Here is a 1,120,000-nt window from a genome sequence, read left to right as displayed (position 1 = left end):
ATTTGTCCTGCACTCTGCTCCCTTCCTGGAGCTTGGCAGCACTCTGTGGCCTTCAGCAAGCAGGAAATGACCTATTGTTCTGAGATAATGTGAAATATAATGTTTTCCTGCACTCTTGGAAGGCATCCTGCCCTGACAGCCTCATCGCTGTGGGCAACTGTAGGCGCCAAGTATGCGAGCACCTGCCAAGCAGAGCCGTCCATCAGTGGTGCGGGGATGCTGCTTTATAGCAGAGATGAGAGGGGAATCCCCCGGAGACTGGAGGGAAAACAAGTACCTCCAACACAGCCGTTACACAGAAACTCACCTCCACCCACTCAATACGAGCAGGGAGATTTTCTTTTCCAAAGCACATGTGAAAAAGCTCCTTTGAGTACATCTGAGGCCACGCAGACAGAGGTGGCGCTGAGACAATGAAGGAAAGCTTCTTCCTTGTTCCCACTGGAAGGAGCTGGGTCATATTCCTCAGCATCTTCATTCCCTTAAAATCAGTTCAGCAATCTACAGGATAACAACTACAGCCGAGCGGCCAACAGAAACCACAGTTTGTCAGGCACATGGAAGGAATCAGTGTGGGATGTCGCAGCACAGCTCAGCATGACGAGGACCTCCACACCATCATTGATCAATTTTTCCTGCCGTAGAAAAGGAAAGGAAGGCCATCACCAGCCAAAAGGTTATAAATATCTTTGGCAACAGAAGTGATTAACAGATCAGTGTGCAGAAAACGAACAGCGAACCCATGGTTAGTAACGGAAACAGGGTAATACAGAAAGTGAAAGGCCTGCTCTAATCGCTTTATGGACACAACACAAGAAAGCCCAACTTGTCGCTCTCTGTTATTTTGTTCCTTGTGAGTATAAAGCCAGTAAGTCTTATGCATTAGCAGTTATTACTGTCATCTTTCCTAAACTCACAGCATTAGCTCCTGTGTGGGAAACTGAAAAATGGCTCCTGATGGAATAATAACTGTATCCATGACACCTCGTTTGGGTTGACACGTCAACAAACGCCATGAGCTCAAAGTTAAATAGATTCTGCTGTCACTTGAGGCCATGTTTCCCTTTTTTTACTGAGTCTATTCAGCTGTTATATGAGAGATAGCGTGGTCTCAGAAAGCATGAAGAAATGCTCCTCCAACCTAAACCTTCTCATACAGGATTGTCTACGAGGTGAATTATGTAGAAGGCAGCACATTCAGGTAATAAAAGGGTGTAAATCTGCCAGATTAGTGACAAAAAAAGTGTGTGGGATTAAGGTAAAGCATGGATGTGGCTTCTTCTGCTTTATTACTCATCTTCCATTCAAAGGACCCTTTTTGGAGGAGATCTGCACCTAAATGGATTAAAGTCACAACTCACTCCTTGTACAAAACAGACATTTAAGCATATATCCTCTTGTCTGTATCTTTGTGACGATGTGCTTTGATGTGCAACCAGCCGCCCACTGGGACTTTCTCCCAGCTGCTGAACTGCCTGCTCAGCTCAGCTTAGGCTCAGACGTGTGGAAGCGCTGAACACTGCCATCTATTGTTCTTCTTCTTAAGGCTCTCGGGTTGTGCTGCACACTTGGAAATCCATTGTTTCCACAGATCAAAAGAGCCTGTCCAAAAAGATTCACAGCAGGGGGGGGGTAACCCCACCTGGGCCTTGGAGTTTTACAATCTGGGATTTTCTTTGCTGTTATTTAACTTTCTCAATATGTATTTCCCTAAAACAAATGATAGAGTAGTGTTTTATCATGTGAGTTACCTTCTTAAGTCACAAAGTATTTTTGTTTATTTGGTGTGGGGACCTTCTACACCCGGCTTCAGGGCAACAGGGTACACTACAGGCCCAGTATTTCATTAATTAGTGCTCAGAGTGAACAAAGAATGTTCCCACAAGCATTGCAACATGGAACCACAGAATGGATTGAAAAGGCCACACGCCTGCTGACAGCAGCGACTGGAAGCAGGCACAAGCAGCGCAGCCTCGTGTGTCACAGACTCGCTTAACTCCACTATAATTACTGCACCGTGCAGCAGGCAATCCGAGATAACAGGGGTAACTTACACCTGATGCCCAGGGACGGACTCCGTGCTTTAAATATTTAATCAGCCCCTTCGCTGTGGAGCAAATGAGGCAAGGCAAGAGTTGGCGAGTGGAGGAGGAGGGCGGTCTCGGGTACATTTTCTGCACACACATCTGAACACACACCAGCGGGTTAAGTGTGTCATTTCCTTATGATTTTCCTGTTGATAGATCTTTTACCAGTCTCTCATTTCAGAGCGACGTGAGTCTGTGCAGCAGGATGGGGGTGCCTGCACACAATGCCCTCAGTGATACTGAGGCACATGGAGCTGAGCAATTCTTTTCTCTGCTTAGCCAATCAGAGCTCAGCCTGCTTCTGCTGAGCAATACAGGAAGTCCCCCAATAAGGCATTCAACCCTAACCCTGTATGTTCAAGTGACCATGAAAGGGTCTGACCGCAGAGGGGCATTGAGGGCCACCATGATCAGGTCTGAGGTGCAGTGAGGGCCACCATGATCAGGTCTGAGGTGCAGTGAGGGCCACCATGATCAGGTCTGAGGTGCAGTGAGGGCCACCATGATCTGGTCTGAGGTGCAGTGAGGGCCACCATGATCTGGTCTGAGGTGCAGTGAGGGCCACCATGATCTGGTCTGAGAAGCAGTGAGGGCCACCATGATCAGGTCTGAGGGGCAGTGAGGGCCACCATGATCAGGTCTGAGGGGCAGTGCGGGCCACCATGATCTGGTCTGAGGTGCAGTGAGGGCCACCATGATCTGGTCTAAGTTGCAGTGAGAGCCACCAAGATCTGGTCTGAGGTGCAGTGAGGCCACCATGATCAGGTCTGAGGTGCAGTGAGGGCCACTGTGATCTGGTCTGAGGTGCAGTGAGGGCCACCATGATCTGGTCTAGGGTGCAGTGAGGGCCACCATGATCTGGTCTGAGGGGCAGTGAGGGCCACCGTGATCTGGTCTGAGGTGCAGTGAGGGCCACCATGATCAGGTCTGAGGGGCAGTGAGGGCCACCATGATCAGGTCTGAGGGGCAGTGCGGGCCACCATGATCTGGTCTGAGGTGCAGTGAGGGCCACCATGATCAGGTCTGAGGTGCAGTAAGGGCTACTGTGATCTGGTCTGAGGTGCAGTGAGGGCCACCATGATCTGGTCTAGGGTGCAGTGAGGGCCACCATGATCTGGTCTGAGGGGCAGTGAGGGCCACCGTGATCTGGTCTGAGGCGCAGTGAGGGCCACCATGATCAGGTCTGAGGGGCAGTGAGGGCCACCATGATCAGGTCTGAGGGGCAGTGCGGGCCACCATGATCTGGTCTGAGGTGCAGTGAGGGCCACCATGATCTGGTCTGAGGCGCAGTGAGGGCCACCATGATCAGGTATGAGGTGCAGTGAGGGCCACCATGATCTGGTCTGAGGTGCAGTGAGGGCCACCATGATCTGGTCTAAGTTGCAGTGAGAGCCACCAAGATCTGGTCTAGGGTGCAGTGAAGCCACCATGATCAGGTCTGAGGTGCAGTAAGGGCCACTGTGATCTGGTCTGAGGTGCAGTGAGGGCCACCATGATCTGGTCTAGGGTGCAGTGAGGGCCACCATGATCTGGTCTGAGGGGCAGTGAACGCCACCGTGATCTGGTCTGAGGGGCAGTGAGGGCCACCATGATCTGGTCTGAGATGCAGTGAGGGCCACCATGATCTGGTCTGAGGGGCAGTGAGGGCCACCATGATCTGGTCTGAGGTGCAGTGAGGGCCACCATGATCAGGTCTGAGGGGAAGGGCAGGCCACCATGATCTGGTCTGAGGTGCAGTGAGGGCCACCATGATCTGGTCTGAGGTGCAATGAGGGCCACCATGATCTGGTCTGAGGAGCAGTGAGGGCCACCATGATCTGGTCTGAGGCGCAGTGAGGGCCACCATGATCAGGTATGATGTGCAGTGAGGGCCACCATGATCTGGTCTGAGGTGCAGTGAGGGCCACCATGATCTGGTCTGAGATGCAGTGAGGGCCACCATGATCTGGTCTGAGGGGCAGTGAGGGCCACCATGATCTGTCTGAGATGCAGTGAGGGCCACCATGATCTGGTCTGAGGGGCAGTGAGGGCCACCATGATCAGGTCTAAGGGGCAGTGCGGGCCACCATGATCTGGTCTGAGGTGCAGTGAGGGCCACCATGATCTGATCTGAGGTGCAGTGAGGGCCACCATGATCTAGTCTGAGGCGCAGTGAGGGCCACCATGATCTGGTCTGAGGTGCAGTGAGGACCACCATGATCAGGTCTGAGGTGCAGTGAGGGCCACCATGATCTGGTCTGAGGTGCAATGAGGGCCACCATGATCTGGTCTGAGGAGCAGTGAGGGCCACCATGATCTGGTCTGAGGCGCAGTGAGGGCCACCATGATCAGGTATGAGGTGCAGTGAGGGCCACCATGATCTGGTCTGAGGTGCAGTGAGGGCCACCATGATCAGGTCTGAGGTGCAGTGAGGGCCACCATGATCTGGTCTAGGGTGCAGTGAGAGCCGCCATGATCTGGTCTAGGGTGCAGTGAGGGCCACCATGATCTGGTCTGAGATGCAGTGAGGGCCACCATGATCAGGTCTGAGGTGCAGTGAGGGCCACCATGATCTGGTCTAGGGTGCAGTGAGGGCCACCATGATCTGGTCTAGGGTGCAGTGAGGGCCACCGTGATCTGGTCTGAGGTGCAGTGAGGGCCACCGTGATCTGGTCTAGGGTGCAGTGAGGGCCACCATGATCTGGTCTGAGGCGCAGTGAGGGCCACCATGATCTGGTCTGAGGGGCAGTGAGGGCCACCATGATCAGGTCTGAGGTGCAGTGAGGGCCACCATGATCTGGTCTGAGGTGCAGTGAGGGCCACCATGATCTGGTCTGAGTTGCAGTGAGGGCCACCATGATCAGGTCTGAGGTGCAGTGTGGGCCACCATGATCTGGTCTGAGGTGCAGTGAGGGCCACTGTGATCTGGTCTGAGGTGCAGTGAGGGCCACCATGATCTGGTCTGAGGTGCAGTGAGGGCCACCATGATCTGGTCTGAGGCGCAGTGAGGGCCACCATGATCAGGTCTGAGGTGCAGTGAGGGCCACCATGATCAGGTCTGAGGTGCAGTCAGGGCCACCATGATCTGGTCTAGGGTGCAGTGAGGGCCACCATGATCTGGCCTAGGGTGCAGTGAGGGCCACCGTGATCTGGTCTGAGGTGCAGTGAGGGCCACCGTGATCTGGTCTAGGGTGCAGTGAGGGCCACCATGATCTGGTCTGAGGCGCAGTGAGGGCCACCATGATCTGGTCTGAGGGGCAGTGAGGGCCACCATGATCAGGTCTGAGGTGCAGTGAGGGCCACCCTGATCTGGTCTGAGATGCAGTGAGGGCCACCATGATATGGTCTGAGGGGCAGTGAGGTCCACCATGATCAGGTCTGAGGGGCAGTGTGGACCACCATGATCTGGTCTGAGGTGCAGTGAGGGCCACCATGATCAGGTCTGAGGGGCAGTGCGGGCCACCATGATCTGGTCTGAGGTGCAGTGAGGGCCACCATGATCTGGTCTGAGGTGCAGTGAGGGCCACCATGATCTGGTCTGAGGCGCAGTGAGGGCCACCATGATCAGGTCTGAGGTGCAGTGAGGGCCACCATGATCAGGTCTGAGGTGCAGTGAGGGCCACCATGATCAGGTCTGAGACGCAGTGAAGGCCACCATGATCAGGTCTGAGGTGCAGTGAGGGCCACCATGATCAGGTATGAGGTGTAGTGAGGGCCACCATGATCTGGTCTGAGGTGCAGTGAGGGCCACCATGATCTGGTCTAAGTTGCAGTGAGAGCCATCATGATCTGGTCTAGGGTGCAGTGAGGGCCACCATGATCTGGTCTGAGGTGCAGTGAGGGCCACCATGATCTGGTCTGAGGGGCAGTGAGGGGCACCATGATCTGTCTGAGATGCAGTGAGGGCCACCATGATCTGGTCTGAGGGGCAGTGAGGGCCACCATGATCAGGTCTAAGGGGCAGTGCGGGTCACCATGATCTGGTCTGAGGTGCAGTGAGGGCCACCATGATCAGGTCTGAGGTGCAGTGAGGGCCACCATGATCTGGTCTAGGGTGCAGTGAGGGCCACCATGATCTGGTCTAGGGTGCAGTGAGGGCCACTATGATCTGGTCTGAGGTGCAGTGAGGGCCACCATGATCTGGTCTGAGGTGCAGTGAGGGCCACCATGATCAGGTCTAGGGTGCAGTGAGGTTCACCATGATCTGGTCTGAGGCGCAGTGAGGGCCACCATGATCTGGTCTAGGGTGCAGTGAGGGCCACCATGATCTGGTCTGAGGTGCAGTGAGGGCCACTGTGATCTGCTCTGAGGTGCAGTGAGGGCCACCATGATCTGGTCTAGGGTGCAGTGAGGGCCACCGTGATCTGGTCTGAGGTGCAGTGAGGGCCACCATGATCAGGTCTGAGGCGCAGTGAGGGCCACCATGATCTGGTCTGAGGTGCAGTGAGGGCCACCATGATCTGGTCTGAGGCGCAGTGAGGGCCACCATGATCAGGTCTGAGGTGCAGTGAGGGCCACCATGATCTGGTCTGAGGTGCAGTGAGGGCCACCATGATCTGGTCTGAGTTGCAGTGAGGGCCACCATGATCAGGTCTGTGGTGCAGTGTGGGCCACCATGATCAGGTCTGAGGTGCAGTGAGGGCCACCATGATCTGGTCTAGGGTGCAGTGAGGGCCACCATGATCTGGTCTGAGGTGCAGTGAGGGCCACTGTGATCTGGTCTGAGGTGCAGTGAGGGCCACCATGATCTGGTCTAGGGTGCAGTGAGGGCCACCATGATCTGGTCTGAGGCGCAGTGAGGGCCACCATGATCAGGTCTGAGGTGCAATGAGGGCCACCATGATCTGGTCTAGGGTGCAGTGAGGGCCACCATGATCTGGTCTGAGGCGCAATGAGGACCACCGTGATCTAGTCTGAGATGCAGTGAGGGCCACCATGATCTGGTGTGAGGGGCAGTGAGGGCCACCGTGATCTGGTCTGAGGTGCAGTGAGGGCCACCATGATATGGTCTGAGGGGCAGTGAGGGCCACCATGATCAGGTCTGAGGGGCAGTGTGGACCACCATGATCTGGTCTGAGGTGCAGTGAGGGCCACCATGATCAGGTCTGAGGTGCAGTGAGGGCCACCATGATCAGGTATGAGGTGCAGTGAGGGCCACCATGATCTGGTCTGAGGTGCAGTGAGGGCCACCATGATCTGGTCTGAGACGCAGTGAGGGCCACCATGATCTGGTCTGAGGTGCAGTGAGGCCACCATGATCAGGTATGAGGTGCAGTGGGGCCACCATGATCAGGTCTGAGGTGCAGTGAGGGCCACCATGATCTGGTCTGAGGGGCAGTGAGGGGCACCATGATCTGTCTGAGATGCAGTGAGGGCCACCATGATCTGGTCTGAGGTGCAGTGAGGGCCACCATGATCAGGTCTGAGGTGCAGTGAGGGCCACCATGATCTGCTCTGAGGCGCAGTGAGGGCCACCATGATCTGCTCTGAGGTGCAGTGCGGGCCACCATGATCTGGTCTGAGGTGCAGTGAGGGCCACCATGATCAGGTCTGAGGTGCAGTGAGGGCCACCATGATCTGGTCTGAGGCGCAGTGAGGGCCACCATGATCTGGTCTGAGGTGCAGTGAGGCCACCATGATCAGGTATGAGGTGCAGTGGGGCCACCATGATCTGGTCTGAGGTGCAGTGAGGGCCACCATGATCTGGTCTAGGGTGCAGTGAGGGCCACCATGATCAGGTGTAGGGTGCAGTGAGGGCCACTATGATCTGGTCTGAGGTGCAGTGAGGGCCACCATGATCTGGTCTGAGGTGCAGTGAGGGCCACCATGATCAGGTCTAGGGTGCAGTGAGGTTCACCATGATCTGGTCTGAGGCGCAGTGAGGGCCACCATGATCTGGTCTAGGGTGCAGTGAGGGCCACCATGATCTGGTCTGAGGTGCAGTGAGGGCCACTGTGATCTGCTCTGAGGTGCAGTGAGGGCCACCATGATCTGGTCTAGGGTGCAGTGAGGGCCACCATGATCTGGTCTGAGGGGCAGTGAGGGCCACCGTGATCTGGTCTGAGGTGCAGTGAGGGCCACCATGATCAGGTCTAAGGGGCAGTGCGGGCCACCATGATCTGGTCTGAGGTGCAGTGAGGGCCACCATGATCTGATCTGAGGTGCAGTGAGGGCCACCATGATCTAGTCTGAGGCGCAGTGAGGGCCACCATGATCTGGTCTGAGGTGCAGTGAGGACCACCATGATCAGGTCTGAGGTGCAGTGAGGGCCACCATGATCTGGTCTGAGGTGCAATGAGGGCCACCATGATCTGGTCTGAGGAGCAGTGAGGGCCACCATGATCTGGTCTGAGGCGCAGTGAGGGCCACCATGATCAGGTATGAGGTGCAGTGAGGGCCACCATGATCTGGTCTGAGGTGCAGTGAGGGCCACCATGATCAGGTCTGAGGTGCAGTGAGGGCCACCATGATCTGGTCTAGGGTGCAGTGAGAGCCGCCATGATCTGGTCTAGGGTGCAGTGAGGGCCACCATGATCTGGTCTGAGATGCAGTGAGGGCCACCATGATCAGGTCTGAGGTGCAGTGAGGGCCACCATGATCTGGTCTAGGGTGCAGTGAGGGCCACCATGATCTGGTCTAGGGTGCAGTGAGGGCCACCGTGATCTGGTCTGAGGTGCAGTGAGGGCCACCGTGATCTGGTCTAGGGTGCAGTGAGGGCCACCATGATCTGGTCTGAGGCGCAGTGAGGGCCACCATGATCTGGTCTGAGGGGCAGTGAGGGCCACCATGATCAGGTCTGAGGTGCAGTGAGGGCCACCATGATCTGGTCTGAGGTGCAGTGAGGGCCACCATGATCTGGTCTGAGTTGCAGTGAGGGCCACCATGATCAGGTCTGAGGTGCAGTGTGGGCCACCATGATCTGGTCTGAGGTGCAGTGAGGGCCACTGTGATCTGGTCTGAGGTGCAGTGAGGGCCACCATGATCTGGTCTGAGGTGCAGTGAGGGCCACCATGATCTGGTCTGAGGCGCAGTGAGGGCCACCATGATCAGGTCTGAGGTGCAGTGAGGGCCACCATGATCAGGTCTGAGGTGCAGTCAGGGCCACCATGATCTGGTCTAGGGTGCAGTGAGGGCCACCATGATCTGGCCTAGGGTGCAGTGAGGGCCACCGTGATCTGGTCTGAGGTGCAGTGAGGGCCACCGTGATCTGGTCTAGGGTGCAGTGAGGGCCACCATGATCTGGTCTGAGGCGCAGTGAGGGCCACCATGATCTGGTCTGAGGGGCAGTGAGGGCCACCATGATCAGGTCTGAGGTGCAGTGAGGGCCACCCTGATCTGGTCTGAGATGCAGTGAGGGCCACCATGATATGGTCTGAGGGGCAGTGAGGTCCACCATGATCAGGTCTGAGGGGCAGTGTGGACCACCATGATCTGGTCTGAGGTGCAGTGAGGGCCACCATGATCAGGTCTGAGGGGCAGTGCGGGCCACCATGATCTGGTCTGAGGTGCAGTGAGGGCCACCATGATCTGGTCTGAGGTGCAGTGAGGGCCACCATGATCTGGTCTGAGGCGCAGTGAGGGCCACCATGATCAGGTCTGAGGTGCAGTGAGGGCCACCATGATCAGGTCTGAGGTGCAGTGAGGGCCACCATGATCAGGTCTGAGACGCAGTGAAGGCCACCATGATCAGGTCTGAGGTGCAGTGAGGGCCACCATGATCAGGTATGAGGTGTAGTGAGGGCCACCATGATCTGGTCTGAGGTGCAGTGAGGGCCACCATGATCTGGTCTAAGTTGCAGTGAGAGCCATCATGATCTGGTCTAGGGTGCAGTGAGGGCCACCATGATCTGGTCTGAGGTGCAGTGAGGGGCACCATGATCTGGTCTGAGGGGCAGTGAGGGGCACCATGATCTGTCTGAGATGCAGTGAGGGCCACCATGATCTGGTCTGAGGGGCAGTGAGGGCCACCATGATCAGGTCTAAGGGGCAGTGCGGGTCACCATGATCTGGTCTGAGGTGCAGTGAGGGCCACCATGATCAGGTCTGAGGTGCAGTGAGGGCCACCATGATCTGGTCTAGGGTGCAGTGAGGGCCACCATGATCTGGTCTAGGGTGCAGTGAGGGCCACTATGATCTGGTCTGAGGTGCAGTGAGGGCCACCATGATCTGGTCTGAGGTGCAGTGAGGGCCACCATGATCAGGTCTAGGGTGCAGTGAGGTTCACCATGATCTGGTCTGAGGCGCAGTGAGGGCCACCATGATCTGGTCTAGGGTGCAGTGAGGGCCACCATGATCTGGTCTGAGGTGCAGTGAGGGCCACTGTGATCTGCTCTGAGGTGCAGTGAGGGCCACCATGATCTGGTCTAGGGTGCAGTGAGGGCCACCGTGATCTGGTCTGAGGTGCAGTGAGGGCCACCATGATCAGGTCTGAGGTGCAGTGAGGGCCACCATGATCTGGTCTGAGGTGCAGTGAGGGCCACCATGATCTGGTCTGAGGCGCAGTGAGGGCCACCATGATCAGGTCTGAGGTGCAGTGAGGGCCACCATGATCTGGTCTGAGGTGCAGTGAGGGCCACCATGATCTGGTCTGAGTTGCAGTGAGGGCCACCATGATCAGGTCTGTGGTGCAGTGTGGGCCACCATGATCAGGTCTGAGGTGCAGTGAGGGCCACCATGATCTGGTCTAGGGTGCAGTGAGGGCCACCATGATCTGGTCTGAGGTGCAGTGAGGGCCACTGTGATCTGGTCTGAGGTGCAGTGAGGGCCACCATGATCTGGTCTAGGGTGCAGTGAGGGCCACCATGATCTGGTCTGAGGCGCAGTGAGGGCCACCATGATCAGGTCTGAGGTGCAATGAGGGCCACCATGATCTGGTCTAGGGTGCAGTGAGGGCCACCATGATCTGGTCTGAGGCGCAATGAGGACCACCGTGATCTAGTCTGAGATGCAGTGAGGGCCACCATGATCTGGTGTGAGGGGCAGTGAAGGCCACCGTGATCTGGTCTGAGGTGCAGTGAGGGCCACCATGATATGGTCTGAGGGGCAGTGAGGGCCACCATGATCAGGTCTGAGGGGCAGTGTGGACCACCATGATCTGGTCTGAGGTGCAGTGAGGGCCACCATGATCAGGTCTGAGGTGCAGTGAGGGCCACCATGATCAGGTATGAGGTGCAGTGAGGGCCACCATGATCTGGTCTGAGGTGCAGTGAGGGCCACCATGATCTGGTCTGAGACGCAGTGAGGGCCACCATGATCTGGTCTGAGGTGCAGTGAGGCCACCATGATCAGGTATGAGGTGCAGTGGGGCCACCATGATCAGGTCTGAGGTGCAGTGAGGGCCACCATGATCTGGTCTGAGGGGCAGTGAGGGGCACCATGATCTGTCTGAGATGCAGTGAGGGCCACCATGATCTGGTCTGAGGTGCAGTGAGGGCCACCATGATCAGGTCTGAGGTGCAGTGAGGGCCACCATGATCTGCTCTGAGGCGCAGTGAGGGCCACCATGATCTGCTCTGAGGTGCAGTGCGGGCCACCATGATCTGGTCTGAGGTGCAGTGAGGGCCACCATGATCAGGTCTGAGGTGCAGTGAGGGCCACCATGATCTGGTCTGAGGCGCAGTGAGGGCCACCATGATCTGGTCTGAGGTGCAGTGAGGCCACCATGATCAGGTATGAGGTGCAGTGGGGCCACCATGATCTGGTCTGAGGTGCAGTGAGGGCCACCATGATCTGGTCTAGGGTGCAGTGAGGGCCACCATGATCAGGTGTAGGGTGCAGTGAGGGCCACTATGATCTGGTCTGAGGTGCAGTGAGGGCCACCATGATCTGGTCTGAGGTGCAGTGAGGGCCACCATGATCAGGTCTAGGGTGCAGTGAGGTTCACCATGATCTGGTCTGAGGCGCAGTGAGGGCCACCATGATCTGGTCTAGGGTGCAGTGAGGGCCACCATGATCTGGTCTGAGGTGCAGTGAGGGCCACTGTGATCTGCTCTGAGGTGCAGTGAGGGCCACCATGATCTGGTCTAGGGTGCAGTGAGGGCCACCATGATCTGGTCTGAGGGGCAGTGAGGGCCACCGTGATCTGGTCTGAGGTGCAGTGAGGGCCACCATGATCAGGTCTGAGGCGCAGTGAGGGCCACCATGATCTGGTCTGAGGTGCAGTGAGGGCCACCATGATCTGGTCTGAGGCGCAGTGAGGGCCACCATGATCTGGTCTGAGGTGCAGTGAGGGCCACCATGATCTGGTCTGAGGTGCAGTGAGGGCCACCATGATCTGGTCTGAGTTGCAGTGAGGGCCACCATGATCAGGTCTGAGGTGCAGTGTGGGCCACCATGATCAGGTCTGAGGTGCAGTGAGGGCCACCATGATCTGGTCTAGGGTGCAGTGAGGGCCACCATGATCTGGTCTGAGGTGCAGTGAGGGCCACTGTGATCTGGTCTGAGGTGCAGTGAGGGCCACCATGATCTGGTCTAGGGTGCAGTGAGGGCCACCATGATCTGGTCTGAGGCGCAGTGAGGGCCACCATGATCAGGTCTGAGGTGCAATGAGGGCCACCATGATCTGGTCTAGGGTGCAGTGAGGGCCACCATGATCTGGTCTGAGGCGCAATGAGGACCACCGTGATCTAGTCTGAGATGCAGTGAGGGCCACCATGATCTGGTCTGAGGGGCAGTGAGGGCCACCGTGATCTGGTCTGAGGTGCAGTGAGGGCCACCATGATATGGTCTGAGGGGCAGTGAGGGCCACCATGATCAGGTCTGAGGGGCAGTGTGGACCACCATGATCTGGTCTGAGGTGCAGTGAGGGCCACCATGATCAGGTCTGAGGTGCAGTGAGGGCCACCATGATCAGGTATGAGGTGCAGTGAGGGCCACCATGATCTGGTCTGAGGTGCAGTGAGGGCCACCATGATCTGGTCTGAGACGCAGTGAGGGCCACCATGATCTGGTCTGAGGTGCAGTGAGGCCACCATGATCAGGTATGAGGTGCAGTGGGGCCACCATGATCAGGTCTGAGGTGCAGTGAGGGCCACCATGATCTGGTCTGAGGGGCAGTGAGGGGCACCATGATCTGTCTGAGATGCAGTGAGGGCCACCATGATCTGGTCTGAGGTGCAGTGAGGGCCACCATGATCAGGTCTGAGGTGCAGTGAGGGCCACCATGATCTGCTCTGAGGCGCAGTGAGGGCCACCATGATCTGCTCTGAGGTGCAGTGAGGCCACCATGATCAGGTATGAGGTGCAGTGGGGCCACCATGATCAGGTCTGAGGTGCAGTGAGGGCCACCATGATCTGGTGTAGGGTGCAGTGAGGGCCACCATGATCTGGTCTAGGGTGCAGTGAGGGCCACCATGATCTGGTCTGAGGGGCAGTGAGGGCCACCATGATCAGGTCTAGGGTGCAGTGAGGTTCACCATGATCTGGTCTGAGGCGCAGTGAGGGCCACCATGATCTGGTCTAGGGTGCAGTGAGGGCCACCATGATCTGGTCTGAGGTGCAGTGAGGGCCACTGTGATCTGCTCTGAGGTGCAGTGAGGGCCACCATGATCTGGTCTAGGGTGCAGTGAGGGCCACCATGATCTGGTCTGAGGGGCAGTGAGGGCCACCGTGATCTGGTCTGAGGGGCAGTGAGGGCCACCATGATCAGGTCTGAGGCGCAGTGAGGGCCACCATGATCTGGTCTGAGGTGCAGTGAGGGCCACCATGATCTGGTCTGAGGCGCAGTGAGGGCCACCATGATCTGGTCTGAGGTGCAGTGAGGGCCACTGTGATCTGGTCTGAGGTGCAGTGAGGGCCACCATGATCTGGTCTAGGGTGCAGTGAGGGCCACCATGATCTGGTCTGAGGCGCAGTGAGGGCCACCATGATCAGGTCTGAGGTGCAATGAGGGCCACCATGATCTGGTCTAGGGTGCAGTGAGGGCCACCATGATCTGGTCTGAGGCGCAATGAGGACCACCGTGATCTAGTCTGAGATGCAGTGAGGGCCACCATGATCTGGTCTGAGGGGCAGTGAGGGCCACCGTGATCTGGTCTGAGTTGCAGTGAGGGCCACCATGATCTGGTCTGAGGGGCAGTGAGGGCCACCATGATCAGGTCTGAGATGCAGTGTGGACCACCATGATCTGGTCTGAGGTGCAGTGAGGGCCACCATGATCAGGTCTGAGGTGCAGTGAGGGCCACCATGATCAGGTATGAGGTGCAGTGAGGGCCACCATGATCTGGTCTGAGGTGCAGTGAGGGCCACCATGATCTGGTCTGAGACGCAGTGAGGGCCACCATGATCTGGTCTGAGGTGCAGTGAGGCCACCATGATCAGGTATGAGGTGCAGTGGGGCCACCATGATCAGGTCTGAGGTGCAGTGAGGGCCACCATGATCAGGTCTGAGGTGCAGTGAGGGCCACCATGATCTGGTCTGAGGTGCAGTGAGGGCCACCATGATCTGGTCTGAGACGCAGTGAGGGCCACCATGATCTGGTCTGAGGTGCAGTGAGGGCCACCATGATCTGGTCTGAGGTGCAGTGAGGGCCACCATGATCTGGTCTGAGGTGCAGTGAGGGCCACCATGATCTGGTCTGAGGTGCAGTGAGGGCCACCATGATCAGGTCTGAGGTGCAGTGAGGGCCACCATGATCAGGTATGAGGTGCAGTGAGGGCCACCATGATCTGGTCTGAGGTGCAGTGAGGGCCACCATGATCTGGTCTGAGACGCAGTGAGGGCCACCATGATCTGGTCTGAGGTGCAGTGAGGCCACCATGATCAGGTATGAGGTGCAGTGGGGCCACCATGATCAGGTCTGAGGTGCAGTGAGGGCCACCATGATCAGGTCTGAGGTGCAGTGAGGGCCACCATGATCTGGTCTGAGGTGCAGTGAGGGCCACCATGATCTGGTCTGAGACGCAGTGAGGGCCACCATGATCTGGTCTGAGGTGCAGTGAGGGCCACCATGATCTGGTCTGAGGTGCAGTGAGGGCCACCATGATCTGGTCTGAGACGCAGTGAGGGCCACCATGATCTGGTCTGAGGTGCAGTGAGGGCCACCATGATCTGGTCTGAGGTGCAGTGAGGGCCACCATGATCTGCTTTGAGGTGCAGTGAGGGCCACCATGATCTGCTCTGAGGTGCAGTGAGGGCCACTATGATCATCTGCTGCATTTGAGTATTGGGGACTTTCTCCCAGATAAGCCCAAACCTTGTGGGTGGGCTTGGTGGACAATTCTCATTGTTTTATTTCCTCCCTTCAGTTTCAGTTATCCCAGGCTTAATCTTAGTTAACTCAGATTAAAGTTAACCAAGTTAACTCAGTTAACTTTAAGCTGGCACTGCTTTTGAACACAGCACTCAAATTCAGACATTCGTGCAGCTTTTGTGAGTCCTGGTGTGAGCTTGACCATAACCCTCGTGAACACCAGTTTTAGACTTCAAATGCAGTTGCTCTTACCACCACTAGAGGTCACATGTTCTTTGAATGTAATTGCTGACCTTATCTGCCTGCATGAATGAGGGCCATGGGCATATGAGCATGCTTTCAGGAGGGCAATCTCTCCCGACACAGCAGTGAGGAGTTCTTTTCTCCTCTGGTAACCACTTCAGCTCATCCATCCTGTGTCTTTGGCCTCAAACATTTTGGTCCAATCTGTTGGTTTCCTTAGCAAGAGGACTTTTTATTTTTAATTGGCTCTGTATGAAATTGTCCAACTTGGATTTTAATTTACTGGATTTGATTAGATTAGGATTGTATTGGATTGTATCTTTGAAGTGCCTTCATATGACATTTTGGCTCTATATAAATAAAACTTTATTGCCGGTTTTTCATTGTGACTAAATTTCTTTTGGCAGAGGAGGAGATTGCTTTTCTGCTTGTTTGCTAGTTTGTTATCAACATGAACCAAACAGGGTCAATAACCAGCAGATCCGAAAGCCTGGGAGAAAAGGTGGGTTTAAGGAGAAGTTTTAAATATGTTCAGAGTTTCAGACGACCGGATATGCAGTGGTAACCATGGTAACCCATTCCACAGCTTAGGGGCAACCGCTGCAAAAGCTCCAGCACCTTTAGTTTTTAGCCTGCATTTAGGTACATGCAGGTATAGTTCGTTAGCAGACCTCAGAGCTCTGATTGGTCTGTGAACATGTATGAGTTCAGCTAAATACTCGGGGGCCAGACCATTTAAAATTTTAAAAACAAACATCAGGATCTTGAAATCCATTCTGAAGCGGACAGGAAGCCAGTGTAGAGAGGCCAGAACTGGAGTTATATGTTCCCGTCTCTCTGTGCCTGTTAACAGCCGAGCAGCAGCAGAGAGCGCTGGTCTAAACCTACGTACAACGAGTTGCAATAATCCAGTCTGGAAAAAAGAAAAGCATGAATCACCTTCTCCAGGTCACTAGGAGAGAGGTGAGGTTTTACCCTGGCCAGAAGTCGCAGCAGGAAAAAGGCTCTTCTGACTACAGATCCAACTCGCCTGTCAAATTTAAAATCACCGTCAAGAGTGACACCGAGGCTGTTCATGACAGAGCAGTGTGTTGAACCAAGGGAAGGGGGCAGAGCATCAACACAGTCACTGTAAAGTGGCCCCCAAACACTGTGACTTCTGTCTCACTGTCATTCAGGTTTAGGAAGCTGAATCGTTTATACAGACAGTTTTTACAGTTCATTTGTAAGGGATGGACTGTAAGGGCGTGGCTCAGTGGTTAGAGTGGGTCGTCCAGTAACCGGAAGGTTGGCGGTTCGTTTCCCACTCTCACCACTCAAAGATTGGTGAAACTGACTGCTGGAGGGGTTTCAGTTCCTCCTTCTTGTCACGGCCGAGGTGCCCTTGAGCACCGTACCCCCATGCTCCCCGGGTGCTGTGACTGGCTGCCCACCGCTCCAGGTTGGCATCTGTCTCTATGAGTGTGTGACCCTGTGCAAGTGTGTGTCAACAGGTGCCAACCTGCATGGTTAAAAGGACACATTTCGTGTGTATGCATGACAAATAAATCTGATCTTAATCTTAATTCTGTACTATGTCGAGGTCTAAAACCAGATTGGAATTTTTCTCCAGAAATAATAGCAACTGGGTGGCCATTGCTTTCTCTAACATCTTTGACAGAAAGGGAAGTTTAGAGATAGGCTGAAAGTTAGCGAGGATAGATGGGTCAAGGCTCGGCTTTTTGATTAGTGGCTGCACTACGGCATGCTTAAAAGGAGCTGGGAAACAGGCTGAGCTAAAACAAGTAGGACACAATAATAAAATGAATTAAAAAACCTTTTTAAAGAAGCGCGGGGGAAGGCTACCTGATGGGCGTAGTTTCTGCACTGCCTCCAACAGCTCAGCGGAACATTGGACAAAACCTTTGGCCTGTTGATGTTGTTAGAGTCGAGGTTTGAGAGGTAGTCAGCTTTGGCAGCTTTTACAGCATTCTGATACTCCAATAGACCGTCCCGCATTATTCCAAAAGACACTTGTAGCTTGTCCTTCTTCCACCTCCTTTCAGCACGTCTACAGGAGCGCCTGAGAGCTCGGGTAGAGTCATTTATCCCCGGTTCAGAGGGGGCCTTGGAGGATTTGTTCCTAATAGGAGCGATAGAGTCCAGGATGCAAAAACATTTTGAATTGAAGACAGCCACAAGCTCTTCAGGGCACAGAGAACCAAGCTCATCCATAGATGAGTTTACAAACTCATCAAAAGCCATGGAAAACATCAGTGTGGTGTCCGAGTTTATAACACGGTAACGATGAGGAGCAGGACGAGTTTCAACAACAGAGCAGGGGACAGTAACAGAGAACAAAACAGGCCGGTGATCAGAAATGCAAGCGCTGCTACAGATCTCATCTACACAAACAGGCACCCCAAGAGACAACAGGAGGTCTAACGTGTGACCTTTTCCATGTGTTGGGCCAGAAACCCACTGGGTCAAGTTAAAAAAGTCGATCAGAGATAGAAAGTCCTTTCCCAGATAGCAAACGGACTCCGGAACGGATCCGCAAAACGGACCCGGATCGGAACAGATCCAGATCACGGATCCGGATAGGGTCCGGGGCGGATCCGGAACAGATCCAGATCACGGATCCACACATTAAGTGCTACATCCGGCCCGGAGTTGTTTATGATACCTATAATGGAGGTGGACTCATTTGGTCCAGAACCTTTATTTATTATGAATTTATTAACAAAAGTAGACACAGATAAAAACTTGCTTACCAACTAGAAATGACTCCATAAAAACCCCACCAGTTTAGCCTTATACACCTGAAAATGATTTATTGTGAAGCTGCTTAAGACCTAAAATTGGGTTATTATTAGGAGTAAATGTACAGTTTTGAGGCTGCACAGTGGTGCAGTTGGTAGCACTGTTGCAGGTGTTAGAATCCAGCCAGGGGTCTTTCTGTATGTGCTTTGCATGTTCTCCCTGTACATGCATGGGTTCTCTCTGGGTACTTCATCTCATCTGCTATCCATTGTGCTGTACGGCTCTCCCTTTTTTTCTGACAGAATCTGTAATCACAAAATGAGATTTTCAATTAAGTTATCATCATCCGCCATCATAATCACAATTTGTAATGTGACAGGATACACATAGTGATGCACTCCAAAACAGACAATCTGTCACATACTTCAGACATAGAATTATATATAGGAATATATAGGAATATATAGGAATATATATATATATATATATATATATAGGAATATATATAGGAATGCAGTTTAAGACTAACAAAAATAACTTGTGTATAGTCAACTTAGATGAATGAGTGAATGATATAGTGACCAAAACTACCAACAGATTGCAGCGAAACTTATCTTCAGTCCAATCTCCCGGCCTGAGCGTGCCTGAGGCGACTGTGGAAAGAAACGACTCCCTTTGAACAGGAAGAAACCTCTGGCAGAATCAGAACCAGGAAGGGTGGCCATCAGACCCAGAACCAGGAAGGGTGGCCATCAGAACCAGAACCAGGAAGGGTGGCCACCAGAACCAGAACCAGGAAGGGTGGCCACCAGAACCAGAACCAGGAAGGGTGGCCATCCGCCTCCACCAGCTGGGGTTTGAGAAGACAGAATAGAGGGGACAACAAACACTGAAACACCATTCAAAGGATACCTGTTGGAACAGGGAAACACGAGTTAATGACCACAATAATGTCACATGTACATAATATCATTTGAGAAATTAAACAGGGGAAAAAGGAACGGGGCCGTTTTTCCCTCATTCTCACATACAGGAACTCGGGACCACCAGCTCCTGGAACCATTTCAGTTCCTTCTCCTCAGCTGGGTCTGTTCTGGGTTCTATAGAACACATCTGACGGAGGTGTTTGGTGGTCGGTAGCTCCGCCCCTTGTCATGCTGTCAGGCTGAAATGTTTCCTCATACAACACGGACACAACCTTGGCGTGCTTAATCTTGGTTGATCTCACGTCTCAGCGGGCGGAGGTTAGTGTGCGCAACGCCACCTGTGTGTGCTCGGTGGAGTCCAGGAGGAAGGTCAAGGAAAGTAGGAACCATCAGGGGTCTGAGAGAAGCAGCAGGCAGAAGCAGCGGACTGGGCGCCAGCCTCAGACCGGGATAAAGGTAGCTCTGCATCATTGGCAGGCCCAGCGGTACAGAGACCATTTGCGGGCCTGGAGACAACGTCAGCTCAGAGGGCTGGGAGCTCCAGCTGTATCTAGGGACTCCTGGGCTGCAGTGAGCATCTGACAGCAGAGGAATAACAAAGCCAGATCAGACAGCCTTCTTTATCAGTTTGTTCAGTTTCTTTGAGTCTCTGGTTCTGATGCTGCTGCCCCAGGCTTAGGGTTTGGCTGCAGATGCTTCAAAGCAGATTGAACTCTCCACAACAGACTTGTAGAAGATATGAAACATCTTGGTGCAGGCACTGAAGGACCTAAGCTTCCACATGAAGTACAGCTCTGTCCCTTCCTGTAGACAGCTTTCCAGTCCAGTCTGCTGTCTAAGTAAACTCCCAGGTAGTCCTCAATGGCTTCCACATCCTCTCCTAGGTTGTACTGTTAGTCTGATGTGTATAAAGTGAAAATAAATGTAAAAAAGAGAAAAGTGAAAGTCAATCCTTTTGAATTTGATCCTGACAGTAAAATGTTTAAATACCCCTTGAATGACGACAGATGAAATTTGTGGCTGTTATGGATAGAGCCCACATTCCCTCGTTTCCTCCAGGACAGCTATTGTTCACAGTATCATGGCACCAGGGACTGGAGCCAGGATACAAAGCAAATCGAATGTATTTCAAAGCTTCCCCCCATTTTTCAGAAATGGTTGGGTGGAAAACGTTTCCACACTGCTCAGGCATGCCAGGGTGGTGCTGACATCCCCCGCTGGATGATGCGCCCACATCATGATTCCATCATATGCTGACATCACCTCACACCTCTGTCACCTGAGAGTGATGTGTGCGAGGTCTGACACCATTCCTGCTGTGTTTACTGGACTGCTCTGTCTGTCAAGATGACATCAGCACAGGTTCTTTCCATGAAAGCAGTGAGTCAGCCACTTCTGTCCATTTCACAGGAGAAGCAGATGATGAATCGGAATGACTGGCATGCAGATCTGAAAAGGTTTAAATCTGAAGCATGCAACCATCAGGGATAGGACAATGGTGCATTCAGTCATGTCATTTGTTAAAGTCTGACCTACTACAACTGTGTAAAGGGCTTGTGTTTTGGCAGTTTGTTTCTCTTGCTCCATCCCAAGGTGGAGTAGAGATGGCTGGAGGTGAGGGATGCTCTTTAGACGTTGGTCTAATTTAACACTGTGGTGAGGAGCAGAACCTGGGATAGATTCTGCAGCCCAGAAGACCTGCATATCTTTATGGAGAGGAAGAAAACAAAGACTGAAGAGTAAAGTCTCCTGGAGTCTTGGAGAAGAGTTTCAAATCTGGAGTTTCCATCTCTGGTTTCAGAAGTAACACTGGCTGATTATGCTCTCTTTGTTAATGCAACACACTTTACTTGTGGGAGCACAATGTCAGGTACAGTATGATCAAACAGTATGTGTGTGTGTGTCAAAAGGAAGAAAGAAGAAAGACAAAGTGTTTGTTTCCATACAGAAACATTATGACTCATGTTTCCTCTGCTTTGATCTATAACTATTTCAAGTTGTCTAAACAGTTTCCATTCACTGTTTCCTTCTTTAGGTTCTCAGAAGGATGCCAGGGCCTCGCATGCTAACACACCATTCCAAGCAGGGCAGAACCTGAATGTGTTCATGAAGAGTAAAGTCAGTGAATCATATGTGCAGACTGAACACACATGAGTGTGGACACACAACCATATGCTGTGTGAGGTCAGCCAACCACCTCTGAAACACACCCACCCCAATCTCTCATCCAGCTCTCCAAACACACATCTGTTCCCAAACATCCCAGCACCCCCTCCCAATGTGAAATCATCCCATATTAGTCCCACCTTTCTTCTACTCACCTTCCCAATCACCCAATATCTCTCTACTGGGCAACCAGGGCAACACTTTTACTCAGTCCACAACTGTCTGCATGGACAAATGTGTGTGTGTGCTGCATGACATCATTCAGCTGTTCCTCTGGGAAGGACTCCATCCAGCTAAATAATCCAGGCCAGCTCCATAAAGCAGAGAGTGCTGCCACATTCCCCCAGCCACGAAATATCAAGTGGTATTGAGTCATGGTAAGTGTCAGCCTCCCTCACGCTTCTCTCTCCCCTCACACATGCCACTCAGTTTTATTCTTCTTGTTGGTGGATGGTATCAGACGTGCAGTCTGCATGCAGCAGGTGGCTCCCCATTTAACCCCACCCTGCGGTCTGAGCGGCACAGCAGAGCACAGCAAGGATCTGGTTTCAGCGCCTCACTCTCCCCTCATCCCTGCAGACTCCCATCATGCATGACATCAGAGCCTCTGGACAGTTGTGCACAGCTGTGGACCAAGCACAGCTGAACAACACCCAAGAACCACCCTGTCCTTACTGTCCCCCCAGAAAAAGTCAGGCCAAGGAAAAATATCGAAAACATTTTCTTTATGTTTTGAAGAGAACTGCAGTTCAGTTAAAATGATGAGAGAGAAAAAACTTATCTTCTATTCTTAAAAATGAATATGACTTTCCTTTGATGAGATTTGTGGAATGTGACCTCTGTGTGAAACATTTGTATTTCATCGCAGTGTCTTTATTCCCTCTGCTTTTCTGTCACAATAAGTGAGGACTGTTAGCAGGTGTTGGCTCCACTTTCAATCTGTAAGAAGCGTAATGGGACAAAAGAACAACTGGCAAGAGCACCTGTTGTCCACCAGTCTGGGAAACTGGATCCTGCTCCCAAATCACATCACAGTCAAAAACAAAGCCTGCTGCCACAGCCTGAAAGGAAGTACATAATGTCCAGTGTTCTGACTGATGGGCAGCTCATGTTTGCTGATAAAGGAGGTTACACTTGCACAAAGACCCCATGTGGTGGCAAACCACAGCTCAAACTCAATCAGAAATAGTACTGAAAACAAAATAGATAACTAGTTGATGTATTTACAAAGCATATTCAGTTTTAACAGCAGGTCCACCATGTGGAATATTTCATGTATGGAATGTAAAGGCAGAAAGTACTTTGGATATTGCCAATCAAAACAAATACTCCATCCATTCATTTTCTATACCCGCTTAATGCTGGACATGTTTGGTTTGTGGCAACATGTAACAGAAGCAACCCACCTTCGAGGTCACATTCTGGACCTGCTCATTTCTAAAGGTGTTGATATTTCTTCTGTTGTGGTTATTGATTTGGCCTTGTCTGACCATTTTTGTATTTTATTTTATTTACACATTACTCAGAATGTTCAAACAACCAGCTTCTCAGTTAAGAAGAGGTACATCAATGAGAAAACAAGTAATCAGTTTAGGGAGGCCATACCTATGTTACCAACAATCAGCGCAGAGTCGGTTGAAGGACTGCTGGATCATTTCAACTTAAACATTTTGAATATAATGGAAGCTGTTGCACCGATAAGAATCAAGAGCACCTTGATCAAACAGAAAAGCCCATGGAGAAACACCACTACGGTCAAAAACCTGAAAAGAGAATGCAGGAGAGCTGAACGTAAATGGAGGAAAACAAAGCTTCAGATTCACTATGAGCTGTACAAAGAAAGCCTGCATAGTTATAACAATGAGCTGTGCAAGGCCAGACAGCTGCATTTATCTAAAATGATTAATAAGAATTCTCGAACTCTCTTTGCTATGGTTGAAAAACTCACAAATCCTCCTAAACAGTCAAACCCAGACCTCCTCTCCACTGAGAAATGCAACAAATTTGCCAACTTTATTAGCCAAAAAATCAAAACAATTGGACAAAACATTCAACTAATCTGTGTCTAAAACCTAGAAATAACTCTGACGTTATGTCACAATTTAATATTGTTGATTTAAAAATCCTAGAGGAAACAGTTGGGCATCTGAAATGAACAACTTGCACTCTGGACATAATACCATCTGACTTTTTAAAAACTGTTTTTACCTCAGTAGAAAGTGATCTCCTACGAATAGTTAACAGCTCACTGGCATCAGGCATTTTTCCCAAGTCACTAAAGACAGCTGCCATTAAGCCACTCCTAAAGAAGAGAACTCTAGACGCCTCTATGATGAACAACTACAGGCCTGTCTCTAATCTCTCTTTTATATCCAAGATTATTGAGAAAGTTGTATTTAAACAGCTCCACGACTTTCTGAATGAAAGTGGAAGTCTTGATAACTTTCAATCAGGCTTCAGACATCATCACAGCACTGAAACAGCTCTGGTCAAAGTGTTAAACGACATTAGGTTGAATACTGATTCTGGTAATGTTTCAGTCCTGGTTCTGTTGGACCTCAGCGCTGCGTTTGATACTGTAGATCACAGAATCCTGTTGCACAGGCTGGAAAACTGGGCTGGACTTTCTGGAGCAGTCCTTAACTGGTTCAGGTCCTACTTAGAAGGCCGGAGTTATTTTGTTACAATTGGCAGCTATGAATCTGAGCGAGTGGCCATGACTTGTGGAGTCCCCCAGGGGTCAATTCTTGGACCTCTGCTGTTTAACTTTTGTATGCTCCCTTTGGCTCAGGTATTACAGAATTTTAATATTAATTATCACAGTTATGCAGACCATACACAACTTTAGTGTGTCTCTGTCACCGGATGACTGCAGCCCAGCAGACGTACTGTGTCAGTGTCTGGAGGAAATAAACACCTCACGCTTAGGGCCTCATGTGCAAAGGGTGCGTACGCACAAAATAGTGGCGTACGCACCTTTTCACGTCAACGATCAGATGTATCAAGAGCGAAAAGACCGTGGAAATGTGCGGTGACTCACTCCAACTTCAGGGCTGGCGTACGCAGGTTCCGAGCAACTGGGCCATTCCAGAGGGAGCTGGCCAACTGATTGGGACTGTGCCAGTCTACCCTGAGCCGAGCCATGCCAGCCGTGTGGGACAGAATTATCCGCATCTCAGCCACGTATATCAAATTCCCACAATGCAGTTGAACAGGCCAACATTAAAGCTCAATTTGAAGCAAGAGCCGGTTTTGTAATCGGAGCTATCGACTGCACACACATTGCTATAAAAGCGCCATCACATGATGAATTTGTATGTTAACAGGAAACATTTTCATTCGATCGATGTACAGATCATATGTGATGCGTAAATGCAATTAACCAGCATTGTGGCGAGGTGGCCTGGTTCAACGCACGATTCATACATTCTGAGTAACAGCATGTTGGGAACAGACTACAAGGTGGCACTGTGCGCGATGGTTGGCTTCTTGGTGAGTTACTTTATTGTGTAATTGTCCTAATATTATTCCCCGTGTCATGCATTGAGTATGTGCGCCCCCAATTTCTATCCCATCTTTACAGCATCATTTACCTTGGGGATAATCAGAGTCACCCACATGTGCTCCCACCACCCCAGAGAGAGCAGTGTCACCCATAGTTGCCCCGACTCTCTGTTCAAACAGAGTCGGTCACCCCCCCACCCGCCTGTTTTGGCCACACTGTAGCGGTGGGCAGCCAGTCTCCGCTTCACATTCAATTCAATTCAATTAATTTTTATTTATATAGCGCCAAATACAACAAATGTCATCTCAAGGCACTTAAATAATAACGTCCAATTCAAGCCAATTGGAATTCAATTCAGTGTAATCATAATTATTTATAAAATAATCCAATTTATTCATATAGAGCCAATTCAAAAATAATTTCCTAGCTAAGGAAACCAACAGATTGCAGCGAAACTTGTCTTCAGTCCAATCTCCCGTCCTGAGCGTGCCTGAGGCAACTGTGGAGAGAAACGACTCCCTTTTAACAGGAAGAAACCTCTGACAGAACCAGAACCAGGAAGGGTGGCCATCCGCATCGACCAGCTGGGGTTTGAGAGAACAGAAAGGGGGGGAGGGGGCGGCGGCGGCGGCACTGTAACACCATTCAAAGGATATCTGTTGGAACAGGGAAACACGAGTTAATGACCACAATAATGTCACATATACATAAAGAGAGTAAAGTGAGGAAAGGTGTGACATATGAGGCCCCCCAGCAGTCTAGGCCTATAGCAGCTTAACTATGGGATGTTTCAGGATCACCTGAGCCATCCCTAACTATAAGCTTTATCAGAAAGGAAAGTTTTAAGCCTGGTCTTAAAAGTGGAAAGGGTGTCTGCTTCCCGGACATTTACTGGCAGCTTATTCCACAAGAGAGGGGCCTGATAACTGAAGGCTCTGCCTCCCAAACTGGCAGCTGGTTCCACAGAGAGGGGCCTGATAACTGAAGGCTCTGCCTCCCAAACTGGCAGCTGGTTCCACAGAGAGGGGCCTGATAACTGAAGGCTCTGCCTCCCAAACTGGCAGCTTATTCCACAATAGAGGGGCCTGATAACTGAAGGCTCTGCCTCCCATTCTACTTTTAGAAACTCTGGGAACCTCAAGTAAACCTGCAGTTTGGGAACGAAGTGCTCTGTTAGGAAAATATCTTACAATGAGATCTTTAAGATATGATATTATTATGACAATAATAAAGAATTACAGCAGTCCAATGTCACAGCCCCTGGGGCTTGTGCCGGGCATGTCTCTCTCCTCCCTCTTTCTTTGTCTCCTCCCTCAGACCAGGAAGCTGATTGGAGTGTGCAGCAGTGATTGCGGCAGCTCGTACACCTGGCCGTCTGTGGGAGTGGATTTAAGCAGCCTTACTTTGTTAATTCTTCCCTTTTGGTTCCTGGCTGGGTTTGTGAGAACAGCAGTGTGTTTTGGGTTTGTTTGGTTTATCCTCTTGTTATATTTCGCACCATACAACACCTTTGCAGCACATTCATGCTCCACAACACCACTACACTACTGATGACTGATTGCCACATCCCATTGTTTTACTTTTGTTGAATTCTCCAGCTTAAGTTCGAATTGGTTAAAGCTGCAGTCTGCAACTCTTTTTCAAGCATAATGCCTGGAACTGTCCGGGGATTCTGAAAGTAGTACATTAAATACCCCAATACAAAAAAAAAGAGTTCTCTAGGTCCCCTATATGTCCCGCTAGGTCCCTCCAAAGCCAGCAGGTTTGTTTACAAAATTGCAGACCGGACCGGTAAAAGGTAACCAATCAGGTTACGAGCTGGGCTCTGCTGCCTGTCAATCACCGATTGTGCACGCGCGATACAAGGTAGGCTCGTCCCCACGCTTATTTATCTGGACTATTGAACTTCATTACGGGCTAGTCTACTTACTGTGTCTTCCATGATCGCAAATGACAGGTGAGTTGATGAATGAGGAGTCGTGTGGGTGCATCTGGTGTGCACGTAGACGTGCACGAGTTCTCATGTGTTTTGAAGGGGCGGGACAGGAAGTTGAATAACTTTTTATTTTTCGGTTAAAAAATAAGCATTTCTTGCATTTTGCGACTACGGAGGTCACCGTTTTCAACTTCAAGCGTTCTGATAGATCATGTAAACTCTTAAAATGCCAAAAAGTAGGACTTTACGTATGACAACAACAAATCTTGCAGACTGCAGCTTTAAATAAATTGATTTCCTTATAACTTACAAACCTTGATTGCTGCGAACCTGAGTGCGGATTACCCGCTGCCCTGCTGGGGGAGGGGTTGTTGGAAGTTTGCATGGCTTCAGTGGATAGGTGAGGAGTTTCTCCTGGTGGTACTATTGTTGGGGGTAGGTTGAAACTTTGACCTGGTTGTTTTGAGGAGGTGCATGGTTTGGTATTGAAGTGATTTGGTTCTAGTTTGAAGGTAGTTTGTGTTGTGGTAATTTAGTTTATGTGCGCTGTCTGTTATTGTTTTGGGCTGGTTGTCAGGGTAAATGTTGGTTGGTGTGTCACATTGGACCGTGTGTTCCCTCTGTTAGGCTTAGGGCATTTTCCTTTTGGAATCTGCTCATCTGTCCGTAGTGTGGGGTGATGGCGGTTAGAGCAGTTGTCTCGGGGGCATGTCCATGGTTTTGGTGGTGTTGCCAGATGACTGGACGCATCACCACACCATTGGGTTTCAGTGCATAAGTACCCACTGCCAGATCCCCTGAAGACTAGGGTTGAGTTGGTTTAGGTTAGTTTTGGTTAGGCAGTTTAGTTAGTGGGGGGACACGCACTGAGTGGGGGTCACTGATGAACTTTGGCACACTGGCTACACTTGCTTTGTGATGCAGCACAGGTCTGGTTGGAGCGCCTGAGTGTTTTTCCTTTCACTGCTCTTTTTCTTAATTACCATTGACCTGGCTTGTATGTTGGGAACTTTTCTAGCTTAGAGATGGCTAGCATTGCTGAGTTTGTGGAAGCTCCGAGTTTAGAGTTATTGAATAGATTGACCAAAGACCAGTTACTCAGAGTAGCAGACCACAACAAGATAGGGATTAGTGATAAAAAGTCAAATAAGGAGGTACTGAAGTCTGAGATTAAAGCCTTCTTGAGTGATTTAGGGATCCTGACCCTGACTGAGGAGGAGCCTCATCCAGTTCCAGAGGAGAAGTGGCCTGGTGAATCTGGTGATGGTTTGGGCCAGCATTTTAGTACAGGAACTGGTAATTTAACATTTGAGCAGCAGAGGGAGCTGTTTTTTTTTTTTTTTTTTTTGAAGTCCCAAGAGAGGATTGAGGTGGAGAGGTTGCGGATTGAGCAGTCCAGACTTGACATTGAGAAAACTAAACTGGAACTGATAAAACAGGGAAAACTTGCAGCTGGGGAGGCTGGGGTAACTGGTGGTCGGTCAGGGGTTTCAGGGTCTAATGATCAGGACTTTGACATTTTTCGCAATCTGCACCTGGTACCAAAGTTCAATGAAAAAGATCCAGAAACATTCTTTTCTCTTTTTGAACGTGTTCCTGAGGTCTGGAATTGGCCGGAGTCTGTGCGCACATTGATGTTGCAGTGCGTATTTACTGGAAGAGCTCGAGAGGCCTATGCAAGTTTAAATTATGAGGATAGTAAGCAGTACGCATTAGTTAAAAAGGCAGTGTTAAGAGCTTTTGAGTTGGTGCCTGAGGCGTACCGCAAACGTTTTCGTACGTGGCGGAAAAACGAGAAGCAAACCCACTTGGAATTGGTGGGTGATTTAGCGAGGCATTTTGACCGTTGGGTTGCTGCGCTGGAAGTCAGTAATTATGAGGGGTTGCGTGAAATTATAGTTCTCGAGCAATTTAAGAACACGTTACCTGAACATATTGCTAATTACATCAGTGACCAGAAAGTAGAGTTGGACGTCTCGAGACCACTTTTACGTGTTCTCGGTCTTGTCACAGTCTCGACCGTCTTTGGTCTTGGTCTTGTCTTGGTCTCGGATCCCTCGGTCTTGTCTTGGTCTCGGGAGATTTGCAACAAATAATGTCCATGATACAAAACATAACATTTGATAATGCAACATTAAATTATTTCACCTTTCACGCCTTTCAAATGCAACCAATCAATGACATGCATGTATTTTGTTGTGATTAAGAAACTGGCGCTCATCCAATCAAAAGACGCAAGTGTAGAGCCAGTGCAAAACTTTACGTTTACGTTGTAGCTCAGTCTCAGTCAGACCTAGTAGCCTAACAATGTCAGCAAATTCCGGCATCATCAAATTTGCATTTACGGACCATAAAGACATTTGCAGTTTTGCAAAGTGTCTCTCACCGAAACAGCCGGGCCGGGACCACATCAACGTTCACCAGACACCTGGAGCGGTGACACCCGGAGAGGTAAGCTAGCTAGTCGGTACTGGCTCCAAACTCTTTATCCGTACCAATATTACATGACCAGATCATGCATGTGCTAGTATTATTTATCATGACATGCTCTTCTTACACGCGCGGTATAAATTATTTAGGGACGGATATTTTTTTGCAAGCTTCAGTTCTTTGCAGACTTACTGAAACATTTTTGGCTGAGAGTGTAACTAAATGCTAAGTACACGTAGTTAACTTATCAGTGGCTCTTGGCTACTTAACATTTTTCACCAACGTTAGATATTTTGGCGAATTCATTGAGTAGAAATACTTTATATCAAAATCGTGTCAGTGAGCACTTTAAGGCCTGGTACCATGTGGTTTGTTGTTGGTTTTTGGCATAATATTGTTGCTGACACGCAAGGAAGGATGAGCCATTCGGGTGCCTCGACATTGCTAGGTTAGCACTAGCGGCATTCTCGCCGATGAAGCCAGATATTAGAGCAGCTGTTTTCGACTGACATTGCGTCATAAAAGCTGTGAGGTAAAAACGTCCTAAAACCAGAGACACTTATGAAGGAGAAAGTACAATTTGACATGTTGATTGTTTAGCGACAACTCGAAACTCCTTGCAACGAGTTTGATTCACACGCCGCAACTCCTCTACCACTGTCTCGTCATGAATCTTGAGTTTGAGTCGACCTGAGCATAATTGCAACTGACACCCATTCTACAAAATGTACAATCATGTTTGACGTGGTTATGGTGGTTAGGCGTCTTGTCCTGTGTTAACTGTAACCAGTCAAGCGTGTAGGGCAACAACAGCATGTTATTATTAGATAGGTAGATAGGTGGATGGATGGATGGATAGAGTAATGTATTTATGTATCTTTCTATCTACTATGGGACACAATTCTATTGTATAGTAACTTTAGACTTTTTTGAATATGTATATATTTTTCTTTCATTTCTTGTCATTACTTGTGTCTGATTGCTGGCTGACACATAAGGAGGCTTAATGCAATGTGAAAAAATAATGTTATGTTAATGTGTCACACTGGATTGGATGAGGTTATTTTGTATGTAAAGACCTGCACTCATTGATAGATTTAAAATTACTGCATTTGTAAGATACAGTAGTTTGTTGTGGTTGAATAGAAACAGATGACTTACAGATTCTTTTCCCCCTATGTTGTAGGTACTTGGAGTACAAATCTCTGCATTGTTCTGTCTGTAGTTGACATAATACCTTCTTAAATTGAATTTAAACTGGGACTGAACCTCTTACCCCAGTATGCTGCTTTTATTCAATTGATGCAAGTTATGGTGTAACACTAGTTCACTAGCTTTTTTTTTTTTTTTTTTTTTTTTTTTTTTGGTCTTGGTCTTGACTCAGTCTGTCCTGGCGTTGGTCTCGTCTTGGTCTCGGTCTTGATACCCTCTGGTCTTGGTAGTGTCTTGGTCTCGGTTTAGGCGGTCTTGACTACAAGTCTACCAGAAAGTGAAAACAGTGGCGAACGCTGCGGCATTAGCAGATGAATATGTGCTCAGGCACAGACGTGGGTTTGGTGAGCGGCGTCTGTTTAGCTGGCACCCACCTGTCTATGGTGGTAATGGCCATGGAAACGGGGCACGTTCCGATTCATTTGCAGTGGGTAGCTCAGTTAAAGTTGTTGCTACAGAGGATCATGGTGTTCGTAGCCGTGAGGAAAGAACCTGTAATTACTGTCATAAAAAGGGCCATTTACAAGCTGACTGTTATGCTCTTAAGGCTAAGTCAAACTCTAACCTCCAGTCTGTCTCTCAACCTAGGGCTAGAGAGGTGTCTATGGCTGTCTCAGTGCCACCTTCGCTGCCTTTGGTGGTGAATGGGGGGTTTCAGGTTGGGACTCATCAAAGTCCGGAACTGGAAAGTTACAGACATTTTGTTAGTGATGGTTTTGTGGCTTTGGTGGGGAGTGACAAAAAAGTACCAGTAAAGATATTGCGTGACACTGCTGCTTATGATACTTTTATCGAAGCGTCAGTTTTGCCATTCACTAGTGAGAGTGATAGCTACTGGATCTTGTATTCCTGTGTTGGGTATGGGTTTAAATGTACTTCAAGTTCCCATGCATAACATCATGTTGTATTCCGATCTTTTCCAGGGACAAGCAGTTGTGGGGGTGCGTCCTGCTTTGCCAGTGGAGGGTGTCAATGTGCTTTTGGGTAATGGCCTGGCTGGTGCCCGTGTGTGGGTTGATGTGCCGCCACAGTTAGAGGTGGACACGGTGCCAGTGGTAAGACAACAGCCTGATGATAGTCAATCAGCATTCCCTGAAGTGTTCACAGCATGTGCTGTAACGCGTGCTATGACAGGGGATAAGTTTAATTCCAGCCTGTGTGAATCAAATAAAATGTGGGGTCGTTATCTATGTTTTCTTTGTCTGACTATCCCTTGTCAGTTTCGCAGGAAGAGTTGAAGGCGGAGCAAGAGGCTGATTGTTCCCTGCAAGGTTTGTTTTTAGGTAACATTATTAGACAGCATGGCATAAATTTCCATTGCTATGCTGATGATACTCAGCTGTACTTATCTATAAAACCAGATGAACCCAATAGGTTGGTCAGACTACAAGCATGTCTTAAAGACATAAAGACCTGGATGACTCAGAACTGTCTGCTTCTAAATTCATACAAAACTGAAGTCGTTATCTTTGGACCTGAGCGTTTCAGGGAGAAATTGTCTAGCTATATAGTTACTCTAGATGGTATTTCCTTGGCTTCTAGTTCTACAGTGAGGAACCTTGGAGTTATTTTTGACCAGAACTTATCATTTGACTTGCATATAAAACAGGTTTCTAGGACTGCCTTCTTTCACCTTCGTAATATTGTTAAAATCAGGAACATCTTGTCTCAGAGTGATGCAGAAAAACTAGTCCATGCATTTGTTACTTCAGGATTGGACTACTGTAATTCTTTATTATTGGGCTGTCCCACATATTCTCTGAAAAGCCTTCAGCTGATCCAAAATGCTGCAGCCAGAGTTCTGATGAGAACTAACAGGAGAGATCATATTTCTCCAGTTTTAGCTTCTCTTCATTGGCTCCCTGTTAAATTCAGAATAGAATTTAAGATTCTTCTCCTTACATATAAAGCTCTTAATGACCGAGCTCCATCATATCTTAAAGATCTCATTGTAAGATATTTTCCTAACAGAGCACTTCGTTCCCAAACTGCAGGTTTACTTGAGGTTCCCAGAGTTTCTAAAAGTAGAATGGGAGGCAGAGCCTTCAGTTATCAGGCCCCTCTATTGTGGAATAAGCTGCCAGTAAATGTCCGGGAAGCAGACACCCTTTCCACTTTTAAGACCAGGCTTAAAACTTTCCTTTTTTATAAAGCTTATAGTTAGGTCTGTTGAATCTGATAGTGTGTCTTGTCCTGCTTCCACCTCTGGCACCTTCTATACTTTCATTACCCCCTACTCGAACCAGGGTTTGCATCCCCACCCCGCTGTGACTGGTGTCCAGTTGGTGAGAGGCTGAGGTAGCTTGTGGCTGTAAAAAGATGGTTGTTGTGGTGTGAGGAGCAGATCTATATAGGGAGTATAGGGAATTACTCACTGAGTCTGCTCCTTTATTTTATTATTTATTTTTTCGTTAGCACAAGTTTCTTGTGTTTACCTTGAATAGGGATGGCTCAGGTAATCCTGAAACATCCCATAGTTAAGCTGCTATAGGCCTAGACTGCTGGGGGGCCTCATCTGTCACACCTTTCCTCACTTTACTCTCTTTATGTATGTGTGATATTATTGTGGTCATTAACTCGTGTTTCCCTGTTCCAACAGATATCCTTTGAATGGTGTTACAGTGCCGCCACCGCTGCGGCCCTCCCCCCCCTCCCCCCCTTTCTGTCTTCTCAAACCCCAGCTGGTGGAGGCGGATGGCCACCCTTCCTGAGTCTGGTTCTGCCAGAGGTTTCTTCCTGTTCAAAGGGAGTCGTTTCTCTCCACAGTCGCCTCAGGCACGCTCAGGACGGGAGATTGGACCGAAAAACAAAAGTTTTCAGTGCAATCTGTTGGTTTTCTTAGCTAGGAAATTGTTTTTGAATTGGCTCTATATGAACGAATTGGATTATTTTATGAATTATGATTATTATTAATTAATTGAATTCCAATTGGCTTGAATTGGACTTACTATCTAAGTGCCTTGAGATGACATTTGTTGTATTTGGCGCTATATAAATAAAAATGAATTGAATTGAATTGTTTGAGCAGGTGGTAACCGGTGCCCAGATAGAGAGCAGTGCTCGGGGCTATTTCCTTAAAGACTACCTGTTGGTAAGGAAATGGGTCCCGCATGGTCAGAGTTTTGTGGGTAATCCGATTATCCAAATCGTGTTGCCTGAGAGGTTTCGTGAACCTGTTTTAAAACTAGCTCATGAGGGGTCGGGGCATCTTGGTGTTCGGAAGACATACGACCGGATTCTGAGGCATTTTTTCTGGCCTCGGTTGAAACATGAGGTGTCGGTACACATAAAAACTTGCCACACATGCCAACTAACAAGTAAGCCCAATCAGACTCTAAAACCTGCTCCTCTGTTACCAATTCCAGCAGTCAATCAACCTTTTGAGCACTTGATCATGGACTGTGTGGAAGTAACTGTCTTGAAGTAACAAATGCATGGAGCAGTTTTTCTGCATCACTCTGAGACAAGATGTTCCTGATTTTAACAATATTACGAGGGTGTAAGAAGGCAGTCCTAGAAACCTGTTTTATATGCGAGTGAAATGATAAATTCTGGTCAAAAATAACTCCAAGGTTCCTCACTGTAGAACTAGAAGCCAAGGAAATACCATCTAGAGTAACTATATAGCTAGACAATTTCTCCCTGAAACGCTCAGGTCCAAAGATAACGACTTCAGTTTTGTCTGAATTTAGAAGCAGACAGTTCTGAGTCATCCAGGTCTTTATGTCTTTAAGACATGCTTGTAGTCTGACCAACCTATTGGGTTCATCTGGTTTTATAGATAAGTACAACTGGGTATCATCAGCATAGCAATGGAAATTTATGCCATGCTGTCTAATAATGTTACCTAATGGAAGCATGGATAAAGTGAAAAGAATCGGTCCAAGCACAGAACCCTGAGGAACTCCATGACTTACTCTGGTGTGTGAGGAAGATTCTTCATTTACAAGAACAAACTGAAATCTATCAGATAAATATGACTTAAACCAGCCTAATGCAGTTCCTTTAACCCCAATAACATGTTCAAGTCTCTGTAATAAGATACTGTGATCGACCGTATCAAATGCAGCACTGAGATCCAACAGGACAAGCACAGACACAAGTCCGCTATCAGAGGCTAAGAGGAGATCATTGGTAACTTTCAGCAGTGCAGTTTCTGTGCTATGATGCACTCTGAATCCTGACTGAAACTCTTCAAACAGATTATTTCTATGTTAAATATATTTCAACATTTAGAGACTCTGATTGCAATTGATTGTTCGAGGAACAAATTCAAAATTCATAGTCTGTCTAGTTTGGACTGAAATAACCTTGACCTTTCGTTATATTTGACTGTTCATTCCACATCGAGTTATTTCAGTCCAAAGAAGCACATGTAAAAAATTAAAATTTCAAAAGGCTTGAAATTTCTACTCCTGAAATGAAATAAGACACGTTCCATAGAAAAAAAGTCTCCCAGAAAAACAAAGTAAATAAGAAACTGTAGCTCTTGTATGTGTTTGTGCTCGCCCCTGTTTGCATGTGGTGAGAGCTGGCAGAACATGTCCCGCCAAGGTTTGACATACTTGACAGATATACCTCTAAAACAATTCAGCAGTCTCATTATCCCCATTATCTACACTTTCATCTCTGCAACTTCAACCTGATTCATCTGCCTCCACCTGCCTCTTTACAGCACCACCCTCATGCTGATTCTGTCCTTTTTTTCACATATATTGGTTCCAATGGCTGTTTTATTCACAGGCCATCTGCCCTCTTCTAGTATATGCCACATCAAAAAGAGAGAAGGAATTAGAGAAGAGCTTCTTCTGGATCATATTTTCATCAACATGTTCTGGTGCTGTAGCTGCGGCCCAGTGAAGCTCAATTTTGTCAATAAAATCTTTAATGAGAGAGATATATTTTACCTGAGCTGCTTTCTTCTTGTCAGCACTTCTGAAGGAAAAAAAAAAGAACAAGACAAAAGAAGGGGGTCTGTATGTGTTCCTCTGACCTCTCAGGGGCTTTCCTGATTGGATATGATGGAGTGGGCTCCTTGGGCAAGGCCTTACCTCTTTGAAGTGGCCCCCTGTTTACTGAGGTGCTCCTCACCTCAGTAAGCAGCCTCTTGTCTGCCAGCAGCTCCTGATTACTACCCTTCATCTGAGGTGGTGAGGAAAAAGGATGAGGGTACTGAAGAGGGAGCTGTGTGTGGAATAATTAAAACCAGAAGGCGCAAAGAGGCATCCACTGCTCATCTCAGCCTATCCATGAGATGTACATCCATCAGCAGAACTAAATACATTCATGAGGCTTTTGCAAGACTGATTTGTCAATAAATAAAGTGAAAGACAGATGAAAACTGTAGACAAATGATATAGTTGAGTTGTTGTAAAATGGTAAAAGTGCTAACATTACAATCAAAACCCAAAGCAGACCTCATCTATTTGTGGGAACTCGGACTTTTGGAGGGGTCATCGTGTCTTCTGGTATGAAGATGGAACACTGATTCAACCAAACTGCTGTTTGATGTCTTTATCTTTTTTTTTAAAGGTCATCAATAACTGTGCGATGACCAAGCCGCAACCTCCAGAGCTGAAAAGTGAAAAATGTCAAAAATTGCAGGCTCCAGGAGCACAATACAGAGCCCCTGTTAAAATGAGCACTTCACAGCAGGAACTAATATATTCTTTTCAGCTAAAGGTATTTCCCCTTCATGACAACTGTAACTTCCACTGTTCTTATACCTCACCTGTTTTAACTGAAATGTTTTAACTAATGCTGAAATGTAGGCTTGATTGAGGTTGGGCATGAATGCTGTCCTGGGGTCCTCAGTCACATTCATCACTTCCTCATTACTTCTGACTCTAAAATCAAAAGATGTTCAAATCCAAATAACAGACTTGTGGATTCAACATGGCAGTCTTCAAAGCAATGGATGACTTCATCTGTCTTGATATACAGGCAATGTTAACATTTACAGACGGGCTGTTTTATGTGTGTTGGCTGCTGGTTTCCCCTCTCTGTGGAACCAGCTGCCAGTTTGGGAGGCAGAGCCTTCAGTTATCAGGCCCCTCTCTGTGGAACCAGCTGCCAGTTTGGGAGGCAGAGCCTTCAGTTATCAGGCCCCTCTCTGTGGAACCAGCTGCCAGTTTGAGAGGCAGAGCCTTCAGTTATCAGGCCCCTCTCTGTGGAACCAGCTGCCAGTTTGGGAGGCAGAGCCTTCAGTTATCAGGCCCCTCTCTGTGGAACCAGCTGCCAGTTTGGGAAGCAGACCCTTCAGTTATCAGGCCCTTCTCTGTGGAACCAGCTGCCAGTTTGGGAGGCAGAGCCTTCAGTTATCAGGCCCCTCTCTGTGGAACCAGCTGCCAGTTTGGGAGGCAGAGCCTTCAGTTATCAGGCCCCTCTCTGTGGAACCAGCTGCCAGTTTGGAAGGCAGAGCCTTCAGTTATCAGGCCCCTCTCTGTGGAACCAGCTGCCAGTTTGGGAAGCAGAGCCTTCAGTTATCAGGCCCCTCTCTGTGGAACCAGCTGCCAGTTTGGGAGGCAGAGCCTTCAGTTATCTCAGACCCCTCTCTGTGAAACCAGCTGCCAGTTTGGGAGGCAGAGCCTTCAGTTATCAGGCCCCTCTCTTTGGAACCAGCTACCAGTTTGGGAGGCAGAGCCTTCAGTTATCAGGCCCCTCTCTGTGGAACCAGCTGCTAGTTTGGGAGGCAGAGCCTTCAGTTATCAGGCCCCTCTCTGTGGAACCAGCTGCCAGTTTGGGAGGCAGAGCCTTCAGTTATCAGGCCCCTCTCTGTAGAACTAGCTGCCAGTTTAGGAGGCAGAGCCTTCAGTTATCAGGCCCCTCTCTGTGGAACCAGCTGCCAGTTTGGGAGGCAGAGCCTTCAGTTATAAGGCCCCTCTCTGTGGAACCAGCTGCCAGTTTGGGAGGCAGAGCCTTCAGTTATCAGGCCCCTCTCTGTGGAACCAGCTGCCAGTTTGGGAAGCAGAGCCTTCAGTTATCAGGCCCCTCTCTGTGGAACCAGCTGCCAGTTTGGGAGGCAGAGCCTTCAGTTATCAGGCCACTCTCTGTGGAACCAGCTGCCAGTTTGGGAGGCAGAGCCTTCAGTTATCAGGCCCCTCTCTGTGGAACCAGCTGCTAGTTTGGGAGGCAGAGCCTTCAGTTATCAGGCCCCTCTCTGTGGAACCAGCTGCCAGTTTGGGAGGCAGAGCCTTCAGTTATCAGGCCCCTCTCTGTGGAACTAGCTGCCAGTTTGGGAGGCAGAGCCTTCAGTTATCAGGCCCCTCTCTGTGGAACCAGCTGCCAGTTTGGGAGGCAGAGCCTTCATTTATCAGGCCCCTCTCTGTGGAACCAGCTGCCAGTTTGGGAAGCAGAGCCTTCAGTTATCAGGCCCCTCTCTGTGGAACAAGCTGCCAGTTTGGGAGGCAGAGCCTTCAGTTATCAGGCCCCTCTCTGTGGAACCAGCTGCCAGTTTGGGAGGCAGAGCCTTCAGTTATCAGGCCCCTCTCTGTGGAACCAGCTGCCAGTTTGGGAAGCAGAGCCTTCAGTTATCAGGCCCCTCTCTGTGGAACCAGCTGCCAGTTTGGGAGGCAGAGCCTTCAGTTATCAGGCCCCTCTCTGTGGAACCAGCTGCCAGTTTGGGAGGCAGAGCCTTCAGTTATCAGGCCCCTCTCTGTGGAACCAGCTGCCAGTATGGGAGGCAGAGCCTTCAGTTATAAGGCCCCTCTCTGTGGAACCAGCTGCCAGTTTGGGAGGCAGAGCCTTCAGTTATCAGACCCCTCTCTGTGAAACCAGCTGCCAGTTTGGGAGGCAGAGCCTTCAGTTATCAGGCCCTTCTCTGTGGAACCAGCTGCTAGTTTGGGAGGCAGAGCCTTCAGTTATCAGGCCCCTCTCTGTGGAACCAGCTGCCAGTTTGGGAGGCAGAGCCTTCAGTTATCAGGCCCCTCTCTGTGGAACCAGCTGCCAGTTTGGGAGGCAGAGCCTTCAGTTATCAGGCCCCTCTCTGTGGAACCAGCTGCCAGTTTGGGAGGCAGAGCCTTCATTTATCAGGCCCCTCTCTGTGGAACCAGCTGCCAGTTTGGGAGGCAGAGCCTTCAGTTATCAGGCCCCTCTCTGTGGAACCAGCTGCTAGTTTGGGAGGCAGAGCCTTCAGTTATAAGGCCCCTCTCTGTGGAACCAGCTGCCAGTTTGGGAGGCAGAGCCTTCAGTTATCAGGCCCCTCTCTGTGGAACCAGCTGCCAGTTTGGGAGACAGAGCCTTCAGTTATCAGGCCCCTCTCTGTGGAACCAGCTGCCAGTTTGGGAGGCAGAGCCTTCAGTTATAAGGCCCCTCTCTGTGGAACCAGCTGCCAGTTTGGGAGGCAGAGCCTTCAGTTATCAGGCCCCTCTCTTGTGGAATAAGCTGCCAGTAAATGTCCGGGAAGCAGACACCCTTTCCACTTTTAAGACCAGGCTTAAAACTTTCCTTTTTGATAAAGTTTATAGTTAGGGATGGCTCAGGTGGTCCTGAAACATCCCATAGTTAAGCTGCTATAGGCCCTGACTGCTGGGGGGCCTCATATGTCACACCTTTCCTCACTTTACTCTCTTTATGTATATGTGACATTATTGTGGTCATTAACTCGTGTTTCCCTGTTCCAACAGATATCCTTTGAATGGTGTTACAGTGTTTGTTGTCCCCTCTTTTCTGTCCTCTCAAACCCCAGCTGGTGGAGGCGGATGGCCACCCTTCCTGAGTCTGGTTCTGCCAGAGGTTTCTTCCTGTTAAAAGGGAGTCGTTTCTCTCCACAGTCGCCTCAGGCACGCTCAGGCCGGGAGATTGGACCGAAAAACAAAAAGTTTTCAGTGCAATCTGTTGGTTTTCTTAGCTAGGAAATTGTTTTTGAATTGGCTCTATATGAACGAATTGGATTATTTTATGAATTATGATTATTATTAATTAATTGAATTCCAATTGGCTTGAATTGGACTTACTATCTAAGTGCCTCGAGATGACATTTGTTGTATTTGGCGCTATATAAATAAAAATGAATTGAAATTTAATTGAAATAACCTTGGCCACCCTCTGGTCACCCCAAGGATAAAAGTCTAGCTCCGCCACTGCGTATAGACAAGCACACATACCTACTCCACCCCAGTATCAAAACCTATCACCCCCTGAATCCAAGAAAAAATTACAGCAGGCCCTATGGGAGAACCCACAATCACGCTATACTTTTGAGGGGTTTGGCAGAGAACCTGGTCTCCAGCTTAACCCGCTGAGCCAGTTCTGAACACACTACTGGAGCAAGATGGGAAATAGCAACACTGTTCTCTTTGGGGTCCAAGGTGACCTGGGAAGGGTGATGAAAGGTATGTGCGTTTGTTATAACTCCAGTATGCAACTTTTCCAAATCAGTCACAGGATGTTAGTGCACAAGTTCTCATGTGCAGTCTTCACAAAGCCAGAGCATACCTGTGGTGTAATCAGACATGTTCACTGTTGAGTTGTAGCTGTGTTTTGTACTAAACTAGGAGCAGCGAACCTGAAGTTAAACAGAGAGATGTGTAGCTAACACAAAGAAACACACAAAGTGCAAAGCTGCATTTGACCACTTTATGGGTTACAAAGAGATAATAAAGAAGAAGCTGATTGTGAAAATAATTAATTGAGACTCCAGTCGTCTGGAGCTAAATCAGTCTCAATATTCACAAATGCGCAGGATAGGATTCACAAATGTATTTCTGATGCACACACAAATATAACTTGATTTACAAACTGCTTCTGGTCTGTGGACTTCGCTGCATTTGTGTGTGAATTTTGAGACTCCCCTGACTTGCTTCAACCCACAAATGTCTTTTTTTTTAACACGGAATGATCTGCAACCAATCAGATATCTTCCTTGTTTCAGCCAATCATAAGAACGCACCCAACGTGGAAGACCATTTACTCATAAGCCAATCACATTAAGCCATTCAAACTGCGCTATATGATGTAGCTGGCGTGCCGTTAGCTGTGCATTTTTCCTCTGCGTTGTGTTGTGAGGGAATGAAAAACAGGGAGTCGGATCAAATTAAACAGTTTTACTGTCAACAGAAATAGAAACAGTGAGCTCCGTGTGTGGGTGTGCGGCTCAACATCAGACACTCCGGTCAGCAGAAATGGCAATGACCGAAGCATGCATGTCCGCCCTACAGGATGCTTTCGCTCGCACACGTTCACACTACTACTTATCAACAGGCAGAGAAGAAGGACAACCCAATAAAGAATAATACAAGTGGGGGTTTTGGTGAAATGAATATAACGTTTTTTCTTTTGATTTTTTTAACAAACTGCTACATATGCATGTGAATTTCAGTCAGTTCAACATAGCTTCCAGCAACGACAGCGGAGCGCTAAGTGAAACATCCCATTCAACATGTTTGGCTACTTAATCCCCTTGTTATGAGAAGTTGTTTAGTAATTAATCTTAATCGCTTTAATTGTGCAACTATCAATACAAGCCAGCCAGCTAGGCGAGTGAGCTACGCTGGCGCTTTCACCTCAAGAGCACCAGGAGCACTGTAAGAGTGATGTTTTTTTACTTCTCCAGTTCCTTCAACACCATCCAGCCGTCACGGCTCAGGGGGAAGTTAGAGAGAGCGGGAGTGGACCATTACTTGGCTGCCTGGACCATCGATTATCAGCAGACCTCAGTACATGAAGCTCAGAGTGTGTCTGAGGTGGTCTTCACCCTGTATACTGCAGACTTTAGCTAATACACAGAGAGCTGCCATATCCAGAAGTTCTCTGATGACACCGTCATATTGTTGGCTGGATGTTGGAGGGGAACGAGCTGGAATATAGAGGGGTCATCAGGGACTGTCAGCTGGAGTGAACAGAACCAACTTTGCATCAATGTTGGCAACACGATGGAGCTGGTGATTGACTTTTGCAGAAAGGCACCCTACCTCGCGCATCCAGGGAGGGAACATTGAAACTGTGGCGGACTACAAATATCTAGGTGTTCAACTCAATAATAAACTGGACTGGTCTGCAAATACTGGTGTACTTTACAAGAAGGGCCTCAGCCGTCTTCACCTGCCAAAGGGACTGAGGTCCTTTGGAATGAACAGGACTCTCTTAAGGACTTTTTATGACACTGTGCTAGCGTCTGCGATCTTTTATGGTGTGGTCTGCTGGAGCAGTGGAATGGCAAAAAGGGACAGGAGGAAACTCAATAAGCTCCGGATACTCTGTATTGCAGTTCTGGAGGGTTTGTGTACATACAGTTAGATTATCTTTGAATTAGTTCAAATTAAATATCCTTAAATATGCCATAAATGTAGATACAAACAACTCCACTTTATTCAAAAATCACAACCCAAAGTACTTTATACAATGAGACTTTGAATGGAACAAATATGTTAAATAAAAGTCTATATAAGAACTCATAAAAGAGAACATAAAAATAATCATAAAACAATTAGCAAAGAGCAGGCATATAGAAACAATAAAAGCAAAAACTGAGGAGAGATGATAGTTAGAGTATGCAAAAGGAACATTTTAAAATAGGTAGCGCACAAACAGTCAGTTTAAAACATCAGTTTAGTCAAAGAGGTAAGTTTTAAGATTTGTCTTAAAAACAGATGAAACCTGAAAACTAAAAGATCTTTTATTTGCCAATTTTAATTTAAAAAAATCTCAGTACCACTTGCAAGATGACACTTAGTTTTGGTGTTAAGGGCTTTGTATTTCATTAGAAGGCTTAGAAAATGTATTCTGAATTTTACAGGGAGCGATGTAGAGAGGCTGGTACAGGAGACTTGTGACCCCCCCTTGGATGTACCAGCCAGTACTCTGGCAGCTGCATTTTTGGATCAACTGATGGGTTTTAAGAGAGTTGTTTGGGCATCCAAAGTAAAAACTGCATACAGTAACCCAGAGTATATGTGATGAATGTGTGCACCAGTTTTCCAATATCACTTTGGGACAGGATGCTCTGCATTTTGGCTATAGTACATAAAGAAAACGTGTGTCCAACTTCAAATTCCTGGGGACGCACCTCTCAAAGGGTCTCTCATGGACAATTGACTGATCCAATCTAGTCAAGCTCACCAGAACTTCTTCTTCCTGAGGACTCTGAGGAAGAACCATCTCCCCTCAGACATCCCAGTGAACTTCTACGGCTGCACCATAGAGAGCATCCTTACCAACTGTATTACAGTCTGGTATGGGAACTGCTCTGTCTCAGACCGAAAGGAGCTGGTGAAAACTGCCCAGCGCATTGCTGGAGCCTCAACCCCTGCAACTGAGGACATATAGAAGAAGCATTGTCTCAGGAGACCACACAGCATCAGGAAAGACTCCTATCACCCATCTCACAGAATGTTTGCCCCCTGCCCCCTGGGAGGCGCTACAGGAGCCAACAGGTTCAGGAACAGCTTCTTTCCAACAGCCTGCTGAACTCCGCCTCCTGGTGACACTACAGAGAAACTTTTCAAATCTGAATCATCAACATGATGTAAATCAAACCAATTTCAGAGCACATGGTCTTAAACATCATGTCTGTATAGATTCTCAGTCAGTTGCTTCCAAATTAGCTGCACAAATGCTGAAAGTCTACTGGTGGAAAGGAGACATACCTGAGCTAATATGGCTGTGCTGATGCTGTTGAGACTCAGCGACAAATCACAAGTCATCTAGCCAGAGAGCGCTTGATGGGCCAGGCCAGTGTCACTGAGCAGCTAACTTGCACGCATATGTGCCCATACCATGCATGTAGTGAGTCATGATGCTCACACATCCATGCATGCACACAGTAGGAGTCAGCCTCCTGGCACAGGTTAGCCATGATCTGAGGCTTTTCCTCCCTCAACTGTGCACCCCTTGCCAGGCCAGGCTTGGCAAGAGGTCACATTCTCCAAGGTGTGTCTAAGCAGAGATGACATGTGGATGTGCTGGCACGAGACGCAACTCTCAGCTCCATGCCACCTCATGTCACATCCCTGCCAGAAATACAGCCACGCTTGTTTTCTCCTCTTTCCCTGCGAGATGCAACACTGCGCCAGAGTAAACAGTCATTGTTTGTTTCTAATGGTTGATCCATTCCTCAGGTTTATCCTGACTTAAAAATACCAATGAAGAAGGGAGTAAGCTTGGCAAGTGGAATGATGCTTATGTTAAATTGGGTACTCTATTGCCTCTATCGCCTTAAGAGTTTGCTCTGTCATTTTGCATTAAACAGCTTTTTTTCCTGACTGTCACGTTTGTACAAGCGCATCCTTATTCCTTTCATGACATGACAGCATTGTATTTACGGTATGTAATGTATCATCTGATCTTTCTGGATAAACACCAAATTAGACACTGATGGACAGTTAGAATAACAGAAAAATGGATTGGTAAAATGTGTCAAAAACCCACAAAGAGACACAGAGGAGGACAGGCCATATTCCTGATTCTTGTGAGCAGTGTGATTTGTGTCTTCATTTAGACTGAGGTGAGCAGCACTCCTTGAGGATCCCCTCCAGACATGTCTTAGATCATATAAAAATTAGTGCTGGGCAACGATTAAAATGTTTAATCTAATTAATCACATGATTTCCCTGATTAATCACGATTAATCTCATTTGTACGCAGAATCCAAAAATTAATCCAAAAGTAGTGTATAGCCTTTAGCATTTAGTTTTATTTTAAATGTGCTGCCATATGAATGAAAGTGCCATAACATTTGTTGTGCAAACACACTTTTAACATCAGCATCTTTCTGTAGTTTTTATGTAGAAGCCTCGCTCCACTGTCTGTTTCCTTGAATGACTTGCTGCTATCAGTTGTGTGTTTTGCCTTTAAGTGATATTTTAGACTGGAACTACTACGCTGAGAAGACAATTCAACTTGGATGTGTTTACAGATGACTTTGGTTCTGTAAGCCTGTGAGCAACAGACTTTTACAATAATAAAATAAATAATTAAATAAGGGTGTCGTCCCCCCTCTCTCTGCCCCCTGCTTCCGGTCTCTCTGAACTTTCCTATCCATTAAAGGCACAAAAGCCCCCAAATTGTTTTTATTTCTATTGAAGTTTTTTTTTTAGATAAATAAATAATTAAAACATGCGTTAATGCGTGATAAAATATTTATCGGCATTAAATAATTAATGCGTTAACGCGATAATAACGAGTTAACTCGCCCAGCCCTAATTTGGAAGAGTTTTAATTAGTCTGGAAAGATAGTTTAATAAGGTATAAGAAAGCCCTTCGTAAAGCTAGAACTGCTTATTATTCATCATTGATAGAAGAGAATAAGAATAATCCCAGGTTTCTCTTCAGCACTGTAGCCAGTCTGACAAAGAGTCCGAGCTCTGCTGAGCCAGTTATTCCTTTAACTCTCAGCAGTGATGATTTCAATTCAATTCAATTCATTTTTATTTATATAGCGCCAAATACAACAAATGTCATCTCAAGGCACTTAGATAGTAAGTCCAATTCATTCAATTAATTGTAATCATAATTATTCATAAAATAATCCAATAAGCCAATTCAAAAACAATTTCCTAGCTAAGGAAACCAACAGATTGCACTGAAAACTTTTTCTTTTTCGGTCTAATCTCCCGTCCTGAGCGTGCCTGAGGCGACTGTGGAGAGAAACGACTCCCTTTTAACAGGAAGAAACCTCTGGCAGAACCAAACTCAGGAAGGGTGGCCATCCGCCTCGACCAGCTGGGGTTTGAGAGGACAGAAAGGGGGGGAGGGGGCGGCGGCGGCACTGTAACACCATTCAACGGATATCTGTTGGAACAGGGAAACACGAGTTAATGACCACAATAATATCACATATACATAAAGAGAGTAAAGTGAGGAAAGGTGTGACAGATGAGGCCCCCCAGCAGTCTGGGCCTATAGCAGCTTAACTATGGGATGTTTCAGGATCATCTGAGCCATCCCTAACTATAAGCTTTATCAGAAAGGAAAGTTTTAAGCCTGGTCTTAAAAGTGGAAAGGGTGTCTGCTTCCCGGACATTTACTGGCAGCTTATTCCACAGAGAGGGGCCTGATAACTGAAGGCTCTGCCTCCCAAACTGGCAGCTGGTTCCACAGAGAGGGGCCTGATAACTGAAGGCTCTGCCTCCCATTCTACTTTTAGAAACTCTGGGAACCTCAAGTAAACCTGCAGTTTGGGAACGAAGTGCTCTGTTAGGAAAATATCTTACAATGAGATCTTTAAGATAAGATGGAGCTCGGTCATTAAGAGCTTTATATGTAAGGAGAAGAATCTTAAATTCTATTCTGAATTTAACAGGGAGCCAATGAAGAGAAGCTAAAACTGCAGAAATATGATCTCTGCTGTTTGTTCTCATCAGAACTCTGGCTGCAGCATTTTGGATCAGCTGGAGGCTTTTCAGAGAATATGTGGGACAGCCCAATAATAAAGAATTACAGTAGTCCAATCCTGAAGTAACAAATGCATGGAGCAGTTTATCTGCATCACTCTGAGACAAGATGTTCCTGATTTTAACAATATTACGAAGGTGAAAGAAGGCAGTCCTAGAAACCTGTTTTATATGCGAGTCAAATGATAAATTCTGGTCAAAAATAACTCCAAGGTTCCCCACTGTAGAACTAGAAGCCAAGGAAATACCATCTAGAGTAACTATATAGCTAGACAATTTCTCCCTGAAACGCTCAGGTCCAAAGATAACGACTTCAGTTTGTCTGAATTTAGAAGCAGACAGTTCTGAGTCATCCAGGTCTTTATGTCTTTAAGACATGCTTGTAGTCTGACCAACCTATTGGGTTCATCTGGTTTTATAGATAAGTACAGCTGAGTATCATCAGCATAGCAATGGAAATTTATGCCATGCTGTCTAATAATGTTACCTAATGGAAGCATGTATAAAGTGAAAAGAATCGGTCCAAGCACAGAACCCTGGGGAACTCCATGACTTACTCTGGTGTGTGAGGAAGATTCTTCATTTACAAGAACAAACTGAAATCTATCAGATAAATATGATTTAAACCAGCCTAATGCAGTTCCTTTAATCCCAATAACATGTTCAAGTCTGTGTAATAAGATACTGTGATCGACCGTATCAAATGCAGCACTGAGATCCAACAGGACAAGCACAGACACAAGTCCGCTATCAGAGGCTAAGAGGAGATCATTGGTAACTTTCAGCAGTGCAGTTTCTGTGCTATGATGCACTCTGAATCCTGACTGAAACTCTTCAAACAGATTATTTCTGTGTAAAGGATCACAAAGCTGAGCTGCAACTATTTTTTCAAGAACTTTAGACATAGAAGGGAGATTGGATATAGGTCTATAATGAGCCAACACTTCTGAATCAAGAGTAGGTTTTTTAAGTAAAGGTTTAATTACAGCAACCTTAAAAGGCTGAGGTACATATCCTGTCAACAAAGACAGATTGATCAAATCCAATATGGAAGTGTCAATTGATGGGAAAGCCTCCTTGAACAGTCTGGTTGGGATTGGGTCTAAAACACAAGTTGATGGTTTAGAAGAGACTATTGCTGTTGTTAGATCAGAGAGATCAACTGGACAGAAGCCGTCTAAATACAAATCAGGTTCTAAAGATACTTCTAAAGCTGCTGTACTTGATGATACATCACTGATAATAGTGGGAAGGACTCCATCAATCTTCTCTTTGATAGAAACAATTTTATTAATAAAGAAACTCATGAAATCATCACTGCTGAGAGTTAAAGGAATAACTGGCTCAGCAGAGCTCGGACTCTTTGTCAGACTGGCTACAGTGCTGAAGAGAAACCTGGGATTATTCTTATTCTCTTCTATCAATGATGAATAATAAGCAGTTCTAGCTTTACGAAGGGCTTTCTTATACCTTATTAAACTATCTTTCCAGACTAATTGAGACTCTTCTAAATTAGAGGAACGCCACTGTCTCTCCAGCTTTCTTGCAGTCTGCTTTAAAGCACGCGGCTGTGAATTATACCAAGGAGCCAACCTCTTCTGACTGATTACCTTCCTTTTCAGAGGGGCAACATTGTCCAGTGCTGTACGCATTGAAACTATAGTGCTGTCAACAAGAGAGTCGAGTGCTGCTGGAGTAAAGTTTAGGTAGTCGTCCTCTGTCATATCTGCACATGGCAGTGAAGAAAAGGATGATAGAATTAATTCTTTAAATCTGGTTACAGCATCCTCTGATAAACACCTTCTATATGTAAATTTCTTCTCAGAAACTGTATAGTCAAGTAATGTAAACTCAAAGGTTATCAGAAAATGGTCAGATAAGACAGAGTTATGAGGGAACACTGTTAACTGTTCACTCTCAATGCCATAAGTCAGCACAAGATCAAGGGTGTGATTAAGGCAGTGAGTCGGTCTGTGAACACTCTGAGAAAATCCAATAGAGTCTAATATAGAATTAAAGTTCATATTCAGGCTGTCATTTTCAACATCTACATGAATATTAAAGTCACCCACTACAATGACTTTATCTGTACTCAGCACTAACTGGGATAAAAACTCTGAGAATTCAGACAGAAACTCAGAATAAGGGCCAGGTGGACGATACACAACAACAAACACAAGAGGTTTCTGGGATTTCCACTTTGCGTTGGAAAAACTGAGAATCAGAGATTCAAAAGAGCTCAAACTAATCTTGGGTCTGGGACTGATTAGTAACCCTGATCTGAAGATAGCTGCCACTCCTCCTCCTCTGCCTGTGGTTCCAGGAACGTGAACATTTAAACAGAGGGAGTTGCTTCATTAATGCTAACATGATGCTAACATGATGCTAACATGATCCTCCTGCTGCAGCCAGGTTTCTGTAAGACAAAATATATCAATATGATGATCACAAATCAACTCATTCACTAACAGAGACTTCGAAAGGAGAGATCTGATATTCAGCAAACCACATTTAATAGTTTGATGTTTTTGTTCAGTTAAAGTTTTTGTTTTAATTTTTTTTTTTTGCACAAGAGGATTTGCTCCTTTTGTGTTGATTTCATGAGTTTCTTCATCAATAAAATTGTTTCTATCAGAGAGAAGATTGATGGAGTCCTTCCCACTATTGCCAGTGATGTATCATCAAGTACAGCAGCTTTAGAAGTATCTTTAGAACCTGATTTGTATTTAGATGGCTTCTGTCCAGTTGATCTCTCTGAACTAACAACAGCAATAGTCTCTTCTAAACCATCAACTTGTGTTTTAGACCCAATCCCAACCAGACTGTTCAAGGAGGTTTTCCTATTAATTGACACTTCCATATTGGATTTGATCAATCTGTCTTTGTTGACAGGATATGTACCTCAGCCTTTTAAGGTTGCTGTAATTAAACCTTTACTTAAAAAACCTACTCTTGATTCAGAAGTGTTGGCTCATTATAGACCTATATCCAATCTCCCTTTTATGTCTAAAGTTCTTGAAAAAATAGTTGCAGCTCAGCTTTGTGATCATTTACACAGAAATAATCTGTTTGAAGAGTTTCAGTCAGGATTCAGAGTGCATCATAGCACAGAAACTGCACTGCTGAAAGTTACCAATGATCTCCTCTTAGCCTCTGATAGCGGACTTGTGTCTGTGCTTGTCCTGTTGGATCTCAGTGCTGCATTTGATACGGTCGATCACAGTATCTTATTACAGAGACTTGAACATGTTATTGGGATTAAAGGAACTGCATTAGGCTGGTTTAAGTCATATTTATCTGATAGATTTCAGTTTGTTCTTGTAAATGAAGAATCTTCCTCACAGACCAGAGTAAGTCATGGAGTTCCCCAGGGTTCTGTGCTTGGACCGATTCTTTTCACTTTATACATGCTTCCATTAGGTAACATTATTAGACAATATGGCATAAATTTCCATTGCTATGCTGATGATACTCAGCTGTACTTATCTATAAAACCAGATGAACCCAATAGGTTGGTCAGACTACAAGCATGTCTTAAAGACATAAAGACCTGGATGACTCAGAACTGTCTGCTTCTAAATTCAGACAAACTGAAGTAGTTATCTTTGGACCTGAGCGTTTCAGGGAGAAATTGTCTAGCTATATAGTTACTCTAGATGGTATTTCCTTGGCTTTTACTTCTACAGTGAGGAACCTTGGAGTTATTTTTGACCAGAATTTATCATTTGACTCGCATATAAAACAGGTTTCTAGGACTGCCTTCTTTCATCTTCGTAATATTGTTAAAATCAGGAACATCTTGTCTCAGAGTGATGCAGAAAAACTAATTCATGCATTTGTTACTTCAGGATTGGACTACTGTAATTCTTTATTATTGGGCTGTCCCACATATTCTCTGAAAAGCCTCCAGCTGATCCAAAATGCTGCAGCCAGAGTTCTAATGAGAACTAACAGGAGAGATCATATTTCTCCAGTTTTAGCTTCTCTTCATTGGCTCCCTGTTAAATTCAGAATAGAATTTAAGATTCTTCTCCTTACATATAAAGCTCTTAATGACCGAGCTCCATCATATCTTAAAGATCTCATTATAAGATATTTTCCTAACAGAGCACTTCGTTCCCAAACTGCAGGTTTACTTGAGGTTCCCAGAGTTTCTAAAAGTAGAATGGGAGGCAGAGCCTTCAGTTATCAGGCCCCTCTCTGTGGAACCAGCTGCCAGTTTGGGAGGCAGAGCCTTCAGTTATCAGGCCCCTCTCTGTGGAACCAGCTGCCAGTTTGGGAGGCAGAGCCTTCAGTTATCAGGCCCCTCTCTTGTGGAATAAGCTGCCAGTAAATGTCCGGGAAGCAGACACCCTTTCCACTTTTAAGACCAGGCTTAAAACTTTCCTTTCTGATAAAGCTTATAGTTAGGGATGGCTCAGATGATCCTGAAACATCCCATAGTTAAGCTGCTATAGGCCCTGACTGCTGGGGGGCCTCATCTGTCACACCTTTCCTCACTTTACTCTCTTTATGTATATGTGACATTATTGTGGTCATTAACTCGTGTTTCCCTGTTCCAACAGATATTCTTTGAATGGTGTTACAGTGCCGCCGCCGCCGCCCCCTCCCCCCCTTTCTGTCTTCTCAAACCCCAGCTGGTCGAGGCAGATGGCCACCCTTCCTGAGTCTGGTTCTGCCAGAGGTTTCTTCCTGTTCAAAGGGAGTCGTTTCTCTCCACAGTCGCCTCAGGCACGCTCAGGACGGGAGATTGGACCGAAAAAGAAAAAAGTTTCGGTGCAATCTGTTGGTTTCCTTAGCTAGGAAATTGTTTTTGAATTTGCTCTATATGAACGAATTGGATTATTTTATGAATAATCATGATTACAATTAATTGAATTCCAATTGGCTTGAATTGGACTTTATTATCTAAGTGCCTTGAGATGAAATTGGTTGTATTTGGCGCTATATAAATAAAAATGAATTGAATTGAATTGAATTGAATGTGAAGCGGAGACTGGCTGCCCACCGCCGAAGTGTGAATTGAATTGAAATAATAAAAATACATTGCTTTGGTTTTAAAAGGTGTATAAAAGGTGTATGTGAAAGCAGGTTGTTTAAGTTGTGTTGTGGACTTGCACAAGTATTTCGCAGTGCTAGGGTTATCCTTAACCCTAGGCACAGTAAATGGTAAATGGACTGTACTTGTATTGAGCTTTTCTAGTCTAGCTGACCACTCAAAGTGCTTTCACACTGAAGATGACGAGTAAGACCACACCAAGTCTGAAGTAAATAGTTATGGTCCAAAATACTACAACAGCATGCGGAAAGGTCACCAAAATGAAACCGATTAATTTATGGGTTTGTCATGAGAAACCCTTTTCCCTCTACCTGATTCAAATGTCATCAGCTCACCTATTGTCACTCCTATAGATACTCCTACACACACAAATCAGTAGTCATACACAGTAACAAGACCTCGAGCAGGAAGTTTCAGTTCAACCTTGGATTCTGACTTTCCTGAATGGGAGGCTTCCTGTTTAATTTCAACATTCTGTATTTCTCTCTGGGTACATATACTGTTTTTACTTTTAAATGTTAAAAACTGCCAGGAATAGCAACTCATTTGAAAATCTGAAATCCAAAAATAACCAATCTTCAATTTTAAGGATTAAATGAACAGTTTCCCTGGAAGAACCTCCAGGACTGTTAAAGGGACACTCCACCCATTTGCATTAGGCTTTGCATTGTTAGAAACCCAGTCATACTTTTGAATGGTCATGCAACACTCTCTCATTTCCCCCTGAGACGGGAGAAATCCGTATTCACCTCTTTACACTTCCTCCTACAATGACGCAAAAATCGTCATTTTGGGTCATTGTAGGAGGAAGTGTAAGAGGGGTGGATTTCTGTTGAGACTACAAGCGCTAGTTCCCACCCTTCAACACCGCCCATAGGGGGGTTGGACCTAATGCGCTAACAGACCTATCACAGATCAGTGCCAGTGCTTTAGACTGGCAGAGAGCTACAGCTAACTATATATATATATATATATGTATATAGATAGATAGATAGATAGATAGATAGATAGATAGATAGATAGATAGATAGATAGATAGATAGATAGATAGATATAGGTATATATAATTGTCATGAGATCCACACTCCTTACCAGTTGGTGGCGGTAATGCTGCTTTAAGTTGTTTGTGTGGCGAATTGGTGGCGTCCTGGAGACCTACTTTAGAATACCTAAAGACAACTGGAAACGACAGTCAAAGCCTACAGGGCCAAATGGACGTCTTTCTGTAAAGTAAGTTTGTTTTCTTTGTTACCATGTCAAGGAGTACTCTTGCTAACACGCTAACGTGGCATGTTCATTGCACAAATAGCTTGCAGTTATGCAAGCTACTGTGGCACGCTAGGCTCAAATGCCATCACTCACTTTGTGATCAATGTTTTGTCTAGACAATTTCGTCTAACAGCCTACCGGCACTTTCTTGAGTGGGTCCTGCAAGGAGAGAGATTGGGCAGAGGGCGTCTGTCGTGCAGGCTATCCGCCAGAACTACCCAGCTCCAGACGGCCAGTACTGCGGGCACCTCAGGAGGAGCTATAGTTTCCTTGTTTTATATTCATTCAACAGTTGTATTGTTTGTATAGTTATTTAATTAAATGGTTAAAATGTACGTTGTTGTGGTTCTTTCTTAGTAATGTTGCTCCAAGTGTATTCGAGTTATTGAACGACCAACATTTCAGAACGGGAACTACCTAGCTACTGGTACCTCAGATGACAAAACGACAGAATTGTGATCATAGCCTACCTATAATTACTATAAATTATGAAGCATTACAAGTATACATTGCATTATAAGTTTGTTGCAAATCAGTTACCTCCTTCCAAGTTTATGATGCTATTCTAAACTTTGTTGAAGGCAGACAGGAGAGAAGGAGTGACATTTTGTTTTTTAATTAACAAAATAAGAATTGTCATGAACATAAAGACACACAAACAACATTATCCACACTATAAAAAAAGAGGTATTGACCCTGTGATTGAGTATACAGTAAGGTGCTCGATGGAAGTGCAAACAGGTAAGGCAGTGACATGATTTCCAGGTAGCGTAGAGTCGGGTGGAGCTCGTACACTCTCGGGGGAGTGGCCTGCGGATCTTGAGCATTGCAATGCACTATGGGGATTGTTGTCTTTAATCCACAAGTACAAAAAAGTCATTTTCTGCCTTTTCTCGGTCAAGAAGGCACCAAATTAAAAATTTATGCTACTATTCTACTACATATATGGCCCACTTTCAATACATATTCATGTCTCCACTGGTGGAATGTTCCTTTAAAATGTTCTTTTAATGTCTGTGGTTTAAGAGTGCTCCTATGCTTTCCACACCGATAAGCTTTTTAAAGCTGACAGTGCAGGATCACAGCTGTCTGATAGATGGAAATGGGATGAAAGCTACCCACACTCAGGCGATTGCCTTGGCTTGCATCATTCAGCATCCCTGGCTAAATTAGTGCTTACTAGGTGGCAATAAAACAACTGTGAGCTGCAACGCTGAGTTCAGGCTGAGACCAGCGCAGTGCAGTCCCCAAGGGAATCTGAGGTTCCGTATGTCCACAGGTTCTGGCCAAGACCGAGTGGGTATCATGTTCGCTGCAGAGCTCATCAGATTCAGACCTGCCCAGGCTGTGGTTTATTGTCTCCCTGGAACTGTGTGTGGAACATCACCTGCATCTGGTTTCCAATGACAAATCAAAGCCAGTTGTGGTGGGAGGGTACATTTAACCAAAATAGCACCTTGCACCATTTTTATGGGTAGCAGGAGTTTTTAAGTATATATTTATGTGGTCTGGCCATTGCTGAGAATAAATCACAGCAATGGCCAGGCTGTGAGAAGGATCCTGATACAGGCCAGGTAGCCAGCAGAGCTGAACACAGAACAGGCCACAGTGAGGTCAGTGGGGACAGCATGTGTGTGATCCAGGTTCAGGTTGGACTGAGAATCTGCAGTGGGTGCAGAAACTGAAAGATGAGATGTAATTTGATATTCTAACAGTCAGTACGGTTAATGGGGTTTTTACAGACAGTCATTATGCTAATAGTAGTGCACGATTGTGACTGCATGGTGGTGTGGTGGTTAGCTTTGTCTCCTGATTCTAATCTCAGAACTCTGTTCTTTCAGAGTGGTGTTTACATGTACTACACATACAAGTGTTCCCTCCAGGCATTCTTTTTTCAGGTTTTTCTCCCACTATCCAGAAACATGCATCTGAGTTTAACTGATGAGACTAAATTAACAATAGGAGTGATTATGAGACTGTATGGTTGTTTGTCGGCCATCTGCCTGGACCAGCTGGGGGCTGAGAGGACAGGAAAGGGGGGACAACAAACACTGTAACACCAGGCCAGGGACACCTGCTGAGAGAGAGAAACACAAGTTAATGACAACAATGATGTCACATGTACATGGAGAGGAAAGAGAGCAGAGGGAAGAGAGGTGCATCATGGGAGCTTCCCCAGCAGTCTTGGCCTATAGCAGCTTAACTATGGGATGTTTCAGGATCACCTGAGCCATCCCTAACTATAAGCTTTATCAAAAAGGAAAGTTTTAAGCCTGGTCTTAAAAGTGGAAAGGGTGTCTGCTTCCCGGACATTTACTGGCAGCTTATTCCACAAGAGAGGGGCCTGATAACTGAAGGCTCTGCCTCCCAAACTGGCAGCTTATTCCACAGAGAGGGGCCTGATAACTGAAGGCTCTGCCTCCCAAACTGGCAGCTAGTTCCACAGAGAGGGGCCTGATAACTGAAGGCTCTGCCTCCCAAACTGGCAGCTTATTACACAGAGAGGGGCCTGATAACTGAAGGCTCTGCCTCCCAAACTGGCAGCTTATTCCACAGAGAGGGGCCTGATAACTGAAGGCTCTGCCTCCCAAACTGGCAGCTAGTTCCACAGAGAGGGGCCTGATAACTGAAGGCTCTGCCTCCCAAACTGGCAGCTTATTACACAGAGAGGGGCCTGATAACTGAAGGCTCTGCCTCCCAAACTGGCAGCTAGTTCCAGAGAGAGGGGCCTGATAACTGAAGGCTCTGCCTCCCAAACTGGCAGCTGCTTCTAAAGCAAGGGGCCTGATAACTGAAGGCTCTACCTCCCAAACTGGCAGCTGGTTCCACTGAGAGGGGCCTGATAACTGAAGGCTCTGCCTCCCAAACTGGCAGCTGGTTCTAAAGCGAGGGGCCTGATAACTGAAGGCTCTGCCTCCCAAACTGGCAGCTGGTTCCACAGAGAGGGGCCTGATAACTGAAGGCTCTGCCTCCCAAACTGGCAGCTGGTTCCAAAGAGAGGGGCCTGATAACTGAAGGCTCTGCCTCCCAAACTGGCAGCTGGTTCCACAGAGAAGGGCCTGATAACTGAAGGCTCTGCCTCCCAAACTGGCAGCTAGTTCCACAGAGAGGGGCCTGATAACTGAAGGCTCTGCCTCCCAAACTGGCAGCTAGTTCCACAAGAGAGGGGCCTGATAACTGAAGGCTCTGCCTCCCAAACTGGCAGCTGGTTCCACAGAGAGGGGCCTGATAACTGAAGGCTCTGTCTCCCAAACTGGCAGCTGCTTCCACAGAGAGGGGCCTGATAACTGAAGGCTCTGCCTCCCAAACTGGCAGCTAGTTCCACAGAGAGGAGCCTGATAACTGAAGGCTCTGCCTCCCAAACTGGCAGCTGGTTCCACAGAGAAGGGCCTGATAACTGAAGGCTCTGCCTCCCAAACTGGCAGCTAGTTCCACAAGAGAGGGGTCTGATAACTGAAGGCTCTGCCTCCCAAACTGGCAGCTAGTTCCACAAGAGAGGGGTCTGATAACTGAAGGCTCTGCCTCCCAAACTGGCAGCTGGTTCCACAGAGAGGGGCCTGATAACTGAAGGCTCTGTCTCCCAAACTGGCAGCTGCTTCCACAGAGAGGGGCCTGATAACTGAAGGCTCTGCCTCCCAAACTGGCAGCTGCTTCCACAGAGAGGGGCCTGATAACTGAAGGCTCTGCCTCCCAAACTGGCAGCTTGTTCCACAAAGAGGGGCCTGATAACTGAAGGCTCTGCCTCCCAAACTGGCAGATTGTTCCACAGAGAGGGGCCTGATAACTGAAGGCTCTGCCTCCCAAACTGGCAGCTGGTTCCACAGAGAGGGGCCTGATAACTGAAGGCTCTGTCTCCCAAACTGGCAGCTGCTTCCACAGAGAGGGGCCTGATAACTGAAGGCTCTGCCTCCCAAACTGGCAGCTGCTTCCACAGAGAGGGGCCTGATAACTGAAGGCTCTGCCTCCCAAACTGGCAGCTTGTTCCACAAAGAGGGGCCTGATAACTGAAGGCTCTGCCTCCCAAACTGGCAGATTGTTCCACAGAGAGGGGCCTGATAACTGAAGGCTCTGCCTCCCAAACTGGCAGCTTGTTCCACAGAGAGGGGCCTGATAACTGAAGGCTCTGCCTCCCAAACTGGCAGCTGGTTCCACAGAGAGAGGCCTGGTAACTGAAGGCTCTGCCTCCCAAACTGGCAGATTGTTACACAGAGAGAGGCCTGATAACTGAAGGCTCTGCCTCCCAAACTGGCAGCTGGTTCCACAGAGAGGGGCCTGATAACTGAAGGCTCTGCCTCCCAAACTGGCAGCTGGTTCCACAGAGAGGGGCCTGATAACTGAAGGCTCTGCCTCCCATTCTGCTGATCTGATGAAAAGTGAAAAAGGGAACTCCTAATACTGCTTTTTCAGTAGATAGTTTAATACCATTTAAGTAGAATTGTATGAACTATTTATAAGATTTAAGATTTAAGATTCAAGATTAAAAGATTTTATTGTCATATGCACAGTAGAAACATGTTTCCTTTGTAGCGTTATTGGGCATTTATATATGTATTAAATATAAGGATTTATAAGACGTTCTCACAATCTCAATGAACCTTAAACCTCGAATATAGGGCACCACCTTCCTGTTGTTTTAACTTGTTTTAAGTTACAGTCAGAGAGGACAACTGTTAAAATCTTACGATCCTGGTATGTTAAATTAATAATCAATTAATAATCAATTAATAATCAGTCTCATATCTCGCTACTTTTGTGAAAGTTCTCGTTTGGTTGGACAGACATTATGTAAAGAAAGCATACGACACAATCTGTGATTATAACATATATATATAGATATATGAACTATTTATTAAAATGATATGACCAAAACATGAACCTTTAAAACAAACAGGAGATGCATTGAATATGGGTGATTATATAAAACACTTAGTGAATGGAAAATAAAATATGGGGAATGGGGAGATACTGGATGTATTCAAATAGTTCAGGTTGGCTTCATTCATCATTCTGTGAAAGCCTCGAGACATCCATCAAACCCACTTTAAGGTGAAAAACGGGTCGGTCTTACTGTACTGAAGTTCCTTTTTGTCAGATCGGAACACAGCAGGTAGCCATGCAGCCCGAGTAGATTTCTTCTGGGTCCTGCTCTCAGGGCCTGGTTGTGGCTGATTTAAGCGGACTTTGTAGTTGCTTCTTTTCACCAGGAAATGGGAACGATGGTGCCGAGGGCTTGGGATGATCAAATCCTCCGAGTGTCAGAGTTTGTCCGTTGCTGCTTTCTCTGATGAAGCGAACTTAAGTTCACAGAAGATTAATAAAAGATTGCTTGGAGTTGGCTTTCTTGGTAGGAAGAACTGTGATGGCGTGCCATAGCGGAGGTTAGAGCGTGCGATGTAAAAGGGACATGGATGACGATGGACGAACAAAAACACGGAAAACGTGCATCTTCAGACTTCATTCTGTTTCTTTCTTCGAGTCTTTCTTCCTTGGGTCCTTCTGCCATCTCCTTCCTCCCTTTTGTCGTATTCTGCACGGCTCATCCTCTCATCTTTCCGCTCTCTTCAAATCTCTCCAGATCTGAGAAACTGAACAACTGAAAATCAAATCCAATCTGCTCTCAACTCTGATCTGCTGAACTCTCCATCAAGTCTTTGTCTGGTTTCGCGGGCTCCGTGGTTTGACTCTCGGAGGCGGGGCATGACGTAAGCTTACACTACTCTTTCAGCCAATGATATGCCTGAACTGTGGTGACGTCTGCCTGGGTTTGTAAATTCGGCAGTTTATGTCTCTTTTTCCTTGGTGGAGAAGAATTGAAGATCTGGTTTTATCCACATACGTAAACATCCCCCGATAGGAATGTTGGTGTCTTCAGAGGCTGCAGACTTCTTAATCCACACACTGTGACTGCTACACCTTGTACCATGACAAATGTCCTTCCCAGTCAAAGGAGTAAAAATACTATATACAAATACAAAATAAATAGAAGAAAAGTAATAAATATATATACACTGAACAGTGTAAATTAAATGTAAGCAGGTTGTTGGTAGTGCAAATGTAATTGTCAGCTGTTATGAAGTCTGATGGCAGTGGGGAAAAAAGAGTTTTTGAGCCTGGTGGTCCTGCATTTCACACTTCTGTACCTACGGCCTACGGAGGGGAGCAGTGTGAACAGTCCATGTTGGGGGTGGATGGGGTCTTTTTTTTTTTCATTCCTTTCATCAAAGTGTACAGTACAACAAATACAGTATATAAAAAGAAAAGAAATCGTGAAACACAATTTAAATCCACACTTTTCAAGATTGGAAAGGAGCAGTTACAAGAATCTAATTCAAACACACTCTTATTAACTGCAACAGAGAGAAAAAACAACTACTATTCAAAATAAATGAGTAAATGGAGGCATAGTGGGTTGTGCAGGCGCCCCATGTACAGAGGCTACAGTCCTCGCTGCAATTGGCCCCGGTTCGAGCCCTACATCGGATGGCCTTTGCTGCATGTCATTCCCCCTCTCTCTGCTTCCTGTTTCTCTTCAACTGTCCTGTCCATTATAGGCATAAAAGCCCCAAAAAATATACTTTAAAAAAACATCCAGTTACAATTCCAGTCAATAATGTCTAATTGTATCCTCCTTAAACATTTTTTTGAACAGGGAAATAGCTGTACAACCTTTTAAATCGTTATGTGGAGAATTCCAAAGTTTGACTCCAGCAGCTGAGATACACATTTGTTTTAAATTGGTACGAGCCATTTGATGTTTGAGATCAAATTTCCTTCTATGATTTTCATCTTTTGCAGTAAACACAAAGAACCTTTGCAATATTTAGTTTTTTTGCTTTAAACATGACAAACAATGTCTGGAGTTCTATGATATCTTTAAGTTTCAGTAAAGCTGACTTAATAAATAATCCATTGGAGTTAAATTTAGCTTCATGTATGATTCTGACAGAGATTCAATGAGTTTCTGTTGCTTACATACATGTTACCCCAAATTTCCACACAGTTACTAAAGTAAGTCAATATAAGTGATTAGTATAACATTCTCATTGTCTTACAATGAAAAACGTACTTAAGCTTATTCAGAATGAAGATGCTTTTTAATACCTTATTTGTTATATATGAGATTTCCATGTCAATATAGCACATCATCAATAACAACTCCCAGAAACAGCAGAGGTCCGTTTCACAAAGCAGGTTTAGTGAAAACTCTGAGTTGATTAACCCTGAAATGAGGGAAACTCTGAGTTTTCCGTTTCACAAAGGGAGGTAACTCAACCTCTCGGTCAGTTACTGTAGTAACAGACTCTCTGAACCTAACCTGGTCGGGACCAGGTTTTACTCAGTGAACCTGGAGTTTCTCTCTGTCTCTGCCCTCTTTCAGCCATTTGATTTCCTCATTCATTCAGTCAGCAGAGCGAGTTCTTCTACTTCTAGAGGTCCATCAGGCACAGCAGGAGGCGACTTTTTCCACCAACATGTCCTTTAGACAACGATCCCGGGGATGAAGGAGCAGCATTACTTCGCAAAGAAATAAATATTCATCAGGAGATGGTTATCATAGATGTTTTAGCATTTCCAGACAATTATCTTTTTGAGCGGCACCATCAGAATTTTGTTTGAACAAAAGAAAAAAGACATAAAAGACAAATAAATATTTATATGAATAGGCTTAAAACAAATATATATAGGCCTATTATATTTTATAAAGGCACTTGTGCCTTGGGGACGGACTCCCTCAGCCACTGGCCTTCTGGTGGAGGTGCTGGCCACCTGTATTATCCAGCACCATCTCCAGGTATTTGCAGGTCTGAACAGTCTCTATCTCCCCTCCATCAATGCATATGATGATCACAAATCAACTCATTCACTAACAGAGACTTGGAAAGGAGAGATCTGATATTCAGCAAACCACATTTAATAGTTTGATGTTTTTGTTCAGTTAAAGTTTTTGTTTTAATTTCTTTTTGCACAAGAGGATTTGCTCCTTTTGTGTTAATTGATTGGGTGGGTAGCAGCAGGTGGGAAGCTGCAGAGAAGTGTGTAAGACTACAACTCTGCATCCTGGTCTGAGCCCTGGGTTGTCATGTTTTAGGGTGGCAAATAAATTCGTCCATATTTCTAGAAATGAGAGCCGCTCCTTCCAAAGTGGGATGGATGCCGTCTCTCCTCATCAGACCAGGTTTTCTCCAGAAAAATTGCCAATTATCTATGTAGCCCACGTTAAAGAAGGACATGCGGCTATACATGACATCACTGGTCAGATTTATCCGGGTTGATGGTAGAAAGGGTGGAGACACAGCCGCAATCATCCAGGATCAGGTCTTGCTCAACCAGCAGGTTAGCCAAGCCCTCCTCAAGGAGAAAAAGCAATACGCCCTTTTTCATTCAGGATTGATACACTGTCACCACCCACCTGTTCTCCTGCTGACCCTGTGGACCCTGCTCTGATAGACAGGCCCAAACATTCACTCAAACAGCAAACTAACTGATTTCACTGATCTTCCCTTGTCATGATAAACACAGTAAAAGATTGAAAATTTACAGTCCAAACTCAATCGACAGCTTCACTCAAATACTTATCACTCGTGCAAACTCCCAGCATGCAGTGCAGTGCCCAGGAACAAATATGTGCACTGTGATGCTGAGAGGCTGAAGCAGGAAAAAAGTGGATCACAGTTTGCAAAAGGAACATGTTCTGAGCCTGATTTGGACTCCTTGCTTTCAGTTTGTAAACTGAGAGTGGTGCAGGCACGCTGCCAGATGCAAATACTGTGGAATACACGGTGCTTAGGCTCAACTGTGGCTCTTCACACCGACGCCTGTGTTGAATGAAAACTGTTATCATAAAGAAAACATTATGGCAGCGTGGCAGTGGGCTGAAGTAACACATGGTTAAGAGCATTAGGGAGATACCTGCCAAAAGGGGGCTTTTTTTTTTACCCCGTTTGGGTTATTAGAATTCATGGGCTGCTAAAAGAACCCGTGGCATATGGCCCAGGAAGTGTTGGCAGGTATTCTAATTACCCTTTGCATAATCCCATTATGAAACAAAACATCAGAGTTTCACCTTTTCTCTGCACCACTTTGGAGGTGCAGGTCGTCAGAATCATTTTCTAATGATGATGTCTCTGTCCACATGCTGCGGACTGTTCCTGTGCAGATGAACTGAAGCTCGTCACATCAGTGGAAGCCAGATGTTTTTTTCAGAGCATGTATTTTACATGACTTCATATTCTCTACTCTAGCACATGCGAAAGCATATTTGCAGCTAAACATAAAACTCTGATACTGCCTTATATCTCTTTTCAATACATCCACAATAAATACATACAAGATGTGTTGCAGTGTTTCACATTCCTCTCTGTATCCTGTAAAGAGATTGAATGAAAAGAAAAGCTGGTTGGAGCTCAGAACAGAAACTGGGCTCAGAGTCAAACACTAACACACAAACCAAGCAGTGCGTGCAAAGCGGCATACACTGAACAACCCACCTTCCTCCTGAAGACACAGAGGGAGGGAGGAGGTCTGCTATGAGTGGGAGTGAAGGTGGGTAGACACACACTGTGTCACAACATGAAACTCACCCAAAAAGGGCCTAAGGAGTTCAGAGGAGCCATGTGTAACAGCATAGTCAAACATCCACCAAGTGCCGGGACACAGAAAAGGTTTGTTCTCCCTCATGTCACCGTGTCAGGGCTGCAGAAACACTTGAGCATCAGTTGGATGGACAGAAACCTGCTGTGTAGATTGTTCTACTGCGATTGCATGAAATTCCCATCAAATTACTCCTGCTCTTCCACCCAGGCCAGCTAATGGTGTTCAGAACATCTGAGAACATTCAGAGTTGTCTGTGTATGTTTGTGTGGAGTTGGAGGAAATCCTGGAAAATGAGGTGCTGAGGTTTGACGAGTTTGCAGCTTCCGCCTGTGACTTCATGTGGGTAAAAGAACTTTTAACAGCCGTCATAGGAGCACACAGAGCAAACGTTACTGCTACAGTCACACAGACTAAATGCTCAACAGATAGGCGTACTCTAATGTTCCACTCTGTGGGAATCACTGAGAGGAACTGTTTGTGAGTCACAGCCTGATTCTGATTTGTGATTCATCATGTGACGTGTCCGGTTGAAAGCTGTAAGCATGTAAGTTCCTGCAGCCCCTTAGCTCCCTGACATACATTCATATTCAAGATTCAGGGTCGTTATCCTGACACAAGATCGGATGATGAAATTACAGATATAATTTCTCAACTCTCAAAAAAAACACAATTTAAACCAAAACATCACAAATCCTTTGTCAGCTGATAGAAGGACCTACTCAGTCCTCCTCCAGTTCAGGCTTACAGTAGAGCACCCTGTGTGTTACTTTTCAACAAAGTTTGATGTACACCACAAAAGCTAGTCCACCATTGAGAAAGAGGCTCTTATTCTTATTCTGGGCTTGGAACACTTTAGGGTGTACATCTCTACAAGTCAGCCTGTAGTTGTCTATACAGACTACAACCCTCTTGTCTCTTTGCGCAGGATGAAAAATTCCAACCCGAGACTCACAAGATGGAGCTTGTTTCTGCAGGGCTTTAACCTGGATATGCGTCATGTTCAAGGAAAGGAACATGTACTTGCAGATGCTCATAAGTGCTATTAATTTGTGTGAATTAATTTTGCCAGTGAAGTTTCTTATCTGTGTTATGCCCTGTGCTTTTATGTTCCTTGGAGATTTTCATTTTCAACTATCACCTGGAACAGGATAAAAGGCCAGCCTAGCCACTCTCTCTCCCCCAGTCATGCTCCAACATGGTGACCTTAGCACTGCTTCTCCAGATCGCTTCTATGTTTTTTGCTTGTTTACATAAATCCCTTTTAAGTTGGACAAGTTGTGAATCTCTTCATGTTACACCTGTCGAGCCTGGACGTAACAGTGAGCATTTGTGGAGAGAGCAGGGGCCTCATGTACAAGGGGTGCGTACACACAAAAAAGCGGCGTACGCTCTTTTTCACGTCAACGATCAGATGTATCAAGAGCGAAATGACCTTGGAAATGTGCGGTGCCTCACGGCAGCTTCAGGGCTGGCATACGCACTTTTCTACAGCTGTTGATTCTTTGGCGACACCTAAGGTGATGTTGGGAAACTGTTATAACAAATAAATGTGAAAATTAATACTGATAAACAATTAACGCACCCATGTGTCTGCAATTACACGAGCGGATATAAAAGCAGCGCAAAGTGGTGCAATGCATACCATTAAAAACAATGGCTGCTTTAGCAGTATTAGAAGACTTTGCAAATGGTGCAATTAAAAAAGAGAGCGTGTGTTCAGACACAGAGAGGATTTGCTGGCATATGATGGCGACTGACTCATTAACCATTTTGAGGGAAATCCTCCTGGAACTGTGCGCAGAGCTGCGGCCGGCGTTGGAGCGCAACACAGCGAGGAGCCATGCGCTGCCTGTGCTCACAGGTGATGTGCACACTGGGGTTCCTATAGCAACCGGGGCATTCCAGAGGCAGCTGGCCAATCGATTGGGACTGTGCTAGTCTACCCTGAGCCGAGCCATGCCAGCCGTGTGGGAAAGAATTATCCGCATCTCAGCCACGTATATCAAATTCCCACAATGCAGTTGAACAGGCCAACATTAAAGCTCAATTTGAAGCAAGAGCCGGTTTTGTAATCGGAGCTATCGAATGCACACACATTGCTATAAGAGCGCAATCACATGATGAATTTGTATGTTAACAGGAAACATTTTCATTCGATCGATGTACAGATCATATGTGATGCGTAAATGCAATTAACCAGCATTGTGGCGAGGTGGCCTGGTTCAACGCACGATTCATACATTCTGAGTAACAGTATTGTTGGGAACAGACTACAAGGTGGTACTGTGCGCGATGGTTGGCTTCTTGGTGAGTTACTTTATTGTATAATTGTCCTAATATTATTCCCCGTGTCGTGCATTGAGTATGTGCACCCCCAATTTCTATCCTGTCTTTACAGCAACATTTACCTTGGGGATAATCAGAGTCACCCACATGTGCTCCCACCACCCCAGAGAGAGCAGTGTCACCCATAGTTGCCCCGACTCTCTGTTCAAACAGAGTCGGTCACCCCCACACCTGCCTGTTTTGGGACCACTTCTTCTTCACCTCCACCTTAATGTTGGACCACTTCTTCTTCACCTCCACCTTAATGTGGGACCACTTCTTCTTCACCTCCACCTTAATGTGGGACCACTTCTTCTTCACCTCCACCTTAATGTGGTACCACTTCTTCTTCACCTCCACCTTAATGTGGGACCACTTCTTCTTCACCTCCACTTTAATGTTGGACCACTTCTTCTTCACATCCACCTTAATGTGGGACCACTTCTTCTTCATCTCCACCTTAATGTGGGACCACTTCTTCTTCACCTCCACCTTAATGTGGTACCAATTCTTCTTCACCTCCACCTAAATGTGGGACCACTTCTTCTTCACTTCCACCTTAATGTGGGACCACTTCTTCTTCACATCCACCTTAATGTGGGATCACTTCTTCTTCATCTCCACCTTAATGTGGGACCACTTCTTCTTCACCTCCACCTTAATGTGGGACCACTTCTTCTTCACATCCACCTTAATGTGGGACCACCTCTTCTTCACATCCACCTTAATGTGGGACCACTTCTTCTTTACTTCCACCTTAATGTTGGACCACTTCTTCTTCACATCCACCTTAATGTGGGGCCACTTCTTCTTCACCTCCACCTTAATGTGGGACCACCTCTTCTTCACATTCACCTTAATGTGGGACCACTTCTTCTTCACCTCCACCTTAATGTGGGACCACCTCTTCTTCACATCCACCTTAATGTTGGACCACTTCTTCTTCACATCCACCTTAATGTGGGACCCCTTCTTCTTCATCTCCACCTTAATGTGGGACCACTTCTTCTTTACTTCCACCTTAATGTGGGGCCACTTCTTCTTCACCTCCACCTTAATGTGGGACCACTTCTTCTTCACATTCACCTTAATGTGGGACCACTTCTTCTTCACATCCACCTTAATGTTGGACCACTTCTTCTTCACCTCCACCTTAATGTGGGGCCACTTCTTCTTCACATTCACCTTAATGTGGGACCACTTCTTCTTCACATCCACCTTAATGTTGGACCACTTCTTCTTCACCTCCACCTTAATGTGGGACCACTTCTTCTTCACATTCACCTTAATGTGGGACCACTTCTTCTTCACATCCACCTTAATGTTGGACCACTTCTTCTTCACCTCCACCTTAATGTGGGGCCACTTCTTCTTCACCTCCACCTTAATGTGGGACCACCTCTTCTTCACATTCACCTTAATGTGGGACCACTTCTTCTTCACCTCCACCTTAATGTTGGACCACTTCTTCTTCACCTCCACCTTAATGTGGGACCACTTCTTCACATCCACCTTAATGTGGGAACACTTCTTCTTCACATCCACCTTAATGTGGGACCACTTCTTCTTCAGCTCCACCTTAATGTGGGACCACTTCTTCTTCACATCCACCTTAATGTGGTACCACTTCTTCTTCACCTCCACCTTAATGTGGGACCACTTCTTCTTCACATCCACCTTAATGTGGGACCACTTCTTCTTCACCTCCACCTTAATGTGGGACCACTTCTTCTTCACATCCACCTTAATGTGGGACCACTTCTTCTTCACCTCCACCTTAATTTGGGACCACTTCTTCTTCACCTCCACCTTATATTGGGTTCACTTCTTCTTCATCTCCACCTTAATGTTGGACCACTTCTTCTTCACCTCCACCTTAATGTGGGACCACTTCTTCACATCCACCTTAATGTTGGACCACTTCTTCTTCACCTCCACCTTAATGTGGGACCACTTCTTCACTTCCACCTTAATGTGGGACCACTTCTTCTTCACCTCCACCTTAATGTGGGACCACTTCTTCTTCACATCCACCTTAATGTGGGACCACTTCTTCTTCACCTCCACCTTAATATGGGACCACTTCTTCTTCACATCCACCTTAATGTGGGACCACTTCTTCTTCACATCCACCTTAATGTGGGACCACTTCTTCTTCACATCCACCTTAATGTGGGGCCACTTCTTCTTCACCTCCACCTTAATGTGGGACCACTTCTTCTTCACATCCACCTTAATGTGGGACCACTTCTTCTTCACCTCCACCTTAATTTGGGACCACTTCTTCTTCACCTCCACCTTATATTGGGTTCACTTCTTCTTCATCTCCACCTTAATGTTGGACCACTTCTTCTTCACCTCCACCTTAATGTGGGACCACTTCTTCACATCCACCTTAATGTGGGACCACTTCTTCTTCACCTCCACCTTAATGTGGTACCACTTCTTCTTCACATCCACCTTAATGTGGGACCACTTCTTCTTCACCTCCACCTTAATGTGGGACCACTTCTTCTTCACCTCCACCTTAATGTGGGTTCACTTCTTCTTAACCTCCACCTTAATGTGGGACCACTTCTTCTTCACCTCCACCTTAATGTGGGACCACTTCTTCTTCACCTCCACCTTAATGTGGAACCACTTCTTCTTCACATCCACCTTAATGTGGGACCACTTCTTCTTCACCTCTGCTTGTGAGGCTTCTCAGACCCCCCAGCATTGACAGCCTCAGGCTCTCCCACCCACTCCTCTTAGTTTGCTGCTCATGCTGGAGGACAGCGTGCCAAAGAACACATTTTGCGGGCCTCCACTTCCGGGCTCATTTAAATATGATTTGCATATTTAATCAGGGGCGTGGACAGGGAGGAGTCGGGTGCTCCGACATGTGCGCTCAATTCCACGTTGATTGGGATGTACAAAGGAAATGTGCTTGGATTGATGCGTGCGCACAGATTCGTACATCCGGATATTTTTGTGTGTTGGAGGGCATTTGGGTTTGAGTGTACGCCATGTTTCAGGAGGAAATCCAGCAAGTCTTTGTACATGAGGCCCCAGGTCTGCAGCAGAAAATATACAAAGTATGAAGAAAGAATGTCAAGTAAAACTAATCTTCTGCGGAGTCATCAACCTCCAGGTTCATATCCTGTGCACTTTAAGTCCTGTTTGGTCAGTATTTACTAGTTTACCTCAGACAGACCTGCAGCAGTGTTAAAGATTGAATCTGTCAGAAGTATTCTCGATCTCTTTCTGTAGATGTAGAAACTAGTGTTGCGCTGCCCTCTTGTGGCTGATAAAAGAACTTAAAAGTGTCCGGTGTAAAAAAAACAACACTGCTGTAACTTTGGAGAAACCTTAAAACTGAAGGTAAGGAAAAACCACACGTGAAACAATATCAAACTCTTTATTTCTCTTATGTTCTTAATATCACAAAAGTCTTGATAAAGTAATTCAAGGATCTGTATATAAACTGTACACAAAGCAAGGCACTATACACTGAAGTCAGTTCATCATCATGCTGCCTCTTTTCTTTCTTTGTGACAACCTAAAACAGTAATGATGCATTCAGAGAAGTCTATTTCATTAGTAAATGGCAACAGGTGATCTATACAGCAGACCTTCTGCTTCCATCCAGCACATATTAACATATGACACAAGCCTCCAATATATATACTTTATTTCAACACATCTTAACATCGGAAGCTGTCCTTAATTCCTCTGTGGACTTGATATAACCTATTTGTAATGCACATACATACATGTAATATGAGAGTGTGAAGGGGAGTGTGTCCAACAGGCTGACAGACCTGCTCCCACTCTAACAGATGAGGCTAACAGTCTAAGGGCACTGTCTGTCTTGCTTGTGGTACATATGTACATACATTAGCAAGGAAGCTAATTAACACAGTGACTTAAAAGGGCTTACACTCACATACATTTAGCTACTTATGACAACATACCAACACAGCATGCTGGTCAGAAGAAAATCTGAAGCCCCACACACACTAAGCTCTCTCATCCGTCCTCAACCATCCACTGCAGGCCAAACTCAAGAGGAGCAGTCCCTGAGCCTCTGCTGCATGCAGACAGAAGCAAAAGAAAGCCTGATCAACATTCTGCCAGGCCTCTTCAGAAAAGTCCTTTAGCCTTCTTCAAGTTCACCTGCTTCCATCCGGGCAAAGCTCCATATTCTTCTCTGCTCATCTGCAGGCCTTTCTGTGGGAGCAACACAGGCAGCATCAGGAACAGCTCACATGATGTTCTCCACTCTAAACCCTGCCAACCAGGCCTGCAGCCTGCACAGTGAGTGACAAACCAAAGTCAGCAAACTCTTGCTTAATAGATTAAAATAAAAACAACAACAACCTGGACACATCAATCTTCCACTGCAGTCAAATACAAAAAAAAAAAACTGTCACATTCTTGGGATTCAGCCCAAACACTTGTTATCAGCATGCTTAACAAATGAGGATGTTAGAGCAGAGTAAGAAAGTAGTGTTGGGAAGAAAATGGAGTGCTAGTGACAGCGCTGAAGGATGCAGCGAGTTCGAGTTTTCCACATTCAAAGCAGTCCACTTACCCCTGATGAAGCCCCGACACCCTGCAGGGTGGGATGAGTGAAACAGAAAAGTTCATAAAGATACAGAGAGATGGAGCACTGACGGGATTAAAGACATTTAGAAGAGCTCAAAGAGAGAAGCAGGAAATCCTGAGAGGCTGAATGGCACCACACAGCCACAGAAATCAGGTCAACCCACAACATTCCACCCATCACAAGCAACAATTCCAGCCACTGTTCACATAAAGCTACGGAGCAGTGCGGCAACTGTCAAAAAACATCCAATGCAGGAGGTCTGAAAGCATTTGGACACCTTTTCATGTTTTAGCATTTGGTATAAAGTTCAGAGTATTATTAGTAGTGTGAACATCTTCCATCCTCATCCTCACTTTACTCTCTTTTTCCCCTGTTTAATTTCTCAAATGACATCATGTATATGTGACATTATTGTGGTCATTAACTTGTGTTTCCCTGTTCCAACAGGTATCCTTTGAATGGTGTTACAGTGTTTGTTGTCCCCTCTTTTCTGTCTTCTCAAACCCCAGCTGGTGGAGGCGGATGGCCACCCTTCCTGGTTCTGGTTCTGGTGGCCACCCTTCCTGGTTCTGGTTCTGATGGCCACCCTTCCTGGTTCTGGTTCTGATGGCCACCCTTCCTGGTTCTGGTTCTGCCAGAGGTTTCTTCCTGTTCAAAGGGAGTCGTTTCTCTCCACAGTCGCCTCAGGCACGCTCAGGACGGGAGATTGGACTGAAGACAAGTTTCAGCTCAATCTGTTGGTTTCCTTAGCTAGGAAATAGTTTTTGAATTGGCTCTATATGAATGAGTTGGATTATTTTTTTAATTAATTAATTGGATTTGCCTGGCTTGAATTGGACTGTATCATTGAGGTGCCTTGAGATGACATTTGTTGTAATTTGGTGCTGTATAAATAAAACTGAATTTAATTTAATCTTCAGAAATGAGCCATTTTAGGGAGTCCAATTTAAATAAAGATCTGACTCAAAAGCTTTTAAATCTAGCTTTTTAATTTCAAAGTGAACACCCTCAAATTAAAGTCAAAAGTCTACACTTTGAATGCCCTGAACAGAAAAGTGGAGCACACGAACCGTAACATATCTGACCTCAAAGTCTTCGTCAGACAGGTAGACTTCCAGACGAAGAGGGTCCACTCCCTCAGGCAGCGGCCGGGCCAGAAGCTCTGCCAGCGGATACGCAGTCTTACAGAGGCGGGCTAACACGTCCTCCACAAGGATGATCTGATGACAGACTTCTGCCTCCTGACCACACACAAACACACATTTTCATGTAATAACACAGTGTTGAAGATGGTTTCCACCTCTGTCTACACCAGGGCTCGGCAACCCTCGGCTCCCTGTGGCTCTGGAAAATAAACGAGGAGTTTTTCATTCATTCATTTAATTTTGGTGGGTTAGTTTTTTGACCATTTATTGAGCTTTTCCACCGACAGACGGCATTTTTGGTTTGCTGCAGGTGGATCATTTAAGTTTGGTTTTTATTTAAAAAATACGAGGAAGACTCAAATAGACATTAAGTGTTTTATTTGATGGCGCTGGGATAGGCTGCAGCCCCCCCACGGATTCAGCGGGTATAGAAAATGTTTTATTTGAATGCAATCTTCAACCCAGCGTGTTTTTTTTCAGAGATTTTCAGAAATAAAATGTTTTATCTAGCAGTTCATTGATTTCATCAATGCAACACACTAGAGTTTTTTTATACATCGTATAAAGGTGAAAAACGATATATGCAGTGTTAGCTTCATTTTAGATGTCAAAAGGGTTTTGTTTCCTTTCTGTGGGAAACGGGTCCAAATAAGGGTTCAAGGTTGCCGAGCCCTGATCTCCAGCAGAGGCTCGGTGCTGACTGTGGGTCTGCGAGGAAGCGGGTGGAACGACTGATGCACGTACCCTCTCAGTGATCTCTGCCACGTCCTCTCTGTGCTCCCAGCAGGGGAACATGTTGGTGAAGGTGAGCGGCTCCAGGCCCGCATGGATCAGATATGCTTTGGGAGGATTCATCTCGTTCTTTTCTGGGGAAACAGAGTGACAGCATGCCATCTGTTCAACGTTAGCCAACCTAACCTGAGCTGGCTGTATGTGCAGTGTGTGGTTACCTCTGCAATACTGCAGCACCGTCTCCATGGCACACTTCCTGTCCGAGTCCCAGCGGATTTGGGCTGAGCCTGTGCTCTCACAGTCCTGAGGCCACCAGCCCTGCCACAGGTACACTTCATGGTGGTTGTCCACCAGGAACAACGCTAACCACATGAGTTGGGATCATTATTCATCAAGTTCTGCTTTCTTATGATTAGAAGCCAGTTTTGGTGTAAAAGGCCACATTTGCATGCAGTTGAGAGGTGCCTGTGCACATACTGGGGTTGTGATACAGCATGGAAACTCTTCAGCACAAACACACACACATGTGTATGTATATATGTATGTATGTACATATGTATATATATATATATATATACACATACATATACACCTATGGTGTTTCAGTATAGTTCACTTTTAATGTATTGAAGCATCATTTGTAGGACTGTAGACAAACATTTTACTGAAGGGTTCATGTTTTGGCCACTTTCCCAAGCGGTGACATCTCCATGTGTGTGTGTGTGTGTGTGTGTGTGTGTGTACCTGGCTGGGAAGCTGCGTACAGGTCCTCTTGCAGGAAGGGCATTGAGTTGACCTGAGCTGGCTCTCTGGCAGGGTAGAGAAACTCCACAGCGGCAAACTCCCCTGAGCTCCTGCTCAGCTGGTACAGACGAGGAGTGAAGTTAAACCTGCCTGGATCTGATGGTTTGAATCAAACAACATGTTACATCACACCACTCTGTCGTTTACACCGACGGTCTGTCACCAAGTATGTGTGTATTAAACCTTCTCCGTAACAGAGTGATCACATGTACTATAAGCAGAAATGTGACTGCTTTATGTACTGTTGAGAAATGCTGAGCTGGCATCTCCACTATGCAGGGTTTGATGTTACACATTTTGTGAAGTGTCTTTTCTTAAATGGCAACATTTTGTGTCTTCAAATTCTCTCCCATTAGGTCAACTTGCATGGTACACTTTGTAGATGACAGTACCCGGAAGCCATTTATCCAACAGTAATGGTTACTTACTGACAGAAGAAGATTTTACAGGACACAGCTTAAGGTCAGTTTAGAAAATAAACCGCATTGTTGAGGATAATGTTAGAATTGGCTTTGTTCTTAGACATTATGTATTCACATTCTGTATTTTACTAACTAATCTATGTTCCTAGTTGGTACCTTCTCCACTATGCTCATACAAACGCAATGTATGTCCAAGACTTTAACGTAACGGGACTAAATAACTGGGTCAGATAAAGCGTCTGGTACAGTAGATACTAGGGGTGGGCGAAAAAAATCGATTCATGTACATATCGCGATTTTTAATGGGCTGATTTAAAAAAAGAAAAATCAGACCCTCTATGACGAAGAAAACAGTTATACACCGTGTACCCTTGCCCGGACGCGGGTCACCGGGGCCTCCCCCTGGAGCCAGGCCCAAGGGTGGGGCCAGCCGGCGAGCGCCTGGTGGCCGGGTCTGTGCCCGTGGGGCTCGGTCGGGCACAGCCCGAAGAAACGACACGGGTCCCCCTTCTGACGGGCTCACCACCCGTGGGAGGGGCCATGGGGGTCGGGTGCAGTGTGAGCTGGGTAGCAGCCGAAGGCAGAGACCTTGGCGGTCTGATCCTCGGCTACTGAAGCCGGCTTTTGGGACGTGGAACGTCACCTCTCTGCTGGGGAAGGAGCCTGAGCTGGTGCGCGAGGCTGAGCGGTTCCGGCTAGATATAGTCGGACTCGCCTCGACACATGGCTTGGGCTCCGGAACCAGCCTCCTCGACAGGTGTTGGACTCTCTTCCACTCTGGAGTTGCCCGCGGTGAGAGGCGTAGAGCAGGTGTGGGCATACTTATATTGACTTTCTTTATTGGAAGCAATTTCACAGGTAGAAATGTAGCAGTACAGCACAACAGAGAAACCTTCCAATCTATAATTTTTCCCCAGTTTTTTTTATCCCACCCACAATCCCCCCCCACGCGACAGAACAGTTCTACGAATTCAACATCAACATATAAACGGTACAAAACACATACAAACACATGAATATGGAAAATGACAAAGTAAACTAGTAATTTTAAATAAAAAAAAAAAATTAAAATTAAAAAAAAAAAAGTAAATAAATATATGGGGGGCTCAGTCGTCGTAGTCAGGCAGAGAAGTCAAAGATTCAATATAGTTTAAGAGAGGTCTCCAAGTCTTTTCAAAAGGACCTAAGGAACCATTGAGGGAAAATCTGAGCTTTTCGAGTTTAATGGACAGTAGCATCTCTTTCACCCACCTGCTGTGAGACGGAGGTTGAGGGTGTTTCCAATTGAGAAGTATGAGTCGCCTGGCCAGCAAAGTGGCAAATGCAAGAACAATTTGCATAACTTTAGATGCGAGAGGCTGCAAGGGGGAACCAAATAGGGCCAAGAGGGGATCCGGAGAAATAGTAATGTTGTAAGCTGTGCTAAGAGTTTTAAAGATTTCAGACCAAAATGTGGCAAGCCTGGGACAAAACCAAAACATATGGGAATGGTCGGCTGGGGATTGTTTGCACCTATTACAGGAATCGGTTATATTGGGGTAAATCCTAGATAGCCTCAAATTAGTGTAATGAACTTTGTGTACAACTTTACACTGTAGAAGGCCGTGCCTCGCACAGATTGAAGAGGAGTGGACCAACCGTAAAACTCTTTGCCAATAATGATCGGGTAGTGCGGTTCCAAGCTCTTGCTCCAAAGAATCCTTGAGACCGGATGCTGGTGTGTCTATAGCAGAATTAATAAGGCTGTAAATGCTAGAAATTAAACACTTTTGTTTAGGATCAAGAGCCAATAATGAGTCAACCAGAGTTTCAGGGGGACGACTAGGGAATTTGGGGTTCTGATTCTGAATAAAATGCCTTGCTTGAAAAAAGCGAAATAAGTGAGATTTGGGCAGGTGAAATTTTGTTGAAAGCTCAGAAAAGGACATAAAAGTCCCTTGTTTGTACAGGTCCCTAAATTTAGTTATGCCTTTATCAAACCAAGTCCTAAAAGTCAAATCAGTGCAAGAGGGCAGAAATAGGTGATTATTTACAATGGGGGAGAGTTCTGAGGCTCTATGGAGGCCCAGGCTTTTCCGAATTTGCATCCAGATTTTAACAGAATTAGTTACCACTGAGTTTGACGTAAAGTTGGAGGCAGTCAAAGGGAGTTGCGAGCATATCAGAGAGTGAAGGGAAAGCTTAGAGGATGCCAGCTCCATATCCACCCAAGCAGGGCGTTCTTCATCTGCTGTGTTGGTAATCCAGTATAAAAGTTTATGAACATTACAGGACCAGTAGTAGTGTAAGAAATTTGGCAATGCTAAGCCACCAAGAGCCTTTGGGAGCTGCAGTACTGATTTTCTGATGCGTGGATTTTTATTGTCCCAGAGAAAGGAACTTATTAATTGATCAAGCGATCTAAAAAAGGACTTTTTAATAAGGACAGGGATATGTGAAAAGAGATATAAAAACTTGGGTAAAACGACCATTTTAACTAAACTCACACGACCCACCAGGGATAGAGGGAGACCAGACCATCTGTTAAAGTCTAGCTCACATCTCTCAAGGAGAGGAGTAAAATTTTGGGAAAAAAGTTGATTAATTGGATTTGTAACGTGCACCCCCAAGTATTTAAATCCATCTGTAGTGTATTTGAAAGGGAAAAAAGCAGGGGGGATATTCCTGGCCAGACAATTGATGGGGAAAAGTTCGCTTTTGTGGAGGTTAAGCTTGTAACCTGAATAGGACCCAAATTTGTCTAAGATGTTCAGAACCGCGGGGAGAGAAACAGCTGGATTCGACATGTATAAAAGGAGGTCATCGGCACACAACGACAATTTATGAGCTGTACCAGTTCTGGTGATGCCCTCAAACCCGCCCTCCTGACGCAGCCAGATGGCCAGAGGTTCAATAGCTATGGCAAAAAGGAGGGGGGAAAGAGGGCAGCCCTGTCTGGTTCCACGATAAAGGGGAAAGGGGTCGGACTGGAGTCCATTTGTGTGGACGGAGGCGACTGGGTTAGCGTAAAGCAATTTGATCCAAGATATAAATTCTGGGGTGAAACCAAATTTCTGCAAGGCAAAAAAAAGGAAGTTCCACTCCACCCTGTCAAAGGCCTTCTCCGCATCCAATGAGATAATCACTTCTGGGGTGGTCGAACTGGGAGCACTAATGATATTTAAGAGCCTCCTTGTGTTATGAAATGAGTGCCTTCCCAGCATGAAACCGGTTTGGTCAGTTGATATTATCTTTGCCAGGACCTGCTGTAGGCGCTGGGCTAGGATTTTCGACAGGATCTTAAGATCCACATTTAAGAGAGAAATGGGCCTATAGCTACCGCACACAAGAGGGTCTTTATCACTCTTAAGCAGGAGAGAAATAGAGGCCTCCGACAGGGTAGGAGGCAGACGGCCCTCAGCAAAGGATTCATTATACATTCTCTGGAGGGCTGGAGCAATGGTGGCTGAGAATAGCTTAAAAAACTCAACAGTGAACCCATCAGGGCCTGGAGTTTTACCATTCTGAAGTGACATGATCGCTTCCTGTACCTCCCCGGCAGAGACTGGACCCCCCAGCTCCCTACACAACTCTCCATCCACTCTAGGAAAAACAATTTTATCTAGAGGGTTGTCTCCGTCCCAAACTTCTGGAGGACATTGTGAAGAGTAGAGGTTAGAATAGAAAGAACCAAATATTTTATTAATCTTGACAGGATCTGAGGTAACTTCACCTGACGCGGATTCGATCTTTGGGATCAGTCTAGATAGTGTGGCAGCACGTGCCTGATGCGCTAGTAATCTTCCTGCTTTGTCCCCTGTCTCAAAGAAACGCTGTTTAGCAAGGAATAACTGCTTCTGAGTTTTATTGGTGGATAATAAATCAAATTTAGACTGAAGCTGAAGGCGTTCTTTGTAAAGGGCAGGGGTAGGAGCTGTAGCATATAAATTGTCAATTTTAAGAATCTCCCTGGTGAGTGTCTCCGACTCCACCCTCTCCGCCCTCCTTAGGGATGAAACGTATGATATAATTTGCCCGCGCATAAATGCCTTAAATGTTTCCCACAGAGTGCGTCTAGAGATCTCTGGAGAATCATTAGTATCAAAGAACAGGGAGATCTGCGCATGAAGGAAGTCTTTAAAGGAAGCCTGCGCTAACAAAGACAAGTTAAGCCTCCACTGCCTGGACAGGGGGGTACGCCTGGGAAAGCCAATATCCACAGACACAGGGGCGTGGTCCGAGATAACAATGCTATGGTACACACATGAGTGGATCTCAGATAAAAAATAATTATCCAAAAGAAAAAAATCTATCCGAGAAAATGAATGGTGGACATGTGAAAAAAAGGAAAAAGCTTTGTCTGAGTGAAATTTAGCTCTCCATGGGTCAAATAAACCCAAACTGTTCCTAAATGTGTCAAGGACTTTAGCTGATTTGGATAACACCTGAGGATTAGAGGAGGACATGTCCAGGGAGGGGTTTTGAATCAAATTGAAGTCGCCACCAATAATTAAGTAGTGGTCATCAACTTTAGGAAGGGAGGAGAAAAAGCTCGTAATGAATTTATCATCATCCCATGTAGGTGCATAAACACAGGCCATTACCACAGGCATGCCACACAAATTACCCACAATGATTACAAATCGACCATTAGGGTCTTCAGTGGAGTTTGTCAACTCAAACGGTACACTCCTATGTATGAGGATGGCTGCCCCCCTTGCACTTACTGGAAATCTAGAGTGAAATATGTGTCCTATCCAAGGTCGCTTAATACGGTTAACCTCTGAGGAGCAGAGGTGAGTTTCTTGTAAGAAGAAAATATCACCCCTGAGTTGCTTTAAATGAGTCATTACCTTGTTGCGTTTAATGAGCTGGTTGGCGCCCTTCAGATTCCAAGAGATAAAGCGAAGGTTCTTACCCTGAGTCGTCATATCATAAAGAAACAAGGAGCTCTCCGAGGCCTGACGTGACTCCTGAGCCAAAGAAAAATGGGGGAAAACAAAACAAAAACACAAGACAAAAACAGACATACAAAAATAACTCCCGCCCCCCTCCCCTCTCCCTTTCTTTTATACAAACCAAACGCATCCACATCTTCAATCCCAACAGGATAACACTTTCTGCTTCCATAACGTTCACTCGTTCAAGAGGTCATCCATGAACATTATATAAAAAGAACACCACTTTTTAAACAACGACGTAAGATTAGAGAAAGTCAACATTAGTCTTTAATATTTACCGAAGGTAAAAAGGCCATTAATAATAAAGAAACCGTCATACTTAGTAAATTCCACCGCAAGACGAAACATAAACAAAAAGAGGTAGCTACCCCCTTGGTAGGTCAGAGGAAAATAAATAATAAAATTAAGTGTCTAATAAAGCAATGTTTCCCATCTGATAGACATGAGTGCATCAGAGGCACATCAACCAACCCAAGGACTCACCAAGACCAACTTAAAATGTTTACCAGCAAAATCAGGACAATAACGACAAGAGGTAGTGATAACATATGAATGTTACCCGCGCTGCACAGTTGGAAGAAAATAAAGTCCCCAACGTGACGGAGCAAAATATAAAATAAGTCTATGCAGATGGCTCCTAGAGCATGATCAGCGTAAGCACAGTTTGAGCGTTTACCCGTTTCCATGGTTACCACGGCTCTCGTTGAAGTTGTCCGCAAAACAGTAAAGTCCACAGTAACAGGAGCAGGCGGTCTCATTCAAACAAACGGGGTCCGGGGAAGGAAAAACCCAGGTGTGGATGACAGCGAGGAGCATACTGCGTCTCACTCTTTAGTTATCACTCGCTCGTTGTAAAATGCGTGCGCGTCCTCCGGAGTCTCAAAAGTGAACGTTTCATCCTCATATGAGACTTGCAGACGAGCAGGGAAGAGAAGCCTGAACTTAACTCCTTTCTGGTAAAGCGCTTGCTTGATTTTGTTGAAGGCGGCTCGTTTCTTTGCAGTAATGGCGCTGAAGTCTGGGTATACCCGGAGCGTTGTCTCGCAGTGCTTAAGCTCGTGTTGTCTGGCCCAACGAAGCACCTTCTCCCTCTCCTGAAAACGATGGAAGCATATCACGAAAGGCCTGGGACTACCTCTCGGTCCAGGTTTAGGGGCTAGGGAGCGATGTGCTCTTTCGAGCTCCGGGGGTTTGGTGAAGACGTCGGGGCCGAGGTTTTTCATCAGCAGATCAGATATAAACTCGGTCGGGTCCCGTCCCTTTTCACTGCCCTCAGGGATGTTTATTATCCGGAGGTTGACTCTACGGGACCTGTTTTCCAGATCGTCGAGGCGGTCCTGGAGAGACTTGTTCTGCGCTTCCAGCATCTTCACTGTCTTTTCCGTGCTTGTTATGCGCTCAAAGTTGTCCCCGGCCAGGGTCTCTGCAGCAGCGAGGCGGCCATTAAAGTGATTCACTGTCTCGCGGAGTGCGTCCACCGAGGACTGTAATGGTCTAATAGACTCCTGGATTAAGGTCGACATGTCCTTCAGAAGCGAGGCACGTTGTTTCTCAAGTTCAGAAACCAGTTGACTCGTTGATAAAATGCCCGCATGTGTGTCGCTGGCATCTGGGCTCGCAGTCGCCATTTTAGCAAGTTTGCTAGCTACTGTAGCCGCCGCGGTGCCACCACGAGTAACTGGACAGTTAGATGTACTCGCTTTAGCTTTAGACATTTCACGACCAATTTGAGGTTTAACTGTAATTCGTCACTTTCCCGAATAAATTGTGGTGTTTACAGGGATATATTAACAGTTCAATCAGGAGACCTCTTCCGAGCGGCTTTCTCCTACATCGTCACACCGGAAGTCAGGTGTGGGCATACTTAAGGCACTGGAGAGTGCTCCTCCGGGAGACTCCCTCGTCCTGCTGGGGGACTTCAATGCTCACGTGGGCAATGACAGTGAGACCTGGAGGGGCGTGATTGGGAGGAACGGCCCCCCTGATCTGAATCAGAGTGGTGTTCTGTTGTTGGACTTCTGTGCTCGTCACGGACTGTCCATAACGAACACCATGTTCAGGCATAAGGGTGTCCATATGTGCACTTGGCACCAGGACACCCTAGGCCGCACCTCGATGATCGACTTTGTGGTCGTATCGTCGGACTTGCGGCCGTATGTCCTGGACACTTGGGTGAAGAGAGGGGCGGAGCTGTCAACTGATCACCACCTGGTGGTGAGTTGGCTCCGCTGGTGGGGGAGGAAGCCGGTCAGACCTGGCAGGCCCAAACGTATTGTGAGGGTCTGTTGGGAACGGCTGGCGGAATCCCCTGTAAGGAGGAGTTTCAACTCCCACCTCCGGCAGAGCTTCAACCATGTCCCGGGGGAGGTGGGGGGACATTGAGCCCGAATGGGCCATGTTCCGTGCCTCCATTGTTGAGGTGGCCGACCGGAGCTGTGGTCGTAAGGTGGTCGGTGCCTGTCGTGGCGGCAACCCCCGAACCCGCTGGTGGACCCCAGTGGTGAGGGAAGCCGTCAAGCTGAAGAAGGAGTCCTATCGGGCCTTTTTGGCCAGTGGGACTCTGGAAGCAGCTGATGGGTACCGACAGGCCAAGCGGAACGCGGCCTCGGCGGTTGCTGAGGCAAAAACTCGGGCTTGGGAGGAGTTTGGGGAGGCCATGGAGAACGACTTCCGGACGGCCTCGAAGAGTTTCTGGTCCACCATCCGGCGCCTCAGGGGGGGGAAGCGGTGCTCCATCAACACCGTGTATGGTGAGGGCGGGGCTCTGCTGACCTCAACTGGGGACGTCGTGAGTCGGTGGGGGGAATACTTCGAGGGCCTCCTCAATCCTACCGACACGCCTTCCGATGAGGAAGCAGAGTTGGGGAGCTCGGACATGGGGCCTCCCATTTCTGGGGCTGAGGTTGCCGAGGTGGTTAAAAAGCTCCTCGGTGGCAAGGCCCCGGGGGTGGATGAGGTCCGTCCTGAGTTCCTCAAGGCTCTGGATGTTGTAGGGCTGTCTTGGTTGACACGCCTCTGCAGCATCGCGTGGACATCGAGGGCAGTGCCTCTGGACTGGCAGATCGGGGTGGTGGTCCCCCTCTTTAAAAAGGGGGACCGGAGGGTGTGTTCCAACTATAGGGGGATCACACTCCTCAGCCTCCCTGGTAAGGTCTTTTCGGGGGTACTGGAGAGGAGGATCCGCCGGATAGTCGAATCTCGGATTCAGGAGGTGCAGTGTGGTTTTCGTCCTGGCCGTGGAACAGTGGACCAGCTCTATACCCTCGGCAGGATCCTGGAGGGTGCATGGGAGTTCAACCAAGCGGTCTACATGTGTTTTGTGGACTTGGAGAAGGCGTTCGACCGTGTCCCTCGGGGACTCTTGTGGGGGGTGCTCCGGGAGTATGGAGTGCCGGACTCCTTGATATGGGCTGTTCGGTCTCTGTATGACCGGTGTCAGAGTTTGGTCCGCATTGCCGGCAGTAAGTCAGACATGTTTCCTGTGAGGGTTGGACTCCGTCAGGGCTGCCCTTTGTCACCGATTCTGTTCATAATTTTTATGGACAGAATTTCTAGGCGCAGCCAGGGCGTTGAGGGGGTCCGTTTTGGCGACCTCAGAATGGGGTCTCTGCTTTTTGCGGACGATGCGGTTCTGTTGGCGTCGTCGGGCCGTGACCTTCAGCTCTCACTGGAGCGGTTCGCAGGCCGAGTGTGAAGCGGCTGGGATGAGAATCAGCAGCTCCAAATCTGAGACCATGGTCCTCAGCCGGAAAAGGGTGGAATGCCCTCTCCGGGTCGGGAATGAGATCCTTCCCCAAGTGGAGGAGTTCAAGTATCTCGGGGTCTTGTTCACGAGTGAGGGACGAATGGAGCAGGAGATTGACAGACGGATCGGTGCGGCGTCTGCAGTGATGCGGGCTCTGCACCGGCCCGTCGTGGTGAAGAAGGAGCTGAGCCAGAAGGCAAAGCTCTCAATTTACCGGTCAGTCTACGTTCCTACCCTCACCTATGGTCACGAGCTGTGGGTAGTGACCGAGAGAACGAGATCGCGAATACAAGCGGCCGAAATGAGTTTCCTCCGCAGGGTGTCTGGGCTCTCCCTTAGAGATAGGGTGAGAAGCTCGGTCATCCGGGAGGGGCTCGGAGTAGAACCGCTGCTCCTCCGCATCGAGAGGAGTCAGATGAGGTGGCTCGGGCATCTGGTGAGAATGCCTCCTGGACGCCTCCCCGGTGAGGTGTTCCGGGCCCATCCCACTGGGAGGAGACCCCGGGGAAGACCCAGGACACGTTGGAGAGACTATGTCTCTCGGCTGGCCTGGGAACGCCTCGGGGTCCCCCCAGAAGAGCTGGAGGAAGTGGCCGGGGACAGGGACGTCTGGGTTTCTCTGCTCAAGCTGCTGCCCCCGCGACCCGACCCCCGGACAAGCGGCAGATAATGGATGGATGGATGGATGATTTTAAAATTCAATTTTTCTCCCCAGAATCGATTATATTACGTCATATCCGTGTCCAGAAAAAAATCATCAATTCATTACATTAAGTTATGTTAAAACTAGCCCGCATTTGTGCTGTGTGGACATTTGAATTCATTTTGTAACTGTAAACTTTAAAAAATGCTGTACATGTTAAGTACCTCTTTTTGTCTGAGTTGAAATAAATGTCAGCTGCTGGACTGACTGACACTGACTGATGTGTATCGTTTATGGGAACGACATTCATTCTAGGAGTGTACGATTCAACTTGTTGGTTTTTTAAGGAGGAAGAAAATTGCAATTACTAATTATATTGAATCGCAATACTTGTAGGATTGCAATTATCAAGAATCGTGATACAAATCGAATCGTGACCGAAGCATATCGTCCCACCCCTAGTAGATACACGCCTAAAACAACACTCACACACGTTGTTTATCACATCCAAAGAACACGACGAAGACGGTGTTTAACCTGCTCATGTCCAGCCTTTGGGAGATAAAGGTGAACAGAAATATGAAATGTTTCCGGATATCGGGGCTCTGTCACTCCGAGTACAGCACTGCTATACTTCATATGTGACCACTAATAAATACTTTGTTTAACTTGAGATTTCTCCAGCTTGTTCTTGGGCTTCTAATGAAAGAATCGGGCTAACAATAATCCACTTCCTTATACATTTAAACTGAACAGTCCAGAAGGTAAGAAACATTTCATTTCAGATTGAAGACGGAGGATTTTCTGACTCGTGTACAATGACCAACGTGCAAGCTTGTACTTTATGGTTAATGCTTTTAAAAGTGAATGATGACTGTACACACTCCTGAAGGAAATCTGACTGCTCGTCTCTCAGCTTCAGCTTGGAGACAAATAAAATTGTCACAGATAAAAAATCTGAAAGTTATTCTGAGCAAACAAAGAAGCAGACTGGATACAGACAGCCAAACACCAGCTGGAGTAAGAGTGAAGCCCCTAAAAGCTCAACACTGTGGCCCCTCTGCCACAACCCCCCCATGCCGGAGGAGAGAGGAGCTCCTGGGACATCTGGCGGACGTTTCCCGTCAGCTCCAATCAGAACACAGCACAGGATGACCTGCAGCCGCTGTCCGTCTCAGGCAGACTGTGTCCGGCTGTTCCACACAGAGCTCAGTGGACTCCTAAAAACTGATTCCACACACTTCATGCAAAGATGATGTACCCCAAGGCCAACTACTTTTACTTCCATTTGAGGACTCCATTGAGGATGTGGGTGAGAGGAGGATGTTAGCTAAGCTGACATCCATCATGGACAACTCCTCTCTCCCCCTCCATGACACCGTGGGGTCCCTGTACAGCTCCTTCAGCAGCAGACTGTTACATCCACGGTGCAAGAAGGAGAGGTTCCGCAGGTCCTTCATCCCGGCTGCTGTCAGACTTTACAACACATGCACCCACTGATCATGTTGTTGCCTTTCCCACATTTACCCGTATTATTTATATTTTATTCATTTCAACTTCACAATGTGCAATATTATTTATACTAGGTCACTTTACTTTTTAGTACTTGCTTTTTTTTCTTACTTTTTAGTACTGTGGGAGAAGGATGTCATGACATGCTCATGACTTCTGCCCTAGTTACATCCTGGGCCTTGTTGACTGGTTCATATGAATATTGTTGATAGTTAGAATGAGCGTGTTTATGATAAACTGCGAAAGCTAGGCGCCTCCAGAGAGGGCCACGTACACTTGTTATGATAAAACGGTATAAAAGGGTGTCACAAAATGAGCTCGTCGGACATTTTGTACATTCTGTATGCATATTTGCTGTGACAGTTTGTTCAATAAACTCCCCAATGGACGGCTGACCAACGCGGGATTCGACTCTAATTTCTCCACAACATAATGGTGACCCCGAATTCGTGAGATTTTGCATCTGGATCCCGGCGGAGCGTGTCCTTGTGCCCCGACAACCGACATCAGCTGTAACAAGCCGGCAGGTGGGATTTTGTTCCTACCATTACGCAGTTGATCTCTGTTAGTGGAGCACGGCTGACCGCTTCTTCCGGCTTCCCCAAATTTAAAAGAACACAGGAGAGAGACGGATCCTGCATTCGGTAAGCTCTTCCATTGCTTTCCTCTGCGCAGGGGGGCTGCTGAAATTGTTTGGGAAATTTTGGGCCAAGAGGAGCCATATGTTTGAATTGGGATAAAATTGGGTAAACAGCAGCTTATGTGAGTTGTAAAGCAGACAGCTGTGGTCAGTTGGTCTGGCTTGTTGTTGTATTTTTGTGGTAATTAAGGAAGACTAGTCGCTGCGTTCCGGCAAATGGTGAATCGGGTGAATTCAAACTGGATTAATTAATAGCTTTGAAGAAGCGGGCAGGTTGTTGAGCAATCGTCAATAGTACCTCTTGCATCCTATCAGCCATCCTTCAATGCATTGGGGGGAGGAACACTGACGGGAGTACGGGGTACACTAGACTCATTAAACATACGTGAAAATTATTTTCACTAGTCAAGGAGTAAAACGAATACTGATAATTGATTGACTGGCGAACATTAAAGTTCAACGATTGAATCAATCAGGCTTTCAAAAAAAACTCTGAAATGAAAAAATCCAGTTCTAGAAGGGGCACATTTTAAATATATATGTTTATATCATTTTATACCTGCTTAGAACTCTTTGGAGTTATCCGAGACCTCAGTATAAAGACATTTAGAAGAAAGTTCAAATTCGTTTATGAAATTGGCCACAGGAGATTATTATTGAGAGGTCACAGCGAAGCTGGTAAAGTACACGTCAGCATCTGTTGCTTTGGTCAAGAAACCATATCACAAGGCTTGTAGGGAAAACACATTTTGTATTCCATATATTGCCGACACCAACATCTCCTGAAAAATTAAAAGTCTAAATGAAAGAAATTGATAATTTAAAAATGTGAAGATTTGAACGGTGACTGACAAAACTTTGATCGACTGACTTGGTGTGAGTGTGTGGGACCGGTCTCTGTTGTCTGTCAATGTGTGTGAAATCTGATGTTTTATGTGAATCTAAAAAAAGAAGAAAAGGAAAAAGTTCTGACTCATATCATCCCTTGACTTTTGAGTAGTCGTAGTATTTTAAGTTACACTCAGATTTGCTTCATTGTTATAATTTGCTTAATTGTTATAGTTGCCACATTAATAACTTGGGGAGATAAGGAGTTGTTACAGTGAAGTGCTGTGATTTTTAAACGCTGTGTGTTTATTTCTTTAAGATTCTGTATTTTCGTTGAGTGCATCTTGTTATTATTGAATTATTGAATACTGCTGTGATTGGTGTTAAGTTTCTAAAGTTCTATTTTCAACAGGCGAGTGAAGGTGTTTGAGTTTCAGGGGGAGACCGAGGTGCTGCGCGGGCATGCTGCTTGTGTGGAGCCGCGCCGCTCTGTCCTTGAGATTCCTGTGCTGTCTGTACACTGACAGATGTACAGACAGCACTTTATGGTTGAACTGTAATAATTATTAGTTTTCTTTAGGTAATGTGCTAATTGCAGAGTTGTTATCAGTCGAGTAAATGTTGGTTTCGCAATTCCTAAGGGAGAGTTTCTGTCCTTAGGCCATTGATTCATCACGTCGTTCGACGTGAATGTGACATTCCTGATAAAGAAAGTTTTTCGCTTATGCATTGTTTCTGTATCTTTTGATTGGTAGTTTCCCTGTCCACAGCGTGTTAAATTGTATTTCTTTCTCTTTCTTAACAAATGCCATTTTGAGGTGAAGAATAGTGCAATTGTTATTTCTGTGTTGTTTGGTTTGTATTTTTTCTCTGTCCAGCTAGGAAAGTTTGTATTTCCTCCTCTTTCTTAACTTGACACAAAAAGTGTGACAAACGCCATTTTGAGTTGGGGTGTGGTTCAATTGTTATGTCTGGTTCAATTATTATGCTTGGGAGGAGTTGATAACAGTCTAGGAAGTAGATGTAATGGTGTGTTCATATTTGGTTGGTTAAAAATTCACGTGGTACATTGGAGGCGGGCTTAGAGGTGTGTTCATATTTTATTGGTTAGAAGTTACGTGTCTCAGACGTGTTTCATTGGAGATAGATTGAGAGGTGTGTTCAGATTTCATTGGTCAAAAAATATTTTTAGTTCATTGGTCAGAATTGACGTAGCTGTGACGTGCATTGTATCATCTGGATTGGTGGGAGACATTGTGTGTGAATTGGATCGGTAACATCCGGATGTGAGCAAAGGTTGGGGCAACGCCTTGAGCCTGAGTCACTTCAAACAGAGTAAGCATTAACTGAGCTTTCGATTAGGAATAAATTAACATTGGGTAGCATTAGCAATACAGCAAGTATTGATTAGCAATTAATAGTATTGATTAGCAATAACTAGCATTGATTAGCAATCACTAGCGCTGAATAGCATAATTAGCATTCAATTAGCATTGGTCAACAAGGAAGCTAGTATTGATTAGCAATAAGTAGCATTGATTAGCAATAGTTAGCATTGGTTAGCATTAGTAGCATTTGTTAGCATTTGTTAGCATTTCGTTAGCCATAATTAGCATTGATCAGAAATACAATTAGCATTGATTAGCAATAGCAATAAGGCAAATATTGGTTTAAATCTTAATTAGCAATAGGTTAGCATTGATTAGCAACAGCTAGGAAGCTAACAGCAATTGGCATTGGTTAGAAGTCAAAATGGATGGCCTCGAGGAGATTCTGGTCCACCATCCGGCGGCTCAGGGGGGGGAAGCGGTGCACCGTCAACACCGTGTATGGTGAGGGCGGGGCTCTGCTGACTTCAACTAGGGACGTCGTGAGTCGGTGGGGGGAGTACTTCGAGGGCCTCCTCAATCCTACCGACACGCCTTCCGATGAGGAAGCAGAGTTGGGGAGCTCGGACGTGGGACCTCCCATTTCTGGGGCTGAGGTTGCCGAGGTGGTCAAAAAACTCCTCGGTGGCAAGGCCCCGGGGGTGGATGAGGTCCGTCCTGAGTTCCTCAAGGCTCTGGATGTTGTGGGGCTGTCTTGGTTGACACGCCTCTGCAGCATCGCGTGGACATCGGGGGCAGTGCCTCTGGACTGGCAGATCGGGGTGGTGGTCCCCCTCTTTAAAAAGGGGGACCGGAGGGTGTGTTCCAACTATAGGGGGATCACACTCCTCAGCCTCCCTGGTAAGGTCTTTTCGGGGGTACTGGAGAGGAGGATCCGCCGGATAGTCGAATCTCGGATTCAGGAGGTGCAGTGTGGTTTTCGTCCTGGCCGTGGAACAGTGGACCAGCTCTTCACCCTCCGCAGGATCCTGGAGGGAGCATGGGAGTTCGCCCAACCGGTCTACATGTGTTTTGTGGACTTGGAGAAGGCGTTCGACCGTGTCCCTCGGGGACTCTTGTGGGGGGTGCTCCGGGAGTATGGAGTGCCGGACTCCTTGATATGGGCTGTTCGGTCCCTGTATGACCGGTGTCAGAGTCTGGTCCGCATTGCCGGCAGTAAGTCGGACATGTTTCCTGTGAGGGTTGGACTCCGTCAGGGCTGCCCTTTGTCACCGATTCTGTTCATAATTTTTATGGACAGAATTTCTAGGCGCAGCCAGGGCGTCGAGGGGGTCCAGTTTGGCGACCTCAGAATCGGGTCTCTGCTTTTTGCGGACGATTTGGTTCTGTTGGCGTCGTCAGGCCGTGACCTTCAGCTCTCACTGGAGCGGTTCGCAGCCGAGTGTGAAGCGGCTGGGATGACCATCAGCACCTCCAAATCTGAGACCATGGTCTTCGGCCGGAAAAGGGTGGAATGCTCTCTTCGGGTCGGGAATGAGATCCTTCCCCAAGTGGAGGAGTTCAAGTATCTCGGGGTCTTGTTCACGAGTGAGGGACGAATGGAACAGGAGATTGACAGACGGATTGGTGCGGCGTCTGCAGTGATGCGGGCTCTGCACCGGCCCGTCGTGGTGAAGAAGGAGCTGAGCCAGAAGGCGAAGCTCTCGATTTACCGGTCAATCTATGTTCCTACCCTCACCTATGGTCACGAGCTGTGGGTAGTGACCGAAAGAACGAGATCGCGAATACAAGCGGCCGAAATGAGTTTCCTCCGCAGGGTGTCTGGGCTCTCCCTTAGAGATAGGGTGAGAAGCTCGGTCATCCGGGAGGGGCTCGGAGTAGAACCGCTGCTCCTCCGCATCGAGAGGAGTCAGATGAGGTGGCTCGGGCATCTGGTGAGAATGCCTCCTGGACGCCTCCCCGGTGAGGTGTTCCGGGCCCGTCCCACTGGGAGGAGACCCCGGGGAAGACCCAGGACACGTTGGAGAGACTATGTCTCTCGGCTGGCCTGGGAACGCCTCGGGGTCCCCCCAGAAGAGCTGGAGGAAGTGGCCGGGGACAGGGACGTCTGGGTCTCTTTGCTCAAGCTGCTGCCCCCGCGACCCGATCCCCGGACCAGCGGAAGATAATGGATGGATGGATGGATGGATAGAAGTCAAAAAGCTAAATTAGCCTAACATTGAATTAACATTGGTTCAACTTAAAAAAAAAAAACAACCTAGAGCATAAGCTTTCAAAGCTAACATAGGCTAACCTTAACATTAGCATTGACAATATCCAATCCAATAATTAGCTGCATCTAAGCTAAATTTAGCAGAGCATTAAATTAGCATTGATTAGAGTTAAATAATTAGTTAATTTAAATTGACTTTCAAAAAAAAAAAAGGGGGAATAAGAATAATAAATAAGGAAAATTTAGGAAATAAATAAGTAAAGAAAAAGTCAAAAGTCAATAGAAGGGAACTAACTAGTTGAAACAATGGATGTAACACCAACAATAACCATCAGCGCCAAACATCCTGAACATTCCAAAGATATTAAAAAGATATCTCTAAAATGGGAAAAACAAACAAAAAATAACGTCTCACCCTGGCCAAAAGGTGGCACTTTTAATGGAGCTACCTGTAAGATTATGGAACAAAGGATTAAAGCTTACAAACCAAAGGACAAAAGCAAAAAGAGACAGGAAAAAAGAGAGCTTGAATTAAAAGTTTTACATTTCTTTGAAAATGCAGAGCTATATCCAACACTGCCAGGAGCAGCAAACATACAAGGAGATTCTGAAATAAAAGATCATAAAATATCTCATGAACGTCCAGAACCACAAATAGCTGCATCAAGCAGTCATGGAGCTCCTGAGCCAGACGCCGTCTGTAATTCAGATCAGGCAAGGGGACAGCTCCCACAATATCAAAAATCACCAGAACTGGCACCACCAGTTCAAAAGGCATCTTCTGAAGAACATAAGAGTCCAACAGCGTCAGCACCGAGTTTGGTAGAAATGACGCAGGGACAGTATGTGCCGTGGCAGATGCTCGACCTAGGGGGGCTGGTTGCTCGATTGCCGGACATTCACACAGGTGCAAGCAAATGGATAAGAGCTTTTGAACAAGAGACTGTGCATAAACTGTTGTCTGTGGGACACATTAAGGCAGTGTGGGCACTGTGTTTTGGAACTTCTACCATGGAGGGCATTTTGAGACACAGTGAGAATGACTGGATGTTGAGCCACCGAGCTGATGGAACTGATTTTAATGCATATCGAGCTGCACTCTGGAGAGCGTTACGAGCTGAGTTTCCTGTGGGAGTGGACCTCGAAGCATTAAAGGGGGAGCCACTGTCAGGAACAGAGAGTCCGGTTGTGTACATTGCACAAGAATTGAAGAAATGGAAACAAGAACTGGAACAAGACATTGAACAAAACCCAGTGCTCAACTCTGTGTTCAGAGTTTCCATCAAAGAGGCTCTGCCTGCCCCAGTTCAGGGGAGGCTGAAGGATGTGGTGGGGTTGAATTCAATGTCACATGGGCAATTCCGCGACCACGTGGTGCATGCAGTAAACAAATACAGAAAAGAACTGAAACGGAAGGAGCAGGAGGAGGAGATGCAAAGGGAACTTGCACGGTTGCAGTTAGAAGAACTGCAAGCGAAGCAAGAAGTACGAAATGAGGCCATGACAGCGGGGGCCGCTGAACAGCCATCACAGGGGCAAGTCCATCGTCGACCCTGTCAAAGGTCAAGAAGAGGTGCACCTGGAGGACGAAGGTCCTCGGGGGCATGTTGGGCCTGTGGCGAGAGGGGACACTTTGTTTACAGCTGTCCGAGAGCACCGAGAAACCCGAGTGTTCGGCAGGACCGTGGCCAGTCCCTGGGGGGCGGAGCAAGTGGCCCGGCAGGTCCAAGGCGTTCCTCTGGCAGAGGAATCCCAGTATTGGTTTACACTGACATATAGAGGTAAGAAGTACACTTACATCGGACATACACAAAAGGGTTTAAAAACCGCCCTCAGGTGTGTCATTATTACAAAACAAAACGAAGTTTTTAAGTTAAATGTGTCACGACTACTAAGTTTCTAAAACTTGAATTTAAATAGGTCACTGTTACTAGGACACAACAAAACAAAGTTTCTGAATTTAAAATTTAAATGTGCCACTATTACGAAGTTCTAAAATTTGAACGGAACAAAGTTTCTAATTTAAATTTTAGCATTGATAGCCTAAATTAGAGTATCTATTTAGCCCATAGGGAATTACTGATATCTCTCCATCCCACTTGGAGGGAGTAAGAAAAGCGCCATGTCCAAAATAAATAAATAAATAACAAATGAATAAATAAGTAAAGTTAAAATACAACAAGTATGATCTTCTTTTGGGAGGATTATGCAATAGAATGCGCTTCCTCTGGAAGGAATCATGAAGAATCCAAAGATCAAAGGTTGAAAGCACAACTGGAGAGGACAACCGAGGCTAAGTTAGCCTTTGAAAGTTTGAAACGAAATTAGCAAAAGTTATCCAAAACGGCCAACACGAGTCTATGAGAAGCCATTTTTCTTATATGTCTCCAATAAAAACCATAAGATTTCAGAACTAATAAATCAGAGTAGGTATGTTGTGACTCGGACAGGATGTTTGCAGGTTGTGCATCTTTTGACACATCCAGATGTGAGAATACAGAAGGGTACTACATCGGATCCTGCAGATGTCATTCCACGTGAGTTTGAAGGAGAACCACATGAGCGTGTGGCAGAAGCTGTGAGATACATTAAACTGAGACATGACTTAGAAGCAACTTCACTTGTTCAGGCTGACGTCACTTATGTTGTGCATGGTTCATGTTGTGAGATCATTTGGGTAATCATGAGGTTTTGCAGTTGTGAAACAGGAAGGTGGAGAACTTTGTGACGGTGAAAGCTGAGAAGTGTGAACGGCCATGTTCGGCACAGTTGGCTGAACTGAAGGCATTAACGGAAACATGTTGACTGGTGAAAGGTAAGGTTACGAATGTGTACACAGATTCTGCATATGCTCATGATATTTGCTATTTGTTTGAAGCAGTTTTGAAGCAGAGAGGGTTCAGGAGGTCAGACGGAAGTCCAGTGCGACAGGAGGTCCAAATGAAGGAGCAGATTGCAGTCATGAAAATTGAAAATTGGCAGTGATAAAGTGTCAAATAATCGTAGAGGTAACAAAATGGTTGGTAAAGGTAATATCGCGGCTGATGAAGCAGCGAAAGTAGCATCAAAGTGCCAGCTTGCTGTTTTGGCACCAATGGTGTTACTGGAGCCAGATGTCACGCCACCACAAGGATATTGGTCATACATATTGGATAAATAGTCGTAATTTTTTTTTGGTAAGAGAATTGATTCATCTGTTTGTCATTCCATCAGAGATTAGTTCAAATAATGGTTAAGTGTTTGTTTAGAAAAGTGCAAGAGGCATTCTGCAGCAGCTGCGAATCAAGCAGCGCTGTGGGGCCGTTTATCATCCACAGAGTCAAGGGATGGTTGAGAGGATCAAAGGAACTTTAAAAGTGAAATTGAATTGAATCTGTGCTTCAACTAAACTAACTAGATGCTTTGCCGCTTGCACTAATGAGATGTCCTATGCAGACTCATAGAGTCACGCACTAACACCGCATAAAATGCTAACGGGTCGACCCATGCCGGCACCTCTGTTGAGAGGTCCCTTTAAAGGGCCCCCACTCGAGCAGCTGCAAACAGAGTGGACAGCTTACATGAAGCAACTAACTGCAATCCACAGAGCAATCTATCTACAGGAGGAGTTCAGAGACTTGAGTCTCGAACAGTTGGTTGAGAGGCCAGTGGTGCCAGGCGACCAGGTGCACATCGAAGTGCTCCAGAGGAAGTGGCTTGAGCCAAGACGGAAAGGACCGTACACAATGGTGCGAGCAACGTCAACAGCAGTTCAAATGGAAGGTAGCAACACATGGTACCATTTGAATCACTGCACTAAGGTTCGGACTAAGACACAGACGGAGTTAAGTCCGAGGGAAAGGATGAACAAAAGGAAGAGGTTAAGATTTCTGACACTGTGAGCATCCAGGTGTGGGTGTTGGCCGACAGCATGGGCTCAGGAGAACGAAGCCTGGAGATGTTGGACGGGATCCCGCAGACAGGAGAGGCTGGAAGGGTCCCGTGATGAAGCCACCCCGCAGGGAAGTAGCCAGCCTGGGTCAGATGAGTATGATGCAACAATACACACCCACTCAGACCATGCCACGCCACAAACTTTGCCAGCAATACACACTAGAGCTAGTCGTGAAAAGGTATCTGCTAAGCTTGAATTTAAGTTCATGGAATAAACGATTTGAGGAGGTGTGGATCATGGGTCCGGTGGAGGACACGACCAAATCACCGCCTCTGGACGCCACGACAAAGGGGCAATCTGGTAAGATCATGTCAGATCGGGTCAGAAGTAGTTGTTCACAATAGTTGTAAGAATAGAAAGATTTCTCGTGGAAGGCTAGGGGGATTTGCTACCATTAGCACTACGGGACAGAATAATCATGTTAATCCAAGAACAGACGGAGTGTACATGCAGAGGTAGAGTCAGGAAAACAGTGTAACTGTGGAAGATGGGTTAAGGCAGCACAGGATATGTGGTATAGATGGGCATGGTACACTACGAGAGAACTGACAGCGACGGAGTGTCTCATATGCGCAGACGCTCCAGGAGCATTGCCTGTTGTTGTTCCAGAGCCACACACCTTCAGGGACTGTGCAGTGGTCCAGCAACGGGAATGCAGGAAAGGTAGGTTCACATCGGAAGAGGATAAATGGTTATTGTTTCCTATGTGTGGTATTTAGTGCAGATTGATGTTTGGGCCAAATAAATTACGGAATTGTTTTCAAAATAAGGGAGGGCCAAAAATTTGAGTCTTCTTGTGCTGAATTTAGTCATAGTACATCACAGGATGGGCCTCCCACTGATTATAGAGTAGATTACGATGGTGAGTTTGAATGCTTTTGGAACTCGCGTAGGTAATACTACTGTTAAATGAAACCAATATTTATTAGGATTTATTTATTTGGATCAAATTGTGAAAATATAGAAATGATCATTTTAACTCTATATCTTTTTGGGGATCAGACACACCCAGTAGCTGAGAGTTACTGGATGTGTGGAGATGATGTTTTGTTAAATGTGTACCCAACAGGTGGATAGGTCTTTGGGCACTGGTGAGTAGGAACACATCAGTTGTGTTAGTGTATGACAAGGTAAACGAGATGCGAGGTTTGGATGTGGGAAAAGGGAGAGTTAAAACATATAGTGGTAACTACATCATGGATAAGCACGTTTACTTGGATGCAATATGGCAGCCGAGAGGGATTCCTTTTGAGCTCAAAGCACGCAGGGAGATTGCAGCTGGATTTGAGTCTATTTTGCCGTGGATCATATTTAACAAAATGGGGAATGGACTAATTACATATACTACAACCAACAGGGAATTCTTAGCTACACGAGTGAAGGGTTTGCAGGCTTTGGAGAACAACTACATGAGACGAGTATGATGGCTTGGTAGAACAGACAAGTTGTAGAATGGATATTCGAAGGGAAAAATGGTGTTTTCCAGATGGTTGGGGAAAATGTTGTACATTTATACCCGGGAACACTGCAGCTGATGGGACGTTTACAACGGCCGTGAAGAAGTTCAGAGAACGAGCTGACGTGTGATGCTGGTGGAGGTGAACGGTGGTGGACTGGTCTGTTTGGGAGTTTGGGAGAAGGGGGAGGGATGGCAGTTAAGGCGGGAATAGCAATATTGTTGATAGTGAGGATGGTTTCCCTATTGGGGTGTTGCATTATACCCATTCTGAGAAGGTGTTTGCTGCAAGTGATGTTCGAACAAACAGTGGAAGGAATCTGGAGACAGATGACCATGCGAGACCAGGTCTGAGGACCAACGCATGGAAGAGCGGGTCAACGAATGGAGGTTATCAACGGGCGGTTCACAAGATTCTTTCCTCGAGCGTGGAACCAAGTATAGTCTGTTAGGGAGAAGAGATGCTGAAGATCTCTTTGATTGGGAGTGATGTACTGGCGACCTCTCCTCCCAGAGTTAGCTTAGCAGTTCCAGACCCAGCCGGACAGATGTTCGGCCAGGAGCAGACGACACCAGAGTACAGGAGATGGGACGGGACTGGAAGAGCTGCATTACATTGCATTTTATTACTATTGTTGTGTGATAATCCATAATTTTATGTATTGTACTTGATACAAAACGGTGATTAACTGATTTGAAGGTGATGTATTCAGTCTATGTGTATTATCAATCAGAACTGATCACTAATATGTGCATTGCCAGTTGTGTTAGTCAACTGTTCGGAGTGCGACCTTTGGTAAAGTGGTCGGTCGCCAAGTGGGGGGGGGCCGTAGGTGAATTTTCCCAAGATAAGAACATGAGTTACGAAAGTAGCAGCCGGTGGGTTTTTCGCACCTATGCACTGCGAACAGTGGATAAGTGTGATGGCAATGTAAAACTTGTAGTGTTGTTGAATTCAATATCGTTTAATTTAATCATTTAATGTGATTCGAGTACACACATATATATATTCCTTTTCATGTATTCGAAATGGTCCCGTTGATTGATATTGTAGAATTATTAGGATGATTTAGTGTTGATTATGTTAATTAATTCTTAATTAACTATGTGGGATGATTTTCTTTCATTTTAGATTATTTCTTTATTAAATCACTGATAAGTGATTTCAGGGGGGACTATGTGGGAGATGGATGTCATGACATGCTCATGACTTCTGGCCTAGTTACACCCTGGGCCTTGTTGACTGGTTCATATGAATATTGTTGATAGTTAGAATGAGCGTGTTTATGATAAACTGCGAAAGCTAGGCGCCTCCAGAGAGGGCCACGTACACTTGTTATGATAAAACTGTATAAAAGGGTGTCACAAGATGAGCTCGTCGGACATTTTGTACATTCTGTATGCATATTTGCTGTGACAGTTTGTTCAATAAACTCCCCAATGGACGGCTGACCAACGCGGGATTCGACTCTAATTTCTCCACAACAGTACTTGCTTTTTCTCTTTAAAAAAAAAGTTTTCTCTTTTTTTAATTTCTTGTTTCATGTCTGTTGTTGCTGCTGTGACAAGTGAATTTCCCCGTTGTGGGATAAATAAAGTACAATCTAATCTAATCTAATCTTCCACTGTGTGGAAGCTGTGTGTGGGGTTGCCCCACCTTGCAGCATGCAGTCGTACGCTTTCCTGTCCCTCCTGCCGAGGGCTTCCCAGAAACCTGTTGGCTCGGTTCCCTCGTCACACTCCCGGATGGTTACCTTGCTGCTGCTGTGGAGTCCTGTTTCCAGAGGACAGCTGCGCAGAAACACAGGCTGTTAAACCGTTCAAACTTCCCATCAACTGAGAACTACTTTCCCACTCACTGTTCTTTGAGCTGGTTGGCGGCGGTGCGTGCCACCTCCCGTGTGTGCGCCTGGGATTTGCAGCCGTGCCACAGGTAGATGAGAGCCTGGCTGACACTCAGCAGCACCATGGAGGCTCTGGATCGCAGACTACTGCAATGACAAGCTAACTCCAGCAGGTGGCCTTCCATCTCCACCTCCCCGCGCACGCAGTACAGACGCCAATCATCTGAGACGAAGAGGAGAACAGGAAGAGTTGGAGGGGGTAGGCACAAGGCTTTTCTACCTTCTCATGGTCTGAACATCTGGAGACATCTTCACCCACACAGCTGTGAGCATTACTGCATTAACTGAGGAGCACGCTGGTGTTTATAGAAAGTCTGAAAAAGTCCAGATACTTAACACCACTGGTCTCAGTCAGTGATTCACAATGATGGCATTCTGATCTGAACACATGGGACTTTTCTGTTAAAGTTCCAACACACCCACACAAAAGCAGGTGGTACATAAAGTAAGGGATGACGGATTAACAACAATCAGACTTTTAATTCTTATATACTCTAACTAAAATTATTTCTGTTCTTTACACCATTTAATTCCTCTGTAAAACTGTTGTAAAATAAACTGCTGTTTATTGGGTTTTGTCTCCAAAACCCAATAAACAGTTATGGAAAAGAAAAAATAACTTGTTGAACATGTGCTATATCTATATAGATATAGATATCTATTGATATATACTCTGTGAGTTTTCCTCTTCCTCTCTTTTTCCTGAATGGACAACCATCCCTCCTTTGAAACATTGCAGGAAACATGGAGGCTCCTTCCCCTGCTGGACCTGAACCTGGAGGAGGACGACATTAAGCAGAGGAAGATTGAAACCTGGATCTGTGGACTGCATTCATGGCGAGGTGGCTCTTTCCAACGCTTTTGTGTACCTGTGCTCCGCGCTCCTCATCTAGCTCCACTGTCATGAGCGCCGACGTTCCTTTCTCACTGACAGTGGAATTGCGACCCTGCCAGAAGAAGTAGGAGCACTTTTCCTTCCCAGCTGCTGCAGTCTTCAGCTGTTGTGGATTCTGTCTCTTCCCAACTGATGGTAAAACACAGAAGAAACAGAGACGTGTCCCAGAACATCAGCTGGAACATTTGAACTGTATTCCACTGCCAGCAGTTGCTGGTGGTAACTTCCCAAAGGTCTGTATGAATCCATGAGGAAAACTCTTTCATAATCGTTAAATTGATGAGATCTTAATATAGAAAATCAAATATTTAACACATTAGCCTGATCTAAAAATGATCACTGCAGCAGTTCAACAGTTACTATACAGCTTAATGTTTCACATCATCTGTCCACACAATAACACGATTGATATTACTTTGCATAATTGTCAGTAATTTACGGAATTTTGGACAAAAACAGCTGCTGTCAGAATCAACACATGCTCTGATATGTTTGGATGTGTGTTTGGCTTTGATCCACAGTAATCCACATACAAAGTAGGATTACATAGTACAGAAATGGGAAAAATTTTACTTGATGAAAATAACAATTAAACACTTTTAAACATCATTTTTCAATGTAATCATGGTCTAATTTCCTTTTTTCCTTTCTACAGACAGAAGCACGGCTGTGCTATGGGATCTTCAGTGTCCCCCATTGTGGCTGATCTTTATATGGAGGAGGTGAAAAGCAAAGCTCTGAGCTCATACAAAGGACCAGCACCAAGCCACTGGTTCAGATATGTGGACGACACCTGGGTCAAGATCAGAACTCGAGCTGTGGAGGCTTTAATGGTGGACAGCAACATCAAGTTCATGAGGGAGGATGCAAAAGACCACAAGCTGCCCTTTTTTGGACTGCGCTGTGCACATAGAAGAGGTTTACAGGAAACCACACATGCACACCAGTACCTGCTTTTCGACTCAAATCATCCACACAAACTGGCTGTCATCAGAATGCTACACCACTGGGAGAGTGGACCTACTATGGCTGAGGGGAAACAAAAGGAACATTGGTGCTCCAAGAAAGCTCTTCAAACCTGTGGATATCCAAACTGGGCCTTTGTCAAATGGACCAAAGCACACTGGTAGAGAAGCTAAGAAGAACAGACGCAAACATACTGTATCCATATGTGGCAGGAGTCTCAGAGAAACTCAGAAGGATCTTCTCTAAACATGACATTGCAGTGCACTTCAAACCCACGAACACCCTCAGACAGAGACTGCTTCACCCAAAGGACCAAACAGCCAAACACAAACCGAGTGATGTCGTGTGTGCAGTGCAGCGAGGACTGTGCGGACCTCTATATAGTAGAGACCGAACAACAGCTCCACAAGCGCATGGCACATGACTGAAGCCCATCCATGGGTGAAACCTGTTGTCTAGTAGTCTCGGTTGGGCCATCAGAAATCAATCAGAGCAATCAGGTGCTGTGAACGGCTTGTCATGTCTACCTGTGCGTGTCCACTGAGCAAGGCCACTGAACAAGGCAAGCCTGTCCTGCTTGCCTGTCCTGCTTGCCTCATCCATGTCGCTCTGGCCTCACCACCTGCTTTAAAATGTGCCTCATCCCATTCCTGTTGTCTCCGGCTTGCATAGAAGGTTTCACACAACCAAACGCCCCCGCAACCTTAATCACCTCCGCTCTCTAAAACACACTCTACTCTGTGACATTCCCTTGTCTGTGGGGTTGTGGAATTGCCAATCGGCAGTAAATAAAGCAGACTTCATCACGGCTTATGCCAACCACCTGTCACTTGACATCCTGGCTCTCACTGAGACCTGGATTAAGCCTGAAAACAATGCCACTTTGGACCAACCACACATTCTCCCACACCTCTGGTCCATCTGGGAGAGGTGGTGGAACGGGCCTGCTCATTTCCAACAAATGGAAATACAAGCAACTGCTACCCATAGCTAAATACAACACCTTTGAATACCATGCCATGTTGGTGACTGCACCGGTCAAAATCTACATGGTTGTCGTATATCGCCCACCAGGACAACTCAGTGACTTTATAGATGAAATAGACACCTTGCTCTCTTCCATCCGTGAGCATGACTGTCCCATAATGATCCTTGGTGATATGAACATCCACCTTGACAGTCCTAACTCTTCAGATTTTCTGACATTAATGCACTCGTTTGAGCTACAACTGGTTTGCAGTCCTCTGACTGGCAAAAAGCTAGATCTCATTTTCAAAAGAAACTGTGCCACAGAGGCCCTGTCTGTCACACCTCTGCACTTTTCTGACCACTATTTAATTCAGTTCAGAGTGAGTCTCCCAAGAAGACCCCCTGCTTCCACCCCTATAGTTTCCTTCCACCGCAACCTGTCGCCCACCCGCTTCTCCTCCGTTGTTGCCTCCGCTCTTTCGACCTCCAACACATTCTATCCCCCTGAGGTTAATGATGCCACAGAGTCCCTCTGCTCTACACTGAGTTCATGTCTGGATAGTCTGTGTCCTCTATCCACCAAACCCGTTGACATCGTCAACCACTGTATCCTTCTGTCCATCCTCTCCAGCATGGGCATCACAGGGAGAGCACACTCCTGGTTTGAATCGTACCTCACTGGTCGGTCATTCAAAGTATCCTGGCTTGGTCACACTTCTGCAGCATACCACCTCGCCACAGGGGTCCCCCAAGGTTCAGTACTGGGACCTCTTCTCTTTGCCATATACACCACCTCACTGGGCCAGATCATCCGATCACATGGCTTCTCATACCAACGACGATACCCAGTTCAATCTGTCATTCCCACCTGACGACCACACGGTCTCAGCATGAATCTCAGACTGTCTCTCTGACATATCGAAATGGATGAAAGCCCATCACATCCAACTGAACCTCTCTAAAACTGAACTGCTCGTCTTCCCAGCCAAACCAACCATACACCACAGCATCTGCATCCAAACTGAATCCCTATCTCTCGCTCCGTCAAAAGTAACCAGAAACTTGGGTGTCATGATTGATGACCATTAATCATCTTGCCTCCGTTGTTCGATCATGCCGCTTCGCATTGCTAAACATAAGAAAGATCAGGCCATACCTAACCCAACACGCCACCCAGCTCCTGGTGCAGTCTATGCTCATCTCTTGACTACTGCAACACCCTCCTAACTGGTCTCCTAACTGGTCTCCTAACTGGTCTCCTAACTGCTCTCCTCACTGCTCTCCTAACTGCTCTCCTAACTGCTCTCCCAGCCTGTGCTGTGAAACCTCTGCAGATGGTCCAGAACGCGGCGGCGCGTCTGGTCTTCGGTCAGCCAAAAAGAGCACACGTCCCCCCTCTGTTCATTGAACTCCACTGGCTACCCTTAGCCGCCCACATCTAATTCAAGTCCCTGATGTTAGCCTACAGAGTCCTTAATGGAAGGGCTCCCATCTACTTGGATGCTCTGACAAAGGCTTACATCACGACTCCGTCATTCCGGCCGTCAAAGGACTGTCGTCCAGCAGTGCCTACAGCACGCTGAAGACAATCCAGACTCTGTTCATGTGTGGTTCCACGATGGTGGAATGACCTCCCGAGCGCTACAACAGGACCCAGCTCTTCAGAGAACATTTTCTTAATCCTAGAAGAGACTGTAACGACCCTCTCTGCTTATAAGCTGATACTCCCCACCATTTAGTTCAGAACTGAAGAAGCCTTTCAGATGAGGTGAAACATCTTCAAGATCCAAGAAAAAGTCCAGTTACCCTTATTCAAGCTCTTATGATTACCATGACCTGGATGAAAATAATCTACATCAACATATTCCTTTTAGAACATTTAAATGCAGATTAACAATACAAACCATGAGCTGAGTACTGACCTGCAGTGCTCACCATGTACTTCCATTTCACCACGTAGGTGTCACCCTCATGGAACTGCCCGATGCTTTGGCAAGGCAGGCGGCTGTAGTCGAACTCCAGGATGTGCCAGACCTCTACGGCCAGAGTTCTAATCTCGTAGCATCGCCACTCCTCCGCCTCCACCAGGCCATAGCCCCGGCCCACATTAAACCCATCCAGTGTGGTGCAAACTGGATCCTGGAGGAGGGGCATCATCAGGGAGGCGTTATAAGCACAGGGCTGATCAGACATGGGCTGCTCCTGGGGAGAGAACTGAGTGAAAAAGAGAAAGACAGTCTCGTCCAATAACAACTTCAATGACAGTAGGACAACTTTGCTGACATAAATGACTCCCTCTCACCTTTTGATCAGCAACATGATCAATAGAAGTGGGACTGGGTGTTTTCCTGGAATCACTCCAGTTGTGGAACTTTTCTTTGAACAGGACAGTCTCATTGTGTTGGGTGAGTCTGCCAAACACTGCCCAGTCAGGTCGACCATGGCCTTTTCTAAAGAGGTACACCGATGACACAACACCAGGGTTTCAGTCATCAATACATTAGAGACATTGGGCCTCATGCAAGAACATTTTCGTATTCTTATTCTAAATTTCTCTCACTTTTTTCGTACGAAGCACTCTTACGAACACGCCACGTCAGATTCAACAAACGCTCTTAACTTGGGAAAAAGTGTGTAAACGACCTGCGTAAATGTTGAATGCCACCCATGCGTACTTAAGGGCACGTGCACGAGGATAGTAGATTTGCATACTCCACGCCCAAAATAATACCATATAAGGCTGTGCTTCCTCTCTCCTGTGCCAGGAAGTGTTGAGTGTTGAGGATGAGAATGGCATCAAGGAGCAAAAAGAACAACTTTAGGGGTTCTGAGACTGAAGTTCTGCTTTCAGAGATCCAGAAAGGAAAATCTGTCATTTTGAGCAGTGTCAGCAGTGGAATTACGGGACCTGCTAAAGCCAAGAAATGGGAAGTTATTACGAGTGCTGTTAATACCGTGTCACCTGTGGTTCATAATGTCACCGAAATAAAAAAATAAATGGTTTGATATGAAAATGGCTTAAAAAAAAACGTCTCGCCATAGGAAGGCGCTCGATTACTGCAACTATAGCCGTGCAATCAGTTGTTGCCTTATCATGATGGCTCTTTGATGGGGCGGTCCATGAGGGGGGTCTTCTGGCACCACACCTTCTGGTCTGCCTGGGCTGGTTCAGGTAGTGCGAGACCCTCGTTCATGGCAATATTGTGCAAATCTGGCATGCCTTCTCTGGGCTATAGAGCAGTTTGCCCACCGCTGTATGGAGACACACCCACCTGGCCTTCAGCTCAGTGCGCTCCACCACAGCACGGGTGTTTTGATGCGTATATGTGTGCAGTCTATTGCTCCGATTATGTTTGGCAGTCCAGCCACGGCATGAAAGTCCCTCTTAATTTGTACTCGTTGGACAGCGGTGTATGGGAATGTGATGTATGGGTGATAAACTGATGAGAGCTTTGATGACCAAGGGGAGCGCACGAGTCACAGAGGACTGGGACACCCCCGATCTGTCTCCAATCTCACTCTGAAAGGTTCGAGTGGCCAAAAATCCAAGGGTGGTGAGGACCTGGACGTGTGGTGGAATTGGGTTTGATCGGCGTGTTTCTCTCTGGAGTTGTGGCTCCAGCAAGCTGCATATTTGCAGCAGCACAGTCCTTGGGAATCTAAATCGCGATGTCAGCCATTTGTCTGTCTCCACAAGGATATCTACACGGTCTCGGAACACACGCTCTCTTCCAAGAGCCTGACGCGCTAAGGCATCCAAAAGTAGCAAGTCAGCCGCTGGTTACACTTCCCATTGACCTTGTTATATACAGAGTCAACTTAACCTTCAATTAGTGCATAATTTAAGTCAAACAGAATAATGTCAGCATCATTATGGGGTATAACGTATATATTTATTTATGTTTGCTTCAAAGTAACTAAATATACAATCCATTAGTCTAGCAAACTTGATTGGAATAACAGCGGACTATTTTAGGAAACTCCTACGACAGCTCTGGATCACTGTAAATTCTGTTCGTACCTGAAAGAAAACTTAAAAAAAAAATAAATAAAAAAATAAATAAAATAAAAAAAAAAAAATCGATGAATGCGCAAGTTTGCTTAAATCACTCGTACGCACGATGTAAGAACAAATCTGTTCGTACAAACGGTTGGTGCATGAGGCCCAATGTTTTGTTTTTAAATGATTCAAGAAAGGGGACAGCATCATAAACATGTCCTGGAAGTTATTTATTGAATATAAGCAGATTAGAATATGTCGGCATACTTTGGTATGAGTGAGTTGCACTCTCCTGGGTCCAGTGGGTTGATGTCACAGTTTGTATAGTCGAAGGTGCCGTTCCACAGGTGCTTAGCCAGCTGGAAGGCGACCTTCCTCTGTGCCAGAGTCACCTCCTTCCCATGCCAAATGTACATCTCACTGCCAAAGTCAAACACCAAAACCTGCACAGAGGACACGAAACACAGAGGTGTTCTCTCAATAGGAGCAGCTGCACAATCTCTGCAATACCATGACTAAGGAGAGCCAAAGTCTCTTTAAAATTCAACATGAATTGACTGTTGTACAGATATGTCATGAAGAAAACTATTTGACCGCGTATTTACTCTAGACCAGCGGTCGGAAACCCGCGGCTCTCTCATCCTTATGCTGCGGCTCCGTGTGGCTTGGGAAAATAAATGAAAAAGTATCTAATTGAAGTGTATTTTATTTGTGTTAGTTCGTTTTTTTTATTGTAGTTCTAATTGGATCATTGTGATCTTGAAATATTCAAATAAAATGATATCTTATTATTTTTAGTCGCTCAAAATATGCGTCAGGCTCGCTAATGCCGGTATATGCCCGCCAAAACGCTGTGCATTTATCGAGACTTTCCAGGTAGGCCAAGTATGGAGAAATGTAAGAAAAGAAAAACATCTGAAGAAAACCCAAAAGCGATATAAGGATGATGGCTCACGGCACTTTTTGTTTGCTACATGGATAATTCAAGTTCAGCTTTTTAACTCATTTGAAAGAGACCTTAAAGGGATAGTTCGGGATATTTGACATGAATCTGTATGGCATCACCATAACCAGTGTCGCGCATTCAAACTGACTTACCCCCGACAGTGTCCTGTGAGCCGAGTTTTTGTCCAGTGTTGGTCAAGGCGAAAGTAGTCCGGCTTGTTTGCTGGGGTCAAGAAATTAGCGCGTTTTTCTTCCCAAAACAGTACGTGTGCTAAAGAGTGATTTATTTCATCACAAAAACCGAAGCCGGCAAAAGTCACTCCTCGTTATCACTTGGGCCCTATACTGTCTCTCATTGTGTATCAGTGCGCACGTCATTCTGACCGCGAGCTGTGCGCACGAGTCTTTCTGTTCTTAGGCAGTGCTCAACACTGTCTTACTCTGCAGACAACTGGCCATCGGGTCCAGCTGGTCTGGGACGCCTCTTCCAGTTGATCTTGGGAACATGGAAAAAAGTTCTCAAGACGCCTGCATTCAGGAGTGCAGGGAAGTCACCGTTATTTGTGATGCAGGCAGCAGCTGTCCCGCGGCCGCCGACATCCTCATCTATGGAAAGGTTTTGTATCTGGGGCATAACTAAATCCCACTCGTGGCAGCAGTAACATTCCACCTCTGTCTGCATTACTTCGCACTTCAAACAAGTGCACCAGGATTTGTCGGCCACCCTGGGTATCGCAGCTCCAGCAGTGGCTCCAGCTTCTGTTTCCATCACTTCTCTGTCCACCCTCTCTCTGTCTGCCCGATCTAAGTCCATTTGGCGAACTTCCTCCTCAGTATAAACGGGTTCATAAAGATACCCCCTTAGCTCTGAACGGAAGTCAATATGTTCCTCGTCGCTCTCGTAGTCAGACATCTTCCCGAGCAGTAAACAAAGTGAATCGACTCGTGCGCACAGCTCGCGGTCAGAATGACGTGCGCACTGATACACAATGAGAGACAGTATAGGGCCCAAGTGATAACGAGGAGTGACTTTTGCCGGCTTCGGTTTTTGTGATGAAATAAATCACTCTTTAGCACACGTACTGTTTTGGGAAGAAAAACGCGCTAATTTCTTGACCCCAGCAAACAAGCCGGACTACTTTCGCCTTGACCAACACTGGACAAAAACTCGGCTCACAGGACACTGTCGGGGGTAAGTTAGTTTGAATGCACGACACTGGTTATGGTGATGCCATACAGATTCATTTCAAATATCCCGAACTATCCCTTTAAACTCTGCGTTTTTTTTTAATTATTTTTTTAAGATTTCAAAATGTCCAAAATGTGTTCATTACATAAATAAAGTTTCATTTTCGCTGTAACACTTCATGTATTTCGGAAGCAACACACTATAGTTGTTTATACTAAGGGTAAAGGTAAAAAAACTTCATTTTAGATGAAGTGTTTTCACTTCACAACAGTGTTTTCTTTTCCGTGGAAATCGGCTCCAAATGGCTCTTTGAGTGTTAAAGGTGCCGACCACTGTTCTAGATGGTATTTCCTTGAATTTTCGTTCTACAGTGAGGAACCTTGGAGTTATTTCTGACCAGAATTTATCATTTGATGCTCAAATGAAACAGGTTTCTAGGACTGCCTTCTTTCATCTTCGTAATATTGTTAAAATCAGGAACATCTTGTCTCAGAGTGATGCAGAAAAACTAATTCATGCATTTGTTACTTCAAGATTGGACTACTGTAATTCTTTATTATTGGGCTGTCCCACATATTCTCTGAAAAGCCTTCAGTTGATCCAAAATGCTGCAGCCAGAGTTTTGATGAGAACTAACAGGAGAGATCATATTTCTCCAGTTTTAGCTTCTCTTCATTGGCTCCCTGTTAAATTCAGAATAGAATTTAAGATTCTTCTCCTTACATATAAAGCTCTTAATGACCGAGCTCCATCATATCTTAAAGATCTCATTGTAAGATATTTTCCTAACAGAGCACTTCGTTCCCAGACTGCAGGTTTACTTGAGGTTCCCAGAGTTTCTAAAAGTAGAATGGGAGGCAGAGCTTTCAGTTATCAGGCCCCTCTCTGTGGAACCAGCTGCCAGTTTGGGAGGCAGAGCCTTCAGTTATCAGGCCCCTCTCTGTGGAACCAGCTGCCAGTTTGGGAGGCAGAGCCTTCAGTTATCAGGCCCCTCTCTGTGGAACCAGCTGCCAGTTTGGCTTCAGGAAGCAGACACCCTTTCCACTTTTAAGACCAGGCTTAAAACTTTCCTTTTTGATAAAGCTTATAGTTAGGGATGGCTCAGGTGATCCTGAAACATCCCATAGTTAAGCTGCTATAGGCCCAGACTGCTGGGGAAGCTCCCATGATGCACCTCTCCTCCCTCTGCTCTCTTTCTTCTCCATGTACATGTGACATCATTGTTGTCATTAACTTGTGTTTCTCTCTCTCAGCAGGTGTCCCTGGCCTGGTGTTACAGTGTTTGTTGTCCCCTCTTTCCTGTCCTCTCAGCCCCCAGCTGGTCCAGGCAGATGGCCGCCCTTCCTGGTTCTGGTTCTGATGGAGGTTTCTTCCTGTTAAAAGGGAGTTTTTTTCTCCCCACCTCTTTCTGTCGCCTCAAGCAACTTTTTTAAATGGCTTTATATGACTTGGACTCATTTGAAATTGAATTAATTGGATTTGATTGTATTACAATGAATTGGATTCAAATTAGGTTGAATTGGATTGTGTCTTTGAAGTGCCTTGAGATGGTTTTTGTAATCTGGCGCTATATGAATAAAATCAACATTAGTCTGTGACAGGAGCATTTGGAATATTAGGCTTAAAATCTCAGTGTGAACTTGGCTGAAGACAAGTTGAGAAAATGGTGATTGCATTGGATCGGTTGGTTGGCACTTTTAAAATACCATGATATTGAACTGGATTAAAATGAACTAAACTGTACTTAGACTGAATTGGCCTGTATGCAGATTGATTTAACTTGAATACGTTTGACTTCATGTAAATGGAGATTATTTCTGCTGTGAACTGGTGCAACATAACTTAACAGAGTTCTTGTGTCCCACCTCCCTAGGGTTTAGCAGAGAACAACGAGGGATTTTGGCCCAAAAATCATCATCTGGAACCAGTTTGTCATCCATCAAGCGGTAAATGCAGTTTGTCTCCACAATGGCACCTTCATACAGCTCATCTTCATCCGGTGTTCCTGCAGCTGTCAGAAGAAAAGCAAAGTCAGCTTATATTTTAGAACTTCAGAGACTGTTCCCTGAAAATTGACCGATATAAATCCTTACACTGATAACTCGAATGCCCCCCAAGAATCTTCCAGAACTCCTTGATGGTATGGCTGTGTGTGTTGATACTCTCCTCGATGACTTGGATGTAGTTAGCTCGACAACCCAAATCTCTCTTGCTCTGGATGAAATTTGCCAACTCCGAAGCCTGAAGGAAAGACAGAGAGAGATTGTCTTATTACTAATGGAAAAGCTCTTAATAAAATTTAAAAAGGAGAAATATAAAAATCAGTTCATTATACCATAAAAAAAGAAGACAATTCTAATAAATAATACTTTATTAATCCCCAAAAGAAAATTGTATTGCTGTAGTATAAATCATAGTCATAGATAACAAACATAACAGACAGGAAGGTGTGGTAGAACTCTTCAGGGATCTCCATGAATGGATTGTGTTGGGTTTTTTTCTTGATGAGGTCACACACCTGTGTTACCTCCACAGGTGAACTCTCTCAGTGCTACTTCTGAAGTCTTACAGCTGAGTGTTAGAGTTGTTCCTGCAGCCATGTCCCATTGCCCCCCTTTCATTTTAAATTCACATCCAAGCTGAGGCCGGGTGAGCACATGCACGATGCAGATCAAACATTACTTACATACAGTTAAAGAAGGCAGGATGCTTTCTTTTCCCTGATGTTGCCTTCATACAATAGTTCCTCACCTTGCTTTTCTCGATGACATTGGCGAACTCTCCCATCCAGACAAAGCAGTGGTGCGGTGTGATGAGCAGGAAACAGTCGCCGCTGTTCAGTGAAGATGCTCTTGGTTCGACCAGTCGGGTCTGCACATGCCGTCGGCCTGTTTTACAGAGAGAGTGATGATCGGAGCCCTCCTAAATGAGCCACTGTCGGCACGCTTAGATGATCAAACTGCCAGCATCGGACCTGATGTGTGCCAGCTATCACCATCTGACCCTGTACGTGTGTGTGCATGTATCCGTCTCTGCCTTTTCAGACTACAACCCTCCGGACCCCGGCTCCATCTCCTGTCTGTGGGAGAGGCATACACTGGTCTACATACAAAGCTGTCAATGCTAAAGCAACACTGTTAACAGTGCAAAGTTCCTAACAATGTGGTACCCCCACTGCTGTAGATCTGCTCTGCTTTGCAGACAGTAGGGTTTGGAGGAGAAGATCGGCCCAGGATGGTGTGAGGTGAAGTGGGGAGAAGGATTTGGAGCCAAAGCTGCCACCAACAGACGTGAGGAGGAGGTGCAAATACACCAAAATAGACCAACTCGTCTCCCATTTTAGATATCCTCTGAAGGACGCGCTTGAAGCAGCATGCTCTAAGCTCTGTGTGAATCATTTGTTTTTTCCACCTCCTAAACTACCGGAACATAAGAGCTGCTAAACTGTCACTGTCTCTAGAAACTAAAGACCAGGTCCGGAACCTCGGCGTGCTGATAGACTCAGACCTGACCTTCAACAATCATATCAAATCAGTCACCAAATCAGCCTTTTATCAACTTCAGAACATATCCAGAATGAAGGGTTTAATGTTCCAAACAGATTAAGTTCTGCTACTCGTCTACAAATCACGGAATGGTTTAGGTCCAGAATACATGAATGACATGCTGGTAGAGTATAAACCCAGCAGAGCTCTGAGATCTACTGACTCAGGTCAGATAGTGGAGCCCAGAGTTCAAACTGGACCCGTTGAAGCAGCTTTTAGCTGTTATGCTGCTCACAACTGGAACAAACTACCAGCAGCTTTTAGCTGTTATGCTGCTCACAACTGGAACAAACTACCAGCAGCTTTTAGCTGTTATGCTGCTCACAACTGGAACAAACTACCAGCAGAACTGAAATCAGCCCCAACTGTGAGCACTTTTAAATCCAGGTTAAAAACATTTCTCTTTCCGTGTGCTTATGGTTGAGTTCCTTTAAATCATTTTAAAGCATAATGCTATAAATCCTCTTAATTGTTTTATATTTTTCTTTTTTCCCCTCTTCTTTGATTGCTTTTAACTGTGTGTTTTAATTTTTATTCTTTTTTTATTCTCTTTAATTGCTTGTTTTTATGCTGTTCTTTTAAATGCCTTGTCTTTATGGAAAGCACATTGAGTTGCCTGTGGTATGAAATGCGCTATATAAATAAAGATGCCTTGCCTAAAGACTCTTAAGTAGTAAGGCTTAATGGTGTTTCCTAAAGGGGGCTCTGTTAAACCTGGCAACGCAGCCCGCTTAAACCACCGTCACACTTGACCGCAGTGCACGCTAGCTCCTTTAGCCAGCACGAGATGCAGGCACAATGGATCGCTTTTTATTAAAAAAGGGCAAAAACCAGCACAAAAATCATGCTCATCCTAAATGTCTCACTATGATTACAACAACAAACTACAAATACAACGGCAACTCCTCCTGAGACTTTGTTTTGTGAAAGAACCTTCCACAGGGAGTGCAGGGCTCAGCATAACAAAGTGCTGTTCGTACAGGAACACGTGAACTATCAGAACAGTAGCTTCCTTCAACTGACCTTTGACCTGCAGAAGCATGAGTTTCTTGTATGGCACGGCGCTGTTGTTGGACATCTGTTCAGAGATGCAAATGCTACGCAGGTTGACGTTGCTGAAGTCCTCCTTGCTGGCCAGACCGGCGAGAGCCGCTTCAGAGAAACCAGAGTTCAGATTCACTGCGTTGAACACAGAGGAGCACAAAGACCACAAAGAGACGAGATTAAGAGACAACAGCCGGACGTACAGATGTGATTCTAGGTGTCACAGTGAAGGTCTCTGCAACGAGCACAGCAGAGGCTGACAACCAGCTGCGGTTTGATTTCTGTCAGAGAAGATGAAAGAGGCCGACTTTGTGCGTCTCTGAAGTACATTACGCTCATTTTGCAGACGCTTTTACCCTGTCACAGTAAACGTGCAGCTTGTAAACAACACCGAGCTTCTGAGGCCCCCCCTGCGCAATCACAGAGCTGGGATCCGCATGGTGGTCAGCTCACATCCTAAAAGAGCCCCTGCAGGTTCACTCAAAGCAGGCAGGGATGTTTAGTGCCAGTGCCACCAGCAGCCATTTCGTGTCAGAGGTAAATGTTCCGCCGTGGCCAGAAGTTGGAGCAGCCAAAGAGTGAGCTAAACTCTAAAGGTCAACAGCTCATTAGAGAGACAAGAAGAAGACCAGAAACTAGGTGATTACATGCTTATATCACAGGGGATGAGAGATGTTCTCAGTGGGGGATATGCACTGTGCTCCATCTAAAATGGATCATTTCTGTGACTGCAGAAGACTGAAATAACTCTGAACAACTCGTATTTAAGTGTACCAACTGGCCCTGGCTGACACACTGGCTGCATTCAACATCTTAATACTTCTCCCAGATACACCTCATCCTGACTGAACACGAGTGAGCGAGTGAGCGATTGAGCGATTGATAAAAAGTGATCAGAAAGCTACTTTTCATTCAGCCTGTCCTGACATGCCGCGAGCGATGTCGCTCCGTCCAGCAATGACGCCGACCCTTTATAAAATCGCCCGCGCTGTCTCTATCTGGACGACATTTCGCGGTGGCGTCCCGCCCCTAAACCCTTCTTATTGGTTGAAATGAACACGCCGCTTCCTGTTGACAAGCTAGTTAGCAACAGGTCAGCATCACTCAGGGAATAATGGACGAGGAGAAGCTGATCTGCACCGTGGAACAGCCCCCAATGGTTTATGACCACAAACACCCGTACCACAGAGATCTGAACCGAAGGGAGGCCGTATGGGCGGCTATCGCCAGAGAACTCGGTGTTTCTGAACCAATAGAATCACTCCCGACAAAATGGTCACGCTGCGTATCAGGACACCCTTGCAAAATTTCGTGGTCGCATGGCGTCAGTTTGGCTCGCTCGCTTTCAGTCAGGATGAGGTGTTAGTGTGTCCTGGTACTTTTTGGGGCTGGGCTCTCCTGTTTAGAGGTCTCGTTTATTTTTACTTTAGAGTATGTTTGTGTTGATTTGTAAATCTGTTTATGGTTTATTGATGCATTCATTCTTACCTGGATAATTAGGATTGCATATTGGATCTTATTTTGAGCACTAAATGTTCTGAGCGAGCTGACCTGGTGCTTGCCTTTATACAGTATGTAAAACAACAGAAAACATATGGCTGTTTCCTTGATGGACTGGTGACCTGTCCTGGTGAACCCTGCCTCTGGCCTGATGGCATGAGGACAGGCTCCAGCTAAAGCAGGAATGGAAAGGGTATAGATGGATAAATTGATGGGGGGGTGACTGTATTGGAATCTATTGTTCTGGTTGGATAATTGGATGACTGAATATGGAAGTATATGTACGTGTTCATATAGATAAAAGATGCTTTAAGCCCATATACGTGCTGAGGACGGACCAAAACGTAAATCAAACTTCACCAGGAAACAAGAGCTCTTCTTTTCATTGTATCACAGCTGGAAGTTCTGAGAAAAGAACAGAAATGAATCTAAGCAGCTGGCCACATTTTGGGTCTGTCACTCACTCTTCTCAGCCTTCATTCTTTTGCTCTCCAACAGGCCGACGTTGAGCCTCTGCTCTGTGTACTCGTGTCTGATGTCTTCCCTCGCAGCCAGCATCTTCAGAGGGTTCCTGGATGACTGGACGTTACGAGTGGGACGTACCGCCCGCTTGTGTTGCACCATCACTGAGGTCAGCCTGTGGGGAGGCCAGAGGTCAAAGGTCACGGTTAAACGGGAAGTCTTTTTAGAGATTTTACCACTGACTTCTGACAGTGACAGCTTACTTTGGGACTTGGGGGTCAAATATGTCATCAAAGTCATCATTTATTTCCACGTTGTTGGAGATCATGGGGAGGTCATCCACTTGGCGGTAGAACTTGGAAAAAGTTTCATCTTCAAGGGTCATCACTTCCTTTAACTTCCTCTCAGTCACAGTGATGGTGGCCTCTGGCATCGCGGACACTGTGGGTGAACAGAACACAGTGGAAGCACGTACGTCTGCTTGTTGTTTATGTTTTCCATCTTTTATTGCTATAAATAGAAAAATAGAACAACAACATGACTGTATCTTTATTCCAAATATCATATATATTAGGGCTGGGCGAGTTAACTCGTTAACTCGTCAATTATTTAACGCAATAAATATTTTATCGCGCATTAACACAGTTTTTTAAATTTTTTTAAATAATTATTATTATTTTTTTGGGGACGCTTTTGTGCCTTTAATGGATAGGAAAGTTCAGAGAGACAGGAAGCAGGGGGCAGAGAGAGGGGGAACGACACGCAGCACAGGGCCGTCCGATATGGGATTGGAACCGGGGCCAGCTGCAGCGAGGACTGTAGCCTCTGTACATGGGGCGGCTGTTTAACCCACTACGCCACGGACCACCCCAGTTTTATTATTTATTTTATTATTGTAAAAGTCTGCTGCTGTCTGCTGTGGAACAGGAAAAGAAAGTAATCGGCGGATCCACCAAACATGGAGAAGGGTACGGAACTTTTACTCGGCCATTTTCATGTTAAAGTTCTTCCAGACGGCGGAGTCGACAGAACCAAAGTCATCTGTAAACTCTGCCAAGTTGAATTGTCTTCTCAGCGTAGTAGTTCCAGTCTAAAATATCACTTAAAGGCAAAACACACAACTGATAGCAGCAAGTCATTCAAGGAAACAGACAGTGGAGCGAGGCTTCTACATAAAAACTACAGAAAGATGCTGATGTTAAAAGTGTGTTTGCACAACAAATGTTATGGCACTTTCATTCATATGGCAGCACATTTAAAATAAAGCTAAATGCTAAAAGCTATACACTACTTTTGGATTCATTTTTGGATTCTGCGTACAAATGCGATTAATCGTGATTAATCAGGGAAATCATGTGATTAATTAGATTAAAACATTTGAATCGCTGCCCAGCCCAAATTTATATATAGTCATATCACAACACACTTACTGTTCCTACTGAATATTACAGTGTAAGTGTTTTCCAGTTAACCAAACCGGAAAAAGGGTTTAGATTTAAATATTGAGCTGATGCGTATGTAGAAAGGATTCCGCACCAAACGTGTTTACAGGGAGACGGGCTGACTCCTCACTTTGTTCCCTCTTGTTGAGCCAAACACAAATAGGATGAGTACCCGGAGAGCAAATTACCTTTACTGTTGAGCTTGTCCAGGAATGACTCCAGCTTATCCAGCTTCCTGTCTGACTCTAGGTTCACATCTGGCATGGCCTTGATCTCTACACACACACACACACACACACACACACAGCTGTTAAATTGATATGTTTACACTTTCTTTGATTGGAAGGCAGCGTCCCGCTGACTTTGATGATGACTAAGGATGATGAATATGGGGAAAATTTTGGGTAAAAAAAATGAATATAAATATGAACGAATTTTTAAATGTATATATAATTAATATAAATATAAAAATGTGACACACAAATAAATGTATATATGTATATAAATATACATACATTTGTAAATATATTTTCGAGATTTTAAAATAAATATGCTTGACTTTGTGTGTGCAGTCTGGCAGTTTGCATTTGTGGATCCATTTTTTGCTCTCATGTCCATGGCGTAATTTTGACACTCCTACTGTGCTGCAAGATAAACAAACAAATGCATGCCGATTTGAATGTGAACAGCGGCACAGCCCACTATTCACGGAGCATCCACCAGATGAAAGTGTGCAAGGCACAGGGCAATGGCAGTGCCTAGCAGTCCAAGACAGAGGCTTTGGACGATCAATATGGAGTCGACAAGTGGAACAACTGGATGGGTATGACGAGCAGTTAAATCATTTATAACTTTTCCTAAATCCCTTTGGCTAGGCAGAATGAAAGGTAAAATGTATTAAACTTGTTAGTCCAGGGTATTCTTCATTAAGACTGGTCTGGAGCTAGCATTGACGTAGATAGAATCAGAGTAGATAGAACCTAGAGAATCTTTGATAGATTCCGATTCAGGTTCTCGGTCAGTGGGAGAAAGCATTCCGACAACAGAATAGCTATTGATGCTAGCGGAGCTGCTATGACTAGCGTCATTGATCATATGTTCTGAACATTTAGATAACAAATATAACACAATGAACATCAGCTGCACTATGTTATAAGCTGCAGGTTTCAAAGCATGAGAAAAAAAATTGCGGGTTATAGTATACATTACATTACATTTTACCTTTCATTCTGCCTAGCCAAAGGGATTTAGGAAAAGTTATAATTGATTAAACTGCTCGTCATACCCATCCAGTTGTTCCACTTGTCGACTCCATATTGATCGTCCAAAGCCTCTGTCTTGGACTGCTAGGCACTGCCATTGCCCTGTGCCTTGCACACTTTCATCTGGTGGATGCTCCGTGAATAGTGGGCTGTGCCGCTGTTCACATTCAAATCGGCATGCATTTGTTTGTTTATCTTGCAGCACAGTAGGAGTGTCAAAATTACGCCATGGACATGAGAGCAAAAAATGGATCCACAAATGCAAACTGCCAGACTGCACACACAAAGTCAAGCATATTTATTTTAAAATCTCGAAAATATATTTACAAATGTATGTATATTTATATACATATATACATTTATTTGTGTGTCACATTTTTATATTTATATTAATTATATATACATTTATAAATTTGTTCATATTTATATTCATTTTTACTCACATATATCTCGATCACATTTTTATATTTATATTAATTATATAATACATTTATAAATTCATTCATATTTATATTAATTTTTTTTACCCAAAATTTCCCCCATAGATGAAGAGCAGCAGGAACAATGTTGCAATCTGAATGTAGTCACAAAGGTTACTCAGGTAATGATAACACCATTCATATTCTATAAAGCAGTGTTAATTAAGTGAATGTTTCAAAAAGTGTGTTTCTGGTGACAACTGATTCATGTCATTAGGTGTAAGTCCAACAGGATCTTAAGGAGCCGGACATAACAGAGACTCCTATCAGTGTGGAAAAATGCTCCGAGCAGAATAAAAAAGCCAGTAAGAATCACCTTCTTGTGGTTTGGAGATGGCAAGGCTACTGTTCTTGGGTTTTGACAGAATTGGAGACCAAACAGCAGAAGAAGAGACCAGGCCTGCAGGAACACACCGAGAGGTTACATTAGGACATTAAGCAGATAGTAACATGGTGTGATAGAAAGGAGGTGTGAGGCTGTATGCCTTGTTGTGCTTTGTACAGGTCTTACTGGGTCAAATATAAAAGATGTCCTTCAACTGTATTCACACAGTAATGCATCATGTTGGTTCCATGTGCTTATTTCATGTGTGTTGATCAGAGATTTGTTCCTCTAGAATGCATTGCACCAAAATGACAGCAAGTTCCAGCAGCTGTGATCATGTGTGTATTTTGATATTTGCACCAACCTATTTTTGCCCATGACGTTGATTTTTTTAAAGCTTTTTCTGCACCGGTTTGGAAGCTGTGCTCTTTGAGTGGATTCTCCTCGTATTTGACACTTTTCATCTTATGATGAGTTACCATGCCAACGCAAGAGATGTTACAAACGTGAGCAGCTAACTGACCCTCCAACTAAGGAAGGTCAGTATCTGGGACATTAGACTGCTAGCTGTAAGGTCACATCCATTTTGTCCATTGATTGAGTTCACCTGTGTTATTCTGGTAGTCATGTTACGGGGTACTGCTCCTGACACAGTCTGTGACATCAGATTTTTAGTGTCCCTCTCAGCTACACTTCCAATATTTCCACAGTTTGTCAATGGTTCCAAAAGGGAAATTTTGACTTATTCTATGCAAATGTAAGAGATGCATACAGCTCCTCTGCCTGTGCTCCATTAGGAAAATCAGATTCCATTCTGGTTCTTTTTACCTCATACTATACCCCCGTTGTTGAGCCTTCCACAGGACGAACTTTGAAAAAATGGTCTCAGGAGGCTGAAGAAGAGCTCTCGGGATGCTTGGAATCTACAGACTCTACGAGGGAGTGTGTGACAAATTACACCAACTTCTGTGTGGAGAGTATTAAGCCGGAGTTACAGTTGACGCGTCACTCACGGCGCAGCCGACCCGTGACGTCAAAATGGTGTTTCAGGCCTGGTGCGTGCCTTGAACAGACGGCGCAGCGCGTTGTCGTGCAGTCGATGTCGTACGACGAACCGGATGGACCGATGTGAGACCAGGCTCAGTCAGGAGGTGCGTTTGTACAGCAGCTGTACGAAACTGCAGGGAAACAGCACAGGGAGCACGTAAACTCCCAAAACTGGTGCACAGAGATTGGCAGAACTTTGAGGAAAGAGGGAGAGTTCTGTAAGAATGTGTGGAAGAAGCTACGGGACAGATGCCTGAAGGCAAAGAAGACGGCAGAGACTCCAAGTGGTGATGCCGGGGGCTTCAGACCTTCACCTCTACTGACTGAATCATCTTGGCTCACGAACTTGGTGAAACACAGAAACACACGAAGCATTTCATCTTCCAGATGCTGCAGCAGCATCATTAATTACAGTGTTCCTGCTCTTCATTGTTTTCTTCTCCACTTTCGTGGTTGTAGAGTAGCGGTAACCTTCACGTAGCAGCGCCACCTCTGTGACGGAGAAGATTGCAACTACTGCCGCATCGACTGGCGCCACCGTATATAGCCGGCACGAAATCGTGACGTCATCAACACCGCTCGCGCTAGCAGACGCGGCAACCATGCTAGAGCCTTTATTCCAACAAGGGCAGTGAGGTGCCTCCCCAATAACAAACTCTGGTGACCTGAATAAGCTGTTGAACATCAAAAAGAAAGCCTTCAGGGAGGAAGACAGGAGTGTTAGACGTTGCATATTTTCTATAACTCTGTGGTAGCAGCATCAGAGCCAGAGACTCAGACTGAACAAACTGATGAAGAAGGCTGGCTCTGGAGCCCCGGGACCTTATTGTTCAAAGAAGAATGCTGCCAAAGTTGACGAATTTGAAGAACACCCTCTACATATGTTAATGTTGAAACAGCCCAGTTCGTTCAGTTTCTTCAGCTTCATTGCAACACAAAAAGATACAGGATGTCATTCCTGCCAGCAGCAATAACCAGAAACAAAGGCAGCTTTTTGGATCACCAAAAAAGAGAAATTAGTTTTTCATTTCATAAGATAGTTGAATGTTTCTGATATTTGCTACGTATTCCTGGTTATTACACATCTAGCTGTGATTTACCAGTATTACGATCAAAGCTGGAAAATAGGCACAGAAAACAAGTATGCATGTTTGAACTTTTGTTGTTAACTATATTAGGTTACAGTTTCGGAGATGAGAGGACAGTCCAGGGAATTTAAAGAAGCAAGAAGAAAACATGAATGATTTCTCATTAGGAACAATGAAAAGACAATCGCACCACCAAGAGAATCTGAATGCAATTTCACTTGGCTGTGATTTGGATCTGTACTGCTGGAACTGTTTTAAAGATGGATCAAATATTCACCCTGTGCGTTTCATACAGGCTGTACAGCATACACGAGGACAACCTGGAGAAACGTTCCATCATTCCCAAAGCTGGTATTTTCAAACGATAAAAACAATATACAACAGTTAACTATGTTGCTGTTACATTGAGGATGGATGCTTATACTCATGTCCTCATATCTATCTTCAACAATCTGACAGTATGACAGAAAAGGATCATTTTCCTCCAAGCACAGGCCAGTGGGCCAATGGGTTGATGAAGGAAATGAAGTCATTGGAGTTTTCAAGGTTGAGACGGAAATGTAGATCCATGTTGTAATGACTGAGTGCATTTCAGCTAAAATGGCTCCCTTCTGTGGAATGTGTGTTTGCCCTCTGACCTTTCTTCACCATCCGTGCAGCCACAGTGAACTGGGTGGAGTCGTTGGCAGCTCCGTGGCCCCTGGTCTTCCAGGCCTCCTCCCGAGCCACAATCAACTGCTTCCTCTCCTGGATGGACATGTGAGCCTCTACTGTCTGACTGTCCATCTCAGTCTTGGCTATTCTCTAAGAAAACAGGGAAGAATTGTTACAGTCGTAACAAGCCTGTAATGTCAGATGCATTTTGTGAATTAGTACTTTTCAAGCTCCTTTCTCCTAAGTGATTGTACTCAACTTGAGTAGTTTATTGATGAAGATTGCCCCAACAAAATGGAGCCAGGAATGCACCTTTTACTCCAAGTTTCTGTTTCTAACAGCCTCTCTTTATTTCAATTTAGAATGTTCCACTTTGAGAAGAAATCTGATCACCTCAAACCAGTACACACACATCGTCTGTATCCAACTGCACGTTTTCTCACTTAAGACTCTTTGTATTCAGGTTTAACTGACTGCTGCTCTTTTGGTTCTGATTTTCACTGAAGATTGTGTGGGTGTGCAAAGGCTGCCACGAGGGAGCAGGGGGAGTGGGAGAGGCAGGTCACCTTCCGTCTCCAGGGGTGTCTTTCATCCACCTGGATGGCTCTGGGAGATCTGGTGGCCTTCACAACCAGAGGGATGGATGAGGATAAAGAGATAAGGATGAAAACATGGAAGAAAATGACTAAACACAAGCTGCAGGGGGCTGCAATGCTGGCTTTACAATGAGAAGGCTTTGGCACTGTAAACAATACTACAGCAGAAGTGGATTTGGGATGGACCATAGAGCAGTCGGGATCATTCTGCGAGCAGTTCTGATTAAACACAGGGAATCAGCTGAAGAACAACGGGTTATTTAAAAAAGAAAAGCTGACACAGTCTCCAGAAAAATAAAAAGGTTGGGTTCCTAAAGTGTCAAATAGATTTCAGTTGGTTTAACACAGGAAGTGGGTAGGCAAGCAAGCCATACAAGCTGCAAGACCTGTTGCAAGCTCCTACCTGGCTGACTGCGTCATCAGGGGATGGAGTAGGGGATGGAGGCTCGGGAGGAGGAGAGAGAGGAGCAGCAAAGACAGGCTCCTGTAGAAGCCATAGAGAAAGGAAATATATCAAGAGAACAGAGGCTGGGAGTCATGAGAAACAAGGTTCCCTGCATAATGTCTCAGTGTTATATAATATCAAACTGTAGGAGTCAGTTTTAGAATTTTCTGTGAGCTGCTGGACAAATTCATCAAGTCTGAATAATGAGCAAAGTGGTGTCATAGTGATGTCATCGGTATGAAGTCAGTTTGGGGATGGAGACCAGAATTCTATACAGAAAGTCAGAATTCAGGTGTGGAAGCGTTCATTTATCTGTAAAATCTGTGTTATTCACATGTTAACGCTGTGAATGAAGAGGAAACACCAAGTAGAGCTGACAAGTGTGACCAGCTGTCTGGACTAAAGCAACAGCAGCTGGATTTTACAGCAGAGCAACTCTCCTTAGGAATGAGAAACAACCGGCAAATGAAAACCCGGTGGAGACAAATAAGAGTTAAGTCAGAAGAAAATGTGAAGCTGATTTAAAGAAGACAAAGTTCTGACACAGGAATTGATCTGCATCCCAAACAAAAAGAAACACGCCCACAAACGAGTAGCATCACTCCCAGCACCACCAAATGAATGCGCACACACACACACACTGAGCTGGATGTACATTGCTACAAACTGTATTCATCAAACAGCTTGTTTAGAACCAGAAAAAGAGTTATGTTAAAGTCTGATTGTCAGTCTAATTAAAACAGAGCCACCAAACAGTACAGCTGTGTGTGTGTGTTAGTGTGTTGTGTGTGTGTGTGTGTGTGAGCAGGGTTTGTACGATGGCCTTACCCATAGCTGGTCGGACACAGCGAGGTCACCAGTCAGCATCAGTGCTTCATCATCCTACAAAGAGCCGAAGAGAACATGTTCTGAAGGCTCTCAGGTCTCAGCAGTCATTTCATGGAGGGACCTAAATCCCACCTCACATTTTGTTTTTGTTTGTTTTTTTTTACAGTAAATTCTCCTTTGTTTTAGTTGATGGTAAACATCATGTCCCACACCCACCGGCTCTTATGAATGGGAGGATGAAAACAAGATGGACAACATCTACCGTCTTTCCCTGTGGTCAAAAAGCCTCTACAAAGCCGGCATGTCTGATCAAAGCAGAGCTGTGCCTGACCTAAAATCAGCCAAGATGAGACGGTCAGAGCTGTGGAGTGGACCTGGCCAAGCCTTGAGAAGCAGCTGGAAACAAAAGCAGCTGTGCTGAGGCTGAATACGTCTAAAAAGAAAGGTCCATGTACGGTGCACACCCTGAACCTCCCTGAGAGACACAGTCAACATGCAGAGGCAGATGTAAGCTTTATTTCTTTTAAAGATGAAGGACATGCAAAGAGGGAAGGTTACAGGCAGCCGAGTGACTGAATGGCACAGACTGCATGGCACAGACCGCATGGCACAGACTGCATGGCACAGCCCGAATGGCACAGACCGCATGGCACAGACCGCATGGCACAGACCGCATGGCACAGACCGCATATCACAGACCACATGGCACAGACCGCATGGCACAGACCGCATGGCAAAGACTGCATGGCACAGACCGCATGGCACAGACCGCATGGCACAGACCGCATGGCACAGACCACATGGCACAGAGCGCATGGCACAGACCGCATGGCACAGACCGCATGGCACAGACTGCATGGCACAGACTGCATGGCACAGACCGCATGGCACAGACCGCATGGCACAGACTGACAAAAGAAGCTTTCTCAGGACAAAAACTTCTACCATCTTGATGTCTGTGTGTAATTTAGGTAAAACCAAGTTTCCAACTTCATCATACTGTTCTTTGATCTTAAAACCAAAACACATCAAGTACTCTATTTTCAACCTCAATTCAACCTTCAATACAAATCAATCTGAAATGCTACACTCATCAGTTTGGCAAGTAAGCCAGACATGATGCAATGAGTAATCAATCGTATGAAATGGAAGCTTTCATATTACCAACAGTACTTACACCACAAACCAGCTCAACTATAGAATATGAATCTGTAAATGAATGTGCAAAGTGAACATGGTTTAATGAACTAAGAAACCGCCTTTTTCATAGTCCGCTTGATAATTATTTCACAAAACTCTGGGGACTATTCAAACATTCAAAAAGATTCCACTTCCAGCTCTTTTCATATAAAGTTCATTGTTATAAAATTGATATATTTCTTATTGGCTGAACCACACGACCACACAGACTGCGTCACATCAGGACGCAGATGGACTGTTTACCTGATCAGACTTGGCTCGACTCTTCTTAGGAGGAGCCACAGAGGCTGTGGCCTCATTCCGGCGCCTCGAGCACCTTGGGCGGGTCACCTTCCCAGACGGTGGAAGGTCACTGCCAACCTTGGGGCGCAATCGGGCCAGCCGAGTCACCCCCACAGCACGGGGCATGTAACCACAGTTCATGCACGAATTCTCTGATAGGGTCCCCACCAGCTGATCATGTCAAAGGCAGGCAGGGCACAGGTCGCCATCATCTGCCTGAAGCACGGTCCCACAATCCACACAACAGTGGGAGCCAGCCATGTTCGAAACTGACCCGAGTCCAACCGCAGGCAGAAAGAACAGAGGAGTTGACACTGTCAGCTACGTCCAGAATACAGGACAACAAACCAGAAACTGGGAGAGGGGGCGGAAACGCCGCCGTCACCAATTAAAGCAATCAAACTTAGATGCTACCCCAGGTAGCTCACTTCAAACCAAATAAGCGGTTAGCCAAAATCGGGAGAGGGGGCGAAAACGCTGCCTTCACCAATTAAAGCAACCAACCCAGATGCTACCACAGGTAGCTCAATCCACAACTGAATAAGCGGCCAGCTAAAATCGGGAGAGGGGGCGAGATTGCGCCTTCACCAATTAAAGCTCAGCACAAAATAATGAGATATTAGCTAAAATCGGGAGAGGGGGCGAAAACGCAGCCATCACCAATTAAAGCTCAGCGCAAAATAATGAGATATTAGCTAAAATCGGGAGAGGGGGCGAAAACGCAGCCGTCACCAATTAAAGCTCAGCGCAAAAATAGTGAGATATTAGCTAAAATCGGGAGAGGGGGCGAAAACGCAGCCATCACCAATTAAAGCAATCAAACTTAGATGGCACCACAGGTAGCTTACTTCAAAACCAAATAAGCGGTTAGCCAAAACCGGGAGAGGGGGCGAAAACGCTGCCTTCACCAATTAAGGCAATCAAACACAGATGCTACCACAGGTAGCTCAATCTGAGACAGAATAAGCGTCCGGCTAAAATTGGGAGAGGGGGCGAGACGCTGCCTTCACCAATTAAAGCTCAGCACAAAATAATGAGATATAATGAGATGGTAAACAGCTGATTGTCTAGCTGTTTTTTTGTGTGGACAGCTGATTGTTTAGTTCTGACCTGAACTACCTGTTGTAGCAGATGTGTTTTGTTTGCTGTAATTGGTGACGGCCGCGTTTCGCCCCCTCTCCCGATAGTAAACAGCTGAGTATTTAAGTTCTGAACTGAGCTGCCTGCGGTAGCTTCTGAGTTCTGTTTGCTTTGATCGGTTATGGTGGCGTTTCGGCCCCTCTCCCGATATTGAACAGCTGATTGTTCAGTTCCGAGCTGTGCTACCTGTGGTGGCGTCGGAGTGCTGATTCCCTTGATTGGTGACGGTGGCGCCTCGCCCCCCTCTCCCGCTATTTACCGGCTGATTATTCAGTTTTGCACTGAGCTGCCTGCGGTGGCATCTGTGTTTTGTTTGCTTGATTGGTGACGGTGGCGTTTCGCCCCCCTCTCCCATAACCAGCTGATTTTCCAGTTTTGAACTGGGCTACCGGTGGTAGCTTCTGAGTTCGTTTGCCTTAATTGGTGACGGTGGCGTTTCGCCCCCCTCTCCCGATTTTACCTGACGTCTCACTATTTTTTTGCGTTGAAGCTTATTTGGTGAAGGCTGCGTTTTCGCCCCCTCTCCCAACTTTGGCGGACGTCTCACTCTGTTTTGCGCTAAGATTTAATCGGTGAAAGCAGCGTTTTCGCCCCCTCTCCCGGTGGTAGCCAGCCACTTACTCAGTTTTGATAGCTTTAACTGGTGAAGGCAGCGTTTTCGCCCCCTCTCCCAGTTTTGGCTAGCCGCTTATTCAGTTCTGGCTGCTTTGATTGGCATTGAGCGTTATTTGGTGAAGGCTGCGTTGTCGCCCCCTCTCCCAACTTTCGCGGATGGATCACTCTGTTTTGCGCTGAGCTTTAACTGGTGAAGGCAGCGTTTCCGCCCCCTCTCCCCGTTCTAGCCAGCCGCTTACTCAGTTTTGGTTGCTTTAATTGGTGAAGGCAGCGTTTTCGCCCCCTCTCCCAGTTTTAGCTAGCCGCCTATTCGGTTTTGACTGCCCTGATTGGTGACGGCAGCGTTTTCGCCTCCTCTCCCGGTCTTGGCTAGCCGCTTATTCCGTTTTGTTTGCTTTGATTGGTGACGGCTGCGTTTTCGCCCCCTCTCCCAATTTTAGCGGACGCCTCACGCTATCTTGTGCTGAGCTTTATTTGGTGAAGGCAGCATTTTCGCCCCCTCTCCCAATTTTAGCCAGCTGATTATTCAGTTTTGAATAGCTACCAGTGGTAGCATCTGAGTTTGATTGCTTTAACTGGTGAAGGCAGCGTTTTCGACCCCTCTCCCAGTTTTAGCTAGCCGCCTATTCGGTTTTGACTGCCCTGATTGGTGACGGCAGTGTTTTCGCCTCCTCTCCCGGTCTTGGCTAGCCGCTTATTCCGTTTTGTTTGCTTTGATTGGTGACGGCTGCGTTTTCGCCCCCTCTCCCAATTTTAGCGGACGCCTCACACTATCTTGTGCTGAGCTTTATTTGGTGAAGGCAGCATTTTCGCCCCCTCTCCCAATTTTAGCCAGCTGATTATTCAGTTTTGAATAGCTACCTGTGGTAGCATCTGAGTTTGATTGCTTTAATTGGTGATGGCTGCGTTTTCGCCCCCTCTCCCGATTTTAGCTAATATCTCATTATTTTGTGCTGAGCTTTAATTGGTGAAGGCAGCGTCTCGCCCCCTCTCCCAATTTTAGCCGGACGCTTATTCTGTCTCAGATTGAGCTACCTGTGGTAGCATCTGTGTTTGATTGCCTTAATTGGTGAAGGCAGCGTTTTCGCCCCCTCTCCCGGTTTTGGCTAACCGCTTATTTGGTTTTGAAGTGAGCTACCTGTGGTGCCATCTAAGTTTGATTGCTTTAATTGGTGATGGCTGCGTTTTCGCCCCCTCTCCCGATTTTAGCTAATATCTCACTATTTTTGCGCTGAGCTTTAATTGGTGACGGCTGCGTTTTCGCCCCCTCTCCCGATTTTAGCTAATATCTCATTATTTTGCGCTGAGCTTTAATTGGTGATGGCTGCGTTTTCGCCCCCTCTCCCGATTTTAGCTAATATCTCATTATTTTGTGCTGAGCTTTAATTGGTGAAGGCGGCGTCTCGCCCCCTCTCCCGATTTTAGCTGGCCGCTTATTCAGTTGTGGATTGAGCTACCTGTGGTAGCATCTGGGTTGGTTGCTTTAATTGGTGAAGGCAGCGTTTTCGCCCCCTCTCCCGATTTTGGCTAACCGCTTATTTGGTTTGAAGTGAGCTACCTGGGGTAGCATCTAAGTTTGATTGCTTTAATTGGTGACGGCGGCGTTTCCGCCCCCTCTCCCAGTTTCTGGTTTGTTGTCCTGTATTCTGGACGTAGCTGACAGTGTCAACTCCTCTGTTCTTTCTGCCTGCGGTTGGACTCGGGTCAGTTTCGAACATGGCTGGCTCCCACTGTTGTGTGGATTGTGGGACCATGCTTCAGGCAGATGATGGCGACCTGTGCCCTGCCTGCCTTTGACATGATCAGCTGGTGGGGACCCTATCAGAGAATTCGTGCATGAACTGTGGTTACATGCCCCGTGCTGTGGGGGTGACTCGGCTGGCCCGATTGCGCCCCAAGGTTGGCAATGACCTTCCACCGTCTGGGAAGGTGACCCGCCCAAGGCGCTCGAGGCGCCGGAATGAGGCCACAGCCTCTGTGGCTCCTCCTAAGAAGAGTCGAGCCAAGTCTGATCAGGGCCTTTCCATGATTTGAGCGTTTGTCTGCAGAACTGGCAGAAGTGAAATCCCTTCTTCAGGCACGCCAGCTGGATCCTTCGATGGTTGGATTCTCTTCTCCACCCATGCCGGAGTTGGCTTCGGAGGTGGACGTGTTGTCTTTGGCTGCCGCTGCCCCTCACTTTAAGAGTGAGGAAGGGGCGCAGTCACTCACTCTCTTCGTCTCCTAGTGCAGCTGGTGGGTTGAGTGGCAGCTCTATGCGGGACGTCATGCATATGGCATTGAGGCAGCTGCAGTTGGACCTCCCGCAGGTGGAAGAGTCCGCTCCTGGAAGTGCCTTTTTCAGGCGCAGACGGGCGGAACTAGAGCCTTTCACGCCTCTCCACAGATGGTCGCGTGTTGGCGGCTTTACATGAGTCGGTTAAAGCAGGCTTGGATCTTATGCCTGGGGTTGAACCTGAGGTGGCCACACTATGGTGTCACCAGATGAGGCTCTGCATCGTGATGTGCCACAAACTCTGGCTGCCGCCCCATCAAGGGCCATGGGGACGGACGATGAGGCCACCAGGCCAATCGTCAAATTTTTTTCCCAATCAGCAGCTCAATATTGGGCTGCTCATGCTGGGGATCCAGGGGTGGTTCCCACCCTTGCCTCGGGTTACCGGCTACAATTCCAACGGCGGCGTCGCATGTCACGCCGGGTCAGGGTGACCATAATCACCGACCCGGTGTAAGCTCAAGCACTGGGCCAGGGGCTTTCTGCCCTCCTGGCCAAGGGGGCAATAGAGACAATTGATCCTCTGCAGCAAACCCAGAGGCTACTACTTTGGGTCCCAGGGGGACTGAATCGATATCTAAAGGTGCTGCCTTTTCACAGGCTCACGACGGCAGAGGTTCGTCAGACTGTTACGAGGGACGAATGGGTTCCCTCAACAGACCTGACGGATGAGTACTTTTCATGTACCTCTTGCGGCAGAGCATTGCCGTTTTTCTCCGAGGCCCCTGTTTGGCCTCTCTCTCTCCCCGAGGGTGTTCACTCGGAGTGTAAAAGCAGACCTTTCCCCCTGCGGAATGAAAGCTCTTCCATACCTCGACGATTGGCTTCTGCACCCCATCCCGGGCGCATGCTTCTCGTGATACGAGTCGTCTGCTTGGTCATGTGTCCCAGTTGGGCCTCCAGGCCACCTTGGAGGCGAGCTGCCTGACCCCATCTCAGACAACCACTTTTCTTGGGGTGTCTCCGTATTCACCTTCCATGAGGGCTTGCCCATCTGCTCAAGGGTGAACGATATACTCCGGTGGGTAAGTCGATTAAGGCTGGGCCGGCAGTCTCCGTACGTCGCCTCCCTGCGGCTACTGGGCAAACTGGCGCCGGTCGCTCGGGTTGTGCCCTTAGGTCTGCTGTCACTGCGCCCTAGCACATAACTGTACTGGAGCTGCGTGCTGTGCGCCTGGTTCTCAGACACCTTTTGCCCACCTGAAGGGGAAGTATGTTCTGATTCGGTCAGGCAACGCCCCTGCGGGCTACCCCCTCAACCATCGAGGTGGAACCAGGTCAGCGCGGTTTCTGGAAGTGTCCAGAGATCTCCTGGAATGGGCCTCTCCTCGCCTGTCCAGGGCGGCACAACCACGTCGCAGACTCTCTTTCCCGTCAGGCGACTGCTCCGGGAAGAGTGGTCCCTTCGCAGCGACTTAGTGCTCAGGATCTGGGGCCTCTTCGCCACAGAGGAATCGACTCGATGTCCTCGATGGTATTCCCTTAAGGGGGCATCAGGTGCATTGGGCCAGGATGCATTGGCTCATCCCTGGCCAAGGGTCCTCCTATATGCTTTTCCACCCGTCTCTGATTTGGCCTACTCTTCGGCGGGTTGCCGAGGAGGGCCACGAGAGGTTGCTAGGGGCTCCGTGTTGGCCAGCACGGCCATGCTTCCCGCTCCGGCAGGGTCTGTCACGGCATCCCATGGTGTCTTCCGACCAGAAGGGATTTTGCTGTCCCAGTTGGGACTACTATGGCACCTCAGTCCTCAACGCCTCCGACTGTGGGTGTGGTTGCTGGACGGCCTGTGCAGCTGCTGACGGGATATTTGGGTTCCGGTAGACGCACCCTTTTGAGTGCCTGGGCACCCTCGACTCGCCAGTGATGTGAAGACAGGTGGCGGCTGTTTTCCCAGTGGTGTTCTGCCCGCAATGGTGATCCACTCACCTGTGCAGTGTCCACTATCCTGGAGTTTCTCCAGTCTCTTCTTGATAGGGGCCGCTCTCCTTCAACACTTAAGGTGTAGGTAGCGGCGACATCATCTACTCATGCTGGCTTTGAGGGCTGTACCAGGGGGAGCCCTATTCCAGTTTATCTTTCTTGCGAGGTGCGCGTAGGTTGCACCCGCCGATGGTTCCGCGGGCACCAGTTTTGGATCTGCCCTTGGTTCTTAAAGCTCTGTACCACTCTCCATTCGAGCCTTTGGTACAGGCAGACCTCAGGTGGCTCTCATGTCAGACTGCCTTTTTTGCTGTCCTCTCTACGAGAGTCAGCGAGCTACATGCTCTTTCTGTCAGCCCCTCCTGTTTCAGATGGGGTACTGATGGCTCTGGTGTTACCTTGTGGCCAAACACTGCACTCCTGCCTAAAGGGTTATCTCGTTCTCATTGCAACCGGCCATTGAGATTGGCACGTTTTCAGCCTGTGTCAGAGGGAACAGCCGATGGGTCTCAGTCGTTGTGCCCAGTGGGGGCACTGGAGGCATACATTGCAGCCACTGCTGCTATACGAGGCTCAGATCAACTGTTCTTGTGTTACGGAGGCCCTGGGTGGGTTTTCCTCCTTCCAAGCAACGCCTCTCCCATGGGATCGTGGGCGTCATCTGCCACGCCTACGCTGCGGGACGCTGCTCCCCACTCGTTGGTGTGAAGGCGCACTCTACCAGGAGCGTCTCCGCTTCCTGGGCAGCCTTGAGTGGGGTCTGATGGAAGCAATATGTGCTGCGGCATCATGGGCTTCCCCGAGCACGTTCACCCGATTTTACGGGGTTAATGTGGCCTCCCCTCATCCTCTGGATCAGGTTCTGCGGCGAGGGTCCTCTGAGCCTTCTCAATGAGGTATTTGCTCTGGATTCCTCGTGACGCCGCTGGTATTAGTCATTCAGTGCTTTCAGCACCGCCCTCTGGCGGTCAGTAGGGATGAAATAGAACGAAAGTTACGTATGTAACTACGGTTCTATGAATCCCGGATGACCGCCAGAGCTTCTCTGTCACTCAGAATCCTTGCATTCCGCGAGAAGATTCTGTAGGAGCAGAGTGTCGGATGACACCAGGCTATATAGCCTCTGATTGATCACCCGACATGTCACAGGTGTGACTCTGTTGGTATTACTACTCGAATGGCGCATGCGCGAAGGGACATTCAGTGCTTTCAGCACCGCCCTCTGGCGGTCATCTGGGATTCATAGAACCGTAGTTACATACGTAACTTTCAATCCGGATGCTACAGTGTCTGAAGGAAAGAAATGCAGAGGATAGGTTGATGCAGTCCAAGAAGAAAACATGGGAGACAGACAGGAGGAAAGAAACAATCAGATCCAAACAGACAGACGAGAACAGCACACAGCCTCTCTGTTCTCATGGCAGCTTTATTCTGCACTCACATCCTGTCTGAGACTTCTCTGACTGACAGCTACATGCCAGCAGCAGAATATCTCCAGAGTCTTGTGAAATGCGACTGAAGGAGCTGCTGTATCACTTCTGTCTGTGTCAGAGCTCCTTTGGAAGGTGTTGAGCTAACAGTCAGATGTTAAGGAGGAGGTCAATTAGCATCCTGTCAACATGATATGAACGCAGCTCTTACTGCGGACTCCAGCAGCCCTGGTGAAGTGTTGAGTCAGTTACCTTCCTGTTGAAGCTCTGCTCCACCTCCCAGAGCTGAGTGTGCTGCTCGCCCACGGCAGCCTTCATCACTTCCTGCTGTTTACCGACCCTGTCCCTCCAGTCTTCCTCACCGCTCTTCTTTAACAAGGCGACTCTGAGAGGAACAGATAGGGGGGGGGGGGATCAGAACCGGTGCTGGACCTGACTGAGCTTCACTTACTGCCAAACCAACCAGCATATTAAAAGAAAAACACAGTGGGCTTAAGTGACTTTTACTTTGAACCTTAAAAGATAGCATTTGTAAAGGGAGTGGTACACAGCAAACCTTTTTTTCTTCACTTTGATGTCATATGGTCAACACCACTACTCTATGTGTGTGTCCATCACCAAAAACCAAGCTCTACAAATGATTTTTGATCTGCAGAAACCTCCCTTTAATTCAACAAGCAGGTTAATACTATAAGAAATAGACTTGTTGGCAGATGTTTTAGGACAAGTTTGATACAATCTCTCACGTTCCTACTTTAAAGACTGGAAAGAGGGGGAACCAGCTGCCTAAATGTTGATAGTTTTCATAGTTGCTGCATCTGTAAAGCTCACTATAACACAGCTCACTGAACACGTTAGATTTCAGTCTGTAAAGGAACGTGAGAACAAGCTGCAGTCCCATAGAGTTCTGTTTCTGAACCAGATGCAGTTTCTCTGAACCTCAGGCTGTCTGCGACCTTATCAACCATCCTGAGTGGATTTTCCACCGTGTTCAAAGCATGCACACATATAGTGATCAGTCCAATGTAGCATGATAAGCACAGACTGCAGTGTGGAGCCATCCATCCATGTGATGAGAGAAACCTTCCACACAGGGCTGCCAGGGTCAGTAAAGTGGAGCTGAACGGCACTGAATCAGGGACAAACAGACTGCAGATAGCTGCAGAGAAATGAGACAAACCAGAACCAGCTGACTCAGTGGGAGTGGGGGTGAGACGGTGTTTGACAGGCTTTAATAAAAACACCAACAGAAAAAGTTAAGGCCAGTGGGTGACTAATACCAAAGTAAGATCTGTACCTGAATGCACAGACAGTGTGGAAATCTAGGATTCCAAACAGGATGATTATAGAGCAGAACATGATGGACAACAGAGGCTAATCAGAGCTGGGAGGTCAGGGTGTTGCCAGGAGTGAGGGTACTTCCTGCCCCACAGCACCGGCTCCATGGGGCATCAGTCCCTGCTCCATCACATGCTTTGAATGTTGGAGCCATGCAAAGAGGACTTAGTGAATTGTGACAGAGGGGACACAAAGCCTTAAGCACAAGTTAACATGGACCTCCATTATGTCATCAATCAATGGGGGCCCAGATAGGCACTCAGTGTTTACCCATCTAACCAACAACCTGGACCAGTCAACATGGCATGACATAACTGGACTTATGTAAGGATGTGTTTGGAAATCAAATAGCTATTTCTGGCATTTTCATCAGATCCGTTTTTTTTTTAGTAATATAAAGCCAGGCCAATATGCTTCATGAAAAAAGTGAACTCACCCCATCTTATCCCAATGATGGCATTTCCCATCTCCATCTAACCCCCTCCAGCAGCACATAAAAGCCACTCTTTCTCTTCATTCAGTCTCAGATTCGTTTCTTTCCACAAGGCGAACATTTCAAGCCGAGCTGCAGGAAGTGGCATGCCACTTAAATATTTGATATCATTAAAGATTAGCAGTAGAACCCCAGCACGCTCACCTCTGTTTGATGGACATGTGTCGGGCCGTCATCATGTCACTCAGCTCGTCTTCCTGCTCAGACTGAAGCGAGCGTTCCACTGCTGGAGAGGATTCTCTGGATGCTACCACAGCAGACTCTGAGTGTACACACAGAGGGAGTCAAATCAATACGTGGACAGAAAGTTTCCATGGGGGATTGGATGTTCTGCTCGGAAATGGCTGAGGTGAAAAATACATTCTGCAAAGACTTGTAGAAAAGTACAATGGTTCCTTTGGCACAGCAGAGTCAGCAACACAAAGCGGTGTGGTCACCAGTGGTCACGTATCAAATAAGCCACACTGCAGATGTTCTCCGACACTGAGACGATCCAAGAATATATTTCTGCTCAGACATAAATATTAAATATTGAAAGCCAATTTCGTTCTTAAGGCAGCACATTTCTGAGAGATTTAATTCAACCCATCAACAGAGAGGAAAACATTAATCATGTTGGCCTATGATGAACATTTACATGCTATAACCATAAGCAGTGTTGAGCTACAGTTACGCTTCCTTAGTTTAGTGTGTTACACAAACATCCACTCTGTGGATGGGACACATGGAAGGTGTTATTCTAACTGCTAACAACGTAACATCAAAGCTAACACTGAAATGTCTACTTAGCCACACAAAATGAATGAATACAGGACATTTGTTTTGATGTAAAAAGAGTTTTTCCAGGAACAACAGTAACTCAGAGATAGCTCTCTGCTGTTCTTACCTCCACTGATGGCTCTGCCCCGGTGGCTGTCCCAGTGGTGTCCTTCCTCCCTCAGATGCCCCCTTTGCTCATCTGGGCTCTGCACACTTCCCTCTGCCCACTGCTCCTCCTCCTCCTCCTCCTCTCCCCACCTCTCTCTTTCAGTCTGAGGCTGAGGCAGAGCGGGCTGCCTTATTATTCCATCAGGAGAAGACAGCTTCCTCTTGCCCGCTCTCAGATCAGCTGGTTTCTGTTGCAGGATCTGGTTCCTGTGGCGGTCTGAGGAGTCCTGGGACCTGAGGGCACTTCTGTCCTGGTGACAAGGCTGCAGAAGCGGGTCAGAGCCAGCAGGGATGGGCTGGACGTGGGTTATGTGAATGTCTCCAGCATGGTGGGTGGACACAGTGCCTCCTGGTCTGAGTGCAGAGGAGGAGGATGAAGAGGGGATGCGTCCGAACCGAGAGCCTGTGCCATTCTGAAGCTGTATAAGCAGGAGGTGGAGAGGGGCAGAAAAACAAAGCAGTGGGTCAGTTTGCTGAAAAGGCCACATGAAGGTTGGAGGTCTGCAGCAACTGACTGCAGAAAGTTGGCGACCTCTGAGCACTATGAGCCTCAGCATCCTCTGACCCCGCTCTGTCATTTTACCTGGCCCACCACTTCCTGGCTGAGCTGCTGTCGTTCAGTTTCAAAACTTAATCACATTTTAACTCCTGATTTTATCTGATTTTATCTATTGTTCTTATTTCTTTCTTTTTTGTTTAAAATTGAAACCATGCTTTTTATTTCTACTGTTTAAATGTCTCTGTAAAGCACTTTGAATCGCCTTGTTGTTGAATTGTGCCGTACAGATAAACTTGCCTTTCCTCCTGAGAGCGAAACATTCTTTCACAGATGTTTGTAGAAGCAGTCTGCATGCCGAGCTGCTGGGACTTATACACCTGTGCTTACGGAAGTGACTGGAGCAGCTGGATTTAATTATTTGGATGGGTGAGTGAATACTTTTGGAAATATAGTGTATATATGTATATATATATATATATATATATATCATTATTCATTAACATATAGATATATACGTATTAATGAAGCAGAGATAGACAAACAGATAGGAACTTGGAGATTGAGAAAACAGAACAGACTTCCCCACCTGTTCCATGTCTTCCAGAGTGATGGGTTGTGTCTGGTAGCGAGTGTTTGCTCTGCGTTGGCTTGCATCACTCCTGGTGCGGGTCACCCTGGTTGGAGGCTGTGAAAGCCGATTGAACAGCACCATCTTTTCTGCCAGGCTGAGGGTGCAGAGGTCGGGCTCTTCCTGATCCTTCTTCTCCTCCATTGTGGCCGTCTGCTTGGAGTCCTGGGCGTGCACAGCAGAGCTCTGTTGGGAGGATGCCTGCAGGCTGAAGGGACGATGACACCAGAAGGACAAGGAGGAAGGGAGACTTCCAGTAAGCTTTGAGATGGCTCATGCAAGCTAACACGTGGCAAGCTATGTCTCAGACAAAGCTGTGGGTCTGTTTTCATCCAACAATATCCAAAAAATCCTTCAACATTGAGATAAACAGGTGAAATCTGTGCCATTTAATCATTCAGTCATGTAGTTTCCTCTGAACACGCAGGAGGGCACCAAAACCCCGAAGAGATGGAGTTTAAAGGCTTTTCTGCATTCAGCATCAAATAAAATTTATTTATATACCACATTTCATGTACAAACAGTTCAAAGTGCTTTACATAAAATAAAAGCATTGCAGCAGGGAGTGGAAGAAGCATTAAAAATACATAAAAGAATATAAAGAGAAACAAATAAAATCATTTAAATGAATTTAAAAATAAAAGCAACAGTCCAGATAAGTTCAAAGATTTCGTGCAGATTTCATGCATAGACACATGAGAACAGAAATGTTTTTAACCTGGATTTAAAAATGTCTCCATTTGGTGAAAGTTTAATCTCCACTGGCAGTTTGTTCCACTTGTTAGCAGCATAACAGCTAAATGCTGCTTCTCCATGTTTAGTCTGGACTCTGGACTGGACCAGCTGACCTGTAAAGAGTAAAGATTTTAAAGCTGCTGTGATGTGTTCAGATCTCTTAGTCCGGGTTAAAACTCCAGCAGCAGCGTTCTGGATGAGCTGCAGATGTTTAATGCTCTTTTTGGGAAGTCCAGTGCTCTGATCAAGTTTGATTCCCCCCTTTTTATTGGGTACAGCGACTGTAAAAAGCACCTCTGACCCCAGCAGTAGGTGAGCCTGCATCACCTCCTCAGTTCCACACATTTAAAGTTCTGCTCTGTGACGCTGATGGAATTTTGGTCTTCAGCTCGTACCATCTTTGTGAACATTGACTGAACTTCAACATGCCTGAACTGTAGTTACCCCTGTCTGGGTCAGCTGCGGGTCATTCCCTCTGTTACCTGTGTGTGTGTGTGTGTGTGTGTGTGTGTGTGTGTGAGAGTGTGTGTGTGTGTGTTCACACTGACAGCCCACCTTAGTATGCAGCGCTGCCCAGCCACACAGGTACACGTCACAGCGTGTGCACGGGCATGCCACCTTACGACAGCCTGAAGTGACTACCCTGTGATCTTTAGCCGGCTGAGTCACTGCAGCACTCTCCTCAGAGGGGCGCTGTCACACTTTTAGTCTGCTGATGGTTTACAAATCCCAGAACGGTTTAGGCCCAAAATACATCTGTGATATGTTCAGAGAATATAAAGCCAGCAGAGCTCTTAGATCCAAGGACTCAGGTCAGCTGGTCCAGTCCAGAGTCCAGACTAAACATGGAGAAGCAGCATTTAGCTGTTATGCTGCAAACAAGTGGAACAAACTGCCAGTGGAGATTAAACTTTCACCAAATGTAGACATTTTTAAATCCAGGTTAAAAACATTTCTGTTCTCATGTGTCTATGCATGAAATATCTTTTAACTTATCTGGACTGTTGCTTGTTTTTAAATTCATTTAAATGATTTTATTTGTTTCTCTTTATATTCTTTTATGTATTTTTAATGCTTCTTCCACTCCCTGCTGCAATGCTTTTATTTTATGTAAAGCACTTTGAACTGTTTGTACATGAAATGTGCTATATAAATAAATTTGATTTGACTTGATTTATTTCGGGGGTCTTTTAGAGTTCGTGATTGGCAGGGACGTGCATCTTTTGACTCTCTTGAAGAGACTTTGATGAATCATCATAATACACTCTTACGTGCACCGAGCTTGGAACTTGTATTATAAGGTGTTTCACTTAGCTTAAAGCAGGGCTCAAACTAAGTGCACTTACGTGGCTGCTATGACTACTTCCTCCGTGGTGACGGGCTGAGTTCTGGATCGGTCCTGGGTTCGTCTCAGCCTCCTGAGCACTGCTGCGCTCTTGGACCGCGGCTTAGGAGCTTCTATGTGAATGTTCTTCTCCAGTTCCTGAATGGACATGTTGGAGTACACATGGTGAAATCAAACAGATATATTTGATATAGATAAGGTTAGCATTCAGAGTGAGAGCGGACATGATGAGATTGAAATTCAGAACACCAACAATAGAACAGCGATTCAAGGCAACATGACTGAGTGCGGTGAGATCACACAGAGCTCTAAAACTAAAGAATATGTTTGGAGTACTTATGAACTGAAATGTGGTCATTATTAATTAGTTCTGGTGGTGTGCTCCATGTAATCTGATGCATGCATGAAGTCCAGTCTCATCTTGAAATTCCCAAAGTCACCACCATTATTGGAGTCAATGTCTGTGTTTGATTGGAAGCACATTGTTGAGCTTTGGATCTGGAAACAGGATGTTGGGCAGAAGCTGAAACGCACCCTGAAGAAGGAGCGCTTGGCTGCTACACTCAGTTTGGCCCGTTCATCCAGCTTTTCTTCATCGGCTGCAGAGAGGTAAAAACAGCAAAATAACACTACAACTAATCGGACAGTAAGAAATGAGCTAAAAAACACATGATTTGAAATTTCATCAAAATACCAGAGTTGCCACACACACTTGAATATTTCAGAGTGATGCTTGCAGTAAGCATTACTGCAGATACATTACTGCAGCTTTAGCCGTAGTCTTTTAGTATGATACACAGTATAAAGCCATCATATGTAGTCATGCAACCCAATTCATCTGGACACTTCACAAAGTCAGCTTTTACAACTAAATTCCTTGTAGCTTGCTCTCTGCAGCTGCAGAGGTCAGCCAACGGGGGTCCTTCTGTCCGACTAAAAGCACTTTGAAAATCATTCAAATCATTATGTGGTGCATATTCATATTTTTCTTGTTGTGTGTTAGTTGTAAAAGATTACTCAGCCTGTAAGCTTTAGAACACAATATAAATGTCATAAACTCTGGAAAAAAACCCAGAAAACAATAAATATATGTGGCTGATTGAAGAAGACTGATGACAAATACATCAGTCTTGTATAAATCATCTTTTTTTTCCTTTCTCCATTTACCTATTTGGATGGTTTATTTGTATTTTCATTTAACTACAAGAAGGTTTATTTTAAGTGTTACTGGTACCCTGTTGTTCTGAGTAAGTCAGCTGTGAAACGCACTAGATTTTTCCATTTTAATCTTATAGCTTGACTGTAAATGTACTGTATAGGTGCAAAACTTCCAGATAGAACTAACCTCTTCTGTTACGTCTCAGGAATATCTAACGTTATCCGGCTGAAACATGCGAGTCCTTCCCTGAAGAAGATGCTGATGTTGCTCTAAAACCTGTTTATACCTTTCAGCATTGATGGAGCCTTTCCAGATGTGCAGCTTTCCACTTCCATAGGCGCCAATGTTTTTTCCCCAACCATGTCACGGAGCTGTTGATAATCAACCCGTTTCGGCTCGACACGTTCCTCCAGCTGCCCACTTCCTTTCAGAGATGTTCAAGCTGAGCTGATATCTTTAATGTCTCACTTCCAACATTTCATGTGCTTTCTGTGTTCTGTCTGAGATTTAGAAATCATTGAATTCTCTTTTTATTTACCCTTTGCACAGGATCTCAACCTTTTTTGGAAATAGCGTTGCACTCTTCTAATTATTCATTTGAAAGAGGAATGCATGTGAAATCTAATCACTTCTGTGTTGCCCTTCGAACTGGTTTGATGGTTCGGAACAAAGGGGACGGGCTAGGTGGGTATGAGTGGCATGACTTCACCACACGAGCGTTTCCTCTGCTGGACTCTGCTGTGCTGAAGTCTGCTCCATGCGGTGCTGGTCAGGACAGCAGTGTGTGTTTATCAGAAGCAGATTTTACTACTGTCAGCACGGTTAACACTTCTGGAAAGTTCCCTTCAATATGCTGTGCTTTCTTTTAAAAAGTTACATCTTAAAAGGTGATTAGCAACATTGGGTCTCTACTATGTAGCCTGACTACGTCATACTCACGATTCTAGTCAGAATGTGAGTCTGATACCGCTCAATAGAGATTTGAGTATGGGGCGTGTTTCAACCGAACCAGGAGAAAAAATGCCTCTTCGCTCAATTGGATAGACCTACAACCAATCAGAGCAACGTAGTATGTGACGTAGATTAAGCAACACACACTTGTTGTAGGAAGGACGGCAAAAACATCTTTTCTATCGATAAAAGCCTTTATCGTGTTCCTCTGTTCGTCTTTCAAAATGAATGCAATGTGGAGATCCTGTAGAACAGACTCGATGGCAGAATCTACACACCCTAGCTCTCCAGCAGCAGCCATGTTCAGCTCTTTAGTGACGTAGTCGATAATGTCCCTGTTGATCATCTGTCCATCATCGTATAAAGCCCGCCCTGGCAATCTGATTGGGTCGACCGATTCTTGGTCGGGCATGATGATTTCCCAACTGAGCAGAGCCAGACCGAAGTTCCCGACCAAAACCTTTATGGGCGGGGCTAAGTTCGGCTGGCACCCAGGCTATCTACTATGGTACTATTACTGTAACTTTTATGTGAGACCACTGAACAGTCCCATTTTAGTCATTTGCTGCCAGCTGTAGCTTTCATAGTTTGTATAGTTATCATGGTTGTAATCAACCCCTGAATGACAGATTATGGCAGTAGTAGGAGTAAGCTCACTTTAAAAGAAAAGCAACTGACGTGAAGCCTAGACTTAACCAGCTTCTATACTAACACCATGATGGTCTCTCCATCCCCAGAGACATTCAAAAATACAGGGATTTCCAGTGAAACTCAGAGGTGCAGAGGCATTGTTCTGGGTGGCTGTCCAAGTAACTAACAAGCTTCATTTATCAAGTGTAAGTAAAACGCAAATGTGAATTCCACTTCATTCTCCAGCCACAAACAAACCTGAATCACTTCAACTGCTGCATCAAATATAAAGCATCTGGACATCCCAGCCAAGCAATCTCACTGGCCAATCACCTGCAGGAGCCAGTCCACTTGTGTTCTTAGTTTTTCCTCCACATAGATTTAACAGTGTGAGCTTTACTTGGAGAACTGTAAAAACGTTCAATGCACTTACATTCCACCCATGTGACTGTCAAAGATGGTTTTATTGTTAAAGATATCTAAAAATCAAGTTCTACCCATATGTGTTGAAAATGAGAAAAAATGACTCACCTTCTGTGGAAGCAAAGTCTGAAGTGACACGTGACCTTCAGAAGAGATGAAAGGAAAAGGCGTCAGTAAAAGCTAACAAAGCAGTTCTAACAGAGGGCTGAGGGTGAAGCAGAGCAGGGAGAAGCAGCTGTTTCTGTGGGCCAGTGCAAGCAGGAAAACAGCCTAAGCTGATGTATTAGACCGCATTACAGAAGTCTGTTCAGTTCAGTGGCCTCCGAATGCGATTACCAACAAAGGCCAATTCATGCTTCCGCACTGCGGTCACATGTAATGACCGCTGCCAAAGCCCAGGCAGAGGGACCTTTGCTCTGTAAACCTCCTTGTGTGCTCGAGCAGTTGGAGTGAGGAGCAAAACTAAGGAGAGTGAGCGTGCTCGTGTTTGTGTGAGTCCCACCAGCCGTTCTGCTTTGACCACATATTAGAAAAATATTAACTGGAAAGAAAACACTGACCAAACCAAAATTAGAATCAACCTTTCTGCGCATCCATCCAACCAAACACACGCACCACCATGAGCATTGCCCAGCGTTCATCTCTCTCAGCCACGTGCACTCTGAAGGCAAAAGCAGTAGCTATCAGTCTGCAGTGATGGGCTGCGTCCTAAACCTCTCCGAGCTCCTTCTACTCTCTCCAGCACAGATATACTGGACTATACTTCTCTTTCCCCTCTCCATGGGGCCTGGTAGCCCCCAGGTGTCCCGCCCCCCTCAGCCTGGCTGTGGGGAGCACGACAGGAGCACGACCAACAGGCAGAGAGAGATACAGCATGGTGAGGGAGACTAGCAAAAAGCAGAAGTACTGAAGGTTCAACTTCACGAGGCATGTGAGAGTCTGATAACCCCAGGAAAAAAATAAATAAATCACGCGTTCACGGTATTATGACTCCAGCTCTGAAATGTGTATTTTGAATGTCTGCATTTAAAAATAAAGAAAAATAAAAAACTGTTCCTTTAGTAAGGAAATAGTGTGCTTCAGTGGACACACTTGGGAATGATCTTATTACTTTCATAATAATAATAATAATAATAATAATAATAACGGATCGGCTTTATTTAGCGCTTTTCATAAAACTCAAAGCCGCTTCCAGTGAATGAAACAACAGCTAAAAGTTCTGCCAATCTCCGTCAGTGAGTTGTGGGAGTTGACGTGGTCACTGTTTCAGTGCAGTGTCGCGCAGGGGGAAGGGGGGGCACCACGCTGCAGCTGCACACGGTGTGAGGGACCTCCACTTTCTCTCTGACGAGACGCCACAAAAAAAAGAAATTAAAATTTTAAAATTTTAAAAAACGCTCATACCACAGGGACGGTATGGCAGAAAATGTTAGTGGTTTTGAAAGCGTGACTTTTTAAAAGCGTGGTATACCGGTGACTGGCCCATGCCTAAACTACACCTCTGGTTTATGAATCAGGCTCATGAGCGGTTAGAGCACACATGCATATGCCCCGGGTCCAAAGCAGGAAGCTTCAGCTGGAGAAGGCCTGGTGTTAGGTGACTGGTACATGAATGTCATCCCTAAAGTGAACCAGCAGCAGAATCACTGTGCACTCATGTTAACTACACACAAGTTGAGCTGTTTGTTAGTTGCTTAGCAGCCAGAAGATGTTAGCAGCAGCCAGTGTTTCCACCTACAGCTCATTCCTGCAACTGCTGGGAGTGGTGCCGGTGCTCTCCATGTAGGTGTGCCTGAGCTGGGTCACAGAGACCCGGCTCTCTGGTTGAGCGACCCCCTCACCCTCCCTGGGGCTCCTTGGATGTAGCCGCCGTGGATCCTCAGCATCTAACACCGGAGCTGTCCTGGAGGCGGAGCTGCCTGGGCCTGTGTGTGACGCTCTGGGTTGGATGTGGGTTGCCGTCAGCTCTTTGTGCTCCCTGGGCCTACCTCCTGCTGTCTGCAGACGGGAGGGAGGCTCTGTTGCCCCCCTCAACGCTCTGCATGTGACTCTTCCTCTTACACTCCTCTCCCCCGCAGCATCCTGTCTTTGGCTTTGCCCCCTGGACGTCCCCGACTCTTCCTCGACCCTTCCCTGTTGTGGGTCCTCGGTGCTCCTCTCCCTGCGGCGGACCTCTGAGGGAAGGACGGCTTTTCTGCTCCTCAGAAGACCCTCTGTCTTCACATCCTCAGGCTCACTCTCAGGCTCACTCTCCTCCTCCTCCTCCTCCTGCTGCTGCTGCTGCTGCTGCTGCTCAGCTGTGGGACCAGAGGTCATGGACAGGTAACTGAAATAACTGCCAACATCTCGTCCTCCCTGCTGACTGGACTGGCTGAGTTGAGCTGAGGAATGACAGTGAAGGCGGGAGCAGGCCTTCTGAGAGTCGAGTGTGTCTTTGTGGTAGTGTGCAGATGTCTGGGGCTGAAGTTGTCTGTGATACCCCGGAGCTTCTGTCAGGTTTCCAAACTCTGAGGTCCTCTGGTGGCCCTCCTCCCTGCCAAGCCTCTCCCTAACTTTTATTCTTCAGGGAGACAAAGGACTGGTTAACATTTGGAATACAGAAACACAGTACTCAAACACAGAGGTGCGCTCCTCCTCAGATGGAGACGAGTCTGCACTTCAGACCCTTTTTCTTGTCTGACATCAGGGAAGGGTGCGCACCTTAAGTTAACCCAATGTGCATCTTGCAGTTACCTAAAATACTGGGTTGGATTTTTAGTCTTACTTTATCAGATTTATTCTTTTTATTTTATCTAAGGCAGTCTTTCAACATTCATCCGAGTAGAAAAAGCAGTGCTGATCAACAGAAAGTGTGGCACAGCTTGGTATAACATCAGGTTTCTTAATGCATTTACAAGCAAACAGTGTTCTCCTAAAAACATCCTTTCAGACCATTTAACATCTTCTGCTGTTTTTCTTTGTTCAGTTTTTTAACTATAATTTCCACTTCCAGATGCATGCACTGATGTTACACTGTAACCATGGCTACAGACAACCGTGTCAGTTTCAAACAGAGCAAACTAACTCCTTATGCTTCGTGTACACCAAGGGCGACCTACGCTACCTGGTAGCGGAGGTAGCTGGAGAAGCTTCACTTGAGAATTTGCTTTGGTAGCTTTGGTAGCTCGTCACGTCACATTTAGAATGTTCAATTTTTAAAGGCACCCCCGCAGAAAAAAACATGAGGAAAGTGAGGGCAGGGACACGAATAAACGTGTTGTTATTTACAATTTGTTATACAAGATATACATCACGTTACAAATTATGTAAAACTACATTAGGTACACCTGAGAAGAGCAGGAATAGCAGAGGCAGCTGTGAAAAAGAAACTAAATTCGAAATAAAATCCGAAGTAAAACTTAATTGCAGTGAGAAAGGTATGCATGGGGTTACTACACTATTGTATTGAAGCACTCGACACGGCAATTGCAACACTCTCAGGATTAAACAACTATTGTTTGGATGGGAACCAAAGTTTACACGTCTGTTTCCGCGAACCCCGCGGATTGTCGGACCCCTACAATCTGTGGATTGTGATTGGTTTTCGCCGAAATGCGTCATAGCTCATTACCATAATATTAGCTTGAGTTTAATCGCTGGAATTCGCTCTGGTCGCTCAGTTCTCTCACCCTCCATAGAGAAACAATGATTTCCAGCCCTCAGGTAGCGTAGGTCGCTCTTGGTGTACACGCAGCATTACAGAATGATTTCTATATGTGATGGAGAAACAGAAAGCAGAGGTGTTGAGGTTCCTTCCAATCCTTGTTCATCATGCTCAGTGTTGGCGGAAAGCAGTACATAGTACAGTATTCTTTTGTTGTTGTAGCAAACATGGGAGTTTTTCAGTTCAACAAATCACCTTTTCAAATAAGGCTTAAAAGCTTTGAAGAAGAAGAAACCATTTCTGTGGATAACAGCTGCTTTTTCATGGAATTATTCACATTATTTCAATTTGTGGTTGAAAAGTCCATCCATCCATTAATTTTCTATACCCACTTAATTCAATTTAGGGTCGTGGGGGGGCTGGAGCCTATCCCAGCTGTCCTTGGGCGAGAGGCAGGGAACACCCTGGACACGCCGCCAGTCCATCACAAACAACCATGCACGCTCACACTCACTCCGAGGGACAATTCAGAGACACCAGTGAACCCAACATGCATGTTTCTGGACGGTGGGAGGAGGCCAGAGCCCCCCCGAGAGAACCCAGGCACACACGGGGAGAACATGCAGACTGGGATTCAAACCAGGAACCTTCTTAATGTGAGGTGGCGGTACCAACTGGTTGAAAAGTAAAAGAACAAAATCACCCTGAACTGCACCTGAGTGAAAAGCTGTGTCTGCCATGTAAAAACAGCTCAAACTCAATCCATGTTCAGGACAGCTTCACAACAGAGGAGACGGACTTTCTACATTTAGTGGACATGGCCCGATCATTTCCAGTCATTTGATACTTATTCTTGGGTACCTCTCGCTCTTTGCACACTTAAAGGGACAGTTCGCCTCTTTGGACATGAAGCTGTATGACATCCCATATTAGCAATATCATTTATGAACATTGACTTACCCCCTGCTGCGTCCTGTGAGCAGAGTTCCAGCCTCGTTTTGGTGTTGACGAAGGTAGTCCGGCTAGTTGGCTGAGGCTAAACAAATAAAGTGTCTTGCTTCTCAAAACAATATGCATTGAAAAGAGTAATACATATGCATTGATATCAAGGGAGGCAAAAATAGCGCCAAGCGAAGTGAGGTCTGACTTTTTCATGCAAAACGATTTTGTGATGCAAATGTATTACTCTTTTGAACGCATATTGTTTTGAGAAGCAAAACGCTTTATTTTTTAAACCCCAGCCAACTAGCCGGACTACCTTCGTCAACACCAAAACTCAGCTGGAACTCTGCTCACAGGACGCAGCAGGGGGTAAGAAGATGTTCAGAAATGATATTGCTGATATGGGATGTCATACAGCTTCATGTCAAAAGAGGCGAACTATCCCTTTAACTCCAAACAGTTTGTGATGAGTTCAGACTGAGGCCGAGCTTTTGCTTGGGGGAAGCCTCCTGAGAACGAGAGGATCTGGCAAAGGTGTCCTCTGACTGGCTGAATGTTTGGAGCGGGGAAGGAGATGATGATAGCTCGTGAACACGTGCTACTCAAGCTGCCAGCTGGGAGACGACTACAGCACATAAGCAAGATAACACTGGACAACACATGAGATCCAGACGGCAGAATGTGATCCAGAACATGGAACTGAGCAGCTTGATGAACTGTCCCAACAAAGACTACAGCAGGACACCTGCTCAGGGCCTGTTGCTGTAAGCAACTGTGTGTTGGAGTAGTTGTACCAGCAACAAATGATGCTCTCAGTTGTCTTGTGTATAAATGTATTAACACAAAGTACCGTTACCACCCTTAGTTGCCTTTTCAGCTGTTCACATGTCTAATGCCAACACAACACAGACATTTTTAGTGTTGGAACAACAAAGCTCAACTTTCAGCTTCAGTCTTCCAGCAAAGCCAGCATCATACCCATTCTTGTCCATAAAACGGTCTTCAGGGAGGTGGAGTGAACACATCCAAACCTTTTCCTGACCGTGTGACTGTGTCTGGCATGACTTCCACTCATCCAGGATTTCTTGGTCTTTGGGGAAGCTGCAAAGCGTCAACTTGCGCTCACAACCACAAACACGTCTTCCTGAAGCTTTCTTAACGCTCACAGTGGGCACACACTGCCTGGAGAGTTTAACCACTAAAGGAAATCTTGCCTTTCACTCACAGTGACATGGAAGTGAAGAGTTTGAGACTACTGGATAAAACAAGTTCCTTCAGCATGAAAACACAAAAACATGCGTGAGCATCTTTTTCAGGCTGTGGCCCACGTTTAAGGTGATCACACATTATTTTTACTTCTTCTTTCGGCCTCTCAGGGCTCGCCACAGCGAGTCCATCTCGCAGCATTCATTTGGCACACGTTTTACGCCAGATGCCCATCCTGACGCAACCCTAGCCATTTATCCGGGCTTGGGACCGGCACCAGAAATACACTGGCTCCTGCTCCCCTCACACTCACTCCTCGGTAGGGATGGAAATTGATAAGATTTTTACGATTCCAATTCCATTTTCAATTCTGCTTAACGATTCGGTTCTTTATCGGTTCCCTTATCGATTCTCATTTGGAGAAAAAGGACAACAAACCGGTCGATCAGCATCAACTTTGTTTAGTTTAGAAGTAACTCGAGTCATGACCTCACAAACCCAACAACGGTGAGGTCCACATTGGTCTATCATGGCCTGGGTAATTTAACTCTTCCCTGCTCTGGTGAAAGGAGAAGCTGGAGGTAGAGGTGAACTGGGGGTAGTACCACCAGCCTCTGGCTCTGAGCCAGTCAGGCTCTGTCTCTCATGATTTCATCTAAATGTAATGCCTGAGAAGGCATTCATTTAACCTTAACCGTTACTAACAGCAGCTTTTACAATGAGGCAAATGGTGCTAACATGATAGGCAGTGTTTGTTAGTTAGTTAGTTACCTGCAGTGTTAGCCGAGGACATGCTAACGTTGCTAACGTTGCTAACGTTGCTGGGTTCAGATTCACCGACATTCATTCATAGTTATTGCATGTTGGTAGTATTTCCTCCCTTTGGTGAAATATTCACTTTGCAAGTTGCCCTGTTGTCGTCTTTTTTAGGGATGTGTAACCAAACTTTCGAGCGTTTGTACCGCTTGGGCGCCATGTTTCCTGTTGGCTGCTGGCTGCGCTGGACTCGCCACGCAACGTTGCGTGGTGACGTCATTCGCGCCAAATGGAATCGATAAAAGGGAATCGTTTGCAAAATCGCCAAACGATTCCAAGGAATTAAAACACTGGGAACCGGTTCTCAACAAGAACCGGTTTTTGATTCCCATCCCTACTCCTCGGGACAATTTGGAGTCACCAATGAACCTAGCATGCATGCTTTTGGGGGGTGGGGGGAAGCCGGAGTACCGGAGAGAACCCAGGCACACACGGGGACAACATGCAGACTCAGGAATCAAACCTGGAACCCTCTTGCTTCCACACCACTCTCCGTGGGATCTTTAAGTTCACCAATAGCGTCTCTTCACAGTTTGTTCCTGGTTACACAATGACGCCTGCACTGCATAACCAACACACACAGGAAAAAAGAGCTAAAAGCTAGGATTACTTTGCTCAGTAGTGAGAGGTAGTCAGTCATTCTGTTTTACAGTATATAAACTGTTCCCCAGCAGTTTGTGCATGATCTGTAAAACACTTGGGATTAAAAACAACACAGCAACATGTGCATGAGAGATTAGAAGTTATATCTGTGGCCAAGGAGACGGGGCTGGAGATAGTGAGCATGAAGATGATGAAGTCAGCTGCCTCAACACTCAAACACAGACAGCACAGGAGCCAGACTGAGTGAAAACAGTGGGAGGGGATTAAAAGCACCACCAGCAGAGTCCAGCTGGACGGGGACAGGGTCAGCCATGATGAGGGGAGACACAACCAGCCTGGGTGTACCTTGATGGCCAGTTGATGACGGAGTGGGTGTCGCCCTCAGCATCAGTCCGGAGGAACCAATCAGTGCTAAGTTTGGCTCTCGCACTGCACCAGTGGAAACATGAGTGAGTGGGTGGGTGGGTGCTGAGCTCGTGTTCCAGAGCACACACACAACATCACACACAACAATGACTACAGCGTCAGCCTGACAGCAGGCAGAATGAGCTTGTGTTCCAGAGCAGCACTGAGGGATCACACCGTGCTTTTGGAAGAGACGATGCCAGCAGCAAAAGATAAAGACGAACACTTTAACTTAATGATCATAAAGGAGCAATGGCCACACAATGCACAGTGTACTTTATCAGAATGGATTTGCCAGCAGACAGCACCCTATAAGGTAAAAAGAATGTTCTGAATCCATCACTGCATCTGGAGACGGGGTTCAGGGAAGCTTGGTCCCTTCACCTGAGCGAGCTCTCATCTCCTGAAGCAGATCATCAGCACGGGCCTGAGCTCAACAGCAACCAGACACATCAAGTCGTACCTGAAGGCCGACCACAGAGTCAGAGCCAAGTGGAATTTATTCAGATGACACCTGTGCTCAGGTGAACTCACTCAGGTGGAGCTTTGTTTTTGCCACTGTTGAACTGATGGTGCAGCAGCTGCTCCTCAGCTTGTGCTCAGGTCCATTTCAGATTAGGGCTCTTCCTTTTATTTTGATCTATTCAATGTGCGCCATAATTAACAGCTATCCGTTTGCCCAAAGTCCTTTTTAAAGGTTTTACTTTGAAAATATCAAGATCCTGTAAAAGTTTTACAGCTTTACAGTCCTTCATGTAGTCACAACAATGTGCTCTGCCTCTGTCTGCCTAATACCAATGAGATCATCTTTGGAGAAACCACATGAACAAACCTGTTCCAAAGGTTAGAAACTTAAAAGGTCTGGGGTGAAGTGAGTCATGTCAGCCCCAAGGACTGGCAGTGAAGAGGCCTATTTGCTTCTTTTTCCTCAGGCCTGACTGCTCTTGATCAGGCCCAGATGTGGGTCACAGATGTGACCTTGGAGTCCCTCTGAGCTGCCCTGTAACACAATCACCCCCCTTCAGCACAAACACAGACACCCCGGACAAGTTTTGAAATCTGAGGAACAGACAGAATGGATTCATACAAAGACGTGTTCATGTGCAGCTGAACTGCGCTCTGCGCTGCATGTGAGCAGGACAGGTGACAAAATGTCTGACTGAGCAGAAAACTGTGAGCGCTAGGGTCAGACCAACATCAGGGTCCAAAAAGTTAAATCTGAGCCCCTGAGCATCACTCAACCATTCAGCCCAGATCCTAGAAACTGATGGTGCATACGCAGCGTAGCTTTCCTGGCTTTTCACTGATTCAACAAATGATTAAACACAACTGCTAAATATTGATGAATTAAGACTTGTTGGGAGCATGTACCAGCGTAACTTTAACTGAGATATCATAAAGGACTTCCCCAGCTCCTTCCCCAGAGCTGTTTGCCTTATGAACTCTGCTCCCAAATCTCTCAATATAGATGTATATATATTACCACTGCACTTTAATCCATATATTTATTTGTATTTCATTGCACTATCTGTAATTACTAATCTGTAAAAATGCACTATATTATTGCTTTCACTTGCACATTACTTCATTTATTTATTGAAAAACTACTTTTCGTTATGCTATACTTGTATATGTGTAATGACAATAAAGTTGAATCTCATCTCATCTCACTAAAACTGATATTTACTCAGACCTCTTTACAACACAGAGCATCAGATTAGGTAAAGAAGCACCCGGAACATTTTTTCTTTCTAAATGCTGGATCAATAAGAGCCAACAGTTGACTTAATCTAAACAGCCTCACAAAAAGCCCTTAGAAACTCCAACAACTTGGCCACTAATACGTCCTTTGGAATGTCCAAGTGTTCCATCTAAAGTGTCACAACATACGCACGCCATTTTTGCATTCAGTGGCCAGATGTAGGTCTCTGCTGCAGGACAGTAGACTTTGAACATCTAAAAAAGAGAATGATAGGGCAGGGGTCGGGCTCAAGCCCTGTGAACGTGGATTAAAAGCCCTGCTAATGCAGAGGAGATGAGCCTTTTACACAGGAAGACTAGGAACCATTCTATTTCTACTGAGGAGATGAAAAAAGAAAGAAAGCACTCACCCCTGTCTGCTGAGGATGTTGTGGGCCTGCTGCTCGATGAACAGATCCCCTGGAGACACTTCATGTTTGGGTGAGGACAGTGATGAATGTCTGCTCATTTTGGGTGAGCTGGCTGGCAGCGATGCCTCCAAACAGTCTTTAGTATGCACCCTGGCAGAGGAGGACAATGAAGTGACATCCATGTATGAAGATGAGGAAGACACGGGTGGAGCAGCCCTGCGCTGGTTCTCCAGGTTCATCAGCCTGTCCCTCTCTGACAGAGTCTCCGCCCGGGTTCCAGTCACCTCCCAGTTGGGATCAGGGTGCTTCTGTAGTGGTGCTGAGCCGCAGCCTCTAGAGATATTCCCTTGGGTGCTGGTATAAGCACTCAGGGTGATGTCCCTGCTCCCCCCCCTCACAGGTTCCACTCTGTTCTGCTTCTCTGAGCTGTCCGACTCTTTGCCACCACGGGGACAGCGAGAGGGATAGTCCAACTCTGGCTCCTGATCCAAAGAGATGCCATAGCGTTCGGCCAGTTGTCGTCGGCGCTCTGCCTTGTAGCGGGCGATTCGTTCAGCCTTGGACTCCAGCTCTCGAGCGCCGGTGGTGGAACCCGAACTCTGGAGTGGATCCAGGTGGATGCAGGAGGGAGGGTCAGTCCTGTTCTGAGCTCTGGTCTGATGATCTGGAGGCTTCAGGGGCATGCCTGGACTTTCAGATCCTTCCATGCCATACCTCTGAACCATCCCTTCAGACAGAAAACACAAGCTGTAATAAAGCTTTAAAAACAACTATCTGCTACTTTTGTTTCACCAGTCTTACCAGCACAGGGGTCAGAGGCCCTGGTGTACCGTGGTGTGTCCTCCTCCAGAAGCCGCTTGGCAACCAAGCTAGGCAGCAGGGATGGATGCACCTCACCCTCGATGCCCTCCAGCCGTCGAGCAATACGCTCTTTTCTAGATACAACCAAAAGGGAAATACTAGTCAACCTGAGACCAACGGCTCATGCAACCCTTTTATAGTCAGATTATTGTCTTACCTGTTCATTTCCCAGTCACTTCCACTTGTGGTAATGTCCTCAAACAGTTTCCTTAATTCAGAGACTTAAGAATAAAAAACTAAAATTATACTGATGTAACTGACTGAAAAGGAGGACAGCAACAGAACAAGTCTGAAAAGTGTACACTGAAACATTAAGATGAGATGAAAGCCTTTTATTCAGCAGAAAAACAATTCAACTTCCTGACCTTTGGGGAGACTGGCTGAGAGACGAACATTTATATCTTTGGTGTTTTTGGCTGGCTCGTCTTTTTCATTGAAGGAGAATTCTTTCTGGAAGCTGAGGGGTGCAGGAAAAATACTAACTGTTATTGAAACAGGACTGAGCTGTGGGAACAGGATTTGTTTGTAGACAGTTGTCAAGGCTTACTCAGAAAAACCCACATTTAAAATATTGCTAAAAGAAGGATCGGTTTGAAGTGATGTCAGGTATTTACAGTGCGTAGAAATGCAGAGACATTTCAAATCTCATCACGCATTCTGCCTCACACACATGCAGAAACATATTGAAGTCATTTATAGATGTGATGCAGGTTGCAACAGAGAGCTGGCAGTAGATAACCGATGTGAGGAAACACTTGAGTATTCCTTGTGAACAGCGTATATAAACAGGCACAACAAATCCTTTTCTATCACAACAGCATCTGTTTTCAGATCAAAATATTGCAGTGATCGGCTATCACCCGACAACAATTTAGCATTTAAAGGATGACCAGCACAGTGAGGAGGAAGTTCTGGTTTGCATACATAATGGCATATCCTGGGCCCAGCTCAGCTGTGCTGTGCTGCTGAGAGTGTTGGAAATACAGGAGAGACATGCATTTCTTTTTTTTTTTTCCTGGCTCGCAAAACAAGGTGATGTGTCCGACTGTGTGTCAAGACACTCCTGTTATGCCAGTGGGATTCTCTTTGACCAATCAGTGATCAGCAATGTTTTCCTCTCACTGTTCAGTACACGTTCAGCTCCCTTTGTCTGAGGCAGTTCCTGTACCTGGTAAAACCTCTGGAGTGGAAAAGGGCCATTGTTGGACTCCGTTCAGACTGCAGGCCTTAACGCTCAGACCTAATCTGTTGTTGGCCTGTTCAGAATACTCTTTTTTTATGTGGCCAATATTAGATTTCAGTGTAAACGCTTCACCATAATGAGTCACATGCGCAAAAAATAGCAGACGTCATGACGTGCCTGAGCAAAAAACAAAAATACATCACTGGATACAGGAGATAAAAATCAGAAATGGAGACGCTGGTTTCTATTTACATGCTCAAACTTCCAACGCGCCGCTAACATCTGTGCTCTCGTCCATCTTTAGAAAAGTCAGGCGCAGACTCATGCGCAGAATTGTGATGAACATCGATCGAAAGCGGCGTAGAAGTGGCATGAATTCTGATTTGACCATTCATACTGAGGTCGCATTGCAAAAGATCCCATCTGGTTATAAGCACCCGGGAGTATTATACTCGTGCTATCCAGAAAAAGTTTCTTTTTTACCATGTAACACAGGCTTCATCGATCTTTGACATCATTCTGTCCCTACTTTTCTCAATCGCTTCAGTGTGTACTGAAAGGACGATCCCTTCTCATGTTTTGTGATATTAGGCTACATATGCTGTTGAAGAAAAAGAACACTTGAAGATGTACATCTAACAGAACAGTGTAAGTAACACAGTCATCTCAAAAGGAACACATGTAGGAGAATTCTTCAGGATGAAGAAATCAATCACTGCAACATTTTTCGGAGCCACCCAAAAATTCAACTATTGACAGAAGGAAATGACTAAAAATACTCACTAGTATCTCAGTGGTTACAGCCTGGCCAAACTACAACAGATTATATTGAGCAGGAAGAACTAAGTGCACCTCTGAGAAATGATCTGTATAGAAAAGATGGTGAAAATGACTGAGGTTTATGTTTAAACAACACACCACCTTCAGCTGGGTTTCACTAAGCTTTGCCTAAAAGTTTGACTTATTTTCCCCTTAAAAATGTTGGATATATGGAACATCTGAATAAATGTGTATTGTGGGAATGTCCTTTTTTCAGATTTTCTCCCCTCATGATGACTTTACTTTTTTCTGTGGATGTCTTTCATTTTTGTGACTGGATTGACCTTAAGTTTCAATGACCATCACAAAGGAAATAGTCAGTTTCAAGGTGTTAGCGGAGAAGTTGCTGAGCTGCAAGTGATTTTGTTTTATTTTCCTTGGTAAAGATGGAAATTGAACACAATTTCAATATAAAATATTCACCTGGCAGCTGCCAGTTTTAATATCCAATCGGGATCGCAATAAAATTCTGAGCGATCTCAATAATCTGCTCGTGACCTACATTCGATAGGCTATCACATGGCAAAATTAAACTCAGCAACAGTATCAGTGTCTGCCGGCTGCAGTCTGCAGGTAGGACACGCCCACTTCCCTGCTGTGAGCAGCATGGCTGCAGTCTGCAGGTAGGACACGCCCACTTCCCTGCTGTGAGCAGCATGGCTGCAGTCTGCAGGTAGGACACGCCCACTTCCCTGCTGTGAGCAGCATGGCTGCAGTCTGCAGAGAGAGACTGAATCTGTTTCATCAGCTGAAGCTGCGCCAGCCGTTTGAGCACAGAGAATGCTAACTTTTTTTGATTAGTTTATGTTAGAGTGCGATGTCTGTCACTATAAACAGTCTTTAGATGCACACATGCGTTGTAGTTGTGTTCCCGGTCAACGTTTAGCAACATGTTTCCTGTGTCTCTTCTACAACAAGCCGAGTGAGTTTACTACATGTGAGGGATGAGTTCATCAGCTGAGACGTCGGGAGAGAGCTCCCGAAACGCAAGAGAGACCACCGCTGCTGGAGAGCAAACAGCTGACCGGTCAGATACAGGATTTTAATTTAAAATACCTGTTCTGCATTTATCTGAAACAGTTGTATAGTGTCACATGTCATGTTCAACTTTGACAGAAAATTTATATTTAATTCAAAATGAACCTTCTGATATCATCAAATCTCAATTAAGAGTAACAGGGAACATTTAAGATTCACATATTAGTTATTGGTTTTATATCGTGATATGACTTTTTCCTATATCGCCCAGCCCTAGTTTGTCTTGAAAAAGAGACCCAAACACAGAAGGAAAACGTCGCTGAAAGGCTTCTTTTACCTCAGCGCTCGCTTCTGCAGCAACCTGGGATTGCTGACTTTAACCGGCGTCTCACTCCCGAGACCTGTGGGCAGAAGAAGAGAGAGCAACATTTAGTCATGTCTCAGTGTTGGTCCATTCATTCCAGTCCAAGCAGCTTTTAAAGAGCAGACATCACTGCAACTGGGCATGTGAAGGTGAAGCATGCAGCCTGTCTGCAGCTCCTTGGCTCAGAACCACATGCATTAAGTGGACTGCCACAGACAAATTAAATGACGTGGAAAACAGTAAACTGCCTGCATCCATCACATCCAACAATAAAAAGGTCACTCCTCCACTCCTGAACCACCACTTCAAACAAATCATCACTGCATTTCCATCCAGAGACACTGCCTGCCTCCATCTAACATATCAGTGGGAATCAGCTCACACCACTGAGTCTTTGATAGAAGGCTGGCTGAAAAAAGCCTTATTGACCCTCATCACATCGCAATGGGGCTCCAATGGTGCCAGGAGGAGTCAAAGCACATCATGGCCAGCACTTCAAACACCTGCAATGAAGATACAGGACGGAGAAAGCGTTCCCTCCATTTCCTCATACGTCATGAGATACTTTTAAATACGAGTCCACGATCCGACCTGTTCAAGTTCAGCCAAAGGGCTGAAGATGCCATAAACACAGCTCCTATAAAACCTCACACACAGACAGTAGAGCCTGTAACAAATGTCTGCCTCACTTATTCAGGTCAAGTCTCAAACTTGTGCTTTTGGCTGCCCTTCCACATCCAAATGGCCACAGCCATGAAAGTAGAGACCACCTCACACCCCTAACTCACCCACTGCCCTACCCTAAACCCCGCCTTCCCCCCAGTGGCCATCTAGCCCTTACTAACTCGGTATCAAAGGTGTAAGGCACTAAGGGTGCAGGAAACTGCTCTGATCAACTTGGTACTAACTCCACGCCGAACAGCAAAAACACTGAGTGAAGTGACCAAAGAGGCGTCAGGATCTGAGCATGTGTCGCAGCTAAGATACAGGATTATCTTTGAATCCTGGGATTACTGCAGTCCAACCACAAACATGTTACTAACCGGCTGCATTTCATCACAATACAGTACACATGGAGTCAAAGCACTGCCCACCTACTCTAACAGCTGAGTACAACCAAACACCCTCACTGGGACAGACGGAAGAGGAAAGCATTTAAAAACACAGATGTGACACTATGGCAACAAACCTTGGGCTTAACAAAATGATGTTGATAAGCCAATTAGTTCTTCAACTACTAACAAGTACACAAGTAGTTCAGTCACAACTGTGGAGAAGAAACAGGACAAAAGGCAAAGCACACACCCTCCTTCACCCAGACTGAAGCACCTGTTGTGGATTCCCAGCCAGCTAAGCACAGACAAGCCAGAGCTCAGCTCTCAGCCATGGACCAGTCAGCACAGGCCGCTCTTCTATCACAGGCTGGATAACAATGTAGAAACAATTATATTGAGTGAGCTTTTCCTCACATCAAATATGTGCTGGCACACTTCTGAATTATAATTATTAATAATTACATAATGACAGGACAGTGCCATAAAAAGGAGTCATTCAGGGCGATGAGGACTGGGCCTTGCCTGCTGCGCACTGACTTAAATATCAGCACGATTCAAATCAAATCAAATCAAATTTATTTGTATACCACATTTCATGTACAAACAATTCAAAGTGCTTTACATAAAATAAAAGCATTGCAGCAGGGAGTGGAAGAAGCATTAAAAATACATAAAAGAATATAAAGAGAAACAAATAAAATCATTTAAATGAATTTAAAAACGAGCAACAGTCTAGATAAGTTAAAAGATATTTCATGCATAGACACATGAGAACAGAAATGTTTTTAACCTGGATTTAAAAATGTCTACATTTGGTGAAAGTTTAATCTCCACTGGCAGTTTGTTCCACTTGTTTGCAGCATAACAGCTAAATGCTGCTTCTCCATGTTTAGTTTGGACTCTGGACTGGACCAGCTGACCTGAGTCCTTGGATCTAAGAGCTCTGCTGGGTTTATATTCTCTGAACATATCACAGATGTATTTTGGGCCTAAACCGTTCTGGGATTTGTAAACCATCAGCAGGCTTTTAAAATCTATTCTGTGACCGACTGGAAGCCAGAGTAAAGATTTTAAAACTGCTGTGATGTGTTCAGATCTCTTAGTCCGGGTTAAAACTCCAGCAGCAGCGTTCTGGATGAGCTGCAGATGTTTAAAGCTCTTTTTGGGAAGTCCAGTTAAAAGAGCGTTACAGTAATGGAGTCTACTAGAGATGAATGCATGGATGAGTTTCTCCTGGTCTGTTTGGGAGAGGAAACCTTTAATTCTGTTGATGTTTCTGAGGTGGTAAAAAGCTGCCTTGGTGACAGCTTTGATGTGGCTGCTGAAAGTCAGATCTGAGTCTATCAACACTCCGAGGTTACCAACTCGCTCAGTGATTGTAAGGTCCAGAGTCTCAAGATATTTACCAACGCTGACCCTCTTCTCTTTGCTACCAAACAGAATGATCTCAGTTTTGTCTTCATTTAATTGTAGAAAATTCTCTCTCGTCCAGGTGTTTACTTCCTCCAGACACTGACACAGTACGTCTGCTGGGCTGCAGTCGTCCGGTGACAGAGACACATAAAGTTGTGTATCGTCTGCATAACTGTGATAATTGATGTTAAAATTCTGCAATATCTGACCCAAAGGGAGCATATACAAGTTAAACAGAAGAGGTCCAAGAATTGACCCCTGGGGGACTCCACAAGTCATGGCCACTCGCTCAGATTCATAGCTGCCAATTGTAACAAAATAACTCCGGCCTTCTAAGTAGGACCTGAACCAGTTAAGGACCGCTCCAGAAAGTCCAACCCAGTTTTCCAGCCTGTGCAACAGGATTCTGTGATCTACAGTATCAAACGCAGCGCTGAGGTCCAACAGAACCAGGACTGAAACATTACCAGAATCAGTATTCAACCTAATGTCGTTTAACACTTTGACCAGAGCTGTTTCAGTGCTGTGATGACGTCTGAAGCCTGATTGAAAGTTATCAAGACTTCCACTTTTCTTCAGAAAGTCGTTGAGCTGTTTAAATACAACTTTCTCAATAATCTTGCATATAAAAGAGAGGTTAGAGACAGGTGTGTAGTTGTTCATCATAGAGGCGTCTAGAGTTCTCTTCTTTAGGAGTGGCTTAATGGCAGCTGTCTTTAGTGACTTGGGAAAAATGCCTGATGCCAGTGAGCTATTAACTATTCGTAGGAGATCACTTTCTACTGAGGTAAAAACAGTTTTTAAAAAGTCAGATGGTATTATGTCCAGAGTGCAAGTTGTTGATTTCAGATGCCGAACTGTTTCCTCTAGGATTTTTAAATTAACAATATTAAATTGTGACATAACGTCAAGGTTATTTCTAGGTTTTAGACACAGATTAGTTTTAGATTCACAATGAATGGAAGACGTCAGGACCTGGATAATATGTTAAAAAAAAACAGCGTTTTAGATTTTGTCTGGCTTCAGCAGCTCCTATGCGGGAACAGACATGTTTGTGAAAAAGTGCATCATATAACCAACCAGCTACTGTCAAATACTCCCATGCGGCAACGGCAACTGTTTGGGTTTTCAAGACCTGAGGCATCTTTCTAAGAGGAATACTGTACTACTCAGGACCATGGCACTGTCATCCTGACAGTCAAGGCGGACGAGCTCATAATCATAGTTACACCAACAGACAGCAGATACAAACAACTGTGTTTGTTTTAAAGGGCTCAGTCATGTTAATCTGAGTATGTATGTGCTCTGTCAAAAAATCTTTTTCTGCTTTTGCAACTGTAAAGAGTCATTTTGTGACTCCTGGACTGATTCCACCTCTGAGATTACTGAGTGAGACACACTCCCAGCTGAAAATGTCTTCCCTTACTGATCAGTTCAAGTCGAAATAATGTTCATAATGTTGTCAAGTCAATAAGACATAGGTGAATCCAGCCATGCATAGCTACAGGATACGTAAATGAATCTGCTCTTCTAAATCTGAGTGGAAGTAACTGTAGAGCCAAGAGATGATTGCACTCCCTGAAGCCCCCTCTGCAGTGTGAACAGTCCCTTTTCTCTGCTACATTGTGTCCTTGACAGCTACAGCTGCAGTGCAGGGACAAATGGCTGAAAAGCAGGACAGTGAGCAGAGAGGAAAGGAGTCCACAGCTCACATTCCCAGCACACTCAAACACAGGGCAATCTGTCCCTCAGCTGAAAACACCAAAGTCATTGCTCTTACCTTGGCTGCAAAACTTGACATGACTCAGGTAATTTGAGATCCACGGGTTCCGGTACATTTTGGCAGTCGAGCAGAAGTTAAGAAAAGAGGTGAAACAGTGGGAAAGATGGGTTTGGAAGAGGGGCAGCTGCCCGAGAGGTGATGCAGCTACAAAAGCACTTTGTCAGTGCTCCAGAACAGACAGAGAGGAAGAGGAGGGAGTCAGGTAGGGCAAGGTTAGGGAGAGGCAAAGAAGGAAGGGAGGGAAGCGCAGAGAGAGACATCCCAGCTGCAATGCTGGCACAAGCAGAGAAGGTCCTGTAAGCAAACAGAGGAGCCGCAAAGGTCTGGCTGCTGCTTTGCCTGTTCCAAGATCCACCCTGGTTCCTCTCACTAACCAGCAGCCACTACAATGACAAGCGGCAGGCTGAAATCAGCTCAGCACGGGGTAAGCTCATTAGTCTCCGCAAGAAAATTAGGCTCTATCCCTTCTGCAGAGAGCAAAGTGTCCTCCTGTATGCTTCAGAATGAGCCTCACAGGAAGAGAGAATAGGAAAAAGAAGAGTGTCCCACGAGAATGCTGCCTTCCCTTCACACACACACACGAGTGGGATGCCAAAGAAACCAGTGCAGAGCTTGAGAGGGGGAGGGAAGAGAAAGCGTACGGGGTCTGGAGGATGGGAGTGGAAAAAAACAAGGACAAGAAGGGGGAAGTTAAAATGACTGTCTCAGTCAGGTGAGAAATACCAGTCGTCCATCAGAAGCAACTAAATGAAAGGAACACATGCAGCTGAGAAGACGTGGGAAGGGCGAAGAGAAGGTAAGAAAGAAAGAAAGCGCAAAACAAAGACAGGGAAATGGGAACTCAATTGTAAGTTATATATTCTTACACTAAAAGTTTGGGTCCTTCAGCTGGAGTTTGCACCTATAGCAGAACAAACAGAGGAGCTGATGTTGGCAACTAAACAACGCGAAACATGGGAGCATTTCACTCAACCGAACAAAAAAGTCCAATGTATTTAACTCAGCCGAACAACAAAGTCCAATGTATTTAACTCAGCCGAACAACAAAGTCCAATATATTTAAAGGTGGGGTAGGGGATCTTTTTCTGGAACATTTTTTTACATATTGCTTGAAATACTCTTCACACCTAGCCTGGCTGACGCGTCCACAATCTCGATGAGATGGTGGTCTGGGAATTAGGTGTGCATTTTCTCGTATTTGAGGCGTGGTTTACGAATGCCTAGAGCCGTTTATTGGGCGCTACGAATGTCTATCAAATGACGTGAGGTTCTTCCCATGCTGCTTTGCGCGCGATTCATAGCCAATTGTATCACTTATACCAGATGACGACAGAAATTCGACGAGGAAGAAGAAAAAAATGGAAAATAAAAGTAAACTTGCGCTCTAAGCTACTTAAATTGACAACAAAGTAGGCCTATATGCTATATTCTACATGAATTTTTATGTTGTAGAGTTGTGAATTTATTTTAATAATGGAGAAATTGAGCAGCCTTGCTTTGTTGTCTACAGTAGTAGATCAACCCTCATCTTACTTTGAAGCTCCCAGCTCCCAGAAGTGACGTCAACGAAGCTTTAGCAGCAGAAAAGCTATCAGGCTTGTGTTGATGATAATAATAAACTCCTGGACTATGTACAAACTTCCAAATGCATCGTTTTGTGAGTACAGACCATATTTGTACAACTGTAGAAGTTTGGTGTCATGGCATGTGATTTTAGATTTTAGTGTGGTAATTTTGGAGATACTGCCAGGGTCCGTTAACCCTTGTACTAAGCTATTCGGGATAACTCAGTAACTCAGCTGATGTTCAGCCAATATCGGAAAAACTTCGGGTGGGCTACTTGGCTGGATGTCACGGTTCAAATGACCCTAGGGTGAATCTACTCCGAAACACTTTCTAAGGCTGCATTGAACGGTAACGTTGTGTCCGCTGTCATGTTGGATTAACGCTCTACAAGCTTCGGTGTAGCGCATGGACGTCGTCATCGTCTTGCTGCCCCCCCCCCCCCCGTTCTGTGATTGGTTCCCAAACTCTAGCAAAAATAAGGGCGGTGGTTTCCAGGCTGACTTTGCAGTGAGAATGAAATCGAGCGCAAAGCAGCATGGGAATTCCCAGGCTACTTCACACCCCCATTGCAACCAATTAATTAAAAGTTTTGACACAAATATGAAAAGTTTTAGTGGCCTCTAGAACGTACAATCTAGGAAAAACAGTATCCAATCATTGTGAACGGACCGTTCACAATGATTGGATTCTGATGCCGTCTATCAAACTGCAATCTGCAAGTCCAATGTATTTCACTCAACCTAACAACAAAGTCCAATGCATTTCACTCAACCAAACAACAAAGTCCAATGCATTTTACTCAACCCAACAACAAAGTCCAATGCATTTCACTCAACCTAACAACAAAGTCCAATGCATTTTACTCAACCCAACAACAAAGTCCAATGTATTTTACTCAACCCAACAACAAAGTCCAATGTATTTCACTCAACCCAACAACAAAGTCCAATGCATTTCACTCAACAGAACAACAAAGTCCAATGCATTTCACTCAACAGAACAACAAAGTCCAATGCATTTCACTCAACAGAACAACAAAGTCCAATGTATTTTACTCAGCCGAACAACAAAGTCCAATGTATTTCACTCAACCCAACAACAAAGTCCAATGTATTTCACTCAGCCTAACAACAAAGTCCAATGTATTTAACTCAACCAAACAACAAAGTCCAATGTATTTCACTCAGCCGAACAACAAAGTCCAATGTATTTCACTCAACCCAACAACAAAGTCCAATGTATTTTACTCAACCCAACAACAAAGTCCAATGTATTTTACTCAACCCAACAACAAAGTCCAATGTATTTTACTCAACCCAACAACAAAGTCCAATGTATTTTACTCAACCCAACAACAAAGTCCAATGTATTTTACTCAACCCAACAACAAAGTCCAATGTATTTCACTCAACCCAACAACAAAGTCCAATGTATTTTACTCAACCCAACAACAAAGTCCAATGTATTTTACTCAACCCAACAACAAAGTCCAATGTATTTTACTCAACCCAACAACAAAGTCCAATGCATTTCACTCAACCCAACAACAAAGTCCAATGTATTTCACTCAACCCAACAACAAAGTCCAATGCATTTCACTCAACAGAACAACGAAGTCCAATGTATTTCACTCAACCCAACAACAAAGTCCAATGTATTTCACTCAGCCGAACAACAAAGTCCAATGTATTTCACTCAACCCAACAACAAAGTCCAATGTATTTCACTCAACCCAACAACAAAGTCCAATGCATTTCACTCAACAGAACAACGAAGTCCAATGTATTTCACTCAACCCAACAACAAAGTCCAATGTATTTCACTCAACCCAACAACAAAGTCCAATGTATTTCACTCAACAGAACAACAAAGTCCAATGTATTTCACTCAACAGAACAACAAAGTCCAATGTATTTTACTCAACAGAACAACAAAGTCCAATGTATTTTACTCAACCCAACAACAAAGTCCAATGTATTTCACTCAACAGAACAACAAAGTCCAATGTATTTCACTCAACAGAACAACAAAGTCCAATGTATTTCACTCAACAGAACAACAAAGTCCAATGCATTTCACTCAACAGAACAACAAAGTCCAATGCATTTCACTCAACAGAACAACAAAGTCCAATGTATTTCACTCAACCCAACAACAAAGTCCAATGTATTTCACTCAACCCAACAATAAAGTCCAATGTATTTCACTCAACAGAACAACAAAGTCCAATGTATTTCACTCAACCCAACAATAAAGTCCAATGCATTTCACTCAACCCAACAACAAAGTCCAATGTATTTCACTCAACAGAACAACAAAGTCCAATGTATTTCACTCAACCCAACAATAAAGTCCAATGTATTTCACTCAACAGAACAACAAAGTCCAATGTATTTCACTCAACCCAACAACAAAGTCCAATGCATTTCACTCAGCCGAACAACAAAGTCCAATGCATTTCACTCAACCCAACAACAAAGTCCAATGCATTTTACTCAACCCAACAACAAAGTCCAATGCACATTACGTGGGATGAAGCTAGAAGAGAATAGAAAGCTTCATTGTAAATGCGCAGAAGTATTAAAGTGTGCTTACATTAAAAATGGAAGTATATAAAAAGGCTTGAAGCGCCGTTCCTTTTAAAAAAAAAAAAAAAAAACTTACAGAGACACGCAGCTGAACAGAGTATTGCACTTTGGTGGCATTATTGCACTTGAGGAGACAGAATATTGCACATGGTTGCAGATGGATTACCAGTCTTATGGCAGTTTAAGCGTGTTTGGAGTTCTGATGGCCCATGGAACGAAGCCGTATGTCATCCTGGCTTTCACTGACCTGTGTCGGCAGCTTACCACGGTTCTACCAGCCCCACGAGGACTCGTTGCCATTCAGGAGCAAAAAGAGCAGACGGAAAGACAACAAAAAATGACTGGTTTTGTTGTAGCTAAATGCTCGTGTGACAGCAAACGACAGGCACAAATAACTGCTGTGGTGACCGATGTCAGTTTAATGATGACGTCACAACTCATCGACTTTAATTGAATTGATTAGTCGACCTAAAAAAATTTTTTTTTTAAATTACTTAAAATGCCGATCCCTCGCATGTACAGCACACACACACACCTCAGCTCTACATCAACATGACAATGACACACTTCTTGTTCTCAGAGGGCACTGCAGGCAGCTCCACCTCATCTTGTGCAGCAGGCAGACTGAAGCCTGTCCCTGCCTCACAGGTGACAACAGGAAGCAGATCGGTCTCACTTCAGAAGCTGCTGGAAGGAAGTAAGAAGACCTGGTGGAAGCCCACTGCCTTCTTCAGATTACACAGCTGGAAACATAAGCCAGGCAGCTGGATGCTGGCAGGAATGAGCTTCATTACATCACATTTATCTCGTCTCACACACACATCTGATGAACTGTAAAATCACAGGTGTCAAAACACAGCCCAGCTGTCCCAATGATTAAACGGGGTGTGTAAACCCCAGGGGTGGCAGGTCTGGATCCGTCTATCAGATGAAGTCATCTGGCTTAGAATGTGAGCCGTGCACATGAACACAGACACACATCACATCACACACCTGTCAGTTCACACAGGAGTAGCCCGGCTGAACCAGCAGCTGAACCCTTTCAAGGTGTGCAACTGTTCAAGGTTAGATAACTAGCCTTTTTTAAGATATCTATTCAAGACAATGGTATGGTAAAGGTCCCAAAACAACTGGGGAAGCTTAGGAAAACTTAATAAACATTAGATTAGGATCACCAGAAATGTTACTTCTCACTTTGGCACAAGAGGTTAGCAGGAATGACTCACAAAAGCAACAGATATTTCATTAGAAAATGAAAGATTGTACTGTGCTGTTTTTAAAGGGGAACTGCAGTATTTTCAACATTAATCCTCTTTTCTGAGTCGTCTGCAATGTTTTAGAACCCCCCTCACCGCTTTTTTGATGTTTACTGCTGTCTCCGGTATTTGCCTAATTTTGATTAATCTCAACCTGCTTCAGAATGGCAAGTCATGCGCATGTCCAAAAAGGTCCGTAAAAGCACCATAAACGTCCGTTTTCAAAATAATCAACTCACCGGAGTGGTTACTGGTGTGCACTGGTAATCTGTATCAAATTTCCTTGCGAAAAGTTGCTTCTGTCGTGTTTTATTTGGCAGCTCGTTCATGCTCGCACTATTTTCTTAGCGGTGGCGGAGTAATATCAACGAACATCCAGTACAAAATGTCAAATAAAACACAACAGAAGCAACTTTTCGCCATGAAATTTGATATGGATTACCAGTGCACACCAGTAACCACTCCGGTGAGTTGATGATTTTGAAAACGGACGTTTATGGTGCTTTTATGGACCTTTTTGGACATGCACATGACTTGCCGTTCTGAAGCAGGTTGAGATGAATCAAAATTAGGCAAATACCGGAGACAGCAGTAAACATCAAAAAAGCGGTGAGGGGGGTTCTAAAACATTGCAGACGACTCAGAAAAGAGGCTTAATGTTGAAAATACCGCAGTTCCCCTTTAAGTCAGAGGAACATCTGAAAACTCAGATGCCTACAGAGCTTAAACCGAAAACAGTTTGGGCCAGGCTGGGAAATGGGAGTATTTTTAGCAGTTCGGCTTCAGATACTGCAAACAATCTTTAGCTAAAGAAGTAGCAGGACATCTAGAGTCATTTGGATTATTATCTACAAGTGCACAAAGGCAATAAGACCAGTTAAAAAAAAAAAAAAAAGCTGTACATGTATAACACCTACATTTTTTCTGACATCATTCAAAATGACTCCGTGACTCGAAATTCAGTCACTGAAAATTTGAATTAAACTCAAATAGGTCTCACCGTCTGGCTTTATGTCTGATGTGTAATGTTTGTTTCTTGGACTCAGCTGTTTCAGAGATGACATCAGTCCCACCAAACCACAGACAGTTTCTACCCCATTATTAGTAATGATGAGCCTGCTAAGGAAGGGCAAGACCTTACAGATTGCTGCAATGACGTAAGCGTTCTTCTTCTTTAAAGACCCCGAGAGAAGAAACACGCATATAAAACAAGCATGAACGCAAAACAAGGAAAAAAAAACCCACAGAGACACACCTAAAATTAACTATTTATTTCATTAGCTGTGGAGAAAACCTTTGAACCATTTGTAATCCTTTAATTCCAATACATCTTAGAAAACCCAGACACAGCTTTCCATAAGCACACCATCTATTTTGTTAAGTGACAATGGGAATTTAATTAAGTTTGATTTTCCCACTTAGATGTTAGGGTGACATTTTATATGAAAGTGATGAAAGTTACTCAAAGTCAGAGTGACAAGCCATGAAAAGTTGATGCGCAAAAATTGATAACAGTTGAACATGTCTAAAATGTAACAGATAAAGGCAAATAAACTGTCACTAATTATTGCTCCAGATGTTGGGCCAGCTACACATTCAGGGTGGATGTGATTTAAGCTCACATCTGCAGCCAGTCACTGGGTCATTACTGGATAAACATTCACAGATAGCCCATGTTTGCCCTTGGAATGACCCCTAGATGCATCCCAGCTGGTAAGCTCGGAGAAAGGCGTTTAATGCCGGCATCACCCTCAGGTGTGGAAAATCTTTCAAAGGAGAGAGAACATGCCAGAGAGGGACATAACAGAGTAGAGTCCCCAAGGAAAGATCTACAACTTTTCTGCTGAGTACAGGGTTCCACTGCAGAGGCATGGCAGAGCCCAAACCACTGCAGCAGCAGCAGGAATTCAGGAGAGGGCTGAAGAATGAAAGGTAAAGATTAGGGCTGGGCAACCATTACAATTTTCTTATGTCATCAATCACATGATTTCCCTGATTAATCACGATTAATCTCATTTGTACGCAGAATCCAAAAATGAATCCAAAAGTAGCGTATAACTTTTAGCATTTAGCTTTATTTTAAATGTGCTGCCATATGAATGAAAGTGCCATAACATTTGTTGTGCAAACACACTTTTAACATCAGCATCTTTCTGTAGTTTTTATGTAGAAGCCTCGCTCCACTGTCTGTTTCCTTGAATGACTTGCTGCTATCAGTTGTGTGTTTTGCCTTTAAGTGATATTTTAGACTGGAACTACTACGCTGAGAAGACAATTCAACTTGGCTGAGTTTACAGATGACTTTGGTTCTGTCGACTCCGCCGTCTGGAAGAACTTTAACATGAAAATGGCCGAGTAAAAGTTCCGTACCCTTCTCCATTTTATCGTGCGCCAATGCACGATAAAATATTTATCGGCGTTAAATAATCAACGAGTTAACGCGATAATAACGACTTAACTCGCCCAGCCCTAGTAAAGATGTTTCTAAGGACATGACAGGAGTCAGAGAAGGAGTATGTTGTTTGACATCTTCTATTTACCTTCCACGAGCCTGATAACAACTAAATTCTGTGGATCTCAATATGAAGTTGTTCATTTTGAACTTTGCTTTTTGCTTTTATTCTAGTCTGCTTCCTGAATCTGAATCTAAATATATCTGCTCAGGTTTACATTTAGACCGTACATTTAGAACTAAAATTCAACAACTGACAATAAGCTTTCCCTGTGATGGACTGGCAACCTGTCCTCTCATCCAATGACAGCTGGGAAAGGCTCCACCCCCTCCCCCCGCGACCCTGAGCTGGATTAAGCAGCTATAGAAAATGGATGGATGGACAATCAGCTTCAAACAGAAGGCAAGCCAACAGAGGAAGTGAGCTGAGCTGAGTATTTGGACTTGAACACCTTCAGTTACGTTATTCACATGAATGTTACTAAAATGCAACGAGCGATGTTACTCCAACACGTAGCACCAACATAAACACTGATGAACACGAACTGCTTTATTCACTGTTGGCAGTGGCCCTCTTTCAACAGGATTCAGTTAGACATCTGACGGACTTTGAACATTTCTATTGCAAACCTTTTCATTCAGAACAATATGTTGTCCTGCTCCCATTCTGACATTAGCTCAGGCAAGGTGGCAGGCCTCCCTGCCTCTGGAGGACCCCTTCAGGTCAGATATCAGACTCCAAACATCAACGACACTCCTGGACAAGCGCTTCAGAATTGTCATCAACTTCCTTTCATAACTGCCACATGTCTTTGAAAGTTTTTGGCAACCGCTCCGTTGACATCAAGAAATCCCAGACACCTCAGCATGACTTTCCCAAAATAAAATAGATAAGTCTCCAAAAGGAGTGAAGCAGGGAGGTGCACTTTAAGATCCATCACAGAGTTTAAATTTGGTCCTGGGCTTCGCTTCTGCCCATTGACCAGGAGAGACAGCAGTGACACAGACCATCTGATAAATGTTGTCATTAAAGTGGGTAATGTCTTCTTTAAATTGCGCTCTGTGATGGATTTCTTTTAGTCTAAATCCTGAAGGGCAGATTAAATTGGCAGATATGTAATTCCACGCGTTAAACCTAACATTTACCATTTCCATTTTTTGTCTGCTACTCAACTTCAGAATGGGTGCTGTGAGCAGAACATCTGAAGTCTCATGTTCCTCTTCTGGGCAGTTATTCATGGGAATAAAAGACAATCAAAAATACACCTAATAATATCAAGAATTCCCATACATTTTCATGTGCTTTGAGATGTCAATTGCTGTGATTTGGCGCTACATAATGAAGAGTGAATTAAACTGAATTTCTTGTAAATGACTAACTACAATACCGGTGATTGGAGTAAATACTTTCCAAACCCGTAAATGCAACTATGATTGAATGATTGAAATGGAAACATGTTGCTAATATGGCTGGACCATGACCTGACCCCAAAGGCACGTGATGGACCTGAAACATATGTCTGACTCCAATTTGTTTCCATCTTGGGGCGCCATGTACACCCTCACAAGAAGTGTCATCCAGGAGATGGGAATATTTAAGAGGATTGAGAGACACTGGTGGAAAGCTCATGCCTCTCCACAGAGTGATCAGAAGCTGGGAAGCTGCACCTACTGCCAAAGAGCTGGGAACTTAGGGAACTATGGGTTCTGCCGTCTTCTTTCTTCTACATCCCAATAGACATCGCCAATGGATCAGATACTCAGTACTCTCCCCCAGCAGTACTGGGCTGCAAGAAATGCTACATGTGTGTTCTAATTATGGATTGACTTTTGATGTTAAATACAACTGCAAGAAAAGTGTTGTGCTTATATGTAAAAGTAAGGGGGACAAGGATCTCACTTTTCCTTCTTTTTATTTGGCGGGGCAGGCTTTACCTGTAAGTAACAAAACAAAGTATCTGGGACATATAATTACCGATCAAAGGTGTGATGATGATGACATCTACAGGCAGCGCCGCATGTTATATGCACAAGCTAACATGCTGGTAAGGAAGTTTCACTGGTGCACTGATAGTGTTAAAATTAGCCTGTTCAAGGCATACTGCACCCCCCTGTATACTGCCCCCCTGTGGGCTAAGTATAAAAAGGGTAGCCTGCAGAAACTCCAAGTCGCATATAATGATGGGCTGCGCATTCTGCTTAAGAAGCCCAGGTGGAGCAGTGCAAGTGAACTGTTTTGTGGTGTAGGGGTCAACACATTCCATGCATTGTTGAGGATTTTAATGTATAGTTTTATCTGTAGATTGGATGGTTAATGTAATCAAATTATTATGCTGCTGTCAAATCCTGCGCTTAGTGCGGTGCAATACCAGTCATACATGTGGAAACACTGGTACAAGTGTCTTTTATAAGTGTGTTTCTGTTTGTCTTTATGTATTGTCTATGTACTGTGTTTTGATTTTTGAAAATGGACCCTGAGTCTGGAAATAAAGTTGATGATGACTCAATTACTTTGTGTCACTTTATGACCTCTTGTTAGAATGCCCGAGCGGCCATGGAGGCAATTAGGAGAATTTCATGAGTGCGGATCCAGACACGTTTATTTTCTTCAATAATTTCCATACACCAACACCTACATCAACCCCGACATTTACAGACTGACTACTTATATACATTCTGGCCCAGCTAATGAGCTGGACTATACCATTTAACCCGGGTAAAATCAGCGACACACACATATCTATATCTACAACAATATTTACATAACTAATCACTAGAAAATATATATAATCTTAATAACCATCAACACACCCAGAGTAAACCTAATAAACACACACATATATTTTACAACAGTTAAATACATATTTATACCACATGAAACTCCCCTTTACCTATTTCCCACTTGTCCTCCTGCGTCCCGGATCTAATAAAGTGCGCGTGCCCCTGGGAAACTCTTTTGCCCGAACACCGCGGGAGACGAGCAGAGGTAAGTTTATCAATCTAACTCCTATGTGTTGCGTTAGTCTTTATTTCCTTCTGCCGCTATCGGCTTATCAATCCACGTTCGTCTCATTCACCAGGTGAACTATGAGGTGCGTCAGCCCCGTGACGTGATTATTCCTGGAGCGAGTGACGGCGCGCGTCGTCACACCTCTGCTTCCAACAACTTTTTATCTGTTAAATCCAACACCAAAGCTCAGTGCTGCAGAAAAAAAATCTAATCTCTGGGCAGCAGGTGTCAGAGTTCAGCCGGACTTCATGCAAAATAGGCACTGTTTTAAAGTTGGTCTGCGCTTGCTGCTAGGGCTGTAGCGATACACTAATCTCACGATATGATACACGATATTCAGCCAACGATACGAATCGATACACTTACATCATTTTCTGGGGGAAAAAAGGGACAGTGTGATTTGACATGAATTGTCGCTGATTGGACTGGTGGTCCGACCTTTGAACCGGAAGGACGACACAGCCAGACAAACAGAAACAAACGAACATGTCACAAACGTGAGCGCTGGTCACTTTATACAACATTTTTCTCAACTAATTTATCACCATTTTGTAGAATGTGACCCCCTGGCATTGTATTGTATTAATGTTCTGCGTTTTCACTAATTGTAACGTCTGACTTTTCAATAAAGTTTGCTTTAAAAATAAATAAATACTTTTTTTTTTTTAAATCGATACTTTATCAGTAAACGACATATCGATATATATCGCAGTATCGATAAAATTGCTCAGCCCTACGTATGATTTTTGTAATGGAGTAAGAATTCAAAAAACAAATGAGGATTTTGGTGTTGGTCATTTGTTTCCACAAGTCACTCATCACAAATCACCAGTAATTAGATTTCAAACTGTGGTTTATGGGTTTACAATAAAGGAGGAGCTGTCATGGAGAGGTAAATATGCACCACTCGAGACCTCCAGGATAACCAAGACTGCTAATAGATTCTGGCTGGTACATGAAGCCTGGAGCAACTTCATGTTATAGCAGTTTTTGCCACAATCTTTCAGTCATATATGAAGAACCAAAAAACCCACTTCCTCAAATCTGATGTTGTATACAGCTTTATAGTATAATAACCTTCTGGATAACCCAACCTGGAAGTCTTCAACATGCAACCTCACCTACTACAATCTTATTTGACGATAAAAATCCATAAAATGGGATCATTAAGATGATTGTGGTCTATGGAGCCAAGTAAACACAAATTTTCATGTCATTTTAAACCTATTTAACATCTCTGTTTGCTGTAAAATTCAGGGACATTCAGGCTAAAATAAGGCCTTGAACACCAGTAGGAGGCATGTTCAGCCACGCTGCTTCTGTCAGGGACGCAGTCATCCACATATAGGTTCAACTATCTGACCTGTTGTCAATGAAGGATTCACACACATTGTGCTGTTTCTACACCTCCAACCTAATGTGCCCTTTGATAGTGCAGTTCCTGACGAGAGTTAACCACCCATCTTAAGCTGACAGAGAAAATAAAATAAGTGAAATAATAATGATAATCCAAGCATGTGACAGCATGAAAGCTGACAGAGATAATGTGCAACAACATCAGTGCAGCGCTTCGTCAGAGCCGCAAACCAGATCACACCTAACTGGACAGGGGCTCACATATATTTAGAGCAGAGAGTAAAAATAAACCCACTGCTCACCGATTTATCATTAAATAACACATATTGAAGCCTGAGTCCATGGCTGCCACAATCATGAGATCTTAACTGGCAAATGTCATAGCATTTCATTTCAACAGGCTCTCTTTTCTGTTTGTTTAATGCAACTACTCCAGTCCACTAATAGCTTCATAAAACACAAAAAGAAGAGCCATTTATTGGCCTTGATCATAGGAAAGTAAAAATTACATTTCTCTATGTTTTCTAAGCTTTGTAAACACAATTTGCACAGAGCAGATATGACATATTGAATAACTGAGATCTGAAAGATCCATACATCCCTTGTATCTTTATGTCACTGTCACCTTTTTGTTTTTCATCCTTTAACAACACTAAAATTGACTTTGAGGTGAGACTTATAGCCAAATTATAGAAGTCTGTGTGGAATTTGTTCAAGACGGAGCTAAAAGTTGTGATGAGTGCTGATGTCAGCAGGATTTGTGTAAATGGAAAAACATGCGCAAAACTATTTGATGTGTGCGTCGCCGTGTTAGGCAATGCTCTATTTCGGTCTGTGTGTCCTGACAGAGTGAGAGCAGGTGCAACACAATTAACAACTGTCACAGTCACACTTGGAGAAGCTCAGCAGCTCCCAAAAACCTAAATCTGTGACCTTTCATTTCTCTGACTTGTACACACACACACACACACACACACACACACACACACACACACACACACACACACACACACACACACACACACACACACACAAAAAAATCAATTCCAGGCATCACGTTTCATCATGAATTTGTCAGTGTGATGAGTAACAGTCCCAAAGATGGTTTCCACAGTCTGAAAAGTCTCAGTGTGGGGCCAAACTCTGCTTGATTTGGAGTTTTATCAAAACGCATGCTTTCAGAAGCACATTTCAGGTCAGTAAGCCACAACCGTTAAGACATCCAGTTTAAAACAAGAATGTTGATTTATCTTCAGAGCTGATCAATGAAATCATCCAATGACAGTTACATACCTTGATGATGTATCTTCTCAGAAAGTTATTGAGTCTTTAGTGAAGTTGAAATGTCTCTGATGGACTTGGTAGGAAGTCTGTCAAGGTTTTTCTGTCTACCGGTGGAAGGTCAGAGCTCTGGAGGCTCGTGAAACAGGACTGGAGGGACATAAAGACAGACTGACAGCCCCCCCCCCCACCCACTTTCTGCCTACCAACCTCCGTTGCAGGGGGGGGGGGCGGGGGGGGGGGGGGGGGGGGGGGGGGCATGTTTTGTAGCTAGATGTGCAGCAGGCATGAGCTCAAAGGGTGGGTGTCAGGGTGGGTGATAAATTTAGAGCGGTGCTTTCCCACTGTCAGCGCCAGGCCAGATCAATCCAATGAAAGGAGGAAGCAATTACATTCAAAAGCTACAAATGATAACCATATTCAGTTTGTTAAAAACGGACCTTTAAACTACGTCAGGTACTTCAGACATGGTCTTAAAAAAGTCCACAGTTAAGTGTCGGTAATAATCACTCTTTCAAACCTTTTTACAGGACAGCTGTAAAATGAACTGAGCTCTATTCATCCACCCTTCCCCTCTTAGAAAAAAAACAATCCTGATGAAACAAAGGATGCGGGGCACATGGTCCTGAGAGTTTCATGATACAACTAGTGGTAGAGAGTCATAGCATCCATACATGTTGTACAGACAACATTAAAGTGTTGAGCTCTAAACCTTGACATACATGGACATCTACAAAGCACGCAGGGTATAATCTAACACCAGTTGAGTTATAGGACAGGTGGAATTCTGTCATTTTCTGAAGCCAGTTTGTGCACATTTGTAGCCTTAAAGCCAAAGCTCAGATAACCCCGGTGCTCACGCGGACCTTATTCTACATCAAACTAAACTTTGCGATGTTGGTTGAGTTGCTCCTCCAGATACTTCCTAGAGACCCAACAAAAACGCTTAACTTTCACTACGAGAGTCCCATCAAAAGGCATTCAATCTCAGCAAAACAAGACCTCTGAAGAACTAATTCAGCTGTCAGGCCAAGTTGTGTGCCTCAGTGTAAAACCTGCTCGATAAAAAAACCTTCTCCACTTCATATCCAACGTAAAATATTAACTTACTGAAGAATGTTTTCAGTTTTGTCTACTGCATGTGGCCCATGTAAATGGCCAGTGGTTTTTAAGCAGCAAATGGAATAAAAAAAGGGGAAAAATTGCTGTTCTTTGGAGTACATGAAGGTAGCATTATTGAAGCTCTTTTGACTCTGCATGAGTCGTTGGACGGCTCATCTCAGCCTGAAAAGGAAAAGCCTCCTGAAGCGAAGAGAAGAACACTCATAGGTGTCTTTTCACTGTTTCTACCACAATGTCCAATAGGATTTAAAACGATAAGTGCCATTTGTACAAACACATACATTACATTATACGTGGTCTTTTATACCATCAGCTACATTTAATCAAAGCCTCAGTGAGATGTGGCCATCTGAAGAGTCCAGCAAAGACATCAAACCTTACAAATCCCCATCTGTATGTCACTCTGCAGAAAAGCTACAGCTAAGCGTATGGAATATCATGGGATTTGATCCTGTTTGCAGCACTCATAAACGATGAAACATGAAGGAGTGACCTCATTTATCACTGATCTGAGAAAATGCTGACACTGCACAACACTGGACAGATAGAGAAAGGAAGGGAATCAAACACACTCAGAGACCCGATGATGCAGTCTCAGCTCATCATATGGGAGAGGCCATATGAGTCACAGAATCGCTGTCAGTCAAACACTGGCCACCATTTCACAGCCAACAGCACCATCTAATGGTGAAAAAGTGCCACAAGGCAAACATAGGCATTGCACTGTTGGCCTTTTCCTTTTAATATAGCCTCAGCCCGGCTATGAGGTTCTGCAGTTTTGTACCTTGGACTTGAGAGCAACATGTTCAATCCCTCCAGATCTAATTAAAAGTGGAGAAACATTCATTATGATGGTAGTTTGTCTCTGTGTGGCCCTGTGATGGACTGGCGACCCGTCCAGGGTGTACCCCGCCTCTCGCCCAGTGACTGCTGGGATGGACTCCAGCCCCTCCCCACCCACCACCCTCGTGACCTTCAGTTGGATTAAGCGGAAAAAAAAATGGAAACATACATGGATGGATGGATGGATGGATGGATGGATGGATGGATGGATTGTTGGAAACACTGGTTCTACCAAAACCTGCCTGAGAAAATCAAGTAATGAACCACGTTGTTAAGCAAGAGTTGAATGCCGATTGCTAACATACCAACTGTCAGCACAAAACAGAAAACTGAGGAAAAAAGAAAGTTGACTCCTGTTTTTCACTAAACGGTTGCAGACAGACCACAACAAACTGGAAATATGTGTACCATTAAACTCTCTGCCCTGCTTTGATGAGCGTTAGCCATGCTCAGCTGCTTCTGCTTAAAAGGCCTCCTCTGTGTACCAGGCACACAGATGTGTGTCCTCACATCTGGGAAGTGGAAAGATACAGGGAGAGTGGAACCTGTTCAGGCCTGAAAACCATCATGAGCCACCAATTCAACGAAGGCACAATTACATCTTGGTAAAGAGCTGGGAAAACAAAAGCAACAGACAGTAACAAAGAAAATCCATCTCAGTGCTACCTCTGTCAGATCATATTTCACAGAAGTTAAAGTCATCAGGATTGGTAACAAGTGGACAAACGTGCTAAATAACTATCATTGCCTCAATAAAATGTATACGTTTATTTTAGTAGATTCTTTAATGATAACTGCACTTTGTTTCAACCTGGCATTACAGCCTCAACTTTCAGGAGTTTTATGAAACAATGTAAACTGTACAACATCAGTCCAAACTTCTTCCAGGTTGGGGAGGGGATTAATCTGGCACAAGCTCCTGAAGCTTTCCAAAAAAGCTTGGAAATGTTAGTGGAACATCCAGGGCAGGCACGTCACCAGACACTTTTTACCGGGGCACGTGCCCCTGTAAACATGCGTGGTGCCCCTGTAAAAATTCATCCTTCAGACTACGCTAAGACTGATATGTGCCAAGGAAGAATAACATAGACCCGATTTTCCCTATTTCAACCACATAACCTCCTTCAGCCAATGCTGCATAGGTCTACCAAAGAGTGAAGTGAAGAGGTTGTATTCGCAGGCTTTGGGTGCATCTGTGCCTGTTCAGCCAATGGACCGTGTGTGACGCACAGCGCGCAAAAATCAGAGTTGGAAGGTAAGATCCTGCCGCCCGCACGTCATGTTCATCAGCGGATAGTAGCCACACATGTAGTAGGCTACATGAACCTCTACACATTGATGGAATGCCGTCATCGTGGTCATGGACATAAGGACATTCTTACAGAGGAGAGTCAGGGACAGAGAAGCAACAAGGAGAACTGAGCATGAAGTGGAGGGAGGTGAGAGATTTGTTTTCTCCCACGCCTACCTATAGGCCACTGTAATTTCTTACGCCAAATACACAACGTTTGCATTTAGGCTTAAACAGTGTCTGCTTCCATGGTATATGCAAAACGCGAGACAATATCCTATTCTGCCTATTATAGCATATTTACTAAACTATCTTAGGCATTATAAATGGGTAAAATGTGGGTAGTAGTGTTGCGCGGGTGAGGGTTTTTTTAACACCCGCCCCAACCCGACCCGCGAGAATTTCCAAACCGCCCCGCCCAACCCGTGGGAAATTCTAAAGCGGCCCGCCCGACCCGCAAAATATGACCCGCAACAAAAAAAAAAAAAAAAGAGCCAGGGCCTGTAGAGAGGGTTAATTTAACACAAACCTAAACGAGAAGGATTTGCGCTAGACTCGCATTATTGTGAAACTTCAACAGTAGGCTACATCAAACAACAACAAAGACAGCAAAATTCGATTTTACGCCATTCTTTATTGAAGAACTGTTATGAAGGACTCAGCGCAGCGCAGTTTTCTCTAAAACAAAAGTGGAGCAGCCCACTAACAAGTAGCCTACTCAATGTGCACCTGTCCAAACCGTGCGCCTATATTTACAAGCCCCTGTGCCCCCTGCATAAAGCCCTTCCCAGAGACAATGTCAAATGGGCGTAAATCCGCGCAGCAGAATTCTACGTAGTCATCCACTAATTTAGACTTTGCATGGAGTGGTACCGTGCCTTTTAGGAAAGATGACATTAAAGTGATGGTTCGGAGTAGATTCACCCTAGGGTCATTTGAACCGTGACATCCAGCCAAGTAGCCCACCCGAAGTTTTTCCGATCTTGGCTTTTTCCGATCTCCAAAATTACCACACTAAAATCACATGCCATGACACCAAACTTCTACAGTAGTACAAATATGGTCTGTACTCACAAAACGATGCATTTGGAAGTTTGAACATAGTCCAGGAGTTTATTATTATTAACACAAGCCTAATAGCTTCTCTGCTGCTAAAGCTGCGTCGACGTCACTTCCTTGATCTGGGAGCTTCAATGTAAGATGAGGGTTGATCTACTACTGTAGACAACAAAGCAAGGCTGCTCAATTTCTCCATTGATAAAATAAATTCACAACTCTACAACATAAAAATTCATGTAGAATATAGCATATACTTTGTTGTCTACAGTAGTAGATCAACCCTCATCTTACATTTTAGGAACTTCTGTAACTCAAAATTGCGATTTCACCTATATTTCCAAACTTCCGGGTTGCGGGATTTGATTATTTTGACCCGCCCCGCCCGCACCCGCAATACTTAGAAAAAACTGCTACCCAACCCACCCGCAGGTCAATGGGTGACCCGCGCATCACTAGTGGGTAGGCTAGTTTAAAAGGCTACTCAATCAGGGGAATAACTTATCAGACCATATCAGCTACTCTTCATTTAAGATTTAGACTTTTTATTTGTGGAAGTATTTATTGACTGTGCTACAGTAAGATTAAAACATGTTCAGTACCTGGACTGAAATATTGTTCATTATTTTGTATTTGTTGAAAATTGTAATACTGTGCATACTGTGTTTTTTAGTAATATTGCCTCTTGTAAAAGGCTGACTTGATTATGTTTGTTGAGCTACAGAAGGAGGAATTGAAAACCTAAATGGCTGAACTCAAAGGTGTTTTTATTTGCTTGGATAGCCTGTAGCTCTGTTAAACCTGTTGAGGTTCATGCAAATTTGAATAAATGTTCTTATACAACCAGTAGGCTACAGGCACATTTTCTGTATACAGTAAGGCAGTGTTGGTGGTGGTGTTCTGGCTGGGGGCCTGCGCCCCTGTAAAGCTGTATGCCTAGCAACGTCCCTGATCCAGAGTGATCAAAACTTCTATCTTTTGCTGAAGTTTTTACAATCTGCCCTGAAACAACACACACTAGGCTTCTGCACAGAACCAGAGCCACCTTGAGCACTGATGCCTAAGACTTCGAGTTGTCATGCAGTGGCCACAAATAGATAGCAAAGGAGCAAATAAGGGCTTCAGAGAGGGCTGATAAGGAGGAAGGTGAAGTTAAGAGGGCAACAAAGCAATGGGGTGAAGATGAAAAAAATACATATGTGCAATTCAGAAATCAAAACAATTAAGATGATAACTGAAATAAGAAGATGTTTCACAGAGAAGCTGCATTCACAAAACAAGCACCTTATCTTGACAGCAGCCTTCAAAGACAGCTTCTGTCCCTCTGCCTCCTTCATACATTTATCAGCACCCCCGCTCTATTCTCAACACCTCACCTCCATCATTCTACACTGCCATGATCTACATGTCTACTCAATGGCAGTTCAACTGGGACTTTCAAAGCACAGTGGGAAAAACAGACGCTAAGAGCCTATACTGTAGCTGTGGCTTCCTACTGCAGAATGAACCCAGAAAAACAACATGAATATTACCTTTCGTTGCTCTCCTTCTTTCTGTTGTTCTTTGTAGAATGGAAGAAAAAAAAAAGGAGATCGAAGAGACAGCTGTCCAGAACAAGAGGACAGAGAAAGAGTGAGCCTGCCAGAGGGTACAGCCTGGAAGCTGTAGGAGTCACATGACCAGACTGGAGGCGACAGGCGGTTCACCAGTCACCACAACCCACAAAACCACAGGCAGGGTTTGGTGGCGTCACTGGTGCTGTCTTGTTTAGGCAGAAGAACTGTTTGAGAGGGTTGGGTCAGGTCAGGGGACACACACCTGGAGTGTTTCTGACAGCTCTGATGGACATCGTGACCATGAGCAGAAATGCGTCCTTATGAGGGTTGGGAAGGGGTTTGGAGAGTCACCCAGCAGAGATAAGAAGGAGAGGAATCCTTTTTATTTCCTCCAGGGGCCTGATGAGTCAAATGGAGGGGCAGTAAAACTGAGAAAGAGAACTGCTTTCCCATGGCTGAAGCCCAACAGCCAAAAGAGCCAGAAAGGCCGACAGGAACATGATTCTACTTACTCCAGCAGAGTAGTGGCTGTGTTGCTCCCTCAATACAGATAAAAAGATGGACTGAGTTGGTGCTACGCAGTAAATTAGGTTTCAATGCTGACTCCAAGGTTCTACAGTGTAACAAAGTAAATAATATCATTTTGAAATATAAAAGGCTGAATAACAAGTATACGTATAAATATGATGCTTAAAATTAACAACCAAATGTTTAGATGGAATGAAAAAATAAATTTTAGCAAGTGATCAAATGGAAATAGTGACATACAAACTGCTGAACCCGATTTTTTTTTATTTTGCTGTCTGACAACAATCTATGGTGCAAAGAGTTTTTAAATGACCAATATGAGAGTGAAAAAGTTCTCCAACCCTGCAGGTGCTTCAAATTCACAGGAAAACAAGTGAAAAGCCTACTCTATATTTACATTTATATATTTATATATACCGGTCAATCTACGTTCCTACCCTCACCTATGGTCACGAGCTGTGGGTAGTGACCGAAAGAACGAGATCGCCAATACAAGCGGCCGAAATGAGTTTCCTCCGCAGGGTGTCTGGGCTCTCCCTTAGAGATAGGGTGAGAAGCTCGGTCATCCGGGAGGGGCTCAGAGTAGTACTTTTAAGTGCATCTATTTTAATTTCCCTCAGTATATAAAACAGTATCTTATACCTTTCCGTTCACAGTACAGCCTAAGGCATACTGATTATTTATTTTTCTATACACCAAGAATCAGGAAAGAAATTGGTCGCTGCAATCATCTTTATTTACTCTTTGTCAAACATCCTGCTCTTTGTTTTTCTGTTGGACTCAGTCTGTCTGGACCTACTCGCCTGCTCCTTGTGCTAGAGTACCTTATATTTAGATTTTTCTACTGTGCTTTACTTTATGCCTTGATTTTGTGTACACCATGTGTGGATGTACTGTATCGTATGTAAGAATATTTATGTACATGTGTACTGGTTGGTGGATGGCTAGTCGTGGGGGAGCATTAAGGTGTGTGTGTGTGTGTGTGTGTGTGTAGCGTGGGTATTTTTGTGTTTAAATGTTTTGTAACTTGTTTTGGACTTACCTTTAATTATGATCTCATACTACTGACGATTATATCTATGTTTTTGTAAGGATCCCCTCGAAAATGAGATGACGCATCTCAAGGGCTATCCTTGAAATAAACAAACAAACATTTATGTCATGTTCTTTTTTTTTTTTTTAACTTTTTATTTATTAAGATTTTCTCAGTAAGCAAACAATCAAAGATCAATGAGAACATGTCTGAAAGGATAATTGCTACATACATGTACATGAAACAAAACAAGACAAAGCAAAACAAGACATAACAGAAACTGAAGACAGAAAACCCCACAACAAAACAATAAAACAATAACAAAAAACAAAACAGAAAAAAGTGCATTCACTGCTCATACATGGGATAGGATAGTTCGTGATTCTTAGGTCACACGGTCACAAGACCATTTCAGAGGTCCAGGCCAGGCAATGCGTCCACATAGCTTATGAAGGGGTCCCAGGTTTTATGAAATGTCTGAAGGGAGCCATTTAGCGTACCTCTCATTTTTTCCAGTTTTAAATTCTGCATCATGTCTCTGATCCAATGGCTACGTGCTGGAGAAGTTGTGTCCTTCCATTTAAATAGAATTAACCTTCTAGCCAACAGAGAGGAAAACGCCCTCTGTAGGTAGGCTGGTAAACCATATTGGCCTGAATTAGGAATTATGCCAAAAATTGCAACACAGGGAGAAGGCTGAACATCAAAACCATATATTTGAGACATGGTATCAAAAAAAGATGACCAGAAATTGGCAAGTTTTGAACAAGACCATAACATATGGTACAAGGTTGCTGTCGTTTGTTTGGATCTATCACAGATGGGGTTTGTATTAGGGAATATTCTTGCTAGTTTAGCTTTAGAGAAGTGTAGTCTATGTAAAACCTTAAACTGTATCAGGGCATGTCTGGAACATATTGATGAAGAATGAACCCTTGTGAGGGCCATTTCCCATTCCTCATCAGAGAGTGAGACCCCCATATCGTTTTCCCATTGTTCTCGAATATGTGAAATAGAAGGACTATATGTGGCCATTATGTGTGTATAAAACATAGAGACCCTACCCTTGCTAAGAAAATTGCCGTTCAATAAAGAATCTAGGCATGTGAGGGGTGGGCTGTTGGGAAAGATGGTCAGTTTTTTATGGACAAAATCCCTAATTTGTAAATAGCGGAAGAAATGAGTATTGTTCAGATTAAATTTCTGGGACAGTTGTTCAAAGCTGGCAAATGTGTTATCAATGTACAAGTCCCCAATACAATGTATACCCCTTTCATACCAGGTTTGAAAAAGATGGTTATTCACTACAGGTGAATGTATGGAGATCTGCTGAATACCTAAACTTGTCTTAAATTGTTTCAGAATACGTAGAGATTGTGTAACAACTATGTTTCCTTTGATTTTTTTCACAAGTTGTGGCAAAGATGAACAAAGTAGGGCCGGAAGTGAATATGGCTTGCTTGTCGACCTTTAAATCAAGAGCCATGCCGGGGCAGAATCTTTCCATTCCCTTAGCCATAGGGAGATGGCATTGAGATTTGCGGCCCAGTAGTACGAGCAGAGGTTTGGAAGGGAAAGCCCACCTTCCACTTTCGGTCGTTCCAGGAATTCTTTCCTGATGCGGGCAGATTTATTATTCCAAATAAAGGAAGTAATCATCTGGTTAAATGATTTAAAAAATACTGTGGTATGAATACAGGTATGGCTTGAAACAAATATAGATATTTAGGCACCATATTCATCTTTACAGAATTTGCTCTCCCAATAAGGGATAAAGGTAAATTTGACCACTGCTTGATATCTTTTTTAGATTGTTCTAAAAAGGAGTGAAATTGTTTTTGAATAAGTCAAAGTATGATTTGGTGACCTTTATTCCTAAATATGTGATTGAATCTAGAGAAAGTTTAAATGGTAAATTGTGAACTGTCCTGGCATTGGTGGTGATAGGAAAGTATTCACTTTTTTCATAGTTGAGTTTGTATCCTGATATATTACCAAAGTCCGCTAGGACATTAAGAACTTCTGGTATGGTAGAAATGGGGTTGGTTACATATAATAACAAATAGTGAGACAGTGTGTATTAGGCCCCCACGTGTTATGCCCTCTATGCTAGAGCTGCTTCGCAGGGCAATAGATAGGGGCTCTATAGCAAGAACAAAAAGTAATGGACTGAGTGGGTCCCCCTGTTTGGTCCCTCTCTTAAGAGGGAAAGATTGAGAGGAGATAGAGTTTGTACGGACTGAGGCTATTGGGTTGGTGTATATAAGTTTAATTAATTTTATGAATTGGGGACCAAATCCAAATTGCTTCAGGGTATAAAAAAGGTATTCTAACGAGATTCTATCGAATGCCTTCTCGGCATCTAGTGATACGACTGCTTCTGGAGATAAGGCATTGGATTTAGTGTAAATTATATTGAACAGTCGTCTCAGATTGAAATAAGACTGCCTGTCTTGAATGAAACCAGTTTGATCATCTGAAATGACACAGGGGAGGATATGCTCGAGGCGATATGCAAGGGCTTTTGAAAATATTTTCCCATCACAGTTTATCAGACTGATAGGTCTATAGGATGACGCATCAAGTGGATCTTTACTTTTCTTCAATAGTAGTGTAATAGTCGATTGTCGGAGTTTTGGGGGAAGAATGTTATTTCCAGGGCTTCCTCATAAACTGATAGGAGTATAGGGGCCAACTGATCCTTAAATCTCTTATAAAATTCAGTGGAGAACCCATCAGGGCCTGGAGCTTTTCCACTCTGAAGGCCCTTTATCGCATCTATAATTTCCTCCAGTGTTAGAGATTGTTCCAAGTCTGCTTTAATGTCTGAGGCAATCGTTGGAATGTTTAATTTAGAAAAGGAGGTGCCAAATTGGTGTTGTTCCGGTTGTATATCTGAACAATATAGTTTGGAGTAAAAGTCCTTAAAATGGCTATTAATATTTTGATGATCCTCACTTAATGAGCCATCGGCTAGTCTAATCTGTGGTATAACATGAGCTGCACTCTTTTGGCAAAGTTGACTAGCAAGAAGTTTGGAGGGTCTGTCACCCTCTTCATAGAATCGACTGCGGGACTTCAATATTAGCCTCTCTGCATGAACAGTGGCTAGAAGATCAGCTTCAGTTTGCAACCCTATTCTCTGCTTAACCAAGTCAGGGGTAGGAGAGGTAGACAAAAGGCTATCTAATGTCTTGATCCTGGAAGAGACGTCTATAACTTTATTGTGGTGAACCCTTTTAGAGTGCGCGCTATAAGCAATTATCTGTCCTCTAAGGTAACATTTAAGAGCTTCCCATAGAGTTGAAAAAGCCATGCCATCAGTTCTATTCATTTGTATGTAGAAATCTATCTGCATAGATATGAAATGTACAAAGTCAGCATCGGCTAGTAGAAGCGGATCAAACCGCCATGCTGGTCATGTTTTCTGGGTCGGAAGTGTTAGAGTGATACTCACAGGAGCATGGTCCGAGATCATGATTGAGTTATATGTACATTGGGTTATTACATTTAGTAAGAGGGGATCAGCCAGAAAGAAATCTATCCTAGAAAATGTATTGTGTACATTAGAGAAGAAGGAGAATTCCCTTTTAGTTGGATTTTTAAGCCGCCATGGATCTATTAGCTTGTGTGACTCTATAAAAGACTGTATTACCTGAACTGACTTAGTTGGCTTTGACAAAGAGTGAGAGGAGCGGTCCAGAACAGAGTCCATTACAAGATTGTAATCCCCACCTAGGATCAGATGATGACTATCTAGATTCGGAATGGAGTGTAACATCCTTTTGAAAAAACCATCATCATCAAAATTAGGAGCATAAATATTCACAAGTATTACTTGAAGATGAAAGAGCTGCCCCACAATAATAACATATCTCCCGTTTGGATCAGAAATAACGTTTGATGCATTAAATGTAACATTTTTATGAATGAGAATAGCTTTTCCCCTACTTTTGTAGTCAAATTTGGAATGGAACACCTGTCCTACCCAGTCTTTATGAATTCTAAAATGATCTGCTTTAATAAGGTGGGTTTCTTGTAACATTGCAATGCCAACTCCTAAATGCTGTAAGTGAGAAAGGACCTTTTTTCTCTTCACCACCTGATTGAGCCCCTTTACATTCCAACTTATAATGTTCACTGCCATTAGGACTATGCATAGCAAATATCCTGTCTATCCTATCTATACAACAATGAATAGCCATATGCCCGAATGCACTCAACAAATAAAAGACATTGACAGTACATATAACATACAATAAACCTGATGCCCGAAGAAGGCAACCCCCCCTTACACACATTAAACTTTTGCAAACTCTTGTACCCCTCATGCTGTAGAACTTTTTTTTTTTTTGAACACCACAGCCATGATAGTGAATGAGTCATCTTAGATGCATCACAATCTAATACTGATGATAAACAAGGGGGAAAAAGACATTGTTGGCCGCCCTGGAACAACAGAACAAAGAGTGACTTGTGAACAATTCAGTTCAAATAGTGAGAATAGCCCCCAACTGAATCAGTACTCACGGATAATGTCAGTTTGTAAATGGATACAGCACCTGAAAATAGTCCATTAGATTAGACCGACACTTCACTCGTCGGGGGACGAAGAGCGCGCTGTATTGGTGAAGTTGCTGCTGATGTACGCAAGAGCCTCAGCTGGATTCATGAACTTCAATTCCGTTTGGCCATGTTTGAAGTGTAGAGTGGCTGGATAGCCTATGCCGAACTTGACGTGGGCGTCATGGAGCTTCTGTTTGCAGTCGGAAAATGCAGCTCATCGTTTGTTGACCTCGGCGCTGAAGTCTGGGAAGAGGTGAATTCTCGATCCGTTGTATGTAAGCGTGCCCTTCTCTCTCGCAAGACGTAGAAGTTTCTCTTTTAACCTGAAAGTGGTGTAGCTTTGCTATGAATGGCCGTGGTCGTTCATTCTCTGCTGGTTTTTGAGGCACATTTCTGTGGGCTCTGTCCACCTTTGGGGGTTTAGTAAAGTCCTCGCGAAACACCTCAAAGAGCAGATCCGAGATGAATTTTGTCGGCTGCAGCCCCTCTGTCTTTTCCGGTATGCCTACGATACGGATATTCTGCCGTCTAGTATAATTTTCCAAGTACATAAGCTTGTCTTTCAACGTAGCATTTTCTGCTGCCAGAGAGATCTGGGACTGCTCCACTTCAGTCAGTCTTCTATCAAAGTCGTTCAAGCCCTCCTCCACATCTGTAATTCTTTGGCCAAAAGTACCAAGGGTTGATTGCAGAGAGGCGATAGATGACCGATTTTCCTCGCGAAAGGAGTTGATTGACGCTTGTATTGCACTGACTGACTTAGCTAGCGCTTCCATGGATTTGGTGTTAGCATCCACGTCTGAGGTCGCATTTCTCGACGCCCTACCCTCCTTGGGTTCTTTTGGAGTCTTGTGTGACATCGGAATATTGTTGTTCGTTCACTTAAAAAACAAAATTTCACTATTATATTGTTCAGAGACTCGTGGTGTATTATTTATTTTAAATATTTTGCAGGAGCCCTGGTCGAAGCGTCTACTCCTTCTCCATGCTCCGCCCCTCCTGTCATGTTCTTTTTAAATGACATTTCTATTTAAACACATTTAATTCAATAGATTTGTCTCAGCTGCATACCTCCTCAGGGATTGTGATATTTTTACCTCTTTAACAAAGTTCAGCTTCAGTCCACAAGTTTGTTGAACACAAAATCATCCCTATCAGTCTGAAACCTGCAGAATAAAAGACTGCTGAGCGAATGTCCTTCCCCTGAAAGGACCACTGACGAGCCTCCTCTTAGCTTCAACATTTACTTGTAGTTGTGTTGTTTAACTGTGCCTTTTGAGCTCTGGTATGCTCTCTAACTGCTCTTCATCTAAGCCACTGTGTTTGCAGACACAAGTCTGCAAACACAGTCACACTGTGACTGTATGTGTGATATCAGGTGCTGGGAAAGTGGGTCTCACTGAGCTTTTTTCTGCTGTGTTTGAGGACCAGCCTACAAGCTTAATGGGAGCAGCAACAGGAAATGACATGAAATAACTTTCTGTAGATTTTTCACTATGGACGGTGCTGTATACATAAATATGAGATGGTGCTGCTGTAAGGAAATCCTTAAAGCTTCAATATAGGGCTGAGCAATTTTATCGATACTGCGATACTCGATATTTCGTTTCCCTACAAAGTATCGATTTTTTAGCCGCGAGTATCCATTTTGTTTTTCTTCTCAAATATGATTTTTTTTTTTTTTAAAGCAAACGTTACAATTAGTGAAAACACAGAACATTAAAGTAATACAGTACAATGCCAGGGGGTCACATTATACAAAACAGTGATAAATTAGTTGTATGTTGTATAAAGTGCACAGCTCTCACGTTTGTGACATGTTCGTTTGTTTCCGTTTGTCTGGCTGTGTTGTCCTTCCGGGTCAAAGGTCGGACCACCGGTCCAATCAGCGACGATTCGTATCAGATGACACTGTCCCTTTTTTTCCCCCAGAAAATGATGTAAGTGTATCGAATCGTATCATTGGCTGAACGTCGTGTATCATATCGTATCGTGAGATTAGTGTATCGCTACAGCCCTACTTCAATAGCTGTTTGCCATGGAAAACAGACCAAGGATAACGATGAGCAGCACCAGGTGTAGGTGTGTGTCAGCTCATCACCATCAGCCTGTCAGACTTCTTAACTCATCAAACTCTTCTGTACAGTTCTAACTGGACAGACATGAGGAAGTGATGTGATGAAAGCACCTGGAAACAGCTGCAGCAAGGTCTTAAGTTTTTTTCTTTGTCAAACTGGTACTTTTCATTGGATGATATAATCCACGAGTGGCTTCAGATGAGTGGGGTTAAACTCAAATGTCTCCAGTATCAGACTCCCAGTCAGATGTGACTAAGCCAGTCGAATTCACAGATTTGTTCTGAAACTGCTGGCATGACCTATGTATAACCTGTTTCTGATTCAGCCCTGCTGTTCATCAGGAGACAACTTTCAATCTGTAACTGAAGCAAACCAAATAGGCTTCAGACAGAAAACACACACCTGAATATGAAAAATTGTCATTAATGAGCATAACAGCACACACGTGCTCTTAATTCACGGAGGGAGGCATGTGAGTGGATGTGGTGCTCCAGGACTGCTTTGTGTTGGAGGTGGGTGAGTGTACATGTGGAGCACAGAGGAGCAAACAGTGGGAAGAACTGGAACAAACTGGTCTGCACATGTTACTCTGCTACTTCACCTACAAATGTGTGTATCTTAATGCATATGTTAATAATTACAATTCATTTACTCATCCTGTGGGCTCTCTTATCTCTGGTTTTAGTCTCTACAAGTTGCTGAGGGGAATGCCTGACTCTGTAGCTGGTCTCTGTGTGTTTTGGCATACCAGGTGGTGTACAGTCACATGCTGCTGCTACAACAATGTGGACAATATAGTTACCGATACCGAGTCCCGATCCGATACTTCTACAGTACATTAAAAAAATGAAGAACGGCAAAGAAACAGATCCAGGATGTCCCTGATTCTTTATTTTATTCCCTTATTCTATCATTTAACACTTATAAACAGAGCACTTCTGTGAGGTAGCTTGAACAAAAAAAATCAAGTAATAAACAAATTCTTCACATTGTAGTTTAGTGCAAGAATGTATAATATAAAAACCAGCAGCAGCTCAGCCTGAAATACCTGCAGGTATGGAAACAAATAAGCAGATAAAAGTGCCACAGTGTCCTAAAGTAAGGCCAGTAATGTGCTTTAACTGCCCTCCTAATTCTTCCTCTCCTCCTCTGGCTTCACAGAAGGAAATGTACCTTTTTATTGATGAAAACCAACATCTCTACCTTGTCAGGTTCCAGCCTGTTCCTGTTCTCATCAAGGATGTTAGCCATGTCCTCACCACCTCTTGAAATCCCAAGATTGCATATCTCACAGTTTGCGATCGCAACGTTTTTGTCATCCACTTTAAAGGGACACTGTGTAATTTCTTCCCCCATCTAGTGGTGCAATTTTATTTTGCAAAGTCGAATGAATTTGCTCTCTAGCGCCTCGTGTTTTCAAATGTGCGTTGCAACTTCCTGAACTACGGCAGGCGGTATGTGTCAAGATTCAAGAAGCTATAGATTCAGACTCAAGGTCCATACAAACAAAAAGACATCAAGACACAAAGGATTACATAACACACATACAATAACACTATAAATACAGATTACAGATAACATGTCAGATAACATAAGTTGACATCGCCTTTGGTGTGCAAACAATGCAATTAGTCATCTTCCGGGAGCAGGGCTGTAGTGGTCAAATTAGAGGTGGGTAAACTATGAATTTTTTGATCAGACAGACCGTGACGCAACGTGACGCGACGCGACGCGACGTGACGCGACACAGCACAAAGCAACGCAAGGTGTCGCGAATCTGTATGGCTGTCCTGGCCATATTCCATGACGTTATCAGTTAAAGTCATATTAAATCAATGACAGTCAACAAATGTGTTTGTAGTTTGTAGTTTATTAAATTTCAAATTTCAACAGTAAAGAAAAGTATGTGTAGAGTAAGAACTATCTACAGTAGATATGGTGTGTGTGTGTGTGTGTGTGTGTGTGTGTGTGTGTTAGTATGCATGCTTTTTAAAGTAGTGCCCAGAGGGCCTCCTTGTCCGCTACGTCAGATTCTGTAGTTTGGTTTAACAAATAAAAGTACTGTATAAAGGTTTTTTTTTTTTTTTTTTTTCTTTTTTTACAAATAACTACTGTAGCCTACTGTAAAATAATCATTTTCATCATCAATACGAACTGAAGGCTTCAAATTGCGGAGATCAGCACCGCCCCACCGCGACCCGAGTCATTGGATTAGAACGGGAGAAAATGAAAAATTGATTGATTTTGAAAAAAAATACAAAGTACAGTGGGACAAATAGTGACTCACGTGTATTTCACTGCTCTTCTGACTGAGCTGCTGCATCCTGACTCCGCTCTGTAGCGTTTTTTTCTTCTAAAGCCCGCGGTGCAGGGGTGTTTTTTTCGAGAGAAGAATATCGGTAGTTGTTGTCGCTCTTTTTTCTTCTGGGCAAAAATATTTATATATACCGACATGCCACCATCGATTATGTTTGAGAACTGTAATGAACGTGTACGTGTACATATTAAACCACAACGTTATTGACACACAGGTAGAGAAGAAGCGGAGAGACTGTTTAGCCAATCAGAATGCAGAAGACAATGCACGATGCAAATCCGTGAAGCAGCGAGACCGTGAAAGGTGAACCGCGTTATAGCGAGGGTTCACTGTATTCCAATATCGCAACAAGGCGCAGGGAACTTTGACGTGCGTAATTGCCATTAGGAGCTGCGTAAACGCTATTTAGAGGTGGGTAAACGCAATATCCTAAATTCCAGAGGTGCGTAAACGGCGTTTACGTGCGTTTACCCTCCACTACAGCCCTGTCCGGGAGTTACCGGAAGTGACGTCGACGCAGCGGTAGCGTTAGCAGCAGTGTGCAGTTGCCATCTGGAAAGTGTTATTTTAAATAAACTCCCGGTAAACTTACAAACTTTCTAATGCCTCGTTTTGTGAGTTAAGAGCCTATGTGTAATACGGCAGAAGTTTGGTAACAATCAATGCATTATTAGTGGGATAATTTACGAGATAAAATCTATTTACCATTAGCGCCAGTAATAAGCCATTCGGCGGATAACCCTATCTTGACCAGTGTTGATCATTGCTAATAATGCTTCTGATGGGGTATTTGGCTGGATGTCATGGTGGAAATGACGCTAGGTCATCGCTTTAATGGGACCGGGTTGAAGTGATATATACACATTATTTTGCTAGGAGTTAGCTCCTTAGCTACACAACCTAGCAGACCATGCTGTTTAGGCTGAGCATTCTTACGGTGTTACACACACACACACACACACACACACACATACATATATATATATATATATATAAGTGGTGCAACGGATCATCATTGATCCGTGATCCGTTCGGATCAATTATTTCGGTTCGGCACACACATGATCCGCGGATTGCGTTATGAAAAAAAAAAAATTGTGCGCATGTTCAGTCCTCACACAGCCGTTACAATTCCTGCTAGTTCCAGGGACAGGGCTACTTTCCACGCTCTGGGTAAAAGTCTGCAACAGTTCCCTCTTCAATAAGCAAACAGTCCTATGGCTCGTTTGTGATTTATTGTCCTCAGCGTAAAACATGTAGAACAGTGGGCATGGAAAATAAAAGTAGCCTAGACTTCGGTGCAGACTTTGCAGCGACATCACCCCGGTGTTTCACTGACAGGAGTGAAACCGAAAGCGGCTCAACAACCGCTCATCACCGCGGTGTTTAAGCAGCCCCTTCCTTCACAATCTGACTGGGCTAAAGCGATCACAAACGCTATCGGTGTGTTTTTATGTTGCACTTTAAGTTTTTTTTTTTTTTTATTATGTTGAAAAGAAGATGTTAATTGTGCACTTTAAGTTGATTTTATATATTTCAATTTAATAATTTAAAAGTGTTAATAAACAAAAAGACAAAACATGTTTATTTGTCTTTTTTTTTTTGCTGATCCGAAAAATTATCCGATCCGTGACTCTGATCCGAGGAACGATCCGAACCGTGAGATTTTTGATCCGTTGCACCCCTTATATATATATATATATATATATATATACATATATACACACACACACACACACACACACACACGGCTTCATTACCATTCCCCTGCACCCCCAACCCCGCTGGGTGTAGTAAGAGGTTAAAAAAATAATATTACTACTTCATGGCATGCATAAGACCATCATTTACCACCGTCTAAACGTGACGTCAAAATTACGTAATTTCCGCTTGCAGGCCTGGCGTTGGGGAAAACGCGATTCGAAGTGCTTTATGTCCCTCTTGGCACTTCGTCGTTTTTCATAGACCGGAAGGACATGGCAGCCTCCATAGAGCTTGCCCGCTCTATGTAGATACAGACAAGTTATTCTTCACTCAGGACGATAATTGAGATTTTTGACGGAGATAATTTTACACCAATGAGGACTAATTTATGAATGAATATGTTGATTTGAGCTAATAAATGACTTAATATATTACATAGTGTCCCTTTAAAATACCTCCACACCGCAGACATTCGGCCCCCAGCTTCCAGCTGCTGCCGTGTTCTGCTTCGCTTTACGGCAGCAAAGTGACTTCATGCTGCTTGCGTTAGTTCTGTGTGGAGTTGAGACCATAGACATAAAAATTTGGGGAGTTATGATTATTGTAGTTGGGGATATACACCTTCCTCAGTGGAAATAAGATTCAAAGATTCAAGATTCAAAGTTTTATTTGTCACATGCATAGTTATACACGGTACAACATGCAGGGAAATGACCTTTGACCGCCGTCCACAAAATACAAACTATAAACTAGGTTAAGTTTCAAGTACCTTGGAGTTCACATCTCACAGGACCTTTCATGGACCTGCCACATCAATGCAGTCGCAAAGAAGGCCCGTCAGCGTCTCTACCACCTCAGACGTCTGGCGTCTGGCGGCCGCGCTGATACGTCAGCTGATGAGAAAGCATTGTTTGCTAGCATCTGCTGCTAACTAACAGCTACACTGCTAAACTAGTTCCCTCTGGGATCAATAGAGGAACTATCTGTATCTATATATAGAGCTGGAGGGTTTTGGGTGTGACTGGAGGAATTTATTTATTGCATTACATTGCACACTGGATGCCGAGGTTTTGATGGCAGTTAACATACCTAAACACACTGTATGATATAAATTTGTGTCAGCAACAGCCAGCATGACAGTGGGTCCTTAACCAGCATACATAAACTAACTCTTAACCGACATCCTGTCTAAGCTTTAATGGTTGAATCTATCCAGATGTTCCTTCTTCAGGGCCTGACTGATATGGTTGCTCAGTCACTTTCTGTTTGAAAATGTTCTAAAAAAAAAAAAAAAACTCATTAACAAGCTGTTCCCATGGTGTAAAGTTTGAGACTGTTTACAGAGCCATGGCTGCTCTAAAATGGTGAGAAGCTGCAGCAGTAACGTGCACATCAGATGCCTCGTCTGCTTACGATTATTTACAGGAATTGTACGTATTGTTTGCAAAACATTCCTACAGTAAAAATCTAACATTTCTATGAAAGTTATGTCCGCCTGCACTTAAAAAAACAAGTCAGCCTCATCAACTTCATTAGATTCCATCCAGTGTGAGAAATATCTGCAAGTCCTTGACAATCAAAAAAAGTCATTAGGAAAGGGCAAGACCCCATGCCAACAACCCCAAACGACCCAGATCACACTGCCTGGAGTCACCTGCTCCATTTTGGATATGTGGTGTGCTTAACTGATGCTCATCCTAACTCACGCACTCATTCACACACACACACACACACACACAAAGTGGGATGAAGGGAAGGATGTTTGATTTTTTTTTTTTTTTTTTTGGATTAATCACTTGCAGCTAAGCTTGGATGTTCATTTAGGCTGCGGCTACACGGAAACGTTTTTCACTGTAAACGATACTTTTTCTTATCGTTTCGCTGTCGCGGCCACACGGAGCCGGCGTTCCCACTACCCCAAAACGATAGTTTTTGAAAACGGGTTCCAGAGTGGGAAAGTTTGAAAACGGCCTTGTTTCGTTTCCATTGTTACAGCTAAAACGTTTTTGAGTCAGTCACACGTTGACGCTGTGAGCCAATTTTAACACTTCTCTATTGTCTCACAGCGTGGCGTGACACAGTGGCGTGTGTACTGCATCGTTTCATCGTTTTCGTCTGGACCAGCAGCGCGTTTCCGTGTGGTCGCAAGAATTTTCGTACCCGTTTTCAAAAAAAACCTCGTTTCGTTTTCGTGTAGCCGTAGTCTTACATTCCAATAAAGGTTATTGAAAACATACCTCTGAAGTTTGCACCATTACAATACTTATAGGCCTATAACTTGTCATCATATCTTCCGCTCCATGAAACTAATGCTCAGTAGCACACATATATGGTTCTTTAATGTATTTGCATTATTCTAAAACTATTCTATAACATTTGATGGCTTTTTTTTTTTTTTTCTTTACATTACTTTTACTTTTCTACTTTAAGTAGTTTTGAAGCCAGTACTTTTAGACTTCTACTTGAGTAAAAAGCTTCAGTTGAAACTTCAACTTCTACAGAAATCTTTTTAAACTCTAGTATCTATACTTCTACTTGGGTAATGAATGTGAATACTTTTGACACCTCTGGTCAGGATGGGGAGATGTGTTTCCGGAACACTGGAATGCAGTACTGGGCTCCACAGGGTACTGTTTTGGCTCCTTTTCTTTTCACCCTGTACACATCGGACTTCAGGTACAACTTGGAGTCCTGTATTGACATGTCCTGTATAAGTATTCTGATGATACGGCTGTTGTGGCATGTGTGCGTAGTGGTCAGGAGAAGGAGTACAGGGACCTTGTGGAGGCCTTTACTGACTGGAGCAAAAAGAACTGTTTGCTCTTGAACACCACCAAAACCAAAGAGCTGGTGGTGGACTTCAGGAGATCTAAAACTCCATACCAGTCAGTCTACATTGATGGAGGGGAGATAGAGACTGTTCAGACCTGCAAATACCTGTGGGTGGTGCTGGATAATAAACTGGAGTGGTCTGCCAACATAGAAGCAGTGTTCCTGTACACTGCTTCTATGCAGGTCCTTCAATGTCTGCAGTGATATGATGTGCATGTTTTATCACACTATCACTGAGAGTGCACTGTTCTATGCTGCTGTCTGCTGGGGGAGTTGCACTACAGACAGAAACTGTAGGCGCTTGGACAAACTGGTGAAAAAGGCTGGTTCTGTTGTAGGCAGAAGGCTGGACCCTCTCGGTGCTGTGGTGGAGCAACGGATGAGGAGGAAGTTAGATTCTGTTTTGGAGAACAATAAACATCCTCTCCACAGCATCCTGCAGGACAGAGGAGCAGCTGCAGGACTGAGGTTCAGGAGGTCCTTTGTCCCCGCAACCATAAGGCTTTCTAACAGTAGCCCCTTTCACACTGCGACCCGCTACCTTAGCGGGTCCAAATTGCACCTTCGACCCGCGTAGAGCAATGTGAACGCTTGAGGTGACCCGTGTCGCCTGAAGCCGAGTTCAGGGGGCGTTGCCTAGTGGCAGAGCATCACACGAAACACAGAAAATGCTGGGCGTGTACTATGACGTAGGCACAAGCCATGCGTCGGAGGTAGGGTTAAATAGAGTAGAGTACTATTTATTAATCCCGAAGGAAATTAAGGTGTCAAGTAGCAAACATATATCAATACAAAAAACACAAGGCACTATACACAACATTGCACATATAACAGCCATATAACTCTTCCATATATTATACATATCAGCCATATAGCGCTTCCATACAATCAGCAAAGGAAAAAAAAAAAAAATAAAAAAAATAAAAAAATAAAAAAATAAATCATCTTGAGGACTCGTTTTTGCAATTGTATATGCAGTTCATGGAGATGTTATTTTACGGGGTGTGGATGGTTACAACGTGGGATGCCGCCGAAGAACATATGCGGAGAATACAAGAGCACTATAGTCCCCGAAATGTGGTGGTAAATAACGTCCTCTGCTCGGAGGCTGAGGAGCTCGCAGACCTCCTTGTCTCCCAGTTGGCCATCTTCAAAAATGTCTCGAACTTGATGTAGGCTAAAACAGAGTAAAACTTGTCCTCACCTGTCGTTGTTGTTCTGAATCAGCTGTCCATTCTGTCTTTTAAACTCCTCACGTCACGCCACGCACACGTCCGACCCGCGTCAATTGCGTTCACACCAAACTCGGCTCGGCAAAAAGACTAGGGTCCGACGCGGGTCGAAAGGCGAGTCGAGTTGACGCGGCAGCCCGGGTCGGCAGTGTGAACGCAACAGCGGACACGCTAAATTTGCGGATTAAACGCAGGTTATTCCTCAGTGTGAAAGGGGCTAGTGACTGCTGTTTTTCCAAAATTTATTTATTTATTATTATTATTGCTGTTGTTATTGTTCTAATATACAATCATTGTAAATATTTATTTTTAAAAAGAAAAATTTTTGAGCTACTTGACTAATTTTGAATTTCCCCCACTCACGGATGAATCAAGTATTGTTCTATTTCTATTTGTATTTTGTCCGTGTTTTAAGCACCCAAACGTCTGCCAGAGGGCAGCAGCTGAAACACCCGGTGTCCTGGGTGTGTGCTGCGTCTCAGAATGCTACATGCCCTCCTGAGACAGCGGGTGCTGTAGAGGTCTGTGAGGGAGGGGACAGGATTTCCAATGATCTTCTGGGCGGTGTTAATAACCCTCTGTAATGCCTTTTTGTGTGCCATGGTGCAGCTGGAAAACCACACAGAGATGCAGTACGCCAGCACACTCTCAATGGAGCAGCGGTAGAAGACGGTCAGCAGCTCCCTCTTCAAGTCGATCCTCCTGAGGATCCTCAGAAAGTGAAGCAGCTGTTGGGCCCTCTTCACGACCACCGAGGTGTTGCAGCTCCATTGGAGGTCTGCGTCCATGTGCACTTCCAGGAACTTGAAGCTGGGCACCCTGTCCACACACACTCCGTTTATGCAGATGGGCTGCAGATCGGTGTTCCTCCTCAAGTCAACAATCACTTCCTTTGTCTTGAACATGTTGAGGACCAAGTTGTTGTCTGAACACCACCCCACCAGCCTCTGCAGCCCATCTCGTCGCCTCCAGAGATGAGTCCCACTAAAGTGGTGTCGTCTGCAAATTTAATGATGTTGTCTGGGTGGGTGCTGATGCAGTCATGGGTGTACAGCAGGGCTACCCAAATCCAGTCCTCGAGGGCCGACGTCCTGCAGGTTTTGGATGTTTTCCTGCTCCATCACACCCGATTCAGATTGATGCTTCATCAGCTGGTTTAACAACCTTTTGAAGAGCTCCATTTCATCTGAATCAGCTGTGTTGAAGCAGGGAAACATCTGAAACCTGCAGGACGTCGGCCCTCGAGGACCGGATTTGGGTATCCTTGGTGTACAGAGTGTAGAGCAGAGGAATCAGTTCACTGCCCTGTGAGGACCAACTCAGACTAAGAGGAAGTCTTTGATCCAGCAGCAGATGGTGGCTGGAAGTCCATTGTCCAGTAGCTTTGCTGTCAGTCTGTCTGGGAATATAGTGTTGAAAGCGGAGCTGAAGTCAACAAACAGCAGCCTGGCATAGCGCCCCTGCTGTTCCGGATGGAAGATGGTGGTGTGAAGTGCTGTGCAGATGGCATCCTCTGTCTATCTGTTAGCTCTATATGGGAACTGAAGTGGGTCGAATGTGGGTGGGAGGCAGGACATGATGTAGCGTTGGACCAGTTTCTCAAAGCACTTCATGACCATAGGTGTCAGAGCAACTGGTCTGTAGTCGTTCAGAGTGCTGATGGTCGTCTTTTTGGGCAGCGGGACAATTGTGGCCGACTTCAGACAAGGTGGGATGAAAGACTGGGACAGTGACTCATTGAAGCTCTTGGTAAAGACCCCAGACAGCTCATCCGCACACTCTCTGAGGACCCTCCCAGTCACTCCATCTGGTCCAGCGGCTTTCCTAGGGTTCACAGCTCTCAATGTGCACCTCATCTCATGTTCCTGCACCGTGAGGCTGGCGCTGTTGTGGTTCAGTGGTCGAGCTGCAGCTGCCTCAGGTCCTTCCACCTTGAAGCGTGCAAAGAAGTAGTTCAGCTCTTCTGCTAGCGCAGCGTCACCCTCAGGGCGTATTCACACCTACCTCGTTTGGACCAAACGGACCAGATTTTCGTTGGTTCGGACCTTTTGGGATGGTCTGAATACAAACCACCGAACTCTGGTCCGGACCAAACAAGCGGACCGAGACCGAGCTGAAAGGTCGGACTCGGTCCGGATCAAACGAACCCTGGTGCGGATCTTTTGGAGGTGTGAAAGTAGACCAGACCTAATCCCAGACTTTTTGCTTTTTTGTACCTCGGGAGCATCCGTCCTTTGTCTGCTGCTAGGTAACAGAGCGTCGTTCTTCTAATTACTAGACCGGCTGTGGTAAAGCTAACGAAAGACCGAATCAGCGTTCTCCTCCGTAGCCGCCTTGCCCTTTGTCGTAGTGTTGATAAATTACTTGTACAGCAGCATAGTAATTACACAGTTGTGAAAATAGCAAAACGTTGAAAAAACATATAGTTTTGATTATATTAAAAGCAATAACGGCACGGAAAGCGTCCATGAATACATTCACTTTTGAACTTAGCACTTTGTTTGTCGATTCTGACCAATAGCCGAACGACTTCAGGGCGCGTGGCTTTGTTGACATATTTTGGTCCGTTTACTGAAATGTACAGTCTGAAAGCAAACCGCACCAAAATGAAAAAAAAAAAGGTTCGGACCAAAGCAAGTGAACTATCGGACTTTCCTGGTGTGAATACGCCCTCAGACGTTGTGGTGCTGCTGGACTTGAAGTGGGTGATGTGCTGGAGTCCCTGCCACACCTGGCGCGTGTAGTTGTTGCTGAAGTGGTCCTCAATCTTCCTCTAGTACGCCGTCTTGGCTTCTCTGATGCCTCTCTTCAGGTCGGCTCTGGCTGCACTGTACTGTACTCCATCCCCAGACCATCACGTTGCCTCAGCAGCACCTTAACCTCTTTAGTCATCCAGGGTTTCTGGTTGAAATACGCCCAGAGACGTTTGTCAGCAGTGATGTTGTCGACGCAGAAGTTGATGTAGGAGAGCACAGATGCGGTGAACTCCTCCAGGTCCTGGGTCCTACAGCTGGTGTAATGCACCCTCTGGCCATGTTTTTACAGTCTTTGTGGTTGGAGGAGCTTTCCTCCTAAGGGGGTAGTATGCAGGAATCAGCAGCATGGACATGGGATCTGACAGACCCAAATGTGGTAGTGGTCTTGCCATATAGCCTTTTTGGATGTTGCTATAGACTGTGTTCAGCGTTTTTACACCCCGTGTTGCAAATTCAACATGCTGATTGAATTTGGGGAGTACTGACTTCAGTTCAGCATGGTTAAAGTCTCCTGCTATGATGTGCACTGCGTCAGGACGAGAGCTCTGCTGGCTGCCACCTACTCTGTGTCGCTCCCCCAGAGCTGTGCAAGCGTTGGCATCGGGTGGTATTGGGGCTGGGCGATAAAACGATAGCTATCGAGGAACAACTTTTCCTCAATAGACATATGAAACACGGTCGATATACTTTGATAGATTACATTCGTCCATCTTTTGACAGACAATACGAATAGCCAATGGCAACAAGAGCTGTGCCGCGCTGAACCAATCAGGTGGCTGGAATAGAGCCATGCCAGCAGCTAGTCGTAGCGTGTTTGTTTGTGCTGCTGCAGCCATATAAAAAAAGAAAATGATCGCTCCTTCGGAAGAAACGCCATAAGACACAGCCCGAGGCGTAAGGGATGAAAATGTTGATAAGAAGGGCCCGAAAAGTTCGGTGGTGTGGAGGTCTTTTGGTTTTTTGAAGTCCAACACGAAACAGAGTAGCGTGCACTGCAAATTATGTCGAGCACGTGTTCCGACAAAGACGGGGAATACCACCAATCTTTTTCATCACCTGAGGCAGCGCCGCCCGTTCGAGCACGGAGAATGCAAACTTTTACAAAACACAGTCCGGAACAAGTGCTAATCTTCCCCCGATAACAATGCCTGTGTAGCAGCAACAGAAGACCACAGAGTCTGCTTTATCCAGCGCCGAATGACAAAAAAAAAAAAAATCATGCAGTGACTTTACAGATGCAGCAGCTTATTATGTTGCAAAAGACATGCTACCAATAAGTACAGTGGAAAATAAGGGGTTCAAGTGGATGCTAAAAGTTATGTTGATATTGACTGATATAAAAAAATATATATATATTGTGATATGACTTTTTCCCATATCACCCAGGGCTGGGTGGTATGTATATCTGCCTCTGAATTAAAGACTTACTCAGCGACCGTTCACAGAGAGTCAAAATAGAGCCCCACCTTTCCACGGCACTCTGCTTACTATTGTACACTCTGTACAGACACGACTGCACCCCCACCCACCACCCAAGCAATGCTGTCATGAAGTTTGCAGACGGCACGGTAGTGGTTGGGCTCATTGCTTGGCGCTATTTTTGCCTCCCTTGATATCAATGCGTCCAATTTAAACTGTGCAGACCGAAGAGCAGACCGAGCACTCCCCTGCTTCCGAGCAGTAAACACCGTAACAGGTGCGGCTATCGCTAGGTGGCTTGACGCATTGATATCAAGGGAGGCAAAAATAGCGCCAAGCGATGTGAGGTCTGACTTTTGCATCCAGAACGATTTTGTGATGCAAATGTATTACTCTACCTTCATCAAAACTCAGCTGGAACTCTGCTCACAGGACGCAGCGGGGGGTAAGTCCATGTTCATAAATGATATTGCTAATATGGGATGTCATACAGCTTCATGTCAAAAGAGGCGAACTATCCCTTTAACAAATGGACTGAAAAACAGCACGTGTCCCAGGGCTGTTGTAATAATTAATTAACACTGAAAGGACTCGCTCCCTTTCACAAAGCTTTCCAATATTTCATATCTCGTCTAAAATGTGAACAAAAGATTACAGGAACACACACTGGTTTTTACACTGGTCCATTTATTATAAATCCTTTTTTTTTTTATTATAACTTGTTTCATTATCACTATTTTTGCACTGGAAAGGGACTGCGTACAATTTCATTATACTTTGTATCATAATATATATATACACCGTAATATACTTTGTCTATTCTCCTTTATAATGAATAAAAGGGGATGAATAAAGTATTTTCTATTCTATAATGACAACAAAGATTATGATTTTGATAACTGCTGGCCTGGTCAACAACAGCAGGTGATAATACCCTCCCCCCCTTCCCAAGCACAAAAAAATAAAATAAATAAATAAATAAATCTCTGCTGATGAGCCCTTCACATATCAAAGCCCCATCAATTACTGTGCAACACTGCAGCATTGTTTCTGTGACCTACATTACTGACCGGGTCTGAGAGGACACCTCAGTCTTAATGAAAGCACTGTAATAAGAATTTATGATAAGAATTATCATAAAACAATTACAAGATTGAAGTTTCTTGATTTCTTAGCTGTTTCAGTGGATTATAGAACAAAAAAAAAAACAGTATTTTTATTGCATCCATTGCCAAATACAGTACCTTGCAAAAGTATTTTATTACCAACTAGGTGACTATTATGATTTTTTTTTAAATTACAGCCTGTTCTTTAAATCTTAATGCTTTGGGATTTTATGTAATGGATGACTAAAAATAGACCACATTGGTGCAGTGAAATAAAAAAAACGTAATAAAGGAATATAAACACATTTCTGTAGATTGTGCATATACGGCGTCTTTAATCCCTCTGCCATAAAGCCCTTAACTAAATTTCCAATGCTGCTAAATAACTAAGAAGTTACCAAATCAATTAATTCAAGTCCACCCGTGTTCAAAATGTCATATGATATACAGTACTGTGCAAACGTCTCGAGTTACCCTTTCTTTCTTTAAATATATTCATGAAAACAGCAAATATGTGGAGTGATTTTATCATTTCTTGCCAATTTTTATTATGTTTTTATTTATCCTGTACAGGACTTTGGTCCACTGTGGTTCTTTTAAAGTGCTTAACAAATAAAGTTGGATTGGAATACATTTTCAATCCTAAATATATTTGTTCAGTACAAGAAAAAAAAAAAAAAAAAAAAAAAGGAGTTTGTTCAACTGTTACGAGCTTTAAAGAGAATATCTGCTCTGAGCTCCTTTCCCCTCCAACACAGCCTGAACCCTCTCAGACGAGCTTTCTGTCCTTTCTTTGATGAGTTTTCAGGAATAGTTATCCAGGCTTCTTGAAGGACATCCCAAAGCTCTTCTTTGGATGTGGGCTGCCTTTTGTTCCGTTCTCTGCCAAGGCCTTTCCATCTACCGAGGGAGTTTTCTGCCATCCTGATGTTGCAGTCTACATCCCTCCCAGCTGTAACTACAACGATAGAGACCAGGCTCTGAGTGAACTGTACTGCGCCATCAGTGATCAACAGACAGCCCATCCAGAGGGACTTCTCATTGTGGCTGGAGATTTCAACCATGCAAATCTCAAAACAGTGTTTTCTCAGTTGTACCAGCACATTGACTTTCCAACACGGGGCAACAACACACTGGACTTGGTTTACACAACACTGAGAGGAGCATACAAGGCCTCACCCCTCCCCCATCTTGGCGCTTCAGACCACGTCACTGTTATGCTAATGCCAGCATACAGGCCGAAGGTTAAAGTCACCAGACCGGTCCAGATGCAGGTACGGGTGTGTCAGAGGGTGCCTCCTCAGCACATCAGGACTGATTGCGGATTTTAGGAGGACCAGGAGTAAGCCAAACACTGCTTCCATCCTTGGTGAAGAGTTGGAGGTGGTTTAGGAATACAGATACCTGGAAGTTTAACAGAACAGCAGACTGGACTGGAAATGCAACATTTCTACAAAATGGGACAGAGCAAACTGTACTTCATGTGGAAGCTTAGGTCCTTCAATGCCTGCACCAAGAAGTTTCATATCTTCTACAAGTCTGTTGTGGAGAGTGCATCCGAGTTAATCCGAATAGCAATCCTCCAGTCCCGAGAATGATAGTGGGCTTGCACTCCCTAACCTTAAAGCAATACGACCAGGCAGCGAATGTGCAAAAAACTCTTGTATTGTACGGGTGACTCCCAGCCTGCCTGGGTAGCTCTGACAGCCTTAAACTCGCTGCACTCCTTATGCTCTCAGCTCCCCTTTTCTTAGCAGTTCCTCTCTGAAAATATGGGGCCAACTAAGGAAGGACTTTGGTTTGTACCGTCCTTTCATATTGACACCATTGCTTATAAATCTTGTCTTTAAACCTTCAAATGTGGACCAGTCATCCTGGCCCTTGCACAATAATAGTAACATCAGTGTGGCAGAGCAACAATGGTATTTTTTCATCCTTTACTGAACTGTCAACTTAATACCATGTGCCAAATTACCGCCTCTTTTATTTCTTCGAGATTAGAGGTGTCACACCGCGGTGAGGTCAATTTGGGTTTTTGTCTCGTTTCATGTATTGTTTCGTCATTTCCTGGTTTATTTTGAAAGATTAACTTCCCTCTCATTTCAGGTCACTTGCCCTTCCTCTCGTGCTCCAGTCTGATTGTCCTATGAATGATTCCACCTGTTTCCCATTACCCCGGTGTGCTTAAGAGTTTGCGTCTCCCCCTGTCTTGTGCCAGTGTGTTGTGTATCTGTCCGACTGACGTACCTCACTCTCGCCTTTGTACCAAGCCTGATCTTTAGCCACGTTTTCCCAAGTTTACCAGTTGGTATTATCCTCTTAAGAGAGTTTTTTGTTTTCCTGTTAAAGTTTGATAAATTAATCCTGTAAGAGTTACAGAGATAGTTTTTGTTTATAGCCTTCTTGTTTTTTCCTCCCGGTTGGAGTGATTTTGATTTGTAATATTCTAATAGTATAGTTCCTCCGTTTTTAAGGAGAGGTGTTTTGTTTTTCCTCCGCAGCAGGAGTGATCTTTAGTTAATAATAACGTTTCATAGTCCTTTGCTTGTTCCTCCGTTAGTGGAGTGATTTTGAGTTTGATAATTTTTATAGATATACTTCTCCATTTTGGAAAAGTATATTATTAGTATAATATTCTATAGCCTGATTTATTTCTCTCTGGAGGAGCTTGTTAAAACTTTCTGCCCTCATAATAAAAGCTTTGGAAACTCTACTCCTGCATCTGCGTCCTGCGTTCCCTGGGTGTGACAAGAGGAAGCAGTTCCCTTACTTTTAGAACCACAACAAAGAAAACCCAGGACTGCTGAGCATCTATCACTGGAGACATGCAACGTACCAGCCTGCCTCAAGACCTCCACCATCATCCCAGTCCCCAAAAAGCCAAGGATCACAGGACTTAATGACTACAGACCCGTCGCCCTGACCTCTGTGGTGATGAAGTAATTTGAGCGCCTTGTGCTTTCACACCTGAGAGCCATCACAGACTTCCTGTCTGACAGGAGGCAGCACGTGAGGCTGGGAAAACAGGTCTCAGACTCCCGGACCATCAGCACCGGTTCCCCTCAAGGCTGTGTTCTTTCCCCTCTGCTCTTCTCCCTGTACACCAACAGCTGCTCCTCCAGTCACCAGTCTGTCAAACTCCTGAAGTTCGCGGACGACACCACCCTCATTGGACTCATCTCTGGTGGGGATGAGTCCGCCTACAGGTGGGAGATTGACCATCTGGTGACCTGGTGTGGACTGAACAACCTGGAGATCAACGCTGTGAAGACAGTGGAGATGGTGGTGGACTACAGGAAGAGCCCAGCCCCACTCACCCCCATCACCCTGACAGACTCCCCAGTCCACACTGTGGAGTCCTTCCGCTTCCTGGGCAGCATCATCTCCCAGGACCTCAAGTGGGAGCTGAACATCAGCTCGCTGACCAAGAAAGCCCAACAGAGGATGTACTTCCTGCGGCAGCTGAAGAAACTCAACCTGCCAAAGACGATGATGGTGCACTTCTACACCTCCGTCATCGAGTCCATCCTCACCTCTTCCATCACCATCTGGTACGCTGCTGCCACCGCCAAGGACAAGGGCAGGCAGCAGCGTGTCATCCACTCTGCGGAGAAGGTGATTGGCTGCAATCTGCCATCTCTGCAGGACCTGTACGCCTCCAGGACGCTGAGGCGTGCAGGCAAGATTGTGGCCGACCCCTCCCACCCCGGACACAAACTTCTTGGTCCATCAGGACCAAAACCTCCCGCCACAAGAACAGCTTCTTCCCCTCTGCAGTTGGCCTCACCAACAAGGCCCGCTGTACCCCCCCACTGACATGACCCCTTATCCCCACTGACACTTTATATATTAACGTTCTGTCTCGCTGTCAATACAGAGTGCGTTACATTAATGCACTCTTCTTACAAATACTTTGCACATATTTTTTATTTTTTTTACATTTATTACTTTATTCTATTATTATTATATTTTTTGTCTTGTTCTTATGGCACCAAACAGACCAGGCCAAATTCCTCGTGATGTACAAATTACTTGGCAATAAAATCTTTTCTGATTCTGAATGGGACAACATTCCTCTGCTAAAGGTCCAGCAGCTGGTCTCTTCAGTTACAGATGTTTTTAAAAGGAGAGGGGATGCCACACAGTGGCAAACATGGACCTGTCCCAGCTTTTTAGAGATGTGTTGGTGCCATGTTTTCTATGTTCTATTATTAATAGAATACTGGTTTTGCATACAATTATATTCTGTTTTGATTTACATTTGACAGCATCCCAACTTTTTGGGAATTGAGGATGTACTTATTTATGTTTCACTTGCATTTAGAGCTCCTCTGACCTAGGGCTGTCGCGTTTGAGTAAATCCCCCTGCGGTGAGTCAGGGCGGCTCAATATGCGATATTATTGCACTATTTTTTTTTAATCTAGCTAGCAAATTTGTTTGTTAATTACTGAATTACTAAACTCATTGCAATGTTTCCTCTGAAAGATGGCGCTTACACATTTAAAAAAGGTTATTTAAAAAAAAAAAAGACATGGCAATGTTGGAACACTTTATTTTACTGAATGCAGAACAAAGGGCGGTAACGGTACACAGATGCCAGATGCAAGTTGTTTCTCCAACTGATTGAACTTAAAAACAAAATTCAGGCGAAGGCTGAACTTATAAATGCAAATTTGGCTGCAGCATGTTACTGAAATAAAAAACAAATGCCCGTTTTTTTTTTTTTAATTAAGTATACAGAATGAGATGTACCAGGCACTACAATTTCACATTTTCACACACACACACAAAAAGGACGAAGATTTATAGCTTGGTCACGTTACGCGCAAGAAAAACCAGCATGTTAACCTTAAGCGGTTTGAGAGAGGATCTGAGAGGGGTGATAACATTTCCAGCGACACTGAAAACCCTCTCGGATGGTGCGCTCTTGAGAAAATACACATGTACTTGCGTGCGACTGTGGAGAGCAAGGGGAAATCTCTCCTGGTTGTTGCGCCACCATGCCAGGGGGTTTTCATTAGGGTCGATGGGCTCCTCCTGCAGGTAGCGAGAGCTCCAGGTCGGCTCTGGCTCTCTTTGGGACGGTTGCCGACGTGCTTGTCGTCGCTTCAGCAGGTCAACCAGATATCGTGTAACAGCGCCTGTTAGGCATTTATGTCACCGTCTCTGCTGGACTTGACGACTCGAGCAAAGGCTTCGCCGACTCCAAGCTGTCGGCTAGCCCCGACATTAGCTGCTCCGCACTATGCCAGTGTCTGTGTGGCAGTAGGCGGCAGTAACCGCGCCTCAATAGCTGGATGGTAGCTTGCTAGGTGAGCCCTTAAATAAGTTGTGTTTGGGGCGGTCGGTGGCGTAGTGTTTTAAGCGGCCGCCCCATGTGCAGAGGCTACGGTCCTCGCTGCAGCTGGCCCCGGTTCGACTCCCGCACCGAGCAGCCCTGTGCTGCGTGTCTTTCCCCCCCTCTCTGCCCCCTGCTTCCTGTCTCTCTCGAACTGTCCTAACATTAAAGGCATAAAAAGCCCAAAAAAATAAAAAAAGAAGTTGTGTTTCCTCGTTTTACTTGAACCGTTTCGCCGCAGATTTTACAGATTGCCTCATTTAAATATGGCTGGTTCCCCCTTTTCATTTGGCTGAAACTAACATTTAGTTTTGATCCCAGTGCAACTGCCATCGTCTCCTTCTCAACGTGTTGTGATGAGATGCGATGATGTGCGATGATGTGCGAGAATGGCGGTGGCCCATCATGAAGCGCGGGGGGCTTCTTCATATCGCAATATTTAATTTTTGCGGTTACCGCGACAGCCTCACTCTGACCACATGTGCTTTACATCAAATACAAATGCAACAGTCAGACTCTTCAATAAGAGGCTTTGTATACAAGGAGAAAAAACAGTAAAAAGCAGTGATCTGAAACACAATGTGATTACAGATTGAAGAAAGGACAACCCATACGAAACACTCTGAAGCCACACTGTTTAAGAGTGTAAGAATTTCTAAATACAAAAGCATCTACTCAAAATCTTCTGATTATGATATTTAGAGGACTTGAAACAAAAATTGCTTCACTACAAATCAAAAGTTTTCCATGAACATTGACGACATTTTGGGTGACTGTTTTACTGGCAGCAAGCAAAAGAGGTGGGGTTGTTTTGAAGACTGTATGTCTGTAAATCATTCCTGTTTTTTGTGTTTTCCATTTGACGTCATGACAACCAAGCCCACCAAACTATACACACAAGTGAACTGCAACAAACACTAATAGGCTTAAAACACAGAATGCATGCAAAAAGTCCATCTATGCTTACAGGTGGGGCCTCATTTCATCAGCGCCATTTAGCCACATTCCCAGCAAGAGAGACTCACTTACCATCTGCTTCCAATAGGAGAAATATTTGGGTCTCATCTGACGTCCCGCCCCCCATCTGTCCGAACAAGGGACCCCAAAAACAATGATGTAACACCCAACGGGATTATATAACAAATTCTGCTGGTAATTTCACATTCAGAAACTCAGCAGGTGGAGACTATGAGAATCAATAAACTCAGAGTGAACACAGTGTGCACCAACACTCAAGTACAATGAAAGAGTGGAGGGGAATGCTCATCTTTATTTCAACCACATCTCATCTGCAGTCAGTCATGCCAGCTGTTTGTTCTAACTGAGACTAATGAATAATTTCACTGTATTCATTTAGAAATGACCACAGAAATAAAGCAGGCTGCACTACATGAGCTGACCGCTCTAATGGTGGGTTTTGGTGTTCCTAAATCATTACATCTGCCAACAGCTGCGTTACTCATCAATTGTAGGGTTATGGTCAATTGATGATGCCACCGTCCATCATCAATGGCAGTCATGAGCTCAGAGTTGTGACCCCTTTCTTACACAGTGGTTCCTGGTAATACAGCAGAGGAGGGATTGTAATAGTTAAGTCAAGTGCCCTCACTCAGTACGTGAATGTCCAGTAAACATGTACATCCCACTTCAGAAGACATTGCCTAGTACTAGTAACCAGCAGTGTTTCCCACACATAGACTAATTCGTGGCGGTGCGCCACAGATTAAACACCGGTCGCCACATATTGCGTTTCGTTATTATTATTTTTTTTAACGCTATTTTAAAAAATACTCGTATTCGTTAAGCTGCATTTCCTTTCCCTGCTCTCATTCAGTCTCTCTGTCCCTCGCGTCTCTCTCGCATAGCCTTCACACACACAGCCCCTCCCCTCCGTGCTTCCCTGGAAGCTTGCTAGCTTCAGCGTCGCGTTAGATTAGCTCTATAGCTCTGGCTCAACCGAAAGAAGACGGCTGGCGAAATTCATGAAAGGTTGGTATCACGTGCACCTTTATAAAATCACACATTAAAAAGTCCTATAAAAATATTTTATATTTTTAATACAATGTTGTCCCGTCCCGTCCCGACCCATAGCAAACACGCGATTACGCCTTCTTTATAAAGTTAACTAGTCGCAAGTTTGTCGTAAAAATAAATAAATAAATAAATAATGTAGTTGGGTTGTCGAGGTCAAAACACTAGCAGCTGTGAATCAAATAAAGTAGTGTTTTTAAACTCTTACTCTGAATGTTTGCTGCTTCAATCCAGATGAGTATTGAAAAATATTTTCCGCGATTGAAAGAGAGACGTGCGTGTTGAGGATGAGGAGCAGCCTGAACCGGAGGTATCAGTCTGAAACAGCTGAACAGTCCCACCAGTGTAATTAGCTATGTTATTCATTTGTTTACAATGAAGATGTGAAAATCTGCAGATAAGCCGCACCTGTGTCACCCACCGTGACACAGGTGTCACACATCCTTACGTCCCCCATCATTTTCCTTGATGGAGAAATTATCCAGGTTCTTAACTCCCAATGTGACATATAGCCTATGTCACATTACAGATCTCTGACAGTGGGGGGTGGTATTCTGGAAAAAATTCTGAAATGGGTTCTATGTGGTCTATTTAGTCTGTGTTATAACCCCCTTAATTTTCATTTTAGTAGAAATGGGTCTGGGTTCTTATGGGTTAATACAGTAAAGTTCTGTGTGACCAATTATTAACGAAGGAATTATTTTGAAGAATTTTTATTTTTTACCCCCCCCCCGTGGCCCACCACCACACATTGCCTTCACATCTGTGGGAAACACTGACCAGTCCAATAGTTTTCCTGCTAGAGGAATAGCAATGCAATATGTGGCCCATTGCGAGCACCACGAGGAGCTAAGTGAATTACAACTGCATATTCAACAAGGTCTACAATCTGAATGACTGTGTGGGTTTAAAAATGACCCATAGTAGTGTAGTCGTGTCATATGGCACAAATAAAGTACTTTCCAAAGATTACTGAGATTTAAAGCACCGTTGTCAGTTTTAACTTATGGCCAGGGCTCGGGTTTAAACAGAGAAACTTCACCATCAAGGTTACAATAATTAACACCTAACAAAGGTCAGGCGGACTGAACTGAAAAGGAAACCATCTGCCTGCCAAATACAATTAAGGTAAATGCAGTTTTGTGTGAATGTTTCAGTTCTGGCCATTCTGGTAGAGTAGCACTCAAGATAAAAATCATGTTTGAATTCTTCAAATGCAAAGGAAAGAAGCTCCAATGCTTCCTTAAGACTCTCCTTTAGGGAGGGGATACACCGGACCATCCTTTATCAGAGACAGGAGATCATTCGGTTCCACATTTCCTTGCGACCGCAACTTTAATAGCACCTCTTGGTTGTTTTCATCCAGTTGTATTGTATAACTGTGTTTAATGTGCATACACATGTGGAGAAGAGGGTGAACAGCTTGTGACAATACTATATTTCACTTTTTTAAAGTTTTCTTTCAATTTTCACTTACAAACAGTGATAATAAAGTAATATTCTACAATATTCTCTAATATGTTATATAGGAGATAATGAAACAATGTGATAAGATTACATTAGAGCATTTTGTGTTGAATAATTAGTGATCTCATCACAGTTGAGTGTCAGTGTGGTTGGACTCTCATTGCAACACAGTTGTCTTTACCTAAGTCCTTAAGAATTTTTGTAACACCTCAGGGCTCTAGAGTGCGACCAACATTTGAAAATGTGTGTGCTGCGGTCAGAAAGAGAGAGGTGAGTGGCCTAGGCCCATCGGATTTAAAGTGGAAACAGCCGCGGATGATAAGATGAAAAGAACCATTGACCACTTCTTGGTGAAGAATGTTAAATTAAGGCCTGATTCATCCGAAAGTCATAACCAGGGCTCTCAAGTCTCATGCATTGAGCGTGACAGTCACGCTTTTCAGTCTTTTGTCACGCACTGCCGCCACACATTGCATTTCTCACGCTGGAAAAAAAAAAAGTATATAAATTTCTGTGGCGCGCTGCTATTGCTATGGAAACGTCAGGAAACAAGCACGACTCCCATGAGTCTGAGCAGAGCAGATATTAATAACAACAACACGAATAATAATATTATTAGATTGCATTATAAACTCTTGATCTGGGTAAATGGTTTTATCTTTTTATTTGTTTTAGGAATTTAAGCTGCCTCAAAGAAAGCATTTTCTGCTCTTGGTCGCCAGTGTAGTAACTGGCTGGAGTCCTTAAAACACTAGATTTTTTTTATTTAATTTTTCTTGAGGTGTTTCTTTAATCATTTACCAGTCAATATTGCCTAAAAGGACAGGCAGCTATGTTTTAGAAAAAGAGTGAATCTGTAAAACTGCGGTGTTGATTGCGATACGGTCGAACATTTGGGCGTACCTAACGTTTGTGCTGGTGCACCCAAGAAAAAAAGTTGGGCGCACTAGTGCAAAAACTTAAGTCTAGAGCCCTGCACCTTTGCTTAACCCCATAACAATAATAATAATAATAATAATAATAATAATGACTTGGTTTTATATAGCGCCTTTCAAGTAACCCAAGGTCGCTTTACAAAAAGGAGATGGGGCTAGGGAATAGAGGAAAGAAGAGGGGAGGGGGTAGAAATGGGGATGGGGCCAAGGTGATTAAGGACCATAGGCCTCAGTGAATAAGTGGGATTTGATGTGCTTTTTGAACGTTTCCAGTGTGGGAGCTTGGCGGATATGGAGAGGTAGACTGTTCCAAAGGGTGGGGGCAGCAACACAGAAGGCTCGGTCTCACAGAAGGCTCGGTCTCACAGAAGGCTCGGTCTCACAGAAGGCTCGGTCTCACAGAAGGCTCGGTCTCACAGAAGGCTCGGTCTTTATGATCTTTTCCATCAAGATAAAGGAAAAGATCTTGACCAGTCAACTGGACCCCTGGTCTTGTTAAAGTAAAATTATTGCCTACTGGTTGTGATGGCTAGAGATCTGCCTCGAGTAAAACAACCTGAACGGATGAAATGTATTACAAGTCTGAGAGGTTTCTTGCCTACATAATAGTGCTGGGCGGTATGACCAAAAATACATATCACGGTATTTTTTCACAGAATCACGGTATTTTTTTTTCATGCATAATTAGGTGTTCACAGCATTTTCTACAGATTGAGAACAGAATTAAAAATTAAAATAAAAATTCTTCAAAATAATTCCTTCGTTAATAATTGGTCACACAAAACTTTAATGTATTAATATTCACATCTTCATTGTAAACAAATGAATAACATAGCTAATTACACTGGTGGGACTGTTCAGCTGTTTCAGACTGATACCTCCGGTTCAGGCTGCTCCTCATCCTCAACACGTCTCTTTTTGCGGAAAATATTTTTCTGTATTGAAGCAGCAAACATTCAGTGTAAGAGTTTAAAAACCTAATTTATTTGATTCACAGCTGCTAGTGTTTTGACCTCGACAACCCAACTAACTTGCGGCTAGTTAACTTTATAAAGAAGGCGTAATCGCTTGTTTGCTATGGGTCAGGTCGGGACGGGACAACATTGTATTAAAAATATGAAATATTTTTATAGGACTTTTTAATGTGTGATTTTATAAAGTTGCACGTGATACCAACCTTTTGTGAATTTCGCCAGCCGTCTTCTTTCGGTTGAGCTAATGACACGACGCTGAAGCTAGCAAGCTTCCAGGGATGATCTCGCTGATGGAGAAACACGCGGTGTGCACGGAGGGGAGGGGCTGTGTGTGTGTGTGTGTGTGTGTGTGTGTGTGAGTAGGCTATGTGAGAGAGACGCATGACTGACAGAGACGGAGGGAGAGCAGGGAAATGAAATGCAGCTTAACGAATACCAGTATTTTTTAAATAGCGTTAAAAATAGACAGTAAACATGCGTGTTTAGAAGCGCAACACTGAAAAGAGTCCCGTCTCAAACAATGTCGCGCGACGCAGCGTTCCCCCCGTTGTGTAATCAAATACACCGGTATGGCGGTATATTAAAAATTCATATCATAATGAAATATAAACCGGTATTCGGTGTGAACCGGTATACCGCCCAGCACTACTACATAAGATATAATATATCTGTGAGTATATTCATGTCAGGTGATAAGTAAAAAGATATTCTATTACAAAACATTGCAAAAGACATGCCTGAAGAAGAAACAGAATCAACAGTATATCCAACAGTATGTCCTCTACACGGCAGTGTCCCACTCAGTACTCACTGCATGTAGGCTACAACCACTAACGGAGGGAAATCTGATCATGTGAGTTTCTGCAAAAGTAAACAAATAATCTGCCCAACAAACACAAAAAAGTAAAGTCTTTCTGTGGCGAAACAAAATTCAAGTTCATACACTCACCAGCCACTTTATTATGTAGACCTGTTCAATTAAATGTTAAGACAAACAGCTAATCAGCCAATCACATGGCCACAACTCACTGCATTTAGGCATGTAGAGGTGGTCAAGACAACTTGCTGAAGTTTAAACCGAGTATCAGAATGGGGAAGAAAGGAGATTTAAGTGACTTTGAACATGGCATGGTTGTTGGTGCCAGACGGGGTGGTCTGAGTATTTCAGAAACTGCTGAGCTGCTGGGATTTTCACCCACAACCATCACTAAGGTTTACAGAGAATGGTCGGAAAAAGAGAAAATATCCAGTGAGCGGCAGTTGTGTGGACAGAAATGTCTTGTTGATGTGAGAGGTCAGAGGAGAATGGGCAGATTGGTTCCAGATGATAGGAAGGCAACAGGAATTCAAATAAGCACTTGTTCCAACCAAGGAATGCAGAATACCATCTCTGAATGCATGGAACCTTGAAGAAGATGGGCTGCAGCAGCAGAAGACCACACCAGGTGCCGCTCCTGTCAGCTAACAACAGGAAACTGAGACTACAGTTCACTCAGGCTCACCGGAACTGGACAAGAGAAGATAAGAAAAACATTGCCTGGTCTGACGGGTCTCAATCTCAACAGTTTACCATCTTCTGATGGCTACTTCCAGCAGGATAATGCACCATGCGGTAAACCATCTTAAACTGGTTTCTTGAACATGACAATGAGTTCCCTGTACTCCAATGGCCTCCACAGTTACCAGATCTCAGTCCAATGGAGCACCTTTGGGATGTGGTGGAACGAGAGATTCGCATCATAGATGTGCAGCCGACGAATCTGCAGCAACTGCGTGATGCTGTCATATCAATATGGACCAACATCTAAGGAATGTTTCTAACACCTTGTTGAAAGTATGCCAAGAAGATTTAAGGCAGTTCTGAAGGCAAAAGGGGGTCCAACCTTTTACTAGCAAGGTGTACCTAATAAGGTGGCTGGTGATTGTATGTAAGACAAATTAATGTGAGACTTTGTTGAACAGCAATGCTTTGGAAAGAACATGCACACAGGTTAACTCCATCATCACACAGGTTAATCATAACTTTGACCCTTCTTCACTTGAACCCTCCAGTTTTAAATGCTCGAGAAAGACTCTAATCAGAACTACCACAAGCACATCAGCAGATTCCTTCACCACAGCAGTATTAACTATTTTCGTCGTGTGGAATGTTTTGTTTTACCAGCAAAGTTAAAGCAGGCCTAAGAGTAAAGATAAGTGAGCCTGATGAGTTTAGAGCCAGTGTCATACAGAGAAAAAAAAAAGAGAAGTAAATAACAACAACAATAACAGAAATTTATGAGTGCTATACTTTGCTTAGAAATTTCTAAGAGAGCAAGATGAACAAAGGGAAAGTTTCCTGGTGATGTCCACCAACATCAGGATCCCCAGTAGGTCAGATTAAACCTGTTCCAGCATGGGGACAAATAAACTAAAGGCAGACAAATTGAACAGAAGAAGTGAACAAATCGAAAGCAAACTTCTGGTAGATAAGTCTGAACTTGTTTTTTGCCATTAGACTGATACAGTACAAGGTGGTGGAGTGTTGTAACAATCCCTGTGGATTCACTGGAGGGAGAGAGAGGTTGCTAATGAGATGCTCTGCACTCAGAAGTGTATTCATATGGAACCCTCATAATTACCCACAGGTCAGGGGCGAGGCTAGGGTATTTTTAGTGGTGCCAAGGCACCACCGTGAGAAAGCTCGGCTCAGCACATTTTTAAAATATTATATTATGCAAAAACACATTTTGTTTTGCTCAAGGATGCATTATTTTTAGTGTATTTATTTTCTAGCCTTTGTTTTTGTTTTAACTCTTTACTCCCAAAATAAATGTTGAATTATCTTCAATATTTGTCGAGCCACAGTCTTTTGAAATGAAGAGGTCAAAATTGAATGTTGTAGGGGAAAACACTACTTACAGCAAAACTAATACAGCTCCAAAATTTATAAATGTACTAGTTTGCCTCAATTAGTGAGAAAGAATGTGCCTCTGTGAGCACTGGGGGCTGGGCACCCCTAAAGACCAGATCCTAAAATCGCCCCTGCCACAGCTTATTAATTTTGGCTGTGCAAGAACACTAGACTACCTGCCAAATAAGAGGAAAAAGAGAGAATACTAGTAAAACACTTCTTAACGGTGTTGCATAAAAAAAGAAGAATGTGCATGTCAGCCGGCTGCAACAGACGCATGGCTCCATGCAGCTCCATCAGAGAACAGCTCCCATGCAGGATACCTAAAGCAGTGGAAAACCATGACAATGTTCTGCTAACAATTGTGAATAACCAGCAGATTCTAAAGGTAGGTACTTAGGTTCAAGTATGTCACATAGACGGCCGCGCGCTGGTGTCATGTTCTCTGGAACACAGCAGACATCTGACGCCGCTGCCTGCTGTAATAAAACTGTTCTTGTTGTAAAGTTTGTCTCAATGCTGCTTTAACTTTGGTGTTTCTGTTCAAACACGAGGTCGCCTGGTCTCATTACTCCCCACCTGTCAGTGGAATGGATGCACATCGTGAACAAAAGAAGCCAAGACTCACACGAGACACTTCAGAGCCCTTTGAAATATTCGCATCATTTCCGCGCGACACTAGCCGGCACCTGGCCGTGGCAAAGTAAGCTGAAACAATAAAAACCATGGCGCTGACAGACTTCAACTTTACCTCTGCTGTACCGAGATGGCAAAATGTTCCGAATCTTTCCCACTTCAGGAAACAAAAGACATCGGTTACATGCCCAGAAACAATGAGTCACATCCACTTACCGACTGTGTCGCGGAGGAAACTGCTGCTTTCTGAGCCGTGTACACACAGAGACTCACAGAGCAGACCGCAGCAGAAAAGCGGATTCAAACTTCAGTCAAGTTCACAGCAGCTCCAGCAGCTTCAGCACCAACTACCGGCACAGCCTTCCCAAATAAAACTGTAACCGCAGCAGCCTGTGTGCCTGTGGGGAACAGCTGGGCCACAGGCTGGCTTGTTTTTAAAGCAGTCAGGAGGAGCCCACCGGGTCCATCTTTATGACCAGGGGCGGTCCTTGAGGCGGGCCGACCGGGCAGGCCCCCGGGGGGGTTTCGTGGTTACGTTTCGGCCACAGAGGTTTTTCGGCAGAGCGGCGCCCCCATCTTCCCCCTCCCCTTGGCTTGTCCCATGGTGGGAAAGCGCGCATCTGGACGCCTATACAATCCGCTGTGCTCTATCTGTCATCATCACGCTCTGCTTATTGTATATTTCTAATAAAGGTTTCCAAATTCTCTACATTTGTGGGAGAAGGATGTCATGACATGTTCATGACTTCTGGCCTAGTTACATCCTGGGCCTTGTTGACTGATTCATATGAATATGGGTAAAAGGTAGTATGGGCTGTTTACATTTAGGGCAGACGCTCGGCGTCGCAGGAAGAGATTGAGTCCGGATGACGCATGCATGTTATGATTAAACCAGTATAAAGTTGGTTCACAGTATGAAGACGGTGGACATTTTGTACATTCTGTATGCACATTTGCTGTGACGGTTTGTTCAATAAACTCCCCAATGGACGGCTGACCAACGCGGGATTCGACTCTAATTTCTCCACAACACATTCCCATTAGGTTTGTTTGATTCTGTGTTGTGTATGATGAACCGAATAAATTCCCAAGATATGCTGGTAGGTAGTCGTGGTGGTCAATTGGTCAAGAAAAGTTCAAATGGCTCAGTGACAGTCAGTCTCACCTCTCGCGTTACGTTGGGTGAGCAACGCAGCACAGTGCAGAGTTTGTGCAGGGGGGAGGGGGGATGATTCAATATTTGGACGAGGAGGAGGTGTTCGTGAGCAGTAGGGGGGTTGGGGGCGCCAGCACCGGGTTTCGCCCGGGGCGTAAATCAGTGTCGCACCGCCACTGTTTATGACCCATGTTAACAAAGCTCACGAGCCACTGCGATCTTGCTTTTCTGCGCATATCTTTACACAAGATGTCACTTTACAGCCCACCTGATTCAGGATAATCTTTGAAATCATTCATTTATTGGATTATTCATATATTCATTCTTCATTCTTCATTTCATTATTTTTTGTTTTAATTCAATTCAGTTCAGTTCAATTCAATTGTATTTATAAAGTGCCAAATCACAACAAATGTCATCTCAAGGCTCTTCAGAGATGCAGCACAATTCAAGCCAATTAGAATCCAATTCATTGTAATCCAATCAAATCCAATTAATTGAATTCCAAATTAGTCCAATTCATACAGAGCCAATTTCCAAAAAAAGAAAGGAAACCAACAGATTGCACCAAAACTCTCAATCAATTCGATCCAATCCCCCAACCTGAGTGTGCATGAGGTGATAACGCAAAGAAAAAATCTCAGTTTAAACAGGAACAAACTTCCATTAGAACCAGGAAGGGTGGTCATCTGCTTCAACCAGCTGGAGGTTGAAAACATGTCCATCTAATCTGGTTGTTGTATAAATATAAATATGTAGTATAAGTTGTAATATAAGTATAAAGTTGTCATCTATACAGAACAACATAACGCAGGGAAAGTTTATTGAATACACTGACTGTAGTGAAGTGGGTAAGTGTGGTTCAAGAATGGTTCTCTTTTGCTTTTGGACCTTTATTTTGAAGACCTTTATTTTTGAAGAGCTCGGTATTCAGTTCCCTTCATTTGACTAACCAGAACCTCTCTGCGAAGCTTCATTGTACTCACCTGTGGTCAGACAAGCCTCAGGATGTTCCTGCTAAACTGTTTAAAAGTCATTTTAGATTCTGTTCACTCAGCTTTGGATACTGCAGGACTATTGGAAAGTGTTTTGTCTATTTCTGTTTAGTATTCCTTAGCTTGGCAATCACCTCCTGAATGTGCACCCACAGAAACACATTCAAAGAGGTTTTTTTCTTTCTTCCTTGTGTATTTTGGGGTCAGTGTCTGTGTTAACAGCCCACAGGATATGTGGATACTTAACAATCTACATAACCTATCCATTAAAAACAGCCCAGGCAAACATTAACTGTTCCCACAGTTGAAGCTGTTCTCGCAGTATCTCTGTGACTCCATCCTTTAACAGGCTTGTAAAATGCAAAACGCTGGTGGTGAATAGATTAACCTCTCTTGTTGTCAAACACAGAGGATATATTATCTAGACTAGCTTTAAAGTTTTTCAATGAGATGTGACTTGCTGAGGTGAAAAGGTAACAATGTGATTGACTTGTCACCTCTACTGTTTGTTTTCTCTGCCTCCTTTCGAATAGTCTCCAAAGCAGCAAGTTTAGGGGCACGTTGCTAAGGGAAACCAATAGCAAACAAATGATCTCCAACCCCAGACAGAATGGTTGATGAGCCTGTAGAGAACCTGAAACTCACCAACAGCCATATGGAAAACACAGAGGATTTACAGTAGCTAGAAGGGTTGGACATGTTTGTTAACAAAGCCAATTTATCAGTTCATCCTTTCTCCTATGTTATTATATTCTAAGTTATTGTAGTAAATGTTAAATGTATTCGACGTCTAGGTATCTCAGTCATGTGTGAACTACGAAAGATAAAGTATTCTTTCTTTCCAAAAAAAAATCTCTTCCACAATCCTATTGTTGCTGCTGAACATCTGAAAGATGACGGTTATGTTGTTAAATCAAGCAGTCCATGAATGCCAGTGAATAGATCCTGACTCTGTGACGCTTTGCTTTGCGGTAAGACGTGTTGCATCACTTCCTGTTGCCTTGCTTGTGCACTGTGGAATTTCTTGCTCCGCTTGGACTACTGATAATCACTTTATTTCTATCTATAACTTACACAATTTTGCATAGTTATTTACTCTATAGCTTACCGTTCTGTTCTAACACACTCCTACAGATCTTTAATCTTTATTCTCACTTTTTAGCGGTGTGTCTGGTTCTCTAGCGTAGCATGGCTACCAGTTCTTTCCCTCCATCTCCTGCTTTCACCTGCTCCGTGTGTCAGATGTTTAGTTACTCCTCTGCCTCCTTTAGCGATAATGGTACATGTAACAAATGTAGTCTTTTTGTAGTTTTGGAGGCGAGGTTATCTGAATTGGAAGCTCGGCTCTGCACTGTTGAAAATCAACCGATAGCGAGCCAGGTCCCTTTAGCCAGTGTGGAGCCACCTAGCGTAGCTAGCTCAATTAGCCTCCCCCTAGCAGAACCTGAGCAGCCAGGATTACAACGTGGCTGGGTGACTGTCAGGAAGAGGCATAGCTCTAAAGTCAAGCCCGTTGTTCACCATCAACCTGTCCACGCTTCTAACAGATTTTCCCCACTCAGCGACACACCCGCTGAGGATAAAACCCTGGTAACTGGCAGCTCTATAGTCAGAAACGTGGCATTAGAGGCACCAGCGGCCATAGTCAAATGCATTCCAGGGGCCAGAGCGGGCGACATAGAATCCTATTTAAAACTGCTGGCTAAGGATAAACGTAAATACGGTAAAATAGTTATTCACGTCGGCGTTAATGACACCCGGTTACGCCAATCGGAGGTCACTAAAATTAATGTTGCATCGGTGCGTAATTTTGCCAAAACAATGTGGGACTCCGTAGTTTTCTCTGGACCCCTGCCAAATCTGACCAGTGATGACATGTTTAGCCGCATGTCGTCCTACAATCGCTGGCTGTCTAGATGGTGTCCAGCAAATAACGTGGGCTACAGAGATAATTGGCAATCTTTCTGGAGAAAACCTGGTCTGATGAGGAGAGACGGCATCCATCCCACTTTGGAAGGAGCGGCTCTCATTTCTAGAAATATGGACAAATTTATTTGCCACCCTAAAACATGACAACCCAGGGCTCAGAGCAGGATGCAGAGTTGTAGTCTTACACACTTCTCAGCAGCTTCCCACCTGCTGCTACCCACCCAATCGATTAACACAAAAGGAGCAAATCCTCTTGTGCAAAAGAAATTAAAACAAAAACTTTAACTGAACAAAAACATCAAACTATTAAATGTGGTTTGCTGAATATCAGATCTCTCCTTTCGAAGTCTCTGTTAGTGAATGAGTTGATTTGTGATCATCATATTGATATATTTTGTCTTACAGAAACCTGGCTGCAGCAGGAGGATCATGTTAGCATCATGTTAGCATCATGTTAGCATTAATGAATCAACTCCCTCTGACTGTTTAAATGTTCACGTTCCTCGAACCACAGGCAGAGAAGGAGGAGTGGCAGCTATCTTCAGATCAGGGTTACTCATCAGTCCCAGACCCAAGATTAGTTTGAGCTCTTTTGAATATCTGATTCTCAGTTTTTCCCACGCAAAGTGGAAATCCCAGAAACCTCTTGTGTTTGTTGTTGTGTATCGTCCACCTGGCCCTTATTCTGAGTTTCTGTCTGAATTCTCAGAGTTTTTATCCCAGTTAGTGCTGAGTACAGATAAAGTCATTGTAGTGGGTGACTTTAATATTCATGTAGATGTTGAAAATGACAGCCTGAATATGAACTTTAATTCCATATTGGATTCTATTGGATTTTCTCAGAGTGTTCACAGACCGACTCACTGCCTTAATCACACCCTTGATCTTGTGCTGACTTATGGCATTGAGAGTGAACAGTTAACAGTGTTCCCTCATAACTCTGTCTTATCTGACCATTTTCTGATAACCTTTGAGTTTACATTACTTGACTATACAGTTTCTGAGAAGAAATGTACATATAGAAGGTGTCTATCAGAGGATGCTGTAACCAGATTTAAAGAATTAATTCCATCATCCTTTTCTTCACTGCCATGTGCAGATATGACAGAGGACGACTACCTAAACTTTACTCCAGCAGCACTTGACTCTCTTGTTGACAGCACTATAGTTTCAATGCGTACAGCACTGGACAATGTTGCCCCTCTGAAAAGGAAGGTAATCAGTCAGAAGAGGTTGGCTCCTTGGTATAATTCACAGCTGCGTGCTTTAAAGCAGACTGCAAGAAAGCTGGAGAGACAGTGGCGTTCCTCTAATTTAGAAGAGTCTCAGTTAGTCTGGAAAGATAGTTTAATAACGTATAAGAAAGCCCTTCGTAAAGCTAGAACTGCTTATTATTCATCATTGATAGAAGATAATAAGAATAATCCCAGGTTTCTCTTCAGCGCTGTAGCCAGTCTGACAAAAGCCGCTTTCGGACTGTAGGAACCTTTGGCAGTTCTAATAACCTTTTAATCCGCGGGGCTGTTTTCTCCCGTGTTCGGACATACAGGAACTCGGGGCTTTCTCCCTTAGTTCTTATAACCATTTAGCTCCTTCTCCGAGGTCGGGTCTTTTCATGGTTCTATAGAACGATCTGAGGGAGGTGTGTGGTGGTCGGTAGCTACGCCCCATGTCATGCTATCACGGCTGAAATGTTTCCTCATAAGACACAGACACAACCGGCGGGTGTTTAATAAGTTAAACTTACACATTGTCTCATTTGTCTGCAGCGCTCTGCTCTCCTTTCTTCCCTCATGAAATGAAAAAGTATCGTCTCCTGACTCTCTCTGTGAGCTCTTCCAGCCTCGATATTAGACGCCTGATGTGATCGTCCATGATTAATATCACCATCATGCAGACCATGAACACGGTGGCCTCCCCGCTCTCCATATTAGCTTCTTTGTGGTGTTTTTTCTACTTTTACCGGTGTAGCAGTCACAGTGCCGTGTGGATTAAGAGTTTTTCAAACTTTGACAAAACCAACATTCCTGTGGGGGATGTTTACGTATGTGGATAAAAAACAGATCTCCATTTTCTTTCCACAAAGGAAAAAGAGACAGAAACTGCCTAATTTACAACAACCTTCGGCCCTTTGAAAGTTTTTCGTGGAGTGGAACTCCAACAGACGCTTGCCATAAAATTGGGATAAACTAAAATGAACAAAGGATCTTTCTGTTGGAAAAGTGGGACACCGTACTATCTGATCTTCACCATAAATCGAAGTTGACACTTTAACACCCTTTCCCACCAGAGAACCGACCAGATGGCTACACACGAACTGAGAAGACTGTACTAATACTTACTTTTAGTCGAATCTTAAACTGTATTAACTGTGTTTGATAACCTTATACAAGTTCTTTCAGGTTTCCAGCTAGATCACAAGACGCATCTAGAGACAATTTGAAACAACAACAATTTAACAATTTAACTTTTAATGATGTCCTTCAGTATCTATATGGTATTTGTTTGGTATCCCCATTGTTAACACAGAAAATCAACATTGTGTGGTTCGCTATCCATATGTCACGATTTCATAGATACTCATCTGAATTTTGAGACTAATCGTCTGTATCATGTTGTGTTATTTGATGTCTTTATATTGCAAGTCTATGTTATATCTTTAACCTGCATATCTTAACAAGATGTGGTGTTTTCAGAATCACCGAGACAAATGTTCTATGAGACAGAGTAATGGAGAAATAAGAGTTTCTTTGTCTCATCCAGAAGTCCCCATATAAAACAGATCATCTTACACAGACACCCAGGCAGACATTCACAAAAGTTCAGGCATATCATTGGCTGAAAGAGTAGTGTAAGCTTATGTCATGCCCCGCCTCCGAGAGTCAAACCACGGAACCCGCGAATCCAAACTCAGATCAGAAGAAAGAAGAAAGAGGACAGAGAAGAAGGAGATTTTGAGCAGAGCAGAGAATGGATGAGATCACAGTTAATCAGGGAGCAGATTAGATGTGATTTTCAGTTGTTCAGTTTCTCAGATCTGGAGAGATTTGAAGAGAGCGGAAAGATGAGAGGATGAGCCGTGCAGAATACGACAAAAGGGAGGAAGGAGATGGCAGAAGGACCCAAGGAAGAAAGACTCGAAGAAAGAAACAGAATGAAGTCTGAAGATGCACGTTTTTCGTGTTTTTGTTCGTCCATCGTCATCCATGTCCTTTTTACGTCGCACGCTGTAACCTCCGCTGTTACACGCCATCATCATCTTTTCCTACCAAGAAGCCAACTCCAAGCAACCTTTTATTAATCTTCTGTGAACTTAAGTTCACTTCATCAGAGAAGCAACGGACCCACTGACACTCAGAAGATTCGATCATCTAACCACAGCCCTCGGCACCATCGTTCCCGTTTCCCGGTGAAAGAAGCAACTGAGAAGTCCGCTAAAGTCAGCCACCACAACCAGGAAGGCCCAGAGAGCGGAAGAGAAATCCCCTCGGACCCCCCGTGGCCGCTGCCGTGTTCCGAGCTGACTAAGCAGAACTTCAGCACAGTAAGACCGACCCGTTTTCACCTTAAAGTGGGTTTGATGGATGTCTCGAGGCTTTCACAGAATGATAAATTAATCCGAAATGTCAGTATTTAGCGTCAAATAGTCAGCCAACCTAAACTATTTGAATACATCCAGTATCTCCCCATTCCCCATATTTTATTTTCCATTCACTAAGTGTTTTATATAATCACCCATATTCAATGCATCTCCTGTTTGTTTTAAAGGTTCATGTTTTGGTCATATCATTTTAATAAATAGTTCATATATCTATATATATGTAGCAGTCACAGTGCCGTGTGGATTAAGAGTTTTCAAACTTTGACAAAACCAACATTCCTGTGGGGGATGTTTACGTATGTGGATATAAACCAGATCTTCATTTTCTTTCCACAAAGGAAAAAGAGACAGAAACTGCCTAATTTACGTTCAACTTCTACTCTCTTAAGAGCTTTTGGGGAGTCGAACTCGCAACAGACGCTTGCAATAAAAATTGGGATAGACTCTAACGAACAAAGAACTCACTCTTGGAAAAGTGGGACACTTACTATCTTATCTAGACCATAACTCGAAAGTTGACACTTTAACACCCCTTTTCACCAGCAAACCGACCAGATGGCTACATACAAACTGAGAAGACTTCATAAGACTCACTTTTAGTCGAATCTTAAAACTATATTAAATGTGTTTGATAACCGTATACAATTTCTTTCAGGTTTCCAGCTTGATCACAAGACGCATATAGAGACAATTTGTACGATTCTGGCTTAAATATTGACGAAGAAACAAACTTGTTGGAAAATGCCCAACCTGCCTGATGGAACCACATTGCCCCCTAGTGGTCTGCAGTGTTGATTAGTTGAACATTTAAATCCCAGAGGACTCAGTAAAATGGACAATATATGCAACTAGTAACTTCTAACGATGTCCCTTCGGTATCTATTTGGTATTTGTTTAGTGTCCCCATTGTTAACACAGAAAATGAACATTGTGTGGCTCACTATTCATATGTCACGATTTCATAGATATTCATCTGAATTTTGAAAGTCATAATTGTCTTTATCATGTGTGTTATTTTGATGTCTTTATATTACAAGTCTATGTTATATCTTTAATCTGCATATCTTAACAAGATGTGGTGTTTTCAGAATCACCGAGACAAATGTTCTATGAGATGGGAGTAATGGAGAAATAAGAGTTTCTTTGTCTAAATCCAGAAATCCCCATATAGCACAGATCACCTTACACAGACATGCACACAGTTCAAGCATGTCATTGGCTGAAAAAGTAGTGTAAGCCCCGCCTCCGAGAGTCAAAACCCGGAACCCGCGGAAAACACACTCTCTCTAGTTGGCTCTCTCTAGTTCTCTCGTTTGCTGGCTCGCTTCAGGCGTCTGCTCTCTTGCTTCTTGCCTCTTGTTCCAGAAGGGTTCCAACCCAGAGTTTCAGAAGGAGATTTGAGCAGAGAACAGCTGCTCAGAGAGTTTTGGAGATGGTTTAAGCAGAAGAGAAGAGCTCACCAGAGTTTGGGAGTTTTCCCATAATCTCAGGAGAGAACGGAAGGACGTGTGGATAACGATGCAGCGGACGTCCGGAGGAGACCCTCCAGAACCCAGTGAGACCCCGGAGACGAGAAAGAAAGACCCGAACAAAGAAACAGATTGAAATACTCTGAAGATGCACGTTCTACGTGTTTTTGTTCGTCCCTCGCCATCCACGTCCTTCTACGTCGCACGTCCTAACCTCCGCTGTTTCACGCCATCATCACCTTTTTCTACCAAGAAAGCCAATTCCAAGCAACCTTTTATTAATCTTCTGTGAACTTAAGTTCACTTCATCAAAGAAGCAACTGAGAAGTCCGCTAAAGTCAGCCACCACAGCCAGGAAGGCCCAGAGAGCGGAAGAGAAATCCCCTCGGACCCCGCGTGACCGCTGCCGTGTTCCGAACCGACTGAACAGAACTTCAGCACAGTAAGACCGACCCGTTTTCACCTTAAAGTGGGTTTGATGGATGTCTCGAGGCTTTCACAGAATGATACATTAATCCGAAATGTCAGTATTTAGCGTCAAATAGTCAGCCAACCTAAACTATTTGAATACATCCAGTATCTCCCCATTCCCCATATTTTATTTTCCATTCACTAAGTGTTTTATATAATCACCCATATTCAATGCATCTCCTGTTTGTTTAAAGGTTCATGTCTAAGATCATATCATTGTAATAAACAGCTCATATATCTATATATATGTTATAATCACAGATTGTGTCGTATGCTTTCTTTACGTAATGTCTGTCCAACCAAACGAGAACTTCACGAAAGTAGCGAGATATGAGACTGAATATTAATTGAATATTAATTTAACATACCAGGATCGTAAGATTTCGAACAGTTTTCCTACTTGACTGTGACTTAAATTAAGTCAAAACCTAGGTAGGTGGTGCCCTGAATTCGAGGTAAGGTTTATTTGAGACTGTAAGAACATCTCATAAATCCTTATATTTAATAGGTATATAAATACCCGGTAACGCTACATATTTTTGGTGCGCCGTGCGAGGCGTTTTACGGTAGACTGACTTACGTGAAGGAAAGCATAAACATGATATTGGCTGGTTCATTATCTGTGTGTGAGCAATGCAAGCAGTGGCTGTGTCTGTCTTTATAAACTTAGAATGACTAAAAGCACTTTATCAGAGTAATCGTGGACGCATGATAACTCTCCAAATCCGTGGGTGCGCAATATTAATTGCACACCGCAGAAGAGCAGCCAGCTGTCCCGCTGTCGCTGTCTCCTCCCAGAATAAAGATTGCATGCACAGCGCAAGAACGCTGAATTTAAAGGCCTGGCCATAGTTGCGAGTTTCCAACACGGTTGATTTGATTTTTATGAGTATCACAAATTCAGCCGCGAGTCCCGGCGAATTTAGTCAACTCAGAGCCTCCTCAAACACAGGAGCTTTGATCCGCTGTAATCTTGCAGCCGGACATAAAAAAGCATCAAGGTGCTATATTGAAACCCCATGAAGTGGGGGAGCGAGTTTAAACGTTGTTTAACAGAGCATTGTGACGCCTAAAATAAAGTAATACAGATTACTTATTGAAAGTTAAAGCTGCTGAGCTTAACTGAATGAGTCAGAGCCGTCGCTCCTGATAAAATAAATGAATAAAATAAATAAATAAAATACACACGGTCACAAAACGTGATCGCATGAATGACTTAAACAGTCAATTGTTTTTGTATTATTAAATAAACGACCGGAACGCCGTGTCTGTTGAACCCAGTTGAAAGAAAAAACTGAGGGGGTGTTTATTTTTAAAATGCTACAAGCCCTAACTAAAATAATATACGGCAGTAGTGGACAGACCAATTTTGCTGCAGAAAAATTGAGTTGGTGACTCTATTCGTTGTTATTATCAAAGTTGGTGACTTTTAGAAGCATTCTGAACTGAGACCGCCGTGTCTCAAGCATTGTGAATGTTGCAAAGCTGTGTTTAAAAGTTTGTGAGCAAACTACAACATCGCTTGTGCACTGTCTGTGAGAGAAGTTAACCCTCTCATTCCCCAGGGGAAATGAGGCGAATTCACTGAATCCTTGAAGGACTATTGGTGGGCGGTGCTAGAAATCGTCACCAGTGACGTCAACTCCTCACTCCCTTCTCTCAAACCCGCCCACTTGAAGCTTTTTGACATGTGAGCGCTTCAGGATCACATTAAATAGGATCACGAAGAAAGCTGATCATTTTGCTTGGTACTAACGAATACCAGCTTTATTTGAATATTCTTTAATGCATTTGAATCAATTGTTTGACATAAACAATACCAACTTTGTTATTTGGAAACATTAATTGAAGCTAATTTATCTCAAATGTGTGTCTTTCACCAAATCAGATTACCTTAACAGGAACTGATTATGAGACACTAAGGCTTAAAGAAAACAACAGCCAAGAGCTTGTATGTTCCCTTTTGTGTTAGCATTAATGTTTTCCCTCTTTTTACCATAACGATTAATGATAAGCTTCTAAATTAAATGCATTTCTTCCAGTTTTGAGTAAAATAACACAGTCGTGTTTATTTTAACATCCTTCCTTATTTGTTTCTCAAGTGAACAAATTCAAAAGGAAGAAATTAATTTCAGGAGAACAATCCTTATTCCCAACTACCTTCACATTAACCCAACTATTTTCCCTTGTTCCAAACTCAAACTTATTTTCAGAAAGAACCCTTTCTGAGACAAGTGAAAAACAAGATGATGGACTTAACAAAACAGTTGATACTGGGTTATGCCTTAAAGAAAAGATGCATTAAAACACCTGAAACAGAGCAAATCAGTTTAAAGCCATCGGCTGAGACAAAAGCTAAAAAGCCCAAAGAAGAATCTCTGACCAAAATGTTAAGTAGTCTAGCTGTGGTGTTCGTTAAACATGCACACCAAGTGATGGAACAAGCCGCTGACAAACTTAAAACTCGGTCACAGAAAAAGCCACAGTTTCAGGAGGAAACCAAATTCCTCCAACACCAACTTAAAGCCACTGAGAGGGCATCCAGCCAAGCTAATGCCCAAGTAACAGAGTTAACAACACAGGTTGAGAACTCAAACCAACAAATTATTCAACTCAATGAAAACAACAAAAAGCTTGAACAGGTACTTCAAAACTGCCAACAAGAGTTGATTTCAACCCAAGTCCAACTGAAGAAGGTGGACCAAGCACAAAAACAGTCCCAGCAATCTCTACACGTGGTTCTGCAGAAAGTGCAGGATTTAACAGTCAAAGTGCCAACTGATGACAAGCATCTTAATGTTGAAAAGGAACAAATGCAGCTGTTGACAGAACAGCTAAGCAAAGCTAAGGATGAGCAAAACGCCGCTCATCCACAGCAGGAACACCTATCAGATAAACCAGAAGGTGTTAAGATAGACCTACGTCAGTCTTTGGAGACTGGACATGAACAGGAAACACATGGCTTCCCCCAGGAAGACACAGGGAACCCTTTTCCTGAAGTGAAACCAGCCTACAAGAGCTCAATTATTTCACCCCCGTCTTCAACGACAACAAATTCTTTCAGATCTGAAAAGATCGTTTATGATCCAGGTAAACCGGATCAATCATTTCCCACTCTAAAACCCCAAGTTCCACAAGCTCCTTCTGACGAAGAGCTTGACAAAATTGCTCGCCATGTGCCCAGATTCGAACCGACTCTTGGGACGCCACATGACACCCGAGCATATTTGGACGACATTGATTTCTTCCTGCGAAGGTTTCCAAACGCATCAGTTAACAACAAATTCTACTTGATTAAGGTTACATCTAGCCGCGAAGTCAGTAGATTCATTGAACGTCAACCCGATTACATCCGGAACGACTATACACTCCTCTGCCAAACACTCGAACGCGAGTTTTCAGACGAGCTGACCCCATCTGGCTTAACCGCTGCCATGATGGTTAAACAAGGATGGAATGAGCTGCCTCAGCAGTATTATTACCGCCTCCTCAAAGCTTATTTTGGTTTCAGCAACAAGGTAGGAATGGAAGAAGACATGAGTTTCAAAACTCTTTTCCTTCAAAACCTCCATCCAACTACCAGCTATCACTTAGGAGTTATAGCTAACCCTCACACTGCTACCATTCAGCAGCTACGTGAATGGGCCAGTCTAGGTTTCCAAAAACATAGACAAGCTAAACAGCCAGAACCCATCACCACACAGACCCAGAACCCTGGTTCTTGGTCCCCAGAGTTAGAAGTGGGACAAAGTGGCAGACCTCCAGCAGAGGTCCCCCACTGGCCACATTCTCAACGGCCTAAGAAAGGCTCCAAACACAACTATTCCAAATCGTCATGGCCCAGCCATGAACCAACTCACTGCCACAGTGAAAACCACAGTGCTCATTCAAACCCGCAAAAAGACATGTCTTTTCAAAATCGACATGACCAGCAGTCTGCTCAAAACCGCAACTGCAATTATAGACTTCCGTCTCGCTATAAACCATCACACACTGCATGGTCACATCCATCACCAGATCAGAAAACAACTGAGATGAGCAGAGTCATCGACAAGGACCACATCAAATCTCAGCAATGGTCTAGTGAAATAAGTGCCATCAGTCAAGATGATATTGATAGCCTGAAAAGTCTGCTACTAAAAGAAAAGAAAAAGTTCAGAACCCAACCGTGCTAACAGAGACTTAGAAATGCTAGCCTGTTCCTGGAGGTAGGACCATACACTCCAACAAACATTCTAGTAACCCCGAATACCAAACCTTTAACCATAGCTAACTCTTAAAGGAAGCAAAGAAGCTTACCCTCAAAATATCACTTACCTAATCACGATAAAACTACTCCGTAGTATCATGATGCCTCAAGATTGAATCCAGGACACCTGAGTGTTCAAAACTTCAATTTTCAAGTCTATCATCATCTGGTGACACACTCAACTTACCTTTTTTCACCCATGTGACATCTACAAATGGGGGAAACTGGTCTACAACTGAATTAAAAGCAAAATTAGCAGTGAAATGCTGACAACAGCTTTCACCATGGATCCTTTAGTTAGAATATCACTCGTTACTGCTGTACAGTGAAGCCTGTCCAGGACCGCCGCCGCGACAAATATGTTACACATTACTGATCGTATAAGTCCTGCGATAATGCTCACACTCAGGTAGTAAACGTGCTCATTTCCTAACTATTAAGAAATACCACATCCTAGATCATGACTCTAACAATGAGTAAAATTCTCCCCTAACATTGATCTTTTCCAAAAGAAATCTGCATGCTTTTACTAGGATTTTCCATTTGAAATTATATAGGCTTAGAAACCTTTACTTATGAACATTATCTTTAGCTATTAGACATTTACTACGTAGGTTAAGTAAGCTTAACCAAATTACGTTTATAGCCATTGTACGTTTATAGCCATTGTTGTGTCAGAATTGTATTAGGCTGTCTCGAGACACCCACCATAACCCTCTTGAGAGTCCTAGCAACCACCAGACTCGGACACACTGGACTTCTTCACCTGCGATTCGGATCAGCCACGAGTTCAGATCCGATTCGAATGGGGGAATGTAGCAGTCACAGTGCCGTGTGGATTAAGAGTTTTCAAACTTTGACAAAACCAACATTCCTGTGGGGGATGTTTACGTATGTGGATATAAACCAGATCTTCATTTTCTTTCCACAAAGGAAAAAGAGACAGAAACTGCCTAATTTACGTTCAACTTCTACTCTCTTAAGAGCTTTTGGGGAGTCGAACTCGCAACAGACGCTTGCAATAAAAATTGGGATAGACTCTAACGAACAAAGAACTCACTCTTGGAAAAGTGGGACACTTACTATCTTATCTAGACCATAACTCGAAAGTTGACACTTTAACACCCCTTTTCACCAGCAAACCGACCAGATGGCTACATACAAACTGAGAAGACTTCATAAGACTCACTTTTAGTCGAATCTTAAAACTATATTAAATGTGTTTGATAACCGTGTACAATTTCTTTCAGGTTTCCAGCTTGATCACAAGACGCATATAGAGACAATTTGTACGATTCTGGCTTAAATATTGACGAAGAAACAAACTTGTTGGAAAATGCCCAACCTGCCTGATGGAACCACATTGCCCCCTAGTGGTCTGCAGTGTTGATTAGTTGAACATTTAAATCCCAGAGGACTCAGTAAAATGGACAATATATGCAACTAGTAACTTCTAACGATGTCCCTTCGGTATCTATTTGGTATTTGTTTAGTGTCCCCATTGTTAACACAGAAAATGAACATTGTGTGGTTCACTATTCATATGTCACGATTTCATAGATATTCATCTGAATTTTGAAAGTCATAATTGTCTTTATCATGTGTGTTATTTTGATGTCTTTATATTACAAGTCTATGTTATATCTTTAATCTGCATATCTTAACAAGATGTGGTGTTTTCAGAATCACCGAGACAAATGTTCTATGAGATGGGAGTAATGGAGAAATAAGAGTTTTCTTTGTCTAAATCCAGAAATCCCCATATAGCACAGATCACCTTACACAGACATGCACACAGTTCAAGCATGTCATTGGCTGAAAAAGTAGTGTAAGCCCCGCCTCCGAGAGTCAAAACCCGGAACCCGCGGAAAACACACTCTCTCTAGTTGGCTCTCTCTAGTTCTCTCGTTTGCTGGCTCGCTTCAGGCGTCTGCTCTCTTGCTTCTTGCCTCTTGTTCCAGAAGGGTTCCAACCCAGAGTTTCAGAAGGAGATTTGAGCAGAGAACAGCTGCTCAGAGAGTTTTGGAGATGGTTTAAGCAGAAGAGAAGAGCTCACCAGAGTTTGGGAGTTTTCCCATAATCTCAGGAGAGAACGGAAGGACGTGTGGATAACGATGCAGCGGACGACCGGAGGAGACCCTCCAGAACCCAGTGAGACCCCGGAGACGAGAAAGAAAGACCCGAACAAAGAAACAGATTGAAATACTCTGAAGATGCACGTTCTACGTGTTTTTGTTCGTCCCTCGCCATCCACGTCCTTCTACGTCGCACGTCCTAACCTCCGCTGTTTCACGCCATCATCACCTTTTTCTACCAAGAAAGCCAATTCCAAGCAACCTTTTATTAATCTTCTGTGAACTTAAGTTCACTTCATCAAAGAAGCAACTGAGAAGTCCGCTAAAGTCAGCCACCACAGCCAGGAAGGCCCAGAGAGCGGAAGAGAAATCCCCTCGGACCCCGCGTGACCGCTGCCGTGTTCCGAACCGACTGAACAGAACTTCAGCACAGTAAGACCGACCCGTTTTCACCTTAAAGTGGGTTTGATGGATGTCTCGAGGCTTTCACAGAATGATACATTAATCCGAAATGTCAGTATTTAGCGTCAAATAGTCAGCCAACCTAAACTATTTGAATACATCCAGTATCTCCCCATTCCCCATATTTTATTTTCCATTCACTAAGTGTTTTATATAATCACCCATATTCAATGCATCTCCTGTTTGTTTAAAGGTTCATGTCTAAGATCATATCATTGTAATAAACAGCTCATATATCTATATATATGTTATAATCACAGATTGTGTCGTATGCTTTCTTTACGTAATGTCTGTCCAACCAAACGAGAACTTCACGAAAGTAGCGAGATATGAGACTGAATATTAATTGAATATTAATTTAACACCAGGATCGTAAGATTTCGAACAGTTTTCCTACCTGACTGTGACTTAAATTAAGTCAAAACCTAGGTAGGTGGTGCCCTGAATTCGAGGTAAGGTTTATTTGAGACTGTAAGAACATCTCATAAATCCTTATATTTAATAGGTATATAAATACCCGGTAACGCTACATATATGTTATAATCACAGATTGTGTCGTATGCTTTCTTTACATAATGTCTGTCCAACCAAACGAGAACTTTCACAAAAGTAGCGAGATATGAGACTGATTATTAATTGATTATTAATTTAACATACCAGGATCGTAAGATTTTAACAGTTGTCCTCCCTGGACTGTAACTTAAAACAAGTTAAAACATCAGCGAGGTGGTGGCCTAAATTCGAGGTTTAAGGTTTATTGAGACAGTGAGAACGTCTTATAAATCCTTATATTTGATGCATATATAAATGCCCAATAACGCTACACCGGTTTTGTTTTGTTTTGTTTTGTTGTTGAATGTGGCGCTAAACGGCTAACGTAACACGTCACTGACGCAGACGGCTGCGCGCGGCGCAAAGTCCCGACCTGGTCCCGACTCATGTGCGAATCCAGACTGAAACAGAAGGACAGTTATCAGAACGAAATTCGAGTAGGACAGTTCTGATAACTGCGTTCTTATAACTACTCTGTCCAAAAGCGGCTAAAGAGTCCGAGCTCTGCTGAGCCAGGTATTCCTTTAACTCTCAGCAGTGATGATTTCATGAACTTCTTTATCAATAAAATTGTTTCTATCAAAGAGAAGATTGATGGAGTCCTTGCCACTATTATCAGTGATGTATCATCAAGTACAGTAGCTTTAGAAGTATCTTTAGAACCTGATTTGTATTTAGACGGCTTCTGTCCAGTTGATCTCTCTGAACTAACAACAGCAATAGTCTCTTCTAAACCATTAACTTGTGTTTTAGACCCAATCCCAACCAGACTGTTCAAGGAGGTTTTCCCATTAATTGACACTTCCATATTGGATTTGATCAATCTGTCTTTGTTGACAGGATATGTACCTCAGACTTTTAAGGTTGCTGTAATTAAACCTTTACTTAAAAAACCTACTCTTGATTCAGAAGTGTTAGCTCATTATAGACCTATATCCAATCTCCCTTTTATGTCTAAAGTTCTTGAAAAAATAGTTGCAACTCAGCTTTGTGATCATTTACACAGAAATAATCTGTTTGAAGAGTTTCAGTCAGGATTCAGAGTGCATCATAGCACAGAAACAGCACTGCTGAAAGTTACCAATGATCTCCTCTTAGCCTCTGATAGCGGACTTGTGTCTGTGCTTGTCCTGTTGGATCTCAGTGCTGCATTTGATACGGTCGATCACAGTATCTTATTACACAGACTTGAACATGTTATTGGGATTAAAGGAACTGCATTAGGCTGGTTTAAGTCATATTTATCTGATAGATTTCAGTTTGTAATTGTAAATGAAGAATCTTCCTCACACACCAGAGTAAGTCATGGAGTTCCTCAGGGTTCTGTGCTTGGACCGATTCTTTTCACTTTATACATGCTTCCATTAGGTAACGTTATTAGACAGCATGGCATAAATTTCCATTGCTATGCTGATGATACTCAGCTGTACTTATCTATGAAACCAGATGAACCCAATAGGTTGGTCAGACTACAAGCATGTCTTAAAGACATAAAGACCTGGATGACTCAGAAATGTCTGCTTCTAAATTCAGACAAAACTGAAGTCTTTATCTTTGGACCTGAGCGCTTCAGGGAGAAACTGTCTAGCTATATAGTTACTCTAGATGGTATTTCATTGGCTTCTAGTTCTACAGTGAGGAACCTTGGAGTTATTTTTGACCAGAACTTATCATTTGACTCGCATATAAAACAGGTTTCTAGGACTGCCTTCTTTCATCTTCGTAATATTGTTAAAATCAGGAACATCTTGTCTCAGAGTGATGCAGAAAAACTAATTCATGCATTTGTTACTTCAAGATTGGACTACTGTAATTCTTTATTATTGGGCTGTCCCACATATTCTCTGAAAAGCCTCCAGCTGATCCAAAATGCTGCAGCCAGAGTTCTGAATAGAACTAGCAGGAGAGATCATATTTCTCCAGTTTTAGCTTCTCTTCATTGGCTCCCTGTTAAATTCAGAATAGAATTTAAGATTCTTCTCCTTACATATAAAGCTCTTAATGACCGAGCTCCATCATATCTTAAAGATCTCATTGTAAGATATTTTCCTAACAGAGCACTTTGTTCCCAAACTGCAGGTTTACTTGAGGTTCCCAGAGTTTCTAAAAGTAGAATGGGAGGCAGAGCGTTCATTTATCAGGCCCCTCTCTGTGGAACCAGCTGCCAGTTTGGGAGGCAGAGCCTTCAGTTATCAGGCCCCTCTCTTGTGGCATAAGCTGCCAGTAAATGTCCGGGAAGCAGACACCCTTTCCACTTTTAAGACCAGGCTTAAAACTTTCCTTTTTGATAAAGCTTATAGTTAGGGATGGCTCAGGTGATCCTGAAACATCCCATAGTTAAGCTGCTATAGGCCCAGACTGCTGGGGGGCCTCATCTGTCACACCTTTCCTCACTTTACTCTCTTTATGTATATGTGACATTATTGTGGTCATTAACTCGTGTTTCCCTGTTCCAACAGATATCCTTTGAATGGTGTTACGGTGTTTGTTGTCCCCTCTTTTCTGTCTTCTCAAACCCCAGCTGGTGGAGGCGGATGGCCACCCTTCCTGGTTCTGGTTCTGCCAGAGGTTTCTTCCTGTTCAAAGGGAGTCGTTTCTCTCCACAGTCGCCTCAGGCACGCTCAGGACGGGAGATTGGACCGAAAAAGAAAAAGTTTTCAGTGCAATCTGTTGGTTTTCTTAGCTAGGAAATTGTTTTTGAATTGGCTCTATATGAACGAAATTAATTATTTTATGAATAATTATGATTACAATTAATTGAATTCCAATTGGCTTAAATTGGACTTATTATCTAAGTGCCTTGAGATGACATTTGTTGTATTTGGCGCTATATAAATAAAAATGAATTGAATTGAATTGAATTGTTTCATGAGCACCTGAGCCATCTCTAACTATAAGCTTTGAAAAAAAAGAAAAGTTTTAAGCCTAATCTTAAAGATAGAGGGTCTCTGCTTCCTGAACCTATCTATCTATCTATCTATCTATCTATCTATCTATCTATCTATCTATCTATCTATCTATCTATCTATCTATCTATCTATCTATCTATCTATCTATCTATCTATCTTTTCTCAGAGTGCATGCTGGGAGTTTGTAAAAGGAAAGTGTGGTGAGTTTGCTGAAAGTTTGTGAGTTTTTTCTGACTCATTTTCTCACTGTGTGATTATGATGTAATTCGTGTGGTTATTTTGAGGTAGGTTTTGGTGTGTTTTGGTGTAGTTTGGCGGAGGGTTAGCCGTGTTTCACGGCGGGGATGGCGTCTTCGGAGACACTTTCCCTTTCAATCCGCCATGGGGTGCGGGTTCAGCCCGACCCGTTAGTACCTGTGGAGGAGGTTCTCCTGGCTGTTGGAGACCAGGTGGGACATGCAAACCTGTCCTACGCCTCCAGGATGAACAGAGAGGTTGTGGTGTTTGTTAAAGAAGAGCGTTTGGTGGCTGATTTGTTGGCGAGCGGAGTGACTTTGAACGGTATGTACCTGCAGGTTTCCCCACTCGCCGTGCCTTCCACCCGAGTCACCGTCTCCGGTGTTCCCCCGTTTATTCCCAACGAGGCGCTGGAGCGAGAGCTGCAGCGCTTCGGGAAGATGGCGAGTGGTTTCAAGACAGTAGGCCTGGGTTGTAAGAGCGACAAACTGAGACACGTCCAGTCGTTCAGGAGACAGTGTTTCATGTTCCTGAACTGTCCGTCACAAACGGTGGACGTGTCATTCAGAGTGAGACACGGAGAGGGACTCTACATGGTGTACGCCAGCACGGGGAACATGAAATGTTTTGAGTGTGGAGATGTGGGGCACAAGTGGGTCGCTTGTCCTCACAGACCCGCGAATGAGCACGCTCGTGGCGACGTGATGTCGGTTGGCGAGGCGGCGGCTACTGCCCCCGCGCCCGCGCCCGCGCCCGCGCCCACCCCCACAGCCGCCCCCACTGCGATCGAGACCGATTCAGGAGAGGGCTCCAGCGGGCAGACACAGGGGCAGGCAGGGGGACAAGGACAAGGAGCTAAGACAGCAGCTGGTGACAGTTTGGCTCAGTGGTTAATTTGAGCCGGATCCTGCCGGAACAGGATCCGGGACCTCTTCATTTTGGCCACCCTGTGTTCCAGCACCTATTTGGGCAGATCCGGTACCTCTCACAAAAAAAAAAAAAAATGGTTAAAATGAAATAAAATATGCAGATATAAATTTACAGAACAAATCCCAAGAATTTCATGTTGTTTATTAAGATTAAGATTTGAAAGAGTCGGAGATCTGTGTTGACGCACAGAAAAGCTGGGCCAACGAACAAAGTGCTTTCACTTTTGAAATTCGCCACATCGAGGAGCACGTTAGCCTAGCAAGCCAGACCCGTGACGCTGGATAGCAGTGTGGGCGGGATAAACGGTTGTCTGTCACAGAGCTATAGAGTAATACAGAGTTGCGACACGCTTTGAAGTCGCCGCTAGGGCTGTCACGTGGTTCATGTAAGCCTCCGGAGTTCCAAACATCACAGCGCTGTCAGTCAGTTTGAACGCGTCTTAGCGTAACGGAGCACAAAAACGATAACTTTAACATTTACGACGCAATTTTCGGTAAATATTGACCCATAATGTCCATTGATCACTTCACCGATCACCGACTTGTCAACATTTTTTCTTTTTTGGAGCGGCAGAGACACATTTATCACCATTTTAAATTGTAGAAGGGTATAGAGAATCAAAATCGTCTTTTTCACGTTTTTGGTGTTAGTTCTGAGTCTCCCCGCTGTGGGGAGTACACACGAAGTGCCAGCAAGCAGGGCTGGACTGACAGTCGGGCATACCGGGCATTTTCCCGGTGGGCCGACGCCCCTCGAGGGCCGGTGATGTAGTTTTTTTTTTGTTTTTTTTTGATTAATGTGAAAAAAAAAAAAAAAAAAAGTGACCGGCGGGCGGCCCACAATTTCATGTTGACGGGGCTAGTCCAATGAAATCTCTCAGCACCTCTTTGGCCCGCCCCTCCCCTCACCGTTGACACAGGTCATCAGGCCTACCATTTGAGCTGAACGGACTAGGAGAGAACAGTCAAAAACCGAAATGGATAAACAACAGAAACGAAAGGGTGGTGCACAGAAGCTGCGAAATAAAAGGCTAAAAAGTCTACAAGCAGCAAAATGTGCGAAGCTTACTGACATGTTTGCAAGTGCTTCCACCACGACCACAGCACCGGGTGCAGGCCATCAAGTGCAGGGCCAGGGCCGTCAACATCATCAGCAGCCCCCAGTGCACGAGTGTCTCCGTAGAACAGTGTAGGCCAAACACAGAGGAAGAAGCTATCGAGGTGGATTCAGAGGTGGAGGAGGAGACAGACGTGACCCAAGGACAGATTGAGGAGGTCAGAATAGCCAGCCCGGTAAGAAGTAGGCTAATGTTAGGCGAAATGTTAGCAGAATGACGACATGTTTTTATAATGGGAGGGCTCTCCGTGTGCGTGGACACTTAAATGAGGTATTTATAGATAAACGACTGGTAGGCTACATCTTCACTACATCAGTATGGGGGGAATTGATCATGCTGAAATGATTTCTTATTTTATCCAGTCAGGCTGGAACACGAATAAAAAGCCTAGCCTGTTTTTTTGCACAACCTTGTTGGTTAGGAGGTGGTCACCGACTGTGGTGTGTGTGTGTGTGTGTGTGTGTGTGTGTGTGTCTGCGCGTGCGCGTTTTTGTCACAGAGATCATTCAGAGTCTTTATTTTCAACTAATACTATGAGTAGATTTACTTTATTTGAAGGTGTAAAAGTGACATGCGCCTGTCATTAGCATTACAGTACTTAAACCATCATTAATGTAGGCAAGGCTATAACGTATCTAGTGCCATTCCATTTTGTAGGCTTATGTAAAGTTGACTGGTGTGCAGATATTGCAAATACCCAATGACATCAGTCATAGATATCAAGTGTGTCATTAATGTTTATGACACTCTCATGTAGACACCAAAGTGTTCAGTGTTATTTTAGCTTGTTATAACTATATTGTTTGCAGGTGTTACAGGTTACAGTTGCCCATATAATATTAGTGAAACATTGCTTTGCTGAAATGGATTGATAGGTAACCGGAGAAATACGAAATTAATATTCCTGCCCCGGTCATTTTCGGTCATTTTCAACCCTCCGCTACATCAAACACAGACTGAGGAGTTGCCTTTCTGCCAGCAAACTGGAAGCCTTTATGTTGATGGCCACCGAGAAGGATGTTCTTGTGTCCCTTGATACTGACACAGTGATTGACAGAGTGGCAGAGAAGAGCAATTTAATGAAAAAACTGCTTTTGTAAGGTGAGGAGATTTATTTAAATGAATACATTTGTGTTAGGATTTAATTGCATTTTTCACAGAAAGTGATGAGATTACTTGTGTGATCGTATAAATATTCATGGTGGGCCGCCATGGCCAAAAAATGCCCGGGCCATGTTTTGGTCCCAGTCCAGCCCTGCCAGCAAGTGTCAGAACCTCTGTTTCAAGTACTCCCCTTTTTTGAATATCCCCCAGAAAAAGTGCCAGCAATCCCCCCCACCCAAATCCACAGCCACCCCGTTTCAGACACTCCCCTTCGGCGAGAAACAGAAACTGGTGCGCCTTCCAAGGCTGTGAAAGCGGACTACGATCGTTACATATTCTTCCCCCGGAAAGCAATGTTCGCGATCAATGGCTTTTATTTATTTTTAACAGCATCCCCAGTACATACAACCGCCGACTTTTCCTTTGCTCTGCGCATTTCACGGAGTACAGTTTCACAAACCTTGCACGATTCTGAGCAGGCTTCAGTCGGAATTTAATGCTCAGTAGAGGGTCAGTGCCGACAGGGACAGACACAGACTGCAGCGAGCTGTGCGCTCCGCTGAGAAGCTGATCGGCTGCAGCCTCCCATCTATCCATGACCTGCACGTCTCCAGGACTATGGGGCGAGCAGGTCGGATCACAGCTGACCCTTCTCTATTTGCACCACTCCCCTGGGCAGGAGGCTTCGGTCCATTCGGACCAGAACCTTCCGTCACAAAAACAGTTTTTTCCCCCTTGCAGTTGGACTTATGAACACTTCATAATCACCTCATAACCTGCCCCAGTCACTTTACCATCATTAAACGGTATGGCAATAAAACGAATTCTGATTCTGATGAGCTTTCTTTTCAGTCAGTGTATTACTCTATAGCTCTGTTTTCAGTGAGAGCAAGGGCAGCCAATCAAGCAACGGCAACCAAATAGCGCCAACACCTACCTGCATTTCATAATGAGGTTGCCAGATAAGCTCTGAAATGACGCCAATAAGGGCAAATGACGCATTCTAAACCCAGCATAGTAACAGCTGTTTCAGAGAGCCTTTTAGGGAGGTTCTGAGCCATTACAGACCCAACCAATTTTTTTTGGGCTACATATCACATCACAGAACAAGGATTAATGCCCCATTCAACCATTCTCTATCACCTTAGAGGGTACCCCTGCATGCTAGCAGGGGGCAGCTACCTTGTCCTCCTTTATACTGAATCATGCCAGTGGTCCAGCTTACCTTCAGATCTACATCCTCCAACAGAGCCTGATGTTACTGTCTGTTCTCAGGATCTACTCCTGTTGTCCCAAACACTCTAACTGTAGAAGATGTCATTCAGTCTCTGTTCTCTCTGGTGTCAGATGGACAATGAGCCCCCCCGCGACCCGACCGACGGATTCAGCCGGTATAATGGAATAAAATATGAATTTAACTTTTTTCTGGTTAAAACCATATTAATGACAAAATAAATGTGTCAGTTGTGAAAAAAATAAACAAAACAGATTTAAACCAAACATTTTATTATAAAATGTCATCATGGAAAATGTAAAACAAGCCTTAATAAAGAAGTTCTTTTACTGCTACTTATACTGTTGGATAGATTAATCTGCAACAATGAAATATATTTGATCAAATTCAAGGGTTTGGACATTGTAGAAATCTGCTGAAGCCCTAATAAGGGTTCATCCATGGCAGCATGACAGCAGCGACCGCCACATCTGCTGACCTCCCTGACAACAACAACAACAGAAAAATGAATAAATTCATTATCACAGCTGCAAAGTCATGCTGAAAAAAACTTACTTAATTAAAGACCAGTCAGCTAATGCCTCACTATGCCAAAAATTTTGTAATTTAATCAATTTACCGGAGAAAATACGTCAGAAATACCAAAAATTTATTAAATGTATTATTACTATAGGCCTATATAGTATTTTGGTAATGTTTTAAAATCTAACAATCAAAACAACTTTACATTATGTCACCTGACAATAAAAAGTTAACGGACTTTAGTGAAATGATCACGTTAATTACCTCACGTTAGCCTCCGTTACCAAGCTTTAAGCTAGGTACCTAAATCCATTACATTTTTAACATCAACATCGACATTTCATGCTTACCAAATGTAAAAATAACGATATCTAAGAGTATACTTCTGATAGATAATGCTTAAAAATGTAAAAAACGTTTAAAATGCTGTTATTTTATTAACTTACCAGTAATTGTTCTTGACGAGTAATTGAGGTTAACGGAGCTAAGGGCGTATTCACACCTACCTCGTTTGGTCCGAACCAAACGACCAAACGGACCAGATTTTTGTTGGTTCGGACCTTTTGGGATGGTCTGAATACAAACCACCGAACTCTGGTCCGGACCAAACAAGCGGACCAAGACCGAGCTGAAAGGTCGGACTCGGTCCGGATCAAACGAACCCTGGTGCGGATCTTTTGGAGGTGTGAAAGTAGACCGGACCTAATCCCAGACTTTTTGCTTTTTTGTACCTCGGGAGCATCCGTCGTTTGTCTGCTGCTAGGTAACAGAACAGAGCGTCGTTCTTCTAATAATTAGACCGGCTGTGGTAAAGCTAACGAAAGACCGAAAATAATATTTCTAGACCGAAAATGAGTAGGGGACAAACGTGGGCCGAAGAGGAGACCCACGCTCTTGTGGACGTTTGGGCAGATGCCCACATATCATATATGTTGATAAATTACTTGTACAGCAGCATAGTAATTACACAGTTGTGAAAATAGCAAAACGTTGAAAAAACATATAGTTTTGATTATATTAAAACTAAAAGCAATAACGGCACGGAAAGCGTCCATGACTACATTCACTTTTGAACATAGCACTTTGTGTTGCGCGTGTCGATTCTGACCAATAGCCGAACGACTTAGGGGCGCGTGGCTTTGTTGACATATTTTGGTCCGTTTACTGAAATGTACAGTCTGAAAGCGAACCGCACCAAAATGAAAAAAAAAAGGTTCGGACCAAAGCAAGTGAACTATCGGACTTTCCTGGTCTGAACATGCCCTAAGTCTCTTGTTTGGAAATCTGGCGTCTCCGTGACCCAATTGACTTCCGCATTCCTTTCTTTCTATGGGAGTCTATGGGAGTGTCGCCACTCTCTTTTTACACCACTCTGGTCGGTTAAGTTGCCTCTGCACTCAACGCCACACAATAGGATGGCGCAACAACCAATCAGAGCGATGAAGAAGGATTACGTAGTCAGTGCGACGGACCAACGGAGAAAAACTCCGAAAACGTCCTTTTAAAAAAAAAAAACTTAAGTGCAGTTATCTGTTCGTCTCGCAAAGAAAACTGTATATCTAAATTTTCTAGAGTCGAAAGACTGTTTGCTGGGCACAGCCACTGTTTACCTCTCTCTGGAACTACACACTGAAACGTCGCACCTCTGTCGTCACTAGGTAGCCCGGCCTCCGACCCTGCTCCTCACGATTTGATTGGCCTGATTAAGTTTCGATTTGCAGCCTCGCAAAACGACCACAAGTGACTAGACTAGCCCCGGAGCAAATTCAATTTGCGGTCACTAGTTCTCAAATGAACTTGATTTGCACTCCCAACCGTAGCTCTTTGCCCACATCCACCATGTCATCTTTACTCTTCTTAAATCTTGTTGGACCCCCCTGGCTAAATTCAATCCAGTCCCGTACGTGAGGTCCTGGGTGGCTAAAGGACATAACTGCCACAGAGACACGCAGTAAAAGCAGAAAACAAGAGGTAGAGGACAATCCGGACATGCTCGTGATGTGGGGTGTTGTAAACAACTAAATATGGTGAGCAAACATACTGTCTATTAATAGGCCGCTGTGCCAATCTTTGAATAATAAATATTTTTTTTACATGTTAGACCTGTTGAGAAATTAATTACTGGCTGTATACTGAAGTCCCACCTGTGGTGATGTGGGCATTTGCCTATGTTTTGCGTACTAGCCTAAAATAATTATAAATTATCGTCATAACATTTATACCATGGATATTATTTGAAACTTGGCTTGTAAGTGTTGTGGAGAAAATGAGTCGAATCACGCGTCGGTCAGCCGTCCATTGGGGAGTTTATTGAACAAACTGTCACAGCAAATATGCATACAGAATGTACAAAATGTCCGACGAGCCCATCTTGTGACACCCTTTTATACCGTTTTATCATAACAAGTGTACGTGGCCCTCTCTGGAGGCGCCTAGCTTTCGCAGTTTATCATAAACACACTCATTCTAACTATCAACAATATTCATCTGAACCAGTCAACAAGGCACAGGATGTAACTAGGCCAGATGTCAAGAGAATGTCATGACATTATTCTCCCACATAGTCCCCCCTGAAATCACTTATCAGTGATTTAATAAAGAAATAATCTAAAATCCCACATAGTTAGTTAATTAAGAATTAATTAACATAATCAACACTAAATTATCCTAATAATTCTACAATATCAATCAACGGGAACATTTATGAATAAATGAACACGATTATATATACGCACCCGAATCACATTAAATGATTAAAGGGATACAAGGTAGTTTAGCGGCAGTATAGCGATCTCTATTGGTCAAACTGAAATTCTACACTGTCGTAAAAATGCCCACCTGTACACACCCACTAACTAAACATCGTGGCGAATGCTGCCGTTGTGTTATTTAGTCAGTGCAGTTAGGTCATCTGATTCACAAGTGTAGACTGCCCACGTAAGATACTATAATCAGAGATTTTCTGAAGAGAGAACTCAAGATAATATGCTATAATCCTGTTGCTGGAGGAAGTGGCCGGGGACAGCTCGTCTGGGTTTCTCTGCTCAGGCTGCTGCCCCCGCGACCCGATCCCTGGACAAGCGGAAGATAATGGATGTATGGATGGACTGTTGCTGATCTTGAATGGGATTCTTCCCTCATCATGGTGTATTCGTGGAGTGATTCCTTTGTATTAGCAGACACTTACAAAAGTTACATCTTAGACAGATGCGCGCAAGCACTACCAACACACGCCGCAATAAACGCAAACTAGCTCTACACTATTCCGATTACAATCACAAATGAATCAATTTTCATTTGTAGATAACAATTCTTGTTCGGATCAAAACGCTATTCTTATTCTAATCAGGTCAGTCCGTGTATTTCTGAAGCTAGGCTACGTCTCGAACTCAGGAGGAATTAGAGCACCGTCATCACCTGTCTCTTTACGATCTAAAACGCAGATCACTATGGTAGATGAACAAGATCACGCTTGGAGAAATTTCACAAAGATGGGAAGTGCCAACATCGAACGTTTCATATTCAGTCTGTGAAAGGCAGATTATGAAACGCTTGGTGTTGGATCTTCAACGCAAGCGAACACATAGCTACAACTACAGCTAGCATACAGTACCTAGCTAATGCCGTAAACACAAACGACTCTTCTCGCGCATCACGACACTTCAGAAGCGGGTCGCTCCTGCCGAAGTTACATATGGGATTTTCAGCATACAGACCCCTGCTGGGAGCGAGACAGGCTTCATTCGCTTACTATTGACTTGTTTAGCCTTTGTTAAACTCCTGAAGGCTATAATTTTAGGTGAAAATGCTACCTAGTGCCCCTTTAAATGATTAAATTAAACGATATTGAATTCAACAACACTACAAGTTTTACATTGCCATCACACCTGTCCACTGTTCACAGTGCATAGGTGCGAAAAACCCACCGGCTGCTAGTTTCGTAACTCATGTTCTTTTCTTGGGAAAACTCATCTACGGCCCCACCCCACTTGGCGACCGACCACTTTACCAAAGGTCGCACTCCGAACAGTTGACTAACACAACTGGCAATGGACATATCAGTGATCAATTTTGATTGATAATACACATAGACTGAATACATCACCTTCAAATCAATTAATCACAGTTTTGTACCAAGTACAATACATAAAATTATGGATTATCACACAACAAAAGTAATAAAATGCAATGTAATGCAGCTCTTCCAGTCCCGTCCCATCTCCCGTACTCTGGTGTCGTCTGCTTCTGGCCGAACATCCGTCCGGCTGGGTCTGGAACTGCTAAGCTAACTCTGGGAGGAGAGGTCGCCAGTACGTCGCTCCCAATCAAAGAGATCTTCAGCATCTCTTCTCCCTAACAGACTATACTTGGTTCCACACCCGAGGAAAGAATCTTGTGAACCGTCCGTTGGTAACCTTCATTCGTTGACCAGCTCTTCCATGCGTTGGTCCTCAGACCTGGTCTCGCAAGGTCAGCTGCATCCTGGCTTCTTCCACTCTTTGTTTGAACATCACTTGCAGCAACCACCTTCTCAGAATGAGCCACGCCACAAAAGGCGGTGGTATAAATGTTAGCAGATACCTCTTCAAGACTAGCTCTAGTGTGTATTGCTGGCAAAGTTTGTGGCGTGGCATGGTCTGAGTGGGTGTGTATTGTTGCATCATACTCATCTGACCCAGGCTGGCTACTTCCCTGCGGGGTGGCTTCATCACGGGACCCTTCCGGTCTCTCCTGTATGCGGGATCCCGTCCCACATCTCCAGGCTTCGTTCTCCTGAGCCCATGCTGTCGGCCAACACCCACACCTGGATGCTCATAAGTGTCAGAAATCTTAACATCTTCCTTTTGTTCATCCTTTCCCTTGGACTTAACTCCGTCTGTGTCTTTAGTCCGAACCTTAGTGCAGTGATTCAAATGGTACCATGTGTTGCTACCTTCCATTTGAACTGCTGTTGACGTTGCTCGCCCCACTGTGTACGGTCCTTCTTGTCTTGGCTCAAGCCACTCTCTTCGGAACACTTCGATGTGCACCTGGTCGCCTGGCACCACTGGTCTCTCAACCAGCTGTTCGAGACTCAAGTCTCTGGACTCCTCCTGTAGATAGATTGTTCTGTGGATTGCAGTTAGTTGCTTCATGTAAGCTCTCCACTCTGTTTGCAACTGCTCCTTTAAAGGGCCCCCTCACCTGAGGTGCCGGCATGGGTCGACCCGTTAGCATTTTATGCGGTGTTAGTGCGTGACTCTATGAGTCTGCATACGAAAGCTCATTAGTGCAAGCAGCAAAGCATCTAGTTTGGTTTAGTTGAAGCACAGATTCAATTCAATTTCACTTTCCAGGTTCCTTTGATCCTCTCAACCATCCCTTGACTCTGTGGATGATAAACGGCCCCACAGCGCTGCTTGATTCGCAGCTGCTGCAGAATGCCTCTTGTACTTTTATAAACAAACACTTAACCATTATTTGAGCTAATCTCTGATGGAATGATAAACAGATGAATCAATTCTCGTACCAAAAAAATTTTTTACGACTATTTATCCAATATGTATGACCAATATCCTTGTGGTGGCGTGACCTCTGGCTCCAGTGACACCATTGGTGCCAAAACAGCAAGCTGGCACTTTGATGCTACTTTCGCTGCTTCATCAGCCGTGTTATTACCTTTACCGACCACTTCGTTACCTTTACGATTATATGACACTTTATCACTGCCAATTTTCAATTTTCATGACTGCAATCAGCTCCTTCATTTGGACCTCCTGTCGCCCTGGACTCCCGTCTGTCCTCCTGAACCCTCTCTGCTTCAAACTGCTTCAAACAAATAGCAAATATCATGAGCATATGCAGAATCTGTGTACACATTCGTAACCTTACCTTTCACCAGTCAACATGCTTCCGTTAATGCCTTCAGTTCAGCCAACTGTGCCGAACATGGCCGTTCACACTTCTCAGCTTCCACCGTCACAAAGTTTTCCACCGTCCTGTTTCACAACTGCAAAACCTCATGATTACCCAAATGATCTCACAACATGAACCATATACAACATAAGTGACATCAGCCTGCACAAGTGAAGTTGCTCCTAAGTCAGGTCTCAGTTTAATGTATCTCACAGCTTCTGACACACGCTCATGTGGTTCTCCTTCAAACTCACGTGGAATAACATCTGCAGGATCCGATGTAGTACACTTCTGTATTCTCACATCTGAACGTGTCAAAAGATGCACAACCTGCAACCATCCTGTCCGAGTCACAACATACCTACTCTGATTTATTAGTTCTGAAATCTTATGGTTTTTATTGGAGACATATACGAAAACTGGCTTCTCATATTTTAGTGTTGCCCGTTTTGGATGACTTTTGCTAATTTTGTTTCAAATTTCCAAAGGCTAACTTAGCCTCGGTTGTCCTCTCCAGTTGTGCTTTCAACCCTTGATCTTTGGATTTTTCATGATTCCTTCCAGAGGAAGCGCATTCTATTGCATAATCCTCCCAAAAGAAGATCATACTTGTTTTATTTTAATTTTATTAATTAATACATTTATTTATTTTGGACATGGCGCTTTACTTACCCTCCACATGGGATGGAGAGATATCAGTAATTCCCCATGGGATAAATAGATACTCTAACTTAGGCTATTAATGCCAAAATTTAAATTCGAAACTTTGTTTTGTTTAAATTTTGGAAATATTGTAATAGTGGCACATTTAAATTTTAAATTTAGAAAATTTGTTTTGTTTTGTAATAGTAATAGTGACCTATTTAAATTTAAGTTTTAGAAACTTAGTGATAGTGACACATTTAACTTAATGTTGATGTAAGTGTACTTCTTACCTCTATATGTCAATGCAAACAAATACTGGGATTCCTCTGCCAGAGGAACGCCTTGGACCTGCCGGGCCACTTGCTCCGCCCCGCAGGGACTGGCCACGGTCCTGCCGAACACTCGGGTTTCTCGGTGCTCTCGGACAGCTGTAAACAAAGTGTCCCCTCTCGCCACAGGCCCAACATGCTCCCGAGGACCTTCGTCCTCCAGGTGCACCTCTTCTTGACCTTTGACAGGGTCGACGATGGACTTGCCCCTGTGATGGCTGTTCAGCGGCCCCCGCTGTCATGGCCTCATTTCGTACTTCTTGCTTCGCTTGCAGTTCTTCTAACTGCAACCGTGCAAGTTCCCTTTGCATCTCCTCCTCCTGCTCCTTCCGTTTCAGTTCTTTTCTGTATTTGTTTACTGCATGCACCACGTGGTCGCGGAATTGCCCATGTGACATTGAATTCAACCCCACCACATCCTTCAGCCTCCCCTGAACTGGGGCAGGCAGAGCCTCTTTGATGAAAACTCTGAACACAGAGTTGAGCACTGGGTTTTGTTCAATGTCTTGTTCCAGTTCTTGTTTCCATTTCTTCAATTCTTGTGCAATGTACACAACCGGACTCTCTGTTCCTGACAGTGGCTCCCCCTTTAATGCTTCGAGGTCCACTCCCACAGGAAACTCAGCTCGTAACGCTCTCCAGAGTGCAGCTCGATATGCATTAAAATCAGTTCCATCAGCTCGGTGGCTTAACATCCAGTCATTCTCACTGTGTCTCAAAATGCCCTCCATGGTAGAAGTTCCAAAACACAGTGCCCACACTGCCTTAATGTGTCCCACAGACAACAGTTTATGCACAGTCTCTTGTTCAAAAGCTCTTATCCATTTGCTTGCACCTGTGTGAATGTCCGGCAATCGAGCAACCAGCCCCCCTAGGTCGAGCATCTGCCACGGCACATACTGTCCCTGCGTCATTTCTACCAAACTCGCTGCTGACGCTGTTGGACTCTTATGTTCTTCAGAAGATGCCTTTTGAACTGGTGGTGCCAGTTCTGGTGATCTTTGATATTGTGGGAGCTGTCCCCTTGCCTGATCTGAATTACAGACGGCGTCTGGCTCAGGAGCTCCATGACTGCTTGATGTAGCTATTTGTGGTTCTGGACGTTCATGAGATATTTTATGATTTTTTATTTCAGAATCTCCTTGTATGTTTACTGCTCCTGGCAGTGTTGGATATAGCTCTGCATTTTCAAAGAAATGTAAAACTTTTAATTCAAGCTCTCTTTTTTCCTGTCTCTTTTTGCTTTTGTCCTTTGGTTTGTAAGCTTTAATCCTTTGTTCCATAATCTTACAGGTAGTTACATTGAAAGTGCCACCTTTTGGCAAGGGTGAGAAATTATTTTTTGTTCGTTTTTCCCATTTTTGAGATATCTTTTTAATATCTTTGGAATGTTCAGGATGTTTGGCGCTGATGGTTATTGTTGGTGTTACATCCATTGTTTCACCTAGTTAGTTCCCTTCTTTTGACTTTTTCATTTACTTATTTATTGTCCCTAATTTTTTTTTTTTTAAAACAACTCTTGAAAGTCAATTTAAATTGAACTAACTCTAATCAATGCTCATTTAATGCTCGGCTAAATTTAGCTTAGATGCTGCTAATTATTGGATTGGATATTGTCAATGCTAATGTTAAGGTTAGCCTATGTTAGCTTTGAAAGCTTATGCTCTAGGTTGGTTTTTTGTTTAAATTAAACCAATGTTAATTCAATGTTAGGCTAATTTAGCTTTTTGACTTCTAGTTTGGAGTTAGGTTACTATTATTGCTAATGTTAATGTTTGCTAACCAATGCCAATTGATGTTAGCTTCCTAGCCGTTGCTAATAAATGCTAACTTATTGCTAATTAAGATTTAAACCAATATTTGCCTTATTGCTATTGCTACTCAATGCTAATTGTATTTCTGGTCAATGCTAATTATGGCTAACGAAATGCTAACAAATGCTAATAATTGCTAATCAATGCTACTTATTGCTAATCAATACTAGCTTTCTTGTTGACCGATGCTAATTGAATGCTAATTATGCTATTCAATGCTAATTATCGCTAATCAATGTTAGTGATTGCTAATCAACACTAATTATTGCTAATCAATACTAACTTTCTTGTTACCCAATGCTAATCACTGCTAAACAATGCTAATTATTGCTAATACTACCCAATGTTAATTTATTGGTAATTGAAAGCTCAGTTAATGCTTACTCTGTTTGAAGTGACTCAGGCTAAAGGCGTTGCCCCCCCCCTTTTGCTCACATCCGGATGCTTCCGATCCAAACCATACACAATATCTGTCCACCAATCCAGATGATACAATGCACGTCACAGCTACGTCAATTCTGATCAATGACATGAAAATATATTTTGACCAATGAAATCTGCACACACCTCTAAATCTACCTCCAATGTATGGCAAGCCTACAGTGCCACATTGCGCATCTAAGTATCACGTTAAGATTGCAATTCACCCGCTAAAAGCGCCCGTTTTCCCGAATTTTCGCCCGTTTTTTACGTCCGCAATGATGGTTCCGCCCGCTTTTTACGTCCGCAATGATGGTTCCTAGACAACGCGCGTCACGGACGCGCGTTGTCTAGGTAACGACGCGCGTAAAAAACGCGCGTATTGACCTGACAATACGCGCGTTCAAGACGTGCGTTTTCCTAATATGATAATAATGTCCTTCCTTCTTTTCCGACAGCCAATGCATTTGACGTGGTTACGGCCAATCGCTGATCAAGGCAGCCAGACCAAGATAGTTCAGCACAGATCTGCTTTGTGGAAAACTCTGCACAGCTCTCTGTGTGGCAATGTTGCCAAAGTTCACTGCATTGTCGTTTCACAAAGCTTTAATTTTAGGAATACAACTCCTACACATGCACTTCGCTGTTATTTTGAATCCATTTCCATGCATGTGTTCGTGTAAAAGTGTTTTCCATCGACATACATTGCCGACTAATGTTTTCTGCGTTATACTTGGTATCTGGAGTAGTTCCTCTCAACACAACGAAGTGGTAGTTCAGTGGTTACAGTGACTGCTTACCATACAAGTCTCTTGCGCCAGTGCAGGTTCGAATCTCCCAGTGGCAATTTTAAGTTTTCCCCTCATACTCTCTCTTGTCTCTAACCAAGCCCGTTTCTTAAGTTTTTTTCTTCTTTAGGCTATCCCTTGGCCGAAGGCCAGCGACCATGTTTCAACATAACAATAATAATAATAATAAATGTATTTATATAGCACCTTTCATACATAAAATGTAGCTCAAAGTGCTTAACAAAAAAGATCAATATAAAAAGTAAAACAATAAAGTAGCACAATAGAACATGTCACTCGGGGGGGGGGGGGGACAGAGCGAGGAGGAAACAGACACAAACCAAAGACAAAGCATAAAAAATAAAAATGAATTTACCAATAAAATATAGAAACATCAAATGCAATATACAAATAGTAATAATAATAATAATAAAATCCATAAAACTAGTGGAAAGCGAGGGTGTATAGATGTGTTTTTAGCTGCTTTTTGAAGTGTGTAATATCTGTTGACTGACGAATGTGCACTGGTAAAAAGTTCCAGATTTTTGGTGCATAAAAACAGAAAGCAGCTTCACCCGTCTTTTTATTTTTCATCCTAGGAACACTTAGTAAAGTAGCACCTGATGATCTCAGAGCTCGACCCGGAACATACTCCGTGAGTAGTTCTGAAATGTACGGAGGTGCTAATCTATTCAGAGATTTAAAAACCAATAAGAGAATTTTAAAATCTATTCTAAAAGAAACAGGGAGCCAGTGTAGTGAAGCTAGAACAGGTGTGATGTGTTGCCTCTTAAAATAGCACCTTCGAATCCCGTGTGAACTCTTGCTTTCATGAGTTATGTTATCTCTAATCAATCTGGAGCAGTTGCTCCATACATTTCAATTATGCACCCCCCCATCAAATTAAGCTTTATCTAGTTTTTATGTGGTATTGGACAAAAATGAATTCTTTTTCATATCCATCTGTTCCTGTTAACGGGCCTAACTATTCTATAAGGAGTAGCCACACTGAACTTACCATTATCCAGGAGATGTTCCAGCTTGACTATTATGTTTTATTCAGCTTCAAATGAATTCAATGTCCATCAGAAAACATGTAAAATTACCAATGACTAAACTAACAATATAGCCTGTGTTTATGTGTACATGCAGTTCATAATGCTGAAGGAACTGAACCAGGAAAAATATATTTATTTATATTTACAATTTTAACAGTCTTTCTCACTCCCTTCGCCCCACCTTCTGAGCTGCATGTAGAACAGCACTCATTTGTGTGAGGTGATAGCTTAATGTAGTATAGTAGATTTGAATCCCTTTAATGATCCCAAAGGAAACGAAGGTAACTAGCAGCCTACACATAATACACATTTCAAGACTATCAAATGCACTTAAAACCTGTATAAAGGCAGATGGAATAGACGATATACTCCAAACATGTCACTAACCTGTATATTAACTGACTTGTTTTCGCCTACGAGTCAGAACAACTCTGGATTCTGATAGTGTTGTTCTCTCTTGCAAGATATTATTAAAAGCATCTTATCTCCTCAGAAAATAACTGACTCTGTGCCTTACTAAAATTTCCACAACACATGTATGAAAGCCTTTTTCCTTTTTTTTAAACAAAGTATGTTGTAAAAGTATGTTTTGTTTCAGTTGAGCTGCCTTGTTGCCTACTCTGCCAGTAGCCTACTCGTTATGTGGTGCCATCTGCAGACTGAAAGAATTGTAGACTGAAAGAACATTCCTGTGATGTGGTAAAGAAAAAGTTTCAATCCACAAAAGTACAAAAAGACAGCAACATGGTGAACATTGTAAAAAAAAAAGCCAAATTATGTTTAGCAGAGAAAGAGTGAGAGAACACAAGCTGGGGTTCGAACTTACACTGATCTAAGCAAGTGTTCATCATTGCACTACTAACACTTTTAATCAGAAATTTTCCTGTTACATTGTTGGCCTTCTTTATTTTAAAATACAGACAAATGCATTGTTGAAATGAAAAGGGAGCCTAAATGAGCATTGTTTGAACACTGCCACAGCATAGCCTACAGAACACACTGTAAACACTCAAGTTGTCTTGATCATTAAATACATAAATCATTTGCCACTGTTGACACAACTCCTATGTTTATTGTTACAGTAGGCCTAGCAAAACAACTGTAAACAGGTATTTCCAATACCTTGCTCTTATATTTCCACATGTTCCATATTTAATGTATTTAATGAAAGTATTGCACTTTTTTTTATCATTCATAAACAGTTTTTGATAATTATCGACATGTTTTGCAACGTCTTCGTTCCATTGGGGCAATGGACAGTAAAACTGTTGTCTTACTGAAGGCTCTGCCGTAAAACTGATTGTGTTGCGCCATCTACAGATCAAAATAGCTGTCAGCATTGCTGCACATTCCTGTGAAATTGTAGCCAAAATAACAGCGACATGGTAAAGGAATTAAAAAAATAGAAAACGGTAAAATGTTCATTGGAAGGGAGACAGACAGTGAGTATGTGGGGTAGAGACAACTTTGCCACTGTGAGATTCAAAAACTCAAATCGAGGGGAAAACTGAATTCGCCACCGCGGGATTCGAACCTGACTGCCGCAAGAGACTGTTCCGTCAATTTCGCCAAAGTAAAGGCTGAGTTATACTTCTTTTAACTGCCCTTGCGCTTTCTTCTTGCGCGTATGTTAATGGCTCGAGACGTTTATACTTCATTTAGCTTTGTCGGCGCTTGCGTGTGCTGCGTGGCGATTCACTGCCAGGAGAGTAGGTGGAGTAGCGGGTTTTTTAAATGACAAGCCTACTACGATGAAAGGAAATTCACCGCCAGGACCTCTTCGAGTGATTCATGCTTCTTCTTCTTGTAAATAGCTGGTATTTTGTCAGATTTTCAACACCTTGGGGGTCTAAACGACTACTTTCTCGCCTGAAAATGTTTCAAATGTTGCTAAAGTTATATATTTACAGAGTTTATAGCTTAAGGGAAATCAGCTTTTCAGGCTGGCTGATTTCGGCTCGGGCAGGAGTGAAGTGCGCTGTGTGTAAACGCTCTGCATGCTGTCTGATCGATGAGTATGTCGTTTTCAAGTAGTAGGCTTGCGTCTTTTCTTGCGTGAAGTTTAGAAAATTGAGGTGACACACGCAAGCTCGCAATGGGGGGCTTGCAACCGCGCAAGGGCTTGCGTTTCTTCTTGCGTCTTGCTTTGCGTCTTGCGTTACCGACTATAAACCAGGCTTAAGCCCAAAGTAAGCCCAAAGTAAGCCCACAGTAGCCAATCACGTCTCACTTGAGCTTACTTTTGACCAATCACGTTTCCCCCTTTGGGCTTACTTGGGCTTACATTTGACCAATCAGCGTTCCTCCCTCCCCTTTCTTACTTTTGACCAATCACCGTTCGTCCCTCCTCTCCGGCGTACTTTGCCGCATTCTGTAGTCCGACAGTTCTCATCTTTCCATCTCTCGCTCAGGTAAGTCGTGTTTTATTCTGTTATTGACCGTAAACTTGTAAGCTTTTCTAGGGTAAATAAATAGCAAAGGGTGTCGCTAAACGTAGTATAAAATGCAAAATATAAAAAGTTAAAAATATCGCCTGATATGTGAGTGTGTGAATGATGAGCGAAGCCGCGCTGTTTTATGATAGTTGGAAAACGGATGAATGGATGGATGGATGAATGGATGGATGGATGGATGGATGGATGGATGGATAGATAGATGGAGTAGTGCCAGGAGACAGTTCTGTTTTTAAAAATGTAGCTCGATAGGTCAACAAACTAATAGAAGTAAAACGTAGCTGTCATGCTACCATACAACGCGAATAAGTGTTAGCATTACAGTTACAGAGTACAGCTAATAAACATCACAGCAATCATCCTAGACCTTGATGATGTTATGCTGCATGTATTAAAACCCATATGGACAGATATACTGTATGTATGTATTGAAAGTTAGCCTAATGACATTTTACATTGTTCTGAGGGGTTGGCGTGACGTCAATGTGGCGTTAATCCACGGATCTGATTTGCTGAATTTAGTTCTGATAGAAAGGAAAATAAATAACCTTAATAAATTCAGCCTGGGACAGAAGCTCTGGCTGCACCCCCTGCTATTTGTCACACCTCTGTGTTACAGCAGGTGCGAGGGTGTTGAATAGGGGCGTGGCATGTATGGGAAGCTCTGTGTGCAGCTGCTCTGTGTTTGTTTGTTTGTTTAATGAGTGAGGGGGGCAGCCTCTGTTACAGTTGAATTTACACATTTTTTCAAAATTTTCATTCACAGAATGTATGCGTATCCAGTTTTTCGCTGCCAGTCAGCCAGTTCAACCAGACTGCTCATGGTGCCGTCGGAGGAGGCAAAGAGCGTTGGCAGTGTCAGGTCTGGAAGAGCTAAACCAAAAGAGGAGGTGCTGGCAGAGGCCAGCAGCTTTGTCACTGGCCATGGTGGAGACCAAACTGATGACTTTTTAGTACTGGCTCACTGCCAGCTTCAGTTTGGTATGTACCAAGGCCAGAGATTTAGATGGCTCCTGGAGAACAGTCTTGGCTATGCAATATATTTATTGCATAGTATTTCAAATGAAAGAGCACAAGAAACCCCTCTTTCCCTAAATAAACAGCTGTTCCTGCAGTACACTTCCCAAGTCAGAGAGATGACAGAGGAGCTGGAGAAGTATAGGAAGAAGCAGGGTATGCAGGCAAGAGCACGGGAAACTGGAGACTCGGGCTGTTTGATGGTGGAGTTTGGAGGTTTTAAGGGCCGCTCCATGAAGGAGGTTTATGAGGACCAGAGCAGGGAGGCCCAGGCCCTCATTAAGTACCTGCTGAGAGCAGATGCCCGGCCCAACACCAACATGGCCGTGTTCAAGGCATATGTCTTGAAGAGACAGACACCTGCCTCCACTTCCTCTGCAGCTCCACCTGCAGCCTCCACTTCCCATGCACCACCTGCAGCCTCCACTTCCTCTGCAGCTCCACCTGCAGCCTCCACTTCCCCTGCACCACCTGCAGCCTCCACCTCCCCTGCACCACCTGCAGCCTCCACCTCCCCTGCACCACCTGCCGCCTCCACTTCCTCTGCACCACCTGCAGCCTCCACTTCCTCTGCACCACCTGCAGCCTCCACCTCCCCTGCACCACCTGCAGCCTCCACCTCCCCTGCACCACCTGCAGCCTCCACCTCCCCTGCACCTCCACCTGCAGCCTCCACCTCCTCTGGAATCCAAACTGGCCCATGGAAAACTGCCACTGTGAAAGCGCTGCTGGCACGGAGCAAACATTTGTCTCCCTCACAGCTGGCAAAAAAGCTGACATCACCAGCCAAACCCTGTGAGTAGCAGTTTGAATTTTCCCTCCATCAGTTCTACATGTGTAGCTTTAACATTTTACAGACTTGTAAAACACAGACCCTCCACTTTTTGCAGCTCCAGCACCACAGTGCCCCTTACCACCACCAAAAGCCCTGACCGGACACTTGGCCCAACGGCAGCTTTTCCCCTCTGGTAAGTACACACCATCCTGTGTACATTTGTCTCTGTGTGTTGTTAGCAGCAGGCCTGATGGTTTAAACATTTGTTCTCCAGGCACTTCTGAGGTTGATGATGAGGAACTGGTATTTGCTGCAGAGCAATGTGAAGCACAGCTAAATACAGGTGTGGCATATGACACACATATTGTGAGAAGGTTTAGTGACAACACTAAAAAGTATTATTTTGTGGAAAACATCTGTGTTTTAATATATTTTTCTTCACAATACAGAATTTCTGTTTTATGTGTTGTTTTTGTAGGTGAGTTGCTGGGAATGGAGTACTTGTACAGCCAGACCGGCAACACACTGACTCCTGTGCTCCAGAGCCCAGAGGAGGAGGACAGGCTGGTGGAGGCAGTCAGCGATGAGGACGTACGGGATGAGGGGTTTGAAGAGGAGACCTTCAACGACATCACCGTTCCTGAGCTCCACGAGGATGACCTCTCCCGTGATCTGGAGAACAGGCCCTCATCGCTGATGACGAGTCCTCAGGCCTCACCACCTCAGGCCCCTCCATCACCTGCTGACCTGCCGTCCACGTCACATGACGGGGGACAACATGCTGTCGCTGGCCCTTCAGCGCTTCCTGACACTTCTCAGGTAAGACACATTACTGGCTATTTCAATCTAATGACATTTTATTTCATATATATTACTATTAATCAATTCATTTATTGGGGAGCAGTCTTCGGACCAGATGGGATCGCTGGGTGGGACAAGGTCCAGGATCTGGCGAGTTACCTGGTGGGTCTCCGTGAGGCTTCTTACCTCACTGAACTGCAGGTGACCCAGGTCATCCAGCTGTGGACAGCTCTCCCTGAAGGCGACAAAGAGCGGGTCAACTACCAGCCTCGTCATCAGCCCAGACTGACAAGTGGCCGTTTTAAGGCTCCTAAGCGGTCTGGAGTCACGCCGGGTGTGGAGAGTGTCAAGCGCTGCTTGATTGGACATCCTGGGGGGCCAGCACAGTGGCCCAGCACCAGCCGCTTGGTGGAGGCAATGTGCACACGGCTGTGCACTTTGCACAAGACCACCACCAAGAAGGCTGGAGATGGACCAAGATACTCAGCGACTACCACCACATCCGGGACCTAGTGCTCAACAGTCCGCGGGTTCTGGCTGAGACCATGATCCAGCTCTTTGAGCTAAATCAGAGGACACTCATTCAATGGTAGGTCAGGCACATTATTCACCTCAAATTGACTGAAGAGTTCTCTAATGAATACATATCTAACAAAACTGGTCTTCTCTCAGGTTTCAACGACGACAGAAGAGCCAGGAGAAGAGTGTCCTTTCTCAGGGAATGACTGCAACCAACCCGATTCCTCTGGCACCCGACCAGCTTCCACCACCCAAGGAGAAGCTGGGGCTCCTTCCCTCCACATCTGGCCCCAGGCATGAGTTTGTCCTCCCTCCAAATCTGGAAGGACAGGCTCCTGTTCTGCGGCCAGGCCGACGGCCCGCTGCTGCCACCAGGGTGCAATCAATTTTACCCACCTCCACGGCACCAGACACTGCACAGCCCGTGCAGTTCATAATGCTGACAGCGCCTGGTGCCTCAACACCCAGTGCAGGCCCAGCTCCTCCTATTCTGCCCCCTGCTGCTCCTGTGTCCCGGTTCACAGAGAGGAACAGGCGCCGGCGGGCTCTTGAGGAGGAGAGTGGAGTCCAGAAAAGGAAATACGTCAGAGGAATGGGCTACAACACCTGCAGCCAGTGTGGGCACCCCAAAACAAAAGAGTTCGGGCACAGTCGTCACGGCAATAAGACATTTTGTTCACGTGCCTCGAACGGCAAAACTCTGGAAGAGTGGCTGGCAGAACAGAGGCCAGCAAAATAAATCTGTTTCTCTTGTAAATATTGTATATTGTGTGCTATAGTATGTATATATTTTTTCTGTACAGTTTTTTTTACTTAGTGTACAGTTGTTTTACTTGTGTGTATAGTTTCACTTCAAAGTGTGCCTTTTAACCGTGAGTCTGAAGGAGATTTCATTATCTTGTATAATGGCAATAAAGATTCTTTATTCTTCTTGATTCTTAAATATTTGTTGTTTTTACATTTTGTTCATCTACATTAGATCTGATTGTACCAAAATTTAAGACTCAGCCTGTACATCATCAAAAAAGCTCCATATTACTCCATATACCAGCTCCCACAGTCTTTGAAGACACTTTATTGTTATTATTATTATACAGAAACAGAAATAAACATGACAAGTCATTAGGGGGGGCATTTGATATTAAATCCAAAGCAATGTTCTTCATAATAAACACAAAATTATAAGTATGAATCAATACAATGACGTGACACTGCTAAGGTATCAGGCACACATTATCATTATGGCTATTGTTATTGTTATTATAACAACAATAAACAGATAAGCATTATTGGTCATTGGGGGCATTTAACCCTAAAGCTAAAGCCATGTTCTAAGTAATACACAAAATAAGTATTAATTAATACAATGATCAGAAGTCGCGATTGGATTTCTGATCGCGAGGACGCATCACAGCTCTGTCAGGCACATATCTGGCTCGAATCTAACTCGCGGCAGGTGATTCCATTGACATAAGATTCAAAATCTTCCATAATGCACAGAGATATCGTCTGAATATAGCTGCATGGAAAAATGTCTGATATTTCATTAATCTATATTTTCTGCGTCTTTTCACTTGCGCTGACGGGCTCAAAGATCGGCTCCCTTCCTATGCTAAGCAGTCACTCTAACCGCTGAGCCACCACTTTGTTGTGTTGAGAGGAACTACTCCCGGTAGCAAGTATAACGCAGAAAACATTAGTCGGCAATGTATGTCGATGGAAAACACTTTTACACGAACACATGCATGGAAATGGATTCAAAATAACAGCGAAGTGCATGTGTAGGAGTTGTATTCCTAAAATTAAAGCTTTGTGAAACGACAATGCAGTGAACTTTGGCAACATTGCCACACAGAGAGCTGTGCAGAGTTTTCCACAAAGCAGATCTGTGCTGAACTATCTTGGTCTGGCTGCCTTGATCAGCGATTGGCCGTAACCACGTCAAATGCATTGGCTGTCGGAAAAGAAGGAAGGACATTATTATCATATTAGGAAAACGCACGTCTTGAACGCGCGTATTGTCAGGTCAATACGCGCGTTTTTTACGCGCGTCGTTACCTAGACAACGCGCGTCCGCGACGCGCGTTGTCTAGGAACCATCATTGCGGACGTAAAAAGCGGGCGGAACCATCATTGCGGACGTAAAAAACGGGCGAAAATTCGGGAAAACGGGCGCTTTTAGCGGGTGAATTGCAATCTTAACGTGATACTTAGATGCGCAATGTGGCACTGTAGGCTTGCCATACCAATGAACCACGTCTGGGACACGTGACTTCTAACCAATCAAATATGAACACACCTCTAAGCCTGCCTCCAATGAACCACGTGAATTCTAACCAATAAAATATGAACACACCATTACGTCTACTTCCTAGGCTGTTATTAACTCCTCCCAAACATAACAATTGAACCACACCCCAACTCAAAATGGCGTTTGTCACACTTTTGTAACAAGTTAAGAAAGAGGAAGAAATACAATCTGTCCAGCAGTGGACAGGGAGAAATACCAATGGCACTATTCTTCACCTCAAAATGACGTTTGTTAAGAAAGAGAAAGAAATACAATTTAACACGCTGTGGACAAGGAAAATACAGACCAAAAGATACAGAAACAATGCATAAGCGAAAACTTTCTTTATCAGTAATGTCAACATTCACGTCAATGACGTGATGAATCAATGGCCTAAGGACAGAAACTCTCCCTTAGGAATTGCGAAACCAACATTTACTCGACTGATAACAACTCTGCAATTAGCACATTACCTAAGGAAAACTAATAATTATTACAGTTCAACCATAAAGTGTCCTGGAAAACAACAAGGAAAGAAAATGTGATCACACACGAACATTTGAAGCAGCAGAAAAATGTCAAGGACAAGCGGCGCACCTTCACACAGGCAGCGTGAACGCGCAGCACTCTCTGTCCCCCTGAAAGCCAAACACCTTCACTAGCCTGTTGAAACTAGAACTTTAGAAACTTAACACCAATCACAGCAGTATTCAATAATTCAATAGTAACAAGATGCACTCAACGAAAATACAGAATCTTAAAGAAATAAACACACAGCATTTAAAAATCACAGCTCTTCACTGTAACAACACCTTATTTCAACAAACTATCAATGCGGCAACTATAACAATGAAGCAAATTATAACCATGAAGCAAATCTGAGTGTCTCTGCACTCACTTAATTTTTATTTGGCCTAAGATTATAAGTAAGACGTTGTGTTAACTCTATGTGTTAACCCAAAATGACTAAAATACTCAAAAGTCAAGGGATGAGATGAGTTAGGTTAGAACCTTGGTTTATCACACAAAATAACTTTTTTCTTTTCTTCATTCTATATTCACATAAAACAGCAGGATTTCACACACATTGACAGACAAACGAAGACCGGTCACACACACTCACACCAAGTCAGTCGATCAAAGTTTTGTGTCAGTCACCGTTCAAATCTTCACAGTTTTAAATTATCAATTTCTTTCATTTAGACTTTTAATTTTTCAGGAGATGTTGGCGTCGGCAATATATGAAATACAAAATGTGTTTTCTCTACAAGCCTTGTGATATGGTTTCTTGACCAATGCAACAAACGCTGACGTGTACTTTATCAGCTGTGACCTCTTTAATATAATCTCCTGTGGCCAATTCATAAACGAATTTGAAATTTCTTCTAAAGAAAAATGTCTTTATACTGAGGTCTCACCCGATTCACAAATTGCCGGAGCCGGCGACTAGCCCTTCTTAATTACCACAAAAACAAAATACAACAACACAAGCAAGACCAGCTGCTCACAGCTGTCTGCTTTACAACTCACATAAGCTGCTGTTCACCCAATTTTATCTTAATTCAAACATTTGGCTCCCCTTGGCCCACAATTTCAAACAATTTCAACAGCCCCCCTGCGCAGAGGTAAACAATGAAGTGCTTACCGATGCAGAATCCGTACTCTCTCCTGTGTTCTTTTAAATTTGGGGAAGCCGGACAAAAGCGGTCAGCCGTGCTCCACTAACAGAAATCAGCTGCGTAATGGTAGGAAAAACATCCAACCTGCCGGCTTGTTACAGCTGATGTCGGTTGTCGGGGCACAAGGACACGCTCCGCCGGGATCCAGATGCAAAATCTCACGAATTCGGGGTCACCATTATGTTGTGGAGAAAATGAGTCGAATCACGCGTCGGTCAGCCGTCCATTGGGGAGTTTATTGAACAAACTGTCACAGCAAATATGCATACAGAATGTACAAAATGTCCGACGAGCTCATTTTGTGACACCCTTTTATACCGTTTTATCATAACAAGTGTACGTGGCCCTCTCTGGAGGCGCCTAGCTTTCGCAGTTTATCATAAACACGCTCATTCTAACTATCAACAATATTCATATGAACCAGTCAACAAGGCACAGGATGTAACTAGGCCAGATGTCAAGAGAATGTCATGACATTATTCTCCCACATAAGTCCCACAGCGTTTCAAGTGGACATTTTCATGTTGTTTTCAGCACCTTTTCTGTATACGTTCCGGGACCTGTAAGCGTTTCGTCATCCCTGAGCTGTCATATGTACTTTGCGTTCCGGCACCTTATGATTTACAAATTAAGCACTGGTTTGGCTGGTTCAGAGGCAAAAACAGGAGAAACTGAAAAAGCAGAGGAGGCTCAGACAGCAGAGGAGATACAGGCAGCTGGAGTAGATCAGGTACAGGCAGCAGGAGTAGAGGTACAGGCAGCAGGAGTAGATCCGGTACAGGCAGCAGGAGTAGATCAGGTACAGGCAGCAGGAGTAGAGGTACAGGCAGCAGCAGTAGAGGTACAGGCAGCAGGAGTAGATCAGGTACAGGCAGCAGGAGTAGAGGTACAGGCAGCAGGAGTAGATCAGGTACAGGCAGCAGGAGTAGAGGTACAGGCAGCAGGAGTAGAGGTACAGGCAGCAGGAGTAGATCAGGTACAGGCAGCAGGAGTAGAGGTACAGGCAGCAGGAGTAGATCAGGTACAGGCAGCAGGAGTAGAGGTACAGGCAGCAGGAGTAGATCAGGTACAGGCAGCAGGAGTAGAGGAGGTCAGTGGGGGAAACAGCTGGGGAGGGCAGGCAGCTGGATCTGACCAAAGTCAGACTGCTGGTGTACAGGTGAGGAGTGGGCAGACAGGTGTGTCACAGAGTGTTGGTGAGGAAGATGAGGAGGGGATGGAGTGTGAGTCAGACTCTGACTGTGTGTCTGTAGCAGATTCACAGTCATTGAGTGGAGCTCTTCACACTCTGGAGGACATTAACGCTTTCCTTGATGAAACCTTTGGGCAGTCTGTGAAGGTGACTGATTATTTCTCAGTTCCAGAAAAGTTTTTAAAAAGTGCACGAACGTTACAGAAAGTTGTTGGAGTCAACAACCTTGATGAAAAGAAACGTTTTTGTCTAAAAAAACACATGACTTCTATCAGAAAGATGCTAAGACTCAAAACAAGAAAAGGATTAAGAAAGATAAGATAAAGACGATGATGAATGTGGCACACAACTTTATACTCTTACTGCTCTCTCTACCGTTTCTTTTCACCTCTCTTCTGCCTCTATTGAATAAGCTGAGGGTAGCATTTTTAAATATCAACGGTGGGAGGGATCAACACAAGAGGGCGCTAGTTTCAGATATGTTTTCTCAAAAGAAACTAGACATAATCTTCTTACAGGAGACACACAGTACTATAGATAACGAGGTAGACTGGGGTCTGGGGTGGAGAGGCCTGCACACTCTGTCTCATGGCACCAACCTGTCTGCAGGTGTGGCCACCCTGTTTTCTCCAGGGCTGGACGTCAGAATCACCTCTACCACAGAGATCGTTGCAGGCAGGGCTTTAGCTGTTAAAGCAGAGATTCAGGGTTTCACCTTCTGTCTGATAAATGTTTATGCTCCCAATCAGGGCTCAGACAGACTGGACCTGTTTCAGAGGATCTCTGTGTTTGTGAAGCAGTGTGCTCAAGATGAGTGTGTGGTCATGGGGGGGGGGGGGGACTGGAACTGCACCACAGACTTCACAGGACAGGGCAGGAGCCTTAACTACAGTCTGCTGCAGAATTATCTCTGCTGGGAGCAGAGCTGGGTGTGGTGGATGTATGGAGGGTTAAACATCCTCACACAAAGCAGTACACGTGGGTGAAGGTGGTGGATGGGGCTATGAGTGCAGCCAGGCTGGACAGGGTTTACATGTCACACGTTTTAAGCAATAGATTACTGAACAGTTTTATTTACCCGGCTGGTTTCACCGATCATCACTTAGTCACTTTTGACTTTCATATTTCACAAACACCCAAATGCAGCTCTTACTGGCATTTCAACATAAAGCTCCTTCAGGACACTGATTTTTGTCAAAGATTTGAGGTTTTCTGGGGAGTCTGGAGAGGGAGGAAGGGGGACTTTGAGTCTCTTAATCAGTGGTGGGAGGTTGGGAAAGCACACATCAGAGTTTTCTGTCAGCAGTACACCAGCCATTCAACCATACGAGTTAAACGAGCCATACAACACTTAGAAGAAGAAATCAGGGACCTGGAAAACAATTTTTGCACGCACAACAACACAGAGAGTCACTCATTGAAACAAAAGAGACAGGAACTGAGCACTTTTTTACGGGAAAGGGTGAAGGGGGTTTTGTTGAGGTCACGGTTCACTAGTGTCAGGGAGATGGATGCTCCTACCTCTTTCTTTAATCTGGAGAGGTCCGTCTCACGGACTAAACAGATGGTCTGTCTCCGCCTTCCTGATGGGACAGTGTTGAGTTGTAAATACATTTTATGTTAGTTATCCCATATATACTCTGTCTTTTGTATTGATTAAGAGTTTTAAGCAAAGTTGTGCTTTGCTCATTTGTGTGAAGGTCGTAAATTCCACTGTTAGGAATGCGGCCTGAAACTGGATCCCCCTTTCCTCTCTTTTGAGAGCTGTTGTACACACCCACTTCTGAATAAAATGGAGGAGGCATGAGGAAACAGCAGAGTGATCAGGAAGAAGCTGTGAAAAGCTGTCTCCTCATCAGCTCTCCTCATGAGTATAAAAAATCCTAAACGTCTCTCTCTCTTCTTTATGAATTTGTAGGTATTTGAACCTGACAGACAGTAACCACTGAGCAGGGAGAGATGAGGGGGCACGCTGAGGATTTTTACAGTACCCTCTTCCGGGCAGAGGACTGTAGCAGGGAATGCCGGGACGAGCTGCTGCAGGGACTTCCTCAGCTGAGCTGCGAGGATAGAGCCGCCCTGGGTGCTCATATTTCCATGGAAGAACTCACTGCTGCAGTGGGACAGATGGCCTCTGGTCGGGCTCCAGGACTGGATGGACTCCCTGCAGATTTTTACAAACGGTTCTGGAGATGTTTAGGTGCTGACCTGTGGGAGGTTCTACAGGAGTGCACTCTCAAAGGATTGTTGACAACATCTTGTAGGAACGCAGTACTTTCTTTGATCCCAAAGAAAGGAGACCTGGCTCTTTCAAAGAACTGGAGGCCTGTGGCGCTGCTATGCACTGACTACAAACTTCTTTCGAAGGTGCTTGCCAACAGGCTAAAAAATAGCCCAGACCTGGTCGTCCACAGAGACCAGTCGTACTGTGTCCCGGACAGATCCATCATGGAGAATCATTTCTTGATGAGGGACTTGTTTGATTTTTGTAAGGTGTACAATGTTGATGTTGGGGTGATTTCTTTAGATCACGAGAAGGCGTTTGACAGGGTTGATCAAAGTTATCTTTTTTCCACCTTAAGGGCTTTTGGTTTTGGGGATGATTTTTTGTCACTGCTGAGTTTGTTGTACACAGATTTTTGTTGTTTGGTGAAGGTGGGGGGTGTTTTGAGCTGTCCAATTAAGGTTAAAAGAGGAATCAAACAGGGATGTCCTATTTCTGGACAGTTATATTCCCTAGCCACCTCTTTTGAACAGGTTGAGGTCTAGACTTTCTAGAATTTTACTATCAGGTATACCTCAGCGGCCCCCGCTGGTAGTGTCAGCATATGCTGATGATATCAGTGTTTTTATTAGAGATCAGGGAGATGTCAACCACCTGACCAATAGTTTAGATCTCTATCAGAGAGCATCCTATTCAAAAGTAAACTGGGAGAAGAGTGATGCTCTCTTGGTTGGTCAGTGGATAGACAAGGAAACACCAAGGCTACCAGGACACCTCAGCTGGGGAAGACAGGGACCAAAGGTCCAAGGTGTGTTTCTGGGGACAGAGGAGTTTCAAAGCAAGAACTGGGAGGGTGCTATGGAGAAAGTGTGTGCCAGACTGTCTAAATGGAAATGGCTGCTACCTCAGCTTTCCTACAGGGGAAGGGTCCTGATTGTCAATAATTTGGTCACCTCGGCCCTTTGGCACAAACTGACAGTCCTACCATCACCGAGGTAGCCTGACTACGTCATACTCACGATTCTAGTCAGAATGTGAGTCTGATACCGCTGGATAGAGTTTTGAGTATGGGGCGTGTTTCAACCGAACCAGGAGAGAAAATGCCTCTTCACTCAATTGGATAGACCTACAACCAATCAGAGCAACGTAGTATGTGACGTAGATTAAGCGACACACACTTGTTGTAGGAAGGACGGCAAAAACATCTTTTCTATCGATAAAAGCCTTTATCGCATTCCTCTGTTCGTCTTTCAAAATGAATGCAATGTGGAGATCCTGTAGAACAGACTTGATGGCAGAATCTACACACCCTAGCTCTCCAGCGGCAGCCATGTTTGTTTCAAACGAATTCAAACCAAGCGCTCTGTAGTGACGTAGTCGATAATGTCCCTGTTGATCATCTGTCCATCATCGTATAAAGCCCGCCCCGGCAATCTAATTGGGTCGACTGTTTTGATGTCGAGCATAGAGATTTCCCAACTGAGCAGAGCCAGACCGAACTTCCCGACCAAAAATTTTATGGGCGGGTCTAAGTTCGGCTGGCACCCAGGCTATCACCGAGGGGCCTGATTGAAGAAATCCAGAGAGCAATTGTGGACTTTTTTTGGTCAGGGAAGCACTGGCTACGGTCAGCAGTACTGTACCTGCCAGTACAAGAGGGAGGACAGGGACTGGTGGACATTGCATCTCGTGTCACAGCTTTCAGGCTACAGACAGCTCAAAGACTCTTGTACAGTTTTGGCCTGCCATGGGTAGACACAGCTTCTTTGTTGCTGAGGAAGGCTGGACGACTGGGGTATGATAAACATCTGTTCCTGCTTCAGCCCCAGTTGGTGGATCTGACTGGTCTTACACCCTTCTACCAGTCAGTGTTACAGGCTTGGCAGGTTTTAACATCAAGACGTAAAGCAACAACAACACCAGGGATGTGGCTCTTTGAAGAACCGCTCATTGGGAATAGTTTTATCGCCTCCCAAGTCTTATCTTCTGCCAGCCTGAGGTCCAGACTGAGAGAAGCAGGAATTGTGAAGCTGGGCCATCTGGTGAAGACATCCATCCCTCATCTCGCTGACCTGCTCAACATCAAGTCTAATAGGGTACTACTCCGCCTGGTAGAAGAGGTCTGTGCTTGCCTGCCTGGAGGTTTCAGAGGTTTTGTTCAAGATCCCTCTTCATCTAATCTATGGGACCAGGAGTGTGAATATGTCTTTCCTTCCTTGGCTGTCTCTCCAGCAGTGGGACAGTGGCAGCCTGAGGAGGACGGCCTGCTGTCTCTGAAGACCTCAGAGTCTGCAGACTTAGAGGTCCTTCTTCCTAACAGACTCAATCTCCTCAGCATTAAAGTTGGGAACCTGCGCACCCTGGTAGGTTTAAAGGCGTCAAAGTGGACAGAGTTTTTTGGCATGAGACCTTCCCCAGGAGGCTGTTGGCGGTCCCTGTACAAACCTCCTGTCGACAAACGGAGAGGAGACCTCCAGTGGAGGAATGTACATGGGGCCATAGCTACAAACAGGTATCTGGTGCACCTCGATCCTGGCACAGGGGATGGCTGTCCTTTCTGCCCTCAGTCAGAGACAGTCTACCACCTCTTTGTCCAATGTCCCAGACTGGAGGCGCTGTTCAGACAGCTGCAGAGGTGGTTTCGGAGGTTAGGTGAGGGTTTCTCCTTCAGCCTGTTCATCTTTGGGCCACATTATTGTGAAAGGAGGAAGGCTGTACTTCAGTTGATTGATTTCATTTCAGGAACAGCAAAGTTTGCCATCTGGAAAACCAGGAGGAATAGAGTGAGAGGTCAGAGGACGTGGTGTCCATGATGACTGGGCTGCTAGCAGCTCGGCTCAGAGTGGAGTTTAGTTTTTATAAACTCACCAAACAAACAGACGAGTTTGAAAAGCTTTGGGGTGTGAGGGATGTCCTGTGTTCAGTCAGAGAAAACTCTCTGATCCTGAACCTTTAACTTGATTGGTTGTTTTTATTCTTGCTGTTTTTTGTTTGTTTGTTTTGTGTGTTTTTCTGTGTTTTATTTTTAGTTAGAAAAATGTACACAGAGTACATAGAACATTGAAATAAAGGTTTGTTTTAAAATTTTAAAAAAATTCTATCTATCTATCTATCTATCTATCTAGCTATCTATCTACAGCTTCCTGCTTCTGAAGAGTGCAGACGTGTCTCTGCTTCCTCCTTCTGCTTATTGCTTCATTTGCTTTTAAATCATTTTATTTCTTTCCACAAGTCTTGGATATAATTTTATTCTTTTTCTTTTAAGTGAACCAAGACTTTTTTAATCATTTTTATCAAAAAGTCATCTGGAAACTGTCGTGTGGAAATTCCGTTGCAGCTTCCTGCTTTTGGAGGAGCTCAGCTAACTGAAGCTAATTAGCAGCAAGATGCCTCCCTTTTCCACTGACGATTACCACAAGCTACTCCAGAAGATAGCAATACTGGAAACAAAAATGTATCGGCTTGAAGTGAACGTGGAGATAAATGGACAATATGGGAATGAAACTACTCTGCCAGTATCCCAAAACACTGAAAGGGAGCAGGCTAACAGAAAGCTAACTGGCACCACCGAGACACGGCAGGAGCCTGGTGTAAATGGAAAATATTCAACCAGTCCTCCCTGGAACTCCCTTGGTGCTAAGCCAAAACACTACAAATCGCCTCCCTCAGATGTGGGAAGACGGTTATCAGGCAGAACCCAACACCTGGAGACCAACAATGACTCCGAGTGGCCTGCACTATCACACAGGAATGTCTCTACCCCGATACCAAAGAAAAAGCAACGATGGGCCGAGACCACCACCAAAACCAGGAGTAAATTGCCACAAGACACAGGAATTCTGCTAGAGAACACATTTGCTCCACTTTCTCAAAATCCTGACTCTCCAAAAGAACGCTCATCTCCCAAGACCGGAGAAAGGTATGAGGCTAAATTATATGCTAAAAGGCCACAGAAAGAGCTAACCACTGGGCCTCAAACTCTGATAGTGGGTGACGGAGCTGTGAATGAGATAAAACGTTTTTGCAGCAAGAAAAAGACCAAAATACTCTGTTTTAGTAACGACATGGTGTCTGATATCTCAAAGAAGATCCTGGACATTGTTGCTGAGCATCCGACACTGAAATCTCTCATCATACACACAGGAGCCCTTGATGTTGTGAAGCAACAATCGGAGGTATTAAAACAAGACTTTATGGACCTGGTAAACAAAGTTCGATGCACAAGTACAGAGGTGTTTTTCAGTGGACCTCTACCAACAGTTTGGAAAGGAGATGAGAGATTCAGCAGACTGATGATGCTAAACAGATGGCTCAAAGACATGTGTGCTGCTCATTCAATGAATTTTATTGACAATTTCAACATCTTTTGGGGACGCAGACACCTCTTTAAGGCAGATGGATTTCACCTTAACAAGTCAGGAGTTCAGTTGCTAAGCTCCAATATTTTTTACTCTCTGCGTCACACACCAGCAGCCCCTATCAAGGACGAGACAGGACAAAACGATCCAAAACGACAGATAGGACAATGCTCTGGTGAGGGCGCTGAGACAAGGACTGACCATGGAGGGCAGCGGATCCAGAAAGAACCTGCAACGTCATCATCCTCACCCCAAGATAAGGAGTCTGCAACGTCATCATCCTCACCCCAAGATAAGGAGTCTTCACCAGCCCCAACAGCCCAACAAGTGGAGTCTTCACCAGCCCCGGCAGTCCAACAGGCGGAGTCTCCCCCAGCCCCAGTGGGAAACCCCCAGCCTTCGCCCCCCCCGGACCCCACCCAGCCCCCAGCAGTCTCCACTCAGTCTGGACTCCTCACTTCTGGATTTCCCGGACAGGATGAAGAGCTTTCTCAATATTGGAATACAATTGACACCACGCCAAAATCCCATATTCTTCCCCCCTAACATCCCACCTCATCCAGCCCCTCCCATTCCACCATGTCCATCACGTTGGAAACAACCCTCAAACAGAAGTGACCAAGCCCCCCCACCTCATCTGAATCATCATATCTGTGAGTCTGACTGATATGTGCCGGGTCCAGGCTGTAATACTGATATCAAGAATGCTCTTCCCCAGATAAAGTCAGGGCCCTATGGAGTTCAGAAAGCCTTTTCAATCCCTGTGATGACAGGTAACAGAAAAGTGGTCAAACTGGTGAGAAATAAAAAAGGTTCAGTTAAATCTACCAATCTATTGAATATAGTGTGTCAACCCCGAAACACACCAGTATCACCTGTTGTCTCCACGAGATTAGCCCTACTCAATATCAGATCACTAGCCAACAAATCCCTCTTAGTAAATGACATGATCATGACCTATAATCTAGACTTTTTATTTCTTAGTGAAACATGGCTGACTGAATGTAGCTGTGATACCATTCTCAATGAGGCCGCACCAACAAATTTCAGTTTTATCAATAAGTGTCGAAGTGGTAAGAAGGGCGGGGGAGTTGCCGCCATTTTTAAATCAGTCTTTCAGTGCAAAGAAATTTTACTTGGTGATTTTAGCTCTTTTGAATATCTCTGTTTTTTAGTAAAGGGGGATCCAAAAGTTATCTTCCTAATCATTTATAGACAACCAAGATACCCAGGAACTTTCTTTGATGAGTTTGCTGAACTGCTGTCAGTGATCTGCACTGACTATAACTTTTTTATCATAACTGGGGATTTTAACATTCACATGGACAATAACATGGACAATAATGCCAAAGAACTCTGCTCTCTACTTGACACTTTTGGCCTCCTTCAACATGTGAATGGACCCACACATACTCGAGGCCACACACTGGATCTGGTTATCTCTAAAGGTGTTGACATTTCTTCTGTTGATATCAAGGACTTGGCGCTCTCTGATCATTTCTGTGTGTTCTCTGACTTACAGTTAACTCCAAACATTCAGTTAACCTGTGTGTCTGTTAGAAAAAGTTACATGAATGAGAATACCAGTGCTAATTTTTATGGAAGTTATAGCTATGGCATCAACTGCGAGTGCAGAGACAGTTGATGAACTCTTAGATAACTTTAACTTGAAAATCTCAAATGTCATGGATACTGTTGCACCTGTTAAAAATAAGATGATCTTGAGCAGAAAGCGAACACCATGGAGGAACACTATTATGGTAAAGGCCTTGAAAACAGAATGCAGGAAAGCAGAGCGTAAATGGAGAAAAACTAAACCTCAAATTCACCATGACCTCTACAAACAAAGTCTTTGTAATTTTAACCACGGGTTACTCCGCGCTAGACAGCAACACTTATCTGAAATGATTAATAAGAACATCAACAACACTCGTGCTCTGTTTGCTATGGTTAATAAGCTGACAACCCCCCCAAAACAGATAGTTTCAGAAGTCTGTTCCACAGAAAAATGCAATGAATATGCTTGTTTTTTCAATGAAAAAAAATCAAATCTATAAGGCTAAATATCAACATAAATGAGAAAAATAATAAAATGACGCAAACCTTAAAACCACCTAGGAATCAATCAACTATGATGTCAGAATTCAATACAGTTGACCAAAAAACCATAGAAGAAACAGTCCAGCATCTTAAACCATCAACATCCTATCTTGACACAATGCCATCTGACTTCTTTAAAACTATTGTAAGCTCTGTCCAAACAGATTTGCAGCAAATAATAAACTGCTCACTTCAATCAGGCACGTTTCCTAAACCCTTAAAAGTAGCTGCCATCAAGCCACTCCTAAAAAAGACAACATTGGATGCTTCCATTTTAACCAACTACAGACCCATCTCAAATCTTCCTTTCATAACCAAGATTGTTGAGAAAGTGGTTTTTAATCAACTCAGTAACTTCTTGAACTCCAGTGGACTCCTTGACAAATTTCAGTCAGGCTTCCGACCTCACCACAGTTCAGAAACGGCTCTTATTAAAGTGTTAAATGACATAAGGTTGAACACTGACTCAGGCAAGGTGTCAGTTCTGGTATTGTTGGATCTCATTGCTGCATTTGACACTGTGGATCACAGTATACTGCTGAACAGGTTGGAAACCTGGGCAGGACTCAGCGGGACAGTCCTAGAATGGTTCAGGTCCTACTTGGAGGAGCGGAGTTATTTTGTGACTATTGGAAGTAATCAATCTGATCGAGTGGCTATAACATGTGGAGTTCCTCAAGGGTCAGTTCTTGGACCCCTTCTGTTCACTCTATACATGCTGCCTCTGGGTCAAATTCTGAAGAACTCTAAAGTCAACTACCACAGCTATGCAGATGACACACAGATATATCTGGCACTGTCTCCAGATGACTGCAGTCCTATAGAGTTATTGTGCGACTGCTTAGAGCAAGTCAAAAAGTGGATGAACCTAAATTTCCTTCAGTTAAATCAAGAAAAAAACTGAGGTCATTGTGTTTGGCAACAAAGAGAAGAGGTTTGCTGTCAGTAAACATCTTGAGTCACTGTCTCTAGAAACTAAACACCAAGTCCGGAACCTCGGCGTGCTGATAGACTCAGACCTGACCTTCAAAAATCATATCAAATCAGTCACCAAATCAGCCTTTTATCAACTTAAGAACATATCCAGAATTAAGGGTTTCATGTCCCAAACAGATCAGGAGAAGCTGATTCATGCTTTCATCTCCAGCAGACTGGACTACTGTAACGGTCTTCTGACTGGACTCCCCCAAAAGAGTCTCAAACAGCTGGAGCTCATTCAGAACGCTGCAGCCCGAGTTTTAACCAGAACAAAGAGATCACATCACATCACCCCAGTTCTCAAGTCTTTACATTGGCTCCCGGTCAGATACAGAATAGATTTTAAAGTTCTGCTGCTCGTCTACAAATCACAGAATGGTTTAGGTCCAGAATACATGAATGACATGCTAGCAGAGTATAAACCCAGCAGAGCTCTGAGATCTACTGACTCAGGTCAGATAGTGGAGCCCAGAGTTCAAACTAGACACGGTGAAGCAGCTTTTAGCTGTTATGCTGCACACAACTGGAACAAACTACCAGCAGAACTGAAATCAGCCACAACTGTAAGCACTTTTAAATCCAGGTTAAAAACATTTCTCTTTCCGTGTGCTTATGGTTGAGTTTATATATTTCTTTTTCCCCTCTTCTTTAATTGCTTTAATTTTTATTCTATTTTTTATTTATTTATTTTTTCTCTTTAAATTGCTTGTTTTTATGCTGCTTTATGCTGTTCTTTTAAATGCCTTGTCTTTATGTAAAGCACATTGAGTTGCCTGTGGTATGAAATGCGCTATATAAATAAAGATGCCTTGCCTTGCCTTGCCTTACTTCAGTTTTGTCTGAATTTAGAAGCAGACAGTTCTGAGTCATCAGGGGCCTCATGTACAAGGGGTGCGTACGCACAAAATAGTGGCGTACGCTCTTTTTCACGTCAACGATCAGATGTATCAAGAGCGAAATGACCGTGGAAATGTGCGGTGCCTCACGCCAACTTCAGGGCTGGCGGACGCACTTTTCTACAGCTGTTGATTCTTTGGCGACACCTAAGGTGATGTTGGGAAACTGTTATAATAAATAAATGTGAAAACAATTAGTCCTCAGACAGTGATGTGCACATTTGAGATAGATGAACAATTAATACTGATAAACAATTAACGCACGTGTGTCTGCAATTACACGAGCGGATATAAAAGCAGCGCAAAGTGGTGCAATGCATACCATTAAAAACAATGGCTGCTTTAGCAGTATTAGAAGACTTTGCAAATGGTGCAATTCGAAGAGAGCGTGTGTTCACTAGACAGAGAGGATTTGCTGGCACATGATGGCGACTCATTAGCCGTTTTGAGGGAAATCCTCCTAGAACTGTGCGCAGAGCTGCGGCCGGCGTTGGAGTGCAACACAGCGAGGAGCCATGCGCTTCCTGTGCTCACAGGTGATGTGCACACTGGGGTTCCAACCGGGGCATTCCAGAGGCAGCTGGCCAACCGATTGGGACTGTGCCAGTCTACCCTGAGCCGAGCCATGCCAGCCGTGTGGGACATAATTATCCGGATCTCAGCCACGTATATCAAATTCCCAACAGGCCAACATTAAAGCTCAATTTGAAGCAAGAGCCGGTTTTGTAATTGGAGCTATCCACTGCACACACATTGCTATAAAAGCGCCATCACATGATGAATTTGTATGTTAACAGGAAACATTTTCATTCGATCAATGTACAGATCATATGTGATGCGTAAATGCAATTAACCAGCATTGTGGCGAGGTGGCCTGGTTCAACGCACGATTCATACATTCTGAGTAACAGTATTGTTGGGAACAGACTACAAGGTGGCACTGTGCGCGATGGTTGGCTTCTTGGTGAATAACTTTATTCTTGTAATTGTCCTAATATTATTCCCCGTGACATGCATTGAGCATGTGTGCCCCCAATTTCTATCCCGTCTTCACAGCATCATAGTCGGTGGTTAAAGTTAGTTTCTTCCTGGTTAAACTTCAGCTTAAGATCTTTCTAACAAGCCCCTGATCGTCTCTGTGGGCATATATTAATAACCCCGTGCCTAAAGTGTGAAATGTCTTAATCAGCCTCACCTTTTCCCCGGCGCACTTCTGCACGTTACTGTATGAACACGTTGTTGTGAGTTACACTAAAACATCGGTATTTAGCTTGGGGGTAATCAGTCGCCCTCATGTGTTCCCACCACCCCAGAGAGAGCAGCGTCACCCATAGTTGCCCCGACTCTCTGTTCAAACGGAGTCGGTTCCACGTCTGTTTTGGCCACACTACGGCGGTGGGCAGCCAGTCTCCGCTTCACCTCCACCTTAATGTGGGACCACTTCTTCTTCACATCCACCTTAATGTGGGACCACTTCTTCTTCACCTCCACCTTAATGTGGGACCACTTCTTCTTCACCTCCACCTTAATGTGGGACCACTTCTTCTTCACCTCCACCTTAATGTGGGACCACTTCTTCTTCACCTCCACCTTAATGTGGGACCACTTCTTCTTCACATCCACCTTAATGTGGGACCACTTCTTCTTCACCTCCACCTTAATGTGGGACCACTTCTTCTTCACCTCCACCTTAATGTGGGACCACTTCTTCTTCACATCCACCTTAATGTGGGACCACTTCTTCTTCACATCCACCTTAATGTGGGACCACTTCTTCTTCACCTCTGCTTGTGAGGCTTCTCAGACCCCCCAGCATTGACAGCCTCAGGCTCTCCCACCCACTCCTCTTAGTTTGCTGCTCATGCTGGAGGACAGCGTGCCAAAGAACACATTTTTGTGCGCCTCCACTTCAGAAAGTAGCACCGAGATCTCGCTTTCCGTGAAGTTCTTCTTTTTTCCCGTCTTATTCATTCTTTTTTCTTTATTTTCTAATCGTACAGTGAGGGAAATCGCAGGTGCAGGGCTCATGTAAATATGATTTGTGTATTTAAGTAGGGGCGTGGACAGGGAGGAGTCAGGTGCTCCGACATGTGCGCTCAATTTCACGTTGATTGGGATGTACAAAGGAAATGTGCTTGGATTGTTGCGTGCGCACAGATTCGTACATCTGACGTTGGAGGTCATTTGAGTTTGAGCGTACGCCATGTTTCAGTAGGAAATCCACACAAGTCTTTGTAAATGAGGCCCCAGGTCTTTACGACATGCTTGTAGTCTGACCAACCAATTGGGTTCATCTGGTTTCATAGATAAGTACAGCTGAGTGTCATCAGCATAGCAATGGAACTTTATGCCATGTTGTCTAATAATGTTACCTAATGGAAGCATGTATAAAGTGAAAAGAATCGGTCCAACCACAGAACCCTGAGGAACTCCAAGTCTTACTCTGGTGTGTGAGGAAGATTGTTTATTTAGAATAAACTGGAATCTATCAGATATATGTGACTTAAACCAGTCTAATGTTGTTTCTTTAATCCCAATAACATGTTCAAGTCTCTGTAACAGAATGCTGTGATCAAGGGTGTCAAATGCAGCACTGAGATCCAACAGGACAAGCACAGACAAAGTTCTGTTTTAGTCAAGGGTAGCCAGTGGAGGTCAAAGAGTGGTGCAGAGTGGCGTAAAAAAAACTTGGATTGTTGTAGTATCTGACACTTAACAGAGGTTCGGAAGAGTGTCAGGTTCAATGTGTCTAGATAGGAGATGAACAATGGTCAAACATAAACATTTGGAGAATAACACGTTCCTCAGTTAAGCACGTCCGGGACAGGCTCACCATATATATATATATATATATATATATATATATATATATATATATATATATATATATATATATATCAGAGACTGACGATCTAGAGATGGCTTTAAAAACCTATGTACGCAGTGGGCCTAATGTGGTTGCATTGTGACATTCTACTGTAGATTGCTGTTGGCTATGGTTTTCAGGACTTGGTCACAGCACCAGCGGTATGGCCCCAAACAAATTGGCTTCAAAAGGTAGTAAAAGAGCAACACATTGGTTGACTTTTCCAACTTTGCAAAAGGTGTCTGGTAGGGTTTACTGATAGACTTATTTTATTCCTGTGACATAAAAGCATGTAGTTTTCATATCCAGTTAATCCTGTTGAGGGTCAAAGGTGGGGATGAGTGGGGCTATACTGCCTACCATTAACGTAAGGAAGGGTTCACATTTGAGTTGTTGCCAGTGACACCTGTGGCATTTAAAGCAGTATGAAGAAAACACTGCCAATCCTCTGCTCTTCAGAGAATCAAATCAAATCAAATTTATTTGTATAGCACATTTCATGTACAAACAGTTCAAAGTGCTTTACGTAAAATAAAAGCATTGCAGCAGGGAGTGCAAGAAGCATTAAAATACATAAAAGAATATAAAGAGAAACAAGTAAAATCATTTAAATGAATTTAAAATCAGGCAACAGTCTAGCTAAGTTAAAAGATATTTCATGCATAGACACATGAGAAAAGAAAAGTTTTTAACCTGGATTTAAAAATGTCTACATTTGGTGAAAGTTTAATCTCCAGTGGCAGTTTGTTCCACTTATTTGCAGCATAACAGCTAAATGCTGCTTCTCCATGTTTAGTTTGGACTCTGGACTGGACCAGCTGGCTTGTGTCCTTGGATCTAAGTGCTCTGCTGGGTTTATATTCTCTGAACATATCACAGATGTATTTTGGGCCTAAACCATTCTGGGATTTGTAAACCATCAGCAGGCTTTTAAAATCTATTCTGTGACTGACTGGAAGCCAGTGTAAAGATTTTAACACTGGTGTGATGTGTTCAGATCTCTTAGTCCGGGTTAAAACTCTAGCAGCAGCGTTCTGGATGAGCTGCAGATGTTTAATGCTCTTTTTGGGAAGTCCAGTTAAAAGAGCGTTACAGTAATCGAGTCTACTGGAGATGAATGCATGGATGAGTTTCTCCTGGTCTTTTTGGGAGAGGAAACCTTTAATTCTGTTGATATTTCTGAGGTGGTAAAAAGCTGCCTTGGTGACAGCTTTGATGTGGCTGCTGAAAGTCAGATCTGAGTCTATCAACACTCCGAGGTTACCAACTTGGTCAGTGATTATAAGGTCCCGAGTCTCAAGATATTTACCAACGCTGACCTTCTTCTCTTTGCTACCAAACAGAATGATCTCAGTTTTGTCTTCATTTAATTGTAGAAAATTATCTCTCATCCAGGTGTTTACTTCCTCCAGACACTGACACAGTACGTCTGCTGGGCTGCAGTCGTCCGGTGACAGAGACACATAAAGTTGTGTATCGTCTGCATAACTGTGATAATTGATGTTAAAATTCTGCAATATCTGACCCAAAGGGAGCATATACAAGTTAAACAGAAGAGGTCCAAGAATTGACCCCTGGGGGACTCCACAAGTCATGGCCACTCGCTCAGATTCATAGCTGCCAATAGTAACAAAATAACTCCGGCCTTCTAAGTAGGACCTGAACCAGTTAAGGACCGCTCCAGAAAGTCCAACCCAGTTTTCCAGCCTGTGCAACAGGATTCTGTGATCTACAGTCTCAAACGCAGCGCTGAGGTCCAACAGAACCAGGACTGAAACATTACCAGAATCAGTATTCAACCTAATGTCGTTTAACTTGATTTTATGTTTTTAACTGAGACGTGGCTCGACAAAAACACAGCAAATGCAGTCCTGATTGAGTCTAGTCCACCTCACTTCAATTTTGTGTCTGAAACACGAGAAAACCAGAGGGGTAGGGGTGTTTGTGCCATGTTCAGGGACAATATACCCACCCACAAGTTGTCATTTGGGTTTTTTTCGTCATTTGAGTATGTGTCATTCAAAATGGAGATAAAACAATCTTCCATACTTTATATCACCATTTATAAACCACCACAGAATTGTTTTATTGATGATTTTACTGAACTACTTTCAATTGTGTGCACTGCTTTTGACTGTTTAGTCATAACAGGGGACTTGAATGTGCATGTGGACGTAGCGCATAACAAGGAAGCTAAAGAGCTCACTGCTGTCCTTGAAATGTTTGGTCTAACTCAGCATGTGACTGAGCCCACCCACAACAGAGGGCACACTCTAGATGTGCTCATTTCAAGGGGTGTTGTTATTTCAAACGTGAATGTTGTGGTTGTTGCTTTATCTGATCATTTCTGTGTTTTCTTCGACCTATCTACTTTACCCAAAACACCAGCTGGGTCTGCAGTTGTTCGGGGAAGACTCATAAATGACAGAACAGGGACACAGTTTATGGAAATGATTAGGTTTGAGAAAACCCTGTGTTCTGATGTTGATGATCTGTTGAACTCTTACACATCAAGTCTCTTAAATGTTTTGGATACCATTGCTCCTGTCAAGGTTAGAATGGTTAAAAGTAGGCAAAGGGCGCCATGGAGGAAAGAAGAGTCGGTCAGGGCACAGAAAAGGGAGTGCCGGAGAGCCGAACGGAAATGGCGCAAGTCAAAGCTCCAGGTTCATTATGAGACTTACAAAGAAAAGCTATGTGTGTTCAACCAGACTTTGCGTAGAACAAGGGAGAGTTATTTTTCTGAAATCATCAAAAACTACAGTAACAACTCTCGTGTCCTGTTTGCTACAGTAAACAGATTAACAAACCCTCCAGTTTCACTGCCTTTAGAACTCATTTCTACATCCAAGTGTAATGAGTTTGCAATATTCTTTAATGACAAAGTTCAAGGCATTAAAAATGCAATAATTTCCACAACACAAATAACTACTCTGCAGCCAGCTAGACACCTAGAGCTGACACATTTCACACCTGTTACTGACAAAACAGTAGAAGAGACCATCTGCAGTCTGAGTTCATCAACGTGCTGCCTTGATGAGTTGCCCACTAGATTCCTAAAGTCTGTGCTGAGCAGTTTGTTACCACAACTTGCTCATCTAGTCAACATCTCACTCCAGACTGGAACATTTCCAAATGCCTTAAAAACTGCTGTCATTAAGCCTCTTCTAAAGAAGAGCAATCTTGATGCCACAGTACTGAACAACTACCGGCCCATATCAAACCTGCCATTCTTAGGCAAAGTTCTAGAAAAAGTTGTATACCAACAGCTTAGTGACTTTCTCCTGTCTAACAATGCTTTTGATACTTTCCAGTCAGGCTTTAGGCCCCACCACAGCACTGAGACAGCTCTGATCAAGGTGACAAATGACATCCGCCTGAACACAGATGCAAGTAGAGTCACAGTCTTAGTTCTGCTGGACCTGAGTGCTGCCTTTGACACAGTTGACCATGCGATTTTATTACAGAGGTTAGAAGTCTGGGTGGGAATCTCTGGTCGTGCTTTAAACTGGTTCAAGTCCTATCTGGAGGACAGGAAATATTTTGTTGAAATTGGTAACTGTGTCTCAGACCAAATGGCTATGACCTGTGGGGTTCCCCAGGGGTCAATCCTGGGACCCGTATTGTTCAATCTGTACATGCTTCCACTAGGCCAGCTAATACGCAGCTATAATGTGTCCTACCACAATTATGCAGATGACACTCAGATCTACGTGTCACTGACTGCAGGAGAACACGGGCCTGTAGATACATTGTGTCGCTGCATCGAACAGATCAGTGTGTGGATGCAAAACAATTTCCTCCAGCTAAACTCAGACAAAACCGAAATCATTGTCTGTGGCCCACAGAAACAAAGAGAAAGTGTTATCAGTCACCTTGAGACTCTCTCTCTAAAACCTTACTATCAAGTTAGAAATCTCGGGGTAATATTGGACTCAGACCTGAACTTTAACAGCCACATTAAATCTGTAACATCAGCAGCTTTTTACCATCTAAAAAACATTGCCAGAATCAAAGGAATAGTGTCTAAACCAGACTTAGAGAGACTGATCCATGCGTTTGTCTCCAGCAGGTTAGACTACTGTAACGGCCTGCTCACTGGGCTCTCTAAACGGGCTATAAGACAGCTGCAGTACATCCAGAACGCTGCTGCTCGAGTCCTGACTAGAACCAGGAAATACGACCATATTAGTCCAGTGCTCAGGTCTCTGCACTGGCTTCCTGTCGCTCAGAGAATAGACTTTAAAACAGCTCTGCTTGTGTACAAGTCTCTTCACGGTCAAGCGCCAAAGTACATCTCTGACATGTTAGAGCCATATGAACCAACTCGGGCTCTGAGAACCTCAGGGAGGGGTCTCCTGCTGGTGCCCAGAGTCAGGACTAAACAAGGTGAGGCTGCGTTTCAGTTTTATGCCCCTAAAATCTGGAACAGTCTTCCAGAAGATGTGAGACAGGCCTCAACTCTGACAATGTTTAAATCCAGGCTGAAAACAGTTCTATTTAGCTGTGCATATGACACCTGAAAGTATTTTATCTGCACTCTTCACTTTTTAATTACTTAATGATTGTTTTAATGGGTTTTAAATTTCTTTCTTTTATTTTTTTTTTATTCCTTTTTAATGGTTTTATTGCCTTCTTGTGATTTTATGTAGCTGTAAAGCACTTTGAATTGCCCTGTGTATGAATTGTGCTCTATAAATAAAATTGCCTTGCCTTGCCTTGCCTTAACACTTTGACCAGAGCTGTTTCAGTGCTGTGATGACGTCTGAAGCCTGATTGAAAGTTATCAAGACTTCCACTTTCATTCAGAAAGTCATTGAGCTGGTTAAATACAACTTTCTCAATAATCTTGGATATAAAAGAGAGGTTAGAGACAGGTCTGTAGTTGTTCATCATAGAGGCGTCTAGAGTTCTCTTCTTTAGGAGTGGCTTAATGGCAGCTGTCTTTAGTGACTTGGGAAAAATGCCTGATGCCAGTGAGCTGTTAACTATTCGTAGGAGATCACTTTCTACTGAGGTAAAAACAGTTTTTAAAAAGTCGGATGGTATTATGTCCAGAGAACAAGTTGTTGATTTCAGCTGCTGAACTGTTTCCTCTAGGATTTTTAAATTAACAATATTAAATTGTGACATAACGTCAAGGTTATTTATAGGTTTTAGACACAGATTAGTTTTCTTGTTTGTCTTTGTTGCGTTAATGTTTTGTCTAATTGTTTTGATTTTTTGGCTAAAAAAGGGGGAAAGTCTCAATGAGCAAAACCCTCTGCGATGGCTGGGAATCGAAACCAGGTCAACTGCTTGGAAGGCAGCTATGCTCACCACTATACCACCATCGCAAGACAACAAGAGGTAAGAAGATTGGCCACAAACCCGAACTCAACTTCGTACAGACAAATGCACTAAAAAATCCTCCAGGTCTACATCATAGACTGACGTTATAGAAATGACTTTAAAACCTATGTATGCAGTGGGCCTGATGTGGTTGCATTGTGAAATTCTACTGTAGATGCTGTTGGCTATGGTTTTCAGGACTTGGTCACAGCACCTTGTATGGCCCCAAACCAATTGGCTTCAAAAGGTAGTAAAAGAGCAACACATTTGTTGACTTGTCCAACTTTGCAAACAGTGTCTGGTAGGGTTTGCTGATAGACTTATTTTATTCCTGTGACATAAAAGCATGTAGTTTTCATATCCAGTTAATCCTGTTGGGGGTCAAAGGTGGGGATGAGTGGGGCTTTACTGCCTACCATTAAGATAAGGAAGGGTTCACCTTTGAGTTGTTGCAAGTGACACCTGTGGCATTTAAAGCAGTATGAAGATAACACTGCCAATCCTCTGCTCTTCAGAGAAGGGGCAAAGTCTCAATGAGCAAAGTCCTCTGCGATGGCTGGGAATCGAAACCAGGTCAACTGCTTGGAAGGCAGCTATGCTTACCACTATACCACCATCGCAAGACAACAAGAAGTAAGAAGATTGGCCACAAACCCGAACTCAACTTCGTACAGACGAATGCGCTAAAAAATCCTCCAGGTCTACATCATAGACTGACGATATAGAAATGACTTTAAAACCTATGTACGCAGTTGGCCTGATGTGGTTGCATTGTGACATTCTACTGTAGATGCTGTTGGCTATGGTTTTCAGGACTTGGTCACAGCACCAGCGGTATGGCCCCAAACCAATTGGCTTCAAAAGGTAGTAAAAGAGCAACACATTGGTTGACTTTTCCAACTTTGCAAACAGTGTCTGGTAGGGTTTGCGGATAGACTAATTTTATTCCTGTGACATAAAAGCATGTAGTTTTCATATCCAGTTAATCCTGTTGAGGGTCAAAGGTAGGGGTGAGTGGGGCAATACTGCCTACCATTGGAAGTAAGGAAGGGTTCACCTTTGAGTTGTTGCCAGTGACACATGTGGCATTTAAAGCAGTATGAAGAAAACACTGCCAATCCTCTGCTCTTCAGAGAAGGGGCAAAGTCTTAATGAACAAAACCCTTTGCGATGGCTGGGAATTGAAACCAGGTCAACTGCTTGGAAGGCAGCTATGCTCACCACTATACCACCATCGCAAGACAACAAGAAGTAAGAAGATTGGCCACAAACCCGAACTCAACTTCGTACAGACGAATGCGCTAAAAACTCCTCCAGGTCTACATCATAGACTGACGATATAGAGATGACTTTAAAACCTATGTATGCAGTGGGCCTGATGTGGTTGCATTGTGAAATTCTACTGTAGATGCTGTTGGCTATGGTTTTCAGGACTTGGTCACAGCACCAGCGGTATGGCCCCAAACCAATTGGCTTCAAAAGGTAGTAAAAGAGCAACACATTGGTTGACTCTTACAACTTTGCAAACAGTGTCTGGTAGGGTTTGCTGATAGACTTAATTTGTTCCTGTGACATACAAGCATGTAGTTTTCATATCCAGTTAATCCTGTTGAGGGTCAAAGGTGGGGGTGAGTGGGGCTATACTGCCTACCATTGGAAGTAAGAAAGGGTTTACCTTTGAGTTGTTGCCAGTGACACATGTGGCATTTAAAGCAGTATGAAGATAACATTGCCAATCCTCTGCTCTTCAGAGAAGGGGCAAAGTCTCAATGAGCAAAGTCCTCTGCGATGGCTGGGAATCGAACCCAGGTCAACTGCTTGGAAGGCAGCTATGCTCACCACTATACCACCATCGCAAGACAACAAGAGGTAAGAAGATTGGCCACAAACCCGAACTCAACTTCGTACAGACGAATGCGCTAAAAAATCCTCCAGGTCTACATCATAGACTGACGATATAGAAATGACTTTAAAACCTATGTACGCAGTTGGCCTGATGTGGTTGCATTGTGACATTCTACTGTAGATGCTGTTGGCCATGGTTTTCAGGACTTGGTCACAGCACCAGCGGTATGGCCCCAAACCAATTGGCTTCAAAAGGTAGTAAAAGAGCAACACATTTGTTGACTTGTCCAACTTTGCAAACAGTGTCTGGTAGGGTTTGCTGATAGATTTATTTTATTCCAGTGACATAAAAGCATGTAGTTTTCATATCCAGTTAATCCTGTTGAGGGTCAAAGGTGGGGATGAGTGGGGCTTTACTGCCTAGCATTAAGGTAAGGAAGGGTTCACCTTTGAGTTGTTGCAAGTGACACCTGTGGCATTTAAAGCAGTATGAAGATAACATTGCCAATCCTCTGATCGACAGAGAAGGGGGAAAAGCTCAATGAGCATAGCCCTCTGCGATGGCTGGGAATCGAACCCAGGTCAACTGCTTGGAAGGCAGCTATGCTCACCACTATACCACCATCGCAAGACAACAAGAAGTAAGAAGATTGGCCACAAACCCGAACTCAACTTCGTACAGACGAATGCACTAAAAACTCCTCCAGGTCTACATCATAGACTGACGATATAGAGATGACTTTAAAACCTATGTATGCAGTGGGCCTGATGTGGTTGCATTGTGAAATTCTACTGTAGATGCTGTTGGCTATGGTTTTCAGGACTTGGTCACAGCACCTTGTATGGCCCCAAACCAATTGGCTTCAAAAGGTAGTAAAAGAGCAACACATTTGTTGACTTTTCCAACTTTGCAAACAGTGTCTGGTAGGGTTTGCTGATAGACTTAATTTGTTCCTGTGACATACAAGCATGTAGTTTTCATATCCAGTTAATCCTGTTGAGGGTCAAAGGTGGGGATGAGTGGGGCTTTACTGCCTACCATTAAGGTAAGGAAGGGTTCACCTTTGAATTGTTGCAAGTGACACCTGTGGCATTTAAAGCAGTATGAAGATAACATTGCCAATCCTCTGATCGACAGAGAAGGGGGAAAAGCTCAATGAGCATAGCCCTCTGCGATGGCTGGGAATCGAACCCAGGTCAACTGCTTGGAAGGCAGCTATGCTCACCACTATACCACCATCGCAAGGCAACAAGAAGTAAGAAGATTGGCCACAAACCCGAACTCAACTTCGTACAGACGAATGCACTAAAAACTCCTCCAGGTCTACATCATAGACTGACGATATAGAGATGACTTTAAAACCTATGTATGCAGTGGGCCTGATGTGGTTGCATTGTGAAATTCTACTGTAGATGCTGTTGGCTATGGTTTTCAGGACTTGGTCACAGCACCAGCGGTATGGCCCCAAACCAATTGGCTTCAAAAGGTAGTAAAAGAGCAACACATTGGTTGACTTTTCCAACTTTGCAAACAGTGTCTGGTAGGGTTTGCTGATAGACTTAATTTGTTCCTGTGACATACAAGCATGTAGTTTTCATATCCAGTTAATCCTGTTGAGGGTCAAAGGTGGGGATGAGTGGGGCTTTACTGCCTACCATTAAGGTAAGGAAGGGTTCACCTTTGAGTTGTTGCAAGTGACACCTGTGGCATTTAAAGCAGTATGAAGATAACATTGCCAATCCTCTGCTCTTCAGAGAAGGGGCAAAGTCTCGATGAGCAAAGTCCTGTGCGATGGCTGGGAATCGAAACCAGGTGAACTGCTTGGAAGGCAGCTATGCTCACCACTATACCAACATCGCAAGACAACAAGAAGTAAGAAGATTGGCCACAAACCCGAACTCAACTTCGTACAGACGAATGCACTAAAAAATCCTCCAGGTCTACATCATAGACTGACGATATAGAAATGACTTTAAAACCTATGTACGTTGTTGGCCTGATGTGGTTGCATTGTGACATTCTACTGTAGATGCTGTTGGCTATGGTTTTCAGGACTTGGTCACAGCACCTTGTATGGCCCCAAACCAATTGGCTTCAAAAGGTAGTAAAAGAGCAACACATTGGTTGACTTTTCCAACTTTGCAAACAGTGTCTGGTAGGGTTTGCGGATAGACAAATTTTATTCCTGTGACATAAAAGCATGTAGTTTTCATATCCAGTTAATCCTGTTGAGGGTCAAAGGTAGGGGTGAGTGGGGCTATACTGCCTACCATTGGAAGTAAGGAAGGGTTCACCTTTGAGTTGTTGCCAGTGACACATGTGGCATTTAAAGCAGTATGACGAAAACACTGCCAATCCTCTGCTCTTCAGAGAAGGGGCAAAATCTCGATGACCAAAGTCCTCTGCGATGGCTGGGAATCAAACCCAGGTCAACTGCTTGGAAGGCAGCTATGCTCACCACTATACCACCATCGCAAGATAACAAGAGGTAAGAAGATTGGCCACAAACCCGAACTCAACTTCGTACAGACGAACGCGCTAAAAAATCCTCCAGGTCTACATCATAGACTGACGATATAGAAATGACTTTAAAACCTATGTACGCAGTTGGCCTGATGTGGTTGCATTGTGACATTCTACTGTAGGTGCTGTTGGCCATGGTTTTCAGGACTTGGTCACAGCACCAGCGGTATGGCCCCAAACCAATTGGCTTCAAAAGGTAGTAAAAGAGCAACACATTTGTTGACTTGTCCAACTTTGCAAACAGTGTCTGGTAGGGTTTGCTGATAGACTTATTTTATTCCTGTGACATAAAAGCATGTAGTTTTCATATCCAGTTAATCCTGTTGAGGGTCAAAGGTGGGGGTGAGTGGGGCTATACTGCCTACCATTGGAAGTAAGGAAGGGTTCACCTTTGAGTTGTTGCCAGTGACACATGTGGCATTTAAAGCAGTATGAAGAAAACACTGCCAATCCTCTGCTCTTCAGAGAAGGGGCAAAGTTTCGATGAGCAAAGTCCTCTGCGATGGCTGGGAATTGAACCCAGGTCAACTGCTTGGAAGGCAGCTATGCTCACCACTATACCACCATCGCAAGACAACAAGAAGTAAGAAGATTGGCGACAAACCCGAACTCAACTTCGTACAGACGAATGCGCTAAAAACTCCTCCAGGTCTACATCATAGACTGACGATATAGAGATGACTTTAAAACCTATGTATGCAGTGGGCCTGATGTGGTTGCATTGTGAAATTCTACTGTAGATGCTGTTGGCTATGGTTTTCAGGACTTGGTCACAGCACCAGCGGTATGGCCCCAAACCAATTGGCTTCAAAAGGTAGTAAAAGAGCAACACATTTGTTGACTTGTCCAACTTTGCAAACAGTGTCTGGTAGGGTTTGCTGATAGACTTATTTTATTCCTGTGACATAAAAGCATGTAGTTTTCATATCCAGTTAATCCTGTTGAGGGTCAAAGGTGGGGATGAGTGGGGCTTTACTGCCTACCATTAAGATAAGGAAGGGTTCACCTTTGAGTTGTTGCAAGTGACACCTGTGGCATTTAAAGCAGTATGAAGATAACACTGCCAATCCTCTGCTCTTCAGAGAAGGGGCAAAGTCTTAATGAACAAAACCCTTTGCGATGGCTGGGAATTGAAACCAGGTCAACTGCTTGGAAGGCAGCTATGCTCACCACTATACCACCATTGCAAGACAACAAGAAGTAAGAAGATTGGCCACAAACCCGAACTCAACTTCGTACAGACGAATGCACTAAAAAATTCTCCAGGTCTACATCATAGACTGACGATATAGAGATGACTTTAAAACCTATGTATGCAGTGGGCCTGATGTGGTTGCATTGTGAAATTCTACTGTAGATGCTGTTGGCTATGGTTTTCAGGACTTGGTCACAGCACCAGCGGTATGGCCCCAAACCAATTGGCTTCAAAAGGTAGTAAAAGAGCAACACATTTGTTGACTTGTCCAACTTTGCAAACAGTGTCTGGTAGGGTTTGCTGATAGACTTAATTTGTTCCTGTGACATACAAGCATGTAGTTTTCATATCCAGTTAATCCTGTTGAGGGTCAAAGGTGGGGGTGAGTGGGGCTATACTGCCTACCATTGGAAGTAAGGAAGGGTTTACCTTTGAGTTGTTGCCAGTGACACATGTGGCATTTAAAGCAGTATGAAGATAACACTGCCAATCCTCTGCTCTTCAGAGAAGGGGCAAAGTCTCAATGAGCAAAGTCCTCTGCGATGGCTGGGAATCAAAACCAGGTCAACTGCTTGGAAGGCAGCTATGCTTACCACTATACCACCATCGCAAGACAACAAGAGGTAAGAAGATTGGCCACAAACCCGAACTCAACTTCGTACAGACGAATGCGCTAAAAAATCCTCCAGGTCTACATCATAGACTGACGATATAGAAATGACTTTAAAACCTATGTACGCAGTTGGCCTGATGTGGTTGCATTGTGACATTCTACTGTAGATGCTGTTGGCTATGGTTTTCAGGACTTGGTCACAGCACCAGCGGTATGGCCCCAAACCAATTGGCTTCAAAAGGTAGTAAAAGAGCAACACATTGGTTGACTTTTCCAACTTTGCAAACAGTGTCTGGTAGGGTTTGCTGATAGACTTATTTTATTCCTGTGACATAAAAGCACGTAGTTTTCATATCCAGTTAATCCTGTTGAGGGTCAAAGGTAGGGGATGAGTGGGGCTACACTGCATACAATTGGAAGTAAGGAAGGGTTTACCTTTGAGTTGTTGCCAGTGACACATGTGGCATTTAAAGCAGTATGAAGAAAACACTGCCAATCCTCTGCTCTTCAGAGAAGGGGCAAAGTCTCAATGAGCAAAACCCTTTGCGAAGGCTGGGAATCGAACCCAGGTCAACTGCTTGGAAGGCAGCTATGCTCACCACTATACCACCATCGCAAGACAACAAGAAGTAAGAAGATTGGCCACAAACCCGAACTCAACTTCGTACAGACGAATGCGCTAAAAACTCCTCCAGGTCTACATCATAGACTGACGATATAGAGATGACTTTAAAACCTATGTATGCAGTGGGCCCGATGTGGTTGCATTGTGAAATTCTACTGTAGATGCTGTTGGCTATGGTTTTCAGGACTTGGTCACAGCACCAGCGGTATGGCCCCAAACCAATTGGCTTCAAAAGGTAGTAAAAGAGCAACACATTGGTTGACTCTTACAACTTTGCAAACAGTGTCTGGTAGGGTTTGCTGATAGACTTAATTTGTTCCTGTGACATACAAGCATGTAGTTTTCATATCCAGTTAATCCTGTTGAGGGTCAAAGGTGGGGGTGAGTGGGGCTATACTGCCTACCATTGGAAGTAAGGAAGGGTTTACCTTTGAGTTGTTGCCAGTGACACATGTGGCATTTAAAGCAGTATGAAGATAACACTGCCAATCCTCTGCTCTTCAGAGAAGGGGCAAAGTCTCAATGAGCAAAGTCCTCTGCGATGGCTGGGAATCAAAACCAGGTCAACTGCTTGGAAGGCAGCTATGCTTACCACTATACCACCATCGCAAGACAACAAGAGGTAAGAAGATTGGCCACAAACCCGAACTCAACTTCGTACAGACGAATGCGCTAAAAAATCCTCCAGGTCTACATCATAGACTGACGATATAGAAATGACTTTAAAACCTATGTACGCAGTTGGCCTGATGTGGTTGCATTGTGACATTCTACTGTAGATGCTGTTGGCTATGGTTTTCAGGACTTGGTCACAGCACCAGCGGTATGGCCCCAAACCAATTGGCTTCAAAAGGTAGTAAAAGAGCAACACATTGGTTGACTTTTCCAACTTTGCAAACAGTGTCTGGTAGGGTTTGCTGATAGACTTATTTTATTCCTGTGACATAAAAGCACGTAGTTTTCATATCCAGTTAATCCTGTTGAGGGTCAAAGGTAGGGGATGAGTGGGGCTACACTGCATACAATTGGAAGTAAGGAAGGGTTTACCTTTGAGTTGTTGCCAGTGACACATGTGGCATTTAAAGCAGTATGAAGAAAACACTGCCAATCCTCTGCTCTTCAGAGAAGGGGCAAAGTCTCAATGAGCAAAACCCTTTGCGAAGGCTGGGAATCGAACCCAGGTCAACTGCTTGGAAGGCAGCTATGCTCACCACTATACCACCATCGCAAGACAACAAGAGGTAAGAAGATTGGCCACAAACCCGAACTCAACTTCGTACAGACGAATGCGCTAAAAAATCCTCCAGGTCTACATCATAGACTGACGATATAGAAATGACTTTAAAACCTATGTACGCAGTTGGCCTGATGTGGTTGCATTGTGACATTCTACTGTAGATGCTGTTGGCCATGGTTTTCAGGACTTGGTCACAGCACCAGCGGTATGGCCCCAAACCAATTGGCTTCAAAAGGTAGTAAAAGAGCAACACATTTGTTGACTTGTCCAACTTTGCAAACAGTGTCTGGTAGGGTTTGCTGATAGATTTATTTTATTCCAGTGACATAAAAGCATGTAGTTTTCATATCCAGTTAATCCTGTTGAGGGTCAAAGGTGGGGATGAGTGGGGCTTTACTGCCTACCATTAAGGTAAGGAAGGGTTCACCTTTGAGTTGTTGCAAGTGACACCTGTGGCATTTAAAGCAGTATGAAGATAACATTGCCAATCCTCTGCTCTTCAGAGAAGGGGCAAAGTCTCGATGAGCAAAGTCCTGTGCGATGGCTGGGAATCGAAACCAGGTGAACTGCTTGGAAGGCAGCTATGCTCACCACTATACCAACATCGCAAGACAACAAGAAGTAAGAAGATTGGCCACAAACCCGAACTCAACTTCGTACAGACGAATGCACTAAAAAATCCTCCAGGTCTACATCATAGACTGACGATATAGAAATGACTTTAAAACCTATGTACGTTGTTGGCCTGATGTGGTTGCATTGTGACATTCTACTGTAGATGCTGTTGGCTATGGTTTTCAGGACTTGGTCACAGCACCTTGTATGGCCCCAAACCAATTGGCTTCAAAAGGTAGTAAAAGAGCAACACATTGGTTGACTTTTCCAACTTTGCAAACAGTGTCTGGTAGGGTTTGCGGATAGACTAATTTTATTCCTGTGACATAAAAGCATGTAGTTTTCATATCCAGTTAATCCTGTTGAGGGTCAAAGGTAGGGGTGAGTGGGGCTATACTGCCTACCATTGGAAGTAAGGAAGGGTTCACCTTTGAGTTGTTGCCAGTGACACATGTGGCATTTAAAGCAGTATGACGAAAACACTGCCAATCCTCTGCTCTTCAGAGAAGGGGCAAAATCTCGATGAGCAAAGTCCTCTGCGATGGCTGGGAATCGAACCCAGGTCAACTGCTTGGAAGGCAGCTATGCTCACCACTATACCACCATCGCAAGATAACAAGAGGTAAGAAGATTGGCCACAAACCCGAACTCAACTTCGTACAGACGAACGCGCTAAAAAATCCTCCAGGTCTACATCATAGACTGACGATATAGAAATGACTTTAAAACCTATGTACGCAGTTGGCCTGATGTGGTTGCATTGTGACATTCTACTGTAGGTGCTGTTGGCCATGGTTTTCAGGACTTGGTCACAGCACCAGCGGTATGGCCCCAAACCAATTGGCTTCAAAAGGTAGTAAAAGAGCAACACATTTGTTGACTTGTCCAACTTTGCAAACAGTGTCTGGTAGGGTTTGCTGATAGACTTATTTTATTCCTGTGACATAAAAGCATGTAGTTTTCATATCCAGTTAATCCTGTTGAGGGTCAAAGGTGGGGGTGAGTGGGGCTATACTGCCTACCATTGGAAGTAAGGAAGGGTTCACCTTTGAGTTGTTGCCAGTGACACATGTGGCATTTAAAGCAGTATGAAGAAAACACTGCCAATCCTCTGCTCTTCAGAGAAGGGGCAAAGTTTCGATGAGCAAAGTCCTCTGCGATGGCTGGGAATTGAACCCAGGTCAACTGCTTGGAAGGCAGCTATGCTCACCACTATACCACCATCGCAAGACAACAAGAAGTAAGAAGATTGGCCACAAACCCGAACTCAACTTCGTACAGACGAATGCGCTAAAAACTCCTCCAGGTCTACATCATAGACTGACGATATAGAGATGACTTTAAAACCTATGTATGCAGTGGGCCTGATGTGGTTGCATTGTGAAATTCTACTGTAGATGCTGTTGGCTATGGTTTTCAGGACTTGGTCACAGCACCAGCGGTATGGCCCCAAACCAATTGGCTTCAAAAGGTAGTAAAAGAGCAACACATTGGTTGACTTGTCCAACTTTGCAAACAGTGTCTGGTAGGGTTTGCTGATAGACTTATTTTATTCCTGTGACATAAAAGCATGTAGTTTTCATATCCAGTTAATCCTGTTGAGGGTCAAAGGTGGGGATGAGTGGGGCTTTACTGCCTACCATTAAGATAAGGAAGGGTTCACCTTTGAGTTGTTGCAAGTGACACCTGTGGCATTTAAAGCAGTATGAAGATAACACTGCCAATCCTCTGCTCTTCAGAGAAGGGGCAATGTCTTAATGAACAAAACCCTTTGCGATGGCTGGGAATTGAAACCAGGTCAACTGCTTGGAAGGCAGCTATGCTCACCACTATACCACCATCGCAAGACAACAAGAAGTAAGAAGATTGGCCACAAACCCGAACTCAACTTCGTACAGACGAATGCGCTAAAAACTCGTCCAGGTCTACATCATAGACTGACGATATAGAGATGACTTTAAAACCTCTGTACGCAGTAGACCTGATGTGGTTGCATTGTGACATTCTACTGTAGATGCTGTTGGCTATGGTTTTCAGGACTTGGTCACAGCACCAGCGGTATGGCCCCAAACCAATTGGCTTCAAAAGGTAGTAAAAAAGCAACACATTGGTTGACTCTTACAACTTTGCAAACAGTGTCTGGTAGGGTTTGCTGATAGACTTAATTTGTTCCTGTGACATACAAGCATGTATTGTCCATATCCAGTTAATCCTGTTGAGGGTCAAAGGTGGGGGTGAGTGGGGCTATACTGCCTACCATTGGAAGTAAGGAAGGGTTCACCTTTGAGTTGTTGCCAGTGACACATGTGGCATTTAAAGCAGTATGAAGAAAACACTGCCAATCCTCTGCTCTTCAGAGAAGGGGCAAAGTCTCAATGAGCAAAACCCTTTGCGATGGCTGGGAATCGAACCCAGGTCAACTGCTTGGAAGGCAGCTATGCTCACCACTATACCACCATCGCAAGACAACAAAAGGTAAGAAGATTGGTCACAAACCCGAACTCAACTTCGTACAGACGAATGCGCTAAAAACTCCTCCAGGTCTACATCATAGACTGACGATATAGAGATGACTTTAAAACCTATGTATGCAGTGGGCCTGATGTGGTTGCATTGTGAAATTCTACTGTAGATGCTGTTGGCTATGGTTTTCAGGACTTGGTCACAGCACCAGCGGTATGGCCCCAAACCAATTGGCTTCAAAAGGTAGTAAAAGAGCAACACATTTGTTGACTTGTCCAACTTTGCAAACAGTGTCTGGTAGGGTTTGCTGATAGACTTATTTTATTCCTGTGACATAAAAGCATGTAGTTTTCATATCCAGTTAATCCTGTTGAGGGTCAAAGGTGGGGATGAGTGGGGCTTTACTGCCTACCATTAAGATAAGGAAGGGTTCACCTTTGAGTTGTTGCCAGTGACACTTGTGGCATTTAAAGCAGTATGAAAAAAACATTGCCAATCCTCTGCTCTTCAGAGAAGGGGCAAAGTCTCAATGAGCAAACCCCTTTGCGAAGGCTGGGAATCTAACCCAGGTCAACTGTTTGGAAGGCAGCTATGCTCACCACGATACCACCATCGCAAGACAACAAGAAGTAAGAAGATTGGCCACAAACCCGAACTCAACTTCGTACAGACGAATGCGCAAAAAACTCCTCCAGGTCTACATCATAGACTGACAATATAGAGATGACTTTAAAACCTCTGTACGCAGTAGACCTGATGTGGTTGCATTGTGACATTCTACTGTAGATGCTGTTGGCTATGGTTTTCAGGACTTGGTCACAGCACCAGCGGTATGGCCCCAAACCAATTGGCTTCAAAAGGTAGTAAAAAAGCAACACATTGGTTGACTCTTACAACTTTGCAAACAGTGTCTGGTAGGGTTTGCTGATAGACTTAATTTGTTCCTGTGACATACAAGCATGTATTGTCCATATCCAGTTAATCCTGTTGAGGGTCAAAGGTGGGGGTGAGTGGGTCTAAACTGCCTACCATTGGAAGTAAGGAAGGGTTCACCTTTGAGTTGTTGCCAGTGACACATGTGGCATTTAAAGCAGTATGAAGAAAACACTGCCAATCCTCTGCTCTTCAGAGAAGGGGCAAAGTCTCAATGAGCAAAACCCTTTGCGATGGCTGGGAATCGAAACCAGGTCAACTGCTTGGAAGGCAGCTATGCTCACCACTATACCACCATCGCAAGACAACAAGAGGTAAGAAGATTGGCCACAAACCCGAACTCAACTTCGTACAGACGAATGCGCTAAAAAATCCTCCAGGTCTACATCATAGACTGACGATATAGAAATGACTTTAAAACCTATGTACGCAGTTGGCCTGATGTGGTTGCATTGTGACATTCTACTGTAGATGCTGTTGGCCATGGTTTTCAGGACTTGGTCACAGCACCAGCGGTATGGCCCCAAACCAATTGGCTTCAAAAGGTAGTAAAAGAGCAACACATTTGTTGACTTGTCCAACTTTGCAAACAGTGTCTGGTAGGATTTGCTGATAGACTTATTTTATTCCTGTGACATAAAAGCATGTAGTTTTCATATCCAGTTAATCCTGTTGAGGGTCAAAGGTGGGGGTGAGTGGGGCTATACTGCCTACTATTGGAAGTAAGGAAGGGTTCACCTTTGAGTTGTTGCCAGTGACACATGTGGCATTTAAAGCAGTATGAAGAAAACACTGCCAATCCTCTGATCTTCAGAGAAGGGGCGATGTCTCGATGAGCAAAGTCCTCTGCGATGGCTGGGAATTGAAACCAGGTCAACTGCTTGGAAGGCAGCTATGCTCACCACTATACCACCATCGCAAGACAACAAGAAGTAAGAAGATTGGCCACAAACCCGAACTCAACTTCGTACAGACGAATGCGCTAAAAACTCCTCCAGGTCTACATCATAGACTGACGATATAGAGATGACTTTAAAACCTATGTATGCAGTGGGCCTGATGTGGTTGCATTGTGAAATTCTACTGTAGATGCTGTTGGCTATGGTTTTCAGGACTTGGTCACAGCACCAGCGGTATGGCCCCAAACCAATTGGCTTCAAAAGGTAGTAAAAGAGCAACACATTGGTTGACTCTTACAACTTTGCAAACAGTGTCTGGTAGGGTTTGCTGATAGACTTAATTTGTTCCTGTGACATACAAGCATGTAGTTTTCATATCCAGTTAATCCTGTTGAGGGTCAAAGGTGGGGGTGAGTGGGGCTATACTGCCTACCATTGGAAGTAAGGAAGGGTTTACCTTTGAGTTGTTGCCAGTGACACATGTGGCATTTAAAGCAGTATGAAGATAACATTGCCAATCCTCTGCTCTTCAGAGAAGGGGCAAAGTCTCGATGAGCAAAGTCCTGTGCGATGGCTGGGAATCGAAACCAGGTGAACTGCTTGGAAGGCAGCTATGCTCACCACTATACCAACATCGCAAGACAACAAGAAGTAAGAAGATTGGCCACAAACCCGAACTCAACTTCGTACAGACGAATGCACTAAAAAATCCTCCAGGTCTACATCATAGACTGACGATATAGAAATGACTTTAAAACCTATGTACGTTGTTGGCCTGATGTGGTTGCATTGTGACATTCTACTGTAGATGCTGTTGGCTATGGTTTTCAGGACTTGGTCACAGCACCTTGTATGGCCCCAAACCAATTGGCTTCAAAAGGTAGTAAAAGAGCAACACATTGGTTGACTTTTCCAACTTTGCAAACAGTGTCTGGTAGGGTTTGCGGATAGACTAATTTTATTCCTGTGACATAAAAGCATGTAGTTTTCATATCCAGTTAATCCTGTTGAGGGTCAAAGGTAGGGGTGAGTGGGGCTATACTGCCTACCATTGGAAGTAAGGAAGGGTTCACCTTTGAGTTGTTGCCAGTGACACATGTGGCATTTAAAGCAGTATGACGAAAACACTGCCAATCCTCTGCTCTTCAGAGAAGGGGCAAAATCTCGATGAGCAAAGTCCTCTGCGATGGCTGGGAATCGAACCCAGGTCAACTGCTTGGAAGGCAGCTATGCTCACCACTATACCACCATCGCAAGATAACAAGAGGTAAGAAGATTGGCCACAAACCCGAACTCAACTTCGTACAGACGAACGCGCTAAAAAATCCTCCAGGTCTACATCATAGACTGACGATATAGAAATGACTTTAAAACCTATGTACGCAGTTGGCCTGATGTGGTTGCATTGTGACATTCTACTGTAGGTGCTGTTGGCCATGGTTTTCAGGACTTGGTCACAGCACCAGCGGTATGGCCCCAAACCAATTGGCTTCAAAAGGTAGTAAAAGAGCAACACATTTGTTGACTTGTCCAACTTTGCAAACAGTGTCTGGTAGGGTTTGCTGATAGACTTATTTTATTCCTGTGACATAAAAGCATGTAGTTTTCATATCCAGTTAATCCTGTTGAGGGTCAAAGGTGGGGGTGAGTGGGGCTATACTGCCTACCATTGGAAGTAAGGAAGGGTTCACCTTTGAGTTGTTGCCAGTGACACATGTGGCATTTAAAGCAGTATGAAGAAAACACTGCCAATCCTCTGCTCTTCAGAGAAGGGGCAAAGTTTCGATGAGCAAAGTCCTCTGCGATGGCTGGGAATTGAACCCAGGTCAACTGCTTGGAAGGCAGCTATGCTCACCACTATACCACCATCGCAAGACAACAAGAAGTAAGAAGATTGGCCACAAACCCGAACTCAACTTCGTACAGACGAATGCGCTAAAAACTCCTCCAGGTCTACATCATAGACTGACGATATAGAGATGACTTTAAAACCTATGTATGCAGTGGGCCTGATGTGGTTGCATTGTGAAATTCTACTGTAGATGCTGTTGGCTATGGTTTTCAGGACTTGGTCACAGCACCAGCGGTATGGCCCCAAACCAATTGGCTTCAAAAGGTAGTAAAAGAGCAACACATTGGTTGACTTGTCCAACTTTGCAAACAGTGTCTGGTAGGGTTTGCTGATAGACTTATTTTATTCCTGTGACATAAAAGCATGTAGTTTTCATATCCAGTTAATCCTGTTGAGGGTCAAAGGTGGGGATGAGTGGGGCTTTACTGCCTACCATTAAGATAAGGAAGGGTTCACCTTTGAGTTGTTGCAAGTGACACCTGTGGCATTTAAAGCAGTATGAAGATAACACTGCCAATCCTCTGCTCTTCAGAGAAGGGGCAATGTCTTAATGAACAAAACCCTTTGCGATGGCTGGGAATTGAAACCAGGTCAACTGCTTGGAAGGCAGCTATGCTCACCACTATACCACCATCGCAAGACAACAAGAAGTAAGAAGATTGGCCACAAACCCGAACTCAACTTCGTACAGACGAATGCGCTAAAAACTCCTCCAGGTCTACATCATAGACTGACGATATAGAGATGACTTTAAAACCTCTGTACGCAGTAGACCTGATGTGGTTGCATTGTGACATTCTACTGTAGATGCTGTTGGCTATGGTTTTCAGGACTTGGTCACAGCACCAGCGGTATGGCCCCAAACCAATTGGCTTCAAAAGGTAGTAAAAAAGCAACACATTGGTTGACTCTTACAACTTTGCAAACAGTGTCTGGTAGGGTTTGCTGATAGACTTAATTTGTTCCTGTGACATACAAGCATGTATTGTCCATATCCAGTTAATCCTGTTGAGGGTCAAAGGTGGGGGTGAGTGGGGCTATACTGCCTACCATTGGAAGTAAGGAAGGGTTCACCTTTGAGTTGTTGCCAGTGACACATGTGGCATTTAAAGCAGTATGAAGAAAACACTGCCAATCCTCTGCTCTTCAGAGAAGGGGCAAAGTCTCAATGAGCAAAACCCTTTGCGATGGCTGGGAATCGAACCCAGGTCAACTGCTTGGAAGGCAGCTATGCTCACCACTATACCACCATCGCAAGACAACAAAAGGTAAGAAGATTGGTCACAAACCCGAACTCAACTTCGTACAGACGAATGCGCTAAAAACTCCTCCAGGTCTACATCATAGACTGACGATATAGAGATGACTTTAAAACCTATGTATGCAGTGGGCCTGATGTGGTTGCATTGTGAAATTCTACTGTAGATGCTGTTGGCTATGGTTTTCAGGACTTGGTCACAGCACCAGCGGTATGGCCCCAAACCAATTGGCTTCAAAAGGTAGTAAAAGAGCAACACATTTGTTGACTTGTCCAACTTTGCAAACAGTGTCTGGTAGGGTTTGCTGATAGACTTATTTTATTCCTGTGACATAAAAGCATGTAGTTTTCATATCCAGTTAATCCTGTTGAGGGTCAAAGGTGGGGATGAGTGGGGCTTTACTGCCTACCATTAAGATAAGGAAGGGTTCACCTTTGAGTTGTTGCCAGTGACACTTGTGGCATTTAAAGCAGTATGAAAAAAACATTGCCAATCCTCTGCTCTTCAGAGAAGGGGCAAAGTCTCAATGAGCAAACCCCTTTGCGAAGGCTGGGAATCTAACCCAGGTCAACTGTTTGGAAGGCAGCTATGCTCACCACGATACCACCATCGCAAGACAACAAGAAGTAAGAAGATTGGCCACAAACCCGAACTCAACTTCGTACAGACGAATGCGCAAAAAACTCCTCCAGGTCTACATCATAGACTGACAATATAGAGATGACTTTAAAACCTCTGTACGCAGTAGACCTGATGTGGTTGCATTGTGACATTCTACTGTAGATGCTGTTGGCTATGGTTTTCAGGACTTGGTCACAGCACCAGCGGTATGGCCCCAAACCAATTGGCTTCAAAAGGTAGTAAAAAAGCAACACATTGGTTGACTCTTACAACTTTGCAAACAGTGTCTGGTAGGGTTTGCTGATAGACTTAATTTGTTCCTGTGACATACAAGCATGTATTGTCCATATCCAGTTAATCCTGTTGAGGGTCAAAGGTGGGGGTGAGTGGGTCTAAACTGCCTACCATTGGAAGTAAGGAAGGGTTCACCTTTGAGTTGTTGCCAGTGACACATGTGGCATTTAAAGCAGTATGAAGAAAACACTGCCAATCCTCTGCTCTTCAGAGAAGGGGCAAAGTCTCAATGAGCAAAACCCTTTGCGATGGCTGGGAATCGAAACCAGGTCAACTGCTTGGAAGGCAGCTATGCTCACCACTATACCACCATCGCAAGACAACAAGAGGTAAGAAGATTGGCCACAAACCCGAACTCAACTTCGTACAGACGAATGCGCTAAAAAATCCTCCAGGTCTACATCATAGACTGACGATATAGAAATGACTTTAAAACCTATGTACGCAGTTGGCCTGATGTGGTTGCATTGTGACATTCTACTGTAGATGCTGTTGGCCATGGTTTTCAGGACTTGGTCACAGCACCAGCGGTATGGCCCCAAACCAATTGGCTTCAAAAGGTAGTAAAAGAGCAACACATTTGTTGACTTGTCCAACTTTGCAAACAGTGTCTGGTAGGATTTGCTGATAGACTTATTTTATTCCTGTGACATAAAAGCATGTAGTTTTCATATCCAGTTAATCCTGTTGAGGGTCAAAGGTGGGGGTGAGTGGGGCTATACTGCCTACTATTGGAAGTAAGGAAGGGTTCACCTTTGAGTTGTTGCCAGTGACACATGTGGCATTTAAAGCAGTATGAAGAAAACACTGCCAATCCTCTGATCTTCAGAGAAGGGGCGATGTCTCGATGAGCAAAGTCCTCTGCGATGGCTGGGAATTGAAACCAGGTCAACTGCTTGGAAGGCAGCTATGCTCACCACTATACCACCATCGCAAGACAACAAGAAGTAAGAAGATTGGCCACAAACCCGAACTCAACTTCGTACAGACGAATGCGCTAAAAACTCCTCCAGGTCTACATCATAGACTGACGATATAGAGATGACTTTAAAACCTATGTATGCAGTGGGCCTGATGTGGTTGCATTGTGAAATTCTACTGTAGATGCTGTTGGCTATGGTTTTCAGGACTTGGTCACAGCACCAGCGGTATGGCCCCAAACCAATTGGCTTCAAAAGGTAGTAAAAGAGCAACACATTGGTTGACTCTTACAACTTTGCAAACAGTGTCTGGTAGGGTTTGCTGATAGACTTAATTTGTTCCTGTGACATACAAGCATGTAGTTTTCATATCCAGTTAATCCTGTTGAGGGTCAAAGGTGGGGGTGAGTGGGGCTATACTGCCTACCATTGGAAGTAAGGAAGGGTTTACCTTTGAGTTGTTGCCAGTGACACATGTGGCATTTAAAGCAGTATGAAGATAACACTGCCAATCCTCTGCTCTTCAGAGAAGGGGCAAAGTCTCAATGAGCAAAGTCCTCTGCGATGGCTGGGAATCGAACCCAGGTGAACTGCTTGGAAGGCAGCTATGCTCACCACTATACCACCATCGCAAGACAACAAGAGGTAAGAAGATTGGCCACAAACCCGAACTCAACTTCGTACAGACGAACGCGCTAAAAAATCCTCCAGGTCTACATCATAGACTGACGATATAGAAATGACTTTAAAACCTATGTACGCAGTTGGCCTGATGTGGTTGCATTGTGACATTCTACTGTAGATGCTGTTGGCCATGGTTTTCAGGACTTGGTCACAGCACCAGCGGTATGGCCCCAAACCAATTGGCTTCAAAAGGTAGTAAAAGAGCAACACATTTGTTGACTTGTCCAACTTTGCAAACAGTGTCTGGTAGGGTTTGCTGATAGACTTATTTTATTCCAGTGACATAAAAGCATGTAGTTTTCATATCCAGTTAATCCTGTTGAGGGTCAAAGGTGGGGATGAGTGGGGCTTTACTGCCTAGCATTAAGGTAAGGAAGGGTTCACCTTTGAGTTGTTGCAAGTGACACCTGTGGCATTTAAAGCAGTATGAAGATAACATTGCCAATTCTCTGATCGACAGAGAAGGGGGAAAAGCTCAATGAGCATAGCCCTCTGCGATGGCTGGGAATCGAAACCAGGTCAACTGCTTGGAAGGCAGCTATGCTCACCACTATACCACCATCGCAAGACAACAAGAAGTAAGAAGATTGGCCACAAACCCGAACTCAACTTCGTACAGACGAATGCACTAAAAACTCCTCCAGGTCTACATCATAGACTGACGATATAGAGATGACTTTAAAACCTATGTATGCAGTGGGCCTGATGTGGTTGCATTGTGAAATTCTACTGTAGATGCTGTTGGCTATGGTTTTCAGGACTTGGTCACAGCACCAGCGGTATGGCCCCAAACCAATTGGCTTCAAAAGGTAGTAAAAGAGCAACACATTGGTTGACTCTTACAACTTTGCAAACAGTGTCTGGTAGGGTTTGCTGATAGACTTAATTTGTTCCTGTGACATACAAGCATGTAGTTTTCATATCCAGTTAATCCTGTTGAGGGTCAAAGGTGGGGGTGAGTGGGGCTATATTGCCTACCATTGGAAGTAAGGAAGGGTTCACCTTTGAGTTGTTGCCAGTGACACATGTGGCATTTAAAGCAGTATGAAGATAACATTGCCAATCCTCTGCTCTTCAGAGAAGGGGCAAAGTCTCGATGAGCAAAGTCCTGTGCGATGGCTGGGAATCGAAACCAGGTCAACTGCTTGGAAGGCAGCTATGCTCACCACTATACCACCATCGCAAGACAACAAGTAGTAAGAAGATTGGCCACAAACCCGAACTCAACTTCGTACAGACGAATGCACTAAAAAATCCTCCAGGTCTACATCATAGACTGACGATATAGAAATGACTTTAAAACCTATGTACGCAGTTGGCCTGATGTGGTTGCATTGTGACATTCTACTGTAGATGCTGTTGGCTATGGTTTTCAGGACTTGGTCACAGCACCTTGTATGGCCCCAAACCAATTGGCTTCAAAAGGTAGTAAAAGAGCAACACATTGGTTGACTTTTCCAACTTTGCAAACAGTGTCTGGTAGGGTTTCCTGATAGACTTATTTTATTCCTGTGACATAAAAGCATGTAGTTTTCATATCCAGTTAATCCTGTTGAGGGTCAAAGGTAGGGGTGAGTGGGGCTATACTGCCTACCATTGGAAGTAAGGAAGGGTTCACCTTTGACTTGTTGCCAGTGACACGTGGCATTTAAAGCAGTATGAAGAAAACATTGCCAATCCTCTGCTCTTCAAAGAAGGGGCATTGTCTTGATGAGCAAAGTCCTCTGCGATGGCTGGTAATCGAACCCAGGTCAACTGTTTGGAAGGCAGCTATGCTTACCACTATACCACCATCGCAAGAAAACAAGAAGTAAGAAGATTGGCCACAAACCCGTACCCAACTTCGTAAGGACGACTGCGCAAAAAACTCCTCCAGGTCCACATCATAGACTGACAATAAAGAGATGACTTTAAAACCTCTGTACGCAGTAGACCTGATGTGGTTGCATTGTGACATTCTACTGTAGATGCTGTTGGCTATGGTTTTCAGGACTTGGTCACAGCACCAGCGGTATGGCCCCAAACCAATTGGCTTCAAAAGGTAGTAAAAGAGCAACACATTGGTTGACTCTTACAACTCTGCAAACAGTGTCTGGTAGGGTTTGCTGATAGACTTAATTTGTTCCTGTGACATACAAGCATGTAGTTTTCATATCCAGTTAATCCTGTTGAGGGTCAAAGGTGGGGGTGAGTGGGGCTATACTGCCTACCATTGGAAGTAAGGAAGGGTTCACCTTTGAGTTGTTGCCAGTGACACATGTGGCATTTAAAGCAGTATGAAGATAACATTGCCAATCCTCTGCTCTTCAGAGAAGGGGCAAAGTCTCAATGAGCAAAGTCCTGTGCGATGGCTGGGAATCGAAACCAGGTCAACTGCTTGGAAGGCAGCTATGCTCACCACTATACCACCATCGCAAGACAACAAGAAGTAAGAAGATTGGCCACAAACCCGAACTCAACTTCGTACAGACGAATGCACTAAAAAATCCTCCAGGTCTACATCATAGACTGACGATATAGAAATGACTTTAAAACCTATGTACGCAGTTGGCCTGATGTGGTTGCATTGTGACATTCTACTGTAGATGCTGTTGGCTATGGTTTTCAGGACTTGGTCACAGCACCAGCGGTATGGCCCCAAACCAATTGGCTTCAAAAGGTAGTAAAAGAGCAACACATTGGTTGACTCTTACAACTTTGCAAACAGTGTCTGGTAGGGTTTGCTGATAGACTTAATTTGTTCCTGTGACATACAAGCATGTAGTTTTCATATCCAGTTAATCCTGTTGAGGGTCAAAGGTGGGGGTGAGTGGGGCTATACTGCCTACCATTGGAAGTAAGGAAGGGTTTACCTTTGAGTTGTTGCCAGTGACACATGTGGCATTTAAAGCAGTATGAAAGAAACATTGCCAATCCTCTGCTCTTCAGAGAAGGGGCAATGTCTTGATGAGCAAAGTCCTCCTCGAACCCAGGTCAACTGCTTGGAAGGCAGCTATGCTCACCACTATACCACCATCGCAAGACAACAAGAGGTAAGAAGATTGGCCACAAACCCGAACCCAACTACGTAAGGACGAATGCGCAAAAAACTCCTCCAGGTCTACATCATAGACTGACAATATAGAGATGACTTTAAAACCTCTGTACGCAGTAGACCTGATGTGGTTGCATTGTGACATTCTATTGTAGATGCTGTTGGCTATGGTTTTCAGGACTTGGTCACAGCACCAGCGGTATGGCCCCAAACCAATTGGCTTCAAAAGGTAGTAAAAAAGCAACACATTGGTTGACTCTTACAACTTTGCAAACAGTGTCTGGTAGGGTTTGCTGATAGACTTAATTTGTTCCTGTGACATACAAGCATGTATTGTCCATATCCAGTTAATCCTGTTGAGGGTCAAAGGTGGGGGTGAGTGGGGCTATACTGCCTACCATTGGAAGTAAGGAAGGGTTCACCTTTGAGTTGTTGCCAGTGACACATGTGGCATTTAAAGCAGTATGAAGAAAACACTGCCAATCCTCTGCTCTTCAGAGAAGGGGCAAAGTCTCAATGAGCAAACCCCTTTGCGAAGGCTGGGAATCGAACCCAGGTCAACTGTTTGGAAGGCAGCTATGCTCACCACTATACCACCATCGCAAGACAACAAGAAGTAAGAAGATTGGCCACAAACCCGAACTCAACTTCGTATGGACGAATGCGCAAAAAACTCCTCCAGGTCCACATCATAGACTGACAATATAGAGATGACTTTAAAACCTCTGTACGCAGTACACCTGATGTGGTTGCATTGTGACATTCTACTGTAGATGCTGTTGGCTATGGTTTTCAGGACTTGGTCACAGCACCAGCGGTATGGCCCCAAACCAATTGGCTTCAAAAGGTAGTAAAAAAGCAACACATTGGTTGACTCTTACAACTTTGCAAACAGTGTCTGGTAGGGTTTGCTGATAGACTTAATTTGTTCCTGTGACATACAAGCATGTATTGTCCATATCCAGTTAATCCTGTTGAGGGTCAAAGGTGGGGGTGAGTGGGTCTAAACTGCCTACTATTGGAAGTAAGGAAGGGTTCACCTTTGAGTTGTTGCCAGTGACACATGTGGCATTTAAAGCAGTATGAAGAAAACACTGCCAATCCTCTGCTCTTCAGAGAAGGGGCGATGTCTCGATGAGCAAAGTCCTCTGCGATGGCTGGGAATTGAAACCAGGTCAACTGCTTGGAAGGCAGCTATGCTCACCACTATACCACCATCGCAAGACAACAAGAAGTAAGAAGATTGGCCACAAACCCGAACTCAACTTCGTACAGACGAATGCGCTAAAAACTCCTCCAGGTCTACATCATAGACTGACGATATAGAGATGACTTTAAAACCTATGTATGCAGTGGGCCTGATGTGGTTGCATTGTGAAATTCTACTGTAGATGCTGTTGGCTATGGTTTTCAGGACTTGGTCACAGCACCAGCGGTATGGCCCCAAACCAATTGGCTTCAAAAGGTAGTAAAAGAGCAACACATTGGTTGACTCTTACAACTTTGCAAACAGTGTCTGGTAGGGTTTGCTGATAGACTTAATTTGTTCTTGTGACATACAAGCATGTAGTTTTCATATCCAGTTAATCCTGTTGAGGGTCAAAGGTGGGGATGAGTGGGGCTATACTGCCTACCATTGGAAGTAAGGAAGGGTTCACCTTTGAGTTGTTGCCAGTGACACATGTGGCATTTAAAGCAGTATGAAGATAACATTGCCAATCCTCTGCTCTTCAGAGAAGGGGCAAAGTCTCGATGAGCAAAGTCCTGTGCGATGGCTGGGAATCGAAACCAGGTCAACTGCTTGGAAGGCAGCTATGCTCACCACTACACCACCATCGCAAGACAACAAGTAGTAAGAAGATTGGCCACAAACCCGAACTCAACTTCGTACAGACGAATGCACTAAAAAATCCTCCAGGTCTACATCATAGACTGACGATATAGAAATGACTTTAAAACCTATGTACGCAGTTGGCCTGATGTGGTTGCATTGTGACATTCTACTGTAGATGCTGTTGGCTATGGTTTTCAGGACTTGGTCACAGCACCTTGTATGGCCCCAAACCAATTGGCTTCAAAAGGTAGTAAAAGAGCAACACATTGGTTGACTTTTCCAACTTTGCAAACAGTGTCTGGTAGGGTTTGCTGATATACTTATTTTATTCCTGTGACATAAAAGCATGTAGTTTTCAAATCCAGTTAATCCTGTTGAGGGTCAAAGGTAGGGGTGAGTGGGGCTATACTGCCTACCATTGGAAGTAAGGAAGGGTTCACCTTTGAGTTGTTGCCAGTGACACATGTGGCATTTAAAGCAGTATGAAGAAAACATTGCCAATCCTCTGCTCTTCAGAGAAGGGGCATTGTCTTAATGAGCAAAGTCCTCTGCGATGGCTGGTAATCGAACCCAGGTCAACTGCTTGGAAGGCAGCTATGCTTACCACTATACCACCATCGCAAGACAACAAGAGGTAAGAAGATTGGCCACAAACCCGAACTCAACTTCGTACAGACGAATGCACTAAAAAATCCTCCAGGTCTACATCATAGACTGACGATATAGAAATGACTTTAAAACCTATGTACGCAGTTGGCCTGATGTGGTTGCATTGTGACATTCTACTGTAGATGCTGTTGGCTATGGTTTTCAGGACTTGGTCACAGCACCAGCGGTATGGCCCCAAACCAATTGGCTTCAAAAGGTAGTAAAAGAGCAACACATTGGTTGACTTTTCCAACTTTGCAAACAGTGTCTGGTAGGGTTTGCTGATAGACTTATTTTATTCCTGTGACATAAAAGCATGTAGTTTTCATATCCAGTTAATCCTGTTGAGGGTCAAAGGTAGGGGTGAGTGGGGCTACACTGCCTACAATTGGAAGTAAGGAAGGGTTTACCTTTGAGTTGTTGCCAGTGACACATGTGGCATTTAAAGCAGTATGAAGAAAACATTGCCAATCCTCTGCTCTTCAGAGAAGGGGCAATGTCTTGATGAGCAAAGTCCTCCTCAAACCCAGGTCAACTGCTTGGAAGGCAGCTATGCTCACCACTATACCACCATCGCAAGACAACAAGAGGTAAGAAGATTGGCCACAAACCCGAACCCAACTTCGTAAGGACGAATGCGCAAAAAACTCCTCCAGGTCTACATCATAGACTGACAATATAGAGATGACTTTAAAACCTCTGTACGCAGTAGACCTGATGTGGTTGCATTGTGACATTCTACTGTAGATGCTGTTGGCTATGGTTTTCAGGACTTGGTCACAGCACCAGCGGTATGGCCCCAAACCAATTGGCTTCAAAAGGTAGTAAAAAAGCAACACATTGGTTGACTCTTACAACTTTGCAAACAGTGTCTGGTAGGGTTTGCTGATAGACTTAATTTGTTCCTGTGACATACAAGCATGTATTGTCCATATCCAGTTAATCCTGTTGAGGGTCAAAGGTGGGGGTGAGTGGGGCTATACTGCCTACCATTGGAAGTAAGGAAGGGTTCACCTTTGAGTTGTTGCCAGTGACACATGTGGCATTTAAAGCAGTATGAAGAAAACACTGCCAATCCTCTGCTCTTCAGAGAAGGGGCAAAGTCTCAATGAGCAAACCCCTTTGCGAAGGCTGGGAATCGAACCCAGGTCAACTGTTTGGAAGGCAGCTATGCTCACCACTATACCACCATTGCAAGACAACAAGAGGTAAGAAGATTGGCCACAAACCCAAACTCAACTTCGTACAGACGAATGCGCTAAAAAATCCTCCAGGTCTACATCATAGACTGACGATATAGAAATGACTTTAAAACCTATGTACGCAGTTGGCCTGATGTGGTTGCATTGTGACATTCTACTGTAGATGCTGTTGGCCATGGTTTTCAGGACTTGGTCACAGCACCAGCGGTATGGCCCCAAACCAATTGGTTCCAAAAGTAGTAAAAGAGCAACACATTTGTTGACTTGTCCAACTTTGCAAACAGTGTCTGGTAGGGTTTGCTGATAGACTTATTTTATTCCTGTGACATAAAAGCATGTAGTTTTCATATCCAGTTAATCCTGTTGAGGGTCAAAGGTGGGGGATGAGTGGGGCTATACTGCCTACTATTGGAAGTAAGGAAGGGTTCACCTTTGAGTTGTTGCCAGTGACACATGTGGCATTTAAAGCAGTATGAAGAAAACACTGCCAATCCTCTGCTCTTCAGAGAAGGGGCGATGTCTCGATGAGCAAAGTCCTCTGCGATGGCTGGGAATTGAAACCAGGTCAACTGCTTGGAAGGCAGCTATGCTCACCACTATACCACCATCGCAAGACAACAAGAAGTAAGAAGATTGGCGACAAACCCGAACTCAACTTCGTACAGACGAATGCGCTAAAAACTCCTCCAGGTCTACATCATAGACTGACGATATAGAGATGACTTTAAAACCTATGTATGCAGTGGGCCTGATGTGGTTGCATTGTGAAATTCTACTGTAGATGCTGTTGGCTATGGTTTTCAGGACTTGGTCACAGCACCAGCGGTATGGCCCCAAACCAATTGGCTTCAAAAGGTAGTAAAAGAGCAACACATTGGTTGACTCTTACAACTTTGCAAACAGTGTCTGGTAGGGTTTGCTGATAGACTTAATTTGTTCCTGTGACATACAAGCATGTAGTTTTCATATCCAGTTAATCCTGTTGAGGGTCAAAGGTGGGGGTGAGTGGGGCTATACTAACTATCATTGGAAGTAAGGAAGGGTTTACCTTTGAGTTGTTGCCAGTGACACATGTGGCATTTAAAGCAGTATGAAGATAACATTGCCAATCCTCTGCTCTTCAGAGAAGGGGCAAAGTCTCGATGAGCAAAGTCCTCTGCGATGGCTGGGAATCGAACCCAGGTCAACTGCTTGGAAGGCAGCTATGCTCACCACTATACCACCATCGCAAGACAACAAGAGGTCAGAAGATTGGCCACAAACCCGAACTCAACTTCGTACAGACGAATGCGCTAAAAAATCCTCCAGGTCTACATCATAGACTGACGATATAGAAATGACTTTAAAACCTATGTACGCAGTTGGCCTGATGTGGTTGCATTGTGACATTCTACTGTAGATGCTGTTGGCCATGGTTTTCAGGACTTGGTCACAGCACCAGCGGTATGGCCCCAAACCAATTGGCTTCAAAAGGTAGTAAAAGAGCAACACATTTGTTGACTTGTCCAACTTTGCAAACAGTGTCTGGTAGGGTTTGCTGTTAGACTTAATTTGTTCCTGTGACATACAAGCATGTAGTTTTCATATCCAGTTAATCCTGTTGAGGGTCAAAGGTGGGGGTGAGTGGGGCTATACTGCCTACCATTGGAAGTAAGGAAGGGTTCACCTTTGAGTTGTTGCCAGTGACACATGTGGCATTTAAAGCAGTATGAAGATAACATTGCCAATCCTCTGATCGACAGAGAAGGGGGAAAAGCTCAATGAGCATAGCCCTCTGCGATGGCTGGGAATCGAACCCAGGTCAACTGCTTGGAAGGCAGCTATGCTCACCACTATACCACCATCGCAAGACAACAAGAGGTAAGAAGATTGGCCACAAACCCGAACTCAACTTCGTACAGACGAATGCACTAAAAACTCCTCCAGGTCTACATCATAGACTGACGATATAGAGATGACTTTAAAACCTATGTATGCAGTGGGCCTGATGTGGTTGCATTGTGAAATTCTACTGTAGATGCTGTTGGCTATGGTTTTCAGGACTTGGTCACAGCACCAGCGGTATGGCCCCAAACCAATTGGCTTCAAAAGGTAGTAAAAGAGCAACACATTGGTTGACTTTTCCAACTTTGCAAACAGTGTCTGGTAGGGTTTGCTGATAGACTTAATTTGTTCCTGTGACATACAAGCATGTAGTTTTCATATCCAGTTAATCCTGTTGAGGGTCAAAGGTGGGGATGAGTGGGGCTTTACTGCCTACCATTAAGGTAAGGAAGGGTTCACCTTTGAATTGTTGCAAGTGACACCTGTGGCATTTAAAGCAGTATGAAGATAACATTGCCAATCCTCTGATCGACAGAGAAGGGGGAAAAGCTCAATGAGCATAGCCCTCTGCGATGGCTGGGAATCGAACCCAGGTCAACTGCTTGGAAGGCAGCTATGCTCACCACTATACCACCATCGCAAGACAACAAGAAGTAAGAAGATTGGCCACAAACCCGAACTCAACTTCGTACAGACGAATGCACTAACAACTCCTCCAGGTCTACATCATAGACTGACGATATAGAAATGACTTTAAAACCTATGTACGCAGTTGGCCTGATGTGGTTGCATTGTGACATTCTACTGTAGATGCTGTTGGCTATGGTTTTCAGGACTTGGTCACAGCACCAGCGGTATGGCCCCAAACCAATTGGCTTCAAAAGGTAGTAAAAGAGCAACACATTGGTTGACTTTTCCAACTTTGCAAACAGTGTCTGGTAGGGTTTGCTGATAGACTTATTTTATTCCTGTGACATAAAAGCACGTAGTTTTCATATCCAGTTAATCCTGTTGAGGGTCAAAGGTAGGGGATGAGTGGGGCTACACTGCCTACAATTGGAAGTAAGGAAGGGTTTACCTTTGAGTTGTTGCCAGTGACACATGTGGCATTTAAAGCAGTATGAAGAAAACACTGCCAATCCTCTGCTCTTCAGAGAAGGGGCAAAGTCTCAATGAGCAAAACCCTTTGCGAAGGCTGGGAATCGAACCCAGGTCAACTGCTTGGAAGGCAGCTATGCTCACCACTATACCACCATCGCAAGACAACAAGAGGTAAGAAGATTGGCCACAAACCCGAACTCAACTTCGTACAGACGAATGCGCTAAAAAATCCTCCAGGTCTACATCATAGACTGACGATATAGAAATGACTTTAAAACCTATGTACGCAGTTGGCCTGATGTGGTTGCATTGTGACATTCTACTGTAGATGCTGTTGGCCATGGTTTTCAGGACTTGGTCACAGCACCAGCGGTATGGCCCCAAACCAATTGGCTTCAAAAGGTAGTAAAAGAGCAACACATTTGTTGACTTGTCCAACTTTGCAAACAGTGTCTGGTAGGGTTTGCTGATAGATTTATTTTATTCCAGTGACATAAAAGCATGTAGTTTTCATATCCAGTTAATCCTGTTGAGGGTCAAAGGTGGGGATGAGTGGGGCTTTACTGCCTACCATTAAGGTAAGGAAGGGTTCACCTTTGAGTTGTTGCAAGTGACACCTGTGGCATTTAAAGCAGTATGAAGATAACATTGCCAATCCTCTGCTCTTCAGAGAAGGGGCAAAGTCTCGATGAGCAAAGTCCTGTGCGATGGCTGGGAATCGAAACCAGGTGAACTGCTTGGAAGGCAGCTATGCTCACCACTATACCAACATCGCAAGACAACAAGAAGTAAGAAGATTGGCCACAAACCCGAACTCAACTTCGTACAGACGAATGCACTAAAAAATCCTCCAGGTCTACATCATAGACTGACGATATAGAAATGACTTTAAAACCTATGTACGTTGTTGGCCTGATGTGGTTGCATTGTGACATTCTACTGTAGATGCTGTTGGCTATGGTTTTCAGGACTTGGTCACAGCACCTTGTATGGCCCCAAACCAATTGGCTTCAAAAGGTAGTAAAAGAGCAACACATTGGTTGACTTGTCCAACTTTGCAAACAGTGTCTGGTAGGGTTTGCGGATAGACTAATTTTATTCCTGTGACATAAAAGCATGTAGTTTTCATATCCAGTTAATCCTGTTGAGGGTCAAAGGTAGGGGTGAGTGGGGCTATACTGCCTACCATTGGAAGTAAGGAAGGGTTCACCTTTGAGTTGTTGCCAGTGACACATGTGGCATTTAAAGCAGTATGAAGAAAACACTGCCAATCCTCTGCTCTTCAGAGAAGGGGCAAAGTTTCGATGAGCAAAGTCCTCTGCGATGGCTGGGAATTGAACCCAGGTCAACTGCTTGGAAGGCAGCTATGCTCACCACTATACCACCATCGCAAGACAACAAGAAGTAAGAAGATTGGCGACAAACCCGAACTCAACTTCGTACAGACGAATGCGCTAAAAACTCCTCCAGGTCTACATCATAGACTGACGATATAGAGATGACTTTAAAACCTATGTATGCAGTGGGCCTGATGTGGTTGCATTGTGAAATTCTACTGTAGATGCTGTTGGCTATGGTTTTCAGGACTTGGTCACAGCACCAGCGGTATGGCCCCAAACCAATTGGCTTCAAAAGGTAGTAAAAGAGCAACACATTGGTTGACTTGTCCAACTTTGCAAACAGTGTCTGGTAGGGTTTGCTGATAGACTTATTTTATTCCTGTGACATAAAAGCATGTAGTTTTCATATCCAGTTAATCCTGTTGAGGGTCAAAGGTGGGGATGAGTGGGGCTTTACTGCCTACCATTAAGATAAGGAAGGGTTCACCTTTGAGTTGTTGCAAGTGACACCTGTGGCATTTAAAGCAGTATGAAGATAACACTGCCAATCCTCTGCTCTTCAGAGAAGGGGCAAAGTCTTAATGAACAAAACCCTTTGCGATGGCTGGGAACTGAAACCAGGTCAACTGCTTGGAAGGCAGCTATGCTCACCACTATACCACCATCGCAAGACAACAAGAAGTAAGAAGATTGGCCACAAACCCGAACTCAACTTCGTAAGGACGAATGCGCAAAAAACTCCTCCTGGTCCACATCATAGACTGACAATATAGAGATGACTTTAAAACCTCTGTACGCAGTAGACCTGATGTGGTTGCATTGTGACATTCTACTGTAGATGCTGTTGGCTATGGTTTTCAGGACTTGGTCACAGCACCAGCGGTATGGCCCCAAACCAATTGGCTTCAAAAGGTAGTAAAAAAGCAACACATTGGTTGACTCTTACAACTTTGCAAACAGTGTCTGGTAGGGTTTGCTGATAGACTTAATTTGTTCCTGTGACATACAAGCATGTATTGTCCATATCCAGTTAATCCTGTTGAGGGTCAAAGGTGGGGGTGAGTGGGGCTATACTGCCTACCATTGGAAGTAAGGAAGGGTTCACCTTTGAGTTGTTGCCAGTGACACATGTGGCATTTAAAGCAGTATGAAGAAAACACTGCCAATCCTCTGCTCTTCAGAGAAGGGGCAAAGTCTCAATGAGCAAAACCCTTTGCGATGGCTGGGAATCGAACCCAGGTCAACTGCTTGGAAGGCAGCTATGCTCACCACTATACCACCATCGCAAGACAACAAAAGGTAAGAAGATTGGTCACAAACCCGAACTCAACTTCGTACAGACGAATGCGCTAAAAAATCCTCCAGGTCTACATCATAGACTGACGATATAGAAATGACTTTAAAACCTATGTACGCAGTTGGCCTGATGTGGTTGCATTGTGACATTCTACTGTAGATGCTGTTGGCCATGGTTTTCAGGACTTGGTCACAGCACCAGCGGTATGGCCCCAAACCAATTGGCTTCAAAAGGTAGTAAAAGAGCAACACATTTGTTGACTTGTCCAACTTTGCAAACAGTGTCTGGTAGGGTTTGCTGATAGACTTATTTTATTCCTGTGACATAAAAGCATGTAGTTTTCATATCCAGTTAATCCTGTTGAGGGTCAAAGGTGGGGGTGAGTGGGGCTATACTGCCTACTATTGGAAGTAAGGAAGGGTTCACCTTTGAGTTGTTGCCAGTGACACATGTGGTATTTAAAGCAGTATGAAGAAAACACTGCCAATCCTCTGCTCTTCAGAGAAGGGGCGAAGTCTCGATGAGCAAAGTCCTCTGCAATGGCTGGGAATTGAAACCAGGTCAACTGCTTGGAAGGCAGCTATGCTCACCACTATACCACCATCGCAAGACAACAAGAAGTAAGAAGATTGGCCACAAACCCGAACTCAACTTCGTACAGACGAATGCGCTAAAAACTCCTCCAGGTCTACATCATAGACTGACGATATAGAGATGACTTTAAAACCTATGTATGCAGTGGGCCTGATGTGGTTGCATTGTGAAATTCTACTGTAGATGCTGTTGGCTATGGTTTTCAGGACTTGGTCACAGCACCAGCGGTATGGCCCCAAACCAATTGGCTTCAAAAGGTAGTAAAAGAGCAACACATTTGTTGACTTGTCCAACTTTGCAAACAGTGTCTGGTAGGGTTTGCTGATAGACTTATTTTATTCCTGTGACATAAAAGCATGTAGTTTTCATATCCAGTTAATCCTGTTGAGGGTCAAAGGTGGGGATGAGTGGGGCTTTACTGCCTACCATTAAGATAAGGAAGGGTTCACCTTTGAGTTGTTGCCAGTGACACTTGTGGCATTTAAAGCAGTATGAAAAAAACATTGCCAATCCTCTGCTCTTCAGAGAAGGGGCAATGTCTTGATGAGCAAAGTCCTCCTCGAACCCAGGTCAACTGCTTGGAAGGCAGCTATGCTCACCACTATACCACCATCGCAAGACAACAAGAAGTAAGAAGATTGGCCACAAACCCGAACTCAACTTCGTACAGACGAATGCGCAAAAAACTCCTCCAGGTCCACATCATAGACTGACAATATAGAGATGACTTTAAAACCTCTGTACGCAGTAGACCTGATGTGGTTGCATTGTGACATTCTACTGTAGATGCTGTTGGCTATGGTTTTCAGGACTTGGTCACAGCACCAGCGGTATGGCCCCAAACCAATTGGCTTCAAAAGGTAGTAAAAAAGCAACACATTGGTTGACTCTTACAACTTTGCAAACAGTGTCTGGTAGGGTTTGCTGATAGACTTAATTTGTTCCTGTGACATACAAGCATGTATTGTCCATATCCAGTTAATCCTGTTGAGGGTCAAAGGTGGGGGTGAGTGGGTCTAAACTGCCTACCATTGGAAGTAAGGAAGGGTTCACCTTTGAGTTGTTGCCAGTGACACATGTGGCATTTAAAGCAGTATGAAGAAAACACTGCCAATCCTCTGCTCTTCAGAGAAGGGGCAAAGTCTCAATGAGCAAAACCCTTTGCGATGGCTGGGAATCGAACCCAGGTCAACTGCTTGGAAGGCAGCTATGCTCACCACTATACCACCATCGCAAGACAACAAGAGGTAAGAAGATTGGCCACAAACCCGAACTCAACTTCGTACAGACGAATGCGCTAAAAAATCCTCCAGGTCTACATCATAGACTGACGATATAGAAATGACTTTAAAACCTATGTACGCAGTTGGCCTGATGTGGTTGCATTGTGACATTCTACTGTAGATGCTGTTGGCCATGGTTTTCAGGACTTGGTCACAGCACCAGCGGTATGGCCCCAAACCAATTGGCTTCAAAAGGTAGTAAAAGAGCAACACATTTGTTGACTTGTCCAACTTTGCAAACAGTGTCTGGTAGGATTTGCTGATAGACTTATTTTATTCCTGTGACATAAAAGCATGTAGTTTTCATATCCAGTTAATCCTGTTGAGGGTCAAAGGTGGGGGTGAGTGGGGCTATACTGCCTACTATTGGAAGTAAGGAAGGGTTCACCTTTGAGTTGTTGCCAGTGACACATGTGGCATTTAAAGCAGTATGAAGAAAACACTGCCAATCCTCTGATCTTCAGAGAAGGGGCGATGTCTCGATGAGCAAAGTCCTCTGCGATGGCTGGGAATTGAAACCAGGTCAACTGCTTGGAAGGCAGCTATGCTCACCACTATACCACCATCGCAAGACAACAAGAAGTAAGAAGATTGGCCACAAACCCGAACTCAACTTCGTACAGACGAATGCGCTAAAAACTCCTCCAGGTCTACATCATAGACTGACGATATAGAGATGACTTTAAAACCTATGTATGCAGTGGGCCTGATGTGGTTGCATTGTGAAATTCTACTGTAGATGCTGTTGGCTATGGTTTTCAGGACTTGGTCACAGCACCAGCGGTATGGCCCCAAACCAATTGGCTTCAAAAGGTAGTAAAAGAGCAACACATTGGTTGACTCTTACAACTTTGCAAACAGTGTCTGGTAGGGTTTGCTGATAGACTTAATTTGTTCCTGTGACATACAAGCATGTAGTTTTCATATCCAGTTAATCCTGTTGAGGGTCAAAGGTGGGGGTGAGTGGGGCTATACTGCCTACCATTGGAAGTAAGGAAGGGTTTACCTTTGAGTTGTTGCCAGTGACACATGTGGCATTTAAAGCAGTATGAAGATAACACTGCCAATCCTCTGCTCTTCAGAGAAGGGGCAAAGTCTCAATGAGCAAAGTCCTCTGCGATGGCTGGGAATCGAACCCAGGTGAACTGCTTGGAAGGCAGCTATGCTCACCACTATACCACCATCGCAAGACAACAAGAGGTAAGAAGATTGGCCACAAACCCGAACTCAACTTCGTACAGACGAATGCGCTAAAAAAATCCTCCAGGTCTACATCATAGACTGACGATATAGAAATGACTTTAAAACCTATGTACGCAGTTGGCCTGATGTGGTTGCATTGTGACATTCTACTGTAGATGCTGTTGGCCATGGTTTTCAGGACTTGGTCACAGCACCAGCGGTATGGCCCCAAACCAATTGGCTTCAAAAGGTAGTAAAAGAGCAACACATTTGTTGACTTGTCCAACTTTGCAAACAGTGTCTGGTAGGGTTTGCTGATAGACTTATTTTATTCCAGTGACATAAAAGCATGTAGTTTTCATATCCAGTTAATCCTGTTGAGGGTCAAAGGTGGGGATGAGTGGGGCTTTACTGCCTAGCATTAAGGTAAGGAAGGGTTCACCTTTGAGTTGTTGCAAGTGACACCTGTGGCATTTAAAGCAGTATGAAGATAACATTGCCAATTCTCTGATCGACAGAGAAGGGGGAAAAGCTCAATGAGCATAGCCCTCTGCGATGGCTGGGAATCGAAACCAGGTCAACTGCTTGGAAGGCAGCTATGCTCACCACTATACCACCATCGCAAGACAACAAGAAGTAAGAAGATTGGCCACAAACCCGAACTCAACTTCGTACAGACGAATGCACTAAAAACTCCTCCAGGTCTATATCATAGACTGACGATATAGAGATGACTTTAAAACCTATGTATGCAGTGGGCCTGATGTGGTTGCATTGTGAAATTCTACTGTAGATGCTGTTGGCTATGGTTTTCAGGACTTGGTCACAGCACCAGCGGTATGGCCCCAAACCAATTGGCTTCAAAAGGTAGTAAAAGAGCAACACATTGGTTGACTCTTACAACTTTGCAAACAGTGTCTGGTAGGGTTTGCTGATAGACTTAATTTGTTCTTGTGACATACAAGCATGTAGTTTTCATATCCAGTTAATCCTGTTGAGGGTCAAAGGTGGGGATGAGTGGGGCTTTACTGCCTACCATTAAGGTAAGGAAGGGTTCACCTTTGAGTTGTTGCCAGTGACACATGTGGCATTTAAAGCAGTATGAAGATAACACTGCCAATCCTCTGCTCTTCAGAGAAGGGGCAAAGTCTCAATGAGCAAAGTCCTCTGCGATGGCTGGGAATCGAACCCAGGTGAACTGCTTGGAAGGCAGCTATGCTCACCACTATACCACCATCGCAAGACAACAAGAGGTAAGAAGATTGGCCACAAACCCGAACTCAACTTCGTACAGACGAATGCACTAAAAACTCCTCCAGGTCTACATCATAGACTGACGATATAGAGATGACTTTAAAACCTATGTATGCAGTGGGCCTGATGTGGTTGCATTGTGAAATTCTACTGTAGATGCTGTTGGCTATGGTTTTCAGGACTTGGTCACAGCACCAGCGGTATGGCCCCAAACCAATTGGCTTCAAAAGGTAGTAAAAGAGCAACACATTGGTTGACTCTTACAACTTTGCAAACAGTGTCTGGTAGGGTTTGCTGATAGACTTAATTTGTTCCTGTGACATACAAGCATGTAGTTTTCATATCCAGTTAATCCTGTTGAGGGTCAAAGGTGGGGGTGAGTGGGGCTATATTGCCTACCATTGGAAGTAAGGAAGGGTTCACCTTTGAGTTGTTGCCAGTGACACATGTGGCATTTAAAGCAGTATGAAGATAACATTGCCAATCCTCTGCTCTTCAGAGAAGGGGCAAAGTCTCGATGAGCAAAGTCCTGTGCGATGGCTGGGAATCGAAACCAGGTCAACTGCTTGGAAGGCAGCTATGCTCACCACTATACCACCATCGCAAGACAACAAGTAGTAAGAAGATTGGCCACAAACCCGAACTCAACTTCGTACAGACGAATGCACTAAAAAATCCTCCAGGTCTACATCATAGACTGACGATATAGAAATGACTTTAAAACCTATGTACGCAGTTGGCCTGATGTGGTTGCATTGTGACATTCTACTGTAGATGCTGTTGGCTATGGTTTTCAGGACTTGGTCACAGCACCTTGTATGGCCCCAAACCAATTGGCTTCAAAAGGTAGTAAAAGAGCAACACATTGGTTGACTTTTCCAACTTTGCAAACAGTGTCTGGTAGGGTTTGCTGATAGACTTATTTTATTCCTGTGACATAAAAGCATGTAGTTTTCATATCCAGTTAATCCTGTTGAGGGTCAAAGGTAGGGGTGAGTGGGGCTATACTGCCTACCATTGGAAGTAAGGAAGGGTTCACCTTTGACTTGTTGCCAGTGACACGTGGCATTTAAAGCAGTATGAAGAAAACATTGCCAATCCTCTGCTCTTCAAAGAAGGGGCATTGTCTTGATGAGCAAAGTCCTCTGCGATGGCTGGTAATCGAACCCAGGTCAACTGTTTGGAAGGCAGCTATGCTTACCACTATACCACCATCGCAAGAAAACAAGAAGTAAGAAGATTGGCCACAAACCCGTACCCAACTTCGTAAGGACGACTGCGCAAAAAACTCCTCCAGGTCCACATCATAGACTGACAATAAAGAGATGACTTTAAAACCTCTGTACGCAGTAGACCTGATGTGGTTGCATTGTGACATTCTACTGTAGATGCTGTTGGCTATGGTTTTCAGGACTTGGTCACAGCACCAGCGGTATGGCCCCAAACCAATTGGCTTCAAAAGGTAGTAAAAGAGCAACACATTGGTTGACTCTTACAACTCTGCAAACAGTGTCTGGTAGGGTTTGCTGATAGACTTAATTTGTTCCTGTGACATACAAGCATGTAGTTTTCATATCCAGTTAATCCTGTTGAGGGTCAAAGGTGGGGGTGAGTGGGGCTATACTGCCTACCATTGGAAGTAAGGAAGGGTTCACCTTTGAGTTGTTGCCAGTGACACATGTGGCATTTAAAGCAGTATGAAGATAACATTGCCAATCCTCTGCTCTTCAGAGAAGGGGCAAAGTCTCAATGAGCAAAGTCCTGTGCGATGGCTGGGAATCGAAACCAGGTCAACTGCTTGGAAGGCAGCTATGCTCACCACTATACCACCATCGCAAGACAACAAGAAGTAAGAAGATTGGCCACAAACCCGAACTCAACTTCGTACAGACGAATGCACTAAAAAATCCTCCAGGTCTACATCATAGACTGACGATATAGAAATGACTTTAAAACCTATGTACGCAGTTGGCCTGATGTGGTTGCATTGTGACATTCTACTGTAGATGCTGTTGGCTATGGTTTTCAGGACTTGGTCACAGCACCAGCGGTATGGCCCCAAACCAATTGGCTTCAAAAGGTAGTAAAAGAGCAACACATTGGTTGACTCTTACAACTTTGCAAACAGTGTCTGGTAGGGTTTGCTGATAGACTTAATTTGTTCCTGTGACATACAAGCATGTAGTTTTCATATCCAGTTAATCCTGTTGAGGGTCAAAGGTGGGGGTGAGTGGGGCTATACTGCCTACCATTGGAAGTAAGGAAGGGTTTACCTTTGAGTTGTTGCCAGTGACACATGTGGCATTTAAAGCAGTATGAAAAAAACATTGCCAATCCTCTGCTCTTCAGAGAAGGGGCAATGTCTTGATGAGCAAAGTCCTCCTCGAACCCAGGTCAACTGCTTGGAAGGCAGCTATGCTCACCACTATACCACCATCGCAAGACAACAAGAGGTAAGAAGATTGGCCACAAACCCGAACCCAACTACGTAAGGACGAATGCGCAAAAAACTCCTCCAGGTCTACATCATAGACTGACAATATAGAGATGACTTTAAAACCTCTGTACGCAGTAGACCTGATGTGGTTGCATTGTGACATTCTATTGTAGATGCTGTTGGCTATGGTTTTCAGGACTTGGTCACAGCACCAGCGGTATGGCCCCAAACCAATTGGCTTCAAAAGGTAGTAAAAAAGCAACACATTGGTTGACTCTTACAACTTTGCAAACAGTGTCTGGTAGGGTTTGCTGATAGACTTAATTTGTTCCTGTGACATACAAGCATGTATTGTCCATATCCAGTTAATCCTGTTGAGGGTCAAAGGTGGGGGTGAGTGGGGCTATACTGCCTACCATTGGAAGTAAGGAAGGGTTCACCTTTGAGTTGTTGCCAGTGACACATGTGGCATTTAAAGCAGTATGAAGAAAACACTGCCAATCCTCTGCTCTTCAGAGAAGGGGCAAAGTCTCAATGAGCAAACCCCTTTGCGAAGGCTGGGAATCGAACCCAGGTCAACTGTTTGGAAGGCAGCTATGCTCACCACTATACCACCATCGCAAGACAACAAGAAGTAAGAAGATTGGCCACAAACCCGAACTCAACTTCGTAAGGACGAATGCGCAAAAAACTCCTCCAGGTCCACATCATAGACTGACAATATAGAGATGACTTTAAAACCTCTGTACGCAGTACACCTGATGTGGTTGCATTGTGACATTCTACTGTAGATGCTGTTGGCTATGGTTTTCAGGACTTGGTCACAGCACCAGCGGTATGGCCCCAAACCAATTGGCTTCAAAAGGTAGTAAAAAAGCAACACATTGGTTGACTCTTACAACTTTGCAAACAGTGTCTGGTAGGGTTTGCTGATAGACTTAATTTGTTCCTGTGACATACAAGCATGTATTGTCCATATCCAGTTAATCCTGTTGAGGGTCAAAGGTGGGGGTGAGTGGGTCTAAACTGCCTACTATTGGAAGTAAGGAAGGGTTCACCTTTGAGTTGTTGCCAGTGACACATGTGGCATTTAAAGCAGTATGAAGAAAACACTGCCAATCCTCTGCTCTTCAGAGAAGGGGCGATGTCTCGATGAGCAAAGTCCTCTGCGATGGCTGGGAATTGAAACCAGGTCAACTGCTTGGAAGGCAGCTATGCTCACCACTATACCACCATCGCAAGACAACAAGAAGTAAGAAGATTGGCCACAAACCCGAACTCAACTTCGTACAGACGAATGCGCTAAAAACTCCTCCAGGTCTACATCATAGACTGACGATATAGAGATGACTTTAAAACCTATGTATGCAGTGGGCCTGATGTGGTTGCATTGTGAAATTCTACTGTAGATGCTGTTGGCTATGGTTTTCAGGACTTGGTCACAGCACCAGCGGTATGGCCCCAAACCAATTGGCTTCAAAAGGTAGTAAAAGAGCAACACATTGGTTGACTCTTACAACTTTGCAAACAGTGTCTGGTAGGGTTTGCTGATAGACTTAATTTGTTCTTGTGACATACAAGCATGTAGTTTTCATATCCAGTTAATCCTGTTGAGGGTCAAAGGTGGGGATGAGTGGGGCTTTACTGCCTACCATTAAGGTAAGGAAGGGTTCACCTTTGAGTTGTTGCCAGTGACACATGTGGCATTTAAAGCAGTATGAAGATAACATTGCCAATCCTCTGATCGACAGAGAAGGGGGAAAAGCTCAATGAGCATAGCCCTCTGCGATGGCTGGGAATCGAACCCAGGTCAACTGCTTGGAAGGGAGCTATGCTCACCACTATACCACCATCGCAAGACAACAACAAGTAAGAAGATTGGCCACAAACCCGAACTCAACTTAGTACAGACGAATGCACTAAAGACTCCTCCAGGTCTACATCATAGACTGACGATATAGAGATGACTTTAAAACCTATGTATGCAGTGGGCCTGATGTGGTTGCATTGTGAAATTCTACTGTAGATGCTGTTGGCTATGGTTTTCAGGACTTGGTCACAGCACCAGCGGTATGGCCCCAAACCAATTGGCTTCAAAAGGTAGTAAAAGAGCAACACATTGGTTGACTCTTACAACTTTGCAAACAGTGTCTGGTAGGGTTTGCTGATAGACTTAATTTGTTCCTGTGACATACAAGCATGTAGTTTTCATATCCAGTTAATCCTGTTGAGGGTCAAAGGTGGGGGTGAGTGGGGCTATACTGCCTACCATTGGAAGTAAGGAAGGGTTCACCTTTGACTTGTTGCCAGTGACACATGTGGCATTTAAAGCAGTATGAAGATAACATTGCCAATCCTCTGCTCTTCAGAGAAGGGGCAAAGTCTCGATGAGCAAAGTCCTGTGCGATGGCTGGGAATCGAAACCAGGTCAACTGCTTGGAAGGCAGCTATGCTCACCACTACACCACCAACGCAAGACAACAAGTAGTAAGAAGATTGGCCACAAACCCGAACTCAACTTCGTACAGACGAATGCACTAAAAAATCCTCCAGGTCTACATCATAGACTGACGATATAGAAATGACTTTAAAACCTATGTACGCAGTTGGCCTGATGTGGTTGCATTGTGACATTCTACTGTAGATGCTGTTGGCTATGGTTTTCAGGACTTGGTCACAGCACCTTGTATGGCCCCAAACCAATTGGCTTCAAAAGGTAGTAAAAGAGCAACACATTGGTTGACTTTTCCAACTTTGCAAACAGTGTCTGGTAGGGTTTGCTGATATACTTATTTTATTCCTGTGACATAAAAGCATGTAGTTTTCAAATCCAGTTAATCCTGTTGAGGGTCAAAGGTGGGGGTGAGTGGGGCTATACTGCCTACCATTGGAAGTAAGGAAGGGTTTACCTTTGAGTTGTTGCCAGTGACACATGTGGCATTTAAAGCAGTATGAAGATAACACTGCCAATCCTCTGCTCTTCAGAGAAGGGGCAAAGTCTCAATGAGCAAAGTCCTCTGCGATGGCTGGGAATCGAACCCAGGTGAACTGCTTGGAAGGCAGCTATGCTCACCACTATACCACCATCGCAAGACAACAAGAGGTAAGAAGATTGGCCACAAACCCGAACTCAACTTCGTACAGACGAATGCGCTAAAAAAATCCTCCAGGTCTACATCATAGACTGACGATATAGAAATGACTTTAAAACCTATGTACGCAGTTGGCCTGATGTGGTTGCATTGTGACATTCTACTGTAGATGCTGTTGGCCATGGTTTTCAGGACTTGGTCACAGCACCAGCGGTATGGCCCCAAACCAATTGGCTTCAAAAGGTAGTAAAAGAGCAACACATTTGTTGACTTGTCCAACTTTGCAAACAGTGTCTGGTAGGGTTTGCTGATAGACTTATTTTATTCCAGTGACATAAAAGCATGTAGTTTTCATATCCAGTTAATCCTGTTGAGGGTCAAAGGTGGGGATGAGTGGGGCTTTACTGCCTAGCATTAAGGTAAGGAAGGGTTCACCTTTGAGTTGTTGCAAGTGACACCTGTGGCATTTAAAGCAGTATGAAGATAACATTGCCAATTCTCTGATCGACAGAGAAGGGGGAAAAGCTCAATGAGCATAGCCCTCTGCGATGGCTGGGAATCGAAACCAGGTCAACTGCTTGGAAGGCAGCTATGCTCACCACTATACCACCATCGCAAGACAACAAGAAGTAAGAAGATTGGCCACAAACCCGAACTCAACTTCGTACAGACGAATGCACTAAAAACTCCTCCAGGTCTATATCATAGACTGACGATATAGAGATGACTTTAAAACCTATGTATGCAGTGGGCCTGATGTGGTTGCATTGTGAAATTCTACTGTAGATGCTGTTGGCTATGGTTTTCAGGACTTGGTCACAGCACCAGCGGTATGGCCCCAAACCAATTGGCTTCAAAAGGTAGTAAAAGAGCAACACATTGGTTGACTCTTACAACTTTGCAAACAGTGTCTGGTAGGGTTTGCTGATAGACTTAATTTGTTCTTGTGACATACAAGCATGTAGTTTTCATATCCAGTTAATCCTGTTGAGGGTCAAAGGTGGGGATGAGTGGGGCTTTACTGCCTACCATTAAGGTAAGGAAGGGTTCACCTTTGAGTTGTTGCCAGTGACACATGTGGCATTTAAAGCAGTATGAAGATAACACTGCCAATCCTCTGCTCTTCAGAGAAGGGGCAAAGTCTCAATGAGCAAAGTCCTCTGCGATGGCTGGGAATCGAACCCAGGTGAACTGCTTGGAAGGCAGCTATGCTCACCACTATACCACCATCGCAAGACAACAAGAGGTAAGAAGATTGGCCACAAACCCGAACTCAACTTCGTACAGACGAATGCGCTAAAAAAATCCTCCAGGTCTACATCATAGACTGACGATATAGAAATGACTTTAAAACCTATGTACGCAGTTGGCCTGATGTGGTTGCATTGTGAAATTCTACTGTAGATGCTGTTGGCTATGGTTTTCAGGACTTGGTCACAGCACCAGCGGTATGGCCCCAAACCAATTGGCTTCAAAAGGTAGTAAAAGAGCAACACATTGGTTGACTCTTACAACTTTGCAAACAGTGTCTGGTAGGGTTTGCTGATAGACTTAATTTGTTCCTGTGACATACAAGCATGTAGTTTTCATATCCAGTTAATCCTGTTGAGGGTCAAAGGTGGGGGTGAGTGGGGCTATACTGCCTACCATTGGAAGTAAGGAAGGGTTTACCTTTGAGTTGTTGCCAGTGACACATGTGGCATTTAAAGCAGTATGAAGATAACATTGCCAATCCTCTGCTCTTCAGAGAAGGGGCAAAGTCTCGATGAGCAAAGTCCTGTGCGATGGCTGGGAATCGAAACCAGGTCAACTGCTTGGAAGGCAGCTATGCTCACCACTATACCACCATCGCAAGACAACAAGAAGTAAGAAGATTGGCCACAAACCCGAACTCAACTTCGTACAGACGAATGCACTAAAAACTCCTCCAGGTCTACATCATAGACTGACGATATAGAGATGACTTTAAAACCTATGTATGCAGTGGGCCTGATGTGGTTGCATTGTGAAATTCTACTGTAGATGCTGTTGGCTATGGTTTTCAGGACTTGGTCACAGCACCAGCGGTATGGCCCCAAACCAATTGGCTTCAAAAGGTAGTAAAAGAGCAACACATTGGTTGACTCTTACAACTTTGCAAACAGTGTCTGGTAGGGTTTGCTGATAGACTTAATTTGTTCCTGTGACATACAAGCATGTAGTTTTCATATCCAGTTAATCCTGTTGAGGGTCAAAGGTGGGGGTGAGTGGGGCTATATTGCCTACCATTGGAAGTAAGGAAGGGTTCACCTTTGAGTTGTTGCCAGTGACACATGTGGCATTTAAAGCAGTATGAAGATAACATTGCCAATCCTCTGCTCTTCAGAGAAGGGGCAAAGTCTCGATGAGCAAAGTCCTGTGCGATGGCTGGGAATCGAAACCAGGTCAACTGCTTGGAAGGCAGCTATGCTCACCACTATACCACCATCGCAAGACAACAAGTAGTAAGAAGATTGGCCACAAACCCGAACTCAACTTCGTACAGACGAATGCACTAAAAAATCCTCCAGGTCTACATCATAGACTGACGATATAGAAATGACTTTAAAACCTATGTACGCAGTTGGCCTGATGTGGTTGCATTGTGACATTCTACTGTAGATGCTGTTGGCTATGGTTTTCAGGACTTGGTCACAGCACCTTGTATGGCCCCAAACCAATTGGCTTCAAAAGGTAGTAAAAGAGCAACACATTGGTTGACTTTTCCAACTTTGCAAACAGTGTCTGGTAGGGTTTGCTGATAGACTTATTTTATTCCTGTGACATAAAAGCATGTAGTTTTCATATCCAGTTAATCCTGTTGAGGGTCAAAGGTAGGGGTGAGTGGGGCTATACTGCCTACCATTGGAAGTAAGGAAGGGTTCACCTTTGACTTGTTGCCAGTGACACGTGGCATTTAAAGCAGTATGAAGAAAACATTGCCAATCCTCTGCTCTTCAAAGAAGGGGCATTGTCTTGATGAGCAAAGTCCTCTGCGATGGCTGGTAATCGAACCCAGGTCAACTGTTTGGAAGGCAGCTATGCTTACCACTATACCACCATCGCAAGAAAACAAGAAGTAAGAAGATTGGCCACAAACCCGTACCCAACTTCGTAAGGACGACTGCGCAAAAAACTCCTCCAGGTCCACATCATAGACTGACAATAAAGAGATGACTTTAAAACCTCTGTACGCAGTAGACCTGATGTGGTTGCATTGTGACATTCTACTGTAGATGCTGTTGGCTATGGTTTTCAGGACTTGGTCACAGCACCAGCGGTATGGCCCCAAACCAATTGGCTTCAAAAGGTAGTAAAAGAGCAACACATTGGTTGACTCTTACAACTCTGCAAACAGTGTCTGGTAGGGTTTGCTGATAGACTTAATTTGTTCCTGTGACATACAAGCATGTAGTTTTCATATCCAGTTAATCCTGTTGAGGGTCAAAGGTGGGGGTGAGTGGGGCTATACTGCCTACCATTGGAAGTAAGGAAGGGTTCACCTTTGAGTTGTTGCCAGTGACACATGTGGCATTTAAAGCAGTATGAAGATAACATTGCCAATCCTCTGCTCTTCAGAGAAGGGGCAAAGTCTCAATGAGCAAAGTCCTGTGCGATGGCTGGGAATCGAAACCAGGTCAACTGCTTGGAAGGCAGCTATGCTCACCACTATACCACCATCGCAAGACAACAAGAAGTAAGAAGATTGGCCACAAACCCGAACTCAACTTCGTACAGACGAATGCACTAAAAAATCCTCCAGGTCTACATCATAGACTGACGATATAGAAATGACTTTAAAACCTATGTACGCAGTTGGCCTGATGTGGTTGCATTGTGACATTCTACTGTAGATGCTGTTGGCTATGGTTTTCAGGACTTGGTCACAGCACCAGCGGTATGGCCCCAAACCAATTGGCTTCAAAAGGTAGTAAAAGAGCAACACATTGGTTGACTCTTACAACTTTGCAAACAGTGTCTGGTAGGGTTTGCTGATAGACTTAATTTGTTCCTGTGACATACAAGCATGTAGTTTTCATATCCAGTTAATCCTGTTGAGGGTCAAAGGTGGGGGTGAGTGGGGCTATACTGCCTACCATTGGAAGTAAGGAAGGGTTTACCTTTGAGTTGTTGCCAGTGACACATGTGGCATTTAAAGCAGTATGAAAAAAACATTGCCAATCCTCTGCTCTTCAGAGAAGGGGCAATGTCTTGATGAGCAAAGTCCTCCTCGAACCCAGGTCAACTGCTTGGAAGGCAGCTATGCTCACCACTATACCACCATCGCAAGACAACAAGAGGTAAGAAGATTGGCCACAAACCCGAACCCAACTACGTAAGGACGAATGCGCAAAAAACTCCTCCAGGTCTACATCATAGACTGACAATATAGAGATGACTTTAAAACCTCTGTACGCAGTAGACCTGATGTGGTTGCATTGTGACATTCTATTGTAGATGCTGTTGGCTATGGTTTTCAGGACTTGGTCACAGCACCAGCGGTATGGCCCCAAACCAATTGGCTTCAAAAGGTAGTAAAAAAGCAACACATTGGTTGACTCTTACAACTTTGCAAACAGTGTCTGGTAGGGTTTGCTGATAGACTTAATTTGTTCCTGTGACATACAAGCATGTATTGTCCATATCCAGTTAATCCTGTTGAGGGTCAAAGGTGGGGGTGAGTGGGGCTATACTGCCTACCATTGGAAGTAAGGAAGGGTTCACCTTTGAGTTGTTGCCAGTGACACATGTGGCATTTAAAGCAGTATGAAGAAAACACTGCCAATCCTCTGCTCTTCAGAGAAGGGGCAAAGTCTCAATGAGCAAACCCCTTTGCGAAGGCTGGGAATCGAACCCAGGTCAACTGTTTGGAAGGCAGCTATGCTCACCACTATACCACCATCGCAAGACAACAAGAAGTAAGAAGATTGGCCACAAACCCGAACTCAACTTCGTAAGGACGAATGCGCAAAAAACTCCTCCAGGTCCACATCATAGACTGACAATATAGAGATGACTTTAAAACCTCTGTACGCAGTACACCTGATGTGGTTGCATTGTGACATTCTACTGTAGATGCTGTTGGCTATGGTTTTCAGGACTTGGTCACAGCACCAGCGGTATGGCCCCAAACCAATTGGCTTCAAAAGGTAGTAAAAAAGCAACACATTGGTTGACTCTTACAACTTTGCAAACAGTGTCTGGTAGGGTTTGCTGATAGACTTAATTTGTTCCTGTGACATACAAGCATGTATTGTCCATATCCAGTTAATCCTGTTGAGGGTCAAAGGTGGGGGTGAGTGGGTCTAAACTGCCTACTATTGGAAGTAAGGAAGGGTTCACCTTTGAGTTGTTGCCAGTGACACATGTGGCATTTAAAGCAGTATGAAGAAAACACTGCCAATCCTCTGCTCTTCAGAGAAGGGGCGATGTCTCGATGAGCAAAGTCCTCTGCGATGGCTGGGAATTGAAACCAGGTCAACTGCTTGGAAGGCAGCTATGCTCACCACTATACCACCATCGCAAGACAACAAGAAGTAAGAAGATTGGCCACAAACCCGAACTCAACTTCGTACAGACGAATGCGCTAAAAACTCCTCCAGGTCTACATCATAGACTGACGATATAGAGATGACTTTAAAACCTATGTATGCAGTGGGCCTGATGTGGTTGCATTGTGAAATTCTACTGTAGATGCTGTTGGCTATGGTTTTCAGGACTTGGTCACAGCACCAGCGGTATGGCCCCAAACCAATTGGCTTCAAAAGGTAGTAAAAGAGCAACACATTGGTTGACTCTTACAACTTTGCAAACAGTGTCTGGTAGGGTTTGCTGATAGACTTAATTTGTTCTTGTGACATACAAGCATGTAGTTTTCATATCCAGTTAATCCTGTTGAGGGTCAAAGGTGGGGATGAGTGGGGCTTTACTGCCTACCATTAAGGTAAGGAAGGGTTCACCTTTGAGTTGTTGCCAGTGACACATGTGGCATTTAAAGCAGTATGAAGATAACATTGCCAATCCTCTGATCGACAGAGAAGGGGGAAAAGCTCAATGAGCATAGCCCTCTGCGATGGCTGGGAATCGAACCCAGGTCAACTGCTTGGAAGGGAGCTATGCTCACCACTATACCACCATCGCAAGACAACAACAAGTAAGAAGATTGGCCACAAACCCGAACTCAACTTAGTACAGACGAATGCACTAAAGACTCCTCCAGGTCTACATCATAGACTGACGATATAGAGATGACTTTAAAACCTATGTATGCAGTGGGCCTGATGTGGTTGCATTGTGAAATTCTACTGTAGATGCTGTTGGCTATGGTTTTCAGGACTTGGTCACAGCACCAGCGGTATGGCCCCAAACCAATTGGCTTCAAAAGGTAGTAAAAGAGCAACACATTGGTTGACTCTTACAACTTTGCAAACAGTGTCTGGTAGGGTTTGCTGATAGACTTAATTTGTTCCTGTGACATACAAGCATGTAGTTTTCATATCCAGTTAATCCTGTTGAGGGTCAAAGGTGGGGGTGAGTGGGGCTATACTGCCTACCATTGGAAGTAAGGAAGGGTTCACCTTTGACTTGTTGCCAGTGACACATGTGGCATTTAAAGCAGTATGAAGATAACATTGCCAATCCTCTGCTCTTCAGAGAAGGGGCAAAGTCTCGATGAGCAAAGTCCTGTGCGATGGCTGGGAATCGAAACCAGGTCAACTGCTTGGAAGGCAGCTATGCTCACCACTACACCACCATCGCAAGACAACAAGTAGTAAGAAGATTGGCCACAAACCCGAACTCAACTTCGTACAGACGAATGCACTAAAAAATCCTCCAGGTCTACATCATAGACTGACGATATAGAAATGACTTTAAAACCTATGTACGCAGTTGGCCTGATGTGGTTGCATTGTGACATTCTACTGTAGATGCTGTTGGCTATGGTTTTCAGGACTTGGTCACAGCACCTTGTATGGCCCCAAACCAATTGGCTTCAAAAGGTAGTAAAAGAGCAACACATTGGTTGACTTTTCCAACTTTGCAAACAGTGTCTGGTAGGGTTTGCTGATATACTTATTTTATTCCTGTGACATAAAAGCATGTAGTTTTCAAATCCAGTTAATCCTGTTGAGGGTCAAAGGTAGGGGTGAGTGGGGCTATACTGCCTACCATTGGAAGTAAGGAAGGGTTCACCTTTGAGTTGTTGCCAGTGACACATGTGGCATTTAAAGCAGTATGAAGAAAACATTGCCAATCCTCTGCTCTTCAGAGAAGGGGCATTGTCTTAATGAGCAAAGTCCTCTGCGATGGCTGGTAATCGAACCCAGGTCAACTGCTTGGAAGGCAGCTATGCTTACCACTATACCACCATCGCAAGACAACAAGAGGTAAGAAGATTGGCCACAAACCCGAACTCAACTTCGTACAGACGAATGCACTAAAAAATCCTCCAGGTCTACATCATAGACTGACGATATAGAAATGACTTTAAAACCTATGTACGCAGTTGGCCTGATGTGGTTGCATTGTGACATTCTACTGTAGATGCTGTTGGCTATGGTTTTCAGGACTTGGTCACAGCACCAGCGGTATGGCCCCAAACCAATTGGCTTCAAAAGGTAGTAAAAGAGCAACACATTGGTTGACTTTTCCAACTTTGCAAACAGTGTCTGGTAGGGTTTGCTGATAGACTTATTTTATTCCTGTGACATAAAAGCATGTAGTTTTCATATCCAGTTAATCCTGTTGAGGGTCAAAGGTAGGGGTGAGTGGGGCTACACTGCCTACAATTGGAAGTAAGGAAGGGTTTACCTTTGAGTTGTTGCCAGTGACACATGTGGCATTTAAAGCAGTATGAAGAAAACATTGCCAATCCTCTGCTCTTCAGAGAAGGGGCAATGTCTTGATGAGCAAAGTCCTCCTCAAACCCAGGTCAACTGCTTGGAAGGCAGCTATGCTCACCACTATACCACCATCGCAAGACAACAAGAGGTAAGAAGATTGGCCACAAACCCGAACCCAACTTCGTAAGGACGAATGCGCAAAAAACTCCTCCAGGTCTACATCATAGACTGACAATATAGAGATGACTTTAAAACCTCTGTACGCAGTAGACCTGATGTGGTTGCATTGTGACATTCTACTGTAGATGCTGTTGGCTATGGTTTTCAGGACTTGGTCACAGCACCAGCGGTATGGCCCCAAACCAATTGGCTTCAAAAGGTAGTAAAAAAGCAACACATTGGTTGACTCTTACAACTTTGCAAACAGTGTCTGGTAGGGTTTGCTGATAGACTTAATTTGTTCCTGTGACATACAAGCATGTATTGTCCATATCCAGTTAATCCTGTTGAGGGTCAAAGGTGGGGGTGAGTGGGGCTATACTGCCTACCATTGGAAGTAAGGAAGGGTTCACCTTTGAGTTGTTGCCAGTGACACATGTATGGGATCAAATAAGGGTCAGAAAGATTTTGTACTTGTACAATGATGTTCACATGTGTAATAAAGTTTTGAAGTTGTAAAAATATTTTGTGTCTATGTAAAAACATTTTGTGCATGTGTAACAAAGTTTTGAAGTTGTAAAAACATTTTGTGCATGTGTAACAAAGTTTTGAAGTTGTAAAAATAGTTTGTGTATGTGTAACAAAGTTTTGAAGTTGTAAAAATAGTTTGTGTATGTGTAACAAAGTTTTGAAGTTGTAAAAACATTTTGTGCATGTGTAACAAAGTTTTGAAGTAAAAATAGTTTGTGTATGTGTAACAAAGTTTTGTGTGTAAAACTAAATCCGACGGACACACAAATTTCCCCCCTTCAAGTACGACCCTGAAGTTACAAGTTTATAAAACTCAAGTTACGAGTACGAATTTTGACCCTGTTTTGACGCCTGAGTGAATTGCCAATCAGCACGTTGCTTACTGACTTGCCAATCAACCCGGTGCCCACCCACGTGCCAACCAACCATCCAATCAAGGAGCAGCAATTTCTGCCGGCCAGGATCTGAGCTCCAACGACACTCAGTGGGCACACGTTGGTACTGATGGAGGAAAAACAGGATGGAGTCAAACGCTTCTGCTCAGGTAAGTTAATTAAAGATATCGGCAATTTCACGATGTAGCAAAAGGGAAAACAATATTTTATTTACCAATGTTGTGGACAACAGCCATAACAATTTTTGTACTGTTTTAGGTGCCCCATCTTTCAGACGTGGCAATGACAGACATGGGTCAAACTGGAGTGCAGGTGCCTGAACTGGCATGTCCCTTGAGTATGCAAGAACTGGAACGATTGGATGAACTGTTCAATCCAACTGCACCTTCCTCGGGTTTTGGGGCAGACATATATACTGCAGTAGTAAACTATGTAGAGAGCATTCATGAACTACGACAGGAACCATGAGGGAAGGTTGAGACACTGTTTTGTAGAGAATCTTATCTGTGTACAGTGCCCATAGCCTGGGACCTGTAACACAAACTATCATTACTTCCCCTTCAATGCACGTTCTAGCAAATCACTTTACATCCTAATGCACATCTGGCTTTAACAATCCAAAAAAATCATACGAACAATAAAATAATTAATTCAAACTTCACATTACCACTATCACCATAGATTGTTTCTCCTGATGATGTCACCAAGGTTATAAAAGTAGGCAGTATGGAGTGCTTCCTCCTTTTGTTCTTGGGCCACAAATTAAACTCAAAGTAACTTGTCTGAAAGAATACATAATTGTAAAATGAACTTAATTAAACCAATAAACTTATTGTAAAATATACTTGTGTATTTTGTTTTTTTTATCCACAAAAGCTGATTTATCTGTAACCAAAATAATGCAAGTCAGTAAGCACCGTGCTGATTGGCTATTCACTCAGGCGTCAAAACAGGGTCAAAATTCGTTCTCGTAACTTGAGTTTGTAAACTTGTAACGTCAGGGTTGTACTTGAATGTGGGAAATTTGTGTGTCCGTTGGATTTAGTTTTACACATGCACAAAATGTTTTTACAACTTCAAAACTTTGTTACACATACACAAACTATTTTTACAACTTCAAAACTTTGTTACACATGCACAAAATGTTTTTAAAACTTCAAAACTTTGTTACACATGTGAACATCATTGTACAAGTACAAAATCTTTCTGACCCTTATTTGATCCCATACACATGTGGCATTTAAAGCAGTATGAAGAAAACACTGCCAATCCTCTGCTCTTCAGAGAAGGGGCAAAGTCTCAATGAGCAAACCCCTTTGCGAAGGCTGGGAATCGAACCCAGGTCAACTGTTTGGAAGGCAGCTATGCTCACCACTATACCACCATTGCAAGACAACAAGAGGTAAGAAGATTGGCCACAAACCCAAACTCAACTTCGTACAGACGAATGCGCTAAAAAATCCTCCAGGTCTACATCATAGACTGACGATATAGAAATGACTTTAAAACCTATGTACGCAGTTGGCCTGATGTGGTTGCATTGTGACATTCTACTGTAGATGCTGTTGGCCATGGTTTTCAGGACTTGGTCACAGCACCAGCGGTATGGCCCCAAACCAATTGGTTCCAAAAGTAGTAAAAGAGCAACACATTTGTTGACTTGTCCAACTTTGCAAACAGTGTCTGGTAGGGTTTGCTGATAGACTTATTTTATTCCTGTGACATAAAAGCATGTAGTTTTCATATCCAGTTAATCCTGTTGAGGGTCAAAGGTGGGGGATGAGTGGGGCTATACTGCCTACTATTGGAAGTAAGGAAGGGTTCACCTTTGAGTTGTTGCCAGTGACACATGTGGCATTTAAAGCAGTATGAAGAAAACACTGCCAATCCTCTGCTCTTCAGAGAAGGGGCGATGTCTCAATGAGCAAAGTCCTCTGCGATGGCTGGGAATTGAAACCAGGTCAACTGCTTGGAAGGCAGCTATGCTCACCACTATACCACCATCGCAAGACAACAAGAAGTAAGAAGATTGGCCACAAACCCGAACTCAACTTCGTACAGACGAATGCGCTAAAAACTCCTCCAGGTCTACATCATAGACTGACGATATAGAGATGACTTTAAAACCTATGTATGCAGTGGGCCTGATGTGGTTGCATTGTGAAATTCTACTGTAGATGCTGTTGGCTATGGTTTTCAGGACTTGGTCACAGCACCAGCGGTATGGCCCCAAACCAATTGGCTTCAAAAGGTAGTAAAAGAGCAACACATTGGTTGACTCTTACAACTTTGCAAACAGTGTCTGGTAGGGTTTGCTGATAGACTTAATTTGTTCCTGTGACATACAAGCATGTAGTTTTCATATCCAGTTAATCCTGTTGAGGGTCAAAGGTGGGGGTGAGTGGGGCTATACTAACTATCATTGGAAGTAAGGAAGGGTTTACCTTTGAGTTGTTGCCAGTGACACATGTGGCATTTAAAGCAGTATGAAGATAACATTGCCAATCCTCTGCTCTTCAGAGAAGGGGCAAAGTCTCGATGAGCAAAGTCCTCTGCCATGGCTGGGAATCGAACCCAGGTCAACTGCTTGGAAGGCAGCTATGCTCACCACTATACCACCATCGCAAGACAACAAGAGGTCAGAAGATTGGCCACAAACCCGAACTCAACTTCGTACAGACGAATGCGCTAAAAAATCCTCCAGGTCTACATCATAGACTGACGATATAGAAATGACTTTAAAACCTATGTACGCAGTTGGCCTGATGTGGTTGCATTGTGACATTCTACTGTAGATGCTGTTGGCCATGGTTTTCAGGACTTGGTCACAGCACCAGCGGTATGGCCCCAAACCAATTGGCTTCAAAAGGTAGTAAAAGAGCAACACATTTGTTGACTTGTCCAACTTTGCAAACAGTGTCTGGTAGGGTTTGCTGTTAGACTTAATTTGTTCCTGTGACATACAAGCATGTAGTTTTCATATCCAGTTAATCCTGTTGAGGGTCAAAGGTGGGGGTGAGTGGGGCTATACTGCCTACCATTGGAAGTAAGGAAGGGTTCACCTTTGAGTTGTTGCCAGTGACACATGTGGCATTTAAAGCAGTATGAAGATAACATTGCCAATCCTCTGATCGACAGAGAAGGGGGAAAAGCTCAATGAGCATAGCCCTCTGCGATGGCTGGGAATCGAACCCAGGTCAACTGCTTGGAAGGCAGCTATGCTCACCACTATACCACCATCGCAAGACAACAAGAGGTAAGAAGATTGGCCACAAACCCGAACTCAACTTCGTACAGACGAATGCACTAAAAACTCCTCCAGGTCTACATCATAGACTGACGATATAGAGATGACTTTAAAACCTATGTATGCAGTGGGCCTGATGTGGTTGCATTGTGAAATTCTACTGTAGATGCTGTTGGCTATGGTTTTCAGGACTTGGTCACAGCACCAGCGGTATGGCCCCAAACCAATTGGCTTCAAAAGGTAGTAAAAGAGCAACACATTGGTTGACTTTTCCAACTTTGCAAACAGTGTCTGGTAGGGTTTGCTGATAGACTTAATTTGTTCCTGTGACATACAAGCATGTAGTTTTCATATCCAGTTAATCCTGTTGAGGGTCAAAGGTGGGGATGAGTGGGGCTTTACTGCCTACCATTAAGGTAAGGAAGGGTTCACCTTTGAATTGTTGCAAGTGACACCTGTGGCATTTAAAGCAGTATGAAGATAACATTGCCAATCCTCTGATCGACAGAGAAGGGGGAAAAGCTCAATGAGCATAGCCCTCTGCGATGGCTGGGAATCGAACCCAGGTCAACTGCTTGGAAGGCAGCTATGCTCACCACTATACCACCATCGCAAGACAACAAGAAGTAAGAAGATTGGCCACAAACCCGAAATCAACTTCGTACAGACGAATGCACTAAAAACTCCTCCAGGTCTACATCATAGACTGACGATATAGAGATGACTTTAAAACCTATGTATGCAGTGGGCCTGATGTGGTTGCATTGTGAAATTCTACTGTAGATGCTGTTGGCTATGGTTTTCAGGACTTGGTCACAGCACCAGCGGTATGGCCCCAAACCAATTGGCTTCAAAAGGTAGTAAAAGAGCAACACATTGGTTGACTTTTCCAACTTTGCAAACAGTGTCTGGTAGGGTTTGCTGATAGACTTAATTTGTTCCTGTGACATACAAGCATGTAGTTTTCATATCCAGTTAATCCTGTTGAGGGTCAAAGGTGGGGATGAGTGGGGCTTTACTGCCTACCATTAAGGTAAGGAAGGGTTCACCTTTGAGTTGTTGCAAGTGACACCTGTGGCATTTAAAGCAGTATGAAGATAACATTGCCAATCCTCTGCTCTTCAGAGAAGGGGCAAAGTCTCGATGAGCAAAGTCCTGTGCGATGGCTGGGAATCGAAACCAGGTGAACTGCTTGGAAGGCAGCTATGCTCACCACTATACCAACATCGCAAGACAACAAGAAGTAAGAAGATTGGCCACAAACCCGAACTCAACTTCGTACAGACGAATGCGCTAAAAAATCCTCCAGGTCTACATCATAGACTGACGATATAGAAATGACTTTAAAACCTATGTACGCAGTTGGCCTGATGTGGTTGCATTGTGACATTCTACTGTAGATGCTGTTGGCTATGGTTTTCAGGACTTGGTCACAGCACCAGCGGTATGGCCCCAAACCAATTGGCTTCAAAAGGTAGTAAAAGAGCAACACATTTGTTGACTTGTCCAACTTTGCAAACAGTGTCTGGTAGGGTTTGCTGATAGACTTATTTTATTCCTGTGACATAAAAGCATGTAGTTTTCATATCCAGTTAATCCTGTTGAGGGTCAAAGGTGGGGGTGAGTGGGGCTATACTGCCTACCATTGGAAGTAAGGAAGGGTTCACCTTTGAGTTGTTGCCAGTGACACATGTGGCATTTAAAGCAGTATGAAGAAAACACTGCCAATCCTCTGCTCTTCAGAGAAGGGGCAAAGTTTCGATGAGCAAAGTCCTCTGCGATGGCTGGGAATTGAACCCAGGTCAACTGCTTGGAAGGCAGCTATGCTCACCACTATACCACCATCGCAAGACAACAAGAAGTAAGAAGATTGGCGACAAACCCGAACTCAACTTCGTACAGACGAATGCGCTAAAAACTCCTCCAGGTCTACATCATAGACTGACGATATAGAGATGACTTTAAAACCTATGTATGCAGTGGGCCTGATGTGGTTGCATTGTGAAATTCTACTGTAGATGCTGTTGGCTATGGTTTTCAGGACTTGGTCACAGCACCAGCGGTATGGCCCCAAACCAATTGGCTTCAAAAGGTAGTAAAAGAGCAACACATTTTTTGACTTGTCCAACTTTGCAAACAGTGTCTGGTAGGGTTTGCTGATAGACTTATTTTATTCCTGTGACATAAAAGCATGTAGTTTTCATATCCAGTTAATCCTGTTGAGGGTCAAAGGTGGGGATGAGTGGGGCTTTACTGCCTACCATTAAGATAAGGAAGGGTTCACCTTTGAGTTGTTGCAAGTGACACCTGTGGCATTTAAAGCAGTATGAAGATAACACTGCCAATCCTCTGCTCTTCAGAGAAGGGGCAAAGTCTTAATGAACAAAACCCTTTGCGATGGCTGGGAATTGAAACCAGGTCAACTGCTTGGAAGGCAGCTATGCTCACCACTATACCACCATCGCAAGACAACAAGAAGTAAGAAGATTGGCCACAAACCCGAACTCAACTTCGTACAGACGAATGCACTAAAAAATTCTCCAGGTCTACATCATAGACTGACGATATAGAGATGACTTTAAAACCTATGTATGCAGTGGGCCTGATGTGGTTGCATTGTGAAATTCTACTGTAGATGCTGTTGGCTATGGTTTTCAGGACTTGGTCACAGCACCAGCGGTATGGCCCCAAACCAATTGGCTTCAAAAGGTAGTAAAAGAGCAACACATTGGTTGACTCTTACAACTTTGCAAACAGTGTCTGGTAGGGTTTGCTGATAGACTTAATTTGTTCCTGTGACATACAAGCATGTAGTTTTCATATCCAGTTAATCCTGTTGAGGGTCAAAGGTGGGGGTGAGTGGGGCTATACTGCCTACCATTGGAAGTAAGGAAGGGTTTACCTTTGAGTTGTTGCCAGTGACACATGTGGCATTTAAAGCAGTATGAAGATAACACTGCCAATCCTCTGCTCTTCAGAGAAGGGGCAAAGTCTCAATGAGCAAAGTCCTCTGCGATGGCTGGGAATCAAAACCAGGTCAACTGCTTGGAAGGCAGCTATGCTTACCACTATACCACCATCGCAAGACAACAAGAGGTAAGAAGATTGGCCACAAACCCGAACTCAACTTCGTACAGACGAATGCGCTAAAAAATCCTCCAGGTCTACATCATAGACTGACGATATAGAAATGACTTTAAAACCTATGTACGCAGTTGGCCTGATGTGGTTGCATTGTGACATTCTACTGTAGATGCTGTTGGCTATGGTTTTCAGGACTTGGTCACAGCACCAGCGGTATGGCCCCAAACCAATTGGCTTCAAAAGGTAGTAAAAGAGCAACACATTGGTTGACTTTTCCAACTTTGCAAACAGTGTCTGGTAGGGTTTGCGGATAGACTTATTTTATTCCTGTGACATAAAAGCACGTAGTTTTCATATCCAGTTAATCCTGTTGAGGGTCAAAGGTAGGGGATGAGTGGGGCTACACTGCCTACAATTGGAAGTAAGGAAGGGTTTACCTTTGAGTTGTTGCCAGTGACACATGTGGCATTTAAAGGAGTATGAAGAAAACACTGCCAATCCTCTGCTCTTCAGAGAAGGGGCAAAGTCTCGATGAGCAAAGTCCTGTGCGATGGCTGGGAATCGAAACCAGGTGAACTGCTTGGAAGGCAGCTATGCTCACCACTATACCACCATCGCAAGACAACAAGAAGTAAGAAGATTGGCCACAAACCCGAACTCAACTTCGTACAGACGAATGCACTAAAAAATCCTCCAGGTCTACATCATAGACTGACGATATAGAAATGACTTTAAAACCTAAGTACGTTGTTGGCCTGATGTGGTTGCATTGTGACATTCTACTGTAGATGCTGTTGGCTATGGTTTTCAGGACTTGGTCACAGCACCTTGTATGGCCCCAAACCAATTGGCTTCAAAAGGTAGTAAAAGAGCAACACATTGGTTGACTTTTCCAACTTTGCAAACAGTGTCTGGTAGGGTTTGCGGATAGACAAATTTTATTCCTGTGACATAAAAGCATGTAGTTTTCATATCCAGTTAATCCTGTTGAGGGTCAAAGGTAGGGGTGAGTGGGGCTATACTGCCTACCATTGGAAGTAAGGAAGGGTTCACCTTTGAGTTGTTGCCAGTGACACATGTGGCATTTAAAGCAGTATGACGAAAACACTGCCAATCCTCTGCTCTTCAGAGAAGGGGCAAAATCTCGATGACCAAAGTCCTCTGCGATGGCTGGGAATCGAACCCAGGTCAACTGCTTGGAAGGCAGCTATGCTCACCACTATACCACCATCGCAAGATAACAAGAGGTAAGAAGATTGGCCACAAACCCGAACTCAACTTCGTACAGACGAACGCGCTAAAAAATCCTCCAGGTCTACATCATAGACTGACGATATAGAAATGACTTTAAAACCTATGTACGCAGTTGGCCTGATGTGGTTGCATTGTGACATTCTACTGTAGGTGCTGTTGGCCATGGTTTTCAGGACTTGGTCACAGCACCAGCGGTATGGCCCCAAACCAATTGGCTTCAAAAGGTAGTAAAAGAGCAACACATTTGTTGACTTGTCCAACTTTGCAAACAGTGTCTGGTAGGGTTTGCTGATAGACTTATTTTATTCCTGTGACATAAAAGCATGTAGTTTTCATATCCAGTTAATCCTGTTGAGGGTCAAAGGTGGGGGTGAGTGGGGCTATACTGCCTACCATTGGAAGTAAGGAAGGGTTCACCTTTGAGTTGTTGCCAGTGACACATGTGGCATTTAAAGCAGTATGAAGAAAACACTGCCAATCCTCTGCTCTTCAGAGAAGGGGCAAAGTTTCGATGAGCAAAGTCCTCTGCGATGGCTGGGAATTGAACCCAGGTCAACTGCTTGGAAGGCAGCTATGCTCACCACTATACCACCATCGCAAGACAACAAGAAGTAAGAAGATTGGCGACAAACCCGAACTCAACTTCGTACAGACGAATGCGCTAAAAACTCCTCCAGGTCTACATCATAGACTGACGATATAGAGATGACTTTAAAACCTATGTATGCAGTGGGCCTGATGTGGTTGCATTGTGAAATTCTACTGTAGATGCTGTTGGCTATGGTTTTCAGGACTTGGTCACAGCACCAGCGGTATGGCCCCAAACCAATTGGCTTCAAAAGGTAGTAAAAGAGCAACACATTTGTTGACTTGTCCAACTTTGCAAACAGTGTCTGGTAGGGTTTGCTGATAGACTTATTTTATTCCTGTGACATAAAAGCATGTAGTTTTCATATCCAGTTAATCCTGTTGAGGGTCAAAGGTGGGGATGAGTGGGGCTTTACTGCCTACCATTAAGATAAGGAAGGGTTCACCTTTGAGTTGTTGCAAGTGACACCTGTGGCATTTAAAGCAGTATGAAGATAACACTGCCAATCCTCTGCTCTTCAGAGAAGGGGCAAAGTCTTAATGAACAAAACCCTTTGCGATGGCTGGGAATTGAAACCAGGTCACCTGCTTGGAAGGCAGCTATGCTCACCACTATACCACCATCGCAAGACAACAAGAAGTAAGAAAATTGGCCACAAACCCGAACTCAACTTCGTACAGACGAATGCACTAAAAAATTCTCCAGGTCTACATCATAGACTGACGATATAGAGATGACTTTAAAACCTATGTATGCAGTGGGCCTGATGTGGTTGCATTGTGAAATTCTACTGTAGATGCTGTTGGCTATGGTTTTCAGGACTTGGTCACAGCACCAGCGGTATGGCCCCAAACCAATTGGCTTCAAAAGGTAGTAAAAGAGCAACACATTGGTTGACTCTTACAACTTTGCAAACAGTGTCTGGTAGGGTTTGCTGATAGACTTAATTTGTTCCTGTGACATACAAGCATGTAGTTTTCATATCCAGTTAATCCTGTTGAGGGTCAAAGGTGGGGGTGAGTGGGGCTATACTGCCTACCATTGGAAGTAAGGAAGGGTTTACCTTTGAGTTGTTGCCAGTGACACATGTGGCATTTAAAGCAGTATGAAGATAACACTGCCAATCCTCTGCTCTTCAGAGAAGGGGCAAAGTCTCAATGAGCAAAGTTCTCTGCGATGGCTGGGAATCAAAACCAGGTCAACTGCTTGGAAGGCAGCTATGCTTACCACTATACCACCATCGCAAGACAACAAGAGGTAAGAAGATTGGCCACAAACCCGAACTCAACTTCGTACAGACGAATGCGCTAAAAAATCCTCCAGGTCTACATCATAGACTGACGATATAGAAATGACTTTAAAACCTATGTACGTTGTTGGCCTGATGTGGTTGCATTGTGACATTCTACTGTAGATGCTGTTGGCTATGGTTTTCAGGACTTGGTCACAGCACCTTGTATGGCCCCAAACCAATTGGCTTCAAAAGGTAGTAAAAGAGCAACACATTGGTTGACTTTTCCAACTTTGCAAACAGTGTCTGGTAGGGTTTGCGGATAGACTAATTTTATTCCTGTGACATAAAAGCATGTAGTTTTCATATCCAGTTAATCCTGTTGAGGGTCAAAGGTAGGGGTGAGTGGGGCTATACTGCCTACCATTGGAAGTAAGGAAGGGTTCACCTTTGAGTTGTTGCCAGTGACACATGTGGCATTTAAAGCAGTATGACGAAAACACTGCCAATCCTCTGCTCTTCAGAGAAGGGGCAAAATCTCGATGAGCAAAGTCCTCTGCGATGGCTGGGAATCGAACCCAGGTCAACTGCTTGGAAGGCAGCTATGCTCACCACTATACCACCATCGCAAGATAACAAGAGGTAAGAAGATTGGCCACAAACCCGAACTCAACTTCGTACAGACGAACGCGCTAAAAAATCCTCCAGGTCTACATCATAGACTGACGATATAGAAATGACTTTAAAACCTATGTACGCAGTTGGCCTGATGTGGTTGCATTGTGACATTCTACTGTAGGTGCTGTTGGCCATGGTTTTCAGGACTTGGTCACAGCACCAGCGGTATGGCCCCAAACCAATTGGCTTCAAAAGGTAGTAAAAGAGCAACACATTTGTTGACTTGTCCAACTTTGCAAACAGTGTCTGGTAGGGTTTGCTGATAGACTTATTTTATTCCTGTGACATAAAAGCATGTAGTTTTCATATCCAGTTAATCCTGTTGAGGGTCAAAGGTGGGGGTGAGTGGGGCTATACTGCCTACCATTGGAAGTAAGGAAGGGTTCACCTTTGAGTTGTTGCCAGTGACACATGTGGCATTTAAAGCAGTATGAAGAAAACACTGCCAATCCTCTGCTCTTCAGAGAAGGGGCAAAGTTTCGATGAGCAAAGTCCTCTGCGATGGCTGGGAATTGAACCCAGGTCAACTGCTTGGAAGGCAGCTATGCTCACCACTATACCACCATCGCAAGACAACAAGAAGTAAGAAAATTGGCCACAAACCCGAACTCAACTTCGTACAGACGAATGCACTAAAAAATTCTCCAGGTCTACATCATAGACTGACGATATAGAGATGACTTTAAAACCTATGTATGCAGTGGGCCTGATGTGGTTGCATTGTGAAATTCTACTGTAGATGCTGTTGGCTATGGTTTTCAGGACTTGGTCACAGCACCAGCGGTATGGCCCCAAACCAATTGGCTTCAAAAGGTAGTAAAAGAGCAACACATTGGTTGACTCTTACAACTTTGCAAACAGTGTCTGGTAGGGTTTGCTGATAGACTTAATTTGTTCCTGTGACATACAAGCATGTAGTTTTCATATCCAGTTAATCCTGTTGAGGGTCAAAGGTGGGGGTGAGTGGGGCTATACTGCCTACCATTGGAAGTAAGGAAGGGTTTACCTTTGAGTTGTTGCCAGTGACACATGTGGCATTTAAAGCAGTATGAAGATAACACTGCCAATCCTCTGCTCTTCAGAGAAGGGGCAAAGTCTCAATGAGCAAAGTTCTCTGCGATGGCTGGGAATCAAAACCAGGTCAACTGCTTGGAAGGCAGCTATGCTTACCACTATACCACCATCGCAAGACAACAAGAGGTAAGAAGATTGGCCACAAACCCGAACTCAACTTCGTACAGACGAATGCGCTAAAAAATCCTCCAGGTCTACATCATAGACTGACGATATAGAAATGACTTTAAAACCTATGTACGTTGTTGGCCTGATGTGGTTGCATTGTGACATTCTACTGTAGATGCTGTTGGCTATGGTTTTCAGGACTTGGTCACAGCACCTTGTATGGCCCCAAACCAATTGGCTTCAAAAGGTAGTAAAAGAGCAACACATTGGTTGACTTTTCCAACTTTGCAAACAGTGTCTGGTAGGGTTTGCGGATAGACTAATTTTATTCCTGTGACATAAAAGCATGTCGTTTTCATATCCAGTTAATCCTGTTGAGGGTCAAAGGTAGGGGTGAGTGGGGCTATACTGCCTACCATTGGAAGTAAGGAAGGGTTCACCTTTGAGTTGTTGCCAGTGACACATGTGGCATTTAAAGCAGTATGACGAAAACACTGCCAATCCTCTGCTCTTCAGAGAAGGGGCAAAATCTCGATGAGCAAAGTCCTCTGCGATGGCTGGGAATCGAACCCAGGTCAACTGCTTGGAAGGCAGCTATGCTCACCACTATACCACCATCGCAAGATAACAAGAGGTAAGAAGATTGGCCACAAACCCGAACTCAACTTCGTACAGACGAACGCGCTAAAAAATCCTCCAGGTCTACATCATAGACTGACGATATAGAAATGACTTTAAAACCTATGTACGCAGTTGGCCTGATGTGGTTGCATTGTGACATTCTACTGTAGGTGCTGTTGGCCATGGTTTTCAGGACTTGGTCACAGCACCAGCGGTATGGCCCCAAACCAATTGGCTTCAAAAGGTAGTAAAAGAGCAACACATTTGTTGACTTGTCCAACTTTGCAAACAGTGTCTGGTAGGGTTTGCTGATAGACTTATTTTATTCCTGTGACATAAAAGCATGTAGTTTTCATATCCAGTTAATCCTGTTGAGGGTCAAAGGTGGGGGTGAGTGGGGCTATACTGCCTACCATTGGAAGTAAGGAAGGGTTCACCTTTGAGTTGTTGCCAGTGACACATGTGGCATTTAAAGCAGTATGAAGAAAACACTGCCAATCCTCTGCTCTTCAGAGAAGGGGCAAAGTTTCGATGAGCAAAGTCCTCTGCGATGGCTGGGAATTGAACCCAGGTCAACTGCTTGGAAGGCAGCTATGCTCACCACTATACCACCATCGCAAGACAACAAGAAGTAAGAAGATTGGCCACAAACCCGAACTCAACTTCGTACAGACGAATGCGCTAAAAACTCCTCCAGGTCTACATCATAGACTGACGATATAGAGATGACTTTAAAACCTATGTATGCAGTGGGCCTGATGTGGTTGCATTGTGAAATTCTACTGTAGATGCTGTTGGCTATGGTTTTCAGGACTTGGTCACAGCACCAGCGGTATGGCCCCAAACCAATTGGCTTCAAAAGGTAGTAAAAAAGCAACACATTGGTTGACTCTTACAACTTTGCAAACAGTGTCTGGTAGGGTTTGCTGATAGACTTAATTTGTTCCTGTGACATACAAGCATGTATTGTCCATATCCAGTTAATCCTGTTGAGGGTCAAAGGTGGGGGTGAGTGGGGCTATACTGCCTACCATTGGAAGTAAGGAAGGGTTCACCTTTGAGTTGTTGCCAGTGACACATGTGGCATTTAAAGCAGTATGAAGAAAACACTGCCAATCCTCTGCTCTTCAGAGAAGGGGCAAAGTCTCAATGAGCAAAACCCTTTGCGATGGCTGGGAATCGAACCCAGGTCAACTGCTTGGAAGGCAGCTATGCTCACCACTATACCACCATCGCAAGACAACAAGAGGTAAGAAGATTGGCCACAAACCCGAACTCAACTTCGTACAGACGAATGCGCTAAAAAATCCTCCAGGTCTACATCATAGACTGACGATATAGAAATGACTTTAAAACCTATGTACGCAGTTGGCCTGATGTGGTTGCATTGTGACATTCTACTGTAGATGCTGTTGGCCATGGTTTTCAGGACTTGGTCACAGCACCAGCGGTATGGCCCCAAACCAATTGGCTTCAAAAGGTAGTAAAAGAGCAACACATTGGTTGACTCTTACAACTTTGCAAACAGTGTCTGGTAGGGTTTGCTGATAGACTTAATTTGTTCCTGTGACATACAAGCATGTAGTTTTCATATCCAGTTAATCCTGTTGAGGGTCAAAGGTGGGGGTGAGTGGGGCTATACTGCCTACCATTGGAAGTAAGGAAGGGTTTACCTTTGAGTTGTTGCCAGTGACACATGTGGCATTTAAAGCAGTATGAAGATAACACTGCCAATCCTCTGCTCTTCAGAGAAGGGGCAAAGTCTCAATGAGCAAAGTCCTCTGCGATGGCTGGGAATCAAAACCAGGTCAACTGCTTGGAAGGCAGCTATGCTTACCACTATACCACCATCGCAAGACAACAAGAGGTAAGAAGATTGGCCACAAACCCGAACTCAACTTCGTACAGACGAATGCGCTAAAAAATCCTCCAGGTCTACATCATAGACTGACGATATAGAAATGACTTTAAAACCTATGTACGCAGTTGGCCTGATGTGGTTGCATTGTGACATTCTACTGTAGATGCTGTTGGCTATGGTTTTCAGGACTTGGTCACAGCACCAGCGGTATGGCCCCAAACCAATTGGCTTCAAAAGGTAGTAAAAGAGCAACACATTGGTTGACTTTTCCAACTTTGCAAACAGTGTCTGGTAGGGTTTGCTGATAGACTTATTTTATTCCTGTGACATAAAAGCACGTAGTTTTCATATCCAGTTAATCCTGTTGAGGGTCAAAGGTAGGGGATGAGTGGGGCTACACTGCCTACAATTGGAAGTAAGGAAGGGTTTACCTTTGAGTTGTTGCCAGTGACACATGTGGCATTTAAAGCAGTATGAAGAAAACACTGCCAATCCTCTGCTCTTCAGAGAAGGGGCAAAGTCTCAATGAGCAAAACCCTTTGCGAAGGCTGGGAATCGAACCCAGGTCAACTGCTTGGAAGGCAGCTATGCTCACCACTATACCACCATCGCAAGACAACAAGAGGTAAGAAGATTGGCCACAAACCCGAACTCAACTTCGTACAGACGAATGCGCTAAAAAATCCTCCAGGTCTACATCATAGACTGACGATATAGAAATGACTTTAAAACCTATGTACGCAGTTGGCCTGATGTGGTTGCATTGTGACATTCTACTGTAGATGCTGTTGGCCATGGTTTTCAGGACTTGGTCACAGCACCAGCGGTATGGCCCCAAACCAATTGGCTTCAAAAGGTAGTAAAAGAGCAACACATTTGTTGACTTGTCCAACTTTGCAAACAGTGTCTGGTAGGGTTTGCTGATAGATTTATTTTATTCCAGTGACATAAAAGCATGTAGTTTTCATATCCAGTTAATCCTGTTGAGGGTCAAAGGTGGGGATGAGTGGGGCTTTACTGCCTAGCATTAAGGTAAGGAAGGGTTCACCTTTGAGTTGTTGCAAGTGACACCTGTGGCATTTAAAGCAGTATGAAGATAACATTGCCAATCCTCTGATCGACAGAGAAGGGGGAAAAGCTCAATGAGCATAGCCCTCTGCGATGGCTGGGAATCGAACCCAGGTCAACTGCTTGGAAGGCAGCTATGCTCACCACTATACCACCATCGCAAGACAACAAGAAGTAAGAAGATTGGCCACAAACCCGAACTCAACTTCGTACAGACGAATGCACTAAAAACTCCTCCAGGTCTACATCATAGACTGACGATATAGAGATGACTTTAAAACCTATGTATGCAGTGGGCCTGATGTGGTTGCATTGTGAAATTCTACTGTAGATGCTGTTGGCTATGGTTTTCAGGACTTGGTCACAGCACCAGCGGTATGGCCCCAAACCAATTGGCTTCAAAAGGTAGTAAAAGAGCAACACATTGGTTGACTTTTCCAACTTTGCAAACAGTGTCTGGTAGGGTTTGCTGATAGACTTAATTTGTTCCTGTGACATACAAGCATGTAGTTTTCATATCCAGTTAATCCTGTTGAGGGTCAAAGGTGGGGATGAGTGGGGCTTTACTGCCTACCATTAAGGTAAGGAAGGGTTCACCTTTGAATTGTTGCAAGTGACACCTGTGGCATTTAAAGCAGTATGAAGATTACATTGCCAATCCTCTGATCGACAGAGAAGGGGGAAAAGCTCAATGAGCATAGCCCTCTGCGATGGCTGGGAATCGAACCCAGGTCAACTGCTTGGAAGGCAGCTATGCTCACCACTATACCACCATCGCAAGACAACAAGAAGTAAGAAGATTGGCCACAAACCCGAACTCAACTTCGTACAGACGAATGCACTAAAAACTCCTCCAGGTCTACATCATAGACTGACGATATAGAGATGACTTTAAAACCTATGTATGCAGTGGGCCTGATGTGGTTGCATTGTGAAATTCTACTGTAGATGCTGTTGGCTATGGTTTTCAGGACTTGGTCACAGCACCAGCGGTATGGCCCCAAACCAATTGGCTTCAAAAGGTAGTAAAAGAGCAACACATTGGTTGACTTTTCCAACTTTGCAAACAGTGTCTGGTAGGGTTTGCTGATAGACTTAATTTGTTCCTGTGACATACAAGCATGTAGTTTTCATATCCAGTTAATCCTGTTGAGGGTCAAAGGTGGGGATGAGTGGGGCTTTACTGCCTACCATTAAGGTAAGGAAGGGTTCACCTTTGAGTTGTTGCAAGTGACACCTGTGGCATTTAAAGCAGTATGAAGATAACATTGCCAATCCTCTGCTCTTCAGAGAAGGGGCAAAGTCTCGATGAGCAAAGTCCTGTGCGATGGCTGGGAATCGAAACCAGGTGAACTGCTTGGAAGGCAGCTATGCTCACCACTATACCACCATCGCAAGACAACAAGAAGTAAGAAGATTGGCCACAAACCCGAACTCAACTTCGTACAGACGAATGCGCTAAAAAATCCTCCAGGTCTACATCATAGACTGACGATATAGAAATGACTTTAAAACCTATGTACGTTGTTGGCCTGATGTGGTTGCATTGTGACATTCTACTGTAGATGCTGTTGGCTATGGTTTTCAGGACTTGGTCACAGCACCTTGTATGGCCCCAAACCAATTGGCTTCAAAAGGTAGTAAAAGAGCAACACATTGGTTGACTTTTCCAACTTTGCAAACAGTGTCTGGTAGGGTTTGCGGATAGACTAATTTTATTCCTGTGACATAAAAGCATGTAGTTTTCATATCCAGTTAATCCTGTTGAGGGTCAAAGGTAGGGGTGAGTGGGGCTATACTGCCTACCATTGGAAGTAAGGAAGGGTTCACCTTTGAGTTGTTGCCAGTGACACATGTGGCATTTAAAGCAGTATGACGAAAACACTGCCAATCCTCTGCTCTTCAGAGAAGGGGCAAAATCTCGATGACCAAAGTCCTCTGCGATGGCTGGGAATCAAACCCAGGTCAACTGCTTGGAAGGCAGCTATGCTCACCACTATACCACCATCGCAAGATAACAAGAGGTAAGAAGATTGGCCACAAACCCGAACTCAACTTCGTACAGACGAACGCGCTAAAAAATCCTCCAGGTCTACATCATAGACTGACGATATAGAAATGACTTTAAAACCTATGTACGCAGTTGGCCTGATGTGGTTGCATTGTGACATTCTACTGTAGGTGCTGTTGGCCATGGTTTTCAGGACTTGGTCACAGCACCAGCGGTATGGCCCCAAACCAATTGGCTTCAAAAGGTAGTAAAAGAGCAACACATTTGTTGACTTGTCCAACTTTGCAAACAGTGTCTGGTAGGGTTTGCTGATAGACTTATTTTATTCCTGTGACATAAAAGCATGTAGTTTTCATATCCAGTTAATCCTGTTGAGGGTCAAAGGTGGGGGTGAGTGGGGCTATACTGCCTACCATTGGAAGTAAGGAAGGGTTCACCTTTGAGTTGTTGCCAGTGACACATGTGGCATTTAAAGCAGTATGAAGAAAACACTGCCAATCCTCTGCTCTTCAGAGAAGGGGCAAAGTCTTAATGAACAAAACCCTTTGCGATGGCTGGGAATTGAAACCAGGTCAACTGCTTGGAAGGCAGCTATGCTCACCACTATACCACCATCGCAAGACAACAAGAAGTAAGAAAATTGGCCACAAACCCGAACTCAACTTCGTACAGACGAATGCACTAAAAAATTCTCCAGGTCTACATCATAGACTGACGATATAGAGATGACTTTAAAACCTATGTATGCAGTGGGCCTGATGTGGTTGCATTGTGAAATTCTACTGTAGATGCTGTTGGCTATGGTTTTCAGGACTTGGTCACAGCACCAGCGGTATGGCCCCAAACCAATTGGCTTCAAAAGGTAGTAAAAGAGCAACACATTGGTTGACTCTTACAACTTTGCAAACAGTGTCTGGTAGGGTTTGCTGATAGACTTAATTTGTTCCTGTGACATACAAGCATGTAGTTTTCATATCCAGTTAATCCTGTTGAGGGTCAAAGGTGGGGGTGAGTGGGGCTATACTGCCTACCATTGGAAGTAAGGAAGGGTTTACCTTTGAGTTGTTGCCAGTGACACATGTGGCATTTAAAGCAGTATGAAGAAAACACTGCCAATCCTCTGCTCTTCAGAGAAGGGGCAAAGTCTCAATGAGCAAAACCCTTTGCGAAGGCTGGGAATCGAACCCAGGTCAACTGCTTGGAAGGCAGCTATGCTCACCACTATACCACCATCGCAAGACAACAAGAAGTAAGAAGATTGGCCACAAACCCGAACTCAACTTCGTAAGGACGAATGCGCAAAAAACTCCTCCTGGTCCACATCATAGACTGACAATATAGAGATGACTTTAAAACCTCTGTACGCAGTAGACCTGATGTGGTTGCATTGTGACATTCTACTGTAGATGCTGTTGGCTATGGTTTTCAGGACTTGGTCACAGCACCAGCGGTATGGCCCCAAACCAATTGGCTTCAAAAGGTAGTAAAAAAGCAACACATTGGTTGACTCTTACAACTTTGCAAACAGTGTCTGGTAGGGTTTGCTGATAGACTTAATTTGTTCCTGTGACATACAAGCATGTATTGTCCATATCCAGTTAATCCTGTTGAGGGTCAAAGGTGGGGGTGAGTGGGGCTATACTGCCTACCATTGGAAGTAAGGAAGGGTTCACCTTTGAGTTGTTGCCAGTGACACATGTGGCATTTAAAGCAGTATGAAGAAAACACTGCCAATCCTCTGCTCTTCAGAGAAGGGGCAAAGTCTCAATGAGCAAAACCCTTTGCGATGGCTGGGAATCGAACCCAGGTCAACTGCTTGGAAGGCAGCTATGCTCACCACTATACCACCATCGCAAGACAACAAGAGGTAAGAAGATTGGCCACAAACCCGAACTCAACTTCGTACAGACGAATGCGCTAAAAAATCCTCCAGGTCTACATCATAGACTGACGATATAGAAATGACTTTAAAACCTATGTACGCAGTTGGCCTGATGTGGTTGCATTGTGACATTCTACTGTAGATGCTGTTGGCCATGGTTTTCAGGACTTGGTCACAGCACCAGCGGTATGGCCCCAAACCAATTGGCTTCAAAAGGTAGTAAAAGAGCAACACATTTGTTGACTTGTCCAACTTTGCAAACAGTGTCTGGTAGGGTTTGCTGATAGACTTATTTTATTCCTGTGACATAAAAGCATGTAGTTTTCATATCCAGTTAATCCTGTTGAGGGTCAAAGGTGGGGGTGAGTGGGGCTATACTGCCTACTATTGGAAGTAAGGAAGGGTTCACCTTTGAGTTGTTGCCAGTGACACATGTGGTATTTAAAGCAGTATGAAGAAAACACTGCCAATCCTCTGCTCTTCAGAGAAGGGGCGAAGTCTCGATGAGCAAAGTCCTCTGCAATGGCTGGGAATTGAAACCAGGTCAACTGCTTGGAAGGCAGCTATGCTCACCACTATACCACCATCGCAAGACAACAAGAAGTAAGAAGATTGGCCACAAACCCGAACTCAACTTCGTACAGACGAATGCGCTAAAAACTCCTCCAGGTCTACATCATAGACTGACGATATAGAGATGACTTTAAAACCTATGTATGCAGTGGGCCTGATGTGGTTGCATTGTGAAATTCTACTGTAGATGCTGTTGGCTATGGTTTTCAGGACTTGGTCACAGCACCAGCGGTATGGCCCCAAACCAATTGGCTTCAAAAGGTAGTAAAAGAGCAACACATTTGTTGACTTGTCCAACTTTGCAAACAGTGTCTGGTAGGGTTTGCTGATAGACTTATTTTATTCCTGTGACATAAAAGCATGTAGTTTTCATATCCAGTTAATCCTGTTGAGGGTCAAAGGTGGGGATGAGTGGGGCTTTACTGCCTACCATTAAGATAAGGAAGGGTTCACCTTTGAGTTGTTGCCAGTGACACTTGTGGCATTTAAAGCAGTATGAAAAAAACATTGCCAATCCTCTGCTCTTCAGAGAAGGGGCAATGTCTTGATGAGTAAAGTCCTCCTCGAACCCAGGTCAACTGCTTGGAAGGCAGCTATGCTCACCACTATACCACCATCGCAAGACAACAAGAGGTAAGAAGATTGGCCACAAACCCGAACTCAACTTCGTACAGACGAATGCGCTAAAAAATCCTCCAGGTCTACATCATAGACTGACGATATAGAAATGACTTTAAAACCTATGTACGCAGTTGGCCTGATGTGGTTGCATTGTGACATTCTACTGTAGATGCTGTTGGCTATGGTTTTCAGGACTTGGTCACAGCACCAGCGGTATGGCCCCAAACCAATTGGCTTCAAAAGGTAGTAAAAGAGCAACACATTGGTTGACTTTTCCAACTTTGCAAACAGTGTCTGGTAGGGTTTGCTGATAGACTTATTTTATTCCTGTGACATAAAAGCACGTAGTTTTCATATCCAGTTAATCCTGTTGAGGGTCAAAGGTAGGGGATGAGTGGGGCTACACTGCCTACAATTGGAAGTAAGGAAGGGTTTACCTTTGAGTTGTTGCCAGTGACACATGTGGCATTTAAAGCAGTATGAAGAAAACACTGCCAATCCTCTGCTCTTCAGAGAAGGGGCAAAGTCTCAATGAGCAAAACCCTTTGCGAAGGCTGGGAATCGAACCCAGGTCAACTGCTTGGAAGGCAGCTATGCTCACCACTATACCACCATCGCAAGACAACAAGAAGTAAGAAGATTGGCCACAAACCCGAACTCAACTTCGTAAGGACGAATGCGCAAAAAACTCCTCCTGGTCCACATCATAGACTGACAATATAGAGATGACTTTAAAACCTCTGTACGCAGTAGACCTGATGTGGTTGCATTGTGACATTCTACTGTAGATGCTGTTGGCTATGGTTTTCAGGACTTGGTCACAGCACCAGCGGTATGGCCCCAAACCAATTGGCTTCAAAAGGTAGTAAAAAAGCAACACATTGGTTGACTCTTACAACTTTGCAAACAGTGTCTGGTAGGGTTTGCTGATAGACTTAATTTGTTCCTGTGACATACAAGCATGTATTGTCCATATCCAGTTAATCCTGTTGAGGGTCAAAGGTGGGGGTGAGTGGGGCTATACTGCCTACCATTGGAAGTAAGGAAGGGTTCACCTTTGAGTTGTTGCCAGTGACACATGTGGCATTTAAAGCAGTATGAAGAAAACACTGCCAATCCTCTGCTCTTCAGAGAAGGGGCAAAGTCTCAATGAGCAAAACCCTTTGCGATGGCTGGGAATCGAACCCAGGTCAACTGCTTGGAAGGCAGCTATGCTCACCACTATACCACCATCGCAAGACAACAAGAGGTAAGAAGATTGGCCACAAACCCGAACTCAACTTCGTACAGACGAATGCGCTAAAAAATCCTCCAGGTCTACATCATAGACTGACGATATAGAAATGACTTTAAAACCTATGTACGCAGTTGGCCTGATGTGGTTGCATTGTGACATTCTACTGTAGATGCTGTTGGCCATGGTTTTCAGGACTTGGTCACAGCACCAGCGGTATGGCCCCAAACCAATTGGCTTCAAAAGGTAGTAAAAGAGCAACACATTTGTTGACTTGTCCAACTTTGCAAACAGTGTCTGGTAGGGTTTGCTGATAGACTTATTTTATTCCTGTGACATAAAAGCATGTAGTTTTCATATCCAGTTAATCCTGTTGAGGGTCAAAGGTGGGGGTGAGTGGGGCTATACTGCCTACTATTGGAAGTAAGGAAGGGTTCACCTTTGAGTTGTTGCCAGTGACACATGTGGTATTTAAAGCAGTATGAAGAAAACACTGCCAATCCTCTGCTCTTCAGAGAAGGGGCGAAGTCTCGATGAGCAAAGTCCTCTGCAATGGCTGGGAATTGAAACCAGGTCAACTGCTTGGAAGGCAGCTATGCTCACCACTATACCACCATCGCAAGACAACAAGAAGTAAGAAGATTGGCCACAAACCCGAACTCAACTTCGTACAGACGAATGCGCTAAAAACTCCTCCAGGTCTACATCATAGACTGACGATATAGAGATGACTTTAAAACCTATGTATGCAGTGGGCCTGATGTGGTTGCATTGTGAAATTCTACTGTAGATGCTGTTGGCTATGGTTTTCAGGACTTGGTCACAGCACCAGCGGTATGGCCCCAAACCAATTGGCTTCAAAAGGTAGTAAAAGAGCAACACATTTGTTGACTTGTCCAACTTTGCAAACAGTGTCTGGTAGGGTTTGCTGATAGACTTATTTTATTCCTGTGACATAAAAGCATGTAGTTTTCATATCCAGTTAATCCTGTTGAGGGTCAAAGGTGGGGATGAGTGGGGCTTTACTGCCTACCATTAAGATAAGGAAGGGTTCACCTTTGAGTTGTTGCCAGTGACACTTGTGGCATTTAAAGCAGTATGAAAAAAACATTGCCAATCCTCTGCTCTTCAGAGAAGGGGCAATGTCTTGATGAGCAAAGTCCTCCTCGAACCCAGGTCAACTGCTTGGAAGGCAGCTATGCTCACCACTATACCACCATCGCAAGACAACAAGAGGTAAGAAGATTGGCCACAAACCCGAACCCAACTTCGTAAGGACGAATGCGCAAAAAACTCCTCCAGGTCTACATCATAGACTGACAATATAGAGATGACTTTAAAACCTCTGTACGCAGAAGACCTGATGTGGTTGCATTGTGACATTCTACTGTAGATGCTGTTGGCTATGGTTTTCAGGACTTGGTCACAGCACCAGCGGTATGGCCCCAAACCAATTGGCTTCAAAAGGTAGTAAAAAAGCAACACATTGGTTGACTCTTACAACTTTGCAAACAGTGTCTGGTAGGGTTTGCTGATAGACTTAATTTGTTCCTGTGACATACAAGCATGTATTGTCCATATCCAGTTAATCCTGTTGAGGGTCAAAGGTGGGGGTGAGTGGGGCTATACTGCCTACCATTGGAAGTAAGGAAGGGTTCACCTTTGAGTTGTTGCCAGTGACACATGTGGCATTTAAAGCAGTATGAAGAAAACACTGCCAATCCTCTGCTCTTCAGAGAAGGGGCAAAGTCTCAATGAGCAAACCCCTTTGCGAAGGCTGGGAATCTAACCCAGGTCAACTGTTTGGAAGGCAGCTATGCTCACCACGATACCACCATCGCAAGACAACAAGAAGTAAGAAGATTGGCCACAAACCCGAACTCAACTTCGTAAGGACGAATGCGCAAAAAACTCCTCCAGGTCCACATCATAGACTGACAATATAGAGATGACTTTAAAACCTCTGTACGCAGTAGACCTGATGTGGTTGCATTGTGACATTCTACTGTAGATGCTGTTGGCTATGGTTTTCAGGACTTGGTCACAGCACCAGCGGTATGGCCCCAAACCAATTGGCTTCAAAAGGTAGTAAAAAAGCAACACATTGGTTGACTCTTACAACTTTGCAAACAGTGTCTGGTAGGGTTTGCTGATAGACTTAATTTGTTCCTGTGACATACAAGCATGTATTGTCCATATCCAGTTAATCCTGTTGAGGGTCAAAGGTGGGGGTGAGTGGGTCTAAACTGCCTACCATTGGAAGTAAGGAAGGGTTCACCTTTGAGTTGTTGCCAGTGACACATGTGGCATTTAAAGCAGTATGAAGAAAACACTGCCAATCCTCTGCTCTTCAGAGAAGGGGCAAAGTCTCAATGAGCAAAACCCTTTGCGATGGCTGGGAATCGAACCCAGGTCAACTGCTTGGAAGGCAGCTATGCTCACCACTATACCACCATCGCAAGACAACAAGAGGTAAGAAGATTGGCCACAAACCCGAACTCAACTTCGTACAGACGAATGCGCTAAAAAATCCTCCAGGTCTACATCATAGACTGACGATATAGAAATGACTTTAAAACCTATGTACGCAGTTGGCCTGATGTGGTTGCATTGTGACATTCTACTGTAGATGCTGTTGGCCATGGTTTTCAGGACTTGGTCACAGCACCAGCGGTATGGCCCCAAACTAATTGGCTTCAAAAGGTAGTAAAAGAGCAACACATTTGTTGACTTGTCCTACTTTGCAAACAGTGTCTGGTAGGATTTGCTGATAGACTTATTTTATTCCTGTGACATAAAAGCATGTAGTTTTCATATCCAGTTAATCCTGTTGAGGGTCAAAGGTGGGGGTGAGTGGGGCTATACTGCCTACTATTGGAAGTAAGGAAGGGTTCACCTTTGAGTTGTTGCCAGTGACACATGTGGCATTTAAAGCAGTATGAAGAAAACACTGCCAATCCTCTGATCTTCAGAGAAGGGGCGATGTCTCGATGAGCAAAGTCCTCTGCGATGGCTGGGAATTGAAACCAGGTAAACTGCTTGGAAGGCAGCTATGCTCACCACTATACCACCATCGCAAGACAACAAGAAGTAAGAAGATTGGCCACAAACCCGAACTCAACTTCGTACAGACGAATGCGCTAAAAACTCCTCCAGGTCTACATCATAGACTGACGATATAGAGATGACTTTAAAACCTATGTATGCAGTGGGCCTGATGTGGTTGCATTGTGAAATTCTACTGTAGATGCTGTTGGCTATGGTTTTCAGGACTTGGTCACAGCACCAGCGGTATGGCCCCAAACCAATTGGCTTCAAAAGGTAGTAAAAGAGCAACACATTGGTTGACTCTTACAACTTTGCAAACAGTGTCTGGTAGGGTTTGCTGATAGACTTAATTTGTTCCTGTGACATACAAGCATGTAGTTTTCATATCCAGTTAATCCTGTTGAGGGTCAAAGGTGGGGGTGAGTGGGGCTATACTGCCTACCATTGGAAGTAAGGAAGGGTTTACCTTTGAGTTGTTGCCAGTGACACATGTGGCATTTAAAGCAGTATGAAGATAACACTGCCAATCCTCTGCTCTTCAGAGAAGGGGCAAAGTCTCAATGAGCAAAGTCCTCTGCGATGGCTGGGAATCGAACCCAGGTCAACTGCTTGGAAGGCAGCTATGCTCACCACTATACCACCATCGCAAGACAACAAGAGGTAAGAAGATTGGCCACAAACCCGAACTCAACTTCGTACAGACGAATGCGCTAAAAAAATCCTCCAGGTCTACATCATAGACTGACGATATAGAAATGACTTTAAAACCTATGTACGCAGTTGGCCTGATGTGGTTGCATTGTGACATTCTACTGTAGATGCTGTTGGCCATGGTTTTCAGGACTTGGTCACAGCACCAGCGGTATGGCCCCAAACCAATTGGCTTCAAAAGGTAGTAAAAGAGCAACACATTTGTTGACTTGTCCAACTTTGCAAACAGTGTCTGGTAGGGTTTGCTGATAGACTTATTTTATTCCAGTGACATAAAAGCATGTAGTTTTCATATCCAGTTAATCCTGTTGAGGGTCAAAGGTGGGGATGAGTGGGGCTTTACTGCCTAGCATTAAGGTAAGGAAGGGTTCACCTTTGAGTTGTTGCAAGTGACACCTGTGGCATTTAAAGCAGTATGAAGATAACATTGCCAATCCTCTGCTCTTCAGAGAAGGGGCAAAGTCTCGATGAGCAAAGTCCTGTGCGATGGCTGGGAATCGAAACCAGGTCAACTGCTTGGAAGGCAGCTATGCTCACCACTATACCACCATCGCAAGACAACAAGAAGTAAGAAGATTGGCCACAAACCCGAACTCAACTTCGTACAGACGAATGCACTAAAAACTCCTCCAGGTCTACATCATAGACTGACGATATAGAGATGACTTTAAAACCTATGTATGCAGTGGGCCTGATGTGGTTGCATTGTGAAATTCTACTGTAGATGCTGTTGGCTATGGTTTTCAGGACTTGGTCACAGCACCAGCGGTATGGCCCCAAACCAATTGGCTTCAAAAGGTAGTAAAAGAGCAACACATTGGTTGACTCTTACAACTTTGCAAACAGTGTCTGGTAGGGTTTGCTGATAGACTTAATTTGTTCCTGTGACATACAAGCATGTAGTTTTCATATCCAGTTAATCCTGTTGAGGGTCAAAGGTGGGGGTGAGTGGGGCTATATTGCCTACCATTGGAAGTAAGGAAGGGTTCACCTTTGAGTTGTTGCCAGTGACACATGTGGCATTTAAAGCAGTATGAAGATAACATTGCCAATCCTCTGCTCTTCAGAGAAGGGGCAAAGTCTCGATGAGCAAAGTCCTGTGCGATGGCTGGGAATCGAACCCAGGTCAACTGCTTGGAAGGCAGCTATGCTCACCACTATACCACCATCGCAAGACAACAAGTAGTAAGAAGATTGGCCACAAACCCGAACTCAACTTCGTACAGACGAATGCACTAAAAAATCCTCCAGGTCTACATCATAGACTGACGATATAGAAATGACTTTAAAACCTATGTACGCAGTTGGCCTGATGTGGTTGCATTGTGACATTCTACTGTAGATGCTGTTGGCTATGGTTTTCAGGACTTGGTCACAGCACCTTGTATGGCCCCAAACCAATTGGCTTCAAAAGGTAGTAAAAGAGCAACACATTGGTTGACTTTTCCAACTTTGCAAACAGTGTCTGGTAGGGTTTGCTGATAGACTTATTTTATTCCTGTGACATAAAAGCATGTAGTTTTCATATCCAGTTAATCCTGTTGAGGGTCAAAGGTAGGGGTGAGTGGGGCTATACTGCCTACCATTGGAAGTAAGGAAGGGTTCACCTTTGACTTGTTGCCAGTGACACGTGGCATTTAAAGCAGTATGAAGAAAACATTGCCAATCCTCTGCTCTTCAAAGAAGGGGCATTGTCTTGATGAGCAAAGTCCTCTGCGATGGCTGGTAATCGAACCCAGGTCAACTGTTTGGAAGGCAGCTATGCTTACCACTATACCACCATCGCAAGAAAACAAGAAGTAAGAAGATTGGCCACAAACACGTACCCAACTTCGTAAGGACGACTGCGCAAAAAACTCCTCCAGGTCCACATCATAGACTGACAATAAAGAGATGACTTTAAAACCTCTGTACGCAGTAGACCTGATGTGGTTGCATTGTGACATTCTACTGTAGATGCTGTTGGCTATGGTTTTCAGGACTTGGTCACAGCACCAGCGGTATGGCCCCAAACCAATTGGCTTCAAAAGGTAGTAAAAGAGCAACACATTGGTTGACTCTTACAACTCTGCAAACAGTGTCTGGTAGGGTTTGCTGATAGACTTAATTTGTTCCTGTGACATACAAGCATGTAGTTTTCATATCCAGTTAATCCTGTTGAGGGTCAAAGGTGGGGGTGAGTGGGGCTATACTGCCTACCATTGGAAGTAAGGAAGGGTTCACCTTTGAGTTGTTGCCAGTGACACATGTGGCATTTAAAGCAGTATGAAGATAACATTGCCAATCCTCTGCTCTTCAGAGAAGGGGCAAAGTCTCGATGAGCAAAGTCCTGTGCGATGGCTGGGAATCGAAACCAGGTCAACTGCTTGGAAGGCAGCTATGCTCACCACTATACCACCATCGCAAGACAACAAGAAGTAAGAAGATTGGCCACAAACCCGAACTCAACTTCGTACAGACGAATGCACTAAAAAATCCTCCAGGTCTACATCATAGACTGACGATATAGAAATGACTTTAAAACCTATGTACGCAGTTGGCCTGATGTGGTTACATTGTGACATTCTACTGTAGATGCTGTTGGCCATGGTTTTCAGGACTTGGTCACAGCACCAGCGGTATGGCCCCAAACCAATTGGCTTCAAAAGGTAGTAAAAGAGCAACACATTTGTTGACTTGTCCAACTTTGCAAACAGTGTCTGGTAGGGTTTGCTGATAGACTTATTTTATTCCTGTGACATAAAAGCATGTAGTTTTCATATCCAGTTAATCCTGTTGAGGGTCAAAGGTGGGGGTGAGTGGGGCTATACTGCCTACTATTGGAAGTAAGGAAGGGTTCACCTTTGAGTTGTTGCCAGTGACACATGTGGTATTTAAAGCAGTATGAAGAAAACACTGCCAATCCTCTGCTCTTCAGAGAAGGGGCGAAGTCTCGATGAGCAAAGTCCTCTGCAATGGCTGGGAATTGAAACCAGGTCAACTGCTTGGAAGGCAGCTATGCTCACCACTATACCACCATCGCAAGACAACAAGAAGTAAGAAGATTGGCCACAAACCCGAACTCAACTTCGTACAGACGAATGCGCTAAAAACTCCTCCAGGTCTACATCATAGACTGACGATATAGAGATGACTTTAAAACCTATGTATGCAGTGGGCCTGATGTGGTTGCATTGTGAAATTCTACTGTAGATGCTGTTGGCTATGGTTTTCAGGACTTGGTCACAGCACCAGCGGTATGGCCCCAAACCAATTGGCTTCAAAAGGTAGTAAAAGAGCAACACATTTGTTGACTTGTCCAACTTTGCAAACAGTGTCTGGTAGGGTTTGCTGATAGACTTATTTTATTCCTGTGACATAAAAGCATGTAGTTTTCATATCCAGTTAATCCTGTTGAGGGTCAAAGGTGGGGATGAGTGGGGCTTTACTGCCTACCATTAAGATAAGGAAGGGTTCACCTTTGAGTTGTTGCCAGTGACACTTGTGGCATTTAAAGCAGTATGAAAAAAACATTGCCAATCCTCTGCTCTTCAGAGAAGGGGCAATGTCTTGATGAGCAAAGTCCTCCTCGAACCCAGGTCAACTGCTTGGAAGGCAGCTATGCTCACCACTATACCACCATCGCAAGACAACAAGAGGTAAGAAGATTGGCCACAAACCCGAACCCAACTTCGTAAGGACGAATGCGCAAAAAACTCCTCCAGGTCTACATCATAGACTGACAATATAGAGATGACTTTAAAACCTCTGTACGCAGAAGACCTGATGTGGTTGCATTGTGACATTCTACTGTAGATGCTGTTGGCTATGGTTTTCAGGACTTGGTCACAGCACCAGCGGTATGGCCCCAAACCAATTGGCTTCAAAAGGTAGTAAAAAAGCAACACATTGGTTGACTCTTACAACTTTGCAAACAGTGTCTGGTAGGGTTTGCTGATAGACTTAATTTGTTCCTGTGACATACAAGCATGTATTGTCCATATCCAGTTAATCCTGTTGAGGGTCAAAGGTGGGGGTGAGTGGGGCTATACTGCCTACCATTGGAAGTAAGGAAGGGTTCACCTTTGAGTTGTTGCCAGTGACACATGTGGCATTTAAAGCAGTATGAAGAAAACACTGCCAATCCTCTGCTCTTCAGAGAAGGGGCAAAGTCTCAATGAGCAAAACCCTTTGCGAAGGCTGGGAATCTAACCCAGGTCAACTGTTTGGAAGGCAGCTATGCTCACCACGATACCACCATCGCAAGACAACAAGAAGTAAGAAGATTGGCCACAAACCCGAACTCAACTTCGTACAGACGAATGCACTAAAAAATCCTCCAGGTCTACATCATAGACTGACGATATAGAAATGACTTTAAAACCTATGTACGCAGTTGGCCTGATGTGGTTGCATTGTGACATTCTACTGTAGATGCTGTTGGCCATGGTTTTCAGGACTTGGTCACAGCACCAGCGGTATGGCCCCAAACCAATTGGCTTCAAAAGGTAGTAAAAGAGCAACACATTTGTTGACTTGTCCAACTTTGCAAACAGTGTCTGGTAGGGTTTGCTGATAGACTTATTTTATTCCTGTGACATAAAAGCATGTAGTTTTCATATCCAGTTAATCCTGTTGAGGGTCAAAGGTGGGGGTGAGTGGGGCTATACTGCCTACTATTGGAAGTAAGGAAGGGTTCACCTTTGAGTTGTTGCCAGTGACACATGTGGTATTTAAAGCAGTATGAAGAAAACACTGCCAATCCTCTGCTCTTCAGAGAAGGGGCGAAGTCTCGATGAGCAAAGTCCTCTGCAATGGCTGGGAATTGAAACCAGGTCAACTGCTTGGAAGGCAGCTATGCTCACCACTATACCACCATCGCAAGACAACAAGAAGTAAGAAGATTGGCCACAAACCCGAACTCAACTTCGTACAGACGAATGCGCTAAAAACTCCTCCAGGTCTACATCATAGACTGACGATATAGAGATGACTTTAAAACCTATGTATGCAGTGGGCCTGATGTGGTTGCATTGTGAAATTCTACTGTAGATGCTGTTGGCTATGGTTTTCAGGACTTGGTCACAGCACCAGCGGTATGGCCCCAAACCAATTGGCTTCAAAAGGTAGTAAAAGAGCAACACATTTGTTGACTTGTCCAACTTTGCAAACAGTGTCTGGTAGGGTTTGCTGATAGACTTATTTTATTCCTGTGACATAAAAGCATGTAGTTTTCATATCCAGTTAATCCTGTTGAGGGTCAAAGGTGGGGATGAGTGGGGCTTTACTGCCTACCATTAAGATAAGGAAGGGTTCACCTTTGAGTTGTTGCCAGTGACACTTGTGGCATTTAAAGCAGTATGAAAAAAACATTGCCAATCCTCTGCTCTTCAGAGAAGGGGCAATGTCTTGATGAGCAAAGTCCTCCTCGAACCCAGGTCAACTGCTTGGAAGGCAGCTATGCTCACCACTATACCACCATCGCAAGACAACAAGAGGTAAGAAGATTGGCCACAAACCCGAACCCAACTTCGTAAGGACGAATGCGCAAAAAACTCCTCCAGGTCTACATCATAGACTGACAATATAGAGATGACTTTAAAACCTCTGTACGCAGAAGACCTGATGTGGTTGCATTGTGACATTCTACTGTAGATGCTGTTGGCTATGGTTTTCAGGACTTGGTCACAGCACCAGCGGTATGGCCCCAAACCAATTGGCTTCAAAAGGTAGTAAAAAAGCAACACATTGGTTGACTCTTACAACTTTGCAAACAGTGTCTGGTAGGGTTTGCTGATAGACTTAATTTGTTCCTGTGACATACAAGCATGTATTGTCCATATCCAGTTAATCCTGTTGAGGGTCAAAGGTGGGGGTGAGTGGGGCTATACTGCCTACCATTGGAAGTAAGGAAGGGTTCACCTTTGAGTTGTTGCCAGTGACACATGTGGCATTTAAAGCAGTATGAAGAAAACACTGCCAATCCTCTGCTCTTCAGAGAAGGGGCAAAGTCTCAATGAGCAAAACCCTTTGCGAAGGCTGGGAATCTAACCCAGGTCAACTGTTTGGAAGGCAGCTATGCTCACCACGATACCACCATCGCAAGACAACAAGAAGTAAGAAGATTGGCCACAAACCCGAACTCAACTTCGTAAGGACGAATGCGCAAAAAACTCCTCCAGGTCTACATCATAGACTGACGATATAGAAATGACTTTAAAACCTATGTACGCAGTTGGCTTGATGTGGTTGCATTGTGACATTCTACTGTAGATGCTGTTGGCTATGGTTTTCAGGACTTGGTCACAGCACCTTGTATGGCCCCAAACCAATTGGCTTCAAAAGGTAGTAAAAGAGCAACACATTGGTTGACTTTTCCAACTTTGCAAACAGTGTCTGGTAGGGTTTGCTGATAGACTTATTTTATTCCTGTGACATAAAAGCATGTAGTTTTCATATCCAGTTAATCCTGTTGAGGGTCAAAGGTAGGGGTGAGTGGGGCTATACTGCCTACCATTGGAAGTAAGGAAGGGTTCACCTTTGACTTGTTGCCAGTGACACGTGGCATTTAAAGCAGTATGAAGAAAACATTGCCAATCCTCTGCTCTTCAAAGAAGGGGCATTGTCTTGATGAGCAAAGTCCTCTGCGATGGCTGGTAATCGAACCCAGGTCAACTGTTTGGAAGGCAGCTATGCTTACCACTATACCACCATCGCAAGAAAACAAGAAGTAAGAAGATTGGCCACAAACCCGTACCCAACTTCGTAAGGACGACTGCGCAAAAAACTCCTCCAGGTCCACATCATAGACTGACAATAAAGAGATGACTTTAAAACCTCTGTACGCAGTAGACCTGATGTGGTTGCATTGTGACATTCTACTGTAGATGCTGTTGGCCATGGTTTTCAGGACTTGGTCACAGCACCAGCGGTATGGCCCCAAACCAATTGGCTTCAAAAGGTAGTAAAAGAGCAACACATTTGTTGACTTGTCCAACTTTGCAAACAGTGTCTGGTAGGGTTTGCTGATAGACTTATTTTATTCCTGTGACATAAAAGCATGTAGTTTTCATATCCAGTTAATCCTGTTGAGGGTCAAAGGTGGGGGTGAGTGGGGCTATACTGCCTACTATTGGAAGTAAGGAAGGGTTCACCTTTGAGTTGTTGCCAGTGACACATGTGGTATTTAAAGCAGTATGAAGAAAACACTGCCAATCCTCTGCTCTTCAGAGAAGGGGCGAAGTCTCGATGAGCAAAGTCCTCTGCAATGGCTGGGAATTGAAACCAGGTCAACTGCTTGGAAGGCAGCTATGCTCACCACTATACCACCATCACAAGACAACAAGAGGTAAGAAGATTGGCCACAAACCCGAACTCAACTTCGTACAGACGAATGCGCTAAAAAATCCTCCAGGTCTACATCATAGACTGACGATATAGAAATGACTTTAAAACCTATGTACGCAGTTGGCCTGATGTGGTTGCATTGTGACATTCTACTGTAGATGCTGTTGGCTATGGTTTTCAGGACTTGGTCACAGCACCAGCGGTATGGCCCCAAACCAATTGGCTTCAAAAGGTAGTAAAAGAGCAACACATTGGTTGACTTTTCCAACTTTGCAAACAGTGTCTGGTAGGGTTTGCTGATAGACTTATTTTATTCCTGTGACATAAAAGCACGTAGTTTTCATATCCAGTTAATCCTGTTGAGGGTCAAAGGTAGGGGATGAGTGGGGCTACACTGCCTACAATTGGAAGTAAGGAAGGGTTTACCTTTGAGTTGTTGCCAGTGACACATGTGGCATTTAAAGCAGTATGAAGAAAACACTGCCAATCCTCTGCTCTTCAGAGAAGGGGCAAAGTCTCAATGAGCAAAACCCTTTGCGAAGGCTGGGAATCGAACCCAGGTCAACTGCTTGGAAGGCAGCTATGCTCACCACTATACCACCATCGCAAGACAACAAGAAGTAAGAAGATTGGCCACAAACCCGAACTCAACTTCGTAAGGACGAATGCGCAAAAAACTCCTCCTGGTCCACATCATAGACTGACAATATAGAGATGACTTTAAAACCTCTGTACGCAGTAGACCTGATGTGGTTGCATTGTGACATTCTACTGTAGATGCTGTTGGCTATGGTTTTCAGGACTTGGTCACAGCACCAGCGGTATGGCCCCAAACCAATTGGCTTCAAAAGGTAGTAAAAAAGCAACACATTGGTTGACTCTTACAACTTTGCAAACAGTGTCTGGTAGGGTTTGCTGATAGACTTAATTTTTTCCTGTGACATACAAGCATGTATTGTCCATATCCAGTTAATCCTGTTGAGGGTCAAAGGTGGGGGTGAGTGGGGCTATACTGCCTACCATTGGAAGTAAGGAAGGGTTCACCTTTGAGTTGTTGCCAGTGACACATGTGGCATTTAAAGCAGTATGAAGAAAACACTGCCAATCCTCTGCTCTTCAGAGAAGGGGCAAAGTCTCAATGAGCAAAACCCTTTGCGATGGCTGGGAATCGAACCCAGGTCAACTGCTTGGAAGGCAGCTATGCTCACCACTATACCACCATCGCAAGACAACAAGAGGTAAGAAGATTGGCCACAAACCCGAACTCAACTTCGTACAGACGAATGCACTAAAAAATCCTCCAGGTCTACATCATAGACTGACGATATAGAAATGACTTTAAAACCTATGTACGCAGTTGGCCTGATGTGGTTGCATTGTGACATTCTACTGTAGATGCTGTTGGCTATGGTTTTCAGGACTTGGTCACAGCACCTTGTATGGCCCCAAACCAATTGGCTTCAAAAGGTAGTAAAAGAGCAACACATTGGTTGACTTTTCCAACTTTGCAAACAGTGTCTGGTAGGGTTTGCTGATAGACTTATTTTATTCCTGTGACATAAAAGCATGTAGTTTTCATATCCAGTTAATCCTGTTGAGGGTCAAAGGTAGGGGTGAGTGGGGCTATACTGCCTACCATTGGAAGTAAGGAAGGGTTCACCTTTGACTTGTTGCCAGTGACACGTGGCATTTAAAGCAGTATGAAGAAAACATTGCCAATCCTCTGCTCTTCAAAGAAGGGGCATTGTCTTGATGAGCAAAGTCCTCTGCGATGGCTGGTAATCGAACCCAGGTCAACTGTTTGGAAGGCAGCTATGCTTACCACTATACCACCATCGCAAGAAAACAAGAAGTAAGAAGATTGGCCACAAACACGTACCCAACTTCGTAAGGACGACTGCGCAAAAAACTCCTCCAGGTCCACATCATAGACTGACAATAAAGAGATGACTTTAAAACCTCTGTACGCAGTAGACCTGATGTGGTTGCATTGTGACATTCTACTGTAGATGCTGTTGGCTATGGTTTTCAGGACTTGGTCACAGCACCAGCGGTATGGCCCCAAACCAATTGGCTTCAAAAGGTAGTAAAAGAGCAACACATTGGTTGACTCTTACAACTCTGCAAACAGTGTCTGGTAGGGTTTGCTGATAGACTTAATTTGTTCCTGTGACATACAAGCATGTAGTTTTCATATCCAGTTAATCCTGTTGAGGGTCAAAGGTGGGGGTGAGTGGGGCTATACTGCCTACCATTGGAAGTAAGGAAGGGTTCACCTTTGAGTTGTTGCCAGTGACACATGTGGCATTTAAAGCAGTATGAAGATAACATTGCCAATCCTCTGCTCTTCAGAGAAGGGGCAAAGTCTCGATGAGCAAAGTCCTGTGCGATGGCTGGGAATCGAAACCAGGTCAACTGCTTGGAAGGCAGCTATGCTCACCACTATACCACCATCGCAAGACAACAAGAAGTAAGAAGATTGGCCACAAACCCGAACTCAACTTCGTACAGACGAATGCACTAAAAAATCCTCCAGGTCTACATCATAGACTGACGATATAGAAATGACTTTAAAACCTATGTACGCAGTTGGCCTGATGTGGTTGCATTGTGACATTCTACTGTAGATGCTGTTGGCCATGGTTTTCAGGACTTGGTCACAGCACCAGCGGTATGGCCCCAAACCAATTGGCTTCAAAAGGTAGTAAAAGAGCAACACATTTGTTGACTTGTCCAACTTTGCAAACAGTGTCTGGTAGGGTTTGCTGATAGACTTATTTTATTCCTGTGACATAAAAGCATGTAGTTTTCATATCCAGTTAATCCTTTTGAGGGTCAAAGGTGGGGGTGAGTGGGGCTATACTGCCTACTATTGGAAGTAAGGAAGGGTTCACCTTTGAGTTGTTGCCAGTGACACATGTGGTATTTAAAGCAGTATGAAGAAAACACTGCCAATCCTCTGCTCTTCAGAGAAGGGGCGAAGTCTCGATGAGCAAAGTCCTCTGCAATGGCTGGGAATTGAAACCAGGTCAACTGCTTGGAAGGCAGCTATGCTCACCACTATACCACCATCGCAAGACAACAAGAAGTAAGAAGATTGGCCACAAACCCGAACTCAACTTCGTACAGACGAATGCGCTAAAAACTCCTGCAGGTCTACATCATAGACTGACGATATAGAGATGACTTTAAAACCTATGTATGCAGTGGGCCTGATGTGGTTGCATTGTGAAATTCTACTGTAGATGCTGTTGGCTATGGTTTTCAGGACTTGGTCACAGCACCAGCGGTATGGCCCCAAACCAATTGGCTTCAAAAGGTAGTAAAAGAGCAACACATTTGTTGACTTGTCCAACTTTGCAAACAGTGTCTGGTAGGGTTTGCTGATAGACTTATTTTATTCCTGTGACATAAAAGCATGTAGTTTTCATATCCAGTTAATCCTGTTGAGGGTCAAAGGTGGGGATGAGTGGGGCTTTACTGCCTACCATTAAGATAAGGAAGGGTTCACCTTTGAGTTGTTGCCAGTGACACTTGTGGCATTTAAAGCAGTATGAAAAAAACATTGCCAATCCTCTGCTCTTCAGAGAAGGGGCAATGTCTTGATGAGCAAAGTCCTCCTCGAACCCAGGTCAACTGCTTGGAAGGCAGCTATGCTCACCACTATACCACCATCGCAAGACAACAAGAGGTAAGAAGATTGGCCACAAACCCGAACCCAACTTCGTAAGGACGAATGCGCAAAAAACTCCTCCAGGTCTACATCATAGACTGACAATATAGAGATGACTTTAAAACCTCTGTACGCAGAAGACCTGATGTGGTTGCATTGTGACATTCTACTGTAGATGCTGTTGGCTATGGTTTTCAGGACTTGGTCACAGCACCAGCGGTATGGCCCCAAACCAATTGGCTTCAAAAGGTAGTAAAAAAGCAACACATTGGTTGACTCTTACAAATTTGCAAACAGTGTCTGGTAGGGTTTGCTGATAGACTTAATTTGTTCCTGTGACATACAAGCATGTATTGTCCATATCCAGTTAATCCTGTTGAGGGTCAAAGGTGGGGGTGAGTGGGGCTATACTGCCTACCATTGGAAGTAAGGAAGGGTTCACCTTTGAGTTGTTGCCAGTGACACATGTGGCATTTAAAGCAGTATGAAGAAAACACTGCCAATCCTCTGCTCTTCAGAGAAGGGGCAAAGTCTCAATGAGCAAAACCCTTTGCGAAGGCTGGGAATCTAACCCAGGTCAACTGTTTGGAAGGCAGCTATGCTCACCACGATACCACCATCGCAAGACAACAAGAAGTAAGAAGATTGGCCACAAACCCGAACTCAACTTCGTAAGGACGAATGCGCAAAAAACTCCTCCAGGTCCACATCATAGACTGACAATATAGAGATGACTTTAAAACCTCTGTACGCAGTAGACCTGATGTGGTTGCATTGTGACATTCTACTGTAGATGCTGTTGGCTATGGTTTTCAGGACTTGGTCACAGCACCAGCGGTATGGCCCCAAACCAATTGGCTTCAAAAGGTAGTAAAAAAGCAACACATTGGTTGACTCTTACAACTTTGCAAACAGTGTCTGGTAGGGTTTGCTGATAGACTTAATTTGTTCCTGTGACATACAAGCATGTATTGTCCATATCCAGTTAATCCTGTTGAGGGTCAAAGGTGGGGGTGAGTGGGGCTATACTGCCTACTATTGGAAGTAAGGAAGGGTTCACCTTTGAGTTGTTGCCAGTGACACATGTGGTATTTAAAGCAGTATGAAGAAAACACTGCCAATCCTCTGCTCTTCAGAGAAGGGGCGAAGTCTCGATGAGCAAAGTCCTCTGCAATGGCTGGGAATTGAAACCAGGTCAACTGCTTGGAAGGCAGCTATGCTCACCACTATACCACCATCGCAAGACAACAAGAAGTAAGAAGATTGGCCACAAACCCGAACTCAACTTCGTACAGACGAATGCGCTAAAAACTCCTCCAGGTCTACATCATAGACTGACGATATAGAGATGACTTTAAAACCTATGTATGCAGTGGGCCTGATGTGGTTGCATTGTGAAATTCTACTGTAGATGCTGTTGGCTATGGTTTTCAGGACTTGGTCACAGCACCAGCGGTATGGCCCCAAACCAATTGGCTTCAAAAGGTAGTAAAAGAGCAACACATTTGTTGACTTGTCCAACTTTGCAAACAGTGTCTGGTAGGGTTTGCTGATAGACTTATTTTATTCCTGTGACATAAAAGCATGTAGTTTTCATATCCAGTTAATCCTGTTGAGGGTCAAAGGTGGGGATGAGTGGGGCTTTACTGCCTACCATTAAGATAAGGAAGGGTTCACCTTTGAGTTGTTGCCAGTGACACTTGTGGCATTTAAAGCAGTATGAAAAAAACATTGCCAATCCTCTGCTCTTCAGAGAAGGGGCAATGTCTTGATGAGCAAAGTCCTCCTCGAACCCAGGTCAACTGCTTGGAAGGCAGCTATGCTCACCACTATACCACCATCGCAAGACAACAAGAGGTAAGAAGATTGGCCACAAACCCGAACCCAACTTCGTAAGGACGAATGCGCAAAAAACTCCTCCAGGTCTACATCATAGACTGACAATATAGAGATGACTTTAAAACCTCTGTACGCAGAAGACCTGATGTGGTTGCATTGTGACATTCTACTGTAGATGCTGTTGGCTATGGTTTTCAGGACTTGGTCACAGCACCAGCGGTATGGCCCCAAACCAATTGGCTTCAAAAGGTAGTAAAAAAGCAACACATTGGTTGACTCTTACAACTTTGCAAACAGTGTCTGGTAGGGTTTGCTGATAGACTTAATTTGTTCCTGTGACATACAAGCATGTATTGTCCATATCCAGTTAATCCTGTTGAGGGTCAAAGGTGGGGGTGAGTGGGGCTATACTGCCTACCATTGGAAGTAAGGAAGGGTTCACCTTTGAGTTGTTGCCAGTGACACATGTGGCATTTAAAGCAGTATGAAGAAAACACTGCCAATCCTCTGCTCTTCAGAGAAGGGGCAAAGTCTCAATGAGCAAAACCCTTTGCGAAGGCTGGGAATCTAACCCAGGTCAACTGTTTGGAAGGCAGCTATGCTCACCACGATACCACCATCGCAAGACAACAAGAAGTAAGAAGATTGGCCACAAACCCGAACTCAACTTCGTAAGGACGAATGCGCAAAAAACTCCTCCAGGTCCACATCATAGACTGACAATATAGAGATGACTTTAAAACCTCTGTACGCAGTAGACCTGATGTGGTTGCATTGTGACATTCTACTGTAGATGCTGTTGGCTATGGTTTTCAGGACTTGGTCACAGCACCAGCGGTATGGCCCCAAACCAATTGGCTTCAAAAGGTAGTAAAAAAGCAACACATTGGTTGACTCTTACAACTTTGCAAACAGTGTCTGGTAGGGTTTGCTGATAGACTTAATTTGTTCCTGTGACATACAAGCATGTATTGTCCATATCCAGTTAATCCTGTTGAGGGTCAAAGGTGGGGGTGAGTGGGTCTAAACTGCCTACCATTGGAAGTAAGGAAGGGTTCACCTTTGAGTTGTTGCCAGTGACACATGTGGCATTTAAAGCAGTATGAAGAAAACACTGCCAATCCTCTGCTCTTCAGAGAAGGGGCAAAGTCTCAATGAGCAAAACCCTTTGCGATGGCTGGGAATCGAACCCAGGTCAACTGCTTGGAAGGCAGCTATGCTCACCACTATACCACCATCGCAAGACAACAAGAGGTAAGAAGATTGGCCACAAACCCGAACTCAACTTCGTACAGACGAATGCGCTAAAAAATCCTCCAGGTCTACATCATAGACTGACGATATAGAAATGACTTTAAAACCTATGTACGCAGTTGGCTTGATGTGGTTGCATTGTGACATTCTACTGTAGATGCTGTTGGCTATGGTTTTCAGGACTTGGTCACAGCACCTTGTATGGCCCCAAACCAATTGGCTTCAAAAGGTAGTAAAAGAGCAACACATTGGTTGACTTTTCCAACTTTGCAAACAGTGTCTGGTAGGGTTTGCTGATAGACTTATTTTATTCCTGTGACATAAAAGCATGTAGTTTTCATATCCAGTTAATCCTGTTGAGGGTCAAAGGTAGGGGTGAGTGGGGCTATACTGCCTACCATTGGAAGTAAGGAAGGGTTCACCTTTGACTTGTTGCCAGTGACACGTGGCATTTAAAGCAGTATGAAGAAAACATTGCCAATCCTCTGCTCTTCAAAGAAGGGGCATTGTCTTGATGAGCAAAGTCCTCTGCGATGGCTGGTAATCGAACCCAGGTCAACTGTTTGGAAGGCAGCTATGCTTACCACTATACCACCATCGCAAGAAAACAAGAAGTAAGAAGATTGGCCACAAACCCGTACCCAACTTCGTAAGGACGACTGCGCAAAAAACTCCTCCAGGTCCACATCATAGACTGACAATAAAGAGATGACTTTAAAACCTCTGTACGCAGTAGACCTGATGTGGTTGCATTGTGACATTCTACTGTAGATGCTGTTGGCTATGGTTTTCAGGACTTGGTCACAGCACCAGCGGTATGGCCCCAAACCAATTGGCTTCAAAAGGTAGTAAAAGAGCAACACATTGGTTGACTCTTACAACTCTGCAAACAGTGTCTGGTAGGGTTTGCTGATAGACTTAATTTGTTCCTGTGACATACAAGCATGTAGTTTTCATATCCAGTTAATCCTGTTGAGGGTCAAAGGTGGGGGTGAGTGGGGCTATACTGCCTACCATTGGAAGTAAGGAAGGGTTCACCTTTGAGTTGTTGCCAGTGACACATGTGGCATTTAAAGCAGTATGAAGATAACATTGCCAATCCTCTGCTCTTCAGAGAAGGGGCAAAGTCTCGATGAGCAAAGTCCTGTGCGATGGCTGGGAATCGAAACCAGGTCAACTGCTTGGAAGGCAGCTATGCTCACCACTATACCACCATCGCAAGACAACAAGAAGTAAGAAGATTGGCCACAAACCCGAACTCAACTTCGTACAGACGAATGCACTAAAAAATCCTCCAGGTCTACATCATAGACTGACGATATAGAAATGACTTTAAAACCTATGTACGCAGTTGGCCTGATGTGGTTGCATTGTGACATTCTACTGTAGATGCTGTTGGCCATGGTTTTCAGGACTTGGTCACAGCACCAGCGGTATGGCCCCAAACCAATTGGCTTCAAAAGGTAGTAAAAGAGCAACACATTTGTTGACTTGTCCAACTTTGCAAACAGTGTCTGGTAGGGTTTGCTGATAGACTTATTTTATTCCTGTGACATAAAAGCATGTAGTTTTCATATCCAGTTAATCCTGTTGAGGGTCAAAGGTGGGGGTGAGTGGGGCTATACTGCCTACTATTGGAAGTAAGGAAGGGTTCACCTTTGAGTTGTTGCCAGTGACACATGTGGTATTTAAAGCAGTATGAAGAAAACACTGCCAATCCTCTGCTCTTCAGAGAAGGGGCGAAGTCTCGATGAGCAAAGTCCTCTGCAATGGCTGGGAATTGAAACCAGGTCAACTGCTTGGAAGGCAGCTATGCTCACCACTATACCACCATCACAAGACAACAAGAGGTAAGAAGATTGGCCACAAACCCGAACTCAACTTCGTACAGACGAATGCGCTAAAAAATCCTCCAGGTCTACATCATAGACTGACGATATAGAAATGACTTTAAAACCTATGTACGCAGTTGGCCTGATGTGGTTGCATTGTGACATTCTACTGTAGATGCTGTTGGCTATGGTTTTCAGGACTTGGTCACAGCACCAGCGGTATGGCCCCAAACCAATTGGCTTCAAAAGGTAGTAAAAGAGCAACACATTGGTTGACTTTTCCAACTTTGCAAACAGTGTCTGGTAGGGTTTGCTGATAGACTTATTTTATTCCTGTGACATAAAAGCACGTAGTTTTCATATCCAGTTAATCCTGTTGAGGGTCAAAGGTAGGGGATGAGTGGGGCTACACTGCCTACAATTGGAAGTAAGGAAGGGTTTACCTTTGAGTTGTTGCCAGTGACACATGTGGCATTTAAAGCAGTATGAAGAAAACACTGCCAATCCTCTGCTCTTCAGAGAAGGGGCAAAGTCTCAATGAGCAAAACCCTTTGCGAAGGCTGGGAATCGAACCCAGGTCAACTGCTTGGAAGGCAGCTATGCTCACCACTATACCACCATCGCAAGACAACAAGAAGTAAGAAGATTGGCCACAAACCCGAACTCAACTTCGTAAGGACGAATGCGCAAAAAACTCCTCCTGGTCCACATCATAGACTGACAATATAGAGATGACTTTAAAACCTCTGTACGCAGTAGACCTGATGTGGTTGCATTGTGACATTCTACTGTAGATGCTGTTGGCTATGGTTTTCAGGACTTGGTCACAGCACCAGCGGTATGGCCCCAAACCAATTGGCTTCAAAAGGTAGTAAAAAAGCAACACATTGGTTGACTCTTACAACTTTGCAAACAGTGTCTGGTAGGGTTTGCTGATAGACTTAATTTTTTCCTGTGACATACAAGCATGTATTGTCCATATCCAGTTAATCCTGTTGAGGGTCAAAGGTGGGGGTGAGTGGGGCTATACTGCCTACCATTGGAAGTAAGGAAGGGTTCACCTTTGAGTTGTTGCCAGTGACACATGTGGCATTTAAAGCAGTATGAAGAAAACACTGCCAATCCTCTGCTCTTCAGAGAAGGGGCAAAGTCTCAATGAGCAAAACCCTTTGCGATGGCTGGGAATCGAACCCAGGTCAACTGCTTGGAAGGCAGCTATGCTCACCACTATACCACCATCGCAAGACAACAAGAGGTAAGAAGATTGGCCACAAACCCGAACTCAACTTCGTACAGACGAATGCGCTAAAAAATCCTCCAGGTCTACATCATAGACTGACGATATAGAAATGACTTTAAAACCTATGTACGCAGTTGGCCTGATGTGGTTGCATTGTGACATTCTACTGTAGATGCTGTTGGCCATGGTTTTCAGGACTTGGTCACAGCACCAGCGGTATGGCCCCAAACCAATTGGCTTCAAAAGGTAGTAAAAGAGCAACACATTTGTTGACTTGTCCAACTTTGCAAACAGTGTCTGGTAGGGTTTGCTGATAGACTTATTTTATTCCTGTGACGTAAAAGCATGTAGTTTTCATATCCAGTTAATCCTGTTGAGGGTCAAAGGTGGGGGTGAGTGGGGCTATACTGCCTACTATTGGAAGTAAGGAAGGGTTCACCTTTGAGTTGTTGCCAGTGACACATGTGGTATTTAAAGCAGTATGAAGAAAACACTGCCAATCCTCTGCTCTTCAGAGAAGGGGCGAAGTCTCGATGAGCAAAGTCCTCTGCAATGGCTGGGAATTGAAACCAGGTCAACTGCTTGGAAGGCAGCTATGCTCACCACTATACCACCATCGCAAGACAACAAGAAGTAAGAAGATTGGCCACAAACCCGAACTCAACTTCGTACAGACGAATGCGCTAAAAACTCCTCCAGGTCTACATCATAGACTGACGATATAGAGATGACTTTAAAACCTATGTATGCAGTGGGCCTGATGTGGTTGCATTGTGAAATTCTACTGTAGATGCTGTTGGCTATGGTTTTCAGGACTTGGTCACAGCACCAGCGGTATGGCCCCAAACCAATTGGCTTCAAAAGGTAGTAAAAGAGCAACACATTTGTTGACTTGTCCAACTTTGCAAACAGTGTCTGGTAGGGTTTGCTGATAGACTTAATTTGTTCCTGTGACATACAAGCATGTAGTTTTCATATCCAGTTAATCCTGTATAGGGTCAAAGGTAGGGGATGAGTGGGGCTACACTGCCTACAATTGGAAGTAAGGAAGGGTTTACCTTTGAGTTGTTGCCAGTGACACATGTGGCATTTAAAGCAGTATGAAGAAAACACTGCCAATCCTCTGCTCTTCAGAGAAGGGGCAAAGTCTCAATGAGCAAAACCCTTTGCGAAGGCTGGGAATCGAACCCAGGTCAACTGCTTGGAAGGCAGCTATGCTCACCACTATACCACCATCGCAAGACAACAGTAAGAAGATTGGCCACAAACCCGAACTCAACTTCGTAAGGACGAATGCGCAAAAAACTCCTCCTGGTCCACATCATAGACTGACAATATAGAGATGACTTTAAAACCTCTGTACGCAGTAGACCTGATGTGGTTGCATTGTGACATTCTACTGTAGATGCTGTTGGCTATGGTTTTCAGGACTTGGTCACAGCACCAGCGGTATGGCCCCAAACCAATTGGCTTCAAAAGGTAGTAAAAAAGCAACACATTGGTTGACTCTTACAACTTTGCAAACAGTGTCTGGTAGGGTTTGCTGATAGACTTAATTTGTTCCTGTGACATACAAGCATGTATTGTCCATATCCAGTTAATCCTGTTGAGGGTCAAAGGTGGGGGTGAGTGGGGCTATACTGCCTACCATTGGAAGTAAGGAAGGGTTCACCTTTGAGTTGTTGCCAGTGACACATGTGGCATTTAAAGCAGTATGAAGAAAACACTGCCAATCCTCTGCTCTTCAGAGAAGGGGCAAAGTCTCAATGAGCAAAACCCTTTGCGAAGGCTGGGAATCGAACCCAGGTCAACTGCTTGGAAGGCAGCTATGCTCACCACTATACCACCATCGCAAGACAACAAGAGGTAAGAAGATTGGCCACAAACCCGAACTCAACTTCGTACAGACGAATGCGCTAAAAAATCCTCCAGGTCTACATCATAGACTGACGATATAGAAATGACTTTAAAACCTATGTACGCAGTTGGCCTGATGTGGTTGCATTGTGACATTCTACTGTAGATGCTGTTGGCCATGGTTTTCAGGACTTGGTCACAGCACCAGCGGTATGGCCCCAAACCAATTGGCTTCAAAAGGTAGTAAAAGAGCAACACATTGGTTGACTTTTCCAACTTTGCAAACAGTGTCTGGTAGGGTTTGCTGATAGACTTATTTTATTCCTGTGACATAAAAGCATGTAGTTTTCATATCCAGTTAATCCTGTTGAGGGTCAAAGGTGGGGGTGAGTGGGGCTATACTGCCTACTATTGGAATTAAGGAAGGGTTCACCTTTGAGTTGTTGCCAGTGACACATGTGGTATTTAAAGCAGTATGAAGAAAATACTGCCAATCCTCTGCTCTTCAGAGAAGGGGCGAAGTCTCGATGAGCAAAGTCCTCTGCAATGGCTGGGAATTGAAACCAGGTCAACTGCTTGGAAGGCAGCTATGCTCACCACTATACCACCATCGCAAGACAACAAGAAGTAAGAAGATTGGCCACAAACCCGAACTCAACTTCGTACAGACGAATGCGCTAAAAACTCCTCCAGGTCTACATCATAGACTGACGATATAGAGATGACTTTAAAACCTATGTATGCAGTGGGCCTGATGTGGTTGCATTGTGAAATTCTACTGTAGATGCTGTTGGCTATGGTTTTCAGGACTTGGTCACAGCACCAGCGGTATGGCCCCAAACCAATTGGCTTCAAAAGGTAGTAAAAGAGCAACACATTTATTGACTTGTCCAACTTTGCAAACAGTGTCTGGTAGGGTTTGCTGATAGACTTATTTTATTCCTGTGACATAAAAGCATGTAGTTTTCATATCCAGTTAATCCTGTTGAGGGTCAAAGGTGGGGATGAGTGGGGCTTTACTGCCTACCATTAAGATAAGGAAGGGTTCACCTTTGAGTTGTTGCCAGTGACACTTGTGGCATTTAAAGCAGTATGAAAAAAACATTGCCAATCCTCTGCTCTTCAGAGAAGGGGCAATGTCTTGATGAGCAAAGTCCTCCTCGAACCCAGGTCAACTGCTTGGAAGGCAGCTATGCTCACCACTATACCACCATCGCAAGACAACAAGAGGTAAGAAGATTGGCCACAAACCCGAACCCAACTTCGTAAGGACGAATGCGCAAAAAACTCCTCCAGGTCTACATCATAGACTGACAATATAGAGATGACTTTAAAACCTCTGTACGCAGAAGACCTGATGTGGTTGCATTGTGACATTCTACTGTAGATGCTGTTGGCTATGGTTTTCAGGACTTGGTCACAGCACCAGCGGTATGGCCCCAAACCAATTGGCTTCAAAAGGTAGTAAAAAAGCAACACATTGGTTGACTCTTACAACTTTGCAAACAGTGTCTGGTAGGGTTTGCTGATAGACTTAATTTGTTCCTGTGACATACAAGCATGTATTGTCCATATCCAGTTAATCCTGTTGAGGGTCAAAGGTGGGGGTGAGTGGGGCTATACTGCCTACCATTGGAAGTAAGGAAGGGTTCACCTTTGAGTTGTTGCCAGTGACACATGTGGCATTTAAAGCAGTATGAAGAAAACACTGCCAATCCTCTGCTCTTCAGAGAAGGGGCAAAGTCTCAATGAGCAAACCCCTTTGCGAAGGCTGGGAATCTAACCCAGGTCAACTGTTTGGAAGGCAGCTATGCTCACCACGATACCACCATCGCAAGACAACAAGAAGTAAGAAGATTGGCCACAAACCCGAACTCAACTTCGTAAGGACGAATGCGCAAAAAACTCCTCCAGGTCCACATCATAGACTGACAATATAGAGATGACTTTAAAACCTCTGTACGCAGTAGACCTGATGTGGTTGCATTGTGACATTCTACTGTAGATGCTGTTGGCTATGGTTTTCAGGACTTGGTCACAGCACCAGCGGTATGGCCCCAAACCAATTGGCTTCAAAAGGTAGTAAAAAAGCAACACATTGGTTGACTCTTACAACTTTGCAAACAGTGTCTGGTAGGGTTTGCTGATAGACTTAATTTGTTCCTGTGACATACAAGCATGTATTGTCCATATCCAGTTAATCCTGTTGAGGGTCAAAGGTGGGGGTGAGTGGGTCTAAACTGCCTACCATTGGAAGTAAGGAAGGGTTCACCTTTGAGTTGTTGCCAGTGACACATGTGGCATTTAAAGCAGTATGAAGAAAACACTGCCAATCCTCTGCTCTTCAGAGAAGGGGCAAAGTCTCAATGAGCAAAACCCTTTGCGATGGCTGGGAATCGAACCCAGGTCAACTGCTTGGAAGGCAGCTATGCTCACCACTATACCACCATCGCAAGACAACAAGAGGTAAGAAGATTGGCCACAAACCCGAACTCAACTTCGTACAGACGAATGCGCTAAAAAATCCTCCAGGTCTACATCATAGACTGACGATATAGAAATGACTTTAAAACCTATGTACGCAGTTGGCCTGATGTGGTTGCATTGTGACATTCTACTGTAGATGCTGTTGGCCATGGTTTTCAGGACTTGGTCACAGCACCAGCGGTATGGCCCCAAACTAATTGGCTTCAAAAGGTAGTAAAAGAGCAACACATTTGTTGACTTGTCCTACTTTGCAAACAGTGTCTGGTAGGATTTGCTGATAGACTTATTTTATTCCTGTGACATAAAAGCATGTAGTTTTCATATCCAGTTAATCCTGTTGAGGGTCAAAGGTGGGGGTGAGTGGGGCTATACTGCCTACTATTGGAAGTAAGGAAGGGTTCACCTTTGAGTTGTTGCCAGTGACACATGTGGCATTTAAAGCAGTATGAAGAAAACACTGCCAATCCTCTGATCTTCAGAGAAGGGGCGATGTCTCGATGAGCAAAGTCCTCTGCGATGGCTGGGAATTGAAACCAGGTCAACTGCTTGGAAGGCAGCTATGCTCACCACTATACCACCATCGCAAGACAACAAGAAGTAAGAAGATTGGCCACAAACCCGAACTCAACTTCGTACAGACGAATGCGCTAAAAACTCCTCCAGGTCTACATCATAGACTGACGATATAGAGATGACTTTAAAACCTATGTATGCAGTGGGCCTGATGTGGTTGCATTGTGAAATTCTACTGTAGATGCTGTTGGCTATGGTTTTCAGGACTTGGTCACAGCACCAGCGGTATGGCCCCAAACCAATTGGCTTCAAAAGGTAGTAAAAGAGCAACACATTGGTTGACTCTTACAACTTTGCAAACAGTGTCTGGTAGGGTTTGCTGATAGACTTAATTTGTTCCTGTGACATACAAGCATGTAGTTTTCATATCCAGTTAATCCTGTTGAGGGTCAAAGGTGGGGGTGAGTGGGGCTATACTGCCTACCATTGGAAGTAAGGAAGGGTTTACCTTTGAGTTGTTGCCAGTGACACATGTGGCATTTAAAGCAGTATGAAGATAACACTGCCAATCCTCTGCTCTTCAGAGAAGGGGCAAAGTCTCAATGAGCAAAGTCCTCTGCGATGGCTGGGAATCGAACCCAGGTCAACTGCTTGGAAGGCAGCTATGCTCACCACTATACCACCATCGCAAGACAACAAGAAGTAAGAAGATTGGCCACAAACCCGAACTCAACTTCGTACAGACGAATGCGCTAAAAAAATCCTCCAGGTCTACATCATAGACTGACGATATAGAAATGACTTTAAAACCTATGTACGCAGTTGGCCTGATGTGGTTGCATTGTGACATTCTACTGTAGATGCTGTTGGCTATGGTTTTCAGGACTTGGTCACAGCACCTTGTATGGCCCCAAACCAATTGGCTTCAAAAGGTAGTAAAAGAGCAACACATTGGTTGACTTTTCCAACTTTGCAAACAGTGTCTGGTAGGGTTTGCTGATAGACTTATTTTATTCCTGTGACATAAAAGCATGTAGTTTTCATATCCAGTTAATCCTGTTGAGGGTCAAAGGTAGGGGTGAGTGGGGCTATACTGCCTACCATTGGAAGTAAGGAAGGGTTCACCTTTGACTTGTTGCCAGTGACACGTGGCATTTAAAGCAGTATGAAGAAAACATTGCCAATCCTCTGCTCTTCAAAGAAGGGGCATTGTCTTGATGAGCAAAGTCCTCTGCGATGGCTGGTAATCGAACCCAGGTCAACTGTTTGGAAGGCAGCTATGCTTACCACTATACCACCATCGCAAGAAAACAAGAAGTAAGAAGATTGGCCACAAACCCGTACCCAACTTCGTAAGGACGACTGCGCAAAAAACTCCTCCAGGTCCACATCATAGACTGACAATAAAGAGATGACTTTAAAACCTCTGTACGCAGTAGACCTGATGTGGTTGCATTGTGACATTCTACTGTAGATGCTGTTGGCTATGGTTTTCAGGACTTGGTCACAGCACCAGCGGTATGGCCCCAAACCAATTGGCTTCAAAAGGTAGTAAAAGAGCAACACATTGGTTGACTCTTACAACTCTGCAAACAGTGTCTGGTAGGGTTTGCTGATAGACTTAATTTGTTCCTGTGACATACAAGCATGTAGTTTTCATATCCAGTTAATCCTGTTGAGGGTCAAAGGTGGGGGTGAGTGGGGCTATACTGCCTACCATTGGAAGTAAGGAAGGGTTCACCTTTGAGTTGTTGCCAGTGACACATGTGGCATTTAAAGCAGTATGAAGATAACATTGCCAATCCTCTGCTCTTCAGAGAAGGGGCAAAGTCTCGATGAGCAAAGTCCTGTGCGATGGCTGGGAATCGAAACCAGGTCAACTGCTTGGAAGGCAGCTATGCTCACCACTATACCACCATCGCAAGACAACAAGAAGTAAGAAGATTGGCCACAAACCCGAACTCAACTTCGTACAGACGAATGCACTAAAAAATCCTCCAGGTCTACATCATAGACTGACGATATAGAAATGACTTTAAAACCTATGTACGCAGTTGGCCTGATGTGGTTGCATTGTGACATTCTACTGTAGATGCTGTTGGCCATGGTTTTCAGGACTTGGTCACAGCACCAGCGGTATGGCCCCAAACCAATTGGCTTCAAAAGGTAGTAAAAGAGCAACACATTTGTTGACTTGTCCAACTTTGCAAACAGTGTCTGGTAGGGTTTGCTGATAGACTTATTTTATTCCTGTGACATAAAAGCATGTAGTTTTCATATCCAGTTAATCCTGTTGAGGGTCAAAGGTGGGGGTGAGTGGGGCTATACTGCCTACTATTGGAAGTAAGGAAGGGTTCACCTTTGAGTTGTTGCCAGTGACACATGTGGTATTTAAAGCAGTATGAAGAAAACACTGCCAATCCTCTGCTCTTCAGAGAAGGGGCGAAGTCTCGATGAGCAAAGTCCTCTGCAATGGCTGGGAATTGAAACCAGGTCAACTGCTTGGAAGGCAGCTATGCTCACCACTATACCACCATCACAAGACAACAAGAGGTAAGAAGATTGGCCACAAACCCGAACTCAACTTCGTACAGACGAATGCGCTAAAAAATCCTCCAGGTCTACATCATAGACTGACGATATAGAAATGACTTTAAAACCTATGTACGCAGTTGGCCTGATGTGGTTGCATTGTGACATTCTACTGTAGATGCTGTTGGCTATGGTTTTCAGGACTTGGTCACAGCACCAGCGGTATGGCCCCAAACCAATTGGCTTCAAAAGGTAGTAAAAGAGCAACACATTGGTTGACTTTTCCAACTTTGCAAACAGTGTCTGGTAGGGTTTGCTGATAGACTTATTTTATTCCTGTGACATAAAAGCACGTAGTTTTCATATCCAGTTAATCCTGTTGAGGGTCAAAGGTAGGGGATGAGTGGGGCTACACTGCCTACAATTGGAAGTAAGGAAGGGTTTACCTTTGAGTTGTTGCCAGTGACACATGTGGCATTTAAAGCAGTATGAAGAAAACACTGCCAATCCTCTGCTCTTCAGAGAAGGGGCAAAGTCTCAATGAGCAAAACCCTTTGCGAAGGCTGGGAATCGAACCCAGGTCAACTGCTTGGAAGGCAGCTATGCTCACCACTATACCACCATCGCAAGACAACAAGAAGTAAGAAGATTGGCCACAAACCCGAACTCAACTTCGTAAGGACGAATGCGCAAAAAACTCCTCCTGGTCCACATCATAGACTGACAATATAGAGATGACTTTAAAACCTCTGTACGCAGTAGACCTGATGTGGTTGCATTGTGACATTCTACTGTAGATGCTGTTGGCTATGGTTTTCAGGACTTGGTCACAGCACCAGCGGTATGGCCCCAAACCAATTGGCTTCAAAAGGTAGTAAAAAAGCAACACATTGGTTGACTCTTACAACTTTGCAAACAGTGTCTGGTAGGGTTTGCTGATAGACTTAATTTTTTCCTGTGACATACAAGCATGTATTGTCCATATCCAGTTAATCCTGTTGAGGGTCAAAGGTGGGGGTGAGTGGGGCTATACTGCCTACCATTGGAAGTAAGGAAGGGTTCACCTTTGAGTTGTTGCCAGTGACACATGTGGCATTTAAAGCAGTATGAAGAAAACACTGCCAATCCTCTGCTCTTCAGAGAAGGGGCAAAGTCTCAATGAGCAAAACCCTTTGCGATGGCTGGGAATCGAACCCAGGTCAACTGCTTGGAAGGCAGCTATGCTCACCACTATACCACCATCGCAAGACAACAAGAGGTAAGAAGATTGGCCACAAACCCGAACTCAACTTCGTACAGACGAATGCGCTAAAAAATCCTCCAGGTCTACATCATAGACTGACGATATAGAAATGACTTTAAAACCTATGTACGCAGTTGGCCTGATGTGGTTGCATTGTGACATTCTACTGTAGATGCTGTTGGCCATGGTTTTCAGGACTTGGTCACAGCACCAGCGGTATGGCCCCAAACCAATTGGCTTCAAAAGGTAGTAAAAGAGCAACACATTTGTTGACTTGTCCAACTTTGCAAACAGTGTCTGGTAGGGTTTGCTGATAGACTTATTTTATTCCTGTGACGTAAAAGCATGTAGTTTTCATATCCAGTTAATCCTGTTGAGGGTCAAAGGTGGGGGTGAGTGGGGCTATACTGCCTACTATTGGAAGTAAGGAAGGGTTCACCTTTGAGTTGTTGCCAGTGACACATGTGGTATTTAAAGCAGTATGAAGAAAACACTGCCAATCCTCTGCTCTTCAGAGAAGGGGCGAAGTCTCGATGAGCAAAGTCCTCTGCAATGGCTGGGAATTGAAACCAGGTCAACTGCTTGGAAGGCAGCTATGCTCACCACTATACCACCATCGCAAGACAACAAGAAGTAAGAAGATTGGCCACAAACCCGAACTCAACTTCGTACAGACGAATGCGCTAAAAACTCCTCCAGGTCTACATCATAGACTGACGATATAGAGATGACTTTAAAACCTATGTATGCAGTGGGCCTGATGTGGTTGCATTGTGAAATTCTACTGTAGATGCTGTTGGCTATGGTTTTCAGGACTTGGTCACAGCACCAGCGGTATGGCCCCAAACCAATTGGCTTCAAAAGGTAGTAAAAGAGCAACACATTTGTTGACTTGTCCAACTTTGCAAACAGTGTCTGGTAGGGTTTGCTGATAGACTTAATTTGTTCCTGTGACATACAAGCATGTAGTTTTCATATCCAGTTAATCCTGTATAGGGTCAAAGGTAGGGGATGAGTGGGGCTACACTGCCTACAATTGGAAGTAAGGAAGGGTTTACCTTTGAGTTGTTGCCAGTGACACATGTGGCATTTAAAGCAGTATGAAGAAAACACTGCCAATCCTCTGCTCTTCAGAGAAGGGGCAAAGTCTCAATGAGCAAAACCCTTTGCGAAGGCTGGGAATCGAACCCAGGTCAACTGCTTGGAAGGCAGCTATGCTCACCACTATACCACCATCGCAAGACAACAGTAAGAAGATTGGCCACAAACCCGAACTCAACTTCGTAAGGACGAATGCGCAAAAAACTCCTCCTGGTCCACATCATAGACTGACAATATAGAGATGACTTTAAAACCTCTGTACGCAGTAGACCTGATGTGGTTGCATTGTGACATTCTACTGTAGATGCTGTTGGCTATGGTTTTCAGGACTTGGTCACAGCACCAGCGGTATGGCCCCAAACCAATTGGCTTCAAAAGGTAGTAAAAAAGCAACACATTGGTTGACTCTTACAACTTTGCAAACAGTGTCTGGTAGGGTTTGCTGATAGACTTAATTTGTTCCTGTGACATACAAGCATGTATTGTCCATATCCAGTTAATCCTGTTGAGGGTCAAAGGTGGGGGTGAGTGGGGCTATACTGCCTACCATTGGAAGTAAGGAAGGGTTCACCTTTGAGTTGTTGCCAGTGACACATGTGGCATTTAAAGCAGTATGAAGAAAACACTGCCAATCCTCTGCTCTTCAGAGAAGGGGCAAAGTCTCAATGAGCAAAACCCTTTGCGAAGGCTGGGAATCGAACCCAGGTCAACTGCTTGGAAGGCAGCTATGCTCACCACTATACCACCATCGCAAGACAACAAGAGGTAAGAAGATTGGCCACAAACCCGAACTCAACTTCGTACAGACGAATGCGCTAAAAAATCCTCCAGGTCTACATCATAGACTGACGATATAGAAATGACTTTAAAACCTATGTACGCAGTTGGCCTGATGTGGTTGCATTGTGACATTCTACTGTAGATGCTGTTGGCCATGGTTTTCAGGACTTGGTCACAGCACCAGCGGTATGGCCCCAAACCAATTGGCTTCAAAAGGTAGTAAAAGAGCAACACATTGGTTGACTTTTCCAACTTTGCAAACAGTGTCTGGTAGGGTTTGCTGATAGACTTATTTTATTCCTGTGACATAAAAGCATGTAGTTTTCATATCCAGTTAATCCTGTTGAGGGTCAAAGGTGGGGGTGAGTGGGGCTATACTGCCTACTATTGGAATTAAGGAAGGGTTCACCTTTGAGTTGTTGCCAGTGACACATGTGGTATTTAAAGCAGTATGAAGAAAATACTGCCAATCCTCTGCTCTTCAGAGAAGGGGCGAAGTCTCGATGAGCAAAGTCCTCTGCAATGGCTGGGAATTGAAACCAGGTCAACTGCTTGGAAGGCAGCTATGCTCACCACTATACCACCATCGCAAGACAACAAGAAGTAAGAAGATTGGCCACAAACCCGAACTCAACTTCGTACAGACGAATGCGCTAAAAACTCCTCCAGGTCTACATCATAGACTGACGATATAGAGATGACTTTAAAACCTATGTATGCAGTGGGCCTGATGTGGTTGCATTGTGAAATTCTACTGTAGATGCTGTTGGCTATGGTTTTCAGGACTTGGTCACAGCACCAGCGGTATGGCCCCAAACCAATTGGCTTCAAAAGGTAGTAAAAGAGCAACACATTTATTGACTTGTCCAACTTTGCAAACAGTGTCTGGTAGGGTTTGCTGATAGACTTATTTTATTCCTGTGACATAAAAGCATGTAGTTTTCATATCCAGTTAATCCTGTTGAGGGTCAAAGGTGGGGATGAGTGGGGCTTTACTGCCTACCATTAAGATAAGGAAGGGTTCACCTTTGAGTTGTTGCCAGTGACACTTGTGGCATTTAAAGCAGTATGAAAAAAACATTGCCAATCCTCTGCTCTTCAGAGAAGGGGCAATGTCTTGATGAGCAAAGTCCTCCTCGAACCCAGGTCAACTGCTTGGAAGGCAGCTATGCTCACCACTATACCACCATCGCAAGACAACAAGAGGTAAGAAGATTGGCCACAAACCCGAACCCAACTTCGTAAGGACGAATGCGCAAAAAACTCCTCCAGGTCTACATCATAGACTGACAATATAGAGATGACTTTAAAACCTCTGTACGCAGAAGACCTGATGTGGTTGCATTGTGACATTCTACTGTAGATGCTGTTGGCTATGGTTTTCAGGACTTGGTCACAGCACCAGCGGTATGGCCCCAAACCAATTGGCTTCAAAAGGTAGTAAAAAAGCAACACATTGGTTGACTCTTACAACTTTGCAAACAGTGTCTGGTAGGGTTTGCTGATAGACTTAATTTGTTCCTGTGACATACAAGCATGTATTGTCCATATCCAGTTAATCCTGTTGAGGGTCAAAGGTGGGGGTGAGTGGGGCTATACTGCCTACCATTGGAAGTAAGGAAGGGTTCACCTTTGAGTTGTTGCCAGTGACACATGTGGCATTTAAAGCAGTATGAAGAAAACACTGCCAATCCTCTGCTCTTCAGAGAAGGGGCAAAGTCTCAATGAGCAAACCCCTTTGCGAAGGCTGGGAATCTAACCCAGGTCAACTGTTTGGAAGGCAGCTATGCTCACCACGATACCACCATCGCAAGACAACAAGAAGTAAGAAGATTGGCCACAAACCCGAACTCAACTTCGTAAGGACGAATGCGCAAAAAACTCCTCCAGGTCCACATCATAGACTGACAATATAGAGATGACTTTAAAACCTCTGTACGCAGTAGACCTGATGTGGTTGCATTGTGACATTCTACTGTAGATGCTGTTGGCTATGGTTTTCAGGACTTGGTCACAGCACCAGCGGTATGGCCCCAAACCAATTGGCTTCAAAAGGTAGTAAAAAAGCAACACATTGGTTGACTCTTACAACTTTGCAAACAGTGTCTGGTAGGGTTTGCTGATAGACTTAATTTGTTCCTGTGACATACAAGCATGTATTGTCCATATCCAGTTAATCCTGTTGAGGGTCAAAGGTGGGGGTGAGTGGGTCTAAACTGCCTACCATTGGAAGTAAGGAAGGGTTCACCTTTGAGTTGTTGCCAGTGACACATGTGGCATTTAAAGCAGTATGAAGAAAACACTGCCAATCCTCTGCTCTTCAGAGAAGGGGCAAAGTCTCAATGAGCAAAACCCTTTGCGATGGCTGGGAATCGAACCCAGGTCAACTGCTTGGAAGGCAGCTATGCTCACCACTATACCACCATCGCAAGACAACAAGAGGTAAGAAGATTGGCCACAAACCCGAACTCAACTTCGTACAGACGAATGCGCTAAAAAATCCTCCAGGTCTACATCATAGACTGACGATATAGAAATGACTTTAAAACCTATGTACGCAGTTGGCCTGATGTGGTTGCATTGTGACATTCTACTGTAGATGCTGTTGGCCATGGTTTTCAGGACTTGGTCACAGCACCAGCGGTATGGCCCCAAACTAATTGGCTTCAAAAGGTAGTAAAAGAGCAACACATTTGTTGACTTGTCCTACTTTGCAAACAGTGTCTGGTAGGATTTGCTGATAGACTTATTTTATTCCTGTGACATAAAAGCATGTAGTTTTCATATCCAGTTAATCCTGTTGAGGGTCAAAGGTGGGGGTGAGTGGGGCTATACTGCCTACTATTGGAAGTAAGGAAGGGTTCACCTTTGAGTTGTTGCCAGTGACACATGTGGCATTTAAAGCAGTATGAAGAAAACACTGCCAATCCTCTGATCTTCAGAGAAGGGGCGATGTCTCGATGAGCAAAGTCCTCTGCGATGGCTGGGAATTGAAACCAGGTCAACTGCTTGGAAGGCAGCTATGCTCACCACTATACCACCATCGCAAGACAACAAGAAGTAAGAAGATTGGCCACAAACCCGAACTCAACTTCGTACAGACGAATGCGCTAAAAACTCCTCCAGGTCTACATCATAGACTGACGATATAGAGATGACTTTAAAACCTATGTATGCAGTGGGCCTGATGTGGTTGCATTGTGAAATTCTACTGTAGATGCTGTTGGCTATGGTTTTCAGGACTTGGTCACAGCACCAGCGGTATGGCCCCAAACCAATTGGCTTCAAAAGGTAGTAAAAGAGCAACACATTGGTTGACTCTTACAACTTTGCAAACAGTGTCTGGTAGGGTTTGCTGATAGACTTAATTTGTTCCTGTGACATACAAGCATGTAGTTTTCATATCCAGTTAATCCTGTTGAGGGTCAAAGGTGGGGGTGAGTGGGGCTATACTGCCTACCATTGGAAGTAAGGAAGGGTTTACCTTTGAGTTGTTGCCAGTGACACATGTGGCATTTAAAGCAGTATGAAGATAACACTGCCAATCCTCTGCTCTTCAGAGAAGGGGCAAAGTCTCAATGAGCAAAGTCCTCTGCGATGGCTGGGAATCGAACCCAGGTCAACTGCTTGGAAGGCAGCTATGCTCACCACTATACCACCATCGCAAGACAACAAGAAGTAAGAAGATTGGCCACAAACCCGAACTCAACTTCGTACAGACGAATGCGCTAAAAAAATCCTCCAGGTCTACATCATAGACTGACGATATAGAAATGACTTTAAAACCTATGTACGCAGTTGGCCTGATGTGGTTGCATTGTGACATTCTACTGTAGATGCTGTTGGCTATGGTTTTCAGGACTTGGTCACAGCACCTTGTATGGCCCCAAACCAATTGGCTTCAAAAGGTAGTAAAAGAGCAACACATTGGTTGACTTTTCCAACTTTGCAAACAGTGTCTGGTAGGGTTTGCTGATAGACTTATTTTATTCCTGTGACATAAAAGCATGTAGTTTTCATATCCAGTTAATCCTGTTGAGGGTCAAAGGTAGGGGTGAGTGGGGCTATACTGCCTACCATTGGAAGTAAGGAAGGGTTCACCTTTGACTTGTTGCCAGTGACACGTGGCATTTAAAGCAGTATGAAGAAAACATTGCCAATCCTCTGCTCTTCAAAGAAGGGGCATTGTCTTGATGAGCAAAGTCCTCTGCGATGGCTGGTAATCGAACCCAGGTCAACTGTTTGGAAGGCAGCTATGCTTACCACTATACCACCATCGCAAGAAAACAAGAAGTAAGAAGATTGGCCACAAACCCGTACCCAACTTCGTAAGGACGACTGCGCAAAAAACTCCTCCAGGTCCACATCATAGACTGACAATAAAGAGATGACTTTAAAACCTCTGTACGCAGTAGACCTGATGTGGTTGCATTGTGACATTCTACTGTAGATGCTGTTGGCTATGGTTTTCAGGACTTGGTCACAGCACCAGCGGTATGGCCCCAAACCAATTGGCTTCAAAAGGTAGTAAAAGAGCAACACATTGGTTGACTCTTACAACTCTGCAAACAGTGTCTGGTAGGGTTTGCTGATAGACTTAATTTGTTCCTGTGACATACAAGCATGTAGTTTTCATATCCAGTTAATCCTGTTGAGGGTCAAAGGTGGGGGTGAGTGGGGCTATACTGCCTACCATTGGAAGTAAGGAAGGGTTCACCTTTGAGTTGTTGCCAGTGACACATGTGGCATTTAAAGCAGTATGAAGATAACATTGCCAATCCTCTGCTCTTCAGAGAAGGGGCAAAGTCTCGATGAGCAAAGTCCTGTGCGATGGCTGGGAATCGAAACCAGGTCAACTGCTTGGAAGGCAGCTATGCTCACCACTATACCACCATCGCAAGACAACAAGAAGTAAGAAGATTGGCCACAAACCCGAACTCAACTTCGTACAGACGAATGCACTAAAAAATCCTCCAGGTCTACATCATAGACTGACGATATAGAAATGACTTTAAAACCTATGTACGCAGTTGGCCTGATGTGGTTGCATTGTGACATTCTACTGTAGATGCTGTTGGCTATGGTTTTCAGGACTTGGTCACAGCACCAGCGGTATGGCCCCAAACCAATTGGCTTCAAAAGGTAGTAAAAGAGCAACACATTGGTTGACTCTTACAACTTTGCAAACAGTGTCTGGTAGGGTTTGCTGATAGACTTAATTTGTTCCTGTGACATACAAGCATGTAGTTTTCATATCCAGTTAATCCTGTTGAGGGTCAAAGGTGGGGGTGAGTGGGGCTATACTGCCTACCATTGGAAGTAAGGAAGGGTTTACCTTTGAGTTGTTGCCAGTGACACATGTGGCATTTAAAGCAGTATGAAAAAAACATTGCCAATCCTCTGCTCTTCAGAGAAGGGGCAATGTCTTGATGAGCAAAGTCCTCCTCGAACCCAGGTCAACTGCTTGGAAGGCAGCTATGCTCACCACTATACCACCATCGCAAGACAACAAGAGGTAAGAAGATTGGCCACAAACCCGAACCCAACTACGTAAGGACGAATGCGCAAAAAACTCCTCCAGGTCTACATCATAGACTGACAATATAGAGATGACTTTAAAACCTCTGTACGCAGTAGACCTGATGTGGTTGCATTGTGACATTCTATTGTAGATGCTGTTGGCTATGGTTTTCAGGACTTGGTCACAGCACCAGCGGTATGGCCCCAAACCAATTGGCTTCAAAAGGTAGTAAAAAAGCAACACATTGGTTGACTCTTACAACTTTGCAAACAGTGTCTGGTAGGGTTTGCTGATAGACTTAATTTGTTCCTGTGACATACAAGCATGTATTGTCCATATCCAGTTAATCCTGTTGAGGGTCAAAGGTGGGGGTGAGTGGGGCTATACTGCCTACCATTGGAAGTAAGGAAGGGTTCACCTTTGAGTTGTTGCCAGTGACACATGTGGCATTTAAAGGAGTATGAAGAAAACACTGCCAATCCTCTGCTCTTCAGAGAAGGGGGAAAGTCTCAATGAGCAAAACCCTTTGCGAAGGCTGGGAATCGAACCGAGGTCAACTGCTTGGAAGGCAGCTATGCTCACCACTATACCACCATCGCAAGACAACAAGAGGTAAGAAGATTGGTCACAAACCCGAACTCAAATTCGTACAGACGAATGCACTAAAAAATCCTCCAGGTCTACATCATAGACTGACGATATAGAAATGACTTTAAAACCTATGTACGCAGTAGACCTGATGTGGTTGCATTTTGACATTCTACTTTAGATGCTGTTGGCTATGGTTTTCAGGACTTGGTCACAGCACCAGCGGTATGGCCCCAAACCAATTGGCTTCAAAAGGTAGTAAAAGAGCAACACATTGGTTGACTTTTCCAACTTTGCAAACAGTGTCTGGTAGGGTTTGCTGATAGACTTATTTTATTCCTGTGACATAAAAGCATGTAGTTTTCATATCCAGTTAATCCTGTTGAGGGTCAAAGGTAGGGGTGAGTGGGGCTATACTGCCAACCATTGGAAGTAAGGAAGGGTTCACCTTTGAATTGATGCCAGTGACACGTGGCATTTAAAGCAGTATGACAAAAACACTGCCAATCCTCTGCTCTTCAGAGAAGGGACAAAGTCTTGATGAGCAAAGTCCTCTGCGATGGCTGGGAATCGAACCCAGGTCAACTGCTTGGAAGGCAGCTATGCTCACCACTATACCACCATCGCAAGACAACAAGAGGTAAGAAGATTGGCCACAATCCCGAACTCAACTTTGTACAGACGAATGCACTAAAAAATCCTCCAGGTCTACATCATAGACTGACGATATAGAAATGACTTTAAAACCTATGTACGCAGTTGGTCTGATGTGGTTGCATTGTGACATTCTACTGTAGATGCTGTTGGCTATGGTTTTCAGGACTTGGTCACAGCACCAGCGGCATGGCCCCAAACCAATTGGCTTCAAAAGGTAGTAAAAGAGCAACACATTGGTTGACTTTTCCAACTTTGCAAACAGTGTCTGGTAGGGTTTGCTGATAGACTTATTTTATTCCTGTGACATAAAAGCATGTAGTTTTCATATCCAGTTATCCTGTTGAGGGTCAAAGGTAGGGGTGAGTGGGGCTATACTGCCTACCATTGGAAGTAAGGAAGGGTTCACCTTTGAGTTGTTGCCAGTGACACATGTGGCATTTAAAGCAGTATGAAGAAAACATTGCCAATCCTCTGCTCTTCAGAGAAGAGGCAATGTCTTGATGAGCAAAGTCCTCTGTGATGGCTGGGAATCGAACCCAGGTCAACTGCTTGGAAGGCAGCTATGCTCACCACTATACCACCATCACAAGACAACAAGAGGTAAGAAGATTGGCCACAAACCGGAACCAAACTTCGTAAGGACGAATGCGCAAAAAACTCCTCCAGGTCTACATCATAGACTGACAATATGGAGATGACTTTAAAACCTCTGTACGCAGTAGACCTGATGTGGTTGCATTGTGACATTCTACTGTAGATGCTGTTGGCTATGGTTTTCAGGACTTGGTCACAGCACCAGCGGTATGGCCCCAAACCAATTGGCTTCAAAAGGTAGTAAAAGAGCAACACATTGGTTGACTCTTCCAACTTTGCAAACAGTGTCTGGTAGGGTTTGCTGATAGACTTAATTTGTTCCTGTGACATACAAGCATGTATTGTCCATATCCAGTTAATCCTGTTGAGGGTCAAAGGTGGGGGTGAGTGGGGCTATACTGCCAACCATTGGAAGTAAGGAAGGGTTCACCTTTGAATTGATGCCAGTGACACATGTGGCATTTAAAGCAGTATGACGAAAACACTGCCAATCCTCTGCTCTTCAGAGAAGGGACAAAGTCTTGATGAGCAAAGTCCTCTGCGATGGCTGGGAATCGAACCCAGGTCAACTGCTTGGAAGGCAGCTATGCTCACCACTATACCACCATCGCAAGACAACAAGAGGTAAGAAGATTGGCCACAAACCCGAACTCAACTTTGTACAGACGAATGCACTAAAAAATCCTCCAGGTCTACATCATAGACTGACGATATAGAAATGACTTTAAAACCTATGTACGCAGTTGGCCTGATGTGGTTGCATTGTGACATTCTACTGTAGATGCTGTTGGCTATGGTTTTCAGGACTTGGTCACAGCACCAGCGGCATGGCCCCAAACCAATTGGCTTCAAAAGGTAGTAAAAGAGCAACACATTGGTTGACTTTTCCAACTTTGCAAACAGTGTCTGGTAGGGTTTGCTGATAGACTTATTTTATTCCTGTGACATAAAAGCATGTAGTTTTCATATCCAGTTATCCTGTTGAGGGTCAAAGGTAGAGGTGAGTGGGGCTATACTGCCTACCATTGGAAGTAAGGAAGGGTTCACCTTTAAGTTGTTGCCAGTGACACATGTGGCATTTAAAGCAGTATGAAGAAAACATTGCCAATCCTCTGCTCTTCAGAGAAGAGGCAATGTCTTGATGAGCAAAGTCCTCTGCGATGGCTGGGAATCGAACCCAGGTCAACTGCTTGGAAGGCAGCTATGCTCACCACTATACCACCATCGCAAGACAACAAGAGGTAAGAAGATTGGCCACAAACCGGAACCAAACTTCGTAAGGACGAATGCGCAAAAAACTCCTCCAGGTCTACATCAAAGACTGACAATATGGAGATGACTTTAAAACCTCTGTACGCAGTAGACCTGATGTGGTTGCATTGTGACATTCTACTGTAGATGCTGTTGGCTATGGTTTTCAGGACTTGGTCACAGCACCAGCGGTATGGCCCCAAACCAATTGGCTTCAAAAGGTAGTAAAAGAGCAACACATTGGTTGACTCCTCCAACTTTGCAAACAGTGTCTGGTAGGGTTTGCTGATAGACTTAATTTGTTCCTGTGACATACAAGCATGTATTGTCCATATCCAGTTAATCCTGTTGAGGGTCAAAGGTGGGGGTGAGTGGGGCTATACTGCCAACCATTGGAAGTAAGGAAGGGTTCACCTTTGAATTGATGCCAGTGACACATGTGGCATTTAAAGCAGTATGACGAAAACACTGCCAATCCTCTGCTCTTCAGAGAAGGGGCAAAGTCTCGATGAGCAAAGTCCTCTGCGATGGCTGGGAATCAAACCCAGGTCAACTGCTAGGAAGGCAGCTATGCTCACCACTATACCACCATCACAAGACAACAAGAGGTAAGAAGATTGGCCACAAACCCGAACTCGACTTCATACAGACGAATGCGCTAAAAAATCCTCCAGGTCTACATCATAGACTGACGATATAGAAATGACTTTAAAACCTATGTACGCAGTTGGCCTGATGTGGTTGCATTGTGACATTCTACTGTAGATGCTGTTGGCTATGGTTTTCAGGACTTGGTCACAGCACCTTGTATGGCCCCAAACCAATTGGCTTCAAAAGGTAGTAAAAGAGCAACACATTGGTTGACTCTTACAACTTTGCAAACAGTGTCTGGTAGGGTTTGCTGATAGACTCATTTTATTACTGTGACATAAAAGCATGTAGTTTTCATATCCAGTTAATTCTGTTGAGGGTCAAAGGTGGGGGTGAGTGGGGCTATACTGCCTACCATTGGAAGTAAGGAAGGGTTCACCTTTGAGTTGTTGCCAGTGACACATGTGGCATTTAAAGCAGTATGACGAAAACACTGCCAATCCTCTGCTCTTCAGAGAAGGGGAAATGTCTTGATGAGCAAAGTCCTTTGCGATGGCTGGGAATCGAACCCAGGTCAACTGCTTGGAAGGCAGCTATGCTCACCACTATACCACCATCGCAAGACAACAAGAAGTAAGAAGATTGGCCACAAACCCGAACTCAACTTCGTACAGACGAATGCGCTAAAATATCCTCCAGGTCTATATCATAGACTGACGATTTAGAAATGACTTTAAAACCTATGTACGCAGTTGGCCTGATGTGGTTGCATTGTGATATTCTACTGTAGATGCTTTTGGCTATGGTTTTCAGGACTTGGTCACAGCACCAGCGGTATGGCCCCAAACCAATTGGCTTCAAAAGGTAGTAAAAGAGCAACACATTGGTTGACTTTTCCAACTTTGCAAACAGTGTCTGGTAGGGTTTGCTGATAGACTTATTTTATTCCTGTGACATAAAAGCATGTAGTTTTCATATCCAGTTAATCCTGTTGAGGGTCAAAGGTGGGGGTGAGTGGGGCTATACTGCCTACCATTGGAAGTAAGGAAGGGTTCACCTTTGAGTTGTTGCCAGTGACAGATGTGGCATTTAAAGCAGTATGAAGATAACATTGCCAATCCTCTGCTCTTCAGAGAAGGGGCAAAGTCTCGATGAGCAAAGTCCTCTGCGATGGCTAGGAATCGAACCCAGGTCAACTGCTTGGAAGGCAGCTATGCTCACCACTATACCACCATCGCAAGACAACAAGAGGTAAGAAGATTGGCCACAAACCCGAACTCAAATTCGTACAGACGAATGCGCTAAAAAATCCTCCAGGTCTACATCATAGACTGACGATATAGAGATGACTTTAAAACCTATGTATGCAGTGGGCCTGATGTGGTTGAATTGTGAAATTCTACTGTAGCTGCTGTTGGCTATGGTTTTCAGGACTTGGTCACAGCACCAGCGGTATGGCCCCAAACCAATTGGCTTCAAAAGGTAGTAAAAGAGCAACACATTGGTTGACTCTTACAACTTTGCAAACAGTGTCTGGTAGGGTTTGCTGATAGACTTAATTTGTTCCTGTGACATACAAGCATGTATTGTCCATATCCAGTTAATCCTGTTGAGGGTCAAAGGTGGGGGTGAGTGGGGCTATACTGCCAACCATTGGAAGTAAGGAAGGGTTCACCTTTGAATTGATGCCAGTGACACATGTGGCATTTAAAGCAGTATGACGAAAACACTGCCAATCCTCTGCTCTTCAGAGAAGGGGCAAAGTCTCGATGAGCAAAGTCCTCTGCGATGGCTGGGAATCGAACCCAGGTCAACTGCTTGGAAGGCAGCTATGCTCACCACTATACCACCATCGCAAAACAACAAGAGGTAAGAAGATTGGCCACAAACCCGAACTCAACTTCGTACAGACGAATGCACTAAAAAATCCTCCAGGTCTACATCATTGACTGACGATATAGAAATGACTTTAAAACCTATGTACGCAGTTGGCCTGATGTGGTTGCATTGTGACATTCTACTGTAGATGCTGTTGGCCATGGTTTTCAGGACTTGGTCACAGCACCAGCGGTATGGCCCCAAACCAATTGGCTTCAAAAGGTAGTAAAAGAGCAACACATTGGTTGACTTTTCCAACTTTGCAAACAGTGTCTGGTAGGGTTTGCTGATAGACTTATTTTATTCCTGTGACATAAAAGCATGTAGTTTTCATATCCAGTTAATCCTGTTGAGGGTCAAAGGTAGGGGTGAGTGGGGCTATACTGCCTACCATTGGAAGTAAGGAAGGGTTCACCTTTGAGTTGTTGCCAGTGACACATGTGGCATTTAAAGCAGTATGAAGAAAACATTGCCAATCCTCTGCTCTTCAGAGAAGGGGCAATGTCTTGATGAGCAAAGTCCTCTGCGATGGCTGGGAATCGAACCCAGGTCAACTGCTTGGAAGGCAGCTATGCTCACCACTATACCACCATCGCAAGACAACAAGAGGTAAGAAGATTGGCCACAAACCCGAACCCAACTTCGTAAGGACGAATGCGCAAAAAACTCCTCCAGGTCTACATCATAGACTGACAATATAGAGATGACTTTAAAACCTCTGTACGCAGTAGACCTGATGTGGTTGCATTGTGACATTCTACTGTAGATGCTGTTGGCTATGGTTTTCAGGACTTGTTCACAGGACCAGCGATATGGCCCCAAACCAATTGGCTTCAAAAGGTAGTAAAAGAGCAACACATTGGTTAACTCTTCCAACTTTGCAAACAGTGTCTGGTAGGGTTTGCTGATAGACTTAATTTGTTCCTGTGACATACAAGCATGTATTGTCCATATCCAGTTAATCCTGTTGAGGGTCAAAGGTGGGGGTGAGTGGGGCTATACTGCCTACCATTAACGTAAGGAAGTGTTCACCTTTGAGTTGTTGCCAGTGACACCTGTGGCATTTAAAGCAGTATGAAGAAAACACTGCCAATCCTCTGATCGACAGAGAAGGGGGAAAATCTCAATGAGCACAGCCCTCTGCGATGGCTGGGAATCGAACCCAGGTCAGCTGCGCGGGAGTCTCCGATAGTTAAGATTAACGCTCTTAACTTTTCTCATTCATTTTCAATGGAAGTTCTTACACCACGGATGCATTGCACTCTTTGGCCTCTGGGGGATATTTTGGCGCATTTACAGGTAGACTCGTTTGGTTAGCCAATCAGAATAGAGTACGGCAGTTGCTAGCCAGAAAGAGGCGGATCAGAGTGAGGAGAGATACCGCTCGGAACAGAGATCGCGGAAATTTGTTACACGGTATTGCTAGTCATAACAGTATTTCATTTCTACAAATGTTATATATGTATGTGTTGCATGTCTGTTATACATCTCTCTTATGACAAGGTATTAGTTGAGAAACGGCCATAGTTAACCGGGTCGCCAGGCTGCTGCTGCCACTAGCACTAGCATCATCATTCATCATCTGATTAATTAATTATTAAGTAAATAACGTCAACAAGTCAAAATGTGTGTTTTATGATGGTATAACTTTACAAAGCTGTCCGGTACATGCAAGTACCGTCTCCATTCGGCGTGTTGTGTGTCAAACTATTATATCAAAGACGACTGTAATGTATACATGAGCATATTTTGTCTGCCTTTGGCTGTAAATATTAGTCGTAAAAGTAGTGTATAAAAGGCGGACATCGTTTGTTGTTATTGTTGTGTGGATCGTCCTTGGTCATATATTCCCACGGTGACGTTACAAGGGCTATGTTTGTTTGTTGTAATTTTGCCCATTTCTGAGCTCAATATTCACGAAATGTGATCATGTTATTCAAGTGTATTGGTCTTGATACTGTTGCCTAGTCAGCGGTCTGCGCGTTCCCTTCCCCCTTCCCCTCACTGCGTTGTACCCCCCGCTGTCCTTTGCTAGTGAGGGTAAACAAATGCATGAACGCTAATAAACTGGACTCAATTAAATAATGGGTTCAACAACTATGCTATGGCAAATATCAACATTGTGGAAAAGTTAGATATAAGGTTAGTTGTATGGATATGTTTGGGTGATCATAAATTAAAACAAGCACAGGCTTGAATATTACAATAAATAGACCCTATAATAACATTATGTAGTCCAAGTTTTCACTCATAACCATTTAACTATAAAAGTGTAACCATATATGTACAAGCCTATTGTTAATACACATGTATAATCACTGTCATAACTGGTTGTCATAACAATTTTCATATTTTCTCTTTTTTCTGCAGCCATCAAGATGAAGCGCATAATTGTTTTCCCTGGGAAGATCACTGTGTCCTTCCGCAGAGGACCATCTGGCTTCCTCAGTCAGGGTCCCTCTGAAGAGGCCATGAAGATAAAACATAACAAAGATCTTCAAGATAAGACACCTCCCATTGCACAGGACAAGATCAGAGAGAAGGCCAGAGACATTGTTTTTATGAGGGGCGGTGATGTTTCCGACAGGCAAGAGGTGCTAGGAGAGTACATCACACAGTTTGGACAGTACAAGGGGAAATCATTCCGCTGGATGATGGAGAATGATGTGTCCTACACATTGTTTTGGATCAACAAGGTCGAGGAGGAGAAAAGATCTGGTTTGGCGAGGGCAGAAGGTCCCAAGAAAGATAGTATTCTGTCTTTCTACCAGTATGCTAAGAGTTTCAAGGAGATCGAGAACCTGATACAGTACTTAGCTGACCAGCCGCCTGAGCTTAGCAGTGACGAGGACAATAACCTGGTGGGCTTTGGCAAACACCCAAAGAAGACCTGGAGAGAGGTGTGGGAGAGCAGAGCAGATGGGTATGCTGCATTCATCCTGCGAAAAGAATGCAGCGGCAACACCAGAATGCTGGCACTGCAGCAGTACCTTGCCAAGAAGAAAAGCACTTCTGGGAATCCAGCTCCAGCCACCGCCACTTCCCCAGCCCCACCCCCCGCGACAACCAAAGCCACTCTCCCAGCTCCAGCCACCGCCACTGCCCCAGCTCCTGCCGCCGCCACTACCCCAGCACCACCTGCCTCTCATCTTCCAGGTTTGTTGACAGTGCTATTCAATATGTCAATATTCAATGTATGTTAATATGTTTTAATTTGAAGTATATAAACACACATCTTCTATTGTGCAGAAATGGACGATGATGAAGAGTTGGAAAGGAGCATGCTCCTGATATCCCCAACCAAACTGCAGGTTCCACCAAGTAAGAAAATCACACGCACACCACTACTTTTTTATAGGGCTCCTATCAACTCAAAGTCAGCTTACTTGTCAAAGCCTTGAATCATGAAAAGGTTATACACATTATTTAAAAATGCAGTGCTCCCTAGGCCCACAGTGTACACTAAACATTTTCCACCACTGGCAATGCAGACATGATAGTCTCATAAGAACAACTACATTCTTATAAATAAGTTAAGTTGAAGTTACTTTATTTGTGCTTTTAGGTACTGAAGCCATTGGACTCCCAGTGTTGAAAGGTTTTATTCTCTACCACTTACTTCTGGCCCGATGATCCTGACATGAATCGGGATCATCTCTTCGCCATCCTCGTGTCTTTGTTATGCAGGCCACGTTCCGGCCTTTTATATTAATGCTTGTGTTCAGTTGTTCTGTTAATATTGAAAGCAGTTCACTGTTGAAGGTAAGTGCAAAGTTCACATGTTGCATGTGTTTTGTTTGTTGTGCTATACTTTATGGGTCTGGTATTTGTGTCAGCAAGAATATCGGGAATGTAGCATTATGTGTTTTACTGAGACATGGCTACAGGATCATATACCCGACTCCAGCGTCTCTCTGCCGGGCTTCCTGACTGTACGAGCAGATCGAGATATAAAGAGTAGCAGGAAAAGGAAAGGGGGTGGATTGGCAGTGCTTGTCAACAACAGATGGTGTCACCCAGGACATGTAACTGTGAAGAGTCGTCTCTGCAGTCCTGACATTGAACTATTGGCAGTAAGTTTTCGTCCATATTATTTGCCAAGAGAGTTCACCAGTGTTGTTTTGGTGGCTGTTTACATTCCACCCTCAGCTGTTGCCGACACTGCATGTGATGTCATCAGTTCCGTTGTTGCTAAGATACAGACTCAACACCCCAATTCTTTTGTGGCAATATCTGGTGATTTTAATCATGCCTCACTCTCTGCTACACTGCCAACTTTTCAACAGTTTGTCAGCTGCTCTACCAGAGAAAACGAGACATTGGATTTGTTTTACACAAATGTCAAGGATTCATACATTTCCAAATCAAGACCTCCCCTGGGAAAATCAGATCACAACCTTGTTTTTCTCTGTTAAGCATATAAACCCCTTGTCCAGAGACTATCTGTCACAAAAAGGACTGTTAGAAAGTGGTCAGAGGAAGCTGAAGAAGCCTTACAGGGTTGTTTTGATGCAACCGATTGGATTTCTCTTTGTAAGCCACATGGAGAGGACATTAATGCCATGACTGAGTGTGTGACTGACTATATAAACTTCTGTGTGGACAACACCATCCCCACCAGAACAGTGAGATACTTCCCTAATAACAAACCCTGGATCACCAGTGAGCTAAAGGAACTATTGAACAGGAAAAAAAGAGCCTTTAGGGAGCGAGACAGGGAGTTACTGAGGAGTATACAGAAGCAGCTCAAAGTCAAGATCAGAGAGAGCAAGGAGGTGTATAGAAAGAAGCTTGAGAGTAAACTGCAGAGGAACAATATCAGAGATGTGTGGTCAGGAATGAAGAAGATCACAGGCCTCAAGCAGAGGGAGGATCGGATGGATGGAAGTCTGGACAGAGCAAATGAGCTGAACACATTCTTCAACAGATTCAGTTCAGGAACAAGCTCACCATCCTCCCATCCTGTTCCCAGCCAAAGAGACATCCCATCCTCCTCTGACCCACAGCTTTCCTGTAACATCTCCACCTCAGTCATGGATTCTTCTGCTTCCACTAGTTTGTCATCAACCCAATCAGGAGATGCTGCTGTCCCCTTTGCCTCCCCCTCCCACTTTTCTGTTTCTAGAAGTCAGGTGAAGAGGCAATTGGAGAGACTGAACCGGAACAAGGCTGCAGGTCCAGATGGTGTCAGCCCCCGAGTCCTGAAGGCCTGTGCAGAGCAGCTCTGTGGGATTCTGCAACACCTTTTCAACCTTAGCTTGACCCAAGAGAAGGTACCACTGTTGTGGAAGACATCCTGTCTGGTTCCGGTACCAAAGAAAACTCACCCTTCAGACATCAATGACTACAGACCTGTTGCCCTGACATCCCACATCATGAAGGTCCTGGAGAGACTCCTGTTGACCCACCTGTGTAAGCAAACCAGCACATATCAGGACCCCCTGCAGTTTGCTTATCGCCATGGAGTTGGAGTTGAAGACGCTATCATACACCTGCTTCAACAAACCCACTGTCATCTGGACAAAGCAGGCAGCACTGTGAGGATCATGTTCTTTGATTTCTCCAGTGCATTTAACACAATCCAGCCTGATCTGCTTCGTCTGAAACTCCAGAAGACTCAGGTGGAGGCCTCAACAATCACCTGGATTAATGACTACCTGACAAACAGACCACAGTTTGTCAGACTGAAGAATTGTGTGTCTAACCAGGTGATCAGCAGCACAGGAGCACCACAGGGGACTGTACTCTCACCATTCCTTTTCACTCTGTACACTTCAGACTTCCAGTACAAGTCAGACTCCTGTCATCTACAGAAATATTCAGATGACTCTGCAGTTGTCGGGTGTATCAGAGATGGACAAGAAGCTGAGTACAGAGAGCTGGTGGACCGCTTTGTGGCATGGTGTGGGAACAATCATCTCATCTTGAATGTTAACAAAACAAAGGAGATGATTGTAGATTTCAGGAGAAACAGGGTCAGATCAAACCCTGTTTCCATCATGGGAGAAGAAGTGGAGGTGGTTGAGGAATATAAATACCTTGGTGTTCATGTGGACAACAGACTGGACACAACAGTGAAGCAATCTACAAGAAAGGACAGAGCAGACTGTACTTCTTGAGGAAGCTAAGGTCCTTCAAGGTTTGCAACAAGATGTTGCAGATCTTCTACAAGTCTGTTGTTGAGAGCGTCATTTCCTCTTGCGTCATCTGTTGGGGCAGCAGCATCAGAACCAGGGACCTAAAAAGACTCAACAACCTGATAAAGAAGGCTGGTTCTGTTCTGGGGACGACTGTGGAACCTCTGGAGACAATAATGCAAAGAAGGATTTTGCATAAAATCAAGAGAATTATGGACAACCCTGAACATCCTCTCCATGAGACTGTTATCAGAAAACAGAGTCTCTTCAGTCAAAGGCTTCTTCAGTTTGGATGCAAAACGGACCGCTACAGGAAATCTTTCCTGCCCACAGCCATCAGCATCTATAATAACTCTTTGATTTAATTGAGCTACATCAACATTTAATTTCCCTCTGGGATAAATAAAGTATTTTTGAATTGAATTGAATTGAATTGAATGTACTACTGGCTAAGTAGACTTACAGTATAATAGACAGAGGAAATGTGCAATATCTCACATTTTAGATTCATATAGCAATTACTTAAAAATAATTAAATAATGCAAGGTAAATGCATCAAATACCATACCCTAAATGGTGTGGAGTGCATGTGTTCTAGATTGCATGGTACTGTATAACCCAGTGGTTTTCAACCTTTTATTTTTTTTCAAAAATCTTAAGTCACACCACCAACTGAAAATGTTGACTGGAAATGAAACACCTATATTAACAGTTATACAGTAATTCTTACCAATTATCTTAAATAATAATCATTGTACACAAAGAAAAACAATGTCACATTGTCACAAGTGCTGTTAGACATATTAGGTGAAGTTGAACAATTTCATCTAATGATATCTCACAGCACGCTAGTGTTCCTCGGAACTGTGGTTGAAAAACACCAGTATTTCCTATTGTCATTTTTATCATAGCACCAGATATTTGTCAATAACACGTTTTTCTGTTGTAGGGAGAAAACCATCTGCCACTACGCCTAATCCGGCTTCCAAAAGCAGCAATCCAGCAACTCAACAGCAAGGTTGGTATACTGGTAGATACTACCATAGTACTAAACCACTATGACATAACACAGGGCCTATAGTAATGCACTACAACTTGGTCATTGCCATGTTTGTCTGTTTGTCTGTATTTTGTTTTGTACTGTATTTATTTATTTTATTATCTTTATTGATTTCTTTCATTGTGTATTTTATATAACCCTATTCTTTTAACTGTTAGCTCCTCCTCCCCTTTCCCTTTATCGAGCCTCTGCTCGTTCAGGCTGCTATTGAAAATAAGAATTGTTGTTCTTAATTGCTTGCCTGGTTAAATAAAGGTAAATAATAAATAATGTTGGTAACAGCAAATTTATAACGCCATGTCTTAATGGGTTAAAATCATGTCTGCTCTGTACTTGATCAAACTTATAATTTTTCATCAGTTCCATTGAGAGCTCGGGTCAAAGTGCCGCTGCCAGTACCCCCTGAGTTGCTTGCCTTGGGAATCTCTTCAGGTAAGTCCTGTGAAACCTGTGTCAGACAATGTTGTGCCCATTTCATTATTATACAAAAAAACTAAAATCTACTGTTTGTCATTTGGCAGCTGTACCCCCAGTGACAAGCTCTACAGCTGCAGGCCATGGAGCATCTACATCTGTAGCAGTCACAACAGCCTCTACAGCATGCCCAAGAATCTCTGCCTCAGATCCACTTTAGGCATCACCCACACAAATTGCTGCTTCACACTCTGCCCCTCCAGCATCTTCAGCTCCCCATCCACCACTTCCAAGCTACGACCAGGATGTGAAGAGGTGGAACTGCTCTCACCAGCAGAAAATGTGGATGAAAACAGAGATGGAGGCACTGGGACTGTGGTCGGGCTCCCAGCCGGTGAGCCATACAATGAACATGGTGTCACTGTGGCGCTATCCACCTCAGCCGGAGCTCATTGACCACTCCTCTGAGCTGCCCTCCCCAAATTTCTTTCAACTACATCCATTTTTCATCTGGAAGCCGGAGCACAGAATAATGGAGAGAGTCACCAGCACTTACACTCTGCTATGCCTGTCGGGTTGTCGGAATCCCCATGTCGTGTCCTCTGGAGTTGGTCGTCCACGAGTCATCATTGGCACGAGTGGCCAGTACTACATCTTGGCATCGCGGCTCACCTGCACGGTTTGCAAGAAGTACTGGTTCGCTGATAAGCCCCAGTGGATGGACATGCTGCCTGACCGCTTTAAGAACATCCTGCCGGCTTTCCTGACCCACAAGAAGGCCATATGCAAGACCGTGATGGACGAGCTTCGTCGCTCTGGGAAGTCCCCCAATGACATGGCCAATCAGGTGAATGAGGCGCTTCATCTTAAGTTTGAACGGGCACACCTGGCCTACTTGTTGGCTGTGAAGAATGTGCTGGATGGAGAGAGAGGGCTGTATGGTCAACGGACCATCACGGGAGCGTTAAGGCAGGCAAGTGATCCAACTCCATTTGGTGAGTACGACAATGCAGATGGCTGGTGCGGAGTGACAGTGTCACCACACTACTTGGTGGAGTGCCTCATACAGGAGTACCACCGGCTAGAAGACACGCTCACCCAGCTTCTGCAAGGCACTTTTGGACAGGCACTAAGAGCTGACCACACCCGTAAAGTGGCCCGGAAGGTGGTGCTGGCATCAGGAACCATGTCATCATATGCCGTGATGAACGAAAACTGGATGATCCTGTCCTGGGTGATGCTGCAGTCCGAGTCTGACAAGTCCCTGGAACCACTGTATGAGGGGCTGTCCCATAGGTACATCTCGGCGGGGATTCCGAAAGCCATGTACCAGTGGGTTGACAGGTAAGACTGAATACATTATTACATGCTTATAATACTACTAATAATATTAATAATAATACTACTACTAATAATAATGATAATGATAATAACAATAATCACATAGAGATAAATAATTTTCACATTAATAAAAATATCTTGCTTCTGCTTGTGTATGGACAGGGACTGCTGCGCTGCATTTAACATCCCAAACCCTGCACCTCTGGAGCACCTCAACTGGGATCTCTGGAAGACCACGGATGACATCGTAGCTGCTGCAACCTCTGGGCCCCTCTCCATCACCTGTTCCTCATGCAGCAAGTTCAACGACTCCATCAGCATCAAGTTGAACTTGTTTCACTGCATGCGCCGTTTGTCCAGGGAGTGTGTGTTAGAGCACCATCCACTGCACAGCACGTTCTGCAAATTCCTCTCAGCGGCTTTCAATGTGGTGGATCAGACAGACCTGCAGAGACTTAAATATGCCTACGCGTTTTGCGGTATTGAGCCTGCCAACCCCACAAAACAGCACATCAAGCAGCATTGTCGCTCCACAATCCCACCTCCCAAAGAGCTGCTGGAAAGAGTGGAGAGGGTTCTGCACAGGTTCCACCTCGAAAGCGACCCTGATGGACTGCCTTTGTTCAAGCCGTCAATGCTGAAGGTATGGAGGATTCAGTGGGTCCATATTCTTCGAGGCTGCCTGAGTGACCCTGTGGTTGATGAGGCAATCCTTTATCGGCATGGTGGAACAGTGCAGCTGAACCATGTACCGGGCAATGAAGCAGCTGTACCCCTGTGGATACCGGTGAGAGGGACATCTCAACAGGAGGGCTTCCATTTCCATCAGGCGAAATGGGTCACAGGCAATCTGGTGTCGACGGAGCTATTCCAGGCCCAGGGCATGATTGGTGTGTCCCGGTGGAACTTCCAACGTCTTCTGGACTTGAATTTACCCCATGTGAAGCTCCCTGCTGTTTTTGACCCGCTCCTGGTGGTGGAGCTGAATAAGGCCTCGGAGGCAGTGACAGGTCAGGCAAAATATCCCGTCCTGCGTGTCTCACAGGCAGACACAGGGGAAAGATTTGGACTCCAGTACGTGGAGCCTGGCTGTCGACCTGTCCCATTACAGTAGGACAAGAACAAGTCCCATAAGGATGCTGGTGCCGCTGGCGATGAAGAGGAACAGGCTGCTGTGAGGGACAGGCCACCTGAAGACCCACTTCAGGAAATGAGGGAGGAACATCCTGACACTGACACTGCCACAGGCTGACTTTGATCCGCTTGACTTCTTGAATCAGCCTATCAAAGTTGAAGGTCATTTATTTTTTATTTAATGTTGTCATGTCTATACTAATAGTAATTTGTAGTGTCACATGCTTATTTTATGAACAAATGAATTTATTGGCTTGTGTATCTCTGCTTCCCCCCCTTTTAACAGCTGTCTCAGTGACGCCCCCAGCACTTCCCCGCTTTGCCTCTCCGCGTGCTGCACGAACGGGTCCCGTCAAGGCAGGAGGATTGGTTTTTGTCCTGAACCACTTCCAGTGGACACAGCCAATGAGGGACGCAATCGATGGCCTTCTCACAAAGTACTATGGACAGAAAGACTTCCTTGCCAAGGTGGACTTTGATTATGCTGCCCTTGTACAGGTTGCCTCCCGCAATCCAAACAGCCTCTTACATCCCACCACCAAACAGCACATCTCACGCTACGTGAAGCACCTGGCCAAGCAGACCAATGCCAGCTCGTCTCTGAATACAAGCCCAGAGAAACTTTTGGAGACGCAGCAGCTGTGGCATGACCTCACAGAGGGGAGTGAGACGGTCAGTGTGCCAGTGGTAACCCTCCCACCTGCACCAGTTAATCCACCCGGCAGCAGTGTACCCCAGGAGGCAGTTGTGACCAAGGCAGAGGTGGAGCAGATGATCAGGGACATCGTGCAGCAGCAGCAGCAGCAGCAGTAGCAGCAGCAGCCACCACCACCAAAAAAGACCAGGAACTGTCTTGCGTGCGGCCAGCCGAAGTCCCGCCACCGTGGAGATGGCACCTCCATTCATCTCTTTTATCAGTCTGGGGAGGTGAAATACTTCTACTGTTCCACAAAAGTCCATCAGACCTATGCAGCAGAAGGTCTCACCAATCCCAGAATGCTGTTTGACGACTTGCAAAGACTCCTTTTTTCACAAGGGAGCTGGAGGCTGCAAAGGAGCGATCGGCTCGATACAGAAAGGTGAAGGAGGAGCGCGGGAAGAGGAAGGCTGCTGAGCAACAGCCCACTGGTCCTCTGTGTAGGTTTTGCCACAGACCAATCAATCAAGGACCAGATAGTCCTCATATTCACACTGGGTTCCCGGGTGTGTTGGGCAAGTACGTTTACTGTCCTTCAAAGGTGTTGGCCATGTACAACGACAAGGGGATGACTCATGAACTATCCTGGACTGAGTTCCGTGAGTCTCCCTTTTATGACACTGAAAAGCAGAGATGGGCAGCAGAGAAGGGCAAATGATTGCCATAAAAGGACTCAATTGCCACTCTGTTCTGAGTAAGGACTGTGCTGACACAACCCCAAAAAAGCACTTTTTGTAAATATTTGATATTTTTTTGTAAATAGTTGTACATAGTTCCAAAATGTTTGCCTCCTAAAATCCAACCCCACGTCCACGTTGTAGGAGGCGGTAACAGAAGACTGCAAGCACAATGTTTGCAAAGTGTTCTGGCTGACGGGGCTCTGGTACAAACAGTGTTGTAGCACTTTATCTTTGTTTGTTGTCTCTCTCTTTCTAAACCTACACCCAGCTCTGTGTTCCCTGTGTTGTTTATTGTCTGTCCATTTTCTAAACATTTAAAACATTACAACAATATTACTGGGCATGTATTGTTGTAATGTTTTAAATACTTGAACGCAGTTTTTCTAGAGAAGATAATTGTTTTGTATATGGGATTATCGTCCATTGACTCTTTTGGGCTTTTACATGCGCGAACGTACAACTAACCGGTGAGTTACATGCTGTTTATAAAGTTGTTTTGTAACGTCCCCATGCCAGTAATGTGAGAACCATGCATATGGTTTTGATGGTGAGGCTTGTGACTTTATTGTCGGATGGTTTATAAAGTGGTGTGACAATATAGGCTTAGCCTGCCTTAATTAAATGACTTAAAGTTCTGGGAATGGGGTAAGAATAATAGAAACATCATGGACTGAAAGAGTCAGTGTGCTCCTGCAAGGCACACTGGTTCAATTGCATTTGTGCCATGTCTGTTTGCGTGTAAAGCTCCCCCTGGGATCAATAAAGTATATCTTCTCTTCTATCATGGAAAAGTTTTGTAAGTTCATTGGTAAAAATGTGAGAGAACCCCTGGATTGTGAACTGTCTGCATTAGTTGCAGCACATGCTCATTTTTTTCCCTTTTCTATATTAAAGCTGAAGAGGATATCCCAGTTCCAAAGAGAGAGTATGATGATCTAAACCTGAGACACCGTCAACTTCAGGGGGACTATGTCAACCTGCAACAGGAGTGTGACACACTACGTGCTGAAAATGCAAGGCTGAAAGAGGAGCTGCAAAAATCTACTCTTTCCTACACTACCGTTAAGTGCAACATTGGACAATTGATTTTCCTTACAGGACTCACCTCCGTGGTCTTTGAGTGGCTGCTAACAAAAATAACGGGCAGTGTAGAGAGAATTAGCCAAAAACTTAATGTAGAGGACCACCTATTGGTTGTATTGATGAAATTAAGGTTGGGCCTATCTAATACTGACTTGGCATATAGATTTAAGGTATCAAAAACCACCATATCAAAAATTTTGCGGAGCTGGGTCCCTGCTATGGCCTTGGTCCTCAAGCCACTCATTAAATGGCCAAGTAAGGGAGCAATTCTTAAACATATGCCAAAAGTTTTCAAACGCAACTTTAAAAGATGCCGGTGCATAATAGATTGCACTGAAATTTTTATAGCTAGACCTAGTAATCTGACTGCCAGGGCCCAGACATGATCAAATTATAAACACAACCACACTGTTAAATATTTGATTGGTATCACTCCAGCTGGTGCAATTTCATTTCTGTCCCCTGGGTGGGGGGGACGGGTGTCAGACAAGCAGATCACTAAAGAGTCAGGTTTCTTCAAACTTTTGGAGCCTCAGGATGAGGTTTTAGCAGACAGAGGATTTCTCATCAGAGACGAGCTTGCGGCTTATGGTGCAACCCTTCGCATCCCTCATTTCACAAAGGAAAAAAGCAGCTTTCTGCACAGGAAGTGGATTCGTCCAGGCAACTTTCTCGTGTGAGGATCCATGTCGAACGAGTTATTGGTCGTTGGAAAAACTTTAAGATTTTGCAAACAGTTATTCCAGTGTCGCAGGTTAACATACTAGATGATGTTGTGATAGTATGTGGTGCCCTCACAAACCTGTGTAAGAGTGTTGTTCCCAAATAATATGTATGAGTTACTAATTCTGCCTTCTTGTCTTCTTCCATTACTTAAATTGTACTTACAGTTCTGCACGTTGTTTTTCTTATGTAAAATAGTATTTATTGTTACACTATGTCTCTATTCCTTGTAGCTTGAATGTTCTCTCCTTGTATGTCGCTTTGGACAAACGCGTCTGCTCAATGACTTAATGTAAATGTAAGTGATTTACATTTGTAAAACAAGTATTTACTTTAAAATGTAATAACTTATAATAAACCTGTCTAATGCTCCTTTCCCCCTGGATTTTCTCAACAATTCAGAGTGCAGTAACATTTTTATTTGTAATGATGTTATTAGTAGGGTTCATTCCAAAACAACCATTTAAGAAATGTATGCGATTGCAAACAGTGAATAATTGAACAGAACAGTCTGGTAGGTTAACATGACATTTAACTATAATACAACATTTACAACCAGTAAAGGCCAAACCATTTACAACATTTAAGATCATATCCGGTCTCATATCACTATACAATACATTATATTACACTATACATTATATTACACTTATATTACACTATACAATACATTATAGACATTCAAGGCTCAACTCTCAGACATTTCCTACACAACCATGTTGTTGGCTTCCTTTTTATCTGTGCACAGGTGTAGTGAAAGCTGTTGTTGCATTTGACACATATTATCATTTTGCCAAAACCTGGCCTTTCACAGTATTGGCAGGCTATCTGTGGCACCAAGACAGGGTCATGTCTTCTTGTAATAAGTTCAGGCAACACACTCATGATAAAGAAGTCTTGTGCTTTTGGCAAAGCCTCCTGCAGAAACTCTTCATTTCTTATGATACGTTGCACAATGAACTTCTTGTAGCAGTCACAGTGCCGTGTGGATTAAGAGTTTTTCAAACTTTGACAAAACCAACATTCCTGTGGGGGGTGTTTACGTATGTGGATAAAAACCAGATCTTCATTTTCTTTCCACAAAGGAAAAAGAGACAGAAACTGCATAATTTACGTTAACCTTCTACCCTCTTAAGAGCTTTTGGGAGTGAAAAATAAGCAACAGACACTTGCCATAAAAATTGGAAAACTCGAATGAACAAAGGATCTCTCTGTTGGAAAAGTGGGAGACCTCAATATCTTATCTTCACCATAAATCGAAATTGACATTTTAACACCCTTTCCCACCAGAGAACCGACCAGATGGCTACACACGAACTGAGAAGACTTCACTAAGACTCACTTTTAGTCGAATCTTAAAACTATATTAAATGTGTTTGATAACCGTATACAATTTCTTTCAGGTTTCCAGCTTGATCACAAGACATATATAGAGACAATTTGTACGATTCTGGCTTAAATATTGACAAAGAACTGATTTTGGTTGAAAATACTGTAGCGTTATTGGTTATCAAATATAAGGATTTATCTTAAACCTCGAATTTAGGGCACCACCTACCTATATTTTAACTTTACGTTACAGTCAGGTAGGAAACTGTTAAAATCTTACGATCCTGGTATGTTAAATTAATAATCAGTTAATAATCAATTAATAATCAGTCTCATTTCTCGCTACTTTCGTGAAGTTCTCGTTTGGTTGGACAGACATTACGTAAAGAAAGCATACGACACAATCTGTAATTATAACATATATATATATATAGATATATGAACTGTTTATTAAAATGATATGACCAAAACATGAACCTTTGCATTGAATATGGGTGATTATATAAAACACTTAGTGAATGGAAAATAAAATATGGGGAATGGGGAGATACTGGATGTATTCAAATAGTTTAGGTTGGCTGACTATTTGACGCTAAATACTGACATTTCGGATTAATTTATCATTCTGTGAAAGCCTCGAGACATCCATCAAACCCACTTTGAGGTGAAAACGGGTCAGTCTTACTGTGCAGAAGTTCTGCTTAGTCAGCTCGGAACACGGCAGCGGCCACGCGGGGTCCGAGGGGATTTCTCTTCCGCTCTCTGGGCCTTCCTGGTTGTGGTGGCTGACTTTAGCGGACTTCTCAGTTGCTTCTTTCACCGGGAAACGGGAACGATGGTGCCGAGGGCTGTGGTTAGATGATCGAATCTTCTGAGTGTCAGTGGGTCCGTTGCTTCTCTGATGAAGTGAACTTAAGTTCACAGAAGATTAATAAAAGGTTGTTTGGAGTTGGCTTTCTGGGTAGGAAAACTTCATTCTGTTCTTATCTTTGTTCGGGTCTTTCTTTCTCGTCTCCGGGGTCTCACTGGGTTCTGGAGGGCTTCCTTCCGGTCGTCCGCTGCATCGATATCCTCACGTCCTTCCGCTCTCTCCTGAGATTATGGGAAAACTCCCAAACTCTGGTGAGCTCTTCTCTTCTGCTCAAACCATCTCCAAAACTCTCTGAGCAACTGTTCTCTGCTCAAATCTCCTTCTGAAACTCTGGGTTGGAACTCTTCTGGAACAAGTGGCATGAAGCCAGAAACAAGACGCCTGAAGCGAGAGCCAGAAAACGAGAGCGAGAGCGAGAGAGAGAGTGTTTTTCGCGGGCTCCGGGTTTTGACTCTCGGAGGCGGGGCATGACGTAAGCTTACACTACTCTTTCAGCCAATGATATGCTTGAACTGTGTGCATGTCTGCCTGGGTGTCTGTGTAAGATGATCTGTTTTATATGGGGACTTCTGGATGAGACAAAGAAACTCTTATTTCTCCATTACTCTGTCTCATAGAACATTTGTCTCGGTGATTCTGAAAACACCACATCTTGTTAAGATATGCAGATTAAAGATATAACATAGACTTGCAATATAAAGACATCAAAATAACACACAACGTAATTGGTGATTATGACTTTCAAAATTCAGATGAATATCTATGAAATCGTGACATATGAATAGTGAACCACACAATGTTAATTTTCTGTGTTAACAATGGGGATACCAAACAAATACCAAATAGATACCGAAGGGACATCGTTAAAAGTTAATAGTTGCATATATCTTGTCCATTTTACTGAGTCCTCTGGGATTTAAATGTTCAACTAATCAACACTGCAGACCACTAGGGGGCAATGTGGTTCCATCAGGCAGGTTGGGCATTTTCAACCAAGATCAGTTCTTTGTCAATATTTAAGCCAGAATCGTACAAATTGTCTCTAGATGCGTCTTGTGATCAAGCTGGAAACCTGAAAGAAATTGTATACGGTTATCAAACACATTTAATATAGTTTTAAGATTCGACTAAAAGTGAGTCTTAGTGAAGTCTTCTCAGTTCGTATGTAGCCATCTGGTCTCTTTCTCTGGGGGAGAGGGTGTTAACATGTCAATTCGATTCATGGTGAAGATAAGATAGTGAGGTCTCCAACATCTCCAACAGAAAGGTCCTTTGTTCATTCGAGTTTTCCAAATTTTATGGCAAGTGTCTGTTGCTTATTTTTCACTCCCAAAAGCTCTTAAGAGGGTAGAAGGTTAACGTAAATTAGGCAGTTTCTGTCTCCTTTTCCTTTGTGGAAAGAAAATGAAGATCTGGTTTATATCCACATACGTAAACATCCCCCACAGGAATGTTGGTTTTGTCAAAGTTTGAAAACTCTTAATCCACACGGCACTGTGACTGCTACAATGCCCAACCTGCCTGATGGAACCACATTGGCCCCTAGTGGTCTGCAGTGTTGATTAGTTGAACATTTAAATCCCAGAGGACTCAGTAAAATGGACAAGATATATGCAACTATTAACTTTTAACGATGTCCCTTCGGTATCTATTTGGTATTTGTTTGGTATCCCCATTGTTAACACAGAAAATTAACATTGTGTGGTTCACTATTCATATGTCACGATTTCATAGATATTCATCTAAATTTTGAAAGTCATAATCACCAATTACGTTGTGTGTTATTTTGATGTCTTTATATTGCAAGTCTATGTTATATCTTTAATCTGCATATCTTAACAAGATGTGGTGTTTTCAGAATCACCGAGACAAATGTTCTATGAGACAGAGTAATGGAGAAATAATAGTTTCTTTGTCTCATCCAGAAATCCCCATATAAAAACAGATCATCTTACACAGACACCCAGGCAGACATTCACCACAGTTCAGGCATATCATTGGCTGAAAGAGTAGTGTAAGCTTACGTCACGCCCCGCCTCCGAGAGTCAAAACCCGGAGCCCGCGAAAAACACACGCTTCTTGCTTCTTGCTTCTTGTTCCAGAAGAGTTTCAACCCAGAGTTTCAGAAGGAGATTTGAGCAGAGAACAGTTGCTCAGAGAGATTTGGAGATGGTTTGAGCAGAAGAGAAGAGCTCACCAGAGTTTGGGAGTTTTCCCATAATCTCAGGAGAGAGCGGAAGGACGTGAGGATAACGATGCAGCGGACGACCGGAGGAAGCCCTCCAGAACCCAGTGAGACCCCGGAGACGAGAAAGAAAGACCCGAACAATAAGAACAGAATGAAGTTTTCCTACCAAGAAAACCAACTCCAAGCAACCTTTTATTAATCTTCTGTGAACTTAAGTTCACTTCATCAGAGAAGCAACGGACCCACTGACACTCAGAAGATTCGATCATCTAACCACAGCCCTCGGCACCATCGTTCCCGTTTCCTGGTGAAAGAAGCAACTGAGAAGTCCGCTAAAGTCAGCCACCACAACCAGGAAGGCCCAGAGAGCGGAAGAGAAATCCCCTCGGACCCCGCGTGGCCGCTGCCGTGTTCCGAGCTGACTAAGCAGAACTTCAGCACAGTAAGACCGACCCGTTTTCACCTTAAAGTGGGTTTGATGGATGTCTCGAGGCTTTCACAGAATGATAAATTAATCCGAAATGTCAGTATTTAGCGTCAAATAGTAAGCCAACCCAAACTATTTGAATACATCCAGTATCTCCCCATTCCCCATATTTTATTTTCCATTCACTAAGTGTTTTATATAATCACCCATATTCAATGCATCTCCTGTTTGTTTTAAAGGTTCATGTTTTGGTCATATCATTTTAATAAATAGTTCATATATCTATATATATATATATATATGTTATAATCACAGATTGTGTCGTATGCTTTCTTTACGTAATGTCTGTCCAACCAAACGAGAACTTTCACGAAAGTAGCGAGATATGAGACTGATTATTAATTGATTATTAACTGATTATTAATTGATTATTAATTTAACATACCAGGATCGTAAGATTTTAACAGTTTTCCTCCCTGACTGTAACTTAAAGTTAAAATAACGGTAGGTGGTGCCCTTAATTCGAGGTTTAAGATAAATCCTTATATTTGATGTATATATAATTGCCCAATAACGCTACATTCTCCTTCGTCCACAACACAAAGTCACAGTAATTAACATCACACACAAACATGTGAAGCTGAGTTTGATACCAGTATGTGTGTGAATGTTTCAATGAGAATGACTTGTCCAGACAAAACTGCTTGTCCTCTGCACATCCTTCAAGGCTATTGCGGTATTTGTAGGGACACTTTATTTCTACCACCCCTTTGCCACAGCAGGTACATCTCACTATCCCATCTGGCGATGATCCAAGGTGTGGCTCAGAAGGATGCACTACTAAGCCACATGAGTTGATGTTGAAATCTGGATGGCTTTGGGAATAAATGCAGTGTAGTGCTGTCTTGCCGTTTCCTCCATGTTTTTACCCCAGAGCACAGATGGGACATTTAACTGTGTTTTGCACTGCATTATATCATGCAAGTATGTGCAGGGTTGGGGAGTAACGGATTACATGTAACGGCGTTACGGTAAAAGGATACAAAATAAAAGTAACTGTAATCCGTTACAGTACAAGCAAAAACGATGTACTCAGATTACAGTGACAGAAGTACAGAGTGGCAGGGTCGGACTGGGGAAAAAAATCGGCCCTGGCAATTTTCCCCGGGACCAGCCCCCCCTCAGTATAGTATCTCCAATCTAATTAAATAAAAATAAAAAAACGAGCACAGACCGCTCATACAGTCAATGGCATGTACCCATAGAAAAAATACACACTCACACACACATCACACAACCTGACTATCGACTGCTAACAACCATGATCAGTAACCTACACAAACCCAGACACATAATGGCTCGGCGGCCAGCAACCGGATAAACCAATGAAGTGAATCAATCCTGTGAAAGAATGAAAACAAGTGAATGAAACCTGCACTCACCCATTATGAAGTTAACTCTGCCAGCCTCATAATCTTGCCCCTGCTCAGCCAACTCCTTGACGTTGGGTATGGTTGGTAACGTTACGGCGGCTAGCATTAGCAACGAGGCTGCTAGGCTTGCTAAATCGGTAAGCATTAAGCATCAAGGCTACTGAAGAAAGCTAGTTTTTAGCTACGTTATATTATCATCTTTCTTCTCGACTATAAGTTAACCTTTGTTTACGGCCACTGGCCCTAACCTGACGCGCTGTCAAATCACCTGGAAGTTTTCACCGGAAGTACTGGCGCACACACACAAGCAAGGGTGTGCAAAGAAAAATAAAATGTGATGTAAAAGTCTTACTTTGCTTATTTATTACTAAAGTAGAGCACTTCATTGTCATTGCACATGTATTAATGAAATGCAGTTTGGCATCTTATCAAGTGTAACGCGTGCAGATTGTATAGCATGCAGTATTTAGAGATAAAATGCAGTTATTTACAGCTAGTGTAAGGAAAGATGGTTAATAGAGAAGTGCAGAATAGATCAATTACCTAGGGAAATGCATGTATGTGCAGAGAATGTATAATGTTATGGCAGTACAATGAAAAGAAAAATAGCATGGTATAAATAAATGTGATAAATACAGATGGAATCATACAGATAATATACAGATTATCCTATACCATAAATAGGTAAAAGTAATCCAAAAGTAATTAGTTACATTACTTTTTTTTAAGTAATCCAAAAAGTTACACTACAATTACATTTTAAACAAGGTAACTTGTAACTGTAACAGATTACATTTTTAAAGTAACTTACCCAACACTGAGTATGTGTGGCTGATCTTGTCTGTTGTGGTCGCATGGTGAAATTTGGTACTTGTGATCCGACCAGCCCTATAGGTGTGCCACTCCTTTGACTTTGATTGTTGCCGTGTCACAAATTCAAGTTTCTCACATTGACAAGGTTGTAGTGCAGTTTTAAGTTTGTGAAATGTATCCTCACATTTCACCTGCATGTCCTGTGGTGAGAGTTCGTTGAGTGTTGCGTCAAATAAAGCAGTCAAGGGCTCAGGTAAGTCTGGATGTTCCTCTGAATCAGTGTCAGAAGATGCAGTGTCCGTGTCACTATTTTCCAGGCTTGTCAGCACTGCAGCAACTGGGTTCACAACACTGATAAAAGAGCAACAAAAAGACACTGATTATTGTGCTGCATAATGTTCACATTTTAAAAATACTGACTGAATTATTCTTAAACCAATTAAGCAGAGCTTTAAACACAAGTGAACAATAGATAACAATCTAATATATAATAATTACTGACATTATTTAAACTGTCTGTAGGCCTTTTTTTCATCTGCTTCACCAAGTAACACCTTTCTCAGGCTACATTATGGTGTCAAAACACTGAGGAGAAATCTTGAGTATTACTTGAATGCACTATGGCAATAGAAAACTTTTCTAGGCTCTGTCAACTATTACATGCCTCTGTGTGTGATACTATTCTTCCTAGTAGATGTTGAAGCTGCTGGAAGCTGCCTGCCTAGCCTCTTTGGTTTGTGGAAGCTGATGGAGCTCAATGGAGCTGGTTTGACTTCTTTCCTGCTGATGTCTTTCCACATGCACTCTCCTGAAGTTACCGCAGCTTTCTCTGTCCTTCCCATCCTAACATAGAGCTCAACTTTGAATAATATTGCAGCTGCATGGCTGCAGCATGACCCAAGCCTGAAATTGAACAAAAACATAATAAACATACTGGCTGATCCATAATGTTATGACCGGGGCTTGAAAGTAACATTTGCTCTCAGCCATATTTCGGCACTAGCTATTAAAGACATGGTAGGTAATCCTGTTCAGAAACACATTTTGTAATACTGGGTGAAATGGTCCGTCTATCCTGAGAGAAATCTATACAAGATGTATTTAGAAAAAGGGACGAAAATAATCAGACCTCTGTGGCAGCTGCAGGACTGAGAAAAGGCTGATTGGTCGCCTACAAAAAACCAATCAGATGCCTCTGCTTTCTGCCTACGCCCCCCTCTGCCGGCTCCCTGCTCCATGTGCGCATGCGGTTCCACCGGCTTTGGATGAAGCACTGACGGAATGGGGAGGGGGGGGGTGGAGCTTAGAGGAGTGGACACTTTCGAATCTTGCTAGCTCTCTTGCTAGCTCTCTAGGATTACCTACCATAGCTTTAAGTATGTAAACATCTGACTTACTAGACGTGTGAGCATCCGACCTAAGCTAAGGTTTTGAATGTAGCCTAACTGAATTATATTGGCTGCAGACATTTTGAACCCTGTTGCCACTCTGTGTAGTTCATGAAAATGTTAGTTTCAAACCCTGGTTGTGAGAAAGTTAGACGCTAGGAATACGATTTTTACGAAGGAGTAATAGCCTCAGTTAAACTTGAAAGGACAAAGGTGATGATACACACAACATTGCCAAAAAGTTGCCCCGTGGACCATCACACAGAAGCATAATTAATCTTTGCATAACTACGTATATCATAGAGCTCTGCACTATATTATCTTAAACCCACAACAGCTAGCATAATAGGCTACGTACCCCGCCATACAGGTGCAATTCGCTGTGAGGACGTAGTTTTCTCGTTGGTTGATTATAACCCAAGCCGCATACATCGCTGTCTTCTGTCCTTGCCTTTGACTAGGGAGAACTTGTGCTTTCAACACACAAAACTCTGAGTCTATGTCATGGTATTTGAGGTCCTGAACATGACCACAGACGACGTATTGATAAGCATCCAGTGACTTATATGCTCGTAATTTGTCTCTGGTGTACACGCTTGGTTTCTCAATTAAATACGTATATATATCTGGCCACTGTATATTCGGCCACTTGCTAACGTCGTCAACCCACTCATTAATAGCACACGGATCTGGAAGTCGGACACAATTAGTCAAAGTCAACTTGTTGAGATAATATTCGCGATCTTTTGCCGACAATCCCATAGCATAGGTTGACAAGCCCATGATCCCCGCCATTATTCTGCCCCCAGGATGCGTGCGCAAACGTTCTACGTCATCATTGTTTACAAACAGTAAACGGGTCTATTGAATGTGTATTAGCACTATGCACTTTCCAATTGAATGTGAATTATTCTATTAAGCATTTAGTCAATGTCTTAATTAATTTAATGCAGAATCTTATGTGCAATGGTAATTTATACAAATTATTTATTACATTATGACTTGCATATTGACTAACTTTATTTTGTATACACATGGATTGATTATGATAGATTACAAGTTATTTATTAATGTAATTTATATATAGACAGACAATTTGTATTGAGTGGTCCTGTTTCTATTATACAGGCCAGGTCCCTGATTGCGAGCTAAAAGAAACCTGGACTAAACCTGAACTAGCCTCTGAGCTCAACCAACTTGCACCTACCTCCATGGGCTGGTAGGAGGCTCTTACAGCCAACTTGTCCCCTCCCGCACCTTGCACTCCATTCTACAGCTCCAACACAAACACACACTTCCCTCACGGACAGTAAATACCTCTGACTCTTCCCTTGAATTTTGGGGCTCGTATGAACTGTTTTTGCTCATTCAGAGCTGTGCGAAGTCTGGACTTTTTGGCGTGTGGCTTCATGCCACAGCCACACGTTTGTTGGACATTTACACCCCGTTCATTCGCGATTATACGTTGGATCTTGTTTTGACTATTGAGCTGATTGTTTATTCTGAATGGCCATTCATTTATTCAACAATGATTCTAAATGTTTAATGTTGTTTTGTCTTGTGTTCGTCTCAATACATGCAATCTAACCTTCTGATACTAGCCTGTGTATACATATCAGCCATACGTTATTAATACCATATAAGTGCTATATAATATTCTATCTTCATGCCTACTTTCTTAAGGCTATTGTTATATTACAGTGGTACTACATACATATTTTACTAACGTATATGCTAAACACAGCATCGTGCTTGTGTTGTCAGACATCAGATCTTTGGTTGGTTATTGATCACTGTTATTGATCAGTCATTTTGCATGTATGCTTTGACCTAAGGGCCCAGATCAGCTTTGATATTGTCACTTTTCTTCTCAATATTGTTTTGTACTAATTTTTTTTTGCTCTGAGCAGTCTTGGAATATGAGCTAAATTGTTCAGGATCCTTTTTGTTTTTCCTTTGACATAACTCCTAACCCCTGCACTGTGGTGTGGTGGTTAGCACCATCATTTCACAGAAAGAGGGTTCCAAGTTCAACTCCCAACTGGGGTCTTTCTGTGTGGAGTCTGCATGTTCTCCCCGTGTATGCGTGGGTTCTCTCTGGGTACTCCAGCTTCCTCCCACTGTACAAAAACATGCAGGTTAGGTTAATTGGTGTCTCTAAATTGTCCCTAGGTGTGTGTTTGTCTCTATGTGGCCCTGTGATGGACTGGCAACCTGTCCAGGTTGTACCCCGGCTCTCGCCCGAAGAGGCTAACCTTTACTGCTTTAAGTTGATAAGAAACTGTTTGACATCTGACTGTCTGGCCTTGCTGTTAAATCCTGATATTTTCACATATGTCATATGGTCTGACTGTCTGATCTCAGACCTGCTTCAGGTGGAAATTGTAAAGTGAATGAAAGGAGCAAATATTCTAAACACTCTGCTTGTGTATCTGACTTTAGCTCTTTAAGAGAGCTGTTAAATCTTAAAGGACAAGACCGTTTTTTTGACATTGGGCCCTTGATTTCACATTATAACATGATGTTCTACTCGCCCCTGCTTGTTGTTGGTAATTTGGAGCTGTTCCGAAGATATTCGAGAGGCGTCTGGCTGCTCTCTTGAGATATTCGGCCATGAAACGGTTTCCTATGGGCAACGTTATACAGGCACAAACTATGCTGTTTATAATTTATTAATTACTGTACACTAGCACTGATAACGTGGAGGTGCGTCGCTTACTTAAAAAAATCCGGGTTACTGTAATTTAGAATTTTTCTCGTAAAGTGGGTCTGTGGGCTGTCTGTGGTAGTAGCACGATGATGACGTCAGTAACACCCACTAAAAAAAATAAAATCATTCGTGGCTAACACTGCGGCTAGCATGGAAGATGATGATAGCATGGCGTTTGAGGAAAAAGTGTGGCTAACACGGTTTCCAAAACGTTTACTGAAAAGATCGGCGCTCTCATGGAGCAGAAGTTCACCGAGCTACACTCTGCATTAGACAAACTAAACAGCCGCATTGAAGACAACACAAAGCGGATTACTGAGGCCGAGAACCGCATCTCTGATGGCGAGGACCGCATAAACCCTGGAAAACAAGCTAGCTGAACTTGAAGAGAGAGTGAAGATCTTAACCGACCGGGCCGAGGATGGCGAGAACAGGAACATGCGAATCATCGGCCTCAAGGAAGGTGCAGAGAGGAATCAGGCCGTCAGGTTTTTTGGGACCTGGCTTCCAGACATGCTGGGTCTGGAGACCAAGCAAGGCTCGATTAAAATTGACCGGGCGCACAGAGCCTTAGGGCCGCCGAAGAAAAATTATAATCAACCTATTATTATTAAGCTGCACAACTTCGGTGACAAACAACGGATCCTCGCCGCTGTCCGAGAGAAAGGCGAGGTCACCTACCAAGGCGACAAGATTTACATCCGACAGGACCTGTCAGCCCAGGTGAGGAATGCACGGCGTCAGTTCAACGGGGTGTGTGAGCGTCTCATCCAGAGAGGATTACGATTCCAGATGCGCTACCCGGCCAGCCTAAGCTTCACCTTCAACGGGGAGGAACGGTCCTTTAAGAGCCCAAAAGAAGCGGAGGACTTTCTGGACAAGAATGATTCATCTCGAGCGCGGAATAAGGATAACTTTTGTCTTGTTTACTTGCACGGTTTTCACAGCAGACGATGACTGGACTTTTGCCGAATGGAAGATGGTTAATAGATAACTGCAGTCTGTGTCTGACACGAGGACCTCATCGCGGGAGATACGCACTGGACGAATATTTTTCAAAATGTAACTGGTTTGATACTCCTGACCATTTATATGGATCATTCAAGCCTCACCTGTTGGTAGTTTACGTTCAGAGCTGTGTGACACAGAGCACAGGTACCTGTCAATTACTGACTCTTACATGTTTTGTTTTTCTCCTAATCTTATTTCTTTTTCAGATTTCAGGTTTATCAATATTCTGGTACAGTACTCTGTTTAGCACCTACAACAGGTTTTTTCTTCTTTTTTTAAAAATTTCTTGCTCACTCGTTTCTGTGATAGCCACACGCTCAGGTAATGTGCCTATGTTTTGTTTTCTCGATGATGTTTAATTACTTTGAATCTATTGTTTGCCACGTCAGTTGTTTGGCTGGGGGGCGGGGGGTCTGCGGAGGATAGCGTGACCAGATGTCCCGAAAAATTCGAGACAGTCCCGAATTCTAAGCTTTTGTCCCGAATCCCGAATCTGGCTGTACTTGTCCCGAAAATTAAACTTATGCCAAATAATTACTTTTTAACCCCAGGTAAAGTACACATCTCAAACTAATGCTACTGCCGTCTGTGCCACCTAGAGGCTGCTTGCTTGCGCAGCCCCAAATGTTAAGTGGCTGCTGCTGCCCCGGCTACAATGTATCTATTTTGTTATCTTTAGGACATTCTAATTCCATTCCATTGCAACAGTAAGCGCGAACAATGACCGGCGCGAAAATTCACTTTCACTGACACACAATAGCTAGCGAAATGGCAGACGAAGAGCCACACCACCAAGCAAAAAAACAAAAGCGACAATGCAGGTACAGGAAGGAATGGGAGGGCAAATATTCATGGCTTACAAATGCATTGACGGATGAATTTAAGGCGTTCTGTAAAGTGTGCAGGAAGGAGTTTGGCGTTTCCCACGGAGGAGAATCTGATGTTAAACTGCATGCTAGTAGTAAACTACACTGCACGAATGCCATAACAGTAGGAAGAAACATGCTGGTGTCTTCCTTCTTTAAAATTTAATAGGCTATAATGCGTTTTGATGTGTTGTACGTTCAGTTCGTCATGTTAAAAGTTAAAGTTAATTTTAACTTTCATGTTAATTTTATGAACCCCGGAATTTTGGACTGTGTACGTTATACCAATACACTGGAACTTGCCATGATATTACCGGAGTGTGCGTCTTTTATTGCAATTATACCCAATCTACACTAGAACACCGACGACAAAGCATTTTATTACTGTACATGTAAGTCAGCCCACCCGCGCGCGCGCGTGTGCATGCGCGTGCGCCCCGTCCCGAATTTCAGCCAACCTCATCTGGTCACCCTAGCGGAGCATGAGCATCGGCGCTTGGATGCAGGTTATTCCTGCGGCTGGTGTGGTTCTTTCTCTCATAGGTGAGAGGATACCTCTCTGCATCGCCTACCAAAAAATTTTAACGCCTTTATAAGGCTGTTCTTCGTTCTTGATTTCTCGTTTGGGGGGCTCTATTTTGTTCAGGGTTTCGAGCCGTCGTTTGGGGAGGGGATTTCACAGACAGCCTTACTTATGTTGTTATTTCTGTTTATATGGTGTATGTTTGGCTCCAGTCCTTTATTGATTATCAGACATGAGTGACATTAAGGTTGTTTCACTCAATGTGAAGGGCATTAAAGCTGCAGTCGGCAGGTTTTCAAAATTGCGAGTCTAAAGTCGGAAAATTCGAACTGATACAACTTTCAGGTCCCTCCCCCAACCCAGGGCTCTCAAGTCTCACGCATTGAGCGTGAGACACACGCATTTCAACAAGTTCACACGCTCACACGCCACACATGCCATTTCTCACGCTGAGAAATGATCAACTTCGTCGCACAGAAATTCTAATGGCCGATACTATAAACGAGTCAATGGCAGGTTACTGTGCGCTCGAACAGCTCAGAACTATAGCTCTGGTACAGCTGTCTTGATTTAGCAACCCATCGGCCAATCACAAAATAGAATTTCTCAGCCAATCAGAAAACAGAATTTCTTGTTGCCGGGTGAGGTCTGAAAAGCACCCGTGCTTGCAGCTGAAGCTCGTTGTAGACGAGCTGGAGGTGGAAGAGAACCGTCAGGATCATCAGCAGGTCATATCTTCATTTATTTTAATCTTTTATTAGTTACTATAGTTTTCCTACTCTCTTTAAAAGATTAAAGTGTTCGTTGGAGTAGTAGACCTAAATATTCAGTACACACACTTTGACATGAGCAACTTAATGAAAAATGAAAAATATGTAGGAGTGTAATTAGGCTTCCATGGTTAATTTTTTTCAAAGGTGACCGGTATGAGCAGGTTCCCAATTAGGCTATCTACAATTGCCAAACTGGTATTAGTTCTGCCACACTGAAATGCTGATGCAGAGAGGGTTTTTTCCATGGTGGGGCTCAATAAAACCAAGACAGGAACACTTTGTTTCTGAATGGAACTCTGTCATCCATCATGACTGTGAAAATGGCTGACATTGAGCCACAGTGCTTTAAATGGGAGCCCCCAATATCAGTCATCAAGCATCAAAATCTGCCATAAACACTTACGACAAGACATACATTTTTTTTTTTTTTGTTAAGACTTTGCATAGGCCTACCTAAAACAATTTATTTTCAAATATAGCAGAATTTAGTGTAAAAGTGAAGATTTGTGATTTTGGTATAAATAAAACAATTTCTTTGTTCTTTAAGTAGCTAGTTTATGGCGATGGGATACTGCAAGGGACCAGCCCCCTCCCCCCCCAAAAAAACCGAAAGAAACCCCGCCGCGCACACGGCCCGGCCCCTGCCCCGCCCGAATCTCACTCCAAGCAAACTTGAAAACTTGAGAGCCCTGCCCAACCTCTAACAAGCTCCGAATCGCCCCCCAAACCCCTCCCCCTCTGTGGACGAGGTTGTGCACGTGAGTTCACACCAGTGTGAGCGCACACAAGCTGGGGCAGACTCACGCTCAGCAGCGTGTGCACAAGCTGTGACTGACAGGTAGGATTCCTCCACCCTAACTTGATTGGTTAAAAACAGCCGGGAGTGCTCGGTTTTTGCAAGCATGGTTACAGGCTTCAGAGGGAGCTACAGAATTCGTTATTTTTCCTAAACAGCCTATTTAATATTCTACTTCCAGAATCCCATGACAGTTCAAGCTAAAATGACTAAAAAAAAGTTGCCGACGGCAGCTTTAAGCATGTCATCAAACGCCAGAAAATCCTGTCCTTCCTTAAAAAAGAGAGATGCCAAATTGCCTTTCTTCAAGAAACTCACCTTTCAGACCTAGAACATATAAAATTGAGAAGAAGCTGGGTGGGCCAGGTATTTTACTCCTCTTATAATTCAAAAAGTAGAGGCGTTGCAATTCTCCTACATCGCTCCCTGCCTTTCATCTTCGATAAAACAATATCAGATAAGGAGGGACATTATTTACTTCTGTCTGGCTATCTTTACGGAGAGTGTGTTGTTGTTGGTTGTATAAATGCCCCAACAGTATATGAATCCTCTTTTATCCCACAGCTTATTTCAGATTTGTCAGTATTCTCTTCTCCATTCTTACTTCTAGGAGGTGACTTTAATTGTATATCTGACCCAAATATTGATATACACCCCCTCCAGTCTACTCTCTCCAAGAAAGGTGCAAAAATGGATGAATTTTGTAAAGACTTAAATCCCTGCCTTTATATAGCTAATGTTTATTCACTATTTTTATTTTATTTTACATTTATTTTATTCTATTCTATTTGCTTGTTTTTACTTTAATTGTTTACATATATTTTAGTGTATGCTGCTGCAACACAACAATTTCCCAAATTGGGATGAATAAAGTACTTATCTATCTATCTATCTTATATGATGCATGGAGGGTACTACATCCTCTGGATAAAGAGTACACATTCTTCTCAATTCCTCACCAGCTGTTTTCTAGAATAGACTACTTCTTGTCCTCGAGGACAGTTTTGGGCAGGACATTGAATTGTACAATTGGTACCAAGTTTCTTTCTGATTCAATTCAATTCATTTTTATTTATATAGCGCCAAATACAACAAATGTCATCTCAAGGCACTTAGATAGTAAGTCCAATTCAAGCCAATTGGAATTCAATTAATTAATAATAATCATAATTCATAAAATAATCCAATTCGTTCATATAGAGCCAATTCAAAAACAATTTCCTAGCTAAGAAAACCAACAGATTGCACTGAAAACTTTTTGTTTTTCGGTCCAATCTCCCGTCCTGAGCGTGCCTGAGGCAACTGTGGAGAGAAACGACTCCCTTTTAACAGGAAGAAACCTCTGGCAGAACCAGAACCAGACTCAGGAAGGGTGGCCATCCGCCTCGACCAGCTGGGGTTTGAGAAGACAGAAAGGGGGGGGTCAGGGGGCCACCGCGACGGCGGCACTGTAACACCATTCAAAGGATATCTGTTGGAACAGGGAAACACGAGTTAATGACCACAATAATATCACATATACATAAAGAGAGTAAAGTGAGGAAAGGTGTGACAGATGAGGCCCCCCAGCAGGCTGGGCCTATAGCAGCTTAACTATGGGATGTTTCAGGATCACCTGAGCCATCCCTAACTATAAGCTTTATCAGAAAGGAAAGTTTTAAGCCTGGTCTTAAAAGTGGAAAGGGTGTCTGCTTCCCGGACATTTACTGGCAGCTTATTCCACAATAGAGGGGCCTGATAACTGAAGGCTCTGCCTCCCAAACTGGCAGCTGGTTCCACAGAGAGGGGCCTGATAACTGAAGGCTCTGCCTCCCAAACTGGCAGCTGGTTCCACAGAGAGGGGCCTGATAACTGAAGGCTCTGCCTCCCATTCTACTTTTAGAAACTCTGGGAACCTCAAGTAAACCTGCAGTTTGGGAACGAAGTGCTCTGTTAGGAAAATATCTTACAATGAGATCTTTAAGATATGATGGAGCTCGGTCATTAAGAGCTTTATATGTAAGGAGAAGAATCTTAAATTCTATTCTGAATTTAACAGGGAGCCAATGAAGAGAAGCTAAAACTGGAGAAATATGATCTCTCCTGTTAGTTCTCGTCAAAACTCTGGCTGCAGCATTTTGGATCAACTGAAGGCTTTTCAGAGAATATGTGGGACAGCCCAATAATAAAGAATTACAGTAGTCCAATCTTGAAGTAACAAATGCATGAATTAGTTTTTCTGCATCACTCTGAGACAAGATGTTCCTGATTTTAACAATATTACGAAGGTGAAAGAAGGCAGTCCTAGAAACCTGTTTTATATGCGAGTCAAATGATAAGTTCTGGTCAAAAATAACTCCAAGGTTCCTCACTGTAGAACTAGAAGCCAAGGAAATACCATCTAGAGTAACTATATAGCTAGACAATTTCTCCCTGAAACGCTCAGGTCCAAAGATAACGACTTCAGTTTGTCTGAATTTAGAAGCAGACAGTTCTGAGTCATCCAGGTCTTTATGTCTTTAAGACATGCTTGTAGTCTGACCAACCTATTGGTTTCATCTGGTTTTATAGATAAGTACAGCTGAGTATCATCAGCATAGCAATGGAAATTTATGCCATGCTGTCTAATAATGTTACCTAATGGAAGCATGTATAAAGTAAAAAGAATCGGTCCAAGCACAGAACCCTGGGGAACTCCATGACTTACTCTGGTGTGTGAGGAAGATTCTTCATTTACAAGAACAAACTGAAATTTATCAGATAAATATGATTTAAACCAGCATAATGCAGTTCATTTAATCCCAATAACATGTTCAAGTCTGTGTAATAAGATACTGTGATCGACCGTATCAAATGCAGCACTGAGATCCAACAGGACAAGCACAGACACAAGTCCGCTATCAGAGGCTAAGAGGAGATCATTGGTAACTTTCAGTAGTGCAGTTTCTGTGCTATGATGCTGTGACACGTCTGTTTGCCACCGTGGGTTCACCCAACACACACGCAGAGCCCGTTGTCTGGTTTGCAATGACTTTTATTACTTTTATCTCCTGATCGAGGTTCTCAGCCCAACGGCAAGACGAACACCCGCTCTCCTGCTCTGCTCGTCTTTTGCTTCTCCGTTCTCTTGGCCCCGTCCTCGATCTCTCATCCCTCTCCTCCCCGCCTGGACCAGCACGCTACTGATAAAGGGGAGAATGATTAGCCGACGATGTACAGGTGTGCCAATCATCTCCCCTCCCACCGTCCTCCGAGCTCTTCCCACCTCTCCACCTCTCCTCTGCACCTGATGCACCACGCCCCCCTCCACATACCTCCACCGCCTGACTTAGGCCGGGGAGCTGTCCGGCCTAACCTACTCCCCCCCCCCCACCTCCTTGTGGGAGCGGGAAAGGAAGTCGGCCACGACCATCTGCGTCCCCGGCCTATGGACCACCTTAAATTTGAAAGGCTGCATGGCCAGATACCATCGGGTGATCCGGCCATTCGTGTCTTTCATGCGGTGGAGCCACTGGAGGGGGGCATGGTCCGAACAGAGGGTGAATGGCCGCCCCAACAGGTAGTACCGCAGAGCATCGACCGCCCACCGGATGGCCAGGCACTCCTTCTCCACCGTGCTGTACCTGGCCTCCCTCTCGGACAGCTTCCTGCTGATGTATAGCACTGGGCGGTCGACACCCCGCACCTGCTGGGACAGCACGGCTCCCAGCCCTCTGTTCGATGCATCAGTCTGCAGAGTAAACGGGAGAGAGAAGTTAGGAGTGTGAAGAAGAGGCTCCCCACAGAGGGTCTGTTTTACCCTCTCAAGCGACACCTGGCACAGATCCGTCCACTGGACCGGATCTGAGGCACCCTTTCGGGTGAGGTCGGTCAAGGGGCTGGTCAGCTCGGCGAAGTTGGGAATAAAACGCCGGTAGTAACCGGCCAGCCCCAAAAACCGCCTCACCTCCTTTTTCGTCTTGGGCCGCGGGCAGGCTGCAATCGCTGCTGTCTTGTCAACCTGCGGACGCACCTGCCCGCCGCCCAAGTGGTACCCCAGATACCGTACCTCCCTCCGTCCAACTGCACACTTCTTCGGGTTGGCCGTGAGCCCCGCCTGCCTCAGTGACTCGAGCACCGCGGCCACCTGCCGCACATGCTCCGCCCAGCTGTTGCTGTGGATGATCACATCATCCAGGTAGGCGGCAGCATATGCAACGTGCGGCCGCAGCACCCGGTCCATGAGGCGTTGGAACGTGGCTGGGGCCCCGAACAACCCGAACGGAAGTGTGACAAATTGGTACAAACCGTACGGAGTGGAGAAGGCCGATTTTTCCTTGGACTCTGGAGATAGGGGAATCTGCCAGTACCCCTTGGTCAAATCCAGCGTCGTAAAAAATCGAGCTGTGCCAAGGCGATCCAGGAGCTCGTCGACCCGGGGCATAGGATAGGCGTCAAACTGTGAAACATCATTCACCTTGCGATAGTCCACACAGAACCGAATAGACCCATCCTTCTTGACTACAAGAACAATGGGACTACACCAGGCGCTGTGGGACTCTTCTATCACACCCATTTCCAACATGGCCTTCAATTCTGCCTGAACCACTTTTCTCTTGTGTTCAGGCAACCGATAGGGTCGTGAACGCACTGTCACGCCCGGGTGAGTCTCCACGTGGTGTTGAATAAGGCTTGTGCGTCCTGGCAGGGGGGAAAACACATCAGCGTACTGCTGCTGCAACTTGGCTACATCTGCTTTCTGTGACGGAGAGAGGTGGTTCTCACAAAGGAGCGAGGCGGGATTGGTTGATTTTGGCACCTCAGGCCCCAACTCATCTCTCTCTGCAATTGTCGTCACCAGAGAAACCGACTCTGCCTCCCTCCATGCTTTGAGGAGGTTGAGGTGGTAAATCTGTGTCGCACCTCCCCTGTCAGATCGCACAAGCTCATAGTCAACGTCACCCACTTGCCGTGTGACCACAAAGGGCCCTTGCCACTTGGCGAGTAATTTAGAGTTATGAGATGGGAGTAATACAAGCACTTTATCTCCCGGTGTAAATTGTCTCAGCCTAGATCCTCTGTTGTACAGCCGCTGCTGACGTTCCTGGGCCCGGAGCAAATTCTCACGTGATAACTGACCCAGTGTGTGGAGTTTTGCTCTCAGGTCCAGGACGTACTGAACTTCATTTTTACTGGGGCTCGGACCTTCCTCCCAGCTTTCTTTTACCAGGTCCAAAACCCCCCGTGGTTTCCTGCCAAACAGCAGTTCAAAGGGAGAAAATCCCGTGGAGGCCTGGGGAACCTCGCGCACTGCAAACAGCAGAGGATCTAGCCACTTATCCCAATTTGGCTTATCATCGTGCACAAACTTACGGACCATGGACTTCAAAGTCTTGTTCAGGCGCTCGACGAGGCCGTCAGTTTGCGGGTGGTAAACACTGGTACGAATAGACTTGATGCCCAATAATCCGTAAAGTTCCCTCAGTGTTCGTGACATAAACTGGGTGCCTTGGTCAGTCAGGATCTCTTTCGGGATCCCGACTCGGGAGATAACCTGGAACAGCGCTTGCGCCACACTCTTTGCGGAGATGGTGCGCAGGGGCACTGCCTCTGGATATCGAGTTGCGTAATCCACCAGGACTAACACAAATCGGAATCCACGTGTGCTCCGGTGAAATGGCCCGATGAGGTCCATCCCGATCCGTTCAAACGGGACCTCGATCAGTGGTAACGGGCGCAACGGCGCTCTCGGGATGGCCGGTTGGTTAACCAACTGGCATTCAGCGCAGGACGCACACCAGCGGCGAACGTCTGCTCTAATGCCAGGCCAATAGAAACGGGCCATTACACGGTTCAGTGTTTTTTCGTACCCCATATGCCCAGCCATCGGGTTGTAGTGAGCCGCCTGGAAAACCATTTCCCGGCGGCTTTTTGGTACCAGCAACTGGGTAATTATCTCTTCAGTCTGAGTGTCACGACTCACTCGGTATAACCTGTCCCTCCGTAATGAGAAGTGTGGATATGATACCGCTGCGTCAGGGCGCACCATCTGACCATCAATTCGTATCACTTGGTCAAAGGCAAAGCGTAGAGTATCATCACGAGACTGTTCAAGTGGAAAATCTTCCATGGAGTCAAACACGGGAACCTGCGGAGCCTCCTGTGGAGGCGCTGCCGGCTCCCCCTCCCCGTCTGCAGCGTCGGACAACCTCGCGTCACCGCTGAGCACAGCGCACATATCCGCTAATCCTGTTGGTCGTGAGCGCACCCCCACACACTGCCCCACTAGCTTATCAAACCCCGGCCAATCAGTACCCAGAATAAGAGGGTGCGCCAGGCGGGAGCTAACCGCAGCCTTCACTCTATGCTTTTTCCCCTTATATCGAATTTCCACTGAAGCAACAGGGTATCTGTGAATATCCCCATGCACACACTTAATTTCCACCCAGCTCGCCTCCATCAAAGCCCCGGGCCGAATCAGATTCTGGTGAACCATGGACTGCATGCAGCCTGAGTCCACCATCGCCTGATGTGTACCCCCCTGAATCCTTACCGGAACGCTGTACGTCCCTCCCGGACCGGCGGAGGGTGCTGCAGGGCCGACGACCCGGATCACCTGACCGACCTCCATGAGCGGACACTCCCGGCGAAAGTGCCCGGGTCGTCCGCACCTCCAGCACTCCTGCACTGCCGCTTGAGGGACCGTCTGTGGGCTGAGAACAGTGTCCGTAGCGCGCTGGCCCTGTGGCGGGAGAAAAGGAGAAGGCTGGTTAGACCGGGGAAGCGGGGTGGGTCGGGTGGCTGTACTGTACGGTGGTCCGGGTGGCTGTGGAGGTCTCCTGCGGGGTGCCGGTGTGGGACGGGTAAAAGGCTCTGGCCGAACCACCGGCGCCTGGTTACGGGAGTGGACGGCCAGGTGGTCCTCCGCCAGCGTGATGGCCGTCGCCAGGTCCGCCGGGCGATGGCACCGCACCCAGGCCGAGGTGTCGTTCGGGAGCCCCTCTGTGAACTGCTCCAGGACCACCGTCTCCAGCATCAGCTCCTCCCCCGCCGACCCCCCTGGCTGCAGCCACCTGGTTGCAGCGTCTTTCAGCTGTTGGGCGAAAACAAACGGGCGGTCGTTGGGCCCCAGCTTTATCTCTCGGAACCTCCGCCGGTGGTCCTCCCTGGAGAAGCCGAGGCGGTCCAGGACAGCCCGCCTCACGTCCCGGTACCGCCCTCGGCTGGAGGCTGGCAGGCAGAGCGCTGCCGTCTGCGCCTCCCCTGACAGCAGCGGTAGCAGCCGCACCGCCCACTCCGCCGCGGGCCAGCCACACGCCGTTGCTGTTGCCTCGAACATGTCCAGGAATGACTGTGCGTCATCCTCAGCTGTCATCCTGTGCACAGTCATTCCTGCGAGTGAGGGGCCCGGTGTGCTTGCCCCTGCCCGAGCCAACATTGCCTCCAGCAGCCGCGTCTGTTTTTCCGCCTGCGTGTGCAGCGCTGACAGGTGTTGTCTGCTCGCGGCGGCTTGGTCCTGGCCCATCCTGGCGAGTTCTGTGAGCATTCCTGCCAATGCGTGCACGGGCTGTTCCGGCTCTGACATCCTGTGTCGGGATCAGTTGGGCGCCAGTGTGACACGTCTGTTTGCCACCGTGGGTTCACCCAACACACACGCAGAGCCCGTTGTCTGGTTTGCAATGACTTTTATTACTTTTATCTCCTGATCGAGGTTCTCAGCCCAACGGCAAGACGAACACCCGCTCTCCTGCTCTGCTCGTCTTTTGCTTCTCCGTTCTCTTGGCCCCGTCCTCGATCTCTCATCCCTCTCCTCCCCGCCTGGACCAGCACGCTACTGATAAAGGGGAGAATGATTAGCCGACGATGTACAGGTGTGCCAATCATCTCCCCTCCCACCGTCCTCCGAGCTCTTCCCACCTCTCCACCTCTCCTCTGCACCTGATGCACCACGCCCCCCTCCACAGATGCACTCTGAATCCTGACTGAAACTCTTCAAACAGATTATTTCTGTGGAAATGATCACAAAGCTGAGCTGCAACTATTTTTTCAAGAACTTTAGACATAAAAGGGAGATTGGATATAGGTCTATAATGAGCCAACACTTCTGAATCAAGAGTAGGTTTTTTAAGTAAAGGTTTAATTACAGCAACCTTAAAAGTCTGAGGTACATATCCTGTCAACAAAGACAGATTGATCAAATCCAATATGGAAGTGTCAATTAATGGGAAAACCTCCTTGAACAGTCTGGTTGGGATTGGGTCTAAAACACAAGTTGATGGTTTAGAAGAGACTATTGCTGTTGTTAGTTCAGAGAGATCAACTGGGCAGAAGCCGTCTAAATACAAATCAGGTTCTAAAGATACTTCTAAAGCTGCTGTACTTGATGATACATCACTAATAATAGTGGGAAGGACTCCATCAATCTTCTCTCTGATAGAAACAATTTTATTAATAAAGAAGCTCATGAAATCATCACTGCTGAGAGTTAAAGGAATAACTGGCTCAGCAGAGCTCGGACTCTTAGTCAGACTGGCTACAGTGCTGAAAAGAAACCTGGGATTATTCTTATTCTCTTCTATCAATGATGAATAATAAGCAGTTCTAGCTTTACGAAGGGCTTTCTTATACATTGTTAAACTATCTTTCCAGACTAACTGAGACTCTTCTAAATTAGAGGAACGCCACTGTCTCTCCAGCTTTCTTGCAGTCTGCTTTAAAGCACGCAGCTGTGAATTATACCAAGGAGCCAACCTCTTCTGACTGATTACCTTCCTTTTCAGAGGGGCAACATTGTCCAGTGCTGTACGCATTGAAACTATAGTGCTGTCAACAAGAGAGTCAAGTGCTGCTGGAGTAAAGTTTAGGTAGTCGTCCTCTGTCATATCTGCACATGGCAGTGAAGAAAAGGATGATGGAATTAATTCTTTAAATCTGGTTACAGCATCCTCTGATAGACACCTTCTATATGTAAATTTCTTCTCAGAAACTGTATAGTCAAGTAATGTAAACTCAAAGGTTATCAGAAAATGGTCAGATAAGACAGGGTTATGAGGGAACACTGTTAACTGTTCACTCTCAATGCCATAAGTCAGAACAAGATCAAGGGTGTGATTAAGGCAGTGAGTCGGTCTGTGAACACTCTGAGAAAATCCAATAGAGTCCAATATAGAATTAAAGTTCATATTCAGGCTGTCATTTTCAACATCTACATGAATATTAAAGTCACCCACTACAATGACTTTATCTGTACTCAGCACTAACTGGGATAAAAACTCTGAGAATTCAGACAGAAACTCAGAATAAGGGCCAGGTGGACGATACACAACAACAAACACAAGAGGTTTCTGGGATTTCCACTTTGCGTGGGAAAAACTGAGAATCAGATATTCAAAAGAGCTTTCTGATCACTCCCCTATCAGTGTAACTGTCTCTCCCCCTTACATAGATCCAAACTGCAGGCATTGGAGGTTTGATCCTACTCTATTAAGTAACCATTCATTTACTGAATATATTAAATCTGAGTGGCAGCAGTTTATTTCTGTAAATAAAAGCCCAGATGTTAGTCCTTCTGTACTGTGGGAAACTGGTAAAGCGTATTTACGTGGGGCTATTATATCCTATACGTTGTGGGAGAAGGATGTCATGACATTCTCATGACTTCTGGCCTAGTTACATCGTGTGCCTTGCTGACTGGTTCAGATGAATATTGTTGATAGTTAGAATGAGTTGTTTAACATTAGGCACCTCCAGAGAGTGCCACGTACGCTTGTTTTGATAAGGACCAGCATAAAGAGAGATCACAGAAGGAAGACGGCGGACATTTTGTACATCCTGTATGCATATTTGCTGTGACAGTTTGTTCAATAAACTCCCCAATGGACGGCTGACCGACGCGTGATTCGACTCATTTTCTCCACAACATAATGGTGACCCCGAATTCGTGAGATTTTGCATCTGGATCCCGGCGGAGCGTGTCCTCTGTGCCCCGACAACCGACATCAGCTGTAACAAGCCGGCAGGTTGGATTTTTTTCCTACCATTACGCAGCTGGTTTCTGTTGGGGGTGCACAGCTCACAGGCTTTTTTCCAGGTTCCCCAAATTTAAAAGAACACAGATGAGAGTACGGATTCTGCATTCGGTAAGCACTTCCATTGTTTACCTCTGCGCAGGGGGGCTGCTGAAATTGTTTGAAATTGTGGGCCAAGGGGAGCCAAATGTTTGAATTAAGATAAAATTGGGTGAACAGCAGCTTATGTGAGTTGTAAAGCAGACAGCTGTGGTCAGTTGGTCTGGCTATTGTGTTGTTGTATTTTTTTTGTGGTAATTAAGAAGGGCTAGTCGCTGCGCTCCGGCAGGTAATGAATCGGGTGAATTCAAACTGGATTATTGAATAAGCTTTAAAGAAGCGGGCAGGTTGTTGAGCAATCGCCAATAGTACCTCTTGGAGCCTATCAGCCATCCTTCAATGCATTGGGGGGAGGAATACTGACGGGAGTACGGGGTATACTAGACTCATTAAACATACGTGAAAATAATTTTCACTAGTCAAGGAGTAGACGAATACTGATAATTGATTGACTTGCGAACATAAAAGTTTGACGGGTGGATCAATAAGACTTTCAAAAAACTCTGAAATGAAAAAATCCAGTTCTAGAAGGGGCACATTTTAAATATATATGTTTATATCATTTTATACCTGCTTAGAACTCTTTGGAGTTATCCGAGACCTCAGTATAAAGACATTTAGAAGAAAATTCAAATTTGTTTATGAAATTGGCCACAGCAGATTATATTAAAGAGGTCACAGCTGATAAAGTACACGTCAGCGTTTGTTGCATTGGTCAAGAAACCATATCACAAGGCTTGTAGAGAAAACACATTTTGTATTCTATATATTGCCGACACCAACATCTCCTGAAAATTAAATGTCTAAATGAAAGAAATTGATAATTTAAAACTGTGAAGATTTGAACGGTGACTGACACAAAACTTTGGTCGACTGACTTGGTGTGAGTGTGTGTGACCGGTCTTCGTTTGTCTGTCAATGTGTGTGAAATCCTGCTGTTTTATGTGAATATAGAATGAAGAAAAGAAAAAAGTTATTTTGTGTGATAAATCAAGGTTCTAACCTAACTCATCTCATCCCTTGACTTTTGAGTATTTTTAGTCATTTTGAGTTAACACATAGAGTTAACAAAACGTCTTACTTATAATCTTAGGCTAAATAGAAAATTAAATGAGTGCAGAGACACTCAGATTTGCTTCATGGTTATAATTTGCTTCATTGTTATAGTTGCCGCGTTGATAGTTTGTTGGAATAAGGTGTTGTTACAGTGATGAGCTGTGATTTTTAAACGCTGTGTGCTGATTTCTTTAATATTGTGTATTTTGGTTGAGTGCATCTTGTTATTATTGAATTATTGAATACTGCTGTGATTGGTGTTAAGTTTCTAAAGTTCTATTTTCAACAGGCTAGTGGAGGTGTTTGGGTTTCAGGGGGAGAGCGAAGTGCTGCGCGTTCACGCTGCTTGTGTGGAGACGCGCTGCTTGTCCTTGGCATTTTTTCTACTGCTGCAAATGTTCGTGTGTGATCACATTTTCTTTCCTTGTGTCTTCCAGGACACTTTATGGTTGAACTGTAATAATTATTAGTTTTCTTTAGATAATGTGCTAATTGCAGAGTTGTATCAGTCGAGTAAAAGTTGGTTTCACAATTCTAGGGAAGAGTTTCTGTCCTTAGGCCATTGATTCATCACGTCGTTCAACGTGAATGTGACATTCCTGATAAAGAAAGTTTTTCGCTTATGCATTGTTTCTGTATCTTTTGGTCTGTACTTGGTCCGTCCACAGCGTGTTAAATTGTATTTCTGTCTCTTTCTTAACAAACGCCATTTTGAGGTGAAGAATAGTGCGTTTGTTATTTCTGTATTGTTTGGTTTGTATTTCTCCCTGTCCACGGCTGGACAGATTGTATTTCTTCTTCTTTCTTAACTTGTTACAAAAGTGTGACAAGCGCCATTTTGAGTTGGGGTGTGGTTCAATTGTTATGTTTGGGAGGAGTTAATAACAGCCTGGGAAGCGGGCTTAGTGGTGTGTTCATATTTGATTGGTTAGAATTCACGTGGTTCATTGGAGGCGGGCTTAGAGGTGTGTTCATATTTTATTGGTTAGAAGTTACCAGAGCTATAGAATAATACAGAGTTGCGACACGCTTTGAAGTCGCCGCTAGGGCTGTCACGTGGTTCATGTTAGCCTCCGGAGTTCCAAACATCACAGCGCTGTCAGTCAGTTTGAACGGGTTTTAGCGGGACGGAGCACAAAAACGATAACTTTAACATTTACGACGCAATTTTCGGTAAATATTGACCCATAATGTGCATTGATCACTTCACCGACGATGTATTTTATCAACGTTTTTCTTTTTTGGAGCGCAGAGACACATTTATCACCATTTTAAATCGTAGAGGGTACCCCTGCATGCTAGCAGGGGGCAGCTAATCATGCCAGTGGTCCAGCTTACCTTCAGATCTACATCCTTCAACAGAGCCTGATGTTACTGTCTGTTGCAGGATCTACTCCTGTTGTCCCAAACACTCCATCTGTAGAAGATGTCATTCAGTCTGTCTGTTCTCTCTGGTGTCGGATGGACAATGAGCCCCCCCACCCCCGCGACCCGATCGACGGATTCAGCGGCTATAATGGATGGATTAAAATATGAATTTAACTTTTTTTCTGGTTAAAACCATATTAACGACAAAATAAATGTGTCAGTTGTGAAAAAAAATAAACAAAACAGATTTAAACCAAACATTTTATTATAAAATGTCATCATGGAAAATGTAAAACAAGCCTTCATAAAGAAGTTATTTTACTGCTATTTATACTGTTGGGTAGATTAATCTGCAACAATGAACTGTATTTGATCAAATTCAAGGGTTTGGACATTGTAGAAAAGTTCTGAAGTCCTAATGAGGGTTGATCCATGACAGCAGCGAGCACCACATTTGCTGACCTCCCTGACAACAACAACAAAGAAATTGATAAATTCATTATCACAGCTGCAAAGTCATGCTGAAAAAAACTTACTTAATTAAAGACCAGTCAGCTAATGCCTCACTATGCCAAAAATGTTGTAATTTAATCAATTTACCGGAGAAAATACGTCAGAAATACCAAAAATGTATTAAATGTATTATTACTATAGGCCTATATAGTATTTTGGTAATGTTTTAAAACCTAACAATCAAAACAACTTTACACAATGTCACCTGACAATAAAAAGTTAACGGACTTTAGTGAAATGATCACGTTAATTACCTCACGTTAGCCTCCGTTACCAAGCTTTAAGCTAAATCCATTCCATTTTTAACATCAACATCGACATTTCATGCTAACCAAATGTAAAAATAACGATGTCTAAGAGTATACTTCTGATAGATAATGCTTAAAAATGTAAAAAACGTTTAAAATGCTGTTATTTTATTAACTTACCAGTAATTGTTCTTGACGAGCAATTGAGGTTAACGGAGCTGCGTCTCTTGTTTGGAACTGTGGCGTCTCCGTGACCCACGTGACTTCCGCATTCCTTTCTTTCTATAGAAGTCTATGGGAATGTCGCCACTCTCTTTTTACACCACTCTGGAAGTTACGTGTCCCAGACGTGTTTCATTGGAGGTAGATTAAGAGGTGTGTTCAGATTTCATTGGTCAAAATTTTTTTGTCATTGGTCAGAATTGACGTAGCTGTGACGTGCATTGTATCATCTGGATTGGTGGAGAGACATTGTGTATGGATCTGAGCATCCGGATATGAGCAAAAGGGGGGGCAACGCCTTTAGAGTCACTTCAAACAGAGTAAGCATTAACTGAGCTTTTGATTAGCAATAAATTAACATTGGGTAGCATTAGTAATACAGCTAGTATTGATTAGCAATAATTAGTATTGATTAGCAATAACTAGCATTGTTTAGCATTGATTAGCATTGGTTAGCAATCACTAGCATTGATTAGCGATAATTAGCATTGAATAGCATAATTAGCATTGGTCAACAAGGAAGCTAGTATTGATTAGCAATAAGTAGCATTGATGAGCAATAGTTAGCATTGGTTAGCATTATTAGCATTTATTAGCATTTTGTTAGCCATAATTAGCATTGATCAGAAATACAATTAGCATTGATTAGCAATAGCAATAAGGCAAATATTGGTTTAAATCTTAATTAGCAATAGGTTAGCATTTATTAGCAACAGCTAGGAAGCTAACATCAATTGGCATTGGTTAGCAAACATTAACATTAGCAATAATAGTAACCTAACTCCAAACTAGAAGTCAAAAAGCTAAATTAGCCTAACATTGAATTAACATTGGTTTAATTTTAAAAAAACAACCTAGAGCATAAGCTTTCAAAGCTAACATAGGCTAACCTTAACAGTAGCATTGACAATATCCAATCCAATAATTAGCTGCATCTAAGCTAAATTTAGCCGAGCATTAAATTAGCATTGAGTTGAGTTAGTTTAATTTAAATTGACTTTCAAAAATTGTTTAAAAAAAAAAGGGGGGGGGGGTAATAATAATAAGATTAAAATAAAATTAGGGAAAAATAAATAAGTAAATAGAAAGTCAAAAGAAGGGAACTAAATAGGTGAAACAATGGATGTAACACCAACAATAACCATCAGTGCCAAGTATCCTCAACATTCCAAAGATATTAAAAAGATATTTCAAAAATGGGAAAAACGAACAAAAAATAAGTTCTCACCCTGGCCAAAAGGTGGCACTTTCAATGGAGCTACCTGTAAGATTATGGAACAAAGGATTAAAGCTTACAAACCAAAGGACAAAAGCAAAAAGAGACAGGAAAAGAGAGAGCTTGAATTAAAAGGTTTACATTTCTTTGAAAATGCAGAGCTATATCCAACACTGCCAGGAGCAGTAAACATACAAAGAGATTCTGAAATAAAAGATCACAAAATATTAGCCTGGCAACGCCATCCTACGTACTTCCGCCCAAAGATTTTGTCTCCGCACATAGTCTGGCCAAATCCCCCTACCTCGGTTCGCTCAGTGTTTTGCCAATCAGCAAACAGTTGCGAGTGGTGACGCAGAACTCACGCGCGGAGTCCATTGTAGTCCATATAATTGTAGTTCAACCGCAGCGGAAATAAACATGGCGACGGAAGAACGCTAGAAGCTATCCATGAAGTTGTCTCAACTCTGGAGAGCATTATTACACAATTAAAACAAGAGCAAGAGGAATGCCTCTTCAATATTGTTAGTGGCAAGGATGTCGAAGCTCTCCTTCCAACTGGCTTTGGGAAAAGTTTGATTTATCAAATGGTACCGGTATAATGAAAGCGGATGTGGGAAGCGTGATTCGCGAGCTAGAGCCTCGCGAGAGTAAGCATGAACCTCGGCGCATAACCTACGTCATTTCTAAACATTATGATTGGTTAAGGGAACTCCGTTACTCCAATGAATTTAAGTTGCTGGGTAAGGTCCCACCCTCCATGGAAACGGATTCCTCTTGGGTTTTTCCAGACTGTTTGACAGAGTCAACAGTCGGCTTTCGCCCAGGCTAACAAAATATCTCATGAACGTCCAGAACCACAAATAGCGACATCAAGCAGTCATGGAGCTCCTGAGCCAGATGCCGTCTGTAATTCAGATCAAGCAAGGGGACAGCTCCCACAATATCAAAAATCACCAGAACTGGCACCTCCAGTTCAAAAGGCATCTTCTGAAGAACATAAGAGTCCAATAGCGTCAGCAGCGAGTTTGGTAGAAATGACGCAGGGACAGTATGTGCCGTGGCAGATGCTCGACCTAGGGGGGCTGGTTGCTCGATTGCCGGACATTCACACAGGTGCAAGCAAATGGATAAGAGCTTTTGAACAAGAGACTGTGCATAAACTGTTGTCTGTGGGACACATTGAAGCAGTGTGGGCACTGTGTTTTGGAACTTCTACCATGGAGGGCATTTTGAGACACAGTGAGAATGACTGGATGTGAAGCCACCGAGCTGATGGAACTGATTTTAATGCATATCGAGCTGCACTCTGGAGAGCGTTGCGAGCTGAGTTTCCAGTAAGAGTGGACCTCGAAGCATTAAAGGGGGAGCCACTGTCAGGAACAGAGAGTCCGGTTGTGTACATTGCACAACAATTGAAGAAATGGAGACAAGAGTCTGAGGGAGAATTTGAGAAGAGCCCAGCTTGGGTGACATTGTTCAGAGTTTCCATCAAAGAGGCTCTGCCTGCCCCAGTTCAGGGGAGGCTGGAGGATGTGATCCTGCTGTTTTATGTGAATATAGAATAAAGAAAAGAAAAAAGTTATTTTGTGTGATAAATCAAGGTTCTAACCTAACTCATCCCTTGACTTTTGAGTATTTTTAGTCATTTTGAGTTAACACATAGAGTTAACACAACGTCTTACTTATAATCTTAGGCCAAATAAAAATTAAGTGAGTGCAGAGACACTCAGATTTGCTTCATTGTTATAATTGCCGCATTGATAGTTTGTTGAAATAAGGTGTTGTTACAGTGAAGAGCTGTGATTTTTAAACGCTGTGTGTTTATTTCTTTAAGATTCTGTATTTTCGTTGAGTGCATCTTGTTACTATTGAATTATTGAATACTGCTGTGATTGGTGTTAAGTTTCTAAAGTTCTATTTTCAACAGGCTAGTGAAGGTGTTTGGCTTTCAGGGGGACAGAGAGTGCTGCGCGCTCACGCGGCTGGTGTGTAGGCGCGTGGTTTGTCCTTGGCATTTTCTTTCCTTGTCTCCTAGGGCACTTTATGGTTGAACTGTAATAATTATTAGTTTTCTTTAGGTAATGTGCTAATTGCAGAGTTGTTATCAGTCGAGTAAATGTTGGTTTCGCAATTCCTAAGGGAGAGTTTCTGTCCTTAGGCCATTGATTCATCACGTCATTGTACGTGAATGTTGACATTCCTGATAAAGAAAGTTTTCGCTTATGCATTGTTTCTGTATCTTTTGGTCTGTATTTTCCTCGTCCACAGCGTGTTAAATTGTATTTTTTTCTCTTTCTTAACAAATGCCATTTTGAGGTGAAGAATAGTGCAATTGGTATTTCTCCCTGTCCAATGCTGGACAGATTGTATTTCTTCCTCTTTCTTAACTTGTTACAAAAGTGTGACAAACGCCATTTTGAGTTGGGGTGTGGTTCAATTGTTATGTTTGGGAGGAGTTAATAACAGCCTAGGAAGTAGACGTAGAGGTGTGTTCATATTTTATTGGTTAGAAGTTACGTGTCCCAGACGTGTTTCATTGGAGGTAGATTTAGAGGTGTGTTCAGATTTCATTGGTCAAAAAATATGTTCATGTCATTGGTCAGAATTGACGTAGCTGTGACATGCATTGTATCATCTGGATTGGTGGAGGGACATTGTGTATGGATCTGAGCGGAAGCATCCGGATGTGAGCAAAAGGGGGGGGCAACGCCTTTAGCCTGAGTCACTTCAAACAGAGTAAGCATTAACTGAGCTTTCGATTAGCAATAAATTAACATTGGGTAGCATTAGTAATACAGCTATTATTGGTTAGCAATAAGTAGTATTGATTAGCAATAACTAGCATTGTTTAGCAGTGATTAGCATTGGTTAACAAGAAAGTTAGTATTGATTGGCAATAACTAGCATTGATTAGCAATCACTAACATTGATTAGCGATAATTAGCATTGAATAGCATAATTAGCATTCGATTAGCATTGGTCAACAAGGAAGCTAGTATTGATTAGCAATAGTTAGCATTGGTTAGCATTTTGTTAGCATTTCGTTAGCATTTCATTAGCATTTCATTAGCATTTCATTAGCCATAATTAGCATTGATCAGAAATACAATTAGCATTGATTAGCAATAGCAATAAGGCAAATAATCTTCTTGTGCTGAATTTAATCATAATACATCACAGGATGGGCCTCCGACTGATTATAGAGCAGATTACGATGGTGAGTTTGAATGCTTTTGGAACTCACGTAGGTAATACTACTGTTAAATGCAGGGTCGCATGGGTTTTATCTTGGTTTCCACACGCAAATATGAAACCAATATTTATTAGAATTTATTTATTTGGATCAATCATGTGAAAATATAGAAATGATCATTTTAACTCTATATCTTTTTGGGGATCAGACACACCCGGTAGCTGAGAGTTACTGGATGTGTGGAGATGATATTTTGTTAAATGTGTTACCCAACAGGTGGATAGGTCTTTGGGCACTGGTGAGAAGGAAGACATCAGTTGTGTTAGTGTATGACAAGGTAAACGAGATGCGAGGTTTGGATGTGGGAAAAGGGAGAGTTAAAAAATCTAGTGATGGCTACATCATGGATAAGCACGTTTACTTGGATGCAATATGGCAGCCGAGAGGGATTCCTTTCGAGTTCAAAGCACGCAGTGAGATTGCAGCTGGATTTGAGTCTATTTTGCTGTTGATCACAATTAACAAAATGGGGAGTGGATTAATTACATATAATACAACCAACAGAGAATTCTTAACTACACGAGTGAAGGGTTTGCAGCCTTTGGAGAACAACTACATGAGACGAGTATGATGGCTTGGTAGAACAGACAAGTTGTAGAATGGATATTCGAAGGGAAAAATGGTGTTTTCCAGATGGTTGGGGAAAATGTTGTACATTTATACCCGGGAACACTGCAGCTGATAGAACGTTTACAACGGCCGTGAAGAAGATCAGAGAACGGAGAGAGGAGCTGACGTGTGATGCTGGTGGAGGTGAACGGTGGTGGACTGGTCTGTTTGGGATTTTGGGAGAAGGGGGAGGGATGACAGTTAAAGCGGGAATAGCAATATTGTTGATAGTGAGAATGGTTTCACTATTGGTGTGTTGCATTATACCCATTCTGAGAAGGTGTTTGCTGCAAGTGATGTTCGAACAAACAGTGGAAGGAATCTGGAGACAGATGACCATGCGAGACCAGGTCTGAGGACCAGCGCATGGAAGAGCGGGTCAACGAATGGAGGTTATCAATGGGCGGTTCACAAGATTCTTTCCTCGAGCGTGGAACCAAGTATAGTCTGTTAGGGAGAAGAGATGCTGAAGATCTCTTTGATTGGGAGTGACGTACTGGCGACCTCCTCTCCCAGAGTTAGCTTAGCAGTTCCAGACCCAGCCGGACGGATGTTCGGCCAGGAGCAGACGACACCAGAGTACAGGAGATGGGACGGGACTGGAAGAGCTGCATTACATTGCATTTTATTACTTTTGTTGTGTGATAATCCATAATTTTATGTATTGTACTTGGTACAAAACTGTGATTAATTGATTTGAAGGTGATGTATTCAGTCTATGTGTATTATCAATCAAAATTGATCACTAATATATCCATTGCCAGTTGTGTTAGTCAACTGTTCGGAGTGCGACCTTTGGTAAAGTGGTCGGTCGCCAAGTGGGGTGGGGCCGTAGGTGAGTTTTCCCAAGAAAAGAACATGAGTTACAAAAGTAGCAGCCGGTGGGTTTTTCGCACCTATGCACTGCGAACAGTGGACAGGTGTGATGGCAATGTAAAACTTGTAGTGTTGTTGAATTCAATATCGTTTAATTTAATTTAATCATTTAATGTGATTCGGGTGCGTATATATATTCCTTTTCATTTATTCAAAATAGTCCCGTTGATTGATATTGTAGAGTTATTAGGATAATTTAGTGTTGATTATGTTAATTAATTAATTAACTATGTAGGATGATTTTCTTTCATTTTAGATTATTTCTTTATCAAATCACTGATAAGTGATTTCAGGGGGGATTATGTGGGAGAAGGATGTCATGACATTCTCATGACTTCTGGCCTAGTTACATCATGTGCCTTGCTGACTGGTTCAGATGAATATTGTTGATAGTTAGAATGAGTTGTTTAACATTAGGCACCTCCAGAGAGTGCCACGTACGGTTGTTTTGATAAAGACAATCATAAAGAGGTATCACAGAAGGAAGACAGCGGACATTTTGTACATTCTGTATGCATATTTGCTGTGACAGTTTGTTCAATAAACTCCCCAATGGACGGCTGACCAACGCGTGATTCGACTCATTTTCTCCACAACAACGTCAGCACTGAGGAAAGAGGCTCTTAAAAAACAACTGGATTTAGAGGAGACAATAAATAATCTAGACGCTCAATTCAAGAAGTCTCACAGCAGATCTTTAGCAAAACAGCTGGATGCAGCTCGCTCAGCTTTAAATCAGCTTCTAACCAGGAAAGCAGAGAGACAGATTTTTTTGCTAAGCATAGACTATTTGAATCAGGCAATAAACCAGGACGGTTACTACCTCGCCTCGCTCGTGGTAGAACTGAGTCCAATGTGATCCCTTCTCTCATAGACAGAGATGGATTGAGGTGCCTCACTTCATCTGATATAAACAAAGTAATGAAACTGTTTTATAATAGCTCTGAATGCACAGGCTCTTCCAAAAACAGAGCAAAATTTCTTGACAAGGTGAAACTACTGGGTCTTTCAGATTCACAGAAAGCAGATTTATGTAAGCCAATTAGCAACGAAGAAGTCTTACAAGCCATACACACTCTTAAGGGGGGTAAGGCCACAGGACCGGACGGTAGTGTTGCGCGGGTCACCCAATGACCCGCGGGCGGGTGGGTTGGGTAGCAGTTTTTTCTAAGCATTGCGGGTGCGGGCGGGGCGGGTCAAAATAGTCAAAACCCGCAACTCGGAAGTTTGGAAATATAGGTGAAATCGCAATTTTGAATTACAGAACTTATCAATTGCATACATCCCGCTGTCACAAAGTCATTGCACTCAAAGCTCTCACTCGTGCAGTTGTCGTCTGAATTACATAACCTGGGTGGCCACCTCACATTTTATTCTATACTTTATATTCTGTAAAATGTTACCTTTTAAAACGGTAGTTTAAGAGCTTTTCAGCTCGTTTGGAACAGTTTATCCCAACAGCTATCCATAGTTTTTGTTTACACCGCCAAACTTCTAGGACTCGGATGAAGATGGCTAACTTGATAAGAGATCAGATAAAAAAAGGCGATGCAAAGGTTGTGCGAAAAAGCAACCAAAAGAGCAAGGTGTGGGATAAATTTGGACAAGTTGTCCTGTCCGATGACACCATTGCAGACTACGTCATGTGCTGGCATTGTGAGGCGCTGGACAAGTATGATGGACATAAGACAGGTACATCAAATCTGTTACGACCTTCATGCCGCGGGTCTGCTGCGCGGGCAAACAAGTTTCCCACACCCGCCTCTGCAGTGCAGCCCTTAATGTCATCTTTCCTAAAAGGCACGGTACCACTCCATGCAAAGTCTAAATTAGTGGATGACTTTGTAGAATTCTGCTGCGCGGATTTACGCCCATTTGACATTGTCTCTGGGAAGGGCTTTATGCAGATGGCACAGGGGCTTGTAAATATAGGCGCACGGTTTGGACAGGTGCACATTAACTCTGTCCTACCTCACAGGCAAACCATTTGCGACAGAGCCAAAGGGCGTGCCAAAACTGAAAAGGAGAGGCTTATAGAGCAGATTAAAAAAAGCCATGGAATATGGAATAGGCATCACAACCGATATGTGGACCGACAGTTTCAACATGCGGTCGTTTCGTGACAGAAGATTGGAAACTGTCAAGTCGCGTAATTTCCACATTGGAATTTGACCACACTCTCCGAAAAACCGCACCAAACATACAAGAACAGATAACTAAGGAACTACTTGAAATTGGCATACCACCTGACAATCTGAGAAAAGTTGTGTTTGTGAGTGACCAAGGCCCCAACATTAAAGCTGCTCTCAAAAATTATTCTTGGATCCCCTGCGCAGCGCACGTCATTAACACCATCCTCAAGCACACATTTGAGGAAAGAGACGCGCCAGATTGTATGGGCGACGTAACTGACCAAATTAATCAGTGCAAACACCTGGTTGCCTACCTGAAAAAATCTGGAAGCACGCTCAGCTTTCCACATGCAGTGGTTCATGAGAGCGAGACACGGTGGAACACCAAGGCGGATATGTTGAACGGAATCGCGCGACAACATGGCCAGATCAAAGCACTGCTCCAAGACAAGGGCCAAGAACACCGTATTGAGGGCATACAGGTGGAGGTCCTCAATGCAGTTGGTGATTTCTTGACCCCCTTCAAGCATGCTTCTGAGGACATGGAGGGAGACGAAACCTAACCATTAACTCAGTGCTGTTATGGTACCACAGGCTGCGAATGCACTGTGAGCCTAGGTGCGGGGACGCACTGTACATGCAGCACATTCGCAGACGTGCCAGAGAGCTCTTGGTTCACAAGATGACCATCTCCCCTATCCATAAAATTGCCACATTCCTCTCCTTCAAGAGCCTAAAGATGCTCTCACCAGATGACAGCTTGGCAGTCCAAGCTGAAGCCAGGAGAAAGACAACAGACCTCATTCCAGTTCTGCAGGCTCGGACTGCGAAAGGTAAATTGGATCCTCACTATAGCCTTCAGCTATAAAAAATAGTCTATACAATAATGATAATAATAATAATAATCTTAATAATAATGATGATGATGATGATAATAATAATGGCCCAATAGGCTATACTACTACTACTACTAATAAAAAATAACACGAAGAAGAATAGGCCAAATAATAATAATAATAACAAGACCTCATTTTACGTTTTAGCTGCAGCAGCAGCCGGCCCAAGCTCAAGCGCAACATACGCAGAGAAGGCAGAAGGGATAGCGCCAGCCATGCACGGTAAGAGCAATAGAATTCTGTGAAATAGCTTACTTCACACAGCTTTTTTCCAACTTTAACAGATAGTGTATGCTTATACTAAACAGTAATAAAATGGTGATGCACTTTGTTTATTGTACAGAAGATGTGCTGAAAAGGCGCAGGATGTTCCTGGAATGGGAAGAGACACCCAGGGCTGGACTGACAGTCTGGCATACCGGGCATTTTCCCGGTGGGCCGACGCCCCTCGAGGGCCGGTGATGTAGTTTTTTTTGGGGTTTTTTTGATTAATGGAAAAAAAAAAAAAAAAAAAAAGTGACCGGCGGGCGGCCCACGATTTCATGTTGACGGGGCTAGTCCAATGAAATCTCTCAGCACCTCTTTGGCCCGCCCCTCCCCTCACCGTTGACACAGGTCATCAGGCCTACCATTTGAGCTGAACGGACTAGGAGAGAACAGTCAAAAACCGAAATGGATAAACAACAGAAACGAAAGGGTGGTGCACAGAAGCTGCGAGATAAAAGGCTAAAAAGTCTACAAGCAGCAAAATGTGCGAAGCTTACTGACATGTTTGCAAGTGCTTCCACCACGACCACAGCACCGGGTGCAGGCCATCAAGTGCAGGGCCAGGGCCGTCAACATCATCAGCAGCCCCCAGTGCACGAGTGTCTCCGTAGAACAGTGTAGGCCAAACACAGAGGAAGAAGCTATCGAGGTGGATTCAGAGGTGGAGGAGGAGACAGACGTGACCCAAGGACAGATTGAGGAGGTCAGAATAGCCAGCCCGGTAAGAAGTAGGCTAATGTTAGGCGAAATGTTAGCAGAATGACGACATGTTTTTATAATGGGAGGGCTCTCCGTGTGCGTGGACACTTAAATGAGGTATTTATAGATAAACGACTGGTAGGCTTCATCTTCACTACATCAGTATGGGGGGAATTGATCATGCTGAAATGATTTCTTATTTTATCCAGTCAGGCTGGAACACGAATAAAAAGCCTAGCCTGTTTTTTGCACAACCTTGTTGGTTAGGAGGTGGTCACCGACTGTGGTGTGTGTGTGTGTGTGTGTATGTGTGTGTGTGTGTGTGCGTGCGCATTTCTTTCACAGAGATCATTCAGTCTTTATTTTCAACTAATGCTATGAGTAGATTTATTTTATTTGAAGGTGTAAAAGTGACATGCGCCTGTCATTAGCATAACAGTACTTAAACCATCATTAATGTAGGAAAGGCTATAACGTATCTAGTGCCATTCCATTTTGTAGGCTTATGTAAAGTTGACTGATGTGCAGATATTGCAAATACCCAATGACATCAGTCATAGATATCAAGTGTGTCATTAATGTTTATGACACTGTCATTTATTATTTTTTATTTACCTTTATTTAACCAGGCAAGCAATTAAGAACAAAAATTCTTATTTTCAATAGCAGCCTGAACGAGCAGAGGCTCAATAAAGGGAAGAGGGAGGAGGAGCTAACAGTTAAAAGAATAGGGTTATATAAAATACACAACAAAAGAAATCAATAAAAATAATAAAATAAATAAATACAGTACAAAACAAAATACAGACAAACAGTAAACAGTATGGCAGGAGGACATATTAACAAGTGCAGGAATCAACTGTGGCTTGGAGCAGGTTTGTTTTGAAGACAGAGATTGGGGTGAGGACAGACAGTTTCAGGGTGTGTTGAAGTGCGTTTCAGTCGTATGCTGCAGCAAAACAGAAGGCACTACGTCCAAAGACAGTCTGGGCTTTGGGAATAGATAAATTGAGGAAGGCATTGGATCTTAAGTTACGGGCAGGCTGGGAAATGTGCAGAAGGGACGAGCGGTAGCGAGGTGTAATGCCAAGAATGGATTTGTAGATGAGAATAAACCAGTGGTGAAGCCGTCTGGTGTGAAGTGATGTCCAATCAACCAACTTATATAAGTCGCAGTGGTGAGTTGTGAATGGAGCTCCAGTGGCAAAACGGATGGCGGAGTGATGGAGGGGGTCCAGTTTGCTAAGAGTGGAGTGGGAAGCTGCTCTATAGATGGTGTCACCGTAGTCAAGGATGGGGAGAATGGTCATTTTTACAAGTTTGTGTTTGGCTGCACTGGTGAATGAGGCCTTATTTCTATAAAGGAAGCTCAGGCGAGCTTTGACTTTAGACTGTAGGTGCTTGATGTGGGTGGTGAAAGAGAGGGAGGAGTCCAACCAGAGGCCAAGGTATTTATAAGAGGACACAAACTCCAGCTCAGAGCCGCCAGCACAGAGGATTTTTGGGGCAGAAGGGGAAGTGTGTTTCCTGTTGAAGATAATGCATTTGGTTTTTGTGGTATTGAGGAGAAGGTGGAGACTATGGAAATGCTGTTCAACAGAGGTGAGACTAAGTTGAAGTGTGGCTGCCGCTGAGTGGAGAGAAGGGCCCACTGAATACAAAATGGTGTCGTCAGCATATAGGTGGATTTTGGAGTTGCCAGCACTTTTTGTAATGTCGTTGATGTAGATGGAGAACAGCAATGGACCTAAAATAGAACCTTGAGGTACTCCTTTGGTGATGGTGAGAGGGACTGACACGATGTTTTCAGTTTTTACTTGCTGGGTTCTGTGACTTAGGTAGCTGGCAAACCAACAGCATGAGTGGGACGACAGACCAACGACAGACCAATGTTGAAGAGCCTCCAAAGTGTCAGTAGACACCAAAGTGTTCAGTGTTATTTTAGCTTGTTATAACTATATTGTTTGCAGGTATTACAGGTTACAGTTGCCCATGTAATATTAGTGAAACATTGCTTTGCTGAAATGGATTGGTAGGTAACCGGAGAAATACGAAATTAATATTCCTGCCCCGGTCATTTTCGGTCATTTTCAACCCTCTGCTGCATCAAACACAGACTGAGTAGTTGCCTTTCTGCCAGCAAACTGGAAGCCTTTATGTTGATGGCCACTGAGAAATATGTTCTTGTGTCCCTTGATACTGACACAGTGATTGACAGAGTGGCAGAGAAGAGCGATTTAATGAAAAAACTGCTTTTGTAAGGTGAGGAGATTTATTTAAATGAATACATTTGTGTTAGGATTTAATTGCATTTTTCACAGAAAGTGATGAGATTACTTGTGTGATCGTATAAATATTCATGGTGGGCTGCCATGGCCAAAAAATGCCCGGGCCATTTTTTGGTCCCAGTCCAGCCCTGGAGACACCTGACATCATAGAACCAGATGAAGTACAGCGCTACATACAGTCACACTTCACTCTTGAGGAATGCAACGAAGACGTCCTTGGATTTTGGAGGGCTCACAGTCACGATTTCCCTCTCCTTTCGATGTTGGCAAGAGCGGTGCTTTGCGTTCCTGCAACAAGTGCTTCCAGCGAGCGCACGTTCAGTTTGGCAGGTCGCGTGTTGGAAGCGCGCAGAAATAGGCTAAATCCATTCTGTTTCTCCACAGCGCTTCTAAACAGCTGACATAGGCTAAATACAGTCGCCCAGTATATGTATCCTTTTTTATTTTGAGTTTTTATTTTGCAGGAACCTATAGTAGTCAGGTGAACTATTGAGTAGGCTACTTGTTAGTGGGCTGCTCCACTTTTGTTTTAGAGAAAACTGCGCTGCTGAATCGTTCATAACAGTTCTTCAATAAAGAATGGCGTAAAATCGAATTTTGCTGTCTTTGTTGTTGTTGTTTTAATGTAGCCTACCGTTGAAGTTTCACAAGAATGCGAGTCTTCTCGTTTAGGTTCGTGTTAAATTAACCCTCTCTACAGGCCCTGGCTTTTTTTTTTTTGCGGGTCATATTTTGCGGGTCGGGCGGGCCGCTTTAGAATTTCCCACGGGTCGGGCGGGGCGGTTTGGAAATTCTCGCGGGTTGGGTTGGGGCGGGTGTTAAAAAAAACCTCACCCGCGCAACACTACCGGACGGTTTTGGCTCTGAATTTTATAAAACTTTCTGTCAGGAACTAGTCGGTCCTCTAACAGATATGTATTTAGACTCCTTTAATAGGGGTTCTCTCCCCCCTACTTTACGCACTGCTAATATCTCGGTCATTTTGAAGAGGGAAAAACCTCCTGATATGTGTGGTTCCTATAGACCAATTGGTCTCATTTCTGTGGATAGCAAACTGCTATCGAAACTCCTGGCTGGGCGCCTGGGGAAATTTCTCCTCACACTTATAAATCCAGATCAAACTGACTTTGTTTATGGACGCCATTCAACCAGTAATGTGAGAAGGCTCTTGGCTTGCTCCGGTGACGCTGTGACGCTTTGCTTTTGCGGTAAGACGTATTGCATCACTTCCTGTTACCTTGCTTGTGCACTGTGGAATTTCTTGCTCCTCTTGGACTACTGATAATCACTTTATTTCTATCTATAACTTACACAATTTTGCATAGTTAACTCTATAGCTTATCGTTCTGTTCTAACACACTCCTACAGATCTTTAATCTTTATTCTCACTTTTTAGCGGTGGCTACCAGTTCTTTCCCTCCATCTCCTGCTTTCACCTGCTCCGTGTGTCAGATGTTTAGTTACTCCTCTGCCTCCTTTAGCGATAATGGTACATGTAACAAATGTAGTCTTTTTGTAGTTTTGGAGGCGAGGTTATCTGAATTGGAAGCTCGGCTCTGCACTGTTGAAAATCAACCGATAGCGAGCCAGGTCCCTTTAGCCAGTGTGGAGCCACCTAGCGTAGCTAGCTCAATTAGCCTCCCCCTAGCAGAACCCGAGCAGCCAGGATTACAACGTGGCTGGGTGACTGTCAGGAAGAGGCATAGCTCTAAACTCAAGCCCGTTGGTCACCATCGACCTGTCCACGCTTCTAACAGATTTTCCCCACTCAGCGACACACCCGCTGAGGATAAAACCCTGGTAACTGGCAGCTCTATAGTCAGACACGTGGCATTAGAGACACCAGCGGCCATAGTCAAATGCATTCCAGGGGCCAGAGCGGGCGACGTAGAATCCTATTTAAAGTGCAGCGGTCAGATTCTGTATCTATTCTAACAAGCCCACCATTGTATAAGAGGATTTAAGAGAAAACAAGACAGGGTGGTATCCTTGCAGGAGGTTATTATAGGTTATACACAGTAACACTTAATACAATGCAAATAAGAATTAATTTTCCTTTACATTACTTAAAGGGTCATTTTGGTCATATTACCTTGCGCTTTTGTAATCACAATGGGCCTCATGCAACAACCGTTCGTACGCACAGATTTGTTCTTAAATCGTGCGTACGAGTGATTTAAGATAATTTGCGCATTCACCAATCTTTTCGTATTTTACGTTTTCTTTCAGGTACGAACAGAATTTACGAGTGATCCAGAGCTGTCGTAGGAGTTTCCTAAAATAGTCCGCTGTTATTCAAATCAAGTTTGCTTGACTAATGGATTGTATATTTAATTACTTTGAAGAAAACATAAATAAATATACATTATACCCCATAATTATGCTGACATTATTCTGTTTGACTTAAATTGTGCACTAACTGAAGGTTCATTTGAATCTGTAACGGGAAGCGCAGCGGCTGACTTGCTACTTTTGGATGCGTTAGTGCGTCAGGCTCTTGGAAGAGACCGTGTGGAGACAGACAAATGGCTGACATCGCGATTTAGATTCCCAAGGACTGTGCTGCTGCTAATATGCGGCTTGCTAGAGCCACGACTCCAGAGAAAAACATGCCGATCAAACCCAATTCCACCACACGCCCAGGTCCTCACCACCCTTGGATTTTTGGCCACTGGAACCTTTCAGACGGAGATTGGAGACAGATCGGGGGTGTCCCAGTCCTCTGTGAGTCGTGCGCTCCCCTTGGTCATCAAAGCTCTCATCAGTTTATCACCCATGGTACATCAGATTCCCATACACCGCTGTCCAACAAGTACAAATTAAGAGGGACTTTCATGCCGTGGCTGGACTGCCAATCATAATCGGAGCAATAGACTGCACACATATACGCATCAAAGCCCCCGTGCTGTCATGGAGCGCACTGAGCTGAAGGCCAGGTGGGTGTGTCTCGATACCTCGTTCATGGCGCAATATTGCCATGAACGAGGGTCTCCACCTGAACCAGCCCAGGCAGACCAGAAGGCGTGGTGCCAGAAGACCCCCCTCAAGGACCACCCCATCAAAGTGCCATCATGATGAGGCAACAACTGATTGCACGGCTTTAGTTGCAGTCATCGATCGCTTGCCCATGGCGAGACGTTTTTTTTAAGCCATTTTCATATCAAACCATTTATTTTTTTATTTCTGTGACATTACGAACTACAGGTGACACAGAATTAACAGCCCTCGTAATAACTTCCCATTTCTTGGCTTTAGCAGGTCCCGTAATTCCACTGCTGACACTGCTAAAAATGACAGCTTTTCCTTTTTGGATCTCTGAAAGCAGAACTTCCGTCTCAGAGCCCCTAAAGTTGTTCTTTTTGCTCCTTGATGCCATTCTCATGATTCAACACTCAACACTTCCTGGCACAGGAGAGAGCAAGCACAGCCTTATATGGTATTATTTTGGGCGTGGAGTATGCAAATCTACTATCCTCGTGCACGTGCACTTAAATACGCACGGGTGGCATTCATCATTTACGCAGGTCGTTTACACACTTTTTCCGATGTTAAAAGCGTTTGTTGAATCTGACGTGGCGTGTTCGTACGAGATCTTCTTATGAAAAAAGTGGGAGAAATTTAGAATAAAAATACGAAAATGTTCTTGCATGAGGCCCAATCTCTCTCAAAAGCGTCTGTCAGTAGATTCTTTAAGCGACTGCGAGTTGACAAAAACACTGAACGGGCAGACTTTTAATCATAGTCTTTAAAAAAATATGCAACTTTGGAGCATGTACAGAAGGCTCGGGTACGTTGAGTCTAGTCGAGCATATACAAATAAAGCGATTCCATCCCCAACTGCATTATTTGAGTTTGTTGGTCTAGTTTTGAGAAGTTCGACATTAGATGATTTTGGTTGGATTAACATGTTTACATGCATTTTGAAAGTCGGATTTTGCTTGGAATGACACAATAATGATTTTTTCCCCCTTGTATTCTGTTAACGTATTTAGGAAGTACAGGAGTTAATCATTTAGTTTACTTCTTAACTGTATTATGACGTAAGTATGTAACAATGACCAATAATGAGCCTGACTTGTCAAACCTCCAAGTTATTGGGAATATCTAGGGACTTAAAGGTTGGGTAGGGGATCTTTTTCTGGAACATTTTTTTACATATTGCTTGAAATACTCTTCACACCCCCATTGCAACCAATTAATTAAAAGTTTTGACATCAAAATGAAAAGTTTTAGTGGCCTCTAGAACGTACAATCTAGGAAAAACACTATCCAATCATACTGAACGGACCGTTCACAATGATTGGATACTGATGCCGTCTATCAAACTGCAATCTGCTCCTCCCTCCCCCCCCTTCCCCCTGTGCGCGTACCCTGCTCTGTGAATGAATTACGCGTCCAGAAGCTTGGCAGGAAGCTAAACTAGAGCCAGCTTGGCTAGCACCTAGCATTATTTAACGTATAGTTAGCATATACTAAATACTAAATATGGTAACGATCGATGCTTGCTGTCAGAACAGCGCTCGTGCACCTTCGTGCTCGTGCGCATTCATGTACTCTAGAGGCGTGCCTTCGGGGGGAATCTGAAGAAAAGGGTTGGGACTTTTTACCTGTGTATTTTCAAAATGCAGCTTCGCTGGACTCAAAATCCAGGATCTCCTACCCTACCATTAACTGGATTTAGACTCATGAGTCTAATTTATTCTCCACACAAAGTCAAAAATTGAATGTTTCACACATTGTTCATTTAGCCATTGAATGTTAGAACTAAAGTGTAGATTTGACATCTATAGAGTAAATACCTTCCGGTGCTAATCTGTGGTAGAATAAGGACATGTCTGATTTTGAATGAACAACATAACTGCTTTTTCTGTACCGCCGTAACTTAGGCCTTTGTTCATCTCAGGGTTCTTACTTCTCCATGATTAAGATGTGTAACTGTCAACTGTTAGAGTGCACACTTAATTTGTACACGTGCACGTGGCTGTCTTGGCCGAGTGGTTAAGGCAAATTGGGGTTTCCCCACGCAGGTTTGAATCCTTTTGACAACGTTCACTTGTTGTCCAATGTCACTCTCTGGACAGGCTTGATGTTTGTTGTAGTGACCTGCTGCTTGTTTGCTGGAAAACATTGGATGTCGTTGTGCAAAAAGAAATGAAGAGCTGTCATACCAAAAGAATATGCTCCTTTCTAAGCTGATGTGTAGGACATTGTGCAATTTATCTGTTCCTTACCCCCTCTAAAAATTGGGAAACGCAACACATGATTTGTTACACTGTATTATTATTCATTTCACAAAAACTAAGCCAAATGCAGAAGCAGTGTCTATAAAACTCAGTACACCCCATCATCTAGTTTCTTGTAGAAATAACTTTAGCAGCAGCAACTTGAAGCCAATGTTTTCTTTATGTCGTTATCGGTCGCTTACATTGACATGGGAGTAATTTTTGGCCCAGTCTTCTTTAAAATGTTGCTCACAGGTGTGTGGCCAATGCTCGATCAACATGTGTTGTGAGCTCCTGCAACAGAAATTAAATTGGTTTGAAGTCTGATATTAAACTGTGTCAAATTAGACTGTCTCTTTAAAGTGCCTAGAGTTGACATTCATTGTGATTTAGCGGTGCTATATAATTAAAACTGAGTGGTTTTTAATTCCATCTTCCTGTGTTATCTATGAGACAAGGAGCCTTTGTCCAGTATTAGTATAAAGTTAATAATAAATTGCTCTATTAACTTACCTATCTATTATTCAAATAATGTGTCTATATGTACAACAACAACTAGAGTGCTAAAATACTTTGGTAGCAATCCTTGTGACTGTTTATGAGACTAAATTAAAATTTTGACCAAATTAAAAAATGTAACTGTTTGCAGGGACTTCACTGAACTGGTATCTTTGACTTGGCTGTGTGGCTGAGCCAGTTTTCTCGTTTATCTGGATCAAATTCAAAATCCGGGTTGGCACTGTCGCTTCACAGCAAGAAGGTTCCAGGTTTGATTCTCAGCTGGGGCCTTTCTGTTTGGAGTTTGCATGTTCTCTCTGGGTTCTCTCTGGCCTTGTGATGGACTGGTGACCTGTCAAGGGTGTATCCTGCCTCTTGCCCAATGACAGCTGGGACAGGCTTCAAGCCCCCCCGCGACACTAAATTTGGAATAAGCGGGTATAGAAAATGGATGGATGGAACTGCAAAATCAGTGAAGCAGTTTGAGAAGATTCCCATTTTCAATTACTCATCAATTTATACAAGACAGAGCCAGCACAGCCACAGAGATTTCAGGACTCCCCATGATGAAGTTATCACTTAAGCCGACCAATTTAACCTGGCCATTCTGCAGTTTGATGGTTTATTAATGTATCTAAGATCCACAAGGTCCTTTGATATGGAAGTTTGATAAAAAAAACAACATACAAACAAAAAACACAAGTATCACTACAGAAACTTGCACACAAGTTTCAATCATGAGCTTTGAAATTTTTGGTGGATATTTTGCATCAACTGACAATTCAAACAGAGAATCATTAAAGAAACCACCAGATGGCAACATGTCACCATCAAAGTTCCCAGGCTTTTATTTAAATCCCACAGTGGTTTCTCAAGCTTCACAAGCTCTTCTTTATGAAATGTTATGGTAATTTTCACAGTTATTGTCGTCTTTGTCATAATTTAAAAGGAAATCTTCATAAAAGCTGTGTAGAAACAGAAAGTATAATGGTTTTATACACAAATAAATCTGTAATCTGCCATCAGAATATTAAAGCAAATTCTCAATGATTTCAGTTTGCTCAGAAAATATGAAATAAGACTGCAGCACAAGGGTAATAATAATTCAGGCTGTTATTATAAGAATTCTTAATGAGTTTAGAATGAATAAACTGTATTCTATGCTCTGTACTTTCTTACAGTGATGACATGAAGACCACCATTTCTATGGAAATACCTGCAGGAATGCTTGTTACCCAAGTCATGTTTAGTTTTTCCTCTCAAATGCTGCCCGTTCACTAGTGCATGTACAGCTCTGATACTATCTGTCTTTTACCATGCATCCTGTTAAACTTCGGCACACACTTATAAAACAGGGTTTTTGGTTGTGAAAATCCTGCTAACATTTATTAGCTGGATTCCTTTTCCCCAAACCAATACCGCTATTTACTCTTCACACAAACCAACTTTGTGTCCACAAAATACTCATCTCCCCCCCTGCAGTTATACTTGGCTTGCTAGCAAACATAGACTTAGTTATGCTTCTCAATCATTATTTTCTGTTATAGATAAGTTTAGATAAAAGGGAAATGAAACCGCTAAAATATGATTAAAAAAAGAGCTTGATTTATTGTGAAGTAACATTGCTTTGTTTAGAATGCAAAGGACAAAGTAGTTGCATGTGGTTTTGATACCCTGTACATTGTATGTTAGGTTTCCAGGGGCAACTGCACAGCCAGAGGGTATCCTGATGTATTTACTTAGAAGGATCCGGAATCGTGCTGTTTGCTTTTAAAGGCCTGTTGTGTCTCCCACTCGGGGGGGGCGGGCAGAGCATGTTAAGGCAAGCCGTTTCTGGACCACGCAGGGCGGATATAGAGAACGCTGTATCCTGGATGCTCACTGTTGTTAAATCTCATCCATGGAGACCAAACATAAGATTAACAGAACTCTCACGGCCTGTTTCTTACATCATTTCCCCCTCCTCTCTGCCTTGTGTGTATTTTCAGTTTTGTATTTTGGCTAAAGCTTATGAAAAGAAAAGTTCTCGAAAACAAAGCATCATTTATGAAAAATGTTAACAAAGGATGATTTTTCCCTTTATAAAATATGCTTTTCTTTATCAAGATTTATTTCAGAAAAACTTTTTAAAAACTCCATTAAATGTTTTTAACGTCTTTAACATTGATTGAAAGTGTTTACGATTGTGTTTATGATTCTCATTGTACAATTTTAACTGAACAAAAACACTTCTAGACTCCCACATAACTGCCATTGTAAAAGAATGGCTTGTCTGACACACAATGCCCTATGACTTCAGGTGTCCATCTTTGGACCTTGGGTTTACCATCCTGGTCAGGGCGAACGATGACAGTGCTTCTGGACGCCACAGAAGGATCTTCATCAAAAAAGTTGAAGGGTCGGAGGAAGAAGCCCACAGCATTGCCAGGTGTTGCTGTGTTGGGGATGTCTTCTGAATGAGGCACATGTAGGAAACCTACTGTCACCCAGGCTACCAGGTCCTGCATGCAGAGAAGCAAACATTGCAGAGGAACTTTCACAATAGAACACAAATCAGATGTTTGTTTTTTTTTATTCTACCCATAAGTGAAAGCAAACAAAGGTGAATGTCAGAATGTTCGAGTCACTGTGATAATGGATACTCAGAATAAATGAGTAGATTCTCTTTGGAGGGGCAAACTTAAACAAATGATGTAACTTTGAAGGAAATATTACATGAAAGGCCCTGTCCATTAGCAACTCCTTGCACCAGTGAAAAAAGGGACTGTACATGGCATTTTGCTTGAATCATTATCTAAACAACCACTATGACAAATTAAAAGGGTAACTAGAATGTTACAGAGGTTGGTGACTATATTGGTTAAATTACTGATACTTTCTTAGTGTATTCTTTGTCACAAAAACTGTTAAAAATGGAGTTTGATCGATTTTTCTTTGAGATGTCATTAAATAGCCAGTTCACCGTAACACTCTGGGGTCTAAAGTCCACCGGTGGGCATTTTTGACACGTCTCCAAAAACACATCTGTAACTCTGTGAGTTTTTGTCATTCAAACATATAAGTGACACCATTAAAAACCTTGAAACTTCTAGTTTTCAAATATATAAAATATATATAAATATTAAAATAAATTATATAGCTGGCCCTTTTTAAAGAGAGTGAACAGAAATCTTTGGATTTTCTGTTGTCTCAGACTGCAGCAGCTTCCTAGGCCACACCTATCGCTATTCACATGTAAAGTACCAGGTGATTGAGTGGCTATTCACAGGTGAGAACACACCCCATTCAGCCAGCGTGTGGGGGAAGGCAGCAATGTCCTGCCAGTGACAGACAATTATCACATGGAGAGTGACAGGGGGGTGGGGGGAATCAGGGGTGTTAAGCCTGATTCTCACTCGGCGCAACCGCGCAACTGTTCTGGCTCGAGAACCATTAATGACGTCATCTAAAGCGCCAGCCCCTTCACAGTTCCTTCAGCTCATAAGCGCAGTTTGCGCCGAGTATGCGTCACATTTGCAGTTCTCTCCAGAGCAGCGGGCGTCACTGTTGAGGAAACAAGCTGAAAAGCATACGAAGAAAGCATACACAATGCCACCTGTGGTGTCCCGTCAGCAGAGGCTGGCACATCTGATGCGGAATGAATTTACTCTGGGTGTAGAACTGTATATGTATCTCAGAGCTAAGCGGCTGCGGCAAAAACAGAAGAGAAGGTGGAATGTTCGTCCTTTGCAACAAGACGAACGTTGTCAAACGTTGTCCTTTGGGACAACGTTGTCCCAGTGTAACTTCATAGACGTGTCGTACAGATGTTTGTAGAGGCGCACCCTCTCGGTCACCGCGGGTCACGTGACCGTTTGCGCCATTTGCGACCAGCTAGTAAGAATGGGGTTGCGCCGAGTAAGAATCAGGCTTTACACACCCATCTAATTAGTATTCAACTAACAGAGACACTGCCTGGAGTTACAATGACTTTTTTACAGTTTGTGTGAAAACAAAAAAACATTTCTGACTGCACTTTTTACTTTTATGCAGCCAACACTTTTGTTTACAAGGTTCAACCTTCAAAAGTCTTGGCTAGATATATTTATAGTGTGTTTTCTTGAAATCTGAGACATGAGCCCTTTTTCCATCAACGACATGATTCGCTTTAATTTAATGCGCATCGAGAAGTTAGTGCGATACATGTGATGGAAAAACGGTTAAATCGCTAGAACGCCTGTTTTGTCGCATTAAATCAATTCGCTCGAAATAGGTGGTTCAGGGCTAAGTTGTATCGCTACAGAAGTGATGGAAAAGGTTTATGCGATTCAGACTAGCCACGCATGCGCAGATGGTATTGGTAAAGCGCGAGGATACGAAGGTTGTTGTTGAGCCGCTCAGCCGCCCCATTTCACCTATCCTGTCGGTATCAAAACAGCAGCAACAACTAGTAACAACAATGTCCGATGATAAAAGAAACAACTGGTCGAGAGCAGAGACTCTGCTTTTTTTAAACACAATTCGGGAGGTCCTGAAGCAGCATAATTAATTCTCGCCTCGCTCTCATCGATGAGAGCGAGGCGAGAATTAATTATGCTGCGGATCCTGCGGATGAAGGATCCTCCTTCTTAAATTTCTGACGGCTATTATAAGCTGACATAGCAGCACTAGCAGCATGTTTAGTCCTATCCTACGGTCCATAACTCTAAATAAGTAACTAGCCTAATAAATAAAATGAAAGCCGGTGGTGAAAAGGTACGTAGCCTTGAAAGTTATAGCAACTGTTATAACAGGAGGCTGACAATAACAGCGCGAGCAATTAAATTCCCGCTACCGAGCATTCTAATTCGCTACAATTCGCCACTTTTGTAATGGAAAATCATCTGGTCGAGTCAGAATAATGCGCATCAGCACGTTCCGGTGATGTCATTTTATTTCGCTAGAATCGTCCTGTTTGATGGAAAACCAACCGAACGCATCTTATATCGCAACAAAGTAAGGCGATATAACTTTTAATTTATTTTTAACTTTTCGCTACAGATTCTGATGGAAAAAGGGCTATGTATGTCAAAATGTATTCATTGTACATTTGTATTAATGTTCATATTGTACCTGGTTCACTATGTCTTCATGGTTGATGTAGTCCTCAAAGGACACTGCAGGCTCCCAAGGATCATTCTGGGTGTAGATACTGCTGCTGGTGCTTTCACTGTCTTTATGACGAGTCACAGCAAGAGGATATCTATGGCAAAACCATACAAAGTAAAAACACATTCAATCTTTCAATTTGTAATTTGAGAACTGGCACAAAAGCTGACTGGCTTCCTCTGCTTTTGTTTGTTATTAACCTATACCAACTGACAACCATAGAGAGAGGGATTGCACGTTTCAAACTCAACTAGAGCTGTGTGACAAAGCTTAGGTTTATTGAAGATGGGTGGTCTCTGAATGATACATTTTTGCCTCAGGCCACATCAAAGCTGTATTTATCGCTTTTGATACCACTATATTCCAAGGTACTGCAAAAAAAAATACATCAAAGAAACTGAATTTGGGACTTGTTGTCAAATAGTTCTCAATGTTATAGTTTCTCTATTTTTTTGGAGCAACATAAGTAGAAAACGTATTATTACCTTGACCAGCTGATGCCAATTTCCTCTCTCCAGCCTTTTGGAAGGACACTATGTGCATGTGAGTTAAACTGAATCCGATAACCCTTCTGATGCCCCCATTTGTTTTTCTCATTTGGGTTATAAAAGTGCACATGGCGGGGAAACTTTTTGCCAAACCGGAAGGCCGCAGATCGCTCAGTCTTGTGCTCCGTTTTGTGGATTTTGGACTGTACAATGAAATTCTTCGGGCTCCATGGATTTGTGAAGTTGACATATTTCAGATCCATCGTCTCAAAGCTGTTCTCTCGACCTGTGTCATAGCCAAGACAGAGTTTAAAGAAATTAGTTGTCAAGGGATAGGTTGTCTGTTTAATTATTATACAGCAGAAATCTTTATAATTATTTCATTAATTTTTATAATTCACTCTCAATTGACCCTAGGAGTGAGCATGTATGGTTGCTTGGCTCTGTGTGGCCCTGTGATGGACTGGCAACCTGTCCAGGGAGTACTCCGCCTCTTGCCCAATGACAGCTGGGATAGACTCCAGCCTTCCCTCACGACTCTAAATTTGGATAGATCTTTATAATTCTTTCATCACAGTTAAAATAAGTTTGTAGAAGTGACAGAATAATAAAACATACAACATCACAGCTCAGCTCAGCAAGACCTGTAGGGTGGTGTGGAAACTTCTGCCATGAGATCAATGTAAATAAAGCCAAAGAGTGACTTTTTCCCCTAAACGGATAAAGAAGACTGAGAGGCAGTGGAGGTTGTGGTGGAGTATAAATATCTGGGAACCATCTTCGACAGCTTGCTAAGGTTTTCCTCCAACGCAGACAAAATTTTAAAGAAATGCAATCATAGATTCTATTATGCCTTCATTGATAATATAGTAACCTTTTCTCTCACTTTTTGTTTTCACTGTATCACGAGTGGAGTACGTGGAGTCAAGTTTTGTTTGACTCCATTTTTGGCTTTGCGGGGAGGCTGACGCTTTGCAGTAAGACGTTTTGCATCACTTCCTGTTACCTTGTTTGGGTTCTGTGGAATCTCTTGCTCCTCTTGGACGATTAAAAATCACTCAATTTCTTCTTATAAGTTACACATTTTTCCATAGTTAACTCTATCACATACTTGTTATTTTCTAACACTCGCTCCTACAGATATTTAGTGTTTATTTTCACTTTTTGAAAAGTCTTCAGCTTAGCATGGCTACCAGTTCTTTCCCTCCATCTCCTGCTTTCACCTGCTCCGTGTGTCAGATGTTTAGTTACTCCTCTGCCTCCTTTAGCGATAATGGTACATGTAACAAATGTAGTCTTTTTGTAGCTTTGGAGGCGAGGTTATCTGAATTGGAAGCTCGGCTCTGCACCGTTGAAAACCACCTGATAGCGAGCTAGGTCCCTTTAGCCAGTACAGAGCCAACTAGCGCAGCTAGCATAGCTAACCCCATTAGCCGGCCCTTAGCAGAACTCGAGCAGCCGGGACCACAGACTGGCTGGGTGACTGTCAGGAAGAGGAGTCATAGTCCTAACAGGGCTCTCAAGTTTTCAAGTTTGCTTGGAGTGAGATTCGGGCAGGGCAGGGTGCGGAGGTTTCTTTCGTTTTTTTTTTTTTGTGTGTGTGTGGGGGGGGGGGCTGGTCCCTTGCAGTATCCCATCGCCATAAACTAGCTACTTAAAGAACAAAGAAATTGTTTTATTAATATCAAAATCACAAATCTTCACTTTTACACTAAATTCTGCTATATTTTAAAAATAAATTGTTTTAGGTATGCAAAGTCTTATGCAAAGTGTTGTTGTAAGTGTTTGTGGCAGATTTTGATGCTTGATTACTGATATTGGGGGCTCCCATTTAAAGCACAGCCATTTTCACAGTCATGATGGATGACAGAGTTCCATTCAGAACCAACGTGTTCCTGGTCTTGGTTTTATTGAGCACCACCATGGAAAAAACCCTCTCTGCATCAGCATTTCAGTGTGGCAGAACTAATACCAGTTTGGCAATTGTAGAGAACCTTATTGGGAATCTGTTCATACCAGTCACCTTTGAAAAAAATTAACCACTGAAGCCTAATTACACTCCTACATATTTTTCATTTTTCATTAAGTTGCTCATGTCAAAGTGTGTGTACTGAATATTTAGGCCTACTACTCCAACGAACACTTTAATCGGCAGGTATTGGTCTTTTACAAAGAGTAGGAAAACTATAGTAACTAATAAAAGATTCAAATAAATGAAGATATGACCTGCTGATGATCCTGACGGTTCTCTTCCACCTCCAGCTCGTCTACAACTTCTGCACACGTGCTTGCAGCTGAAAACTATTTCAGACCTCACCCGGCAACAAGAAATTCTGTTTTCTGATTGGCTGAGAAATTCTATTTTGTGATTAGCCGATGGGTTGCTAAATCAAGACAGCTGTACCAGAGCAATAGTTCTGAGCTGTACGAGCGCACAGTAACCTGCCATTGACTCGTTTATAGTATCGGCCATTAGAATTTCTGTGCGACGAAGTTGATCATTTCTCAGCGTGAGAAATGGCATGTGTGGCGTGTGAGCGTGTGAACTTGTTGAAATGCGTGTGTCTCACGCTCATTGCGTGAGACTTGAGAGCCCTGGTCCTAAAGTCAAGCCCGTTGTTCACCATCAACCTGTCCACGCTTCTAACAGATTTTCCCCACTCAGCGACACACCCGCTGAGGATAAAACCCTGGTAACTGGCAGCTCTATAGTCAGAAACGTGGCATTAGAGACACCAGCGGCCATAGTCAAATGCATTCCAGGGGCCAGAGCGGGCGACATAGAATCCTATTTAAAACTGCTGGCTAAGGATAAACGTAAATACGGTAAAATAGTTATTCACGTCGGCGTTAATGACACCCGGTTACGCCAATCGGAGGTCACTAAAATTAATGTTGCATCGGTGCGTAATTTTGCCAAAACAATGTGGGACTCCGTAGTTTTCTCTGGACCCCTGCCAAATCTGACCAGTGATGACATGTTTAGCCGCATGTCGTCCTACAATCGCTGGCTGTCTAGATGGTGTCCAGCAAACAACGTGGGCTACAGAGATAATTGGCAATCTTTCTGGAGAAAACCTGGTCTGATGAGGAGAGACGGCATCCATCCCACTTTGGAAGGAGTGGCTCTCATTTCTAGAAATATGGACGAATTTATTAGTCATCCTTTTGGATGACAACCCAGGGTTGAGACTAGGATTAAAAAAAATCCATAATGAGTATGTCTGATCCCACTCCACCCAAATTAAACAAATCAATAAACACAAAAGGAGCAAATCCAGAAAACCTCAAAAAAATTCAAACAAAAAAATTAACTGAACGAAAACCCAAAACTATTACTAAATGTGGTTTGCTGAATATCAGATCTCTCCTTTCGAAGTCTCTGTTAGTGAATGAGTTGATTTGTGATCATCATATTGATATATTTTGTCTTACAGAAACCTGGCTGCAGCAGGAGGATCATGTTAGCATCATGTTAGCATCATGTTAGCATTAATGAAGCAACTCCCTCTGACTGTTTAAATGTTCACGTTCCTGGAACCACAGGCAGAAGAGGCAGAGTGGCAGCTATTTTCAGATCAGGGTTACTAATCAGTCCCAGACCCAAGATTAGTTTGAGCTCTTTTGAATCTCTGATTCTCAGTTTTTCCCACGCAAAGTGGAAATCCCAGAAACCTCTTGTGTTTGTTGTTGTGTATCGTCCACCTGGCCCTTATTCTGAGTTTCTGTCTGAATTCTCAGAGTTTTTATCCCAGTTAGTGCTGAGTACAGATAAAGTCATTGTAGTGGGTGACTTTAATATTCATGTAGATGTTGAAAATGACAGCCTGAATATGAACTTTAATTCTATATTAGACTCTATTGGATTTTCTCAGAGTGTTCACAGACCGACTCACTGCCTTAATCACACCCTTGATCTTGTGCTGACTTATGGCATTGAGAGTGAACAGTTAACAGTGTTCCCTCATAACCCTGTCTTATCTGACCATTTTCTGATAACCTTTGAGTTTACATTACTTGACTATACAGTTTCTGAGAAGAAATTTACGTATAGAAGGTGTTTATCAGAGGATGCTGTAACCAGATTTAAAGAATTAATTCCATCATCCTTTTCTTCACTGCCATGTGCAGATATGACAGAGGACGACTACCTAAACTTTACTCCAGCAGCACTTGAACACTTGAACACTTGAAAAAACATTGTAACCGAACAGTTGCACAAGCAAAATAGGCCAAGTCTGTGTCCTTTATGACAGGCTAAAGTTCAAAAAAGCCAGTTTATCTAAATGAAGGAGTAAAGACACAGAGTGCCAAAGATCTAAAGTACACTACAAGTAGAACCCATTGAAATGAGTATAAAAGAAAAAAATTGTTTCAACTTTAGCACATCACTGTATAGAAACGTGCCATCTATTTTTTTCTTGTGGGTTCCAGTGAGAAAAACGTATATATGCTGTAATTTAGACAACACAAAATATACATATTATAATATGCAGTATTCACTGTATTATGATGCAGGAAAATATGAAATTTATATTATTTAAAAAAACATATATAATAGTTTAAGGTTTTCCCTACTCTTTTTAATGAAAGCATTTTTTATTTTCCATTTTTATTTATCATAGGTTAAGACTGAGGAATTATGAAAACAGTAAAAGAGCACACTTCAGTTGTCAGGGAATGACAGGATGCAAAATTTGGCATCTTACATAGAGATTTGGCCAAGTTATCCACTGATGTTGAATTTTGGCATCTTTTATAGTGCTTTTAAAGTGACTATTATGATCTAAGACTTACCAGCAATATCCAGGTCCACTTTATAATGGATGAGGTGTGTGTGCAGGTTGCCCAGCACATAGTCGTACACCTTGGAACCATAGTGAAGTCCATTAGGTGTTAAGAAAGTGGCATGGATGTATCCAGAAGCACTGACCTTTACCTCAACTACTCCATTCTGGTAGAAGAGGAAGTCCCAGATGTAATCATAGTTGTAAACTGTTGAGGTTGTACGCAAAACCAGGAGAGTGTTTTCCAGCCCTCCATAGAAGTTGTATCCTCCGCGAAAGTTGGAATCAAAATGCCTCCTCAGAGGCATGGCAGTGGTCATCTCAAAAACACATAGAGCGTTTTTGTGAAGCACAGGTTTGTCTGTGTCAAAGTAGTGATAAAGGTCAATAAAGCTAGCGATTTCTGGGCAGTCGATTCCAGGTGCCAGTTCATAGCTTGAGGTGCCCATTGCCCAGCCCGCATCGATGTACTTTGTTTGCATGGCAGCAGGAGTATCACCAGCATAGAAGGCAATAGCTTCTTGAAGGCTGATCTCATAGGCAATCCTCTCCCCATTAAAACGGAGATCAAAAACCTGTAGCCCAGCTGATGAGCGGACTCTGTAGGCAAAAGACCACCCAGCATATTCAACAAAGTTGCGTTCAATGTGATAACGATGTCCCTGTGGCTCAACCAGCTTTGGCCCATGTATATTAGTGGGAGTGCTGCTATGCCCCCGGGGTATGTAGGTAGAGTAAAGGTCTTCATCATTGTGATTGGGCAGTTTGATCTTCTCCACATCTCCTGAATCATACTTTTCTACCAGTTCCTCGACACTGTCAAAGTAAATGCTGTTGTACCAGACCTTCTCAACTGTCCACTTTTCTGGATCCAGATCCTGGTGGTTGACCAGTACCTCAAATCCAATTGGGTGAATGAAATAACCCTCCACAAATTTTTGCAACATGATCCAGCTCCTTCTTTCACCTGGACCCAGGCCACGGGGGGCGATATCTGAGAAGGTCAGGCAGCGGTCAGAACAGTTAGTGTAGGAAAAGCCTCCTGTGGTTTCAAACAGGAGCTTGTGAGCTTTAGTTGTGATCTTCTCAAGGATGTTGTTAAGATGGTCATACTCTACAACAGTAATTGGCCTTGACTCAAATTGGGCAGGTTTCGTCCCTTTGAATATTTTGATTTCGTGAGACTTTGGGGATGGAAGAGGACTCACAATGTACTCAGTGATGTTGGGGTTAGCCTGGTTCCCGAACTGGACGATCACACGAGCTTGACGGGGGGGTTTGGCCTGTCCACGGTCCAAAGCTCTCAGGGCCTCATGCTTCTTTGGCAAATGGAGTTCCATCAGCAGGATACTGTTCTTCTTCAGAGTTTTGCTACGAGCATCTATGAGGTTCATCTCTGGAATACCGTGTAGGTAGGCCCGCACAGCTTTCATCTCACGAACTGTGAGGTCAGCAAACATAGGGGAACCATGAAAAGCCCAGTCTCTGGATCTTGAAGCACTACAACCAGCCAAGCAGATCAGCTGCAGCATAAAGAGAAGCCGCATGGCTAAGCAACAAAGTGAAGAGGATATTTGCATGAATTTAGTGAACAAAATAAGGCACAAGAGATATGAGGTTAATTTAACTATCACAATAAGAAACACTTTCTTTCAACTTATCCACATTTTATACAGTGTTATAATCTAATTCTAGTAAAATTAAAAAAATCTAAAATAAAATGTCTTTTCTGAAGAATGCCAAAAAAAAAAAAAAAAAACTTATTGTTTTATTAGATCCGGTTTTATCTCAACTTATCAGCCACAGCTATAACTACATGATAAATTGCATTCTCAAGTCATCTGTAATATTCCCATCAAGTTCTGGGTGTAATTATATACTCCTTGTATCTGATTTTATACTATGATCTGCTTAGGTAAAAACATTTATGTAACAATGATGTTCTGAATTCCGAGAAGTTCCACACTATTCAAAATAAATATACCCAGCTACTGTACCTGCAGTTGTCCTCTTGCCTCAAATCCTTAGAAAGACCGTTCAGTACAGTTATTTGGCTTCAGGAGCTGAAGAGAAGTCTTTCATGAAAACTGGAATGACTGCACGGCTACTTATATCTAACCTCCTGCTTTGCAGTGGCAGAGGCTGGTTGGCCAACAGTGGGTTGTAAAAGTGATTGAATAACCAGTGGTCACATAACCAGTGGATCTAAGATAAACTTTCCTCTACAGAAAAGGTTGAAAAAGAAGGTGTTGTTGTAGACATATAGTGCAAAAAAAAAAAAAAGGCTCAGTAGGCTGACTTTCCATATTTAACTCAGTAAACACTCTTATAGCAACATTTCTGTGTGGAGTGGAAGAAGAGGATCATAAAGATCATAAATGTATTTGAACCTATACAATCCACCTTCCTTTTGAGTAAGAACTGAAGTAGTAAGTGTCAGGACCAGAGAATGGAGGATGCAGATGCAGGAGGTTTAATTCCAAGACTTTATTTGAGGCAGCAGATCGACCAGTTCCTCGTGAGAGAAGCTAAATGAGCTATGAAATGTTACTCTAAGAATATACTTTCCAAAAGTGGAGAAGTATATCTATATAAAAATTATCAAAACTCAAAATCACTCCACTAGCGGAGGAGAAAACAAAAGACCATGAAACTTTACTTTTTAAACTAAAGATCACTCCTACTGAGGAGGAAAACAAAAACGCCTCTCCTAGAAATCGGAGGAAATATGCTATGAAACTTTTACCAACAAAAAAAGGCCACTCCGTCAGGAGGGAAAACAAAAGGGCTATAACAAAAATTACCTCTGTAACTCTTACAGGTTCTATATTATCAAATATTACTCTAGGAAAAACAAAATCTCTCTTACGAGGAAATACCACTGGGAACTCGGAAACGGGCTTGGGAAAACAGGCTTGGAACGAACGCGAGGATGATGCACCATACGGAGACAGATACAACACACTGGCACAAGACAGGGGGAGACGCAGACTCTTAAGCACACAGGGGTAATGGGGAACAGGTGGAATCATTCATAAGACAATCAGACTGGAACACGAGAGGAAGGGCAAGTGACCTGGAACGAGAGGGGAGTTAGTCTTTCAAAATAAAACAGGAAATGACGAGACAAGACAAAAACCCAACTTAACCTCACCACGGTGTGACAGAGCCCCCCCTTCTAGGACCGGACTCCGGACGGTCCAGGGAGTTCAGGGTGGGCTTTATGAAAGTCAGAGATGAGGGAGGGATCGGCTATATAGCTTTTAGGCACCCATTGTCTTTCTTCTGGGCCGTATCCCTCCCAGTCCACCAAGTACTGTTTACCCCTCCCTCGATTGCGTACGGCTAAAAGTTTTTTTACTTTATATAAAACTCCACCGTCGGCCGACTCCAGTGGCGGCGGGGGCTTGGAGATCGGGACCATGGGGCTTTCCTTGGCGGGCTTGACTTGGCTGACGTGGAAGGTGGAATGTACTCTGAGGGATCGGGGTAAACGGAGCCAGCTTCCTGCTGGGTACTTTTAGGTGGAGGTCTCGGGCCGAGAGCCAGACCTTCTGCCCAGGCTGGTAGTCGGGTGCAGGGCGACGCTTCCGATCGGCGGCTCTTTTGACGCGATCCCCCTGGCGGGTCAGAATCTGACGGGCTGCAGCCCAGATGCGCCGACAGCGGCGAACCAGAGCATGGGCGGAGGGAACGGAAACCTCCCGCTCAGCGTCAGGGAACACGGGAGGCTGGTATCCGTAGACGCACTTGAAGGGTGAGAGACCGGTGGCGGAGGTGGGCAGAGAGTTGTGGGCAAACTCTACCCAGACCAGGTGGGCGCTCCACGTTGTCGGGTTCTGGGAAACCAGGCACCGGAGGCCGGTTTCCAGCTGTTGATTGAGGCGCTTGGTCTGGCCGTTTGCCTCCGGGTGGTAACCTGAGGTCAGGCTGGCTGAAGCACCGATCAGCCGACAGAACTCCCTCCATAACCGTGAGACGAACTGGGGCCCCCGGTCTGAAACAATGTCTTTGGGGAAGCCATGGATTCTAAAAACATGTCTCATCATAATACTGGCCGTTTCTTTGGCCGTAGGCAACTTAGGCAAAGCTATAAAATGTGTCATTTTAGAGAAACGATCCACCACGGTCAGTACTGTGGTGTTACCTTCAGAGACCGGGAGCCCAGTGACAAAATCCAGCGAGATGTCCGACCACGGTCTGGAGGGGATCGGCAGTGGGTGCAGCAGTCCCCTGCGTGCTCCGGAGGAAGCCTTATTACGGGCGCAGACCGAGCAAGCCTCGATGTACTCCCGGACCTCCGGCTCCATGGAAGGCCACCAGAACCGCTGGGAGATGGCGAACATGGTTCTCCGGACCCCCGGATGGCAGGTGAGTAGCGAGGTGTGGGCCCAATGAATCACCTGTGGACGCAGATTAGCCGGGACAAATAAACATTGCTCCGGGCATCCACTAGGTGGAGGGGTCTCACCGTTGGCTTCCTTCACCTCCTTTTCTATTTGCCAATTTACCGCTCCAACCACACAGCTCAGTGGAAGGATGGGCTCAGGTTCCTTGGCAACAGGCGCAGGATCATAAATACGGGACAGGGCGTCGGGCTTGATGTTTCGGGATCCTGGCCTGTAAGACAACGTGAAACGAAAACGGTTAAAAAACAGAGTCCACCTGGCCTGGCGAGAATTAAGCCTCTTGGCTTTCCTAATGTATTCTAGATTTTTATGGTCGGTCCAGACAATAAAAGGATGAGCTGCCCCCTCCAACCAGTGTCTCCACTCCTCCAAGGCGATCTTAACAGCCAGCAGCTCCCGGTTCCCCACGTCGTAGTTCCTCTCCGCCGAGCTCAGGCGCCGGGAGAGGAAAGCGCACGGGTGCATCTTACCGTCAGACTCTGCCCTCTGGGAGAGAACGGCCCCGATGCCCTCGCTGGAAGCGTCCACCTCGACCACGAACTGGCGCTGTGGGTCAGGTAAGGTGAGGATGGGTGCGGTGGTGAAGAGTTGTTTGAGGCGGCGGAACGCCTCTTCTTGTTTCGGCCCCCAGAGAAAACGAACCTGAGGTGAGGTGAGGGCATGGAGCGGGGCGGCGATGGCGCTGAAACCCCTGATGAACCGCCTGTAGAAGTTGGCGAACCCCAGAAACTGTTGAACCTTTTTGCGGTTGTCTGGGGTCGGCCACTCAGCCACAGCACTGATCTTGGCGGGATCCATCTGAACTTTGCCGGGGGAAATAATAAAACCTAGGAAAGTAGTTGTGGTTACATGGAATTCACTTTTTTCAGCTTTCACATACAAATGATTTTCAAGCAGTCTTTTCAAAACTTTGTTAACATGGGACTTGTGTGTGTCCAGATCAGGTGAATAAATCAGAATGTCATCTAAGTATACATAAACAAAATGATCCAAAAAGTCTCTGAGGACGTCATTTATCATGGCCTGGAAGACAGCGGGAGCGTTGGTGAGGCCGAAGGGCATCACCAGATATTCGTAGTGGCCACTGGGGGTGTTAAAACCGGTCTTCCACTCGTCCCCCTCCCTAATGCGGACGAGGTGGTAAGCGTTGCGCAAGTCCAGTTTTGTGAAGACGGCGGCCTGTTGGAGTTGGTCGAATACAGATGACATCAGAGGAAGTGGGTAACGGTTCTTTATTGTGATGTCGTTTAGTGGACTGTAATCGATACAGCGCCGTAGGGAGCCGTCCTTCTTGGCCACGAAGAAAAATCCCACCCCAGCCGGGGAGGAAGAGGGGCGGATGAGCCCCGCTTTGAGAGATGTCTCGATATAATCCTTCATGGACTGTTGCTCTGGCCGTGATAGGGAGTAGAGGCGCCCCTTGGGAATAGTGGATCCTGGGATGAGATCCACGGCGCAGTCGTAAGGCCGATGTGGGGGAAGAGACGTGGCTCTATCTTTGCTGAAGACTTCTCTGAGATGGTGGTAGCAGGCGGGGATCGAAGTCAAGTCGGGCGGCTGGAACTCTGTGACAGGGACAGAAATATTTTTAACAGTGGCGTGAGCCGGTTTATCAGACTTGGCGTGCAGACATGATCCCTCGCAGGCTCTTCCCCAACCCAGTATTTTGCCCGAAGGCCTGTAACACCGCATTATGTAATAACGCCGCATTATGTAATAATGTAATAAATTTGCACGCCATTATGTAATAACTGCCGCATTTTGTAATAATCTGCCGCATTATGTAATAAACTTCTTGAACGCAATATGTAATACATTTTGCCGCATTATGTAATAAGTTATTACATATTGTGGTTTTTACTACATAATGCGGGTGTTGCGATTTTTTTCTTCAGCAAAATGTAACAATTGGTGCATTATGTAATAACCAACCGAAATTGACATTTTCATTGATTAAAAACAGCACGATAATGTGTATTTTACTCAAAAATAATAATTAAGAGGACAGTATGTCAACTATTGCTCAGCTTACATTGTAGCAATCCACCTTTTAACTTTGGTTGTGCTCATTTAAACATACAAGGGGTTAATTCATATTTGCAGTTAGATTAGTCATGAGATCAAGTTTGGAGGTAAGTGCTTCTGATAGTTAACCAATTTAGAAAATTGTCAACTAAATCTCTGTCTATGCTCAAGCAGCAGTAAAGAAAAGACATACAACACCAAATAATTAAACATGGGCTGTGCACAACAACTCCATGTAGTCTAGCCTATTCAATAAAGGTCATGTTCCATGTAACCTTAACCTTCCTTCATAATGCATATTTCCAATAACACCTACAGTAATAGTACCTGCATTAATGTAGCACTGGCATTGTCACAAAATTATACTAAGTATTATTTTGACACAAAAATGTAGGATAGCCTATATCATGCAAACCCAGAGTAAGAGACAAAAAATAGTTGCAGAACAAATGACTGATGTCGAACAGTTAATTATTTCAAATTATTTATTCTCTAAAGCCCAATACTATACCATCCTGTAGAGGTACAGACGTCATGGATGAACAATGTGTAATGAACAGCAAATATTAAGGCAATCTTTGATAATAGGCCTAATATCTCAATCAACTAAATGAAAAACAATCCAGCCACAGCATAGAGCCCAACACACACACAATGGAACTGTAGTGGATAATAAAGTGGAAACGTAAAATTTAACAATGTTCTAGACCTATTACAGGCCATGGCACACATATAACCACACAACTAACCCATCTAAAAATCTACATTTGAACTCGGGAGACTCAAGAAAATCTACCTACAATGCAAAACAAAATATAGTCCTAAGGTTTCCAAAAAATGTCCTTGATTTTAAGATGACCATGGCCAATGTGCTTTATCAGAAGCCAGGCCATCATCCACCTGCTATTTTGGCTGAATAGCTCCCTCAGTCTAATAACAAGACCACTACTGTGTCCAGCGGATTTATAGAGCCTCATTATGCTTATGGAATTGTCATGATCATAATCCAAGTTTAGGGTGTCAGCTAAAGTTTCTCTGATGTAGATTTGCGGATGGAACGGATCTGCAAGATCTCGAAAAAGTTTAGAAACTCTATTAAATGCCCAGAGCATTGAGGAGTCTGCATTAAGGGTCAACTGGATGATAAATGACAGCAATTCTGTAGGCAAGATGGGTGTGCCATGCATTCTGTTTTCTGCATCATTATCTGGAGGTCCACACAACTGGACATCATCTTGGTCTCGTTGAGCATCATCGTTGGACTGATCATCTAGATGGACATCATTTTGGGGTTCATCTAGTTGGGAATCATTGTGAGGTTCATTCAGTGTGGCATCATCGTGAGGTTCATTCAGTGTGGCATCATCGTGTGGTCCATCAGTAAGAGTTTCATTGTCTGTGTTGTCGTTTGGTGTGAGTTCTTCATTATCACTCTCTTGGTCTGATTCATTTTTATGTTGAATTATCCGTTCTCTCTCTGCTTCTAAGATGTTTTCAATAAATGAAGAGACTGATCCTTCCAGACTTAAAGGTAGGGTAGGAGATCCTGGATTTTGAGTCCAGCGAAGCTGCATTTTGAAAATACACAGGTAAAAAGTCCCAACCCTTTTCTTCACTTTCCCCCCGAAGCCACGCCTCTAGAGTACATGTACGCGCACGAGCGTGCACGAAGGTGCACGAGCGCTGTTCTGACAGCACGCATCGATCGTTGCCGTATTTAGTATTTAGTTTATGCTAACTATACGTTTAATAATGCTAGGTGCTAGCCAAGCTGGCTCTAGTTTAGCTTCCTGCCAAGCTTCTGGACGCGTAATTCGTTCACGGAGCAGGGTACGCGCACAGGGGGAAGGAGGGGGAGGGAGGAGCAGATTGCAGTTTGATAGACGGCATCAGAATCCAATCATCGTTAACGGTCCGTTCAGTATGATTGGATAGTGTTTTTCCTAGATTGTACGTTCTAGAGGCCACTAAAACTTTTCATATTTGTGTCAAAACTTTTAATTAATTGGTTACAATGGGGGTGTGAAGAGTATTTCAAGCAATATGTAAAAAAATGTTCCAGAAAAAGATCCCCTACCCAACCTTTAAGTAATGTTCTCCATGTCCCTCAGCAATGTGTCCAAGGGCTAACAAAGGACAACTGTCACAATATCTATTAGACTGAGATATAATGGAAGATGCATCAACACCTAGTGAGGAGACAACGAGAAACTGAACATTGAAAATCTCAGCAGCCCTTTGTAGAGTTATGTGGTCGCCATAGGTCCCACATTGTGACATACTAGGATCATTCATTTTGAGTAAAATACACATTATTTTGCTGTTTTAATGTCAATTTCGGTTGGTTATTACATAATGCACCAATTGTTACATTTTGCTGAAGAAAAAAAATCGCAACACCCGCATTATGTAGTAACAACCACAATATGTAATAACTTATTACATAATGCGGCAAAATGTATTACATATTGCGTTCAAGAAGTTTATTACATAATGCGGCAGATTATTACAAAATGCGGCAGTTATTACATAATGGCGTGCAAATTTATTACATTATTACATAATGCGGCGTTATTACATAATGCGGTGTTACAAGGCCAGTCAATGTGTGGATTGTGTCTGGTGAGCCAAGAGTGACCCAACACCAGAGCATGAGAAGGAGAGTGGGAAAAGACGAGAGGGTTGGAGAAAGGCGGGCGCGCGTTGGTGTTCTCCCCGATGGGCCTTTAACTCCCGCAGCCGGTTATCCGTCCGAACCGCGAGGGTGATTAGTGAATCCACATCCGCGGGGAGGTCCAACGGGAGGAGAAGTTCCTGGATGGGGACAGCCAGTCCCTTCAGGAAGACGTCGTACAGCGCCCGATCGTTCCAGCCGCTCTCCACCGCCAGAGTTCGGAAACGGATGGCGAAATCGCAAACAGTCTCCCGACCTTGTTTGAGACCGCTTAGCTCCCTCGCCTTCTGTCGCTCCGTGGTAACAGGGTCGAATACTTTGCGTAGTGCTTCTGTAAATGCCTGGTGGGAGCTACAAAGTGGGGATTTTCTGTCCCACTCTGCCCGGGCCCATGCCTTAGCCCTCCCGGTCAGGTGCGAGATCATGTAGCCGACCTTGTGGAGATCGGTGGGATACTGGAGCGGGTTGAGAGCAAAATGCAACTCACAGTCACTGATGAATGCTCTGCTCAAGCCGACCTCTCCAGAGAATCGCTCCGGGGAAGCCAGCCGAATACTGGCACCGTAGTTGGGGGGAGAGGGCTGAGGCGCGGGTGTTGGTGCGGGTGCGGCTGCGGCTGGGGCTGCTGCAGGTGCATCTCTGTCGAGGAGCCCCAGGACTTGCTGCAGCTGGCTGGCAAGCCGATCCACCCGGCCAGAGACGGCGGTCTGGAAAGCCAGCTGACTCCGGGCGAGGCTGTCGACCCCCTGGACAAGCGTACCCATCTGCTCCTCCTGCCGAGTAAGGCGATCGCTCTGGGAAGAGAGAGCCTCGGTCAAAAGCTCGGATCCTGCTGCGTCCATTCTGGCCAGTGTGTACTGTCAGGACCAGAGAATGGAGGACGCAGATGCAGGAGGTTTAATTCCAAGACTTTATTTGAGGCAGCAGATCGACCAGTTCCTCGTGAGAGAAGCTAAATGGGCTATGAAATGTTACTCTAAGAATATACTTTCCAAAAGTGGAGAAGTATATCTATATAAAAATTATCAAAACTCAAAATCACTCCACTAGCGGAGGAGAAAACAAAAGACCATGAAACTTTACTTTTTAAACTAAAGATCACTCCTACTGAGGAGGAAAACAAAAACGCCTCTCCTAGAAATCGGAGGAAATATGCTATGAAACTTTTACCAACAAAAAAAGGCCACTCCACTCAGGAGGGAAAACAAAAGGGCTATAACAAAAATTACCTCTGTAACTCTTACAGGTTCTATATTATCAAATATTACTCTAGGAAAAACAAAATCTCTCTTACGAGGAAATACCACTGGGAACTCGGAAACGGGCTTGGGAAAACAGGCTTGGAACGAACGCGAGGATGATGCACCATACGGAGACAGATACAACACACTGGCACAAGACAGGGGGAGACGCAGACTCTTAAGCACACAGGGGTAATGGGGAACAGGTGGAATCATTCATAAGACAATCAGACTGGAACACGAGAGGAAGGGCAAGTGACCTGGAACGAGAGGGGAGTTAGTCTTTCAAAATAAAACAGGAAATGACGAGACAAGACAAAAACCCAACTTAACCTCACCACGGTGTGACAGTAAGACATACAACTTTGTTGTAAAGAATAATGCTCTTTCTTTAGATAAGCCTAGTGTCACAAGAAAACACATTGTAGGTATGTTTTTCCAAATGTCATAAATATAGAAATGTCACAATTCAGGTTTGAATGCGTAATGGTAAATTCAATGTCTGCACATTAATTGTTTTTTAACCATTTGCCTCTTAATTATCACAGAGACAAAGAATATATATTTAAAATATATCAAAGATATAAGAAAAACTGAAGAAAAAAAGAACAAGAAATGAGAAGAAAAAACAAAGTTTCTGTTTAAAAATGTTAAATTATGGAAGCTCAAAAAGAATGTTTACAGAATAGAATAGAATAGAATAGAATAGAAAAATACTTTATTTATCCCCCAATGGGGGAAATTCAAATTTGTCAAGTAGCTCAACATTTTTTTAAATATTTACAATGATTGAATTAACAACAATAATAATACTACTACTAACTAAATAATAATAAATGACTAAATGGCAAAATAAACAAATAAATAAAAATCAATCAATCAATTTGAGAAGAACTCAGCAGTCACTGTTATAAAGCCTTGTGGCTGTGGGAACAAAGGACCTTCTGAAGCTCTCAGTCCTGCAGCGCAGAGAGATGAGCCTCTCACTGCAGCTGCTCCTCTGTCCTGCAGGATGCTGTGGAGAGGATGTTTATTATTCTCCATCACTGAATCTAACTTCCTCCTCATCCGTTTCTCCACCACAGCACCGAGAGGGTCCAGCCTTCTGCCTACAACAGAACCAGCCTTTTTCACCAGTTTGTCCAGGCACCTACAGTTTCTGTCTGTGGTGCAACTCCCCCAGCAGACAGCAGCATAGAACAGTGCACTCTCAGTGATAGTGTGATAAAACATACTCATCATATCACTGCAGACATTGAAGGACCTGAGCCGTCTCAGGAAGAAGAGACGGCTCTGGCCCCTCCTGTACACTGCGTCTATGTTGGCAGACCACTCCAGTTTATTATCCAGCACCACCCCCAGGTATCTGCAGCTCTGAACAGTCTCTATCTCCCCTCCATCAATGCAGACTGACTGGTATGGGGTTTTAGATCTCCTGAAGTCCACCACCAGCTCTTTGGTTTTGGTGGTGTTTCGGAACAAACAGTTCTTTTTGGTCCAGTCAGTAAAGGCCTCCACAAGGTCCCTGTACTCCTTCTCCTGTCCACCGCGCACACATGCCACAACTGCCGTATCATCAGAATACTTCTGAATGTGGCAGGACTCTGAGTTGTACCTGAAGACTGATGTGTACAGGGTGAAAAGAAAAGGAGCCAAAACAGTACCCTGTGGAGCCCCAGTACTGCATTCCAGTGTTCCAGAAACATATTTCCCCATCTTGACATACTGTGGTCTGGCAGACAAATAGTTTATAATCCATGATGTCAGGGAGGGGGCCACACCCATACCGAGCAGCTTGTCTTTCAGTATGGGAGGCCGTATGGTGTTGAAGGCACTGGAGAAGTCAAAGAACATGACTCTCACATTTGAACCAGGCACATCCAGATAAGCATATGCCCGATGCAACATGTACAGAATCGCGTCTTCCACTCCTATGTGTTTCTGGTAGGCAAACTGGAGGGGGTCAAGAGCCTCAGCAACCTGCAATCTCATGCGACGAACAAGAAGTCTCTCCAAGGTCTTCATGATATGAGATGTCTGTGGAGGGGGCGTGGTGCATCAGCTGCAGGAGAGAGGTGTGGAGAGAGCTCAGGGGAGCGGCACCAGGTGAGTGATTAGTACACCAGCATCCACTTGTCTAATCACTCTCCTTTATAAAACACAGTAGCGTGCTGGAACCAGGAGGAAGAAGAGAAGGAGAACAAACCGGCTCGCAGTGCAGGGAGCGCAGGAAGGAGACCGGATTGAAAGAGCTGAGCAACAAGCCGAGCAAATGGAAAAAGAAAATAATAAAATAAAAGCCTTACACTGCCACCAGGTCTCAGTCATCCTTACAGCTGAAAGAACCCACAGTGGCTGTAAGAATGCCACAATGTCAAAGCCACCGGTCTGTAGTCATTCAGCTCCACTGGTTGCCCTAATTTGGGCACTGGTATGAGACAAGAAGTTTTCCACAGCACCGGGACTTTTTCCATCTGAATGCTCATATTGAAGAGCCTCTGAAGAGGGACTGCTAGTTGACCAGCACAGTCCCTCAGAAGCCTTGGAAATACTCCATCTGGGCCTGCAGCCCTCCCTGACTGAAGTCTCCTGAGCTCAGCTCCAACCTCCTCTATAGTTAGAAACAGAGGTTGTAGCGGAGGGATGGCGACAGGAGTGATGTTGCTATCAACCATAGAGATGGGGGTGGGGGTGCAGCTGGACAGAGGAGGGCTAGTGGTGGGAGTTGCTGCAGAGGTGGAGGAGCAGCTGGACCGAGGAGGCCACGTGGTGGGAGCAGCCACAGATGTGGAGATGCAGCTGTGCTCAGGATGCCTGGTGGTGGAAGCTGCCGCAGAGGTGGAGGTGTGGCTGGGTTCAGAAGGCCTGGCAGTGGAAGCTGCCGTAGAGGTGGAGGTGTAGCTGGGCTCTGGATGCCTGGTGGTGGAAGCTGCCGCAGAGGTGGAGGTGTAGCTGGGCTGATGAGGCCAGGTGGTGGGAGCTGCCGCACAGATGGAGGTGTGGCTGGGTTCAGAAGGCCTGGCAGTGGAAGCTGCCGTAGAGGTGGAGGTGCAGCTGTGCTCTGGATGCCTGGTGGTGGAAGCTGCCGCAGAAGTGGAGGTGCAGCTGGGCTCTGGATGCCTGGTGGTGGAAGCTGCCGCAGAGGTGGAAGCAGTATAGAGGAAGCAGCTGTAGTGGTGGGGGTGGAGGGAGCAGCAGCAGAGGTGGGAAAAGCCACACTGTCAAACCTGTTGTAATAATGGTTGAAAGTATTGGCTCTGTCCACATCACCTTCTACAGACTGAGAGTTCTTCAGTCTGTATCCAGTGATGGTCCTCATGCCCCTCCACACCTCCTTGGTGTTATTGTTCTCCAGCTGTCTCTCCACCTTTTTCTTGTACTCCACCTTAGCTCGACGTAATGTCTTTTTAAGCTCCTGTTGTACACTCCTCCGCCTTTCTCCATCCCCATTCTGGAACGCCCTCTTTTTCTGGTTCAGGAGGTCTTTGATGTCACTGGTGATCCATGGTTTGTTATTTGGATAGCACCTTACAGTCCTGACTGGAATCACAGTGTCCCTACAGAAGTTAATGTAGTCTGTGATGGTGCTGACCCTGCTGTCCATGTCAATGTCCATTTCATCTTCCTCCAGCAGTACAGCCCAGTCTGTGACATCAAAGCAGTCTCTCAATGCATCACTCGCCTCTGGTGACCACTTCCTGAAAGATCTGGTAGTAACAGGAAGTCTTTGTACACACGGTCTGTATGTGGGTTGTAGATAGACCATGCTGTGATCAGATCTACCCAGTGGTGGAAGAGACACTGTCCTGTAAGCCTCCTTCACGTTAGCATAGAACAGATCTAATGTCTTTTCTCCACCTGTTGGACAGTCCACATACTGTACAAAGCCAGTCAGGCAGGAGGATAGAGAGACGTGGTTGAAATCTCCTGTGACTGCAATGAATGCCTCAGGATGCTGGGTCTGTATCCTAGCAACGGCGTCATGGATGACGTCACACGCCGTTACAGGTGCCGCCCTCGGTGGAATGTAAACAACGATGACGACTGTGTATGGAAACTCTCTGGGCGCATAGAACGCACGGAAACCAACTGACAGCAGTTCGATGTCTGGACAACAAACCCTCTCCTTAACGGTCACATTGCGGGGGTTTACCCATCTCTGATTAAAGAACAGTATAACACCCCCGCCTTTCCGCTTACCGCCGCTCGTACTCAGGTCTCGATCCGCTCGTACGGCTGTGAAGCCGGGTATGTCCACACATGCTCTAGTAGCAGTGCACATTGTCAAAAAATTAATTAAAACGAAAAAGCAGATCAATAAAAACTAACTAAAAATGTTTAGATAGAAACAAAAAAAGAAAAATGACAAATAATCATATAACGATGAGAAAAATTGAGAGCTACACAGACTTGCTGCCAATAAGGTCGGCGCATAGCAACCGAAGAGATGTGGGAAGCAGAAGCAGAGACAAGAAAAAAATAAATGAATGCAGAAACAACTAAAAACCTAAATTAAGTGGAGATCATGTGTACTCTATGGTTCATCGAGTCAAACAATTAGAGAGAACATTGCTGTCAAATGTGTAGACGGGTCACATCCAAGCTTCAAATATGGATTCTTTCTCTCTGAAGCCTGTCCCAGTAACTTGATGAACTGAAACTTGATGTGATTACTGTAACAGCATCTTTACAGGTCTACCTAAAAAGTCAGTTAACCAACTGCAGCTCATTCAGAACTCTGCTGCTCGAGTCCTCACTGAGACCAAAAGAGTGGACCACATCAGTCCAGCTCTGAGGTCTTTACACCGGCTGCCTGTCCATCAGAGGATAGACTTTAAAGTTCTGATGCTGGTCTATAAAGCTCTGAATGGTCCATGACCAGAATACATCAGTGACCTCCTGACCCAGTATGAGCCTTCCAGACCCCTCAGGTCATCTGGATCCGGTCTTCTATCAGTTCCCAGAGTCAGAACCAGACATGGAGAAGCTGCATTCAGCTTCTATGCTCCACGTCTGGAACAAACTCCCAGAAAGCCTCAGATCAGCTGAAACATTCAGTGTATTTAAGTCCAGGTTAAAGGAACATTCCACCAGTGGAGACATGAATATGTATTGAAAGTGGGCCATATATGTAGTAGAATAGTAGCATAAATTTTTAATTTGGTGCCTTCTTGACCGAGAAAAGGCAGAAAATGACTTTTTTGTGCTTGTGGATTAAAGACAACAATCCCCATAGTGCATTGCAATGCTCAAGATCCGCAGGCCACTCCCCCGAGAGTGTACGAGCTCCACCCGACTCTACGCTACCTGGAAATCATGTCACTGCCTTACCTGTTTGCACTTCCATCGAGCACCTTACTGTATACTCAATCACAGGGTCAATACCTCTTTTTTTATAGTGTGGATAATGTTGTTTGCGTGTCTTTATGTTCATGACAATTCTTATTTTGTGAATTAAAAAACAAAATGTCACTCCTTCTCTCCTGTCTGCCTTCAACAAAGTTTAGAATAGCATCATAAACTTGGAAGGAGGTAACTGATTTGCAACAAACTTATAATGCAATGTATACTTGTAATGCTTCATAATTTATAGTAATTATAGGTAGGCTATGATCACAATTCTGTCGCTTTGTCATCTGAGGTAACAGTAGCTAGGTAGGTCCCGTTCTGAAATGTTGGTCGTTCAATAACTCGAATACACTTGGAGCAACATTACTAAGAAAGAACCACAACAACGTACATTTTAACCATTTAATTAAATAACTATACAAACAATACAACTGTTGAATGAATATAAAACAAGGAAACTATAGCTCCTCCTGAGGTGCCCGGAGTACTGGCCGTCTGGAGCTGGGTAGTTCTGGTGGATAGCCTGCACGACAGACGCCCTCTGCCCAATCTCTCTCCTTGCAGGACCCACTCAAGAAAGTGCCGGTAGGCTGTTAGACGAAATTGTCTAGACAAAACATTGATCACAAAGTGAGTGATGGCATTTGAGCCTAGCGTGCCACAGTAGCTTGCATAACTGCAAGCTATTTGTGCAATGAACATGCCACGTTAGCGTGTTAGCAAGAGTACTCCTTGACATGGTAACAAAGAAAACAAACTTACTTTACAGAAAGACGTCCATTTGGCCCTGTAGGCTTTGACTGTCGTTTCCAGTTGTCTTTAGGTATTCTAAAGTAGGTCTCCAGGACGCCACCAATTCGCCCCAGCTCGATATCTTCTTCAAAATCCCAGTCCAGTCCTCCGTGTTAGCTGCAGCTCTCTCTCTCTCTAATAAGGAGTGTGGATCTCATGACAATTATATATACCTATATCTATCTATCTATCTATCTATCTATCTATCTATATACCTATATATATATATAGTTAGCTGTAGCTCTCTGCCAGTCTAAAGCACTGGCACTGATCTGTGATAGGTCTGTTAGCGCATTAGGTCCAACCCCCCTATGGGCGGTGTTGAAGGGTGGGAACTAGCGCTTGTAGTCTCAACAGAAATCCACCCCTCTTACACTTCCTCCTACAATGACGCAAAATGACGATTTTTGCGTCATTGTAAGAGGAAGTGTAAAGAGGTGAATACGGATTTCTCCCGTCTCAGGGGGAAATGAGAGAGTGTTGCATGACCATTCAAAAGTATGACTGGGTTTCTAACAATGCAAAGCCTAATGCAAATGGGTGGAGTGTCCCTTTAAAGACACACCTATTTTCAGCTGCGTTTGAATGAGAGTTTCAAAACTCACATTTTAACTCCTGATTTTATCTATTGTTCTTATTTCTTTCTCTTTTGTTTAAAATTTAAATCATGCTTTTTATTTCTACTGTTTTAATGTCTACTGACCTACATTACCTGTGTGTGTGAGAGTGTCTCGAACCCCCGGCAAGATGGCAGAGAGGTCAGCGTTGTCACCGTGGAAGTACGCACATTATTGTCAAATGCACTCTCTGTGTTGGTGAAAAGCTTCTGTCGACCTCAAAAATTCCACTTCGAAATTAAAAAAACATCGAAGCACCACTCTATTCCGCTGGTCTTCTTTTGCTACGTTTCAATCACTACTTTGAAGAGTAAATGTAAGGGGACGAAGGTGAGTTTAGGCCTGTGATACTTGAATAGTATTTTCATAGTTCAGCTATTAGGCTATATTTGTCATTTGTCTGCTGTGTGCCAGTGAGCGATTTTATTGTTTGTTTTATTCGGCATTTTTGTTAGATCGTTGATTGGTCGTTAATTTATAAATGGATCTGAGTCTGCAACCTGTTTACCTCAGATTATGTTTACTTAAGCGCATGTTAATGCACTTTCATAACTGCATCATATCGGCTACCTGGGCTGGGTATCTAACGTTAGGCAACTCCTGAATTTTGATCACATATTCTGTGATTTAAAAAAATAATAATAATAAAATGCTATGTGGCATATAACTGACTGTCTTTCTTGTTATTGTTATCCTGCAGAGTTCATTTGGTTGGATGACTGATGTTATTCATTGTCAGGATGTCTCGGTGCATTTAAAGCAGGCCGTGTGTCTGCATCAGTTAAGCTGCAGCATGTGCGAGGCGCTGCAAACGGCTTTTAATTTTTGGTAACGCAGGAGTACTCTAACGCGTTACTTTTATTAATAGGTAACGCTGTAACATAACTGATTACTTTTAATTGATTGTAACGTTGTAACCTAATTAACTGCTTTCCAAAGTAACTATACCAACACTGACTTCAACCCACTACCACTGATATTTTGTTTGTATCAATTCCTGTCACTAATCCCACCTTCCCTTCCAACACTACAGTCCTTCGCCACACCACAGGAAAAGACGTTGTGGAGACACTGCAGTGCCACACCAGGAAGCAGTGTGGTGGGGACCTGATAATAAACCTTGCCTGCCTAAACATTTCTTTCCTCACTTCGCCAAATTGACACATGGGTTGGACCATATAGGGGCGCGTATGGGCAGGGCACATATGAAAGCACTATCAATGCTATGATTGGCTGCATAGGGTAAGTAAACCGTATCATTGGCTGAACACCTGTCACTCACTGCGGTACTTTGAAAAATGGTACAGAAAAACACATTATTGGTCTAATTAATTAGATTAGATTAGGTCTAATATTAGATATTAATTAATACGTTTATGGTGAATTTTATTTTATGCGCTGCATAGATTTTCTTGTGCGCTGAGAATGTGCGAGCAGTGCGCCATTGCGCAGGCGCGCAGCTTAGAGGGAACGTTGGCCCTAACATTACCCCAGCTCAGACTCTGACTCTGATGATGACATTTTGAAAACGTTTATTTATTTATTTTTTTATTTGTGTTGTTTTTCTTTATTATTGTTATTATTTTTTCTCTTCTAAACAACTGTCATGATAATACATTTTGAAATCTGCATGAATTAGCGGATACTTAAGTTAAGCCATTCTTCTGTCTCCGCAACGACATCTAGGTCTGGGAACACACGCTCTCTTCCAAGAGCCTGACGCACCAAGGCATCCAAAAGTAGCAAGTCAGCCGCTGGTTACACTTCCCATTGTAGTTGTTATACAGAGTCAAATTAACCTTCAATTAGTGCATAATTTAAGTCAAATAGAATAATGTCAGCATCATTATGGGGTATAATGTATATATTTATTTATGATTGCTTCAAAGTAATTAAATATACAATCCATTGGTCAAGCAAACTTGATTGGAATAACAGCGGACTATTTTACGAAACTCCTACGACAGGTCTGGATCACTGTAAATTCTGTTCGTACTTGATAGAAAACTCAAAATACGAAAAAATGGGTGAATGCGCAAATTCTGTTCAATCACTCTTATGCACGACTTAAGAACAAATCTGTGCGTACGAACGGTTGTTGCATGAGGCCAAATGATTCTATCCTCGAAGAAAAGTCGCGTCCCTCAGCCTACTCCACCAACCAAAGCCCCCCCAACTCGGCCCCCACCATCGGTGCCCACAGCTGTCATTTCCAACAGCATCAATGCTGTTGTCTAGGACGCTAAGGGCCTCTGTGTTGGTAAACACCATCTCAACCAGAGGTCCAAGGATGGAGTGAAGAGAGGGACAATCAGACTGTCCAATCAGAGAAATCTTATCCATATCCCTTGCAAGAACACAGCATCCAGTTCAACTATAACTAATCTCAAACACGCAGTACTCAATGTCAGATCTTTAAATAACAAATCATTCCTGATTTATTACCTCTCACAATCTTGATTTGATGTTTTTAACTGAGACATGGCTCAACAAAAACACAGCAAATGCAGTCCTGATTGAGTCTATGGAGAGAGATTAGTCTCAAAACCGCTGACAAATGTGTAAATGACAATCCACCAGTTCCACATACATCACAAATACGTTTCATTATTTACAAATAAATATATTTCATTTTGTGTCTCACAGTCTGCGTTTTATACAAATACTGTTAAACTCATTAATACTCATTTTGGTTTTTATATATACATCATGATTTGGATGTGAAAGTGAACGCATTTGTTTCAAATTTTGTTGCATATATTTGTAAAATCAAAGTTACAACATTAGAATGTATTTATAAATTGGTGCATCTGCATTTGTGGATTAAGTCACAAGCCTGTTTTCTGTGCCGTATTTTTGTTCATTTTCTCTCGGTTTTTTTTGGATTTTGAGACTTTCCTTTCGCCTTTCTGCACCTGATCCACACACAAATGCAGCAGCCCATTCACAAATGTGCCAAGCAAGCGAACGAGCTGCCGCTAGGGTGCGCTGTTGCTAAGTTTCACTGTGGTTGTGGATGGCGGTGCTCCTAGCTTCCAGATAACAGCCCTGCTGCCAGCAACAACCAGGCATCGCTCCAGGAGAGCGGCATGGTGGGTCAACCGGCGTCATCTTCTAATGGAAATTCGTCTACAGTGAGTAAAAATAGAAGGATCTGTGGTCATTAAAGTTGTGCAATAGGGCTCGGGCACACGCGTTGCATTCTGGGATATGGTCGCCATATTGGAGGCACAATCTCGTAAACAAACCCTGAGGCAAGACGGAGATCAAGGACCAAACAGTGAGAGAAAAGCATGTTAAAATCGAAGAAAGGATGTGGGATATACCGGGATACATTACAGAAGGAAGCCAGAGATCGGTACATACAGAAGATTGGCGTTATAAACGGACTGGACCCTTATGAAATACCGAGCAAGGAATGGATTGTCGACGAAGATTTACTGCCTAAGTTCACCCTTTCGGACATAATTGCGTATATAGTATGTGGTGTCAGTGCCTATACTTTGCAACAGTTTCAATTATAATGACACTTTACACTTTTGTCATGTTACTCTACTTGTAAATAAATAATGAAACACACACACTTGGCTGTATCTCAAAGCATATTTATTTCAGACGACTTCAACTTTGCACAACACTCCTGCTCATGGTGGTCAGAGTACAACATACAGACACAATCTTGTCAAAGAATGTTTTGTCTTCACCTTCGCAAGGCAAAACTATGTTGATAGGTACTTTTGCTGACAAAAAGGTGTATTGTTTCTGACAGTTCCAATCGCCCTTTCCATGTGAATTTGGAGATGGGCAATTTTCCTTGTATTTTCCACATTAAATTAAGATTAAGATTAAGATCAGATTTATTGTCATGTATACATGCATACACACGAAATTTGTCCTCCGCTTTTAACCCATTGAGACATCCCTTGCTTCCAACTGACAGTGTCCTCTTGTGAAGGCGGGGATCTTTACCTCAGCACACAAAAGTCTGTAACTTACCAGAATGAAAATGCAGAGAACACACTCTCATCGACACCGGGATTGAGTGGAAAGTTATGCTTGGTCGTCTTACAGCAGCGATCCATGCTAGTCGACGACGCTTTGTTATCTCGGACACTTGGTCTCCGTGGGTGCGCCTCCAAGCAGGAAACCGGTAAAAAGATAAACCATTTACGATTTCCCCCCCATTCCTGTCACGGCTTACGCTATTGCACCCCACGACACAGCAACGTGCGACCATAGTGGCAAAGACAATAAGTAAAATAGATAAACCAACGAAGAAAGTTCCGAGACCAGGCGGGAGTACGTCTGAGCGCAGTGGAAAACAATGTAAACAAACAGTTCTGAGCCTCCAGTATGGCCGCCGCTCACGTAGTGACGTCACGTGCCCGAGCCCTATAAACCACAGATTTGACCGTGAAAATTGTATAATATTTGAGTGAGTCTAATTGTTAGCTAACCCCATCGTTTAGCTAGCTAGTCATCACAGTGAAGACTACGACGCTGAAGTTGGCATCCGATTCACCAGCCTCCGATTCGCGGGGTGGGCATAAAGGGCCATTTCACTGCATTTTTTGCATTTTGATCGACCAAAACAAGGTCATGTATGGAAACTATAATAGTTACACTGCTCAAATCTGGATGGAATTATTCTAAAGAGGCTGTAGATTCATTAAAACCTTGTTTGGGATTTGTGAAAATACAGAACAGGGCCATTTGACTGCATTTTTGGTATTCTGATTACCCTGAACTGGGTCCTGTATGGAAACTACATTACTTAGACTGCTCAAATCTGGATAGAATTATTCTAAAGAGGGTACAGAGTCTTTAAAACACATTTTATTATTTATGAAAACTTTATTTGGTCATTGAAAATTCAAAAAGTTCCTCTGAGCTTTCTTTCTCCCTTTTCATTTGGACCATCCAAAACCAGAACCTGTATGAAAAATAATTAAATATGGGTTTAATCATTGATCACATGATATAAATGATATCAAACACACTTTCTGTCTCCAATCTCCCTCTGAAAGGTTCCAGTGGCCAAAAATCCAAGGCTGGTGAGGACCTGGACGTGTGGTGGAATTGGGTTTGATCGGTGTGTTTTTCTCTGGAGTTGTGGCTCCAGCAAGCTGCATATTTGTAGCAGCACAGTCCTTGGGAATCTTAATCGTGATGTCAGTCATTCGTCTGTCTCCACACGGTCTCTTCCAAGAGCCTGACGCACAAAGGCATCCAAAAGTAGCAAGTCAGCCGCTGGTTACGCTTCCTATTGACCTTGTTATATACAGAGTCAACTTAACCTTCAATTAGTGCATAATTTAAGTCAAACAGAATAATGTCAGCATCATTATGGGGTATAATGTACATTTATTTATGTTTTCTTCAAAGTAATTAAATATACAATCCATTAGTCAAGCAAACTTGATTTGAATAACAGCGGACTATTTTAGGAAACTCCTACGACAGGTCTGGATCACTCGTAAATTCTGTTCGTACCTGAAAGAAAACGTAAAATACGAAAAGATTGGTGAATGCGCAAATTCTCTTGAATCACTCGTACGCACGATTTAAGAACAAATCTGTGCGTACGAACGGTTCTTGCATGAGGCCCAATATTCACAAGCCACAAAGCGTAGCCTGAGCGCAGCTGTAGCAGTCAAAACCCTTTGCCCTTCCGGGTAGAACACCTAACCAACAACACCTTCGTTCCTACCTATATACACCAGGTAAATTGGTACTCAACATGCGCCACCCAGACAAAAACATTACACACAAAACATTACACACAAAAAGAAACAATATATTTTGGCTCCTACAAAGTCTCTTAAATGTTTTGGATACCATTGCTCCTGTCAAGGTTAGAATGGTTAAAAGTAGGCAAAGGGCGCCATGGAGGAAAGAAGAGTCGGTCAGGGCTCAGAAAAGGGAGTGCCGGAGAGCCGAACGGAAATGGCGCAAGTCAAAGCTCCAGGTTCATTATGAGACTTACAAAGAAAAGCTATGTGTGTTCAACCAGACTTTGCGTAGAACAAGGGAGAGTTATTTTTCTGAAATCATCAAAAACTGCAGTAACAACTCTCGTGTCCTGTTTGCTACAGTAAACAGATTAACAAACCCTCCAGTTTCACTGCCTTTAGAACTCATTTCTACATCTAAGTGTGATGAGTTTGCAATATTTTTTAATGACAAAGTTCAAGGCATTAAAAATGCAATAATTTCCACAACACAAATAACTACTCTGCAGCCAGCTGGACACCTAGAGCTGACACATTTCACACCTGTTACTGACAAAACAGTCAGAGATCATCTGCAGTCTGAGTTCATCAACGTGCTGCCTTGATGAGTTGCCCACTAGATTCCTAAAGTCTGTGCTGAGCAGTTTGTTACCACAACTCGCTCATCTAGTCAACATCTCACTCCAGACTGGAACATTTCCAAAGGCCTTAAAAACTGCTGTCATTAAGCCTCTTCTAAAGAAGAGCAGTCTGATGCCACAGTACTGAACAACTACCGGCCCATATCACACCTGCCATTCTAAGGCAAAGTCCTAGAAAAAGTTGTATACCAACAGCTTAGTGACTTTCTCCTGTCTAACAATGCTTTTGATACTTTCCAATCAGGCTTTATGCCCCACCACAGCACTGAGACAGCTCTGATCAAGGTGACAAACGACATCCGCCTGAACACAGACGCAGGCAAAGTCACAGTCTTAGTTCTGCTGGACCTGAGTGCTGCCTTTGACACAGTTGACCATGTGATCTTATTACAGAGGTTAGAAGACTGGGTGGGAACCTCTGGTCGTGCTTTAAACTGGTTCAAGTCCTATCTGGAGGACAGGAAATATTTTGTTGAAATAAGTAACTATGTCTCAGACCAAATGGCTACGACCTGTGGGGTTCCCCACAGGTTACTTTTGATATACTTTTGAATTTGATATTAATAATTGTCAAAAAAAAATTTGGTAATTGATTTGAAATTTCATCAGAAAGGAGCAAAATAAACGTACACAATTAGAATGAATTCTTCAGATTTATGCAAGTTAACAGTGTATTCTCAAGGTTATAAAGTTTTGTAAAAATTGTTTGCCGTTCATAGCAATTACAATCAAGTAAAAGGGCTTGAATATCAACAATTTTTTTTTTACATTTTTGCCCCCTTACCAGTAACATGTTTTTATGGATCATGGTGCTATTCAGCAGAAACCAGTTGTATTTTACCCTGTGACTGGATGTGAATACTGTTATATTACTCATTGTTTATTCATTGCTCTCTTTCTCAGCAGGTATCCCTGGTCTGGTGTTTGTTGTCCCCTCTTTTCTGTCCTGTCAACCCCCAGCTGGTTGGCCACCCTTCCTGGTTCTGGTTCTGATGGAGGTTTATTCCTGTTAAAAGGGAGTTCTGTCTTTCTACAGTCACCTCATGCATGTTCAGGGCGGGGGGTTAAATAAAAGAGAAGTTTCAGTGCAATCTGTTGGTTTCCTTAGCTAGGCAACTTGTATGAATTGGACTAATTTGGAATGTAATGAATTGGATTTGAATTGGATTGTATCTTTGAAGTGTACCATGAAGAGATCTTTCTATCTTACTTGCCAGATTCCGAGTCATCAGTAGAACTCTTCAGATGTTGGTACAATGATGACAAGCTCATCAAGAGCAAAAAAGTTTAATGTGTTGCATCTTTAATGGAATTAATTAGCTTTTTATTTTCTTATTTTTCTTCTTTTTTGAAGGAAAACAAAATTGCTTGTTAAAATATACTTGAAAAAGTAAACTGTTTTAAGGATCAACTTATTTATTATATGGCCATTTCTAATGTACTGTAAGTAAAGTTGTGTACAGATGACTCATTAATTGGTTTTCATCCCTAAAGAGAGCACATGATTTGCTAAAAGCTTCTTTTGTTGGTATTTGGTGACTTTTTTTTCTTAATGAATATTAACAGCATAGAGAACATTTTTAATCCACCCTGTTTATGAACAACAAAGCATATTGGTCTGCGAATGGATTTACAGATTACAACGTCTGTCTTTTGATCTAGATTGAATGAACTCTATGGCTCATTAGCTTTGTTTTTTTTTTAATGAAAAGTGCTTTTGAAATAAAGATTGATTGATTGTTCTGAGATGATGCACTATTTTGCTTAGATAAAACCTCTTGTGACAACAGTATTGCAGTTTCCGCTTTCTTTGCTCCAGGCACCCAGTTGTATTGTGGTAACAGCTGTGTTTGAGCTTCTGTTCGGGGTCAAGAGGTCACACTTGGGATATTGGTAAGTCTTAAACCTTTCAGACCTCGTCTGTTGACATGCTTCATTGAATAAATGCCCCCATCATCCTTCCCAAAACGTGTTCCTTTACTGGATTAAGTTCTAACAGACACCACTTTATTCTGCAGTTGAGGGTCCACCACTCTCCCTATCACCTACAGTGTTCTGTCATGTTTGACACACAGGTCCAAGGACCAATGACGGCCTACCCAGCTGTCACCTTGCCGCTTATATCCAATAGCAACCACCTCAATGGCCACTGCACATCCCATGACCCACCCCTCACCACCCACCCAACCCCAACCCTTATCCTTGTGCATATAAAACCACAGAACTTGGGCTCCATCACTCTCACAAGTACCACCTCTCAGAGATAGTACTGTTTTGTGCTGGGAAGAAGAAAGAAAAGACCGACAACAGAGGCAGATAGTAAGGACATTAATCTCTTTTACTGTTTTTGGTAAAAATCCAAAGATTTCCACAAAGCACTTTACAGTTAAGTGTACCTTTTGTCAATTGTAAGAAGGATGGACTATAAAAGAAAATCAGTCTCAAGAATTCAATATGGTTTTGCCAATCAAACAATGAAAATGCATTATATTTAATCATCTCACTGTAAACCTATTTTGACTTTTCTTGAATTTATTCAGCTGCAAGGAAAGTTGGCTTTTGTTTGTAGCTATCAAGGTAAGACCAGTGAATGTATACTTATGATATGATGTTTAATTTCAGATTATTAACGTGTTAGAAAAAGGAATTTTAAAACGTGCTTAAAAGTTTTTTTTTCAACAGGACCTTTCAACACAAAGATTAATGAGACAGTTATGGAGCTAATATTTCTGATTCTGCTTGGTCTGCAGACTGTGATGGGTGATGGGTGAGTATAACTTGGTTAAACCGGAATTAAGAAGACATTACTGACTGTCAGAATACATATTTTACTGAATCCTGGTTGATGATTGCTTTGCCCCATCCAACCCTATTTTTTCAAAAGTAATTGAACTTTTTATATCATTGTTATGTAGGTTTGGATAAAATAAATACTTTCTTAGGCTTAGATATAAAGCTGTTTGGTTGGATTATAAATGAGGTTTATCATCATGTCAGATAAACACTGCAACAGGCGATAATATAAAATTGTACTGTTTCACAATTTTAGAGTCTTTGTTGTGACATCTTTGCTCTGTGGACCTATATAGATATCACATGCTAAATAATGCATTCCTTTGGTGCAAAACAGACAACAAATTAAATGTGTGTGTCATGTTCCAGAAACTGGTGTGTACACACGTTGGAAGAAAGAGAGGAGCGTGTCCTGTCTCCACGTCTACAGCTTGAAGTGAGCTGTTCTGCAGTGTATCAGTATAACAGCCAAGGCTGGAGGCTGGATCTGGACAGGATGCGCATCAAACATGGGGATGATGATGGCATTGCACTATATTACAAACAACAGGGCCCAAAGGCATCCTGTTTCTTATACCAGTAAGTGAAAAATTCAACACTGGCCTCAATGACTCTGATAAACCACCATGTGAATCATATTAGATCATAGGATGTGTTCAGGTCAGAGAGGGTTTTCTTCATGCTTTGTGAGTATTCAGGTCAAAAAGCCACCTTGAAATAGTTTCTCATTTCATTCAGTGGGAATGTGGTGAGGGATTATGTTGTCAACAGGCTTCTGATAGTTGGTTATCACTGAAAGGCAAGAAATTAAACTTATTTGCTTTTCAAAAGGGGGACAAAAACTTGTTTTCTCAGAGTAAGATAGCATTGTTAAATTCATTTTAAAGTGACAGACAGTTTAGTGGACTGAAAGTTCAGTGTCAGATAAGAGGTTCTCATGTTGCTTAACCTCCAAATGAAAAGAAACGTTTGATGGTCCTAAATTGTTTCATGATCCAATATGTCTGCCTTAGACCCCCAGAGATGGAGAGCCAAATTGTGAAGAAGACGGTGAGGGGCTGCTGTGAGGGGTGGGGTGGACCACGCTGCTCTCAGGGTGAGGACAACTAATCAATGACTCGCTTCCATGGACAGTATTCATCCATCATTCTGTGTCTGGAAATGCATTTAGATGTTTGCCAACTAACAAAATATGAACTCACCATCAAAAACTCTTCAAAGTATATTATAAGAATTAGAATATTTCAACCTTCATACTGTCGAAACTTAATGAAAAACGATTTTAGTTGTACAGCATTGAATTATATTTGACTTCATATAGGATGCAAGAATATATTTTTTCTAAAATTTTGTTGCTGGGTTGATTCTTTGTCCATTTCAAATCTAAACACAAATGCTATATTCATGCGGTACATTTGTGTCAGTGAAAAGCAATAGTAATGTATCATATTCTTACTCAGCTTACCATGTTTCTTCAGTCACTTACGTAAGTCTGAAGATTAGTATCATTAATAACAAAGAGTTCACAAATTCACTGCAACTTGTTTAAAGGAATTATAAGCAAATTAATACTAATACTATTAATACTTCCTCTGGGCTCACATATGTTTTCAGTGATTTTCATCCTCCTTCACTCTCTATGTAAATGATGCCTATTTTTTTTTGGACTCCATGTCTCTACCATTTAAGGTATGGATGCACGTGGTCAGTGTTACTCCACATGGAGCTGTGAGGAATTCCCTGGGGTCCATAACTCCTCTCTGATGCCCATGGAGCAATGCTGCAGCAGCCTGTGGGGACTGAGCTGGAGGAATGCCTCTGACCAAACCTGCTTATCTTGCACTCACACTCTCCTTCCAGGTTTGAACACAAGCCCAGCTACACACTGAAATAAAAGTCCATATGAGGACAACCCATGAAGTATAGCACACGATACCTGTTCCTCCTTTCTCCAGATTCCCAGTCCTCTGCTCTTTTGCGGAGCAGTCTGCTGGGTACTGACAGGGTCCCTCAGGGCTCGGCCACCTGCATGTCCTGGGGTGGAGCGCACTATCGCACTTTTGACATGCAGCACTTCCACTTCCAAGGGACCTGTACTTACCTGTTTGCCTCATCTACTGATGGCACTTGGGCGATTTACATCAGTACAGTCTGTGACAAGAGAGGAGACTGCAGTAAGGTACTATTATACACCCTCAGACATAGTGCTGCAGGAAATTCTGTAAATCAACATGATTATGATTATATGATGACATGATGCAAAAAAAATGTACACTCTCAGAAATAGGGGTACAGTACGAGTCCTTTTTTGTCCCCTGAGGTACAATCTATACTAATGTACCCCCTAGGGTTAATTATTGGACCTAAAAGTAGCTATATGTACCTTTTTGAGGGTCCAAAAGGTACATATATGTACTCAAGTGGTAAAAGGTTCATATATGTACCTTTTTTTCTACATGCTGGGGTACAATAGACAGTCTGTGTTAGGCTACTTCAGTATAAGGGTACAAAATTGCCACCAAAAGTACAAGATTGGTCTCTGTAAGGTACAAACCACAAGGGTACAAAACTATACCTTCTGAGGGTACTGCCCCAGGGACAAGCCATCGTGCCCCTAAAGGTACAATTCTGCATGCTAATGATGATCCGTGGTCCCCTTCTTTCAGGCCCTGAGAATGATGCTAGGCCTGGATTTGGTTTCAATTCATCTTGGGAACTTAACCCTGAACAACCTCCCTGTTCCAAAAGGAGAGCCGCTGTTTCGAAACGGTAAACTGTTCTCAGCTCTTACTAAAACCATCTTAGTTTCCTCTCTGTTCTGCAGACAATGACATTCTATATTCATCGTCCAGACCATTAGGCTCTCTACTGATTGCATGACAAACAGCAGATTGTTGTGTGTTTGTCTCATTGCCTGCAGGAGTGAGTGTTCATTGGCTGGGGGACTTTGTGTTTGTGGAGAGCGGCCTAGGGGTGAAGGTGAAGTTTGACCTACTCAACACAGTGTACCTGACAGTGACCGCTGAGCACCTGTCAGCCACCAGAGGGCTCTGTGGAGTCTACAACAACTATGCTGATGGTGACACATGCATGCCCCCCCCCCCCCACACACACACACACACACACTTCCTGTAGAGCAACAATGAGTCCCGTTATGGTAGTTACATACCTTTGTATCACGTTATTAACCTTATGTGTCTGATTTCCACAGATGATTTCACCACAATGGGTGGAACTGTGTCTCTGTATGCTGCCAGCTTTGGCAACTCATGGAAAGTTCCAGACCAGCACAATGAGGTATTGCTCTGAATGCATTGAACTTTCACAGTGTGTTTTTTCCTTAAGTTTAGTTGTGAGAACAACAAAATCACTGGGATGCTTCTATTTCATGCACAATTCAAACAGTGAGCTACAGCATTCTGAACTGAAGCAACAAAGCATATAACTGCAGGAGGTTAATGCTCTTAGTGGTTGTCTGTGGTGTGCAATCAGCCTTCTGTGAGCTGCAGCCTAAGTAACTTAGTCTGTGTGTGTCTCATGCTTCCATCAGGGCTGCAGTGATGCAGCTGAGCTCGGTCACAGCTGTCATATCACAGGAAACCCCGCCCTGCTCAAGCAGGCAGAATCCGTGTGTCACAGACTGCTGGAAAACCCTTTCACACACTGTCACCCCCAGGTCAGGCACCAGTCACACACTCCCACAACACCTTTTTATCGCACTGGCTGTCCCTGACCTGACCTGATCTGATCAGTAGATTTACGATGTTTGTTTTAACACTGCATATTCAGATTAAGATATGTAATGTGGTATGATACTGATCTATTATCAATAGATTAGAATGGAAGCAGTGATCCCCAGAGGTATATTTATAATGTACACTGGGGCAAATGAAAATCTAAATGAAAATAATATTCTGGTGATTTAGTTGTGATTTTTACATTTCTGTGTTCAGTGACTGAACGCTGGCACAAGCGTGTGAAAGGCAACTTTTGAGTAACAGAGAGGTTTACTGGTGAATAACCCAGAGCTGAAAAGTTTGTGTCTTTCAGGTGGATCCAGCAGCCTACATGGACACCTGTCTTTATCTGTACTGCAGCCTGCCTCCAAAAGAGAGGGAGAATGCAGTGTGTGACACCTTGGCCAGCTACGCCCGCGAGTGTGCTCAGCAACACGTCATCATAGTGTGGAGGACAGTCTCACTGTGTGGTAAAGCAATGCAAAAATCTGCTGGATGTCTGCCACAGGGGAAAGGGAAAGAAAGGCTGTGATGATTCTCATCATTTATCAGTTTAAAATATAAGAAACAATATTTGATTTTTTTTTAATCTTAGGAATAGAATACACACTATAAGTTGACAGTCTGAGACATGCATAGGCGTAGGAACCGGGGGGGACGTGTGTCCCCCAATATTGGAGACAGGCGCACCCAAAAATGATTTTATATCTGTCAGGTTTCCGATACGTGTCCCCCAATGTGTCCACCAATGTTAAACTCATTCCTGCGCCCTGAGACATGCAAAAATCACATGTATAACTCTGTTTCTTCCAATTTCTCTTTGCAGGTCGTGTCTGCCCCAGAGGTCAGATGTTTTCGGACTGTGTGTCCTCCTGTGCCCCCAGCTGTACTTCACCTCAGCCCGCAGGGCCGCCTATAGCCAGGGGCCAGTGCAGGGAGGAGTGTGTTGGGGGCTGTGAGTGTCCTCCAGGTCTGTACCTTCTCCAGGGCAACTGTCTGAAAAGAGATGAGTGTCCCTGTTTCCATCGCAGACGCACCTATCAGCCTGGGGACACAATACAGCAGAGATGCAACACCTGGTGAGGTTTTAGAGGAGGTTTTCTATATTTCATGTCACTCCTTCACCTAATTCCCCTTTTGCCCTTTTACATTAATCAGTTTCTGCTTTTCCTTCTTTCCTTCACACTCGACCCTCTCAGTATGTGCACAGCAGGTCAGTGGCAGTGTATGGGTGAGAAGTGTGCAGGTCAATGCACTCTGATAGGAGCGTTACAGGTGACTACTTTTGACAAAAAGAGGTATTCACTGCACGGTGGAGGCTGTCCCTTCATTGCTGTAGAGGTAAGGCTAATAAAGAACATATGAGGTACATGTGTGTTTATGTGTGTGTGGCAACCATTTGTGCCAATGTCATTTGTGTGTCCAGGACTTTGTTGACAGGAAGCTGGTGGTGGGTGTGCGCTGTGGGGAGTGTGCAGCAGGGGGAAGAGAACTGGGCTGTCTGAAGGAGATGTCAGTCACAGTTCTCCGCACTACAGTCACCGTCACAGACTCCGGTGAGTTAGTTAACCTGTCGCTGAGCAGTGGAACTGTCAGTTTCTTTGATTCCCTCAAATTCCCCTTAGTTGTGGCTGCTAAAAATGAATGCAGCTTTAGACTTAATCTGCAGGTGAAAAGAAAATAGCCTTTTCTGATGTGGTGGTATGTTTGTAATTGTTGATTTATTTTCCCATACAAAGTTTTTTTTTATTATTATTAAATGGCGAACATTGGTGGAGTAGTGCAGGTAACATGTTAGTTTATTCAAATTGAACGGAATATTCACTATCCTAACTGGTCACGGCTGGTGTTGTTTCTTTTAGGCGCAGTAACACTGAATGGCCACAGAGAGACACTGCCTGTGGTGACAGGGGACCTGGTGGTCCGTAGGGCCTCTTCTTTATTTCTCCTCATCCAAACCTTCGGAGCCCAGCTTCTGTGGTACTTAGATGGACCCTTTGCCCTGATCAAACTACAGCCAGGCTTTGCAAACAAGGTGACTTCAACACCCCAACTGGTTCTGTCGTTTTACTTTTAGCTGTAACAAATTTAGCTAAAACGTTTACACTTTTTACCTCCTAAAGTAGTTGTAGTAAAATAGACACCATCACAGATTTGATCATTTCATACAAATGCAAACCATTGAATGCAATTCTTCACCTGTTACAATACTGGGTGCATAAGGTGCGTGGTCTATGTGGAACACTGACCTGGAGTCAACACGATGACTTCACCACTCCAGAAGGAGACGTAGAGAACAGCGTGTCATCATTTGCAGACAAATTCACAACAGAGCACTGCACTCTACCTGGAGGGTCTCCACCAGACCCCTGCTCCACATACGCCCAGAGGAGACACTATGCAGACACAGTGTGCGCCATCATACACAGCCGCGTGTTTCAGGTCAGTGTGTGAGTGTGCTAAGTTTCTAGTGTCTCGATAATGAGCTCCAGACTGTTTAACCTGAGATTTAGAGGAGCAGTGTGGTTTTCATCCAGGTTGTGAAACACTGGAACATTTATTTACCCTCTCAGAGTTCCTGTGGGGTTGTCAAGGCAATTTTACCATCCAGTCTACATGTATTTTTTGAACTAGGAACTTGTAAAAGGCTTTTGTTGGGGGGGTGCTGTAGGAGTACGGGGTACCAGAGCTGCTGTTCTGAGCTTTGAGGTCCCTGTAAGCAAGAGCTGTGTTGGCATCCTCAGCACAAAGTCGAGCTTGCTTGCAGTGTTTGTTGACCCCTCCGGAACCACCTCTTGTCACTGTTCCACTTTGTGATAATCACGGACAGGACCTTCAAACGTAGTCTGGAAGAAGAGCGTGTCTGGTTTTTGTAAACCTTAATGTCATGATAAGTGGAGGAGCAGACCCAAATACAGACAATGGAAACAGTGAGGCAAAAACTGGGGGATGGTCTGAGGTTTTTAATAAATACTCAGAGAAAAAACTGAGGCAAAACAAACGGAGAAACTCAGGAAATCATTCAGGAAACGTGAAAAGCAGCAACATTAAAGGAAGTGATGTGAAATGGTCCGACAAGGAACAACTGAAACCCAGAGCTAACTGTACTCAGGGAGAAAATCACAAATTAACAGCGGGTGTGACACAGGAAAGGACAAACTAAAACAAAAAGTAACAAGACATGAACACAGCAAAACACAAAACCCATTATCATGACACTCAAGGTTGCATCTCTGCTTTTTTGCAGATGATGTATGAACTTAGCCTGGATGACGCGTCCACATCTCGATGAGATGGTGGTCTGGGAACTAGGTGTGCATTTTCTCGTATTTGAGGCCTGGTTTACGAATGCCTAGAGCCGTTTATTGGGCGCTACGAATGTCTATCAAATGGCGTCTGGTTCTTCCCATGCTGCTTTGCGTGCGATTCATAGCCAATTGTATCACTTATACCAGATGACGCATGTAGAGCGACAGAAATTCGACGAGGAAATACATCCTTCTTGGCAATGAAATCTTTCAACGCCAAACGTTGCTCTTTTTTAAAAGTAAACTTGCGTTCTAAGCTACTTAAAACACTTTCTAAGGCTGCATCGAACGGTGCCATGTTGGATTAACACCCCCCGTTCTGTGATTGGTTCCCTAACTCAGGCAAAAATAAGGGCGGTGGTTTCCAGGCTGCCTTTGCAGTGTGAATGAAATAGCGCGCAAAGCAGCATGGGAATTCCCAGGTTAGTATGAACTTGTCATGCCATGACCTTTAGCAGGCACTGGAACATTTCACAGCCAACTGTGAAGCTGCTGGGATGATAGTCAGCCTCTCCAAATGTTAGGCCATGGTAACCTCAACCTTAAAAGGGTAGAGTGCTCCCACAAGTGAATGAGATCACAGGCACAAGCAGATAAAATAAGTTTCCATCGGACGGTGGCAGGCTCAGTCTTAGAGATATGGTGCAAATTTTATGCATCTTTGGGGAATTTTGGAATAGATTTATTTTCTGGATTGAAAGAAGTGAACTGAGGTGATCTGGCTGGTTTATTAGGATATCTCCGGGTTGCCTCCTTTTTGGAGGTCTTTAAGGCCTGTCCAACTGGGAGGAGCCACTGTGGTGGACCCAGAACTGGCCCAAGGACTTAAATATCTCTTCAGGCCTGGTAATGCATCAGGATCCCCCAGGAAGAGCTGGAGAGTGTTGCTGGGAAAGGAGATGCCTGGATTTTCCTCCTGATTATGTTGCCTTGGCAACCAAACCTCAGATAAGCTAAAGAAAATGGATAGATGAATGGATGGAATAATGGATGGGTGTATGAATGGATGGATGAATGGATTGATCACTAATCAGCAAAAAATGTTCTCTCTCTTTTCAACCACCACCTCTTTTGCACCTCCATCCTGTAGGTGTGTCATGATGTGGTGGACAGGGAGCCATATTTCCGTCTCTGTCTGTCAGAGGTATGTAATTGTGTTCCTCAGAGGTCCTGTCACTGCACCGTACTCACTGTCTACGCTCAACACTGTGCTCAAGAAGGTGCTGCAGTCAACTGGCGAAACCAAACTTTCTGCCGTAAGTGGGACAGCATCGTTTCAAAAGATTTTCTTTGCACAATACAAAGTCTTTCTCAAACAGTAAAGCATGAGCTGGTCTCCTTCACATTAGTTTACTCCCTTATTTTGCTGTTTGAATCACCTGTCTGGTGGAAAATACACACATTGGGCCTCATGCAAGAACATTTTCATATTTCTATTCTAAATTTCTCTCACTTTTTTCATGAGAAGGTCTCGTACGAACACGCCACGTCAGATTCAACAAACGCTCTTAACATCGGAAAAAGTGTGTAAACGACCTGCGTAAATGATGAATGCCACCCGTGCGTATTTAAGTGCACGTGCACGAGGATAGTAGATTTGCATACTCCACGCCCAAAATAATACCATATAAGGCTGTGCTTGCTCTCTCCTGTGCCAGGAAGTGTTGAGTGTTGAATCATGAGAATGGCATCAAAGAGCAAAAAGAACAACTTTAGGGGCTCTGAGACTGAAGTTCTGCTTTCAGAGATGCAGAAAGGAAAATCTGTCATTTTGAGCAGTGTCAGCAGTGGAATTACGGGACCTGCTAAAGCCAAGAAATGGGAAGTTATTACGAGTGCTGTTAATTCTGTGTCACCTGTAGTTCGTAATGTCACAGAAATAAAGAAGAAACGGTTTGATATGAAAATGGCTTAAAAAAAAACGTCTCGCCATGGCCAGGCGCTCGATTACTGCAACTATAGCCGTGCAATCAGTTGTTGCCTCATCATGATGGCTTTTGATGGGGTGGTCCATGAGGGGGGTCTTCTGGCACCACACCTTCTGGTCTGCCTGGGCTGGTTCAGGTGGAGACCCTCGTTCATGGCAATACTGTGCAAATCTGGCATGCCTTCTCTGGGCTATAGAGCAGTTTGCCCCCCGCTGTATGGAGACACACCCACCTGGCCTTCAGCTCAGTGCGCTCCACCACAGCACGGGTGCTTTGATGCGTATATGTGTGCAATCTATTGCTCTGATTATGATTGGCAGTCCAGCCACGGCATGAAAGTTCCTCTTAATTTGTACTTGTTGGACAGCGGTGTATGGGAATCTGATGTACCATGGGTGATAAACTGATGAGAGCTTTGATGACCAAGGGGAGCGCACGACTCACAGAGGACTGGGACACCCCCGATCTGTCTCCAATCTCCCTCTGAAAGGTTCCAGTGGCCAAAAATCCAAGGCTGGTGAGGACCTGGGCGTGTGGTGGAATTGGGTTTGATCAGCGTGTTTTTCTGGAGTTGTGGCTCCAGCAAGCTGCATATTTGCAGCAGCACAGTCTTTGGGAATCTTAATCGCGATGTCAGCCATTCGTCTGTCTCCACATGGATATCTACACGGTCTGAGCCTGATGCGCTAAAGGGCAGATTACAGTTCTGCGTCTATCGTCTTGACGTATTGCTTTGCTCTGGTCGCGAACCACTTTTCATGTTATGGTTCTGCAACCTCGACCTAGAATTTCTAGTGACGCATAGCAGTTTCCCGCCAAAACGCTAGTGGGAGCCCATTCGAGAACTCGCGAGAACTTCGGTGGGTGGAGTATATTTATTCTGCTGACACGCTGATCCTGGTCAAAACAACAATGGCGCGTCTGCAAGATACTATGGAGATGGATATGGAGTTGCTCGACCTTGAAGACGAAAGGATTCTGCTATTGGAGTTGGCGAAAAGACGAAGGAGGAAGCGTAGGTGGTCTGTACGCCCGTTGAACCAGACCAGGGAAGAGAGAATGACAACAACACAGACAACCGGAAAGGCACACCGAGGACCAATCACAGACGCTTTTGTCTGCGCACTTCCGTTGGTGGTCTGCGTGCGTCTGTCGCGTAGTCAGGATTTTTTTCAGGTGCACGAGCGCACGAACGCACGCAGAGCCTCTGCGTGGGGGAGTGGTCAAGATTTTGACGCTCGCAGAGGCTCTGCGTCCGAGCGTCAGAGGCTTTGCGTCTGAAGCATAAATTAGGCTTAAGGCATCCAAACGTAACAAGTCAGCCGCTGGTTACGCTTACCATTGATCTGGTTATATACAGAGTCAAATTAACCTTCAATTAGTGCATCATTTAAGTCAAACAGAATAATGTCAGCATCATTATGGGGTATAATGTATATATTTATTCATGTTTGCTTCAAAGTAACTAAATATACAATCCATTTGTCAAGCAAACTTGATTGGAATAACAGCGGACTATTTTAGGAAACTCCTACGACAGCTCTGGATCACTCGTAAATTCTGTTTGTACCTGAAAGAAAATGTAAAATACAAAAAGATTGGTGAATGCGCAAGTTCTCTTAAATTACTCGTACGCAGGACTTAAGAACAACGTTGTTGCATGAGGCCCGTTGCTCCTGATTTGAAAGCTTTGCTGCCCTTTACTTCCGAACGTATAAAGGTGGTTGTAGTTGCTCCCCTTCATTTTACAATATGAATTAAAAGCAAAAATCTAAACCTCTTTGATTCCTTGTCCCTTCCCTGTTTTCCACCCAGCTGTCCAGTGTCCCGGGGGTCAAGTGTACCAGGAGTGTGGTCACACCTGTGGGCGGTCCTGTTCAGAACTGCGACAGGGCTGGAGCTGTGAGGACAGAGGTGCTGGGATGGGTCACAGAATGTGTGTTCCAGGTTGTCAGTGCCCAGCAGACCTTGTCCAGGACCACCAGGGCCAGTGTGTTCCCATCACTTTGTGCCCTTGTGTACAAGGAGACAAGATGTATTCACCTGGGGCTGTAGTTCAAAACAACTGCAAAACCTGGTATGTCAAGAATATAAAAAATTGTGAGGGAGATATGTTTATGTTTAAGTCAAAGACATTCTACAGCTGCATTACTACAGTACAAACTTTCACTCCTTGCATATTTACATTAATCTGTAGTTCAGTGTTGTGTAAAGGTTTGGGTCAAAGTGTCTGTTCCCATGAATAATCAACATTACTGCATAAATACGAGTCAAAATCATTAGATTTGTAGACAGGTCCTAAAAGTAGAACCCATTATATCAATGAGATACTGATATTCCATTGATCAATTTGTCAGGCCCAGGAACGCAGGACACAGATGCAGGGATAAGGTTTTCCAATGCGAGCTTTATTGAGAGCAGAGGACAATTCTCCAAGAGAGAAACAAACACGGGCTACAGAATTATCTAAATATACTTCTCCTGAAAATGGAAGAAGTATAGCTATTAAATTGATAAAAATAATAATCGCTCCACTACAAGGAGGAAAAACACAAAAGATTATCAAAGGTTATCATAAACGCAAAATCACTCCTGCTACAGAGGAAAAAAACCAAGAACACTACAGTAAGTAAAAAACCAAGAACACTACAGTAAGTAAAAAACCAAGAACGCTACAGTAAGTAAAAAACCAAGAACGCTACAGTAAGTAAAAAACCAAGAACACTACAGTAAGTAAAAAACCAAGAACACTACAGTAAGTAAAAAACCAAGAACGCTACAGTAAGTAAAAAAACAAGAACGCTACAGGAAGTAAAAAACCAAGAACGCTACAGTAAGTAAAAAACCAAGAACGCTACAGGAAGTAAAAAACCAAGAACGCTACAGGAAGTAAAAAACCAAGAACGCTACAGCAAGTAAAAAACCAAGAACGCTACAGGAAGTAAAAAACCAAGAACGCTACAGGAAGTAAAAAACCAAGAACGCTACAGCAAGTAAAAAACCAAGAACGCTACAGGAAGTAAAAAACCAAGAACGCTACAGGAAGTAAAAAACCAAGAACGCTACAGGAAGTAAAAAACCAAGAACGCTACAGGAAGTAAAAAACCAAGAACACTACAGGAAGTAAAAAACCAAGAACACTACAGGAAGTAAAACTGAAAATCCCTTCTGAAAAGCGGAGGCACGACGCTATGGAAGATATTAAGAAAACAAAGGATCACTCCACTTGGAGGAAAACAAAAGAGCTATGAACCTTAATCTATAGCTTAACCAATCTATGGTATAAAAGTTACAAAACCAAAAACTCTTAAAGAGTGAAGAGTGAAAATGACAAACCACACAGGTTGCTTGGATCGAGGCTGTGACAAGACTTGGAATGGCTAGAGTGAACACACATTGAGACTGACAAATACGACACACTGGCACAAGACAAAGGGAGACGCAGACTCTTATACACAGGGTTAACAGGGAACAGGTGCAATCATTCATTCGACAATCAGACCGAGACACAAGAGGAAGGGCAAGTGCCCTTAATTTAAGTTAATCTTTCAAAATAAAACAGGACACGACATGTAGACAGGAAAAAAAAAAACCTTGACCTCACCGCGGTGTGACACAATTTAAGAAAACATGGCTATAATAGGTAACTGTGAGGGGGAATCTTGTTAAACGTCTAACAGTTGAGGTGAATATGAAATGTATAAACATTTAGCCTTTGTGGAGCATGTTTATGGAAATGGTGCGAACAGTAGAGATATCTGAAGACCCCAGATAAAGAGTCCTAAAAGCTCTTTGGAATGGAAAAAGTTAGACAACCATCCTCTCAGTTATGGTTGCCAGGCAACGACAAAGTCTACTGTGAAAGTTTGCAAACAAATAAGTTAACTAAAAATGTGTTATGTTAACATATATGTATATATATATATTATATATAATATGTTAATGACTTAACCATTCTAATACATTAGAATGTGTACTATGTGTCTATTGTGTACCAGTTTATGGTACACAATAGACACCTCATCTGTGTTTGGGTCAGAAATGTAATTGGATAAGGTTTGTGGACTGATGCATGCTTTCAACCGGCTCAACTGACCTGCTCAGGGTCTGTCTTGATGCTCACGGCTCTTTGAATGGACAACTGATTCCATGCTGTTTAGAAAATGAGGAAGAAGCCTCATTCAGAAATGAACCTGTCTATTTTACAAAAGTCAATGGGAAAATTGCTCTAATATAAATATTTTCTCATTTGTATTTTCTTAATCTGTAGTTTAAGGTTTTATTGAGAGATTTCCAATTGTAGTCTAATAATAGAAGACAAAGACAGGTATGTATACCTGTATATTGGGAGTCAGATTCACTTACTTATTGTTTAAAAATACCAAGATGGAATCAAAATATCCTCCGACAGAACAGCGGGTGAAGCAATGTCCTTTTGCACAGCACAATTGAGTTTCTCAATTAACAGGAAACAGTAGATGCACTTCAAACACCTTATAAGAGATTGTTTTTAGTTTATGTGGAGAAAGAAAATTTCTTAAAAAGTAACAGTCATTACAAAGTATTTCTAGTCATTTATTATTTGGAGTGGCTTTAGCTCAGGAGGAAGAGAAACCACCTGCTAATCAGAAGGTCAGTGGGTTGACTCCAGGCTTCCCGGACCACATGAACAAGCGTCCTTGAGCAGAACACTGAACCCCACATTGCCTACCGATGCATCCATCGGTGTATGAATGTATGTGAATGTGTAGAAGTAAGCACTCTGTGGCCTATACAACTATATGCACTTTGAATTGCCTTGTGTATGAATTGTGCTCTACAAATAAACCTGCCTTGTGTATATAGACTGATGTGCTGCACGGGTGTGTGAATGAATGTAGCTTGTAGAGTAAAAGCGCTTTGACCGGTCAGCTAGACTAGAAAAGCGCTATCCAAGTACAGTCCATTTACCATTAATTTCTTACAACATTTCTGGAGAGTGGAACCTTAAAAAAGAAACGTTTGATATTTTTTAATTGCCTAGCAAAAGTGATGACCCTAATCCATTTAAAGTTTTAGAGGGAACTTCAGTGATGTTGGCTTCAATTGATGTTAGGACAATACATCTGTTGAAGCTAATGTGCACAGAGGTATGGGTTAAATATTCATCCAAGCCGATGTACAGAACTGCAGAAAGAGGTCAAACCAGATACCAAGGGCATATGTTCACACACTTCATGGCGTCATTTACAGACGTCAATATTAGATAATTTTTTCTCTGCAGATAAATGACCAAATACGGAGCAAAAATGTATTTTCTCTAATTTTAGGACATGATGTTTAGAGGGATTTTTATGAAAAAATGTAAAAAATGTTCTTAAGGAAAACTTGATCAGAGAACCTTCTCACCACTCTGTTTCCAAATTAAAGTTCAGCTCTAACTTGATATCTTGTAAAGATTATAATCACAGTGCAGATGTTGTACTGCAATAAAGCACAGCAGATATTCTTAACCTGTGAAAGGGTCAGAGGCATAATGACAGGGGTTGTATTAGCACTGTTACTTTGATAAGATCTGAAATTACTTACGTACACAGATTTATTTCTTGTACCTCAGTTAGTAGCACCCTAGTGGTGTATACGTCTTTTAAGTGAGTGAAACTGAAACTGCAAAATGTACACTTTTTGCAGAGTGTACTTTTTTGCAGTACACTCTTGCTCACTTTTTCCACAGAGCAAGGAAAATCTCGAGTGGTGAACGAGCTCTGATGAAATCTCTCTATGTCCCTGGTCTCTGAAACAGGATAGGTTGATTTCATTGCATTTCTTCACCACATAACCACAGAGATCGTTACTCGTTCAGTGATAGTACCAGCACAGAACCCCTGACTGACTTGTATGAACATGGCCTGTTTTTTTTGTGCTGCTGATATTCATCTGAATATTGACTTGATTCATTACTGCAAATAAATGGCTAATTATTATACAGATATCCAATATAACATATAATGCAGTCCCCAGAATGATGATTCCAGTGATGATTATGTTGACACCTGAGCATATTTTGATTGTTGAACATCTATAGATGCATCATAAACTTTCATGAGCAAACAGGCCACACTTGCACAAGAGATATTGTGGCACTCTGGATTTCTGTAGCTTCTCGGAAAACTTGCCTCTTCTTGAAATCATGTTGTTCCACTTTGCACTGACATTTCTGCACATTTTTTTCTGAATATTTTTTAACAATAGCAAACTTTGGATAATCTTTAAAAGTTTTGTGTCCACCTGATAGATGAATGAATATCAATCAACAGATGCCTGAATCAACTCAATTTCCCCTTCCCTTTGCTTCCCAGTGTGTGTGAACAGGGATTATTTAATTGCTCCCATGTGCACTGTGAAGAGGTGCAGCAGTGCCCGGGCTTGCTGGTCTACTCTCCACGCTCCTGCCTCCTCACCTGCTCCAGCCTGGACCCTCCTGGACAGCAGCTGGTGTCAAATATCGCACAAACCAATTGCAGAGAGCCACTGTCTGGCTGTGTCTGTCCTCAGGGAACTGTCCTTCTAGTAGGTGAACACAAAATCACTACACTTTATGGTTGCACTTTCTTTTTATAAGATGGTAATAATCTAGTAACAGCTTTGTAATAAAGAAGTAATAACTAGGTAATAATTGGATAGATAGATAGATAGATAGATAGATAGATAGATAGATAGATAGATAGATAGATAGATAGATAGATAGATAGATAGATAGTCTATCTATCTATCTATCTATCTACTTCAAAGTAAATACAAGAAACTTGTGCTACAAAAGAAAATGGACCCAGTGAATATTTCCCTAAATTCAACAATTAATCTTCTAATACTGGCTCGGTACCTAATAAAGAACCTCCTGATCCCTATAATCCCTATATAGACCAGTGAGCAGTGCTGACCAAGATGTCATTGGGGTCATCAGGTGGGAACCTCCTTTCATCAGTGTTTCATCTAGTTGGGCCCACGACACCTCCAGGAGGCTAGACGTTTATCACTGGCGTCCCAGAGTAACTCCCCTAATGCCAGCCATCGCTGTTTCTCTCAACACAACAACCATCTTTTCTTCCACAACCACAAGCTACCCCAGCCTCTCACCAACTGCACACCAGTCATAGCGGGGTGGGGATACAAACCCTGGTTTGGGGAGGGGGTAATGAAAGTATAGAGGGTGCCAGAGGTGGAGGCAGGACAAGAAACACTAGCAGATTTAGCAGACAAACTCACCTAAACCGTCCTACAATCACTAAAAATGCCAGCAAAAACTAAGCCATACAGGCCAACTCACCTAAAATGGCCGCCTGGTTTCAAAAGGCTCACATGGGCCACACCCTCCACTTAAATATCATGGATTTCTTCCTTACTTCTCCCAAGAGTCTGTTTTCCCTAAGTGCTAGACCTGCTGGGCCCCCAGCTGCTATTGCTTCTTCTAATCCAAATCCACTGGCTGGACTTTACTGCCTCATCTGACACTTTCTTCACTATTTTCCAGACTTTTCAACAAATCCTCTACATCCTACTTCCACTGGACAGATTCTAACCTTCCATCCTCGCTGCTCTGCTTCTGCCCCCAACTCCACATACCTAAGCTTTTTCCTTTCATATGCTTTTGCTATTAATTCCTCCCAAGGAACAGTCAGCTCTATGAAATAGACTCTCATTCTACTCCTAGACCACAAAACTATATCGTGCCTTAAATTTGTAGAGACTATTACCTGGGGAACAACAATCCTCCTAAATCTACCTGCATCTCCCAATCACAAGCATCCTCTAAGCTGCCTTGCCTCCTTATCGTCTTATTAACTTTCTCCCCCTCTTGAACAAACTGAATTGCAACTCTCTTCACCTTAGACCCTCCTAAGTTTACCTGCCTTCCTTTATCTTCAATACCTGCAGCTAAGCTTCTTAATACTTGGTTATGTCGCCATGTATACCGGCCTTGTGACAGACTAACCTTACAACCTGACAAAATATGCCTTAGAGTTGCAGTACCTGAACATAACGAACATAACGGGTCTCCATTTACCCAGAGTTTTAGGTTCTGGGGAGTTGGCAAAACATCATATGTTGCCCCTATCAAAAATTTAATACTCCTTTCCTCCATCCGCTACAGCTCTTTCCAACTTTTTCTTCTCTACACCTTCCCAATTCAACCACCGTCCTCCCCTTGGTTGGGTTTGGAACCACCTTACTAACTACCACTAGCCAGGTCTCTCAGCAGTTTGGTGGTAGATGTTGCCACAAACCCTCTGCAACCAATCGCCACTGGGCGGACCTCTGTTCTCCAGCCACGTTGTTTGGCTTCAGCAGATAGCTGAGCATATCGCACCTGTGTTTTTGCTCATATACCTCCTCCACAGAAACCTCCCAGGGTATGGTAAGTTTGATGATGTAAACCTTCTTTAGAGAAGAGGATCAGAGCACCATATTGGGTCCCAAGGAGGTTAAGGCGATCTCTGGCGTGAACACAAGCTGTCGGCCAATGTCCACCAGCAATTTCCAGTCGCGGGCCAGACAGAGCTGTCGTCCCTCCAATGTTGTGGTGCTGGTCCTGATTCCTTTAGCCCCTTCATTGACAAAAGCAGTTGTCCATGGGGAGTTAGACACTAACAGTGGTAGGGAATTGATGGTACCACGCTTGGTCTCCAGGGTGGACGCAAGGCTCTTTAACACTTGGTTGTGACGCCGAGTGTAACGCCCTTGAGTAAGGCTGGTTTTGCACCCTGAGTATGTGCCGGAGGGAAGCTGACATAGAACAAAGGTACACCCTGGATTCCCACCAAATCACTGATTGAGGTTAACCTGTGTTGGTAGGACGTTGTAGGTAGCTCTGATTATAAAGCTCAGGTGTCTAGCTTCCATTGCCCACCCGTCCTTCCAGCCAAACTTCCTCCTCTCCAGACAATCTCACGTGTCCACTGTCCCTGCTTGCCAATGAAGACCGCCTTGGCCCACCTCGCAGCTTCCTCCTAATGGCACACTGCCTCCACCACCATCACTGAGCAACAGTCCAGTGCTGCTTCTCTGTAGCCCAGCTCAGGCGCTTCTGCCGCTGTTTCTGCTTCAAAAGTGGCTTGACCTGGGTAATGCGGCACCTGTAGCCCATTTCCTGCACACGCCTGTGAACGGTGGCTCTGGATGTTTCTACTCCAGACTCAGTCCACTGCTTCCGCAGGTCCCCCAAGGTCTGGAATCGGCCCTTCTCCACAATCCTCCTCAGGGTCCGGTCCCCTCTTCTGGTTGTGCAGCGTTTTCTGCCACACTTTTTCCTTCCCACAGACTTCCCACTGAGGTGCCTTGATACAGCACTCTGGGAACAGCCTATTCGCTCAGAAATTTCTTTCTGTGTCTTAAGCCTGGTTTATAGTCGGTAACGCAAGACGCAAGCCGCAACGCAAGCCCTTGCGCGGTTGCAAGCCCCCCCTTGCGTGCTTGCGTGTGTCACCTCAATTTTCTAAACTTCACGCAAGACGCAAGCGCAAGCCACTGGCTGTGGTCGAAACCGCCTACTACTTGATCGATCTGACAGTATGCAGAGCGTTTACACACAGTGCAATTCACTCCTGCCCGAGCCGAAATCAGCCGGCCTGAAAAGCTGATTTCCCTTAAACTATACGCTAAACTCTGTAAATATATAACTTTAGCAACATTTGAAACATTTTCAGGCGAGAAAGTAGTCGTTTAGACCCCCAAGGTGTTGAAAATCTGACAAAATACCGGCTATTTACAAGAAGAAGAAGAAGCATGAATCAATGGAAGAGAGACTTGCCGAAGAGGTCCTGGCGGTGAATTTCCTTTCATCGTAGTAGGCTTGTCATTGAAAAAACCCGCTACTCCACCTACTGTCCTGGCGGTGAATCGCCACGCAGCACACGCAAGCGCCGACAAAGCAAAATGAAGTATAAATGTCTCGAGCCATTAACATACGCGCAAGACGCAAGCGCAAGGGCAGTTAAAAGAAGTATAACTCAGCCTTTACCCTCTTGCTTGAGGGTGTCAATGATGGCCTTCTGGACAGCAGTCAGGTCGGCAGTCTTACCCATGATTGCGGTTTTGAGTAATGAACCAGGCTGGGAGTTTTTAAAAGCTTCAGGAATCTTTTGCAGGTGTTTAGAGTTAATTCGTTGATTCAGATGATTAGGTTAATAGCTCGTTTAGAGTACCTTTTCATGATATGCTAATTTTTTGAGATAGGAATTTTGAGTTTTCATGAGCTGTATGCCAAAATCATCAGTATTAAAACAATAAAAGACCTGAAATACTTCAGTTGGTGTGCAATGAATCTAAAATATATGAAAGTTCAATTTTTATCATTACATTATGGAAAATAATGAACTTTATCATATGCTAATTTTTTGAGAAGGACCTGTATATTGGGAGTCAGATTCACTAACTTATTGTTTAAAAATACCAAGATGGGTTCAAAATGTCCTCCGACAGAACAGCGGGTGAAGTAATGTCCTTTTGCACAGCACAATCTACAGAGTTTCTCAATTAACAGGAAACAGTTAATTGCGAGGCCCACCTCGCAGCTTCCTCCTAATGGCACACTGCCTCCACCACCATCTTCCTCCGTTCTGGAGCCGTGGCCTTACTCAAAGAAGGGTGGCTAGGTATAACTCCCAGGCCCCCTCTTCCTTGCTAAACATGGCCAACAATTTCATCATGTCTCAGAGCCGATGTTGCCGCCTCCACTGCTCTGGAGTATTGTTACAGATGTACTTCCATCTTTCCAGTAAAAGTGACTGTTTATCAACATCTGTTTGCTTCCCACATTCTGGCAGTGTGATTGTATTGTTCCGCAGACATGCCACCACACACAAGTAAAAGCTAGCACTGGTGTAGGTCACCTGCACAGACCATCAGTTAAAGGGGAAGTTTGTTTTTTTTAAACCTGGACCTTGTTTCTGGCATAAAATATGTTAATCTATTCACCGATAACAATACTTTAAGACGAATGAATGAATGAACGCGGACTATTGCACTGTTAGTTCAGAGCTGCCGTGCTGTTGCTTTTGGGGGCTATTGGGGGCTTTCTACACACGCATCTACTGGGATGATGTCATCGACCAATAAGGTATTGATGAAATAAAGACAGATAATGCCTTATTTAGAGGGTGTATTGTCAATGCCCTATTCACTCCCGTTATTTGGATATACGCCGATCTCGAGTGATCTAAATAGCGTCCGAAGTACGCCGACTTCCACCAAACTGTTATCGGTGAGAAGATGAACGTATTTTATGCCAGAAATAAGGTCTAGGTTTAAAAAAAATAAAAATAACTTCCCCTCTAAGGTCTGCGCTGATCCAATGCATAGTCATGATAAAGACAGTTCACTGGACCTACTTACTGTATGTCCTTCATGAGAAATGAATGGGCACCCTGGATCCATTCACTATGTAGTAATCACTAATACATGATGTAATAATCAAAATGCAGTTTCCTTTGTAACTATTTTGGACTAGCTTGTGATAACACAAAATACTGCTGAATGTTGGTGCAGATATTTCACCTCTGAGCACTTAGAGGCTTCTTACAATTATAGCATAAACGCTGTTTAGCTGAGTGTTGATGACTGTGTGTTATATGTTTTCATATTTAGGGTGATCGCTGTGTTTTGCCAGATGAGTGCCCGTGTCACCATAATGGTCAACTTTATTATAGCAATGACACCATCATAAAAGACTGCAACACATGGTAATATACAGAGCAATTTGACTGCATTACCTTCCATTCAAATTTGACCATTTCGACTGAACATCTGAACATTACTCTCCCCTGCAGTGTGTGTAAAGAGCGCCGCTGGCACTGCACCCAGTACATCTGTACTGGAATTTGTGTGGCAACTGGTGATCCTCACTATGTGACATTCGATGGCCGCTGCTACTCATTCCTGGGTGACTGCCAGTATGTGCTGGCAAGGGAGACCAGTGGTTTGTTCAGCGTTACAGCAGAGAACGTGCCATGTGGAAGTACTGGGGTCACCTGCACCAAGTCAGTCACCCTCAGCCTGGGAAATACCATCATACACCTGCTAAGAGGTAGGAGTTTGGGATCATAGGAACAACCGAGTGTGTTCAAGGTTTTATGCTGTGGTACGATGAAGCATCAGAGCCTATTTGTGTGGGATTTTAACTTTGATGACCATTTGTTTGCTCAAAGGGAAAATGTTGTTTTTAAAACAAAATTTCACATGTAATGTCATATTAGAGGAAAAATACAAAGGTTAGGGGATATGCACCTACTTTGGCTGGGCAGCAGGGAACCAGTTTTTTGAGGTAAACAGTCTTTTGTGTGATATTTAGGTAAAGCTGTGACAGTAAATGGAATGCCGGTAACATTACCAAAGTCCTACAGTGGCAGCGGTCTCACTTTGGAGAGAGTCGGCCTGTTTGTCTCCCTCTCTTCCCGACTTGGAGTCACTTTGCTGTGGGATGGAGGTAGGATAGTCTCTCACTACACTCCCTTTTTCAAACCATGCTCAGGGGAAAATCTCCATTGTGGATGCACATATTTAACAAATGTTCATTTAACAAATGGGGCTTTTTACGCTTCCTGTTTTTTCCAGGCATGCGTGTGTACGTGCGTTTGGCGGCCCACTTGCGGGGTCGGGTTGGAGGCCTGTGTGGAAACTTTGATGGGGACACAGAGAATGACTTCACAACACGGCAGGGTATTGTGGAGTCTACAGCTGAACTGTTTGGAAATTCTTGGAAGGTCAGCAGTTCCTGCCCTGATATAGAGAACCAGGACCTCAGGGACCCTTGTGCTGTGAGTTCAGGACTGACATACATGCATAATCACCAGTATTTACTGTAGTCCGTTTCTGATTAACAAACAAAAAGTTTAAATTACATCAAGTTTTCAAACTTTGGCCTCTCAGCTGAACCCCCACAGATTGACTTGGGCCAGGAAAAAATGTGCGGTGCTGACGCAGGAGCTCTTCTCACTGTGCCACCCTGAGGTACCCTTCCAGCAGTATTACGACTGGTGCATCTTTGATGCTTGTGGGTGAGTGACAGCGCTTATCTAGACAAGGTATCACAACATTATTTTATTGTAATGTGTTTATACATGTGTTTCTTTAAGAAAATTGTTACTCAGTAAAAAGTGACCAAAATCTGTTTGGTAATATGGAATCTATCGTTTTAGCCTGTCATCTGTCTAAAAATGGAGTTTTGTTGGAAAAAGAGAAACAAGACTTCCAAGAGCAAAGCATAAAAATATTTCTACTTCGACTAAGATGAAAACACTACAAGATCATCCCCAGCAGAGAGGATGTGATCTAATGGTTGTTTTAATCTTAAAATGTTGCTCTAAGAAGAAGTCTTCCCACTCTGTTTTATCACTTGTTCTGTGTGTCCATGTTTTAGCTGTGACTCAGGTGGGGACTGCGAGTGTCTCTGCACAGCAATTGCTTCCTACGCTGAGGAGTGCAACCGGCGAGGGGTTTACATCCGCTGGAGGTCTCAGGACCTCTGCCGTATGTCACACACACGCACACACACACACACACACACACACACACACACACGGAATGTACAGAGTCCATGTTCAGCCTATGTACTTTCTTCTTGAAGCTATTACTTCTTTTCCCTGCAGCCCTTCAGTGTGAGAAAGGCCTGGTCTATGAACCCTGTGGACCAGCTTGCTCGCCATCATGCCCAGTTCAGCACAGTCCATATTCTCAGTGTGGCGTGCTCTCCTGCGTAGAAGGTTGCTTCTGCCCTGCTGGTACCGTTCAACATGGTAAACCAAACTGTATTTTATAGAAAGGGAACATTTGCTGTATCATTTTGGTTTGTAAAGTGGTTGAAGAAGCAAAATTCTTACATATACACGAACATGTTTTCTATCTATAATCAACAGGCGATGGTTGTATTGTGTCCACACAGTGTCCGTGTGAGTGGGAGGGCTCCATGTTTCCACCTGGAACTACAATCACTCAGCATTGCCAGAACTGGTCTGTCAGTTTAAATGATCATATATATATATATATATATATATATATATATATATATACACATACATAAATATATGTGTATATATACATGTGTATATGTATATATCATTATGTGTTGATTGCTTTGTCTACAGCTCATGTGGGGAGGGTGTGTGGCAGTGTGAGGGTGTGGCTTGTCCTCCTCCTCCACCTCCATGTCTGGAATCAGAGTTCACCTGTGCCACTGGCCGCTGCATCACCTCTCAGTGGGTGTGTGACAATGAGGATGACTGTGGTGATGGTTCAGATGAAATCTGCCTATCCAGCTGCACCACAGATCAGTTTCGCTGTATCAGCACACCAAGGTGAATCCAAACGAACTGTAATGTATCAGCCAGCTCAGTCTCTTTGTGGAGATAAAAAAAAACAGACCAAAACTTTGTGAATGAATAGAAGTTTCCATCATTTGTCAGTCTGCATGGGGTGTGCTCATATGGGCCGGTTGGACTTTTGCACTTTCTCTTGAGTGAAACATCTGAATACACATTTTGGAATTAATTCCCCCTAATGAGATCTCTTTGTAAATGGATGCGAAAGGTTGATTTTTAGTGACTTTCTGATCCTCTACCTTTTAATGTAAGTGATTGAAAATGAGTATTTGTCCAATTCCCAGTTGTCACAGTGTTTGTTTGGCTTATGGATATTGACTGGATTCATTCTGCCATATTCTTACACAATATGAACTTATGTGAATACATGCATATGAACTTGAGTGACATCCCATGATTAATCCAGAGGGTTTAATATGACGTCGGCCCACCCTTTGCAGCTATAACAGCTTCAGCTCTTCTGGGCAAGCTTTCCACAAGCTTTAGGAGTGTTTATGGGAGTTTTTGACCATTCTTCCAGAAGCTCATCTGTGAGGTCAGACACTGATGTTGGACAGAAGGCCTGGCTCACAGTCTCTGCTCTGATTCATCCCAAAGGTGTTCTATCGGGTTGAGGTCAGGAATCAGTGCAGGCCAGTCAAGCTGTTTCCAGAGAGTTTTTTTCCAGGAGCTGGGCGATGCCCTTTTAGTTCCAGTGAAAGGAACTCTGAATGCTTCAGCATACCAAGAGATTTTGGACTATTTCATGCTCCCAACCCTGTGGAAACAGCTTGGGGAAGAATGGTCAAAAATTCCCATAAACACTCCTAAACCTTGTGGAAAGCTTGCCCAGAAGAGCTGAAGCTGTTATAGCTGCAAAGGGTGGGCCGACGTCACATTAAACCCTCTGGATTAATCATGGGATGTCACTCAAGTTCAAATCTGTGTAAAGGCAGATGAGCCAATACTTTTGGTAATATAGTGTAGCTCTTTGACCTCTCTTACACACTGACTGACCTCTAAAGTACTAATGCTGCACACTAGACTTCATCATATCACACTCTCACAGTTTTATGACTGCTTGTACATCTCGTGAAGATTCAACTTTTATAAAATCTCATTTTGGTTTATTCATCCAACATTTTCTGCAATCATGACTTTGACCAATTTTTCTAAAGAATTACAATTTTTGCTAGATTGAAATCCTTAAATTGAATAAAGTGAGTTGACCCCAACCCTGCAGTGGACCATGTTTGAACCTGGCTCTGCGTTGTGATGGCCATCCAGACTGTGCTGACCAGTCAGATGAGGAGCTCTGTGGGCCTGCCCCTCCAGTGCCACTGTGTCCACCTGGGGAGTTTCAGTGTGCAAATGGAAAGTGTCTACCAGCAAGCCATGTGTGTGATGGTCGGTTGGACTGCGGCTTCGCTGATGGGTCTGATGAGCAAGGTAAACTATCAAAAATAACACATACAGAGTCCCACCACACACTGATGTACAGTTCATACCTCTACAGTTTGATAGAGGGGCAACAGTCAACATAATAAGACCATTGTATTTTAAAATCTTTCTTTAGTCTTTATGATTAGGTTCTGCTCCAGCTACTTTTAAACATACTGTAGTGCAGCCTCTCATTAAAAAGATAAGTCTAAACCCAACTGTTCTTTCTAACTACAGGCTCATTTTTGTCTGAAAAAAGTTTTTTTTTTATCTTATTTGGCACTAGTGGCCTTTCTTGGAAAGTTACTCAACAGGAAATGAGGGCAGAAAGAGAGGGGGAGGAAATGCAGCAAGGCACCCCTCTGCAGGACTCAAACTGGGCACGGCTGCATCATGGCACTTCAGCCTCTGCATATGGGATGCCTGCTAAACCAGTTGAGCTAATCAGTGCCCAGAAAGCTGTTTCTGCTCAACTTCAGATATTCTTGTTCTTTCACCCATGACATATGTGAAAAGTCTCGTTTTAAATCTCATCACAGTACTAAAACAGCTCTTCTCAGAGTTCTTAATGACCTCCTTTTAACTGTTCAGAAAACTGCTGTGTTAGTGCATTTAGACCCGTGCAGCCTTTGATATAGTGGATCATAATATTCTGCTCTCAAGACTTGAACATTGGGTTGGTATCAAAGGTTCAGTTCTGACTTGGTTCAAATCATATCTGACTAAGAGAAGTTTTTCTGTTCATTTAGGAGATTCTTCATCTTCTAGAGCCCCTCTAGTCTGTGGAGTACCCTAAGGGCCCATTTTGGGTCCAATGCTTCTCAGTGTGTATATGTTGCCTGTGGGATCTATCTTCAGCAAACATAATATTCTGTTCCATTGTTTTGCTGATGACATCCAGGTCTACTTGCCAATAAAGTTAGACAGCAGTAATCCATTGCAAGCTTTACTAAACTGTCTCAGTGACCTTATATCCTAGATGAAGCTAAATTTTCTGTCTTAATGAAAAGAAGATGGAAGTCATTTGGTTTAGAAGATCGAATCCACTTTATATTTCTGGTGGCCCTCTTGGCCCTTTCACTCCATGTAGTCGCTCTGCTGTTAAAAATCTGGGAGTGACTTTTGTCAGCTTTTTCAACTTGAGGAGATCAATGCTGTAGTTAATACCAGCTTTTTCCTTAGAGTGGTCGTCAAATTGAACCCTTGCTTCTCAATTAAGACCTAGAAAAAGTTATTCATGCTTTTATCACCCTTCTTTGTCAGACCTTCTCAACATCCACACACTTATAAGAGCACTGCTGTCAACCAGCCAGTTTCTCTTAGATATTCCAAAATCTAGAATAAAGTACATTAATGATATAGGTTTTGCAGTGGCAGCTCCAAATCTGTTGAACAGATTTACCTTTCCATGTATGCGCGGCCCAGACTGTGGCTAGTATGTATGCATAGAGTATGGTACCTGAATCTTACTGTGCCTTCATCTCAATTTATCTCCATTTTTTTGCTTTTATCGTTTTCATATTTCATTATCTCTCATTATTGGCTGTACAATTTATTGTTCATTAAACACTTTAGTCAACTTTACATGTTCTTTAATATGCTATATCAATAAACTTGACTTAACTTGACTGCTCTTCCTTTTTTAAATCTCAAAAAGACAAAACGAGGACCATGTCAGTTGATCAATAAAGAAGGATTTTGCTGTAGGTACGCTTGCTTAGCAAGATACTGTTATTAGCTGACTGTATAATTTCAGACATTTTATCATCCAATTTTGTTGATCACAGAGTCCCACCATCAGTGTCTTTCATTACCAGGTGATAGCTGCTCTGTTTATATATACGCTGGTATGTTCTCATGATTGTGCTCTCTCTTAATATTATCAGGCTTATGTGTAACTGCTTGCTATTTTGTATTTTGTCGGCCCAGATTGTGGTGTGGCGTGTGACCGAGGGGAGTTCCTATGTCCCGAAGGACGCTGCATTAGTTACCTCCATCGCTGTGACGGCCATGATGATTGCCAAGACCTCAGTGATGAAAGAGGGTGTGTTTTCAGTGTGGCTAAAGGTTTTGCTACTTTAAAGGTGACATATTATGGTCACCAATTCTGTTCTTGGGAGCATATATTAGGGTCTCCAGCAAGTGTAAAAGTCCCAAAAACACATTCATGGCATTTTTTAAGTTTTCCCTTTGTTACTCATTTAATGAGCCATTCTCATTTTCATTTAAAAATGACATCACTTGTGGAGTTCACTGGACCTTCTTTGCTAAGCCCTGATCTCTGAGCCCTGCCCTCTCGCATCCAGCCTGCTCGACTGATGCAGGCTTCTTGGGCTGAGTAGCTGCTGACCTCACCAGAAGGACGGAGTGTTGGCAGGGTTGAGCCTGTGCTAAATCTCTATAAAAACAGGGCAAGAGCCACTCTGCTTAAATCAACTGGTATTTTTACCAAAGCCTGTTTCATACATCTCAAAAGTTTGTGTCAAATTGTTAAAAAGGGCATAAGATGTCACCTTTACACCTTTTGAAGGAGGCGGTTACTACATAATTAGATGTTTTAGATTCTGTTTTATTAATATTAATTTCCTAAAAGCAATAATGTATTGTATAATGTGAGATATTGTAGCTGTCATTCTTCAAGCGCCTAATCTCCGTCTGGGCCGCCACGGTATTTCAGCGCTCCTGACTCTTTGTGTTTTCATTGCATCTTTTTAGTAATAGTGCATTTAGCCACCATGCGCCACACTTACGACCGAAATTCCCTCCTAATCGTATAGGAATCAATGCTTTTTAAGTTTTCTCCGACTTTTTTGACTCCATTGGAGGAAATAAAGGACTGCGTCCACACCGGAGCAAACTCAGACCGACATACGTCTGGGCCCTTCCGGCCCTCCCTCCTGTCTCACAGGCACTGATAGCTCACCGCCCCACCTGTTAGCCCCCCTTAACCCCCTCACTCACCGCCACTAAGGTGCTGTTTACACATACCCGGGTATTTTTATAAACGAAGACCTTTCCCTTTGTTTGTGCCTTTTGTTTATACACAAACGGAGTTTTTTCCTCTGAAAACGAAGCTAAAAAAAAATGTGGAGATTTTTTAAAAACTCCGTTTAGCGTTTGTGTGTAAACTGGTTGAAAGAGACAAAAACGGAGTTTTGGGAATGGAATGAGGAGTTGTCGTCATAGTACAGAGCCCCGCCCCTATCCGCCATGTTGGCAGGATGCTAGCGTGAAAACGCCATTCATTGTTTATCTGGCAAGCATGGAGGTACTAGCAGCATTTCTGTTGTTGAGAGCTATACTCGCTTGTGTGATGTTGAAAATTACAGTCATACAATGTATTGAACAATAAAGACATTTTTCACGGCTTTAGCAGTTTTATAGTCCAGCGCAACGTGTAAAAGTAGCTCAGTCTCGCTGTCAGTCCACACACATGAGCCTGGCGCCATACTTTCTTCTTGAAAAGGATCCGGAAGTTCTTCCTGTCAGCGGTTCTCTATTAGGCTTCTGATTGGCTTGTGTGGAATTCTCATTGTTCTAACACTGCCACCGTCAGGCTTGGCGTAATTTAACAGCTCTTGATAGCGTATTTCTCCGGATCAATGTAGACGTGTTTTTTTTTTAAAAACGGGGCTGTGTGCACCTAATTATTTTTGCAAACGAAGGTTAGAAAATATGCGTTTATCAAAATACCCGGGTATGTGTAAATAGCATCTAAACCCTCATCTCTCCCCTCCCCCCTCACCTTCACAGAGAGAGACGTTATCAAGGTCTTCACTCGGCTGAAGCTCAGAAAAGCCCCAGCAACACTGAAGCACTGTGCCGCCCAGCTGTCACCAGTGTTTTCAGACATCTTCAACCAGTCCATCTCTGAATGTCGTGTGCCATCCTGTTTTAAGACATCCGCCATCATCCCAGTTCCAAAGAAGGTCAGGATAACATGCCTAAATGACTCCAGACCTGTCGCCCTGACATCTGTGGTCATTAAAGCTGCAGTCGGCAGGTTTTCAAAATTGCGAGTCTAAAGTCGGAAAATTCGAACTGATATAACTTTCAGGTCCCTCCCCCAACCTCTAACAAGCTCCGATTCGCCCCCCAAACCCCTCCCCCTCTGTGGACGAGGTTGTGCACGTGAGTTCACACCAGTGTGAACGCACACAAGCTGGGGCAGACTCACGCTCAGCAGCGTGTGCACAAGCTGTGATTGACAGGTAGGATTCCTCCACCCTAACGTGATTGGTTAAAAACAGCCGGGAGTGCTCGGTTTTTGCAAGCATGATTACAGGCTTCAGAGGGAGCTACAGAATTCGTTATTTTTCCTAAACAGCCTATTTAATATTCTACTTCCAGAATCCCATGACAGTTCAAGCTAATATGACTAAAAGAAAGTTGCCGACCGCAGCTTTAAGAGCTTTGAGAGACTCATCCTGTCCTTCCTCAAACCAATCACGGACCCCCTCCTGGACCCTTTACTGTTTGGCCACAGAGCAAATCGCTCTGTGGACGACGGCATCAACCTCAGCCTCCACCACATACTCCAGCACCTGGACCAGCTGAGCTCCTATGAGCTCCTACTCAGGGCCCTGTTGGTGGATTATAGTTCGGCCTTCAACACCATCCTCCCTGACTGTCTGCACACCGAGCTGCTACAGCTGCAGGTACCCCACCCCATCTGTGAGGGGATTACAGACTTTCTCACCAACAGGAAGCAACAAGTGCGGGTTGGCAGCCACCTGTCGGCCCCCCTCACCACCAACACTGGAGCTCCACAAGGTTGTGTCCTCTCCCCTTATCTCCCTGTACACCAACGACTGCACCTCCAGCCACTCCTCCATCAAGCTGGTTCAGTTTGCAGATGACACCTCGGTCATGGGATTCATCAAGGACCATGATGAGTCAGCGTACAGGAACACAGTGTCACGGCTGGAAGCATGGTGTACACGCAACAACATCGACAAGACGTGGAGTTGGTCATGGACTTCCGCAGACACCTCCCTCTTCTCACCAACAACACCGCAGTGCAGATGGTGGACTCTGTGAAGTTTCTGGGCCATCACCAGCGACCTGAAATGGGGGACACACTCATCTAAGGTCATAAAGCGGGCACACCAGAGGATGTTCTTCCTCAGGCTGCTCCGCAAAATGAACGTCTCCCCCAAGGTTCGCACACCTCACCTCCTCCATAATTGTGTGATTCCCTGCATCTGCCCACAGAGTCAACGCTCTGTGGGCAGACCCCCCCCCCCCCGCTCACCAAAAAAATGCATTCCGCTCCGGTGAAATCGCTCCACGCTTGCTCAATTTTTAAAGAAGGAGCAATTCATCTGGGGACACGCTGCGTGGCGTATGTGTAGCGGGTTTGTTGCGTGACACAACAAATGATTTTTGAAGTGTAGTCTAACAGTTTTGTTAATTGTTGAAGGCACAGGTGAATTCTGGGTGGATTTGTGACAAACAGGAAACTCACGGAGAGGACCTGGACGCAGAGTACAGGAGTAAGCTAACAAAGACTTTATTTTCCAGAAAACAGGGAAATCCCGGGGAAGAAAAAGCACCTCAAAATGAGGGATGACCAGAAAAAAGGCTCCAACTAAATTCAGGAGCTATGAAATACAAAAAGGCCAACCAAAAATCACTCTTGCGAGGAACTAGAAGATAACAACGAAAAAACTAGACTGCAAGGTAAAAAGACTATGACTATGATGCATGTGTGCGGGACGATGGACATGCCACACTGGCACAGGACAAAGGGAGACGCAGACTGGACTGGAGACGGCACAAATGGAGGGACATGGGGAACAGGTGGATACAATCAGGAATCAGGGAAGAAAATCAGACTGGGGACACATGAGGAGGGGCAAGGAAACTGAAACGAGAGTTAATTTCCAAAATAAAACAGGAAGTCACAAATCAAACGTGGAGACGGAACAAAAACTCAACTTGACATTACCGGTGTGACGGATTTGTGCATGCTCGAGACTCGTGGTGTGAGCGGCATGGAGCCTTGATAAAAACTCCCTCCACGCTCCGACTATATTTTGCACGCTCCGCTCTGTTCACATGCGCTGCCCCCCCCACCATTCCCAAAGTCAACTTGTCAAGTTGAAATAACAGTAGCAGTCTCCCCCATTTCTTCTACAATATTTATTCCTGCCATCTTATATATTTCCGGTCAAATCATTCTGTACATATCCCATCTCAACTGTATATATTTTATTTTTTTTACTTGTCCTGCTCTGTTAACTTTTATTTAATGTTCTGTGGCGCTGTTACAGCAGGTCAGATTCCTGTGTACGAATAAAGAGATTGTGATTCTGATGCCTTTTGGCTGGTTTGCAGGTGCGTTTGTGCACCTGGGGAGCTTCAGTGCCCTGGGGATCAGTGTGTCCCTGCAGATAGAGTGTGTGATGGACACAGAGACTGCCCATCTGGGACAGATGAAGCTGTCTGTCCAAGTAAAGGTGCGTGGAGTAAGAAAACTGCTTTGTGTTTCAGAGCTCACATAAATTCATTTGAAAAAATGGCAAGTATCAGTTTGATGTATTTAGCCACCCTGCATGGTTTGGTCAAGTTGTAAGCAGTTGTGTTCTTTTAAACTTCCACTTTTTTCAGCTTCTCTTTTTCATTTTTTTAAATGGCAGTGACCTGTGCTCCAAACCAGTTTGCCTGCAGTGATGGTACATGTGTTGCTACAATGAAGCTGTGTGATGGAACACCTGACTGCCCGGGCAGAGAGGACGAGAACAGAAGCAACTGCGACACTGGGATCATAACACCAGCTGTCACCCCAACTGCAGGTGAGGATGGATCCTGATTTCAAGATTTCAAATTGATATTGTTCGAGCTGATGTTCGTTTTTTTAGGGTTTGATGAGATAAAGTGTTCCCAAGCCTATTTTTCTTCAACACATTTGTTTCTCCAGCCTGTAGGTCCCATGAGTTCAGCTGTGCCTCTGGTGGGCAGTGTGTGCCTCAGGCATGGCGCTGTGACAGGGAAACGGACTGCATGGATGCTAGTGATGAGCAGCGGTGTACTGCTCCATGTGGTCCTGACCAGGTGGTCTGCCTCACTGGGGACCAGTGTGTGGACCACCAGCAGCTCTGTGATGGGACCCCACACTGCAGGGACGCCTCGGACGAGAGTATAGACAACTGTGGTTAGTAAATGAAAAAATGATTTTTAAAAAATAGAATGATATAAGATTCCAAACATCAAATAAATCCTAATCATAAACGTGTTTGACAGATGCAAACAGTAATCATCTGTCCTCTAGGCTCCACTCAGATACCTTCATGCCCAGGCAGCTTCCAGTGTGACAACCGCATCTGTGTGAACACGTCTCAAGTTTGCAACAACATCCCAGACTGTCCACAGGGGGACGATGAGTTTGTGTGTGGTGAGTTCCCTGAAAATAAGGAGAAGAGGGAGAGGGGAGGGGAGGGGAGGGGAGGGGAGGGGAGGGGAGGGGAGGGGAGAATGGATGGAGTGACAGAATGGAGCGAGAGACTTTGGAAGAGCAGCATGCTAAGTGAGGCAGAAGTGAGGCATATCATTCAAAAGATGAAAAGAATTCGATGTTAATGCTGAAAGTTTCTTTGTTTCTTATGTTTATTTGATTCTTTTTTTTCTGTGAAGATAAAACTGTTTCACCAGTGCCTCTCGGCGGTAAGAACACCTCTGCCAGTTGCCCTGAATTCACCTGTATGGATGGGACCTGCCTTCCCTTTAACTTGGTAAGTCTCTGAGCAATTTGTTATCCACTAGTGGCATTCCTTTTTTTTTTGTTGCTTTTTCCTCTTTCTATTATTATATTCCATTCATCCTGTCTATGCTCCCGCTGCATTTCTCAGGTTTGTAACAGTGTAGCGGACTGTCCAGACTCCTCACTAACACAGAAAGTCCCCACAGATGAGCAGGACTGTAGAACTTGGAGTTCGTGGGGCCCCTGGAGCCCCTGCAGTGCCTCCTGCGGGACAGGTTCAATGAGTCGGGAAAGATCCTGCCCTCTGGGGGACCTACTGCACCACTGTCGAGGCCAAGATGTACAGAGGCAGCAGTGCTTCAACATCACCTGCCCTGGTAAAGAAAGAGAGACAAAGATAGATAGATAGATAGATAGATAGATAGATAGATAGATAGATAGATAGATAGATAGATAGATAGATAGATAGATAGAACACCAATGTTTAGTTACAGTGTGAGTAAAGCAGATGTAGCTTTACGCTTTGAGTTTTTCACATCACAAAAAAGATTCATAAACCCTTTAACCATTCATTAGGACAGCCAAACATCAATAATTGAAAGTGAGTATGAGAATATTATCGTGGCTCTCTGCTCTGAGATACAGCTCAAATACAGATCTAAGATCAGCTCACATCAAAACACACTACAGAGCAAATACAGCTCATTTTAATCAAAAACATACACTACAAATATTAGATATTTTGATCGTCTTCCAGCTGTGGGCTGAGTTACTGACACTGGTAAATTGTGCAACATATATCCTCATTGGCCTTTGCACAAAAAAATAAAATGCACTGTGCACCCACAGACAGTAGATACTCCTGAACCTTCTGTTCTCTGAGAAACTAACATCACTCTGACCTCCATGGTGTGCTGCTTGCTATCCCCAAAATGATTGTGAAGTTGGCTTTTAGTCACCACTCTACTTAACCACTTTACTTGAGCCTCACTGCATCACTCTGATTTTGGACCTAATCCTGAACAGATATTCATAAGAAACTGTTTCACAGTCCAAAGCCATGATTGGGATAGAGTTTGACCACAATAAAACCCCTTAATAATTGGCATACAGCAGCTATCGATGTCAGAAATTTGGAACAGACAATTAGAAAGAAAGCCTAATTCTATTTTATTGAAGGAATTTGCTCCTCTTCCATCTGGTCAGTGGAGCAGATGGAAACACACGTTGGAGATACACACATGTTCAGATAGAACAAACACACACACAAACAGATTCCTTTCTGATAACAGTAGCTTAGCAGATGTGGAGGAATGTGTCATTCAAAGCTATGAAAAGGTAGACTGATTGGATGAAGTTGGCTTTTTTCAATGCATCGTCTACAATGAAGCCTGATCTGACACGAATGAATATTTCATACATTTAAAGATTTGAGATTTCTCCTCTTCAGCTCATGCTTATTATATTTCCAGCCAAATATACTGAACTGTGATTGCTCTCCCTCTGCCCAGTGGACGGTCAGTGGCTGCTATGGGTGAGCTGGTCAAACTGTTCCGGTGGCTGCGGAGGAGTGCAGGTGAGACATAGAGGCTGCATTCCTCCTCGCTATGGAGGCCAAGATTGCTCCAAGCTCGCTGGACCTTCCAACCTTTCCATGGAAATCAGTAAGAGCTGCCTGTGAACTGTATTGTTCCTTTGTTGTACTGTTAACGACTCAGGACCAACAGTCAGGATGTGTAACTCATCACGTTTAATACTCCCCTCATTCATGTGTCATCGGTCCACCTTATATCCCTATGGCTACCCTCAGCCCCCTGGTGGTCATATCATACCATTACATCGCCCCCTTTTAGCTGGCAGTTTAACTGTTTCAGGCAAACCATTAACATAACAACAATCTTTAAACAGTATGGCTATTTCCTTATTTTCATTTACCATGTAAACTTAAGAATTCACTTTTATTCATTTCAATCTCCTAAATTAAAACCTTAAAGCTCCAGCATTGAATCACAGAACCTAATGAAGAAATAATATTTTACCATAGCCATCTTGTATCTGAACATTGCTTTTCAAACAGAACAGAAACATAACATGAACCATAACACATATCAGTGTTACTGATTTACAAGTGACTGGCTTAAAAAAGTACCATGGTTTAGTGATGTATAGTAATGGTGATAATTGAACTCATTTGACAAAAGCAGTCTGATTATGTCTTCTTTGATTCAGTCACTATAAGTCAAACATTACAAACACAGATGAGTAAACAAAAGAAAACATGTTTGGCAACAACTAATAAAAAAACTTTCATCCTTGTTTTTCCTGTCCTACTCCAGAACCATGTCCTAATGATGGATGTTTCAATGCCAGCTGTCCCCGTGGCCTGGTGAGACACAGCTGTGCTCCCTGTCCAGTTTCCTGTTCCCACATCAGCAGTGGAACAACCTGCGATCCCACTGCACCCTGCTTCTCCGGTCAGTCATCACAGCGCAAGAGGAGTCTAAACTGTTTTAAATGTTCACAGTTAACCCATTTAGGCCTAAAACGCCTGGAAAAGAATGCCTGTAAAACCTATGGGCGATTTCAGAAAGACCCCCTAAAACCTGAAGTTTTTCTGGAAATTCAGCAATTGTGTCAATGCCTACTAAATGATTGATTTCTCAGCCTCTGTAGCAGATATAAACTAAATTCAAAAAGTATTTGAGAGCTTACACCTGTGGCTTTCTTTGGAAATTGAGTTTATTTACATACACCTTCACGAAAATAGAAAATGTAAAAAGTAAAGTGCAGGAACAGCGCTATTTTCAATTAGAAAACAGTAATAAAATAAAATAAAATTCAATTTTATATTTAAATTATTTATTTATCTATTTATCTATTTATTTTATCGCCAGTAATCTCTTCGTACTGGTAGCACAGGCAGTCCCATGCCCATACACATTCCAATAAACGTTTTCATCTCCGGCACAGTTACGTGTGACCACCTTGCCATCTTTGCTCGAGCTGGAGTCTGAAGTACCTGCTCACTGTATCTATTCTTCTCGGAAACGAGATGCGCCCAAAGCTCCTCAGTAAAAATATGATTAAATGCCTGCAATGGTGTGGCATCTGCAGGTAAACCGACTTTCCCCCCTGGTGTGGGGTTGAAATCTCTCTGTCGATTACGGTGGTAATTGTCAGTCTTCCACTCACATTCAAACCCTTCAAAATCATCCTCGCTGTTATCGTCATCTTCAAACATATGTGCTAGCCATAAATCTCGATCAATTGGGTCAGCACGTTCATCAGCATCATCAAAGCCAAGAAACTCCTCACAATCGCTCCCGTCTGAAAAAGACGTGTACGCTTTCCCGGCCTTAAAGGTAGAATAACGCAACAGCGCCCCCGGCTTTAAAGGTAGAAATGCGGCAATGCTTTCCCGGCCTCAATGGGTTAATATTCAGATTGTTGTTTCTCTCATGAAAATGTTTTTCCCTTCAGGCTGTTGGTGTCCGGAGGGCCAGGTGATGAGCCACACACAACAATGTGTCTTACCTGAAGAGTGTGTGTGTGAGATGGCAGGTGTGCACTACTGGCCAGGGCAGCAGATAAAAGTGAAATGTGAGATTTGTGTTTGTGAAAGAGGAAAACCTCAGAGGTGTAAGCCCAACCCAGACTGTTCAGGTGAGAAACACTAACCCTTTAACACACCCAGAACTGAGTTTTACGCATGTCCGGTTCTCTTTTTCTGTCTGAGAAGTACACAGGCAGTTTTGTCTCCCTGTAGTGCACTGTGGTTGGTCATCGTGGTCCGAGTGGGGAGAATGTTTGGGACCCTGTGGTGTCCAGAGTGTTCAGTGGTCGTTCCGCAGCCCAAATAATCCCACCAAGCATGGAGATGGGAGAACGTGCAGAGGGATTTACAGGAAAGCCCGTCGGTAAGTCCACTCGTGGATTCTTCCTAAAGCAGTGTTTTCCATTAGTTTTGCATGGATTTCCCACGTTGTTCTGTGTTTGAAGGTGTCAGACAGAGCCCTGTGAAGCGTGTGACTATCAGGGTCACTCCCATGCAGTTGGAGACGGATGGCAGTCAGAGCAGTGCCAGTTATGCCACTGTCTTCCCAACCTAACAGTGCAGTGTTCTCCCTACTGTCCACATGCTGCCACTGGATGTCCTCAGGTAAGATGGTGTGTGTGTGTGTGTGTGTGTGTGCAATGAGGTAAACATTCAAACAATATATTAGAGCGGAATCAGACACCTAATAAATATACTACATAAATAATAAAAAATATCAGTTACACATATAGAAAATGTACGCAACCAAGTCCTGGAAAAAGTGGCCAGGTGAGGCTTTCACCTTGCTGTGATCATGTCGAGTTAGGCAAGAAACAGATCCCAAATAACTGAGAACTTTCCAGTGGAATTAATCCTCATAAACCTGAGTCTTTCCATCTGTATGACAGAGGTCATATCGGCTAGCCATATCTGAAAGGAGGGGGGAGAGGTTGACTTCCAATCCATCAGGATGAGCCTTTTAGCAACAATTATCCTCAGCATCAGAGACTGTTGCATTGCTGTAAAGTATGCTGGGAGCCTGAGGGGTTGAATGGACTCGACCTCGAAGGGGCTGATGAATTCTGGAGCCAGTTTCTGTTCTGCTCCAGAATCCACAAGGGCGAGAAGCTCCCGGGTTCTGTTACCTAGTTGGACGTAACGGAGTTAAACGTAGAGGAGTTTCGCCCACCAGTAACCCTGACCCTACTGGTGGGCTCTGTCTTTTGGCCGCACTGGACAGGCAGAGATGTAATAGATGCATTAATTTGCCGTCATTCAACGAATCCTCTCCTCCGGTGAGTCTCGCTCAATCCACCTGCATTGGCTCGGGATCTTCCACAGGGGAAGAAGTCTCCGACTGGGCTGGTCCAGAGGAAGGTATGCGTGGGGGAAGGCTGCTGAGGAGATGGTTGATGTCTCCTGCCTTCCACTAACCGGTTGTACATGTGAATGCCCATGGTATATAATTCCTCAAAGGAAGATGGCTCTTCCCTAGAGGCTAGTTGATCCTTAATATAGTCATTAAAAACATTTAGCAGGACTCCTTGGAGAGCACTGGGTGGCCATCCCGTTTCTGCAGCTACGATGTGGAAGTCTGTAACGAACTCAGCTTCAGACCAGTTCCCTGGTCTTATATTCAGTTCCTCTTAGCTGCATTCACTTTGCGGAGAGGGTGGTCAAACGTCTTCCTTAACTCCTCCTGAAAAGAGGTCAATGGGAAAGAGTCAATTGGGTGTAATCGGAAAAAGGCTAGTGCCCAGTCCAGCACTTTATGTCGAAGTAGTCCTATGATGTAGGATATCTTGGAGGAGTCTGAAGAAAAGGAGCGTGGGGAACAGGAAAAGGCTAGTGAACCACCATACTTGATGTCACCTGAGAAGTGTTCCGAGGTGGGGAAGGAAGCGTCATGGTACTATGGCTCAGGTAGAACGCTATGGCTGGCTGAGACTTGGGTGACGGACGAGTTCCTGGGGGAGAAGATGTATGCATGGAGATGTTCATGGACATTCTGCAGTAATTCAAAAGCCTGGTTTAGCTGTTGGTTATTGGTAGCCTGTTGTTCGTTTAGGCAGCGTAATGCCTTTTAATGCCCTTCAAGCATTACTCCCTGTTTAGACAGAGCTGAACGAAAAGCATCCGCTGAGTCCATCTCTTGGCCAAAGCAAAAGCCGTGGTTACTCACAAATTGGACTCAAGAGCAGACACGGACTCAGAGAGATTTGAGTAAAGATGAGGTTTATTTAAAGGTAGATGCAGCGATGAGCTGATGAGTGGATCCCGCAGAACAGGTCACTCTGAGAGGAGAGGGAGATGGTTATCGTGAGTCAGAGACGGAGTGATTTATCCAAGAGATGACGAGAGTATTTCCTTACTGAATCCAAGAGGGTTTCCAGAATGAAGGGGAGGTTGTGGCTGTGTGGAAGAAGGCAACAGTGGGGCGAGCAGGCAGGTGTCTCGGAAGTGCAACGAGCAACAGAGGAACAGACACAAGGAACATAATAGAACAAGGTAAGTACATAGAGGGTTCTACTAGGAAAGATGCGAAGATGCCGGATTACCACTGTAGCAGTAAGAACAATCTGGCGAAGACTGGTTGCTCCTGCTGATCCTTATGAAGGGGTTTTGGTGAGCGCAGATGGAGAACAGGTGCGACTGCAGGAGCTGAACCAGACTCTGCTTCAGACTTCCTGGAAAACCTGCTCAACCTTTCAGGTTACTGAATATAACCTTGAATTAAAACGTTGATTCCTTCATCTATCCATTTAACTGTCTCGAATTTGAGTTTAGATTTTATCGTATGTAAAACAGGTGTCACAGTTTCATTGGCTAATTTAACAGATTGAAGAGAGTTTCCTTCCTGCATAGAACTATGTGCCCATGATTTGTGGAAATATGATGGCAGCATACATGTAATTGTATGTTTGAATGCATCTGTGTCTACAAATGCTTTGCTTTTCCTCTCCATAGCTGTGTACCAAGGTAACTGTACCACATGTGTGACTAAGTTATATGTTCTCTGTTTATGTAGGGCTCCAGTCTTGTCCCTGGAGAGGGAGACAGGTGTTGTTACTGCCAAGGTAAAATTATTAGTTATTTTGCTATTTACTTTTATCAAATATATTGTCTGACCTAACCTGTGTTTTTTGCCTTAAACACTCAAAATCACAGTTTTTGTGCTTTTAAAGAGTTTTCCACTTTTAGAGAAAATCTTGAGAATACCTTTTAACTAAAGTTTTTTTTTTTTTTAAGAAATATGCTACTATATGCTTGGGTGCTGGCTGACAGAGCTTATCAAAAAGCAGAAAAAATCCTGCTGCTTCCACTTTTTTTGAAAAAAATTCAAAAAGTTTAAAAAATGACAGTTAACCCCAGCAAAAACATTCTCCATTTATCCATTCATCCATTATTAGGGGTGTAACAATTAATTTTAACAACGATTTGATTCATATCATGATTTGTGGTTTCCAAAAGATTCAAGGACGATATTGGTTCATTTAGAACGATTCGATCCAAAACGATTCAGTGACTTGAAATCGCTTCAGTAATTTTTTAGCCAAAAATTCAACCAGTGTGACTGAAATAAATACCTATATACTGGACAGTGCAGGTGAAGTTTCCTAGATTCCTGTTGTTTCCTGTAAGGGAATCAGGTATAAATTATGGATATAAACAAACAAGTAAACAACAATTAATGACAAATGCATTCACACTTTATTTGAATAAAGTGCAACCAACACTTTAGGTTGAATTAACAGGAAGTTAACCATTTCTGCTCTCATTTTCAAGTAAGTGAAAATTAGTAAGTACAACCAACATTTAAACAGTAGGTTTACCTGCTACTTCTGCTTTTGTTTTTCCAACATAAAAATATTACAATATTAATATAAAAAATAAAGTGCAACCAACACCTATTCAGGTTGAATTAACAGTAGATTTACCTGCTACTTTTGGTGTTGTTTTTCAACGTGGAAATAATACAATACCTCTGGTTTGTAGAACAAAGGTCTTCATTTTCCACTCCGGATCAATGTGATGAGAGGTAATTATCACATACTATTGATTTGAGCATGACGTCCAGACATCCGTCGTTAACGCTACTCGTTCAGCTTGAGAAAGCAACAGCTTCACATCATTCTTAGTACGTTCGTACAATGCAGGGATAACCTTTTCTGAGAAGTGTGGTGGGCTTGGTATCTTGTACCTTGGCTCCAATGTTTGAATCATGTCACAGAACCCCGGATTTTCAACCACACTCTAGGGTCGCATGTCTTTGCAGATAAACTTGGCAATTGTTGCCGTGATCTTTTTCGCCCGAGCTGAGTTTAGGCCTAGTCTCTGACTTAACATGCTGGCGAGGCCTGAGGCTTCTGCAGAGCTGATTTCACCTGATTTCATCCTGCTGCAGCGGGAACGCTGCAAGACGTGCCTGGACCGTCGGTGTTGTGTGATGAAATCCTATGGCGCCTTAGTAGGTGGTTGGAGAGATTTGTCGTGTTGCCGTGCAGAAGTTGCGCTAGACTTTTTCGTTGTCCATCATCTTGACTGACAGGGTCGCTTTTATTTAAAAAATGATAAGAATTACATATTCAATAGCATTTCATTTTTTATTCATTTTAATTAATATTCAGTCCATCAAGCAGATGTATAGCCTACATGTAACTTGCTTCTCCATGTTTAGTCTGGACTCTGGACTGGACCAGCTGACCTGAGTCCTTGGATCTAAGAGCTCTGCTGGCTTTATATTCTCTGAACATGTCACAGATTGTAAACCATCAGCAGGCTTTTAAAATCTATTCTGTGACTGACTGGAAGCCAGAGTAAAGATTTTAAAGCTGGTGTGATGTGTTCAGCTCTCTTAGTCCGGGTTAAAACTCCAGCAGCAGCGTTCTGGATGAGCTGCAGATGTTTAAAGCTCTTTTTGGGAAGTCCAGTTAAAAGAGCATTACAGTAATGGAGTCTACTGGAGATGAATGCATGGATGAGTTTCTCCTGGTCTTTTTGGGAGAGGAAACCTTTAATTCTGTTGATGTTTCTGAGGTGGTAAAAAGCTGCCTTGGTGACAGCTTTGATGTGGCTGCTGAAAGTCAGATCTGAGTCTATCAACACTCCGAGGTTACCAACTTGGTCAGTGATTGTAAGGTCCCGAGTCTCAAGATATTTACCAACGCTGACCCTCTTCTCTTTGCTCCCAAACAGAATGATCTCAGTTTTGTCTTTATTTAATTGTAGAGAATTCTCTCTCATCCAGGTGTTTACTTCCTCCAGACACTGACACAGTACGTCTGCTGGGCTGCAGTCGTCCGGTGACAGAGACACATAAAGTTGTGTATCGTCTGCATAACTGTGATAATTGATGTTAAAATTCTGCAATATCTGACCCAAAGGGAGCATATACAAGTTAAACAGAAGAGGTCCAAGAATTGACCCCTGGGGGACTCCACAAGTCATGGCCACTCGCTCAGATTCATAGCTGCCAATTGTAACAAAATAACTCCGGCCTTCCAAGTAGGACCTGAACCAGTTAAGGACCGCTCCAGAAAGTCCAACCCAGTTTTCCAGCCTGTGCAACAGGATTCTGTGATCTACAGTATCAAACGCAGAGCTGAGGTCCAACAGAACCAGGACTGAAACATTACCAGAATCAGTATTCAACCTAATGTCGTTTAACACTTTGACCAGAGCTGTTTCAGTGCTGTGATGACGTCTGAAGCCTGATTGAAACTTATCAAGACTTCCACTTTCATTCAGAAAGTCGTTGAGCTGGTTAAATACAACTTTCTCAATAATCTTGGATATAAAAGAGAGATTAGAGACAGGTCTGTAGTTGTTCATCATAGAGGCATCTAGAGTTCTCTTCTTTAGGAGTGGCTTAATGGCAGCTGTCTTTAGTGACTTGGGAAAAATGCCTGATGCCAGTGAGCTGTTAACTATTCGTAGGAGATCACTTTCTACTGAGGTAAAAACAGTTTTTAAAAAGTCAGATGGTATTATGTCCAGAGTGCAAGTTGTTGATTTCAGATGCCGAACTGTTTCCTCTAGGATTTTTAAATTAACAATATTAAATTGTGACATAACGTCAGAGTTATTTCTAGGTTTTAGACACAGATTAGTTTTCTTGTGTGTCTGTGTTGATATATCAAAATGACCTTCAGATTTTCCCGTCACGACGGAAAATATTCGGTTAACGCGACCCCTGTACTTTACTTGACCTTTACATATCCTACAAACAGCGAGCAACTTATTTAGAACATCTCCGTCTTTGCAAAAGCCAAAGTGTTTCCACAAACTGGACCGCAATGGTGGCTTGATAATTTCTCGCTCGCCAGCTTCTCCTCTGATATCCGCCATCATGCTATGTTTGCACTGCTGCCAGGGCGCGTGGCGATGACGTCGCAGACAGACAGACTGAATCGAGTTACGTTTAATGCCTTTATCATTAAAAGTGCTAAAAAAACCCACATTCATATAAAGTCTGACGTGCTTAAATCTAATCCTAACAATGTTAGATCGATATATGTCGTCCAGAAGGCCAACTTGCTGAGCACAGATCGATGTAGTTTGAATGTAGGAATATAAGTCAATACATCGATGTAGTAGATTAATCGTTAAACCCCTATCCTTTATGTTCCGCTCATAGGAGGTTAGGTTGCAGAGGCAACAGGTCCAAGACGGAAACCCAGACATCCTTCTCACCAACTACTCTTTATAGCTCCTCATGGGGGATTCCAAGACGTTCCCAGGCCGGTTGGGACATGTAATCCCTCCAGTGTGTTCTGGGTCTGGCCTGGGGCCTCCAGTTCCATGTTGGAAATTAATGAAAAACCTCTAAAGGGAGGCATGCCCGAACCACCTTAGCTGCGGCTCCTCACTCTATCTCATAGGCTGAGCCCAGCCATCCTCTGAAGGAAACTCATTTCAGCTGCTTGTTTCCGTGACCTCATTCTTTCGGTCACTACCCAGATCTCGTGACCATAGGTGTGGGTTGGAACAAAGATGGACCAGTAAATTGATAGCTCCTTCTTTTAGCTCAGCTCCCTCTTCATCACAATGAACTGGAGCAGCGCCCTCATTACTGTTGATGAAGGCCCAATCCATCAGTCCATCTTTCACTCCAACTTGCCATCACTGAGAACAAGATCCAGTGACACTTAAACTTGAACCACATCCTCGGATTTGTCCCGGCCGCTTCACACTGAGCTGTGAACCGCTCCAGTGCAGGTTAAGGTCACGGCTTGAAGAAGCCAACGAAATCACATCATCTGCAAAAAGCAGAGATGTAACCCTGAGGTCCCCTCCCCGACTACATTTTGAAATTCTGTCCATGAAAATCACAATCAGGATTGGTGACATGGGGTCCAACACACACTGTAAACATCCTTAAAGTGCTCCTTCAATGTTCTGGTTGGAAAATAAAATAAGAAATAGAAAGAAAATAATATAACATAAAATGGAATAAAATAAAATAAAACAATAAAGGCATGAGTAAATGTTCTTCTCTCGAAACACCTCCAGGAGTTTGACAAGTGCATAAAGAGGTTTAGACAATGAAGAAGTTGAAATTCATGAGTTCATGAAAACTATGAGATCATACACATTTGCTTCACAATAATATTTCAGCACTGAAAGGATCGTTTCTGCTTGGTGTGTAGGAGAAAATGACACAATGCTTGTGACAATAAGCCCTGCCACTGTGACCTACAAGCCAGCAGAAGGCACTACACCCCTTATACCCACATTTCCACTGCTGCCTGGAGGTTAGTGCTTTTTCACATGTGCATCTAGAGTTAGAGCACCCTAGCTTTCAGTGTATCCACTCTCATTCATTGTCAGATCCTTTCTATTCAGATGAATGTTGGGTTCCGCTGGGTGTACAGACCCTACCAGCCTCCAGTTTCAAGGCCTCGTCCCAGCAGTCTGGTCACCCCCCCCACGCAGCTCGTCTCCATGGATTGGACCCACATATGGACCTGCAGGTACACCTGACTTAATGTTAGGTTTTTGGGACCAAGTTTGTTTTAAACCTAAATATTCCTGTCTGCCTCATACTTATCAATCCATTTTAATTCAAAACTCCCAATATTTTTAGTATGCTAATATGCTAAACTTATGAGTTAAATCGTTATCATCACCTGGTATATACCAACATGTTATATCAAAACACTAATAGGGACCCCATCCATCCATCAAACTTTTTTGACAGGTAACCTTTGACCCCTAGGAGGGTGGTAGCAGAGAGTCTCTATTATGAGGAGAGGGAAAACTGGCGGCTATTTCCGGGTGGTACTGCACTCTAGGGGCGCCAACGAACCAGTGCAGAGCACGCCGAACTCTATGGTGGTACTATGAAATCCACCTTAGATCCAGCCATTGCTTTGGATATAATTTTTTATATTTTTTCATTTTAATTTTCCTAAAGGCAGGATAAATTATCCTTTCAAACGGCACTTGGTTTGATTTTTTAGACTCACTAGATTTGTTTAAAATACACATTTATTGTCAGTATTGCATCCCGAGTGACGTCACGCATGTGGCATCACTTTACGGCATGGTCAGTCCTAGCGCTGAGCTAGCAGAGAGGGGTTAGCTCAAATAGTTACAGAATTCAGCACGGCCCTTTTACATACTCTCTGACTAGCCTCTGGTTTAGCTTTGGTTGTTGTTAGCAGCACCAGGTTAGCACTCTGGCACAGTGGACGAGTGCCGTAAAGCAGCCGGTCGTAATCTGCCGTGCGTTCTTCAGATTCCGTTAGCTAGATGCTAGCGGAGACTGACTCGCAAATGCCAGACCTGTAAGAAAACAGAAAGCTATAACTCCCAGGTTATTGTACTTTCGATATAAATCCACATCCCTCTGTCAGAAATCACAGTATTATTTTCAGGTTTCAGCCGCTAGCGGGGACATTTTTTGAGTTATTAGCGCCAGCCCTATGGAAAATGGTCATTCTGCACTTGCTCGCCAGCGCCCCCAGAGAAAATCAACTGAACTGCAGCCACATTTTTTATAATGGGGCGAATAGGAAGTGGAACGGCTGTCTGTAAAAGGGCTGTGCTCCGACCCTGCTCCTCACGATTTGATTGGCCTGATTAAGTTTCGATTTGCAGCCTCGCAAAACGACCACAAGTGACTAGACTAGCCCCGGAGCAAATTCAATTTGCGGTCGCTAGTTCTCAAATGAACTTGATTTGCACTCCCAACCGTAGCTCTTTGCCCACATCCACCATGTCATCTTTACTCTTCTTAAATCTTGTTGGACCCCCCTGGCTAAATTCAATCCAGTCCCGTACGTGAGGTCCTGGGTGGCTAAAGGACATAACTGCCACAGAGACACGCAGTAAAAGCAGAAAACAAGAGGTAGAGGACAATCCGGACATGCTCGTAATGTGGGGTGTTGTAAACAACTAAATATGGTGAGCAAACATACTGTCTATTAATAGGCCGCTGTGCCAAACTTTGAATAATAAATATTTTTTTTACATGTTAGACCTGTTGAGAAATTAATTGCTGGCTGAAGTCCCACCTGTGGTGATGTGGGCATTTGCCTATGTTTTGCGTACTAGCCTAAAATAATTATAAATTATCGTCATAACATTTATACCATGGATATTATTTGAAATTGAGGCTTGTAAGTCCCACAGCGTTTCAAGTGGACATTTTCATGTTGTTTTCAGCACCTTTTCTGTATACGTTCCGGGACCTGTACGCGTCTCGTCATCCCTGAGCTGTCATATGTACTTTGCGTTCCAGCACCTTATGATTTACAAATTAAGCACTGGTGGTAGGATGTGATACATTGCTCTCCCTGAAGGTGGTTGTGACTGGGATTGATGATACAGGGCAGGGGTTGTCCATTTGGTTCGGGTGTGTGAATAGGGGGGGCGCTGTGTGCTGGCTGTGGTGGTGCAGAGGAAGTCGGGGGTGTGAGGGTGTAGCATGGAAACAGTCAGTCCTGTGAAGCTGATTGCATGTTGTTGTAGGTTGGATGCCAGCACACGTGAGCCTAACTGATTTGGGTGCAGACCTTTGGACCTATAAAATAAGGGGCGGTTTCAAAACGGGTTAAAATTGTCAATAAAATCAAAGTCCAACGTTTTGCAGGTGTGTTGGAGCCAAGTGTTCCATACAAGCATTGTGCTAAAACTTCCTGCTCCATGGTTTAAAGTGGGCAGTGGGCCACTGCTAAAAACGGACTTTCCACAGTTTTTTAAGTTTTTTGTAGCTTTGTGGAGTCTCTGGGGGACAAGCTTGGAGTCCATGGTTGTCATTATATCAAGGATTGAGATATGAAAATGAAAATGTGTCCCACACAGGACGGATCTGTGTCTTCGCTGTCAATTAACTTCTTAGCTGTGTATAGCTAGACTGACGAAATAGCTAGGTGGCTAGCTTCAGCTAGCCTTTCCAATCTCTCCTGTTACATCAAGTAAAACGTGTTTTCATCTGCTCTTGTTAGAAGCATCAGCCAACTTAAGATTCTTCTAATCACATTCAAAGCCCTTAATGCCTCTGCTTCATAAGATCAGATTTATTGTCATGCATACACACAAAATTTGGTATTGGGACCAAGCTGTACATCGGCAATAGCAGACAAAATTTCCTCCTTATTTTTATGGTCCCTGAATAACGTTTCAGCCACCGCAGTCATGGCCTTCTTTACGATCCCGCCATCGGTGAACGGCTTTTTGCGCTTTGTTAAAATGTGCGCCACTTTAAACGAAGCCTCTGTTGCTGAATTGGCTTTCTTTGACGGTTTGGTGAACAGAGACTGTTGCCATTGAAGCGTCGTCTTCAGCTCCGTTGTCTTGTCTTTTCGTAGACTGCTACCCGCAGGAAAGTCCCATGAAAAGTTGCCGTGGAATTTGGTGAAATGGCACTCCACATTGCACCTTTTGTGATGGGGCCATTTGTGCACCCCCCACCCCCCAAATCCTACCACCCTCTTAGGGGTCAAAGGTCACCTGTCATAAGAAGTTTGATAGAAGAGGTCTCTATTACTTTTTTCTTTGCATTGTCTTTCTGAGAAAGTTTGCAAGTGTGCATACTAAGGAGTATGTTTTAGATAAAAAGCATCGTAATGGACACCTGCTGTAATTTGCAAGACATTTATTTGCAGGGCTGGAGTCCAGAACCAGAACAATATAAAGAGCTGCCACAGCAGTGGCCCGAGGGACACAATGTCAACACACAAAGCCCCTACCTACAGATAGACCTGCTGAAACCATACAACATCACTGGTAAATATTCACACAGGTGCCTTTAAATAAGAACTGCTTTATTGTGCTGAGCAAATAAATTTCTCTGTGAGATTATAAATTATTCATCAGATAATGCGTCGTAAATGTTCTGTGATTCTTTAGGTGTGTTGACCCAGGGTGGTGGTGTGTTTGGCACATTCGTGTCCAGCTTCTACCTTCAGTTCAGTCAAGATGGAAAACGATGGTACACCTACATGGAGCTTGCATCAGATGCCCGGCCCAGAGCCAAGGTCCAACCGCAAGCATAGTCAAAGCTACTTCCTTATACTTTACACATCTTGAAAGTGGTGTGCAACTGTTCTCTCTGCAGGCTTTTCTTGGTAACCATGATGATCAAGGTGTGGCAGAAAGCAGACTGGACAGGATGGTGTTGGCTCAGTTTGTTCGCCTGTTGCCCCATGACTTTCAGAATGGCATCTACCTCCGACTTGAGATCATGGGTTGCAGCGACGGTTGGTAACTGTTTAATATTTTATTCATGTTCCATAAATGGAGCGACGCCTGTGAGCTAGTTCAGGCAGGTAACTTGAGCTGCTCTGCTGCCTCCCATGTGATCTATCTCACACTCTATGTGCCACTTATTAAACCTATCCCTCCAATCTGGGTGATCTATTTAAGCTGCAAAGCTCTCCGCCTTGTGTGTGCTGCTGCCGCCACTGCTGCCTTCAACACCACACACTGCCTGCTTTTCAGTCCCTCCACCATCCCAGCATCCACCTGTAGGCTTGGGGGAAAAATAAGAAAGGGGGGAAAATATTATACTGATCACTCCAATATCTAATTGAGAAAAGCATGTAGAAGGAGTGGTGAGGCCAAACTCAGATCATATCCTTAAATAAAAGTTTAAAAACATTAACACAAGAGTTATCTGACTGAAAAGTGTACACAAATGGGACTCAAAATGGGAATGTTGTCTCCTCTCCAGGTCCTCCATGGTTAACATCCCCTACCCCACCCTTACCACTCTCTCCAGTAGGTGGCTGCAGAGAAAAAGAGTTCCGGTGTGCAAATGGTCACTGTGTGGCGGCAGGTCAATTGGGAGTTGTCTGTGATGGGGTCAATGACTGCGGCGACGGATCAGATGAGATGTTCTGTGGTGAGCTAGTTAGCCTGACACCTTCTTAGAAGCCTTTTGTAACCTGTTTGACCTTGTTTTGGTTTTTAGTTCATGCACTTTGTTTGGTTCAGTTTCTTCTTCTCTTTTCTCGAGTATCAATTTATAGTTCAGACTTTTGGTAAGTGACAAAAACCAAACATTATTTACAAAGGCACTCTAATTAGTTACTAGTTGTCTCCTCCAGACTTCAGGACTACTGCAACGGAATCCCCATCAAAAGCTGCAGTACACTCCAAAAAGTGCTGCCCCCATTCTCCATTCACTACACTGGCTCCCCGGCTGCTCAGATTGAGAACAATGTCTCTCCTCACCACAGCAAGATCCCTGCGCTCTTCAAAATCCTCCAGTGTCCTCCCCCCAGGACTAAGACCGGCACAATGGGGGGTCCAGACTTTCTGCTCCATCGCTCCACACCTGTGGTCACAAAACCTTCCTTTTAAAGAGACATTTTCATTTTTAAATCCACTATGCTTGAGAAAAATATAATACAAAACGTCCAATCACGGAAATACTTTTAACTTTTCCCTTTTTTTTTTATAAACATATAACATATAAAACCTCTGTGTCTAACTATAGAGTTAGACACAGAGGTTGTGGCACAGGGATGGCGACAGGAGTGATGTTGCTATCAATCAGAGATGGGGGTGGAGGTACAGCTGGACAGAAGAAGCCTGTTGGTGACAGTTGCTGCAGAGGTAGAGGTGCAGTCAGGCAGAGGAGGGGGCTTGGCGATGCAGGTTGCCATTGAGGTGGAAGCAGTATAGAGGAAGCAGCTGTAGTGGTGGGGGTGGAGGGAGCAGCAGCAGAGGAGGGAAAAGCCACACTGTCAAACCTGTTGTAATAATGGTTGAAAGTATTGGCTCTGTCCACATCACCTTCTACAGACTGAGAGTTCTTCAGTCTGTATCCAGTGATGGTCCTCATGCCCCTCCACACCTCTCTGGTGTTATTGTTCTCCAGCTGTCTCTCCACCTTTTTCTTGTACTCCACCTTAGCTCGACGTAATGTCTTTTTAAGCTCCTGTTGTACACTCCACTTCCTGAAAGATCTGGTAGTAACAGGAAGTCTTTGTACACACGGTCTGTATGTGGGTTGTAGATAGACCATGCTGTGATCAGATCTACCCAGTGGTGGAAGAGACACTGTCCTGTAAGCCTCCTTCACGTTAGCATAGAACAGATCTAATGTCTTTTCTCCACGTGTTGGACAGTCCACATACTGTACAAAGCCAGTCAGGCAGGAGGATAGAGAGATGTGGTTGAAATCTCCTGTGATTGCAATGAATGCCTCAGGATGCTGGGTCTGTATCCTAGCAACGGCGTCATGGATGACGTCACACGCCGTTACAGGTGCCGCCCTCGGTGGAATGTAAACAACGATGACGACTGTGTATGGAAACTCTCTGGGCGCATAGAATGCACGGAAACCAACTGACAGCAGTTCGATGTCTGGACAACAAACTTTTTTGATTTGATTTGATTTATTTAATTGTATCAGAAAAGTCTTACACACATTCAAAGACTCAAAACACAATTGAGGATAAAAACACAATAAAGTCCAGGACTTATTTCCATTGTGGTCCTCACAAAAAACATTAAGACAAGACAAGCTACGACAAGACACTCACAGAGTGTATGACAAACAGTAATAAATAACATAGAATGCAAACCACATTTTTCTTAAATAAAAATAAACGACAGTAGCTGACCCCCTGCTCTATTCAGCTACCCTCTCTAGTAACCAGGCCCTCTCCTTAACGGTCACATTGCGGGGGTTTACCCATCTCTGATTAAAGAACAGTATAACACCCCCGCCTTTCCGCTTACCGCCGCTCGTACTCAGGTCTCGATCCGCTCGTACGGCTGTGAAGCCGGGTATGTCCACACATGCTCAGTAGCAGTGCACATTGTCAAAAAATAAAAATAAAACAAAATATAAATAAAAAATAGATCACTGAAGATCACTAAAAATGTTTAGATAAAAACTAAAAATGTTTAGATAAAAACTAAAAATTACATATAATCATATAAACGACGAACATAATTGAGAGCTACACAGACTTGCTGCCGATAAGGTCGGCGCATAGCAACAATCACAATTATGATGTAAAGTGCCTTGGAAATAAAATGTATTGATATTATCCTCTTCATATGCAGATACTCAGTCCTTATCTACAGCCGCCAGTCCACGTCGCTGTCCGACCGGTCAGTTCTCCTGCCACCCGCCAGGGGGCTGCATCAATGCAGCACAGCGATGTGATGGTATCCATCACTGTCCCAGAGGAGAGGATGAAAACGGATGCCGCCCAACTGACATCACCACTCAGTCAGACAGGTGGAGGCTGTTTTTACTGCTTATGGTACTCCTGAGAGTAGAAGCAGTACTATTGAGTTGAATGTATTCCTCATCATTGCTGTTTATTCATTTACAGTTCATACACAGCCACCCCTTCTCCTCTGAAGACTCCATCAGCGGCTGCTGTTACTATATCTGCTGTAACACCAACAGTAAGGATACTATTAACTAAAACATCTGCTTTGAACTTTCTGCAGAATCTTAAGAATTCAGAGTGAGTGATGGGTCTCCCAGATCTAATACGCATTGGCAAACCGTGGCTCAGTGGTTAGAGTGGGTCGTCCAATAATCGGAAAGTTGAACTCTCACCACTCAAAGATTGGTGAAAGTCCACCTCTTTGCCATGACCGAGGTGCCATTGATTAAGGCACCGTACCCCCATGCTCGCCGGGCGCTGTGAATGGCTGCCCACCACTCCAGTGTCTGGCATCTGTTTTTATGAGTGTTTGATCATGTGCGTGTGTGTGTTCAACAGGTGCCAACCTGGATGGGTTAAAAGCAGAGGACAAATTTTATTTCCCTGTACAAGACAATAAATCTGATCTTAAAGAGTTAACATTACAGCGGGGAAAAAACAAAGATTTTTATCAGTGATGTTGATGCAGAAAAATATCTTTGATCAAAGTTTTTTGAACATTTTATTCAAGTTTAAAAATGTTCTAAAATCATAATTCTAATTTTGTGAAACTCCACAGTAGTCATTTTCAGTCTTTACATTTGGGATCACGCTGCTTGCAGAAGGTTACAGCTGGTAATGCAATCGTAAATCTAAGATGATGTGTTCTAATCTGATGTAATACATTTTCAGGAAGGTCGCGCAGGATATATTGGTGAGTTTTAAATAGGATTTTTGCAAATGCATTTTTGTTTCACAGTCTCTTAGTTGTAAGTGTTTAGGAGGCCAGGCTGAGTGATATTACCAGACAATCCTTTGTTGCAGGTTTTTGCTCTTCTCCTCTGGGACTGGAGGATGGGCGAATTCGTTATGGCCAGCTGACCTCATCTTCACAACGTGAGAACAACCCTGCTGATGCTGGAAGACTGAACATTGTCCCTAACATGTGAGTCATTAGATATTTGAACAATGAAACATATTTCTTGCATATTTTCTTCTGTCACTGTAGTTTCTTCTGTCTCACTATTGAACTCTCAGCAAAGTATAATCACCCCCCCCCACCAAGATTTCCATCTATCAATCATCCTTCTCACTCCCTTAATCAGTACACAGACACTTGTATATATCTATGTGTGTAGTCCTTCTCGGTGACACATTTGTTCATCATGTTTAGATAACCACAGATATCTTCTCTGGTTCCCACAGTCAAGTTATGGAACCTGGTTGGAGCCCCTTGCCCACAGATCCCCTGCCATATCTTCAGGTGGATTTCCTGGAGCCCACATGGGTATCGGGGGTAGTGACACAGGGCAGTGAACGCACGTGGGGTTATCTCTCTAAATACCGACTTGCATTCGCCCTGCACAGCAGCCTCTTCATAGATTATACAGAGGATAGGAAGCCTGGTGGCCCTGCAAAGGTATTGTGATCTTTTGCATTTTTATGTGACATAGTGTGTTGTAAAGTAAAAAAAAATGGACTGTAAACACATGTCATATTGCTGTTGTGTAGGTGTTTGAAGTACGATTGGTGGGCAGAACCCCTGTGACCCGTTGGCTTGGCAGGCTGGTCAGAGCACGCTACATGCACATTATCCCAGTGGAATTCAGGCACACGTTTTACTTGCGTGTGGAGATCCTTGGCTGCAGAGGAGGTGAGGAATTTAAATAGATGATGATGATCAAAACTATCAGACCATAACTCCCCTTGCTGACTAGTTTGTCTACAGCACAAGTTTTTTTTTTTTATGAATGCAGTAGTCACTGTCTCTACAGCAGTCATCTCAGTAGTGTTCAAGAAAGATTTTTTTCTTCTGCTTGTGCAGATGAGCTGTTGATCCCCAGTAGTGGGACCACATCTCCTTCTGTGATTGTGCAACACTGTAAGCCTGGACAATTTTCATGTCAACACAGTAAGGAGTGCATCCCAGTGTCAGTGATTTGTGATGGTCGAGTGGACTGCATGGACCACTCTGATGAGATCAACTGTGGTAAGAGTTCAATTCAATTCATTTTTATTTATATAGCGCCGAATACAACAAATGTCATCTCAAGGCACTTATAGTGTAGGAGTAGGAGTTATAGTGTCAATGGCATCAAATGATGAAAACTAACTAACATTGAGCCACGGATCACTTTGTGTTTATATCTGTGTGTATTTCTCCTTTTTCCCTTCAGGCACTGCTCCAACCAAAGGCATTCCGGGGATTCACAATCAGACCAACTACACTGGGAGACCAGGTTTCCATGGCAACGCCACAACAGGTGTCCCAGGCCTACATATTACCATTACTCAAGGTGGCTTTCCTGGTGTAGCAACACCAGCAACGCCAGAAGACACAGGACCAACCAGACTTCAAAAGATAACAACTCCAAGTACTGATCAGCTAACTTTCACTTCCTATCTCTGCAATGACAAGTTGATGCTTTAACTGTTTAAACTTTTAAATGTAAAGACTAAAGAATTATTTGAATTTCAGTTTCAGTGATGAACCCAATATTGCTTTTATATTTGTTCTTTCCGAACCCATCAGGTCATGCAATTGTTTATATGTTTATTCAGGGGTCACAGCAGGTCACCCTGGACTGCATCTCACCACATTAATTCAGCCTGGAAGACCTGGTCTTCAAACTGCAACAGGTGGGACATTATGGCCCCCTCGGTTATGCTGGAACCAACTCATTTAACAGAAAAGACAGAGTGTTACCTCAATGTTCTGTTGATTTACAGCTCCAACAGTCACCACGAGACCCCATGACGGTGGTCTACCCAGAGTGCTTTGTGTGGAGGGCCAGTTTGCATGCTGGTCATTTGGCTGTGTGGACTCCACACTAGTGTGTGATGGGAAAAAGGACTGTTTGGATGGGTCAGATGAAGAACGTTGTGGTATGCATCACTAGCATGTCAGGCTCCATAAGAATGGGAGTATGCAAGAATAGAATTCTGATAACTTAAACATCATTAGCCAACAACATAAAGGGAGACTCTTCTGCATTGAAGATATTTGTATCACATTGTGGACAATTTCCAGTAAAATATAAAAGTTCAAATTGTACACCAAGTAAAGTTTTGTTACTTTATTTTCCTGTGTGTTCGGGCACCACAGCCAACCCTCCAGTGACTCCACAGCGCCCCTGCTCTCCTAAGCAATTTTCCTGTGACAGTGGGGAGTGTATCCATCTTGACCACAGGTGTGACCTGCGGAGACACTGCATGGATGGAACAGATGAAAAAGACTGTGGTAGGTTTTGCATCTCTGAAGTGGTGATCTGATCAAACTTTTTATCTTCCTTGACATCGTCTCTTCTCTCCTCAAGTGGACTGCATCATGTCTCCGTGGACAGCGTGGAGTGCTTGCAGTATGACGTGCGGTCTTGGCTCCTTGTTCCGGCAGAGGGACGTAATAAGGGAGGCTCTGCCTGGAGGGTCCTGTGGTGGAGCTCAGTTTGACAGTCGAGCCTGCTTTGCTCACGCGTGTCCAGGTCTGTCCTCTGACCTCTGTCCATCACATCATCTGCTTGGATGCACCCTCTACAAGTACCCAGTCTGTGATCTAAAGATGAACCACATGTCCACGTGTCCCTGTGTCTTCTTGTAGTGAATGGTCATTGGTCAGAGTGGACAGAATGGTCCGACTGTAATGCTCTGTGTGGAGGAGGTGTCAGACAGAGGAACCGGACCTGCTCCGCCCCTCCTCCTAAGAATGGTGGACGAGAATGTGAGGGCATGAACCGGCAGAGCCAGAGCTGCCACAACCAGCCGTGCACTAATAAGACAGACACACAGACAGGTGGGTGTCTGCTGCTGGGGTTCGAATACTTGAGATATTTTTTGTAATCTGGAGATGACGTTCAAATGCTCCTGATGTGAATGATTTGATTATTCCAGTGCTGTAAACAGTTTGAATCCTGTCACTGTTACTGAATGGCAGGCTGTGTCAGTGGCATGGTGCTGGTGACGGAGGAAGACTGCCAGGCCAGAAGAGTCGAGCCCTGTCCTCCTACCTGCACTGATCTCAGCATGACCACCAACTGCACTGCATCCTGTATTGTGGGTAGGACGCACATTTTTGGATCATGTTTTTGGCCAATGAATACATCAATTCTGTGCTAATGAAAAACTTGAATGGTCTCCTGCCTGTAAGTACAAGTCTTGATCATTATCTCCATTAAGCAAGTATGTACTGTCTTACCTCCTTGTTACACTGTAAGCTGTAGCTTCAAATGTAGTGGTTAAAACCAGTCAAACCTTTGCCAGCTGGATCGATCAGTTTATTCTAAAGCAACTGGAACATAGTTTATGACAGATAGATGTCTGTCCTCAGGGTGCCGCTGTCCCGATGGGTTTTACCTTCAGGCGGGACAATGTGTGAAGTCCAGCAAATGTGTGTGTCATTGGGATGGAGAAACGATGGAGCCAGGACAGGTGATCAGCACAGACCAGTGTACCACATGGTGAGAGACAGACTCATTTTTAAATGTTTGGGCCTGGTTTTGCAATTTTTTTTTCGTAAAAAAACATGTAAATCAGTAAACTCACTGAAATGTGTTGTACATCATAAACTGCCTAAAGATAAACATCTGATGATGAATCATTATTCATTAAGGATCCCACAGTCACAATTATATCATGTGTGACACAAATATATCAGAATTGAATGGCTTACGTTTACTCCGCCAGTGTGTGCAGAGATGGACAAGTCACCTGCGACAAATCCGCCTGTGTGGTGACCTGTCACTGGTCAGCCTGGTCGTCATGGTCACTGTGTGATGTTACCTGTGGTGTGGGTTTACAGCAACGCTTCAGGTGAGCTTATTTTATTCAGTACATGTTTAGAGGGCCTTATTCTGTAGTGGATGGAAGCCCCTTTAAGCTCCCTCCTTTCACTCTCCAAGAGACTCATTTGATCAGTTATTTTACCTTACAAATAGAAGGTGTCTATCAGAGGATGCTGTAACCAGATTTAAAGAATTAATTCTATCATCCTTTTCTTCACTGCCATGTGCAGATATGACAGAGGACGACTACCTAAACTTTACTCCAGCAGCACTTGACTCTCTTGTTGACAGCACTATAGTTTCAATGCGTACAGCACTGGACAATGTTGCCCCTCTGAAAAGGAAGGTAATCAGTCAGAAGAGGTTGGCTCCTTGGTATAATTCACAGCTGCGTGCTTTAAAGCAGACTGCAAGAAAGCTGGAGAGACAGTGGCGTTCCTCTAATTTAGAAGAGTCTCAGTTAGTCTGGAAAGATAGTTTAACAATGTATAAGAAAGCCCTTCGTAAAGCTAGAACTGCTTATTATTCATCATTGATAGAAGAGAATAAGAATAATCCCAGGTTTCTTTTCAGCACTGTAGCCAGTCTGACTAAGAGTCCGAGCTCTGCTGAGCCAGTTATTCCTTTAACTCTCAGCAGTGATGATTTCATGAGCTTCTTTATTAATAAAATTGTTTCTATCAGAGAGAAGATTGATGGAGTCCTTCCCACTATTATCAGTGATGTATCATCAAGTACAGCAGCTTTAGAAGTATCTTTAGAACCTGATTTGTATTTAGACGGCTTCTGCCCAGTTGATCTCTCTGAACTAACAACAGCAATAGTCTCTTCTAAACCATCAACTTGTGTTTTAGACCCAATCCCAACCAGACTGTTCAAGGAGGTTTCCCATTAATTGACACTTCCATATTGGATTTGATCAATCTGTCTTTATTGACAGGATATGTACCTCAGCCTTTTAAGGTTGCTGTAATTAAACCTTTACTTAAAAAACCTACTCTTGATTCAGAAGTGTTGGCTCATTATAGACCTATATCCAATCTCCCTTTTATGTCTAAAGTTCTTGAAAAAATAGTTGCAGCTCAGCTTTGTGATCACTTACACAGAAATAATCTGTTTGAAGAGTTTCAGTCAGGATTCAGAGTGCATCATAGCACAGAAACTGCACTGCTGAAAGTTACCAATGATCTCCTCTTAGCCTCTGATAGCGGACTTGTGTCTGTGCTTGTCCTGTTGGACCTCAGTGCTGCATTTGATACAGTTTCACTTTATACATGCTTCCATTAGGTAACATTATTAGACAGCATGGCATAAATTTCCATTGCTATGCTGATGATACTCAGCTGTACTTATCTATGAAATCAGATTAAACCTATATGCTGTGTCAGTGAGTCAGGGCTGGACTGACAGTCGGGCATACCGGGCATTTTCCCGGTGGGCCGACGCCCCTCGAGGGCCGGTGATGTCGGGTTTTTAAAAATTTTTTTTTGATTAATGTAAAAAAAAAAAAAGTGACCGGCGGGCGCCCCATGATTTCATGTTGACGGGGCTAGTCCAATGAAATCTCTCAGCACCTCTTTGGCCCGCCCCTCCCCTCACCGTTGACACAGGTCATCAGGCCTACCATTTGAGCTGAACGGACTAGGAGAGAACAGTCAAAAACCGAAATGGATAAACAACAGAAACGAAAGGGTGGTGCACAGAAGCTGCGAGATAAAAGGCTAAAAAGTCTACAAGCAGCAAAATGTGCGAAGCTTACTGACATGTTTGCAAGTGCTTCCACCACGACCACAGCACCGGGTGCAGGCCATCAAGTGCAGGGCCAGGGCCGTCAACATCATCAGCAGCCCCCAGTGCACGAGTGTCTCCGTAGAACAGTGTAGGCCAAACACAGAGGAAGAAGCTATCGAGGTGGATTCAGAGGTGGAGGAGGAGACAGACGTGACCCAGGGACAGATTGAGGAGGTCAGAATAGCCAGCCCGGTAAGAAGTATGCTAATGTTAGGCGAAATGTTAGCAGAATGACGACATGTTTTTTTTAATGGGAGCAAGGGCGTAATTTTGGGTAGGGAAGCTAGGGTCACGTCCCTACCAATATTCAGCCCCCAGGAGGATACGTTTAAAATGTCCATACCAATTTTGAATGGGAAATTGCACAGCGTTCGGGAAACAAAGGGTTAATTTTCCCCTTCTGCGGTTCCTTCTCTCAAAGACGGCGTGTGATTGGTGGGGACAGCCTTGCTATCTGTGATTGGCTCACCCTCTGTAGCGCTATGCCTGGCTTGTTGTTGCTAGGTTGGTTGCTAAGGGGTGATAGCGGGAAAACAGCTCGTCAACAGAGGCTGAGCGAAGTTTCAGTGCTCTGAGGAGGTTGAAAACATTGCTCGGGATAACAATGACGCAGGCACGGTTGAACCATGCTGCTGTCTGCCATATCCACCAGGACAGGTTGGATAGCATTAACATAAAACAAATATGCCAGCAGTTTGTCTGCGTCATTGACCGGAGGCGCTGTGCATTTGGCTCATTCATACAAGATTTGGCTAGTTAATAGGCTGAAAGCTACAAACTTAATAGTTTTTCAGGAAAAAGTGAGCCGTGGAAAAGTGTTTTTCATGTGACAGTTTATGTCTTTATTTTTAATAAATGTTTGCTGGACCTTAATCTTTTGACTGCTGGTGTTTTATTTTTGTGGGAACTGTGCAGAGCTAATAAATGCTTGTTGCTAATGCTAAGTAGTCATCCGACTACATTTTTAAAAAAGTGTATATTTCCACTTTTATTGTTCACACTTTTCACACTTATATTTGCAGTGTGCACTTTCAAAACTTCATCAGTTAATATTTTATACAAAATGCAGCAAACTCATCAACTTACAGATCCTGAAATTTCAGAAACACGTGTAATAATAAAACATCTTACTGTGGCGATGTCTGCCTGGGCCTGTGATAATGTTGAAGTCACCAGAAACTTGAGTGACTTGCATAAAAAAATCAATTCTCAATCTTGCCATTATGGTTTACATTAAAAAAATCAGATGGGATTTGCCATTATTCACCCCAGAATTGGTTAAAATGCAGAAAATTGCATCTATGAAATACAAAATTTTCTGGGGGACGACCCCCAGACTCCCAGCACAAATGAGGTGTCCCTCAACCTTAAGGGCCGTGTATACTTCGCAGCAGTGTGTCGCAGTGAGCTTGTCGCAGACACGACGCAGTTATTTTTGATTTATGCCTACTTTTGAAGCGCTGTCTGCGCTATGTTAATCCCACGCCACAACGCAAGAGGGACAATCACGAACAAGCTAGGATTGTGGGTGTTACGGTTACGGAGGTCATTCAACAACAATGGCGACTGGACGAATGTGCACTTTGATTGAGATGCAGCTGATCGATCTAGAAATAGAAGAAATATTGCTACTACTGGAGCTGGCAGAGAGGGAAAGAATCGGCACGGTTAGCGTCAGCCGGTTAGCAAACCGGAAATACGCATAGTGTAGAGCGAATGTAGAGTTGACCAATCAGAGGCCTCCTTTCTCTCCTCCCTGCGGCGATGTCTGCGGCACTGTCTGCGGTGAGTTACAATTTTGGGGAGGTGCACCAGAGTGTCTGCGTAGTGTCTGCGTAGTGTCTGCGTAGGGGGGGGGGGCATGTCTGCGTTAACTGCGACACACGCAGACGACCTGGTTTCCGACCATAAATCAGGCTTTAGGTGGTGGTGGAGTGGCAAATTATGTCCCCACCAATGTCAACACCATTATTACGCCCTTGAATGGGAGGACTGAGGGCTCTCCGTGTGCGTGGACACTTAAATGAGGTATTTATAGATAAACGACTGGTAGGCTACATCTTCACTACATCAGTATGGGGGGATCATGCTGAAATGATTTCTTATTTTATCCAGTCAGGCTGGAACACGAATAAAAAGCCAAGCCTGTTTTTTGCACAACCTTGTTGGTTAGGAGGTGGTCACCGACTGTGGTGTGTGTGTGTGTGTGTGTGTGTGTGTGTGTGTGTGTGTGTGTGTGTCTGCGCGTGCGCGTTTCTTTCACAGAGATCATTCAGAGTCTTTATTTTCAACTAATGCTATGAGTAGATTTACTTTATTTGAAGGTGTAAAAGTGACATGCACCTGTCATTAGCATTACAGTACTTAAACCATCATTAATGTAGGAAAGGCTATAACGTATCTAGTGCCATTCCATTTTGTAGGCTTATGTAAAGTTGACTGGTGTGCAGATATTGCAAATACCCAATGACATCAGTCATAGATATCAAGTGTGTCATTAATGTTTATGACACTCTCATGTAGACACCAAAGTGTTCAGTGTTATTTTAGCTTGTTATAACTATATTGTTTGCAGGTGTTACAGGTTACAGTTGCCCATATAATATTAGTGAAACAGTGCTTTGCTGAAATGGATTGGTAGGTAACCGGAGAAATACGAAATTAATATTCCTGCCTCGGTCATTTTCAACCCTCCGCTACATCAAACACAGACTGAGTAGTTGCCTTTCTGCCAGCAAACTGGAAGCCTTTATGTTGATGGCCACCGAGAAAGATGTTCTTGTGTCCCTTGATACTCACACAGTGATTGACAGAGTGGCAGAGAAGAGCGATTTAATGAAAAAACTGCTTTTGTAAGGTGAGGAGATTTATTTAAATGAATACATTTGAGTTAGGATTTAATTGCATTTTTCACAGAAAGTGATGAGATTCCATTTTTTGGTCCCAGTCCCCCCCTGCAGTGAGTGATGCAGAAAAACTGCTCCATGCATTTGTTACTTCAGGATCTTTGGACCTGAGCGCTTCAGGGAGAAATTGTCTAGCTATATAGTTACTCTAGATGGTATTTCCTTGGCTTCTAGTTCTACAGTGAGGAACCTTGGAGTTATTTTTGACCAGAACTTATCATTTGACTCGCATATAAAACAGGTTTCTAGGACTGCCTTCTTTCATCTTCGTAATATTGTTAAAATCAGGAACATCTTGTCTCAGAGTGATGCAGAAAAACTGCTCCATGCATTTGTTACTTCAGGATTGGACTGCTGTAATTCTTTATTATTGGGCTGTCCCACATATTCTCTGAAAAGCCTTCAGCTGATCCAAAATGCTGCAGCCAGAGTTCTGATGAGAACTAACAGCAGAGATCATATTTCTCCAGTTTTAGCTTCTCTTCATTGGCTCCCTGTTAAATTCAGAATAGAATTTAAGATTCTTCTCCTTACATATAAAGCTCTTAATGACCGAGCTCCATCATATCTTAAAGATCTCATTGTTGATTATAAACTCTACACCTCAATTATAGCTAAGAGACATTTATGCAGGATTTGATTGATGAAGACCAGACCGGTTTTATTAAAGATAGGGAAAACAAAAGATGATATAAGAAGGAGCTTACATTTTCTAGAAAATATACAGAGTAAGGAGTAAAGTGCAATTTTGGTAAGCATAGACGCCAAAAAGGCTTTCGAAAGTGTGAATTGGGTATTTCAGTATAAGGTATGGGAAAAATGTGGATTTAATGAGGAATCTGTGAATTGCATCAAGTTGTTATATCAGGAACCTATGGCAAGGATCAAAATAAGTGGTAGCTTCACAAAACGTTTCAGTCTGGAAAGGGGGACAAGACAGGGGTGCAGCCTCTCTCCGAGTCTATTCGCGTTATTTATCAAACCATTAGCCCAAATGATTAGGCAGGAGGAAAAAGTTAAAGGGGTGAAAATAGGAGGGGAGGAACATAAAATAGGATTATTTGTGGATGATATATTGATATTTTTAAAGCAACCCATCGAAAGCTTCCCAAACTTCATCAGGTTACTAGAGAATTATGGAAAATATTTGTGATACAAAATTGATGTCACAAAAACACAGATCTTGTCAATAAACTACTCCCGTCCCAAGAAATAAAGGATACATATAAACTCAATTGGAACGCTAAATCAATAAAATACATGGGAGTAAATATCACGAAAGGAATAGACAAAATATATGCTGCAAATTACACTAAAATAATCCAAAAAATAAGGAGAGACTTGGAGAGATGGTCAGCTATTATTGTGGCATAGTGGATTGTGCAGGTGTCCCATGTACAGAGACTACAGTCCTTGCTGCAGCTGGCCCCGGTTCGAGTCCCGCATTGGATGGCCCTTTGCTGCATGTCATTCCCCCTCTCTCTGCCCCCTGCTTCCTGTCTCTCTTCAACTGTCCTGTCCATCAAAGGCATATAAGCACAAATAATAATGCTACAATTTTTTTTTTTAAAAGAATAGAGATAATTAAGATAAATGTCCCACTCTTACACTTATACTTGTTTCAGTCTCTGCCAGTAATGATCCCACCAAAGCAGTTTATGGAATGGGACAGGTGGATATTGAGGTTTATATGGGGAGGAAAGAAACCTAGGACCAGGTACAAAACTCTGCAGCTCCCTAAAGACAAAGGAGGATTGGCTTTGCCAAGCCTCGAGGAGTATTTCTATGCCGCGCAAATCAGATATATTGGTGCAACAATGAGTATTTTTCAAGATGGAAAAGTATAGAAATAGAGGACGCTGAAGTATGAAACTTGATAGCAAATAAAGGCCTACTGGGAAAATTAGGTAACCAATTAGATGTAACCAAAACTACACTTGAAATATGGAATACTGTTGTTGAAAGGTATAAACTGGAGAAAGAAAGAAAGAAAGAAAGAAAGAAAGAAAGATTTTGAGTTGGTTTGCGTATGATGATAGGTTTATACCTGGGATAAATGATAAAGGGTTTAAACAATGGGCAAGAAAAGGGATCACAGCAATATGTACGATGGTTGAACGAGGTAAGCTGCAGAGTTTTGAGAAGTTGAGGGGTAGATTTGGATTAGATAAACATGAACAATATTGCTTCCTGCTCATAAAGGACTATTATGAGAAGGAGATAAAAACTGACACTTATAATGAAGTTGTTGAGGTATTTCGGAGAGCATATGAAGGGAAAAAATGCAGCTTAATCTCAGTCCTATATAGAAGTTTGATGTCATGCAGAAAGTATTCCTCTCTTTATATCTTTATTAATTGAAAGAACAAATAACTGAAGAAGAGTGGTTTAATATTTATAAAACGCAGTGCACATCCACTGGCTCCAGGAGAGAATTCAACTGGAAGAATATGGTCAGATTTTTCATAACTCCAAAGATTAGGAAAGGAGTGGCGACTACTCAACAACCATGGTGGAGAGATGCTGACCATACACACATATTCTGGTCCTGCCAAAAGTTAAAAGGATACTGGGACAAACTATGGAGGGGTTTACAAATTGATTGTAAATTGATTGATTCTGATTTTAGTTGTACTTTGTAGCACTTTGAGATTTTTGCTAATGAAAAGTGCGTTACAAATTTGATTTATTATTATTATTATTATTATTACAAAAAATAATAAGATATGAGATACCAAAAACATGTAAAATACTCTACTTGGGGAATTTAACACGAGACATAATACAAAGAGAGGATACCAAATCAAATCAAATCAAATTTATTTGTATAGCACATTTCATGTACAAACAGTTCAAAGTGCTTTACATAAAATAAAAGCATTGCAGCAGGGAGTGCAAGAAGCATTAAAAATGAAAAGAATACAAAGAGAAACAAATAAAATCATTTAAATGAATTTAAAATCAGGCAACAGTCTAGATAAGTTAAAAGATATTTCATGCATAGACACATGAGAACAGAAATGTCTTTAACCTGGATTTAAAAATGTCTCCATTTGGTGAAAGTTTAATCTCCACTGGCAGTTTGTTCCACTTGTTTGCAGCATAACAGCTAAATGCTGCTTCTCCATGTTTAGTCTGGACTCTGGACTGGACCAGCTGACCTGAGTCCTTGGATCTAAGAGCTCTGCTGGCTTTATATTCCCTGAACATGTCACAGATGTATTTTGGGCCTAAACCGTTCTGGGATTTGTAAACCATCAGCAGGCTTTTAAAATCTATTCTGTGACCGACTGGAAGCCAGAGTAAAGATTTTAAAACTGGTGTGATGTGTTCAGATCTCTTAGTCCGGGTTAAAACTCCAGCAGCAGCGTTCTGGATGAGCTGCAGATGTTTAATGCTCTTTTTTGGACCGAAAAACAAAAAGTTTCAGTGCAATCTGTTGGTTTTCTTAGCTAGGAAATTGTTTTTGAATTGGCTCTATATGAACGAATTGGATTATTTTATGAATTATGATTATTATTAATTAATTGAATTCCAATTGGCTTGAATTGGACTTACTATCTAAGTGCCTTGAGATGACATTTGTTGTATTTGGCGCTATATAAATAAAAATGAAAAAAAAAATAGAATTTTTGGGAAGTCCAGTTAAAAGAGCGTTACAGTGATGGAGTCTGCTGGAGATGAATGCATGGATGAGTTTCTCCTGGATAAGTATCTTGTTAAAGTGCTGGTATCAGCCAGAAAAAAAAAGGATTACGAGAATGTGATACAAAGTAGACCTAGCGACTGAGGAGCAGTGGATGTGCACTGTGGAAGAGATATTTGTAATGGAGAAAATCACACACAAACTGAGACTACAAGAGGCACAATTTGAGGATATGTGTGAAAAATGGACTGACTATAGAGGACGAGAAGAGGACACCACCATTGCCACTGGACAATAAGGACATTGATACAAGGATGATTGTTTAACTATGTATGTACAATGTGCCCTGGCCCCTGACACTGTAATTGTTGAAAGAAAAATTAATAAAAAATGAGTAAAGAGGAAAAAAAAAAAAAAGAAGACCTCACAGTTGGATATTTTCCTAACAGAGCACTTTGCTCTCAAACTGTAGGTTTACTTGAGGTTCCCAGAGTTTCTAAAAGTAGAATGGGAGGCAGAGCCTTCAGTTATCAATTCAATTCAATTCAACTCATTTTTTATTTATAGCGCCAAATACTGTACAACAAATGTCATCTCAGGGCACTTAGATAATAAAATCCAAGTCAAGCCAATTGCAATTCAATTAATTGTAATCATAATTATTCATAAAATATTTCATAAAACAATTCGTTCATATAGAGCCAATTCAAAAACAATTTCCTAGCTAAGGAAACCAACAGATTGCACTGAAAACTTTTTCTTTTTCGGTCCAATCAGGCCCCTCTCTGTGGAACCAGCTGCCAGTTTGGGAGGCAGAGCCTTCAGTTATCAGGCCCCTCTCTGTGGAACCAGCTGCCAGTTTGGGAGGCAAAGCCTTCAGTTATCAGGTCCCTCTCTGTGGAACCAGCTGCCAGTTTGGCTTCAGGAAGCAGACACCCTTTCCACTTTTAAGACCAGGCTTAAAACTTTCCTTTTTTATAAAGCTTATAGTTAGGGATGGCTCAGGTGAGCCTGAAACATCCCATAGTTAAGCTGCCATAGGCCCAGACTGCTGGGGGGCCTCATCTGTCACACCTTTCCTCACTTTACTCTCTTTTTCCCCTGTTTAATTTCTCAAATGATATTATGTACATGTGACATTATTCTGTATAAATGAATTTGACTAATTTTGAATTTAATTGATTGGATCATGACACCCTCACTACTTTGTATGTTCAGTTTCCTGGTTTTGTATACTCAAACACTCCTTGGTTGTTGTATTCTAGTACAAGACTTTCACTTTTGTGGAAAGATATTCCAAAAGTTGTTGATCTTTTGAAATTTTGAATTCTTCTTTATGCACCTGTTCAGAGCAAGGTTCTTCAGTCCCACACAATACACAGTAGATCTGGATCAGTTTGAGGGATTTTTAATCACTCTCTGTTCTCTCTTCTTAGGTCTCTGGTGAATCCGACAGGAGTATTCAAAGTCCAGCCCTGTCCAGGAGACTCCTCCGAGGCCCGTCGCTGCTACAGGCCTTGCCTTTCTGGTACATGAACTAATGCTGCAAGCACACCAAATGACACTAAATCTATTTTTCATGCTTTTTTTCCTTGGTTTGGGGGCCTCTTTTTATTTCTCTTTATATTCCACATTGTTGTCCAGATAAAAGCCAGTTTTCATATGAAAAAACTAATTTTAAAAAAGTTGAGATGTTGTGTAAAATGTAACTAAGACGGAATGCAATGATTTGCAAATCTCATAAACCAATATTTTGGCGCATTTCCACTAGCTCGGCACGGCTCGATACAGCTCGGTTTGGTCGTGTTTCCATTTACAACCGTTTCCATTTACAACCGAGTATACTTCGTGCCTCCTCGACGTGGGCGGGGTCGTCGTAACACGGCTGCGCGACCACAACAACAACAACAACAACAACAACAACAACAACAACAACGTACGAGGAGGATAGCATGGAGCACATGGAGACGCTCATGTTGCTGCTCGCCCTGTGGCTGCTGCTCACCCTGTGGCTGCTGCTCACCCTGTGGCTGCTCGCCCTGTGGCTGCTCGCCCTGTGGCTGCTCACCCTGTGGCTGCTGCTCACCCTGTGGCTGCTGCTCACCCTGTGGCTGCTCACCCTGTGGCTGCTCGCCCTGTGGCTGCTGCTCACCCTGTGGCTGCTGCTCACCCTGTGGCTGCTCACCCTGTGGCTGCTCGCCCTGTGGCTGCTGCTCACCCTGTGGCTGCTGCTCACCCTGTGGCTGCTCACCCTGTGGCTGCTCACCCTGTGGCTGCTGCTCACCCTGTCGCTGCCCGCCCTGTGGCTGCTCACCCTGTGGCTGCTCACCCTGTGGCTGCTCACCCTGTGGCTGCTGCTCACCCTGTGGCGGCTGCTCACCCTGTGGCAGCTGCTCACCCTGTGGCTGCTCACCCTGTGGTGGCTGCTCACCCTGTGGTGGCTGCTCGCCCTGTGGCTGCTGCTCACCCTGTGGCGGCTGCTCACCCTGTGGCAGCTGCTCACCCTGTGGCTGCTCACCCTGTGGTGGCTGCTCACCCTGTGGTGGCTGCTCACCCTGTGGCTGCTCGCCCTGTGGCTGCTGCTCGCCCTTTGGCTGCAGCTCACCCTGTGGCTGCTGCTCACCCTGTGGCTGCTCGCCCTGTGGCTGCTCACCCTGTGGCTGCTCACCCTGTGGCTGCCCGCCCTGTGGCTGCTCACCCTGTTGCTGCTCGCCCTGTGGCTGCTGCTCGCCCTGTCGCTGCTGCTCACCCTGTCGCTGCTCGCCCTGTGGCTGCTGCTCACCCTGTGGCAGCTGCTCACCCTGTGGCTGCTCACCCTGTGGCTGCTCACCCTGTGGCAGCTGCTCACCCTGTGGCTGCTGCTCACCCTGTGGCTGCTCACCCTGTGGCTGCTGCTCACCCTGTGGCTGCTGCTCACCCTGTTGCTGCTCACCCTTTGGCTGCTGCTCACCCTGTGGCTGCTCACCCTGTGGCAGCTGCTCACCCTGTGGTGGCTGCTCACCCTGTGGCTGCTGCTCACCCTGTGGTGGCTGCTCACCCTGTGGCTGCTGCTCGCCCTGTGGCTGCTGCTCACCCTGTGGCTGCTGCTCACCCTGTGGCTGCTCGCCCTGTGGCTGCTCACCCTATGGCTGCTCACCCTGTGGCTGTTCGCCCTGTGGCTGCTGCTCACCCTGTTGCTGCTCGCCCTGTGGCTGCTGCTCACCCTGTGGCGGCTGCTCACCCTGTGGCAGCTGCTCACCCTGTGGCTGCTCACCCTGTGGTGGCTGCTCACCCTGTGGTGGCCGCTCACCCTGTGGCTGCTGCTCACCCTGTGGTGGCTGCTCACCCTGTGGCTGCTCGCCCTGTGGCTGCTGCTCGCCCTTTGGCTGCAGCTCACCCTGTGGCTGCTGCTCACCCTGTGGCTGCTCGCCCTGTGGCTGCTCACCCTGTGGCTGCTCACCCTGTGGCTGCCCGCCCTGTGGCTGCTCACCCTGTTGCTGCTCGCCCTGTGGCTGCTGCTCGCCCTGTCGCTGCTGCTCACCCTGTCGCTGCTCGCCCTGTGGCTGCTGCTCACCCTGTGGCAGCTGCTCACCCTGTGGCTGCTCACCCTGTGGCTGCTCACCCTGTGGCAGCTGCTCACCCTGTGGCTGCTGCTCACCCTGTGGCTGCTCACCCTGTGGCTGCTGCTCACCCTGTGGCTGCTGCTCACCCTGTTGCTGCTCACCCTTTGGCTGCTGCTCACCCTGTGGCTGCTCACCCTGTGGCAGCTGCTCACCCTGTGGTGGCTGCTCACCCTGTGGCTGCTGCTCACCCTGTGGTGGCTGCTCACCCTGTGGCTGCTGCTCACCCTGTGGCGGCTGCTCACCCTGTGGCTGCTCGCCCTGTGGCTGCTGCTCGCCCTGTGGCTGCTGCTCACCCTGTGGCTGCTGCTCACCCTGTGGCTGCTCGCCCTGTGGCTGCTCACCCTATGGCTGCTCACCCTGTGGCTGCTCACCCTGTGGCTGCTCGCCCTGTGGCTGCTGCTCACCCTGTGGCTGCTCACCCTGTGGCTGCTGCTCACCCTGTGGCAGCTGCTCACCCTGTGGCTGCTCACCCTATGGCTGCTCACCCTGTGGCAGCTATTCACCCCGTGGCAGCTGCTCACCCTGTGGCTGCTACTCACCCTGTGGCTGCTGCTCACCCTGTTGCTGCTCACCCTGTGGCTGCTCACCCTGTGGCAGCTGCTCACCCTGTGGTGGCTGCTCACCCTGTGGCTGCTGCTCACCCTGTGGCAGCTGCTCACCCTGTGGCTGCTTGCCCTGTGGCTGCTGCTCGCCCTGTGGCTGCTCGCCCTGTGGCTGCTCACCCTGTGGCTGCTGCTCACCCTGTCGCTGCTCGCCCTGTGGCTGCTGCTCACCCTGTCGCTGCTGCTCACCCTGTCGCTGCTCGCCCTGTGGCTGCTGCTCACCCTGTGGCAGCTGCTCACCCTGTGGCTGCTCACCCTGTGGCAGCTGCTCACCCTGTGGCAGCTGCTCACCCTGTGGCTGCTACTCACCCTGTGGCTGCTCACCCTGTGGCTGCTGCTCACCCTGTGGTTGCTGCTCACCCTGTGGCTGCTGCTCACCCTGTGGCTGCTGCTCACCCTGTGGCTGCTCACCCTGTGGCAGCTGCTCACCCTGTGGTGGCTGCTCACCCTGTGGCTGCTGCTCAGCCCTTTGGCTGCTGCTCACCCTGTGGCTGCTGCTCACCCCGTGGCAGCTGCTCGCCCTGTGGCTGCTGCTCACCCTGTGGCCGCTGCTCACCCTGTGGCTGCTGCTCACCCTGTGGCAGCTGCTCGCCCTGTGGCTGCTGCTCACCCTGTGGTTGCTGCTCACCCTGTTGCTGCTCACCCTGTGGCTGCTCGCCCTGTGGCTGCTCGCCCTGTTGCTGCTCGCCCTGTGACTGCTGCTCACCCTGTGGCTGCTGCTCACCCTGTGGCTGCTCACCCTGTGGCTGCTCACCCTGTGGCTGCTGCTCACCCTGTTGCTGCTCACCCTTTGGCTGCTGCTCACCCTGTGGCTGCTCACCCTGTGGCAGCTGCTCACCCTGTGGTGGCTGCTCACCCTGTGGCTGCTGCTCACCCTGTGGTGGCTGCTCACCCTGTGGCTGCTGCTCACCCTGTGGCGGCTGCTCACCCTGTGGCTGCTCGCCCTGTGGCTGCTGCTCGCCCTGTGGCTGCTGCTCACCCTGTGGCTGCTGCTCACCCTGTGGCTGCTCGCCCTGTGGCTGCTCACCCTATGGCTGCTCACCCTGTGGCTGCTCACCCTGTGGCTGCTCGCCCTGTGGCTGCTGCTCACCCTGTGGCTGCTCACCCTGTGGCTGCTGCTCACCCTGTGGCAGCTGCTCACCCTGTGGCTGCTCACCCTATGGCTGCTCACCCTGTGGCAGCTATTCACCCCGTGGCAGCTGCTCACCCTGTGGCTGCTACTCACCCTGTGGCTGCTGCTCACCCTGTTGCTGCTCACCCTGTGGCTGCTCACCCTGTGGCAGCTGCTCACCCTGTGGTGGCTTCTCACCCTGTGGCTGCTGCTCACCCTGTGGCAGCTGCTCACCCTGTGGCTGCTCGCCCTGTGGCTGCTGCTCGCCCTGTGGCTGCTCGCCCTGTGGCTGCTCACCCTGTGGCTGCTGCTCACCCTGTCGCTGCTCGCCCTGTGGCTGCTGCTCACCCTGTCGCTGCTGCTCACCCTGTCGCTGCTCGCCCTGTGGCTGCTGCTCACCCTGTGGCTGCTCACCCTGTGGCAGCTGCTCACCCTGTGGCTGCTCACCCTGTGGCAGCTGCTCACCCTGTGGCTGCTCACCCTGTGGCAGCTGCTCACCCTGTGGCTGCTACTCACCCTGTGGCTGCTCGCCCTGTGGCTGCTGCTCACCCTGTGGCTGCTCACCCTGTGGCAGCTGCTCACCCTGTGGCTGCTCACCCTGTGGCAGCTGCTCACCCTGTGGCTGCTACTCACCCTGTGGCTGCTCACCCTGTGGCTGCTGCTCACCCTGTGGTTGCTGCTCACCCTGTGGCTGCTGCTCACCCTGTGGCTGCTGCTCACCCTGTGGCTGCTCACCCTGTGGCAGCTGCTCACCCTGTGGTGGCTGCTCACCCTGTGGCTGCTGCTCAGCCCTTTGGCTGCTGCTCACCCTGTGGCTGCTGCTCACCCCGTGGCAGCTGCTCGCCCTGTGGCTGCTGCTCACCCTGTGGCCGCTGCTCACCCTGTGGCTGCTGCTCACCCTGTGGCTGCTGCTCACCCTGTGGCAGCTGCTCGCCCTGTGGTTGCTGCTCGCCCTGTGACTGCTGCTCACCCTGTGGCTGCTCACCCTGTGGCTGCTGCTCACCCTGTGGCTGCTCACCCTGTGGCTGCTGCTCACCCTGTGGCAGCTGCTCGCCCTGTGGCTGCTGCTCACCCTGTGGTTGCTGCTCACCCTGTTGCTGCTCGCCCTGTTGCTGCTCGCCCTGTGGCTGCTTTCACCCTGTGGCTGCTCGCCCTGTGGCTGCTCGCCCTGTTGCTGCTCGCCCTGTGGCTGCTGCTCACCCTGTGGCTGCTCACCCTGTGGCTGCTCACCCTGTGGCTGCTGCTCACCCTGTGGCTGCTCACCCTGTGACTGCTGCTCACCCTGTGGCTGCTGCTCACCCTGTGGCTGCTCACCCTGTGGCTGCTCACCTTGTGGCTGCTGCTCACCCTGTGGCAGCTGCTCGCCCTGTGGCTGCTGCTCACCCTGTGGCAGCTGCTCGCCCTGTGGTTGCTGCTCGCCCTGTGACTGCTGCTCATCCTGTCGCTGCTCACCCTGTGGCTGCTGCTCACCCTGTGGCTGCTCACCCTGTGGTTGCTGCTCGCCCTGTGACTGCTGCTCACCCTGTGGCTGCTCACCCTGTGGTTGCTGCTCGCCCTGTGACTGCTGCTCGCCCTGTTGCTGCTCACCCTGTGGCTGCTGCTCACCCTGTGGCTGCTCACCCTGTGGCTGCTCACCCTGTGGCAGCTGCTCGCCCTGTGGCTGCTCACCCTGTGGCTGCTCACCCTGTGACTGCTGCTCACCCTGTGACTGCTGCTCACCCTGTGGCTGCTCACCCTGTGGCTGCTCACCCTGTGGCAGCTGCTCGCCCTGTGGCTGCTCACCCTGTGGCTGCTCACCCTGTGACTGCTGCTCACCCTGTGGCTGCTCACCCTGTGGTTGCTGCTCGCCCTGTGACTGCTGCTCACCCTGTTGCTGCTCACCCTGTGGCTGCTGCTCACCCTGTGGCTGCTCACCCTGTGGCTGCTCACCCTGTGGCAGCTGCTCGCCCTGTGGCTGCTCACCCTGTGGCTGCTCACCCTGTGACTGCTGCTCACCCTGTGGCTGCTGCTCACCCTGTGACTGCTGCTCACCCTGTGGCTGCTCACCCTATGGCTGCTCGCCCTGTGGCTTTTTGTCGCCAGAGAAGACTCCTGTCCGCCAGATAAAACAGTATTGAAAAGTGACGACACTCATCGGCCAATCAGTGGAAGGCAGTCGGCTGACGTCACGTTTCAGTAACGCTTCGGCCCGCTTGGAACCAGGGCTGAGGTGGTACGGAAAATCTACCCGGTTGCAGGTACTGCGTGCTAGTGGAAACACGCAATAGCGCGCCGAGCCGAGCCGAAGCGAGCTAGTGGAAAAGCGCCATTTCATTCATAGTAGATCATCAAATTTTGAAAGTGAGACATTTTCCTATTTCATGAAAATGATTAGCTCACCGTCTCTAAATTGTCCCTCGGAGTGAGTGCGAGTGTGTGGATGGTCATTTGTCTCTGTGTGTCCCTGTGATGGACTGGCGACCTGTCCAGGGAGTACCCTGCCTCTCAGCTAGGATAGGTTACAGCCCCCCCCCCCCCCGCGATCCTACAGTTGGTTTAAGTGGGTATAGAAATTAGATTTTTTTTTGTAGTTTGCTGAACCTCTGCCCATCTGTACTACTGAGAGAGTCTGCCTCTCTAAGGTGCTCTTCTTACTTTTAATTCATGAATTGATTAATCTCATTAGTTCTTCCATGTGAGTCCAGCTGTTTCTCTTCAGTACCATTTACTTTTCCAACCTTTTGTTGCCCCTGCCCCTACTTTTGAGACACGTTTGTACCATGAAAACAAAGATGAGTTGATACATAAACTTTTATATAATATCATATATATATTTTTATTTTTATTTATTTATTTATTTTTTATTCCTTTCATGAAAGTGTACAGTACAACAAATATATAAAAATAAAATAAATTTAATTAGGTTAATTGGTGTCTCCAAAATTGTCCTTCGGAGTGAGTGTGTGGTGGTTTGTCTCTGTGTGGCCCTGTGATGGACTGGCATTCTGTCCAGGTGTACCCCGCCTCTCGCCCAATGACTGCTGGGATAGGCTCCAGCCCCCCCGCGACCCGACCGACGGATTATGTTGTACATCTGCATCTGTACAACCTTTCAAATCGTTATGTGGAGAATTCCAAAGTTTGACTCCAGCATCTGAGATACACATTTGTTTTAAATTAGTACGAGCCATTTAAAGTAATATTTATATTATGTTAGATATATGATATTTTACATGATATAGGAGAATGAACTGCACCGTGGCGTGGTGGTTAGCACTGTTGCTCCGGGTACTCCGGGCTCCTCCCACTGTCCAAAAACGTGCAGGTTAGGTTAACTGGTGTCTCTGAAATTGTCCTTAGGAGTGAGTGAGTGTGTGGTTGTGTGATGGACTGGCGACCCTTCCAGGGTGTACCCCTCTTGCCTGATGAATGCTGAGATAGGCTCCAGCCCCCCGTGACCCGACCGACAGATTAAGCGGGTATAGAAAATGGATGTAGGAAAATGTCTCACTGAACATTTAATGTGCTTTTTAAAGTTCTATTGTGTATAGAATTTTGAATGAAGACATTTCCAAATAATTGCTTTTTCATTTTAATTTCGACTGTGTTCCAACTTTTGATGAATTTGGGTTGTACATGTATGAGCTGTGATCAGCATGATGACTTTATCTTCCTCATGTGGTGAAGAACAACCAGATGATGTGTGGAGCAAGTGGACCAGCTGGTCAGAGTGCAGTAAAACCTGTTTCAGCCACGTTGATGACGTTGGAATACGACGAAGATTTCGCAGCTGCAACCGCACACTCACAGTGTTTAACCGCACACACACACAGTCTCTCTGTGATGGAGACAGTGAGGAGGAGGAGCCGTGCAGCAATTTGCTCTGTCCACGTAAGTCAAATATAGGCACGTGTACGTAAAATACTTCAACCAGAAATCCTTCAAGGTAAATCCTGAAAAGTACTTCCTGTATGTCTCCAGTGCATGGTGGGTGGTCAGTCTGGTCACAGTGGTCTCAGTGTTCATCTGAGTGTGATTCTGGTATCCAGACGAGAGACAGATTCTGCAACTCACCAGCCCCACAGCATGGGGGCAGCAGCTGCACTGGACCCCACATTCAGACCAGAGACTGCAACTCCCACCCCTGCTCAGGTACTCTGTCATATTCACCTGAAATAATACTGAATTAATTGGTATAAAAAGTGGGTGGATGGATGGATGTTTTATCATATTGCCTTCTCAGTCATTACATTCTCAGTTGTCCCTTGCACGTCTTGTTTCCACTCCTCTTCCCTCAGGTGTGTGTCCAGAGGGGATGATACACATGACAGCAGCTGAGTGTGAGACTCAGGGGGGTGCATGTCCACGGGTGTGTTTGGATATGACCTCCACTGAGGTGCAGTGTGCCACCTCCTGTTATGATGGCTGTTATTGCGCCCCAGGTTTCTACTTGTTCAACAGCAGCTGCATGCCTTTGGATCAGTGCCCATGCTACCATCAGGGGGCGCTGTACCCCGCTGCTGCAACCCTGCCTGTGGATGCTTGTAATAACTGGTGCTCTCTTTATTCATGGATCATAATAAAGTTCAGATGTTGTTCACAACAACCATAACTGCAGTTTCTTATCGAATACATTCCTTTTCTGTAATCAAATATCACATGTTCATGTAATGTGTGTCTCTAACAGTACCTGCATTAATGGAGAAATGGAGTGTGGGACAGCTCCCTGTCCAGGTGAGTGCTTTACTGTCAATTAAAATGTCCTTCTTTTCTATCTCTGCTTTTCCAGTATACCCACTTCATGCCTGGTCCCTTATTTTTTTGTCTTTATGCACTTTCACACAAGGATAGTCCGAGGGACTCGGTTTGATTGGGTGGGGAATGCCAAAAAATGTCAAAACTTATTTTGCAGTGGTTGACTTTAACACTACATTTTTGAAAATGGACCAAACTGCTTGAACAGCGTCACGCTGTTACAACAGCTGCTCGTTTGGGGAGGGGGGGGTATTGGAAGAAAGAAAAAGAAAGAAAAGACCCCAGCTCATTGATTGGCTAGGACTGAAATTGAAAATCCATCCCCTTCAGCAGGCTTGTTCACAACAAGCAATAACTCTAGCCACAAGCAACCGACATATAGAGTCGTCTGACCATATAATAATCAGTCAGCACTTTTTCTTTGTTTACCTCTGCTTCTTTGGTTTTGCGCTGTTGACTTCTTTTTTTTTTTATCCAAAAATGCATTATGCTCTACGTCACTTCCTCTCTTTGGTGCGCAGGATAGTCTGTCAGCAGGGTCGAGATCTGAAAGTGGCTGTAGGTAATTGCTGGAACAAGCAGGGAGAAAAAAAATTCTTGTCTTTACATGCCAATTGGATCTTTTAAATAAGAAAAAAAAAGCAAATGGGGCATATGTTAGATGTCGCTCGTGGAATGATTAAGGGGAGAATTAAGCATTTTAGAAAAACAAATGCGTTAATTATCAATGGCCAGGAAAACACCTTATAAGATTATATCTGTGACAATGTACACCTTTTACTCTTAATGATATTCCTCTGATTATTTGATAACTGATTCAATAATAATTTTTCAATAAAATAGAAATGTACTTTCCAAAAATTGATTCAGTGTTTAAAGAAACCTGTGAATCTGATCTAACTATGGGAATTAAAACCAGGTAAAGCATCAGGTCATGATGGATTGACTTCAATCTTCTACTTATTTGTTTAAAAGCAATAAAGGACATCTTATTAAACAAGGCACTAATATAAATCCATCCATCCATCATCTTCCGCTTCTCCGGGGATCGGGTCGCGGGAGCAGCAGTTTAACCCATTTAGGCCGGGAAAGCGTACACATCTTTTTTCCTATAAGGGTTTTTTTGCACCAATTTTCTTCAGATACTTTTATTTTCTTACATTTCTCTATACTTGGCCAACCTGGGGTTGAAAGTCTCGATAAATGCACAGCGTTTTAGCGGGCATATACCGGCTTTCGGTGAGTGTGACTCGCTACTATTTTGAGCGACAAAAAAAAAATAAATATATATATATATATATATATATAATTTATTTTAATATTTCAAGATCACAATAATCTTCCAATTTAGAACTACAATAAAAAAAAAAAGTTAAAACACAAATAAAATACACTTCAATTGGATATTTATTTTTTTTAATTTCCCAAGCCACGCGGAGCTGCAGCATAAGGATGAAAGAGCCGCATGCGGCTCCGAAGCTGCGGCTTGCCGACCCCTAATGTAGCAGAAAGGTGTGATTCTTACAAACTCAGTGTACCAAGTATAAAACGTAAACTCACTTTGAAGTAGTGCAGCAGGTCTCTACAGGTGAGTTTTACTCCTCCAATTTCTTTTTCCAACAGATTTTCAGGTGACAGAAGTGCTGGGATGAGGTTAACCAGATTAACAGCCATGTTTTCTACATACAGGAAAAAAGACGTGTACGCTTTCCCGGCCTTAAAGGTAGAATAACGCAACAGCCCCCCTGGCTTTAAAGGTAGAAATGCGGCAATGCTTTCCCGGCCTAAATGGGTTAAGCAGAGAAACCCAGACGTCGCTGTCCCCGGCCACTTCCTCCAGCTCTTCTGGGGGGACCCCGAGGCGTTCCCAGGCCAGCCGAGAAACATAGTCTCTCCAACGTGTCCTGGGTCTTCCCCGGGGCCTCCTCCCAGTGGGACGGGCCCGGAACACCTCACCGGGGAGGCGTCCAGGAGGCATCCTAACCAGATGCCCGAGCCACCTCATCTGACTCCTCTCGATGCGGAGGAGCAGCGGTTCTACTCCGAGCCCCTCCCGGATGACCGAGCTTCTCACCCTATCTCTAAGGGAGAGCCCAGATACCCTGCGGAGGAAACTCATTTCGGCCGCTTGTATTGGCGATCTCGTTCTCTCGGTCACTACCCACAGCTCGTGACTATAGGTGAGGGTTGGAACATAGATTGACCGGTAAATTGAGAGCTTTGCCTTCTGGCTCAGCTCCTTCTTCACCACGACGGGCCGGTGCAGAGCCCGCATCACTGCAGACGCCGCACCGATCCGCCTGTCAATCTCCTGCTCCCTTCGTCCCTCACTCGTGAACAAGACCCCGAGATACTTGAACTCCTCCACTTGGGGAAGGATCTCATTCCCAACCCGGAGAGAGCATTCCACCCTTTTCCGGCTGAGGACCATGGTCTCAGATTTGGAGGTGCTGATTCTCATCCCAGCCGCTTCACACTCGGCTGCGAACCGCTCCAGTGAGAGCTGACACGATCAACAGTATCAAACGCCTTTAATAAGTCAATAAAAGCATCTGCACAATATCTTCAGCCGTCAAGGTCATCTATGATGTCATTTACCACTTTAAGAGCAGCAGTTATTGTACAGTACTATTTACAAAAACCTGACTGGTGATGTGAGAGCAGACTAGTTGAATCTAAGAATTTTTGAGTTATTCCCCGACCAAATTCTCAAGAACTTTGGAAAGTACACACAATTTAGAGATCGGCCTGTAGTTGTTGACTACAGACGGATTACCACCTTCCATAAACAGGTAATCTCATTTTCAGAAAGAGTTGGGTTAAAGATGTAACATAGAGATTCTGCTATGGAATCTGTAGCTGACCTTAAAAAGAAAGGCTTGAGTTTGTCAGGTCCAACAGATTTACAAGGATCTAAGTGCTGTAAAGCCCTATGAACCTCAGTTACATGAAAAGGAGACAGACTGAATCCTGGAGCCGAATCATTTCAGTTTGTTGGAAGGAAAACTTCTTGCACATTCAATTTCTGTGGATGCAATGATTCAAACAAGGATCCTGAGGAAATGAAATGTTCATTGAAGTAATTAAGAATGGCTGCTTTATTAGTTATGTTCTGTGCATCATTCACAATACAAGTAGGTAAGTCATTGGCCATTTCATCTCCAAATGAAGATTTAATCACTCTCTAAAATTTCTTCGGATCATTTAGGTTTCGAGTAGTTTTATCTACATAAAACTGGGATTTAGCCTTTCTTACAAAGGAAGAAAAGCGATTTCTAAACTGTTTAAATACCAGCCAGTCACTCTGGGATTTAAAGTGCCTGGCCTTAGCCCAGGCATCATCTCGATCTCTTTAAAGACTAGACAACTGAATGTTGAGCAATATTTATGAAACACAACCAAAATATACTACCTTTGATTGTAATAGGAAATGAATTGATTATAAGTCAGCAAGCAGATGATACCACACTGTTTCTGAAGAATATTTTTCAGGTTCAAAAGCTTCTGGTTTTAATTTGAATATAAAAAAGGGGGATGATTGACAATTCAGAGTAATGTGCACAAATCCAAAAAGATCTTGAATATTTGGCTTCAAAGAGACTTTTCGATATATTTGTCAACTAAATTGAAAGCCCCATCTCGACTCATTTGCCCTCACAATGTCTACATATATCTGATAGAATAATCAAGAAAATGAATTAAAATAATTTGAATTTTATTTGGAAAAATGAATATAATTCTATTAGAAAGAATGATGTTGTGAAGTCATTTGAAGAGGAGGTTTAAATGTGATCGATTTTGAATCCATGAACCATCAAACTTAAATGGTTGCAGTCATTCATTAGGAAACGGGATTGACTTTGGTTCCATCCGCCTAAAAAAAAGTTTTGACTAATTTAGTGGAATTTAATTTTTGCTTAAGTGTGATTTTGAAATTTCTAAATAACAGATTGAATGATCAGATTTTCATAAACAGGTTCTCCAGTAATAGAAAATAATTCATAAACACAACTTCTCTCCACACTTTGGAACAAGTGCATTTTGATAAACAGGAAATCCTTTTTTTTTATAAAGATTGGATAGATCATGGGGTGAGGTCAATTTTACATGGTATATTTTTTAACATACAAAAGTTTCATTTGTAAATGCGATATGGTGCGTCCTGAAAGCAAATTTAAGCTATTCCTTTAGCAATGATTCCACTGGCTAAAGGGGCTTTAATATATTCCTCATTCATGGTTAATTGTTAAATAATTGAAGGATGTCAATTTGTAGACAAGAACTGCATTAATACGTTCCTAAGAACACACCTTATTTTCCATCACAATTAAAAAGAAAACATTGACTTAAGAATCTAACACGGTATATTTCTTGTCCAATCCCACCCACAGCTCAAGAAATACATTTACCCATCCAATGATTATCTCCATAACAAATTTAACATTGACATGTTCTGTAATTCTGACAGTGAAACAGTTGAATATCTTTTGACTTTGATAATAAATCCAAAGACTTTTGGACAACACTGGTTCCTTTGCAGAAAACAAACCTCTAACCTTTCAGATTATAACACTGAGTCTTCAATTGTAAAATAAATCAGCAGAATTTGGACTTAAAGCTGCAGTCGGCAGGTTTTCAAAATTGCGAGTCTAAAGTCGGAAAATTCGAACTGATACAACTTTCAGGTCCCTCCCCCAACCTCTAACAAGCTCCGAATCGCCCCCCAAACCCCTCCCCCTCTGTGGACGAGGTTGTGCACGTGAGTTCACACCAGTGTGAGCGCACACAAGCTGGGGCAGACTCACGCTCAGCAGCGTGTGCACAAGCTGTGATTGACAGGTAGGATTCCTCCACCCTAACTTGATTGGTTAAAAACAGCCGGGAGCGCTCGGTTTTTGTAAGCACGATTACAGGCTTCAGAGGGAGCTACAGATTTCGTTATTTTTCCTAAACAGCCTATTTAATATTCTACTTCCAGAATCCCATGACAGTTCAAGCTAATATGACGAAAAAAAAGTTGCCGACCGCAGCTTTAACACTTTAATTATTTTAGTTTTTTAATTCATAAATGTTGTTATGTTGAACATTTCTGCTGTTTTTGATGCTTTTATAAATGGCAAGGCAATTTTATTTGTAGAGCACAATTCGTACACAAGGCAATTCAAAGTGCTTTGAAATTACCTAAATTAGTTTAAAAGTTTGACTTTGTCAAAGCTCATATGTTATTTGTATATTTGAGGTAACTTTTTGATTGACTTTTGGACTTAAATATCCTATATATTTATATTATGTGTATTTAGTATTTAAAAAATATTATCTGTATATTTATTTCTTTGATACTGTTACAGCACAGTCATTATAGTTCAGTTTGATGTTACTTTCCCCCCTAAAAAGTGTGTTGTATTGCCTTATTGATTACTTCAATTTAAAAATATAAGTTATAAGTATAATAATAAGTATAATAAAAGTTGCAGTGTCTCAGTAACACGCCTGCCGGTGAGAAGAGGTTTTTGCCTTTTGAGAACGGTGGCAAACCACTGAGGAAACTACTGCTGTCAGAGAGGCTGAGAATTGGCCACTTTTAGATCTCTGCTTTTCTGCATTCCCATTTGAAGCGAACTGCACCAGGGTTCTTTTGAAAATGAACCGAGACCTACGTTTTCAGGAAACGAACTGTGGTCTGCTTAAAGTCTGAAAGCACCCTACATCTTTCTGCTTGTCAGTGAACTGTGGCTGGAGTAGCTGGACACAGTGGAGCACTTGCAGTCGAACATGCGATGTTGGTGTAAGAAGGCGGTATCGTTCAGGAACCAATCCCCCCCCATCATTCGGTGGTCACCCCTGCAAAGGAGAGAGAGTTGGGATTGATTCCTGCAGTCTTGAACCCTGCCTTGGTGAGAAGGAATTGACTGCTTATGTTGCTAATTTCTTTGAGATCCATGTTTTCAATCGTAAAATAAGCTAAATGCATCCAATTTGATCTGGAGAAGAAGTGAATTAAGCCGGCTGTGATGTGTCTGAAGGTGTGAAGGAGCCATGGAGTGTGTGGTCACGGTGTACAGTGACCTGTGGAGGAGGTTACAAGACTCGAACTCGTGGGCCTATCAGAATTCATGGCACCGCTCAGCAGTTCAGCGCCTGTAACCTGCAGCCCTGTGGTACAACAGAACACGTTTTACAAAACATTCAGAACCCACTTTTTCTACAAGGGGACCAAATATGGTCGAGCAACATGTATTTCTCATATTTTACTTGTTCAGCTGTGTTTTTACACAGGAAATAATAATGATAAGAAACCAAAAAAGTTAGCTATTGTCAAATTTAGTTAGAAAATAAATGTGAAGTATTTTTAGAGTATTCTGAGTCTGTGTGGTTTCTACTTGGTGTGTCAGGTGAAGGCAGAGTGTGTCCTCCAGGCCAGGAGTGGAAGCAGTGTGTGAGAGGGCCAGTGTCATGTGCAGACCTCACAATGGACCTCAGCAGGAACTGCACACCAGGGTGTCAGTGTCCACAAGGGACTGTCCTGCAGGTGGTGGACAGAAACACAAATGTGCTCACACATGTGGCCTAATTACGGCTTCATTGCTCACAATGCTTTCTGTTCACAGGATGGTGTGTGTGTGCGTGAGTCTGCCTGTCGCTGTGATGTTGATGAAGAGCAGTACAAACCTGGAGACACTGTCCCCAGAAACTGCAAGAACTGGTAAGAACAAGTGACCTTCAGTTTCTACACGAGACACATCTAAAAGCCTGTTTGTGCTTCTGTTCATCAGTACACAAAGGGATGCAACTGACATAACGTGTAATATTTCAGTTCATGTGAAGGAGGAAGGCTGGTAAATTGCTCTCAAGTCAGCTGTAATGGTAGGAAGAGAATTTATCTTTATGACAGCCACAAATGGGTTTAGTTGCAATTTCTCTTACTTAATATCTCTTCAAGCCTATCAGCATGAAGCCGTTGGATGGCCTCTGTCATCTCATTTCTGTGTTCTGTCCCTCCACACCAACGCACTCTCTGCAGTGGATGGCCAGTGGTCCGTGTGGACTCCTTGGGGTCAGTGCTCGGTGTCGTGTGGAGTGGGTCTTCAGTCTCGGTACCGGTTCTGTTCCAGTCCCCAGCAATCTGGCAATGGCCTTCCATGTGTCGGCCCTCACCGTGAAGACCAAGTCTGCATCCCCGCCGCGTGTGACCGTGAGTTCCTTTTGTATCCGTCTGCACTGACACAAAGTTTCAGCTTTCTTTCGCACACCTTATCCTGGTTTCAGTCAGTTACCATGAAACCACAATTAGAACTCAACACAATTATAGAAGATGAAGCTTGGGAAAATATATGTTTAAAAGTCATAAAGGGATTGGGAGCCAAATGTGGAAAGAATTTGACTGGAAAGTGAAATTGAGATTCTTCAGAACACCTCTCAAGGTGTCAAAGTTTTTAAGTAATACCCCCAACACTTGCTGGAGGAACTGTGGCATTGTTGGGGACCATGCCCACATATTCTGGGACTGTCCAGTGATACAAACTTTTTGGAAACAAATTAAAGAAGAAATGGACACTGTCTTCAGAGTTGATATACCTCTGGACCCTTTAATTTTCTTACTGGAGAAGATACCAGAGAACTTGCTCTCTAAGGACCAATGCTACATGTTACATATTCTGTTAATGATTACAGTTAATTGGATGCAGCCATGTACACCCACAGAAGCTCAATGGATACAAAAGATTGAGCAGATACATACCATGGAAAACATGACTGCTATTTTACAGTTTAAAATACCACTATTCATAAGAAGATGGGCCCCAGTCATTCTGGGACTGAAATTAGGCTAAAACCTTAAATGTAATGTTGCAATTTTATATCATGCATGTACTTTGACCATATATAATCAAGTGATGTATAACATTTAATGACAAGGTGACCTTTTTGTTTGTCTGTTTTGTTTTGTTATCTCAGTTTTTGTAATTGGTTTTGTTTTTATTTGTCTTCCTGTGTATTTTTGAATTGAATGTGTGTGTGTGAATGAATTGAATGTATTGCCTGCAAGTTTGATAAAGGCAATAAAGTTAAAAAAAAAACAAACAATGAAAGTCGTACTTAGACCCCCTTCCAGATCAAAAGTGCACAAAGTGATGTTGACAATTCAAACGAACAGATGCATGCTGCTGTCCAAACTGTCATGATGCGCCGACTCATTTCAGGTGATGGTGGCTGGAGCCAGTGGAGTAATTGGACAGGGTGTACCAAGTCATGTGGTGGGGGGATCCAAAGCCGGAGGAGAGACTGTGATAGTCCCATTCCAGAGGGGGAGGGGAGTTACTGTGAAGGGCTGGGGACTGAAGTCAGAGACTGCAACACTGACCACTGCCCAGGTACTGGGATGAGTTGATAGTGTGCATGTGGTGTTGAGCATGAGCCTGGCAGAGCTTAGGTAACAGATGGCTGTTGGTGTTTTCAGTGGCTCCATGCTCCCAGGTCCCAGGCACAGTGTTCAGTAGCTGCGGGCCCTCCTGTCCTCGGTCCTGTGACGACCTGTCGGTGAGTGTCACCTGGCATGAGCCTTAGTTTCACATGCTATCACTCTTCTGACACCTGCTCATTCTTACACTGCAAAAAATAGGGGTCTTCAAACAAGATAAAAAAAACACCAACACTAAGGGAAAAGGTACTCAAAACAAATGAAAAAATCTGTCCATGCAGCAAGATAATGTGACTTGGCAAGATTTCTTAAATTAAGATTGTAGGAGTCTTGTTTCTAGATTTAACAAAGGCAGTTTTGTGAACAAACGTGTCATATGCTTAAAATCCAAGGAATAAAGTGTGTTTTCAGATATTTTCTGTGTGACTCTTGAATCAAGCACGTTGAGTTTGTTATTGAATCTTAAAACAAGATTTATTTTGATGAGACTTTGGAGGAGAAACGTAATACATCTTATTTTAAGTTTTGCTTGATATAAGATTATACTGTTAGGTTGAAGATTTAAAATAAGAAATTAATTCTTAAAACAAGAAAAAATATCTAGCACTTCTAAATGTAAGGTTTTTTTTCTTGGTAAGAACCAAATCATTTGCAGTGTACATACTGGGGATGGAAAGGAATTTCAGCAGTTTTTCATTTTTACTGCCCCTCAGCGCTGCATGTGGCACTGTGAGCCCGGGTGCTACTGCACGGAGGGAAAGGTTCTGTCTGCCAACGGGACAGTCTGCGTGCTGAGGGAAGACTGCCCCTGCCTGGACCTAAACACTGGACACCGACTGAAACCAGGAGAGGTCCTCCAGGCCCCCGATGGATGCAACAACTGGTCCGAATAATACACACACAGGGAATGCATAGAGCACACCAACACACACACACAGAAAGGGTAATCCTGGTGGTCTTCTCCACTGTTTCTGTGTTTCAGCACATGTGAGGATGGGAGCTTCAACTGCACCAGAGAGTCCTGCCCAGGTAAGACAAGCCAGCTAAAAGGTTCTGTGTATGTTCAAAATGTCTTTCTTTCAATCTGACTCACATCATACAATCTGAACGGTAATATAGATAAGTGATCTCTGTGTGGCCAGTGTCAGGTGGCTGGTGCGAGTGGTCCCAGTGGACTCCCTGTTCCAGGACCTGTGGGGCAGAGTCGGTATCCCGTTACAGGAGCTGTAGCTGTCCCGAGCCAAAGACCGGAGGGGATCCCTGCCTTGGAGAACAGGAGATGCACAACGGGATTGGAGTTCAGATCCAGAGACAGCCCTGTCCCGTCATCTCATTCTGCCCAAGTACGATGATAACAGTCAAGGGAAGAAACATTTCCTTACAATCACTGTTGGGATGCAAATGTGTTTGTAGGAAGTTAACTTACTGAATCAGAGCCCTCATTCATAAAACGGTTTGAGGGTTCTTTACTAAAGGTGTATTATATATTTTATATATATTATATAAAAGTATTTTTGAGCAGTTTTCACTTTTTCCAGTCTGGAAGAAGAGATAGTCGCAGAGCCAGCCTTCTATACATGACAGCATTTAATCATAGACGGTCAATTCAAAGCATCTCATGAATGTTGACACAGAGAAATCAGCCTGAAAAGTTTGATCACTTATGAGTATTTATGACAAATCTGTATTGTAACATGTGATCTCTGGTGAAAATGAATATGTCACAAGGACGTGGGATGCAAATACAAAATGGCTGGAGTCGCAGGTAGTGCTTCAACTGTGCAGTTTATTTACAGGGAAACATCTTATAAAGAAGCCAGTTATGTGGACACAAAGCAAGCCCTTACTTCAGCCCTCACACTCTCCACCCGAGTGTCTGGTCGGCCTGAGCCTTATATAGCCCCAAGCCCCGCCCCAAGACCAATCAAGCCAATTAACAGAGAAAACAATACTTCTGGCCACCACATTTCACACACAGGCTCTGCAATAACCCCATTAACATTACATAACATATACAAACCATCACCATAATAAATCACGCTCCATTTGAGCAATTACAACCAAAAATATGAACAGACCCTAAACTCTCCCCCTCCACTTAGAGGGGAGATGGTATAGTCCGCAGCCGACCATATTATAAAAGGCTGCTGCTTCTGCTGCTCTGTTTGCTCTCCCAGGCAGGCACAGAGGAGCAGGAGGATGGCAGCAGCAGTACAGGTAACAGTCCTAAAATAAAGAGAACTTGAGAAAACAAATGTGATTAGTGCGGGGGTTTTTTTGTGCTTCTGTTGGAGATATGAGGTTTGAACATTAGTCCAATGTGGTGCGTGCACTCACCACCAAACCAGTGGGGAACAATGCAAATATGAGCCATGTATGATAGACTGAGGGTGCTTTACCATGTATCACCTGTGTGTAGTGACGAGGGTTTCGTCACAGAATATGTTAGACTCTCTCAGATTTAATGTCCACAGTTTTCTTGCCTCCAAAATGTATATAAGCATGGCTCAAAGTGTCTCTGCAGGTGGGCACATTTTCCTGTTCAATTTTACTCTGGCATTGAAGCCGTGTCCTTCTCTCAGGCCCCTTTTTGTGTTATTTCAGGGTTTTCTCTTTTCTACATTGTGTCATCTCCTTCAGTTATTAACCAGTAATGGTCTTTGTCTTTTGATTTGATGCTTTTTTGTTTAATCATCTGTTTATCTTTGATTTCCTCTCCAGTTTTTTTTCTTTTTCTCACATCATTTCTTTCCTTTCTGTTCACCACCTGTAGTACATGGTTCATGGAGTTCCTGGTCAGCATGGTCAGAGTGTAACGGCTGTGCTGGCTCATCCACCCGGACCAGGGAGTGTAGCAGTCCTCCTGCCAGATTTGCCGGACTACCCTGTCTTGGAGAGAGCAGGCAAAGCCACGGTTGCCACCACAACGTCACTGTGTGCTCAGGTCAGCAGAATAAATAGTTTCATGTTTGCAGTGAATGTTTCTGGAAAAGCCAAAAATAAATATTGGCTCTGCAGAAGATGCAGAGCGAAAGGAAAAGCGTCCTCACAGGAAACCGTTGGTCTTACTCTCTGTGTTCCTGATGGTGAAGCTGGATGGAATCTGAATGAAATGAAAATGTGCTTCTGTGGCCACAGAACAAAAACTGTGTCAGAGGTCAAACAAGCAGCAGACCATCATCAACCTGTTGGTCTCAGATTTCAGTTTTATTCGTCAGACCAGCTTCACTTATGTGTGTAGTAATGTAGAAAGTAACTGGCATCCCTTCACTGTGTGTGTTCATCCTTATTGAACATATTTTCATCCGTTTCTTAAAGACTGTGGTGGAGGCCTTGAAGAATTGGCTTGCTGGAAGCCTTGTCCTCGCTCCTGTTCCGATCTCCATGGTGACACAGAGTGTTTGGACCCTCCCGGGTGCAGCCGGTCCTGTGGCTGTCAGGGCGACATGGTGTTGCAGGATGGAGTGTGTGTGGACAGGGAGGAGTGTCGCTGCAAATACTTCAACAGTTCCACCACTGGTTGGATCTACTTTCTCTTTATGCTCATGGAAGCATATTATGTATATATTATTATTTTATGAATAATTATGATTACAATTAATTGAATTCCAATTGGCTTGAATTGGACTTTATTATCTAAGTGCCTTGAGATGACATTTGTTGTATTTGGCACTATATAAATAAAAATGAATTGAATTGAAATTGAAGTTCTGAGTAAACTGAGCTAGCCTGAGATGAGTCTCTGTGTTGCATTAATGTCACTGGTCAGGTAATGATTTGTTATTCTTACTGCACAGCTCTTCTGGATTCCAGTAATACATCATGGGTATGGCCTGGTGAATCTGATTGGCAGTTTGTAGATCCAGGAGGCATCATCATCAGTGATTGCAAAAACTGGTACAAAAGCAGCTTAACGACATTTAAAAAAATGAGATACTACAAATGAAAAAACGAGATATGATAAAGATTTGATTCAGCCTAATACAAAAGTGCAAAGATTCTCGCGTCTTCATATTTTCACCTGTTTTCTCATCTTTTTCAGCTCATGCCAGGCTGGTGTTCTCCATTGTCAGTCTGTCCCTGGTTGCCATGTGGACGGCGGCTGGGCCCAATGGGGAGCCTGGTCTGAGTGCTCACTTCCTTGTGGGAGAGGAGTGAAAGTCAGGAGACGCCAGTGTGATAACCCAGCTCCTCAGAGCGGTGGCAGAGGCTGCCTGGGAGTCGCAAAGCAGCAGAAAGACTGCAACATACACTCATGCACAGGTCGTCATGCGTGGCTAATCCCCATTACAGCTCACACACAAACTGTCTGTTAATGTTACTTACTTTTTTTTTTCACAAGCTTTTGCTAACTGAATGTTATATATTACAAAGTTCTGCGTAGAGCCACTGTTTTTAGAATGAAATTGGAGGCATTACCTGGTCTCTGACCGGCAGTCGTGTCTCTGTTCTGTGAGCAGACTCGGGGGGCTCCTGGCTGCCCTGGTCTCAGTGGTCCGTGTGTTCGGTCAGCTGTGGTGGGGGACAGCAGGCCCGCTCTCGTCTCTGCAGCTCTCCACCTTGCGACAGCCTCAGTCGCCAGAGCAAAACCTGCAACACACAAGTCTGCCTCGGTGAGTCCCGTCTGTAGCCATGGCATTAACATTAGATTATTCATAAGATGGAAACTCGTGTTTCTAAAGTGGCTCTCATTTGAGGACCGTGTTCTTCGTATCTTTCATCACATTGCTGTGTTGACATTGTTGTGCAGATGTGGGCTGCCCTCCTGGCAGGCTGTACAGGGAGTGTGAACGTGGAGAAGGCTGTCCTTTCAGCTGTGCTCAGGTCAGCGGCAGAGATGGCTGCTACTCTGACGGCTGTGAGGAAGGCTGCCACTGCCCCCCACACACCTACCAACACCATGGATCCTGCCTGCTGGTGGGTTCCCAGCAACCCAAAACTTTAGAAACCCTGATACATCTTTTCATGTTCCTATTAACACAACAGCACAAGAAGAAATGTTTGTGAAAACTTGTGTGTTTCAGGAGTGTCCGTGTCTGGTGGATAAAGAGTTTCTGGCATCTCTGTGGAGTGTGTCCACCACACCCGTCTCATCCCTGCTCTCCCAGAACATCTCAGAGGGGATGGAGTACCAGTCTGGAGATACAGTTGTGCATGACTGCAGCATCTGGTGAAAATAATAATATTATTAATGGTAGTAGAATAAATGAAAGAAAACAAACAAATTATACACACATACATACTGATGAACAATTGCTTAACGCTTTATCACGCTTTATCTCCTCATCAACTGTAGCCTGCATTCCCACAGGCGCGCACGGCACATGGTTACTAACGCAATATTAAATAGGGGCGATCACATTTGTTGTTTGATATTTGTTATTAAATGCATCTCAAACATGCAATTAAAATAAATATAATTATTTAGAAGGGCTGTGCAAATATTGTACATGGTTCGCATGCGCAGGGACAGGGGCAGTATGGCAGGGCAGGGCTAAGCGCGAGCGCGTTGGGGTGTTTAGTTGCCTTTTTTAATTACTAGAGAGTCTGCACGCGTTCTATCCGCGGGAATCAGCATCATGTTTCATGTTCAAGCCTTCCCCTCCCATTTATTATAATGTGAGCTGAGCCCGCTCACGCCCATGCAGGGAATAGACTGTTCTATTTTCAAGTTGCAATGAGCACTTATCCGGACACCGCGCGGGCACGACGCTTTGATGTGAAAGGAAGAATCTGTTTTCTTGTTGATTTCTATCCATTTCGGACTGAACACGAATGTTTTTTGTTCGTTTTATCTTTTTTCATGGACTCAAATTCCTCCTCCATATCAGAGTGGCCTGAATTTGAATTAAATTCCCGGACTGAGAAAATGGCCCACCCCGGCCCTGGGCAAGCAACTGATTGGTGTGCATTACCGCCACCTTCTGAAATGGAGTGTGGGTCTGGATTAGTAACTCTACTCTAGTCCAAAAAAAATAAACATATAAATAAATAAATAAAACAAAAAACAAACAAACAAACAAAACAAAAAAACCCCAAAAAAAACACAACGGGTTCTGCGGACTATAGTCTCCATAGGAGACCAGTGTCCCTTATGAAATTAAACAGGTGAATAAAACATGGCTCTCCTGTCTGCCTTAGGAATATGTCACTTAGCTTTAGGGGTACTTTCTCTCCTTCAAGGCATCTGACTAGCTCCTGTCTTTCATGCTGATATTTAGCACAGGATTCTATGGCATGTTCATGGGTTTCTAGAGTGTCACAGTCACTGCATTTCCCATCAGCATGTTTCTTCAATAAAAACAATGTACAATTCAGACCTGTGTGGCCCACCCTCATCCTTGAAACCATGTCTTCTTCCTGCGTACTTCTGTGTGTAATTCTGCCCAATCCCACTGTTTTGTGAATGTTATACATGTGTCTACCAGTTTGTCCATTTTCCCACATTTGCTGCCACTTTTGCCTCGTTTTGTTTTTGATGATACTCTTCAGTTCTGCTTTACTGTATTTAATGTCCATATCTATATTTGGTTGGTCTGCAGCTTTCTTGGCATGCTGGTCTGCCAGCTCGTTCCCTGTAACACCAATGTGCGCTGGCACCCACAAAATTGTTACACTGGTTCCTGACCTCTGCAGGCTGCTTGCCAGTTGAGCTATGTCTATCACAACATCCAGTCTTGATTTTGATAGTACATTTTTGATGCTGTACAATGCTGACAAGGCCGCAGGCTCTCAACAGGCCCAGCTTTTAAAGGTTCTTCTTCTTCTCCCCATGAACCCAGTATTTCACAGCAGCAAATCCCATAGCTCCCCCCATTGTCCTGGCCCCATTATTGCACCCTTGCTCCCAACCAGTCCATCTGGTTACATATATATAGACTAGAATAGAAAATACTTTATTCATCCCCTGTGGGGGGAATTCAAATTGTCATGTAGCTCAATTCAAAATATTTACAATGAATGTATATTAGAACAAAAATAACAAATACATAAATGAATAAATTTGAGAAGAACACTGTTATAAAGCCTTCTGGCTGTGGGAACAAAGGACCTCCTGAAGCTCTCAGTCCTGCAGCCTCTCACTGCAGCTGCTCCTCTGTCCTGCAGGATGCTGTGGAGAGGATGTTTATTGTTCTCCAAAACAGAATCTAACTTCCTCCTCATCCGTTTCTCCACCACAGCACCGAGAGGGTCCAGCCTTCTGCCTACAACAGAACCAGCCTTTTTCACCAGTTTGTCCAGGTGCCTACAGTTTCTGTCTGTAGTGCAACTCCCCCAGCAGACAGCAGCATTGAACAGTGCACTCTCTAAATAACGTCCTCTGCTCGGAGGCTGAGGAGCTCGCGGACCTCCTTGTCTCCCAGTTGGCCATCTTCAAAAATGTCTCGAACTTGATGTAGGCTAAAACAGAGTAAAACTTGTCCTCACCTGTCGCTGTTGTTCTGAATCAGCTGTCCATTCTGTCTTTTAAACTCCTCACGTCACGCCACGCCCACATCCGACCCGCGTCAATTGCGTTCACACCAAACTCGGCTCAGCAAAAAGACTAGGGTCCGACGCGGGTCGAAAGGCGAGTCGAGTTGACACGCCAGCCCGGGTCGGCAGTGTGAACGCAACAGCGGACACGCTAAATTCGCGGATTAAACGCGGGTTATTCCTCAGTGTGAAAGGGGCTAATGATAGTGTGATAAAACATGCCACAACAGCCGTATCCTCAGAATACTTCTGAATGTGGCAGGACTCTGAGTTGTACCTGAAGACTGATGTGTACAGGGTGAAAAGAAAAGGAGCCAAAACAGTACCCTGTGGAGCCCCAGTACTGCATTCCAGTGTTCCAGAAACACATTTCCCCATCCTGACATACTGTGGTCTGGCAGACAAATAGTTTATAATCCATGATGTCAGGGAGGGGGCCACACCCATACCGAGCAGCTTGTCTTTCAGTATGGGAGGCCGTATGGTGTTGAAGGCACTGGAGAAGTCAAAGAACATGATTCTCACATATGAACCAGGCACATCCAGATAAGCATATGCCCGATGCAACATGTACAGAATCGCGTCTTCCACTCCTATGTGTTTCTGGTAGGCAAACTGGAGGGGGTCAAGAGCCTCAGCAACCTGCAATCTCATGCGACGAACAAGAAGTCTCTCCAAGGTCTTCATGATATGAGATGTCAAAGCCACCGGTCTGTAGTCATTCAGCTCCACCGGTTGCCCTAATTTGGGCACCGGTATGAGACAAGAAGTTTTCCACAGCACCGGGACTTTTTCCATCTGAAGGCTCATATTGAAGAGCCTCTGAAGAGGGACCGCTAGTTGACCAGCACAGTCCCTCAGAAGCCTTGGACAGACTCCATCTGGGCCTGCAGCCCTCCCTGACTGAAGTCTCCTGAGCTCAGCTCCAACCTCCTCTATAGTTAGACACAGAGGTTCCCAGAGTATGGCTGTGTTCGAAACCGCCTACTACATACTACATACTTGCAAACGGCATACTCATCGATCAGACAGTATGCAGAGCGTTTACACACAGTGCACTTCACTCCTGCCCGAGCCGAAATCAGCCGGCCTGAAGCTGATTTCGCTTAAGCTATAAACTCTGTAAATATATAACTTTACCAACATTTGAAACATTTTCAGGTGAGAAAGTAGTCGTTTAGACCCCCAACGTGTTGAAAATCTGACAAAATACCGGCTATTTAAAATTTTGTTCCATCGAATTTGGCGCTACTAAAGCTAGCCGCAGTGAGTAACGCACTTCCGGTTATTTTCACAAAATGAACCTACCCTCGTTGTAGCTAGCTTGAAACTTTGTTTTGACAGGAAATGACGATCGGTGACGTCAAGTTACGTTGCATCTTGCATAGCTTAAGTATGACAAGTAACCACATGATGCATACCCAACATTTTGGCGAATCTATTATGCATCCGGGAACTTAAAAAAAGTTAAAGTTAGTAGGAGTAGTAGGAGAAGTAGGCGGTTTCGAACACAGCCTATATGTTTGTTTGTACATATTAAACATGTACTTATATCTATCCTGTCCTCTATAGTGGCTGTGAGCATGGGAGGTGGAACTGTTCCATGGAGCCCTGTCCAGTTGATGGTGGTTTGTCTCTCTGGGGCCCCTGGAGCCCCTGCTCGCTGTCTTGTGGAGGTTTAGGAGTCAAGGTTCGTTCTAGGGACTGCACACAGCCTGCCCCAGCCCATGGAGGGAAGGACTGCTGGGGGCCACGTCAGGAAACGACCTACTGTCAGACCCCTGACTGTCCAGGTGCAGTACAGGGGGTGGTTTATGTCAAGAGAACAACACGTCTTTCTTTGCTGGCTGAATGATAAATGAACTTATCATGTTTTTGCTTTTCGGTAGCTGTTGTTGCTCCCACAGAGGAACCCACCATTCCAGGTAAAATACCAAATTTCAATTTGAATATTCTACTTTTGACATACTCTCACTGTCTTTTCTTTTGGACTTTATTACACATTATTACTTTACTTGTTTCATGTCCATTTGAATTCCTCTTGAATCTGTCTTTGTTTCTTTCCCTCTATCATCCTCTTTCATCCTTCCAGAAGAGGACTCTGGCTTTTCTCCTTGGTCATTGTGGAGTCCCTGCTCTAAGACCTGCACTGATGTTCAAAGCCCGGCCATAAAGTCACGCCATCGACAGTGTGTCCGACCTCCCTGCTCAGGAAACTCTCACTATGAGAAAGCCTGCAACTTGCCCCAGTGTCCAGGTGTCGCTACACAGTCATTTTTTGTTTGTTCCAGTCAGTCTGACTGATGTCTAATCTTCACTTTCAATATTCAGTAAACATGAATTTCAGAAACAATGCGCTTGTGAAGGCAAAGGTTCCAACTGGATTTTTCTTTACACTTACACAGAACTTTTTAACTTTCTGCTAAACGCTTTACAGTTTATTCACACACACACTTTTTATGAAATATTTCCACTGCGTAGATGCCATACTTTTTCTCTATCATCGCTCATTGAAGAACATATTGGAGACAGCGTGGGCTTCAGTGGCATGCGCCTGCTGCAGAGTTAGGATGTAACAGTGGGTTGGGTTCTAGACTCTCCTGGATAGTTCCAAAGCAAAAAGAAAAATGATCTGCTTGGATCTGGACATTACTACTATCATGCCATTCATAATGTAGTGTGTTTTAATGGCAGTCGTGTATTCAGTTGCTCAAAATCTCTCACAAGCTGCATTCATTAGTTCTTCTGCTGTTTGGTACCTGTTTGGCTTGGTTTCACAAAGCTTACCTCAGGAGTAGATTCTCTCCAGTTTTCTTTACTGATCTGCATTGAAGTCAGAGGAGATTGGTTCTGGATTGTAGAACTATTTTTCCTACTGAGAATCCTGTACATGAACATAAGAGCTGGGTCGTCATCCTAAACATATGGTAATGCCGTCTGACCACAGAGAATAGCATTTGCATGATAGGGACAATATTACCTGCAGAAGACTGTCGGTTAGAGACTTCAGATGAACCCAATGCTTCACTAGTTCGATGTGATCTTTAGAAGAATGTTCAGCACTACGCAGCTTTTCCTGTAATGAATATATAGTCTTGAATACTCTAAACTAATGGCTGGCTGTAGTTGTTGTAATGAAGAAACTATGAGCTAAACATCACTCGTTAAGAAACAAAGCTACTTTAGCATAGTATTCAGCAGTCTTCTGATGTTATGTAACATCTTCCCATATGTGCTGTAGGTGAGGTGTGTGTCGGAGGTGACTGTGCACAAAGGAACTGTTCTTGGACAGAGTGGGCGGAGTGGGAGTCCTGTTCGCGGTCCTGTGGAGTGGGTCAGCAGCAGAGGATCAGAACCTTCCTCAGCCCTGGTACTAACGGCTCATGGTGCGAGGACATTGTTGGAGGGAACCTGGAGCATCGCTTCTGTAACATCAGACCCTGCAGAGGTCAGTCAGCTCAAAGTGATGTTTCAGGAGGCGGGGCTTGTGTTGCCAATGTTCGGAAGACAACTCGTTTGTTTCTGTCCATTTAAGCATTTTTTAGTTATCAGAGGGTAGCCTTGAAACCTGTTGCATTGCACATTTTCTTACTGTGAGTAAGTTGTATAGTAATGCAGGACAGATGATTCTAAATGGTCTATACTAAAAACAAGGTCTGTCAGGAAATATTGACTTTCTAAAAAGTCGGAGAAAGTCAAAACGAAGCTAAATTATTTGTGGATATGTAAGTAATCTGCACAGTATTGAACAGAAGTTGGAACATTTCTTCTGTTTTGAACCTGATTTAATTGAAATCTAAATGTGCAGTTTCTTGTCAGCAATAAAACAGCAAACTAAACTTCAGTGTGACAGGACACATGAATGTTAGTGTCCAGTTTAAGAAAAGCATCTTTGTCCATTCATCCATCCATCCATCCATCCATCCATCCATCCATCCATCCATCCACCGCTTCTCCGGGGATCGGGTTGCGGGGGTAGCAGCTTGAGCAGAGAAACCCAGACGTCTTCCCCGGGGTCTCCTCCAAAGAATCTTTGTGTTAATCAAAAGTAAAATATTGAATATTAAATGTTAAGATATTTTCTTACTGTTTTACAACGGTAAACTAGCCACTGATGACATGTGCAGTTTCTTTAATTAAAGGCTACTCAGACTGTTTCCTGCTGTGTGTTCCTGATGCAGTGGATGGAGGCTGGTCCAGATGGAGCCCCTGGTCCCACTGCGATAAGCGCTGTGGTGGCGGACGCTCCATACGCACTCGCTCCTGCTCCAGCCCTCCACCCAAGAATGGTGGGAGGAAGTGTGAGGGAGAGAAGAACCAGGTCAAGCCCTGCAACACCAAACCTTGTGGTGAGCCTGGACACACATTGATGTGTGGATCACTGTGACCTTGAATGCTCATTAACTCAGCATATGGACATTTTCTTTCAAACCTTTGTATTGCCTTTGATTAGCCTTTTTGGTTTAATATCTTGTGTAAAAAAAAAAAAAGCCTGCAGCTTGTTGAGAAACTTCACGACCTTCTGTTTGTGTGTTATCAGATGAGAAAGGGTGCCCACCAGGCCAAGAGTTTGTGTTGTGTGCCAATCAGTGTCCACAGCGCTGCTCAGATCTCCAGCAGGGCATAGAGTGCCAGGGCAGCACTGAATGTCAACCTGGGTGTCGATGTCCCAAAGGTACCGAGACTGCTGCCATTTCACCAATTCACCCCCCTCACGGAGTCTGTATGTGTTTTCTATTCCAAATACGAGATGGACTCTTCCCTGCACGTCTGCTGTCAGCCTCCTCACACACGGATGTCAGGGAGGGGTGGTGATGTAGGACACGGATGCGGACTTATAAAAGAAAACTTGGTATATTTCACAAAAATAAAAATAACAAACTTCAAACAAAAAGCGCGGCTGAGCCGGATTCAAAAACGTGACTGAGAAAAACAAACAAAAGGACTTGGCAAGGCATGGAATAAATAAATACTTAGCTTGATAAATACGTGGTTTCGTGGCATGAAAGGTCAAAATCAGGAGCAAGGTGTTAAGGTAAGAGGGTAAGGCAAGCAAAGATCTGACTAACTGACAGGGGAGACTGGAAACTAAATAGAGTGATGGGAGACAGGGTGCAGCTGGTGACTATGACAGACAGGTGAGGGGAATGAACGAATTAACTGAGTGAAGGGAAACTAAAACATGGCAAAACTAAAAACTAAACGTGGACTAAAAACCAAAACGTAAGCTAAAACATAAAACTTAAAACATAAGTCCTGTGGGCGTGACAACGGATGGATATCTGCATGATCCCCGGTGCTGGTGTTCAGCTTCTAACCAGCTCTAAACACATCTGTAACGGCTCATTTGTGAACAAGTGGCTGAGGGTGAATTTATCAAAGAAAAGCATTGTTTGATTATGATCATTCATAACATTATTACCAAAATATATGCTAAAAGGAGAGTTGATAGGGTACTGAGATTTTTATGGTGGCAAAATACAACAAAAACAACCAAATAAATGATCAGAATTATGCAGAGGACGCACCCATTTACCAAACCATATGGCCTGGAAATTGTCATCCTTTCCAAAAACTCTGTTAATTCCATGAACGAATACACAACTGGATGATCCAGAAAGGAAGAAGGTTAAAGGTCATTGCTCAACTTCATCTGTAATGTTAAAGCGCACAAACCAAGTCAGAATGCTGGGTGTCACCTTGGACTCAGACCTAAATTTCAACAGCCATATTAAGTTTGTTTCAAAGTCGGATTACTATTATCTGAAGAATCAAAGAACTGATGTGTCAGTGATTTAGAAAATTTGGTCCATGCATTGCTCTTCAGCAGACTGCTCCCGTCCTAAGTAAGATCAGTATCTCATCACTCCACCTTTGCATCTGGTTCATTTCTCCCCTTTTCCTTTCATACATTTTTTTTTATTGCACGCCTTGACTGTGATATATTTTTCATGTCCGCCTAAATATTGTTTTTAATATGTGTAATCTCTTTGGATAACTCTTCCAGATAAAGTTTTGATTGGTTGAACTCTAAATGAATAAGCTTGTCGTTGCTGTTTTCCTGCTGCTCACACTGTTTGGGATTGTTTTTTTGTTCAGTGATGGTAAAAATACTTCTAAAACTGGTCTAGCTGTTGACCATCTTGAAGCAGAAAATATTTTACTCAAAGTTTAAAAAGCTTGTGTGTGTGTTCAGGTCAGTTGCAGCAGGACGGAGTGTGTGTGCATGTGTGGCAGTGTGACTGTGTGGACTTACTGGGACAGATTTGGGTGGCCGGAAGCCAGCACCAGGTGGACTGTAACAACTGCAGCTGCTCTGATGGACAGCTCGTGTGCACCAATCACAGCTGTCAGGCTGCCTGTGTTTGGAGCTCCTGGTCCAGTTGGGCACCATGCAGTGTTTCCTGTGGGCGGGGCCAGAGAACCAGATACAGGTGAGGAACAGACGGGCATTAATTATAGTTATCAAACTGTTGGTGTAATTCAAACTTATTTTTTGCACAAAATGCTGGTTAAACTTCATATAGTTTCCAGTTTACACGTGTCCTGGAAACTTAGACAAACTGTAAAATATCCTATAAACCAGTTAGCCTGGAAAATAATTATGTCATTTTAGTTTAGAGAAACTTACAAAAGCTTGAGCCTTTCTTTAACAAGTTCACAACAACACTCAGGATGTTTTTGGGATCTGGTTTAAGTATGAGCACACAATTTAAACAGGGCTAGCTGTGCTGATCTCATTTGTTTCTGTGAGAACACAGAACTGCTTAGATAGACCAGCCCAACTCTTAGTCAGTGGTGTTGGTTTTTTATACTGTTGTGGTACTCAGCAGCAGAGCAGTTTGAGGGTCTTCAGATAAAGGTCAACAGCGAAACAGCCGGTCAAAGCTGCTTCCTAAAAGAACTGTCGCATCTCTACTATGTAATAATGCAATAAGCACATTAATACAATGTTGCAAGATGTGTTTGGTGGCAGGGTCACAAAGCAGCATTATAATTAATTAAATGATAACATTTCCATCCATATATCCATTTTCTGTACCCGCTTAATCCAATTCCGGGTGGCAAAGGTTATAAAAGTTCCCATCATGATGGTAGAAAGTGCTACTGACGAGTTAAGACCAGCTGGAGACTTGAGTGACACGTGCAACCTTGGTTTAGCACCTGCTAGTACAAAACTCAAGTGTGTTGGAAAGGTAATGTGTGTATATTTGAGCCCCTCCGCTGTGATATTTGTTGAGCAGCTGGTGTAGCAGGAAGAGATCACCATCTGTTGATCCATTACCCCAGTAATCCTCTCTGCCATCACAAACTGACATAAAAGCCTGGATGGACAATAACTACTTAAAGCTCAACAGCAATAAGACAGAACTCCTAATCACCGGACCCAAAACGTCACCCTTCTCATTGATGGTCATCTTGTCGCCCCCTCCCCCTCTGTACTCAACCTCGGTATCACAATGGACTCCACCCTCTCATATCAAACACACATCAACCATATCACCAGAATACGCTTCTTCCACCTCCGGAATATCGCTCGCCTCCGTCCCTGCCTCCCCAGTCTTCAGCTGAAACACTCATCTACGCCTTCATCACTTCCAGACTTGATTACTGCAATAGCCTTCTTTATGGACTTCCCTCCACTCATCTTCAAAAATTGCAGAACATTCAGAACTCCGCTGCCCGCCGTCTCACAAGCACCCGCTCCAGAGAACATACCCCCCCCATCCTCCAACAGCTCCACTGGCTCCCTGTTCAATACCGTATCCAATACCAGCTCCTCCTCCTCGCCTACATGTCCCTCCATAACCTGCCTGCCCCCCCCCCTCCTCCTCACTGACCTTCTACAACCGTCCCACCCGCCACCTGTGCTCTGCCAACACCAACCGTCTCACACCTGTCACCAGCGCTAAGCGCCACACCTCGGGGGACCGAGCCTTTGCCGTCGCTGTCCCCCTCCTCTGGAACTCACGTCCACAACTCATCAGAAACTCGGACTCATTACAGAATTTCAAATCGCTCCTCAAAACCCTCCTGTACACAGGCTTTCCTTTAATGTGTTTTTTTTTGCACGTGTTAAGCGTCTTTGAGTGTCCAAAAAAGTGCTATATATGTTTGATGTTTATTATAATTATTATCAAATTAACCTTCAATTAGTGCATAATTTAAGTCAAACAGAATAATGTCAGCATCATTATGGGGTATAATGTATATATTTATTTATGTTTGCTTCAAAGTAATTAAATATACAATCCATTAGTCAAGCAAACTTGATTGGAATAACAGCGGACTATTTTAGGAAACTCCTACGACAGCTCTGGATCACTCGTAAATTCTGTTCGTACCTGAAAGAAAACGTAAAATACGAAAAGATTGGTGAATGTGCAAATTCTCTTAATCACTCGTACGCACGATTTAAGAACAAATCTGTGCGTACGAACGGTTGTTGCATGAGGCCCTTGAGGCATTGCTTCAGAGAACTTGTGTTGAGAGTTTTGGGATGTTAATGTCACACCCAGACATTTGCAGGACACAGGAGCAGGTGATGTAAATCCAAAGCTTTTATTCAGGAGGAACACGGTTGTCCAAACTCTCCCAGAGAGAACAAAAAGGACTATATAAGTTATCAATAATACCATATACTTCTCCCAAAATGAGAGAAGTATATCTATGAAAAGTTATAGAAATAATAATCACTCCACTGAGGAGGAAAAACAAAGGCTTTGAAACTTTAAACTAATAATCGCTCCTGCTACGGAGGAAAACAAAAACCCTCTCCTGTAAAAATAGGAGGCACTAAGGTATGAAACTTTACTAAGAAACGAAAAATCACTCCACTCGGAGGAAAACGCAAAAATGCTATTAAACTTAATCTGTTCTTTAACAAGGCTATAAATACAAAAGTTATCCAAAAACTCTCTTAGCGAGATCAGAAACGTGGCATAGAACATGGACTTAGGTTTTGAAAGCAAGAGTGAAGTATGTTGGCTACAACGATAACGACACACTGGCACAAGACAAGGGGAGACTTCAACTCTTATACACACAGGGTTAACGGGGAACAGGTGGAATCACGAGGAAGGGCAAGTGACCTGAAACGAGAGGGGAGTTAATCTTTCAAAATAAAACAGGAAGTGACGAGACATGACATGGAGACGAGACAAAAAACCCACTTGACCTCACCGCGGTGTGACAGTTAAATGAAACTGATTAGTCTGTTGGTTGGGAGGTTTAGTCCTCAGTAACGCAGCATGACATTCAATAAAAAATGTGGCTGCCAGTGACTCAGGGATGTCTGTGTTATTAGTGGAATGACAGTAACAACAATCTTACTTACATGTTTGGGAGTTCTTAAGACTTGGGCTAAATAATAGTATATAAAAATTGTCTTTCTCCACGTGTTCCAGTCAACCAGAGAGGAGGAACGATGGCTGACAGCTGTTTTGTGTTATTCCAGGTCCCTGATCCCAGAGACTGAAGGAACAGATTGCCACTTTGAGGAAGTTCAGCAGAAATCCTGCAACCCAGGACCCTGCCCACCTATCTGTCTCCTTGACGACCAGGAACTCAGTGTGGGAGACACCTGGCTACAGGGAGAGTGTAAGCAATGGTGAGAAAGACGAAGACAAACACAGAGGATGCAAACATTTAAAGTTGAAACCAGCACTGAAAATCTGAGATATAATACTTCTTTGTTTGCTTACCAGCATATGCACCCCAGAGGGAGTTTACTGTCTGGACACTGACTGCAGAGGTAGGTCACTGTAGTCATTCTGACCAAACAGTGTACACAGTGGGCCCAAACTGGCCTCCAACCAAAGAGTCTAATAAAGATCACTAATTCTTTGTGTTGTTTCCAGTGGATGGTGGTTGGACCCCCTGGTCAGTGTGGTCTGATTGCTCTGTAACGTGTGGTCAGGGCATACATGTTAGAACCCGGGCCTGTATCAACCCCCCTCCACGAAACAACGGGACTCACTGCAGCGGACCGGAGAGAGAAAGCCAGTTCTGTCAGAGCCCTCCCTGCTTGGGTTTGTTCAATGAGACAATCACTGGTCTTCTCTTTTACTGTCAGTGCCTTCATGGTGTACCTGGTCGGTCTATGTAGTGCACTGCCCGATCTCTTGGTATAACTTGATATAGATGATGATCGACGTATTATAGAGGAAAACACTGTCCAAACTTGCTCTTGTTAACTCTGTTGTCCACAGATGAGCTTTGCCCATGGTCGCCATGGTCACCATGCTCCCAGAGCTGTGGGGCAGGCTCTGTGACACGACACAGGGTGTGTGCGTGTGAGGAGGGAGGCGATTCTGCGTGTCCCCCTGAGGTTGAAGCTGTGAGGATGAGTGAGGAGACTCAGCTGTGTTATAAACAGCCCTGTCCAGGTACACGCAGCCAAAATCTTAACAAAGCATGCTCTGAGCAGCAGACACCCAGGAGTACTGAAGCTACACAGAGCTGGACAGTGTGTGCTCCACACTCTGGAGACATGTTGGGAGATTCAGAGTAGGTGTTAATATTGCGTCCAGCCCATCAATATCGTCAGCATGTTACAAGAACAGAGGGCCCATCGTACAAGTTATAATATAAAGAATTAATATGGATATTGTTGCGTACACCCAATATACACTACTCACAAGAAGTTCAGAAATTTCAGGTTGAACCTAAAATGCATTAAAACCTTTACATGTGAACTTAATGTGACCCTCTGTAAACCTTTAAAGATGCACAGGTCCAACTGTTCAGTGTTTCAGTACTTTTTGACCAATACATTTCCTGGTTCAATTAGAATTGGTATTTAAACAGTCCTTCTCATGAGACCAAGACAACCCCTAACAATCCATCTCCAGTACCTCGCCATTGTGAGGCTTCAAACAGGATGTTCTCTGACGGATGTGGCCGCTGAGCTTAGAGTGTCACAGGGTGTCATCAGCGGGTTGCAACAGAGATACTGGAAGAGTCCCAGAAAGGCATAGAAGTGGACGTCCCACACTGATGAGCGCTTCATTGTGAACAGTGCCCTGAGGACCCAGATGATGAATGCCACTCAACTCCAGGCACATTTAAGGGAGGTGATAGGCACCCAAGTGTCACGTCAGACCATTAGAAAGCGTTTCCATCAGCGTGGTCTGCGTGCTAGACGACCTGCGAGGGTACCTGAGCACACCACTAGGCACAGGTGTCATCGTCCTGCATGGGCCGGGGACCATTTACCCTGGATGAGGGACCAGTGGGACTCAGTGCCGTTCTCTGATGAAAGTCGATTCACGTTGAGCAGAAATGATGGCCGCCAACGATGTTGGAGACGTCAAGGAAAGCGCTATGCATCAGCCACTGTTGGTGGAGCCTTTGGTGGTGGTGTTACAGTGTGGGCAGGTGTGTCTAGTCAGTAGAGAACTGCCCTACACTTTGTGACAAGCCCATACTACCTGAATTACATCATTAATCCAGTCATTGTGCCCCTGCATGAACAACACAGGCCTAATTTCATCTTCATGGACGACAGTGCTGCAGCTCATCGGGGTCGCATCATTAGGGAACGGCTGCTGGACACTGGGGTACCTCAGGTGGAGTGGCCTGCACTTTCTCCAGACCTGAATCCCATAGAAAACCTATTGGATCAGCTGAGTCGCCCTGTAGAGGCTCGTAACTCTGTACCCCAGAACCTCAATGACCTGAGGGCCGCCCTTCAAGAAGAGTGCGATGCCTCAGTACACAACAGACCCGTGAACAGCATGAGACGTCGTTGTCAAGCTGTAATTGATGCTCAAGGGCACATGACAAGTTATTGAGACATTGACATTTTTTGTTGTGGTATACTCACCACTGTTGTTGGCTTTTGTTTCAATAAATTGTTTGAGATGAGGAAATCACCAGTGCATGCTTCTACTTACATGCCCTTTTCGTATTTTTATTCTAAATTTCTCACTTTTTTCGTACGAAGGTCTCGTACGAACACGCCACGTCAGATTCAACACACGCTCTTTACCTCGAAAAAAATTTGGAAACGACCTGCGTAAATGATGAATGCCACCCATGCGTATCTAAGTTTACATGCACGAGGATAGTAGATTTGCATACTCCACGCCCAAAATAATACCATATAAGGCTGTGCTTCCTCTCTCCTGTGCCAGGAAGTGTTGAGTGTTGAATCATGAGAATGGCATCAAAGCGCAAAAAGAACAACTTTAGGGGCTCTGAGACTGAAGTTCTGCTTTCAGAGATCCAGAAAGGAAAATCTGTCATTTTGAGCAGTCAGCAGTGGAATTACGGGACCTGCTAAAGCCAAGAAATGGGAAGTTATTACGAGTGCTGTTAATTCTGTGTCACCTGTGGTTCATAATGTCACCGAAATAAAGAAAAAATGGTTTGATATGAAAATGGCTTAAAAAAAACAAACAAAAGAAACATCTCGCCATGGTCAGGCGCTCGATGACTAAAGCCAGAATAATCTGGCATGCCTTCTCTGGGCTATAGAGCAGTTTGCCCCCCGCTGCATCGAGACACCCACCTGGCCTTCAGCTCAGTGCGCTCCACCACAGCAAGGGTGCTTTGATGCGTATATGTGTGCAGTCTATTGCTCCGATTATGTTTGGCAGTCCAGCCACGGCATGAAAGTCCCTCGGGCCAGGTTCTTTTTGCTTCGAGTTCTTGTAAAAATAATCTGTGTATCTTCTTACATACTCTTTGCTTCCCAGAGTTGTGTTTCCTGCACCCAGTTCTCTGGCTCCCAAGATCAGTACCTCTTGGACCTCTTCACTGTTCCCTGCCTGGACCCATTCCCTCACCAGTCATCATTATTCAGAGGAATTCACTCACCTGGTTTAATCTGCCTGCTCGCCCTCCTACAACTCTGGATTCATCTCCCAGTCAGCCGATCTCTGCTTCACCCCTCCCGTTGATGTTTTTTCCTGCAAAACTCTAAGACCGTTTACTCCCTATTGACTCTTCTGGACATTACTCACCTGAACTCACTCTCTCATAATAGTAATCTCTCCGTACAGTTCTCCAGCCAAGGTTGCCCCAGTGTTTTCCCCTGCCGTTCTCCAGTACTCCTTATCCCCGGAATAAACCTGTGTTGCTCTGTTGAAATCTTGCTTTTGAGTCCATCTCTCGTTTTGGCTTTTAGCCTCTATGACAGTTGTGGCTCTAGCAAGCTACATATTTGCAGCAGCACAGTTGTTGGCAATCTAAATTGCGATGACAGCCATTCGTCTGTCTCCGCAAGGATATCTACACGGTCTCGGAACACACGCTCTCTTCCAAGAGCCTGACATGCCAAGGCATCCAAAACTAGCAAGTCAGCCGCTGGTTACACTTCCCATTGACCTTGTTATATACAGAGTCAAATAAACCTTCAATTAGTGCATAATTGAAGTCAAACAGAATAATGTCAGCATCATTATGGGGTATAATGTCTATATTTATTTATGATATCTTTTAAGTATTCAATATGCAATCCACAAGTCAAGCAAACTTGATTTGAATAACAATTTTACATGATTCCTATGACAGCTCTGGATCACTGGTAAATTCTGTTCATACCTGAAAGAAAACTTAAAATACGAAAAAATTGGTGAATGCGCAAATTCTGTTAAATCTCTCGTACGCACGACTTAAGAACAAATCTGTTCGTATCGTATGAATGGTTGTTGCATGAGGCCCATTGTTCCTCAAAGAAAGATTGTAGAGGGAGAAATATGCAAACCCCTTCCAGAGCAGAATACCATTAAAGCATTCCAGGAATCTGGAGGAGTTTCAGTGTGTAAAGGACAAGGGAGCAAGCCTAAGCTGGACACCCGTGATCTCTGATCCCTCAGACGGCGCTGCATCAAGAACCCTCAGTCATCAAGAGCAGATAGAACCACATGGACAAGGGATTACTGTGGGAAACCTTTGTCAAGCACTACAATACAGAGTTCCATTCACAGACTTTACCCTGTAATAATGAGGAAAAGCTTTCTGCAGTTAGATAAAAGTCAAAGATTATGTAAGGCCGATTTCAGACCAGAGCGTGGCGTGGCGGCAGCGAAACGACGGCAGTCTTACGCCGGTTATCAGGCGGTGTGTTCAACTTGGCTTTTCACACCGGACAGTCCGCGGCCGCGGTAGTTCTGCTCCAGCCCTGTCTGCATTCCCCATTCATTTCAACGGGACACCACCGGCCGCCGCCGGCTGCTGCCGTCCAAATTCCGCTCGAGTTCTGATAACCGGCGTAAGACTGCCGTCGTTTCGCTGCCGCCACGTCACGCTCTGGTCTGAAATCGGCCTAAAGATCACCATCACTCTTTTCAAATTTGGGGTTTTAAATGGTACTTTAAGAAGGTCACATGAAATGTAAGCAAGATCACATTATTTACTGACCAGGAGGATATTCTGGACTGTAGACTGTATATATGGTCATCATCACTTATGTAACTTTGGTTTGAGATTCAGTAACTCAGTAGATGAGGTGATTGGACTTTTTCTTTCTTTCTTGTTGTCACCTTAAAAGAACATAACTCAATGTTCTAAATATTTGGTGTAATGTGTGCTTTAAAATGGATGCATTGTACACTTACTGATCAGGAAGCTGACCCAGCGGGACCAACATTAGTGATGCTGCAGACAGAAGTCAAACACACATAAGAATGAGTGTGTTTAAACCTAGGGACACTTGACGAATAGTCTTGTTTTGCAGGTTGTCCCATGTCAGCATGGAGTGTTTGGTCTCAGTGCTCATGTACATCTCAGAGGCGGCAACGCTACCGTGTAGCACTCACAGTGGCCACCAGGGGCCAGCAGTGCTCTCCTGTTGAGACACAGAGCCGGCCATGCAGTGTGAGTCAGTGTCACGGTGAGTTCACCACTCAGTGTGCACATAGGTGTGTGTGTTGATACTCTGCAGGAGCTGTAGTAATTCAGGTATTTTCCCTGTTTGCAGCCTGCGAAGCTCCATTTGTGTACTCTGCATGTGGTGCTCCCTGTGAGAAACAGTGTGCACTGCTAACCAGTGGAGATGTGTGCTCAGGTGTCAGGGAGTGTACACCCGGCTGTTACTGCCCACAGGTGAATTCTTCTATCATTCAAAAACTGTATTATTTCTTCTTGCCATTTACCTTAGCGTATCAGGAGTATATATTTTATATATTTTTATATTTTGGACCGAAAAAAAAAAAGTTTCTGTGCAATCTGTTGGTTTCCTTAGCTAGGAAATTGTTTTTGAATTGGCTCTATATGAACAAATTGGATTATTTTATGAATAATTATGATTACAATTAATTGAATTCCAATTGGCTTGAATTGGACTTTATTATCTAAGTGCCTTGAGATGACATTTGTTGTATTTGGCGCTATATAAATAAAAATGAATTGAATTTAATACATTAGGATGATATATGCGGCGGTGGCTCAGTGGGCTGTCCAGTAACCGGAAGGTCGGAGGTGCAATTCCCACTCTCGCCGCTCAAAAAGATTGATGCCACAGCTGAGGTGCCCTTGAGCAAGGCACACTTACCCCCATGCTCCCCAAGTACTGTGATTGGCTGCCCACCGCCAGTGTACGGCATCTGTCTCCATGAGTGTGGGACCATGTGCACGTGTGTTCAACAGGTGCCCACCTGGATGGGTCAAATGCCGAGCCGCAATTCTGTGTTAACACTCGAGTGTGTACATGACAATGAAGTCATCTCTTATATGTTCTGTCCCATTCAGTGAAGTTACACCTTTTACACAAAATGAATCAAAGCAGAATACTCATAATGTCAAACCTTGTGTTTTCAGATACAAGAATGAATAGAACTCGTAACACAGTAATTACTTTAAAGGAATAATCCAGATGTGCGTTGCCTGTAGTGAATCAAAGTACCTGACTTACTGAAATGTATTTAGCAAAACGAGCTACGTTGTTTTTCCTCACACATCACAGATTCAAACACACCAGTCCATGTTACATCATTTTATTCTTGTCTCTGAGTAGCCTATAAATCTTTGAATTGCACACATCAGCGTTGTATCTATCTGGATATATTTATTCCAATCTGAAGACAAGAATGGGAATATGAAAAAACACGGCATGGAAAGGCTCCATTTGGTTGTTAATACAACATTTGATATGAATTGTGATGACACTTTTATGAACGTTGACCGACTGTGGAAACCTAAGACGTGCCCACGACAACGGTAACGACAGATAAACGCAGAACATTTCGACAGATGTGCCTATCTTGCACACGGCGACGGCGTTTTTACGAGTTCAAAACGGAGAAAACGCAAACGCCCTCCAGAGTGGAGATCTTGAAAACGATCCAACCTCTCATCGCCGTAGGAACAGTTCAAAACGCAGAAGTGCGTTTTTTGCACACGTTAAGTGGGTAGTTCTCCATGAACGACTCCCATATCTCACTATATTTATTTTGGACACTCTCCCAATCCACATTATCCACTGCCTTCCTGGCTTTGTAGTTCAGTGTCGTGTTCAGGAGCAACTGGACCTCATCATCTGTCCAAACAAAGTTTGAAGGCGTACTGTTGGTGCCGCCGCGCTTCGCCATTTTCTTCCAACTGAAGCGGGGGAAGTAGCCACAAAACAGGCATTTCTCATATTTATTAATATATAACAATATAACTCATATAACAATACCAAAGGTATTGTTGCTACTGCCACCTACGTCCGGGGCGTGCATACTACATCGGCAAACTGCGAGTTTTATGAGTTTTATGAGTTTTCCCTGTTCCCATGGATAGACAGATATCCACCCCCAAGCGCTCGTGAGAACGCAGATAAATTGTGGAGGAAAAAAACGGACATCTGCGTTAATGCTTCAGAGCGTTGTCGTGGGCACGTAGCCTAAATCTGGATTGATGATGCAGCTGTACACAGGGCTGATGATGGCACCTGGAACACACAGCACTTCAAATTCCTTTGAGAAAACCTTTTAATTACATATAGTTTCATCAATAGTTGAAATTTGAACTAATGAACTAAAACAAGAACTGTACCTGTATGTGTATGTGTGTGTGTGTGTTTTTAGTGAATCCTGTGTTTTCCCTCCCAGGGCCTGCTGCAGCAGAATGGGAGCTGTGTTCCACCAGAGGAATGTGGCTGCATCTACCTGCAGCACCAAACGTCAGGTCATCCGCCCACGCCGGTCACTGTGCCTCAGGGGGCTACAGTTACTGTAGACTGCAGCACCTGGTGAGACCTGAGCTGTTAAACAACATCAGACCTCTGATGCCTCAGATTATTTTGTTTTTCTGATGCATTAACCTTGTAGCACCCAAGCATATGAATAATCATTGAAAAAAATCATTTTGGCTCTTCTTGCATCTTTTTGGGTGGGAATAAACCAATATTTTTGGAATTTTTGGAATTAGGCTATTTTTGATCATTTTAGGCAATGTTGCATATTTGCAGCTGTGGGCTTTCCTGATTCATTTAGTTCACAAAACCAAGTCATTCTCTGCAGATCGTTTGGCAAAAAAGGTTTTAGTGAAAGTTCACCAGTAACTGCTGCTACCACAATAAAATGTATATAATAGACCTTTATTGAACATTCTTAATACAAAGTGCGGAACGCAACCATCTTAAACTTTCCATTCAACAACAAATCAAACAGATTTCACAGATCTTTGTTGTGAAAAAGTGAAGCACATATAAAATGCAAACAAATGTAATGTAAATAAAAAATGTGCACATGAAGCTAATAAAAAAATGCAAAAAAATAATCATAATAATACAATTTGGAGAGCTGAGCTCCCATTAGCGCTGTGAAAGGTGGACAAAGCAGAGCACACCAAACGAGAGCAGAACCAACTAGAACAGACCACCGCAAAGCAGAGTGTGATTCACTGAGCCAAGAAAATGATGCTGTGACAACTGTCGGCACATAAAATGTAATGTAAAAAAATATTACACATGAATGTAAATAATGTATGTAAATTTTAAAAATCAAATAATGTAATGTAAATAAAAATATAGATAAAAATATAATGTAAATAAATAAAAAGCTTGTTGCATATCTGCAACTGTGGGTGCTACAAGGTTAAGTAAGTCCTTAAAGTTTTGGGAAGGTTTATATCAGTCACTGTATGAACAGAGGACACATCCATCATAAAGTGTGTGTGTGTGTGTGTGTGTGTGTGTGTGTGTGTGGTGCATCTGAACTATCCTCTGTTGCTTTTCTTCCCTCCCTGTTGTCATTCACATTGTCTGGGTCCTCAGTTTAACATATTTTCTGTTTGCTGGCTCCTCTGTCCACAAGCCTTTGCCATGATGGGACCTTGCATTGTGACACAAGAGAGTGTGAAGGTAAGAAACAACAATAATGAGCAGAATGGAATAATTGCCCTCCCTGTTACCTTGCTTCTCTTCGTTATCCTGCCCTGTCTCGTTCTTCCTTCTTTCAGTCATCCTCAGCGAGTGGTCCGAGTGGACCACCTGCTCCTCCTGCATACCCTTTTCCTCCGTGCAGCTCAGCTCATCACTAGATGAGGTCATAAGTGGCACCACAATGGTCTCAATCCAGAGACGCTTCCGGGCCTGCTTGGACCTGGATTCTGGTCTTTCTATCGCAACAGAGGAGGAGAGCCAATGTCCAGAACCGGTGGTCGAGGAGAGGCTCTGTCCAGATGCTAACATGTGCAGAGGTAATGGTGTGGTGCAAGAGAGCACCAATATATTCACTTTCATCTTTGTCCAAAGACACATTCAGTTTCTCTGTCATCGTTCTGCTCTTGCTTTTGCTTCACAGCTGGAAAAGCAATAAATGATACAGTTTTGATCCATAATCCTCTGTTACGTGTCACACCAAAAAGATAACATTTCACATTGGTTGGTAGGGTTAACTATGGTTATGCAATGATTCTTGCTTGTTTCTTTGAGATGAGTATTGGATGAGTAGAGGACAAATGTTCTTTCAAAGCAACAACCAATAATTGATCATTGTAATTGCAATTTGGAAGTGCTTCATGTGTATACATGTAGTGTAAAAAAATCCAAACAGAAAGTTTTACACTTTACATACCGGCATGGACTGCATAATGAGTTCATTGAAAATAATCATTGTAGGTTTCTGGTATTTTAGCTTCATTCAAAGGTATGTTGAAGTATGGGGTTAAACAGTGAATATAGAATCAGGGTGTGTATGTATATATAGAGATAGAGAAACACTATATTGCCAAAAGTACTTGACGTCGGCCCACCCTTTGCAGCTATAGCAGCTTCAACTCTTCTGGGCAAGCTTTCCACAAGCTTTAGGAGTGTTTATGGGAGTTTTTGACCATTCTTCCAGAAGCACATCTGTGAGGTCAGACACTGATGTTGGACAGAAGGCCTGGCTCACAGTCTCTGCTCTGATTCATCCCAAAGGTGTTCTATCGGGATGAAGTCAGGACTCTGTGCAGGCCAGTCAGGTTCTTCCACACCAAACTGGCTCCTCCATGTCTTTATGGAGCTTTCTCTGTGCACTGGTGCGCAGTCATGTTGGAACAGGAAGGGGCCGTCCCCAAACTGTTTCCACAGAGCTGGGAGCATGAAACTGTCCAAAATCTCTTGGTATGAAGCATTCAGAGTTCCTTTCACTGGAACTAAGGGATCAAGCCCAGCTCCTGAACAACAACCCCACACCATAATCCCCCCTCCACCAAACTTTACACTTGGCACAATGCAGTCAGACAAGTACCGTTCCCCTGGCAACCGCCAAACCCAGACTCCTCCATCAGATGGCAGATGGAGAAGCGTGATTGGTCCCTCCAGAGAAGGCGTCTCCACTGCTGTAGAGTCCAGTGGCGGCGTGCTTTACACCGCTGCATCCGACGCTTTGCATTGCACTTGGTAATGTATGGCTTGGATGCAGTTGCCATGGAAACCCATTCCATGAAGCTCTCTGCGCACTTTTGAGCTAATCTGAAGGCCACATGAAGGTTGGAGGTCTGCAGCGACTGACTCTGCAGAAAGTTGGCGACCTCTGAGCACTATGAGCCTCAGCATCCTCTGACCCCGCTCTGTCATTTTACCTGGCCCACCACTTCCTGGCTGAGCTGCTGTCGTTCCCAATCTCTTCCACTTTGTTATAACACCACTGACAGCTGACTGTGGAACATTTAGCAGCGAGGAAGTTTCACCACTGGACTTGTTGCACAGGTGGCATCCTATCATGGTACCATGCTGGAACTCACTGAGCTCCTGAGAGCGAAACATTCTTTCACAGATGTTTGTAGAAGCAGTCTGCATGCTGAGGTGCCTGGATTTATACACCTGTGCTTATGGAAGTGAACAGCTGGATTTAATTATTTGGATGGGTGAGTGAATACTTTTGGCAATATAGTGTTTATATATACATATATATACACACATATCAGCCGCGGCTATTCAGAGACAACAGGGGAAGCCGGGCAGCCTCTCCCATTCTCTGGCGAAATTGCGAAATCTTCAATGTTAAATTGATGATAAAACAGTTATTCACAAAACACAAGATGTGCCCAATACTGCATTTACTTTCATAACTACAACATGTTGTCCTGTAGCTTAATGAAGTGATTTGTTCTGAAATCGCCGCTGTTCACTGAGGAATTCATGTTATGAAGCCGGGCTTCCGAGCCGGGGACGCCCGGCTTCAGGAGGGGGCGGGAGAGTCGAGTTTTTTTCTACAATTCTAGGTCATCATTGGCTAAATCGACAAAAAATCATCACTTCCAGAAGCCCGGCGTCTCTGGGGGTAGATGAGACGTGGGCGTGTCAATATGAGGGGCTGTGTCGTGATGATTGGAGTTAGCGTGTGTCCATCATGTGGCAGCCGAACTTTTAAGCGGGGAGAAGCACAGCCTATAGAATCTGTGGGAGAAGTACGCTGGAACTTCAGTCCCAAAGCGGATACCAAAGAGACTGGTTGGCTGTGAAAGTGCTGTCAGAGTTTCACTCATTTCCCATGGTTTCCATTTCCATCCTCACACACATACACTTTTGTAAATATTACACTGTAAATAAGAAACACATCCTTGTTGTTTAGAAGTTTTGTCAATAATATTCCTGTTGTGCTTTTGTTTGTCGTGTTAGCTAGTAGTTTTGTCACAATGGCGGCTATGCTCACAGCTAAGCAGTTAGCAACACCAAATGTAGTTGACATGCTTTTAGCCAAGCGTTTTGATAGTCTGTCATACGATGAACGTGTGAGAATCAAAGCCCAAGATAGACCGAAGCCCAAGCTCGATTTGATACAGAAATCTAAGGCACATAACAGGTCGTTTCAGGTTTCATGGTACGAGAAAGTGGAGTGGTTGACTGGGTCTCTCGTGACAAATAAACTGTACTGCTGGCCGTGTCTTTTGATGAAACCCTGTCAGGGAAATGTAGTTTGGTCAAAAGATGGATTTTCGGATCTCGCAAATTTTGATAGGGCTTACAGGCGGCATGAGAAAGGCAATGAGCATGTCTCCTCTTGTGCACGATTGTGTTGCCTAGGGAGAATTAGGGTAGAGCATGCCATCAGTGACGGAGCTCGGATCCAGTGTGCAAAGCACAACGAAACCGTGGCTCAAAACAGGGCTTTTCTAAAACGCCTGATTGACATCACGTCATTACTTGGCCACCAAGAGTTGTCATTCAGGAGGCACAATGAGAGTAGAGAATCAGATAATAAGGGAAACTACAGAGAATTCACAGAAACACTGGCAAAATACGACTCTGTCCTTGCAACACGTTTTCAGTCATCAACTGTGTTTTCTGGCATGTCCCACAGCATTCAAAATGACCTAATCAATGCACTTGCTGCCACTCTCTCTGATGAAATAACAAGTGAAGTGCAGACTGCTCCCTTTTTTGCTTGGCAGGTGGATGAGACCACTGACATCTCTTGTCATGCTCAAATGTCAGTCATTCTGAGATATGTAGATAGGGCAGGGCAAATTCAGGAGCGTTTTGTGGGAGTCTTTGATGTTTCAGAGGGCCGTGATGCTCAATCTGTGTTTGAGGTCTTGCAGCAGAACATGCAAAAGTACAACTTTGAAGAAAAGCTGGTGGCCCAGACTTATGATGGGGCTGCAGTTATGGCCTCATCTCTGAATGGCCTGCAGGCCAAAGTCAGGGCAGTAGCGCCCAGCGCCTTGTTTGTGCATTGTTATGCACATAGGCTGAATTTGGTGTTGTCTCAGGGGGCTAAGTGTATCGCTCCCGCCAGAATATTTTTTGCAACTTTGTCTGGTTTTACAACATTTTTTTCAAAGTCAACCAAGAAAACATCTCTTCTTGAGTCTGCAGACTGTTCAAGGCTACCCAAAAACGCCCCTACTAGGTGGAATTTCACATCCCGCATAGTGAGCACTGTCCTTGAAAATTATGATGCCTTGCTCAGGATTTTTGACACCATAATTTCTCACAACAACATGGATGATGAGACAGTTGACTGTGCCAAGGGCTATCTCATGAGGATGGAAGACTTTGAGTTTGCATTCCTTTTGCACTCATATTACCAAATCTTCTCTGAGACAGATGTTGTTTTTGACATTGTTCAGCATAAGGCCATGGATGTCCTTTTCTGCAAAAACAGAATAGAGGCCCTGCTTTCTTTTGACCAGGAGAAAAGGTCAGAAGAGGCTTTCCAGGCCGTGTATTTCGAAGCTGCACAGAAGACAACAGACCCTCGAGATGGGCCCATGAGAAAGCGCCATCCTACTAAGTCAGATCCTCAGGAGCATTACAAAAATTTGTACATGGCTATCCTGGACAACATCATTGAGCAGATATCACGGCGCTTTACAAACATGGAAAGTCTGCGCTTTTTAGAGCTAGTTAATCCAGGGAAGCTCGACGACATGAAACAAGTGTTTCCAGAGGAAGCTTTCCAGAGCCTAGTGAAAATGTATGGCCATTTCTTCGAAATGGGAAGACTGCGTTCGGAATTGAAAGTGTTTTATGCAGACACTGATTTGCAGAGCACAAGGGGAAAACTGTGTGACTTATTGTTATTTTTCAAAGACATGGAGTTGGACATTGCAATGCCCCAGCTTTGTAAACTGTTGACTCTGGTTGCAACAATTGGTGCTACATCAGCTGGAGTAGAGCGTAGCTTCTCTTGCTTGAAAAGAGTCAAGTCTTTCACGCGCAATACAATGGGCCAACATGGTTTAAGTAGCCTTGCTCTGTTGGCCATTGAGAAGAAGGTTGTGAAGTGTTTGGAAAGCACAACCACCTGGTATGACAGGGTCACAGACCATTTTCTGGAAAAGGAGCGAAGGGCAGAATTTGTTTATAAATAGTCTAATAGTGTTAGTGAATATGAAGTCTGAAGTGTGCATTTGGTTCAAGTTGAGTGGTTAAGAGAGTGTTATCGATTGTAATATATCCACCTGGGTGTGTGTTCAAGGCTTAGCTTATAGTTTAAAGGTGCACTGTGTAATACTTTTAGTTGTTTCTTTCCAGAATTCATGCTGCCCATTCACAAATGTTACCTTTTTTAAGAATACTTACCACCACCATCAAACTCTAAGTATTCATTATGACAGGGAAAAATGCTCCACAGATTCTGATCCAGCCACAGATCCAGCCATTTACAGGCCTTACATTCCATCATACTTGATTTTCGCCTTGCTGTGTGAATTTTCAAAGTCTATACCTTCTTTCTGTGTATTTGCTGGGCATACTTGTCATACCAGACACAGCTATGTTATAACTAATTCTTTTTAACTTTGCTATCTTCTGCTTTGGGATGGCACGAGCCACTACAACCCTGAACGCGTAATATGGGCTTCCCCTGTTTTAAAAGTCAGCAGCCGCCACTGAGACATATATATATATATTTATATATATATATATATATATATATATATCTATATATATATATAGATAGATATATATATGTATATATATATGTGTGTGTGTGTATATATAACCCTCTTATGTAATTAAGTTTTGTGTTCATTGCTTTTCAGTAACAAATAATGTCATCCATCTCAGCTTTTATTCACTCTGAATAAGTTTAATAGACCAGTCTAACACATGCCTCTTCCATATAAATCAGCAAAATGAATAAAGTAAGAAGTATCAAACACTTTTGTTCTTGTAGATGATGCAGGGTGCTTTAGCAGGGACTGGGATCCTTGTAATACAGTCAATTAAGTGTGGTTCTGATGATCAGTCTGCTCTTCCAGATCTGTGTCACTGGAGTGTTTGGAGCTCGTGGACAGCCTGTGCAGAGCCATGCAGCGGTGGAGTCAGGCAACGCTTCAGACATCCCCTGGCCTCTTCTGCAGAGCCCCGCTGTAGGAGCCACCAGACACAGAGCCAGAGCTGCAACACAGGACTCTGCCCAGGTACAATTACACTCACCCGAGCGAGTTCCTTACTCACCTGAGCGAGTTTTAAACTCACCTGAGCGAGTTTTAAACTCACCTGAGCGAGTTTTAAACTCATCTGAGCGAGTTTTAAACTCATCTGGACTAAAAAATCTTCTTTCCAACACAACAAGTCAGGCAGGTGGAATCCTCGCCACAGTTTGGCAACAGCTGTGCTCCTTACCGTCAGCAGCTGTCGACATCAGGGCTCGTCTTTCCCCTCTTTCTCCTTGCACTTTAATGCTTCTGTATATGCTTGTCAGTGATAGAACTTAACAAGAAAAAAGCAACAAAAATGAAGAATTTTGTTTCAAAAGTTTAGTCATCGGAACATTTAAGGAAAAGACATTTCAGATTTACTCTCTCATAGTTTCCTTTCTACTCTGAGGGTTGACAGCCTGTTTGGAGTTTGTGGGGTGAAATATAATGGAATCTGACAGCGTGATACAACGTTTAGTTCATCTGATGCATCTAATCAGAGCACAGTTAGCAGAGCAGAGCTGGTTTTTCATTACCTGGCTGCAGTACCACCACTTCTGCTGTGAGGTACAGTGCTGGATGCAGCACAGGTTAGATTTAGATGAATTTAGATGAAGTTGTCAGACAGTTGACCTGAAAAGAATTATACTATTCTTTGAGTCTTCATTGATCAGACAGGGAAAAGGTCAAGGTTTGATCGAGGCATTTGGATTTTGGCCAGCAGCAGGTGGTCAGAAGTGCTCTAAGTGTAGGTAAAACAATCACCTCTAGACTGTGGAAAGAAAACCACTCAGAGAGAGAATGGAAACATTAATACTGGGCAGTTTAACGGCATATTTATCTCTCCACACGTAAAAAATTCAGAAAAGAAAATGGAGCATAGTGGTGAGTTCAGCTACATATAAAGGTTTGGACATCCATTAAAAACCACTATGGTGGATGATTGGATGAATGCCACTGAAATCAACCTATACTGGGATGATGAGAAGAGAAAGGTGTAGAGAAGGCCTTGATTATGTGACAGAAGAAGCGGCAGGGTGAACGAATATAAAAGATGAATGGACAAAATGTGCTGCACACACAAGCCGAGCGATTTTGAAGATAAAGAAGTGGAACATTCAGAAGACCCCCAAAGAACCAGCTTAGGACAGCTGCAGTAAAGACCTGGCAATGCATCTCAAAGAGCAAACCTACCTTCAGCCCATGTTGATTGTTTCTGCACTCCGAGTAAGAGTTGCAGATATCCAGAGTCCCTCCACCACCGTGCATATCAATGTTTGCAGTTCAAGAACATTTGATTTGATATCTTTTTTAGCTTCTTGAAATAAAATGCCAAAGTTACGACTGTTATTTAATGGCCATTTTGTCAGTTTAAGTCTAAAGTATGACAGCAGAATTTTCTGGCATAGGTCCCGTATACTGTAACAGTGTATTCTAGTTTTCATTTCAAACGATCGATTGATTTCCCCAGAAAGTGTTTTTCTCTCCTGTGGCTTTACCCCCGGGTTGGTAAGTGTGTGTAGGATCCAAACACAAAATGAGCTGTTGTTGCCCCTGCTGCTTTCCAGAAGGGGGCTGCGGCTCTCCTGCTGTTGCCATGGAGGCAGGAGAACCAATATAGCTGGTAACAATACGACAGGACTTCAACCAAATATGTTTGAACTATAATCATCATTAACACAGTATCTCACATTCTAATTAGTTGAGTGACTTGATGTCACGTGACACAGTGCCTAACACTGTCATTTTTTACATTCAGAGCATTTATTTTCCATGATGTTTGCGTTTCCCCGACGGGAAGTTGAACAGCCAGCTGGGTTTATCTTAAGCTTAAAAGGTGACATAAAATACCACACACTCATACCTTTTAATATTTCATTATGTTTGTATCTATTGGATATTTTCTCCAATTTCTGATTGTCCTTCTGCATAAAATTTTAAAATTGCTCTTGCCTGTGTACGGAGCCCCTAAAGGGACATGGAGGGATTCTTTTTTTTGCGAGATCTCGCAATTTTTTTTCCCCCACATCAGTGAACCGGAAGTAAAACAGACACAGCGATGGAGGAGCCTACCCATCATCCGTGGGAGAATTTTATTGATTTCTATTTTAGTATTGGCCTAACATATAAAGACATCAAATCCGTTCTTGCACGTAGACATGGCTTTGACATAAAGCCTGATTTATACTCGGAAACCAGGTCGTCTGCGTGTGTGTCGCAGTTAACGCAGACATGCCCCCCCCCCTACACAGACACTACGCAGACACTACGCAGACACTCTGGTGCACCTCTTCAAAATTGTAACTCGCCGCAGACAGTGCCGCAGACATCGCCGCAGGGAGGAGAGAAAGGAGGCCTCTGATTGGTCAACTCTACATTCGCTCTACACTATGCGTATTTCCGGTTTGCTAACCGGCTGACGCTAACCGTGCTAACCGTGACGATTCTTTCGCCTCTCTGCCAGCTCCAGTAGTAGCAATATTTCTTCTATTTCTTGATCGATCAGCTGCATCTCAATCAAAGTGCGCATTCGTCCAGTCGCCATTGTTGTTGAATGACCTCCGTAACCGTAACACCCACAATCCTAGCTTGTTCGTGATTGTCCCTCTTGCGTTGTGGCGTGGGATTAACATAGCACAGACAGCGCTTCAAAAATAGGCATAAATCAAAAATAACTGCGTCGTGTCTGCGACAAGCTCACTGCGACACACTGCTGCGAGAGTATACACGAGCCTTAAGTGAGAGACATCTGAAAAGATGATGGGTAGGCTCCTCCATCGCTGTGTCTGTTTTACTTCTGGTTCACTGACGTGGGAAAAAAACTTTTGTGAGATCTTGCAATACTTTTTGCGAGATCTCGCAAAAAAAAAAAAAATCCCCCCATGTCCCTTTAGGGGCTCCGTACTGTGGGCACATGGTAAAGGCAACATCAGCAACTCTGCACAATAAGAAATAACAATGATAAAAGCAAATCCACTCCGTCTTCGGTTCCTCCAGTGCCAGGGCTGCATGGGAACATTTACAGGAAACAGACACAAACTTTGTGCTTGTAGCCGAGACATTTTTACACCAGAAGTAGCAGCTTTAATGAGGAAAAAGAACGAGTGGTCTGTTAGTATTCATCAGTCTCAGCAGCCCTCACAGGCTCCTTCAGACATGTTTGATTTAGTGCTTTCAGTCACTGTCCTGCTTCATGATGGATTTACACTTCAGCTTCAGATCACAGACTGGGACTAACTTAGGTTATATTATATATACTCATATTAGGTCTGTGTTATTGATGTCGCTGGAGACGTACGAACCCCTCCAAACAGTTCTCTTTGGGACTTTAGAAGCAGCACTTGTCAGAATTTTGTGTTTTTTCTGAGTTGGAAATGTCCTTTGCCATACCCCTTTAGAAGGTAATCTGATAGTCGAGTTGTGAAGGACCACCTGAATTTGTGGGTCCGTGGTGTTTTTTTTCTTTTGCTACTTCCTGGTTCAGTGACTACACAACCTTCTTTGCAGAACTTTGACAGGTTGGGAAGTTTGCACATAAAGCTGCAGTGAGAGGCTCTTCTCTCTGCGCTGCAGGACTGAGAGCTTCAGAAGGTCCTTTGTTCCCACAGCCAGAAGGCTTTTTAACAGTGACTGCTGAGTTCTTCTCAAATTGATTGATTGATTTTTATTTATTTATTTGTTTATTTTTCCATTTAGTCATTTATTATTATTTAGTTAGTAGTAGTATTATTATTGTTGTTAATTCAATCATTGTAAATATTTAAAAAAATGTTGAGCTACTTGACAAATTTGAATTTCCCCCATTGGGGGATAAATAAAGTATTTTTCTATTCTATTCTATTCTATTCTATTCTATTCTATTCTAAAGGCTCTGAGTTTTTCTGAAGCCCAGACCCTGTTGCAGCTTGATGAACTCAGTTACCTGCTCCCTCATTTGTTCTGGAACGGTCTTTAAATGCATGGTAGTGTGCTGGGAGAGACATCGGCTCACTTCGCTCTGCCCACAAGGCTCACCTCAGTGATGTTTGGGTGGAACTGGGCTGGCTGAAATGAGGCCGTGGTGTCTTCTCCAGCTGAACCCATGTCTTTCGGTTAAGAAAATGTACCACGGTGGAGCTTTCTGTGTGTTTCCCTTCTGCTCCTGGAATTCTCACCACTGTCTGTGGTGACATTTTTATCACTCATAAAAGGGTAGAACAGGGTTTGCAGCACATGTTCTGGTTTTTATTCTGCTTTGTAGGCGAGCACTGTGAGGACAGAGAGCGGACGTATCAGGAGAGCTGTGCTAATCGGTGTCCTCGCAGTTGCACAGACTTATGGGAGCATGTGTTGTGTCTCCAAGGAGTCTGTCACTCAGGTGAACATTTATTCTTCATAACAGATTTGAACTACCATATCATCCAGACTGTCTTTATCTTTTGATTTTCGGCTTGTCTTTTTTCTCAGGCTGCCGGTGTCCAGCGGGCCAGCTGTTGCAGGACAGACGCTGTGTGCCAGTGATGGAGTGTCGCTGCGGTATCCCATCAGGCAATGGGACGCTAGAGTTCAACCCGAAAGAGGAACTCAACATTGATTGTAACACCTGGTGAGAACATTGTCTGCTTTAGTCTGGTTTAGTGTTGGATGTGAAAGATTAGACATTCTGATAGTTTGACTTCATAGAGATGTTTGTCCAGTAGAGAGGGTCTTACATTGGTGCAGACACATTTTCTCACCGAACTGTCCAGAGATCAAATGTTTCTATGATCCTATGACTCCTCCTCCCCCTGTGCAGTGTGTGTGAGAATGGAACTCTGGTGTGCACCAAGCTTCCCTGCCCGGTGTATGAGCCCTGGAGTCTGTGGAGCTCCTGCTCACTTTCCTGTGGCCGTGGCCAAAGATGGAGGTCGCGGAGCTGCCAGGATACAGAGGGCGGCCCCTCCTGTGCTGAGACCACGCAAAGAGACGCCTGTAATCTGTCATCGTGTCCAGGTCCCAGTTGCAACCAATGCCCACATGTTCTGCTGATGTTTTCTGATGTCCGATATTTCCCAACTGTTCTGTTAAAAGGGAACAGTTTGTAAAGTGACTGCACTCCTCTCTGTTTGTAGTGGGCTGTCTGTTAAGTGAGTGGTCAGCCTGGACTGAGTGCAGTTCCACATGTGGTGGAGGGGTGTCAATGCGAAACAAGACCATCCTTCAAGAGCCTGAGCCTGGTGGGACAGTCTGTGTCGGACCACTTGAGCAACACACTGTGTGCAACACCAACAGCTGCCTGCCTGGTACAACACGCAACAAATTTTATTAGGAGCATCTCCTGAAAGTCATTCTGTCCCGTAACGTTTAAAGAAAGCATCGTACATACGTTTCCCTGTTTGCTGAAGAGAAGACTGAATTAGTTTTGTGTTCCTGTGTGTGTTCCTGTGTTCCTGTGTGTGTTCCTGTGTTCTTGTGTGTGTTCCTGTGTTCTTGTGTGTGTGTTCCTGTGTGTGTTCCTGTGTTCCTGTGTGTGTTCCTGTGTTCCTGTGTGTGTTCCTGTGTTCCTGTGTGTGTTCCTGTGTTCCTGTGTGTGTTCCTGTGTTCCTGTGTGTGTTCCTGTGTTCTTGTGTGTGTTCCTGTGTGTGTTCCTGTGTTCTTGTGTGTGTGTTCCTGTGTGTGTTCCTGTGTTCCTGTGTGTGTTCCTGTGTTCTTGTGTGTGTGTTCCTGTGTGTGTTCCTGTGTTCCTGTGTGTGTTCCTGTGTTCCTGTGTTCTTGTGTGTGTTCCTGTGTTCTTGTGTGTGTTCCTGTGTTCTTGTGTGTGTGTTCCTGTGTGTGTTCCTGTGTTCTTGTGTGTGTGTTCCTGTGTGTGTTCCTGTGTTCCTGTGTGTGTTCCTGTGTTCCTGTGTGTGTTCCTGTGTGTGTTCCTGTGTTCCTGTGTGTGTTCCTGTGTTCCTGTGTGTGTTCCTGTGTTCTTGTGTGTGTGTTCCTGTGTGTGTTCCTGTGTTCCTGTGTGTGTTCCTGTGTTCTTGTGTGTGTGTTCCTGTGTGTGTTCCTGTGTTCCTGTGTGTGTTCCTGTGTTCCTGTGTGTGTTCCTGTGTTCCTGTGTGTGTTCCTGTGTTCCTGTGTGTGTTCCTGTGTTCCTGTGTGTGTTCCTGTGTGTGTTCCTGTGTGTGTGTTCCTGTGTGTGTTCCTGTGTTCCTGTGTGTGTTCCTGTGTTCTTGTGTGTGTGTTCCTGTGTGTGTTCCTGTGTTCCTGTGTGTGTTCCTGTGTTCCTGTGTGTGTTCCTGTGTTCTTGTGTGTGTTCCTGTGTTCTTGTGTGTGTTCCTGTGTTCTTGTGTGTGTGTTTCTGTGCGTGTTCCTGTGTGTGTGTTGCAGAGTGTTCCAGCAGCCAGGTGTACAGTGATTGTTCTGGTTCTTGTCCATTCACCTGTGAGGACCTGTGGCCACACACTCAGTGTTTCCCTGGGCCCTGTACCCCTGGGTGCACGTGCCCTTCAGGACAGGTGTGCACATCGGTGTGTGTGTGTCTGTGTGAGGTGGTTTGGATGGCACACGTTATTCTGACCAGTCTGGATGTGTTCTCCATAGGTACTGTACAGGGGCTCCTGTGTGTCTCATGCTGACTGTCCCTGTTCGTCTCTCTCCTTACCCCCTGAGTACCACCGCTGGAATGTCACCACTGAGGGCCTCACAGAGGCTCTGCTGCCCCCTGGTACCACCATTCAGCACCTCTGCAACACATGGTAATACACTGCACATGGATCTGACCTGCAGAAGGAGCTCTGTCTTTATTTCTAGGCAGTATTTTCTAAAGGATGTGGTCCAAGAGGGGATGTCCTTATGGGACTTGACTGGGCTGTACTTCCTGACACCATCACAGTCTCATTTCTTACAATCCAGTGACGAGTTTGCCGTCTTTTACAGAGACAATAACTCTAAGGGAACTTATGTGTCTTTTTTGGTTGATCCTTTCTGAAACACTTCAGACAAGTTGCATTAAACTAAATTGAATAATGCTCATACATTAATTATTAATAATGCAACTTTCAGTAATAAAGTTTGAAAACCAAAACAAATGACCTTGAAACTCTATTTTGAATTTGTTTCACAATTTAGATGTATAAAACTGTTAATTACCAAGTACACATCTGAATTTATCCCACCTTAAAATGCCACATATATGATAAGAATATTTTATATTTTAAGCATATATGTTTACATCCTCCTCAGAAAGTGCCCCTTCTAAAGTTTTTTTTTTTAACTGTGTGAGAACATTATGCCAAGAACTGTCTAAATGTGTCTGGCAAGAGAATTGAAACACTTTCACTGTATCATGTGTATACTGTGTGAGACGGTGTGGAGTGCAGAGTGGTTGGATACTCATCTGATGCAGTGTGACGAGCTCTAATGTGTGATAGAAGACGATTTGGTGTCTACGTGTTCAGTCATGACAAATGGAGACTGGTGGCAGTTTTCCCACATCTTAACTCACTTCATCTTTTGTGATTATAACCAGTGTGTGCCAAGGTGGAGTGTTCAACTGTACCTCTCAGCCCTGTGATGGTGAGTAATTCCATGCGATGGCCACTTTTCTTTCACTTGGTGTTAACTGAGTAGAACCTAGTGAACATCTTTAGCTTGATGCCAACATCTTTCACATTTAGAAGCTTTTATATTACAACCCCAGTTTCAAACAAGTTGAGACACTGAGTAAAATGGAAAATAAAAGTTAAAAAAAATTATTATTATTATTATTATTATTACATTGAGACATATAATTATTTCATTAAAAAAATCAGCTCACCTTGAATTTGATGGTAGCAACACGTCTCAAAAGTTGGGACAGAGGCAACAAAAGGCTGGAAAAGAAAGTGTTAATAAAGAGAAACAGTTAGGGGAGAATGTAGAAACTCATGAGATTAATCAGCCACGGGACAGTAACATGATTGGGTATAAAGAGAGCACCTTAGAGAGGCAGAGTCTCTCAGAAGTAAAGATGGACAGGTTCAGCAATCTATGAAAAAAAACTACAAATTTTGGAGCAATTCCAGAGTAATGTTCCTCAACGTAAAGACTTTCATCATCTACAGCACATATTAGAAGATTCCGCGATTCTGGAGTCGTCTCTGTGTGCAGGAGACACAGCTGATAGTCGGTGTTGGGTGAATGTGATCTTTGGGTCCTCAGACGTTCTGTTGTTAGAAAAAAGGGACGCTACGCAGTGGGAAACATGGACCTGTCCCAACTTCTGAGAGACATGTTGCTTCCAGCCAATTCTAGACGAGTAAATATTTGTCATGTTATCGTAAAATGTCTCACTTTCAACATTTGATGTTTTCTATATTCCATTATGAAGAACATATTTGTTTATAATTACTGCAAATCATTGCATTCTGTTTTGATTCATTTTGCACAAGATTCCAACTTTTTGGAGTTGGGCTTGTAAAAGTATGTCTTACAAACACAACACAACACACAGAAAAGAAATTTAAAAGGATCCCCTTCATGAATCAAATATTGCGTGATGGAGAAGCTGGTTTCAGTGAAGACCGCTAACATAAGTTGAGACATCAGATCTAATTTGTCTCCCTTGAAAACCTTCCACCTCTACACACGCATCTGTGTTTTGGAATATGCTATAAATTAGACCTCTTATGACTATTCAACCCATATTTCCATTTTTTTCCTTTGGACCATGCAGTGCTATCTATAACTAGTAAATGAAAGGGCTGTGTGAAATGAGGGACTTGAGTGTTTGAATAACTTTGTTTTCCTATGGAGGTTTGTGGATTTGATTTTACTCTCGCCTCCTCTCCTCTTTGCTTTTTTGGATTAAGTTGTAGTGACCCCTTTTTACCCAGAGATCAAATTGCAAAACAAATCAGACATTTGCCAACAGGGTTGTGGAAATTTTAGCTGTAGCTCCAGAACTTTAGTTTAGATCATGTTATCAGAAAAAAAAGCAGTAGATATCTTTAGTTGAGAGATCACTTTCAGTTTCTGTAAATTCATATTGAAAATAAAAATGCCTATTTCTCAGCTGATCATTAATCTTATGAAAGAGTAAACTAATAATGATAATATTGTAATATATAATATCAAATATTGTAAGGCACTTTACGTTGCAGGACAATCTCTAACTCCTTCAATGCAAGTCACAACGAAAGATAGAAGCAATTTGTAAACATAAGAACAAGTCAAATCCTACCAGCACACAGGCAATAAAACCATAGTGGATTTAATGATGAAAATGTCTCTTTAAAAGGAAGGTTTTGAGTCCCTTTTTAATACTTCCACAGTCTGTGGAGGCCTCAGGTTGTCAGGGAGGGTATTCCACAGATGAGGAGCGATGGAGCAGAAAGTCTGCCCCCCCCCATTGTGTCGGTCTTAATCCTGGGGGGAGGAGACTGGGGGTTTTTGAAGAGCGGAGGGATCTTGCTGTGGTGTATGGGGTGAGGAACTCTGTCAGGTATGGGGGGGCATTGCCATTGATGCATTGGAAGGTGAGGAGAGACATTGTACTCAATCTGAGCAAAGATGGGGAGCCAGTGCAGTGAATGGAGAATGGAGGCGATCTTAGCAGCAGTTTGGAGTGTACTGCAGCTTTTGGATGCTTTTGCTGGGGATCCTGATGAGATTTCTGAGCTGGTGAAAGGTGTTGCAGAGGTGTTTGATGTGAGCCTCAAAGGTTAGATGAGGGTCAAATCTAACACCCAGGTTGGAGTCTACTAATGAGAAGGGAACGTCCTGGCCAGAGAAACCAATGCTGGTTATGGCAAATGTTCGGGTTTGGTGAGGGGTGCTGACAAGAACTTCTTCAGTTTTGGAACTATTGAGCTATAAGAGGAGTGATGATCATGAAGGTATGTGTCTGTTTTCATGTACAGTTGTGTGTCATCAGCATAGCTGTGGAATTAGATTCCAAAGCAGCTGATGACTTGGCCATGGGTGAGCAGGAACATTTTGAACAGAATGGGTCCAAGCACCAATCCTTGAGCCACCGATGGAGACAAATTCAGTTCTACCAGAGAGGTTGGATTTGAACCTGGTTAAGTCAGTAGTACTGTGTCCAATGGTGCGCTCTAGCCTGTTAAGAAGGATGTGGTGGTCAATGGTGCCGAATGCTGCAGACGGTTCGAGGATGGAAAGGGAACGTGAATCTGAATCGGCTGCCACTAGCAGGTCATTGGTGACTCTGATCAGGGCTGTTTCTGTGCTGTGGGTGGGATGGAAGCCAGACTGAAATGTATCAAAGCATGTGTTTGAGGTGGTCCTGAATGTGGGCAGTAATTGCGTATTAAGGTAAAATGAATAGGAGGTTGCAAATGCTTCTAAAGTTTGCAGGGAATTCAGGATTACGGGAGGGTTTTGGTTTTGGTCTTAATCCATAAGGACCTATGGTGACACAGGTGTAACAAATGATTGAAACTAACATAACATTACAGATCTTTGACACTTGGTGGGAGTACTCGAAATGTGATCTGTGTGGTCCACTGGGTCTATTTTATATTCCCTACAATCTTTATGGCAGGGATATGCGCTTTCACCTGAGCTGTAGGAAAGGAGGGTTTCATCCTCCGGATAATGTCCTCAACCTCCTAATGTGACACCTCTGGAAAAGAGCACAGCAGCCTGGAGATCCCAAACTGTGGGGGAGCAGTTGAAGTGGGTGTGGTGGAAGGACCATAGAAGGCAGAACGAATATTATCCATTTTTATTTTGAAAAAGTCCATGAAATCCTTGCAGTGCTCTTCTGTAATTCCTGAGTGGGGAAATCTGGGGTTTGAGCAGATGCTTTATGGTTTAGAAAAGCTGCCCGGAATCGCCATTACTGTTTTGGATAATGTGTGAATAGATTGCGCCTCCTTTGAATTGGCCCATTGATGGTCCTGATAGGCTAGTTTATGAACAGTGAGTCCAGAAGCCTTGTACCACCACTCAAGGGCACGTCCCGCTGACTTCATTCTCCGCAACTGGCTGGGGAACCAGGAGGCTGAGCGGGAGAAATGGACTGTCTTGACTTTGAAGGGTGCATGGACATCCAGGATGCTTCCAAGGGTGTTATTGTAGAAATCCACCAATTCGCTGACTGATGAAGTGTGTGTAGAAAGGAGATGCTGGAGGTCCCCTATCAGGATGTCTGGGTCAATGTTTTTGAGATTTCTGAAACAGATTTGGCACTTGGGCTTGATGTGGGTGGAGGGATATGGAACCTCCATGGGGATATGACCTAGAAATTTCACCTCCCATCCGAAAGGCTTACTCAGTTCTGAGTAGAACTGTTACTCAGTTCTGGGTAAGCCTTTCGGATGGGAGGTGAAACATCTTCAAGATCCGAGAAGATGTCCAGTTGCTTTTATTCAAGTTCTTGTGACTCCATTGTGATGGCTTTTTTGGGACTGGGACTTTCTGAAGAGGACGACTGAATTAAAGAAAAATGTAGTTCATGTGTGTGATCCTCTTGTGTGTGTCTCCCCGCCCTTCTTTCTCAGCATCTCATTATTTAACTCTTCGGTCTTTTTCCTGTATTAACAATCTTTCTGACTCTGCTGGCTGTTGCAGGTAAATAAAAGTAAAAGGAATGCTGACCTAAATGTTGGTTTATATTCTTTTGCCCTCACAGTGGACTGTGTGTGGTCCAGCTGGTCCCCGTGGGGTCCGTGCTCAGCCACCTGTGGTACTGGGCAACAGAGCTCCACCAGATCTGTGCTGCAGCACAGACAGTATGGAGGGGCCCTGTGTGAAGGCTTCAACCTGCGCAACACAACCTGTGATGCCCCTGACTGCGGTGAGTGTGGGAGATGACAGATGATCCACGTGGGGCATAAAGCTACCCCAAAACCCTTCACTAAACCCCGCCCAAGTTCACATTGGCTGGTTTACATAAAGTTCATTCATGTTTGAATCACTGGGTGCCTGATTTCGAAGAATGGTGGACAAATGAAATGATCTTTATAATTTGACCAAAATATTTGTATTGTTTTTGTGCTATTGGTAAAGTATGCATCTTCAAGTGAATTTGATGAGTTGAGTTTCTTCCCCCATCTAGTGGTGCAATTTTAGTTTGCAAAGTCGAATGAATTTGCTCTCTAGCGCCTCGCGTTTTCAAATGTGCGTTGCAACTTATTGAACTACGGCAGGCGGTATGTGTCAAGATTCAAGAAGCTACAGATTCAGACTCAAGGTCCATACAAACAAAAAGACATCAAGACACACAGTACAAAGGATTACATAACACACATACAATAACACTATTGTTGCGGCGAACGCCCCTTCTCATCAGCTGTCTGAGCATGAGCATGCAGCTCACCTGCGTGCAATCAAGAATAACGAGGGGAGACGAACTTCCTGGTTTGAGTGCAGGGACAGCAGCGCTAAATAAAAAAGTCTGCCATTCTACTCGGGGAGGTAAAAGAGCTGTGTGACGTTTGTATCAAGGAACAAAGAACTGAACATACAGCCGGTTTTTCACCTAACTTAATGTTTGGCTGTAAATATCACAAGAGAGGAAAATAAAAGGAAAGAATCGGAACAACAGTCTGGTCATTGAGTGGAACCCAGTTTAATGTTCAGCCTGGTACAACCTTTCAAGTGGGGAAAAAGCACAGTAGAGAAGCAAAACACTTGACAACTATAAATACAGATGACAGATAACATGTCAGATAACATAAGTTGACATAGCCTTTGGTGTGCAAACAATGCAATTAGTCATATTCCTGGAGTTACCGGAAGTGACGTCGACGCAGCGGTAGCGTTAGCAGCAGTGTGTAGTTGCTATCTGGAAAGTGTTCTTTTAAATAAACTCCCGGTAAACTTACAAACTTTCTAATACCTCGTTTTGTGAGTTAAGAGCTTATGTGTACTACGGCAGAAGTTTGGTAACAATCAATGCATTATTAGTGGGATAATTTACGAGATAAAATCTATTTACCATTAGCGCCAGTAATAAGCCATTCGGCGGAAATGACGTCACAATGACGTCATTTCCGCTTGCAGGCCTGGCGTTGGGGAAAACGCGATTCGAAGTGCTTTATGTCCCTCTTGGCACTTCGTCGTTTTTCATAGAGCGGAAGGACATGGCAGCCTCCATAGAGCTTGCCCGCTCTATGTAGATACAGACAAGTTATTCTTCACTCAGGAGGATAAGTGAGATTTTTGACAGAGATAATTTTACACCAATGAGGACTAATTTATGAATGAATATATTGATTTGAGCTAATAAATGACTTATTACATAGTGTCCCTTTAAGTCCATCAGTTCAGTAAATTGTGTCGACTCTTCCCCTTTCCCTGCTGCACTGTCACACCTCCCTCCTCCGGCCCAGTGTGTCCTGATGGGGAGCAGTGGAAGAGAAGCGTGTCCGAGGACGTCCCTCTGTGTGAGAGGGGCTGCCAGCACATCTACTCTTCCTCTCCTGTCAACTGCAGCCGCTTCACTGAGGGCTGCGTGTGCCGCGAGGGGCTTTACCGAAACCCCGAGGGTGTGTGTGTCATCGCTGCCCTCTGCCCCTGCCATGACCGGGGCGTCCTACAGGAGGTATGCACACACCAGCTCCCACTCAGAGTAAACCCACATCTGATGGGGGGCATCGGCTTGCCAGCTTGTACCCATTGTGCCTACCTCATTGTGTGGTGTGTTTGACCCGTAACATGAGTGTGGTGTTTATGTTCCATCCCATTCAATCTCATTGTTTTATTTACTCATAAAGAAGAGCCCTTTAGATGAGCTTTGTGGGCCACATTACACCATGGGGCCTTCCATCTCCTCAGCCTCATCAATCATGTAGGAAGCTCTGTAGAAAGCCAGTACTCTCACCGCAGCCAGGCAAGCCTGCCACAAATGAATTATGAAGGGGGGGTATTAAAGGATTCTAAGAATGATCAAACACTGACAATAGGCCAGGCTCACGCCTCTTGATCTTTCTCCCCTCTTTTCTTTCTTTCTCCTCTAAAGACTGCTTTATTTCTCATAAGTTCAGTAGGTTCTTGTTCAATCTCATCCTTTTCATGCCAGTCTTTTTTTCCTGTCACTCTTACAATGTCTCTCTCTCTCTCTGCATGCTGGGATTGTAGGAGCGTGAGTGTGAGTGTTCACGGAGGGGTTTTCAAACTTTTACCTATCTCTGTTTTTCTTGCTTACTTTATGATATTTCGCAGTTTTTTTTTCAGTTGACTGATTTAGACCGATTTAAAAGTTTGTTCTGGTGGGTATACTGTGCTGCGGGAGCTCTGAGCTTGGTGGGAGGTGGGGAAAACTCAAATACGGTTGTTCTGTCAGAGGTATACTTATAATGCCACTGCCATATTGAAGGGGAATATAAGAAGGTTGGAGGGGGAGATTAGCAGAATTGAGGTGGGCGGGGAGGGGATTGAGTTTGTGGACATTAATGAAAAAAAGAAAGAACTGAGTTCGTTTTTGCATGAACGAGCTAAGGGGGCCCTGGTGAGAGCCAGGTTCTCCTCTGTAAAGGACATGGACGCTCCAACTTCTTATTTTTTCAACCTGGAGAAAAAAGGCAGCACAGAAGAAGTATATGGCGTTCCTTACACGGCAAGATGGAACTATAACCTCTAATCCCTCAGAGATGAGGGACATGGCGATAGATTTTTTTGGGGACCTGTACAGTAAAACCGACTGTGACCCTCTGTGTGCTGAGCAGCTGCTCCAGGGCCTCCCCGTCCTAAGCCTGGAGGACAGGAGTGCCCTGGACCAGGTGATGACCTTCCAGGAGCTGACGGAGGCGGTCCAACAAATGGCAAAAGGGCGGGCACCAGGAATTGATGGTTTGTCAGCCGACTTCTATCAGAACTTTTGGGGAATTATCGGACAGGACTATTTTGACATGCTGCAGGAGTGTTTCAGGGAGCAACGACTACCAATAAGCTCCAGGAGTGCTGTGCTGTCACTCCTACCCAAAAAAGGGGATTTGGGGTTACTGAAGAATTGGAGGCCAGTGTCTCTATTGTGTTTGGACTACAAGATTTTTTCCAAGTGCTTGGCAAACAGAATTAAAATTTTTTTGTCTGTCCTGGTCCATGAGGATCAGTCGTACTGTGTACCCGGCCGTACAATAATGGACAATCTGTTTCTCGTGCGAGATGTCATTGACTGTGCACAAATCAAAGACATTGATGTGGGACTTTTATCTATTGATCAGCGTAATGCTTTTGACAGGGTCAATCATGATTATCTGTTTAATGTGTTGAAGGTTTTTGGTTTTGGGGAAAGGATGTTAGCATGGTTAAAACTATTGTACAATGAGGCATCTGTTATGCTTAAAGTGGGAGGGGGGTTAAGCAGGCCTATCGAACTAACACGTGGCATACGGCAGGGGTGTCCACTGTCAGGTCAGCTGTATACCCTGGCCATAGAACCATTTTTGAATAAGCTCGGGGGGGGTGTGTGTGTGTGTGTGGGGGGGGGGGGTGGTTAAGGGGGTTAAGGGGGTTTGTGGTTCCAGGAGATCCTAAGGGGGCCATGTGTAGCGCTTCAGCTTATGCTGATGGTGTAACTGCCATCATAATAGCATTGGCTATTACCTGAGCTGTCCTACAGAGGTAGAGTTCTGGTTACGAATAACCTGGCCGCCTCCATGCTTTGGCATAGGTTTGGCGTCCTGGACCCACCTGAGCTGTTGGTCAGGGAGCTCCAACGCAGGTTGAACAATTTTTTTTGGTTTGGGCAGCACTGGATCCCGGCACCAGTGCTTTACCTGCCAGTAGGTGAAGGAGGGCAGGGCTTAGTGGACATTCACAGCCGTGTGCTTGCCTTCAGACTGCATGCGGCGCAGCGACTACTCTACGAGGATGCTTTGGTGTGGGGGCCAGTTTCTCTTTCCCTTTTGAGAGAGTCCACACCGATGAGCTATGACCGGCAATTGTTTTTGCTGGATGGACATGAGGCGTACGGTGGTGGGCTTCCTCCGGTCTATTGCACAATGATATAGGCGTGGATGTCAACCTTCAAGGTGCAAAGGACCAACTGTTCTGTAAAGGACTGGATTTTGGAGCCGTTGTTTTTTAACCCTTGGTTGAAGAGCAGGCTCCTCGCATCCGCTAGTGTCCGAAGCCGGTTTGCTGCTGCCGGATGTACGGTTCTGGCACACTTGAGAGATGGGGATATATGGATAACAGCCGACCAGCTGCAGAGGATGACTGGACTGCATTCGCTGAGGGTCCTAGAGGGGATCCTGATGGAGGTCCAGAGAGCACTACCGGGTGCCTGGAGAGACGTGCTACAGACTGGCGGGTTGGGTCCCGACTGGAAGATCACATTTAGATTCCCCATGGTGGAGGTGTCTGCTGCAGTAGTGGACTCTCCAGAAGACCGTGGGGCGAGTTTGATGTGTGTGAATACTGACGAACAAAGAGCCTTTGTAAGCCTCAGTAAGAAGGAGTTGTACACTCTGGGCGTCAAGGTGGGCCATCAGAGGGTGCTGAAGCGTGTTGGGGCATGGAGGTGGTCAGAAGTGTTTGGGCCAGGGTTCCCTTCTAGGGGGTGCTGGAGGTCCCTGTACAAGCCTCCCATTGAGAAGCGTACTGCTGATCTGCAGTGGAGGCTTGTTCATTGGGCGATAGCTACAAACAGACATGTGGCACACCTGAATCCAGCAGTGGGGAGGGGTTGTCCATTCTGTGGGGAGGAGTCACGAATCCATTTGTTTTTGCAATGTGAAAGGTTAGAGGGTCTTTTTCAGTGGTTTAGGGTGGCTTTGGGAGGGTTTGGGGAGGGTTTCTCTGAATCTTTCTTTATTAGTGGCCCTAAATATAATGCCAAGTTCAAGAAGGAGGTCTGTCTGGTCAACTTCCTATTGGGTGTGGCAAAGTTGACCATTTGGCTGACCCGAAAGAAGAAAATGTTGGGCCTGGAGTCTGTGGACCCCTTGGAGAGTTTTTTGGGGATGGTTAGAGGTCGAATCAAGGTGGAGTTCACGTATTATCACTTGGTAAACGATGTGGAGACATTTTCAGGCATTTGGTGTGTGTGGGGATTGTTGTGTGGGGTTGGGGAGGTTGGGGAGGTTGGGGAGCTGAGTATGAATGTTTAGGTGGAGTTGGGGTTGAATCTGTGCAGTGGATGTATTGTGATAATATATGATGGGTAAACGGTATTAAATAAAGACATTTTAAATCTCTCTCTCTCTCTCTCTCTCTCTCTCTCTCTCTCTCTCTCTCTCTCTCTCTCTCTCTCTCTCTCTGTCAACTAGTGATGACTAATGACTAACAATGGTAGACACACCATAAGATGTGGTGTTTTCTAAAAAAACATTTCCTGATTAATACACCAAACTGATCAGACTGAGCCACAAAGGCACTTACAAGATAAGCTACACAACATTTCAGCCTAAATGAATCCAGCTGCACGTCCCTTCAATGCCTCATTCCGGTTCATGTGTTTAAAGATGTGTTGAGTTAATACAAATGTTGTGTGTGTTTTGTGTGTGTGTGTGTGTGCGTGTGTGTGTGTGAGCCAGGCAGGATCAGAGTGGGAAGAGGGCTGCCAGTTATGCAGCTGTGTGAACGGGAGAAAACTGTGCCGTGTGAGGTGTCCTCCTCTTTACTGTGATGAGGTAACACATACACACTCATCATCTGTCTAATGGTGCATTTGTGCTAACCTTTGTTTACTGAAATTGTAATAATGTCATGAATCATTGGTGACATTTATTTTTGTTGTTGTTTTTGGTAGTTGCTCTATCAGAATAATTGGATTGCTGCAGCAATCTGATAAATATGACTTCTACCTAAATGTTGCTTCTAATCATCCTGTCACTATTACTGTGATTTCTTACGTACAGTGTGATATAAGAATAACCTCAGTCAGCATGCCTAAATACTTTAAATTATTCAAATTGGTCAAATGCTTATGTTGCCTCACCTTAACTTGATTATTGAGTGATACTTTCTTGACTTCAAGCTTTCTCTGGCTACAGACATTTGTCTGTAGCCAGAGAAAGCTAAAAATACATCATTTGATACACTGCACACAAGAGGCCATTTCAGTCTTTTTGTAAACTTAAAAACACAATTGAATGAATTCAGATATTTAAAAAAGTTATTAATATTACTGTGTCTCACAGAGAAAAGTGTGTGTGTTCATGTGGTTGTGCAGTCTGTGATTGTGAAGTGTGTGTGTGCACTAGATATGTGTGCACCAGGTGTGTGTGCATCAGATGTTTGTGCACCAGTCTTCCCCAGGAGTTGTGAGGATGAATTATAAAAGCCAACTTCTGTCATCATTGCTTAGTTCGAATTTTAATCATGGTAATAAACATCTGAATAATTAGTAATCAGTCCGCATGCCTCACATTTCAGGCTTCCACAGCATGGCTTGGAGCCAGTTCCATCAAATTCAAGTAGGATATTTTTAGTTAGTGATCTAACCTCACCTTTGTTTATGATGATTGAAAAAAAAGTTGTTAGGCCTCTGAAGTCAGGCCTCAAAAAGTTTAGTTAATTGTAGACAGAAACAGTCTACAACTACAGACCAGTTTCACTACTATCCAACTTCATGAAAGTCCTGTAGAGACTGTTAGTCGCTTCCCTCACTAAGGAAGTAGACACCTTTCAGGACCCACTACACTTTACAAACAGACCACAACAAAAGGGTCGAGTGTCTGAGAAGGTGGTCAGCAGCACAGGAGAACCACAGGGGGCTGCCCCTCCCTTTTAGCTGTGGTATTAATATTCTGAATGACCATAATGCTTGCACTTGGCTCTTCAACTGAGTTTGAAAGTTACATTTTATTGGATAGAACGTGCTATTTTGTTTATAAAATATAGTTTTGATATCACACTGTAAAAAAAAGAACCTGTTTAGGGAACCATGAGTACTATATGGTGCACCTGTCTGTTTTCGTTCAAACTGATCTAAATATTGAGATAAATCATGTTGTCTTTTTCCCAGGGTGAAGTCAAGGTGGAGGAACCAGGCAGCTGCTGTCCAGTCTGTAGAAAACAGTTCCCAGGTTAGTAGAACATACAGAACCTAGGGACTGTGCTCAGTTCTAACAGACACAAAACAAAAAAAACATCTTTGTTAACCTGTGGCTGTTGTTTCCATATTCTTTCTCATCTCTCTGTGGATGTTGCAGTACAGTGTAAAGCTTTTTTATCTGTTTAATGTAAGACTAGTGGAGCGATTGTGATACTGCTTATTGTGAAACAGTTCTGTCAAACACATTTTCAAAATCAGTATGGCTGATGACTTTCTTTAAATGTTCTATTGTTGATTGTTAAAGCTGCAGTCTGCAACTCTTTTTCAAGCATAATGCCTGGAACTGTCCGGGGATTCTGAAAGTAGTACATTAAATACCCCAATACAAAAAAAAAGAGTTCTCTAGGTCCCCTATATGTCCCGCTAGGTCCCTCCAAAGCCAGCAGGTTTGTTTACAAAATTGCAGACCGGACCGGTAAAAGGTAACCAATCAGGTTACGAGCTGGGCTCTGCTGCCTGTCAATCACCGATTGTGCACGCGCGATACAAGGTAGGCTCGTCCCCACGCTTATTTATCTGGACTATTGAACTTCATTACGGGCTAGTCTATTTACTGTGTCTTCCATGATCGCAAATGACAGGTGAGTTGATGAATGAGGAGTCGTGTAGGCGCATCTGGCGTGCACGTCTACGTGCACGAGTTCTCATGTGTTTTGAAGGGGCGGGACAGGAAGTTGAATAACTTTTTATTTTTCGGTTAAAAAATAAGCATTTCTTGCATTTTGCGACTACGGAGGTCACCGTTTTCAACTTTAAGCGTTCTGATAGATCATGTAAACTCTTAAAATGCCAAAAATTGGACTTTACATATGACAACAACAAATCTTGCAGACTGCAGCTTTAAGGGGTTAAAAAACTGCATTCTCCAATTAGTGAGAGTATGTATATACACTGCTCAAAAAAATAAAGGGAACACTAAAATAACACTTCCTAGATCTCAATGAATGAAATATAATAATTAGGGCTGGGACTTTAGCGCATTAATTTCGATTAATTAACTACACACACATTAGCGCGTTTTAACGCATTTTAATCGCACACTATAATTTATTTATTTTTTTTTTTTTAAATACAGACGGATGGAAGCGTCGACAAGAGCGTGGTTGTGTGCAGATTATGCAACAAGGAATTCGCGTATCACCGCAGTGTATCAAGCCCAGAGGCGGCGATAAGGGGTTGCTTGCGGTTGCTATAGCAACCCCAAGAATGTGCTCAGCAACCCCATAGCTACCCCAACTTTGGGGCTAGAGGCAGGTTTACTGCTCAAAAAAGAACAGAGGTGCAGTGCAACAACGACAACAATACATAAGTTTCATTGCCGTCACCAACTTTCAATCTGAGCCGCAGCTTTGGTGTTCAGTGGGCCGATACATTGTAGCCAGCTGCGCGAGGGTGAGGCTGTGCGCCCGTCTGTAACTTTGACAGATGATGAATCATAAAAGTAGCCTACCGGTAACCTCACACCCGACCTGGTGGTGGCGAGCTCGTGCATATTAATTAGCAATTTATTAGCGATTGATTAGCTGTCATCACGTTCAGAGGCTCTTGCCGGCTTCTTATCGTTTCATTGGGAGACATGTTTCCCGACTTCAGAGCTTTGGCTGAAGTGGCGCTGGTCATTCCAGTCTCCAGCGCCGCAGCTGAGCGTGGGTTCAGCCTTCAGAATAAAATTAAAACCTCAATGAGAAGTCGTCTGTCGGGGGCAAGGATGCAAAATTTAATGACAATCGCCTCGGCAGCAGTCTCAATTGATGCGTTCGATTACACAGAAGCGAGCTCCCTATTCAAATCAATGCGGGCCGGAAGGAAGGTTTGAGCTACAACAGGTCAATTGCAGATTACCACTGCAACCATTCTAAGTGGACTGTTCAGATTTCACTTCAATTGTTCTAAGTGGACTGTTCGTATTTTCACTACAATTTTCTTCGTTCGACTACGTTATAAAATAACATGTTCATAACAGCCGCAATGTTTTTAGTAGCGAAAAAAATGAGTTCACAAGTGACCGAACGTCAATCTCTGAAGAAATGCATAAATAAAAAAAATATTAGATAATACACACTTGTTCTGTGAATTATTTTTTAAATGAAAATAAGTCAATAAAACACGAGTTATTAAATATAAGCATTAGGATATAGCCTGTATATTAGCCTACCATTTAAAAGCCTGTAGGCCTATATTACCATTTAAAATAAAATGACAGATAATAATGGACAATTACGGAATTTTTACGACCCTGTCCGTCAAAATGACGGACAGTGAAAAAGTCTAGCGCAACCACTGGTGGTAGCCTATCCCCGTTTTTCGTTCTTTAGCTGATAAATATACATATGAAAGGTATAAAACACCAGCTTTACTGCTGAAACGGCTATCCACATTGTTCCTAGATCTACAGTAGCTGTGGTGATGTCATTCTACAGTCAGCCAATCACGTCTTTTCTAAATTACCCGGGGAAATCGGAGGTCTAAAATAATATTTCCATAAAGCAGATTTATGAGATAAATAGAAACCCTATTTAATTGTATTCTCAGTTTAATTTGTTTTTGAATAGTCATATGTTACAGTTTTCCTCTCATTTTAGCACCCATTCACTCATAACATAGCTAAACTGCAATTCTAAATGGATATTTGGCGATTTTGAGAATGTCCTTCTTCAAGTAACACAAATAAGGTAGGAAATCCCAGTTGTTTTTCATATGCTCGCCGAAACACTATTATCAAATATTCTTCTTGTGACTTGGTTTGTTAGTCGACTCTAGGTGCGTGCAGTCTATCTAGAGCTACTTGCTAAGTAGCCTAGTGTCAGTGCAGTTGGCACCATCTTTTGAAAATAACGGACACACTTTTTACTTTATGTTAGGTTGCCAGCGTGCTTCCTCTGCCATAATGTGATGCGAGTAGATTGGCTTGAGTCGGCTATGTGTCCGCTGTGGCAGCGGACAGACTGGTGTGAGCAACAAGTTTGAACGTAATGTTGTGCCTGTGTGATTTAGCACTGTACAGGCTACTGTTGGAAGCCCGCCGGGTAGAACTATCTCTTGAAAGTTGTCGCCTACAACTGTTGTGCGTCAGATGAGATGAAATAGAAAGACCGCACTGTAGCTCATTCACTCCCAGCTCTTTTTTTCCAAGATGAAGTTGATCAAAACTTATTTGAGGAACACAGTGGGCAAAGTAGCCTTTGTGGATTGGCTATTTTATCCTTAGTGAACGGGCTATGAATGAATGAGATGGACAGGTATGCCTGTGTGTGCGTGTGTGGTTGCGTACACGGGCTGGGGCTGTCTTGCCCCTGGACCTTCTATGCAGCTGTTCCACCACAACGCACTGTGCGACATCTGTCTGCTTGTGAGCAGTAAGCTCCGCTGATAACTTAAAGTTTACAATATGCAAGGCTGCATGCAGACGGTGGAGTAATGGGTCAGTAACGTTGTTGCGTTGATGCGCGCGGGGGGGGGGGGGGGGTTCTATAGACTGTGTTTTCATGCATGCTGCATTCAGATTTCAAATAGGAATATGTTCTGTGTTTGTTGAAATATTGTTGAAAATGTTAATTTTCTAAAGGATAAAGTATATGCGATTAAAATGCGATTAATTTCGATTAATTAATTTCAAAGCCTGTAGTTAACGCGATTAAAAATTTTAATCAAGTCAAAGCCCTAATAATAATAAAAATAATAATAATAATAATAACTTGGACTTATATAGCGCCTTTCAGGGTACCCAAGGTCGCTTAACAAGAGAAAAGAAGGGGGGAAGGGTAGGGCCGGGGGGGTGGGTTTAAGAAGAGTAGGACATGGAGAAGAGATGTGTTTTTAGATTCTTTTTGAACTGTAGTAAGAACGGATGTGAAGTGGCAGATTGTTCCATAGGGTAGGGGCAGTTGAACAGAAGGCCCTATCTCCATATGTTTTCAGTCTGGTACGAGGAACGGAAAGTAGGTCCTTGTCTGAGGAGCGCAGAAGCCGCGACTGGGAGTAGAGGTGGAGGAGATCAGAGATGTACTTAGGTGCAAGTGAGTGGAGAGATTTGTAGGTCAAGAGAAGGATTTTATAGGTGATGCGTGCTCTGACTGGGAGCCAGTGAAGTTGCTTTAGGATGGGGGTGATGTGCTGCCAGGGCTTGGTGTGAGTTAGCCCCCTGGCAGCTGAGTTTTGGACATACTGCAACCTTTCAAGGGCCTTACTGGGCAGCCCAGACAGGACACCGCTGCAGTAGTCCAGGCGGGAGGAGATAAATGAGTGGATGGGGGTCTCTGTTACTGAGTCAGATAATGAGGGCCGGAGTCTTGAGATGTTTCTGAGGTGAAAAAAGGCAGATTTAGTGATACTCTTGATGTGGGATACTCTTGATATTCCAGATGAAAATGGTTATTCATTACATGGTGGAATGCATTGAGAACAAAATAACATAAAATGATCAATGTGAATCTAAATGATTATCTCATGGAGGTCTGGATTTAGAATCCTACTCAAAATAAAAGTGGAAAATCACATGATCCAACTTCAGTGGAAATTCCTCAAGACAAGTCACCTCCACCTGCCTGTATGGCCTCCACCTACCTGTGTGGCCTCCACCTGCCTGTGTGGCCTCCACCTGCCTGTGTGACCTCCACCTGCCTGTGTGGCCTCCACCTGCCTGTGTGACCTCCACCTGCCTGTGTGGCCTCCACCTGCCTGTATGACCTCCACCTGCCTGTGTGGCCTCCACCTGCCTGTGTGGCCTCCACCTGCCTGTATGACCTCCACCTGCCTGTGTGGCCTCCACCTACCTGTGTGGCCTCCACCTGCCTGTATGACCTCCACCTGCCTGTGTGGCCACCTGCCTGTGTGACCTCCACCTGCCTGTGTGGCCTCCACCTGCCTGTATGACCTCCACCTGCCTGTGTGGCCTCCACCTGCCTGTATGACCTCCACCTGCCTGTGTGGCCACCTGCCTGTGTGACCTCCACCTGCCTGTATGACCTCCACCTGCCTGTATGACCTTCACCTGCCTGTGTGACCTCCACCTGTCTGTGTGACCTCCACCTGCCTGTACGACCTCCACCTGCCTGTACGACCTCCACCTGCCTGTGGTCTCCAACTGCCTATAACGCAGTTCTGATAACTGTCCTTCCCCAGCGGAACTGTTTCAGTTTGCATTCCCACATGAGTTGCCAACAAGAAGCTAACATGGAGAGTGGGGAGGCCACCGTGTTCATGGTCTGCATGATGGTGATATTAATCATGGAGGATCACATGGGGCGTCGAACATGGAGGCTGGAAGAGCTCACAGAGAGAATAATAATAATAATACATTTAATTTTAAAAAAGCGCCTTTTTCAACGCTCAAGGACACTTTACAACATATACAAAAAAACAAAATACAATAAATAAAATAACAAAATAACACAAGTTAAAAAAGAGGCTAGAGAGAGAATGCAGCTTGAAACAGATTTTGAGTTTTGATTTGAAGAGGGGTAAAGAGTCAGTGTTGCGGATGTCTGGTGGGAGTGAGTTCCAGAGTTGGGGAGCAGAGCGACTGAAAGCTCTGCTCCCCATGGTGCTGAGACGGGCAGAGGGCACAGAGAGGTGGAGGGAGGAGGATGACCTGAGGGGGGATGACAATGGAGAGGAGATCAGACAGATATGGGGGGGCGAGGTTGTGGATGGCCTTGAATGTGTAAGGCCCAATCCCATTTCTATTTTCTACCCCTACCCCTTGGCCCTACCCCTTGGCCCTTCCCCTTGGCCCTTCGGGGTAAGAAATATCACCCCTTCGAATTGGGACAGCCCTTCGCACTCACGAACGTCATAAGTCCGCGCCGTCAGTTGTTACGTAACCAAAAGCGACAGCTTTAGCCAGAAGTAAACAAACACGCCTGCTGCAGTGGTGTTCGCGCTCTCCTGGGCTATTCGGATATTTTTAGAAATATCTGCGTCGAATCAACGGAGTGCCATCAGACGAAGGCATCTTCGACATCTGGGAGCATTGCTGGATCTTGTTACGGTATGTAGAATGATAAATTAATGCAAATAACGCGTGTGAGTGAGCAGCTGGTAGCTTCCAGAGCCGGCGTGTGAATATGATAATGTGTGTGTGTTTGAAAGTGCTTCTAACTGTACATTTGTGATATCGTGTAATATAGAAACAATTTGCTTGTCTCGTTGGATTTGCTGATTTATTGACTGGAGTAGTATCCTAACCTGGCTAACCTAGCTGAAAGCATAAGCTAACATTTAGCCTTTGTTACTCGCCTCGTTCCGTTTGGGATAAACATGCAGCTCATGCGTTTTTGAAGCAGTTTTCTTTGTACCAGGTTCAGATTTGATGACATAAATAAATGCACTGCATTGTGTGTGCTATCAATGTGTTGGTTTGGGAGGATGAAAGCCTGATCTTTCCATGTTTTTCTTTCCAGCAGACGGGTCATCCTACAAATTATTGCTGATTGGACCACAACATGTACCCCAATTTTTTTGTTATCCCTTGTATAATAAATCTCTTCATACCAATATCCGTTCCAGTTGTTCATATGATGTTGATGTGATAATCATGCTCACAAACCTTTTGTCCTTAATTTCTTTTATTAGGCTCACATTACAGACTGGTAAGGCAGCTTATTTTCAGAAATAACAGCTTAAAGTGTCTGCTGTAAAGTGTGTGGTGCAAATATGGACAATAAACAGTATGAATATAAACAATATGAATATAAACGGGCAACAGTGCAATCATCGAGAACGAGATGACCGGAGCAGGAACAGCGAAGGTGCATGGCACATCGGAGGTGCTGCATGGGCTCAGTGATGTTTTGGGGGAACAAGGCACGACATGACATTATAGCATGCGCTTTCATCCATTGTAAAAAATTAAAAAAAGGTGTTTCAGAATGCGGTAGTGGTGGCTGTGTGTACAATAGGTGCATAGCGCATCAACTCACCGTAAAGTTTATCTATCATGCGCTCAAACAGAGCTAAAAAGCGCTCCGTCTTCTGCTCCGTCTCCTCGTGGCGCTTCTGCTCCTTCAGGCTCTCCTGTATCAGGTAATCCATTATGGGATTGGACTTCCTACTTCTTTTTGGGGATGGGGATGACTTTAGAAACCGATCTTCGTTTTCGGCGCTAAACCTGATCAGGCTCTTTGTTTGTGCTTGAGTCCCTTTGAATCACAGTCACATATATGAATACTTGTGATAATAGGTAGCGAAATGACGCACACGTCACTCAAAAGGAACTTCTATATGGTTAACCAACTACATTGCTTGTAAATACTCGAGTTACAATTTCAAAAACGACAACTCTTTCGCAGCACCTTCACATGCATTGACCGATTACTCCATGTAAATAGCGACTTTTCCCATGTGCGTTTATAACAGAAAACAACTACACATTGCCACCATGTTAAACTCACACAATACACCAGTTATTACAACCTAAAACGGTTAAAACAGTTAAATTATGGCAAAAAAATAGAGCTACTTACATTTGTGTGGTGCTCTCTTTGCTTCCGCCATTTTTAAAAACACTCGAGTTCTCCCGGTAGTCGCGTTGTACTCTGGGAAATATATCATACCCCTTCAATCGGAGTCTGCCTGGCCGAAGCCCTCCGTTTGAAGGGCTACAACGGAGGGCTAGGGCTAAGGGGAAGGGATTTGGGACACCCCTACCCCTACACGTGAACGCGCAAAACGGAGGGGAAGGGGTAAGGGGTAGGGCCAAGGGGTGAAATGGGATTGGGCCTAAAGTAGGGTTTTGAAAGTAATTCTGAATTTGACCGGGTGCCAGTGAAGCTGCTGGAGGACGGGGGTAATATGGTGAAAGGAGGGGGTACTGGTGATGATGCGGGCTGCAGAGTTTTGAACCAGTTGAAGCTTATGAAGGGATTTGTGAGGGACACCGAAAAGGAGTGAGTTGCAATAATCTATGCGGGAGGTGACGAGGCTGTGGACCAGGATAGCAGTGGTGTGAGGAGTGAGAGAGGGGCGGAGACGATTAATGTTACGTAGATGAAAATATGCAGACCGGGTAATGTTATTGATGTGGGAGTGGAAAGAAAGTGGGCTGTCGAGGATGACACCCAGACTCTTAACCTGAGGGGAGGGGGACACGGCGGAGCTGTCTATGGTGAGGGAAAAACTGTCAACTTTGGAAAGGGTGGATTTGGTGCCAACAAGGAGGAGTTCCGTTTTATCACTGTTGAGTTTAAGGAAGTTTGCGGTGAACCAGGATTTAATCTCAGAGAGGCAGTGGGTGAGGGAGGAGGGAGGGAGACTGGCGTCAGGTTTACTGGACAGATAGAGCTGGGTGTCATCCGCGAAGCAGTGGAAATGTATACCAAATTTTCGAAAAATATTGCCAAGTGGGAGGAGGTAGATGATGAAGAGGAGGGGCCCCAGGACGGAGCCCTGGGGAACACCTGAAGTGACAGGGGAGGGCTGAGAGGTGAAGGACTTGAGCTGTATGAACTGAGTGCGGCCTGTGAGGTAGGAGTGAAACCAGTGCAGGGGGGTGCTGGTGATGCCTAAGGAGGAGAGTCTATTGAGGAGGATGGGTGAGAAATGGTATCAATGGCTGCACTTAGATCGAGGAGGATGAGAATGGAGATGAGAGTCAGGAGACGAAGGATGGAGCGCAGGCCATACTTCTTGGTTTCATGAAGGAAGGAGAGCAGAGCGCTGCAGACAAAGGAGACCACGTGGAGGTTTAACTTATTAAACACGCCAAGGTTGTGTCTGTGTCGTATGAGGAAACATTTCAGCCTGACAACATGACAAGGGGCGGAGCAACCGACCACCAAGGGGCGGAGCAACCGACCACCAAGGGGCGGAGCTACCGACCACCAAGGGGAGGAGCTACCGACCACCAAGGGGCGGAGCTACCAACCCCCAAGGGGAGGAGCTACCAACCACCAAGGGGCGGAGCTACCGACCACCAAACACCTCCGTCAGATGTGTTCCTATGGAACCCAGAACAGACCCAGCTGAGGAGAAGGAGCTGAAATGGTTCCAGGAACTGAAGGCGATAGTTCCTGTATGTCCGAATGTGGCACAAAACGGCCCCGTGGATTAAAAGGTTCTAGAAACTGCCAAAGGTTCCTACAGTCCGAAAGCGGCTATTGATGTGCCATCCTGGATGAGCTACCTGAGCACCTTCTGTGGGTTGGAGACACCGCCTCATGCTACCTCTGGGGGTGAGAGCACTGACAGAATGCAAAGTGCCCAAAACATCAGGCAGAAAGGATGAGAACAGAGAAATGCTCTGTGGTCCCCACCTGCAGAACCACTCCTTTATAGGGGTGGTCTTGCTAACTGCCTCTCACCTCCACCTGTCATCTGTTCCATTTGCACAGCAGCAGGTGGAACTGATCCACAGTCAGTGCTGCCTCCTGACTGGAAGGCTGGTTTCACAGAAGTGGGATTGACCTGGAGTTACATTGTGTTGTTTAGGTGTTCCCTTTATCTTTTGGAGCAGTGCATATATGTGTGTGCATCCCTTTCTCTGTCTTATCTTCTCTCTCCTCTTCTTTCTCTTTGTTTCTGTCAGGCGAGCCTGAGCCTGAGTGTCGTCACTACGTTAAGGTCCGGAACATCACCAAGGGAGACTGTCGGCTTGACAACGTGGAGGTCAGTTTCTGCAGGGGGCGCTGTCTGTCCCGGACTGATGTCATCCTGGAGGTATGGAGATAAGTCATTAACACACACACACGTTCAGTGAACACCTTGATGCAATACTAACAAGTATTGAAAACAATATGAGAATTAGTTTCAGTGTAAAACTCAATTCTGGCGGCTTGGTGGCTTAATCCAGACAGATTCCAATAACTATTATACAGGTGATTGTGTTTAATCTTAAATTATAATGCCAGACCCCCCTACATATAGAAATGTATGCCAGTTTAATTCGCATGAGAATAAAAAGTACCACAAAACCCTTGCAAAACTTTTAACCTGCAAGTCCCAACAAAGCCATGTCTTGTTATTAAGAATAAAACCTGGAATATTGTGAATATCTACTACACTTTACCCCAAAGCATGACCTGACTTTATGGTCGTGCTACCTCAAAATATGATGAGCTGATTCGATTTTTTGTCATGTGTGGTTGCAGTAAAACGTAGAGTTTATACATATGAGGAATACATGACATGGAAGTTAAATCATCTGGGATTAAAATATAAATGGATAGGGAGGGGCTACACTATGGCTCCACAAACTTTTTGCATTTCTTTTTTTCTCCTTCATCCTTTCCTGTTTTTATTTGTCAGTTTGACAGTCAGTTTATCACATCATCACCATGGTGACCATAGTGCTAATTACAGGGGGGGGGTTGACCCCCCCCAATTACGACTTCATCCCCCCTAAAATAGGTACAAATAACAGATTGGGGGGGTTGAAACATATATCTTTCTTATCTTATACACAGTATATTCCATATTCATGCCAGGAACATGCTTGTGGTAAAATGTCAGACACCCCTGAAGTGGACTATACCATTTCATTATCTGTCTGCTTGTCACTGGCTCACGTCCAAGTCGGCGTGTGCTCGACTTCTCATCTCATTATTTCCATCATGATCTGATCCTCTTCAATAAGCTACTTGTTGCGGAAGTTTTCCTGTTGCTGCTGGGGAAGAATGAAACAGAGACTTCTGCTGGCCGACAAGGTTTTATTTTCTCTGCAAAGAAAAGGTCAATCTGCACCCGAGCACAGTGGAGAAAGACTCAGAACAGGATGTTGTATCTTGGTGGAAATTAAGAGGGAAATGGTTAAAACAACTGATGTGTTGATGGGATAGCATGTTAAAGAGGTTTCTCAAGCAGTTTTAACAAAAACATTGAAATTACATTTACAGAATCATCTCTACTCATTATAATCCCACGATTGAATCTTGTTTTCCCTTCTCCTCCCTCTCTCCATCCAGGAGCCCTACCTCCTGTCAGAGTGTGAGTGCTGCAGTTACCGCCTGGACCCGGACAGTCCGGTTCGTTTCCTCAACCTGCAGTGTGAGAGCGGGGAGAGCGAGCCGGTCGTCCTACCAGTCATACACAGCTGCGAGTGCACAAGCTGCCAAGGTGAGGAATGGAGAGGCCCAATTGAGTTGCACGCACATCTCTTATGTCAGAATAAAAACTTAAACATTTCAATGTATGCAAAAATCTTTCCAATGATGCACGACTACACACTCATGGCTCTCAGCAGACAACCTGTATTTCAAACAGGGAAAATGTCAATTGTTTATATATGTCGCAAAAGCACAACAATTAACTGTTTCTTTACTGACAGGGAAGCTAAATTAAACTCTAATGCTATCCTTTCCAATCTGCATAGTAAAAAGCCTGAACTGCTGGCACAGATGACATGCTGATAGATGATCACAGACTGACCACTGACTGCTAACTGAAAATGTTTGAAACCGTTTCAAGTGTTCCACCTTTTGTTGGGTTTCAAGGTTTCTAATTTTTTACAATAAGAAAGAAAAAACACTTTTTGGATTGTTTTCTTCATTTATTGAAAATAGAGGACTGAAATGTTCACCTAGGTAAGTTTTCAGACCCTTTGTCATGACACACAGTTCAGCTCTGGTACTTAATTTGGATCCATTTTTTAAACTTTCATTTAAACAGGAAGAAAAGTTGTGTCCTGAAATGAATTCATCATTGACCTTAAAGCTGCCGTCGGCAGGTTTTCAAAATTGCGAGTCTAAAGTCGGAAAATTCGAACTGATACAACTTTCAGGTCCCTCCCCCAACCTCTAACAAGCTCCGAATCGCCCCCCAAACCCCTCCCCCTCTGTGGACGAGGTTGTGCACGTGAGTTCACAGCAGTGTGAGCGCACACAAGCTGGGGCAGACTCACGCTCAGCAGCGTGTGCACAAGCTGTGATTGACAGGTAGGATTCCTCCACCCTAACTTGATTGGTTAAAAACAGCCGGGAGCGCTCGGTTTTTGCAAGCATGATTACAGGCTTCAGAGGGAGCTACAGAATTCGTTATTTTTCCTAAACAGCCTATTTAATATTCTACTTCCAGAATCCCATGACAGTTCAAGCTAATATGACTAAAAAAAGTTGCCGACGGCAGCTTTAAGAAGTCAAATCGATGGTTAAATATGATCTTAAAGTTGATAATTTAATTCAAACTAGAAAAAGCTGTTCCTGCGAAACAGCAGTGAGAATGTAGAAAAGCTGAATGGGGATAGCTGACCATGCTAAAAAAAGCTGAAAATATTGAAAATTTAGCAGAAGTCAAGTGAGTACTAGTTAAAATGGCTGCAGTGTAATATGAAGCAGAGGAGTGGAAGAGAGATGTCCTCACAGTGATAGGAATAAGCAGTAAGCAGCTGCGGCTTAACGAGCTCACTCCCAGTTGAATAAGTAGAAATGGCATTAAAGGGATAGTTCGCCTCTTTTGACATGAAGCTGTATGACATCCCATATCAGCAACATCATTTCTGAACATCTTCTTACCCCCTGCTGCGTCCTGTGAGCAGAGTTCCAGCCTCGTTTTGGTGTTGATGAAGGTAGTCCGGCTAGTTGGCTGGGGTTTAAAAAATAAAGCGTTTTGCTTCTCAAAACAATATGCGTTCAAAAGAGTAATACATTTGCATCACAAAATCGTTCTCCAGGAAAAAGTCAGACCTCACTTCGCTTGGCGCTATTTTCTCTCCCTTCGTATCACTGCCTGCTGTGCAGACCGAAGTGCAGACCGAAGTGCAGACCGAGCACTCCCCTGCTTCCGAGCAGCAAACACCGTAACAGGCGCGGCTATCGGCAGGAGGCAGCAATTCGATAATTCCGGAGGGCTTGATAGGAGGTCCGATATGAATAATAACATGTCATCGGCATAGAGTGAGTCTATGCTCCAAACATGCCCGGTGTATCCCATTGATGGTGGAGCACTGCCTCAGGGCTAATGCAAGTGGCTCAAGTGTAACAGCAAACAAAAGTGGTGACAGAGGATACCCCTGTCTCGTACCCCGCTTCAGGTGGATAAATTATTATTGGTGCGAACTGCAGCCATCGGGAGCATGTATAGGATTCTAATCCAGGAAATTAATTTAGGGCCGAAATTAAATGCTTCCAAAGTCTTGAAAAGATAGTCCCCACTCCACCCGATCAAACGCTTTTTCAGCATCGAGTGAGAGCATCACCTCAATATTCTCAGGATTGGGTGGAGTGGGACAATAAAGGATATTAAATAAACGCCTGATATTAAAAGATGAAAAGTGATTTTTTTTTTAAAATTCTAAATCCTGTGTGGTCGGATGAAATAATAGAGGGGACAATATTCAGCAGCGAGACAGGGTGGTGTGAGCTGATTGCATCAGAGGTGGGCATCTGGTCTCCCCCTTCACCTCTGCTGAGAAGTAGCGATTCTTGTACCTTGTTTCGCATAAACAAAGAAAGATGGATCAAAATATAGTAGTAGGCTAATAGTAATTATGGCTAGAAAATACAATATTGGTGGTTACTTGCCTTGGATCAAGAATAGTGGCCAAGCTGTAGAGGGGCTCATGTGCAATGTTGTTGAATCTTGTCACAACAGCCTCCGACGGTGCGGCTTCGGCTGTGGCCACACCACGGTCTGTGTTTGCTTGCCTCTCCAAAAGCCGTTTGAGTGCAGTGACAGCTGGGCTGACATCTGCTGCTGTTGCTTTTGATGAGCTGATCTCCTTTGTGAGTTCCTCAAAAGGTGCGAGCACATTGTCCATTAGCTCCCACTGGTGTGCGGTGAGTGTGGCTGGTAACTTGTGCTCAGCAGCATAATAGTCTACAACAGGTAGACTGTGCTGTTCCACCTGGTTGAAACGTCTTGTTGCAGTCGCTTCCTGGGCTGACCTAACGGTGTCTATCGTAGAGTCGGGAATAGGCAAGAGATGAATGCTAAAAAGGCCCAACAATTCTCCTTCCCACAATATCTGAGATGCTGCGCTGCGCCAGCTGTCCCTCGTTTACAACGAGTTGCAGTGTGTGTGCCAGGCAGGGCAAACTTTTCAAGTTGGATATTATCCAGCGCTTTAGCTATATTATGAGTGTACGTGAACTCTTGCATGATCGATTTCCCTCTGATCCAACATCGCCTTAAACTCTGCTGATAAATTGGCAGCAGTGTGAGACCCCGACATTTCTTTACAGTGTAAAAGTACTTGATGACGTTGGAATTGTTTGTCTATCTACTTACTTATTGGAGTCATTTTTGAATGACAAACATGAATCTAAAGGAATATTCAAACTTCTCAACCTTTACAGGTGGAACACATGCTGAATATAGCCAGCTGTGTCTGTTAAACAGATTGTAATGTGACAACTCAAAGATACATATATGCATGAAATAAGACAATATGGGGTCCTCTTTTTGATTTTTTTTTTAAAGTTATAGATTCAGCTTTTAAACATCAGAAGTATAGGAACACCCAAGTGTTTCATTTATGTTGAAAGAAAGTGTATATTTACAATCAGTATACTTCAAGCTCACTTGCCAAAGCTGTCGGCCAGTGAACACAGCCGTCCTATGATACAGTGAACGCATTACCTCTCTGATACTTCCACTTTCATGGGGTCTTGTATAATTTGTCTCCGCTTCTTGAGAATTGCTCTCTGGCTGAAACATTCAAGGCTGAATTAGTCACATATTATAAGTGCTGAACAGAAGTCTGAGTACACAGAGAAGGTCAATGTCAGTGGATGAGGATGTGGGTGGAGCCAATTTACATATTCATAGGTCCCAATTCGCTGCATGAAGATAAACGTAAAGAGTTGTCCCCTGCTGTAAATGTGAAAGTCTTTGGAGATGCTTTGTCTTCGTCTCTACCCTGCAGAGAGGATGTGGTTTTCTTTTTGATGAACGTTACAAGGCCAGAGTATATCAGTTTTTGGTTTGTTTCTTCACAGGAGGCGACTTGTCCAGACGCTGATGTGTGTGTGAGAGAGAGAGAGAGAGAGAGAGAGAGAGAGAGAGAGAGAGAGAGAGAGAGAGAGAGAGAGAGAGAGAGAGAGAGAGAGAGAGAGAGAGAGAGAGAGAGAGAGAGAGAGAGAGAGAGAGAGAGAGAGAGAGAGAGAGAGAGAGAGAGAGAGAGAGAGAGAGAGAGAGAGAGAGAGAGAGAGAGAGAGAGAGAGAGAGAGAGAGAGAGAGAGAGAGAGAGAGAGAGAGAGAGAGAGAGAGAGAGAATACGTGCGTTAGGTATGAAGCCGACACTGAGTAGGAGCACCACTCTGAAAACCAGCTCGTGACAGATGGATGTTTCTGGGACTAACGGACAGATGGATGAGTGTTCATGAAAACTTTGATATGTAGTCTTTATTCATCAGATAACTGGATGCTACTGCTGATCATAGAGTTCTTGTCGTGTACCTTCTTCAGCCTGTACAGTCCTTTTCTGCTGTATATTTATAGATTACAGTCTATGTAAGACCTATGCATTAAAAGATGTTTCATTTGTATGTTTAAAGAAAATGTACATTTACTATCAGTGTCCTTAAAGCTGGGCTCAACAGTATGTATCATTGTTTCCGGTCCAGATCAATAAACAATGAAGAAAACTATCATCTTTCTGTTGTCCTCATCTTTTCCAAAAATGTCTTTTTCTTTCATTTTTAAAAGAAACTTTGGAGACTGCATTGGAAGAAACAGATACTGTGTACTCTAATGACTAAATAGGATCTATGTTTCATCTATTAGAGCGGTAGCAGGGCTTAATCTTAAAGATTGCAAGCTTCTGGAGTTATTCATAAATTCTGTTTGCCTCTCAGAGTGTGTTATTTCATTCAAAGCCATATAATGTGCCAACTGTATTTGGTTTCTGACTTTTTTCAGTTGAAGAATCAAGCAGCTGTATTTGTTATAGCCACAGAAATAAACACATAATCTTTTACCCACACATTTGAATATAATCAATATGAGAATTGCTGAATGTATAAAGTAATATAAAAATACTAATAATAATATAAAGGGGCAGCCGTGGCTGAGTGGGTCGTCCAATAACTGGAAGGTTGGCGGTTCGATTCCCACTCTTGCCATTCAAAAAGATTGGTGAACTGACAGCTGGAGGGGTGGCAGTCCACCTCCTTGCCACGGCCGAGGTGCCCTTGAGCAAGGCAACCGTACCCCCATGCTCCCCGGGCGCTGTGACTGGCTGCCCACCGCTCCAGGTTGGCATCTGTCTGAGTGTGTGACCCTGTGCATGTGTTTGTTCAACAGGTGCCAACCTGCATGGGTAAAATGTGGAGGAGTAACTTTGTGTAGTTCCTGTATCTACATGACAATAAAAATCTCAATATTTACACTTTAAATTTCATAAATAATGACAAATTTTCAAACTGGTTCTTTCAACCCACTCAGGTTTACATCATCCACCGTACTGCGCAGTCACTGGGATATCAATTTTCTGTTGTCTCTGGACTGGGGCACAATCCCCCCTCAGACCAAGTTAAAGCTCTTAAGTTTCAGTAGAACCAGATACACATAAGATTGTTGATTATTGATGATCAGATTTAAATGTTTTTTTGTTAGTTTTTTTACATGACAGTGTTAGAATATAAGATTTATCAAATCAAATCAAATTTATTTATATAGCACATTTCATGTACAAAACAATTCAAAGTGCTTTACATAAAATAAAAGCATTGCAGCAGGGAGTGGAAGAAGCATTAAAAATACATAAAATAATATAAAGAGAAACAAATAAAATAATTTAAATGAATTTAAAAACAAGCAACAGTCCAGATTAGTTCAAAGATATCGTGCAGATTTCATGCATAGACACATGAGAACAGAAATGTTTTTAACCTGGATTTAAAATGTCTCCATTTGGTGAAAGTTTAATCTCCACTGGCAGTTTGTTCCACTTGTTGGCAGCATAACAGCTAAATGCTGCTTCTCCATGTTTAGTCTGGACTCTGGACTGGACCAGCTGACCTGAGTCCTTGGATCTCAGAGCTCTGCTGGCTTTATATTCTCTGAACATGTCACAGATTGTAAACCATCAGCAGGCTTTTAAAATCTATTCTGTGACTGACTGGAAGCCAGAGTAAAGATTTTAAAGCTGCTGTGATGTGTTCAGATCTCTTAGTCCGGGTTAAAACTCCAGCAGCAGCGTTCTGGATGAGCTGCAGATGTTTAATGCTCTTTTTGGGAAGTCCAGTTAAAAGAGCATTACAGTAATGGAGTCTGCTGGAGATGAATGCATGGATGAGTTTCTCCTGGTCTGTTTGGGAGAGGAAACCTTTAATTCTGTTGATGTTTCTGAGGTGGTAAAAAGCTGCCTTGGTGACAGCTTTGATGTGGCTGCTGAAAGTCAGATCTGAGTCTATCAACACTCCGAGGTTACCAACTTGGTCAGTGATTGTAAGGTCCAGAGTCTCAAGATATTTACCAACGCTGACCCTCTTCTCTTTGCTACCAAACAGAATGATCTCAGTTTTGTCTTCATTTAATTGTAGAGAATTCTCTCTCATCCAGGTGTTTACTTCCTCCAGACACTGACACAGTACGTCTGCTGGGCTGCAGTCGTCCGGTGACAGAGACACATAAAGTTGTGTATCGTCTGCATAACTGTGATAATTGATGTTAAAGTTCTGTAATATCTGACCCAAAGGGAGCATATACAAGTTAAACAGAAGAGGTCCAAGAATTGACCCCTGGGGGACTCCACAAGTCATGGCCACTCGCTCAGATTCATAGCTGCCAATTGTAACAAAATAACTTAACAAAATAAAATTACATAAAGCTGCAAACATGCATTAAGACAAAAATGGCAAAGAAGAGGCTATAAATGTATTAGAAATCTATCTTGTATGTGATTTATTTTCTAGATGATAAACTTTTTAAAACCCTTTCCTTCAGATGACATCTAATGCAGTAGTTGGTTGGTCTTCTTTTCAACAAACGCAAATACTTTTAGTCTCTCTCATTCAGGTTTTGTGCAAGCTGCTGCTGCCTACAACTGCTCCATCTTACCTCAGAACATTTTCTGCATAAGGATTATTTAAGATACAAATAAATATAATCAGTGTAATTTGCTCCTGAAGTGTTTGGTCATCACAAGATGTAGTTTGGATGGCTTTGTCATGCCCCTCTGAAAAGGAAAGTAATTTTTGACCAGAACTTATCATTTGACTCGCATATAAAACAGGTTTCTAGGACTGCCTTCTTTCATCTTCGTAATATTGTTAAAATCAGGAACATCTTGTCTCAGAGTGATGCAGAAAAACTAGTCCATGCATTTGTTACTTCAGGATTGGACTACTGTAATTCTTTATTATTGGGCTGTCCCACAAATTCTCTGAAAGCCTCCAGCTGATCCAAAATGCTGCAGCCAGAGTTCTGATGAGAACTAACAGCAGAGATCATATTTCTCCAGTTTTAGCTTCTCTTCATTGGCTCCCTGTTAAATTCAGAATAGAATTTAAGATTCTTCTCCTTACATATAAAGCTCTTAATGACCGAGCTCCATCATATCTTAAAGATCTCATTGTAAGATATTTTCCTAACAGAGCACTTCGTTCCCAAACTGCAGGTTTACTTGAGGTTCCCAGAGTTTCTAAAAGTAGAATGGGAGGCAGAGCCTTCAGTTATCAGGCCCCTCTATTGTGGAATAAGCTGCCAGTAAATGTCCGGGAAGCAGACACCCTTTCCACTTTTAAGACCAGGCTTAAAACTTTCCTTTCTGATAAAGCTTATAGTTAGGGATGGCTCAGGTGACCCTGAAACATCCCATAGTTAAGCTGCTATAGGCCCAGACTGCTGGGGGGCCTCATCTGTCACACCTTTCCTCACTTTACTCTCTTTATGTATATGTGACATTATTGTGGTCATTAACTCGTGTTTCCCTGTTCCAACAGATATCCTTTGAATGGTGTTACAGTGTCTAGCTGCAGATATCACATCTTAACACCCCCCCTCCCCTTCTTAATACCTGCAAATCATCCATGCATCGACAAGAAAATGCGCATATGTGTCCATATGCGCTTCATTAAAACCCACAAAATCCGACATTTCATGAAGGCAACATCCCAGGATGACAAAAGGAGGGAACCCCTTCGACGTGACGTAGCCGAGCAGCCCAAGTGGTGAATCCCCATCCGACCTGAGGCTCAACAAACCCCCATCACAGCCGCGTCCCTCCACTGATCCAGGAGCAGCTGGATCCAGGAGCAGCTGGATCCAGGAGCAGCTGGATCCAGAAGCAGCTGGATCCAGGAGCAGCTGGATCCAGGAGCAGCTGGATCCAGGAGCAGCTGGATCCAGGAGCAGCTGGGATCCTTCATCACAGGTACATTTCCATTTAAGGGCATCAAGCACGTTTTTACCCCAGAACAGAGCCCGACGATGGCAACAGGGGAGAGGAGCTGTGTGTGAAAAGGAGCTGTCAGAGCAGGTGTGCGCGCGTACGTGTGTGTGCATGCGTTGAATAGGTGATGTTGAACAAAGCATGTTCTCTCTTATCCGCCAGACCATCAGCTGCACCTGCAGACGGTGGCAGGTCACTCAGGGCGCGTGCTCTATTCCGGCACGTCAAGCCGTATCCAACGCATTCTATTCATTTTCAATGAAATCCGGCCGATCGTTGTCGCCGTGCTCGCAAAGCATGCTGGGATTCCGGCACGGCGAGCGGCGGACCTGCGGCACGTCAAAAAGTTGGGCTCGGCCGAACTTTATGCAAATTTGCCACGGCACACGGAGTGCGTTATCCAATGACAGTAGATCATGTGATCTCCTGTGTCGCAGCAGCAGCAGCAGCAGCAGCTCTCCTCGCTCGCAGATCCACAGCCATGGTGAAAAACGAAATAATGTTCCATTGCTGACGATTTATACACATTAATTTCCCTCCAAAACTCAAATTTTTAGAGGGAGAAACTTCGGTTGGTTAAAATCACAAGTTATTTACTTTCCCCCGGAGCCATTCTACACGCCCCACACACCCACTGTAGTAGCAACACGGCGACAACTTGCATCCAATCCGGCGAGTTACGTTGACGTGCCGGAATAGTGGACGCCTAGCCTTAGTGTTTCTGAATAATCCGCCCAGTGTTGCCACGGCAACATCAGGCGTAATTTAAGTGTTTTGAATGAGTAGAGTTAGGAGGAGTGAGAGCGCGTGTGCCTCTGTCCGCCACAAGGACCGAGAGCATCCCCTCCTGATGAGTAAGGGGTTAAAAAGGCGCAGCAAGACGCGCGCAGCGCGCACAGCGAGGAGGAGGAGGAGGAGGAGGAGAGAACACCTAAAACATCACTCTACCATTCAAGCTACAGCTCTGCGCGCAGCAGTTTCCTTTCTTTTATCACCCCTGTCTTATTTTCCTCTGCAGTCGTACACACGAAGATCCGGAGGCACAAAGAGGAGGTGGGACAGGAGATGTGTTGAAACACGCAGCTCCAACCCCGCTGGTCCCGGAGCGGGCTGCAGAGCAGGATGACGGGTCTGCTGTGCCTCCCAGGATGGGAAACCTGCGGGAAATATCTACCCTGGAAGAGGCTCAGGTCTGCTCACACCTCACTTTCTCCTGCATGGGGATCCACCTGTGAACTGCTCTGAACCGCCAAACTTTGGCTCAGATTATTGCCACCGAACCCGCCGCTGTTGAACATCCATACGCGGCGAGCAGTGAGGGTCGCGCGCTCGGCTGTGGGAGTTGGAAACGCAGCCTCAGTGTGATAAAAGTCCCTCCAAGTCTCTCGAAGTCCAGAGCCAACAGCATCAACGATGCCGGTCCGCAGGGGCCATGTGGCCCCGCAGAACACCTTCCTGGATACGATCATCAGGAAATTTGACAGTCAATGTAAGTTTTTCGTCATTAAGATCATTTAGCCAACACACAGTAAAGCTTTATTGTGAAGAATGATTGAGTTTATGGTTGATAATTCATTGAACTAAAAAGTACTATTCTAATGATGACATGTGAATTAGCCCCCGTCATGATGCTGCGTGGTTGATGGTTCTGATAAGTCACCCATGAAGCAGCTTAACATCTGGGATGAATAAAGGATATTTTAACAGAAATCTGGTCAAACCAAAGATAAAAATAATTTCTCTATTTAGGAATAATACTCTCAAGTTGTCACAACATGAACAGCTTCCATATGGAAATGATGCTTTTAGCCTTTTTAATGTTACTGTTGCTTTTTTGATTAGTTTGTGCTCATGCAGCTGCTGCAGTCTGAACTGCGTTTGGGGGCAGAAAATCAATCATGTGTCAGCTACATTTAAGGTGGAATATGGTTTTTACCTTTTGGACGCTTCACTAAACAATTTTCTTATTTTTTTACAGTTTTCTTTGCTCTGACGAAATGATCAATAGCTCATTAATTGATCCCCAGTGGGCTGGAAGCTACAGAACGAATAATATCCGAGCTGCTTATTTGACAGTAGAAATCCAAAGATGTCCTGTCAGTACACACAGAAGTAATCCCTCTTTACAGTGTTTTCACAGATGCTAATCCAGCACGTTTGTTTCCATCTGTGAATGTGTTAGCTGACTTTAAACGTGTTTCATCAGTCACCAACAGCACTTTCTTCCATGATGTCACCTCAGGGCTGATGGAGAGGGTGAGGAAGACGACGGTTGTAGTGGAAGTGGAAAAGTGGAGCATGTATCATTGACAGTACATCGATTAGAGCTTTTCAGTCAATTTGAATCATGTAATCTAGGGACATCTTTGCTAAATTCTTGAGGGCCCCCTCTGTACATTCTGCTTTCAACCATGAATCCGATACCCCGCAGTTCACAACACTGATCAGCAGCATTCTGGGATGTCTCCCTGGATTCATCACAGTCTCAAACAATGCATTAAAGGTGAATTCAGTGGAAGAGTTCAGCCTGTTTCCTAAGGCCAAGGGGCTAAAAAGCAACTCCACACAAGTGCGGTCCTGGTGAATGACAACATGAATCAAGCTGTACTTCTTTTTCCATCCTGATGGGTAGAGAGAACTCTTTATATTCAAATTTCTTTATTAGGATAAACCCCTTGAGGCTCTTTGAAGGACTGCCAGCACAACAGTTTAGCACCAGGAATCTTTCACTGAGCAATCCTGCTATATGAGCAGAATGGGATTCGACATTGCATGTTGTTGTGGATTCTCAGTTATCCAAGACATTGTAATCCTAAATACTCAAGCACACGTTGCTCCTATCAGCATCAATGAGGCTTCCACAGATGTCACTGAATTACCTTTGTGCCATCACTTAAGCTGGTTTCTGAGCGCTCTACTGATACAAAGCTGCAGGTTTCTCTCTTAAGTGATCCACTCAATGTATTTTCCCTGAACTCAGCCTGAAGGTTGCAGCTTTTATGTCACTGACACTGTTTTTGGCTGTGGCTCTGCCTATATTTCTAAGGATTGTCTGAATCTTTTGACATTATGAAATGCCAGATCACCAAATTCTTTCTATTTCTCACCAACTATTTGTCCACACAACCCTTCACAGAGTGATGAACCCCTCCACCATGTTGCTCACTTGTCCCCTGTTCCACCTGTTGGAAAATGTCTCTGGTATTACATTCAGATGGAGCATGTTTCTTCAGTAAAGATGTTAGTCTTTTAGTTCCCCCTCACATTCCATACATTGTCTATTTCCATGTAAACAGTATGTTTACAAAAATTGCAAAGAATTATATTTTGTCGAATTAAAATTTCACACAGTGCTGTTTTTAAAATGGGGTTTTACAAGAGAGAAGCAAATATTTTGACTCATGCGTGCAGTCATTTTCTGTTGACGGCTGGAGGCCTTTCGCCAGTCTAACAACGCATGCTGATGATAATGGTGTGATGGTGTCTGATAATTGTGTGTAATGAACTGAAGGAACAGTGTCAGTGGACACAAACAGATGTCTAAACATCCTAACTCATGGCAGATTATAGGAAGTTGGAAGCACTGGGAGTTTAAACGGAACAAAGTGACTTTTTACTGAGCTGGAACAGAAAGATTTGCAGATACTGCTGAGTATTTCCTTCAGTCCTAGACTGCTCTTCCCATTCTTGCTTCTAAATTCAAACTAGCCCCAGCACTCCAAATCACTGAAACTTGAGCTCCATCCTCAAGTTTTCCATAGTTGAGAAAACTGGTGTTAATGTCAGGGAGTCTGGTGTGTTTCCACGCCGGAGGTGAGCCAGCCTTCAAGGATGAGCGAGCATGTTTGGGGCTGTTCAGTTTCCAAGATGGGACAGGTTTAAAATGCTATTGTGAGAGCTTGGATATTTAGTGCTCATGTTTGGATCATTTGGATAATAATAAACACACAGTTATGATTTAATGCATCCACTCTGAGTTCTAATTTCTAAAATAAAAATGTGTCACATTTAAATTTATAAGAGGAGGGGTGTGCTCTTGATCTTATTTGAGCTTAAGAGAAGTAGCACTCCAATAGAAAACAAAAGTCCCCTTATGTATGGAATATTTTACTTAAAAAAAGACTTTGTTGTACTTACACTATACAGAGGTACAGTGCACAGTGAAAATGAGTACACCCCTGTTGAAAAGTAACATTTTGAACAATATTTTAATACACACACAAGTTATTCCCAAAACGTGCACAGAGTAAGCTTAATACAACATCTGTTCAGCTTACAACAGAAAAGAAAGGTCAATAATATAACTTAAATGACATATTTGTCCATTTTTGTGAAATTATGCTGGTGCAAAAGTGAGTACACCCCTATGTTAAACTCCCTGAGAATGGGCCGTGTTGGCCCGAAATGTCATGAAATGAAAAGGCATTAAAAGGGAGGTCATCGTTGTGCGTTTCATCCTTGCCTTACATTGAAATTTTACATTTTGAGTCTGCACCAGGCTAAAAGAGACGTGTGTGAGATTTGACTGAAATCCTATGGAGAGTATCATGATCTGCTTCAGTAGTCACAGTACATGTTGACAAGCATGTTTCTTTTGGTGAAATTCAGCTTCCTACTGTTGATGGCATCCATACAGCCCCAAACCATGTCACTCCCACTACTATGCTTGACTTTAAGCATGGGGCACTTTTCTTTGTACAAATCACTTTTTACCACCACACAGGCTTGACACCATCGAAAGCAAATTTGTTTATCATTGTCTCATCAGAGACAAACAAACTAAGGATATGGATTGCTGGAACCATGTCCTGTGATCTGATGACACCAAGATGAACAAATTTGCTTTAGATGGTGTCAAGCATGTGTGGTGGTAAAAAGTGATTTGTACAAAGAAAAGTGCCCCATGCTTAAAGTCAAGCATAGTAGTGGGAGTGACATGGTTTGGGGCTGTATGGATGCCATCAACAGTAGGAAGCTGAATTTCACCAAAAGAAACATGCTTGTCAACATGTGCTGTGACTACTGAAGCAGATCATGATACTCTCCATAGGATTTCAGTCAAATCTCACACACGTCTCTTTTAGCCTGGTGCAGACTCAAAATGTAAAATTTCAATGTAAGGCAAGGATGAAACGCACAACGATGACCTCCCTTTTAATGCCTTTTCATTTCATGACATTTCGGGCCAACACGGCCCATTCTCAGGGAGTTTAACATAGGGGTGTACTCACTTTTGCACCAGCATAATTTCACAAAAATGGACAAATATGTCATTTAAGTTATATTATTGACCTTTCTTTTCTGTTGTAAGCTGAACAGATGTTGTATTAAACTTACTCTATGCACGCTTTGGGAATAACTTGTGTGTGTATTAAAATATTGTTCAAAATGTTACTTTTCAACAGGGGTGTACTCATTTTCACTGTGCATTGTATATATAGTGTTATGAAAATTCAGAAGGAAATATGACAGTAGGCCTTTGACTTTAAAATGAAGTCAATAAAATGGTGAAGACAAGTCGATAAAGGCGATCCACCTCTTTTCCTCTTCCTCAGGGTAAATAATCTCATCAGTTATAGCATCAATTTTTTTCTCCATCTGGTAAAAAAAGCCTACTTAGAATTACCGATTAGAGTTTTTTTTTAAATTTTCCCCGTTTTGACCAGTTCTCAACAAAAAGATCAAATCTTATTAATTGTACTTGTCCTCCAGTTCAATTCAAGAACTGATTTGAATGTTCATTTAAAGGAGACATGGCATGAAATTTTCACTTTTTAAGGTTGTTTAACATTAATATGAGTTCCTCTAGCCTGCCTGCGGTCCCCCAGTGGCTAAAACTGACGATAGACCTAAACCATGCACTGGAAATTATTCTCCGCCTTTGGAAATGTGACCATGCAGATGGCCTGATCGGGAAAGCCGCCGCTTATGATGTGGAGGTTGTTTCCCCCCAGAGCCAATAAACTGCCTTTCCCCGCCCACAGCTCTTTGGCCAGCTCATTGCTCTGTACATGGATGTAAAAAATCTGTTTAGAGCTCCTGCATCAGAACCTCTAAAGAGCCAGTGGACAGATTTAGTTTTTTCTGGGAAAGTGACGACAGAACCGAAGAGATTTGTGTATGTGTGCGCCAAACATTTCACCGACGAATGTTCCCAGAACTTGGGCGAATACCGAGCTGGCCTTGTGTCTGAAAATGAACCCTGGATCAGTACCAACTCTCTTTGGCCCAACTACAGACCTCGGACAAGTAAGTAATTTAACGCTCTATAATTGTGTTGCTTTCCTGTATGTACAGTATAGTTACATAGCTTGTTACCACAAGAAAGTGTCTGTATCGTTAGCTATGCAGCTAATAGCATCAGGTATGCGTGTGTCATGTTAGCAAGCTCTTATCTCTGCCAACTGGGCTGTTGGAGGTGTTTGCATGCCCATAAGATGGTTAGCTCGCTCATTTTAGACCAAAACCCCCTACTTCAAGCTTCCTGAAGAAGAATGAATCCGCAAATTCAGTGCATTTCATCAGGATAATGATTCATTCATGGTTCCAGAGTCAAAACGGTCAGTCTGTCTGTGTTGTTAGCTCTGCAGCTAATAGCTCGGTCACTGTCGCTAATGTAACTGTAAATAGCATGAGGTATGCAAGTGGACACCTCATTTACTGTAACGCGAGTGTTGTGTACTTATTTGTTGTTTTGATAGCCGTCCTGCTGTTGGTGTTATGGCGCGCACGATATCTGCCTTTCCCCTGATTGAAATGACTCGCGCTACGTGCATCTTTGCAAACCAGAGCAATCAGATGAGAATGTCAAAATCCTCACTCCTGCTTTCCCCTTCACGCACGCCTTTTTTGTCGTCGGAGAGTTGTTCACTAACTAGTTCGTCATATTGTCAAAGTAAGCTCATTTCAACAGGTTTCGCTAGTTTTAGTCGCTAGCATCTTTGCCCCGCCTTTCTCCTCCTAATTCGCATTTAAAGCTGCAGACACTAAACAGCTCATTCTGGGGAGCCTAAGGAAAGCTCATTTTTGAGACCGGCTGTAATTCTGCACCAAGGCAGAATTTTGGGGAACAAAACTCAGACACAGTATTAGGGGACCACTAAAGCCTATAAAAATATATAAAAGTCTCCATTTATTTTCATGCCATGGCACCTTTAAGATTCTCATATCAATGTGTCTGATAAATTTATGTTCCAAATAACCAATATATTTTTTTTTCACGAATCACTCAACATGGTATACAGATGGTGAGAAATGATTCAATTCCAATTTGTTTGGTTTAGTTTTATTCATAAAGCACCAAATCACAACGAATGTCATCTCAAGGTTTCAAAGATACAGTCCAACTCAAGCCAATTACAATCCAGGTCATTATTATACAATCAAAACTTTATCTCCACCGTCTTTAAAGAAACAAAGCTTCAAGTTAAGAACAACTAGAATGACAATGAAACGCGCAGCACGCCTGAATCAGACAGGGCAAAGGTAGTCTGCAGCGGTGCACAGCAAATGCTCGACATGGGCTCCTAAGGGTACAGATGTTTACTGGACTTTTAGACATGAGCAGCTCTTGTTTAGAGAGTATTTATGAAGAAAAACACTAGGAGCATGATATTTGCATTTAGAGGAATAGAGGTGATCACTGACAGGACAGTATTCATTCCTAAATGTTTGAAAAATGGCTGTTTAGTGTTTGAATCTCTCATTTCATTCTTCTTGTGTTGTGAGAGGAGTGCCGGGCCTCAGGCCGAACATGTCAGAAGCACCAATCATTTCAGCCCGTGCTCCATCATGGCCTGTCCAGAGCTACATGAGAGGATCACATCCTTTTAAAACTCTTTCTGCTTTCCCTCTGCTGCTTTATTCTGAGGTTGCATTGACTGGCCAGAGGGTGTGCCATTTCTTTGAATATGTGCTCATTTGCAAGTGATCTCGACAGAGAATGCATAATGCATGGAGGGGAAGGGGCAAACTTATCTAGTTTTTGTTTGCTCTGCCTTCTTTATGTTGAATAAAACATTGACAGTAACTTGATATCACACTGTAAAACCAAAAACTTATTGTAAAAGTAGATTGGAAACATTCTGTGAATGTATCCCTCATAGTTTCCAGCTCAGGTGAGTCATACCTGTTATATACATCAAGTTTAGAGCCTTCCCTAAAACCCGTCTCTGCTTACTGTACACTGATCCCCTGTCCATGTATCTGTCTCCGTTCACTGTACTGTGATCCCCATGTTTGAAATCCATGCTACTCTACACAGATTAGACTGTCTGTGGGCCTAGCAGCAACTCCTTTGACCTCAATGTGATATCACAGCAACCTTTCAGGTTATGTCAAGTCTGTTTGATGATCCTCAGAGAAGACTCTGACCAATTATAAGCCCTGAAGCCCCCATCCTTGAGGGAGGATGTTCCCATTCTGCACCTGAAGTACTTTATCACCATTGCAACTACCTCACTAATGGCGCTTTTCCACTCCTTAAAGATGAACTGAAACGAATGTTCATCTATCATTAAAATGAAATTTTTGTCTTTTTCTAAAACCATCAATCCAACTTGAACTAAATTTTCCGGGCATAATAGTGTATGTTTGCTGTGGTAAACTGGAAAAGATTTGAACATGCCGGTTTGGCAGATATGGCATTCTGCTGCGCTGTCTTTGACACGTTGAAACCTAACGAAGGGGCACTTTGAAATCCAGCCACTTAAAAAAAACGTATGTGATAATAACATGGTTTTAATGTAAGCTTAATAAACAATGGCGTGGATTAACGGGTCGGAGATCCTCCAGTGTGCGGCCCCATCTGCGGATCCTCACGGGTCGGCGGCAGGGAGATGGGCACCCGGCCTCGGCACGACTGACAGCAGCCATCGGTAGGACTGACAGCAGCCATCGGTAGGACTGACAGCAGCCTTCGGTAGGACTGACAGCAGCCATCGGTAGGACTGACAGCAGCCTTCGGTAGGACTGACAGCAGCCATCGGTAGGACTGACAGCAGCCATCGGTAGGACTGACAGCAGCCATCGGTAGGACTGATCCACGGAGCCTCGGATGTCGTAGCCGGCGCAATCACCGGAGAGACCAGACAGCAGATGGCGAGCGTTGTTGGTGGAGGGCAAAGCCAGGTGGGCTTTCAGCCGGCATATTACTCCACCTCTCTTTCCACGTCTTCTGCGACGGCTGTTGCGTGGCAACCGACCAGATAGATGCCATAGGTAAGAGCTCTTACCTATGGCAACCCTAGGGTACAGACGCCAAAACAGGTGGCGGTGGCTTTGTCTGATCGTTGACGTGATCGATATTATGTCCACAGAATCTCTGATTTTCAAGAGACTCAGGCGATCATGCATCAGTAGTGATGAAAACGATAAAAACATGACAAAACACAAAAAAAGCTAGCAGAGGTAGACGGCCAGCCACTCACAACGTCGCCAAATTATAGCTGGATATGTGTGTGCAGACCGAAGAGCAGAGCGAGCAGTCCCCTGCTTCCGAGCAGCAAACACCGTAACAGGCGCAGCTATCGGCAGGCGGCAGCAGGCAGTGATGCGATCCACCGTGCTCTTGTCGCTCTTGTCTTTGCCTTCTCCTTGTCAGCCTCAGTTCCAGTATTTTTTAGTTTGGGAAACATGTGCAGAGAGATGCCTTCAGTGAAGCTGCTATTTTTGCAACTAACACCATTTGGCCCTCCAGCAACACAATATTTTCCACCGTGCTTTGATGTCTTAGCCATAGATGCCGCCATTACAGTTAGACGACTAGAACTTCTGTGTCAACCCTATGACGTCACGCATAAAAAAATGAATTCGCACAAAAAGACAAAATGTGGCTCCTTTTGAGCCCGTTTTAACATGACTTCCCGGGTAAATTATTATCCAGACAATATCTCATTTTAATCGCAAGGCTTGGAACCTTTAGAATCAGCAGCAAAAACTGTGAAATTCCAACAATTAAAATTCGTTTCATAAGTCCTTTAACGTCTGCCATGTTACTGCTTGTTCAGCTCTTCAGTTGGGAGCATCTTGTCTTTCTTAAAATTCTCGGTCTGGCAGGTTGTTATGATGGTATTGTGCCTTGTTTACAATACCACTATACCAACCTTGTTAATCCGAAGCCATGTTGAGAAGTGTGCTACTGGAACACGATATTCATGTACTACAGAGTGTATAGATACACTCTCTTCTCGTGGAGCTAGTTGAGGAATGAAAGACAAAGCGGTGCAGGGGCTGCCTTGGTAGAAAACAGCGTGCAAACAGACAAACACAGACTCATATGAATGCACAGGGAAGGGACAACTGAGAAACACAAGGGAGTCTTCATAGGTGAACGGTCATGACAGCAGTTCTGTGAGGGTTGATACGCATGGTAATACAAACACCACACAATATATTGTTAAGATTCATGGTTGAATCTGGAAGGAAAAGAAAGACGAGGACCTAAACGTAGGACTACAATTGCTCTGCAGCTCATGTGAGTCAAACAGGCCTGTTTACACCTTCCTTCCTGCAACAGTCAGTCAATCCCTCTGCTTCTTTGAGCTTTGAGGTCAGCCGGGAGCTATATAAGGCACTGAGCCATGATGCTCTCTGAACTGTCTGTGCCTGCTGAGTTCATGCAAACAGTAGTTCATGTCACTACAACATTACAACAATATTGTTGTAATATATTGTTGTAATGTTTTAAATACTTGAACGCAGTTTTTCTAGAGAAGATAATTGTTTTGTATATGGGATTATCGTCCATTGACTCTTTTGGGCTTTCACATGCGCGCGCCTACCGACAAGAGGTAAGTGACATGCTGTTTATAAAGTTGTTTTGTAACGTCCCCATGCCAGTAATGTGAGAACCATGCATATGGTTTTGATGGTAAGGCTTGTGACTTTATTGTCGGATGGTTTATAAAGTGGTGTGACGTTTCTGCTGTGTGCAAGTTGTTGTTTTACGTGGAAGGTTTATTATTGCCCCTTGGCCACCACGTATTTGGCTAGCATGACAGGCTGCGCAAACAGCGCAATCTCCGCACAGGGAGCGCAGATTTGCACCAGTCTGTGTCCTACTGTCAGTATTTGACAACCTCTAGCAATGGGATTGCGCTTCAAATATACCGGAGTTCCCCTTTAAGCTTTTTCCCCCATTCTACACTTCTTTAGCTGTTACCTTCTGCTGGTTTTTAGAAAATCAAATAATGTTTACATCTATCTCCAGAAAGGCTTCAGTAGATGTACAATACCAATATGAAGCAAGTAGAGGATGGCAGGTCCTCTCTTGTGTTTAGCTTCATATTTCTGTTGAAGGGTGTAAACACATGAATCCTGCTGGAATCAGGAGGGAGTCAGTGCCTCAATGTTGTGAAATCAGTTGTCTCTACTTTCTGCTACCCTGATGGGGAGTTATAAGTCTGGTCGGTGGAGGATATATTTCTTAGTTATTATAGACTTGAGTTGTTGGTATTCTAGAAATTTATTTCTGCCTATCCCATGTTGTGATATGAGCGCATCAAATTAAATAAAATTTCCATTTTGGATAATATGTTCCAGATGTTTTATTCCTTTGTTCTTCCATAGAGTAAAGTTTAGCATTTTTTTGTTTTGCAGGATGTCAGGATTGTTCCAGATGGGTGTAAGTTTACATGGGAGAAGTGAGGACTTTGTAATTTTAAGAAATTCCCACCAGGCTGTCAGAGAGGTGCTGATGTTAATGCTTTTGAAACATTTGTGATGTTTTACGTTTGGACTAATAAGTGGCAGGTCCGAGTTTTCCATGATGCTTGTTCTATATTTATCCATGGTTCATCTAGTGGGCTAGGTTTAAACCATTTTGATATATATTGTAACCTATTGGCTGAAAAGGTGCTGAAAATTAGGTAAATCTAATCCACCACTGTCCTTGGTCTTCTGTAGAGTTTTTAAACTAATACGTGGTGGTTTGTTTTTCCACAGAAATTTGGAGATACATGAATCTAGTGACTTAAACCAAGTAGCGGATGGTTTTATGGGGATCATTGAAAACAAATAGTTAACTTTTGGTAATATCATCATTTTAATGGTAGCGACTCTCCCCATAAGTGATATGGGTAATGACTTCCAACGAGTGAGATCATCCTCTACTGTCTTTAAGAGTTGAACATAATTTAGCTTTGTTAGCTCTGACAGCCTGGAGGAAATGTTTATGCCTAAGTATCTAATATTTCCTGACTGTAAGGTGATAGCAGGTATATTCTTGAAACTACAGTTGATGGGCAGAACGGTGGTCTTAGACCAGTTGATAGAGTAGTCAGAAAGTGCTGAGAATTTATTTATGAGTGTGATCGTGTGAGTGAGAGATGTCTCTGAGTTCTGAAGGAAAAGTAATACATCATCAGCATAAAGACTTATTTTATGTTCAATATTTTTGGGATGGATGCCTTTAATATTTCCATCTTGTCTGATAACAGCTGCTAAAGGTTCGATGAAGATGGCAAAAAGTGAGGGTGAAAGTGGGCAACCCTGTCTGGTACCTCTCTGCAGACTGAAGCTTGGAGAAATTTGATCATTTGTCCTGACACATGCATTTGGGGAGCTGTATAGTATCCTTATCCAGTTCATGAAGTACGACCCAAACCAGAATTTGTTTAATGCCGCAAATAAGAATTTCCAGTTAACTTTATCAAATGCTTTTTCAGCATTTAGAGAGACAATTGTGGTTTCCAAGTTGTTGATGGTAGAATAATCTATGAGATTAATTAGTCTGCGTGTGTTAGTGGATGAGTGTCTACCCTTTATAAAACCTGTCTTGTCATGATGTATGATAAGGGGAGTTATTTTTTCTATTCTTTTGGCGAGGGCTTTGCAAATTATTTTGAGGTCTACATTTATTGGTAATATCGGGCGGTAGCTGGATGGAAGTACAGGGTCTTTCCTGGTTTCTGTAGAAGGATAATGTGAGCAGAGTTCATGTTAGGGGATAATCTGCCATTCTCCTTGACTTGTAAAACCATTTTGTGAAATGTAGGTTCCAAAACAGTCCAAAATTCTTTGTAGAACTCAGCTGGAAAACCATCTGGTCCTGGGGCTTTGTTACTAGGCATATGTTGAAGGGCTTCATGGAGTTCTCCTGTTGAGAGAGGTGAATCCAGAGCCGTGGCCTGTTCGAGTTGTAATTTTGGGAGGTTGATGTTACTAAGAAACTGATCTATGTTTCTGTCTGGTGGATCATTTTGTGATGAATATAAGGTTTTATAGAAGTCCCTAAAAGCATTGTTGATTACATCAGGGTCATGGGTAATATTTCCTTCCGAATCCCTAACCGAAGAGATTGTCGTTTTCTCTTTGTTTATCTTTAATTGATTTGCTAGGAACCTTCCAGATTTATTGCCATGCTCAAAGTTCTCCAAGCGAATTCTTTGTATCAGGAACTGTGTTTGTTTATCAATAATTTAATTTAGTTCAAGTTTAGCTTTCTTTAATTCATTATTTTTTGGGGCTTTTTTATGCCTTTATTAGATAGGACAGTGTAGAGAGACAGGAAGCAGAGAGAAGAGGAACAACATGCAGCAAAGGGCCGTCCGATGCGGGACTCGAACCGGGGCCAGCTGCAGCGAGGACTGTAGCCTCTTGTACATGGGCCGCCTGCTGTACCCACTACGCCACAGACCGCCCCAATTTTTACACATTAGTTCAAATCAAATCAAATCAAATCAAATCAAATCAAATCAAATCAAATCAAATCAAATCAAATCAAATCAAATCGGCAATTTTCATGCTTAAAACGCAACAACAATGACACACGCACACATTGCACACACAAATACAAGCTCAGACCCACTGCACCTATTAGACAGAGACATGGCCGGGCACCTAGACCTAAGGCAAGGAAAAAGCCACCCTTGGGACAAGAGGCCCCACACCAAGGTGCAGAGAGTTTGTGACACTACTACGTTTTACCTGTTGACGTTTTATTGTGAGACTTGGATGTTGGTTGTTCATGATGCCAAACCACAGGTGCAGTGGAGATTGCACCTGGGCCCCAGCAGGAGACCCCTCCCTGAGGTTCTCAGAGTCCCAGTTGGTTCATATGGCTCTAACATGTCAGAGATGTACTTTGGTGCTTGACCATGAAGAGACTTGTACACAAGCAGAGCTGTTTTAAAGTCTATTCTCTGAGCGACAGGAAGCCAGTGCAGAGACCTGAGCACTGGACTAATATGGTGGTATTTCCTGGTTCTAGTCAGGACTCGAGCAGCAGCGTTCTGGATGTACTGCAGCTGTCTTACAGCCCGTTTAGAGCCCAGTGAGCAGGCCGTTACAGTAGGGCTGGGCGATTTTGAGAAAAACAATAATCTCGATTAGTGTTTGCTATATCTCTATACACGATATATATCTCGATATCTATGCAGGAAAAAAATAATTTAAAAAAAAAAAAAAAAAATCGCACCAAATTCAGCAAAGTTTTTTTTATTGAAGTGCAAACAGGTAGGCAGCCAAGTGCCTAGAGGTAGGTACTAGTAACAAAGTGCTTGTGCACCATTTTTAACATTATCAAACCAAGGAAGTAGTATATTGTTCTTGCAAAAAAGTGCCGACTTGGGAGATTGTATCTAGGGTCAAGCGTTTTTAACATTCGTATGAAGCCCGGTTGCTCAACAACCGCTATGGGCATCATGTCTTTTGCGATATGAAAGGCAATGGATTCCGTAATGCTGGCCCACCTTGCACTTGTTTTTTCATAGGGTAGACACCGGGTTAAAGATGTTTGGAGCGTTGTTTGTTGTCTTCTTAGATGTGGTGGTGGTGTTTGTTTTTCCCGCGAACCGCAGCCTTGTACACTCTTCGTATAAGAGTTTGTGATGGTACTCCAAATGGTTGAAGAGATTCGTGGTGCTTGATGATTTTGACGGCACCAGTTTCTTGCATTCTCTGCAGAATACCTCCTTCTGCTCTTCATCAGAGGCTCTAAATCCGAAATAACGCCATATAATTGAGCCGTTTGTCCTTTTCTTTGGTAAAAATTCTGTCGCGTCGGCTTCTTCTGCGGGCGCCGCCATGTTGAAGGAGTTAATAGCAACATACGCACGCTGCTTACACGCAAGGGGAGGGGGAGGGGAGGCGGGGCGGACAGCTCCACAGCACAGAAGGAAAGTCAGAGTGGCGAAATCTTGTTCATTTAGGTTCTACAGCATTAACTCAAGAAATTCAATATGTCAAAATCTTTCTCGATTTCATAAATCATCTCGAGAAACCGTAAAACTCGATTAATCGCCCAGTCCTACGTTACAGCAGTCTAACCTGCTGGAGACAAACACATGGATCAGTCTTTCTAAGTCTGGTTTAGACACTATTCCTTTGATTCTGCCAATGTTTTTTAGATGGTGAAAAGCTGCTGATGTTACTGATTTAATGTGGCTGTTAAAGGTAGGGTAGGAGATCCTGGATTTTGAGTCCAGCGAAGCTGCATTTTGAAAATACACAGGTCAAAAGTCCCAACCCTTTTCTTCAGATTCCCCCCGAAGGCACGCCTCTAGAGTACATGAACGCTCACGAGCACGAAGGTGCATGAGCGCTGTTCTGACAGCAAGCATCGATCGTTGCCGTATTTAGTATTTAGTTTATGCTAACTATACGTTTAATAATGCTAGGTGCTAGCCAAGCTGGCACTAGTTTAGCTTCCTGCCAAGCTTCGTTCACGCAGCAGGGTACGCGCACAGGGAGAAGGAGGGGGAGGGAGGAGCAGATTGCAGTTTGATAGACGCATCAGAATCCAATCATTGTTAATGGTCCGTTCACAATGATTGGATACTGTTTTTCCTAGATTGTATGTTCTAGAGGCCACTAAAACTTTTCATATTTGTGTCAAAACTTTTAATTAATTGGTTGCAATGGGGGTGTGAAGAGTATTTCAAGCTATATGTAAAAAAAATGCTCCAGAAAAAGAACCCCTACCCCACCTTTAAAGTTCAGGTCTGAGTTCAATATTACTCCGAGATTTCTAACCTGATTATTAGGTTTTAGAGAGGCACAGATTTGTTCTTAAATCGTGCGTACGAGTGATTTAAGAGAATTTGCGCATTCATCAATCTTTTCGTATTTTACGTTTTCTTTCAGGTACGAACAGAATTTACGAGTGATCCAGAGCTGTCGTAGGAGTTTCCTAAAATAGTCCGCTGTTATTCAAATCAAGTTTGCTTGACTAATGGATTGTATATTTAAGTACTTTGAAGCAAACATAAATAAATATATACATTATACCCCATAATGATGCTGATATTATTCTGTTTGACTTAAATTATGCACTAATTGAAGGTTAATTTGACTCTGTATATAACAAGGTCAATGGGAAGCGTAACCAGCGGCTACTTTCGGATGCCTTAGCGCGTCAGGCTCTTGGAAGAGACCATGTAGATATCCATGTGGCTGACGTCGCGATTTAGATTAGGACTGTGCTGCTGCAAATATGCAGCTTGCTAGAGCCACAACTCCAGAGAGAAACACGCCGATCAAACCCAATTCCACCACACGTCCAGGTCCTCACCAGCCTTGGATTTTTGGCCACTCGAACCTTTCAGAGGGAGACAGATCGGGGGTGTCCCAGTCCTCTGTGAGTCGTGCGCTCCCCTTGGTCATCAAAACTCTCATCAGTTTATCACCCATGGTACATCAGATTCCCATACACCGCTGTCCAACAATGCCATCATGATGAGGCAACAACTGATTGCAAGGCTTGAGTTGGAGTCATCGAGCGCCTGCCCATGGCGAGACATCTTTTTTTTTTTAAAGCTATTTTCATATCAAACCATTTCTTTTTTATTTCGGTGACATTGTAACCTACAGGTGACACAGAATTAACAGCACTCGTAATAACTTCCTATTTCTTCGCTTTAGCAGGTCTCATAATTCCACTACTGACACTTCTAAAAATGACAGATTTTGTCACAAGGCCAGCGTTGTGACAGTTTTGTGCTTGTTTGTACTGTTTTCTGTTTTGTCTTTGTCTCGTTTGTATGTTTGTTACCTTTTCCTTCCCCTTGCACTCTGTCACCTCTGGATCTGCCTACCTGCCACTACACACCTGCCCTGCTGCTTCAATCGAGCCACCTGGTTCCCATCAGCTCATCACCCAGTCTGTATTTAGTTCCTGTCCTGCCTTCAGTCTCTGCCGGATCGTCATTCTGTCTCACGGTTAGTCAAAGTGACTTCTAGCCAAGCACAGTCTAGTACTATATCTAGTACTATATAAACTTTTGTTCAGTTTCCGGATCTACCTGTGTACCTGCCTGTCAGCCATCCAGCCTGCCAGCTCGCCTGCCAGCCCAGCCATTCCATCAAACTAACCTGCAGCTATTTCCCCCTGGACCCCCTCTCCAGCCCATACCCCCTTGGATCAGAGCCCCACCTTGCAGAGGCGTGACAGCTTTTCCTTTTTGGATCTCTGAAAGCAGAACTTCAGTCTCAGAGCCCCTAAAGTTGTTCTTTTTGCGCTTTGATGCCATTCTCATGACTCAACACTCAACACTTCCTGGCACAGGAGAGAGGAAGCACAGCTCCTAATATGGTATAATTTTGGGCGTGGAGTATGCAAATTTATTATTCCTCATGCACGTGCACTTAAATACACACGGGTGGCATTCATCATTTACGCAGGTCGTTTACACACTTTTTCTGAAGTTAAGAGCGTTTGTTGACTCTGACGTGGCGTGCTCGTACGAGACTTTTGTATGAAAAAAGTGAGAAATTTAGAATAAAAATACGAAAATGTTCTTGCATGAGGCCCATTGATTTCAGTTTTGTCTGAGTTTAGCTGGAGGAAATTGTTTTGCATCCACACACTGATCTGTTCCATGCAGTGACACAATGTATCTACAGGCCCGTGTTCTCCTGCCATCAGTGACACGTAGATCTGAGTGTCATCTGCATAGTTGTGGTAGGACACATTATAGCTGCGTATTAGCTGGCCTAATGGAAGCATGTACATATTGAACAATAGGGGTCCCAGGATTGACCCCTGGGGAACCCCACAGGTCCTAGCTATTTTGTCTGAGACACAGTTACCTATTTCAACAAAATATTTCCTGTCCTCCAGATAGGACTTGAACCAGTTTAAAGCACGACCAGAGATTCCCACCCAGTCTTCTAACCTCTGTAATAAGATCACATGGTCAACTGTGTCAAAGGCAGCACTCAGGTCCAGCAGAACTAAGACTGTGACTTTGCCTGCGTCTGTGTTCAGGCGGATGTCGTTTGTCACCTTGATCAGAGCTGTCTCAGTGCTGTGGTGGGGCCTAAAGCCTGATTGGAAAGTATCAAAAGCATTGTTAGACAGGAGAAAGTCACTAAGCTGTTGGTATACAACTTTTTCTAGGACTTTGCCTAAGAATGGCAGGTTTGATATGGGCCGGTAGTTGTTCAGTACTGTGGCATCAAGATTGCTCTTCTTTAGAAGGGGCTTAATGACAGCGGTTTTTAAGGCCTTTGGAAATGTTCCAGTCTGGAGTGAGATGTTGACTAGATGAGCGAGTTGTGGTAACAAACTGCTCAGCACAGACTTTAGGAATCTAGTGGGCAACTCATCAAGGCAGCACATTGATGAACTCAGACTGCAGATGATCTCTGACTGTTTTGTCAGTAACAGGTGTGAAATGTGTCAGCTCTAGGTGTCCAGCTGGCTGCAGAGTAGTTATTTGTGTTGTGGAAATTATTGCATTCTTAACTCATTCGCTGCCAGCCATTTTCAGTGCAGAGAGACCCATACCAAGTGTTTTACAGTATTTTGATTGATTTTCCAAGACCCACAGAAAAGTGTGTCTTATGACTATGTACACACCGAAATTACCAAAAGAAAGAGTAGACTCTCTTCTTTGATCAGGAAAAAAAAGTCTGTTTCTACCATTTTCAGTCCTTTAGTAATAGACAGTAGAACATAGGTTGGTTTCACCAAAAACAGCTGTTTGACCAAAAAAATGGAGAAAACAAGCTTTTTTTTTGTGCAAAGTGGCACTGCTGCCACCTAGCGGGTAATTTTGCCAGTATATTCTCTGTTTAGTGTTTACAAGCCTAAGATTTAGTGACGAACTCCGCTAGATTGTCCCCCAGCCCGCTCCGTTAAAAAACGCAATTGACGTCTATAGACGTCTTTGGCAGTCAACGTTTTTTTTAAATTGACGTCTATAGACGTCAATGGCACCGAAAGAATTAATGCCTTGAACTTTGTCATTAAAGAATATTGCAAAGTCATCACACTTAGATGTAGAAATGAGTTCTAAAGGCAGTGAAACTGGAGGGTTTGTTAATCTGTTTACTGTAGCAAACAGGACACGAGAGTTGTTACTGCAGTTTTTGATGATTTCAGAAAAATAACTCTCCCTTGTTCTACGCAAAGTCTGGTTGAACACACACAGCTTTTCTTTGTAAGTCTCATAATGAACCTGGAGCTTTGACTCGGCTCTCCGGCACTCCCTATTCTGTGCCCTGACCGACTCTTCTTTCCTCCATGGCGCCCTTTGCCTACTTTTAACCATTCTAACCTTGACAGGAGCAAAACATTTAAGAGACTTGATGTGTAAGAGTTCAACAGATCATCAACATTAGAACACGGGGTGTTTCCATAAACTGTGTCCCTGTTCTGTCATTTATGAGTCTTCCCCGAACAACTGCAGACCCAGCTGCTGTTTTGGGTGTAACAGACAGGTCGAAGAAAACACAGAAATGATCAGATAAAGCAACATCGACGACATTCACGTTTTAAATAACAACACCCCTTGAAATGAGCACATCTAAAGTGTGGCCTGTGTTGTGGGTGGGCTCAGTCACATGCTGAGTTAGACCAAACATTTCAAGGACAGCAGTGAGCTCTTTAGCTTGCTTGTTATGCGCTACGTCCACATGCACATTCAAGTCTCCTGTTATGACTAAACAGTCAAAAGCAGTGCACACAACTGAAAGTAGTTCAGTAAAATCATCACTAAAACAATTCTGTGGTGGTTTATAAATGGTGATATAAAGTATGGAAGATTGTTTTATCTCCATTTTGAATGACACATACTCAAATGAGGAAAAACCCCAAATGACAACTTGTGGGTGGGTATATTGTCCCTGAACATGGCACAAACACCCCTTGTCCTGTGTTCTAGACAACAGTATTGATGCTGTTGGAAATAACAGCTGTGGGCACCGATGTTGGGGGCCGAGCTGGGGGGGCTTTGGTCAATGGAGTAGGTTTGGATTACTCCTCATGTTGAAAGGATTGTAGTCGCTGGCTTGTGAGATATGTTGGAGAAAGAATAAAAATTATTCAAAAAGTCTTGGTTCACTTGAAAGAAAAAGAATAAAATCATATCCAAAACTTAGTAGAATGATTTAAAAGCGAATAAAGCAGTAAGCAGCAGGAGGAAGTAGAGACACGTCTGCACTCTTTAGAAGCAGGAAGATGTATAGTTGAGTTGCACGTACATAAGCCTAACTTTCTGCCTACCATTTTTAGAAGCATGCTCCATGAATGAATGTAGACAATCATTTGATTCAGCATTTGCATGTAAAAATGCTGTTTGCACCAGAAGTCATTAGACACTACAGTGAAATTACAAGAGCATTTTTCATTTCTCATATGCAATGTACACACTCACCTGAGATGGAATATGTTTGATTTGATGCTTTCAGTTCTGGAATGATGACCAAAAAATGACTGAACATGGAAAAAAATGAACTGGGATGATCAGATGTGTAAATTCAGGACATAATGATTATCTACGGTTGTTTGGATGGAAACATTTTACAGCATAGTGATTATAGACAGAGGATGTGGGAAGTGCCAGCTTGCACTACTTTTTCAAAAGGTAAAGCAAGTAAAATCTCCCAGGTTCTCTGGCAGGTTCTGGCACAGTTCTATCAGCCGTCACCTGCGCTCCTATGAATCAATGCTTTATCTCTTGATAGCTGTCCTTTCATCATCCCTCTCGCATCCATCAATTATTCCCTCCAGGATTCCTCGAAACGTAATCACGCCTCTCTCATTTCCTCTGACTTTGTCTGCCTCCTCATTGTTCAAGCTCCCTCTCCACCTCACCAGTGGTGGCGCAGAAAGGCTACAAAAACGATTTAAAGACTCTGAGGTCCCAAGAGTCCTGGGGATTATAATTTGCATGAATCTGCATAACCTTGTTATGGCGGAGGGAGAACTTGTACATACTGTAGCATGCAACACTTCAGAGCCAAACAGCCCATTAAGGATTGTGATGATAATGGGATTATCGCTCTTAGGCTACGGCTACACGAAAACGTTTTTCACTGTAAACGATACTTTTTCTTATCGTTTGGCTGTCGCGGCCACACGGAGCCGGCGTTCCCACTACCCCAAAACGATAGTTTTTGAGAACGGGTTCCAGAGTGGGAAGATTTGAAAACGGGGTCGTTTCGTTTCCATTGTTACAGCGAAAACGGATTCGTTTCTGCGTCACAGCCACATGGCTAACGCAGTGACGTATACACATACGTCAGTGACCAGAACAAAAAGCGGCTTCCATTCAAAATCCGGAAGAAGAAGACAACACAACAAGGACAGACAGCGATCATCATGGACCCCACAACATTGATAGCAGCACTGCTGCAGACACTGCTAACTACAGCCAGAGAATGTCTAATGGAACGTCCGTAGACGGGCTCTGGGCGTACACGCATGCACATTGCTTCTTCTATTGTTCTGGTGTAACCGGTGGGGGTGGCTTACAGCGCACCTAGACGTGTTTCGTGTGTACTGCATCGTTTCAGCGTTTTTCATCGTTTTCGTCTGGACCTGTCTTTACAGCAGCATTGCCGTATGGCCGCAATAATTTTCGTACCCGTTTTCAAAAAAACCCTCGTTTCGTTTTCGTGTAGCCGTAGCCTTACTGTTGGGTACTTGATGGTTGTGAAAAGTGCCACATTACTTGACTGGATCGTGAGCTTTGTGGAGGGTAATTTCAAATGTGAGTCGGATGACATTCAGATTGCCCTGGATTTGTTCCCGATTAAAAAAATTTTTTTTCAATTATTATAAGTAATCTGGAGTAAAGATGCCACACATACATACTGAACCCCACGTTGCATGCCGATGCATCCATCTGTATATGAATGTGTGTGAATGAAGAAGAAGCACAGTGCAGCTCTACAGACTAAGACTTGCTGTATGTGTGAGTGAATGGGTGAAAGTTTCATGCCGTGTGACAGTGCTTTGAGACAGCTAGACTAGGAAAGTGCAATACAAGTACAGTCCATTTACCATTTCAATTTAGCAAAGGACTTGCCACATTAAAGGGGCACTAGGTAGCATTTTCACCTAAAATTATAGCCTTTAGGAGTTTAACAAAGGTTAAACAAGTCAATAGTAAGCGAATGAAGCCTGTCTCGCTCCCAGCAGGGGTCTGTATGCTGAAAATCCCATATGTAACTTCGGCAGGAGCGACCCGCTTCTGAAGTGTCGTGATGCGTGAGAAGAGTCGTTTGTGTTTACGGCATTAGCTAGGTACTGTATGCTAGCTGTAGTTGTAGGCTATGTGTTCGCTTGCGTTGAAGATCCAACACCAAGCGTTTCATATTCTGCCTTTCACAGACTGAATATGAAACGTTCGATGTTGGCACTTCCCATCTTTGTGAAATTTCTCCAAGCGTGATCTTGTTCATCTACCATAGTGATCTGCGTTTTAGATCGTAAAGAGACAGGTGATGACGGTGCTCTAATTCCTCCTGAGTTTGAGACGTAGCCTAGCTTCAGAAATACACGGACTGACCTGATTAGAATAAGAATAGCGTTTTGATCCGAACAAGAATTGTTATCTACAAATGAAAATTGATTCATTTGTGATTGTAATCGGAATAGTGTAGAGCTAGTTTGCGTTTATTGCGGCGTGTGTTGGTAGTGCTTGCGCGCATCTGTCTAAGATGTAACTTTTGTAAGTGTCTGCTAATACAAAGGAATCACTCCACGAATACACCATGATGAGGGAAGAATCCCATTCAAGATCAGCAACAGTCCATCCATACATCCAAACATCTATTATCTTCCGCTTGTCCGGGGATCGGGCCGCAGGGGCAGCAGCCTGAGCAGAGAAACCCAGACGAGCTGTCCCCGGCCACTTCCTCCAGCAACAGGATTATAGCATATTATCTTGAGTTCTCTCTACAGAAAATCTCTGATTATAGTATCTTACGTGGGCAGTCTACACTTGTGAATCAGATGACCTAACTGCACTGACTAAATAACACAACGGCAGCATTCGCCACGATGTTTAGTTAGTGGGTGTGTACAGGTGGGCATTTTTACGACAGTGTAGAATTTCAGTTTGACCAATAGAGATCGCTATACTGCCGCTAAACTACCTTGTATCCCTTTAACGAGAATGAAAATTAAAGCAGCTCTCATTATTGTTACTGGAAATGTTTATAATGTCTACCATCCAGTATTTAGATACGTTTGACTCTGTATTTTAATTTATGACAGTTTCAAAAGTAAATTCTGTTAATTTTTTACAGCAGTACAACCACAAATTGGAAAAGTTTGGACAGTACTGAAAAAGTTAATTAGATAGAAACACAGACATTATTACATCAAATTATTACATCGACAGTATGAAGCCAAGATATTTCATGTTTTGTCTTATCCTTGTTGATTGAAAATTATTGAAGTGTTTAAAACAATGTTCCTCAAAGAAAGATTGGAAGGGATCTGCACAAATTCATCCCTCTGCAGAGCAAAATATCATCAAAGCATTCAGGGAATCTGGAGGAGTTTCAGTGTAAAGGACGAGGGAGCAAGCCTAAGCTGGACCCCCGTGACCTCCGACCCCTCAGACGGCGCTGCATCCAGAACCCTCATTCATCAGCAGCTGATAGAAGCACACGGACAAGGGATTACTGTGGGAAACCTTTGTCCAGCACCATGATCCAGAGTTCCATTCACAGACTTTACTGTGCAGAGAAGAAGCCTGATGTTAGCCTGATGTTAGCCTGATGTTAGCCTGATGTTAGCCTGGTCCAGAGGCGGCGTCCACTTCTCTGGGCTCGGAGGCGTCTGGGATGGAGCGTCACACGGTGGAAACGTGCGCTGTGGTCTGAGCCATCAGTGTTCCAGATCTTTGTTGGAAGAATATTAAGCAAAGAGCCAAAGGAGCATCCAGCCTGCGGTCAGCAAGCAGTCCCTGCAGCCAGGCTCTGGGGTGGGATGGGCTTGGATCAGGGCCCCAATGAGCAAAGCTCATTTCCACTTCTGTGATGGCAGCATTGATGCAGAAAAGCTCTCTGAGGTTTTACAGCAACATGTGCTGCCTTCAGGACCACATCTGTTTCAGGGACGTCTGCATTGTTCAAGCAGACCATGGAAAAGCACATTCTGCACACGTTCCAAAGGCCCGGCTGAGGAAGAAGAGGGTACGGGTGCTGGACGAGGACCCCAAACTGTTGCACATAAGACATGTTTGCAGAAAGAATGGGACAAAATGACACCTGAATACCATTACACCAGAGTCCCATCTGAAACTCTTTTTGCAGTCTGTTGCAACCTAAAATGTGACCTGCATGTTTAGATGTAACCAAAATGTCCTTAAAGTCATTTTCCTAGGTAAAGGAGGGCTCATTCAGATGAATTTATTTCACATTAATCTGGCTATTCTAGCTTTATGGAGAAGTGACAAACTGTGCATGAACAGAGCTTGTGTGCTTTAGGTATTGTAGTGTAATTTGAAAAGGCAGTTTTTCAAGAATATAGAAAAAGTATGCAAAGTAATGCAAAGTAATACTGATTAAACTGAGCATTCACATTCAAATGATTTGCTTTTGTACATTATTTGATCTGATCTGCACCTTTTTAACATGACTGGACTCCCAGATGCCTGCCTCCCTGGCGCTGGTTCTGCAACAGGTCTCTTTCTGTTAAAAGGAACTGTCAAGGACACTCCACTCAAGTGAAGATTCAATGCGATCCAGTGGTTTCTATAGCTGGGCTTCTTTTTTGGTTTGCATTTTAAAGTTATTATTGAACCCCTGAGATGACTTTTCCTAAATACATTTAATATTATTGAACTGAATAATGTCTTCGGCTTCCATATAGATTCATTTTGCACTGAAACCTCGAATGTGGGCTGAGATGTACAACTTGTTTTGTTCCAAAGGGCGATGCTTGTTTTGCTCAAGCATCGCCCTCACACCGGTTCAAAATTGACCTCCAAACAAGAACAAGAAATTGTTCCGAATGCAACACTAAGTGGACAGAACCAAATGTTTGGAGTGTCAAAACAATAGAAAATGCATTTCACACATCTAAACTTCTTATTCTCAAGGTTTTCTTGGTTGTTTTTTTTTTCACTGAGAAAGGATGACTCTTTTTTTTTTTTTTTTTTTTATTTGTCCACTAACTGCTACAAAACCCCCCAGAAGTATTGAAGCAGTAACACTCCCTAAAAGGAACACAGTCTGACTCAGTCGAATGTGTTCATCCTCGTGTGTTCATTTCTCTGGAACGCTCAAGCTCATGAAGCCTCTGACGAAGCAGTCAGAGGCTGAGAGGACATAATAAAGTTTAATTATTCTCACAGTAACCATTCCTCATATTCATAGACAATTGGGAGACACTCTCCTTATGTCCCAGAGTGGGTGATGGGCAACAAACACACACTACTCATTCTGTGGATGTATGCATCTATAGGTGATATGTTCTCATACTTTGCTGTAGTGGAGGGATGATGAGCATCCATCACCATCCATCAGCAGCCACATCAAAGCTGTCACCAAGGCAGCTTTTTACCACCTCAGAAATATCAACAGAATTAAAGGTTTCCTCTCCCAAAAAGACCAGGAGAAACTCATCCATGCATTCATCTCTAGTAGACTCGATTACTGGAATGCTCTTTTAACTGGACTTCCCAAAAAGAGCATTAAACATCTGCAGCTCATCCAGAACGCTGCTGCTGGAGTTTTAACCCGGACTAAGAGATCTGAACACATCACACCAGTTTTAAAATCTTTACTCTGGCTTCCAGTCAGTCACAGAATAGATTTTAAAAGTCTGCTGATGGTTTACAAATCCCAGAACGGTTTAGGCCCAAAATACATCTGTGATCTGTTCAGAGAATATAAAGCCAGCAGAGCTCTGAGATCCAAGGACTCAGGCCAGCTGGTCCAGTCCAGAGTCCAGACTAAACATGGAGAAGCAGCATTTAGCTGTTATGCTGCAAACAAGTGGAACAAACTGCCAGTGGAGATTAAACTTTCACCAAATGTAGACATTTTTAAATCCAGGTTAAAAACATTTCTGTTCTCATGTGTCTATGCATGAAATATCTTTTAACTTATCTAGACTGTTGCTTGTTTTTAAATTCATTTAAATGATTTTATTTGTTTCTCTTTATATTATTTTATGTATTTTAATGCTTCTTGCACTCCCTGCTGCAATGCTTTTATTTTATATAAAGCACTTTGAACTGTTTGTACATGAAATGTGCTATATAAATAAATTTGATTTGATTTGATCAGTAAGGGATACTCACTTGATTTGTGACTCAATTACAAGATGCAATTTTGGAACAGATTAGTAAGCAGAAGAAGCAGCGTCATTTTTTTTAATTTATCCGTCACTTAGAATGGGAGCACAGAAAGGATCTATATATGATAATTTTGAACTAGAGGAACAGTTACAGCAAACTGAGCCTGTTAAAACTCACAAAAAGCTTCTTTACCATGAGCCCAATCCCAATCTCCCACCATGTACTGTATGTGAGAACACCTCCACTGCATTGATATCACCAACTACACCAAATTCAAACTTGTAAAAATGAATTATTTATAGCTTTTCAGAAATGTCTTCAGTGTTGATTCAATTCATACAAACACTTTCATTGACACGCACGATGTATTGATTTTGAACTTATTTTAGTATTAAACAATTGATTCTTGGATGTTAAGGACATTACATTTCCTGTTAAACACACAGCCGTCTGTGTGTTTAACAAGACCGCCTTGGGGACAGAGTTCTGTAGGTCTCATTCAAAACCAACAAAACACACAAACCCTAAAACCCACTGCGATGGTTTTGAGAAAACTCACCAGAAAACGGAAAATGGAAGTGAATTGACCGTAACTTTCTACATTAGTAAAAACAGCTGAAATCAATATTTAGCGTCCAACAATGTGTTTTTTTTCTTGAGCTTCTACGTCGATATCATGGTTAGAAATGGTGAGAACTAACAGCAAATCTCTTCAGCCCGCTCCTGAATCACCTACACGAGTAAACCAAGTACCCAGTTACACCTGTTACACCCAGTTATTCTCTCCGTCTCTTTATTCCATTCATGTCTCTGTGTGTCCTTTGTCACACACACACACACACACACACACACACACACACACACACACACACACACACACACACACACACAGCAGACTGTAGAGTGCCCAAGGTCTGTTTTTTGTGAATTATTCAGACTACGTTGGCGGTTCTGTTTATGTATTTGGGATTTTATAGATGTGTCAATGTGTGTGTGCATGTTTGAAAAATCTATGCATGCATGTCAGTGGAAATGTAAAATAGTGTTTTACAAAAAAAAAAAAAGTGGTTTACTCTTCTTGGAAGTGTTTGGAGTTTCAGCTGTACTTACAGCTGTTGGTATAGCTTAGAGTCTGAAATAGATGGGAGACCTCTCCATGGTGTGAGACAGCGGGCTCAAAGCTTCCACTCGGCTCTTTTTCTAATGCAAACAGCGAGGAGACCTGAGCTGAAATAAGGGGCATGACCTGAGAGGTAAATGAAAAAACAAACAATATGTGGGAGTGGTCTGAAAGGGTGATGCTCTGAGGGGAGGGTATAATTAGATGTTGCTGTGGTGGATAGATTATGCTGCATAACCCTCCCCCTGTGTAGATATATGTCACAGTTATCACTGCACGAAAAGAGGGATTTGTGTCACTGTGGACGGCAGTGAACTTCCGCGAATTTGCCTAATTTTCGGACGCACCTGGGCGCTTGCAGGCAGACAAACTTTAAGTTTGTTGAGCGAGAAAATCGTCGGAAACGAACCCGACTCGCGGCGGGCTCTCACAGCGGGGTGCTAATGGCCCAGCGATTAGCACCCCGCTGTGAGAGTGCCTGGACCTCTCACTGGCCTCGTTGGTATTGGACGAAAAAGGCACGTGATTACATAAAAAAGCTCCTGTAAAGCTGTCCGCCCATTGGCCAATAAGGTTAATATATGCATACTTCATATGGGCATATCATTCAGTAATTATGATTAATAATTGTGATTATGATTACTAATATTCCTGGGATGTTTGTGTACTTCATATATTCACGTCATTCTTATAAGCTGCACTATGACTAGGCTAATGCAGGCATGAATGACGTGAATCTATTGAGAATGAAAAAGGAAATTTTTTTTTTTTTTAAAGCGCTTTTATTGTCACACCACACAATGTACATAGCTTACATTGTAATAAGAACCATGTTGATAATAAAGAATTGAAAACTATATACACACACACTGCTGTAGCCTACAATATACACAATAAGCCTAAACGCCGCCGTTTGGAATCCGCATTACTCCGGTCCCTGCAGAGTCTGCGGAGTTGTCAGACGTCCTCATCCTGGATCAGAAGCTGGCTTCTGGGAGCTGTTGGAATAACCAATAAATAATCCATGCACAGCATATTGACAACTTGTCTATAAAGTAACAAAAGTCATATTGACAGCGTATATGTTCTTACTCCCTTTCACTCTTCTGTGGTGAGACTGGGAGTATTTCGGGTTGGCTTCAAGACGCGCCTGTAGCACAGCACACAGGTCCGTCACGCTGCTAAAAAACAAACAAGAGGAATGAATAAAATGACCAGTGCTTAAAAGTATCAGTGCCAGCCGTGGTAAAAGTCAGCGCCGCTCACCCTCGATAGTGTCCCCGTCTGCCTCTCTGAAGTTCGGACTGTTTGACACCGCCTCCTTCAAGCGACTCGTTACATCCATATTGTGAGGTGACAGTAGCCTGTAAAAACAATAGGCCTATGGTTAATAAAAAAAAACTGCATTAACGTAACATCGGGTCCAACTCAACTAGATATTGGGAGAACATTCACTTATTCTTACCCTTGACCTGGATTATAATGCCACGGTGAGTTATGCAGGCGGCGAACTGCTTCCTATAAATTGAAAACACGAAATTCATTTTTTTAAATAAAGCAACTCACACTGGTTTTCACGTGATGGACACAATTAAGTTGAGTTTAGCCTAAAGCCACAGTCAATAACCTACTCTTACCGCGATTTTCGGATTCTGTATCCGCCTTCTCTTGGGGGTGCGCTCTTCAACTTCTCTGGAATGTAACTTCAGTCCGTTCTCGACGGCCATCTTACCTCCAACCTAGCGAATCTCTGGTCCATTCCCTCCAGAACCCTCTCCACGACCGTATCCACAGTGCTGGCCACCATACGAGACATCCCGGTCATAGCATTCAACAAGACTTTCATTTTATCTGCCTGTAAGCAAGTGAGTAAGTAAGTTTAATATACAGCACATTTAAAATCAGCGAGAACTGTCCCAAGTGCTGTACAGTGTCAACAAGACTAAAATTAAACAATCAAATGGTCATGTGCAAGTAGAAAAAAACACACAAACCTGTAGACCCGCAGAGAGTTGCTGGGGAGTTGAAAGCTAGTCGTCTTCCAGCAGTTTTCACAGTACGGGACTCTGTCTGCCTTTCTGTCTGTCTTCCTGCCGCCAGATCTGCTCCTTAAACTTTTTGTTTACACTGCACGACACAATGTTTCTCATACGTGATTGAACGAGAGCTTATGCGAGCCGTTAAGCTCCACCAATCATATGCGTATACGTCATTACACGGAATACTCGCGAGACAACCTCCCGTCCTTCTGCTATTTAATGTTGTCGGACCACAGCTGGCAATTTGCACTGTTTTGACACAAAAATGGACTCTGCAAGGACAAAGAAAAGACCTCGGCGATATTGTGACCATTGTGACACCGAATTAAGCCATACACAATAAAACACTGAGCGCACTACTGCACATTATGTATACAGGCCAGATTTCTATATTTTTATTTCTATATTTCTATTTTATTTAAGAAACCTTTTAGAATATTGCTGTTGCATGCTTATTTTATCTTTATCTTATCTTTATTATTATACATTTGGACATCCAGTGCGGGCAACAAAGAAAAGAATTTCATTGTTCAGGGAAACACGTTTCTAACTGCACATATGACAATAAACCTTTGAATCCTTGAATTTTGCCCACAAAAAGCGGTATTACAAAAGAGGTGTTTGGGAGAAAAAAACCCAGATATGCATCACCTGTCACCAGCAGACAGCGTGCACCTCTTCTTTTTCAAGACAACACAGCAACAAACTTGGCTGGAGTTGGAGGTGATAGTGAACGTGTAGAAACAGGCCTGCCCACCCCCCACCTCACCTCACCCCACCCCACTTGAAAATGACTGTGGCAGCTCCTGACCTGATCACTGGCATTTACATATTAAAGGCTCTCCTAAGTAGGGGAGGGGAGGGGGGCATGGGGGAGCAGTTGCCAGGTCAATTTGCGACAACTTGGGCCAAGTTTTCACTTTTACCACCGCAAATGCAGGGGCTTAACGTATGCGGACATGTAAGGGGCCACATACATCCGCAAATCCCTCTTTTCATGCAGTGTATGCATTTAATATTTAACATATGTGATTTCCATACACTGGAATCTTTAAAGATTTATACGGTCATTCCTGTGCACGTGTCACAGTCATAAGCAGATGTACCAGTCAATTCTAGTCACAGCAAGCAAATATCTCTGCACAGAAAGCAGAATGGAAATAAAAGTCACTTTGAGTGTGAAGCTGCACATTTTTACCCTTGTTTGATATGTTCCAGATATTGCACATCTTTTTTCTGTTTACCTGCAGAGTAATATTACAGTATGTGACATGACTTTCCCTCATATCCAGCTGTGGCCTGAACCTTGTGCAGTACAAACCTTGCTCACTGTTGTCTCTACTGCTGTCCATCCTCTTTATCACCACTACATACTCAAACTAAGTCACAACTGTAGATTTGAAGTTGTGTGATGTCTAGTTTTCCCTCTAATCCATCCACCTTCTCTCTTCCTCTGGTTTTCTTTTGGTTAAGTGAGAATGCTGCTATTCAGCTTGTGTGGTGCATCTGTGTTAAGACAGCATTTTATCCCCTCTTTATTTATTGTTGTGTTTCTGTCTGATACATAACTCAATCGGCCTCATGCAAGAACCATTTGTATGAACAGATTTGTTCTTAAATCGTGCGTACGAGTGATTTAATTTTTGAGAATTTGCGCATTCACCAATCTTTTCATATTTTACGTTTTCTTTCAGGTACGAACAGAATTTACGAGTGATCCAGACCTGTCGTAGGAGTTTCCTAAAATAGTCCGCTGTTATTCCAATCAAGTTTGCTTGACTAATGGATTGTATATTTAATTACTTTGAAGCAAACATAAATAAATATAAACATTATACCCCATAATGATGTGACATTACTCTGTTTAACTTAAATTATGCACTAATTGAAGGTTAATTTGACTCTGTATATAACAAGGTCAATGGGAAGCGTAACCAGCGGCTGATTTTCTACTTTCGGATGCCTTAGTGCGTCAGGCTCTTGGAAGAGAGCGTGTGTTTCGAGACCGTGTAGATATCCTTGCAGTGACAGATGAATGGCTGACATCACGATTTAGATTGCCAAGGACTGTGCTGCTGCCAGAGGTGTCAAAAGTATTGACATTCACTACTCAAGTAGAAGTATAGATACGAGGGTTTAAAAAGACTTCTGTAGGCCGGGTGGGTGTGTCTCGATACAGCGGGGGGCAAACTGCTCTATAGCCCAGAGAAGGCATGCCAGATTTGCACAATATTGCCATGAACGAGGGTCTCGCACTACCTGAACCAGCCCAGGCAGACCAGAAGGTGTGGTGCCAGAAGACCCCCCTCATGGACCACCCCATCAAAGAGCCATCATGATGAGGCAACAACTGATTGCACGGCTATAGTTGCAGTAATCGAGCGCCTGGCCATGGCGAGACGTTTTTTTTAAATATTTTAAATCCATTTTCATATCAAACCGTTTCTTCTTTATTTCGGTGACATTATGAACTACAGGTGACACGGAATTAACAGCACTCGTAATTGCTTCCCATTTCTTGGCTTTAGCAGGTCCCGTAATTCCACTGCTGACACTGCTCAAAATGACAGATTTTCCTTTCTGGATCTCTGAAAGCAGAACTTCAGTCTCAGAACCCCTAAAGTTGTTCTTTTTGCGCTTTGATGCCATTCTCATCCTCAACACTCAACACTTCCTGGCACAGGAGCGAGGAAGCACAGCCTTATATGGTATTATTGCACTTAAATACGCACGGGTGGCATTCATCATTTACGCAGGTCGTTTACACTCTTTTTCCGAAGTTAAGAGCGTTTGTTGAATCTGACGTGGCGTGTTCGTACGAGACCTTCTTACAAAAAAAGTGAGAGAAATTTAGAAGAAGAATACAAAAATGTTCTTGCATGAGGCCCATTGTATCTACTAAGTACTCTGGAGGCCACAGCCTCTTCAAAGGAGTTAAATAGCTTGTTAGAAAAAACAGAAAGAAAAAAATGTTCTCGGCCTTTTGGGCATTGTCACAAAATTAAATTAATTATTCAAAGATTGGGAAATGAGATGTAAAATAGATAAATACATCTCTGCCTTTTTATTATCTATAGCTCATGGCAGCCAGACAAACTCATAAGCCTTTATATGCCTCTTTGGGCTGCTGCTGCCACTAAGTCACAGAGGAAAGCTATCTAGCACATCCACACACCAGCTTTTCACTGTTTATATGAATATGTGAACACACCCTGCTACAGGTTTATGTCTGTTGTGAGAACAGTCTGTTGAATCCATGAAGGAATGGGGAGTTAGCTGTCAGAATGGTGTGATAATTTGGAGAGAAATAAGCAAAGACGTTTCCATTTAGTAGCTGTGCACCGACTGAGTAAATGAATAAATAGATAAAGACTAAGGCTGTGGGCTGTGGCCCACATAATGATTAGTAGATAAATGCAGTTATCTTTCAGAGGTCCAGCGCAGCCTTGTGGCAGATATACCACACATGCTGACTGGCAGCATTTCACCTCAACCAACATGGATGGATGGGTCAACAGAACATTGCTGCTACAGAGACCACTGTTCAACTCCTGTTTCCTTTGTGAAATTCAGTATTGGTGTTTAGCATCTACACAGACTTTAACCCAAACCCCCTTAACTCAATCGAAGTGCAATCTGCTGCTTTTGTGTGCCTACAATAGATTTAAATGAACCCTAATGTGCTGCCAGTTTTACTTTTGGATCAATGACTTTCTATCCTCGTTAGATAGGCATCAACAAGGGTTATTCTAATAAATTCAAACTGGTTTATTTATATAGTGCCAGCTCACAACAAAAAAACATTTTGGGGTACAGAGAAATTAAGCAAGTTAAATTCAAGTCCAATTGAATTTACTGTTACGTTTCATACAAATATAATTCACAGGAAGATGATTCCAATTCAAGTCAAACTCAATCCATTTAATTCTAGTTCAGTTGAATATATTTAAAAAACCTAGCTTGTAAAATGTTGTCTAGCAAAGAAACAAACAAATCACTGTAAATGTACACTTTCTGTGCCCCGTACTGAGCATGCAAGGGGCTGTGGGCAACTGTGGAAATGAGAACTCCCTTTCAACAGGGAGAGATTTCCAGCAGAACCAGGAAGGGTAGCCATCTGCCTCAATCTGGTGGGGGCTGAGACCACAGGATAAGGTCACGCATTTTGATAGGGTCATTCTGGACAGCAAATACAAGCTCTCCATTATTTAGTTAATTGTAAGGTTGTTCAAAACAGGCAAAGATATTTTAATGTATAAGCTGCATTACATCATACCAGGCAATAATTTACCCAAGTGCTAAACTTTGGACAAATCAAAGCAGAGTTTAAAAGCCTACCCTTGATCAACAAAGCTTCCACCACAACTATATCATAACCTTTATGCACACCTCCTGATCTATTGTCTTTATCTAGTCATGTTAGTAGCTCTTGTATTAAATGGCCAATTCAAAAATGGGTTAGTTCAATTTCGTTGTCTGATCTGGGTCTGCTTTGGTGAGATCAGGAGATGGATGCTGTGAATGCCTTGGATGATAGTATGGCGGCAGCAGCTGCGAGTGGTTCGGCAGGCTCCACTCATGAGCAGAACGTTTCCAATATCGCCGTTCATAATCTCCTCTACTTATTTTTTAAGACTCTTTTCTTTCTGTTTAGCAAACTATTGCATTGGACTATCAAACGATGCATAAAACACAAAGGCAAACTTGAACAAGGCAATATCGGCCTTTACCTGCAAACCTGCGGTGTTTTACTAGGCCTACTGGTGCCAATGTTTTTTATCTGCAACGTGCCGGAGTCTCTCACGGCAAAAGCGCATCACGCCCACAATATTACCGCTGATGCGCTGGGCATTTTAACAGAAAAAACACAACTAAATTGGTTCGGAATTGGTTATGTCACAGTTTTCACACGGATTCTCAAGGAGGGCCGGGCTCAGGTATTCACGCCTGCACGCAAAACCATCACCAGGCGAAAGGCCAACCCGTCATCAGCCAAAATGCTGCTTCTGCTACTACTGCTATCAGGAAATGTCCATCTAAATCGTGGAACTCTCTGCAATTCAGAGGTTAACCCAACAATGCAAAATATCATCCCGTTGCAGTTAGAACCATCCACAGTGATCTCGTCCATCAGAACTGCTCCAATAGGCCTACCTACAACTTCCACGCAAATCACCCTGACTCTGGCGCCGGACGGTGTCTGTCACGGTGGAGACGGAGCAAGTTCTGAGCTTGGGAGTCGGTTTGCCGGAGATGACATCTGTCGGCGGGGCTCTTTTGCGGAATTGTGGACGGGGGAACAGGCGAGTCCAGCAGCCGTCAGTGGAAACGGCGAGCCAGATGACCAGAGGTCCACAGGTGCCCGCGGAGAGGCCATTGGGTTCATGCAGCGGCAACAGTCGTATCCTCCGGCCCCGGAGGGGAACACGGAACCATATCATCCAGAACGCGTAGCTGCTTCGGCTGAGGTAACGTTGGAACAACTCGGGACTGCTGGCACGGACAACGCGGCCAGGTCGGTGGCCCGCACAGACCCACACAACATCCTACCGGCCATGGTTTACCATCCTCACGGTGAATCAACTGTAACAACTGACGAATGTCAACAAAGACGGTGTCAAGTGAGTGCCAAAAGTCATTTAGCAAATCGCGCAACTTTGAAACAGAGACGGTCAAGACTTTTTCAAACTGTGAATCATGCCCAAATCATTTGGAACTCGGACACAAAACCCAATGGAATTTTGGGAGGGCATATAAATGTCAGAAGCATACTACCAAAAATAGATCAGATACAGAACTTACTTATGGAGTCTAACTTGGATTTTTTGTGTATGTCTGAGACTTGGTTGACCAGCAACGTTCCTACTGACCTAATTAATATATCAGGATACACATGTTACAGGAAAGACAGGCCCAAGGGAAGGGGAGGGGGTGTTTTAATTTATATTAGGGAACAGTTTAAGGTTTTAGAACTTGAATTGAATGTGAATTTGGAGAGTTTAGGACTTAATGTTATTCTCTCACCAAACATGAAATTTTATATAGTTGTGCTTTATAGTCCTCCATCTCATGATATAAATTTCTACAAGGATCTGGAAAGTCTTCTGTCTATTGTTGAAAATTCTTGTGAATGTATGTTGTTTGGGGACTTTAACATTAATTGGATAGACAAAAGGGGCAAGATAAAACTTAAATCAACTATGGGTAAATTTAAATACAAACAGTTGATTGATAGACCTACACGAGTTACTAGAACGAGTGAAACCCTTATAGACCTGATTTTTACAAATAGGCCAGAGAGAGTAATAAAAACGTACAATCTTATTACTGGCCTCTTAGATCATAACATGACACTGATTATAAGAAAGCTAACTAAAAAACGCCTAATCTATCATACCAAAATGGAAAATCACACTTTAACAACTGGTATTCCTAAGTCCAAATTGGCTGAGTTTGAACATGATCTGAAGGAAGTCAACTGGGAAAGGGCAACTATAGAACCAGATATAGACCATAGTGCAAACACTTTTGCATCTATCCTGCATGACATAACTAGCAAGCACACAAAAACCTGGAAAAGTAAACCTAAGAAAAAGTCTCTTCCATGGTTTAATAGTGACATCCTTCAGCTCATCAAAGATAGAGATTTAGCTCTTAAAAGGTCTTTAATGACTAAACCAATACTGACCATTCTATTTATACTAGTTTGAGGAACAAAGTAGTGTCTGAGCTGAGGAAAGCAAAGACTAGGCATTTTTACAAACTCATTGAAGAGGCCAATGGCAATAGTTTTAAATTATGGCAACACATAAACAGACTAACAAACTCAAGTAAACGTAAGCACCCAAAGATAAACTGCCTGAATGTATGTGATGAACTCACTACTAGTAATGAGTCAATTGCAAATGGTTTTAATAATTTTTTTATTGAGTCTGTGAAAGAATTAGCAAATCATTTTAAATCTACTGAGCCACCTTGTGATGACTTTGACCAGGATCACACAAACTCCTTCTACATAAAAGAAGTAACCCAGGTTAAAGTGCAAAAGGTTATTGCTAACATGAGTAATTCTATGGCAAAGGATAACCATAACTTAAATACTGCATTTATCAAGAAACATCAGAGTTGTCTGTTAGAACCAATCACGTACTTAGTCAACTTATCAATCCAAACAAATAGGTTCCCAGAAAGCTGGAAAACTGCAATAATTACTCCAGTTTATAAATCAGGAGAAAGAGACCTAGCAGGTAACTACAGGCCTATCGCCATCCTCCCGGTAGTCTCAAAAGTTTTAGAGAAAATTGTAGCTGAGCAATTAATGGAGCACTTAGAGTCTAACCAACTGCTTTATCCACAGCAGTTTGGTTTTAGAAAAAAATACTCCACAGAATCAGCAAATTGTTATCTACTGGAGAAGATCAAAACTTCGCTGGATAAAGGAAAGGTTGTAGGGGCAGTGTTCTTGGATTTAAAAAAGGCCTTTGACACTGTTAATCACAGTGTCCTACTCAGTAAATTAAAAAAATGTAACTTGTCGCCTAAAGCTCTCAAATGGCTTAAATCATATCTGGAGGGTAGACAACAGTGTGTTAGGATCAATGGGGTAAAGTCTGGTATGTTAGCTAACAGCATGGGCGTGCCACAAGGATCCGTGCTTGGTCCATTGCTGTTCACTATGTATATTAATGACCTGCCGAGCTGCTGCCCAAGTGTCAACTGCCAGATGTATGCTGATGACACCATTATCCATGTGTCCACTAAAACACCCAGCCTGGCTGGCGAGCACTTGACGCAGGCTTTATCAAACATCTCGGCTTGGCTTGAGTTGTCCCATCTTACTCTTAATGTAAAAAAAACGGTATCCATTTGCTTTTCAATACGTAACAGGCCTGATCATGACCTATTTCAGGTCAGGATTAAGGAGGAATACACTGAAGTAGTGAATGAGGTGAAGTACTTAGGCATCATAATAGACAAACATTTGAAATTTAGCAGTCAAGTCAAGCACATCTGTAAGAAGGTCAAGCCAAATCTTAACTGTTTTCGTTTCATCAGAAGGAACCTGTCTCACCAAGCTGCAAAACTGTACATGCATGCTATGATTCTTTCTCATTTATCATACTGCGTCACATCATGGTCACAGGCTTCCACAACCACTATGAAACCTATAGTCTCCATATACAAGCAAGCAATAAAAATCATGGACCAAAAACCAATGAAATGGCATCACTGCCGCATCTTAAGGAAACACAACCTTTTAACTTTTCAAAATTTTATTAATGTCAGTAATCTAAGATTCTTTTTTAAATGTTTAAATAATCATATGTCTACACTGTTTTCTGAAGTGGCCATCAGATGTCAGAGCTCTCACAGAGCGACCACACGAGCATCCACTGGTGGTAATTGTCTCATCCCACAATGCAAGACCTCTTTCTGCCAGTCTGCTCTCTCTGTAAAAGGGGCCAAACTTTGGAACTCTCTACCCACTGAATTGAAATTAGAGACCAATAGTAAAGTTTTTAACAAAGGTCTCAAACAGTGGTTAAAATCTAATCAACAGTGCACACATGAATAGCTCTTAACTGGTTACTGCTTGCTCATACTGCCTTTGCTCTGTTGCCTTTTTATATTCCTTATTGTGAATTGCTTGTATTTCTTTGACTTATTTCCTCCATGTCTTGTTGCTATTTTTTGTTGTTGTTGTTGTTGTTGTTGTTGTTGCTGGGTTTTTTTGGGTTTTTTTTTCTTCATATTTCTGTCTGTTTTTTCCTTTTTATTTTTATTTGTCCTATATCTTAACTGTCCTATCCTCTCAAAGCTGCCTATGGACAAGTGTTGAGAATTAGCACTTGTGCTAAAACATTTAAACAATGCATCTGGTACGTCCAATGTAATTGCTGTCCATATCAAATAAATAGAGAAATAAAAAAAGTGATAGAAACATCATCTGTGTCATCTGTGCAGACGCCAGGCTTTGTTGACCCACACATCAACCCTAATGAAGAATGTTTATTTTTCTGAAAGAACTTTAAATAAATAAAAAAATTAAAGGAAAAAAAAAGAAAATTTCAAATGTGGCCGATGAATAATTAAAATCTCACTTTTTACATATGGATCATTTCTGTTCTGTATCTATAGTTGGTCTTAATGTGATGAAGTAAACATACTGATTCTGGAAAAAAGAACAGTGTGGGAGTACCAATCCTCAGCTGCATGTTGGTGGTACAGGTGTCTCTATTCCTAACCTTGTCTCATGTTGTGTTTAGGTACTTTCTCTATGATTCCATGATCTGCTTATATCAACTACCCCAAGTTTGTGTTTTTATCTACCATCATCTGTGTTTATTATGCATTTGTAATTGCAATTTAGACCCACACATAACATATCAGGACAGTATCAAACCACATATTCAAGTTAAAACTCAACAACTTACACAGGGACAAATATTATCAATATTCATAAATCATTTAGCTCCAGTCTACTAACTCAACTTCCAATATTACAACAGCAGTGGCAGAACAATTCCTCCGAAATAATGTTGTGTACAAAGAACTTGAGTCAGAGGAGATTCAAATGTATTCTAACAGTCGATAGCTGATTTTTATGACAAAATGAATGAACAGACTGGTATCACTCAAGGGGTTATAAACCATCTATAAATCAACTTTTAGAAGCAGAATTTCATACATTTATCCTCTGAACTTGTGAAATATTTTATGGAGAATAGTAACTGTATAACCTTCACCATGTTCAATGGAAGGACCTTTAATAATCAAGTTAAATGGAGAACGCTTGGCAAGAAAAACTGCCCCTGTGTGCAGCCTTTGTTTAACTTCATCAATCACTGTAGACTGAAAAAAGTGACTTTTTGGTGAAGTAAACTCTATTAGAGTAACTGTCATAATTTCTACCTTGTATTTTTAAGATTCAGTAAGAACTCGAGCTTCTTAAGTAAAATTAAACATTTTATTAACGTAATACATGAATTCTGGGGGAAGAGTAAGTTTTAGGTTTCCTCATACAATTTAAATGTTTAATAGTTGTATGTACATAAACCTAGAAATACTACATAAACTTTACTCTGAAAGTGTATCGTTAAAATCTACTAAGTTACTTCATAACAGCAAATACTACAGATATATAAAATTTACTTAAAATTTTGAGTAAAATGATGTTCCTGCCTATGAAAAACAAGTAGACTTTACTTCATTTGTTTAAATAAATATAACTTAAAACTAAGATGTAATTAAGTAAATGTTACTTAATATCTTCAAAACTGTTCTGTTTTATGGTAAGTACAATTTACTTGATACTGGCAAGTGAGTGTTACTTGATATTGCAGCATTAAATATAACTTAAATCATCTGAATGCAAATACTTACAAAGGGTTTTTTAAGTAAATCTTATGAGTTGTTTTTTTCACTGTACACAGTAGCTTCTTCCAAAACTTTGGCAATCGGCAAAGGATGATCTATTATGATGTATAAGATAACTTAAGAGATATCAAGAAGTTTTAAGAGCACCAAAAAAGATTGAACAGGAAGGAACACTGAAGAGACAAACTTTTGTCCAATTTTACCAAAAGAAGCAACATGATACTCTATAGAATATTTTTCTCAGTGGCTATGATTACATGTTCAGCATCTATCCAATATTAACCTGATTGAGACTTTTATAATCAACTTAACCTGAACAGTCATATTTAAGGTAATCAACAATCACATTAAGCTATGTGGAGTTTCACATTATGTGGACATGTACTTTAATTGCAACTCTTGGCCAAATTTGAGTTTTCAGGGTATCGGCGACAGACACTGATGCTTTGCATGCGTTTTGCTTTTTTAGTAATATTGACCCTCTTTGAGATTTTTTTTTTTTTTTTAAAGAACCCAGTCCCTTGTTTTTGTTAGGGTTGCTTGCTTCTGTCTGAAGATCTGGCAACAGTAAACAGACACACCAATGTTACCAGGTGCAATTTTTGGCAGGGAGAAACAAGAGGAATACGATGTGATTTGAAAAGAATGGGTGTCCCCTTAATGGGCCCAAAATACTAATGGTTTAGGGTCATGTAACATGAGCAAGAGTCAATAAGTGTAGAGGCTGGAACAATGAGGGTGCTGGAGATGGGAGCTGGTGAACACAGAGATATTAAGGGGGCACAGGGTGCGAAAATGGTTAGACATGAACAGACGGTGATAGAGGCTTATGGACAGGCACAGACAATGATGGAGACAGTGGCAGTGGAGGATAATGTGTAGCAAGGTGCTGACAAAGCTGGCGTATGGAGGATGAGGGGCCTTCTAGTGTTACTCTGGCTGAAAAAGAAAACCAAGAACAAGGCAAACTTATCTAAGGGACAGAAAGAGTTAGCCCAAAAAGCAAGAGGACAGGAAGGGGGGGCAGAAGAGCTGTCTGAGGTCAGTGAGGATGACTGTCCTCCTCACAGTGATGATGATGTCTGATGGCTCTCTCTAACAGAGCCAGAAAAGTCAGAATATTACAGTATAGACAAGATCAAGGATTTTCTATTGAAAACATGATAAACCTTTGATTGAAGGTTTTTTTTCCTGACAAAGACATTTGTGAGCTTTCTACCAGTAACTCCATGAAGAACAAAGATTATTTAACTCATCAGGAGCTTTACAGCCTGAAAAAACTGCTTCATAGAATCAAACAGGAGCTCTATTATGGTGAAGATAACGATGCACTGTGAGGGCTTTTCTACACTGGTTTTGGTCCTATTTCTCTTCTTTTTTGCTCTTCTCTCTCTCCCTATAAATTACCTAAAAGTTGGCAGTTTGAACCTTAACGGGGGAGAGATTAAAAAAGGCTGTCAAGCTACAGCTGATTTAGCTCACACCAGTCGACAAAACTGTCCACGACCCCCTTGTATTCTGCCTCATCCCTATGCCTGACACGTCCAAAAAATGTAGTCATCTGAGAATTTGTGTGTACAGAGTGAAGAGGAACGGCGACAGAACTGTTCCTTGTGGAGCTCCTGTGCTGCACAGTGTTGTGTCAGAGACAGCACCTAGTAGCCTCATGAACTGTGGCCTTTCCGTGAGGTAGTCCATAATCCACGAGACTAGGGAAGCATCTACCTGCATAGCAGATAGCTAATTCCCTAGCTGAGCTGGTTAAATAGCATTAAAAGCGCTGGAAAAATCTAAGAACATAATCCTCAGAGTTCCTCCTGTTTTGTCTAGATGACTGTAGACACGGTGCAGCCGGTAGATGATGGCATCATCCACACCTACCTTGGCCTGATAGAAGAACTGTAGGTGATCTAGTGCCAATCTGACCAGGGGATGGAGGATCCCCAGTACTTGTCTCTCCAGAACCTTCATGCAGTGCAGAGGTGAGTGCCACTGGCCTGTAGTGGGGAGCTGAGACGTGACTTCTACGGCACTGGAACCAGGCATGATGTTTTCCACAGCACTGGCACTCTCCTGACACTGAGGCTCAAGTTGAAGATCCTCAGCAGTACTCCACACAGCTGGTCGACGCAGGTCTTAAGCACCCATAGATTGATGCCGTCGGGGCCAGCCGCCTTGGTTGTATGTAGCCTGTGGAGTTCTCGTCTCACCTGGTCCTCAGTAAAAATGGTGGTGGTGGTGGTGAGTTGCCCGCCGGTATCCAAGTCCGATGGAGCACCGGGGATTAGAGATGCGCGGATGACGTATTTTCCCATCCGCAACCGCTGCAAAAAATATATATCCGCCCGCTATCCATTTGCACAAACATTTTTTCACCGATTTTCAAAACCGAACCCGCCCGCCATCCGCCGATAGGTGTAGGTCTACTGAAGGTGCCTTGGCTATTTGTATCGGCTTTTTCAAACAGCATAGTTCATTATATCTGGTCAATAAGTCCGCCTACTACTATGTAGTGGATAATAGTGCTGTCAAAATCACTCCCAAGTGCTAAATTGAACACCTTTAAGACACACAGCCGTCACAAGCGATTGAATTCCTTCCAAGGCATTCACACTATCACTAGTTACAGGTTAGCATACCCTACGTCTCCCCACTTGTATGTGAAACATTAATACAGAATATAACTATATAGTTCTACATTTTGGATTAACCGATCTATTTCCAAGCATCACACGACCCTTCCATCACCTTGAAAATGTGCATTCCACTGTCGTTTTGACATGTCTGCATTGAAATACTATTTGCAGCTATATTTCACACTCCATCAAGAAAAAAGTAAAATATGATGAGCACGGGCACACCGTTTTGAGTGTATGAATTTTTTTTAAAGAATCTAGACAACAAAGTCCGTCTACATAGCACGATAAATCCATCCTTTAGCGCAAATGTTCCCAACCTACTTCAGAGAATGTAAAACAACTTCAAAGCACTCTAAGCCCAAATCAACATGCCACGGCGGGCAAAATGAATAACCAGATGGCCTACCTTAAAACGCTGTCTTGATCACAGGATTCTAGCAATTATTCCACTTTAATCCACACGGTTTAACGCACCCAACACTGCTAGCAAGCAACGTAGAACTAGGGTCCTATGTGCTAACTGTATGGCCTTAGTAACGGACACAAACAAACGAGAAGACCTACGCCGGAAATCTAAAACGTGGTTTTGTTTTATACTGTTTGTAATGTATGTTTTCGTTCGTTACCTTTGGAAAATTATGTTTGTTTGTTTTTTTTTTTTTTTTGTTTTTTTTTTGGTGCTTCAACCGCAACCCGCCCGAATTTAATTAAAATACGATTTTTCGGCGAGTCATCCGCCCGATCCGCGGTTCATCCGCGGGCTCCGCGGATTCAACCGCCAACCGCGCATCTCTACCGGGGATGGCCGGTATGGGAGTGTCATACGCTCTGGAGGTTGGATCGAAACTGAGGGGCACGCTCTTGGGCCTGGAGCAAATTCTCCCATGACAACTGCCCAAGTGAATGGAGTTTTGGTCTCAGGTCCAAGATGTACTAAATTTTAATTTACTCTGGCTTGGACCATCCTCCCAGCATTCTTCAATGAGGTCCAAGATGCCTCATGGCTACCTGCAAATCAACAGCTCCAAGGGAGGCCTGGGGAATCATTTATCCCAACTGGGTTCATTCTCGTGAATTAACTCAAAATCACAGACTTCAAAGTCTTGTTCAGACGCTCCACCAATCTGTCAGGTGATACATACTGGTCCAGACAGACTTGATGCATGCCCAATAACTCCTAGAGTTCTTTGAGCGCTACGAGGCATAAACGATGTGCCCTGGTCAGTCAGAACCACTGTGCGCAGGATGCTAAACAATGAGGCGCATCCGCCCAAATGCCAGGCCAATAAAATTGGGCCATTATCACATGTGACCAGCCATTGTCTTACAGTAAGCTGATGGGAAAACCTTGTCCTGTCGAGTTTTCAGGACCAACAACTGGGTAGTGTCAGAATCGGTCTGAGTGTGACAACTCACACAATACGGCCTAATATCCCTAATAATAACAACTTAATGTGGATACGCATGTACTGCATCAGGGCGCACCATTTGACCATCAGTTTTTATTACTTGGTCAAAGGCTGAGCATAGAGTATCATTCCGAGATTGCTTGAGTGCAAAATCTTCGGCAGGGTGTATGACAGGAACCGGTGGTGACTCCTGCAAAGGCCCCATTTGCTCCTCCACCCCCAACCTCACGTCACCACTGAACCTAGAACACACAGCACCAGTTTATCAAAAGCCAGAACTAACTGCGGCCTTGATCCTATGCTTTTTTCCCCAGTACACAATTTCAACAGGTATTATGGGATACTTGTGAACGTCCCCATGCACACACCTAATGTCAACCCAAGATGGCTCAAGAGCCCTAGGTGGAAACAGGTTCTGGTGGATTAAAGACTGAGTACAACCCAAATCCAGCACTGCCTGGTATGTACCCCCTTGCAACCTTACCGTAACGCTGTATGTCCCTCCCGGACCAGGGGAGGTTGCCGGTATCGTTCACTCCGCTGCCGGCCACTAACATGCCTCCACTGTTGCCTCAAACATATCTAGGAAAGACTGCAGGTCATGATTGGTTGTCATCCGCTGGAACGTGATGTTGGGAATGGCTGGTGAGGTGATGCTGCAGCTCCCGACTGGTTCAGAAGTTCCTGCAGGACCGCTGTATGTCTCTCTGCCTGTCTGGAGCAGTTCCAGCTGATGGAGACTAAGCTCCGCCTGCTCGCGGTGGACAGCCACGATGTCTGCCAGGAGCTGACCCAGGTCCGCAAGCGGTTGTTGTTGCTGCTTCACAAGGAGTGGACTGAGGCTGGAGTCAGCGTATCAAGAGCCACTACACACAGACAAATCCTAGACAAGGGCTACAAATGTTGCATTTCTCATGTCAAACCACTTAGCCACCTGGGCTAAGGAGAAAAAGAACTGGACTGCTGCTCAGTAGCCCAAAGTCAAATGGAAGTAAATTTTGCATGTCATTTGGAAATCAGGGTCCCAGAGTCTGGAGGAAGAGTGGAGGGGCACAGAATCCACATTGCTTGAAGTGCAGTGTAAAGTTTCCACAGTGAGTGATGATTTGCCATGTCATCTGCTGGTGTGGGTCCACTCTGTGTTTTCTGAAGTCCACAGTCGACGCAGTCATCTACCGGTAACATTTAGAGCACTTCATGCTTCCTTCTGCTGACAAGCTTTATGGAGATAATTTCATTTTCCAGCAGGACCTGGCAGCTGCCCACACTGCCAAAGGTACCAAAAAGTTCAATGACCATCGTGTTACTGTGCTTTATTGGCCAGCAAACTCGCCTCACCTGAACCCCACAGAGAATCTATGGGGTTTTGTCAAGAGGAAGATGAGAGACACCAGACCCAACAATGCAGATGACCTGAAGCCTGCTATCAAAGCAACCTGGGCTTCCATTCTACCTCAGCAGTGCCACAGGCTGATCGCCTCCATGCCACGCAGCATTGATGCACTAATTCATGCAAAAGGAGGCCCAACCAAGTATTGAGTCCATAGAAGTGAATACACTTTTAATAAGCCTGACATTTCTGTTCAAAATATCAGGAAAATAAATATTGTGGGGAGAGTGATTTGTGAATGAGTGCAGCTGAGGATAAGTGAAAACAGAGGTAGCTCCTCTGCCTCACCTGTGAACAGGCAGGAAGGAACTAAGGAAAACAGAGGGAGGGTGGAGCAAGACTAACTGGTCAAAGTAAACCTAATAAAGACAAACAAAGATAGAACAAACAGACAAACTGAAGAAATCCTGATAACAAGAACAGAGAGCAACCAAGGAACTATGACCAAAAAGACACTTCAAGACTAAAAAAACCCATAAAAAATCCTAAAGATGACCAATGACTAAAAGACATACAAGATACCTGAATAAAACAAAACACAGCAAAACCAAGATATGAAATAACAAAACCAGTGAAAACGCCCACAAACCCTAACAAATATTCTCTGAAGCTGAATAAGCAATGCTTCTGCCAGTTTTTGGAAAACTCTACAACAAAAGAGGAAAGTGGATGAATAGTAAAGTAAAGCACAGCAACAGACCGATATTATGCTTAACAAGCTGTTGGAATTATTGCGTTAAGAGTACCCTGGTGCATTTGGTCTTCGGAGATCATGAAAACCCTTCGCAGGGAGGATTTTGTGGATCCTTAAACTAAAGACATGTGAATGACATGTACTCTCATGTGGAAATGTGCATGAATTAACCTCCTGTGGCTTGTCAATGTTAGTACTTCAGTAAATGCTATTATGGTTGTATTTAAGGGCATGAACAAACTAACTTCTTTTGATTCGAGGACATGTTGGCATGATAGGTTAACCAAAGAGCCTACTTTGTTGGGTGTGAGTTAGCACAATTGTGTGTCTCTGTGTTAGCATTGCTGTGTTGGCACTGTGTTAGCACTGATGACGAGTCCAGAGAATACCCCACCTCTCACCCGATGACAGCGGAGAAAGGTTCTGCCCTCCCATTACCATGACAGGATAGTTTGGGTAAACAGAAGAGATGAATGGATTTGTTTTATATCAATTTTTAAATAGGCCTCTTCTTGGTTGCTCTCGGTGGAAGAGGTCGCATTCTCTCTCTGCTCCTCCCTCCCTTTTTTTGCCCTGCTCAGCGTGTCTGCGTGTGTGTCTTTTGGAGCATCTTTTTACATATCAGACGAATTCAAGTAAGATGGATCTGGTCAGCTGGTCTCTCAACACTATTGATCAAATTTTCTCAAATGCGAAGCTGGGGAAAGGAGAACCCTCATGCCCTGATGGCACCTTCTTCGCTGGATACTCGGAGGACGCCTGGGGGAAGTGGCGTATCGTGTGTTTAGCGTTGTTGGCTGTCGAAGACGCGGAAGACGTCTACATATTTGGATTTATGATACTCGGATTCCTGCTGTTTGGAGTTGGAGGATACCTGGTATTTTGTGAAATTAAGAGAACGTGGACGGCATTCGATGGGGTCAAAAGAGCAATCAACGCTCAGACTGAGAAGCTACGGGAGCAGAATCGGAAGCTGGATGCAATCCTTGCGCAGGTTCGCAGGCTGGCTGAGATTCCTGGACTCAGAAGAGAAATGGATTAACCTGGGAGAATGGTTGATTGATCACTTGGACCGGGCGGAAAGGGTCCACATCCCACAATTCGGCTGAATTCGGGACTTTCGCCATGAGATACCGGCTATGGACAAAAAAGACAGAGAGCGCAATCAGTTGTCTGTCTGACCTAATTAAATTGTTATTCCAATCCGGCGCCCCACACTGGCCTTGTGGCCAGCTGCAAAATCATTCTCCACGCTTGTTATGATAACATGATGCTCTTTCCCATGTGCTCCCCCCTCCCCTTCCTGACACTCCTGTGAGATTTGTTGGACTGGCTGACATATTCCAACTTGTCAAGGACAATTCGCCTGATACAACACTCTGTGCAGACTTATTGAACAAACACACACGCACACACACACATGCTCATTGATAACACACGCAACTCCTCACCTCTCCACTGGTCCCATTGCTTATGATGTTGTGTGTATGTGTTGCTTTTTTTGTGCTGAGGTTTTTTTGTGATCTCAAACCGTATCCTGATAAGGGTAAAGTGTGAAGTATGATTTTTTTTCTCCTCCTCTCACCTAATGTTGTCTCTTCCTTCCTATCTGGCGGCGCACGTGGGCTGCCTTTTAAAGGAGCGGCTGCGCTCTTCAATGAGCTGCGTGCCCCCTTTCTCCTGGCAGCGCACCGCAAGGAGCGCATGGCCATGGTCACCTGTCTCCCCTGTCTGTTTTTCATGTTGTCTGTCCGGATGGGTGTAACCGGAACCAAGTTTCGTTATGCTGTAAGGTGTAATGACAATAAACATGTGCTTATTCGTGCTTATTTGTGCTTAGAAGCCGTAGCCTGAGCACCACCAGACCCGAAGATCTGCAGACTCTGTACCCGACAAGATAGATTTTCTAGAAGAAAAGCTGGAATTTTTTCATAGTTTAGCACCAAGCTTTAAACATTAAAAAGGTTTGGGGTTGTTTTGTTTCTCATTGTTATTGATAATGAATATTTTTATTGCCATTTTTCCCTGATTTATTTGGTTTGAAAGAGAACTTTTGTTTGTTTCCGTAGGCTGCAATGACTTTTGTCAGTATTTCTTACACTGATATATATCAAGGTGTCCACGAAATATTAAAGCTTCATTTTTTTACATTATTTTATTCTGAGTTTTTCCACAATACTGAAACTTTTTTTCTCCAAGGTTAGTGAACTTTTACTTTCCAAACATTCATTCATTCACTCGTTTTTTCTGGAGGATCTGGAGCCTATCCCAGCTGTCATTGGGCAAGAGGCAAGGTTGCCAATCCATCACAGGACCACACCGAGGCAGACAACCATGCACACTCTCACTCCAAGAGACAATTTAGAGTCACCAATTAACCTAACATGCATGTTTTTGGATGGTGGGAGGAAGCCGGAGTACCTGGAGAGAACCCACGCATACACGGGGAGAACATGCAAACTCCACACAGAAAGAACCAGCTGGGAATCAAACCCGGAACCCTCTTGCTGTGTGTGCTAACCACCAGACTGTGTGCAGCATACTTTCCAAACATTTTTATTCAAAAACAGGGAAAATGCAGGTATCAATAATACTTTGTCATAACTCTTTTTAATTACGAAGTCCTGGTTAGCTAAACATAGCCAGTATACAGATAACGTAAATGATTCATGTATTTGATCAATCCTGTGAAGTATCATTTTATCCTTTTAACAAGGACTTTCCTTGAGATGTGTTTTTCTTCATAACTGGCCTGTGGTCCTTCTAATTTATAGATTTGCATTGGCTAAATTTGCTTTTATGTGAATTGCACTTCAAAATGCTGGTATTCCACTATGTAGTCATGTTAGTTATCATCATCACCATCACTGTGACTGTCACTAACAGCAGTCGCTGTGTCAGTGGTAATGTACATCCTGTAAGATGACTTTGTACATGGAGCTAAACATCATTGATTTTAAAATATATCTATCCATCTACCTATTTTTATTTGGTATCAGGTTCATGTACATAAACTGTGCACCCTATGCCTTACACATTGACTTAATTCTTGAATTTTTTTTCAAAAGAATGTTTTACAGTTAAGAGATACTAAGATATTACAAATTAATTTAGGATGATTGGGTTTAAACTTAACTAATTTCCCTCTGTCACCATGAAACATTGCTCTTACTTTGCTCCAATTGGACGAATTTGTTGATTTTCTTTGTTGGTGCTGCTCTGTCAATGAAAACTGAAGTATTAAAGAAGAAACTTTTCTCACTTACCTGCAGGTCGTAAGTTTCTCATCGCCAATGCCAGAGTGGAAAACTGTGCCATCATCTTCTGCAATGATGGTTTCTGCCACCTGTGTGGTTACACGCGCGCTGAGATCATGCAGAAGCCGTGCACGTGCAACTTCCTCTACGGACCTGACACCAAGCGACTGGCTATTGCCCAGATGGCACAGGCCCTGCTGGGGTCAGAGGAGAGGAAAGTGGAGATCAACCTTTACAGAAAAGACGGTAGGAAATGAAACATCAACTGCAGTGATTCAGAGGGGTTTTTCTTGCTCATACAGGAGAGAAATGTTGGGTTTCTGGTCTTCTGACTTGCACAGGAGATGATAATGCGAGTGATCACCAGGTGTGGAAATGGTGCTATGTGCTTGCAAGTTTGGGAAGATAAGTGTGTGTCTTAAATTCTTAAATATGAGGTATTGTGATTATGCATTAAAGGAGACATGGCATGAAATTTTCACTTTTTAAGGTTGTTTAACATTAATATGAGTTCCCCTAGCCTGCCTGCGGTCCCCCAGTGGCTAAAACTGACGATAGACCTAAACCATGCAATGGAAATTATTTTCCGCCTTTGGTAATGTGACCATGCTGATGGCCTGATTGGGAAAGCCGCCGCTTATGATGTGGAGGTTGTTTCCCCCCAGAGCCCATGTATGGCTATGCCAAAACTGCCTTTCCCCGCCCACAGCTCTTTGGCCAGCTCATTGCTCTGTACATGGATGTAAAAAATCTGTTTAGAGCTCCTGCATCAGAACCTCTAAAGAGCCAGTGGACACATTTTGTTTTTTCTGGGAAAGTGACGACAGAACAGAAGAGATTTGTGTATGTGTGCGCCAAACATTTCACCGACGAATGTTTCCAGAACTTGGGCGAATACCGAGCCCAATAAGGGAGAGCCCAGACACCCTGCGGAGGAAACTCATTTCGGCCGCTTGTATTCGCGATCTCGTTCTTTCGGTCACTACCCACAGCTCGTGACCATAGGTGAGGGTAGGAACATAGATTGACCGGTAAATCGAGAGCTTGGCCTTCTGGCTCAGCTCCTTCTTCACCACGATGAGCCGGTGCAGAGCCGCATCACTGCAGACACCGCACCGATCCGTCTGTCAATCTCCTGCTCCATTCGTCTCTCACTTGGGGAAAGATCTCATTCCCGATAGTAAGTAATTTAACGCTCTATAATTGTGTTGCTTTCCTGTATGTACAGTATAGTTATATAGCTTGTTACCACAAGAAAGGGTTTGTATCGTTAGCAGCTAACGTTAGCTAACGGTTAGCTATGCAGCTAATAGCATCTGCAAGCTCTTATCCCTGTCAACTGGGCTGTTGGAGGTGTTTGCATGCCCATGAGATGGTTAGCTCGCTCATTTTAGACCAAAACCCCCTACTTCAAGCTTCCTGAAGAAGAATGAATCCGCAAATTCAGTGCATTTCATCAGGATAATGATTCATTCATGGTTCCAGCGCTAGCGCTACGTGCATCTTTGCAAACCAGAGCAATCAGATGAGAATGTCAAAATCCTCACTCCTGCTTTCCCCTTAACGCACGCCTTTTTTGCTGTGTCTTGTGTAGCACTTGCTTGATGTTTGACTGTGTTAGGAGAGTTGTTCACTAACTAGTTCGTCATATTGTCAAAGTAAGCTCATATCAACAGGTTTCGCTAGTTTTACGGCATAGGGCTGCCGTGCCATCTACGTGCCATAGCGATTCACAAAACATTTGCGCATGGTACCACGGGCGTAAGTAAGGCCACACCCCCACTAAACGGCTCATTCTGGGGAGCCTAAGGAAAGCTCATTTTTGGGACTGGCTGTAATTCTGCACCAAGGCAGAATTTTGGGGAAAAAAACTCAGATACAGTATTAGGGGACCACTAAAGCCTATAAAAATATATAAAAGCCTCCATTTATTTTCATGCCATAGGACCTTTAACAGACATGATAAACAGAGTTTAGAGCATGTGTGTGTCTTTTGTGTTTAGGGAATTAAATGAAGGTCAGGTTAAGAAAGATGGATTAAGTAGAACCTGTGTCCTTTAATCAGCCTCTTTTGATTGTGAGAGTGGAGTGTGCATTGAGTGTATTTTTATGTGTTTGAATGATTTTTTCTGATTATATTGCAGTTTGAGCCTTTAACTTTTTATTGGTAGATTTTTTTTTTTTAAATGATGAGCATAACAGATTAGAACAGGTGTTTGATTTTAAAAAAGCAGTTTGAATATCAATCTTCTCTTTCTTTTGATTCTAGAACAAGTGTTTAAGAAAAAAGTAATGAGAACAACCTGGTGAAATTTATTTATTTATTTCTACACACACCTCAGCAAACACCCCAGGTAACAGGATGCTGGTTGCTCCAGTGACAGGTGGCTTCCATGGTGATCAATAGCTGCCATGGTAATGAAGTCAGCAACTCCCTGAGCTATGGTCAGAGTGTCTGCCGGACATTGTCCATGTGTAGACAGACATCAGAACAGGTGGAATGAAGGAGGAGGAGGAGGAGGAGGAGGAGGAGGAGGAAGGGGGCTTGAAACTAACTGAGAGGAAAAACTAATACAAGATGACATAGGAAGCAGGAAATCGATTTTAAAAAAAGAGAACAACAGCTGGGTGAGAGGTGGGATAGACAAAGTGGGAGGGTGAGATGGAGACAGTCTGAAATGGTTTCTCACTCAGTGTGAAAGTGAAAAAAGAAAGTAGAGGACAGACACAGAGATCTCCCACCATTTCAGCCCCCCCCCCCCCCCCCCCCTGCTTATTTCCCTCTCCACTGCTAATATTGGTAAGATGAAAACACACCAGTGCTCTGTAATTCAAAGGAAACTTGTTGAAGCTGTAGAATTACAGTGGTGCTGCCATTCTGCCCCACTAGCTGTGTCAACTAGAGGACAAACAGCATGCTAACAGCACATAGATGAATCAGTTGGAACCAGCAACATGTAAGGCTTGCTCAGTGCTGGCTCAAAGCTGAAAAGCAGACACAGTTATGCAGCCTCTCACAGAACACATGAGGAAAATGGCCATATAAACACTGAATAGGAATAATAAATGACTAGTTTGATCTCAGAACTGTGAAAAAGAGCCACTGGAGGTAAGAAGTCATTATGGGAAAATGTGCCCTTCACAGAGAAGCAGTGCATGCAGCTGAATGATATCACTTACAAGTACACAAAGTACTCTCTGTGTATGATACAGTTATACAAAGTGCACCCAGCGTTCTTTATACAGGTATGAGTCTGAGTCCATCACTTGGACTGTGCATGTTATAGTTTCTGCTCTAAGTCTTGAATGTTCAGATGCAGTAGATTGTTTTTAGATTAACTCGTTAATAACTAAAGTGGAAATGTTCAGTGTTTCCATCATTTCTACCTGCACAGACTCAAACCTCTCACCAGCAGCATCTTCCCTGGAATAGATGGGGTCTAATACTTTGCTTACCAGCTGTCACGTTTGGGTGTAATGTCGGGGCGTGGAGATAGGACACGGATGCAGAGTCCAAAAACAAAACTGGGTTTATTCTAAAAATTCAACAGAAAGCGTAGCTGAGCCGAGATACAAAATCTAAACTGTGAAAAAACAAAACTGGACTAAGACTATGAAAAACCTGGCATGGACAAAGTTGAGTTGAAGAATTTAACTTGACATGAACAGTGGCAATCATGGGGGACAGGGAGGATCATGGGAAACCTGGAACGTAAATACTGAGCGAGTGATTGGTGAGTGAGTGCAGCTGTGGGGAAAAACACAGGTGCTGTGAGTGAAGGTGATGGCAGGGCAACAGAAACTATGGGAACATGGAAAAACTAATGACAAGACCTGAACTTGAAAACTAAGACATGAGATTAACTTAAAACATGACAAAACTCCGACATGACACCAGCATCTCAAAGGTAAAGGTATGTGCTGTTAACTAGTGAAAACTAGAGGCAGTTAGATAAGTAATAGCACAGTGAAGTGATGACTACTGAACAAATGACAAGAAGCAAGGGACACTCCCTGTGCTGTTGGTGGACTTTATCATCACGACGCATTCATGAACATATTACAGCAGTTATCATCACCACTTAACATTCCGTAAACGGATTCTGGTTTTAACGAACGACAACAAATGATCTGCACAATATGTGTTTGTATAAATCATTTGATGTAATAAACATGAAATATGGCGTTTGTCTTTGTAGTATGTTTGCTGGTCTCATGGGAGTTCATGAGAACAGAGTCTCTTCAATGTTTTCATTTGACAAAGTCTGAGTCAGGTCTCACCTCATAATATGAACACATAATCCTGAAACAGAATGTCGTTTTATGTCCTGTCACTCATTCTACGACTTTTTCCAACGCTTCACATTTTTGTATCCTGACAAAGAAAACAATTTAAAGTCTTCAAATATTTAGATTAGTAGAATGTTACACAAAGAAAGGCACCTCACATACTGTATCACCTCATTGTTGCATCCTTGATGTTATAATTCTGTCATACAGACACAAAGACTTAACTGTCGCAGAGTTTGAAGCTTCAGCGTAAAGGACTGTCAGGATGGGTGGAGGGTTGGTAGGACACGGATGCGGACTCAAAAAGGTATGAAGCAAAAACTGAGATTTATTCACAAAAACAATACGTGGTTAACAAAAACATGACTATGGAAAAACAAAACAAAAGACTAAGCATGGCTTAGTCTTGTTGTCGTAGCGTGGCATGAGAAGGTGAAAATCAGGAGTCGTGGTAGGTAGGTGTGTAGGTAAGGATATCACAAACTGAAAGGGGAGACTAGAAACTAAATAGGGAACTGGGAGTGATTAGTGAATGAGTGCAGCTGATGGGGAAGACACAGGTGAAGTGAGAGAAGCTAACGAACTGAATGAGTGACAAAACAATGGAAAAACCTAACTAAACGTGAACTCAAAAACCAAGACATGAAACAACCTAGAACACAAAACTAAATGCAGGACATGAACTGAAAACCAAAACATAACCTAAAACATGATAAAACATAAAACTAAAAACATGGGGAAAGTCCCGTGGGCGTGACAAGGACATATTCAATGTTCAATTCAATTCAATTAATTTTTATTTATATAGCACCAAATACAACAAATGTCATCTCAAGGCACTTAGATAATAAAGTCCAATTCAAGCCAATTGGAATTCAATTAATTGTAATCATAATTATTTATAAAATAATCCAATTCGTTCATATAGAGCCAATTCAAAAACTATTTCCTAGCTAAGGAAACCAACAGATTGCACTGAAACTTTTTTTTTTTTCTTTTTTCGGTCCAATCTCCCATCCCGAGCGTGCCTGAGGCGACTGTGGAGAGAAACGACTCCCTGGAAAAAACCAGCCGCGGCCGCTGTATTTGGGCAGGATGGGCACAGTGGGAATCGTATTACACCATATTGTGGCTTGTGACAGACTTTGCGAGTGGAATCTGTTTTTATTTTCGCTGAAATATAGCCTACCTCCAGTGTGGCTGCTTAACGTTAGATCTATGGCCACTGGCCAGGGCAGATGCCTTGCTGCCCTCAGCTAAGCCCGGCCCCGCCGCCCCTTCTTAGAACTCTCGAGCACATTCTACCAATCAGAATCACTGTAGGCCCCTACGTAGCATAATATCATGTAACATTTAGCGCGCCTGTATAGATGCTATTGGGGCAGGTGTATGATCTGCCCTGGACATGGAAAGGACTCAAAGGGTTTAAGAAATATATTACTCCGCCCATCTAGCCAGTGGGAACTTCAGTGCCGCCAAATTCCCCTACAAACTTGTTGGATAAAACGGATAACTATGTCGGATTTGATGAAGGATATTGGCTGTTTAATCCAGATTCACGTTTGTGGTAGGTAAAGATTTTACTTTATAGTTGCTATCTTACAAAGTTTAAGTGATTGTGAACGAAGTCTTTGCAAAATGGGAAACTGGGAGTGATTTAATGAAATATCTTAGCTTGATGAGCAAATTTTGAACAGGCTCAAACAATGTGTTGACAGCTTCGTACATGTACAGTAGGTTACTTGTCTGCTAGCTTAGGTTTCCCCAAGACTAGCTAAAAACGTTGTAAGGATCTCCTCCGAGAATCTTTGCTACACACTGTCCCGCCTACTGCTATATTACTCTGCACAACCTCAGGAGCGAGTCAGTCTGATAGTAGGCTACAGTGAGTGAAAGCAGTAATCCCTCTGTGAAGTTTTAACCATGGCTGCTAGCATCGAACCTGTACTCAATAGCGTTGAGTTTCTCTTGGAGAACTCATTTGAAAGACTAGATTTAGGAACAAAATTGGCTATTAAAAACCTCGGCCCCTATAAACCTGATATTAATATAGTTCAGCAAACAGTGGATAAGGGTAGGTCTTTCAATCGGACGTTTTCCCGTGAGTGGTATGACAAAAAGCCCTGGCTCTCTGGTTGTTCCAATAGGAATAAAATGTTCTGTTTCCCATGCTTGCTCTTCCAATCGCCTGGCACGGGGGGGCAAGGGGATATGTGGAGCACTGTCGGTGTGTGTGACATGAAGCATTTTTCGGAAAAGGCAAAAAAACACGAGTCCAGCAAGGCGCATCTCTTCGCTCATTTTCATGGTTCTTTTGTGTTTGTTGTATGGCAGACTTTTATGAGAGTGCGCACATCCCCCCCTGCGTATGATTGCATAGACTATTGGCCTATTGCGTATGCTCCATAAAAGCTTGCATTTTGACAATGCAGATCATCTGCCCCGCCTATTTTCCAGACCACGAGCCGCTACTGGAAGAAACCTCTGGCAGAACCAGAACCAGGAAGGGTGGCCATCCGCCTCGACCAGCTGGGGTTTGAGAAGACAGAAAAGGGGTTCAGTGCAAACAGACATTTTTATGAAAGGCGAAAAAAAACTAAAAAACTAAAAAACAAACTTAAGTTGGAACTAAAAAACCTGAATGGTAGAAAGAGTTAAGCTATATCATGTAACAAGTTGGATAAAAATGTGTGTTGATTTCATACTGGATGGAATATATCCATACAACTGTGGACTATATGGCAGCTTGTGAGTAGAAGCAAAGAATTTGTGCTAATCGTTGTTGACCATGTCTTAGTCTACATTAGTTCACATTGTACATTCAAACCTTTTTTTTGTACAAAAAACAAACCCATTTATCAGAAAGAAGGTGTGTGTTTAGTTGTGATTCAACTCAACTTTATTTATAAAGCCCTTTAAAACAGCCGTGGCTGAAACAAAGTGCTGTACATGAATAACAACACGAAGTATAAGGCATAAAACATAAGAACAATGTAAAAACAATAATAAACAATAACAATATTAAAACAATAAAACAATAAGAGAAACAGAGTCTCATGCTGGGTTGAAAGCCAGGGAATAAAAATGGGTTTTAAGATGGGTTTTAAAAATGGGCAGTGAAGGGGCCTGTCTGACGTGAAACGGGAGGTCGTTCCACAGTTTCGGACCGGCAGCGTAAAAGGCTCCGTCTCCTCTGAGCTTCCGCTTGGCCCTCGGTACCTCCAGGAGCAGCTGATCAGCTGACCTGAGGCATCGGGCAGGAGCATAAAGATGGAGCAGCTCAGAGAGGTAAGGCGGGGCAAGTCCATTTAAAGATTTAAAAACAAATAAAATAATCTTAAAAAGGACTCTAAAATGCACAGGCAGCCAGTGGAGGAAGGCTAAAATGGGAGTGATGTGCTCCCTCTTAGGTGTTCCAGTCAGGAGGCGAGCGGGAGCATTTTGGACTAACTGGAGACGTGTGAGGGAGGACTGGCTGACTCCAAGATAAAGTGCGTTACAGTAATCCAGCCAAGATGTGATGAAGGCGTAGATTACTGTTTCAAAGTGCGCATGTGCGAGGAAGGGCTTCACCTTTGCCAGCTGCCTAAGATTAAAAAAGCTGGACTTCACTACTGCACAAATTTGCCGGTCCAATTTAAAATCACTGTCCATCTTAAAACCCAAGTTTGTGACTGTTGGCTTCCTGTATTGCACCAAGGGGCCCAAGTCAACAGGAGGGGATTCGCAAGAGCCCCTGGGACCAAACACCATCACTTCTGTTTTATTTTTATTGAATTTTAAAAAGTTTAAGGACATCCAGGCTTTAATGTCTTCAAGACATAACAGAAGTGGTTTCAGGGAGAAAGCATCCCTCTTCCTCAGTGGCAGATAGATTTGGCTGTCATCAGCATAGCAATGGAAAGAGATACCCTGCTTTCTCAGGATGGAACCCAGGGGCAGCAAGTACAGAGAGAAAAGCAGGGGCCCTAAAATTGAACCCTGTGGAACCCCATATAACAGCGGAGCAGAGCGGGACTCAGAACCACCAAGGCTTACACACATGGTTCTGTCTGCCAGATAGGACTTGAACCAGTCCAGGGCGATACCAGAGATGCCCACTAGGTGCTGCAACCGAGGCACTAAAATGCTGTGGTCCACAGTATCGAAAGCCGCAGTTATATCCAGGAGGACAAGAGTCACATAGTCTCCAGAGTCATTCGCCAGGAGGATATCATTAAAAACTCTTAATAAAGCTGACTCTGTGCTATGCAGTGTTTTAAAGCCGGACTGGAAGACCTCCCGGACATCATGCTCATCCAGGAATGATTTTTAATTGAGTGTAAACAACTTTTTCCAAATTTTTTTTAAATAAAAGGAAGCTTGGAGATGGGTCTAAAATTGTCAAGCACCAGGATCAAGACTGGGTTTCTTAAGCAGGGGTTGCACCACAGCATGTTTAAAACTTTGGGGGACAACACCAGAAGACAGACTGCTGTTAATAATGTCCAGAGCCGACTGCCCAATACTAGGGAAGACCTCTTTAAAAAAGTGAGGCGGGACAGTGTCACAGGGAGAACCTGATGGCTTAATCTGGCCAACCACATCCTCTAAGGATGTCTCTTCAGAGACACAGGCTCAAACAAGTCAAACACAGCCGAGCAAGGAACGGGGTCAGAGGGGTCAGAGGGGTCAGAGGGGTCAGATGCAGGAGTGGAGATGAGAGCCCTTGCAGTAGTAACCTTGTCCATGAAAAAGTGCAGGAAGCTACTGCACATTTTGGGGGATACCTCTGTGCACCCAGGCTGGGGGGGTTTAAGAACAGATTCAACTGTTTTCGATAGCACACGGGGGTTGTGACGATTAGAGTCGATAAGGTTAGACAAGTATTCTCTTCTGGCCTCTTTGACAGTGCTCTGGTAGCAGCGCCAACAGTCCTTTAGGATTTGGTGGGAAATCTGCAGCTTGTCCTTCTTCCAATTGAATTGATGCCAATGATTCCTGTGTGATAGTCATAGTCACACAAATGAGTTTGAAGGACATGCACACACAGTCTTGGGTAACTCTAGTAAGCTGCCATCAGTCATCAAAGTGCTGCTGATCGCACACCGTAGATGCACCTCATCCATAATGCACACTGAGATGAAACACTAAGCCACCTCCACTTGTCCCCTTTGCCTTCATTTTGTCCTCCCTCTCACAGAGACAGAGAAGGAAATAAAGTAGCAGTCCCCTTGATCTCTACAGAGCAAGCTGAACACTGCAGGAGTGGGTGTTTTATGTGTGATAGTGGGGACTGTGTACCTATGACCCACAAATACTGGTCTTTCATATAGAGAATGCACACACATGCACAAACACATTGTATTTACACAAAATGTGCACACACAGGCTTAGTCTGAGCTCATTTATCTCGTCCCAAGATTGGGCAAGAGCTTTCACGATGATAGATCTTCCTAGTTGCTCCTGTGCTCAATTGTCTGACTCCAATTGCTCACCAGCTTAATCAATCATGTAATCCAGGTAAACTGCAACAAGAAGCATGCGCACACACACACACACACGCACACACACACACACACACACACACACACACACACACACACACACACACACACACACACACACACAGAGCATGTCGCATGTAGAAGTCTCAGAACAGGCTGCTGTACGAGATGGTTATGTGTTTTATGGTTCTTGGTGCATGCGTGTGCTCCGGTTGTTTTTGTGATTGCCACATTGTTCTCTTGCAGCGTTTTACTGTTGGATTTGTTTTGCAGTTTACAACGAGTTTGCACGTGTCGGTCACCGTATTCTTGGCCCTACTTGCTCAGCCTCATTTTCTCCATCTGTCTCAAGATAAGATAAGATAGTTCTTTATAATAGATAGAAAAAAATAGCATTTATATAATTATACATATTTACATATATAATATTAATATATAATATTGTATTTAGACACCTGGGTGTTGTGTGCTGATGATATGACAGTATATGGTAAATCTCACGTGTATTAATGAGAGCTCTATTCCACTTCTGCGTGTTGGTCAGTTGTAGAACTTGCACAGAAGAATTCTTTCCTCTAAGTGGAATGCAGCCCCCATCAATACACATGTGCTTGTCCTATTTAAACTCAAAAAGTCTTTACAATATTAATACATTTTCTATATATTATGCTACCCTAATATATTAATATTTATTCAATTCAATTCAGTTTATTTATATAAATCACCACAAATGTCATCTCAAAGCACTTCAATAATACAGTCCAATTCAAGCCAATTAGAGTACAATTCATGATAATCATAATCCAATAAAATCCGATTAATTAAATTCCAAATAATCCAATTCATTTATACAGAGCCAATTCAAAAAACTTTCCTAGCTAAGGAAACCAACAGATTGCACTGAAACTTGTCTTCAGTCCAATCTCCTGTCCTGAGCGTGCCTGAGGCGACTGTGGAGAGAAACGACTCCCTTTGAACAGGAAGAAACCTCTGGCAGAACCAGAACCAGGAAGGGTGGCCATCCGCCTCCACCAGCTGGGGTTTGAGAAGACAGAAAAGAGGGGACAACAAACACTATAACACTATTCAAAGGATATCTGTTGGAACAGGGAAACACGAGTTAATGACCACAATAATGTCACATGTACATAATGAGAAACTAGAACATTTCTGAAGAAATGTTGATGGGTGCCAAGCTACTGCCCGCCCAGAGACAGAGGCTGTGCTCAGAGACCTGCTTGTTGCCAGTCAAGCATTAGAAATTTCAAATCAAGAATGAAATATGAGATCATGAGATATAAGCCATCATAAGTGAGGGAAACCACACAGCAGGACGGCCTAAGCCAGAGACAGGGGAGGACAGGTTGTGGCCCATGAGAACAAACAGCTGTTTCAATCGATTTATAAGTCACAGTAAAAAAAAAATGTAACCTGTTAATAGCAGAAAGGCATGCTGAAGACAGTTGTGTCAATTCTATCAAGGTCCTGTTTAAGATACAGGTTTCGTGGCAGTTTGAAAACGCCCTTCACCGTCAGTTTAAAGGAGAAAAGCAGAGCAGGTTTATAATGGAATTGATGGCAGTGTGGGGTGGTGCTGTCTGTTTTGGGCTGATTTGAGAAAAAAACACAAGGTCCAGCACAAAGATGAAAATAATACAAACATAGCCCCATTTTGAGGTAGAATTTATCGAGGTTTAAGAGACATTGTGGATGTAAGAGAAGTTTGAGCCTGTTAACTGAGTCATTAATCTGGAGGCTGTGAGTGGTTTCTGTGGAGTCTCCTGAAATTCTGATCGAGAGGGACTGTGCTGTTTCCATTGGATCTACTGCTGAGAGACAGAGGAGCACACAGGCTGGCATTGAGCTGTTATAATGAGGCAGTCATGTTGGCTCTGGCCTCATAAGCAGTATCAGAACAGGGGAGCCATCTTGGCTCTGCACTCATAAGCAGTATTAGTACAGAGCAGCCATGTTGGCTCTACACTCATTAGCAATATCAGAACAGGGGAGCCATCTTGGCTCTGCACTCATAAGCAGTATTAGTACAGAGCAGCCATGTTGGCTCTGGCCTCATAATTAGTTGCTATGGGACACAGGTGAGCGTGTGTACGCCAACTGCCCCGTCTGCCCTTCTCCTTGAAGTTTAATATTGAGACCTATGCCTCGAACAAACGGTCGCGGTTTAAAAAGTAAAGGTCATATCTTAAAATTTCTTCAACTGTCAGCGTCAGAAGGGATGGCAGAATCCAGCGGTGTAATTTTTATTCTGCTTTTATGGCAGTTTTAAAATGATTCCTTCACATTGATTGGATGAGCTGGCCTGTTTATAATGGGAGCTGGAGTGGTGGTTCTCAGGTGATTTGTGAGAAATATGTAAGGCCAAGCTCAATGAGGGTGACTTTGGGTGAAAGAGGACAAAAATACCTACATTTTGAGGTATAATTCATCCAGGTGTAAGAGACATTGTGGATGTTAGAGAAGTTTGAGCCTGTTCTCATTAATGTGGAGGCTTTTCGTGGTTTCTCTGGATTCCCCTGTGTTTCTAATGGAGAGGGAATGCGCTGTTTCCAGAGCCATTTTCTCACAAAACATTTTAAGTAAAGAGAAACAAAAATACAAGCACAATTCTACAGACCCACACGCACATTTTAAGGTATTATTTATATAGGGTCTGTAAAAACTGTGAGAGGAGTTAGGCGCCGACCGTGATGGAAGTTTCAGTTGTAAAAGCAACTGCTCTCATAAGCAGTGTCAGAACAGAGCAGCCATGTTGGCTCTGATCTCATAAGCAGTGTCAGAATAGAGCAGCCATGTTGGCTCTGCCCTCATAAGCAGTGTCAGAACAGAGCAGCCATGTTGGCTCTGGGCTCATAAGCAGTGTCAGAACAGAGCAGCCATGTTGGCTCTGCCCTCATAAGCAGTGTCAGAACAGAGCAGCCATGTTGGCTCTGCCCTTATAAGCAGTGTCAGAACAGAGCAGCCATGTTGGCTCTGGGCTCATAATTAGTTGCAGACAAGTGCAGGCATGTGTAAGACATTTGCACACTGACTGACTTTTTAACAAATGGTCGCTGCTCGAAAAGTAAAAGTCGTATCCGAATAATTTTTGCACCGTTAGCGCCTCAAGGGACGGCAGAAAACAGCGGTGTAATTTTTATTCTGCTCCTATGTGTGGCTTGTTTTTTTATGGCAGTTTTAAAATCACTTTTCACATTGATTTGATGATTTTGCCTGTTTATAATGGGCAGAATGTGGCGCTCTCTGTGCTCAGAGGTGATTTGTGAGAAATCTGTGAGGCCTAGCTCAATGAGGGTGACTTTGGGTGAAAGAAGACAAAAATACCTACGTTTTGAAGTAAAACTTGTCTAGATCGGGCATATATTTTGGACATGAGAGGCATTTGTTCGAGAATTTTTTTTTTTAATGAATTTTGAGTGAGGAATTGAGTGGGAGATGCACTTCAGCCGAGTCTTCCTAAAACGTAAACTGCCATAGTGTCAAAGCTGTATAATATATCAACAAACCCTTTAGTTAAAGTTGAGCGTTTCCTGTCACATTTAAACTTTGAATGATGTCTGTGTGATGCTGTATGGCTGAGATATGAGGCTCAAAATGTCCTTGTTTAGTCCTTTTCAATGCATTTTCCCATTGACAATTTTCCCAGTTTTTCCCATTTTGCCAGAAATCCTTTCGAGTGATGAGAGAGAAAAATACAAGCACACCAATCCCGGTCATTTGCACACGGCTGTGTTTTTTTTTATGCCGGTCGAACCATTGGTGCGAGACTAGTAGCGCGTCAAAATAATGACGGAAACGGGAGAATAATAAGCGTCTGGCAGGGAGGCCTGGAGGGTCATCAATGAGATGACGGGGCGGAAGAGGACCAAGGAGGGACAGGTGGAGGGACACAGCCCGGAAGAGCGGGTGACAACCTGGACCACCCACTTCCAAAGGCTGCTGGGAGAACCAGCAGAGGCAGCTGAGGAAGAAGTACCATCAGTCCTCCCAAACCTGAACATCAATGATGGCCCCTTCACGCTTGGAGAACTTGCCAGGGCAGAAACCACTGTAAGAGTAGGAAAGAGTGCTGGTCCGGATGGTATACCCCCAGAGGTGCTGAAGAACTGTGACATGGAAGACATCATTTTAGAGTTCTGCAACCTTGCCCTGCTGCACAATCGGCTGCCTGATATGTGGTCTCTATCAAACATCGTGCCAGTGCCTAAATCCGGATACCTCTCGAAGCCAGGCAACTATCACACTATCTCCAAGGAGGTCGAGTCGATACCCTGCAGTGGTCCTCACAGACCTTGACTATGCGGATGACATCAGTTTGCTCTCCGACAACATGGAACAAGCACAAACACTACTGAACAGGGTAGAGCTAGAGTGCGCCAAGGTCGGCCTCAGGACGCCAAGAAAACTGAGGTCATCACCTACAACACTCCACCGGAACATCAACCTCTAACTACAGCAGGAGGCACTGTGCTGAAAGAACTGAGCAAGATCTAAAAGTGAGGAAGGCACTTGCATGGAGGGCCCTGAACGGTGTGGCCAGTGTGTGGAACTCCAATCTTCCCCGTCAAATCAAACTCAGCTTCTTCTACGCAACAGTAGAGTCCGTTCTCCTTTATTCAATTCAATTCAATTCATTTTTATTTATATAGCACCAAATACAACAAATGTCATCTCAAGGCACTTAGATAGTAAGTCCAATTCCAGCCAATTTTAATTCAATTAATTAATAATAATCATAATTCATAAAATAATCCAATTCGTTCATATAGAGCCAATTCAAAAACAATTTCCTAGCTAAGAAAACCAACAGATTGCACTGAAAACTTTTTGTTTTTCGGTCCAATCTCCCGGCCTGAGCGTGCCTGAGGCGACTGTGGAGAGAAACGACTCCCTTTTAACAGGAAGAAACCTCTGGCAGAACCAGACTCAGGAAGGGTGGCCATCCGCCTCGACCAGCTGGGGTTTGAGAAGACAGAAAGGGGGGGAGGGGGGAGGGGGGGAGGGCCGCGGCGGCACTGTAACACCATTCAAAGGATATCTGTTGGAACAGGGAAACACGAGTTAATGACCACAATAATATCACATATACATAAAGAGAGTAAAGTGAGGAAAGGTGTGACAGATGAGGCCCCCCAGCAGTCTAGGCCTATAGCAGCTTAACTATGGGATGTTTCAGGATTACCTGAGCCATCCCTATTCAAGGTAAACACAAGAAACTTGTGCTAACGAAAAAATAAATAATAAAATAAAGGACCAGACTCAGTGAGTAATTCCCTATACTCCCTATATAGATCTGCTCCTCACACCACAACAACCATCTTTTTACAGCCACAAGCTACCTCAGCCTCTCACCAACTGCACACCAGTCACAGCAGGGTGGGGATGCAAACCCTGGTTCGGTTAGGGGGAGAAATAAAAGAGGTAAGATAAGCGGGAATGGGATTCAAACCCTGGTGTCGGGTAGGGGGTAATGAAAGTATAGAGGGTGCCAGAGGTGGAGGCAGGACAAGACACACTAGCAGACACACTATCAGATTCAACAGACCTAACTATAAGCTTTATAAAAAAGGAAAGTTTTAAGCCTGGTCTTAAAAGTGGAAAGGGTGTCTGCTTCCCGGACATTTACTGGCAGCTTATTCCACAATAGAGGGGCCTGATAGCTGAAGGCTCTGCCTCCCATTCTACTTTTAGAAACTCTGGGAACCTCAAGTAAACCTGCAGTTTGGGAACGAAGTGCTCTGTTAGGAAAATATCTTACAATGAGATCTTTAAGATATGATGGAGCTCGGACATTAAGAGCTTTATATGTAAGGAGAAGAATCTTAAATTCTGTTCTGAATTTAACAGGGAGCCAATGAAGAGAAGCTAAAACTGGAGAAATATGATCTCTCCTGTTAGTTCTCATCAAAACTCTGGCTGCAGCATTTTGGATCAACTGAAGGCTTTTCAGAGAATATGTGGGACAGCCCAATAATAAAGAATTACAGTAGTCCAATCTTGAAGTAACAAATGCATGAATTAGTTTTTCTGCATCACTCTGAGACAAGATGTTCCTGATTTTAACAATATTACGAAGATGAAAGAAGGCAGTCCTAGAAACCTGTTTTATATGCGAGTCAAATGATAAGTTCTGGTCAAAAATAACTCCAAGGTTCCTCACTGTAGAAGTAGAAGCCAAGGAAATACCATCTAGAGTAACTATATAGCTAGACAATTTCTCCCTGAAACGCTCAGGTCCAAAGATAACGACTTCAGTTTTGTCTGAATTTAGAAGCAGACAGTTCTGAGTCATCCAGGTCTTTATGTCTTTAAGACATGCTTGTAGTCTGACCAACCTATTGGGTTCATCTGGTTTTATAGATAAGTACAGCTGAGTATCATCAGCATAGCAATGGAAATTTATGCCATGCTGTCTGATAATATGTTACCTAATGGAAGCATGTATAAAGTGAAAAGAATCGGTCCAAGCACAGAACCCTGAGGAACTCCATTACTTACTCTGGTGTGTGAGGAAGATTCTTCATTTACAAGAACAAACTGAAATCTATCAGATAAATATGACTTAAACCAGCCTAATGCAGTTCCTTTAATCCCAATAACATGTTCAAGTCTGTGTAATAAGATACTGTGATCGACTGTATCAAATGCAGCACTGAGATCCAACAGGACAAGCACAGACACAAGTCCGCTATCAGAGGCTAAGAGGAGATCATTGGTAACTTTCAGTAGTGCAGTTTCTGTGCTATGATGCACTCTGAATCCTGACTGAAACTCTTCAAACAGATTATTTCTGTGTAAGTGATCACAAAGCTGAGCTGCAACTATTTTTTCAAGAACTTTAGACATAAAAGGGAGATTGGATATAGGTCTATAATGAGCCAACACTTCTGAATCAAGAGTAGGTTTTTTAAGTAAAGGTTTAATTACAGCAACCTTAAAAGGCTGAGGTACATATCCTGTCAACAAAGACAGATTGATCAAATCCAATATGGAAGTGTCAATTAATGGGAAAACCTCCTTGAACAGTCTGGTTGGGATTGGGTCTAAAACACAAGTTGATGGTTTAGAAGAGACTATTGCTGTTGTTAGTTCAGAGAGATCAACTGGACAGAAGCCGTCTAAATACAAATCAGGTTCTAAAGATACTTCTAAAGCTGCTGTACTTGATGATACATCACTGATAATAGTGGGAAGGACTCCATCAATCTTCTCTCTGATAGAAACAATTTTATTAATAAAGAAGCTCATGAAATCATCACTGCTGAGAGTTAAAGGAATAACTGGCTCAGCAGAGCTCGGACTCTTAGTCAGACTGGCTACAGTGCTGAAAAGAAACCTGGGATTATTCTTATTCTCTTCTATCAATGATGAATAATAAGCAGTTCTAGCTTTATGAAGGGCTTTCTTATACATTGTTAAACTATCTTTCCAGACTAACTGAGACTCTTCTAAATTAGAGGAACGCCACTGTCTCTCCAGCTTTCTTGCAGTCTGCTTTAAAGCACGCAGCTGTGAATTATACCAAGGAGCCAGCCTCTTCTGACTGATTACCTTCCTTTTCAGAGGGGCAACATTGTCCAGTGCTGTACGCATTGAAACTATAGTGCTGTCAACAAGAGAGTCAAGTGCTGCTGGAGTAAAGTTTAGGTAGTCGTCCTCTGTCATATCTGCACATGGCAGTGAAGAAAAGGATGATGGAATTAATTCTTTAAATCTGGTTACAGCATCCTCTGATAGACACCTTCTATACGTAAATTTCTTCTCAGAAACTGTATAGTCAAGTAATGTAAACTCAAAGGTTATCAGAAAATGGTCAGATAAGACAGGGTTATGAGGGAACACTGTTAACTGTTCACTCTCAATGCCATAAGTCAGCACAAGATCAAGGGTGTGATTAAGGCAGTGAGTCGGTCCGTGAACACTCTGAGAAAATCCAATAGAGTCTAATATAGAATTAAAGTTCATATTCAGGCTGTCATTTTCAACATCTACATGAATATTAAAGTCACCCACTACAATGACTTTATCTGTACTCAGCACTAATTGGGATAAAAACTCTGAGAATTCAGACAGAAACTCAGAATAAGGGCCAGGTGGACGATACACAACAACAAACACAAGAGGTTTCTGGGATTTCCACTTTGCGTGGGAAAAACTGAGAATCAGAGATTCAAAAGAGCTCAAACTAATCTTGGGTCTGGGACTGATTAGTAACCCTGATCTGAAAATAGCTGCCACTCTGCCACTTTATGGCTGTGAATGCTGGACCCTGAAGCCAACCCTAGAGAAGTCCCTTGATGGGTGCTACACCAGGATGCTGCGTGCAGTGCTTAACATCAGTAAGAGTGCACATGTAACCAACGGAATCCTGTATGAGGGAATACCAAGGGTGAGCGATAAGATTGCTGTAAGGAGAATGGGACTTGCAGGACATTGCCAAAGGGACCCAGAACTGCCAGCCAGCAAACTGGTGCCGTGGGAACCATCACGTGGGTGCCTGTTAAGAGGACGTCCCACACTAACATATGTGGACATACTCAAGAAGGACGCAGGAGTCCAGAGTACCAGCGAACTGAAAAGATATATGGAGAATCGGGAAGACTGGAAGCAACGATGGAAGGCTCGTCTGAGGACAACCTAGAGAGAGAGGCACAATAGTAATATGTGTGCCCTGCCTTTGGCATTGGCACCCATAACTAAATGGGGAAAAAAGCAGCAAAGTGAGTAGAGGTGCATCAACGACTCTACTCCACCTGGCTTTGTTTACATCTGTCACCCCCGCGGCTCCGGTCGCGGGGGTGGACTCGCAATAATTCATCGCTACATCTGGAAAGTCTTGCAAGTGTGTTTGCCTACTGTCAGCTCATTTGAAATCGGTGTATGTAAAGTTTCTGGACCAACCCCTACCATTATTGCTACAGTCTATCACCCCCCTAAGCCCCCCAAAGACTTTTTAAATGATTTCTCTGCCTTCCTTAGCCATCTGTCTGCTCTCTCATCAAACGTTATTTTACTGGGTGATTTTAATATTCATATTGACAACACTAACCTCGCAATTACCAATGATTTTTTATCCTGCCTGGACAGTTCTGGTTTCAGTCAATTTGTTGATTTTACCACCCATGCTAAAGGTCATACCCTGGACTTGATTTGTTGTTCTGGAATCACCCCTGCTGGCTGTAAAGCCGATGAACTCTTCTTCTCTGACCACTTTCTCTTGTCGTTCAGAATTTCACTGTGTGTTTCACAAACCAAGAAAGCCTGGCCCATCTACTTTCGGAACATTAAAGATATTAATATAGATTCTCTCTCCAGTACTGTTTGCTCCACTTTGAATTTTGAACATCTTATGACTCCTGATCAACTCACTGATCTGTACAATGGTCACCTAACCCATATTCTTAATTCCTTTGCTTCAGTGAAAACACGATCTGTTACCTTTACTCATTCTGCCCCCTGGTTCACTCCTGAACTCCAGTCTATTAAATCCAAATGTCGTCAATTGGAACGACTCCATAAAAAATCGGGTCTTACTGTCCACAAGGACATGTACATTTCTCACACCACACACTATAAACTAAATCGGCTTACTTTTCTACCATCATCTCTTCGCATAAAGGAAATACCAAGATCTTATTTTCACTGTTAAACAATATCTTTCATCCCCCCGATCCTCTACTCTCCCACTTCTATTCAGATGACACCTGCAATTCTCTTATGTCCTTTTTTGATGATAAAATTAGGAAAATTCACCAGCAACTTTGTCCTGCATCTCCTACCACTTTTCTCTCTGATCCTCCTCTCCTCAATCAGCCTTTTTCTTCCTTTCTGCTTCCTCCAGTCTCTGAAATAGACGACCTTATCCAGAAATCCATGTTCATTAGATCCTTTTCCAACAGCTCTTATAAAACATTGCCTTTACTCGCTTCTTCCTATTGTTTCTGCCATCATTCACTCCTCTCTTTCTTCTGGAATTGTACCTACTACCTTCAAAACTGCAGTTGTTACTCCTATCCTCAAAAAACCTGGATTGGATCCAAACAATTTCAATAATCTCCGCCCGATTTCTAACCTTCCATTCATCTCCAAAATTCTAGAAAAATCAGTGGCATCTCAACACCATCTTCATTTAACCAAGAATAGTTTGTACAAACAGTTCCAGTCCGGTTTTCGTCCTGGTCACAGCACAGAATCTGCTCTCCTCAGAGTCACCAATACCCTCCTCATGGCAGCAGACTCAGGTTTACTTTCTCTTCTCATTCTCCTCGATCTCAGTGCAGCCTTTGATACAATCTCTCATTCAATCCTGCTCCATAGACTTTCTTCCATTGGTATCACCCACACACCCCTCGCCTGGTTTCAGTCTTATCTCTCTGGCCGTACTCAGTTCATCCAGCTTAAATCATTCAAGTCTCATCTATCCTCTGTGGTTTCTGGTGTACCCCAGGGCTCTGTCCTGGGACCCCTCCTTTTTATCATCTACCTTCTCCCCCTTGGTAATATTTTCTGTAAATTTAACATCCACTTTCATTGTTTTGCTGATGACACTCAGCTCTTCTTATCCACTGCACCTGATTCTTCGCTCCCTCCTTCCTCCCTCACTTTCTGCTTAGCAGAAATAAAGTCCTGGTTCACATCAAACTTCCTCAAATTAAACAGTGATAAAACTGAGTTTCTACTCGTTGGCACTAAATCAACTCTCTCTAAAGTCAATAACTTCTCCCTCACTGTTGACAGTTCTGTGGTCTCTCCAACCCCTCAGGTCAAAAGTCTGGGTGTCATTCTGGAAAGCACTCTGTCTTTTAACTCTCATATTAATAATATTACCCGGTCTGCATATTTCCACCTTCGTAACATTAAGCGACTTCGTCCATCTCTTTCCCTGCACTGCTTCCATCCTGGTCCACAGTCTGGTCATTTCTCAAATTGATTATTGTAACTCTCTTCTTGTTTGTCTGCCTCTGAAATCCATCCGTAAACTTCAACTGGTTCAAAACTCTACTGCTCGCATCGTTACTAAAACGGCCTCATTTCATCACATCACTCCAGTTCTACAGCAACTTCATTGGCTACCTGTCTCATTTAGAATTCAATATAAAATCCTGTTGTACACATTCAAGGCAATTCATAACCTCGCCCCTCCTTATCTGTCTGATCTTCTACACATCCCGACCTATTCACGTTCCCTTCGCTCTTCCTCTTCCATCCAACTCAGTGTGCCTTCTGTCCGTTTTCACCATGGGAAAAGAGCCTTTTGTCACTCTGCTACCCAACTCTGGAACGCTCTTCCTCCCGACATCCGTAATATCGACTCTCTTCTCTTCTTCAAAACACAACTGAAAACTCATCTGTTCAAGTTGGCCTTCTCACTTTAAAGGTTTTTTATTTGTGGTTTTATGTTTTTATTTTATTCTTTTTCCCAATGTTGTATTTGTGTTTTTAATGTTGTAAAGTGTCCTTGGGTGTTTTGAAAAGCGCTGTCAAATAAAATGCATTATTATTATTATTATCATGGGAAGCTATAGCAGCTTAACTATAGGATTTTTCAGGGTCACCTGAGGGATGGCCCCTTACTATATGCTTTATCAAAAAGGAAAGTTTTAAGTCTAGTCTTAAAAGTGGAAAGGGTGTCTGCTTCCCAGACATTTACTGGCAGCTGGTTCCACAAGAGAGGGGCCTGATAACTGAAGGCTCTGCCTCCCAAACTGGCAGCTGGTTCCACAGAGAGGGGCCTGATAACTGAAGGCTCTGCCTCCCAAACTGGCAGCTGGTTCCACAGAGAGGGGCCTGATAACTGAAGGCTCTGCCTCCCAAACTGGCAGCTGGTTCCACAAGAGAGGGGCCTGATAACTGAAGGCTCTGCCTCCCAAACTGGCAGCTGGTTCCACAAGAGAGGGGCCTGATAACTGAAGGCTCTGCCTCCCAAACTGGCAGCTGGTTCCACAGAGAGGGGCCTGATAACTGAAGGCTCTGCCTCCCAAACTGGCAGCTGGTTCCACAGAGAGGGGCCTGATAACTGAAGGCTCTGCCTCCCAAACTGGCAGCTGGTTCCACAGAGAGGGGACTGATAACTGAAGGCTCTGCCTCCCATTCTACTTTTAGAAACTCTGGGAACCTCAAGGTTTCTCACAGGACTGGACTCACTTTTCACTACTCCAAAGAGTAGTATGTTTTCAAAATACAGTGTGCCTAGAGGAGCAGGCAGCCCTTGAGAGTGGGTGTCAGGGGTGGGGTGGGGTGGGGGCTCTTGATTGCCTAGCAGCAGTAGCTAAGCAAAGCACTTAGTGCCCAGCAGCCTTTCAGGAAAGGTTTGCACTCTGTTACTGTTGTGAATGACCCCACCTCCAGCCTACAGCACATTATATGAACACACAAACCCAGTTAAAGTGGACAGTTGTTGCGCACACAACAATAAATAGTAGTAGTTTTTAAAACTAATGGCAGAGATGGAGAGCTCTTGTGTTGTTTCAGCACAAATGAACATGATAACGGCATGAACATGACAACACCTAACCCTAACCCTGAAGTCAAGATAACAAAAAGACTGAATTTGAACCAACAGCATCTATTGACTTCATTAACCTTTGTGTTACCATGTAGTATAAAATCTTTACCACAAGTTCACTAGAACTGGGGAAACTGTGCGATAATCACAGTCTTTGCTGGGAATCTGTGCACTGTGCTGACAGTAACAGTATCTGTGTCAGTGTGTCTATTTCTCTCCATTTTAACTTTACTAGCACTCAAATAATGAGTCATGACATGCTGAAGTATGATACTGCTGATTGTTTGTCTGCCTCATTAGGTACTCAGTGTACTTTATCAAGATGCCTTGTAAGCTTTTGCACACATGAATACACATAAATGCACTCATACTCAAAGTAAAGGGCCAGAGACCACAGAAACATTGCACCATCCATAATCAGTGTGGGCACACCACTAACACATGCTCTGATTAATGTGAGGTAATGCTTTGTTTGTGTGTGTTAACAATTCCATGCAACTCGATATATTCAATCGTCAAATGACTATAACTACATCATAACAAGCTGTGTTTTCATTCTTGGTTATTTACTGTCAACAAAATGACTTCCTTTCTAATCTTTTACTTTTCATTTTTTTGGTGTTTTTAAATACAACTTTATCTAGCTTGTGTTCATCAGAGTAGTGTAAAAACAGAGTGCCGACACTCCCATAGACTTCTATAGAAAGAAAGGGATACAGAAGTTTTTTGTCATTGTGGGGCATTAGCTCACTGCTCTGTCACAAATTAAATTAACAGTGTTATTTCATGTAGCCAGTTATAGTTAATTAATTGTCTTAACTAGCTAGTTAACTGCAGTTAGCTAATGTGAGCACGACTTCAGTCGCTGTAGACATCGTCAGTATACCTGCATTTTACATTTATCAATCTAAAATTTTCAGTTTTTTATCAAGATTTTCTTTGATTATAAGATTTGTCCTTTGGTGCTGACTGTATCAGCACACCTGATTTGAATTCCTGGTAGTGAACTATCTCAACAAGAAAACATGTTTAGGTTTTGTTCTGCAAGATTGATGTGATGGTAAATTTAGTTTGAGTTATACATCCTTTAGCAGACAATGCAGCATAAATGTGGATATTATTAGTATATATGTAAAATTTTGTTCAATTAGACTCCATTCTCAACATTGAACACTAAAAGTAAGATATAATGATTATTTAAAGTAATCTGATTGTGTTTTCTGATACAGCACTGTTCAGAAGTCTTTCATTTTCTTTGTGATCTGTCATGTGTAGTTATAACACTGGTTTATCCTTTGACTCAGGTGCCTTTTTATCCTTGAATGATTCATAGGTCAGTGTTAAGTGGCTTAACGCAGGAAAAAACACATTTCTCTGAAAATGGTCAGGACTGAACTGAAAATTAGTGAAAAAGCAGAAGATATCCAAAACTGAAAGAGCTTCAGAAGGCCTAGAGAACTTTAACTCGTGAAAAAGATTACAAGAAAGTTGGGGTGCTTGGAAACCAAATATAAAGACATGAGGACTGGGTTCCTCTGACAGTTAGTTGAACACCTGCAGCACCTTCCAGAGTAATCTAGAGTTTTTCATTTGATGAAAATGCATCATTAATTTCAGCCTGAATGTCAAAAAGGTTGCCCTTCTAGTAAATTGATTTAATTTTCTTCTGATCCTATGAGTTAATTCCTTCAAAGCAACACATATTGCCACCTTTTTTTTCAGCGTGACGGTTGCTGTCAAAGGGAGCTGCTGTCATGCTGCCAAGGACGAACCCTCATTAGAACTTTTCTACAATGTCCAAAGCCTTTCATTTGATCAAATACAGACATTGTTGAAGATTAAACCACCCAACAATATAAATAGTAGTTGTGATAGTAGTATTTTTTTTTTATTAAGGCTTGTTTTCCATTTTCCATGATGACATTGTATCATAAAATATTTGGTTGAAAGCTGTTTGTTTTTGCACAACTGACACACTTATTTTCTCATCTAATATTGTTTAAACCAAAACTACTTTTATTTAGATTAATATTTTAATCAATTTATTAATTTTTTAAACAGTTTTCTGAAAAGAATCACAATAAACAGGGTTACAGATGCATTTATTAAGTTCACATGAAAAACAAAAAATGAAATGTAGAATAATTATGTCTTCGAGGGAAAAGAAGAATTTATCCTGGGTCATCAGTCAAAGCATCTACAGCCACATATTTTCCTCCGAGTCATTTAAAACTTCTTTAAAATAACTCTTTTAGACCAGCTTTGCCATTCAGCTCGTTTTACATCTGACACCAAGTAGAGAAAATAGACTGAATGACATCTTCTACAGATGGGGTGTTTGGGACAATAGGAGTAAGTCCTGGGAACAGACAGTAACATCATGCTTTGTTGAAGGATGTACAGCGCATCCTGAAAGTATTCACAGCCCCACTTTTTCCATAATATCCTATGTTACAGCATGTGATATTAATCTATTCCCAAATAGATTAAATTCCTCTTTTACCTCAGTATTCTACACACAATACCCCATCATGACAAAGGTAAACAAGTTTGTTTGAAACTTTTGCAAATTCATTCGAAATAACAAAACTCAAATTAAGCATTTCACATAAGAATTCACAGCGTTTGCTCAATACTTTGTTGAAGCACCTTTGGCAGCAATCAAGCCTCAAGTCTTTTTGAGCATGATGCTACAAGCTTGGCACCTATCTTTGGGCAGTTTCCCACATTCTTCTTTGCAGAACCTCTCAGGCTCCATCAGGTTGGATGGGGAGCATTTTCAGATCTCTCCAGAGATGTTCAATCAGGTTCAAATCTGGGCTCGAGTTGGGCCTCTCCAGGACAGAGTGGTCCTGAAGCCGCTGCTTTGTTACCTTGGCTGCGCTTCGGGTCGTTGTTCTGGTGGAAGATGAACCTTCGCCCCAGTCCGAGGTCCAGAGTGTCATGTCTGTTAGTTTTGGTCATGTTTTTAGTTCCTGTTTAGTTTTAGTTTTGCCATGTTTCCCATAGTTTATGTTGCCCTGCCATCACCTTCACTCACAACACCTGTGTTTTACCCCTCACCAAATCCCTCCCTCCCTAGTTTCCAGGTTTCCCATGCATCAGTGCAGGTTCCTCACCGTCATTAATCCCATGTCTCAGCTTCCCATGCCAAAGTCAGGTTTGTCCATGTCAGGTTTCTTGTATTTTTTCATAGTCATAGTCAAGTTCTGTTTTATTCAAGTTTTTTCGTAGTTAGTTTTTTTGTAATCCGGCTCAGCCTCACTTTTTGTTCTTGGAAATAAATCAAGTCTTTTGTTTGGAAATATCTGCATCCGTGTCCTACCTTCTCCGCGCCACGCTTCCCAACCCAACGTAACACAGAGCGCTCTGAAGCAGGTTAGCATCAAGGATGTCTCTGTACATTGCTGCATTCATCTTTCCCTCGACACAGACTAGTCTCTGAGTTCCTGCTGCTGAAGAACATCCCCACAGCATGTTGCTGCCACCACCATGCTTCACTGTAGGGATGGTATTAGCCAGTTGATGACCAGTGCCTGCTTTCCTCCAGATAGAATGCTTGGCATTCAGGCCAAAGAGCTCAATCTTTGTGTCAGTAGACCAGAGAATTTTATTTCTCATGGTCTGAGAGTCTTTCAGGGGCCTTTTACTGAGGAGTGGCTTCTGTCTGGCCCCTCTACCATACAGGCCTGATTGGTGGAGTGCTGCAGAAATGGTTGTCCTTCTGGAAGGTTCTCATCCCTCCAAACAGCAATGCTGGAGCTCTGTCAGAGTGACCATCTGGTTCTTTGTCACCTCCCTGACTAAGGCCCTTCTACCCAGATCGGTCAGAGTGGATGGGCGGCCAGCTCTAGGAAGAGACCACTGTGCTCATTGGGATCTTCAATGCTGCAGGAATTTTTCTGTAGCCTTGCCCAGATCTGGGCCTCGATACAATTCTGTCTTGGAGGTCTACAGACAACTCCTTGGACTTCATATCTTGGTTTGTCCTCTGACATGCACTTTGTAGCGATATTTGATCAAATATAAAGATTTATCAGAAGTTCTCACTGTCTCAATAAACCTTAAACCTTGAATGTAGGGCACCACCTTGAATAAGGAAAAAAAACACAGAATCTTACGATCCTGGTATGTTAAATTAATGTTTCAATTAATAATCAGTCTCATATCTCGCTACTTTCGTGAATTCTCGTTTGGTTGGACAGACATTATGTAAAGAAAGCATACGACACAACCTGTGATTATACATATATATAGATATATGAACTATTTATTAAAACGATATGACCAAAGACATGAACCTTAAACAAACAGGAGATGCATTGAATATGGGTGATTATATACAACACTTAGTGAATGGAAAATAAAATATGGGGAATGGAGAGATACTGGATTTATTCAAATAGTTCAGGTTGGCTTACTATTTGTAGCTAAAGACTGACATCTTGGATTAACTTATCATTCTAATGGTGAAAGCCTTTAGAATGTTAATAAAAAGTTGCTTGGCGCTTGGTTTCTTGGTAGGAAAACTGTGACGGCTTGCAGCAGCGGAGGTTAAAAAAAACATGCGACGTAAAAAGGACATGGGTGGCGATGGACGAACAAAAACACAGAAAGCGTGTATCTTTAGACTACTTCATTCTGTCTCTATCTTTGTTCGGATTTTTCTTCCTCGTCTTTCTTTGAGTCCTTTTCCATCTTCTTCCTCCATCCTGTCTTGTTCGGCATCGCTCATTCTCTCCGCATCATTCTATTGTCTTTCTGCTCTCTCCCTGTTTCAAAGGGGAGAATCCCATGAGAAAAGACAAGAACTAGACTCAGGCTATGTGCCCACGACAACGCTCTGAAGCATAAACGCAGATGTCCGTTTTTTTCCTCCACAATTTATCTGCGTTCTCACGAGCATCTTGGGGTGGATATCTGTCTATCCATGGGAACAGGGAAAACGTATAAAACTCGCAGTTTGCCGATGTAGTATGCACGCCTTGGACGTAGGTGGCAGTAGCAACAATACCTTTGGTATTGTTATATGAGTTATATTGTTATATATTAATAAATATGAGAAATGCCTGTTTTGTGGCTACTTCCTCCGCGTCAGTTGGAAGAAAATGGCGAAGCGCGGCGGCACCAACAGTACGCCTTCAAACTTTGTTTGGACAGATGATGAGGTCCAGTTGCTCCTGAACACGACAGTGAACTACAAAGCCAGGAAGGCAGTGGATAATGTGGATTGGGAGAGTGTCCAAATTAAATATAGTGAGATATGGGAGTCGTTCATGGAGAACTACCCACTTAACGTGTGCAAAAAAACTGTTCCTACGGCGACGAGAGGTTGGATCGTTTTCAAGATCTCCACTCTGGAGGGCGTTTGCGTTTTCTCCGTTTTGAACTCCTTAAAACGCTGTCGCCATGTGCAAGATAGGCACATCTGTCGAAATGTTCTGCGTTTATCTGTCGTTACCGTTGTCGTGGGCACGTAGCCTCAGACTGAACTGAACTGAACTGAACTGGAACTCAGCTCATTTTGCAAAGGGACTGGAAACTCTCTAAACTCTGATTTTGGATCGCGGGTTCCGTGGTTTGACTCACGGAGGCGGGGCATGACGTAGGCTTATGCTACTCTTTCAGCCTGAAACTGTGGTGACGTCTGCCTGGGTGCCTGTGGAAGGCGATCTTAATTCAACGTCTTTAAAGAGACTTCTGAATAAAACAAAGAAACTATTTCTCCATTACTTCTGTCTCATAGAACATTTGTCTCGATGATTCTGAAAACACCACAACTTGTTAAGATATGCAGATTAAAGATATAACATAGACTTATGATATAAAGACATCAAATAACACATAACATGACATAGACGATGATTATGAGTCTTAAAATTCAGATGAATATCTGTAAAGTTGTGACATGAATAGCGAACCACACAATGTTATTTTCCTGTGTCAACAATGGAGTACAAAAAAGATACAGAAGGGACATGGTTAAAAGTTGTATTATTGCATATATGGATTTAACTATTCAACACTACAGACCACTAGGGGGCAATGTGGTTCCATAGGCGGGTTGGTCACTTTTCAACAAGATCATTTCTTCGTCACACTTTAAGCCAGAATCGTACAAATTGTCTCTAAATGCGTCTCGTGACTTCGCTGGGAACCTGAAAAAACTTCTACAAAGTTATCAAACACATTTAAAGCTGCGGTCGGCAACTTTTTTTTAGTCATATTAGCTTGAACTGTCATGGGATTCTGGAAGTAGAATATTAAATTGGCTGTTTAGGAAAAATAACGAAATCTGTAGCTCCCTCTGAAGCCTGTAATCATGCTTGCAAAAACCGAGCGCTCCCGGCTGTTTTTAACCAATCAAGTTAGGGTGGAGGAATCCTACCTGTCAATCACAGCTTGTGCACACGCTGCTGAGCGTGAGTCTGCCCCAGCTTGTGTGCGCTCACACTGGTGTGAACTCACGTGCACAACCTCGTCCACAGAGGGGGAGGGGTTTGGGGGGCGAATCGGAGCTTGTTAGAGGTTGGGGGAGGGACCTGAAAGTTGTATCAGTTCGAATTTTCCGACTTTAGACTCGCAATTTTGAAAACCTGCCGACTGCAGCTTTAATACAGTTTTAAGATTCAGCTGAAAGTGAATCTAAGTAAAAATCATTTCAGTTTTATTTAGGCATCTGTTTCTCTTATCTGGGGGGAATGAGGGTAAAATGTCAACTTTGATTTATTGGTCCAGATAAGATAGGGAATGGGTTAGTCTCCAATTTCTCCAAAAAGGGTTCTTTGTTTATTCAGTTGGAGTTGTCAAAGCATCCCTCACGTTTATGGCAAATGTCTGTTGCTGAATTGCCAAAGGTTGTCGTAAATTAGGCGATTTCTGTCCCTCTCCTTTGTGTAGACTTTCCACATCTGGTCCTCACCCAGAAAAGCGCCCCCCCCACAAGAATGCTTTTATCTTCCAGAGCTTTATTAATTCCACACTGGAGCATGCTACAACTGTCAACTATGGGACCTTTTATAGAAAAGTTTGTGGTTTTCCAAATCATGACCAATCATCTCATGCTCCACCCACCTGGGAAAGACACTCGACAGATGCTACGGTTCTGTTCCGGACGCCTACAGAGCTGTCGCCCTTCCCCCCTCAGGCTCAGCTGAGGCAGGATGGTGAGGGCCTACAACAAACTGGCGCTGCGCGTGTTGGGACAGACACTGGCCCTCATTTATCAAACTTGCGTAAGATGAAAAACGTGCGTAGGTCGTGTGTACGTTCTTTTCTGCGCAAAGGTTGGCATTTATCAAATCCATCGTGAGCGCAGGAAAGATGAAATCGCCACGACAGGTCTGAGGCCGTGTACGCACTTTTCCATTTTGACTTGCGGTGACTGCAACACAGCAGCGTCACTAGTGCGTGCTCAGGAGTCGCAACAAATCCCTTGGTTAAAATTACAGACTTATCACTTTAAAGAAGGCCCATGTTTTATTTGACTTCAACATAAATATAAACATAAACGCAAATTAAATAAATTAAACAAGTACAACTCCGTAATTGGAAGAGTGATGGCTCATTATTCAACCGTGCACCCTCACACCGAACAGGAGAGGCGCTTTAACACTGCGCATACGCGCACGCGTGCCACTGTGGAGAGGTGTATAGGGCTCCTAAAGCTGGATCTGTCTCTCGGCTGCGGGGGGAACCCTATACGCCCGAAAAGGTATGCAATATTATTATTGCATGCGGGGATCTCCATAACATTGCCCAACAAAAATGGAGTGCCATTTCCAGATGTACATCCAGAGGACCCCGCACCAAGAGATCCCTACCACCAGCCTGCACAGCCAAGAGCGCTCAGGAGGAGAGAGGAACTTATTCAGCTATTCTGACTTTTGGTAAGCATTCTGTTATTCAAGGAAAAAAGAAAGGAGAACAACGATTTCTTTCAGCATTTATTCTGTGACTTCAGTGTTTCATTTTTGTCTTTCAATGTACTGTCGATAGATTGCATGGTGTGTGTTAAAGCCATCATCCACTTCACGATCTCTCTTTGTCTTTCTAGGACCTCTGTGGTTAACACGGCTGGCCGGTGTGACGCTGCAGACCGGGGGGCAGAGGCTTCGGATGTTGACGGGGCCGCGTATTCGTCGTGCGGGTCAGGTTGCCCGGATGCCACTTCGGATTCATCTGTGAATGAAAAATATTAGTTTGATTAGGAACCTCATTTGTGTTGAAAATTAAAGCAACTGTTTTATTTAAACGTCTTGGGTGTGCAGTCATTCTTACCATTCTCGAGCTCTAGCATGGGCGCATCAGTGTCAAGTTTCCCTGGCACGCCGGATGAGGACGTAGCTCCGATCAGGCCAGCCACCCTCTCCTCCAAGGCACTCAAATCCAAACCTGGATCTGCTGTTGACAGCGTTTCTTTGCCGCCTTTCGTCTATCCATGTCGCAAATTCTAGAGGTGCGGCCTCTCAGCCCCCTTTTGTAGAAGGCGTGGTTAGGATCATTACGATGGATTTCAGCCACCGGATTTATCAACAGCCGCTCGGTCTTACGATGGGATTGGTGTGGTACGCATGTTCTGTAAATCTCACTTGAGCCTCTGCGTACGACGAGTTCTCCGCTCATATCTACGATGCTTTCTACGACGGCTTGATAAATGAGGGCCACTGGCTGTGTGGTGTGTCCTGTTTTATCGTTTTTGTGTTGTTTTAAGGTCGTTAGTAAGGAATCAACCAATTTGATTGGGCTTTCAACCCTCGCACCTTGAAGCTCTCTCTTTCAAAACATGGAGGTTTCATATTTCATTGTGATATGGACATTGTTTGCCGTGGCTCAGTGTCTGTTTGATCCTCGCTTCAGGCGGACAGGCAGGATCCAGCACTCTCTGGATTTTTTATTAATCCTGAGAGATCATCATCAGCCACTGACGCACTTGGACATACTTGTGGAAGTCCATTCAACAGCGGATAACTTCCATCAGGCCCGGGAAATCATTAATCCAAAAGGGATAAAAAGTAATACAAGACGCAGAAACGGGGAAGGCGAGGAGGAGTCAGACAGAGGTTGAAGTGTCTGAGACTTCAACGTGTACAACTCCCCTCGATACTACTCTGCAACGCCCAGTCCAAGGGCAGTATGGGATGGCATGAAAGCCATGACAGGCCAGGATAAGACGCAAAATAGGCCAATTAATCTTTCCGGTTTTAGTGAGAACTCAGAGCTCGAAAATGCATTCAATGACTTTTATTCCCATTTTGATGATGAATATGACTTCTCAATTGCATATAGCAACTTGTGTGATAGGTGGGGTGAATTTAGTCTAACCTGTCCACTTACTATCACTGCCTCTGATAGTGATGCTCCGATCAGCATTTTTTGGACCGATCACCGATCACCAAAATCATGATCTGCCCGATTGCCGATCACTGCCGATCACGGAAGGAATCGGACATTTCCATGCCTTTCATGTAGCAGAGTGTGCACCATTTATAGAAATTAAACCGCCAGAGGTAGCTGGGGACATGTAGAACAAGAATCTGGTGGAGTTTGCAGAAAACAATTGTTTTTTTTATTTTCATTGGGTATGATGTCAGCATCAGATTATTAAACAATGATGCAGTGAAATGACTTGAAAATCACCACAGAGGTAGCTGGGGACATGTAGAACAAGAATCTGGTGGAGTCGGCAGAGAACATTTTGATTTGGTTCTAAAGGAAGTTTTCAAATCTGACTATGCAGAAATGAGTTTGATTCTGAATATGCTTCAATATTTTTTTCTATCATTTTGTTTTAATCATTAAAAAGAATGTAGTAAAAAAACAACCAAGTAATGACAGGTGTATGTATTCCAACAAATGAAAATCAACTTCGATATAGATTTCTGAGTTTACGGGGTGCACTTGAATGCACCATAAATCCGCTCACACGCTTTACCGTACGACGCGATGTAAACGGGCACTCGATTTTCAAGTGTAGCTAGCGCGACCGTGCCTCTCCGAAGCGCAGATGGCGTGACCGCAGTAAGTTTCACATCTTTCTGACACACTTTGAAGAAATTCCAGACAGGAGAGGTCATGCTGTCGAGATGCACTGTAGAGGTTTTGCCTGTTCGGTTCTGTACACACGTCACATACCACATTAGAAAGTGGTTGCTAGTAATTTATGTCACGTGATCGGCATTTTGATCGGCATATTTTTCCGATCGCCGATCAGGCTATTTTTGGGCATTATCGGCCGATCATGATCGGCAGCCGATCGATCGGAGCATCACTAGCCTCTGATGTAAGATCCGTGTTCCTTAAATGCAATACCAGGAAGAGCTTAGGGCCAGATATGATCACTGGAAAACTCTCAAAAGTCTGCACAGATCAACTATGTGATGTTTTCAGTGATATATTTAATTCCTCTCTTACTCAGGGGAAGGTCCCCTTACTGTGGAAGGAGTCTATTATAGTACCTGTGCCCAAGATTGCATCACCTAATGAGCTGAATTATTTAAACCAGTAGCTCTCACTTCATTGGTTATGAAGAGTTTTGAGTGACTGATCAACGAATTTCTGATGAACAAAGTACAGTACTTGCTTGATACGATGCAATTTGCTTATCGGCCAACTAGAGGAGTGGAGGATGCTACCACCACTCTATTTAACTTTCTTTACAAGCATCTTGAGGGTAGGAAAACCCATGTTAGACTTTTATTTGCAGACTTTTCCTCAGCTTTTGATACAATTCAGCCACTCATTTTATACCATAAATTAGTGTCCTTTTTTAGTCTTGATCTTGGAATGGTGAAATGGCTCACAGACTTTTTAATAGGTAGGCCTCAGTCAGTTAGGGTAAATAGTGTCTTATCCCAAAAGAAGATGACTCCATAAAAATTATGAACAGAATTGGCGACAAAGGGCAGCCCTGACGGAGTCAAACCCTCACCGGAAACACATCCCACTTACTGCCGGCAATGTGGACCAAACTCTGACACCGGTCATACAGAGACCGAACAGCCCCTATCAAGGGGTCCAGCACTCCATACTCCCGGAACACCCCCCACAGGACTCCCCGAGGGACAAGATCGAACGCCTTCTCCAAATCCACCAAACACATGTAGAGGGTGCATGGGTGAACTCCCATGAACTCCCATGCACCCTCTAGGATCCTGCCAAGGGTATAGAGCTGGTCCACTGTTCCACTGCCAGGATGAAAACCACACTGCACCTCCTGAATCTGAGATTCAACTATCCGACGGATCCTCCTCTGCAGTACCCTTGAATAGACCTTACCAGGGAGGCTGAGGAGTGTGATCCCCCGGTAGTTGGAACACACCCTCCGGCCCCCCTTTTTAAAGAGGGGGAACACCACCCCGATCTGCCAGTGTGGAGGCACTGTCCCCGATGTCCACGCGATGCTGCAGAGGCGTGTCAACCAAGACAGCCCTACAACATCCAGAGCCTTGAGCAACTCTGGACAGATCTCATCCATCCCCAGGGCCTTGGCACAGAGGACCTTTCGACCACCTCAGCAACCTCAGCCCCAGAAATGGGAGGCCCCATGTCCGAGCTCCACGACTCTGCTTCCTCATCAGCCATCTGGAAGTCATTCTCCATGGCCTCACCGAACTCCTACCACGCCCGAGTTTTTGCCTCAGCAACCGCCGAGGCTGCGTTACGCTTGGCCTGTCGGTACCCATCAGCTGCTTCCAGAGTCCCACTGGCCAAAAAGGCCTGATAGGACTCCTTCTAAGGCTTGACGACTGCCCTCACCGCCGGTGTCCACCAGAGGGTTCGGGGGTTGCCGCCACGACAGGCACCGACCACCTTACGGCCACAGCTCCGGTCAGCCGTCTTAACAATGGAGGCACGGAACATGGCCCATTCGGGCTCAATGTCCCCCCACCTCCCCCGGGACATGGTTGAAGCTATGCCTGAGTTGGGAGTTAAAGCTCCTTCTGACAGGGTATTCCGCCAGACGTTCCCAGTAGACCCTCACAATACGTTTGGGCCTGCCAGGTCTGACCGGCTTCCTCCCCCACCAGCGGAGCCAACTCACAACCAGGTGGTGATCAGTTGACAGCTCCGCCCCTCTCTTCACCCGAGTGTCCAGGACATACGGCCGCAAGTCCGACGATACGACCACAAAGTCGATCATCGAGCTGCGGCCTAGGGTGTCCTGGTGCCAAGTGCACATGTGGACACCCTTATGCCTGAACATGGTGTTCGTTATGGACAGTCCGTGACGAGCACAGAAGTCCAACAACAGAACACCACTCTGATTCAGATCGGGGGGGCCGTTCCTCCCAATCACGCCCCTCCAGGTCTCACTGTCATTGCCCACATGAACATTGAAGTCCCCCAGCAGAACGAGTGAGTCTTCTGCAGGAGAACTCTCCAGTGCCTCCTCCAGGGACTCCAAATAGTATTGGTACCCTAAACTGCTGTTTGGTGCATAAGCACAAACAACAGTCAGGACCCGTCCCCCCCATCCGAAGGCGGAGGGAGGCTACCCTCTTGTCCGACATCGGGTAAACCCCGATGTGCAGGCGCACAGCCGGGGGGCAATGAGTATGCTCAAACCCGCTCTGCGCCCTCACCTCGGGCAACTCCAGAGTGAAAGAGAGTCCAACCCTTCTTAAGGAGACTGGTTTCCAGAGTCCAAGCCGTACGTCGAGGTGGGTCCGACTATATCTAGCCGGAACCGCTCAGCCTTGCGCACCAGGTCAGGCTACTTCCCCAGCAGAGAGGTGGCATTCCATGTCCCAAGAGCCAGCTTCAGTAGCCAAGGATCAGACTGCCAAGGTCTCCGCCTTCGGCTGCTACCCAGCTCACAATGCACCCGATCCACTTGGCCCCTCCCACGGGGGGGTGTGCCCCTCGGAATTTTTGAAAATTTTTTTTCATAAGATCATTAATTTATAGAGGCAATGTAACTTCATCAGAAAGCTGTAAGATAATAGATATAGACTCCAAATGCACAATATCATGACAGAAACTGTTGAGAATGATGAAAAGGACACTGCTATATTTACCCTTGCCTACACTTTGTATACAAAGCCATTCAAAATTAATGTTGTTACAGTGATATTTGGGGGAGCTTTTAAGAGGCGAGAGAAACATAAATGGCACTTGCATGCACCCAAGATATTAGGTAGTAAATCTTTTCCAGTGGTATTAGGACCTAATGTTGCCCTGCTCAGAGGGTGTAGGGAGGGAATGGAAAGAGCAAATGGTTGACAGTGTGGAGGGAAATGGAAAAGAGGAAAGAGAAAATAAAGCCTGGCTATTGCACAGTGGCAAATATAACAAAACGCAGCTGCAGTACAGTTTTGTTTTATTGGACTTTGTCCTGCAAAACTATCATACAGTTGAATCCAACTTTATCTGAACTGTTTCAATATGAACATCATGAAGTGGAAGCTAATGCAGTACTGGTGCATAGAGATTAGTGTATATGTATATACAGAGTCTGCATATGATGCATGTATGTATATGAATTTGTTTTGCATTTCACAAGTTACCGTTTAAAGAATTTTGTCATCTGTTATTTTTCTGTTAAACTAAAACAGTGATTCAATAAAACCAAAAAACAGATAATCTGGACTGCATAAGTGCATGAATGAAAATGAATTACACCTATTAAAATGGCTTTTTCAATTAAAGTCAGCATCATTAACACAGTAATGTTTTTATGTCAGGCATGTTAAACAAAATCTTCATGAAGTGTACCAATTGTTTATCACATTTCTGCACCCTACTTTTGAGATTGAACCTTGCTTGATGTTTAATAGTCTATTAATCTGCTCTAGTTTCCCCCACCCTTTGTTGTATTTGTTCCAAATTGTGTCACTCTAGTTTCTGGCATTATGAATGAAGCAGCTCCATCAAGCTGGCAACTTTTGGTATGTTAGGATGTGCCTTCAGCTGCCTATGACTGACTTAATGTGCTGATAAGATTTGCCAGTGAATAAGAGGGGGAGTGTAAAACGGCTACAGTAAGACAGAAATGATGTTGGACACCAAAAGCTCACAATGGTGGGTGATCTCATGGGAATACTGGTTAGAGCATCACTTTCCAGCAACAGCAGCATAAAAGGAGGCTAAATGAAAATATTATTATTCAGGAAAATGAAAAACCTATTTCTGAAGGCATCTGTGGAGTTAACAAATCATAGAACAGCAGACATTTATCATATTAATCATTGTTTGTTGGGTAGCATTAATTGGTACTTGATTTTTTTTTGTGTATGCACTTCACATTAAATGGCACAATAAAAAAACTTCTTGTAGTCAAGAAAGATCTATCAAATATCCACTAGAACAAATGTCTTTCTCCTTCCAATCCCAAAGACTAGAAGGTTTCCTTTTGGACAAAATAGAACTGTTCTTTTAGATTGGAGAGTTGTGTGGAGTGAAGCTTTAAAAGTTTAGTTACCCAGAAATCACACAGAAATAGAAAATCTATCCCACAGTATTTTTCAGAAACTTCAGAAGAAATATTAAACCAGAAGCAGCCTTTTTACTACTTCTGAAACCACTTTATTCTTTTCATTTCATTCAACGCTTGAAAGTTGAGGTAACCACAACTGATCTGAGGTTCACGTGTCAAGATGTCAGTGAAGCTTTCAACCAATCAGAGCGGAGTGTTGTAATCATAGAGGTGGATGTATGATGGCTGTACTTCCTGCAGCCAACTCCATCCGCGAGGCTTTAATGTCATTTGATAGGGTTGTGTTTTCCGGTGCTGGCAAGAGTTGGACAAGATTTCTAACCATGATGCATTGCTTCATAACCATTATGCATCATGTCAGTGCTGCACAGCGTCACTTAAAGTTGAAGACAGTGGAAGGTCACCTGTGTTTATGGGTGGGGGCCAGATCCTACAACAGGAGGACAAAGAAAATATTCTGTCTGCAGACAGGTACAGTTGACAGAAACAGGAAGACAACAGAGAGCTAGACCAAACAAAAAAAGAAAAAAAAAAAAAAAAGGAAACAATCTGCAACTGCATTGCTTGTGACTTTACAGAAAACAGTAACAAAGTTGTTTATAACACCACTATATACAAACAATTTGACAATTGTCATAAAAAAACTTAACAGACCATTTTTTTAGGCTATTTAAATCTTTACTTTTATTCACTTGTGTAGTTATTACCACAGTGATTGAATCACCTTTGTCATTAGACAGCATTATTATGTTATTTGTGGGGTCATCACCATAAACATAAAGCATCATTTCTCAAACAGGAAGTCTTGGGTTTCTGGATATTTTACTTCTTGGCTCCTCGTTTGTTTAACTCAGGCATCTTTGATTTCGTGAAAGTTTCTTCTTGCATCCAGAGCCACTTGTTCTAAATCTAGGAACACTCTACACTTACATGCCTGAGCCTGACTCCATGTCAGGAAGATAACATTCTGGCATTGGGTGAAAGCCTGGTGCTGGTCAGCTCACTCAGTAACCTCAGATGAACAGATATTCTTTGATGCCTGTTGAAACCTGAGCGCTGCTTAAGTTGAACCTCTGGCTTCAGAGAGGTGGCCAAATATAAAAAACATGGATTCCCTGAGGCACATGAATTATTCACTACAAACAACTCAGTATGGCCCCTGCAACTGAAGGGTCATATTACACAGAAGCTGTGGAGGATGTCACACTCTGACTTTGCCCTCAGGTTTCAGTATTTTGATATCACTTTGTTATTATGACTGTAGGCAGGCTGAGAGAGCTGCAGATGAATCCTCAGGAATATGATACAAGGTTGATAAGGTGAAAGAAAAATGAATAATACGTTCAAAAAACAAAACCGGTATTGTCAAAAATATCGTTTGTCCATCTGACAAGAGCTTTAATTTTTAGTTGATTGCAAACTTTTCTTTAGAGAACTTTATTTACTTTTTGTTGGTGAGTTCCACCCTTGAAACATCCATCCATCCATTTTCTATTCCCCCTTAATTCAATTTAGGGGCTGGAGCCTATCCCAGCAGTCATTGGGTGAGAGGCAGGGAACACCCTGGACAGTCCATCACAGGGCCACACAGAGACAAACCAGACCAACAACCATGCATGCTTACACCTTTGGACAATTTCAGTCACCAATTAACCCAGTGCTTCTCGTGCAAATCAAAATCAAATCAAATCAAATTTATTTATATAGCACATTTCATGTACAAACAGTTCAAAGTGCTTTACATAAAATAAAAGCATTGCAGCAGGGAGTGCAAGAAGCATTAAAAATACATAAAATAATATAAAGAGAAACAAATAAAATAATTTAAATGAATTTAAAAACAAGCAACAGTCTAGATAAGTTAAAAGATATTTCATGCATAGACACATGAGAACAAAAATGTTTTTAACCTGGATTTAAAAATGTCTCCATTTGGTGAAAGTTTAATCTCCACTGGCAGTTTGTTCCACTTGTTTGCAGCATAACAGCTAAATGCTGCTTCTCCATGTTTAGTCTGGACTCTGGACTGGACCAGCTGACCTGAGTCCTTGGATCTAAGAGCTCTGCTGGCTTTATATTCCCTGAACATATCACAGATGTATTTTGGGCCTAAACCGTTCTGGGATTTGTAAACCATCAGCAGGCTTTTAAAATCTATTCTGTGACTGACTGGAAGCCAGTGTAAAGATTTTAAAACTGCTGTGATGTGTTCAGATCTCTTAGTCCGGGTTAAAACTCCAGCAGCAGCGTTCTGGATGAGCTGCAGATGTTTAATGCTCTTTTTGGGAAGTCCAGTTAAAAGAGCATTACAGTAATGGAGTCTACTGGAGATGAATGCATGGATGAGTTTCTCCTGGTCTTTCTGGGAGAGGAAACCTTTAATTCTGTTGATGTTTCTGAGGTGGTAAAAAGCTGCCTTGGTGACAGCTTTGATGTGGCTGCTGAAAGTCAGATCTGAGTCTATCAACACTCCGAGGTTACCAACTCGGTCAGTGATTGTAAGGTCCCGAGTCTCAAGATATTTACCAACGCTGACCCTCTTCTCTTTGCTACCAAACAGAATGATCTCAGTTTTGTCTTCATTTAATTGTAGAGAATTCTCTCTCATCCAGGTGTTTACTTCCTCCAGACACTGACACAGTACGTCTGCTGGGCTGCAGTCGTCCGGTGACAGAGACACATAAAGTTGTGTATCGTCTGCATAACTGTGATAACTGATGTTAAAATTCTGCAATATCTGACCCAAAGGGAGCATATACAAGTTAAACAGAAGAGGTCCAAGAATTGACCCCTGGGGGACTCCACAAGTCATGGCCACTCGCTCAGATTCATAGCTGCCAATTGTAACAAAATAACTCCGGCCTTCTAAGTAGGACCTGAACCAGTTAAGGACCGCTCCAGAAAGTCCAACCCAGTTTTCCAGCCTGTGCAACAGGATTCTGTGATCTACAGTATCAAACGCAGCGCTGAGGTCCAACAGAACCAGGACTGAAACATTACCAGAATCAGTATTCAACCTGATGTCATTTAACACTTTGACCAGAGCTGTTTCAGTGCTGTGATGACGTCTGAAGCCTGATTGAAAGTTATCAAGACTTCCACTTTCATTCAGAAAGTCGATGAGCTGGTTAAATACAACTTTCTCAATAATCTTAGATATAAAAGAGAGATTAGAGACAGGTCTGTAGTTGTTCATCATAGAGGCGTCTAGAGTTCTCTTCTTTAGGAGTGGCTTAATGGCAGCTGTCTTTAGTGACTTGGGAAAAATGCCTGATGCCAGTGAGCTGTTAACTATTCGTAGGAGATCACTTTCTACTGAGGTAAAAACAGTTTTTAAAAAGTCAGATGGTATTATGTCCAGAGAACAAGTTGTTGATTTCAGATGCCGAACTGTTTCCTCGAGGATTTTTAAATTAACAATATTAAATTGTGACATAACGTCAGAGTTAATTCTAGGTTTTAGACACAGATTAGTTTTCTTGTTTGTCTGTGTTGGGTGAATGTTTTATCTAATCGTTTTGATTTTTTGGCTAAAAAAGTTGGCAAATTCGTTGCATTTCTCAGTGGAGAGGAGGTCTGGGTTTGACTGTTTAGGAGGATTTGTGAGTTTTTCAACCATAGCAAACAGAGTTCGAGAATTGTTGACATTCTTATTAATCATTTCAGATAAATGCAGCTGTCTGGCCTTGCACAGCTCATTGTTATAACTACGCAGGCTTTCTTTGTACAGCTCATAGTGAATCTGAAGCTTTGTTTTCCTCCATTTACGTTCAGCTCTCCTGCATTCTCTTTTCAGGTTTTTGACCGTAGTGGTGTTTCTCCATGGGGTTTTCTGTTTGATCAAGGTGCTCTTGATTCTTATCGGTGCAACAGCTTCCGTTACATTAAAAATTTTCAAGTTGAAATGATCCAGCATTCCTTCAACCGACTCTGCGCTCATTGTTGGTAACATAACTATGGCCTCCCTAAACTGATTACTTGTTTTCTCATTGATGTACCTCTTCTTAACTGAGAAGCTGGTTGTTTGAACATTCTGAGTAATATGTAAATCAAATAAAATACAAAAATGGTCAGACAAGGCCAAATCAATAACCACAACTAAAGAAATATCAACACCTTTAGAAATGACCAGGTCCAGAATGTGACCTCGAAGATGGGTTGGTTCTGTTACATGTTGCCACAAACCAAACATGTCCAGCACCGAAGAAAATTCTTTGGCATTACCATCCATCATATTATCTATGTGAATGTTAAAATCCCCTGTCAAGATAAAATGGTTCAAATCAGTCGAAATAACAGACAATAATTCAGAAAAATCATCAATAAAACTTGCACAGTATCCTGGAGCTTAGCTTGACACAAGAGAAGGTACCACTGTTGTGGAAGACATCCTGTCTGGTTCCGGTACCAAAGAAAACTCACCCTTCAGACATCAATGACTACAGACCTGTTGCCCTGACATCCCACATCATGAAGGTCCTGGAGAGACTCCTGTTGACCCACCTGTGTAAGCAAACCAGCACATATCAGGACCCCCTACAGTTTGCTTATCGCCATGGAGTTGGAGTTGAAGACGCTATCATACACCTGCTTCAACAAACCCACTGTCATCTGGACAAAGCAGGCAGCACTGTGAGGATCATGTTCTTTGATTCCTCCAGTGCATTTAACACAATCCAGCCTGATCTGCTTCGTCTGAAACTCCAGAAGACTCAGGTGGAGGCCTCAACAATCACCTGGATTAATGACTACCTGACAAACAGACCACAGTTTGTCAGACTGAAGAATTGTGTGTCTAACCAGGTGATCAGCAGCACAGGAGCACCACAGGGGACTGTACTCTCACCATTCCTTTTCACTCTGTACACTTCAGACTTCCAGTACAAGTCAGACTCCTGTCATCTACAGAAATATTCAGATGACTCTGCAGTTGTCGGGTGTATCAGAGATGGATAAGAAGCTGAGTACAGAGAGCTGGTGGACCGCTTTGTGGCATGGTGTGGGAACAATCATCTCATCTTGAATGTTAACAAAACAAAGGAGATGATTGTAGATTTCAGGAGAAACAGGGTCAGATCAAACCCTGTTTCCATCATGGGAGAAGAAGTGGAGGTGGTTGAGGAATATAAATACCTTGGTGTTCATGTGGACAACAGACTGGACTGGAGACACAACAGTGAAGCAATCTACAAGAAAGGACAGAGCAGACTGTACTTCTTGAGGAAGCTAAGGTCCTTCAAGGTTTGCAACAAGATGTTGCAGATCTTCTACAAGTCTGTTGTTGAGAGCGTCATTTCCTCTTGCGTCATCTGTTAGGGCAGCAGCATCAGAACCAGGGACCTAAAAAGACTCAACAACCTGATAAGGAAGGCTGGTTCTGTTCTGGGGACTACTGTGGAACCTCTGGAGACAATAATGCAAAGAAGGATTTTACATAAAATCAAGAGAATTATGGACAACCCTGAACATCCTCTCCATGAGACTGTTATCGGAAAACAGAGTCTCTTCAGTCAAAGGCTTCTTCAGTTTGGATGCAAAACGGACCGCTACAGGAAATCTTTCCTGCCCACAGCCATCAGCATCTATAATAACTCCTTGATTTAATTGAGCTACATCAACATTTAATTTTCCTCTGGGATAAATAAAGTATTTTTTAATTGAATTGAGATCTGTAAATGATTAAGAATAGGATTTTAGGAACACCCTTTAAAATAAAATTAAGATATTCAAAAGAAGTGAATTCACCAAATGAGATTTCTTTACACTGGAATGTATCTTTAAATAAGGCAGCTTCTCCCCCACCTTTCCTCCCATTTCTGCATTTATCCATAAAACTAAAGTTTGGGGGGGCTGCTTCATTAAGAACAGTAGCACTTGTGCTCTCTGTTAACCATGTTTCTGTCAGAAAAAGAAAATCTAAATTGTGTGAAATTATGAAGTCATTAACTAACAGTGACTTATTGGACAGAGATCTAATATTAAGTAAGGCTAGCTTTGTGGAGTTTACACTGGTCTCTGTTGTATTCTGAGTTGTACGTGGTACCGATAACAGATTAGATAAATTCACCCAGCAGGTTGACTGTTTTCGATTCCTTCTTTTACTAACTAATACAGGAATCCTATTGGACCCCAGCTTGTTCTCAGAACAGCTGTCAGAAATCAGACTTCTATAGCAGGGACTCTGAACACATCATGGCATGGTATCTTTGTTTTGAACTCTGGATGTTGTGCTGCTCCTTGAACATCCTGCACATCCCCTTGTGTCCTGCTCTGCCAGGACAGATGACGTAAGAGGAGGAGGAGGCGGTGCCCTGCGTTTCTCGGTGTCGGTCGCTTCTGTAGTCCTCACCTTGGTTGTGGGATTTGGGCTTCTCCTGATGATCTGGTTAGCCCTTGGCTGAGGTTTGGGGTAATTTCTCTTGTTTGCACTAACCTTCTTAATGCTTAGTTGACGGTGCTAACCACCACACCACCGTGCAGCCCAAAAAAATATTCCTTGTCCTAATTGTGTGTGAAACGAGATCTGTTAATGCTCTGTGTTAAAATCTGAGACTAGCATCTCTACATTGCACTGTTTTACTTGATTTTTCCTGAGAAGATGAGGATGACTGTTACATTTCAGTGTAATTTAAGGCTTTGTAAACAGAATACTTGTGAGGCTTTAAAAGCAGGGCTTGAAAACGAAATTATTTTTCAATCGTTCCGTTCCGAACGGTTCAGGCATGTTTAACGTTTTCGTTCTTGCGTTCCACCACCAACATATCGTTCCTAAACCGGTTCGGAACGTAAAATATCGTTCGTTCTTATCGTTCCGGCAGTGTTTGGCGGGCCTATTAAGTCTACGTGTGTGGACTTTACCTTAGAATAGACGTACTCATTAGTATTTGCCCTTGATTTACACCGTAGCTCTATGCCCAAAAATAATAAATCACCGGCAGCATCCAAAAACATTCAGATGGGCTAAAGCTGCGTCGACGTCACTTCCTTGATCTGGGAGCTTCAATGTAAGATGAGGGTTGATCTACTACTGTAGACAACAAAGTATATGCTATATTCTACATGAATTTTATGAATTTTTATGTTGTAGAGTTGTGGATTTATTTTATCAATGGAGAAATTGAGCAGCCTTGCTTTGTTGTCTACAGTAGTAGATCAACCCTCATCTTTCATTGAAGCTCCCAGATCAAGGAAGTGACGTCGACGAAGCTTTAGCAGCAGAGAAGCTATTAGGCTTGTGTTGATAATAATAAACTCCTGGACTATGTACAAACTTCCAAATGCATCGTTTTGTGAGTACAGACCATATTTATACTACTGTAGAAGTTTGGTGTCATGGCATGTGATTTTAGTGTGGCAGTTATGGAGATACTGCCAGGGTCCATTAGCGCTTGTACTAAGCTATTCGGGATAACTCAGTAACTCGGCTGATGTTCGGCCAAGATCGAATAAACTTTGGGTGGGCTACTTGGCTGGATGTCACGGTTCAAATGACCCTAGGGTGAATCTACTCCGAACTATCACTTTAACTAGTGGATAACTAGTGGATAACTAGTGGATAACTAGACTAAGTAGTGGATAAAGGAAGTGATTTGTGACAGCTGCCTGCATTGAGCCTTGCGGGCAGCGAAGTGAACGCACAACCGGAAGTAGTCTTTTTTTTTTCCCTGACAAAGGCTACGCTTTTGTGAAATTTTATAAAATATATAGAGAACGAAAAAAAACGTTATTAACCGGTTTTGTGGATTTCAGAATAACGTTTCTGTTCCGGAACAGTTGAAGACCATTTCGTTTCCGTTTCCATTCCTCGTAAAATTCCGTTCGTTTTCGTTTCCGTTTCCATTCCTCGTAAAATTCCGTTCGTTTTCGGTTTTCGTTTTCGTTCCTTGCCGTTCGGAGCCCTGTTTAAAAGTAATGAAGACAGGAAGATTGGAATTCTTTGTCTTAAAGGAATCAAAAATTCCACATAAGGTACCGATCACATTATTTCTTTATCATCTGAGTTTGGTAGAAAAAAATTTTCCTCACACAGAAATGTCTTATATTGATCACAAAAAAATGGCTTTTATACTTAGAGGGTTATTTGATTGGACATTCTTGTATTTAAAAAGTAATTTAATTAGTTATAACAATGATAATAATAATTATTATTATTATTGTTAAAAACTGGCTATTTGTAATGTCTATACGGTCTTCCAAATCAGTCTGATTAAAGAAAAATTGAGTTTTGACAGCACAGTGCAACCACACAGAGGATGGATGTCCTGTATGTAGCCTTCAGCTTAGTAATATCTACACGTTCCATCACCACCAGCTGCCTATAAACGGCAGACTACTAATTTAAGTCCAGGAGCCATATTCATAAGACTGTATTCTCACTGAGGCAGACATGTTCATATGCCTTCTTTTCTCCAGATTTATAAAGCTGTGTGTATGTATGGCTCTCCTAAAGGAATTTCAACAACTTGCATGACAGGATATTACTTGCATGACAGCTAGATATGAAAATGAAAGCAACTCTAAATAAGATGCACAGTGTTACCAAATAGAAATCTGAGACGCTCATCTGTGGAGGAGAGAAAAAGTCAAACTAGTTTTCTTTGATCTTTGACAATCATGAACAAAACAAAAACTGCTGAACAGAAAAAAAATGAACAAAAGTAACTTTTTTTTCCATGTGCAGCAGATGAACACACAACCTGTACAGTCTGTGTGAAGATGCTCAGGAGGACACGCTGATGTACAGATGCATCGTGGGATGTTTGCTGTTTTCTTAAACTAAGTCTAAAGCTGGTAAACTGTGTAAACTGATCTTGCTCCAGAACCATCATTTAATACTTATTCTCTTGCTGAAGTCTTATTAATAGGCAAGGCAAGGCAAGGCAATTTTATTTATAGAGCACAATTCATACACAGGGCAATTCAAAGTGCTTTACAGCTACATAAAATCACAAGAAGGCAATAAAACCATTAAAAAGGAATAAAAAAAATAAAAGAAAGAATTTAAAAAAGAAAGAAATTTAAAACCCATTAAAATAATCATTAAGTAATTAAAAAGTGAAGAGTGCAGATAAAATACTTTCAGGTGTCATATGCACAGCTAAATAGAACTGTTTTCAGCCTGGATTTAAACATTGTCAGAGTTGAGGCCTGTCTCACATCTTCTGGAAGACTGTTCCAGATTTTAGGGGCATAAAACTGAAACGCAGCCTCACCTTGTTTAGTAAGACTAATAAGGTCATTAGACACAAACCTGATGCACAGCTGCAGTTATAGATAGCACCCACAGTTAAATGAGCTTTTATAGGTGTGTGCCCACATCAGTTCTATTAAGACACACCTAAAGTGATTCAATTGAGGTCCATGAGTGGCAAGACATTCAACATGGCTGCCACTACTACTCAGGGATCGGAAGTATAAAAATAGAATATGATCATCAATTAAAGGCTGCTGGTATTGTTGGGATCTTTGTGACTTCCAAAGATTCTGTGGATCACAAACATTAACTCCTACCGACACACCTTCCGATGAGGAAGCAGAGTTGGGGAGCTCGGACATGGGGCCTCCCATTTCTGGGGCTGAGGTTGCCGAGGTGGTTAAAAAACTCCTCGGTGGCAAGGCCCCCGGGGGTGGATGAGGTCCGTCCTGAGTTCCTAAATGCTCAGGATGTTGTAGGGCTGTCTTGGTTGACACGCCTCTGCAACATCGCGTGGACATCGGGGGCAGTGCCTCTGGACTGGCAGATCGGGGTGGTGGTCCCCCTCTTTAAAAAGGGGGACCGGAGGGTGTGTTCCAACTATAGGGGGATCACACTCCTCAGCCTCCCTGGTAAGGTCTATTCGGGGGTACTGGAGAGGAGGATCCGCCGGATAGTCGAATCTCGGATTCAGGAGGTGCAGTGTGGTTTTCGTCCTGGCCGTGGAACAGTGGACCAGCTCTATACCCTCCGCAGGATCCTGGAGGGTGCATGGGAGTTCGCCCAACCGGTCTACATGTGTTTTGTGGACTTGGAGAAGGCGTTCGACCGTGTCCCTCGGGGACTCTTGTGGGGGGTGCTCCGGGAGTATGGAGTGCCGGACTCCTTGATATGGGCTGTTCGGTCTCTGTATGACCGGTGTCAGAGTTTGGTCCGCATTGCCGGCAGTAAGTCGGACATGTTTCCTGTGAGGGTTGGACTCCGTCAGGGCTGCCCTTTGTCACCGATTCTGTTCATAATTTTTATGGACAGAATTTCTAGGCGCAGCCAGGGCGTTGAGGGGGTCCGTTTTGGCGACCTCAGAATCGGGTCTCTGCTTTTTGCGGACGATGCGGTTCTGTTGGCGTCGTCGGGCCGTGACCTTCAGCTCTCACTGGAGCGGTTCGCAGCCGAGTGTGAAGCGGCTGGGATGAGAATCAGCACCTCCAAATCTGAGACCATGGTCCTCGGCCGGAAAAGGGTGGAATGCCCTCTCTGGGTTGGGAATGAGATCCTTCCCTAAGTGGAGGAGTTCAAGTATCTCGGGGTCTTGTTCACGAGTGAGGGACGAATGGAGCAGGAGATTGACAGACGGATCGGTGCGGCGTCTGCAGTGATGCGGGCTCTGCACCGGCCCGTCGTGGTGAAGAAGGAGCTGAGCCAGAAGGCCAAGCTCTCGATTTACCGGTCAGTCTACGTTCCTACCCTCACCTATGGTCACGAGCTGTGGGTAGTGACCGAGAGAACGAGATCGCGAATAAAAGGCGGCCGAAATGAGTTTCCTCCGCAGGGTGTCTGGGCTCTCCCTTAGAGATAGGGTGAGAAGCTCGGTCATCCGGGAGGGGCTCGGAGTAGAACCGCTGCTCCTCCGCATCGAGAGGAGTCAGATGAGGTGGCTCGGGCATCTGGTTAGGATGCCTCCTGGACGCCTCCCCGGTGAGGTGTTCCGGGCCTGTCCCACTGGGAGGAGGCCCCGGGGAAGACCCAGCACACGTTGGAGAGACTATGTATCTTGGCTGGCCTGGGAACGCCTCGGGGTCCCCCCAGAAGAGCTGGAGGAAGTGGCCGGGGACAGGGACGTCTGGGTTTCTCTGCTCAAGCTGCTGCCCCCGCGACCCGATCCCCGGACCAGCGGAAGATAATGGATGGATGGATGGACAAACATTAACATCTGGCCAGATATCAGGTTTTCTGATATTTTTATGTACCTCATTTCTACACCAGGAAAAGTCCCAAAGCAAAGCCTGAAAGTATATAAAGTCTGGATGTCTGGTCATACTTCAAAGAGGGCTAACGAATGAATGTGAGCTGCCATTTTCTGCAAATCAACATTTCTCAGCCTGGGTTGAAGCTGTCTCTGTGAATAGCAAAAATCCATTTAGCTGTCCTCTCTTTACTCTTTAGAATTTTGAAAAAACCTAACTTCTTTCTGAATCTATTGACACAGTCCATTACACAACAGATTAGGGCTATTTTCGATGTTCAGTCAAATAGTCTGTAGTCAATGAGCCAGCTGCTCCAGGTGGGCCACAGCAGCATGGAGCTGTGGAAATAGCCCCCTCATGGATCTATTGGCTCTGTAGGTGTGTGTTCAGAGCTGGTAGAAGGCTGACAGTAATGTGATTCCATATTTTTCTCAAAGCACTTCATCACAATTGGTGTTAAATTGGAGTTAAATAACTCATTGGGAGGATGTCATAGTCCTGTACAAACACACCACCATGTCAAAGTTTTTCTCATTATTTGGAAGCTGCTGTTTGACTGAAACCAGGTTATTTTTTTAATGGATGAGTAAAGACTGCAGTTAGCAACACTGACAGTTACACAGCACAACATCTGCAAGCTCTGCGTCAGTTCCTCAGGAAGCTTGTCTTTACTCGACAGTGCTGTGGCTCTTTGCAAGTATCAGTGGACACACTGGAGAAAGAATGGCTCCAAGACTATTTTCCTCCTGCAGTTTCCACAGATGTCAAGAAGGGAGGGGTGGAAAGCATGAAAGGTGTGAGAAAAGTGAAAGAGTTTTTAAGAAGGAAACAAGAAGAAGAAGTTAGAGGGTTCATGTAGAGCACCATATGAAAGATCCTGGAAAAGGCAGAGAAAGAGGAGTTAGAAGAGAAGCAAGCAGCTGATCTGAGAAGGTTTACAGACATTTCTGACTCTAAAGCACATTATTCTGTAGGCAGCAGACACACTTTCCCTGCTTCTACACGTCCTTCCCATCTGCCCTTGCTGTCTCTGTTATGTCTCTGCCTCATCCCATCTTCCTCCCCCTCCAGTCAGCATAATGAGGGTGGTGGTTATAATTGCCCCAGCAACCTCCCTCCCTAACTGCACTGTCTCACCGTTTCACATGGTTGACTTTGCCCATCCATTTTTAATCCAGCTCCCCTTCCTTTTCTCTCGTCCTGTTTCTCCTCCCCTCTCTGTCTTTGCTCTGCTCTCCTCCTCGCTGTTCCTCTCCATTCTCCTGCTCACTTTCCCTTCATCTCTGTGGCTAATCATATTGGTCCTGTCTACTTCAAAGGATAATTGTGTTTCACAAAAAAGGAATTTTCTTATATTTTACTTCTTTTTCTGAATACTTTGGGTGGATGAAGATGAAACAGAACAGTGATCGCCTGCTTTTCTTCATGGGGTGGTGTTGTCATATTGATGTGTACGCAAGAAATATGAATGTGTGTGGCTCATTTTCATTGTAACTTATTGGAATGGAATTAAAAAATATTAGTCTATTAAGAACAACTTTCAACAATTGATAGAATCATAAATGACCAGCATATACAGTGGTTTAAACAAGTTTCAAGAGATATGATTTCAATGCCATAAATGTCTCAATCAGTTTTAAAGAAGTGCTTATGTTATAATGTCAGAAAAGTGATCCCACATAGCAGTCACAGGTAGAGGATGTTTCTCTCCTGTGAGTGAAGGAAGCTTACCACCGTAACAACTGCTGGGCTGGGGGACGGCGATGATGCTTACCTTCCAGTTCCACGTCTAAATCAGCTCCAACACTTCACTAATCATAGCAGCATAGCATCATTTTGTTTTCCTGCCCAGGTATTGGTCCAAATACAGAAGACCATTTTTAGCTTAAGATGCATTGTAAAACTTTTAGCTATGCTTGAAATATCATTGTTAACAAGTAAATATTAGTTTGCTACCACCTTTAACTAAAGTGACAAACTTGTCTTTGAGCACACAGATGTTCGCATTATCTCAATGCAGCACCGTTTCTCAGCTGAGACTCAGACTGAGGGATTTACCTGAGCTATCTCTCTTGAATGGTTACAATAAATGATGTTATGATGGGTTATCAGTGTGATGTGCAAGTTTCCTCTGATGTCTCTTAGTCTTTCCGAACTCACAGCTTTCTCTTTAAGTTTTCTTCTTTGGGCCTATGCGTGTTTTCAATGAGACTGTCATGATGCATGGAAGGACACAAATGCAGACTTTCAAAAAGAAAGACTTGATTTATTATTCAAAAAAGAGAACAAGGTTGACAAAAAGTGTGGCTGAGCCGGATGATGGCGGGGCGTGGCGGGGCGGGGCGGGGCGGGGCGTGGAGACACATAAAGTTGTGTATCGTCTGCATAACTGTGATAATTGATGTTAAAGTTCTGCAATATCTGACCCAAAGGGAGCATATACAAGTTAAACAGAAGAGGTCCAAGAATTGACCCCTGTGGGACTCCACAAGTCATGGCCACTCGCTCAGATTCATAGCTTCCAATTGTAACAAAATAACTCCGGCCACTCTAGAAAGTCCAGCCCAGTTTTCCAGCCTGTGCAACAGGATTCTGTGATCTACAGTATCAAACGCAGCGCTGAGGTCCAACAGAACCAGGACTGAAACATTACCAGAATCAGTATTCAACCTGATGTCGTTTAACACTTTGACCAGAGCTGTTTCAGTGCTGTGATAATGTCGGAAGCCTGATGCCAAATTACTTTAGTGGGGGACCTAAATGGACACATGCTAGCAGAGGCAGTCAGATATAAACTCACTGATAAAAAAGCAAAACCTAAAAAGAGGCAAGATATAAACTGAAATACAGTTATACTGTTGGAAAACAGGAGCAAAGGACACTCGGATAAAAGAGCTTACAATATTTCAATATTGCAAAATATGATTGGATTTGATTCAGTTCCTGGACTAAATTCAAAACATTTTCTTTTAAACTACCAAAGTGTAAATAATCTTAGAAAAGTCCACTGTCTAAAAGTAAGCTTACAATGTACAATGTTTGTGAAGTTGCTATATTAGAATATATACAATAGCTGATTAAAATTATGCAAAGATAGAATTAGTAAACTCATGGCTCTTTTCTATCCCACAACCATATAGAGCCAATTCAAAAACTATTTCCTAGCTAAGGAAACCAACAGATTGCACCGAAACTTGTCTTCAGTCCAATCTCCCGTCCTGAGCGTGCCTGAGGCGACTGTGGAGAGAAACGACTCCCTTTTAACAGGAAGAAACCTCTGGCAGAACCAGAACCAGGAAGGGTGGCCATCAGAACCAGAACCAGGAAGGGCGGCCATCAGAACCAGAACCAGGAAGGGTGGCCATCAGAACCAGAACCAGGAAGGGTGGCCACCAGAACCAGAACCAGGAAGGGTGGCCACCAGAACCAGAACCAGGAAGGGTGGCCATCCGCTTCCACCAGCTGGGGTTTGAAAGGACAGAAAATAGGGGACAACAAACACCGTAACACCATTCAAAGGATACCTGTTGGAACAGGGAAACACAAGTTAATGACCACAATAATGTCACATGTACATAATATCATTTGAGAAATTACATGTCATCATAAGTAACATTCAGTTAGAATGGTCAGTTCTCCAAGCTATCTACAAACAATGGATTTATGAACACATGCTGCACATATACATAAGTACCAGATCAGGATTACAAAAACTTCAGCCTCCCAGTCCTTCAGTCAAATTATCAGTCCATTAACCAGCTCTTAGCAGGCTGCTGTGTTGTTATTACCTCTGGAATAGCCACAAACTGGGACCACCATCAGATCTAAATCTAAATCTTTTTGTGGTTCCACAGTGAATTGGAATACTGGACTGGGGAGCTGGACTGCAGGCAAGGAATGTCGATTACCTTAGGTATCACAAAAAGGGAGCATTCATTTCTATGATCAAGGATAAACCATTACACTGGGATATCTCAATGTTCTTTCTGGTTTCATGGCTTGCCTCTTCTGTCTGTTAGTTTTTTCAGAGATGTTCAATTCGACCCAGAGGGAACAACTCTGTTCATTCTTTCTCTCCATTCTGCAATGAATGTCAGTGTTTTTTACAGTATGAGTTGAACCTCTGTATATTGATACAGAGTTTGTGTTTATGTACTGATATAGCTGCCACTGCGTCTGACAGTTTTTTTCTGGGTGCATTTTGTCCTGGTGCTTGATGATCCATCTTTCCTTGTTGAAAAAGGCACATCTTTTCTGGCTGTCACCCATGTGAATTGCACCATTAGGAAGGTGAGCACTGGGGCCAACACAGAGAATATTACTTCTTCTTTCTGAATACATGTTGAGATCAAATTGAACAAGGTTGACATTTCTCAGTTAACACCTTCCAGAAGAAAGTTTCTCTTTGTTGATTATATAAAGTCCAAGAAGGCATCGCATGCAAGTTAACAGTCAAACATGTGGACACACCTCCCCATTCATTTGCTGCTTGTATTAATACAAACATTTCTTAAAGAGTAGATAAAAACGTCATCACTGTTACAGAAATGTGATTAATAGTTGTTGGAGGCAGCTCATTCAAAGTTATGCAGCAGACAGGACAAATTTATTTCTGTCAGTTTCATATGTTTTATGGCACACAGCAGTTCAAAATTAAAGGACAGTATAACGGGTGTATTTAGGACCCAAAAGCAGCACTCTTGAAATCAGGAACCGTTGCTAATGACTTTTATTTTTTTTACACCAGCAAACAGTCCAATCTTCAATCAAAAAGTGCAAAAGCTATACATTCAGCATCTCATTAATATTACATCATAAGAGACTAATTAAATATAACTCTGCTGAATTAGACCTTTTTTTAATGAACAAACAACTGGTTTTCCAACTCTCACACAAATGTAGAATACAATGGAATAGAAAAATACTTTATTCATCCCCCAATGGGGGAAATTCAAATTAGTCAAGTAGCTCAAAAAAATTGTAAATATTTACAATGATTATATATGAACAACAACAATAATAATAATAATAATAATAAAAATACTACTACTGGGGTGGTCCGTGGCGTAGTGGGTTAAGCAGCCGCCCTATGTACAGAGGCTACAGTCCTCGCTGCAGCTGGCCCTGGTTCAAATCCTGCTCCGAGCGACCCTGTGCTGTATGTCTTCCCCCTCTCTCTGCCCCCTGCTTCCTGTCTCTCTCCAACTGTCCTATCATTAAAGGCATAAAAAGCCCCCCAAAAAAATATAAAAAATACTACTACTCAGATAGTATTAGTACTACTAATACTAAATAAATAAATAAATAAATAAATTTGAGAACAACATGTCAGCAGTCCCTGTTAAAAAGCCTTCTGCTGTGGGAACAAAGGACCTCCTGAAGCTCTCAGTCCTGCAGCCTCTCACTGCAGCTGCTCCTCTGTCCTGACAGGATGCTGTGGAGAGGATGTTTATTGTTCTCCAAAACAGAATTAAAAACAAAACAAAAACAAAACAAAATTTCCTCTCATCCATTGCTCCGTTGCTCCACCACAGCACCGAGAGGGTCCAGCCTTCTGCCTACAACAGAACCAGCCTTTTTCACCAGTTTGTCCAGGCGCCTACAGTTTCTGTCTCTAGTGCAACTCCCCCAGCAGACAGCAGCATAGAACAGTGCACTCTCAGTGATAGTGTGATAAAACATGCACATCATATCACTGCAGACATTGAAGGACCTGAGCCGTCTCAGGAAGAAGAGACGGCTCTGGCCCCTCCTGTACACTGCGTCTATGTTGGCAGACCACTCCAGTTTATTATCCAGCACCACCCCCAGGTATCTGCAGGTCTGAACAGTCTCTATCTCCCCTCCATCAATGCAGACTGACTGGTATGGAGTTTTAGATCTCCTGAAGTCCACCACCAGCTCTTTGGTTTTGGTGGTGTTCAAGAGAAAACAGTTCTTTTTGCTCCAGTCAGTAAAGGCCTCCACAAGGTCCCTGTACTCCTTCTCCTGTCCACCATGCACACATGCCACAACAGCCGTATCATCAGAATACTTCTGAATGTGGCAGGACTCTGAGTTGTACCTGAAGACTGATGTGTACAGGGTGAAAAGAAAAGGAGCCAAAACAGTACCCTGTGGAGCCCCAGTACTGCATTCCAGTGTTCCGGAAACACATCTCCCCATCCTGACATACTGTGGTCTGGCAGACAAATAGTTTATAATCCATGATGTCAGGGAGGGGGCCACACCCATACCGAGCAGCTTGTCTTTCAGTATGGGAGGCCGTATGGTGTTGAAGGCACTGGAGAAGTCAAAGAACATGATTCTCACATATGAACCAGGCACATCCAGATAAGCATATGCCCGATGCAACATGTACAGAATCGCGTCTTCCACTCCTATGTGTTTCTGGTAGGCAAACTGGAGGGGGTCAAGAGCCTCAGCAACCTGCAATCTCATGCGACGAACAAGGAGTCTCTCCAAGGTCTTCATGATATGAGATGTCAGAGCCACCGGTCTGTAGTCATTCAGCTCCACCGGTTGCCCTAATTTGGGCACCGGTATGAGACAAGAAGTTTTCCACAGCACCGGGACTTTTTCCATCTGAAGGCTCATATTGAAGAGCCTCTGAAGAGGGACTGCTAGTTGACCAGCACAGTCCCTCAGAAGCCTTGGACAGACTCCATCTGGGCCTGAAGCCCTCCCTGGCTTAAGTCTCCTGAGCTCAGCTCCAACCTCCTCTATAGTTAGACACAGAGGTTGTAGCGGAGGGATGGCGACAGGAGTGAGGTTGCTATCAACCATAGAGATGGGGGTGGGGGTGCAACTGGACAGAGGAGGGCTAGTGGTGGGAGTTGTTGCAGAGGTGGAAGTACAGCAGGGCAGTGGAAGCAGTATAGAGGAAGCAGCTGTAGTGGTGGGGGTGGAGGGAGCAGCAGCAGAGGTGGGAAAAGCCACACTGTCAAACCTGTTGTAATAATGGTTGAAAGTATTGGCTCTGTCCACATCACCTTCTACAGACTGAGAGTTCTTCAGTCTGTATCCAGTGATGGTCCTCATGCCCCTCCACACCTCCTTGGTGTTATTGTTCTCCAGCTGTCTCTCCACCTTTTTCTTGTACTCCACCTTAGCTCGACGTAATGTCTTTTTAAGCTCCTGTTGTACACTCCTCCGCCTTTCTCCATCCCCATTCTGGAACGCCCTCTTTTTCTGGTTCAGGAGGTCTTTGATGTCACTGGTGATCCATGGTTTGTTATTTGGATAGCACCTTACAGTCCTGACTGGAATCACAGTGTCCCTACAGAAGTTAATGTAGTCTGTGATGGTGCTGACCCTGCTGTCCATGTCAATGTCCATTTCATCTTCCTCCAGCAGTACAGCCCAGTCTGTGACATCAAAGCAGTCTCTCAATGCATCACTCGCCTCTGGTGACCACTTCCTGAAAGATCTGGTAGTAACAGGAAGTCTTTGTACACACGGTCTGTATGTGGGTTGTAGATAGACCATGCTGTGATCAGATCTACCCAGTGGTGGAAGAGACACTGTCCTGTAAGCCTCCTTCACGTTAGCATAGAACAGATCTAATGTCTTTTCTCCACCTGTTGGACAGTCCACATACTGTACAAAGCCAGTCAGGCAGGAGGATAGAGAGACGTGGTTGAAATCTCCTGTGATTGCAATGAATGCCTCAGGATGCTGGGTCTGTATCCTAGCAACGACGTCATGGATGACGTCACACGCCGTTACAGGTGCCGCCCTCGGTGGAATGTAGACAACGATGACGACTGTGTATGGGAACTCTCTGGGCGCATAGAATGCACGGAAACCAACTGACAGCAGTTCGATGTCTGGACAACAAACCCTCTCCTTAACGGTCAAATTGTGGGGGTTTACCCATCTCTGATTAAAGAACAGTATAACACCCCCGCCTTTCCGCTTACCGCCGCTCGTACTCAGGTCTCGATCCGCTCGTACGGCTGTGAGTCCGGTGTGTTGTGGTTCAGCCAGGACTCAGACAGACAGATCAAACTGATCTCTTTATACAGCCGTTGGTTCCGCACAAGCGCCTCTAACTCATCACACTTGTTTGGTAGTGAGTTAGCGTTTCCCATAATCACAGAGGGCAGAAAAGCTTTGTACCTCCACCTCCTGTTGTGCCTCTTTGCCTTTAGTTTCGCTCCAGCTCTGCATCCACGGTACAGCTTTTTAAGCTCGGTCGGAATTGGATGTTTAATTCCGCGTCCAATCCTTGACAGTGCCAACAGTTCTTCTCTTGTGCACACTGCTTTAGTAGTAGTGCACATTGTCAAAAAATTAATTAAAACAAAATGTAAATGTAAATAAAAAACAGATCACTAAAAATAACTAAAAATGCTTAGATAAAAACTGAAAATTAAAAATGATACATAATCATAAAAATGACTAAATGAATTGAGAGCTACACAGACTTGCTGCCGATAAGGCCGGCGCATAGCAAATATTAACACACTATTAGATAAACGGTAGCGCAGACATCACACATATGCTTTTTAAAAGTGTCTGTTATGACCCCCCAGTTCATGTGTCCCTCCCCATCAGCAGCTGAGCAGCCATGTGGTTCTGGTTGGGGTTGTTCTGTGGGCTGTCACTGTTGACAATTGGGTCCTCTCTGCCTTATGAGAGGGGAGACAGATATGTTATGTTTAATAAGCTTTATTAGCAAAGTTATAAAATGATTGATTCTGTTAAATGAACTAGTTTTGTTCTTAATCACTGAGTGGAATGATTCATTGGCCAGTTTAACACAGAGAGACCTGTTTATGGCTTCCAGCAGCAACAAACGGCTCATTTGGAGTTCTTTAGAGGAAATTGTCCAGCAGCTGACAACATGTATCCATTGATTGTTCGTTTATCAGAGGAGACCAAGACATGACAGCAAACGCCATTCTATCAGACCAGCTGCTGTTCCCAACTATATTTTTCCTCTGTAAATGATTTTATTATTATTTGCAGAACAGTTTTATGTATGTATATATTCTTTTTCTTTGTCTTGAGTTATTTTTTCTGACCTGCACCTCATTATCCTCATCCTTAATGTCAGCCTCTTTCTTGTTGCCCTTTCCACACTATATTTGTCCCTTTTTGTCAGTCTCGCCTCCCCACCCCCATTTCTTGCCTCTCTTCTCTCTGTCCCTCTGTTCTTAATTAGCTGAGGACTTGTCAGCTCAGTTCAAGTTACAGGTCCTCTCCTCCCCTTCCTCTTTGATTTTCAGCTCCTTAATTTTTCACAGCTGATGAATCTTTTAGGTGGTAGTGGCTCTGCTCCCTGGTTTTTGTTCTGCTGATTGTGGTTGAGATACAAAATTGAATCAGTTTAGTATCTGAAACCTTTTCTGTTGGCAGGAGAGATGCTTTCTCTGGTGAAGCTCTTTTTACAACCACTCTCTCAGACAATAAGTAACGTCAGGATGAGTGAGTTATTAACAGAAGGAACATTTTAACCCGCAGAAACAGATATGTAATATGTATTTGCACAGTACCTCTTACATGTTTGCACAATATTAGGACGGGTTTGTGATGAAGAGTGTTGGGATGTATTGGGACTGTCTCTTCCCATCACTCCACATTAAAACATTCGATGCAGACTGTCCACTTGGCACTCCTCTGGTTGAGATCTTTGAAGTGCCAATTTCTTTTAAAGATGACACAAATGTTTTGGTGCCCAACATGACATCGACTTGACCAGTTGGACTTTTCTCTAAATAAAATGTATCTAATTGCCGACTGTACAGTCTGGACTGCATTCAGAACCACACACGGAACATGGACGCTCACTGAATCACAAGCTAATTTCAACTGGAATTTTCAGCTGTAGGTGGTGTCACCCGTCCTTAAAAAGATGAGAAGGAGAATGAGGCTGAGGAAAATGGGTGTTATTTGTGCAGTTTAGTTAGCTGTATGTAAATTGCACATCATGGTATCAGTGAACAAGGTTTTGGTCCATTTGTGGACTTTGTGTGATTGCATCTGACCCTACATACAGTTCCATGCCGGAGTCATAATGTCATTCAAACCACTCCACTGAAATCCAGGTTTAATAAAGAATAGAGCATATTTGCTCAACACTCTTAAGCAAATAACAGGTATTTACTTCTTGGATCTAACCAGGACCAAGGTTGAGTTTTTGTTAGAGGCTTTATGAGCACCATTACTTAAGCACAGAACTTCAATCTAAACAACTAAAACCTACCAACCAGGCCAGAAATCTGGATGTAGTGATGGACTCAGACCTAAATTTGGAAAAACACATTAGGGCAGTAATAAAGTCAGCCTACTATATCCTTAAGAATATATCAAGGTTAAAGGATCTGATGTCTCAGCAGGACCTGGAAAAACTAGTCCATGCATTCATCTTTAGTAGGCTTGATTACTGTAACAGCATCTTTACAGCTCTACCTAAAAAGTCAGTTAGACAACTGCAGCTCATTCAGAACTCTGCTGCTCGAGTTCTCACTAAGATCAAAAAAGTGGACCACATCAGTCCAGCTCTGAGGTCTTTACACCGGCTGCCTGTCCATCAGAGGATAGACTTTAAAGTTCTGATGCTGGTCTATAAAGCTCTGAATGGTCCATGACCAGAATACATCAGTGACCTCCTGACCCAGTATGAGCCTTCCAGACCCCTCAGCTCATCTGGATCTGGTCTTCTATCAGTTCCCAGAGTCAGAACCAGACATGGAGAAGCTGCATTCAGCTTCTATGCTCCACATCTGGAACAAACTCCCAGAAAGCCTCAGATCAGCTGAAACACTCAGTGTGTTTAAGTCCAGGCTGAAGACACACCTATTTTCAGCTGCTTTTGAATAAAGCTCCAAATCTGAAGCTTGAGTTTCAAAACTTAATCCCATTTTAACTCCTGATTTTATCTGATTCTATCTATTGTTCTTATTTGTTTCTTTTTTGTTTAAAATTTAAATCATGCTTTTTATTTCTACTGTTTTAATCCATCTCTAAAGCACTTTGAATCACCTTGTTGATGACTCAGTGACTCTGGTGTGTATGTTTAGACAAGGATTGGTAATTAAATGAACTATGGGTTCATATTAGTATCTCCACCAATATGCAGCATTGGCTCTGATCCAGAGGAAAAGGGATCACTGGCTTGTTGGAGATTTGACGCCATCACACAGCTTGTTTTAAACTGAGTGTTTTTGATTTTTTTCAGATGTCAGACCTCAGTGTTTATTCAGTGTGACCTGCTCACATTTTGTGAAATGTTTGGTGATAGTAAAATACACTAATCAGAAATATTCCCACTGAAAATCACACAGTCTTAGTCATTTTGGCTGTATCATTACAGATCCCTTCTTCAGTCTTATTGCTTAGAGGTACAGTATAATAGAGGTATATTAGAGGCACCAATGGAAGGTTGTAGAGTCAAAAGCATTGGATTTGTTTTACTATTCTACTTCTTTAAACAGATTACCTGATAGTGCTATCTACTGTATGCTGCATTAGGTTTATTGGGCCTCATGCAACAACCGTTTGTACGCACAGATTTGTTCTTAAGTCGTGCGTACGAGTGATTCAAGAGAATTTGCGCATTCACCAATCTTTTCGTATTTTACGTTTTCTTTCAGGTACGAACAGAATTTACGAGTGATCCAGACCTGTCGTAGGAGTTTCCTAAAATAGTCCGCTGTTATTCAAATCAAGTTTGCTTGACTAATAGATTGTATATTTAATTACTTTGAAGATATCATAAATAAATATATACATTATACTACATAATGATGCTGACATTATTCTGTTTGACTTAAATTATGCACTAATTGAAGGTTAAGTTGACTCTGTATATAACAAGGTCAATGGGAAGTGTAACCAGCGGCTGACTTGCTACTTTTGGATGCCTTCGTGCGTCAGGCTCTTGGAAGAGAGCGTGTGTTCCGAGACCGTGTAGATATCCATGTGGAGACAGACGAATGGCTGACATCGCGATTTAGATTGCCAAGGACTGTGCTGCTGCAAATATGCAGCTTGCTAGAGCCACAACTCCAGAGAGAAACACGCTGATCAAACCCAATTCCACCACACGTCCAGGTCCTCACCAGCCTTGGATTTTTGGCCACTGGAACCTTTCAGAGGGAGATTGGAGACAGATTGGGGGTGTCTCAGTCCTCTGTGAGTCGTGCGCTCCCCTTGGTCATCAAAGTTCTCATCAGTTTATCACCCATGGTACATCAGATTCCCATACACCGCTGTCCAACAAGTACAGATTAAGAGGGACTTTCATGCCTTTGCTTGACTGCCAATCATAGTCGGAGCAACAGACTGCACACATATACGCATCAAAGCACCCGTGCTGTGGTGGAGCGCACTGAGCTGAAGGCCAGGTGGGTGTGTCTCGATACAGCGGGGGGCAAACTGCTCTATAGCCCAGAGAAGGCATGCCAGATTTGCGCAATATTGCCATGAACGAGGGTCTCCACCTGAACCAGCCCAGGCAGACCAGAAGGTGTGGTGCCAGAAGACCCCCCTCATGGACCACCCCATCAAAGAGCCATCATGATGAGGCAACAACTGATTGCACGGCTTTAGTTGCAGTCATCGAGCGCCTGCCCATGGCAAGACTTTTTTTTGTCTTCTTTATTTCGGTGACATTACGAACTACAGGTGACATGGAATTAACAGCACTCGTAATAACTTCCCATTTCTTGGCTTTAGCAGGTCCCGTAATTCTAATGCTGACACTGCTAAAAATGACAGATTTTCCTTTCTGGATCTCTGAAAGCAGAACTTCAGTCTCAGAGCCCCTAAAGTTGTTCTTTTTGCTCTTTGATGCCATTCTCATGATTCAACACTCAACACTTCCTGGCACAGGAGAGAGCAAGCACAGCCTTATTTGGTATTATTTTGGGCGTGGAGTATGCAAATCTACTATCCTCGTGCACGTGCACTTAAATACGCACGGGTGGCATTCATCATTTACGCAGGTCGTTTACCAAATTTTTCCGAAGTTAAGAGCGTTTGTTGAATCTGACGTGGCGTGTTCGTACGAGACCGTACGAAAAAAGTGAGAGAAATTTAGAATAAAAATACGAAAATGTTCTTGCATGAGGCCCATTGTGTCTAACAAGGAGAGTCATGTGCTATGGGGGAAGCAATGTGTGACATCATTGTATGGGTGAAATATTTACTGTACAGTAAAGAAACACTGGGGGGATGATGCCCATGATACACACCCTGGCTGGATATTTTAATCCTAACATACACACATTAAAGCAATAAGAGGTCACAAACACAGCTTTTAGGGACATCATCTAATCCTGTTTGGATAAAGTGTTATTCCAAGGATGTGTTGGTAGTACTAAGCATAGGGAGACTGGCTGTGTGGTGTAAAGCTCCTATTGTCGGGTTCCACTGCAGCTAGTTCATCATCTTCTCCTTTCAGACTGTGCCTCTGTCCTTGGTGCTTAATTCGCTCTCAAAGGAATATTCGTCTCTTTTTTAAGGTCCAGGCAAGTTTATTTTGAAATGACCCAGATCAACCCTCTGCTCTCTCACGAGGAAGGGCATAACATCTACAGCTTGCAGTTTTTATTTGAAAATATAATCTTTTTTTTGTTGTTGTAAAAAAGAAAAATGATTAGGAATGTCCAATTACTTCAATTGAGACTACAAGCTGTGGTTCATATAGCATTCATTTTATCACAATAATACCCTCAGCACTGTGCATCTACAAAACCACACTCTGATTTACTCTCTATGTATGTGTATTCATTTAAGAACATTAGACTTATCATAAATGATGATGTGTAAATATGACGCAGATAACTTCACTGTCAGTGTAGAACAATCAAAAAAGCTCAAATAAGTAAAGATTTGTGAAGTCATTGTCACATAACTACTTTTCATATTGGGATTGTTAGGCTGCAGAGGATGCTTGCATATAAAAAGCCCCATCTCCTTTAAGGTTGGATATGAGGCATAAAGTAGAATTGTGGGCAATGTGGTTGGATGCAGCTGTGTCCAGACAGAGGGAGTCAAATGACTCATCAGCGATGAAGTGACCAGATGGGTCCATGTTTCAGCAGCACTGTTATCTTAAAATTGGACAGTGTGTCAGAAGTGGATAAAATATCATATTGATAAAGTTGTCAGGGTGTGTGTCCTTGTCACCCCAGAGCTGATAAAAGGCATCAGCTACAAGCTGCAGTTAAGACCAGAGAGGAACTATTACAATACAGAACAGACCAGGAAACTGGAGCACTGCTGCTGATTTGTTGTTTTAATCTATGCAGTGCAGATTGGGATGCTCATTACAGTACAAATTGGCATGTGATGTTTGTCATCTAGTTAAAACCAAACTCACTGATTTAAGGAGTCTGGAGGGATTTCGTCCTCCTGATTTATGTGGCAGCCATTATCAGCATCAGCTGCTGATGAGGAATCCTATTGAACACATTCATTGTGTTCATGGTGATCATTTTCAAACAGCATTACTGGAACTGTGTTCATGGGTTTTTTATTCATTAACTTTGGCAGCAGCCATTTTTAAACAGGCATTGTGACATTGATTTTCAAGGCATGAGTGATGAAATACTTGAGAGATAATGAAGCTGTTTGGTAGAAGAGTAAAATATGTAGAAAGGAAGGTGAGCTCTTTCAAATAATATCTTTGAAATGCAAATTTGTATTTCATGACCACAAAATAATTGAGCTATTTTATTCTTAAAATAGAGAAGACAAAATTCTTACTGGAATTCAGGCTCATAAAAATGTCTTTAATCGCCTTGTTGTATCTGGGCTGTGGGCAGTAGTGAGGTGTAATTATGCAGAGCAAATATTTAGCGTTAAAAGTTGTCCCATTTATATGTCCCAGAGCAGGTCACATCTTTCTCATTTTTCATGCATTTTCCTTATAATTCCCCCACCTTCACTCAGGGCACTGCCTCTCTGCTTGTCTCTCTGTGTCTCCCCTTTTCTGTCTTCCACTACATCCTCTCAGCTGTTGAGCCAGTAGAAAAATGAGTGGTGCTCACAGTAACCTTCTTATCCACTTTTTGTCCTTTCTCTGTAGACTGCAGCAGCTCTCATTATGCACAGACATGACATAAAACCAATAGAAGGCTGTGTCCTCAGTGTGTGTGTGTGTGTGTGTGTGTGTGTGTGTGTGTGTGTGTGTGTGTGTGTGTGTGTGTGTGTGTGTGTGTGTGTGTGAGAGAGAGCGGAGCAACAAGAAGGTTATCGTTCATATCGCACAGCCATCCACTGTTTCTAAGAGCTACTGTTTTCACTGTGTGTCACAGCTGGGATATACTGAGGGGAAGGAAGAGGAGAGCAGCAGAAAGAAAGAGGAAGGCTGTGTGAAGCATGTGAAGCTTTAATTAGTCTGAATCTGGCCTTTAAAGTTTGGATTGATAGGGATTGGAACGTCAGAGGAACAGCTTGCAACGGAATATTCTAACACTGTGGATGGAATGATGGAATCATTTAAGAGAGATAAAAAAGATTAGTTCCCATGTTCTCCACATTTTGAATATTAACTGCTTTGTTAATATATTCTTAATCATTTATTACAGTTTTTAACCCTCACAAAGCAGACATCACTCAGAAAATCAAAAATAGATGTAAGAGGCTGTGAGCTGTGTTTTAATTGATTTGATATTTTTATTCAGCCAGTAAATATATTCGATCTCATTTCTGAGAGTTTCCTGGCCAAGACAGACAGCAACTCGATCAGTACGTACTGATCGTCCTTTATCCTCAGTTTTTTCCACAGCTGTTGATTATCAGGCACAAAAGTCATTTAGAATTCTCAGATGTTTTTACTGAGAGACAAACACAACAGCCTTTAGAAGTAGTAATAGATCGATTTTTTTCATTAGAGAACATCATGTGTTTGGTTTGGTATGCATTTAGAACAAGTTGTTAATCACGAAAGGCATGGTGGACAGTGTTTAAAGCTCGTTGTAGCTGATGGAGAGCACCACATCACAGCATCAGCATCAGCATAAAAAACTGTGTTTCCAGTTTTTCAGTCAAGGTTGTTAGAACCCTGTCCTGAGGATTACATTTTGGTGCATTAAGGTAAATGGATTTTGTACCATTTTAGAATCTAATCATCTGACACTTCAAGGAATTTAGTAAAGAAATGAAGTGATGGAGTTCTTGAAGATTCTGATTCCTTGAGAATGAGAAAGAAGCAAAACCCAGTTTAATTTTTATTCATATCCATTGTTAACTCATTATCAATATGTTAGCTTTAATTATTGTTCAAATATTTGTGTTCACTGCATTGGCCTTTATTCATTTTATGAAGCTCTTCAGAGTAAAATGAGTCCCTGAAAGTCCGATCGTCTCATTCATCGATGATTTAAGATGTCATTCTTCTGGCTACATTTCCTCTTTCATCATAAAATTGCATCATTATTAGTTTCCCCCTCCTCTGCTTCTCCCTCGCCCTCTAACATGGTCTCAGCCTTATCAACATGGCACGGCTCGGGAAGCAGAGGCGAACATACTGCACACGCTGTTTACTGTATCTTTTGTTAAAAAATTAGTTTGTTTTAAGTTTGGATGAATAACCACAGCAACAGATTCTGATTTTATGATGCTGGTGGCCCCCGATGCATCAGTGACTCAAGTCTTTATTAATGGACCACAGCTCCACTGAACCTCCGAGCTGTCCCGGTGAATTCATCCCTGTAACAGGACACCTGTCAGGGGCTTCTGTGCAGCACTCCATGACCCAAGGGCAGACGGCAGGTGATGGGGGACCTCTGGCTGGTATGCTTGGCAGCTTGGCAAATAGCAGGCTGGTATATGATCAGAGTTCTCTGTTAGACTAAGAGAAGGTAGCTTTAAATGTCCTGAAGGTCGAAGGTTAACAGCTGGCTCACTACTGACTGTGGTCAGTGTGTAAATTTGCGATTTAAATTTGTGTTGAAGACAGTTCAACAAAATCAAAAGCATCATCAGTCTCGATCTCTGTCAGTCACATGATGATCCTGCTGAGGGAGGAAACCCCTTTTCATAGATGGTGTAATCTTTGTTGACCAAACACAATCCCAATTTTTACATTCAGAAGCTGTGTTCCTTCATGACGACTGGATGATATCCTTGGTTCATTTTCTTTTCCAAATTCATTTTAAGTTCTCTTTAGCACCTGTTATGCTACATAACTGAAGTGATGCTTCCGTACACACTGAAAATACTGCATTTATGCTGTTTTAAACAGTGCTTTAATATCACAGGTGGGTTTCATTTTTGGATTTTGATAGTGAAGGGCAAGTTTGAATGTACCATGTACTCTTTGTATTTGCATTAAATGACATGTAGCTGGGACTGCACGGTGGTGTGGTGGTTAGCACGGTGGTGTGGTGGTTAGCACGGTGGTGTGGTGGTTAGCAACGTGGTGTGGTGGTTAGCACGGCGGTGTGGTGGTTAGCACGGCGGTGTGGTGGTTAGCACGGCGGTGTGGTGGTTAGCACGCTGGTGTGGTGGTTAGCAACGTGGTGTGGTGGTTAGCACGGCGGTGTGGTGGTTAGCACGGTGGTGTGGTGGTTAGCACGCTGGTGTGGTGGTTAGCACGCTGGTGTGGTGGTTAGCACGCTGGTGTGGTGGTTAGCACGGTGGTGTGGTGGTTAGCACGGTGGCGTGGTGGTTAGCACGGCGGCGTGGTGGTTAGCACGGCGGTGTGGTGGTTAGCACGGCGGCGTGGTAGTTAGCACGCTGGTGTGGTGGTTAGCACGCTGGTGTGGTGGTTAGCACGGCGGCGTGGTGGTTAGCACGGCGGCGTGGTGGTTAGCACGGCGGTGTGGTGGTTAGCACGGCGGCGTGGTGGTTAGCACGCTGGCGTGGTGGTTAGCACGGCGGTGTGGTGGTTAGCACGGTGGTGTGGTGGTTAGCACGGCGGCGTGGTGGTTAGCACGCTGGTGTGGTGGTTAGCACGGCGGTGTGGTGGTTAGCACGCTGGTGTGGTGGTTAGCACGCTGGTGTGGTGGTTAGCACGCTGGTGTGGTGGTTAGCACGGTGGTGTGGTGGTTAGCATGCTGGTGTGGTGGTTAGCACGCTGGTGTGGTGGTTAGCACGGTGGTTAGCATGGTGGTGTGGTGGTTAGCACGGTGGTGTGGTGGTTAGCACGGTGGTTAGCACGGTGGTTAGCAGAGTGGTGTGGTGGGTGTACCACACCTCTCACCCAATGGCCGCTGGGATAGGCTGCAGCCCCCCCGCGACCCAACTGACGGATTGCGCAGGTATAAAAAATGGTCGGATGGGTATGTAGCTGAGTGTCCAGGCTGGAGTGCTGGACTGTTAGTGTGCTCTACTTCAGAAAAACAAAAAGCTGAATTCAGGCAACATATGGTTAAGTAGCCAATATCTAATTATGGTTACAGCTGTGAAGCTGTACCTATCACAGATATCAAGAATATTTGCTCTTCATATTCAGGTTGTTCATATTATGTTATAATCACAGCAAAAACTACCCGGAATTCTTTGACCCCCTGGACAGCATGCCTGCTGGTTTAGATTAGGACTGCCTGAGGGAAACTAAGAAGACTTAAATGCCCTTTACTTAATAGACTGGTGTTGGAAAAATAAACTGTATCCTCTTTAAAACGCGAACATTTCTGCAGCAGCTTTGAAACAAGCACAAAAGCAAGGACTGCTGCTTAAATCCACTCTGATGCAACACTTTTATAGTTTTGCTATCTCGGCTGTATTACAGGAGACACTTTGAAATAAATGAGACAATTCAAGGATGATCTGATGCTGCAACAATGTGAATTTTCCAATTTTGGGACAAATAAAGGTTTATCTTATCTTATATATAATATATATGTAAATGATAAAAAAAAAAAAATCCCTTAATATTACCCCTCTGAAGTAAAACACCTGGTTGATATAATGTATTATGAAAAATGCCAGTTCATCTGTCAGTGATGCAGTTGGTATGAAAAAACGTGTTTGTTTTGTTCTCCATGTGGGTTTAAGTTGGTTTATTGATATGTCAGTGAACTGCACACGTGTTGTGTCCTTTCTATGAGCCAAATTCACGAAACTCTTGTTTCTGTTGACAACATGGCCAGAATGTGAGCCATGAAGCTGGTGAATGCAGATGTTCCTTCACATTGCGTTCCACTTTAGTCCCATTTCAGTCTCCTCTGCAGACCTGCTGCAGCTGAGTGGATCTGTCGCTGGACAGTGTGTGTCATCTTGTTGGTGTTCTTTACGAGTGTTTAATGAGTAAACTTTGAGCTCAGCTACCCAAGGACATACTCCACACACTGTAACACGTTTACGTTACTTCAAAAGTAGCAGGAACTCAAATTGTTCTCATACCAGCTTCACACAGGAAACTTGGTGTGTGTGTGTGTGTGTGTGTGTGTGTGTGTGTGTGTGTGTGTGTGTGTGGACCCCACAACTCACCAAACTCATTTCGGTCCTGCAGTGGGAGGTTAACAAGGATGTGTGTGTGGGTGTGTGTGTGTGTGTGTGTGTGTGTGTGGACCCCACAACTCACCAAACTCATTTCGGTCCTGCAGTGGGAGGTTAACAAGGATGTGTGTGTGGGTGTGTGTGTGGGTGGGTGGGTGTGTGTGTCACGGCTCGGTGCTGAGCCAACTCACAAAAAGGACCAGAGAGCAGACACAGAACACCGGGAGATTTAGAGTTGGAACAGAGTTTATTTCCAGGTTGCCAGGTTGGAAGCCAGAGGGAAGATCCGGGTAAACGTGGAGCTCTGAGAGAGGAGGGAGACGGTGAGTGAGGAGCCGATAAGGTCACCTGTCCAGACAAAGGTAATGATCGGTTCTTACCGAGTCCAGGTGGGAAACATGAATGGAAGGGGAGGAACTGGCCGTATCACTTTAAATCCCTTTAAACACAGGGATGCCTCTGCTAACAGCCATTACTACACAGAGTATATTATGTAAACCATGGTTGATATAACGCATGAAACTTTCCAGCTGTAATTTGAGCGCAGTCCCATTCATTAACAGTTAAGCTGTATGTGTGATGTGTGCACCATGCTGCCTCCACACTGAAACTGCTCTGACACGAGCTCAATAGGAGAACCAAATGATGTTTTCCCACTCCATTGAGCTAAAAAACTATTTCCTTTTGTGTGGCTCGAGCTTTGGAGATCTGATCATCTGAAATGATCTTGTGAGCATTTTTGCTTTTGTTTTATTTCATTGTTTAATAAATCAGCAAAAAAACAAAAAATAAACAAGATATTTGAGTGGTCATGATTGGAAAACTGGCATTATTTTCTATACTTTCTAAGAGAGAAACAACTGCGGGTCATGGGGAAAAGTGTAGGTCATTTCTTTATGAAGCCAGCATCAGAACGACACAGAGGGGAACAGAATGAGGGAACTTCTGTTGGGAGGTCAGAGAGTGCTAAATCTTTGCAACTATGTGAGAAAACAGAATACAAAAAGTGCTTCTTGGCGGTATTCGGCTCAACAAGGAGATGAGTGAGTGATCCAACCTTTGGAAAAAGCACAGGAACATTTCCAACCTGAAAGATATCAGCTCACATCACTTTTTACAGACTGCTGCAGGCCTGCACAGACAGACACAGATTTTTAACTAATACCGTAGGCACAAGTGAGCCTGACAAAGGAGCAGCCCATAGTTGGCACGGCAACAGTCACCATGCCGATGTGCAGAGGGAGGATCCTTTTAGTTATTCTGCTCTGTGGCTGGACCAAACAGCCTGTGTCCACATGGGCTGAGTTCATGTATAATTCTCTTTTGTGCAGTTTTTTGTTTGTTCAGCACTTATTTCATTTGAAGCTCCTTCTGAAGTAACCAGTGTAATAGCTGATCACAATAATTACCTAGTATATTTGATATACTGTGGTACTTAGACAGGCTTATTCTTTATAAGTTATGTTAAGCACTGACATAAACCGCCTTAATTCAGCCACACTTACCAAGAAAAGACAGCATGCTTGACCTGCAATCTGCAGGCTTTTCCGTTTTTCTACTTTAATCTTTCTTACCACTTCTTTTTTCTTTTCATTTAATTATATGAAATGATTGCCAAATAGATCCATGTAACACAAAAAAGGTCTAAAAAAACCCTCCTTAAGAATTTCTTTTCTGCAGGAGTATTTGTTAAGTTCGATAAAAAGAGAGTATATTTGAATTCTCCGACCTCTCAGTTGTCTGCGCTTTTCTCCACAAGATGAGCTGCAAGTTGATTACTCTAAAAGTGTACTCCTGTATGATTCCTATCTTTTTCTCTGTCCATCACTTCTTTTGGGCCCTGATCAGGCTCATAGGTTTTCCGTATTGACTATTGTCCGAACATATGTGCGTGTGTGGGATGAGGAGATTCCTTTATATAGAAGTCTGTATGTTTACTTTGTTTTTGGTTGTCTTTTGTGAATATGTGTGATCAACAAAACTTTACTCGAAAGCAGGATTTCCTCTTGTCTTTCTCAGTAATGTGTGTCATGCTGTGTTCAGCCAGGTGAAATGATAACCTCCATATGAAGATGTTCTTTTGGCCGGTCGATGCTCCACACATTGTTCCGGACTTTGATCAGACCATAACTCTCCTTCTGTCCTCTCATCCAGATGTTGCTGCTTCTTTTGGAAAATGTAATATTCAACAACAACAACAACAACAAATAACTCTTTTTCTTTATAATAATAAAGAAAAAATACAAAAATAAATAAACACACATCTACACACACTCGCACAGCACATGCATCCATCCCCCAACTCCTCTGGGGTGTGGCGCAGTGGGCACATCCCCCCAGCCACCACAGACCCCGAACCAGCAGGACGACTCCTCCTCCCGCCCCCGCCCCAGGCTGCAACCAGGCAACAGGGGTGCGGGAAGACCCCTCCCCTCGCCCCTCTGGCTCTTTGATATTTCCTAATAGTGAGCATTTAAAATTGAGGGGCATACCCAAAGAGCCCCGCCCACCAGATACCACTCAGTGCTATCACCCCCCAAAACCTCATATGTGTGTGTCTCATGAGTAGTAATGTCTAAGGTGTCATTAAGACAAGGGCGGGGGGCTGCAGAGTGCAGCAAAGGGGACCACCTACGGGGACCCATCCGCTGCCCCCCACAGAACACACCCGCCCTCAAACCCTACATGTGTGAATGTGTGCTGTGTACAGGAGCCAGAAGGGAGAGGGGTATGGGGATCTAGAAGACCGGGGGAGAGAGGCTCCCCCGGAGAGGGCAGCCAGAGATTGGCTGCAATAGGCACCCTTGTTTCCTGGAACCCGCCACAGAGCAGGAGGGCCCGATGCTCACCAGGTCCGGGGCCGCAGTGTATTCGGGGAGCCACTTGGCAACCCGAAGGCAAGACCGCCCCACCCCAGACCGCCCCTACAAATAAAGAAAGGAACAAAACAAAAACAAATAAACAAGCAAACAACAAACAAACCATGCAGTCACTCCAGTCATAGCAGCCCGGGCCTGAGACCCACCATCACCCAGGCCCACCCAAGCTGCCCCCAACAGGGGAGAAGCACCGCCACACCCTAACAAAGAAAAACCTGCAGACACATCAGAGATCCCAGAGCAACCAGCCCGACACCAGGACCCGCACCAACCCACTTTCACCGCGGCGTGCCCAGGGTAACCAGACCCCCCCGGGCACAGGCAGGGCACCCCCGGCAGGTGCTAAATAATGTGATAGCAAAAGAAACAAATGTTGTTCTTGTTCACTGTTGTGTGTGTGTGGTTATGTGTGTGGAGGGGTGGGGTGGGAGGGGATTAGTCAGGAGGCAGTTTGTTTGCTTTTATTGCTTCCCTTGCAGTTCTGGAGAATGCCTTTGACACACTGTGATTAAAATGGGAGTTTTGACCACTGACCTTACCTGTCTATGGAAGCAGTCTGTAGAGGACAGCCACCAGCAGTCACTGGGGACATATGATGGATAGTTTTAGCAGACAGAGCAGATGTAGAAATCTTGGATTCAGCATTGCAGTTCCTTTAGGAATACAGTGCAGGGTGGGTGAGAGTAACCAGCCCCCACAGAAATACCACTCCTTCCATCCAGACTCCAGGTGAATGGGCTCAGTGCTTCTACCTGACCACGTGTGCCCCCCTGTGTGCCGCCTCATCTGGTTTTACTCATGATGTAGATTTAAATACATCTTGTCATTAAGGCTCTGTTTTAATGGGAAGATGAAATTTTTCTTTGAAAAAAAAAAATTATGCAGTTGAGGTTGTAGCATCCACCCATTGGAGGGGTGTTTTACTGATCTACCAGTTAAACCAGTAATCATGCAGCTTTAGCACAATAAGAATACTCCCCAACATAGAGAGATGGCATCAGTTTGACAGAGCATCTGACAAATGATTTTATATATATATATATATATATATATATATACATACATGCAATATTTATTTCAAATGACAGCCCAGCTCGAATTGAATCCTCATCCTTGCCAGAAAGAGTACTCCTCTCTCTGATTTACACAAGGACAACGCAGACAGGGAGACGAAGTGGACTGGTGGTGCTATATTTCCACACAGAACTTTAGATTTAACTTCATCTCTCCAGTTTTATATCTCAACTACCAACCTGAGGGCGCTTTCAGCCCCCACATGGCTGACTGAGCTCAGGTCTCCTCTGGAATTTATGTTGCTCACCCCAGGCCTGACTGCTCCCAGTAATGCTTCTCTGTAATTGAATCAGTTGGGTGTTTGGTGATTTCCTGTATATTGACTCCTTTTGGGGGCTTACTAACAGTACTTATGGCGTCCCTCCTCCTCTTCCTATGACACTTTCTCTTCTTGATAACACCGCTGTGTGGGTATTCATCATATGACCAGGGAAGAAACAATTTCACTCCCTTTTCATGCTGTTTCATGACCTCTCTGAGTCCTCCACCCTGTTTGCTCATTTATCCTTCTCAGTTCTCCTCTTAAAAGCTCCCACAGACACATCCAAAGTCTTAATGATGAGGCCTTCCTTTTGTTAATGTCCATTTTCCTCTGCACACCACCAATTATCTCTATCTATCTCCTCGACTTTTCCCTTCTCTACGCATATGTTGCCATCCGTTTCAGCCCATTGCCACTAATCCCCATGTGTCACCATGGGATTCTACTGATGCCGACACTCTTTCCTGCATGGCTATAGGGGCCCGACTGCAACAAACACACTCAAGCAAATTGCCTGAATCGATGTCATGCTGTTAGATGGTGTCTGCATCAGTAAGATGCTGCTTTCTCACAGTAGACTAATTGGCTCTGTTATTAACCCCTTCAGCTGTCCCTTGTCCTGCAGAGACACACACTTTGCCCTTCCACAGCTGGTTGATCCTGCTGCTGCTTTTAGTTTTTGGGTCAATTCGTGTTTTTTCATGAATTCATGAGTTTATTTCAGAGTTAAAAGAATTCTACTCAGGATGGACACTTTGTTGTCAAATATAAGATGTGCATGATAAAATTGTGTGCTCCTCATTTTGCACATTTTCCTCTCGACACACTGTGGGACACAGGTTTAGGTGACTATGAAAACATTTGCCTGTTGTCATAATGCTCCTCTGGCTGCTATCTTTTTTCACTTTCATCAGATGAATTCTGCATCCCCTCATCAAAAACGTCTCTCTGTGAACCTGAAACAGAACTTAAGTGCATGGCACCAGCAATAAAAAAGATGAACAACATATCTGGGATTAGAGAAGAAGAAGAGACACCACAGGACAACACACACACACACACACACACACACACACACACACACACAGAGGGACATGTGGGGCCACATGTACATGTTTCTGCTCCTCCTGACAACAGGGAGGCCTCCGTGGGGACAGTGGGTCGCCTGTGTGTGTGTTTGGGACTCAGAGAGCTCACAGCCTTATCTCTCCCCAGGAAGGCTTAATTGGGTAATGGAAACCTCCCAGTGCATTCTGGGTATGAGCAGAACAGAGATAGCTGATAGAGCTATGCACTGCAGGATCTATTCTGTATTATTGATTCATTTGTGTGATTAGAAGTGTAAACTAATGGAAGAGAGGAGGAAAAGAATATTCTTTGTTATATCTGCGTTTTTGGCTGCTCTTCCAAATTTTAATGAGAAAAATCAAAGTAACATCTTATCATTTTTATATTTGTAAAAGAGACAAAACTTCTCACCTGAATGTAGAAGGAAGTTGCGTATGGTGCACTTGGCAATTTGTTAATGTCATTATCCTTGGCTTTGAGCATATTTTTCTATCTGCTATAAGAATGTCAATTTAAAAGCAGCTCTTTCCAAAGTTCCATAAGAGGAGGCTATGAAGCACATTGCTCAGTGCCATGCTGGTTTTTACTTCACTTCGTTCACCACAGCAAACTCATTTCCAACCCAATTTCACAGTTGTTCGCATTGCATGGATTTGACTATGTCCACGAAAAGACCACACTGGTTCTGCCCTCAAGCTGAGTGAGAGAGAGGGCGGACGCTGAAAGAGTGAGAGAAGAATGAGGAGGGAGAGACTTCTAAAAAGATAATTCACTTAAGTTTTATTTGCACACAGCCAACAACAGAGGAGATCTCAAAGCATTTTAAATATACACTAAAGTTTTTCAGGATCAACTCTAACACCTCAGCTTTAAGACTAGCTGGTTAACAACAGATGCTGTAATCCTGGACCTGGCTGCAGGAACAGGTCTAACAGCTCTCTGCTCAGCTTTAAGACTATCCGGGCAGACAGAGACTGCAGACAGAGCGCTAACAGGAAAGGAGGAGGATCACAGAGCTGGTTAACAACAGATGCTGTAATCCTGGACCTGGCTGCAGGAACAGCTCTAACAGCTCTCTGCTCAGCTTTTAGACTATCCGGGCAGACAGAGACTGCAGACAGAGCGCTAACAGGAAAGGAGGAGGATCACAGAGCTGGTTAACAACAGATGGTGTAATCCTGGACATGTCACTGAGAAGGAGCGTCTCTGCACCCCAGATGTTGAACTGCTGGCCAAAGTTTCTGGTCATTTTGTCTACTGAGAGAGTTCACCTGAGTTACCTGCTGACGCTGTGTGTAACGACATCATCATCATCATCATCATCATCATCATCATCATCAAGCCGTTGCTAAGCTACAGAAACAACACCCCAACCTACTGATGGAGACCTCTGAAGGTTTCTACCACACCTTCCTCTTTGCTACACCTCAACTTTCGACATGTTTGTCAGATTATCTCGATTTTAATAATTTGATTATGTATCTATAACAATAGCATATATTTAATAATAATTCACACTGCAGCAATTTAATTTCTCTTTGGGGATACATAAAAACCAGGAAGGGCGGCCATCTGCCTCGACCAGCTGGGGGTTGAGAAGACAGGAAACAGGGGACAACAAACACTGTAACACCAGGCCAGGGATAAGATCAGAGATTAAGATCAGATTTATTTGTCATACATACATGCATACACATGAATTTTGTCTTCCGCTTTTAACCCATCCAGGTTGGTACCTGTTGACACACATGTACACGCACATGCACACGCACACGCACACGCACATGCACATGGTCACACACTCATAGAGACAGACGCCAACCTGGAGCGGTGGGCAGCCATTCGCAGCGCCCGGGGAGCATACAGTGCCTTGCTCAAGGCGTGACAAGGAGGTGGATGAGAGTGGGAATCAAACCTGCCAACCTTTTTTTAAATGGTTATTGGACGACTGACTCTAACCACTGAGCCACAGCCGCCCAGGTACCTGCTGAGCGAGAGAGCAGGTACCCTTTGAATACAGGTTGTTTCTCTCCACAGTCGCCTCAGGCACGCTCAGGACGGGAGATTGGACTGAAGACAAGTTTCGGTGCAATCTGTTGGTTTCCTTAGCTAGGAAATTGTGTTTGAATTAGCTCTGTATGAATTAATTTGATTATTTTGAATTTGATTAATTTGATTTGATTGGATTATGATTACAATGAATTGAACTCCAATTGGCTTGAATTGGACTATATTATTGAAGTGCCTTGAGATGACATTTGTTGTAATGTGGCACTATGAAGGCCAGGTGGTGGCACACAGCTCAGTGAGCTCCACCACAGCACAGGTGCTTTGATGCGTATATGTGTGCAGTCTATTGCTCCGATTATGTTTGGCAGTCCAGCAAAGGCATAAAAGTCCCTCTTAATTTGTACTTGTTGGACAGCGGTGTATGGGAATCTGATGTACCATGGGTGATAAACTGATGAGAGCTTTGATGACCAAGGGGAGCGCACGACTCACAGAGGACTGGGACACCCCCGATCTGTCTCCAATCTCCCTCTGAAAGGTTCCAGTGGCCAAAAATCCAAGGGTGGTGAGGACCTGGACGTGTGGTGGAATTGGGTTTGATCGGCGTGTTTCTCTCTGGAGTTGTGGCTCTAGCAAGCTGCATATTTGCAGCAGCACAGTCCTTGGCAATCTAAATCGCGATGCCAGCCATTCGTCTGTCTCCACATGGGTATCTACACGGTCTGAGCCTGACGCACTAAGGCATCCAAAAGTAGCAAGTCAGCCGCTGGTTAAACTTCCCATTGGCCTGGTTATATACAGATTCAAATGAACCTTCAATTAGTGCACAATTTAAGTCAAACAGAATAATGTCAGCATAATTATGGGATATAATGTATATATTTATTTATGTTTGCTTCAAAGGTGCTACTTTCTGGAAAGCTTAAAGGTGGGGTAGGGGTTCTTTTTCTGGAGCATTTTTTTACATGTTGCTTGAAATACTCTTCACACCCCCATTGCAACCAATTAATTAAAAGTTTTGACACAAATATGAAAAGTTTTAGTGGCCTCTAGAACGTACAATCTAGGAAAAACAGTATCCAATCATACTGAACGGACCGTTAACGATGATTGGATTCTGATGCGTCTATCAAACTGCAATCTGCTCCTCCCTCCCCCTCCTTCCCCCTGTGCGCGTACCCTGCTCCGTGAACGAATTACGCGTCCAGAAGCTTGGCAGGAAGCTAAACTAGAACCAGCTTGGCTAGCACCTAGCATTATTAAACGTATAGTTAACATATACTAAATACTAAATACGGTAACGATCGATGCTTGCTGTCAGAACAGCGCTCGTGCACCTTCGTGCTCGTGCGCATTCATGTACTCTAGAGGCGTGGCTTCGGGGGGAATCTGAAGAAAAGGGTTGGGACTTTTTACCTGTGTATTTTCAAAATGCAGCTTCGCTGGACTCAAAATCCAGGATCTCCTACCCTACCTTTAAAGCTGTTTGATTCTGTTTTTTTTTTGTTATACCCTCGTAAGACATTTTTCTGAGGGATTTTGAAGTGAACTGTTTTGTCAAAGAATGTTTGGAGCAAGGTGTGTATGTGTAATACATGAAGAACAGTTCATTTCCAGGAAGGACATTCCTGTGGGACTGTGCTCTCTCAGCTTTAGTAAGACCTCCATAAGCCGTAGACTTCTGGCTGAGTGGAGCAGCCTCCCTTCTTTATCTTCTGCCCTCCAGGGGAGCAGCCCATTCACGCTGCCACTCTCTGATTTAATTGTAGAGTTCAGGATGGCTGGCTTTCACCTTCAGCTTCCACCAGGCTCAGCACATCTCATCCTCATTCATTCCCCCTGTACCTGGAAGATTGAGACTGTCGTAGAATGTAAAGCTCTTTGACTTTTATTTCAGTGTAATGTGTTGACTTAGTTTGAAATGAAAAAAGGAGAGATAGGGAGATAGAGAAAGCTAGATTCAGACAGAAAAGGTGGACCGGAACAGAGACACAGGTAGAAATGAAAGAGATTATGGTCAAAAGGCTGTCAGGGAGCAGAACAATTTGGGATGAAAAATAGCCTGAAAAGAAGGTCATGCATTAAAAAGAGGGAAAGTTAATTTGAGCTTCCTCCTGGGAGGTAACAGAAAAAAAGAGATGGCAGAGTGAAAAATAGATTTCTTTCTAAAATCTAATAATGTCAGGTAAAGTGTTCAGTTTTCTCCCAGAGCTCCTCTTTGCTGTTTAATTGCATCGATCAAAAGTTCTGCTGACTTACAGAAAGTCGGGCCATCAACAGCTCTAAGGCCTGATTTAATTAGACAAAATTTCGCGAGGGTGTCCTGATATGCAGCGTGACGATTTTGTCGGGAGTGATTCTATTGGTTCAGAAACACCGAGTTCTCTGGCGATAGCCGCCCATACGGCCTCCCTTCGGTTCAGATCTCTGTGGTACGGGTGTTTGTGGTCATAAACCATTGGGGGCTGTTCCACGGTGCAGATCAGCTTCTCCTCGTCCATTATTCCCTGAGTGATGCTGACCTGTTGCTAACTAGCTTGTCAACAGGAAGCAGCATGTTCATTTCAACCAATAAGAAGTGTTGAGACAGCGCGGGCGATTTTATAAAGGGTCGGCGTCATCGCTGGACGGAGCGACATCGCTCGCGGTAGATCAGGACAGGCTGAATGAAAAGTAGCTTTCTGATCACTTTTTAATCAATCACTCGCTCACTCGTGTTCAGTCAGGATGAGGTGTCACACACACTGCGTAGGTAAAAGGCTTAGTGTTAAAGGAGAATTCCGGCCATTTTACAAACATATCCCATCTGTTGGAGACCCAGGGAAGTTTGCCAAAGGGAAAACCGCGAGAAATTTTCATGCCCGCTGCACAAAGTTGTCCAATTGCGCTGATTTCCATGAAAGCGGGCTCTATCGGGCAAGCGTTTAACCTTTCCTGAGGCTCTTAACATGTATCAAAATACTTGACCGAATTGGCCGTGGTGTCAGTAGCAATACAATTCAACCCAGGGGCTAACCATACCATTAGCTAGCACAGACATGATACATTTTGAGATTTCAAAAACAGCGCACCTACTGTACCTCTCTCAGCTTCTATGTTCCACAGGCGTGCGCACAAATCGATCGCCGAAGTCATACACTATAGTATTCCAACACGGAAGCTGAGAGAATTAGGTGTCCATTAGTGTGGACGGAAGAATAAATATATCTATAAATATACCTTGTCACAGCCCGGCTCTAAGGCTGCAACAAAAATGGGAGAAAGACGAAAGTTTCCAAAAATAACTTTGATTTACAAAACAATCTAAACTAAAGAAACGTGGAAGTCAGTTGTCAGTCGTGTATGCATGCCTGAGTGTGTGAATGTGTAAGCGATCACAAAGCAACAAAACAGCAGCCGCCCTGCAAGTCAAAGGCAAGTCAGGAGGGATCGAGACTGGCAAGAGAGGAGCTTTTGAAGCACAAGCCCCAGGTGTGGCTCAATCAGTCTGACGAGCACTCCGCCTTACTCTCTGCAGAAGGGAAGAAGCAATAAAGAGAACAGGGACAACTAGTGGAGCGGAGGGGTCGTCACACCCCCCCCCATAAAAACAAAGTTCCCCTCTGGAACTCAAAGAGGGCACATGCACCATACTGCAAACCTCAGTCAGCCAAGCAACACTCCCTCGCTGCATTTCTCTGTTCGGCCAGTTGTTCCTCACTTTTGGATGTGTAGACCTGCCGAGTATAATAAGGTTTCAATAAATTGACATGACAAAGTTGTGTGGACTTCCCACATCCCGGTTTAATACTCTGGTTTGGCTCACCGGTCATCTGACATGTTCTAATGTACCTTGACACATCCTTTTTTAACCAAGGCCAGAAAAAGTACAGCAGAATGTAATTATAAGTCTTGTGGACACCCAGATGCCCAGACTGATCATGGGAAGCCTTCAGCACCTCACTGCGAAACTTGGAAGGAACAACAATCTGCCAGACCGGGTCACCAACAAAGTTTTCCCCATGCAGCAGCCATTTCCGCACCAACAGCCCATCCTTCAACACGTACCCACTTGCAACACTCTCTGCCTCCTCAACAGTGAGAACTGATCAAACAACTGACTCAGAGAGGGATCTGCTCTCTGCTCCGCCAGCAGGTCACTGCGCGAAACAGGCAAAAGAGACTCAGGGATGTCTACAGAAAAACCCTCACTTTCTCCTGCTCTCTCATCCTCACGGTCAGTATTAGACTCCGACTCAACACGGCACATAGCTCGTGTCACCGCACAGGCCGTGAAAACTCCAGGAAAACACTGAGCACTCTCATCTGGCTTTCCTGTAACAACAGGTGAAGATGTTACTATGGCTGGAGGTGGCAGACCATCAGCCCACACATGTCTCCCAGCAAGATCATTACCAAGAATAATATCCACCCCCTTAAGGGGAAGTGCAGGACGCACCCCCATGGTAACCTCCCCCTGAACCAACCCACAGTGCAGCGTCAGTTTATGCAGCGGAACTGGCAACACCGTTAGCCCCATTCCCTGCATCAAAATAGAGTCTCCAGTATTGGTTTCCTCAGAAAAAGGCAACACAGAACTCACAATATATGAGTCAAAAGCCCCTGTATCTCTCAGAATTTTTACCGGCACAGTGGCATCACTCCCAACCAGTGACACATAGCCATCCGAGACAAAAGCTGAGAAATCAGCTTTATCCAAAGTGCACCTACCTCCAGCTTCCACCTGCTGGGAGGAGGAAGTGACAGGACTAACACGTTGGTCAGAGGCAGCAAGAGCAGCAGATTTAACCTGGGGACCACTATTCCTCCTGTTAGGACATTCACCTTTCCAATGCCCCCTGCCTTTGCAATAATGGCATGTGTTAGTTGAGTCAAACTGTACTTGATCATATGTAACCCGTTCTGGTCTGCTGTTACCACCTCCCCGGTAACCAAAATCATCCCGAGAGTGGTACTCACGGCCACCCCTGTGTGTAAGCAGATACTCATCTGCCAGCTTAGCGGCCTTGGCAGCAGTCTTCACTTTATGTTCACTAATGTACACAGCAATATGACCGGGAATAGAGTTCTTAAACTGCTCTAGAACAACCAAATTACAAAGGTCACCAAAAGTGCTGACCTCCAAGGAAGCACACCACCGACTGAAATGAGTCTCCAGCTCCCTGGCAAACTCAACATGAGTCTGCTTCCCAGACTTCTCCCAGCTCCTAAACCTTTGTCGGTAAGCCTCCGGCACCAACTCATTAGCGGTTAAAACAGCATCCTTCACAGTGATGCAAACTTTACTTTCAGCTACTGTGAGAGCAGAGTACGCTTCCTGCGCTTTACCTGTTAACACACACTGTAGCAACAGTGTTCGGTCTGAATCTGTCCACCCCCTACTGTCAGCCACGCGCTCAAACAGGGAGAAAAATGTGTCTGGATCTCGCTCACCAAACTGAGGAACCAAGCGCAGGTTACTGGCAAAATCAAACGAACCAGAATTTGACCTACCAGAAGCATAGCCTGCATCCCCTAAACTCAGCCTATGCTCCTCCACTTCCAGCCTTTTGACCTCAGCCTGTAGCTCAAGCAACTTACACTTCTGTTCAGAAGTTAAACCAGGATCACCAGACACAACAGCTTCCGAAACTGTACCGGCAGCCTGCAATTTACCAGGTTTGATAACCTCCGACTCAGTCAGATTAGCTTTGATAATAGCTCTGATACTTTCCTTAGACCGTCTATCACTGATCTCCAATTCAAAATGATCAGCAATCCTCAGTAACTGGTCGCGTGTGCAGCGCTTCATGCCCCTCCTCGGACGGATCACTCAAAAAGTCCTCCACACTAGCCATGCCAACTAACACACAATTACCTGTCCAAAACACACAGGTTACGCCAACCAATGCACCCGAACCAAATTACAATAGCCACTTACCTGAGTTGAGCCCCCCCACAGACACCGCAACGTCACAGTAGAACCGCCCCTCTAACAGCCTCACCAACATCTAGCTAAGCTCCCCCCTGGTCTTCGGATGTTACTTGTGGTGGGTTCTTATGCAATAACGCCCGCGAGCCCGGAAAAGCAACCAAAAAATAATGGCGACTCACCTGCAGCTCCGGATGTGCTCCCGAGACAACTGCTCTGACCACGTTCACAACGCTCTAAAAAACACCCCCTAACAAACTCCAAAAGGGAACTCGCTCTAAAGCCTAACAGGGACAGAACCCCCGTGATTCACCACGGCCGCGTACGGGACGAGACAACTCAGTGCCAAACAAAACACACGATCTCCAAACAGACTTATAGCCGCTGGCTCACTGACCAAAACAACCAACAGACATCACTTTCGTCAACTTCTCCCAACAAAAAAAAATCTCACCTCTATTCGCAACTATAGCTACAGCTGATCTCTTATGTCACCGAATTAGCGGACGATCGGACGAGCCCCCATTTGTCACAGCCCGGCTCTAAGGCTGCAACAAAAATGGGAGAAAGACGAAAGTTTCCAAAAATAACTTTGATTTACAAAATAATCTAAACTAAAGAAACGTGGAAGTCAGTTGTGTTTCCCCGATCAGCTGACTTGACCCTTTAATAATCTGGTTGAGTGAACTACTTTCTTTTAGGGACAAGTTTCCGAACCATGATGCAAGTGAAAAGGTTCAAATAGATTCAATAAAAGCATGATAAAAGAGTGTCATCATGGTCCTATCAATGAGGAAAGTGGACAACTTCCTCAGACAGAACAGACGCTGGCGTCCCTTCCTGCTCACAGCTTTGCACTTCTCTCTAAAGTTTAGGGTCGAGTCAATGATTGTCCCCAGATATTTACAGGACTGCACTTGTTCAATGACTTGTCCCTTGATCCGAACAGGTTCAGGTGTTTTGGTATTCTTCCTAAAATCAATAGCCATGTCTTTGGTCTTTGTTAAATTAAGATGAAGGTAAGAGTCTTCAAACCACTTGACAAAGTTGTCAACAACAGGGCCGTGGTCATTTTCATTTGTTGTTATTTTTCTGTGTTAAATTATCATATATACGTTCCGAGAACGAGAACACACACGTGAATGTGAAAGATGCTGTGTGTGGCGAACTGTCATAAATAATATTACATACTTTTGCTCTTTGCAGAACAAAATAAAATACAACAAAATAAATGTGTAGTGGAGGCAGTCTTCACTCTGCACCACGCTACAAAAGCTTACAATAATTTATTTTAAAAAAGATAGAGATACTGCAACAATATCGTTTTCCTTTCTGGATGGAGGCGAGCTCTGTTGTCATAGGAATTCTTTGGGCTGTAGGGCGAGCTGTTGTTACAAATAGCCTCACTGGAGACGAGGAAGACAGAAGCAGCTACTAGGTTTGTCAGTTAAAAAAAACATTTGAATGAATTTGAAACAAACATGCAATTCTTTAAATGAATTCAAATTCAGTGTTTTATGCCAGACTAAGATTTAAATGCCCTCTGCTGGATCACCAAAGTAAAATACTTAAATACACTGACTGACATATGTGGTACTAACATTCAAGTTGGTCCACTTTTACGCAGATATCTGGACCTTAAAAGAAAAAGGTGACAGCTGCTGGTGTGCTGTGGGGAACTGCATCTACTATACAACTGCCCATGCATAGGCATGATGCTTTCCAGCTGATGTTAGTGAGACATCAGCAGTGCTGGCCTGTCAGATCAGTGTCACGTCCTCAAAGGCATTAATTAATCTTTATGTTTGCATGGCATTGGTTTTCCTAAACCAATGACTACAATACTGTCACACAACCAAATATTGAGGCTGCCCAGTCGGTAGCAGAATTATATCATGCTTTATGACTCATCACTACCTCTAATAGTGTCTGTTTTTATGTTCCCAGATATTTTTTCTTATTAATGTCTTTCATGACTCTATGCTGGAAAGAAATTCGAACCATAACAGGGTGCTTCTGCTATGTTCATTTCTATCTTAAGAGGAGAAGAAACTGGATAGAAAAGCTGTAAGGTTTGTTAACCATGAGCTCACACTCACAGCAGGCTGATTGCACTGCAGTGCATGTTGTGTTAGCTGACACTGCTGTTGGTATTATTTAGATTCTATTTGGATTACAGATGTGTGTGTATGATACAGTGATGCTGTATGAGTTGTACTGCCTTTATCAGGAGTCAATTGACAATTGAACTTGAAAAACATTTTTTAATGTCAACACAATGAATGTTTGTCCTTCCTTGTTGTTGGTTGTCTTGGTTGAAGAAGAGAAGAAAAGCTATTCCTAATCACTCCGCTGTTTCTTTGAGTTTAATTTGTATGAACGGTCAGATAATCTTGAGTGAAATTAGATTGGACCAGAGCCGTGTCCCTCGGGAAATTTCCACCTCTTCCAAGTCCAGACCTGCTGCTCAGATTGGAGGGCCGATGCTCTCTTCTTCTCTACTTAGTATGCATATTGTGCACCTTAGAATGCAGTGCTTGTTTGTGTACCACATTAAATGGAAGGGAATGATGTGAATTAAGATAAATATTTATTCCATAAACTGAAGTTTAAGTGGAAATAGCCCTGGCCAACAAATTTATTTTATCATAAAATAATGTTAATAACAAAAATGCTTTGACACTTTGATTCTGTCTTACGTTGCTGCATTTTTTTCTAGAACTAGTTTGTGCCTTTAAATGCTGCCCTCTAGCTGACATGTTTGAACAGTTCCTCATTTTTATGGCCAGAGGTGCCACTTAGCCATCCATACTTTGACATTTACGCTGCACCGCTGGGTATGGATGGCCGGTCCTTGGTGGTGCTGAATGGAAATGTCCAACGATGACCTTTTGGGTTGCCAGCTGGTAAATATCAAGAACCAACAAAAAGAACTTTTCATTCTCTTTGCCTCTAAGAATTTCCAACCTAAATGTAGCTTTTCAGTTAGTTTGATACACAGATGTTTCTGCCATACTCACAACCCACAGGTTGAGTTTTCTCTCTGACATGTCTTTGTTAATGCAAGAAGCGAAGACCTCAGTCTGTAAGTACTTCACAACTCAGAGGAAATTCAGTTTTTTCAATTCAATTCATTTTTATTTATATAGCGCCAAATACAACAAATGTCATCTCAAGGCACTTAAATAATAAAGTCCAATTCAAGCCAATTGGAGTTCAATTCATTGTAATCATGATTAATTTCAAAATAATCCAATTCATTCATACAGAGCCAATTCAAAAACTATTTCCTAGCTAAGGAAACCAACAGATTGCACTGAAACTTGTCATCAGTCCAATCTCCCGTCCTGAGCGTGCCTGAGGCGACTGTGGAGAGAAACGACTCCCTTTTAACAGGAAGAAACCTCTGGCAGAACCAGAACCAGGAAGGGTGGCCACCCGCCTCGACCAGCTGGGGTTTGAGAAGACAGAAAAGAGGGGACAACAAACACTGTAACACCATTCAAAGGATATCTGTTGGAACAGGGAAACACGAGTTAATGACCACAATAATATCACATATACATAGAGAGAGTAAAGTGAGGAAAGGTGTGACAGATGAGGCCCCCCAGCAGGCTGGGCCTATAGCAGCTTAACTATGGGATGTTTCAGGGTCACCTGAGCCATCCCTAACTATAAGCTTTATCAAAAAGGAAAGTTTTAAGCCTGGTCTTAAAAGTGGAAAGGGTGTTTGCTCTGCCTCCCAAACTGGCAGCTGGTTCCACAGAGAGGGGCCTGATAACTGAAGGCTCTGCCTCCCAAACTAGCAGCTGGTTCCACAGAGAGGGGCCCGATAACTGAAGGCTCTGCCTCCCAAACTGGCAGCTGGTTCCACAGAGAGGGGCCTGATAACTGAAGGCTCTGCCTCCCAAACTGGCAGCTGGTTCCATAGAGAGGGGCCTGATAACTGAAGGCTCTGCCTCCCAAACTGGCAGCTGGTTCCACAGAGAGGGGCCTGATAACTGAAGGCTCTGCCTCCCAAACTGGCAGCTGGTTCCACAGAGAGGGGCCTATTAACTGAAGGCTCTGCTTCCCATTCTATTTTTAGAAACTCTGGGAACCTCAAGTAAACCTGCAGTTTGGGAACGAAGTGCTCTGTTAGGAAAATATCTTACAATGAGATCTTTAAGATATGATGGAGCTCGGTCATTAAGAGCTTTATATGTGAGGAGAAGAATCTTAAATTCTATTCTGAATTTAACAGGGAGCCAATGAAGAGAAGCTAAAACTGGAGAAATATGATCTCTGCTGTTAGTTCTCATCAGAACTCTGGCTGCAGCATTTTGGATCAACTGAAGGCTTTTTCAGAGAATATGTGGGACAGCCCAATAATAAAGAATTACAGTAGTCCAATCCTGAAGTAACAAATGCATGGACTAGTTTTTCTGCATCACTCTGAGACAAGATGTTCCTGATTTTAACAATATTACGAAGATGAAAGAAGGCAGTCCTAGAAACCTGTTTTATATGCGAGTCAAATGATAAATTCTGGTCAGAAATAACTCCAAGGTTCCTCACTGTAGAACTAGAAGCCAAGGAAATACCATCTAGAGTAACTATATAACTCCCCAGTTTCCTCCTGAGATGCTTCGGTCCAAAGACAACAACAGACAGTTCTGAGTCATCCAGGTCTTTATGTCTTTAAGACATGCTTGTAGTCTGACCAACCTATTGGGTTCATCTGGTTTTATAGATAAGTACATCTGGGTATCATCAGCATAGCAATCTGAAATCTGCTCAGTCTGATCACAGGTCCTACTTATGGAACAAAACTTCTCGATCAGAAATGGTTTCTAAAGAAAAGACACGACTAGATAGAGTGAATGATATTACAGGGACTAACACAGACACATGCTGACATGTTCAGTTCTAATGGGTTATACCACACAAAGAAAAGCAATACATGCGTAGGTAATGTTTATGATCCTGCTTTATTGGTTATCTACCAACTGACTCTATTAATCACATGTTAAATCACTAAATAGCAGCAAGTGTGTGTGTGTGTGTGTGTGTGTGTGTGTGCGTGTGTGCGTGCGTGCGTGCGCGTGCGTGTGCGTGTGTGCGAGCGTGTTAAATGGCACAATGGGGAAAACAGGTTTTAATAGGCTTTCGCATCATCTGTTAGAAACAGCTGGATTCGTGCAGGAGCATACTGGTGTATATCTTGTGTTTGCATAAATCAATTGATGTTAATTCGTTTGTCTGAATTGATATTATTTTATGTATAGAAATGTATATCCGTTTATCCTGATGATATATCAGGGTAAAGATGATGTAGATGAGCAGCGTCCACATCTACTTTGCTCTGTGACCATCCAAGTTGCCTGGACCCAATAGTTATTGAGTGAATCATGACTGAAGCAGTGGTGATGACCACATAGATGTGGTACACAATATAATGACACACAGTAGTACTATAACGTGATCAGGTAATGTAGAGATTAAAGCTGCTTTTCTTTGAGCAGCACCTTCTGACTTTCAAGTTTCAGCTTCGGGAATTTCTTTACTTTCGTCTGAAGTTCTGGCTACATTATTGGAGTACTTATGACATGTTTAAGAGAAACAAGTGGGAAGTTTACTGTAATACATTCATTGAGTATGCTTTTCTCTTTGCTCAATTACTCTTCTTTCAGATGTGCATACAGCAGATGTTTACTGTTAACTGATTAGCTGGTTAACTTTATCAATGGTGATATAAGAAGGAACAAGGAGGAGGTGGTTTGGGGTAAAGCAGCATTACAAAGGTTTATATACAAAGGTTTCTTTATGTATCCCTGGGTGATGCCATGAATTTTGAGAAGCCAAATATTGATCTAAAATGTTCTTTGTAGCCCTGAGCTGTTAGCCTGATTCTGGAGTCTTCAGCCAAACAGTGGCAAGACTTAAGTCCCTAAGACTTTCCCTTTTATCTAAATCAAGCACCAGCAAAGATCTTGCAATCTTTAATCTTCCACGAACTACAAAAATAAAGGTGGTCTTTTCAAAATGAGTTGTGGGAACAGGTAGAGAGTGGGCAGACGTGACAGCAGAGTGTTGTGTAAGCAGTTGTGTTTGTGGCTTTGAGCATCCACAGGTTTTAGATAAAAGTGTCCCCTCTTGAGCCTTGAAGCTCAGCCAGGTTGAAACAGGGAAATGACCAAGTTGTGACGATCAGTCCCAAAGCTTCATACTGCATGAACTAGCCATGGACCTCAGAGGAAGACAGGAGGGAAGGGAGGGGAGGGGAGGGGAGGGGGGTAGGAGCTGGTAAAAAAAAAAAAGTCCTGAGAGGGAAGAAGGGAGGACATAAAGATAGATAGATAGATAGATAGATAGATAGATAGATAGATAGATAGATAGATAGATAGATAGATAGATAGATAAATACTTTATTCATCCCAATTTGGGAAATTGTTGTATTGCAGCAGCATACAGTAAAAGATATGAAAACAATTAAAGTAAAAACAAGCAAATAGAATAGAATAAAATAAATATAAAATAAAATAAAATAAAATAAAATAAAAATAGTGAATAAACATTCGCTATATACAAATCTACAGTATTTTTTTATTTATTTTTTATTTGTTATTGTTTTTTAGGAGAGACTTCAAGCCTATTGAGCTTGAAGTTCTCTTCCAGTCAGAGGGGAGGTGCCTGGATGAGCCTGTTAGAGAAGGAGCTCCAAAGTCCAACCAGCAGCTGGTGGAGAGGATGGGTGGGGTTATCCATGATGGATAACAGTTTGTTCAGTGTCCTCCTCTCCACCACCGATTCAAAAGAGTCCAGTTTGCAGCCGATGACAGAACCAGCCTTCTTAATAAGTTTATTAAGCCTGCTGGCGTCACCGGCTCTGATGCTGTTCCCCCAGCAGACCACAGCGAAGAAGAGTGCACTGGCAACAACAGACTGATAGAACATCTCCAACATCTCGCTGCTCACGTTGAAGGATCTCAGCTTCCTCAGAAAATAGAGTCGGCTCATCCCCTTCTTGTAAACAGCATCGGTGTTGGTCCTCCAGTTCAGTCCGTTGTCCAGGTGCACTCCCAGGTACTTGTAGTCCTCCACCACTGCAACGTCCTCTCCCAGAAGGCACAGAGGCTTTGGAGCTGTCCTCCTCCTTCTGAAGTCAATGACCATCTCTCTGGTCTTTGCCACATTCAGAAGCAGGTGATTTCTGCCAGACCAATCCACAAAATCCTCTACCAGCGCTCTGTACTCCCCCTCCTGTCCATCCCTTATACACCCAACAACCGCAGAGTCATCTGAATACTTCTGCAAGTGGCATGACTCTGAGTTGTATTTAAAGTCTGTGGTGTACAAGGTAAACAGGAAAGGAGACAGCACAGTCCCCTGAGGAGCTCCTGTACTGCCAACCACCACATCAGACAGAACACTGCCCAGCCGGACATACTGTGGTCTGTCTGTCAGGTAGCTGGCAATCCAGGAGACGATGGATGTGTCGACCCCCATGACCTGCAGTTTGTCACTCAGTAGACCTGGCCGGATCGTGTTGAATGCACTCGTAAAATCAAAGAATGTGATTCTCAAAGTGCAACCCGATCCATCCAGGTACGAGTGAGCACGCTGCAGCAGGTAAACAACAGCATCATCCACCCCCAGGTGAGGCTGGGAGGCAAACTGTAGAGGGTCATGGGCAGAAGCCACCTGCGGTCTGAGATGCGTCAAGACCAGTCTCTCCAGCACCTTCATCACATGAGATGTGAGAGCTACTGGTCGGTAATCATTGAGTTCAGAAGGAGTCGTCTTCTTCGGGACAGGAACCACCCAGGACGTCTTCCACAGTGCTGGGATCCTCTCTTGGTACAGGCTCAGGTTAAACAGGTGCTGGGATCCTCTCTTGGTACAGGCTCAGGTTAAACAGGTGCTGGGATCCTCTCTAGGTACAGGCTCAGGTTAAACAGGTGCTGGGATCCTCTCTAGGTACAGGCTCAGGTTAAACAGGTGCTGGGATCCTCTCTAGGTACAGGCTCAGGTTAAACAGGTGCTGGAATACCACAGACAGCTGGCTGGCACAGGTCCTCAGAACTCTGGGGCTGATGCCATCAGGTCCTGCAGCCTTGCCTAGGTGGAGTCTCTCCAGCTGTCTCTTCACCTGGCCAGTACTCACAGTCAGGCGGGGGAGGGGGGTTGATGCCTCATTGGGGTAAAAGCAGTCCGGAGGTGAGGTGTTGTAGTCCAATGCACTCAGCAGGGGGTTTTGAGGAGTGAGAGGAGTCGGGGGTTGATGTATAGGATGTGTGGTGGGGGGGGCGAGGTGTGAAGTGGAGGAGACAGCTGAGGGTGGGGAGCTGAACCTGTTGAAGAAGGTGTTCAGCTCGTTGGCCCTCTCCAGGGTGCCCACAGTCTGTCTGCCTTTCACCTTGAAGCCGGTTATGTCTTTCATCCCCGACCACACATCTCTGGTGTTGTTCTGCTGGAGCTTGGCCTCCAGCTTCCTCCTGTAGGAGTCCTTGCACTGCCGCAGTTTGTCCCTCAGGTCGTGCTGGATGCTCCTCATCTGGGCCTTGTCTCCTGCCCTGAAGGCCTCCTTCTTCCTGTTCAGGAGGGCTTTCAGGTCACTGGTGATCCAGGGTTTGTTGTTTGGGAAACAACGTACAGTCCATTCCGGCAGTGTGTTATGTTCACAGAACTTAATGTAGTCCGTGATGCAGTCTGTCATGCCATCGATGTCCTCTCCATGTGGCACACAAAGCACGTCCCAGTCAGTCATTTCGAAGCAGTCATGTAGGGCATCATTAGCCTCATGAGTCCACTTCCTCACAGTCCTTGTGCATACAGGCTGCCTCTGAACCAGGGGGACATACGTTGGTGCCAGGAGGACCAGGTTATGGTCAGATCTGCCGAGGGGGGGAGGGCGGTGACCCTGTATGCATCCTTTGTATTTGCATACAGGAGGTCCAGGGTTTTATTGTCTCTTGTTGGGTAATCAACATATTGAAAGAATGTTGGTTGAGTTGAGTCCAGATTTGCGTGATTAAAGTCACCATTTATACTCACAAATGCATTTGGATGTTGCGTTTGGAGTTTGGAAACAGAGGAGAGGATGACGTCACTAGCAGCCTCGGCATCAGCTGATGGAGGGATGTAAACAGTGACAATAATGGCGTAGGAGAACTCACGGGGCAAATAGAACGGACGTAATCCCACAGCTAACAGTTCAATGTCCGGGGTGCAGAGACGTTCCTTCACGGTAACATGACTGGGATTACACCACCTCTCATTCACGTACAGTGCAATCCCTCCTCCCTTCTTCTTACCGCTCAGTTAAACGTCCCTGTCCGCCCGTACGGTCGTGAAGCCGGGGAGAGCTGCGCTGTGGTCCGGGACGTGCGCGTGCAGCTATGTCTCCGTAAAGCACATAATACTGCACTCCCGGTATTCCTGCTGGGTCTTTATCAGCGCGCCGAGCTCGTCCATTTTATTCCCCAGTGACCTCACATTGCCAATTATTGTTGCTGGAACTGCAGGCTTAAATCTCCTCTTCCTGGTTCTCCACCAGACTCCAGCTCTGCAGCCCCGGCGTCTCCTCTGCAGCTCCTTCGGGATGTCCTGCCTCGCTCCGGGCAGTAGCGCAGGTTTACACAGGGCTATCAGCTGGTCGCGGGTGGAAACAATGCCGTGGCTCCTCTGTGCGTGGCTCACCGTGACAAAAAGTGATGAAAAGAGGAGAAAACAAACCAAAAATCTCCCGAAACAAAAAGTGGCCATTGTAGAGGATGTTTATAAATAAATACTAAAAAGAAAGAAACACACAACTAAGTAAAAGTGATAGAAAGGACGGAAAAGGTGAAAAGATCACCGGGATGCGCCAGATAAGTTGACAAGAAGGAATGCGTAATACTTGGTAGGAGATGTCAGAGTTAGCCACTGTGACATGATGCTATAGCCACAACTCAATGTGAATGTGTATTTGCATGTATTTGTTCAGGCACGTGCAATTGAAAGGCTTTCAAAGACCGATAGCCCCGGATAACAACAACACAGCAGCTCTGAGCTAACAGTGCAATAGTACGCGTTCATTCGTTCATTGGTCTTAAAGTACTGGTGAAATAAAGACAGATAATGCCTTATTCAGAGGCTGTATTTTCAATGCCCTGTTCTCTCCTGTTATATGGGTATACGCCGATCTCGAGAGATCTCAATACCGACTTTCACCAAACTGTTATCAGTGAGTAGATGAACGCATTTTATGCCAGAAATCAGGTCCAGGTTTAAAAAAAACTAACTTCTCCTCTAAGCAAATGCTTGCAGGGCAGCATAATGCTGATGAGGCGGAGTAGGAAGTGATGCCCCAGGCCAGCAGCTGTCAACCAGTCTAATGGAGGGCGCAACACTTGGCCGCCCACTGACTGACATGTGCCAACTGAGCCCTTTGTCAGGTGGGCACCACGTTGTTAGTAGCTCACTTACTGACGACGGGGATCGCTCCCAGAGCTCAACCTGACACCTCCTGAACCTGTCACTCACTTAAGAGACCAGTTGATTATTAAAACTCCCCTAACCCCAATGCATTCCCAGGGTCAAGTTGCTGCTTTGAAACCAGAGTCACTACAGTCAGAAGCATTTTTATGCTGGCAGGCTGCCCTCTGATCTCTGGTTGCCTACGTGCAGGACCCCAGTCAGCCTTCATACACCAGCAGGACACTTACATCACAACCTCTACTAGCACCCTGGATGTGGGAGATGGGACTTAAAGTTGTTGAAGAGAATCCATGTGAGGAAATGTTAAATAAGTGAGGATGGGGTACAGAATGGAAGGAAGGAGAGAGAAGGAAGAAAGGCAGGGCGGTGGGACGGCTTTTCCCCAGCTGGCCCCTGATCTCCCACTTTGTTTCAGGTTCCCAGTAAATCGATGGGCCAAATGACAGAATGGGACCTGCTCAGTCAAGCAGGCTGATGATCTACTCTTTTAAGAGATCTAGGTCAGTTCTGATTGAACCAGAACCAAACATTCCGCCTAAAGTCTAAATCACAGTACACAATGAGCTCTGAAATTTGAATCGCCTCTACTCTTCCTAGTGCTTCTGTTGCAAGGCTTACAAACCAGTGAAAACAGGGCTGGAATACAAACTGAAATAGGTGAACATGGCACATGTTGAGTAAACCCAAACTGAAGGTTTTTGTGACATTTAACTGCAATGTGAATACATTTTTATATTTTTATTGATTTAAGAGAGTCATAGATTACAGGTTTATCTAGTAATGCACCTCTAAATCTTATCAGGTTGTTTCCAGTGTTTCCAGTTGTTAGGAGGTGGGTCATATCAGTTGGTTGATCTGCATTCAGTGGCCACACAGCTATGGGTGATAATCTAGTTAGTGCAGATTTTTAAGTAAAGACGAGCATTTGCTCTCAGCCAAAAGGAGAGCTGGAGATAGATAGATCCAGTGTATGAACCAGACAAAGCGCAGAAACAACAGGAATCTCCACAACTTCAGATGAAGGAAAAACTCCACCAGCTAAATCTGTCATGATCCATGTTGTTTTTGTGTGTTTTCCCTTGTAGTCTCGCCTTCCTATTGCCTGACCTTTCCTCAGTTCCCTCCTTTATCAATCATCCTCAGCTGCACTCACTGATCACTCTCCCCACAGTGTTTAGTCTCCGAGTTCCTCCGTCAAACTGTCCCTGATTTTTCCCATCGTGGTTGTGACCATGGTTTCCCCTCGTCAGTTCTTGTTGCAGCCTGGTTTGTAATTTTTAGGTGTTTTTGTTTGTACAAGTTTAGTTTATAGTGCTCCAGCTTGGCTGTGATTTTCATTTCTATTTATAATAAACCCCTTCAAGTTTCCTTCTGGCTCTCGTCCCGTGTCTGCACCTGGGTCCTCCTCCTTTGCCATACCCTGACAAAATCATTACCAAGAATGAATTAAACCCCATCAACTTTAACTGGTGTATCCACAGTGCACTAACATAGCAGAACTACAGGGGGCCTGAGGTGGAGCAGGTTTAATCTGAGTGCCAGCCGCAGCTCTGGACTTTTAGCTGGCCAACAGCACACATACATGCACCACGTGTCTTCTGATACTTTGTTGAATGTGCTCATGTTTTTGTGAGCATTTCTCATTATCAGCGCATGCATACACACTGCGTATGACTACAAATATGTTTACATTTCTCTGAACCTTTGGACCGTGGGTTTATGCATTGATGTGTAGTACTTCTGTGAGCTTTGGACGTCTTGCCCTGTATGCGTTAAAGTATGCAGGTTTTATATGCATTATTGCCACTATAGATACTTGTCCCGTGCACACAGCAGAAGTGGTGATAGTACTCCTGCCAGGTAATGAGTGACTCCCGAACATTTTGTATGCTGTCCTCACTTACACAGACACGCAAAGTGGCCCTGTGATGTCATACTGTGCACAGCCAGGGATGATCCGCATAGACATGATGACGTTCAGCAGAGGTTGATTTTTACTGAAACTTCTCAGGCTCATTATACCATCGAGTTCTTTTACTTTATCTAAAAAGCTGGACACAGTGTTGCTACTGTTGCAACAGAGGGAGTAGATGCTCCCAGAGCAGTGCCACTTAGTTGTGTCAGTAACTTTCAATCCAAGGACCATAAAGTGTCAAATGTAAACACAGACGGGAGAAAGTTCCTCTGTAAATTCTGTTGAAGTGTGAGTGTAAGAGGACATGGAACACAGTATGGAGACAGGATCCAGAAGACACAGCATATGAAAGTGGAAGTTTTTAGCTTGTGGTGCTTGTACAAACTGCCTCTGAGCAAAGGGCAGCTGACCTGGAGCCGAGGATTTTACACACTGCCAGCTATAAACTACGGTGGCTCTGAAGTGCAAATCACAACGGCAAAAGAGAAAACACAACGATATTAACCAAAACGGAAAAGGTAGGTACCTTTGGCGACAGTCGTTGCTGATTGGACTGGTGGTGGTCCGTGCTTTAAACCGGAAAGACTATGGTTTACATGTTTTCAAAATAAAAGCGCTGCTAGTGACAACGTTCACGCTGCTGTTAAAGAATATTTAGATGTAAATATCCCGTCTTACATGCTGCTTTATCTCTTGATGTTAACAAAAAGATATGGCGGAACAAAAACCACTATATTAAAAAACTGTAATAATGAACTCATATGATAATGGTGGCCATAACATTTTAGACTTTTACACTTTAAATAATACTTTAAAAATAAATTGGTTTAAACAACCCATCTTCAATTTGGAACTTCATACCAATATTGTTCCATATGTAGTATCTATGTGGGGAAAAAATCTTTTTGTAGCTCAATGACCAAGAAAGAAGCATCTGTTTATGAAAGAAGGATAGTTTTGAGGGGATTTTTTCAACATTATCATTACAAAGTAAAAAGAAATTTAGGCTTCCTAATGTAGAGAAAATAACATTTAGAATGAAGTTCTTGATAAATTGTTTAAATTTAAATTAAATAAATTGTTTAAACCAATTTATTTTGAAAGTATTATTTGAAGTGTAAAAGTCTAAAAAGTTAATCATATGAGTTCATTATTACTGATTTTTTAATATAGTATTCTTTAATAGCAGTGTGTACGTTGTCACTAGCAGCGCTTTTATTTTGAAAACATGTAAACCATAGTCTTTCCGGTTTAAAGCACGGACCACCACCAGTCCAATCAGTGACGATTCATTTCGCCCGAGGGTACCTACCTTTTCCGTTTTGGTTAATGTCGTTGTATTTTCTCTGTTGTCGTTGTGATTTGCACTTCAGGGCCACCGTAATAAACAGATTGAACAGCTAACAACAGAACTCTGACACATTTTAGTTGTAGTGTCGAGGTTAAAGGAGATGTATGATGTACATGATTTCACAGAGTGGTCGCTTGAGCGGAGGTTTTATTGCCTCTGTTTGTCTTTCTTTCTTTCTGGCAGAAAACGTTGGACCAATTTCACCTGCTTGTAATTTCTAAACTTTACATATGGTTTACAGAACAAACCCTGCTCTTAAAATGTGGGTGTAGATGTGAAGATGATGTCATCTGTAGCGTTATGTGACAGAATATAAACGGTTGACAAATAGTGTTCTGACTACCTAAATAAACCTTAATTACCCCGTATACATGTGGGCACCACCTTCAAAAGAAGGAGAGAGACCGAATCTTACGACTGTGGCATGTTAAAATGAATGTTCATCAGTCTCAAAGTGCTCCTTCATGTTCTCGCTTGAATTGACCGAAATTACGTAAAGAAACACAACGACTTGTTGAATATATTTTAACTATTTACTGAAAGATGTAACCAAAACATGAACCTTAAAGGACAAACAGGAGAAATGAAGCATGAAGACAGGGATGAAGACCGTTCAATTTGTCCATTCTTAGACAAATATGTCTGTGAGGCTCTTCCAGTGGCTGGCTCTTGGGCTGCTCCAGCGGCCACCAGCGGTGCATATTCCGAGTGAAGGTCACTGTGAGGGACCGAGCCGGTCAAGCATGAGGACACAGAAATCATTTTCAAGAAATATGGGTTTATTCCCCCAAAAAATACCAAACTTCAAACAATAGTTGCAGGGCCCTTAAAAGAGGTCAAATGAAGAAACTAAACTCAAAGCCAAAAATCAAGGTTTTAACACAACATAACCTCAAACTAACGGATAAAAAAACAAACAACCTGACACACAACAAACTAAGGGGACTTAAATACTGGCTGATCAGACCATAGTGACACACTGAGGAAGAGGGAAGGGCAACATCTACACAAATCTAACTAACAAAAGTAACTAAACACAGTTGGCTTAAGAATCAACTTAAATGACTAATAACTAAACAAAGTTAACAAAATAAGCAAATCACAAAAGTAAAGAGAACTAATGCAAAAATTAGAATGAAGACTCCATAGTCTTCCCCCATGGAACTCCAGATGGTATCACCCAATCACTCTGGGATTGGAGGATGCCAGCCAGAGTGCTTTGCTTCAGCCCAGTTAATTATCCTCATATTTGGAGACATCTTCCTCTTCCACGTCTTCCATGTGCCTGACTCTCTTCAAATATGAGTTAAAGCCCTCTGGCAGCTAAATCTTTCGGTCGTACTGATGCTGGAATACTGTACTGTAATTTAGAGGCCTTTATCTCTTTGTCTCACCCCCTTGATGTGCAGGTGTAAAGCATATAGTGCGAGAATTTTTATTTTTTATTTTTACAATGTTATGGAATAACATCTAAAAAAGAAAGTGAAAACAAACAGCTTCTGTGTGCTTTGATGCTAATAATGTAACATTGTGTGTCTCTGTGTATGCGGGTCAAAATGACCCGAAGACCATATGAAGGATGTAAATGTGTGAGGTATAGTAGCATGTGTGCTAAAAAAAAAAAAATTGTTTGTACATGTTTAGCACAGAAAATAAGCTAAGGCCGAGTTTCAGGTAGAAAAAATGTATACTTTTTTCTGCTTTTGAAAATTTGAAACGCGTCAATTTGACCAGAATACCATACAAGGCTTAACACACATTTGTCCAGAGGATTCTGAAAACACCACACCTTGTTAAGATATGAAATTAAAGAACATAAAATAACATAGATAACAGTTGTGGATCTTGAATACCTCTCAAATTCAGATAGATATCTGTACAGTTATGACCTATGAATAATGAACCAAACGGTGTTATTTTCCTGTGTTAACCATGGAATACAAAAAGAAACAGCAGGAAACATCGATCAACAGTTGCATTTTTTCACATAAATGTCTAGTTACTGAATTAATTTGGATTGAACTATTCGATACTACAGATACTACAGAATAATGGCTTCTTCGTTATCGTACAAAGTATGATCGTGAAAAGATATCAAAATGCAGCTTGTGATGTCACTCAGAGCCTAAAAGAAAATGTACAAAGATATAAGGCACATTTAATACAGTCTTAAAATTCAACTGAGGAAAGTACTTTGAGAGTCCTGAGATGTCTGGTCCTCGTCTTAGCTGGATCTAAGCAGATAGGTGTCACCTTTGATTTACATCGTCCAGATAAGAAAGGGAGCACAGTTAGTCTGGTTATTCTCCAACCATCTTCTAAAAGGGTTTTTGTTTGTTCAACTTAGTTAGCATTCAGGCATTAATGCCTTACACATAAGTTATGGGCAGGTACTGCTGCCCAGCAAAAGTTGTAACCCCATTGAAACGGTAACTGTTGAGCATGGGCGTTTCACATCATCACCCCAGCTGCGTTGTTCACGCTAAGTAATGGTGAGATAACATTAATACATCTGGATATATGATCAACTTTCAGGGTTTTGAAATAACTACAATATATCATGTGTTTTTAACCACATATTCTAGTAGAAGAGAGTGATACGAGCACATTAAGGTGTGTAAGTGTAGCCTTGGTGTGCATCATCTGCTGGTTGATTTCGAAGCTCTGAGAATAGAAAGGTGATATTAACCACAACAGAACACAGTGTCCTGAGTGGGAGAAGTTAAGAAGGAAGTGAGTCACAGATCTGCGTTTAGTATGCGGAGACGCTGCAGGGGATCTTCTCTGGTCCCTGAATGCAGAGGGGTTTTTTGATTGATTTTTATTTTTTCACCCGATAAATTCTTGTTCATTTCTGATTATGCAGCTTCTTCCTGTTGTCATGGTCTGTCATATCATTCACTTACAGTCTGCAGTTATTATTCCGAAAGCTTGGTGGAGTATTTTATCATGGAAGAAATCTATTCACTGTAACACAGGAAGAATTGGATGCAGGCCGTTTATACGGAGCAGGAAATGAGCATAAACAGCTTTGTATGGTTCATTTCGGCTGTAAAGCTCCAGCTACATAGCCTGGCTCTCACGCAGACCCTTCGTGCTTCGTGCATCTTCGTTATACTTCGTGAGCTCGCACGAGGGTCTGGGCGCGCCTTGTTGAGCCCGAAGTCTTCGGTTACCCCATAAACGGGCCCGCCTCTATGCCTAGATCCAATCACAATCGTGGGGCGGGGTGTTAACAGGTATGACGTAGCATCCGGCGCGACAACGAACACAGTCAAACACAGTACGACAACAACAATGGCGGCACGGATGCAAGAGCACGGACTCAGCTTCGATTCGGCGGTTTCGACGGTGTTATCTAAACTACCACATATCAATTCTTTAAAAGAGGAGCATTTACCGCCATTGCCGGACGATTAGCTGCTGTTAGCTCCTGCTTTGCTCGCTGCTGTTGTGTTTTGTTTATTTTCCACCACAGACCGAGAGACTGGTCGCGCTCCAACGCGTCACGTCCGCTTTCGATATGATTGGTCGAAGTAGTACGTGACACACACATTGAATTCTCCAATCAGGTTCGAGAGGTTTTTGAATACAACCCCCGCCTACTCACAGCAGAGAACAGCTAGGCAACCGACAAAATTCCAGATGGATGAGAAACATCCATCTGCGTGAGAACCAGGTTACCAGCTACATGCTTTCATTGGGCTTTTTTTCATGTCTGTGCAGCCATGCTTGGCTGGCTAGCTCATTAGCTGGTGGACTGCTGATTAGGATAATGATCATAATTATCAAACTAATTAGCCATACAGCATGATTATAGTTTGTGGGTCACTGAGGCCAGTTAAGGATTAGTTTGTTCATTACTCATCTATACACATGTAGCAAGTATGGGCTACCAGTTTAAAAAGAAACTAAACAGGTCTATAAGTTATATGAAAATGCACGATGACTTCTGTTTGTCTGTAAGCAGTGTTACAAAACGAAAATATTTACTATGTCGGGGACTGGATTCTTAAGGGACTCAACAGAATCCCAATCCTGAGTTAATGGATCTATCCTGGCTTAAAGTTCAGTGGCTGAAAGCTTTTCTCCGTTATTTTAAAATGCTGAACAAGGAGCCACTCTCTGAGAATAGTTCTAGTTTTTAATGCTCTAAAGTCAGATTAAGACGAATATTCCACAAACAGTACTCCCTATTTGAGTTCCTGCCCTCTGCACTTGCTTTCTTTGCCCCCTTTTATTCTGTTGTGGAAGGAGAAAGCACAGGAAGAGAGACCCCGGCTCTGAGCAGAGGGTTATGGATGTGGGCTGTCGGTCTGTGTGAGTCTGGGACAGGCTCTGTTTGTCTCTGCAGAAGTTAACAGCTGCAACAGATGAGCCTCGGCCTCTCTTTCACACTCTGGTTTGTTTCACGCAGCTTATAAACCAGCGGCTGGTGACTATCAGCAAAAAAGTATCACACACACAAATATACACTCCACATTCAGCGCTGCGTTCCATCAAGCTCTTACTCCTAAAACCATGCCAGTCGTCTTGATTCCCTTTATTCTGTTTCACCCTGTCAGTCTCTGAGTCTCTTTGTTACCAAGGCAACAAGTTCACACAGTTCTGCTTCTTGAACACATTCAGACCTGGAGTGATATGCTTTTACCTTTCAAGTCACATGAACAATCTTTTTTCTCATAAATACTAATAAACATGAGGTTTTGGCATTACAACCTGTAATATAAAATTATTTTGGGTTGAATTTACAAACATAAAAAAAAATTAAAACATTGTCCAAATTGGTAAAATTATGATTTTAAAAAACCAACTAATATTTGGAGGCTGGTGTGCAGTCATTTTTAACTCATGCCACTGATTCTCATTTGGGTTGAGGTGTGGGCCTTTCCAACACATTTAAACATTTCCCTTAAAACTGGAACAGTGTTGTTTCTGCAGTATGCGGAGGATCATTGTCCCACTGGAAGGTGAACCTCTGTCTCAAATATCTACAAGACTGAAACAAGTGTTCCGTTAGGAATTCCCTGTCGCACCATCCATCATTCCCTTAGCTCCAGCCAGTTTCCCAGTCCGTGTCAATGAGAAACATCCCCACAGCATGATGCTGCCACCACCATGATTCACTGTGGTAATGGTGTTCCTGATGGGGGCTGTTGGCTTTGCATCAGAGTGTTTTCCTTGATGGCTAAACAGCTCACTTCCACTGTCCTCTGACCAGAGGATCTTCTATGGAATGCCCTCCTCGCCCGTTCTCTGAGTTCTACTGGATGGACGTGTCAGGGCAGCTGTATTGTGCTGTCATATTCTCTCCATCTCGGGATGATGGATTTAATGATGCTCTGTGGGATTTCTGTGGGAAGTTTCAGATATTTTTTAGAACAAAACCCTGATTTGTGCTTCTGCTCAGCTGTGTCTCCTGCCTGTTTGAGAGCTCATTGGTCTTCATGGTATCACTTGCTTGGTGGTGTCTTACCACTGCTCAGGCCCTTGTTGGGAACCATAAAAACATGCACAGCCACAGTATTTCCCTGTTACATACACTCCTTTGATTTATTCAGCTCATCACCTGTGTCACTCCAGAGTTTATGCTCTGACACACACACCTCCACATCTTCTCCTGCTTCTCTACACAGATGTTTACTCTGATTATTTGTGTTGTATGCCTGTGGAATCCTTAATCCTGTTTGTTTCTGAACAAATTGTGCACTGTGAACTGTTTTGGCAAAGCAAAACCTGTGTTGTTACATCTATCTGAATATCTGAAGTTCATCCTGAGGAATATTTCACGGACATTCCTGTCTGAGTAATTTGTGTATTCCTATCTGTCTGTGAATCGTGAGGAAGCTGGAATTTCCGGTCCACTGGGAGAGAGGAGGATGGGACTCATCATGGTGTTAGATAACTGCAGTCCTGGGCAGGATGTGAGACTTTTGTTCTCCCACTCATTTTTCTTTCCTTTCACTTCTCCACACATATGTCTTTCACCCGTCTACATGAATACGATCCCACATTAAAATGTTCATTTAACTTCACAGTGAAAGACCAAAGCAGACAACAACTGTCGAATCCAAAGGATGATATTATGGAACAAGTCTATGGCTCATAGGTTTAACAGGCTGGCTTCAGGGTTCATCTCAGACAAACACAATGGAATTGCCCCATGTTTCAAGTTGAACTGGGTTCCTTTGTCACATTTCCTCTCACCTCCCCTGGAACAAACAAATGAAGGTAAAACTAATTTAGCCTTTTCTTGGTAGTTTTCAGTTTTGTGATTCCCATAAATTGTGTTCTACCATTCTATGAGTTCTCACTTAGTCACTAAGTGGTCCTCCTCTGTAGTCCTGGTGTGAGCTTTGGTTTATAATCTGACCATTTTCTACCTCTGCTGGGTTGTTTGCTCTGAATTTACAGAGCTGATCACTTTTTGGTCTGATTGCAGAACGGTGATCACCAAAACTGATTTCCTTTTTTCTCTGCTCCACACTTTTCTATTCATCAAAGTTGTGTTTCTTCTTCACTGTTGCTTTCATCATCATGTCTGTTGAGTTTCACTGCAAAATGGCCGTTGATATGCAAACGAGCATCTGCATCCAATGGCTGGCAAAAAATGGGAGTGGAAACCAGGTTTACACATACGTATAGTATCACAATGATGATGATGTATAAAAGAGAACCATATATACACACAACTTTAGACATTTGGAGAACATTTTATGCATTTGTCCCCTGTACTTCCCAGCATTGTGTATGTGCTGTACAGAGTGGTGAAGGAGGCATGCACCTCACAATGTGTTTGACATTTAGATAGTTTGTCTGCTGATTATCTGCATACATTTAAAGGGTTGTTCCAAATGTACATGTATTAGAGCTTTTTACCCTCTTTTGTAGCTTGATTTTGTAGTTTTGTGTCTTGGTGGTTATCCACTATTTAGAGGTCCAAGGCTTCCCTGACTCTTTGGATTGACCAGTCTGTGTCGTTACAGTATTATCAGTCAGTGGGTCTACATGATGAGGTTAATTTGATTATAGCTATAGTTGGGTTATGCTCCTTATTTGAGCAAGGGTCATTATCCTTGGATATATGGCGGTTAATGACTCGAATCATAGGTACAAAGCATTTCGATGAGATCAAGACTCTCAGACCAACACCTGCATCAGTCTCTGAGGCTGGCTGTAACTGGAACTGAACCTGCCATCGATCTCCTCACCAGTCAGAAGCAAGCCCACAGCTCACACTGATATGGTAAGCCTACTGATTTCAAATGTCAGTATAGTAATGCTCTTCTTATAGCCAACATGTTTATTGACCAGTGATGTCACAGAGAAAATGAGACTGCAGCATGTCATCTGCTGATGGGCTGCTTGTGTTTTTTTCTGCCATTCCTGAAGGGCCTGCATGCTTCCAGGACCACCCTGAAGTGAGGAGGAGAGATTGTGGTTAACCGATCCCACCCTGGAGATAGAAATCCTCATCATCACAGCACCAAAACCTCATCCAACAGTCATGTAAATACAAAATCAGATCACCTTATAGAGCTGTTTATTACAACCATTCTGTATTAATGTTATTTCACTGTAGCTTTAGTAAACAAATATACCTGTGTAGACAAAATACTTAACTATTGTTAACTCACTTTTACTTTACTCTGTACATACAAAGTCTGCTCACCTAGATAAGACTTCTTCACCTGATTTTTACTATTATTCTGTATTAATATTATTTCACTACCTGTAAAGACATAATACCTACCAATTGTTAACTCACTTGTACCTGTTACAAAATCACATCACCTCATTGTTACCTGGCATCAGCTTGTGTTTTTATTTTCTATTAATAAAAAGAGTATCTGTGGTACTTCAAATAAACACGTGAAGACTTTTTATTACTTTCTTTCACAAACCAACAGGTGGCGCCAAAGCCAAGCGAAGTGCAGCTGCAACAAATGATCATTATAATCTCCACAATAATACTGGTTGTCACTTTGGTCCATATCATTTCCTGTTATAGACTGAACCCGGCCCCCCATCACAGAAAGGAAAGTTGATGTGGCCCCCACCCAAAAAAGTTTGGGGACCCCTGGGAGTTGATTCATTAATGCTAACATGATCCTCCTGCTGCAGCCAGCTTTCTGGAAGACAAAATATATCAATATGATGATCACCCATCAACTCATTCACTAACAGAGACTTGGAAAGGAGAGATCTGATATTCAGCAAAGCACATTTAATAGTTTGATGTTTTTGTTCAGTTAAAGTTTTTGTTTTCATTTTTTTTTTTGGACAAGAGGATTTGCTCCTTTTGTGTTAATTGATTGGGGGGGGGGGTCACATGGTACAGAAAAACCCAGCACACACCCACAGACAAACGTGTTTGACCAGAACATACATCCAACAGAGTTCAGCCCCGTAGCATTTGTGTGTGTGTGCGTGTGTGTATGCGTGTGTGTGTGGGTGTGTGTGTGTGTGTGTGTGTGTGTGTGTGTGTGTGTGCGTAAATGTTTGCTGTTGAATTATGTAGAAATGTTCTCTCACTTATCGGGGAACAGCTGGTGGCCAGTATCAGAGGTGGGGCATGAGGGGTTGCAGCATCAGTCGATATGATATTCACACACAGAGATGCTCACGTGCACTCAAGCACACACACATGGGTGTTTTTTCCACGCTGTCATCCTGTATGATGCTGGCTACCGTGGTGTCGTATAACCAGATCAACTCTAAGTAATGTTGCTACTAAAGATGAACTGACAGCAGGCCTCTGTGAGTATGTGGCTCCTTCCATTCAACATGATTCACATGGACTCTGAAGAAGAAGTGGATTTGCGCTGCCATCTAGTGGTTCACATGGGTCAGTGTGATTCAGCCTTTAGAAGAACTCTGTCAGCAAATGAGCTCTTTATAATTTCCAGGGATTCTCCCCTGACATGGGTGCTCATTGTCTTTCATTTTCTACTCAAGCTGACTGTTAAAATGCTCTCATCGTCATAAGTTACCAGTATCACTAGAGTTAGTGGGTAAAGGTAAAACACAGTTCTTCACTGTTTGGATCATGTTTGGAGAGGTGGTCAGATCCGGATGGGACTGCTCAAGCTTGTGACATTGTTTATTGTACCCAGGAGGATTTCCCTCCTCTGCTGGCCTTTTTTCAGGGATCTCAGATATATAGTTGGATCCACAATAAGTTCTTCAGTGCTGGAAGGGATACAGAGCTTTGATGTGATGTAGTGTCTCCCACACACTGAAGACCAGAGCAACATATAACATAAGGGCCCCCTCCCTCCCAGTCTCATTTCTATTCATCCAGTCGTGCTGACTTTACCTCCATGTCACACTGATCTCTATTACAGCTGAAAAAGATCTGCCAGTCAGTATATTCTGGATTTAAGAAGGCTTTCTTTGGCTCTTTTTATAGTCTGGAGCATAATTATCAGCATTCTTAGTGGAAATAAAGATTTGTGTTTTACTCTTGTCGTATTATTTTTACTCAGAAAGTGTAATGGAACGGAGGAGAATGTCTGAATGAGTCTTTCCTCCTCCTCTCTGTCATTTTGTCACTGTGTGTGTGTGTTTGAGTAGAAACACAGCTCCGGTCCTCATCCTCTTACAGCTCTCTTTCAATCGGAGATATATTTTTTCTCCTCTTGTCTGTTATGGAGTAACCAGAAGCTAATAGTTTATATATTTTGTCTCATTCTTGTACAGCAGCACTTGATGTAATGAATAAGTACATGCATCCTCATTGTTTGCCTGGGACAGCGATAGATTCAGTGATAGAATGTCTTATTCTGTATTGTCTTTGATCTTCTGTTCAGAGAAAAGAGTAAACTGGAGATGCACTGAAGCATCTAAATCTTCTCTGACTCCATCTGCTAAATGCTCACTCCCACTTAATCATAAACTGATGACCAATTGTTGGAGACTCATGCAGACGTTTTGAACAAGAAGTACAGCAGAAATTAAATTGATGATAAATACGGTTAAAGTAAACTTATGCTAACTTCTGTTAACTTATCCGATGCATTAGAATATTGTTGCAGAAAAATCAAACCTGATCAAAGCATTTGGAAACCATCTAGGATGCTGTGAAAGCTGCGTCAAAAGATAAACAAATGTTAACCGATGTTTTTTTAAATGGTTACACAAGACATTGGAAATAGAAAAATGCTTGTCTCAGGCTAAGTTCTCCAACTATAGCAGGATAAGAAGAGATGGTGGTCTCACAAGTAGGCTCAAGAATTAAAGTAGGCTGAGAACAGATGGAGTCCAGTCAGACCGTCCATCTTCCAATGGTTCTCCTGCTGGCACATCATGTTTCTAAAGCCCCAACACGCACAGTGAGAGCCTATCCCAGGTGTCATAGCTGAGAGGCAGGGTACACCCTGGACAGGTCGCCAGATGAGGAATTTATCCCTTTGAAAAATCAGCTTTGTTTTGTGTGTATAAGAATTGTTATTCTAGGTTCTAACCTAGAATAACGGGGGGCTGGAGCCTATCCCAGCTGTCTTTAATCATTTCATCTCGCTAATTTAAACAACTTGACGTGGCTCCATAACGTAAGATTAAAAACCATGACAATTTAAATTAAATTGTGTAATTCAACAAAATACTGAAAACACCAAGGAAGGCGAGAGCTTTTGTAAGGCTTCCTGTATGAGGCTCACTGTCTGACTATTGATTCTTGTTAAAGTGAAAAGCCATTGTTATCGTTAGTTTTCTTCCAAAAAGATTTTCATTTCCTCCTGCAAATTTTTGCATAACAGCAAGATTTTCACTTATCCTAAAGAAAAGAAAATCTGGTCAGTAGTATCTTTATTTGAAAGAAACAGACAGACAAACACAGATGAGACCGTGCATGAAGTAAAAGGTATTTTATTACATTAGAGATCCATTTACTGCTTCGATGTGTTTGTTCTTTGCTGCACAGTGTGCACAGATGGCTGTTGTCCACTGGGAAGAGTGAGTGCATGGCTTCAGAAACTGCCCCTCTCATGCTGCTGGACTGAGTGGACCTAACCAAAAATAATCAATTTCATCCTATATTCGTGCCTCAATAACTTCTCATTCTGTCTTCACTTTACTTTGCTCCTCTTTTTTAATGTTGCCTTTCCCATTACCCTCAGCCATTTCTTATTTGGTCATTTTTTATTCTGTCTATCATTGTCTTCTCCCAGGACTAAGTACTTCATTTCACTTGTATGTGTATGCAGGAGGTTTTCAGGCACTGCTTATGAAGATTAAGTGCTTTAAACCTGTACCGGCCAACATGATCTTACATCTAAGTCTTTGTCAAAGCGTGCAATGCCTCTCAAGTTGTGTTTTTTTTTATGTCCTGACATATTTTGGCCTCGGATAAAGCTTTAGGAGTTTGGAGTAAAGCCGCTGCTCCTCCACATTGAAAGGTGTCAGCTGATGTGGTTCAGGGCATCTGCGTAGGATGAGAGAGACCCAGCTGAGAGGAAGCTTTATTTCATTTTGTTTTTACATTTATTTACTTAGTTATCTTTCCTTAATATTTTTACTGCAACTGCAACCATTTCCCTTTCGGGGTTGAATAAAGCACAGTTCAATTGAATTGAACTGGCAGCTGATGCTGAATGCCTTTGTCTGTGTTGATGTGTGAGGTGAAACTGGCCCGATGTGGCCTGTACATCGTATGATCCAGTTGTTACATAAATGTGTCATTCTTTTTAATCCATGTGTGCCTTTGAGGATTGTTATCAGGCAATGATGGATTTGAAGATGGATCCATCTGGACTTTAGACATCATTCTGTGTGAAGAATGAGAAAAACATCTCAAAGCACAATCATCAGACAAAGTTTCTTATTTCTCAGAAGAGTCTTGATGGGCCACTTTCCCAAACTAATCAAGAATGACAACAAGACAACTTGAAGCTCTTAGTTTCTTACAGCAATGATCAAACTTTCAGCTAAGAGCCATTAGTGACCTGTCAGATTTGCAGTGTGGTGTCCTGTTTGGCCTGGTGTGTGCGCTGTGTGTGTGTGTGTGTTTTAGTGCATTGTGATAATCTCCCAGAGCTTTGTAAATCACTACGGCTGAATCAGATTATCAACTAGAACATGCAGGATTGGAAAACATCCAGACAGAGCATTTAAATGAAATGATCTTTCTCCTGTTAACCTCAAAGCTCAATCATTTCAGAGGCTCTGGTAGGAAATCATTTACTTTGTAGAGCAATGGTATAAAGGCCAATATCAAATAAGTCTGGTGTTCAGAAAATGTGTAGGTTCAATCCTTTATTTTCACCACCACCACCCAAAATTCAGGACACGCACAAACACACTCTTAGATAAACTTATTGATGTGTAATGTGTCTACAAATGCAAGTGCCAAAGATCCCACTGTACTGAGCAGTCATGCTCTTATGAATGCAGGTGGCCATGAATGTATAGCTGTTGTACTGTAAGTGGTGTGTTGTACTGTTCGTGGTGTGTTGTACTGTTCGTGGTGTGTTGTACTGTTCGTGGTGTGCTGTACTGTTCGTAGTGTGTTGTACTGTTCGTGGTGTGCTGTACTGTTCGTCGTGTGCTGTACTGTTCGTGGTGTGTTGTACTGTTCGTAGTGTGTTGTACTGTTCGTGGTGTGTTGTACTGTTCGTGGTGTGTTGTACTGTTCGTGGTGTGTTGTACTGTTCGTAGTGTGTTGTACTGTTCGTGGTGTGTTGTACTGTTCGTGGTGTGTTGTACTGTTCGTGGTGTGTTGTACTGTTCGTAGTGTGTTGTACTGTTCGTGGTGTGTTGTACTGTTCGTGGTGTGTTGTACTGTTCTTGGTGTGTTGTACTGTTCGTGGTGTGTTGTACTGTTCGTGGTGTGTTGTACTGTTCGTGGTGTGTTGTACTGTTCGTAGTGTGTTGTACTGTTCATGGTGTGTTGTACTGTTCGTGGTGTGTTGTACTGTAAGTGGTGTTGTACTGTTCGTGGTGTGTTGTACTGTTCTTGGTGTGTTGTACTGTTCTTGGTGTGTTGTACTGTTCTTGGTGTGTTGTACTGTTCGTAGTGTGTTGTACTGTTCGTGGTGTGTTGTACTGTTCGTGGTGTGTTGTACTGTAAGTGGTGTGTTGTACTGTAAGTGGTGTGTTGTACTGTAAGTGGTGTTGTACTGTTCGTGGTGTGTTGTACTGTTCGTGGTGTGTTGTACTGTAAGTGGTGTTGTACTGTTCGTGGTGTGTTGTACTGTTCTTGGTGTGTTGTACTGTTCGTGGTGTGTTGTACTGTTCGTAGTGTGCTGTACTGTTCGTGGTGTGTTGTACTGTTCGTAGTGTGCTGTACTGTTCGTGGTGTGTTGTACTGTTCGTGGTGTGTTGTACTGTAAGTGGTGTGTTGTACTGTAAGTGGTGTGTTGTACTGTAAGTGGTGTTGTACTGTACGTGGTGTTTTACTGTAAGTTGTGTTGTACTGTAAGTGGTGTGCTGTACTGTAAGTGGTGTTGTACTGTACGTGGTGTGTTGTACTATTTGTGGTGTTGTACTGTACGTGGTGTTGTACTGTACGTGGTGTGTTGGTGTGCTGTACTGTAAGTGGTGTTGTACTGTACGTGGTGTGTTGTACTATTTGTGGTGTTGTACTGTACGTGGTGTTGTACTGTACGTGGTGTGTTGGTGTGCTGTACTGTAAGTGGTGTTGTACTGTACGTGGTGTGTTGTACTATTTGTGGTGTTGTACTGTACGTGGTGTTGTACTGTACGTGGTGTGTTGGTGTGCTGTACTGTAAGTGGTGTTGTACTGTACGTGGTGTGTTGTACTATTTGTGGTGTTGTACTGTACGTGGTGTTGTACTGTACGTGGTGTGTTGGTGTGCTGTACTGTAAGTGGTGTTGTACTGTACGTGGTGTGTTGTACTATTTGTGGTGTTGTACTGTACGTGGTGTTGTACTGTACGTGGTGTGTTGGTGTGCTGTACTGTAAGTGGTGTTGTACTGTACGTGGTGTGTTGTACTATTTGTGGTGTTGTACTGTACGTGGTGTTGTACTGTACGTGGTGTGTTGGTGTGCTGTACTGTAAGTGGTGTTGTACTGTACGTGGTGTGTTGTACTATTTGTGGTGTTGTACTGTACGTGGAACAAACTGAGTGACTGCTCAGAAGCAGAACTGACAGCACTCACTTTAATTCAAGTTGAATCCTCTTTTCTTAACATTTAATCCCATATTGTACTGTGTGCATGTACGCATGTGCGCATGTGTGCATGTGGGCATTCACATATCATCTGTCAGCCACAGTAGACCCATGCATATATGCACATCAGTTCTGAGGATACGGTCAGCCTAGAAAGAAGATTCTAATCAGTTTGGGAAAAAGTTTTCAAAAAAATGCTGACTTTTAGTAAAGAGTTGCACATGATCCCACTTTTTTGCTCCTACTTATGAGGAGATAACACACATTGGTAAAAGTATCATTTACAAACTTTTGGCTGAAAGTATTATTGGATATCTTTTGTTTAACTTGTATGTGTCCTGTTTGTGTGTTTTGGAAGGTCAGACCTTTGGGTGGTGAGCTTGTGCTGTGTTTCTCAGGTGGCTGTAGAGTTTTGTAAAGCAGCTTTTGGTCTGATGCCGCAACACCTTCAGTGATTACAAAAGCTGTAAATGCAGACTCACAGCTTCTAATGGACACCAGGCATAAGGCATGAATGAACTTATGAATGAACATCAGCCTGGTCATCAACTTACATGTTTGCACATAAAGCACCCATGCAAACAGGCATACATGCACACATGTAGCTGGATATGTGCAGATGGTGTTTCATGTTCTTTCCCCTGCTGTGTTGGGATTATGCTGTTGTCCAATCGGATTTCAGCCCACTCTCCTGCGATGATGTGAGATGAATGGCAGTCGGGTTGGGGGGTGAGGCGCGCATGCAGGAGACACACTGGATGTTGGGTTGTACAGCCCACTGTGCTGGCTGGAAGAGGTTTGTCTATAGAGCTGGTCACTGACCATCTTCATCCAGGTAAGAGACATGATGAGCAACATATCTGGAAAAATATGAGGGGCACATCAATAGGCTAGTCTGGTCATGACCAAGGTGTGCATGTTTAGAGGAAAGGAATGAGGATTACTGAGGGTTACAGCGAGAAACCCAAATTAAATGAACAGCATTAGCTTTTCTTTTCATATCACAGGCTGGATTCTTTCTTGATGTTATACCATCATGATTGACTCTGTCCAGGTATTACCTACCTCTTGCATTTTGACAGCTGGGATAAGATCCAGCACCCCCGCAACCCTGAATGATGGATAACTTAGTCTGCATTTTAACTCTGATTTAATTTTGCATTTTAATGACTGAGATCTCACAGTTGTTACTGATGTGTTGCACTTTTGTTTCACTTTTACCTGCTGTTTATCTCTGATTTAATCTATGGTTGATTGTTTTAATGTGTGGCTTACTGACTTGTGTGGACACGTGCTCAGAAGAGATTTCAGAATCTATTATATCTCCTGCTCTGTATGGATAAAGAACTGAGCATGTAGCCAGCATACATTTCCCTGAACGTCCCCGGTGTGGTGGAAAGATGCTGCAAACGTTTGTCCAGTTTGTGTTCCACTTTTTGTATTGAATTGGCCTTTGCACCTGTGTGTGTGTGTGTGTGTGTGTGTGTGTGTGTGTGTGTGTGTGTGTGTGTGTGTGTGTGTGTGTGTGTACCTGTATTTAGGTGCTTTGATGGTTCAGAGTGATGTCAAAGCCAGAATAGCACCTTGTGCTGACTCCCAGTTGATCTGCTTTGTGCACTGTTTGAATATATAGCCACTTATTGTCATCATTATTAAAATTCACACTAACTTCCGCTTTTCTAGGACTCATGTGGCCAATTAGAGAGTGTGCCTGCTCTTATAGATCTGGTAGATCTGTATGAGATGATAAATGAGATGAAAACGCATGTGTGAGAAAGTAGAATTAGTTCCGATAGTCACACTTCATTTCTGACTGTTCACACTGCACATGAGTGTTCTACTGGTGTTCACGTTGTCATTAGAGGATGCTGAACGTGTTCTGTTTGTTAAGAAGCAATTCGTTTAGTTTTCCCCTCAAATAACTCCTCCAGGGTTTGAAGTTTATGATGTAACTGAATCTTGTGATCCATCCTGCAGGTCAGAGTTTCCTGTGCATGGTGGATGTGGTGCCAGTGAAGAATGAGCATGGCATGGTGATCATGTTCATCCTGAACTTTGAGGTCATGACAGAGGAAACACTCCAAGACCAAAGACAGAAGCTGAACCACCGCCTGCCCACCTGGCTTGTCACAGGTAGCCACAGACTCTATGAAGCAGTTTCTATGAAGCTGGTTGAACCATTTTCTGACAATATTCCCCACTGAATGTGTGATTTGATTACTCTGGCATAGGGAAGTTTCAGTACAGTTCATGTCATACCTTGATGATCACTCCCCTCTGGACAGTAAATGTAACAATCTCTGGGCTTTTTGTGGTCCTGTATGTATTTTAACATAACTGAAGTAGGCATACAATAAGAAGTATTACTTTAATTCGTCTGGATTATTTGTTATTTCCATTTTGCACAAAGGCCTTGTGCTGTTATTCTGGTGAATGATATTAGTCTTGGTTTGACAAAAAGTTGTTTTATGGGCTGTCTGATCATTTAATGCTAAACAGGGATAAGCCAGGGGAACAACGTCTGAAGGATTATTTCTTTTTCACATTCAATTCAATTCATTTTTATTTATATAGCGCCAAATACAACAAATGTCATCTCAAGGCACTTAGATAGTAAGTCCAATTCAAGCCAATTGGAATTCAATTAATTAATAATAATCATAATTCATAAAATAATCCAATTCGTTCATATAGAGCCAATTCAAAAACAATTTCCTAGCTAAGAAAACCAACAGATTGCACTGAAAACTTTTTGTTTTTCGGTCCAATCTCCCGTCCTGAGCGTGCCTGAGGCGACTGTGGAGAGAAACGACTCCCTTTTAACAGGAAGAAACCTCTGGCAGAACCAGACTCAGGAAGGGTGGCCATCCGCCTCGACCAGCTGGGGTTTGAGAAGACAGAAAAAGGGGGGGGGGGAAGGGGGCAGGGGGCCACCGCGACGGCGGCACTGTAACACCATTCAAAGGATATCTGTTGGAACAGGGAAACACGAGTTAATGACTACAATAATATCACATATACATAAAGAGAGTAAAGTGAGGAAAGGTGTGTCAGATGAGGCCCCCCAGCAGTCTGGGCCTATAGCAGCTTAACTATGGGATGTTTCAGGATCACCTGAGCCATCCCTAACTATAAGCTTTATCAAAAAGGAAAGTTTTAAGCCTGATCTTAAAAGTGGAAAGGGTGTCTGCTTCCCGGACATTTACTGGCAGCTTATTCCACAATTGAGGGGCCTGATAACTGAAGGCTCTGCCTCCCATTCTACTTTTAGAAACTCTGGGAACCTCAAGTAAACCTGCAGTTTGGGAACGAAGTGCTCTGTTAGGAAAATATCTTACAATGAGATCTTTAAGATATGATGGAGCTCGGTCATTAAGAGCTTTATATGTGAGGAGAAGAATCTTAAATTCTATTCTGAATTTAACAGGGAGCCAATGAAGAGAAGCTAAAACTGGAGAAATATGATCTCTCCTGCTAGTTCTCGTCAAAACTCTGGCTGCAGCATTTTGGATCAACTGAAGGCTTTTCAGAGAATATGTAGGACAGCCCAATAATAAAGAATTACAGTAGTCCAATCTTGAAGTAACAAATGCATGAATTAGTTTTTCTGCATCACTCTGAGACAAGATGTTCCTGATTTTAACAATATTACGAAGGTGAAAGAAGGCAGTCCTAGAAACCTGTTTTATATGCGAGTCAAATGATAAGTTCTGGTCAAAAATAACTCCAAGGTTCCTCACTGTAGAACTAGAAGCCAAGGAAATACCATCTAGAGTAACTATATAGCTAGACAATTTCTCCCTGAAACGCTCAGGTCCAAAGATAACGACTTCAGTTTTGTCTGAATTTAGCAGCAGACAGTTCTGAGTCATCCAGGTCTTTATGTCTTTAAGACATGCTTGTAGTCTGACCAACCTATTGGGTTCATCTGGTTTTATAGATAAGTACAGCTGAGTATCATCAGCATAGCAATGGAAATTTATGCCATGCTGTCTAATAATGTTACCTAATGGAAGCATGTATAAAGTAAAAAGAATCGGTCCAAGCACAGAACCCTGGGGAACTCCATGACTTACTCTGGTGTGTGAGGAAGATTCTTCATTTACAAGAACAAACTGAAATCTATCAGATAAATATGATTTAAACCAGCCTAATGCAGTTCCTTTAATCCCAATAACATGTTCAAGTCTGTGTAATAAGATACTGTGATCGACCGTATCAAATGCAGCACTGAGGTCCAACAGGACAAGCACAGACACAAGTCCGCTATCAGAGGCTAAGAGGAGATCATTGGTAACTTTCAGCAGTGCTGTTTCTGTGCTATGATGCACTCTGAATCCTGACTGAAACTCTTCAAACAGATTATTTCTGTGTAAATGATCACAAAGCTGAGCTGCAACTATTTTTTCAAGAACTTTAGACATAAAAGGGAGATTGGATATAGGTCTATAATGAGCCAACACTTCTGAATCAAGAGTAGGTTTTTTAAGTAAAGGTTTAATTACAGCAACCTTAAAAGGCTGAGGTACATATCCTGTCAACAAAGACAGATTGATCAAATCCAATATGGAAGTGTCAATTAATGGGAAAACCTCCTTGAACAGTCTGGTTGGGATTGGGTCTAAAACACAAGTTGATGGTTTAGAAGAGACTATTGCTGTTGTTAGTTCAGAGAGATCAACTGGGCAGAAGCCGTCTAAATACAAATCAGGTTCTAAAGATACTTCTAAAGCTGCTGTACTTGATGATACATCACTAATAATAGTGGGAAGGACTCCATCAATCTTCTCTCTGATAGAAACAATTTTATTAATAAAGAAGCTCATGAAATCATCACTGCTGAGAGTTAAAGGAATAACTGGCTCAGCAGAGCTCGGACTCTTAGTCAGACTGGCTACAGTGCTGAAAAGAAACCTGGGATTATTCTTATTCTCTTCTATCAATGATGAATAATAAGCAGTTCTAGCTTTACGAAGGGCTTTCTTATACATTGTTAAACTATCTTTCCAGACTAACTGAGACTCTTCTAAATTAGAGGAACGCCACTGTCTCTCCAGCTTTCTTGCAGTCTGCTTTAAAGCACGCAGCTGTGAATTATACCAAGGAGCCAACCTCTTCTGACTGATTACCTTCCTTTTCAGAGGGGCAACATTGTCCAGTGCTGTACGCATTGAAACTATAGTGCTGTCAACAAGAGAGTCAAATGCTGCTGGAGTAAAGTTTATGTAGTCGTCCTCTGTCATATCTGCACATGGCAGTGAAGAAAAGGATGATGGAATTAATTCTTTAAATCTGGTTACAGCATCCTCTGATAGACACCTTCTATATGTAAATTTCTTCTCAGAAACTGTATAGTCAAGTAATGTAAACTCAAAGGTTATCAGAAAATGGTCAGATAAGACAGGGTTATGAGGGAACACTGTTAACTGTTCACTCTCAATGCCATAAGTCAGAACAAGATCAAGGGTGTGATTAAGGCAGTGAGTCGGTCTGTGAACACTCTGAGAAAATCCAATAGAGTCCAATATAGAATTAAAGTTCATATTCAGGCAGTCATTTTCAACATCTACATGAATATTAAAGTCACCCACTACAATGACTTTATCTGTACTCAGCACTAACTGGGATAAAAACTCTGAGAATTCAGACAGAAACTCAGAATAAGGGCCAGGTGGACGATACACAACAACAAACACAAGAGGTTTCTGGGATTTCCACTTTGCGTGGGAAAAACTGAGAATCAGAGATTCAAAAGAGCTCAAACTAATCTTGGGTCTGGGACTGATGAGTAACCCTGATCTGAAAATAGCTGCCACTCCTCCTCCTCTGCCTGTGGTTCGAGGAATGTGAACATTTAAACAGTCAGAGGGAGTTGCTTCATTAATGCTAACATGATCCTCCAGCTGCAGCCAGGTTTCTGTAAGACAAAATATATCAATATGATGATCACAAATCAACTCATTCACTAACAGAGACTTCGAAAGGAGAGATCTGATATTCAGCAAACCACATTTAATAGTTTGATGTTTTTGTTCAGTTAAAGTTTTTGTTTTAATTTTTTTTGCACAAGAGGATTTGCTCCTTTTGTGTTAATCGATTGGGGGGGTAGCAGCAGGTGGGAAGCTGCAGAGAAGTGTGTAAGACTACAACTCTGCATCCTGGTCTGAACCCTGGGTTGTCATGTTTTAGGGTGGCAAATAAATTCATCCATATTTCTAGAAATGAGAGCTGCTCCTTCCAAAGTGGGATGGATGCCATCTCTCCTCATCAGACCAGGTTTTCATCAGTATTACTGTCCCATATCTCCTATTTCTCAGGCTGAACCACTTCAGATCTCCCCCTATTTTAGGATAACGTCCACCACCCAGAAGATCTTCCAAGTTTCTGTGTGTGTTTGTGTCACTTTTCCGGCTCCTCATCTCCTTCCTGCCTGTAAATCCACTCGTTTTTCTCCTGTTTCCTTCTCTCCAGGTCGCCCACGAGGCTTTAAGTTGCGTCTTCCCCTGCTGCGCTCCTTGTCCAACAGTAAAGCATCGCTGGATGACGCGGAGGCCGGTAACATCCCCACCGCCACACCTTTGCCGCTGCATCCAGAACACCACAGTCAAGAGTCCTTAGGCCTGGGGGAGTTCCTGCCCCTCCCCCCCTTACCACCAGACCACCAGGACACACTTAGTGGAAGCAGGTAGATGCTTTTGGATTACTCTTGATTCATTACAAGCTTCTCTGAGCCCTATATGGGGTCACAAACATCAGAGCAGCAGTTTACTTTGACATTAATTCTACCAAAAGATGATATCCTACACTAAATAAAGTGAAGACCACACTGCCGCACAGTGTACTCACACCACAACTATTTCAAATCCAGCATTCTGGTTTGATTTGATGCTTTTCTTTCTCATACGAAGGAATTCCGTGTTTCCACATTTCAGTTTAAGTTTTGTTCAATCTCCAAAATCTGAAATAATTAATTTTTTCTGCTTTTTTTTCCTAGGTCAGCTCTTCATAGTTGGCCAGAAGACCGTCAGGAAGACCAGCGCACATTGCTCTGCTCAGAGACTCCTGCATCCCCCCCTCCACATCCTCCCCACGGAGCCCACTTGGTCGGTCTCCTCGACCAGTCATCACCCGGCGTAGCAGCCCACCAAAGGCTCAGCCTAAACCCAGACGGCTCAGGCTCTAAGTGCTCTCTGTCACACAGCCGCTCCAGGGAAAGCTTCCACAGCATGCGTCGTGCTTCGTCTGTAGATGAGATCGAGGCCATGAGGCCTGACTGGGACCGAAAGAACCGGAGAACCAGCATCCGGCCGGCCAGCAGCAGCACTGGTGAGGAAAAGAAGCACTTTTTCCCCTGTCCTGTTCATCTCTTCATTTACCTCTGACCTTGTGTGCTTACAGGTGCTGTAAACAGAAAGTCGAACATATTGAACTCTACCTCGGACTCTGACCTGATGCGGTACCGCGCAATTTCCAAAATCCCTCAGATCACCCTCAACTTCGTGGATTTCAAGCCTGACCCACTCATTGCCCTCCCCAGTGGGGATATGGACATCATAGCTCCCTGCAAACTGATTGACCGGACACACAACGTCACAGAGAAAGTCACACAGGTAGGATACCGTCCACATGTGCAGTGTGCACTGTGCAGTGCAGAGAGGCTAAGCTTGTGCAACTTGTGATATTTTGCCAGTTTGACCCAGTTTGCTGATAGATTAAGCGCTTTTGTTCCTGCTGCAGTTCAGCTCACTCTGAGAGGTATTCAGTGATTGTTTGGACTGGAGTAAATATTCTCACATGCAAAAAATATTTATGTGTGTGCTGCATTTAGACAGATCTACAGGCGATCTCCTCTTGGATGATCAAGTATTCCTGGTTGATATTGATTGTTACAGCAGCTAAGTCCAATAAGAATGTGATGGACTGAGCTTTGGTGACGTGATAATATTCCAATTCCTGGTAACTGATTAGAGCAGTGAAAGAGAAAGGACATATCGGACTCATTGTGATGAAACTCTTGAGCACATTTCCAAGGCAGCGAAGGAACTTGGAAGTGAACTTTGAACTCTGCTCTGCCCTCTGGTGGATGTATTGTCTAACAACCAGTGAGTTTGTCGATGTTTGAAACAGAGGTACCTATTTACATGAGACGAGCGAGCATGATGAGCCTTAAATGAGCCTTAATTCTGTCTCTGCCAGCCAACATTTAACAATCATCCACAATGCAGAACAAAACAAGTTAAGCTTTTTAAGTTAAGTTTTTTACAGGGCAGCACGGTGGTGTGGTGGTTAGCACCAACGCCTCACAGCAGAGGGTTCCAGGTTCAACTCCCGGCTGGGGCCTTTCTTTGTGGAGTCTGCATGTTTTCTCCGTGTATGTGTGGGTTCTCTTGTGGCCCTGTGATGGACTGGCGACCTCTCGCCCAATGACTGCTGGGATAGGCTCCAGCCCCCCCCCCCCGCGACCCGACCGACAGATTAAGCAGGTATAGAGGATGGGTGTGTTAGATTCAGTTCTTTTAGTTGGAGGCTCAAGAACGTACCGGAGTAATTCAAGTGAAAATGAAGTCTTTATTTATAGTCACACGTCAAAGCATATCAGCGCTGGGCTCAGTGGGAAAGAAACACTGTTCTTCCTGGATTTATTTTTTCTTATCTCATCACTGCGATTTTTGCATTGTAAAGCTGTTTTCAGTTTATCTACATACTTTGGTGTCTTTCCCAATCATATGCATTTTAAAATAGATGGATGAATTAATACTAATTGCTCTAGTACAAAACTAAACCCCCATTTTAATCATTATATCATTATAAACTCAGGCCAATGATCACCCAGAGTCTGTTTGGATTGTTCTCACTCTCAGGGCTGAATGAGAGAAAAAAAGCAGGGTTGAGAAAAGACAATCTTAGGGTGTGCGCATTTATGACAAAGAGAACAACTATAAAATTAAATTGGGTTAGTAACCTCAGGCCTCGCCTTCAAATCTGTTGATTTTTTTCTTATAGGTCTCTTATTAGTGCTTTGATGCTGAAAAAAATGATTAACTCTTGTCAATAAACTTTGGGATCAAATATTAGCCTGATAAACCAGCCTAAATGGATTGGATGTCTAATTTAGTCTGGCACCGATCAATGGATACAACGGAACATTGTTGATGAGCACAACCCGTTGTCTTTCAAACCGCGTCTGTGCCTATAGGCCAACGCTCTGACCAATCAGCGCAAATGACTGTGACGTAGTAAGCGCGACAGAAAGCTTTGGTGGGAGGGGACTCTTCCAAAACTGATGCCAAGCACAGATTCTATAATAGGACAGATACGCCACTCACGGTGCATTTCCGGTTTCCAACGAGGCGATTTTGGTTGCAGTTCCACCCTCTTTCCACGTGGGGCGCCCAATTTTGGAGACCAGAATGAATGGAGTCCTATGGAGCTATACGCCCTTTCGTGCCCTTATCTCAAGATATAATTTTTTCTCTAGTAATTCTAATGTTGTTTTCGAAAAAGGGTGTTTAGAAAATACCCATGGCTGAGTTTTAGATTTTTAGAGCCACTCATTTGCTTAAAAAAAGGATTTGAAGTGTATATGACGTCATACATAGCGGGTCGACCAGCCGTCATTAGCACAATGCTAGCGCGTTGTGGACAACAAGAAGCCAACCAGTAAGAAATCAAAGCGATATATGTACTCGTTCAGTAGATTTTTTACTTGAAACCCATGTTGAGCTCTCAGAAACTACATTCAAATCTGAGCGCTCTTGAGGAGACTTAGGTGAAACTGACCATTTGTAGCATCTAGCTCCATAGGGCCCCATTCATTCTGGTCTCCACCGACGCTCCCAGTGGAATTCTGGTGGAACTGCAGCCAAAAAGCCGGTACAATGGGGCTTAATACAGAGTGGCAAGGCTGTTCGTTATAATGGCTGTGTGCCAAGGCTGAATCAAACGAGCACTGTTCCATTGCCGCCGCCATCTTTCTTGTTGTGCTTTCGCTTGTCTATGTTCGCTTCCACTGCCCAACGTCGCACTGCTCTGTCGTCACTCCCTCAAAACCCCGCACCAGAACCCTCTGGCCCGCCCGCGTTGATTCAAAACACATCTCTGCGTTGTGATTGGTTTAGTTGCCATCTGCCAGATTCAGGGCAGTATTTTCAAAATGACAAGTGGATCGAGGCCAGACCCAACCGCAGGCAAAACATTTTGCCGTCCAGCAGTTGGCGCTGGTTTTCCAGGCTAATCAAATATATCATATATCAACTTTTTCCTTCTGTATTATGCATGTGCTTGATTCTTAGTCTCTCGTTTGTTTTGAAAACATTTTGAACACACACACTCAGCCTCAGTGGAGCAAACTCACACACTCTTTTTTCTGCATTTCTCCAGTCCAATTTATCTGTCCCTCGTTTTTCTTCTCACCTCGGGACCATTTCTTCCATCTTTCATTCAATTTTTGTGACATATTCACACCATAAAAATACTGTTATCTCCCCCCTGTCTGTCAGACTGAGCCCCGATTTCCGGGTATCATTTGTATTTATAGCCTCATAGGTTGGACTCACACTCGACCGAGTATGATTGGACATGAGTAGGTTCAACATGCTTCGTCATATTCTCTGGATCAGCCCAAAACAATGTGTGTGTGTGAATCTGCCCTTGCTTTCCCAGGCTTTCCCAATTGTTTTGTCTTCCTACTCCTGGATCACTTTAGGTCATCATGGAAAAGTACTGAGCCTTATTTCATTTATAATGTCTAAGAACAAAGCCAATTTTTACAGGTGGATGTTTTTTACACAAAATAAAAAAAATGTAGGTTGCATGGACTGTAAATTCAGCAGTCTAACATGTCCAGGTTCATAAAATTGTACAATAGTACTTTTTATTTACAAATCTAAAACAGTGGACAGAGAATATTTTCTGCAAATGCCCATTTTTTTTAGCCTGGGTTCAAGCTGTGTCTGTGAACGGCAGTAATCCATTTAGCTGTCTTCTCTTTACTTTTTAGAATTTTGAAAAAAGAAAAAAGAAACTTCCTTTTGAATCTGTTGATACAGGCTGTTATACAGCAGCGTCTCGCTGTGTTCGACATGTTGAATGTATTTTTCAGTCTGTCTGCAGTCAATGAGCCAGCCGTCTTTTTTCCAGCCTGAGTGCAGTCAAATGTTTGATGGCATTAGGTGCGTTCTCTCCATATCGAACAGTCTTAAGTTTATGCTGAGCTGCTGAAAAAGCATTTCGGAACATGTTTAAAGAGAAAATCTTTGTTCTCCTGGGGATAATAAAGATACTTTGGAGCTTCTGGAGAAAAGAAAGGCATGCTTTGGCTTGGTTTATTCCAGCTTTTTTGTTGTAAAAAAAAGTTTTACTGCAGCTTTATGTTCTGCTTGGCAGGAGGTTCAGAGGTTGATGTGATCGGCAGCAACAGGTTAGTTAGGATGTTCCATCACAAAGCATTATTCCTACTTTTTACAAATGTTTCGATTAAAACGTGTTTTTTCAGATTCAGTGTTGGATGTTGATGAAATCCTGCTTCACTCATGTGTTGTGTGTGCAGATGAACATGCATTCAGAGGCGGTGTGTCAGACTGGGATCTTTTCAGTCTGCTCGACCTTGTAGGCATACATGTTTTTAGAAGAGCTCGTAGTTCCTGCAGGATCCATTGGACTATCATGAGTGTTACGGATGTTCGGTGCCAGAACAAGAAACTTTTGCCCACTCACAGACTCATGGAGGCTTATTCAGATGTAAGTGAGGACATGTTTATGTGCCCTGCACGTTTGGACTCGTCTTATATGCTCAATTGGTGACGTATCAAGTCTGTTGTCACCAACAAGGTGATTCAAAGCAGGAGTTGTGCTATATGAATAGATTTGCTTTGCTCCGACAGTGTAATCATGCATTGATGGTGTGCTGAGGAAATACTCCAAAATGTTTCTCTGGAAGCGACAGCATCTGACTACTGGATGGCAATTTATATCACATTTATAGAGAAATCTGTATGTTAAAGACTGCCCTCCTCTCCAAAAATGTCCCACATTCAGTGAGTGGAACTGCATGTAAGGACAAAATGGCGTCCATCACAGTGACGGGTGTGTTGTGACAATGATCCATGACTTTATGAGTTGCATTTTCCGTTGAATGAGTCATATTGATGGGTATATGAGCAAATGACCTTCATGACTGTTTCAGGACTTTCAGGCATTGTTTAGTATGCCTATATGTTTAAGTTTTTATAGCTTGCTAAAATGTGTGCTGTATAAATCCCACATAGGAGGGATTAATTGCTGTAAAATGAAAAGCTCTGTAGTGGTGACTGCTTCCTCCTTGAAAATATGTATTGTCATGATTGTGTGTCCCATTCGTCCTCTTTACTCTCAAGCACTACATTTGCAAGTGAGTTGAGTGATTAGGCTTCAGGGAGAAGGCCTTTAAGCGGTGCACAGTGTGTTAGCTGCCAGCATCTGTGCAGCTGTGCACATAAGGCCCGCCTGCTGAGGCCCGCCTGCTGAGGCCCGCCTGCTGAGGCCAGCCTGCTGAGGCCCGCCTGGTGAGGCCCGCCTGCTGAGGCCAGCCTGCTGAGGCCAGCCTGCTGAGGCCAGCCTGCTGAGGCCAGCCTGCTGAGGCCCGCCTGCTGAGGCCAGCCTGGTGAGGCCCGCCTGCTGAGGCCCGCCTGCTGAGGCCCGCCTGCTGAGGCCCGCCTGCTGAGGCCAGCCTGCTGAGGCCCGCCTGCTGAGGCCAGCCTGCTGAGGCCCGCCTGCTGAGGCCAGCCTGCTGAGGCCAGCCTGCTGAGGCCCGCCTGCTGAGGCCCGCCTGCTGAGGCCCGCCTGCTGAGGCCCGCCTGCTGAGGCCAGCCTGCTGAGGCCCGCCTGCTGAGGCCAGCCTGGTGAGGCCCGCCTGCTGAGGCCCGCCTGCTGAGGCCAGCCTGCTGAGGCCAGCCTGCTGAGGCCAGCCTGCTGAGGCCCGCCTGCTGAGGCCAGCCTGCTGAGGCCAGCCTGCTGAGGCCCGCCTGCTGAGGCCAGCCTGCTGAGGCCAGCCTGCTGAGGCCAGCCTGCTGAGGCCAGCCTGCTGAGGCCCGCCTGCTGAGGCCCGCCTGCTGAGGCCAGCCTGCTGAGGCCAGCCTGCTGAGGCCCGCCTGCTGAGGCCAGCCTGCTGAGGCCAGCCTGCTGAGGCCCGCCTGCTGCTGCACCTCACCATGATCACTTTTGCAGCCACGCAGGTTTTGATTTGCTTACAAATAATTTGTTTTTGCAACATTGAAAAACAGGTTGTGTACTGTTTCATACACTATCTCATAGAATTCTTTTATAGAATATTCCTAAATGTGTCTCTTTTCTATTTTGCAATGTAAAATATAATTTTTCTCTGGGGGGCATTTGGCCCTTTAGTCATTTATCTGGCAGATGATGAATTGATTGGAAATACAAAGCTTGAATGTGTAATGTTCTCTACATAACAACATGTGGTCATGTGACATTTCAGAGACGTTCTGACCATCTCTGCCAGGAAAGAAAAACTCTCCTGATCCTTTTACAACAAAGATGGTACACATTGAATTCAATTTCCTATCAGGCAAGAGTATCCAGTGTATGTTGTTCTTGTCCTAATCTTGTCTTTGGAAGTGCATGTTGGGGGTAAAAAGACCAAAGATCAGATGAGATTAGTTTAAGCTCTCTGCCACAACTAAAGTGTAGATGGAATATGAACTCTTCGTTGTCTGACACTGTGAGATATGCTATGCTCTCTCCTTCTTAGAGTAAGAACTCGAACAGAAAATAATCCAGAGCTGATGATGCAATCATGCCACACAGCATGTAAGGTGCAGCTGGCGAGGTTAACATAGCCCTCAGTGTCCCTGAGAGTGTGTGCAGATATGCATACATGTGCATGAACTGATGCTGTGTTCTGGAGTGTTTTTACTGTGCAGATGGGGCAAACAGCACCAGCTGTGTCTCCAAATGGTCCCTCAAATTCAGAGCAGGCTAATAGTAAAAATGATTTGATACCTTGCATTTACACAATATGCAACCACTCTTTTGTGACTGATGTTAGCTGATGTTTCCTTGAGTAGAAAACGGTAGGGGTGAAGGAGAAAAGAAAAATGAATAAATGAGTGTTTTTCTATGTCTCTTTGCTTTTCTGTTTGTCTTCAGTTGATTTCAGTGATCGGTATGAGACTGCACCTGCAGAGATAAACTCTGCAGGTAAATGTAAAACCCCTGCACTCTGACCTGTGGGATGGACACACGTGGCATCTCATAGGAGATAATGTGCCTGTAGTACCATTTCAGGTCTGAAGAGGGCAGCTCCACATCAAGGAGCCTGCCAACAGGCCTGAACAATCCTTCAGAGGAGCAGTGACGGCTGAATGATGTGTATGTTCCATAAGGTATCTGACACTAAACAAGAACACGTGCAGATTTTCCCTTTCAGTTGGACTGACTACTGACACAATCCCCAACTTTTCCTCCTCTGACATGTTGCTTATTGCCTCTGCTCTACTGCTCTTCTTCATGACCAAGCTGCATAAAACACAGTGGGGTTACATGGAGCTGAAAGGATCGGATTATTGGCTAAATTACAATAAGACTGAGTTATTAAATTCATGTATACACCTTATTCTGACAAGAAATTGGATCGGATTCAGACCCCGAGATAACTGGGTTGAAAGTCACTCTAAACCTGCTTGTAGACGCTGAAGCACGTGGTGAATCAGACTTTGCGTTCTGCGCATGCTCCAGATGTTTTCCCGGGGTCGTGACCCGGAAGTCAAAGGAGACGATATTCCTGTTGTTGTCGCCGTCAGAAGGAAACAAACAACGCGATGGAGAATGCTCCGTTGGACATCGAGTTTGTGCAACAAGCAGCTCATCACAGAGCAAATGTAGAGGGATGTAGCTTCATCTGGCTCTGCGTTCTCCATCTTTCTCCAATGCCTGAGTTTGTTGTTGTTGTTGTTGGTGGTGAAGAGGTCAACAGGAAGTGGCTCTATTAGCAACAGCTGGAATGGGTACAGCGCCACCTATCGTACCGGGGTAAGACACGCTTTGTGCCTCTGATCCCATTCATTCACCTCCATATAGCCAAGGAGAATTACCCTTGCTCAGATAAGGAGCAGAACCCAACTATAGCTGTACTCCAATTAATCTCATCATGTAGAACCACTGATAGTCTGCCTGACGATCCTTATTTTACTTCACTGGAAGTAAATTACTGGCACATACCTAAACCAGCTGCCTTGAAATATGATTGTGTGCCCACAGTTAGAACTAGAAATGCACTCAGAGAGTGCAGACCTCCGCCAACCGCCAACCTACCTGTGGATAGCGAGCCATGTATGGACATATGTTCCTGATGTGGGCTACTTGTTCTTTGGCGCTGTCAGCAGAAGAGGCATTCCCTTCTCCCGATTCATTATTGAACAGTAGTGTTCGCCGTTATTAATTATTATTAAAATTATTATTATTATTATAATGTTTTGTCGGGAAGCAGTGTTCTGTCGGGAAGCAGTGTTCGCCGTTATTATTACGCTATATGCAGTTATGCACACTGGCTTGCCGTGCAAGTAAATCCGTGCACTATGCATTCTGTCTGGCTTTGGGCACGCTATATGCAGTTATGCACACTGGCTTGCCGTTGCAATCTTTTGTTGTGCTAATTACAGCAAATCCGCGCAATATGCATTCAATCCGCGCACTATGCATTCTGTCTGGCTTTGGCTCTGTTTGACTTTGGCACCTTGAGGTCGCGCCACCTTGTGGCAGGTCGCAAGATTGCAGCACGAACAGACGAACGAACATCCAGACATCCAGACAAACCAACAGACAAACTCGGGCGATCACATAACCTCCTTGGCGGAGGTAATTAGCAGTGCCTGGGCAGCCACTGTTGAAAACCCTTTTTCCTACTGCCTCGCTTATGTGGGAGCATATCTGTAGACCTAAGTGGAAGTGATCTGGATTGACCCACTGCATATGACAGGTGGGACAGTTTGATGAGTTAGTGGGCCAGTAATGATCCCCAGAAAGAGTAGGAAACCCACTGTTTTGGGGAGGCATTAGTGTGTGAGCAGACCACTGAACAGTGCAGAGGGATGATGCCTGGGTGCAAGCTCAGACCCACACAGACACATCACTGAGGCTCTCTGCCATGTGATCATGGTCATATCCTTCAGGAGACACTACTCTGTCGTGGCTCAGTGGTTAGAGTCGGTCATCCAATAACCGGAAGGTTGGTAGTTTGATTCCCAATCTCGCTACTCAAAAACACTGGTGGAACTGATAGCTGGAGGGGTGTCAGTCCAACTCCTTGTCACGGCTGAGGTGCCCTTGAGCAAGGCACCGTACCCCCCATGCTCCCCGGGCAGCTAAATAGCTGTCCACCGCTCCAGGTTGGCATGTGCATGTGCACGTGCCAACCTGGATGGGTTAAAAGCGGAGGACAAATTTCATGTGTATGCATGACAATAAATCTGATCTTAATCTTAATCTTAGATGTACATTCCACACACTCACTCATCTCTGCACTCGTACAATACTCGTGACCCTCTCTTAGCTCTTTGCACGGCATTCCTACTGACACATTAACACCCACGCATGTTGAGAACACAGTGGGGTAAATTCCCTGACAACATCCTGATTCTCTTCTACTCAGAGCCAGACGTTGTCTTTACTCAAACCCCCTGTTGCATCCAACAACACAGTGGGATCCAATGGAGCAATGGATGGTGCACACAGGAAGTGTAGGAAGTTTGTGCTTATGAAAAAGACGTTTGGTGTGAGAAATGCCTGGATTCTACACAGGGGATGCCTCATTCCGCTGTATCTCCAGAACTTCTTTTCTTTCTAGCAAACTCTGTTTGTGAATGATAGATTCCTCTATTCTCATGGTCCGTTGTGAGGAAAGAAGCCAAACTGTTTTTGTCCCGTTTGTCTTTCAGAGCCAAGTGATGACACAGACTTAAATGGACTGAATGTCCAGCATTTCTCAAAGTATTGTGCTAAACAATACATCGGTGCAAGCCATATGAGTAATGGAGTAGAGATTGCTTTCATTTCTGTGCTCTTATTTATTTTCCGAATGTTAACTCAACATACGAGACAAATTTATAGGTGAGATGAACACTTTACTTCAGGAAACACTGTGAACACTGTTCACTAACAATGGCAATAAAAACTAATTCTGATTCTGATTCTGATTTAGCACTCTTGAATTGCCTTAAAGCAACTATGAAAACTTCTATGTAGCAATTTGATAAATTGTCACGCCCAGGGACTCATTTTTAGTTTCATGTTATGTTTTTGTGTTCAGTTTATGTCTTGGTTTTGGGTTTTTAGTTTTGCCATTGTTTTTCCCTTCACTTCCCTCACTCAGGTAATTAGTTCATTCCCCTCACCTGTCCATTGTCTCCAGCTGCACTCACTCTCCAATCACTCCCAGCCCTCTATTTAGTTTCCAGTCTCCCCTGTCTTGTCGTCGGATCTTTGTTTTTGTCTACCTTCCTGACCTGTTGCCATTGATGTCTGTTAACTCATGCTACCAGTTTTTCCAAGCTAAGTATTTATATATTTATTCCATGCCCAGTCTTTTTGTTTGTTTTTCCACAGTTTGATTTTTGTATCCGGCCGAGCCGCGCTTTGTGTTGTTACTTTGTTTTTTGGAGAATAAATCCAGTTTTCGTTTTTGAAATCTGCATCCGTGTCCTCCCTCCTCACCCACACCTGACATAAATAACACTGAGTTTCATCCAGAATGCAAACCCTAAAGTACCTAAATTCTGAATTTCTGTGAAACATCATCTGTAACGAACTGGCAGCTTTCAAAACCAGGTTCTCATGAGCCAGTAGGGTACACGGATGAGAAATTCTTAGTTATTAACTGATTTATGGATTATAGCTATTTGAATAATATACACATATGCTATTACACATATAGAAACTCTACTACGGCTTTATCTGCTGTTCTTGTTTTACAGGAAAAAGTAGAAATTTAGAAGTGACATTTTGAAAAGTTGAATACTGAGCGGAGACCTTGGCGATCTGATCCTCGGCGACTCAAGCCGGCTCTTGGAACGTGGAACGTCACCTCTCTGTTGGGGAAGGAGTCTGAGCTGGTGCGCGAGGCTGAGCGGTTCCGGCTAGATATAGTCGGACTCACTTCGACGCACGGCTTGGGCTCTGGAACCAGTATCTCTTCTCAGATGCTCTCAGCGCTTTGAACAGAACCCTGAGACTATCACAGAGCAGGTGCATTTATACGGAGACTTGATTACACACAGGTGGATTCTGTTTATCATCATCAGTCATTGGGGACAACATTGGATCATTCAGAGATCCTCACTGAACTTCTGGAGTGAGTTTGCTGCACTGAAAGTAAAGGGGCCGAATAATATTGCACGCCCCACTTTTCAGTTTTTTATTTGTTAAAAAAGTTTGACGCATCCAATAAATTTTATTCCACTTCACGATTGTGTCCCACTTGTTGTTGATTCTTCACAAAAAATTAAAATTTTCTATCTTTATGTTTGAAGCCTGAAATGTGGCAAAAGGTTGAAAAGTTCAAGGGTGCCGAATACTTTCGCAAGGCACTGTATGGGCTGTTCTATGACCGGTGTCAGAGTTTGGTCCGTATTGCCGGCAGTAAGTCGGACATGTTTCCTGTGAGGGTTGGATTTCTAGGCGCAGCCAGGGCGTTGAGGGGGTCCGTTTTCAAATCCGAGACCATGGTCCTCAGCTGTAAAAGGGTGGAATGCCCTCTCCGGGTCGGGAATGAGATCCTTCCCCAAGTGGAGGAGTTCAAGTATCTCGGGGTCTTGTTCATGAGTGAGGGACGAATGGAGCAGGAGATTGACAGGCGGATGGGTGCGTCGTCTGCAGTGATGCGGGCTCTGCACCGGCCCGTCGTGGTGAAGAAGGAGCTGAGCCAGAAGGCAAAGCTCTCGATTTACCGGTCAGTCTACGTTCCTACCCTCACCTATGGTCACGAGCTGTGGGTAGTGACCGAAAGAACGAGATCGCCAATACAAGCGGCCGAAATGAGTTTCCTCCGCAGGGTGTCTGGGCTCTCCCTTAGAGATAGGGTGAGAAGCTCGGTCATCCGAGAGGGGCTCGGAGTAGAACCGCTGCTCCTCCGCATCGAGAGGAGTCAGATGAGGTGGCTCGGGCATCTGGTGAGAATGCCTCCTGGACGCCTCCCTGGTGAGGTGTTCCGGGCCCGTCCCACTGGGAGGAGGCCCCGGGGAAGACCCAGGACAATTTGGAGAGACTATGTTTCTCGGCTGGCCTGGGAACGCCTCGGGGTCCCCTCAGAAGAGCTGGAGGAAGTGGCCGGGGACAGGGACGTCTGGGTTTCTCTGCTCAAGCTGCTGCCCCCGCGACCCGACCCCCGGAGAAGCGGAAGATGATGGATGGATGGATGGATGGAATACTGAGCACTGTGGTGGAGAAACCTTTGGGGTTTAGAAAATCGGGCTTCTTTTGTTAATGTGGTCAAAACGTACAGTTGATGTCTTTTTAATTGGGCACTCTCACTATAGCCTCAAAATGATTTTGGCTATCATTTTAATTCATAGTTTCTTAACTCGGCTTTCCTAAAATCTACACTGATCATCACTCAGTTTGACTGTTGCATATGCTGTCAGTCAATTTCTTTCCATAATGGGATGATCTGATACAGACTTCGGGCCAACCCACTTACTGTAGTAGATTCTTCAGTGAGTAGAATGCCCGAGCCATAGCAATTGTTTCTGTAAACTGTACTAATATAGAAAACTTAAAGCCTTGTCTTGCATGACATGACAGTAAGTACAACACTGACTCAGATCAGAGTCCCCCCCCCTGCCTGCCCTGCTTCATCCATGTTTGTTAGTGTATGATCCAGAAGAACAGCTGTGGCTGCAACCCCCATTATACCATGGGCGGAATTCCAGACAAGTCAAAATCTCATGTTACGTATTTGCACAAGTTCATTAGTATGCATGGGTTCTCTAAGTGGTATATGATGTAAATGATTCAAACACTGGTATTTTTAGCGATGCCACATGTTTTTAGCTGGGAAAGTGCCAGTGGGCCCAGGCTCTAATGTGACACTGCAGTTGTTTTAGTGAGAGGCACCTCTGGCAGAGTCCCACAGCATGGATTTGTGTATTAGCAGAGATGAGTGGTCCCAGTAGGGTTGCACACTGGAGGTATGGGGTGTCTGGTTCTGTGACATTAGCAACAGATACTTTGGGTCCTTAGCTTTGGGGGTTATCCCTACGATTTGCAGGCTACGTCAAAGCCTTTGTTTGTTTGCTGTGTTGCTGTCTTCCCAAAGCAGTTTTTTAGGGTTGGGTGGGGCATATTATCCATCTGGGGCACCTGCAGTGATTGTCGTTGCCACAAGGGCTTCTTACTTTACTCAAAGTAACACCCATATGAACGCCAGAACCAAAGGTTTCGCAGCAAAAATGTGCAAGAAGTAGTTTTAAAGCTGGGCTTTCTTGTCCAGTCATTCTGCATCATGTATGAAGAGAAAACTGCCCCTAAATGAAAATCCAACTGGATAATCTGGTCTTTTCCTTTTGGTAGTGCCGTGGTCTGTTGATGTGTCAGTCATGTACTCAAAATGGCTTATCTCTTCATGATTTGTTTTTTTTTGCCACTGGGGAGCTGCTTCCAATGTGATAATATTTTGATTAGAAATGCACATTTCCTGTAGTGCTGGTGTCTGGCTCTGTCAGTTAAATAGGTTGGAATAGAATGAAGCCTGGAAGCCTGTGACACAATCACCCTGCAGGACGGTAATTTAGCCTCAGTGGCCCGGCCTCAGTACCTCAAATTGATTGAGTGCTTCCTCCATGTGAGTTCAATGACTCACAAAGAAGCAAAAAAGCATGTTGTCACCGTCTTGAAGCAACATTGATCTGTGGAAGGAGTTTCTAGTTTTTCTATCATGTTAGATATCAGAACTCATTGAGGTCTCGTCTCATAGATGTACATAAGAAATAAAAAAAATCAGCCATGTTTTCATCTGCTTGATCTTTCTGCCATTTATTTGTCACCTCCGGATTATTTAGGATCCCCAGTAATCCCGGACACCTTCTTTTTAAAATCGAAGGGCATGATATCAGAACTCAATCTGTATGGCTCAGAATCACACCCGGGCAGGAAAGCTGAAAGACTCCCTCTCTGTCTTCATCACTCTGTCACACACACACAGATACAATCAATGACAGTGGAATGCAAAGTGGAGCAGAAAATAAGAATGAAAGCTAAATATAATAGGACATAAAAAAAAAGCAAGAGATGACTAAAGGGAGGCATGGAATGATATGTCAGAGAAAGGAAGAGTGAGAAAAGGGGACGAACAGCAAGAAGACATACCAAGGGCCACCTGGACAGTTCAGAAGTACAAAGAACAAAATATGAAGGATAAAAGGAATTTACGAAGCCACGCACTCTGCTCACACCTTCAGCCACTATGTCTGCCACACTCTCACCACAGATCCCCTTACATGTCACATCTGTGCTGTCAGCTAGTTTCTCTCCTCATGTCTCACACTGCCTCTGCTCTCCACCTTTTTCTCTTCTCCTTTCTGTTCTCTCCTCTTTCTCCTCCTCCTCTTTGCCTCTATGACCCATTTCCTTGGTCCTGGCCTCATTAATCACAGAGTTGTGGGCTTGGCCGGCCTGCTTCCTTGCCTGGCTGCCCTTTCTCATCATAGCAAGTAATTGAATAAGAGAGGGCTCGAGGTCTGGACAAAAAGCAGCCATTGATTGCTCTGTCACTTACCTTGCCCGTGTATGACCTAATTGCTGTTTTGATTTGGCCACTAGAGCCAGTTATAATGTGAATCCTTGTCTGATAACAGAGATCTATCTATATTTGCCAGAACAAAGAGCTGTCTGACAAGGAAAGGTGCTTTTCAGTTTGTTGCTACGGTGAATGGATATGTGTTTTATCTGAGTAATGCAGGACGATGGGGATTATCTGCATCATAGAGGAAGGGAGGACAGGCTCCGTTTAGAGGCAGATGTGCATGCTGAACACTAATGAAAAATGCACAAATCAGAAGGGAACAACAGGAGGGAGTACCTTTTGCCTCCACTTTCTGGTGTACACAGTTTGACCGTTTCCTTGCTTAAAGGACAAGACCGTTTTTTTTACATTGGGCCCTTGATTTCACATTATAACATGATGTTCTACTCACCCCTGCTTGTTGTAAAGTCTGTGTGTGTTTGTCTGTGGGCTGTCTGTGGTAGTTGCACGACGATGACGTCAGTAACACCCACTTTACGACAAAAATTCAAAATTACAGTAACCCGGATTTTTTTAAGTAAGCGACGCACCTCCACGTTATCAGTGCTAATGTACAGTAATTAATAAATTATAAACAGCATAGTTTGTGCCTGTATAAGCTTGCCCATAGGAAACCGTTTCATGGCCGAATATCTCAAGAGAGCAGCCAGACGCCTCTCGAATATCTTCGGAACAGCTCCAAATTACCAACAACAAGCAGGGGTGAGTAGAACATCATGTTATAATGTGAAATCAACGGCCCAATGTCAAAAAAACGGTCTTGTCCTTTAAGATAGTGTGGTCAGCCTTACAAACGCTCATATTGCTTGAAAGGCAAATATATGTACATTGTTAGTGAACATGTTGGAAGCACAGTCTCTTTGAACTGTTAAAACTTTGTAGGCCTTTGAAAACATTTCCATATCATGCTATTAACAACAGAAAGGAAGACAGCATCATATTTTCACACTTAGTATATAGTAATGAGCCTGCCGTTGGACATCAGGAGGTCACAGTTTGTTGCATCTTGAGGTAGATTGGACCATTGTTACCTGCTTTCCAAATGAAAATGAAATGGGACATATTCTTTAATCCCAAAAGGAAATTTGAATGTAGTTTATCATAGACTTCTGTTAGCATGATTATTGCAGAATGCAGGAATGATGTCCTGTCGCATTCTGTGTTGCAGCAGAACTGAAGAAGCCTCTGACTGATGACAGTCGTGTTGTTTGATCACAGCAGCTCCAGCACAGAGCCAGCCTTCTTTGTCAGTCTGAGTCGCTGGCTCTGATGCTGCTGCCCCAACAGATGCTGCAAAGCACACTCCAACACAGGCTTGTAGATGATATGTAACATCTTGATGCAGACACTGAAGAGCCTAAGTTTCCTCCAGAGGTACAGTCTGCTCCGTCCGTTCCTTTAGACAGATGTCCAGTCCAGTCTACTGTCAGGATATCTGTATTCCTCTCCATCTCCATTTCTTCACCTAGGATGGACACACAGCCATTCAGTCTCACAAAAATAATCTGGTTGTCAAGCAGTCAATAATCCAGGGGATTGTTTGGCTATCCACCTGCATTCTCTACAATGTCTTACATAGTAGTGCAGGCTGAATTGTATTAAAAGCAGTGGAGACATCAAAGAACATGATGAGAGTGGGCTTACTGAAGATGTTCAGCACCAAGCCCAGGATGATGAGCAAACTGTAGTGGGTCCTGAAAGGTGTTCACCCACTTACTTACTCCCCAGGACTTCCATGATGTGGGATGTTAGGGCAACTGATCTGTAGTCACTGAGGGCACATGCATGATGTTTTTTAGGTACTGGAAAAAGGAAGGATATCTTTCTCCTTTACTCAGGCTAAAGTTGAAGAGTTTGCTGTAGAATCCCACATAGCTGTGCTGCACAGGCCTTCAGGACCCTGGGACTGACACCATCTGGTCCTGCAGCCTTGATCTGGTTCAGTCTCTCCAGCTGCTAACGGCTGGAGACAGATATGCTGGAGGGTGAGTGAGAAGACGTGGAGGCAGATGTTGGTGAGGCTGTGTTCAAACCTATGACTGGGGTGCAGGGTGACATTATGGGGGTGTGACAGGGAGGATGTTGGTACAGGTAAGGTCTGTGTTGCTGGAGGCACTGGAGGAGCATGCTGAGTCTGATCCTCTTTAAAAGCATGTGATCTTTTTCATCCCTGACCACACATCTCTCACTTTGCTCTACTGGAGTTTTCCTTCAAGCTTTTTTCTGTTCACCTCCTTTTCTAAGTTTTCTTATGGTTGCTATGCTTGCCTTATGCTGGCCTTATCGGCAGCAAGTCTGTGTAGCTCTGAATTTTTTTCGTCATTTATATAATCATATGTTAATTTAGTTTTAATCTCAACATTTTTATTGATTTGCTTGTTGCACCTGTCTGCATGGGGTCTCAGCTTTTCCTCAACAGCTTCGTGTCCATCTCTTTTTTTGTAATGCCATATTGATGCTCTTAGGCTTTCACTAGAATTGAATTCACTCTTTTGTCAGCCAGTGTAAAGCAGCCCAACTTTGACATTTTACTTATTCTTCTGTTGTCATATGCTTCACTTGTTTATTTAAATGTTTATTTATAAGATTTATTACCGCCAAAGATCTTGTATATATTTCCGGTCATATCATTCTGGACATATCCCACCTCAACTGTATATATTTTTTATTTTTATTCAAAACACAACTTTTATTTTACTTGTCTTGCTATGTAAACTGTTATTTAATGTTCTGTTACACATTCCTGTGTACGTTTGGCGAATAAAGAGATTCTGATTCTGATAACTTTGGACATTTTAACAAAATTGGCTCACTATTTTCGATTGGCACAAGATTTTATGTGTTAGATATTTGATTTTGCTGGTGAGCCTCACATGGGAGGGGGTTGCATCCAGACCAGGTTAGTGAGGTAGACAGGAACCTACACGGATCGATCCATCAAAGAATGTGGAGGGGCAATGTGGGGTCAGGGAACAAGCTCATCTCAGGAGGCACCAGATTGAAGCCAGAAAGGCGGCGAGGTGCTCCATCTCTGACACACTGGCTGCCTGTGTTATTCATTCCCACAGCACTGCTGGAGGCTGACTCCATTGTTTTGTTCACTGTATCACTGAGGGTCAACTGGAACAGCACTTGTACAACATGGATGCAGTTTGGGTGTGTTAAAGCTCTGTTGGCACCTAAAGTCAGAAGCAGGGCCGTGGGAAGTAGTTTTTAACAGGGGGTGCGGTTTAAAAAAAAAAAAAAAGAAAAAAAAAAGGGGGGGGGGGTTCTCAAACTTGTAGAATATTATGTAAATACAATAAATAGCTGTATATATCTCCTTCAATGAAATATTTTAATGAGCAAAAAACGGAGCCTTTCCTGCAATCTGACCGTGGAACTCTATCCGTGCTCGTCAACGCAAACACCCATACCATTCCAAAAAAAAGTATGCAGCCTCATCAACTGGTAAAATATTGCATTTTATTAAAGCACTAAAAATTCATGGCAACAAGGGTAGCCTATACATTAGGCCTACTGAACTCATGTGTGTGATGTGTCCCACGTCAGCTCACACAGCATCAGTCGAAAGTAATCACTAACAGAACTAATTAAGAATTAACTACATGCTGCGCGGTGGTAGCTGCAATAACAGCATCGTCGAAAATAACTCAAAACTCAAAAAAATAACAATGCGTACATTACTGCTCGGCGGCAGCTGGCTTAACAGCATTTAAAAAAAAAATAGGCTATATAGAGAACAGAATGTTGCTGGGCTGAACTTGTTGGCCACACCTCCATCGAGGGTCTCTGTGGATGACGAGCACAGACAGACAATGGACATTAAACCAGAGGTGCCATAATATCATAAACCACGTCTCATTCTCAGCCTCCTCATGGAATGAGCCTACACGCAGGAGCAGCACGCGAGTCCTGAGTCTTAACTTTATTTTTGTTTAACCTTTTTTTTTAATTATTTTATTATGTTTATCGATGCATTTGTAATGGATGCAAACTAGCAGAGAACAGTCGAGTCTAACCATAGGCTACATAAGTAAACTGCGCTGTCTCGCATTACGGAGTAGCTACACATCTACATAGCAACTTTGTAACGGTAGACCGGAGCAGTGGCTCAGTTGGTAAGAGACGTGCTTCCGTTGCTTGAGTCGGAACGTTTGTGTTTTGAGACGCGTGTTCGAATCCCGATCGGAGGAGACTGTACAATAGGTTTTCATGAAATATATTTTTGTTAGCTCCCCACCATCTCGCAATGCACATTCAGCAGGGGGTGCAGCCGCACCCCCTGCACCCCTAGTTCCCACGGCTATGGTCAGAAGTAATACAAAACTGAGCTGTTGTCAGATATGTTAATCATATAAACCTTCTGTTGAACGTCAAGCTTTCAACTCATTGTATTGTTCTGCCTATATGTGTCCTTAACTAGGAAATTGTGTTTGAATTGGCTCTCTATGTATGATTTGGAGGAAGTGCCGTGATGTGGCGTTATGTAAATAAACAGAATCTAATTGAAATGAATCGAATTATGTATGTACATACTTATGAGCAGTTTCTTAAAGCAATACAATGTAACTTCTCAAAAAGCCCATTATGGAGCTCCCCCTACAGGCTTGGAGGTAATGTACGGTTACACTGTCGTAAATACAACACCCTTTCGCTTTCACGTTTCACGTTTGTTGACGAACTGGCGAGGAGTCAGAAGGTGCAAGCTATGTCGACCGAGAAGGTAAGAGTAATCAAATGTACCAGGGACCGTGAGAGGGGTCTATTTGTTTTTGCGGTAGGTGTGCCAGAAAGCAAGTCGAAGTACTTCCGCTCAGCTCCCGGGCCGCTCCAGCAAAGTTACATAGCGCAGTTTTTCCAACTCAGACCCCCGAAGGGCATAGGAGACAGGCCAATCGTAATATTAAAACTCATTCTTGCCGCACAATTTTTTTCGAGCTGTTATTTTAAGGTAGAAATGTTACATATTATTACTTTAAGACATGCAAAGCATAAGAAATTAATTAAATTAAATAAAAAGATTAAATTTAATGAAAAATGCTTTATTTATCCCAAAGAGAAATTATATGAGTTTAGAAATTATACATAGCATTCACTATTTCACCGAAACAAAAATGTAACACACACTCAAATATATGCATGTATGTGTGTGTGCACTGATGTGAACTACATCATCTATAAGGTCAGAACTAAAGCATGAATGGGAAAACAATATCTGACTCTATGTCTCACATCTCTTTCATGGTCTCACAAAAACACACCCATAGAAGACCACCGATGTGCTGAGCTGCAGTTGTATCAGGACAGCAGGTCCACTTGAGACCATAGAACATCTCCCAATACTTACAATGTGTTGGCTTGTCATGGGCCACAGGGGAAATGAAACGGGAGCCATTTAAAGCCAGTCATTATCCAGTACCTGGGTCAGACCTTCAGCTCTGCAGAAATATCATGACAAATATCAACAGTAGTGTAGTTAGACATGTTTCACACAGCAGCAGCCAAATGCAGAACTTTTGTAGTACACTCAGAGAATAAACCAAGGGCGTACCTTTGCATAGGGATCATAGGGACAAGTCACAAGCAAAGGTTGGGAAAGAGAGTTGTCCCTACCAATATTTTTTATTTTTATTTTTAATTTTTGTTTGGGGCTTTTATGCCTTTAATGGACAGGACAGTTCAACAGAGACAGGAAGCAGAGAGAGGTGGAAAGACATGCAGCAAAGGGCCGTCTGATCGAACCAGGGCCAGCTGCAGAGGACTGTAGCCTCTGTACATGGGACGCCTGCTTAACCCACTACACCACCAACCGCCCCCTCTCGTCACCGCTCCCAATGAGGAGACGCACTGTGTGGCAGAGTTGCTGTGAGATGCTGGATTGACGGTAAAATATAAGATTGGCTGTTGCAGACAGGCTTGACGCCACAAAATCCCAAAAGTAAATCCTCACATTAATATTTTGTTTGGTCTCAACATTTTTTCCCATGTTTCTGCTGTAAATAGAAAAGAGACATCAAAAGTTATTTCACCACCCAGAGAGTAAGTAGTAGCTAACTACCCACACTATGCTAGCCTTCAAGGCTAACGTAAACACGCATTCTATGATGGAAAAGTGCTGTGCTGCAGCGGCGCGCGCGCGCTGCAGCGGCGCGCTCTGCAGCGGCGCGCTCTGCAGCGGCGCTCTGCAGCGGCGCTCTGCAGCGGCGCTTTGCAGCGGCGCGCTGCGATGACGTCATCTCACTAGACGCGTGTGTAGAAAGCTTCCTATAAGCCCCCCGATAGCCCCGGATAACAACAACACGGCAGCTCTGAGCTAACAGAGCAATAGTACACGTTCATTCATTCATTCATTCATTGGTCTTAAAGTATTGGTGAAATTAAGACAAATAATGCCTTATTTAGAGGCTGTATTTTCAATGCCCTGTTCTCTCCCGTTATATGGATATATGGATCTCGAGTGATCTAAATAGCGTCATCCTCCCTGTCATTAGTTTCAATTCAATTCATTTTTTTATTTATTTATATAGCGCCAAATACAACAAATGTCATCTCAAGGCACTTAGATAATAAAGTCCTATTCAAGCCAATTGGAATTCAATTAATTGTAATCATAATTATTCATAAAATAATCCAATTCGTTCATATAGAGCCAATTCAAAAACAATTTCCTAGCTAAGGAAACCAACAGATTGCACTGAAAACTTTTTCTTTTTCGGTCCAATCTCCCGTCCTGAGCGTGCCTGAGGCGACTGTGGAGAGACTGTGGAGTTTCCCAGCAGAGCTTGAGATTGTAGAAGTTTTAATACTGTGGCTAATCTGCGCACACTGTGTATACCAGGTTTGCCACATTGCTACACACACATGAAGTCAGTTTTACAATTTGTTTGGCTTGTGGGTTCTGATTTAATCTTAAATAAAGAGTGATTAGATGTTACACTGGTTTGTAATTATTTGCATAAAGAGAGACATGATGGAAAAGGTCTTGCGTTGTGATGGCAGTTAGTCTTCAGTGAATCCTGAGCATAGTGTTGATACTCTGCAGATATGTAATATGGTTTAATTGCAAGAACAAAACTTCTCATATGATACATCACATATAGAGCTTTCATATCTATTCAGACGGACACTAAGGTGTGTATGCTCCCTCAGTATCTGCCTTGTGTGTTGGCCATCTGCATGTCTACCTTGCGGATGTGCACATGTTCTCAAGTTTTCTGGTTCATCTCTGTGTTAAGAAATTCATTAAAGTGCATATCCCACACACAAACACATCTGTCAGGTTGATGCAATTATACCTCCTCATACAAATATACACACTAAAGCCCAATTCGCACGGGATAAGTATTACCTAATGGACCCCCCGTAATTCGGAATAATTGCGGAGAATGTCTGAGTTCTTAGTCCTGTGCGAATGCGCCATGTCCGTGATTTGTGGGATAATAATTCCGCCGCGAATTACCTACTGTGTTTCGGCGAAACACAGACGTCCTGTGGTAATTTAAGTCCCGTGTGAACGCACACGTGTGTGTTCAACCTATGTGTACAACCAGGTACAACGGGGCAAAACAGGAAGTTACGACAATTACGGAATATCCGCTCATGATGTCTGTGATTTGAGTAAATTACAGACTTTTGCTTGTGCCGTCCGAATGCGCCACAAAAAATTACAGAGGTGCGGGGGTAGTTGCAAATTACCAGTGATCCATAGGTAATACTTATCCCGTGCGAATCGGGCTTTATTCAGGTTTGCTTATTTGAAAACTGCCTAAGGGCACAACTTCACCAACAGACCAAAGCATTGTGCAATGTTGGTGGGCAGGTTGTGTGTGTGAGGCGGGCCAGTTTACTAGAAACAGATCTGTGTATCCCAGTTAAGATTTTTCAGCACTTTAATGCAACATTTCCACATTGTAGCAGAGTGTCACATCAACACTGTCCTATCACACGTTCCTGCAGAGCATCATGGGGGCTGTGTTTTGTCTCTCAGTTTCCCTCCCTCTCTGCTCTTCTCTTTTCATCTCTTTGTTTCTCTCAGTTTTCATTCAGCACCTGTTCTGTCATTAATTTTGGATGTTAATTTCGTATGAGGCTGCACGGTGGCGTGGTGGTTAGCACCGTCACCAAGAGGGTTCATCACTAGGGTTCCTGGTTTGAATCCCAGCTGGTTCTTTCCGTGTGGAGTCTGCATGTTCTCCCCATGTATGTGTGGGTTTCCTCCGGGTACTCCAGCTTCCTCCCACCATCCAAAAACATGCATCTTAGGTTAACTGGTGACTCTAAATTGACCCTCGGAGTGAGTGTAAGCGTGGATGGTTGGTTGTCAGTGTGGCCCTGTGATGGACTGGCGGTCTGTCCAGGGTGTACCCTGTCTCTTGCCTAGTGACAGCTGGGATAGGCTCCAGCCCCCCCCGCAACCCTGAGTTGGATTAAGCAGGTATAGAAAATGGGTGGATGGATTTTTTATGAATGATTTCTTTCCCCATATGTGTTGAACCATTGACCTCAGAGTCCTTGGTTTAAAGCCTTAGGAATTGAATTATTAAATTTTTTTAAGGGTGTCCTCAGGATGAAGATTTTCTGATTAAAATGAAAGCACCTCAGCTGTAAAAAGTAATCAAGACTGAAGAAAAAAAAGATTTAGTTAATATTTTTTGTCATGATATACAGTACGCGGCCATATTTCATGTCCCCATTAGGTTCATTTTAACAACCATCTGCAAACTCCACCACTCAGAGAGGGAATATGCATCGAAAGAGGAAACAATCACAGCTGAAGGTTGGCAGTTGTGCGTATAGGCAAAGTCTGATGAAATAATGCTTTTGGATTAACAACGAAGAGAATATTGTAGCGTTTGGAAGTGTACAGGGCTTCTAAAGTCACTCCTTTCTGCTGACAAAAACTCACAAACATAATACTCTTTGGAGCTGAGCAACACACTTCGTTTATTTTTCTTCAACAATGTTGCCTCTCTCGATGTCACTACTCTCACTTTTTATAAGATAATCCAATTAATTCATACAGAGCCAATTCAAAAACATTTCCTAGCTAAGGAAACCAACAGATTGCACTGAAACTTGTCTTCAGTCCAATCTCCCGGCCTGAGCGTGCCTGAGGCGACTGTGGAGAGAAACGACTCCCTTTGAACAGGAAGAAACCTCTGGCAGAACCAGAACCAGGAAGGGTGGCCATCCGCCTCCACCAGCTGAGGTTTGAGAGGACAGGAAGGGGGGGGGGGGGGGGGGGGGGGGGGGGGGGCGGCACTGTAACACCATTCAAAGGATACCTGTTGGAACAGGGAAATACGAGTTAATGACCACAATAATGTCACATTAAGAGAGTAAAGTGAGGAAAGGTGTGACAGATGAGGCCCCCCAGCAGTCTGGGCCTATAGCAGCTTAACTATGGGATGTTTCAGGATCACCTGAGCCATCCCTAACTATAAGCTTTATCAAAAAGGAAAGTTTTAAGCCTGGTCTTAAAAGTGGAAAGGGTGTCTGCTTCCCGGACATTTACTGGCAGCTTATGCCACAAGAGAGGGGCCTGATAACTGAAGGCTCTGCCTCCCAAACTGGCAGCTGGTTCCACAGAGAGGGGCCTGATAACTGAAGGCTCTGCCTCCCAAACTGGCAGCTGGTTCCACAGAGAGGGGCCTATTAACTGAAGGCTCTGCTTCCCATTCTACTTTTAGAAACTCTGGGAACCTCAAGTAAACCTGCAGTTTGGGAACGAAGTGCTCTGTTAGGAAAATATCTTACAATGAGATCTTTAAGATATGATGGAGCTCGGTCATTAAGAGCTCTATATGTGAGGAGAAGAATCTTAAATTCTATTCTGAATTTAACAGGGAGCCAATGAAGAGAAGCTAAAACTGGAGAAATATGATCTCTGCTGTTAGTTCTCATCAGAACTCTGGCTGCAGCATTTTGGATCAGCTGGAGGCTTTTCAGAGAATATGTAGGACAGCCCAATAATAAAGAATTACAGTAGTCCAATCCTGAAGTAACAAATGCATGAATTAGTTTTTCTGCATCACTCTGAGACAAGATGTTCCTGATTTTAACAATATTACGAAGGTGAAAGAAGGCAGTCCTAGAAACCTGTTTTATATGCGAGTCAAATGATAAATTCTGGTCAGAAATAACTCCAAGGTTCCTCACTGTAGAACTAGAAGCCAAGGAAATACCATCTAGAGTAACTATATAGCTAGACAGTTTCTCCCTGAAGCGCTCAGGTCCAAAGATAACGACTTCAGTTTTGTCTGAATTTAGAAGCAGACAGTTCTGAGTCATCCAGGTCTTTATGTCTTTAAGACATGCTTGTAGTCTGACCAACCTATTGGGTTCATCTGGTTTTATAGATAAGTACAACTGAGTATCATCAGCATAGCAATGGAAATTTATGCCATGCTGTCTAATAATGTTACCTAATGGAAGCATGTATAAAGTGAAAAGAATCGGTCCAAGCACAGGACCCTGGGGAACTCCATGACTTACTCTGGTGTGTGAGGAAGATTCTTCATTTACAAGAACAAACTGAAATCTATCAGATAAATATGACTTAAACCAGCCTAATGCAGTTCCTTTAATCCCAATAACATGTTCAAGTCTCTGTAATAAGATACTGTGATCGACCGTATCAAATGCAGCACTGAGATCCAACAGGACAAGCACAGACACAAGTCCGCTATCAGAGGCTAAGAGGAGATCATTGGTAACTTTCAGCAGTGCAGTTTCTGTGCTATGATGCACTCTGAATCCTGACTGAAACTCTTCAAACAGATTATTTCTGTGGAAATGATCACAAAGCTGAGCTGCAACTATTTTTTCAAGAACTTTAGACATAAAAGGGAGATTGGATATAGGTCTATAATGAGCCAACACTTCTGAATCAAGAGTAGGTTTTTTAAGTAAAGGTTTAATTACAGCAACCTTAAAAGGCTGAGGTACATATCCTGTCAACAAAGACAGATTGATCAAATCCAATATGGAAGTGTCAATTAATGGGAAAACCTCCTTGAACAGTCTGGTTGGGATTGGGTCTAAAACACAAGTTGATGGTTTAGAAGAGACTATTGCTGTTGTTAGTTCAGAGAGATCAACTGGACAGAAGCCGTCTAAATACAAATCAGGTTCTAAAGATACTTCTAAAGCTGCTGTCCTTGATGATACATCACTGATAATAGTGGGAAGGATTCCATTAATCTTCTCTCTAATAGAAACAATTTTATTGATAAAGAAGCTCATGAAATCATCACTGCAGAGAGTTAAAGGAATGCCTGGCTCAACAGAGCTCGGACTCTTTGTCAGACTGGCTACAGTGCTGAAGAAAAACCTGGGATTGTTCTTATTCTCTTCTATCAGTGATGAATAATAAGCAGTTCTATCTTCAAGGGCTTTCTTATGTTCTAATTTTTTGTTCTAAGTTCTAATTCTTTTTTTGCACAAGAGGATTTGCTCTTTTTGTGTTAATTGATGGGGGGGGGGGGTAGCAGCAGGTGGGAAGCTGCAGAGAAGTGTGTAAGACTACAACGCATCATGGTGTAGCGTTGACACGTTACATTAATATTTACCTCGAAAATAGCAGGGGCACCACCTACCTACAATCTTGATTTACGTTACAGTCAGGTAGGAAACTGTTACAATCTTACGATCCTGGTATATTAAATTATTAATTAATTAATACTCAATCCCATTAATGATCAGTCTCATTCTGATTCGTAGTTCTGTTTGAAGTGATAGTCGGCTTTAGTAACTGTCCGTGACGCTCTTAAATGGAGTTGTAGAAGCTAAGCCAATGCTTTAAGCCACTGAGGTGTTTCACTTGTTTAAACCTAATTGACGCGCTTGGACCAAACCATCACGGATGAATGAGTACCCTGTTGCCGTTGAGTTTACAAACAACTCCGTTTATTTGCCTCTCATGATTACATCCGTACGGAGCACATATGTTGCTGCACAGCGGTCAAAAACTGTTTTGTCGTCCGGAAACACCTGACGAGCCCCCAAACATACATACAATATATATAGGCCACCCGCCAATCACAATCCGACAACAATTAGACAGCAATTAACAAATCTGCTCTTACACTCCGGCCCCTAATTGTCATGGCCGGCAGACATGGCAATTCAATACAGAAAATATTAATAAGAGCACGATATGAAGTATATGGAAATGCAAAATTTACACTTCCTGTACCAGGCAAAGTTTGGTCACAGGTCTCTCAATGACACTATTTTTAGTCTGTAGCTTGACAGAACGCACCATGCCCTTTGAATCAGGAAAAATCTCCAACACTTTCCCAGGAAGCCAGAAACCACGAGGGGCTGAGGAATCCATAATGACAACAACATCTCCAACTGTCAGACTCTGTTTCCTCTGATTCCACCTCTGTCTTTCTTGCAGTAGGGGCAGATATTCCCGGGTTCCAACGCTTCCAAAACAAATCCGAGATGTATTGAGCTTGCCTCCAGCGTCGCTTCACATACATATCAGAAGATCTGAAAAGTCCCGGTGGCAAGGCTGGTTTTCCCTTCAGAAGAAGAAGGTTGGGAGTGAGCGCTTCCAAATCATTTGGGTCGTCAGACAGTTGTGTAATAGGACGATCATTCATGGCTCCAACCTCGCACATGACCGTGTGAAACCCGTCATCATCAAGTGTCTGCTGGTGTAAAACTGAGTAAAGAACACGCCTGACTATGCGTATTATGCGTTCCCAAACTCCGCCATGATGAGACCCGGCCGGAGGATTGAAGCTCCATTTAACTCCGGCTGAAATTAAAGCTCCTTGAATGCGCTCATGGTTTAGCTCCCTAACAGCCTCACGTAGTTCTCTCTCAGCTCCAATAAAATTTGTTCCATTGTCCGATCTGATATGAAGCACCTGAGCTCTCCTGCTCTTGCAAATCGCTCTCCCTCTTTTTATCCCCACAGGTCCAAAATAGTCAACTCCAACATTTGTGAAATGAGGCAGATCTGGAACAATTCTCTCCTTAGGAAGATCCGCCATCTTCTGCTCCATGGCCCTGCCATTAAAATAACTGCACTGGGATATGATCTTCCTCACAGCTGCATTGGCATTCGTTATCCAGTACTTCCTCCTAAGTGTAGATAGGGTATGGTTTCGCCCACTGTGTCCTAGCAGTTGGTGCATGTTCCTGAGAAGAAGCTTGGAGATATGCTGCTCCTTAGAAAGGATGAGGGGATGTTTTTCCTCTGATGGCATCGCTCCTTTGCTTAATCTCCCTCCCACTCTTAAGAGTCCATCTTCCAACATGGGATCTAGCTTGTAAATGGAACTTTGTCTGCTTACTGTGTGCTTCTCAGACAACAGTGAGGAAATTTCAGATGCAAACCTTTGTTGCTGACAGTAGCAGATGACAGCTAGTTCAGCCTTCTCCAAATCCTTTGGGGCAAGCACACTGCTCTGCTGTTTGACAGTAGGCCTTCTTTCTCCCAATTGACCAGTCTGTGGTCCAGAGGCCTTTCGCTGACGACTAAGCTCCAACAGATGACCTCTCAACTTCAGGAACCAAGCCACTGCCACTTTAAGTCTTCTCCAACATGAAAAGTAAGTTATAAGATGATCAGTGGGATTCAATGCATCATGAACAGTGACATTCACATAAGCCTCCTTCCTGACCTCTGGATCACCAGAATCCATCTTGACATCATTTAGACAACTTGAATATTCCCTGTGAAATTCTGGGTTGCTCATAAACCTTTTCCTGACTCCAAGTATCCTTTGCTTTACAACTTTAAAGCTGTTTGGCAGGTGAGCATCCTGTCTCCTGAAGGGCAACTTAAGGCAGTATCTCTCTTCCTGTAGTGTTGCAGAGGATTCCATAATCTCCATAAACTTTATGTCTTCTCTAGACATCTCTTTGTTCTCTGAAGGCCGTTCATTAAAATCATGCTTATACTGATTGTTCAGCATGAGCTCCAAATTAGTCACTGAAATTTGATTCACCACAACAAAGGAAAGCTTCATGTCATCATTACTGCAGTTTCCGTTTAAAGGCCCATTGATAACCCAGCCCAATACTGTTCTCATTGCATATGGACCGTTTTCACAACTGTTCACCACTTCCCATGGTTCCAATAACCTGGGAGCATTGGTTCCTATCAGTAGGTCCACTTTGGCCTTTATTGAGGAGATGTGAACCTTGGACAAATAAGGCCACTTTTCCAAATCAGCAGCAGTGACCATGTTGTCTGGAGTGACTGGCATCTCTCTCTGTGTGAGAACTTCAGGCAAAGGATAAAAAGCTTTTCCTGCAAGATCAGCGACCTCCATTCCAGACACAGCAAAAGTGGGAACAACCCTTTCCTGTCCCATAGTTTTCAAAAGGAAATTTGTTCTTTTTCCTGGAATGCTCAATCGCTTCATTAGCTGTTCAGAGCAAAATGTAGCTGTGCTCCCAGGATCCAAAAATGCATACGTCTGAATCACTTTATTTCCCTTTGTAGATTTGACCTGCACTGGGACAATGGAGAGAATGCAACGGTCATTACCGGCCCCTGTGCGTCCACATACCTGGGACGAAGTTGATGGATTTTCTTCAGGTGGCTCCCATGTGCGTTGCAACTCAACATTAGCCTTTGGAATATGAAGGGCAGTGGGATGCTGTTGATCACAAATTTCACAGACCAGACGTTTACCACAGTCACGGCTTATGTGTCCGACCTTTAAGCAACCAAAGCATATTCCCTTTTCTTTTAGGAACTGGATTTTTTCTCTGCGTTTTTTACATTGGAACTGTTGGCATTTCTCCAAGAGATGAGTACATGTACACCAAGAACAATACAAAATGTCCTGTCTCTTTGAATTGCTTGTGTGAGCATTTTCTTCAAATGAGTTGACAGGCATTACTGTAGTGGCAAAACTACTTCCTTTCCCTCTGAATGACTTTGTTTGCCCTTTGAAGCAGTTACAGGGTTTTGCAGCGGTTACATTCTGTGGTACAGGTAGTTCAATATTTCCAAAAATTGGATCAGAAAGGATCCTCACTTGTTTCTCCAAGAATGCAACAACATCAACAAAATGTGCCCTTCGATTGTATTTTTCCATTATATCATGGGCAACAGCTCTCCACCTTTCACGATATTTATATGGCAATTTACACATCACTGCTTTCATATTGCTTGGCATGTCCATTTCCTGCATATGGGGAAGCTCCTCCATCACATTACAGCACCCACGTAGAAACAAACCATAGGCTTGCAAAGATTTAACATCCTCTGACTTTATTGCTGGCCAGGTTAAAGCCTTTTCAATATATGCATTAGCAATCTTGTAGTCATTACCGAAATGTTCCTGGAGCAAAGCTTTGGCTACAATGAAGCCACGTTCAGGATCCATGTGTTGACAACTTTGCACTAGTTCCCTTGGTTGCCCTCTGGTGAACTGTTCCAAGTAATACAAGCAGTCAGCCTTACTTGCTTTGTCCTCCACACCTTGTTCAAATGATTTTGTGAAGGCTCTGTATTGGAACGGATCTCCCTCAAAGACAGGTATGTCACGTGGTGGCAGAGAAAGCAGGCGTTGTTGGTTCACCAAAGAGGCTGTGATTTCATTTTGTTTGCGCATAATACTAACAATATCACCAAGTTGAGTCTGATCGTTTTGTCCATGATTCAATGGTTGTCTCCTGGTTTGTGTCACCCAAGCAGTCGTTTGATCATGCCGCAACCTTTGTGATGTTTCCACAGATGACAATTTTTTATTGTTGTTTGTTTGCATATCCATTGAGTGCCTTTGATTTTGTGGCATTGACCAATCCACTTGCTTTTGTGTTTTACAGGCTGCAGGCTCATACTCCTTGGCCATTGCATTGAGTACTTGTGGTGCCAGTTTCCTTTTTTCCCTTTCAAGATAAGAGTTCATACCATCTGTTGGTGCCTGAGAGAGCCTTTGTCCATCCATAGCTTGAAAAACTGCCAACATAGCATCAGATGCAGCAAGTTCCGTCTCCAATTCGAGCTGTTCCTTTCTCCTTTTTATTTTTTGTTCTTGTTCCTCCAGTACATGTCGTTCCTTTAAGGCTGCCATACGAGCCATGACTGCAGCCTTTTCTGCTGCTGCCTTTATTTTTACAGAGGAAGCAGTGCTTGACCTGTGGCTTGTGACACTTTTGGTTGAATCTTTACCCACATTAGAGACACTGTCATTTGGATTTATATCATCATTTTCAACACCTTTATCACCATTATTCTCAGTTTCAGACACCTGGTTTTCATTTGATTTCACCCACATTTCAACTTCATCAATAAATTCATCATTAAACATCATTTTAGCCTTGAACCATGTTTCATGCCTTTCTTTTTCCTCATGGGGCAACAAAATCATCAAAGAATCATGCACACATCTTATTTCATCACACAGTTCAATAAAGCCATGTAGGGAATTTTTTACCTCAGACATTTTAATACTTTGCATAAACTCTTGTATCGATTTCTTTAAAGCACTTGCTTTGTTTAGCTTAATCTTTCTAACATTTTGTAGTCGTTCGAGCTTGTCTGCGAGCCCTTTAACGGAAAGTTTGACCACTCGTTGGCTTGTCCGTGTGTCGCTACTGCCGGCGGCCACAGAGTCCGGTTTGCCTGCAGCAACTGGTACACAAACACCCGACGATGTGTCCACATTAATCCCCAAGTCCTCCATTCAAAGTCCGACAGTCACAATATGTTAATCAAACAGTCAAATGTTTTTCCACTTCAGCAACCAACGCCCCTACGTGTGCACACTTTTTAGATTTAGATGGCCATCTTTATGAGTGGTAGCGCTACCTTACCTATTCTGAAAGTAGTGGCCTGTGGTGAAGTTCTGAGGTGCTCTCACCGACGTCTCTCCTCGTGGCTCTCCCGTACCTGCATGCCTCCTCACCGGCCTCTGCTCACTCGCTCGCTCCTCCTCACGATCCTGTGTCCTCACCGGCGTGTCCAGTCGGCAGGTGAGCAGCTGACGCTCAGCTGATCCCAATCACAACACCAAGCCTGCTCCTTGGCTATCTCCTCCTTCCGTCCACCACCAAACGCAACAAAGTCCAACTTCAAATCTCCAGCAGTTGTCGACTATTCAGACAGTTTTTGACTTGAATTGTAGAAGCTAAGCCAATGCTTTAAGCCACTGAGGTGTTTCACTTGTTTAAACCTAATTGACGCGCTTGGACCAAACCATCACGGATGAATGAGTACCCTGTTGCCGTTGAGTTTACAAACAACTCCGTTTATTTGCCTCTCATGATTACATCCGTACGGAGCACATATGTTGCTGCACAGCGGTCAAAAACTGTTTTGTCGTCCGGAAACACCTGACGAGCCCCCAAACATACATACAATATATATAGGCCACCCGCCAATCACAATCCGACAACAATTAGACAGCAATTAACAAATCTGCTCTTACAGGAGTAATAGAAACATTTATTCAACATTGCACAGGTATATAAGTGTACAAACAATTGATAAAGAGACAGAAATTAGAATTATGGCTGACACTCAAAAAGGGCATATAAGGGAAGAAAGGAGCAGGCCACTAACAGGGTTACCTATCAAAAATGTGACTAAATCTGGTCCGTAACACGGATATTGTGCCAACGGTCTTCTGCCCGCGGAGGTCTGCTCATTCGTCGCTTTCAGAGAAAGTTTTCATTTTATCCACGGCTTCGAAAGATCTCAAACCAGCACCTTACTTTGTCGTAGTAGCGTAAGGGGTCCCGTGGTTCTTTCCTTCTGACGAGTTGGTGTCGAAGCGGTGTTCCCGTGGTAACCAGCGGGATGACGTAGAATCGACTTCTTCTTTCTTGGTCCTTGGATGAAGAGTGGCGACTTGGCTGGGCTGAGTTGGCACACACTCGCGTGTATTGGACCAGACTTTTATACAAAAGAAAGGGGAAGTCTAAAAAAATGGTAATTAATAGTTACAGAGAGAGAGGACAAAAGAGTTGCGTGAGGGATAACAGAGAAAAATGATGAGAGAGTTTGATGAGAGGCTGAGAGGGCGGAGAGAGGGATTTCATGCGCGCCTCTCTTTTTAAGCTGGAGATCACATGTCGGCTTTCGTCCAATGAGTGTTCAGCTGACCCCCAACCCAAAAAGCTAAAAAGGGGGGTTACTGAGAAGAAAAGGGGGAACTTCTCTCTTTCAAACGCATTTACCTACGTTACACTGATTTATACAACATAATGTTCCTAACAGACAATAATGTTGCATACGAGCAGGCATAAACACACATATGAACATGGAACAGTTATCAGCATACAATACTTCATATTATCATGATAGAAATAGTATGACAACTTTTGGTTACTGTTAATTAGAATGATCTGCAGCTGTTTGGGTAATACCTGTGGAATTAAACACTATTAGGTTATGCATTGCACATAATGAGAACATTAAACATCCGTAGTTGAAATTGTCCATGGTTGTTTAGGCTGACATAGTGAAAAGTGTCCGTTATCCATGTCCTTTGGGGGGCGCTGTGGCTCCACGAAAGGGATTCTATTAAATCCAATATCCCATAATTCGGTAAATCCTTCATGTAAAAGAATGGCGAATGTTTCAAAATGATCTGTCGATTTATGCAGTTCCGATTTCACCAGTTTTATGTCAAGAAAAGGGATGATTAGGGTTGATTCTATTCTTCTAAGAAAAGTGGAGAGTTGAACATTCCTTGTACCAGGCCAGGAAAGAAAAGCAAGCCTGGTTTGTTTCTCTGTCAGAAGGTGTCAGTTTGCATAATTTATTATGCGTAGCTGGTCTGGGGGAGCGAAGACTCAAACACAAAGGACCCCATTTGGTTGGTCTCACATCTGGCTCCGTTATCTTCTTTAGGTAATCCGTTGAAAGGGGTCATAAACAGTGAAATGTTTTCGATGTCAAGACATTTGAAAAAGGGGGAAGGTTTAATGTAAACATCTCCGTTCTCTGTCTTTCCTGAGAGCACGCTACATATCCCCCACTTGATTTGGAGGTGTCCTGGGGAGATCTCGGAATCACGGAGGAGTAATCCCAGTGGTCTCAGGTCCAAGAGGCTGAGGTGTTCTCTGAGGTGGTTGTGTTGGCTTTTATATCCCTAGCTTGTAGTACTGTTTTACTGTAAGACTTATAGAATTAGAAAAACATATAGAAAGATATAACGAATTTAACTACGCTTTCTTAAGGGACTATAGTCGTAGCCTGAAACTAATGTCTAACCTATCTTCTAGCTAATTCTTTATAAAAGGGTAAATGGACTAAGTAACAAAGAAAAATCAAAAAGGGGCAGAGGTGACAGAAAAGTTGGCTTAGAGCTATACTTCATTCGCTAGTTCGTGGACTGCGGGGGAATATATGACTCGGGGTTCTTCCGATTCTGTCTCCTCATCAAAAGTCACTAGATCGGTGGTGTTTTTGTCCTGATCTGGCTTCTTACGTTTGTTACGTCTCGTGGTCCATTTAAGTAGGTTAATTTGGCCCTGGAGGGCGTTAGCGCGTCGAGAATATAGGTACGCGATTCCGAAGGTGAGGAGGTAGCCTAGGGCAACCATAGTCGCGGTTACTGTGTCGGGGCCTGACCATGAGTAGGATATAGTTGGTCGGGGAGGTTTGTTGCTGGAGGTTATTTCTTTCAGCACGTTCTCTATGGGACTGACGTCAATGGTTTTAAAACCTTCAAATTGGAGTTGAGTGACCGTGTCTGCCTCAAGCTCCAGGGATTGCTTTGAGTAGAAATCGGAGATTTCTATTTCCCCGTCGTATTGGTCAGGATTAAGGTGGTAAAGGGCCAGGTCTCCTATGTGAAGGATTGCGCCTTCAGGAACTGTGACCCACAATGTGCGGTTTGGTAGTTCCATTTTGGTAGACGTGTCGTGTTGATCGTAACTAATAGTGGCGGTCTTCGCTGGAGTGTTAACCAACCAGCGACTTCCCACAGTTTCTGCTTGGGTGTTAGTTACTTGGTATTTTGGTGTGAGAATTGTTTGGCACTGGGAGTCTTCGGTGAGAAGTTTAAGTCCACAGAGGCCCCCAGTGTCGTCTCTAACGAATGGTTTGCTGGGGCAGAGATAATGAATGTCTCTGGTAAGGGTGCACATTTTTAAATTGGGCGCGAGGTAGAGATCTGGAGAACTATCGTGGTACGCTACCACGGTTGGTGTGTGCACTTTAACGTGGGTTTCACCTTTCCAGATTCCTACGTTGATGACGTCTTTTAGTCGGTAGATGTTGTCGAGGGTAACTATGGGAAGATTAATGAGGAAGGCTATTTCGCGGCCTTCGGGATTTACGTGAATGGGGACTGCGCTGCCTAGTGTATAAGCTAGATGTGCTTGCAAGGGGTTAACAATTTCTCTAGTGGCCGTGGACAGAATGTCCTGTACTACGGCTAGCGACACTAGGTACGGAGGGATTTTTCCCATAGCTAGAGTATCAACGGAGGAGCTAACATCTCTTATCAGATCAGACATGAGCATAGTTACCAGCTGTGTGTGAGCATAATCAACCTTTAAAACTCCCAGCAGTGTGTCTTCTGCTGCGACTGTCTTCATCAGGGTTTCACTATGGGAGTTCAAAACCAAGACCGTGCCTTCCACAGTTTTGGTCACCGTGCTGAGCTGTCCTCTCTGCAAGTCTAGTTGCTGTTGGATGCCCGGGATTTCACCCTGCAACTCACCCATATGACGCTTTATCGCGGCAATGTTTACGGCATTCACGGCTGACGCCCCCAAACTGAATAGGGAGCCGACGGCGGATGCGGCTGCCAGTAGTCCCCCAATGAAGCGTTTCTCCCTTCTGTTCGCCCCACTCAGTTCTGATTGAGTGATGGTGAACTTCTGGAGTTGTTGCAACATATGGGTGATGTCTACCTCCGCATGAGTGATGACTTCTCTCTTCCACCGAGCGCCGGCCCACGAAGTCAGTTTGGCGGAGCTAGGCACGTTCCTCGTGCACAGCACACTAGGACTGAACCGGACATACACCTTCTGGGTGTGTAGCCGGCAGTTGGTGATCAGGAGTCCGGGTTGTTCCATTAGAACAATTCCGGAGTCTGGTCCGGGTTCAACGATCTCAGTCCAAGTGGGAATAGTTGCCAGTCCCATCGTCGCAAGTATGAGCCAGAGTGTCATCATCCTGGTGAAAAACAGTGATGGATATTAGGGCTTATTTCAAATTGATACACTTTTGGTTGGACGGAGGTTAGAGTTGGCTAGTTCACCCCCACTTGCAGTTAGTGTGTTAGTAGCTTTTATTAGACAGGCAGTCGGATCGGGAAGACGGACTTTAGTTTGAACTATTCTGGTTTTGCCTATTTTGATTTTAGTTCCTTGCTAATAATATTGTTTAGGAGGGAGCTCTGTGTTCTTTTCTTTTATCGTTTTGTTAAGGCTTTTGCTCCCCCCCTTATGGATCTCGGTTTTATGGGTTTGCTGAGACCTGATTGTCCTCAGCGGGTCCCCTAAAGCTTTTATGTGGTCTAATTTGGTTTCTGTGGACCCATTTGGACTTGGCTTCTTTCTGTCCTTGGCTGATTTTTATCTGATACACCACTGGTGACAGTTTTTCGGTGATCAGGTGGGGTCCTGTCCATCGAGGAAGGAACTTTTTGGCCAGCTTTCCAACCTTGTGACTCGTCTGTTCACCGGTTTTGGTGAAGTTGTAGTACCAGACCTTGTCCCCCACTTGGAGTTCCTCCTGTGAGGCTTTTTGGTCATAATAGCTCTTTCTTCCCTCGACCGATTTTTCCAGGTGTTTCTGAGCGAATGCAAAGGTTACCTGTAGGTGTCTGCTGAGGTCCTTCATGTACTGGTGAGTGGTGTACGCTGTTGCTACACTGGCTTCACCTGGTTGGTAGAGCAGATGCAGTGGCATTGTCATCTGTCTGCCTGTCATCATTTCAAACGGGGAGATTCCCGTTGCTTCGTGTGGTGTTGCTCTGATGGCCATTAAGACCAACGGCAATTTTACATCCCAATCTCGTTGGTTGGATGCAACGTACTTCTTAAGTATGTTCACCACAGTTCGGTTGGCTCGCTCTACTTGACCTGAGGCTCGCGGGTGATAACTGATGTGAAAGTTTGCTTTCACACCCAGAGCTTGCCACAACTGTTGCATGACTTCTGCCGTGAAGTGTGTTCCTCTGTCTGAGTTGACACGACTCGGAAGGCCGAATCTTGAGAACACATGGTTCATGAGCAGGTAGGCGGTAGTTTCAGCTGTATCGTTTGCAGCTGGTAGGCATTCTACCCATTTGGTGAATGCACATGTAACCGTGAGGAAGTATTTGTTGCCTCTGGTTGATTTGGTGAGAGGTCCCACCCAGTCAATTTGGAGGTCTGACCATGGGAATGAGATGCCTCTCCTCTGCAACGGAGCCCGGTGTATCGGGTTTGTCGGCTGAAACTGGCAACACACAAGGCATCCTTTGATGTAGTCGGCTACATCTTTTCTCATTTTTGGCCAGTATGCCACTTGTTTTAACGCGCTGTATGTTGCTTTGACACCTTTGTGTCCAGCCGCGGGAAGGTCGTGTGCGTGCACGAGCATCACCCCCCTTTGGTTTCGAGGGACCACGAACGCAGGTGAAGAGAGTGCGTTGGAAACATGAACTAAGACACCTTTGACCAACCGCAGGGCTGATCGAGTGGCAAAGAGTTTCTTTAAATCAGGGATGTTATTGAGGTCAGACTCAGAGGGTGTGTTTGAGTCGTCAGACACGAACAACACCATTTTATTGATGGCAGGGTCGAGCGATTGAAGGGTGACCAGGTCAGTGTCGGTGAACGCTGGTTCCACTGACACTGATCCATCGTTAGATGTCTGGGCGGGAGGGTTCGTTTTGGAACGCGTCACCACACAGACCTGTGGTTCGGAGGAGTCCGCGGTGGCTGCGGTTAGCCACGAGGGATCCAGTGACCAGGGGATGCCATGCATCGCTCCCTGTTTTGCCAAGGAATCAGTTAGATCGTTCAGTTCTTTGTCTTGCCCCGGTACACGTGAGTGGCCTCTGACCTTTTTCCAGTAGATCTGCATGTCGTTGGACTCAATGGCGTGGTTACATGCCAGGAACAATTCTTTATTTTTCACAGGTTTTCTGCTGGAAGTCAGGAAACCATTGCGTTTCCACGTGGCAAGGTGGCAAGAGAAACTGAGACGAGCGTAGTTAGAATCAGTACAAATCAATAAGTCTTTCACACCTTTTTCTGCAGCGAGTTGTACCGTGATCAGGACACCTGCCACTTCTGCGTATTGGGACGACTGTGAACCAAGCTGGACGCTTTGAGGTTCATAGGGGTTGTTTTGGAGCCAAACGACGCCTGCACCTGCTCGTGTAACCGTGTCATGATGAAAAGAGCACCCATCTACATACGCAGTAGTCATGTTTTTACACACGTTTTCATCGTAGTAGTGATGGTGGGGGTTGGTTACAGGTGAGGGTTTGTCTGTAATTGCGCAGAGTGGAGGTGTATCTGCAGTGCAGTTCTGACATGCAGCAAGATCGGTGCCGAGAGGGCTTTTTTTGTTTTGCGCGTAGCGAACTTCTAAGTCGAAACTTTGCAGAGCCATTAGCCATGAAGCCACACGGGCATTTGTTACAACTCCATCCCTTATACGTTGGCTGTTAAGGAACGTGGTAGGTTGGTGTTGTGTTTCTACAATGACCTTTTGGCCTCCAAGGTAGTTGGAGAAATGTTTAACTGCCCAAACTGTGGCAAGCAGAGCTTTTTCACAGTCAGAATATTTCAGCTCGGGTATAGCTAGCGTTTTACTGGCGTACGCCACTACTCTCTTATCCTGGTCGTATTTCTGATACAGACCAGCGCTTAAACAGTGAGCTGAGAAGCCCACTTCGAGGTGGAATGGTTTGTCGCAGTTAGGGTAGTTTAAACATGGTGCTGTGCACAGTTTTTCTTTTAAGGTGGACATGGCCTTTTGTTGTGGCTCAGCCCAGATAAAAGGTGTGTCCTTTTTAAGTAGTTCAGTTAGAGGTTTTGCTATGTCGGCATAGCTCTCAATGAACTGTCGAGAGTAGTTGCAGACTCCTAAGAAGCTGCGGAGCTCAGAGACGTTTGAGGGAACTTTGATGTTACTGATGCCCTGGATGCGGTTAACTTGTGGCTCGACACCACTTGGTCCTACTAGGAGACCGACGTAGTCTACTTTGGTTTTGCACCATTGACATTTTGAGAGTGATATTTTTGCACCCGCAGTGGTGAGTTGACCCAGGACATGGTCGATTTCCTGAATGTGTGCATCCAGGTTGGGGCTACGGAGAAGGATGTCATCGACGTAGATGAGGTTACCTCGTTCGCCGGCATCAGGACATGCTTTGTTCAGAAATATGTTGAATTCAGCAGGTGAGTTGGCGTAGCCAAAAGGACACCTGGTGAATGTATATTGACGGCTAGCGAACGTGAATGCCAACTTGTGTTGGTCCTCAGCGTGTACTGGAATGGTCCAGAAACCCGACGCCACGTCTAGAGTGGAGAAGTATTTGGCATTTTTAACGCGAGGAAGTTCTTGTTCAAGCTGAGTCATTGGCCACCTCGAGAGAGGGACCTGTTGGTTGAGTTTTCGATAGTCGATCGTGAGTCTCCATTTTCCATTGGGTTTCACGACCGGCCAGAGCGGTGCCGAGTAAGTGCTGTTACAAGGCCGAATGATCCCGTTTTTCAACAGGTCGTCTATTATTTCTTGTATAGGCTCCTGTGATGCTAGAGGAATCTTATACTGACGCACAAAAGTTGGCGGTGCGTCTGGTGGAGTAGGAATGCGCATTGAGTGGATTGTGGTTAACCCACAATCCGAAGAATCAAGTGAGAAAAAATCCTGATATTTGAGAAGGGTTTGGCGTAGCTTGTCGCGTTCCTCGTCATTAACGAGAGCGTTAGCTTGCGTTACCACTTCTTCGATTCGATCAGCAACATTAGGGGATGGCCCTGTTGTTACTTTTTCCTGTGCGTCGGGAGAGTCTGGGGTTGATGTAACCGCCAAGACGTCAATCGTGTGAAGTGTCATTTGTTCATCATGACTAAGATCGATGCGACTGACTGAGTTCTGGTCGAGAGTCACGACCGAAAAGAGTGCGATCGCCCTTGAAGGCTTTGTGTAGACAACGTGGGTTGTCTGATGTTTTGGGAAGAGTGGAGTTGGGATTTGTCCCAGTATTGGGATGCCCAGCTCAAAGTCATGGAAGTCCGTACTGATAAGCCAGCCCAGTGGCGTGCCTTTTGGGATCAGTATGGCTTCCTCGCCGATGTTGTTGATCAGCAAGAATGTGGTCCTAGAATTTAGGCCCAAAAGAGGAGTTGCTTCCAGGGACAGTCCAAGTTCGAAGAACAGTGGCGAAGGTTGAAACAGAGCTTGTGAGTGGTTAAGACTCTGGCCTGGTTGCATGCATATCCGGAGAGGGACATTCGCCGTGCGTGCTGGTATTGTGGCATGTTGGAAGTTAGCTACTTGACATACCTCTGGAATTGTCTGTCCTGACTTCAGGTTGTCTGCGTCAGGCAGATAAGAAGAATCACGCACGGGTGTTAGTGACCACAGAATGTTATTTACTGTGTCAATTTGGACTCCTAGTCTCACCAGTATATCGCCTCCTATGTACACTGAGTGTGGAAGGTCGGGAATAACCAGAAAAGTGTGAACCAACATTCTGTTATTCCACTTTAATGTGAGAGCACAAACACCCATGGCAGTGAGTGTTGTGGTTGGTGTAGGATCTAATGGGAAACGGAAGGTCTTTTTCACCATCCGGAGATTGGCGTTTTCTCGTGCCAGTGACTCATATAGATCTTTACTGATTGCGGATTTATCAGCCCATAAAGCTATAATCACATCATCTATCTGCGACTTTTGCAGTTCAAGACCTCCGAGCACCTGTGGAGAGTACTCGTCCTGCGTGGCTGACGGTTGTAATGCACACAGGAAAGTGTCTCGTTGTGTCGCGAGCTGCGTCACCAGGTTGTCAGGGTCGGCCTGAGCGGCTGGACTGCTGTGGACAACCTCATCGTGTGTTACGGTTTCGGACGGCTCGAGTGAAGTTATCTGTTGGACAAAGTTATGCTTTTCACTTTCAAGGACATAGCAGCTAAAATCTTCATTGTACGGAAAAGTAATCGTCAGAGGTTCTCGCACTTGTGCCCACACTTTCAATCGTTTGAAATCGAGTAAAGGCTCGAAACGGTTCAGAAGATCTTTTCCGACAAGCAAAGGAATGGACTCAAGCGATGACACATACACGGGATGAATCAGAGTCATTGGTCCGATTGACAGTTGTATCAGAGATACTGCTGACAGCGTAGTGTTATTAGAGGCGTACGGGCGCACCTCCAAAGAGCAAGGTTGGAGTTTTAACTCTTTATTGCTGTGGTTTGCTGCCTTACGAAGTCTGTTAAAAAGAGATAGAGACATTAAAGTTATATCCGCGGCAGTGTCGAGGAGAGCTTCATGTCTCAGCACATCTTCCAAGGTTAGTGAGATGTAAAACTTGCGCGCGACTCCCTTTTCAGAGAGGTTGCAAAGAAATTGGTGTACAGGTGGTTCAACTTGTATCAGAGAGGCATCCTGGTCAGAGGAGATCTCTTTTTGATCCAGCTGTACAACCAAGACTGCGCTAGGTGGGAGAGGATCTTTTGCCTCTTCTTCTGTGCTGTTCACAGGAGTTTGTGACTCTGTTTGAGCCTGTTGTGGGTCCAGCTCAGATTCTGGAGGTGGCTCGGCTACTCGTTCTGGCTGTGAAAGGGAATCAACTGGCGGAGCCAGGTTCTGTGTCACAGTGGTTATAGACAGAAGATCAGACTTTTTGTTAACTTTCTTTTCTTTCATTTCTTGCAACAAACGTTTAATATTGTCTATTTCATCCTGGCTGAGACCAAAGGCTTCTTTTTCCTTTTCAGGTCTCATGCCTGGAGAGTCTTTGTTGCTCCTTTTGTGTGAATCATTCGATTCCTGTTGGGATAATTTGGACCATTCCGTGCGTGGATGTCTGTCCCGAGGCCTATTTTTATAGTCACTCTGATTCTCCCGAGCTGGGTATTTGGGAAACCGGTTTGGGAAGAACTTTCCTCTGTGAGGGTTAAAAGGAGGTTCGTTGTGTTCTGCACGTGAGTAAGATCGCTCTTTACTGGGCCAGTGAGGTTTCGAGTAGCCGTCTCTCGGATGAGACGGTTGAGTCTGTGATGTCTTGTGACTCTCACTAGACCGCTGTGGTCGGGTGTCGTGACCAGGTGCCTTACCCCTTTGGGCTCCTTCGAGCTCCATAGGTGGGTGTTCGGCGTTCAGCGTCAGAACAGTGTTATGCTCTGGCTGTTTAGCTTGTCTGTGTTTCTGGAAACCTAAAGTGGCCCACTCACGGAGCTGCACAATTGTGGCTGTTCGCGGATTAGCCATGACCCCCAAGTGGTGACTAGTAACGGGATGGAGATTTTGGATGAAGAGAGTTTTGAAATTTATATCTTCCTCCATTCCCTTGTCGTTGCGTGAGCCAAAATAAGCTTTGAGGAGACGGTAATAGTACTGCTGAGGCAGCTCACTACGTCCCTGTTTAACCATCATGGCGGTACTTAGACCAGACTGAGACAGCTCATCTGAAAATTCCCTCTCCATCGTTTGACAGAGAAGTGCATAATCATTTTGGATGTAATCAAGCTGACGTTCGATGAATCTACTTACTTCACGGCTGGACGTGATTTTAATCAAGTAGATTTTGTCCGTAATGGATGCGTTTGGAAATCGACGCAAATAGAAGTCAATATCATTTAAGTAAGCTCGGGTGTCGTGCGGCCCCCCAGGAGTGGGTTCGAACCTTGGCACGTTGCGAGCGATTTTGTCTAATTCTCGGTCAGAAGGTCCCAACGGTGTGTGGTTTCCCAGAGCAAGGACCGACTGATCCAGTCTGGTTGGTTCTGGGGACTCACCGTGGGCTCTGAAAGGATTTGGGGTAGCTGGCCCTGTTGGGGGAAAGAACGACTCCCCCTGGGCTCCCTTATAGCTAAAACGGCCTTCCTTTTCTGGTTGAGAGGGATCATGCATTTTCAGTTTGCGTTCAGCCTCCAAGGACTGACGTAAATCTCTTTTGGCATTTATCAACTCTGCAGTTAGGCGTTCGTTTTGCTGATACGCTTCATTGATTTTGTCTTTAGCTTCGCCGAGATGTTCCTGCAAAAGCTTTATCTGTTTTTGTTTAGCACTGAGATGCGTCTCATAGGATGCGACTTCAGTGTTCAAATCCTGCACTGTCTGCAGGGCATCGTGGAGAGGTTGTTGCGAGTCCTTATGGGCTTTATTAACCTCTTCCAGTTTAGTTTGGTTAGCCAGCAACTCTTGTTGGCACTGCTGGAGCGATTCCCCAAGCTCCCCGTTTATCCCTTTTAGTTGATTCATATCTCTGTCTGATTGTTCAACCTGGGTTGTTAATTTCTTTATTTGGTCAGCAGCCTGGCTTGCTGTCCTTTCAGAGACGTCTAATTTATGTTGGAGGAATTTCTTTTCCTCCTGTAATTGCGTTATCGTTTGCGACCGAGTTTTGAGTTTTTCAGCGGCTTGCTCCACCACCTTATGTGCATGTTTGAATCGCGCGGAGAAGACGACAGCTAAGCTCCCCAATAACTTTGTTAAAGTTTTGTCTTTGGGCGTCTTCGCTTCCACTCCTGCAATAAGTTCTGACACTATTGCCCCGAGCTCGTTGGGGTCAGTGCCTGTTATTTGGTTGACATAACCTGGAATTAGCTCTTCAGTCAAATCCATCAGGGTGTTTTCCATTGCTTCGAATGGATCGTCCTGACTGGACGTGTCAGAAGTCATGTTGATTTGTCGAGAAAAGTTTTGTTAATCTATTTGTTTAGGCGTAACCGTGGTAAGCAGTTAGGCAGTTATAGACTAAGTTTGGCGTGTCTGGAAGAAGGGAAGGAAAGTAAGAGAAAGAAAAAGAAAAAAAAAAGAAATATTCAAAAAAAAAAAAAAATTCTTTCAATTTAAAATTAATAAAATATAAAAAAAATTAAAAATTAAAATTAAAATTAATGATCAAAAAAATAAAAATTAAAAGTTTATCGCTTAAAATTATTTAATTCCAAATTGCTTTTGAAATTAAACTTAAAACAAAAATTAAATAACAACAAGATGGAAATAATCAACCAAAAGAAAATTCAGAAAGAAGTATTCCTTAATAAAATTTATCTTACTTGATTAAGCCAAATTATTGATAAGTTCTTTCCTTCTTCCAAGTGTCGTTCCTTTTCTAATGATGTTAATTTTGGGGTTGCTGATTGGGGTGTCACAATTTAGGAGTTGTGGGTATACTCCACCGTTTTAGGTTGACTCTTTTAACCTTAAAAATCAGTTACTGTTGAGTTTTCTGATTTTAAATTTCCTATTTATTTAAGAATCGTTTTTCTCTTAAACCCTTAAACAAGTTATGCAAACAGTCATTGTTAGTACAGGAATTAGTTGTGAACCACGTGATTGCTTTTCAATTCAATCACTTCACCACAATTTACAATGGCGCTGGTCAGATTTGTTAGTCAAACACCATTTCCCAGAATTCCTTCACTTTGTTGTAATTAACCAAGCTACCAGCAGATGACGCTAAGGCTCGTTCTTGTGTTATCTGCAGCGGACTTCCAGGGGAAGAGTGAGAAAGTGCTGACGTCAGATGTTGACAACTTTGGCACCTCCCACTCAGGAAGATTCGTTAGCGTGTGGCTTTTAGCCCACAGCAATTTAGCATCAACACCAGGCTTTTAAACATCACATTCATGTCACAAGCAAAAAGAAACACGGCGGTTTCTAACACAGCTTTTGCAGAAAAGACAGCAGCAGTTGCGAGACACGGCGGTCTCCCTCTTTTTCCACCTTAACTTTTAAGGGGGCTTCTAAGCACGTCAGCGTTTCTACTGACGTGCTGACTCAAATGGGCTCGTGAGCGTTTCTACGATCACCAAGTTAAAACAGGCTTGCCTTTAGGCGCTTCAACTCTTCAAAATTGACTATAACTACCCTCTCTTCGGGAAGTCACAATACACACGCCGTATAGACGTTACTTTCACCGGCCACGGGAGGTTTCGCCGTAGGCCTGTCAAATCTCCTGACTGTTTGTAAACAAACCAGTTAGCTAGGCCAGTAGCTACATTAGCCTAGCTCGGAGTCCTGAGTTCAGCAGGCAACACCGGAGTTTCGCGGATAGTTATCTCTGTTTCTCAGAGCGGTTAGATCAACATTGGTTACTCGCAATCATTGATCCCCACTTGGCCATATATTATTGAGCGTTTTACCACGCTCTTGCATGCAAAATTACTTCAGGGGGAAGCACACCCAGGCGGCGCTGGTATGCTCCGTTTCTGTGTTTTTGTAATTCTTTCTTACTACAAAAACATTCAAACGATTAGTCTATGCGTCCACAAACTAATTGTTTGGCTTTTTCCTTACTCTCGTTAACTCTCAATTGCAGGAAACAACAGTTTGTAGAACAATGCTCACACACAGACAGTTTTGCTAAGCGTGGCTATTTTGCAAAAACGCCTCGCACGGCGGAACCAAAAATATGTAGCGTTGACACGTTACATTAATATTTACCTCGAAAATAGCAGGGGCACCACCTACCTACAATCTTGATTTACGTTACAGTCAGGTAGGAAACTGTTACAATCTTACGATCCTGGTATATTAAATTATTAATTAATTAATACTCAATCCCATTAATGATCAGTCTCATTCTGATTCGTAGTTCTGTTTGAAGTGATAGTCGGCTTTAGTAACTGTCCGTGACGCTCTTAAATGGAGTAATAGAAACATTTATTCAACATTGCACAGGTATATAAGTGTACAAACAATTGATAAAGAGACAGAAATTAGAATTATGGCTGACACTCAAAAAGGGCATATAAGGGAAGAAAGGAGCAGGCCACTAACAGGGTTACCTATCAAAAATGTGACTAAATCTGGTCCGTAACACGGATATTGTGCCAACGGTCTTCTGCCCGCGGAGGTCTGCTCATTCGTCGCTTTCAGAGAAAGTTTTCATTTTATCCACGGCTTCGAAAGATCTCAAACCAGCACCTTACTTTGTCGTAGTAGCGTAAGGGGTCCCGTGGTTCTTTCCTTCTGACGAGTTGGTGTCGAAGCGGTGTTCCCGTGGTAACCAGCGGGATGACGTAGAATCGACTTCTTCTTTCTTGGTCCTTGGATGAAGAGTGGCGACTTGGCTGGGCTGAGTTGGCACACACTCGCGTGTATTGGACCAGACTTTTATACAAAAGAAAGGGGAAGTCTAAAAAAATGGTAATTAATAGTTACAGAGAGAGAGGACAAAAGAGTTGCGTGAGGGATAACAGAGAAAAATGATGAGAGAGTTTGATGAGAGGCTGAGAGGGCGGAGAGAGGGATTTCATGCGCGCCTCTCTTTTTAAGCTGGAGATCACATGTCGGCTTTCGTCCAATGAGTGTTCAGCTGACCCCCAACCCAAAAAGCTAAAAAGGGGGGTTACTGAGAAGAAAAGGGGGAACTTCTCTCTTTCAAACGCATTTACCTACGTTACACTGATTTATACAACATAATGTTCCTAACAGACAATAATGTTGCATACGAGCAGGCATAAACACACATATGAACATGGAACAGTTATCAGCATACAATACTTCATATTATCATGATAGAAATAGTATGACAACTTTTGGTTACTGTTAATTAGAATGATCTGCAGCTGTTTGGGTAATACCTGTGGAATTAAACACTATTAGGTTATGCATTGCACATAATGAGAACATTAAACATCCGTAGTTGAAATTGTTCATGGTTGTTTAGGCTGACATAGTGAAAAGTGTCCGTTATCCATGTCCTTTGGGGGGCGCTGTGGCTCCACGAAAGGGATTCTATTAAATCCAATATCCCATAATTCGGTAAATCCTTCATGTAAAAGAATGGCGAATGTTTCAAAATGATCTGTCGATTTATGCAGTTCCGATTTCACCAGTTTTATGTCAAGAAAAGGGATGATTAGGGTTGATTCTATTCTTCTAAGAAAAGTGGAGAGTTGAACATTCCTTGTACCAGGCCAGGAAAGAAAAGCAAGCCTGGTTTGTTTCTCTGTCAGAAGGTGTCAGTTTGCATAATTTATTATGCGTAGCTGGTCTGGGGGAGCGAAGACTCAAACACAAAGGACCCCATTTGGTTGGTCTCACATCTGGCTCCGTTATCTTCTTTAGGTAATCCGTTGAAAGGGGTCATAAACAGTGAAATGTTTTCGATGTCAAGACATTTGAAAAAGGGGGAAGGTTTAATGTAAACATCTCCGTTCTCTGTCTTTCCTGAGAGCACGCTACAATGGTCTGAGCCCTGGGTTTTCATTTTTTAGGGTGACTTTGTCCATATTTCTAGAAATGAGAGCCGCTCCTTCCAAAGTGGGATGGATGCCGTCTCTCCTCATCAGACCAGGTTTTCTCCAGAAAGATTGCCAATTATCTATGTAGCCCACGTTGTTTGCTGGACACCATCTAGACAACCAGCGATTGTAGGACGACATGCGGCTAAACATGTCATCACTGGTCAGATTTGGCAGGGGTCCAGAGAAAACTACGGAGTCCCACATTGTTTTGGCAAAATTACACACCGATGCAACATTAATTTTAGTGACCTCCGATTGGCGTAACCGGGTGTCATTAACGCCGACGTGAATAACTATTTTACCGTATTTACGTTTATCCTTAGCCAGCAGTTTTAAATAGGATTCTATGTCGCCCGCTCTGGCCCCTGGAATGCATTTGACTATGGCCGCTGGTGTCTCTAATGCCACGTTTCTGACTATAGAGCTGCCAGTTACCAGGGTTTTATCCTCAGCGGGTGTGTCGCTGAGTGGGGAAAATCTGTTTGAAGCGTGGACAGGTCGATGGTGAACAACGGGCTTGACTTTAGAGCTATGCCTCTTCCTGACAGTCACCCAGCCACGTTGTAATCCTGGCTGCTCAGGTTCTGCTAGGGGGAGGCTAATTGAGCTAGCTACGCTAGGTGGCTCCACACTGGCAAAAGGGACCTGGCTCGCTATTGGTTGATTTTCAACAGTGCAGAGCCGAGCTTCCAATTCAGATAACCTCGCCTCCAAAGCTACAAAAAGACTACATTTGTTACATGTACCATTATTGCTAAAGGAGGAAGAGGAGTAACTAAACATCTGACACACGGAGCAGGTGAAAGCAGGAGATGGAGGGACAGAACTGGTAGCCATGCTACGCTAGAGAACCAGACACACCGCTAAAAAGTGAGAATAAAGATTAAAGATCTGTAGGAGTGTGTTAGAACAGAACAGTAAGCTATAGAGTCAACTATGCAAAATTGTGTAAGTTATAGATAGAAATAAAGTGATTATCAGTAGTCCAAGAGGAGCAAGAAATTCCACAGTGCACAAGCAAGGTAACAGGAAGTGATGCAACGTCTTAACTAATACATTTATTATCACAGTCTGTCCTCTGGAACTGTATCATGTCATTCTAAAAACAGGTTTAGGGACCATCTTTCTTGTCAGTTTAACTCAGTGTTGCCAAAAAAAAATCACAATAAGTCGCTATTGGCTCTCTGAAAAGTCGCTAGAAGTCGCTAGATTGCGTCATGACGTCATAAGTAAAGTAACCACGCCCATATTATATATTTTCGCTCCTACCCGAGCCGAAATCAGCCGGCCTGAAGCTGATTTCAGCTCTAAACTCTGTAAACTTTAGCAACATTTGAAACTTTCCAGGCCAGAAAGTAGTCGTTTAGATCCCCAACGTGTTAAAAACCTGCCAAAATACCGGCTATTTACAATTTTGTTCCGACGAATTCGGCGCTACTAAAGCTAGCCGCAGTGAGCAACGCACTTCCGGTTATTTTGACAAAATAAAATACCCGTTGCCTTTTATCATAGGGAAAGCCATTACGATAAAAAAGGTGCTTTTGTTTTGAAAACAGGAAGTTGTAGCTAGCTTGAAACTGCTGTTTTGACAGGAAATGACGGTATGCCGGGTTGCCGCCGTCCTGCAGTGCTTCTGTCTCGGCTTGTATGGTGTCGCGGGGCAACTGATTTGTCACTCACAAAACAAGTTAAATTGTCGCTAGATTCAGCCAGATTGAGCCCGAAAGTCGCTAAGTCGCTAGATTATTTTTTTTGTCGCCAGAGACGGCCAAAAGTCGCTAAATCTAGCGACAAAGTCGCTAAATTGGCAACACTGGTTTAACTCTTCTGAGGGTCATATTTTGTTATGTTATTATTTGTGAAAAACTAGTAGTGACAGTAAGCAGTAGGAAGGACATGCTCTGGCTGTGATTGGCCCCATCTCTGACCAATCAGGTCTCATGCCTAAACCCAGAAGGGAGTTGCAAGCCTTGAAGAGAAAAACTGACAGCAAACGTGCTGAATAGAGATGAACTGTAAATGAAAGAAGAGAAATGTGTGTGACAGCACTTGTTCCATTACATTGGCTGTGAGGGTCCACACCTTAGCATCCTGTAATGTTTTCAGAGTTCAGAAAAGAGTAAATGGCTCAGAGTCTCAGTGACTGAAAGTGAATGATCCAGGAGAGGTAGGTTAATCCAAGTTTGGTAATATCTCTGATGAATTCCATGTGTGTCCACTGAGATAAGTCAGTTAGTTTCTCCTTACTTATTAGGTTGGAAAGTTTCTTCTAAGGGGGAAGGCACTGGTTGTGATGAGGAGGACCTGAGCCGTCGGGGCGCGAGCAGGCAGGTAAGTTGAGGGAGAGTTCGCTGCTGGGATGGACCACACGGGCAGCCCGCTCAGCCCCAACCTACGGCTCAGATCTCAAAACAACCCCACAGCCAGGTATAATCATGATAAACTTCTCTCAAACCTATATCGTATTAAAGGACATTTCAGTGGATTCAGGGACATGGAACAAATTTCTATAGAAACATATATTAATCCAATTATTTCTAATTAATTCTATAGGAAAATTGACAGTTTTTTCTATATTTTTTTTTTGTACACCATTATATTTGAGAAATGAACAGCATCAGCACCACCACCTGCAGTTTGCCCTTTTCCTTTGTTAAAGTTATTTCTTTGTGGAAGTTTGACACTCTGCTGCATTGCTTTGGTGAGTGTAAAAAGCAGTGTGGTCGGTGGATTCCTCACATGCTGAAGAGAAAGCAGAGAGATGCCACACAGCAGTACACATCGAGGCTCCAATGATGGCAAACTCAGCATGAAGTACAAATATTTCTCAGACATGTGTTGTAATAACATGTCACAGGTTGACAGTTGTTTTTTCCGAGTGGTGTATGAAAGTCATTTTGTTGAGTGCCGGACAGCTTTAGCTGCACAGTTTCACATCACGCAGATTTTTCTTTGCATGGAAAACTGTCATACACTACCGGTTCATTAGCACAGAAACAGCAGCCCTGCAGTATATTGACCGAGGGGAAAAAAATGAGACAGGGAATAATATGGGGAAGAGCGCTGGTGAGAAGACAGATTAACTTTCTACAGAGTGACTGCTGTACTGTATCATCTAAGCACGAGGCAAAGTGGCCCTTTTAGGAATCAAAGAGTAGTGGAGTAGTGGTCATCTATCCATCCAAATGGCCAGAGGAAGGGCTACACGACCACGACTCTTATCATTCGCTCCCTGAACGAAAAGAGTTAAGCTGGATTTATAGGTGACGCGTCGCTCACGGCGCAGCCGGCGGATGACGTCAATAGCTGCATTCGGACAGAGCAGTTCTAAGAACGCAGTTCTGAGAACGCAGTTCTGAGAACGCAGATCTGAGAACGCAGATCTGAGAACGCAGATCTGAGAACGCAGATCTGAGAACGCAGATCTGAGAACGCAGATCTGAGAACGCAGATCTGAGAACGCAGATCTGAGAACGGTCCTCCTCGAATTCCGTCCTGATAACTAGGCACGGACTGAGCGGTCTGGCATTCAGGCACATGCCCGAAGGGCCGTGGCCCTGACAATGCTCATCGCGGCCCCGCAGTCACAGTCGGTCATCACGCTCCCTCGTCAACCTAAAAAGTTCCTTCTTACTGGCCTTTCAATGGTTCCTTTTCGCTATTTATACCACTGAAATCGCTACACATTACACACTGACGGTGGGACCTTGATGATGTGTTTTATTATGGTTAATTTACATTACATTATTTTATTTTATCTGAATATATCTTCGTACGATGTAAAAATGTTTAAAATAAAATAAATGTATATCTATCTATATTTTGTATGCGTTTGAGACAACTGGAGTAAAGCACTGCCTTGTGGGAATTTCATTTACCCGGCTCCCGCCAAAAAAAAAAAAATAACGTAGAAGATTCAACATTCTGTAGCTTGTTGGTCAAAGTAAGAGATAAACGGGGACGGTATATTGTCGTGGATGGATTACTTACAACAATTTAAAAAATTTTAAACAACAGAAGGCGGGACCCGCGGGTTCGGGCGGGTTCGGGGCCCTACTTTTATTATTTCAATCGGGCCGGGTTCGGGCCGGGCTAAAAAAACGTTATTTGCGCGGTAAATAAACAATCGTGTGATAACTTTCTTGTGGAGGGGGCGTGGTGCATCAGCTGCAGGAGAGAGGTGGGGAGAGAGCTCAGGGGAGCGGCACCAGGTGAGTGATTAGTACACCAGCATCCACTTGTCTAATCACTCTCCTTTATAAAACACAGTAGCATGCTGGAACCAGACGGGGGAGAGAAGGAGAACAAACCGGCTCGAAGCGCAGGAAGCGCAGGAAGGAGGCCGCGCTGAAAGAGCCGATCAACGAGCCGAGCAAAAAGAAAAGAAAAGAATAAAAGCATTACACTGCCACAAGGTCTCAGTCATCCATAGTCTAACAGCTGAAAGAACCCGCAGTGGCTGCGAGAACGCCACAGTTCTATTTATACGCATAGATGCAAAATGGATGTCGCAGAAGTGAAACGGCGATTAGCTAGTGGTGATTTTGTGTTGGTTGAGCAAGCAAATGCAAGGTCGGAGGTGTGGAAAAGTTTTGACCATATTCACGATGAGAACAACGAATACAATGATTCATTCTTGACTGATAAGATATGCGCACATTTGAAAAATGTCGGGCTAAAAATGGGTCCGGGCTCTACAAAGCTGTCAATCAAAACGGGGCGGGCCGGGCACGGGTCGAGTTCTTTCGGGCACGGGCCGGTTCGGGTTTGACTTTTAAGGCCCGTTACATGCTCTAGTCCCGAGTTCCTGTATGTGAGAATGAGGGACAAACGGCCCCGATCCTGAAAAGGTTATAGGAACTGCCAAAGGTTCCTACAGGGGGAATGCTGTATTATGACGTTTCTGGGCTGACGCGCGCCATGAAAAGGCGGCGCAGCGCGTTGTCGTGCACCGGTCGAAAAATTTGCAACTTGGCGCACGCGGATAACGACAAACCGGATGGACCAACTGGAAAACATGCTCACACCTGACAGTTGTCATGTAAAATACTTTGTATGATTATTTGTAAATAAATGACGTCGTTAGGAATTTGTTGTTGTTTCATTCACTTGAAGCGGCGTTGAGTATTAGCGCTATATAAAACCGATCTATTATTATTATTATTATTGTTGCATCCTGAAAGGTAACGATCATTTCCAAGCGTGTCCATTGAAGCACACTATTTCATTAGAAACAAACAAAGAAAAGGTAACTCAATACACTTAAAAGTCTTATAACAACATTCTTAAGGGCGGATTATAGTTCTGCGTCTATCGTCTTGACGTGTTGCTTTGCTCTGGTCGCGAACCACTTTTCATGTTATGGTTCTGCAACCTCGGTCTGGAATTTCTCGGGACGCACAGCAGTTTCCCCTCGCGAGAATTTCGGTGGGCGGTGACGAGAACTTCGGCGGCGCCGGCGGAAGTGTTTATCTTTCAAAAAAAAAAAAAGTGTATGCAAGATATGGATCTGGAGTTGCTCGACATCGAAGAAGAACAGCTTCTTTTATTGGAGTTGGCGAAAATGCAAAGGAGGAAGCCACACAGACAACAGGAAAGGCACACCGAGGACCAATCACAGCCGCTTTTGTCTGCGCACTTCCGTTGGTGGTCTGCGTGCGTCTGTCGCGTAGTCAGGATTTTTCTGAGGTGCACGAGAACGCGCGCAGAGCCTCTGCGTGGGGGAGTGGTCAAGATTTTGACGCTCGCAGAGGCTCTGCGTCCGAGCGTCAGAGGCTTTGCGTCTGAAGCATAAATCAGCCTTTAGTACTAATATCAGACTGTACTATTGAGCAATTATAATAGCAAGAACTCTACTACGATCTTTCTGTGTTTCTTATATGCCACAAAGGCCTTTGACCGGGTACACCACAGGAAACTATTTCTGAAATTGAGTCAAGTTGGTGTGCCTAAATATATAGAGATGTCTGTCTTATTGGTATGCCAATCAAAACAAGCAGGTCAAGTGGGACAACTGTGTGTCTGCACCTGTCCGGGTCAGTAATGGAGTCAGAGCACTAATGAGCAAAGTGAGTCATCATGTTGTCACTGGGGCTACGGTAAAACATAGAGGCCAGACTGGTTGGAAATGAGCCAGAAGCAATCATTTGTAGAGGCTGACCATAAAATGAAGAGTGGAAAGGTTGTGTTAGGGTTATACAGTTGGACTACAGTGCAAGAGCTGTCGGCCAGATTGTGCCGGCGTGTGCACAATCTGAGGTTATTACATTTTCAATGAAGCCATAGTAGAATGGGGTGAGAATGTCCTTATTGATCCCAAATGATTTCAGCTTCCTGAGTAGGTGCTGTCTCTGAGGACACTTCTTTAGGATCTCCTCTGTGTTAGAGGAAAACCTCAGCAAATTGTTGGAGAGCTCCCGGATGTTTATATTCCTCCACTATCTCCACTGGCTTCTTCTGTATGATGGTGGTGGCGGCCTCGGCCATCTGTCTCTCTTTGGGAGAAAAGGTTCCAATTACCTCCTTGGTCTTATTTATGTTGAGCTCAAGACGAGAGCTTCCACACCACTCTACAAAGTTCTGCAAAGCTGAGCTGTGATGTTGTGTGCGGCTGGAGAGCAGAGACAGGACGACTGTGTCATCATGTGACAAAGTGACAATCTGGCTGCGTGTATCTGCAGTCATCTGTGCAGAGGATGGCGAGAAGTGGGGAAAGCACACAGAGCCAGTGGAGGTGAAGAGGGTGTCGGACAAGATGTAGTTCACCAACACCCTCTGTGACCCGTTGGTGGTTGAGACGGAAGCGTGTGATAAGCTTCTCAGCCAACATGTGAGGCTGCATGGTGTTAAATGCTGATGAGAAGTCTGCAAACAGGAGTCTGGCTGTGGAGCTGGGGATTTCCAGATGCTTATGGTATTTAATAGGAATATTTTTACATCATGGACACCTCTGCCAGCCCGGTAAGCAAACTGCAGCGGGTCCATCATTAAGTCAGTTACCTTGGTGACGTGATCCTTGATGATCCTCTCCATGGCCTTCATGACTAGAGAGGTGAGAGCCACAGCTCCAGGGTGACTCAGGACCTTAGTGATGCCCTTCTTCGGGATAGGAATCACTATTGAGTGCTTCAACATCGCAGGGACTGTGCTGCTGGTCAAAGAGCCCCGGAACAGCTGCTGGAACCTCCCAGCTGCTCAGCACAGTGCCATAGGGTCCACTCACAGATTTGATCTGGGCCTGGAGCTGTGCTTTTTAGTCCTTTTGAGGGCTCTCACCACCTCTGATGTGTTGATGGTGAGGACAGAGGACAGAGTGTGGAGATGACTGATTCTATACTGGGTGCTGTTGTCCTTTTCAAATCTGGTGAAGAAAGAGTTGAGGTCATTTGGGAGTGAAGTGAAGCCACTGCCTGCCACCTGGAAGGGCTTACGGCTGGTGGAGACAGAGCAGCTGGGCCGCGGCTCCGTTTCAGCTGCGGGGCGCCTGTGGCATGGTGTCCTGCCGAGAGATCGCGGCACCGGTCCCTTCAAGCGGGTCGTCGGGCTGGGTCCTGGTGGGCCTGGGGTGCCGCTGGAGGCGGCCGTCATCCAGACGGAACTCATGGAGGCCGCTTCCAGCGGTGTTTCGGGCTCGCCGGGACCCAGTTTGGTGGCCTGCTCGGGAGGATCGGTGCCGTGATCTCTCGGCGGGACGCCGGCTTCAGGCGCCGGTCCTCCCGAGCGGGTCGTCAGGCTGGGTCCTGGTGGGCCTGGGGTGCCGCTGGAGGCGGCCGTCATCCAGACGCAACTCCTGGAGAAGGCGATGAAATTATCCGAGCTGAATGCACCACCGGATGATGTCACTGATTCAGACACGACGGCGTGTGCGTTTCAGACGAATCTCGGACTGCCACAGCAGGTACAAGGACGTGATCAGCTATGGATAGCCCCTTGAGCTATTCACTCGTTTTTTACTCGCACGAAAGAGGCGTTTGAGGCGATGGAATTTAATTTACACCTGCGGCAACGATCGCGCGATGAAGGCGGTGCGAATATTCGCATCGCGTTTGGTGTGAACGCACCGTAATGCTTCACCAGTCCTTTTTTCCCTGACTGTCGCCAGTGTTGGCCTGGCCCTCAACCTTTCTGCTGGGTACTCTCATCCCAGCATGCCAATATATGTCAATATCAGTCTCACCTGTCTTGTGCTCAGTACATGTTTTGGTATTACCATTTTTCTTAGCATTCAAGGTTTTATGACATCCTATCAGATCTTTCATTAAAACCTTAGAGACATGATGCTCATCACGACATGACAAAAGAAATCCATCCATCCATCATCTGCCACTTCTCCGGTCGGGTCGCGGGGGCAGCAGCTTGAGCAGAGAAACCCAGACGTCCCTGTCCCGGCCACTTCCTCCAGCTCTTCTGGGGGGACGTCAGCCGAGAGACAGTCTCTCCAAATTGTCCTGGGTCTTCCCCGGGGTCTCCTCCCAGTGGGACGGGGCCGGAACACCTCACCAGGGAGGCGTCCAGGAGGCATCCTAACCAGATGCCCGAGCCACCTCATCTGACTCCTCTGGATGCGGAGGAGCAGCGGTTCTACTCCGAGCCCCTCCCGGATGACCGAGCTTCTCACCCTATCTCTAAGGGAGAGCCCAGACACCCTGCGGAGGAAACTCATTTCGGCCGCTTGTATTGGCGATCTCGTTCTTTCGGTCACTACCCACAGCTCGTGACCATAGATGAGGGTAGGAACATAGATTGACCGGTAAATCGAGAGCTTCGCCTTCTGGCTCAGCTCCTTCTTCACCACGACGAGCCGGTGCAGAGCCCGCATCACTGCAGACGCCGCACCGATCCGCCTGTCAATCTCCTGCTCCATTCGTCCCTCACTCGTGAACAAGACCCCGAGATACTTGAACTCCTCCACTTAGGGAAGGATCTCATTCCCAACCCAGAGAGGGCATTCCTCCCTTTTCCGGCCGAGGACCATGGTCTCGGATTTGGAGGTGCTGATTCTCATCCCAGCCGCTTCACACTCGGCTGCGAACCGCTCCAGTGAGAGCTGAAGGTCACATCCCGACGACGCTAGAAAAATTATGAACAGAATCGGTGACAAAGGGCAGCCCTGACGGAGTCCAACCCTCACAGGAAACATGTCCGACTTACTGCCGGCAATGCGGACCAAACTCTGACACCGGTCATACAGAGACCGAATAGCCCATATCAAGGGGTCCGGCACTCCATACTCCTGGAGCATCCCCCCACAGGACTGCCCGAGGGACACGGTCGAACGCCTTCTCCAAATCCACAAAACACATGTAGACTGGTTGGGTGAACTCCCATGCACCCTCCAAGATTGTGTTGAGGTTCTAGAGCTGGTCCACTGTTCAACAGCCAGGATGAAAACCGCATTGTTCCTCCTCGATCCGAGATTCAACTATCCAAGGGATCCTCCTCTCCAGTACCCCCGAATAGACCTTACTAGGGAGGCTGAGGAGTGTGATCCCCCCATAGTTGGAACACAAAGAGGGGGAACACCACCCCGATCTGCCAGTCCAGAGGCACTGTCCCTGATGTCCATGCAATGTTGCTGAGACGTGTCAACCAAGACAGCCCTACAACATCCAGAGCCTTGAGGAACTCCGGACGGACCTCATCTACCCCCGGGGCCTTGCCACCGAGGAGCTTTTTGACCAACTCGGCAACCTCAGCCCCAGAAATGGGAGGCCCCACATCCGAGCTCCCCGACTCTGCTTCCTCATCGAAAGGTGTGTCGGTGGGATTTAGGAGGTCCTCAAAGTATTCCCCCCACCGACTCACAATGTCCCTAGTTGAGGTCACTAGAGCCCCATCCCCTCCATACACGGTGTTAACGGTGCACTGGCGGTCCATTAAATGCGACGACCCAGGACAGGCTGACTGCTCGCGTTCTGATGTTCACACAGCCTTGGGAAACATCCAGTGACGCTAAAGTGTTCCCCATTACTCACTGGCTTTACCACTACAGTGGAGACAAGTTAATAAATAAATACAGGGGCAAAATTTCAGCTCCTTTGATTTCCAGAAATAAATTGTGAACCGACAACAGACGGAAAGAAAGTGCAAAGACAAAAGCGTGGTGTACAGCAGAGTGAATCCCAAGGATAAGCAAAGGACATCCCCCACAATCCCTTTTCACCCCTGTTAATATGCATGGTGGTTGTGGATGGTGGAAGGGCTATGGAAGGAAAAATAAATGAGGACAGATGTATTGTGTGGAAGGGAGGTGGAGGTCAGAGGGTGGCTGATGGCAGTGGAGTACCAGAAAATGCCTGAAGCAACATGGCAAAGCCTAAAAAAAGGAAACAGTGACCAAGATGATGAGTGCAGCTCTCCCTACTGTTATGAATGCCCTTGTGCAAGTCTGCAAGGAATGAATCCAACAATGGACATCAGAGACTGGATATGATGAAAATAGTTTTCAGATTCTGCTAAACAACTCTGGCCACCGTCAGTTATCATGGAACAAATCTATAAAGAAGACAGTGAAGATAACTATTTTTAATCTGAGTGAAGTGTAATGATTTGAAACACACACACACACATAAAAAGGCACCTCCAGGGTATACCCGGAAATGTGTAGCAAGGTGTTTCAGAAAAAGGAGCTTCTGGGCTCAACCTGGTCACACAACACACACTCAGTGCAGACACAGCAAAGACTCACACTTACATTCATACAAGGGCATATGACTTGGCCAGATATAGCTCTGATGTCACGTTGTCCCACGTCATATTGAACGATCGGAGCACCTGGCCCGCAGTCAGAGGCTTCTGTGGGCGTACAGCCTCACACACATGATCACACACAAGTGCACACACACACATGTGCACACACTCGCATGTACACACACTCACATGTGCACACACTCACATGTGCACACACTCGCATGTACACACACTCGCATGTACACACACTCACATGTGCACACACTCACATGTGCACACACTCACATGTACACATATTCACATGTACACACACTCACATGTGCACACACTCACATGTGCACACACTCACATGTGCACACACTCACATGTGCACACACTCACATGTGCACAGGAGGCTGGAACCGGGGAGAACACATTCATAAAATGCCTTGGAAGATGCATTAGCTGGGGGACTCACCACCCGTTACCTAAGGATGCCCCCACCCCATTTCCACTGAGGGAGAGGGGATGCAGTTGTGCGTGTGTGTGTTGATGGGGGGGCAAAGTGGTGCCTACCTCAGCAGTATACCAAAACTAAGTAGGACAATGACAAGCCTTGGAGAGGAGAGGTAATGGTCTCATTTGTTATTGGAGATCACTGGGAGGCAGGTGTGAGGAAATGTGTTTGCAAGTGTGTGTTGTGTATCCAAACACATCAGTGTGTTAGAAGAGCTGAACACCGTCATATCTTCAGATTTATCTTGAAAAGATAAGTGATCTGTATCACACTGACATTTTTGTGAAAATCGACTGGCTTTATTGAGAAAAAAATATTCAGAGCATTCAGTGTTCATCTCCTAAGCTCTCCGCTTGGTTCACTCAGCACAGTCCCATTCCCAGCCATCTCTGCTGCAGCTGCTGATGAGTACATACTTACAAGCTTCTCCATCACATCTACAGGATTCACATTGTTCCCAACACTTTTGTTGCTTTAGATAAGTCACATAGAACAAAGTGCAGGGAGACAGTTGGAGAACTGACTAGAATGTTTGTTCATAGTTTAATAGTGAAAGCAATAGTTATAGCATCAACACCTCAACACCAGTTTCATCGGCTTTGCAGCCTCTACTTACACCCCCCCATCAGCTAACACAGGGACCCTCTGCACAGACCTGCTAAAACTAACTTAACATGTTTGTGAGTTTTTTGTATTTTGTTCAATAGTTTTTTTTTACAGCAGTGTGACTTTGAAATATGAGCCACGGTATTTTTATGTTTTTTCGATGTCATCATAATTATGGAGGGAGCAAGAATCTGTGAGGAACACTGAAGAGTTAACAGCAGCCTTTATCACAGTCATATGACAAGGCAGGCGGGAACAATTAGGCAACTTACGGTTCTCTTTCTTCACTCTACACTTTGAGGATGCAAACTCCACACAGAAAGGCCCCAGCCGGGATTTGACCCAAGAACCTTCTGACTGTGAGGTGATGGTGCTAACCACCACACCACCTGCAGCCCACAAAGAAAGCCATCCAAAGAAATCTGTTATTTTTAATGTCTGTCCCCGGGCCTTTTTCTCTCATTGATGAAATCTGATTTAGGGATGTCTGGAATTAGTTGGGGGTGCAGGGTCAACACTGTTGCCTCCCCGCAAGAAGGTTCCTGGGTCCAATCGCGGCTGGGGTCTTTCTGTGTGGAGTTTGCATGTTCTCCCCGTGGATGCATTGGTACTCCGGTTTCCTCACACTGCCAAAAAACATGGATGTTAGGCTCCAGCCTCCCAGGGACCCTGAGTTTGATTAGATGGGTATAGAAAAGGGATGGATGGATGGAAGGAAGGAAGGAATTAGCTGAGGACAATATTCCAATTTGCCTTCTGACACTATAAAGAAAATTTCGCTGTAAAACTTGGTTGATACTCTGATATAAATTCTGGCTGAATTAATTTTCTTTACCTCCTTTATGAAGCCAGGGAGTCCTCCATCCAACAATTTTTTATTTTTTTTTAAATATTTTTTGGGCTTTTTATGCCTTTATTATAGGACAGTGAAGAGAGACAGGAAGCAAGGGGCAGAGAGAGGGGGAATAACACGCAGCAAATGGCCATCCGATGCGGGATTCGAACCGGGGCCAGCTGCAGCGAGGACTATAGCCTCTGTACATGGAGCGTCTGCTGTACCCACTACGCCACAGACCACCCCTCCATCCAACAAGTTTAACCTCACAAAGTACTGTCACGTCATTTGTATAAAAAGCAATCACTGCTGTCATTAGAGCCGTTCATCAGCTTGGCTGGAGGCGACTTAGTAGACGTAGGTTGAAATAACAGAGGAGACAAAGCTGAGAATTGTCACCCTCAACATTTCACTCAAAGAATATACTCAATAAAATAGAGATAATTTGCCTAGAAAATATTTGTGGTAATATGAGACTCAAAACAAAGACTTAAGGTTTAGAAAAAAACTGGATCCCCATTGGGTTGTAGGGTGGTTGTTAAGAAGCCCCTCCTGATCACTTCCCTTTCAGTTTTTTTATTCAATTCATGCCTCTTTGTCTGATACACCATTGTGACCTAATATCTGAAATTTCCTGAGTATTCTTCCATCCTTCTGGCATTTTTTAAAAACCACGAGCTCATACCAGATGTACCTATCCTTCCATTCTTCCCCATTTTCTTGAGCATGCATCTTTCAAGGTTGCCCCCTCTTCTTCTTCTTCTTCTTTCCTCAATACTTCTGTGATTGTGAGGCTACATAAATGGCATAAATTTTACATAAATTACATAAATTTTGAATTTCCCCCATTGGGGGATGAATAAAGTATTTTTCTATTCTATTTTTCTATTCTATGGCATACATGCAACACACACAGTTAGTATGATACATAGATTGGAAAAACATCAACAGAAATTAGTGGTGGGCATAGATTAATTTTTTAAATCTAGATTAATTTCACTGAAATCTTGAAATTAATCTAGATTAAAATGGCTCATTCAGGGGTCCGGCAATCCGCGGGGTTCGCGGAAACAGACGTGTAAACTTTGGTTCCTATCCAAACAATAGTCGTTTAATCCTGAGACTGTTGCAATTGCCGTGTCGAGTGCTTCAATACAATAGTGTAGTAACCCCACGCATTGCTTTCTCACTGCAATTAAGTTTTATTTCTGATTTATTTTGGATTTTATTTCGAATTTAGTTTCTTTTTCACAGCTGCCTCTGCTATTCCTGCTCTTCTCAGGTGTACCTAATGTAGTTTTACATCATTTGTAACGTGATGTATATCTTGAATAACAAATTGTGAATAACAACACGTTTATTCGTGTCCCTGCCCTCACTTTCCTCATGTTTTTTTCTGCAGGGGTGCTGCACAGCCGCGGGGCCTTTAAGAATTTAACATTCTAAATGTGACGTCACGAGCTACCAAAGCTACCAAAGCAAATTCTCAAGCGAAGCTTCTCCAGCGAGGTCGCTCTTGGTGAACACGCAGCATTAGGGCAGAGCAGCTTATTCACATGCATGGCTCCAGCAGTTTCTCTAGCTTCGCCAACTTCTCATATTCAGCACTTGTTGGGAGGGCCAGGTGGTGCTGCTGTTGCTTGTGTGCAGTGCGTCTCTGTTGCGCCACACGCGCTTGATCATCTCGAGGGTGGAATTCCACCGTGTTGGAACATCTTACACGAGCGGCTCCTGAACTTGCCCAAGGGAGGTTTGCTGGACTTTCAGCTCGTCTGCGTTGGCCGGACTGTGTTTGATATGTCCCACCATTTGTCGACACTTGGCAAGTGCAGCATCAAAACCCCTTCTCGCAGTGACATTACAATCGCTCTCTGTACAACATGTGCAACACACGGCAGATGCTTGAAGGGCAGTATCCTCCCTGCGGCCACCATATTAGGAGCGCTGTCTGTTCCAACAGAGCAGATTTTGTCAACTATCCCCCACAGATTAGCGACCTCCATAAACTGCCTAGCACAGGCTTCTGCAAAGTGGCGTTCTTCTGTTTTCATCACACCTAACGGCAGACAAAGTACATCAGCCCACACCCGAGCTAAAATATCAAGGTAAAAGTCGTCACAGTTTGCTTACCTATTTTGACCCAGTTCCCAACCCAACTTTGAGAATAGATTAACGGCGATATTTTTTATATCACCCGATAAGACTCTCAAATTATCACAGCACGTTAACGCCGATAACGGCCCACCACTAACAGAAATATAAATGCAGTTATCTCGAAGGCTCTTTTTCTCTACATTTGAGCTCAGAAAATGGCATTTTTCTGTGGTCAGTAAATGCAGCATTAAATACACAGTTCCAACATCTACCTGTTTGTTAGGGATGCCTTAGTTCTGCTCAGCAGCTACTTTACAAAGGTTGGAAATATTCAACCAGACTTTAGTTTGTTTGCTTCATCACCGCTCAGATACAGAGCAGCTGAGTGTCTCACACTTCTGTGGAGGCAGATGGTCAACCTATTATAAAATTATCAGAACTTTTCAGACATTTTTCAACTTATTTTCAAGTTGTTTGATTTGTTGCAAATGTCAGATGTTCATTTATGAAACAAATAAAAAAGTTCCATTTTCCTTCTTAAAATACTTGTGCTAAATGAATCAGTTTCATAACTGGTCAACTGACACATTGTGAAAAAACACTGACATGTTCTTGGTCAGTTGTGTGCATGCCTGTGATGATTACAGTTATGAGAAATAACAAAAGTAAACAACAGATTTGCTGTCAGTAACATAAATGTTGTCGTCCTGAGGAGAAAGTGCTGCTGGAGTCAGTGAGCCGCCAGTAAAAACTCTACAGCATCTATCAGGTCAATGTCATGATTTTATATCTTAGTTTGAAAGTGGGGGAAGAAGGATTTAGAGGCTTTATACACTGTAAAAATGCCCCCCTACAAGTAAAGGTCCTGCAGTCACAATGTTACAAGAATATCAGAAGTACATATCAAGCTGAATCTCATTGTTTTCCAGTAATTGGGTTGTTTTCTCTGTTTATTTATACATTCATCTATCAATCTATTCTTTTATTTATTTGTTTACTCTTGGTTTGTAAGAATTTAAAAAAATCTCAGACCATAGAGTGAATCATCACAATGCATCATAGTGATTAAGTTAATCAAACCTTAAAAAGAAAATTAATTTAAATGATTAACAAAAAAATGTCTCAAATAGCTCATTCAAAGGTTTTTAGTCTAACATCAAAATAGAATGTAAGCTTTGGCAAATCATTTCCCAAAAGGTGTAAAAATCTTTTTCAAAAAGAAAGCAGTAACCGTTTGGTTTTTCATAGCAAAGTAAAGTGTACATACCTAAGTCCTACCTTGGAAAAAGTGAGAAGATTAATCAGATGATATAACTTTAAGGATTGATTTAAAAAAGAAATGGTCATCTGACATCCATGTCTTTTTTCAGTTTCAGAATTTTATGCTTCATACTTTCTTTCAACTACCAGCCAGATTTAGATTTATACTGTAGCTGAGCTTTAGTACGTTTGTTAAACACCTGTATGACACAGAACATGACATGTGAGCTTTTATCAAACATGCTGTGTTAAAGTTGTTACAGCACCACAACTTTCTGCCCCGACAAATCGAATGAGGATTCAGACCCACCTAATCTGGTGAAACTGTCCTGAAAATACTGAACAATTCCGAGATTATTTTGTTGCTTTTTACAGAAGAACTGTGATTCTTCTGTAAATGCTTCATATTGCAAATGGGAGACATAGTCATTAACAAGTTTAATTTGAAATAGAGAACAAAGGATAAATAAAGAATTTAAGCTCATTTTTACATTGACGTAGGATCCAATCATAACCTGGGGCTAGACAGCTTTGTGCATGTGAGATAATACAAATATAGTATAGTTCTGTGTACAATCAGACATTTTTCACTCAGATGTTGCAGGCTGCAGTGAATAACTGCCCCAAATACAGGATGGACATGCAGGAAAACAGAGCTTCATATTCAGTTCATTTCAATTCAAAATGTATTTCTATAGCACATTAAAACAACCTCAGCTGACCAAAGAGCTCCACAATAACCAACGGCATCACATTTTAAGAAAGTCATCAATACAATAGCCATAAGAATAACACAGAAATAACAGTGTCACAGAAAAATGAAATTTGTAATAAAATAACAATAAAAGTAGCAAGCCAAGGTAAACTCCATTTCAGCTAGTGGAAGGCCAGGAAAAAGAGATATGTTTTCAGTCTGGATGTAGAATATGTACATAGTCTTTGAAGGGTACCTCATGTGAGTCCTCCCACTCATTTCAGGGTTGATTTCACCGACCTGATGTGGCTCCGGTTTGGTCACTTCAGTCCTCTCACTTAATTCTAATTCAACCAAGACAGCATTATGATAGCGAATGAGTCTACTCACCATCTCTGCCTGCTCAAGAGTGATGACAGGGAGAAAGATGTAGCGTAGGAATGAGTTTACTGTTGGGGGGACACGTATCAGAAACTTGACAGATACAAATTCATTTTTGGGAGTGACAAATGCGCCTGTCTCCAATATTGGGTTCCTATGCCTATGACAGGGAGGCATCCAAGCGTGGTGGCAATGGAGAGCAGGGGAGCCACCATAGTCTCTGTGATTAAAGATCAATTCATTCTGCTCAGTAACCTGGATAAGAACAAAAGTGCTGCATAATTCAAATGATAAATTAGGTCTCTGAACCAGTTATGACTGAATGAGGATAAAGCCGTGAGCCAAGTCAGTGTAACATCAACTGCATTTTGTTGCCTTTCCTGAGAAACTATGTTGAGAAGATTTATAGAATGATGTCCATAAACGTATATCTCTAATATAATCTAAACTTTATTTCACTCCATTCCTTCTTCCTTTTTTAATCAACCAGAGTCGATTTTATTTCTATAAATCTTTGTTTCATGACCCCAGACAGTGAAAAGCTTTATCTGCCCAGCTCCTTGCCTTTATCGATGCTCAATGATGACTGCTCTTTCAATACCAAAGGCATGAAGAAGAGATGGTCAGTTTTGGGTCATGCTGCGTTGACCACACAAACAATAACCTCTCCCTCATATGAATAAATAAGACCAGCATCCATGTGTGGTCTGAGATGACTCCATCATGTCTACAGCTGGATATGTTTTGAATAGCAGCGTAAGAAGTAAGCTTAATTTTTTCATCTAAATGTGTCCTGGTTTACAGCAGAAACACTCAGGAATGGGGAGAGAAGATACCAAAATAATGCAGATCACAAACCCATGCAGCAAAGTGTTGAACATGAGCAACACACAAACAGCTTTTAGTTTCCATAAACACAAAGCATCAAAAGCTGCAGAGTTAACCATCAGCACATCAGTTTTTTTTAATTGCTGTATGCTTGTGATCTGCTCAGTCAAGGTCTTTACTTGACTGTTAATTCAAATACTGTATCTCCAAAGGCAGCAAGGGTCACACTTCGCCTCATCCACCAAAGCAGCAACCCTGAGTTGGCATATGGGTCTGCATTGCCGCTGTGTTTATTATTTAGGAATCGTTCCAGATGAAAGAGACATAGTCAAATTGGAGGCCGAATGAGCTGTCAGCATGGGTGGACCCACAGAGATACTTGGACAATCAAAACAGAGGTATATGAACCAGTGGAGTTGATGCAAACTTTAGGAACCAGTTGTTACATCATGAATACCTGTTTGAATCATGAAAATCAGGTACCACTAAAGTCGAATAATGCACTGTACGATTTGGTCAGTTATTTCATTCACTGGTGAAATAAATGCTTACAATATGACCACCACGAACAGAAACATTAGTCCTTTACATACCATCAACTTCAGTGGTTGTGGCTGTGGATGTGGAGGAGCAACTGAGGAAGGATATGGGCGTGTGAGTGCTTTTCCCTCCAATTTGACGAGTCGACTGATATGGTGGATGTGGCACAATTGTGTGTTTTCATCAGGATGGTTTTTGAAGACATGAGCACCAAGGAAGAGCTGCTCACCATTTTGCCATTAAAAGGACACACCAGAGGTGAGAAAATTTTCAATGCCTTCATGGGATTTGTTAGCGAGACAAAACTGCTGCTCTTCTAGCTGATCTCCATCACAACTGACGGGGCACCTGCTATGTTGGGCCGCACCAGTGGGTTCATTGCACTGTGCAAAGAAAGTGAATCTCTCCCGGATTTCCTGAATCATCATTGTATAATTCACCAGCCAGCGTTATGTGGAAAGATTTTAAATATGAAAGAAGTGATGGATACTGTGATGAAGATTATGTGTTCAGTTGGTGCCAGGAGTCTGCAGAGAAGGCTTTTCCGTGCTCACTTGGAGGAGAATGATGCTGAGCACACAGACCTGCTGCTTCACACGGATGTTAGATGGTTCAGCAGAGGTAAACTTTTGGCCAGATTTACGGAGCTGCTGCCTGAAATCAAGGACTTCCTGAGGCTTTCAAAACATGTGGATTACCATACAAAGCTACAGGACCACCAGTGGCTTTTAGACGAATCTTTCCTCACTGATCTCACTGGCGAGCTCAATGAATTAAATTTAGAGCTGCAGGGTAAGAGTAAAGAGTAAACACAGTAAACAAGTTTAAAAGCTACGGCTGATGTCCAGCAGGCTGCAGCTGGTAACCTGTGCAACTTCCCTCACATGCAGCAGAACTACAACATCAAGGTAAAGGTGTGACACCGCTGGACAGTGCACGTTATGAGGAGCGTGTTCAGAGCATCTCGTCAGAGTTTGGGAGGCGTTTTACTGACTTTGCATCCATCGAGCCTGTAGCCAGCTTTACGTGTTATCCATTTGGTGCAAGAATAGATGTTGATGACATTGCCGCCAAAATAGAATCACTTTTCGGCCTGGAAAGCTCAGCTCCTGAGGATGAGATTCTGACATTGAGATCAAAGACAGATCAACATCCGCTCAACCTGGAGAGCATGTAGTGTTGTGGAAACTACTGGTGGAGGAGAAGTATTCCAGTCTCAGAAGATGTGCTTTGAACCTGACAGCTCTTTTTAGGTCAACTTAGTTGTGCGAGTCTGATTTCTCACACATGAAAATCATCAAGTCCAAGTTCAGATCAACAATTACTGATGACCACCTTGCATCCAGCTCCTACACTCCTGACCACGAGAAGCTAGCCTCCTTCTCCCAGTGCCAGCTCTCCCACTGGGCTAGGAAGTGATTTCCAGCTGCTCTATGTGCCTTTAATTCCCCAAATAATAAATAAAGTTTTTGAATTGAATTGAATTAAATTTTTTCAAACTCAGAGATCTACCTGTTTTGTATCCGGTTTATTTTTGTGTTTGGTTCATATTAAGGTCAGTTTTGGTTAGTTACTGCAGGCTGGAAATTATGTTTGTGGGTTTGCGATGTTGACGCTGGACTGGTAGATCTCTGGAGGTTGGCTACTTGAAAAGTAGATCTTGGGTCAAAAAAGGTTGGGCACCCCTGATGAAGAGACTTGTACACAAGCAGAGCTGTTTTAAAGTCTATTCTCTGAGCGACAGGAAGCCAGTGCAGAGACCTGAGCACTGGACTAATATGGTGGTATTTCCTGGTTCTAGTCAGGACTCGAGCAGCAGCGTTCTGGATGTACTGCAGCTGTCTTACAGCCCGTTTAGAGAGCCCAGTGAGCAGGCCGTTACAGCAGTCTAACCTGCAGGAGACAAACGCATGGATCAGTCTTTCTAAGTCTGGTTTAGACACTATTCCTTTGATTCTGGCAATGTTTTTTAGATGGTAAAAAGCTGCTGATGTTACAGATTTAATGTGGCTGTTAAAGTTCAGGTCTGAGTCCAATATTACTCAGAGATTTCTAACCTGATTATTGGGTTTTAGAGAGAGTCTCAAGGTGACTGATAACACTTTCTCTTTGTTTCTGTGGGCCACAGACAATGATTTCAGTTTTGTCTGAGTTTAGCTGGAGGAAATTGTTTTGCATCCACACACTGATCTGTTCGATGCAGTGACACAATGTATCTACAGGCCCGTGTTCTCCTGCCGTCAGTGACACGTAGATCTGAGTGTCATCTGCATAGTTGTGGTAGGACACATTATAGCTGCGTATTAGCTGGCCTAGTGGAAGCATGTACAGATTGAACAATACGGGTCCCAGGATTGACCCCTGGGGAACCCCACAGGTCGTAGCCATTTGGTCTGAGACATAGTTACCTATTTCAACAAAATATTTCCTGTCCCCCAGATAGGACTTGAACCAGTTTAAAGCACGACCAGAGATTCCAACCCAGTCTTCTAACCTTTGTAATAAGATCACATGGTCAACTGTATCAAAGGCAGCACTCAGGTCCAGCAGAACTAAGACTGAGACTTTGCCTGCGTCTGTGTTCAGGCGGATGTCGTTTGTCACCTTGATCAGAGCTGTCTCAGTGCTGTGGTGGGGCATAAAGCCTGATTGGAAAGTATCAAAAGCATTGTTAGACAGGAGAAAGTCACTAAGCTGTTGGTATACAACTTTTTCTAGGACTTTGCCTAAGAATGGCAGGTTTGATATGGGCCGGTAGTTGTTCAGTACTGTGGCATCAGACTGCTCTTCTTTAGAAGGGGCTTAATGACAGCAGTTTTTAAGGCTTTTGGAAATGTTCCAGTCTGGAGTGAGATGTTGACTAGATGAGCGAGTTGTGGTAACAAACTGGTAACAAACAGTTTGACGTTTCTTCGGCTTAGCACCAAATCCATTATAAGTGTCTTGACAGAGAAAAGACACAGTATCATTTAGCTTTAAGTTGGAAGTAGCAGTTTTTTCACCCTTTCCTTTGGAAGTAAATGTGGACTTCTTACCACTGGATTCCATTGGGAGCGTTTCATGAAGTCCCATTTCAGTTTCTAAGGCAAAAATCCTTTCTTGTAGCGCACAAATTTTCTGTTGATATAGAAAGGGCATGTTGAAAGGATTGTAGTTGCTGGATCGTCAGATAAGTTGTAAAAAAGAATAAAAATGATTATAAAAAAGTCTTGGTTCACTTAAAAGAAAAATAATAAAATTATATCCAAGACTTGTGGAAAGAAGTAGAATGATTTAAAAGCGAATAAAGCGATTAGCAGCAGGAGGAAGCAGAGACACGTCTGCACTCTTCAGAAGCAGGAAGCAGAACCATGGTGTACAGTGGTGTACAGAGCTGTTGAAAGTTTTAAAAATGTTGAATAATCTTTTCTATCACAGTCCATTCTGCACATTAGTGAGGCAATATTTATGTATGAAAAAATCATACTAGATCCATACTGTATATGTAGTGATAGTCGAAGATAACAATATTCTGTCATACTGCTGCAGGTCAAAGCACGTCAGTCCCATATTGTGCAAATAGTAAATGAACTGTACTTATACAACATTTTTCTAGTCAAGTTGACTAAGCCACATTCACCCATTCACACACACACCCACTCAGATCTTAGTCTGTACAGTGTTACAGGATACACAGCATTTTCTCTGTCATCAGACAGAGTCTCTTTGATGAACAACTACAGACCTGTCTCTAATCTCTCTTTTATATCTAAGATTATTGAGAAAGTTGTATTTAACCAGCTCAACGACTTTCTGAATGAAAGTGGAACTCTTGATAACTTTCAATCAGGTTTCAGACGTCATCACAGCACTGAAACAGCTCTGGTCAAAGTGTTAAACGACATCAGGTTGAATTGAGTGCTCCATATTCCCTCTTTCTCTGCTTTAATGTTGTCCTTCAGCCTTTGATGTGTCACAGTCTCAGAATTCCCACCTACGCAACTGCGTTGACAGCGAAATAAGGGGTTCTCTGAGGATTTTTTTTATAAAATAATTGTTTTTAGGTATAGAGTTTGCCTCTGTATTACGAAATGAGTGCATACAAAGTACTGATATAGTAAATTAAAAAATAATTATTTTTGTGTAGTTTTATATTGCAATAATAAGGAATGGTTGTCACAAAATCCCACGGCACACCTGGATTTGCCTCACGGCACACCAGTGTGCCGCAGCACACAGTTTGGGAACCACTGCTGTAGATCACAGAATCCTGTTGCACAGGCTGGAAAACTGGGTTGGACTTTCTGGAGCGGTCCTTAACTGGTTCAGGTCCTAATTACAAGGCCAGAGTTATTTTGTTAAAATTGGCAGCTATGAATCTGAGCGAGTGGCCATGACTTGTGGAGTCCCCCAGGGGTCAATTCTTGGACCTCTGTTTAACTTGTATATGCTCCCTTTGGCTCAGATATACAGTGGCGTATCCAGGACATTTTTACTGGGGTGGCCAAGATGGGACACAAAGCTAGTGTGGGGTGGCCACGGCATAGCGAAGTTTAATGCCATATACACAGCCGACCGCGGTTCGAATCCCTGCTGGAGGTCCTTTGCTGCATGTCACATCCCCTCTCTCTCCCATGATTTCCTGTCCCGTAATTGTCAAATAAAGGTGTTTATGCTGGTAAAAAATTTTTAAATTAAATTTCATTTTATTATTCCATTTCCACCTTTCTCGGAAATCTCTGGTTATTTTAACATGTCTATTTTTAATCAGTAATTATGTTCAGGATAGGGTACACATTTTCTAAGAGCCTTGAAGTGGATTAAAGTCCTCATCTCTTCACAAGTTAGATCAGTGTAGCAAAAGGCAACTGCTCTTAACTCATCCTACAGAATAACATTCATCAGGCATCAGCTCATCATCCGTGTCACCTGTATTGTTACCTGTGTTTTCTTTACTAATTGAGGCCCCATCTTGCGGTTAAATAAAAACCAATACAGGCAACAACATCTGTATGTGGACAGAATACGTTGTTTGTCTTATGAACTGGCATATGGAGAAGGTGAGCATGTTTATTACATCATGTACATGTGTGTGTGCTTGCATCTGTCGTGTATGTGCATGTCATTACCCTCAGCTGGGTGCTCTGTGGTCCCTGTTCCCTGGCAGTGTGCTGTGTACTGCTCACCACAGATAATTAGCGGGACCCATCAGTGTGTCATTTACAGTTTTGCCTGAAAGAATTTTAGTTTGTAATAAGCCTCAAGAGCAGACTGTTATCAGAGCGATTCATCAAGGAATATATCCAGGTCAATGCAAGCTTTTTTCTTTTTTCTTTGCTTTTCCCTTTTGGTTGCATTAAAAAACATGCACATGTAGTGTGCTGCTTTTCAGTGGGGCTTCCATGCCCTTAATGTTAGGAATATATGTATGAATATCAGAAACAGAGCATATTGTTGTGTGATTCAGAGGCACACATAGACAAATATAGACAAATATACACACCTCTGCACACACAATGTAGGTCAGTAGATGCCAGCATCATTTGGAATGAATCATACACCGTTGTAGAAACAGATTCAACAAATCAATATGAAGCATGGCAGTGGTTAAAAACTGCATGTGATGAAAGTCCGCCAGTTGGCCAGCTATCACAATTCAGCTGCCTTGACTTCTGTCATGTCTTATGATCTGGGGGAGTAATTGCTTTTCATTTTTGGAAATCGAGAAAGTGAAGCTCATGGAGAGTGAGGTGCAGGCCCAGAAAGCTGTGGTCTCTGACTCCTCTTTTATGGTTTTTCTTACTAACACACTAATCCAGCTGTATGTTCATGTGAGGTGAACAGAAGGGGGTGGGAGGATGTTCAGAGTCAGCAGGGGGACTGGATGGACAGAGTGAGGAATGAAGTTCATTATGGAGCACAGCAATTAGCACTGTCACAGACTGAGATTTAAAGAAGAGGGGAGGGAATGGGCGGGTGGCAAGGTGAATTTAAAGATGCACCATTTAAAGTAGGAGCAGACGATTTTCTGCAAATGCTTTTTCTCAGCTGTCGTGGAAAATGAGCTTCTTAAATACCACTGGCTGCTATTTGTTGCTTAACAGATACATAAACCCAAACCTACAGTGGCTAAAATCTGTAGCTAATATCATGTCTTTTACTGTATCGTTAGATGTGTTTTTGCATCCAGCAGTCATACCACTGAGGTTTAGTGGCAGGGCTGGACTGGGACCAAAAAATGGCTCAGGCATTTTTTGGCCATGGCGGCCCACCATGAATATTTATACGATCACACAAGTAATCTCAACACTTTCTGTGAAAAATGTAATTAAATCCTAACACAAATGTATTCATTTAAATAAATCTCCTCACCTTACAAAAGCAGTTTTTTCATTAAATCGCTCTTCTCTGCCACTCTGTCAATCACTGTGTCAGTATCAAGGGACACAAGAACATCTTTCTCGGTGGCCATCAACATAAAGGCTTCCAGTTTGCTGGCAGAAAGGCAACTCCTCAGTCTGTGTTTGATGTAGCGGAGGGTTGAAAATGACCGAGGCAGGAATATTAATTTCGTATTTCTCCGGTTACCTACCAATCCATTTCAGCAAAGAAATGTTTCACTAATATTATATGGGCAACTGTAACCTGTAACACCTGCAAACAATATAGTTATAACAAGCTAAAATAACACTGAACACTTTGGTGTCTACATGAGAGTGTCATAAACATTAATGACACACTTGATATCTATGACTGATGTCATTGGGTATTTGCAATATCTGCACACCAGTCAACTTTACATAAGCCTACAAAATGGAATGGCACTAGATACGTTATAGCCTTGCCTACGGTGGCCGACACGTGCAAACGCGCTGCAAACGGCGAAACAAATCCAACAGTAAAACGCTGCAAGAGAAAAATGCGGCAATCACAAAAACGACCGGAGCACACACGCTGCAAACCCCAAAACACAACGGACGTTCGCCAGGCCACTAGGGGGTCTCGACCTACCATATTAATGAAAGAGAAGAAAGTCAAAAGGTACGTTGTCATTTATGTCTTTTTTAAACACTTGGCCGTAATCTTTTACCTTATTGTAGCGACATAACTCCGCTGCTCTTCTATAATAAAGTAAAATATTATGGCCAAGTGTTTAAAAAAGACATAAATGACAACGTACCTTTTGACATTCTTCTCTTTCATTAATATGGTAGATCTCCCAAAGTCGATCCCCTATCCCACAGGTAGAGACCCCCTAGTGGCCTGGCGAACTTCCGTTGTGTTTTGAAGTTTGCAGCGTTTTTCTCTTGCAGTGTTTTACTGTTGGATTTGTTTCGTCGTTTGCAGCGCGTTTGCACGTGTCGGCCACCGTACTTGCCTACATTAATGATGGCTTAAGTCACTTTTACACCTTCAAATAAAGTAAATCTACTCATAGCATTAGTTGAAAATAAAGACTCTGAATGATCTCTGTGAAAGAAACGCGCACACACACACACACACACACACACACACACACACACACACACACACACACACACACCACAGTCGGTGACCACCTCCTAACCAACAAGGTTGTGCAAAAAACAGGCTTGGCTTTTTATTCGTGTTCCAGCCTGACTGGATAAAATAAGAAATCATTTCAGCATGATCCCCCCATACTGATGTAGTGAAGATGTAGCCTACCAGTCGTTTATCTATAAATACCTCATTTAAGTGTCCACGCACACGGAGAGCCCTCAGTCCTCCCATTAAAAAAAACATTTCGCCTCACATCAGCCTACTTCTTACCGGGCTGGCTATTCTGACCTCCTCAATCTGTCCCTGGGTCACGTCTGTCTCCTCCTCCACCTCTGAATCCACCTCGATAGCTTCTTCCTCTGTGTTTGGCCTACACTGTTCTACGGAGACACTCGTGCACTGGGGGCTGCTGATGATGTTGACGGCCCTGGCCCTGCACTTGATGGCCTGCACCCGGTGCTGTGGTCGTGGTGGAAGCACTTGCAAACATGTCAGTAAGCTTCGCACATTTTGCTGCTTGTAGACTTTTTAGCCTTTTATCTCGCAGCTTCTGTGCACCACCCTTTCGTTTCTGTTGTTTATCCATTTCGGTTTTTGACTGTTCTCTCCTAGTCCGTTCAGCTCAAATGGTAGGATTGATGACCTGTGTCAACGGTGAGGGGAGGGGCGGGCCAAAGAGGTGCTGAGAGATTTCATTGGACTAGCCCATTGTCCTTCGAGTAGTTCTACCAATGGCCGCATTTTGTGTTGCAATACCGTCACGGCCGATAAAATAATAATAATGTATTTTTCAAAATAAAATTAGGATGGCCCCGGCCCAAAAATATGCGTCGGCCCACCGGGCATTGCCCGGTAAGCCCTATAGCCAGTCCATGCCTGTTTAGTGGATGTCCACCCTGATGTTCAATCAGTTGTAATGACATATCAAAGTTAAATATAGTTGTTTTATGTCAGCTAGCAATATATATAGATAAAAGCAACTAAGAGTAAAGTCCCATTTCATCCCTACGAAAATAAAACAAAGAAACAGGAAAAAAATCGGATTATTTATTTTATAAATAATTATGATTACAATTAATTGAATTTCAATTGGCTTGAATTGGACTTTATTATTTAAGTGCCTTGAGATGACATTTGTTGTATATAAATAAAAAATTAATTGAATTGAATTGAAATCAGAGGCACAAAGCGTGTCATACCCCGGTATGATAGGTGGCGCTGTACCCATTCCAACTATTGCTAATAGAGCCACTTCCTGTTGACCTCTTCACCAACAACAACAACAAACTCAGGCATCGGAGAAAGATGGAGAACGCAGAGCAAGATGAAGCTACGTCCCTCTACATTTGGTCTGTGATGAGCTGCTTGTTGCACAAACGCAATGCCCAACGGAGCATTCTCCATCGCGTTGTTTGTTTCTTTCTGACGGCGACAACAACAGTTATATCGTCTCCTTTGATCTTTGTTTGCCATCTTTCTCGAATGCCTGAGTTTGTTGTTGTTGTTGGTTCACGAACCCGGGAAAAAATCTCGAGCAAAGTCTAATTCACCACGTGCTTCAGCGTCTACAAGCAGGCTTAGTGTGACTTTCAACCCAGTTATCTCGGGGTCTGAATCCGATCGGGAGTAACCCGATCCGATCCAATTCTTAGTCAGATTAAGGTGTATACATGAACTTAATAACTCAGTCTGATTGTAATTTAGCCAATAATCCGATTCTTTCAGCTCCATGTAAGTTTGATGATTTGCAGTTGTCATGTTGGGTTTTTGTTGTGAGGCATGACATGCAAATAATGGATCTGACCAAGAACCCGAGGACAATATGCACATCCATTAGGTAGCAGTCATGACACTCACCTGTCACTTCAAGTGGCCTTGAACACGTCGATGCCTAACTGCAAGACAGTTAAAAAAAGGCGAGTTACAGAATATAAAATTAGCTGTAGGCAACAAATGCATTTAATGGACCAGGGTCTAGGGTTGCCACCTGTGTCTGACAAAAATCCTGGACATTTTGACCATCGAATCGACCTTTTTGTTTGTAAGCAACGGCGCCTTTCGCACATCTAACCCAAGATAAAAACCGTCATTCTAAGTGACAAATGTATAGCTAAAATTAGTAAGAGTTTAGTTAATTGCTTTATTTAATAGCAGACCTTTATTATTTTGTTATATTTTCAACAGTTTTTAGTTGTGGACACCTGGGGGCACACACACTCTCCGTCTCCACCTTACCATTTCTAATGAACCTCCACGGTGCGTGGCCCCACCACCACCACCCATGTTGTGCTACGTCATTTTTGTAGAGCCAATAAGGCTGTGTATTATGGACGTAGGCACGCTTCAATTAAACTGAAATACACATTTTGCGCATCATGTACAAAAATCCGGGACATTCAGTGTCAAGGATTTTTATTTTTATTTTCCTGGACAGACCATGAAAATCCTGGACAATCAGGAAAATCCTGGACAGGTGGCAACCCTAGGGTCTATGCTGTTAGCATGGATGCTTCAGAGGCACATTTGAGGACCTGCAGTTTTTGGTCCTTTTTTCATTGGCCGCATCTGGAGGCTACTGCTTGGTTGTAGGATTAGACAAAACATTATATCCATCAAGGCACAATACAGAAGAAACACAGGAGATTGTGAGAAACAAAATGGAGAACTGATGGGACATTAGAAGCAGTGGAGGAGAAGAGATAAAAGTGAGAAAAAGCATAAAAAGTGACTATGCATGAGAGAGAGAGAGGATGTGTGTTGAAAGAGAGAACAAAAGAGAGAGAATTCATATAAGAGAGATATCTGGTAAAGAAGAGAGGAGGATAAATGAAGAGTGAAAGAGCTTGAAGAGAGAAGCAGGGAGAGAGGGAGAGAGGGAATGAGGAAGGAAAAGAGCTGAGCGGAGGCAGCAGCAGCAGCAGCAGCAGCAGCAGAGGTTTCTGTGAGCACTCAGTCAGACGGGCTACAGCTGTGGATCTGAGAGGAGCTGTGTTTCTCACCAGCCCCGGGAGAGTCACCGGAACACAGATGGAACAGGAAAGATGGACTAAAGTAGGAGTGTGACAAACAAAGAAGAAAAAAGCAAAATGAAGAGTGGTAAAGGTGAGCTCTGACTGAGGAGAGGGACAAACCCAGAAGCCAAACTCTGTCCCTGCTGGAGAACTGAGGGCTGAGCGTGACAGCACGGTCAAGGGGAGGCAAAGGGGGGGAGCAGTTGGAGCAGCACACAGTGACGGTGCCAACTGTGGTGCCACCTTCACCCGCACCGTCTCCCGGTCAGAGTGGAGGGCAGAGGACGGCCGACGGAGTGGCAGGACGGGCGAGTGTGGATGGGGGACGGGCGCGAGGGGGGAGCTGGGGAGGGATGGGGGAAGCCCGGCGGGAGGTGCCTTTGCCCGTCGGCCGGGGATCCTGGGCCGACCAGATGAGCCAGATGTCCCTGAGTGGGCGAGACAGCCTCCCCCAGGAGGGAGGGAGGAACGCAAGGGTCCGAAGGGCTGTGCGCATCTCTTCCATCGTGGCTCAGGAGGTGAGTGGGGAGCAGTGTGTGAGTAGTGTGTGAGCAGTGGGGAGCAGTGTGTGAGTAGTGTGTGAGCAGTGGGGAGCAGTGTGTGAGCAGTGTGTGAGCAGTGTGTGAGCAGTGTGTGAGCAGTGTGTTAGCAGTGTGTGAGCAGTGTTAGCAGTGTGTGAGCAGTGTTTGAGCAGTGTGTGAGCAGTGTGTGAGCAGTGTGAGAGCAGTGTGTGAGCAGTGTGTTAGCAGTGTGTGAGCAGTGTGTGAGCAGTGTGTTAGCAGTGTGTGAGCAGTGTTAGCAGTGTGTGAGCAGTGTTTGAGCAGTGTGTGAGCAGTGTGTGAGCAGTGTGTGAGCAGTGTGTGAGCAGTGTGAGAGCAGTGTGTGAGCAGTGTGTGAGCAGTGTGTTAGCAGTGTGTGAGTAGTGTGTGAGCAGTGTTAGCAGTGTGTGAGCAGTGTTTGAGCAGTGTGTTAGCAGTGTGTGAGCAGTGTGTGAGCAGTGTGTTAGCAGTGTGTGAGCAGTGTGTGAGCAGTGTGTTAGCAGTGTGTGAGCAGTGTGTGAGCAGTGTGTTAGAAGTTTGTAAGCAGTGTGTGAGCAGTGTGTGAGCAGTGTGTGAGCAGTGTGAGAGCAGTGTATGAGCAGTGTATGAGCAGTGTGTTAGCAGTGTGTGAGCAGTGTGTTAGCAGTGTGTGAGCAGTGTGTGAGCAGTGTGTGAGCAGTGTGTGAGCAGTGTGTTAGCAGTGTATGAGCAGTGTGTTAGCAGTTTGTGAGCAGTGGGGGAGCAGTGTGTGAGCAGTGTGTTAGCAGTGTGTGAGCAGTGTGTGAGCAGTGTGTGAGCAGTGGGGGAGCAGTGTGTGAGCAGTGTGTTAGCAGTGTGTGAGCAGTGTGAGAGCAGTGTGTTAGCAGTGTGTGAGCAGTGTGTGAGCAGTGGGGGAGCAGTGTGTGAGCAGTGTGTTAGCAGTGGGGGAGCAGTGTGTGAGCAGTGTGTTAGCAGTGTGTGAGCAGTGTGTGAGCAGTGTGTGAGCAGTGTGTGAGCAGTGTGTGAGCAGTGTGTGAGCAGTGTGTTAGCAGTGTGTTAGCAGTGTGTGAGCAGTGTGTGAGCAGTGTGTGAGCAGTGTGTGAGCTCTGACTTACACACAGATTACAGGGTGAGAAAATGAAGGAGTCCTGAGTGTGTGAGAAGAAGACTGGGAGTGTCTGTAAGAACAGAAGCAATCAGTGAGCTACATGTGCTCTGTGATACTGACGTGTGAGTGAGGGCTCATCTGTGGACTCAGCGCTGGTGCATGGGACATCATCACACCTGCTTTCTCATCCTGTAGATTTGAAGGGACAGAGGCGGGTCATTCTTGTGAGAGACATTAAACACCAACCTAAGCCAAGCTTTGTGTTTGCAGTCATATTTTATCCCCTCCAATCCCACTGACACTCAGTGGGTTACATGGAGCTGAAAGCATCGGATTATTGGCTAAATCACAATCAGACTGAGTTATTAAGTGCATGTGGACACCTTATTCTGACTAAAAATTGGATCGGATCGGGTTAGTCGCGATCGGGTTAAGACCCTGAGATAACTGGGTTGAAAGTCAAATTAAACCTGCTTGTAGACGCTGAAGCATGTGGTGAGTTAAGCCCTATTCGGACGGGACTAGTTTAATGGGGGGACCTGGGGTAAAGTAATAATAACCGGGAAATCTAGTCCCGTCCGAACACGCCATGTCAGTAAAGATAGCGGAGTATGTCGGTAAACTTTGCCGAGAATTCTACCTCCTGTGAAACGGTCCGGAGTATCTACCATAGGTAATACTAATCCCGTGCGAATGCGACCTTCGGTAATAAGTACGGAATATGTCGTCACATCCTTTTAAAGAGAGAAACAATTAGGTGTGTCTGTTTGCAAACATGGAGGTTCTGGATGAAGCGCTGCTTGCAAGCACGCATGGTCGGCGCCATGTCTGTTTACAGATGGGGTTTACGGAAGTGAAATGAAGACGTGCATAGAATCCAGGATGTGATGGTTGTGCGTAACCAACAACTCCTCCCATGTTAGATGAATAGTACAGGGATTTCTTGTCCCGTCCGAATTGGTCATTTCTTCTCCCTGGCGTCGTCTGGTTAACCAACATTACCATACGTCCCCCCATTGAACTAGTCCCGTCGGAATAGGGCTTTAGACTTTGCGTTCTGCGCATGCTCCAGATGTTTTCCCGGGGTCGTGACCCGGAAGTCAAAGGAGACGATGTTACTGTTGTTGTCGCCGTCAGAAAGAAACAAACAAGGCGATGGAGAATGCTCCGTTGGGCATCGAGTTTGTGCAACAAGCAGCTCATCACAGACCAAATGTAGAGGGACGTAGCTTCATCTTGCTCTGCGTTCTCCATCTTTCTCCAATGCCTGAGTTTGATTCGATTCATTCACCGCCATATATCCGAGGAGAATTACCCTCGCTCAACTCATTCTTATTGTAATTTAGCCAATTATCTGATCCTTTCAGAGCCATGTGACCCCACTGAGTGGAATCATGCTCTGTATCTAAGTACAGCCACTTGAAGAGTAGATCAATCTCCTGTTACTGTTAGTGTCTGCAACTGTAAACATGATGATTTATCATGTGGTTTCAATTCAATTCAATTAAAATAACTTTATTTGTCCCCGGGGGAGGGCAATTAAAGGCACACAGGGCAGTTGTACATAGGTAATGCAGCCCACTGCCTCGGCACGTCCGCTGCGTGACCCTCTGCACCCTCCCTGGACTCTGCGTTGGGGTAGGGAAGGAGGCCCCGGGGTCAGGATTCTGGACTCTTTATTACTCCCGGTAACACCCGACTGCATGGACACCACGCTTACCTTTTGGGGCAAAGATAGTTGAACACTCGTAAATAATGAATCTCCTAGTCAAACAATAATTAACATTAAAAAAAAAAAAACATATCACAAAATAAAAAGAAACATCGCTGCCAAACCCGACAAAATACAGCATCTCTGACTAAATAAACCGCCAACACAACACATACATTTCTGCCCGGCTCACACAGCCCACAGCCACATCCTACCCAGACTTCAAACAGTGAAAAACTCAACGTTATAAAAAACAGCAGACTTTAGTCTGACATGTGACTGACCAATAAGCGTGAGCAAATCAACCGAGTAAAATGCAGGACGCCTGACCATGCTTACCTTCTGGGCCAAAGGTTGATGAACACTAAAAAATATGGCGTCCCACACGGGGCAAAGCTCCAAAAACTACCTGTGAACAGCGCCACGGTGGCGGGGGGTCAGTGTGTCTGTGTGTGATGGGTGGGGGGAGGTGGGGGTCATGCGCAGGGCTCTCCTCTTCTGTGTCCTGCGTCCTGGACAGCGTCCTGAGGGGACAGGGCTCCTGGACAATCCTGCACGCTGTCCTCAGAGTCTGCTGCTCACACAGGGAGGAACGAGCTCCAACTGGGAGTCTGATGATGTGAGAGCAGCATTCACCGTGTGACGCAGACGGATTCCGTGCTGCAGGCTGACAGAAAGGTACCAGCAGAAGGAGAGGAGACTCCACAGAGGACCAGTCAAAGGTCCTGAGGATGTCCTTGGTGGTCCCTAAGCTGTTGAGCTCCTCAGGAGATGCTGCTGCTGCTGGCATCTTCGTAGGATGTCTTCGGTGCTGGAGGCAAACTTTAGGGTGCAGTCTTCTCCACATTGAGCTCAAGGGAAGCCACAACACAGCACAGCACTGCCCAAAGTCTCTGAGCGCAGAGCTGTGTCAGAGGTGACAGGGTGAACAGCAGAGGTGACAGGGTGAACAGCAGAAGTGACAGGGTGAACAGCAGAGGTGACAGGGTGAACAGCAGAAGTGACAGGGTGAACAGCAGAGGTGACGGGATGAACAGCAGAGGTGACGGGATGAACAGCAGAAGTGACAGGGTGAACAGCAGAGGTGACAGGATGAACAGCAGAGGTGACAGGATGAACAGCAGAGGTGACAGGATGAACAGCAGAGGTGACAGGGTGAACAGCAGAAGTGACAGGGTGAACAGCAGAGGTGACGGGATGAACAGCAGAAGTGACAGGATGAACAGCAGAGGTGACGGGATGAACAGCAGAGGTGACAGGATGAACAGCAGATGTGAAAGGATGAACAGCAGAGGTGACAGGATGAACAGCAGAAGTGACAGGATGAACAGCAGAGGTGACAGGATGAACAGCAGATGTGAAAGGATGAACAGCAGAGGTGACAGGATGAACAGCAGAAGTGACAGGATGAACAGCAGATGTGACAGGGTGAACAGCAGAAGTGACAGGATGAACAGCAGATGTGACAGGGTGAACAGCAGAAGTGACAGGATGAACAGCAGAGGTGACAGGGTGAACAGCAGAAGTGACAGGGTGAACAGCAGAAGTGACAGGATGAACAGCAGAGGTGACAGGGTGAACAGGAGCGGTGACAGGGTGAACAGGAGCGGTGACAGGATGAACAGCAGAGGTGACAGGGTGAACAGCAGAGGTGACAGGGTGAACAGCAGAGGTGACGGGATGAACAGCAGAGGTGACAGGGTGAACAGGAGTGGTGACAGGATGAACAGCAGAGGTGACGGGATGAACAGCAGAGGTGAAAGGGTGAACAGCAGAGGTGACGGGATGAACAGCACCAGGTGACTGGGTGAACAGCAGAGGTGACAGGATGAACAGCAGAGGTGACGGGATGAACAGCAGAGGTGAAAGGATGAACAGCAGAGGTGACAGGATGAACAGGGTGAACAGCAGAGGTGAAAGGGTGAACAGCAGAAGTGACGGGATGAACAGCAGAAGTGACGGGATGAACAGCAGAGGTGACGGGATGAACAAAAGAGGTGACGGGATGAACAGCAGAAATGACAGGGTGAACAGCAGAAGTGACAGGATGAACAGCAGAAGTGACAGGATGAACAGCAGAAGTGACAGGATGAACAGGATGAACAGCAGAGGTGACAGGGTGAACAGCAGAGGTGACGGGATGAACAGCAGAGGTGACGGGATGAACAGCAGAAGTGACAGGATGAACAGCAGAGGTGACAGGGTGAACAGGAGCGGTGACAGGATGAACAGCAGAGGTGACAGGGTGAACAGCAGAGGTGACGGGATGAACAGCAGAGGTGACAGGGTGAACAGAAGAGGTGACAGGATGAACAGCACAGGTGACAGGGTGAACAGCAGAGGTGACAGGATGAACAGCAGAGGTGACGGGATGAACAGCAGAGGTGTTAGGATGAACAGGGTGAACAGCAGAGGTGAAAGGATGAACAGCAGAGGTGACAGGATGAACAGGGTGAACAGTAGAGGTGAAAGGGTGAACAGCAGAAGTGACGGGATGAACAGCAGAAGTGACGGGATGAACAGCAGAGGTGACGGGATGAACAGCAGAGGTGACGGGGTGAAAAGAAGAGGTGACAGGATGAACAGCACAGGTGACAGGGTGAACAGCAGAGGTGACAGGATGAACAGCAGAGGTGTTAGGATGAACAGGGTGAACAGCAGAGGTGAAAGGATGAACAGCGGAGGTGACAGGATGAACAGGGTGAACAGCAGAGGTGAAAGGGTGAACAGCAGAAGTGACGGGATGAACAGCAGAAGTGACGGGATGAACAGCAGAGGTGACGGGATGAACAGCAGAAATGACAGGGTGAACAGCAGAAGTGACAGGATGAACAGCAGAAGTGACAGGATGAACAGCAGAGGTGACAGGGTGAACAGCAGAGGTGACGGGATGAACAGCAGAGGTGACAGGATGAACAGCAGAGGTGACGGGATGAACAGCAGAGGTGACGGGATGAACAGCAGAAGTGACAGGATGAACAGCAGAAGTGACAGGGTGAACAGCAGATGTGACAGGATGAACAGCAGAGGTGACGGGATGAACAGCAGAAGTGACAAGATGAACAGCAGAGGTGACAGGATGAACAGCAGAAGTGACAGGATGAACAGCAGAGGTGACAGGATGAACAGCAGAAGTGACAGGATGAACAGCAGATGTGACAGGGTGAACAGCAGAGGTGACAGGATGAACAGCAGAGGTGACGGGATGAACAGCAGAGGTGACGGGATGAACAGCAGAAGTGACAGGGTGAACAGCAGATGTGACAGGGTGAACAGCAGAGGTGACAGGATGAACAGCAGAGGTGACGGGATGAACAGCAGAAGTGACAGGATGAACAGCAGAGGTGACAGGATGAACAGCAGAAGTGACAGGATGAACAGCAGAGGTGACAGGATGAACAGCAGAAGTGACAGGATGAACAGCAGAGGTGAAAGGGTGAACAGCAGAAGTGACAGGGTGAACAGCAGAAGTGACAGGATGAACAGCAGAGGTGACAGGGTGAACAGGAGCGGTGACAGGGTGAACAGGAGCGGTGACAGGATGAACAGCAGAGGTGACAGGGTGAACAGCAGAGGTGACGGGATGAACAGCAGAGGTGACAGGGTGAACAGCAGAGGTGACGGGATGAACAGAAGAGGTGACAGGGTGAACAGCAGAGGTGACAGGATGAACAGCAGAGGTGACGGGATGAACAGCAGAAGTGACAGGATGAACAGCAGAGGTGACAGGATGAACAGCAGAAGTGACAGGATGAACAGCAGAGGTGACAGGATGAACAGCAGAAGTGACAGGATGAACAGCAGATGTGACAGGGTGAACAGCAGAAGTGACAGGATGAACAGCAGAGGTGACAGGGTGAACAGCAGAAGTGACAGGGTGAACAGCAGAATTGACAGGATGAACAGCAGAGGTGACAGGGTGAACAGGAGCGGTGACAGGGTGAACAGGAGCGGTGACAGGATGAACAGCAGAGGTGACAGGGTGAACAGCAGAGGTGACAGGGTGAACAGCAGAGGTGACGGGATGAACAGCAGAGGTGACAGGGTGAACAGGAGCGGTGACAGGATGAACAGCACAGGTGACAGGGTGAACAGCAGAGGTGACGGGATGAACAGCAGAGGTGACAGGGTGAACAGCAGAGGTGACGGATGAACAGCAGAGGTGACGGATGAACAGCAGAGGTGACAGGGTGAACAGAAGAGGTGACAGGATGAACAGCACAGGTGACAGGGTGAACAGCAGAGGTGACAGGATGAACAGCAGAGGTGACGGGATGAACAGCAGAGGTGTTAGGATGAACAGGGTGAACAGCAGAGGTGAAAGGATGAACAGCAGAGGTGACAGGATGAACAGGGTGAACAGCAGAGGTGAAAGGGTGAACAGCAGAAGTGACGGGATGAACAGCAGAGGTGACGGGATGAACAGCAGAGGTGACGGGGTGAACAGAAGAGGTGACAGGATGAACAGCACAGGTGACAGGGTGAACAGCAGAGGTGACAGGATGAACAGCAGAGGTGACGGGATGAACAGCAGAGGTGACAGGATGAACAGGTTGAACAGCAGAGGTGACAGGATGAACAGGATGAACAGCAGAGGTGACAGGATGAACTGCAGAGGTGACAGGGTGAACAGCAGAGGTGACAGGATGAACAGCAGAGGTGACAGGATGAACTGCAGAGGTGACAGGATGAACAGGATGAACAGCAGAGGTGACAGGATGAACAGCAGAGGTGACAGGATGAACTGCAGAGGTGACAGGGTGAACAGCAGAGGTGACGGGATGAACAGCAGAGGTGACAGGATGAACAGCAGATGTGACAGGATGAACAGCAGATGTGACAGGGTGAACAGCAGAAGTGACAGGGTGAACAGCAGAATTGACAGGGTGAACAGCAGAAGTGACAGGATGAACAGCAGAGGTGACAGGGTGAACAAGAGCGGTGACAGGATGAACAGCAGAGGTGACAGGGTGAACAGCAGAGGTGACAGGGTGAACAGGGTGAACAGCAGAGGTGAAAGGGTGAACAGCAGAAGTGACGGGATGAACAGCAGAAGTGACGGGATGAACAGCAGAGGTGACGGGATGAACAGCAGAAATGACAGGGTGAACAGCAGAAGTGACAGGATGAACAGCAGAGGTGACAGGGTGAACAGCAGAGGTGACGGGATGAACAGAAGAGGTGACGGATGAACAGCAGAGGTGACGGGATGAACAGCAGAAGTGACAGGATGAACAGCAGAGGTGACAGGGTGAACAGGAGCGGTGACAGGATGAACAGCAGAGGTGACAGGGTGAACAGCAGAGGTGACGGGATGAACAGCAGAGGTGAAAGGGTGAACAGCAGAGGTGACGGGATGAACAGCAGAGGTGACGGATGAACAGCAGAGGTGACAGGGTGAACAGCAGAGGTGACAGGGTGAACAGGGTGAACAGCAGAGGTGAAAGGGTGAACAGCAGAAGTGACGGGATGAACAGCAGAAGTGACGGGATGAACAGCAGAGGTGACGGAATGAACAGCAGAGGTGACGGGATGAACAGCAGAAATGACAGGGTGAACAGCAGAAGTGACAGGATGAACAGCAGAAGTGACAGGATGAACAGCAGAAGTGACAGGATGAACAGGATGAACAGCAGAGGTGACAGGGTGAACAGCAGAGGTGACGGGATGAACAGCAGAAGTGACAGGATGAACAGCAGAGGTGAAAGGGTGAACAGCAGAAGTGACAGGGTGAACAGCAGAAGTGACAGGATGAACAGCAGAGGTGACAGGGTGAACAGGAGCGGTGACAGGGTGAACAGGAGCGGTGACAGGATGAACAGCAGAGGTGACAGGGTGAAAAGCAGAGGTGACGGGATGAACAGCAGAGGTGACAGGGTGAACAGCAGAGGTGACGGGATGAACAGAAGAGGTGACAGGGTGAACAGCAGAGGTGACAGGATGAACAGCAGAGGTGACGGGATGAACAGCAGAAGTGACAGGATGAACAGCAGAGGTGACAGGATGAACAGCAGAGGTGACAGGATGAACAGCAGAAGTGACAGGATGAACAGCAGAGGTGACAGGATGAACAGCAGAAGTGACAGGATGAACAGCAGATGTGACAGGGTGAACAGCAGAAGTGACAGGATGAACAGCAGAGGTGACAGGGTGAACAGCAGAAGTGACAGGGTGAACAGCAGAATTGACAGGATGAACAGCAGAGGTGACAGGGTGAACAGGAGCGGTGACAGGGTGAACAGGAGCGGTGACAGGGTGAACAGGAGCGGTGACAGGATGAACAGCAGAGGTGACAGGGTGAACAGCAGAGGTGACAGGGTGAACAGCAGAGGTGACGGGATGAACAGCAGAGGTGACAGGGTGAACAGGAGCGGTGACAGGATGAACAGCAGAGGTGACAGGGTGAACAGCAGAGGTGACGGGATGAACAGCAGAGGTGACAGGGTGAACAGCAGAGGTGACGGGATGAACAGCAGAGGTGACGGATGAACAGCAGAGGTGACAGGGTGAACAGCACAGGTGACAGGGTGAACAGCAGAGGTGACAGGATGAACAGCAGAGGTGACGGGATGAACAGCAGAGGTGTTAGGATGAACAGGGTGAACAGCAGAGGTGAAAGGATGAACAGGGTGAACAGCAGAGGTGAAAGGGTGAACAGCAGAAGTGACGGGATGAACAGCAGAGGTGACGGGATGAACAGCAGAGGTGACGGGGTGAACAGAAGAGGTGACAGAATGAACAGCACAGGTGACAGGGTGAACAGCAGAGGTGACAGGATGAACAGCAGAGGTGACGGGATGAACAGCAGAGGTGACAGGATGAACAGCAGAGGTGACGGGATGAACAGCAGAGGTGACAGGATGAACAGGATGAACAGCAGAGGTGACAGGATGAACTGCAGAGGTGACAGGGTGAACAGCAGAGGTGACAGGATGAACAGCAGAGGTGACAGGATGAACTGCAGAGGTGACAGGATGAACAGGATGAACAGCAGAGGTGACAGGATGAACAGCAGAGGTGACAGGATGAACTGCAGAGGTGACAGGGTGAACAGCAGAGGTGACGGGATGAACAGCAGAGGTGTCAGGATGAACAGCAGATGTGACAGGATGAACAGCAGAAGTGACAGGGTGAACAGCAGAATTGACAGGGTGAACAGCAGAAGTGACAGGATGAACAGCAGAGGTGACAGGGTGAACAGGAGCGGTGACAGGATGAACAGCAGAGGTGACAGGGTGAACAGCAGAGGTGACAGGGTGAACAGGGTGAACAGCAGAGGTGAAAGGGTGAACAGCAGAAGTGACGGGATGAACAGCAGAAGTGACGGGATGAACAGCAGAGGTGACGGGATGAACAGCAGAAATGACAGGGTGAACAGCAGAAGTGACAGGATGAACAGGATGAACAGCAGAGGTGACAGGGTGAACAGCAGAGGTGACGGGATGAACAGCAGAGGTGACGGATGAACAGCAGAGGTGACGGGATGAACAGCAGAAGTGACAGGATGAACAGCAGAGGTGACAGGGTGAACAGGAGCGGTGACAGGATGAACAGCAGAGGTGACAGGGTGAACAGCAGAGGTGACGGGATGAACAGCAGAGGTGAAAGGGTGAACAGCAGAGGTGACGGGATGAACAGCAGAGGTGACGGATGAACAGCAGAGGTGACAGGGTGAACAGCAGAGGTGACAGGGTGAACAGGGTGAACAGCAGAGGTGAAAGGGTGAACAGCAGAAGTGACGGGATGAACAGCAGAAGTGACGGGATGAACAGCAGAGGTGATGGGATGAACAGCAGAGGTGACGGGATGAACAGCAGAAATGACAGGGTAAACAGCAGAAGTGACAGGATGAACAGCAGAAGTGACAGGATGAACAGGATGAACAGCAGAGGTGACAGGGTGAACAGCAGAGGTGACGGGATGAACAGCAGAGGTGACGGATGAACAGCAGAGGTGACGGGATGAACAGCAGAAGTGACAGGATGAACAGCAGAGGTGACAGGGTGAACAGGAGCGGTGACAGGATGAACAGCAGAGGTGACAGGGTGAACAGCAGAGGTGACGGGATGAACAGCAGAGGTGAAAGGGTGAACAGCAGAGGTGACGGGATGAACAGCAGAGGTGACGGATGAACAGCAGAGGTGACAGGGTGAACAGAAGAGGTGACAGGATGAACAGCACAGGTGACAGGGTGAACAGCAGAGGTGACAGGATGAACAGCAGAGGTGACGGGATGAACAGCAGAGGTGTTAGGATGAACAGGGTGAACAGCAGAGGTGTTAGGATGAACAGGGTGAACAGCAGAGGTGAAAGGATGAACAGCAGAGGTGACAGGATGAACAGGGTGAACAGCAGAAGTGACGGGATGAACAGCAGAAGTGACGGGATGAACAGCAGAGGTGACGGAATGAACAGCAGAGGTGACGGGGTGAAAAGAAGAGGTGACAGGATGAACAGCACAGGTGACAGGGTGAACAGCAGAGGTGACAGGATGAACAGCAGAGGTGTTAGGATGAACAGGGTGAACAGCAGAGGTGAAAGGATGAACAGCAGAGGTGACAGGATGAACAGGGTGAACAGCAGAGGTGAAAGGGTGAACAGCAGAAGTGACGGGATGAACAGCAGAAGTGACGGGATGAACAGCAGAGGTGACGGGATGAACAAAAGAGGTGACGGGATGAACAGCAGAAATGACAGGGTGAACAGCAGAAGTGACAGGATGAACAGCAGAAGTGACAGGATGAACAGCAGAAGTGACAGGATGAACAGGATGAACAGCAGAGGTGACAGGGTGAACAGCAGAGGTGACGGGATGAACAGCAGAGGTGACGGGATGAACAGCAGAAGTGACAGGATGAACAGCAGAGGTGACAGGGTGAACAGGAGCGGTGACAGGATGAACAGCAGAGGTGACAGGGTGAACAGCAGAGGTGACGGGATGAACAGCAGAGGTGACGGATGAACAGCAGAGGTGACAGGGTGAACAGAAGAGGTGACAGGATGAACAGCACAGGTGACAGGGTGAACAGCAGAGGTGACAGGATGAACAGCAGAGGTGACGGGATGAACAGCAGAGGTGTTAGGATGAACAGGGTGAACAGCAGAGGTGAAAGGATGAACAGCAGAGGTGACAGGATGAACAGGGTGAACAGTAGAGGTGAAAGGGTGAACAGCAGAAGTGACGTGATGAACAGCAGAAGTGACGGGATGAACAGCAGAGGTGACGGGATGAACAGCAGAGGTGACGGGGTGAAAAGAAGAGGTGACAGGATGAACAGCAGAGGTGACAGGGTGAACAGCAGAGGTGACAGGATGAACAGCAGAGGTGTTAGGATGAACAGGGTGAACAGCAGAGGTGAAAGGATGAACAGCAGAGGTGACAGGATGAACAGGGTGAACAGCAGAGGTGAATGGGTGAACAGCAGAAGTGACGGGATGAACAGCAGAAGTGACGGGATGAACAGCAGAGGTGACGGGATGAACAGCAGAAATGACAGGGTGAACAGCAGAAGTGACAGGATGAACAGCAGAAGTGACAGGATGAACAGCAGAAGTGACAGGATGAACAGCAGAGGTGACAGGGTGAACAGCAGAGGTGACGGGATCAACAGCAGAGGTGACAGGATGAACAGCAGAGGTGACGGGATGAACAGCAGAAGTGACAGGATGAACAGCAGAAGTGACAGGGTGAACAGCAGATGTGACAGGGTGAACAGCAGAGGTGACAGGATGAACAGCAGAGGTGACGGGATGAACAGCAGAAGTGACAAGATGAACAGCAGAGGTGACAGGATGAACAGCAGAAGTGACAGGATGAACAGCAGAGGTGACAGGATGAACAGCAGAAGTGACAGGATGAACAGCAGATGTGACAGGGTGAACAGCAGAGGTGACAGGATGAACAGCAGAGGTGACGGGATGAACAGCAGAGGTGACGGGATGAACAGCAGAAGTGACAGGGTGAACAGCAGATGTGACAGGGTGAACAGCAGAGGTGACAGGATGAACAGCAGAGGTGACGGGATGAACAGCAGAAGTGACAGGATGAATAGCAGAGGTGACAGGATGAACAGCAGAAGTGACAGGATGAACAGCAGAGGTGACAGGATGAACAGCAGAAGTGACAGGATGAACAGCAGAGGTGAAAGGGTGAACAGCAGAAGTGACAGGGTGAACAGCAGAAGTGACAGGATGAACAGCAGAGGTGACAGGGTGAACAGGAGCGGTGACAGGGTGAACAGGAGCGGTGACAGGATGAACAGCAGAGGTGACAGGGTGAACAGCAGAGGTGACGGGATGAACAGCAGAGGTGACAGGGTGAACAGCAGAGGTGACGGGATGAACAGAAGAGGTGACAGGGTGAACAGCAGAGGTGACAGGATGAACAGCAGAGGTGACGGGATGAACAGCAGAAGTGACAGGATGAACAGCAGAGGTGACAGGATGAACAGCAGAAGTGACAGGATGAACAGCAGAGGTGACAGGATGAACAGCAGAAGTGACAGGATGAACAGCAGATGTGACAGGGTGAACAGCAGAAGTGACAGGATGAACAGCAGAGGTGACAGGGTGAACAGCAGAAGTGACAGGGTGAACAGCAGAATTGACAGGATGAACAGCAGAGGTGACAGGGTGAACAGGAGCGGTGACAGGGTGAACAGGAGCGGTGACAGGATGAACAGCAGAGGTGACAGGGTGAACAGCAGAGGTGACGGGATGAACAGCAGAGGTGACAGGGTGAACAGGAGCGGTGACAGGATGAACAGCAGAGGTGACAGGGTGAACAGCAGAGGTGACGGGATGAACAGCAGAGGTGACAGGGTGAACAGCAGAGGTGACGGGATGAACAGCAGAGGTGACGGATGAACAGCAGAGGTGACAGGGTGAACAGAAGAGGTGACAGGATGAACAGCACAGGTGACAGGGTGAACAGCAGAGGTGACAGGATGAACAGCAGAGGTGACGGGATGAACAGCAGAGGTGACAGGATGAACAGGGTGAACAGCAGAGGTGACGGGATGAACAGCAGAAATGACAGGGTGAACAGCAGAAGTGACAGGATGAACAGCAGAAGTGACAGGATGAACAGGATGAACAGCAGAGGTGACAGGGTGAACAGCAGAGGTGACGGGATGAACAGCAGAGGTGACAGGATGAATAGCAGAGGTGACGGGATGAACAGCAGAGGTGACAGGATGAACAGCAGAGGTGACAGGATGAACAGAAGAGGTGACAGGGTGAACAGGAGCGGTGACAGGATGAACAGCAGAGGTGACAGGGTGAACAGCAGAAGTGACAGGATGAACAGCAGAAGTGACAGGGTGAACAGCAGATGTGACGGGATGAACAAAAGAGGTGACAGGGTGAACAGCAGAGGTGACAGGGTGAACAGCAGAAGTGACAGGGTGAACAGCAGAAGTGACAGGGTGAACAGCAGATGTGACAGGGTGAACAGCAGAAGTGACAGGATGAACAGCAGATGTGACAGGGTGAACAGCAGAGGTGACAGGATGAACTGCAGAGGTGACGGGATGAACAGCAGAGGTGACAGGGTGAACAGGAGCGGTGACAGGATGAACAGCAGAGGTGACAGGGTGAACAGCAGAGGTGACGGGATGAACAGCAGAGGTGACAGGGTGAACAGCAGAGGTGACGGGATGAACAGCAGAGGTGACGGATGAACAGCAGAGGTGACAGGGTGAACAGAAGAGGTGACAGGATGAACAGCACAGGTGACAGGGTGAACAGCAGAGGTGACAGGATGAACAGCAGAGGTGTTAGGATGAACAGGGTGAACAGCAGAGGTGAAAGGATGAACAGCAGAGGTGACAGGATGAACAGCAGAGGTGAAAGGGTGAACAGCAGAAGTGACGGGATGAACAGCAGAAGTGACGGGATGAACAGCAGAGGTGACGGGATGAACAGCAGAGGTGACGGGATGAACAGCAGAAGTGACGGGATGAACAGCAGAGGTGACGGGATGAACAGCAGAGGTGACGGGATGAACAGCAGAGGTGACGGGGTGAACAGAAGAGGTGACAGGGTGAACAGAAGAGGTGACAGGATGAACAGCACAGGTGACAGGGTGAACAGCAGAGGTGACAGGATGAACAGCAGAGGTGACGGGATGAACAGCAGAGGTGACGGGGTGAACAGCAGAGGTGACAGGATGAACAGCAGAGGTGACGGGATGAACAGCAGAAGTGACAGGATGAACAGCAGAGGTGACAGGATGAACAGCAGAGGTGACAGGATGAACAGCAGAAGTGACAGGATGAACAGCAGATGTGACAGGGTGAACAGCAGAGGTGACAGGATGAACAGCAGAGGTGACGGGATGAACAGCAGAGGTGACGGGATGAACAGCAGAAATGACAGGGTGAACAGCAGATGTGACAGGGTGAACAGCAGAGGTGACAGGATGAACAGCAGAGGTGACGGGATGAACAGCAGAAGTGACAGGATGAACAGCAGAGGTGACAGGATGAACAGCAGAAGTGACAGGATGAACAGCAGAAGTGACAGGATGAACAGCAGATGTGACAGGGTGAACAGCAGAGGTGACAGGATGAACAGCAGAAGTGACAGGGTGAACAGCAGAAGTGACAGGGTGAACAGCAGAAGTGACAGGATGAACAGCAGAAGTGACAGGATGAACAGCAGAGGTGACAGGGTGAACAGCAGAAGTGACAGGGTGAACAGCAGAAGTGACAGGATGAACAGCAGAGGTGACAGGGTGAACAGGAGCGGTGACAGGGTGAACAGGAGCGGTGACAGGATGAACAGCAGAGGTGACAGGGTGAACAGCAGAGGTGACAGGGTGAACAGCAGAGGTGACGGGATGAACAGCAGAGGTGACAGGGTGAACAGCAGAGGTGACGGGATGAACAGCAGAGGTGACAGGGTGAACAGCAGAGGTGACGGGATGAACAGCAGAGGTGACGGGATGAACAGCAGAAGTGACAGGATGAACAGCAGAGGTGACAGGATGAACAGCAGAAGTGACAGGATGAACAGCAGATGTGACAGGGTGAACAGCAGAAGTGACAGGATGAACAGCAGAGGTGACAGGGTGAACAGCAGAAGTGACAGGGTGAACAGCAGAATTGACAGGATGAAAAGCAGAGGTGACAGGGTGAACAGGAGCGGTGACAGGGTGAACAGGAGCGGTGACAGGATGAACAGCAGAGGTGACAGGGTGAACAGCAGAGGTGACAGGGTGAACAGCAGAGGTGACGGGATGAACAGCAGAGGTGACAGGGTGAACAGGAGCGGTGACAGGATGAACAGCAGAGGTGACAGGGTGAACAGCAGAGGTGACGGGATGAACAGCAGAGGTGACAGGGTGAACAGCAGAGGTGACGGGATGAACAGCAGAGGTGACGGATGAACAGCAGAGGTGACAGGGTGAACAGAAGAGGTGACAGGATGAACAGGACAGGTGACAGGGTGAACAGCAGAGGTGACAGGATGAACAGCAGAGGTGACGGGATGAACAGCAGAGGTGTTAGGATGAACAGGGTGAACAGCAGAGGTGAAAGGATGAACAGCAGAGGTGACAGGATGAACAGGGTGAACAGCAGAGGTGAAAGGGTGAACAGCAGAAGTGACGGGATGAACAGCAGAAGTGACGGGATGAACAGCAGAGGTGACGGGATGAACAGCAGAGGTGACGGGGTGAACAGAAGAGGTGACAGGATGAACAGCACAGGTGACAGGGTGAACAGCAGAGGTGACAGGATGAACAGCAGAGGTGACGGGATGAACAGCAGAGGTGTTAGGATGAACAGGGTGAACAGCAGAGGTGAAAGGATGAACAGCAGAGGTGACAGGATGAACAGGGTGAACAGCAGAGGTGAAAGGGTGAACAGCAGAAGTGACGGGATGAACAGCAGAAGTGACGGGATGAACAGCAGAAGTGACGGAATGAACAGCAGAGGTGACGGGATGAACAGCAGAGGTGACGGGATGAACAGCAGAAATGACAGGGTGAACAGCAGAAGTGACAGGATGAACAGCAGAAGTGACAGGATGAACAGCAGAAGTGACAGGATGAACAGGATGAACAGCAGAGGTGACAGGGTGAACAGCAGAGGTGACGGGATGAGCAGCAGAGGTGACAGGATGAATAGCAGAGGTGACGGGATGAACAGCAGAGGTGACAGGATGAACAGCAGAGGTGACAGGATGAACAGAAGAGGTGACAGGGTGAACAGGAGCGGTGACAGGATGAACAGCAGAGGTGACAGGGTGAACAGCAGAAGTGACAGGATGAACAGCAGAAGTGACAGGGTGAACAGCAGAGGTGACGGGATGAACAGAAGAGGTGACAGGGTGAACAGCAGAGGTGACAGGGTGAACAGCAGAAGTGACAGGGTGAACAGCAGAAGTGACAGGGTGAACAGCAGATGTGACAGGGTGAACAGCAGAAGTGACAGGATGAACAGCAGATGTGACAGGGTGAACAGCAGAGGTGACAGGGTGAACAGCAGAGGTGACAGGATGAACTGCAGAGGTGACGGGATGAACAGCAGAGGTGACAGGGTGAACAGGAGCGGTGACAGGATGAACAGCAGAGGTGACAGGGTGAACAGCAGAGGTGACGGGATGAACAGCAGAGGTGACAGGGTGAACAGCAGAGGTGACGGGATGAACAGCAGAGGTGACGGATGAACAGCAGAGGTGACAGGGTGAACAGAAGAGGTGACAGGATGAACAGCACAGGTGACAGGGTGAACAGCAGAGGTGACAGGATGAACAGCAGAGGTGTTAGGATGAACAGGGTGAACAGCAGAGGTGACGGGATGAACAGCAGAGGTGTTAGGATGAACAGGGTGAACAGCAGAGGTGAAAGGATGAACAGCAGAGGTGACAGGATGAACAGGGTGAACAGCAGAAGTGACGGGATGAACAGCAGAAGTGACGGGATGAACAGCAGAGGTGACGGAATGAACAGCAGAGGTGACGGGGTGAAAAGAAGAGGTGACAGGATGAACAGCACAGGTGACAGGGTGAACAGCAGAGGTGACAGGATGAACAGCAGAGGTGTTAGGATGAACAGGGTGAACAGCAGAGGTGAAAGGATGAACAGCAGAGGTGACAGGATGAACAGGGTGAACAGCAGAGGTGAAAGGGTGAACAGCAGAAGTGACGGGATGAACAGCAGAAGTGACGGGATGAACAGCAGAGGTGACGGGATGAACAAAAGAGGTGACGGGATGAACAGCAGAAATGACAGGGTGAACAGCAGAAGTGACAGGATGAACAGCAGAAGTGACAGGATGAACAGCAGAAGTGACAGGATGAACAGGATGAACAGCAGAGGTGACAGGGTGAACAGCAGAGGTGACGGGATGAACAGCAGAGGTGACGGGATGAACAGCAGAAGTGACAGGATGAACAGCAGAGGTGACAGGGTGAACAGGAGCGGTGACAGGATGAACAGCAGAGGTGACAGGGTGAACAGCAGAGGTGACGGGATGAACAGCAGAGGTGACGGATGAACAGCAGAGGTGACAGGGTGAACAGAAGAGGTGACAGGATGAACAGCACAGGTGACAGGGTGAACAGCAGAGGTGACAGGATGAACAGCAGAGGTGACGGGATGAACAGCAGAGGTGTTAGGATGAACAGGGTGAACAGCAGAGGTGAAAGGATGAACAGCAGAGGTGACAGGATGAACAGGGTGAACAGTAGAGGTGAAAGGGTGAACAGCAGAAGTGACGGGATGAACAGCAGAAGTGACGGGATGAACAGCAGATGTGACGGGATGAACAGCAGAGGTGACGGGGTGAAAAGAAGAGGTGACAGGATGAACAGCACAGGTGACAGGGTGAACAGCAGAGGTGACAGGATGAACAGCAGAGGTGTTAGGATGAACAGGGTGAACAGCAGAGGTGAAAGGATGAACAGCAGAGGTGACAGGATGAACAGGGTGAACAGCAGAGGTGAAAGGGTGAACAGCAGAAGTGACGGGATGAACAGCAGAAGTGACGGGATGAACAGCAGAGGTGACGGGATGAACAGCAGAAATGACAGGGTGAACAGCAGAAGTGACAGGATGAACAGCAGAAGTGACAGGATGAACAGCAGAAGTGACAGGATGAACAGCAGAGGTGACAGGGTGAACAGCAGAGGTGACGGGATGAACAGCAGAGGTGACAGGATGAACAGCAGAGGTGACGGGATGAACAGCAGAAGTGACAGGATGAACAGCAGAAGTGACAGGGTGAACAGCAGATGTGACAGGGTGAACAGCAGAGGTGACAGGATGAACAGCAGAGGTGACGGGATGAACAGCAGAAGTGACAAGATGAACAGCAGAGGTGACAGGATGAACAGCAGAAGTGACAGGATGAACAGCAGAGGTGACAGGATGAACAGCAGAAGTGACAGGATGAACAGCAGATGTGACAGGGTGAACAGCAGAGGTGACAGGATGAACAGCAGAGGTGACGGGATGAACAGCAGAGGTGACGGGATGAACAGCAGAAGTGACAGGGTGAACAGCAGATGTGACAGGGTGAACAGCAGAGGTGACAGGATGAACAGCAGAGGTGACGGGATGAACAGCAGAAGTGACAGGATGAATAGCAGAGGTGACAGGATGAACAGCAGAAGTGACAGGATGAACAGCAGAGGTGACAGGATGAACAGCAGAAGTGACAGGATGAACAGCAGAGGTGAAAGGGTGAACAGCAGAAGTGACAGGGTGAACAGCAGAAGTGACAGGATGAACAGCAGAGGTGACAGGGTGAACAGGAGCGGTGACAGGGTGAACAGGAGCGGTGACAGGATGAACAGCAGAGGTGACAGGGTGAACAGCAGAGGTGACGGGATGAACAGCAGAGGTGACAGGGTGAACAGCAGAGGTGACGGGATGAACAGAAGAGGTGACAGGGTGAACAGCAGAGGTGACAGGATGAACAGCAGAGGTGACGGGATGAACAGCAGAAGTGACAGGATGAACAGCAGAGGTGACAGGATGAACAGCAGAAGTGACAGGATGAACAGCAGAGGTGACAGGATGAACAGCAGAAGTGACAGGATGAACAGCAGATGTGACAGGGTGAACAGCAGAAGTGACAGGATGAACAGCAGAGGTGACAGGGTGAACAGCAGAAGTGACAGGGTGAACAGCAGAATTGACAGGATGAACAGCAGAGGTGACAGGGTGAACAGGAGCGGTGACAGGGTGAACAGGAGCGGTGACAGGATGAACAGCAGAGGTGACAGGGTGAACAGCAGAGGTGACAGGGTGAACAGCAGAGGTGACGGGATGAACAGCAGAGGTGACAGGGTGAACAGGAGCGGTGACAGGATGAACAGCAGAGGTGACAGGGTGAACAGCAGAGGTGACGGGATGAACAGCAGAGGTGACAGGGTGAACAGCAGAGGTGACGGGATGAACAGCAGAGGTGACGGATGAACAGCAGAGGTGACAGGGTGAACAGAAGAGGTGACAGGATGAACAGCACAGGTGACAGGGTGAACAGCAGAGGTGACAGGATGAACAGCAGAGGTGACGGGATGAACAGCAGAGGTGACAGGATGAACAGGGTGAACAGCAGAGGTGACGGGATGAACAGCAGAAATGACAGGGTGAACAGCAGAAGTGACAGGATGAACAGCAGAAGTGACAGGATGAACAGGATGAACAGCAGAGGTGACAGGGTGAACAGCAGAGGTGACGGGATGAACAGCAGAGGTGACAGGATGAATAGCAGAGGTGACGGGATGAACAGCAGAGGTGACAGGATGAACAGCAGAGGTGACAGGATGAACAGAAGAGGTGACAGGGTGAACAGGAGCGGTGACAGGATGAACAGCAGAGGTGACAGGGTGAACAGCAGAGGTGACGGGATGAACAGCAGAGGTGACGGATGAACAGCAGAGGTGACAGGGTGAACAGAAGAGGTGACAGGATGAACAGCACAGGTGACAGGGTGAACAGCAGAGGTGACAGGATGAACAGCAGAGGTGACGGGATGAACAGCAGAGGTGTTAGGATGAACAGGGTGAACAGCAGAGGTGAAAGGATGAACAGCAGAGGTGACAGGATGAACAGGGTGAACAGTAGAGGTGAAAGGGTGAACAGCAGAAGTGACGGGATGAACAGCAGAAGTGACGGGATGAACAGCAGATGTGACGGGATGAACAGCAGAGGTGACGGGGTGAAAAGAAGAGGTGACAGGATGAACAGCACAGGTGACAGGGTGAACAGCAGAGGTGACAGGATGAACAGCAGAGGTGTTAGGATGAACAGGGTGAACAGCAGAGGTGAAAGGATGAACAGCAGAGGTGACAGGATGAACAGGGTGAACAGCAGAGGTGAAAGGGTGAACAGCAGAAGTGACGGGATGAACAGCAGAAGTGACGGGATGAACAGCAGAGGTGACGGGATGAACAGCAGAAATGACAGGGTGAACAGCAGAAGTGACAGGATGAACAGCAGAAGTGACAGGATGAACAGCAGAAGTGACAGGATGAACAGCAGAGGTGACAGGGTGAACAGCAGAGGTGACGGGATGAACAGCAGAGGTGACAGGATGAACAGCAGAGGTGACGGGATGAACAGCAGAAGTGACAGGATGAACAGCAGAAGTGACAGGGTGAACAGCAGATGTGACAGGGTGAACAGCAGAGGTGACAGGATGAACAGCAGAGGTGACGGGATGAACAGCAGAAGTGACAAGATGAACAGCAGAGGTGACAGGATGAACAGCAGAAGTGACAGGATGAACAGCAGAGGTGACAGGATGAACAGCAGAAGTGACAGGATGAACAGCAGATGTGACAGGGTGAACAGCAGAGGTGACAGGATGAACAGCAGAGGTGACGGGATGAACAGCAGAGGTGACGGGATGAACAGCAGAAGTGACAGGGTGAACAGCAGATGTGACAGGGTGAACAGCAGAGGTGACAGGATGAACAGCAGAGGTGACGGGATGAACAGCAGAAGTGACAGGATGAATAGCAGAGGTGACAGGATGAACAGCAGAAGTGACAGGATGAACAGCAGAGGTGACAGGATGAACAGCAGAAGTGACAGGATGAACAGCAGAGGTGAAAGGGTGAACAGCAGAAGTGACAGGGTGAACAGCAGAAGTGACAGGATGAACAGCAGAGGTGACAGGGTGAACAGGAGCGGTGACAGGGTGAACAGGAGCGGTGACAGGATGAACAGCAGAGGTGACAGGGTGAACAGCAGAGGTGACGGGATGAACAGCAGAGGTGACAGGGTGAACAGCAGAGGTGACGGGATGAACAGAAGAGGTGACAGGGTGAACAGCAGAGGTGACAGGATGAACAGCAGAGGTGACGGGATGAACAGCAGAAGTGACAGGATGAACAGCAGAGGTGACAGGATGAACAGCAGAAGTGACAGGATGAACAGCAGAGGTGACAGGATGAACAGCAGAAGTGACAGGATGAACAGCAGATGTGACAGGGTGAACAGCAGAAGTGACAGGATGAACAGCAGAGGTGACAGGGTGAACAGCAGAAGTGACAGGGTGAACAGCAGAATTGACAGGATGAACAGCAGAGGTGACAGGGTGAACAGGAGCGGTGACAGGGTGAACAGGAGCGGTGACAGGATGAACAGCAGAGGTGACAGGGTGAACAGCAGAGGTGACAGGGTGAACAGCAGAGGTGACGGGATGAACAGCAGAGGTGACAGGGTGAACAGGAGCGGTGACAGGATGAACAGCAGAGGTGACAGGGTGAACAGCAGAGGTGACGGGATGAACAGCAGAGGTGACAGGGTGAACAGCAGAGGTGACGGGATGAACAGCAGAGGTGACGGATGAACAGCAGAGGTGACAGGGTGAACAGAAGAGGTGACAGGATGAACAGCACAGGTGACAGGGTGAACAGCAGAGGTGACAGGATGAACAGCAGAGGTGACGGGATGAACAGCAGAGGTGACAGGATGAACAGGGTGAACAGCAGAGGTGACGGGATGAACAGCAGAAATGACAGGGTGAACAGCAGAAGTGACAGGATGAACAGCAGAAGTGACAGGATGAACAGGATGAACAGCAGAGGTGACAGGGTGAACAGCAGAGGTGACGGGATGAACAGCAGAGGTGACAGGATGAATAGCAGAGGTGACGGGATGAACAGCAGAGGTGACAGGATGAACAGCAGAGGTGACAGGATGAACAGCAGAGGTGACAGGGTGAACAGGAGCGGTGACAGGATGAACAGCAGAGGTGACAGGGTGAACAGCAGAAGTGACAGGATGAACAGCAGAAGTGACAGGGTGAACAGCAGATGTGACGGGATGAACAAAAGAGGTGACAGGGTGAACAGCAGAGGTGACAGGGTGAACAGCAGAAGTGACAGGGTGAACAGCAAAAGTGACAGGGTGAACAGCAGATGTGACAGGGTGAACAGCAGAAGTGACAGGATGAACAGCAGATGTGACAGGGTGAACAGCAGAGGTGACAGGATGAACTGCAGAGGTGACGGGATGAACAGCAGAGGTGACAGGGTGAACAGGAGCGGTGACAGGATGAACAGCAGAGGTGACAGGGTGAACAGCAGAGGTGACGGGATGAACAGCAGAGGTGACAGGGTGAACAGCAGAGGTGACGGGATGAACAGCAGAGGTGACGGATGAACAGCAGAGGTGACAGGGTGAACAGAAGAGGTGACAGGATGAACAGCACAGGTGACAGGGTGAACAGCAGAGGTGACAGGATGAACAGCAGAGGTGTTAGGATGAACAGGGTGAACAGCAGAGGTGAAAGGATGAACAGCAGAGGTGACAGGATGAACAGCAGAGGTGAAAGGGTGAACAGCAGAAGTGACGGGATGAACAGCAGAAGTGACGGGATGAACAGCAGAGGTGACGGGATGAACAGCAGAGGTGACGGGATGAACAGCAGAGGTGACGGGGTGAACAGAAGAGGTGACAGGGTGAACAGAAGAGGTGACAGGATGAACAGCACAGGTGACAGGGTGAACAGCAGAGGTGACAGGATGAACAGCAGAGGTGACGGGATGAACAGCAGAGGTGACGGGGTGAACAGCAGAGGTGACAGGATGAACAGCAGAGGTGACGGGATGAACAGCAGAAGTGACAGGATGAACAGCAGAGGTGACAGGATGAACAGCAGAGGTGACAGGATGAACAGCAGAAGTGACAGGATGAACAGCAGATGTGACAGGGTGAACAGCAGAGGTGACAGGATGAACAGCAGAGGTGACGGGATGAACAGCAGAGGTGACGGGATGAACAGCAGAAATGACAGGGTGAACAGCAGATGTGACAGGGTGAACAGCAGAGGTGACAGGATGAACAGCAGAGGTGACGGGATGAACAGCAGAAGTGACAGGATGAACAGCAGAGGTGACAGGATGAACAGCAGAAGTGACAGGATGAACAGCAGAAGTGACAGGATGAACAGCAGATGTGACAGGGTGAACAGCAGAGGTGACAGGATGAACAGCAGAAGTGACAGGATGAACAGCAGAGGTGACAGGGTGAACAGCAGAAGTGACAGGATGAACAGCAGAAGTGACAGGGTGAACAGCAGAAGTGACAGGATGAACAGCAGAGGTGACAGGGTGAACAGCAGAAGTGACAGGGTGAACAGCAGAAGTGACAGGATGAACAGCAGAGGTGACAGGGTGAACAGGAGCGGTGACAGGGTGAACAGGAGCGGTGACAGGATGAACAGCAGAGGTGACAGGGTGAACAGCAGAGGTGACGGGATGAACAGCAGAGGTGACAGGGTGAACAGCAGAGGTGACGGGATGAACAGCAGAGGTGACAGGGTGAACAGCAGAGGTGACGGGATGAACAGCAGAGGTGACGGGATGAACAGCAGAAGTGACAGGATGAACAGCAGAGGTGACAGGATGAACAGCAGAAGTGACAGGATGAACAGCAGATGTGACAGGGTGAACAGCAGAAGTGACAGGATGAACAGCAGAGGTGACAGGGTGAACAGCAGAAGTGACAGGGTGAACAGCAGAATTGACAGGATGAAAAGCAGAGGTGACAGGGTGAACAGGAGCGGTGACAGGGTGAACAGGAGCGGTGACAGGATGAACAGCAGAGGTGACAGGGTGAACAGCAGAGGTGACAGGGTGAACAGCAGAGGTGACGGGATGAACAGCAGAGGTGACAGGGTGAACAGGAGCGGTGACAGGATGAACAGCAGAGGTGACAGGGTGAACAGCAGAGGTGACGGGATGAACAGCAGAGGTGACAGGGTGAACAGCAGAGGTGACGGGATGAACAGCAGAGGTGACGGGATGAACAGCAGAAGTGACAGGATGAACAGCAGAGGTGACGGGATGAACAGCAGAAGTGACAGGATGAACAGCAGATGTGACAGGGTGAACAGCAGAAGTGACAGGATGAACAGCAGAGGTGACAGGGTGAACAGCAGAAGTGACAGGGTGAACAGCAGAATTGACAGGATGAAAAGCAGAGGTGACAGGGTGAACAGGAGCGGTGACAGGGTGAACAGGAGCGGTGACAGGATGAACAGCAGAGGTGACAGGGTGAACAGCAGAGGTGACAGGGTGAACAGCAGAGGTGACGGGATGAACAGCAGAGGTGACAGGGTGAACAGGAGCGGTGACAGGATGAACAGCAGAGGTGACAGGGTGAACAGCAGAGGTGACGGGATGAACAGCAGAGGTGACAGGATGAACAGCAGAGGTGACAGGATGAACAGCAGAAGTGACAGGATGAACAGCAGATGTGACAGGGTGAACAGCAGAAGTGACAGGATGAACAGCAGAGGTGACAGGGTGAACAGCAGAAGTGACAGGGTGAACAGCAGAATTGACAGGATGAAAAGCAGAGGTGACAGGGTGAACAGGAGCGGTGACAGGGTGAACAGGAGCGGTGACAGGATGAACAGCAGAGGTGACAGGGTGAACAGCAGAGGTGACAGGGTGAACAGCAGAGGTGACGGGATGAACAGCAGAGGTGACAGGGTGAACAGGAGCGGTGACAGGATGAACAGCAGAGGTGACAGGGTGAACAGCAGAGGTGACGGGATGAACAGCAGAGGTGACAGGGTGAACAGCAGAGGTGACGGGATGAACAGCAGAGGTGACGGATGAACAGCAGAGGTGACAGGGTGAACAGAAGAGGTGACAGGATGAACAGGACAGGTGACAGGGTGAACAGCAGAGGTGACAGGATGAACAGCAGAGGTGACGGGATGAACAGCAGAGGTGTTAGGATGAACAGGGTGAACAGCAGAGGTGAAAGGATGAACAGCAGAGGTGACAGGATGAACAGGGTGAACAGCAGAGGTGAAAGGGTGAACAGCAGAAGTGACGGGATGAACAGCAGAAGTGACGGGATGAACAGCAGAGGTGACGGGATGAACAGCAGAGGTGACGGGGTGAACAGAAGAGGTGACAGGATGAACAGCACAGGTGACAGGATGAACAGCAGAGGTGACGGGATGAACAGCAGAGGTGTTAGGATGAACAGGGTGAACAGCAGAGGTGAAAGGATGAACAGCAGAGGTGACAGGATGAACAGGGTGAACAGCAGAGGTGAAAGGGTGAACAGCAGAAGTGACGGGATGAACAGCAGAAGTGACGGGATGAACAGCAGAAGTGACGGAATGAACAGCAGAGGTGACGGGATGAACAGCAGAGGTGACGGGATGAACAGCAGAAATGACAGGGTGAACAGCAGAAGTGACAGGATGAACAGCAGAAGTGACAGGATGAACAGCAGAAGTGACAGGATGAACAGGATGAACAGCAGAGGTGACAGGGTGAACAGCAGAGGTGACGGGATGAGCAGCAGAGGTGACAGGATGAATAGCAGAGGTGACGGGATGAACAGCAGAGGTGACAGGATGAACAGCAGAGGTGACAGGATGAACAGAAGAGGTGACAGGGTGAACAGGAGCGGTGACAGGATGAACAGCAGAGGTGACAGGGTGAACAGCAGAAGTGACAGGATGAACAGCAGAAGTGACAGGGTGAACAGCAGAGGTGACGGGATGAACAGAAGAGGTGACAGGGTGAACAGCAGAGGTGACAGGGTGAACAGCAGAAGTGACAGGGTGAACAGCAGAAGTGACAGGGTGAACAGCAGATGTGACAGGGTGAACAGCAGAAGTGACAGGATGAACAGCAGATGTGACAGGGTGAACAGCAGAGGTGACAGGGTGAACAGCAGAGGTGACAGGATGAACTGCAGAGGTGACGGGATGAACAGCAGAGGTGACAGGGTGAACAGGAGCGGTGACAGGATGAACAGCAGAGGTGACAGGGTGAACAGCAGAGGTGACGGGATGAACAGCAGAGGTGACAGGGTGAACAGCAGAGGTGACGGGATGAACAGCAGAGGTGACGGATGAACAGCAGAGGTGACAGGGTGAACAGAAGAGGTGACAGGATGAACAGCACAGGTGACAGGGTGAACAGCAGAGGTGACAGGATGAACAGCAGAGGTGTTAGGATGAACAGGGTGAACAGCAGAGGTGACGGGATGAACAGCAGAGGTGTTAGGATGAACAGGGTGAACAGCAGAGGTGAAAGGATGAACAGCAGAGGTGACAGGATGAACAGGGTGAACAGCAGAAGTGACGGGATGAACAGCAGAAGTGACGGGATGAACAGCAGAGGTGACGGAATGAACAGCAGAGGTGACGGGGTGAAAAGAAGAGGTGACAGGATGAACAGCACAGGTGACAGGGTGAACAGCAGAGGTGACAGGATGAACAGCAGAGGTGTTAGGATGAACAGGGTGAACAGCAGAGGTGAAAGGATGAACAGCAGAGGTGACAGGATGAACAGGGTGAACAGCAGAGGTGAAAGGGTGAACAGCAGAAGTGACGGGATGAACAGCAGAAGTGACGGGATGAACAGCAGAGGTGACGGGATGAACAAAAGAGGTGACGGGATGAACAGCAGAAATGACAGGGTGAACAGCAGAAGTGACAGGATGAACAGCAGAAGTGACAGGATGAACAGCAGAAGTGACAGGATGAACAGGATGAACAGCAGAGGTGACAGGGTGAACAGCAGAGGTGACGGGATGAACAGCAGAGGTGACGGGATGAACAGCAGAAGTGACAGGATGAACAGCAGAGGTGACAGGGTGAACAGGAGCGGTGACAGGATGAACAGCAGAGGTGACAGGGTGAACAGCAGAGGTGACGGGATGAACAGCAGAGGTGACGGATGAACAGCAGAGGTGACAGGGTGAACAGAAGAGGTGACAGGATGAACAGCACAGGTGACAGGGTGAACAGCAGAGGTGACAGGATGAACAGCAGAGGTGACGGGATGAACAGCAGAGGTGTTAGGATGAACAGGGTGAACAGCAGAGGTGAAAGGATGAACAGCAGAGGTGACAGGATGAACAGGGTGAACAGTAGAGGTGAAAGGGTGAACAGCAGAAGTGACGGGATGAACAGCAGAAGTGACGGGATGAACAGCAGATGTGACGGGATGAACAGCAGAGGTGACGGGGTGAAAAGAAGAGGTGACAGGATGAACAGCACAGGTGACAGGGTGAACAGCAGAGGTGACAGGATGAACAGCAGAGGTGTTAGGATGAACAGGGTGAACAGCAGAGGTGAAAGGATGAACAGCAGAGGTGACAGGATGAACAGGGTGAACAGCAGAGGTGAAAGGGTGAACAGCAGAAGTGACGGGATGAACAGCAGAAGTGACGGGATGAACAGCAGAGGTGACGGGATGAACAGCAGAAATGACAGGGTGAACAGCAGAAGTGACAGGATGAACAGCAGAAGTGACAGGATGAACAGCAGAAGTGACAGGATGAACAGCAGAGGTGACAGGGTGAACAGCAGAGGTGACGGGATGAACAGCAGAGGTGACAGGATGAACAGCAGAGGTGACGGGATGAACAGCAGAAGTGACAGGATGAACAGCAGAAGTGACAGGGTGAACAGCAGATGTGACAGGGTGAACAGCAGAGGTGACAGGATGAACAGCAGAGGTGACGGGATGAACAGCAGAAGTGACAAGATGAACAGCAGAGGTGACAGGATGAACAGCAGAAGTGACAGGATGAACAGCAGAGGTGACAGGATGAACAGCAGAAGTGACAGGATGAACAGCAGATGTGACAGGGTGAACAGCAGAGGTGACAGGATGAACAGCAGAGGTGACGGGATGAACAGCAGAGGTGACGGGATGAACAGCAGAAGTGACAGGGTGAACAGCAGATGTGACAGGGTGAACAGCAGAGGTGACAGGATGAACAGCAGAGGTGACGGGATGAACAGCAGAAGTGACAGGATGAATAGCAGAGGTGACAGGATGAACAGCAGAAGTGACAGGATGAACAGCAGAGGTGACAGGATGAACAGCAGAAGTGACAGGATGAACAGCAGAGGTGAAAGGGTGAACAGCAGAAGTGACAGGGTGAACAGCAGAAGTGACAGGATGAACAGCAGAGGTGACAGGGTGAACAGGAGCGGTGACAGGGTGAACAGGAGCGGTGACAGGATGAACAGCAGAGGTGACAGGGTGAACAGCAGAGGTGACGGGATGAACAGCAGAGGTGACAGGGTGAACAGCAGAGGTGACGGGATGAACAGAAGAGGTGACAGGGTGAACAGCAGAGGTGACAGGATGAACAGCAGAGGTGACGGGATGAACAGCAGAAGTGACAGGATGAACAGCAGAGGTGACAGGATGAACAGCAGAAGTGACAGGATGAACAGCAGAGGTGACAGGATGAACAGCAGAAGTGACAGGATGAACAGCAGATGTGACAGGGTGAACAGCAGAAGTGACAGGATGAACAGCAGAGGTGACAGGGTGAACAGCAGAAGTGACAGGGTGAACAGCAGAATTGACAGGATGAACAGCAGAGGTGACAGGGTGAACAGGAGCGGTGACAGGGTGAACAGGAGCGGTGACAGGATGAACAGCAGAGGTGACAGGGTGAACAGCAGAGGTGACAGGGTGAACAGCAGAGGTGACGGGATGAACAGCAGAGGTGACAGGGTGAACAGGAGCGGTGACAGGATGAACAGCAGAGGTGACAGGGTGAACAGCAGAGGTGACGGGATGAACAGCAGAGGTGACAGGGTGAACAGCAGAGGTGACGGGATGAACAGCAGAGGTGACGGATGAACAGCAGAGGTGACAGGGTGAACAGAAGAGGTGACAGGATGAACAGCACAGGTGACAGGGTGAACAGCAGAGGTGACAGGATGAACAGCAGAGGTGACGGGATGAACAGCAGAGGTGACAGGATGAACAGGGTGAACAGCAGAGGTGACGGGATGAACAGCAGAAATGACAGGGTGAACAGCAGAAGTGACAGGATGAACAGCAGAAGTGACAGGATGAACAGGATGAACAGCAGAGGTGACAGGGTGAACAGCAGAGGTGACGGGATGAACAGCAGAGGTGACAGGATGAATAGCAGAGGTGACGGGATGAACAGCAGAGGTGACAGGATGAACAGCAGAGGTGACAGGATGAACAGAAGAGGTGACAGGGTGAACAGGAGCGGTGACAGGATGAACAGCAGAGGTGACAGGGTGAACAGCAGAAGTGACAGGATGAACAGCAGAAGTGACAGGGTGAACAGCAGATGTGACGGGATGAACAAAAGAGGTGACAGGGTGAACAGCAGAGGTGACAGGGTGAACAGCAGAAGTGACAGGGTGAACAGCAAAAGTGACAGGGTGAACAGCAGATGTGACAGGGTGAACAGCAGAAGTGACAGGATGAACAGCAGATGTGACAGGGTGAACAGCAGAGGTGACAGGATGAACTGCAGAGGTGACGGGATGAACAGCAGAGGTGACAGGGTGAACAGGAGCGGTGACAGGATGAACAGCAGAGGTGACAGGGTGAACAGCAGAGGTGACGGGGTGAACAGCAGAGGTGACGGGATGAACAGCAGAGGTGACGGATGAACAGCAGAGGTGACAGGGTGAACAGAAGAGGTGACAGGATGAACAGCACAGGTGACAGGGTGAACAGCAGAGGTGACAGGATGAACAGCAGAGGTGTTAGGATGAACAGGGTGAACAGCAGAGGTGAAAGGATGAACAGCAGAGGTGACAGGATGAACAGCAGAGGTGAAAGGGTGAACAGCAGAAGTGACGGGATGAACAGCAGAAGTGACGGGATGAACAGCAGAGGTGACGGGATGAACAGCAGAGGTGACGGGATGAACAGCAGAGGTGACGGGGTGAACAGAAGAGGTGACAGGGTGAACAGAAGAGGTGACAGGATGAACAGCACAGGTGACAGGGTGAACAGCAGAGGTGACAGGATGAACAGCAGAGGTGACGGGATGAACAGCAGAGGTGACGGGGTGAACAGCAGAGGTGACAGGATGAACAGCAGAGGTGACGGGATGAACAGCAGAAGTGACAGGATGAACAGCAGAGGTGACAGGATGAACAGCAGAGGTGACAGGATGAACAGCAGAAGTGACAGGATGAACAGCAGATGTGACAGGGTGAACAGCAGAGGTGACAGGATGAACAGCAGAGGTGACGGGATGAACAGCAGAGGTGACGGGATGAACAGCAGAAATGACAGGGTGAACAGCAGATGTGACAGGGTGAACAGCAGAGGTGACAGGATGAACAGCAGAGGTGACGGGATGAACAGCAGAAGTGACAGGATGAACAGCAGAGGTGACAGGATGAACAGCAGAAGTGACAGGATGAACAGCAGAAGTGACAGGATGAACAGCAGATGTGACAGGGTGAACAGCAGAGGTGACAGGATGAACAGCAGAAGTGACAGGATGAACAGCAGAGGTGACAGGGTGAACAGCAGAAGTGACAGGATGAACAGCAGAAGTGACAGGATGAACAGCAGAAGTGACAGGGTGAACAGCAGAAGTGACAGGATGAACAGCAGAGGTGACAGGGTGAACAGCAGAAGTGACAGGGTGAACAGCAGAAGTGACAGGATGAACAGCAGAGGTGACAGGGTGAACAGGAGCGGTGACAGGGTGAACAGGAGCGGTGACAGGATGAACAGCAGAGGTGACAGGGTGAACAGCAGAGGTGACGGGATGAACAGCAGAGGTGACAGGGTGAACAGCAGAGGTGACGGGATGAACAGCAGAGGTGACAGGGTGAACAGCAGAGGTGACGGGATGAACAGCAGAGGTGACGGGATGAACAGCAGAAGTGACAGGATGAACAGCAGAGGTGACAGGATGAACAGCAGAAGTGACAGGATGAACAGCAGATGTGACAGGGTGAACAGCAGAAGTGACAGGATGAACAGCAGAGGTGACAGGGTGAACAGCAGAAGTGACAGGGTGAACAGCAGAATTGACAGGATGAAAAGCAGAGGTGACAGGGTGAACAGGAGCGGTGACAGGGTGAACAGGAGCGGTGACAGGATGAACAGCAGAGGTGACAGGGTGAACAGCAGAGGTGACAGGGTGAACAGCAGAGGTGACGGGATGAACAGCAGAGGTGACAGGGTGAACAGGAGCGGTGACAGGATGAACAGCAGAGGTGACAGGGTGAACAGCAGAGGTGACGGGATGAACAGCAGAGGTGACAGGGTGAACAGCAGAGGTGACGGGATGAACAGCAGAGGTGACGGGATGAACAGCAGAAGTGACAGGATGAACAGCAGAGGTGACAGGATGAACAGCAGAAGTGACAGGATGAACAGCAGATGTGACAGGGTGAACAGCAGAAGTGACAGGATGAACAGCAGAGGTGACAGGGTGAACAGCAGAAGTGACAGGGTGAACAGCAGAATTGACAGGATGAAAAGCAGAGGTGACAGGGTGAACAGGAGCGGTGACAGGGTGAACAGGAGCGGTGACAGGATGAACAGCAGAGGTGACAGGGTGAACAGCAGAGGTGACAGGGTGAACAGCAGAGGTGACGGGATGAACAGCAGAGGTGACAGGGTGAACAGGAGCGGTGACAGGATGAACAGCAGAGGTGACAGGGTGAACAGCAGAGGTGACGGGATGAACAGCAGAGGTGACAGGGTGAACAGCAGAGGTGACGGGATGAACAGCAGAGGTGACGGATGAACAGCAGAGGTGACAGGGTGAACAGAAGAGGTGACAGGATGAACAGCAGAGGTGACAGGATGAACAGCAGAGGTGACAGGATGAACAGCAGAGGTGACGGGATGAACAGCAGAGGTGTTAGGATGAACAGGGTGAACAGCAGAGGTGAAAGGATGAACAGCAGAGGTGACAGGATGAACAGGGTGAACAGCAGAGGTGAAAGGGTGAACAGCAGAAGTGACGGGATGAACAGCAGAAGTGACGGGATGAACAGCAGAGGTGACGGGATGAACAGCAGAGGTGACGGGGTGAACAGAAGAGGTGACAGGATGAACAGCACAGGTGACAGGGTGAACAGCAGAGGTGACAGGATGAACAGCAGAGGTGACGGGATGAACAGCAGAGGTGTTAGGATGAACAGGGTGAACAGCAGAGGTGAAAGGATGAACAGCAGAGGTGACAGGATGAACAGGGTGAACAGCAGAGGTGAAAGGGTGAACAGCAGAAGTGACGGGATGAACAGCAGAAGTGACGGGATGAACAGCAGAAGTGACGGAATGAACAGCAGAGGTGACGGGCTGAACAGCAGAGGTGACGGGATGAACAGCAGAAATGACAGGGTGAACAGCAGAAGTGACAGGATGAACAGCAGAAGTGACAGGATGAACAGCAGAAGTGACAGGATGAACAGGATGAACAGCAGAGGTGACAGGGTGAACAGCAGAGGTGACGGGATGAGCAGCAGAGGTGACAGGATGAATAGCAGAGGTGACGGGATGAACAGCAGAGGTGACAGGATGAACAGCAGAGGTGACAGGATGAACAGAAGAGGTGACAGGGTGAACAGGAGCGGTGACAGGATGAACAGCAGAGGTGACAGGGTGAACAGCAGAGGTGACGGGATGAACAGCAGAGGTGACAGGGTGAACAGCAGAGGTGACGGGATGAACAGCAGAGGTGACGGAATGAACAGCAGAGGTGACGGGGTGAAAAGAAGAGGTGACAGGATGAACAGCACAGGTGACAGGGTGAACAGCAGAGGTGACAGGATGAACAGCAGAGGTGTTAGGATGAACAGGGTGAACAGCAGAGGTGAAAGGATGAACAGCAGAGGTGACAGGATGAACAGGGTGAACAGCAGAGGTGAAAGGGTGAACAGCAGAAGTGACGGGATGAACAGCAGAAGTGACGGGATGAACAGCAGAGGTGACGGGATGAACAAAAGAGGTGACGGGATGAACAGCAGAAATGACAGGGTGAACAGCAGAAGTGACAGGATGAACAGCAGAAGTGACAGGATGAACAGCAGAAGTGACAGGATGAACAGGATGAACAGCAGAGGTGACAGGGTGAACAGCAGAGGTGACGGGATGAACAGCAGAGGTGACGGGATGAACAGCAGAAGTGACAGGATGAACAGCAGAGGTGACAGGGTGAACAGGAGCGGTGACAGGATGAACAGCAGAGGTGACAGGGTGAACAGCAGAGGTGACGGGATGAACAGCAGAGGTGACGGATGAACAGCAGAGGTGACAGGGTGAACAGAAGAGGTGACAGGATGAACAGCACAGGTGACAGGGTGAACAGCAGAGGTGACAGGATGAACAGCAGAGGTGACGGGATGAACAGCAGAGGTGTTAGGATGAACAGGGTGAACAGCAGAGGTGAAAGGATGAACAGCAGAGGTGACAGGATGAACAGGGTGAACAGTAGAGGTGAAAGGGTGAACAGCAGAAGTGACGGGATGAACAGCAGAAGTGACGGGATGAACAGCAGATGTGACGGGATGAACAGCAGAGGTGACGGGGTGAAAAGAAGAGGTGACAGGATGAACAGCACAGGTGACAGGGTGAACAGCAGAGGTGACAGGATGAACAGCAGAGGTGTTAGGATGAACAGGGTGAACAGCAGAGGTGAAAGGATGAACAGCAGAGGTGACAGGATGAACAGGGTGAACAGCAGAGGTGAAAGGGTGAACAGCAGAAGTGACGGGATGAACAGCAGAAGTGACGGGATGAACAGCAGAGGTGACAGGGTGAACAGCAGAAGTGACAGGGTGAACAGCAGAATTGACAGGATGAACAGCAGAGGTGACAGGGTGAACAGGAGCGGTGACAGGGTGAACAGGAGCGGTGACAGGATGAACAGCAGAGGTGACAGGGTGAACAGCAGAGGTGACAGGGTGAACAGCAGAGGTGACGGGATGAACAGCAGAGGTGACAGGGTGAACAGGAGCGGTGACAGGATGAACAGCAGAGGTGACAGGGTGAACAGCAGAGGTGACGGGATGAACAGCAGAGGTGACAGGGTGAACAGCAGAGGTGACGGGATGAACAGCAGAGGTGACGGATGAACAGCAGAGGTGACAGGGTGAACAGAAGAGGTGACAGGATGAACAGCACAGGTGACAGGGTGAACAGCAGAGGTGACAGGATGAACAGCAGAGGTGACGGGATGAACAGCAGAGGTGACAGGATGAACAGGGTGAACAGCAGAGGTGACGGGATGAACAGCAGAAATGACAGGGTGAACAGCAGAAGTGACAGGATGAACAGCAGAAGTGACAGGATGAACAAGATGAACAGCAGAGGTGACAGGGTGAACAGCAGAGGTGACGGGATGAACAGCAGAGGTGACAGGATGAATAGCAGAGGTGACGGGATGAACAGCAGAGGTGACAGGATGAACAGCAGAGGTGACAGGATGAACAGAAGAGGTGACAGGGTGAACAGGAGCGGTGACAGGATGAACAGCAGAGGTGACAGGGTGAACAGCAGAAGTGACAGGATGAACAGCAGAAGTGACAGGGTGAACAGCAGATGTGACGGGATGAACAAAAGAGGTGACAGGGTGAACAGCAGAGGTGACAGGGTGAACAGCAGAAGTGACAGGGTGAACAGCAGAAGTGACAGGGTGAACAGCAGATGTGACAGGGTGAACAGCAGAAGTGACAGGATGAACAGCAGATGTGACAGGGTGAACAGCAGAGGTGACAGGATGAACTGCAGAGGTGACGGGATGAACAGCAGAGGTGACAGGGTGAACAGGAGCGGTGACAGGATGAACAGCAGAGGTGACAGGGTGAACAGCAGAGGTGACGGGATGAACAGCAGAGGTGACAGGGTGAACAGCAGAGGTGACGGGATGAACAGCAGAGGTGACGGATGAACAGCAGAGGTGACAGGGTGAACAGAAGAGGTGACAGGATGAACAGCACAGGTGACAGGGTGAACAGCAGAGGTGAAAGGATGAACAGCAGAGGTGTTAGGATGAACAGGGTGAACAGCAGAGGTGAAAGGATGAACAGCAGAGGTGACAGGATGAACAGCAGAGGTGAAAGGGTGAACAGCAGAAGTGACGGGATGAACAGCAGAAGTGACGGGATGAACAGCAGAGGTGACGGGATGAACAGCAGAGGTGACGGGATGAAAAGCAGAGGTGACGGGGTGAACAGAAGAGGTGACAGGGTGAACAGAAGAGGTGACAGGATGAACAGCACAGGTGACAGGGTGAACAGCAGAGGTGACAGGATGAACAGCAGAGGTGACGGGATGAACAGCAGAGGTGACGGGGTGAACAGCAGAGGTGACAGGATGAACAGCAGAGGTGACGGGATGAACAGCAGAAGTGACAGGATGAACAGCAGAGGTGACAGGATGAACAGCAGAGGTGACAGGATGAACAGCAGAAGTGACAGGATGAACAGCAGATGTGACAGGGTGAACAGCAGAGGTGACAGGATGAACAGCAGAGGTGACGGGATGAACAGCAGAGGTGACGGGATGAACAGCAGAAATGACAGGGTGAACAGCAGATGTGACAGGGTGAACAGCAGAGGTGACAGGATGAACAGCAGAGGTGACGGGATGAACAGCAGAAGTGACAGGATGAACAGCAGAGGTGACAGGATGAACAGCAGAAGTGACAGGATGAACAGCAGAAGTGACAGGATGAACAGCAGATGTGACAGGGTGAACAGCAGAGGTGACAGGATGAACAGCAGAAGTGACAGGATGAACAGCAGAGGTGACAGGGTGAACAGCAGAAGTGACAGGGTGAACAGCAGAAGTGACAGGATGAACAGCAGAAGTGACAGGATGAACAGCAGAAGTGACAGGGTGAACAGCAGAAGTGACAGGATGAACAGCAGAGGTGACAGGGTGAACAGCAGAAGTGACAGGGTGAACAGCAGAAGTGACAGGATGAACAGCAGAGGTGACAGGGTGAACAGGAGCGGTGACAGGGTGAACAGGAGCGGTGACAGGATGAACAGCAGAGGTGACAGGGTGAACAGCAGAGGTGACGGGATGAACAGCAGAGGTGACAGGGTGAACAGCAGAGGTGACGGGATGAACAGCAGAGGTGACAGGGTGAACAGCAGAGGTGACGGGATGAACAGCAGAGGTGACGGGATGAACAGCAGAAGTGACAGGATGAACAGCAGAGGTGACAGGATGAACAGCAGAAGTGACAGGATGAACAGCAGATGTGACAGGGTGAACAGCAGAAGTGACAGGATGAACAGCAGAGGTGACAGGGTGAACAGCAGAAGTGACAGGGTGAACAGCAGAATTGACAGGATGAAAAGCAGAGGTGACAGGGTGAACAGGAGCGGTGACAGGGTGAACAGGAGCGGTGACAGGATGAACAGCAGAGGTGACAGGGTGAACAGCAGAGGTGACAGGGTGAACAGCAGAGGTGACGGGATGAACAGCAGAGGTGACAGGGTGAACAGGAGCGGTGACAGGATGAACAGCAGAGGTGACAGGGTGAACAGCAGAGGTGACGGGATGAACAGCAGAGGTGACAGGGTGAACAGCAGAGGTGACGGGATGAACAGCAGAGGTGACGGGATGAACAGCAGAAGTGACAGGATGAACAGCAGAGGTGACAGGATGAACAGCAGAAGTGACAGGATGAACAGCAGATGTGACAGGGTGAACAGCAGAAGTGACAGGATGAACAGCAGAGGTGACAGGGTGAACAGCAGAAGTGACAGGGTGAACAGCAGAATTGACAGGATGAAAAGCAGAGGTGACAGGGTGAACAGGAGCGGTGACAGGGTGAACAGCAGAGGTGACAGGGTGAACAGCAGAGGTGACAGGGTGAACAGCAGAGGTGACGGGATGAACAGCAGAGGTGACAGGGTGAACAGGAGCGGTGACAGGATGAACAGCAGAGGTGACAGGGTGAACAGCAGAGGTGACGGGATGAACAGCAGAGGTGACAGGGTGAACAGCAGAGGTGACGGGATGAACAGCAGAGGTGACGGATGAACAGCAGAGGTGACAGGGTGAACAGAAGAGGTGACAGGATGAACAGGACAGGTGACAGGGTGAACAGCAGAGGTGACAGGATGAACAGCAGAGGTGACGGGATGAACAGCAGAGGTGTTAGGATGAACAGGGTGAACAGCAGAGGTGAAAGGATGAACAGCAGAGGTGACAGGATGAACAGGGTGAACAGCAGAGGTGAAAGGGTGAACAGCAGAAGTGACGGGATGAACAGCAGAAGTGACGGGATGAACAGCAGAGGTGACGGGATGAACAGCAGAGGTGACGGGGTGAACAGAAGAGGTGACAGGATGAACAGCACAGGTGACAGGGTGAACAGCAGAGGTGACAGGATGAACAGCAGAGGTGACGGGATGAACAGCAGAGGTGTTAGGATGAACAGGGTGAACAGCAGAGGTGAAAGGATGAACAGCAGAGGTGACAGGATGAACAGGGTGAACAGCAGAGGTGAAAGGGTGAACAGCAGAAGTGACGGGATGAACAGCAGAAGTGACGGGATGAACAGCAGAAGTGACGGAATGAACAGCAGAGGTGACGGGCTGAACAGCAGAGGTGACGGGATGAACAGCAGAAATGACAGGGTGAACAGCAGAAGTGACAGGATGAACAGCAGAAGTGACGGGATGAACAGCAGAGGTGACAGGGTGAACAGCAGAGGTGACGGGATGAACAGCAGAGGTGACGGATGAACAGCAGAGGTGACAGGGTGAACAGAAGAGGTGACAGGATGAACAGCACAGGTGACAGGGTGAACAGCAGAGGTGACGGATGAACAGCAGAGGTGACAGGGTGAACAGAAGAGGTGACAGGATGAACAGCACAGGTGACAGGGTGAACAGCAGAGGTGACAGGATGAACAGCAGAGGTGACGGGATGAACAGCAGAGGTGTTAGGATGAACAGGGTGAACAGCAGAGGTGAAAGGATGAACAGCAGAGGTGACAGGATGAACAGGGTGAACAGCAGAGGTGAAAGGGTGAACAGCAGAAGTGACGGGATGAACAGCAGAAGTGACGGGATGAACAGCAGAGGTGACGGGATGAACAGCAGAGGTGACGGGGTGAACAGAAGAGGTGACAGGGTGAACAGAAGAGGTGACAGGATGAACAGCACAGGTGACAGGGTGAACAGCAGAGGTGACAGGATGAACAGCAGAGGTGACGGGATGAACAGCAGAGGTGACGGGGTGAACAGCAGAGGTGACAGGATGAACAGCAGAGGTGACGGGATGAACAGCAGAGGTGACAGGGTGAACAGCAGAGGTGACGGGATTAACAGCAGAGGTGACAGGGTGAACAGCAGAGGTGACAGGGTGAACAGCAGAGGTGACGGGATGAACAGCAGAGGTGACAGGGTGAACAGCAGAGGTGACGGGATGAACAGCAGAGGTGACGGATGAACAGCAGAGGTGACAGGGTGAACAGCAGAGGTGACAGGATGAACAGCAGAGGTGACAGGATGAACAGCAGAGGTGACGGGATGAACAGCAGAGGTGTTAGGATGAACAGGGTGAACAGCAGAGGTGAAAGGGTGAACAGGAGCGGTGACAGGGTGAACAGGAGCGGTGACAGGATGAACAGCAGAGGTGACAGGGTGAACAGCAGAGGTGACGGGATGAACAGCAGAGGTGACAGGGTGAACAGCAGAGGTGACGGGATGAACAGCAGAGGTGACAGGGTGAACAGCAGAGGTGACGGGATGAACAGCAGAGGTGACGGGATGAACAGCAGAAGTGACAGGATGAACAGCAGAGGTGACAGGATGAACAGCAGAAGTGACAGGATGAACAGCAGATGTGACAGGGTGAACAGCAGAAGTGACAGGATGAACAGCAGAGGTGACAGGGTGAACAGCAGAAGTGACAGGGTGAACAGCAGAATTGACAGGATGAAAAGCAGAGGTGACAGGGTGAACAGGAGCGGTGACAGGGTGAACAGGAGCGGTGACAGGATGAACAGCAGAGGTGACAGGGTGAACAGCAGAGGTGACAGGGTGAACAGCAGAGGTGACGGGATGAACAGCAGAGGTGACAGGGTGAACAGGAGCGGTGACAGGATGAACAGCAGAGGTGACAGGGTGAACAGCAGAGGTGACGGGATGAACAGCAGAGGTGACAGGGTGAACAGCAGAGGTGACGGGATGAACAGCAGAGGTGACGGGATGAACAGCAGAAGTGACAGGATGAACAGCAGAGGTGACAGGATGAACAGCAGAAGTGACAGGATGAACAGCAGATGTGACAGGGTGAACAGCAGAAGTGACAGGATGAACAGCAGAGGTGACAGGGTGAACAGCAGAAGTGACAGGGTGAACAGCAGAATTGACAGGATGAAAAGCAGAGGTGACAGGGTGAACAGGAGCGGTGACAGGGTGAACAGGAGCGGTGACAGGATGAACAGCAGAGGTGACAGGGTGAACAGCAGAGGTGACAGGGTGAACAGCAGAGGTGACGGGATGAACAGCAGAGGTGACAGGGTGAACAGGAGCGGTGACAGGATGAACAGCAGAGGTGACAGGGTGAACAGCAGAGGTGACGGGATGAACAGCAGAGGTGACAGGGTGAACAGCAGAGGTGACGGGATGAACAGCAGAGGTGACGGATGAACAGCAGAGGTGACAGGGTGAACAGAAGAGGTGACAGGATGAACAGCAGAGGTGACAGGATGAACAGCAGAGGTGACAGGATGAACAGCAGAGGTGACGGGATGAACAGCAGAGGTGTTAGGATGAACAGGGTGAACAGCAGAGGTGAAAGGATGAACAGCAGAGGTGACAGGATGAACAGGGTGAACAGCAGAGGTGAAAGGGTGAACAGCAGAAGTGACGGGATGAACAGCAGAAGTGACGGGATGAACAGCAGAGGTGACGGGATGAACAGCAGAGGTGACGGGGTGAACAGAAGAGGTGACAGGATGAACAGCACAGGTGACAGGGTGAACAGCAGAGGTGACAGGATGAACAGCAGAGGTGACGGGATGAACAGCAGAGGTGTTAGGATGAACAGGGTGAACAGCAGAGGTGAAAGGATGAACAGCAGAGGTGACAGGATGAACAGGGTGAACAGCAGAGGTGAAAGGGTGAACAGCAGAAGTGACGGGATGAACAGCAGAAGTGACGGGATGAACAGCAGAAGTGACGGAATGAACAGCAGAGGTGACGGGCTGAACAGCAGAGGTGACGGGATGAACAGCAGAAATGACAGGGTGAACAGCAGAAGTGACAGGATGAACAGCAGAAGTGACAGGATGAACAGCAGAAGTGACAGGATGAACAGGATGAACAGCAGAGGTGACAGGGTGAACAGCAGAGGTGACGGGATGAGCAGCAGAGGTGACAGGATGAATAGCAGAGGTGACGGGATGAACAGCAGAGGTGACAGGATGAACAGCAGAGGTGACAGGATGAACAGAAGAGGTGACAGGGTGAACAGGAGCGGTGACAGGATGAACAGCAGAGGTGACAGGGTGAACAGCAGAGGTGACGGGATGAACAGCAGAGGTGACAGGGTGAACAGCAGAGGTGACGGGATGAACAGCAGAGGTGACGGAATGAACAGCAGAGGTGACGGGGTGAAAAGAAGAGGTGACAGGATGAACAGCACAGGTGACAGGGTGAACAGCAGAGGTGACAGGATGAACAGCAGAGGTGTTAGGATGAACAGGGTGAACAGCAGAGGTGAAAGGATGAACAGCAGAGGTGACAGGATGAACAGGGTGAACAGCAGAGGTGAAAGGGTGAACAGCAGAAGTGACGGGATGAACAGCAGAAGTGACGGGATGAACAGCAGAGGTGACGGGATGAACAAAAGAGGTGACGGGATGAACAGCAGAAATGACAGGGTGAACAGCAGAAGTGACAGGATGAACAGCAGAAGTGACAGGATGAACAGCAGAAGTGACAGGATGAACAGGATGAACAGCAGAGGTGACAGGGTGAACAGCAGAGGTGACGGGATGAACAGCAGAGGTGACGGGATGAACAGCAGAAGTGACAGGATGAACAGCAGAGGTGACAGGGTGAACAGGAGCGGTGACAGGATGAACAGCAGAGGTGACAGGGTGAACAGCAGAGGTGACGGGATGAACAGCAGAGGTGACGGATGAACAGCAGAGGTGACAGGGTGAACAGAAGAGGTGACAGGATGAACAGCACAGGTGACAGGGTGAACAGCAGAGGTGACAGGATGAACAGCAGAGGTGACGGGATGAACAGCAGAGGTGTTAGGATGAACAGGGTGAACAGCAGAGGTGAAAGGATGAACAGCAGAGGTGACAGGATGAACAGGGTGAACAGTAGAGGTGAAAGGGTGAACAGCAGAAGTGACGGGATGAACAGCAGAAGTGACGGGATGAACAGCAGATGTGACGGGATGAACAGCAGAGGTGACGGGGTGAAAAGAAGAGGTGACAGGATGAACAGCACAGGTGACAGGGTGAACAGCAGAGGTGACAGGATGAACAGCAGAGGTGTTAGGATGAACAGGGTGAACAGCAGAGGTGAAAGGATGAACAGCAGAGGTGACAGGATGAACAGGGTGAACAGCAGAGGTGAAAGGGTGAACAGCAGAAGTGACGGGATGAACAGCAGAAGTGACGGGATGAACAGCAGAGGTGACAGGGTGAACAGCAGAAGTGACAGGGTGAACAGCAGAATTGACAGGATGAACAGCAGAGGTGACAGGGTGAACAGGAGCGGTGACAGGGTGAACAGGAGCGGTGACAGGATGAACAGCAGAGGTGACAGGGTGAACAGCAGAGGTGACAGGGTGAACAGCAGAGGTGACGGGATGAACAGCAGAGGTGACAGGGTGAACAGGAGCGGTGACAGGATGAACAGCAGAGGTGACAGGGTGAACAGCAGAGGTGACGGGATGAACAGCAGAGGTGACAGGGTGAACAGCAGAGGTGACGGGATGAACAGCAGAGGTGACGGATGAACAGCAGAGGTGACAGGGTGAACAGAAGAGGTGACAGGATGAACAGCACAGGTGACAGGGTGAACAGCAGAGGTGACAGGATGAACAGCAGAGGTGACGGGATGAACAGCAGAGGTGACAGGATGAACAGGGTGAACAGCAGAGGTGACGGGATGAACAGCAGAAATGACAGGGTGAACAGCAGAAGTGACAGGATGAACAGCAGAAGTGACAGGATGAACAAGATGAACAGCAGAGGTGACAGGGTGAACAGCAGAGGTGACGGGATGAACAGCAGAGGTGACAGGATGAATAGCAGAGGTGACGGGATGAACAGCAGAGGTGACAGGATGAACAGCAGAGGTGACAGGATGAACAGAAGAGGTGACAGGGTGAACAGGAGCGGTGACAGGATGAACAGCAGAGGTGACAGGGTGAACAGCAGAAGTGACAGGATGAACAGCAGAAGTGACAGGGTGAACAGCAGATGTGACGGGATGAACAAAAGAGGTGACAGGGTGAACAGCAGAGGTGACAGGGTGAACAGCAGAAGTGACAGGGTGAACAGCAGAAGTGACAGGGTGAACAGCAGATGTGACAGGGTGAACAGCAGAAGTGACAGGATGAACAGCAGATGTGACAGGGTGAACAGCAGAGGTGACAGGATGAACTGCAGAGGTGACGGGATGAACAGCAGAGGTGACAGGGTGAACAGGAGCGGTGACAGGATGAACAGCAGAGGTGACAGGGTGAACAGCAGAGGTGACGGGATGAACAGCAGAGGTGACAGGGTGAACAGCAGAGGTGACGGGATGAACAGCAGAGGTGACGGATGAACAGCAGAGGTGACAGGGTGAACAGAAGAGGTGACAGGATGAACAGCACAGGTGACAGGGTGAACAGCAGAGGTGAAAGGATGAACAGCAGAGGTGTTAGGATGAACAGGGTGAACAGCAGAGGTGAAAGGATGAACAGCAGAGGTGACAGGATGAACAGCAGAGGTGAAAGGGTGAACAGCAGAAGTGACGGGATGAACAGCAGAAGTGACGGGATGAACAGCAGAGGTGACGGGATGAACAGCAGAGGTGACGGGATGAAAAGCAGAGGTGACGGGGTGAACAGAAGAGGTGACAGGGTGAACAGAAGAGGTGACAGGATGAACAGCACAGGTGACAGGGTGAACAGCAGAGGTGACAGGATGAACAGCAGAGGTGACGGGATGAACAGCAGAGGTGACGGGGTGAACAGCAGAGGTGACAGGATGAACAGCAGAGGTGACGGGATGAACAGCAGAAGTGACAGGATGAACAGCAGAGGTGACAGGATGAACAGCAGAGGTGACAGGATGAACAGCAGAAGTGACAGGATGAACAGCAGATGTGACAGGGTGAACAGCAGAGGTGACAGGATGAACAGCAGAGGTGACGGGATGAACAGCAGAGGTGACGGGATGAACAGCAGAAATGACAGGGTGAACAGCAGATGTGACAGGGTGAACAGCAGAGGTGACAGGATGAACAGCAGAGGTGACGGGATGAACAGCAGAAGTGACAGGATGAACAGCAGAGGTGACAGGATGAACAGCAGAAGTGACAGGATGAACAGCAGAAGTGACAGGATGAACAGCAGATGTGACAGGGTGAACAGCAGAGGTGACAGGATGAACAGCAGAAGTGACAGGATGAACAGCAGAGGTGACAGGGTGAACAGCAGAAGTGACAGGGTGAACAGCAGAAGTGACAGGATGAACAGCAGAAGTGACAGGATGAACAGCAGAAGTGACAGGGTGAACAGCAGAAGTGACAGGATGAACAGCAGAGGTGACAGGGTGAACAGCAGAAGTGACAGGGTGAACAGCAGAAGTGACAGGATGAACAGCAGAGGTGACAGGGTGAACAGGAGCGGTGACAGGGTGAACAGGAGCGGTGACAGGATGAACAGCAGAGGTGACAGGGTGAACAGCAGAGGTGACGGGATGAACAGCAGAGGTGACAGGGTGAACAGCAGAGGTGACGGGATGAACAGCAGAGGTGACAGGGTGAACAGCAGAGGTGACGGGATGAACAGCAGAGGTGACGGGATGAACAGCAGAAGTGACAGGATGAACAGCAGAGGTGACAGGATGAACAGCAGAAGTGACAGGATGAACAGCAGATGTGACAGGGTGAACAGCAGAAGTGACAGGATGAACAGCAGAGGTGACAGGGTGAACAGCAGAAGTGACAGGGTGAACAGCAGAATTGACAGGATGAAAAGCAGAGGTGACAGGGTGAACAGGAGCGGTGACAGGGTGAACAGGAGCGGTGACAGGATGAACAGCAGAGGTGACAGGGTGAACAGCAGAGGTGACAGGGTGAACAGCAGAGGTGACGGGATGAACAGCAGAGGTGACAGGGTGAACAGGAGCGGTGACAGGATGAACAGCAGAGGTGACAGGGTGAACAGCAGAGGTGACGGGATGAACAGCAGAGGTGACAGGGTGAACAGCAGAGGTGACGGGATGAACAGCAGAGGTGACGGGATGAACAGCAGAAGTGACAGGATGAACAGCAGAGGTGACAGGATGAACAGCAGAAGTGACAGGATGAACAGCAGATGTGACAGGGTGAACAGCAGAAGTGACAGGATGAACAGCAGAGGTGACAGGGTGAACAGCAGAAGTGACAGGGTGAACAGCAGAATTGACAGGATGAAAAGCAGAGGTGACAGGGTGAACAGGAGCGGTGACAGGGTGAACAGCAGAGGTGACAGGGTGAACAGCAGAGGTGACAGGGTGAACAGCAGAGGTGACGGGATGAACAGCAGAGGTGACAGGGTGAACAGGAGCGGTGACAGGATGAACAGCAGAGGTGACAGGGTGAACAGCAGAGGTGACGGGATGAACAGCAGAGGTGACAGGGTGAACAGCAGAGGTGACGGGATGAACAGCAGAGGTGACGGATGAACAGCAGAGGTGACAGGGTGAACAGAAGAGGTGACAGGATGAACAGGACAGGTGACAGGGTGAACAGCAGAGGTGACAGGATGAACAGCAGAGGTGACGGGATGAACAGCAGAGGTGTTAGGATGAACAGGGTGAACAGCAGAGGTGAAAGGATGAACAGCAGAGGTGACAGGATGAACAGGGTGAACAGCAGAGGTGAAAGGGTGAACAGCAGAAGTGACGGGATGAACAGCAGAAGTGACGGGATGAACAGCAGAGGTGACGGGATGAACAGCAGAGGTGACGGGGTGAACAGAAGAGGTGACAGGATGAACAGCACAGGTGACAGGGTGAACAGCAGAGGTGACAGGATGAACAGCAGAGGTGACGGGATGAACAGCAGAGGTGTTAGGATGAACAGGGTGAACAGCAGAGGTGAAAGGATGAACAGCAGAGGTGACAGGATGAACAGGGTGAACAGCAGAGGTGAAAGGGTGAACAGCAGAAGTGACGGGATGAACAGCAGAAGTGACGGGATGAACAGCAGAAGTGACGGAATGAACAGCAGAGGTGACGGGCTGAACAGCAGAGGTGACGGGATGAACAGCAGAAATGACAGGGTGAACAGCAGAAGTGACAGGATGAACAGCAGAAGTGACGGGATGAACAGCAGAGGTGACAGGGTGAACAGCAGAGGTGACGGGATGAACAGCAGAGGTGACGGATGAACAGCAGAGGTGACAGGGTGAACAGAAGAGGTGACAGGATGAACAGCACAGGTGACAGGGTGAACAGCAGAGGTGACGGATGAACAGCAGAGGTGACAGGGTGAACAGAAGAGGTGACAGGATGAACAGCACAGGTGACAGGGTGAACAGCAGAGGTGACAGGATGAACAGCAGAGGTGACGGGATGAACAGCAGAGGTGTTAGGATGAACAGGGTGAACAGCAGAGGTGAAAGGATGAACAGCAGAGGTGACAGGATGAACAGGGTGAACAGCAGAGGTGAAAGGGTGAACAGCAGAAGTGACGGGATGAACAGCAGAAGTGACGGGATGAACAGCAGAGGTGACGGGATGAACAGCAGAGGTGACGGGGTGAACAGAAGAGGTGACAGGGTGAACAGAAGAGGTGACAGGATGAACAGCACAGGTGACAGGGTGAACAGCAGAGGTGACAGGATGAACAGCAGAGGTGACGGGATGAACAGCAGAGGTGACGGGGTGAACAGCAGAGGTGACAGGATGAACAGCAGAGGTGACGGGATGAACAGCAGAGGTGACAGGGTGAACAGCAGAGGTGACGGGATTAACAGCAGAGGTGACAGGGTGAACAGCAGAGGTGACAGGGTGAACAGCAGAGGTGACGGGATGAACAGCAGAGGTGACAGGGTGAACAGCAGAGGTGACGGGATGAACAGCAGAGGTGACGGATGAACAGCAGAGGTGACAGGGTGAACAGAAGAGGTGACAGGATGAACAGCACAGGTGACAGGGTGAACAGCAGAGGTGACAGGATGAACAGCAGAGGTGACGGGATGAACAGCAGAGGTGTTAGGATGAACAGGGTGAACAGCAGAGGTCAAAGGATGAACAGCAGAGGTGACAGGATGAACAGGGTGAACAGCAGAGGTGAAAGGGTGAACAGCAGAAGTGACGGGATGAACAGCAGAAGTGACGGGATGAACAGCAGAGGTGACGGGATGAACAGCAGAGGTGACGGGGTGAACAGAAGAGGTGACAGGATGAACAGCACAGGTGACAGGGTGAACAGCAGAGGTGACAGGATGAACAGCAGAGGTGACGGGATGAACAGCAGAGGTGTTAGGATGAACGGGGTGAACAGCAGAGGTGAAAGGATGAACAGCAGAGGTGACAGGATGAACAGGGTGAACAGCAGAAGTGAAAGGGTGAACAGCAGAAGTGACGGGATGAACAGCAGAGGTGACAGGGTGAACAGCAGAGGTGACAGGGTGAACAGCAGAGGTGACGGGATGAACAGCAGAGGTGACAGGGTGAACAGCAGAGGTGACGGGATGAACAGCAGAGGTGACGGATGAACAGCAGAGGTGACAGGGTGAACAGAAGAGGTGACAGGATGAACAGCACAGGTGACAGGGTGAACAGCAGAGGTGACAGGATGAACAGCAGAGGTGACGGGATGAACAGCAGAGGTGTTAGGATGAACAGGGTGAACAGCAGAGGTGAAAGGATGAACAGCAGAGGTGACAGGATGAACAGGGTGAACAGCAGAGGTGAAAGGGTGAACAGCAGAAGTGACGGGATGAACAGCAGAAGTGACGGGATGAACAGCAGAGGTGACGGGATGAACAGCAGAGGTGACGGGGTGAACAGAAGAGGTGACAGGATGAACAGCACAGGTGACAGGGTGAACAGCAGAGGTGACAGGATGAACAGCAGAGGTGACGGGATGAACAGCAGAGGTGTTAGGATGAACGGGGTGAACAGCAGAGGTGAAAGGATGAACAGCAGAGGTGACAGGATGAACAGGGTGAACAGCAGAAGTGAAAGGGTGAACAGCAGAAGTGACGGGATGAACAGCAGAGTTGACGGGATGAACAGCAGAGGTGACAGGATGAACAGCAGAGGTGACAGGGTGAACAGGAGCGGTGACAGGATGAACAGCAGAGGTGACAGGGTGAACAGCAGAAGTGACAGGATGAACAGCAGAAGTGACAGGGTGAACAGCAGAGGTGACGGGATGAACAGAAGAGGTGACAGGGTGAACAGCAGAGGTGACAGGGTGAACAGCAGAAGTGACAGGGTGAACAGCAGAAGTGACAGGGTGAACAGCAGATGTGACAGGGTGAACAGCAGAAGTGACAGGATGAACAGCAGATGTGACAGGGTGAACAGCAGAGGTGACAGGGTGAACAGCAGAGGTGACAGGATGAACTGCAGAGGTGACGGGATGAACAGCAGAGGTGACAGGGTGAACAGGAGCGGTGACAGGATGAACAGCAGAGGTGACAGGGTGAACAGCAGAGGTGACGGGATGAACAGCAGAGGTGACAGGGTGAACAGCAGAGGTGACGGGATGAACAGCAGAGGTGACAGGGTGAACAGAAGAGGTGACAGGATGAACAGCACAGGTGACAGGGTGAACAGCAGAGGTGACAGGATGAACAGCAGAGGTGACGGGATGAACAGCAGAGGTGTTAGGATGAACAGGGTGAACAGCAGAGGTGAAAGGATGAACAGCAGAGGTGACAGGATGAACAGGGTGAACAGCAGAGGTGAAAGGGTGAACAGCAGAAGTGACGGGATGAACAGCAGAAGTGACGGGATGAACAGCAGAGGTGACGGGATGAACAGCAGAGGTGACGGGGTGAACAGAAGAGGTGACAGGGTGAACAGAAGAGGTGACAGGATGAACAGCACAGGTGACAGGGTGAACAGCAGAGGTGACAGGATGAACAGCAGAGGTGACGGGATGAACAGCAGAGGTGACGGGGTGAACAGCAGAGGTGACAGGATGAACAGCAGAGGTGACGGGATGAACAGCAGAGGTGACAGGGTGAACAGCAGAGGTGACGGGATTAACAGCAGAGGTGACAGGGTGAACAGCAGAGGTGACAGGGTGAACAGCAGAGGTGACGGGATGAACAGCAGAGGTGACAGGGTGAACAGCAGAGGTGACGGGATGAACAGCAGAGGTGACGGATGAACAGCAGAGGTGACAGGGTGAACAGAAGAGGTGACAGGATGAACAGCACAGGTGACAGGGTGAACAGCAGAGGTGACAGGATGAACAGCAGAGGTGACGGGATGAACAGCAGAGGTGTTAGGATGAACAGGGTGAACAGCAGAGGTCAAAGGATGAACAGCAGAGGTGACAGGATGAACAGGGTGAACAGCAGAGGTGAAAGGGTGAACAGCAGAAGTGACGGGATGAACAGCAGAAGTGACGGGATGAACAGCAGAGGTGACGGGATGAACAGCAGAGGTGACGGGGTGAACAGAAGAGGTGACAGGATGAACAGCACAGGTGACAGGGTGAACAGCAGAGGTGACAGGATGAACAGCAGAGGTGACGGGATGAACAGCAGAGGTGTTAGGATGAACGGGGTGAACAGCAGAGGTGAAAGGATGAACAGCAGAGGTGACAGGATGAACAGGGTGAACAGCAGAAGTGAAAGGGTGAACAGCAGAAGTGACGGGATGAACAGCAGAGGTGACAGGGTGAACAGCAGAGGTGACAGGGTGAACAGCAGAGGTGACGGGATGAACAGCAGAGGTGACAGGGTGAACAGCAGAGGTGACGGGATGAACAGCAGAGGTGACGGATGAACAGCAGAGGTGACAGGGTGAACAGAAGAGGTGACAGGATGAACAGCACAGGTGACAGGGTGAACAGCAGAGGTGACAGGATGAACAGCAGAGGTGACGGGATGAACAGCAGAGGTGTTAGGATGAACAGGGTGAACAGCAGAGGTCAAAGGATGAACAGCAGAGGTGACAGGATGAACAGGGTGAACAGCAGAGGTGAAAGGGTGAACAGCAGAAGTGACGGGATGAACAGCAGAAGTGACGGGATGAACAGCAGAGGTGACGGGATGAACAGCAGAGGTGACGGGGTGAACAGAAGAGGTGACAGGATGAACAGCACAGGTGACAGGGTGAACAGCAGAGGTGACAGGATGAACAGCAGAGGTGACGGGATGAACAGCAGAGGTGTTAGGATGAACGGGGTGAACAGCAGAGGTGAAAGGATGAACAGCAGAGGTGACAGGATGAACAGGGTGAACAGCAGAAGTGAAAGGGTGAACAGCAGAAGTGACGGGATGAACAGCAGAGGTGACAGGGTGAACAGCAGAGGTGACAGGGTGAACAGCAGAGGTGACGGGATGAACAGCAGAGGTGACAGGGTGAACAGCAGAGGTGACGGGATGAACAGCAGAGGTGACGGATGAACAGCAGAGGTGACAGGGTGAACAGAAGAGGTGACAGGATGAACAGCACAGGTGACAGGGTGAACAGCAGAGGTGACAGGATGAACAGCAGAGGTGACGGGATGAACAGCAGAGGTGTTAGGATGAACAGGGTGAACAGCAGAGGTGAAAGGATGAACAGCAGAGGTGACAGGATGAACAGGGTGAACAGCAGAGGTGAAAGGGTGAACAGCAGAAGTGACGGGATGAACAGCAGAAGTGACGGGATGAACAGCAGAGGTGACGGGATGAACAGCAGAGGTGACGGGGTGAACAGAAGAGGTGACAGGATGAACAGCACAGGTTACAGGGTGAACAGCAGAGGTGACAGGATGAACAGCAGAGGTGACGGGATGAACAGCAGAGGTGTTAGGATGAACGGGGTGAACAGCAGAGGTGAAAGGATGAACAGCAGAGGTGACAGGATGAACAGGGTGAACAGCAGAAGTGAAAGGGTGAACAGCAGAAGTGACGGGATGAACAGCAGAGGTGACGGGATGAACAGCAGAGGTGACGGGATGAACAGCAGAAGTGACAGGGTGAACAGCAGAAGTGACAGGATGAACAGCAGAAGTGACAGGATGAACAGGATGAACAGCAGAGGTGACAGGGTGAACAGCAGAGGTGACGGGATGAACAGCAGAGGTGACAGGATGAATAGCAGAGGTGACGGGATGAACAGCAGAGGTGACAGGATGAACAGCAGAGGTGACAGGATGAACAGAAGAGGTGACAGGGTGAACAGGAGCGGTGACAGGATGAACAGCAGAGGTGACAGGATGAACTGCAGAGGTGACAGGGTGAACAGCAGAGGTGACAGGATGAACAGCAGAGGTGACGGGATGAACAGCAGAGGTGACGGGATGAACTGCAGAGGTGACAGGATGAACTGCAGAGGTGACGGGATTTAGGGAAGATAGTGAAGGTGAAGGAGAGGTCAGAAAAGGTTTTATTGACCAGAACTCTCTGTGTCCTGATGGTCCAGAGTGAGCGGGTCGTCCAGGAGTTTCTCTGCCAGGATGTGTGGTTGCAGAGTGTTAAATGCAGATGAGACAAAAGCTGCATTCCCACTTTAGGAACCTTTGGCAGTTCCTAGAACCTTTTCAGGAACGGGGCCGTTTTTTCCCGCATTCGCACATACAGGAACTCGGGACCACTTCCCTCAGTTCCTGGAACCATTTCAGCTCCTTCTCCTCAGCTGGGTCTGTTCTGGGTTCTATAGGAACACATCTGACGGAGGTGTTTGGTGGTCGGTAGCTTCATCTGGGATATACTGTGTAAAGATTGATATTCATAGAAAAAGTCTCCAACCGTCTTTCGGGCTTTCTACAAAAGTGTTAGTCCCTTACTTTGGAATATTTGTACAATAATATAATAATAGATGAAAGAGATGCTCTACTACACTGTCGGATTATCATAAGTGTACATGTATTATTCATCTACATGAAGAAATGAGGAAAAAGATGAATGAATGAAACACCATTGTCAGCTTAATATGAACTTTTTTGGATAATGTAATAATCCACACCTGAAACGGCTTACAAATGGGGATACATTTCTCAGCATAACACCTGACGCTCACGCCGGGCTCAGGGACGGAGAAAAAAGTGGCTTAACACTGGAAAAAAAGACATGAATGTAGACGGAGGTGTACGGAAATTATTGGCAATCTCTACGGGTACAAGTAGACGAAACAAGTAGAAAATGACATACAGAAATTAACTGCCTTGGAGCTTCCCGGGCAACCACATGAGCAGCGACCCGGAAGCGGCTTTATCAAATAACCGTGAAAAATGTCAACCAGTGTTAGAGCTCGTTAGCACAGAACATGAAAGTAGCTTTCAGTAGTGCACTGAAACAGTGGCAGTAGCACCAATACTGGAGAAAGCACTTTCTTTCACACTTTTCTTTAGTTTTATGTACAAGCAAACTGGACGTTTTTCACGGGTTCCACAGAGTGAGCGTTTATCATCACCTGGCCGGTTTTAATTCCACTCAAAGGGAGTTTCAGTAGTTGCCGTACTCTGGCTGTCCTCTGTATGAGGATGTGTTGGCGGTTGTCTTTGCTCCCTGGGCGAACTGTCCGCATGGCTTTGGCACCAGGGCAACTGTCAGCTGTGAAGAGAGAAAACACATATGGGAACATTGGGTCCGAAAGTGCACTGAACCCAACTCTGCTCCTCTGCACAGATTATTTTATTACTTTACCTTTCACTCTCTCCTCCACTCTGCTCTGACTGCTTCCCTCGCTCAGCACAGAGCGAGACTGACTGCTGATGACATTCCCTTCAATTTCATTTTAGCTAAGAGACAAAAACTGGAAAGCATAGCTAACACCATCCAACCCTCAGAACATGCATGTTTCCATGCATGTCCGTTTATATGTTTGTGCCTGTTGTGCTGTGCACATGTGTGCATGGACAGGATGTGCGGGCAGGAGCATATAGTGTGCTGGTTTGAGAGTCTGTCAGTACAAAGGACTTTGTTTACGAGCTGAGATTTGGTGAAGTGGACGTGGCGTCCGCACACACTGGCCCACATGCCTGCATGTTTCTGGGCAATTTGTGTTCATGGACTGTGTCGATTCCAGGCACACTGACATTACTTCATGGTAAAACCAATCACCGGTTTGTTAACAGAAGCTTCAACGTCATTTGGTTTGATCCTATTCCCATTCATCATTCATAGGGAAAAAGCAGAGTACATTTATTAACCCAGATACATAGTAAATGATGCTGGCATTTTCAAACTGACTCACTTCAAATTCAGTTTGAATAATTGGACAAAGGCGACTCCATTAGCTTTATGAGGATGGACTTTTGTGAGGAATACTCATAATTTCTGTACTATGACGCACTGGACTCAACTATATAAGTAATAGAATCTGTAAAAGGAACATGATAATGTCATCACAGTGATGTGGGTCTGGGGACTGAGCATTCAAAATTCAAAAGTCTAACAGAAAGTTGTGGATGGGTGGGGTGGGGTGGGGTGGGGTGGGGGCAATGACATTGGTGCTTTAAAGTTGCATTAATGTCAGGCCATGACTGATGTGGAGGACTAAGCCATCAGGGCTTTCTGTGCGGGCTCTAAGCTGCATTCAATCACATTTTCAAAAAAGCTGTCTCTTGTGATTCCTTCATCTTTAAGGAAGTTCTGTGTGATGCTCCATCCTTCTGTTGGCAGAGGGGACTGGCTCTACAGACAAAAACAGACTTTTTCATGGGCACCATCATTTGGGGATAGGTGGGCACACATCTGTGTGTGTTTAGTTGGAGGTCCTTATACATGGTAAGCTACTGTTTATGCATGCTGGAATGTTACTGTTTTCAGTGATGATGGGGAGAGGCCAGACCTGATTGATACTGCATGACTTTTAAAGGGTCAGCATTGAGATATGCACGTATCTTAGAGTTTTAATAGGACCTGGTTCCGTTGTTCGTGGTCTTATATCTGATGTATGTGGGCTGTATGACCCTGTGATCACTGTATTAAAGAATATTCTCCACTAAAGACTCCTGATGACAACAAAACGGCTGCTCAGGAAACCCTTCTTACAAGTGACAAATACTTAAACGAATTGCCTCTGCAAAGCACTAAAATGTTCTATTTCCACAAGAACTGGCTTTATTTTTTGCCTTCATGCCGCAGCACGGACAGCCTTTGGAGTGAGACAAAAAGTAATCGCTTCACAGACAAATTGCAGTCTTTTTGCCTTGTCCATGAGAAAAGTTATGTTGGCTGTCACCATGAATGTTTCTTTTCCCCTCCCCCTCTGATCAGACAGAGTGCAGAGTTACAACAGTCCCCATCCATCACCTTTATCAGAAATGACCTTGAAAGCAGCAATTGGTTAGGCCTGGACAAATAAATCAGGAGTCGTCCTTCAGTATTCCCTCACAGCACACACACACACACACACACACACACACACACACCATTCTGATCTCTAAAATGCTCTGGTTGGCAGATGATAAAGTATTGCTGTTGGCCATGAATGGGTTATTTTTCTTTATTTTCCTTTACTTTCGGTGTCAATCTCAGCATTTGAAATTGAATTTGCTGTGTTCTGAAAGTCTGTGAAAAGCAGCTCCCGCTGTAAACGCAAGAGGAGGTGTAGTTCTCCATGCCAGAGGAGGGAAGCTTTAAGTCATGGTGGAAGAAATCATGCTGGAGATAACACAGGCAATAAGATAAGTGACTCTATTAAAAGCTAAAGCTAAAAATACAGAAACGAGAAGAAAAACTAGATTAAGCCAAGCAAGTAGACAGAGCAGCTACTTTGGAAGGATCATTCCTTCTGATTAACTTTTAGATTTGAGTCATGAGTCAGACTTGATGTGCTATTGTCAGGTTTGAGTGGATACCAAACTTGATGAGTTGAACTTTTTCCCCTCGTGTTAAATCCTAAAAGTTACAAAGTATAATTATAATGTGGCTTCTTTTATTCTGTGTTGGGTCAGTGCATGCACAGTGTACTGTTGGTTAAACATTGGAAATTTGGCTACTAACTATGATAATTGCACCTCAGTGGTTCACTTTGCATGAAAAGAAAACTAGAGGGCTTGTTAAAGCAATCTTGGTGTAATTTGTGATCTTGTCACATTCCCCTTAAACATTCTTATTTAGCTTTTCTCTCATTGACTCATCTACCCCCTCCCCTCTTCTTTCCTCTATTCCCTAGCCCCATCTCCTTTTTGTAAAGCGACCTTGGGTTACTTGAAAGGCGCTATATAAAACCAAGTCATTATTATTATTATTATCTCACACACACACATACGTACACATCTCTCTCATACTGATCATTATCTATGCGTCTTTTCCCTCAAAGTTTGTCTCTTGCAGCTTCTTTTCCATTTACTCAAGATGTGTCTTTCTGATTTTCCTCCATGTGTGTAAGGGTTTGAATGACTGCCCTTAAAGAAGGCTGTTCTTTGACCAGGCTGCTGCATTTTTGCCTTGGTCCCCATCCTACCTGTCTTCTCTTCAGTTTCTGTTTGTCACTGGAAGGTAACTGGAGGGTTGTTGTAATCCCTCTTGGGTGGGCTACAGAGCTCCAGGGCTGTGGCTGAAGAAGCGGACACTTTGAAGCCACAGAGCTGCAGCACAGTTTCAGTTTCTCATGCACACCTGTTGTTCCACACTGCCATCATCTCTGTTTAAATTCTCTGATGGGTTCATTTCAGGGGATATACGATGAGGAGCCAGCACAGCATGATTTATTCATCCTGACTCCCAGCCTTCTCTCTGTGTCTGCCCTCCGGACCACATTATATACTTTGTGCTGGTTACTGTGGTTTCCATCAGACCCGGGCAGCCTACTTTCAGCTATTCGAAGCACTGATACACTTCTGGGACACTTCTAAAGCACACCACACCTTACCTGGTGGAAACACATGCGTTAACTAAAGTGCCAGAATGCCTTCAAACACTTCCAGTGGAGAGAAAAAGTTCAGCTCAGCACCCAGAACATTTTACTTATGATATTTTACTGTCCTCTGTGGGACTTTGTTTCCAATATTCTACACATATTCAGAATAGAATAGTGATTCATTTAACACGTCACTCGGCTATCCTGTCTTAAGCCTGATTTATACTCGGAAACCAGGTCATCTGCGTGTGTCGCAGTTAACGCAGACATGCCCCCCCCCCCTACGCAGACACTCTTGTGCACCTCCTCAAAATTGTAACTCACCGCAGACAGTGCCGCAGACATCGCCGCAGGGAGGAGAGAAAGGAGGCCTCTGATTGGTCAACTCTACATCCGCTCTACACTATGCGTATTTCCGGTTTGCTGGAGTTGCCCGCGGTGAGAGGCGTAGAGCAGGTGTGGGCATACTTATTGCCCCCCGGCTGTGCGCCTGTACATTGGGGTTCACCCCGGTAGACGAGAGGGTAGCCTCCCTCCGCCTTAGGGTGGGGGGACGGGTCCTGACTGTTGTTTGTGCTTATGCACCGAACGGCAGTTCAGAGTACCCACCCTTTTTGGAGTCCCTGGAGGAGGCACTGGAGAGTGCTCCTCCGGGAGACTCACTCGTCCTGCTGGGGGACTTCAATGCTCACGTGGGCAATGACAGTGAGACCTGGAGGGGCGTGATTGGGAGGAACGGCCCCCCCGATCTGAATCAGAGTGGTGTTTTGTTGTTGGACTTCTGTGCTCGTCACGGATTGTCCATAACGAACACCATGTTCAGGCATAAGGGTGTCCATATGTGCACTTGGCACCAGGACACCCTAGGCCGCAGCTCGATGATCGACTTTGTGGTTGTATCATCGGACTTGCGGCCGTATGTCCTGGACACTCGGGTGAAGAGAGGGGCGGAGCTGTCAACTGATCACCACCTGGTGGTGAGTTGGCTCCGCTGGTGGGGGAGGAAGCCGGTCAGACCTGGCAGGCCCAAACGTATTGTGAGGGTCTGTTGGGAACGGCTGGCGGAATCCCCTGTAAGGAGGAGTTTCAACTCCCACCTCCGGCAGAGCTTCAACCATGTCCCGGGGGAGGTGGGGGACATTGAGCCCGAATGGGCCATGTTCCGTGCCTCCATTGTTGAGGCGGCCGACCGGAGCTGTGGCCGTAAGGTGGTCGGTGCCTGTCGTGGTCCTATCGGGCCTTTTTGGCCAGTGGGACTCTGGAAGCAGCTGATGGGTACCGACAGGCCAAGCGGAACGCGGCCTCGGCGGTTGCTGAGGCAAAAACTCGGGCTTGGGAGGAGTTCGGGGAGGCCATGGAGAACGATTTCCGGACGGCCTCGAGGAGATTCTGGTCCACCATCCGGCGGCTCAGGGGGGGAAAGCGGTGCACCGTCAACACCGTGTATGGTGGGGGCGGGGCTCTGCTGACCTCAACTAGGGACGTCGTGAGTCGGTGGGGGGAATACTTCGAGGGCCTCCTCAATCCTACCGACACGCCTTCCGATGAGGAAGCAGAGTTTGGGAGCTCGGACGTGGGACCTCCCATCTCTGGGGCTGAGGTCGCCGAGGTGGTCAAAAAACTCCTCGGTGGCAAGGCCCCGGGGGTGGATGAGGTCCGTCCTGAGTTCCTCAAGGCTCTGGATGTTGTGGGGCTGTCTTGGTTGACACGCCTCTGCAGCATCGCATGGACATCGGGGGCAGTGCCTCTGGACTGGCAGATCGGGGTGGTGGTCCCCCTCTTTAAAAAGGGGGACCGGAGGGTGTGTTCCAACTATAGGGGGATCACACTCCTCAGCCTCCCTGGTAAGGTCTTTTCGGGGGTACTGGAGAGGAGGATCCGACGGATAGTCGAATCTCGGATTCAGGAGGTGCAGTGTGGTTTTCGTCCTGGCCGTGGAACAGTGGACCAGCTCTATACCCTCCGCAGGATCCTGGAGGGAGCATGGGAGTTCGCCCAACCGGTCTACATGTGTTTTGTGGACTTGGAGAAGGCGTTTGACCGTGTCCCTCGGGGACTCTTGTAGGGGGTGCTCCGGGAGTATGGAGTGCCGGACTCCTTGATATGGGCTGTTCGGTCTCTGTATGACCGGTGTCAGAGTTTGGTCCGCATTGCCGGCAGTAAGTCGGACATGTTTCCTGTGAGGGTTGGACTCCGTCAGGGCTGCCCTTTGTCACCGATTCTGTTCATAATTTTTATGGACAGAATTTCTAGGCGCAGCCAGGGCGTTGAGGGGGTCTGGTTTGGCGACCTCAGAATCGGGTCTCTGCTTTTTGCGGACGATTTGGTTCTGTTGGCGTCCTCAGGCCGTGACCTTCAGCTCTCACTGGAGCGGTTTGCAGCCGAGTGTGAAGCGGCTGGGATGAGAATCAGCACCTCCAAATCCGAGACCATGGTCTTTGGCCGGAAAAGGGTGGAATGCTCTCTCCGGGTCGGGAATGAGATCCTTCCCCAAGAGGAGGAGTTCAAGTATCTCGGGGTCTTGTTCACGAGTGAGGGACGAATGGAGCAGGAGCTTGACAGACGGATCGGTGCGGCGTCTGCAGTGATGCGGGCTCTGCACCGGCCCGTCGTGGTGAAGAAGGAGCTGAGCCAGAAGGCCAAGCTCTCGATTTACCGGTCAATCTATGTTCCTATCCTCACCTATGGTCACGAGCTGTGGGTAGTGACCGAAAGAACGAGATCGCGAATACAAGCGGCCGAAATGAGTTTCCTCCGCAGGGTGTCTGGGCTCTTCCTTAGAGATAGGGTGAGAAGCTCGGAGTAGAACCGCTGCTCCTCCGCATCGAGAGGAGTCAGATGAGGTGGCTCGGGCATCTAGTGAGAATGTCTCCTGGACGCCTCCCCGGTGAGGTGTTCCGGGCCCGTCCCACTAGGAGGAGGCCCCGGGGAAGACCCAGGACACGTTGGAGAGACTATGTCTCTCGGCTGGCCTGGAAACGCCTCGGGGTCCCCCCAGAAGAGCTGAAGGAAGTGGCCGGGGACAGGGACGTCTGGGTCTCTTTGCTCAAGCTGCTGCCCCCGCGACCCGATCCCCGGACCAGCGGAAGATGATGGATGGATGGATAACCGGCTGACGCTAACCGTGCTGATTCTTTCCCTCTCTGCCAGCTCCAGTAGTAGCAATATTTCTTCTATTTCTAGATCGATCAGCTGCATCTCAATCAAAGTGCGCATTCGTCCAGTCGCCATTGTTGTTGAATGACCTCCGTAACCGTAACACCCACAATCCTAGCTTGTTCGTGATTGTCCCTCTTGCGTTGTGGCGTGGGATGAACATAGCGCAGACAGCGCTTCAAGGCATAAATCAAAAATAACTGCGTCGTGTCTGCGACAAGCTCACTGCGACACACTGCTGCGAAGTATACACGAGCCTTAATATGTCATTTGTTGACAGCTGAATTGGCCTTACTGAGGCTTGTTGTTGGCCTGAGCTACCTCTACCCGAGCAGCTGTTGGTGAAGTCAGGTTGTGTGGATCTGGGACACTTTGGGCTAACTGATGAGACTTTTATGGCGGTTTGACTTGGCATGGTTCTCCAACACTTCATTTACCACTGATGAACGTCCATGGCAGCTTTTCCTTACTCTTTATCTATCTTTGTCTTAAGCCGCGTTTCCACTATGCAGTCCGGTACGGGTCGGTTCAGAACGGTTCGCTTATTTCAGTGTTCCCACTACCACCAAAGCGTACCGGTCCCATGGAACCCGTTACCATGGAACCCGTTACCATGGAACCCGTTACCATGGAACCTGTTACCATGGAACCCGTTACCATGTCTGTAACCCTTCTGCTTGGGGTACCTAGCACACAGGACCGGTTCCAGGCTCTGCTCTCCGTTGTTGGTGAAGAGGCTGTGCAGCGGCAGCTCGATGGCGCTGTGCTAAACCAAAAAGTTTTCCGGCTGATTGCTGCAGAATTGTCAGAGAGTGGTTCCAACCGGACCACGAGCCGGTGTGGCATTAAGCTGAAGAAGCTTGGAGGTGGTTCCACATTATGGATGTTATTTGTTATTTACTGTTATTTGCTATTTACGCTTCGGCACGCACTCCGCCCACCACTGAGGGTCCGCTTTGTACAGTGGGAACGCAAGCTGACCCCAAAGCGACCCGACCCGTACCGGAGCTACAGATTTCGTTATTTTTCCTAAACAGCCTATTTAATATTCTACTTCCAGAATCCCATGACAGTTCAAGCTAATATGACTAAAAAAAAGTTGCCGAACGCAGCTTTAAGGCTGAGTTATACTTCTTTTAACTGCCCTTGCGCTTGCGTTAATGGCTCGAGACGTTTATGCTTCATTTTGCTTTGTCGGCGGTTGCGCGTGCTGCGTGGCGATTCACCGCCAGGACAGTAGGTGGAGTAGCGGGTTTTTTCAATGACAAGCCTACTACCATGAAAGGAAATTCACCGCCAGGACCTCTTCGGCAAGTCTCTCTTCGACTGGATTCATGCTTCTTCTTCTTCTTCTTCTTGTAAACAGCCGGTATTTTGTCAGATTTTCAACACCTTGGGGATCTAAACGACTACTTTCTCGCCTGAAAATGTTTCAAATGTTGCTAAAGTTATATATTTACAGAGTTTATAGCTTAAGGTAAATCAGCTTTTCAGGCCGGCTGATTTGGGCTCGGGCAGGAGTGAAGTGCACTGTGTGTAAACGCTCTGCATACTGTCTGATCGATGCGTATGCCGTTTTCAAGTATGTAGTATGTTGTAGTAGGCGGTTTCAAACACAGCCAGTGGCTCGCGCTTGCGTCTTGCGTGAAGTTTAGAAAATTGAGGTGACACACGCAAGCACGCAAGGGGGGGCTTGCAACCATGCAAGGGCTTGCGTTGCGTCTTGCATTGCGTCTTGCGTTGCGTCTTGCGTTACCGACTATAAATCAGGCTTTACTGTCTTAAACTGCTTTTTCCTGTCCCACTTTGTTGTTGTGATATTGCTATGATCCAAGATGAATTCGTTCTGATGGGGACAGCAGAGTCAGAGATTATTGTTGTCTGATGTATGCAGGCTCCCAAATATTTAAACCAACGTCCGGAGCAAAGTGAGTGACAACAGTGAGTGGAGAGACTGTCAAAAACCATTCTGAGGTATGGGTATCCCACTATGATGGAGTATAGCAGCACAGAGTATATAATGTGGTTGCTTACTGTGCACTTGTTGCTACTAGCAGCCTACCTGGAATTCACTATCTGTATCTAATGATACAGCAGTTGAGTTATGTTGGACTATGTGACTCTGTCGTCATGACATTATTCAGAGAGCACCAGCCCTACTATACGAATTATTTCATGCAGCCGACCGCCCCTGAAATAAGCTTTTGAACTGAAAATAAAGTATCTGAATCTGAAATTACAGAATATGAAACTGAAAAAGAATTTTAAATTGTAAAATTTCTGTAAAAGTGAAAATTTGGGGGCGGTCGGTGGTGTAGTGGGTTAAGCAGCCGCCCCATGTCAGACTCCTGTCATCTACAGAAATATTCAGATGACTCTGCAGTTGTCGGGTTTATCAGAGATGGACAGGAAGCTGAGTACAGAGAGCTGGTGGACCGCTTTGTGGCATGGTGTGGGAACAATCATCTCATCTTGAATGTTAACAAAACAAAGGAGATGATTGTAGATTTCAGGAGAAACAGGGTCAGATCAAACCCTGTTTCCATCATGGGAGAAGAAGTGGAGGTGGTTGAGGAATATAAATACCTTGGTGTTCATGTGGACAACAGACTGGACACAACAGTGAAGCAATCTACAAGAAAGGACAGAGCAGACTGTACTTCTTGAGGAAGCTAAGGTCCTTCAAGGTTTGCAGCAAGATGTTGCAGATATTCTACAAGTCTGTTGTTGAGAGTGTCATTTCCTCTTGCGTCATCTGTTGGGGCAGCAGCATCGGAACCAGGGACCTAAAAAGACTCAACAACCTGATAAGGAAGGCTGGTTCTGTTCTGGGGACTACTGTGGAACCTCTGGAGACAATAATGCAAAGAAGGATTTTGCATAAAATCAAGAGAATTATGGACAACCCTGAACATCCTCTCCATGAGACTATTATCGGAAAACAGAGTCTCTTCAGTCAAAGGCTTCTTCAGTTTGGATGCAAAACGGACCGCTACAGGAAATCTTTCCTGCCCACAGCCATCAGCATCTATAATAACTCTTTGATTTAATTGAGCTACATCAACATTTAATTTTCCTGTGGGATAAATAAAGTATTTTTGAATTTGAATTTAATTGAATGTACAGAGCCTACAGTCCTCGCTGCAGCTGGCCCCGGTTTGAGTCCCGCTCCGAGCGGCCCTGTGCTGCATGTCTCCCCCTCTCTCTGCCCCCTGCTTCCTGTCTCTCTTCAACTGTCCTATCATTAAAGGCATAAAAAGCCCCCAAAAAATGAAAAAAAGTGAAAATTTGAAATAAAAATGTATATTGAGAAATATGAATGAAACATAAATCAAACTAACTTAAATTTTTGTTGCACTTCATTTTTTGTTTCAAATGTTTGTAAAAACTATGGCCCTGAAATGGCTCCATACAGAGAGCTCCCAAAGCGGGACACACACACATTTAGGGTCTGGCTGTCGTTCCTCTTCTTTGGACACCTGCAGGGAAAACCTCTAGGTTTTTACACATTTGTATTGTTGTCCAGCTCTTTGCAGAATTCCCCTCCTAACTCAGGTACTTACTGGCTAGGATTTAAATGTTATCTTAGACGTATGGTTTGTTACAAGCGCATGCATTTTCACTGCAGGGTTCAGGGATTTGACAAAGTACTGGAAAGTACTTTATTCCCAAAACAACCCTGGCTGGTAGGTCGTACAGTTGAGTGTCTTGGTTCATTCAGGGCGACGCTTAATATTTCAGATTTCATAACATTTCTGACTGCTCCGCCATCTTACCTCTGCCACATCCCCCAGTCATCTCATGACAAAGCTCCACTATAATGATGCAAACTTGGCCGTTCTTGCTGGATTTAACTAACAGCACCGACAGACATTGCCAGCTGTTGTCAGTGAGCAAGCTTCAGAGTGTCTGAGATCATTGTCTGGAGCTTCAGAAAGATGGCTGCCGAAGGCTTGAGTGGTTTGTCAGGCTCCACTCAAACCCTCTTTTATTTAGTTATTTTGCTTTTAGCCTAACTGGCAGCATAGTCATTGCATTTTGTCTAATAACTATGGGTTCAAGAAAAAAAGAACAGACGCCAGATACACATCAACCAGAAAGAGGAAAGAAACTTTTGCGCACTGCTGCTCTGCTGTTGGCTTTTGCTGTGGATGCTACCACCACCTGGCCCACCTTGTAACAAAATCAAACAAAAGGACCAAGCCGACATACAACAGGTAAACATGAATGAAACACAGACACTGAACTTTTTTGGGTACGGACAATTTACAATCTACCTGATTACAAACCAACTTGATCGCGGAAAGCCAAGTAAACAAAGCAACTCTGCTCACCTGGACTCCAAACAATTTAGTTACAGTGGCCGTCGCGGCACGTTGGGGAAATTAAACAACCGGAGAAGAGACTTCTGGCACAATTTCAATGTACTCCTGATTTTGATTCTTCTGGCTGGGGACGTGCAATTAAATCCTGGCCCATCTACGAGCCTTTCCATGGAGGGTGCTGCGGACGGGCCGCTCAGGTGCAAGCCGCGGTCTGATTCGGGGATGGAAACATTCGCTGGGTCAGCGGGGGTTCCACATGACAGCGGTAACGTCGCCCAGTCAGCAAGAAAACATCGAGAATTCAGATTCTTTCAGACTGTAAACCATGCAAGAGTCATCTGGGAACCGTCATCTAAACCAAAGGGAATTCTGGGCGCGCATCTGAACATTCGGAGTCTACTGCCGAAACATGAACAAATTCAACATCTGTTAACAGATTCCAACCTGGATTTCCTAGCCCTGACCGAAACTTGGCTGCATAGAAACATTCCAACTAGTATGATTGACGTCCCTGGCTACACCTGTCACAGAAAGGACAGAGTAGACAGGGGTGGAGGGGGGGTATTCATTTACGTGAGAGACTATTGGAAATGTAACGAAGTGAAACTGGATACATCTCTAGAATGCATGGCTATAAATGTTGTTTTATCTCTGAAGATGAATTTTAATATTGTTGTTTTGTATAACCCACCATCTCATGGGTTTTCATTTTATGATGACTTGGACAAAGTTTTTAAGTATGTTAAAAGCCATACTGAATCTATTTTTCTGGGGGATTTTAACATCAACTGGCTAGAGAAAAGCCATAGGAATAAATTAAAAAGGCTACTATTAAAACATAGCCTACAGCAAATGGTAAAGGGCCCAACAAGGGTTACTCGAACAAGTAAAACTATGATAGATTTGATTGTCACTAATAGACCAGAGCGAATCACAAGAACATACAATCTTCTAACAGGACTCTCTGACCATAATATGATACTGGTAGCTCGAAAACTCACAAAACAGCGGTTCCAACAATTTGCAAACAAAAGTAAACCAGGGAACCAGGCTATCCCCAAAAATAAAATAGATGAAGTAAAAAATTATCTTAATAATACAGACTGGAACAGTGTAACACAATCCAACAACATAGAAAATAGCTGTAACGCCCTGATGAAAATCTTAATAAATATAATTGAGAAACATACTAGGATATTTAAGCAGAAACAACAAAAAGTTTCTTTACCATGGCTTGGGAATGATATCCGTCAGTTAATGAAAAAAAGGGATTATGCACTGAAAAAATCACTACTTTCTAAAACCAATACTGATCTTCTTATTTTTAAAGGACTTAGAAATGCAGTAGTCAGAGAACTGCGAAAGGCAAAAACGGCCTATTTTATTCAATTAATAGAAGAATCTGAAGGGAACAGCACTGCATTATGGAAGCACCTGAATAGTCTAACTAAACTTAAACCTAGTCAACAAAAAATAATTACAGAACTAGAAGTGAATGGTGTCAACAGTACAGATAATGCTGCTATAGCAAATTAATTTAATAATTTTTTTACAAGGTCAGTAGCGGAGTTAGCAGAGAATTTTGGACCAGAATTTTTATCTTTATCCACAAACCCAGAGCCTTCAAAGCTCTTCCAAATTAAGGAGGTGAGTCAGGAAGAAATACTTAAAATTATTAACAAACTAAATGCGTCAAAAGCAAAGGACGCATTTGGACTTGACACTGCCTTCATTAAAACTCACTGTTCTGTCCTGGTTAAACCTGTAACACATTTGGTCAATTTCTCCATTAGAGTTGGCAAATTCCCACAAAGCTGGAAACATGCCATTATAACACCTATTTTTAAGGCTGGTGCAAAAGATCAGGCATGTAACTACAGACCAATCTCTATACTACCTGCTCTTTCCAAAATTATAGAAAAGGTTGTTACAGAGCAATTAATAGACCATCTTGAGAGTAATGGTCTTATTAGCGATAAACAGTTTGGTTTTAGACCAGGATACTCAACAGAAATGGTCAACAGCTACCTTACAGAGAACATCAAGAGTAGTCTGGACAGAGGTAATGTTGAAGGGGCTGTATTCATAGACCTCAAAAAGGCCTTTGATACAGTGAACCACAACATACTTCTAAACAAACTCACCACTTTTAACATTTCAAAACATGCCATAGGCTGGTTTGCATCATACCTAGAGCACAGAGAGCAACGGGTCAAAATAAACACTGAACTTTCATCGCCATTAACATCAACTATGGGCATTCCGCAGGGCTCAATTTTGGGGCCTCTGCTCTTCAGTTTATATATTAATGACCTACCTACCTGCTGTCAGTCAGCTAACTGTCAAATGTATGCTGATGATACAGTAATTTATGTGTCAGCCAGAACATCAAGCACAGCAGCAGACACCTTGACTAAGGAGATGGAATATGTATCCCGCTGGCTCAAAGACAACCATCTCACTCTCAACATCAAAAAGACAGTATCTATGTGCTTCTCTATAAGAGGAAAAGCCACCTGTTCCATCAAAATTGACCAGGACACAATAGATGAAGTTAATGAATTTAATTTTTTAGGAATCATTTTAGACTCTCAGCTTAAGTTTAACAAACACATTAAGAAACTCACTGCAACGCTCCGAACAAACCTGAACTGTTTCAGAATGATAAGGCATCATATACCAGTTAAGGCAGCCTTATTGTTCTTTCATGCCATGATACTCTCTCATCTGTCCTACTGTACCACCATATGGAGCCAAGCCTCCCAGACATCAATCAAACCTATTCTATCATTATACAAACAGGCATTAAAGATATTGGATCAGAAACCTATAATGTGGCACCATTGCCTCATAGTAACGAAATATAACCTCTTAAGCTTTGAGAATTTTATGAAGTTTTCTTTTCTTAAATTGATTTTTAAATGTGCAAATAATCTTGCTCCTGCTGTACTGTGTCCTTTTGTGAGAAAAATAAGCACAAGAAGGGTGTCCACCAGGGGAGCAGTGAATGGCAACTGTATAGCAGAGGTGCGCAAAACCAGTTTTGGACAGTCCAGTTTTTCAGTTATTGGAACTCAAATGTGGAACAAATTACCAAATGAAATAAAAACACAGACTGAGTTTAAAACATTTAGCAGAAAAGTGAAACACTGGCTGAAGGAAAACCAAAACTGTAATCATGATGTTACACAATAGATAACACACACACATGCACACAACAACACATATTGTTCACACACATTATATTGTTTTTCTTTTGACCAAGGTTTTAATGCTATAGGATGCATGTTTTAAGATAACATGTAATTGAATATTTCTATGTTGTATGTGATTTATATGATGTTTAATTAGAATAGGAAGCCTGATCAGGGACTGGGGTTGCAAATTAGCCATCTGGCTATAAACCTTTTTATGTATTCACATCTGCAAGTTTTGTCATGGCCTTTGCCATGTCATGTTTGTAATAATGTGCACTGCATTGTCCCTGCAAAAAAAATAAAAATAAATAAATAAAATATTGTTAAAACACATTGGTGAAATCAGACAAATGACATATTGAGTCTATTGAGGTTTTACTCAAAAGCACAAATGAAAGTGCAGGTTCTTTTTTGTTGATCATCTTTGGAACAGTAGTAATTTCTCCACGGCGGAGCCATATCACATCTCTGCGGAGGTGCAGTTACATTCTCTTTTCTTTAGTTCATGTGAATTCTTCTTCATTCCTTTTCTTGAACTCATGTTGTTTGATATTCCTGATCCTCCTCCTCTTCCTCAAATGCATTTAAGGGACTGAAATCTTCCATGGTGGCAGAGGGGGAGAAATTCTGTGTAAAGGGTATACAAAGGGGCAATAGTTGGGATTATGAAGAGCATTCCCATGTAGAAAACACACTGTGGAACCGTGCTGGACATGGTTTTTGTGTCAGTAAACATTCCTTGTTCAAGCATTTTAAATGTCCGGATATAACTATTAATCATATCAATCAGATAGATCAGTTAAGTCATGTCATACATGGTGGAAAGGCAGTCAGATGAGTCTTATCACACATTGTTTGTGCCGTTTCCATTTCACTCTGTTCTCAAACAGCTTAGTGATGCTGCACCCGTGTTCCCAGTGTTAACGTTACTGTGTGAGCTCGTTTTTCTCAGAGAGAATGAATAGATTTGCTGTCATTACTTTACATTCCTACTGATTCAATAGGAAGTCATGAGCTCATGAATATCTGATGATCTGGGAGGTTTGGACAACTTTCAGCTTTCACAACATTCCTTGTGACGCTGCACATTAACACACTCAGCATGACCTCATTTGATTGCATGCAAATATGCATGAAGAAAGGATATCAAGTTTCTGAAAGTTCATGTTTGAGTTTGGGAGCATCATTGCATCTTAAGAGTGTTCTTTGCACTTGGCAGTTTTTAACCTGCCATGAGTAGAGAGAGATTTTTCTCCCGACGGTGGTCTTGGGTGAGCTTTGGGCTCCTTGCTTAACCCTCCTGTTGTCTTGCGGGTCAAAAGTGACCCACGACCATGTTTAGCTGTGGAAAAAATACCTTAAACTCTCTTTTTCCAACTTGAAATTTTATGACTTTTCCAAAAGGGGCCCCATCATTAGAAAAAGTCATACTTTATTTTTGTTTATGTTTCCATGTGGGCTGTACACCACTAGGGTACAAAGATTGTCTTAAGGGTCATTTTTGTACCCTTGAATTATAAAAACATTTAAACACCAGAATAAAGTTAATAGCATATAATAGCAATAGTAAACCTTTATTATGTAAAAGAAAACTGAGAAAACAAGAAAACTGTTGGTCCAACTGACAGTTGGTTTGTGGTTAAAAAAAAAAAAGTGTAATCCTGAAAACTGGTGATTGTCTTTTTGTATTGTGTAACAAAAAATACATGATAAAAAATGTATTGAATTGAGTTGAATAGATAAATAACAGGTGGTTTCATCATACAAAATACATTTTGGATTTAAAACTCAATGAAGTTGCTTTATTTTGGGTCATTTTTAACCCATAGGACAAGGGGAGTAAACAGAATGTTAAGACCGCACAAGGGTTAAAAGTCTGAGTAATGGTTTTAAGTCTTTGCTCCTCTGCGTAGGTTGTTGGCCAAGGTGTCCTGTCACAAAGGACCATCCCAACTTAACCCTAAGCAACCGGACAAAGCGTTTTGCTGTTATAATGCCAGTTGTCTCTTGTCCATTCATCAAAGCAACAAATGGCTCAAAGGTAGACGGGGCTCCAACAAATGAAAGGCCCACAACGTGATGTACAGCAACTACAGTACCTGTCACACCCAGAACAAATACAGCTAATGATGTATCATTCATTAGTTTCATTAGACATGGTGCAACAGGCTGGAACAAACACTTTGATAAAAAGTCTTCCGCCCACATGCTCAAAATGCCGAACTGAAGAAATGTGCCGTACCATGACAAATAGTGCATGCCTGACTGACACAACAGCAGTGCGACCCTCTCACCACTCCCCTCATCAATCCCAAGTTTTCTTTCTTTTCAGGGAATATTTATGAGTGAACATACTCACATACACCCTCACCACGTTGTGTTCCACCTTATTTGGTGAGTTCATGAGAAAAACATGTGAGCAGACCTGAGGTGAACTGCGTGTCTCCTTCTCCTGTAACCCTGTTCGCCTGTAATAAAGGATGCCCACTTTCCTCCCAGGCCAAGCAACGTGAATATGAATTGGATGAATCATCACTTCCCAGTATCTGTCTGAGTGTTTATTTGTCTGTTACTGTGTGTGTGCACATGTGTGTCCTCACATGCACACACACACACACACACACACACACACACACACAGACCCCAACATAGACCCCAACAGAGCCAACAGGTGTGGGTTGGAGACATTCCATGTAGATTTAAAGCTGGTCGCTCAGTGACTGCCTCCCGTCGGAAAGTGTTCAGAACACTACATATTTTTAATATGAGATATTTCATATTTATACAGGTTCTTACTTGAAACTGGTGCATTTTTCCAACAAAGGGATGGTTAGAACACTGGAATCTGTCAGAGAACTTCTCCCTGAATGTCATTTTCTTGGCTTTTAGACTTCTTTGTTTAATCTCAACTTAAAATTGTAAAAGCTGAAAATCCTGAACAGAAACTCAGATTTTTCTTTAATTAATTCTTTATTGATTATATAAAGGTTTTCAGGAAGCACAGGAACCTTAATGTTTGCTTTATGGTTGAGTTTATATTTTTCTTTTTCCCCTCTTCTTTGATTGCTTTTAATTTTTATTCTATTTTTTTTTCTCTTTAAATTGCTTGTTTTTATGCTGCTTTATGCTGTTCTTTTAAATGCCTTGTCTTTATGTAAAGCACATTGAGTTGCCTGTGGTATGAAATGCGCTATATAAATAAAGATGCCTTGCCTAAAGGGAAATTATTTTGTAACAAATGTTCAGAGTGAAAACTGAAAAATATTTTGTCCAATAGAAACTAAAACAGGAAATTTTCTGATAGCCAGTTAGCTCAGTTTCAGAATGCAGTTTTTCCTGTGCCATTCCTTTTTGTTCCCAATAATGACATTTTATTTGACAGTTGCCTATCAAGGCAAGGCAAGTTTATATGTAGAGCACAATTCGTACACAAGGCAAATCAAAGTGCTTTACAGCTACATAAAATCACAAGAAGGCAAAAAAAATCATTCCATAAAACATAAAACAATCATTAACTAATTAAAGATAAATAAATAAAATACTTTCAGGTGTCATATGCACAGCTGAATATAACTGTTTTCAGCCTGGATTTAAACATTGTCAGAGTTGAGGCCTGTCTCACATCTTCTGGAAGACTGTTCCAGATGTTAGGAGCATCAAACTGAAACGCAGCCTCACCTTGTTTAGTCCTGACTCTGGGCCCCAGCAGGAGACCCCTCCCTGAGGCAGGAGACCCCTCCCTGAGGTCCCAGTAGGTTCATATGGCTTTAACATGTCAGAGATGTACTTTGACGCTTGACCATGAAGAGACTTGTACACAAGCAGAGCTGTTTTAAAGTCTATTCTCTGAGCGACAGGAAGCCAGTGCAGAGACCTGAGCGCTGGACTAATATGGTGGTATTTCCTGGTTCTAGTCAGGACTCGAGCAGCAGCGTTCTGGATGTACTGCAGCTGTCTTATAGCCCGTTTAGAGAGCCCAGTGAGCAGGCCGTTACAGCAGTCTAACCTGCAGGAGACAAACGCATGGATCAGTCTTTCTAAGTCTGCTTTAGACACTATTCCTTTGATTCTGCCAATGTTTTTTAGATGGTAAAAAGCTGCTGATGTTACAGATTTAATTTAGAGTTCCTTTCACTGGAACTAAGGGGCCAAGCCCAGCTCCTGAACAACAGCCCCACACCATGATCCCCCCTCCACCAAACTTTACACTCGGCACAATGCAGTCAAACAAGTACCGTTCCCCTGGCAACCGCCAAACCCAGACTCCTCCATCAGATGGCAGATGGAGAAGCGTGATTGGTCCCTCCAGAGAAGGCGTCTCCACTGCTGTAGGGTCCAGTGGCGGCGTGCTTTACACCGCTGCATCCGACGCTTTGCATTGCACTTGGTGATGTATGGCTTGGATGCAGTTGCCATGGAAACCCATTCCATGAAGCTCTCTGCGCACTGTTGAGCTAATCTGAAGGCCACATGAAGGTTGGAGGTCTGCAGCGACTGACTCTGCAGAAAGTTGGCGACCTCTGAGCACTATGAGCCTCAGCATCCTCTGACCCCGCTCTGTCATTTTACCTGGCCCACCACTTCCTGGCTGAGCTGCTGTCGTTCCCAATCTCTTCCACTTTGTTATAACACCACTGACAGCTGACTGTGGAACATTTAGCAGCGAGGAAGTTTCACCACTGGACTTGTTGCACAGGTGGCATCCTATCATGGTACCATGCTGGAACTCACTGAGCTCCTGAGAGCGAAACATTCTTTCACAGATGTTTGTAGAAGCAGTCTGCATGCTGAGCTGCTTGGATTCAGCTGGATTTAATTATTTGGATAATTGAATACTTTTGGCAATATTGTGTACATGAAGAATGTGACTGAGCAGAGAGACAATAAGACAGAGATGGAGAGGAAAAGAGAACCACAGAAGTGAACTGGCTGAGCTTTGTCTGTCCTTCACATGCTGTGTTGTTTTTCCTGACCAGGGAGGGGAGCTGCTGGCTGCCAGAAAGAAACAATCCCAGCACAACTCGCTGGTGCATCTAACAACATTATGCAGTGCTTCATTTGTAGAGCAAAGGCGTTTATCAGTGCCAACGCTGATTGGTTGCCTGGCACGCCCACAGGTCTAACCCAGTTTGAATTCTGTGTGAGAGTGCAAAAGTATTTGAAATGGGCACTGTTGGTTTCCCTTTGCCACTGAAACTGTGAGCATCCATCCTCTGATGTCAGCACCTTTTATGAGCGGCTTAGCTTTAGGAGCTTTACTTCTTAAGCCAGCCCTGCCCCTTCTTCATTTTTAATTCTTCTCTAGCTTTCTTGGTCAAGTGTCAAGCTTTTCTGAGTGTCATCCCATGTTTCCCGTCTTCCTCTACCCTCTTTGATCAACCTCTGCCCCTCATCTATTTTCCTCTGCCCATTTCTCTCCCCTCTTCTCTGCATCAAACACCAGCTTCCCTCTTTTCTCCACTACAGCTTTAAATTTATAAGTTTTTTTTTCCACTGTATCCAGGCAACTTATTCCCCATATGTGAAACACCAGCAATGCTCAAGTCCTCCTCCTATTTTCTTTTTCATCTGATTTCCTCCCTATTCTCCTCCTCTCTTATTTTTGTTGTTTCCCTACATCTCTTTGCCCTGATTCAACATCGTGTTGTTGGACAATCGTGTGTTTATGCAGAACTGTGTGGGCATGCAGTCTACCACATGACTGTGGTGTGTGTGTGTGCGTGTGTGTATCTGTGTGTGTGTGTGTGTGTGTGTGTGTGCGTGTGTATCTGTGTGTGTGTATGTGCGTGTGTGTGTATGTGTGTGTGTGTGCGTGTGTGTGTGTGTGTTTCTGTGTGTGTGTGTGTGTGTTTCTGTGTGTGTGTGTGTGTGTGTGTGTGCGTGTGTGCGTGTGGGTGTGTGTGTGTTTGTGTGTGCGTGTGTGTTTCTGTGTGTCTGTGTGTGTGTGTGTGTTTCTGTGTGTGTGTGTGTGTGTGTGTGTTTCTGTGTGTGTGTGTGTGTGTGTGTGTGCTGTGCTGACAGAGAGCTCTGCCACAGAGATCACCTCAACATCACTCACTGAAGTATTCACGCAGGCAACCAGTGAGCATGACTTCCACTCATCCAATGAACCAGTCAGTGCAATAACAGCGAACTGATCGGCAAAGACAAGTGAAAACCAGAGATGCACACATTTACCTTTTGCTTGTAGAGACATGATGAAGAGTTTTTTTTAAATGATTTTTGGGGCATTTTTGCCTTTTAATGGACAGAACAGAGAGAGACTGGGGACCGACATGGAGGAAATATTGACTTGGTCGAGATTTAAAGCAGCGATCACTGCAGTGATCAAATTTATATTCATGTACTGATTAATGTGGGACTTTAGAGAAGTACCGACCTGTGTGTGGCGGGGGGAGGTGTTTCTGTGAGGACTCACTCACACACGCAAACAGTGTGTTTAAAAGATTTCTCTCAACTCAATCTCTTCTTCAGTGTGTCTCTTATCTGGAGACACACTGTTTCCTGAACTCCTTCGCACAGCTGGTAAGTATCAGGTGCCACATGATGAACACAGTAGATCCCTGGAGGGTGAAGGTGGAGTCAATGAGAGGTAAGGGTATTTATTTTGAACGGTTATCTTGTTAAGACCCTGTAAATGAATGTAGGGATAAGGAAGATGTTGTCTGTCAAATCTGGTCTCTCGCTCTCACTGTTAAAGGTATTGGAACTTAGTGAGTTGGGTGATTTCCGGAGAGTTTTCATTTTATGGGAACCGTGGTGAGTGTGACCCGAGCTATAAGACATCCATCCAGAGCACTGATGTGAGAGGTTTGGATTGAGTTCCATCTTTCTGAACTAACTGAATATCCAGGAAGTTAGCCTCGGCTCTGGAATCAATCAGCGCAGGTAAAGAGAGTGTTTTCATTGTGGGTTATAGTAGCTTTAATCTGGGTCTTGGTAAGGGGAACGGCAATATGATTAGTTTTACTCGCCAGTACCCCTAACTTCACTGACCAGCCCTGAGATCCTCTCCATTTACCCAGTTCCCCGGAAAAAGGCTTGGGGTCGGAAACATGAACCTCTCGGCTTGGCAGAGGAAGAGGCTGTGCTGAGGATGATGCAGATACTGGTAGATTGCTGAAAGAAAAGGTTCCCAAGAGTGGACATTCTGCTGGTTAGTTCGTCCATTTGAGTTCAGATTTTTTGTTGATTATGACTGAAGGAACAGAGTAGTTTAGAGTGTTGTCCAAGCAGGTTTCCATGGCTAGTCCGTAGGGCCAAATTGTGTCCAGGTGAGTATTTTCCAGGGCAGTCTCTTTGAAGTGGTCGGTGCGGGTGAGGCTCTTCAAGGTTCGCAACAGGAATCCGGGTTCAGCTTTTCCAGGAAGGGATTTCTGGCGGAATCCCCTGTAAGGAGGAGTTTCAACTCCCACCTCCAGCAGAGTTTCAACCATGTCCCGGGGGAGGTGGGGGACATTGAGCCCGAATGGGCCATGTTCCGTGCCTCCATTGTTGAGGCGGCCGACCGGAGCTGTGGCCGTAAGGTGGGTGGTGCCTGTCGTGGCGGCAACCCCCAAACCCGCTGGTGGACACCAGTGGTGAGGGAAGCCGTCAAGCTGAAGAAGGAGTCCTATCAGGCCTTTTTGGCCAGTGGGACTCTGGAAGCAGCTGATGGGTACCGAAAGGCCAAGCGGAACGCGGCCTCGGCGGTTGCTGAGGCAAAAACTCAGGCTTGGGAGGAGTTCGGGGAGGCCATGGAGAATGATTTCCGGATGGCCTCGAGGAGTTTCTGGTCCACCATCCGGCAGCTCAGGGGGGGGAAGCGGTGCACCTCAGAATCGGGTCTCTGCTTTTTGCGGACGATGCGGTTCTGTTTGCGTCGTTGGGCCGTGATTTTCAGCTCTCACTTGAGTGGTTCGCAGCTGAGTGTGAAGCAGCTGGGATGAGAATCAGCACCTCCAAATCTGAGACCATGGTCCTCGGCCGGAAAAGGGTGGAATGCCCTCTCCAGGTCGGGAATGAGATCCTTCCCCAAGTGGAGGATCAAGTATCACGGGGTCTTGTTCACGAGTGAGGGACGAATGGAACAGGAGATTGACAGGCGGATTGGTGTGGCGTCTGCAGTGATGCGGGCGTCTGCAGTGATGCGGGCTCTGCACCGGCCCGTCGTGGTGAAGAAGGAGCTGAGCCAGAAGGCGAAGCTCTCGATTTACCGGTCAATCTACGTTCCTACCCTCACCTATGGTCACGAGCTGTGGGTAGTGACCGAGAGAACGAGATCGCGAATACAAGCGGCCTAAATGAGTTTCCTCATGACGCATTTGAATCATTTTGGATCCCACTGTATCGTGAGTGGATTACAGGATCTTGTGTGGTGTAATCACAGAGTAGCAGCACATGTAACCCTGCCCGGTTCCTGCAGACAAATATAAAGTATGCCTTCATTTCATTCTTTGCTCCTCTCAGCGCCCTCTGTCTGTTTCTCTTTTCTCACAAGTCTTTCTGGGATTATCCTCCACAGAGCATCTCTTCTCTTTTGTTATTTTTTTTCTTCCCACGCTTCTCTCTCCTCCTCCTCTCTACCACTCACTGATTCGCAGTAGTAGTAGTCATACCAGCAGCAGCTGAACAGCATCTCTTGACTAACAGCGACCGTCCCTCCTGTTGGCATTCTCTCCATTCTTTTCTCCTCCTCTTCTTTTCTGCGGCATGCTGATGTGTTCAGTCATTTGAAGGAGTTAACAGCCGAGCAGTTATCCGCCAGAGAGCTGTGGGAGTGGGAGCAGTGGAAGAAACTCATTGAGACGGCGGGAAAAAAAGTGACGCCAGTGGTGGTTTAATAAGGAACCATGGACCGGCTGAGGACTGATCTGAGCCATGCAAAGAGACGGCAGAGTAGAGACAGACCACAGGTTTAGGCTACTGAACTGATGTGGCATCCTCTAACTCTGCACCTGAAGGAGAAGAACCCAGGATGAGCTGAACACAGAAGGCAGAGGAATGGACTGATCACCCCCCTCTTGTGTAGGTTCTTCAGGCATGTGACTGGGTCTTGATTAGCCTCATTGTTCTTTCTGAGTTGACTTCGTACCATGGCCCCTTTGGGATGGTAGCACCACATAATGCAGCCACGTTGGTTTCTGCAGCTGACGGTCACAGCAGTCTGAGGGGCCATCCTGACCCTGAGCCCTCTGCTGTGAGCTTCCTCTGAGGACCATGGTCCTGCCTTTGCTGCTCAAGCTGCTCAACGTCTTCCTGCACCAGTCGACCTTCAGCAAAGCTGCTGCCACCCAACACTGCCGCCCGTCCTGCCGCCCGTCCTGCCGCCCGTCCTACCGCCCGCCTGCTCTAATGTCGCGCCCGCCCGGCCTGCCGCTCTCTTGCTGCCGCGGGTGGGAGGTGAAAGAGCTTCCGCAACATGTGCCCACCCAAGGGAGAGAGGTGAGACAGACAGGACCTGGTGACTGAGAAATGGTGCTTGCGGGGAGAAAAGTACACGTGTACCATTTTTACAAACATCTTCGAAAAACAAGTTGAAATTTAGATTTTTTTATTGAAAAAAATACTGACATGTGAAATTGCTTTCGAACTTATTTGTTTTCGTAACCTCATCCCGCCTTAAAGCCAGATAACAGACCTGGGATTTATGTCTAAAGAGTTCATTCTGTACTGCTTGAGAGTTTATGGCTGTAGATTTTACATCATTTCAAATCTCTTCTTTCACATTGAGAGACATTTTCAAATAGCTGGATCTCGTTTCACTGACCTTTTCATTTCACACTTCCTTCTGTACGGTGGGAAACTCCTAGGAGCTCACACATGAGAAGTGGAGGCAGGCCACGTCTTATTTGTTGCAAGGATCAAATTTTGACAAATTCTTACTAAATCCAGTGAATATGTGATCTCAAGTAGCAAAGTGGCCAGTCAATACTACATGATCACTTTTGTAAGAGTACTACCCCGCTGTGACTGGTGTGCAGTTGGTGAGAGGCTGGGGTAGCTTGTGGTTGTGGGGAGGAAAAAAGAAAAGATGGTTGTTGTGGTGTGAGGAGCAGCGATGGCTGGCATTAGAGGGGTGACTCTGGGACGCCAGTGGTCACTGTCTAGCCTCCTGGAGGTGTCGTGGGCCCAACCAGATGAAACACTGATGAAAGGAGGTTCCCACCTGATGACCCCAATGACATGTTGGTCAGCACTGCTCACTGGTCCATATTATAGGGAGTAGAGGGAATTATTCACTGAGTCTGGTCCATTTTTTCCTCAGCACAAGTTTCCTGTGTTTACCTTGAATACGTGAAGAGATACAGTGGTATAATGCAAGGTTTGACAATTGGATCTTGTTCTGCTCATGGTGATATCAGTCCCTTGGTGCTGCCGGTTTACTCTTTGGTCTGCAGTGTCTCCAGGCTGAACAGAGTCACTCTTTATCACATCAGCTCAACCCGCTGAACATGGAGCTCCAAATAAATTGTGAAGTCACTCTTCTGCCTCCGTTTTTAGTCTAAAGAAATGGTTGTAATTCAAAGGTAAACAGAATTGGTATCAAATCAATGTATGAAACTAAACACGTTAAATTAATTGAATAATTACAGACAGTGCAGAGCCTAAAACTAGGGTTGGAGGAACCTCTCAATTTGAATTCACAGTCTATGGTATGTTAGCATTCTGTTAATACATTCCTTGTCTCCTATGTTTTCATCAAGTGTTGGTACTGTTGAGTAGAACTGTTGATTCACACCACCCATCACACATCTACATCATATACTAAACCAATAGCAGATTGGGGTAAGATGATTGTGGCTCTCGGACACAATGTTTTAGGAAATCTACACTTTTTTACAACACATCCCCCGTGTAGTGACAGCCGTTAACTTTAAAGTTGTAATGTGTAAGCAGCTGAGAAAGAAATGTGGTTTTTATTGAATGACTTCATATTTACTCATGTTAACTCTGAAGGCTGAGTTATACTTCTTTTAACTGCCCTTGCGCTTGTGTTAATGGCTCGAGACGTTTATGCTTCATTTAGCTTTGCCGGCGCTTGCGTGTGCTGCGTGGCGATTCACCGCCAGGACAGTAGGTGGAGTAGCGGGTTTTTTCAATGACAAGCCAACTACGATGAAAGGAAATTCACCGCCAGGACCTCTTCGGCAAGTCTCTCTTCGAGTGGATTCATCATAGACATAATATATATAGTATATTATGTCTATGGGATTCATGCTTCTTCTTCTTCTTCTTCGCTTTCTACCTTGGCGTTTGAAAACAGCGGTCTTTTATTAGGGGATGAAACCGGAAGATGAACACGCCGCCGGATGTGATGTAGATAGTGGCTTGTGCTCGCGTCCAGAGTGGCTACTCTATAACTCTGCTCGGGTCTTGTTTCTTGCGTGAAGTTTAGAAAATTGAGGTGACACACGCAAGCACGCAAGGGGGGGGCTTGCAACCGCGCAAGGGCTTGCGTTGCGTGTTGCGTCTTGCGTTGCGTCTTGCGTTACCGACTATAAACCAGGCTTGAGCCTGTTTGATATGATTCTATTCCATTCTCCTAATGGTTGTAGATTTCTGTAAAGCAGCATTGACACCTGTCATCACAGCAGACAGTCGGCGGTGAAATCTGACACTGGGCAAGAGGAAAAAGGCATCATTGATGAGTGCAAAGCTGAGTTACCTGTTCAGCTCCACAGGAAAACTTATTCATACAGCACATGATGATGTAGAGTGCTACACAGACAACATGAAAGGAATTAATACACCATGAAAAGTTAAGAAATCAAAATAGAGCAAGAAAACAGCACAGTGAATGTTACACGTCGGTCTTTTGCTTTCATTTGATCAATATGAAGTCAAAGAAAACTCTGCTAATTGGTTTCATTACAAAACAAGATCTCATAGCAAATATAGAAATGATGACGGAATGCTGCTTCTAAAAATGTTGGGATCAAATTCTACAAACTTTATTTGAAAGATGGATCAGACTTCTGAAAATCTTTTAGTAGCCTACTCTATTAGGAACCAGTCAGAAGTCTTCCATGTGACTGATTCTATCTAATATGATGACTACGAAGTGAAGATACTTTCCATGACATTTCAAACTTTTAAGCTTTGCACATATTTCAAAAAGTAGCTCAAGTGTATATCTTTTGTAAGAAGCCTACTTTGGAAACTGCAACAATACATATACACTTCAGCTGAAACACATGTGTCTCACACACCAGATGAGACCAAATAGTGGTGGATCCCCTTTTATTGTATGGGTGAACATCACAACAAAGTGAAGGTGTTAATCATGACCAGCAAAGCATCAAGAAAAATTCACACTGATATCTCCTCTGTGTGTTTTTCCTGGCTCGGCACGGCTCGGCACGGCTCGGCTCGGCACGGCTCGGCACAGCTCGGCTGGGATTAAGAAACCCTCTGAGGGCTTAATATGCCCACCACCTCTGTCAGGCAGCTGTGAGAGAGCAGCATTTCCCAGTGACAGGAGACAGAAACGGGATAGCAAAAGAGAGAGGAAGTAGAGAAAAAATGGGATTGCTGCTTGGATTATCAAATAAATGAACTTCTCAGTGAGAAGTATTTCTTCAGTGTTACCCAGAATTGGACCCTAAACTTGAGTCTGCTCATATTTGACATGTTAATGAGCTGGTTAAGCTGAAGTGCAGCTAAGCTAATCAGAAACATCAACGTGATTCAAACAGCATCTAAAATAAGGGAAAAGAGAGACGGAGGTTAGAAAGGTGGACGTGGGTATGTTGGCAGGCATGTGAAGAGGACAACGTCACATGCGCTGTGGAACTGCAGTGCACTAATGAATCATAATGAGTCATAATGAGTCTTCATGAGTCATAATAAGTCATAATGAGTCATAATGAGTCATAATAATGAGTCATCATGAGTCATTATGAGTCATTATGAGTCATCATGAGTCATAATGAGTCATAATGAGTCACAGATTCAAACGCTCTGTTTGTAAGTAGCAAACATGAAAAAGCAGTCCAGTCATTTTATCACATGTGGATAACTTGTCAGAAATGGCAGACATTAGCATTTAGAAACACTTCAGTAACCACACAGAACCACACAGAACCACACAGACAGACTCACTACACGAGTGGGATGTGATTGGGGAAAAACAAACGGTGAAGGGATGTTAATTGAGGTAACAAAACAAAGGCGAAACTTACCTCCTCAACCGGCTGCTCTGTCCTCCCGGGGTGTTGCATCAAAAGAGGTCCCCGGGGACATGAGCCCTTAAATATGGTTCCGGAGGACAGGTGTCCTCTTAGTGAGTCACAGTTTTAGCTGCACATATGCTAAACAGTAGTGATACAACAATAGATCGGAATGCTAAGTCAAGCATCCCTCCATGGAAAGCACTGGACTTGTTATCCTCCCCGTCCACCATCTTCAGCCCTGCTGCTCCTGTTGGCCCCTGTGTGGGATGACATGAGCTCCGTCACTTTAAGGTCCCAGTGTCTCCTTATCCAGCCGTCTGCTCTTCCAGAGTGCCTCATGATTTTCAGAATGCTAAATTGTGGATTGTGTTCATTGCAGTATAAGAGATACACTCACTGGAATTTTTGTGGCAGGTTTAGATTTGTAAGGTTTAAGCAGGTGGTTCTCACAGCAACTAACAGAATCACTTTTGTTTTAACCCATAAGAACCCGGACCCATTTCTACTTAAATGAAAATTAAGGGGGTCATAACACAGACTAAATAGACCACATTTCTTTCAAAATACCACCCCCCACTGTCAGAGATCTGTAATGTGACAGATATGTCATATTGGGCGTTAAGAACCTGGATAATTTCTCCATCAAGGAAAATTATGGGGGACATAAAACAGACTAAACAGACTATATAGAACACATTTCTGACATTTTTCTCAAAATAACACTCCCTTGTGTCAAAGATGTGTCAATGGGTGTTAAATGGTTTGAATCTTTCCTTTAGCAACCAAAAACAAGCGATTTAAATTTAGCTAGCTCTGCCCGTAGTGCTAACCTGGCACACAGACATCTTGGAAATGTTATTATGGGAAGACTACATCACATGACCTATAACTTTTTCTGATACATCAGTCAGGGAACTGATAGATATTTTGCCGACCATTCTGTCTACTCATCCAGATAGCACGAGGATCATTGTCCACACAGGGTCTTTTGATATTCTGAGAAGGAAGACTGGCTCTGAGATCCTGGAGAAAGACTTTTCTCTGCTGTTGGAGAGACTGTGTCACTATGGAGCACACCGGGTCTCCATTTCTGGCCCCATTCCTACTGTGGGTAAAGGAATTGAACTTTTCAGCAGACTTCTTGGCCTAAACACATGGTTGTCAAATGCATGCATCGCCCTTGGGATTAAGTTCATTGATAACTTTAATATCTTTTGGAACTGTAAGGAGCGTTTCAGACCTGATGGCGTGCATCCCAATGGAACTGGATGCAGATTACTTGGTGCACACTTACGTCATGCTGTTGGGACGGCAAACCCAAACATGACTGTACAGATTAGACTGAAGGACACAGCAGCGAGGCAAACAACCCCCAGCCCTCCCCCCTCACCAGACCCTTTACTCCACATCACCCAAGGTCTCAAAAGGATGTCTCTATCCCAGCCAGGACTCCAGCGTCCACCATCAACCGAGAAACACAGGGCACCCCCTCCTCCTCTTACATCATCTGTCCTGGCAGAGCAGGACACAGGGGGATGTGCAGGATGTTCAAGGAGCATATGAGAAAGCACCGATAAGAATCAAGAGCACCTTGATCAAACAGAAAACCCCATGGAGAAACACCACTACGGTCAAAAACCTGAAAAGAGAATGCAGGAGAGCTGAACGTAAATGGAGGAAAACAAAGCTTCAGATTCACTATGAGCTGTACAAAGAAAGCCTGCGTAGTTATAACAATGAGCTGTGCAAGGCCAGACAGCTGCATTTATCTGAAATGATTAATAAGAATTCTCGAACTCTGTTTGCTATGGTTGAAAAACTCACAAATCCTCCTAAACAGTCAAACCCAGACCTCCTCTCCACTGAGAAATGCAACGAATTTGCCAACTTTTTTAGCCAAAAAATCAAAACGATTAGATAAAACATTCACCCAACACAGACAAACAAGAAAACTAATCTGTGTCTAAAACCTAGAACTAACTCTGACGTTATGTCACAATTTAATATTGTTAATTTAAAAATCCTAGAGGAAACAGTTCGGCAGCTGAAACCAACAACTTGCACTCTGGACATAATACCATCCGACTTTTTAAAAACTGTTTTTACCTCAGTAGAAAGTGATCTCCTACGAATAGTTAACAGCTCACTGGCATCAGGCATTTTTCCCAAGTCACTAAAGACAGCTGCCATTAAGCCACTCCTAAAGAAGAGAACTCTAGACGCCTCTATGATGAACAACTACAGGCCTGTCTCTAATCTCTCTTTTATATCCAAGATTATTGAGAAAGTTGTATTTAACCAGCTCAAGACTTTCTGAATGAAAGTGGAAGTCTTGATAACTTTCAATCAGGCTTCAGACGTCATCACAGCACTGAAACAGCTCTGGTCAAAGTGTTAAACGACATTAGGTTGAATACTGATTCTGGTAATGTTTCAGTCCTGGTTCTGTTGGACCTCAGAGCTGCGTTTGATACTGTAGATCACAGAATCCTGTTGCACAGGCTGGAAAACTGGGTTGGACTTTCTGGAGTGGTCCTTAACTGGTTCAGGTCCTACTTGGAAGGCCGGAGTTATTTTGTTACTATTGGCAGCTATGAATCTGAGCGAGTGGCCATGACTTGTGGAGTCCCCCAGGGGTCAATTCTTGGACCTCTTCTGTTTAACTTGTATATGCTCCCTTTGGGTCAGATATTGCAGAATTTTAACATCAATTATCACAGTTATGCAGACGATACACAACTTTATGTGTCTCTGTCACCGGACGACTGCAGCCCAGCAGACGTACTGTGTCAGTGTCTGGAGGAAGTAAACACCTGGATGAGAGAGAATTCTCTACAATTAAATGAAGACAAAACTGAGATCATTCTGTTTGGTAGCAAAGAGAAGAGGGTCAGCGTTGGTAAATATCTTGAGACTCTGGACCTTACAATCACTGAGCGAGTTGGTAACCTCGGAGTGTTGATAGACTCAGATCTGACTTTCAGCAGCCACATCAAAGCTGTCACCAAGGCAGCTTTTTACCATCTCAGAAATATCAACAGAATTAAAGGTTTCCTCTCCCAGAAAGACCAGGAGAAACTCATCCATGCATTCATCTCCAGTAGACTCCATTACTGGAATGCTCTTTTAACTGGACTTCCCAAAAAGAGCATTAAACATCTGCAGCTCATCCAGAACGCTGCTGCTGAAGTTTTAACCCGGACTAAGAGATCTGAACACATCACACAAAGTTTTGAAATCTTTACTCTGGCTTCCAGTCAGTCACAGAATAGATTTTAAAAGCCTGCTGATTGTTTACAAATCCCAGAACGGTTTAGGCCCAAAATACATCTGTGATATGTTCAGAGAATATAAACCCAGCAGAGCTCTTAGATCCAAGGACTCAGGTCAGCTGGTCCAGTCCAGAGTCCAGACTAAACATGGAGAAGCAGTATTTAGCTGTCATGCTGCAAACAAGTGGAACAAACTGCCAGTGGAGATTAAACTTTCACCAAATGGAGACATTTTTAAATCCAGGTTAAAACATTTCTGTTCTCATGTGTCTATGCATGAAATATCTTTTAACTTATCTAGACTGTTGCTTGTTTTTAAATTCATTTAAATGATTTTATTTGTTTCTCTTTATATTATTTTATGTATTTTTAATGCTTCTTCCACTCCCTGCTGCAATGCTTTTATTTTATGTAAAGCACTTTGAATTGTTTGTACATGAAATGTGCTATATAAATAAATTTGACTTTGACATGACCCACCAGCATGTTAAGTATAGGTCACTCTGGCAATTCATGAGTTGAAATCAAGGATAAAGTTTTTCATGGAATTTTCCAGAACATTTAAAGGGCGTGTGACACCTGTGTCACGGTGGGTTCTTATGGGTTAATTATAAATTGTGGTCATGATGACACATATTTTCTCTAAACTGCAGCAGGTTACTGGACCTTCTGTCTCAGACACTGGAAATCAAAAAATAAACTCACTGAGCAGAGATAAAACCGGATGAAGAGGATGCCACGGTGTATCCCTTAAATGTCTGTTGTAGAATGTTTGCTGCTTTGGCATTGTTTAAGCAGCATGACACAAGATGAACAATCCTCATGATGCAAAGTCTGAGAAGAATTTTGTGCTCATGTGATGCATCAAATTTGTAAAATCTCCAACCTTGACAACAGAAAATGATTTCTCTTCCAGTGACAGGAAGACAGATAGCTGCTTCGGGCATGTTCAGCAGGGCGATGCTGCTTTACGTTTTGTTTGGTGGCTGTTCCTGCAGCGCCTTGGCTTGGCCACACCAATGATACAAGAATCCATCACATTCAGACACGTTTTCCATGCCAGGCTGGAAAAAGCAGTCCCGGTGAGTCTGAAGGCTTTGCTCAGTGTTTTGTTCAGAGAATTTGTGAGTACAGAATCAATTCTTGACCATGACCATTGGTCATGTTGGGGAGACTCTAAGCTTTTAGAACTTTCACATCCTTCCTCTGGTATTCGGGCAGTTGTTGCCAGCTTTGGCATCCCAGTCTGACAAGAACGTGTGACAGGCATGTTTGTCTACATGTCTAAAATATAGTGTTGCAATCCAGGATAAGATATTATGAAATGCCAACCTATTGTGTAAGTGAGGGACTGTGCTGAATGTGTGGGATGGGCCTATGGCATGGTAGTGAGCAAAGTAACACCACCATGAACGACTTTGGAACTGTAACGTTTTGCGCTGTGGACCAGTCGCTGTTCTTCTGACTCTGTTTCTGACGATGTACTCTCCCTGACAGTCATTGTTGGGGTTATTTTTAACCACAGCCATGTTTCATGTGTGATGGCTGTGGAAGAAACAAATACTTGGTTCTGATTTCCTGGCAGCAGGTAGTCTCATAGACTTCCACAGCAAACCTCCCATGATGCACCTGTGCATCAGCATCTCCACACAGGCCGTACACTGTGCAGGCTGCGTGTTGATCTGCTGCAGGTAGAGCAGCAGCTTTTGGTCCTGATGTGAGCTTTGGTTTAGAATCTGACCATTTTCTACCTCTGCTGGGTTGTTTGCTCTGAACTTACAGAGCTGATCACTTTTTGGTCTGATTGCAGAACGGTGATCACCAAATAACCTGATTTCCTTTTCTCTGCTCCACACTTTTCTATTCATCAAAGTTGTGTTTCTTCTTCACTGTTGCTTTCATCATCATGTCTGTTGAGTTTCACAACGAGAAGTTAGCAATGGTTGGCAAAAAATGGGAGTGGAAATCAGGTTTGTGCACGTGTGTGTAGTATCACAATGATGGGATCTAGAGAAGCGCATACATACATAGAGCTTTATGATTCAGGGGAAAATAATGTGTTTGCACTATTTTGCTTTGTGCATACACACTTTTATGCATTTAGCCCCTGGTCAAGAGTCTGTGTCACTGAGCAGGAAACCAAGGATGCACATTCACTAATGAAATGTTTCATATTTCCTCATGTTGTTATGTCTACATATGACAGCAGTGCAGATTTACTTTTTTGTTCCTTCTCTCTTTGAGACATTACAAACCTGAATTTGTCACATGATAAATGCTCTGCACTTATACACAGTATGTGCTTTTATTCTCTTAATGGCTTACAGAACTCTTAAAAATTCAATACTCTATTTAATAATGGTCAAATCAATTTGCCACTCATTAGTAAAGGGTAATGGCTGTATGTCCTTGTGATGGTAAAAAGCTTTGCATTAGAAAGCTACTGTGAACACAGGAGAGGACAGTCAAATGATGTACATGGATGTATGTGCACATTTCAAGCGCCTTCCACTGAGCGTTTATTTCTCTTCATGACTTCACATATCAGCATATTTTTTTCCAAGTGGCCTGATTCCACATTTTGAATCTAATGCGTGATGGCATCATCTGATCACATGCTGCTCCCTGCATCAGTACTGCACAATAAGAAGCCTTTAGTGAACAGGATTCAGTTTTGGGAGGTCTTAGAAACTCTGTTTTCTGCAAACCTGGATAACATTGTGTAAGGACGGTGTCCTGGCAGCTGTTCTGTTGTCATCAGTACCAAGAGTCAAAGTAGATGAGACTGGAAGCAAGAGTCTTTAGTAGAGAATATTCTTTGATACTCTGTTCACAGAGTCCTACAGCTCACGTGCATCAAACACAAGACCTCAAACAAAGAAACCAGGTCCTATTTATGCCTAAGGCCATCCAGAACAGCTTTAAGTGTTATTGTCATCATATGGTTTCTGTAAGGAAAGTCCAGACATACTGGTGACATGCTGACATGTCCTATTTTTTCTACGAACCCAGTGGTACCATATCTCACAATACTGACCCCTTCAAAGGTCCTGCAGCATCAGGCAGGTCCAGCTTCTGCCAAAACATACTATCAACATGTCAGCAATGGGAACAGATGAAGGGGAGACTCTGTGCATGCTTGTTGTTATCAGCCCAGACGGGAACTTTGACAGGTACTTGTTGAACTGCAGTTTGTGGACTTGAAGCATCTTTTTCTTTACTTTGAATACTGGTAGATGAGAGCACACACACTCTCTCTCTCTCTCTCTCTCTCTTTCACACACACACATACACACACACATACACAAGAAAGAGATTCAAAACTTAAGCTGAGAGCTGATTCTGGAGACTCCAACATCTCCTTGTGTTGTGGATGAACTGATACACACTGTGGGTGCAGACAGTATGTCAGCTGCCCCACGATGGCTTGTTACGTCCTATCACATTGCTGCATTCATATTTCAAGTCTTCTCTGTTTGGGAGGAGGCAAAGATGAACAGAGAGGGGAGGAGGGAGAAATGGGAGGCTGAGAAAGATGGAGGCAGATGTTGGCAGAGAGACAGAGATGAAGGGAAACGATATTACACATGAACAATTGACCTCATAACTTGATGGTGCTGAGAATGCTTATTTCATTTGATCTAATTATATTTGATCTATTTTCATGGAAACTAAGCTGGAGAGAAAAAGGCTCTGTATGATGGTATGAATTGGACAGATTTGAAATTTAAGTAATTAGATTTGATTGGAGTATGATTGTTTTACAATGAACTGGATTGTAACTGGTGTGGTGGTTAGCAACGTGGTGTGGTGGTTAGCACGGCGGTGTGGTGGTTAGCACGGCAGTGTGGTGGTTAGCACGGTGGTGGTGTGGTGGTTAGCACGGTGGTGTGGTGGTTAGCACGGCGGTGTGGTGGTTAACACGGTGGTGGTGTATTGGTTAGCACGGTGGTGTGGTGGTTAGCACGGCGGTGTGGTGGTTAGCATGGCGGTGTGGTGGTTAGCACGGCGGTGTGGTGGTTAGCACGGGGGTGTGGTGGTTTGCACGGGGGTGTGGTGGTTAGCACGCTGGTGTGGTGGTTTGCACGGCGGTGTGGTGGTTAGCACGCTGGTGTGGTGGTTAGCACGCTGGTGTGGTGGTTAGCACGGCGGTGTGGTGGTTAGCATGGTGGTGGTGTGGTGGTCTGCACGGTGGTGTGGTGGTTAGCACGGCGGTGTGGTGGTTAGCATGGTGGTGGTGTGGTGGTTAGCACGGCGGTGTGGTGGTTTGCACGGTGGTGTGGTGGTTAGCACACTGGTGTGTTGGTTAGCACGGTGGTGTGGTGGTTAGCACGGCGGTGTGGTGGTTAGCACGGCGGTGTGGTGGTTAGCACGGCGGTGTGGTGGTTTGCACGGCGGTGTGGTGGTTAGCACGGTGGTGGTGTGGTGGTTAGCACGGTGGTGTGGTGGTTAGCACGGCGGTGTGGTGGTTAGCACGGTGGTGGTGTGGTGGTTAGCACGGTGGTGGTGTGGTGGTTTGCACGGTGGTGTGGTGGTTAGCACACTGGTGTGTTGGTTAGCACGGTGGTGTGGTGGTTAGCACGGCGGTGTGGTGGTTAGCACCCTGGTGTGTTGGTTAGCACGGTGGTGTGGTGGTTAGCACGGTGGTGTGGTGGTTAGCACACTGGTGTGTTGGTTAGCACGCTGGTGTGTTGGTTAGCACGGTGGTGTGGTGGTTTGCAACGTGGTGTGGTGGTTAGCACGGCGGTGTGGTGGTTAGCACGGCGGTGTGGTGGTCAGCACGGCGGTGTGATGGTTAGCAAGGCGGTGTGGTGGTTAGCACGGCGGTGTGGTGGTTTGCACGGCGGTGTGGTGGTTTGCACGGCGGTGTGGTGGTTAGCACGGGGGTGTGGTGGTTTGCACGGCGGTGTGGTGGTTAGCACGGTGGTGTGGTGGTTAGCACGGTGGTGTGGTGGTTAGCACGGGGGTGTGGTGGTTAGCACGGCGGTGTGGTGGTTAGCACGGTGGTGTGGTGGTTTGCACGGTGGTGTGGTGGTTAGCACACTGGTGTGTTGGTTAGCACGGTGGTGTGGTGGTTAGCACACTGGTGTGGTGGTTAGCACGGTGGTGTGGTGGTTAGCACACTGGTGTGTTGGTTAGCACGGTGGTGTGGTGGTTAGCACGCTGGTGTGTTGGTTAGCACGGTGGTGTGGTGGTTAGCACGGCGGTGTGGTGGTTAGCACGGTGGTGTGGTGGTTAGCTCTGTCGCTTCACAGCAGAAGGTTCCAGGTTCAACTCCCAGCTGGTTCTTTCTGTGTGGAGTCTGCATGTTCCCCCCGTGTATGCGTGGGTTCTCTCCGGGTACTCCGGCTTCCTCCCATCACCCAAAAACATGCATTCATCTGCTCTTTCTTTGTTTCGTATGTGCCGAACTAGAGCATTATGTAAATGTGTTATATAATGACATGCATAACTACAGCAAGTAAATGCTGGACGAAAAGAGTTTCAGGGGCTTCAGCAGAGCCCCCTTTGGCGAGGGCTTAACATAACTTTTCTATGCACAACAAGTTGATGCACATGCACATATTTTTGTGTTTGTACATTTTGCCAATTTAACTCCCAGTCATGATTTCTGCAGAGAAGCCTTTGTGTGCAAATATGCATGTATGATGTAATATGCCAGATGTGTCTTTCACCTACTCCAGTTAAGGGTTAGATTATTAGAACTTCAGTGAATCTAGGAATTTTTTTTTTCCTTTTTCTTTCTGTGTGATCCAAAAGTGGTAGAAAGGTGGTAGTAGAGTCAGCCACCCACATAACAAATGGGTTATTTATGATGTATTATTCAATGCGTATCAAACAGTTGAGCTTTTGCAGGCCACACAGTACTGCTGCTTTATTCAGTCTACTATAAAAAATGTTGGTGTTGAATGAGTTTCTGCTGTTGTTTGAGCTTGCCAGGACTGCCCCCTTCATATAGAGAGTATGGGCATGAGACAGCAGTGGTGTTTGGCTATGCATAAGATATTGATCACTTTATGGTGGTGACATATTGATCATGTTTTGTTGAGGATTTCAAAGCTAAACAGCTGGAGAAAAATTGAGGAAAGAAAAACACACAAGGCACACGAGGCAACTTTTTTTATGGGCTCTGTATGAATTGGACAGATTTGAAATTTAAGTTATTAGATTTGATTGGAGTATAATTGTTTTACAATGAACTGGATTGTAGGTGGTGTGATGGTTAGCACGGTGGTGTGGTGGTTAGCACGGCGGTGTGGTGGATAGCACGGCGGTGTGGTGGATAGCAACGTGGTGTGGTGGTTAGCACGGTGGTGTGGTGGTTAGCAACGTGGTGTGGTGGTTAGCACGGTGGTGTGGTGGTTAGCATGGTGGTGTGGTGGTTAGCACGGTGGTGTGGTGGTTAGCATGGTGGTGGTGTGGTGGTTAGCACGGTGGTGTGGTGGTTAGCACGGTGGTGTGGTGGTTAGCACGGCGGTGTGGTGGTTAGCAACGTGGTGTGGTGGTTAGCACGGTGGTGTGGTGGTTAGCAACGTGGTGTGGTGGTTAGCACGGTGGTGTGGTGGTTAGCATGGTGGTGTGGTGGTTAGCACGGTGGTGTGGTGGTTAGCATGGTGGTGGTGTGGTGGTTAGCACGGTGGTGTGGTGGTTAGCACGGTGGTGTGGTGGTTAGCACGGTGGTGTGTTGGTTAGCACGGTGGTGTGGTGGTTAGCACGGCGGTGTGGTGGTTAGCACGGCGGTGTGGTGGTTAGCACGGCGGTGTGGTGGTTAGCACGCTGGTGTGGTGGTTAGCACGGCGGTGTGGTGGTTAGCACGGCGGTGTGGTGGTTAGCACGCTGGTGTGTTGGTTAGCACGGTGGTGTGGTGGTTTGCAACGTGGTGTGATGGTTAGCAAGGCGGTGTGGTGGTTAGCACGGCGGTGTGGTGGTTTGCACGGCGGTGTGGTGGTTAGCACGGCGGTGTGGTGGTTAGCACGGTGGTGTGGTGGTTTGCACGGCGGTGTGGTGGTTAGCACGGCGGTGTGGTGGTTAGCACGCTGGTGTGGTGGTTAGCACGGCGGTGTGGTGGTTAGCACGGCGGTGTGGTGGTTAGCACGGCGGTGTGGTGGTTTGCACGGCGGTGTGGTGGTTAGCATGGCGGTGTGGTGGTTAGCACGGCGGTGTGGTGGTTAGCACGGGGGTGTGGTGGTTAGCACGGTGGTGTGGTGGTTTGCACGGGGGTGTGGTGGTTTGCACGGTGGTGTGGTGGTTAGCACGGTGGTGTGGTGGTTAGCACGCTGGTGTGGTGGTTAGCACGGTGGTGTGGTGGTTAGCACCCTGGTGTGTTGGTTAGCACGGTGGTGTGGTGGTTAGCACGGTGGTGTGGTGGTTTGCACGGGGGTGTGGTGGTTTGCACGCTGATGTGTTGGTTAGCACGGTGGTGTGGTGGTTAGCACGGTGGTGTGGTGGTTTGCACGGGGGTGTGGTGGTTTGCACGCTGGTGTGTTGGTTAGCACGGTGGTGTGGTGGTTAGCACGGTGGTGTGGTGGTTTGCACGGGGGTGTGGTGGTTTGCACGCTGGTGTGTTGGTTAGCACGGTGGTGTGGTGGTTTGCACGGCGGTGTGGTGGTTAGCACGGCGGTGTGGTGGTTAGCACGCTGGTGTGGTGGTTAGCACGGCGGTGTGGTGGTTAGCACGGCGGTGTGGTGGTTAGCACGGCGGTGTGGTGGTTTGCACGGCGGTGTGGTGGTTAGCATGGCGGTGTGGTGGTTAGCACGGCGGTGTGGTGGTTAGCACGGGGGTGTGGTGGTTAGCACGGTGGTGTGGTGGTTTGCACGGGGGTGTGGTGGTTTGCACGGTGGTGTGGTGGTTAGCACGGTGGTGTGGTGGTTAGCACGCTGGTGTGGTGGTTAGCACGGTGGTGTGGTGGTTAGCACCCTGGTGTGTTGGTTAGCACGGTGGTGTGGTGGTTAGCACGGTGGTGTGGTGGTTTGCACGGGGGTGTGGTGGTTTGCACGCTGATGTGTTGGTTAGCACGGTGGTGTGGTGGTTAGCACGGTGGTGTGGTGGTTTGCACGGGGGTGTGGTGGTTAGCACGGTGGTGTGGTGGTTAGCACGGCGGTGTGGTGGATAGCAACGTGGTGTGGTGGTTAGCACGGTGGTGTGTTGGTTAGCACGCTGGTGTGGTGGTTAGCACGGGGGTGTGGTGGTTAGCACGGTGGTGTGGTGGTTAGCACGGGGGTGTGGTGGTTTGCACGGTGGTGTGGTGGTTAGCACGGTGGTGTGGTGGTTAGCACGGCGGTGTGGTGGATAGCAACGTGGTGTGGTGGTTAGCACGGTGGTGTGGTGGTTAGCAACGTGGTGTGGTGGTTAGCATGGTGGTGTGGTGGTTAGCACGGTGGTGTGGTGGTTAGCATGGTGGTGGTGTGGTGGTTAGCACGGTGGTGTGGTGGTTAGCACGGTGGTGTGGTGGTTAGCATGGTGGTGGTGTGGTGGTTAGCATGGTGGTGGTGTGGTGGTTAGCACGGTGGTGTGGTGGTTAGCACGGCGGTGTGGTGGATAGCAACGTGGTGTGGTGGTTAGCACGCTGGTGTGTTGGTTAGCACGCTGGTGTGGTGGTTAGCACGGGGGTGTGGTGGTTAGCACGGTGGTGTGGTGGTTAGCACGGGGGTGTGGTGGTTTGCACGGTGGTGTGGTGGTTAGCACGGTGGTGTGGTGGTTAGCACGGCGGTGTGGTGGATAGCAACGTGGTGTGGTGGTTAGCACGGTGGTGTGGTGGTTAGCAACGTGGTGTGGTGGTTAGCACGGTGGTGTGGTGGTTAGCATGGTGGTATGGTGGTTAGCACGGTGGTGTGGTGGTTAGCATGGTGGTGGTGTGGTGGTTAGCATGGTGGTGTGGTGGTTAGCACGGTGGTGTGGTGGTTAGCACGGCGGTGTGGTGGATAGCAACGTGGTGTGGTGGTTAGCACGGTGGTGTGGTGGTTAGCAACGTGGTGTGGTGGTTAGCACGGTGGTGTGGTGGTTAGCATGGTGGTGTGGTGGTTAGCACGGTGGTGTGGTGGTTAGCATGGTGTTGGTGTGGTGGTTAGCACGGTGGTGTGGTGGTTAGCATGGTGGTGGTGTGGTGGTTAGCACGGTGGTGTGGTGGTTAGCACGGCGGTGTGGTGGATAGCAACGTGGTGTGGTGGTTAGCACGGTGGTGTGGTGGTTAGCAACGTGGTGTGGTGGTTAGCACGGTGGTGTGGTGGTTAGCATGGTGGTGTGGTGGTTAGCACGGTGGTGTGGTGGTTAGCATGGTGGTGGTGTGGTGGTTAGCACGGTGGTGTGGTGGTTAGCACGGTGGTGTGGTGGTTAGCATGGTGGTGGTGTGGTGGTTAGCATGGTGGTGGTGTGGTGGTTAGCACGGTGGTGTGGTGGTTAGCACGGCGGTGTGGTGGATAGCAACGTGGTGTGGTGGTTAGCACGGTGGTGTGGTGGTTTGCACGGCGGTGTGGTGGTTAGCACGGCGGTGTGGTGGTTAGCACGGTGGTGTGGTGGTTTGCACGGCGGTGTGGTGGTTAGCACGGCGGTGTGGTGGTTAGCACGCTGGTGTGGTGGTTAGCACGGCGGTGTGGTGGTTAGCACGGCGGTGTGGTGGTTTGCACGGCGGTGTGGTGGTTAGCACGGCGGTGTGGTGGTTAGCACGGCGGTGTGGTGGTTAGCACGGGGGTGTGGTGGTTAGCACGGTGGTGTGGTGGTTTGCACGGGGGTGTGGTGGTTTGCACGGTGGTGTGGTGGTTAGCACGGTGGTGTGGTGGTTAGCACGCTGGTGTGGTGGTTAGCACGGTGGTGTGGTGGTTAGCACCCTGGTGTGTTGGTTAGCACGGTGGTGTGGTGGTTAGCACGGTGGTGTGGTGGTTTGCACGGGGGTGTGGTGGTTTGCACGCTGGTGTGTTGGTTAGCACGGTGGTGTGGTGGTTAGCACGGTGGTGTGGTGGTTTGCACGGGGGTGTGGTGGTTTGCACGCTGGTGTGTTGGTTAGCACGGTGGTGTGGTGGTTAGCACGGTGGTGTGGTGGTTTGCACGGGGGTGTGGTGGTTAGCACCCTGGTGTGATGGTTAGCAAGGCGGTGTGGTGGTTAGCACGCTGGTGTGGTGGTTAGCACCCTGGTGTGTTGGTTAGCACGGTGGTGTGGTGGTTTGCACGGGGGTGTGGTGGTTAGCACCCTGGTGTGGTGGTTAGCACGGTGGTTTGTGGTTTGCACGGCGGTGTGGTGGTTAGCACGGCGGTGTGGTGGTTAGCACGGCGGTGTGGTGGTTTGCACGGCGGTGTGGTGGTTAGCACGGCGGTGTGGTGGTTAGCACGCTGGTGTGGTGGTTAGCACGGCGGTGTGGTGGTTAGCACGGCGGTGTGGTGGTTAGCACGGCGGTGTGGTGGTTTGCACGGCGGTGTGGTGGTTAGCACGGCGGTGTGGTGGTTAGCACGGCGGTGTGGTGGTTAGCACGGTGGTGTGGTGGTTTGCACGGGGGTGTGGTGGTTAGCACGCTGGTGTGTTGGTTAGCATGGTGGTGTGGTGGTTAGCACGCTGGTGTGGTGGTTAGCACGTTGGTGTGGTGGTTAGCACGCTGGTGTGTTGGTTAGCACGCTGGTGTGTTGGTTAGCACGGCGGTGTGGTGGTTAGCACGGTGGTGTGGTGGTTTGCACGGGGGTGTGGTGGTTAGCACGCTGGTGTGGTGGTTAGCACGGTGGTGTGGTGGTTAGCACGCTGGTGTGGTGGTTAGCACGGTGGTGTGGTGGTTAGCACGGTGGTGTGGTGGTTAGCACGCTGGTGTGTTGGTTAGCACGCTGGTGTGGTGGTTAGCACGGGGGTGTGGTGGTTAGCACGGTGGTGTGGTGGTTAGCACGGGGGTGTGGTGGTTTGCACGGTGGTGTGGTGGTTAGCACGCTGGTGTGTTGGTTAGCACGCTGGTGTGGTGGTTAGCACGGGGGTGTGGTGGTTAGCACGGTGGTGTGGTGGTTAGCACGGGGGTGTGGTGGTTAGCACCCTGGTGTGGTGGTTAGCACGGTGGTTTGTGGTTTGCACGGCGGTGTGGTGGTTAGCACGGCGGTGTGGTGGTTAGCACGGCGGTGTGGTGGTTTGCACGGCGGTGTGGTGGTTAGCACGGCGGTGTGGTGGTTAGCACGCTGGTGTGGTGGTTAGCACGGCGGTGTGGTGGTTAGCACGGCGGTGTGGTGGTTAGCACGGCGGTGTGGTGGTTTGCACGGCGGTGTGGTGGTTAGCACGGCGGTGTGGTGGTTAGCACGGCGGTGTGGTGGTTAGCACGGTGGTGTGGTGGTTTGCACGGGGGTGTGGTGGTTAGCACGCTGGTGTGTTGGTTAGCATGGTGGTGTGGTGGTTAGCACGCTGGTGTGGTGGTTAGCACGTTGGTGTGGTGGTTAGCACGCTGGTGTGTTGGTTAGCACGCTGGTGTGTTGGTTAGCACGGCGGTGTGGTGGTTAGCACGGTGGTGTGGTGGTTTGCACGGGGGTGTGGTGGTTAGCACGGTGGTGTGGTGGTTAGCACGGTGGTGTGGTGGTTAGCACGCTGGTGTGTTGGTTAGCACGCTGGTGTGGTGGTTAGCACGGGGGTGTGGTGGTTAGCACGGTGGTGTGGTGGTTAGCACGGGGGTGTGGTGGTTTGCACGGTGGTGTGGTGGTTAGCACGCTGGTGTGTTGGTTAGCACGCTGGTGTGGTGGTTAGCACGGGGGTGTGGTGGTTAGCACGGTGGTGTGGTGGTTAGCACGGGGGTGTGGTGGTTTGCACGGTGGTGTGGTGGTTAGCACGGGGGTGTGGTGGTTAGCACGCTGGTGTGGTGGTTAGCACCCTGGTGTGTTGGTTAGCACCCTGGTGTGGTGGTTAGCACGGCGGTGTGGTGGTTAGCACGCTGGTGTGTTGGTTAGCACGGTGGTGTGGTGGTTTGCAACGTGGTGTGGTGGTTAGCACGGCGGTGTGGTGGTTAGCACCCTGGTGTGGTGGTTAGCACGGAGGTGTGGTGGTTAGCATGGCGGTGTGGTGGTTAGCACGGCGGTGTGGTGGTTAGCACGGCGGTGTGGTGGTTAGCACGGCGGTGTGGTGGTTTGCACGGGGGTGTGGTCGTTTGCACGGTGGTGTGGTGGTTAGCACGGTGGTGTGGTGGTTAGCACGCTGGTGTGGTGGTTAGCACGGTGGTGTGGTGGTTAGCACCCTGGTGTGTTGGTTAGCACGGTGGTGTGGTGGTTAGCACGGCGGTGTGGTGGTTAGCACGCTGGTGTGTTGGTTAGCACGGTGGTGTGGTGGTTAGCACGGCGGTGTGGTGGTTAGCACGGCGGTGTGGTGGTTAGCACGCTAGTGTGTTGGTTAGCACAGCGGTGTGGTGGTTAGCACGGCGGTGTGGTGGTTAGCACACTGGTGTGTTGGTTAGCACGGCGGTGTGGTGGTTAGCACGCTGGTGTGTTGGTTAGCACGGTGGTGTGGTGGTTAGCACCGTCGCTTCACAGCAGAAGGTTCCAGGTTCAACTCCCAGCTGGTTCTTTCTGTGTGGAGTCTGCATGTTCCCCCCGTGTATGCGTGGGTTCTCTCCGGGTACTCCGGCTTCCTCCCATCACCCAAAAACATGCATGTTAGCTTAATGGGTCATTCTAAACTGACCCAAGCAGTGAGTTTGTGGTTGTTTGTCTCTGTGGGGCTCTGTGATGGACAGGTGACCCTCCAGGGTGTACCCTGTCTCTTGGCTAATGACAACTGGGATAGGCTGGTACAGAAAATGCATGGATTCGAAGTTTGTTCCTGTTACATTCAAATTTACTACAGGTTCTAAAAAGCACATTCAGTCTGAGCTCCGAACAGTCACTGAGCAACCACAGGTTCCAATTAAAATGTCATTTTAGCTCAGGTTACTCTATGCCTTCAAATGTCAGAGTAGTGCAGCAAATGTTACATTTCAGGAAACAACGTGACCAGTCCAGCACATGGGAAAAATATTGAACATCATAGACACATACTATTTGCAGCATTGATACAGTTTTCTGTCTTAGGTCATTTTCAGACACATTGGGCCTCATGCAACAACCGTTCGTACACACAGATTTGTTCTTAAGTCGTACGTACGAGTGATTAAACAGAATTTTAGTGGCGGTAAAAACCCTGCGTATTAATGGTGGAAGGGAGGCTTTGCTTTCTGGAGGAGTCAGACAATCAAGTCAAGGCTAACCCGCCCGCTACTGAAGCCAAAGTGGCAGCTCTTTGCAAGAGGCTGAGAGGATGACATGGAAGACCGGAGCAGATGCAACAGTTTGCAATTTGTCGGCTTCACCGAGGGTTGATCCTATCGAAATCCTGGAGCGAGCGACACCCCCAGGGGGATAGTTTATTGAACGCGCTCGCGGCCCCCGGTCGGACCTTCTTGCTAGATTCATGCGGTCAGGCAACAGAGACCGCATTTTACGCACATTCCAATGAAAAGTACGATGGAACAGGAAACGAGTTATGATTGCCCCTGAGTTTTCCAGGGGAACTGTGGCCAAACAAGACGTACTCAGGGAGTGAAAAAAAGCCCTGCGCCAACCTGGAGTGAAGTTTGCGCTTCAGTATCCCGCCACTCTCTGAGGCTGTGTTCGAAACCGCCTACTACATACTACATACTTGCAAACGGCATACTCATCGATCAGACAGTATGCAGAGTGTTTACACACAATGCACTTCGCTCCTGCTCGAGCCGAAATCAGCCGGCCTGAAGCTGATTTCGGCTCGGGCTATAAACTCTGTAAATATATAACTTTAGCAACATTTGAAACATTTTCAGGCGAGAAAGTAGTCGTTTAGATCCCCAACGTGTTGAAAATCTGACAAAATACCGGCTATTTAAAATTTTCTTCCCACGAATTCGCCGCTACTAAAGCTAGCCGCAGTGAGCAACGCACTTCCGGTTATTTTCACAAAATAAAATACCCGTTGCCTTTTATCATAGGGAAAGCCATTACGATACAATTGGTGCTTTTGTTTTTAAAACAGGAAGTGAACCTACCCTCATTGTAGCTAGCCTGAAACCGTTTTGACAGGAAATGACGATCGGCGACGTCACGTTACGTTGCATCTTGGGTAGTTTGAGTATGAGTAGTAACCACATGATGCATACCCAACATTTAGGAGAATCTAGTATGCATCCGTGAACTTAAAAAAAGTTAAAGTTAGTAGGAGTAGTGGGAGAAGTAGGAGAAGTAGGCGGTTTCGAACACAGCCCAAGTCAACACAAAAGACGGCCCCGGCCGCTTCGACAGCCATGAAGGTCTCTAAAAGTGAACTATCCTCCTGTTTTTTTCTTTCCTCCATTTGGGGTAAATTAAGCATCCATTTCCACACATGCATCATCGCAGAGTGCCAATTTTTGTGGAGAGATGGAAATTACTGTAATTATCTTCTCTATGCAGTTTTCTCACCATTTAGCATGGCTCATTTATAAGCACTTACAAGATTATGTTGTGTCAATGAATGGCTACTGCCGTTTATCTCTGAGGAGCCTATATGCTTCTGTATTACTTTTAGGATGTCACTGACAGGATTGCTTTGCTGACCGTCGATGGTTTATAGTAGGCAGTGCCCAGGGTTTAAAGTTTGTGTAAGCTATGAATCTTTTTTTTCTTTTGGACTGTCATTACCTCCATCTGCTTTGTGCTTTCTGCCACAGTCATATAGCTCCACGCAATACTACAATGACTATTCATGATAACAATGACCTCACCTATACGGTGGCCGACATGTGCAAACGCGCTGCAAACGGCGAAACAAATCCAACAATAAAATGCTGCAAGAGAAAAATGCGGCAATCACAAACACGACCGGAGCACACGCGCTGCAAACATCAAAACACATGCAAGACAGAAACGCTGCATACATCAAAACACATGCAAGACAGAAACGCTGCATACATCAAAACACCTGCAAAACATAAACGCACTGCAAACATCAAAACACATGCCAGAAAAAAATGCGCTGCAAACTTCATAACACATGCAAGACAGAAACGAAAGAGAGGAAAGTCAAAAGGTACGTTGTCATTTATGTCTTTTTTAAACACTTGGCCGTAATCTTTTACCTTATAATAGCGACATAACTCCGCTGCTCATCTATAATAAAGTAAAAGATTACGGCCAAGTGTTTAAAAAAGACATAAATGACAACGTACCTTTTGACTTTCTTCTCTTTCATTAATATGTTAGATCTCCCATAGTCGATCCCCTATCCCACAGGTAGAGACCCCCTACTGGCCTGGCGAACTTCCGTTGTGTTTTGAAGTTTGCAGCGTTTCTCTCTTGCATGTGTTTTGATGTATGCAGCGTTTCTCTCTTGCATGTGTTTTGATGTATGCAGCGTTTCTGTCTTGCATGTGTTTTGATGTTTGCAGCGTTTTTTTTTCTTGCATGTGTTTTGGGGTTTACAGCGCGTGTGCTCCGGTCGTTTTTGTTATTGCCGCATTTTTCTGTTGCAGCATTTTATTGTTGGATTTGTTTCGCTGTTTGCAGCGCGTTTGCACGTGTCGGCCACCGTACACCTAGCCACCTGGAACATAAATGGTTTAGGAAGCCCCGCTAAAATGAAAAAGGCCCTTTACAGTTTGAAATCAGTCAGGTATCGTATTGTCTTTCTACCGTATGTCTGAGAAGGACATGCCATGGAACCAGTTAGAGCAGAGATGCTACCACTTTAATAACAGCAGACTGCAGTTTAAATTATGCTCTGCCCTGGGTCTTGTCTGCTAAAACCTGCTGGGAGGGACTACACTTTTTTTTTTCCAGCAGTTCATAGCATTTTCACAAGACTTGATTACTTCTTTATTTCTATTGAAATACTCCCAATCCATAATTCCATGTGTGTGCAACATACTGACATCAGACTATGCAAGAGTGACACTTGACCTGGTGCTCATTAGTATTATGAAGATTTAACTCCTCTCTCTTGCATGATGATGGTTTTAGGACCAAGCTAAAAGTGCAATTAGATCTATTCATCAAACCAAACACTACTCCATTTTACCAGCAGGTGTGGTTTGGGAAGCCTTTAAAGGTTTACAAGGGGACATGTTATGCAGTTCTCATCACACAAGAAATAACAGAACATAACGACGCTTGCAGGCCTGGAGAGACAAGTGGGAGAGGGAGAAGCAAACTTAAAACAGAAGTACACCGTCACGGATATGGAATAGTCAATACACACAAGGAGGGACCCAAGATCAGACTGACACAGAGAGGTGGGAGAAAGAAACTGATTCATTAGTTGTAATAGTGCAAGGTAGGTCCACAGAGAGTCCAGTCCAGCAATATTTCTAGGAAGAGAGGAAGAACGGTTAAACGGATCCAAGGAGATAGCTGTTTACTCAGTTAGGGCTTAGCATGTCTCCAAGAAGGTTTCCAACACAGCAGGGGTAGTGATGACGCTGGCTATGGTGTGGTTTGTTCGAGATGGCGGCCGGGGCGAGCAGGCAGCTATAAAGCAAGGAAGCAGGGAAGAATGCAGGCTGTAACCCAGACACATGGACGAGGCAGGCAGAAGTATCCAAAGACCTCAGGAGAGCAAAGTTACACTGGGGAACACAGTTAAAGGCACAATAAGACAACGGAAGGTTTTCAAACAATACTGGTGAGCCTGATTACCAACAGAGACTGTGAGACAATCTGGCAAAGTCTGGAGCTCCTGCAGGTCCTTAAGAGGCCAGCTCTAATGAGCGCAGACCAACAGCAGGTGTGCTGGCAGGAGCAGTCCAGACTCCGCCCCGGACCTCCTGGATACCTGCTCAGTCCCGCCTGGAACTCAGAACACAACCACAATACCACAGCCAAGTGCAATCAGGACATAGATTCCACACAATTTAAAGACAGCCTCACAGCTTAAATATGAGTATGATCGGATAATATCACAGAAGGTTGAGTTTGGACTTTTTAGAGCATTGGAACCTCTTGCCGCAGCAATTCGTATAAAGACCCCAGTATCCCCGGAATTTCTTTTGCTGGGACCACACACAAACGTAGGCTGTATGCTGGTGATTTTTTTAATAATCTTTACTGAACCAGGCAAATTCAGTTCAATTCAATTTCAATTCAGTTTTATTTATATAGCGCCAAATGCAACAAATGTCATCTCAACACACAAAAATAGTATAGTCCAATTCAAGCCAATTGGAATTCAATTCATTGTAATCATAATTATTTTCAAAATAATCCAATTCATTCATACAGAGCAAATTCAAAAACATTTCCTAGCTAAGGAAACCAACAGATTGCACCGAAACTTGTCTTCAGTCCAATCTCCCGTCCTGAGCGTGCCTGAGGCGACTGTGGAGAGAAACGACTCCCTTTGAACAGGAAGAAACCTCTGGCAGAACCAGAACCAGGAAGGGTGGCCATCCGCCTCCACCAGCTGGGGTTTGAGAAGACAGAAAAGAGGGGACAACAAACACTGTAACACCATTCAAAGGATATCTGTTGGAACAGGGAAACACGAGTTAATGACAACAATAATGTCACATGTACATGATATCATTTGAGAAATTAAACGGGGGAAATAGAGAGTAAAGTGAGGAAAGGTGTGACAGATGAGGCCCCCCAGGCAAGGCAAGGCAATTTTATTTGTAGAGCACAATTCGTACACAAGGCGATTCAAAGTGCTTTACAGCTACATAAAATCACAAGAAGGCAATAAAATCATTCCAAAAAAACATAAAAAATTACCATTGATTAATTCATTTAAAAGTGAAGAGTGCAGATAAAATACTTTCAGGTGTCATATGCACAGCTAAACAGAACTGTTTTCAGCCTGGATTTAAACCTTGTCAGAGTTGAGGCCTGTCTCACATCTTCTGGAAGACTGTTCCAGATGTTAGGAGCATCAAACTGAAACGCAGCCTCACCTTGTTTAGTCCTGACTCTGGGCCCCAGCAGGAGACCCTTCCCTGAGATTCTCAGAGTCCCAGTTGGTTCATATGGCTCTAACATGTCAGAGATGTACTTTGGTGCTTGACCATGAAGAGACTTGTACACAAGCAGAGCTGTTTTAAAGTCTATTCTCTGAGCGACAGGAAGCCAGTGCAGAGACCTGAGCACTGGACTAATATGGTGGTATTTCCTGGTTCTAGTCAGGACTCGAGCAGCAGCGTTCTGGATGTACTGCAGCTGTCTAACAACCCGTTTAGAGCCCAGTGAGCAGGCCGTTACAGCAGTCTAACCTGCTGGAGACAAACAGTCTTTCTAAGTCTGCTTTAGACACTATTCCTTTGATTCTGCCAATGTTTTTTTAGATGGTAAAAAGCTGCTGAAGTCTTTCTATGCCACCTCATTGAATGTGAAAATATCTATGAAGTTAAATGGACATAGAGACATTCTGATGTCCTTAATGTGCACCCCAAATACTTAGCATACTTTATAAGTTATCATATTTTCAAGTTCCACCCTGTTAAACCTCAACTGTTGTTGAGGTTGTAGATGTTTCTACTTTAAAGTATGGTGTTCCTCAAGGATCAATTCTTGGTCCCATTTTGTTTTTGCTGTACATCAGCCCTCTTGGCAAAGTCATTAGTCATTTTAAAAATGTCTCCTATCATTTTTATGCAGATGACATTCAATTGTATTTTTCTTTTAAGGAGTCAGAGTTGCACAAACTGTCTGAGCTATTGGATTGTCTCTCAAGCATAAAAAACTGGCTCACTGAAAACTGCCTCCAGTTAAATAGTAAAAAGACTGAGACTCTGATCATTGCTCCAGAGCAAAAAAATCCCCTGGTCCTGAACCACCTCGGTTCTCTGGGCTCGTCCGTTCAGTCGAGCATCAGGAATCTTGGTGTCTGGTTTGGGCAGTCTTTGTCTCTTGACTGCCATTCTAGACACTTAGTAAAAAACTGCTTTTATCATTTAAGAAATATTGCAAAGTTAAGGCCAATCCTGTCCAACTCTGACCTGGAAATTGTGATTCACGCTTTTATCTCTTCACGTTTGGATTATTGCAATTCTCTTTTTATTTGTCTTAACAAATCTGTTTTAAATCGTCTTCAAATGGTCCAAAATGCAGCAGCTCGACTTTTAACAGGATCAAGCAGACAGACTCATATTACGCCAATTTTATCTTCCTTGCATTGGCTGCCGATCAAATATCGTATAGATTTTAAAATTTTAGTGTTGACTTTTAGAGCCCTGCACGGGCAGACCCCCACCTATGTCTCTGATCTGCTGTGTCCCTACAGCTCCGGCCGCTCCCTTCGGTCCTCAGGCCAGAACCTCCACATGGTCCCATGGACTTCCTTTAAAACCAGAGGAGACTTGTCTTTCCAGGCTTTTGCTCCTAAATTATGGAACAAGCTCCCTGTGTCCCTTCGTGAGGCGGAGTCTGTGGATTCTTTTAAGAAGCAGCTGAAGACATTCTTCTTTAGACAGGCTTTTGGTTGATTGGCCCGATGTCACTTTTTTGTATCCATATATGAACTTGTTTTCTCTTTGTAATTTTGTTTTACTGTGTAAAGCACTTTGTGATTTTCATCTATGAAAGGTTCTATATAAATAAAAGTTCTTCTTCTTCTTCTTCAACTGAAATTTGTGCTGAAGTGTTTTCCATTGAACCTGGAAAATTCTGCGTCTGAAGAAGCTGGAACAGCCGCATCATTTCTGAAACATTTTGGCGGTTTATTGTAAAGTCAGCTTAAAATTTTCACTTTCATGGGAAAATGTCAACATTTATTCTACGTATAACATAAAATCAAAAGATATTTTCTCAAACAACATTTTGTACTTTCTAGTGCTTTTTATAATGGTTTATCATATGTATTTAATTCCATATTTAGTTGCAGACTGCATTTGGGGCTACTGAGAGGACGACAGAGAAAATGAAGGAAGGAGTGGGGAAAGGAATAAATGAAAAGCAAATCACTGGAGCCAGAGAAAAAAAAGAAAGTAAGACTAGAGGCAGGATGAATGTGTGATGAATGAAAAGTGACTGGGCTGCTGGTTGTACAGAAGAAGAGACAGAGAGGTGGAGAAAGGATTGTTCTGCAGACAGCAGAACTAAAAAGATCAAATTAGAAGAGACGGGAGATTTAACAGGTCAAGGTGAGGGCAGGGGCAAAACAAGGGCTGTGAGATGTAGAGAAAGCTGAACAAGAATTTTTCTTTTCCATTTCATGTGACTTTACACACACTGAGCTCCACCTGCATAGTAATGTGTCCACTGGAAACTATGAGTTTGAGTTGGTTCTCCAACCTGACAGCAGCTGTCTGTAAATCCCCAACAAAGCTTCTGTAAAATAGTTTTACAGAAGCTTTGTGTAGCGGCTTTTTACTCTCTCTTGCGTTGTGTATTTCACAGAAGAAGACGGTCACTGTTGGCACAGTGGCCTTCACACACGCACACGCACACACACACACACACACACACACACACACACACACACGCACACGCACACGCACACACACACACACACACACACACACACACACACACACACACACACACACACACACTCATACACACACACACACACACACACACACACATTTTTCAGATGTGAAATGAAAGGAAAGTCCAGGTTAGCTGACAACATGCAGCACTAGCCATTTTATAAACCAAAAAGACAAAAACACCATCAACATTTATGAAAAAGGACGTGCTCAACCGTTCGGGAGCTATAGGTTTATAAGATACAACTTAAACCACGCCTTAGTAATGAAATGAAGGTAATTGATATAAAACAATAGCGGAGCTCCTAACTCCTGCACCAGGGAGACAGCGAGGTGCACAACCTTCATCTGCAGGGGGGCTGCATTTAAGTGCCATCGGACTAAGTTTGAGTGTTGTGTGAAGACTTTTTATGGCAAGTGGAATCACACTGCATCTTAACTCCGTTACATTTGCAGCTCTTTACAGATAAGAGCCCGAGTCTTCCACCACATAGTGGTCTTACAGAATCAGTAGGCTACTGTATTTTGGTGTAATAAAATAATTACACAGCTCCTCTGATGTTGATAGAGACACTGTATGTTTAACTGTTATGTTTCTTGATTCAACACGCCTTAAGAGTACAGAGGAACATTTTGAAAAACACACCTAAGTCATACATGTGCTGAATTACATCCTAACTTAAAGTATCCCTTGCATTCATGTTTAAGCAGTTGTTTGTAACAGCAAAGTGTTGCCTTATTGCATTTCTGTATGTGGTGCGTGTGATATTAGGGGATGCACAGCATGCAGGGCTGAAACAGTCAACAAACACTTCGGGATGACAATCCTGAAGCTTCTGCAGCTCACTGTATGATTCTGAGCCAGAGACAGGAGGCAGCCTGTGCAAGCTCTCCCAGCTGCTTCATCCCTGCTGTCATCCACAGCCAGCGCTGCGCAGACTGCGGAACACGTCAGTGCAAAGAAAGCTGCTTAGGACTGCACCATGATAGCAGAGATTGGACTCCTGGTGCCTGTGCATGTGTGTGGGAGCATGTGTGTTTGCAGGCCACAGGATGTGTTTCTCTGCATATGTCTGTTTGTGTGTGTGCATTGTACAGCTAGCGTGACAGTGTGTGCATGTGTGGGGAACAGGCTGCCTGGGAGGGCAACCTTAAGAAGGTCAATGCCTTCACAACAGTTCTCATCATCTTCAGTGGACATTGGCTCTATCGCTTTAATGGCAGAACTCTGTTGTTGTAGCCGCTGGAGGCACAGCACACACGGGAAGGAGGTCTTTGTATATTTCACGAGCTTCTTTCTGTGCTAAAGCTGTCTGCTAAAGTGTGTGGAATCATAGTTCACATTATGTGCATGTATCACTACAGAATGGAGGTACTTTCCTTTAACTTTTCTCTTGCAACCCTTCCTCCCCTCTCTTCATCCCTTCCTCCTCCCATATCTGACCGCTCCTCTGTCCCCCTCCCTGTATCCAGGTGCTGTCTCTGGGTGCAGACGTGTTGCCAGAGTACAAGCTTCAGGCTCCTCGCATCCACAAGTGGACGGTGTTGCACTACAGCCCCTTCAAGGCGGTGTGGGATTGGCTCATTCTGCTGCTGGTCATCTACACTGCCATCCTGACACCCTACTCAGCTGCTTTCCTCCTGAATGACCAGGTGGGCTCACGTTCAGGAGTAGAATCATTTCACTCATAATGTCCAAGGGCAGATAACAAAAGTGCTTTAAAGAGCTTTGGATGTGGACAGCGTGCAGTGAAATTCTTAGACCTGACCTGAATCAGATCAGGAGACTCTCCCCTTGTTATCCCAGTAAAGGCCTGCCTATGTCTTCATTTTAGATCAATTTTACTGTAAAGCAAACCCAATTACGACAGTCCCAACATTCTTTCATCACAGTAGAAATGCTTAGAATAAACTGATGTTCTCAGCTGACTCCTGCTGCCTGCCCCGTTTTTATTTCTTCATGTTAGTATGCAAATGACCTTAACCTTGTAGCACCCACAGTTGCAGATATGCAACAAGCTTTTTATTTATTTACATTATTTATTTACATTATATTTTTATTTACATTACATTTGTTTGCATTTTATATGTGCTTCACTTTTTCACAACAAAGATCTGTGAAATCTGTTTGATTTGTTGTTGAATGGAAAGTTTATGATGGTTGCGTTCCGCACTTTGTATTAAGAATGTTCAATAAAGGTCTATTATATACATTTTATTGTGGTAGCAGCAGTTACTGGTGAACTTTCACTAAACCTTTTTTTGCCAAACGATCTGCAGAGAATGACTTGGTTTTGTGAACTAAATGAATCAGGAAAGCCCACAGCTGCAAATATGCAACATTGCCTAAAATGATCAAAAATAGCCCAATTCCAAAAATTCCAAAAATATTGGTTTATTCCCACCCAAAAAGATGCAAGAAGAGCCAAAATGATTTTTTTCAATGATTATTCATATGCTTGGGTGCTACAAGGTTAAAGACCTTGATGCTAATCTATTTGGAAAGCACGTTGTAAATCTAAAGCATTGGAGTATACTTCTGGTGTTCTTCCTCTCAGGAGGAGGCGGCCCTGCAGAGCTGTGGTTACTCCTGCTCCCCTCTCAACGTGGTGGACCTCATCGTGGACATCATGTTCATCATTGACATCCTCATCAATTTCAGGTCTGAACTGTCGCAGCTTCGTTCTGGAAACAGCTGATGCACAACTTAAATGTTTTATTATGGTCATAGTGAATACAAAAAAAGGAAAATGGTGTTTCACAGTTGGGTCATGAGCATAAAATGACCACTACAGCATGGATGCCAGTGGCTTTGATCTGCTTCTCTTCTCTCAGGACAACGTATGTGAACTCTAATGATGAAGTGGTAAGCCACCCAGTGCGCATCGCCGTCCACTATTTCAAAGGCTGGTTCCTCATTGACATGGTGGCTGCCATTCCCTTTGACCTGCTCATCTACCGCAACGGAGAGGAGGTAAAGCCATGAAGCAGTAAACAGGTCATTACTCATAGTTCAGGAGTGGGGACTTGGTGCTTCTCTATGTGGCTGGTTAAGTGGCCAGCTGTGGAGCCAGGCCAGTAAAAATCAAAGCTGTGCTCTCTACAGCATTACAACTGTAGATCATTACACGTTTTCTCCATTCAAACTGTATTAAGTCTGAAAGCACAGCATTATTATGGCTGAGGTCACTACCCGGTGGATATGTAAAATTCCTCTGGGTTTTCTGTCACTTCCATCCCCTACACTTCACTTCCTGCTCCGAAAACCTGAGACAGTGACGGCCAAATGCTGAACTGGAAGTTACACAGGAGTACCGTGGATAATAAACCAGTGGGGGACTTCCCTGAGGCTCCATTCATCTGTTAGATACGATTCTTTTAGTAGGAGGCTCAAGAACGGACCGAAGTAATTCAAGTGAAAATGAAGTCTTTATTGGTCTGGCAACAAGTGCAGTATTTCAGCGCTGGTCTCAGTCTGACAGACCTCGCAAGAATCCGTCAGACAGAGCCCCGTATCTCCGGTTACACCTCGTATATATATCTCATAGTTTCTCACGGTGGATCCCTTGTTGATCAAATGTGATTGGATATGAATCGTACTAGCCCAAATAATGTCTCTGAGGAATTCAAATAATGTGTGTGTATCAATCTGCCCTTGGTTTCCCAGGCTTTCCTGATTGTTTTGTCTGTCTACTCCTGCATCACTTAAGGTCATATGGAAAAGTACTGAGACTTATTTCATTCCTAATGTCTAAGAACAAAGCCAATTATAACACATCTTTTACACACAGTCCATGTTCCTAAGGAACTCCTCCTGCTTCCACTCAAACTTACGTCACAGGGCTTATGTTGAAAATATACAGTTCTGGGGATACTTTGGCTCTGTGGGTCACTGAACACATACGCGTGTTGGAGAATTACAGGGTGTGGGTGTGTGAAGAAAAGATGGGAGAAAGAACTCCTCAAGTGCACATTAGTCATGAAAAATCGAATGGTAGAAAAAAATAATAGTGCTCAAGTCACACAAGTTAAAAATGGCAAAATCCACACCAGTGATTCTGTCCAAAAAAGGCCCCTGAGCAAAGAACATGGACATTTTTCCTCAATAGAGAAATATGATTTACTTTAAAGACACACACAGTCTGAGCCGGACCAGGCTCTCCTGTTATTTCTGTGTTGGCAGGGGGCTGAATGCATGTAGAGGGGTGTGGGGGGGTTTAAAGCCACCTCTTCAACAGTTTCTCTCTTTGGAACGATGGGTAAATGTGTTTGTAAGGATGGCAGCAGGTGTGAGGACATATTGGAACAAAGGTTGTTCTCCCTGCCATGTGTTTCCTCTCCCTCCCACCTCAGACCACCACTCTGATTGGTCTGCTGAAAACCGCTCGTCTCCTGCGATTGGTGCGTGTTGCCAGGAAGTTGGACCGCTACTCAGAGTATGGCGCCGCCGTCCTCTTCCTCCTCATGTGCACCTTCGCCCTCATCGCTCACTGGCTGGCCTGCATCTGGTACTGCTCCGTTTGACTGTCTGATGGTGCTGATTAGAGCCACAGAAATGAAGTGTGGATAATTATGTCTATGGCTGCAGAAGCATTGTTTTATTGGCTGTGTTGTTGTAGCAGTTCAAAAATGTCAAACATGTCAAACAGCATAACAACGTAATACTGTGAGTTTAATTAGATCAACGGGATATTTCAGAGAATTCATTTGAATATGCGATTGTTAGAGTGAAAGATGACATTGAATCACATTGTAGTTCTTATTTTAATCAGGTATGCAATCGGTAATGTGGAGAGGAATGGTTCAATAGGCTGGCTCCACACACTCGGGGACCAACTGGGAAAACACTTCAATGACTCTGTTCCAGGTAAGCACCGAGATAATGACATCTGCAAACTGCCAGTAAGACGTTCTGCCCGCCGCGTTGTTAGACACATGTATGGAGACATACTGGATCTGTAGTTACACATTGTAGTTTGTGACGTCTGATTCAAATCTTTATCTCTTATCTCTTATCAAAATAAGAGTTGATGGAATAATGTGAAAAAATGTGGCCCACATGAATGAAAAAAAAGAGTTGATTACTCCAGGGAGTGGTTTCCCGTGTCATCTCTTTCTGCACCAGGCTCAGGACCTTCAATCAAAGACAAGTACGTCACAGCTCTGTACTTCACCTTCAGCAGCTTGACCAGCGTGGGATTTGGAAACGTGTCGCCCAACACCAACTTTGAGAAGATCTTCTCCATCTGCGTCATGCTCATCGGATGTAAGTGTTGTCCACGTTGTCTCCTGAGAGTTCACCTGAGTTACCTGCTGACGCTGTGTGTGACATCATCAGCTGAGTTGTTGCTAGGCTACAGAAACAACAGATGGAGGTTTCTCCCACACCTTCCTCCCTGCTGCACCTCAGCTTTCGACATGTGTGTCAGATGATTTTATTTTGTTACCTCTCTGGAACGACTGCATATCTGTAATAATAATGAATTCTGCAGCAACTTATTTAACCTTTCAGGGATGAATAAAGTATTATTAAACTCAACTGAATTAAATTGAATTGATGGATGGGGAATGTCCTGAGTACTGTGAAATGCACTAACACAGAGAGCTGGATATGAAAGTCACTCACGTGTGGCTGGAAAACTCCAAATGTGGTGCATGTGTGGGAGCTGTAACGGGATGATTGACTGTGAATCATTTTTCATCAAAGGCAAAAACTTTTTTTTTCAGACACAAGCGTGTTAAGTGTACTTTTTTCCCATGCTTAAAGCTGACGAAACACATTCAGTGTTAGCAAGTCTTGATAAACTACATCTATTTCTTTTCATACAATGATTGAAAAAAAGATTTCATACATCTTTAGCTCCCTTTACAGGGAGCTGGGACACAGCTTCACATCCGTCATGCATGTGAGGTTAACTGGTGTCTCTAAATTGTCCCTAGGAGTGTGTGTGAGCGTGTGTGTGAGCGTGTGTGTGAGCGTGTGTGTGAGCGTGTGTGTGAGCGTGAGCGTGTGCGTGAGCATGTGTGTGTAAGCGTGTGTGTGTAAGCGTGTGTGCGTGAGCGTGTGTGAGCGTGTGTGAGCGTGTGTGTGAGCGTGTGTGTGTGAGCGTGTGTGTGTGAGCGTGTGTGTAAGCGTGTGTGTGAGCGTGTGTGTGAGCGTGTGTGTGTGAGCGTGTGTGTAAGCGTGTGTGTGAGCGTGTGTGTGAGCGTGTGTGTGTGTGAGGGTGTGTGTGTAAGCGTGTGTGAGCGTGTGTGTGTGAGCGTGTGTGAGCGTGTGTGTGAGGGTGTGTGTGTAAGCGTGTGTGAGCGTGTGTGTGAGGGTGTGTGTGTAAGCGTGTGTGCGTGAGCGTGTGTGAGCGTGTGTGTGAGGGTGTGTGTGAGCGTGTTCGTCTGGTTTGTCTCTGTGTGGCCCTGTGATGGACTGGCGACCTGTCCAGGGGTCTCGCCCAATGGCCGCTGAAATAGGCTCCGGGCCCCCCGCGGCCCGACAGACGGATTAAGCGGGTATAGAAAATGGATGGATGGATCACATAATGAGACTTTAAAACATTTCGACAATCCTTAAAGACTAATCTAACTTTTCTTCCATATAAGTGCAGATGACATGCTGCGATACTGGCTCAGATGTAGAACTTCATTAGTATTGTACCGCCAGCTGCCTGAGCTCCCTCTGTCTCTCCAGCTCTGCCTTTTCCTTGCCTTCAACAGGTCTTCACCTGCAGTGTTTTTCTCAAACATCCCACCCACAGGTGTCTGTTTGGGGTGCAAGCTGTAGAAAACATCCTGCAAAGTGTCCGACAGGTCATATCAGTGCGTGTCTATACTTTGTTAATGTTTGACGGTGCTTTCTTCCTCCCATCCTCCCATCCTCCCACCTCCAGCCCTGATGTACGCCAGCATCTTCGGGAACGTGTCTGCTATCATCCAGCGGCTCTACTCAGGAACAGCCCGCTACCACACCCAGATGCTGAGAGTCAGAGAGTTCATCCGTTTTCACCAGATCCCCAACCCTCTCAGGCAAAGGCTGGAGGAGTACTTTCAGCATGCCTGGTCCTACACCAACGGCATTGACATGAATGCAGTGAGTACTGACCTTCACACGTCCAAATCCTGTGTGTAAGCAGTTGAATGAAGGAGTATCGCACATGAGTACACACAAAGACGAGAGAACTACTTTCAGCCTGGCATGTCGATGACTTTACAAGTATGAATGTAAACAAGAAAATAATGATCAGCGGTAATCAAAAACAAGATATTTAAAGAACACTTGGAATATTCAATCATAAAATCAATTGATTTTAAAAGATAGAACAAAGAGAAACTCATGAAATAACCTGGGAAATTATTGTGGGTCATTTTTGACCCATGTTGTGCATTAGAGGGGTCGTGATACAAAAAGGGTTTTTATTCAAAAAGTAAGAAAGGAAAAAATTAAATAAGGATGCATGATGATTAAAAACAAGTTAATTGAGGAACACCTTGAATATTGAATAATTAAGCTAATTTATTGCAAAGATATGGAAAATGAAAAGTCAGCCGGGTCACTTTTGACCCATGTTGCGCATTAAAAGGTTAATCCTACTGCACTGAAATGTTTATTTACACACATATGAAATATATATGCAGCAGTAGAATCTGGTTCAAATCATTTGGAAACCCTTAGACACAGACTGTAACTCAGACTGGCACCATGACTCCCGCCTGTCAACAGGTGGTGTTTCACGTGCTCATTGTGTAGAGTCGGCCTCTACCTGAACTCTGAGTCAGCGTGCAGCAAGGTGCTGCTGAAAGCCTCGCACACACCCTCAGATAAAGTCCCACTCTCACAGCTGTCCTATCATCTTATTTTAGATTTTTCACTCACAATAGGCTAAAATCAGCAGCTCATTAATGTCTGTGAAGGCTTACAGGAGCCCAACGAAATCCTTCCAGATACATTTCATTTGATTCGTTTTGGTGCAGTGAGTTAAGCACTGAAGTGGAAAGGAAACTCATTTGAAGTTTTCCACTGTCAGCCCTCTACTCTTCCCACATTCTGCTGCTCTTTTAAAAGCCTTCCAAGTGTTGGGCAAGGAGCAGGCTGAATGAGACCATGTTTACTGGAAGGATTATTATGACTGTGTGGAGTCGACTGTGTTTATGACCGACTCAGCCAGCAGAGACCTTTTTCAGTAACGAAGATAGGAGAGAACAGTAGAGCAACTCTGATGCTACACACCTGTTGTATGTTGTATCTTTTGAAAGTGAAAGATCAGCACCTTAAATGTGCTTTGGCTGAGCTCTTTTGGAGCCATCCTGTCAGTATACATGGAACAGAAAGCAGTTCTTAGTATGGTGATACTGTCTTTGCCTGCAGAAGCAATGGCAGAGCACAACATGGCTCCTTCATTTGCTCTGTTCAGTGGCAGCAGAGAGAATAAGAAGTTTGGGCTCATGGCTTCATTTTTTAAGTCAGCCTTTTTAGCACTGGAAGAAGCAAAGCTAGTGTTCATGCAGCATCCATCTTGTATTTTATTTTTGGCTATTTTACCCTTATAGTTTTGAATTTCCTACTCTTGTTGTGAAGCTCTTTGTACTTGCTGTATGAGTTGTTCTATACAGTTACTTTTGTCAGAATTAATATTACTGGGAAAGGGTTATTCTAATATCATCATTATACTATTATACTGAGTCACTTTTCCTGTATGTCCAAATAAAGAAATAAAAGATTCCTTGCCTTCGGCTGTAAATGTGCTACCCTTCTGCACCTGTTTAGTAATGTCCTTCCGACACACAGCAGCGCTGCATATACAGTCTCCGATGGGAGACAGCGATGTGTTTTTTTTTTTTACAGAACCATGATTACTCTTTTATGCTTTTCTAAGCACCAGAAATGAATGTTCTCACTCACTAATGTTAAGATAAAAAGTCAAATCATCTGCAGTGGTGCAGCTGTCCTCAAAATGAGTCTGAAGTGTGTGCAGACATTTCTATCAAAAGAAACCGTTTAAGCTTCAGGCTGAAATATTTTCCATCCATACAAACTGAGTCATTATGTGATCAAATTTAGCATAAAACATCCCTTTCTGCCTACATATTTTCCTTCTTCTTTAAGGCTCCATTGTGCAAACCTGAACCTGGTCTGCTCCAGCCCAGTCGATCCATGATCCTGAGCCCTCTGAAATGGCTTCAAACTTCAGAGGGCTCAGTATTCTGTATTGTGATACACAGAGAGCATAAATCTCATATGAGCAGGAAAGGGGTTATACCACAGGTCATTCCTGGTGTTAAAGGGGTACAGGATGCCCTCACTGATACAGTTTAAGGAAGACTGTTTTCTCTGTTGTCTTTCTGTATGTTACTGTTGATGAAGATTCTCAGTCATCCAGGTCATGGTGAGGGCAACTCGACCTCTTCTTGGGTCTTGTAGACGTTTCACCAGAAAGGGTTCTTCAGTTCCGAACTAGATGGTGGGGAGTATCAGCCTAGAAGCAGAGAGCCATTACAGTCACGTGTAGGGATGGGAATTGATAAGATTTTTACGATTCCAATTCCATTTTCGATTCAGCTTAACGATTCGGTTCTTTATCGGTTCCCTTATCGATTCTCATTTGGAGAAAAAGGACAACAAACCGGTCGATTAGCATCAACTTTGTTTAGTTTAGAAGTAACACGAGTCATGACCTCACAAACCCAACAACGGTGAGGTCCACATTGGTCTATCCTGGCCTGGGTAATTTAACTCTTCCTGCTCTGGTGAAAGGAGAAGCTGGAGGTAGAGTTGAACTGGGGGTAGTACCACCAGCCTCTGGCTCTGAGCCAGTCAGGCTCTGTCTCTCATGATTTCATCTAAATGTAATGCCTGAGAAGGCATTCATTTAACCTTAACCGTTACTAACAGCAGCTTTTACAATGAGGCAAATGGTGCTAACATGATAGGCAGTGTTTGTTAGTTAGTTAGTTACCTGCAGTGTTAGCCGAGGACATGCTAACGTTGCTAACGTTGCTGGGTTCAGATTCACCAACGTTAATCATTCATTCATAGTTATTGCATGTTGGTAGTATTTCCTCCCTTTGGTGAAATATTCACTTTGCAAGTTGCCCTGTTGTCGTCTTTTTTAGGGATGTGTAATCAAACTTTTGAGCGTTTGTACCGCTTGGACGCCATGTTTCCTGTTGACTGCTGGCTGCACTGGACTCGCCATGCAACGTTGCGTGGTGACGTCATTCGCACCCACTGGAATCGATAAAAGGGAATCGTTTGCAAAATCGCCAAACGATTCCAAGGAATTGAAACACTGGGAACCGGTTCTCAACAAGAACCGGTTTTCGATTCCCATCCCTAGTCACATGTGTCACTGAACCCCCTGACCAATGTGCATGTTATTAGAGTCATTCATGATCCAAGCTTTTCTGATCTGTATGTTACTGTTTGCCTGCTCTGCCCTGTGCAGCTTTACTGAGACAATGCAGGAAAATATTCAGGTTAAAACTTTACCTTCACGACTGCTGCATGTTTTTGGGTGAAATAACCAGTTCATTTACCATTATTAGTCCATCTTACAAACAGAAGAGGTCCCTGAAGAAGGACTTACAACAACTGTTGTTTGTTGATGCTGATCCATCACTCAGTGGGGTTACATGGCACTGAAAGGATGGGATTACTGGCTAAATTATTTTAGCGTGCGTCGGCCAACATTCCTATATATCCGTCGAGGTGACGGAGACTCGCGGAGACCGCAAGGGTTGTGATTGGTCGGCTAACAACAGCATTTCCGGAATCACTTTTCCGGTTTAGCTCCTTCCTCTCACAACAACACCGCCATTTCTGAAAGAGTTTACTGTGTGCCGGGCAACATTTGGTCGAAAATTTTTAGCATTTCAAAATAAACAAGCTCCAACTCCAACAACAGTCTTTCTCTCTCGGTCGCCATCGTTCACTGTGAGGAGTGGAACGGAGCCGGAAGGTGAACCATCAATCAACCACTTTCACCATAGACGTCGCGAGATTAGGTCGTCTAACGTAGCGCCGCCTGCTGATCGGGAGGTGAACTGCCTTGCGTATCCGACAGCCCGACGGAGAACTTCGAAAGGATTAGAACAGTTTATTTACAGTTGCGTGGTGTTGGAAGCCAGAGGGCGGATCCGGGTAAACATGGAACTTAGGTCCAGGTGGGAATCCAGAACGCAGGGGGAGGATGCTGGCTATGATGCTGGGGTTCTGAATTAGCAGCAGGGCGAGCAGGCAAGTAGGTGAAACAGGAAGGTGTCAGGAATCCAACAGTGAATGCTAGGTCCTTAGCATGGGAATCCAGAGCGAGGAGAATCGACAACAGAAACGGCACACTGGTGTAGTGAGACAATCTGGCGCAGGCTGGTTATACAAACCACTGGTTACACAAACCACTGGCTACAAAAACCACTGGCCATACAAACCACTGGTTACACAAACCACTGGCTACACAAACCACTGGTTATACAAACCACTGGCCATACAAACCACTGGCTACACAAACCACTGGTTACACAAACCACTGGCTACACAAACCACTGGCTATACAAACCACTGGTTACACAAACCACTGGTTACACAAACCACTGGCTACACAAACCACTGGTTATACAAACCACTGGCTACACAAACCACTGGCTACACAAACCACTGGCTACACAAACCACTGGCTACACAAACCACTGGTTATACAAACCACTGGCTACACAAACCACTGGCTACACAAACCACTGGCTACACAAACCACTGGCTATACAAACCACTGGTTACACAAACCACTGGCTACACAAACCACTGGTTATACAAACCACTGGCTACACAAACCACTGGTTATACAAACCACTGGCTACACAAACCACTGGTTACACAAACCACTGGTTACACAAACCACTGGCTACACAAACCACTGGTTACACAAACCACTGGCTACACAAACCACTGGCTACACAAACCACTGGCTACACAAACCACTGGTTACACAAACCACTGGCTACACAAACCACTGGCTACACAAACCACTGGCTATACAAACCACTGGTTACACAAACCACTGGCTACACAAACCACTGGCTACACAAACCACTGGTTACACAAACCACTGGCTACACAAACCACTGGTTACACAAACCACTGGCTACACAAACCACTGGCTACACAAACCACTGGCTACACAAACCACTGGTTATACAAACCACTGGTTACACAAACCACTGGCTATACAAACCACTGGCTACACAAACCACTGGCTACACAAACCACTGGTTACACAAACCACTGGTTACACAAACCACTGGCTACACAAATACACAAAGAAATAATGAAGTGACAAAGCTGTGGAAATCAACACATAAGCTCTTTTAAAGTTGAAAAGCCAGAACTGCTGAAGTCTCTCTTCTGCTCAGTTATCTTGTTGTGTCCCATTAGCGTCCATCACTAATAAGTGCAATAAATTGTCCACTCTGTGTATGATGTGTTTGACTGTCACTTTGGTTTCTTGACCTGACAAATCAACCTCTGATGTGTTGATGTAACATTTCTCTGTTGGCTCATCCTCTCTTTTCCCACCTCCGCCTTTACTTACCTTGCACTTTCTTTTGTTCTTCCCTCTCCCTGTGTGGTCCCTTATTCTCTGTTCTGTTTCCTTCCTGTCCTCTGCTGCCCTGCAGGTGCTGAAAGGTTTCCCTGAGTGTCTCCAGGCAGATATCTGTCTCCATCTGAACCGGACGTTGCTGCAGAACTGTAAAGCTTTTAAAGGCTCCACCAAGGGCTGCCTAAGGGCGTTGGCTATGAAGTTCAAGACCACCCACGCACCCCCAGGTGACACGCTGGTCCATGCTGGGGATGTCCTCACTGCCCTCTACTTCATATCCAGGGGATCCATCGAAATACTGAGAGGAGATGTGGTGGTAGCTATCTTAGGTAAAATAATAATTATCTCTATCTTCATCCATATGTTTTGGTTTAATTAACTTAAGGTGATTATTGTACAATATTGTCTACTGGGAGGCTGTAGCTCAGGAGGAAGAGCAGTTCCCCACCAATCAGAAGGCCGATGCATGTATGAATGTGTGTGAAGGGGTAGGAAGCATGTAGTTATGCACAGGCAGACTTAGGATGTGCTGTATGAGTGCGAGTGTGAATGTGGCATGAAGGGTTGCAGCACTTTGAGTGGTCAGCTGGACGAGAAAAGCGCGATACAAGTACAGTCCATTCATGTGTCAAACATTTCAACGCCTGAGAATGCCCAATATCTTTACTGGTACTGTAAATGGGACTTCTACATTATGGAAAACCAGCTTCAAATCAAAGAACAAACTTTTTAAGTTGTTTCAGCATTAAAACATCTTAATTGTCAAAAAATGCTCCACATATGTCTCAATATAAGTAACAGATCACTGAATGTATTTAGAAGTATTATAATTACTTTATTTGAACAAAGTAGCCATCAGAGTGGGGTTGGATTGGTATGAAGTAGATTGGTGAAGGATCAGATTTCACCACTATTCTGGCTCAATAATTAGCAGAGCTTGCATTGACTGGTGCGATTCAGTTAATCCTGATAAGGTCCATCTTCTTCTTCCTGTTTCCTTTCTCCGTTTCTTCTCTTCTCCACTGGATCATCCCAGTTTTAGCCTCTTAAAGATAAATCTAACCAGACAACAATGGCCCAACATGGAGGTAACGGGAGAGCATTTCTCCCCAGATGGCGCTAACATCCCAGCATGCAACAGTGGGACTTTCACACGCATCTTTCTGCCTGAGATGCAGAACTTAACTATTTATTCGTAGAATATATTCAGGAACGATATTTGACGCTGAAGATGATTAGTCTCATGTCAGGAATAAGTTAGGTTGTAATGCGCTTTGCTTTTTAAATACTTGCATGTGAGCTGCAACAGTATGGAGACTGAGGCTCTAAAACAGCTGCTTCACACATACACACAGTATTTGTGTGCAGAGGAGGAGACAGTGATTCGAACGACTGTTACTGGCCATTGTCCACTTACCTTTTATGTGCTGCATGTGCAGCTTCCTGGTCCTGTTAGCTGGTAATTCTGTTGATCTGCACCTGTAAAAACAGGCTGAAAAACATTTGATTGTTCAGATTTCAGGTGCACGCTCTCCAGCTGTGTTGCTGCAGGGACTCAGGAACTGGTCTACAAAGGGTTAGCAGTGTGTACTCTGCCAACGGCCCTGTCGTAGACCGCTCTCCCCTCATTAACTTTGAGGTCCCAATAAGCTCAACTAGCCTGAAAGAAGAAGAAACGTGACATTATGCCTTTTTGATAATAGATTTTAGGAGTTCAATTCAATTTGATTTATAAAGCACCAAATGTTATCTTGGGGCACTTCAAAGATACAGTCCAATTAATTAGATTAAGTTATAACAGTTTAGGTCAATCTTTGCTTTTCAGTCAGCAAAGAATATTTTTTTCAGTGGAGCACAAAATGTTAATGACACATCTCCATGTGATGTCCACAGTTTACTCAACATACACCATCCCTCCATAAAAATAGTCTTGAGTTGATAGCGCCATCTACTGGTGGAGAGAAACTGAACCCCATTTGGATAAGAATGTCAACTAGATAAGACAGTCCTTTATTAGTCCCACTGTGGGGAAATTCACAGTATTACAGCAGCGAGGACGGTGAGATAGGATAAAAATAAATAAATTGGCATATACACTGCTAAAAAACATAAAGGGAACACTAAAATAACACTTCCTAGATCTCAATGAATGAAATATTCCAGATGAAAATGGTTATTCATTACATGGTGGAATGCATTGAGAACAAAATAACATAAAATGATCAATGTGAATCTAAATGATTATCTCATGGAGGTCTGGATTTAGAATCCTACTCAAAATAAAAGTGGAAAATCACATGATCCAACTTCAGTGGAAATTCCTCAAGACAAGTCACCTCCACCTGCCTGTGTGGCCTCCACCTGCCTGTGCGGCCTCCACCTGCCTGTGTGGCCTCCACCTGCCTGTGCGGCCTCCACCTGCCTGTGTGGCCTCCACCTGCCTGTGTGACCTCCACCTGCCTGTATGACCTCCACCTGCCTGTGTGGCCTCCACCTGCCTGTATGACCTCCACCTGCCTGTGTGGCCTCCACCTACCTGTGTGACCTCTACCTGCCTGTGTGGCCTCCACCTGCCTGTGTGACCTCCACCTGCCTGTATGACCTCCACCTGCCTGTGTGGCCTCCACCTGCCTGTGTGACCTCCACCTGCCTGTGTGACCTCCACCTGCCTGTATGACCTCCACCTGCCTGTGTGACCTCCACCTGCCTGTATGACCTCCACCTGCCTGTGTGGCCTCCACCTGCCTGTATGGCCTCCACCTGCCTGTGTGACCTCCACCTGTCTGTGTGACCTCCACCTGCCTGTATGGCCTCCACCTGTCTGTGTGGCCTCCACCTGCCTGTGTGGCCTCCACCTGCCTGTGTGACCTCCACCTGCCTGTATGGCCTCCACCTGCCTGTATGGCCTCCACCTGTCCGTGTGGCCTCCACCTGTCTGTGTGACCTCCACCTGCCTGTATGGCCTCCACCTGCCTGTGTGGCCTCCACCTGCCTGTGTGACCTCCACCTGCCTGTATGGCCTCCACCTGCCTGTATGGCCTCCACCTGCCTGTGTGACCTCCACCTGCCTGTATGACCTCCACCTGCCTGTGTGACCTCCACCTGCCTGTATGGCCTCCACCTGCCTGTGTGGCCTCCACCTGCCTGTGTGACCTCCACCTGCCTGTATGGCCTCCACCTGCCTGTGTGACCTCCACCTGCCTGTATGGCCTGGGCATGCTCCTGATGTTCTCCTGAGGGATCTCGTCCCACATCTGGATTAAAGTATCAGTTTCCTGGACAGTCTGTGTCCCATTTTCAACATGTAAGCTGTACATGCAGCCTGTGCTCTACTGAGAGTGGTGCTGGTTGGACAGTCCAGCAGCATCTGGGAGGACCGGACTGCGGTTCCACTCCTTCAGACATGTTGTATGTTTCAGTCTGCTGCTGAAGGAGCTGCCCAGTGCTGCGATGGTGTCCTGTAAGGGATGGGACAGGACAAATACATGCAATGCAGTAGAAATGTGGAGGGTGAACCTTGTCTTTTAAAAAAGAAATAATAATAATCTTACATATGCACCCAGATTTATTGATTGAGGTTTTGGCCTTAGTGTCAGGCCCAGGAACTCAGATGCAGGGATGAGGTTCTTCAATAACAAGCTTTTATTGAAGGGAAGAGGATCAATTCTCCTCTTCTTCCAAAAATGGAAGCATAGCTATAAAAAAATCTAAATAATAACCTCTCCACTAAAGAGGAAAACAGACTGTAAAACGTTATAAGTAACAGAAAATCATTCCCGCTACGGAGGAAGACCAAATAGACTAAGCTAAGAAATAACAGAAAAACACTCCTGAAAACCGGAGAATGAACAAAGAATCGCTCCACTCGGAGGAAACAAAAGGCTATGAAACATTCACTATGTTTAACCAAACTAAGGTATGACAATTACAAGTCCAAATCTCTCTCTAGGAGGAACTAGAACAATCCACAAAGGCTACTATGAAGGAGGCTGCGACTTAGCTTGGGAAGGTTAGAGTGAACACACGCCAACACTGATGAATACGCCCCACTGGCACAAGACCAGGGGAGACGCAGACTCTTACACACAGGGTGACAGGAAACAGTCGGAAACACTCAGCAGACAATCAGCCCGACACACGAGGAAGGGCAAGGGACCCGAAACCAGAGGAGAGTTACTCTTTCAAAATAAAACAGGAAATGACAAGACAACTCATGGAGACAGGACAAAGAAACCCTTGACCTGACCGCGGTGTCACACTGAGGGTCTTCCTAAACATCAGTATTCTTATGAAGATAAACTTTGTGACCTTGTGTCACGGACCCACCCACATCTTCCTTCACTTATTTCTCAAACCCTCTGTTGACATTACTGTCCTCAACAGATTTCCTTCATTTTCCATCTTTCCAGGTAAGAATGACATCTTCGGTGAGCCAATCAACCTATACACGCGTCCCGGCAAATCCAATGCTGATGTGAGAGCGCTGACTTACTGTGACCTCCATAAAATCCTCAGAGAAGATGTCCTTGAGGTGCTGGACATGTATCCTGAGTTTACAGATAACTTCTGGAACAACCTGGAAATCACCTTCAATCTCAGAGATGTGAGTTTACAACCTCCTCCTAAAACACACCATGACAGAGTTCCACAGAGTTCCATTCATGCTGAGTTCTCTACTGAGCTTAATCCACATCCCTCCCTCTTGTTTTCAATGCTAACACAGCCCATGTCCCCCCAAAGTAAAAAGTATTCAATGCTGATGTTCATTTCAGACCAACATGATCCCAGGCTCCCCCAGCAGTGATGACTCCACCTGTGGGGGGTTCAACAAATTACGAAGACGGAAGTTATCATTTCGAAGACGGACAGAAAAAGGTAACTCGCCCTCCGTTTCTCTCACCTTTTTTTGGTTTAAAACCACTGCATAAAAACTACCAGATAGTTGACGACCTGAATGGAGAGAAACCCGTTCTGATCCGGTCTGATCCAGCTAAACTGACCAGTCTTCTTTAATCTGGCCTTGCACGCTTCTGTCCAGATGATGCGGATGCTGGAGAAATTAAAAAGTCCCAGAAACCCTTGAGGCGAAGACAGCGGGAGAATAACCAGAAAGAGAAGAAGGAGGCGTCTCCGAGTCAGTGGGGGACACATCGAAGCTCGAGGTCTTCACACTCCAGTGGTGATGAGGTATGCCTCTTCATCACCAGTATGCTTTGTGTTTTTTGGTTGTTCTACACCAGGCAGAGTAACAACTGAACTCAATGTCTTGGGTCTACACTAACAGGGGGGGGGTGTGGTTGTAACTGGCCTCGCTCCACCACTTGCACTGCTGGAGACACCGATGGCTCAAGCCCTGCCCTCCAACTTCAATGAAAACAATGAGGGTGATGGAGACCCCAAGACTGGGAACACCTGCAATGCCCTGTCCGGTAAATAAAAGTAGAAGAGCTTCTGATGTCCTGTAGAAATGCTAAAATCTGCCCTGTTACTGACTCCCTTCCACCCCTCATTCAGGTGCATTCTCAGGAGTTTCCAACATTTTTAGTTTCTGGGGAGAGAGCCGAGGGGGTGGTCAGTACCAGGAGGTCCCCAGCTGTAGCCTAGCCTCCCCCCCGCTCCTCAGCACGTCGTTGCACAGCCTTAGCCAACAACAACGAAATCAGGTGCACTCCCGTCTGGACCTGCTTCAGAAGCAGCTCAACAGGTACCATCTGGTGTGTGTGTGTGTGTGTGTGTGTGTGTGTTTGCTCTGCTTTTTGATGTCTTTGGGTTGGTCTGGGAGCAGCTGCTCTCTGCTCATTTGTGGGAAAAGAAGCTGGATGGAGTCATCTGCGAGTTTGAGACCATTTCTTTAACCTGGTTGTCTCTGAATGATGCCTCCCATCTGGAAAAAATGCCCCTCCAAAAATAAGTAAAAAAACAACAAATAAAAGACGTTTTTGCTTGAAATAAGCAAAAAAATCTGCCAATGGAACTAGTGAAAATCGGCTTGCCAAGATTTCTTGAAATAAGATGTGATATTTAGGACTTTTGAGATAAAAGTGATCTTGAAATTAGCTTAAAGGGGAACTGCGGTATTTTCAACATTAAGCCTCTTTTCTGAGTCGTCTGCAATGTTTTAGAACCCCCCTCATCGCTTTTTTGATGTTTACTGCTGTCTCCGGTATTTGCCTAATTTTGATTCATCTCAACCTGCTTCAGAATGGCAAGTCATGCGCATGTCCAAAAAGGTCTGTAAAAGCACAATAAACGTCCGTTTTCAAAATCATCAACTCACCGGAGTGGTTACTGGTGTGCACTGGTAATCCATATCAAATTTCGTGGCGAAAAGTTGCTTGTCGTGTTTTATTTGGCAGCTCGTTCATGCTCGCACTATTTTCTTAGCGGTGGCGGAGTAATATCAACGAACATCCAGTACAAAATGTCAAATAAAACACAACAGAAGCAACTTTTCGCAACGAAATTTGATATGGATTACCAGTGCACACCAGTAACCACTCCGGTGAGTTGATGATTTTGAAAACGGACGTTTATGGTGCTTTTACGGACCTTTTTGGACATGCGCATGACTTGCCATTCTGAAGCAGGTTGAGAAGAATCAAAATTAGGCAAATACCGGAGACAGTAGTAAACATCAAAAAAGCGGTGAGGGGGGTTCTAAAACATTGCAGACGACTCAGAAATGAGGCTTAATGTTGAATATACCGCAGTTCCCCTTTAAAAACCTCTTCAAATGTAAAAAAAAACTTGTTTCATATGAAATCCGACTCAAAAAATTTTTTTGCACGACTTTTTCATTTAACAAGATATTTAAGATGTATTGTATTAAAACAAGTCCCTATATCTGGCTGAAATACAGTGGAAAAATTGCTCCTCCAAAAAAAAAGTAAAAAAACAACAAATAAAAGACGTTTTTGCTTGAAATAAGCAAAAAAATCTGCCAATGGAACTAGTGAAAATGGGCTTGTCAAGCTTTCTTAAAATAAAATGTGATATTTAGGACTTTTGAGATAAAAGTGATCTTGAAATTAGCTTAAAATCCTCTTCAAATGGAAAAAAAGCTTGTTTCGTGTGAAATATGACTCAAAACAATTTGTTTTCAAGACTTTTTCATTTAACAAGATATTCCAGATGTATTCTATTAAAACAAGTCCCTATATCTGGCTGAAATAGAACTTGTTAGGCAGTTGTGTCTGATATTAAGTGTAATGAGATATTTTGACGAGAAATGAGACAAATATACTTGGTAAGATTTAGATTTTCTTCCAGTGTATCTCAACTACAGTGGGAAGAGCTTTTCTTTCTGTCCCTGTAGCCATTAGCTGGATGATGTTCCTTTGTCAGGTTCTTTTTATGAGCTCATGCTGGGAGAGGAGGCCTGCAAATACAGTTAAATGCTCCCTTTTTTTATGTGTTATGAAGGTGTGTGTCAACAAATTTTGATGGGAACTAGTGGTGCGTGAGAAGTCTTCCCTAAAGTAATGTAAATGTCTGCATGTCTGGAAAAATCTCTACTGGACCTCGAAAGGTTGAACAGAGCCTAAACCTTGATGGGAGTAGATCATAATTAGGTCCATGTGAGCCAGCAAACTTAAGCATTTTGCAAAGTTTCCTAAAAAGATCAACTCAGACTTTGCTGATTCAAGTAGGGAAAAGGGAATGTTACAAGTAATGATAACAGTCCAATAAGGAGAGACCAAATAAAAGGCTGACAAATTTAATGCTGTACAATGATTAGAAAAAGTTTGGTGTCCAAAGAATTGGAATAAAGTTTGGTGGTTAGACACCGGTGTTACATGGAGGCGCTACATGACATGATGGGTGATAAGAAAGGCCCGCAGTCCAGACTCTGGTGGCAGGCAACTGAATTGAATTGAGACTGATTGGCTGGTAGAGAAAGGAAGCAGGAAGACCATTGGACCAGAGCAGTGATGTCATCATAAATGTGGAAGATTTGACAGGAAGGAGAGGAAAAGCCCAAAAGGCAAGAGATGGACCGGATGTCCCTGACCAAACTTTCATCAAAGGTTCAGGGTAGAACAAACGGTCAGCCTGTGTGAGAGGGGAAGATGAAATAATATGTAAACATATTATTTCCAGTATTCAGCATCAGCTGATTGTGTGCAGGTTGGAGAGTCGCATGTCTGCGGACATCGGAGTGATCATGCAGCTGCTGCAGAGGCAGATGGCCCTGGTTCCGCCCGCATACAGTGCCGTTTCATCACCTCCTCAGGTAATAACACGCGTTGCAACAGCTGGCAGCAGAAAAGAGAGCTCCTCATGTTCTGTATGGGCTACACCAGTGTTTCCCAACCTTTTTTGGCCTGAGTACCCCCTGAGCCTTCTTGTCACACCACGAGTACCCCCTCACACATACAAAGCGTGCGATGATTCTCCAAAAGTAGAGCAACACAGTGGTTATTACATGAAAATCATTTTATTTAATATCCTTAACTTGAACATAAAATTCTCAGGCTTTCTCTCTCTTTTTTTAACCTCAGTTGAATTCAATATAAGAATAAAAAACATTTTCTTGTAATATAAATAATTAACCAAAAAAGTATAAATACTAAATCAAAATAATCTTCCTTTGTTATCTAACTTAAACAAGTAACATTTCTCTTTTTTTTAAGAGTACATGAACATAACTCATTTCTCTTTTTAAGAATACATTAACAGGCCTAACTCATGTAACATTCATCACAAAACTGGAGTCTCCTTCATAAACAGTCCTCCATAAAAGTGCTTTTTAATAGTTAATATCTGAAACAAAACCTTTATCAAAATACTCACTACTGTAGTATAATCTGGTCTTTAGTGAGACACTTGAGCTTTGCTTGTCTTTCATCAGCTTTGCTAGATGAAAAAAATATAATAAATAAATAATAAAAATTTAAAAAATTTAAAAATAAATTAAAATATAGCTGCAAGCAGCAATGTGGGGGCCTAGCAGAATGGCACAATAGGCAAGGCTTGGGCTGCTCAGGAATGCGTCGTGAGTCCATGCACCAAGTTTGGCATCGATACATCAATGCAGCGCAGAGATACGGCCAAATGTCCCGTTTGCTCGTCGGCGTAGAGTTTGATTGGCTGCCGCGGTTAAACGGAAGTGAAATGAAATAATCCACATGATAACTTATGTGTGGCTTGGTCTGAAAATTCTATGTGCCAAGTCCCGTGGAGATTTGACAATCTCAGTGGCCTGAAATGCTTTTTGAAGGTTTTTGATTAAATTCAAAATGGCGGACAATCCAAGATGGCGCAGATGACGTCATGATTTTCGTTGACCTCGACTGCATCCAGGGATTCCATTGCTACCTCATTTGTGACACTTGGACGAAGGGGTCCAAAGATATGATTAAAAATGCATTTTGGCTATATATATCTTGGGCTTTTTACAGTCATATTTGTGAGTTTGTGTTATGAGTTTGACGTCATAACATCAAATGGTTGCCAAGATATGTCCTCACTTCCGGTTTGGCGGCGTCAACCTCGAGTTTGATTGGCTTTTATGAAAAATCGGAAGCCTAATTCAAAATTCCACACAATAACTTTTGTGCGGCTTGGTCTTAAGAGTCTATGTGCCAAGTTTCGTGAAAATTGGACAATCCCTGTGACCTGAAATGCTTTTTTAAGCTTTTTGATAAAATTCAAAATGGCGGAAAATCTAGGCATATGCAAATTGACGTCATAGGGTGCGTTGGACTCGTCATGATCCAAGGATTCCAACGATGCCTCATTTGTGAAATTTGGACCAAGTAGTCAAAAGTTATTAGGCTGAATGCACTTTGAACTTTGACGTGTTGGTGGCGCTAGAGAGTACACTGTTGGGGCATGAAAATTCTTGAGTTTGGCTTTGGCACTTGGCTAATTACGTGTGCCAAATTTCACAACTTTTTACCATAGCGTTCATGGGGCTGCCATAGACTTCAATTGCAGCAGAAATTGAATAAATATAGCTGCAAGCAGCGATGTGGGGGTCCTAGCAGAATGGCACAATAGGGAAGGCTTGGGCCGCTCAGGAAGGCGTCGTGAGTCCATGCACCAAGTTTGGCATCGATACATCAATGCATCGCAGAGATACGGCTTAATGTCCCATTTGCTCGTCGGCATGGAGTTTGATTGGCTGCCGCGGTTACACGGAAGTGAAATAAAAAAATCCACATAATAACTTATGTGCGGCTTGGTCTGAAGATTCTATGTGCCAAGTCTCGTGGAGATTGGACAATCTTAGTGGCCTGAAATGCGTTTTGAAGGTTTTTGATTAAATTCAAAATGGCGGACAATCCAAGATGGCGCAAATGACGTCATTAAGTGTGTTGACCTCGACCTTATCCAGGGATTCTATTGGTACCTCATTTGTCAAATGTGGACCAAGGGGTCCAAAGATATGAGCAAATATGCATTTTTGCTACATATAGCGCCACCTATAGGCCGAACGTCACCAAACTTCTTGGGCCTGTTACCTTAGCAGTCTTGAGTCTGTGTTATAAGTTTGACGTCATGATATCAAATGGTTGCCAAGATATGACCTCACTTCCGGTTTGGGGGCGTCAACCTCGAGTTTGATTGGCTTTTATGGAAAAATAGAAGCCTAATTAAAAATTCCCTTGGATAACTTTTGTGCGGCTTGGTCTTAATAGTCTATGTGCAAAGTCTCGTGAAAATTGGACAATCTGTGTGACCTGAAATGCTTTTTTAAGCTTTTTGATAAAATTCAAAATGGCGGAAAATCTAGGTATACGCAAATTTACGTCATAGGGTGCGTTGGACTCGTCATGATCCAAGGATTCCAACGATGCCTCATTTGTGAAATTTGGCCCAAGTAGTCCAAAGTTATTAGGCTGAATGCACTTTGAACTTTGGCGTGTTGGTGGCGCTAGAGAGTAAGCTCTTGGGCAATGAAATTTCTTGAGTTTTAATTTGGCACTTGGCTGATTGCGTGTGCCAAATTTCACAACTTTTTACCATAGCGTTCATGGGGCTGCCATAGACTTCAATTGCAGCGGAAACGGAAAAATAATAATAGGAAAAGCTACTAATCCAATGGGTTCCTGCAGCTTCGCTGCTAGGACCCCCAATAATAGGAAAAGCTACTAACACAATGGGTTCCTGCAGCTTCGCTGCTAGGACCCCCCAAAAAACTCCCCGTGCGCCACGTACCCCCTGCAGTACCTCCGCGTACCCCCGGTTGGGAAACACTGGGCTACACTATTCATTGTTTCCTCTGCAGCCCTCACCCTACCCTGGTCCCAGTCCCGGGGGCAGCTCAGCGCCGCCTGTCACCCTGCTGCACACAGATTCTCTGGCCTCCCTATCTCAGGTGAAGCTCGTGTACTGGTAGCATTAGTACCTGGCCTTCCTCACTCAGCTTCTGTCAGGCATCAGTGTGTTAGCTGACCAGCAGCACTCCCTCTGACCTGTAAAATCTTTCCCAGCAGATCTTGGACTCCCAGGATTTTGAAGGGTTCCCAGCCGAGCCACCTGAGTCTGCGCAGCCCCAGAACTCCTCTCTGATCCCCAGCAGCCAGAACCAGCCCGCATCCTCTGGGCTGGACAGCCTGGACGGGCATCTGGAGTTGGAGCTGGGACTTGGCATCTATTCAGGGGCAGCAGCAGGTTCAGGTTTAGAATTCAGGAATGGGGCAGAGGTGGGGCCAAATTCTGGAGCAGGGTTAGACACTGCAGGTGGAAATACTGGGGCTGGGGTTGTGCCAGCTGCTGAAGCTGAAGTATCATCTTCAGATCCTGACATCCAAAGGAGGCGCTCGCTCCAGGAGCCACAGACATCTCTGGATTCACAGACACCACAGAGACACGGCTCCGACCCAGGGGGCAGCTAAGGAGAGGTGGAGAGGAGAGGGAGGAAAGTATGATAAAGAGAGAGCAAGAAAAGGTGTTTTCTCCTGCAGGTCCTCCTGTTTCCACCACTCCTCAGGGCCCACAGAGACCAGCAGGCCCCTGCGGCTACCACCTGGACCCAGTGGGACGCTTCACCTTCGGTCTGCTCAGAGAGTAAAGCCAGGCTGGGGGTCAGCGGAAGGGTGGAGACCTCTCTGAGCTCAGCCGCGGTACAACCTTTAACCAAAGCAGAAGGGAGCCCGTCAGCCTGTTCTGGGCTGAGCAGACCACTTCTTCACACTCACACTTAAAAGAATCCCTTTACTGCTGTATCCAGTGTTGAATGACTGGACAGAACGAGCAAAGTCAACATTGGACAGAATAGTGATGAAAAAAGTAGCCATTCACGTCTTGCACTGAAAACCTTGCTGTAATAATAATGATCCTTCTTACTCTAAATGTCCACAGAGCTTCCGAAAAACTCACTGAGCGCTTGGTAAATTGTAGTGTTAGCTGGCCTAACAGGAGTCCTGCTGTCTTGTTCTGTCATTGGTTCCTTCCCCCCGACGTCCTGCCCTCAGAGGTGGGGCTAATGCTACTCCAGAAGCCCCCTGGATGGGCAGGTCTGCACCTCTGGGGCGGGAGCTGCAGGGTTAAAAGCCATGAATGTTCATAATGGACATATGAGCTGCCCTATTTTAAACACTGTACATATTTCCTATTAAATGAGGAACACACGGAATGCTTAGGCAGGGTTGCGAAAAGGTAAACTGGCAAACTTGCACGTTTTCTGTGAGCTGTGCCCTTCATCAAGCAGGAAAGCAAGCCCATGAGCTTCAGTATGAGCCGAGAGAGAAGCTAGAGAGAAGTGAGACCACCGGTCTGGGAGATAAGGTCAGCCAGGATTTCAGCATCAATGGTCAGGGTTCGAGTTTATCCTGTTAAATTTTCTACCTCAGATTTCATTGGTCCTTTCTGTTTTCCACCTGAGCACGCACCTAGAATGCTTCACCTTTGATTTAGAGTTTGTCATGTGACACATCGATATACAAGCTTGCCAGTTTACAATGAGCAGCCGAATGCGTCGTTATTTGATGTACAGTACAATATGCAAAACGCTGGTTTGAAGAAAAGAGTGAGTGTGCTTCATCCTTCCGTGCACGATGAGTCAGGCCCAGTGCTCTCACTGTGTGTGTTTTATCTCCCAGTCTGCGGGACCAAGCCTGTGTTCCAGTCCTACGCCTGGCTGAGGGTCCCCAGACGTAAAGATGTGAACGCCCTGTTTGAATAGGAAGGTTCAACAACAGAAACCCTTTACAACACTGGTCAGAATCCTGAAGACATCATGATCAGAGATCATCACACTTATACACACACACACACACACACAGGTCACTCATCCGATAAAATAATAAATGCAGCATGCAATATGTATGAAGAGACAAACTGGTGAGAAGTATTCATCCACTGGTGTACTGTAGAGTTCCATATGAAAGGAGTCTGGAAGTGCTTTGAGTCCTGTTGTTAATACATGTATATAAATGAATATGTATAAAGCTGTAGAAGAAGCAGGGAAGACCATGTGATCATCAAACTGCGTGAAGTGAAAAGATGTTTGATCAGAGCAGCCTAAAGCCACCACCTCAGTTCCACTGTGGAGCTGATGGGCTGGCCGGGCCGGGGGGCCGGGCTGCAGGCGATCAGCGTGGCCCACACTCATGTCCACGTCCATCATCATACGGTTCTTATTAGACAGGATTGGGTCATCTTTAATCCGCAGAAAGGTTGCATACACAGGGATGTTTGTCATAGATTTTTCTGTGACCACAACATCCATGAGAAGATGGATCACACTCCAAAAGGTGGTGATGAAGCCCACGTGACCAAATGCTGCCCGTTGTTTCAGTTTGGCACAGGAAATAAGAGCAAAAGCAGCTGATGTGATGGCACTTTGCTCTGAGACGCAACTGAAACCTTCTTTATTGCATGAATGGCAAAATATTCTTTAATTTTTTTTGTTTAAAGTTCTAAAGCCTGAGGGAAATAAACACCTATGTCATCTTCCCTGATTACAAAAGGAAAGCGAGAACGTGTTGTTGAAGTGCAATAGTCCTTTAAACAGTTAAGCCCTGTAGCAGCTTAACAGCATGCACAGCATTTTAGCACTGTAAGTTATTTGAACTGCGCACGTGTTTACTGAAGACTCAGCAATGTGTCAGTGAAATCATGAGGCTGATTTTCCTTTGTCTCCCACCTTTGAACCACCTGATCAGACAGAAAGGCTGAAGGAGCAGGTTGGGTTTAGTGGAATTCCCCTTTAATGAAGAACTGTGCAGTTAGTGTTTAGCTGCTTGTGGGTCTAACTTATTTCATTTATTGTTTGCTGTAGTTTGGTGTCAGTTTGTTTAGCTAAATGTTCTTGTGTCTCAGTCGATGGGGCCCATGTTCTTCTGCTCAGACTGCTGAAACACACAATATTCTCAATATTTATTGCAGGTTAATGGTGAGCAGAACAAATTATTCTTTTATTGGTTCGAATATCATTATTATTATCATCATTATTATAGTACATTTTGAATCCCGTCCCAGCCCCCCGTCGCTGATGGGTAGGGATGGGAATTAATAAGATTTTTACGATTCCAATTCCATTTTCGATTCTGCTTAACGATTCGGTTCTTTATCGGTTCCCTTATCGATTCTCATTTGGAGAAAAAGGACAACAAACCGGTCGATCAGCATCAACTTTGTTTAGTTTAGAAGTAACACGAGTCATGACCTCACAAACCCAACAACGGTGAGGTCCACATTGGTCTATCATGGCCTGGGTAATTGAACTCTTCCTGCTCTGGTGAAAGGAGAAGCTGGAGGTAGAGGTGAACTGGGGGTAGTACCACCAGCCTCTGGCTCTGAGCCAGTCAGGCTCTGTCTCTCATGATTTCATCTAAATGTAATGCCTGAGAAGGCATTCATTTAACCTTAACCGTTACTAACAGCAGGTTTTACAATGAGGCAAATGGTGCTAACATGATAGGCAGTGTTTGTTAGTTAGTTACCTGCAGTGTTAGCCGAGGACATGCTAACGTTGCTAACGTTGCTAACGTTGCTAACGTTGCTGGGTTCAGATTCACCGACGTTAATCATTCATTCATAGTTATTGCATGTTGGTAGTATTTCCTCCCTTTGGTGAAATATTCACTTTGCAAGTTGCCCTGTTGTCGTCTTTTTTAGGGATGTGTAATCAAACTTTCGAGCGTTTGTACCGCTTGGGCGCCATGTTTACTGTTGACTGCTGGCTGCACTTAGCCTGGCGACGCCATCCTACGTACATCCGCCCAAAGATTTTGGCTCTGCACATAGTCTGGCCCAATCCCCCTACCTCGGTTCGCTCAGTGTTTCGCCAATCAGCAAACAGTTGCGAATGGTGACGCAGAACTCACGCACGGAGTCCATTGTAGTCCATGTAATTGTAGTTCAACCGCAGCGGAAATAAACATGGCGACGGAAGAAGAGACGCTAGAAGCTATCCATGAAGTTGTCTCAACTCTGGAGAGCATTACACAATTAAAACAAGAGCAAGAGGAATGCCTCGTCAATTTTGTTAGTGACAAGGATGTCGTAGCTTAGGTTAGTGTTGCAACCCGGTATAATGAAAGCGGATGTGGGAAGCGTGATTCGCGAGCTAGAGCCTCGCGAGAGCAAGCATGAACCTCGGCGCATAACCTACGTCATTTCTAAACATTACTGATTGGTTAAGAGAACTCCAATGAATTTAAGTTGCTGAGTGCACGGATTCCTCTTGGGTTTTTCCAGACTGTTTGACGGAGTCAACAGTCGGCTTTCGCCCAGGCTAGGCTGCACTGGACTCGCCATGCAACATTGCGTGGTGACGTCATTCGCGCCCACTGGAATCGATAAGGGAATCGTTTGCAAAATCGCCAAACGATTCCAAGGAATTGAAACACTGGGAACCGGTTCTCAACAAGAACCGGTTTTCGATTCCCATCCCTACTGATGGGACTGTGAGGCTGTGTCTGTGCACTTTCATTTTGAACCAAAGCAAGTGGCAGCTGCTTCAAAGCCCTGCTGGTGGCATTCTAAACTCAAAGGAAGCAGTGATGGTTTGACTCGAGGTTGTAAATGAGGCAGGATTTGATCACAGTGGCTGTAAATGGAGGGGGGTTTGTTCACTGTAAAAGCTGACTCCATTCATACCATTCAAAGTGGCTGTAATCCCTTTTCTCCAGTATCCTGACTGATGTGAGGAAGTTGTCCAAAGCTGGAGAAACTGGAGTGCTACTGAAGCAGCTCTGCTTGATGTTGCTGACATACCCATCACCATCAGTTCATTTTTAGCCACAAACATTGGAAGGGAAACAGATGAACCTGGCGTTACTTGTGAATCTTCTCTAACGCAGGCGCTGCCCCTCAGATGTCTCTCTCCTTGCCAGCTCACGTACTGTAGCTCGTGTTTTATTAGTGTCACCTAGTGGCCTGAACTGTATCTTTACATTCAGAACTATGACCTCAAAACTAGAATGTGGTTGTTGATTCCTTATTAAACCTTGTGTGTGACAGTAGAAGTTAGCATGAAGTTAGCAAATGATCCCATTACAACAGAGAAACAGTCCAGGTGGAGGTGAGGTGTATTCTGTTGGTGGGTGTGTCTTCCCTAACCTAAGACCCCCCCTGCAGGCCCACCTTCCTCCCCTACCACAGAGCTCTTTTCAGCTCTGTTTAGCTTTGTATGAGCTCTGATAGATTCAGCTCCTGTATTTGTACATATTTTGAGCACCTCGGGGGGGCTTTTGGTACCGTTTACACAACCCTGGAGCCGCTCCGTCACTCCTCGCCTGTACATACAAACCTCTCGGACTCCTTGGCACTCATATAGCCGGCACTATGCAGAGACTGAAAAAAGTCAATTGTTTGGCATGCTTTGAAATGCAGAATACCATAGAAGAAAAATACTGAAAAAAAGTCTGCTCTAAATTCTTATCAAAATAAACACGTTATTGAAAAAAACTTGTCATGATGATAAGGCTGATTAACCCTAACCCTAACCCAAGAGGATGTGTCCTTTGGTGCACCTTTTTACCTGCATGCTGCACTGAGGTGAGGGCCCGATGTGCAAAGCAGCGGATTTTCACTGTATGCTTGCAGACTGTGAAGAGTGAAACAATAAATTCTTCCAGGTCGTGGGAGAGTCATATTTATATTTCCATACATATATATATATATTATAATATATATATACTGCTTCCAGGTCATGGAAGAGAGGATTAGTGGATAGCTGGAAACATAGTGATTTTAGACAATACAACATGATGCTGAACATTTGTATCTTTGGTTGTGAAGCGATGTAACAAAGAGGTGCATGGGTGGCAGTCCTGGGCACAACTGTTTCCACTTATTCAGGGGAGCTTGACTTCTAATGCCTGGGCTCCACTGGGTCAGTCCTGGAAAATTAAATCAAGTGTACCTAAAATATCACAAAGCCAGTTATCCACAAATTTAAGAGCTGTTTTGGTCCACAACTTTCTTTCTTTTCAGCGTGAGGGGTGTTCAAATCTGTTAGCAATAGCATATATTTAACACATCTTGCTGAACAGTACCGAGTTGTGAGATGTCCCTGGAAAAACTCCAAAAAGCAACTGTTTTTTTGAGTACACTCTATGGCAGCCCTTGGAATATTATGTGTCCACAGAATGAAGCTGGGCTAATGCTACATCATTCATACGAAAAGTTGAAGAAAGTTGGATGGGAAACTTCAGGTTCTGGTTGTGTGATAGCATTTTCAATGGTTGGACTTTCTAAGATTTCAAAACCTTTCTTTCAATAAACCTCTTTGAAAGCAAACTCTTCATGCCTGGGCTGTACTGTGTGACATTTAATAGGACTTTAAAGGTAGGGTAGGAGATCCTGGATTTTGAGTCCAGCGAAGCTGCATTTTGAAAATACACAGGTAAAAAGTCCCAACCCTTTTCTTCACTTTCCCCCCGAAGGCACGCCTCTAGAGTACATGAACGCGCACGAGCACGAAGGTGCACGAGTGCTGTTCTGACAGCAAGCATCGATTGTTGCCGTATTTAGTATTTAGTTTATGCTAACTATACGTTTAATAATGCTAGGTGCTAGCCAAGCTGGCACTAGTTTAGCTTCCTGCCAAGCTTCGTTCACGGAGCAGGGTACGCGCACAGGGGGAAGGAGGGGGAAGGAGGGGGAGGGAGGGGGAGGGAGGAGCAGATTGCAGTTTGATAGACGGCATCAGAATCCAATCATTGTGAACGGTCCGTTCACAATGATTGGATAGTGTTTTTCCTAGATTGTACGTTCTAGAGGCCACTAAAACTTTTCATATTTGTGTCAAAACTTTTAATTAATTGGTTGCAATGGGGGTGTGAAGAGTATTTCAAGCAATATGTAAAAAAATGTTCCAGAAAAAGATCCCCTACCCCGCCTTTAATAACCCTGATGAACATTTCTGTCCCCTGAAGCATCGACTTTATTGAATTGTGTATGAATGTATTCACATGAAACCCCAGTTGCTGCCTTATTTTGGAGTTTTTACAGTTTCTTGGAATATTCTGTAATACTTTCAGTGGAAACTTTTTCCGTGTAACCCCTGCATGTATGAAAAAAAGGGTGACAGGACTATAATGTGAAGAAAAGAAAAGTCTAGCCAACACAGCAGCAGAGCCAAACTGACCTCCATCAAAATCAGATGAGGCATAAAAGCAAAGCAAAGCCAACCTTCTGCACCACCATCATTGTGTTATCTCCAAGGTTTGGTTTCTTTGAACTCACTAAATGCTGTGCAGCTGTATCATAGGGACAAACAACCATAATCACCAGCATACAAATATTGGCATGTGATATGTTGTAGCACTAACTGCAGACAGGTTCATTCATAGACATGTATAGAATGGATAGATGTGTTACGTCTGAGTTTAGAACGTCCACACAAGTCGGCCATCTTACCACAGGGTGAGATGTCCGGGAGACAGTCAAACCTGAGGAAACCATAGTTACGGGAAGTGATCTGCTCTGACGCTATTACTCTTATCTCGCAGAAATCTCAACGTTTTTACACTATTTTACATACTAAAAGACCCTGTGTGATATTTTATTTATTTGGTCATCTGTGCAATAATTCACGTCACTACTGTGCAATATCTTATCTATTTATGGTCAGACTATGTGCATACAATGTGTAATTAACACAAGTGTAGTGCAATATGGGCAATAACTCAACCATAGTGCTATAACTTATTTTATTTAACTCTCTTTACTTTGTATATCTTGTATAGCCTATATTCTTTTTTACACTTTGTTTTAGATTATTCTACCCTCTGGGGTCTAAGGCCTTTTCAGAGACTTTGAGGCAGTTGTCACCACCTTGACATTTTCAAGCATTTCAACTAACTGTAAACATCTATGCAAAAGTGACATATATGGTTGTATTCGGAAAAGCCTAACAAAAAACAATATGAGAGTGAAGTGAATGTAATGCAAACAAGTTTTATTTAAATTGAGGGGAAACACAACTGTACAAAAAAACAGGTTTTAGAGGTCTTCAAACAGTGCAAGAAAACACACTATAAATTCAATTCAAATTCAATTCAAAAATACTTTATTTATCCCAGAGGGAAATTAAATGTTGATGTAGCTCAATTAAATCAAGGAGTTATTATAGATGCTGATGGCTGTGGGCAGGAAAGATTTCCTGTAGCGGTCCGTTTTGCATCCAAACTGAAGAAGCCTTTGACTGAAGAGACTCTGTTTTCCGATAACAGTCTCATGGAGAGGATGTTCAGGGTTGTCCATAATTCTCTTGATTTTATGCAAAATCCTTCTTTGCATTATTGTCTCCAGAGGTTCCACAGTCGTCCCCAGAACAGAACCAGCCTTCCTTATCAGGTTGTTGAGTCTTTTTAGGTCCCTGGTTCTGATGCTGCTGCCCCAACAGATGACGCAAGAGGAAATGACGCTCTCAACAACAGACTTGTGGAAGATCTGCAACATCTTGTTGCAAACCTTGAAGGACCTTAGCTTCCTCAAGAAGTACAGTCTGCTCTGTCCTTTCTTGTAGATTGCTTCACTGTTGTGTCTCCAGTCCAGTCTGTTGTCCACATGAACACCAAGGTATTTATATTCCTCAACCACCTCCACTTCTTCTCCCATGATGGGAACAGGGTTTGATCTGACCCTGTTTCTCCTGAAATCTGCAATCATCTCCTTTGTTTTGTTAACATTCAAGATGAGATGATTGTTCCCACACCATGCCACAAAGCGGTCCACCAGCTCTCTGTACTCAGCTTCTTGTCCATCTCTGATACACCCGACAACTGCAGAGTCATCTGAATATTTCTGTAGATGACAGGAGTCTGACTTGTACTGGAAGTCTGAAGTGTACAGAGTGAAAAGGAATGGTGAGAGTACAGTCCCCTGTGGTGCTCCTGTGCTGCTGATCACCTGGTTAGACACACAATTCTTCAGTCTGACAAACTGTGGTCTGTTTGTCAGGTAGTCATTAATCCAGGTGATTGTTGAGGCCTCCACCTGAGTCTTCTGGAGTTTCAGACGAAGCAGATCAGGCTGAATTGTGTTAAATGCACTGGAGAAATCAAAGAACATGATCCTCACAGTGCTGCCTGCTTTGTCCAGATGACAGTGGGTTTGTTGAAGCAGGTGTATGATAGCGTCTTCAACTCCAACTCCATGGTTCATTAAATATATCTAGCCAAGACTTTTGAAGGTTGAACCTTGTAAACAAAAGTGTTGGCTGCATAAAAGTAAAAAGTGCAGTCAGAAATGTTTTTTTGTTTTCACACAAACTGTAAAAAAGTAATTGTAACTCCAGGCAGTGTCTCTGTTAGTTGAATACTAATTAGATGGGTGTGTAACACCCCTGATTCCCCCCACCCCCCTGTCACTCTCCATGTGATAATTGTCTGTATATGCTGGCTGAATGGGGGTGTGTTCTCACCTGTGAATAGCCACTCAGTCACCTGGTACTTTACATGTGAATAGCGATAGGTGTGGCCTAGGAAGCTGCTGCAGTCTGAGACAACAGAAATTCCAAAGATTTCTGTTCACTCTCTTTAAAAAGGGCCAGCTATATAATTTATTTTTAAAATATATATATTTGAAAACTAGAAGTTTCAAGGTTTTAATGGTGTCACTTATATGTTTGAATGACAAAAACTCACAGAGTTACAGATGTGTTTTTGGAGATGTGTCAAAAATCCCACCGGCGGGTTTTAGACTCCAGAGTGTTAATTATATTTAAATTAATATTAATTATTCTATATTATACTGTATTTTAGATTTATAGAGATCCATGTGTGTGTTTGGAGCTACTGGGGACTTGAATTTCCCTGAGGGAGTCATCCCAAGGGATAAATAAAGTTGAGTCATGGGGCAAATAAACGTGAAATATTAAAGTTTTTATTTTAAAAAATAAATATGGACTTCGTCTGTAGTGTGATAATTAGCTTACTACTTCGATGTTTATAATAACCTAAATTAAGCAAATTATGTCTTGAATGTTTCACCATCAACACAATATTGTCGGCGAGAGAGCTGCCTGTGGTAAGATGGCGGCCATCTGCGGACGTTCCACTCCGTTGACCAGCAACGCGGACGAGACATCTCGCCATTTGCCATATTCATTCTTCTTCCTGAAACTGTTTGCCAGTCTGCCCACTAGAGGTCACTACATACCTAACTTTCAAAGAGATGGAATAATTTCACTTTCTGAACCTCTGGTTTGTAGTTTTCATTTCAAAGGGGTGGAACAGTTGTAGTGTAAAAATTAGCAACAAGAACCTGATCAGTGCACGAGCTGCAGTGACGTAATGTGAACACGACTGCTTATCAAGTGCCTGAAATAATGGTCACAGCAAAGTGTTCTCTCTTTGTGGAAAAGAAAGCAGAATCCACCTGTTTTCTCACATTATATTTTTAACAACAAAAACAAAATAATCCGCCTCCTCGTGCTTGACCGTGACACACACACCGTCAGCCCGGGCGTCGGTTTACTTTGACTCCCGTCAGCTCGGGACATTCCAGTGTCAGGGCGGTGGAAGGGCGTCTTCCTGGGCCGCGGCCGTATCCCAGGCTGTTCCACCCGCCGATTGGACCGGCACCGTCCCGTAAAAGGAGTCAAACTTTTCCATTGTGTGTACAGGCTGTCTGTCAAAAGTGCATTTAGTGACAAGGACGAACCAGCCCAAGATTCGGGAGCTATGGTCGGACAATACCGCTGTCACTCAAACTGTAGCTTTGGTCTGATTGGATAAAATCAGAGCCAGTCACTAATCTTGACCTGTGACTGGAGCAGAGCTTTTCCGGGGCGGGGTTTAGCCGCTCTGCGTCCCGCACAGTGCACTCTTGGGTGGGCGGATCGTGGCTGTGACAGCGACGCTCGGAGACTCTCTACAAACTGTCCAAAAACACCACGAACGGTAAGTCCAGCTCAAATGTGAACCTTCTGCTTTGCTCCGCGAGCGGCGGAGCGCGCGCAGCGTGCACTGGGAGCAGAGTTTGTGGGTGGACAGCTCGTGAGTTTGCTGCAGTGAGATGACGGTGATTTTTGGATGGGTGATCTCAGCGCGTGCATCTCAGCGACGGTGGATGGGTGTAGGTTCGTGCTGCCTTCGTGTGCTGCTCGGAAACTTTAGCTTTAGCTGACAGATGCAGTTCGCGTGCGAAATCCCACCTTAATGCCCTCGAGTTGATCAGCACCTCCGAAAAATGTTGTTCTAACCTGGTTGAAAGTGTAATAAATATCACCTCATATTTCTACAAAGATGCTTGCTGGTCCGATATTGTGGTGAGCAGTAGAGGCAGCACGGTGAAGTTGCACTGTCACACAGCAAAGTTATGCAAGCTAACCTCTGTCTGTCTGTGTGTGTGTCTGTGTGTGTGTCTGTGTGTGTGTGTGTGTGTCTGTCTGTCTGTCTGTCTGCCTGTCTGTGTATCTGTCTGTCTGTGTATCTATCTATCTGTCTGTCTGTGTATCTATCTGTCTGTATCTGTCTGTCTGTGTATCTGTCTGTCTGTGTATCTGTCTGTCTGTGTATCTGTCTGTCTGTGTATCTGTCTGTCTGTGTATCTATCTGTCTGTCTGTCTGTGTATCTGTCTGTCTGTCTGTCTGTGTATCTGTCTGTCTGTGTGTGTATCTGTCTGTCTGTGTATCTATCTGTCTGTCTGTCTGTCTGTCTGTCTGTCTGTGTATCTGTCTGTCTGTGTGTCTGTCTGTCTGTCTGTCTGTCTGTGTATCTGTCTGTCTGTCTGTGTATCTGTCTGTCTGTGTATCTGTCTGTCTGTCTGTGTATGTATCTGTCTGTCTGTCTGTCTGTCTGTCTGTGTATCTGTCTGTCTGTGTATCTGTCTGTCTGTGTATCTGTCTGTCTGTCTGTCTGTGTATCTGTCTGTCTGTGTATCTGTCTGTCTGTCTGTCTGTCTGTGTATCTGTCTGTCTGTCTGTCTGTGTATCTGTCTGTCTGTGTATCTGTGTATCTGTCTGTCTGTGTATCTGTCTGTCTGTCTGTGTATCTCTGTGTATCTATCTGTCTGTCTGTCTGTCTGTCTGTCTGTGTCTGTGTATCTATCTGTCTGTCTGTCTGTCTGTCTGTGTATCTGTCTGTCGCAGATGTAAACAAATCCGTTCTGGCTGTAACAATGGCAACGCGAACGGCGGCGTTCCTAGATCTTCCCACTCTGGAACCCATTCTCCAAAAATATCGTTTTGGGGTACCCAGAACGCCGGCTCCATATGGCCGCGACAGCCAAATGATAAGCAAAAATATCGGTTATAGTGACAAACGTTTCCATGTAACCAGGCCCTTATTGCTGTTGTTCCTGGCAGCGAGCTGGAGGGGCTTATTAAGAACGCGTTTTGTGTCTGTTTTGAAGTCTTATTGCTGTTGTTGTTGTTGGCAGCTTGTTGTGTTGTGAGCCAAACGGGTGTAAAATCCCTCTTTCTGCAGCGGCTGTGATGGTTCAGTCAGGCCTGACCACTAAAATCCCATCATTGTGTCCATCTTTTGTCTGTAACAGTGTGACGAGATTCATTCAGTCCGTTCACGCTGATCATGGGGACACTTTTAAATGTAAAGAGATCTTTTAGATTCGTGCATGGATTTCCTAAGACCCACTAAATGCTGGAATATTCGTGCAAAGTTGGCACCAGCAAAGTCTGTTTAAAAAGAGCTACTAGCCACCAGCACTGCAACATTACTGCACACTGTACCCTCAGAAAGTGACATAAAGTGGAGCTGAGACAGCAGAGAGATTTGTCCTTCCCCGTCCTCCCTGCCTCATCCTCCCTCCTGCCCTCCAGATTACTCACCAATCCTCCACCAGCCGGATTACTGAGTGGCAAGTAAGAGGTGGGACTGATCCAAGGCCCTGAATTCATTATGGACCTGGTCCAGTCATATCCCTGCAACCTTTCAGTTTGTGTTGCTTTGCTGTAAGCCCACCACAGGGATCAGCTTTTAGGCCTGACAGACTGAGCAGGTTAACTCAGCTGGATGAACCACATTCATCCAGCTGAGTGTCTGTGTAATGATCCAGGATGAAGGTGCCTCCATGCAAGCTGCTGGCCCATCAGCTGCAGGCCCTCCAGCTGCAGGCCCTCCAGCTGCAGGCCCTCCAGCTGCAGGCCCTCCAGCTGCAGGGCCTGCAGGGGAAGAAAGTGGACTGTTTTGTAAGACAGAAGTCCTGGTTTGCAGTGACTCTTATTCTGGATGGTATACGTATCAGCTGATATAAGCAGACAGTACCAGCTTGATGAGCCACACGCTCAGTGCAGGGTGTGTATTTTTCACGCAGCTGGGAGTTTGATGGTGCATGACTCTGATTCAGTTGGTATGGGAGCAGTTGTATTCATTTGGGTGTAAAATGAGACGTTTCAGGAGAAAGTACCTTGAAAAAGTTTGCAGTAGTTGTATGAGAAGGTCACAGTCAGAGGAGACTTTCCAGGGCAATGGCTGTTTTATTCCCTTAATGTTTGACTCACAAGTCAACCTTTCAGATGGCGCTGCACTCTGGACGCTCACCAGGGTTCACCTGAGCAGCGCCACCTCGCACTCACCAGCTTATTGCCAGCATCAAATACCTCGAGCTGTGGAAAGTGTTCAGGGTTGCAAAGATTTCCCGACAGTTTACTGCCGAGTCCCAACCAAAGGAAGCCCGCTGCTGCATGATGCTCCATGACTGAACACATCCACCTCCTGCACAATTTGAGCATGTCTGCCAAGATCTAATAACAGTAATATTTAGATGTAGGCCTGTTTAGGGCCTGTTTAGGTCATTTTAGAGCTGGTGAAATGACTGGTTGTTTTGTCACCTATAGAACCCAAAAACATTAAAAGAAGAGGAAAAAAAAGCTTTATTTTCAGGAACACTGAAAGGTTTTCCACATGTAATAAGATGAAAACCACAAGGTTTCGCTGGGCATAGTTTATTTTCAATTTCATTTCCCCAGAAATGAGAAGTGGTTCAAGCCTATGCAAATTACTTTAACATTAATGATGGATCTATTTTGTGCTTCACAGAACAAGGAACATTCTGGCATTCATCAAAATGAGAATTAAAGTAGGGAGGGAGGAAGAACTAATGGAAGGAAGGGTTGAGTCAGGAAATGACGACCACAGTAGGAGTGGAGGCAAGGCAGAAAGGAAGGAAAGCAGGAAGTATTTAAAGGAACAAGCAGGATCCTTGGGTTACTCAGTACAGAGATCATACGTTGTTCCCAGGCTTGGAATGTCAATGGACTGACCTCAGAGTCATTGACTATGTCTCATTGTCCTCCAACTGATGGCACCTCCCATATGAACGATCTCTTGTCCTTGGCTGATTGCCAGTACTGTAATACATCTTTAAATATGTCAGAACATCTGTTGCACAGAGGTGAAATTGTCTGTTAAAGCTTTTTGGGGAGCTTCCAGTCCATGAAATGGGGCTCAGGATAGGGGCTCACGGTGGTCCTGACCTGACCTGGCAGGTACTCTTCAATCACCAACCTCTGCCTGGGAATCAGGAAACAGGGAAAATCCATCCTCCATTTGTTTTGCCGCTGCTTCACACTACCAGTGCAGAGGACAGCTTAGTTTTTGACAAGCACTGAATTATTCCAGGCATAATGATCATTTTCACAAGCCACTGCAAAACCCAAAAGGTTTAAGCACACATGTATTTCTGACTCAACAGTTACACCAAATCACAGCTCGGATGATGGCAGCATCAGTTTCTGAGTTTCATGGTTGCTCTGACAGTGATCCAGAGCGGGCAACCCTGGTGGAAAAACCAAAGCGTTGTTGGACAGTCCTCCTGATGTCAGATTTATTCGTCTTTAAAGCCATGTAGCATCCAAACAAACAACAAAACCAAGTTGCAGTAAATGGTGCAACCAGGGGATGCTTTCAGATTGCTCTTCTGGTGTTTTCTCACAGTTGGATGTCTATAGTTGCTGCTTTGAGTTTCTTTTCATGACCGAGCAGACTTGATCATTGATTGTAGACGTTCACTGCTACTATTTAATCATATTAGCAGGGGTGCAGATTTATCAATACAAATCAGAAACCCATTTTAAGATTAGAAATGTAATTAGATCCGGACACAGACCCCTGGACCAATTCAGATGTGCCATAAAGCATTTCAGAGTTGACAAAGGTTTTGCTGCAGGCCTTACACAGAGTGAGAGGTTTCCTCCAACAAAGGAAAACCTCAGTGTATTACTAAGATCACCATTACTAAGCTGGCACATGCAGGTGGTGTGCTGAGTGAAAGGAGGCTGCACACCACCAGATGCCCCCCACGCCTGAGGTGCAGGGGCGGTGCAGAAACCCAGAGCTGGGGGTGCTGTGTCATCATTAAATACACTCTGCCCAAGCTCCAACACTGAAACAGATTACAATAAAGCATCATCGCTAACATCTTTTTTTTTTAAAAAGGAAGCCACATTTAACCAGTCTGCTGTAAAAAAAAAAGTTGATTTCTGATGTTTTAAGTAGGGCTGGGCGAGTTAACTCGTTACTATCGCCTTAACTTGTTGATTAACAGAGTCATTCCCCAGAGGCAATCTTCACGGTCAAAACTAGGATTCTTTAACTTCCATTTCTCCTCCGCATCACATTACAGCAAACACCACGAAGCATGGAAGAATAAAATAAAGATAAACTAGCAGGTAACATCACCGCTACAGGTGTGAAGCTCACGGAGCTAACCGGCGCAACTTCCTGTTTTACTGGTTTCAACATAAAAGCACGTATTTCAAAATAAATTTTTAAAAAAACTTCTGCATTTACAGCCAAGTTGAATTGTCTTCTCAGCGTAGTAGTTCCAGTCTAAAATATCACTTAAAGGCAAAACACACAACTGATAGCAGCAAGTCATTCAAGGAAACAGACAGTGGAGCGAGGCTTCTACATAAAAACTACAGAAAGATGCTGATGTTAAAAGTGTGTTTGCACAACAAATGTTATGGCACTTTCATTCATATGGCAGCACATTTAAAATAAAACTAAATGCTAAAAGCTATACACTACTTCATACTTGGATTCATTTTTGGATTTTGCGTAAAAATGCGATTAATCGTGATTAATCGGGGAAGTCATGTGATTAATTAGATTAAACATTTGAATGGTTGCCCAGCCCTAGTTTTAAGTCTTGTGTAGTTTAGTTCTGAGGTCTGTTAAGCCTTAGCTTTAGTGATGGTAGTAACACACGCTTAAAATGTTAAGTGTTTGACAACAGTGGGATAAAATAATCAGTCATAAAAAGTTGGGTTAGTCAATTGCTCAATGCACCAGTATTTAACTTTACTTTTGCACCATCTGTTTGAAAAGTAGGAACAATCTGTCCTCTGTCCACCTCCATCTGATAGCATGTGTGACACCAGACTGCAGCCTGTGGTCAGAGGGAGGGCTGCTCAGCCGCACAGCCAATGGGCTGCCTGTAATGCTTCCTGTCATTGGGTGTAAAATCACTGATGCTGACTGTGCTCCACTGTGCTTAAGTTATTGAGCTGCACTGAACCGGACCGGCTGGGATTGAGCAGTTTCAGAGGAAAACATTGGTTGTAGGTCAGTGTCAGAAGTTTGTAATCAGAATCTCTGGTCTGCTGGCAGACGGACCTGTGGTTAAGCACATAGTTGGGTCGCAGCCCATTCTTTGGTTCTGTCCAAATGGCTTTGATCGAGTTGGTGCTTCTCACCATCAGATGATCGGTGCCTTTCAGGGTTGTGGGAGCCTGGAAGGAAGTTTCAGCCATGTCCGTTTCTGAGCTGTCTGTTCAAAAAGATGAGGAAGCCACCTGGGGGACTTGGATTCATCTTATCGTTTCACAGAATGTTGTCACTTTTGATTTTAGATTGGGTCGGTATGGAAGCCATTAGATGTTGTGAACAGTCACAGCTGTGATTGCTTGGGAGATTTCTGGGAGAACAACTAATCAAATGATTGTTGACTTTCTTCCCAACTTTCAGTGAACTTACAGGGACTTCTTCATACTCCAAAACTCCCAGATATTCCTTTTGCAATGAGAAAAGCAGCATATCCAACACACAGCGTGCTGGAAACTAGCCTGTCTATACTTTCACTTGTTAAAAGACTGAATTGAATAGGTTTAACTTTGGTTTTCAGCACATTAGAATGGTATGTTATCATTTTTACTGCAGACTAACGTTGTTTTAGATGTTTTCTTTGCTTTTTTTCATCCTTGTTCTGTGAATTTTTATGTATTTTTTAAAACGGTAGTTGTTGTATAATCAGTGGCACCTGTGTGCCCTGTGCAGCAGAATCTGACCTCTGACCGTCACACAAACGCTTGTATTGAGCATTGATGGACTCATTCATTGACATGTTTTATAGATGAGCAAGCAGGGGGATGAACGCTGTGTAATCCCACAGAATTTAAGCAGAGCAGGGTCATCTGTGAGAGCTGCAGACAGCCACCGTCATTTTCTGCCTGGGGTGAGGCAACTCCTTGCTTTCATGGTTTGGTGAACTCCCAGAAATGGCTCTGACTAGTGATGCTCCGATCGATCGGCTGCCGATCATGATCGGCCGATAATGCCCAAAAATAGCCTTATCGGCGATCGGAAAAATATGCCGATCAAAAAACCGATCACGTGACGTAAATTACTAGCGACCACTTTCTAATGTGGTATGTGACGTGTGTACAGAACCGAACAGGCAAAACCTCTACAGTGCATCTCGACAGCATGACCTCTCCTGTCTGGAATTTCACCAAATCAGTGTGTCAGAAAGATGTGAAACTTACTGCGGTCACGCCATCTGCGCTTCGCGCTAGCTACACATGAAATCGAGTGCCCGTTTACATCGCATCATACGGTAAAGCGGATTTATGGTGCATTCAAGTGCACCCCGTAAACTCAGAAATATATATCAAAGTTGATTTTTCATTTGTTGGAATACATACACCTGTCATTACTTGGTTGTTTTTTTAATACATTCTTTTTAATGATTAAAACAAAATGATAGAACAAAATTATTGAAGCATATTCAGAATCAAACTCATTTCTGCATAGTCAGATTTGAAAACTTCATTTAGAACAGAATCAAAATGTCCTCTGCCGACTCCACCAGATTCTTGTTCTACATGTCCCCAGCTACCTCTGTGGTGATTTTCAAGTCATTTCACTGCATCATTGTTAAATAATCTGATGCTGAAATCATAACCAATGAAAATAAAAAAAACAATTGTTTTCTGCAAACTCCACCAGATTCTTGTTCTACATGTCCCCAGCTACCTCTGGCGGTTTAATTTCTATAAATGGTGCACACTCTGCTACATGAAAGGCATGGAAATGTCCGATTCCTTCCGTGATCGGCAGTGATCGGCAATCGGGCAGATCATGATTTTGGTGATCGGTGATCGGTCCAAAAAATGCTGATCGGAGCATCACTAGCTCTGACCCAGGTCTGTGTTCACAGAAGCATTATATGCACGCTTGGCGCAGGAGGGGTAGGGTCTGAGATTGCGTGACAGCAGCAGATTGAGTGAATGAAATGATGGAGGGATGGAGAGCAGAGGGGAAGAATGGAATGGCAGAGTTAACCCGCCAATGTAATCCCCTCTCACAACAGTAGCAGCTGGACTCGTATGTCAGCAACCAGGCTGTACAACTGCCAGTCAGGCTTGCTGGGAAGGGTTGGACCTCTTACAGTGGGATGTATCGGAGGATTTAGGGACGGCTATGTCACTGTTGTCCTCTCACCTTTGGGCTCATTCGTAGTCTCAGAATTGAGCGTCAACATGTTGTGTAGTGAGTCTTATTGTACAGTCATTACATCACTTCATGGAGTAGCAGATTCGGAGAGGTTGACTTTTTGCCCATCATTGTTTAATCACCCAAAGTGACATAGAGAAAAGATTAGAAAATGTACTAAAAATCTCAATTTAAATTAGTCATTTCCCTAAATTCTGACCCTTAATCCAGTAGGGATTAGGCCAGACGGCCATTACACTTTGGGTAAGACTGTACAACCTTTGCTCTCACACTTTCTCCTAGTCTTCTTGGTGCATCCCATCAAGCTTCATCAGATTGGATAGGAGACACTGCCCATCTTCAGCACTGTCCAGCATTTCAAGCATCCGGTGTTGTTGTGGCTCTCTGTTTACTGTGGATATGTCGCCCTTTCTAGTCTTGCTGCAGACTGGACCTGCTGTGTCCAGCTGACTTCCATCTCCAGCTTGTGTTCTTAGAAACACTCTGACCTGTTTCGCACCCCTAACTTCAGGATCCATATATGCCGGGTCAAGTTTTACTACAAATTCTTGCTCTCCACATCTTGTTTTTGTCCTGATCTGCTGCCTGTAATGTTATACTGGTCCTTTCTAAACTTCATCCAGTTGAGTCAGTTTGACAGAGTTTGACTCCAATACCAACACAGTCCAGATGTGTGCATCGATGTACTGACATAACATAATCAGGAGTTGGCAGCCCACACAAAATGATAGTGTTTACCTGTTAAATGGGGATTTTCTGCAGGTTCTGACTGACTCAAATAATTTAAGAATGTTTTAATAGAGAGAAGACACCAGAGCCTCTCAGATTTAGGACATATAGTACCAGTCACACACCTGCAAATTCATTTGGGCAGATTTGTCCTGACTTTTTTTAAAGATTTGTTTTTATTAGTTCTTACAGGATATGTATGGTGAATAGCAAGAATCTACAGTTTGTTATATTGAAAACTGTATTTTACAAAAGGAAAATACACAAATGCGTAACCTTCCAGACACACCGTACAAGATGATGATTTTTGAACATCAGAAGATGAAACAAAACAAAAAAAACTTTTCCCATACCACCCACCCCCCTCCTCCCTCGTATGGCTCTCAATTTCCTTTCATTTATACAGTAATCTGTACAAAATGATCTATATAAATCAATACAGTGCTCACAACAGACACCTCAATGAGGAAGTTCTACAAGAACCTTCAGAGGGCTAATTTGAAGCCGGTCCAGGAAGACTCACACCACCACAGTCAGCCAAGTCCAGAGAAGGCAGAATGTCTAAGGGGCCCAAAGGCTCTCCAAAGGCTGCCTGCTTCCCCCTCACATTATGTAATATCTATTCAGGTGTGCAGTAAGACACAAACTCAATAATCCGGTGTCTTACTGAAGGTGAGTATTCAGATTTCCACTTCATCAGAATACATTTTGTTCACTGCAGTGCTCGCAAGTAAAATAAAGTATTTCTTATAGTAGTTCACATTAATAGAGCTTGTGTCCCGCAGAATCCATAGCTTTGGGTCCTGTTCAATTTGAATTCCTATTACCCTTAATAACGTGCCACTTAATTCAGTGGCACGTTTCCAAAATTCTTCTGTCATTGGGCAACTCCAGAGCATGTGTAGAAGATCACCATTGGTCCCTTTACATCTCTGACATCTGGAGATGTTGCTGTCAATTTTCTGCAACCTGTAAGGGGTGTAGTATATACTATGGAAGATATTGAATTGAATTTGCCTGTGTTTTGTGGAGGTTAGTACAGTTATCATAAACGGGTAACTTTCCATTGATGATACCATATATTGAAGATACTATTCCTTTTGTTGATCTGCATAATTTGTTCCATAGGTGGGTTTCAAGGGGAGTTTCTTTTGGGATATCTGGGAATATATCTTTAGATTTCTCCTTTACCCAGTCTCTAATTTGTAGGTATTTGAAGAAACTATCTTTAGGAAGGCTGAATTTTGTCATTTAGTAGCTGGAAGCTAGCAAAGGTATCATTAACGTATAAGTCAGCAACTGTTTGGCTTTCTCTATCCCTCCATCCCTGCAACACTGAATCAGCTATGGGGTGTGAGAGGTTGGGATTCCCCTTCCAAGCAAAGAAATATCTGTGTCCAGGAGTGAGGGAGATTCTTGCCAAGCAGCAAATGTGTTCAGTATTATTGAACTGTTTGAGTGTGGCTAAACATTTTTTTGTACCTATAAATGGAACATCCTTTAAAGGCATAGACTTCATCTCATGTTGTTCTATCGGGACCCATCTAACCTTACTGTTCTCTGCATGCAGCCAGATCCAAATTGTTCGGTACTGAGAGGCAAGATAATCATTTCTAAAGTTTGGCAGGTTAAGTCCTCCCCTTGAACATGGAGCCTGCAGAGATGAGTTTGACCCCTTTTCCATAGAAAAGGAGTTATCATTTTGTTCAGCTCTTTGAAGAGCTCTTTGGAACATTTACAGAGACATTGAAATAGGTAAATAAACTTAGGCAAAATGTTCATTTAGTATTAATTCTGCCTACGCGAGACAGAGGGAGATCAAAGTCAAAGTCAAGACATACAGAGAGATCGAAATTGCGTTCTTAACTATCCCACTGTGAAGACAGGACAAGACATTTACCAACAAGTAACACATGACAGTAAACATTAAAGTGCACAGGAGACAGCAAATAAGGACAGGCTTATCCTCGTCCAACTAAAATAAAATAAAATAAAATGAAAGTAACGGTGACAATAAAAGTGCAAATGACAAGACAAAGACAAAGTGCAAAGACAGACAGACATAAATAGAGGCCGATGTCCAAAGTGTGAGTGTGTTTGTGTCTGTGTGTGTGTGTGGGGGGGTGCTGGGGGTAGAGAGTTCAGCATTCTAACGGCCTGGTGGATAAAGCTGTTGGTGAGCCTGGTGGTGCGGGAGCAGAGGCTCCCGAACCTTCTCCCAGAGGGCGGGAGGCTCCCGAACCTTCTCCCAGAGGGCGGGAGGCTCCCGTCGGTGACGCAAGACACAACGCAAGCCCTTGCGCGGTTGCAAGCCCCCTCTTGCGTGCTTGCGTGTGTCACCTCAATTTTCTAAACTTCACGCAAGACGTGAGCCCAAGCCACTATCTACATCACATCCGGCGGCGTGTTCATCTTCCGGTTTCATCCCCTATTAAAAGACCGCTGTTTTCAAACGCCAAGGTAGAAAGCGAAGAAGAAGAAGAAGAAGAAGAAGAAGAAGAAGAAGAAGAAGAAGAAGAAGAAGAAGCATGAATCCACTTGAAGAGAGACTTGCCGAAGAGGTCCTGGTGGTGAATTTCCTTTCATGGTAGTAGGCTTGTCATTGAAAAAACCCGCTGCTCCACCTACTGTCCTGGCGGTGAATCGCCACGCAGCACACGCAACCGCCGACAAAGCAAAATGAAGCATAAACGTCCGGAGCCATTAACACAAGCGCAAGGGCAGTTAAAAGAGGTATAACTCAGCCTTTAGTGCATAAAGGTGCGGTACGTCGGCAGCTCAGCAGCTCAGCGGCAGACCAGAAAGGCCTGCAGAGGACTCTGAACCCGCAGAAGAAACTGTGGGTTGCTCCCTGCTTCCTTGGAACAGCTGGCTGACTCTTGTTGTCTGCACCTCAAGACTCACTCAAAGCTTCTTTCCATGGGCCAAAGAAAAAACGAATAGTCAATAATCTAATACCATAAACTGTAAGACGCATAGGACTTTGTTTATTGTGCCATAACCTGTCCCTGCTGCAACCACTGAGGCACTTTCCTGAATATGACATTCACAAGCTGCTGTTATTTTTATTATTTAATCATTTCAACTGTTTCCAACTGTTTTCTTTCTTTTTTTATTATTATATTGAGACTTACGTTCACAATTTATATTTCTTGTTCTTGTGTCTTTAAAGCTGCAGTCTGCAAGATTTGTTGTTGTCATACGTAAAGTCCTACTTTTTGGCATTTTAAGAGTTTACATGATCTATCAGAACGCTTGAAGTTGAAAACGGTGACCTCCGTAGTCGCAAAATGCAAGAAATGCTTATTTTTTAACCGAAAAATAAAAAGTTATTCAACTTCCTGTCCCGCCCCTTCAAAACACATGAGAACTCGTGCACGTAGACGTGCACGCCAGATGCGCCTACACGACTCCTCATTCATCAACTCACCTGTCATTTGCGATCATGGAAGACACAGTAAGTAGACTAGCCCGTAATGAAGTTCAATAGTCCAGATAAATAAGCGTGGGGACGAGCCTACCTTGTATCGCGCGTGCACAATCGGTGATTGACAGGCAGCAGAGCCCAGCTCGTAACCTGATTGGTTACCTTTTACCGGTCCGGTCTGCAATTTTGTAAACAAACCTGCTGGCTTTGGAGGGACCTAGCGGGACATATAGGGGACCTAGAGAACTCTTTTTTTTTGTATTGGGGTATTTAATGTCCTACTTTCAGAATCCCCGGACAGTTCCAGGCATTATGCTTGAAAAAGAGTTGCAGACTGCAGCTTTAAAGACTTTTAAACTCATTATATGACACATATAATGATAATAAAGCTTCTATTCTGTTCTAACTTCAGTATTTTGTGTGTTCAGAAACATGCAGAGAAAAAGTCGTGAACACCATTTCCCATAAACCCCGTGTGTTTGTAGGTTAAACATGCGCGCTGAGGGTCATGGTTAGTTCAGAGACGGGCAAACATTCAGCCTTCAGCTTCCAGCAATCATTCACTCTTTTCCAATACAAGCTTATCCTCCTCCTTCCCAGGCTTTCACTCAAACTGTCACCAAAGTTATTCATGTCCATCAGTTATTCCTCCAGAGATGAGACAAAGATCTAGCCTGGCTGACGCGTCCACAATCTCGATGAGATGGTGGTCTGGGAACTAGGTGTGCATTTTCTCGTATTTGAGGCGTGGTTTACGAATGCCTGGAGCCGTTTATTGGGCACTACGAATGTCTATCAAATGACGTCAGGTTCTTCCCATGCTGCTTTGCGCGCGATTCATAGCCAATTGTATCACTTATACCAGATGACGACAGAAATTCGACGAGGAAGAAGAAAAAAATGGAAAATAAAAGTAAACTTGCGCTCTAAGCTACTTAAATTGACAACAAAGTAGGCCTATATGCTATATTCTACATGAATTTTTATATTGTAGAGTTGTGAATTTATTTTAATAATGGAGAAATTGAGCAGCCTTGCTTTGTTGTCTACAGTAGTAGATCAACCCTCATCTTACTTTGAAGCTCCCAGCTCCCAGAAGTGACGTCAACGAAGCTTTAGCAGCAGAAAAGCTATCAGGCTTGTGTTGATGATAATAATAAACTCCTGGACTATGTACAAACTTCCAAATGCATCGATTTGTGAGTACAGACCATATTTGTACTACTGTAGAAGTTTGGTGTCATGACGTGATTTTAGTGTGGTAATTTTGGAGATACTGCCAGGGTCCATTAGCGCTTGTAATAAGCTATTCGGGATAACTCAGTAACTCAGCTGATGTTCAGCCAATATCGGAAAAACTTCGGGTGGGCTACTTGGCTGGATGTCACGGTTCAAATGACCCCAGGGTGAATCTACTCCGAAACACTTTCTAAGGCTGCATTGAACGGTAACGTTGTGTCCGCTGCCATGTTGGATTAACACTCTACAAGCTTCGGTGTAGCGCATAGACGTCGTCATTGTCTTGCTGCCCCCCCCCCCCCCCGTTCTGTGATTGGTTCCCAAACTCTAGCAAAAATAAGGGCGGTGGTTTCCAGGCTGACTTTGCAGTGAGAATGAAATCGAGCGCAAAGCAGCATGGGAATTCCCAGGCTAACAAAGATCAGAAATTTTGATCAACTGGAGTGAAATAATCATTTTGAGTTTCTCGCTGGGTGTACTGCTTCTGTTTACTGCAAATGTCCTTTCCCAAGAAGCGTCCTCCGCTGTAAGAATAGGTTTTCAATCCAAGCTCCTAACATGTAGAATGCACAGCCTTTAGAAAGGCCCTATGTAGTTTGAGGACAGCCTCAACTGCTGAGAAATCAAAGGTAAGTCAAACAACAACAGTGTGCAACCAGTAGGAATGTGAGGAATCTGAAGTCGGTGCTACGAGCCAGAGGAAAAGTTCTCTGTGCAGTGTTCCAACAGGCCAGGCTGCTGTGCATCCCCTCTGCTTCTGAATGAGTGTGTGTCCACTACCACTGTCTGCTTCTGGGATTAGAGTTTGACCTGTGTGAGTGTGTGTGTGTGTGTGCTCATCCTGCTTTGCATTCCATTGTGATGTTTAAAGCCTCACATTACAACAATAGAGCAAATAGAGCTCTTTAAATGGAGGGAGGAGGGCATGATGTGGGCTGTGGACATCACTACCTGTGTGTGTGTGTGTGTGTGTGTGTGTGTGCTCTCACTCATATGCTCCTAATGGGCTTCAGCAAGTGCTGAATTATAAAAGCATGTCCTGAGAGTTGTGTAAAATTCTATTACACACATGCACTCTCACGGTCCAACACTAGCCCTTTGACTTAGGCTACGGCTACACGGAAACGAAACGAGGTTTTTTTTTTAAAACGGGTACGAAAATTCTTGCAACCACACGGCAACGCTGCTGTAAAGACTCAGGTCCAGACGAAAACGGATGAAAACAATGAAACGATGCAGTACACACGCCACTGTGTCACGCCACGCTGTGAGACAATAGAGAAGTCTCACAGCGTCAAGGTTTGACTGACGCAAAAATGTTTTCGCTGTAATAATGGAAACGAAACGACCTCGTTTTCAAACTTTCCCACTCTGGAACCCGTTCTCAAAAACTATCGTTTTGGGGTAGTGGGAACGCCGGCTCCGTGTGGCCGCGACAGCGAAACGATAAGAAAAAGTATCGTTTACAGTGAAAAACGTTTTCGTGTAGCCGCAGCCTTAGCTCTTAGTCCCACTGTGAGCCCCATCAAGGCGCTTTTGTGGGTGTGAGATCAGCATTACACACACGCACACACACACACAGGTCACTTAGGTCCCATCCACACGTAGCCGGGTATCTGCTAAAACGAATATATTTTTCTACGTTTGGACCTGTCATCCACATGAAAACGCATCGTAAACGAATGTTTTTAAAAACTCCTGGCAAAGTGAAGATATTTGAAAACTCCGTTTATGCAGCTGCGTGTAGACAGAGATAACCGGAGTTTTGCGTTTTCGAACGTCACAATATGCGCCAAAACAACAACAAATCTGCTTTAAAGTCTAAAGTGCGACCTTTGTTTACTGAAGAAGCATGGATGTCTTGAGAACTGTGGTGGTTATTATTGTGCAGGCGCTGTTTACTGCCTTGATTTTATACGCCCAAGTCACTCCCAGAGGAATGGCGTGACAATTTCGCATGTCCCGGTCCTCAGTCCTCTCGCTGTCGGAATTATTACGTCCTCATATCGAGGGGCAGTCCACTGTCATGCGATCACCTGTCAGTGTGCTCAAAAAAGTTGCGTGCACACTTTATTATTTAGCTGACGAGGGCAGATTGCGCAAAACAGCAAATGCATTTGGGTTGTCAAGACAGGTGAAAACGCAGATGTTCGGTTATGTGTGGAAGGAGTTTTTTTCGAAAACGAGGTAATGTGGATACAAATTATTTTATAAACGGAGGGGGGGAAACATTCGGTTTTAAAAATACCCGGCTACGTGTGTACATAGCCTTATTAGCAGTACCTGAAGAGGAGCTTTGTGAATGGCGCTCATTCAGATACATTCACATGTACAGTTTCCAGGATTATCAGCTCCTCCCCAAGCTAAAAGCTAAAAGAGCTTTCTCAGGGCCTGCTGCTTTATCGAGTGTTACACTTTCTAAGGTATTTCTTCTGGTAGATTAGTAGAAGGAGATGGCATGATTTCCTGGCATTCTTAACACGAGCAACACGAGGCTCGCCATTGGCTGGCAAACCTCCTGGTCGTTAGTGAGATGCAGCCACACCAGCAGACTGTATGGTCAACAGTTTGAACACACTGCCCATTCATTTGGGCTCAGTAGATGTCACCAAACCTTCTACCAGTGCTGTGCACCCAACTAATCAATGACCAAATCTAGTGCTGGGCGGTATGACCAAAAATACATATCACCGTATTTTTTCATGGTATCACGGTTTCACGGTATATCACCGTATTTTTTTTTCATGCATAATTAGGTGTTCACAGCATTTTCTACAGATTGAGAACAGAATTAAAAATTAAAATAAAAATTCTTCAAAATAATTCCTTTGTTAATAATTGGTCTCACAAAACTTTATTGTAGTAATATTCACATCTTCATTGTAAACAAATGAATAACATAGCTAATTACACTGGTGGGACTGTTCAGCTGTTTCAGACTGATACCTCCGGTTCAGGCTGCTCCTCATCCTCAACACGTCTCTTTTCGCGGAAAATATTTTTCTGGATTGAAGCAGCAAACATTCAGTGTAAGAGTTTAAAACCTAATTTATTTGATTCACAGCTGCTACTGTTTTTTTTTTTTTTTTTTTTTTTAAAAACGGCAAACTTGCGGCTAGTTAACTTTATAAAGAAGGCGTAATCGCTTGTTTGCTATGGGTCGGGTCGGGACGGGACAACATTGTATTAAAAATATAAAATATTTTTATAGGACTTTTTAATGTGTGATTTTATAAAGTTGCACGTGATACCAACCTTTTGTGAATTTCGCCAGCCGTCTTCTTTCGGTTGAGCTAATGACACGACGCTGAAGCTAGCAAGCTTCCAGGGATGATCTCGCTGATGGAGACACACGCGGTGTGCACGGAGGGGAGGGGCTGTGTGTGTGTGTGTGTGTGTGTGTGTGTGTGTGAGAGTAGGCTATGTGAGAGGTGTGAGTAGGCTATGTGAGAGAGACGCATGACTGACAGAGAAAAGAGTCCCGTCTCAAACAATGTCGCGCGACGCAGCGTTCCCCCCCCCCCCCCCCCACCCCGTTGTGTAATCAAATACACCGGTATGGCGGTATATTAAAAATTCATATCATAATGAAATTATAAACCGGTATTCGGTGTGAACCGGTATACCGCCCAGCACTAACCAAATCTATTCCCAGTTATTTTCAAATCAAGTCGAATGAGTTCAAACGGGGGTTCTTCTGGCAAACCACAGCCCGCTCTGTCTGAAATTCTGTCATTCAGTGAGCCTTTCAAATTGGCAGGGTACTGTCATTGGAAAACTCAGACATCTAAACTAGAGAAATCTCAAATAAGACCTTGAAATAGCATCAAAGGTAGTTATTCTGTTACAACAATGAACGTAGTATGTCTCTGTTATCTGCTTCAAGTGCTACTGTTTCACCCGTCTCCCAATATCCCTCCATCTGCCACTGTTTCAGCTGCAACTGTTTATTATCCAGAGCATGAATTATTCGCCATGGTCTGCTTATCTCATATCTGTCGCTGCTGAATTAAACAACAAAGATCTGGAGCTGAGGTATACCCAGTTTCCATTCCGATCAGTCTAAATACACCTTGATAGGAACCCTAATCCAGTACTCGAGATTATTTCAGAACATCTCTACTTTATTGGGAATTTGTTGCGAAGTAGGAACCCTTGTAATTAAATTGTGGTTGGTGGGGCGCCAGACAAGGGAAGGAGTCACCTCTCACACCATTGTAATGAAAGTATTACAGACTTAAGGCTGAGTTATGCCTCTTTTAACTGCCCTTGCGCTTGTGTTAATGGCTCGAGACGTTTATGCTTCATTTAGCTTTGCCGGCGCTTGCGTGTGCTGCGTGGCGATTCACCGCCAGGACAGTAGGTGGAGTAGCGGGTTTTTTCAATGACAAGCCTACTACCATGAAAGGAAATTCACCGCCAGGACCTCTTCGGCAAGTCTCTCTTCGAGTGGATTCATCATAGACATAATATATATAATATATTATGTCTATGGGATTCATGCTTCTTCTTCTTCTTCTTCGCTTTCTACCTTGGCGTTTGAAAACAGCGGTCCTTTATTAGGGGATGAAACCGGAAGATGAACATGCCGCCGGATGTGATGTAGATAGTGGCTTGTGCTCGCGTCCAGAGTGGCTACTCTATAGCTCTGCTCGCGTCTTGCGTGAAGTTTAGAAAATTGAGGTGACACACGCAAGCACGCAAGGGGGGGGGCTTGCAACCGTGCAAGGGCTTGCGTTGCGTCTTGCGTTACCGACTATAAACCAGGCTTAAATGGTTTACCCACACAGCTCGGAACCATGCAAAATTAAGATAACATCACCATCCGTCCAGCAGTTTCAATCAAATCTTTAAAGCAGAACCCAAAATGACAAGCACAGCCAGAAAATGAATGTTTTCAGTTTAGCAAACACTATATCTATTTAAGCTCATCTAAGTGAGCTTCAGGCTCTTCTTAAATGCTCAAAGTTCCTCAAACAAAATAAGAAACTCAGATATCACATTTTCTGTCAGTCGCCTCCCAGATCGAACAGTAGCTTCCTTAGCAAGGTACCTTTTTTTTTTCAACTGGCTCTGTATGAATTGGACTCATTTTCATTTTGATGAATTTGACTCAATTGGGTTGCATCTATGACGTTGGTGCTGTATGAATAAGATTTAATTGAATTAAACCGGTCCATCCCACGCTCACACAGAGACAAACAACCACCGACGCTCCCACTAACCCAGAGGTCACACATTAACCTAACATGCATGTTTTTGGATGGTGGGAGGAAGCCGGAGTACCCGGAGAGAACCCACGCATGCACAGAAAGGCCCCAGCTGGGAATCCAACCTGGAACCCTCTGCTGTGAGGCGACGGTGCTTACGAGGGTGCTAACCACCACAGCACCGTGCAGCCCTTACCACTATGACTAATTCAGTTTCACACAAGTTAGTCCACTAAGCAATGTGATAAGTGAAGTGCACGTGCACACCTCCTGACACTGATTGCCGGCCTGACACACCCAGTGCTGGAATACAGGCCCATCCTTGTAATGGGGACTTCCCGCAGACCCGCGGGACTTCCTGCCTCCGTCTCTGTGGTCCTGTTAGTCGCAGAGCCTGATGGAGGACATACCACCAACTCCCTACATCAACATCTGGGTGTGTCTGAGAATATCTGTGGAAATAAAGATGCAGCTTTATGTTATCTTCTCCATCATGGTGATACCTCAACTTTTACTGCTGATATGAAACAGTAGATGTCAGTGTGGACTGACACACTGACAGACTTTAACTCCACACCTGTCACCTGCATTAAGCTGCATACAAATCACTCGTTGTTGTTGTTCTGCGTATTCTTGGACAGGTCCTTTCTCTAAAAGTAACATTGTCTGCATCACTTTTATGTAGTAACAGTTGGCGTGTTCCTTTCTGGGATTCATGCAGGTTTTACAGCTTTCTCTGAGAAGGTGTGACCTCCCCACACTCGGCAGCCGTGTGAGCATGATTTGAATAAAATGCCTCGAGTCCAATCCTGAAATGTCAGTCAGGGAAGAAGTCATAGGATTCTCACATCAGATTCCCTGTGTGTGCGTGCGTGCGTGTGTGTGTGTGTGTGTGTGTGTGTGTGTGTGTGTGTGTGTGTGTGTGTGTGTGTGTGTGTGTGTGTGTGTGTGTGTGTGCGTGCGTGTGTGTGTGTGTGTGTGTGTGTGTGTGTGTGTGCGTGCGTGTGTGTCTGCTTTTGTGTGTGTGTGTGTGCGTGCGTGCGTGTGTCTGCTTTTGTGTGTGTGTGTGCGTGCGTGTGTGTGTATCTGCTTGCGTGTGTGTGTGTGTGTGCGTGCGTGCGTGTGTGCGTGTGTGTGTGTGTGTGTGTGTGTGTGTGTGTGTGTGTGTGTGTCAGGGCATGCTGGAACTGCTATGTTTGTGTGGTTGCAGTGAAATGAAAGGAAAATGGGATCAGATTAGTGTGATGGCAGCTGGACACAGGGCCATCCTAGTGTGCACACACTCAGTAAACATTTTATCATTTTATCACCTGAACAAGGTTTATTTTGACTGATTTTACTTTAGTTACCCCTTTGATTGGGACTAATGTGGGGTTCAGTTGTGGCCATCTTGTTTGCTTTGGCATCGAGTGTGTGTTCAGGCTGAGCTGCATGATGGAATCACTACTGCAGTTTACAGGAGTGTCTGCTTTTTATGGCCCACTATGACACCTCAGTGTGACAGGATCTGCTCCGTGGGTGTACCTGAAGCACTGATTCACAGGCTGCTTTCATGTAAACTTGCTGGAGGAGTCGTACTGTGTGTCATTTATATGAAATATTTTTTCCAGTCAGTTTGCTTTTGTGGGAGAAAAAAGTATACATTTAGTGTGTATGAAGGAAAAAGGGATGCACAGTCAACTTTAATTATGATCTGGAGATACTTGTATTTCATCTCTGACTGAAACAGTGAAATCGCTCTTTGCATGACATTTCACACAGGTGAGTTAAACACCTAAAAACAGGAAAGAAACTGGTTTAGCAGGAAGGGACAGTTGAATGTGCCCAATACAGGTCCGGCCGTGCCAAAGATGTGAGTTGCTTTGCTGGGTTGTATAGTAGGTTCTGTGTTTTTGTTGGGATTCAGATCTCTACAAACATAGCTGTTGATAAAATCAACCTTCCTCCTCATCTCACCATTCTGGGTAGATTTCAACAAGGAGATCTAGCTGTTTCCCCCAGCTTCCATGGAAGATGCAGAGGTAGATGTCAAAGAGAAGGTTTATCCCAGTCAAACAGGGGCAAGTGCAGTGAGAAGGGCCAGTCAGGAAGCCCCGATGCCCCGATGCCCTGCTCCAGTGTCCAGTCAGGAAGCCCCGATGCCTTAATCAGAAATCTGAAATTATCCAACGGTGTAAATTCATATCTCTCTTGGTTACTTTGTAGTTTGACAGATGTTTCTCTTGTGTCCCTTTGAACAAAAATACTTCATTTTTGACATGATGAAAGCAGAGTACACCAGGCAGTGACTAAATGTCCAGGCGAGAGCTTTGCAGGGCCTGAAACCTTTGACTCTATTCTCACCATCTCACACCAGAGTCCAGAGTTGGTGTGTTTAAACATCCTTTCCTGTTGCCGGTAGCAGTAGCAGTCACTGCAGTTTGCTCATAGTTGACTCTTAGAGCTCCATTTTTGGTGCATTAAATGTAGACATCTGGTTTGTGTGTGTGTGTGTGTGCGTGTGAGCGTGTGTGTGTGTGTGTGTGTGAGAGAAAAGGAGAAACTGAGTGAGGACTGAAAGTCCCCTGTCAGCTGTCTGTGTTTGTCAGATTTTTCACACTGGATGCACAAAAAACAAAGAAGGGGGAAATGACACATGCACACAAATGCACGTGCACGCTCACAAATAAGCTACCTTCATATTCTTCTCAGGATGGACATTAGTGCTGGGCGGTATGACCAAAAATACATATCACGGTATTTTTTCATGGTTTCACGGTATATCACGGTATTTTCTTTTCATGCATAATTAGGTGTTCACAGCATTTTCTACAGATTGAGAACAGAATTAAAAATTAAAATAAAAATTCTTCAAAATAATTCCTTCGTTAATAATTGGTCTCACAAAACTTTATTGTATTAATATTCACATCTTCATTGTAAACAAATGAATAACATAGCTAATTACACTGCTGGGACTGTTCAGCTGTTTCAGACTGATACCTCCGGTTCAGGCTGCTCCTCATCCTCAACACGTCTCTTTTTGCGGAAAATATTTTTCTGGATTGAAGCAGCAAACATTCAGTGTAAGAGTTTAAAAAACCTAATTTATTTGATTCACAGCTGCTAGTGTTTTGACCTCGACAACCCAACTACATTTTTTTTTTTTTTTTTTTTTAAACGGCAAACTTGCGACTAGTTAACTTTATAAAGAAGGCGTAATCGCTTGTTTGCTATGGGACGGGACGGGACGGGACAACATTGTATTAAAAATATAAAATATTTTTATAGGACTTTTTAATGGGAGCTAATCTACGCGACGCTGAAGCTAGCAAGCTTCCCAGGGATGATCTCGCTGATGGAGACACACGCGGTGTGCACGGAGGGGAGGGGCTGTGTGTGTGTGTGTGTGTGTGTGTGTGTGTGTGTAGGCTATGTGAGAGAGACGCATGACTGACAGAGACGGAGGGAGAGCAGGGAAATGAAATGCAGCTTAACGAATACCAGTATTTTTTAAATAGCGTTAAAAATAGACAGTAAACATGCGTGTTTAGAAGCGCAACACTGAAAAGGGTCCCGTCTCAAACAATGTCGCACGACGCAGCGTTCCCCCCGTTGTGTAATCAAATACACCGGTATGGCGGTATATTAAAAATTCATATCATAACGAAATTATAAACCGGTATTCGGTGTGAACCGGTATACCGCCCAGCACTAATGGACATTCTTCCACTTTGAAGTTCCAGATAGATGAGCCCCAGGGGTCATGGCTTCCTGGAAGCACACTTATTTCTTCAATGATTTTGAACTCTAATTCAGTCCACAGTTCTAAATAGGAACGATCTTGTTAATGATTATTTAACATTGCGATTTGGTCCAGCTGTCTCAGAAACACTTGGGAGCGAACCTGGAGGAACTGTGGAGGAAATCTTCAGAGCTGCAGCTGGCTGAGCTTGATTTCTCCTCTGATGCTTCCCGTCTCACTGATACTATTAAGCTCCCATTGTTCCAGATTCAATGTTTAAGTAAAACTTAAGTTTGTCTCCATATGAAAAGGTTCATCGTTTTATCTGAAGAGAAGGAAAAACATTTTCTCAATAGATATAAAGGCTGGCCATCTCTGAGTTGGAGCCCCTGCAGCAGCTGCATCACTAACGTGCTGCCCACAGACTGATGGTAGGGATATTTAACCCACACTTTGCTCCTAATACTTATCTGCTGTCACTTAAGTGAGATTGTTCATGCAGGGTTTTTACTTGTAATTCGATCTTTTGATCTGAATTCTTCTTCTGTTGCTGATTTGCTGTAGAAGTTCTTCAGACGCAGTGAGGAACAGACACAGGTGATAACTGGACAGTGCTGGTTAATGCTTGAGGAATGATTCCTGCTTTTATCACCCTGCAGACTTTATTTCCGTGCTCCTGACTTCCTGCTTCAGTTGGAGCCTAACATACTGTGACGATGTACAATGAGGGCTTATCTTTTGCTTATCAGCTCCACTTTTTCACTTCTCCTTGTGTTAAAGGGACAGTTCGCCTCTTTTGACATGAAGCTGTGTGACATCCCATATCAGCAACATCATTTCTGAACATCTTCTTACCCCCTGCTGCGTCCTGTGAGCAGAGTTCCAGCCTCGTTTTGGTGTTGATGAAGGTAGTCCGGCTAGTTGGCTGGGGTTTAAAAAATAAAGCATTTTGCTTTTCAAAACAATATGCGTTCAAAGGAGTAATACATTTGCATCACAAAGTCAGGAAAAAGTCAGACCTCACAATCTCTTGGCCCTATTTTCTCTCCCTTCATATCACTGCCTGCTGTGCAGACTGTGCAGACCGAAGTGCAGAGCGAGCAGCCCCCTGCTTCCGAGCAGCAAACACCGTAACAGGTGCGGCTGTCGGCAGGCGGCAGCAGGCAGTGATACGAAGGGAGAGAAAATAGGGCCAAGAGATGTGAGGTCTGACTTTTTCCTGGAGAACGATTTTGTGATGCAAATGTATTACTCTTTTGAGTAAGAAAATGTTCATAAATGATATTGCTAATATGGGATGTCATACAGCTTCATGTCAAAAGAGGCGAACTATCCCTTTAATAACAAATAGAGAAGTACAAATTGTAAATCTTTAGAAAGTGTAAGCAGGAATATTAGCATGATAACAGTCCTCTCCTCTGTAGCAGCGTCTGTATTTGATGCTGTTCCCACATGTTAACGTGACCACAGGCAACCCAGTCTCACAGAAAAACGTGTAATAGCTACGTTGAGAGTACAAGGAGAGATTTAAAGGGGTGGAAAACGCATTTATGTCATCAGATTTTAAATATGCAATTGCTAAATTGGTGAAAATGATTTTTTACCATATTTGATAGCGCCCCCACTTGGTGGCCAAAAAGCAAATATATATTAAGGGGCTGACACCAAACAGAGGTGAAAATGAAACTTTGTTGTAGGACAAAATGAAAGACATTTTTGAAAAGACCTTGACCTGGTGAGTAACACATGTCAGTGTGAAGATTATAAATCAGTCCTGCCTTGAAATATTGACCTCTGAACGTTGACCTCAGTGCAATTTAGAAGGCTTGTTAATCATTAACAGAAGAGGCTACAGATATGGAATCAACTGTTATAGAGAGCTCTTGACTTCAGCTATGTGACTATACCCATATGGATATGGCCACCAAGTGGGGGCGCTATCAAATATGGTAAAAAATCATTTTCACCAATTTCACAATTGCATATTTAAAATCTGATGACATAAATGTGTTTTCCACCCCTTTAAATCTCTGCTTGTACTCTCAATTTAGTATTTACCACTCCAAATTATAAGAAATACGCCCGTTTTTAAAATAAACTACAATTTCCTTGTGCCGTGCTATGTATCTGATCCAAATTAGCGCCATATTTGTAGTTCTTCCCAGTTTGCAAAGTAGGGTTTTAAAAAGATATATATACTGAATATATCAAATATCTAGTGCAGCCGAATTAGGAATTATACTTCATCTATATGATTGAGGTTTGAAAAAAAGTCAAGATGTTGGTATATGTTAGATATTCTAACTGTTATTGTCGAAATGTGGTTTTGGGTTAGCAGCTTCTTCCGTTTTGCAAAGTAGGGTTGGAAAAACATACATCTACTAAATATATAAAATATCAAGTAGAGCCGAACTAGTAATTACACTTGATCTCGATGATCAATACAAAGAAAAATTAAATAAATTTACTTCAGATACTTTTAGAGCCACACCATGTAACATCATACAAAATCAACACGGTACTCGTAGTACTTCCGGTTTGCAAGGGTTATTCATAGTTGCATAAAGACAGATTATACGTATATATTTTGTGCGTATAATATATTTATGATGAATATATTATGAGAGATACATGTTTGGTCCATAAAGTTGAAAAACAAAAAAAAAAGCCCATGCCTGATAACAGGCCTACTCTCTCTACTGGCTCACTGAAATAATGGCCCACTGATAGAAATGGTTGATAATATTTTATCAACCATTTCTATGATAAGGTCACTATTGTTATGTGGCTATATATTTATATATATACTGTGTGTATATATATATATATATATATATATATATATATATATATATATATATATACATACACATTTTTTGTTATTTTATTTATAAACAGAAAGTACGGTGAATGTCGGCGCAGGTCGGTGACGTAGAGATAGCAGCGTCCATAGCAACCACCTTAAAGCTGCAGTCGGCAACTTTTTTTTAGTCATATTAGCTTGAACTGTCATGGGATTCTGGATGTAGAATATTAAATAGGCTGTTTAGGAAAAATAACGAAATCTGTAGCTCCCTCTGAAGCCTGTAATCATGCTTGCAAAAACCGAGCGCTCCCGACCCCATAATTTTCCGACTTTAGACTCGCAATTTTGAAAACCTGCCGACGGCAGCTTTAACAACGGTACAAAACGTGTTATTCTTAGGTTTTTTCAAGGAGATACCAAAATCTTCGGCGAAATTAATTAACAAAAGATCGTCTACATTCTCTGAACGAAGATTCTGAAAATATTATGCATAGTTCTCGCTAGAAATGCCATCGAAATGCATACAAATGCAGATGCTTTCTTAAAATATTATGTTTTTCACAGAAAAAAGGTTGACAGTCGGCCATTTTCCTTTTTTAGCTTAGGGAAACTTGATAGTCACGTGACCTGGTTGCGAAGCAATGTAAATGAATAGGCCAAATAAAACGTGGTATTGTCACAATTTTGGGGGCCAAATTGTGACAATACCACGTTTTCCCTGGTGGACCAACGTAGCTATTACACGTTTTTCTGTGAGACTGGGTTGCCACAGGACACCTTCCATCCGTTGTCCTGTGTGGGATTCCTCTGCAGACCCCAGTGAGGTCATTGTTTCCCTCAGCCCTCTGTGCCCTCTCATGTAATCTGCTGGCCCACACAGTGGTAATGTGGGGATATTAAAGCGCCACATCGTCCTTGGACAGTGGGCAGCTCCACCCACTCTGCCCTGGCCAGATATTGACACCACAATCGGTCGTACTGTTTGGTTGTGTTCCTAACAGCATTTCGCTCTGTAGAACCTCCCAGCAGCACAGGGAGATCGTTTGGATGTGATCGTGTTTCACATGTTTGAGATAGTTGTAGTTGCTCTGTTGGAGCACTTATGGCAGCGATGCCTTGCTCAGCAGCACAGTTTCAGGCCCTTTAGGTACGTGTGTGCTGGAATCGGACCAGCACGTGTACTTCTGTCATCCTCACCTCACTTATTATAGCTAAGATTTGGAAATAGATTTTGGATGATCAGTGCTTAGTGAATTACGCTGACCCTGACAGCCCAGGGACACAAGGGAGGCTCTGATCAGATGAAAGCCATGCAGAAAGAAAAAAAAAGATAAAAAAGAAGAGAAGAATGTTCTTGCCACTGAGCTAAATGTGGCACCAGAGATCAGAAGAGCTCCTGAAATCAGAAAAGGTTCTCCTGCTGAACAGGGATCCACCCTGATGAAGTGTCTGCTGAGCCCAGCCTCCCTGGGGATGACATTCCACCGTGGCAGGCACGTGCAGAGGGGGGGTGCAGGGCTGGAGCACCTGCCCCTCTGGCCCTTTCTGCCCAAAGTGCCCTTTTGTCAAAAGTTTTGTCATAATGATAAAAATAATAATAATTTAGATCTGCCCTCGGTCGGTCACATGATCCATAGGTGTGCTCTCACTGCTCTGCAGCTCTGTTAAGCTGCTGGAGACGGATAGAGCCCAGCTGAGGGTCCGTTGAGGTTCTGCAGCGGTATTTGTTTGTGCACGCCACGCTGTATTCATGCAGGATGACTGACGGAGTTAGTGAAGTGAGCAGCATCCTGTGTGTGCGCGTCTGACTCTGCACAAACTCTCATAAGTTACAGCCGCCTATTAACCACAGCGTGCTGAGGGGAAAAGTACGTCTGTATGCCTGTATGTGTGGCTGTTTCTTTCGTCATGGGCAAAGTGCATCAGAGAGATGCATCGTTTTACTGTCAGGGAGTGGCAGTGTTTTTCCTACATGTATGTTTCTAGAGGCAATGAGGCAGAGGTTATTTCACTAAAACTATGCACTGTACATGCTTATTCACATCATTTTGGACTATATTAGTATAAATACAACATCAATGACAAGAATACTTAGAATAATTTGAATTGTGATTTTCTCAACCTTTTCTCAACAAATCTGTACTTCTTTAAAACATTTTGTAAACACACAAATTAAATATAATATGCATAAATATATAACTTTTATAACCTTGGTTTCTTGCACAAAGTGGATAGTCAAGCACAATACATTTAAATACATGATTTCTATATCATTTAATTATTTTTTACTTTATTATCAGCACTACGAATAATAAAGAGAGATTATCACCATGCAGCAAATTCATAGCTATACAGTAGATGTCTTGAAAAAAGTATGAAATGTCCCTGTGTGTGTGTGTGTGTTGTATGGGCATCAGATTGTAGTTTATCCATCATATTTCATTCTGCAGAGATGCCTCGTAGGGAGAGGACGTTCAACCAAAAACAAAAGTGTTTCAAATGCCTGCTCCATGTGCCCCCTGTTGACTTTGAGCCCCTGCCCCTCCAGAGGTCTCTGCACGGCCCTGCACTGTGTTGTCCCCTGTTACAGGACCTGAGGTGATGATGCAGTGGCATTCCTCTGCTTCTGTCCGTCAGTCACGTGTGGATGCACAGATCATCCCCGGCTCAGCCCGTCACATAAGCCGTGCACCGTGCACATCACATGCAGTTGGGCCATTTTGTTTTATTGTCTAGTTAATTTGATGAAAGAATTCACATGAAGATATAAACATTTGAAACGTTTTCTTTATGAAAATGTTCAGATGTCAACTAGGCCGGGGCCGATAATCAATAAGTCAATTAGTGGCACAATAAATGAAAATGAACTCGATCATTTTGCCTCGTCTCCCGCCTCCAAGCAGCCTGGATGACCAGAGGGTTCCCTCTGTGCTCGGCCTCAGCACCTGACGCCTTTGTTCCGTAGCGGAATGAACGGAGTGAGCCCTCCTGTCAGTCCTCCAGTCTCTCTGTCTCTGTGGGGGGAGGCTGGGCTGCGAGCATTGGCTACACACCATGGATGTATTATATGAATACATCACACACAGAGTGCAGCAAGTGAGCCTGGTGCGGAGCAGCGCGAGGAAAGAAAGGTGACTGCAAAGCCCACTGCCACAGAGTGGGAATATTCCGGCTTCAAACCGAATGAGCAAGGTGAGCCCGGCCCATCCACACGGACCAGCCAGTATGCCAACTTTGTTCAAAAGTGGTGGCAACGCAACAAACTCGCACGCCCACCTAACCCTTATTCAAGTGCAATTTTTGCTAACAGAGACTGAGAATCCATTTTATTTTTAGTTTATTTATGTAGGCTATTTAAACGTTCTTGAAATTATAATTACAATGGTAAAAAAAAACAGAAATAAAAGTTTATTGTATTTGAAAGGGTGTGCATTATTATGATATATTATCATGTTGGCAATTATATCGTTTAACGGCAATAATTTGTGGGACCATATATCGTCTGGGAAAATGAGTTATTGTCCCAGGCCTGATGTCAACAACAAGCTTCTGCTGCGTTTGAACAGATGCACAGGATGCCTCTGGGATTATAGATTAGTTGCTGTCCACTTGTTACCGTTTATCTGCTTCTAAGTTCCTGCTGCTGCTCTCCTGTTGTGGCGCACCGTCCTGTGAGCACACATACTCCATCTAGGCTTACACACAAACAAAGGCTCATAATTATGACACAACCACCCACATAAACACACCCTCATTAGAAAAAGCCTTTTCTTTGTTGCATTCAGATCATTTCCAAGCATGCACACTAAAGTTGTGTGCAGCAGGAGGTGGACACAGGAGCTGAACTGCTCAGAAAGAAACAAGTTTCTGATCCAAATTCAGTGTGTGCAGTGGCGATTCTAGAGATTTATTCATGGGGTGGTAGGCATATATTGTAGGGTGGCAATTTTTTTAGGAAGCCCATCTTACTTTGTACTTTATTTGAGCCCATATACAACAGTTTTTTCAACACCCAAGTGTGATAAATTCAATATTTGGTCTACATACATGAGCATTCCACTTTTTAGTACATTAAAACAGTGTTTCCCTTGGGATTATTGTAGCAGCAGAAATGTTTTCCCCCATTAACATTAACAAAACATGTATATCAACTGATTGCTATACAGTATCAAATTTACAGAAGCTGCATGCGACGATTGCTGTGCAGCAAATCTCTTAACAAACTCATCCAAATCTAAATTTTTTTGCACATTTAGACTCAAACTGAGAATTGCTAAACCTGTGAGTCTGTTCTCTGACATAGTTGAACGCAGGTGATTTTTGATGAGTTTAAGAGCTGAAAAACTCCTCTGTATGGTTCCAAAAAACACAGAAATTCTGCTAGCCTTAACCACCACTAGCATACTAGCCAACGCCAACTAGCAGACTTTTTAAGAACGGTTCATAGAACAAAAATTATATGAAATGCCACAACTTCAATTGGTTTCAGTTCAATATGTCAAAGGCTAGCCAGTAGCTAGCTAGTTATCAACGTTTTTCAGTTAGGTAGCGCCAGCTATCTAGTTACCGAACTGGCTTGAAAAGCTATCTTGTGGCTAACCGTGACATGAGGTAAAACGTAGCTCGCGGTTATCTGGAGATTTTTTTGTGCAAATCCGTTTCATGAATGAGACCCGAACTGGCTTGAAAATAATAATAATAATACTGTAGTGACTTCACGGAGGCTCTGAGACCGGCGGTTGCCGAACTGCTCTTTATTAAGTTTTACATTAGCAGTACAATCACAGAACACGGGTGACTCTCAGTCCTGCTCCGCAACCAGCCCCAGGAGAGCACCAGACCTGCCCACGCCCACCCCTCTCCCCCAATCACCAGCCCACACCTGAGTGACATCACCTGCGGTCCAGTGATTGACAGGGAGAGGAGGAAACAAGCCAGTCCGTGTGCTTTTACCTTAATTCTGGGTCGTTACAATACTTTTATTTTGTACAGCGCCTTCCATCTATGAGGAATTATAAACGTTTCGAAACCATATTACACTTTGATGCTCATCATCATGATTTTGTGTGAATGACAATTTATTTTCGCTGCGTTTGAACAACAGGATTACGATATATTGATACATTTGTGGTCAAATATGTACCGCAAGTTTAGCTATGGGTGGGTGAAGTCACGCTCTGAAGTAGACCTGCGCTGTGGGTTACAGGGGGCTGGTGACCGTGATCTGGACTTCACTCCAATGATTCATTCCAACTTTACTTAAACTCTAGTTGTTACTTCTTCAAATGGGTTGAAGACACGGACAAGAGGCTCCTCACTGTCAAAGTCACCACAACTTCAGAGTCCGGCTTACTTCAAACGTTGACTTCATGTGTTAGATTTCGACATACAGCAGGATAAATTAGCTGCTAGCCTACTGCTGTCTGTATCCTACTCATGAAAGTACCCAACTTTCGAGAAACGTATGCTGCTCCTGTCCTGAACGGTTTCATATTCAATTTATCCTGTTAGCAACAACAAAAAAGAAACTGACTAACTGGTTTGCAGGCTGCGGTTTTAGCTAAAACGTGTGCCCTCCTCTCGTCTTTTAGCTGTTCCTCTTACATAAAGTTTGCTGAATAAAGTTCCCCTACACACTCAGAGCAAATAACGACATAAATCATTATATTACCATACCTTATTGTATGAATCCGATAAATCCAGTTAATGGATGCGGGCTCTCTGATCCTGTTTCGCGGGAGCTGCAGGTGACAGGCAGTGTTCATCTCGCGTTGGCTCTACTGAGCAGGGTTGCCAGATGTTGAACGATAAAATAAGCCATAGCCGCCCAGACCTGCATGGTCACTCGAAAAACTGATCAGAAATCAGCTCTCTGCAGCATCAGTCCGACCATTATTGTGTTAGTTCAAAATGTAAAAGTGACACTAGATCTGTCAGCCAGCCATCACCATTGACTGACAGCGTTTCTCTTGTTTGTTGTGTTGACGAACTTGATCAATTACCTATCAGATCTAGGGTGGCCACCGGGGTGACCAATGACATTTCAGTGGTGGCCCTGGCCACCCTTGGCCACCACCTAAAATCGCCATTGAGTGTGTGGCACACGGACTGATGAAAAGGCTCTGCTCCTGTGGTCACGGTGTGGTCACGGGGAACCTGCTGCTGACCTGCAGTCCTGAGCTGAATGATGGATCTCACTCAGTCTGCTCTGAAGATGGGGTTAAATATGGACGCAGCGTGGCTCTGTGGTGGGGGACACACCCTGGTCTCTGCACTGGGGGCCATTTACTGCTGCTCACTTAGTTGATGTATTTTTGTATTCCTAATTCAGCAACAGCCTATTGTTTATTGGACTGTATGTCAATGTGTTAGCCTTTGTTCTGACTGGAGTTTCTGACTGAATGTCTGGGGACTGATTAACACGATATGTGCAGAAAACACACTGTTCAGGAGATGCAGCCCGGCAGAATGCCCTGATGGAATGCTGTGTTAGTTAACAAACCAACGTCTAGGGGTGCAACGGATCAAAAATCTCACGGTTCGGATCGTTCCTCGGATCAGAGTCACGGATCGGATCATTTTTCGGATCAGCAAAAAAAAAAAAAAAAAAAAATAGACAAGACAAATAAACATGTTTTGTCTTTTTGTTTATTAACACTTTTAAATTATTAAATTGAAATATATAAAATCAACTTAAAGTGCACAATTAACATCTTCTTTTCAACATAATCAAAGAAAAACAACTTAAAGTGCAACATAAAAACACACCGATAGCGTTTGTGATCGCTTTATCCCGGTCGGATTGTGAAGGAAGGGGCTGCTTAAACACCGCGGTGATGAGCGGTTGTTGAGCCGCTTTCGGTTTCACTCCTGTCAGTGAAACACCGGGGTGATGTCGCTGCAAATGCGTGGCCATGCTCGATGTGTTTCCACTGTTGTGTGGCTTTCTTGTGCCACAGTGCCTACACACCGTCACGGTTTTATCCACCAACCTCTTTCCTTCTTCATTAAATTTGACAGGGAAGCTAAAATGCTCCCAAACAGGGGATTTAAATGACGTGGGGCGTTAAAGCTCTTCTGTTCCTCCGCTCGCCATGACCACGCTGTGTTGCAGGTTAGGGGTTTTCTTTATGTTAGCTATCGCTATGTCAGCTACGTGTTATGTCTGTGTGGTAACCTAGGCGACAGGTTTGTGTGGCAGCGCGAGTATATGGAAACAGACGTAGCACTAGAGGCAGCAGTTATCGTTACAGTAGTCACCGAAGTCTAGCCTACTTTTATTTTCCATGCCCACTGTTCTACGTGTTGTACGCTGAGGGCAATAAATCACAAACGAGCCATAGGACTGTTTGCTTATTGAAGAGGGAACTGTTGCAGACTTTTACCCAGAGCGTGGAAAGTAGCCCTGTCCCTGGAACTAGCAGGAATTGTAACGGCTGTGTGAGGACTGAACATGAGCACAATTTTTTTTTTTTTCATAAATCAATCCGCGGATCATGTGTGTGCCGAACCGAAATAATTGATCCGAACGGATCACGGATCAATGATGATCCGTTGCACCACTACCAACGTCAAGGGGACAAATGTGTCTTTCACTCTACTTTGGCAGCAGTGAACTGCCATTTGAAAGCTGCTGAGGAACCCTGCTCTCCTGAACTACTGAGACTGGAAACTGAACGTCAGTGGGGCTCAGGACCGTTCCGGTCCATTCCAGATGTTGAGTGACATGTCACCCCACAGCTACAGTGTGTCATGTGGTTGAGGTTGGAGAGCTGTGAGAACTCAGGCAGTTTCTTCCAGAACAAACCGGAAAGCCACTTCTTGCTGTTGGGCTCTTTTCCAGGGAAAGAGAAGCATGCTGGGTGGTGCCGTTGAGAGTGCTCCCATGTGGGAATATATGCCTTTAACCATATGCTGGTTTGGGGCTAAATAAGTACAGTAATACACTTCAGGAATCAGTCAGTCAGTAGTAGTTGTCTTGTTGCCTGGAAGTGAATGAACCAGCTGTGGAAGCACAGAGGGGATGCTGGCAGCTTCCATGTTCTTTAGTGCAGTGAGTGAACCGAGGATCCAGCAGATGGGGGCAGAGGGCTGTGCTTCCACTGCTCTGCCCCTCTGTTGTTATAGGGTTCATGGCAGGTGAGTGTGTTTTAATGCGAATGTGTCACATTCACCTTTTATTGAATAAGCTCAGAAGAAGAGTTCATTTAAGGGTATAAGAAGAGATCTCTTACATCTCTGAAGAATCTCCAGATCTCCAACCAGCTTTTTCAACAGTAGTTCAGTGCAGTGAAAGGTCAGGATTTAATAAGCACAGAGATGTGGAGGCGAGATAATGGAGGCAGATTTGGGAAGATGGACGGTGACTGAGCAACAAAGACTGGATGTGGCTGCAGGCATTGAGGATAATCTGGCATTAGAGTTGGAAGATGCCACAGCATAACTCTGGGAGCTCCCCTGCTGCTCATTGCTCACAGGAGCTCCCTGACAGCGAGGCAGTGGCTGCTTGAATGTATGGCCATCCGTTTCCCTCATTAATCCTGTGAAACTCTGCCTCCTGGCGGGGCTGCGGGGCGTTACAGTTGGGATACTAAACGATGATGGGAGAAAGTGTATGTTGGTCAGTGTTTTCCCTGCGAGGCCCAGAGTGTGTTCCAGGGTCACCTCAGCAGGATAAATGGCTGACATTACTGGCTCTGGATGCAGGTTCTCTGGTCTTTCAGTCACGCCAGGACACAGATGTGAAAGCTTCCTGCTTACCTCTGTATTACCATGCTGCCCCAGCATATGTTTCATTAAGCAAGCATGTTTTCTAATGCTCCCTAACAGAAGTGTCCTGTCCGACCTTTATCAGCCTGATTGTTTGGCTCACACCTGCGTTTCTGTGCCTGTCTGCAGACATGGCAGAGTTGGACCTGAGTCTGAGTGATGCGCTCACGGACAGCATTCCCCAGCCGGGCCCGGAAGGCCTGGTGGAGAGGGACTTTGTGGCTCAGCTGGAGGCGGAGACCTTCGACGATCAGGTCAAGGAAACGGTTGGAAAGACGGACTACGTCCCCCTGCTGGACAACGATGACACCAGGACAGGTGAGAGGGATCTGAGAATGTGTGTGGTAGAGCTGACACCTCATGACTGATTGGCAGATAAAAGTTGGAAGTAAAGGCGGGGAGATGAAGGAATGTGAGGAAGACATAAGAAGTCGCAGTCAGTGTAGAACACAGATATCATGGCAGGCAGTTGATCCCCAGACAGAAGCTCTTTGTTTCGCACACACTGTCTGTTAATAAAATGACTTCACACTAATTTCATTGGAAGTATAGATATAAATAGAAGCATTGTGTTACCATTCTAACATATTCTAGTGTCTGATCTTTAACCAGAGAGAATCTGTTATGCAACTTGAGCTGCAGCTGCTCTTAAATTACTTGCACTATTAGGCGCTGCTGGATGCTGGCTGCCATTTTGGATCTGCTTGAGTGTCATTCAGCTGCAGGGACAACAGGGGCGTGAAGATAAGCAAAGTAGTGGTCACAGCATTGAATGTCCCAGCTGAGTGGTTAAATGCTCTGGTCAAGGTTTTGTTTCAACATCGACGTGTATGCAATGATGATCCGTCTGAACCCTACTGTGCAACGCCCGTCATGTTTCTGATGTTATGGTCAGGACCAACCGGCTTGGTTCCAGAAAACTGACACCTAACCACTCATCTGATCATGCCATGAACAAACCTCTCATGTGGCATCACTCTCCAACTTCTTCCTCATTCTGTGAGTAAGGATCTGTGAACATGCAAATGAGCTCCCCCGCCTCGTAGCGCTTCCTTTCACTACTACTACTACTACCTCACTCACTGAGCAGCAGGCATCACATAAGATGCTGCAACTGCGTGCTCATATTTCATTTGGAGTCGCACATGGCTCCATCTGCACAGGGAAAAGGCATTCTGCCCCGACTCGTCACTTAAGAGGCCGCTGACACCATGTGTTCTTTCAAGAAAAGCTTGCTTCGCTGCAATGTTTCTGAGGTGTTTTCAGGTGAAACGGTTGACACAGCCTGGAAAGACAACTGGCTGCTGGCAGCATGACAGAGAACGGGGCAGGGAGAGAACCTACCGACATGCCCTCTTATTTCTGTTAGCAGCTGCTTCATGTTCAGAGGGACAGAGGAGGCTGCCTGAGGGAGAGCTCCCTGTTCCACAGGAACACCAGCCAGACAGAAGTGAACCTGGCTGGACACGGACAATCTCCTCCGGCCACATGAAAAGAAATGGACTGATTGGACATGCCTGCTCGTACTCATGGTGTCTCTCAGATAAATGGTTGGAACATTGTCACACTTTGAAATGACTTTAGTTTATGGGTTATATCTGTGAAATGGCCTGCTTTTACCACATAAAAAGCACCAAGCTGGTGGGAGTCTCTCTGTTCCCTGCAGTATTGCTTCCTGTTAGTGCTGGATGTTCATGTCATCTGAATATCACCCCTGACCTCAATTCAATTCAATTCATTTTTATTTATATAGCGCCAAATACAACAAATGTCATCTCAAGGCACTTAGATAATAAAGTCCAATTCAAGCCAATTGGAATTCAATTAATTGTAATCATAATTATTCATAAAATAATCCAATTCGTTCATATAGAGCCAATTCAAAAACAATTTCCTAGCTAAGGAAACCAACAGATTGCACTGAAAACCTTTTGTTTTTCGGTCCAATCTCCCGTCCTGAGCGTGCCTGAGGCGACTGTGGAGAGAAACGACTCCCTTTTAACAGGAAGAAACCTCTGGCAGAACCAGACTCAGGAAGGGTGGCAATCTACCAGCTGGGGTTTGAGAGGACAGAAAAGAGGGGAAAAAAACCACTGTAACACCATTCAAAGGATATCTGTTGGAACAGGGAAACACGAGTTAATGACCACAATAATGTCACATGTACATAATATCATTTGAGAAATTAAACGGGGGAAAAAGAGAGTAAAGTGAGGAAAGGTGTGACAGATGAGGCCCCCCAGCATAGCAATGGAACTTTATGCCATGCTGTCTAATAATGTTACCTAATGGAAGCATGTATAAAGTGAAAAGAATCGGTCCAAGCACAGAACCCTGAGGAACTCCATGACTTACTCTGGTGTGTGAGGAAGATTCTTCATTTACAAGAACAAACTGAAATCTATCAGATAAATATGACTTAAACCAGCCTAATGCAGTTCCTTTAATCCCAATAACATGTTTAAGTCTCTGTAACAGAATGCTGTGATCGAGCGTATCAAATGCAGCACACGGTACATGTGTATGTGACCAGGCTCTTTTTGCAAAGCTGCGTGGAGCTACAGTTTGTGTGTTACATACATGTGTACACGCATGAGTGTGAGTGCACATTATAGGCAGAAAGCATAATGAGTCTGCAGACGGATCCTGCCTGGTCCTCACAGGCCCACAGAGATAAAAAGGGGGACATGTCCCTCAGAAAGCCTGACAGATCGTACAGATCAGGACACTTTGGCTTTCTGATTCCGCTAGCTTTTAGCACTCAGAGATTAATGTTGTTGATTGGTATTTGTGGTTTTTTTTTTTGTGTGTGTGTGTGTGTGCAGATGCTGGTCCCACAATGGAGAATGGAGAGCAGGAAGCTCATGGGGTGCAAAAGCCTGGTAAGCTATTTCCCACAATTCCTCCTGCTGTCAGTCATTCCGCTGGTCATCCTCATCAACCAGCTGTGGCCTTTTCGTCTTCTCTTGTATTTCCTTGTATACTTGCTCTTGTTTTTCACCTCAGTTGGATTCTGCATGCATGTGTCGTTGTGTGTACACACCCACTTCCTTTTCTATGATTAGCTTCTCATAGTTTTCCAACATCACTTCAACCTTAAGTTCAAGGCTCTGCTTTAGTAATTCTCCAAAATTTTCCAACTGAGCAGTTGGGCTCAGAGACAACACAGTATAGACTTAATGTTAAAAAAGAAGTTTCACTTGTATTTTCACGGTCACTTCTCAGCATAAATCCTAACATGTTGAAGTGTCTGCTTGGGAGCTCACAGCACACTAATTCACACCAGTGCATCGGGCCTCCCTTAACTCTCAGACACACTCATCTCTTGATCTCGTGGATGGAAACATTCTTTTGAGATATGTTGAAATTATTATTTGGCACAACCTTTTCACATCTGTCAGCTTCACAACTTCTCGTGCTGCTGCTCTACTAGACCACTAATCCGGATGAGCTTTTCTAGATTTTGAGCTAGTAACTAAGATCAGATTTATTTGTCAAGCATACACACGAAAGGTGTCCTCCACTTTTAACCCATCCAGGTTGGCACCTGTTGACACACTCATAGAGACAGATGCCAACCTGGAGCGGTGGGCAGCCCGGGGAGCATGGGGGTACGGTGCCTTGCTCAAGGGCACCTCAGCCGTGACACGGAGGCGGACTGACACCCCTCCAGCTGTCAGTTCACCAATATTTCTGAGTGGCGAGAGTTGGAATCGATCCGCCAACTTTCCGGTTATTGGACGACCGACTCTAACCACAGCCCTAGGGACGCTGTGTAAGACCACTGAACTCCCTGTCCTACACAAGAAACTACTGTAGATTACTTTGCATCACAGTATCATGTAGCCATTAAAAGACAGGAAGCTGGCTGTAGTAACGACGATCTGACATCCAGTCAGACTGGGATTTGTGGATGGAGGCCCTCAGTATTACAGCACAGACTTCAACATGGGTTCATGGAGGCAGGCGTTCCACTTTTGCCTGAATTTGAAGTTTCCCTCTGTTCATGCATGTTAGTTTGTCTCTGTGTGTCCCTGGGATGGACTGGCAACCTGTCCAGGGTGTACAGCTGGGATAGGCTCCCCCTGCTGGATTAAGTGGGTATAGAACATGGATGACCTGGATGACTGGTAATCTACGCAGACACATTATGTGACTCAGGATGGCCTTTCTGTCAGCTCCAAGATGCTTCATCAAGAGCTGATGAATATAGCCGGTGCCCCTGATATAGGGAGGCATACGATGAGGGCGACCCGACCGCTGAGACCGCACATCTGTCTTTCTCTAGAGAGACCGGTCCAGTTAACGATCACGTGAGATAGATAACTGGTTAATGTGCATCAACGGTGTATCAACATTAACCTTAACTGGGAACAGTAGATGATCGGCCATCATTGGGATGAATGGAAAGATCACCGCTGAAGCACATTGTGCACAGATGATCCAAACAATTGATGATGTCATCTCATGTAGGAAACAATAAGCTTCATAGCACCTCCCAAACTCCACCCTCTGCGTCTCACAACAGAGAATTAAGGCAACACTCAGTCCCCAAATGATCACGGAATGGAACTCGTACATGAATGATCCCAAATGCAGGTGACTGAGAAAATGATGCACACTGGGTGGAAGTTACTCAAATATCACCTAAAATAGCCTCAAGTCACCTAAAAGTATCACTATGTCATTTAACTGTATAACAGACAACCAGATCTCACATTTTCTTGGGATAAGTGTATCTCAATCTGTCAGTAGATTCACTTACTGCAACAACAACAGATGTGCTGGAGGTAGGAGGTTTTAAGGCAGCAGAGAGCTGGAGAGGAAGTACTTCTTGTTGCTCTCTGTTGTTGTTTAATGTTGATTTATTTCAGGCAGCACGAAAATATCGTTTTAAATGCTGGAACCTTAGCTTTGTGCTTTTTTTTTCAGTTAAACTGAAGAAGATTTAAAAGTGTGATGTGAGTCAGTGTAAGGAGCATGACGACCTTCGGTAGCTCGGGTAGATGTGTTGACGAGCAGCTTTTACTCAGAACCAACATGTTCCTGTCTGTCAGCGACAGCCCAGCGCAGCTCAAATACAGTCAAGTGAATGTTGCTGAGCTGCTTTCTGCTGGCATAGCTCTGGGACTCATTCAAAGTCAGAAATCAGTGGGTCTGCAGAGCAGCCCACAGTCCAAGTTAAGTCGGGTGACATGTCACAACATCACATCAAGAGCTCACAGTCAGGTGACGGTGACAATATTTACACCCTGTAAACCTCATTGTACCTCAGTCAAGCCTTATCCCAGACGCTCTGTCTCTGTAGTCTGTTGTGAAGAGCAAACGCTGTCTGCTCAGACTGGAAACGCCCTCTGGGATTGGTCGAGCTGTCAGTCTGTGTCGGTACCACTGAGGAGTGGATGGATGCTGTGGACAGCAGTTTGTACATCAGTCATCTGTTGTTGGCATGTTCACCAATCACCTGTCTGGTTGTTGGCATGATATGAGCAGCTTGTGTTACCGTGGTAACCAGAGGTGGGCAGAGCAGCCAAAAATTGTATTCAAGTAAAAGTACTGTTACTTCAGAATAATATGACTCAAGTAAAAGTAAAAAGTAGTCATCCTAATAATTACTTGAGTAAGAGGTGAAAAAACTACTCAAGTACTGAGTAACTGTTGAGTAACGTCTGATTTATTTGTTAACACAAGCATTCAATCAGACAGACAAAAATACTAAATAATCATCTTTAGGCCAATTAGAGTTCATCCAATTGATAAAATAATTTAAAATGAATTAATTAATTACAAAATAGCTTGAATTAAAATAATCCAGGTAAATGCAAGTACTTCAATAAAAAATAAAAGAGACTTAGGAAATGTTTAAAACATATGTAACCCATATGTAACCTAAAAAACAAACATTCACCTATCCATGGGGGGAAAAACGAGTTTAGGAAACTTAGCGCTACATGTTTCCTCAAGTTAGATGTTGAGTTTCTGCTGAAATGTGCGTTTGTTTTGGTTGACACAGAAGACACATAATGTAGCTGCTGTTTCTCACTCTTTGTAAGGTAAACATGCTTTCAGTATGAGGCCTCGTCTGCGTCTTCATTTCCCACCGTTGGTTCTGACATTTTTCATCTGTTTCTTTCTTTGTTTGCTACGACTGTAAACTGTAAAGCTAACCCGTCCCGCCGCTGAGATTGAGTATGGTCACGTGACCAGACTGCACGGCTGCGTCTGATTGGTGGAACACAGTCACATTAAAATGAGGCGTACGCGGGGGGATAAAAATAATGAGGCGTAGAATACCAAAGAGGTAAGAAGAAAAGTAACCAGCTCATTGTAGCCTAATGTAGCGGAGTAAGAGGACAGCTTCTGCTGCACACATCTACTCAAGTAAAAGTAAAAAGTATAGAGATTTAAAACTACTCCTGGAAGTATAATGTTTTCAAAAACATACTCAAGTAAATGTAACTCGTTACTACCCACCTCTGGTGGTAACAGGACCGTAATGTATGTTGGACATGTGGCTGATAGAGAAAGATGGTGTGGAACGTTCATCTCTATTTCTGGTTTCTGGAACATGTCAGATCAGCTGGAGCAGGATTAATTAATCTCATTCAGTAGAAGCAGCATCTGGCCATGAGGTGCAGAGGATCCATTCATCATTTTTCTGCCAGCTGTCCTCAGGGAGAGGACACAGGCGGTAAAAGTAGGAAGTGGGTCAGAGACTGCGAGCATGAAGGTGTTTGTGTCTGCATGTTCCCTCTGCTGCTTGAGGCTGTTGCATGAGGCTGCTGTTGCATGAGGCTGCTGTTGCATGAGGCTGCTGTTGCATGAGGCTGCTGTTGCATGAGGCTGCTGTTGCATGAGGCTGCTGCTGCATGAGGCTGCTGCTGCATGAGGCTGCTGCTGCATGAGGCTGCTGCTGCATGAAGCCGCTGCATGAAGCCGCTGCATGAGGCTGTTGCTTGAGGCTGCTGCATGAGGCCGCTGCATGAGGCCGCTGCATGAGGCCGCTGCATGAGGCTGCTGCGTGCTGCCTCTGAATGGCTCCTACATCCTTTTATACAGCATAGATATTTCTTAATTGTTGCACATTAAAGGAATTAAGAAGAAGAGAAAACCTTTGTTTTGCTGGTGAAATGTTGACTTTGGTTAGAGAAGTTGCATTCGTTTTTGGGACAGTTACTAACCTGCTGTCTTTATTCCCCCCATTCCTTCATCTCATCCCTCTTTTCCTTCTTCTTTCCTTTTTTTAATACTTATTCCCCACAAATCTTGTTTTCTTTATCAATGAATATTTTCTTCTTTCTTCTCAACTGTTGTTTGTTTACTCTTTTTTCACATCATATTTCTTTCCTCTGAACTGCTTCCATCACATTTCATTTCCATTCCATGTCCCCACATTATTTCTCTTCTCTCCTCCTTCCCAAACCCAACGCTTCAGAGGACTAGAACCCGTCTCATCTCCCTGACGACCGACTGTCAGCTTCTGCTTCTGTGCACCTCCCCCTTCTCCCTCTGCAGCCCACACACACACACACGCACGCACACACACGCACAGTAGCCGTCCCAGTCATGGCTCCTTCATCCTGTTTTATGGAGAAAGTTTAAGGCCATAAGCCAGAGCCCCCCCAACACACACACAGAAAGTTTAAGGCCATAAGCCAGAGCCCCCCCAACACACACACACACACACACAGAAAGTTTAAGGCCATAAGCCAGAGCCCCCCCAACACACACACACACAGCCATGCCAACGCCTTGCTGTGGGACTTCAGCCCACGCTGTTCCTCCACAGAACTACTTGGCAGCAGTGCTGGTCTCTCAGCCATATTTGGAATTCAAGGAATAATAAGCTCTACTCAGATCTTCTCACCCTCTGTTTGTTCTCTGATCGCAGACACTACTGTCCAAAGCATTTCCAGTTTTTAAGCCTAATGTGAGTAAAATAAAGGAGTGCTTTTAAAACCCCAGCACATCTGTGGACCCTCCCTGTGCAGCTGGCAGTGAGTTCATCCGTTCATGTCCTCAGGCGCTCCCACTCAGGGGCTCAGACAGTCTCCAGCACTGCAAGGCCCATCTGTCAGCACCTCAGCTCGAGCACACACACACTCCGACATGCTCACACTTTTACTCACCAAGGCAATCTTTGCATTGCTGTCTTTTTTCCGTCTGTTTTGAAGTGCTTCAGCCCCAAAGTTTTTGCACCCTCAGTTGGACTTTTTTTCCTCCTTTTCATTGTTTTCTGGAAGTAAATGGTGAAGTAAATCCTGAAGCCATTCAGGGAACATTCAGTGAACCGTGGCTGGTGTGAGGGATGTAACGCTCTGTGAGCCGTCTCTGGTTCATTTCACCAGTGAGTGATGCCTTTCTGCAGGAACTACAAACTCCTGCAGAAAACTCAGCATGGAGCTCGTGGCTGAGTGGGCTATGACCTGATGTCCTCCCTATTCATTCATTGGATTTATTTCATTTTATTTTATCTGGAGCAAAATCTTCCTCTCTATGGAAAGATCAGAGAAGATTATGGATCATCCTTAGGAACCAGGAAGTTGTCTTTGGTGAGATTAAAACACATGTTGAGTTGCTTTCTCTTCAACCCGTTCGGTCTTTCATTCTTGACTCAGCTGCATCACAACACTGGCAGTGGTGTTATAGGTAGATGCCCAGAGGTACAAACAACAGCCGTGCCACTGTCTGCGTGGGCTCCAGTGGGACATGCCATCACTCGCAGGACCCTGTTGGTCCTGTTCTCTAACTTCAGAGAGCGTAGAAAAGGGATTTGTAGCCGAACAAACAGCCAGCTGTCTGCGCCCCCCTGTTAGTCTTACAGGTGTACATGGTCCACGTATCCCCCTGTAGTGGTCAGAGGGGCATTAAGCTGCAGATGCTGCCACACCAGAGAAGATGTGGTGAACTATGAGCTGACTTTGCTGTGTAAGCTGCTACGTGTCTCTGTCCCATACACGGTACTTTTTTATAGAATGCCTCCCTGTTGTCTGTCTGCAGCCTGTGCTAATAAAAGCATCTATAACACTAACTTACCTGGCTTTTGCTTTCTCTTTCTTTTAACTGAGCTGCACTAAACCTCTCGTCTCATGTCTAAATGGCTCTTTTTTTGTTGATTGAGTTCCTTTCTATTTCTGTCCCTCAAAACCTTTTATATTATTTTCTGTATTTCTTTTCTATTTCTTTCATAGATTCCTTCAGCTTCCTAGCTTCAGTGGATTTTTGAAGCTCAGAGATTAGTGACGTGATTTTCTGCTGTCTCTGGTAGAAGTAGATTTCTGGTTACATGCTTTTTTCATCAGAGAAACCGATCATTTCTTCTGGGGGTTTTACCTAAAAGAAATAAGAGGTTTGAGATCCATTGAGTTTAGGAGTTCATGAACTGCCCAGCTCTGATGACACGCACCTCATTTTCATTAAAAAATCCGCCGGCTGGTGGAACGACTTAAAGTCTAATAGCCTTTCCACAGTTTACCTGGTTCAACTCTGACTCTGTCACACCTCCGGTTGCTGTCGGGTTCTCACAGTTCCGGACAGAAAGATCAACATTTATTTATTCATGTATTTATTTTTCATCTAGTGATACAATTGATATCTAAAATGTATTAATAGATAGACAGATGAGGAAATAATTAAAGTGAATGATAAAAAAAGAAAAAAAATAGTTTATGTTTTGTTGTTCCATTAAAGAATACTTTACTGCCTTGTTAGTAGTTACCTCAGAGACCCAGCTGACTGGGGGGGGTCTTTATGGGGCAGTGGATACAGGTCGTTTAGGCCATTGGCGTTTAGGCCGCAGTCGTTTAGGCCCCCCTGCAGTCGTTTAGGCCGACAGAGGAGTCATTTAGGCCAGGCTACCTGAGCAGCTGAAATCTTTATTACTGTACATTCGTTATTATAAGATATAAGTCAGCTCTACTGGTCTGTCTGGGTAGCCTATGTAACCGAGGGTCTTCTTCTTATTATATTGAGGTTTATAAAAGAACCACATGTAGCGTTCTCACATTCGCTGGCTCGAACGGCAGCAGCACTTTATTCACACACCTTGAGTTACAGGTTAACACCGGAACCATTTCCTGTCTTGTGTACAAAATAAAAGCTCTTCACATTAATACCGGATGTTACAAACATGCTCAAACATCCCTCTATCCAGGGCTCATAAAAATAGCTTACATACCTACGGCCCCTCAAAAAGAAACGTCCCCGTTTCAACAAAAAACTGTAAAGACCACATTAGCTTTATCCATACACTTAAAGTAATGCAATGAAAACAAACACAACGCAATCCCGACACAATGGAACCTGACTAGTGCAGTCACAGTAAAGCACGCCCCACCACATTATCATGCACACCAGCAAAAGCTGATACACTATAGCGTTTGGACATGCAAAACCACACACAAAGACAAAGTATCATTACAGCACATTTAACCTGGCAAAACAGAGCATTTGCTGACTTTCTTAACATTCCCTCTCTTAACTGCAACAGCATGACTAACTGAACAAATATAATCTAACTGTACGAGACATAATCCCTAAAATGAGCAGGTTGTCTCAGGAGCCTTCCTGACAGGGAAACTTTATGTTGTGCGTCCCCTGAGTCAGGGTGTTGACCCACATCCAAACCCACTGTAGCAAGTGACTCTTGTGGCTCTCCATTGAACTCAGGCAACGTAGTGGAAAGAGCAGAAGGTATCGGTAGTGTGTAAGGTTTCAGTCTGTTATAGTGTACTACTTTCCCACTTCCCGTACAGCTGGAAGGATCCCCAATGCGATAGGTGAGTCCTCGCTCCCCCTGTGTGTCTAACACTGCCATGACCCTGTAAGGGCCCTTCCAATGAGAAGCCAGTTTCAATCGATCCTCTGTAGGATCATGCAGCCAAACAAAATCCCCCACAGTGTATGGCCGATGACGAGCCACGCCATCATGGTAAAGTTTTTGTCTCTCATGAGTATCTGCAGAACCCAGCCTGGCTCCACCAAAAGCAGCATCCAATCTGCCCATGAGTGATGTCACAAAGTCATCATAGCCACAAGAAGAGTAGGAGTTGGCCCTCTGAGACAACAACATAACATCCACAGGAATACGGGCCTCACGTCCATGTGTCAGAAAATATGGGGAGTAATTGGTGCAGGCATGAACAGATGTATTTTAGGCAAAAGCCACATGCTTAACATATCCATCACACTCCCCTCCATAAGTCTGCAATAACTTGGTCTATCAGTGTTCTGTTAAAGCTTCCACCATCCCATCTGACTTCGGATTATAGGGAGTGGTGCGTGTTTTTTTTATTCCCAAAAGCTCACAGAGTCTTTGAACAATCTCAGCTTCAAACTGCCGACCCTGATCACTGTGAACAGTCTCTGGAACTCCATGCACAAGAACATAGTCCTCAAATAGGCAACCCGCAACTGCTGCTGGTAAGCTATCCCACAGAAGAAATGCTGCCTTGGATAGTCGTGTAGGCAGAATCCTTGCAAGTTCATATTCATAATCCAGCCTGGAGCCTCCAACCAGAGCTCTCACACCAACCTCATACTGTCTTGCCCAGCCTGAGAAACTCTGCTTTTCTTCGCCGGTGAAAGGCGGTGGGAGGTCGATCTTTACATTGCCGGCGAAAGAATGCTCTCCCATTCGTCCCTTATGATCCAGGGGATCAGCATCATGCAGCCACATTGTGCCTCACCGTCCTTTTAACTTTATTTACTGTCTATCGACAAGACGATGGCTGATGTCCTTCACACGGATCCCGCGGTAACTGTACAGCGAAAGAAAAAAAAAAACACGCCACGCGGGACTAGCAGTGGCTAGCCTTTGCTACCTAACTATCACTCTCTGATTTGTACTTCACAATCACAAACTTTGTTTTTCGGGATGGACGTCCAGTAAATGAATATCCCACCGCTGCCACCAATGTAACCGAGGGTCTTCTTCTTATTATATTGAGGTTTATAAAAGAACCACATGTAGCGTTCTCACATTCGCTGGCTCGAACGGCAGCAGCACTTTATTCACACACCTTGAGTTACAGGTTAACACCGGAACCATTTCCTGTCTTGTGTACAAAATAAAAGCTCTTCACATTAATACCGGATGTTACAAACATGCTCAAACATCCCTCTATCCAGGGCTCATAAAAATAGCTTACACCTACATAACTATGGTAAATTATTTAATAACCAACTTTAGTGTGGAAACGTTTTTTTTATTTAATAAATGGTGATTTATAAATTCATAAAATTGTGGAAATAATCATCCGCATTGCCACATTCATTGGACAATAATGCTGTATAATACAAATTCGGTTAGCTTAACAATGCTAAATCGCGATCATGCTAACGAGCAGAAACGGACATTTTAAAGAGTGCAAATACACACCAGGAGCAAGAAAACACTATCAGAAAGGTAAGTAACATGTACACATTCATTTCACATCAGTATGAACATAACTTACATCGTCAGTGACTGCCGCACCGGTGTAAACATGTCGAGTGGTGAACGTGAAGAAAGGAAGAGGAACTGCACAAACCGTCTTCAAAATAAAACGCCCACTTCAAATAATAACGAATGTACAATAATAAAGATTTCAGCTGCTCAGGTAGCCTGGCCTAAACGACTCCTATGTTGGCCTAAACGACTGCAGGGGGGCCTAAACGACCTACTCCCGGGGCAGTCTGCTCAGCTTCCACTCGGGGGCTTGGGTACAGAGTACAGAGAGATGATTCAAACTGGCCTCCATGTACCCAAAACACCACAAATACATGCTTGATGTACCAACATCCCAAACAGCAGCTCGCCTGCCCCAGAACAGCTTTTCTTGGGGTCGAATCTTACAGAGGAAGAAAGATGGAGGCAAATTACTCTCAATCTTTAGTTCGTTTTATCTTTATGCTGCGCATGTTACCACATGGCAGAGATGGGGACTCGAGTCGCACTTAAAGTGTTAGTTCGCCATTTTGCACATTAAGCCCTGTTTGGGGGTAGTCTGGGATGAGTTAGAGATGTTCTGATCACAATTTGGACATTTGATGCTGAACGGTAGCCTGATTAACATAGACTTTCAAATCTCTTCGGATTCTGGTCTGACCAAGACCATAACGAATACGATTCGAAATGGCCTGGTCAACCCGCCTCCCTCGGGTTGCTACTGGTTGAGGCCAGAAAAGGCTGTGCCTAAGCTTAAGCCAATCACACCACTCTTTCCTCTGACGTATGATTTAGCTACCAGCGGGGCTAACTGGTAGATTAAACTCTTACCAAAGCCAGTATCAAGGCGAAACGTCTTTCCTGTCAAGAAATGATTCAAGGGCTGTTCTTTGCTCGATTTTTAACGAGAATCTCCCATCGAACACTTTCATTGCAGCATCTACAGCAGTGTCAAAAGCTTGACGCTGCTCCATGTTGATATTGAATGAAGTGCTTCCGTGTACAATCCATGGGTTGAGCGGCAGTTCAACCACGTCACTACCTTGAACACGCCTCGAGTTCCCATTTTTTCGGGAACTCGAATCCACCTGAATGAGCAGTTTGCCTGAGTAAGTGTAGCAGAGCCGAAGGTGTTGCGTCACTGCGAGGGCGGAGCCTGGGTAGCTGAACGGAGCATTTAGGTATCCACTGCTGCAGCCCCCCCACCTTTGCATTGAGTCAATGACCACTCAAGCAAACAATCATAAAACGGCATTAAACTTTCGTTTGCAGAGACATGAAACTCACCGTGTGGTCTGTGGTGGACAGCGATACGTTGGCTCGAAAATCACCGCGAAATACGCTTCCAGAGAAGTTATATTACCATTATTGTCCGTCTTCATTGATTTGTATTGTACACAAACAACGCACTATCGCCACCTAGTGGCTGGATGTCTTGCTGCTGCTATTCAACGGTGTCCGGAAAAATAGGTCCACCAAATGCTAAAACAACTGTTAAGGCCCATTTATGCCCTACGGAACCGGACGAAATTCGTCTGTCCGGTCCATACGTTGCTCCCGGAGCTTCTGTTTATGCCTCCGTCCGTATTGCGCACGTCCGTAAGAAATCCTCTAGAGGGCGGTATATATTGAGTCATTGTCGGCCGCGGGTTTGAGAAACATGGCGTCAATTGAGGAAGTTGCAGTCATACAAATGTAAATACCCCCTGACCATCTCACAAATCCTCTCCTCCATTACCTGGCATTTTTAAATCTTAAAATGTTTTAATCTCCTACTCTTCGTTCTTCTTCTTCCTCCATAACTTCCGGAGCCAACACGCTCCTGACTCTCTACTGCCCCCACGAATTCCTCTGGTATTGCTCCGTTTCGCCCGGAGCTCACCGGATTGCTAAGCTCTTGACCTACGGACAAACTGACGGATGAAACGCCCCCCGGAACCGGGTGAAAGCGTCCGTTTCCGTAGTTAACGTAGGGCATAAATGGGCCTTTAGAAGGCCCATTTCGCTGCGATTTTCGGGTCAATTTATCGCTGTCCACCACTGACCACACGGTGAGTTCCATGTCTTTTCAAACGAAAGTTTAATGCTGTTTTATGATTGTTTGCTTGAGTGGTCATTGACTCAATGCAAAGGTGGGGGGGCTGCAGCAGTGGATACCTAAATGCTCCGTTCAGCACCAAATGTCCAAATTGTGATCAGAACATCAGTAATTCACCCCAGACTACCTAAAAACAGGGCTTAATGTGCAAAATGGCGAACTAACCCTTTAAGTCGCACAAACAAAGACTCGAGACTTCACTTCAGACTCAAAAGACTTCAGACTTTACTTCAGACTCTAAAGACTAGAGACTTGACTTTAGACTCAAAAGACTCGAGACTTGACTTTAGACTCAAAAGACTCGAGACTTGACTTTAGACTCAAAAGACTCGAGACTTGACTTTAGACTCAAAAGACTCGAGACTTGACTTGGACTCGAGGCTTAGGACTCGTAAGCAATCTTTACAATTATTGTTTCTGATCTTTATTTCATTCATTCCGATGTATGACGAGGCTGATGGCAGGCTGAGCGCAACATCGCCTCACGCATGCGTGCAGCCGCTGATATCAAGACTACCGTAACCATGGCAGCGTCAAGCTCATCTGGAACTGTGCCAGATGTTGTCACATTTGGTTATAAAGCGACAGCAAACAAGCCAACGGCCACTTGCAAAGTGTGTGGTATCAGGATAAATGATGCCGGCTCAACTACGTCCACCTTCATCAGCACCTGAAAACGCACAAGGACAGGTCAGCCTGTGTGATGTGAAAGGGAAACCGCCAGCAAACCAATCAAAGGAAACTATCTGCAGATCATAGCTTCATTGTTCACTACTCGGCGTTGCTGATTTATCTGCTGTAGCCTGTGGAATTTGGGAAGGACTTTGGTTAAGTAACTGAGCTTAAGAGTTACCAAATTGATTGCTAAGCCAAGTCTAGTTTAACGTTAATCTAATTGCTGTTTTAAAATCGCCTACTTTTACCATTTCAGGGACACCTGATAAAATTCCAGGTTGACTAGTTCTCATCCACGTTTAGCTGCCCGAGTGTTTATTTAGAACGTAATATAGGTTACAATTTCTTCAGGCATTTGAGACATGACTTGGACTTCGACTCGAACACAAAGACTTGAGACTTGACTTGGACTTGGAAAAAATGACTTGTGAACATGTCTGCTACATGGTTCAAAGGTAAAGAGAGAAGTGCTGTAAAACTCTTTAACGCCTTGACTCCATCTCTCTTTAACATGTGAATAAACAATATCACCAACAATGCGAAGGAATCTCTAATTCCAACTCTGATCCACACTTCATCTCAGTTGGAGCTGATGGTTTTTTTTTTTTTTTTTTTGCTGGAATCCAACAAGACAGCGATTTTACAAGCAAGCCAAACACAAAACTAACCCTGAGGCTAAGGCTGAGACGGCAGCCACAGATGGTGCCGGCTGCCCTGGGAAAGGATGAGCTTTGTCTCACACAACACGTCACCAGTGCTCCACTTACCTGATCATGCTCTGTATTCTAATATCTCCAGAATAGTTCCTCTCTGGTCTTAACTGTCGCTTGTAGCTGATTCCTTTTCTCAGCTCTGCGGTGACACACACCCAGACAACTTTCTATCAGCATGATCTTTATTTCCACTTCTGACACAATGTCCAACTTTAAGATAACAGCAATGCTGATCACGAGTCATTTTACCACCTCTGTCTGGACACGTTCCTCGGGGAGGACATTGAACAAAAACCCCAACTCCAGGCATAAAACATCGGATTTGATCAGGAGACGATTCCAACCCAACAGAGGTGCAGAAACAGGGCTTTGTGTCGTGTTGTATGGTGGTCAGCATGAGAGATGTGCAGGAAACGCATTGAAATGCAAGAGTTCTTACACCGAAACAACGTGCTGCCACGCGAGCGAAGGCCGCGGCAGCGCGCACGCCCGGGTCGAGCCAACGTGTCTGCGCTGTGGTAATAACTCCATATTTCAGAAAGACCCACGGGTAAAGCATGTGATGCTGACATTTAAAGAGAGGATGCATCTGCAAAGCATTAATAAAAAGCATGACAAATGAAAACATCCCGGTCGACATGCTTACTTTGAGAAGAAGGCCCTCCATACTCTCTTTTTACACTATTTTGTTGGCAGCCTCCAGAGAAAGTGTTGAAATGCACTTTGTGTTTGATGAGAAAAGATCTCTGTTACAGGCCAGGAGTATAAAACTTTAAATTTCCAATTTTATTTTCAGATTCAGATTGTTGGAATGTCAGCATTCACTGCTAAATAATTCTTTTCATAGTTTAGTAACTGATTTATTCTTTGAAGCATGAGTATTTACTTTATTGTGAGCCATAAACATTTCTTTCGTTTTTCACTTCACTAGTCAGCATCCTTCAGAAACTGCTTCAGACTCAATCCGTTCCAGTTTGTCTCAGCCTTTTAACAGTGAGCTCATCTTCTTTTGACTGAATAGAATTGAATCCCTACCTAAGTCCTGACTTTGGAGAACTTGATACAGAAACTCTGTCACCCTGTTGTTCATCTCCTTTAAATATTCATGATGCAGCTTTAATCCACCAAACCCAATTCCTCTCTGATGCCTCCTGAATACGGAAAGCTTTTCATGCCTGTGATCATGCTTATCATGCTTACCCCATACATGTGTGTTGCGTGCTGAATATGCCCCCCCCACACACTGGTTTTGACAACATATCAGAATATAGTTTCGGTCTTAAGGCTCCAGACTTGCCTTTGAGCTTCAGATGTGAAGTTTTCTGTGTGGAGAAGCATCTGAACTGATGTGAACTGATCCACTTTCTCAGGCACTGACTGCACAGTCCCTGCTGGTGGGGGCTGAATCAGAGTTACATGCTATCTGTGACAGTGAGGAGTGTGCACAGCATGGCAGCTGCAAATGTAAACCAGCATTATACAAATACAGGGTCGTCATAAATGTTAATCTGGCCAATAAAAAGCATCATCAGTGACATGAAGGCAGCAATGAAAAAGTTTCTGTGGCTTTTGAGATGGAAAAATTCTTATTTGTCCCTTTGGTTTTAGAAGTCTGTTGACTTCCTGATGACCCCAACTCATTCTGTGACCCTGTGTTGGTCATTGAGGGAAAGCAGATTTTTACTCCATCGGGGGAAAGGTTTATGGTTGACACTTTTTAGGGAGGTTAGCTCAAGGAAGTCATAAAGAGGCCTTGCAAACTGTGTTATCTCAGATTTAGAACAGACAGGGGGCCAAAGATAGCCCCCACCTGATTGGAGGATAAAAGGAATGTGTGTATTTCTCCTCTTTGCTCACGGTCTGGCAGAGCCCAGACAGGAGACTAATCAAACGCTATGTGCCTTTGAATAAAATATAAAGAAAATCAAAATCTGGATTTTCTCTTATTATTATGAGTAGTCTTTTCACCCACTTTGATAAAAAAAAATCCACTACGCTTTAAACTTTAAACTCTGTGTTCTTTTCCTCCTGCCAGACAAACACAAGTTTGTTTCCAGGCCAGGACAAGAGGAAGCACACAGGGACAGGATGGATTCTGAGATTCTGATTCAGTGATGAGGGGAGAACAGGGGCTGTCAGTGGCGGCTCCAGAAACTTTTTTTCTGCAGGTGCTAAGGGGGGGCTAAGCGTTTAACTGTGGGTGCTATGAAGGATATTTTTCTACCCTACAGTATATTTTTTTGTCTTTTGAAGAAAATGCCACAACTACATATTTAAAGTATTAAATTATTTGAAGAAAAAAAGCAAAAAATTTCCTGGGGGTGCTATGGAGGTGCTATTACTTTTTCAGGGGGAGCTATAGCGCCCCCTAGCGTCCCCCTGGCGCCGCCACTGGGGGCTGTACAGCAGAGGGTGTGTGTGTGTGTGTGTGTGTGTGTGTGGGTGTCAACCTCCTGCTCCTTGCTGGGATCTCAACAAACACACTCTCACCTCTCACACCTCCACCTCTCTCACCTCTCACACCTCCACCTCTCTCACCTCTCACACCTCCACCTCTCTCACCTCTCTCACCTCCACCTCTCTCACCTCTCACACCTCCACCTCTCTCACCTCTCTCACCTCCACCTCTCTCACCTCTCACACCTCCACCTCTCTCACCTCTCTCACCTCCACCTCTCTCACCTCTCTCACCTCCACCTCTCACACCTCCACCTCTCTCACCTCCACCTCTCTCACCTCTCACACCTCCACCTCTCTCACCTCTCTCACCTCCACCTCTCTCACCTCTCTCACCTCCACCTCTCACACCTCCACCTCTCTCACCTCTCTCACCTCCACCTCTCTCACCTCTCACACCTCCACCTCTCTCACCTCTCTCACCTCCACCTCTCTCACCTCTCACACCTCCACCTCTCTCACCTCTCTCACCTCTCACACCTCCACCTCTCTCACCTCTCTCACCTCCACCTCTCTCACCTCTCTCACCTCCACCTCTCTCACCTCCACCTCTCACACCTCTCACACCTCTCTCACCTCCACCTCTCTCACCTCTCTCACCTCCACCTCTCTCACCTCCACCTCTCACACCTCTCACACCTCTCTCACCTCCACCTCTCTCACCTCTCTCACCTCCACCTCTCTCACCTCTCTCACCTCCACCTCTCTCACCTCTCTCACCTCCACCTCTCACATCTCCACCTCTCTCACCACCTCTCACACCTCCACCTCTCACACCTCCACCTCTCACCTCCACCTCTCTCACCTCTCTCACCTCCACCTCTCTCACCTCCACCTCTCTCACCTCTCACACCTCCACCTCTCACCTCCACCTCTCTCACCACCTCTCTCACCTCCACCTCTCTCACCTCTCTCACCTCCACCTCTCTCACCTCTCTCACCTCCACCTCTCACATCTCCACCTCTCTCACCACCTCTCACACCTCCACCTCTCACACCTCCACCTCTCACCTCCACCTCTCTCACCTCTCTCACCTCCACCTCTCTCACCTCCACCTCTCTCACCTCCACCTCTCTCACCTCTCTCACCTCCACCTCTCTCACCTCCACCTCTCTCACCTCTCACACCTCCACCTCTCACCTCCACCTCTCTCACCACCTCTCACACCTCCACCTCTCACCTCCACCTCTCTCACCACCTCTCACACCTCCACCTCTCTCACCTCTCACCTCCACCTCTCTCACCTCTCTCACCTCTCACCTCCACCTCTCTCGCCTCTCACACCTCCACCTCTCTCACCTCTCACACCTCCACCTCTCTCACCTCCACCTCTCTCACCTCCACCTCTCACACCTCCACCTCTCTCACCTCTCACCTCCACCTCTCTCACCTCTCTCACCTCTCACCTCCACCTCTCTCGCCTCTCACACCTCCATCTCTCTCACCTCTCACACCTCCACCTCTCACACCTCCACCTCTCTCACCTCCACCTCTCACACCTCCACCTCTCTCACCTCCACCTCTCTCACCTCCACCTCTCTCACCTCTCACACCTCCACCTCTCACCTCCACCTCTCTCACCTCTCACACCTCCACCTCTCACACCTCCACCTCTCACACCTCCACCTCTCACACCTCCACCTCTCTCACCTCCACCTCTCTCACCTCTCACACCTCCACCTCTCACCTCCACCTCTCTCACCACCTCTCACACCTCCACCTCTCACCTCCACCTCTCTCACCACCTCTCACACCTCCACCTCTCTCACCTCTCACCTCCACCTCTCTCACCTCTCTCACCTCTCACCTCCACCTCTCTCGCCTCTCACACCTCCACCTCTCTCACCTCTCACACCTCCACCTCTCTCACCTCTCTCACCTCCACCTCTCTCACCTCCACCTCTCACACCTCCACCTCTCACACCTCCACCTCTCTCACCTCTCTCACACCTCCACCTCTCTCACCTCCACCTCTCACTTCCACCTCTCTCACCTCTCACACCTCCACCTCTCACCACCTCTCTCACCTCTCACACCTCCACCTCTCTCACCTCCACCTCTCACACCTCCACCTCTCTCACCTCTCTCACCTCCACCTCTCACACCTCCACCTCTCTCACCTCTCTCACTTCCACCTCTCACACCTCCACCTCTCACACCTTCACCTCTCTCACCTCCACCTCTCACACCTCCACCTCTCTCACCACCACCTCTCTCACCACCACCTCTCACACCTCCACCTCTCACACAGTGACGCAGCGCTGGGCCTGATGATCAGATTTCCTCTCCCTGTCTCTTTAAGCACTTTGTGATTAATGTGTACAGGGTTTGTACGGTCATGAAAAACCTGGGAAAGTTTTGAAATTTTAAAAATAAATTTCTGGAAAAGTTATGGAAAAAATATTTTTTTGAGAAGTTTAGGAAAAGTCATGGAATATATCTAGTGTTTCATCGATTATCTTAATAAAATTGATGTGCCGTAATAAAATGTAAATTGTCACGAGTTGTCTTGGGTGGAAATGTTTTCTAGCGCAGTCTAGCGTGATGCTGGGCGATGTTACAGTATGCCGGGGAAGTGTAGCTTTAATAATCTGTGGCTGTCAAAAGAAAGTTACCGGCAATGGCTTGCCAGGGACGACGACCAGACTCGTGCCCGATGCAAGTTGTGTCACAAAACTTTCGATGTTTCAAATATGTTGTTAGCCACCTGAGTGGTAAGAAACACAAGGCTATCGCCTCAGCTACTACTAGCAGCCTAGCAATAACGGGTTTCATGAGAACACAGGCAACAGACAAGCCGCCATCCAGCAGTGCCGCGGGTTCTTCAATAAGGCAAACGACGATCCACGAGTCAAAAAACGAAGTCCTGAAGGCCGACATTTTATGGGCATTAAAAGTAATGAACTCACACTATTCTTACAAATCGTCAGAAGACACAAGCAAGCTGTTCGCCGCTATGTTCCCCGACAGCGAGTTTGCTAGGAGATTCAGCTGTGGAGAGAGGAAGTGTGCCTATGTGTATACATTTGGGATCGCCCCTCATGTGAAGAGCCTTTTACTTTCAGAAGTCGAACCAAACGAAGTACGTCATGGAGAAAAAAACAGATGAAATAGTGTATCAAATCAAATCAAATCAAATTTATTTATATAGCACATTTCATGTACAAACCCTGTATGAACCCTGTTTATATCTATCTCCACAATATACGTATGTTGATATAAATACAAATTTGTCTTCATGATGATTTCACGACCTAATTTCCTATAGGCCTATTCATTTTCATCTCTGACTCAAGGCCTACACCAGGCAAGTGAATAATATCAATAAAAAAGTGAATATAATTAATGTAGTATAACATAGTATAACGGCAGCATATAGCCTATAGTAAAGCATAGCCTATAGTATACGTAAATATATATATATTATATATATATATATATAATATAAATGTATAATATATAGGCTATGTATATAATATGCCCGCACGCGTGCGATTGGTCATTGGTCTTTTGGTCATGGAAATTCAGTAAAAGGTTTTGGAAAAGTCATGGAAAAAAGTTTGTGAAAAAGTGTATGAACCCTGTGTGTAATTAATGTGGAATGTGAGGACGATGCAGATTTTATGGGGCGATGCTACAGAGTGCAAGTGTGACCCTGTGGCTGTATCTGTCCATCTATGACACACTTTTGGATCAACAGCCATTTGTAGGACCAGAGGCAGGCTACAGTTGATGCTGGAGTTGGTGCAACTTGATGCTTTGCTTTACTCTAGTGGCCATGGAAGCCATCCATAAAGCAGGTCTTATATTATTGCGCTTGATGTGGCTTCGATAGCTGCTGCTGGTTTTGATTCAGAAGATCAAAAGCCAAGAAAATCCCACTGCTGTAAATGTTTGTGAAAAAATCTCTCCACATAGAAAAGAACTGGAAACACAAAAGTGATGTAGAGAAGTGGAAAGTGTCGCTCATTGTTACTTTTCACTTTTTTCAGTCCCATTGTTAGTGCTAATGCTCTTAAATACAGTGTGTATGGAGCAATGAGAACGGTCCCTACAGCGACCCAGAGCACATTCCATCTTCAGTCTGAGGTAACGGAGGTAAAGGGGGACGGATCAACATCTGTTAGCTGATTCAACCTGATTTAAAGCACGTGATTCCTTTTGTGGTGTTGCTGAATCAACGTGGCACTGTGGATGTTTGTCCTCACCAGAGAACAGTAGTCTGTCCTCTCTGTGAAGCATCATCATACCCCTGTAGTCCTGCCGCAGCCCAGACCCACACTCTTCTCAGTGTTTGTCGCAGCTTGAAGAAAAAAAAGGAAGAAGATGGGGTCAGCTGGAGGACAGATGTGGACTTCAGCTCGTCCCAGATTACATGGCTCTGGGAGAGCAAACCACTGGGTGCCATTCCATCTGGGATAGAAAAGGAGGTTTAGGGATTAAGCTCCTGTGACTGGAAGCTGCTCTGTTAATGAAAATAACTCAAGTAATTTGGAGTGTCTGAGTCTGTGAGAGTGACTCACCTGTTTGTTCCTTCAGTAATATTCTGCCACCTGTACTGGTGATGCACAAGTTTCCTCATGAAGGCATTATATCACGTTGGCCTCAGCTTCCTAATGATCCCAACTATGTAAGCCATGGTCTTATTTCCTGATGGCTGGGAGGCTAAAAATATGTTCTCTGTGTGGTTGTGTCTCATTTCTTTGCTGCGGGTCTTGTACTCCTGACCCAACTGGTACGGTTCATCTGTCCCATTTAGAAAAGGGGGAGTGGAGTGGGCATCAGGCTGAGGCCGGGTCAGCTGGAGAACAGAGACGAGCCCACCGGCCCCCAGCCACCAGAGAACATACGGATGGGATGCAAAGAGTCTCAACTGAGAAGTGATCATCACACAAAGCATCTTCTGTATGACGTTCACATTTTAAACATCTGGAAAAAAATCTTTTTTCCCATTTATTCTGTGGAATGAATGATTTTTTTTAAACCAAGGCAGGAGCGAAATGATTTCCCCCTGAAAACAAAAACCAGCTGCTCAACTTCTGCTAGAAGCAGCTGGTTCTCATTCTGAAGATCTTTTTCTTTCATGTGGTTAAATCAAATTTAATCTTATACTTTAGACTTTTCATGGGTTGTTTGGCAGTTTTTTTTTCACCAGAAAATAATCGGCCTAAAAAAGCCTTTAGATAAAAATTCTGCCCCATCCTGTTTTGGGCATTCATCATTTTCTTTTATGCTAACTGAAGCTGTGACAAGAGAATGGTCTTAACTTTTCATGTGACTAAACAAAATTTTTGCTTTTTTGTGTTTTTTGTTGTTTTTATTTCTCTTGAAGCTACAACAGAATTGTATCTGCTGATAAGGCTCCTGTTGGAACTCATGTAGCATGAGTGGAGTTTGAATTCTTTTCCTGTTCAATCCTGTAATGGATGCACAGACTTTTGTACTGAACCAAAACTTTGAATGAGTGATATGGAAAATGTTGATTGGGATTACGTGTGGGTAACTCGAGCTTGGTCCATGGTCTTTGTCCCAGCCTGGCGCAGCATGCGTTTGGCTGGTTGAGCAGCTGAAGATCACAACTGCCTCTGCCACAGACTTTTTTATTTATTTTTCATTTTTTTGTAAATATGTTTTATTGATTTTCTGGAAATTCTTACCCACAAGAATACAGCACATGTACATGTTATTTCCATTTACACAGTCATTTCCAAAACACAGGGTACAATGTTCATCAGTTCCATTGGACAGTTAAGTTCACCCTATCCTTCTTACCCCTGCCACAGACTTTTTATTTATTTATTTTTACTTTACTTGTAATGACATCAGTGTCTTTTTTAGTCTTTTTTTTTACTTCATTTATCATGTCAAAAGAATGTTTTTATCTAGTTACTAGGGCGTGACGTAGTAGCGTTAAGCGTGGTGGGAATTTATATGTATGTATATATATATATGTATATATATATATATATATATATATACACATTTAAACATTATATTGCCAAAAGTATTGGCTCATCTGCCTTTACATACACATAAACTTAAGTGGCATCCCATTCTTAATCCAGAGGGTTTAATGTGACGTCGGCCCACCCTTTGCAGTGGTGCGCAGTCATGTTGGAACAGGAAGGGGCCATCCCCAAACTGCTTCCACAAAGTGGGGAGCATGAAATGGTCCAACATCTCTTGGTATGCTGAAGCATTCAGAGTTCCTTTCACTGGAACTACTGGCGCTTTCCACTAGCTCGCTTCGGCGCGCTATTGCGTGTTTCCACTAGCACGCCGTACCTGCAACCGGGACGATTTTCCGTACCACCTCAGCCCTGGTTCCAAGCGGGCCGAAGCGTTACTAAAACGTGACGTCAGCCGACTGCCTTCCACTGATTGGGCGATGAGTGTCGTCACTGGAAGCATCATAACGCGGATAATAAAAGCTAGCGTTAGCAACCGTTAGCTAACCTCCAAACGTCGTCTTTTTGAAGCTCGTAACAAAACTCTCCGGTACTTTTCAATACCGTTTTGTCTGGCGCCCAGGAGTCTTCTCTGGCTCTCTTCTCTTGCCTTCTGTGCGAGAAATAGCCACAGGGTGAGCAGCAACACGCAGCCGTGTTACGACCACCCCGCCCACGTCCAGGAGGCACGAAGTATACTCGTTTTTAATGGAAACACAACCAAACCGAGCCGTGCCGAGCCGTGTAGAGGTAGTGGAAAAGCGCCATAAGGGATCAAGCCCAGCTCCTGAACAACAACCCCACACCATGATCCCCCCTCAACCAAACTTTACACTCGGCACAATGCAGTCAGACAAGTACCGTTCCCCTGGCAACCGCCAAACCCAGACTCCTCCATCAGATGGCAGATGGAGAAGCGTGATTGGTCCCTCCAGAGAAGGCATCTCCACTGCTGTAGAGTCCAGTGGCGGCGTGCTTTACACCGCTGCATCCGACGCTTTGCATTGCACTTGGTGATGTATGCCTTGGATGCAGTTGCCATGGAAACCCATTCCATGAAGCTCTCTGCGCACTTTTGAGCTAATCTGAAGGCCACATGAAGGTTGGAGGTCTGCAGCGACTGACTCTGCAGAAAGTTGGCGACCTCTGAGCACTATGAGCCTCAGCATCCTCTGACCCCGCTCTGTCATTTTACCTGGCCCACCACTTCCTGGCTGAGCTGCTGTCGTTCCCAATCTCTTCCACTTTGTTATAACACCACTGACAGCTGACTGTGGAACATTTAGCAGCGAGGAAGTTTCACCACTGGACTTGTTGCACCAATCTTCTTCATCACCTGAGGCAGCGCCGCCCGTTTGAGCACGGAGAACCTTTCTGAGTTGAGTTGACCGGTCAGATATAGGATTTTAATTTAAAATACCTCTTCTGTATTTATCTGAAACAGTTGTTTGGTGTCACATGTCAAGGTCAACTTTTACAGAAAATAAATATTTAATTCAAAATGAACCTTCTGATATCTTCAAATCTCAATAAAGAGTAACAGGGAACATTTAACACATTGAATACCGGCGGTGTTTACAGAATTATGTCGTAGAATCCCAGCGTTCTAAACCATTTTTTGACGTTTTTTGTACAGTCACAGCATACTATGTGATAGGGCCACTGAAACATGTTATGGCTCGTTTGAAAGCTGAGACTTTAAACTCTTTGTGGGTCAAAACTGCGTGTCTCTAGGTGCCGCCATTAGCGAGCTATCCTTAGCTAAACCAAGGCGGGTATCCACCAAAATCAACAACAAACTGAGATCGGGGCTTTTGTGAAAGGTGCGCTCTTTCAGCCTGTCGCACTTTAGATACTTACATATCCGGGTCAGAGGATTTGCGTCGTGTCGCATGTTGCAAAGCTAACCTGTTCATAAGACCGCCTCCTTAGACTTGTCGCGTGTCTTCTTCTCCTTCTTGTTGTTTGTTTATGTTACTTTACCGCCACCCTCTGGAAACCGACACGTGCGATTGGACAAAATGCGGAAATGCACAACAATCAATGCAGCGTTATCAAAATTGTTCTTGAGTTGACGCAAAGCCATTGGCGTAATGATCAAAATGTCCAGATGATGACACCAGTTTTTGACTGCCATCTATGTCAGTTCTGTTCATCACATAATTACAAAAATCACACAGAATGTGCATTAGAATGTATAGATTCAGAATCCATAAAAAAAACGTAAAAACGTATTTTTACCATGTGGGAGCCAACGCATGGGCAGTAAAAACATAGTTTTACGTGACTTGGGAGTTAATGTGTTAAGATTCACAAAAGAGTGATTTGTTTTAGATCGTGATATATATCATTATCGACTGATGTAAAAATACATGGTGATATGACTTTTTCCTCATGTCGCTCAGCCCTAACCTGTGGCCATGGAAGTGCCCGGAACACCTTCATTTATATAGATGTACACACTACCAGTCAAAAGTTTGAACACACACACATTCTAAATATATGATATTGTGTTGATACTTTTGACTGGTACTGTATGTGTGTATATATATATATATACACCATTTGCTGCTAAATGGCGATGGTATATAGTATAATATTCATACTGCACATGTTATTAAATGACAGTAGTAGTCAGTGATCAGTTACCACATTTAAAGCTGCAGTCTGCAGGATTTCTTGTTGTCATACGTAAAGTCCTAATTTTTGGCATTTTAAGAGTTTACATGATCTATCAGAACGCTTGAAGTTGAAAACGGTGACCTCCGTAGTCGCAAAATGCAAGAAATGCTTATTTTTTAACCGAAAAATAAAAAGTTATTCAACTTCCTGTCCCGCCCCATCAAAACACATGAGAACTCGTGCACGTAGACGTGCACGCCAGATGCGCTTACACGACTCCTCATTCATCAACTCACCTGTCATTTGCGATCATGGAAGACACAGTAAGTAGACTAGCCCGTAATGAAGTTCAATAGTCCAGATAAATAAGCGTGGGGACGAGCCTACCTTGTATCGCGCGTGCACAATCGGTGATTGACAGGCAGCAGAGCCCAGCTCGTAACCTGATTGGTTACCTTTTACCGGTCCGGTCTGCAATTTTGTAAACAAACCTGCTGGCTTTGGAGGGACCTAGCGGGACATATAGGGGACCTAGAGAACTCATTTTTTTTGTATTGGGGTATTTAATGTCCTACTTTCAGAATCCCCGGACAGTTCCAGGCATTATGCTTGAAAAAGAGTTGCAGACTGCAGCTTTAATGACCTGCTCAATGTGTGTAAATCTTCATGTTTCTGGTAAATGTCAATGGGAAATAGTTTGCTGATCACTGAAATTGTAATGCACTCTGTACATGTTAAAAGAACCAAAACGGCATTTTGCACAGTTTATGATTAGTTTTGTAATATAGAACTAGATTCCTGTGTCATATTAACAAAGAAGACAGGACAAACGGGTGATAAAATTCTGAGGTATACTGCAGATGACAGGGTTGTGGTTGTCAGTGTTCCCCCTGCATCTGCTGCTCATCCTCTGAACACAGCATTTCTTCAACTTTCAGGTTCATGAGCAGCATCAGACCAAGCTGTGCTGTGTGTGTGTGTTTGATTCTGTCAGGTCAATCAGCTCTCTGGCTGTCTGTGTTTTTTCTCTTTTAACATGAGCGTGCACGTGTGTGTGTGTGTGTGTGTGTGTGTGTGTGTGTGTGTGTGTGTGTGTGTGCGCGCGCGCATATTTGTTTGTCCTCATTGCAGCATGCATGACAAAGGAACCTGTAGGGCATGTCCTTGTGTGCCTCTTGGATGTTAAAGTTCATCTGTCAGGGTGGGAACAGCAGCAGTCTCTCTGCCATATGTCGTCTTCTTCATGCCAAAGTCAAGTTCTTACATCAGTTGGAAATTGAGTTTGCAATAAAGAAACGGTTCAGATTTTGAACTCTTTGTAGCAGAAGCCCCTCACTTTGTTGTTTCCTATCAGGTTAGCGTGTTACTGACAGTCTGAGCCAGTTAAGAAGCTGCCCCATTGATGGGGTTGAAGTGAGACTACTCCTCTGTGAGGGCATTAACAGGAAATAAGTGAGCTTAAGGTGGGCCTTTACGATGCCATTTACTGAAGCTGCATTACAACATAAACCTCATCCAGATGGGTTTTAAAATCTGTCATCACACTGTGATTGACAGATTTGGATGAGCAAACAGACCTTTAAAACAGCGCATCAGGTAAAGCTTGAGAAAAGAAAACAAACATTTTTCTTTCTGTACTTGGAAGAGTCTGAAGTCACGACTAACTGAAAAAATCTGCGTTTTGTTGTTTAATCTGGAAATGTGACATTCAGATGTTCAGAGGAACTCTGCACATACCCAGTCTCCTCCCTCTGGAGCGCCACCTAACTCAACTTCAGATGCTGCATTTTTTTTTCCTTTATTTGACAGGGACAATACAATCAGACATAGTTACAAATCAAAGCTTGTAGCTGATGTGATGCATACAGAGTATAGCAACAAGTGCTAATTTACAACTCCCGTCCCTGGTTAGGCTTTTCTATGCTGACACAAGACCTAAAATAGACATTAATTTACATAAGAACATTAATCTAGAAATACAACAGTGCAGTTCAAACTTTCATCTCATTCATTCACTCTCACATTTTTACAAGTGAGTACAGTTTTGGTTTGTTTTAAGCCAAAATTTCAGTTTAAAGGTGAACAATTTAAACTCACTGATGGACTTAATATCTGTGGGCAGTGAGTTCCAGAGTTTACAGCTTTTGTAAGAAAAGACTGACTGTCCAAATGATGTTCTGCACTTAGGGATTGTACAATTCACTGTACCTCAGAATTAAAGATGTTGAACTTTTTCTCCTCTTTCTTTTGCACTTGCTTTTTGCTTTGATATTAATATCAGATCTCATCTTTAATTATATAGGTCACTTAACTAAAGAAACAAATGAGCTAATAATGCTGTACTTGTATTTAATTGAATCAGAATCAGAATTACTTTATTAATCCCTTTACAATGCTACACAGTAGCTAATTATTATTGTTTTTGCACATGACCGGGTTATTGCACATGGTGAAGTAATGTCAGACACTGGAATTGTACAGTTTGATGGCCACAGGCAGGAATGACTTCCTGTGGCGCTCTGTGGTGCAGCGTGGTGCAATCAGTCTTTGGCTGAAGGTGCTTCTGTGGCTGACCAACACATCGTGAAGAGGATGTGCAGGATGAATGTTTTATATCCTGGAAAGGACTTGTAATCAGGGTTCTTTCATTTCTTTACCAGTTAGGAGATTGGAAATTCCAATTTCCCGTTTGTCATTGAATGTCCCATCTGTGCAGCATTACGGCTGCCGGCACAGAAACAAACTGGAGAAAAATTGGCCATATAAGCAACAGATCTAAATGTCAGTTTCACACATGATTCCGGAGGACACTGTGCCTGAAAGAGGGATCAGTCGATGCCAGCTGGCAAAGGTCCAACTGCAGGAAAAGTGTCAGAGAATAAGACTGTAACTTTTAGTTTGTGGACTGAGCTCTCTGGTTATTTACTGTACACTCTCTCAGAGCGTGGTAATGTGCATCAAGGGTTTTTAAGTAGTACAGATATGAGAAAAGGCCGACCCTGAAGAAGAGTGGAGTCCTCTGTGAACAGAGGTGTAACTGAATGTCTTTTTTACTAAAGAATCTTACAGACATTTCACGAAGACCTCAGGAAACTGGTCCAACACTTTCCACTTTTAACGCACTTATTTCGCAGGTATAAAACTTTCAAAACACTGAAGATGAGCTCAGGAGCTAGTCTGAGCTGAAATAACTCTGCCCAATGAAAAGTCAACCTATGAAAAGCTCTGTGTCGATTATTTGGAAGAACCAGCACCAATCAATCCAGATGGGGCTCTACCTAGTTAAAGGAGAAGGGAACCCGAGCAGGTGCAGAACCATGCAGGCGTGTTTTTCTATGGTTGCTGATAGGGATGGGAATCGAAAACCGGTTCTTGTTGAGAACCGGTTCCCAGTGTTTCAATTCCTTGGAATCGTTTGGCGATTTTGCAAATGATTCCCTTATCGATTCCAGTGGGTGCGAATGACGTCACCACGCAACGTTGCGTGGCGAGTCCAGCGCAGCCAGCAGTCAACAGGAAACATGGCGTCCAAGCGGTACAAATGCTCGAAAGTTTGGTTACACATCCCTAAAAAAGACGACAACAGGGCAACTTGCAAAGTGAATATTTCACCAAAGGGAGGAAATACTACCAACATGCAATAACTATGAATGAATGTCGCGTTTTCGATCTGTTCCGGACTAACGTTGGTGAATCTGAACCCAGCAACGTTAGCAACGTTAGCATGTCCTCGGCTAACACTGCAGGTAACTAACTAACTAACAAACACTGCCTATCATGTTAGCACCATTTGCCTCATTGTAAAAGCTGCTGTTAGTAACGGTTAAGGTTAAATGAAGGCCTTCTCAGGCATTACATTTAGATGAAATCATGAGAGACAGAGCCTGACTGGCTCAGAGCCAGAGGCTGGTGGTACTACCCCCAGTTCACCTCTACCTCCAGCTTCTCCTTTCACCAGAGCAGGAAGAGTTAAATTACCCAGGCCATGATAGACCAATGTGGACCTCACCGTTGTTGGGTTTGTGAGGTCATGACTCGTGTTACTTCTAAACTAAACAAAGTTGATGCTAATCGACCGGTTTGTTGTCTTTTTTCTCCAAATGAGAATCGATAAGGGAACCGACAAAGAACCGAATCGTTAAGCAGAATCGAAAATGGAATTGGAATCGTAAAAATCTTATCAATTCCCATCCCTAGTTGCTGAACGGGCAGCTGAGTATGAATGTGATGAAATCAGATTCCGCAAGTCCTCATGTCTGATCCGAAGATGTTAAAGTACAGCAGAGGTGGATTCAGTTTACTCAGAGACATTACAGTGTCCCATCAAAAATTCCAGAGAAGACACAGGTCCTTCAATGGTGATGCAGAAGGAATGATATGAATGGGTTTTTCTGTGGTGTGTCTACAAAAGCCCAAATGGGATTATCTGTTCTTGAAGAAGATTCAATTCAATTCAGGTTATTTATATAGCTCCAAACTACAACAAATCTCATCTCAAGGCACTTCAATGATACAGTCCAATTCAAGCCAATCAGAGTGTAATCCTTATCCAATCAAATAAAATGTGGAACATTCAAAATTAGTCCGATTCATTCATACAGAACCAATTCAAAAACAATTTCCTAGCTAAGGAAACCAACAGATTGCAACTTTGGTCCAATCCTGAGCATGCATGACTTTGGAAGGAACGACAATAACATGTTCAAGTCTGTGTAATAAGATACTGTGATCGACCGTATCAAATGCAGCACTGAGGTCCAACAGGACAAGCACAGACACAAGTCCGCTATCAGAGGCTAAGAGGAGATCATTGGTAACTTTCAGCAGTGCAGTTTCTGTGCTATGATGCACTCTGAATCCTGACTGAAACTCTTCAAACAGATTATTTCTGTGTAAGTGATCACAAAGCTGAGCTGCAACTATTTTTTCAAGAACTTTAGACATAAAAGGGAGATTGGATATAGGTCTATAATGAGCCAACACTTCTGAATCAAGAGTAGGTTTTTTAAGTAAAGGTTTAATTACAGCAACCTTAAAAGTCTGAGGTACATATCCTGTCAACAAAGACAGATTGATCAAATCCAATATGGAAGTGTCAATTAATGGGAAACCTCCTTGAACAGTCTGGTTGGGATTGGGTCTAAAACACAAGTTGATGGTTAAGAAGAGACTATTGCTGTTGTTAGTTCAGAGAGATCAACTGGGCAGAAGCCGTCTGAATACAAATCAGGTTCTAAAGATACTTCTAAAGCTGCTGTACTTGATGATACATCACTAATAATAGTGGGAAGGACTCCATCAATCTTCTCTTTGATAGAAACAATTTTATTGATAAAGAAGCTCATGAAATCATCACTGCTGAGAGTTAAAGGAATACCTGGCTCAGCAGAGCTCGGACTCTTAGTCAGACTGGCTACAGTGCTGAAAAGAAACCTGGGATTATTCTTATTCTCTTCTATCAATGATGAATAATAAGCAGTTCTAGCTTTATGAAGGGCTTTCTTATATGTTATTAAACTATCTTTCCAGACTAACTGAGACTCTTCATGTCTGATTGGATGACTCCAGCATGCATGAAGAACAGAGGCTGTTGTGATTTTGATGATATGGTTACTGTCAGTCCATGCTGAGAACTCTGGAAAAATGGCTCTGAGAAAACAGGATGTGGGAGGTCAGCAGGGCCACCAACAATGTAGCAGATTATCCACCTTATCTTATCTGATTAGGATTTCTAACGAGAATGACTGACCAAAGTACCATGTTTATGAGATCAACAGGGTGGACAGAGGATTTAAGATGTACAAAGAGTTTGGGAAAGCAGTAAAAAGTCATTGTTTTCTTTTACGAGGCGATGCCGAGCACACAGCCACCATCTTTGAGTGGATGTGTTTGTTTTGTTGCTGAAACATGTGAGCTGATGTCCCATTAAGTGAGACGGTGAGGCCTATCGGATGTTTTCCTGCCTGCTGTGAGTAAACTTCAGTTTCCCGCAGCACTGTTGCTCCACCACTCTTTACTTCTTTAGCCTACCTCTGTCCCTTTGCACGTCTCCTGTTCAGTCCCTGACCGGAGTTTTTACGAGATGCACAGATTAACACTGTGATGATGAGTACTGCTTTACCAGTGCTGCTGAATCAGTGTGTGACCCTGCCGACGGAGTGTTGTGTGTGTGTGTGTGATTGTGTACTCCACCACGGCCCCTCTGCATCTCATATATGAAAGCATTTGTGACTTTGGGTGGCTTCCTGTCCGTTCGCCTCACTGTCACCCTCTGTGTGCGCTGCTGGGAGAGAGTTGCCATCAGTGCCTCCCTCCTTCTCCTCTCTGCCCCTCCCCTCCCTTCTTAACTCCTCTGCTTCACCTCCCTGCTGTTATTCATCTTTCCTCCTTTAATCAGGTTTTCCACCTTATGTTTCTATCTTTGTTTCCCCCCACTTTCTTGGTCTTCAATCTCTGCCCATTTTTCTGTCTCACAGCTCAGCAGCAGCATTAAAACAGTTAGGTGGGGGCTCTTGCCTCTTAGGTTCAGCCAGGGCCTTTCCAACAGGAGTTGAAGGGTGACGACAGGAGACAAGAGGAAGGGGAGTGGGCTGTGGGCTGTGGGAAGGAGGGGCGGTGCTGGCTGGCAGAGGCCCGGGACCTGAACCAGACAGATAGAGAAACGTCATCACACCAAACCCAGACTCCCCGACTGTGATCGCAGTCTTGTGTGTGTGTGTGTGTGTGTGTGTGTGTGTGTGTGTGTGTGTGTGACGGGGGGTTCAGCGTTAGTAACCCAGCCAGCTGAGGCTGCAGTGGAGACAGACAGAGGCAGAGGCACTGAGCACCACATAGCAGATGAAGGTTCACTTGAATGGGACATTTCTGCTTTTAGGAGGAAGCCTGACAGGTGAGAGTGCACATGCACATCCATGTGAGCATTTTAAGGTGTGTTTATGTTAAAGCCTGTTGTGCATGTGAGTAGTTTGTGCTAAGCAGAGTGGGATATCAGCAGCCTTGCATCACTGAATTACAGTTGTTCGGTCATCAAGGTGGGGGGCCAGAATGAATGCTGGGTGATCCGTGCTGTTCCACCTGGAGATTGTACGCTGAGCTCAGGGGCACACATATCAGGCACCAGACAAGGGGCATCCAAATAAAATGCAAATGTATGAAAAAGTGCTGTTTTCATGCCAGGGTAGCAGTACTTTTTTCTAATGCTTTTCCTCTTTCAAGTTAAGGTGACAGATCATTTTAGGAAGATATACAGTACGCAGGAAAGCTCAGAAAGGGCTCGCATGGCTCTGAAGGTAACTTCTGTATTTACTACTGCTCCTCAGTGATTATGAATGAACTTCCTGTGACTCACATTTTAGTCATAAATCATAAAACCTGCTCGACATCATTTATGGACGACTTTTGAATCCACTTAACTTCAACAGGGCTAGATTCTGAACATTTATGTCACAGAAAGAAATTAATGATAATGTGCAGCCAATCAGCTGGCTGAACAGCTCGACTGCAGCCAATCAGCTGGCTGAACAGCAAGACTGCAGCCAATCAGCTGGCTGAACAGCTTGACTGCAGCCAATCAGCTGGCTGAACAGCAGGACTGCAGCCAATCAGCTGGCTGAACAGCTGGACTGCAGCCAATCAGCTGGCTGAACAGCAGGATTGCAGCCAATCAGCTGGCTGAACAGCTGGACTGCAGCCAATCAGCTGGCTGAACAGCAGGACTGCAGCCAATCAGCTGGCTGAACAGCTGGACTGCAGCCAATCAGCTGGCTGAACAGCTGGACTGCAGCCAATCAGCTGGCTGAACAGCAGGACTGCAGCCAATCAGCTGGCTGAACAGCAGGACTGCAGCCAATCAGCTGGCTGAACAGCAGGACTGCAGCCAATCAGCTGGCTGAACAGCTGGACTGCAGCCAATCAGCTGGCACCTTTGGCTACAGTATTATGTTCCAACAAGATTTCTGAGGTGTGTGTTTCACGTGTAGAAATGGTTGCTTACAGTGCATGTGGTCTGTTTGGTTGTAAGTCGTGCAAAAGTGTTTGGTGTTGCAAAGCAGGCAGTCCTGTGTGTGATCAGGTACAGACTGCATGGAGGTGCTTTCTGTGCAGGGAGGGATGCGTACGTTTCTAAGGATGAACCATGAAGCTTGTTGATTATTTAAGTCTTGAACAATCAGATGCAATGTATGCAAAAATGCTAGCATATGAAATGATACTTTGCCTTTAACACTTTTCCTCTTTTCCTTTCCTCTCTCACATCTCTCCTGTTCTACACTCTTAATGCCCTCATGCTTAATGTCTCCCCTCACCGCCTGTTCTCCTCTACTTCCTCGTTCTGCCCCGCCCTCCTGCCAGCCTCCATGGCAGGTTATTCTGACACCAGCCCTGCCCAAATGATGGATTCTGGCCTGTTGGGAACTTGCCCAGGTATACTCCCATATACTCTCCAACCTGCCACACAGCAACTCTGCATTTGCATTCAAGTCACCTTTCACCAAAATGGTCAAGCTGGTCTTCACAGAATAAAATGCAATAACCATGAAAACAACAATATCATAAAAGTGTGGTAAAAAAAAAAAAAAAAAGAGAGAAGGATTTTAAGCAGTGATTTGAATTGTTCAGCAGTGGGAGCAGATCTAACATAGAGAGGTAAGACGTTCCATGATGTTGTTGGGTTTGTGCATTTAAGAGAACAAATGAGTAAGAGTCTGTCCATGAAGGCCTTTAAAAGTATCGACAACATTTTTAAATCCTGTGGCGAACAAGGGGGCCAGTGGAGGGAGCGGAGTTCATCATTGAGGCTGAGTTATACTTCTTTTAACTGCCCTTGCGCTTGCGTTAATGGCTCGAGACGTTTATGCTTCATTTTTCTTTGTCGGCGGTTGCGTGTGCTGCGTGGCGATTCACCGCCAGGACAATAGGTGGAGTAGCGGGTTTTTTCAATGACAAGCCTACTACCATGAAAGGAAATTCACCGCCAGGAGCTCTTCGGCAAGTCTCTTCGACTGGATTTATGCTTCTTCTTCTTCTTCTTGTAAATAGCCGGTATTTTGTCAGATTTTCAACACCTTGGGGGTCTAAACGACTACTTTCTCACCTGAAAATGTTTCAAATGTTGCTAAAGTTATATATTTACAGAGTTTATAGCTTAAGGGAAATCAGCTTTTCAGGCCGGCTGATTTGGGCTCGGGCAGGAGTGAAGTGCACTGTGTGTAAACGCTCTGCATACTGTCAGATCGATGTGTATGCCGTTTTCAATACATAGGTTTTATATAGCGCTTTTCCAAATGCTCAAAGACGCTTTACATAAGGAACAAACAGAAAGCATAGACAAAAAAACAAGACATTATAAACAAGAGAAAAACACTGTTACAGACTTTAGGCACATGGGGGGGGGGGGGGTAGATGGCGGGGGAGAGGAACATTTTATCAGGTGTTGTAGGTGATTTTGAACAGGTGGGTTTTGAGCTGGCTTTTGAATGAGGGGAGTGTATCGGAGTTCCGGATGGTGGGGGGCAGGGAGTTCCAAAGGGTAGGGGCAGCGATGGAGAACGCTCTGTCCCCAAGGGTGCGGTACTTGGTCTTGGTGATGGGAGTGAGGAGGTTTGCATCAGAGGAGCGGAGATGTCGAGTGGGGGAGTAGGGGTGGAGGAGGTTTGTGAGGTATGGAGGTGCAAGGTTATTGAGGGCTTTGTAGGTGATGAGAAGGATCTTGAAGTTGATTCGCTGTTTTATTGGAAGCCAGTGAAGTTGTTGAAGGATGGGAGTGATGTGTTCTCTGGAGGGGGAGTGAGTGAGCAGTCGGGCAGCTGAGTTTTGGACATATTGCAGTTTTTGAAGAGCAGAGGAGGGGAGGCCATACAGGATGCTATTGCAATAGTCGAGTCTGGAGGTGATGAAGGCATGGACAAGTGTTTCGGCAGCTGAGGGGGAGAGAGTAGGGCGAAGGCGTGCAATGTTGCGAAGGTGGAAGAAGGCTATTTTAGTAACCTGGTTTATGTGGGATTTGAAGGAGAGTGTGGGGTCCATGATGATGCCGAGATTTCTGACCAGGGGGGAGGGAGTGACGGAGTGACCATCAATGCAGAGTGAGAAATGCTGGGAGGTGGGGAGGGTGGATTTTGGGCCAAAAATGATAATTTCAGTTTTATTGCTGTTGAGTTTGAGGAAGTTGTGATTCATCCAGGCTTTGATGTCAGTTAGGCAATTGGTGAGGGTGGAGAGAATGGCAGCAGTAATGGCAGTGGTGGTGATGTATAGCTGGGTATCGTCGGCATAACAGTGGAAGTGAAGACCATGGTGGCGGATAATGTGACCCAGTGGGAGCATGTAGAGGATGAAGAGAATTGGTCCGAGCACTGAGCCTTGGGGAACTCCGTGTGAGACAGGGGCGGTGAGGGATTTGTGGTTGTTGATGGAGATGTAGTGGAGTCTTTCAGATAGGTAGGAGGTGAACCAGGAGAGAGCGGAGTTGATGATGCCAATGGCTTGCAGACGGTTGAGGAGGATGGAGTGATTGATGCTGTCGAAGGCAGCACTGAGGTCGAGGAGGAGGAGAATGGTGAGGGAGCCGGAGTCGGAGGAGAGTAGGAGGTCATTGGTGACTTTTAAAAGTGCTGTTTCGGTACTGTGATGGATTCTGAAGCCAGATTGGAATGTTTCGTACAGGTTATTGGAGAGGAGGTATTGCTTTAATTGTGCTGCGACGGCTCTTTCCAGAATTTTTGAGAGGAATGGGAGGTTGGAGATGGGCCTGAAATTGTTGGGGTCGTCAGGGTCAAGGCCAGGTTTTTTAAGGAGGGGGGTGATGGCAGCAAGTTTAAGAGGAGAGGGGACGGTGCCGGAGGTAAGGGAGGAGTTGATGGTGTCCGTGATGAGTGGGGCGAGGGAGGTGAAACAGGCTTTGACAAGCTCAGAAGGCATGGGGTCCAGGGGGGAGGTGGATGATTTCATGGTGGAGAGTATTTTGGAGAGGTCGGCTGTGGTTATAGGGGAGAAGATGGAAAGCTGGTGGTCGGGGGATGAGGGAAATGGAGGTTCAGAGTTGGGGGTGGTGGCAGTGGAGGTGACAAGCTGGTTGTGTATGTTATCGATCTTAGAGTGGAAAAATGATAGGAGGTTGTTGCACTTCTCCGGGGTGAATGTGGATGAGATATTGTCCTGGGGTTTGAGGAGTTTGTTTATTGTTGAAAAGAGAGTGCGTGGGTTGGAGGATTCAAGTATGTAGTATGTAGTAGTAGGCGGTTTCGAACACAGCCAGTGGCTCGCGTCTTGCGTCTTGCGTCTTGCGTCTTGCGTGAAGTTTAGAAAATTGAGGTGACACACAAAAGCACGCAAGGGGGGGCTTGCAACCGCGCAAGGGCTTGCGTTGCGTCTTGCGTCACCGACCATACATGAGGCTTTAGTAATGATACTAACTACAAATTAATTCAGCCTTAAAGGGTAAGTTTGTTTTTTTAAAACCTGGACCTTATTTCTGGCATAAAATAGCAAACAAAAAGATAGCAGACTGTCACAGACTGTCAATGAGCTATGCTGCAGCGGCGCGCGTCAATGACGTCATCCTAGTAGACGTGTGTAGAAAGCCCCCCAAATCCCCCCAATAGCCCCCAATAACAACAACACGGCAGCTCTGAGCTAACAGTGCAATAGTACGCGTTCATTCGTTCATTGGTCTTAAAGTATTGGTGAAATAAAGACAGATAATGCCTTATTCAGAGGCTGTACTGTCTCTGCCCTGTTCTCTGCCGTTATATGGATATACATATATATATCTCTAGTGATCTAAATATCTTCCGAAGGACACCAACTTTCACCAAATTGTTATCGGTGAGGAGATGAAGGTATTTTATGCCAGAAACAAGGTTTAAAAAACACGAACTTCTCCTTTAAGTTGCATTGGAATCATGTTAAATCATGTTATCTTGACCTGAAACCTCATTTGATATTATTTGCATATGTAACTCTTTTGGGGATTAATTGTCTAACGTTTTGTGGAAAATCAAGATGTAAGCCAAAAGATGTGCAGCTGTGAGGATCAAATCCAGCTGTTCCCATACCAGATGTTGCTGCTATTCACCTGAACTTTCACTAACATTCTTTCCTCTGTGTAACATTCACACTTTAAGAAAATAACTTCACCCGTTGTAACTGTGTCTAACCTGCCGGAGGTGGAGGTGTCCAGGTGTCTCTGTTGCAAACTACCAAGCGAGGTCTGCCTTTGGTGAGAGGGAGTGGGGATCTCTGCATCAGCCGTGTGATTTGCTAGCAGGTGATATTTAAGACTCGACGTGCCCCGCTGATAACTCAATTCACATCGACAGTAACGGCAGATAACTTTGGTCCTGTCGAGAGAACCATCTGGCAGGGGTTTGAAGAGGAACTTGCCTTTCAAAAGACCCTTTTCTTTATACAAGTTAGCTTGCCATCCACAAGATTAAGCTTAATCAGGACTTCCGGAGTGATGGTGGAATGAGTGGCAGCTACTTCTTTCCGTATTCTAATATATTTTATGTTAACCTCCGATGAAAATAGTGTTTGAAAGATCGACCTGAAGATGTCAAACCTGGAGAGTGTGACTGGTCGTCATGTTTTCTTCATGATCTGAAATAACAAAGAAAAACAAATACAGAATAGTTTTTAAAATGAATAAAAATGTTGAAAATGTTTCATTGAGACAAGATAATAGACTGTGTGTAAGAAATGGATGTAGCCCCAGGACACTGGTTTGTGAGCTGAAGCTTTGGAGGCTTCAGCTTTGCATTTGACCATTGCCATTTGTTTGCTATTTTCTTTGGTGAACCAGAAGGGACCAAAGGGAGGAGCGAGAGTGGAATTCTTAGACCTGATTGGACATAATTATGCATCTTTCAAAAGTCAGGACTATATGAAAAATGCATGCAAAACATCGATAAATGGCTATACAAACATTAAATGAGCTTTGCTCATTGGGGCCCTGATCCAAGCCCATCCCATCCCACAGCCTGGCTGCAGGGACTGGTTGCTGACAGCAGGCTGGATGCTCCTTTGGCTCTTTGCTCCATTTCTTCCAACAAAGATCTGGAACACTGATGGCTCTGACCACAACGCACGTTTCCACCTTGTGACGCTCCATCCCAGACGCCTCCGAGCCCAGAGAAGTGGACGCCGCCTCTGGACCAGGCTAACATCAGGCCTTAGCCCAATTGCCTGAGATACCTGCGGATGTTTTGAGATTTATTCATGGATTTGTGTCATGATGGACCCCACTGTTCTAATTACTTTATATGTAAATGTGGCTAATTGATTATATTGTTTACTGTTTGGGTTTTGTTTGCAGGGACTGTTCACTGTGAATCCATCTATTTTCTATACCCGCTTAATCCAATTTGGGGTCGCGGAGGGGTCAGAGCCTATCCCAGCTGTCATTGGGCGAGAGGCAGGGTACACCCTGGACAGGTCGACAGTCCATCACAGTCATTGGGAATTATTACCCATCCATCCACTTTGTATACCCGCTTAATCCAACTCAGGGTCGCGGAGAATTATTACATCAAATTATATTACACTATTGGAATTTCACTGCAAATTGGATTTCCTCTCTGAAGATTGTCGTGAAATCTTGTTTGATGAAGTGCTTGTGGTGAGGCAGCATGCAGAGCTAAAGCTGTCCCTGGCTCGGTACCTGCTGGTACTCACACACACAGCCCACACAGTGTGAGCTACCAGGCTGAATTCAGCCTTTCACCATGCCAACCTCTGCAAACCAGCGCTCACTGCTGCCTCAATGAGAGCTGTGGTCTCCGGGCTGGAACGCGCACACACACACACACACGCACGCACACGCACACGCACACACGCACATATACATACACACACACACACGCACGCACGCACGCACACACACACACACACACACACACACACGCACATATACATACACACGCACGCACACACGCACGCACACACACACACACACACACACACACACACACACGCACATATACATACACACGCACACACGCACGCACACACACACACACACACACGCACATATACATACACACGCACACACGCACGCACACACACACACACACACACACACACACACACACACACACGCACACACACACACACACACACTCTGTGTGTCCCTGAATACGAACACTGTCCCTCAGGAAACCACATACAGTTGACACTTGCATCCATGATTACTTTCAGAATGATTCTCTTGTCTAATTCACATGTGTTTGGGGTGAATCTCATTCATATTTGCTTATTTTGACAACATGTACAGAATTACAGAATGACACAGAGTGAAGCAGGCTCTGCCACACTCACAGTGGGGTTATTCTTCTTTCTGCTGCTTCCCTTCATCTGCCTGTCTCCCTCCTTTTTTCTCTTACAGCACTGCATGATGACTTGTATACATTTTAATGAGTATAACCCACGCCTCATTACTTCCTCTTATTACTGGTATTTTGCTATAGGATACTGTGAACAAGATGTGTTCCCACTAGGCCAGCAGGGCTGACTCTTTATACATTAGATGAGGTGACCACCCTGCATTCAAAGTACAGAGAAGCAGGGAATCCCCAGCTCTGACTCTTTCTACCGGTTGGTCTGCCTTTCTTTTTTACAGGTTTCTCCCAGCCTGGAGGGATGGGAATGGAACTGGAAGTGGAAGCTGCCCCCCTGAATGTGGAGAAGCCAGCAAATATAGTGGAGCCCCAGCATCCCTGCCCCCCAGCGGGGTCGGTCACCTCTATGGTGCACAGCCCCATGGTGCCTGAACCCCAGGCTCCTCGCAGCCCTCAGGATCTGTCAGCAGGTAAAACCTCTTCAACAAGGCTTTCTGCTTACTCTGACTCTGAAAACATATTCACACTTAGAGCTCCCCCCACGTCAATTATTTAGTTACGTTTCCCAGCTGGCCTCCTCTGTACTAAAATACAATATCATCTTTCATTTTGGTGGAGTGTTGAATCACAGCACAGTAACAATACCTTTCTCCTCTATGCAACTCTGAGACGTTCACACCGTTCAATTGTACAATGCCATGGCCAAACCATGACGGATTCAGAGAGAGAGCACACTGCAAGTCCTCAGAAAAAGTGGTGGAAGCAGTTTGTTCCACAGAGGGCACATGTCTGTTCTTTAGTTCTGGGCTTACACACACATTTGTTTCTCATGTGACCAAGGTCAATGCCCCTCTAATGCTGACATGTGGGTGTGTGCCATCATGCCCAAGCCTTGGGATGGGTTCGGGTTCGGTGTTTGTGCTGACTTCCTGTCAGCATGTAGTTATGTGAGAATCTCTCAGTGTGTTTGTCCCACAGAGAGAAGCTACCCGTGTCGCTCTGTCCACTCGCTTCTCTCAGTTCCCTCACCCACCACAGCCTGAAGATCTTTGGCTGAAAATCAGTAGAAAGTTAGAGGAAGAATTTAGAGAGAGAAGGAATTCTGTTGAAACTACATTTGTCAAGACAAGTATGGAAATGCTACATTAGCATTATTAAGGGAACATGGGAAATTGGTAACAAGACACAAGACACTATTTTAACCAATTCCTAAGATATGATGATGGCTTAGCAAATGGAGACTACTGCTACTTCGTTAAGCTTTGCTGCCAGCCGTAAATTGATTGTATGTGCGCGCAAAATCTCTACAAGTTTGTAATGCACAGTGACTCAAGAATGCAGCATCCACCAGCCCCTTCCTAGGTGCAGAGAAAGTACTCCGTCATGGGCCTGAATCACAGCTCAGTGCTGAACAATGCACCATGTTAAACAGAATAATTGAATATCCAACAGGTTGGATCCCTTGCTGACCTAACTGAACTGTGTATTGAACTGCAGTTATGATTTGAACTGAAAATACACTATACTGCCAAAAGTATTGGCTCATCTGCCTTTACACACACATAAACTTAAGTGACATTCTTAATCCAGAGGGTCTAATGTGACGTCGGCCCACCCTTTGCAGCTATAACAGCTTCAGCTCTTCTGGGCAAGCTTTCCACAAGCTTTAGGAGTGTTTATGGGAGTTTTTGACCATTCTTCCAGAAGCACATTTGTGAGGTCAGACACTGATGTTGGACAGAAGGCCTGGCTCGAAGTCTCTGCTCTAATTCATCCCAAAGGTGTTCTATCGGGTTGAGGTCAGGAATCAGTGCAGGCCAGTCAGGTTCTTCCACACCAAACTGGCTCCTCCATGTCTTTATGGAGCTTTCTCTGTGCACTGGTGCGCAGTCATGTTGGAACAGGAAGGGGCCGTCCCCAAACTGTTTCCACAGAGCTGGGAGCATGAAACTGTCCAAAATCTCTTGGTGTGCTGAAGCATTCAGAGTTCCTTTCACTGGAACTAAGGGATCAAGCCCAGCTCCTGAACAACAGCCCCACACCATAATCCCCCCTCCACCAAACTTTACACTCGGCACAATGCAGTCAGACAAGTACCGTTCCCCTGGCAACCGCCAAACCCAGACTCCTCCATCAGATGGCAGATGGAGAAGCGTGATTGGTCCCTCCAGAGAAGGCGTCTCCACTGCTGTAGAGTCCAGTGGCGGCGTGCTTTACACCGCTGCATCCGACGCTTTGCATTGCACTTGGTGATGTATGGCTTGGATGCAGTTGCCATGGAAACCCATTCCATGAAGCTCTCTGCGCACTTTTGAGCTAATCTGAAGGCCACATGAAGGTTGGAGGTCTGCAGCGACTGACTCTGCAGAAAGTTGGCGACCTCTGAGCACTATGAGCCTCAGCATCCTCTGACCCCGCTCTGTCATTTTACCTGGCCCACCACTTCCTGGCTGAGCTGCTGTCGTTCCCAATCTCTTCCACTTTGTTATAACACCACTGACAGCTGACTGTGGAACATTTAGCAGCGAGGAAGTTTCACCACTGGACTTGTTGCACAGGTGGCATCCTATCATGGTACCATGCTGGAACTCACTGAGCTCCTGAGAGCGAAACATTCTTTCACAGATGTTTGTAGAAGCAGTCTGCAGGCTGAGGTGCCTGGATTTATACACCTGTGCTTATGGAAGTGAACAGCTGGATTTAATTATTTGGATGGGTGAGTGAATACTTTTGGCAATATTGTGTCTCTACAACAGTCCAAAACACATTCAATTCAGTTCAGTTTTATTTATGTAACTGTGTCTAACCTGCCGGAGGTGGAGGTGTCCAGGTGTCTCTGTTGCAAACTACCAAGCGAGGTCTGCCTTTGGTGAGAGGGAGTGGGGATCTCTGCATCAGCCGTGTGATTTGCTAGCAGGTGATATTTAAGACTCGACGTGCCCCGCTGATAACTCAATTCACATCGACAGTAACGGCAGATAACTTTGGTCCTGTCGAGAGAACCATCTGGCAGGGGTTTGAAGAGGAACTTGCCTTTCAAAAGACCCTTTTCTTTATACAAGTTAGCTTGCCATCCACAAGATTAAGCTTAATCAGGACTTCCGGAGTGATGGTGGAATGAGTGGCAGCTACTTCTTTCCGTATTCTAATATATTTTATGTTAACCTCCGATGAAAATAGTGTTTGAAAGATCGACCTGAAGATGTCAAACCTGGAGAGTGTGACTGGTCGTCATGTTTTCTTCATGATCTGAAATAACAAAGAAAAACAAATACAGAATAGTTTTTAAAATGAATAAAAATGTTGAAAATGTTTCATTGAGACAAGATAATAGACTGTGTGTAAGAAATGGATGTAGCCCCAGGACACTGGTTTGTGAGCTGAAGCTTTGGAGGCTTCAGCTTTGCATTTGACCATTGCCATTTGTTTGCTATTTTCTTTGGTGAACCAGAAGGGACCAAAGGGAGGAGCGAGAGTGGAATTCTTAGACCTGATTGGACATAATTATGCATCTTTCAAAAGTCAGGACTATATGAAAAATGCATGCAAAACATCGATAAATGGCTATACAAACATTAAATGAGCTTTGCTCATTGGGGCCCTGATACAAATCACAACCAATGTATTCTCAAGGCATTTCAAAGATACAGTCCAATTCAAGCCAATTAGAATCCAATTAATTATTATGGGATGTTTCAGGGTCACCTGAGCCATCCCTCACTATAAGTTTATCAAAAAATTTTAAGCCTGATCTTAAAAGTAGAGAGGGTGTCTGCTTCCTGAAGCCAAACTTGCAGCTGGTTCCACAGAGAGGGGCCTGATAACTGAAGGCTCTGCCTCCCAAACTGGCAGCTGGTTCCACAGAGAGGGGCCTGATAACTGAAGGCTCTGCCTCCCATTCTACTTTTAGAAACTCTGGGAACCACAAATAAACCTGCAGTCTGAGAGCAAAATGCTCTGTTAGGAAAATATCTTATAATGAGATCTTTAAGATATGATGGAGCTCGGTCATTAAGAGCTTTATATGTGAGGAGAAGAATCTTAAATTCTATTCTGAATTTAACAGGGAGCCAATGAAGAGAAGCTAAAACTGGAGAAATATGATCTCTGCTGTTAGTTCTCATCAGAACTCTGGCTGCAGCATTTTGGATCAGCTGGAGGCTTTTCAGAGAATATGTGGGACAGCCCAATAATAAAGAATTACAGTATTCCAATCCTGAGGTAACAAATGCATGGAGCAGTTTTTCTGCATCACTCTGAGACAAGATGTTCCTGATTTTAACAATATTACGAAGGTGAAAGAAGGCAGTCCTAGAAACCTGTTTTATATGCGAGTCAAATGATAAGTTCTGGTCAAAAATAACTCCAAGGTTCCTCACTGTAGAACTAGAAGCCAAGGAAATACCATCTAGAGTAACTATATAGCTAGACAATTTCTCCCTGAAGCGCTCAGGTCCAAAGATAACGACTTCAGTTTTGTCTGAATTTAGAAGCAGACAGTTCTGAGTCATCCAGGTCTTTATGTCTTTAAGACATGCTTGTAGTCTGACCAACCTATTGGGTTAATCTGGTTTTATAGATAAGTACAACTGGGTATCATCAGCATAGCAATGGAAATATATGCCATGCTGTCTAATAATGTTACCTAATGGAAGCATGTATAAAGTGAAAAGAATCGGTCCAAGCACAGAACCCTGAGGAACTCCATGACTTACTCTGGTGTGTGAGGAAGATTCTTCATTTACAAGAACAAACTGAAATCTATCAGATAAATATGACTTAAACCAGCCTAATGCAGTTCCTTTAATCCCAATAACATGTTCAAGTCTCTTTAATAAGATACTGTGATCGACCGTATCAAATGCAGCACTGAGATCCAACAGGACAAGCACAGACACAAGTCCGCTATCAGAGGCTAAGAGGAGATCATTGGTAACTTAGAATAGATATTCTGAATGAGGATATCAACTAAGAAAAAAGAGGAACTCAAGTCAACTTTTATTATCAATACTGCCATATGTACAGGGGATACAGAGAATTGAAATAGTGTTTCCCTCTTATCCTGGGTGCAAACAGCAATAAACATGAAATAAAATTTAAAGTAGAAGATAAAAAAATATATACAAGCTAAAACATATGAGAAAAGGCAAATCTGTATAAACATGACATATGGCAGTATAAACTGAATTAACAGTAAAGACAGTGAGCAACAGTACAAACAGTAAGCTATGTACATTCAGTGTACAATAATTGACTGTACACAGTGCAATTTGGTTTACAAGAGTTTTTAGAGTTTGTGAAGTGGCTGGTGCCATTTGGTTTCTGTATGGGGGGATCAGTGTCCAGAGTTTGTGGGGGCAGGGGGCAGAGAGGGAAGGGGGGGCAGTGTTGGGAGGGTACCCAGCACTGTTTATGGTCAGTGGAGGGTGATGGGTGGGGGCTCTCCGGAAGTCGACAACAATCTCCTTTGTCTTCTCTACATAAAGAGAGAGATTGTTGTCTCTGCACCACGCAGCCAGTTGGCTCACCTCCTCCTTGTAGTTTGACTCATCGTTGTTGTTGATGAGCCCAACACACTAGTGTCATCTGCAAACTTGATGAAGAGGTTGTTATTGTGTGTTGGTGTGCAGTCGTGGGTCAGCAGGGTGAAAAGTAGGGGGCTGAGCACGCATCCTTGGGGAGCCCTATGTTCAGTGTGATGGTGCAGGATACCTTGCTGCCGACCCGGACTGCCTGTGGTCTTCCGGTCAGGGTGAGGTGAACAGTGAGGTGTTCAGTCCTAGACAGTCCAGTTTTTGTATCGGCTGCCAAAGGATGATCGTGTTGAAAGCTGAACTAAAGTCTAAGAACAGCATGAGCATGACTTTCCCAAAATGGTCCTTTGTGATATGAATATCCACCTTGACAGTCCTAACTCTTCAGATTTTCTGACATTAATGCACTCATTTGAGCTACAACAAATAGGTTGACAGTCCTACCGAGCGGATTGGACAAAGGGGGAAGGCTTTGCATACTGATACATGGCTATAGAACTATCGATAAAGACATGGGATGTCAAAAATGATAATATTCTTTCACTATTCACCAGCCCAAGTACAAGACTTTCTTTCAATTTACTGTGTAATAGCATTTGAGTAAAGCATCACTGGAAAGTAGATGGACTGAAGCTACATTACATGCTACTCTTTTGTTATTTAACCGTACAACTTCTAAACTATAAAGTAACTATAGTTGATGAACATCACCACAGTGAGACTGCTGCCTCAGCCTGATGACGTTGGCGAGCACGGCATTTCAATAAATCTGGTCCATTCAGCTGATGGGATTTTCTGCCTCTCCCTATTACAGCATACACAGTATATGGGGCACAGATCTGGTATGGCTTTACTTGTTTGAGCTATGGCCCTCCAGAGAGCCACTGTACTGTATTGTATGAAGCCTGACATGTGCTCTAATTTAGCTGTTCTGTTTTAGTGTGTGGGTGTGGAACAAAAATCTGAGACAAACTGGGCCAAAGTAGAAAGAGCAACTCCGCCTCAGTGGGCAATTTCTTATCCAGTCTTGTTGGTTCTCGTCTACTTTACATTGCTCTCCTCTTACCTTTTACCTTGAAGAATACAGTCTCACTGCTTTTCTTTATAATTTCTCCCTAAGCCTGAAATCGTGTTATGAAATGTCCCCGGTTTTGTTACAAAAATGCTCCCTGTTATTGAAATTCTTTCTGGAGATAATGAAGACTTTTTTTTGCTTTAGTTTATCTTTTAAGTGTCTAATCTAAATTTTGGACACTGCACTATATGCATTACATACAGTTAAAGTTTACAGTTTCACACCTGACTCTCACTCTGTGTTGTGATTTTAGATAGAGCTCTTTTGATGGCCATAGTTTCAGTGTGATTATGCACTGTGTAGTACAACCTGAGGTTCCTGTAAAAAAAGGCGGAAGGGGAGGAAGCACAGACAGGTTTAAACCTGAATTGTATTAATTGATCAATAAAGGAGGACAGAAGATAACCACACAGAGTAAACTAAAGGCAGTAATATAGGGTGCTGGGTGCTTCTTAAATCAACAAAAATAGCCATGGCAAAAAGAGACTGAACTAGTATTTTTTAAATGTATCTTTTAATTCCGAACAAGGAAGAAAATCATGAAAAATCAAAAAAGTAAAGTGGGAAAGTAGCACCCTAAAATCTAAAATTGTGAATTAGCAGTATGTGTGGCCAAGCGTCAAAGGGCATCTTGATTTGATCACTATGGCAGCTTTGCTTTTTCGCCAATATGTGTGCTTTCATTTAGACTGTAGTGATCAACCCAATATTTATTCTATTTCCTCCTTGTTGTGTTGTTCTTGCCCCTTTGTCATATGCTCTGTAGTTTCTCTGTGGCCATTTAGTCAAGACGTAGGGAATCCATTCATATACACATATCCACCATCGCCACCAACTTTAAACTCTTCCCTTTTCACCCACAACAAGGTCCCTTCAGCTGTTCGTCAACAGACCCACCATTCACTCCAAGTGTCTCCATGATGTTTGCTAAACAAGCTGGCCATCTTGCTGCCAGTCCTGAGGACCTGCATGACAGTTGGCCTAACCGTGAGAGTGCCGCCTATGCCGGTGGAGATGAAAGAGATGTTGATGGATCAGACCGAAAACAGAAGAAGAAGAAGAAAAGGCGGCAGAAAGATGAGGGATCTTATGAACTTGAGAGCAGGGAGCCACCAGAGATACAAGCACTGGGAGAAGGCGCTCCCCCGGCAGAGGACTTCTATCATAGGATTGGCCCAAGGAGGGATAGAGGAGAAGTTGGCTGGGAGGAGCAGCTTGGAAAGAGTGGAGGCCGGGGGAAGAGGGGTAAAAACAGAAAAAAGATTCCAGAGGAGTGGGCAGTGATGGCAGAACCGTTTGTTCCCTCATCTGCTGCAACCTCTCAAATTACAGAGGAAGTGATTATGGATCTGGAGAGTTTAGCTCATGCAAACCTGGAGCCCTCCTTAGCAAGCATGGACACCAGCCAAAAGGATGTCAACCTAGAAGAAGGCTTGGTTCATGCCCCTCTGGCCCAGGAAGTGTGCCCCCCAGCAGCTACTGCTATGAGCCCACTCGTCCTGAACAGTGATCTGAAAGCTACAGCGGCTCCATTCACAATGCCAACAACCACCAGCATATCAGTTGGCTCCTTTCCACAGGCTTCACCCTCTGCTGATCAGTTCAATCTTTTGATGGACACTGAAAATGCCAGCCTGGGCCACAGCAGCCAGGCCTTTTGTCCAACTTTCTCACCAGAGAATAAAGCAGCAGGTGGTGACATGGTGGATAGCGGGATGTTTGACAGCAGCACATCCTTCCAAGAACCTTACGTGGAAGGCATGCCAGAGGCAGACACCTCAGCTTTCAGCCCTGCCTCTCAGACGAGCCTGGGCATTTCCCCGATAGATGAAGTGTTGTCTTCAGCTCCACCCCTGTCACCCTCTGATGCTTCGTGGCTCCTGAACAATTCCCACATGAGCAGCAAAAGTGAGCCATTTGACTTAAGTGACTTGAGCACTTCAGATCATCCTTTACCCTTAGGTCTGTCCTTCGATACACCCAGCCCAACACCTCTCCGTTCTCCCAAAACCACTGCACAAGAATTCCAACCCAAGGAGCATAAAGATGCTAAATCAACCCCCAATCAATCCAAGAAGTCACGATCTTCATCTTCATCTTCTTCATCATCATCATCTATTAAGAGTCCAACCTCCCTGGAAGCTAAGAAGTTCTCTCCTCAGGCATCCCCTGTCACCACCCCCTCCTCCCCAACACCAGTCAACCCTCTTGGGGCTCCAGGATCTGGTCTTAATCCTGCTGCTAAGCCTTTCTTTCCCAGCTTTGCTGATCCCATGGAAGAACCAGCTGTGGTCCCTCAAGTTGTGCCCATCATGGAAGGTTGGTTGCAGTCAGCCCTGACCACAGTAGATAGACATAGAGCAACTCAAAGCTACAGATGAATGGTTGCTATGCATGATGCTTTCACCCAGCTTCAGTAGTTGAAGTATTAGACAGTACTGATTGCTTGTGTGTCTTTTACTCACGTTTTAGATTTAGAATTGGACTCATTTGTACTGTTCCCTGTTTGGACACGTTTACAATCTTGGCTGATGCTAATTGGCTTGTCAAACTTTGGCTGTTTGTGAGTGACTAATGTATTGACTCACGTGTTGACCAACTGGGGCTTTGAATTACTTTGACCTTAATCTGTGAGTATCCTTATTTCCAATGATGCCCTCATAATTAACCCTGTTGCTGTTGACAGGTGTGCTACCACTAATCAATCACAGACTTTTCCTTCTTAGTGACACCTGTAGACACCTTCACCACATTAAATTGGTTTTCTTCTTTTTTCCTTGACCAAGCGTGTGTTAACCCTATAATCATGTTCCTCTGCATCCAGGGGTGTGGTGTCCCTCTGACCTCTCTTCAATGTCAAATTAACTCTCGCTTTCCTCTCTGCTCCAGCTGTCTGTATCTTTACATCTACTGGAAAGTATGTTCCAGGAAAATGCTTGATTGTTTTTTGTCCAACAATGCTGTTGTGCATCAGCACATCCTGGTGTGTCTCCTGTAGAGCTTTTGAAATGGTAATTTTTTCTGTTTTATTTTCCATGTTCTGACGTCTGCCTTGGCTGCTCGTCCACCATAGGTGAGTCCTATTTTAATTAATCCTGTAGATTTTCTAGAGTTTTGTTTTGTCCATTATTTTTGAAGCAAGACACTGTGACAATGACCTAATGTTTAAAAGACTGACATTCTTCATTAAGACAACTGTTGCCTGGAACAGCATTTAGGGGCAGTACAAGCATAAACATCAAGTCACTTTTTAAGTCTTACCAATAGTGATTAGCTTTGGGTTGGGGAAAAAAAAACAACTTCTGACTTTACAAATGACAAAAAACAGTGTGATCTAAACAAGAACCTTAGAAGCACCGAGATCTAGAAAAGCTTGAGCATAATAAACATGTCTCCTTTCGAGTTTAGAGGGTTGTTGTTTGACAGCCGGCCCCTTTGGGAGCACAGCTACCTGCAAACAAAAGAATTATAGTGGTTTATCATCTCGCCTAGGAATATTTTGGAATCCCCTTGGAGGAATTGCCAGAGAGAGAAATGTATTTTTTGAATACTTTGTTGTGCTAATGGAGCAAGTAGAACTTAAGTAGATTACAGTAGAGTACACTTTATGGCATATTAGCCTGAGATGAAAGCTCTGAAGCTGTTCCTCCTCCATGTGAGCAGGATTTCCTTCATGCAGAATTGTTTATTTGAATGAATCCAATAACAATTTAAACATGAAATGATAACCATAACCATAACATGCTCTGATCACCATGAGTAAATGTGCTTGTTGAGAAGTTTATTGAGAAGCAAACGTAACCCTTCCTGTCTCTGGCCCCCATTGGTGGCCGTAGCCACGTCTGAAGCAGCCTGAACCTGGCTGTCAGGTGGGCTTGATCAGACCCTCCCCATCTTTTCATGACAACAGGAAGGTTTTTTAGATTTTTGGGCCACTTTCTATATGTATATATATGTATACATGAATCAGTTCTGTGCTTAAAGCAGTGCTGATTGATACTTTTTAGTTGTTGTTTTTTTTAATTCGCCGTTTTGTTGAGACATTTGTTTCCCAGATGGCTGTTAACTGTGTGTTCACACACACACTGTGTGTGTGTTTCTGTTTTCTGCTAATGTTGCCGTATACAAGATATGTGAGACATTTGAATGTGTGCGCAAGGAAGAAAAGCTAAACACAGTGCAGCTGGCTCTGCTTTTTCTGTGTAATTAGACAGTGTCAGGGTGCGCTTTTGTCATCAACAGTGGTGTTTAAGCTTTGTACAAAAGACAAGAGGTCATGTGGCACACAATAAAGAGCAAAAAGAATCTTTGGAGGCTTACAGATGGAGGGAGTATAGTACATGAGCTCATAAACAAGTAAGGGTTAACTGAGAGGAGGATAAAGATCTTTTAGTAACATTTACATCTTATTTAAAAAGTCCCAGCAAAGACTGATTTAGTGTCAGAATAGATTTTTTTTTTACACTAAATTTTTTCTGTCTGTTTATCGCTTACTCGCCGGGCTGTGAATATACCAGATCAACACACACATTTACTGTCATAGGTTCATGCATGTGGTAGACTAACATCCTTTCACCAGATTTGAATTCATTCATGCTACTTGTCTCTGCTAACCATCAGATTTATTTCCATCCATCCATTTTCTATACCCGCTTAATCCGTCGTTCGGGTCGCGGGAGCCTATCCCAGGTGTCATCGGCCGAGAGGCGGGGTGCCCCCTGGACAGGCTGCCAGTCCATCACAGGGCCACACAGAGACAAACCAGACAAACAACCCCACACACACTCACACTCACTCCGGGGGACAATTTAGAGACACCAGTTAACCTAACATGCATGTTTTTGGACAGTGGGAGGAAGCCGGAGTACCGGAGAGAACCCACGCATTCTAGGGCTGAGCAATTTTAGCGATACTGCGATATATATCGATATTTCGTTTCCTGATAAAGTAGACACCGACACGCACACACACACACACACACACACACACACACACACAGACAGAGTCACCAAAGCTATTTAAGGACGCAAATCCTCAAAAGGCAGGCAGGCATGAATGTACTATCTCAGCAGTCTGTTTTTACCACATAGTGTTTACCACTCTGTTGTTTCAGACGGTAGTCCAGGAGGGGCATTTCAACAGTATGAGATGGGGTTAGCTAATGCCTTTTGACAGCTTTGGGGGAGGCGTCAGGATTTTGCCTCATTGGCGCCATTTTTGGTTGCTTTTCAGAAGGTTCCCCAAGAACTGATTGTCAGCCCATACAGCGATGGCTCCGGGCCAGCTGTGTGAGCTGTTCTTTAGAGTTAATACATTCTGATACTGACATTTAAAAAGGAAGTTGTCTCAGACCACACAATCCCACTTAAAAAAAGAAAAAGAAAACTATGAACATTTGCCTTTGATATATGATGTGCCCTTTTAAAACTTTTCCTTTTTTGAAAAAGGCTTCATTTCAGGTTTAGTGGAACCACTTAATGCACTGAGCTTTGCTTAGGCAGCGGGGAAACTAGAAAGTAGGTCTGCTCTCCGTTCTATATATATATATATCACTGCCCTGACCAGTTTAATCCATAAAGTCTTTGCAGGGAAAGATGAATGTTCTCGTGCATTGTACCTTTGTATTATTAGAGATAGGACAGACAGCTGAGCTCCATAGGTTTTAAGTGTGTCACAGAACAAGCAGGTAGGTTGTTACCTTTATTTAATAATATGTGTTTAGATGGAGCTGGCTCTTTTTTTTTAACTCTCTAAGATGCTTAGATGAAAGCATTTAGAAAGAGAGGAGGCCCTGCTGTTGACCTGACAGGCAGATGTTGGCAGGGCTGACAGATCTGAGGCAGAGGATTCTCTGGAAAAACACAAGAATGGAGGACAATCAGTAGGGAAATAGAGAAGTGACGGACGGCATGTTCACATAATAGCTACCAATGTGGAAGAAAAACCAACAGTATCCACATAAATGCATATTCCTCCATACAAAGTACAAGGACTGAAAACTGTCACATGCTGGTTCCTGAAGATTTTTGCTGCATTACAGACAGGAACATCCTGGGACCTTTTAATTCCACTTCAGGTCAAATTTAGATGGTTTCTCTGCTCTCATCATGCTTCCTTCTAACAGTGGTCAGTCTCCTTTATGCAGAAGCTGTTGCTTTCCAACCTTCAGCTAGTTCAGTCCTTCAGCTCAAGTTTAATGTTGAATTCACACAGCCATGAAATTAGCATGCAGGCTCCCGTCTTGTTAGAACCCAGAATGTACCAAAATTAGATGCTGACGAAGAATCCAACTCTGTGATATGGAGAGGAAATAGCATTAAGGCCCATCATGTAAAGGCTGTGGTAAATGTACTGCCAGAGAAGGCAGCTGGAGCTGCTTAAGATGGCTTGTGTGCTTCACTTTCTCACTTTTTGTTGCCTGAAGTTAACCAAACCAAAGGCTCATTGTTCCTCAGAGCTTTTAGTCCTTTAATCCATTTAGGCCTAAAACGCCTGGAAAAGAATGCCTGTAAAACCTATGGGCGATTTCAGAAAGACCCCCTAAAACCTGAAGTTTTTCTGGAAATTCAAAAATTGTGTCAACTCCTACTAAATGATTGATTTCTCAGCCTCTGTAGCAGATAGAAACAAAATTCAAAAAGTATTTGAGAGCTTACACCTGTGGCTTTCTTTGGAAATTGAGTTTATTTACATACACCTTCACGAAAATAGAAAATGTAAAAAGTAAAGTGCAGGAACAGCGCTATTTTCAATTAGAAAACAGTAATAAAATAAAATTCAATTTTATATTTAAATTATTTATTTATCTATTTATCTATTTATTTTATCGCCAGTAATCTCTTCGTACTGGCAGCACAAGGAGTCCCATGCCCATACACATTCCAATAAACGTTTTCATCTCCGGCACAGTTACGTGTGACCACCTTGCCATCTTTGCTCGAGCTGGAGTCTGAAGTACCTGCTCACTGTATCTATTCTTCTCGGAAACGAGATGCGCCCAAAGCTCCTCAGTAAAAATATGATTAAATGCCTGCAATGGTGTGGCATCTGCAGGTAAACCGACTTTCCCCCCTGGTGTGGGGTTGAAATCTCTCCGTCGATTACGGTGGTAATTGTCAGTCTTCCACTCACATTCAAACCCTTCAAAATCATCCTCGCCGTTATCGTCATCTTCAAACATATGTGCTAGCCATAAATCTCCATCAATTGGGTCAGCACGTTCATCAGCATCATCAAAGCCAAGAAACTCCTCACAATCGCTCCCGTCTGAAAAAGACGTGTACGCTTTCCCGGCCTTAAAGGTAGAATAACGCAACAGCGCCCCCGGCTTTAAAGGTAGAAATGCGGCAATGCTTTCCCGGCCTAAATGGGTTAATCTGTTAGCAGCCAGTGCATAAGAGATTCAGTTAGGTTTTTATACAACTCAAGCATTGACCATGTTGTATATCAGAATCTCTGACCATGAAAATTATTGTCATCATTTTTTCTTTGTCACTAAGAGTGTGACATTCACCCTTAAAGTGACTGAGTTTGGGTGCAGTACAGTGCACATTCTATTTATAGATATTCATAGTATATTATTGTCCCATTCTGGGTTTTTATTTTATTTTTTTTCTACCACAGTATTTTGTTCTATTGTATTTTATTGTATTTAAATATACTGGACTGCTATGATAACCTATAAGTCATCCATCCAGCCAATGTCCAAGAAACTCTTGGGTTTGATTGAACATGCACACTCAAGGAAACTCTTCATCTTTTCACCTCCACGTGAAACTGTAGGATGGCCTTATATGCAAGCAGAGGGCACTGTGGGAGATGTTTCACATGTTGTTGCTCAAACTCGCAAAATAAGTCTCCACTGTCCAAACTTACACTTGATATTGATGAGGATTTTATGGTGAATCATACAAACTTCTGAATAAGAATTCATCAGGTATTTCCACTTAGTTTACAGAGCCGCTCAGAAGACATCTAGAGCTACCTAGTTCCACTTTACCTGTCCCAGGGCATTTCAGCCTGGAAGTAATCTACAGTTATTCTGTTCACAGCATTTAACCTGCCTGCTTACTCCCAACCCAATTTCCTTTTGTCATTTCAATGTATTGAAATGCTTTGAAGTTTAACATTTGATGAGTAAATCAAAAGTAGCCCTCAGATCTGGGTTGGTTGTCTGACTAAGATTTTCTACTCTTTCTGGAATTTCTCAAAAGCTAAAGTTAGGGAGTCACTGCATCTGCTTCCCCGTGGGTCTGGAATGTCCAAAGTCGAGAGCATTGATCTGAATCAGGTGTGTTGAAGCAGGGAAACGTGTAAAAGCTGCAGGACATTGACTTTCTGTGGTTTTATTGCTCTCTTTAGAGACACTGGAATAAATTCAAGTTCAAACTGTTGTGGAAATTAGGTAGACTAAAATAGCGTACACAACTTTTCCTAATAGCTTTTAGCTAGGCTCAGTGATGACTAGATATCTCATTATATCAGGTTAGGGTTAGGGTCAGGGAGAACCCCCCTTCTTTTTACAGAAGGCTGGGATTGTTTGTGTCTGCATCGCTGCAGAATAAAGTCCATCCTTTCTTTTATGATAGAAGCCTGTACAGTTGTAGGGAGCAGGCAGCAGAATGTCTTGGACTTTGTGGTGGATTCATTGGAAAAGAGATTGCATCATACATCCTCAGTGGGAGGCAGTTAAAAACAGCAACGCTTCTTTTTTAGTAACTTAATTATTTCAAACAGGTAAACAGACAGCAGTGGTGCATTTCTGTAACTGGGTCTGTAAAACTGCAAACTGTCACCTACACAAGCAGAGAGTGGAGGAGGGACTGAGCTGAGGACCAGACTATGAAGCGAAGATCTAATTCCCTGAAAGTGTGTCAGTTTATACCCAACGAACTGTTCGCTGCAGGAAACGGAAGCGAGGGAGAGGATGGAGAATTGGATGGGAAAGGATCTGAGCTGTCGCTGGTATGGCAGCAAGCTTTCTAAAAGAGAAGCAGGAAGGAGTGATGGTCGAGTCCTGGTTCAGCTGCAGCTGGGGACGCCATTTTTAATTCCAAGGAAAATTTCATTTGGCGAATTTATGATATCTGCAAGAGGGGGGCGCAGGCAGAGGGGGGAGCTACTGGAGGTATGAAATAAAACACTGTCAGATTTCATTCATAGTGGTGGAGCTGGAGGTGTTGATTCTCCATTCATGAAGGCGCTTTCATAACCTGAGACTGAGTCATTTTTTAAATCTGGAGATGATGCTTGTCCTCCTCCTTGCACCCATGTTATACGACCTTGTTTTTTACGGTAGCCCACAAAGTCCAAAGCAAACACTTGCAATGGAGCGTGTGCTTTGGGTAGTTTTTACAGTCACCGTAGAGTCTGAGGCAGAAGGGTTCCTTTGGTTGCATTCTGCATCTCCATCCTCAGATGTCTCTAAGTCATAAACACTGCTCATGGAAGGCATTGAAGATGAGAGGTGATGCAACTGAATGAGCAGCAGTTACACCTCAAACAGGCCTTTTAGTGACCTTTATCAGATGAGCTCACAGTGCTGTCATCCATGTTGACAGAAAGACTGCATAGCCTGTGAGGATCACAACACCGTTTCTTGATGGAAACATATTTTTGTGTGAACAATCTTAAATGATATTTGCAGAGATGGGGGGATTTAATAGATCTGTGGGAATAAAGCCGAATATGATGCGAGGAGCACCTTGGACTGCAGGCAGGAGAAGAGATACTTGACTCAAATTTCCCACAGATTCTCTCCATATTACTCATGCTCCAAGTTTGGTGTTTCCTAAATGTTGAGCATCATGACCAGAAAACTAGCCTGAGGTTGTTGACTCATATTTACTCATGTAAGTTGGTCAAGCAGTAAAGGATATCTGAACCTAGTCCAGCTGACTGGAAGCGGTCTTGCTCCTGTTTGACACGTGCGACCTCGTATCCCAGCATGCTTTTCTCAGCGGTGAGTAACAGGGGTAGTCAAGCCTGCCTCCGTACCACAACAGTCATTAAAGTGAGAATAGGGGAAAGTGATCGAGGTCAAAGGGATTTTCTTCAACACAATTAGACGGAAAATGTGATTTTTCAATCAATTATCAATTAGGAGTGTGTCTATCAATGGTCTCTGCAGGGAAAATAAATGAAGCTTAACTGGATCAGCTGAAGATGGTTTTTCTGTTAAGAGATCCACTTCCAGTAAAGCTTTTGAGATGAATAGCTCAACATTATCTTCACAAATGTTGCAGTTTATTGTTACTACATTAATGAGCTGCTCAAACAACTGGTTTTCTAAAAAGCTCTGCTCCATGTCTGGCTGTTCACTGGAAAACTCTAGCTTTGCTTTTCATTTGGCTTTTTCCAGACGGATCTTTTTCTTATAGAACACATGATTAGGGGTCTGTTTATGTGCTGAAGATGCTTGGACAGCCAGTCGGGGAGGAAGTGGCACTGTCTGTCTTTAGATATTTGATCCAGATGAGAGGAGAAGAGACACCCCTGTTCTGTTTGTCATGAGACAACTCTGACTACAGACTTCGACCTGTGACAACAGGCAGGGTGGAACCCCCCCAGGGGGGTGTAGCATCTTTATGTCACACACATGTACACGCTGCTAGCTTTAATTGCCCTCATCTATCCCCCGCCCCCTTCAGCCTGACTCCCCACCACCACCAAGATACATGTCCCCAACCCTCACATGGCAGAAGACCACATACTGATGAGGACCCAGTCTCCATAGCAACAGGAGGAAGTTGCTTTGACGACTAACGTACAGAGGAAACAGTAGATGTTTAGAGGGAGTGGGCTTTTTGTGACAGGCGGAGAAGGAGCTACAGCTGGGCTAAGAATAGACCTCACTAAAGACTGTCTGCATCAGCACCATGCTGAGCTCCTCCCCCTCCACACCTGAGCACAGCAGGGGGATTCTTTCCAATTTTTCTTCCATAGCTCATGAGTAATCCACCTCGGAATGAGAAATGATGCTATTTCTGAACAGTAGCTTTGGTGACGGCTCAGAAAACAATTGATTACCTCTTAACGCAGCCTTAAATGATTTGAATTGTTGTGGTATCACTGAAACCAAAGTGAAAACAAAGTTTCAGTGTAATCTGTTGGTTTCCTTAGCTAGGAAATTGTTTTTGAATTGGCTCTATATGAACGAATTGGATTATTTTATGAATAATTATGATTACAATTAATTGAATTCCAATTGGCTTGAATTTGACTTTATTATCTAAGTGCCTTGAGATGACATTTGTTGTATTTGGCGCTTTATAAATTAAACTGAATTAAATTCAATTCAATTCAATTCAATTCAATTCAATTGAATGTTTAGTGACGCCTGCTTGCTCACACAATCACAGTCTCCAATGGGGAGACTACCACCAACAGGTTAACATTTGGGGCTTTGACTAAAACAGCCCCTGTAACGATCGCCAAAACCTGGGATCCAGATTTCAAAGCAAATATGAGAGAGTGAGAGCTTCATTGGTTCCACAGGAATACACACTTCATCCTGTGTCAGGTGTCAGGCTGCTGGAGCCTGGCCCAGCTGCCTTCATTAGAAGGCAACAACGCTAAATGCCCCACAGGGGCTAAACACATGCTAACCCATGCATCACTAAGCCACCTGTTGGGTTGCCTATTTTCAATCTTTGAGTCAAACCAAAATTTGGACAACTTTTATTTTATTTCAGGATACATAATCTCATTTAATGATAGAGAAATGACCAGATCAGGGACGAGTCTGCCTCAGGGGGAGGAGTCTCTGCCTCAGGGGGAGGAGTCTCTGCATCAGGGGGAGGAGCTTCAGGATCTCTGGATCTGGTTCTCAGTGATGGTGGGTTGGAGCAGAGAATGTCTAATGGAAGAGAACTGCCACTCTCGGTAACTTCCGGTTTCTGAACTGGTGTCTCTGTCCATGTGAGGGCGCTCGCGGGCGAGTCCAGAATGAATGGGGGTCTATTAGGGTTGCACCCTAAAAATCCACTTTTCTCAGGATATAATTTTTTGTCAAGTAATTTGAAAGTTGCATTCAAAAGGGGGGACTAAAAAAATACACTCGGCTGAATATTGCATTTTTGAAGTTCACTTATCTGTTCTAAAAAGCCGTTCAAAAATTGTGATGACGTCACAGATTGCGTACGTTCTGCTTTACGGCAAGTTCTGAGTCACTGCAGAGAATGTCTAATGGAACATAAACATAAACTTGCCTCGTTGCAGTTTCAATGTGACTCTCAATCTGTGTTAGCTCATGATTTCGCCTAGACTATATTCCTCATTTAAGGAACTTGTGTAACTTATGTGTAACCCCACTGTGTCATAGGGCAGGTGGTTAATTCAAATTAAATTCAATGGCTTACAACAAATCCTATCTCTGAAGATCATCGGATGATTAGAAATCAATGAGAAGACACTTTTCCATATGTGCAATGGCATAAGCTAAGTCCTAAAAAACCTTAAGTCCCAGGTGCAGCCCTTTAATAAGTCAGGTAGCCTATGATCATTTATACAGGAGCAATAACGTTACCTTTTTTCGTCCTTTGGGAATGAAAAGAAGGACCATCCTTTACCACTATTTGAACAATTAATAACTGCACATTTGCGAGGCATTTTATCTTTTATTCCGAATGGCGGAATAAAAACGATTGTTTAATATTATTGAGCGGGACATTTACTGTACTTTTTAAGGTCGTAATACTAAACCATGTATATTGACACGTTGAACACACGAATAAGAGACTCAAATTCCATTTATACCCATGTACTTTCACAATACATATATAACGATCTGAAAACAAAAGTGCCCGCAGGAAGAAATAAGTTACTATACACAAATATTAACTTAAATATTAATAGCGGGAAGGTCCTCCTTAAGATTCTGTTTCATATTCCATTCTGGACATCCACTGCTTTGGCTTCAGCTGCCATCAAGCGGGGTCTCTGGTCGTAATCAGTCGCATGTCCGTCACTGACCAATCAGCATTCATTAGCAGAATGCTAGCGTGTTATGGCCAACAACGACCCAAACTGAAAGAAATCGAAAGGACATAAATACTCATTAATTCGACTTTCTACCTATAATCTATATTGAACTTGCCGAATCTAGAATAAAATATGCGATGTTTCAACGACAAGCAGGTGAAATAAATATATTTAGCCGTTTAGCCCCATAGACCCCCATTCATTCTGGACTCGCCCGCGATCACCCCCAGTGGAATTCTGGTGGGACTGCAACCAAGTTCGATACAATGGGGCTTACGGAGAGTGGCAAGGCTCTCCGTAGACGGGCTCTGGTTGGAGTCAGAGATGGACAGACGGATCGGGGCTCCGTCAGCAGCAATGAGGGCGCTGCTCCAGTCTGTTGGGGCGAAGAGGGAGCTGAGCCGGAAGGAGAAGCTTCCAGGTTGCTGCTCCATCTTTGCTCCAACCCTCAGCTGTGGGCACACATCTGGGTGGAGACCCAAAGAATGAGGTCGTGGATACGAGCGGCTGAAATGAGTTTCCTTCGGAGGGGGGCGGGGCTCAGCCTTAGAGATAGGGGGAGGAGCTCCACCATCCGGGGGGAGAAGCTCCTCCACATAGGAAAGAGTCGGCTGAGGTGTTGAAGCATTTTTATCAGGATGCCTCCTGGTTGCCTCCGTTTTCCTCCGTTTTGAGGTTTTTTTGGGGCATATCCAATTGGGAGGAGGCCCCGGGGCAGAGCCACAACTCGCTTGTGGGATTATATATCTCTTCCCTGGGAATGCCTCAGAATCCCGCAGGAAGAGCTGGAGAGGCCCATTTCTGCGTTTCTCACCTAGACCCGTCGTCTCTGTGGCCCAACCTTGAAAAAGTGGAATGTAATGGATGGATGGATGAATAGATGAAATACTTTTTGGGGTTTTATAGTGAAATTTCCAGTCATGCAGTTGAACCCTTTTACAGCTTTTATGTTGTCTGTATCCCATCCTGGTGCTCTGCTTGGGTTATAACCCAGTGGGCTTATGTAACACTCTATACAAGTGGGCATCTTTGCCAACTAAGCAGACAGGGTGAGGTCATCCGTTTGTTGGCTGTGTCCTCATGGCACCATCGGTTTTGTACTTTAGTTGCACTTGAAGAACAAAGCAAGCAGGGAGGGAAGATGCAGAAGTGGTGGCGGTGCAGCAGCCAGTAGGTCAGCCTGGCTGCCTCCCCAGCTGCCTGTCCGCCTGTCTGCAAGTCTGCAATATGGCTACATGATCAAAACTGACAGACAGTAGTGGAGGAAACTCAGCTTTTTGGGACGTAGCTGGCTGTTGATGTGACTGTACATTGATTGAGGTGGTTGGCATTTTGGTTGCGACATCCATTCCCAATGTGGTGACAGGCTGCCTTTAAGTGGTGTCCAAACATGTCGGCGTCAGCAGGATCTGTTTCAGGCTGACTGGTGGGCGACCTGAAGGAAAGAAGAAGGCAGACTAAAATTAGACATGAACCCATTCACCACAAAATAACAGACACGCAGGCAGAGAATTAGGCCACAAAGTTAAAGACCTGTCACATCATGTTGGGATGTGTATGGCTTTGAACATCCACCAAACAGATGGAGATGTTTGGAACTGGTCAAACAGTTATCTATTGGAAAAGGCTCACGAACATAGCAGCATGTTAGCCAAATGTAAGTCCTAAAGGGCCCTGATTGTTAGTGACACACTCGTGAAAAAAAAAGCATCTTTTTTGGGATGGAAAGACTTCTCACCCCTTTTTTTCCCTGCGTCGCCTCCACGGGACTCTTTCCATTGTAAAAAGGAGCAGTGGGAATCCGCCTTTTCTTTCTTCACTGTTTGTTCCTGACTTCAGTATTGAGAACCTTTTGCTTTGTGCTTCTGTAAAGCATCCCAATTCCTTTTTTCCTTTTGTTTTTTGTAACACCCTTTAGCTGTAAGATCTACGATAAGTGGATTCTTTGGCATTGGCAAAGAGCAGGCTCCCTCAGGAGTGAGTGAGTGGTGTTTTTCCATGGATTGGCTCTCATGGAAGCCTGTCCTGATGTACCATTCTGTGTATTTAACGTATATCCAGAGCAGCTGCACCAAAGTTCTTCCAAACACACAAGTCAGGCGGAAGAAAAGGTTCTTTTTGACCCTCTGTGCTCCATGTAGTTCCAAGTAGCCCCGTCTGTTTGTCCTGGAAGAGAGACTCCCCCATAACTCCCCCATCACTCCCCCATCACTCCCCCATAACTCCCCCATCACTCCTCCATCACTCCCCATCACTCCCCATCACTCCCCCATCACTCCCCCATAACTCCCCCATCACTCCCGCATAACTCCCCCATCACTCCCCCATAACTCCCCCATCACTCCCCATCACTCCCCCATCAATCCCCCATAACTCCCCCATCACTCCCCCATCACTCCTCCATCACTCCCCCATCACTCCCCATCACTCCCCATCACTCCCCCATCACTCCCCATCACTCCCCCATCACTCCCCCATAACTCTCCATCACTCCCCATCACTCCCCCATCACTCCCCCATAACTCCCCCATCACTCCCGCATAACTCCCCCATCACTCCCGCATAACTCCCCCATCACTCCCCATCACTCCCCCATCAATCCCCCATAACTCCCCCATCACTCCCCCATCACTCCTCCATCACTCCCCCATCACTCCCCATCACTCCCCATCACTCCCCCATCACTCCCCATCACTCCCCCATCACTCCCCATCACTCCCCCATCACTCCCCCATAACTCTCCATCACTCCCGCATAACTCCCCATCACTCCCCATCACTCCCCATCACTCCCCCATCACTCCCGCATAACTCCCCATCACTCCCCATCACTCCCCCATCACTCCCCCATAACTCCCCCATCACTCCCGCATAACTCCCCCATCACTCCCGCATAACTCCCCATCACTCCTCCATCACTCCCCCATCACTCCCCCATAACTCCCCCATCACTCCCCATCACTCCCCCATCACTCCCCCATAACTCCCCCATCACTCCCGCATAACTCCCCCATCACTCCTCCATCACTCCCCCATAACTCCCCCATAACTCCCCATCACTCCCCATCACTCCCCCATCACTCCACCTACACTCCCCCATAACTCCCCCATCACTCCCGCATAACTCCCCCATCACTCCTCCATCACTCCCCCATCACTCCCCATCTCTCCCCCATCACTCCCCATCACTCCCCATCACTCCCCATCACTCCCCCATCACTCCCGCATAACTCCCCATCACTCCCGCATAACTCCCCCATCACTCCCGCATAACTCCCCCATCTCTCCCCCATCACTCCCCATCACTCCCCATCACTCCCCCATAACTCCCCATCACTCCCCATCACTCCCCCATAACTCCCCATCACTCCTCCATCACTCCCCCATAACTCCCCCATCACTCCCCCATCACTCCCCCATAACTCCCCATCACTCCCCATCACTCCCCCATCACTCCCCCATAACTCCCCCATCACTCCCCATCACTCCCCCATCACTCCCCATCACTCCCCCATCACTCCCCCATAACTCCCCCATCACTCCTCCATCACTCCCCATCTCTCCCCCATCACTCCCCCATCACTCCCCATCTCTCCCCCATCACTCCCCATCACTCCCCATCTCTCCCCATCACTCCTCCATCACTCCCCCATCACTCCCCATCACTCCCCCATCACTCCCCATCTCTCTCCATCACTCCCCCATCACTCCCCCATCACTCCCCCATCACTCCCCATCACTCCCCCATCACTCCCCCATAACTCCCCCATCACTCCTCCATCACTCCCCATCTCTCCCCCATCACTCCCCCATCACTCCCCCATCACTCCCCATCTCTCCCCATCACTCCCCCATAACTCCCCCATCACTCCCCATCACTCCCCATCACTCCCCCATCACTCCCCCATCACTCCCCCATCTCTCCCCCATCACTCCCCATCACTCCCCATCACTCCCCCATAACTCCCCCATCACTCCTCCATCTCTCCCCATCACTCCCCATCACTCCCCCATAACTCCCCCATCTCTCCCCATCACTCCCCCATCACTCCCCATCACTCCCCATCACTCCCCCATAACTCCCCCATCACTCCTCCATCTCTCCCCATCACTCCCCATCACTCCCCCATAACTCCCCCATCTCTCCCCATCTCTCCCCCATCACTCCCCATCACTCCCCCATCACTCCCCATCACTCCCCCATCTCTCCCCCATCACTCCCCATCACTCCCCCATCACTCACCCATCATCTCTCCCATCACTCCTCCATCACTCCCCCATCACTCCCCCATCATCTCTCCCATCACTCCCCCATCACTCCTCCATCACTCCTCCATCACTCCCCCATCACTCCCCCATCATCTCTCCCATCACTCCCCCATCACTCCTCCATCACTCCCCCATCACTCCTCCATCACTCCCCCATCACTCCCCCATCATCTCTCCCATCACTCCCCCATCACTCCCCCATCACTCCCCCATCGTCTCTCCCATCACTCCCCCATCACTCCTCCATCACTCCCCCATCACTCCTCCATCACTCACCCATCACTCCTCCCCATCTCTCACCCATCTCTCCCCCATCACTCACCCATCTCTCCAGGCCACCCTGTTTGCCCTTATCTGCCCCCCCCCCTCAGCGTGTCCCTGTGTGCCCGTCTGATGACAGAAATCATTGTCCTGTGCTGACTCAGCCTCCAGCGCAGACAGACAGCCACAGAACGCCTGTAACCGCCGGCCGCTTTGACTGGCAGCTCATCACCCCCCCCCCAGCTCAGCCTTACTTACCAGTCCCACTCTGACCTTTGCCTTAAAGAGCGTACTGCCAAACAATCTCTGTTTGGGACTAAAAAAAGGCCAGTTATCTTTAAAGTTCCAGAAAACATGAAGGTGTATGGCTTTCTGTCTGCGATGCCAGAGATGACTTCTGTTGGGATTTTGTTTGAAATGAATGATGATCCAGTTGAACTGTGATGTAATGGCAGGTAAAGGAGAATGGAGGTAGAGTAATGACATTTTTCTCTCCGAGCTTTTTAAATGTGCATTGAGCCTCTTCTCGTACCTTTGGGTATCTCACAGTGAAAACCTGAGGAGAAAGGAGGAGGTTTACTTTGACATATCTGTTTCCTGACAGGAATGCGCACGTTTCACTGACAGCAGATTGATCATTTCAAAATGCCAAGCACAGGATCGTTAGCCTGGGTGCCAGCCGAACTTAGCCCCGCCCATAAAAGTTTTGGTCGGGAAGTTCGGTCTGGCTCTGCTCAGTTGGGAAATCATCATGCCCGACCAAGAATCGGTCGACCCAATCAGATTGCCAGGGCGGGCTTTATACGATGATGGACAGATGATCAACAGGGACATTATCGACTACGTCACTAAAGAGCTGAACATGGCTGCCGCTGGAGAGCTAGGGTGTGTAGATTCTGCCATCAAGTCTGTTCTACAGGATCTCCACATTGCATTCGTTTTGAAAGACGAACAGAGGAACACGATAAAGGCTTTTATCGATAGAAAAGATGTTTTTGCCATCCTTCCTACAACAAGTGTGTGTCGCTTAATCTACGTCACATACTACGTTGCTCTGATTGGTTGTAGGTCTATCCAATTGAGCGAAGAGGCATTTTTTCTCCTGGTTCGGTTGAAACACGCCCCATACTCAAATCTCTATTGAGCGGTATCAGACTCACATTCTGACTAGAATCGTGAGTATGACATAGTCAGGCTACAGGATTGTACAATGACATCAGGAATTCTCCTGAAAATCCTAATTCAAAGAACCAGATTAGTAACTTTGATGTGGTCATAAATATAACCCTTTTATTAGTTACAACTAGGGATGTCCCGATCAGGTTCCCCCTGAGTCCGAGTCCGAGTCATTTGATTTTGAGTATCTGCCGATACCCACAGTACATCAAAAAAATTAAGAAAGGCAAAGAAACAGATCCAGGATGTCCCTGATTTTTTATTTTCTTCACTTATTCTATCATTTAACACTTATAAACAGAGCACTTCTGTGAGGTAGCTTGAACAAAAAAAGTAATCAAGTATTAAACAAATTCTTCACATTGTAGTTTAGTGCAACAATGTCTAATATAAAAACCAGCAGCAGCTCAGCCTGAAATACCTGCAGGCATGGAAACAAATAAGCAGATAAAAGTGCCACAGTGTCCTAAAGTAAGGCCAAAAATGTGCTTTAACTGCCCTCCTAATTCTTCCTCTCCTCCTCTGGCTTCACAGAAGGAAATGTACCTTTTTATTGATGAAAACCAACATCTCTACCTTGTCAGGTTCCAGCCTGTTCCTGTTCCCATCAAGGATGTTAGCCATGTCCTCACCACCTCTTGAAATCCCAAGTTTGCATATCTCACAGTTTGCAATCGCAACGTTTTTGTCATCCACTTTAAAATACCTCCACCCCGCAGACATTCGGCCCCCAGCTTCAAGCTGCTGCCGTGTTCTGCTTCGCTTTACGGCAGCAAAGTGACGTCATGCCGCATGTGTTGGTTCTGTGTGGAGTTGAGACCAGAGACATAAAAATTGGGGGAGTTCTGATTATTGTAGTTGGGATACACCCTCCTCAGTGGAAATAAATGCAATGTGGGGGCATTGGAGACCCATCCAAGATGGCGGCCGCACTGATATGTCAGCTCCAACAGGCAGCGTCAGCCTATGAGGGGTCTACGTATATTATGTCTATGGTTGAGACGGTCCGACGGTACCACCACATAACAGTAAATACTAAGCTGTTATTTTTTACCATTTGTTTTTAAATATTATAGTTCTGATAAAAAGTAAATAATGAGAATAAATATACATATATAGATAGGCTATTTATACGATCGCTGATCGGGATGAAACGTCCGATTCCGATCGAGTCTGAAACCACGTGATCGGATCGGGACGTCCCTAGTTGATCATATAGACATAGTTGATCCATCCTTTGATGTTAAACAGTTCAGGTCATTGGTGCTGAAGAACGTTGGGCAACATTTAAATGAGGCCAGAGGCCAGCAGTGTGTTGTTGCTGAGTCATCATGTCAATCCCTTCACAATAAACTGTCTCCTGCTATTAGCCTCTAATGCCAACTTTAAACAGGATAGCGGCCTTCGTCACAAGACTAATCATCTCACGCTGGCTTTGTTGAACATTCCAATGAATTCACTGCATCCAAAATGCTTCCACAGTCACCAGGTGGCTTTTAGGGTGAGATGGAACAGGAGGATCGGGTCATGAAGGTGCTGCCCACAACGGTAGCAGCAGGATGCTGTCATCTCTGTACGGGCCAGAATCTCACAGAAACATTTCCAGTATCTCATTAATCTATATGTCAGAGAATGAAGGCAGAATTAAGAGAGTCCATCATAGTTTGTGATGTAGAAATAAAGATGTTCTTCAATTTAACCAGACCAAAGATCAGTTGAGAATTGCAGCAAATAAAAACCAAAGCAAATCAGAACATAAGCAGTGCCGTAACCAGCATTGAGGACACACAGGTCATGACCTCGGTATTTTCCCCGGTGTTTTTTTTATTTTTTTTATTTTTTTTTATTCAGAGAAATGTCAAATTAATATAAGATGAAAATCGTTCTGACTTTGATTGGTGGAAAGATCAGCATGCATTCTCATTTGTTTTTCTGAAAATAAAGTCCACATAATCCCTTTATCATCACGTTATATTTTAAAACTGAGCGCAAAAACGGCACCCGACTTTTTTTTTTTTCTTTTTTTTTTTTTTTTACGCCACCCGACATTGGAAACATGTTTATCATATTACACAGCTTCGACGCGAAAGTCAGCTGGGAAATGGAAGCAAGATGAGGAAATCTACTAAACAAACTAAA

General features: G+C 44.6%; 6 protein-coding genes, 1 long non-coding RNA gene and 110 other non-coding genes across 132 annotated transcripts in view; 4 read left to right on the top strand and 113 right to left on the bottom strand.

Moving 5' to 3' along the window:
• Positions 1-67,396: 67,396 nt before the first annotated feature.
• On the bottom strand, positions 67,397-168,227 carry svila (supervillin a). 10 transcript variants are annotated; one of them, XM_075452944.1, is made up of 40 exons: positions 168,203-168,227; positions 150,404-150,467; positions 147,452-147,543; positions 147,244-147,307; positions 147,027-147,160; positions 146,226-146,952; positions 144,055-144,138; positions 138,238-139,059; positions 136,608-136,642; positions 133,871-133,935; positions 133,338-133,474; positions 131,215-131,464; positions 130,089-130,548; positions 129,347-129,464; positions 127,624-127,756; positions 118,510-118,563; positions 117,640-117,720; positions 117,207-117,263; positions 116,625-116,790; positions 113,843-113,926; positions 111,974-112,060; positions 110,607-110,784; positions 110,346-110,518; positions 108,361-108,516; positions 106,544-106,680; positions 105,886-106,033; positions 105,658-105,803; positions 101,926-102,101; positions 99,961-100,108; positions 99,581-99,872; positions 95,698-95,852; positions 95,501-95,603; positions 94,784-94,991; positions 94,582-94,715; positions 71,205-71,360; positions 70,679-70,822; positions 70,473-70,594; positions 69,669-69,824; positions 68,569-68,589; positions 67,397-68,204 (listed from the first exon to the last, which is right to left on the bottom strand). In XM_075452944.1, exons 4-40 carry the CDS (start codon positions 147,249-147,251, stop codon positions 68,118-68,120), a joined length of 6,342 nt encoding a protein of 2,113 aa, XP_075309059.1. In that variant the 5' UTR covers positions 147,252-147,307; positions 147,452-147,543; positions 150,404-150,467; positions 168,203-168,227; the 3' UTR covers positions 67,397-68,117. The 10 variants fall into 10 exon arrangements, with proteins under 10 accessions (XP_075309059.1, XP_075309053.1, XP_075309052.1 ...); XM_075452938.1 differs by lacking the exon at positions 168,203-168,227 and adding an exon at positions 154,679-155,201 and having other exon boundaries at positions 99,581-99,860; XM_075452937.1 differs by lacking the exon at positions 168,203-168,227 and adding an exon at positions 154,679-155,200.
• A 61,889-nt stretch (positions 168,228-230,116) lies between these two features.
• LOC142370003 (uncharacterized) lies at positions 230,117-252,316 on the top strand. Its single transcript, XM_075452418.1, has 9 exons — positions 230,117-230,879; positions 249,102-249,299; positions 249,840-250,130; positions 250,226-250,303; positions 250,385-250,453; positions 250,589-250,929; positions 251,113-251,182; positions 251,227-251,500; positions 251,584-252,316. Exons 1-9 carry the CDS (start codon positions 230,117-230,119, stop codon positions 252,167-252,169), a joined length of 2,670 nt encoding a protein of 889 aa, XP_075308533.1. The 3' UTR covers positions 252,170-252,316.
• A 22,961-nt stretch (positions 252,317-275,277) lies between these two features.
• Positions 275,278-275,349, bottom strand: trnag-ucc (transfer RNA glycine (anticodon UCC)). Its single transcript has one exon. It is a non-coding gene; the product is annotated as a tRNA-Gly (tRNA).
• A 543-nt stretch (positions 275,350-275,892) lies between these two features.
• On the bottom strand, positions 275,893-275,964 carry trnag-ucc (transfer RNA glycine (anticodon UCC)). Its single transcript has one exon. It is a non-coding gene; the product is annotated as a tRNA-Gly (tRNA).
• A 546-nt stretch (positions 275,965-276,510) lies between these two features.
• On the bottom strand, positions 276,511-276,582 carry trnag-ucc (transfer RNA glycine (anticodon UCC)). The gene has a single exon. It is a non-coding gene; the product is annotated as a tRNA-Gly (tRNA).
• Positions 276,583-277,128: 546 nt separating this feature from the next.
• trnag-ucc (transfer RNA glycine (anticodon UCC)) lies at positions 277,129-277,200 on the bottom strand. Its single transcript has one exon. It is a non-coding gene; the product is annotated as a tRNA-Gly (tRNA).
• Positions 277,201-277,745: 545 nt separating this feature from the next.
• On the bottom strand, positions 277,746-277,817 carry trnag-ucc (transfer RNA glycine (anticodon UCC)). The gene has a single exon. It is a non-coding gene; the product is annotated as a tRNA-Gly (tRNA).
• Positions 277,818-278,360: 543 nt separating this feature from the next.
• Positions 278,361-278,432, bottom strand: trnag-ucc (transfer RNA glycine (anticodon UCC)). Its single transcript has one exon. It is a non-coding gene; the product is annotated as a tRNA-Gly (tRNA).
• Positions 278,433-279,593: 1,161 nt separating this feature from the next.
• Positions 279,594-279,665, bottom strand: trnag-ucc (transfer RNA glycine (anticodon UCC)). The gene has a single exon. It is a non-coding gene; the product is annotated as a tRNA-Gly (tRNA).
• Positions 279,666-280,211: 546 nt separating this feature from the next.
• On the bottom strand, positions 280,212-280,283 carry trnag-ucc (transfer RNA glycine (anticodon UCC)). The gene has a single exon. It is a non-coding gene; the product is annotated as a tRNA-Gly (tRNA).
• Positions 280,284-282,065: 1,782 nt separating this feature from the next.
• trnag-ucc (transfer RNA glycine (anticodon UCC)) lies at positions 282,066-282,137 on the bottom strand. Its single transcript has one exon. It is a non-coding gene; the product is annotated as a tRNA-Gly (tRNA).
• A 1,165-nt stretch (positions 282,138-283,302) lies between these two features.
• Positions 283,303-283,374, bottom strand: trnag-ucc (transfer RNA glycine (anticodon UCC)). The gene has a single exon. It is a non-coding gene; the product is annotated as a tRNA-Gly (tRNA).
• A 1,161-nt stretch (positions 283,375-284,535) lies between these two features.
• trnag-ucc (transfer RNA glycine (anticodon UCC)) lies at positions 284,536-284,607 on the bottom strand. The gene has a single exon. It is a non-coding gene; the product is annotated as a tRNA-Gly (tRNA).
• A 546-nt stretch (positions 284,608-285,153) lies between these two features.
• Positions 285,154-285,225, bottom strand: trnag-ucc (transfer RNA glycine (anticodon UCC)). The gene has a single exon. It is a non-coding gene; the product is annotated as a tRNA-Gly (tRNA).
• Positions 285,226-285,770: 545 nt separating this feature from the next.
• trnag-ucc (transfer RNA glycine (anticodon UCC)) lies at positions 285,771-285,842 on the bottom strand. The gene has a single exon. It is a non-coding gene; the product is annotated as a tRNA-Gly (tRNA).
• A 546-nt stretch (positions 285,843-286,388) lies between these two features.
• Positions 286,389-286,460, bottom strand: trnag-ucc (transfer RNA glycine (anticodon UCC)). Its single transcript has one exon. It is a non-coding gene; the product is annotated as a tRNA-Gly (tRNA).
• A 1,163-nt stretch (positions 286,461-287,623) lies between these two features.
• On the bottom strand, positions 287,624-287,695 carry trnag-ucc (transfer RNA glycine (anticodon UCC)). Its single transcript has one exon. It is a non-coding gene; the product is annotated as a tRNA-Gly (tRNA).
• Positions 287,696-288,241: 546 nt separating this feature from the next.
• trnag-ucc (transfer RNA glycine (anticodon UCC)) lies at positions 288,242-288,313 on the bottom strand. The gene has a single exon. It is a non-coding gene; the product is annotated as a tRNA-Gly (tRNA).
• Positions 288,314-289,475: 1,162 nt separating this feature from the next.
• On the bottom strand, positions 289,476-289,547 carry trnag-ucc (transfer RNA glycine (anticodon UCC)). Its single transcript has one exon. It is a non-coding gene; the product is annotated as a tRNA-Gly (tRNA).
• Positions 289,548-290,093: 546 nt separating this feature from the next.
• Positions 290,094-290,165, bottom strand: trnag-ucc (transfer RNA glycine (anticodon UCC)). The gene has a single exon. It is a non-coding gene; the product is annotated as a tRNA-Gly (tRNA).
• Positions 290,166-290,710: 545 nt separating this feature from the next.
• Positions 290,711-290,782, bottom strand: trnag-ucc (transfer RNA glycine (anticodon UCC)). Its single transcript has one exon. It is a non-coding gene; the product is annotated as a tRNA-Gly (tRNA).
• Positions 290,783-291,328: 546 nt separating this feature from the next.
• On the bottom strand, positions 291,329-291,400 carry trnag-ucc (transfer RNA glycine (anticodon UCC)). Its single transcript has one exon. It is a non-coding gene; the product is annotated as a tRNA-Gly (tRNA).
• Positions 291,401-292,563: 1,163 nt separating this feature from the next.
• trnag-ucc (transfer RNA glycine (anticodon UCC)) lies at positions 292,564-292,635 on the bottom strand. Its single transcript has one exon. It is a non-coding gene; the product is annotated as a tRNA-Gly (tRNA).
• A 546-nt stretch (positions 292,636-293,181) lies between these two features.
• Positions 293,182-293,253, bottom strand: trnag-ucc (transfer RNA glycine (anticodon UCC)). Its single transcript has one exon. It is a non-coding gene; the product is annotated as a tRNA-Gly (tRNA).
• Positions 293,254-293,799: 546 nt separating this feature from the next.
• Positions 293,800-293,871, bottom strand: trnag-ucc (transfer RNA glycine (anticodon UCC)). Its single transcript has one exon. It is a non-coding gene; the product is annotated as a tRNA-Gly (tRNA).
• A 545-nt stretch (positions 293,872-294,416) lies between these two features.
• Positions 294,417-294,488, bottom strand: trnag-ucc (transfer RNA glycine (anticodon UCC)). The gene has a single exon. It is a non-coding gene; the product is annotated as a tRNA-Gly (tRNA).
• A 546-nt stretch (positions 294,489-295,034) lies between these two features.
• On the bottom strand, positions 295,035-295,106 carry trnag-ucc (transfer RNA glycine (anticodon UCC)). Its single transcript has one exon. It is a non-coding gene; the product is annotated as a tRNA-Gly (tRNA).
• A 1,160-nt stretch (positions 295,107-296,266) lies between these two features.
• Positions 296,267-296,338, bottom strand: trnag-ucc (transfer RNA glycine (anticodon UCC)). Its single transcript has one exon. It is a non-coding gene; the product is annotated as a tRNA-Gly (tRNA).
• A 1,768-nt stretch (positions 296,339-298,106) lies between these two features.
• trnag-ucc (transfer RNA glycine (anticodon UCC)) lies at positions 298,107-298,178 on the bottom strand. Its single transcript has one exon. It is a non-coding gene; the product is annotated as a tRNA-Gly (tRNA).
• A 546-nt stretch (positions 298,179-298,724) lies between these two features.
• trnag-ucc (transfer RNA glycine (anticodon UCC)) lies at positions 298,725-298,796 on the bottom strand. The gene has a single exon. It is a non-coding gene; the product is annotated as a tRNA-Gly (tRNA).
• Positions 298,797-299,340: 544 nt separating this feature from the next.
• trnag-ucc (transfer RNA glycine (anticodon UCC)) lies at positions 299,341-299,412 on the bottom strand. Its single transcript has one exon. It is a non-coding gene; the product is annotated as a tRNA-Gly (tRNA).
• A 1,768-nt stretch (positions 299,413-301,180) lies between these two features.
• On the bottom strand, positions 301,181-301,252 carry trnag-ucc (transfer RNA glycine (anticodon UCC)). Its single transcript has one exon. It is a non-coding gene; the product is annotated as a tRNA-Gly (tRNA).
• Positions 301,253-301,798: 546 nt separating this feature from the next.
• On the bottom strand, positions 301,799-301,870 carry trnag-ucc (transfer RNA glycine (anticodon UCC)). The gene has a single exon. It is a non-coding gene; the product is annotated as a tRNA-Gly (tRNA).
• Positions 301,871-302,416: 546 nt separating this feature from the next.
• Positions 302,417-302,488, bottom strand: trnag-ucc (transfer RNA glycine (anticodon UCC)). Its single transcript has one exon. It is a non-coding gene; the product is annotated as a tRNA-Gly (tRNA).
• A 545-nt stretch (positions 302,489-303,033) lies between these two features.
• Positions 303,034-303,105, bottom strand: trnag-ucc (transfer RNA glycine (anticodon UCC)). The gene has a single exon. It is a non-coding gene; the product is annotated as a tRNA-Gly (tRNA).
• Positions 303,106-303,652: 547 nt separating this feature from the next.
• trnag-ucc (transfer RNA glycine (anticodon UCC)) lies at positions 303,653-303,724 on the bottom strand. The gene has a single exon. It is a non-coding gene; the product is annotated as a tRNA-Gly (tRNA).
• Positions 303,725-304,885: 1,161 nt separating this feature from the next.
• On the bottom strand, positions 304,886-304,957 carry trnag-ucc (transfer RNA glycine (anticodon UCC)). Its single transcript has one exon. It is a non-coding gene; the product is annotated as a tRNA-Gly (tRNA).
• A 1,163-nt stretch (positions 304,958-306,120) lies between these two features.
• On the bottom strand, positions 306,121-306,192 carry trnag-ucc (transfer RNA glycine (anticodon UCC)). Its single transcript has one exon. It is a non-coding gene; the product is annotated as a tRNA-Gly (tRNA).
• A 1,767-nt stretch (positions 306,193-307,959) lies between these two features.
• Positions 307,960-308,031, bottom strand: trnag-ucc (transfer RNA glycine (anticodon UCC)). The gene has a single exon. It is a non-coding gene; the product is annotated as a tRNA-Gly (tRNA).
• Positions 308,032-308,577: 546 nt separating this feature from the next.
• Positions 308,578-308,649, bottom strand: trnag-ucc (transfer RNA glycine (anticodon UCC)). The gene has a single exon. It is a non-coding gene; the product is annotated as a tRNA-Gly (tRNA).
• Positions 308,650-309,195: 546 nt separating this feature from the next.
• Positions 309,196-309,267, bottom strand: trnag-ucc (transfer RNA glycine (anticodon UCC)). Its single transcript has one exon. It is a non-coding gene; the product is annotated as a tRNA-Gly (tRNA).
• Positions 309,268-309,813: 546 nt separating this feature from the next.
• On the bottom strand, positions 309,814-309,885 carry trnag-ucc (transfer RNA glycine (anticodon UCC)). Its single transcript has one exon. It is a non-coding gene; the product is annotated as a tRNA-Gly (tRNA).
• A 545-nt stretch (positions 309,886-310,430) lies between these two features.
• trnag-ucc (transfer RNA glycine (anticodon UCC)) lies at positions 310,431-310,502 on the bottom strand. The gene has a single exon. It is a non-coding gene; the product is annotated as a tRNA-Gly (tRNA).
• Positions 310,503-311,048: 546 nt separating this feature from the next.
• On the bottom strand, positions 311,049-311,120 carry trnag-ucc (transfer RNA glycine (anticodon UCC)). Its single transcript has one exon. It is a non-coding gene; the product is annotated as a tRNA-Gly (tRNA).
• Positions 311,121-312,280: 1,160 nt separating this feature from the next.
• Positions 312,281-312,352, bottom strand: trnag-ucc (transfer RNA glycine (anticodon UCC)). Its single transcript has one exon. It is a non-coding gene; the product is annotated as a tRNA-Gly (tRNA).
• A 1,768-nt stretch (positions 312,353-314,120) lies between these two features.
• On the bottom strand, positions 314,121-314,192 carry trnag-ucc (transfer RNA glycine (anticodon UCC)). Its single transcript has one exon. It is a non-coding gene; the product is annotated as a tRNA-Gly (tRNA).
• A 545-nt stretch (positions 314,193-314,737) lies between these two features.
• Positions 314,738-314,809, bottom strand: trnag-ucc (transfer RNA glycine (anticodon UCC)). The gene has a single exon. It is a non-coding gene; the product is annotated as a tRNA-Gly (tRNA).
• Positions 314,810-315,971: 1,162 nt separating this feature from the next.
• trnag-ucc (transfer RNA glycine (anticodon UCC)) lies at positions 315,972-316,043 on the bottom strand. Its single transcript has one exon. It is a non-coding gene; the product is annotated as a tRNA-Gly (tRNA).
• Positions 316,044-316,589: 546 nt separating this feature from the next.
• On the bottom strand, positions 316,590-316,661 carry trnag-ucc (transfer RNA glycine (anticodon UCC)). The gene has a single exon. It is a non-coding gene; the product is annotated as a tRNA-Gly (tRNA).
• A 545-nt stretch (positions 316,662-317,206) lies between these two features.
• Positions 317,207-317,278, bottom strand: trnag-ucc (transfer RNA glycine (anticodon UCC)). Its single transcript has one exon. It is a non-coding gene; the product is annotated as a tRNA-Gly (tRNA).
• Positions 317,279-317,825: 547 nt separating this feature from the next.
• On the bottom strand, positions 317,826-317,897 carry trnag-ucc (transfer RNA glycine (anticodon UCC)). The gene has a single exon. It is a non-coding gene; the product is annotated as a tRNA-Gly (tRNA).
• A 546-nt stretch (positions 317,898-318,443) lies between these two features.
• trnag-ucc (transfer RNA glycine (anticodon UCC)) lies at positions 318,444-318,515 on the bottom strand. The gene has a single exon. It is a non-coding gene; the product is annotated as a tRNA-Gly (tRNA).
• Positions 318,516-319,675: 1,160 nt separating this feature from the next.
• Positions 319,676-319,747, bottom strand: trnag-ucc (transfer RNA glycine (anticodon UCC)). The gene has a single exon. It is a non-coding gene; the product is annotated as a tRNA-Gly (tRNA).
• Positions 319,748-321,515: 1,768 nt separating this feature from the next.
• Positions 321,516-321,587, bottom strand: trnag-ucc (transfer RNA glycine (anticodon UCC)). Its single transcript has one exon. It is a non-coding gene; the product is annotated as a tRNA-Gly (tRNA).
• Positions 321,588-322,132: 545 nt separating this feature from the next.
• Positions 322,133-322,204, bottom strand: trnag-ucc (transfer RNA glycine (anticodon UCC)). Its single transcript has one exon. It is a non-coding gene; the product is annotated as a tRNA-Gly (tRNA).
• Positions 322,205-322,750: 546 nt separating this feature from the next.
• Positions 322,751-322,822, bottom strand: trnag-ucc (transfer RNA glycine (anticodon UCC)). The gene has a single exon. It is a non-coding gene; the product is annotated as a tRNA-Gly (tRNA).
• A 544-nt stretch (positions 322,823-323,366) lies between these two features.
• trnag-ucc (transfer RNA glycine (anticodon UCC)) lies at positions 323,367-323,438 on the bottom strand. The gene has a single exon. It is a non-coding gene; the product is annotated as a tRNA-Gly (tRNA).
• A 3,489-nt stretch (positions 323,439-326,927) lies between these two features.
• Positions 326,928-326,999, bottom strand: trnag-ucc (transfer RNA glycine (anticodon UCC)). The gene has a single exon. It is a non-coding gene; the product is annotated as a tRNA-Gly (tRNA).
• A 546-nt stretch (positions 327,000-327,545) lies between these two features.
• trnag-ucc (transfer RNA glycine (anticodon UCC)) lies at positions 327,546-327,617 on the bottom strand. Its single transcript has one exon. It is a non-coding gene; the product is annotated as a tRNA-Gly (tRNA).
• A 546-nt stretch (positions 327,618-328,163) lies between these two features.
• trnag-ucc (transfer RNA glycine (anticodon UCC)) lies at positions 328,164-328,235 on the bottom strand. The gene has a single exon. It is a non-coding gene; the product is annotated as a tRNA-Gly (tRNA).
• Positions 328,236-328,780: 545 nt separating this feature from the next.
• trnag-ucc (transfer RNA glycine (anticodon UCC)) lies at positions 328,781-328,852 on the bottom strand. Its single transcript has one exon. It is a non-coding gene; the product is annotated as a tRNA-Gly (tRNA).
• Positions 328,853-330,015: 1,163 nt separating this feature from the next.
• trnag-ucc (transfer RNA glycine (anticodon UCC)) lies at positions 330,016-330,087 on the bottom strand. Its single transcript has one exon. It is a non-coding gene; the product is annotated as a tRNA-Gly (tRNA).
• Positions 330,088-330,632: 545 nt separating this feature from the next.
• trnag-ucc (transfer RNA glycine (anticodon UCC)) lies at positions 330,633-330,704 on the bottom strand. The gene has a single exon. It is a non-coding gene; the product is annotated as a tRNA-Gly (tRNA).
• Positions 330,705-332,485: 1,781 nt separating this feature from the next.
• Positions 332,486-332,557, bottom strand: trnag-ucc (transfer RNA glycine (anticodon UCC)). Its single transcript has one exon. It is a non-coding gene; the product is annotated as a tRNA-Gly (tRNA).
• A 546-nt stretch (positions 332,558-333,103) lies between these two features.
• Positions 333,104-333,175, bottom strand: trnag-ucc (transfer RNA glycine (anticodon UCC)). Its single transcript has one exon. It is a non-coding gene; the product is annotated as a tRNA-Gly (tRNA).
• Positions 333,176-334,954: 1,779 nt separating this feature from the next.
• Positions 334,955-335,026, bottom strand: trnag-ucc (transfer RNA glycine (anticodon UCC)). Its single transcript has one exon. It is a non-coding gene; the product is annotated as a tRNA-Gly (tRNA).
• Positions 335,027-335,572: 546 nt separating this feature from the next.
• trnag-ucc (transfer RNA glycine (anticodon UCC)) lies at positions 335,573-335,644 on the bottom strand. Its single transcript has one exon. It is a non-coding gene; the product is annotated as a tRNA-Gly (tRNA).
• A 1,162-nt stretch (positions 335,645-336,806) lies between these two features.
• On the bottom strand, positions 336,807-336,878 carry trnag-ucc (transfer RNA glycine (anticodon UCC)). Its single transcript has one exon. It is a non-coding gene; the product is annotated as a tRNA-Gly (tRNA).
• A 546-nt stretch (positions 336,879-337,424) lies between these two features.
• On the bottom strand, positions 337,425-337,496 carry trnag-ucc (transfer RNA glycine (anticodon UCC)). The gene has a single exon. It is a non-coding gene; the product is annotated as a tRNA-Gly (tRNA).
• Positions 337,497-338,042: 546 nt separating this feature from the next.
• On the bottom strand, positions 338,043-338,114 carry trnag-ucc (transfer RNA glycine (anticodon UCC)). The gene has a single exon. It is a non-coding gene; the product is annotated as a tRNA-Gly (tRNA).
• A 1,165-nt stretch (positions 338,115-339,279) lies between these two features.
• trnag-ucc (transfer RNA glycine (anticodon UCC)) lies at positions 339,280-339,351 on the bottom strand. Its single transcript has one exon. It is a non-coding gene; the product is annotated as a tRNA-Gly (tRNA).
• A 545-nt stretch (positions 339,352-339,896) lies between these two features.
• trnag-ucc (transfer RNA glycine (anticodon UCC)) lies at positions 339,897-339,968 on the bottom strand. The gene has a single exon. It is a non-coding gene; the product is annotated as a tRNA-Gly (tRNA).
• Positions 339,969-340,513: 545 nt separating this feature from the next.
• On the bottom strand, positions 340,514-340,585 carry trnag-ucc (transfer RNA glycine (anticodon UCC)). The gene has a single exon. It is a non-coding gene; the product is annotated as a tRNA-Gly (tRNA).
• A 1,161-nt stretch (positions 340,586-341,746) lies between these two features.
• Positions 341,747-341,818, bottom strand: trnag-ucc (transfer RNA glycine (anticodon UCC)). Its single transcript has one exon. It is a non-coding gene; the product is annotated as a tRNA-Gly (tRNA).
• A 546-nt stretch (positions 341,819-342,364) lies between these two features.
• Positions 342,365-342,436, bottom strand: trnag-ucc (transfer RNA glycine (anticodon UCC)). Its single transcript has one exon. It is a non-coding gene; the product is annotated as a tRNA-Gly (tRNA).
• A 546-nt stretch (positions 342,437-342,982) lies between these two features.
• trnag-ucc (transfer RNA glycine (anticodon UCC)) lies at positions 342,983-343,054 on the bottom strand. Its single transcript has one exon. It is a non-coding gene; the product is annotated as a tRNA-Gly (tRNA).
• A 546-nt stretch (positions 343,055-343,600) lies between these two features.
• Positions 343,601-343,672, bottom strand: trnag-ucc (transfer RNA glycine (anticodon UCC)). Its single transcript has one exon. It is a non-coding gene; the product is annotated as a tRNA-Gly (tRNA).
• A 1,768-nt stretch (positions 343,673-345,440) lies between these two features.
• trnag-ucc (transfer RNA glycine (anticodon UCC)) lies at positions 345,441-345,512 on the bottom strand. The gene has a single exon. It is a non-coding gene; the product is annotated as a tRNA-Gly (tRNA).
• A 546-nt stretch (positions 345,513-346,058) lies between these two features.
• trnag-ucc (transfer RNA glycine (anticodon UCC)) lies at positions 346,059-346,130 on the bottom strand. Its single transcript has one exon. It is a non-coding gene; the product is annotated as a tRNA-Gly (tRNA).
• A 2,385-nt stretch (positions 346,131-348,515) lies between these two features.
• Positions 348,516-348,587, bottom strand: trnag-ucc (transfer RNA glycine (anticodon UCC)). The gene has a single exon. It is a non-coding gene; the product is annotated as a tRNA-Gly (tRNA).
• A 1,164-nt stretch (positions 348,588-349,751) lies between these two features.
• trnag-ucc (transfer RNA glycine (anticodon UCC)) lies at positions 349,752-349,823 on the bottom strand. Its single transcript has one exon. It is a non-coding gene; the product is annotated as a tRNA-Gly (tRNA).
• Positions 349,824-350,369: 546 nt separating this feature from the next.
• Positions 350,370-350,441, bottom strand: trnag-ucc (transfer RNA glycine (anticodon UCC)). The gene has a single exon. It is a non-coding gene; the product is annotated as a tRNA-Gly (tRNA).
• A 546-nt stretch (positions 350,442-350,987) lies between these two features.
• On the bottom strand, positions 350,988-351,059 carry trnag-ucc (transfer RNA glycine (anticodon UCC)). The gene has a single exon. It is a non-coding gene; the product is annotated as a tRNA-Gly (tRNA).
• Positions 351,060-352,219: 1,160 nt separating this feature from the next.
• trnag-ucc (transfer RNA glycine (anticodon UCC)) lies at positions 352,220-352,291 on the bottom strand. The gene has a single exon. It is a non-coding gene; the product is annotated as a tRNA-Gly (tRNA).
• A 5,457-nt stretch (positions 352,292-357,748) lies between these two features.
• Positions 357,749-357,820, bottom strand: trnag-ucc (transfer RNA glycine (anticodon UCC)). The gene has a single exon. It is a non-coding gene; the product is annotated as a tRNA-Gly (tRNA).
• Positions 357,821-358,366: 546 nt separating this feature from the next.
• trnag-ucc (transfer RNA glycine (anticodon UCC)) lies at positions 358,367-358,438 on the bottom strand. The gene has a single exon. It is a non-coding gene; the product is annotated as a tRNA-Gly (tRNA).
• A 1,160-nt stretch (positions 358,439-359,598) lies between these two features.
• On the bottom strand, positions 359,599-359,670 carry trnag-ucc (transfer RNA glycine (anticodon UCC)). Its single transcript has one exon. It is a non-coding gene; the product is annotated as a tRNA-Gly (tRNA).
• Positions 359,671-363,894: 4,224 nt separating this feature from the next.
• Positions 363,895-363,966, bottom strand: trnag-ucc (transfer RNA glycine (anticodon UCC)). The gene has a single exon. It is a non-coding gene; the product is annotated as a tRNA-Gly (tRNA).
• Positions 363,967-365,126: 1,160 nt separating this feature from the next.
• trnag-ucc (transfer RNA glycine (anticodon UCC)) lies at positions 365,127-365,198 on the bottom strand. Its single transcript has one exon. It is a non-coding gene; the product is annotated as a tRNA-Gly (tRNA).
• Positions 365,199-366,363: 1,165 nt separating this feature from the next.
• Positions 366,364-366,435, bottom strand: trnag-ucc (transfer RNA glycine (anticodon UCC)). The gene has a single exon. It is a non-coding gene; the product is annotated as a tRNA-Gly (tRNA).
• A 546-nt stretch (positions 366,436-366,981) lies between these two features.
• On the bottom strand, positions 366,982-367,053 carry trnag-ucc (transfer RNA glycine (anticodon UCC)). The gene has a single exon. It is a non-coding gene; the product is annotated as a tRNA-Gly (tRNA).
• Positions 367,054-368,218: 1,165 nt separating this feature from the next.
• On the bottom strand, positions 368,219-368,290 carry trnag-ucc (transfer RNA glycine (anticodon UCC)). Its single transcript has one exon. It is a non-coding gene; the product is annotated as a tRNA-Gly (tRNA).
• Positions 368,291-368,832: 542 nt separating this feature from the next.
• Positions 368,833-368,904, bottom strand: trnag-ucc (transfer RNA glycine (anticodon UCC)). Its single transcript has one exon. It is a non-coding gene; the product is annotated as a tRNA-Gly (tRNA).
• Positions 368,905-371,289: 2,385 nt separating this feature from the next.
• Positions 371,290-371,361, bottom strand: trnag-ucc (transfer RNA glycine (anticodon UCC)). The gene has a single exon. It is a non-coding gene; the product is annotated as a tRNA-Gly (tRNA).
• Positions 371,362-371,907: 546 nt separating this feature from the next.
• trnag-ucc (transfer RNA glycine (anticodon UCC)) lies at positions 371,908-371,979 on the bottom strand. The gene has a single exon. It is a non-coding gene; the product is annotated as a tRNA-Gly (tRNA).
• A 546-nt stretch (positions 371,980-372,525) lies between these two features.
• On the bottom strand, positions 372,526-372,597 carry trnag-ucc (transfer RNA glycine (anticodon UCC)). Its single transcript has one exon. It is a non-coding gene; the product is annotated as a tRNA-Gly (tRNA).
• Positions 372,598-373,758: 1,161 nt separating this feature from the next.
• On the bottom strand, positions 373,759-373,830 carry trnag-ucc (transfer RNA glycine (anticodon UCC)). Its single transcript has one exon. It is a non-coding gene; the product is annotated as a tRNA-Gly (tRNA).
• A 1,165-nt stretch (positions 373,831-374,995) lies between these two features.
• On the bottom strand, positions 374,996-375,067 carry trnag-ucc (transfer RNA glycine (anticodon UCC)). The gene has a single exon. It is a non-coding gene; the product is annotated as a tRNA-Gly (tRNA).
• A 546-nt stretch (positions 375,068-375,613) lies between these two features.
• trnag-ucc (transfer RNA glycine (anticodon UCC)) lies at positions 375,614-375,685 on the bottom strand. Its single transcript has one exon. It is a non-coding gene; the product is annotated as a tRNA-Gly (tRNA).
• A 1,165-nt stretch (positions 375,686-376,850) lies between these two features.
• On the bottom strand, positions 376,851-376,922 carry trnag-ucc (transfer RNA glycine (anticodon UCC)). The gene has a single exon. It is a non-coding gene; the product is annotated as a tRNA-Gly (tRNA).
• Positions 376,923-377,464: 542 nt separating this feature from the next.
• Positions 377,465-377,536, bottom strand: trnag-ucc (transfer RNA glycine (anticodon UCC)). The gene has a single exon. It is a non-coding gene; the product is annotated as a tRNA-Gly (tRNA).
• Positions 377,537-379,921: 2,385 nt separating this feature from the next.
• On the bottom strand, positions 379,922-379,993 carry trnag-ucc (transfer RNA glycine (anticodon UCC)). Its single transcript has one exon. It is a non-coding gene; the product is annotated as a tRNA-Gly (tRNA).
• A 1,164-nt stretch (positions 379,994-381,157) lies between these two features.
• On the bottom strand, positions 381,158-381,229 carry trnag-ucc (transfer RNA glycine (anticodon UCC)). Its single transcript has one exon. It is a non-coding gene; the product is annotated as a tRNA-Gly (tRNA).
• Positions 381,230-382,390: 1,161 nt separating this feature from the next.
• On the bottom strand, positions 382,391-382,462 carry trnag-ucc (transfer RNA glycine (anticodon UCC)). Its single transcript has one exon. It is a non-coding gene; the product is annotated as a tRNA-Gly (tRNA).
• Positions 382,463-384,228: 1,766 nt separating this feature from the next.
• On the bottom strand, positions 384,229-384,300 carry trnag-ucc (transfer RNA glycine (anticodon UCC)). Its single transcript has one exon. It is a non-coding gene; the product is annotated as a tRNA-Gly (tRNA).
• A 545-nt stretch (positions 384,301-384,845) lies between these two features.
• Positions 384,846-384,917, bottom strand: trnag-ucc (transfer RNA glycine (anticodon UCC)). The gene has a single exon. It is a non-coding gene; the product is annotated as a tRNA-Gly (tRNA).
• A 546-nt stretch (positions 384,918-385,463) lies between these two features.
• trnag-ucc (transfer RNA glycine (anticodon UCC)) lies at positions 385,464-385,535 on the bottom strand. Its single transcript has one exon. It is a non-coding gene; the product is annotated as a tRNA-Gly (tRNA).
• Positions 385,536-386,080: 545 nt separating this feature from the next.
• trnag-ucc (transfer RNA glycine (anticodon UCC)) lies at positions 386,081-386,152 on the bottom strand. Its single transcript has one exon. It is a non-coding gene; the product is annotated as a tRNA-Gly (tRNA).
• A 1,162-nt stretch (positions 386,153-387,314) lies between these two features.
• On the bottom strand, positions 387,315-387,386 carry trnag-ucc (transfer RNA glycine (anticodon UCC)). The gene has a single exon. It is a non-coding gene; the product is annotated as a tRNA-Gly (tRNA).
• A 546-nt stretch (positions 387,387-387,932) lies between these two features.
• On the bottom strand, positions 387,933-388,004 carry trnag-ucc (transfer RNA glycine (anticodon UCC)). The gene has a single exon. It is a non-coding gene; the product is annotated as a tRNA-Gly (tRNA).
• A 546-nt stretch (positions 388,005-388,550) lies between these two features.
• On the bottom strand, positions 388,551-388,622 carry trnag-ucc (transfer RNA glycine (anticodon UCC)). Its single transcript has one exon. It is a non-coding gene; the product is annotated as a tRNA-Gly (tRNA).
• Positions 388,623-389,168: 546 nt separating this feature from the next.
• Positions 389,169-389,240, bottom strand: trnag-ucc (transfer RNA glycine (anticodon UCC)). Its single transcript has one exon. It is a non-coding gene; the product is annotated as a tRNA-Gly (tRNA).
• A 61,483-nt stretch (positions 389,241-450,723) lies between these two features.
• On the bottom strand, positions 450,724-460,441 carry aoc1 (amine oxidase copper containing 1). The gene is made up of 4 exons (XM_075452406.1): positions 458,905-460,441; positions 454,105-454,393; positions 453,584-453,713; positions 450,724-450,993 (listed from the first exon to the last, which is right to left on the bottom strand). The coding sequence occupies exons 1-4, from the start codon at positions 460,439-460,441 to the stop codon at positions 450,724-450,726; spliced, it is 2,226 nt and encodes a 741-aa protein (XP_075308521.1).
• A 24,647-nt stretch (positions 460,442-485,088) lies between these two features.
• On the top strand, positions 485,089-633,216 carry sspo (SCO-spondin). Its single transcript, XM_075452417.1, has 117 exons — positions 485,089-485,141; positions 485,537-485,746; positions 486,181-486,263; positions 486,857-487,027; positions 487,123-487,346; positions 487,834-487,936; positions 488,088-488,246; positions 488,379-488,464; positions 488,718-488,843; positions 489,218-489,374; positions 489,731-489,983; positions 490,104-490,245; positions 490,331-490,460; positions 490,767-490,939; positions 491,128-491,346; positions 493,303-493,468; positions 495,956-496,217; positions 500,479-500,689; positions 505,763-505,857; positions 505,945-506,201; positions 506,466-506,600; positions 506,729-506,931; positions 507,044-507,171; positions 507,534-507,643; positions 507,763-507,909; positions 508,030-508,123; positions 508,258-508,467; positions 509,714-509,919; positions 511,840-511,954; positions 516,250-516,371; positions 516,552-516,707; positions 516,791-517,066; positions 517,184-517,306; positions 517,546-517,643; positions 517,761-517,989; positions 519,124-519,276; positions 519,949-520,086; positions 521,093-521,275; positions 521,379-521,529; positions 521,612-521,771; positions 524,176-524,224; positions 528,800-528,901; positions 528,993-529,120; positions 532,259-532,379; positions 532,503-532,630; positions 532,711-532,852; positions 533,365-533,496; positions 535,674-535,851; positions 535,949-536,024; positions 536,681-536,702; positions 536,813-536,933; positions 537,194-537,407; positions 537,500-537,641; positions 537,813-537,977; positions 538,165-538,365; positions 538,547-538,627; positions 538,718-538,872; positions 539,084-539,228; positions 539,305-539,469; positions 539,586-539,777; positions 539,919-540,041; positions 540,312-540,441; positions 540,668-540,793; positions 550,545-550,636; positions 558,090-558,293; positions 558,384-558,554; positions 558,701-558,956; positions 559,090-559,136; positions 564,881-565,051; positions 565,181-565,315; positions 565,550-565,686; positions 565,766-565,860; positions 565,972-566,021; positions 566,179-566,349; positions 567,356-567,526; positions 567,613-567,692; positions 568,287-568,456; positions 568,556-568,602; positions 568,716-568,916; positions 570,347-570,517; positions 570,892-571,092; positions 571,371-571,470; positions 571,616-571,836; positions 572,034-572,186; positions 572,324-572,490; positions 572,598-572,743; positions 576,622-576,842; positions 576,939-576,974; positions 577,142-577,306; positions 578,291-578,497; positions 579,231-579,398; positions 579,590-579,724; positions 581,246-581,483; positions 584,507-584,659; positions 584,757-584,803; positions 584,910-585,080; positions 585,261-585,437; positions 589,733-589,888; positions 589,976-590,100; positions 592,089-592,228; positions 593,295-593,341; positions 593,440-593,679; positions 599,176-599,337; positions 603,578-603,694; positions 603,784-603,922; positions 604,112-604,308; positions 604,428-604,598; positions 605,671-605,798; positions 605,884-606,038; positions 606,812-606,858; positions 610,919-611,083; positions 612,621-612,832; positions 616,770-616,865; positions 618,203-618,263; positions 627,816-627,946; positions 629,191-629,341; positions 633,160-633,216. The coding sequence occupies exons 1-117, from the start codon at positions 485,089-485,091 to the stop codon at positions 633,180-633,182; spliced, it is 17,193 nt and encodes a 5,730-aa protein (XP_075308532.1). The 3' UTR covers positions 633,183-633,216.
• Positions 633,217-638,478: 5,262 nt separating this feature from the next.
• Positions 638,479-1,012,960, top strand: kcnh2b (potassium voltage-gated channel, subfamily H (eag-related), member 2b). Of its 2 annotated transcripts, XM_075452153.1 has the most exons (22): positions 638,479-639,045; positions 686,980-687,210; positions 797,300-797,455; positions 801,794-802,007; positions 802,317-802,648; positions 802,721-802,932; positions 984,176-984,355; positions 985,261-985,364; positions 985,538-985,676; positions 987,056-987,210; positions 987,475-987,569; positions 987,828-987,968; positions 989,584-989,783; positions 995,360-995,612; positions 999,693-999,886; positions 1,000,056-1,000,158; positions 1,000,322-1,000,470; positions 1,000,568-1,000,712; positions 1,000,798-1,000,987; positions 1,003,411-1,003,516; positions 1,006,517-1,006,606; positions 1,006,725-1,012,960. In XM_075452153.1, the coding sequence occupies exons 1-22, from the start codon at positions 638,970-638,972 to the stop codon at positions 1,007,124-1,007,126; spliced, it is 3,867 nt and encodes a 1,288-aa protein (XP_075308268.1). In that variant the 5' UTR covers positions 638,479-638,969; the 3' UTR covers positions 1,007,127-1,012,960. The 2 variants fall into 2 exon arrangements, with proteins under 2 accessions (XP_075308268.1, XP_075308269.1); XM_075452154.1 differs by lacking the exon at positions 1,006,517-1,006,606.
• On the bottom strand, positions 666,140-666,678 carry LOC142370316 (uncharacterized). Its single transcript, XR_012767844.1, has 3 exons — positions 666,625-666,678; positions 666,426-666,523; positions 666,140-666,340 (listed from the first exon to the last, which is right to left on the bottom strand). It is a non-coding gene; the product is annotated as an uncharacterized LOC142370316 (long non-coding RNA).
• A 4,542-nt stretch (positions 1,012,961-1,017,502) lies between the features above and the next one.
• Positions 1,017,503-1,120,000, top strand: part of LOC142370373 (uncharacterized) — a 143,860-nt gene continuing 41,362 nt past the window's right edge. For 5 of the 6 annotated variants that reach the window (XM_075452914.1, XM_075452918.1, XM_075452917.1 and 2 more), the window contains exons 1-6: positions 1,017,503-1,017,590; positions 1,051,422-1,051,610; positions 1,054,118-1,054,174; positions 1,086,583-1,086,654; positions 1,092,848-1,093,036; positions 1,100,043-1,101,494. In XM_075452914.1, the coding sequence (XP_075309029.1) occupies positions 1,051,424-1,051,610; positions 1,054,118-1,054,174; positions 1,086,583-1,086,654; positions 1,092,848-1,093,036; positions 1,100,043-1,101,494 (1,957 nt within the window). In that variant the 5' untranslated portion in view covers positions 1,017,503-1,017,590; positions 1,051,422-1,051,423. The remainder of the gene's footprint in view (positions 1,017,591-1,051,421; positions 1,051,611-1,054,117; positions 1,054,175-1,086,582; positions 1,086,655-1,092,847; positions 1,093,037-1,100,042; positions 1,101,495-1,120,000) is intronic. The other variant, XM_075452915.1, reaches the window with a different exon arrangement.

This window comes from Odontesthes bonariensis, chromosome 20 (genome assembly GCF_027942865.1).
Source record: "Odontesthes bonariensis isolate fOdoBon6 chromosome 20, fOdoBon6.hap1, whole genome shotgun sequence".
Taxonomy (NCBI): Eukaryota; Metazoa; Chordata; class Actinopteri; order Atheriniformes; family Atherinopsidae; genus Odontesthes; species Odontesthes bonariensis.
Note: the sequence above shows the minus strand (reverse complement) of the source record. Positions and strands in the feature narration are given on the sequence as shown.

Excerpts from the sequence above, each read along its gene's own strand:
- svila (XM_075452937.1), bottom strand. The coding sequence starts at position 154,736 with ATGTACCGGAACCCGTGGATCTCAAATTACCTGAGTCATGTCAAGTTT. Across the intron at positions 70,823-71,204 it reads GTACGCAGCTTCCCAGCCAG|CGTTGTTCCTGGTGGACAAC; the intron begins GTACACACACAC and ends TCATGTGGTTAG. Across the intron at positions 68,590-69,668 it reads TGTCTGACGAAGACTTTGAG|GGTGTCGGGGCTTCATCAGG; the intron begins GTCAGATATGTT and ends CCCACCCTGCAG.
- LOC142370003 (XM_075452418.1), top strand. The coding sequence starts at position 230,117 with ATGGCGTCTTCGGAGACACTTTCCCTTTCAATCCGCCATGGGGTGCGG. Across the intron at positions 250,930-251,112 it reads CGCTTCCTGACACTTCTCAG|GTGACCCAGGTCATCCAGCT; the intron begins GTAAGACACATT and ends ACTGAACTGCAG. Across the intron at positions 251,183-251,226 it reads GCGGGTCAACTACCAGCCTC|CGGTCTGGAGTCACGCCGGG; the intron begins GTCATCAGCCCA and ends AAGGCTCCTAAG.
- sspo (XM_075452417.1), top strand. The coding sequence starts at position 485,089 with ATGGAGCTAATATTTCTGATTCTGCTTGGTCTGCAGACTGTGATGGGT. Across the intron at positions 565,316-565,549 it reads CTGTAACCTGCAGCCCTGTG|GTGAAGGCAGAGTGTGTCCT; the intron begins GTACAACAGAAC and ends TTGGTGTGTCAG. Across the intron at positions 604,599-605,670 it reads CACCAACAGCTGCCTGCCTG|AGTGTTCCAGCAGCCAGGTG; the intron begins GTACAACACGCA and ends TGTGTGTTGCAG.
- aoc1 (XM_075452406.1), bottom strand. The coding sequence starts at position 460,441 with ATGCGGCTTCTCTTTATGCTGCAGCTGATCTGCTTGGCTGGTTGTAGT. Across the intron at positions 454,394-458,904 it reads AGTGGACCTGGATATTGCTG|GTCGAGAGAACAGCTTTGAG; the intron begins GTAAGTCTTAGA and ends GCTATGACACAG. Across the intron at positions 453,714-454,104 it reads ATTGGCATCAGCTGGTCAAG|ATATCCTCTTGCTGTGACTC; the intron begins GTAATAATACGT and ends GTTTTGCCATAG.
- kcnh2b (XM_075452153.1), top strand. The coding sequence starts at position 638,970 with ATGCCGGTCCGCAGGGGCCATGTGGCCCCGCAGAACACCTTCCTGGAT. Across the intron at positions 989,784-995,359 it reads ACGGCATTGACATGAATGCA|GTGCTGAAAGGTTTCCCTGA; the intron begins GTGAGTACTGAC and ends GCTGCCCTGCAG. Across the intron at positions 999,887-1,000,055 it reads TCACCTTCAATCTCAGAGAT|ACCAACATGATCCCAGGCTC; the intron begins GTGAGTTTACAA and ends TGTTCATTTCAG.